General features: G+C 40.6%; 7 protein-coding genes across 35 annotated transcripts; 4 read left to right on the top strand and 3 right to left on the bottom strand.

Moving 5' to 3' along the window:
• Positions 1–47,430: 47,430 nt before the first annotated feature.
• SESTD1 (SEC14 and spectrin domain containing 1) lies at positions 47,431–172,362 on the top strand. Of its 7 annotated transcripts, none has more exons than XM_073306035.1 (20): positions 47,431–47,533; positions 51,227–51,305; positions 52,090–52,197; positions 74,884–74,963; positions 90,055–90,163; positions 97,457–97,547; positions 101,372–101,485; positions 119,621–119,734; positions 124,178–124,275; positions 125,682–125,737; positions 143,759–143,970; positions 153,829–153,951; positions 158,928–159,122; positions 159,904–160,018; positions 161,538–161,697; positions 164,017–164,098; positions 164,775–164,897; positions 165,642–165,833; positions 167,839–167,960; positions 171,648–172,362. In XM_073306035.1, the coding sequence occupies exons 4-20, from the start codon at positions 74,909–74,911 to the stop codon at positions 171,775–171,777; spliced, it is 2,091 nt and encodes a 696-aa protein (XP_073162136.1). In that variant the 5' UTR covers positions 47,431–47,533; positions 51,227–51,305; positions 52,090–52,197; positions 74,884–74,908; the 3' UTR covers positions 171,778–172,362. The 7 variants fall into 7 exon arrangements, with proteins under 7 accessions (XP_073162136.1, XP_073162137.1, XP_073162141.1 ...); XM_073306036.1 differs by lacking the exon at positions 47,431–47,533 and adding an exon at positions 47,618–47,641; XM_073306040.1 differs by lacking the exon at positions 47,431–47,533 and adding an exon at positions 47,805–48,035 and having other exon boundaries at positions 143,759–143,961.
• A 19,434-nt stretch (positions 172,363–191,796) lies between these two features.
• TTN (titin) lies at positions 191,797–660,495 on the top strand. The gene is made up of 346 exons (XM_073306908.1): positions 191,797–191,898; positions 194,045–194,167; positions 221,352–221,543; positions 224,662–224,770; positions 230,008–230,261; positions 245,249–245,368; positions 262,537–262,731; positions 274,544–274,716; positions 279,284–279,425; positions 281,340–281,459; positions 283,676–283,867; positions 285,084–285,260; positions 288,400–288,579; positions 290,591–290,716; positions 291,689–291,877; positions 292,183–292,362; positions 294,955–295,104; positions 306,333–306,473; positions 307,163–307,357; positions 310,413–310,596; positions 312,927–313,039; positions 318,779–318,904; positions 319,629–319,715; positions 324,310–325,196; positions 327,568–327,740; positions 337,745–337,899; positions 337,999–338,128; positions 338,212–338,377; positions 353,496–353,599; positions 357,395–357,598; positions 358,534–358,821; positions 360,358–360,446; positions 360,525–360,769; positions 363,032–363,337; positions 363,563–363,710; positions 364,204–364,320; positions 365,933–366,070; positions 367,359–367,496; positions 367,958–368,095; positions 369,799–370,065; positions 370,195–370,320; positions 371,365–371,643; positions 371,960–372,025; positions 372,501–372,759; positions 373,743–373,803; positions 373,921–374,130; positions 374,937–375,079; positions 376,165–376,370; positions 376,517–376,747; positions 377,345–377,589; positions 378,253–378,476; positions 378,579–378,743; positions 378,844–379,012; positions 379,606–381,296; positions 381,399–381,680; positions 381,985–382,251; positions 382,356–382,628; positions 382,747–383,010; positions 383,107–383,367; positions 383,779–384,039; positions 384,545–384,808; positions 384,906–385,166; positions 385,311–385,571; positions 386,449–386,709; positions 386,805–386,946; positions 387,036–387,201; positions 387,700–387,931; positions 388,734–389,018; positions 389,121–389,246; positions 392,269–392,457; positions 397,846–397,902; positions 412,886–416,118; positions 416,194–416,791; positions 417,578–417,856; positions 419,005–419,568; positions 420,113–420,394; positions 420,492–420,770; positions 421,250–421,528; positions 421,624–421,902; positions 422,039–422,326; positions 422,444–422,722; positions 422,885–423,166; positions 423,275–423,553; positions 423,657–423,935; positions 424,050–424,328; positions 424,452–424,739; positions 424,859–425,137; positions 425,251–425,532; positions 425,653–425,931; positions 426,053–426,331; positions 426,440–426,718; positions 426,849–427,136; positions 427,387–427,665; positions 427,933–428,214; positions 428,856–429,134; positions 429,246–429,527; positions 430,302–430,580; positions 430,681–430,968; positions 431,185–431,463; positions 431,559–431,837; positions 431,936–432,214; positions 432,335–432,622; positions 432,768–433,055; positions 434,064–434,345; positions 435,373–435,651; positions 435,762–436,043; positions 436,205–436,483; positions 436,602–436,889; positions 437,071–437,349; positions 437,464–437,742; positions 437,847–438,125; positions 438,242–438,529; positions 438,670–438,957; positions 441,053–441,334; positions 441,612–441,890; positions 442,002–442,283; positions 442,397–442,675; positions 444,137–444,424; positions 444,585–444,863; positions 444,953–445,231; positions 445,322–445,600; positions 446,158–446,445; positions 446,611–446,898; positions 447,441–447,731; positions 463,943–464,230; positions 466,430–466,522; positions 466,644–466,926; positions 467,297–467,480; positions 467,912–468,001; positions 481,067–481,334; positions 481,432–481,692; positions 483,304–483,513; positions 483,615–483,692; positions 483,801–483,827; positions 484,724–484,771; positions 486,460–486,516; positions 486,638–486,715; positions 488,481–488,747; positions 490,904–490,981; positions 491,930–492,010; positions 492,649–492,732; positions 492,961–493,035; positions 493,264–493,341; positions 493,690–493,773; positions 494,326–494,409; positions 495,083–495,160; positions 495,323–495,406; positions 498,127–498,204; positions 499,083–499,166; positions 499,489–499,560; positions 501,846–501,929; positions 504,467–504,547; positions 504,804–504,878; positions 505,228–505,305; positions 505,531–505,614; positions 507,394–507,474; positions 507,658–507,738; positions 508,020–508,103; positions 508,352–508,426; positions 508,783–508,860; positions 509,087–509,170; positions 510,078–510,161; positions 510,484–510,555; positions 512,999–513,082; positions 513,311–513,625; positions 516,073–516,150; positions 516,804–516,881; positions 517,078–517,161; positions 517,453–517,563; positions 517,827–517,910; positions 518,868–518,951; positions 519,397–519,474; positions 519,695–519,778; positions 520,000–520,083; positions 520,281–520,715; positions 521,377–521,457; positions 522,634–522,735; positions 522,953–523,036; positions 523,221–523,301; positions 524,028–524,111; positions 524,855–524,935; positions 525,128–525,226; positions 526,742–526,825; positions 526,984–527,103; positions 527,987–528,070; positions 528,282–528,392; positions 528,654–528,737; positions 530,603–530,680; positions 530,939–531,019; positions 531,750–531,836; positions 532,175–532,258; positions 532,542–532,625; positions 532,979–533,062; positions 534,109–534,192; positions 535,851–535,934; positions 536,576–536,680; positions 536,964–537,068; positions 537,356–537,439; positions 537,617–537,724; positions 538,695–538,838; positions 539,260–539,355; positions 540,338–540,415; positions 542,676–542,756; positions 544,432–544,536; positions 545,128–545,208; positions 545,627–545,680; positions 545,955–546,035; positions 550,435–550,485; positions 550,622–550,632; positions 551,310–551,700; positions 551,911–552,186; positions 553,001–553,276; positions 553,430–553,569; positions 554,077–554,203; positions 554,293–554,556; positions 554,666–554,932; positions 555,084–555,347; positions 555,443–555,582; positions 555,704–555,830; positions 555,940–556,206; positions 556,309–556,575; positions 557,218–557,484; positions 557,588–557,727; positions 558,576–558,702; positions 559,507–559,649; positions 562,358–562,481; positions 563,078–563,344; positions 563,487–563,584; positions 563,752–563,920; positions 564,016–564,282; positions 564,403–564,669; positions 564,762–565,040; positions 565,140–565,548; positions 565,665–565,789; positions 565,881–566,147; positions 567,285–567,554; positions 567,811–568,113; positions 568,228–568,530; positions 569,675–569,862; positions 571,141–571,255; positions 571,829–572,113; positions 572,433–572,584; positions 572,723–572,870; positions 572,988–573,165; positions 573,268–573,389; positions 573,488–573,775; positions 573,869–574,165; positions 574,280–574,466; positions 576,979–577,094; positions 577,190–577,489; positions 577,743–578,042; positions 578,136–578,241; positions 578,420–578,616; positions 578,720–579,025; positions 579,127–579,405; positions 582,162–582,461; positions 582,562–582,864; positions 582,975–583,349; positions 583,441–583,743; positions 584,598–584,897; positions 584,989–585,285; positions 585,389–585,673; positions 585,769–586,062; positions 586,594–586,893; positions 587,007–587,315; positions 587,409–587,599; positions 589,366–589,795; positions 590,408–590,716; positions 591,452–591,600; positions 591,716–591,748; positions 591,839–591,968; positions 592,064–592,363; positions 592,452–592,769; positions 592,882–593,178; positions 593,290–593,589; positions 594,166–594,480; positions 594,577–594,725; positions 595,806–595,956; positions 596,045–596,326; positions 596,430–596,732; positions 596,824–597,126; positions 597,232–597,513; positions 598,030–598,329; positions 598,421–598,723; positions 598,813–599,121; positions 599,208–599,489; positions 599,760–600,059; positions 600,210–600,503; positions 600,601–603,567; positions 603,674–603,994; positions 604,106–604,390; positions 604,608–604,907; positions 605,283–605,585; positions 606,367–606,642; positions 606,741–607,040; positions 607,132–607,434; positions 607,752–608,051; positions 608,182–608,469; positions 608,561–608,857; positions 608,946–609,248; positions 609,357–609,662; positions 610,504–610,791; positions 610,911–611,201; positions 611,297–611,584; positions 611,761–612,351; positions 612,441–612,545; positions 613,071–613,268; positions 613,356–613,652; positions 613,761–614,348; positions 614,443–614,745; positions 614,860–631,965; positions 632,300–632,596; positions 632,704–633,291; positions 633,380–633,682; positions 633,817–634,113; positions 634,872–635,159; positions 635,272–635,571; positions 635,675–635,977; positions 636,109–636,414; positions 636,526–638,292; positions 638,402–638,698; positions 639,785–640,072; positions 640,168–640,467; positions 640,550–642,616; positions 642,720–643,022; positions 643,109–643,414; positions 643,504–643,794; positions 643,920–644,219; positions 644,313–644,618; positions 644,892–645,197; positions 645,298–645,579; positions 645,909–646,502; positions 646,606–646,893; positions 647,017–647,316; positions 647,787–648,089; positions 648,407–648,709; positions 648,830–649,411; positions 649,539–649,844; positions 649,945–650,244; positions 650,488–651,063; positions 651,155–651,460; positions 651,551–652,144; positions 652,271–658,218; positions 658,310–658,463; positions 659,597–659,884; positions 660,016–660,495. Exons 1-346 carry the CDS (start codon positions 191,797–191,799, stop codon positions 660,312–660,314), a joined length of 108,990 nt encoding a protein of 36,329 aa, XP_073163009.1. The 3' UTR covers positions 660,315–660,495.
• Positions 660,496–666,428: 5,933 nt separating this feature from the next.
• On the bottom strand, positions 666,429–692,083 carry PLEKHA3 (pleckstrin homology domain containing A3). Of its 3 annotated transcripts, none has more exons than XM_073306032.1 (8): positions 692,009–692,083; positions 679,483–679,599; positions 678,039–678,194; positions 675,485–675,621; positions 674,353–674,517; positions 672,146–672,189; positions 671,106–671,218; positions 666,429–668,404 (listed from the first exon to the last, which is right to left on the bottom strand). In XM_073306032.1, exons 2-8 carry the CDS (start codon positions 679,502–679,504, stop codon positions 668,277–668,279), a joined length of 765 nt encoding a protein of 254 aa, XP_073162133.1. In that variant the 5' UTR covers positions 679,505–679,599; positions 692,009–692,083; the 3' UTR covers positions 666,429–668,276. The 3 variants fall into 3 exon arrangements, with proteins under 3 accessions (XP_073162133.1, XP_073162131.1, XP_073162130.1); XM_073306030.1 differs by lacking the exon at positions 692,009–692,083 and adding an exon at positions 683,067–683,480 and having other exon boundaries at positions 666,430–668,404; XM_073306029.1 differs by lacking the exon at positions 692,009–692,083 and adding an exon at positions 691,012–691,413 and having other exon boundaries at positions 666,436–668,404.
• Positions 691,413–700,069, top strand: FKBP7 (FKBP prolyl isomerase 7). The gene is made up of 4 exons (XM_073306033.1): positions 691,413–692,465; positions 693,863–694,014; positions 698,035–698,168; positions 698,857–700,069. The coding sequence occupies exons 1-4, from the start codon at positions 692,248–692,250 to the stop codon at positions 699,016–699,018; spliced, it is 666 nt and encodes a 221-aa protein (XP_073162134.1). The 5' UTR covers positions 691,413–692,247; the 3' UTR covers positions 699,019–700,069.
• A 3,296-nt stretch (positions 700,070–703,365) lies between these two features.
• On the bottom strand, positions 703,366–720,915 carry PJVK (pejvakin). 3 transcript variants are annotated; one of them, XM_073306028.1, is made up of 7 exons: positions 717,427–717,496; positions 717,168–717,208; positions 716,469–716,575; positions 714,709–714,850; positions 711,217–711,334; positions 709,157–709,252; positions 703,366–703,760 (listed from the first exon to the last, which is right to left on the bottom strand). In XM_073306028.1, exons 4-7 carry the CDS (start codon positions 714,778–714,780, stop codon positions 703,459–703,461), a joined length of 588 nt encoding a protein of 195 aa, XP_073162129.1. In that variant the 5' UTR covers positions 714,781–714,850; positions 716,469–716,575; positions 717,168–717,208; positions 717,427–717,496; the 3' UTR covers positions 703,366–703,458. The 3 variants fall into 3 exon arrangements, with proteins under 3 accessions (XP_073162129.1, XP_073162127.1, XP_073162128.1); XM_073306026.1 differs by lacking the exons at positions 716,469–716,575; positions 717,168–717,208 and adding an exon at positions 720,705–720,915 and having other exon boundaries at positions 717,427–717,622; XM_073306027.1 differs by lacking the exon at positions 717,168–717,208 and having other exon boundaries at positions 717,427–717,494.
• A 3,469-nt stretch (positions 720,916–724,384) lies between these two features.
• PRKRA (protein activator of interferon induced protein kinase EIF2AK2) lies at positions 724,385–748,045 on the top strand. Of its 7 annotated transcripts, none has more exons than XM_073306005.1 (8): positions 724,385–724,654; positions 729,966–730,135; positions 737,945–738,026; positions 738,876–738,954; positions 741,798–741,915; positions 743,975–744,072; positions 745,289–745,436; positions 747,185–748,045. In XM_073306005.1, the coding sequence occupies exons 1-8, from the start codon at positions 724,590–724,592 to the stop codon at positions 747,340–747,342; spliced, it is 918 nt and encodes a 305-aa protein (XP_073162106.1). In that variant the 5' UTR covers positions 724,385–724,589; the 3' UTR covers positions 747,343–748,045. The 7 variants fall into 7 exon arrangements, with proteins under 7 accessions (XP_073162106.1, XP_073162105.1, XP_073162110.1 ...); XM_073306004.1 differs by having other exon boundaries at positions 724,390–724,654; positions 745,289–745,463; XM_073306009.1 differs by lacking the exon at positions 724,385–724,654 and adding an exon at positions 724,657–724,679 and having other exon boundaries at positions 745,289–745,463.
• Positions 748,046–751,204: 3,159 nt separating this feature from the next.
• OSBPL6 (oxysterol binding protein like 6) lies at positions 751,205–981,543 on the bottom strand. Of its 13 annotated transcripts, XM_073306013.1 has the most exons (28): positions 981,252–981,543; positions 969,085–969,175; positions 932,182–932,316; positions 891,494–891,759; positions 861,636–861,731; positions 856,944–857,066; positions 852,269–852,322; positions 850,590–850,703; positions 850,289–850,459; positions 849,583–849,715; positions 848,220–848,323; positions 847,052–847,144; positions 841,166–841,240; positions 837,181–837,346; positions 822,543–822,673; positions 807,840–807,947; positions 803,467–803,604; positions 795,126–795,213; positions 794,645–794,898; positions 790,125–790,262; positions 789,696–789,759; positions 789,127–789,205; positions 787,686–787,830; positions 784,928–785,072; positions 782,649–782,775; positions 781,788–781,910; positions 780,756–780,860; positions 768,285–779,240 (listed from the first exon to the last, which is right to left on the bottom strand). In XM_073306013.1, exons 4-28 carry the CDS (start codon positions 891,593–891,595, stop codon positions 778,898–778,900), a joined length of 3,219 nt encoding a protein of 1,072 aa, XP_073162114.1. In that variant the 5' UTR covers positions 891,596–891,759; positions 932,182–932,316; positions 969,085–969,175; positions 981,252–981,543; the 3' UTR covers positions 768,285–778,897. The 13 variants fall into 13 exon arrangements, with proteins under 13 accessions (XP_073162123.1, XP_073162114.1, XP_073162113.1 ...); XM_073306022.1 differs by lacking the exons at positions 768,285–779,240; positions 932,182–932,316 and adding an exon at positions 751,205–751,846; XM_073306012.1 differs by lacking the exon at positions 932,182–932,316.
• Positions 981,544–993,325: the final 11,782 nt, after the last annotated feature.

Below are 993,325 nucleotides of genomic sequence, written 5' to 3'. Positions count from 1 at the left end.
CTCTTGCACCCTATTCCTACCTTGTGCATGTGTCTGCATAAGTGTTAATGTTGAAGATCCAATTTGCAACCATTCCCTACATGTCAGTGTTAGGGAAGAATGCTCCTCCCCTGCCATTCATAGGCTATGTCTACACTACAAAATTAGGTCGAATTTATAGAAGTTGGTTTTTTAGAAATCGGTTTTATATATTCGAGTGTGTGTGTCCCCACAGAAAATGCTCTAAGTGCATTAACTCGGCGGAGTGCTTCCACAGTACCGAGGCGAGAGTCGACTTCCGGAGCGTTGCACTGTGGGTAGCTATCCCACAGTTCCCGCACTCTCTGCTGCCCATTGGAATTCTGGGTTGAGATCCCAATGCCTGATGGGGCTAAAACATTGTCGCGGGTGGTTCTGGGTACATATCGTCAGGCCCCCCTTCCCTCCCTCCCTCCATGAAAGCAAGGGCAGACAATCGTTTCGCGCCTTTTTTCCTGAGTTACCTGTGCAGATGCCATACCACGGCAAGCATGGAGCCCGCTCAGCTCACTGTCACTGTATGTCTCCTGGGTGCTGGCAGATGCGGTACTGCATTGCTACACAGCAGCAGCAACCCATTGCCTTGTGGCAGCAGACGGTACAGTACGACTGGTAGCCGTCATCGTCATGTCCGAGGTGCTCCTGGTCGCCTATGTGATCAGGAGCGCCTGGGCAGACGTGGGCACAGGGACTAAATTTGGAGTGACTTGATCAAGTCACTCTTTAGTCCTGCAGTCAGTCCTATTGAACCATCTTATGGTGAGCAGGCAGGTGATACGGATTGCTAGCAGTCCTATTGCATCATCTTCTGCCGGGCAGGCAAGAGATGAGGATGGCTAGCAGTCCTATTGTACCATCTTCTGCCAAGCAGCCATGAGATGTGGATGGCATGCAGTCCTTCTGCACCGTCTGCTGCCAGCCAAAGATGTAAAAGATAGATGGAGTATATCAAAACAAGAAATAGACCAGATTTGTTCTGTACTCATTTGCAAACCCCTCCTGCCCCCGTCTAGGGGACTTATTCCTCTAGGTCACACTGCAGTCACTCAGAGAAGGTGCAGCGAGGTAAAGCTAGCCATGTATCAGAGGCCAGACTAACCTCCTTGTTCCAATAAGAACAATAACTTAGGTGCACCATTTCTTATTGGAACCCTCCGTGAAGTCCTGCCTGAAATACTCCTTGATGTAAAGCCACCCCCTTTGTTGATTTTAACTCCCTGTAAGCCGTGTCGTCAGTCGCCCCTCCCTGTGTCAGAGCAACGCAAACAATCGTGCATCTGAGTTGAGAGTGCTGTCTAGAGCAGTCACAATGGAGCACTCTGGGATAGCTCCCGGAGGCCAATACTGTCGAATTGTGTCCACAGTACTCCAAATTTGACCTGGCAAGGCCGATTTAAGTGCTAATCCACTTGTCAGGGGTGGAGTAAGGAAATCGATTAAGAGCCCTTTAAGTCAAAATAAAGAGCTTCATCGTGTGGACGGGCGCAGGTTTACATCGATTTAATGCTGCTAAATTCGACCTAAAGTCCTAGTGTAGACCAGGGCATAGTGTCATCTATTGAAAATGGCTATTTACTAAACATAATAGTGTCCACCTTTATAGCGACTTTCACCAGAGGATTAACTAAGATTCACAACCCCTCAGTGAAGTACACTGGGCATTTCTGTACCCATTTTACAGATGAGAAAATCAAGATGCAACAGGTAAGTGACTTGCCTAAGATCACATAGCAATGGTCCTCTCAGAGCTGTGGAATCCAGTCCCCTGATTAAACCACTAGGCCACAAGGAGCATATAATATTCCTATTGTAACTGTATACATTTGCCATTGGATTGTCTTTGAGTTCTGGCTGTGTGTTTGATCATTTGACCCCCTTTTCTTTCTTTGACAAAATTAAATCTGTCCTGCACCAATCAATAGCAAAGTTTCAATAGTTACAATTTAACTCTATTTAATTTTATACAGATGTATTCAGAAACCTTCCAAGCCTTTATATCAATTGGCTGTTTTTATTTTATTATTATTTAGTGAGTGCCAACAGTGTGTCAAGCAGGAAAGCACAGAGAAGATATAGCTCTGGACCCAAGCAGATCATAGTCTACAAAGGATAACTAAACAAGAGTTAAAAACCACGTTAAAATACACTGTAGCTACAGTCACAAAAAAGACAGGGCCAGGAATAGCATTCCTGCTGCAGCTCTTCCTTGAGAGGTTCCAGAAGAGCAGAGGTAAAAGCTACGTGAAGCCTTGCTGATGGATCGCCACATTTCCAAGTAAGATTCATTTACTTTTTCAAGAAAATCTAAGTTGTTGAAGCCTTCAAAGTGCCTAAGCACTATTGACCGCTGTGAAGAGTTTTCCCCCAGACACACTGTCTGGGATTCTGCCAGGGCAGCTAGCTTCCCTGCAAGCTTTCTGTAACTTACTCTGCCACCTACTGATGGTGTGTCACTGACATAAGCCCAGTCATTGTGGCTATCTACAGTAGCTCTTGGTTTAGGAGGACAGCTTGTCAGCATGGGAAACAATTGTACATAAACCAGCAGTCACTCTCAAAAGTTACATTAATACCAAAAATCACCTTAATTTTGTCTTCTGAGAAGATGGGAACAGCTGTCTAGTTCATGTTGTGAAATGTGTCAGCCATTGGGGCACAATTTTCAGAAAAGCTGTCCCTCTTCCCTACCTCCTGTAAATTAATAAAGCCCCCCAAGATGCCTCCACTGCTCATCATACAGCTGATAGAAGGTCTTGTCACAAATACATATTTTAGCTACAGTCGCAGGCCTGTGTGACCGACATAGAAACATGAATGAGAGAATAAATATTTATAACTTGTAGTCACTCGTGTTCTTTTTTTTATTGTTCATTCAATGCAGATTTGTACCACAACAAGAAAACTGAAATTCTGGGTAGATTTCAGCATTTATGATTCTTCTGCAGTGGAGATTTAAATTACTAGGGGTAATTTCTACTAAATGGAATGTTTCTTAGCTAAATCATGTGGTGTTTACAAATGTCAATCTTGCAAAAACAGGAATTTATGCATTTTTTGCTTAGTACCAAACTGTGGGGAAGGTTGTCTTGGATGCTGTCAGATTATTAATTACATCTTGAACTCCAACAATGACTCAAAATAGATGAATTTTGGAAGGTAAAATACTGGCTTGGACACTTTTCCAAGAAGAAAATATGATTTACCAGCTGTCCCAGCTCTTCTAGCTATTTACGAAATGTTACCAAAGGTCATTTGTGCCTTGCATAATGTGAAGTGTGTCACAGATGCAGGGAATGAGGGTTGAGTTGCAAAGTTGCTAAGCAAATATAGAGGAAGAATTGGCAATCAATTTAAAAAAAATCCTATTCCAGTCACATCATCTTTCTGTGATTTGAAGTCCCAGAGGCATTTTTCATTCAGTTGTAATTACTGGGGTTGAGCCGTGCTGGTATACACCAAGCCCCTATGGGGCCAGTACTGTGCCAGGTATACCGCGACTTGGAGACAAGCATTCTAGGCGTTTCAACAGCTAGGTGTTACAGATGCTAGCACTGCTGGGTCCCAATGACCACTCACACATAGGGCTAAGTGAAAGAATATTTTACTAGAGCTGGCAGGAAAGGGAAAGGTTGCAGATACCCGAGTACAGAGGCTAGTTACAGTTCCAAGTGAGCAATAGCAGTAAATGTTTGGGCCCTGGACAGGGTGTGAAAGAAACTTAAGTCTTACTGGTAGAGGGGCCTGGCTCCAGGCCCGCAGAAGGGGCTGGGCCTGGGGCCGGAATGGGGGGGTCAGCCTCCTGCAACCAGCCCTTCAGCGCTGCCTGGCCCACGCCACTCGGGGCTCTGGCAGCGATTTAAAATGCCCAGGGCTCCGGCCGCTGCTGCCTCCCCATTCTCAGCGGCCCAGGGGGGCCCGGCCGCAGCAGCGCTTCAATGTCAGCTGTGTATGGGCCTGTACTGGCGGCTGCCACTTACCGGTACACCGTACCGGCCTGTACTGGCCCACTTTCACCTCTGGCCCTGGAGCAGCCTAACTGAGAGTCAAGGCTCTTTAGACTGAATGCCTGCAGTGCCTTCTCCATTCCAGTCTCTATTCAAACAAATAGGAGGTTTCTGCTTCCCAGGCCAGCCTTAGTTCATGTCTCTCATTGGGATCTGTCTGCAGCAACTCCCTCCCCAGTCACTGCTGCTCTCCCCTAAGCCCCACACAGACGTGTATCTAGCTGTAACATCCAGCATCACAGCCTGTTCCACGAATGCCTCTGCACATGGTTCTGGGTATTCTTGTCTGTATCTGGCTTCCCTGCTTGCCATGAAGTCTCCGCTTCCCCACAGAGCCCGGCTACTTCCTGGTTCAGGACTTTCTCTGAGTGGGGTTGATGGGAGTTGTATTCCCCTGCTTAGTAGATCTGTCACACAGTGCAACATTGCCCAAGATAGATTTTTTTCCTCTAACATAGAAACATATTTTACTATGAAACTTGTTAGGTAAAGTTTTAAGTAGATGTTTCAAAGCTCTTACAGGCCCAGTTCAGCCACTTATTCTCTCCATTTCCCAACACTATTATTATTTTGTATTACGGGTAATGCCGATCATGACCTCATTTGGTAGGTGATGTACACACAGCCAGTGAAAAGATGGCCCTTGCCCCCAAAGAACTTATAATTTAGTTATGTAATGAGACAAGTGGATACAAAAAACTGACTGGGTGGGGGTGAAACACCACAAGGTAACAGAAAGAAGTTTAATACAATCAGCATTTTTCTAGTAGCCTGATCCATCCCTGGTATCCACTGTAATATGACTACATCCTCCCTCACTGGGGGCTCCTCAGTCTACTTTGCCTTGTTACCTGGGGTTCTTTCAACCCAAAGCTCTTGGTAACTTTTATTCTGTGCGAGGTGGTGTCAGGAAATAAATCAGGGGAGACATGGCCGTCCGACCGATAGATGGCTGGCACAAACAGGACAACACAAGAGTGCTTTCACTTAAAGCTAAACTTTACTTAGTCTCAAGCACTTATACACATCTGCAACAGGTTGGTAAAACACCCCTAACCCTTGATAATTACCAAAGCTGAGTGTGGCTCTTGAGTGGCACAGCGGCAGCCCGTCTGCTAGTGGGGAACACAAGATGCATCCAGAGGGAGAGTCCAGTCCTGAAGAGGCCCACCACCTCAAACTTTCCCCCTTATTTATACATTGGTAATAGAATGACATGGCCCTTAAAGAAAACTTGTTAAGCAAGCAGTTCCAATGGGCAAGCAAGAGGCTCCTTCTGATTATTGATTAACCAGGTGTGGGTTTTTCCAGAATTTGCAGCCTTGAGGCCCCAATAGACATTCCTGGGGCACATCCTGCTCTTCTAAGATGCATGTATCAGCATCAAACACATGTATAAATCTGCATGTATCAAACACAATTCTTATCAGGAAGGATGGGGGGGAGGGATAGCTCAGTGGTTTGAGCGTTGGCCTGCTAAACCCAGGGTTGTGAGTTCAATCCTTGAGGGGGCCATTTAGGGATCTGGGGCAAAAATTGGGGATTGGTCCTGCTTTGAGCAGGGGGTTGGACTAGATGACCTCCTGAGGTCCCTTCCAACCCTGATATTCTATGATTCTATGATGCAGGGTCAAGCTGCCTGTTCTGTGGCACCCAAACCCCACCCTCCCATCCTGCCTTGGTTAAGCTAAGCCTGCTGACTTGGCTAATTTATAGCCTGCTGACTTGACTGCTTTTAGCAATAAGCCATAGTGGTTTCAGTTACTTTACTGGTTTGCCAAAGTCTCCCCGTACAGCCTGACCCAGTTTGTGGGGGATGAGTGCTCTTCCTTCCCTCATCACTTGATTTGATATCACTTTGTTGAAAGTGTTGTCTCTTCATGATTGTTGCTCAGTTTTGGTGTTTTCTGTTGTTTGCTCAGTTTACCTTACTATAAAACATGAACACCCCCTGGTCTGGGTATGTTAGCTATCTGATCCAATATCTCACCTAGTGCCAGGTGATTTACAGACCCTCCTGTATGAAACTTTGCAGCATCATACTTTGAAAATACAAAACCAGAATCTCCCTTTCTCTCCATCCAATATTTTAATTTATGAATGGTAACTCAGAACTCAAAGGGATGTGCCTTCCTCCGTTTGAAATGTACATGTTGCCCTCCCAAAAGTTTCCTTCATTTTCACTACTACAGTGGCTCTTTCTCCTTCTAAAACTAGGATTAAGCTCTAGGATAATGTTAATGGCTCACAATCATTGATTCTTTGGACTGTGGGGATTCTCTAGAATGCCCTTGCTATTCCTTGATATGCCTCCATATTGAGATGCTTTTCCTTCTAGTGACTAGAGCTGGACAGAGTTCCCTCGGTGGCACGTCTACCTTTAGTTCGGTGCCTGAGAAGAGGTCACTCAAAATATGGGCTATCTGCTCCTCTCCAGAGGCTGAGTGCACTGCTTCCACAGCATTGCCAACCTGAGTGATGAGGCATCATGTTCAGGATTTGGACAGTAAAAGATCTAATTTAGGACCAGGATCTAAGCCACATAGAAATCCTATAATTATTGCTTTTGATGCAATGCATATTTGATCAGAAGCTAAGTGAGAAGTTCTGTTGCATTGAACTGACTTAAAAACCTGCCGCATTTGACCGTGCGCAATGCGTACAGCAGAATAATGGTCTGCAAACTGTGACCTCTTTTAATGGCAAGTCACAGCAGCAAGAATGGTTATTCCTCATGCTTAAAAGAAAAATCAGAATCATGGGTATTGCCTGCTGAGCACCTCTCTAACCTGGATGGTATACAGGGCAAAAATCTTATTCCCCTGCTCTTGTCCCTCCCCCTGCAAAAATTGACAGTGAAATTATATCATTTTGCTCTCTCAGTTATCCTATTTGGAAATATGTATTTATTGTGACATACAGGCTGTGGGTTACAACTTCAATTCCTTTTGGTTGCTCTTGTGAAAACCTGGGTGTTACCCTGCTAGGATATTGATTGTTTGTTCACTGTGCTGCTGTAGGGCAGTAATCACCAGGTCTTGAGAGACTGAAGTATCCTCTCAGCCTTAGAAGTGGTGTTGCCCACAGGTTAACCTTGAGATACATTAATCATCTGGTTTTCCCATTCTTTGGTTAAGGAGACAACTTCAGTCTCCAAGACCAGGGCTTTCAGTCTGATACCTCGTGTGAGTAAGAAATTCAAAGCATACAGTCTAAGGCCCTGAGAGTCACATAGGCAGGCCCCTTCATTGACTACAGTGAGACTTTGTGCTGGCTGAGGGGTTTGCTTTCAAGAGTCAGGGCCCTAATTAGAAGGAAAACAAAGCATTTGATAGCCGCAGTTTAATAACTGGATATTCAATGTGTTCTGCTGTTTGACTGGTGGAGAGCAGTGCCATTTCAGTTAGTGTCCCAGTCCACAAATTTGCATCCGGATCCAAATCCACCCTTCCCCAAAGAGCAAGGTGTTTGGATGCAGAAGCTTGTTTTGCACCCATCTCTAGTTTCATTTAGGTCTCTCCATCAGGTTAATTCACAGGATATTTAATTATAATAATTTGTTTCAAAGGCTTCTAAGATGACATTGTTTTGTTGATGTTAAGTATGTCAATTTCCAGTGGAGCAAAGTCTTTGATTTCCATACATTTAGGTGGTAAATAGCACTTGTTAGCAGGAGCTGATGTTGGTTTTTTTGGTTTCGGAACCAAATAGAATACAAATTGACATGAGAGAGGAACAATGTTTGTTTTAGTGCCAAGCTAGATATTAGCTTTTGATGGCACTTGTATGGCAGATGTTTGTCCAGGTGATAGGCATGATATATAGTCCCCACCTTCTGTGGTCAACAAAGAAGGTTTTTTTTGCTGGGGGAGGGGCAAATAAGTACTTTCCAAACTCAAAGGGTGCATTGTTCCAGCCTGACTGGTTAATTGACCAATTTGCCTTTCCTCCCACATCATAAGTTTCCCTCTTTACCATTGCCGTCACGTTTATAAATAAAGGGGAAGGTTGATCCCTATTCTAGCAGTAGGGGGTATACAGGGGTGGAGGGGAAGTGGCTTGCATTTCTCCTATCTCAGGTCTACAGGAGTGAGCTACAGCAGCCCTGACTTGCACTCCCCAATGCCATGGCCCTTATGGGATTTGTGACAGTAGGAAAGTGCTGGGGCACAGGCCCCACTTTGGCTCAGTCCAGCTTCCAGAATGCCCTCGTGCACTGTGATGGGATATACCGGACCTTTGAGGCCCCCTGCTGGAGGACTTGTGGCCCTGCCACACCCCACCCCAAAAATGGTCAGTGGAAAGGGTCCTCTAAACTGCCTGTGTGGGACACAGCCAATCAATGCCCAGCAGCCTAGTATAAGAAGAGCTGCAGGGTCTGAGGGAGTTCAGTTCCTTGCTGGAGCTGTAGGAGAATGGATGGTGTATGGTTGGTTGATGGAGCTGCAGAACCCCAGACAGACATGGCAGTGCTGCCAGAAGCTGGGGAGAGCGAGAAGGAGCCCTGAGCTGGTTGCTGGGATCCATTAGGACAAGGCCCTGAGGTAAGAGTGAAGATGGCACTGGGCTATGGGGAAGTGGCCCAGGGAATCAGAAAAGTTGTGTGACATAGTTAAAGGGACACAGCAGTCAGCTGCTATCTACAGGGTGCCTGGGCAGAAAGTCACTTGGTGGCAGAGGTCAATCTGCCTAGTTAACACAGTACTAAAGCAGCAGTTTGTGTCCTTTGCTGCATGAGAATGTCTTCCTAAGGCGATGAACCCCTGGAGTGGAAGAGGCTGGTTGAGGAGAGCAAATCAGAAGTAGGATGGATAAACAAAGGAGTTTCAAGACTATCCATATTCTTTTCCTGGGTGAATGGTCTGGAGTAAAGGGGTGTAGAGGAAAGGAGGAGGTCAAGAAATTCTTGCATGTAAAAAATCCTGGCTAGCAACATCCCTCCTTGGAAAAGTAATACACCATGCTGTGTGCTTTATAAGTCTCTGGAGAAAACCTGCTCCCCATTGGTATTCTGGCACCCAGTTTGCTTGCTTATACTTTGTATACTGCTGTGTAATGCACAGCTATGACATCTAAGCTAACTTGTGTTAGCCTTTGTCTCTAAGATGCTTGGAGACTATCTAATCTACAGCTTTATCCTGAAGTTTAAATGATGCCAGTATTACAATGTTTTATTTTCTTATAGTACATAATTAAGCAAAAGCATATGCAATACCAGCTCCTATTCTCATTCTGTAGGGTACCAAAGAACAGACTGTAAAATGTTTAGGAATATTTTTTCCCTGAAGAGCATTTTTTTATTGAATTCTAGACTATGTAGGATTTATACAGCATATTAATCCAGTTAAACAAGGGACAACCCCATAAAAAAATAAATTCATATGATTATGTAGGGAAGAATTGCAAAATTTCTTTACTACCAGCATACATGATCATTAGATCTTTATTCATTTGAGACATGCATCTTTTTAGGGACTAGGTTCACCATTGGTCTTCAGTCTGTGTAATTCTTCTGTTTTGAAAAGGTTGATCTGTTTTGTGCAGATTGACAGGTGTACTTTTGTATTTACCAATTGTACCGAATGAACAAATAGCTTTTCAGCTCTATACTGTAACACAGGCAACTCTTAGAGGTGTTCAAAAGGTTCCGATGTCGTAATATAGAATGACCCTAAATTCAAATCCTTGATCTAGATCTTTCTAAACCTTGGAAATGTTTATATCTGCATCTGAACTTCTGCTCTTTTGGGCTATACCTATGATTACTGTAAAACAAAACTCCCCATTTAACTGTAATGTTTACAACATGAGAATTTCCTACCTTTCAAAACTATCTGTGTAGAGAAAGGGGGTTATATTTAAATAATTAAAGTTCAGAGGCAGTGATTGCTTTGCTTGCCAAGGAGCAGTGTGCAAGACTGGGACAATAGCAGTAACATCTTTATGCTGGTGACTCTTTATCCCAAATGCAAATGTGACAATCATGCAAATCAGACTGGTTGCAAAAAGAGAGCTTAACCAAGAGTTCTTATAGACCTTTTTGCCAGACTTTGTAAAATATTTGTTTTAGTCTGGGGTTTTTTTTACAAATAGATTTGGTAAAATCCTGGCACTACAGAAATCAATAACCATAGTTTATAATGCTTTGTATATTATGGTGCTCATAAATCTCAGGAATGTAAGTGTTGTCAGGAGTGACAAGCTGCTATTCCGCAGAAGCGATAGGTTATATTTTTGTTAATGAATTGTTGGGGAGCTAAAATTGTATGTTAGTTATGTAAATCTGTTCAGGCTTCTTCTACAATAAAACTGGTCATGACTTGACTTGCATGTTTAACAATTTGGGACCACTGATCTCGACCATACATCAGTGTGATAAAATTACGGGCTTTTGTGAGAATAAAATTTTAAGTTAGACTAGATGTTCAGAGCAGTCCCTTCTGGCCTTGGAGTCTGAATCTATGAACACCTTAAACCACAGTGTAACAGTTTTCTAAAAATGGAAATCTGATTGCTATAGAAAATACTATGGGCATTTATAGTAGCTATTGTATATTGCAAAGTAAATGTTTTTGAATTAAATATTTTATGTTATGAAAAAAGTCCTTTATACAGCCATATCTTTCTTAGGATGAAATCAAACTTCCTTGTAGCCTGTATTTAATCAGGTTGAAATCACTCACTCTCACGCAGCAAGTATTTAAGTCAGGAAACCTTTCGAGATCAAATGCTTCTCAAGTAAACCTAGTATCCTTTCAAACCTTTTGCTCAGATTCTACAATAAAGAAGGCCATACAAGTACCTAGATAGATAACATTCCCAAAGGTTTACATTTCAGGCCCCAGCCTTTTCTTTTATTGATTTAATAAAGCTTTAAATAAAAATGATTTTTCTGGACCCCTGTCCCTTTCCAAATCACCATCTCGCATGAAAAAACCACAGTCACCTTCTGCAGTCTAACTTTAGTAAGATCTTGATTTCAGTGGGCCTCTGCAGGAGTAAGTGTGCACATGTGCAGATGCCTTTCCATCTTAGAGAGTCCAAACGAGGGACACGACCCTCAGTTATATGATTAATGCCAGTGAAGGGATCTGCCCAAATCTAGCTAGTTCTAGGATATTCCTTCCTAACAGTATTGCAGGTTTGAGTGACCTAGTCTTGCTCCATAAGCAATGACAAGCAGAACTACAGCTCTCCTGCACATTCCCTCCCCAGCTCTGCCTTAACAAATCTAGCAAATAAACACTTTCCCCAAAACTATACAAATCATTGACCCTGATTCAATTTGAATCTTAGTTATAGTTCCCTTCAGGAACTTTAGAGCCATTCATTCATCATTTGGAATAAGGAAGTGGGTCCAATTATTTCATTCCCTTTCAACAACACCTTCACACCCATTACAGGGCCTAGGATTTTTGTAGGTTTCCTGAGACCTGAATTACTACCTCTTTGGGGCTTCTACCCTAATCAGTTTGGGAAGTGATTTATATTTCCAGTATTTGAGATAATAAGTATTAAATTATTATTACAGTGCTTTACAAAGGAATTAGGTCCCTTCAGAAAGATCAAAAGTTGTAAAAAGAAAAAAATCAAAAATAAAATACCCTAGGCTGTATAAATAAGGGAATATGAGCGGACAATAGACAAAGGGAAAGCAGGTCTCAGTAAACACACATGGCATTTGATGCAACAATACAGAACTATGATCTTTCTCCAGGGACTTTTTTCCCCTTGTAAAATGGTTTAATAATAAACTGATGCTTACTTGGAATCACATTCTTATAATGCCAGTTGTCAATCCCTTTCTGAGAAAAGGTAGTTTTGTATTTTAAAAAAACATTTGCTGCAAAGATGACAATTTTTAAAGAAAGCAAAATGTTGGGGTTGCAGAATTGTGCCATATGAAACATTTTCAGCAGAGCTAGTTTAAAATTTTCATGCACTTTTTAAAATGAAAAATAGCCTTTTATAAACTAAAAGGCTTGTGGATTATTAACTGGGTGTGAGGTCTGAAACGTTCTGGTTTTCCAACAACAAAAAAACTAAAAAAAATAAAGTTTTCAGATTGTTGAAAAACAGAAAATTTTGGTCAAAATTTAGGGAGAAAAACCAGTATTTCATTTTTCAAAAATTCATAGAAAATACTTAACACTTTCCAACTAGACAGAGGTTTAACACAAACGATATAAAAATTAAACATGGAGACAGATATTGCTCTGTGATATTTTACATTTTAAACTAGTGCTACCTTGGAAGGTAACAGATCATCACGACACTCTGAAGCCAATTCTAATACTGAAACCCTGCTGTCTAAGATACAAAGCTTGGGAGCTACATTTTCAACTTTATCATTAATAGATGTAATTACCTCCTGCTGAGAATCTAAATGTTTATTCATGACATCATTACTCTTAGTAGTTAAGTTTATAACTTCCTGTAGAATAGGATTCCTTCCTTCCTAAGTGTTAAAAACAAGGCCTAAATATTACAGTTCAGTGGGTATAAATCATTATCTGCACTGCATGTGTGAATGTATGTTAAGCCTTAATCTTAAGTGAATCAAAGTCATTTTTAAGTTCCATCTTGGCTACTAGGGGTAGGGGATGAGAGGCAAGAGAGGAGATCTAACCCAAGAGAGCAGAAACACTGCTAGTGGATGGCAACAGAGACTATTGGCATCCACTGACCAACCCCTCTTCTCCCATGCAGGGAGGATAGAGAGGCACAGTACCTACAAAGTGTCTCCATAGCCAAAGAAGCTGAAATTCTGTTCTTGCTGAGGTACCATACAGACAGGCTATTATTCATGCTGTGTGCAGGGAGCAGAATTTGGACTCTGATGAACAATTCAGATTTCTACTGCTTTGCCTTTTCAGTTTAGAAAACAGTACAGCTACAACAATCTAACCCAAGAGAGTCTGTTTTTCTTCTTGCTGCATCTACTCTTTGTTACGTGAACAGAGAGAATAGGGTATCAACCTATGATGGTTGAGGGGAGGAAGAGTTTTATTGTAGGTTAATTTTGACTGAGTTGGTTATATTTTTAATTGCTTTTGCTTTTAAGGGGAGGCTGTGCTCATGCTGTGAGATAATAGTGCATCCTGGAAAACATGCTAATTACTTTTTATCATGCCAATATCCTTATATAAATTGAGTATTAATACAGTACTTTGCTTTCTTTTATTTGGTACAGTCTGCTTACAGTATCTCACCTAAAGAATCCTTTTTTGATTCTATTAAAACAACAACCCAACCCTACTGGTTGCTAAGTAACTGTAGAAGTATTGCTATGGATATGGAATAGGCATATGTGCTTATCATGTTTTTATTTAATTTTTTAAAATTAAAATACATTTTGAAAATTATGGCCTGAAACAAGATACTTTGTTACCCCCAGTGTCTCTACCCATCCACCCTTCAGCAAATATTATGCAAACTCTAGATCTTTTTACAACTATTATAGAACAAGATAGGGGAACATCAACCATCATTTAACATAGGACAACCTCCCTCCAGAAAACGGCAGACCTGCAAAGTATGATGCATGTGGCAGCCCTGTCATACCTGTCCCCTTCTCAGATGGAGAGAGACTTCTCCCACAGAATACCATTTATACTAGGGAACATATACAGGGCTGGGAGAATGGGTTGCAGTTTGTCCTCTTCTACTGATTGCTGTTAATATTTCTGTGTAGCTCACAACACTATTGTTGACCAAAATCTCATATCCCTACCCCAGGAGGCAGGCAAGTATCACAGTACTCCCCCTGTTTGTACAAATAAGGTAACTGACAGGTTTCCCCAATGTCTCTTTTGGGAGAGCTGGAACTATAACCCAGGTCTTTAATAGGACAATCCAGAGTCTCATTGACTCAGTCATACTGCCTTTCAGAATGAATGAGTCAAGTTTATGCACATGCTTGGCTATCCTGTCTGTAACCAGTGCTGTAAACACTAGCCCACACCCCCCTCATCAGAACCAGGGTATCATATCACTTAACATTAAACTGTTGTCACGCAAATAGGTGTGTAGTTTATTGGCAAAGTGGATGTGGCGTGTCCTTTTAGGAGCTGGTTCACATGGTCCACTTTTCAACCCTATTAATGACTGATCATGTAACTAAAGAAGGACTTTACAGAATGCGTACTGGGTGTAGAATTAAGGTTGAACTGATAACCATAATTCTAGTATTTTGTAACTTAAGTGCATGAACTTTGCATCCCCTCTTCAGTTAGTGCAAGAGCAATGGAATAATAGTAATTGTTGACATTGTACATTATTCTTGTACATTGTATGTAGAAGTGAATTTGGGTATTGTGTTAATATTTATGTTGTGGTGATGGTGGGGATTTTGTTTGTTTTATTTAATGGGAGATGTCCCTTTAAGTACAGGATGTGGCATTTGATTGTAGAGAATGTTTGCTGGAGATTGAGAGCAGTGCGCGGAAGGTTTAGCTTATTGAGGGAATGTTGACTCTAAATTCCAAAAAGGTGAAAACTTGACTTACTAAATGGATTTTTCAGAAACATAAGCCTCATTGTTGAAAGTGTAAAATTAATACTGATTGAGGGACTAGGCTCCACAAAGCATTGATAATTAGCTACAGAGCATTTTGCACACGTCACTGCTTTAAATTCACCCCAGCTCTGTACAGGTTTAAAATTGTTCCTATTGTGATAAATCTGCTCAACAGGAAACTATCATTCCCACAAAACCCCTTCTTGCTGAGCTACAACCCTCTAGGTTTGATGCGCAAGCATCTCTCAGGATTTAAAGGTTTAAAAAATCATGACTCAAACACTGTCCCCCAAATCATTAGATTTGGGGGTGGTTTTTTTTAAGTTTATACTGTATTTTTTGGCGTTGTCAGGAGCCTGCAGGCAACCTACTGAGTGCAGCTGGCCTCCAGTAGTACTAAAGTGGAGCCGACCTGAGCGGCAAGGCTCTTTCTGCTCCTTTCTCCTGGCTTCCTTCCTGTCAGAATGGTGTCTTTTCCTGATGGGAGAGCTCTGTCTGCTTCTGGCAGCAGCTCTGATTGGCTGGTTTATCCCAAGGTGGCAAGTGGGGCAGGCAGCTAAGCAGAGGGGGTGTTCCCCAGGCAGGGCTGAAATTGGCTAGAAAACTGGAGTTTCTCCTATCACCACCAGGCAGGATCCAACCCTTGTCAAAATCATCACTCATGAAAAATGGTGATCAGTTGGCAACGGTGGAGTCCTGGCAAATAGGGAAGGTGGGGGAAGCTCTTTGAAAGGTTACCCTGAACCAGCTGATAACCTTTTGCTGGGGAAAATCAGCAGCAGCCTCATGGTGATCTGGGACTAGAGTTGGGAAGCTGACTCCTGGGAAGTCTATTAAGGAGCTGTATGGCTAGCAGGAAGAACAGCAGGAGTGGGAGAGTCACATTTGGAGGAGGCAGTGACAAGCTGACACTGCAAGCAGATTGAGGTCTATGCAGAACCTGTGGGAAAGCAGAAACTGGGCATGGGCCCTGCAGCCAAAAGGCTGAGCACCGAGGAGAACTCTCATGGACACAGAGCCAGAGGCTGGCTCAGGCTTTCAAAGGGACAGGGCCTGAAGACAGCTGCTGCAGATAAAATGCTCTAGACACTGGGGATTGACCTGGGAAGCAGTCAGTGTGTTATGCCTGGGGTTGGACCTAAGAAGAGGTCTACTGTCCTTGTAAAGAACCACCATATACAGCCAGGAACTGTGAGGGGCCATTCGGCCAACTGAAGCAGCCCCCATTTGGGAGCTGTGCAGGATGTTCTGCCACAGCAGCAGGTAGATGGTGCAGAGAGACTCCACTGAGACACACCGTAGGCCGATCCTAGCCAGGAAACTTGCAGGCTAATGACTTGCTTTTTATAGAAATTCTCTCCCTTTATGGAAAGTCCTGGCATCGGACAATAGAATGATTGGACAGATGAGCCCTGCATCCCTATACAATATCCTGGATATCATGGTAAGTTTACAGGGGATTGTGACAGGAACTGTGACCTTATAGATCATTGTTGCATCTGGTCTTATACAGAGGAGGCCAAGTGGGTGTCTATGGAAAGGTTGTAGTTTGCTGGTTATAATTATACTGTCTGTAGGTGTGTATCATTTTTATAGTCAAAGTTATGACTATTGGCTATGTACTTCTTTGATTTTAAGTAGCCTCAGGGAAACATTTGGTCAGCTTCTTGAGAAAAGACTATTCTCAGTAAGTGCCAAATCAAGAAACACTTAAGCTGACAGTGGACTTTGAGAGATGCCAATCCACATCTGAGTTTCCTGGGAATGTTCAAACTAACATGTAAGCAATGACATCAGTCTGTAAAGAAGTGAGTCATGCAAGGACATGTGACTCCAAAACGCCATCTTGTAGCTGTAATGCTGCATAGGAAAACACAAGGGGTTTCCACCCACAAGAGAGACTATATAAGGCCCTGGGAAACCCCTCCATTTTATCTTCAACTGGCACAAAAGATAGCTTCTCCACCCCAAAGAGATGCCTGAAAGAAACTGGAAGGACAGTAACTACAGGAGTGAGAGTGATTGCTAGACCCAGACTAGGAGCAAGTCTAGTCTTTAAAAGAAGCTTATTGGAACATCTCAGAGGGTGATATTTACCTGCATTTAGTTTCTTACTGTATTAGGCTTAGAATAAAGTAAATTACCAAGCAAAATATGCAAGTCTATCTGTTATTACTTGGAACCACTTAAATCCTACTTCTTATATTTAATAAAATCACTTTACTTATTAATTAACCTAGAGCAAGTACTAATTCCTGGGGGACAAACAGCTGTGCATGTCTCTATCCACATTATAAAGGGCAAACAATTTATGAGTTTACCTGCATAAGCTTTATATAGAGTGTAGCAAAGCGAAGACTCACCGGCACGGCACCTCCTGCTGGTCATCTCAGGAATTAGCTCTTTCCAGCCTTTGGAGCACCCTCTGCAGGCTGGTGTCTCATCTGCCACTGGCATCCATGTCCCTGCTAGACCCCAGTGCCGTTTGCCCTGGGATTCTGCCCCAAAAGTACCCCCACACTCTGGGTCTCCCCTCCCAGGGGAACCCCCAACCCTCTAAACCCACCTCATCTCAGTGGCTATTGCCAGTCATCAGCTAGGCCCCACTCACTGGGGAAGACAGCAGTGTAATGGCCACTCATCATTGGCAAGGGGTTAGGACCAGCTGCCTCTGCCTATTCCCAACCTGCCCCTCTGCAGCCTCAGTACCTTTCTGGGCCTTTACCAGGCTGGAGTTCCCTTTACCCTTCCCCAGCACTGCTCCGCTTCAGGTATCTTCTTCTCAGGTAGCTAGACCTTCCCACTCCAGGGCTAGAGTGAATCTCCCCAGCTTCTGGCCCACAGCCCTCTTATAAGGGCCAGCTGTGGCTTGATTGAGGCATGACCCCAGCAGTGGCTGCTTCCCCCAATCAGCGTAGCTGTTCCCAGCCACAGCCCTCTCTAGGGCTGCTTTAACCCCTTCAGGGCCAGAGCAGGGTGACCACCCTGCTACACAGAGTAAAACCGATTTATTTGGGGGTTGGATCCCACTGGGAACTAGGTATCTGGGTGTTGGAGACAGGAGCACTTAAGCTGTTTTCAGTTAAGCCTGCAGCTTTTGGGGGATGTGATTCAGGCCTGAGTCTGTGTTTGTAGCAGGCTAGCGTGTCTGGCACAACCAGGCAAGGTACTGAAGTCCCAAGCTGCCAGGGAAAATGGGCTCAGAGGTAGTCCCAGCACATAAGGTGGCAGTCCCAAGGGGGTTTCTGTGACCCAACCCATCACAGGGATAGTAAGACTTAATAAGCTAACTACATGTGGCTGTAGCCATCTTAACACCTGTGTGGTTTTGGATTTTGCCACTGATAGATATTATTAACTCAATTTTATAAATAGAGAAACATTAATTATTTCAAAAAAGCATTACATAAGCCCTGTGGCTTGAAAGTTTAGAGGGTAAGGAGCTCTCTGCTCCCATCTGTTGGTGAAGAGGGGGAAGAATGGTCATAGAACACCTTCAACTGTATAATCTTTCTGCCCAGTGACACTTTGGGAACCACCATAACAGTACACAAACTCAGAATTGAGTGGATAGTGTGGAACTGAACTGAGAGAGAAAAGAGGAGAAAAGAGTTCCTATTTTGTGGCAAGGACTCTACTCCAGGATATGACTTGTTCCCTTCCACTGAAGATCCTCTCTGTTGGGAGGGCTCTTCAATGGGAGATGATGCAGAGTTGGTTGGTCAATGGTGCAATGCAGAGAGGGCTCTTTGTTGAAGCTACAGAGGACAGCAAAAGAGCTGTGCAAACTTTGGTGAGGCCTGTCCAATCCAACCTCTAAATGAAGCTGAAATCACTGGAGCTGAATTAGAGGTGGAGCCTCAGGACAGCACTTCCCCGGGACTGGAAAAGGTTTACCAAGTGTACTCTTGGACTCTGGGATTAGGCTACCCACTGACAAGCTCTGATGTAGTGGATTCTGAAGTGTGGTTTGGGGCCATTTGCCTATTGAACATTCACATCAGCGGGTGCAGAATAAGTTAAAGGACTACTGCCAAAGTTACCATGGGGAAGTGTTTTATTTAACATTCATACAGATATTTTGGTGCTGTGTTTCCCCAAGCTTGAGGCAGTGTTCCCTTTTACCCTAATAGAGGTTTCATTGTTTCATACACAGACTTAGTTCTTAGGAGTAGAAAAGTATTGCCTATTAAGGGCACCAGGGAAGGTATTTAGTGATCCCAGAAATTCTGGGTGGGAGCATAAGCTGATGGTGTTGTTAGTTTTAAAAGCAATCTTTAGATATATTGAATCTGGCCCTTTTTTTTTTGCTGCAGCTAGCCACCTGGCAGAAGGGTAACTGTTATATAATCTGATGCTTTTATTCCTTTCTAGTGCATGCCTCATGCATGTGTTTGCATTCTGCTGAGAACTGAATGCAAAGAATGAATTATTCTTCAGAAGAATTGTGGCTCTCTCTGACCACAGTCTCTGCTTTTTTTCTTACATGAAAGAAATCATTTATCTTTGTTTAACGAATAGGTATAGTGGAGAAATATTTGATACTGCAGCTATGCAGGGATTTGTTTAGGAAATTCCTAGAGGGAGAAGGCACACAAAGATCTTGAAGCTGCAGTCCAAGATAAATAGGGCTTTATAATTCATTTGGCAAATGCAAATCACAGAAATGTATAGGAGGGAAAAATAAATTCCCTGGCCTGGAAATTATTGAATGTTTAAAAGAAAGGAAGCAGGGTTGGCATTGAGAGTCTCATGCTAATTGAGCATTCTCTTCAGGTGCTCGCTGCTTGGTTGTTTTTCTACAATTAAACTTCTTTGCTGAAATGCCAGTATGCCATCTGACCACAAAGGGTGGTGATACATCTTGGCAGAGAAGCAGCTCAGTTGCAGTCAGTTAACACATAGAGCCCAGTATAGGCAGCTAGGCTCTGAGATGGCCCATCTGTTTGAGCAAGCAGTGAGCGATGGTGGTGGTCTCCCGGAATACCCCTGCACACATCAGGAATCCATCCCTAAGAGCCAGTAAGCAATTGAAGATGGCGGGAGCTCATTTCCAAGGCTGTAGGGGGCAATAGAGAGGCAGCCATCAGAGTAAGCATATAGTTTGAAGGCCCTGAAGAAAGGGAAACAATTGGGAAAAATGGGAAACAGGTGAGTGGAAAATGTGAGTTCTGAGAAGAATAAAGAGATGGGGAAGTTGAATGGAGGGACATAGTGTGTGTGTGTGGGCGGGAGTCAAAAGGAAAGAGTAGATACTTAAAAACAGGGATGAAGAGAGAATGGGGATTGACACAGAGGGGAGGAAAAAAGGCAGGTTGGGAGGGAATAGTCAGAGAGAAGAAAAGATGTGGCAGCAGAGAGGTGGAAATAAATGTGGGGAGAGGAAATGGAGAAAGATTTGGCAGAAGAGGATGAATAATAAAAGGGAGCGAGGAATAAAACTGAGAATCAAAATGTGAAAAGGAGCAAAGACAACACTTAACTTTCAGCTCAGTAAATGTTATATTTCTGTGTACGCTTTTATTTTTTTTCTTATAATGTTACATCATCAGCACAACATCAAAATGTCCTCACATTCCATCACCGCACAGTGATGTGAAAATAATGATGGTGTGTTGCAAAGCTAGGATGCAATTCGAGGGCCCCCAAAATTATCTTTCTAGTTTGCAGGAGAAACTTTCTCTGCTATCTCTGATTTCCACCTTTGCCTAAAAATAAGTCAGTGGGCATCTGAGAAAAGTATGAATTTCCAAACACCCTTTTAAAAATAAATAAATGCTACTCTGCTACCTGTTCCAGTATCTCACTGTTGCTGTTCACAATTTGTTTAGAGCAACAAGGTGGCTGAGGTAATATCTTATATTGGACCAACTTCTGCTGGTGAGAGAGACAAGCTTTCAAGCCACACAGAGCTCTTCTTTGGGTCTGGAAAAAAGGTTCTCTCAGCGTCACAGCAAAATACAAGGTGGAACATATTCTAACGGATCATTCAAGGTAGTATGGTCCATTAACACCTCTGCAGTCATGGGACAAAAAGAGAGTTAGTGGGTTAGAGATTGTTGTAATAAGCCATAAATCCAGTGTGTCTGTTCAATCTATGATTTTCAGTGTCTAACAGTAACAAATGTAAGCTCCCAAACTCGTCTTTTGTAAGTCTCCTTTTGCAGGTCTCTTTTGAGGATAAGGACTGATAGGTCAGATATAGAATGATCGCTTTGTGAAGTGTTCACCCACTGGTGAATGTAGGATCACAATATGTGCTAACTATGTATTCTAAACAATCTGTTCCATCTTGCATTTACCTGTGATGCCGGGAGTACCTTTCCTAGACCTGAAGAAGAGCTCTGTGCACCTTGAAAGCTTGTCTCTCCCTCACCAACAGAAGTTGGTCCAATAAAAGATATTACCTCCCCTTCTCAGTTTAATTTCAACAACTACGGCATTTAGGAAAGTAAGATTTTAATAGAGATTTTGATTAGTTTAAATGATTGCACCTAATGATTCCTCCTTCTATTATCCATCACAAGGATACAGAATATGTCCTTTAAAAGAATAAAATCATGTGAAAAATTATCTAAAGGCAGGATTACATTGAGGCACGCTGTCAATAAAACACTACTTGCCAGCTGTCAAATTCCTTGATATACTGTATAGCCTGTGATACTTCTGTCATGGATTTATTGATTGGACACTGTGGTCAGGGCAGCACTGGTGATCCTGCCGTGACTGCAGTTACAGCTGTCTGCAGACACGCTGAGTATGTACAGGCCAGCTTTCAGCAGAATCAATGTGCCTCTGCTTGTTTTCAAAACGTTAATCATTGTGGAAGAGCAAGGAGAATAATTGACGTCCCATAGGCATTCCAAATACTTGAGATGCTCTGTGATCTGAAGGCTGTCAAGCTTTAGAAGTCAGAAGAGAAGTGGAAAATGTTTGAATGGGTGGAGTGGGGGTGGGGGAATAGATTAAAAGGCTACTTTCAATGCAAAGCACCTTTTTCAAACTGCTGACCAGCAATTTGTGGGTTTGACAACAGTGTTGGGTGAAATTTTATTAAAGCTAATGTTAAAAAAAAATGATATAATATATAGGTTAAGAAAAGAGTGTCTGTACATCTGGGTATAGTGCTTAGATTATCCACAAATACAAAGTTTGTTTTAAAAGTCATAAGATACATATAGTACATAATCAGCAATAACCCAAATTTAGATGAATAAATTTAACAATACAGTTTAGATATTAGCATCCAAGTATTCAGATATATCACTCATAAAAAGTTGTATGGAGAGTTGGTCGTGGAAAGCAAAATATATCAATGAGTAAAGATTGTCCCTCAGTAATTGAGAATTTAGTGTAGGTTGTCCCTTTAGAAAATACAATCCATCAGGGAAGTATTTAAGTTACTTTCCCGACTGCGCTTCTCATCAGCTCTCCAGCTCATCCCTCCTGGTAATGCCAATGTCCGGTGATGTGTTCTATGTAGATGTCCCTTGACCACCTGATGGCATCTGACACCATGAGTTGCTGTATCAGCCAAGTGTAGTGCTGACCAATTCTGCATTCTCTCAACACTCGCTCATTACTGGGGTCCCATGCGGCCAAGGCTCCGACGATCAGCGCGTGTCTGAACTTGGCAACCCTTAGCTCTCAAGGTTTCAGCCAGAGGAGCATATTTCTCCACCTTTCAAGATCAGGGGTCGTGGAAGGCCGGGGTCCTGGCCCTCATGTGTTTTGGATGATCCTGGAGGAAATATGTTACATAAGAACGTGCATATATACACACATTTGTAAGACATGCAACACGTTTCATACTTAGTAAAGGGAAACTGTACCTGTTCACCTTCAACCAGCACGGTGAAAACTCAAAAGATAAGAAACATTAGTCCTCAGCATGAATAAATTCCAAAGTATATATGGACTTAGGCCATGTCAAAATTATGTCAACTTAACTTTCGTCAGCATACAGCCACCATAGTTATTAAATTGCTTGTGTGCCCACTTGGCTCCTTGTGTCGGTGGTGCGGGTCCTCACCAAGAGCACTTATATTGATTGTATTGTCAGTCTGGGGCACTGTGGCACGGCTCCTGAAAGCCAGTAATGGTCCATCTAAGCAACACAGTGTCTATACTGTTGGGGACACTGGGCATGGCCACTAGGTAACTCGAGGGGATGGAAGACCATGAGTGTTGATGAAGCCCCCTCGCACTAGGCCCAAGTGTCCTTGGCCCCCCTGCCCGGAGGCACTCGAAGCAGTCATGCTGGGGATTTTGCAACAATATGTTGCAAAGTCAGACTGCCTGAAACTAACAAGGCCAAACAGGGCAGATATGGCAGAACAATGCTGAACAAAGCAGCTTTATATCCATAGTTTAATAGATAGTACAGAGAACAAGGGAAGTAGCTGGTAACTGGATTGGTTGGCTATATGGATACTTAGGGCAGCTTGCTATTGGATAAGTATGCTGAAGAAAGGATGTATAAAAGCCTGTGTAACTTCCTGCTCTGCGTGCAGGATTTGAGATTCTATTCTCCCTGTACCTTCTTTGAAGCTTCAAATAAACTCTTCCGCTTCAACACCCCGTTGTGATTATTGGGTGCCGCACACCGGGCAACGAACCCCTGCTGCTGCTTGCCTCTGACACTGGGTGCCGGCAACAATACTGACACTGAATCGACCTAATTACATCGACCACGAGGCTACGCCGCTTGGGGAGGTGGTGCTATTAAGTCAGCATAGAGAAGCACTTACATTGGTGGGAGCCAAATTTAAGTGAAGACACTTCCAAAGCTAGTTTTGACGCAAGGCAGCTTACATTGACCTAACTGTGTAGTGTAGAACAGGCCAGAATCTTTTGACTGTTATTAGGGATGAGAGAAAGGGATACCATTTTCTTCAAGCAGCTTACGACTACTGTGTATGAGACTGTAAAGCAGAACCTGAAGATCTGAGAAGTGATTGTAGAATTTCATAGCATCTGAAATGTACGTCTTGGGAGGTGAAAAGGCATGTCACACTTCTTTAAAGCAGGCTAGCAGCGATATGTCATGGTTTGGTCATGACAGAAACAAAGGGTAGAAAACGAAGTGCATGGCATGCATTTCATTCAGAGTCATGCTTGCCACAAAATGCTGCATCCCCATTGAAGACAGGGCGCTCTGGAACCACAGAGGAATTTACATTTATAAACTAGCTAAAGAAGAGCTCCTCTATAGTTTCCACAAATGCAACATTGCGTATTACAAGAGAGAAAGCATAATGATAAACTCTGATTAAAATTCCAACAACACTGATTCCCTGCTGAACATAAATTATAATATACATGTAAAATTTCATTCAAATCAGACTTAATTTACCAGGTATTTTGCTTCTTCAAAGAAAAAAAGCCAAAATATAAGCTACCACTTTCCTACATTTTAGCCATGAATGTCTCTATATCTACTAAAATATATTAGATGTGATGTTTGGGTGATTAAGCCTCTGTAAATACACAAAAAGCATAAGGACTTAAAGCTTGTTATTGCCAAGGCAACATGCAGAATCTTCATCAAGTTCACAGTGTAGTGGCAGGGCTTTTCTTTCTAGTATGGCTTGAGTGAGTCTCCTGGCTGTTTCTATTAAACAAAAATGTCAGGGCTGACTCTTAGTACTTGTTTGCAGCATCCAATAGTGTGCCTCTATGACATATAAAATATAAGGTTCTGCCCTTAAGAGCTTACGTTTTAGTTTCTAACATGATGCAACACACAGACAATAAAAGCTACAAATGGCCTGACAGCCTACTGAGAGACTGCTTCACTCCCCATGATACACTGTCCCAGTGTGACTGGCCGAGGTGTCAGAGCCCCTTCGATATAATAGAGATGGGAGGGTGGCAAGGCATTATCCCCAGGGGGATCCAGGGCCTCTGGAATGCCCTTTGGCTCCTGGTTTGAAATAGCCTGCATTTTAAAATATTTTTAGGCATTCAACAGGGCCCATTTTTTTCACCTTGCCTTGTACAGAGTGGTGGGACTGAAGTGTAGGGTGATGTGTGGGGCTATTACTGTTTGATTTTGAGCTGCTGCTTGGTAGAGGGGTTGAACTGACTACATTACTGTTTTTGTGATGTTAAATAACTGGCACAGTGCTCAGGCTCTGTAGCTGAGCAGGCTTTATTCTAAATAAAAATAAAATAAAAAACATAGGGGCAGAAAGTATGAGTGAACCCAAGTTGTTATCATTATTTGAGCATGCTTTTGATTGGTAGTAGCAGGGGGCCAACTTACATATATGTTGAATTTAAAAATATCCAAAAATTAACTCATCTGTATCTGGCATAGTAATATGTGGAAAAAAATCTTCTTCCTAAATGACAAGGATCTTTGTACTGCTGCTATCAAAGCCTATGTCTGCTCTGCTTCCAGACACTGACAGTGGAGGAAATCCAAACCTCAGGGTGGCATTGTGTTCACCAGGACCTAACTCAAAATTGTATTTCTGCAATGGCTTTTCCCATGTACTAATTTCACAGTAGAGAATGCATGTCAGTCCGCTTGTCACCCTTTTCCAGCCCATTTTCTGACTAAGTGATAGTCTGTTATTTCAGATAATTTAAAAATAGTATGTCATTACCATCAAGCACCAAATGAAATTATTTAATTTTAGCCCATCCCTCCTTATACTTGCTCTGTGATCATTTCTAACCTTTCATCAGCATAATTGGCAAATAATTAACAATGATAAAGTGATTACTACCTGAGACATTTGAAAATTATTATTAAAGTACATAACACATTTGACTGAAGTGGTGACCTATATATCCTGCATTTATGAATGTCTTTCAAAATAAAAATTGTGTATTCAAAAGCATTTGCACCTATTTCCAGTACACCATTTCTTTCAGTTATAGCCACCCGCTTGTATGTGAAGATCAAAGACATTCCTTAATTGTTCGTGCCAGTCTGTGTACCTATGTATGGGCGAGACCAAGTGCACAGCACTTTTCCAAGTACAAGCTTCTTACCGCAGTTTGCTAGGGGACTCCTCTCAGGGATCTGCTTGTGTGTGCTCCTCTCACTCCACTTCACCTCAAAGATCCTTTTATAGTGTCCTGCATTGCCTCCATGTCCACTATCCCAAGTTACCTATGCCATAAGGGTTAGCAGAGGACACTGATTCAAGGTCACACTTCCTTTGCAAGTACTACAGTATGATGTCAATAAGCAGGCAATACCTACAAGCACCGATTTTCTTCAGAGTAGAAGCAGTGGAGCTGAATGCAATGCATAATAAAATGGCTAGCTGTCTCTTAACCATCCACAAGAGTCCAACCTCCTTTAAGGGCCCAATCCTATGATGTGCTGAGTACTGACAACTCATTTTGAAGAATTTGGTCCTAAACTTCCATTATTTTCCCACATTTTTCTGGGTTTTTCGTACGACTGGTTGGTTGACTACTTCAAAATATAAAATAAAAATTCAATTATTCTCCATGTTTTGTTCTGCAAAGTTGTTGGCTATCACTATTGTGACAGTCTGTGTAGCCCTGTGGTTCACCCTTTTATAAGACTAAGTTAAATTTTGTACAAAGCATACTATGTAAGGTATCATTTGAAAAGTCATGATTTGCCAATCATTATCGTCCTGGTAAAATGTGTGGCTACATTGTATGTAAAGATATACGATTCCACTGTATAATATTACTGTAATGGATGGACTAGGCCTGGAGGCCCCCTGCTGGAGGCCTTGTGGCCCTGCCACACCCCATTCCAGAAAAGGGCAGGGGAGAGTGTCCTTCAAGCTCCCTAGAATGGCTGCATGGGATGCAGCCAATCAGGGCCCAGCAGGCTCATATAAAAGGAGCTGCAGGGCCAGAATGAGCTTAGTCTGCTGGCAGGGACCAGGGGAGCAAGAGGTGTTCTTGGCTGGCTGCAGGGGCTGAAAGGCTGGACAGAGCAGTTGATGGCAGGGACCAGGGGAGCAAGGAAGGGGCTCCTGGTTGGCTGCAGGAGCTGCAAGGGCCAAGGCAGGTAGTTGCTAGCAGGGACTGAGGGATCAAGGAACGTGCTCCTGGCTGGCTGCTGGGACTCAACAAAGATAAGGGCCCCAGGGAAGTGGCCCAGGGAAACACAGTAGTTAAAGGGATATGGCATGTGGCTGCTACTTAAAGGGTTCCTGGGTTGGAGCCTGGAGTAGTGGGTGGGCCTGGGTCATCCCCCACAACAGCCAGTAGGAGCGTGGCTGTGCCCTGAGAGAAGGGAGTTTACACAGGCCCAGAGAAGGGACTGTATGTGGAACTATTCCCCCCTTCCCCCAGAAGGGTGCTGAACTGAGACTGACCCATCTGGAATACTAGGGTCAGAGGACTAAAGGGCTGGCAAAGAGCTTCCAGAGAGGAAGCCTTGGGGGGTGCTGCTCCATCCCAGAGCAGGAACTTTCTCATGTAAGCGGGTCAACTACAGTATTGAGATAGTCTTGACCAACGGCCTTAGGATTGAGCTTGGGGAGGGCTGTAGGGACATGACCAACTGATGGACCCTGTTGGACTGTTAAAGGACTGAGCCTGGGAAGGGCTGGCATTGAGATAGGCCCAGTTGGATAGTATATCCTGGAAAGGGTTTGTTTTGTTCTGTTTCATACATGGACAAAGTGTCACTGAGCTGGAGGACTGAGTCACCGAAGACCCACCTGATGAGTACAGTGAGTGTGGAGGAAATTGAGAACACTGCAGGTGCACCCACACTCAACCAGGGGCGCTTGTGAGAGGTGGGTGCCATGCCATTACAATTACCAAGACGTATTCTGGAGGCCAGTCAAAAGAAGTTCCTGAGACAAAAGGCTAACCAATACCTCAGCCAGGTGTCAACAAGATCAAATGGACCATCACCTGATTAAGTGGCCACTGTTCCTCAGCAGAGAGGATGTGGGCAAAAGATTTACATTTTGACAAAGAATCATCTTGAAATTCCTTTCTGTCTCCTGAACATCAGCTGGTAGTTGATTCTTGAACAAGAGAAAGGGCTGTAAGAGGAGAGGGCAGACATCCCAAATCATGTGTCCCTCGCTCTCTACCCATGGCATCAACAACCCCTGAAGAACAAAGGAAGCAGCATTAGACTAAGGGGGAGATCCTGACTGAAGGAGGTTCACCCAGTAAGGCTGCTTGTTAAGCTACGTGTTAGTTGTGTTTTACCTTTTATTTCTTTGTAACCAATTCTGACTCATATGCCTCATTACTTGTAGTCACTGAAAGTCTTTCTGTAGTTAATCAATTTGTTTTGTTTTATCTAAACCAATGTGTTTTTAGTGAAGTATTTGGGAAACTCCATTTGGGATAAGATTTGTGCCTGTCATTTTCTATTAATAAATGATGGACTTTATATGTTGTTCAGGAGGATGCTAGGCATAATACAGGAGATCTTGAGTGACTCCAATTAGTTTTCTTGACTCCATCTTGTATTTGGCAAGTACATCATTAGCTGATGGCTGTCTGGTCACGCAGCACTAAAATTTCTGAGAAGAAATTGGCAGGGGAGAAGCAGTTGTTGATCATGAGACTGGGTACATGAAAAAATATGTTGCAAAATGTCAAGCAATGAGGTAATTGTCTCTTATGTACCCAACCTCATGTTCAACAATGTTGAGATGTGGCATGGGCTCTGCAGAGCTCTGACAGGAAAATACTAGCAAATGTAAGCAAAATAACTGTTAATGAAGCCTAGCATATATAAGAGTGTCAGAAATGCACTTGTCAGTCACTCTCCAAGCACACTCTGAAGAACAGCACGAGAGGGAGCCCTGTTCTGTATTTACCTGGAGCAGAAGGAGAAAAGACCAAAACCTGACACCAGAGGGAGATGGGACCTGATCTAATGAACATTTAAGAACTGTCACTGGCAGCTGTCATCAACCCGTGGAGGACTGGCCATCTGGAGCAGGATGCTGCCACTTTGCCTTACAGTTTGAAGTGATGCTATGTGGTCTGGGGTGCTCGTTAGCTTGTTATGTGGGATTTGTGTTTGCACCAATAAAGGGTGCTTTGTTTTGGAAAGAACACTGCTCGTGTCAATCATTTATCGGAAGGCTGTATCTGTGTCCTCCAGGGAATTCCTTAGCCACCCAGGAGACCCATACCTGAGGAGAGTAGATTGAAGTGAACAGGTGGGCTGTTTTGAGGAAAACCTTGGTAAACTCAGGAGGGGGCAATAGGTAGGCTATTCTGGAGGTACCTAAATTCTGTTTTGAGGGTAACAGGCTGTACAAGATGCACACTCTGGGACTGGAGTTTGCTGGTGTTGCCCTGCAGTGTACTTTGCGAGTGGCGGCTATAGCACTCATACAGTATAACTGGGAGTGATTTACATGCTGGAGGCTGTATGAGCAAGCCAGGAGTGGTTGCTCTCACAGCAAAGCAGGTTAAAAGGCACCCCAGGCTGGAGAACTGAGGGGACACAGCTGTCCATCAGTCCAGATTGTACCCTGGGGAATGTCACAACTATATCTTTACTACTTATGGGGTTCAGGCTTTGCCATCAAATTCCCGCTCCTCTTCTTGCTTCTGAGCCTCTTCAGCCCTCTCCTCTGCATCCCCATTTTCCAGGTTGATGACTTCATCACTGTCTGCCTCTCAAACCAGGGCATGCCGCATCTCATGCAAACAATGTGCTGCATAATGTGTATCAGGGATATTCTGTTAACTCTTCGGGGAGTATGAGCCTCCTGATGTGGACACCTGCGTTTATTTTGAGAAGCCAAAATACCCTTTCAACAATTGTTTTGGTGGGTCTGAGGACGCTGTTGTATTTCTGTTGTGCCATTGGTTGAGGGTGTCCTGAGAAAAGGAAATAGAAAAATGATTCACCAGTGTGTGCCCTCCCGTCCCCCATCAAAACAAGCAAGTGGTCCTGCGAGCATCTGTATAGTGTGCATATGGGGGTTGGGCTGCACTACCAACTTATGTCGGTATAACTACATCACTCAGGGATTTTCCATACCCCTGAGTAACGTAGTTATACTGACCTAATCTGCAGTGTAGCCAGCGCTATGTCGAGGGGAGGGCTTCTCCCGTCAACATAGCTACGACCTCTTCACTAAGTGCTACAGCAGCGCTGCTGCATCACTTCAGCACTGCAAGTGTAGACAAAACCTTTGATTCTGTCCCTACGTGCCCAAGATGAATCCAGAGTTGAAGGCTCCTGTAACAGTAAGTGCTGAGTCAGGAGCTAACTCAGTACTCTGTCCCTCTAATGCCCACACTATATGCTAATTGGGACCTAATTGGAAGACAGATCGTTAACAGAGCATGTCAATTAACTGAATAGAGCTACAGTGAAAGGGCTCTTTGAAGGGGAAGCAACCACCACAGGTGGGATTATATAAACTGACAGAAGGAAGGGCTGGAAGCATTGGGAGCCTGAAGAAAGACAAAAGTAAGTAGGGGCACTGTGGCTGCCACCTCCTAAGCAAATGGGGAAGCTGGCAGCTCACTAAATATATAAGACAATAAAACACACCACAACCTCAAATGGCTGTGGTCTGTGATTAAGGCCTGAAATAAGTCACAGGGGATAACCCCGTGACACTCTAGAGCTGTGCTGACTGGGCTGATTTGCTCAGGACATGAATCGTGACATAGTCTAGGGAATCTTGTTACCATAGCTGCAAATATCTTTAGGTCTCAAACACACCATGTTGCTAGATTCTGTGTTTCTGACGGCAGCGTTGTCCACTGTAAGGGCCCTTGGAGATACTTGTGCCCCATCTATTTTCCCTGTAATTGTGGGAAAGTGGACTATGAAATGTCCTAGTGGCTAGTATGTGCAGTACTATGGTGACCCTAACTGGGCCTAATGAAACCTGGATCTGGTTGGTTCTCTTCACCAGCTCCTCTTCAATTTCATCACACAGGACAGCTGGATAATCTGCACCCTGGTGAGGTCAAGGTAAGGCCTTTTTGGCTCATAGACTTTCTGTTTTGAAGGATCTGGACACTTATTTTATCTCTGAGCCAGGGCTAGCAATGCCCTCATCCTCTTAGTATTTTGCTCCTGTTGCCTCATGATATACTATCATTAGTATGGTTCCATTGTGGTGATGCAATTCCACCCCTTGAATTGCAATTCCCTATATGAACCCTCCTGCACTGCTCCAGCCTTGCTGAAGCCCTTTAGCAACTGCTTTCTCTCTTTGACTGGTCTGATGTGGTCTCTCTCTCACCCATGCTATTTTCTGCCAGGGCTGCTTTTTCCTTTTTAAAATCAGTTTAGAGTAGGGTTCCCGGGTGTTTTCTGTGCTGAGGCACAAATACATGTCTGGCATCTGAGTGGCTGAATTTCCACCACCTTATTTGTGCCTCTGACATGGTTAAATCTCGAGCATCTGTCTGGATGCCTGGGGAGACAATTGGCGGGTGGAGGGGTTTTTTGAGTGCTTTTGCAAATGAAAACAGTGTCTGCTCCTTTAACCACATCCTGTCTTGTCTTCATATAGTGTTCAGTGCCCAGTGTGCTCAGGGGACTTTGGCATGACTAAATACCTGTTCTGAAAATCCTGAGTACCCAAATGTGCTCCAAGCCCCTGTTAGAATGAACAACTGGTTATTTGTGTTAGTGGCTGCTTTTGATGTTGGCCTTAATGTTGCTGTTGCATTTGTGATCCTTGTATGGTAGGTGTTGTAAGTGCAAAATTTTATCATTAATCTTTCCCCATAAATCAATCCCACTAGCTCCCTAATTGTCACTGCCATCATCTGAATTGTCATTATCTTGCCAATAGTGAGGTGCCCAGAACTGAAAGTAATATCCCCTGAACTGTATTGAAAAGAATTATTGGCTCTGTGATGGCTGTGTGTGCAGCCTAAAGCTGCATCTTGTTTTGCTGTTTCCAGTGCAAAAGGTTCCATTGTGTGATGGCTTGCTGCCATTTTTCAGTCTTTATAGTATCCCTGAAAATCTTACATTTATTTTATTTATTACATTTGCTTTAAATGACTATTTCTGTCTTAAAGACCATCCCACATGGTGCTTCTGCACTGTTGTCACTTATAATTATTTTTAAGAGATGCTCAAATCAAGGTGGAGCCAACAGCAATCTAGTTCTTTTATAGAGTTTAGTTACATTGTGACTGTGTAGCTGCTTCTGTTTCCCTTTCCTTCCTTTGCAAACTGCTTTTGTAGCCTTCTGCCCCCGCCCTTTTTTTTTTTTTGAGCAATTGAAAATCATTAGATCTGTATGTAAGAAAATTTTATTGGAACATCTTATTAACAGGATCACAAAGCCTCAATAAACAGTGAAACCCTCTCACATTAAACAAAAAATCATTTTCTCAGTAAAACTAGACATGAAATTCTTTGGCAAGCTAGTACTCATTATGCTTTGCTCTGTTATCTTTGAAAATGTGTAAATAGAACTAAAAATAAAGTATGATTCTTAAATTGCAATTGCTAGTAAAATAATTGTACAAAGACCTGTCTCCATTACTGATGGGAAGGTTTATTTATCCTTATAATAATGTAAAAATAATCATTTGATTTTAATTATGTTTTCTGAATTTCCTGATTTGATGCAATCTTATTATATCTAACTACTGTATATAAAATCTAGTATTTCTGATGTCTATTACTGAGAAAATAGTATAACAAAATTGGGATATAATCATTAACTAAGTACAATGTGCTACACTGAACAACAAACAACATACATTCTATCAACTTTATTATTTTTCTTTTACATGGAAAGATAAAGCTTTGGGTTTTTTTGTTTGTTTTTTTTTGCCTTTTGCTGAAATTACAAATGTGGCTTGATACAGTATTTTTAAAGACTGTGTAATAAATTGACTACCTCATAGGAGATTTCATTTTATTAATAATTTCTGGAAGCATGCTCTGCTAGGGAAGGCTAAAAGCATAATTGAAAAATATATCTTTAAGCAGCATGGGGCCAAAGGTAAAATAAGGATTCAAATCATTTACAGAAGGAAAGGCTGGCTAGAAAACTTGAGACCTAATCTGGGTTGAACGAAAATCCAAGGTTTGATTTAACAGACAAGGGACCAGGGTTTTATTTGGTTGGGTTCAGTTTGGGGGTGTTTTCCATCTTTCCAGATGCGTGGCAATGTACATTGTGTGCAATATACCTTAAAAAAATCTGCTACTGCTCTGCAAGATGTGAAGTGCCATGCATTTGAGACATGATCTGGGAGGTGCTTAGTGCACTATTATTTTATAAAATAAATACTTATTATTATTTTAAATCTGGCCTATAATACCTGCTTTCCAGAGTACTATAGAACAGAGCAATCCTATGGTATTTTTGTCCATTTGGATTCAATAGGCTTCATGAAGCTGAAAGGCCAATTTGTATAGGTCCAAAGGGGAGTAGGAACCTGACTGAAAGTCCTTAGAATCACCTGTATGGCTCATAAATATGATCTAGAACTGGGGTTCTCAACCTTTTTCTCTCTGACCACAGTCTTACTAGTAGATCAGCACAGCAGCCATTGAAATCAATGGATCTCCTTGCCAGTGCAAATATTTGTTGCATGTGTAAGGGGACTGTTGCCCCTTACTAACATTCAGTGGGGGTGTTTTAGTTGCTAGCTCCCAGTACTAAAAGGGGAAGGGTCTATGGGAAATCAGGACCCTGAGACTGATAGTCCCCAGGAACAATGTGGAGAGGCCAGTGCTCCAGGTCAGCCTGAATGACAGGGCGGGCAGGCTAATCAGGGAGTCAGGAGGCCAGGGAGGTCCCATCCTCGTGTGAACTGGATTTGCCTGGGTCAGACAGAGTGGGGCCGAGCTAAGGAGAAAGCAGGGGCCCAAGCTAAGCTGGGGAGCAGAGCTGTGCCAGATCCAGAGGGACCAGAAAAGCAGCCCAGAGAGAGCAGACCCTGTCCTGGGAGCAGAGCTGCAGCCCCAAAGCCAGAGGCACAGCCCAGAGAGAGCAGACTTGCCCTGGGAGCAGAGCTGCAGCAACCAGAGCCAGAGGGGCCAGAAAAGCAGCCCAGGAAGCAGGTCAGTGCTGGGAGCAGAGTCACAGAAGCAGCCTGCAGAGCAGACCTGTCCTGGGAGCAGAGCTGTAGCAACCAGAGGCAGAGGGGCCAAAGAAGCAGCCCAGGGAGCTGGAGGCAGAGCAGCAGCAGCAGTGCTGAGACAGAGTGGTGGAGCTGGGGCTGGAGCAGCCCGGAGCTGGGTGCGGTGAGCAGCTGGGGAGAGCAAGGGGGACCCTGGGCAGCAGGCCCAGCACAGGGAGATGCTTCAGCTGAGGGGCTCTGCAGGCCAGGCTTGGATCATAACCCCGACAGGGGCGATACTGGGAAGAAGGGTCCTATCACTTGGAGCCGGAGAGCTTGTGGCCACCACCAGAGCAACCCACAGCAAGGGCCTGAGAAGAAGTTGTGTGTCCAACCCACAGCATCCTTGCAGCACAGCCAGGGCCTGAGAAGAAGGCCTGGGACTTACAAGGAACAGACTGTGAACTGCCCTGACATTCCAGAGACACTGTTTGTGATGTTCCCTGCCACAGAGCAGGTTGATGTGTTTCCTTTAACCTTTCCCATTTTTCCTTATTTTTTTAAAATTGTTGATTAAATAACTTGCATTTACTTTAACTTGTATGTAATGGTCAGTGGGTCAGAGAAGTGCCCTGTGCAGAGAGAGTACCCCAGAGTGGGGACACCCTAGCCCCTGTCCTAGGTGACCACAGCAGGGTTGGAGGTCAAGCCCCGCAGGAATCCTGGGCCCAGCCTTGTTGGGGTTACGAGGACTCTGCCAGACAGGAGAGTGGAAGGGGAGTCCTCAAGGGCCGGGAGGCCACTGGGTAAAGGAAGTGGGAGCGAGGACTCAGATCCTTTCGCTAGCCCACTTCACAGGGGTAGTGCAGAAGCCAGGAAAGTTCCCCACAATAGTGGGACTATTACCCCGCTTACACATGCAGATCTGATTGCAGGATTGGGGTTCCAATTCACAACTCGTAGTTTTGAATTCATAAGTAAAATTACTCAAGATTTTCAGTTATATTAAGTGGGTTCTTTCTGATTTGCATTTAAAAAATAATGCAAACTAAGGCCCTAAATATACAAACACTTACACAAGTGAGTAATGTCATGCATGTGAATAGTACCCTTGAATTATAAATACAAGGGGACTATTCATATGCATGAGGGTTTGCAGGAGTAGGAGCAAAGTTATAAAGAGTTTTTTTGTTTAATATCCTAGTGTGCATTTCTCATAAACAAACTGTTTATTTTTTTTTGTAAAGCACAAAAATATGAATGAAGAGGAAATGTCAAGATATTTATGACCAAAATATTTCCTAACTTGTCCTGAAAGCTCTTTTCTGTTTTAGATCCTTTGTTCCTTTGTTTTGCTCCAGAGTCTCATTAAATGATTACTTTTAAACACAGGAAAACATATTTTAAACAAACTGTCAACCTTTGGAATCCACCAAAGACAGAGGTGGAGGCACTCCCTGATTGTGGGGCACTTACAAATTTTGCCTAGAGTGTAAGGTGCAATGGTGCCACATCCTCCATCAGGCAGTGGCCTACTTCAAGGAGAAGCACCTTGCCCTCGAAGCTGAAAAAAGAGAGAGAAGGAAGGAAAAAGAAAGAACTTTCTCCCAGCAGGCAACTGACTCGCCATGAAATGTCTGTACCTACTGCGGGCGAAACTGTGGTTCCAGGATCGGACTCCTGAGTCATTTCAGGACTCATATGTAAATCTGTAGTAGAGATAATTCTTGAATTGAGGGATCCCCAATGATAATGATATTTGCTTAATATCAGCCTCCTGACCCTAGAAGACTAGTTCCCCTCTCACTAAAATTGAGGCCATCCAAACTGTACAGCCCCCTCTCCCCACAGAAGATGAACCAATGTTCCACAAAACCCAAACCCTAAACTTTACACCACTTACCTAGCCAGTGGTTCACTTCCAGAATCTTCTGCCTTCCTTTGCTCGTGGGACAGGAAGGGCCTCCAAGAAGATCATTTGGACATTCTTGTCGTTCAGCACCGTTTTGAGTTCCCAGAAGTCATCCGTGAGAGACTCTGAGATACAGTGTCATTAGTGCTGATATACACCATCATCAGTGGATCCTTGCCCATCAACTTCAGAAGCCTATCCAATCTTAGTGATGTCTTGTGTCTTGGCTCTCAAAGAGAGCACACCAGGGTCTGCTTATCCCTTGCATTCTTTCCATTCTTTTTAGTGTAAAATTTCCAGCAAGGAGTTTCAGTCTTCCTTGGATGGTTGAAGAGGTCTTTATGAGCAAGCTTGATTTTCTTATGAGTTTGCCTGAGCATCCATCTACAGGTGAGTCTTGTACACCTCACCTGTACACCATTTGACCAACTGGATTTTCAGTGATATCTTCCTCAGTTTCCATACTGATCAGGCCCAGACTAAAGAGTTTTGGGACTCTATACACTATGGAAATTGTTTTCTTAAACTAGACAGAGCATGTGATATGTATACAAGACAATTGCTGTCCACAGCAAAACTTCAGTCCCTTTCATACCTCCCCCTAGATCAGAGGTTCTCAACCAGGGGGTGCACCTGCTGGACAGGTGGGTGGAATTTCTGGGGGCGGGGTATGACGAGCCTTCTAATGGTTTAGTGGTTATGATAGAAGTGGGGCAGGACCAACTGCCAGGTCTTAGCACCACTCACTCAAGTTTGGCCTAGCCACCCCTCTGTCATGAGAGAGTGAGTGGCTTTGGAACCTGGTGCACAGGGTCACAGAGCCACTCAATTTTTTGTGGGGGTGGGGAGGGGTTCTGGTGGTTGGGGCAAATACACTGAGTGCACATTTGTTAATCCTGGCCTGATACTGAGGACCTGGTATTTACTGGAAATTTCAGGCTGTGTTGAATTCTTCCTGTTCCTATTGTCTGGTGGTCACAGCCTGCCCACCTGCATCTGCCTCCAGCTGTGCAGAATACAGCCTTGTTCTATTGGCTTTGGTGGCTAAGAACTGCCAAGCCTCCTATCTGATTTCCACTTCTCTGATTTCTTGGGGGGCCAATTCCTTTCTTCCTTGAATCTGGTGTAGTGATGCTTCCCAAATCTCCTCAGCTTCTCTGATACTCCATAGCATCAGTACTTGCCCTTCTAAACCAAGACTCTTCTTGCAGCACGGCCAGCAACTTGCACTTCATACATAGGAAGCCCCTTTGGCTTCAGACAAGAAAGGGAATATGACACATCTGTTGCAGGTTACAACCACTGGTTCATCACAATATTGAGTGTAGAACTCTGCCCAGAAGGAAAGTCTCCAGTTTGCCAAGCAATGGGGTTTTTTTAATCCTAAATTGCTCTTCTCAGCTCTACTCCTGAATACCAGAAAAGACAACTTGAAGCAAATAAGAAAAGGGTAACCCTCCCCCATCCCACCCCTACTCGTTTGGCTTAGATTTTGGACCCTGACTGCAGCCACGGTGGTGCTAATCAACTGTAATTCTTTTCACAGGTAAATTAATAAAAGTTATTTCTTGAAGCTTTAAAATTCCATCTTTCCTGCAGAGGATTTCTTGCTCTGCAGGGTCAATTCCACTGAATAATCCTGAGTTTCTATAAAATAAGGATGCTCTCTTTTCTTGCAATACAAGTGTAAATTTAAGGCTTCAGAATGGTAAAGAAACTTAACAAACTGTAGAGTCAAGCAGCTTTCAGAACATCCCTGGCCTAGCAGGCACAGTGGTGAATTTTGACTGGATCAGTCACTTATTCCTAAAGATGGCTTTTCTCCAGGAGTGAGGCACTTCTGCTTATTACCACTAAAAATAGCTCATGTTTCTTATCCTCTTTCAATTTAGTGTAGCTATTGGTGACTGTGATTAGTTTGTGTACACCCCAGGAGCCAGTCCCTGTCAAGTCGAAAATCCAAGCCAGAAGGAAATAAATCTACATTCACCATACATTTAAGATCCATGACTAAATGCTTTGAAAAGTTCAAGATGACAGAAGAAGTCTTGGGATTTAGAGGCCCCTGAGAAAATGTCATTGAGACTCCTCTGTCACTCTTACTCCTCTGCAAACAACTCCCACAACCAGCCCCCTGCCTCCCTCCCCCCCCCCCAAACAGAGAAGACAACTTGAAGCAAATAAGAAAAAGGTAACCCTCCCCCCATCCCACCCCAACTCCTTTGGCTTAGATTCTGGACCCTGATTGCAGCCACTTTATACTACTCAAGCAGTATGAAAGGGTCACAGAAATTCCTGAGTGAATTCCTCTGGCACAGAAGCAATATATAACCAGTGTAGGTAGCCCTACACAGTCCCCATCATAGCTCCCATGAAGGGGGAGCGACTGCAACCCAGAGGCAGCCTGGGGAATGCTGTCACAAGTTAGAATGTCTCCAAGCCAGGGCCACTCTAGCTTCTGGAATAGCCTGGAGTTGGGGAGATACAAAGGTAATATAAGACCCTCTTTGTGACCCCCACCCCCTTTTCTTCATCTGTGCCTCCTAAGAGGTGCAGCACAGAGTTGGGCACCTTCCTCCCAGTCCCTCCTTTGCCACACTCTCTAAATTAGACTCCAGAGAGAGTGTGGCTCTTGAGAGGTAATGTTTGCTTTTACGGTATTTATTAGGTGCAGATCTAGTGTAAGCCAAGAGGAGGTGGTACTCAATTTGCATACATACAGCCACTCAAGCCATCTCTACCCTACAAAATGATGTCAACCTAACTAATGTCAGCAAGCAGCCACTGCAGTTATTAAATTGCTTGTGCGCATGCACACTTCGCTCCTTGTGTCAGAGGTGTGCACCCTCATCTGGAGAGCTTGTATTGATTGTATTGTCAGTGTGGGGCATTGTGGGATGGCTCCTGGTGGCCAGAAACAGTCTATGTAAGCAACGCAGTGTCTACACTGTCACTGCATCGACCAAATGACATGGACCGTGATTCTATGCTGCTCAGGGAGGTGGTGTTACTAAATTTGGCCTAGAGAGGCACTTAAGTCATTGGGAGCCAAATTTAAGTGAGGACACTTACACAGCTAGGTGGACGCAAGGCAGCTTACATCAACCTAGCCATGCAGTGTAGACCAAGCCTCAGTGTAGTCTCCTTCACAGCCTAGTTCTTAGTGCATAACATGGGAAGATAGGTGACCAAGGACTGAGCAGATATATAAGGGCATATTCCAGGGACTCAATAAGTAATCAAGCTTCAAGAGGAAAAACGGTGTTTGGTTCTTTTGTGTTGTGGTGCCGCAGGCGAAAGCAGCACAGGGAGGCAAGTGTTTTATTAGTAATAACCCAGAAATGCCATCAATAGTCAGCACTACTTTTGGGTGTAGTGAGACCTACAATATTAACTCTTTAAATCCCTTCCAGCAAAGGGTCAGGTTGTGCTCCATGCTGTGTCTTATAGAAAGGAGTATGTGGGACACAGTCCTGAAGCACAGGAGCTGCTGCTATAGGGTGAGTGCAGGGCAGGCTCGCTTTTCAGCCCCTTCCCAGGAGCATCCCCTCAGTGGTAATTTGTCTGGAAGGGTGGAGGGCCCATCTCAGAATTTGCCCTGGGTCCCCAAAAGCCCCTGTGCGGCCTTGCCCAGCTCTTGTTAGAGCACCAGGACAGAGAGGCAAGACTTCTGAGCTTAGTTCTTCTTCTTAGTTCTTCTTCATGAACATGCTGTCCCCCCTCTGATACAAGAGCTTAGTTGCCACTGCTCTAACCACCAGACCACACTAACTCCAAGCTGAAAATAGGTTGTGTGGAAGGTGTGTCTGTGTGGATGGCAAAAGGCATCTGCTGCTTCCTTGCCTGTTCCCCTTTGCCTTTTGAGAACAAACCACCTGCAATTCTTGGTGGTTTCGCTGCCCACCTCTTTCATCTCCAAGCAAGGAGGACGGTTTAATGGCACCAGAAAGAATGGAGCATTCTGTCCTTCAAACAGCCTCAATTCTTATGGAACACAGCAGACATTTTTTAAGTCCTCAACCTACCTGCTGTGCAGTCATGATGCTTTTAGTGCCTTTATTTTTGTATTTAAGTTTCCTGGTTTCCTCAACATAAAAGCGGAAGTTTGCGGAAGTTGCATTTTACAGAAAGTAAAAACCGATTAAACCAAACCTTTACCAGGATCATAGCAGAGTCTGATGCATGATATATAATCCAACAGCCACTAGCATGTGGAAGGAACTGATAAAAGTGGAGCACTCTCATTGCTTGCACCTGAATAGTAAGAAACATTAACAAAAAAGTACACACCTTTTAGTCTCCTATAAGGGTCCCTTTTACTTAAAGAGATTGCCATTTACTTCTCTCAGACACAACATGGGTGATGGGGTCACTCATGCAAAACCCTTTGCAGGAGGAGGGCCACATTTTTTTCATCATGAATTATAAAAACACATATAAACATTATCAACATTTGAGATATATATATGTTATTATTTGGAGTACATATTTGATACATACCAATGTAACAAAACTTACTTTCTACCTTGCATGCCAGTTCTTCAGCCAGTGTTAACCAACATAGCTACATTAAAATAAATGGAGTTACATGGTTTTATAGCATTTGACAATCTAGCTAAGTATTTTTACTATCTTTTTTCTCTCTTTCAGTTACCAAGATTTTATGCTGTTAATATTTCTCTCCGCTAGTTCACTTTTTGTACCACCTTTACCAAAAATCACAAGGAAGTTGCAGATATTTTTGGCAAATGGTAGGTGAATGTAGCTTACTTGAGAATTCAATTGTAATAGCAAAATTTCTAAATATTGGTTTTATTTCTGCTGCTTTTATCAGGTATGTACCTGGTGTATTAATTTTTCCATTATTACAATTTTCCATGCCTTTTAATATCATTTATTAACATAGGAGTGGCTTTCTTTTTCCATTGTTTTGCCAGCACTAATTTGGTTGCTACCAGAAGTTTAGACACTAAAACACCAGGCTTATGCGGCTAGTTACCCATAAACATGGTGATATTGCCTTGTCATGACTACAGTTCTTCATGTACAAATACATGCCCCTATTTTCAATTACCACTCCCCATTTTCTGCCTACTCTAATCCTGCCACACTTCAGTGACTCGATAGATTTAAGATATACACAACCAATGAATTACAATAGCATGCAAATTATATCTTCTAGCCTAATAACATGAGTCTTAACTTACAATAATGTAATCATCTACACTAATTTTAGAGTACTGATTAATATGGCCACCCATCTTTTGCATCTTTCATAGATCTGAGCAAACAAATAATAAATAAAATTAATAATCTCAGGAAAGGAATGCATGAGAAGAGTCCAAAAGGCCGTATCTCTATTCACAGTTCCTTTATTCAGCAGTAGGTGGAGCCAGAGAAAATTTCTAAAGTACCCTCCATCTTCAAGAGTTGCTGCTATGTGAATGTTAGTAACAGATATGGATAATCTGAGGAGTGCAGCAAAAGAAGACTTTTATTACAACACAAAGCATCTAAAAAGTAAAGATGAGACCAGACTCATGACTGCATGATGACATAAGTTAAAATAGTTCAAATGTTGCACAGACTAAATTTTTGGAAGAACATCAAGAGAGGAAGGAAGCAATATGTAGGTTATTGCCATAGTATGAGTGTTGCTGTGACTATAACAAAGGCTCTTTTGTGTCTTCACACAGCACAGTTAACAAAGCTCATGAGAGTTTTTCCTTATTTTCTATAATTCACATTTAGTAGCTCTAGCATCACTTTTAGAAAATAAAAACTATTTTAACAGAAATTATCAATAGCATCACTGATAGAAAAATATATTATGACCAGATGGAATTATAAATAGATTCCTACTAGAAATGTCTGTGGTTAAAGCATGAGCCAGCACTCCTGGCGTTGACACAGACTGCCTGTGAGACCTTGAGCAAAATACTTAGGCTCAGATTCTCTCTTCTGCCAAGATCTACCCAGCACAGGACATGTGGAGAAGATCAATTAGGGAGTCAGTGTTGACTCCCTCGTACTCAAGATTTCTCAGTTGTGGCCCCAGTATAAAGTTGGAGTAGTCCCTAGTTTGCTGTAACTTACACCACCTCGGTATGGCTCCAAGGGACCATACACAAGCTGAAAATTGGCACAGCATAAGCACACTTCAACCTCAACATGTCCTGGGCAAAGAGGCAGTTAGTGGAAGTGCTGGCCTTACCATTTTATGCCTATGCTAGGGGAATTCTTTGCTGGCCATTGAAGAACAGTTCCAGCTCCAGCACCATGACTGAGGCAAAGAGGAAGAGAATTTGGCCTATAAGCTTTCTCTGCCTAAATTTCATTATTAACCAATGATGCACACCTACCTACGTGGAAGGGTTTTTGTTAAGCTTAATTCATTAATATTTCTAAATAGCTTAGAGATCCTCAGTTGGAAAGTACCATAAATGAGCAAAGTCTTATTTTAAAGAAAAGAAAAATACATGTGTAGTAATGTGTAGCTTTGTGCTCTTGACACCTATCCTATAAATAATGTGGACACCTATAGGGCTTTTAATGAATTTGAATTAATAAATAAGTCATTACTGAAGTCATTGGTATTTTTTCTCTTTAATTGATAGTTTTGTTGCTTTCCAGGATTATAAGTATCAGTATACGTTATTTCCACTGCCTTTGCACTGATTTCCCATCCCAGTTTCTGATGGCATTGCCTCTTCCACCCAGCCTTCTAAAGTGATCCTTAAATCTACAAAGCAAAGTCCAGTAGGACTTGGAATTTTGAGTAAATATTAGCCAGTCAAATAAACCTCTCTGCTCCTCCCTTCTAACCCTGAAGGTATGATATATAGACTGTACATACACTTTGAAAAGTTAATGAAGGCTGGGTTTGGAGAGTATTAAAAATACAGCGTTATTAAAATACTTGTTTTTTATTAACTATAAAATGGCTATATCTGGTCCTGCATATTCAAGTAATTTCAATTTGAAATTGATAGAAATAGATGGCTCTTCTCCCTTCACCATTTATAGCAGGCTGTTAGGAGACTTTTTTTGTTTAATGTTTTGTTGTTAATATGGTGGTTGTAAACATCCATCCAGTTATGGGGGAAAGCTTTCACAAAGAGGAACATCTTGCAACATGTCCTAAAGGTGGTTAGCCTCTGGATTAGTTTAATCTCCTCTGAAAGTTTGTCCACAGAAGATCCTTTTGAATAAGAATTGTTTTTCTCTAGCTTCAGTGTCTCAGAGGTGTGTTGCTTTTTTAGTAGATTATGGCTACAGATGCAGTCAGTGACATAGCTGGGACCTGATTTGTTAATGATTTTGATTCTAACAGCAGAAATAGAAATAGAGTGGCAGCTGGTTGGTGTAAGGACTGGATCACAGAGACTGTACAGCAGTCCTTCCTGATGAGGAGCCAGGTTGCTACATTCTGCACAATATATGGGTTTCACAGTCAGCGTGAGATATAGTGCATTACATTAATCCAGTCTGGAAGTGATAAATTTGGTACCATTTGCCAGGTACTCATTTGGGTGGAATGGGGACATTTTGTGGCAAGCTGGAGGTGGAAGAAGGCATTTTTTTGCCATGAAAGTTACCTGATTATGTAGCCTCAGAAATGAGCCTTAAAAGCGTCATTACCTTGACAAAGGGCAGCTGTCTTTAAGGAGAGGACAATGTCCTGGCGAGTTTTCCTGAAAGCGTTTCTCCCCAGCTCCCCTTCTGACAAATATTGCCTCAGCCTTGACCCAATGGCATTTAAAGCCACCTGTGCTTTCAGGAACTGAACTCTTGTAGACACTGTAACAACCTTATAGTGGCACTGGAGGAATCTGTGGAAAATGAGATACCTACCTGAGTGTCATCAGTGGTACTGTTGCCAGTGGAGCCTCCAAGTTGTCTTTTGTAGATATATGAAGAAGAGGAGAGACAGAATAGATGCCTACAGGACACTGGCAAGGAGGGCATGCAGGGAACAGTAACAGATATCATCCACCACTCTGAGTCCTGTTGGAAAGGAGCAGGTGGAGTCAGAGGAGTTCTTTGCCATCTATGTAATTAAAAAAAAAAAAGATTACGAAAGGGGAAGGAACACAATACACCCCCCACCCATGTTAATTAAATAAGAACAAGAAAGCTTACATAACATGAATTCTAGTTTTAAACCGGAAACCAGAATAAACTTGGCAACCATTCTTTGATACAAATATTGGAGTGACCCTTTCTATTTTATGAATGGCAGGCTTCTTCTCATCTTCAGACCATATCATCTTTTCTGTCAGATGATGGCTGCTGCTTCACAGGGTTTGCAGAATGTGTGCAACATGTCACCTTTAAGAACCCTTAGCACTGCTGGATACATAAGAACATCAGAATGGCCATACTGGGTCAGACCAAAGGTCCATCCAGCCCAGCATCCTGTCTACCGACAGTGGCCAATGCCAGGTGCCCCAGAGGGAGTGAACCTAACAGGTAATGATCAAGTGATCTCTCTCCTGCCATCCATCTCCACCCTCTGACAAACTGAGGCTAGGGATACCATTCCCTACCCATCCTGGCTAATAGCCATTAATGGACTTAACCTCCATGAATTTATCCCGTTCTCTTTTAAACCCTATTATAGTCCTAGCCTTCGCCGAGTGAAGAAGAACTTCCTTTTATTTGTTTTAAACCTGCTGCCCATTAATTTCATTTGGTGGCCCCTAGTTCTTATATTTTGGAAACAAGTAAATAACTTTTCCTTATTCACTTTCTCCACACCACTCATGATTTTATATACCTCTATCATATCTCCCCTTAGTCTCCTCTTTTCCACGCTGAAAAGTCCTAGCCTCTTTAATCTCTTCTCATATGGGACCCGTTCGAAACCCCTAATCATTTTAGTTGCCTTTTCTGAACCTTTTCTAACACCAGTATATCTTTTTTGAGATGACGGGACCACATCTGTACGCATTATTCAAGATGTGGGCGTACCATGGATTTATGTAAGGGCAATAAGATATTCTCCGTCTTATTCTCTATCCCTTTTTTAATGATTCCTAACATCCCGTTCGCTTTTTTGACTGCCGCTGCACACTGCATGGACGTCTTCAGAGAACTATCCATGATGACTCCAAGATCTTTCTCCTGATTAGTTGTAGCTAATTTAGCCCCGATCATATTGTATGTAAAGTGGGGGTTATTTTTTCCAGTGTGCATTACTTTACATTTATCCACATTAAATTTAATTTGCCATTTTGTTGCCCAATCACTTAGTTGTGTGAGATCTTTTTGAACTTCTTCACAGGGAGGCATACATAAAACCTTTAACTCTTGGGAAGGCCTTGGCTTCAACCTATACTATCCTTACTGTGAAAGAACAGAAGAAACTTGAAATATACAACAAATCTTTTCCCTCCGTATTGCATCTGCTCTTGCATCTGCAGTACTGCTAAGATTTTTGCAGATTCTCTCAGTGAAGTGGATCAAAAGCATAACAGCTCTTGTTGTTTTGTTACCTGGAGGTAAAAAGGAAAGGTGTGAGTGCCGTGGTCATGGTAGTTCTTAATGGGATTCTGTATGCAGTCCTGATTTAACATCTCTGAAAGCCATATTACAAACAAGTTTGTGGAAGGAAAAGGCCTTTAACTCCCTCCTGGAGAACCAGGCTGCAAAAGTTGTTCTTTCAGTTTTGTTGTGCAGGCACTTTCCTTTTTATGTATGTATGTATTTGTTTACTACTTCTGCCTGGTGCTATTACAGGCCCTGAAGATATGGTCTCCATCCTGTGTGTTAGCAAACCTTTCCTCTGGTCACTCCACTTCCTCCACTCATTCATTAGGATTTCCTGCTATCTTGTCCACAGATAAGAAAATGGTAATCTTAAAATGGCAGGCAGAGAAAATGACAGATGTCATTTTATGGTCATTTTATTTAATTGCTGCAAAATAAAAACTTTTAACCACTGAAGCTTTTTGAATGATCCTTCTCTTCTGTTAACTCTTCTTATAGGTGCTACACAGCTTTGGTATGTTTTTGCATCTTTTTCTTAAAGTAGTGACCAGATATCCCCATAGTTGGAGGGCAATATCAATTGTAGGATATCGTTTGACAAGTAATTATTTCCCCTTTTCAAGTAAAATGAAAGTAAGCTTAAGAACAGGTGCATGATGTGTACTTTGGGCTGCGAAGCATTATAATCCAAGTTAGGTGCCTCTAGCTGCCCCCGACTCCATAATTTGACAAGACTGCATTTGAGGCTGCACAAAGAGAATGAGACAAAAAAGCAAAGAAAAGAAAAACCTACCACAAAAAGCTGTGAAGGTGCCACACTCCGCACATACTGCTGAGGTTCTGCTATTGTTGCTGGTGAAAGGGTGGCAAAGAGGAAACAATGGTTCACCACTATAAGGCGGCTGGAGACACTGAGCTACTGCTCACTCCCTCTTTGGGTATTTCTCTGACTTTTCTGCTGGGAGAGTATTGGTTTTTGGTGAGGGTCTACATTTGGAGTTTCTTGAAATCCCCCCTGCTCCCTGGCTCTGCAACTGGTGGTCTCAGAGTGGCTTAGGTGGGGGAAGAAGGTGACCATTCCAGCTGTATTTTCTCCAGATCTCAGGACCCCTTTTTAGCACAGACTCTTTTTTCTTTCTGCTCTGTGGATTGGAATAGGTAGTAACTAAAAAGTACTATGTGCCCATTTGAGCCCTAAAACCTCAATCCTGCAATTGACTCCATTCATGTTGGGCATCAATGGGGCTCCACATGGGTGCAGGGATCTGCCCGTGCAGTTACTGATGCAGATCCATGCCCTAAATTTGTATGTAATATGGAAGAAGTAAATGTAAATAGTGAATTAAAATACAGGTGTCCCCTTGCTTAAAAATCTGACATTTTGGTTGAAAAAACTGATGATCAGACATAGGCCGTGATCCTGCAAACATTTACAAACATGATAAACTTTATGTGAATAGTCGAATTGAATTTAGTGGCCCCAATCCTGCAACTGACTCTGAACAAACTCAGAGGTCCACTCAAGCAGTCAGTTGCAGGATCTGAGCCAATGGGACGACTCATGTGCATAAAGTGAGCATATGTTTAAATTTTTGCAGATTGAGGGGTCCTGAAGCTCATGCCTTACATCTTAAAAAGTGGCTGAGAGAATATTTAAAAATGTTTGTAAATAAGAACAATTGCTTCAACTGTAATATTCTGTATGACAAGTTTCAGCCTTGTTAATTTTTATAATATAAAATATAAAGCTCTCGAAAAACAGGGAAAACAACAGAAGTGCTGACACAGTATGAACAGCACCACTAGCTAACCCATTGTCTGTTCTGCCTCCAGTCCATCCATATGCTGGAAATGTACAATGGCCCCATCTTAATCATTAGGAAACAGTGATATTTATTATTGTGACTTTTTGTACTCTGGGCTTTGTTGGTGAATACTTTAAATCATAACCTGTCCTCACTGAAGGAAGCTTGCAAGGTAACAAACACAATGCTTTTGGGGGTGGAGTCTGGGTTTTATTTCAAGGGTGTCAGTGATACTTTCCCACACCAAAGCAGAATCATAGAAATGTAGGACTGGAAGGGACCTCCAGAGGTAATCAAGTCCAGCCCCTTGTGCTGTGGCAGGACCAGGTAGAAATGTTCTTGGGGCCCAGTATCCTATGTTTTATGTATCTCTTTACTGTTGTCTAGGCAAGGAGTACAGGATAGGGCCTCTTGTTGGCCTAGTATTGTGTTTGGGATTTTCATTTTGTTTTTGTTTTTTCTCTCTGAGGAAGTCTAAAGTGTCCATCTTCATAGATGTCACACTGAATTGTTTGTTATTATACATGTAACTGTGCAGATTGCCAGGGGTGGGCACTTAATACATAAAATACTAGTACTGTTTTATCCTTAACAGCAGGGTCAGGCATTGTTCTTCTTTCTCCGGTGATTAAGAGGTTAAAGACAGGAAGAAGGCAGTAAGAGCACCCAGGGGAGGCCACTCTCTTTTCAGAATTAGATGAATACTGTATCTGATGCTGATCCTACACCGTGAGGGCAGAAGGGAGGGTTCAGTGTGGATGAGTGCCTGATGGTACCAAGTGGGGGAAATCTGGTGAGTGCTTGATCCTACCCGGTGGGGGTAGGCTGGGGGAGGGAAGAGAAGAAAATCTGGGTAAGTGCCTGATGCTACCTAGTAGGGGCGGCTAATGTGGCCATTTGGGTGAGTGCCTGATGCTACCAGCTGGGGGCAATAGGGTGATATGGGGGGCGGGGGGGTGCCTGCTGCTCCTACCCGCTAAGGTTGAGTGGAGGGGGGGGGCTTGGCTAGGGCATTGTTTCCCTTCTGGGTGGGGCTTGTTGTTGCCGGCTCTCTGCTGACCCTGCCCCAAACCAGCTGCAGCACCGGCTAAGGGGAGGGGGAAATAATGTAGCTCCTGCTCCCCTTCCCTGCACGCCGGGTCCTCGGGCTGCCGCAGCAGAGCCGGGCTGGGGCTGGGCTCGCCGGCTGCCCTCCTGCCGCGATCGCTCGGCGCTGCCTGCTCGTGGGGCTCTGCCGCCAGGCCCGGGGGAGCGAGTCGCTGGGAAGGGGGTCAGGGGGGCCGCCGCCCGCCCAGGTGAGTCGCCGGGCTGGGGACTCGTCCCCTGGCTGCGCGGGCTGCGGCCGCGGGCTCGCCGCCGGCGGGCGGGGGTGGAGCGGCGTGGAGAGCAGGCCCTGCGGCCTGACTGGGCTTTGTTCCCCGGGCTGAGGCGGCGGGGCTGGGCTCCCAACTCCCGCCGCGGGGGAGGGATCGTGCTCCACCAGCAGAGCAGCCCGGCTCCCTAGGGGCGGGAGCGGCGAGTCCGGGGTCCCCGCCCCAGGCTCCCCGCCGGGACGGGACGAGCCCCCTCAGCGCCCCCAGCGCAGCCTCAGGGTCCGTTCAACCCCCGCCACAGGTTCGAGGACTGTGGGGGGGTGCGCCGGGCCGTGGGGCTGGGGGAAGCGCCCGGCGCTGCTGCTGCGGCTGCCCTTTGTGTTGTCAAGCGCCGAGGCGGTGGAGGGACCCCGGGGCCCTTCCCGCTGCTTTGCCCGAGCACCCGGCGCCGTTCTCCTCCCCGGCCCGCCTTGCTGTGTGCGCTGCACGGCTCTGTACCCTGCCACTGCCGGGTAGACTTTGCATGGGAGAAAAGATGGTGGTTTTGGCAGAGGGAAGGCTCTTTGGGAAGAGACAAGGCTCCGGAGGGAAGGAGCCAGCATCCCTGGGTGCAGAGATGTTTGGTTTATTATGGGTTTTTTTTTCCCCCACTGTGCCTGTTGTGTACAGCTCTTGGTATAAGTGTAATGAGGAGGTCTGCTGGTCTTGGAACAATCACTGTGGGGCCAGTGCCTTGGCATCCCATCCTGCTGGCTTCTGGAAGCTAAACCAGGAGCTATGGTTGCCGTTTCTTTGATTTTGACAGGTCCATTGTCTTGCAATTCTGCCTTTCCCCCCTTCTGATTGTACTGCATTGTGCTGCCCATTGAGAGGTTTATAGAGAGGTGGTGAGCCAGAAATGTGTGGGAAGGACATATTCTAAAGCACTCTCTTCCGAGTATTGTGTGTGCCCGGAGGAAGCTCTCTGGTGGCAATCTTATGAATGGAGACAATCACTGAAACACAACCCTCTCTTTTTTAAATGAGCAAAAATTTGGTGTTGCTCATGTGGACCCACGAAATGGCACAAGACTGAGTCAGTGGGCAATTTTGTCAGCTCTTTTGTGATCTCTCCTCCCCAACCCTTAAGAAAATACAGCTGGTCATTGCACTCCCAAAAATGCAAGTGTTCTAATGATATCTGAAAAGGTGAAATGTTGACTTGGTTCACATTAAAATGTGTTATGATTTAATGAATATTTATTTCCCTTTCCCCCCTCCTTGTCGCATTACATTTAAGGTATACACTGTTTGCCATACACCATTATTGTGTAGGAGAGGAGCAACTCCACAGGCAAAGCCATATTGCTCTTCTTACACTCTAGTGAGGACTCTCCTTTTAAACTGAATAATTTATTTTCTAGCTCCCAGCTGGCATTGTCAACCCTGAGCAGTCATTATTGTGAGAAGAAAAAGGGAGGGGGGAAGGGTGACCTCAGAGTGAAACGGACAAAAGTTTGGTTGGAGAGGCCTAATTCAGGAATGGAGGTGCCAACCATGAGAGAGAAAAAAAGAACTGTAGACAGCTGGAATATAAAATTTCTCTGCAGTGATGGATGTGCAGAGTCTGCAGAATCCTGCAGAGAATGAGGGGAATCTGCATTGCAATGTACTGCCTCCTGCAGAATCACATAAAAACAGTCCTTGCCAGCTGGCTTGCAAAAACATTATTGATCACAGTCTTGGAAATACAAACATCCTGTCTGTTTGTGTTACATTAGGAGTAGGAAACTTTCCCTGAAGACTGGGGTGGCCTAAGTCGTCATTTCTTGCTGAATCAAAAGTTTCATTTAAGAAAATGAAGCTTTTGATTCCAAATAGTTGTGAAGATAACCTTCATTGCATGAACTAAGGTAGTGCTGCCTTCCTGAGTTTGTAGACAGGGTGTTCCAGCACCTGCCTTTGTTGTGGTGCAAAACTTTCCTAAACAGGGGAAATAGAGTGAAAGGCTAATTTCATTGTAGTTCAGTTCTTGGCAGCTTCTGTGAAATAGACAAGAAGCAGGTCAATTTCAGTTGTCTACTGCTTGGGAAAGCTATGAGGGGGGGGGGGGGGGCACTGGAGATATTCTTTGGAAAGGGGAGCCAAAAAAACAGTGGTAGAGAACCCCAACACAATCCTCACACAACAGTCAGGAGCCTTCAGGGTAGGGAGGAAAACTTTCCCCCTCCAGCTGCAAAAAGTAGGCTGGGGAAACCTATGCTTCATATAGAACAGGTAGAGCCTCTGAGCGGGGACAAAAACCAGCACTGTCCTAGGAATCCCACCATCTACCCTTTTTTGAGCAGCTTAGGTGGGGGGGGGGGGCATTACTGCTGCCCCTGGATCTGTAGAAGTGTGTACTTGCATTCCCTGCATCTGCCTTAGTCATCTGACTAGAATGTGTCAAGTAAATTTTTTTTTCAAGCCTTGCTATGAGAGAAGTTGATGTTGCATTTGGATGTATGAGAAATCTAAGGAGCTTATTTAGATTAATCACTGGCCTTGTGTCTAGGTATGGCAAATAAAAATCCATGCTTCTTCTTTCTTTCTGTGCATGTGGTGGTACTCCACCACCACCATAAGACATTGCCTATAATATTGCAGTATTTGTCAAAGCTTTATTTTTTTATTTGAAAGCAGGATCTTCTGATGCCTTGTGTCCTAACATAAATGTTGAGTGGAATTTGTAATAATCAAGTTTATTTTAAGGCAATGACTGGTCCAGTTTATAGTCACATCTCTTCTCTTTTCTTCCCCACACTGTTCCGTCTTTGCTTTGCTATGTTCTTTCTTTGGGGCGATCAAATTTCATGCTCTCTGAGGATCACCTCTAGCTGAAAATATACTATGAGAACAGTGGTTCTCATTGCTTTTCCACTGCTTCCGGTACTGCCTCAGGAGCATAGCCTGCTAACTGTAAGCAATGCTGATCTCTACCATATGTTTTGGTACAAACCATGTGATTCCTGCAATTCCATAGTCAACTTAAATCCCTGACTTAAACATGTATGAATATATAATAGAAACTTTGCCCCCTCCCATTGTGAAAGTGTGACATTATATAAATCCTCGTAACAAGGTTTCTAAATGATACTGTATATCAAAAGCTACTGAAAAGTATGTTCAAATTAAACTTTCATTTAAATCCACAGAACCCAGGAAGCTCTGAGTAAAAGCTCAAAACTACATCATTAACACATCCCATTGTATCTGGATACTGCAGCACCTATGGTAAGTACTAATGTAATATCCGTTTGTTTGATTCAGAAATTTGATAATTAAAATGTTCATTCAAAAGTTGTGTAGTTCCCACCCATGTTAGAATACAGGGCATCAGAACATATCCAGGCAATGGATGTAGCTGGAGAGTTAAGAAAGGTATCTCAGCTGCAATTCAGAACTTCCTTATGGAGGTTTTATTGAGTCTACATGTTCTTGAGTTTTGTGGAACATATTTTCAAACAGTGGCATTTTTAAAAACCAAACTTCAGATATGTAGCGTATGTTGTATAGTTCAGTTTTAACATCTTAGTTCATTTGATTTGTATAGTGACCTTCATAGAAAAGTTTCCCATAGAAAAGTGCTGTTAGTGATTAGTCTCCACAGTACATGTGAATACAATGATGGTTACAGTATCTAATCCTGGTACTGAAGTATCTTAAAATATTTTAGGACTGAGGGTGAACGAATACAGAGAAAATAGGATGGGAGGTTTGTGAATTTTACTAGAGAGAGGAAGTTGATATGGGGAGAGTAGGGGAGAGGATTTGAAAAGCATCAGGGAGATGCATGGAGAGAAGCAGGAAGACTGTTTCAGAAGGGAAAGGTGTGGGTTAACCTGTGCGTAGACATGGAGATGGGGAGCTACAAATAGAAGAATCTGGTGTTGAAACTGTCCTCTCTGTAGACTAAATTAATGGAAGACTTTGAAGTGAGGAGAAACTTATACTGGATTCTAAAATGGACAAGGAAGCAAGAGCAGATGAATATGGGGTGCTGTTTTCCTGTTTCTAGGTGAGAAGATGAGCTTCTGCATTGTGGACAAGTTGACGTTTGGAACATTGCGACATAAGGAATCCATAAAGAAGGAAATAACAGTAGTTAAGACAAGAGGAGATGAAGGTATGAATTGGAAGATGAGTGGCTGAAATAGTGCTTGATGTAAGAGTGCTGTAGAAGCGATAGATGGATTTATAGACCTATTTATAGGATTTATAGGAGAGGTAGGAGGCAAATGAGAATTCAGAGTCAATTAAACCAGTGGTGGGCAACTTGCGGCCTGTGGGCGGCATACGGCCCATCAGGGTAACCTGCTGGCGGGCCACCGGACAGCTTGTTTACATTTGCATGGCCACCTGCAGTTCCCGGTGGCTGCGGTTCGCTGTTCCTGTCCAATGGGAGCTGTGGGAAGTGGCGGCCAGCACGTCTCTATGGCCCGTGCCGCTTCCCACAGCTCCTATTGGCTGGGAACGGTGAACTGCGGCCATTGGGACCTGAGGGTGGCTGTGCAAATGTAAACAAACTGTCTGGCGGCTCGCTAGCAGATTACTCTGATGGGCCACAGGTTGCCCACCACTGAGTTAAACTCTTCGGTTCATGACAGTAGGGTGAATGTGGAGTTGGAGATCTGTTTTGAATGTATTGAGTTGAAGGCTTGGTGGAGCTCAGGGTTGAACAGAGAAAATAAGGCAAAAAATGAGAAAATGTTTGGGGAATGAAGTGAGTGGTTGGATTTTCTCTCAATAGATTAGGGTATTCTTGGCATAGTAGTGATATGCAGGGTTGAATTTGGGAAAGAAGTGGTCCTCCTTAGTGGAATGAATTGGCATGAACACATCACACATGTTAGATGATATGCACTGCTTTCTCTCTGTTTTCTGGTTTTCTTGAAAATGTTGATTTTTAATCAGCGGAGCCCTATGCTGTGAGGCATGGCTATATTAGAGACAACCTCTTTTCATATGCATCATCTTGATGGCTAGGGTCACCTGACATGATTTTGCTGACAGTTCTCAGATGTACCAGGGCTTGAGGCAGGATGTTATCAGTGGAAAGTAGATGTGTTATCTCTGTAGAACTTGCTCAATATAGCAGTCCTCTTAGCCTGAATTTACTAACTTCCAAAGCATGCAGCAAGGCACATAATTTTTGGTCAAATATTTTTTGATACAGGATCGTTACTGCGGTGACTGTTCAGGTTGTACAGGGTGGGTGTGGTTTGTGTTATCTATTCTGGCCGGTTTGTTGCTGCTTATTGATTGGTTGTGTGATCAGAGGCATAGGAAGGGTACAGAAAATTAAAGAAAACAAGTACATCATGCAGTTTGTAGAAGTGACATATCTTTTAAGTTTTTTTTTTTTAAGTAACTGCTCAAATACTTATTGTGTATGGCAACATAAGATCTAGTGAACTTCATTCTGTTTTCAAAAACATTTCAGTTACAAATATATCTGATGTGTAAGCCATTGGTACATAAACACTGTAAGATTCATGTCATTTGCATGTTTAGTGTGGACAAACTGCACATCAACCAGGTCAATAGATCGATCTAAGGTACTTCTATGGTCCCCATCACCACAGTATCTGAGCTCCTCACAAGCATCAATATATTTATGCTTTCAACACCTCTGTGAGGAAGGGCAGTACTACTTATTACCAGTTTACAGGTGGGGAACTAAGGCACAGAGGCTAACTGACTTGCCCAAGATCACACAGGAAGCCTTTGGCAGAGCAGGGACTTGAATCCTTGTCTTCTAGTTCCTAGGCTAATGGCCTAATCACTAGTCCATCCTTCCTGTGTTTATAATTAACAGAGTTTTGCTCTCTTGTGTGTAGAGGATTATTGTGCATATCTTCCATCTCATGAATCAAAAGCAGACTACTCCCAGAAAAAGATTTTAAAAATACAGAAGGTCCTTGAGGGTATTACAAGGCTCAGATGAAAGCTTACTCTTGAATTATGCATGTTGAAAGATTGTTCATAGGGTATCAGAAATACAGTTGTCTAGATAAGAGATTTTTTTTGTTAGTCAAAGGAAGCAGAATTTCATTCTTTGTCTCATCTCCAGCTTCTGCTCAGCTTCATTATCTTAAATGTTAAGCATTTCTGATGTGGACATCCTGGTTACAATAGGAACCAAAATATATAAGTTTTGGTTTAGAAAATATATATACATATACACACACCCTTCTCTAGTATCACTGCAGAATATATGGGAACAAAATCATATAACTTTCAATAGTGTCACTATGGTATTCTGGGCCATACGGATCATATTGAAATGTTCCAGGGCCTTGGTTGAGACCAACATTCTAATTTTCACTATAAACTAAGTCAGTCTTGTATATTATCATGCGGTCTTAAAGCTAGCTTGTTTTCCTCTGTCACTGTCACAAAACGAACGCCAAGTTCTAATCTCAAACCCTAGAGAGTGTTTATACTTAAGTTTCTCCACACTGCCAGCAGTTGTACTCCATCAGTACAGCTGTTTCTCTTGATGTATTTTTTTCCCCAGCTGCTTATGGTTTGGAGTAATCTACTCCCTCTCTCCTCTCAAACTGCCTATTGTTGTTCAGCAGCTTCACAAAATACTTCCTGACCACCCTCAGCCATAAAAGAAGGGAAATTAAAGGTTTATGTACTATCTCTTCTTCATAGTCTGTTCTCTTTCATCATAGCCTTTGTTTTAGATCTGCTCTTGAAGGATTTAGAGACCCAGTGCCATAACTTAGCACACTTTCGTGATTGGTAGATTGGTGGGGAGAACATAAGAATGGCCCTACTGGCTCAGAGCAAAGGTCCATCTAGCCCAGAATCCTGTCTACTGACAGTGGCCAGTGCCAGGTGCCCCAGAGGGAATGAACATAACAGGTAATCATCAAGTGATCCATCCCCTGTCGCTCATTCCCAGCTCCTGGCAAACAGAGGCTAGGGACACCATTCCTGCCCATCCTGGCTAATAGCCATTGATGGACGTATCCTCCATGAATTTATCTAGTTCTTTTTGAACCCTGTTATGGTGTTGGCCTTCACAACATTCCCTGGCAAGGAGTTTCACAGGTTGACTGTGCGTTGTGTGAAGAAATACTTAGAAGGAGAACATAGCCTCTTATTCTACCGTTGATGGATATTCCTCCCATGACTCTGGAACTCCATGTGGGTCTGGAAAGCTCTGTACATGTGGCCTGTGCTGTGGTCCTCTAGCTGATTCTCCAACAAGGCAAGGGGAATACCAATCATAATAGCAGTATTCATACTGCTTTGGGGCTTGTATATTGGATAGTAGGAGGGATGTTGGAAAAACAGACCAATGGAACAGTAGCCATAGAGTTCCTCCCCTGGTGAAGAGGATAGAGAGGAAAAGAAGCTACTGGACTTCAAATGAGGAGGAATAGTTGTATAGGGGTCCCATCCAGCAGAGGGAGATATATAGATAGGGGAACCCCAACTTCTGCCTTTATCAGGTATAGCAGTGGCTCTCAACCTTTCTGGACTACTGTACCCTTTTCAGGAGTCTGATTTATCTTGTACCCCCAAGTTTCACCTCACTTAAAAAAATTACAAAATCAGACATAAAAATACGAAAAGTCACATCACATAGTAGTGAAAAATTGCTTACTTTTTTACCATATAATTATAAAATAAATAGATTGGAATATAAATATTATACTTACATTTCAGTGTATCATTTATAGAGCAGTAATAAAGCTGTCATTATCTGTATGAAATTTTCGTTTGTACTGTCTTTGCTAGTGCTTTTTATGTAGCCTGTTGTAAAATTAGGTAAATATCTAGATGAGTTGATGTACCCCCTGGAAGTCCTCTGTGTACCCCCAGGGGCACATATACCCCAAGTTGAGAACCACTGAAGTAGAGGAAGGGGAGAGAGGACAATGAGCTTTCATTGTAATGTTGCATCTTTCTAGTTTAATATCAGATATTTATGATATGCTAATTCCTTTGTTAGAGAGATCTCCCTAGATATTAAAGGTCGACATATATTTGAGAGATGGAGGCATGTCTTGATTCAAGAGTATTCATGTAAGAAATTACAATGCAGTTTGTCAATAAAGAATATAGAAAAACTAGACAAACGTCCAATCTGTCTCTTTATCAAAATACCTAAAGATCCTATTTCAAGGCAGACAAGTGTTGAAGAAAGTGAAATTAAGAATACTGAAAACAATATAGATATACTTGTTATCAGTTCTTGTTTTTTAAGGTTTTTTTTCCCCTACAAAATCTTTTTTTGGGAGGGAGATTTGGGGGGAGTGTTTGAACACTGAGGTATTCTTGGCATGTACCACCATCCACCTTTTATTTACTTGTCTGTTCTTTGCATAGTCCCTTTTTTTTCTTCAAGGCTATTTGCTCAGAACAATGGCTTTCCACCCATCCTGCTTTCTGGATATTGATCATCTTAAATAAAGTGAGGGCAAGAGTGAATTGTCCTGTACCACTTGGGTCTCTTATAGTGGCAGTTGGGTCTTGGGTCACTTTATAATTTGATTATTATATTAGTCAAGGGGTGTCCAACCTGCAGTCCGCAAGGATGATGGTGTTGGGAAGAAAATATGCATTTGATTATCAACTGAAAATGTGCTCCCTAGGTCATCCCCAATAAGCTTTAAACAGAAAAATTTTCATTAGCCCAATCGCCACAGGGATGGGGGCACCACCTCTTCAACTGGCCCCCATTGCTGACTATGCTGGCCTACGAGCAGCTCTAATGTGAGTTGAGAGTGCTCTGGGCAGCTGCTGTCTCTTCCCTAATGAGGCTACTCCCCTTCTGGCTGCCTGTTGCATTACAAGGGATGAAAGAGAGGAAGCTCTGGCTGTTCTGTTGTCTGCTGGTTTGTGGGAACCCCCGAGAAAACAGCACAGGAGCTAAATTAGCTCTGCTTGAGCTTGTGGGATCTACTTATCTATGCAGACACCCATGATAGCAGGTTGGGGAGTAGAGGAAAGAAGGAGATGCTGAGAACCAAAAACAAATTAGGATTCTGATTTCACTGCTAGATTCTCAACCCTGACTAGAACAGCCTGAAGGCTGCTGTCATTTACACCAGCTGGCAACGCTGTGGCCAAGGGACCGTATGTCACCTATGACTTGGGTTGTGGGAGAGAAGTGTAGAAATGAGCTATTCCTGCTGGGCTGGGGGAATCTCCGTTAGGGGAATTGCAAATGGTTTCTCCTCCCTTAGCATTGCCTGAACAGGATGGTATCAGAAGGGTAGCCGTGTTAGTCTGGATCTGTAAAATCGGCAGAGAGTCCTGTGGCACCTTATAGACTAACAGACGTATTGGAGCATAAGCTTTTGTGGGTGAATCCCCACTTCGTCGGATGCATGTACATGTATTCACCCACAAAAGCTTAATCTCCAATACGTCTGTTAGTCTATAAGGTGCCACAGGACTCTTTGCCGCTTGAACAGGACAGTAAGTCCATCCTAAATTATTGAACAGCTCTTGGCTGTTCTGGGCTGGTGTGTGCTCTCTTAGTTTTGACCAGAAGTTCCATCCTGGACATGAGAAACCTTTCTGGATGAAAGTTTAATTGCAACTGGTATGTTCCCCCAAATTCATTTAAAATTGCCCAACTGGCTCTAGTGAGGAGTTGTTGTATTAGTGTGTACACAACAGAATGGATATATGTTATGTTGCATTTGGTTTAAACTCAAATAATCTTGCACACTGCTGAAATTTACAAGGTCTATGATTTTTCCTTTTTGAATTCTTTGGTAAGAATTAAAACGGCGGTGAAAGACTAAAAACATTTTCTTTATGGACTGCTTGAAAATCAGGTATGATGTAAAACTTGAGTGTGCTCTCTTTTTTAATTAGTTTTTTTCCTCAAGAATATATAATCAGTTTAGAACTGAACAAAGCAGTTTAAACAAGATAAACCATGATTAAATATGTGGAATTAAAACCTTTGAACAATTGGTTTTAAATGATGAAGACTCTGTTCTCCCCTGCCCCACAAAAATGTCGATAGTAAAAAATATTAATTTTGAGCATCTTCGTTTGCCCGCTAACATTTATGTTCATCTTACTTTGAATTTTTGTTCCTTCTTTAAAAAAAATCTATTAAATCAGTTTTTGTTTGCTCTCAGGTTATAAATGATGAGAAAAGGGGCTGATTTAACTGCTCTTACACTTGCATTTTCTTTATTTTTGTTCCTATACATGTTATAACTCGAGAAGCATGTCCCCAATCATATACATCAGACCTTCTTATGTTAGCCTGCTTATCCCCACTCCAAAGCTGTATATTCTTGAGTACTTTGAATCAAGTTAAGTGACTGAAGCAGTGGGGGTTCTACTGCTGCTCTTAGTCTACACACTGATAAAAATCACTATTGGGGTGTCATCTGCCTCCCTCCCAATTGTTTTGGAGGGTGTGGACTAAGGTACCTCCAGTATGCTGCTGATACTTGGCTCACTGCTTCTGTGTGTGTGTGCACAGTCTCCAGCTGTTTGATTTTATGGCAGATGTTTCCATTTGGATCGGGGATTGCTGATTTAAGCTGATCCAGGGTAAGACTGAAGTAATGCCTTCTGAGTTGAGGATAGCATCTTGAGGAACTTTAATGGTGGTTTATATACTTCTGGCATTCAGAGAAATAGTTTTACTTTGTGTAATGACCCATCCACTCCCAGTCTCTATTCAAGCCTAAGTTAATTGTATCCAGTTTGCAAATTAATTCCAATTAACTGATAATTGATAATAATAAATAATAATATAATTCCAACTGCTGAATTGGAATTAATTTGCAAACTGGATACAATTAACTTAGGCTTGAATAGGGACTGGGAGTGGATGGGTCATTACACAAAGTAAAACTATTTCCCCATGTTTATTCCCCCACCCCCACCCCCCACTGTTCCTGAGACGTTCCTATTAACTGCTGGAAATGGCCCACCTTGATTATCACTACAAAAGATTTTCTCCCCCCCTCCCCCCCCCCGCTCTCCTGCTGGTAATAGCTCATCTTAAGTGATCACTCTCCTTACAGTGTGTATGATAACACCCATTTTTTCATGTTCTGTGTGTATATAAATCTCCTCACAGTATTTTCCACTGAGTGCATCCGATGAAGTGAGCTGTAGCTCACGAAAGCTTATGCTCAAATAAATTGGTTAGTCTCTAAGGTGCCACTAGTACTCCTTTTCTTTTTGCGGATACAGACTAACATGGCTGCTACTCTGAAACCTGTGTTATGTGTAGCTGTATTATGTGTAGGTTTCAGAGTAGCACAGCTGTGTTAGTCTGTATCCGCAAATAGAAAAGGAGGACTTGTGGCACCTTAAAGACTTATGCTCAAATAAATGTGTTAGTCTCTAAGATGCCACAAGTCCTCCTTTTCTTGTTCTGTGCAGGTGGAGGAATAAGTTGGGAGTAGTTTGGAAAAGCTGTGATTGTGATAGGAGGAGATCCCTATCACATGTGTGTTATCAAAGGAACCAGGTATATGTGTACCTTTTTGAGATTTCAGTCTGCATCACTTCAATACAGAATTGTATAGGTTGTATCAGTATCAGGGCACTGGGGTGGTCTTGCCATGCATATTGTCAGTGGTAAACTGGACTACGCAAGCAGTCTGTGGATATAACAATGGGTAGGGAACGGGATAGGGTTAGGTGCTATCCTGTGTGAAAGGGTTGTACAAGGCTATGAAGTGGTTAAATTTTACAACTGTGGTGTTCTGTCAAGGGAGTCGGCTCAGTGTTTTGAGTGCAGGGCAAGTGCATGTAGCGCCTGTCCATGACTGGGGGAACAGAGTGCATGGGCGTGTGTGTTGGCATTGTGGGGCATTGCCCAAAGAGGGCAGAGTTAAAGTTGCATGGGCAGGGAGAGGGGCTCAGAGCCCTGAAAAGGTGTTGCCCAGATCCCACCACACACATGGAAGGGGAGAATTCAGGGCTGACAGCCCCTCTCCCTAAACCCTAACTTGCTTTCCAACCCCTCCTGTATTCTCCCCTCCCCTGAGTCTCCCAGCCCCTCTTCCCTCTCCTATCACCCATTCATCCCCCTCCCCATAATACCCCTATCGCTGGCAGCAGACCCAAATCCCTCCTCCCCTATTACCACCTACTTTTGCACCTGTAATCACCTGTCCCCTTCCAGTGAGCATTTGCATGTGTAACTTATTTTCTTGTTTAAAAAAAAACCAAAAAACAGGTTCAGCATGTTCTGAATATTCTGCTGTACTCAGATTGAATTTCTCCAGCCTCAAAACCTTGAGAGCGGTGGATTGTTCCCAGATGTTTACAGTTCAGCCTCAGATTTCTACCCAGAGTTGATTTCAGACTTCAAAGTTGCAGGCTAAGAGATGTTAAGTGGCCCATTCACCCCAATGTGATATTCTCTGAGTTTGTGTGTGTGGTTTTTGGAGGGGGGTGAGGGAGTGAGAGAACCTGGATTTGTGCAGGAAATGGCCCACCTTGATTATCATACACATTGTGAAGAGAGTGGTCACTTTGGATGGGCTATTACCAGCAGGAGAGTGAGTTTGTGTGTGTGGGGGGGGGGGGGGGGGGGGAAGAGTGAGAAAACCTGGATTTGTGCTGGAAATGGCCCAACTCGATGATCACTTTAGATAAGCTATTACCAGCAGGACAGTGGGGTGGGAGGAGGTATTGTTTCATGGTCTCTGTGTGTATATAATGTCTTCTGCAGTTTCCACGGTATGCATCCGATGAAGTGAGCTGTAGCTCACGAAAGCTCATGCTCAAATAAATTGGTTAGTCTCTAAGGTGCCACAAGTACTCCTTTTCTTTTTGCGAATACCGACTAACAGGGCTGTTACTCTGAAATCTGATGAAAAAGAATACCTGAATGGTGATGAATACAGACTGAAACAATGCCTCTGAGGCATGTGAATGTCTCTCTTCATGTCAAAAAGAAAAGGAGTACTTGTGGCACCTTTGAGACTAACCAATTTATTTGAGCATAAGCTTTCGTGAGCTACAGCTCACTTCATGTCAGTGGGTCTCCTCTCCCTTCCCCCTCCCACCCCCCCACAGTGATGGAAACTCACAACTGATATGTGCCAAGCATACTTGCTCTCAGCTACTCACTCAGTGTCAGCAGTGTGTTCTTAGTGTATACACTGAGCATATGTGTTTTAAGATTCCCACCTGGAGAGTCAGGTATTCCTCAGATCCTGGCTCAGATGGGAGAGGTAAGGAAAGGGGCTCAGACAATCCCCAAACAGCAACCCCCCCCCCCCCCCCCCCCGCAAACATGGCTCATATGAGGGAGACAGAGATGGAGGGGTCAGATCCTCATAGATGGTCAGGGCCTCCCAGATTCTGGCAGACCCTGGGAGGGGTGGTGGGGGGAACAACAGGGAGCAGGGCTCAGACACCCCCTGAAAAGCAAGCTCCTCAGAAACTGGCTTACATGGGAAGGGAGAATCAGATCACCATGGTTGGGCAGGGGCTCCCCAGACCCTGGTGCACACATGAGGGTAGAGAGCTGGACTCTTACATCCTGGGGGCGGGCAAAGCCTCCCAGCTCACGTGGGAGGGGTAAGGAGAGGGACCTCAGACACCTCATATGTTGGCGCATGCGCGCGCACACACAGAGGGGCCGACAGGTGACCCTGCTCCTATTCTTCCCCCTGTCCTGCCACTCACCCCCATGTCCCTTTCCCAGCACCCGTCACCTGAGCCCACCAGCCCCACTCACCTCCCCTACCATCCATCCCCATTCCCTCTACTCCTCCATCACATAAAATGCCCCTATCCTGCCAACAAGCATTCACATATCAGTTTAAAAAAAACCAACAAAAACCCTGTGATTACTTTCCCCCAATAGAGAGAGGTTTTAGCAAAAATGTCCCAGCCATTTCCAGATTTCTGCCCCAGGTGGGACTCAGACTGACACTGGCTGAGTGGGTCAGGTTCATAGGACTCCTGCTTATTCCCTTGGCTCTCCAGCTGGTGTGAAAATTGGAAGGCTATCAGTCCTGTTAACTCTTCTGTTCATGCATGTTCAATATAATAAATTTGGCATGAGAATTAGTGAATGAGTCTTGCAACAAGCCAAACTGGAAAAGAAAAATATTTTTGAAATAATCTTTTAATTTGATTTCCCCCAAAGAACTAGTGAGTGGCATGCACTCTATTGGGGTAACCCTTGAGTATTGGGCACCTTGGTGCAATGTTCTGAGCCCTTGTTTGAGCTCTGTGACCAAAAATAGGTTGCCAGAATCTCTCAACTTTAAGAAAAGCTATTTTTTTTCCAGAGGCTGTATCTCAGGAACATCCTGGTCAAATGGCCCCTAAGTTGGATCATTAAGAGAACTCTGCATACCCATGAGACACACAAGATTTCAAGGCAATCCGAGTAACTGTATAGATTTTAGCAAAAACAACGAGGAGTCCTTGTGGCACCTTAGAGACTAACAAATTTATTTGGGCATAGGCTTTCATGGGCTAAAACCCACTTCATCAGATGCATGGAGTGAAAAATACAGTAAGCAGTATAAATATTACAGCACATGAAAAGATGGGAGTTACCTTGCCAAGTGGGGGGTCAGTGCTAATGAGGCCAATTAAATTAAGGTGGACGTGGCTTATTCTCAACAGTTGACAAGAAGGGGTGAATATCAAGGGAAGGAAAATTACTTTTTGTAGTGACCAATCCACTCCCAGTCTTTATTCAGGCCTAATTTGATGGTGTCCAGTTTTCAAATTAGTTCCAGTTCTAGTTTCTCGTTGAAGTCTGTTTTTGAAGTTTTTGTTGAAGAATTGCCACTCTTCAATATGTTATTGAGTGTCCAGGGAGATTGAAGTGTTCTCCTACTGGTTTTTGAATGTTACAATTCTTGACGTCTGATTTGTGTCCATTTATTCTTTTGCGTAGAGGCTGTCCGGTTTGGCCAATGTACATGGCAGGGGGGCATTGCTGGCACATATCACATTGGTAGATGTGCAGGTGAATGAGCCCCTGGTGGTGTGGCTGATCTGATTAGGTCCTATGATGGTGTCCCTTGAATAGATATGTGGACAGAGTTGGCAACGGGGTTTGTTGCAGGGATTGGTTCCTGGGTTAGTGTTTTTGTTGTGTGGTGTGTAGTTGCTGGTGAATATTTGCTTTAGGTTGCGGGGCTGTCAGGCCAGTCCTCGCTTACAATCTCCCAAGATCTGTGAGAGTGACGGATCGTCCTTCAGGATAGGTTGCAGATGATGCGCTGGAGTGGTTTTATTTGGGGGCTGTAGGCGATGGCTAGTGGCGTTCTGTTACTTTCTTTTTTGGGCCAGTCCTGTAGTAGGTGACTTCTGGGTACCCTTCTGGCTCTGTCAATATGTTTCTTCACTTCAGCAGGTGGGTATTGTAGTTTTAAGAACACTTGATAGAGATCTTGTAGGTGTTTGTCTCTGTCGGAGGGACTGGAGGAAATGCAGTGGTATGTTAGAGCTTGGCTGTAGACAATGGATCGTCAGATGTGGTCTGAATGAAAGCTGGAGGCATGTAGGTAAGTATAGTGGTCAGTAAGATTCCGGTATAGGGTGGTGTTTATGTGACCATTGCTTATTTGCACTCTAGTGTCCAGGAAGTGGACCTCTTGTATAGACTGGTCCAGACTGAGGTTAATGGTGGGATGGAAATTTTTGAAATCCTGGTGGAATTCCTCAAGGGCCTCCTTCCCATGGGTCCAGATGATGAAGATGTCATCAATGTAGTGCAAGTAGAGTAGGGGCGCTAGGGGATGAGAGCTGAGGAAGCATTGTTCTAAGTCAGTCATAAAAACGTTGGCATACTGTGGGCCATGTGGGTACCCATAGCAGTCCCACTGACTTGAAGGTATAAATTATTCCCAGATTTTGATGCACTTGGAAGAGTCAAGCTTTAAACAGAAACCTGGTCTAAACCTTAACTATAGCTGGGCTGTTGCCCTGCTGTAATATTTCCTCTCTTGGAATGGGATGAGGGAATATTTAATTTTCTGAAAGATCAAGACATTACTGTTTAATTTATAATGCACTTAATGATTTAGACCTGAAGCATTTGTGTGATCCTATCTTAATTCTCTTCTAAGCTGAGTTTGCTCAGGTTGTTGTTCCTTCTGTGCAGAAATTTCTATTGGGTGGGTTAGGAACAAGAGTATAATAGTGTTAAAGAGAACCTGACTGCAGCTGTCTTCAGGACATTTCACTTCTGGTCAGCTGATTGATGCCAGTTTTGGAGGGAGGGTGTTTCTTCTGGGTTCTCCCTCTTCTTTTTAGGACTGTTTTTTAAACTAGTTCTCTTTTGTTTTGAAGAGTTGCTGGCTTTTTGGATGCTTGTTTTATTTTATTATTGTAATATTGCACAGTGCTCAAGATAGTTGTAGTGGACATTTTAGATAATGGAATAGGATTTCTTCATAAGCCAAATTCTGCAGCTTCTTATCTTTTCTACAACTTTTAAATGTCTTTTTAGGACTGAATTGCCCTGGACAGTATGTAGCGTTCTAAGTGCAATCTCACCAGAGCCTAGAAATAGTATGGAAATAGACTGTTTCCTCTGGGTCTGTGATTGAAGTCTCTTTCATCTGCAGCCCAAAATCACTTTATCACACTGTCAGCTTGTATCTAATTTGTTCACTGTCTCCTCTAGTCTTCTTTCAGCACTGTTGCGCAAATATCTCCCTCTCATGAATTGTCTCTGTTTAATAGACATTTTCACCAGAGGTATAAGCTTGTGGTTTTTTCCAGGTTGAATTTTATTTAGTAGTTGTTTTCTAAACTTTCTGTCCTGTTTTTTTTTTTTTAAGGTATTTGCAATATTTCCCAGTTAACATTTTTGTGTTTTAAATGAAAACGCGAAATCTGGGCCTAATGCAGACCTGTGTCACATCTCTCTGGGAACCGCCAAACAATTTAGTATGTTGCTTTTTGATAGCACTCTTATTTATGGTCAGTCAGCCCGTTTTTTGGCAATATGACAATGCTCATATGATTCCTATCCAAGTAATTTTGAATTAGTTTTGTGATGCTCTTTAGCTATACCGTATGTCCTTCGTCCCCCAATTTTGCCATCTGATATGTGGGAATGTGGTCTGGTGAGGAGATCAGAGGTTGGGAGTACAGAGATCTAGGTTCTGCTCCTGGTCATGTCATTTGACATGGTGTATGACCTTGGGCAAGTCCCTTTAACTAATCTGTGCCTCAGTTTCACCATCTGTAAAATGGGGTATGATATTTGCCTCTATTCCAGAAGTGTTGTGACAAATTTGTAAAGCACTTTGGGATCCTTGGATGAAAAGTGTTACATTGACAAGAACTGGTTTATGAAATAAATGTAATGTATTGTTCTACTGTCATTTAGGTCTTTAATCCCGTCCCTTCTCTCCAATCCAAATTTCTTTATTTTATTAGGAACTAAAATTTAGTTTTACTGATCAGTCATTGCCAGAATTGTTCTTCCCCCACCCCCAATGTTAGTGATATAGATGAATTTCCTCAGTCCTATGGTTTCTTTATAATTTTCCATAACACTTATGAAATATTTGTCAGCATGTCAGAGCTAATTCCTTTAAGATTCTGGGATAAATGTTATCCAGAACTACTGACGCGCGTGTGCATGTGTAAAGTATTCTGTGCTTAAAGTATTCCCTTTTCTGATTTTAATTTAAAAGCTCTATTGACGCACTTTTAAATTATCCATCTTATTTTTTTGTTTATTGAATGTTTTATTAATTTAGATGGAGTATGAGGCTAATGGTGTTAACATAACCCAGTTATTGTCCAGTATTAAATAGTGTTAAGTAACTGTTTAATACTGGAGTCTGGTGTACAGAGACCTCAGCTTGCTTATTACCATGGCAAACACACCATTACAAATTGTTTTTAACCTTTTATTAAAGATAAAGAAAAGAGGGAAAAACAATTGAAGCATTTGCAATGTAAAGTATTAAATAAGGCTTTCATTTTAACACCATCCTGTGTTCCCTTTCCCTTTAACTGGAGAGATGTTTTAGAAGGAAACCCTTTCTGCCGCCTACCTTGTTTGACAGTCTCTTAGATGGCATCACAGATAGTAATTGTCCATTTAGGGAAAAGAGAAGTTAGCTGAGATGAGCTGGAGCTGCTGTTTAAGTTCGATCCTGTTTCATCTCAGGTGGTATTTGGGATTCAGCAGGAGGTGGTGGTGTCATCTAGGTCCCAGTCTGGTCAGGACATTTCTCAGGATCAGTGTGACAAAAGGCCCAGGATCGAAGGAGATTGTGGGGGTGGTACCTATGATTTTGAAGTTTGCTCCAGTAGCTAATTTCACCCCCCCAAAAAGTCTCTTTCTTTAAGGACCCCCAAAGGGAATGGTGGGGGGTGGAATAGCCCACCCCCTCACTATTTTGTCCACCAGTGCATCCAAACTGGTGCGTCAGAAAGTAGGCCTAACTGATTTACGATTCCACACTTCTCTTGTTTACCATGCAGGATCTGAATATAGTCCTTGGCTTCTATTAGGAGGCTTTTTTGTTTGGACTAATTCAGTATTTCTATCTCCCTTTCATATCTTTTCACAGCAACTTGTGTTATAGGTTGTTATAGGTTATTGTGATATCTTATGAATCTTTACATACTTCTTACAGTTGAACTCACCACTAGAGTAAATTTGTAGGCCCAATTTATTACAACATAGGGAACAAGTTTTTTTAATTTTTTTCAATAGGTCAGCCATTTTAGAAGAATTACTGAACTTAATCTCCCTCCTTAACAAGTGATTGGACTTGTATTTGCTCTAGTATAGATGGAAAAATGACAATCAACCAGAGTGGGAAGAAAACAAATCTGAAATAGGAAAGTTCAGAAAAAAACAAGATTGATATCTTAAACCACTTGGGTATTACAGTAGCTAAATCTTCATGCTAATGTAACTTTTATTTATAGTAATATATTTGCTCCTTTGCATTTAATATAGCTTTTTAAAAAACCTATCACATGGCAAAATATTTTAGCATTTCCCTAGTGTACAACTGCCCTTAAACGGGAGCTGCCAAGGCAATGGTACATGTAGTGCTCCATAGTTGTCGTCATGGCAGCTGCTAGGCCTTCTATAAGTGGAGTGTGTGGTGCCATCTGTCGCTGTAGCTCCCAGTGGGGAGCAGAGTGACTCTCTCCTGCTCTCCCCCAAAATATTTTTCTGGTTGGGGTTAGGGAAGGACTTTTAGCTTCATTCCTCCCCAAGAATCTCCTAATGCTGTGAAGGTTTGGTGGAAGATGCTATAACCATTCCTGCTGGGGTGGGAGCAAGGAAGAAATAGCCTGATAAGCTGTCCTTAAGACTATTCCTATTAGATAGAGAGCACCCTAAAGCCTTTATTAAACAGGTAACTGAACGTTTCAATAGCATTTCAAACAAAGAATGGCTGGTTTGCATTGTCAATAATAATGATGAAAAGGTTTTTCTCATAAACTGAAATACTTCCTTTGGCTTCAGGAAGTATTGAACAAAGGAGCTATTTTAACTTATGGACAGTAATATACCACTATATCTCTGAAAGCCAGTAAGTATTTTAATAATAGAGGTTTTGCAGCCTCAAAAGAATAAATATTGCCTATTTGCAGAGAGAGAGAGTTTGAATCGGTGTTTGTTAGTTATGTATACATATAAACAAACAAACACTGATTCAAACTCTCTCTCTCTCTCTCTCTCTCTGCAAATATTGAAGTGTATGGCAAAATGATAAAAGGTTCTCCTCTTTGTTTACAGAATAAATGGCTGTTTAGTATATATCACAGTAACCTTTCTTGAGAAACTTGCTTGATCAGGAGAGAGGTAAAACGTTTTTGAAACTTTGCACATGTGCTGTAAACAAGATTTTTACTAAGGTCCGCTAGTTAGCATTGGAATGGATGAGATGAATTATAATGGAGAGACAAGAGTGAAGATCTGAGCTCTGTTTAAAAGAAACTTTTGTCTGAAGCATACAGTAGTGTGATGTTGCTGAATTGACTAATCAGCATTTAAGGTGTATACTGTTTTGGTAATCCTAATTTGTCTAATACATTTAAATATAATATGCAGTAATGCAAAATAATGTGCATGTTCACTTTTGCTAAAAAGTGCTGTTGGCATGTAGGTTGGTTTGTTCATCAAAAGAAGGGCATCGATAAACACATTGTCCTTTGGGGAACGGAGAGGAGAAAGTTTGGTTAAAAAAAAAATAGCCACTACAATATTTCTTCACAACAAAGCTCAAATAGACTCTGCAAACTCTGGCAAGGCATGAAATGCAATTTCTTCTCTCAAACGCTTAATTGTTCACTTATTTAAATGTACTGTTTCTTTGAAACCTAAAAATGAGGGGAGTCAAAATCTTTTTGGTCAGAAAAAGCCGTGTGTGTATCTACATAAAGGTGTCTACAGAGATGCCTTCCAAAAAGTCAGTCAAAAAACCGATGCCTTTAGTTCAGTGCTTAATTTGTAATGAAAGAGATGCTGGGGCTCAAGCAGTTTTTGTTTTTGTTTTACTTTTGTAACTGACATGGCAAGCCCAGACGTACCGGGGCTATGAACTGCCAAGCCTAGAAGTGCCGGGGCTCAGCCTTGGCAAGCTATGGTACAAGTTAAGCACTGCTTTAGTTGCTGTAAAATGACTGACTTTGATTAATTTGCACACAGGGGGCACCAGTAAGTAGCTTTCTGGTGTCTGCCATCCATTTGTGCAGTCTAAGTTATCACAGTCATATGTGGGTCCTTGTGTCTGTTCAACGTGCTCATCTTCCTTGTAGAGCTGAGAAAGATCGTACTTGATTTTTCTGTGTGTAGTTGTCATCTCACCAAAAGAGACAGGTGACCAATTGGTCCAGGCCTGATTCACACTAGCAGAGTTGAAATACCTGTTTTGCAAACATCTCTAACCAAACCTCGTTTGGTGCCCAGCCACTAGTGGATAATCCAGCCCATGTTCCTGTTAAATTCTGACACTCAAATTCACCCCAGTATAAACCCCAAGATCGTTCTCTATTAAATAAATAATCAAGACATTAGATGAATGTGATTCTACCATCAGGGAGTGCAGGAAAGGCATTAGCTTGTGCCACAACATGCCCCTCCCCTGAAACCATCCAAAGCTGACTGTTGCAGCCTGAAGCTCACCTGTGATCCACCTGCTGTTCTCCTGCCCTCTTGTGGGCTCAGTGCACTATCATCAAGTGCAGCAAATCCATCTTGTTTCCAGTGTCTCCTGAAAATTGCAAGCAGACAGAGGGTTTGCTTGTATTATCCCTCTGCCTTGCTAGTCCCCACTGAAGAGTGGGCATTGGTTATATAACATTATATTATCCAGAGCCCAGTCACCTGGACCCCTCTGTGAATCAAATGTATTCAAAGCTGCAGATGTTGCCACGTCATTCCTGAAGGAATTCTTACCAAATCTTGCTGTATTGCACCCCAAGCAGGCTAACACCTTTCTTAATACTGTAGCAAATGGATCTCTGGTCAAGTAGCTGGCATCCCAGTATAATGTAATAAAAGGCTGGTTCTTACGTACACCAAGTCAGAAAATGTTCCTCTGGATTTAGTCGGGCATAACTGTTCATCTAGGCATTCTCTTAGCTCTGTTCTGGCCCCCAGCTTCTGCTTATCGACCATTATTTAACCTGCACCTCTTCCAGTTCCAATGTGTGCTTGGAGCGGCCTGTTGATGCTCCAGAAGGGACTTCACTAACCCCAGAAGAGCTGAAAAGCCACAGCAAATTCTGCCTTAAACAGCATTGCCTCTGCCCTGCAAAAACTTGCTCTGGGGCCAAAGCCTCTACTGATCCAACACCCACTGTGGCATCCAGTTGTACCTGTAAATCTCAATCTGGCATCCACTCAGATCACTCCCTTAAACTATTTAAAAAATGCCTCCCACACTCAAGTATTCCCTCTTTTTTTCTTTGTCAAAATAATGAGGCTCCTTAATTGCCAAGGTGGTTGCTACTAAGTGTACACAAAAGCCCTTACCAGGACCACCATGGTTAGAGGTAAAATTTAAAGAGCCCATAATTACATGCAACTGTGTTGGAGTAACTTTGCCAAAACCCTTTAATCACTTGTATTAATACACCTAATTTGTCCAGTTTTTCCTTAGGCGTGATACACCTACCAATTTGATTTCCAGGTATGTCATCCTCTGGGTTGTGTCTCTTTTTTTCAGGGGTGAGCAGGACTCCCCAGGCATTCTGCCATCTATGGAAACCTTCCTAATAGGTGAGTGAGTTCACCCAAATCACATCTTCCTGCCAAAAGAGAGTTCTCCAGATAGTGAACCAATTGGTGTAAGTTAATTTACTTAGTAACTGTCCACTCCTGCACTGTAGGAAACTGGGGCCCTCAGCTTCATACCTTAACCATGGTCGTATTGTTTGCAAATGAGTGTAAAGGCTTGAATATAAAGAGGTGTTGTCAATATGGCTTCTTTCAGGCAGCTGCTGTTTCTGCAGCAGCAACCAGAGCAAAATGGTTGCTGCATGGCCCCAGGGGCTTCATACACAGGAAGGGGAAGGGTGTGAGACAATCAACTCTCCCTTCTTTCCCCCAGCCTCCCAACAGCAGAAGGGAGAGGTGGAGAATTCAGTAGTTTTCCATCCCCCCCACTATGATCTCTACTTGTGAGTTGCATTCTGGATAGTGGGAGAGGGGAAGATCACAGAGCAGTCAAGCCTGCCCCTCCCTTCTCCTCTCGGGACTCCAGGAGTTGGTTTTCCTTGCTGGTGTGATCAAACCACCCCACCCTCTGTTGGGTGTGTGATCATTTGTTCCTGATGACTGAATTAATTTGGCAGTAAGAAGTATTTTTGCTGTAATGAAAGGGAGAGTTTGTAATTTTGCACAAGGAAATTTAGCTCTTCTCCGCTTCCCCTGCTCACTGTATGTCACATATACTGTAGCATCATGTTTTGCATCTACATGTGAATTTAAAAATGGTGTCCAGATCAGAGTGGCCATTTGATAAAGCATAAGATCTATAAGCCAAAGTATTTTGGACTGAGGATTAAAAAGTTTTTGAAAAGATTTCTAAAATATTTTCTGTAAAATGTGGCATGTACCGAACATATGGTAGTGTGGTAGTAAAAATTGATTGTCACTTGTTCAGGATAATCTGCTTTACTTGTGTGGGTTTATCACTCGTAACACACCCGTACCAAATTCATGCTGGCAAAACCTTTATAATCCCCCACCGTACCATCATGTTTTCTCTCTTCCCCTCTTCCTTCCTGTAGGCACACACAAACAATGCACTGACCTAGTGATGTGGGTGTGATCATGGCTCCCCCTGCTGGCAGGCACTGCTTACTATACAACTTTGTATTGTCACAACTAAATAGGTTCTCCTTTAGCGTGGGTGGTGGTAGCTCAGATACTGTTGGTGCTGTTTGAGGCTACGGATTCAATCCCCACTGACGATGGGAAGTGGCTACGATTGGTTTTGTATGCGCGCGCGCACCCACCCCCCCACACAGAGATTTGTATAGAGGTGGGTGGGTGTGACAGATCTATGTATAAAATGTGTTCAAGTGGTGCATGCTATCACTGGTGCTGATTTTCTTATTTCTGTTAAGTCTTTCATGCATTCCTAGCTTTTTCGAACAAGATCTTTTTATGCTGAAATTTCTCTTAGCCCAAAGATAACTTTTAAAAAAAAGTCTGAGTCAGATCATTTCCGTCATTTTTTGAGTTACACATGCATGGAAAAAAATTTCCTCTTATGTTCCAATCAGATATTTCACTCTTGGATAACTTAAAAATGAATGACGCTAGAAAATTCAAACTTGATGGGTTGCTTTCCTTGAAGATTAAAACTCAAATCAGAAGAAAATTAACATATTAATTTTTAAAAGTTGAGATTTTAAGTAACTAGTTTTTAGCACATGCTTGAGCTGTGCTCTTTCTGGTTCCTTGAAAATGCATAAACCAAAAAACCCCACCCTTGGTGGAAATAAGGTCTTGAGTTACAGAGTGGAAGTTGGCATAAGATAATGTTGTCTTAGCAGGAGAATCCCTATGCATATGGAAGTTGATGGTGGTTTGGAGCTTTACCCTTGCCCTGCCTTCTATTTCTCCTTCCTGAGCCATGTCCCCAATATTGTGAAGCCCAATCATGTTGAAATAGTATGTAGGTGTTTCCTTTGAACTTTAGGACATGGGACAATGTTATATTGGCTCAATCCCTCTTCTTCTATTGAAATTTGGGCCATTTCAGAGAGTTCTCTGTAGTTTTTCTCTCTTCTGTGTGAAAAATAATGGAAGCTATGATCTGGTCTCAAATGCCTACTTTCTTTTGCTGTTCTTCATGACTTGGGCTTTGTTTGCACTGCCAATTGAACGAAAAAACTTTTGTCATTCACAGGTGCTTAAAAAAGCCCCCTGCTGAAAAACAAACTTGCCACAGCAAGTGGCAGTGTAAACGGCTAGTTGTTGGCAGGAGGAAAAAAAAAGAAAAGGAGAACTTGTGGCACCTTAGAGACTAACCACGCTCCTGTCAGCAACGTGAACCCCACTCCTAGGGGGTGGAAGTATTTTGTCCACAAAAGTGCTGACAAACACGTTTACACTGCCCGACTTTTAGCGATACGGCTGTGTTGCTAACCACTGTGTAGCGTAGACAAAGACTTAGTGCGTGTTCAGTATTTGAGGGTGTGGAAAGGGCTGTTATTTGCATAATTCCTTTATCCTGATGCCAGAAAAGATTCAAGTTGTTTTGCCCTGGCAGATACTTGTTGTAAAGCTTTTCTGTGGGCTGAAAGCTCTTTGTAGTCTCACACTGATCATTGTCACTGAGTGAGAAGCAAAGTTTGACACCCCTTTGTCACTCAGTTTTTCTTCAAGCTTCCCAGCACACAGAGTTCTGGTCTTGTTGACTAATTTTCCTATGCCTCTTCACCTTTTTAGGAACCTGCAGAAATCTACATTTTTATCACTTTCTCACATGCCATCTTGGTGTTTAACGGTCATCTTTCCCATGAGTGTTGCCTTTTTAGAAGATACTTGCTTAGATTTAGATGCAGACCCAATACTCTCTTGTACAACTTTTAATATAATGGTTATGCTACACATTTTTTACTCTTTAATTGTCAACTTGAGTTCCTTTTGGCAGAGCTTGGACTGTTTATCTTAAATCCAAATTCATTCTTTCTTTTTATTTGATCTGTGTGTGTTTGTGGCGTTTGGTGGGATTAGTATAGTTCCAGAGTGAGTTACTCTTGTTTGTTGCCTTCCAGTGTTTAGGTGACTCAACATTACAGTGATTGAAGTCCATTGTCTTTCTTTTACGCACTTTGAACTTTTATTTGTGTCATTTGTCTTCACTTGCTTATCTTTGTATATATTACTACATTTTACCTGGTTTTTGGAATGTAATTTGTTCTAAATTCTTCTCAGGATGTCACTTTTCTTCTTGTTAGCTGTAGACTGAAAGTTTTGGTGATTTCTTACAGCAACAGAGAAAAGTTGTCATTATGTTAAAACGGACTTTTAGTTATTAGGCAATTTCCCAATACATACTGCCTCAATGAAGAGGTATTTCAGTTAGCTTTGGCTTTTTATTTTCAATTGAGAAGAGAACACTGACTTCACGTATCCATAATCTATCCCAATGGTGGATATTTATTTCTCGTAATGGATTTTAGCTACTAATGAACTTGGTACATTTAAGGCAGTTCCGTTTGGTTTTTATGTCAGTCTGCATGGTAGGGAGGGGAAAATGGTCTGTGTGTATAACAGACTCCTTAGTAAGCAACATGTATTGTCAAAATGTTCTTGCAGATGTGAAAGGTCTCTACAGAAGTATCTATTCATGTTTGCTGTTGCCAGATACATTTCAGTTTGTTTATTATTATTATTATTATTATTATGTCCTAATTTCAGTTTATTATGAAATGTCCATTCAAATTATTAAGAAGAAAATCCGTCAGGTATACTGGATGGTTAAACCATCACATTGCATCATCTCCCATGGCCCAGCAGAAACAGCATGTGTAAATTATTAGGATTGTGAGAGGTTTGCTATGCTGCAGAACTGAGTGAATTCTCCCCTGCAATATGTGTTTTTGTCATTGATATGCTTTGTGAATTTGGGCTGAATTCATGAAAGTAGGGGAGAAAAGCAGAAACATCTCCACCTATACATTAAACAATAGATTAAAAGATGATGAAGCAACAGAAAGGATTAATTAGATTGTTTGCAAAATGTGTCTCTTCAGTCTGAGTTTGGTGATAACTGCATTGAGATCTTAATTTGGTAACGCATTAACATACATGCAATATGAAGATAATTACTCTTTTTATCGTAATCCTGGCTCTTTGAGAGAAACCCTATAAAATGTGAACAGGAGCACTAGGTTTAGTCACACCGATTCTGTTACACAAGAATGACAAATTATAAGAGGGGTTCTACTTACAAACTGCTTCTATTTTAATGTTTTTTCCCCATCTTGAATAAGGGCATTTAAGCTATGTATGTCTTCGGGTTTGTGTTTTGTCTTTAGTGTGTTGAAAATAAAATGAATTTAACTTTGTAGGGCCTATGAAATTTAAGGCTAAAATAATAACAAAACCTAAATCGCTTTCAGATAATAAAGAGAAATAATAGTGACTTAAAAGATTTACAATGGAAAAATGATTGACATTGATCTGGGGTTTTTCTTCAGTTTTGCAACATAATGCAATTCAAATGTTACATCACAATTTTGGTTATAAAGTGTTCTGTGCTGCTCTCTGAAAAGTAAGTACAAAACCGTGCTGGCACAAGCCAACTCTTGTTCTAGTGTAGCACAGTAATTGATTTCCCAAAGTTGACACTCTTAATTTCTTGTGTTTCAGAGCTGTGAAAGTTAACTGAAGTAGAATGGAAGCTACCGTAATATTACCTATTCTGAAGAAAAAATTAGCCTTCCTTTCAGGTACAGTTTCTGATTTTTTTTCTTCAATCAGTTGCCTGGTGTATAATTTGGATCTGACTTGTATGGTTGTTTGATCTTTGCCAGATGTATTTGACAGAAGTGTATCTCAGATTTTCACTAAAGCTTATTTCAAACACAGCTCTAAAATATCTTTTAATCTGGATAGCAAAACTAAATTCAAACATAGTTTGTCACTAGTGGTTCTTGGTAAGCCAATTTTTATTCTGGTCTGTAACTTGATTGAAATGACCTACCCAAGGTTGGTGTCATGTTTCACTTCTTATAAAATAAAATGTGATCGTTTTGCACCCTTATTAAATTAACTACTAACTGGCACGAAAGCAATTGATTCTGAATTTTAGGACAGTTCGTTTTCAGGATTTCTTATAGAAAGTTCTTTCTCCTCCTTTCTTTCCAATCTTTACTCCACAAAGGATAGGGACCATCTTTTTGTTCTGTGTGTACAGCCCCTAGCACAATGGGGTTCTGGTCCAGACTGGGTCTCTTGGGCATTCAAATAATTAATAATAAGATGAAATCTTATCAAGTAGTAAAAATAATGATTTAGTCTGGCAGGGGTGGAGCTGGAATATTAATTTTTATTATTTTGCTCAAAAACATTTGCAGTTTAGGTTGAAATCTATCATTTACAAAAGAATGAAGACTTGCCCTTAAGAGATGTATGTTTTAAGTGACTTGAGATTTTGCTGACTAAGGTGCTGTTTTAGATGTTCACGTAGCTTTTAGTTCTTGCTAGTTTAACTCCAGAATTTAAGAAAGATGAGTTGGAGATAGGTACATTTTTGCAATCATACAAATCAGGACGCATTACTTTAGCTAAAAAAAAAATTACTGTATTTCAGCTAATGGCTAGTTCTTAGCCAAATCAAGCAAGTGTATGTCTTGCTTGAATGTCTAAAAAATTAAACTCCCATGTTTAACTCAGAGCTAATGTATTTAGAGTTGTGGTTCTCAACCTTTCCAGGCTACTGTATCCCTTTTAGGAGTCTGATTTGTATTGTGTACCCCAAGTTTCACCTCACTTAAAAACTACTTGCTTACAAAATCAGACATAAAAATACGAAAGTGTCACAGCACACTAATAGTGAAAAATGGATAACTTTCTAATTTTTACCATACAATTATAAATCAATTGAAATTATTGTATAGTATATAGAGCAATATAAACGGGTCATTGCATGAAATTTTGGTTTGTACTGACTTCACTAATGCTTTTTATGTAGCCAATTGTAAAACTAGGTGAATATCTAGATGAGTTGATGTAACCTCCCCCCTCGCCCCCCATTGAGAACCACTGATTTAGAGTCTCTTCCCTTGCCTTAACACCCCTCCCCAGCAGCTTCTTCTGACAGCCTGCAATAGTCAGCAATTTCCTTAGCTGCTCCTCGGGGAGTAGTTTCAGCACTTATAGTACAATTGTTTGATTAGCATGTACCTCAAGGAGATTCTGATCAGCTAAAGTGCATTTGCAATTTGGCAAGTAAAGCTACCTGATTCACTGTGAAATACAGGTTTCAGAGTGGTAGCCTTCTTAGTCTGTATCAGCAAAAACAACGAGGAGTACTTGCGGTAACTTAGAGACTAACACATTTATTTGGGCATAAGCTTTCGTGGGCTAAAGCCCACTTCATTGATACATTCAGTGGAAAATACAGTAGGAAGATATATACACACATACATATATATACAGAGAACATGGAAAAATGGGTGTTGCCATACCAACTCTAACAAGACTAATCAATTAAGGTGGGCTATTAACAGCAGGAGGAAAAAAAACCTTTTGTAATGATAATCCGGGTGGCCCATTTCAGACTGTTGACAAGAAGGTGTGAGTGACAGTGGGGGAAGAAATTAGCATGGGGGAATAGTTTTTAGTTTGTCTGATGACTCATCCACTCCCAGTCTTTATACAAGCCTAATTTAATGGTGTCCAGTTTGCAAATTAATTTCAGTTCTGTAGTTTCTCTTTGGAGTCTGTCTTTTTTTTTTTTTTTTTTTTTTAAGTTTTTTTGTTGAATAATTGTGACTTTTAGGTCTGTAATTGAGTGACTAGGGAGGTTGAAGTGTTCTTCGACTGGTTTTTGAATGTTATAATTCTTGACGTCTGATTTGTGTCCATTTATTCTTTTGCGTAGAGACTGTCCAGTTTGGCCAATGTACATGGCAGAGGGGCATTGCTGGCACATGATGGCATATATCACATTGGTAGATGTGCAGGTGAACGAGCCCTTGATGGTGTGGCTGATGTGATTAGGTCCTATGATGGTGTCCCTTGAATAGATATGCGGACCAAGTTGGCAATGGGCTTTGTTGCAAGGATAGGTTCCTGGGTTAGTGTTTTTGTTGTGTGGTGAGTAGTTGCTGCTGAATATTTGCTTCAGGTTGGGGGGCTGTCTGTAAGCAAGGACTGGCCTGTCTCCCAAGATCTGTGAGGGTGATGGGTCGTCCTTCAGGATAAGTTGTAGATCCTTGATGATGCGTTGGAGAGGTTTTAGTTGGGGGCTGAAGGTGATGGTTAGTGGTGTTCTGTTACTTTCCTTGTTGGGCCTGTCCTGTAGTATTCTGGGAAATACAGATACTCTTAGTGAAAAGCAATTTAATGACAGGCATTTTAAATGCTGAAAATTTTTTGGAACTTACTATATTGCTGAGTAGGCTTGATTCTTTGGAATTACATAGTATTGACAGACATTTTAATTTAATTAATGGTTTAGACTTATACAACAGATGTTTTAGCTTTCTCAGATGTGAATAAAGAAAACTGGTGGGCAACCAATTTGTCAAATCTGTTTATATCATTTAGTTTCAAGGAATATAAAATATAATCATCATCAGAAGAAAGTTATGCTGTGAAAATATGTGGTAGATTTTTGGATGCTGAGCTCCCCAGACATGAGAATTATAATCTGCTAGAAAACACCTTAAAACTAGTATGTTTTGACCTGCTTTATTAGTCCTTGTCTAACTTTACATCATTTTCCCTCCCTCAACTACACAGTGCTTTTCAGGACTTGTTCGCTTGAGATAGGAGGCTAAGCTTCTTGAGATAGGAGGCTAAGTGGTTCCTTCTAGAAGCTATTGGCAATAATGCTTGATTAATTACCTCAGTTGGTACATCCATTATTTGCTCTCACCACTTCACTTATCAGAGGGAAAACACAGCAGTTTCTACTGGAACAGTGTTTCCACAGACTTGGAAACCTTGGGCCAAATTCAGAGGCTATATAAATGACTTTGCAAATTACGCATTGGTAAATTAGTGCAAATGACTGAGGAGGGAGAAATGTGAGGTTCTGTAGAAGCAGAAAATGCAACCAACAGGACGGTGTAAGAGAGCAGTTCCTTTGGTTTTATTTCTTATACCTGTCCTTGGTTGCTTTTTGTGGTAAAGTTCTGCTCTTCCACTCTTTCAGCATGTAAATTAGATCAGTTTATGCTGATCTGTAACGTACTTCACATGAATTTGTCCTATTTTAAGATTGGTTCTAAACCTTAGAATCCCCACATAATAGCTCAAATTATGGCTTCTTTGTCAGATGACCTTTTTATTTATTTATGGCTTCCAGTTTAGTATATCTAGAGTCACAATCAGATTTGGGATTGCCACTCCTACATATAGTATTGTGAAGGTAGTGGGGAATGTGTCTGAGGTAGAAATAATGATGCAGTGATGAACAATCACACAAGAGAATTTTTTAAAAAGGAAGGAGAAATGAATGACTTCTGCTAAATCTAATTATCGCAATATAACTAAGGATATGTCTATACTAACCCCCAGATTGGCAGGCAGCAATCGATCTAGTGGTGGTCAATTTATTGTGTCTAGTCTAGACGTGATAAATCGACCCCTGAGCACTCTCCCTTTGACTCCTGTACTCCATTGGCACCGAGAGGTGCAGGCAGAGTCGCCGGGGGAGTGGCAGCAGTCAACTGACCACAGTGAAGACACTGCAGTGAGTAGATCTAAGTATGTTGACTTCAGCTACATTATTCACGTAGCTGAAGTTATATAACTTAGATCGATTCCCTCCCCCCCCTCCCTCCCAGTGTAGACCAGGCCTAAGAAGCTGAGACAAAAATGAAAAAAATAATCTGGGTCACCCTATCATTGGTGTAACTTCCATTGTGTAATATGTTTTGGTTTTCTTGTATTGATGATATTGAATGCTTTGGGTATGTTCAGGGAAGGTTGCTGAAATTTCCTAACTGATAATCTGGATATGATTGTTAAGCAATTTATGCCAAACACTTTTATAAATATCTTTAAAATTGATTGGTTGTGAATTAAAATAATTCTAGTTTAGAAAGGTACATTGAATTGCTCAGTACCTTTATTGACATTGTAGAGTAGTGTCATTCATTGGAGGGCGTATGTGGGAAGTAGATAATCCTTGTTTTGCCATCATTTTGAGTGGTTTAACTGAAGAAACTGTTCGAAGACTTTCAATGACAGAATATTTGTCTGACCTGAACAAGTCTTAGTTGTTTGATAAACCTGTACTAAAATTATTATGCAGGTAGAATAAAGGTTTTTTTAATCTTATCTCCTTAGTAAAAATAACTCAGTTTGAGCATGCTGTGAAATGTCATGAAACTCAATAACATATGTAATTTATTGCAATCTCTGGTGAAAATGTCAACAAATAAAGAGCAGTTTAAATCCATACCATGAGTGCTGTTTAAATCCAGGTAATTATTCAATAAAAAGTCATCTTAGAGATCAAACACCTACTGCAGATGTGAGTAGATTTCAAGTGTCAAATCTAAACTTGCATATGAAATGTTGAGTGCATCTTAAATTTTAGATTCTCTTGTGTAATCAATATAAGCGAATTTTTACAACTAATTTATGGTGTGCTTGCTTTGTGATGGAGAAGGGTAAAGGGAAACTCCATGAGAGAGACTTATGGCCATGTCTACACTACAGAGTTAATTCGACTTAAGTTACGTTGATGAGCATAAACCACTGTAATTACATTGCTTGTGCATGTTCACACAATATTTCTTGTGTCAGCGGAGCTTATTCACAGTTGGTGCTCTAGTACGAACAGAGAGAGCAGTATACCATGGGTAGCTATCCCACTGTGCAAATCACCACCTTCTTCTGCTAAGAGTTGTGGGAATGGATCAAAATGTATCATGGGAGTGGGATTACTGCCCCATGATGCAATTTTCTCTGTCCCATGATTCCATGGGCTTCTGACTACGTTTTGTGCTGTTTTTCAACTGTCCCTGTAAACTTGCGTCCACCATCTCTGCCTGAAAGTATAGATCCTGCACTGCTCACCAGTCTTGTGATGAGCGTTAAGAACACAATGTGGCTGACTCGGTACAATTTCATGAGCTGCAAATCTGAACAGGAATCCGTACTGCCTGCCCTGCTGTGTGCCATGGAAAGAAAAAAATTCAAGATTGATGTTGACATTCATGGAGCAGCTGCACATGGTGGACTGTCGCTATTGGGCTCAGGAAACAAGCACTGGGTGGTGGGATCAGATTGTGATGCAGGCTGTGGGATGTCGAGCAGTGCTGCACAACTTCTATATGCACAAAGCCACCTTCCTTGAACAGCGTGCAGAGCTTGTCCCCGCCCTGCAGCGCCAGGACACCAAAATGAGAGCTGCCATAGTAGTGGAAAAGCATGTGGTGATTGCTGGCAACTTCAGTCTGCTATTGGTTAGTCGTGAATCAGTTTGAAGATCGGAAACCCACTGAAAGTGTTGTGATGATGCAAGTGTGCAGGATCATTAATCGTCTCCTGCTACAAAGGACTGTGACTCTGGGCAATTTTTGGGAAATACTGGATGGTGTTGTGGCAATGGGATTCCCTAACTGCGGCAGGGTGATAGATGGCATGCATATCCCAATTTTGGCCCCAGACCATCTTGTGAAAGGGCTACTTCTCTATGGTATTGCAGGTGCTGGTGGATTACCAGGTGTTAGCCGACGGCCAAGGATGTTTGGTGAGGTGCCAGCTATGCCCGTTTATACCATCCGTGACTTTAACCACTAGGACGCACTGTCCCTTCGCGGCAGGCAGCCCGGGCTAGGCTGATGGATGCCCCAAGGTCCTAACCACCCGTGACTTTAACTGCTAGAGCTCAGAGCTCCTTCGCAGCGGGCAGCCAGGATTGACTGACAGGTGCCCCAAGAGTTTGCCCCGTGGAGGCGGCACAACTCAACGCTAGGCTCTTAGTACTCTCACCTAATGGCCAGGCTTTAGAGCCAAAACGGCTGAGGTTCTTTAATTGTGTTGGCTGCTTTACAGTAAACCAGAGAAAACAAGTCAGGCTTATGCATAAATGGTTACCAAAATTTATTAAGCTAGATTCTAATCATGTGGTTACAAAATTGCTAGTGCCTACTTATTTAAATGTAGAGATGTTACACACACAAACAAGTTACAAAACTGAAGCCACAATCCCAAAGAAAGAAAACAAAGTATAGAGCTCTATTTCAAAATATGTGTACACTAAAGATAGGAGATCAGGTGTGGGTGCTTCTTACCCTCCTTGCATCTCTCGATTCCAGCGGTGCCAAGCCAGGATCGGTCACTCAATTCCGCGGAAAGACGAATAAGGGACAAGGCTTAGGGACCCTCTTAGCTGCAGAAGCCTTGGGAGGCTGTCACTTATCTGACCAGCAGATAGATAGTGAAAAGCACTCAAAAATCATGGTGCTGTAGGTCCCCTACTTATACCTCTGTACTCCTTTATTCTCTTTCTCCTTTCTTATGCCAAATTGAGGCTGGTCTGTCGGGGTGACGCCAGCTTTCGCAAGAGTAGTTTACACTTGCAAGGGAGAGAAACAATAAGTTTCGACTACTGGACATTTCTTTTATCAGGGTAAATATTTTCCCACCTAGGATGTTGGTGTGTGTGCATCACGCTATTTAGTAGGGGCTAAGAGCCATGTCTGTCACAGGGCCTCTGCCTGCTGTGAGCTTAATCGTTGTATCTGTTCCCAGAGGCACATTGTAGCAGCACACCTGTGCTTTCACAGCTTCAAAGGCTGTGCTGGAATATATGTTAAGTGCCCTGTTCCTGCTTCCTCCTGTGTTTCCAGCAATGCTGGTCTGAGGGGGGGGGTGGGGGCTGGCTGTCTGGCTACACCAGGGTCATTTCACTGACTACAATGCGGGGTGGTCAGGGAAGATGCGTGATGCATCCATCTTCAATAACGCTGGCCTGTATGGAAAGCTGCATGCAGGGACTTTCTTTCTGGAGCAGAAGATTCCAATAGGGAATGTGGAAATGCCCATAGTGATCCTGGGAGACCTAGCATACCTGTTACTTCTGTGGTTCATGAAGCCTTACATCGGAAACCTTGACGGCAGCAAGGAGCGCTTCAGCAGCAACAGAATGACCATAGAATATGTGTTTGGCGCTTTAAGTGGTCTCTGGCGCTGCCTTTTTGGCAGACTGAACCTCAATGAGGAAAATATTCCCATGGTCATAGCAGCCTGCTGTGCTCTGCATAACATTTGTGAAGCCAAGGAGGAAAAGTTTCCAGAGGAGTGGAGCACTGAGGTGGATTGCCTGGCAGCTGATTTTGAGCAGCCAGATATCAGGGCTATTAGAGGGTCTCAACAGGGGGCTATTCGAATCAGGGAGTCTCTGAAGCAGCATTTTGGCAATGAGCCCCAGTCATGTGTCTTTCTGTAATGCATTCAGACAGGCATTATTTACTTGCCACCTAGAATAACGATTCCTGCTTGAAAATTAATTGTAGTCTGCAAATGTGCTGATTGCCACTGTGTATGAATTTCTGCCCACACCCCCATGTAGGTCCCAAATAAATCTTCACTGTCTTTGTAAGACTAAATTTTTATTAAACAGTAATACACATATTAACATTTCTTACAGGGTTCATGACCGTGAGCAACACTCTCTGAAATAAGGATCTCACAGCTGTGTGTAAGTCCAGCTGTTGTTACCGAAAATGTCCCTAGGCTTGGAGTACAAGGGGTACTGTGATGGGCCAGAAATGTGCAAGGAATGTGTGTGGGAAGTTTGGGGAGGGCATGGAATGCCGTTCTTTATGGGCTGCAGGAGAGTCAAGCATGCATGTGTTCCAACTGCAGTGCTATCAGGGACCTGAGCATCTATGATTGGTCCTCCGTGAGCTTTATCATCCGCTCCTGACCCTCTATTATCCGCTTCTTCCCCGTTTCCTCTCCTGGCTATCCATTTCTAGTTTTTCATTTATTGTCTCTCTCCATGGTCTGTGCTCGCTATTGGCCTGATCAGACGATTGCATCCCTTCTCAAAACATGTCCTTGTAGAAGCAGCATGGTTTCAGTGCCACACCAGAGTGACCGTTGGCCTCCCTTGTCTTCTGGTATGCCTGTCTCAGCTCCTTGATCTTAGCACGGCACTTCTGTGTGTCCCTTTCATGCCCCCTTCTCATCAATACCAGGAGCAATCTGCTTGTATGTGTCAAAGTTCCTATGACTGGATTGGAGCTGTGACTACACAGCCTCCTCTCCCTGCAGATCCAACCAATCCAGCAACTTTGGTGTACTCCAGGTGGGAGCACATTTGGTGCAGAAAGCTGGCATGGTTAGCTGGGAAGATACGATGTGAGCTGTCCACGCTGAGCATACAGGAAGTGGAATTTCCAAAATTCCTGGGGCTTTAAAGGGGGAGGGGCGCATGCCTGTGTACCTGGCTGCAGGGCAAAGGAGTAGAAACAGCTTACCAGAGCGGTCATGATGAGCACTGTGGGACACGTCCTGAAGGCCACTTAAGGCTACATAAGTAAGCGCACTGTCTACACTGAAGCTGCCTCTCTCTAACTTTGTCACATAAAGCTCTATGCCGCTCATCAAGATAGTTTTATTATGTCGACATAGCCACAAGTGTTTTATTGCAGTGTAGATATACCCTGAGAGAGTCAAAAGGAAGCATGGCAACTGCAAACTTTGTACTGCAGCCCTCCTTGTAACATGATTCTCTGGTTGGAAAATAAGTATGTTTCATGGAAAATGTGAAAATTTTCCACTTCAAAACAAAACAAAAAATCAGGACCCTGAAAAACAAATTGTTTTCCAATGTTTGAGTCCCCCTGTCTTTTTTCCATTAAAAAGGAGGAAAGGCAGAATGACTAAACAACCAATAACCCAAAACATTTAGACTTTTTTTGTAGAATAACTGCCAGTTTTGAAAAAATGAAATTTTTCTGCAGTCGGTGTTTGGGAAAATTTGAACAAAATTTTTAACCAATTCTAGTATTTACAAAATAGTTCTTATGACTGTAAAATACACATTCAAAGCAAAATGAGCACTGGATTTGCAATCTTTTTGACAAGATTGCTAATCTACCTGGTGACTGACTGCTTGCTGAAGTGACTGACCCCCATAAGCAGGCTTTAAAAAAAATGAGAATTTCAATTAAAAGATGTATTTTCATTCACAATTTTTCACACATTTGCAACATATTAAGTGATTCCAACTATTTGCTGAATAAACTGAGGTAAGATTTTCTGTAAGGCCTTGTCTACACTACGCAGTTCTGTCAACAAAAGTCAGGTTTGTTATGCAAAATAACAATACTATACTATAATCCCTTAATCTGGCGGAAGGGTGAAATTTATAGCCATTTCCCCTCATTTTCTTTGGTGGTATCCAACTAACCAGTTTTGTTAGTTTTAAAACTCAGCTATATCGGGTGACTTTTTTTATTTGAAAAGTGGGAACCATTTTTTGTTTTACAAGTCAGTTCAGCTTCCATGTGAATGATGGTCAAGTGGTAGTTTTCCGAGCTGAAGCAGTGATGTTATTTCTACAGAAAATGTCGCATCACTCCTAATTTTGTACTATGAGCGTAGCCAATTTATTTTATTGCTATCCTGCCTCCATGTCACGCGAGCTCTGGTGTTGCTCAACGCATAAGCAAGCAGCTGAGCTCATAAAGGTTTCATTATCTGTGACAAAAGGAAAAGAAGGCACTGGAAATAGTCTGTATTCAACTCTTTGATACTAGCTCTGTGTTAGTAGTAGTGGAGGGAATCATTACCTGTATTAAAACAGTCAACTGTTATTGAAGAAGTATTTGCCCTGAGGGAAAGAGAAACAATATTTTTGCTCAAATAGATGTGGTTTATGTGAGAAGCACAATTTCAAGGAAAATCTCACTGGTGTGTGACACAATGCAGCAGAGAACTTGCCTTATTTTAAAGGTTAAATTTGATGGACCAGTTTCTTGCAATTCTGTACCCTTGGACCATTAAAGGATCCTTTATTCCTTGGTTTTTCTTATGGTTTGATTCTTGTTGGCATACTAATGGAGACAGATGTTTGATTCTCTGTGGGGCAGACTCCTGATGTGGTCTGGTGGAAGAAAGCACAATAGGCTTGAATATAGATTTTTTTTCTTCTCTGACTAGAATTTATTTAAATAGAACCTCTACAAGTACAGTAGGGTCGCTTCAGGGACATCTTTATTTTTCATTTGCTGTTTGTGTTGTTTTTTTATGTAGGTCTTTGAGTTTCAGCTCCAAGTCCCTTCATCTTCTGTTTGTTTTGTTTTAATCCTGGTTTCAGAGTAACAGCCGTGTTAGTCTGTATTCGCAAAAAGAAAAGGAGTACTTGTGGCACCTTAGAGACTAACCAATTTATTTGAGTATAAGCTTTCGTGAGCTACAGCTCACTTCATTGGATGCATACTGTGGAAGATACAGAAGATGTTCTTATACATACAAACCATGGAAAAAATGGGTGTTTACCACTATAAAAGGTTTTCTCTCCCCCCACCCCACTCTCCTGCTGGTAATAGCTTATCTAAAGTGTTTTGTTACGATGTCCATCTGTTTGCATTTGGAAAGGAAGATGATGTCAGCTACCTATGTGACAGTGGTACTTTGCTCATTCATTTGGTCTACTACTTCTTCCATCGTGCATCCATTTTTAAGATCTGTAACTACTGCTTGAATTTAGCCTTCATGGAGCTCAGCTCCAAAACAGTTTCTTTGATGTCAACATTTGTGGATGGGCCATGCTTGTCTGTTTTTTTTTCTGCTCTCTGCTTGCTCAGAGCTAAACTCAGTATTGGAGAGGGATATATCCTCCTGCCTCTTAGGAGAAATGTGGTTTGGTTTTTGATGGTGGAAGACCATATTTTGGTTGATGTTTTTAGTAGCACTCCTATCCTTATTTAGTGTTTTGTTCTTGTTTTTGAGAACTTTGTGAAGACAAACTATCAGTGGAGAAGCATGGCTTTTGACTTACACTTGACTTACAATGGTTTCAGATCCTAAGACAAATACTATTTTATTCTTATTTGTTTAATTTAATATATTTGTAAGCAATATAACTGGAGGAGAGAAACTGCTTTTTTTAAAGTGCACTCAGACTCAAGCTAAAAGGTAAAGGCAACCCTTCAACTTCTGAACAATATTGATCCAATTCCCCTCCTTCCTTTTGTTTTTTTCTCATTCAAGATCCCTCCTTTGCTACTGGTTGGGCTTTCAGTAGCCTCTGCTGTTCAGGAAGAGAAGAGGCAAAGGCAGCTGTCTGCAGCTTCTGCTGCTCAAAACAGTGAACTACAGAATGGAGACAACTCTAGCAGGAACTGTCCTACAGCAGCTTACTGGTTTCTGGGGGAGGGGCCAACCCATACTCAAGAGCCCCTCAGTTCCCTTCTCTGTCTGTTCCTGGGAAAGGAGGTGGCAACAAGGGTGATAAAATTAACATTTACACTGCTCAGACTGCTGAACCCCCCTATAGCTGGTTATCAACAATCTATGTTGGCATTCTCTTGGGCCATCATGGTTAGAAAGATAGATAGAAAACTGCTATAAACTTCCTGGATGACTTCCAGGGGGCCAAAAAAAAAAAAATCCTTTCTTGCTTCAAGTAGTCTGAACCTAAGGGGGCTAATTGTATAAATAAGGTGTACAGAATCTGGCCCTTTGTGAGGGATGGAAATATGCCTAGTTGTTTTATATTCCTGGTATCATCACTGGATTTTTAATTCCAGGTTTGGGCTTTTAATGGCTTTGAAAAAGAACAGATTTTTAACTATTATTGTAGTTATAATTCCAACACTGATTGTATAAATGGCCAAGTTATGTCACCCTGCATCTAGGCTTATCTTGGGAAAGAGCTCCTCTGCGTGTATACCAGTTTGTAGCTTCGACACTTGATACTCGTGTTCAGATTTTGTGTGTGTGTGGCTTATCTCATATATAATTCTGCACAGATAGGACTCTCTTTAAGTGGCTTTGTGGACTGAGTGGTCATAATTCAAATTCCATTTAGATCAGCTGCTGTCATGAAGCAAGAACATGATGATTTAATGCCTTTCTTAACTTAATATTCAAGGTATTTAAAATCACTTAGGAAAAACTTGCCTTTTTAGCATCTCTGAAAACAATTCTCCTCCCCCACCTCCATTTCCATCAATAATAAAACTGAAATTATTATCTATCATACAAACTCCAGCTTTCCAGATCTGGTTGAAGTGGTTAGGATACTGTCCCCTTACTGTCTATAAGTAACTCCTTGTTATATTAGACGATCCTGCAGGATTTTACAAAAAGGTTAATACATTTAAGAAATCTTTTATCCCAATAAGCAATGGCAAAGAAAATCGGAGCACCTTCAAAGCTACTGAGATTTACAGTTTACTTTGAAACTGGTTTATTAATGCAGATGTGGAAGATTTGGAAGAAAAAAGGCTGACGGATAGAAAAAGATTATATTATAAGGCCAAAGTGGTGGCTTAAAAAGCTATTGGACTAACTTGTAAATCATGCTGCAGTTTATATCTGTTCATTTCCATGTACTTTATTTCATTCTAAAAAATTAGATAAGCAGCATGTTTTTCTCCTGAAATACAATTTCTCAGGAAGGTGGTTGCTGAAAAGATCCAAGTGCAAAGATATAACATTCTGTTCAATCCTTGCAGCTTTGCTTATGCTACATCGGTGAATCAGTAACTAGCACTGGAAACAGGGCATCCATTAGAATTTCCATGTCAAACTGATACCTTGCAGTGTTATACTGTGGGAATGTGAGTGGTAGAACTGATACGTGATGGCAGGGACATGAGAGGGATATGTCCAGGGACAACAGTCAGGTGAGAGCTATTATCCCACTCAGCAACTGAGAAGGAGGAGGATGCAGCGATTCCTACCTAAATGCTGCACCTGTTTTGGTGGCTCCATATTCCCTATCAGCCTATGGCTAGTAGGTCTAATAATGAGCATACCTTTTGATTTTCCCCAAACTTGCTCTCAGCCTCCTGGCACCTGTGATTGTAGTGTATGGTAGGGACACTTCTGTTTCTTTACCTGTCCTTCATTCTATTTTGCTGTAATGGATGTATGTCTGCTACTCTGCCCTTCTTCTGCCTTTGTGTTTTGCCCTTCTCACTAGCGAATAATTCCAGTATGCCTCTCTTCTGTTGCTCATAACTCTCCCCAAGCAGCCATAGGGCAGAGCTGATGTGATTTTTCTTAGTCTCACAACACAGGTTTCCGAAGAGAATCGGAGAGGCAAAACGGGGACATGGCATAGGCCAGGCCCTAGCCATATATTGTTAGTATCTAGTATTGTGGGCATCTACCACATGGTTTAAACAGCCATTTCAAATGAGATTAAAAGCATTTGTTTGGTCAATGGTTTACATATAATTTGTGGTGTGATATCAAATGTAAAGTATACTTTAATTTCAGTACCTCATCTTTATTGCGAGCAAACTTGGAAGTGCCTTTTTCTTAAGTTGTTGGTGGTGTTATTACAATAGAACCCCTTTGATCTGATCCGTCATTATCTGGTTTTCTGTGTTAACTGAACAACCAGCGCACACCCATCCAGAAGGGGGAGATCTCTCCTGTGACCACCAGATGGCGGTATAGCATTGCACTTTCCCATTTTCCACTTTTTATTTAGTTTTTTGATTATCTGATCTGTCCCCTGTCCCAGTTAGATCAGATAAACAGGGTTCTGCTGTATTCCTTAGAATTATTGTAGTACCTAGGAGTCCTAGTTCTGGACAAGGACCCTATTGTGCTAGGCACTGTACAAACACAGGATTTGAAAGAGAACAAAGAAATGACTTCGGGAATGTTTACAGGGAACTCGTCCCAAGTTGGCGGGGAAAGCATGGGAGAAAGAATGATGGTGTTTTTTTGAGAATCTAAAAAGTGGGCGATGGAGTCAAGAGTCGACCCCTTCAGTACTGAAAGCTCATCACTTCATGAGATCTAGTGAAATGACTATGAATTCCTTTCCCTACATACTAAAAAGTGTTATGAATAAAACATCAAGGACCTGATTTTCAGATCACTCATAGCTCTCAACGCTTCGGTGAGAGTTCTGGGTGATCTATGCCTATGAAAATAGGCCTTAAATCTTGTATGTTTTGATTCTGACATATTCATTGTTTCTTTATATTTGGATGAAAATCTGCTGTGTGCTAACAGAAGCTGTACAATGTACTTACTGTTGTTCCGATCTAGATACACAGGCCATTGTGGGTTCTTGCGTATTTAGTAACTGAAAATATGGCCATTCATATGGCTTTAGGAGCCTAACTTCAGGCACCCTTTAAAAAATAATCTTGATCAAATGCTCTACGTTTCCACCTTTTGGGCCTTGATTCAGCAAGGTATGTAAGCATGTGCCTAACTTAAAGCGCATTAATAGTTCTATTGAGGGCAAGTATATGCTAAAGTACCTTCCTAGATTGGAGACCTTAATGTAAATGTATAGTCTTATTGAAAAGACATTGAGATTTTTTTAAGTGTTCAAAGTTGTTAATATATATTATAAACCGTGTTTTGCATTAAGGTCACCTCATGACCAAACCCTGTGTTTTGGGCATGTCATTAACCGGTAGGTTACAAATTCATTTAGTCTATTATGTAACTTTGTTTTAACGTCCAAGATATGCTTCACAAAATGTTCTTTAATTACAGCACTGTCCACAACTCACAGCACTTTTGTTCACTTGTAATCTTTATAGCAGTTTCACAAGTAACATGTAGTTTGAGACTATGTAGCTGAAAATGTGTATTTTTATCTTAAAACTACATTAAATCTTTGTAATGCCTTTTTTTTAATAGGAGGGAAGGACAGACGAAGTGGCCTCATTCTGACAATTCCATTATGCCTTGAACAGACAAACATGGATGAGCTGAGTGTTACCCTAGACTATCTCCTAAGCATTCCAAGGTGACTAAGTGACTCTAAAGGTGTTTCTTAAAAGCACTACATATTTTTATCTTCCGATACAAAACATATTTTACTTAGTAATCAGGAATAGTCAATTATTTTTTGTCAATGTCCACTTTTCTTGGTCAACATATAGTCAAGGTCCAGACTCCAGTGAAACATTTTTCACACTTCAGTAACATTGATGATGATGATGATAAAAAGATTTCATGGTCCGTTCAAGTGTGTGCTGATCTGGATTTGGCCCATGGTCTGCCTGTTGACTAGCCCTGGATTATACCATAATGTGATCTCATTTGATTTTATTAGAACAACTTAAAACACAAATAACATAGTAAATTAAAAGGTATGTGATAGTTTCTTTTAATTATCCTGCTTGTTTTTTTCTGTCTGGTGTATTTCACCATTGCATTGTTGGAATATGTGCAGTAACTTTTCTTTCTGATAATTCTGGTGTAAACTAACTAGCGACTATAATTTACATTAAAAAGCAACGTTAAAAAAGGCTAATCATTGGAATTGGTGGGACTTTTCAGGCAGAAAATCGTTTGTTCCTTTTGTTTGTTTTTGTTTTTGCAGCCCTTCTATTCATACAGGCCCAGATTCACTGAAGCACTTAAATTGTGCTTAAGTTTAAGCATGTATGAAGTCTCATTGAAGTTAGTGGGATTACTTACATGCTTAAAAAAAAAAAGCTATAATTGTTTTGCTGAATTTGGGCCAGAGTTCAATGGATTCTATCATTAATTATGGGTTTGATTGTAAAATTAACAACTTCTGTGGGAGATTTGCTTATGGAAAAACTGCAGGTTCAGATCTATATTTGGCCATATATTATTAATTTATTTGGTTGGATCTGATGATGGGGGCAGAAATTATCTAACAGAACTGGTAAGTCATCCTCAAATCTTAGTTTTATCATTTTGTGTTTGATTTTTTTTTCCTCTCCCCAAGTGAATGCTCATGTTTCCAACATGGTTAAAAGACCAACTGTAAGAGACCGGGAGAAAGAGATGTTAGCATAATTAAATAAAAAATGCTTTATGCATTTTATTTTGCTAATGGGAGTATCAGATCTTTTCAAATGTGTAGACTAATGATCTGGCCCCAAAGAGAAGAAAAATGAATATTACTAAAAGAAACCTGAGACACTCCGGTCACTTCTGTAAAGCTTGATTGATAATTTACTTGTACTCTTAATTAGTTACATGCTTGTTGTTTATACATTTGTGTTTCGTTTTAAAAAAAAGTTGGAACTTTTACAAAATTATGGGTGAAAATTGTGCTCATCTTATTCATGCAAGTAGTCTAATTGACTTCAGGGTTTGGTCCTGTTTGTTGAATAAATGTAAGTATTCTACCAAAATTTGTTGTTTTACTATCTAGCTGTGATATATATTGCGTTTATTTTGCTTAAAGCTATCTGAAAATTCACACTAAGCATTGCTCATATCACATGTAAAATAAAGGTTGACATTCCCACCGTCGGTGTTGACAGTCATGCAGAATAATAATATGGGAGACCATCCTGCTTTAATGTTGGTTTAATAGTAGAAAGAATTTGCTTTTTAAAAAAGCGTTTTCCTTAAATATTAAAGATTCTCTGTGCTCTTCTGGAAGGCTTTAAAACGCTTGTGAGTTAGCATTTTGTCCCCAAACCAGGCTTTTGCGTTTTCAACAAATATCAAGCCTGATTCTTTAAAGCTTTACACGAGTGGTCTGTCTTGTGAGAGTAGTCCTGTTGACTTGTATGGGAGTTCCATCAGTGGATGGTTTGCAGAACTGGACCTGAAGTTATACATTGTTTAACATACAGTGTCTCAAAATTATGTCTCACTAACTTCAGTACCTAGTGTTGTAACTCCAAATTTTTCTTTTATGAATGTGAAATGTTTTGTGGCAGGCCAGACTTTTATAGTGTTGAGGTGAAATGTCTTTGATTTGTACAATATCCATGAAATACTAGTGTGTTTTCTTTTTTAAAACAAATTCATAACTATTGAGTAGATGTGTCTTTGTTATGATAGGATATGGTTTAAAATATAAAAACTTTTTTCAAGTGGAAGAAAAGATAAATGCAGCAATATTTCATGCCCTTCAATGCCCTGTCAATGGAGTTGGCAGGCTTCACCGTTCTTATGCACAAATCAATTTTACCAGTTTTTTTTAAAGCTTAAATGCATTGTGTTAAACATTTTATTTAACCTTTCAGAATTGGATAATTTGTTGTTTTTTGAGGGTTGTTTTTTGTGGGAATATACAAGTGCTGTTGTTTGTTTCCATTAACCTTAAGAAAACAATATTTCAAAGGAATATGATAGACACACCATTTGTGTTTGCTGTATTCAAGGTTAGATTGTGTCAGTTCCTATATAAATCTTCTAGTTATAATTTGGCTTTCAGAACTTGCTCTGGCTGTGACACTGCAAACAATGAGTCTAATTTTCTGTAGGGTCCCTGGAAAATCTTACGCATGTCTTCAAGAAGTGCCATTGAAAAATAAATAAAGTAAAATCCAGGTACACAATGGCAACCATGTTGGAAATTAGTTTAGTCCTAAACTAAAAACTGACTAATTGTTTTTGTTCTAAAAAGAAAGTGAAATATGCTTATGAATATTTTTCTACCACTCCAATTGATTTTTTCCCCTCCTATTGTTTAGTTGGTTCTTATCCATACTGTAGGCTAAAGTTCTGATCCTGCAAATGCTTACTACCAAGCATAATGCTTGCTGCTATGAGTAACTGTATTGGAAATCAATGGGATTATTGTAGTAATAGGCATTATGCTCTGTCTGTACATTTTCAGGAGCTAAACTTTTTTGTCATTAAAAAATAAATTAAAATAGGCAAGGGTATATTGATTTAAAAAAACAACATAGTATATGCACACCGTTTTTTCTTTAAGTACACTTGACAGCTCGTAAGTGATAGTAAATCCATCTTAGTCCCATAATGGTACAATTATAGTGAATGAAAAATATATACATGTGTAGTAATATTGTATGTATTTGAACAATGACTAGAATGTCTGTCTTACTTAACAATTTATAGTCAGAGCTGGTACTAGTGTGCATGGTTAGTTAATGCTTTCCAATGTTCTCAGTTGCTTATCACTTGCTGAACTTTTAACTGTTGAGACTGAAACTTCCCATGCTGAGTCATTTCACTGAGAAGCTCTAGAGCAGTGGTTCCCAAACTTTAACAACCCGCGAACCCCTTTCACGAAAATACCAAATCTTGTGAACCTCCTCCTAAAAATGAGTATTTCCAGAGATTTTCTGCCTTACCTGAGCATAAATTAGAGAAGCAGGGATCTTGGAAATAATTTAGTTTTTTAATGACATGTTAATGTAATAATAAATAGTGTGTAATAATTATTTATCATTACATTATTTATTTTATTACATTACGAAAATGGCAATATTCTTCCAAGATTCCACTTTTGTAGCTCATATCACTTCAATTAAGTCTGTTATAAGACAAGGCTCCTAATGTTTCATCAAGGAGTACCAGACATGAACCAGCATGAAGGTATTTAAGAAGCCAACTCAAATAAAGAGTTCCTTCCTCCCACAAGCATTTGGATCTTGAGCAGTCCAGGCAAACAATGCATGACTATAGCAAAGCTTAAACTTGTTCTTGGTAATAATTTTTAAAAACAACACTAGCAGCCTATTTAATTTTAGAAACAGCAAAAAATATCCTCCTCCCTTTCCATTTCTCATAAGGAGTCTTGAAGTTTAAATCTCCGTAGTGTGATGAATGCACTTGCTTTGATCTGCATAGCTCTTGGAAGTCCAGAACCACTGGAGAAAGGTCTGGTTTGACATTGAGTCTGCTTCTGTGTTTGGTTTTCAGATGTGCATACGAGGAAAATGCTTTCTCGCATAAGGATGTTGTTGAAAACAGTAACAAAACGATAGTAGCTTTTTCTGCCAGCAGGGGGTACTAGTTTCTTAAACTCAGCCAAAAGTTGATCAGTGACCAACTTCTGAAACTCCTTTTCAGTACGTAATCACAGGAGATCTCAATCTATTTCTCTTTTTCCTCAGTGCTCAATATCTCCGTTGAGGGAGTGGTATCATCAAAGGCGTTGCGAATCCAGTCATTATCGCTTGACTGGAAAGTATTCCCTGAACATTGTGCAAAGTCCTTTTAGGTGTGCAGTTATATTGGTTTTAGTGCACTGATCCAACCAAAGTTTGTTATGCCAGGAAGTCACGAAGAGTACGGAAACACTCAGTTTGATTGTTTTCCAAACACCTTTCCCAGAACTGCGACTTCTTTATCATGGATTCAGCTCGGTCTTGCGCATTGAAAACTGTTATATTGAGGCCTTGAAGAGATAAATTTAGGTCATTAATCCTCGAGAAAATGTCTGCTAAATAAGCTAGGCTCTGGAGTCAGACATGATTTTCCATACAGCTAGCGAGGTGGAAAAAACAAGGAATTCTGTTCTAAGCTCAAACAAACGCACAGGGATTTTGCCACGTGAGAGCCATCTAACTTTGGTATGGGACAACAGACAATTGTGTACACTACCCATTTCTTCACAAAGTATGTGAAATGTTCTGGAATTTGTTGGTCATAATTTTATGAAATTCACCGTTTTCACTGCATTGTCCAGCACTTCCTTCATCCCTCAGGCATGCGTTTTGCTGCAAGGGCTTGTCTATAGATATTGCAAGAAGTCCAAGAGACGTTTGATGCAGCCTTTTTTGTTCGAGCTACAAATCCTGTATGCTTCCCCATCATTGATGTGGCCCCATCAGTGTAAATGTCTAGGCAATCTATTTCCTTTTCTTGAAAATATGCATTAGTCAGATTGAAGATATCTTGTATGGTCTTTCCATGGTCGGCAAAACAAGTAGTCTTCAACCATACCTTCATTCACATAATGTACAAACACTAGCAATATAGATAGATTAGCAACATCAGTTGATTCATCCAAACGTATAGCATGATATGGACTATTTTTCACTCCATGTACAGTTGTGGTCTCTACATTACTTGACGTCATTAATTTTTCTCGACAACATATTATTGGACAAAAGTACTACGTCAATCCTTTTTGCAGCCTTTTCTCTGAGCGTGCAATGAACTATGTCTTTTATACTTGGACCAATCAAGCTCTCTGCTATGGTATTGGCTTCTGATCCTTTTGTTACTCGAAGCGTCATACCGAGTGAGCTACTAAGTGCATTTTCTTTATCAGTACTTGCTTTGGATACAAAACTGGTAATGTCACTTTTCTACTTGGCTAATTTTCTCTTGAAAAAATCAACAGGCTTGTTGACTTGTGTGGGGTGCCTAGTTTTTAAGTGGCACTGAAGTAGAGAAGGTTTGAGGCTGCTGTTTGCTAGCATATCACCACAAATTACGCACTCTGGTTTTGGATATTCTTGATCACCAATGCATGTAAAGCCATATTTTATATAACAGTTGTCATATTTCCTTTTCTTCATAAGCGACTTTCCAGGACCATCACAATCATTTGACTGAGATTTTCCACACTTCGGACTTGACGAAACAGCTGCTGATGTTGAACGTTTGTTTTCTTGTGTCTTTACACTGTCTGTTTTCAGCCATGTGTCCATATTGGGTGTACAACAGTTCAAATAAAAATAACACACTAAGAATGCTAACAAACGAACAAACTAGTAAATGAGAAGATTCACTCAAGTCTCATTAGAGTAAAATGCCATGCTACAGAGAATGACTGAGTACGGACTGACTGGGGATTGTTACCACCACATTGGCTACAATGACCTTGGTTCCGGCTGATTTGGCACGCGAATACTTTTTCTTCCACCATCAGGGGGTTGCGGGGCCAGGGACAAATGAGCTTGGATGGCCCCCCAGGTGCAGCGCAGCTCCCCCTCCCACTCTGTCCCTCATGCTGCCCAAGTTCCTGTCTGCCAGGGACAGGGTCCCTAGCTGCTGCCTGCGTGCCCAGGGTCCCCAGCTGCTGGCCCCATGCTCCGTGGGTCTCCGGCTGCTGGCCCCCCGCACCTGGGTCCTGGCTGCTGCCCCCGCCATGCCTGGAGTCCCCAGGGACGGCTGTGTCTGCCATTACAAAATTGTTTCTGCAAACCCCCAGGGGTTCGCAAACCGTAGTTTGGGAACCATTGCTCTAGAGCCTTCAGATTTAAAGCAGAGACTTAAAATTTGGCAAGTATGTTACCCTGAGTCCACCAAAATTTGACCAAGTTATAAGCCTCTGAAAATTGCTATATTCATGGGCTCAGTGAAGGTTCATTGGACACCAACAGCTAAATTCTCTGAATGTTCCATCTGGACAAACATGCCCTAGCCTAGAACTACAGGCACTGAGCAGGACTCTTCATGTTGCTAGATGCTGTGGTGCCTGGCACTGGAACTGAGAGTATGGAGAGAGATTTTCTGTGTTCTGTATGTTCCCCTTGCTGACACCTAGGCAAGAAGGAGGAGGATGCAGACGCTGGGCACAGACAACCTTAGTGCTGGCATTTTCTAACCTTTGAGCTCTTGACTTTGTAACCTTAATGTTCTTTCAACATTTTTTTGGTATGACTATATACTTCTTTAAAAATTATATATTTTGTACTTAAAGTTGTTAATTTAAAAAGGGAGTAAATAAGTACTGTCAATTTGAACTACATTTTCCCCTTTTATATCTGCTTGCAAAGTCTGTATTCTTCTGGCTTGCTTTTTGTATGTTGTAGTAAGGGCCCTGATTCGAAGAACACTTAAATGCATGTTTGAAATTAAGCATGAGCCTAAATGTTTTCCTGGATTGTGAGCTAGATCAAGTGATTTAGGAACAGGATATGGAAGTTATATTGTTCCCTCTACAACAGACTTCCTGGGTGACCTTAGGAAAATTAACCCCTCTATGCATCTGTTACCTATCTATAAAATACTGTACTACCTCACAGGGATTTTGTGATATTTATTTGTGTAATGTTTATAGGGTACTGTATGATCATTGATAAGAGGAACTGCAATATAAACACAAAAATATAATAAATATTTGATATTCCAGAAAATGTATTAGTGCTGTTTAAAAATTGCTAGTATGGTACAATAACAAACAAGAATGCCTGAGCAATACAAGGGAAACATATTTTGTAAGTGAACATACTTCAATTTTTAAGGGAAGATTTTTAGTAAGTAAAATGGCAAAATTTCCTAGCAGTGTCCTAGTTTTAAAATGGTTGTGATGAAAGTCAAGCCAAGCTAATCACGGTGATATCTGACATTTTGTTCTTGAGTTTTACTGTTTTCTAAAAGTATCTCTTTTTTGTTTTAGTGAAAAGTGTAAAGCTAGAGGATTTACTGTGATAGTGGATGGCAGAAAATCTCAATGGAATGTGGTAAAGACGGTTGTTTTAATGCTCCAGGTAAATCAATTTTTATGTATTCACAGTCAGCAGATTAGTTTTATAGATGGAAGTCAAAATGCTGCGTTACTGTAACAGCTGAAATTTCTTTATTGGGAAACAATCCATTTGTAATTTAATTACAGAATATATGCTATGTTGCACAGAATTTTGTAAGTAGAAGCAATTAATGTGAAAAGGGGTTTATATACTTCTATAGAGAGTTATTCAAATTTTTTCCAACTGAGGGTCACCTAAGCTATTTGCTAAGATCGTAGGATTGTTTTATTTTGTGTAAAATGGAGCAGATTGGAGGCTGCCTTCTTTTTAATATGGTGATGGGCTTCCTTGTCATTTCTAGGAGCAAAACTTGAGTACAGCTGTTCAGTGCTGTGAGCACCTGAGGGGGCCCACTGAATTTTGTGGTAACTGGAGCTTCTGAGTAGACTTCAAGGGAAGTCCTAAATATAGCACATTGCAGTATCTAGCCTAGAAGAGGTGCTTGTGTCTGACTTTCAAGCCCATATTAAAGAGGAATTGTTGTATCTGCTAGCCAGCCTTTCATGATTGATGCTCCTGGGGCACTGAAACTCCCCGAATCAAGGAAAAGAGGTGGATAGAACCTGAGATTGCAAACTGTTTTGGTGGAAGCCAGGCATATGTCCACTTCAGATAGCGCAGGCAGAGATTTCCATCCTCACTCCCTCCTTTCTTCCCACTTAACCCAAATAGCCTATCTAAAAGAGGAGTAATGTCTCTCTGCTGGGTTTGCTTTTATCAATATCCCCACCTCTGATCAGGCTTAGCAAAAGTAAGGTGTAATAGAATCTGGGTTTGATGAAAAGAAAATGTAGAGTAGACTATTATCAGGTTATTGATGGTGAAGCAGATCATATTGTGACTGCATCTCTGCTAGGAGCCTCACTTACATGTTGGGAGTGGTGAAAAAGCGGAATATTGAAAATAACACTTCAATGAATACAAAATCTGTAAATAAAAAAAAGTGAGAAAAAAACTAGCTGATACTACTACTATTAATGTGTGTTCGAGTAGTTCTTAGGAGCTCCTGGATCAGGACCCCATTGAGCTATGGAACTCTAAAATGCATTACACAGTCCTTCTTCTTTTTACTGCCGAGGTGCAACTATGGGAAATGACAGAACCTAGTTTTGATCTGAGCAGCCTTCAGTTCAGATATAGATAAAACTTCTACAAGTGTATTATCATGTTAAATGTGAATAGTTTACAATGTCTGGGGCATATGGATCATTGATGCTCCTAGATTCTTTGGTGTTTCTGTGACCTTTCGTAATCTATGGCTAATCGGGAGGCTGTGGCCTTCCCTCTTCAATATAGGCATGGCAGTGGTTTTCCAGCCTTTGTCATTTCCAATCTAGACTGCTGGTTGGGCACTCTGCTTTTGGTTATTTATGAAGCCATTCCAGGAGCTCCAGCTAGTACAGAATACAGGTATGTTGCTGTGTTGTTAGTACCAGCTACAGAAATCTAATTGTAGCATGTGGGGAAAGACTAAATGCATTTGCCTCTAATTTCGATTTCTAAGAAATAAGAGAGAAGATGTGGAATGCAGGATCATTCTTATGAGCGAGTACTCAGAAAGTAAGGAAGCACAAAACTATTCATTTTTAAATAAGGGGTAGAGGGAAAGAGCTTAGTTGAATAAGCACAATAACTATAATCTTGCAGTTTCAATTTGTAATGAATCTGGTAAAGACAAATAATTTGAATTAATACATTAAATTGAAACTGAAAGAATAGACTTTAGGGCCACATTTTCAAAAGCATCCTCTATATTTGCATGCCCTGCATTGCACATGTAACTTTATAGGTGTTCACATTTGGGCATTTCAAAATTTGTACTTTACTTGTGCACTCAGAAAGGGAAACTAGGAGTTTATTCAATTTTAACATGGACATTTGAATTTTTAGGGTTCCCAGAATGCCTTGTCTTGCACAAATTTAGACGCTGGGCTGACAATCTGGACCTTGGAATGTTGTTTGTTCAATTATTAGGGTAAAACTTTATCAAGCTTTCAAAATATTGAGCTACACCCAGCTTCCATAGTGAGCATTAGTGCTACTTCATACTGTATCAAGGGACCAAGCTTTCCATGTCCACTGAAGTTACAGGTCTCTCTGTGACAGTGATGTTTTTTTATAAATATTTTTACAAATTTGAGAGGTTCAAATTCTATCTGCAAAAATAAAACTTCTCTCGGGTGGATTTAAAAATAATACCTAATAGAAGTGGGAGGTGCTGCTTCATAGATCCATCACTTACACCGATAGGCTGCTAATTCTTCTCTGCTTGGCTGACTGATTACTTATCCTTTGTCAGTTTTTCGTGAGTGTTAGTTTCCTGCATTTTGATTTTTCAGGAAGAGCAACTCTTTCCTTTTCGCCTTAAGAGTAACTTTAAGAGCTACTGACTGGTAACTTAATGAGATTTGACATTTGGACCCCCAACCTTTTCTCTTTTGTCAAGTGCCTGTTGCCTCTTTCCTTAAGTCTGTATGCGTGCTCTTCAACAGGATGTGGGTCACATGTTCTAGAATAATAATGATGTTTAGAAGCACTTGATTCCGGGCTTCTGTCTGTACATGTAATGTGTCTCATTGTTTCTGTTATGAAGAATGATATTTCAAATACATTTTCTTGCTCCTGCAAGTAATCATCTCTCTCAAATTATCATTTAGAAAATCTAAATCACTTATTTATGCTGATCACTTCTCATATTTCTCTGGTTGGACAAAGAAAATCAATTAAGTCACTTTACTTTTTTAGTGACGCAGTATTTGGGTTGGAAACGCTGTAGGGGAATGTGTGTTTAAAAACAACCGTTTCTGTGAGTGTGGAGAGAAACCCATGAAGACAAGTTGTTTTTTTGTTTGTTTTTGTTTTTTCCCCTATTAGATTTAGGTTTTGCAAACCTTGTTTTTTAAATCTAAATTTTGGGTCAATTTTAATTAATTGTCCTATATTAATTGTTTTTCAACAAGATCATTTAAAATCAGTTCTACTCACAGTGCTTTTCAGTCCTCAGTACTGTATTCATATATCTTTGTCCTATATTACAACTGATGACCTCACAGAAGAGTAATGTGTGTAGCTGCCTGTCCTGTGATGTGAGGACAATATATAAATAGGCAAAATATATTTGAACTCAGGTTTTGTAAGGAAAATATTGGTTTGTCAACTTAATGCATCATTAAAAATATTTAATCAATTTAATGATACAGAGCGTTTCTATTCTGGGAACAGTAAACATGATATTTACATTATAATAGCAGATCCATTGATCTTAAATCCTGATTTAATAGTAAAGTATATATTTCTCATCTAACTTGACTTACTTCTTTATTGTGTTGACCTAGCTTTGGAGTTCTGACTTGAAATATAGTATCAGTTAGCTTGTATAAAGCTTGCAATTTAATTTCTTTTCCATAGTACATGGTTTTGTTACCACAGTATTGCAAGTAATATTCATTCAGGTAAATAGGGTTGTTTTTTCTGTTTTCCATTACTGATGGAGGGTGGCTAGTGGTTAGAGTACACTTTTGGGAATCAAGAGACCTGATTCTTTCCCCAGCTCTCTTCTGACTCACTGTGTGATTTAGTGCAAATTACTTAATTGCTGTATAATTTCTCTATGTAGAATTAGTGTACAGCCACCTATGTCACCTGGATGGTGTAAGCCTTGTTTAATTCATATTTGTAGAGAGTATTAAGATCCTGGATAAACAGTGCTGTCTAAATGCAAGTTGATTTTGTCATAAATGAGAATTTAATCTTGAATGTTTTATCTGTTTTCATTTGTTTTGCAGAATGTTGTTCCAGCTGAGGTATCACTTGTTTGTGTAGTAAAACCTGATGAATTTTGGGACAAGAAGGTTACACATTTTTGTTTTTGGAAAGAGAAAGATAGACTTGGCTTTGAGGTATGTATAATTTTTTTTTCCTATCAGGAATGTCGACTCTAAGCCTGTTAGAATGATGCATACCTGATTGAAATGGATATTTCTTAAAGAATGCTTATCAGTGTTCCAGATTGCTTTGTAGATACCTCTGAAAAACTACGGTGACCTATTGCTTTTAAAATATTCTTTAGCTGCAAAAAGACTTAGGCAGACTATTAAATGAAGTTTTGGAAATGGAGCTTTGCTGCTTTTATGGTGGTTTGCTTATGATGATAAAGCTGTTTCAAACCACTTTCCGTGCTTTTGACTACAAAAATTGTTGTATAATGCTGTAGTATATATTCTGTACATGGCACCACCACTGTGGACTATTCGGATGCTCCTCTTCTGCTGTCACTCAGGCAAGAGCAAACATTTTGAAGGTACAGTCCTTGGCCTTGCTAAATTCATCTCCTCCTTATACCTCTTAATTTTTGGTATTAGTTGCCAAGGTTATAGACACCCTATGTTTTTCTAAGATTGATTATGTTCCGACTTACATAAAACGGTGTGTATGTGTATATATAAGGGATTGCAAACAAGGATAGTTGCATCCTTTTATCTTTTACAAGGCTAGTGAAAAATAAAACTGCATTGTGACAAGTAGTGTTCTGAGTGTGGATTGACCCTTCATACTATCATTGTGAATGAGTCTTGTCCAAACTGAAATTTGGTCTCCTGTGCACATCCGTAGATCTAATGTCTGGTCATCCATTGTTCTGCACAGGTAAATCAAAGTGACTTGAGGGGGAACCTCCTTCCCTTTAAAAAGGATCAGAAAGAAAACACTCTCTCTTTCTCTCTGATGATAGACAAATGTTTCTTCCTGTTGCCAGGATTATAATATGTTCTCAGTTTCCAAATATTCCTGTAGAAATGCAATTTAAGGAAGAAAGGGGATGGGAACGTAGCAGCCCAAATATAGACACAATGTTGTCTTCTGTGACTGGGGATAAATAACTGTCTACTTAATATGTAAAGTGTAAGATGTCCCTAAAGATTTCACCAATAAGAAGAAAGAGAGCACTCTAAATAATTCATATGGAATTTAGGGAAGTTCAGGAAGCATTTGAAGTTGTAGTGTAAAGAAAGTTTCTTCCCATGTCATCCTGTAAGCCATTCCTCTTTTTGTTTTTTTCATCCTTATTAGTTGTAAATGTTACAGGCTCAGTGGTTTGAAATTAATCTCATATATACTTCTTTTCGACATCCCTTTCCTTAAGGCTTTTCTTGTGACTTAGCTAGAATATCTTTCTAGACAAATAAGCAGAATACCTAAAGTAAAAATCTGATATGATAATAAGGCAAAGTTAACGTTAAACAGTAGTATGGTGGGGTGGGAGGTTGGAAGGGAAGATTTTATTTGACCTCAAGGGTTTGTTCAACATCAGTCATTAAGTTATAGTTACTTGTAATTAAATACAATAAGGATAACCATTTAATGAAGAATGTTCTACATTTGTGGTGCTGGTGTAGGTCATTTGTACTGCTGAAATTAAACCTCTGTGTTTTAAAATACAATAAATATGTGACAAGTGAGTAGTCCATAGTGAGTTATTTCGAGGGGGAAAGCACAGAAGAAGTCCAAGTGCTGAAATGCTGACGTTCTGTTCTTTTCTGGTCAAGTGGAAAGCTTTTTCAACCAATCTTTCCTAATGACTCGTACTGTGGCTTGGTGGGTATGCACTCCAGGATATACAGTTCAGATATCAGTGAACAGAAACATGATGTACTGTTGTTTTAAAAAATCCAATTTGAATGAAATGTCTAAATTCAACGTACAGTTGTCCGCTATTAAGGCCTGTTTTGTAAAATATTTTCAGATTTGGTTTTTTGTTTTTTTTTAAATTTGAATAAGAATCAAGGAAAAGGGAGCACAGTGGGCACCTTCTCTCCCCCCCCCCCGCCCCTCCCGCCTCCAGTTCAAGGGTGTGGGAGAACTTATGCAGGCTTCACTTTCTTGGCAGGAGATAGCCTTTGGCCTGATGCTCCAGTTTTGTCATTTTGTGGCATTATCTCACTTGATCTGTTATTTTCCCCTGCTTCATTTTCTCTGTTCCACTGTGCAGTAAAATGCAGATTAGGCAATGGGGAGAGTGAAACATGGGAGAATAGGAGCAATTGGTGAGAGTAGCCCCTAGCTGTAAGTGAGCAACTTTTTCCACCATCTCTCCAAATTGGAGAGTTGGTCTGAAATCAAAAAGATGAAATTCAATAAAGATAAGTGCAAAATACTACACTTAGGATGGAAAAATAAAAGCTACAACTACAAAATGGTGAATAAATGGCATAGTGGTTGTAATGCTGAAAAGAATCTGGGGGTTAAGTGGCTCACAAGTGAAATATAAGAGAACAATGTGATACAGTTGTGAGAGAGGCTAGACATGTCATAGGTTCATAGATTACTCCTGGGGGAATTCAGCACCAAAACTTTAAAAATTTTGCACACAATATTTTAAAATTCTGCAAAATTTTATTTGTCAAAACACAATGTAGTTTCAATTTTTTTGATAATTTATTGCAAAATACCTGTCAGCAACTATGTCTGTAACAATACGGACGAAAAAAAAGATTCAGGAAATGTTTTTTGACAAATATATTTCTTACTAGGCATATTAATACAGAACTCTGAGTAACAATTCATTTAAACTACAATACAGAAACACATTTCCCGCATCTCTCAGAAACAGTGCAAAGGCTTGGGAGAGTCGGGGTAACGGAGGAGTTGAGGGAGAGGGATGTAGTTGCTGGGAAAGAGCCTGGGTATGAACTTTGAGGGTTGATGGTGTGGGTGGAGAAGTATGGAACAGGTTTTTTTGGAGTGGGGAGGGATTGTTAGGGAGCCTCCACCATGCATACCATGGCTGACCCCTAGTCCCTTTATTCAGTCAGGCACATCTGCCCCGTCCCCATGTGTCCCTGCACGCCTCCCCATCCCCATGTGTCCTTTCACCCCCACTCCCATTCAGCTGCTGCCCCAGTCTGTTCTCTCCACTAGCCCTTCTGAACCTCAAACTGTGACCCCTCCCAGCAGCCCGCCCCATGTGTCCCATGCTGTCCACCCCCCTCATATTTCTGTGCCTCCTGACCTGGCCGCACTGGCAGGGCGCTGTGAGGAAAGCAATCTTTCTCTTCCCTATCTGCTACTGGGTCTGCTCCCGCATGGTTGTGGCTGCTCTCTGTTCTTTCTCCACAGCAGCCCCTAGTTGGCAAACAGAGTAACTGCAGCACCTTTCCAGCAGAATGTATTTTCTGCGATGAAAACAAAATTCAGCGTGGCACATGAATTTTGAGCATGTGCAGTGGCGCAGAATTCCACTAGGAGTATAGGTTATAAGGCGAGGAGGTTTAAAAAAAATGGTCATATTTAGTCTTGAAAAAAGAAGACTGGTGGGAACCTGATAGTCTTCAGTGTGGTAAGGGCCGTTATAAGTGTGTTAAGGTCTAAGGACAGGGATTAATTGTTCTCCATGTCTACTGAAGTTAGAAGTAGTAGTGGGCTTAACCTGCAGCTGGGGAGATTTAGGTTAGATATTACAAGAAAATTTTTAACTATAAGGATAGCTGGAATAGCTTACCAAAGGAGGTTGTGCAGTCCCTGTCATGGGAAATTTTTAAGAACCGGTTAGACAAACACCTGTAAGGGGTGGTCTAGATGTACTTGGTCCTGCCCCAAAGCAGGGGGTTGGACTAGATGACCTCTCCACAATCCTTCCAGCCCTACATTTCTATGCTTCTGTGTAGGTATTTGTTTTCCTGGTCATTGTAACATACAGAATCTATCCAACATTGTACCTCTCCATTTGAGGTTTGTTAGAACATTACTTTAAAATGGAAGGCATTCCCTTCTGATGCTTGGGCCTGAATTTATACCAAGTGACTAAAAAGCAGTAGATTGTAAGAGGAAGTTGGTAGGTATGAGAGAGTGAACAATACTTCTAGTGTTGTAACAACTTTTACTTAAACCGCAGAGAATTTTTCATAAAATATGGAATTAAATAATATCCATTGCCTAAGGAATATAAGAGAACTTAGTCTGTCTTCCAGTTTTTTTTAAAAAACATAACTTAGCCCATGTGACATTCTCAGAGGCTGCTCCTGTTCTGTACTAGTCGGCTGGGCCCCCTGCAGGACAGCACTAATGCAAAAGCCTCTCCCAAAGAGATGGGGAGAAACAAATAAACCCCTAAAATAGAAGAGGAAGCTTGGGAATTTTGTTGAGAATAGTGCAGTGAAGCTGTATTTGGGAGGGCATAGGAGGAATCCTGATGCTCAGGCAGCCAGGTCAGGCCAGCTGGTTGGCACTGGCATCCATGAATTCTCTCCCATTCTGCCCCCCCCCACCCCCATCCTTCTGCATAGTTAAGCCAGTCACTGTCTTTCTAATGCCCTCCCAGTCCTGCCATTTGGAGTGCCAGGGTGCTCTCTTCCTTCCATGGCTCTACAACAGAAAATCTCTACTCCTAAGTAGGAGGAAAATGGGAATGAATGGGGGGTAGCATCAGGATTGGCACTGAGAGTGAGTGAAGAATCCTTGTTGGCATCTTTTCTAAAGGCTACTGTGAGACCATTAGGGACAGGTGACTTGACTCAACTGTGGTGCTGCAGGACACACTTGCCTTCATGCCATTTGACCTCCTGGCATCAGTACTCTGTGCCCTCCCCAGTACAGCTCCCACTTGGTTCCCAGCAAAGCTTTCCTAGTCCTATGACCGAAGCCTCCCTTGGAGAGGCTCCTTTTCTCACTCCCACCCTCTTCTAAAGCCAAAAGTAGAGAGAACCCATGTAAACAAGCAGCCAGTATTGCCCCAGGAGTTTGCTGCTGGCCATGCCCTCATTGACTCGTAGTTGGCCACTCCAAATCAGGGCGTTCCCAAATGGGCTGTAGATTGTTGTGTTACTCCCCAGGAATCTCATTTGTCTGGAACATGGAGTTGCTTATTCCAGGCATCCTTTAAATCTGTTCAGGTTTTTTGCATTAACAAATGCAAAGACTAGGATCCTTATAGAATTTCCAAATCCCTTTTTTATTATTATTACACTCACGATTATTAGAAATTCATATGTAATAACTAGGATCACTGGAAAACCTGAACATACCTTAAACCCAGAATCATTGAATTTCTTGATGGTTTGCAATTTGCATGCAGCTCAAAACTGCCCTCAGACTATTTTCTCTGCATATGGCATTCATTTAAAAAAAAAAAATCTTCTTTGACATTGATTCAGATACAAGGCTGTCAGATTAGCTTTTTGAAAATCAACAATCAGTGTGAAGAGAGGAGAAATGACCCATTTGCTCTTTTATCCTTGTGGAAGTTTTGGAACAAGTTTTAAAAGACTTTCCAAATTTAGGATTAGGGCGATAGGTAATCAAAAGCTAGGAGGTAAAAGCAGCAAAAATGTAACTATCTGGAAATCGTTGCAAGATCAGTACTTAGCGTAGTCAATAAAAGAATATTCTTTTGTGTCCTAAGACTGAATGGTAAGTACTGTAAGGCTTTCACTGCAGCAGTTAGACCATTGTAAATTCTTAACTGCTCCTTTAAAGATTTCTTGTGACAGAAATAAACAGAACCACACTGCAAAATCTGAAAATACATTTTTAACACATTAAATATTGGTGGCTATTTGTGTTAGTTCCCATAAACTCCAACTCACAATTCTGACTGAAAATATTGTGCTTTCTTATCTACCTGCCTTACATATTTATATAATCGGCATTACTGGAATATCTTCCTCAGAATATGCAAATAGCAATATTCTATCTCTTGCCATTTTTCTTCTGCCCCTTTTTCCTTCTGCCCCTTGAATAGCTTATAGAATTTTGTTTTGTGTTTGAGGGGCCATGTGTGTGTTTAAAAAAAATGTTGAAGGAAAACTAATTTGTTGTGCATTTAGACCCCAATTCTGCCAAGCACTTAACGCAAGTATTTATGTCCCACTGATTTTATTGAGACATAAGCACATGCTGAAGTATTTTGTTGAATTATGGTGTTCATTCTGAAAATGACTAAACATGTGTTAGTTGAAATACCTATGATTGCTATAACTGAAAACTGACAGAAAAATATCTTTGCTCACTTTTTGTGCATTTGAAAATGCTTTGGCCTCAGTCTTGCCAATACTTAGTCATGTGCTTAACTTTTGATAGGCTGTCTTTATATTCTGAAATTAAATTCTGTCATTGAACAGGTATCCATATATCACAGCTATTAATATTTTTTCATAGCACATTTATCCCCAATAGTTTGAAGAATAATGAAATTGCAAAAAGATAATTATCTTACCATAATCTTTTTTGCTAAAAATTACAATTAGGAGATCCTTATGTGAAGTTTGTAGATATTTTTAATGCACATCAGTGCTATCTAGCCACTGAAAATTTCAGTTTGCACAAAAATGTTGTTTAAAAAAAATCTAGTGAATTTTAATTAGAGCATACTCTTTGCCCACCTTTTATCCCTCCTATATTTTATCTGAGGACTGTGAAAAGCCCAATTCCTACCCCCCATGAATATTTTTTAATCACGAGCTTGTACATCAAGTATTTATATGAATATAGTATGTTTGTGGGTTGTTGGGTTTTTGTTTTTTAACTCTGGAAACATTAGGCCCCTTCTTCCAAATGGAAACTATTCTAAAAATTCAGGCTGAATCAGGGAAGCATCCCTGTTCAGTAAGAGTTTCTGAAGAATTCTTATATTTTTTTCTGAGCCTTCAGAGGGAATCAGTATGAACATCAAGGTTCTTATAATGCTTTAGACTTGTTAGGAAACAATGAGGAAGTTATACCACTCTGTGAAAGCCTATAGAGGAAAGTGAATGGATGGGTGAAATCATTGGTGAATTAAAGAGGAGAGTCTAAGTAGTGAGTAAAATCAACTGAGTGAACTTGTGAACTATTGAGGTCATAGTTGGCTAGATTCTAGAAATTTCTTATAGTAGGTAAGATGCCTAATAACTATTCTGTATAATGCTGGACTAATCTAAATTTTCTGTTTTTAATGCTAAATTCACTAGGTAGCAGTTTCTTATTCCAAGTATTGTAAATATGAAAGTATCTGATCAGTGCTTGATGGGTGATTAGTGTTCAGTGATTTAATATTAAAGGAAAATTAAAGGAAATGTTTATAAACAAATGACTGACGTGATGAAAATAGGTGATTGTTTTAAAGAAATGGTCAAAAGCTAGAATTTGTGATCAACTCAAAGTGCAAGAAATCTGGTTCTTCCGAATCTTCACCCCACTTGCCATTGAATCAAACTTTGTCTATTGAATTGGAAAATTGAGTTTTAACCCTGCAAGTGAGCAGGGGTGGCGAATTGTATGAGCCTGTGGTACCTGTGCTCCACCAAATTTCAGGGCCAGGTCTCTTCCCCCCGTCCTTTCTGCTGCCCCCGGACAATTTAAAAGGACATGGCGCCACCACCACCGGCAGTGCAACGGGGCTAGGCAGCTTCCTGCCTGCCTGCTCCACTTCCGGAAGTGGCCGGCACGTCCCAGCAGCCCCTGGGGGGGAGGGTGTCTCTGCGTGCTGCCCCCGCCCCAAGCACCAACTCTGCCAGCTGCAGCCAATGGGAGCTGCAGGGGCAGTGCCTGTGGGCAGCAATGCACGGAGACCCCTCCAGCGTGCCACCTAGGAGCTACTCCCAGAGGAGCGTGCCGGTTGCTTTTGGGAGCCGCCTGAGGTAAGTGCCACATCCCACACCCAAACTCCCTCCCAGAGCCTGTCCCCTGCACCCCCTCCCTCACCCCAACTCCCTGCCGCAGCCCAGAGCCTGCACCCCACACCCAAACTCCCTCCCAGAGCCCGCACCCGCTCCTACATCCCAATCCCCTCCCCCAGCCAAACTCCCTCCCAGAGCCCAAGTCCTCCCACACCCAGACTCCCTTCCAGAGCCGTAGGCAGGTGTGGGGGCAGGGGTGGGACTTGGACCCATTCTGGGCACCACCAAAAATTATACAGTCCTGCCCATGCAAGTGAGATGTTTTTAATGCCAATTATCACTGAAACATAGCCATGAGGATAATTGAAGTCCAGGCACTCTTCAGTATTGGCTTCACTGAAGGAGTAGTTTTAGTCTTCAGCACACAGATGCCAAAGATCAATTGGTGATTATGCTTTTAAAAACAACTGAAAGCGAGACTTGAACTTCAGAGGAAAAATTGCTTCCTCTTTCGTGCTACCGTTGCTTTCAGTGTAGTCTGAAATGAGCAACTGAAATAAATGAAACAAACACTTTGGCCTGGATGTACTTCCTCCACAGATTTAAACTTGAAGGTCTACCAGAAGATGCCTTAAATGAAGAAATTGAGAAAAAATTTTAAAGAACACCCCTTTTCACCACATCAATGGGAGGAGATGTTGACTGGACAATACGAATGTGGCAAAATGCCCAGAAATGGGTGGAGGCTGCAAGAAAGCATGCTTGGCAGAATGGGAGCTGGCCTGTCCTCCTTATTTGGTCCTTCATCTCCTGTTGGCTGGAGGAGTGGGTAGGGGCTGGACTGGACGGGTTTGGATGATTGGCTCTCACATACTTCCTCACCACCCCCGTCCCGGTCCATTTAAACTCTCAGAGGCTTTTTGAAACCTTCATGCTACTGTTGGCAGAATTCTTTCCTGTTTGTTCAGTTAATGAAAATAAAATGGGAAAAGATCAGAATCATCCTAAACTTCGGATGCTAACCTTGCTGAGAAAGTATTAGTAACATCTAGCCCAGTTATAAAGCACCTTGTGGAAGTTCAGACCATCTTTTGGGGGGGGAACCTTGTGGTTGGTTGGCTGAAAAATGACACTTCCCAATTGCACTTTTTGGAATGCTGAGAAAAAATTCTTTGTTTACATACTCTGTGTATTTAAAATTACCGCTGAGTAATGAAACTAATCAAAACTTGGCATGCACTTTATAAAACAAGGAACTCTGGAAGAAAGCAATACATTTTTAAAAAGGAATTGAAAGAGGTCTTTGTAGGATCCGACCAACTGGACATCTGGGCTGCTCTTGCAGTCCCAGAAACCTGGTTCTGTCTCATTAACAACAAAGTACTTCAAGCACCGAAGGACAAATTTAAAAAATCTATTCAGAGAAACTGTTGTATCTTTTCATTATTTAGCAAATATGATTGATCCCAAATACAAAGGTCATACAGAGGTTGATCCCAAAACAATTAGAATAGGCTGAAATACGGCAAATGGAATGTAATCCTGAGTTCATTTCTTCTCTTCTAGTGTTTAAAGTTCCAAATTTCTACTCTTAACCTTTGCAGTTAAGTTCATTAAAATGGTGGGGAAATTGTGGAAGTGCTGTCATGGGAGACAAGATGGTTAGATGCAGAAGTTTGCCCATCTTATTAGCTCACAATCTGTTGAACATGTTTTATCAAATTTGGACTAGGAAAGGGATATTGATTCCCTTTATAATTAAAGGAACAATTTAAATAGTTGGGTAGATCAAGTGCCTTATAGCAAAAGTTTAAATAAATTGCTTCTGAATATTTTAAATACTTATGTATTTACTGTGATTGTCAGATTTCTCTCTCATTTTTTCATGATTTCTTGTCCTATTTTCTTTCTTGGTTGCTCATTAAAAGCCACCTGCTTCAGCTGATATCAGGATAAGTGGTGTTTCTTCTGTTAACGATGAGAGCATTGTGATTACTTACAAAAAATATTTAGCTTTAGATGTCAACCTGGAGCATTGGATGTATACAGGACAAATCAGTTGATATCAAGGGGATAAAATGGTCCAGCTCATATGATAAGTATGGAAAATTAACACTTTCTTGTTAATCTAATTGGTTATTTACTGCTAATGCAATAATATAATTGTACTGATAGTTTTGTTTGACAGACTTCTATAATATTGCCACTCTGTTTTACCCAACTATGTATTAATTTTAAGAATGATAGGCTCATGTATTTAAATTTTAAGCAATACTACATATTTCAGTGTAATAAATACACTGACAAAACAATGAAGTGTACAGCAAAGTTGTGCGCTACTTAAGTTGACCCAATACATTTGATTATATTTTGTTTGACAGATGTTGTCTTGTTCTATAGCCAAGATTAAGTTGAATTAAAGAATGGAACTAGCTGGTTAAACAAAACTATACATTCTAATCCTCCAGTATTACCTTTTTGAGATTTTTAAAGATTGTTACAATAATGTGTGCAACAACATTCTGATGCCCCATAACACTGGGGGAAGCCCCTTATAACCACTGAGAATCAGTAGGGCTTTTAAAATTAACTTTAGTGTACTTCTAGTCCGGATGAATCTCTCAGTAGTTGCTGTGCTGTTTCAGAAGTCTTTATGTATAAAACTACAAACACGCATTTTTTTTGACCTATGGCCTTCATCAGGTTTTGAACACTGGATATTTGTGTGCTTCCTAGTAAAGATGATATCTTAATACAATAGATAAGTGTTTCAGTATTTGTTTAGATATTTAGAAATAGACTAATAACTAGTATCCAGTATGGATGCAGATACTGTTTTACTTTGTATATTTATAAATTCCATTTTATACATTCTGTAAAGTTCCCTGTGCGTTTACAGTACTACATAAATATCCATTAATAATAAAGTAGAATATCAGTCTCCTTTTTTGGAAATGAAGGCCAGCTGTCCTTGGTATGTTTATAAAATAACTCCTTTTTAAATGTACCTTTTCTACTGCTAGAAGAGATGAAAATCCAGTTTCCTAGGATAATCCCTTAATATAGATAACATACAGAACTGGAGGATTTAGGTCTATTAGTAAACCATAGATGATCACACTCCAATTTGCATTAGCTGAATTAAAGATCTTAAATTACTCCAAAGTTAGGATACAGGGCTTGTGGATATGGATTCTTCAGCAATAAAGTTAATACAGTTTTTCTTCCCTAAAGAGACCATTGGTCCCAGTTTTACTGGGGCCATTCCTGTTTTTTTTAATATGATGTGTGACAAAGCTCTGTCCTTGCCTCCGTGGGTCCCGCGTTTCCTTGCGGATTTCGCTAGCCTCAGAGGCTCACTGTGACCCTCCATGTAACCCTTCTCTCTCTAGCCATTTTCTACTGAGCCATTTTCATCATAAGCCAGCGAGGGAGGTGAGGAGAAGTTATCCTTCCTTGCACAGTCTCTGTTGTCTCCCAGTCTCAGTGATTAATCAGGGGAAAAGGTGTGGGGGTGTGTGTGTGTGGGGGGGGGAGCCCGGGCCCACCCTCTACTCCGGGCTCCAGCCCAGGGACCCTAATAGTATCAGCTATGGTAGCTGACATTTTAGAAACATAACATGTACAATTCTCTGGGCTACTCCCCCCACAGCAGCCCTCACTTCCTCAAGCTCCACTTCACCCTTACCTCAGGGCCTCCTTCCTTGTGCCTGATATGGTATGTACTACTCAGCCTCTCCAACAGCACAACTTCCTCCCGCAGCTCCTGACATGCACACCCACCTGACTAACTGGGAGGCTTTTAACTAGTTTCAGCCAGCCCCTGATTGGCTTCAGGTGTCCCAATCAACCTAGCCTTCTCCCTGCCTTCTGGAAAGTTCTTAATTGGCCCCAGGTATCTTAATTGACCTGGAGCAGCTGCCATTTCCCTTATCCTGGTACCAGGGATTTGTTTAGCCTGGAGCTAATATATCTATCTCCCACTACTTTTCCATAGCCATCTGGCCTTGCCCCATCACAGATGTCAGTGACCTGTGAATTTTTTAGGATGCTTAAATATCCTGGCTTTTTTATTTCATCAACAAAATGTTTGTTTGTTCATAACATATTGCTGTATTGTTCGCTCTGGCCATTGTTTTCAGAGCTGTTTTTACTCAGTGAAAGTTAAAATGACACAATATACTCATTCAGAATAATACATTTCTAAAAGAAATCTTGCACTCCTAGGGCACACATATGTATCGTTGCCTCAGAAATAGGCCATAGCATCACAAACACTTTTTTTAAGTGTATTTCTTTTCTCTTTTGAGAGAGTATTTTGCAGTCCTAAAAAAAAATCCCTGATTTTTTTCCTTTTACTATTCCCTTGAAGTCACATTGCTGTCAAGGATAAATGGTTACTGCAAGAGCAGCATTTTGTTAATGCGAGCAATATTACAGTTGTCAAATATTCCATGAGGCTAGTCTTGTGATAAGGAAAAACTGGATATTAACCAGGGCCAGCTCCAAACCCATTACCATTTCTCTGAGTTATATGATTGCCTTCTTGATACCCATTGCTATAGCCAGAAGAGTTGTGCGGAGGAAGGCCAAGATGGAAGGAAAGTGGGGACTCCAGCCATTAACGCAGTCGTTCTCAAACTTTTGTACTGGTGACTCCTTTCACATAGTAAGCCTCTGCATGAGACCCCCCCCCCCATAAATTAAAAACACTTTTTTACATATTTAACACCATTATAAATGCTGGCTGCAAGGCGGGGTTTGGGGTGGAGGCTGACAGCTCGCAACCCCCTATGTAATAACTTCATGACCCCCAGTTTGAGAACCCTTGCATTAACACTTTCTTCTGCCCTTGGAAGGCCCCAGCTACCATCTGTTCTGATCTGTCCTTTTTTCTCTCAGGAAATTTAATCTTTTAACATTAATTTTTATATCAGACAATCCACTATCCAAAAACATTTAATCTGGTTTCAGAGAAGACCTGTTTTTTCCATAAAGTCAACATAGTGAGCATTAAAAAGACTTAGATAAATTGCAAGCAAACAATGGGTTTTTCTTTCCTTTTTATCATAACAAAGGCTTATTTGCACACACATCTCATCCATGTGGACTGAATACTGGTTAATCAATAGAAAACTGTCATACCTAATGGCTTCCCCCAAAAGGGGAGAGAAGATTAATAATATACTCTAAGGTTGGTGTTGAGACTAGTGTAATTTAGTATTAATGGTTTTGGAGGGGAAAGCAGATAGCTAATTAAAGTGTGCCAGTGAACGAATGTTGTTTGTTACTGTAAGCTACAGTGGATTGTGAGAAACTCGTACACCTCTACCCTGATATAAAGCGATCTGATATAACACTGTCATAAATATAAAGGGAAGGGTAACAACCTTCCTGTATACAGTACTATAAAATCCCTCCTGGCCAATGGCACAAAATCTTTTTACCTGTAAAGGGTTAAGAAGCTCAGGTAACCTGGCTGGCACCTGACCAAAAGGACCAGTAAGGGGACAAGATACTTTCAAATCCGGGGGGGCGGGGAAGGTTTTGGTCTGTCTGTTCTGTGTGCTTGCCAGACACAGATCAAGGAAGCAAGCAATCCAACTCCATTAGAATCAGTAAGTACTATCAAGGGAATGCATTAGCTTATTTTTGTTTTGGCTTGTGATTTTCTCTGTGCTGAAAGGAAGGTGCATTCCTGGTTTTCTTTTTGTAACTTTGAAGTTTGGCCCAGAGGGAAATCCTCTGTCTTTTTGAATCTGATTGCCCTGTAAGATTATCTTCCTTTCTCATTTTACAGAGGTGCTTCTTTTACCATTTTTCTTTTTACTAAAGTTCTGTTTCTTTTAGAATCCGATTGGGGTTTTTTGTGTGTGTCCTAAAAACACCCAAGGTTGGTCTGTGGTCATCGTGTTTATTCTCAAGCCTCCCCAGGAAAGGAGGTGCGAGGCTTTGGGGGGATATTAGGAGGGAATAGGAACTCCAAGTGGTCCTTTTCCTGAGTTTGTCTAAATCACTTGGTGGTGGCAGCATTACCTAATCCAAGGTACAAGGGAGAATTTGTGCCTTGGGGAGTTTTTAACCTAAGCTGGTAGAAATAAGCTTTGGGGTCTTTCATGTGGGTCCCCACATCTGTACCCTAGAGTTCAGAGTGGGGAGGGAACCCTGAAAAACACGAATTTGGATATAACACGGTAAAGCATTTCCCCTCCTCCCCCCTCCCTCCCAGGCTTGCGCAAGCCTGGGAGGGAGGGGGGAAGTGGAGCGGCGGCATGCTCAGGGGAGGAGGCGGAGTGGAGGTGAGCTGGGGCGGGGTGTGTGTGGGGGGGGGGGGTCCAGGGAGGGCCGCAGCAAGTAACGGGGGGCACAGAGGAACAGCTACTCGCTCCAGCTCACCTCCACTCCGCTTCTCCCCCCCCCTCCCCCCAGCGCACCACCGCTCCACTTCTCCCCCTTCCTCCAAGGCTTGCTACGCCAAACAGATGATTCGCTGCAAGCCTGGGAGGGAGGGGGAGAAGGGGAGCGGCGGCATGCTTGGGGGAGGAGGCAGAGTGGAGGTGAGCTGGGGCGGGGCGGGGAGCTGCTGGTGGGCGCTCCGCACCCACCAATTTTTCTCCATAGGTGCTCCAGCCCCAGAGCACCCATGGAGTCGGCGCCTAGGATGGCAGTGTGTCTGGCTCCGACATGCTACTCTGAGTGGCGTGTTAAGGGGGCTGGGCTGGGGCCAGGGGGTTGGATAAGGGGCAGAGGGTCTTGCGGGGCGGTCAGGGGAACGGGAGCAGGGGGGGTTGGATGGGTTGGTGGTTCTGAGGGGTCAGCCGGGGGCGGGAAGTAGGTAGGGGTCAGATGGGGGTGGGGCCAGGCTGTTTGGGGAGGCACAGCCTTCCCTACCCGGCCCTCCATAGCAAGTTCAATAAAACGCAGTTTCACATATAACACAGTAAGATTTTTTGGCTCCCAAGGATTGTGTTAGATCGGGGTAGAGGTGTATGTCTTTAAATGCTTTGGGAAGCATGAAGGACAATGAAAAGGGCCAACTAGCATAATGGAAGATGAAATTTAACTTGAATAAATGTCAGGAAATTGAAACATAGGAGTTTTAAAGGAACTCTAAAAAAAAAAAAAAAAAACTTTTTTTTTTATAGAACATATAGTCTGCCTATGACGTTCACTGCCACAGGAGGTGAGACAGTTACTATTACTGGATTTTCAAAAGCTATAGGAAACTTGGACAGCAATAACATTTGTAGGTATGCAAGTTTAAAATAATTACATCTCATACTTCAGGACACAACGTGATCTCAAGCAGAATTCCTCTCTCCACTTGTTCAGTATTGCACACCTGGCCATAGTTGCTTAAGCTATTTGTCCACAGAAATTGAGTCAAATTCTGAGCCATTATTTTAAAGAGAGGCATGCTGGTGGGGGTGGGGATGTCTCCTTCAATGCTGATCCATAATCCTTAGCCTTTTCCCAAGATGAAGGATGACTTCATCCAGATTATCAGCATCATTTTAGAGTACTGCATTACTGGTCTATGTCTTGGATTAAGATCCTGAGCTGCACTTAGCCTCAGTCCATGTGCCTTCAACACACATTCAGCTTCTCTTTAGAGTTCAAGGAATTGTTTATATTTCCTCAGGAACACTCACAGCAGTAATCCTAGAGAACTGTCGATAACTCCAATGTAATTCAAATAAAACAGTTTATTCAACAGAGAAAATAGAGAATTAGTGAAAATAAAGCAATTTTCGAAGCTTCCTATTTGAGGCTCACATTACATCAAAACTTGCTGTTCAGGCAGAAATGTGGCAGTTTGTTTTTGTTCTTATGTTGCTAGTGAAGGTGTGAGTGAAACATTTGTATATTCTGTGATCGGACCTGTCCTTGCTTTGTTTTCTGCCTTAGTTGTCCTATCTAGCTCATGTTCTCTTCCTGAAATAAGTTTTATATGTCATTCACACAGTACACTTTGTACGCAAGAGAGGCTGTGTCTACATTACTCAAATACCAGGACAGCTGCAGTGGGACCATTAGGATAGGCAGGGTCTAGGCAAAGTACTAGTTTAGGCAGTTTGGCCACCAACATTTTAACTGTTTTGATGCATAAACTTGGTCAGAGCAGGTCTGCATGACATCATGGTAAACCATATTTTTTGTCAGTGGCACTCTGACTGTTTCTACTACTCTTGGAGCTCAACTAGTATTAGCAGTGAGAATATTTGGGGAGAAGGGGCTAATTTTAATAAATTAACCTTCCAGGCGGGTTGCACTTCCCCCATAGCATGCTTGGTGAGTAATTCACTCATATTTTAATCCTGACCCCCCACAAAATATTTGAACTGTGAGTGGGGTCCTTGTGATATACACTTTCTTGAAGTTGTCATCTTACGACAGTATCATGATGGCCTGGAAGCAGCCCCATTATGCTGTCTTCTGATTCACTCTGATTATAGCAGTACACAATGCTAATGGCATCTTTATTGAGTAGATTGTATGCCACCTCTGCTTCCAGTACAAGTTATATAGAAATGTAACTCATAGAAATGCTTCTGTATTATGTTGGCTGGTGCTAGAGAAAATTCTTAGATGTATCAAATTTCAGAAGGTGTCACACACCATGAATTTGTTTATCAAATGAGATTCTCTGCTGATGAAAACTGAGAGAATGCCAATCCATCATCATCTCTCTCTCTCTCTCTCTCTCTCTTTCAGATAAATTATCTTTAAAAATAATACATAGAGATTTAGTATGAGTGTCGCAGTTGCTGAGCTAACTGCACCTCTGATTCTTTGGGAGTTCACCCACCCGCTCTCATGCCTTTACCTTTCCTGGGGTGGAATCCTGCAGTTCTCCCACTCTTAGAATGGGTCTTGGGTCACAGTATCCTGTGCGTCAACCATGCCTACCCAACAGGTATAACAGAGTTTGGCACCTGCGAGTCTTCCCTGTGGGGGAAGTCTGTGATCAGTGATGTATAATGACCAGAGAGCCTTCTTAAAACCAAATACCTTAACTGCCAGAACAAAGCATAACATAAGAGTAAAAGGATTTTAAAACAGAAAGTCTATACACGCGTGTATCTTACCTAGAGTCCTCGGCGGACCTCTCTTGCCCCAGATGCCTTACCTCTGGGAGTCTGGCCCTTGATCTCTTCCTCCCAAACAATTCTGCCAGACCAGGCCTTCAAAGTGAAAGGCTCTTACACTGTCTCTTAAATGTTTGCTGAGAAGTGTTAATCAGGATCCACGTCCCTCTTCCTGAGTGCATTTCCTGACAGTCCAGCTATTGTATTACCTCAGTATGTGCATACAGTAAATATCACAATAACCCGGTCAACACATAATCATGCATTATTACGGGCAAATTGTCTCAGTGAGTATGGTGTTTTTTAACTAACATACCAAATTATGCAAAACTTTTCAGCTTAGATGAACTCCTTGTCCGTATTTTTGAGACAGTTCCTCAGCATTTCTGTTCCTTCACATACAAATATAGGCAGGAAAGTGGTTTCCAAAAATTAAGATTATATTATTAAAGTAAAAAGAAAAGGAGTACTTGTGGCACCTTAGAGACTAACCAGTTTATTTGAGCATAAGCTTTCGTGAGCTGCAGCTACATGTGATGAAGTGAGTTAGATAATTGGTTAGTCTCTAAGGTGCCACAAGTACTCCTTTTCTTTTTGCGAATACGGACTAACACGGCTGTTACTCTGAAACCTATTATTAAAGTGGTATCCTAAAGTTTAATGACGAATGGAAGAGAACTGGCAAATTGCAACTAGTAACAAGTAATAACAGCATGACAAAACACATCTTTTATTTTGGATCCTGGACTAGTAAGGCCATTGTGCGACTGGAATTTGTCTTGGGTAGAGGCAGTTTGAGAACCACAGATCTAGGCAAACTTTTGTACTGGTGACCCCTTTCACATAGCAAGCCTCTGAGTGCGACCCCCCCCCCATAAATTAAAAATCCTTTTTTTTATATATTTAACGCCATTATAAATTCTGGAAGCAAAGTGGGGCTTGGGGTAGAGGCTGGCAGCTCGCAACCCCCCATGTAATAACCTTGTGGCCCCCTGTTTGAGAACCCCCTAACCTAGATTCAGGGAATTCTTGGGTAAGACAGTAGTTTGAGAGGAGGTTGGTGTCCAACGTGTGGAATAAAGGAATGGATTACAGGCTTCAAGGCTGGAAAATATAGTTGTTTGTTTGTTTCAAAAACATATTGAGTAAACTGCTGTGCACCAGTTCAAACCAAGTCTTACAGCTACTTATGGAAAGACTTGTCACTTTTTTTGTAAAGTACTTGAAAAATATATTCTGTTTATTCCGTCTGTCCTCCTGTTGTTCAAAGTAACAAGCTTAATAAAATATATTAAATTTTGTAGCATAGGTTTCACAAAACCATGTTACCAGAACTTACTTTCTTAATTTGTTACAGGTTATTTTAGTATCTGCCAACAAGTTGACTCGATACATAGAACCATGCCAACTGACAGAAGATTTTGGAGGGAGCCTTTCCTATGATCACATGGACTGGTTGAATAAGAGGCTGGTTGGTTTTTGTTTGTTTTTTTTCTTTAAAACTTTAAGGTCTGTGGGGCATGGACTGTATTTCTGTGTGTGTGTGTCTCTTACCACGTTTTGGTTGCTACCTCAATGTTTAGAATACATTATAATGTAGTAGAATGAGAAAAATGCACTTTATATATTTAAAGAGTCTTATTATTCTAGTAGAAATTGAATTTATTCTAGAGGGGGCAAAGCAGATGTAATTATGTTGTTTAAGGAGCAGATTTACTCTTTAGATTCTGCTGCATATTCTCAGTGTTGAAAAATCCCCCAGGAGTGCGGGGTACAGGAGCAAGGAATGCTGGGGGGGCCTGGAGTCAGCTGAGTTTGGCCATAGAGAGGGAAGGCCCAGGCCAAGCAAAAAATGCTCTGTTTCTTCATGTTTCCTAGACAGTCTTTTAAGATAGGGCTCCTATGGAGCCATAACCAGAGTTAAAAGCTGTCCTCCGTCATGGTGAATCCCCCTGCAGTGCAGTTGCCCAGGTAGATGCAGGCGTGCAATTTATACCTAGGGGTAGATCTGCCCCTAAATTGTTAATAGATTCAAATTATTTAGGGGATCATTTGGTATATACACATTTCAGTATATTTTAATTCTGTTATTAATTGAAATTGGTTTGAAGATCAGAATTTACTTTAAAAATGCATTTTTAAAACAATACCTAATCTTGAAAGTGGAATAATTTCTTCCCTCTTTTTTTTTTTTGTATAATATAATTTTAAAAGCAGACCGACTGCTTTGGTCTGAATATGTTTTCAATCCTGGAAATCGAAGTCTTTCCAGCTAGCTGCAAAACTGGTATAACATAAAGAGCAGTTTTGCAACTTTCCTTATTATAGTAGCACATTAGTATGTCTTTACTCAGTGGCAGTGGTTTTCAACCTGTTGTCCGCAGACCTCTGGGGGTCATCAGACTGTGTCTGTTACCCAGGGTTTTCAGAACCCAAAGCAGTGGTAACTTAACTGTTTCTCTTCAGGCAGTGTCAGGAATAAATCAATGGGGACTCAGCTCCTCCATCTGATAAACGATTGGTACAAACAAGAGTGCTTTTACCTAAAATTACTCTTTTATTAGGTCTGAAGCGTGCGCTCACACACACATATACACATATGCTATAGCAGTAGTCTCAGAGCACCTCAAGCATTTATAGTTATCCAAAGTCTGAGATGCATTCGAGTAATTAACAGCCAGGTTTCTGGGGGCCCTTCTTTCACCCAGCAGCTCCTAGGGACTGAAGGTGTCAGCTCCTTGCCTGAAGAAAAGCTTCTTCAGACTGCTCCCAAGTGTATTTTTTTGCTTAGTTTTTTAATAACAAAGCACATAACTCATAGTGGGTCACCATAGTAACCCCTACGTCACCAATTCTTTAAATTTTAGCAAACTACTTACTATTTTTTCTTCTTAAAGCTTTCCTAGTATTTGTAATTATAACAACAATAAAACTTATATGTCGGGGGCACTTAAAACCAAGGTCGGCTGTCCAAACATTCCTTCCATTTTCATGGTACACTAACTCTCTGTTCTGTCCTCCCATTCTGATTAGCAAAACTGCCATCATGCTGCTGTTTGGCCTTGCCTTTCGAGCCCTAAGATTATAGCTAGTTGTGGCTGGACACAAAATGGTTGACTGTGGTAATGACATGTTGCCCCAGAACTTGACTACGAGGACTGCGAAAGTTTATCATAAAACAGTGGTTTTCAACTTGTGGTCTGTGGGCCCCGGGGGTCTGCAGACTATGTCTAAGATTTCCAAAGGGGTCCGCACCTCCATTTAAAATTTTTTATGGGACCGCAAATGAAAAAAGGTTGAAAACCACTGCTCTGTGGTAAATGGATGATCTCTAAGAGGTGAGAGAAACCTATCATTTTCTGTTTTCTTCAGCTAAATGTCTCAAGTGCTTTTCTTAGACAAGAGGAGCATCCTTAAACACAGCTTTATGCTCTCTATTTCCATCCTTGACTCAGACTTCCAATTTGCTTCCACTGTCTGTATGATCCTGGACCCTGAACTTACCTTCTCACACATCTGTAAAAGTCTTTTTACCTCTGAAATACCACCTGTTTTGTGTCACTACCTTAATTCTGCTTCTGTTGAAATCCCCATCCATGGCTTCACCTTCTTTTACCTTGAAAATTGCCACTCCTTTCTCTGATATCTCCCCCAAGTCCAGCACATATTAGTGTGAAATCTTGCTGCAGACTTCTTCTACACATTTGCAATAAGCTTACAAACATGTCACCCCCATTCTCAGTGACTGGCCTCCGTCTTCCTATTTAACTCACACCCTCTTGTCAACTGTTGGAAATGGGCCATCCTGATTATCACTACAAAAGTTTTTTTTCTTCTGCTGATAATACCCCACCTTAATTAATTAGTCTCGTTATAGCTGGTATGGCAACACCCATTTTTTCACGTTCTCTGTGTGTTGTAACAAAGTTTCTCCTCTACCTTGGTGGGTCTTGCGCTTATTGGCGGATTTGCTCGTCTCGGAGATTCATGGCAGCCCTCAGTTTGGCCATTTTTGTGAACTTCTCCTGTGTCTGACCAGGAGTTGGGAGGTTTGGGGGGAACCCGGACCTGCCCCCTACGCTGGGTTCCAGCCCAGGGCCCTGTGGAATGCAGCTATCTAGAGTGCCTACTGGAACAGCTGTGCGACAGCTACAACTCCCTGGGCTACTTCCCCATGGCCTCCTCTCAACACCTTCTTTATCCTCACCATAGGACCTTCCCCCTGGTGTCTGATAATGCTTGTACTCCTCAGTCCTCCAGCAGTCCGCGTTCTCACTCTCAACTCCTAGCGCCTCTTGCTCCCAGCACCTCACACGTGCGCCACAAACTCAAGTGAGCTCCTTTTTAAACCCAGGTGCCCTGATTAGCCTGCCTTAATTGATTCTAGCAGCTTCTTGATTGGCTGCAGGAGTTCTAATCAGCCTGTCTGTCTTAATTGTCTTCAGAAGGTTCCTGATTGTTCTGGAACCTTCCCTGTTACCTTACCCAGGGTAAAGGACCTACTTAACCTGGGGCTAATATAATCTGCCTTCTATCACTCTCCTGTAGCCATCTGGCCCGACCCTGTCACAGTGTGTGTGTGTGTATATGTATGTATGTATGTATGTATGTATGTATGTATGTATATATATAATCTTCCTACTGTGTTTTCCACTGCATGCATCCGATGAAGTGGGGTTTTAGCCCACGAAAGCTTATGCCCAAATAAATTTGTTAGTGTCTAAGGTGCCACAAGTACTCCTCATTCTTTCTACTGATGCTGTCTTACAGATGTGTCTGTCTCTTCTTGTTACCTAGCACTAGACTCCTTTCTCTTCCTTCATATACCCTCCATAATGTTGGTGCCAAGGCTTTCTCCTTTGCTGCTTCTGCCATCTGGAACAGCCTTTCTGATTCTGTGTAGTTTCAGATCTCCGCTGAAAAATGTTTTCATTGCCTAATTTCTGTTTCATTACCGTATTTAGCACTGTAAAGTGTTTTATACTACAGTGTATGAAACATGCTGTAAAGTTATATTGTATTGAGAGGGCTGTCCAATTTCATGTCGAGAGGGCTCTTTATTGATGCCTGAATGGACTGGATGGGGTACAGAAACTTCACCTCCAGGCCAAAGATTAGGAGTTGATGCGGTGAGTAGCAGGTGAAAGTTGATATCCATCTCTAGTGAAATGAGTGACTGGTTTCAATCCAGTTCCTAGTGCACAAGAATGCAGACTGCACAACATTATCACTACTAGAACGAATTGATGCTCAGTTTTCATAAAGAACTCAAAACACAAAGAAACTGAACAAGTACACGCAGTCATTGATTTTATAGGTTTTGCCCTCTGAGATCAGAAACCAATAAATTTCAAGGAACCTTGACCAAAGTATTTTTTACTTATAGCCATGTGCTCCTTTGTTTTTAAAAGTTATTGGTTACAGTACAGACCAAAGCTGGAAATTCAGATAACAGTTGATGTACTTAATCCATTTTTTAGTGGACAGATAACAAAAATCCCCACCACAGTCTTTAAGAGGTAGTCGTAAAAAAGCAAAGAATTAAATGGACTGGATGAGTAACTATGGCAATGAAGACTTAAGTTTTGAAAGATTCTTCAGGGTCTTGTAAGCATTTTGAAATTCAGTCCTAACTCGAATGTATTCTAATATAGAGTTGCTTAATTCCCTGGAGAATCTGACACTGCAGGCCTCTGTCATTGTAGGGAAATTATATTTTCTAACCTTTTTCCTATACCGTCTGAGTCTAGGAGGTAATTACTTTGACAAGTGTGAAGCATATTAACAGAGCAATATAGATACATTTGGACTGGTAGTGTCAAACTGCGTCTTTCACAAGCACAAAATGAATTTCTTTTCACTCTTTAAAAAAAAAAAAGTAAATGCTCTTTTAATTAAAAGTATTTTTATTTAGGTATTTGAAAAGTTTACAAAAGAGTCTACATCATTACTAGATGAGCTTGCTTTAATTAACAATGGAAGTGATAAAGGAAACCAACAGGAGAAAGAGAGGTATGTGTACTGCTTTTTAAAATAGACATGTTTCAGCATAAGTCTTAACTACCAGTTCAGCTGCAATATGAAAGTCTAATGTGAAGGGACTGGTGGACAACACAAGTATTTTTCAGTAATTCGTTTTCTGGCAGGCATTAAGGTCCAGATCCTGCAACTGACTGTATGTGGTCACACTCCTGTTCCTGTGCACAGTCAATTGCAGGTTCAGGCCTTCGCAACTAAGTAAGCAAGATGTACTTGATCCCGGTGATGTCCCTTCGCATTCTCAATTTGGGAATGACCAATGAAGTGAAGCCCAAACTGTTAATGTGATAGTCTGTTATATGATTGATGCCACAAGGAGCTTTGATTAACAAGTTTTTCACTGACCCTTCCATCCCTAGCTTGTGTGTTTCTGAGTTTTAAGTGAAAGGAGACAAAATGGGATGAGTCAGCACTGAAGCATAAGCCTCAAGTTTCAGTTTACTGACTCTAGTTGTTTGTAGTTGGATTCTTCCCGTTATTTTAAGCACAGTATACCTGCTAAGGTTTAAAAACCGCTAATGACAGTCACAAACTGCCAGAGAGAAAGGGCTCCAAAGAGGAGGTCACTGCAACTGTATGTATTTAGTCAGATGTTTGGAAATAGGGAGAAGAGAGAGAATTGAGAAGTTGTGTATAAAAGTTCTAAAGGGCACAGGTATTTGAATTTTTGGTATTTATGTGGGGTAGTGAAATCTGTTGTGTAAATAGAAATGCAGGATGTTTCCTAGTGCAATAAAACTTCTTTGAAAATTATTATACAATGTTAATTGATTTATAAATATCCACGTTATTAATATATCTGTCTTTCTTGTCTTTAAATACCAAACTAGACCATGTTAATATTGCTTGCCAGGTTTAATATTGCTTGCAATTGCTTGCCAGGTTTAATTTTGTTTTAAGTTACATGTGTTGCCATATTAATGTACCAAAAGTGTTTTCTTTCATTTTTATCTTTTCTATTATTACTTTGCTATAAAAAATTACTATGTATATGTTTACAAAGAGCCACGGAGACCAAGGATGGATAAGATAGTGGGCTAGAACTCAGCAAGTCTGAGCTCAGGTCTAGGCTCTGCCAGAAACTCCTCATATGACTCTGGGCAAGTTGCTGAGGTCCTGATCCTGCATTGTCATCGATGCTGGCAGGTCACAGTGCAGGAGCAAGGCTTCTGTCTCCCCATTCCCCACCTGTAAATAGGGATAATTACACTTTTTCTCCCACCCTTTATCTGTCTTGTCTTCTATAGATGGCTAGCTTTTTGAGGCAGGGACTGTCTCTGACTTTGTGTTGATAAAAGGTAGCCACAATCTCAGCTGAGGCTTCTTGGTGCTATTGTAATACAACTACTTAATAATATGTTTACTTTTTTTATTACAAGGTCTATGGATTTAAACTTTCTTCCGTCTGTTGATCCAGAGACAGTACTACAGACAGGTACAGTCAGTTGAAAATGATCAGTTTTTGATTACTACTGTAGTTTTATTTATTGTTTTTAAATCTTCCGTGAAAGCAGAAAGGATGCTTATAACTACGTAGTAGAATAAACTTATTAACAAATGTATTAACGTTTGAATTTAAAAAAAACTTTAAAAATTCGTTGGTAAATGGAAAAAACTCTACATGTTTCTTCTCTGAAAAAAAATCACCTTGTCTTCTCAATTTAATATCCTTTACAGCAGCACCAGACCTAATTCTTTTATTATATAAATTAAATACATTATTATACAAATTAAATACATTGCCTCTGAAATACGCAAGTTGTCACCACTGAAGAATGAGTTACTGTCATTAGCCACCAAATGGTTACAACACAGACTGCATTTTCCCCCACATGGTTCTGACAATTTGCCTCAGCCTAGTTCTGAGCACCATTTGTACAAGTGAAATGTTCCCATGTCAGTTCAATGCTTACCTTCTCTCTTGAGTGTCATCAAAGCAATTAAAAATTACATAAGATAATTTTTTTCCTATTACAAAATAAACCAGTTAAGGATAACGGCAGTAGTAGATATTAACTAAAAACTGCTTAAAAATCCTGCTTCATTGGATAAAAGGAAATAAGACCTGATACAGAGATCCTGGTCTTAGTCTCGAGGATAAAAATATTGGGAACATTACCTCAGCACCCCACTAGCTAATCTGTGAGTCATATTAATATTTGCCACGGAGATCTACTGTGTCTCACATCCTCTGCCTGCATGCCTTAGATCTCCCATAATAGAAACAAGGTATGGGAGAGTAAGACATTGATGCAGTATTAAGGTCCTCTGCTGTAATCTGAAAAGCTCTTAACATATACTGAGTATATGTATTCAGATCATACCAGTAGAACTTCAGAGACTAATTTTGCTTTTTGTTTATCTCCAATTGTAGTTAGCTTTCTGGATGCGATATTTGAATGCCTGTGTTAAGCCAGTAGATGGTTCCTGTGGTTGGTAATGGATTACAAAGCCTTCCATTTCTTATTCTGTTGAAATCAAGCCCAGATAATTAGTGAGTGAAAGTTCTTAACATGGGTGGCTCCAGTGTGAAAAGAATTGGTGATCTCTGTTCAGTTTCTACAAGACAGCAGTCCACTTCACAAAACCCAGCATAATTGGCTACCTTATTAACGGTCTTTAATAAGCCATAGTTTTGAATTGTCTACACAAATTAAAATCTTCCTTCCAGGTCAGAAATGAGGCAAATAGATTGGGGCAGAGATGGGGAAGCTTACACTGTTGAGGTCTGTGTTGTACCTCTTCTGGGGTTAAATAAAGGATTTCAGTTGCCCAGAGCTATACATTCAGCATCTTTCACAGACTCCAAATTCACACTTAAATTCTCTATTTTAAGAGTTCCACTATGAACTTAAAAAAAAAATATTTTTCATATGAAAATTTAAAATATTTTATTACTGAAAAGTGAGTTACAAGTCAATTGAAATTCAAGCTTTTGTCCAAACTATAGATTCGGAAAACTCCCAGGTTAATTTGTTTGCCTTGGATCCATCCTTCTTTGCCTTGTCATAAGTTTTATATAAAAAACCACATGGATGATAAACATAATCTAAAAATAATATTTTTATTAGCTAGTGAAATAAAAAAATTGTAGTGTTAGATTTTAAAAAAATCACTTGGATGCTTCCAAAGCCTTATTCATTTCACATAAAATTTTTATATTTATTAGTACTTTAATAACATCCTTAATTGTTCCATTGTCAGAACAATAGAATGCGACTTCATTAGAAAATTCAGATGTATGTAGCTTGTGGTAGACCATGGAGCTTTTTGTTTTTAAGGCAATAATAACCAAAAATGACTGTTCATTGGCTTACATGAAATGTGTGGTGGTCTCAGCCCAGTTCCCCATAGACAAGCCCCCAAATCACAAAACGCTATCACATTTGGCAATAACTGGCCGCCTTGTTGACAGTCACAGCAAAGGATTGCATACATATGGAGACCATGATAGTTGCCTACCCACTGTTGCTAATATCCAAACTTTAACATTTGCTTAGTTGATTTTACTTTAAAGCAGATGTATGTAATATTGCAATGTTTACTTTTCTCTGCAAATAGCTATTTACTTTTTCTTTCTTTTTTTTTTTTTTACTTAACTATTTTTTTTTAAATCAGTTTTTTGTTAAAGCAGGTTTTTTGGATCCCTGTGGCTTGTAGATGTCATGCTGGATCAATTTCCCTATATGGTTGGTGTCCTCTGTGAAACCTGTTGATGATTTTTTCCCCCTTTTCATAGTGGGCAGGAAACCATGCTGCACCACCAACACTTTGCTGGCCGTGTTAAAAGCTAAACCACAAACTGAATGGGCCTTGGGTAGGGAGACCATACATCCCATTTTGGCCAGAACAGTCCCTTTTTTAAAGTCCTGTCCTGGCTGTCCCAACTTTTTTGGCAAAAGAGGGCATTTGTCCTGTTTGCTTTTGCCAACCTGATCAGTTGGCAAGAGCAAGCAGGATCAATGCTCGCTTTTGTCAAAAAAAAAAAAATAGGGTGTGGAAGAACATGCAGGGAAGCAAGTGGCGATGTCAGCCCTGAGGGGGGGCAGGGCAGGGAGGCAGGGCTCAGGCAGGGGAGCAGGCAGGCAGGGCTCAAGTGAGCAGCAATGCCAGCCCCAGCCTTGAGCAGGGAGGGGGACTTGGGCAAGCGGCTTGGGTCAGCCCTGCATGGGAGAGGGAGGGGCTCAGGCCAGCCCAGCATGAGGGGGAAAGGGGCTCGGGGAAGCAGCTTGGTCCAGCTCTCCGTTGGTGGGGGGGGGCAAGTTGCTGCAGCCAGCCCCAGGCTGGGGGGCTCGGGCTAGCGCAACCCGGTGTCCCACTTTCCTTTTAGGAAATGTGGTCACCCGAGCCTTGGGAAACTAAAATACCTACTTAACTCCTGGAGTTGGGTCCTCCCATTGTAGCTGAAGAATATTGTTGGGGCAATGTGGGGGTACTGGCACCATTTTTGTTTAGGCTTCACAGTGTAGTGGGATTTTTTTTCTTTCCCCCCACTTCTGGATTTATAAGAAGGCTCGCTCTGTGGTTTAAAGAATAAAACCCAGATATTCCCAGTAAACAGTTATTGAGAGCCTATTATGTTAAGCTTACCTTTTGTAATATTTAAAGCCTATAATTTTATTGTTTTATATGTTGCCCTCGTAGTTTCTTTTAACTAATTGGAACAGAAGGGTAATGGTAAAATAGTTTTTTTCCTTCCTTCTTGTATCAGATTTTTTAGTTTATTATTTGTAAGTGGCTTTCATTATTATTTTAATTATTAACCCCCCAAAAAGCTAGTTAAATAGTTAGTCAGTGATGGCCAGATCCACTTCGCACCACAAATAATTTCATAAAATTCCCTGGAAGTACTTGTGGATTAAGGTACTACTTGGTCTGAGTAAGGGCTTGTCTACACTACAAAATTAAGTCGACTTTATCTAATTTGACCTCGAGCCTCCGAATTAAGTCGATTGTGCGTGGCCATGCCATGCTCATTGTCTCGATGGAGTGCGTCCTCCCTAGCAGTGCCTGCATTGATGCACAAAGCAGTGCATCATGGGTCGCTATCCCAAAGTGCAACTTGCCGCAGTGTGTTTTGGGAAGCTTGTGCAATGCATTATGGGACCAAAACATTGTCACAGGAGAGAATGGGAACATTGCGTTGGCACCCCCGATGCACTGTGCTCCCTCCCTCATATCAGTGGCAAACAACCAAGTGGTTTTCAGGCCTTAAAATTGCCATGCATATGCCATAACCCCAGAAGCATGGAGCCTGCTCAATTGTACACCCTTGCTGTGAGCATCTCAAACACCTCGCGCCTTCGCCTATAGTATTTCCAGAGCCAAAGTAGGGTCTGCCGCGTGGAACGTAGCAATGTCCTGCAAGCAGCCCTGCTGCAAGCCATTGAAAAAAACAATTCACAGAGTAGTTGCACTCTGCTGAGCACCATTTCTGGTCCCGTGAAGCAAGCACTGACTGGTGGGACCGCATCGTTTTGCAGGTATGGGATGACGAGCAGTGGCCGCAGAACTTTTGAATGCGGAAGGTCACCTTCCAGGAACTTTGTGCAGAGTTTTCCCTTGCCCTGCAGTTCAGCAACACAAAAATGAGAGCTGCTCTGACAGTGGAGAAGTGAGTGGCGATTGCTATTTGGAAGTTTGCAATGGCAGACAGTTACCGGTCAGTGGGGAATCAATTTGGAGTAGGTAAATCAACCGTGGGAGCTTCTGTGCTCCAAGTGTGTAGCTCCATTTATCGACTTCTGCTATGAAGGGTGGTGAGTCTGGGAAATGTGGAGGACATAGTGGATGGTTATGCCACAATAGGGTTCCCTAATTGCCATGGAACGATAGATGACACGCATATCCACATCTTGGCACCAAACCACCTTGCCAAAGAGTACATAAACCAAAAGGGATACTTTTCAATGGTGTTACAAGCGCTGTTGGATCACAGGAGATGTTTCAGTGACATCAACATCGGATGGGTGGGAAAGGTGCATGACACGCGCATGTTTAGGAACTCGGGTCCGTTCAAAAAGCTGCAACCTGGGACTTTCTTTCCAGACCACAAAATGAACACTGAGATGCCTATACTTATCCTGGGGAACCCAGCCTATCCCTTGCTTCCAGGTTCAACTGTAGGCTCAGCAAGTGCAGAATGGTGGTTGAATGTGCCTTTGGTCATTTGAAAGGGCACTGGAGAAGTTTATTAACAAGGTTGGACCTTATTGAAGAGAACATCCCCATGATTATAGCTGCCTGCTATGTGCTCCCTAATATCTGGGGGGGCGGGGGAAGGGTGAAAATTTTCGGCAGGGGTAGGCAGTTGAGACAGATTGCATGGCAGCCATTTTTGAGCAGCCAGACACCAGGGCAATAAGAAGAGCACAGCAAGGGGTGGTGTGTATCCACGAGGCTTTGAAAAGCTGTTTCAATAATGAGTCACAGTAATGTGAGCTGCTTGTCTGCATTGTGCTCTCCCAAACCTTCACCTGGAATGTATCACTGCCCCTGTAAAGCCAACCCCCCTGCCCAAGCCCATGGCTTCTACTCAATAAAGAACATTTAGTCTTCTTCTAGATGTGTGTTCACGTGCATTCCACATTAGATGTGCGCGCGTTGCATGCATGAAGGTAGGAAACTTTTTCTCTTAGCGGCTCCCGTGGGGCCGGCGGGGCCCCCTGAGTGGTGCGACTGCATTGTGCATATATACCCCTGCCGCCCGACCCCCTCCTGTTCCTTCTTACCGTCCATGGCGGCATTGGAACAACCTGTCTCTCTTGGATGAGAGTAGTCCCTCTCTGTTATCAGCTGTTATCAGTTAGTTAGCATATCTTTGTTGGGGACCTCAGGATTTGTGGTCCGCAGCAGATCGGTCGCTCCATATCAATGTGAAGGCGCTCAGGGCAGTTCGTCTAGCCTGCCAGACATTTCACGCCACTCTGAGTGGTCACAGCATGACAGTTCTGACAGACAACGCTACTGCCATGTTCTGTATAAACAAGCAGGATGGGACCCGTTCCTCACCACTCTGTCGCGAGGGTCTCCTCCTCTGGGACTTTTGTATAGCCCACGCCATTCACCTCGAGGTGTCATATCTCCCGGGGGTGCAAAACGAGCTGGCGGCCTACCTCAGCAGGTCGTATCACATGCACGAGTGGACATTCAGAGCGGACGTCGTGCTTTCGCTCTTCCGCAGGTGGGGGTTTCCCTGGGTAGACCTGTTTGCCCCCAGGGCCAATACCCAGTGTCCGCGGTTCTGCTTGTTCCAGGGCCACAGCCCGGACTCAGTCGCAGATGCGTTTGCGATCCTTTGGGGAGGGGGCTTGATGTATGCTTTCCCCCTCTCCACTTGGTACACAAGGTCCTGCTCAAGGTACGCAGGGACAGGGCAGCTGTGTTCCTCATCGCCACGGCGTGGCCCCGCCAGGACTGGTACACAACGCTCCTAGAGCTGTTGGAGGCCCCGGTAGTCCTGCCCCTACACCGGGACCTCATCGCGCAGGACAGCAGGCGGCTTCTCCACCCTGACCTGCAATCACTACACCTGATGACGTAGAAGCTCCATGGCTAAACGCCTTGGAGAGCCAGTGCTCCCTTCCTGTGCAGCAGATTCTGCTTGGCAGTAGGAAGTCCTCTACCAGGGCTACCTATTTGATCAAGTGGAAAAGGTTCTCGTGTTGGTGTGAGCCCCGAGAGGTGCGGCCGTGCCAAGCCCCGATGCAAGCCATCCTCGAGTACCCCCTGCACCTCAAGCAGCAGGGGCTGGCCCCGTCCTCACTCAGAGTGCACCTGGCGGCCATCTCCGCCTTCTATCCAGGGATTTCAGGGCTCGGTGTTTTCCTACCCAGTGGTGGGACGGTTCCTTAAAGGATTGGAAAGGATGTTTCCGTACTCATGCCCCCCACTTCCTCCTCGGAACCTTAACTTGGTCCACTCTAAGCTCATGGGATCCCCATTTGAGCCCCTCGCTACCTACTCCCTCCTCCACATTTCCCGGAAGGTGGCATTTCTGGTGGCCATTACCTCGGCCAGAAGGGTGTCTGAGCTGAGGGCTTTCACCTCTGAGCCACCGTATACAGTGTTTCACAAGGATAAGGTGCAGCTCCAACCACACCCCAAGTTCCTCCCTAAGGTAGTCTCGCAATTGAATTTGGGCCAGGACATTTGTCTGCCGGTGTTTTTTCCAAAACCCCATACGGACACGAATCACCGCAGCCGACACACCCTGGATGTCTGTCAAGCGCTGGCTTTCTATTTGGAGCGCACCAAGCCCTTTCATAAATCCGCGCAGTTGTTCATGGCCATAGCAGAGAGGATGAAAGGCCTCCCGGTGTCGGCGCAATGGATCTCGTCTTGGATTACAAGCTGCATCCGGGCGTGCTATGAGCTCGCAGGTGTTCTGGCCCCGGCGGTCATGGCCCACTCGATCAGGGTGCAAGCGACTTCCACGGCTTTCCTGGCACAGGTCCCGATCCAAGAGATCTGCAGAACAGCCAGCTGGTACTCGGTGCACACCTTCACGACCCACTACGCGGTCACCCAGCAGGCCAGAGAGGACGCGGCAGTTGGCAGAGTGGTCCTCCGAGCAGTTGTTCCGTGATTCCTACCCTCTTCCAGAGGTAAGCTTGTGATTCACCTAATGTGGAATGGACATGAACAAGCACTCGAAGAAAAAAACAGTTACTTACCTTCTTGTAAATGTTCTTCGAGATGTGGTGTTCACGTCTGTGACAGGTGTCGGTCCTCCGAGCCCCTAGGGGCGATGGAGAGCTATGGTCTCTGTGGCAGGCCTCAGCCACACCTTCCGGGCGTTGGGGAATTAGCGGGGAAGGTGTGCCGGACGGAGTCAGTAGCGCGCCCCTCGGGCAGGGGAGCGCCGGCAAGAGTCAGTAGCGCGCCCCTCAGGCAGGGGAGCGCCGGGGTAGGGGAACGCAGGCCCACCCAACTCCACTGCATTCCAGATCAGGGCCCTGGCAGTGGCGGGAGGCAAAAGTCCCGCCGCTGGGTCAGCGGGGCCGTCCGCGGCCGCTGACCAAACACACCCACCCCACAGTGTAGTTCGGCCCTTGGGCTACTTCCTACCCGGTGTCTCAGGCGGGTCGCTCCGGTCCCTCCATCTCGTCCGAGTATTCTGCTGCGGGCCACTCCCGCTCCCCCTTGGTATCGGACTCACGCTGGCCCGGTCTGCCATCAGCCCCTCCAGGTCCTCTGGGTATTCAGCGGCTGGCAGCCCTGGTTGCCACAGGCCTTCCTTCCGGTCAGGCTCCTCCTTGACCAGGGCTTCGCCTGGGTCAGCAGCAGGATCGCGAGGGAGCAGCCAGCAACCTGTGTCTGTCTCCCTCCCTGGTGCTCTCCTCACTGGGCAGAGGGCTCCGCCCTTTGTACTTCCTGTCCCACCCTTCCCCTTCCGGGGATTGGCAGAAACTTGGCCTGGCCCCGCCCACTCAGGCTGCAAGGGTGGCTCTTTCCCCTCTGGTTTGGAGGGGAGCCACCCTGGCTCCCTACATACCCCACCCTCAAATCCAGCTCCCGCTCTTTGGAGCTGGCGTCCTCACCTTCTCCGAGGCGGGATAGGAAATCCGCATTGGCGTTGTCTCGTCCCGCCCGATGGTGAATCGTGAAGGCATAGGGCTGCAGAGCGAGATACCATCGCATCAGCCTGGCATTATTGTCCTTCATCTTATTAAGCCACTTCAGGGGTGCGTGGTCTGTAACCAGTATGAAGGGGGCCCCGAGGAGGTAATAGCAGAGAGCATCGACTGCCCACTTAATGGCTAGGGCCTCTTTCTCCATGACGGAGTAGTTCCGTTCTCTGGGGAACAGCTTTCGACTGAGGTAAACAATCGGGTGTTCCTCCCCGTCTACCTCCTGCGAGAGGACCGCCCCAAGCCCAAGGCCTGAGGCATCTGTCTGGACAATAAAGTCACGATGAAAGTCGGGGCTGAAGAGTATTGGATCGCTACACAGCCGGTCTTTGATAGTTCGAAAGGCCATCTCGCACTCGTTGGACCAATGCACCTGGCGGGGACTGTCCTTGGTCAAGAGCTCCATTAGCGGGGCCGTAATGCTTGCAAAGTGGGGTACAAACTACCGGTAATAACCAGCTAAGCCCAAAAATTGACGTACTTGCCTCTTCGTGGTCAGCACCGGACATTCCTGGAGTGCTTGGACCTTCCCGATGAGGGGGCGGACCTGTCCCTGGCCCATGGTGTACCCCAGGTAAGTGGTTTCCTCCCACCCAATTCAGCATTTTTTCGGGTTGGCCATCAGCCCGGCTGCACCGAGGTCCCGGAGGACTGCTGCTACTTGGTTAAGGTGTTCCTCCCAGTTATTGCCATAGATGACCTCATCGTCCAGATAGGCCGCCGCATATTTCGTGTGTGGTTGCAACACCCGGTCCATCAAACGCTGGAAGGTTGCCAGGGTCCCATGTAGGCCGAAAGGCATCCGGGTGAAATGGTATAACCCTGAAGGGGTGGCAAACGCGGTCTTCTCCTTGGACCTGGGATCCAAGGGGATCTGCCAGTACCCTTTGGTGAGATCTAAAGTGGTGATATAACAGCCCTCCCCAAGCCGGTCGAGGAGCTCATCGACGCAGGGCATCGGATAGGCATCAAATTTTGAGATGGCGTTGACCCTCCGGAAGTCAATGCAAAACCGCGGGCTCCCATCGGGCCTCCGTACGAGGACGACGGGGCTACGCCACTCGCTCTGGGAGGGCTCAATAACACCCAGCTCCAACATCGCCTGGACTTCCTCCTCTATGGCCTCCCGCATTCGCCTAGACAATGGCCGGGTTGTCTCTCGGACCACCACCCCGGGTTCCATCTGGATCACATGGTAGGTGAGCGTAGTCCACCCGGGTTTCGTGGTGAACGTCTTGGGGAATGCCCTCACTAAGCAGAGTGCCTGTTCTCGCTGCTCGACGGTGAGTGTCTCTGCTAGCTGGGGTTCGCCATTATCCAACTCCTCGGATAATGGTTGGGACCCCAGTTCCAGTTTGGGGGGATATGGAGCCACTAGGAGTCCTTCCCGGTCCCGCCAAGGTTTTAAGAGGTTTACAGGATAAATCTGCTTTTTCTTATGGTGACCAGGTTGCCGAATCTCATAAGTTACCGACCCGACCTGGCGGAGGACCTCATACGGACCCTGCCAGCAGGCAAAAAGCTTTGATTCCTCCGAGGGGAGCAGGAGGAGTACTCGGTCCCCTGGCCCGAATGATCGAGCCTGGGCGCCCCAATTGTAGTGTTGCTCCTGGGCTCTTTGGGTGGTGTTTAAGTTCTCCCTCGCGAGCTCGCCCGCCCGTGCCAGCCCCCCTGCAGTTGTAAGACATATCGCAAGAGACCCTGTGTTGCGGACGGGTTGTGTTCCCAAGTCTCTCTCAAGAGGTCCAACACCCCGCGGGGTCGCCACCCATAGAGGAGCTTGAACGGGGAGAACTTCGTGGACGCCTGTGGGACTTCTCGAATCACCAGTAGTAAAGAAGGGAGCAGCTGGTTCCACTGGCGGAGGTTCTGGGTGGGGAAACGCCACAACATCCCCTTCAGGGTCCGGTTGAACCGCTCGACCAACCCGTCAGTCTGGGGATGGTAGACCGAGGTCTGCAATTTCTTAATCCCCAATAGGGCACATACCTGGTGGAACAGCTTAGATGTGAAGTTGGTCCCTTGATCAGTGAGTATCTCCCATGGGAGGCCCACCCTTGTGAAGATCTTCACGAGCTCCGCAGCGATAGTGCGGGCGGTGATGCTTCTCAAGGGGATGGCCTCCGGGAAGTGGGTGGCGTAGTCCATCAGGACGAGGATGTATTGATGGCCCGCCTTGCTTTTTGGGAACGGCCCGACCAGGTCCATTGCTATCCGCTCAAATGGCACACCTACGACTGGTAACGGGACCAGGGGGGCCTTCCGTACCCTGGCCGGGGCTGCATGTTGGCAGTCCAGGCATGACGCACAATACTCCTTCACCTCACGGTGGACACCGGGCCAGAAGAACCTGGCCAGGACCCTGGCCGCAGTTTTTTCCTGCCCTAAATGGCCGGCAGCCGGGATGTCATGTGCAAGCTTCAGGACAGCCCGACGATGGATGCGGGGGACCACGAGCTGGGTCCAGACCTCTTGGGTCTGGGGGTCTCGGTCAAGGCGGTAGAGCCGCTCGTGGTTGAGTTCAAACCTGGGCCAATGGGTGGTGCGCTGCGCCTCCACGACCTCACCATCCACCGGGGCCAGCTGCTCATAGGCAAACCGGAGCGTAGGATCCTCCCTTGGATCTCGGCTAAAGTCCACCAGGTCAGGAGGGTGGGGCCTGCCCGGGGGTGGGGCCTGGTTCAGCTCCAGGGTCGGAGCTCGAGTCAGGTCCTGTCTTCTTCTCAGGCGGGGCTCCCTCGAACGCCTCTTTGGTGGGTAGGGATTGGAGCACCTCGACAAAGTCTGGCCAGTCACGGCCCAGGATAACTGGATAGGCGAGGGATGATGCCACCGCCACATTCATCAACTGAGTCACTCCGTGCACCGTGATGGGGACCTGCACCGTGGGGTACGATTTTACATCTCCGTGGATGCACTGAATCCGTACTTCCCCAGTGGTCCGCTTGGTGTCCGAGAAGAGTGCCCGGCGGACAAGGGTCTGCCCACAGCCCAAATCGACTAGACTTACCACGGGGACCCTGGCGACTTCCATGGGAGCTGTCAGTTTGGCCATGGAGGGCAGACGGGCCCGTCGCTCCCCGGTGCACACCAGGTCAAAGTTGCAGTCCATTGCAGAACAGCCCCGTTGCAGATGCCCATACTCGCCACATTGGAAACAAGGTCCTACCTCTGGGCGCGCCGGCCGCGTGGAGGCACCAGTGGGGCCGCAGAGTGGGCCGTGGTCGGGTTAAGCGTCCAGGGCCGGAGAGTGGTGTTGACTCGGGCTGTCGGGAAAACTCGGTCCTGCTGCCTTCTGGTCGTTGGGTACGGTGGGGTGCGTTGGTTTGGGAGGTGAGCCCCCTCCGTTCAAGTTTCTGTGCATTGGGTCCCGGGTTTCGGGTGCGGGTGGCCGGTCCTATTGGGGCCTCAGCCTTGAGAAAGTCCTCCATAAGCGCGACGGCTGAGCTCAGACTTTGTGGCCGGTGCCGTAACACCCAAGCCCTCCCCTGGGGTGGGAGGATGTGCACGAATTGTTCGAGGATGACCTGTTCCGTCACCTCAGTTGCGGTTTGACGCTCGGGTTGGAGCCATCGGGTACCCGCGTCCTTCAGTTCCTGGGCCACCGCCCGGGGTCTGGCGCCCAGTGGGTAGACCTTTTTCCGAAACCGTCGCCGAAAGGTTTCCGGGGTAATGTGGAAGGCATCCAAGATAGCCGCTTTCACTCGAGCATAAAGGCAGGCCTCATCATCTGGGGGCCCACGGTAAGCCTTCTGGGCTAGCCCCGTCAGATATGGGGCAAGGAGTGTCGCCCATTGGTCAGGCACCCAACCAGCGACTGAGGCAACCCGCTTGAAGGTCACTAGGTAGGCTTCCGGGTCATCCTCCGGCCCCATCTTGGCCAGACGGATCAGTGGGGTGGGAGGGGTCGGGGTGGCTGCCCGCTCCGGTTGAGCACCACCATGGCCCGACCACAGGGTTGCAAGCTGCTGGAAGCATTGGGTTTGTTGTTCCTGGTGCTGGGCCCCCAGGGTTTGAAGCAACTGCTGCTGCACGAGTTGGTGCTGCTGCTGTTGCTGGCTTTCAGCCAGGAACTTGATAAGCCTTTCCATCTCCATCTTTCCAGTAGGGGAGCTTCAGAGGCGCCCTCGCACTAACCCCTTTCAGCAGGGGTTGGGATCTCCTGCCCGCATTCTACACCACTTGTGACAGGTGTCAGTCCTCCGAGCCCCTAGGGGCGATGGAGAGCTATGGTCTCCGTGGCAGGCCTCAGCCACACCTTCTGGGTGTTGGGGAATTAGCGGGGAAGGTGTGCCGGCCGGAGTCAGTAGCGCGCCCCTCGGGCAGGGGAGTGCCGGCAAGAGTCAGTAGTGCGCCGCTCAGGCAGGGGAGCGCTGGGGTAGGGGAACGCAGGCCCACCCAACTCCACTGCATTCCAGCCCAGGGCCCTGGCAGTGGCGGGAGGCGAAAGTCCCGCCGCTGGGTCAGCGGGGCCGTCCGAACACACCCACCCCACAGTGTAGTTCGGCCCATGGCTACTTCCTACCCCGTGTCTCAGGCAGGTCGCTGCGGTCCCTCCATCTCCTCCGGGTATTCTGCTGTGGGCAGCTCCGGTCCCTCCATCTCATCCGGGTATTCCGCTGCGGGCCACTCCCGCTCCCCCTCGGTATTGGACTCATGCTGGCCCGGGCTGCCGTCAGACCCCTCCAGGTCCTCTGGGTATTCAGCGGCTGGCAGCCCTGGTTGCCACAGGCCTTCCTCCTGGTCAGGCTCCTCCTTGACCAGGGCTTCGCCTGCGTCAGCAGCAGGATTGCGAGGGAGCAGCCAGCAGCCTGTGTCTGCCTCCCTCCCTGGTGCTCTCCTCACTGGGCAGAGGGCCCCGCCCTTTGTACTTCCTGTCCCACCCTTCCCCTTCCGGGGATTGGCGGAAGCTTGGCCTGGCCCCACCCACTCAGGCTGCAAGGGTGGCTCTTTCCCCTCTGGTTTGGAGGGGAACCACCCTGGCTCCCTACAACGTCCATTCCACCACCCACTCTCCTACTCTTCTGTCGAGTCACCGGCAAGAAGGAACTGGAGGGGGTCGGGTGGCAGGGGTATATATGCATGGCTCAGTGGCACCACTCAGGGGGCCCGTCCGCCCAACGGGAGCCACTAGGGGAAAAAGGTTCCGACGCTTGCACACGCAACGCACACACACCTAATGTGGAATGGACGTGAAGACACAGCTCAAAGAACAACAGTTACGAGAAGGTAAGTAACGGTTATTTTGTCTAATCCATTTACTTTAACAAACATAAGTAAAGAGGGAAAATGGGGGAAAAAAAAGGTAACCTAGGGGAAAAGGGGTTGTAAAGTTGGAACAGGAGAAACATTTTCAGCTGTGTAATGTAACACTGTATTCCAGACCATCAAAGGTCTGTGAATCTGCGCCTTCTCTGTTCCTTGTACCCTCTCCCTGAGTTAAGTGAATGGGGTAATGGACTTTTCACCCACGCCTCATGGAACGCTTGGGGGAGGGTGATTCTGTGCCAGGCGATGCTGGCTGGCTGTCCATCAAGGTCTGCAGAGGGACTCTACCCTCCTGCTTCTGTTCCTGCAGTTCAATCAGACGCCTCAACGTGTCTGCTTGGTCCCTCATAATCCGAAGCATCTCATCCTGCGCTGCCTCATTGGAAGCTTTCCTGCTCTCAATGTCCATGTCTAACTTCTCAGACAGTGAAATCCCCCATGCTTTCAGCTCTGTGTCAGCTGTCCCAGAGGCATTCATTATCTCGGTGAACATGTCCTCCCTCTTTCTCTTTCTCCTCCTTCTAATCAGTGAAAGTCTGCTTTCAGGTGTTGATGACACACCGAAGGACACATTTCCAGCTGTCAGTCATGGGAAAAAATAAAGAAGCCATTGTACATGAATAAAACGTTTCCAGCAAAAGGCCATTTTCATAAAAAAACCCTCTTATTACACAAGATGTAAGCCATAACATAATCAGAATCCGTAACCGTTCACTATGCTGCTCCAGCCATGGTGAATAGGCCCCGCCAGGTCACGGGTGACCACACTTTTAATGAAGTTTATGGCAGGCTCATGTCGGGAGCAGAGCTAGATAGTGGAACAATGGCCCTTCCCCATTGCACCACGGGGAAACTGTTTACGAATGGGGTAGGAGGGAAAGTTTTCACTCCCAAATTGCGGAATCTCTCATGTGGGGTCCCAGTCCCCTATCAGCCACTTTAAACTACTTGCCGATGCGTGCCAAGCACAGTAAAGGCACATTAGCGGCCATGTGGTTTGGCAATCCGGAATGTGGGGGGTTGGGTGGGTCTACATGCCCTCTCCTCCCCCCCCCCCATAAGAGCACTTTTAATGAGAACTTCCCCCGTTTCCCCTAGGCAACCCTATGTGATATCAGTCTTCTGAGGGTGTCATAAATATAAAGGGAAGGGTAAACCCCTTTGAAATCCCTCCTGGCCAGGGGAAAGCTCCTCTCACCTGTAAAGGGTTAAGAAGCTAAAGGTAACCTCGCTGGCACCTGACCAAAATGACCAATGAGGAGACAAGATACTTTCAAAAGCTGGGAGGAGGGAGAGAAACAAAGGGTCTGTGTGTCTGTCTGTAGTCTTCTTTGTCGGGGATAGACCAGGAATGGAGTCTTAGAACTTTTAGTAAGTAATCTAGCTAGGTATGTGTTAGATTATGATTTCTTTAAATGGCTGAGAAAAGAATTGTGCTGAATAGAATAACTATTTCTGTCTGTGTATCTTTTTTGTAACTTAAGGTTTTGCCTAGAGGGGTTCTCTATGTTTTTGAATCTAATTACCCTGTAAGATATCTACCATCCTGATTTTACAGGGGGGATTTCTTTATTTCTATTTACTTCTATCTTTTATTAAAAGTCTTCTTGTAAGAAAACTGAATGCTTTTTCATTGTTCTCAGATCCAAGGGTTTGGGTCTGTGGTCACCTATGCAAATTGGTGAGGCTTTTTATCCAACATTTCCCAGGAAAGGGGGGGTGCAAGTGTTGGGAGGATTGTTCATTGTTCTTAAGATCCAAGGGTCTGGGTCTGTAGTCACCTAGGCAGATTGGTGAGGCTTTTTACCAAACCTTGTCCAGGAAGTGGGGTGCAGGGTTTTGGGAAGTATTTGGGGGGGAAAGACGCGTCCAAACAGCTCTTCCTCAGTAACCAGTATTAGTTTGGTGGTGGTAGCGGCCAGTCCAAGGACAACGGGGGGAATATTTTGTACCTTGGGGAAGTTTTGACCTAAGCTGGTAAAGATAAGCTTAGGAGGTTTTTTCATGCAGGTCCCCACATCTGTACCCTAGAGTTCAGAGTGGGGGAGGAACCTTGACAGAGGGTAATAGAGGCGGAAAGGAAAGAGATGTTGCATGCGTCTGAGTATAGACCCGGTCCTTATGCTGCTATGCTGTGTACCACAATGATGCCAACAGAATTAATTCAGGACTTGCATGGGAAAGTGTCCTACCATGGTGGAAGAAATAAGACTGCCCTGCCCAGAAACCTTCTGCAAACAGAGTACCTCCATGAAAGTTGCCTAGAGATATCCATGGAGGATTCCCGGGCTATCCAAGTCCACATAAACTGTCTTTTCCAGGGACCACCCTCTGCATAGCTGGAGCGGCCTCTTGTAAGCCGAGAACCACAGCACCTCGCTTTTTTCTTCACAGTAAACATGCCAACCACCGAATGTGTGTGCCTGCTAAAGTTTAACCGGACTTTGATTGTAACTGTATACTCACCAGAGGTGCCTTCCCCGGCATCATGGTCGGCCACCATGATGTCCTGCGACCCACAGGGCTCCAGGGTTAAAAATATTTCCTGACTCTTGGGGAGAATGGATCCACCACTCACCTGTCTCCCATTCTCCTCCTCCTCCTATTCTTCATCCACCATATCGTCTTCATTGTCCCTAGACTCTCACACCTGTGAGGTGCCCACGTTGCTTGTGGGGGTGCTGGTAGGGTCACCCCTGAGAATTGCATGCAGCCCATTGTGGAACCGGCATGCGTGGGGTTCAGCACCAGAACGACTGTTCGCCTCCCTTGCCTTCTGGTACGCTTGGCGAAGTTCTTTTATTTTCACACAGCACTGCTGTGTCCCCCTCGTGTAGCCCTTCTCCCCCATTCCATGAACAATCTTTGCATAGATGTCAGTGTTTCTTCTGCTTGATCGGAACTCTGCCTGCACAAACTTCTCCCCACACAGCGATGAGATCCATCACTTCCTGTGCAGACCACGCTGGAGCGCATTTGGGGTGTGTAGCCTCAATGATCAGCTGTGCTCAAGCTGCCATGCTCCCAGTGTTGATTAAACAAGAAATGGGAAATCAAAAATTCCCAGGGCTTTAGAAGGGGAGGGGCTGTTTCCTGTGTACCTAGCTGCCATGCAGCAGAACTGAAAATGATCTCCAGCATGGTCACAGATGAGCATTGTGGGACACCATCTGGAGTCCCTATAAGTTGAATTACACAACGCTGAGTCTGCACTAACTTGCAGTTGACCCATGAAAATCAAATTAAGTGCTACGCTTCTCACAGAGGTGGATTACAAAAGTCTACATTACAGGACCTGGTAGTGTAGACACATATGTTAACAGGTCGACTTAAGGCTGCTTCCTTCAAGCTAACTTTTTAGTGTAGACCAGGCCTAAGATTCTCATAGACTGGGCCTGGTTAAGCAAAGGAATAGGCTAAGAAGCTGTAAGGAAGACTCCTGGTAAAAATGTTTTGGATTCAGAACTGTGCTTTTGTATGAATATTTTTCATTAAATATTATAAAATCACCAAAGGTGACAGAAAGAGAAGAAATACAGAGAACCTCAGTTATAGCTGAATTCATCGGTGCTTTCAGCTCATCCATTATATCTAAAAATGAGGATGGAGAGGAAGTGGAAGTGTGAATGCTTTTTTGTGTGTGTACACAGTGGCTTGGAGTGAGCCAGCCTGTATTGTAGAAATGAGAGGGTCAAAATTGTGCTTAGCAATTATTTCTTTTTATTATTTAAATCCACGTTGCAATCAGTGTATATATTTTTCTTAATAAAATTTAATGATTTAAAGAAACGGAATAGTTTATTTATGGAGGTAAGCCTTCTCGATGTTAGTTGTACGTTGGGCTATAGGAAGTCAAAGAATTTTCATGCTTGAAAACTACTAGAAAATATAAATTGGTTATCTTTTAGAATATTGGTCAAATTTAAGGAAGACGGTTTGCTTTCAGATGGTGATTTTGGTGAAAAAGTCCCCTTAACTTCCTTTTCCTATATCTACTACTTAAATACTCTCTCTCCACATTTTCAAAGCCACTAACAAGGCATATAAATAGAAGAAAACTTTTTATAATTGAGTTTAGTTTATTAGAACCAGTAGAATTGAAGGTCTGATTTACTCTCAGTTAAGTTATTCAAAGACCTTAAAGTGTTTTAGATCAGTTACTCCCAAAATAGAACTTCTTGGAGTCAATAAAGGGACCCTGAAACACATTTTGAAAATCTGTTGGAAACTACCATGAATTTGAGAAGGAATCTTACTTCAGTTTAGATTTTACATACTATTCGCTTTGTGTGTGCATACTTTTTTGTTGTTCCCCTTCCCCTAAAATATACTGGGCCAGATTCTGTCCTAATTTGCAGCCAGTACAGTCCCATTGACGGACAGTATTTTGCCTGTTGTCTACAAAGAAACATCATTAAATGTACCAGTATACTTCAGTTCATTAGATGTAAGAATATAATGTCTGGTAACCTTAAAAACTAATTTCTGCTTCCTAATGATTTTCACTGCATCTGTGGTTATTAATTATGATTGTATTGCTCTATTTATCTTTAAAGGTCATGAGCTATTATCAGAGTTACAGCAGCGTCGGTTTAATGGTTCAGATGGAGGGGTCTCATGGTCTCCCATGGACGATGAGCTGCTTGCTCAGCCACAGGTCATGAAGCTATTAGATTCACTCCGAGAACAGTATACGCGTTACCAGGAAGTTTGTAGACAACGTAGCAAGCGCACACAGCTAGAGGAGATTCAACAGAAGGTAATGCAGGTAAGCACCAAGATTCTCTTGGTACCATATTTTTTTTATCATGTAACCTTTTGATTTTGCAGGGTTAACAAAAATCCATCTAAAACAAACCTGGCTTTAATCTGTTTAGTATTGTCTGTAATATGTGCTATTAAAAACATCTGTGGGGCGGTGGGTTTGTTTTGCAATGTCTAGGACTGTTAAAAATCGTTACCTGCCCTCAGTGTATTCCTACGGTGTGTGCCTGTGTGTAATTTAGGAAGCATATGCCATATAATTCTTTACTGCTTAATTCTAAATATCTGAGAAGTCAGTCATAAATAGCTTAAAGTGATATATTTTTAAACTAGATTCAAGCTAAATATTACAGTGTTTCACAGCTTTGTAGTAATGTTGAGTTCTCTGTTAGACCTCTGTCTGGATTGAATACAACAGACAATTCTGTTACATTTTTTGTTTATATTGAAATTGAGTCTTACGCTCTGACTTTTAGGTCTGGGTAAGCTGCAGTTCATGTAAGACTAAGGGTATGTCTACACTACGGAATAAGGTCGAATTTATAGAAGTCGGTTTTTTAGAAATCGGTTTTAGATATTCGAGAGTATGTGTCCCCACAGAAAATGCTCTAAGTGCATTAAGTGCATTAACTCGGCGGAGTGCTTCCACAGTACCAAGGCTAGAGTCGACTTCCGGAGCGTTGCACTGTGGGTAGCTATCCCACAGTTCCCACAGTCTCCGCTGCCCATTGGAATTCTGGGTTGAGATCCCAATGCCTGATGGGGCTAAAACATTGTCGCGGGTGGTTCTGGGTACATATCGTCAGGCCCCCGTTCCCTCCCTCCCTCCGTGAAAGCAAGGGCAGACAATCGTTTCGCGCCTTTTTTCCTGAGTTACCTGTGCAGATGCCATACCACGGCAAGCATGGAGCCCGCTCAGGTAACCGTCACCGTATGTCTCCTGGGTGCTGGCAGATGTGGTACTGCATTGCTACACAGTAGCAGCAACCCCTTGCCTTGTGGCACCAGACGGTACAGTACGACTGGTAGCTGTCATCGTCATGTCCGAGGTGCTCCTGGCCACGTCGGCCACGAGCACCTGGGCAGACATGGGCGCAGGGACTAAATTTGGAGTGACTTGACCAGGTCATTCTCTTCAGTCCTGCAGTCAGTCCTATTGAATCGTCTTATGGTGAGCAGGCAGGCAATATGGATTGCTAGCAGTCCTATTGCACCATCTTCTGCCGAGCAGCCATGAGATGTGGATGTCATGCAGTCCTTCTGCACCATCTGCTGCCAGCCAAAGATGTAAAAGATAGGTGGAGTGGATCAAAACAAGAAATAGACCAGATTTGTTTTGTACTCATTTGCCTCCTCCCCCATCTAGGGGACTCATTCCTCTATGTCACACTGCAGTCACTCACAGGGAAGGTGCAGCGAGGTAAATCTAGCCATGTATCAATCAGAGGCCAGACTAACCTCCTTGTTCCAATAAGAACAATAACTTAGGTGCACCATTTCTTATTGGAACCCTCCGTGAAGTCCTGCCTGAAATACTCCTTGATGTAAAGCCACCCCCTTTGTTGATTTTAGCTCCCTGAAGCCAACCCTGTAAGCCGTGTTGTCAGTCGCCCCTCCCTCCGTCAGAGCAACGGCAGACAATCGTTCCGCGCCTTTTTTCTGTGCGGACGCCATACCAAGGCAAGCATGGAGGCTGCTCAATTCACTTTGGCAATTAGGAGCACATTCAACACCATACGCATTATCTAGCAGTATATGCAGCACCAGAACCTGGCAAAGCGATACCGGACGAGGAGGCGATGTCAGCGCGGTCACGTGAGTGATCAGGACATGGACACAGATTTCTCTGAAAGCACGGGCCCTGCCAATACATGCATCATGGTGCTAATGGGGCAGGTTCATGCTGTGGAACGCTGATTCTGGGCTCGGGAAACAAGCACAGACTGGTGGGACCGCATAGTGTTGCAGGTCTGGGACGATTCCCAGTGGCTGCGAAACTTTCGCATGCGTAAGGGCACTTTCATGGAACTTGGTGACTTGCTTTCCCCTGCCCTGAAGCACATGAATACCAAGATGAGAGCAGCCCTCACAGTTGAGAAGCGAGTGGTGATAGCCCTGTGGAAGCTTGCAACGCCAGACAGCTACCGGTCAGTTGGGAATCAATTTGGAGTGGGGAAATCTACTGTTGGGGCTGCTGTGATGCAAGTAGCCCACGCAATCAAAGATCTGCTGATATCAAGGGTAGTGACCCTGGGAAATGTGCAGGTCATAGCAGATGGCTTTGCTGCAATGGGATTCCCTAACTGTGGTGGGCCCATAGACGGAACCCATATCCCTATCTTGGCACCGGAGCACCAAGCCGCCGAATACATAAACCGCAAGGGGTACTTTTCAATAGTGCTGCAAGCTCTGGTGGATCACAAGGGACGTTTCACCAACATCAACATGGGATGGCCGGGAAAGGTACATGACGCTCGCATCTTCAGGAACTCTGGTCTGTTTCAAAAGCTGCAGGAAGGGACTTTATTCCCAGACCAGAAAATAACTGTTGGGGATGTTGAAATGCCTATACGTATCCTTGGGGACCCAGCCTACCCCTTAATGCCATGGCTCATAAAGCCGTACACAGGCAGCCTGGACAGTAGACAGGAGCTGTTCAACTACAGGCTGAGCAAGTGCAGAATGGTGGTAGAATGTGCATTTGGACGTTTAAAGGCGCGCTGGCGCAGTTTACTGACTCGCTTAGACCTCAGCGAAACCAATATTCCCACGTTTCAGAGTAACAGCCGTGTTAGTCTGTATTCGCAAAAAGAAAAGGAGTACTTGTGGCACCTTAGAGACTAACCAATTTATTTGAGCATGTTATTACTGTTATTAAACTGTTATTACTGCTTGCTGTGTGCTCCACAATATCTGTGAGAGGAAGGGGGAGACGTTTATGGCGGGGTGGGAGGTTGAGGCAAATCGCCTGGCTGCTGGTTACGCGCAGCCAGACACCAGGGTGGTTAGAAGAGCACAGGAGGGCGCGGTACGCATCAGAGAAGCTTTGAAAACCAGTTTCATGACTGGCCAGGCTACAGTGTGAAAGTTCTGTTTGTTTCTCCTTGATGAAACCCCCCGCCCCTTGGTTCACTCTACTTCCCTGTAAGCTAACCACCCTCCCCTCCTCCCTTCGATCACCACTTGCAGAGGCAATAAAGTCATTGTTGCTTCACATTCATGCATTCTTTATTCATTCATCACACAAATAGGGGGATGACTACCAAGGTAGCCCAGGAGGGGTGGTGGAGGAGGGAAGGAAAATGTCACGCAGCACTTTAAAAGTTTACAACTTTAAAATTTATTGAATGCCAGCCTTCTTTTTTTGGGCAATCCTCTGTGGCGGAGTGGCTGGTTGGCCGGTGGCCCCCCCCACCGCATTCTTTGGCGTCTGGGTGTGGAGGCTATGGAACTTGGGGAGGAGGACAGTTGGTTACACAGGGGCTGTAGTGACAGTCTGTGTTCCAGCTGCCTTTGCTGCAGCTCAACCATACACTGGAGCATACTGGTTTGGTCCTCCAGCAGCCTCAGCATTGAATCCTGCCTCCTCTCATCATGCTGCCACCACATTTGAGCTTCAGCCCTGTCTTCAGCCCGCCACTTACTCTCTTCAGCCCACCACCTCTCCTCCCGGTCATTTTGTGCTTTCCTGCACTCTGACATTATTTGCCTCCACGTATTCGTCTGTGCTCTGTCAGTGCGGGAGGACAGCATGAGCTCGGAGAACATCTCGAGTGCGTTTTTTTTTCTTTCTAATCTTCACTAGCCTCTGGGAAGGAGAAGATCCTGTGGTCATTGAAACACATGCAGCTGGTGGAGAAAAAAAAAGGGACAGCGGAATTTAAAAAGACACATTTTATAAAACAGTGGCTACACTCTTTCAGGGTAAACCTTGCTGTTAACATTACATACATAGCACATGTGCTTTCGTTACAAGGTCGCATTTTGCCTCCCCCACCGCGTGGCTACCCCCTCAAACCTCCCCCCTCCCCGTGGCTAACAGCGGGGAACATTTCTGTTTAGCCACAGGCAAACAGCCCAGCAGAAACGGGCTCCTCTGAGTGTCCCCTGAAGAAAAGCTCTCTATTTCAACCAGGTGACCATGAATTATATCTCACTCTCCTGAGGATAACACAGAGAGATAAAGAACGGATGTTGTTTGAACGCCAGCAAACATACACTGCAATGCTTTGTTGTACAATGATTCCTGAGTACGCAATACTGGCCTGGAGTGGTAAAGTGTCCTACCATGAAGGACGCAATAAGGCTGCCCTCCCCAGAAACCTTTTGCAAAGGCTTTGGGAGTACATCCAGGAGAGCCACGAATGCCAGGGCAAAGTAATCCTTTCACATGCTTGCTTTTAAACCATGTATAGTATTTTAAAAGGTACACTCACCGGAGGTCCCTTCTCCACCTGCTGGGTCCAGGAAGCAGCCTTGGGTGGGTTCAGGGGGTACTGGCTCCAGGTCCAGGGTGAGAAACAGTTCCTGGCTGTCGGGAAAACCGGTTTCTCCGCTTGCTTGCTGTGAGCTATCTACAATCTCATCATCATCATCTTCTTCTTCTTCGTCCCCAAAACCTGCTTCTGTGTTGCCTCCATCTCCATTGAAGCAGTCAAATAACACGGCTGGGGTAGTGGTGGCTGAACTCCCTAAAATGGCATGCAGCTCATCATAGAAGCGGCATGTTTGGGGCTCTGACCCGGAGCGGCCGTTCGCCTCTCTGGTTTTCTGGTAGGCTTGCCTCAGCTCCTTAAGTTTCACGCGGCACTGCTTCGGGTCCCTGTTATGGCTTCTGTCCTTCATGCTCTGGGAGATCTTGAAAAAGGTTTTGGCATTTCGAAAACTGGAACGGATTCTGATAGCACGGATTCCTCTCCCCAAACAGCGATCAGATCCCGTACCTCCCGTTCGGTCCATGCTGGAGCTCTTTTGCAATTCTGGGACTCCATCATGGTCACTTCTGCTGATGAGCTCTGCATGGTCACCTGCAGCTTGCCATGCTGGCCAAACAGGAAATGAGATTCAAAAGTTCGCGGTTCTTTTCCTGTCTACCTGGCCAGTGCATCTGAGTTGAGAGTGCTGTCCAGAGCGGTCACAATGGAGCACTCTGGGATAGCTCCCGTAGGCCAATACCATCGAATTGTGTCCACAGTACCCCAAATTCGAGCTGGCAAGGCCGATTTAAGTGCTAATCCACTTGTCAGGGATGGAGTAAGGAAATCGATTTTAAGAGCCATTTAAGTCGAAATAAAGGGCTTCATCGTGTGGATGGGTGCAGGTTTACATCGATTTAACGCTGCTAAATTCGACCTAAAGTCCTAGTGTAGACCAGGGCTAAGGGAGTTGGAGAGAAAGTTGCTTTACTCAGGCTTTTGTGCTTCCTTTGATTCAGAGGCTTCTAGGTGCTGATTTTGCCTGATGATCGAATTTGACTTCCTGTAATGGTTTTCAAAGGGTCTTTTTGACAGGTAGAGGTCACTAGAATGCAGTAATTTCCAGACAAGCTTTCTTTTCCAAGCCCCCTATGCTGGGGATTCTCCTACACCTAATGAATCCTCATTCATTTAGTCACTTATGCCAGCTTTAAGCCTTCCTTGCACTGCCACAGGGCTAAGCACCTAGATCATTATCAAATAAGCATTCAAGAAAAAAATATTATGATGGTAGTTTTGCTTTTATCTTAAAGTTCTCGTTTGAGTGCTAGTCCCTTTATGTATTTGACATGTGAATGTGCATGCGAACCATCCACCTGAGACTGTAGATTTCTAGCAAGTAATGTCTGTTCATCCGTGCCTGTGCAGTTGCTTTCCTCATGCTACAAACCAAGGGCATAAGGTGTATTGTAAACCGATGCCTCTCCAGTTTCTTCTTACTGCCGCATGGCTGGAGTTGGAATCCTCTGTGTCCACAGATTTCTCTGTGCTTCTTGCTTCTTAATGAACACACACACACTATTGAGTATAGTTAGAGTTTTTAGTCTTAGTACAGTTAGTATAACCTAGTTTCCCACTGGTGGCCAAAATATCCCTTCAAGCTGAAGTCGATGCAGCTGACACTGCATCCAGAAGGAGAGCCACAGATACAGTCATGAGGCGTGAGTTTTCACTGCATTCCACAGGGTTCCCCAGGGAGGTTCAAAATATATTAGACAAGTTTTGATAAGTTTATTTATCAAGCAGACTGACGAGTCTCTGCGCTCATTGAAAAACTTTGGAATAACTCTCTGCTCCCTTGGCATTGTTACCCTGGCTCCAAAGACACACCACCATAAACAGATGTACAAGCCATGACCACCTCCCTAGCTGTTCTACCACCAGAGCTCATTTCAACCACTGTGCAAACACCAGAGCATACAAACCTAGATATACAGCTATCCCTGTGACAACCACAACTACTCAACCCCATCCACCATCCAGAGGTTATTTTTGATGGGATGTTCAAGAGCTGCCTATATCTGTTGATGCCATCCACCACTGACCACATGTTCTGTGTCTCACCTTTCTATGAAGGTCACCTTTTTAGTTGCCGTCATCTCATCTGGAAGGATGAATGGACTGGGAGCACTCATGGCTGACCCTCAGTACGCTGTTTTTCATAAGGAAAACATTTCCCTTTGCCTTCACTGGAAATTCATCTCTAAAGTCATTTCTCAATTTCACATAAGTCAATCTAAATTTTCTTCCCAAAACTTCATGCTTCTGATGAAGAAAGGAGACATTTTACCACTGAAAATGTAAATCCAACAAGAAACTATTTTCATTTGTGTAGTCACTGAAATCTTCAAAAGAAAAGAAAAACCAAACTCTTCTTATTGATGTTTTCAGTTGAAAACGAAAAACCAACAAGATGTAGTGTATAAGATAACACTACTGCGTAGCTCACAAATGACATAAGCAGGGCATGGGACTTTTTTCCTGTAGTTGGATAATATTCAAATTGGCTGAGCAAGAATTGCTGATTGAAATAAAGTTTATAACCTAGCTTGGCAAACTGCCTTCATTAATGCATTTAAATAGACTTGTTTACTGGGGCATCAACCTCAATTTGCATCATTTTGATTAGAAATAATCATCCATTTGCTCTGTCTACGTTACTGACGCTGCATAATAAGTGAACAGAATCTTAGCACACGATGAAGCTATGTGTTCTGCTATTTTGTTTGACCAGTTTTAAAATGATTGTCGAAGGCATCAAGTACTATACAAAACTGCAATAAGATGTTGCCTAAATTTAAAAGATAACGCCACCTCCCTAGATTCACAGCCAGAAATATACACGCTGTATGTAAGGGCAAGAGCCACAGTGGGTAAGCTGCCCACCAACAGGAGGAGTCTGCGCTCCATTGGTACAAAGAATGGGGGTGAGGAATAAAAATGGGAAGCAGATGATGGGGGCAGCCTAATTAAAGAAAAGAAAAAAGACAAGGGGAGAGTGTGACATTCCTCAGGGTACAATCTGGACTGATGGACAGCTGTGTCCCCTCAATTCTCCAACCTGGAGTGTCTTTTACACTGCTTCACTGTGAGAGCAACCACTCCTGGTCTGCTCACACAGCCTCCAGCATGTAAATCACTCCCAGCTATATTGTATGAGTGTTGTAGCCAGCCACCCATGAATTACACTGCAGAGCAACACCAGCAAATTCCCAGTCCCAGACTATCTCCCAGAAATGTGCATCTTGCACTGCCCAGCAGCCTCCTGGACAGTACAAGCTCATATAAAGTCCGTCATTTCATTAATAGAAAATGATATGCACAAATCTTGTTATTCTAAATGAAGTTTCCCAAACATTTCAATCCAAACACACTGGTTTAGATTAAACAATAAAACAAGTTTATTAACTACAAAAAGATAGGTTTTCAGTGATTACAAGTAATGAGGCATAAAAGAGTTGGTTACAAGAAAATAAAAGATAAAACACAATTAATATCCAACTTAAGCTAAGTGATTTCAAAACAAAAATCTCACCACATGTTTAGCAGTCTTACTGGCTGAAATACAGAAGAGAAGAATGAGGGGAGATTTGATAACTGCTTTCAACTACCTGAAAGGTGGTTCCAAAGAGGATGGATCTAGACTATTCTCAGTGGTAGCGGATCACAGGACAAGGAGTAATGGTCTCAAGCTGCAGTGGGGGAGATTTAGGTTGGATATTAGGAAAAACTTTTTCACTAGGAGGGTGGTGAAACACTGGAATGCGTTACCTAGGAAGGTGGTGGAATCTCCTTCCTTAGAGGTTTTTAAGGTCAGGCTTGACAAAGCCCTGGCTGGGATGATTTAATTGGGGATCGGTCCTGCTTTGAGCAGGGAGTTGGACTAGATGCCCTCCTGAGGTCCCTTCCAACCCTGATATTCTATGATTCTAAATCCTTTCAGCCAGGATCTCTCCCCAGTCCAGTTATGCTTCCTTTGTCCTTCAAGTATTGTCAATACTGTGAATAGAAATGAAGGGAGAGCTATCTTGGGGCATCTGTCCCCCTTCCTTATAGCTCTCTTTTTCTATGAAAATCAGCTCCAGCTGAAGTTCAGGAGGCAGAAGGTCTTGGGGGGTCGGGAACTTCCAGCTGTTTCTTTGCCAAAATATAAATTTCTTGCTCGCATCCTTTTTCCTGCTAATGAATGGTCACTTAATCAGGTGAAGGTTCATTTGATATTGTTGACCTGGATAAGGCATCAAGTTGAATTTTGTCTTTGAGGAATTGATTTGTGCCTGCTTTTCTAAGGTTGCAACATGTCTCAGTAATGTTAGAGTCGAATCTTATAACTTTACATACAGGGTGGCCATGCATATTTTACCAGGAGAATAATGATCAGCAAATTATGAGTTTTCAAATGATCCCTCACAAGGCATACTTTGTACAAAATCCGTTATAGTACTGTAAAAAAGGGGTGAACGTAGGGATGCAGACTGTCGCAGAGAAGAGCCCCCAAAAAACTGAATTAACTGTCCCAAATAAATGGACATTGCAAGCTGCCACAATAAGATACCTGCCTCCTATGCAGTCCTGACTGCACCTAGGGCAAGGCTTCAGTTGGTGATTCCCCTCTTGGATGACCCTAGTATTGCTGATTCATTCCACCTGTTTTCTCGCTTTCTCTCTCCTTCCTTTTTTATTTTTTTGGCAATATTGGTTGCCATTTCTGATTGTGTTTACTCCCAAGTCTCCATTTTCTGCTTTCCTCCCCTTCTCTTCTTCAGGTGGCATGTGACCAGGAATCATCACAGAATTTGGTCCACGGGTCGGCTCATTAGCTTCCCTGGCTTGGGTCACTTTACAGGATGAAGGCCTATTTTTTAAAGCATTTTGTGTATTTCTAATATTTTTGTACTGAAAATGTGCTTTTCACCTGTTTGTCCATTAACATAATTGTTCAACAAAGCAGGGAGAAAACACTTCTCTCTCGTGAGCATACAGATGTGTCCAACATTTCAGCAATGCTGACACTTGCATGGCAATTCATTGATCTAGGCTCATTTAATTTGTCTGAAAACGAAATAATTTTTTCTTATCGAGAAAAATCCACTTTATTGACACAGATGTAAAATGACAAATATGAGTGTGCCAAATCTTTTGTGAGCTATCAGCGTCTAGCATGATCTGAGAGCCTAAGGTTAATGAAAAGTACATTTTACCAAAGACACATGAAATAGTCTCTTCCAAAGTTACTCAAAGTATCCAACTTTTTACTGAATTTGTGGTTATATTAATTTGAAATGAAAAGTACAAAGACTTTTTAATAGCATGAGTAGAATTATTTTACAAGCTGTTGAGAATATTTGATTTATTTGTTGTCATCTAAACTATTATTTTATTAACAGGTAGTGAATTGGCTTGAAGGACCTGGATCAGAACAACTACGAACCCAGTGGGGGATAGGTGATTCAATTAGAGCCTCACAAGCTTTGCAACAGAAACATGAAGAGATTGAGAGTCAACACAGTGTGAGATATTCTCCCCTTCCCCAAATTACAACATGATTATGAGTAAACATAGTTAATTGTGAACAATGTATTCCAGTGACAGATTCTTAGGAATTTTGAGCAGGCCGTGATTTATCGGGTATAAAGAGGAGTATCTGCACTGTTTTAATTACCCCCTATGTCCATTAGATACAGGTTTTTATGGTTTCCAGTGTAGATAATAAAATCTAACTATATGCTTTTTGTCTGTGTGTAATTCATGTTGATGTTTTAAAAGACACCATGATAATTTGTACTTTCAGTAAAAGTGAAATAAAAACAGGGAGAGTAAGCCTGAAAAAAAAAACATTTTTGAAAATGTTTGTTATCTGTGCTGCTCTGGTAAATGAGATGTTTAAATTTGGAGCTTATTTGGCTAGAACCTACCACTGTCAGTTATCACTGAATGTAGATTTCAGTTAACAAGATTTGAAATATAATTTAGCTTAAAATAAAATTTGACAGCTTATTTCTAATTTTGATGACCAAATACTACTTTTTACTGTAAATCTGTTTACGGATACCTTTTGCAGACCTTTAAAGTGCAATAGAAATATCTCTATACTAACTGATTTGTTACTGAGATTTGATTACTCAGCATTCAGCAAGGGGAGGCTGCCTACTGTTTTGTCGTTTCTCTGCTGAACTAAGTCACTCCCTGAACTCCCTAAGTCACCTACTCTGAAGAGTGTAAATGGCATTTTCGTACCCAAAGGCATTCTTGGATCCTTATGTGTATAGAGCAGGGGTCCATCACACAGTCCATCAGGATAGTCCGCTGGCGGGCCATGAAACATCTTGTTTACGTTGACTGTCCGCAGGCATGGCCACCCCACAGCTCCCAGTGGCCGCGGTTCACTGTTCCCGGCCAATGGGAGCTGTGGGAAGTGACACGGCCCGCAGCTCCCATTGGCTGGGAACGGCGAACCGCAGCCACTGGGAGCTGCGGGGGGCGGGGGCTGTGCCTGTGGACAGTCAATTTAAACAAAATGTTTCATGGCCCGCCAGCAGACTATCCTGATGGACTGCGTGCCGAAGGTTCCCAACCCCTGGTATAAGAGTAACATCTGCTTGCTCTAATAACAAAATAATTGTAATGTTTTATTCATGTTAGTATTGTAGAGTGACATAGATAAGAAAGACTGAGCTGAATTCCATTCATGCTTGCGCATCATTAACAAAATGAGCTAAATTCTATTGGAGGACCAACTTTTGTCCTCAGGTTCTTGCAATCCCACCAAAGACCACGGGGTGCAGAGGTGTGACTGAGGTTTGAATTTGGCCTACAGAATACTTATCACTCTTGATAATGCATAATCAGGAAAGAACACATCCTGGTTTTCAGTCCTAGTATGATTTTGCAGCACTGGCAGTTTTAAAAAAAATCTTTAGACTTATCGATTAAGCAAATTTGATCTGGAAATCATTGATGTATTAAACATGGAACCCCATTTACAAAGTCACTTTTCAAAGTAGTTCTGTACTTGAGTGTGTGTGCTTGTTTTTTCCCTCTCATCTGAGAGCATCTCCTATAATTGATCTGGAATTAAGCATTTGCTATCTGTCGTCTTCTCTTCCTCCTTTATCATTTTCCTAATTTTCTACAGTCTCTCTAGATATTTCTTCCCTCATTCCTAAAATCAAACGGCGTGCGTATCTGATCTTATCTCTTCTCAACTGCTCTTCCCCTCCCCAACTCCCCCTGCATTACTTTGGAAACATCTTCTATTTATTATTGACTGTATTGCTCTCATGCTGCTTTAGTTTCTGAAATCCTTCTATTTGTTTTTAATATTCTATGTGAATCCAGTCTTGAAAAAGAACTGCTTTAGATTTCTTGATAATAAGCAATTTGTGACCTATTTCATAGTTTCTCTGCATGTCTAATTTACTTGAGCTCATTGTCTCTAGTCAAATTTCTGCCTTTTCTTCATGGTCATGACCTGTGTGAGTCTGGTCAGTTTGGCTTTAGAGCTGGTCTTTTGACTTAAACAGTCTTGATTAAGGGCTTTGCAGGTCTTGTTATTGAAATATTCAATAGTGTACTTGTAGTTTTAATTCTGTTAGATATTGGCAGCTTTTGCTACAATTGACCATTTTTGCCTTGTTTATTGGGAAATGACAAGATAAAGCATTAATCACTAAATCAGGTATTTCATTAATACAACCAATAGGTGGCACTATTCTCTTATGTTCGAACTAAGTAGGACGTTTGAAGGTCATCTTGTCAGTCGACCAAAATAACAAAGATGTCTAGCAGCCATATTTGGTATTCTAAGTTTACAGCAACATCAGATGAACATTGGATTTCTTATCTTGATATATGAAGTAGGCTTTCATTCTCCGTGAATTCTCCATCATTTAAAATGTTTTTCTTATCTAAAGCTATATATTATGGTTTCAACAATATAAAGGTATATACGGCAACACTTTGGCGACACCTTCTCTCAAAAATGAAGAAACTTTAAAATAACCTGTTTCTATATTTTGCTGCCCCATTTTATTTGCAAGATATTTACTTCACTCTGCCTAAAATATTTTTCTAATGTCATTTCTAAGTTTATTGCTAGCAGTAGTAATATTGCTGAAAGCAATATCATTTGATTCAAAAGCAGTCTTTTAATAATGGTTTAACATCGTGCTAGAGCCTTATCATCGTTTCTGTAGCATACCATGAATACCTTAAATTATAATTAAATAATGGTTTATGTTTAGAGAGTGGAATTTTTGTGCTGTGCAAGCAGCTATTAATGGGAATGTGTTTGCAGTATATGCCAATAGGTAGGATGGGTTTAAAGCTGGAGACAATGGACCTCCCCCCTATCTTCAGGTAGTATCAGTAGGATCAGAAATACATACTTTTTTTTGTAAAACTTGCAGCTATATTTGAACTGATATAGGGCAGAGTGGATTGATTTTAAATCACCAATTTTAATCATAATTTAAATCAACAAGAGGAAACCTTGATTTACATAATTGATTTCAATTGTGTTTTGCCTTTATACTTTGAGTTGTCTTTTCTAAAGAGAGGTTGATTCTCGTTAGTTGCTAACCATTAAAACATGGTGATTCACAGCTAAATGTATCCTTTACACTACATTTTGGTGCTCCTTTTTGCTAACAGGGAGGATATGCTATCTATGCACATTTATTTAAGCAGTTATTTACTTAAATTTATTCAGGCATAACTTTTACATTTTTAATTTTGTTGGAAAATGGCGAAAGAGGCATTTCTTATTTACTAGATGATGGTGAATTGTTTTGCTTGTGATTTTTTGTGTACTTCTGTTTGGGTGAAATTCTGTTTCTGTAGCTCACGAAAGCTTATGCTCAAATAAATTTTAGTCTCTAAGGTGCTACAAGTACTCCTTTTTTTTTGGTGGATACAGACGAACACTGCTGCTACTCTGAAATCTGTTTGGGTGCTAATTCAATTACAGATGCACACAACCAGTATTTTATATTTTTTTTATTAAATAGAACTACCTTAAAAGTGATGGATACATAAGGAGAAAAAAAGTCTATCCAAACATGTTTTGCATTTCAAGCTAATTGATGTATTAAAGGAAGTGTTATTGGTAGTTAATTGACTGAACTGTTTGTTTTTGGTTACTTCAAGATTTTAGAACTAACAGATCTTGCCCTCTCACATGTAGTTTTTATTTCTAGGGTACCTCAACACTAGAAGCTAGGGTTATGATTCACGTAGACATAATCATGCTAGCTCTCATGGAGATACCCTACTTCTTTTAGCATGCTAGTTGTAGTAGCCTGGGCAGTGGCGAGTGATGGCACATGTTAGCTATCCCAAGTACATACCCACGGTATCTAAGTGGGTTTGAAGTTGGAACAACTAGCCTATGCCGTCACTTTCCTTTGTCAGTGCTACTGTGGTGATTACTATTTTTAACATGCTAGTTCGATGAAAGTTCACATATGTATGTCTACTTGAGCTGGGGGTCGCATCTCTAGGTCCAAGTTTGGACGTAGCCATAGATTGGAAGAGGAAAACAAGCTCTTCCTGCTTTTTCAAATCCCAATTGTTTTCTTAACTTGAAATAAACAGAAATTAAGGAAGTATTCTCTCTGTACCTGCAGAAGAGGCTGCTGCTGTCAGAACCTGGTTTGAGACAAGCTTTCAAAATACACAGAGCTGCTCTTGGGTCCTGGGAAAGATTCTGAGAGAGTTACAGCAAAATACAAGGTCAAACAGATCATTGTTGAATATGTAGTTAGCACATATTTTAAGGTACTACTTATGTGAAACTGTCTATTTATTTAGCTGTGACACACTCAATACCTTTTCCAGAGCTCAAGAAAACCTGAAGAAGAGTTCTGTGTAGCTCAAAAGCTTCTCTCTCACCAACAGAGGTTGGCCCAAAAAGATATTACCTCACCTATCTGGTCTCTCTAATATGCTAGGACTGACATGGCTGCAACAATACTGGATAAAAGCTGGTTTATCACGGCAACAAACTCTGGTTCTAGGTGCTTAGCAAGTGACTTCTACCAATTCAGTTTGACTTTCTTGCTAACAACCGAGTACAGCTTAATATTATTTTTTGTATTTACTTATATGATTTTAATAGATTTTAAGTAGTTTAAATCTTAAAATAGGTTGTCAATTTCATATTTAATTTTACATATATTTATTTTTTAAAAGTATACCTGTATCTAAATTTTAAAAAAATCAGATTATTTATTTCTTCATTTTCGAATCATCGATTTTTATCCACCCTGATACAGAATGCAAAATGCTTCTTGGCATGTACATTTTCAAAATGCTGCGTAAACCTACACTTACTGCTCTTGTAGCTGAAAGATTCCACTGAGGTCCCATAAAGAAAAATATAATAAAATACTCGATACATTCAAATGCGCGTCATTTAAAAAGAAATAGATTTATTTTGGTGTTACTTTAAAGCTTTAATCATGTGGTTCTTGCTCTCTTTTTGTAGGAGTGGTTCGCTGTATATGTGGAGCTTAATCAGCAAATTGCAGCACTGCTAAATGCTGGGGATGAGGAGGACCTGGTAGAGCTGAAAGCACTACAGCAACAGTTGAGCGATGTCTGTTATCGGCAGGCCAGTCAGCTGGAATTTAGGCAAAATCTGTTACAAGCAGCGCTTGAATTCCATGGTGTTGCCCAAGATGTAAGCTTGGTTTTAAGTGTTTACAGGCTTACTTGCCAATACACTGTTGACATAGTATTATTGAAGTTCAGTATCTTGTACAAGGTGTATTGAAAAAACAAAGTCACTTCTGTGAAAAATGCAAAAGTCTTCATTTATTGGTAGCCTGATTGAAATACTGTCATTAAGGCTGAGGTCTTCTGTTCTGTAAGAGGAATGTGTACTGTAACACTTGACATTCTGGCATGGCTTTACATTTCTGTGATATATAAATTGTAACATAAATCATAAGAGATTCAGCTAACTTCTCTTTACTTATATTTTTTGACTGGCTGGTTCTATTGCAAGGGGTAGACTGTTCTTCAGAGTTTCTCTGTAAGATATTTTTCAAGCTCTTATTTGTCTGAAGTGGATTTTATCACACAACTTGGTGTTTTTTTTCTTTAAAGCCCAGTTGCTGGAACCATGTATTAGGTGATAATTTCAGCTTTCATTTAAAAAATAAGTTTCTAGCCTTTATGGATGTGGAGAAAAGCTTGAAAACTTGATGTAAGTGACCCTAAAGGCTCAGAAACCAGAAGGCAAAGGAAAAGAATCCAAAATTTATTTGTTTTAATCTCATTATTTTTAAACTAATCTCATGATTTTGGGGAGCCTGACTCATGATTCTCGATCACTTGGGCTTGGCAAGACTGAGAGTGCTCATATGTCTTTTAAATATTAATTGCAACTGTAATGATTTCATTACAAGGAATGGTTACATATCAGATAAAAGGTTTGTCTTTATCCCTCTCTATTTCAGTTGTCTCAGCAGTTAGATGGCTTATTAGGGATGTTGTGTGTAGATGTAGCACCAGCTGATGGAGCATCAATTCAGCAAACTTTAAAACTGCTTGAAGAGAAGCTGAAAAGTGTTGGTAAGCAGAAAATCACTGAAATACAGAATTATAAATTATACTGGATCAAGTACTTGAAAGGGACAAATACGGGGGACAATTTTTTCCATTTTTATTTAATATATTAAACTAATTTTCCCCTTGCTCAATTCTTCCTTTACACGCTTTCACTTCTTTCTTATATATAGTAAGATCACCTCTCCCCTAGCAGTAAAACCTGCATTCTCTACTGCATGTTTATCCCATATTTGGTTGTGCCATATTCTGTGACTAGTTTATATGAAAAATGATAAAAGTAATATGCACACAAATGAAATATATTGTTACAGTGTTTACATTTAGCAACAAACCTAGAGTTTGATCCTTGGACTGCACCTCTCTTTCCCCAAGCCTGGCCGGAGCATAGGAATATACTGCAAAAATTATATCCTGATCTCCCTGGAGGAAGATGAACCTCCTGTTCCCAAACAGTATATCTTTTATGAATTATCTAAACTCTGAAGGGAGTTATGTTCTGCCTACCTAGCCCTAGCTAGGATGCTTGCAATGATAAGACTTGTAATTAATTTTTTTTACAAACTCTAAATGCCATATGTTAGCTTTATTATAAGGGAAAGGGCAGTAGGTAGGAAGAGAGATTGTGGAATGAAAAGATGTAATAAAATTGAAATAGCTGAAGTAATTAAATTTTAAAAGTTATTGCACGTGTGCAGTAATTTATTTTGTGTATACCTCAAACCATAAACTATATTAATATGGCATACAATAAATATGCTGGGCTGTACATTTAACAGCAGACTTTAAGGGCAAGCACTGAAGGATTCTTCATACTACGGTATCCAAAAGTTTGTTAACCATGTAAAATGAATTTTAAAATCATAGCAAGCATGTTCTTTGCATGATAGACATTCACTGTCTCTGATAATGATTTAGAAATAAATGTGTGCTTAAGATTGTATGCACTTATTACTTATATATATGGTGAAGCAATTATAGCTGACTATCAAATCTGACATTTCCTTGAAACACTATTCATTTATTTATTTATTTAATGGTCCAGCAAGTAAAAAAAATAACAAATCCATTTCCCCTAGCGTTCTGTAAATATTATAGAATGCTGCATCTAATTGATGCTCTCAGATCAATATGTTTCAATACAACAAAATGTAAAGTTTGTACATCTAGGATCAAAGAATGCCAGCCATACATACAAATATGCAGGATTCCATCCTGGGAGCAGTGATGCTGAAAAAGTCTTGGGGATCATGGTGGATAATCAGCTGAACATGAGCTCCCATTGTCACACTGTGGCCAAAGGGCTAATGTGATCCTTGGATGTATTAAGAGGGGAATATCGAGTAGGCGTACGAAGGTTATATTACCTCTGTAATTGGCACTGGTGCTACTACTCCTGGAATACTGTGTCCAGTACCGGTGTCCACACTTCAAGAAGGATGTTGAAAAATTGGAGAGGGTTCAAAGAATGAGGAAAACTAAATGGATTTAACAAACAAAATATTTTCATTTATTTTGGTTTTAGACTTAGGCTTGCAAGGTTTGCGTGAAAAAGGCCAAGGTCTTCTTGATCAGATATCTAACCAGGCATCCTGGGCCTATGGAAAAGATGTAACCATAGAAAACAAAGAAAATGTGGACCACATCCAGGGAGTGATGGAAGATATGCAGCTTAGAAAGCAACGGTAATTAATAGCACTTCTAGTGGTTATGATGATTTTTACATATTAAGAACTCACTTTAAAAAAAAAAAAAAAAAAAACCCACACCTGATGCTATTTTGCACCAGACCCTCATTTATATGGGTCTCAGCCATGTGATGATGGTGAAATCCTAATTTATGCAGCTGCAGTCTGGGTGACTTAAATCTCTCTTGTTTAAATAGAATGTGAGATGTTTTATTTTCTTCTTCCCTTAGAACTGTTGTCGTGGCACACTCCAACCCAAAGATGGCTACATTTCAGGGCTGGATGGTGGGTGTAGGTGGGAGGTGAAAGGGTGGTCCATGAAGCCATGTGCTCCCTTCTGTTCTTATACTTAGATGTGAGAAACGTAGATTACTCAAAAATAAAGATATGGGGACAGTGTATGATCTCCTCTTGTAGGCACTACCAGACACTCTGAGGCAATAACATATTCTCCACTTAGAACATATGCAGTTGCGGGGGAGGGGGCTGGGGAGCCCCAATGGGGTTGAAGCTAGGGAGCAGCAGACCTGTGGTGTGCCCTTACAAAAGCACACCATAACTCATGCAATCATTTAATCGTTACCTCTTCCTCCCAGATTTAAATTTCTGAGGGGAGGCCTCAATTCACTAGAGTATCCCTGTTTGGGAGTTCACTTAACGAGTTGTTTAATTTTAGGCATATGCCTAAATCCCACTGATTTAAATTTAAAAGTAAGCAAGTGCTTAAAAGCTGTCCTGCATAAGATGTGCTTAAGTATCTTCCTGAATAGGGGCCTTATTGTGTTAAAGACCATTATTTTCCCAATATTTCTTTTCCACCAATACAGTTGTTGTAGTTGCCACAGGGGTGTTGCATGATCCTCAGTTGGAGAGGAAGGGGTCTGTGTGATCGCAGGTGTGTGAGATGAAGAGGTGTTGGTCCATGAGAGAACCTCTCTGTTAAGGTGTGAGCCCCATTGATAAAATAGTTTGAAGACCACCTGTCCTAAACCTTTCTCCAGGAAGGATCCTTCCACCTGATAAATCCATTCAGCTTTGTAGCTCTGAAAGCCTCATCTGTAATATTACTGACATTTTTTTTCCAGAGAAAGAACAATATAGTTAGGAGCTGAATGTGAATTTTCTCCCCTCTGATAGATATGCACAAAGGAATTTGTATGACTATAAGTCCTTTAGTTAGCCCGAATACAAATCACGTTCAAAGTAAAATCAGACAAGGCATTAATTTTTAATTTATTTTCCCACTTGAATTGCAAGATTTGCTTGCAGTAGTTAATTGTAAATAGTTTTAAGATTCCTGGTAGGTCCAAACCATGCGTGAGTAACACAATAAGAATTGTAAAATATTGGCTACTAAACCTATCCAATGTTTCATACAGTTTTTGAATGTTTGTTTCTAGGGATATTTTGGCTAGATCACTAAAATTCTTGGAATCTAAAAGTCATGTTTTCTCTCACAGTAGCTGCTGCTCAGTGTAAGTGTTACGGCACTGCAAGGCACACTTAACAAAGCTCAAAATTTTAATACATTGCAGGGCTCATCCAAATTACAAAGCCTGTTTGAAAAATCTGCTTGTGCATGTGCATATCCTGTCACTTACAAAGCTAACAGTTGCTATCATGATTATCTGAATTTGTTACTGAGCTGTGTAGCATTCTGATTCTCCCTCTATATTCAAGTAAATATCTTTTAAATTCAGAGAGCAAAAAGTCATTATTTAGATTAATGTATTGAGCTCTGAAGGTTGACAGGAAAGTGCTTCCAATATTTTCATATCATGACTGTAGAAAATGAATTAATTATGTCATGAGTTTAGTTTTAGCTATCCTCTTTCTGCATTCATTTTATATAAATTACATTTTGAATGGATTCCGACGAGTTATAGCAAAGAAAATCATCCAAACTAATCTTAAGTCTTTATGGTTCTTGTTTATGATGATTAATTTATCTTGTAACCTTTTAAATAATAGTTGGCTAAAAATGGTGGAGTGGGGAAATGCAGATGAATTTTAGACATTCTCCAGTTGTCTTGAAGGCAATGGCTGTTGACACATCAGGGTTTTTTAGTGTTCAGCTGCCATTTACTGCACGTTTCTTTGGAATGCATTGCAAAATCCAGTAATGTGTGAGCCAGGCTAGTGGCACAATGATGCGTAATTACCTCTTTCATGAAAACTGACTTCTTGATGCATAGGTTTAAAAATGCATAAATTGAGATACCATAGCTCTTATTCCCAGGGTATATTTAGTGTGCTGAATGGTTACTCTTTCTGTGATGTTATTTCAGTTATCCCTAAATGTTTGGGTTTCCTCAGGTGTGAGGACATGGTAGATGTGCGACGGCTAAAGATGCTTCAAATGGTACAGTTATTTAAATGTGAAGAAGATGCTGCTCAGGTAAGGACTGACTATAGAACTTCACAGTTCTGCTATTTTCAGAGATGTTTGTTGGTTGAACTGTGTGAAATAGTCCTTAAATGTGTATGGAATAAACGTGATTGTGCTTTTGTGATGGCATGATGCTTCCAGATATTGAGGGCTCGTATAATGTGGCTACCATATAGCTCTTCACCCAGGCTGTGTCTTGGTACTAAATGCAAACTTTTCTCTATGATGAATCTAATTTAATTGGCAGTCTTGATTATGACATTTCTGACTGTTGTATGATTTATGTAATCATACGTCAGGTTTTATCTTAATCTAAATTAAAATGCCTGAATTACAACTCTCTTTTTCTAGAGCCATACAGGAACCATCAAACCACTTCTGCAAATATTATGCTGACAAATGCTTTTTTCAATTTTAAAGTATATTTTTCTCTTTTAATTCTTTTAAATTTAAGTCTTTTGTTTTTAATTACTTCAGAGTATTCACAAAGAGTAAAAGGTTATGGCAATGAATAAAAATAACAGTTTGGAAATTGGGGTTATATACAGAATAGTGATTTAGTTGAGACCTTTTCTGATTTTTTAAATGCAGAGCGATTTAAATTTGGCTCGGTGTACTTGATGATTTTCTTTTTAATCCGCTTTAAAGCCAGTTTCTATTCGTTTAATTTACTTCTCTTTTTAAGGCAGTAGAATGGTTAAGTGAACTGTTGGATGCTCTGCTTAAGACCCACATCAGATTGGGAGATGATGCTCAAGAAACCAGAGTTTTGTTGGAAAAGCATCGAAAGTTTTTTGATGTTGCACAGGTGAGTGGTGGATTATCTTCATTCTAGAAACTCACTTTTTGCATAGCTACAGGCAGCTTTTAGCTGTACTTGGTGTAAATTTGGGGGACAATAGTAGAGTTTCCACTGTTAACTGTTTTTGTAGTTTGCATCCATGCTTGCATAGGGAAATACTGATAGCCAAAATCAGTGATTAGATTTAGAAAGATTTTAAAGCTGCAGTACCCATATTGATGCTGACAGTCTTATGACCTTTGTCGGTTCTGATGGGCACAGGAAATGCAGAGCATAAAAGAAGTTTGATGTTGATAAAAATGGGAGATGTCTGAGACAGTTTTCCTAATGAATTCTGAAGTGATTGCAACGAATGTAGCAAAAATATGGGCCAGCCATCTGGCATTTTGGTAAAGCTGTGCATTACGGTGCAAGAGATGTGGGTTTCATGTTTGTTTCCAGGATATAGGTAAATGGAGATTGAGGCACTACATTGTATCTCAAAAGCAACTCTCACATAGATGCAGAGACTCCTGATGGGCATTAAAAAACAACAACCAAAAAACCCAGAAATATAGCTATCTACTTGGTGAACTAATTATTCACACAATTTGTAGATGATGTATTTCACTAGACTAGATCAGTTCAAGCGTGCTTTGTGGAATTACATCTAAGAGAATTCATCTCTTGCAGGTTTGTCTGTATTGTTACATATTGTCTATTCTGAAGCTGAAATTAGAATTTTATATGTACTCTGTTTTTTCTTTGCAGAGTACTTATGATTATGGGAGACAGTTACTACAGGCTACAGTTGTACTGTGCCAGTCTCTGCGATGCACTTCTAGGTCCTCAGGAGACACACTTCCGAGACTAAACAGAGTATGGAAACAGTTTACAATAACTTCTGAAGAGAGAGTACACAGGTTGGAAATGGCTATTGCATTTCATTCAAATGCTGAAAAGGTGAGTTGTTTTAGGAAGAAAAACTAGTTCTCTTTTAGTTGAAGTAAAATGAAAAATAAACATGTAAATTAAATCCTGCTGTGTATTTATTGGACTACAATCGAATTCTGCTTATTTTGCTTTCTCCATTTTTAGAACAAAATTAAATAGCATTTTCTACATTGAAAATATATTTTATAGTTCAGCTGTTTGAAATGTAAAATAAATCCCATAAAACTGTCAAAAATGTAAATCATTGTCTCTTCCATTTGATTATCCTAGTCACTTAGCTTTAAATTACTTACGATTGGAACATATTGACACGAGAGGGCTGTATAATCAACAATAATACCTAAGAGAGAAAAGACAGTCTTTGTGGTTAAGGCACTGGACTAGGAGCCAGAACAACTTGGCTCACTTCCTGGCTCTGATGCTGACTTTTTGGACAGGCGGGGGACAGAAGGGGGTTATTGTTAGGAGTACTCTGTGTTGGTATTGTCTTTATCATAAAAGTAAGTGTCCCACGACTGTCCCCTATGGGGTATTAGTTGTGGTCACAGAGAAGAGCGTGTGTAGCCTACCATAAAGTTGTGAGGAATAACGGCCCTTGCATTAGCTACTGCAGGACTAGCTGGGGGCACTCAAATGCATGAGTTCCAGAAAATGTTAGTTTGTGATTAAGGAAAAGGCAAATTAATTCTTCAGAACATACAGGTTATGATGATTTGGGGAATATGGGTTGTTGGTGCTGTATCATACAGCAAATGCATGAATGTACATTATCGCTTTTATACCACTGTTTTTAGAAAAAAAATTTATGGCGAGGATCTTAAAATCTATTTATCTCCAGTGCACACATCATCATGGTATATGGTAGTCAATATAGGACACAGTGAATGCATAAATTCAAATTGATATTGAAGCACAGTCTTGTTGTAGAGTTAATCCATATATTCCTGACTTCCAATAATTTTTTTCTTAGTTAGAAAACATTTTGGATTTAAGGGTATTGGGAAGCTCAGGAGATTGGTAATGGGCTACCAAGTCTTGTGGCTGTGCTATCAATTCAGATCAAATCTAGGTCAGTAGTGTCTGAAAGCTATTCAAATCTGATGATAAATGGTAAGAGTTGGTAAATGTTGTGACTGTCTCAGTCCAGCTCTTAATGGAGAGTTGTCCATATCACAAAAACTCTTTCATAATTGGAAATAATTCACTGACACATGTGTAGGCAGTCTAAGTAGAAAGAAGTGAATGGATATGCAGAGAATTAGCTTCTCACCCATAAAGGTAGGTAGTCTTCCTACAACTATGTTGTGGTATATTGGTGGGACAGTGTGAAGAACCCTGCACTGCTACTGCCCATATGCTTCACCAATTCAATTGATAAATCAGGACTTCAACATTGCCAGTCTGGTGGCAGACCTTTTACAAGCACCCCTTTTGCTCAAACTTTACCAAAAGAGGAAAAGGATGACTTTGGATTTAGGTGAAAATATAGTTAAGTACTGACATTAGGTCCAGATCCAGTGTAGCAATTTGTGTGGTCCTGTGTTTTAACCCTTTCACACCTGTTGAACTTTGCACTAGTGTGTAGAGTCTGAAAAACTGGTTGGAGTTCTCAGGAATAATTTGAGTGGCTCCTTTATTATTCATGTGCTTGTATTTCAAATTGCTGCTTGGCTTGTTGGCTGATATGAGTTATTTTTGTATGCATTTGAATTAGTTGTTGGAATACCTGGTGGTGAGTTGTGGTTAAATTTTATTTATTTATTCATTTATGTATTTGGAACTTCTTAACAGTAATGTAAAATGTATTGGCACACAGTGCAGCAGCACAGACTATCTTGTCAAGGTGGGTTAGTCATTTGTGTTAGATTTTTCTGAGTGTACTTGGATTGTTACAAATTGGTCTTACATAAATGTGTACATGAAGATGCATTAACTGTGCTGGTGAATGTCTCTGCAGAAGCTTGATACTGTCCACTCTCTCTTTTGTTTTACATTTTCGTGGTGTTTGTTACAGATTTTGCAAGAATTTCCAGAGCAGCCTGAAGCCATTCATGAAATGGAGCAATTGGATGAAATTGAAGCAGTTGGGAAATCACTGTTGGACAGATTAACAGTGCCTGTAGTGTATCCTGATGGGTATGGAACATGTTATTGTAATACTTTCTCAATATGCTTTTGTGACAGTTTGGCAGTGGTATGATTAGAACATTTAGTGTTTAAATTGTTCATATTTATAAATTGTCTGAAAAGCAGAGTGTACAGTGAGGTGGCAAAATTTGCAGAGGATACAAAATTACGCAAAACAGTTGTGTCCAAAGCTGATTACAAAGTGTTACAAAGGGATCTCAATGAACTGGGTGACTGGGCAAAAAAATGGCAGATGAAATTCAGTGCAAAGTAATGTAAGGTAATTGCAACTATAGATAAAAAATTATGGGGTTTCAATTAGCTATTATTACTCAAGAAAGGCATCTTGGAGTCATCACGAATAGATATCTATAAACATCTGTTCAATGTGGAGCAGTAGCTAACGGAATGTAAGGAACCATTATGACATGGATAGATAAGACAGAAAATACCATAATGCCACTGTATAAATCCATAAGACGCCCATGCCTTGAACACTGTGCAGTTCTGATTGCTCCATCTCAAAAAAGATGTATAAGGATTGGAAAAAGTACAGCAAAGAGCAACAAAAATGACTGGGGTGTGAAACAGCTTCCATATGAAGAGAGATTAAAAAGTCTGGGACCGTTCATCTCAGAAAAGGGATTAAGGTGTATATGGTAGAGGTCTATAAAATCATGAATATTATGGAAAAAGTGAATAGGGAAGTGTTGGTAACCCATCTATGGAACACAAAAACTATGGGTCTCCCGATGAAATTAATAGGCAGGAGGTTTAAAGCAAACAAAAGGAAGTACTCCTTCACACAATGCACTGTCAACCTGTGAAATTCATTGCCATGGGATGTTGCTCACCGCCAAAAGTATAACTGGGTTCAAAAAAGAATTAGATATGTTCTTGGAGGATAGGTCCATCAATGGATATTAGCCAAGATGGTCAGGGACACCCTGCCATGTTCTGGGTGTCCCTAAACTTCCAACTGCCAAAAGCTGGGACTGGATGACAGCTGGTGGATCACTCACTGGTTTGTTCATTCCCTTTGAAGTATCTGGCACCAGCCACTGTCAGAAGACAGGATACTGGCTAAATGGACCATTGGTATGACCCAGTATGGCTGTTCTTACATGCTTAAATACCAATGTAATGAACTGCTATCAGGATTTTTTTCTCAGGAGTAGAAAAGGGGGCAGTTCCACTCCATAGCTAGCCGATGGGGGGGAAAAAAAGCAATAGAAATAATCTGCCCATTGCTTTCAACCGTATTATTTATTTTCATGCACTCCATCAACACAAGGCACTCATACTTTGAACTACAGGCTTTGGAGCTTGAGTGAGATGTTCTCCTTCTGAATAGTGCTGCTGAGTAAGCAGGTAGCCACATTCTGCACCAACCAAAGTTTTCAAATTGTCTTCAGGTGCAGCTCCAATTAGACACTGCTGCAATAGAAATACAGAAAAGCATGCATGGTTCTTGCTTACGTAAGGCCTGGCTCTTCCCAGTGAGCTCACTGTTTATCTTTCGTGAACGCTTAAAATTCACCAATTTAATTATTTTTTAAACATGTCTTAATTTCTTTGTCCGTGAAATTTCCATTTCACATACTGAAAACTGGTGAAATGAGTTATCTGAAACAAGACCCAGTTGCTGGTCAGTCAGGGTTTTCCTCCAGGGATGATTGTAACCAGAAATCAAAACAATGGGCCAATGGGAGCTTTGGGGGAGGTACCCGCAGGGGAGGGCAGCACATGGAGCTCTCTGCCTCCCCCTCCCCGAGGGGCCACAGGGACATGGTGCCGGCTGCTTGTGGGAGCAGTGCAGGGCCAGGGCAGGCAGGGAGCCTGTCTTAGCCCCACTGCGCGCCGCTGCCATCCTGGAGCCACTCCAGGTAAGTGGTGCCTGGCCGGAGTCCACACCCTGAATCCCTCCTACACCCCAACCCCCTGTCCTGAGCCCCTTCCTGCACACCGCACGCCCTCCCACACTCCGCACCTCCCGCACCCCAACCCCCTGCCCCAGCCCTACATTCATGGCCCTGCATTCAATTTCCCCACCCAGATGTGGCTCTCAGGTCAAAAAGTTTGGACACCCCTGCATTATAGAGTAGACAAGTATGCTTTTTGAAGAACTGCTCTGATTTCTGTTCCTGAGAAGCAATCTTACCTTTGGTTCGAGCAATTGCTGTTTTAGTTTGTATCTTGTTAATGAGACTTTGTCCATTTCTGGGAATGGAATATCTTTCTTACATGGAAATGGTGTTTTTCTGATAAACTGGGTCCATCTGTAATGCCTCACATGTAGTTGCTATTTTGAGGGGTTATAGTGGTGCTAGTATTTTTTTAATAGTCCCTTCTCTGAAATGTCACCTCTTTTTAAGGACAGTCAGGTTTTTTATTGTGCTTTGCACTTTTCTGGATAAATTACTGTAAGGGACATTTGTCAACTTACAAATCGTACTTCTGTCTGAACAGTTTTTATCTTCTCTTCTTACTTGCAACACAACTGATTGCTGTAGTTAAAAGAGATGAGAGGAAAAAATATTTTTCTCAATTTTTTTCAGTTTACTTTGTGCATTTGACATTTTTGTATAGTCAGCTTCTCTGTTCCTGGTATAGTTGTCAGTAAAGTATTTCTTCTATAGGTCTTTTCCATGGCAAGAATGGAGAAAAATCTTTTTTTTTTTTTTTTTTGAGAGCAAGGGACTATGGTTGAAAAACCACAAGAATTGACAGATGGACTCGGGCAAGTGTACTACCTGAAACCGCTTTTAACTCATTTTTTAAAGGTGATTAGATTTGAAGTTGACAGTGTCTCTATATGATTGAGTGTGCCATCCCTTTCTTTAACCAGTTTCACTCTAACTTCCTCTACCTCCTAGCCTGTAAGTACCGTCTGTTTGTTCCTGCAAGTTCAGCTTTCATGGTTAGGGAAGGTAACAGCAGTCTCAGGACAGCCAGTAGTGGTGCTGCAATGTCATTGATCACTTGTGTCTGTTGCTATATGATGAAATCAAAATCCCATTACTAAGACAATGACTTTGTCAATCCAAGAAGTAGCATTTACATAAGAAAAACTTCATATTCTTTTAGCATAAACTAAATTAATTAAATGGACAGTTTTCTTTTCTTGTAGCTATAAGGAGATATGTAATGTATTTGTGTAAGTTGTTGATATATTATGAATTTGCATAGCACATTTTGGGTGTTACTGCAATACAAATAACCTTTTTACTGTGTTGTAACATTTATTAAACAAACATTTGCCTTGCTGACTATTTGGACATTAAGGTAAAAACGCCAATAACAATTACACATTTTTAAAAAATGGATTTGGTCCTCAGAAGTGCCAGATTGGCCATCCTGCAGCTACAGAACAGAGCAAATGTAGCACAGGGAGTGGGAAAGCAAACTTACATTGACCTGTTAACATGCTTCAGAGCTGTTCTGAAGGGACTGCTTTGGTGAATGAGTGGATGGCTCAGTCTCCCTATTCATTCTGTCCTGGGTTTATTTTCTGATCAGTCATAGCAAAATAATTTAGGATCTGCTCTAAGGCCCACTGAAGTTGGTGTTTAAAATTACAAGCAGAAAAGAACCTCTATTTCTATGCTGTTTGAAGTTTTCAGGATTTTATTTGTATTCACATGAGAATTCTAGTACAGTTTTACCTTTCTGTGTGTGTTTGTGTTTGTTTTTTAGTACTGAGCAGTACTTTGGGAGCCCAAGTGACATGGCTTCCACAGCAGAACACATTAGAGAGAAGATGAAGCTACTTAGCCTGAAAAAGCAGCAGCTGAGACAACCAGAAGCGACTACCCCAGAGAGCTAATAGACTGGACCCTTATCTACCAGCTCAGAATAAGATTTCAGTTTGTAACCCAGCATGTCGTCTGAATATTACAGCATTTAACATAATGCATTTCATAGCCATTATAAAAGCCTCATCTTTTTCAAAGTAAACATTGCTCCTCAACATCATAACACTGTACATCTGCCAAGCCATAATTATTTAACATGCTATGAAACCATAGATTTCAAGTATCTTATCAAAAGGAACTGTAAACCTTGCACTGAAAAATTGCTGTAAAGCTTTACCCTGACCTGTCAGTTGCTTCTTAGTTAAACAGCTGACATAAGCTTTGAATGGTGCTAATCAGAATGTAGAAATTCCACCTATGAAACAGTAGCTCTCTTTACCCCCCCCCCAGTGATGTAGTATTTTTAGGCTGTAGGTAAGCTACCTGTTTGCGTAGACAGTGGTGACCCTATCATTTTAATTTGTAATACTTTAAAAATGACCATTTCTGTTGTGCCAATATGCAACCTGCCCATCAAATCTTTGATATATCAGATTCATTAAACAGATGTTTTCCTATTTGTATTGATATGTATTAAAAGCTGATTGTGCTTAATAAAAACCATCTTTTAAAAATCTGATACAAATTGGTGGTTCTGATTTATCTTCCCAAATGCGAATACTATGTTCATTACATACTCAAAGTTGGTAAAACCACATTTTTACGAAGTCCGTATCATTCTTCTTAAGGGTCACATTATGGTACCCTTCATAGCTGAGTAGTGCCTTTCTTTAGGAGTAGTTCCATTGATGTCAGTGGAACTACGCCTGGCGCAAGCTAGGAGGGTATTACAATCTGGCCCTCAATAACTGGGTTTTTTTATTTGTTTTTAAACCAGGAAAAGTCAGCAGTGCACAATAGCAAACTGTTACTTGCACAAGACAGAGGACAAAACATTAACAAGGATGGCCCTATAAACTCTGTTGTTGTTCATGGTTGGTAGGTGTTTTCTGTGTTTCATTTATGATCTTTTGACACCTATAATGGGAGAGGATGGTCTATGCCCTTTGGATTGAAGATGTTGAGCCGTGTGGACTCTAGACACCTTCACTATTGCTTCTCGGTGGTTGAAGACTTTCATTTCATTAGAAGTGGTCAATATGAAATTCCCAAACAGTTTAAAACCATTAAAAACAAGATTTATTAAGAATAGGAAATCAGATTAAAAGAAAATAAACTCTATGCATAATTTGGCTAGCCTTTCACCCTGCAAAAACTAATCCAGATACATACCATTCATGTCCATACAGGAAAGTGAAGTCTCACATTTCCAGAGTATGCATCCTTTCTCCCATCTGATCCTTTTTGAAACCAGCATGTCAAAAAGTCAGCTTGCTGCTTTAGGTTTCCTGTGTCATGTTTCCCACTTACTTGACTCATAGTACTGCTGTACTTTTTTGGATTTCTTTGATGTGCTTGATTTCAAAGTGTGTGTCTGCAGAAAGAGGAGCATTCGGCTGTCTCTTATGGCTTTTTCTCCAAATAAATTTATCATTGTAATGGTTGGATTGGCTATACCATCAGTTGGCTACACAGTTGGCTACACCTGGGAGGGAGGGGGTTCCATAAATCTTTCATAACTTAAAAAGTTCCTTGAAAGTTAGGTATATTCACACAGTAGTTGTTTAAGTTCATCATTACTTAAACCCTACTCAGTGAGCTCTCTGCCTTCCTTCTAGACTAAGGCCCATGCTTTCTCATGTTAATAATGGTCCTGGCTAGAAGCTTCAAGCTAACTCTATCTTGTCTGCCTTTGAGGAGATGGTTCACTTTTTCCATGTAATTCTCTAAACTTCATTTAGCTCCATATCAAATGTGAGTTAATGATAAAGAGCAGCTTGTCAAGAAGGAAACCAATTTAAATTTCAAATTTTGAGGGGTTTCTAAATAGTAAATATATATTTCTTTAAAAAGCTTTTAAAAACCCCACTTTATATTCTTTAAAAGAAACTGATTCTCAATGTAACTTGTTTACTAATTATTTGTCACTTTCAACTTTGGCAAATAACTTCTTCATGGAGTGAAGGTAATTATCTAAAAATTGGAGCTTTTTTAAATTACTGTATTCAAAGTGAACTGTTTACATCTAGTTCAAATTGTGAATAAATAAATAGTGATTTCTCATTACAGCAAATGGCAAATCATGTCTCAAAGTACTTTGGCAAGAAATAAGAATCTTTTACAAGTGTATGAATATATAATATACTACTGCATCTAACTTATTTTTACAGTATATTTATGTAATGTTATTTTAAAATAAGGTTTACAGAACTTTACAGTATAAATGCTCATTTTAAAGGTTTCTTTAATATTACAATAACCAATTTTAAGTAAGGTTGAATTGTTTGATTCTAAGCAATGAGAATGTGGTTGTTATGTTCTGGTTAATTTTTGGGATGAGAGAACTTTACTTGGGAAGAGCAAACAGAATGAACGGTATTTAACACAAGACACAAACATGAAATTAAATCAAGCCATTAATAAGCACAAAGTCTCCACTTTCACAAAAGTTGTTTATAAAATCTTATTTGTTGAAGACAATAAATAAGGGGCTGCAGCATAAAATCCTGGGAGAATGCTAGTGTTCAAAACAGTAGATTTGCTTGTTATAAACTAAGGCTATTTGCATATTTGTGTTCTACTTGGTGGCTCAATTACATACTCTAATACAGGGCAGTTTGTAACCATGTGGTGCGTCCAGCTGACTGCAATGCTGTTCATATGAGATATATACATAATAACTAAGACGTGTTCCCTGCCCCATAGCCTCTGCACATGTAGCTTTTGGCTTCTGCTATGAAGACTGTCATGGCTACAGGAATGAAGATTAAGTTGTGCCCAGCTGCAACAGGACACAAGCCAAGGATTGCCAAAGCACATTGGCGCTCTGACCACACCCCCTTTCCTTTGGTCCAGTCCCTGACATGGCCTCTGTGCTATGCTAGCTCTGTGTCACAGAGGGAAATCCCTCTTTAGTTCTATAGCATAGAACATCTAGAATGGGGAAAGGTGGGAATCTGCCCCTGTATCTTTTGTAAGAAGAAATGGCTATAGTTTCTCAAAAAGAAAAGGAGTACTTGTGGCACCTTAGAGACTAACCAATTTATTTGAGCATGAGCTTTCGTGAGCTACAGCTAGTTTCTCAGTTCCAATTGCATAAGTGCCAGTTGTCTCTACAAATCCTTCCTTCCTATCAATGCTCTTGAGCTCAACTGTTACATCTAAAGGTTTAATTTAATATAATTTTTTTAAAGCTTTTATTGAATTTAGCTAATTGGAAACATTTTCATGATGGCTTGGTATTAATTATATCTATTTCTGGTGATATTGTGCTACTGGACTCTACAAATGTATAGCCCTTAGCACTACCCAAGAGGATGGGACCTTATACATGGGAATCTTGAAGGATACAACTGTGTTTAAACAATCTGTGTTGTAACTTGTCTGTTACTGGAAGCTTTTCGGCCACAATAAGAAAGGGTTAACAAAGTAGTTAGATCTCCTTACTCTCATTCAAAGAACAAGCCAGAGGGGAGCAGACAAGGTCTCAATCCATGCACACAACAACTGCAACAGCCAACAGATGTGAACTCCAGGGCTACCAAGAGTGAGTGACCTCTTTTTTTAGATGATCAAGTCTCCCAGAGTTAAAATAAATCCCTCCAATCATTTAACTGGTTTATGATGTCTCCGGGAAAACACTTGTTGTCCCTTGTAAAAGAGGCAAATCCTGGAACAGAAAATACACAAATAGAAAGGCGAAGAGTTAAGATGTCACAGCCGTTCCACTTCTTCACAAGTACTGTGAATCCTATCAGATCGATTTTCCTCATTGTTACGTTGCTAGCATAGGTTCTTAAAACATCACTCTCCGGTGGGTAACATTCTGGTGTGACTTCACCCTGGAACCTAAATCTGGTGTTTAAAAATTTAACTGATCCATCATTTGAACCATTATGCTATATGTCTCTCTAACTTCCTATATCTTTGCTATTGATACTTAATTAGCCCCATCTCCATAGTACCAGATGCCTTTCTGTCAATCTGTTCCATCTTGTATTTAGCTGTGACTCTCTAGTTACCTTTTCCAGACCTGAAGAAGAGCTCTGAAACTTGAAAGCTTGTCTCTTCCACCCACGGAATTTGACCCAATAAAAGGTATTGCCTCATTTATCTTGTCTATCTTTTCTCTGTTAATGTTACTTTTCATTTCACAGGGTAAGGAAGGGGGGAGACAGCACTGAAATACTCCAAAGTTCCATTGCATATAGAAAAGCAAAGGGCATTTTAATAAGTCTTAAGTTTGGATGCTGGGAATGAGGTTCTTTGGGTGTGTGTGTGGGGTTGGGGGGAAGTAGGGCACTACATAAGAAAAAAAAAGTACTCAGGTAATTTACTGCAACTCTGAACTGAGGCACTGTAAGGCATTATTCCTCACTGCATGTGTAGTAAAGCATTTCTGGTAATATACGGTACCGTTTTGTTTCCAGTGCAAAGGCATCAACAAAATGTTGGATGTACAAGGTATATGATGGGCCTGATGCTTTGATGACCCAACTGTCACCATGTCCCTTGCTCTTAAAATTTTTCATCTGCTCCTATGGAATCACCTGTGTATCATATTGAAAATATATTAAAGTATATTGTGCAGGTATCTTCAAAATCGTGCAGACTTGTGGAACCATTTTTTTTTAATTGCTAAATAGGTTTCCTATATTTCTATCTTTCTATATAAAGAAAAAAACTTTGATATACTTCAACAGTTTTGTAGGCAATTTATGTCATATAGTCTACTATTAATATTAGATCATACCTGTGGGAACACCTAACACTATTGGTGCGGTACATATACGAGTGACTCTGAATACCACAGCTCCTTCTGACTTCTTATAATCAGACATCTGTGCTTAAGAACTCTGAGCAGACTCAAGGTAAATGTTCTTAGTTTCCAACAGTCAGTGTATGATGATCTTCCTTTTTGAGGTTGAGCTGGGAAGAGATTTCCATGAAGTTTCAGTTACAAAACATAAACAGTAGGGATATTGAGTGCCCTTGACAACTGCTTTACACAGTTCGCAAAAACTTTGTTTTTTCTTATGGCAGTACAGTCTTTCTTTCCTTTTTTTTTAAACGACATCCAAGAACACAGGCATACACTGACTTGAGACTTGTATCTGAGTCTTCCATGCTATAATCAGACGTGACTGCCACATAGGTACACTGAGTAAATGAGAATGTAACTTGAAGAGCTCCGACAATGGCTCTTAGATTAGAACACACATCCTCATAAGCAGCTGTCATGTATTTAGTACAGAGTCGGCTATAATGGCTCATTACAGTAAGATGCTGAGGAGCACATGAGCTTCAACTGCATGTAAGTCAATAGGAGTGTGGCATGTTTTAGGACTAAAATACTTTACTCAGTCATTTTCTTCCATATTGATCTAAACCATTACTCAGGTAACCTGAATCCCAAGGATCTCTTAAACATTTATTAATAATTCCTGAATATAGAATACTTTAGTGAGGTGGAGGCCAGAGAAAGATGTCTCAGCTGTTTTATTCAAAAAGAGATTAATACTGGGGATGAAAATCTGAGAAAATAATCTAGGCCGGAAGTTTTGTAGTGCCCTTTTAGTAGTAGGAACAGCCTCCCATAGGTAGTGGTGGAAGGCCCATTGTTTGAGACACTTCAAATATACACCAGAACAAAGCACTAGAAAATAACATTGCAGGCCCATTTGGAACAGGCCCAGTTGATCTAAAAAGATTGTTTACCTCTATCCATGATTCTGTACTCTACTGCTATACCCTACTTTTATCTGTTTCATTCCTGAAGAAGTAAAAATGTTCCCATTATTTTAAGTGACATATTTCAGATAAAACTGATTTTTAGTGTATTTGCAATCCCTGGATTGTCATATGGAGTTTTTGTCCTTTAATTTTTCATAATCACTTTTCATTTTCTTAGCAAGTGTTGTGAACTGATTAAGTGACAGTATCATTGCTGGCTTTCCAGGCACGCGTGGATGGCTGTGAATCCCGGTGTCTCACTGGATTATATAATTTGCAGAGCTCTAATGTGCTCCAGCCTCAGCAAGAGTCTTTTAATGCTACAACAGGATTTTTCAGACCCTGGGCCAAATATTCAGTGTCCATAAATATCCCATTCTACTCCTGAGGTATTTTGCTGTTCCTGGAAGAGAGCCTTTCTTACCAAGTTTAAGCGGTGTGTTCAGTGTATTTATCCACCATCTTTTCATACACAAACAACAGTGTAAGGATTTGGTACTTCACACTGTGATGCAGTGAGTCCAGCCTTCAGCGACTTGGGAATGAGTCACATGGTAAACTAGTACTGATTGGGTGACATCTGCTCTCTCTCTCTAAACCTTTATGGGTAGCTTGGCAGGCCTCCATTTGGACGACGGATAGCTTGGAGCAGGGCTTGGCAGGGTGAAGAATTATGCAATGTACTCTGACACATTTGACCTCTACTCCACATATCTGTGGTGATCTGAACATGAGGCCTAGCAGCCTGCCTTATATCACTCCCTGCTTCTCAGGACATAGCCTTTTTTTCCAAATCAAATGCATATAGAGAAATATAGCAACCAGGTCAGCTGTACCCATTATTTGTATTAATGCATTGCTAGAAACTGTATTAAAAGGCAATATTAAGCCACATACTTGAAGAATGTAGTAATGTTTTTATTTCCATCCAATATAAATGGTCAATTTGCTAGGTAGTTGCCATGTATAGGCACCATTTCATGGCATGTTACCGCTAATAGCATTCATAAAGAAGACAGGATTTTCACTCTGAGTGATACAAAGTATGTGAATAACCAGGATGACTGGGATCCATTCTCTTGTCTAATCGCTATTTGAGCTCTTGACTTTGCAAATTTTGTTTTCTGGCCTTTCCACTTTGTTTTCCTCATAAGAGGAATTTCCTCTTTCCCATGACTGCTCTCCTCCCCAGCTGACAATTTTGTGGCAAGACGGTACAAATTATCTGATATATATTTTAAAGATATAGCTTGGATCATTCCACAAAAAAGTTTTGCTTTCAGAATGCTCCTGTGATTGCTGCTGCTAGGGACATTAGGGGGAAAGGGAAAGGATGGCAGACAAAAATTCCTGTTTCACAAGGTGGTTGTGAGGGTAAACTCATTACTGTTTGGGAGGCAGTCTGATGCCATGGTGATGGAGACCATGTTGTAAGAAGGGAAAAAACCAATGTCCTTTTGAGCTGCATAAACAGGCATCAACACAGAGTATGGAGATGCTGGATTCTTGCTGTATGACTGATGAGACTGTAATTGGAATATCACACTTAGATCTGGGCAAAGTCAAACTTGAAGGAAAACAAGGAAGAACAACAAAACTAGTTAATGGTCTGGAAGGGTTTAATTTATGATGAAAAACTAAAATATTTATAGCCTGGCTTTAGTGATGACTGTATGGACTGGCGTGAAAGTTTGGAAAGATATAACTGATCATAAATATTTCCAAAGGGTAAATAAATACACAAGGAAATATTTATCATAGTTTAGGATGATATAACTGAGAATAATTAATGAATGAAGCAATATATTTATTAAACAGCAGGTAAAATGTTTAAACAGCTATTAACCTGTGAAATAGTCTTACACAGGAATTCATGGAAGTGCCATTGCTTGGGATACTTAAAATTAGACTGGGCATATTATTAGATGATCTGTCAGAGGGAACAATACTGCATTAGCAGGAGGATAAACTAGGTGGTTTAATGCATATTGGTTGGCTTGGCAGAATATGATTTTCTTTTTATAATTTTGATGGATAATATCAATGTTTCTCTTTATCAGTAAATGTTCACAGTTGCACAAAGTTATGGCTTTTAAGAACTTTGTTCCAATATTTACTGATTTCTAAGTTGTGGAGATGTGTCCAACAACAGGGTTCAATGACAATAGATGTTGAGATTCAAAAAGTTAAAGCTTTATAACCATTAAACACTAATTGGCAATATCCTTAAATCATACGCATAAGTTATAAAGCAGCATTTTTGTTACTTTGCCGAGCTGTAAATTTTGATGATCATCGATGGAAATATTTTTTCGTTGGTTTGTCTGTGTGTATGGTGAAATCAACATTTAACAACATTTACTGATTTAAACAAAATATATTCCTTCCAACCCTCCATATTATCCAACTTTACATTTGATGAAGGGTGCCCCTACCATAAAGGTGAGGTGTCGAAGTGGGACTCCACTAGAGTTTCTATTAGTTTGGACAAACTTTGGCGCTCTTCACTGAAGAGCATATCTGTACCCTTTCATAGTCTCTGTCGCTAGCTTATGATGGACCATGCTCCTATGATACTAGATAGAAGAGTTGCAGCTGAGATGGTGAAATAATAGTTTTGTGTTACAGCTGTAAATCTGATTTGGTTATAGGAACAGAAAAGCCTGCAGAGCCAGTGCAAGTGGGGAAAAATAAATCTGCCTCTAGCTGATTTTCTCTCTCAAATTTCTTTTTTTTTTTTTTTATGTGGATAATTGACTGGCCTTTTTTTTTTTTTAAATTCAGGATAGTAAAGTGCCATAAAGCAACTGGCTGAAATAAAAGACCCAAGACAAAAAAGAGAAAGTGTGAAGCAGTTCCGATTTTCTCATCAGACTTTTCATGGTTATGCTAAGGTAACGTGTTATGAATACTGTAATGAAGCAAAATCTAATGTATGCATAATGTGCTGGAATTTAAGTCTCATTGACTTGGGCTTCTAAGTCTTTTAGGTGTATTTTGTAAACCTCCCCACACTTTCTAAAGGGCTTATTATTATTTTACTTAAATATAACACCTTTCTGCTGGAGGCTCCTGAGGCACTTTATAAATGATATATATACAACACCACTGACCTGCAGCCACCTCTGCAGCGGAGGGTAGCAACCACCTGGCAGGCAGAATACTGCACAGCTTTGGAGGTGGGGAGGGAGGAGGAGAGGAAATTTAGGCCAAAGACATGAGGGCAACCTTATGTGAAATGTCAGGGAGTTTTTAATGTCAACACAGAGCAGACAAAACCGTGACTTTTAAGTTTTTGCAGTATGTGACACTTGCCTCAGTGCTGCAACAGAATATTATTGTTGCTCAATGGGCTTTGCCAGTAGAGATAGTGGCAGAGTACTATTCCCAAACCATTACATTTACAAAGAAGGAAATTAAGTCTAAGAATCTATTCCTCTGTAAACAGTGTGTTACTGCTAACAGTGTTCTCTTTTTTAAAAAACATATTAAACAAAATTCTCAGGAGGTTTACAGCTCCAATCCTAACATTTGTACACCAACATAGAAATGTGCGCATGTGTGAAAGAAATACAAGTGTACATGTCTTCAGCCGACATTTTTATGGTATGAGGGTTCTTCCCTATGTGTTTGGAAGTGTCACAGCAGATCTTTTTATCCTTGGGAGATAGGCTTTGCATTAGATTTCATGAGAACAAGTACAGCACAGCTCATTGATGACTGTAACTTACAGGAACAGACTCAGTGGGCAGAGGAAAAAGAGATATTAATATTTGATGCACTTTCATCTCTTCAAATTATGTCATGCAACTTGATGACTGACCTCAGGGAAGGGGGTGGAGCAGGGATTTGCAGTTGGTTATTGCTTGAGATCCAAGGATATGGGGAGAGGGAAAGAAAGAAAGGAAAACATGCATAAAACAGACACTGAGGTACCTCTCACTGGTATCAGCTTTTCAACAGTCATGCTGAACAAGATGGATTTAGTTTTATATATATATAAATCTTTTTCAGTTTCCCATGGTAAATGATAAAGTAAGTGGGCAGTAAGCTTTTTAAAGAGAATTCTGTAGTCCTTGGGTATTTTAACAGTGTTTTAATTAGGAGCTGCAGTCTTTAGCTCCTCCTGCTGAACTCCACTCATTGGATAAAGTAGCTGTTGCTGTTACATATGTGAAATGATGTGCTGTTAAAGAGTTCAGTGGTGCCATCTGCTTATCTAATAAGTTCTAAATTTAGCCTCTGAAATTCAGGTCCATGAAGACAGCTATCCCTTTCTCTTCAACAGCCTTTTAACTATAAAAACAACATGGCTTCATTGTTTAGTGAGGCTAATGTGGTTATACCTATATGAGCTATTATCCCTGGTTAACTGATTCATACTGTATTTTTGTGTCAGTGCTGACTGATTGCTTTCATCAGGTTAAACATTAATCTTTAATCACGTCCTGTGGCCAGGGTTTAAGCAATAATGTATCTGTGCACGGTCCATATGATTTTTAATCTTTCTTTTTATTGTAGCACAAGTTGAGTATAGAGATCTGGGTGCTGTTCATAAATATTAAAAATAATTACATGGGAACAACCCCTTCATATGGCTATCTACTTTTAAAATATATGTTGAACACTATAATTAATAATACTGGGCAAGATTGTCATTTTATAGTACCTCATTAATGGGCCAGGTAACATCAGGAACAAACCTTTTCCACGTAACATCAGGAACAAAATTTGGAGCTACATAAATAACAGCCTTTTCCTTATGGGATATCAAGAAGAGAAATTGAAGCTCTGCATTTAAAAGGAGGCTAGAAAAGCCTCCTTAAAATCAGAGTTAGACCCTGCGGTGATATAAAATAAGTCTAATTGTGAGTCCCGGATTAGAAGCTGTTTGTTGGTTGGACCTCTTCCATAATTTTGGAAATTTTAGAGACCCAGGCACTTCTGGGCACAAGCCAGATACTAAGATTACATTTGGTCCCTGCAATTCTTCAGGATCAAAGGAAGGGGTGAGTGGAGAAGGTACAGAACAGAAAAAATGATGGCCATTGGACTGGAAAAGCCTCAGTTGCCTTTGCTTTGGGATCCAAGTATGTTTACTATATGTGGCTTTTATGCTGTGGTTGTCCTTGGAAGCAAACAAACAGTAGACTCCATTTGAGTTAGTACACTGAATACCTGAAGATATAGGGGCTACTTGCCAGATCAATTTTCCGATCTTTGGAAGTGATCTGCTGAAAGGTTTTTGCTGAATTTCATACGCATTTCCTATATCATATGCTGGGTGCCATCAGAATAGTGGGTATTAGCAGTTAGCAGATTTATTTTTCTTTGATTTTGCTTCTCTCTTAGATTGTACAGCTGCTTTCCACACAGTGGAGGTCTTCACTGAGGTTCTGGATGTACAGGAAGAATTTAGTTCCACAACTGGTGCTTTAGACTCATAGCTTTGCTCTCTGGTAAAGGATTCAAGCAATGTGAATAGACCTGCCTTTTGATGTAATCTCAGAGGGAAGTTCTAAGTAATAGTATTCTCTGCCCAGTGGGCGTTCTCATTGCTCCTTCTGCTCAATGTGTATATGGAGACTTCAGTGTGTATATGGAGGGTTAGTGAAGGGGCACGTGTTGAAGTGTTTCCAATATGCTGATGACACACAGTTCTATCCTTTTGTCTAATCCATAGAATGCAATTGAGCGTCTGGCACAGTGCCTAGTAGCAACCGGGGAACAGATGGTTTTGACCTCTAAAACCCTGTATGGTGTGGAACCTCCCTAAAAGACAGTTTCTTTCACCATGTGAGGTGGCGGTTCAATACAATATCTGTTTTTATTTGGCTCGGGCGACCCATAACAGCAAAACAGGCTAGCAAATGGTGAATAACTTTAGGAGTGGCTTCCCCACGCTGTGGGGTTGCCCAAAGGAATCCTGAATAGGTATCAGTGTAAAAACGAATAGGGGCGGAATTGTGGCACGTGAGTGACATCCATTTGCCACAGCTAATTTGCTGCGGTGCCTCTGGGGTTAATGGCATAAGAAAAGGTAGGGGCAGCAGCGGCACAGTGGGGGCAGGAACGAACAATAGAACGTGCGTGATCAGCAGGAATGTGAAATGGGCGGGCTAAAACAGAGGCAGACTGAGGAAAAAAGGAATGGCTTTCAATGGGGTCAGAAAAAAGGGAATTTACCTCACCACGTAACGCGCGGTCGGCACGCGCATTGCCCTCAGTAAGTAGCCCAGGCAGAGGGGTATGACTGCGAATATGAGCAACAAAGTAAGGGAAATTATGAGTGGTGATGAGATACTGTAAAGACAAAAACAGGTGAAGGAGGTCTGCATCGACCTGAGGGGTAATGAGGGCAAGGAGTAAATGATCAATTACTTGATAAACATAATGGTGTCCACAATCAAATTAAAGGGACAATCAACAAAAAGTTGAAAGGCCAAAACAACAGCAGCCAAGTCTGAGCGCTGTGCAGAACGCTGAGGCAGCGTAAAACGAGAATGCCAATGAGGGGGGTCACCTAATTGGTAGGTGACAACACCTCGACGTGGAGAGCCATCAGTAAAAAGAGTGACGGCTGAAACAATGGGTTGAGAGCAGCTAAGACGATGGACAACTAGGGGCACCTGTTGGGTAATTACCAATCGGGGATCTTTTGGGGTTATAAGAGATCTCTCCCACATAATCACAAAGAGCAACCTGCCAGGCCAAGGAGGTATGGCACGAGGAATCAAATTCACTACGGGACAAGGGGAACACAATGGCAACTACATCGGTACCCGTGAGTTGCACTGCACGGTGGCGGGCTTTATGAACAAGATCGGACAAGGCACCTAAATAAGGATAAATGTTTCGAGGAGGAGTGGATGACAAATATATCCACTCTATGATAGAGACGGCTGTGTCCGTACGAGGGACAAACAGAGCCGCAGTAGGCGTATGAGGGGTGGCAAGGAGAACCAACTGTAGGGGACGGATCTCAGTGAGTCTATCCACAAACTGCTGACTCAACACTGCATTGATCTGCTGAATGCAGGCAAGGTACTCTTCAGTGACGGCAATAACTGCGCCCGGTGCCCGAGCTCCACGTAGGAGCTCGAACAATGGCCGCAGCATTGATGTGGGGAGACGGAAGTAGGGTCGAATCCAATTTAAATGACCCAAAACCTGTTGTAATTTAACAAGGATTAGGGGTTGAGGTAGAACCAGTTCGGGGCGAACAGGGGCCGCATAGGTTTGTAAAACCTTATGCCCGAGGTAGTGGTAGGGATAAGAGCGTTGGATTTTTTCTGGTGCCACTAATAGGCCATTTTGGCCAAGAATCTGGGACAGAGATTCAAGCTGTTCTGCCGTAACCTGGGGACCACTAAGCAAAAAGGCCTTCCATATAATGGTAGACCTTTAGTGTGGGATATCGGGCACAAAAAGGGGCAAGGGCCCGATCCACAAAAAGCTGACACAAGGTCGGACTATTTTGCATTCCCTGGGGCAAGACTTTCCACTGATACCTATGAGAGGGTCGCTGATTATTATATTGTGGCATCGTAAACGCGAATTTTTCGCGGTCTTGTGGGCAAAGGGGAATGGTGAAAAAACAATCCTTTAAATCTAACATACAAAGCTGATCGGTTTGAGGAATTAAATTCGGGTTTGGTAAGCCAAATTGTAAGGGGCCCATGGGTTGGATGCGTTTATTTATTTCCCTTGGATCATGTAACAGCCGCCATGCACCCGATTTTTTCTTAATAACGAGCACCGGGGTGTTCCAGGGACTAGTGGAGCGTTCCAAGCACTGCGCATGCAAATGCTGCTGCACCAGCGACTGAAGTGCTCTTAGCTTCTCTAGAGGGAGGGGCCACGGGTCAATCCATACAGGCTCTAAGGATTGCCACACCAAGGGTAATGCTGAAGGCATGGCGGGTGCGGGAGGGTTTTGGGCCATTAGATATTAATATCGAGGGTGGTGTCCAGCTTTGTAAGCAAGTCACGGCCCCAAATATTGAGGTGGACAGGGAGCACAAAAGGGCGGATTGTAGCAAGGGCACGGCCTCCTGGTTTAGAGACCGTGACCCAAGACAAACTTTGGCGCCCGGGTTTGCTACCCCCAATCCCCCACAACTCTTTAGAAGGAACTGTTGGCCAACTGACCGGCCACTCCGGATCGCGAATCACCGTAACGTCAGCTCCAGTGTCCACCAGCCCTGTAAAAGGAACATTGTTTAAGAGAAGTGTTAACTGAGGTTTCGAGGGGCGGACCGACATTGTTAGAGCAACAAGTGGAGAGGACGTGTTGTGAGATGGCGACTGAGCCAGTGTCGATCCAAAGCCGCCTACGGCCCGGGCTCGATCCTCCGCAGCTGGCACCTGATAGGGGACTAAAATCAATTGCGCAATTGACCGTCCACGCGGGAGCGACTGTGGAAGATGGGTCCACACCTGAACCTTAATAACGCCAGTGTAGTCGGCGTCAATGACCCCTGGAAAAAAAAAAACCCTGTTTCCCAGCGTGTGAGCGAGGGAGAACCAGGCCCACAAATCCGGCAGGGAGAGGTCCCATCACCTGGGTAGGTATGGCGCAAACCTCCCCCGGCAGCCGAAAGTTAGCATCCTCCTGCATAATCAAATCAAGCCCTGCACTTCCGGCAGTCGCCGCCTTCATGGAGTCTATGGGTTTTGAAGCAGAGGAACCGTTGTCTGAGTGGGAAACACCCCCATTTGGCCCTGGGTTCGGGGGGACCCGTTGTGCGGTTTCCCGACCCGCTACGACACTGATTAGCCCAGTGATAGCCCTTCCTACACTTGGGACACTTCTTTCAGGGGCGAGCGGGCGCCGCCGAGGAGCGGCATTCCCGCTGAAAGTGACCCTCCTTACCACAGCGGTAACAACGCTTCCCCTCCTTCCCGCTTTTCCGCAGGGCGGCAGCCAGAACTCCAGCCTTATGGGCTTGGGTGCCGATGTTTTGGCACGCCCGCAGCATGTCTGACAGCTCTAGAATCCCAGAGGCTTGTGCTGTCTGGAGAGCACGGCGGCAATCCTTGTTCGCATTCTCAACTGCCATTTTTAACAGGATCTCCTGAGCTGCTGCAGGGCTATCCACCTGCCGGAGGATAGCCTCCTGCAATCTGTTGGTAAAATCCATAAAGGACTCTGATGCACCCTGACGGATACTGGCAAAGCTTTTGGTAGGCTTGCCTGAATCCGGGACCTTCCGGAAAGCATGCTGGGCGCAGGTGGAAATAATGGGGAAGACAGCCTGAGGGAGTTGAGACTGCATCTGAACAGTAGCAAACTGGCCCTCCCCTGCCAACTGCTCATAAATGATACCTTGCTCTCTATATACCTGGGCTTGGCGTTCTGCCATCTGCCGAAATTCACTAAGCCAAATAACATACTGACTAGGTGTCAGCATCATGCGCAACAGCGCCTTCCAATCTTCAGGGATCAGGGTGTACCCAGAACCTAGCCCTTCAATGAGACCACGCACATACGTGCTAGTCAGGGCGAACTCGTGGATCGCTTTCTTTACGTCTCTGATCACCAAGTAGGGCAAACTGACCCAGTTTGTAACCTGGTTGCCCTGGCCATCATCCTGCCAGGTCACCGGACAAACTGAGACCAGCTCAGCCAGCTCCTCTGCTGTAAGATCTGAGCGAGTCTTCGCTGCGTGAACCATTTGTTGCACCAGCGAAAGCCCCTGAGCAGACGCGGATGATCCTCCGGGGGGCCCCGAAGCATGGGGCCCCATGGGAGGAGGGTGATCGCACACCAGCTCCGGTGGGGAAGGCCAGGGAGGCAGTGGTAATAGAGGCCCTGAGGGCGAAGCAGGGGGAGGGATGGTTGCAGGAGCGGACAGGGGTGGCGAGATCGGCAGCCCCTCTGTTGGTGCGGGGGGTGGGGGGGCCTGTCCGAAGCGACACGCTGTATCGCATCGCGGCAGAGGTGCCAGGCATGTAAAGCCTGCACGGGCGCCCGAGGCTCCTTGTGCAATGTCTGGCCCAACCACTCCCAGTCCTCTAGCTTAAGGGTTCCAGCTTCAGGGTACCACGGGCACTGGGCACTCACCTCCTGTAGCAGGAGAGTGAGCTCTCGAGTGGGACAGTCATGCCGAGCCTTACGCAGCAAATACTGTAGCTCACAGCGGTGTTGCACTTGCAAAGCAGAGAGGGAGCTTCCCATACTTACCACAATGAAAAATACTCACCGGGATCCACGAAGCGGGTGAGTGACGCGTCTGAAACCCTTGCCGGGTGAGGTGAGTGCTGAGGGCCCCACGTTTGGGCACCAGTTGTGGCGGTTCAATACAAGACAGGACACGGCTTTAGGCAAGCAAGCAGGCTGGTCTGCTGACGGGATTGCCCCTGTCAGCTTTTCCACCTCTCTTTTATTTCTCTCCCCCCTGCACATTCCATACCCCAACCAACCGCAAAAGGCATCAACAAAGGAAATAATATGACTTTGATTAATATTCCTATTTTCTAGCCTCTATCTGCTACAATCTTTGCTCTCAGGCCTTGAGCTTAGGCCGAGGAAGCTTCCCACGGTTGATGTCCTTATTTTGACTTCCCAGATGGTCCATGTTTCCATGGTCCATGTCCTTGGATAGAACAGAGCAATGTGTGCATTGCTCCTACGCAGCAGTCAGAGTGGGCCCTGACTGTTTCCAGGTGCATGAACGCTACATGAACCCTTCAATGTGATATGGTCAAAACTGAACTCATTGGAGGCCTAGAACTTGGAAGTCCCTTGGTACACAAGAGACGGAACATCTAATAGGTTTTTCTCCATGAGGACCTCTGAACACCTAGAACAATGGAACCCTGATCTTTAACAGGAGTTCCTTGGTGCCGCTGTCCTAGACAAAAAAGTGATGATAGTCTGTCTATTTGGGCGGGTGCTGAGGGAAGGTCTAGATTTTAAAGGCTCAGGCTGAAGTGTGGATTTTTCTGAGGGACGATGAAGGTTTTGTTCAGAGATGCCTTTGATTTGTTACTGCAGTTTTTGTCTTGTACTGTACTTTTAATTATCTGTCTGGGCTATGTGGCCATTTTTATGTTTACATGTTGAAAATGAAAGAAATAAAAATAAACTTTGTCTTAAATATAAAGGCACTTAATCACACTTCTCTCTGAAAACTTGTTACCTACTGTAGTTATAATTAATACCTGAGATTACTGAAACTAATATTTTATACTAATTTGCTCTGTTTCATTCAGTTTGCTTACCTTATGGATTTGAGAGTGCTCTTTGTTTAGTTTCACTGTTTCCCTTGTATAGTCAGTGAGTACCTCAGTTTCCCCTGTTTGTGGGGAGTTCTTTCACACAGCAACAAGTGAGGAAAATATTACTACTCTTTTTGATGCAAGCAGTTAGCAAATATTCAGGATCTTGTGGGTTGCTTCTGTTAGGAGGAGATATTGGTGATGGAGTCTGGTATATCTTTGATACAATCCTATTTATTTATAGCAAATGTATATAAATTTCATTTCCCAAAACACAGCAGGACTCAAACAGCAGAAGAAAATGTCTTAGATCACAATTCAGAGTGAGCATTTTCTCCAGACCATGCTACAAGGGCTTTTTTGGCAGTATCTGAGGTTTCCTTGATGTGTTTTCTGTGGTATGTCTCCTACTTCTCTTTCACACACAGCTGCAATCAAATCATTCCCCCACTTCTGCATTTGTTATCAAATCCCAGGAACCCCTTCAACTGAATGGCCCAGCCACTGTCCAGGTTTTAATGTGATCTAGTCCTCGAGTGCTGGTTTTTCATTGTTTCAGCTATCATGAAAAAAAGGGACATTTAATTGTTCCCTTGCTTAGCCTTAATGCAAAGTTTCTGTCACACACAACAGCTTCAACTAGTTAGTGTGATTGTCCATCCCCAGCAGGACAATACTTTTAACCATATTTTTAAAAGTAGAAAAATGTGATGGTGAAACAATTAATATTGGCAAGGAGACTCAGGCAGAGTAGTTGAAACTACTTGAAACACCTTTTGAGGAGACTGACTAGAAGTCAAGTTGATCATGCCCCTTTCAGTAATTCAGAAATCACATTTTCTAAAAGTCAGAGTCCCCAATACAAGCTATATCCTGCACTTGGACCTGCCCAGGTTCAGGAAGCTGCACTAAATCCCTATCTTCTGGGATATTAGTCAAACATACTAATTCTGCCAGATAGACAATATTTCAATCCTCTAGTTGGTCCAACTTTGTTTAGGAACAAAGTTTTATTTGTACAGTTCATTGTTGCATTTCAATCTCTTCATTCCAAACATTTTACTTGGCCACACCTGTTACACAAGTACCCATTTAATCTAAAGTTTTGTTGACTTTTCCTCTTCGATGAGCCTCATGAGTTTCTGTATAAAGTGTTTGTTTTACTGAGGAGAGTCTCTGCAAGGTACGTCAAGGGGTGTTGGGAATGAGTGAAAGGATGTGATATATGCTCTTTTGGGCTCTCTGCAGCACATAGCTGAAGAGTTGCTGCTTCGTGATTTGTTTTTGGCTTTGGGCCTGGGTATTCTTTTAAAAGAATGGTCATCTATGCCCTCCTCAGCCCAGTTAGCTTAAGACTGCTTGCTATCCATGTTACAAGTGGGCTCAATGTTCAAGTGCTTTAGCACAGAGGGCCACCAGTCACCACATCAGCTTTTCCACTGTAGCTCTGCCCTCCTCTTCCTTCAATACGAAATATTTTATCATTTTCTTTCAGATTTTAGCTTCACTGCTGTCTGAATTGTTTGTGATAATAATTAATAATCTCATAAATAAAATTCAGCCAGTCTATAGTGGAGTCAGCATTGTACTCTGCTCCTATCTGTCTGTACTGCTGGAACTTCCAAGACATGTTTCACAATGTCCATTGGCATCAGTTCACACATCAACAGGAAGCTTCCATGTGAGGAGAAACTGGAAGAGACACTTCCTGGTCAGAGAATTGCAGAGCTTTTTTGCAGAGTACTAGAGTAGCCAGAATTTTTGCTGAATACAAAAGTAATTTTTTCTTTTGATTTTTATCTTTGAATACTTGACTACATGGATAACTTAATACTCCTAGTTCTCTAATGCTATCAAGTTTTGAGCCTGGATTTTCTTCTAAATTGATCTAAACTGTTATGCAATTTTAAAGAAATAAAGCAAGCAGATGCTTTTAAGCCTGTTAAGTCTGAGGTTTCTCCAATGTACTTGTGTCATCTGAGCAACCTGTGTACACTCCAGTGTCACTTTCTCAGCTGTTCTGTCACAGGGAATCAAATAGCAGCTGTCTAATACCACAGTCTACTTGCAGCATGCTCTGAGTTTCTAGCAATAGAATTAATGTTCTGACCCTGTGCCACAATTTAAAACTGTCTGTGATTTCCCTGCACTGAATAAAAGCTAATGTACAGTGCAGCATTTTAATGAGTTGGGAGGTGTGCCTCTTACAAGCATATTACTAAAGAAGGATTACTTAAAATTAAACAGAATATAGGAACAATTTGCTATGAAGTGGAATACCGAGTGATAAAATGCCTATCAAAAGCCTACACAGGATATTTGGAGTCCTTTTTTAATTAATAGGGTCGCTATACATTTTAATGTTTTTAGTAAGAAATCCATTGTCTGGTTCCATTCACAGGGCTTTGTTCTGTATGTCATACTGTTCGTTTATATATATATAATGAAATAGTACTTCATAATGTGTACACTGACTCGGAGAAAAAATTATATTAAACAAATTTATGCAGCTCATTAACTAATAAATGGGGAGAATAACAAGAAGTTGTACAAGTTGAATATTTAGATCTGCTATTTGCTTGTTTTAAAGCCTTATAATATTTGGATCTATCCATACAGCATTAGTTTTGAAATTGAGTCCATCTATTTTGATTTGTCTTTTTTCCATTTGCTTATCCAGAGTCAGATGATGTTCACAGAGGCAGCCCTTTACACTTCAGATAATGACAAAAAAGAACAGACAGCTTAATGCTATCAAACTAGGGGTGTGTCAAATCTCTCTCTCAAGAATGATAAACTCAATGGGGTTGTCTATTTTTAACCTCCTGTTCTTTCCTTTTGGCAGAGTAATCAGTGTTAGCTGAGCTCTTTTGCTGAATGAATCCAAGTAACCCTGTTTGTTGCCTTCTGAAATGACCAGTGCACACGAGTGTATTGAGGCTGTGGTACTGTATGAAGTCCAGTTCTGAAACACCATGTCCAACGAAAGCAGCTCCGGTGAGCCCCTTTCTACAACAACAGTCAGTTCAGTTGCTGTTCAGGCTGGAGAGTCCAGGATTGTTATCGCTATACTTAAGGTAAGACAACATTTGCTAACAGTTTTGCTCTTAGCTCTGTGGCTTTGGTCTGCATAGTATTTAGTAACAGTCTATTCCAAATTCTAGTCATATTAGCATCTATTCAGCATATAATGTTGACCAGGCAAGTACATTTATTTTATTGCTTAAGTTAATATGTAGAAAACATCCTAAGAAGTTCATGTTACTTACAGTATATCATTTTTTTTTCTCTTTTTTTACATGAACCAAAACTATTCAGCTGAACTATGTAAGTTCTTAGGGGCCAATAATATGTCTGATTCTAAAACGTGGCAGTGTAAATTTAGGATGCTATAAAAATGTTTATCATCATAATATATGTGAACATCATCTCTCTGGGGAGTTTAGTCTTTTTTTTTTTATAAATGTATTTATCACCTCTGTTCACTGTACAATTTTCATTCGTCACAAATGCACAAAGAACCATTTCAGTTAGCCACGTCTTGTTCAGAGTGTTAACTGAAAAAAATACCAGTTAAAATTGTAGTCATCCTTTAAAAACCAAAAGTTAATTGCCTTTGTCATATATTTTTAGTAGTAGCTCTTATGTATGTCCTCTTGTTTATAAAGACCTGAAGGACCATTACAGTGACTAGTTCCAGCTCACACAACCTGCATGCAGTTTGGGATACTAAATAAGGCTGGGATTTTCAAAGCTGCCTAAGGGAGTTAAACACCAGCCACCAGTTGGAATGCAATGGAAGTAGGGCATCTCACTCCCTTAGATACCTCTAACCTCTCAGGCTAGGACTTTTTTTAGAGTTTGATAACTGTAAAGCAGATTAAAGACAGTGACTATGTGTGAACTGACATCAGTGGGGGTCAGATTTTGCATTTAGAATAGCAGAGGGCTTTTTCCTCCCAGGAGAAAATTTCTCCCCCTCCTTAGCAGATGTAGAAAGACCCATCTGCAGCAGAAATGCTGCAAGGAAGGGCAGGACTTTGGAGAGGCCACGTACTGCTCCCCTGTGCACCATGCAACATCTGTTCATGAGTGGCTCTGCAGTTTAGTGGGGATTTGGAAGTGCTGGTGGGAACAAGCTAGTGGGTTTGCTACCATGCTAATCCACCTGGCATTTCTCCCAGCATAGAGATGGAGGCACAGGTACCTTGGAGTCTATTCCAACCCTGAGGCTGAAGTAGCTGTTATGCAGTGGCAGCCCAGCCTGTTGTGCAAGATTCCTGGCTCCTCCTTGTGGAGGCTCACTCCAACACACAGCCTGGCTCATGATCTATCTGCTGCAGACATGATTGTGGGTTAAGTGCTTAGTAACATTATATATTTATATCAGCTGCATTAAACAAATCTTGAACAAATGAGTGTTGCTAGTATCTTCATATAGGGTTGGAAATCTCTCATTTCAGTAAGAAACGTAATGAGCCATACTTGCAGGAGTAAGGATTTGCAGGATTGGGTCCATCACTTTCTAATGTTTATGTTCCTTTTGTCATTTTCTCCCCCAGCTATGTAAAGGCCTTTTGGTTGTTCCTTTAAAAAACAAAACAAACAAACAAAAAAAAAACCCCAAAAACCACCTGTTAGAGAAAATGCTGTGATGGATTACCTAGTACTAAAAGAACTCTGGGTGCTGAGGACAGCTGGGTTATGTAACAATGACAGCCCTCATGTCTGCCTTAATTTGTTTCTGCTGTGAGAAGGTTAGGAAATAAGTTCACCACGCCCCTTAGCTCTGAGAGATCTATGAAAACTGCAGCTAAAAATATGTTATCAATTCCCAGGACAGAGAAGGGGAAAATGTTATTTTTAGTCCCTGGTATGATTTTCTTTCCTTTTTAAATACCATCTTGACAACTGTTTGGGTAGAAATTGGATGAAGCAAGAATTTGGGGCCTGGGTATGTCGCCTCAAATAATACTTGATTTACCTTTTTTTTTTTTAATGGCATCCCTTTATTGAAGTTTGTATTCACTAGATTTTGTTTACTTTGGGGCCTGATTGTGCAATTGGATACATGTAAGTAGATCCCCGTGCCCATTGGATACAGAGGTCTGCCTGCAAAGATCCATTTGGGCCTTAACTGGTATGTTTTGGGGAAGGGATATAAAGAGCCCTTGTGTTTTCAGGATGACACACACTGGGTGTTTGCCTGTGTTTGCATTTTAGTGTGGGAAATGGGTGCAACTTCAGCTGACTGAGTCAATTCCAAATGTATTAGAAATTGGAAGCAATCAAGATGAGACCAAAAAACTACTACAGGATCATGAACTCCTTCTGGCTAAACTTAAGGTAAGGTGTGTGATATGGACGCACGCAGATGTCCCTGGTCTCCTTATAGCTCTGATATAGACAATCAGCCTCTAGGTTCACAGGGCTTCTGTTGTGATCAGTTTGTCAGCAAAAGGCCAGAATGAAAAAACATGTCCAACCTTTACTGATGTAAAGAATGAAAATAAGACACACCCCTCCCTAGCCCCATAGTTCTGCAATGGAAAACTAAGTTCAGTAGTAATTGTTTCTCTGGCAGAACCAGTAAAAATATCATATTTTCCAACTTTATGCATTATTGTCAAATAAAATAAAAACTAGCCGTACCTGCTAGAGACAGAGGAATTTCAAGATTTTCATTTGTTTTGCTGGGCTGTGAGATGTTAGACTGGTTCATAACTATGGTAACAACTACAAAAACAATCAAGTGTTTTGTAAATGTGAAATTAACATTCCAGTCACTTTTTTGCTGTTGTGATCAATGTATATTAAGGTAGGAATAAGGTGATAACATTAAGCAAGTGATTGGCTTGAGGTAGGAAGATAATAGCTCAATCATAGAACTACAACCAGTGTTAGGAAATAAAGGTCATTCTTAGGAGCAGAATATTATTCAAGGATATTTCAGAGACAAGAAGGTAGTACAGTAATATACTGTCACATTAAATTATTCCTATTTTGCTGACATGAGATGAGCATTCACTTTCCTGATCTGAAGGGATGGATACATCTTGCATATAGGCTTAAGTAAATGAATTTCTCTAGATTCTTGTGGGTGCCCAAGACCATTGTGACATTGTACTTTGTCAGGTTCCATTCAAGTTTCTTGATGTTATTATGTATTTTTATTAAATTCAGATTTTGTTCATATTTTAAGACAGAGCACATATGAACTGGAAAAGATGTTTCCTCCTTTTAATATTTGTTTTCAGGTGCTGCACCGCTCATATTAAGGTCTGTCTCAACCATATGTGAAGTAATAAATTAAGGTATATGCAGAGTTGTAATCTAATATGGTGTATGCAGTGGAATTTGTTCAAAAGTTCACAAATGCTTATACATCTGAAAATTGATATTTGATATGCTTATACATTTGAAAATTGATATTGTAAGTGGGCAATTTGTTGTTTGTCATTCAATATGCATTATAGTCTCCTGTTTAAAAAGTCTGTCATCCAGTCAGGAAGCAGAAACAGTATCATATGACTTAAGTGACCAATCATATACCACTAATAATGAATAGTGAACAGTCAATTGATCCACACACGGTGACTTTTTGTGTAAACTCTTGATGAATATTTTGAGTAACAAATATTGTTGCCGAAATCAACATTGAATAGTGAACAATCCACAGGAAAAGAGTAAACTCAAAATAGATATTATTTCCCATTAATAATTTAGCCAGCTCTATTACATGGCCACAAATGTCATAATTCTGAATGACTCTTCATTCCTTAACAGATGTGAAACTTTCTGCCTGTAGTGAGCTGATAACACTTATCTTAGGAAGATATTTATTTATAAATTACCAGACCCTGTCATCAAAGGTTTGTATAAGACAATGATTCTCAACCTTTGAAGTACTTATTACAATAAACTTTGGCACTTATTTGTTTATGAATTATACCTTTACTCTGTGAAGATAGATAAAGTCAAAGAGCCAGTAATGTTTCACAGACTTTAACATTTAATTCCAAAGTTTATTTCCATTAAGATTAAAAAATGGAAAATTAGAAATGTGGAACTGTAAGGACAGAAGTCCAAAGAAAGTCACACAATTACAGTTGTTAGATTGTACTTATCTTTGTAAAATCTTGTATACACAGTTCTTAGTCAAGTATCAGGGGGTAGCTGTGTTAGTCTGTATCCACAAAAACAACAAGGAGTCTGGTGGCACCTTAAAGACTAACAGATTTATTTGGGCATAAGCTTTCGTGGGTAAAAAAACACTTCTTCAGATGCATGGAGTGATGCATGGCTTATGCCTAAATAAATCTGTTAGTCTTTAAGGTGCCACCAAACTCCTTGTAGTTCTTAGTCAGTTCCCTGTTCTTTTTCCTCTCCATGATCACAGTTTACACCATCAGTTTTGGAAACGAGGGTTATGCAAACACATTAACGCAATAATATACCCCTGCTCAGTTTTTTTTCTTGCAATATGGTGTTTTAGCTGTTCTCTCATGAACTATAAAATTGACAACCCCATTGGTTCTCTACTTCCTACCGACTCCAATTTGTTGATATAAAGAAAGTTCACTATAGCCCATACTCACATATATTTTTGAAGTTTGATAGATCTTGTAGTCTGGAATGCACTATAAATACACTGAACAAGATAATGGCAAAGCTAAGGCCTGATGTGCCCTACAGTTCAAACCATTTGAGCCTGAACCTTGTTTAAATCATGGCAGCATTCTGCCATTGTATTTCAGATTTGTGTTTCGTACATAACAGTAGAAATAAAATGGAAAATAATGTAATAAAAGTACATTTATAGTAAATCAATAATAATCCTAAAATTTATGAAAACACAGGCACTTGAAGGATACTTAGCAAAAGTTCTCATAATTCAAAACACTCTGCATTTTATCATATATTATGTTGAGGTTATGTGAGGTTATATCAGGTTCTACAGATGAACTGTGGTTCAAACTGTCAACTTGTATTAGTTTTTGAAAGTTACAGAGTAGCAAAAGGAAAAATGAAAAAGCAGGGAAAGAAACCAAATAATATTTTACTGCACTCAGTGTCAACAAGAAAAAAGATAAAAAGGGGAAAATGAGTCAAAATTTTGACTTTTTTTTTAAAACATTTTATGAATTTTTTTTAAAAAAATCCTTTCATACTCCATGAAATGAAAATAACTTTGACATTTTGAATTTTTTGTGAAATTTTTTCCTATTTTTGACCAAATCTACTTTCAATTTTATGTAACACTGTGAGATTGTTTTGAATTGTCTTTGCATTACATTCTTAAAGAATTTTTGTTTCACTAGTTTTAAGGTTCTAATAGGACTTTGTTCATGTTAATTATAAATGTGGTTTAATTTGCCATTTTCTCTATTATTACTGCTGTTCTACTAAATTGGATATTTTAAAACTTTACAATAAAAATCACACTTCCACACCCTAAGCTAAAGGCCCTGATCCTACAAACACTTAAGCATGTGCTTCATGAGTAGTCCCATTGAAATGAAAGTTAAGCGCATGTGTAAGTGAGTGCAGGATGGGGTCCAACGCCCCAATCTGGCAAAGATTTAAGCACCTGCTTAATGTTAAGCACCTGAGCCATCCCACCTGCTTAAGTCTTTGCAGGATTGGGATCTAACAATCTGTGCAGTATTTCAGATAGATTTTTGAATATGTATGTGACTATGCTGGTGTGTTTTTTATATCTAACTGTGCTGAAATCTCAGCCTGAGATTTGAACATCAAGCTGTTTGATTTTAGTCTTTCTCCTCCCCCTGGTTTGTGCATTGTTAGTCTTATCAAAGATACTGCAAGCCATATTCTTCCCTCAGTTACATGTGTAGTGGGATTTCATAGGTGTAAATGAGGACAGAATTTGGCATTGCCACTGAAACTCAGTTTACAATACTTCTGATGATGCGTGAACAGTTTTTAAATCCAGTTTGCTGTTCCAGAGAGCTACTGGCTCTGCAGTGCTAACAGGAGTTAAAAAAGTAATGCCAACCTATTTGCTGCGAATATAAACAGATAAGACTCAAGACACTGAGGAAGCAGATGTCTTGAGCATGAAGGTTTGGATTTTTTAGATATATATAGCCACTTTTCTAACTTTAACCAGCAGAGTCATTTTTCTAATTACGAATCATACAGTAAAAATAATCATTTATATATTTTAAAATGTATTAGACAAAAAATATCCAAATATGTTTCCTTTGATAGACCATATTGGGCCATATTCACAGCTGGTATAAATTGGCACAGCTCCACTGAAGCGGAGAATGTGGCCCATTATTATGTTATACTGAAAAACTTGAGTACAGTAATTTTAAAAAGACCCCCGCTTTAAACATTAATGGATTCTGAAGAGGAACATTTTGTTAACCAGGCTGAAAGACTAAACAGAAAATGATAAACGTTAGACTAAACAGAAAATATGAACATGCATATGATATTAAATCTTCTAGTTAAACTTCCTTCTAATATTGCTGTACATTTCATTCATATCTGTAACATAGTTGTTTATAGATGAAATATTTACTGCTTGTATTTTGTATTTATAGCATGGTCATAGAGTCTAATAACAACATGAAAAGATTAATGCAATTTGTGGGGAAACAATGATTTAAGAGATTAGGATATAGTGCAGTTACTTAATTTTGTCTAATGATAGCTAATTGATCATGAAAGCTTGTATATATTTGTCACTTGTGTTATGAATATATATACCAGGGCGTGGATCTGTTTTGCATTCAGTGGGACATATATTCAGTGTCTGGAAATGCGAAGCCATTGCACATTTTCTATTGGTAGATTCATTTTAAAACATTTGGCCCTGATCCTGCAAACACTCATGTACATACCTGACCCCAAGCACATGAATAGTCCCATTAACTTTGACCAAACTTCTCTTATGAGCAGAGTTAAGCCCATGCATCAGTGTTTTCCAGATCGGGGCCTTAACTCTCTCTTTCTGGGATATGACTTGTCAATAATCAAGAATTACAGGCCTGCTGCTGATTCATTAAACTAGCCAGAACCAGCAATGGCCAGAAAGTCTTGCTGAAAACTCCACCCCTCCTTCTGTGATATCATAGGCCTCTCCTCCTCATGGTTTGCTACACCTCAGCTTTAGGCTGACCTGCTTCGGCAAGGGTTTGTTTTTTTTCTGGGCTGAAATTTTTTTCAAGCTTTACTCACACTCTAGTTTCTAAAATGGAGGGGAAAGTTCAGCCAAGGCTTCCAAGGGACAAAATTGCACTTATTGCAACGCAGCTCTGCCATCCTCCCTCCACTACAGGTTCCTAATCCAATCACTTAATCAGAAATCCTGTCAGGAGAAAATATTGCCTTTGATCTTAGATTTCACAACACTAGTGCTTTGGTTTAGAGTGTGTTGCCAATCTTTGGATTATGACAGTGTTACAGCCCCCAGTAGGACAAACACTGGCATTCTTGATTTGTCTCCAAAGCTCTGTTCTTTGTCATGCTAAAGACCACAGTGAGCTGGAGCAGAGAGACTGAAAAATATAAATAAATCCATTCTGCAAATTTAACTTTCATTAAAACAAAAGCACCATTAATAATTTGGTCCACTTACCTGTAGATTGCTCCTAATTACTGTATTTACTCCAATTCACAGAGCATAAAGTGCAAAGTAGTCATTTATATGCAAATATCTAAGAGGAGCAAATTGGAAAAATATATTTCTCAAAGTAATATGTTCATCTTTTGCATTTGAAATTTTTTAAAATGAGCCTTTTATTTGTTTCATACAAAATAAATATTTTCATATAATGCTTATTTTTCAGTAAATTAGATATGGGGCAAATTATCTGTTAATCTCTGTTTTCTGAGTTATTTACATTTAATTACAGAGATGCTCAGCAATGCCATTAAAAGAAAAGATCAGTTGTTTTCCATTATAAAATTGTTTTCTCGGGTTGAAAGTGCAGTTGTAGTCAGAAAAGCGAATGTAAAAGTGACATTGTGAGGTTCTATATTCTCTTTCAGTGGTTTCCTCAGATAACTTTAGGCTCAGTTCACCAGCCAGCCCTCACACTTGCGTACCCCAAATTCCCACTGAAATAATATTTGAGCACCAAAATAATGCATTATTACTATATTTTGGGCTTCCAGGGAACAGCTTTATTAGCACTTGACCATTTCAAAACCGATATGTAAACACTGATTAATCTGAAAAGTACCAGTGAAGAGTGTAGATAACCACTCAAAAATGTTGGGCCACAAGTCTCCACTGTAGGCTTCTAAGACACAGCATCTAAACCTGGTAAAATCTGAGACTATTGAGGTATTACGTGAAATACGAGACTGGTGAATTATTTGCAAGTCCGTCTTTGAAGAATGTATTTGTGGTTCATTTGCCTGCGAAGAATCTGGGGGAACTGAGAAATGAGGAAAGAGAACCATAATGCCTCTGTAATTATTCAGTTGCATTTAAAGAATCTAATTACTTGATACAATTGTCCAGTACATTGCTGAGGACACATGGGGGCAGGGGGTGGGGGGAAGGTGCAAGGGATGTGGTTTAATTAGGCCTCAGTTTTATTATTTAACTCATTTTTCAACTGTCTGGCAATAATTCATACAGTGCAGGTCAAGATTCCTTCCTTAATTGTTTCTACCTGGTGAAGGGCTGCCAGCAGCAGCCCCCTCTCCCCCCACTCTACACAGTTGGTGCTAGCTTGTTGGCGGGACCCTCTGCCCTTTCCTCATATGATGGTTAAGGGGCTGGATAAAGTGGCTGATATCCTCATTTTACCAGACATTTGTATGCCCAAGCCCATTCTCCAGTTTCTTCAGGGGATGCCTTTCCCTAAGTCTACTTCCGATTCTGGTTTATCACATAACTAGACTCCCCTATGGACCAAGCACCTGCACTGGATCACCAGCAATAAGCTTGACTGACTCCCACTGGGGGGAAAACACCTACACTCTTGGTTTGCTCTGCGCCTTGCTGCTTCTCTCGCTGCCTCTATTGTGATCCTGGGGTGATTCCAATCTGTCCTCACTGGGACCTTGCTGGTCACCCTGAGGCTCCTGGGGACTCCTAGCCCCACATGGTGGTGGGCGGGTTGTCCCTGGCCATGTGTAACCATGGCAGGCCCCTTTGTTGCCTCCTTATAGCTGCTCACCAGGCAAGAGAGATGACTCAGGCCAGAGGGACAGGGTTTATATGCCCTGCCCCAGGTGTGCAGGGGCCAAAGGCTTACTTGAGTCCCACTGGCCTGACACCAGCTCAGGTGATGCTTTCTGCCCTCCCATATCCTGAGGGGGGGACCCTTAAAGGAGCCACTGTCTTTTTTTCCTGCCAGTCCAGACAAAGCCCACCTGCCTTGAGGAAATCATTTTGCTGCTCTCCTGATCTGTCGACCTAATGGGTTGACTACAGTTTTTTCCAGTGAATAGAGCTTCCAGTGGAAGGAATTTTGGACTATACTTTCAACTACATGTTAAATTGTAGGCACACTTTTGGGCATATATACAAGTGCAAACTCTGACGGGCATATATGGGTTTCCATGTCTTGGAGTTTGCGTGTAACAAAAGAGTTTGCATATGTGCAAGCAGGGTAAGTGCCCTTTGTCACAAACAATTTAGAACATTTAGGTTTGTAAGTGTGTTGTGGTGTGTGTGTGTGTGTATATATATATATATATATATATATATATATGTGTTTTTATTGATAAAATTGAGGAAATTAAATTAAAAATGTGCTAAAATAACATTAAGGAAATTCAGAGTTTTCAATCTTACCTTAACTGAGAATAAAATTAAAGGACATATATTCTATACAAGGTCACCCACTGTTCTGAGGGCTCAACAATAATGTTCAATAATTTAATTCTGTATCTTTTGCTTCTGACAGGCTTAAATTAGACGTGTATTGTTTCATTTATTTTTCTGTGCAGTATGTTATATAGAATTAAGAGTCAGGAGTGGAGTCAGAGGAGTGAGATAGCACTTCAGGGAGTGAAGGTGGTTTATGATCTCCCTGTTGCATCATTTGGTAATTCAGCAAGCAGAACAGGGGGAAAGGACATCAATAGTAATGTTCTCTAGTTTTTTAGATATACGATGTTACAGACTTAGAGAGGCAAATCCGTGAGGAAGCACAAGGAATGTCGGCTGTGGGGGCTGCAAAATACTTATGGGACCATAGAGCAAACAATCTAATTAACTGATGTCCCCTATTCAGGGCCTGAACTCAGAATACATGTTCTGCACACTACGAGAGCAGAGGCTCAAACTTGGTACTTTTGGGGTCAACACCAGTCTTCCCAGGGTAGCTGAAAGAAGGTTGCCTTTTGGCCAGGATATGGAGAGCTGTGCTAAGCCCATTTCTGCTGGAAGTTTGTCATTATTATTTTATAATTTGTAGTAGTGCCTTGAGAGCTCCAGTCATATCAGGACCCCATTGTGCTAGGTGCTGTGGAAGCACATAGTAAGTGGTGGTCCCTAACCCGAATAGCTCTTACACTGATAAATACAATGAAAACTCCTTTGGACTATTCTGGGTTTCAGGGTAACTAAACTTGCATCCTTCCTCTGTGGTGCACTCCAGGAGAGCCCAGGCAGGTCTCAGGCTTGTCACCTGTCAACCAGTGAAGAGTGTAGATAACCACTCAAAAATGTTGGGCCACAAGTCTCCACTGTAGACTTCTAAGACACAGCATCTAAACCTGGTGAAATCTGAGACTATTGAGGTATTATGTGAAATACGAGACTGGTGAATTATTTGCAAGTCCGTCTTTGAAGAATGTATTTGTGGTTCATTTGCCTGCGAAGAATCTGGGGGAACTGAGAAGTGAGGAAAGAGAACCATAATGCCTCTGTAATTATTATAATATATATATATTATAATGCCTCTCACCAGTTGTCACCTGTCTCTGGGCAGGGCCCTTGTCTCACTCCCTTCTGATTGGGGGTTTTAAGGCTTCACAGCCCTTCTGCCATACATCATATTGTCCCAACAAGCCAGTCTGCCTAAAGGCCAGCCCCTGTGTGTTGCCTTCCCTCTTAAGGCTAAGAACAGCAGTTACAGTTACCACACAGCTCTTTCTTGGCAGAATACATTTATTCTTAGGGTAAAGCATCATGGAGAAAACATATATAAACCAATAATAGTTCCTACATGCTTACTAATAAACATACCAGGAATTGCCCACCTTCCTTACGGGGCCCTAGTAGGCCAACATCTCGTCCAAGCCTTCCTCAAGGATTGTTCTCCCCGCCCAGACAAAAAGTCCTGCCTGCAGAATCAAAATGGAGACCCTGTGTCAGTTCAAGCTCACCCAGAAGACCTTTCTTTGTCCCTTAGGGCTTGTACACATTAGTGCTTACTTTGGTATAACTTAAGTTGTTCAGGGGTGTGGAAAAGCTAGGCGCCCCCCTCCCGCCCCCCCTGAGAGACGTAAGTTACACCGATGTGTGGACAGTGCTATGTTGGAGGGAGAAGCTGTCCCGCCAATATAGCTGTTGCTGCTTGGGGAGGTGGAGTAACTATGCCGATGGGAGAGCTCTATCCCGCCGGCACGGAGAGTCTGCACGAGCAGCACTGCAGCACCGCAGCTGTAGCGGTTCTAGGGTAGACTAGCTCTCTGTCTCTGGAACAGCCAGCCTGAAGCAATCTATGCAAACCATCCCCAGGGTGTTGAACCTCTCTGGGGGTAATCACACAGACACATGTTTTTAGTTCCAGGAAGAGCTGTGGTAATCATCTTTCATGGATCAGAACACAATCCTAGAGAAACCATTCATAACTGTAATACAGTGGTCCCTAAATATACTGCATCGTGTTGTAATATCTGTCACAGGGGGCCCTGTCCCTAGTACGCAGATAAATGGAATACAGGCTCCTGTGGGCTAAATATTCGGGCTAAGTAATGGCCTCTAAAGGGTCTTCATTTGTGTAGCGGACAGGGCAGGTTTGGGTGTTGGGGAAAGCAGAGTGAGCAGTGACTATATACATCAACATAACGGTTTCCTGTGTGTGTTTGCGATGCAGCAGACCTAAAGTCTCTGTAGTTCTGAGATTACGGTAGCCCCTGTCGAATGGTTCTGCTGATGCTCTGGAGCTGGAGACAGAATTCTGCTCCCAGTACTCGAGTACAACACTTTACTCAGGCTGGAGACATGGACCAGGATATGCCCTTTAGCGGGGGCGCAGGTGGTATCACAGACTTCTCAAGACTCAAGAATAAGTGGCAGAATCTGGCCCATAGAACACACACAATCTTTCTTGTTCCTATTCTATCATGTAATCAGTGTAAATACTTGTTATAAGTACACAGTATGCTACATCTGAAGGACCTAATTTTAGTTATGGCTTGAGCACAGCATGTATTAAACTATGTATCCGGATATGGTTGTCACAGCACGTTTTATCTCAACAGTAATTAAACAAGAGTGTAATCTACGTATCAGTTTATATGCATATTACATCCATAGTACATCTTTTACTATGTTAAAAAGAATGTTAAGGTCGCAAAGTCAATTACAAAATTAGGAAATGTCAAAAGTAAGGATACCCATGTGACCTTAATTTGGCCCCCTTAAAGATGATACAGTCTTTAATTACATGATCACACACTATTTTTTCCACAGGACCCTTGCCTCCTTTGGTGCACAGATTGATGGTGCTCACTGAATGAGTAACTATTTAATATATCTTTTTATCTTAATAATTTAATGTGTGGCCATCATTATTTACTGTACATTAACAGCACTATTAATTTGCTCATTGGCTTTTCTATGGTGCTCTAATCATAGGATCTTAGTGCTTTTCAAACACCAATCAATTTATCTTCACAACAGCCCTGTGAGATGAGATAGCATGTATTATCCCCGTATTACATCTGGGGAACTAAGGTACAGAGTTAAAAGCCAAAATTGTCAATAGCATCAGTTAATTTTGTGTTCCCAATTTGCAAAGCCTAACACCCGATGTTTCAGAGCACCTGTATCTTATAGTACTTCATATGCTCAGAACAGAGCTCCTATTGATCTCAGTTGCAGTTCTGAGTGCTCAGCACTTCCGCAAATCCAACTTCAAGTGTCTGAGGTTGGGCACCCAGAACTTGAAACACCCAGTGCCCACCTGTGGAAGTTTCGGTTTATGTAACTTGTCCACCATCACACAGGAGCTCTGTGGCAGAGGCAGAGACTCAGTTCAGTTCTTCAGGGTGGCAACCATCTGCCTTAATTAGGAGACCATCCTTTCTCTTCCTGCAATCCCCTGCCTCATTCACTACACACCTTTCAAATTCTGCAATAAATGAAGTTGGGGTCCTATACCCAACATCCCCATTCACTCCTCACCCCTGATTCTTCTCCAGAGCATGTCCACCCTGTGCACTGAATAAGGCAGGAGTCCTGTGGGAAAAAAAGTATGTAATTGAAGACTGTATCATAATGCAGGCACCCATAAGGGCCAAATTAAAGTTGCAGAGACAACCTTAATCTGCAATTTCCTGTCTTCTGAGTGCTTGACTTAACAACATTAATGTTCTTTTAATGTAGAGATTTTTATATGTAATTTTCCAAAATGGAAAAAATAAATTTTTTTAATATAAAAAATAAATAATATATAAATATAAAAAAATAAATTGTAACCCCCATATGGATCATCAGCAGGGTTGGGAACTTTAGATCTACAGCACCATCATTAGCCACATGAGCTAATGTAGTAACTGGTAGCTGAAGGTGCTTATCTTTTCTGTGGACAGTGCCACTCAAGAGGGATGGAGCCATAGACTTTGCCCATGGGTTTCATAGCTATTCGCTAGATGGCAAAGGAATAAAACAAGATGCCATAAAATATTTTTCTTTTTCCCCTCAAAATAGAATTTCGCACTTTGCCCCACTTCCTCCCCCAAATTACACTGGTCTGGGGCCCAAGATTGCTAGCATCTGGTCTTGGATCAAGGACAAGTTGAAGGTCTGTTATCTCATGAATTGTCAGGATTAGAAATGGCTGCTTTATACAGGATCACTGGAGAACACAATATGTCCCCCCTTTCCAAAGGTATTTGTTTGTAGCCTGGGTGAATCACAAGGTTTCAGACCTTAAAATCAGATGATATGATTTATATGAAGTGATTTTAGATAATTTTAGAAGTTTCCAAAATTTGTTATAACTTTTCTCTTCCTATGAGGCCTGAACAGTTGGACTCATGGCACAAAGGGAGCTTGGATTCACAGTTGGAAAGATATGAAAAATAGTATCAGATATGAACAATAGCAGTCCCCCAGTGAAACTATTCCTAAAATATTTTTTCTGTTGAATAATTTTGGCATATACAGAATACAGTGGTGTGATATGGGATGACTAATTCATAGCTTTGCCAATAATGAGTAATAGGGTAATCTCAAACTCATGTCAATAAAACCATAATACACACAAGACTATCATGTATTTCCACTCTTCCTCTCTGGGTAAAATATCCTGCAAATGGTTCCTTTAAGTACTATATCTAGTTTAGCCTTTGAAAATACTACTGTACTCTGTTCCTCGGGAAATGGACAATGTCAAACATATTTTGGAGATACATCAGGTGTCTGTAATTGTACAGAAGACACAATTCAAAAAAATGAAAATAGAAATGAGCTAATCTTTAGCTGCTTCATAGAAGTGGTACATATTTAAAGGAGAAAGTTGAAAAAGAAACTGTCAAGATAAAGTCTATAATGTTTAGTGCAGACAGCACCTTGACCGGTATCAGTTGTTGTCTAGTATGTTGTTAGATTGTTGATCTGTCTTCGGGGGCTAGCAGGAAGTTCAGTCCTGCCTGTGTGTACCGGAGTTGGTACTTGTAGTGTCCCAGTAAATCTCTGTGATTCTATAAGTTAGTATTACAACTGCTGGCAGCAGCTTCAAGATGGCAAAAGCAATTCGCCTGAGAAGAAATTTGCTGGTCAAGCAGATGAGACTGAAATCGGTGAGTACTTGACAGACTTTGAGCTGTTGCTGTCTGTGAACGAGTGGACTGATGAATAAGCAGCACAGTGTTTTTGGATGGTAATGCCAAAGCATGTTACCAGCAGCTTCCCTGTGCAGATCATCCATCATCTAAACAGTTGTGCTAATAGTTAAATGACCGTTAGGAAGGGGGATTGGCCCTTTTGAAATACTAGAAGGAATGTTAAGCCAGGAATAGGCAGGATGGGGAAGCCCTGCATAATTATTTGTGTACACCAAGGAGACTGTTCAGTAAGTCTTTCCCTGAGCCAGCATGTCAGGAGGTGGCTCAAGTGAAGCAGAATTTGTTGTTCCAAATCTGGAACTAGCAGTACAGGGAGGGGCCTCTGGCCAATGACAAGTTATGAGAGAATCCTATGTGAAAAGTCAGTTTATAAATGGTTTAGCAAGGGAACGTCATAACCTTCTGGTGAAAGAAGATACCATACTGGATAAACCTATGGACCACATTCTACACAGAATTCAAAATGTGGAAGCAGAAATTGGGGTTTCCTTAAAGGTGTCAGCTGTTAATTCCCAGCCTCAGGGTGATTCCTTTATATGCAGCACTTCAAGCAATTATTGCTAGGGAAGTGGCTAAAAAATTTCAAGGCACAGGTGTAAGCTATTCACAGATGTCTTCTGGGTTATACGAGGGAGACTGTTTCTCAAGTGGGTCCCAAGCAATGTGGAGGAAAAGGTTACTGGAGATGGACTTGCACAAGCAGAAGAAAGCCACACCAAGCCAAACTAGAAGCTGCTAATGAAATAAGGCCACCATCTGCAGTTATTAAAACGGCCCCTGTGAAGAGCTGCTCAGTTGCCTGTTGTCGTTTGTCTGGAGACATTGACAGCTGGAAAACCACAATGCTGTTGGACCCAGGATCTGAAATAAGTTTGATCCATGGAGAACAATCCAGTGCTGAAAAAGAAAGAAAATTTGTACTGCAGAGATCAATAGCTGTGAAGCAGCCCAATGAGTAAAAGAGCTAGGGATTGACTTGACAGAAGCAGCCACAGAAGGCAACGAAAAGAAACTATTGGACTACCTGGCAGTGTATTCTCCAGTTATAATGACGAATTTGGGAAATATGATCAGGTGCGTGAAGCTGGAGACCAGGTGCCAGCTCTTTCCAAGGCTGTAGGCATCAGCTGAGAATGGACAAATTCATAGCTGGAAACCAGACCAGCTCACCTCTGTTAGTGTCGTTCAAGATAGGTGTTAAACTTGTAAGGATGTTTTTAGGTTCTATAAAATGATTGTAAGTTGCTGCATGCATTAAACCTACTTGTAATGTTTATATCCCCCACTAAGGTAATACGCAAAAATAATATGATATAAAAAGCAAGAAGTCCCCCCCTTTGTAGTGCATTGAGAACTAAGGCACAGATTCACTTAAAGAAAGGGGAGGCAAACACTGAGGAAGCTCTGCAAGTATTCCAGAGGGATGCAGAAGAGGATTTGGAAGTACCACAACAAGTTACCATGGATTGTAATGGGAGATTGCCTGTGGAGGAGGAATTGCCATGGTATTTCAGGATTTCAACACACTGCCATCTTCAACAGAGAGTACAGCGTTCATGTCCTCTATGATAATCAGCCTCTCTGATAATCTAGATCCAACTATGAGTGAAGTGTCCATGACTGAATATAGGAAACCTGTGTGGATGATAGACTACTTGGATTCCTGGGAGTTATTGTTTAGATTCTTATGTAACTGGGGGAGGCTATAATGTTTAATATAGACAGCAACTCCACCAGTTGATATGCTATATCTTAGTGTTAAGTTGTTGTCTTGTATGTTGTTGTTCTGACCTGGGAGTGGGGAAGAGGGAGGTTTAGCAGAAAGTTCAGTCCTGCCTGTGTGTGCTGGAGTTGGTACTTGCAGTGTCCCAATAAATCTCTGTGATTTTTATAAGTGAGTATTACAATACCATATATTTCAAAACTTTTTTCTCTGTTACTAATACCACCTTGGGTTATTTAAACATCAGAGATAGTTTTTAAAAAAATTCTTTCGTTTACTTTTAACCATTTATACTCTCTTTCAAACATTTTCATATTTTACTCTGACAATGAAACAAATTTGGCATGCAGTCACCTCTTGCTTATTAATTACATATTTTAAACTACTGAGCCAATTAGATTTGTGAAAAGCCTTTTTAGAACAAAGGGGCCTACACTAAATATTCAACTTGTCTGTCTAAAGTCATCAGAAAAGTTGTTAGTATTTGGAGCTTCCCTTTAACATAGATATTTCTTTAGGTCAGAAGGGACCATTATGATCATCTAGTCTGACCTCCTGCACAACGCAGGCCACAGAATTTCACCCACCACTCCTGCAAAAAACATCACACCTATATCTGTGCTATTGAAGTCCTCATGTTGAGGCTGATATAAAATCAAGATGACTACACACAGAATCATAGAAATTTAGGACTGGAATGGACCTCGAGAGGTCATCTAGTCCAGCCCCCTGCATGGAGGCAGGACAAAGTATATCTAGACCATCCCTGACAGGTGTTTGTCTAACCTATTCTTAAAAACCTTTGCTGATGGGGATTCCACCTACTTGGAAGCCTATTCTGATGCTTAATTATCCTCATGGTTAGAAAGTGTTTCCTAATATCTAACCTAAATCTTCCTTGCGGCTGATTACAAATAATTGGCTTAGTCATACCTATTGATTCTAATCCCACTGGGTGACACGATTTATGTGACTGGGAGGGAGAAAACCATAAAGGAAACTTCCGAAAGAGAGGCCTTCCCTTGCCCCTCTACCCTTATTTCAGCTTTTCTTGTTTTATTCCAAAACATAAAATGCAGCAGTCAGCACTTTTAAAACATCAGCATTTGCCAACAGTTTCTGCCGTATGTATCTCAATCTCCACAGTATTTTCCCAATGAAGTATTAAGAATGAGATGTAACTATGGCAATTGTGTAGGGTTTGTTGCAAATTCTGACTTTAATGTCAAAGCAATGTATATGCATGGGTTTATCGCATATATAGAAGTTTTGAAAGTAATATTTTACCTGTAGTTTTAAATCATGCCTGCTCTTTCAACTAGTACTTTTGTACTGCAAGATGTTAAATTAGTACAAAAACCATGAATAGCAAATGTTCATTTAATTTTTTTACACTACATTAGTTAGAGAGCTGATCCAGAATGTTAGCAAAACCTCATGCTGGATAATAAATGCTACCATTCCTAGAAAATTGCTGTGCAGGAGACCATTTTATGTCCGGATAAAAAGGAAATATATAATATTCCCTTCTGTTACTAATTATCTTCCCATAAACTTTTAAAACGAGTAATATTGAAACTACTGTTACGAAAGCAGAATGTATTTGTTATATATACAAGTATTTAATAACAGCTCTCCACACTTTGCCTGCATTCACCTTCTCCTCCTCCAGCCTTTCCCAAACACGCAGCATTGCTAATGCTACTCATAGTGGAGACAAAATGCTCATTACTGCACTACAGCTTGTTTAACAAAAATACTAGGAACTATCTAAATGATTGATGATGCATGATAATGGGCATTGTTGCCTCAAGCTACACTCTTTCTTCACATCCAAGCTGTGTTTACCTAACTAGTTGCTTTGCTCTATTTTATTTAAAGACGTTTAACCTTGTAATACAGAGGCTGGTGAGTAAATATTAGTATACCCGATTGGCTTTGGAATCAGTAGGTAAACCTGGTAAGTGAGAACAGGGTACTCCGGTGATATATGTAGGGGTACACACATAGGCAAAGATATTTTAATGTCATCCATTCCCCACCTCAGGCGCTGGATCCCTCCCCCAAAATGTCTACTTGACGCTGTACCTAGGATTTTGATTAATCGCTATTCAAAGCTACTCCACTAACATGAAGGTGGAAAAGCACCAGGACCAGGTTCGGCCTAGGGTTTTTCCAGTTTCTTCCAGAGTAAGCTCAGACACAGGTCCCCAGAAGCAGGAAGCCTGACAGGGGAAGGCTGTAGTGGTACAAAGTCGCGACTACCTTCTCTCTTTACCCAGGGCAGATGGTGCTGTGCTGACTCATCATATTCCCTGTCAGCAGGCTCCACCAACTGGGATTTTATGAAGCCTAGCCATAATTTTAAACTGCTCCTCCTCCCTGTGGCAGCAGCTTATATTTGGTGGGCAGCCAGCAATCAAAACTTTTGTAGTGGGGTGGAAAGATTGCTGACAGATGTTTTACGGAAGGAAATATGAATAATCCCATGGCTTTAAGTGAAGTCATTTACAACTTCTGGGAGCAGTAAAGCATTGTCCTAGGCATCTCCATTTGTGGCAGATCACCAGCTGGCTAAATGCTTCAGGGTATTACAGTGCTCTACCATACCTGGAAGTCAGAGACATACAGATCAGACAATGGAGGCACAGGAGGAGTAGCTACTCTTCCACTTGAGAAGCTTTTTGACGAGATGTTTGCCTGGGCTTGGGCTGCATGCTGTCTTGTCAAATACTGGGGGAGGGATTTGCATGAGCTGCTAAACATTAATTTTGGCTAAATTCTGCAAAGTAAAAATATAGGGGTTTTTTCAGCCTTATTCACAACACACAAACAGGAAATGTCTGTGCAATCATTAAATTTCACCTGACTAATGGCCACATAGCAAAATGGAGGTTTCTGTGCGTGATCACAAGAATTCAGAAGGGTTCTTCCTTTTCTTTTAATTCTTTAATATTATTGTAGTAAATTTAGTGCTCATGAAAGATGTTGGACTGAAAGTCCTGGAGACTTAACATCCTTTATGCCATACTTGGATTATAAACTTTGCAGTACAGAGACAATCCTCCTTAGTGTTTGGAAAGTGGATACTATTGTAAACAAATAATAATCCTCTATCCACAGAACAGGTATGGCATAGGCAGCAGCAATGTGTACCCTCTCCCACATTGCTCCTCCACTATGTCCTCAACACTATACTCTTGTGACCAGTTTTAGAGGGAACAGGTGGTTTGTTCTCTTGCCCATTCCATCTTTGGTCCCTGTGCTAAGGCTACTACTAATTAGCTCCAGAGTGAAGTTTTGCCACCACAAGGAAAGCAAAACTCACTAGGCTATTTTTGTTATCCAAGATGAGTGAAATGCAATGTATTAACACTTTTTTTTTCTTTACTGTGCCTTTATAGGTTTGGGTGAAATTGCAAAATATTTCTGAATTGTGTAGCTCTAACACACACACACAGGCACACATGAGAATTGAGAACTCCTGGTCTTGTGGGTAGGTTGTTTAGGCAGCTTGAACTGGCTATTCTGACATAGTAAAAGTAATTCAGTTCCTCTTGGATCTAAACAACCTCTTGGTTCTAAAGCAACACAAATGTACATTTAAAAATGCATTTAAAATTAGCTTTTCACTCCAGTGCTGCTTTGATATATTGGAATGATTTCTCAAATATGCTGTAGAAAGGTTAAAGCAAAGCAGCTCCCTTGGCTGTGGAGCCAGGAAGGAACTTGTCTTCACTTCTATTAGTAGTATATATTATCTGACAAATATCTCATCAGCTCTGGAAAGAAGCAGAGTTGTTGTCAGCTACAGTGTGAGGCCCTTTCACCCAGGCAGAAAGCATGCCTCTTTAACAGTAGAAGAATAACAGCCCAATCCTACTCCCATTGAATTAAGCAACAAAAAGTCCTATTGACTTTGACTGGAGCAGGATTGGGCCATAATGAGCACATTAATCATGCCAGTTGTGGATCTTAATTATGTTGTTTTTTTTTTTAAATTATGTAAATCACTTGTGATATTCTTGGCTGTGTGCATGCAAGTGAAGGGACCCAGATGAACACTTTTTTGCAAACTGAAATTGATGCAAAAAATCTCCAATTGAATCCAGGTTTCAGAGTAACAGTTGTGTTAGTCTGTATTCGCAAAAAGAAAAGGAGTACTTGTGGCACCTTAGAGACTAACCAATTTATTTGAGCATAAGCTTTCGTGAGCTACAGCTCACTGTATTGGATGCATTCTGTGGAAAGTGTAGAAGATCTTTTTATACACACAAAGCATGAAAAAATACCTCCCCCCACCTCACTCTCCTGCTGGTAATAGCTTATCTAAAGTGATCACTCTCCTTACAACATGTATGATAATCAAGTTGGGCCATTTCCAGCACAAATCCAGGTCTCTATGTAAAAGAATAAATGGACACAAATCAGATGTCAAGAATTATAACATTCATAAACCAGTCAGAGAACACTTCAATCTCTCTGGTCACGCGATTACAGACATGAAAATTGCGATATTACAACAAAAAAACTTCAAATCCAGACTCCAGCGAGAGACTGCTGAATTGGAATTCATTTGCAAATTGGATACAATTACCTTAGGCTTGAATAGAGACTGGAAGTGGCTAAGTCATTATGCAAGGTAACCTATTTCCCCTTGTTTTTTCCTACCGCCGCCCCCCCTCAGATGTTTTTGTTAAACCCTGGATTTGTGCTGGAAATGGCCCACCTTGATTATCATACACATTGTAAGGAGAGTGGTCACTTTAGATAAGCTATTACCAGCAGGAGAGTGTGTTTGTGTGTGTCGGGGGCGGGGGAGGGGGAGAGAGAACCTGGATTTGTGCTGGAAATGGCCCAACTTGATTATCATACACGTAAGGAGAGTGATCAGTTTAGATAAGCTATTACCAGCAGGAGAGTGGGGTGGGAGGAGGTATTTTTTCATGCTTTGTGTGTATAAAAAGATCTTCTACAATTTCCACAGTATGCATCCGATGAAGTGAGCTGTAGCAAATGAAAGCTTATGCTCAAATAAATTGGTTAGTCTCTAAGGTGCCACAAGTACTCCTTTTCAATTGAATCCACTGTTTGCAAGACCAGGACTTCTGAGACCTGACAGCAGATGGAGTTTATAGGAGATTGGTAAAGGAGGAGATCTGTGACAAAACTTCAAGGAAACAAAGGTTCAGACAGATAATCTTGCAGTGGGGGTCTCCAGAACATCTGTTTAGTGTAGTTCAATGAGGCAAAGAGAAATAGGAAGCAGCAAGCCCTGTTCCCGCCCAAGCTGTAAGATATGGATAGAAAAAACAAAGCTGGAAGAAGCCTGAAACTACAGGACAATCAGCATGAATTGGGTAAAGGAGTAGTTGTTAACTATCCAAGAGGTCATGAGGGAACTTTCAGAGATCTTGTTCTGCACAGGTAGTTTGGTACTTATTGTACACATTTTTTCTTTCATTTTTTAATAGTTTCCTGAACTGTGATACTGTAACCTTGTCTCCTCCAAAATTTTGCCACAAATGTACAGGTCTGTGTATATGCATTCTTTAAATGCAGGAGAAAGGAGAATAAAACATGTCACTAAAGCCACTGTTTGCTACAAAAATATGACTCTATTTTATGTGTAATTTTGCTGAAATCAGGAATCGTTTTATGCCAGAAAAAACCTTATGTAAAAATCTCAACAAGCTTAATGGCATCTTTAATAGAGAGATGTATCCTTGGAGACTACAGGACCCATCACATAATGCCTGCTTAGAAATAGGGGAGAAACTATTTTGCAATATGAAATCTAGTTTATAGAAGTAGCAAGAAATCACACAACCTTTCATACAATCTTTGGCGTAGTAAAAAAAATGTTGGGGGTGAGAACCTGTGGTGCGTCTTTAAGATGCAGCCCAGAACTCACAGCCAAGAGGGAGGAGGGCTATGGTGGATTTAAGCCATTTTTGCACCTTCCTGATCCCTGGCCAAGCTGGGGGCTGGAGAGACACCCTCCCCCTGAGTAACTTGGATAGCCCTGGGTCTCAAGTTACATCAGTGTCCCAGGGCTGCTCTACAAGCTACAGAGCTGCCCAGAATCTTCACCGTGCTTCATGCGATGGCCCTGACCCCTTGTTACCCCCTCTCTCACCCTCAGCATGCTCCATAGGCCAGGGCTTGAAGGGCATCCTCATGAAGCAGCCTTAAGGTTTTTTGTCTTCATTCCTGCACTGGGGGAATGCTCCCTTGGTTGGATATGGGGTTCTCAGGGACCCTTTATGCCACTCCAGCCCTTTTTCTGGTGTAAAGGGAGGAGTGTGAGGATCTCACCCTTGGTATCAAACCCTAAATATTACAGTCCTGTGATTGATTTACCCACTGCTTAAGGTGCTGTCCTGTACATGGCTCTGTTACTGCTTAAAGAAGCAGGAATCTTTGGGGGAGGGGGAAACACACAGTTAACTAGAATCAAATTCTGTAGCACTCTCAGATTATCTGTTTAAACATTTTACAAGGGCAAGGGCAAGTTGATATTAGCAGAGAGACTTTGACTTAATTATCGTTAAACCGGAGGTGCTACACATGGACAATGCAATTACTGTACCTAAGTAATCTATTTGTAGGATGTGGCAGTTATTTTCTGGTGGCTGGGTTTGAAATGATAAGAAGGGAGGGATGGACACCAATCCAATCTTTAAATGAAATGTCTCTTTTGGCCAGTTTTCCCCTCCTGTGTCCTCCTCACATTCCGTCACTTAGCAATAACTGAGCCTATGGAAAGTATGAGTAAAAACCATAAACCATTCCCCAGGTTAATTGTTTTCTTATTCATGTCTTATTTCTTGGCTCGTGACCCTCCCTGGATCCATTTCCCCCCCAAGAATAAAATAGCTTGAGTGTTAAACTGTAGTCTGTTATTGCTTTGAATTTGTTGAGTTAGCTGAAAGAGGAAGACAGTATTTAAACTGTGTGACCATAGGCACATCAGTCTCTGGGCATTTAATGTTACGTTACCCTGTATAGTTAGTTTAGGCCCAAATCCTCACAGGTATTTTGGCCCCATTAAGAAATTAGGAACTTAAATACTTTTGGGGATCTGGGACTAAGTGTCTATTATTTAGGTGAAATTTAGCACTACACAGAACAGCAGCATGACATGTATAAGTACTTGCAACTTTCTCTTTCATTTGTGCTAGTCTGAAATAGGAATGAATTGTCCTGGCATATGTATTCATGGTAACGAAAGGCTCCAAAATTTATATTATACTTTTACTGGGATGGCCTTGTAAAATCACTGTGAGAACAGGCCAGCTGTGGTTTCAAGATAGTTTTTAAGAATCAATATCTAGGTTTGTTTTTGAAGGAACATAAATGCCAGATTCTATCTTTACTCTGTCTGTGAAATGTAATGAATGATAACTGGAACAGCTGGCATTAGAAACTAATTGGCAGACTAAAATATATTATTGAATGCATAAACTGTTCTATCTAAAGAGAGAAGCGTATAATAGTCAAGTGTGCTCATTTACCTATTGGCAAATGGTTTCAATTAAAAAAAATTGTCCATTAGTATTCAGCATGCAAAAGCTAAGAAACAAATGTATTAGAATAATTAGCATCATTAGAAAGAAATAAACACAAAATGCATTTAACCACCGATTTTACCAGCATTATATAACAACACTGGCAAAGTGACTACATTAATAATGCAAGCTTGCCTTCAGTATGCTTAATCTTTTACTAGGAATACCAGGGATGCCTGAAATTAACCTAACCAAGGACCTACATTGGTAACTTGGCTGGTATGTGAGGGGCTGGATAAGAGCAGCACTCCTCTTGTGTGTATATATAGTTATGACAAGTGGAAATTTTCCTGTGATCCACTGCAGTGCTCCGTGTAGAACTGAACATGGTCTGTAAGGGGGACTTGGATCAGTGATCAGTTAAGTGCGTCCCAGTGGGGTTGGATAGAGGACACCAGGGTCCGATAAAGAGACAGGAAGAAGAGAAAGCAGGGAGGGAGTTCCCTGGGAAAGGTTTTCAGAATCCCCTGGAGATGAGGAGGCAGGCTAATCTGGTTGAAGAAAACTGCTGGGGGAGGGGAAGTGGTGTCTCCTTTGGCTAGCCCTGAAAAGGCAGGGCAGGCGGGCAGGCAGCCAAAAGGGAGGAAAAAACCCTCAGGATTAACAGCTTGGGGAGGTCTCCAGAGGAGAAAGCCCTGAAAGGCACCACTCTGTAAGAGTGGGAAAGGGACGCCACAGGGCCCAAGTAGGGGTGAATCCTTTGCAGAGGGTTACTTTAGATTTTGGAGCCCGAGTTTGAAGAGGAGCCCAGGTGGGGCAGAAGATTTTGTGTTCATTATTCTTAATTTGTTGGACACTATTGGATTGGACCTTCAGGATGCTATTGTGCCAGTGAAACAAGCCCAGAAGGGTGGTGTTGTCATAAGAGAAAAGGAGTATTTGTGGTACCTTAGAGACTAACCAATTGGTTTGTCTCTAAGGTGCCACAAGTACTCCTTTTTTTTGCGAATACAGACTAGCACGGTTGCTACTCTGAAAATTGTCATAAGAGAGTTATGGAGTCTCCGTTCAGGAGCTTTAAAGCCAGAGAGGGAGGTGGGACCAGCCAGCAGTACCATGGATGGCTGCATGAGGTGCCTTGTAGGGGCCAACTTAATTACATGTGGAACAGGGTTGTGCAGCCATAGAGCCTGCTACCTACTTATTCCAAGGGACTCCTTCACCACCACTTGGAAGCATGCTGAAGTCATAACTATTTCCAGCCCAGCTGTCAAATGTGGCCTTTTAGAGGGGTTCCGTCTCTAAGCGTGCCCTCTTGCCGCATGCTGTGCCGCTGCCATGCCGTCCTTCGTGTCCCTGCAGCTTGCTGGAAATAATCTACTCACAGCCACATGTCTTGAAAAGAAGATTCCACCTTTCTTGGGATCCAATTTATTCAGCATAGTCCAGCTCCCAAAAGAGCCCCCTTTTTGTTCACCCCTAGGTTTGGGGTTTCCACAGCCCTCCTTTCTGGGATTGCTTGGTTCAAGGCCTGGCCTCCACAGCCTGCAGGCCTGCCCCATTAGTTCAGGGTTTCCACAGCCCTTTGTGTGTGTCCTGGCAGAGTTCTCCTCTCAGTGAGCTCTCCCTCGTTGGTCTTGGAGCCTCCTTTTTGATTCACACACCCAGTCCTCTTCCCAGGTGAGCCGAAAAACAAACACCTGTTGGGGCAGCTGGGAGAGAGAGGAGCCTTGCCCCTCCCACTCTCCAAGGCTCCTGGGTCCAGGCCCTCAAAGGAACAATAGCCTGGCTTTTTCCTAGATCTTCCCCCTCCCAAACACTAACTGTTCCCAGGGACCATCTTCCTCTCACCCAGTGTCCATTTTGATTATTCTGGACACCTTGAGTGGGGTAACTGGCCTCTCAAACTACCTCTTCTGGCTTTACAGGCCTGTTCAATGCATTGCCTGACACATTTCTCTACTTAACAGTGAGAGAATTTTAAAGTGATCATGACTCCCAATGACACTTTGCAGCTGTCACCGGGGAGATGCAGAAGGGCCATGTACTATAGTTGGTCAGAAAATAGTTATTTTTCCTGCAGAAAATTTTGACTCTCTGGAGAAAAGTAGGGTGAATATTGGGGCGGAGGGAGAGGCCAGGGGGAAGGAATAATACTGTTTGTAAACACGGGATTTGTTCAGTAAAAATCAGTTTAAACTGAAAACGAAGGGGCTTATCAATAGAGGAGAGAGAATTCAAGAGGTTCCTAAGCTACAAGTCTCAGGAGGCACCATGGCAGCATTTTCAAATCAAAATATTTTTGATTTTGGGAGTTCAGTTTTTCAACAAAAAGTCAAAACTTTCTGCAGCAAGCTGACATATCTCATAAAAATTTCATTTTGTCAAAAACCCAATTTTCCATCAAAATGTTTTGACAGAAATGTTCAACCCACCCTACATATACTCTGATATAAATCTCTTCTCTGACTCTGCCCTTCCAAGTGCTGGTGTCATGGGGTGGAGGATGAGAGCAGGATGTTTCTCTCCAGACCTCGGTCATGAGAACTCTCAAAGCCTCATCAGTAGGAGCAGATGGGATGGTTCCCTGCATAGCAGCAGACCTGATGGGAGGATGCTCTCCACAGCACCCAAACTCCAGTGGGAGGGCAGAAAGTAATCACTTTGTTCCCAGATAATTAAAGATGTCACAGCACAAGCTTGAGGGTTGAGTAGCCTCAGCAGTGAAGAAAGGATATGGAGTTGCAACTCCCACCATTCACATATGTTATCTTCTCTCCTACTCTGGCCTCTCAGTTCCACAAGTTTCTGGCATGGAGTTACTCTTCTTCCTTTTGACTTGAAGAACCAAGCTAACTTCTCTCCGAGACTTATTGGCCTGGCACTTGTCCAGCATCTGTGGCAATCTGGAGTTAACACTCAGAAGATAGCTTATATTTTAGACTAAATAGAACACTTAGGCATTAGAGTGTCTCCTTGACTTTGTACAGATTGTGCATATGCCTAGGCAAATTGAATACATAGACAACATTATTTATATAGCTATGCCACTATAAAAAGATAATGTAGGAAATAATGATGCAAGCCCATAAAAGGAAAACAAAGAAAGCAGTTTTAAAAAAACACACACTGAAGATTGTCTTGCAAGATGAATTTTCTTTTAAAATTTGCATGAGCTTGGTAATGGCTCGTTAAGCCTAACCATTAACATTAGTTTGATAAAGCTGGTTTCTAAATTTCATTTAATCATATAGCCTTAAAATCTGTGGTGTAAAAGTTATCATGAGCCAGTACTTCTCTTTTTACGACTAATAATAATGGTACTTAACACTTACTGAATATAGAACTTCACAAATGTTAGCTAATTAGTCCCCACAGCACCCCAGTGAGGTAGATAACTAAGCATTAATGAAATGAAGAGAAAGGAAGTATTATTATGATGAAGTTAAATCCTCAAGGCCTTACTCAGTTTTTACTCCAGGCCTGATTCTGATCTCTCATCTGTGTCATTTAAGGAACCACTCCTTTGATTTCAACAGCATTACATGTGTAAAATTGGTGTAATTGACATCAGAATCAGGATCTTTGTTCTTACTCAGGCAAGACTCTATTGAAATCAGTGTGGCTTCTGCTTAAATAAAGAGTAGTGTGAGCTTCAGGGTTTCGTCTTTTATTATCATTAGATGGGGAAACTAAGGAGAAAAAGATGGGGATTTGCGCAGTGGCACAGAAGGAGTCATTTTCAGAGTCAAGATTAGAATGCAGTTCCCAGTACTGTGCTATCATTCAGGAGATAAAATCGGGAATGTAAATAGTTGTTTAAAAAGATTGACTTTTTGTGTGTCCTTTGAGATGGGTTTGTCACTATAAGGCTAGCGCAGAAACTGCTGAGAACATAAAGCTAATTACCACACTTTGTCTATGTATTGCGCAATATTTGTTTCAAATAATGGGTTTGTTGGATCTATTCCCGTGTCTAATAATTTTTTTTGCAGTATCAGATTATACATAGTTCCTATTTTGAATACTGAGTAAAAATTACTGATCTTTTCTTTAGTCTGTCTTGTGCTGAGATAGATTAAAATGCTTGTTTTTGTTTAAAAATTTTTGAGTCAGGAATAATGGTTCCATTGTGTATTGAAGTGTTTCCCAAAGCCCTGTTTCAGTCAGGAGAGACTAACACCTGATTCAGAGTCAGACTATCACATTCACAGAGAATGTGTGGGAAGCATCTAGGGAGGTTTTTGAGATTATGATCCTGCGCTTAGCACAATAATGAATTAGTTTTCTGTTATTTCCAATTCTCAGTTCGATCTCTGTCATGAGAATGTTAAGGTTTCCTATCTTCTGTTCTTATTAGTCTGTGTCATGAGAATGAGTTGTTATAGATTTTAATTTGCCTTATATAGATTCCTCTTCTCATTATACATTCTTGTGATAATACCTGTAATAACAGCAAAAATTGGCACTTTATTAATCTATTCTCATGATAAAGACCCAAGATGAAAAACACGTATAGTACAAACAATCAACTCTCTAGACACTCTGAAGATTTTAACATGAACAAGAAAGGGCATAATAGTTAACCTTTCTTTTGGTAAAGGGCATGAAACACTCTAGACTCGTTCTTGTGATAACCCGAACATTGTAATTTTGTGTTTCATTTTGAACACTGTGGCAGGCAGAGCTGGAAATACTGCATGCAATCTATGGCCTTCCTTAGACAATACATATGTAGTTTAATCTAATTAGCCCCTGGATTCTAGGTGTGTTGTGAAGTAATTACATTTGAGTTGTATGCTATATCTTTAGGGCTTTAATTTGGGTTGGTTTGTTTGTTTGTTTTACTTGCCTCCAACATTGCAGGAGGATGCGTTGATTAGCTGTATAATGTTCTAACAAATGAATATCCAAATTACATGAGCATGTACTAGTTTCAGTAGAGATTTACATTCAAGTAGCTAAGCATATTTGAATGTAAATTTTAAATGTGGAATGATGGATCCCCTTAGAACTGTTTCTCACCAGGATTTTATGAGAGAGTGTCAAAGTACAGAACTGAATTCAAAGGGTAAATTTTTGATACACTATCTAGGAATAGCCACACTTCCATTATTATTAATACTTTATGTTGAAAATATGCCAATAATAGGAGAGTTGTGGATAACTGAAAAGATATCATATTGAAAATGTATCCCAAAGTAATATCATTGTGCTATTTGGAATTCTGCTTAGAAAAAACAAATTTGTCTATATCTCTTTCCCCCACCCCTGCATACAGTCTTTGGAAGATCAAGTATGGGACCTGTTACGTGAAGCAGACAAGAGTGCAGAGGAAAACAAAGAGCAAAGCCGGGTGTATGATGCCATGGCACAGACTCTGGGGGATGCCTGGGATGCCCTCATCATTATGCTAGAAAAGCGAAGAGCACTTCTGAAACTTACTGCAGTATTTTTTGAAAATGCTTTGGAGGTTTGTATTTAAAATGAAATGCCGCTTAATTTGAAACAAATCCCAATTCCTCCAAGAGTTTGTTACATTCTATTTCTACTGATGCAAAGGGCCAATTAATTTTTTTAAAAAGTCCTCAGCTGCATTCCTGTTTTTGGGTATTCCAGGATGAAAATGAGCAGAACATTTAGAAGGAATATCTGTAAAAATGTGATATCTCTTACTAATGTTTTACTTAAAAAAGAAGTTGTAATAATGAAAAATCATTCAAAATTAGGCTGTACCTATATACTGCACTGGGCATGGACATAACCCAATAGATCTAAGATTCAAATTATTTGACTCTTTGGGGGCCAAATTCTTAAACCCAGGACTCAAGGCTGTGTATTAAAATGTGTGTGTAGTTATCATAGTTGTGCTTGCAAATAAGACAGTTGACTGTCTAGCCATCTGAGCACAGACAAATATAAGAACCACATGCACAAGCATGCAAAAAGCATGCACAGCCGCACAAAACCAGCATCCAACTCCTGGAAGATAGGAGATTAGCAACAATTTTCCCAGTCTTATCCCTCTCCCAGCCTGCCCATGCCCCTGTACATCCCACCCCTACTCACTTCTGCACAGGCAGCTCATGCAGGGTGGGACCCCGAACCCAGGGGTATACACACTCCCTGCACAGCCCACTGAATTCAACTATCCCTTGCCTTTGCATTTGCAGAGGAGTGGGCTGGATTTGCTCCAAAAGTTGAGTGCACAATTACATAGGACTTTCAAGCCTTTGTTTCAAAAAGTTTACATGTGGCACAAGACCAAGAGTGGGAGACAAAGGGTTGTTTTAATCCGCCTTCTTGGACCCCAGATCCTGAGGCTGATTCTGTACTGTCCTGATGCCTGGTAGAAATTAGAACAGCAGCAGGGCTGAGGCAAACTCTGCTGATTCCCAGTAGTATCCACAAGCTATTCCAGCAGCCAGGGATCAGCCAGATGCAGAGATGCCCAGGTCAAGTCCTAACATCAAGGAGCCAGGAAGAGATTGGTATAGGAGCCACTATGGTAACTTACTGCCTCTATAGTGTTCCCCAATGCAGGGGAAATCCTTAACGGACTGGTTGAGCTGCCTTTTAGGCTGCTCTGTGCCATGGGAACAATATAAAGCAACTGGAGCAGGGCCAAAGTCTGGCCCATTATGTTTAGTCATGCCTAAGTTAGACACAAATATCAATTGTCTTATAGACTTAAATGACAATACTAGACTTTTATTTTTGAAATCGGAAAAGGAGGACTTGTGGCACCTTAGAGACTAACCAATTTATTTGAGCATGAGCTTTTGTGAGCTACAGCTTATGCTCAAATAAATTGGTTAGTCTCTAAAGTGCCACAAGTACTCCTTTTCTTTTTGCAAATACAGACTAACACGGCTGTTACTCTGAAACCTAGTTTTGAAATGTTTTTCTTGACAACATGCAATTCTGTGAAATCTTTGCTTTATTATGATAAAGCACAAACATTATATCAAGGATATTCTTTAATGAAAATCAAATTCAGATCCCAAATGTTGAAGCATAATGGATTTGTTGTGTAGCATAAAGATCATGAGTAAAAGGGTAGAATGTGAGAATAGGCAAGCAAAGCAGGGAGTTTAATTTTCACCTTCTTTTCTAATTTCATCATATTCTTGATAACACTGAAGTCCAAGTGCGAACTTTAATGATTTGGTCTTCCTTAATTTAGCAATCCAGTTACTAGAGATGGCACAAAGCTGCAAAATTCAAGTCTAGATTTTGAACAACCCAGTGTTTGATGTGCTCAGGTCTGGGGTGCTGGTCACACTTATAAGGATAGAAGTCATCTGCAGAATTCAGATTCTGGTCTGGGTTTGGATGCTGATCCAAAGTTCAGGGGTGTTCCGAGTCAGGGTCTAGTAATGGCTCTAATAATTACAACTAAGCATTTATCCCACCGAAGGAACAGTATGACACCAGAAATAGAGGATACAATTAGCCAAAAGAATAACTTGATGTAAGCTGTAATATTAATTCACTGTCACAGATCTTTGCTAATGCACAGTTAAGGTTGACCAGCAGTGCCTCGTACCCTTCCAGAACATCAAAGGCACCTATACAAAACCCAAAAAATACAGACTTAAAGCAAACATCATCAGTTTCTATGCCTTGTCAGCTTGGCTTGAGCCACATTGTCATTCCAACTTTTACTCTAAATAAATATGGCTTCCTATAGCTGAGATCAGTCCTAAGCAGGTGATTCCAGTTTAGAGAAGTTCAGAGCTATAGTTTGAGTCCCAACTGTGTACAAAAAGTTATAAGAACTGTAAAATGTTGACATCATAATAGGTGGCTCTATCTCCAGAACCCCTAGATCAAATAACCTCAGATTTGGACCATTAACTCTACCCTGCAGCCCCAGGAGACCCAGCAATTTTCAGGACAATCTGAGAAAGTATTTGGATTTTAGAGCACTTAGAAAAACCAGCTGTTAAGCAGTAAGCTAGTCTCAACCTTAACAATCATGGTGCTATGACCTCACTGTAATTTGCTTATTAATGTTTTACAATAACATTAGTGGGTTTAAATTGACTACCAATTTTTATCTTCAAAAAATCAGATTGAAGATTGTTTCTGCCTCCAAAGTTTTCCCCAAAGATGGCTGGAATTTGGATTTTAATATGCCAGAGAGGATCTGGAGGGGAGCCTTGGATAAAAATTGATTGTGACGGGGAAAGCTTCATTCAATATTTGATTAGGAGGATTTTTAAAAAAAATCTTTAAAATTCACGCGGGCCTTTAAGAGCACTTTATCAATGGACTTGGAGGCCAAGAGACCATAGGAGAGAAGCAAAGCCTCATAAAAAGACAAACTGTAATCACAATCCCATCAGAAAATATCCAACAAGACAAGGGATCGATTCAAATCAGAACCTCATGAAAACAGAGGACAAACAGCTGCTCCCAAAAATTTATACTGGGAAGTTGTAATTGAAAGTCATCAGAAATATTTGATACCGTTCTTTGCTAGTCTGAGAAGTTGTCCCCAGAGGCATAGGTTAGATGTACTGTAACATACTGGGCTTTAAGGATTGTTGTATTATGCTTTTTCTCTCTTTGTATTCCTAATGCAGTTTGCTATTAAAATTGACCAAGTGGAGGATTTCCTTCAGAATGCCCAGGAGTTTGAGAACACTGAGTCTTTGGAAAAGCTCCTTCATCAGCATGAGCAGCACACGAAAGGTAAGGCACGGGTTCCTTTCTTTGGCCAATAGCTCACAGTCACATGGTTAGTCGGTTGAATTTCTAGGCTTTGAAGCATATTTTTGGTTTCCCCAAATAAATTCTTCTTTTATGAAATCATGTTTGCTATGGCAGTTTCTTTAATTGCAAAGAGAGCTCAGAGGGAGAGTATTGCTCAGTGCTCGGCAACGTCATACCTGCTAAATACTGATCTGCCAAGCACTGTTAATTAATAATGGTTCCCTAAACAACTGTTCCAGCTCTCTCTCTTCTCCCCTCTGCTGCCTCCCTATTGTTTCCATTACTTCTCCTGGCTCCTCTAACTCTTCCCCCTCCTGGCTTCCCCACACTACTACTTCGTCCAGCTGCCTTTTCCTGTGGGGTGAAAGTGGAGGTGGGAGCATTCTCGGTGGCTACCAGCTGGCCTGCTATAATCCTGTGCCCCAGGGTTGAGCTATTCTCGAAGCTTGGGGCAGGGGTATTGCATTGGTGCCAATCTCTCATAGCAATCCCACAGCCTCTTGGGCGTGCACACGGTGGAAGAGTGTGTGACATATGCAGGCTCCTACATAACAGTTGAGCTTTTTGGAAGTGTATGGGGTAAGAGGAGTGGAGTGGGCGGGGAAATGAGCTACTGCTGGCCTCGAGACAACCTCAGACTCCAGCTGTCTGTACTGGCTTCCCTGATGTCTGCTTCTGGCTTTGTAGAGCTGCCCTCTGTATAACTCCCCTGCTGAATTGTCTTGTCACCATGTGCAGGGAGGTTCCATTAACAGCCTAAAGTGAAGTTGCAGGCAGTCAGATCGCAGCCAGGAAATAAAGTCTTCCACCCACTTCACCTCCCACAATACCTCATGTATCTCTCAGTTGCACATCTATGTTTTCTTCTCGATACTAGACAAATTTTTACAAGAAATGCAGCAGATGGGTCATTAATGTTAAAATCAAGGTCTTTGTATGAAGCATTTTCTGCCATGCCAACACACTAATCTTTTAAAAGTGGGGGGCAGGTGCCTTCCCACCATCTCAGAAGCAATCTCTTTGCACAACTAAGTACAATTGCAATCTATTGTAAAAGACTGTAATCCCTCATAAATCTGTTTTTTTTTTCACAAATCCATACACTCCAGCCGTGTAATTTTAACTAAATGTTAATGGAAACCTGTTATAGGAAACCTAACAACTGGCAGAAAATATAAACTGTAGTTGATTGTTCAGTAGTAGAGTAGCAACTTGAACATTTTTGCATCATATAAGAAATCTAGCTGCTTCAAATGCTGGCACTCTGAATCAGATGCAATTCTACTCAAGAGACTGTAGTGAATGGAGCTCAGGTAACTTTAATATGGGCTTGGTGGTCCCAATTCAATCTTTATTGGGCTGAAGTGCTCATCACACAGCAATTTTAGCTTGGAATACCTGACAGTGATTGATTGTCATTGCTGACAAGAGGGTCCATAATTGAAACAATCAAATGAAATTGTTTGCCAGAGGAAAGATAGGCTTGAGAAGCATGACTCTTACCTAGAGGGATAGAAGAGGTAGCAAATGCTCCCTTTCTTCTTTGTTTATATCTTTCCAAAGTGCTAAGAATTTGGAGGATAAATGATCATATAATTAATGAAAATCATGTTTATATTTGTCTCTATGAGAAAGGCACAGCCTACTTACTCAGCAGTAAAGTTGCTGGAAAGAATGACCTTCTTTACAAAGTGTTGGAACTACCAGGCTATGGTGACAAGTGTCTTTAAGTTTAAAAAGGAAACTTAGCTGTGTGCTGGGAGTGCACCTGATTGGGGGTGGGGAAATGAGTGACTTTGCTTTAGAATTATCCCTGTTAAATTCCAAGTTTTTATTCTAACGTTTATGGAGAAACCTAAGAAACAAAGGGTTGGTCACTTCATCCAAAAGTAGTAGCAGACCTAGGACAGCTTGTGCAGGATGTCATCTTGTAATAAACGTTTTGTGTACTACTGTCCTCTGCTAGATGGATTGTTTCAGACTTGTTCAGATGCTTATTGGGGCTGGTTGGAAATTTTCTGATGGAACATCTTTCTGTTGGAAAATGCTAATTGGCCTAAATCAAAACGCTCCACAGGTATGTGATGATTTCAGTGAAATACAGATAGAAACAAGGCAGGTTTCCTGATGGCTTGGCAGCCCGAATTTACAGGCTCCCAGACCCTTGGAGGCCTCTCAGGTGGCCTGCCAGAATTTCCAGACTCCCAGACACTGGGGCAATCCTTCTAGTGGACTCCTGGGGCTCCAGACAGCTCAGGGAGCCTCAGAAAGATTTTGAAAAGGTCAAAATAAAGTGTCATTTCACCTGTTTTCAAAATAAAATTTTGGAATTTACATTCAATGGAGAATTCTGATTTTTTTTTAGAGTTTTCCATTGGATTGGGAATTTGTTTCCAGACAGTTCTAGTGCTTATACTGAAGGTTCTTTGGGCTCAGCTAGAGAGTGGAGCTTCTTCATAGCTAACTATGATTGGCCTTGGAAATGCCTGAGTATTTCTCTCACCACCTCTACCCTGAGGAACTGGACTCTCACTGAGTCCCCCTCAAATACACCCATATTAGTGACAACAAAATCATTTCCATAATACTTAGCCTGTCACTTTGTTCAGACACATTCCAAACCCCTGTGCTGGCTTCCCCATATGCACTACATCAAATTCAAGCTTCCTGTCCTTGACTACGAGGCCCTGCATAGTCCGACTTCTGTCCATCTCTGCTCTTGTCTCCATTCATGCTCTGAACTCTCACTTTCTGTTTTTCACAAGCTCTATGCATAACTACCCCCTGCAGGTACTTTTGCAATTCTCATCTACACACCTTATTGCATGCTTAAGACTCCTTTCCTCAGTCACCACATCACTATCTCCTTCAAATCCCTCCTGGAAATACCTTTATTCCAAAAAAACCTAAAGCCCTAGTCCTCTCCTCATTGAAACATCTGCTAAGGGATCTCGTGCTACTGGACAATAGCAGAAATGCAGCTTGTGAGTCAGTGAAGTATGTTGATCCAACCTGCCATGTGTGTTGGTGGAGGGCATCGATGAGCAGCAACTCCAGCTACGTATAGTCCATATGGACTAGAATAGCAGTTGGAGCTAGGTAGTAGAGGTGCTCCCAATCACAGGAAGGATTCTGTCCTTCCCAAACATCTGTATCGTTATTGCATACAAAGCCCTTTACTTGGGTTTTGTACAGAAGACCAGAACATCTAGAGGCTTCTGGTCCACAGAGAAAGCAAGGTAGGCAGTTACTGTTCTGCTTTGCAGTGGTCTGCAGAAACCTCTTAGTGCAAATGAAATAAAAGGAACTAAACCTCGAGAAAACTGTGCCACTGTTGAGTTTGCAGGTCAGCTTTCATATCATCAATCAGTACAGAGAATGTCACCTATGGAATTAATAACTTATTGTTCCTCATGATATGTTTGCTAGCACTTTGTCTAATCTACTTATGAGGCCTCCCTCACGTTCCTTGGAAGAGTATTTCTTTGCACATTGCACTTTCTGGAAGTCACCACCTTTTATTGCATTAATATGGGGGGTGTATTCACATATACATACACACACATATATATTCCCTCTCATTCTTATTCTAATACACACACAGAGAGAAAAATACGAATGTACGTTCCGCGCCCCCCCCCAGCCCCTATGAAAGCAATAAAAGGCGGTGACTTCCAGAAGGTGCTGAGAGAGATGGAGATGTAGGGTTAGAATGGACCTCAAGAGGTCATCTAGCTCAGCTCTCTGAGCTGAGGCAGGACCAAGTATACCTAGATGATCCCTGTGCTGAGTAGAGTGGGACAATTACCTCCCTTGTCTTACATATGACATGCCTGTATATACATCTCAGAATATTAGCCTTTTTTGCAATTGCATCACATTGTTAACCCCCAAATCCTTTTCAGCCTAACTAGTTATTCCCCATTTTGTAGTTGTACATTTTTTTCCTTCTTGAGTGTAGTATTTTTCACTTATCTTTATTTAATTTAATCTTGTTGATTTCAGACCAATTCTCCAATTTGCCAAGGTCACTTTGCATTTTAATCCTATCCTCCAAATCGGTAGCAACCCCTCCCAGCCCGGTGTCATCCACAAATTTTATAAGAATATTCTCCACTCCATTATCCAAATCATTACTGAAAATATTTAGTAGTTCCAGACCCAGGACAGATACACACTCCCGTTGGACAGCGAACCATTGATAACTATTCTTAATGTATGGTTTTTCAATCTAATTTAATCTAGATCACATTTCCTTAGTTTGCTTATGAGGATGTCATGCAGGACTATATTGAAAGCTTTACTAAAATCAAGATACATCAAATCTGCTGCTATCCATTAGCTCAGTAACCCGGTCAAAGAGGAAATTAGATTGGTTTGGCATGATTTGTTCTTGACAAATCCATGTTGACGGTTACTTACCACCCTATTATCCTCTAGGTGCTTACAAATTGCTTGTTCCAGTATCTTTCCACAATTAAAGTTACTCTAACTAGTCTAATATTCCCTGGGTCTTCCTTTTCCTCCTTTTTAAATGTTGGCCCTTCTCCAGTCCCCTGGAACTCACCTGTCCTTCATGAGTTATCAAAGATAATCGCTAGTGGTTCCAAGGTTGCTTCAGCTAGTTTCTTAGGTACCCTACAGTGAATTTTATCAGGCCCTGCTGACTTGAATACATCTAACTTATCTAAACATCCTTTCCCTATTGTGGCTTTTATTCTTTCCTCCTTATTATTAATATTAATTGTGTTGGTCATCTGGTCACAGTTTACCTTTTTAGTGAAGACTGAAGCAAAACAGGCATTAAATGCCTCACCCTTATTGATATCATATGTTATTAGCTCTCCTTCCCTGTGAAGTAGAGTACACTTTCCTTCATCTTTCTCCAGTTCCTGAAGTATTTATAGAACCTCCTATTATTGCCTTTTATGTTCCTGGCTAGGTGTAACTCATTTTTGCCTTCACCTTTCTGATTTTGTCTGTATATGCTTATGCTATTCTTTTGTACTTATTGTCAGCAATTTGTCCATGATTCCACTTTTTGTAGGATTCCTTTCTGATTTTCAGTTAAAGAGCGCTTGATGAAGCCATATTGATCACTTACCATTTTTCCAGTATTTAAATATATATATTTAAATATGCTAAAAGATGAGTTATAGATTGAGTATATTAATAAAAATTAGCATGTTTTTTCATGAGTAATCTTATTCTTACAGAGCTCTTGGAAAAGTCACTGGCTCTTTTAAACAAAAGCCACGAGCTGACTGAATTCATAGAAGAATTCAAATCTGATGGGCCTAATGTAAACCCTGAGTTGATTCAAGGAGCACACAGCAGCTGCTTGAAAATTGACAGTCTCCTTGAACTGCTACAAGACAGGAGAAGACAACTGGACAAATATCTGAAGCAGCAATGCCAAGGACTAGAGCAGGTTCTGCAAATTTGTCATTGGCATCACCAAGAAAACCAGGTATGATATCCAACACTTAGGCCAGCCACAGTAAAATCAGGAAACTGTTATATGTGGTGGGGAGAGTTACAGGAGAAGGGGTTACAGTGTATTTGGATGATAGTTTGGTACACTGATTTGTTTACTTTGATTTAAATTTTAAGCATGTCTCCCTACACAACCTTATTTCTGGCCTTTCCCTAACTTTTGGCAGCTTGATTTTGCAACCTTTCTGTTCTTTTAATGTAGTTTTTTTTTTAATGTAATTTTCTAAGTTAAAAAAACCTGAACTCTCCCACAGAAATCCTATCATATGGAATCATATTGACCCCTACACACATGGGTTATCTGCAGGGTTCAGACCATTAGCTTCACTGCACTTACCTTTGTCACATGAGTTAATGGAGCAACTGGTGGCTGCAGTAGACTATCATCTTCTTTGTGGAGCAGTCAATAGAAGGAGAAAGAGATACTTTGCCAGTGGTTTCACAGCTATTTGCTAAAAGCAGAGGAATACAGAGACTCAGGACTCCTCAGTTCAGTGCCAGCTTCTGGAGGGGAATGTGTTCTAGTGGTTCTCTTCTGCCTCTGTGCACGCTGCCTGTCCCTTTCCCTTCTCTTGCAGTCAACCCACCCCCAGCTCCTATTTCCATCCCCCTCTGCTCCTATCCAACTTCCCCGCCACACACACACACCAGTTCTTGCCCTCCTCCCCCTCTGTGTCTATATATACCCAAGCCCCCCCTTTCTGCTCAACCTGCCTCCTCGGCTTCCTCCCCACTTCTGTTTCTATCCTCCCACCCCTTTGCATTCAAATCAGGCAGGGGCAAGTCCTGCTCAACTCCTGCATCACTGGGGTGGAGTGTGCTCAGTGAGGATGGAATCTTTGGGCAATGTGGCTGCCAAACTCTAACAAGTCTCTACTTAATATGTGCAAGTTGAGTTTTTTAAAGGCTCTGAACTTGGTCAAATTTGGGTGAATTTTCATAGGAAAAGCAAACAACACATCCTTGATACCAGAGCAAGCTCCCTGCCAAATTTCAAACCCTTTCTCCAAAGTACAGAGGTGATAGAGCTTCTCAATAAAACAGTTATACGACATTTTTTTAAACATGGGCAAAAAAAGTTTCCTGGGCTTGTCTACACAGTGGGGTTTATCTCACACTAACTGCATTTTTTTCCAGTTAAAATGGGCTCGCATTCACACAGTGTGACTCTTTTTCTGAATCAAGTGGCCAATTAGTGCGAATTGGATAATCCACTTTGAAAATGGATTAGGTTCATTTCAGAATGAGTTTGTACAGAAAAAGGAAGCATCTGTATTTCGGATTAACTTTTCAGTCCTCCCACTTGTATCCCAAACTGCATTGCTTCACACTAGGACTGCCCTGTCTGTTTACCTGTGTGCCCTCTAGTGCTCTGGGGTCATGTTGGCCAGACGTTTCCGCCCTGTTTAAATGCTGGCTCACAACTAGGAGATCCTTATTTGCAATTACACGGTACTGGAGCTGTATATCCTTTTCTGTGTAATCAGCATTGTAGCAGCCATGCCTGGTGGTGCTGCGGCGCAGAGGTCATGGGTTTCCTTGCTATCTAGGGAGAGTAGATGGTCCACTCCTGTCTTAACAGCAGCTGCCAAAATGCACAAGTACATGAGCATATAGCAAAGTGTATGGCTGTATCACTCTCAGGGTACAGCTCAATGCCATTGCCAAGGAAAGGACCTTTGGCAGGCTTACAAAAAAGACCAAGGGCAGAAACAGGACCTCTGGCAGGGCTCCACGACTTTGAGGAGCTGGGTTGGATTTTTGCCAGGAAGGCCACCACCGAGCCCCCGTATGTTGTGGAAAGTGCTGAAAGCCTCAAGGAGGACCCCGACCAGGACTCTGAGGAGGAGATTTCCCGTGAAGGCCAGGGGAAATCTAAGAGCTGAAGCCAGACCCAGAGAAACAAACAGCACCTGAAACCCAGATGGACTCCCAGCATGATAGTGCTGAGAAGGGGACCTCTGCCAGTAAGTATTATGTGCTACATTACTATAAAACTGTATAAGTGATTTTACCAGATGCTTGGTCCAAGTGCCTGATGGACATGGGCATTTTGGGCAAATGTGAGCTAGGAGCCTTTCCGAGCCTGCTCAGCTTTACCCTGGCTCCCAGCATGCTCAAGATGGTGGCCACATGGGGGATTCCAGCTCTGCAGGGGTTGGTTCCCTGATATTTTCATTTCCCACAGCCCTCCAGCATGCCGGCATCTACCCTCCAACCTCCCTCTCCCTTCTTTTCCCCATTGACCACCATGGGTGGGGGATAGGACATTTCACCTCCATTGCCTTGATGAAAGCAGTTGTGCCACAATGGTTTTGTAAAACAACCTTGTAATATAGCCATGTTTACTGAAACACCAGCTACAGAAAAAATAATATAATATAAAAAATACTTCGCTTCACAATGCCCTGAGCTTTCCTCTGTCTTAGCATTTTATGAGGTATATTTCCCAAAGACAGAGACACTAAATCACAGAGATTGTAAGGCACTCAGCTAGTTGTAATCAGAGTCGCAACAACATTAAGCCCTCAGGTTCAGAAAATATACAGCAGAGCGGTACTTATTTAGCTGTGCATTTTGTGTATCGAGTGCAGGTAACAGAAAACAGAATTTAAGGCAAAGATAATGCTTTATTTTGGCACAAACACTGCAAGACATAGCAGCCTTCTCAGGGCTACCTTTATAAGTAGAGTGACCCTTCCCGTCCTGCAGCACTTCTGGAGGGACCATTCTGGTGAATAACATCACTGCATATCTTCCGTCTGTCCGTTGCCCTTTTGAATAAGCCATTTGACTGCCTCTTGGTGACTCAGATCAGAGGAACATCTTCCAATGTAAGGACTGCCTGCAGAGTTGTCCATGCAATTACTAACCTGCCCCCCAGCAAACCCTTACCCACCCACCTACCTCTCAAACCCTCCAGCCCATCCAACCCCCCAAATCCTGCTGCCTACCCCTAACTCAGGTGAAGCCCAAGCCTAAACCTCCAAACCCTGCTGCCAGTCACCAGCCATGCACCATGTCAGCAGCCTTGGATTAGAACAGGGTTCCTAGGCAAAGGGGAAGTAATGTGGAAACGTCTTAACATTTGCAAGTTGCCCCCAGACTGGGAAGAGATTATAGGAATGGAATTTCAAAACTGAGGAAAGAGTAATTTCATCATTGCTGCCCTCGAGACCTGAATTACTTCAATAACTGCCTTTTCTGTTTGTCAGCTACCCCGGCTTCTTTACGTGACAACCTGCAGCCACCAAGAACAGAACCTTTAACTGCAGAGCACTTGACTAATCTCCAGGGCAGGAAAAGGAAGACCAAAGATGAAATGTTTGGGGACCTTGTGACAGCATCCAGAAGAGGGATAAAAAGAGAGAGGAGTGGAGGGAAATTCTCTTTGTGGAGAGACAGAAGAACACAGACATGGACATGCAGAAACTGCCCCTGAAGCCGATGCAAAACCAGACTGTCTTGATGGAGAACATTTTGGGACAATGTTCTGCCACAGCACCACAACCCCAAGTGCCCTGTTCTGTTCATTCTCCCTGAAGTATCTGGCACCGACCACTGTCAGTAGATAGGATAGTGGGCTAGATGGACTGTTGTTTTGACATAGTATGTCCACTCAAGCCATGTCCTGTAGCCCATGGAGAACAATGGATACTGGGAGCAGCAGTACATTCTTAATGCTCCTGCTACGGGTAGTTCTCTGAAGACAGTGAATTCTGGGATCCCTCCTTCATCCCTACAATAATACAATACAATACAAACTATAGTTTCTTCTGGCACTATTCTACATCTCCGTACAGAGGCAACCGTCAGAAATCTTGCATGTACACATGCTTGTGACTAGTACAGCACATATATGTGTACTCCACGCTATATGGCATGGGCCCAAATCTTCATTGTAATCTCGTCTGACATTTGCACTAGTTTATGTAACAGTGAATAAAAATTTGTACAGTTTTGTTCAATCCATGATTTTTATATTGGACTGATTTGATCAATACAGGTTATTTTTGACAAGACTCACCAGAGTTTCATAAAATACATGTCCCAGAGACCAAATAAAATGTCCTCTCCAAAAAATCATTGCACAAAGCATTTTTAAAAAGCAAAATACACTTCTGTTTCACTAAATTCATACACCTAGAGTAAAGAAACTCTGTTACAATGTGTAATCAAATTACATTGACACATTTCAGCCTTTAGCTTCAAAGTAGGAGCATGGGGGATCCTGATCCTATGGCCCTGAAGATTTGCTGCAGTTTTCAGAGGAAGCCTTTCTGGCTGATCACAGCATTCAGAAAGTCTCTTCACTTCTGCCCTCTACCCACTGATGAGGTGCTCACAGAAGTTGTGCAAAATACAACAAGAAGTTATCCCATGAGGTAGATATTTCTCAGCAGCCTCCAGCCTCATCATGAGGTAACTCCTGTCCCTTACAAATGCATACTCCACTGTCATTCTACAGCTTCTCAGGGTATGTAGTTGAACAGGTCCTCCTCTTGTCCAAGTGTCAAGTAAATGGCTTCATAAGCCAGGGAAGCAGACAGTAAGCTGGGTCTCCTAGAATGACCAGAAGAATGACACTACCATTTATATCCATAGTAGCCATGGGAGCAAAATTTCCATATTTTATTAAAGACAACAGATGTGAGTTTCAAAAGATCCTAGAAACTTGGACCTTTTCAAGACCACCCCACATTAACACTGATGAATTTTCTAGGCCAGTGGTTCTTAAACTTTTTATTCATGGACCGCTTGAAAATTGCTGAGGGTCTCGGTGGACCACTTAATGATCTTTCCAAACGTTGTTTGTACTGTTAGCTACCTATTGTAAAGCACTTTGGATAAAAGCGCTAGATTAAAAAAACCTTAATAATTAATGTGTTTTTGTTCTACAAATAAAAGCACACAAGTCATATTTTAATATCTTTAGTCTTACCTTTCGAATGCGATGGATGTGCCCTCTTTCCCCCGCCACAGCAGCCCCGAGCTGGGCTGTCTCTTCCTCTCTCCCCCCACACCGCAGCCCCCAAGCTTGGGCTAGGAAAGAGGGGGATCTCTCCCCAGCCACAGCAGCCACACAGCTGAGGCTGGGAAGGAGGGCCATCTCTCCCCAGCAGCTGCAGCCCTAGCCCTGGAGCTGGGGAAAGTCACTTCTTTCTCTGGCTGCCACAGCCCTGCACATCCCAAATTCCCACCACCCCCTCTTCTCACACTACTGCCTGCCCCCACCTACTCCCTATCCCCCCACCCCCAAGGCCACCACCTCACCGTGCGTCTTCTCCAGAGTCCAGGCACCTAATTAGTGGAGCCACACCTGCTAGGGTGCAGCCCAAGTGCACTCTTTAGAGGGAACTATCCCCGCACCACCTGAATGGAGCTCATGGACCATGGGTGGTTCACGAGCCACAGTTTGAGAACCTCTGTTCTAAGCCTTGGAGCTCCCTGGAGATGCACCCCTTTCTGCTCATGAACTCTGAGGCCTGAGGTGGGGGTAAAGAATAGGCACATGGGTTTCATCAATGCCTCCTATACAATTTGGAAATTCCAGCCATGCAAATCCACCAATAGCCTCCTGTGCTTTGCCAAACATTGACCCATGCTAGCAGCATCTTTGTAGCAGCACACTGCTCCATGACAACAGCCCGGACAGTTGATCTACCAACACCTAATTGCTTGCTTACTGACTGGTAGCAATCTGAGTTGGCAAGTTTCCAAATGGTGATGGCCACATGCTTCTCCACTCTGAAGGAAGCTCGCATGTTGGTACCCTGAGGATAAGTTCAGCGTAGAACTCTAGGAAAGTGCCCTTTGTCACCCAGAAATTCTTCCTCAACTGCAGGTCATCCCAGGACTACATCCCTATCCATTTCCACCAGTCAATGCTGCTTTCATGAGTCCAGAAATGGCACTCAGTCAAGTGAAGCTGCTCCAGGCAAAGTTTTTCTACAATTAGCTGCTTGATTTCTTCCTCCTCCTTTAATGAAATTAGGTTGACAGTGCAGTGGCTGGCTTCCAAAAGGACCCAGGTATGTGATCGCATATACATGTGCAGCTGCCTCTGTGTATTAACGAGTGCCTGGACCATGGCACAAAGCAGAATTCCCTCCAGGCTGGCTGACAGCAGTTTTGTAGTTGGCCCTGCTTGCAAAATACAAATGAATTATAAGATCACAGGAGAGGAATCATGAGAATTTGCTACTGTGACCCCCAAGTCCCAGAATTCTGGGAGCTTACAGTAGGTATCTTACAGTACACCACCACCAAAAAGAAAAATAATAATAATCCTAGAATGCACAGAGCCCAATAGTGGGACAAAACACCATGGGATCCCAGCCAAGAATGCTTAGTGCATATTCCAAAAGAAGTCAGTTCCAGGTATACACTCTGATTCAGTGGGAAGTAGGTAAAAGCAGCCATATGGATGCAATTATCTTGAAATCGTTATTCTGCAACTATTAGTGCACCCAGACCTAATCCACCGAAACAAAACAAAAAAACCATGTAGACAAACTCTCAGAAATAGCTAAGCCCTTTAAACTGAAAATTTCCTAAAAATTCAGCCGAGCCAGGCACTCATCAGAATTGCAGTCTAAATGTTTAAAGTTAATGGAAGGTGTTGGGCAACCTTAATTGTAGGCAGTGCTATGCACTCCAGCTCTGCCTATAATATTGATTCTGCAGGGCTATGTACCTTATACATCAAAACCAGCTCTACCTTTTTTTGCATAGTCTGTATATGATCCCCCAAGTAAAACATTTTACAGCTGACTAGGTACTCTAGGGAGCTGCTAATCTTATTCTGAAGCATCAAGTATTAGTAATTGCCAGAGGCAAAACTGGATTTATTGGTATCATCATGGCTAGATGGATAACTATCCTCTATGAAAAATCCTGTGTTCCTATGGAAGTGTTATCTTCCCAGCCTGTGGCTATAGAGTGATCGCTTGGAACAAATCCCCTTTTTTAACCAAGATACTGTAAAAAGAGAAACTGCTAAATAAGAGGCCACAGCCTTTACTATGAAAATCATGAAATATCGTCTAACACTTGAGAGGCATGATGCTATTCAATTCTGCTTTGGCTGCTGCTTTGTCTATATCACCAGGATCTGTCCAGCAAAAGAACATACCTTAAAAAGTAATGTTATTTCAATTCTCAGTATCTGTGATAAATTCTCAGTGGCTACAACTGAAGTTTCAAAACAAATTTAGCCAAGTCGGTTGGAAATGTATCTTATCACAAAGTTCACTTTCCAAGAAGAAGGGTCCTTCTCTAAATCCTCCTTCAAAGCTTGGAAGTACCAGGAGTTAGTACTCCTAGCTGTGATGCTTTCATCAACTACGTGGTCATCCCAGCTTTATCCAGCTATTTCAATAACTTACAAGTAGGGAGAGGAGTGCAAAACAGAAGAATCTCTGCAAAATACTTTGCTATCTTAGGTTGGGTAAGGAAGGGGGAAATACTTTGAATGAATTTGATTTAAAACCGTACTACAGAATCTCCCCAAGACCTCGGGGGTGGGGGAGAATGAAAATTTGGTAAAACTTAACACAGATTTCTAGTTGCCCTAAACATTAAAGGACAATTATCTTTCACTTACAGGGTGCCAAGTTGAATCCAGCCCAGTTTGGGAACATCTGGAAAATCTTTACTACCTGGTTTAGGGTGACCAGATAACAAGTGTGAAAAAATGGTACAGGAGAGGGGGTAATAGGCTACAAGAGGTGCCTATGTCAGACAAAGCCCCTAATATTGGGATGATCCTGATAATATTGGAATGATCCCAATAATATCAGGACATCGGGTCATTTTAATCTGATTGTTGACCTGCTTTCTCATGCCCAGCTGTGGTCCAAGGTTGATGCAGACTAGCTGGCAGAGTCAAGTCCTTGCAATACGGTTCTAACTATGGACCTGACAGGTGTCAGTCAGGCACTTTACATAACATTCATGCACAATTATAGAACAATAAATACTCTGGAAAATGAACTAGTAGAAACTTTGTGACAAAGTATCTTTTTTTAGACTTATACATATGCATTTTTAAGTACTGGTTCTCATAGCCTAACGGCAAATCTGAAGCCTAATATTTTGCTCTCCCTGTGTGTGCTGAACTCCCATTAGTGTCAAGTGGAGTTCTACACATCTAAGGAGAGCAGCCTATTGAACTCTCATTGACGCTAATGGAAGTTTGGGAGACTTAGGGAGAGCAGCATATTGGAGTCAAGCTCTGCTGTGAAGATGTGAGAGTAGATTTTTACCATTAATACTGCCTGTGTTTTTCAAAGGATAAGTATAAAGCACAGAAGTCTCCCTGATCTGGTTTTTGAAAGAGAAACTAAGCAAATGTAAAGATCACAATATATTGCCCCAAAGAACTAAAAATGCAGCACCTTCGTTCTGCCTCTAATTGGAATGTGATGGTCTGATAAGCATAATCATAACATATTTTTCTTTATCAGTATTTTCAATATGTAAAAATGTACCTTGTTTTACATTTAAAGAGCTGACCTTCCTTTCAGAAACAGCAGCATCTTATTTTGCTGATAATCTCCTTCATTAATGAAAATCAGAGGCAGATTGGGCTATTTTGTGCATAATTAATTTTCTCGGCGAGAAGATTTAGGAATGTAATTTTTCTCAATTGTGCCAATCATGCATATATGAGACAAACAAATAAATTAAACTTAAGCTATTCATGGTCCCTGGGTAAAAGTTTGCGTCAAGGGCAGAGATAAGAGCTACGTCAGATTTGTGGGACAGCATAGCACACCCTCATCTGAAGTCCATGCAGACACACAGAAAATCATGAAATGATCCTTCTTTTTAAAGGAAAAACATTAACCACCGGTAGTTTTTGGTTCTTGTGTCATTAAGAAGGTAGGACTAACAGCCCTGTCACCCCTTGGTTCTGGATTTCATTTACTAGCAATTTAATTGATGTAAAAATAGGGAGAGTAGTGCAGTCATTTAAAGGTTCTGTTGTGGGATCTTTACCTGAATGAATGTTTTCTCCTGCTGATCTTTACATAGTGGGCTGGGCTAATAGCTGTATGTTCTTTTTTACTGAAAGATGTTCAGCATGCAAGACTGGGGGAGCGATTTCACCATTACTGTCCTCACGATACAGTTTGGGGCCATAGCTGTGTTTGGAAGCTGATTTCAAATATAGGCACAGGGGTTTCCATTTTTAGTATCAGGCAGAGTACAAGCTGAGCAAACCCTGAATGTCAGCATGCACAAGTACAACTGGGAATCTCCAACGGTGACTAATGCACCAGAACTGCTTGGATTTATGGAAGAACTGTCTAAACAATCTGTGTGCTCCTGATAGGCTCTTTTCTGATTTTCCGAAAGCTGTCTCCCCTATGCTCTCTGCTGCTGCTGCCCACTAGAGTGAAGGAAAAACACTGAGTTTCAACATTGGCAGGTTGGAGACAAACCTAGACATTTTCACCTCATTCATAAGCAATTAAAAATGTGCATAAAATTCCTGAGTGGACCTTCATATGTCTTCAGATGTGCTCCCTGCGCCTTCTGTAAATGGTTTTCATAAAAATGAAAAATTGATTACTTTTTACCCTGAGTGCAGGAATATATAGACCTGAACATAATTAAATTATTAAAATCTGTTTAGTCAGATTTGTTTAAAATGATCCTTTGTGAGCTACCTGGGGTGAAATCTTGGCCCGATTGAAGTTAATAGGAGTTTTCTGATTGACTTAATTGGGGCCAGGATTTCTCTCTCTCTCTCTCTCTCTCTCTCTCTCTCTCTCTCTCTCTCACACACACACACACACACACACACACACACACACACACACACACACACACACACACACACACACACACACACACACACACTGGTGTATTTATAATTGTCTCATCTCCTGTGATGTCATTTGTTCTTCTACTGGTGGTTTAGTCCCCCTTACTGTGACTGCAACATGGATCTATGCAATACTAACTCCAGATCTCAGTCCTTTGCATAGGAAGGGTTTGAATCCAAACCAAACTCTGAGACCTTTTCAGAGTAACCCCAGAGCTCTGCATACACGCATAGATCTTCTTGAGAATTATCATATTCTTGTAAGAGCAGCACCATGAGACTAGGTAGGCTACTTGAGTCAATATTTATAAAATTTACACAAAAGTTTGGAAATGTTCACTTCAGAATGTCAAAGGCTCTTCTCATTAGCTGATAGTTAACTTCTGAATTTAGAATATCAAACTGTGCACTAAAATGTGCAACATTTTGTTGGTCAGAAAAACACATTGAACTTTTGCCTGCAGAGTCAAATGAAGATTCCACACACTGTTCAGGAAACAACAGGACCTTTACAATATATATAACTTGAATTACTTTTAGCAACTAGTGTGTTGATCAGATTTTAGGTTTTGATTGCTGCAATCTTTTTATGGTCCTTCGCAACAGTTATGTGACAAGCCACTAGCAGCCACAGTGCACTGCAGCATTGAGGTTTAGTGTCTCTGCCATCCAAACAAAAGAAACCCCACAAACGTGGAATGAAATTCCTTAACAATATTACTTTTCTGAAGTGCTGCAGAGTAACAAAGAAGAATGGTGACATCAAATAATTTCGTCTTAAAATTAAGCATCTTTTTAAAAAAAATCCCTTTTGTTGATAAAATCCGAGCAGAACCCCTTTATGCTTCTGCCCTGTCCCGTCTTTGTTTTTTCTTATTTAAATTCTGATTAAATGTCACTACTGCATGTCTGTACCATACATTTGCATTAAACATGTGATTTGGCAACAACAGACTTCCTCCCACCTCCACTGAAGTGAATGGCAAAGCTCCCATGGACTCAAATCAGAGCAGGATCAGAGCAAGTGTCTTCCTTTGGCACCTGTACCAAAAATCAATTTACATTTATATGGAAAAAATAGCTACTGTTGGTTTGCAGCTGCAAAGCCGAACAGCCAGACAATTATTAGATACCCCGTCCAAATTCAGAGGGGAAGGCTGGTCCCAAGGTAAAGGTGATAGCTTAGGAATTAGACCTGGGGTAAATTCCCTGCTTCATCAGACATGTGTGACCTCGGAAAGTCACTTAAACTCTCTGTGCCTCAGTTCCTTGAGTATAATGACAGATTCCCAAGAAGTGCACTAAATTGTAGGAGATCATACTCATGCATACGCAAACGTTTCATGCAAGAACACCCCTTTCATGGATCCATCACTGATGAAAATGAAGCTTGTATTCTAGACCAATTTTTATTTTTTGCATATCATCATCTGACTGGGATCAGTAGTAATAATACACAGGACTTTTCATCTTCAAACATTAACTAATAAACCCTGCCAACACTCCTGTGAGAGACAGCAAGACAGGTTGTCTTCCCGTTAGAGAAGGGGAAATACAGGCAGACTTGGGGATGACAGAAGAGTCAGTATCAGAACCAGGAGTGAAGCTCAGAACTTCTTAGCTAAGAGCTCTAGGTCTTGTGTGTCCCTCTGCTGGATTCCTTATTCTATTTGAAATCAAACAGGTAGGACCCACCTGAAAATAGTTTTTCTTTTCATTTTAACAAGTCAGCTCTTTATGTTATAGGAGAGAGAGGATGTTTTGCAGAAGTGGAATAATGGAACAAAATCAATCACATTTATTTATTTACGGTCAGTATTGGCAAAATTGTCCTGTTGCAAAACTCCAATGAAGTGAAAATCAGTACTGTTCTAGTTCACTGGCTTTCAAATTGTCTGATGCCATGAACCCCTTCTCTAATTGTTGAAAACATCATGGACCCCCAGTGCATTTACACTTGTATCAGGGAAAGTCCAGGCACCGTGTGATCTTCCTAAAAGCCCTTTTTGGACACAGTTTGACAACGCCTGTTCTAGCTGGCACTATTTTAGGGCTTATCTACATGGGGAAATTGTCTGGCAGAACTGTACCGCTATAATTACATCGCTACAGTTATACTGGTATAACTACAGTGGTATTATTCTAACAGTATATTTTTGTTGGTGTCCCAGCGTATAAAGCTCATATTGTTCAACAAAAGCACTCTTTCATGTTTTTCTTCAGACAGTTACAGAAAACTAGCTAATCTCCTCCCTGTTCACATATTTTCTATTTGTCTCCAATCTTTATCTTCACTACAGGGTTAACTCAGGTGATTGGTACCTAAGTCTGAACAGCTGGATTAGCCTAGCCCAGGTGTGAGCAGCCACATGGCAAAGCCTTACCTGATATTATATCCTTACTAGTGCTGTGCTCATCTGTGTCACTAAGACTTCTGGGGGCATGTCCCATGGTTCTTTACCCTGTAGCAAACTGAGCCACTCTGTGATGCTTTCCCAGTGACTCGTGGGAGCATTTGTCTGTCCTGGGCACAAGGAGGGAATTGTGGGGAGGTACTTGGAGGACTGTCTACACTTGAGTGGTTTGGTCTGTGTCCTCATTGCAAAGTGGGCAGATTTCCATCCCAAGTGAAAGCCCCATTTGGATTTTAGCCTATGGCCCCAGCCAAGCCAGCTATCCTGGGTTTAAAGCACCACTAAACTTGGATGAGATGTTTTTGTGGGTGGATGGGTGAAGGTTAGGGATAACGCTCATGGAAGTGCTTAAGATAACTCTGCAATGACCATATTTTAACTTATAACAGTTTCCAGGTACCGACAGGAATGCCTTTAATTCTTACTTTCATGGGTAATTTACAGCAAATATTGTGGTCAATAGCATGCTGTAAGGCAGTCATGCACTCAGGGTTTAAAAAAAATTAGTGGTTTTGTTTATCAGGCAATCAACATGCCCTGTAGCTTGTGCACAAAAAATAAAAGCTTACCAAAAAGAAATTTCTGAAAAAGTAGAATTCTGTGGGCTTCTGTCTTAAAAAACACCAAAGATAGCTCTTGCATAAGAGTTGATCTTACACTGCTAATATCACTCATTGACATCTGCAGTACTTAAACCCCAACTGCTTATACTCTTCATAATTAAAATAGACATTGCCAAGTGGCTAAGGGGTGAGCTTCTTACTGTAACAGAGGTAAAGGTTTTATTACTCCTCTGCTCAAGTCTATAGAAGCATGAGTTTGTTTTGGCAAACAGCCAGTATTTTCCATAGAAAAGAAAATTGCCTCAATTGACAGGGAAATTCTTCTTTCCCCTGTAGCATACACTTTCAATTTCATTTCCATAGATGCGAAGTACATGTTTTGTACGTCTTATTCCAGTATAAATGTTTTCATAATTTTGCATTGGGAAGTGTTTGTTTGGGGGGATAAGGAAAGGAAAGGCTTCATGGTTCAAAATTTTGGTCTGATCCCTACGTTTTAAATTTGATTTGATTCGATCAGATATGTCAACGTTACTCCAAGACTCCATTGGGCTTCCACTCATCTCTTCGTTCTACATAATCAACTTTCCTCCTTATAGGTCTGTCTTCATCAAAGGGTGACTTGTACAACTCTAACCCCATTTTTGGGAGGACAAACTAACCAGTGTCATGCTGTATTCCAGAGATGGGCCTGGTCCAAATGCCTCTAATGCTGATCAAAGTGTCAATCTGAACTTTGTGACTTGGGTCCACCTCTACCACAAACCTTGCACTGAGAATGAGAGCTTGTGAAAGCTCATCCTCCCTTGAAATTGAAAATATCATGTGCGTTCCCAAATGTGAATGGCTTTTGTGACAGTCATTCTCACTTTACACTGCCTTGGTTTTTGTTCAAATAATTAAAAGAGAATTATTTTATGAATTGTATTTTTTTGAAGCAGTGCACATACAAAACTCCCATGTGCTTTTGTTTGTAACTTGTATCACCAGCATAGTGTTCAAAAAAACGAGGACCCCTGTATGTCAATAAATAAATAAATAACTTAGAGGCACTTTAGAAAACGGTTTTGAGACTCTGCCATCAAATTAAAATTTAATTACATTAATAATCTGTTTACTTTCCTAGCTCCATTGAATTCCTTAGGTAATTTGCCCACTGTATTATTTCAGATGTGTTGAAAGCATTTTTTGTTATAAAAGTTCTTTTGGTTTTTAGAAAAATACAGAATAAAATAAAATTTTAAAAAGGCCTCTGCCGAAGCAGATCTCAGGAAATTCTTAGAGACATGCTCTCAAGTCTACATTCTTCCTATTGTACAAAGGAGTTTTAAATGTGATAGATAGAATATGGTGGTGGCTTTGCAAGACTTGGAAAAGATTGGAGCAAGTCTCGTAGGTACTAACTGATTCCCAGTACTATTTTAAAATGCAAAGCTTCACTCAGGGATCTTTCCCATGTGTTGTTTACAAGGAATGTATAAAGTACCTACTGTGAATCCAGAAGAAGTAGATGCAAGTCATTCTGGGCAATTTATGAGATACATTAACTACTGCATTTGTTTGCTGAATATTCTTGTTACAGTCAATCCAGCAAGCTGTAATTATTTTTTGGAATACAAAAGATTACTCTATAATGCAGTACAGTAGCTTCATTGAATTATTGAAGTTATAGTTAGAAAAGATCTATCAGGTCATCTAGTCATTGCTTTTTATGCGTCATTGTAAATATGCTCAAATTTATAGTCACCTGCTATACATGAAAGCATTTTTCCTAGGAAAAATGTATGATTTCTTTACCATTTTAGACTATGTATGTCTTTTTCCACATGTTACTACTACCTGATTTTTCTTTTCCTTCAGTCTCACCCACTGTACGGATTGATAAATCATTTGACATACTTTATGGAAAACAAGTCTTGTTTTGTTACATATATTCCCATATATGTGCACTTTGACCCATGATCTATTTCATATAGGTATATGAACTTCTGAATTAAAACATGAAAACACAGTGCTATGTATCTAAAATTGGGGCTTGTTTGAAAGACTAAATTGGTTCACTTAATACACCTAAAAGGTTGGACAATTATTTCTCAACCTTTAAAACTCTTCTCAACTCTTGGAAATCTCATTTTTGTTTTTTATCTAGGTAACATCTTGGTACAGGAAAGATATCAGTGATTATCTACATAAGCAAAATCTAGGCTCATCTTTAACAGAAAACGAAGAGCTACTTCATGAGCACAAGGAAATGGAATTCAAAGCTAAGGTAAGAAATATGAAAATATTAAACGAAAAAACTAACATTTATATTTTTATATATATATATACACACACACACACACAGAATATATGTGTACAGTCTATATGTTTGTGTATATGAGAAAGAAAAGTTTTATTTTAAATACAGCTAGTATTACACACACAATGTTCTTGGTACCGTTTTTCTCACCATAGCTTTTTCCTATATTCATGATAATATAAAGTAATTGTACATTTTGTTTATCTACCACCCTTCAATATAGTTGCCAAATAAATAGATGAGTCATTTAGAAATAAAAACAACATTGCAAGGGCTTGAGGGAAGTAGTTAAACAATTTGGGAGAGTTTTGATAATGGTAAACATAGGTGGCCAGTCACTATTACTGTAACGCTTTGTCACTGAAATCTGCAGATCACTTGGCAACAAAGTGGGTATAACGTAGGTTTCAACAGGAATTTGTAGCAATATGTCTGAAATAACATGATGGGACAATTTTATTCCTCTGCTGCATAAATGATGAGGGTAGGGTTAAAGATTATGTTGATATGAAAAAGAAATGTGTAGAAATGTAAAGAAAGAGCGCATAAATATTAGAACTCTCTTGCAGTTACTTAATTTTGATATAAATGTAATAGTTCTCTAAAGTGTTGGTACAATATAGTGAAAATTGCTCGGTGTGCCATTTTAGACTGGTTGCATTCAGAGAACTTGTCTCACGGGGCAGGCCTGTTTTGTGCTCAAGACCTTTGTTCATATAAAAATGTAAGTTTTTGAAAGGTGACTGAACTTAGGATCATAGAATATTAGGGTTGAAAGAGACCTCGGGAGGTCATCTAGTCCAATCCCCTGCTCAAAGCAGGACCAATACCAATTAAATCATCCTAGCCAGGGCGTTGTGAAGCTGGGCCTTAAAAACCTCTAAGAATGGAGATTCCACCACCTCCCTAGGTAACCCATTCCAATGCTTCACCACCCTGCTAGTGAAATAGTGTTTCCTAATAGACTATTTAGACTGTTCAGTGGTAACAGATGACAGAACAAGGAGTAATGGTCTCAAGTTGCAGTGGGGGAGGTTTAGGTTGGAAATTAGGAAAAACTTTTTCACTGGGAGGGTGGTGAAACACCGGAATGAGTTACCTAGGGAGGTGGTGGAATCTCCTTCCTTAGAGGTTTTTAAGGTCAGGCTTGACAAAGCCCTGGCTGGGATGATTTAGTTAGGGATTGGTCCTGCTTTGAGCAGGGGGTTGGACTAGATGACCTCCTGAGGTCCCTTCCAACCCTGATATTCTATTATTCTAATATCCAACCTAGACCTCCCACAATTCAACTTGAGACCACTTCTTCTTGTTCTGTCATCTGCCACCACTGAGAACAGCTGATCTCCATCCTCTTTGGAACCCCCCTTCACATAGATGAAGGCTGCTATCAAATCTCCCCTCACTCTTCTCTTCTGCAGACTAAATAACCCCATTTCCCTCAGCCTCTCCTCATAAGTCATGTGCCCCAGCCCCCTAATAATTTTTGTTGTCCTCCGCTAGACTCTCTCCAATTTGTCCTCATCCTTTTTGTAGTGGGGGGACCAAAACTGGACGCAATACTCCAGGTGTGGCCTCACCAGTGCTGAATAGAGGGGAATAATCACTTCCCTCCATCTGCTGGCAATGCTCCTACTAATACAGCCCAATATGCTGTCGGCATTGGCAGCGAGGGCACACTGCTGACTCATATCCAGCTTTCTCATCCACTGTAATCCCCAGGTCCTTTTCTGCAGAACTGCTGCTTAGCCAGTCGGTCCCCAGCCTGTAGTGGTGCATAGGATACTTCCTTCCTAAGTGCAGGACTCCGCACTTGTCTTTGTTGAACCTCATCAGATTTCTTTTGGCCCAATCCTCCAATTTGTCTAGGTCCCTCTGGACCCTATCCCTGCCCTCCAGTGTATCTACCTCTCGCCCCAGCTTAGTGTCATTTGCAAATTTGCTGAGGGTGCAGTCCATTAATAAAGATGTTGAACAAAACCAGTTCCAGGACCAACCCCTGGGGCACTCCCCTTGATACTGGCTGCCAACTAGACATAGTCGTTGATCAGTTCCCACTGAGCCCGACAATCTAGCCAGCTTTCTATCCACCTTATAGTTCATTCATCCAATCCATGCTTCTTTAATTTGCTGGCAAGAATCCTGTGGGAGACCGTATCAAAAGCTTTGCTAAAGTCAAGATATATCACATCCACCACTTTCCCCGTATCCACAGAGCCAGTTATCTCATCATAGAAGGCAATCAGGTTGGTCAGGCATGACTTGCCCTTGGTGAATCCATGTTGACTGTTCCTGATCACCTTCCTCTCCTCCAAGTGCTTCAAAATGGATTCCTTGAGGACATGCTCCATGATTTTGCTGGGGACTGAAGTGAGGCTGACTGGTCTGTAGTTCCCCAGATTCTCTTTCTTCCCTTTTAAAAATATGGGTACTATATTTGCTTTTTTCCAATTGTCCAGGACCTCCCCCAATCGCCATGAGTTTTCAGAGATAATGGCCAATGGCTCTGCAATCACATCAGCCAACTCTCTCAGAACCCTTGGGTGCATTAGATCTGGACCCATGGACGTGTGCACGTCCAGCTTTTCTAAATAGTCCTTAACCTGTTCTTTCACCACTTACGGATGCTCACCTCCTCCCTATACTGTGTGTCCCAGTGCAGCAGTCTGGGAGCTGACCTTGTCTGTGAAGACCGAGGCAAAAAAAGCATTGAGTACTTCAGCTTTTTTCACATCATGTGTCACTAGTTTGTCTCCCCCATTCAGTAAGGGTCCCGACACTTTTCCTGACCACCTCCTTGTTGCTAACATACCTGTAGAAACCCTTCTTGTTACCCTTCACATCCCTTGCTAGCTGCAACTCCAATTGTGACTTGGCCTTCCCCTGCATGCTCTAGCAATATTTTTATACTCCTCCCTAGTCATCTGTTCAAATTTCCACTTCTTGTAAGCTTCCTTTTTGAGTTTAAGCTCACAGAAGATTTCACTGTTAAGCCAAGCTGGTTGCCTGACATATTTGCTATTCTTTCTGCACATCGGGATGGTTTGTTCCTGCACCCTCAGTAAGGCTTCTTTAAAATACAGCCAGCTCTTCTGGACTCCTTTCCCCCTCATATTAGCCTCCCAGGGGATCCTGCCCATCAGTTCCCTAAGGGAATCAAAGTCTGCTTTTCTGAAGTCCAGGGTCCATATTTTGCTACTCTCCTTTTTTCCTTTTGTGAGGATCCTGAACCATTTCATGGTCACTGCTGCCTAGGTTGCCACCCACTTCTACTTCCCCTACCAATTCTTCCCTGTTTGTAAGCAGCAGGTCAATAGGAGCATGGCCCCTAGTTGGTTCCTCCAGCACTTGTACCAGGAAATTGTCCTCAACACTCTCCAAAAACTTTCTGGATTCTCTGTGCACTGCTATATTGCTCTCCCAGCAGATGTCAGGGTGATTGAAGACTGACCAGGTTTCTGAATGGCTGGAGTTATATCTTCTTTAAGCTTGATGGGTAATAGACCATCAATTTGTTTCCATAATTTATAGTTAACTGCTTCAGTGCTACCAGGTAAGCAGGGAAAAATGCACTCCTAATGCCATCCCAAGTGCCTCATATATCCTATTTGAAGTCACAGGTTTTTTGTCTCGAAAACGTTGGTTCTTAATGGCATATCACCACATTCTGCTGCAGGATGCACAGTGCTGTGAATACTAGGAGTGATGGGGTTAAACAATAATGATTGAGTCACAAGGCCTTTCCAAAGGAATATTATAACCTGCTGGGAGAAGTTGATGGTTTGGAGTGCCATCAAGGCTCACTAAACCCAGCTAGTCATTAATGCATTGAAGTTGTTATTGCAATTTACTATATCAGTTGAAGAAATACCATAACCCATGTTTTAAAAAATAATAAAGTATGAATTTTCAGTCTGTACAGCAGTGAACCCTGATCCATGGCTGGGGCCTCAAGGAACTATCACAATAAAATTTTATTTATTGCTAATCTAAATAACGGTTCCCCTATATATTAGCTAATCAGGTTGTTTGAATCATCCCACAGTATCTCATTCTTCATATAATGTTGTTTTAGAGTGCCAATTAGCATTGGAAGCTTTCCGTACAGTCATAACTTGGTGCAGCTTACCTTTATCCTTCTGTTGTTATTGTTAGCAGCATGTTCTCGCTCAGGGAAATCAAGTTCACTGAGTAGATCTTGTGGAATATATGCCATGCTTCTGATGTGAAATGTAGACACAGAAGCTAGCTTAAGCTGCACACAACAAATGTACTGCAGAAAGATGAGCTACAGATCTGTGTATCTCTTACATTTTCATTGTACTAAGCTGATAATATTACAAGCAGTGGGAAAGAGAAATTTGACACTTTGCTACATTTTATTTCCAGCTTGAGTATTCAAATGAGTGTTTCTGTAAAATTTGCTAGAATGGTAGAGGCTCATAGTAAATGTCATCACTAGACATACTGGTGTTTTGCCTTGATGGCAGAAGCACACTGAAACATAAGCTGATACCAAGTTCAGAGGTGCTCCCTGTTCAGACTAAGTAATATCAGCAAAAAGATATTCAGTAGACCAATTTCTTCTACAACACCTCCCTGTTGGTGACTCCACAGTGGAACATGTCCTTGCATATGTAAGTCCCCAGTCCCTAGTCTTCTGTGAAACCTTCCATCTTATATAAGGTTATCATCTCTTGTCTCCAAACTGCAGTGATGTCCCTTTAGTGATGTAGCAGCCTCATTTCTGTATCTCAGGATCCACTAGTCACACCATAACTCAGTTTGATGAAAGCTAGCTCCAATGGACTTCTCAAAAACAATTTTCGTTCGTTCTCTCTCTCTCTGTCAGGAAAGTCTCTGAAATGTGCTCCTGCCCTCCCCTTTCATCTCTCCCACGTATATATGAATCTGTATAGGGTGACCCTGCATCCCGTTTTGGCCGGGACAGTCCCTTTTTTAAGCCCTGTTCCAGCCATCACGACTTTTTTGGCAAAAGAGGGCATTTGTCCCATTTGCTCTTGCCAACCAATCAAGTTGGCAAGAGCAAATGGGACAAATACCCACTTTTGGAGAAGAAAAAAAAAGTGTGGTGTGGTGTGGAGGAATGTGCAGGGGGGAAAGTGGAGATGTCAGCCCCATGTAGTGGGGAGGCTGGGTTGAAGGAGGGGCAGGCAGGGTTCCAGCGACAGCCTCAAGTGGAGGGCTGGCAGGGTTCAAGTGACCAGTGACAGTCGGGGAGGGGGCGGGACGGGGAAATATGGTCACCCTAAATATGAGCCTTTTTACCACCTTTTAAACCCTTATTTAAATGTCCCCAAAGAGCTATTGCCTCAACCTTGAATTGCAGGATTTTGAATCTGCAATATTTTGCAGCTTTTAGGACAGCCTCCAAAATCTGATGCTCTCCCCAGATGAGATCACCACATTTTAAATTTCTGCACTGTATATGCAATCCTGTTCTGATTACGTTTGTTACTGGAGAAAGCTTTCTTCATGCTAAATCACATTTTGGTGGTCATTACATTGTAACAGCTCCAGATGTACGTCTGATCATCATTTCTGGTATAGTTCACAGCAAATGCTGTGCTAGGTTCCATCATCATTACAGTTCGGGCTCTCCTGCCTGGTTTGCCAGCTGTTACACTCGCAGATTCAGGGGATTGCCCCATCAAGTATCCTTTATTAGTACTTTTACAAATTTAAAATATGTATGTTTATAAAACCTCTCTATGAAAGTGTTACAGGAAGCTCAAATCTCTGCAGAAAAACATGCCTTACTTCCCGGAACTTAGCTAGAAGCAAAATTACATATATTCATAGATTTTTAGACCAGAAAGGATCATTCTGATCCTCTAGTCTGCTGACATGCTGCATAGTACATATGTCATAAATATAAAGGGAAGGGTAAACCCCTTTAAAATCCCTCCTGGCCAGAAGAAAAATCCTCTCACCTGTAAAGGGTTAAGAAGCTAAAGGTAACCTCGCTGGCACCTGACCAAAATGACCAATGAGGAGACAAGATACTTTCAAAAGCTGGGAGGAGGGAGAGAAACAAAGGATCTGTGTCTGTCGGTTCGCTGCTTTTGCCGGGGATAGAACAGGAATGGAGTCTTAGAACTTTTAGTAAGTAATCTAGCCAGCTATGCGTTAGATTATGATTTCTTTAAATGGCTGGGAAAAGAACTGTGCTGAATAGAATGACTATTTCTGTCTGTGTGTCTTTTTTGTAACTTAAGGTTTTGCCTAGAGGGATTCTCTATGTTTTGAATCTAATTACCCTGTAAGATATCTACCATCCTGATTTTACAGGGGTGATTCCTTTACTTCTATCTACTTCTATTTCTATTAAAAGTCTTCTTGTAAGAAAACTGAATGCTTTTTCATTGTTCTCAGATCCAAGGGTTTGGGTCTGTGGTCACCTATGCAAATTGGTGAGGATTTTTACCAAACCTTTCCCAGGAAGTGGGGTGCAAGGGTTGGGAGGATTTTGGGGGGAAAGACGTGTCCAAACTACGTTTCCCAGTAAACCCAGTTAGAGTTTGGTGGTGGCAGTGGTTATTCCAAGGACAAAGGATAAAATTAATTTGTACCTTGGGGAAGTTTTAACCTAAGCTGGTAAAAGTAAGCTTAGGAGGTTTTCATGCAAGTCCCCACATCTGTACCCTAGAGTTCAGAGTGGGGGAGGAACCTTGACAACATACTAAAGAATTTCACCAAGTAATTCCTGCATCAGTCCCTTATCTCGTGGTTGAGCTACAGTTTATTTCTCAAAAAGATACCCAATCTTGATTTTAAAACGTCAAGCAATGGAGAGTCCATCATATCTTTGAGTTATTTTAATGGCTAATTACCATCAGCGTTCCCCTTACATTTTTTTGCCCTATTTCTTGTCTGAGTTTGTTCAGCTTCATCTTCCAGCCCATTAGATCTTGGTAATGCCTTTTTCTGCTAGACTGAGGAGCCCTCGACTGTCAGAAATTTCCCAATGTGTGTCTTATACACCATGATCAAGATCCCTTTTACCCTGATGTTTGATAAGCTAGATAGACTTAGGAAACTCATTTGCTTTTTAAGGCAGCTTTTCCTTATTTCAAATAATTCTTGCCTCTCTTTTCTGAACCCTTTCCAATTTTTCAACATCCTTTTCAAAGTGTGAATTCCAGAATTGGACACTTTATTCCATTAATGGTCTCACCAGTGCATAGACGTAAATAATATCCATTATGACCCCTAAGTCCAGAGTCACTGCTTCACTGGATGCAGTCCTCCACCTTCTAAATGTGATCTACATTCTTTGTTCCTAGATGTATGAACTTGCAATTGGCTATACTGAAATACATGTTATTCAAATGAGTTCAGCTTGTGCAGAGATCCATATCAGTCTCTAATTGACCTGTCATCATTTACCAGTCCACTAATTTTTGTATCGTCTGTGAACTTGATCAAGCAATTTTTTTGCATTTCCTTCCAAATCATTGATATAGATATTGAATAGCATTGAGCCAAAAAATAGAGTAGTGGAAAAATAGAACACTAGAATTTCACACTGCTTTCTGTAGAACAAATATTTTTCTCTAAAGGAATTAAGTCTACATTCACAATGAAAGAATATGAATGTATATCAACACTTTCAAGTGCTACAACTATCCAGCCTAATACACTTTTGAGAGGATGACAGTATCCCTGAGGAGAACTATTTTGGAGCACAGCCTGCTACAAGATGCTCAGAGAGATTAGTTTGCTTTTTTGAATGGCAGAATTGAACCTTGTATTGTTGTAAATTCCAGCTGGGAGCACGTGCTTAAAAACTATATTAAAAATGTGCTATCTTTGCTGGGCACCTTGTATTTTGAAGTTACCTGGGTTGTTTTCAAACTGATAAAATTATTGCTACGTGCAATTCTTTTCCTAGTCTCTGACCAGTCTGTTGCTTGAACTGAACATTTATTATGTATCATGACTGCATTACCAGTGATACGTAATGAAATTGTAAAACACCCATAGAAAGTATTGCTTTCGTAAATCAAGCTCACATTGTCTGGGATGATAACATCTAATTTAAACAAAAAGATGATTTCTGAAGCTGAAAATTCTCAAAGCAGAAATTATTTAAGTCTCCAAATAGTAAAACAACTATATTAATTTTTCAAAATTCTTCTACTTTCTTTTAATGAACAGATTGTTTTATGTGTCTGATTCTTTAATGTTCTACACAGTTAAAAGCTGGCACCAGTTTTTGCAGCACATAAACTGGAAGCAGTCTCATTACTAATAGGAAAAAAAATAAAATTGAATTTTTCTGGAATCATTATAACTATAGTTAGAATTACTTCCCCCTCTGGAACTCTCTTTAGTGTCCAACTTGTGTTCTAATTAAAAAATGGTCAATGTTCTGCATTAACTTCAGAATGTAGTTTCTATCACCTCAGAAGTCAGTGTATGAACTGTCATAAATGCCAGTTCCTGTCAGATAATATGGGGAAGGTGCGGGAAGATCCTTTCAGTTCATATTGGAGAAATACTGTAAGGGGGACGTTGCATCAGACCCAGAAGTGTACTTTCTGTAGCTTTGTGGTTAACTGGAGAATGTCTGAATAGTCCTTTAAAAGGCACCAATAACTTAGACTGTCTTAGTTACCGTCCTGGAAAAAATCATAGCATTCCATCAACTCAAGAATAAAATGTGCTCACTGCATCCTTCCATACAGCAGGTCTTTGTCCAGCTAGCTGGAAGAAAAGGGGCATTGCCCCTTTAAAGGGTCCCCTACAGTGGGTGGGGAAGAGAGAGTTATGCATGGGCTATCTAATAAGTATTTGCAGGATTGGGCTCTTTACAAGTATGTGATGTTGTGTGGGCCTACAGAGAAGATAATGGTACTTATTGAAAATACATACATCAGTACTTCTCCTTTGGCTCTAGTGGTAGAGACCTTAGTTCTTGGAAGGGTTTTCAGTCCCTCAGCTCCCCAGCTATGCAAGCATGATTTATACGTAGTAGTACTATGCGTAGGCCCATCCTGGAGCACTGCAAGAGTGGTGTAGAGTTCATTTGCTCTTAAAAAAACTCTCTGACGCACCTTAGCACAGTTGTATTTAGATTATATTTACAGGCCCAAAGAGGTTGACAAGACTCTGTCACTGTCTGTGACAAACCAGGGTACAATCCAGACTAATGAGTAGCTGGGTCACCCTTGCCCTGTATCCTGGGCTGCCCTTTAGAATGCTCTGCTGCTGTAGCCTCCAGCCTGGGCTACTCACAGGCAGCCACCAGCATGTAAGTCACTCCCAGCTATGTCTCTCTGTGTGTTGCAGCCTATCAGCCATGCTCTGGCTCTTACCAGCTTTGGTTATACTGCAGGATGATCACCAATATTACCAACACACCCCAGAAACATATGTCTTGTACTGCCCAGCCCTCTCCTAGACTGTACAAATATACTGAGGCCATTATTCCTTTAAGGGAATAACATGCACACAACTTGTTATACCAAATGGAGTTACTCAGACACTTCAGCGTGAACACACTGGATTAGATAAAGCAATAAATGAAGTTTATTAACGGCAAAGAGAGAGATTTTAAGTGAGTACAAGTAATGAGCCATAAAAGTAAAAAAATGGTTACAAGAAAAATAAAGGTAAAATGGTTACTAGTGCCTAACTTCAACAAACTACATTAAATTCAAAGCAAAAAGCTTTCTCACCACATGCTTTCAACAGACTTACACTGACCAAACTCTTTAGGTCAGGACACCTTCCACAGAGCATCCAACAGCTGCTGCCTTTGTTTCCTCAGGTGCAGTGAATGTAATGGGCAGGGAAAGGGAGAGAGAGGGGTGCCTGGGAGTGTTTGTCTCTCCTTTTTAGTTTCAGTCCTCCCTCTTGAAAAGCATTTCCAGCTAAGATCCAGGGAACCAAGAGTCCATGTGGAAGGATATTCCCTGCTGAATTTTTTAACCTGTTTGAACTTTCTTTGCTTTCCCTTCTTGCTTGATGATTCTGTTCACTGCTTAAATGCAAATTAAGGCAAGCACACCGTCCTTTGTTTAGGACAGACCTATTTGCCAACTTCTGTTTGGGCAGGACCAGAGGTGCAAGTAAAATCCATGTCTTACCAGTAGGTGCGGGAGCCACCAGCTAAGGGAGGGGCACATGACCTTCTCACGTGACTCCTCACCCCCAAGCCCGGGGCTCCCACACTCTCCCTGTCCCCTCCCCAAATCCATCCCATGTTACCTGGAGGGGCGGGGGGGCTCTGTCCTCCTCCTGCTGTGACTAAGACACAGCTGGGGGGGGGGCAGGCCGGGAGCAGTACAGCTGCCAGAGGAGCTGCTGTGGTACACAGATGGAGACGCAGAGAGGTGGTTTTATTATGCTGACAGGAGAACATCTTCGCCAGACACGCTGCATCGGTACAGCTGCAGCTCTGTACGTATAGACATGGCATTAGGGATTTTTATATTTTCCTTCAGTTGAAGCAGTAGGTGTATCTACTTACTTCGGGCAATTACGTGAGATGGTTTTGAAAACCCACAGCATTTTGTGAAGAAAAAGTTTGAGGCTTTTATCTTAAAAATAACAAAATAATTTCACGTTCTTGTCTATCAGCTCTAATCCTCTTAAAAGAACAAAATCAATCAAGGGATCCAGAAGGAGCTCAATTTCCTTTCCAAATGGAAGAGTGAAAGCTACAGTTTAAAAGGCTACTACTGTGAGAAGAAAAATGAGAATAATGGCATGACCTGTGGAGACACACTGTGCACAGGTGTATACAGTGCCATGTGTCTTTAATGGGTCAGAGATATTCACATATCTCTGTCAAACTGAAAAGTCAAGATAATGGCAAGCTTTGTGTTCTTTCTGGTGGTGACAAGTAACAGAAATATTTTATTGCCAAGTGACAGACTTTTATAGCGTTAACACTTAGAAGGCTGAAGAACAGACAGAACTGACCAGGATTTTCTCCACTGAGTTTCCATGCCCTTGATAAACTTTTCCTTATAAAAAAGAAAATGATAAAATTGCATACTAAAAATAGTATATAAATGCTTCAGAAACTCACTGTAGGGACTGTAAAGAAAACGCAGTGAATTTTTAGTTGAGATCTGTACTGCTGCCTGTAGTGACTCAAGACCATGAGTACCAACCTCAGGGCAGACTGTTAGGAACCAGGGCACAAACGCCAAATGAGTTGTGAGTGCTATACTTAGATTTCACCAACCAAATATCAAGTGTAAACTCCTCAGGCACTATAAGAGCCTTAACATGGAGTCACAGACAGTCTCTTGGGTACTCTGATCTATCTCACCACCCAGGTGAGTGTGTCTTTGTGATAGATGATCCCTTACACCAAGAATCACAGCAGTCTTCAGGTTACTTCAAGTCCCAAAGGACCAGGCAGTTACCCCCAGTCAGTTGTACTTTAAACCTCACACCAAGGACAATGCTTGTAGCCAATCCTATCATAAACTATTTAAAGGAAACCAGAGAGTTATTTACAAGGTTAAAGCAGGTAAACATAGATACATACATGAATCACAGTCTTAAGTTTTGAAAGATAATATATGCTTCTATAGCAAGCTATATGTGTCCTTTAGGGCTAACCCAGGCTCAGCTGCTGGGGATCTCTTGCTTATACCTAGAAACACTTTGCCTCCCAGAGTCCAGCCCAAGAGAGATAATTAGTTCTTTATTGTTTTATTTCCCCTCCTATCATGTGCTCTGAGCTGCAAGCTCAGCTGATAGGAGAAGTACACTTGCATGACTCATCTTCATTGGGAAGAATGCAAAATAACAAAAGTCTTTTGTCCTCTTGTTGACAGTACATAGGGAAATTCCAGTTGCAACATTCCACAACAGTCTGTCTGGTATCAGTGGACCTTTTCTTTTGGGACAGGCATAACACCTGGATCACTTGATGATTACCTAGATTCATAGATATTAAGGTCAGAAGGGACCATTATGATCATCTAGTCTGACCTCCTGCACAATGCAGGCCACAGAATCTCTCCCACCCATTCCTGCGATAAACCTCTCACCTATGTCTGAGCTATTGAAGTCCTCAAATCATGGTTTAAAGACTTCAAGGAGCAGAGAATCCTCCATCAAGTGACCCGTGCCCCATGCTACAGAGGAAGGCGAAAAACTTCCAGGGCCTTTTCCAATCTGCCCTGGAGGAAAATTCCTTCCCGACCCCAAATATGGTGATCAGCTGAACCCTGACCATATGGGCAAGATTCACCAGCCAGATACCCAGGAAAGAATTCTTTGTAGTAACTCAGATCCCACCTCATCTAACATTACCTGTTCTGTTCATTCCCTCCGGGGCACCTGGCATTGGCCACTGTCGGAAGACAGGATACTGGGCTAGATGGACCTTTGGTCTGACCCAGTATGGTCATTCTTATGTTCTTCTATTGAAGATCCTCCCTTCACTTTAAATAATGTCTCTCTTGTGTCCGGTGATTTACACACAATCAGAGGCTCACAATACAACTGCTCAAATATTACCTTACAATGTGGGATACATGTGTTGTTATAAGTGAGATTAATGCATACAGCAACTCACAAGCCTTCAGGAAAATCTAAGCACTAAACTCATTTTTATAATTCTAATATATATTTTAACAATACTAACACAGATAAGAGCTAGACTGATTCCAGCCATATATTTGTCAATTTGTCATATATATTGTTCAGTTGAGAGATGGAGACCTTGGCATGAGCTGGAACCTGATCATCACAAAATCATATAGGCTATCAAATGGATCTAGCTACATTTAATGTCTTTAGAAAGTGTCCAGGGATGTAATATGTATGGAATTCTTTTAAAATGTTTAACTATTGCAATAAATTGCCATTTTCAGTTTGACTGAAAGGTTAAAGCATAAACTGTTTTAGGTGTAAAAGAGGCACATGTTTAATGTGGTTCTTCAAATAAATCAACTGTTGCCTAAAAATCATCTAGAAGGTGAATATTGGGCAACCAACAATGAAGGCAAAGGTATGAATGTTATTCTAGCGAAAGCCAGCTACAGTGCAGTCATTTCACTGTAAGTGGAGTCATTTCCTTATAATCACAGCCTCACTAGCTGGAGTTGTAACTTACTCATCACAATGCACTGAAACAATTTAGAACATTCATTGCAGCTCTCTGTAAGTAGAGTTTATCATATCTGAGCTAATCATAAGCAGAGTCCGTGCTATTGCATTAGGAAAATATCATTTGTTCTTGCAAAAGTAATATTTTATTTTTATTTTGAGATCTAACTATTTCTTCCATTACAAAATCAGCAAAAACATCTGCTGCTGAACTTTCTTGGCACTTTACCCTTACTAATGCCACTAGGGCAGGCCCTGTTAACGGATGCTAGCTTCATAGGAATGTATTTCATTGTTGTTTTCTAAATTAATTCACACTATCTATTCCGATATCAGTATGTTGAAATATAAATGAAAGGTCATGTAGGATCTCATCATAAAATGCAGTCAGTACCTGCAGTTGATGGGAGCTGGTGGAATTGAGTATCTCACAGGAGTGGCCCTATGAAGCAAATCCTGCAGCATTTATTCATACAAGTAGACCCATTAGAGTGCAATATATGTAAGGGTCTGTGCCCTCTATCTGCACAGGGACTGTGCCTTCTGTTTTGTAAAACAAAAACAATTCCTTTCAATAAAAAAGGAAATGTACAAAGAACAATAGAATGTAGGCAGTCTTGAAATTCTCATTTTTGCCAAGCTTTTTTTTGCCAAGCATTTTTGCCAAGATTTTTTCCCCTTCCAAATCCCTTGTAACTCTGTAGCCATTTAAATGTGTGGTCTTTTTTTGAATCCCACTAAACTCTTGGTCTCAATAATATCGTGTGGCAGTGAGAACAACAAGCTAATTGTCCAAGTAAAAATATTCCATTTATCATTGAATGTCACCTTGTTCTTGTTTTATAAGAAAGTGTAAATAGGAGAACCCAATTTGCTTCCTCTCTACCATTGATTATTTTATATATACTTGTTGTGCCCCCTCATATTAGTCCCTTCTGTAAACGAAACTATCACAATCTTTTCATTCTCTCTTTATCTGGATTTTCCCTCCATATTTTTCTAATTATTTTTGTTACCCATCTCTGAACCCCCTCTGCTTTTATTGAGATAGGGTGAGCAGAACAAAATATAGTATTCGAAGAGAGAGGATACAGTGACATGATAAAATTTCATTCATATTTTCCATCCTATTCTTTATGCCTCTGAACATTTTGTTTGCATCTTTGGCTGCAGCTGCATATTGAGCATTATTGAGCTGTCCACAATGACGCCCAGGTCTGTTTCCCAAGTTGTTCCAGTGAATTTAGAATCCAGTAAGGTGTATGAGTAGTTCAGATACTCCTTTCAGTGTGAATTACCTTGCATTTATCAACACCGATCTATCTTAAGTAGGCTTGACGTTTTATAAACAAGTAAGAAGAGGTCTGGATATGTCAGGGGATTGGAGGAAGCCTTTCACTTAGTTGCTGGTCCAAATCCAGCCCAAGTCAGTAGTGAGTGAAAGTTACTACCTTCATCACTATTCGATGGCCTATGTAAAATTAGCTGCTGATCTCTTTGAACAAGTTTCTATCACAAAGCCATTGCCACAACAATGGACAGTCTCAGAAAAGAGGTCAAGGAATGAATGGAAGTACGCAGGCTAAACTCCTCATCCCTGTACCTTAAGGACAAGTTTAAGGCAGTGGAATGGGATAGTGTGAAGAAGCTTACGCTAGGGCTGCTTATATTATAACTGTTCTGTAAATTATCAGATTATTTCTGACAGCCTATCAACACAGCATCTTTCACTAACACTTATTTCACTAAAAAATAAAATACAGATTAGAAAGAGAGCCAAATTCCCAGCATTTTTTGAGCACCCTTGGAAAAAACGGAGCCAAATGCCATTATTGTGCCATGTGTATACACCACAGCATTTTCTGAAAAACCCATTTTCCTTTGTCATATCTCACTTTAGAATATTTGTCAGTCTACACAAACGTCTTCTTTCTTTCTTTCTTTCTTTCTTTCTTTCTTTCTTTCTTTCTTTCTTTCTTTCTTTCTTTCTTTCTTTCTTTCTTTCTTTCTTTCTTTCTTTCTTTCTTTCTTTCTTTCTTTCTTTCTCCTTGTAGTGGGAGAAACTGCAACAGAAAAACTCTCTTTTCTTGTTTCAAAATGTATTTAATTCATTCGCAGAAAAAGTAGCAGAAAGATGCTAATTAAGGCAGGAGGGTTTGCAGCATAATAATAGATATTGATTTTGTTTTGAATAACACAATAGGTTTCTAATGTCAAATGTTGACAGGAACAACAGTAGATGAAATAAATGTTTTTATTGATTTTTTTTAATAGATTGTCCATTCAAAAACAAACAAAAACAAACCACAAAACATTAGTACTGAAACAGGAAGTACTATTGAAATCAAGAATGGTGGGACATTTTTTTCCTTTACCCTTTTAAAATAAGATATTGCTTTCAATTTACATTGCATATGAAAACCAAAATGCCCCTTTTAAAATTAAAAATGTCAGTTAGGATTAAGATGGAAATGAGGGAATATACTATAGGTAGAAAAATTCAAGTGAAGAACTTGTCTAAATGAGAAAGTTGAATAAGTTTAAACCCTGTGGGGGCACTTCTATAATGCTTTAAATCTGGTGTATATCGTGCATCAGTAACTTCACAGCACAAGCTAGGCCAATGTAATCATTTTAAAATAGATATAAGATGTTGATATGGGTTTGCACTGGATTAACTAAATTGTTTTTTAAACTGATTTACATTTCAAGGCAATCCAAGTAACTACATAGATTTCAAAGCACTTAGAGTCAAGCTTTAAATAGAAAGCTGGTTTAGCCCTAAACTATAGTCGATCTGGCAGCCCGCTGTTATTAAATCAGTGGAACTTCTGCATGTAGGCAGTGTCCACACAAACTTGCATTGGTCCAACAGTTTTGATACATCTGCATTCACCAATGAAAAATGTTTAGTCAGAACCCAGTTCTAGTGTTCTGATACTATAGTAATGAGTGCTATAGATATGTCTGTAAACAAACAAGCATCTATTCCTGGCTCTGCTATGGACTTTCTGTGCATCTTTGGGAAAGGCACTTAACAACTCTGTGCCTCAGAATAAGATTTCCTGTCTGTGAAATGGGGAGAGTGCTTACTTCACTCTGCAAAGTGCTTTGAGATCTATGGATGAAAAGTGCTTGTAACAGGATGGTCTGCCCCTTTGACGGCCTGGAGCCTGCCAGCCCTGTTTACTTCTCAGGAAGAGCTGGAGAAGAGCTCAATGTGATTATAAAACCCAGAAAGTGGCCCAGTTCATACAGGAGTGGCAGGGGAGAGATGGGCTTTGGCAGCAGGCCCTGCAGCAGGGGGATTGAAAGGAAGGTTGTGCCATGGGATCGGTAACCCACGATGGGTGGAGGAGCTTCTTTGTTTGGATGTTTTGCCTAAGTTTTATGTTTAAAGAATAAAACTGGCATGTGTGTTTGTGGAGTTGGAATGAGGCAATAGTTGACGGAGGCCATTGGAGAGGAACCTGTGATGTGTCCCTTCCAGGCCATGATAAATGGGGTAGCATCCTGACTCAAATGATCATTCATCACAGAGCTCTCAGCAAAAATAGTTAATATACACCCTACCATGTGGCACTGAAGCACGAACACCGAGCATTATGGCAACATTTCAGTTTGTCTTTGGCGGGATGAGGCCCCCAAATAGCCTGCAATGGCAGTGTGGTCTGAACTGGCCCTTAGCAGCGATTAGAAGTGTTCATTATCAAAACAAGTCAGGTTTCTGTGTGGTTGGGACTGCTTTTTATTTTATCCAGACCAATTTGCCCAGTGGGCATGCTGTAGGTAGTCTATACTTCTTTTGCTTGTGGGACCATCCTCTGGCACTTTTGCCACTAGACTCGTATTCATTAAAGCAGTCATTTTGCTCAGAAATCATTGGAGAGAAATTCTGTTTTAGTTGGCTATAACCTTCACTCATATAAAATTAAATCAGTATATTTGCCAATAACTGTAATATGTTACTATGCAACAGTTTCCTTTGGATCATTTTAGATACATGGAGTTAATTAAATCAGTACTTTTCCTTCTAGGAATGGAATTCCACTGTGGAAAAATTAAAAGCAGAAGCACTCAAGATTCTGTTTTCAGATGACTACGCAGAAAAGGAACATCTGAAGCTTTCAAATCAGAAAATAAATCTGTTGCAAGAAGAGTTGTGCCATCGTATGGAAGAAAGGAAAACCTTGTTACAAGAGGCCAATGACTTCTTTAATGCTGCTAACATGGTTAGTTAGAGGCCAAGTCTATAATTATAATCTGATCATATGACTGCTACTTTGTTCTTGAAGTCTGGTATGCAAGGGAGTGTGCAAATTAATGGACACAATAATGGAATAGCTGATATGGGACTCAATTAAGAATTAAAGGAGGAAAATATAATTAGTGCCAATCATCATGGGTTTATAGAAAATAGATCTTGACAAACTGACTTGATTTTTTTTAATGAGATTTGGTTGATGAAGGTAATGTTGTTGTAATATACAGAGATATCTGTAGAGAATTTGACTTGGTACCACATGACATTCTGATTAAGAAACTAGAATGGTGGAAAATCAGGATGGCACAGATTGAATTGATTAAAGACTGGCTAACTGATAAGTCTCAAAATGTAATTGTAAGTGGGGAATCACCACTGAAAAGGTATGTTCCACAGGGATCAAGTTTTGGCCCTGCTGTATTTAATACTTTTATCAATAAACTGGGAGAAAATATTAAATCACTACTGATAAAGTTTGCAGATTACACAAAGATTGGGAGAGAGGTAAATAATGAAAAGGACAGGTCATGGATACAGAGTGATTCGGGTTGCTTGGTAAGCTGGGTGCAAGCAGACAAATATATGTTTTATTATGGCCAAATGTAAAGTCACACATTTAGGAACAAAGAATACCGGCCATATTTACAGGATGGGGGAATCCATCTTGGGAACCAGGACCACCAGGTTCTTGTATAGCGCACTGCATCAGTAGATCTCAAAGCACTTCACAGTCTTGAATGTATATCTGTACAGCATCCTGTGAGACAGGGAAGTAATTTGTCTCCATTTTACAGAGGCGAACTAAGACAAAGAGAGGCTAAGTGACTTGCCAAGGTTAGTCACACAGGAAGTCTGAGGAAGTGAAGGGAATCCATCATCATCAATTCCAAGATTCGTGCCCTAATCACTACACCTTGACTCTGAAAAAGACTTGGGGGACATGGTGGATAATCAGCTGAACATGAGTCCCCAGTGTAATTCTTTGGCCAGAAAGGCTAATGTGATCTTTGGATGAATAAACGGGAATATCAAGTAGAAGTAGGGAGGTTACATTGCTCTGTGTTTGGCAGCAGTGCGACCACTGCTGGATGCTATGTCTACTTCTTGTGTCCATAGTTTAAGAAGGATGTTGATAAATTGGAGAGGGTTCCGAGAAGAGTTATGATAATGATTGATTGATGCCTTCTAGCAAAAGGCTTATGCATGGCTGGCCCTCGCTGTTCTGCCAGCCACGTTAGACGTCCACACATGCGTGCACATTCACCAGCTGAGGATAAAAAGAAGGCTGGAGTGCAGTTTGGCCAAGCACATAAATAAAATAGGTAAATAAGTACATAAATAAGCAGCTGAGCAATGTGTCACCCTCTCAGATGCTGATTTAGCATCCACTGGGACTGCCCTGATCACCTACCCTTTGGCTGGCCCTGGGTTAAAGGAACTCAGTTTGTTTATTTTAACAAAGAGAAGATTAAGGGGTCACTTGATCACAGTCTATTAGTACAGTATCTGCATGGGGAACTGAAATTTGATAATAGAGGGCTCTTCAGTCTCACAGACAAATGTATAATAAGATCCAGTCACTGGAAGCTGAAGCTAGACATGAGGTACAAGCTGGAAATGAGGTGCAATTTTTTTAACAGAGTTCATTAACCACTTAGCAAGTGCTGTGATGGATTCTCCATCATTGGCAATTTTTGGTGCCACTTTTGAAAACATACAGTCTCTCTCTGTGGCCCCATTTCACAGATGGAGAAAAGAGTACCTTCACAGTGGCATTGGGTCTTCATCCATTGATACTTGTTCTTGCTTAACATTCTTGGTTAAAAGGCACTATCTAAATACAAAATGTCATTTAAGAGAGAGTGTGTGTGTGTGTGTGTATACACACACAAATGTGTTTATTTTAAGGTGCCCATAGATGCAACCTTTTGATAACATAGTTTTGTATTTTTTCCACAAATTGTTTACAGAAGCCTTAGAAGATGGCTATTTCCAATAACATTTATATCCACCCTGTTAAAAAAAAAAATCCATATAAATGCACAGTGAACTAAAAAAGGACTTTTGTCCATGGTTATTTATATTTTGAACACCAGGGGGTGCTATTATCACATCTGTATTTTAACCTATAACCCATTCTCTTGGTTTTCATATATATATATAAAATGCATTGAATTAAAATTAGAATTAAAATTATTAAAAACCTCCAAAACTGCTATCTCTTCTTGCACACAATGGGCCTGATCCTGCTGTCACTGAAGTAAAAGGTAAATGTCCCATTGACTTCAGTAGAAGCAGGATTGGGACCCAGTATGTAGAGGACCTGATCCTGCAAACCGTTACTCATGTAAGTAATCCTTGCTCATGCATAGTTTCATTTAAACCAATGAGATTATTCACATGAGTAAAGGCTACTTGCACAAGTAACTGTAGGACCAGACCCTAGTTCAGAAAATATTCACATGCATCACAACCCTTGGCCTTTGTGACCTTGTGTGATCAAATCTAAACCTGGATTGGCTTGAACTATTATTATTATTTTGTATTTTTTGACTGTGCTAGGTACTTCACAAACACAAGCAAAGACACAGTTGCCTATGTGTGTCTTGCTGCCTTTTCTCATACATGTCTACCCTTCCCCAGTTGTTTGTTCTTTGGTCACTTCCAGTTTGAATTTCTGCAATGGTTTTTATGTTGGGCTACCCTCTGAAGACCCCAGGAGAGGACAAGTAAGGCACAATGAGGCTGCTCATGTAGGGGGAAATCCTACAAACATTTACTTACATGAGTATCTTTACAAACCATACTAGTCCCATTGAGTTAAATAAGTAAATGTTTGAAGGATCATACTCTTCTTTAGCTGTACTTCTGGTATGGACCATTTTACACTTGCACTTTATAGATTTTGGGCTACCGGTTTGTTTTCTAGTGCAAATCATATATATCATTATATATAAAGCCATACATAGTATGGTTCTAGCTAGTATGGTTCTGGAGAACATCTCTTTTCCTATGTATCATCCCAACATTTAAAATCATCTAGGTCATTCTAGCTACAAGTCTCCCGATTTGATATCTGGGAGGGGATTGGAGGCAAGGTGCTCTCAGTTGTGGAGGCTGTGTTCTGGAATTCACTCCTCCTTGTGGTCCAGTGAAGCCCAGTTTTGTTATCCTTCAGGATGTGTTGCAAAACTTAGCTATTCCAGTTCAGCTTTTTATCTGAGGATGGCAGCTTGAATGAGAGGAATTTTATTTTTGTATTTTAGTTGACGTTTTTGTCAGGTTTGTGCATGTTGTAAGTTATGATTTAGTATTGATTGTACACACTCCCAGAGACTCTAATGGATGTAATTAAAAATAAACAAATAGATGTACATGTTGCTTTATTTAAAAAAACATAGTTAATGAAATCCCCGCTCCTATTTCAGTATTGTAATTAGTCGTGACTAAACAGATACAGAGAAACAATTGGAACAAGCCCTAGAGCTTTCCTGAGAGCAAAAAGACTGGGAAGAGCCAGATGGCAGTAGACGGAGGCAGAGGATGTGTCCAGGGAATATCTTCCTTTATAGTCAAAAGATCTTGACGCAGGGAGGGCAGCTAGGAAAGACAGAGGCAGGATCAGGGGAGAACTAAGACGGATCAAAGAATTTAAAAAAATAAAATACAGTTTTTAATATGAGTGACTCAAAGTGAATCTGAAGCACCAGATACTTAAATGAACAGTGACCATGAAGTGGAGAGGTTCGGGGGTGTAAAGACATACACAGGTCTTCACATTTGGATTCCCTTCTGTACGACATTTGGATTTTTTCATATTTGTTTTCCAAAAAGCCAAAAATGGCTCTAGAGACAGGAGTGTTATCCATGCTCACAGATATCTTGCCCATGTTGTTGTTTGCAGACATTGATTTTAATTACATTTTGTAAATCTCTTGTCATTTTTGCTAATTTTGTTGTTGTTTTTCCACATTAATCTTTCACACTGAAATGAATGAATATAGTGAATGAACAGAAGGTTGGGGATGGGTGTGTGGCTTGTCATATGTGCAGTGGTTGGGAGAATGGCCTGCCTTTGTGAAAAGTAAATGATGCTGCAAGAGTTAACAGTGATAGAGCTGTATTCATAATGTGCATTGTGTTATGCAATTTTTCCATGCAACTTTTCCATGCAACTATTCTTAACTAAAAAGAAAAGATATGTACCTATCTCATTCTCTGTTTCACTGGTCAACAGGAGTACATGCAACAATTCTGTCATTCCATGGAGTGTAGTTACGGTGAAATGTGTGCTACTGCAGAGATCCTGAGGTCCAGGGCTCCAGGCAGGCTAGAGGTGGCAACAGTATCTGGCTAATGGGGCTCAGGATGTATCCAGACTTCATTGCAGGAGGGCTTAGACAGAATTGAACCCATTCAGGTCACCTACATCAATGGGGACACCTAGACAATACTGCTTGTTTTTAATTCCCTGAGGAGTAGGATTCAGATTGGCTGACTCCCACCTACCTCTGTCTTGGCGTGAGATAGAAAAAAAAATTGTTCCCCCATGGGCTCCACAGAAGTATGAGGTGCATTGAACTTGCCCATCGCCATGAAAAAAATGATTGCTGGAGGTAATGAAGAGGTCAGATCATTTGGTAGTAACATGAGACTTTGGTTACTGGGTCATGAATGGGTTGCTCAGAAGAAATTAAACCGGAGAGTAAATCCTGGGCATTGCTCCAGGGAGAAAAGTGTGTCACAGGATGACAGTTCTTCAGTTTTGACGTATCCTTGATGTCAGGTGCTTGAACTCAGCATGATGGAGCAGTGAAATTACGCTTGAGTCATACTAGCAGATGGATCTCACTGGATCCAAGCAGAGTATACTGAAGTATACTGGTGAGACAGAGGAGATCCTGCCGAGAAAGCCTTAGGAACAGCCAAGCTTTGAGGAGAAAGCTCAGGCTGAGGTTTATACTCTGCTTTTGTTGTTAATAATAAAGCCTAACCTTAGGAAGGGGATAAGTTACAACTATGTATAGTGTGCGTATACCCTCTTCAAAGGCAGGGTGGAAACTCCATCTGCTTATTTAGTCCTAACCTTGTCAATAATTGCTGCTTACCGTATAGGATAAAAACCTCCAAAGGCTTGGACCAAGTTATAGCTGAGCTTTGCTGAGAAATCTTGTGCTGTGCATAAACCTGTCAGAATGAGCAAGTTCCACAAATGAGAACTGTCCACCCCGAAAACCCCACCTGAACGCCTTTTGGCTGCTTATAGAATCTTTCAGAAACCTTCACCACTAGCAACCTGTGGCACTATGTGGTACTCAAGAACTTCTAAAACTAAGCAAAGGTTGTTCATAGATTGGATTATTCCATTCTGGGTATTTTGAGAGGATTATATACAGTTAGCAATTTAGGACTCAATTTTGCATAAGGATCTGTTCATTAGGATTCCTGTAAAGTCCCACACTTCACCTGGGCTCTTCCCAGGCAGACTGGCTTGCACTAGCGGGTCCTGAAGCAAGATTGGGAACTTATTTTGGATTTTTTTACATGCATATCTTTCTACTAGTTACTTCAAGTGCACGGATGGTTGGTTTGTTTGATGATAGACTACTGTATGACAGCTCCCTTTAATTTATTTTTAGTCATCATAGTCAATGCAGTCATTGTGTCTACAGTGGTGTAAGCTGATTATTTTCTCTCCATCTATGTTGCTTGCAGGTAAAATAAGCATTGGAATTACTCCAGTAACAAAGGGCAGTATAAACAGATCTTGAATGGTTTTCCTAAGTGGTTATACATTTTCACGGCTGATATTGTCTCTGATTCTGCCATACAGCAGGCTATTATTAACTCTGTCTCTTTTAGTTAAAATCCAGGAAAGTGAAACATTTGTCCTTTGGATGATTGTCTCTGGTTCTACAAACACTAGTTTGGGAGATCTCAGTTTTTACTGTGTGACAGAGATAATAGACCATATTTAGTTTTTCTCCCTCTTTTCTTTTTCTGTTTGTGTGGGCATGTGTATTATAGGCACGGCTGGTAGCGTCACCTATTATTAAGGTTACTGGACACTTCCCATTATAGGATGCTCTTTTCAGTTGCTTATAACACCTGTTTGGGCTGAAATTTTAGGTGCCAGGTATCTGCTTTTTTTTGTAATTATTATTTCATCCAAACAGTTCCACCATTTCCAAGAATAAAAATGCTAGGGAAGAATAAGTTGTTTTGCCCAGATTAAAAACCTATTGTATTCGAAAAGTTCGAGTGACCCCATGCGCTGGAGCAGGGATTTCAGTTTGGGCAGGGGGGTGGCCTTTGTGGCAAGGATTTCCCTTTCTATTTGTGAAAATCTACACAAGTTTTGCCAATTTATAAGCTGTTGAAAAATCACACTTTACACATGCTCAGTCAAAACATTTTAGATTATAACAGCTACATTTCTTGAAATGCTACAGAAATGATAAGTACTCTGAGAAATCAGGCCCGACATGTTTCTCATTGGGCGCTCCAAATTAGAGGAAACATTTGGCTTTAATCTCTCTGTGTCTCAGTTCCCCAAGTGTAAAATATTTGTGCAAATCTCTGACAACATTCAGAACAAAACTGTCGGGTAGACAGATTTCTGTTATACAACTGATCTGAGCATACTCTAGGGAATCATATTTAGGTCCACATTTCAAATGTCCACATGGACCTGAAGAAGAGCTCTATGTAGCTTGAAAGTTTGTCAGTTTCACCAACAGAAGTTGGTCCAATAAAAAATATTGCCTCACCACCATGTCTCTCTAGTATCCTGGGACCAACATGGCTACAACAACTGCAAATTACCTGAAGGTTGTCATATGCGTTTAGACTCTGGATATTTCATGTTTGTATTTTTCCTCTGCACTTCTCCAGGCCTGTATAGCACAATACATTTGCATCCACCAGCTGAGGTGGGAAGAGGATAAAAAGTAATACAGCAGTTCTCACTAACCAAAACAGCTTCTGTATCTTCTCTTGAGCACAAAGCATCATGGGACCCGGGTTTTTATTCTTAGCTTTGCCACTAACATTTATGGGAGTCACTTAAACAGTCCGTGCCTCATTCTTCCTATCTCAAAAATAGGGATAAAATGTTACACATCTCCTAGGGGCTTGCAAGGGTTAATTAATGTTTGTTAAGCTCTATGAAGTCCTTTGATTAAAGGAGCTAGAGGAATATGTGAATTATTACTAATCTAACTGTTTAACGTTAATGCTAATGTTTGAAAAGAGACTGCAATGGACACAAGAGGTTGCTTTTGCGCAGTTAATTTAAAGGATTTGCAAAGCTCTTGAAACCACAGCAGAATAGGAAGGGTATAGGAACAATAGGAACAATCAGCCCAGATAATGTGAGTGAACCATGGCTTCCCACTTGTGACTGACACTGAACATGGGATAAATATGAATCTCTATATAGCAGCCATAACTTGATCTAGTTAATGAGATAGAGTTGGCAATGCAGACAGCGCAACCCTGTGGGATTCTCTGACAGCCTGGATGAGTCAGACTGAGGGACCCTTACAGCACTCAAATCTGGCTAGTAAGGGAGCTGCAGAGACCACTGATTTTTCAGCTGGTCCTCTTTCAAAAAAGTCACCCACCCCACTGCCATTCTGTTCAAATTCCGACTTGAGAAATATAACATGATAGTGATAATATATATTCTTTACTTTATATTTCCCCCCATTGATCTTTACCAAGAAACAAATATATCAGCTGATTAGTTATACAGGGTCTCAATACTTACATAAAATCTGATGTTGAGGGGCCTTTTCCTTCTGCCTTTTTAACTACCTATGTTTGTTCTGGAGTGCTGTATACCTTTCCTTTTGGTCTCTAAATGTAATCTCTTTAATACGGTCTTCAAGAATAAAATTCCTTATGTAAAGCCTGTTACAAACACTAAGCAAATCCCATTGATTCCTGGGCCCATACCAGGTGCTCAGTTCTGCAGAAGAATCTTGAATATGTCTTTAGAGTGCCCAAACTGTGCTTAATTATTGCTTTGAGCTAGTGGCAAATGAACTTCTTTGTAGTGAAGCACAGGTGAAAAGGGTTTCACATTTTAGGACAAGGGGCCTCCTGAGTACCTACTCTCACTTCCTTCAGATGGGGCAAGAGGTTATTGAATTGTTTATTCATAGCGAGTTTTCTTAATTAAATCATGGTAACTTCAACTGATTAGTGTTGAATGGTTCATTCTGCAAAGAACATTGTCGAAAAGAGGCAGTAAAACAGTATTTGTTCAATTGCAATCCTTTCTGTTGCGCTCCTTTTGATGAAGGTTCCAACCGTCTATAAGAGTGAGTCCCACTTCCTGTAGCTCTGTATTCCTTCACCTCAGTCAGTTTGCATGACATCTCCAGGTATACATGGTCCTGCTAATCAGAGTTAAACAAGATAAACTGTTAATAAATCTCTTAAGGTTTATTATAATATCTCAATACTGCATTAAAATAATTTTCAGTAAGAAAATTAACTCAATTTCATGGCAGTGCCGATACAAAATTTTATCTCACCAACTGAAGCTTAAGGATTGATTATGGCATCTCCTTGCACAGCAGTGCTGAGGATGAAGGACTGTTTCCGACCACCTTGTTGGTGCTTGCTTTGTGCCTAAGCTGCTTCTGTTACTGTGGGTTTCTTCTGATGCTGTGAATTTATCTTCTGTTTTGCATTTAGTGTTTTCCATTCTTCATTATGGAATGAGCTGCTTTTTTTGTTCCCTCTCATTTGTCTTTCCAAGACTGCCTCAGTTTCAAGAACTTTTTGTCCACTATTTTCCTCAACTTCAGTGATGATGGAGAGCTTATCTCTTAGGTGTTTGGGTGAATTCAAGTATCAGGGCTTGTCATTTCTCCATTGACTCAGCACCTTATGAACTGGTCTCAGTTGCTTCTTTAGTTCATGCATAATATGCTGTAGCAGTCTGGCTGAGATAGCTCTTAGAAATCTCTGTGAAGTTTTATTTTTAAAAATTTTATTCAGTACATTGTTTTTATGTCATTCCACTTCCATAAATGTTTTAAGAATCTTTGCAGAGCTCTTTCAAACAAGTAAAACGTTAGCCTGTATCAAAGTCTATTTGCTTTAAGATATTGCACTTTGAAGTCTACATATTTTAAAATAATGTTTTTAAAAGTAGTTTCTTTTATTAAACAATCCTTCAGGAATTGTCTTGCTTCTTTCTAAAACCTTGAATCAGCAGCATTCTTCAGCCAGTTAAAGCCAATGGGACTGTTCCCCTGTATAAAGCTAAGTATGTGTGTGTTTGCAGGATCAGGGCCTTAGTTTGGTGAGCATTGTATAAACATGCAATTTAGTTAGTTAATTTTCCTTTTAACAAATATACACCTCTCCATTCCCATTATATTATTCTTTTTCCTTTTGTGCACATGTTAAATGGGAAATTAATTCTGTTGGAAGTTCTCCACCTGAGAAACACAATAGAAGAGATCATAATAGACCTAATGCACTGTTTTTGAATATTTTGAACATAATGGTATTGCACAGTAAACAAAATTTGCCAGCAAAAATTGAGAACAGTGGGAATACTCACTGTATTAGTCTGGGAACATAATGTAGTAACTGAGAACAGAATTTGACCTGTATAGTCTGTATTATTGATTATAATGGATGAACTGAAAAAACGTTAAGATCCCAGTCTAAATTTACAGGACTTGGAGAAAAAAATCAGATCTCTCTGCTTGATACATTAGATATAAAAGCCTATAAAAAGGAAAACAGCATGGAATGCTGCAACACTATTTATAGTCAGTTTTCAGAATCATTATTTCAGATAAAAGGGGACAGGATTTGGTTAGAGCTGGTCAGGAATTTTCTGGCAAAATGGTATTTGCGGGGAATATACCAGTTTCAACAAAACTTTCATCAGGAAAATTTTCTCAGATTGAGGATGGAATTTCTGATCAAAACCAAAAAGAGAGAGACCCAGCTAAGAATAACCAATAGCCCAGTGGTTAGGGCCCTCACCTGGGGGATAGAGGTTTGAGCCTATAGCCTGAATCAGGCAGTGGGTCTCTCTCAATCTATCCTTTTGAAGCTGTTCTGCTTTGTATAGCTAATTCAATGTTCACTGGAGCATGGACTTGAAGCTGCATCACCCAGATCCCATTAGTGATTGCCCCTCACCACTGGGCTATAGCGTAAGTCTTTTTCTCACTAGCCCAATGCATATTTAATTATGCAAAGGGCACCAACAGAGGAGACTGAGACTGACTAGAATCTGGTGGTTAGGGCACTGAACTGGTATGTGGGAGGATGACAGAGTAGGGATTTGAACCCCGGGCCTCCCACATGCCAGATGAATGTCCTAAACACCAGCTATTGTCTCTCACTGTCTGTTGTTGGAGTTGTTCACTTTATATAAATAATGAAACATTCATCACACCAGAGAAAGAGACTGAGTAAATAGCCCAGTGTTTAGGCACTCATGTAGGAGACTAGGCCTGTTTCAGACCAGGGACTGGAACCTGGGTGTCTGACATCTCAGCTATTGGTTATTCTAGGGATGGGTGCACGCTCTCATTTTTAACATTAAAAAGAAGAAATGTCTTGCTTTTATCCCATTGTGGAACAGGAAAATGTTTGAAATCTCAAATATTTTCACAGGATGGAAAAAGTGTTTCCCATCCAGCTTTAAATTTGGTCTTTACATGTGGAACTTAGTTAACGATTCTGTTGCTAATGAATTTGCTAGAACAGAGTTTAGATCTTAGACTGATACTTGCATTGATTCTGCAGTGCTAACATAAGTAAAAAGTAGTAAAAACTTAGTTTTGCTACTAAAGGCAGCTTATGACTCAATACACAATGCAATAACATCTCTTGGGTAAACATAAGGTCTCTTGGATCACTTTCTGTAGTACTGCACTAAGCGTTTTCTTCATAATGGTCACTACAACCTAATCCTGGGATCATGTCCTCGGTCCTAGTGTTAGAGCAATTACACTTTTTTCTGCTTTGTTAACTGAGTTTCTTCTGAGGTTGCGCAACTATAAAATATCTACTAGCAGAGACTATTTCCCTGGTACACTAAAGCCAATTATGGGCATTTTGGACTTGGCACATTTCTATTTATCTAATAATATTTGGGCATTAACGTAATCTTTTCTTGCCTGTGTCTGCTGTCTTTAAGTCATTGTGCCCCATTTGCTCCTTGTTTGTGGAATAGAAACATCTACTTGTGTAATGGGAAAATAGAGAATATGAATAATAATACCAACTTCCTGATATGGAAAATGTATGTTTCCCTTGTTTCTCAAAATAAGAGTTTAGTTGGACTTAACTCTTGTCTATACCCTGGATGAATTTTAAACACAAAAACCATAGGATTTGTAATAAATTTGGGTCTATGTTTCATACACTTTTTGATGAGTGTGCCAAAGGTCCAGTAATACCTGGGGTTCTAAAATATTTTCATCTGTATTGCTCAAGCCACTTTGGCTGAGGCTTAGAATCACACTGGTCTGATTATTTCTAGAAAACGAATTCTGCTTTTAAACTCAAAATCTGATGCTGCTCTCATGTACTCCCACATAACTCTGTAGACTTCAGCAGGGTTACACCTGTGTATTCCTTTGTATACTCTAAATGAGATCAGAATCAGGCCCTAAATTAAGTTAGTGATGATCATTTTTGAGAAAATATTGTGTCCATCTAATATATTTGCTTTGTACCAAATAAATGGATATTATACATAGAAATACTGAAAAAGGTTGTGTTTCATTTGGCAGGCATTTGACGTTCTTGGAGGTACTGAAGCTTACCTTAAGCTCCTTAACTCGGAGGGTTTAAGTTTGCCTATCTTAGCAGCGAAGCATGAGGAATTACAGGACGAAATTAAAGACTGCGCAGTTGATGCTTTGCAGAAGGGAAAAGCCTTAGTTAGTAAAGGAGATTCCCACAGGTGAGTAAAGAGTGCTCTATTTCTCTGTATTTTCCAGCTGTTTCAGATCTTCCATTAACCTGATCGAGGATAAAAACTCATTGAGGACCAGTCTGTGCCCAGTAACTCTTTGTGTATGGGGCTAGGCCTCAGTGACATGACTGAGTCTGCAAAATTTGTCATTATTATTTTTCACTAATACCATTTGAATAGATTGCTCTGTCTCCTGTCACAAGTTTTTTTTTAGAACTGTGTACATTATAACATAAATTATATACATCAAATGCTATATTAGTGCACGTGGCTGCAGTTATGTTAGGGAAATATTTAGGAAAAGACAGTCTGGTCAAGATAAAATAAAATAAAATGTCAACAGATGGTCATTTTTACAACCCCGAATGCACATTTTAAGACCTTTTAAAGCCTACCTGTATATTAAATTTAATAATTAATAACTTAATATAACAGATTAACATAATACATATTAAGCTAAATGTAAGAATATGCTTCTTAGTGACCTTGATTTATTAATAAAATAGCCTTTCTTTTTCCATATCTATTATTAATAGCAAGAATGGTGTAACTCTATGGACCTGATCCTGATTTACACCAGTGTAACTTGGATCAAAATCAGGCTGATTGTCTCCTATTCTTCACAGCTCGGTAGGAGATTGATGAAATGGTAATTAGTCATTCCAGGGCTGTAGAAAGCTTTGCTTCAGTGGGGGACTTCAAAATCTGTTTAGGAACTCTCTTCTCTTCAGGATCCTGTGCTATCACTTACAAACAAACAAAAAACCCTAGCAACATTGCATGCACTGTTTCAGAGCAGCAGCCGTGTTAGTCTGTATCTGCAAAAAGAAAAGGAGTACTCGTGGCACCTTAGAGACTAACTAATTTATCTGAGCATAAGCTTTTGTGAGCTACAGCTCACTTCATCAGATGCATGCAGTGACTTTCACCCAAAGGGGGCCCTCTAGTCCTACTGCATTCTATGCGTAGCTCCCACTGGAGTTATTTAAAGCTTTGAGCCAGGCCAAGAGGGCCTATAATAAGTTCAGTGACTTTACCCATAACACACTCAGCTGGTTGTATTGTTCTTTAACACCTACTGGTATTTAAACAGATAAGCAGAATAGGAGAGAGAATTTTCCTCGGCTTGCTTTCATTTAATTGGTTTCCTTAAGCCAGCAGCAATCACAGACCACAGTGGCAGCAGATACAATGCAAACTGTATTCCACGTTGCATGGCTGTCTAACACAGCATTGATCGATGGTATGGAGTCTGCAGACCTTGTGAGAATGGATCCATAAAATCACTGCAGCCATTAACTTTCTCTCTCTTTTTTAACCATACTCGCTGTGTTTGAGTACTCTGCTTCAGACTAGAAGCCTATGTCGCAGTGCTGGGATATTGAAACCCCAGGGCAGGTCAAGAAGGAAAGTGACAAATTGACATGAAGTAATTGTGTTAGAGGTTTGTGGTGAAATTAAATAAAAATCCCCCTGTTTAGGCAACACTGACAGCAGCAGTGCTAATATGTTCTGCTGTTTGCTGTAGGCATGTACCCTTGCGGAAAGAAGAAAAACTCTTTTCCAGTGACCTCTAGTTAAAACTTCTCATACCCAAGTTAACTATCCTTTACAGGATTAATACTTTAGTTTTTGAGTATCCAAAGTTGTGCTAGACATTTTGCAAACAAATAAGAAAGGTATGGTTCCTGCCTAGAAGACCTTATGATTTAAATATGATAAAACGCAACAACTGAGAGTAACAAACAATGTGTGTAGTGAAGATTAAAGCAACAGAGTCACAAGGTCATTCCATAATTATACACGTCTTAATAGTTTAACTAAATATGTACATTTTGAATATTGAAATTTCCCATACCCTAGCTTTTAAACAAAAACAGACACCTCCCACTTCTCCAAGAAAGAAAACAAAACACACACGTCTTCTGGTTTTCCTCCTTCCCCTGCTGATTTCCCTTCAATCCTGACAAGTTCACTCACTGCCTAGTTTTAACCTTCCCCTGCAACGAGTCAGCCTTTATTTATGTTCTATCATTGTCCATTATCTGAGACCAAAGTGATCAAATCCAGAGCACTTAGCTGGAAGGTGATAAAGCCAGGTTCTAAGCCCCACTTTGCCTGAGTCAGAGCAGGCATTTGAACTCAGGTCTTCCATGCTGCAGGTGAGTGCCCTAAATGCCAGGTTTTGGGGTACACCTCTAGTTTTGTGAATGGTGTGTAATCCCCTGGTGAATTGAGTTCATAAGATTTTTTTCTTTTCTGAAACTATTTGGTAAATTTGTGTCAAACTCAAATAGTTTCAGCCAACCCAATATTGCATCTTTCAGTGAACAAACTATTCGTCTGAAAAATGTTGCTTTGCTCCAAAGTACTATTCAGCATGAGTAAAGTTATCAGATGTTGGCCCAGAAATGTGATATCCAAAAGGCTGTGACTGGCTACTGATAGTTGAAATGGTCTAAATTTATGTATGTGGTAGACGAAGGCAGGGAAAATTAGGGGAAGAACTAAAATAGTCTCTAAGGTGCCACAAGGACTCCTCTTCTTTTTGCGGACACAGATAAACACGGCTGCTACTCTGAAACCACTGAATAGCGTCATCCTCATAGTTTCATTATCATTATTTATAGAAAAGCCAAAAATGTGCTAGGCACTTAACATACGTATGTGTAGGGTGGTTTCCTGCCTTGAATAGTTTACAAAATAGAGCCCAATTCTGCCACCCTTATGCAGATTAGCAGTTTATTTCAAGAGAAGTGCTATTGATTTCACTGGGTCTATCTGTGTGAGTAAGAACCCGTCACACCGGATTTGTAGGACTGGGACTTTAGTCAGGTAACCGGGTTAGTGCTAACTAGTTCTTAAAGCTGTTGATAGCACATAATATTCCTAATCTGCTAAAAGTTGATCAGAATAAATGAATGAGTGCAAAAAGATTCATATTAGAAGATGTGTAGATTTTGAAGAGACCATGGTGGGCAGTTCTTCATTATATTCTCACTACTACTATACTCAAATAGATTAAAAAATCCAATTCAGATTTTTGTTTCAAATGAGACTATTGGACGAACATAATTACTGATTTCATGTGAGTTTCCATTTTTGAAATTAAAGCCTGTTGAAGATACAGTTGCGCTGTAGAAAATGCATTTTATATTAACTCAGAATTTCTTCAATCAATTGATTTTTGTCTATTAAGAAAATCCTCATTATCATTCTGGCCAGTCTGCTTGCCTATCGGTAGTTTAAGATTTGCACTCATTTCATTGCTGATTAAACTCATTTTCACCATGTCATAAATTAATTATTTGTATTAAAGGTATGCAGAATCAGTAGATTTTATTAAGCTCTAAATAACCATCTACAAAAGGTATAACCTTAATCTTTATCAGTGTTTGAAGGAGGTGCACTGATAAATTAAAAGGAATATCTCTTCTTTAAGAAATGTTGAAACAGAGGGACAACTTTTTATAAATTTAAGGTTGCACTGAAAAATAAGGGTTACAGGTATGATGACAAATTAATTCTCAAAATTCTAAACAACTTATTCCATAAATAACGTCCTTTTTGTGATCTTGGATTTTCTACGGGCCACATTTTCTCACCAGATTCAGTCTAATGCCATATTCTATGGCATTAGATAGGCATGGTTGATCAGGCATTGCTCAAATTCAGTCAGGATGGCTGATCTTGGTCTTCTGAATCACTGGAACTGGCTGTTTATAAATATTTGAATCAAGATAAGTCAGCAGAGATTAAATTGACAAAGTTCAGACTTTAGAAGAATTCATCTTCTAATTTTTGGATTTATTTATGTATTTATTTATCTTTGTCAGAGACAACTTCAATAATTAATTAATATGAGCATTAATTCTTTTTTATGCACCATATTCAAATCCTAATACTATGTGATGACTTGTTTACAATTTGGAGAGAACTACCTCAAGCATTCATATTATTGCGAATTGGCACCCTGGTGCTTAAATGTTTCAGATTATGAAACGATCAGTGCTTTCTCAATTGATTAATTCTGCACTTCTGTTCAAACAGCATCTTTAAACAAATGTTATCTTAGAGCATGGAGGGAATGAGATGACAAGTTTTGTGCATTTACTGTAAGAAAATTTGAAACTTTTGGAGGTAAAGTGAAATATCCTTTAAAAATAGAAATCTAAGCCACTTGGTATGTCAGATATTTTCAATTGTTCATGTTTCATTTCTCTCCCTTCTGCTTAGTTCCTCTAGGGCCAGAATCGAATACCCTTACTTGCATTGAGTAGTACCTTACTCCATTGGTAGTGCAACTAAAGTCATTGGAATTAACAGTGCATTGAATGTGAAATAATTTGTCAGGAAATGTCATTTCTCTGCTCTGCCCTGCTCCTTAAGAATTTTATCTGCATTATTACTGTTATGTTTTTTTAAGACTTGAGTTTTTAAAATCTTGCTAAATCATTTCTGATATGAAACCGAAGAGCTATTTTTATTCACCTACTGTCGTCTTGCTGGTGCACAAGCCAGGAGAAGTATTAACAGCTGTATTGTTCCAATTTAGCTCTTGGATGACTGGAATTCAGGAAATGCTAGAATATGTTCAGAAAAGAGTGGATCAACTAATCAGACAGTGTCCTGATTACAAAGAACTTGCTTTAAAGAAACAAGGGCTCACTGCCTCACTGGAAGATTATCTAAAGAAGGTATATTATAAAAGGCATCCTCATTAATGTATTCATGCACACTGCATTGAATTTCTGTACTATAGCTGTTAGAACATTAGACTTCGCTTCTGGTTGAATAATGCCAAATAATGTACTTAGCTGGTAGAGAGGATAGGTGAATTATACCTATGAAATGCTGAGTGCAGCCGTAGGCACCAGTATATTTAAATGCCTTGCTCTGAAAATGAAGCTGATTCTACAAACACATTATACCTATTAAATAATAAATCATGAATTTGCTTTGATAATGAGCCCTTTGTTTTGGCAAAGATGAGCAAGCAATCCTGGACTGTGACTTGCAAGTAAGTTTCCTGCATTCTTTAGATTTTTTTCCATATTTTGTTTTGTCGACAATGAGAAAGGAGATGAAGCAAACTCGGGGGACAACAGGAATGGGGATTGTGAACCACAGCACAGGTGATGTGATTTCTCTGTGCTGCCAAAGGAAAGTGTATCACATTCACAATAACAGCTCCTTTTACTCATTAAGGAACTGATCCTGAAAAGTACTGAAAGCCTTCTGTGTGTCTTCAGCTCTCTCTGACCTCTGTTATTTTGCATTAGAGCTAAAATAGGCGTTTAGGGCTTCCCTTTGAGCCTATGTGCCTGTTCTACCTCTAATGCAATATAATATTTGTCGCAAGGTTCGTAGCAAAGACATCCCCAAGTGCAGACCAAAACTATTAAATAATATTTAATGATTCAATAATTATTCAATATGCAATTTGACATTTCATAATGTACATGTGATGCTTACAGGTAACTATTCTGAATCAAATGGGAAGAAGTCAATTTGCTATCCATGGATCCCTTTACACACACTTTCTATAAATGAGGTTTCAGGATATTGGAGCGTGATGAACATACTGCATAGTTTAAATAGTCGAGAAGAAAGATTCACTGGTACCTTCTGTTGGTCCTGCACAAAAGGCCTCACTAGGAAAATGTGAATCTAAACCAAATGAATTCTCTAAATGTAACTATTTTCAACTTCATCATTTTTAGCCCCACATTTTCATATGTGGTCTCTGATTCTGGGTGCCTCAGTTTTGGGCACCCCCACCCAGACACCCAGAATTGGAGGACATTTTGAACATTTGAGCCAAAAGGTCTCAGCTTTCTTCACAGAATGCTTCCCAGTGTCTCACCCTCCCAAGTAAAACACTTCCCATTGCAACCTCCCATTAAAGCCAAGCATTCTGAAAGATCTGGTGCTAAATTAGGCTCCCTTTGAATCATACAGTTCCTGGACCAAATTCAGAAGCCCCATTTTAAAATGGATGGGAAACATGAATTCACATTCCTAGCGGTGGCTATGTATACCACATATAGAGTCATCTGAAGCTGCTCTTCATGACCTATCCTATTGCCAGCATACATGCACAACTCTTGTTGTCATTAAGAGAAGTTATGTGCACGTATCTGCAGAAAAAAGACCTTTTAGATTGCTAGAGAAGTTTTAAAGATGCTTTATTTTTTTTTAAATGGCCCAGTCTATAAAACAAACTTTTTTAAAACATGAGGTATCTTGAAAGTATTCAGTTAAAGGTAGTAAATTCTAGATTATAACATTGTGAAGCTCCAAACTTATTAAAATAACAATGCTGGACTAATTAGGGTGAGAAAAAACAATTTAGATAAAATGAGAGAGAGCAGGCATGAACCTTTGTCCCAAGTGCAAACCAGACCTTTTAATTAGATTTGAAATAGAATAATTTGGTTGGTTGGTTGGCTTTTTTGTTTTTGGCATCCTCTGTATTTCCTGAAATCAAAGTGGTACAATGCCAAGAGCTATGTCTGTTCCCTCACTTTGTTCTATGCAAGTTTATGTTTTTATTATGCCTAATGATGTAAATTAATATAATTATGTATATATTATATTTTTAACTAAAGGTATCATTGTCAATAAAAAAAATCAGTCCGATACTTGCAATCAGTATGGATCCTGGTTCTTGTTTGACTGAGTCGGAGAAAGTCTTGAGTGAATACCTAGAACTGTCTAATCAAGCTAAGGTAAAAAAAAACAAAAAAACAAAAAAAAAACCTTTTCATATGCTATTACCCTAAGTAATAGCTGGGGATGGGCATGTTTCCTTAGAAGGAAAATAGGTCTTCATTTTTATTAAATCTTATAGTCCATCAACAATAATATAACTAAAACTGCAAGCAGGTAATTCTTACAGTTAGGGTACTCTCCATTCTCATCTCAGCCCTACCTTTTTTTAGTATCATCCTATCCTCTGTAAGTATCTCAAGACCCAAACACAGTCAGATTTTAATACCCTTGGAAGCCTCATGTTCTTGATGTATATCACTGATCCACCAACTTTTGGGATGTCAAAAATTACATGTTCAAGAATGTGGTCATCAAAATTCCAGTTGTGAGATTCTCTCCCACTCAGGTTCCTTCATGCTGGGTAAAAGGGCTGGAATGGTGTAAAAGCCCAGGTCCATGCACAGGTATTGTAGAGACAGCCGTAAGACTGCCTTCTAAGAACACCACAGCATGAATCATTGCAGGGAGGCTGCTGTACCCAGATAGGCCCCACAACATGCAAAAGGGCCTTAAAGCTACTTTAGCTCTCCCACCCCCCACCTGCCCACTTTCTGCTAATCTGTTGAAATCTCACCCCAGCTTCATATTTCAAGGCTAAGCTGGGAGCTCTTTAAAAATGCAGCTATATGTATTCTCTTCGGAACTAGTCCCAATTTGAGCATATATCTGAAAACTCAGTATCTTTGTTGTTCTTTTTCCGTGTTGTCTTATACCAGTTTATATAATCCAATCATTTGGTTTGTGCAGTAGCACTGAAACTAAATTCACGTACAAGCAATTCTGAAGAACACTCAGCAAGAATATAAAAATAACAGAAGCTTTGTAAGAGTCATTCTTTGTGGCAAATGAGCATGAAATAATTTTTGTCAACATTTCTGCTCAATTTGTGTAACACTATTCTGACGCGGATATTTCCTTTGCCTGTTGTGATCTTTCTCCAGAAACCGTATAATGTGCTTTGACTACAGTATCCTCGCCATGTACCCTTTCCTTCTATGGAATTTCGTAGGGTATATAGCTTGCATTCTGGCTGAGTGTCAGAGATAAATATACCATGTGCTATGAATCCAAAAGATGGACTAAAGTATCCAAAGCTATCTTAGGCCTCTAGATATAGAAATATATGCATCAAATACTTTTCCTAGTTCTGATGCCATCCTCACAGGTGCAGTTTTGGATGAGAACATTATGCATGCAGGACAATAATTCCATAAATTCACTTCTTAAAGTATTTATGTATTTTTTGAGAAAATTTGGGATCCAGAAGTCATTTGAAAAACACATAAGCAAAACCTCTGTCTTGTTTTCTGAAATGATTTACCATCATATTTACCAGACTTTTCACATTTAAATGAAACCCTGGATCCTTTCAATACTAGGGCAGTAAATGGTAGCTAGGCTTTTCACTAGGGTTGGATTTTATTCATGACTGTTCTTATGTGTTTTTGAGAACAAAGTGTTGCTGTCAAAGTCCCTTCTGGCAATTTATTCACTAGGTTCCATGTGAAATCAAAGCAACATCTAATTTCAGGAAGAGGTGTTTCCGATTTTATAGGGCCCACTAGAACAAGTAGGTGTAACGCTTGAGTAAAACATCTGTGCTTGCCCAGAGTTGTGAGCTAACACAGTAGAGTTGAAAAACAGAATCCTGGCTGATTCTACCAGTGTGGTGGTAATGTCCAGGAAATCTGCACAACCAACCCAGAGTAAAATACTACTGGGTTTGGGGAGTGGAGACAGTAAGCAGACAGGATATGCTGTTTGGCCCCTATTCTGATTTTGGGGGATTGCAGATTTGCACTGCATGGGAACTTACTGACCATGCTCTTTGTTGTGGATGGCACATCCCTTTCCTCTATCAGCATTCCCAGGTGGAGAATTTCCCTTGCTTTTTTGTCAAGTGGCTACACTGATTTTAAATATTCAGACACACATTTTTTCCATTTAAAATTAGCAAATTTTATTATGTTCAGGCTCTGTGTTTGGTTTCAAAACTGTCACAGGAGGGGGATGTTTAGCTTTGGCATTTAATGTACATTTTGAGTTGTTCCTTTGCTATGTAGGTGGGTGGGTTAAACAGAGCCAATACTGCCAGAAATTAACATTAGGATGTGAATTTTCACGAGCCCTTTCCAATCACCATATACTGTGTTCTATGTTTATGTCCTCATAGGAAACGTCACATGAACTGGAAGCAGCTGTGAGAATTATTAATGAAGTGGAAGAATTTGAACCTGCAGAGGTGGCAGCTTTCTCTAGCAAAGCTGACCTTCTAAATGAAGAACTGGCAACACTTAACAAAAATATTAGTTCAAAACTAGACGTTCTAAAAGCTTATGTTGCATTTTTAAAGTCAGCGAAGGAGGTACAGATTCCCTACTGAATTACCGGACTTCACTCTGTAATTTTACAAGATGGAGAGAGAACAAGGGTTTTGCCTAGCCTAAAATAGCATCTAGGGCTGCTATCCCAGGGAAGGCTGTGCAGGCCTCCTAGCTACACAGCCTATAGGCTGCAGTCTATTCCAAATGAGGTAATTTTCCTCAGAAAGGGCCTCAGTTAAATCAGTGCAAGAACTGTGTGTAGTCCAGCCCTCATCAGTTAATTTACACAAGCATAAGGATTTGCATGCATGCAGTTCTTGCACTGATTTAACTACATTGGTTTAAGACACCAATCTAGTTAAATCAGTGCAACCCCCCTCACGTGAATATCTTATTAAAAGTGCTAACATTGGTACAGCTTGCCTTAGTAAATTAACCAAAACCAAGCTATACTGATATAATTTCTTTAGATTAGTATAATTTTGTCCACACTAGGGTCTGGTTTTTCTACCAATGTAATTAAATTGGTAGAAAAAAAAAACAGTTTAGTTAAATTGGTGCAAAAATTGAATTAAAATGATGCAAGCGTAAACCACCCCAGCTGAGACCATAATCAGTCCCTTCATTTCTAACATGCTTTTGGTAACCGATAAACCTGGGCTAGTAATAGAACTAGATGTTTTGGATCCTTGTTTTTAAATACTTAAAGACTATTCACTAATATTTTCCTTGTACGCTTTAAACTAAAATGAGAACAGAGGATATTTCATATAAATTTGGCCATAGCAATTAAGCTCTCAATTCTAGTGACGCTAATTAAGAACAATATCACATTTACTTGTTCATATCCTAATGTTTGACTTTCAGTGTTTTTTTATGTTTGTCACATGTTGTATTTGTCTAATGCTAATTTTTGTTACTTCACATTAAATGGAGCTAAACAACTTATAATATTTGTATAATAGATGACGGACATGGAACACATTGCTACCGACTTAAAAACGTATTGCTGTGTGCTTAGAAGCTCTCGTTGCATAATAAACTTTTCACTTCAGTCCCGAGCCTATTTGCCAGCTGTTAAAATAGGTTTCCAGGTTACTTAACACACTTCTGCTAGTTTTATGATTGTCCAGTTTTCTGTAGAGGAGGATGCGGTTTAAAACATGGAAAACGTTCATTAATGTATTACTCAAATCTACCACCATGTCTGATTTGAGAGATTTAGGCCTGTATTTTTATTCTTGCATTTTTCTGCAGGTAAATGACCAGGCTCAAAGTCTGAAGGAATTCTATAAATTTGAACCTGTGCAAACAGAGAGTGAAGCTGAAAACAAGACTGTGATGGAGTCAGCTGATACTCAGTGGCTGATGGTTTTAAAGAAGATTCTTTCTACTCAAGATATGGGGCATGATTTTATTAATTCATTAAATATGGTGAGACTGTAGTTCACTGAGTTATCACTGTAGCAAGGATTAATTGTTAAATTCATAATCATAACTTCAAATATGCACTAAACTACAATAACTACTGACAAATTAAGAGTAGATCTATGGATCCTACTCCCATGCCCCGAGGAGCTTGCCCAGGGCACAGTATTTCTATTGTGTTTCGGGATGGGGAGGGGGCATAATTAGAGCTGAGCAAAATTTGGAATTTCCACCTGTGGGAAATGTTGACTTTTTTTTTTTTCATTTCAAAATGTTTTTCTTTTTCTTTTCTTTTCTTTTTTTTTTGGCAGCAAAGAAATTGTAAAAAAATTTTGATTTGGAAATGGCAAAACATTTCATTTTGACATTTGCAATAGAAAGAAAACATTTTGACATTTCTGAAATGTAAATGTTTCATTTTGTTTTGTTGAATTCATTCCAAAGGCTCCTCAACATTACACAGCATTTCCCTAGCATATTGCCTTAGGAGAGGCATAGTTTGGGTCTCCATTGTCTCCTATGAGCCAGTCTCCTTGGAGGACTATCTGTGTGTCCATGCTGCATTGTGGAGGATGAACTCCTTCAGGGAGACTGGCTCAAAGGAGACAGTAGGGGACCCAAACCACACTTGCCATAAGGCAATGCTAGTAAAATGCCCTTTATTTTTTTTAACCGATTTGAAACTAAATGTTTTGGGTCAACTCAATATAACAAAATATCTTGATTCAGACTGAGCTGACCCAAAACAAAATATTTCATGCTGATTTTCTCATCAGAAAAATCACAGTAATGTGGTTAAATTGGGAGGAAATTCTTAGGTGACATTATTTTTTAACTTGATATTTCAAAGGAAGTTAAGGCAGCTTAAACATTTTATCACCTTCTATTTCTTGTCGATTGAGCTTGCAGAATTTTAAAACCTATGAAAACCTTCCATTACAGTGCAGTAGGGCATGCCTGGATATATAACCCTCTTCAGGCCATGCAGGAATTGCTAGCAAGTGACCAGCTGATCCAGCTGCATATAAGGATAAAATGCATTTGTAGACCATTTAAAGGCGAGATCATCCTTCCCATAGTCTCCATTCATGGATCACTCCCATCCCATGCAGAATGTGAGTGAGGAAAGCTAGCTCTGCACCACTCACTCCGCTTCTGCACCTTGTGGAGGGCAGTCAGCATATCTGGGATCTGCATGAGTAGTCTGGACACTTGGAAGCCAGGAGCAGGAGCAAGTAGGCCAGCCTGATGGAGTTTAAGCAGAAATAATTATATAGCTAGGGATGGTATTATTTCTTTTACTGAGGTGCCTTCTGAGGGTCCCAGGGGCCACCACAGTCAGGATCCCTGTTAGCATGATTTTAATGGAGCTGTGCCATCTGGGGTTATGGAAGCACAGGGTCTCCATGCAGATAACCCTGGCCTTCTGTAGATCCCATTAGACTCACATATTTCTATTTGTGCAATATACAGTTTACTCTGCATCCACTAAGAGGCAGTCTGTACTAGTCTGGAAAATATAAAAGGACTTTTTAGAAAAATGGATGATAGAACTGTCTCCACACAGTTTATCCTTGCTGATGTTCTCTCAGATATTGCCTCTTCCAAGGCTTAGCTATTGCTGCCAACATGTCTTCTGCTAATGTGGTCCTAGTATATTCTTGGGGGGTGTATTATAAATCTTTATCCGTGTCTGGATATAATTTACACACACCGCCTTCCTCAGAGGAAAAATTCTGTGCTAGAGTTGGGAAAAGAGTAAAGAGAATTATCAAGTTTTCTATGATGTCACTGAGGTGAGTCCTCCAAAAAAAACCCCTCAAAGACAAAAAACCCCTCAAAGACAAAAAACCCATACTGAATATGTTTGCCTCATGTTATCCCACAAGTGTTTCAGCCTTGTGCAAAGGGAACCACATCTAAGGATAAGTAAGTAGTTCCTCCTTCAGTCCCATTCAATTATTTGCTGAAAGTTCCAACAACTGTGTGAATTAATGCCAATGTTGTGTGACAGGGTCAGGCCAGATGGCTACAGGAGAGTTATAAAAGGCAGATATATTAGCCCCAGGTTAAGTGGGTCCCTTTTCCCTGGGTAAGGTAGGAGGGAAGGTTCCAGAACACTCAGGAACTTTCTAGAACTAATTAAGGCAGGCAGGCTAATTAGGACACCTGTAGCAAATTGGGAAGCTGCTAGAATTAATTAAGGCTAATCAGGACATCTGGCTTAAAAAGGCTCTCACTCCAGTTAGTGAGGTGTGTACGAGGAGCTGGGAGCAAGAGGTGCAAGAAGCTGAAAGTGAGAAGGTGTACTACTGGAAGACTGAAAAGTACAAGCATTATCAGACATCAGGAGGAAAGTCATGTGGTGAGAATAAAGAAGGTATTGGGAGGAGGCTATGGGGAAGTAGCCCAGGGAGTTGTAGCTGTCACGCAGCTGTTACAAGAGCCACTGTAGACAGCTGCAATCCACAGGGCCCTGGGCTGGAACCCGGAGTAGAGGGTGGGCCCGGGTTCCCCCCATCCCTCCTTGATACTGGAGGAGTCGAACTGGACTGTGAGTTCCACCAGAGGGGAAGGTCTCTGGTCTGTTCCCCGATCCACTAGGTAGGCCAGCAGAGACTGTGGGGATTGTTCTCCTTCCTTTTCCCCATGCTGGCCAATGATGAGGTTATCTGAGTGAACAGCAGATTTGAGCCATGAAAGTGGCCAAATTGAGGGCTACTGTGAATCTCTGAAGCGAGCAAAATCCGCCAATAAGCGCAGGACCCACCAAGGTAGAGGAGGAACTTTGTCACAGCTGGTAGTTTTTCTGTTGTTGAACACTGTCCATTAAGCATTGGCTTGAAGACTCCACCTGATTTTTGCATGGCCATCAAGCAGTCATCAAAAGGTGATAATTCTTGGTCACTGCTGAACCAAAGAACCAGCCTCCAATGTCCACTCCCAGTCCTCTATAACCACTGCATTTATAAACACACAAACAACCAAGAATTTCCAAAATGATTATGCTGGATTATACTGATTGTTTTCTGCTCTCTTTTAAATTTTGTTGAGGGAAAAACTCTAAATTTGTTTTGTATTCTTGTAAAAAAATGTGTTATTCTCTTTGGGGAAAATGAAAATGCATTTATCATTTATTTACCAGGTGAATAAGAATCTTATATTAAAGTTGGAAAACGTTGTGCAAGTAACTGAAGATACTATTGACAAACTAAATAAAAAAAAGGAAGAGCTGACGCACCTGTGGACAACATGGAAACTCCATATCAATCAAGTAAAGTCCATCAAACAAAAATGTTGGAAATTTAAAGAGCAATTTAAAAAAGTAAGTGAAACATATTTGAAGAAGACGGCTTTGGCAAACATTTCTGCATCATTAATAGTCTGAAATTATCACCTGTCAGTGGTTCTCTCACCATGTAATTCTGCAGATTATGAAAGAGAAATCACCCTATGGAATAGGTCCTTTAATATCCCCAACTTTATTTTCTGCTACTGTTGAATGAAACATGCCGAAAACTCTTCCTGTTTTTTCATTGTTTTGCAATATTTAATTGGTCGTAATTTCAAATTTTGAAACAGTTTCAGCCAGTTCTGTTTGCTGCATTAAACTGCTTGATTTTTCTAACATTTTTGTGTCATGCACACCATAAAATGCTGCTGAAGACAACATTTTGAGAACCACTGCTTTATATACTGCATAGCATTAACTTTGGGTGTGGGGAAGGACTCTGACACCGCTACCGAATTTTAAGCTTACAAATATTTTGTTGAAAGAGCCAGTGTTAGGGAAAAAAAGTAGAATGCTTATAAATGTTATGGGTTTCTTCTTAGTTTTTTACAAGCACATTACAATTTTCTAATCATGTATTTGTACTGAAAAGAAGAGCATTTAAATGTACCTTCCCAGACAGCACACATTTATTTCTCTGGCATGATTGTGGCTGAATAGTTACTTCAGCTGTATTAATTACTTCCAGTAAACCAAATCCTAGTTCTGTGAATAAAGCCAGAGTAAATGGGCTATGGAGTGGTTAATGAGAAAAGGATTTTCTCTAGCCCAGGGGCAGATTGCAGATTACTTCAGCAGCTGCAGTGATGGCTGCAGTCCACTATGCAACCAGTATCATATGTTTTAGCCAGGTTTCAGAGTAGCAGCCATGTTAGTCTGTATCCGGAAAAAGAAAAGGAGGACTTGTGGCACCTTAGAGACTAACCAATTTATTTGAGCATAAGCTTTCGTGAGCTATAGCTCCCTTGATCAGATGCATTCAGTTCATCTGACTAATTGTTTATCCACTGATACCCCCAACCTAGTTATTGCTAAACCACTCTACAAGCTCTTGCAGAGAAAGCACTATGGGTTCCATTGTGCGTCGCTTTTCCAGCCTCCCTTCACCACAGTGCATGTGAATCTCTCCAGCTACACTGTGCTTAGAGTCTTCAGTAGCCCTTCAGAATGTCAGAGGATTTGCACCAGATTGAGATTTATCATTTTAAAACAAATTTAGGACAGGCGGCAGCTTCCTTTACAAAAAGAAAAGGAGGACTTGTGGCACCTTAGAGACTAACCAATTTATTAGAGCATAAGCTCTAATAGAGACTTGGAGTGGCTAAGTCATTATGCAAGGTAGCCTGTTTCCTCTTGTTTTTTCCTACCCCCCCCCCCCACAGATGTTCTGGTTTAACTTGGATTTTAACTTGAAGAGTGGTCAGTTTGGATGAGCTATTACCAGCAGGAGAGTGAGCTTGTGTGTGTATGGGGGTGGGGGGGATGTGAGAACCTGGATTTATGCAGGAAATAGCCCAGCTTAATTGTCATGCACATTGTGTAAAGAGTTGTCACTTTGGATGGGCTATCACCAGCAGGAGAGTGAATTTGTGTGGGGGGGTGGAGGGTGAGAAAACCTGGATTTGTGCTGGAAATCACTTTAGATAAGCTATTACCAGCAGGACAGTGGGGTGGGAATAGGTATTGTTTCATATTCTCTGTGTATATATAAAGCCTGCTGCAGTTTCCACGATATGCATCTGAGGAAGTGAGCTGTAGCTCACGAAAGCTTATGCTCTAATAAATTGGTTAGTCTCTAAGGTGCCACAAGTCCTCCTTTTCTTTTTGCGAATACAGACTAACACGGCTGTTACTCTGAAGCTTCCTTTACATTATCTTTAGGATCTACCATTTTACAGGTGTACTATCACTCTATGGAATTCTACTGACAGAATTTAGATGAATTTTTTTTTACTTTATTTACAAAAATGAGCTTTTCAATGGAATGTAAATTGTTTAATGCAGATAAAAAGGTACTCGTGTGTTGTGTCACTGTTTCTTTTAGACTGCTCATAACTTAATGATTCTTGAGGAGGGTCTCAGACCTGCTGCAGCAGTTGACCTTGGGAGTAACTTTCAGATTCTCTTAGAACTACAACAAAAATTTAACCAAATGAAACAGCAGTTTCAGGTGAGAAATTGGTGAGATCCAAAGTGAAAGAAAGTTCTTTGCAAATCCCTGATCCTACAAAGAGTTACATTTACATTGAGTTCAGTGGGGCTGCGCACAGGAAAAAGTCTTTGCAGGATTAGGCTTTACATTTTATACTCTATGTAGGGTTGTGTATGCAAACTGTCTTTTGTGGTGCGTTAACTCCTCAGAATGTCACCTACAATTTTAGCTGCAAATTGGGAATGATGCACAAGGAAAGGCTGGATATACAGAAGAAAAACTAGTCCAGTGCACAAGGGCAAAAAAAGGACATCCCAGCTCCGTGCTTGGGGAGTAGCAGAACTGCTTGGGGGCTGGGGTGTTTCTGTACATGAGCTTCTTACCTCCTCCACATTACAGCTCCTGATTCCAGGAAAGTCTCTCTGTCTCCCATTCCTCTCATTCATGCTCTGCAGGCTTGAGTCCCACCTGTCATGCCTTCCAGCATCCAGAAGACCTCCATGCTTCCTAGCACAGCACCCCTATTTGCCACCTCTAAACTCCAGATCCTAGGTGACATTCATCTGTGAAGTCTCTTGTATCCAACGAGTTAATATCAATCTGACAATGAGAAAGGAGTGTCGATACTACAGGAAGATCCCTTTTCATTGTATATTGTTCGCTACAGTTCTTGACCTTGCTAGAATCCTGAAGTACAGGGGAAATTGAAAATGTGGGGAACAAAAAACTTGATTGTCCACAGCTCAAAATGCAGATCTGGTCCAGACTTTCCTAACTGTAGGGGTTTATGGATCTGAGGCTTTGGTTCAGATCCATTTCTAAAAAGTTCAGGTTCACTTCTAGAAATGAGGAAAGATTCAGAAAAGCATGGAGAAGAGGATGGCATTTTTTTTCTAAGACAGTTTCCCCATCCCTAATTTACATTTGATGAAATAATACATGAAAAGTAATTCCTGCAAATCTGAGTAATTTATTGCATTTATTTGCTAGCAACTAACTGCTGAGGTTGAATACACAGTAAAATTATCAGAATTGCTGAGCCTAAAAGGAGTTCCTGTTAAAGAAAATTCTGAGAAGGTAAATGAGCTTACTCATCTTCAGCAGAGGATAAAAGAAAGGTTGACAGAATATGATGAAATTTTCAACAAGTCAGTCAAATTCCATCATGTCAAAGAACAAGTAAGTATAATAATCTTTATCCTTAAAAATATATACCTTTTTCCTGTTGCAACTAATTTCTTTTTGTTTCTGGTACTACCTGTCATCTTTGTTTTGCCCCAAACTAAAAACATTTACTCACCTGTGGGACTGAACTGAAACTCTGGATCTGAAATCCTCTGAAACCTGGTGAGCTCAAACTCTGGATCTAAATCACAAATTCTGTGCCTCGGACCTATCCCTACACATTTTATTATGTCAACATATGATGATGAGGAAGGGAATCGTGTAACTTCCTTTAACAAATTATTTCAAACATATTCCAGCTGGAATGGCTCGTAAAATCAGGAGAACTGGAGATTCCTGAAACAAGTGAGATCCCTGATGATGCACACCAAGCTAAAGCCCACCTTGCTAATACTCAGGAAAAACATGCGCATATTGGACATCTATATAAACTGGCTCTTACCCTAGGAGTGGACAGCCTTTCTGCAGTGCAGCATTCTGTAAGTAATATCTGAATGATCAGTAAATTTAGCATTGCATATTATAGCCTGAAGCATTAGAGCTATCTGACTGACTTCTTGATGTGCATACAACTCATTAATGCCCTGGGAAAAAACTAATTCATAGCATTAATAACTCTTCTAAAAGAGGGCAGAAAAAATAGAAAGCAAAATGGTGAAGCATTTTCACACTTATGTTTTTAAAATGTATTTTTAATGTAGTGACTCTGATTTGTCTGCAGATTTTTCTTTTGCATCAAACTAAAAGAAGTCTTCAACAGTGGAGCTTACTGTTCAGCAGTCCCACTAACTTTATGAATCATTGTGGTGCAGAGAAAACATGTTTAGTTTTTCAGAAATCTCACTATTTTGTTTTTGGCTTTTGGTTTGTTTTTAAATTATGAGTTCTGTGAATACAGTCAATGTTGGAGGGAGGAGACGGAAAATCTGCTTTCCTGCTCCCTGATATTCTTTGTGCAGATCTGGTCCTAATAGCTGATTTCTTGACAGCTGCTAAAGTATGTAAGTTTTAGACTCCTGCTACTTCTTAGAGGTGGTTTTGCATCCGTATTCTTTTATAAACAAATTATGGTGAAAGAACAAACAGGGAACTATAATAAAAATGTCATCCTATTACTGGATTCTAGCCTTCCTCCAGAGACTCATTTTCCCAGTGAAATTGGGTATTGTTTTAGGAAAGCATTATTCCTTCCTAGCAAGATTGTCACGTGCCCTATATATTTGTGCAAGGGAAGAAAGGGAGCACAAAGCACTCCCATGCTCCCCCTCCACACATTGTCCACGTTACCAGTCTGCACATGGGAGGGAGGGAGCAGGCTCTAAGGCACCACTACTCCCCATAAACAGAGGAGAGGGGACTGGCCAGAACCTGGGGGCACCAGGGCAGGAATTGCAACTCTGAACCACAGTTCCTGTCCTAGACTGTTTATGGGGTGGTGCAACCATATTTCCCCTTTCTATAGGCTAGGAGCAATGTCTTAATCTAGCCCTTAATGGTTAATGTTACCCACACTGGGATATAAAATTATTTCAGAGAAAGAGTATCTTTTTAATTGACCAAGTCTAAGATAAAGCAGAAACATTTTCCGTATTTTAAACCTTAAGCAATGTCATAAGAGTTAGGCGTTTGCTATGTTGTGTAGGCAGCAGATCCAGCTCATAATTTATTTCATTTTCTATTGTCTGGGTACACCGCAAGAAGGACAGGAGACTTTTTATGGGTTTTAATCAGGCCGCAACTTTATTATATATAGATGTCTGGGACTACCTGGCAGATAAAGTGTACGGTGAAGGCAAATCCATGCTTATTCAAATCAATTCTCCGGGGCTTCCACCAGCCCCCCTTTGTTTCCATCCAGGTCCCCCAGCCGACCCATGGCTTGGACCTTACCATCCATCACCCTCATAAGAAGGTTAAGGAGGGCTATGAAAACGGGGGGGGGGGGGGGGTTTGGCTACCTGCCGTACCAATCAGGGGAGTCCCCAACCCCCTCCCCTGCTCTATTCCTTTATCCAGTACCTCCCTTTAAGTCCTTTACCAGGCCATTTATCTGGTCACTGGCTGTCCTCCCTATGGAGTAACTGCACTGAACATCTGCCAAAAGGAGACACCAGCAATTTGCTTGGCTGCCTCACCCCAAGCCCCGCCGGGCTCCCAGACACCTCCAAAGGGCCTCCTGCCTAGAAGCCCTACTGGGGAGAAAGAACCCATTGTCCTATGTATGATCATCAAGGGGCACCAGCAGCTGCTTTGGCCTTGACCCAGTACTGCAACAACCACCCTCCACGGAGGGCTGCATAGGCAACCCCTTCTCTGGATCCTTGAATTGACAAAACTCCTGAAAAGAAAACAAAATAAACAACTTGTAAGCTGGAGCCAAAAATCTCCATTTCGCTGACCACATCACATTCCGAGGTTCCAGAGAGCCAGTGGCATCTGCTCGGGTTCACTGCTAGTGTCTGGTGCAAGCTCACAAAATCTGTCAAACTGGAAACAAGACAAGGCGTCTGCTATGCCGTTATCCATGCCCGGCATGTGCTTTGAAGAAAAACAGAAGTTGAAGGTTAAGCATTGTAGAACAAATGCCCTTACCAACTTCATAACCCTGTGTGATCTGGAAGTTTGGCGATTGATAACCTGTACCACTGCCATGATGTTGCACCAGAAACACACCCTTTAATTAGCCAGCTCCAATCCCCAGATCACCTCTGCAACTAAAATGGGGGAAAATTCGAAGAAGATAATGTCACCCAACCCCATTTTGTGTCCAGGCAGTGGACTATTTTTGTGCACACTGTTTGCCTTGATAAAACACCCCAAAACCTGCGCCCCTTGCCACATCCGAGTGGATTTTTAACCCCCTTTGTAATAACCGTTCCTCCCTCCACGACACCCTATTAAATCAACTCAGAAAACTTTCCCACTTCAATTGACTAAGTCTAAGATAAAGCAGAAACATTTTCCGTATTTTAAACCCTAAGCAATGTCATAAGAGTTAGACATTTGCTATGTTGTGTAGGCAGCACATCCAGCTCATAATTATTTCATTTTCTACTCTCTTTTTTTTTTAGAACTGCTTTAATATTTCTGTAAAGACTCTACAGCAGGAGCTTGCTACTCTGGAGTGTGACAGCATTAACTGGAGAACCAAAGCAGATAAGTATGAGGAGGAACTGTCACACAACTTCCAGTACTGCACAAGTAGAGAAGAGATAAATGAGGTCTGGTGAAAAGAACAGATTAAATTACTAAAAGCTGTTGTGTGCTATAATGTGTGTTACGGCTTAGGTATTCCCACAAATACCATATACATATACAGTAAAGTAGATTTTCATCTTACCAGCAGCCCTTGATCCACATACAAGCAGTAAAATCTATGGCCTATGTTTAAAATCCAAGCCTGTGTTCAAATCTACGTGAAGCTACCATGCTGACATTAATGGCTTTCACACAAAAAAAGAGGGATGCAAATATAGCATCTGCACTTTCTCAGGTACAGATGTGCAGCATAGCTCTTATCTAAATCTGGTTCAGTTCAGTTGCTTGGGTTTATAAATGTCTTTAAAGTAAAGCCTCAAGCAAATGCAGTATTTTATGTATCATGTAGCTTTACTGTTGTTCCTCACGTTAAAAAGAATTATCGGCATTCTAATTAGAGGTTTAAATGTGATCTGCAAAGGATTTTTTAAATGATTTTTTACCAACCCCTCCTTTTTTAATTATGCATAAACAAGACCAGAAGGTATTCATTAAAAAAAGACAAAACAAAACACTTAGTCATTTTTTACTTTAGAAATATCAGAATGTCACATCTGATCTTCCCTGGGTCTTGGAGGAATTTTGGGGGCCTCGGCTATGTGGTTTGACACCTTAAATTGCAGCAGTGTTGAGAATTTAACAGGACATCCTTTCAGCCAAGTGTTCATTAGGCACTGAAGTAAAATCAAAACATAGAAAGGAGGAAAAAAAAACAAACCATTAACCAGTCTGACTAAAAGTCACTTAGCCTATCAATTGATCCATTTTTAATCTTTATCTCTTGTGATAGCAGAATGTCATTATTTTGCCAGTCACCATAGCATCTTCCAGGGTAGAAATATCTTGGATTTTGAACATAAAAAGCAAATTTTCATTATTTCATTTTATTTTTAACAAAACCTTTCAGGCTTTCTTTATACACCACAAAGAAACTAAAGGGACATAAGATCCATGTATTTTCCCCTGGCAGGTCACCTTTAACAGAGTCAACAAAACAAATTTAAGGTTCACATTTCCAATGTGCTGTATTACAGTTAGCTCTTTTAAAATAACATACATGCTGCTTTGAAAACTTTTATGCTGTGTTCAGTTCTGGGCACCCTACTTAGATTGGAAGCTCCTTGTGGCAGGGGCCCAGCTCTTTGTTATGTTTGTACAGCACCTAGCACAATAGGGTACTATTCCATGGTTCGGGCTCCTAGACACTATGGTAATACAAATACCACTAATAAATAATAACAATAAAATATCCTTGCCTATTTAGCAGAAATAGTGGTTCAATTATAAACAACAAAAATGAATAGAGGTTTGATAGATAGATTGAAAGGACTGTTTAGTTTAAACTGAGAATGAATAAGAGGGGACAAGAAAGAGTATGCATACTAATTAATGGTATAGAAAAGATAAACGGGGCACTCATATTTACCCTGTTCTCATCAAACAGGAACATGGTAACATTTAAAACCAATGAATGAAAAACCTCTTTGACACTACACGTTATAGAGGTCAAGAAGGTTAGGATTTTAAAAATGGGTCAGCCACTTAATGTAGATAATGAGAACATCCACAGTTCGTTGGGTAGCAGTCAGAGCAAAAATCAAAATTAGGAAGAAATTGACATAGGTTGAAATAGGTTAATTGAAATAGGTTAATCCATAATTGTCCATGTAAGGGAATCGTGTACATTTCTCAGAAGGGCTGGTTGAAAATTTTCCATTGAACTGTTTTTTCAGCAGAAAATTGGGTTTTTGATTAAACAGGGGTTTTTTATTTAAAATGCCTACTTTTCAGGGAGAATTTCAGTGGTGTTGTTGAAAAACGGAATGCCCCCAAACTGAAATATTTTGATTCTGAAGTAACACTGTGGTGCCTCATAATAGTCGTAGTTTGGATGCCTCATGCTCCCAGTCTCTTCTGTGGGTCAGGTTCTCCCCCTGGACTTCATCCCCCATGATCCACTGCAGTCAACTGCCAGTATGAACCACCTCTCTTCATTGTGGGGCAGGGGAAACTGGGGTACCTCATGGGAGATGTAGTCTGACCAGGGAGCCCATTCTAGAGAGGAGAATGGGAGCACAAAGCATCGCAGCAGCATTTCACAAACAAAATATTCTAGGTTTCAGCCAAAATTTTTCTGATTTCAGTTTTCGACTGAAAACTGAAGATTATCTGCACGGGAAAAAAAAACATTTTCTAAACAGCTCTGCATCTAAGACCAGCCAGAGAGAGGTTGTTGGACTAGATGGATGTCTGGTTTCATTCTTATGTTCCTAGGATTCTGCAGTGATCATAGTAATGGCAGAGGGGATGTGATTCCCTGCTAAGTAAAATGATATTTCTATTTATTTACTCTTTGGATTACCCAAAGAGAGCATGAGCAAGAGAAATTACTTTCATGCTCCTCTGTCCCCAAAACCTAAATGAAATAAATGTTGGTGCACTTGTTACTCACCGGTTTCAGAGTAACAGCCGTGTTAGTCTGTATTCGCAAAAAGAAAAGGAGGACTTGTGGCACCTTAGAGACTAACCAATTTATTTGAGCATAAGCTTTTGTGAGCTACAGCTCACTTCATCAGATGCATACTGTGGAAAATACAGAAGATGTTTGTTTTTATACACACAAATCATGAAAAAAAGGTTTCACTACAAAAGGTTTTCTCTCCCCCCACCCCACTCTCCTGCTGGTAATAGCTTATGTAAAGTGATCACTCTCCTTACAATGTGTATGATAATCAAGGTGGGCCATTTCCAGCACAAATCCAGGGTTTAACAAGAACGTCTGAGGAGGGGGGGGGGGTAGGAAAACAAGGGGAAAAAGGTTACCTTGCATAATGACTTAGCCACTCCCAGTCTCTATTCAAGCCTAAGTTAATTGTATCCAATTTGCAAATGAATTCCAATTCAGCAGTCTCTCGCTGGAGTCTGGATTTGAAGTTTTTCTGTTGTAATATCGCAACTTTCATGTCTGTAATCATGTGACCAGAGAGATTGAAGTGTTCTCCGACTGGTTTATGAATATTATAATTCTTGACATCTGATTTGTGTCCATTTATTCTTTTATGTAGAGACTGTCCAGTTTGACCAATGTACATGGCAGAGGGGCATTGCTGGCATATGATGGTATATATCACATTGGTAAATGTGCAGGTGAACGAGCCTCTGATAGTGTGGCTGATGTTATTAGGCCCTGTGATGGTGTCCCCTGAATAGATATGTGGGCACAGTTGGCAACGGGCTTTGTTGCAAGGATAGGTTCCTGGGTTAGTGGTTCTGTTGTGTGGTATGTGGTTGGTGGTGAGCATTCGCTTCAGGTTGGGGGGCTATCTGTAGGCAAGGACTGGCCTGTCTCCCAAGATTTGTGAGAGTGTTGGGTCATCCTTCAGGATAGGTTGTAGATCCTTGATAATGCGTTGGAGGGGTTTTAGTTGGGGGCTGAAGGTGACGGCGTTCTGTTATTTTCTTTGTTAGGCCTGTCCTGTAGTAGGTGACTTCTGGGAACTCTTCTGGCTCTATCAATCTGTTTCTTCACTTCCGCAGGTGGGTATTGTAGTTGTAAGAATGCTTGATAGAGATCTTGTAGGTGTTTGTCTCTGTCTGAGGGGTTGGAGCAAATGCGGTTGTATAGCAGAGCTTGGCTGTAGACAGTGGATCGTGTGGTGTGGTCAGGTGAAAGCTGGAGGCATGTAGGTAGGAATAGCGGTCAGTAGGTTTCCGGTATAGGGTGGTGTTTATGTGACCATCGTTTATTAGCACTGTTGTGTCCAGGAAGTGGATCTCTTGTGTGGACTGGACCAGGCTGAGATTGATGGTGGGATGGAAATTGTTGAAATCATGGTAGAATTCCTCAAGGGCTTCTTTTCCATGGGTTCGGATGATGAAGATGTCATCAATATAGCGCAAGTAGAGTAGGGGCATTAGGGGACGAGAGCTGAGGAAGTGTTGTTCTAAGTCAGCCATAAAAATGTTGGCATACTGTGGGGCCATGCCGGTACCCATAGCAGTGCCGCTGATTTGAAGGTATACATTGTCCCCAAATGTAAAATAGTTATGGGTAAGGACAAAGTCACAGAGTTCAGCCACCAGGTTAGCCGTGACATTATCGGGGATAGTGTTCTTGACGGCTTGTAGTCCATCTTTGTGTGGAATGTTGGTGTAGAGGGCTTCTACATCCATAGTGGCCAGGATGATGTTATCAGGAAGATCACCGATGGATTGTAGTTTCCTCAGGAAGTCAGTGGTGTCTCGAAGGTAGCTGGGAGTGCTGGTAGCGTAAGGTCTGAGGAGGGAGTCTACATAGCCAGACAATCCTGCTGTCAGGGTGCCAATGCCTGAGATGATGGGGCGCCCAGGATTTCCAGGTTTATGGATCTTGGGTAGTAGATAGAATATCCCAGGTCGGGGTTCCAGGGGTGTGTCTGTGCGGATTTGATCTTGTGCTTTTTCAGGGAGTTTCTTGAGCAAATGCTGTAGTTTCTTTTGGTAACTCTCAGTGGCATCAGAGGGTAATGGCTTGTAGAAAGTGGTGTTGGAGAGCTGCCGAGCAGCCTCTTGTTCATATTCCGACCTATTCATGATGACAACAGCACCGCCTTTGTCAGCTTTTTGATTATGATGTCAGAGTTGTTTCTGAGGCTGTGGATGGCATTCTGCACGGCTGAGGTTACGGGGCAAGTGATGCTGCTTTTCCACAATTTCAGCCCGTGCACGTCGGCGGAAGCACTCTATGTAGAAGTCCAGTCTGCTATCTCGACCTTCAGGAGGAGTCCACCTAGAATCCTTCTTTTTGTAGTGTTGGTAGGGAGGTCTCTGTGGATTAGTATATTGTTCAGAGGTGTGTTGGAAATACTCCTTGAGTTGGAGATGTCGAAAATAGGATTCTAGGTCACCACAGAACTGTATCATGTTCGTGGGGGTGGAGGGGCAGAAGGAGAGGCCCCGAGATAGGACAGCTGCTTCTGATGGGCTAAGAGTATAGTTGGATAGGTTAACAATATTGCTGGGTGGGTTGAGGGAACCATTGCTGTGGCCCCTTGTGGCATGTAGTAGTTTAGAAAGTTTAGTGTACTTTTTCTTTTGTAGAGAAGCAAAGTGTGTGTTGTAAATGGCTTGTCTAGTTTTAGTAAAGTCCAGCCATGAGGAATTTTGTGTGGAAGGTTGTTTTTTTATGAGAGTATCCATTTTTGAGAACTCATTCTTTATCTTTCCCTGTTTGCTGTAGAGGATGTTGATCAGATGGTTCCGCAGTTTCTTTGAGAGCGTGTGGCACAAGCTGTCAGCATAGTCTGTGTGGTATGTAGATTGTAATGGATTTTTTACCTTCAGTCCTTTTGGTACAATGTCCATATGTTTGCATTGGGAAAGGAAGATGATGTCTGTCTGTACAAGTTTTTTCATGCAGTTGATAGATTTCCACTCCATACAGCTAAATGCAGTGCCTTGCATAATGACAGGTTTCAGAGTAACAGCCATGTTAGTCTGTATTCGCAAAAAGAAAAGGAGTACTTGTGGCACCTTAGAGACTAACCAATTTATTTGAGCATAAGCTTTCGTGAGCTACAGCTCACTTCATCGGATGCATACTTGAGGGGAGAGAAAACCTTTTGTAGTGATAAACACCCATTTTTTCATGATTTGTGTGTATAAAAACAAACATCTTCTGTATTTTCCACAGTATGCATCCAATGAAGTGAGCTGTAGCTCACAAAAGCTTATGCTCAAATAAATTGGTTAGTCTCTAAGGTGCCACAAGTACTCCTTTTCGTTTTGTTACTCACCAGTACTCTTGAGCAGCTGCTTTGCAAAATACAGTCAACCTATTAGGTTCTCAAACCTAATGGAAACCCCCTGTAAAAATAATTACACGGTATATTTTCAATTAAGGCATAAAAGTATCTGGGAAAGTAGATAGGCATTAACCCACTCAGTCAATCACCCAATGGCCTAACTGAATGTTGATTTTAATATAACTGAAATAATGCTAAATAGCCCCTTTGATGCCTTTGTCTTTAATCAGTTTCCATTTCCGTTATTACTTAGCTCAGAGGATGTTTCCTGTACAAATGCTTAGATAATTGTACCTGAATACATGTTAATTCATTGCCGATTTTCTTCATTAAACATTTAAAACTAAATCTACATAGATACCAAGTAAATGAATGGCACTGAATTAGTTCAAGAGGGTAAAAGTTGTGAGTTTTTTCTTAAGAGTTTTAAAATAGTGCAATTTATTATTTTAAAATGTATTTATTAAACATCAGTAGTTAGGCTGATATTATTCTTAACAACAAGCACACATGAACAAATACTAGTTCCTTTGCTATCTACCACATGTAAGTCAGTAAACATTTCACTTAATCTGTCAGTAGCAGGAAGCAGTTGTTAGTGCCTGTCAAACAGAACAGTAACAGCAACCACCTAACCTAATTATTTGCAGTTTACCAACCGGCAACATCACATTTCAAATGTAAATTCAAAACAGTTTGTGATCAGCAGTTTTAGACCCTACTGTAAACACTTACGCACATGCTTAATTTTAGTGTGACAAGTTTAACCATGTGTGTAAAGCTAGACTCTGGTCTACTAGTAAAGGACCAATGCTCCTTTAAAACGCAGGGAAACAATTTTATGTTCAGATGTGTAAAATATGCAACAGTCTTGCAGACAAAACAAAGACATTTGTTTCTTTTTTGTTTCTTTTTAAAGAGCGCTTGCAAAGGCAAAAACAAGAGCTCATGCCCTGTATGCTTTTGTAATGTCTGAAGCAGGTGTCAAGGTCTTTTATCCCCCTTACCTGCCTACTTGGGCTACCGTGCACAAGAAGGGGGCACAGCCCCTACAGGGCTACTGCTCTTCTGTCTACATGGGGGGCAGAGAAAGGATACAGGCAGAGCTTTGCCTTGTCTCCCATCCGCACCCCTCCACACTTCCCAAGTGCATCAGCCAGTATAGTTGAGCCAGTCCAGCCAGGGAAGTAAGTTGTGCTAGATATAGGGCTACCCTCAACAAAGGAGAGCCAGGATCGAATTGTGACTCACTGATATGCTTCTAGGATAGTGCAACTATGTGCTGCCCTTACTCAGACCTTGTGATAACTCCAGGATGTAGCCCTGTGTTTAGCTAATGCACATGAAATTAAAAATGACTTAATTCTTTTTGCAAATTGACCTTTGCAACAAAAAGACCTTTCTCAGCAGGGAATAATTTTGCAAACCACCTTGCAGATAATCTGTACTGTAATTTACCTTGAACTGAGCCTCACCCTCCCCAAGCCCCCATTTTGTTATATTCCTCAAATTTATAGGAAGGTATACTTTGGTGCTTGGGGCTCATCCTACAAGGTGCTTAGCACTCCTGAGGGGTACTGAGCACCCTCAATTCCTCCTGAAGTCAGTCGGAGCTGAGGGTTCTCAGCACCTTGCCTACTTGACAAGATTCCAATGATAAATTGAACGGTATCTTTTTCCTCTCCCCACCTTCTAGCCAGCTTTGCTTCTGTTTATTCCTTTGTCTCTATCCCTTTGAAAATCTCTTTTCAACCACCTTCCCCTCTTGCCTATTTTCATACCCAGACTACAGGAGTGAAAAAGGAGAGGAGAATGCCTCATTGAAGTGCCTCCGGAAGAATCTTGGACATGGATGAAAATGTTTTTCTTAAACTTTACAGTTAACAAAAACATTTTTAAAGCAGCTTTATGTCCTGCTTTTAGTGTTTGTTTGTTTTGTGCTTCTTGTGTGATAAGTCTTAGCAAGTGGTAGCAGCCATCCCCCTCCTCCACCATCATTCTCCACCTATGACACAGGAGACTATAGTTAGGAACAGCTGCATGAATAAGGACTATGAGACTATGGTCAGATCACTAAGTGATAAAGTTCCATTAAACCAGCAGGCTGAAATCATGTAGGTATTTGGAGGAAAAGTTCTTTTAGCAATTTCACATTACATTTTGCAGTAAATGGGTGAAGAACTGAGATAAGGTTAGATTTCTCTGCTTCTAAATATTCAGAGCTGTATACTGCCCTCAATGAGAGCATGCAGTTGCTGATGTCAATAGTAGTTGTTTGCATGTATCGATAGGGAGCAGTGTATGGTCCTGAGTTTGAGCTGGTTTTCCACTGAGGCTGAGAGAGAAGAGTGACAGCAGCTGCAGACCTTTGACACATGAACCATCTTATCTGAAACAAGGCGATCGCATTTCACATACCCATAGTGCTATGAGGAGAGCCTCTGTCCTTATAAATGATTAGTAGTGTATGGGTATAAGCTCTGAAAGTAAACCAAAATACACTCTTACTCATCTGTATGTCAGTCCTGCGGATTTTCCTCCAAATTAGATTTAAAATGAAGATTTTATATTTTGAAGACAAAATGTCGTTCCGTACACCTGCCTTTATTGAAATGGTGCTTTACCGTAGATGTATTATTCTTTGTAATTAGGAGGGATGAACAGCTTAACTAATTGGAGCTCACACTCGATGATAGAATTCCCTTCCTTTCTCTCAGACTGAGTCAATGCCATCTGTCTGTGCATTGCTGATATCATGTGCTAGCTGGGAATGTTCTCCTACTAGATAAAATGCAAATGAAAAATATGTCCCTTGGTGGATTAACATTAGTAAGTAATAATAATAATGTATGAGTAGCCACTGTGCTTACAGTAACTACAAAACATGCATTCGTTACTCTTTGGATTTTGAGTATATGTCTGACTGACTCTTAAATACTCAAAAACTCAAACATGTTAAATACCAAATTGGGGGCCTGATCCTGAGCCCACTGTTACTACATAAGTGAATAAAGTGACTGTCCAGTATAAGTGTTTGTACGACGAAGATCAGGAACTAGATCATTAAGACTGGTAAATGAATTTTATACATCTACTTTGTGTCGCTTGGTCTAGATAAAAATCATTTTATAACAGTTTATTTCATATAGCCATAGTGTACAAGATCTTATAAAAGCAGAAGTCTTTAATCTGTGAAGGTACATGAAGTTTGTGGGAGGATCCCCCATTTTAAAAAAGCATTTAAATTCTGTTATGTTCTTCCATTTTAGATTTTTTGTATTACTTATACATTGTTAGAATTTTTTATTTCAAAATTAAATTTTAGTTCTAATAATGTCTTTTATAAGGTATCATAAATATATTTTAAGCAGTCTTATTATAATTATAATAGCACATCATAAACAGAAATGGTTCATTCATGTCTCTTGTGGGCTATCCCTTAAAAATTTTTAAAGTTATATAGTTTAGTAAATAGGCAAAAAACATTTTAGCAGTTGTAAATAAATCAGAGAATTATATAAGATTCAAGGAAAAATAACTCTGAAACAATAAAAAAATAGTAGTGGAATTCAACAAAATATTCGATGTGCTAATCTCACTGAATATATAGGGCAAGTTGTTATATAGGGAACCAAACAGGATTGTACAAAGCTCCAAATATGTTTTATAACAGAGCATTTAAAATGAACCCAAAGCAACACTGAAAAAGTAAAAATAAATATATAAATAAAACCATAACAGGCCTAGACAATTAGATGCCATGGTACTGAGCACTATTTACAAAATAAATTGATATTATAATATAGTATGCATGATTTTTGTGCATATTTAAATTATATTAACATAAATTGTTTCTGGTTGAACCAAAACTGAATATTTTTTGTTTTTCTCACTTAAACAAAAATATTTTGGGTAAAACAAATCATTTTGTTTGAGTTGAAATTAATTTTTTTTCATTTTATTTTGTTTTTCAGGTGTGGTTTATCCTTTAAAAAATTAATCTAGCTAAGTTTCAAAACGAAACATTGCTTTAAAACAAAGTCAAAATGTATCATTTAGAAAATGTTGAAATGAACCATTTCAACTATTTCAATTCCTCCACCCCCCATTTTGGATATGGTTAAAACTATTTGCCGACTTCTCAGATTGTTTTGGTCACCCTGAAACTGCATTTTTTTTTGGCAAATAAACTATGGATCTGAAAAATTTCACCAAAATTCCAGCACTGACACAACATTAAGCCTCAATCCTTCAAAGAGTTATGAACATCTTTACACACTGTTAGTCCCATTGAAGACAATCAGACCACTCACTGTGTATAAAATTAAGCACTTGTGTAGCTCTTCGCAGTATTAGGGCCTTAAATGTTACCTTCCTTATTATACAACTAATACACTGCCTGCAGCTGCAATAATATTCTGATTATGTAACACATAATGTTTGTTTTCTCTAGAATGAACTTTATACAAAAAATTATTCTTATTAGGGAACCTGCTGTCTGGAGAAAATCTCCCCAAGTATCCCCAAACAAATGGATTAAGAGGTTGTTCCACATTTATTAAAGTACCTTTCCTGTTAAGTAACTAATTTTTGTCTCTCCCATGAGTGGTTGCCAAAGACTAGTTCTGAGTATAATGATAATGTCCTACCTTTAAAAAACTAGGGTGATACAAACTAAATCAAATTTTGTAGGGGAAAGTCACAATGGGTGAAATTCATCCAAGCCTTGGTAGACTATTTATCCAGGAACTGTATGAAACTCATGTCCCTCAACATATGGGCAGGTCATGGGATTTACAGCACCTCCATGGCCACTACTTCAGCCTTTGAATTGGAATATCAGACAAAATTCCTCTGCATACTTCATATGGGTGAAATTCTGGCCCCGCTGAAGTCAATGAAAGTTTTGGGGCCAGGATTTAACCCTAAGCAAGTATCCACTGGCTCCTACCTTGACCAAAACATCCCTTTCTGTGCTAGCTGACTCATAGATCCCCTTCAACATGCAGGAAGTGCAAAGCATCCCTTATACAATCGTTCTCCTTATTCCCTCTATGCCCACATGGCTTAAGTGGTATGTAGGGCTTTATGCTGGCCTTAGGCAATTAAGCAAATTTTTCTCATTACAAGAATGCTTATATTACAGGTATATTTTCAAGGATTTATGTGTAATATTGTTTCATGTTCATTCAGCAAGATTTTTCCACTACTGAAAAGAAACATTGACTTATAGTTTTACCTGCTGAGGAACGGAGGGCACAAAGATTCCTTTATGATCTATAGTGTTTTTAATCCCCAGGAGAAGCTCTAAATGTTCCTGTTGTAGTTAGTTTGTCTTAGCAGCCATTTAACAATTTTAAAATGTGATCCAGTGTTTCTTATTGAAAAATATGCTAATTTTCTTACAGCTCAGAGAGTCATTTAAAGATCTGAAAAAGAAATTCAACAACCTAAAATTTAACTATACCAAGAAAACAGAAAAAGCTCGAAATTTGAAAGTTCTTAAGATACAGATTCAGCAGGTTGAAGTGTATGCTGAAAAAATGCAGGTAATAACATTAGAAGTTATGGGCTTGACGTAGATGTTACTGAGGTGAAATCGTATGGCTTCTGTTAAGCAGGAGATCGGACTACATGATTTTGGCCTTCCAATCTATGAATAACAACATACAATGTGTACACCAGTTTCTGACATCATTTATACTGGTGTAAATATAGAGTTACTCCTATTTCTTCAAATCAGTGGAATCACTCCAGATTTGCACTGATATTACTGACATCAGATTCTTGACCTGTATGTTGAAATTAATTCTGTAGAAGTTAACAGAATATGCTTTAAAGAAATTAATTTGTTTTTAGCCAAAATGAGATGCTAAAATTCTTCCTTTGCTCTTTTTCTAGATACCATCTAGATCATTCTATTCAAGGGTATATAATAAGAGCCTATATTTTATAGAAAGATCTATTTCTTTTAAAGTTAAAAAGTTGTAAATGTTTAACTCAATTTACCTTTAGGGAGATGTGTGCTTTTTCCATTGACTGCAATAGGAGTTGTCCATGCCCATCTAAGGGTAGAGCCTTCTGCCTTTGCTTTTGAAAATGTATAGTATTCTTAACTGTAGTTTTTAGACAACAGGCTATGAAGGGAGGTTTGCAAATTTTCCCTACTATTCAATTTCTAAAAACATCCATGACCTTTCTGTCATCATTGTTAACAAGAGTGCACCTTTCAAAATAGATTCTGAGAAAGAAGATGGATAATTTAGAGAAGAAAGTTACTGGCTGTGTAATAAATCATCCTGATGGTAAAGCTGGTGTCCTCTTGGAGTCAGTCAACGAGTTACAGAAACAGCTGAGCAAATTTGGCAGAGTTGTGGAGGATTACAAGCAAAATTTGGATCTGATTGAGCATCTGCAGCAGATGATGGAAGAGGTATTAATAAAACCTGAAATCCACTCTGTAGCTCTGATATGGGGCCTGCAAAGGGAGATAAAAGCATACTCCTCTATAGTTCGACTTTGTGCCATTAATCCTCTTGGACCCATAAGTCCCTACACTGCCTTTGTGAAGACACCTTGGAGTTTTTGGGGGGATACATTTAACTCACCCACCTTTGCCTCTGGGGCCGCAACACAGCCCTTCTGTGGCTGCTGTTCCAACCAACAAGCTGGATTTACAGCTTCAGTTCCATACATCCTACCCTGGGCTCCTTGAACACTGGATCTGCATAAAGTAGGGTGATTTCTTTGTGATACTATTTCCCATCATTTCAAGGTATGTAGCACTGTTCTGATTGGCTCAGAGCGACAGATCTCTCTATATCCTATTCAGAGAGACAATGGAGAGGTTACTCAAGGTAGTGATATTGCTCATATGCAATTGTCCCTTTTGTAATATGTTGATGCCACAGAATCAGGATGGAATTAAAACATAGGCACTGAGGCTGCTCTAGCTATAGGCAAGGTAGGCAGCTGCAAGGACAGCAGATTTCTGGGCAGTTGCGACCCCATGTGCCAAGTCGTAATGCCATGTGCTCAAATTTCACCCACCACCCATCCGTCATGACTGAGGGGCAGTCAGGCCAAATTTGAGTGGTGAGGGGGGATGGCACATTAAAGTGTTGTGTAGGGCGGCAGAGTGTCTTGAGTGGCCTCTGCATGGGCACTGTAAGTCCATTCCTAGAACCAGCTCCTGGAGTCACAAAATCAGAACTCAACCTTCATTTAAAAAAAAAAACCTTGCTTGTAGGCATCATGGATGGAAAGAAAAGCTTGAAATTGTGACTGGTTTGTAACTGATGCCTGTCTAAGTTTGCAGAGAGCCTGAAACATTAGCTCCAAGAGCTCTGAGATGCTTCATTTGTCTTACCTCTGAAACTTGCTGGCAACCCAAGAAGAGGAGGGGCCATGATTCCTGTACAGGACCACGGCATGGGTTTGGGACCATTGGGGAGTCCCTGTGGGTTGTGCTTTGGGCCCTGGATTGATTGAGTTTGGCCATTAATGTATTGGTTGGCTTGTTTTCATGTGTATAGCCTGTAAGCAGCAACTGCAACCTAAGAAAAATATTTTAGTTAGAAAGAGCAAAACAGACTTCACTGCTGATATGTTTAGCATCTAAAAAGAGCTGTACCTCAGCTGAAAATCAGAATTTCCCCAAGATCGATCTCCTAAACGTTCAGATAAACAGAATTAGTAAGGCCATCTCCAGTAGCACCATCCAGTGACTTCCAGCAGTATTACATCTGTCACTTAATAAATTGACTTGTCTTGTTCTGATGGAAAACAGTAAATTGTCAGTGTGTCCTATGTATCTCAGTTTCGTTAATGCTATTTGTCCACTCCCTGCTTCATGTAAGAACAAGGTTTCCATCAATAAGTGTTAATCACAGTGACTCGGACTATTCTGAAACATACATTTGATTATGTTTTCCACAATGTATTCCAGTGCACAACAAAAAGTGATGCATGTTGGATATTAGGAAAAACTTTTTCACTAGGAGGGTGGTGAAACACTGGAATGCGTTGCCTAGGGAGGTGGTGGAATCTCCTTCCTTAGAAGTTTTTAAGGTCAGGCTTGACAAAGCCCTGGCTGGGATGATTTAATTGGGGATCGGTCCTGCTTTTGAGCAGGGGGTTGGACAAGATGACCTCCTGAGGTCCCTTCCAACCCTGATATTCTATGATTCTATGTTCCCCAAATCAACATGACCTTTACCTGCCGGTCACTGTGTACTGTCTGTGGTTTGTACAGCTGCAAAATGAAATCTTGTTTAAAGATTCAAATCTGTTGTGGTTAAAACAGAATACTTTAAATTTCTAAATCAGCTAAATATGATTTCCTCCCCCCATCCACACTCTCTTGTGTAGGTGCTTCTGCTGTGAATCAAGCACATTCCTATCATCATGGTCATTTATTTTTAGCAATAAAGCTGTTTCAGTTCTTCATTCTAATCTAAATACATGACTAATAGATTTCCTTCATGACAGATCAAAATGTTAATCCTTGGACAAAACAATTTCCCCACTGCCAATAAACACTCCCAAAATCCAGTTCATCCCTGAGGAGGTGAATAATTTGGCAGCAATTGTGCAATTACATTTGTTTAATCCCCCCACCCCCTGGAAAAAGATGGGATTTCCCAATGCTAAACTTTGAAGAATGATTTTATTCTGAAAAACTGTTTTGTAACTATTCTGTTTTACTGAACTGTAAAAATAGCACCATCTCACACAACAGATTTTTGACTCATGTATGCAGAGTCATCAGTTCTGATCTTAATGACAAAAAAAATGAGTGAACTTTACTCCTACTAGCCTTGCAGAGCCAACGTAGCTAAGACTGAGTGAGCACCAGATTCTGTTCCACTTTGTGCATCACTCTAAATTGTTCACTGAGGATGTGCTCTAAAGCCCACTGAGCCCAATAGAAAGACCCTCAAAGATTTCCGTGGTCGTTAGATCAAGTTGTAATTTCCAGTGAGTTAAATCTATGCAACCTCATAGAAGACATTGGGTTTCACAGATGTAACTGAAGTCATAGTTTGAAGTCCATTGAGTTATAACAGGTGTAACTGAGGGTTTGATTTGTCCTGCAGAATCTCTATTGATGCATAAGAGCACAGACTTGGTTCCCAGCCCAAACTGAGGTTCGAAAGGTAGTAACTAAAAAATAATATCATTTTGCTTGTAAAGAGAGTGCATTTGTATGGAGTCCAATGCAACTTAACAGAAAATTCATCAACTCTTGATTGTAGGAATAATATTGCAAATGAGTTATCATTCATCAGGTTATGCTATCACCACATATTTTCTGAACATTATTTGTGTCACTTCTCATCTTTACTGCTGTTATTCAAAGACACATAAGAATAGGACAAACCTACTGCACCAAAAGCTCTTATTGTTAATATTTGTTTAGTTTTTATAAAGTTTTGTTGTATCCATTACTTAAATGCCATGGTTTTTCCCTCTCTAATACATGCCAGTGTCAGTTTTGGTATGAAGAAGCAAATGCTACAGTCGTTAGAGTTGGAAAGTATTCTGCAGAGTGTAAAACGAAGGAAGCAGTGGCAATTCTCTATAAGCAGTTCTATAAATTTATCAAGCCTATGGTGCTTCAACAAGAGGAAAGAATTCAGCAGATTACTGACCTTGCTAAACACATATATGGTAAGGACTCCTTTAAGCTGCCTAGCGATTGTGCTGTTAACCAAATGCAAATTGAATAGTTTGGGACAGGAGAAAGCAAGGGACTGTTTAATTCCTACATTTATTTATTTTTAAAAGAAAATCCCACAAGATTAAAATCAAATGCTTTTTTAAGTATTGACTGGGCACTTGTTTCTAGAAGTATCCAATTATCTAGAAGCCACCAATGCTGATGCCCTGGAGGGAACAAAGTATAAATACTCTGAGGTGTGCATGGGCCAGTGGACCACATGAGCCCCTTCCGTTCAGCCCTTTGCTCAAGCAATTGCCCTTCTTGTCCTTCCCCACTTAACCCAAAGGAGATGGGGAGCCTTAAAGTAGCTAAAACTGCTGTTCCTCACACTGGCTAGAGAAAGCCCCCAACCTTTAAGGTAGTGCGGAACACAATGTTCTGAGGCTGAGAAATATGAGATGTTGCAGAACTAAGGGTTAAAAAACATAAATCAGAATTTAAGTTCTGAAAAGTTCATTGGGCATTTGCTTTTCCATCTGCACTCTGAGTTACCCTGAAGTCTAAATTAAATGTCCTTGAAGTTTTTATGAGATTAGAATTAAGACTTTATGGTTAACTGTGTTTTGTAACTGGAAAATCTATGAAGTATTTCATAGCTATAGATCTTTGAGCTGAATGCATATTTTACATTAACACTCTTTATAACTAGGGGTATTTGATTATTGCCTTATAAATGTCATGTACATAACTGTATGCAGTGTTGGTATAGCCATGTCCATCCTAGGATATTAGAGAGAGAAGCTTGACTCTTTCACCAACAGAAATTGGTCCAGTAAAAGATATTTACCACACCCATCTTCTCTCTCTGATGTAGTAGCTGGCAGATTGCTCTGTAGGTGTTATATTGACAGAAGGGAAGATTGTGGTTTAACCACAGACCTGATGTCAGAAGATCTGAATTCTCTTCCTGTCTCTCCCAGTGACTTTCTATTTACTTTATCTAACAGTCTCTAACTGGAGGAAACTGTGAAAGCCCCTCAGAAAATCTGGCTAGTACAGAATACAGCTGCCCTCTGCTTAATGTTGTGGGCTAGATAGAACATATCACACCTGTGCTCAATTATTTACATAATTTATAAAACTTGATTAAGTGCCCATGAAAGCTCAAGAAATTCATAACTAATTTTGGTAGTCACAGAACTGAGGGCCACATTTTTCAGAGTACAAATTGTGTATACATACCAGTTTATGCAAATGAAACCTGTATTTGCACAGCTGCATGTAGAAGTGCAGGTTGTGCGTATGCAAATGGCTGCACACGTACGAACTGAGTGCACAGAATCAGAAGGTCATTTAAAATTAGGTGCTGAGTTCCTTATAAATTCAGTGCTATTAACTTACAACCCAATTTGTCAGAAAATATCTTTAGTGTAGTATCTCCAAGAAGGCTGGGGAACCTAACTGCATAATTGGCCAACATACCCAGAAGAAAAGGACAGCCCAGGGTACAAGCCCTGAACCCAACAAAATAAACACTGGGGCAGGTTTATGTATGGAGAACAACGACAAATGATGTCATTCATTTCTCCAGTCCTTGCTTAGTTAAGCCACCTAATCATCTGCCATGTAGCCTGTGGGTTAGTGTTAAAGCCCTGTCACTAGAGGGAGCTCATGCTGTGTCACCCCTCCTGGGAAAAGAGGCATTCCCAGTCCTGGGCTGCTTAGTGAAAACTGATAAGCCAAATGGTGAGATTACAATTTTAATGTACACTTAGATACTCCCTAACTTACACTCTTTTCAGTGTTGAAAATTATGTGTGGAGGGGCCAGTAGCCGCTGTCTGTCTGCCATGCTCACCATTTTAAGCCTAACTACTGTAGAATACGGTGTGGGGACAGACTCCTCTTGAGCCAGAAATGCTGGTGGGGGTTCCTTCACATTCTGTACACCCTTATATTGGGAAATGCCTCCTCATCCCCTTAACTGTTTTTCCTCCCCTGCCTGGGAGGTCAGCATAATTTTTGGACTGAAAAACCCCTTTTAAATCTCCCCTGGCTGAATAAAAGAGCTGTTAGCCCTAGAGAGACTTGTAGGGTCCACTTTCCCTTTAAAATCATTTGTCAGCTGGTCAGTGACATTGTTTAGTCAGGGAGGAACTGACCCAAAAGACTTGGATAGATTGTGAGGGTCAGTAACCAGAAAGCTTTAAGTTAGGAGGGACTTCACCCTATACTGTAAAACTAATGGAACAAAACAGAACCTACAGAAAAGTGCAATTATTTGTCTGATATAATATTGTATTGATTTCATTGTTGTGCTGTTTGTTTTCTGTCTGCAGGTTTTGAAGAAGGAAGGAAATATATTGAGAGAACAATAACAAGACACAAAGAAGTTCTTGATTCTGTTGATGAATTGTGTATCTCTTTAAGAGAACTTGAAGAACAGATTGCGGTAATTTCATTTTATTTGGGAATATATCATGACAGATTTAAAATAGCTTATATAATGCTAGTATTTTGATAAATATTTTGTGTTAAGAAACTGTAGTGAGACAATTTGAGGAAGACAGTGTACTTCTTAAAGACATAGACTTTTACAGCAAAACAGGCTCTTTCTTACCAGTTATTCTTCCATTACAGCACAGACATAATGCCGTGTCTAATCCTCCTGGCCTTTTAAACACTCCTCGTACTCCCTTCTCACTGCAAGTAGAGCCCTCCAGCAACCTTTTGAGGAGGAAATTCACAGTTCAAGTACTTCTTCTCCTGTTTCCACTTCCTTTGATGTCACAAGACTTTGGTGCCTTACTTCTGGGAATGTCAAACAGCCAGTCTTGGCTTCTCTCCACTCGCCACGAAAAATTGCTGTCAAATTGTGTTAAAAGGAGTAATTTCAGTTTAGAAAACAGAATCATAAAATAAATGCTAAAGCAGAATAATAGTATTTCTAACCTAACACTCTGATAAACATATATATTTATGCATAACCATTTAGTTACAATATATTGATTAAGCAGGAATTATGGAATTGCAGTAGCCGCTCCATAGTTAAGAATGAAGCTAGATTCCTATTAAAAGCCCAATTTTCCCCCAAAGAAACTAAACCCTCAAAAATTGCACATATTAAATCATATCTCATGATGAAAATTTTCTTGGAAGTTTAGAGAAGTTTGAAGTTAAGGCACTTAAAACATTTCCCTGTTATTGACTTTTTGAGCAATTTCTTAACTTTTAAAATTTCATACCTTTGCTTCCAGATTTGTTTTGCTTTGTTGGCCTTGCTGAAGAGTCTTTGTAATTCCCCTTACTGATCCTGGCCCCCTGAATTTAAAAGATACATCATATAAATGTGCTTATGATGGGGTATCACCTCGGGCTGGTCGTCACTACGGGGAGATCAACACTGCTGCAATCGATGCAGCAGGGGTTGATTTAGCTGGTCTAGTGAAGACCTGCTAAATCAATGGCAGAGTGCTCTCCAGTCGACCCTGGTACTCCAGTTCTCCAAGAAAATTAAGGTAAGTCGACGGGAGAGCGTCTCCCGTTGATGCAGTGCAGTGAAGACACCGCAGTAAGTCAACTTAAGTTACGTTGATTCCCGCTGCATTATTCACATATTTGGAGTAGAGTAAATTAGGTTGACTTACCCCAGTAGTGAAGACAAGCGCACTGAGGTAGGCAGAGTTGGGATTAACTAGAAATTTGTTAGCCAATGTATAAAGAAGAGGCATACAAAGTACGGACAGAGGCCCTGAGGGAAAGAAACAGCATTTTCCTTCCCCAGATCCAGACCACAAATTAAGAGCAAATGAGAAACTTATATTTTGTCTTTTTTGAATCAGGCTGAAGAGAGCCCCAGCTCTGATTTCTTATAAATGTAGCTGGGTGGTAAAATGCTCTGTTCTGTTCAAATTTGCATGTATCCTAAATCTTGTTTCATGTTTCCTTGTCTTCTCACCCTATCCCATTACCTGGGCTACAACTTAAGCCTTACTTATGCAGAGCTATTTCCATATGTAAACAGAGGAATGATTAAAGATATGTTACAATTTTCATAATTATTAATTGGTCTGCTATAGACTTCAGTCATGGCTGTGGAAGTGGGGGAACATGGAGGAACAAGAGTCAAGGAGAGCAGGGTCAGGGGGTCAGGGGGACAGGAAGTGTAGGGGATGGTTGAGCTCTGCCAAGGCATGGAGTTGGGATCTGTGGAGGAGGCAGATGGAGAAGGTGGGCAAGAAACTGTCATGGCATAAAGGATGAAGGGGGAAAATTAGGGTAAGGGAAAGAGGTGCAGGGAATTAGAGGAGGCACAGAGGACAGGGGACATAAAAAGGCAGAAGCTTTAATCCATGTAAACGCCAAGCTATTGATCTAGGACTTTAAGTTCTTAAAGATTTAAGGCCCTAGTTCTCATTTACACTAACACCTTTTTGCAGTATAAAGGAATGTAAATGAGATTTAGATCTGTCAATGTAGATAAGTCTTCCCCTCTAAAGCCTTCTGTGATGGCCCGAAAGCTCATGCTCAAATAAATTGGTTAGTCTCTAAGGTGCCACAAGTACTCCTTGTCTTTAGGACTGGAACTCACTTTAATGGGCCTTATAGGATCTGTCAGAGCAGTTCTCCATTCCTGAAGATTGTAAGTGTCAACTCAATTTAAATTGGATCCTTTGAATGAGAAATGGGATTTTAAAATCCTAGCAATTTTTTTTTTATTTCTTGCATCTATTTTTGCAAATTTTAGGGGACAATATTGAGGTTGTGTGGGTGACCAAGAGTGGTGAAAAGATTATGTGGCAGTGGGAAACCAGCTGGATCCTGTAACTATTCCTTTCCAGATGTTCTGACAGTTGTGCTTTTGAAAGGTATAGAATGGTTGTAAAAGAAAGTGTAATATTGTTTCTTAGTGTTAGCTTGACCCAAGTGACATGAAGCTTCTAGCATAGCTCTTTTTAACAAAGAGTTTTTTGGCAAATACATTTTATATCTGAGTAATTCACTCACTTCCCATGCTGACTGCTTGTTTCCCTGGCATATTTATCTTTGGCTTTTCTTTGGGTTTTTTCCCAGAGCTAGGGCAGTGGGCCAGATAGCTGCCTGTCCCCTCTACTCCTCCTATAACTTAATATTCCCTCTGAGGTTGTGTTCAGATGTCTAAACCTTTTAATTATGATGTTTGGACATTGTTGTGATTGTGTATTATTAGTGAGTTAATAATTTTCCAAGTTAAAGCATATTTGCCTCAGCTCATTATTCCTTGTCTCTTGACAAGGAAGACTTTTAGTTTTCCTCCTAATTTGCATATGGGCATTTCAAAGGGAGTTGGGCTATTTCAAATAACTATTTTGATCATGGATAAGGAGAAGTGTAATGTACAAGTAACTTGCCTTCTCTGTATATATTTCAAAAGACAGTTAATTCCTCCTAGGTATCCCTCCTTTGTATCTGGATATCTTTCAAAATGTGCCTTGGCGATGTTTGAGCAAACATCCATTTTAGGATGAAACTCATTAGATGATAATAGTGTCTTCACCACATGAAATTTCTTTGTTTCGACTGCTTTGTGAACTTAGTCTATTGCTTTTAAACACAGTCCTAACTTTTTAATGCATTTATAAATTATTTATATTTTCTCTTTTCTCACACTATTATGGAGGACATGGACTGAGAGTTGGAGTGATTATTTGATGGGCAGTCCTTTTTGTTTTCTTATGTGTTTTCATGTAAAAACTAGGCACCCAGTGCATAGGACGAGAACCTATTACCTGTAGGCACTTTGTTTTCTAAAAATGAATACATTAATAAAATAATAACTGTCAAGGTTCCTTCCCCACTCTGAACTCTAGGGTACAGATGTGGGGACCTGCATGAAAACCTCCTAAGCTCACTTTTACCAGCTTAGGTTTAAACTTCCCCAAGGTACAAATTAATTTTACCCTTTGCCCTTGGAATTTCCACTGCCACCACCAAACTTTAACTGGGTTTACTGGGAAACATAGTTTGGACACGTCTTTCCCCCCAAAATCCTCCGAGCCCTTGCACCCCACTTCCTGGGGAAGGTTTGGTAAAAATCCTCACCAATTTGCATAGGTGACCACAGACCCAAACCCTTGGAACTTAGAACAATGAAAAAGCATTCAGTTTTCCTTCAAGAAGACTTTTAATAGAAGTAAAGGAATCACCTCTGTAAAATCAGGATGGTAGATATCTTACAGGGTAATTAGATTCAAAATATAGAGAATCCCTCTACGCAAAACCTTAAGTTACAAAAAAGACACACAGATAGGGATAGTCATTCTATTCAGCACAGTTCTTTTCTCAGCCATTTAAAAAAAATCATAATCTAACACATACCTAGCTAGATTACTTACTAAAAGTTCTAAGACTCCATTCCTGTTCTGTCCCTGGCAAAAGCAGCATACAGACAGACACAGACCCTTTGTTTCTCTCCCTCCTCCCAGCTTTTGAAAGTATCTTGTTTCCTTATTGGTCATTTTGGTCAGGTGCCAGCGAGGTTACCTTTAGCTTCTTAACCCTTTACAGGTGAGAGGATTTTTCCTCTGGCCAGGAGGGATTTTAAAGGGGTTTACCCTTCCCTTTATATTTATGACCATAACAAATGCACATCAAGTCAGATGCTCAGCTAGGGACCATCAAATGCTCTTAACTGATCATTGTAACCTTTTATTTTGATAACACTCTTAGAATGTTCAGAGAAATAAGTTCTAACCAGTCAAAAGGAATAGTACCAGAGGTGAAATTTCTTTGAAAGAGAGAGAGAGAGAGGATTATTCCTCAACCTGTACTCTTCACCAAATGGAAGATATTCCTTTCCTGAGATGTGTTGTGTTCTCAAAGATTAAACTAATACTTGTATAGTCCATTCACAATATGTCTGACTGGCTTTCACCTGCATCTTTTAATGAATAAGTCATTCAGTAAAGTGTCTGAATATATACACAGTGTTCTCAGCCAAAAGGATTGATTCCTTTTTAATCTTTTTTTTAAAAAGCAATAAAATCACACACACACACACACACACACACACACACACACACACCAAGGTCACCTTACACTGTCAAAGGTAATCTGACATGGCTGTCGAATATTAAAAGAAAAATCACTTTGGGTTTTTTTCAAGGGAAATATAAAAGATTGTTTCTGGAAAAATGAACTGGCTTCTAGGAAGAGCACTGCAATGCACTCTAGAGCAGTTCTCTACATGTGATGATATTCTTAGTTGAATGGAAAAATGATAAGGCAGCATTTTTGCTAGAGAGACTTATTCAGGACTGTAACTTTACTCCACTCAGCTGAAGTGATAAGTATAAAACTGTAACTATAGAGTTTCTGGCTTTCCTTGGTTTGCAGCATGTTGGTGTCCTTTGAAGCTAAAGTCTAGATTTCTGTCTTACCAATTCCTAAAGAATTTATGCTGCCTTAAGAAAATACAGTATGGTAGGTTGAATTTATGCTATGCACATGCCTATTTATAAGAGTTTGTGCAGTCTTCCAAGAGGTATTCAGATGACAAAATATTCTAGAAATGCAAATCAGTCAGCCAAAATAAAATGATACATCATCAATGTAAAATTTCTGTGTAATATGGGCCCAGACAGTAGGGAGAAAGTTAGTTTCCCAAGCCAAACAGATCATCTATGTGGCTGTTGCTTTAGAGAAAGAGAGAACTTTCTCCTCTCCATCCTCTAGACTTTTAGAATCATATTGCACTTCTTGGAGATTCTCTAATGGCACCTTCCTTTCCAGAACAAGCTCCCCAAAGTCTATACCCACGTTTTAGTTATCCACTCTTTCTAAAGGTTCCACTTCTATAATATTTTATGTTCCCTTTGCTGCCCCTGTTTCTGGGAACGGTCTCCTTGAAGTTTCCCAGCTTCCTTGCCAAACAGGTCAGCTCTCCAGACAGTTCCATATACTGTTTTCAGTTTCCCTACCCTAGAAAAGCTTCTATCACCTTTGGTCCATACATATCCTGGATATTGTGTAAGATGGACAAATCAAACTTTGCATAATAGGTCTGCTATAACCAATTTATACTGTACTGGTAACAGATTGTAGTATATATTTCAAATGTTTACTTTACCACCATGTACAGGATGTTAGTGTAACACACAGTCAACTATTACCTTGTAGTGCTCTGTCCCTGAAGTTTCTCTTTATATAACAGGAAGATGCATTAAAAGAAAAAACACCTGATACAGCTGGTTTTGTTGAGGAGTCAGTCACTATACCAAGAAAACAAGAAAGAAACAGGCAGGAGACATATAAGGAAGTTACCAAAGCAAAGCGAGAGGTTAGTAAAGTTTTCTGCACTGGAACTTTGTGTAAACTAAAATTTTTGGTGCATTGCTAAAAGGTCTGTACTTTATCGCTTTGAATGGCTGGAAGCCTCCCTCAACATGGGCATGATCAGTGTAGTTCTTCCCCATCCCTTCACTTTCCATTTTCTCCTCTTCCTCCCCTTACCTGCTGTCCAACTCGCTCTGCTCCCTTCTTCCTTTCCTTTGTTCCTCTTCTCTTCTCAACCACTGTGTAGTAGTGAGACTGTCACATCCTCTTCAGTGGAATTGTAATATCCAATTTTAGTCAGCTGATCCCTCTTCTCCATTTCTATTCCTTGCCACTCCCATCCCCATCTGTTTCTTCTTACTCCTCTCCCTATTTTCCATGGGACTGTATCTGCAGGATTCTACCTTCCCATGAGTAGAGTCTCACTCTGCCCTGTCTGTTTACAATACCGTAAGGCTCATGGCAATAATATTAGGGAGGTTCCTCTTATTATGATACTAAAGGTACTCTTTTAGTTCCCTACTCTTAATATTCCCCGATATCCTCACATTCTTATTTCTCCTAACAGACAATGTAATAAATTATTGCAGATATAAATATTTCACTCATAACTCAGGCTAGATTTGAACCAAATTGAAAGTTGAAAGACTAGTGCTTTTATCTATCAAAATGTTTGGGTACTGGAGACCTAAATGATTTATGTTGCTTTAATTTTTTTTTCCTTGTAGGTGGAGTCAGATACACTCACTGAAAGTCCAGAAATCAGAATTAAAACAGAAAATAACAGTATGTTGCTCACTGCCCATCTTAAAAAGGTATCTGTGGTTCATTCTGACATTTAATTTTTAAAAATCAAAACGTAAGCAAATTCTCCCTGTGACGTTCCCCTCTGGTGTTGTCTGGACCACTGATCTGCTAGGCCACTCCAATCCTTGACTCTGGAGCCAGCCTTACCTTCCTCTGCTGTGAGAACCCCCACTCCTAGGCTGTTCACGCACAGCCTCTGGCATGTAAGCTGCTCCCACCTACTTGCAAGCGAATGATACTAGCCAATATCTCCAGTCTCAGAAACAACCCTAGGAACCTCCGTCTTGCAGTGTCCAGTTATGCCCACTGGCCGCTGCAAGCTTAATTTAACAAAGAAATTTATATGTACCAGCCATGTACTCAGGGGGAGTCTCTGACACACTGCAAACTGAATGCACTGCTTCAGGTAGAATAAACAAACAGGTTTATTAACTATAAATGTAGATTTAAGTGATTATAAGTCAACGCATAGCAAGTCAGATTTGGTCAAATGAAATAAAAGCAAAATGCATTCTAAGCTGATCTTAATATTTCAGTGTCCTTACAAACTTAGATGCTTCTCACCAGAGGCTGGCTCTTCAGCCAGGCTCTCCCCTTTGATCAGTGGTTCAGTCGCTTGGTTGTAGTGATGTCTGTAGATGTAGGCGGAAGAGAGCGAGCATGGCAAAATGTCTCTCCCTTTTATCATGTCCTTTCTTTCCTCTTGGCTCCCTCCTTCCGCCCCTTCAGAGTCAGGTGAGCATTACCTCATTGCAATCCCAAACTGTCCAAGGGAGGGGGTGACTCCCTCCAGGATCTAACAGATTCTTTTGTTGCTGCCTGAGCAAGTGTCCATTGTTCCTGTGAGGCTGGGCTGGGTTTGTCGCATCCATGCCCTGCCGAGGTGTGAACTGCCTCTTTGTTCTTGGAGAGTTTTTGCATGGGCTTGCTTTAAGCCATGAGGTTACATTTTCAGCCTCATAACTATATACATGAAATTATAACCTTACCATAACATTACTGTAACAATTACTATAACATCACTATAACAACCATGCTCAGTGCATTATGAGCCTTCCAAAGACACCCAACATGACAAACTTTGCATTGGATACCACACAATCATTTTATAAAGATGAACATGGGGGTGTAGGGTTTTCCCCCGAGGTACAGCCTGTCACACTGCCCTAGTCTCAAAAGTCCTAGTAGGACTTTTGCCCTACAATTGAGTAATTAACAGAGGATGCTGAAACGCTGACAGACTGATCTTTAGGATCAGTTTCTGCTCTGTTACATTGATGTAAGTCCAGAGTAATTCCAGTAAGTCAGAGGAGTTACTCCAGATTTGTGTCAGTGTAAATGATAGCAGAGCAGGCTTCTAATGAAAATGTGATGAAACACAATTACAGCTGTCAGCAGTTCAGCATGGTGACAAGTCATACATAATCTGTGGTGCAATTGGTACAAGGCTCTATATCAAATATGCAACAACACTAAATCAGCCTGCTCTTCATGCTCACCTGAAAACAGTTCAGTCACCTTTTTATTGTCTGAGTTACATGCCGTAGAGATCAGAAATAAATAACCAAATAATACTGTGCATGCTGATGATAATGCATGATGGAACTAAGTGGGACTGACTCAAAGAATTACAATACATGCTCACGCATCTTAATGGGCTAAATTGTTTTTACTCAGTGGACATACAGAAATTGCATACGAAAACTCCCAAATTGTTAGTGCCTAAATATGGGACTTAGTGGGACAAGCAATACAAAAGAAATATTTAAATTACTGGTATTAATTTCTTTACTATAAAGAACAGATTGGAACCTCAGGATCCTGATTCATCTAAGTACATGTAAATAAAGCACCATAATAATGTGAAATATTCCTCAGGGTGGGAGGTGGTAAATTCAAGTAAAATTTAAAAAAAAAAGAAGAAAACCAGGATAGCTGATAATGGATAATGTTTAAAATTTCTGTTTGGCAATCTGACAATATGGATGAAGAATGCTACAAGCTAACTTGTGTGAAGTCTTGGTGCAACATAGCTAACAATAAGCTCTGTTTGTTTAAAAACAAAAGGCTTCCTTTCTGCTGATGAACTGGAAATAAGCTTAATTAACATACTGTGTGTTACTCCCCTTCCAATACCAAGTGTTGCCTGGGCTCCCTTTTTTAATTACAGGGTGAAATAGGGACTCAATTGAAATCGGTGGGAGGTTTTGCTATAGACATCAATAGAGCTAGGATTTCACCTAAAGTTTTGGGACTCAGTTCCATTCAGTTATTTCAGTATTAGTATTCAGCCTTCCAAATAATGCTCTTGGTCCTTAGCTGTGGCATACACACCTTCGTACTTCCTCAATCCTGGATCTGTTGCACACCAGGCCCAAATCACCGCTATAAATTAGAGCAGCCTCAAGGATGCTCAAATTTACTCCAGTTGCCAGTCAACCCATCTACCAGCCATTACAGCAGCTGGAGATTGCTGGGGTTCAGGAAAGCCCAATATACACCCTCTTTTCTGATGCTACACAGCCTTTTAGGCTAACTGCTGTATGCCACTGAAAGATTCTCTTTGTTGGTGTGGCCTTTCCATGGTAGGCTATATCTACTTAGGGGTCACTTCATATAGATGGAGTGGAACAAAGCAGCCTTACTATGGTGAAGGACCTGGGCCATTGATTTCATTCAGAGCTTGGAGACTAGCTGTTTAGAAATTACTTAGCCCTATCATTTTAAAATATGCCTGCTCAGGCTTTAATATTCTTCCAGGAGGTTCTCACTCTGGTCTAATAAATACAGTTAGTCTAACTTTGTTATTGAAGTACTACATAGAGTACATAGAATCTGATCTTGGTCTCTGGAACCCCAGATACAGCCTCAGGGCTTAATGATGTGCAAGCCTGGGCAGGACTGAAGCTGAAACAGGTATATGTGACAATATCAGAAGGTCAAATGAGTTTGATATGTCCAGTTAGCAATTAATCACCACTCTAATAAACAATTGACAATATCTCCAACCCTAACATCTTGGCTTGATGTAGTAGTCTTGATTAGATCTGAGTGAATAGCAGGGGCAATCCATTCACATACTTTTCAGCAAATTAAGAACTGAAATTTTTATTTGCCATGTTCACACCCATTTTCTATTCTCTTTTAAATGATATTTGTGAGGTGAGAGTTCATCAAATGGTGGATGTTTATAGAAAATGAATTCTAAGCCCACTTCATTTCATGACCAAATTAATCATTTCAGGCAGAATAAAAGCAGTAGAACTCCTGCTTTTTCCAGTCAGTTCACAAAAAGAGACTGATGTGTCTGTGTAGTGAATCACCACAGCCTTCAACTTCATGTGCTCCTTTGTTAGTGACAATATGTGTGGTGGATGGAGATAGGTGACAGAAAATTGGAGACCTATACATTCAATTAATACACTTGGCTGATTGATGAAATATTTTGTACGGAGCTTAACAGCAGCACTGGACAACAAGAAAGGGATTGTGCTCTCAAAATACCTTCCCGAAGCTTTGGTTCAAATGTACTTTATTGGGATGGATGGGTATGTGATTGCACCTTTCACAGTTGCCATTGTACAAAGTCCTGGCCAGATCCAGGCACAGAAGCAATTAAATAAACCAGACTAGGGGCTTACCTACACTTGAAACGCTACAGTGGCACAGTTTCATTGTAAACACCTACCTACACCAACAGGAGCTCTCCTTCCATTGGCATGGGTAATCCACCTCCCCGAGAGGCAGCAGCTAGGTCAACGGAAGAGTTCTTCTGTCAACCTAGTGCTGTCTACACAGGGACTAAGGTCAGCTTAACTATGTCACTCAAGGGTGTGGATTTTCTAATCCGACCTAATTTTCAAGTGTAGACCAGGCCTACATCCATGCTGGTTTGCAGCTGCAATTGTGCAATCATGTGCCATGTGCAACTACTTTATGTGAATATGATTAGAGAAAATTCATCTATATTTGGACCTGAGCTTATAATATTAAAATAATAGTAATGTTTTTGCTCTCAGTAATGATTCAGGCAAGGTCTGAGTCAACTGACCAGAAAACAAAAAGATTTAAAATGTTCTAAAAATTCCTTAAACCTGCTGTTCTAGCTCCTAAACCCACAAACTGCAACCAGCCACTTTCTTCCCAAGAGAATCAAAGGCCCCAGTAACTTTACTATAATAAAGAAGGAATGGTACAGTCAAACTCATGCAGGAAATAGATACTATACTATGTTACTATGGCGACCACTCACAAAGCAGTAGCAGATTAACAAACACCCATGTAAACACAGGGCACAGGGAATCTACTGGCTGACACCTGTTCACACAAAAGCCTGTACATTGATATTAGGTGCTATATCAATAAAAATATAAAGTGTTCAGATTGTATTTCCTTTCAGACTGTATGCATGCTGTTTGGAGCTCCTGTTACCTAACTGCAAATTTTCTGCTAGTGATTCTCTGCCACACGAATTTCTTCCTGCTTCCCAGAGTGGATTAAGTTTAATAAGAAGTAATATTCCAAATATTTTTACTAACTTGTGTATGAAAATATGGATGTGCGCTACAGTAACTTGTTCTCTCTTTTTGTTCTATTTTTAAGGAAGAGACGAGACTGGCTGATATTTCAGTTGTCTGCCCAGCTGGTGAGGATTTTGTTTCACAGGATATGGCGCTGTCTCCTTCTGCCAAAGAGGATAATTTACAGACTGAGCTCCTGGCAGAAGAAATGCCCTCCAGGGAAGAATATAAATGTATATCACCTTATGATATCTCTTTGCCCTTGCTTTCTGAGATGCCTGAATCCTACCTCCTACATTCTGAAGCTGATCTGGAAGAGCAACCCTGCTGTAGTTCTCATAGTCTGCATGTCAGCTCCTATAGCTTGCAAATGCAGATAAACACTGGCAGTAAAAGAATGATTGATAAGTCTGATCTCTTAACACCTGTTGCTTATGCTGACACTTCAAATCATAGAAGGGAAACCACATCAGATGAGTTAGAGAGATTTTTCCCATCTACCATAGATCACTATGCAAAATTTGGAGTGGAATCTCCTTTGACTTGTAGTTCACCAGAAATACCTGAAAACATTACTGCTTCCTGCACAATACATGCAAAGCCTGCATATAGCATGATGAGTGACGTGTGTGAGACACATATACAACACAATGAAGCTCACCGAAGCATGACAGAAACACAAGAACAATTGCATGACATTAATAACTTTACTAAAACCCAAGACAGGCTGCATGCTTTGCCTGTTGCATTCTCGGGTCTCATGTTTCAATCAGACGCCACCAGAAGCTGTCAAAGGCAGATGGTCCCCCAAGAAGAGATTAAAAGTGCATCAGAAAAGAAAAGCATGGTCAGCCTATCTGGACAGGCGCCTAACTTCTCCAAACTGCTGTCCAATGTAACTGTCATGGAAGGTTCTCCGGTGACTTTGGAAGTAGAAGTAGCAGGATTTCCCGAGCCTTCACTGACATGGTGGGTAGCTTATAATGAGAAAAACTAAATATACCTATTGAAATACACATTGCACTATGTATAACTGTGTGTACTAATCTGAAAATTAGAGAGCATTGCTTGTTATCCATATCACTCCACACTTCTGCATGGTTCCATTTGCAAAGAAAATTTTGTTTTCAATTAACCCACTTGAAATAATATCGCTGCTGTCAACTCTATGAATAATCAGAGCAGAAAACATTTATTTTCAAATGCAAACACATCAAACACTTTTTTCTGTTATATTATTTTTCAGTATAACATTCCACTTTTTAAAATGATTATGAAAGAAAATTCCCCCTTCAGAGCCAACTTACTGTAGGTGAATTCCTTATCAGTGTGCCTGCTACTTGCAAGCATCCCCTCTTCCCAAAAAATGGAGAGACTGAATGCAAATAAGCCTATACACTAGGAAGTCCAGTTTTTCACTGAATATTCGCTCTGTCTGCTGCACATTTCCTATGCACAATTTTTAACAATCAAAAGTAGGTTGTTTTTATTACATTTGTAAGAACTTTTATCAGTGAGAAATATAAATATGTCTTCAGAGTAAAAAAATCTTTTGATAAATCCTTTACTAAAGATTGTAAGAGAGTGATGGAGGGTCCAGAAGATTTCACAATAAAGTAATCTTTAGAACTTTATGTGCTGGTTTATTTTAATAAAACCTAACTCTAATTTCCCTTGCTATATCATCCACTTATTTTCTCCATTCCCATAGAGAACCTCTGTTTTAATTTGCTAATGGGGGTCCATGCACCTGGAGCTATTTTAGTCCAAGTTTTTGCAATACCTAGCACTACAATGGAAAGCAGAGACCGATAGAGAAACATTTTTCCATTTGCAAAGAGAGAGAGTGTTTACCACGTACCATAAACTATCACATACCAAGTACAATTTATTTTTGGAAGTCTTAATAATCTGAATTTTTCCCTGAAGAATTGCAAAACACATCAAATACTGAAACACTCAGTACATTCTGCCTATATCAGTAACACAGTCATCAGTTTTTAATCCCTGTCTCCTACACTTTGAAAAGGTATTGCTGATGTCTTTACAATTCAGTTTTTAAACATTGATTCACACACAAAAGAATATGTTGCTGGGGTTTTTACTTGTTTTTCAAAATAAACTTTAAGTTGAACATTTCTTAAGCCACAATTTTATGAAAATAGTGAAAGTGGATTTTTTTTACAATAAAATGTCAGTCCAGAATCATTGTATCCAATTTTGATTGCGCAGATTTATATATTTTAACAGACATATAACAGGAATGGCAGTTTTGCATGTTGGCAATGTTAAATGTAGTATATGTAGAAACTACAGAATCAGACAATTAGGGCCTAACTTACAGAAAGTAAATCAGCAGTACCACCATTGAAATCAGTGGGCCAGATCTTCTGGTGGTGTAAATTGGCATAGGTCCCTGAAGTCAGTGAAGCTACACTAATTTTCACTAGCTCAGAACCTGGCCCAATTGAATTACACCAGCTTTACACTGGTATAAGTGAGAGGAACACCAGCCTCATATGTTCTTTCTGTTTTCTCTGGCTGAAATTTCTATGTATGTGTCTCTGTCTTATCTATCTAAGGTACTTACATCCTCACCATAGTTATCTGGGTGCCTCACTGTCTTTAATATTCTTATCCCAATTTTACAGGAGGGGAACTGAGACACACAGAGACTAAAGCCCAGATCCTCAAAGGTGCCTGACTTCCATTGATTTCTTTGGACTAGGTATTTAAATGCTTCTGAGGAGGTGGGCCTAAGTGACTTGCCCAAGTTCACGCAGGAATCTCAGCAGGGAATTTAACCTGGGTCTCCCAAGTCCTTATCCAGTGGCTTAGCCACCAAACCATCCTTCCTTGGAGGACTTGCGTGACGCTTTGGGCATCATTTAAGACTCACTTCAGCTTTTACAAGGCTTTCATGATGCATAGGATCTTCTACAGGCCCTTTAGACATAGGTGAATTTAACCCTTTTTTAGCAAGGTTTTATTTAAAAATAAAACCAAAAATTCTCAAACAGGAAACCTAGCACCCAATCTTGCAAGCTGGTCTCTGCAGAACCCCATTGCTGCCAATAAGGCAGCATAGTAGTGTCAGCCTGTAAAAGCGCAGGTCACAGGATCAGGGCTCCCATTTGTATCTTTTCTAACATTACACAACATGATAGCTCTTTTGTGTCTCTCATTTAAATATAACTGGTATAAATGGGGGGAATTGGGGAGTGGCCACTAGCAATTACTGTTACTGCTAACATTATTGTAGAGGTTGTTTGAAATCAGCAAATTCTGCTTCAGCAAACACTGATGTAAATCTGACCTGAAAACTGACTCTCTGCTTCAGGTACAAGAAGGGCCAGAAATTGACTGCAGATGAGCACTTAAAGCTTTTACAAAAGGAGACAAAGCATGCTTTGTTCATTCAGAAGGTGTGTGATGCAGATGCTGGCCTCTATGTTGTTCGGGCTAAAAATTCTAGCAGCACTATCTCATCAAGTGCCATCCTCCATGTGAAAGGTAACAAGCCACCTATCACAAGAATAGACTGGACAATGCTGTGTGTTATCTATATTAGTGTATCACTAATGTACTGGCTATTCACATAGTAAATGTGATACTGACAGCACCGGGACTTAATTCTCACAGACTGAGGCAACAATAAATCAGTTATCTTCCACTGCACCTTTCACAAACTGTACCAATCTGCTTCTGTGTCACATTGGATGTTTTGTTAATGCCACTGCTACATCAGATGTTCATCTTCCTTTAGCATATTAATGTTTAGTTTAAAATTTAGTTGGGATGATGGACACAGTTTTGCACTCTAAAACAAGATGTCTTAGACTTAATAAAAAATCTTACAAATTGTGCTGTTTGTAGAGATCATGTGTCAAAGCACATCCAGGAACATGGTGCTCAAATCAATGCATATAGCATGATGCTTATTATATCAAAATGTGTTGTTTCTGGTGACATTTTTCTCATGTACACTTTAAATGTCTCTTGATATGGTGTAGCTACTCAAACCCATACAGTACATCATTGTAATATTCATAGCTGCACTGGCATATACCAGATGGCTACCTTTTGTTTTAAATACAAGGGCTCTGCTTAATAAAATGTGCCTTGTTTGAGTGACTTTAAAGCAAGGGGATGGAGCCTCAGCTACTGTAAATTCTCATAGTTCCACTGAAGTCAGTGAAGCTTTGCTAACCTTCTCCAGCTGAGGCTCTGTCCCCTTGTTGTCAGTGATGGTTAAGTAAGAGAAGTAGCCCCTGTTTTTACAATATTCCCATGACAACCAGATCTTTTCAAAGTAAGACTTTTTCAATATACTTAGCTATCCTATATACCCACTGCCTCCATATATGGCATAATTCTTATGATTCTTTTTTCTCTTATAAAATGTTAAATGAAAGATATAGATGTTTTATACTTCCACCTGTTAACATGAAAAGGGACAGATAATCTTCTATGCATTGGACCTTGAGCTCATTTTTAATTCCTTTTTAATAAATTGTTTTCAAAGAGATCAAGGGATATACTCAAAGGGTTGGCTAGTGTGTGCAGTAGGATAAACAATAAAACGAAAAGGAAGGATTTTTCTGTGAGTTTTCACTTAACTACTGCAATGAGAAATGAGCTGCAACTTTAAAGCTGTAACATTCAAAAGCGGAATTTGCTTGCATATGTTACATTTCACTTCTGATAACGACAAGCAAAATATTGTTTTATTATAAACATAGTTGTGTCAGTGTAATAGCTTTGATTCAAAGAATAATTTATTTAAGGTTTTTGACAAAGGCAAGAAAAATAATTATGCCACTGGAAGACTTTGCCCATAATTTATTAGCCTACTTAATGGGTGAGATATTCAATTTATTAATTCCTGCTATTTCTTATGAAACTCAGGCACATCTATCCACACACTAAAAGCAGTAGGTGAACATTTGAATGTTTTTCTTTTATCCTTAATTTACTGCTTTCACATAATAAATTTGCTTGTGTGGGAAATTTATAAGGGGTGGAGGGAGACTTACAATCTCTTACAAAATTTACATTCTTGACTGTACAACATAATCTGAACAGAATCTATATTTCAAATACCAGGGGGCCAATGAAGCCAGAGATAAACATTTGGATTTTTGGCCCAGTGGCTGCAATTCTATTAAAATCTTGTAACTTTGAAACAGGAGATGTCCTCAAGACAACATACCCTAGCAGCAGGGAAAGTGGGAGCTGGCATACTATGACAACATACTATGTTGGGAAGACAACATACTATGAATAGAATTTATATTACCCCTAAGTCCAGCCATCTCATGTAAATGTTGTTTCATAAAGATTCTTCTAAGTAAACAAGCCATACCCTTTAGTACTTTTCAGGAAATGTAGCTTTCATTTTATAATAAACTAATTTAATAATTACTAACCTCTTGAATGTTTGAATTTTTACAGAAGAAAAAATCAGTTTTGTATTTGTTTCCATGTGATTATATCCATGTTCATTGCTAAAAAACAACCATGTTGAGAATCCAACTTGCATGTGCATTATAATAAGCACTGAGATAAAACAAACCAAAGTGTCCCTCCAACATGATGTAATGCATTTCCCATTTTGCCTGTTGTTGAAATATCAGTGCCTGACTGCTTGATCTCCATTTACAATAAACAGAATTCTGGAGGCCAGCAGAAAGCCAGCAGTTTTGCAATCACTACATGAAAAGGTGCTGTGTCTCATTCAGCGCCAGTTCTTTTAGCACTTTTTATCATACTGGTTTAGATTGAATTATTGCATTGCTGAGTGGATTCTAAAGTCAAAACCCCACCAAGAGGGTAATTTGACTTTCACCATGAATTTTCCCCACAGACTGAAACCCATGGGCTTATTTTTGTACCAGCCCATTTTCTGTGTAGATATGGGCAAACATGTTGAGTCTCCTAGAGCATGTCTACACTGCAGCTGGAACTGTAATTTCCAGCTCGGATGGATGTACACATGTTAGTTTTGATCTAGCTAGCATGCTAAAAATAGCAGCATAGCTGCAGTGGGTGGTGGGGGAGGAGGGAGGCAGGCTAACTGCCCAAGAATGTATGGCACCAGTCCTTGAGATCTCTTGAGACACAGTTTAGGAAGGCAGCAAGCTGGTCCCTGGTATTAAAAAGGTTAAAAAACACTGCTTTAGGAGACCAGCCCTGGCTGGTATGGGATCCCAGCCAAAGTGCAAACCCCTTGCGGAAAGGAAGGTGCATGCAGATGGGAGACCTGGGCTTGCAGTTAAGTTCTTCCGCCACTACTATGGGATAGAAAATAAATTTGAGGTAGATTTATGTTTAGATACTTGGATCTAGATCAGTGGTTCTCAACTCTGGTCCACCGCTTGTTCAGGGAAAGCTCCTGGCGGGCCAGGCCGGTTTGTTTACCTGCCGCGTCCGCAGGTTCAGCCGATCGTGGCTCCCACTGGCCAATGGGGGCTACAGAAAGCGCTGTGGGCCAAGGAACGAGCTGGCCGCCTGTCCAGCAGCCCCTGAAGTCTTGCCAGTGGCTTTAAAGGCAGCAAGATTGGGCCCAGGATGCTTGCTTTCCTTGTCAAAAGATCAGCTTTCCTTTTTAATCAAACACATGCAAATCGGTCAGGGATGCAACACCATGCTGTGGGTGTCCCTGCATATCCACCTGCTGGAAACTGGGACTCGATGACAGGGGATGGATCACTCTCTAATTGCCCTGTTCTGTTCATTCCCTCTAAAGCACCTGGCATTGGCCACTGTCGGAAGACAGGATATTGGGCTAGATGGACCATTGGTCTGACCCAATATGGCCCTTCTTATGTTTCTTTCTACCAAAAAATAAAATAAAATAAAAATTAGGGCTGTTGATTAATCGCAGTTAACTCACATGATTAACTCAAAAAAATTAATCATGATTAAAAAAATTAATCGTGATTAATTGCACTGTTAATAGAATACCAATTTAAATGTATTAAATATTTTGGAATTTTTTTACATTTTAAAATACATTGATTTCTATTACAACACAGAATACAAAGTATACAGTGCTCACTTTATATTATTTTTTATCACAAATATTTGCACTGTAAAAATTATAAAAGAAATAGTATTTCTCAATTCATATCATACAAGTACCGTAGTACAATCTCTTTATCATGAAAGTGTAACTTACAAATGTAATTTGTTACATAACTGCACTCAAAAACAAAACAATGTAAAACTTTAGAGCCTACAAGTCCACTCAGTACAACTTCTTGTTCAGCCAATCACTAAGACAAACAAGTTTCAGAGTAACAGCCGTGTTAGTCTGTATTCGCAAAAAGAAAAGGAGTACTTGTGGCACTTTAGAGACTAACCAATTTATTTGAGCATGAGCTTTCGTGAGCTACAGCTCACTTCATCGGATGCATACCGTGGAAACTGCAGCAGACATTATATATACACAGAGATCATGAAACAATACCTCCTCCCACCCCACTGTCCTGCTGGTAATAGCTTATCTAAAGTGATCATCAGGTTGGGCCATTTCCAGCACAAATCCTGCTGGTAATAGCCCATCCAAAGTGAGACTTCGGATGGGCTATTACCAGCAGGAGAGTGAGTTTGTGTGTGTGTGTGGGGGGGGGGGGGGTGGAGGGTGAGAAAACCTGGATTTGTGCTGGAAATGGCCCAACTTGATGATCACTTTAGATAAGCTATTACCAGCAGGACAGTGGGGTGGGAGGAGGTATTGTTTCATGATCTCTGTGTGTATATAATGTCTGCTGCAGTTTCCACGGTATGCATCCGATGAAGTGAGCTGTAGCTCACGAAAACTCATGCTCAAATAAATTGGTTAGTCTCTAAGGTGCCACAAGTACTCCTTTTCTTTTTAAGACAAACAAGTTTGTTTACATTTATAAGAGATACTGCTGCTTGCTTCTTATTTACAATGTCACTTGAAAGTGAGAACAGGCATTCATATGGCACTTTTGTAGCTGGCCTTGCAAGGTATTTACCTGCCAGATATGCTAAACATTCATATGCCCCTTCATGCTTCAGCCACCATTTCAGAGGACATGCCTCCATGCTGATGATGCTTGTTAAAATAAAATGCGTTAATTAAATTTGTGATTGAATTCCATGGGGGAGAATTCTATGTCTCCCGTTTTGTTTTTTACCCACGTTCTGCCATATATTTCATGTTATAGCAGTCTCAGATGATGACCCAGCACATGTTCATTTTAAGAAAACTTTCAAAAGCAGATTTGACAAAAGGCAAAGAAAGTACCAAGGTGAGATTTCTAAAAATAGCTACAGCACTCAGCTCAAGGTTTAAGAATCTGACGTGCCATCCAAAATCTGAGAGGGACAAGGTGTGGAGCATGCTTTCAGAATTCTTAAAAGAGCAATACTCGGGTGCAGAAACTACAGAACCCGAACCACCGAAAAATAAAATCAACCTTCTGCTAGTGGCATCTGACTCAGATAATGAAAATGAACATGCACTGGTGCGCTCTGCTTTGGATAGTCATTGAGCAGAACCCGTCATCAGCATGGCTACAACAGTGCCATGCGAACACCTGTTCTTACTTTCAGGTGTCGTAAACAAGAAGCAGGCAGCATTATCTGCTGCAAATTGTAACCAAACTTATTTATCTGAGTGATTGGCTGAAGTAGGACTGAGTGGCCTTGTAGGCTCTAAAGTTTTACATTGTTTTATTTATTACATTGTGTTATTTTTTGTACATAATTCTACATTTGTAAGTTCAACTTTCATGATAAAAATATTGCACTACAGTACTTGTATTAGGTGAATTGAAAAATGTTATTTCTTTTGTTTAGAGTGCAAATATTTGTAATCAAAAATAAATATAAAGTGAGTACTGTACACTTTGTATTCTATGTTGTAATTGAAATCAATATATTTGAAAATATAGAAAACATCAGAAATATTTAAATATTTTATTGTTTAACAGTGTAATTAAAAAAAGTGATTAAGGATGTGATTGTGATTAATTTTTTAAATAGTTTGACAGCCCTAATAAAAATAATTCTAGATATGGAACTAACTTGTGGAGTCCTTATTTGGTCATCTCTCACCCAAAATTCACACAGCTTTCCATGAGATTTTTGCCTAAATAAATACTTCAAATTTTGGCCCAGAAAAAGAAAAGTCAGAGAGAAATAAGCCAGCTTTAGTAACTGAAATACATGAAAAGAAAAGGAATACTTGTGGCACCTTAGAGAGCTGTAGCTCACAAAAGCTTACGCTCAAATAAATTTATTAGTCTCTAAGGTGCCACAAGTACTCCTTTTCTTATTGCGGATACAGACTAACATGGCTGCTACTCTGAAACCTGAAATACATGATTATTTTTTAGGAGTACACAATAGATGGGCTGGGCGATATGGTAGTTACAGTATTGCTGCATGGGGGCAGACTGAAGTGCAACTTAGATGAAGAAAAATTTTGAAAATACTTTTATTTTAGTGAAGATATTTAAATCACAATTAATTTGACAGATAGGAGTCTTTTAATCGCTGCCTGGTACTCAGGCTCTCTGTGGCTGTTTGCCAATGAACAGAGACCGCATTTTGCGGGACGCTGAAGGGCCTCTTCCAACTGTTAATACTGGGATTGCCAAGCAAAGGTGTCATACGTGCTGATTGTTGCCAAATGTCCTGATGGCAAACAGACCTTGTGGAGACTCTCTGTTCACTGAGCCTAATGAGCTCTGAAAACTATCTGCTGGAAACCGCAGCTAGCGTCTGTTCAGGACAAACAGCGTGAGGGCTCCAGGCTCTGATTGCTTGTTCCCCCTCCTAGTCGCAGAAGGGTTTACTCTGGCCGCGTCAAACATCCCAGCCAGCATTTCAAACCCACCATTTTGCTTTCCGCCCTTTCCCTCGGGAACTGGGTTTTGGGCAGGCTGCATGGCCCCCCCGCCCCCGCTCTGGGACCACTGACAGGCACGCAGAAGGGTCGGACGCTTGGGGAGCGACTGTTTTAAACCTGACCCCCGTGTAACGCTAGACCTGCCCCCTGAAAAGTGGGTTTGAGCCAGCAATGTTATAATTACGAAACGTAGCGATCACCCAAACCCTCTGCTCATTAAAAGAGCGAGTGAAAGAGACTGCCCGGCTGTGTGGCATCTTGTGGGGTTGAAACAGGTCGGTCAGGCCGTGGCCAGAGGGCGGGAGGGAAGGGTTAATGTCTCCAGAAGGCGCCCCGCGGCTCTCGGCCGTCAGCGGGACCAGGTGTGGGTGCGGGGCGAGGCAGCGCGGGAGTAGCGCTGGGGAAGGCTCAGGGCTCTCCTTGGCGCGGGGGCAGAGACAGGGGGGGCTGGGGCTGGGGCTGGCGGGCCGGGGAGGTGTGTTTTCCTCTCAGGGCGGAAGCTGCTAAAGGTATGGCTCATCCCGCGCTTATCAGCGGGGCTCTGCTTGTAACCGGGCTCTGGCGTTTGGCGGAAGGAAGGCAGGTTGCTTTTAAAGGGGCAGGTTTCAGAGTAGCAGCCCTGTTAGTCCCAAAAAGAAAAGGAGGACTTGTGGCACCTTAGCGGCTAACACATTTATTTGAGCATAAGCTTTCGTGAGCTACAGCTCACTTCACAGGATGCATTCAGTGGGAAATACAGTGGGGAGATTTATATACATAGAGAACATGAAATAATGGGTGTTACTATACACACTGTAAGGAGAGTGATCACTTAAGGTGAGCTATTACCAACAGGAGAGCAGGGGAAAAAAACTTTTGTAGTGAAAATCAAGGAGGGCCATTGCTAGCAGTTGACAAGAATGTCTGAGGGAACGGTGGGGTTGGGGGAAATAAACAAGGGGAAATAGCTCTACTTTGTATAAAGACCCATCCACTCCCAGTCTCTATTCAAGCCTAAGTTAACTGTATCCAGTTTGCAAATTAATTCCAGTTCAGCAGTCTCTCATTGGAGTCTGTTTTTGAAGTTTTTTTGTTGAAGAATTGCAACTTTTAGGTCTGTAGTCGAGTGACCAAAGAGATTGAAGTGTTCTACAACTGGTTTTTGAATGTTATAATTCTTGACATCTGATTTGTGTCCATTTATTCTTTTACATCGAGACTGTCCAGTTTGATCCACGTACATGGCAGAGGGGCTGGCACATGATGGCATAGATCACATTGGTAGATGTGCAGGTGAACGAGCCTCTGATATCGTGGCTGATGTGATTAGGCTCTATGATGGTGTCCCCTGAATAGATATGTGGACACAGTTGGCAACGGGCTTTGTTGCAAGGATAGGTTCCTGGGTTAGTGGTTCTGTTGTGTGGTGTGTGGTTGCTGGTGAGTATTTGCTTCAGGTTGGGGGGGCTGTCTGTAAGCAAGGACTGGCCTGTTTTCCAAGATCTGTGAGAGTGATGGGTCGTCCTTCAGGATAGGTTGTAGATCCTTGATGGTGCGTTGGGGAGGTTTTAGTTGGGGGCTGAAGGTGATGGCTAGTGGTGTGCTGTTATTTTCTTTGTTAGGCCTGTCCTGTAGTAGATGACTTCTGGGTACTCTTCTGGCTCTGTCAGTCTGTTTGTTCACTTCAGCAGGTGGGTATTGTAGTTGTAAGAATGCTTGATAGAGATCTTGTAGGTGTTTGTCTCTGTCTGAGGGGTTGGAGCAAATGCGGTTATATCGTAGAGCTTGGCTATAGACAAGGGGCAGGAGTTCTAGTCATGTGTCATTGAGCACTAAAAAGTTCCACCATTGCATGCAGGGCTGACCCTTGTTATCCTGAGTGCCAGAGCCTGTCTGAGTTTTAAGAGTGCTCCAGAACAGGTGGCCATAGCAGTTTTAGCGTTCCTTTGTATAGTTCCTGGAATAAAGCTTCTGTTACTAGCCAAAAACGCATCCTGGGGTGGGATTTCCCCCATGACTGAATATTGGCTGAGCAGCACCTCAGCAGTGAGTCAGCATTTGTTAAATTGTGTTGCCTGTGTCTGCCTATAGTTTAACTTGCCCTTTGCTGGTGGATGGCAGTTTGGAGTCTAAATAGTTTCCAATAACCCTCTCTCCTTAGCACTCCCATTGAATATATTTAGTAGGTGATTGTAAAGAGCTTTTCATTCCAAAACTATCTCTGCTTCCAGCTACACAGCAACATTGGATAGGATCTAACTTCATAGTCATTAATATAAGAGCACTGTTTGAGGATATAAACTCCCTCTCCCCAGATCTGCTGCTTCTTCTATGCCAGCCACATCAAATACCTCTTATTTGTAGCTTAAAGCCCTGGCCTGCAATAAGGGGTGTATGTGGAGTTGCTTCATTTCAATGGGAGCACCTAAAGATATGCCTCTCTCAGGCCAACAGTTTGTAATGGGGGTGGCCTGAGGAGTTGACATAGTTTTGGCCTCTGGCACTGGTTAATTATAGACTTTGTGGTAGCCAGGGGAGATAGCAAGGGCTCAGGACTGTCCCAGCCATGCTTGCTCTCACTCCCTGCTGGCCCCTGACATGCACCTCTGCCAGAGACTTTTGTATGGGGGACTAACGATCATTTGCTGTTAGTATTGTTGCACACTCTTGAGGGATATACTGATTTTGCTCTCACTTCTGTGTATTGCAGGAATCACTCTGTTGAACAGAATTACCCCGGTATAAGTGAGAGCAGAATCACACCCTAGAGTCTGTGAAATTTAAATCAGTGAAATATTTTGAATAAGGTTACTAAACCCTAATAGCTCTATTATATGAGGGTCTTGTATGTGCCTAAAGGATTTACCCTCACAATAAGATAGCTAGCATGCATACAGTGGGGTTTGCTTTGTATTGTTCTTAATAAATCTGTATGCTATGGTACATTATGAAATAATGAAGGAGAAAAAGAGAATATATATTTCTGATGTGGAGGGGAAGCAAGATGTGATTTAAGTGTCTGGGCTGCTCTAAAAATCCTATACTTTGTAGCAATCTACCTTAGTTTTTCATGTGGGGCTTAAGTGGTAACTTAAGAGTGCATAAATTCTGTTCTGTCCTTCAGCATTAGTGTGAATTTGACCCTTTTATAGAATAGGATTCTTGTGTGCTTCACTAAGCTGCTAACCTGGAAGGATGGAACAGACTAGAAAAGCAAAGAAAAGCATGATATGCAACAGTAAGCCTAGCCCAAAAGTTTGCCAGTCTTGACATTGTTCCTTAAACTTCAGTAGGAAATGTGTTTTACTATTCACTGTAGTAAGGTAATCCACCATATATTTATCTATTACTCACATAAAGAATGTGATTATCTAATGCTACCTTGAAATTAATATCACTCTCCTGATGCATGGAGATCATGATGCTCGCCACCCTATGTGCAAAGGAGAGTTTCACCATTCCCACTCCATATCCATGCTAAATAAAAGGAATATAATTTCAAATGTCTGTCCTCCACTGCTGTGTAAACTAGTACTTTTGAGATTCAACCATAATCATGGATTCTTTTCTCCATACAATAATCAAAAAATTATGAAAGCAGAATAGTTTTTTTGCTTGTGCCATTTCAAGTACAGTGTACACTTTTTTGCAGTACAAGGAAAACAACCAAACTTCATACAGAAATTTGGACATACAACTCTACAAGAAGGAGAAGATTTAGTGCTGCATTGCACTATACATGGAATACCCAGACCAAATGTTGTTTGGACTAAAGATGATACCAGACTGGTAGCTGGAAACATCAGTGTATGATTTAACTTTTTTAAAGTGTTCCTTGGGGAGGGACGTAGTATATCTTGCTGTGTGCTACTAATTGTTGTCTGCACATACTTTATTATTTTACAGATTGAGAAATTAGGTGACTCCTATTACCTTTTAAAAAGAAATGTAGTCCTTGCTGATACTGGGAAATATATTTGTGTTGCCAGCAATGAAGTTGGGGAAGCATACTGTTCAGCTTTCATAAGAGTTACAGGTGAATGCCCCTCATCCAATGCACATTATATAATTAAAGAGAATTTTGTTACCACTCTCACTGACATATATGTTTTGTTTCAGAGAAAAATGAAAAACCAGAAATTCTCTCTGTAACTGAGACAAAATCAAAACAGGAACAAGGATATTTTTCAGAAAAAATGAGTGTCCCTACAACTGAAGTGGGACAAGGTCAGAACACATATTGTATGAAAGGTCAAAGGCCAATGGCTAAACATCTGTCAGTGAGGTAAATTCAGATTTACTCTGAGTACTGTGTCTTGTAATGTACTGTAGTGGCTGTACTGAGTTTCATTTATGAAGCATGCACAGGACTCTGTTGTCTCACTTACTCACTTTTGTGTATTGTAAATCATAACATGACTATCATCTGCATTTAGATTTCCATCAGAAGATATAGATCCATATACAATTTATAAAATCTTACAATACCTAACTATACAGTAGAACATAAGTGTAACTTGTATGTAGTGTCACCCTAGCCTTGTCAGTTCCAGGATATTAGAGACAAGGTGGGTGAGGTGATATCTTTATTGAACTGACTTCCGTTGGTGAGATAAACAAGGTTTCGAGCTACACAGAGCTCTTCTTCAGGTCTGTGTGGCTCGAAAGCTTGTCTCACTTAATCCAGTAAAAGCTATTACCTCATCCACCTTGTCTCTGTAAATGTAACTTATCATTTATGAATATATAAAATATTCATAAATGAGCTGGGGAAAGGGGTAAACAATGAGTTGTCAAAGTTTGCAGATGATACAAAATCACCCAAGATAGTTAAGTCCAAAGCAGACTGAAGTGTTACAAAGGGATCTCGCAAAACTGGGTGACTGGGCAACAAAATGCCAGATGAAATTCCGTGTTGATAAATGCAAAGTAATGCACACTGGAATACATAATCTCAACTATTCATACAACATGATGGGATCTAAATTAGTTGTTAGCACTCAAGAAATATCCTACAGTCATTGTGGATAGTTCTCTGAAAACATTGCTCAATATTCAGCCGCAGTCAAAAAAGTTGTGTTATGAACCATTAGGAAATGGATAGATAATATGACAGAAAATATCATAATCCCACTATCAAATCCATTGGTATGCCTACACCTTGAATTCTGCATGCAGTTCTGGTCATTCTATCTCAAAAAAGAGATATTAGAATTGGAAAAGGTACAGAGAAGGGCAACAAAAATGATTACTGGTATGTAACAGTTTCCATATGAGGAGAGCTTAGAAAGACTGGGAAAGTTCCTCTTAGAAAGGAGATGACTGAGGAAGGATATGATAGAGGTCTATAAAATCATGAATGGTGTGGAGAAAGTGAATAAGGAAGTGTTATTTTCCCCTTCACAGAACACAAGAACTAGGGGTCACCCAATCAAATTAATAGTCAGCAGATTTAAAAAATAAAAAGGAAGTACTTCTTCCTACAATGCACATTTATTCTGTAGAACTCATTTCCAGGGGATGTTGTGAAGGCCAAAAGTATAAATGGGTTCAAAAAAGAATTAGTTAAGTTTATGGAGGATAGGTCTTTCAACAACTATTAGGCAGGATGGGCAAGGACATAAGCGCATGTTTTGGACGTCAGTAAAGCTGGGACTGGATAATAGGGAATGGATCACTAGATAAATTGCTCCCTATGAAGCATCTGGCGCTGGCCACTGTCAGAAGACAGGATACTGGGCTAGAACACCTATTGGTCTCACCCAGTATGGCTATTCTTATGTTGTGTATAACAACCTCTTAGACTGAATTGCGCAAAGGCACTTTGGAATAAAGAGTGTTGTAAAAATTCAACTAAGCTTCTATTACATGCTGGTATAGCTGAAACAAGGTATCAACACTATTGCTGCAAAAGGATGCACTACTAACCGGTGCCAAGCAGGCATAGGATTTTGTAAGTGAAATGGTCACAGGCTTGGCAATTTGTTACATACATTTTATCATTCCTCATTCTAAAAGTCTCTCCCAAGGAAATTATTTCATTCATGAATTGGGCATATTAGGTGAACAGTAGTACATCCTGCACTCTCATTTGAAGAGAGAGAAGGTGCTATCTATACATGATCTCTTTACTCAACAGCTGGAAAATAAAATCAGTGGTGTGTTCTGCAAAAAGTCCCAAGTTAACTTAGCAGGAGCACAAGGGTTTTTTAAGCATAGCAAAGGATGCCACGCATGACACCTCCTTTACCATCCAGGTACCTTATTCAGTTTCTTTAAGTCCTATGTCTACACATTTAGTTACCAAGTTTTCACCAGAATAAAACTGTGACATGAAGGCGGGAGAGAGGAGTGATAGAATTCTTCAGTGTCATCAATGACGTCACTAGATTCTGAGGAGACAGTGGTCATATTCTCACTGGGGCATAAGCACTTACTGTGACACTAAAATGGACAAAAATAATTTCCTACTTATAAGCCAATGTCTTATGCCAGAAAGGTCAGTATTTTATCAAAATATTAGATCCATAAGTGATGACTATCACTCGCATATGTTGAAATCTTTGCTAATCATATCTGGCTGACACACAAGATCAGTTTAGTGCTATCCTGAAAAATAATGTTGGGTTCACAGTGACTGCTGCTAGGAGTATGAACGTGTTCAAGTTACAGGGTTTGGAATGTGGGTTTTAAGAAATGCTTAGCAAATTCATCCCAAAAGTTCTGTAAAAAAATTGAAAGCTCTCACAGAAGACTTCATTCCACATTATAGTGATCCAATGCATTTTCACTGGCTGTATAGCATTCGCTGCTGTGGTTAGGAGTCAGACCATACTTTTGGATATGTGCACCAACCCCAGTGAAGTTAATGCAATTTGTGTGCGTTGTATTTCTGAAGGAAGAATTAAGCTAAAGTTGATAGTGGCTACATCAGTAAATTTGCTCCATTGACCCTCTTTTTACAATCCTCAAAAAAGCAAAAGTGACAGAATTATGACCATTAAAACAGATCAATAACTGAAATGACACTTGGATCTTCGGGATAAGGTACAGAGGTTTCCAAGGTACAGGAAATACTTGACCGCTCACATCAAGGAGAATTTGGCAGGTATTTTACAGTATTTTGAATGCTGCATAAAACAAATGGAATATTCTTATAAAAGAGAGTGGACTTCACTTGAGAGTGAAGAAAAGCACTACTAGAAGGGGAAGTTTGTTGCAATAAGAGAACTTTGATTATACCTTTTCTTAGGAAAGCATCTCTATCTGTCATAGTCGAACTGTAGACAAAAGATGCTACTTTTTAATTGAACTAACCTGCACATTGAGAAAAAGAGGTGTCATCAACTTCTTCAGATTGATTTGGGATAAATTCACAACTGTTCAATGGCCCAGTGCAGGGCCTATGCACAGCTTTTGTCCTACTTAGGATCAGTTTTGAGAACTTAAGTATGTGGGACATATGTGGTGCATAACCCTTGAAATGTCTTCCTACACAAGGCTAAATTTCACCCTCTGATTTACATTCTACTTTCTTGTGCAAAGTGCTATGGGGTAAGTATTTTTCTCCCTAATCATTTTATATTCTAGGTCAGTGGTTCCCGAACTTGTTCCACCACTTGTGCAGGGAAAGCCCCTGCCGGGCCGGTTTGTTTACCTGCCACATCCGCAGGTTCAGCCGATCGCGGCTCCCACTGGCTGCGGTTCGCTGCTCCAGGCCAATGGGAGCTGCTGGAACAAGTTTGGGAACCACTGTTCTAGGTCTATGTTAACTGACTTCTCCCTAGTATCAGTTCACTGTTACTTTGTTTAGAAACATAAACAAGGGGAGGAGACTGAGACTGGATGAAAAACCTGGGGGTGAAGTTGTGATGACAGATCAGACAAGGAGATGGGGGGTTGGAGGAGGACTGGGACTGGTTGGGCAAGGAGACTGGGCCTAGAAGCTGGTGGAGGCAGGGGGAGAATAGGCTGCTGAAGGATGACTACACTAATTAGAAGGCAGAATTCATGCTAATGAATATTATGATTTCAAGATGATGTATCGAACAAGGAGAGCTGAGAGAAACTTGGAATTTCCATCCAATGGGAAACTTTGGTATGTTGATGTTTGTTTTCAGCCCAAATCAGAATGAAAAGTCAAAATATCAAAACTTTAATGGAACATGTTCTAAAAGAAAAGACATTAAAATATTTTTTGAAATGTATCAAAAGGAAACATTTTGTAGGGGTGTGGGGCTCTCTTAATGCAACATTGGGGTTCAGTCTCAGGTGAGACCATGGTGCATTATGGGAGATGTCACTTGGCTGTGGAGCCAAGCCCATAAGGGGAAAAATAAAAATGTGAGGCGCAGGGGAAGCTAAAGTGGACACAGATTAATGATGCAAAACAAAACATTTTGGCGCAGTTCAACAAACCAAAATTATATGATTTGGATCAACTTGACCTGAAATTAAATATTTTGTTTTGATTTTATTTCCTGATGCCAAAAAGTTTTTATTAAATTTTCCGAAATAAAAATTTCCCTGTGGAAAATCTTTATTTTTTCCTCAAACCACATTTTCTGTCAAAACCAAAAACAATGGAAAATTCCTGAACAGTTCTTCTAATGAAGCATGTTACAACTCTGTGAAAGGTAGATTGTTTGGACATCTTTTTGTCTTAAAATGCCCTGAGAACCTAAAGTGAGAGGCTAAGGGATTTACGATTATTTCCATTTAGGATTATTCAATAGAAAAACATCTCCATGAATCTTGCTAGCAAGAAGCGAATGACTGTTCCTGTTCCCTGTGAAAGTGGTTGAGAGTCTGTAGGACAGCCAACATGCCACTAAATAGCCTTCAACACTCTACCTAAGATCTTACCTTTATATTGGTCAGATCATTGTGTATTTGCTGCCAGAACTTTCATTATTATTGTGGTATTCTTGCTCCTTCATTTGGACTGATGATCTCTCTTGAAGGAATAAATATCTGAGTTTTCTCTGTAATCTTCACATCCTCTAAAAGATCTGCTGTGCTATGTTGATGAGAGTGAAGAACCAGCATTCTTGGAATCTCTTCCCATCTCCTGTGAGATATGTGTTGATCTGAATCAAAGCTCATAACACAGGAAAGAGAACTAGAACATATGCCATAGGCAGCACATTGGTTGCAAAAACTACTCTTATATTTCTTCAAAAATCCTTTCTCCCTTGGTGCTCCTATTCAAATCCAGCTGAGAAGGCAAAGGTCCATGCTTTGTGCATCATGTTGAAATGTCATCTGTTCCAAAGAAAAAACAAAAACCTGAAGGCTACCTTAATTTTTGTTAAGGAGAAGCAGCAGGTGAAATTTTGTTTTGTTGTTGTGACTCCTCTGCTTGTACATAACACTGCTACTTCTTACTCTTCACCAGTAATATAAATTTTAGGCCAGTGATGTAATCTGTTAGGGATGTGATTACTCCATATTTCTGTCCATGATCTTGGATATTTTAGGAGCAGTTTTGTCAAACCCCATAGAATGGTGAATGAAGAGTGCTGTAATTTACACCAGATTAAAATGTAGCTGATATTCATTTAAATGTGTTTGCTTGCACAGGTTAAAACATAAACACTGCCTGCAGAGTACCTGTTTTTCAAATGTGGAGTCGCAAGAGGTTAACATCAATTTGAAGCATGATCCCATACTTCTCTTGGATACTCCAGAGGATATTATAGGGGAAATCTAATTAAGAAGATGGGTTGAACTTCAGGATGCCCAATTTATGAGTGGACTAATTGCTTGCTGTGAATCTTCATGGAGATTTGACATTGTGGGGGGGAGGGGGGAAGGGAATCTCTGAGTACTGCTTAATTAATACCCATTAAGAACATGCTAGTAATTAGAATTTGTAATTTGTTTCTCTATATTTCATTAATAAAGTCACATGCATAGCAGAATCTACTTGATGTAAATGTTGTGGTTTCGACTTCAGTTGTTTTATCCTGGCTTGTAAGACAAATTAGAAAACACACCTTCTTTTGAGGTGTGTTTATAAGTGATATTAATAAATTCCCCTCTACTTTTTTAAGTACCTTCTCATAGGCCTCTCAAGACCACAGTGATCCTTGTTGGTAGGTCAGTTTTCTTGTACCCATTCTGTCAGCAAGACTGAGAACAAATATCAAGTGTGGTACACAAGCAACTGAAGGAGAGAAGAGCAAGTTTTCCCCCTTTTCCTCTTAAGTAGCTAATGGAGGACTTCAGTTCTTCAATTTTCATTGATACAGGCAAGAGTTAATGGCTTCTATAATCAGGAAATGATAGAAATAAATTTTTGTCTCTGTGGCTGGCTAATCCTATGTATTTAAAACCTGGAGTGGGGGGCTGATTAGTTCCCAGGGTCTCTGGCAATGCTCCTAGGGAGCCTGTGCATGGACAAGGAAACATTTCTGGCAACTGGAAGGCGGGGCCTACTCAGGATTGCTACAAAGATGGTCTCTGAGCAGATGAAACTTTTTAAGGCAGCTTAATACATATATGCATGTTGTTTGCAAGACTTGGATTATAGTGCCTGGTGATAGGCCACCTGCCACTTTCACTTATGTTGGAAAACTGGGTTTCTTCCTTTGGATTGCAGACGCTCCTACAGTTGTCCTTAAAGAGTTCCAAGACTACCACCAGATCAGCAGCAGACATTCTAGAAGCCACTTCACACCTGCAGTGGAAGTATTGGAGGAAGAGGAACAGTAAAAGCCATATTTTGGTTATCAATTTGAGAAGGAGTTGAACCAGCAGGACTTTCAGACTCTAAAATAGCTGTTCCTCAATGGTCATTCGGATCCAAATTTTCAAAGCCCCATGCAGCAGACAGTTCATGCAACACAGCCTCCTATTCCTATACTACTGTGTGTTATTTGGCCAACATAGCTGATGCCATGTGCATTTTGTAAAGCATGTCTGTGGTGCAAAGGTTTGGAAAATTGATACTTTAAGTGAATGTCCTGTGTGCCCAGGTGAGTACTAGGCTTATGCACCACTTAAATCCCACTGTAGCCCTGTTTTGGAAGTTTAAGACTTTGCTCTGGCCCTCTACGCATGGGGGTGAACTTCACCCTTGCAAATGGGGACCCAAATAACACATTAGCAGCTGACTCTCAGTCTAAAACCATGAACATAAAAATCAACAAAGACAAAACCTATATGCTGTGTGGCCCCTATAATCATCTTCAGTCAATAAATACTTCACTTGTACATCTTATTCACACAGGTATTGACAGTGGGTTAAAGGCCAGTGTTAAATATTTCATTTTTAATAGCCTTTAAACCCAGGGAATTGGAGTATGGGCTATTTAATTACATGTCTCACACATAGACTGTAAAATTAAAATTGATAAACACATTAGTTCTGTAATGACAGGTTTCAGAGTAACAGCCGTGTTAGTCTGTATTCGCAAAAAGAAAAGGAGTACTTGTGGCACCTTAGAGACTAACCAATTTATTAGAGCATAAGCTTTCGTGAGCTACAGCTCACTTCCTCAGATGCATATCGTGGAAACTGCAGCAGGCTTTATATATACACAGAGAATATGAAACAATACCTACTCCCACCCCACTGTCCTGCTGGTAATAGCTTATCTAAAGTGATCATCAGGTGGGCCATTTCCAGCACAAATCCAGGTTTTCTCACCCTCCACCCCCCCACACAAATTCACTCTCCTGCTGGTGATAGCCCATCTGTAATATCTCTTTTCAGCTGGACTGTTTATAGAAGTAGTGTTAGAAATTGCAGGATAACTAAATCTCTGAAAAAGTGATTCTGTGAACATGAAATTGTGGGGTTTTATGTCTATTGTCCCTGATTCCATAGCCAATTTGCTCATTGAAAAAACAGTGGGTTTTTTTGTTGGTTTGTTTTTAATTCCCAGACCTTCAGACACGGCTTGGGATTTGAAAGTCAAGCTCGGTTTTTGCTTTTTGGGTGTTTTTGTTTTGTTTTGTTTTGTTTCCCTCCTACTCCTTATCTGGCTTACCGTCCTGACTGTTGATTAAGTTCCAGCTGTGGATTTTTTATTAACAATGTTAGGTAATATATGAAACAGAATTCAATATACTCTCCCATAGTTTTGTGACACTGCTATGATTTGTCGTTGTCAGCAAGGCAACTAGATATAACTGTGAATGCATACAGGGAACAGATCTGTTAAGGTGTCTTTTGTTTACATACTCATTTTTCTGACAATAAGCACACCTAAATCACTCATAGAATCCTAGAAATTAAAAATGGAAAAGATGTAATACATTATGGAGACCATCTGCCTGCTATTTTATGACACTGGCACACATAGAGCACTACAGCTAAGACTGTTTTCAGGAGAGAGATGGGAAGGTTCATTCCTAGTTGGTATCTTCTTCATTCAAAGCCTCAGTTCTTGTTTATCTTATCCCACCATCTCAGAAAGCACCAGCACCTGACAGCAGCATCAACTTTTCAGCTGTAAATGTAGGCATCCTCCAACAGACCCTATCACTCAATAGCTGACCCCTAGGAGGTGCTATGAGTGGAGAAGATCAGCGTAGTATGTGTATTCTCTCCAGGTTCCTATCATTATCTTTGTCATATTTCCAGGTTCCATTAAGGGCCCTGAGGTTGGTTAGTGTGGAACTTGGCTTTCTCACATGGTTGTGTAATGGAGTGCAAGCATCCCAAGCCATCAGTCTGGCCAAACATACTTACTGTTTCATTAGAGGTATTATGTGGATATGGTTGCACAGATGTCATTGCAAATGTTTTCTGTTGCTTATAACATTTTTGTCTTTCAGGTTGAAACTTGGCATGTTTGTTTTCAGTCCAGGAGAAAATATTTTTGGAAAGTTTGTGGGGGAGGAGAGGAGCAGTTCAGCCATTTTCCAGGCTGAAGCAGGGGAATTATAAAAATGTTTTGTTTTGAAGAGTTTAGAAAACTAGCAACTCAACAGGGATTTATGCTCTAGGTCATGTCGGTGAAAATTGATTTTTGGTTTGTCAGTTTTATAAGGGTTTAGAAAAACACTTTGTACATGTGCTTTGATTTGTTGACTGTGATCCAGTAACTGCTTGCTTGTCAAGTTCTGTTGGCTCTGCAAAAGGTGTGCGCGTTAGAGAAAGTTCATACACAACCTACTCTTTCACACTGAGAGAAGGTGTGTAAAGAAAACAAAGGCACGTAGGAGAGGAGGTGGGGCTCTACCTCTCTCCATACACTTAGGCTTGACCTACACTGAAAAGTTATATTGGAATAGCTACATCTGTCAGAAGTATGAAAAAACATACCCCTGACTGACATAGCTATGTGAACAAAAACCCCAGCGTAGATACAACTTCCATTGATGTAACTAATGTGATTCAAGGAGGTAGTGGTCTTACACCAAAAGAAAAGCTCCTCTGTTGGGTGTAGGCTGAGTCTATACTCCATGGCTCTGCTGGCATAGATATGCCAGTATAGTCTCCATATTGTAGACAAAGCCTTAGTGAATGAATGTGTAGCGGGAAGGGGAGCAGGAAAGAACACAGGGCTCCTGTCCTATCGACTGCATATATTTTGCAGTACAGTGCACTCTACTGCTGTTAAGCAAATAGGTGCATATTATTGATTTTTAATTTTTTTAATAAACTAGGGAAACCCCATTTTAAAAGAGCCTGTTAAAGCTGTATGGTGAAGCATTCAAAAGTCAGGAAACAGTGAAGTTAATGTTCCACGCTCTTATGACTAAAGATTTGATCCTGCAACACTTCCATATGCAGGCGCATTGAAGTAATTGTTTCTCTTATGCACCTTCACTCATTGTAGTCAAAAGGACTACTTGCATGAGTAAAGTTACTCACATATAGAAGTATTTGTAGTATCAGGCCTATAATATTTTATTACACTAAAGAGCATATTCTATATCTGACATAGTGTATATTTTGAGAAATAGTATGTGCATTGTAGTACCCATTTCTCCAAGGGCTAATGTGTCTAAGGGTTTTGTGGGAGGTGAAACTTGTATATATGATATGATATATTATGAGCCAATGTAGCTTAGTGGACAAGGAAAACCTGGTTTCAAGTCCCAGTTTTGCCATTGGCCTGCTGGGTGAACTTGGACAAGTCACTTCCCTCCCTGTGCTTCAGTTTCCTCATCTGGAAAATGGGGATGAAGATACTGACCTTTTGTAAAGCTCTTTGTGATCTAAAGATGCAAAGCACTGGATAAGAGTTATCTTTTAAGGACAATGGAGCTAAGCCAATTTGTACTAGCTGAGGATCTGCCCCAACACCCTTATCCTGCAATGAACTTTGTGCAGGTGGAATCCCGTGCCTGTGTTACAAACCACAATGTATATGCAAAAAGGTTGGAGTTGGTGAATGCAGCTTTAAACATGTAGTGATGTTTAGCACTTACAGAACATTTTCCGTTTTTGCTTCATGTTTGGATACAAAACCTTAGTTTTCTGTGATACTTCATGACTTGGTTTAAAGGAATGTTGCCATTTGTGGGATTTTCATCCCCCTTTTCTAGAAGAAATAGTAACATTTGACCTCCTAACCAAAATACACATATTGGAAAGGTAATAAAATGTCAGCTTTTTTGAGATTTTAAAAATGATTAATTTAATCCTATGATTTTTATGCTACTCTCTTCATTTTACTTATGTCTCCATAACACCATTTCACCAAGTCACCAAAAAGTGACTTTTACTTTTTTTTTTTGAAAGAGAAATTTGAAGTCAATATGCTGTTGCAGACATGATTTTTCACCAGTTTTACCACTTGCACTACTTTGGAGAAAATTTTACTGCCTGCTAATGTTGTTGTTGTAGAGTAAATTCCTTTCACTATGAAAAATGTAAATGTAAATCCTAGCTGCAGTCAAGGCCTGCCTCATGTTATGACAGTAAATTGATGCGGATAGACTAGCTTTTCTCTCAGACTAACCCCGTCCAGACCATAGACTAACGAATGGGGTATGATACCGGTCTTCCAACACTGTCAAGTGGACACTGCACCAATGTGGGAGATTACAATAATTGCTGCTGCTCCTTTCCCCTGACCCTTGTGCAGCAAAAATGCCCTTAAAGATGACCTTTTTAACCAGAAAAGTAAACTAAAGGTTAGATCAATCCCTTCTATGGAAACCACCCCAGGAATGGGTTAGAGGGTGTAAAACTCTAAGATTCTCCTCACAGAGTTTTCTTCAGGTCAGTCTATGAAGGGGAAGTGACGTACTCTCCCCTGCTCCCTTCAAAACAGCACATTGCAGGGTGCTCCATCCATGGAGAGACATTGTGCCTCAGAAGCTTCCTTTCCTTCAGCGCCCTGCACTCCACAGTTATGGGGCTGCCATGGGAGGAGGAGGGCTTCTTGAGCATGAAGTGGGCTGGCATAGAAAAACTTGTTTGTATTTGCTCTCCTAAGTATTCCATGTGAGGTTCATGGTGGAACTTTGTTTACCTTCTCTTCCTGCCCTGCCTTCCACATCAGCCTCTCTTCCTCGCATTTGAGTTTTTGTGCCTGCAGAGATTCTTCTGTAGAGTCTAAGGAGGTGGGGATGGTACCACAGAAGAGGTTCCCGCCTGCCCCCCTTCCCCAGCCCTTTTGCAAGAGCATCTGTGCACAGATGACCTCTTTTTACTGTGTACCTTGGGGCATAAGCCAGCCCTACACCCCCTGTCTAATAAAGCACTGAAGCAGACATGTAACTTTAAGACTGAGAAGTCTCAGGGAGCCAGTTAAGCACGTGCTTAAGTGGTTTGCTAAATAGGAGCTTAGTTAGGTACCATATTGTCAGACAGGAAAATGAAGGTTGCATAAGGAAGCACTAGCACCCTGACAGACAGGTGCACACAGGTATCTTAGAACAGTGGCTGTCCCAGTTGCAGAAGACAGCACAAAGGCCCCTTCTGCCTCTGACTTCTGGTTTTGAGGCAAATGCAGCTGGTGACACAGCTAGCCCCACAGCCTGGTAAAGCTGGGCCTGGCTCAGCCAAAGACCTCTCAGCAAGCAATATGGGAAAGGCATAGCTCATTGGTGCAGGGGCTGCATGAGTCCTACACAGGCCCCTAATAAGGGCAGTCAGGAGGGAGGGCTAAAGACTGGGTTTTAAACCATTGCAAAAGTTGCTGCTATGTACGCGCCTTCTTGACATTCATGTTCCTGCATTTCAGACATTCCTTTTGACAAGTCCTACTGAAAGAAATAATTAGTTAGCTGTAAAAAGATTTTTAACTGTAACAAAAAAAATCATATTTACCTGGTTTCAAACACAAACTTTCAACTTGTAATTTAAAAATATACATATAAATAACCAATATAAGGCTCATGTATTAGGTCCACTTACTTATGTGACCTGATGATTGACAGATGCATTTGGTAGCTACTTAGTCATTGTAGGGGAAGAGACTGTAAGGTTGGATCTGACGGGCAGGACCAGTATTGATTTGACTGTGTTCTATGCTATTTAATAAAAATCCTTCCTCATAATTTCTTCTTAAATTTGTGATGTAACTAATTAGCAACTGCAAATAAAATGATTGGACTTTAAAGCACAATAAACTCTGAATATACTGGTTCATTTTCTCAGTGAATCCCTTTTGTGCTGCCAAAATTAGCACTGTCCATCAGACCAACAGGTGGTGTATGATTGCATCTCCCATGATGCTTTTTTTTAGAAAACCAATCAGAAGTGGCACTGACATGATGATGCAGAGCTGTCAGCAGATCAGGGGTATATAAAGTAAAACAACTATGTGAGCACTTCTGAGCAGTCGTGCATTCCCAGCCTCGCCTCGGGTGTAGGGATTGCAAAGAAAAGCAAAACTACACTGTCAAGACTGTGTAGTTTTGTTTTCAATGATTAGAGGCTCAACGATTCTCATATTGGGATTGTCTAAAATCTTGCTCTGGATAAGGACGTCGTTTACGAAACTTTCGCTGGGCTTTGCCCACTCCTTTTAGGCACTCTTGAGAAATCAGGTTAGTGGCATTTTTTTATAGTAAAACTATATTTCTTTATCAGTCATTAATCGTTTTGATAGAACACATCAATATAAATGTATATTTATGGGTATATGGTGTATGTAATAAAAATATAGTCTATAAACACTGAACCTTAAAGTTCTTTGTCAAGAATGTCGTCTTATGTTTCTGAATGTGAGTTTTGATAAAATTAAATTAATAGTTCTTTAAGTACATTTGATATTAAAGAAATGTTTAAATTAGGCTTTGAAATGTATATGGAAATGTCAGTTAACTTACAAACTTTTTTATGTATGCTGGGAGTGTTCAAGGTTATGTTACTCACAGATAAACCAAGAAGCTCCAAGAATAGCTCTGATAAAATGCATATGGTATCAGCTAAGCACCGATGACTTTTTAAGGGAATCAACTGCGAAGGTATCAATTACACAGCAGCTCTGGAACACTTGTCTGCTGTCAGTCATAGCTGGGGAAGTTATTTTTGGAGCCTGATATTTCAGATGCATACCTTTTAATCATAATTATACAAAAGCCTTATAAGCTCAAAATCTTAATCATTGCAATTTGCCTATCCAATGAGAGATTTAAACTTTCAATGAATTCATCATCAATTATACTTAATTAAATAATACCCAACATATTCTGGAGTTTGGAAATAATCTGTATAGTTTTTATACTGTTTATTTAAAATACTAAATTATTTCTCTTTCAAATGACTGTCAAATCATTAATCCACAATTGAAGTGGATATGAGAAGAATAAGTATACATTAAAGTAATTTGTACTGTCTTGCTTTTGCACATTTTTGGAAATTGGTGTCATCAGGAGATTAAATGTCAGTTATACCTAATTTGTTTAAACTATTTCACAAATTGAAAAATTTCAGAAACAAAAAAATCACCCCATACACCAAGTTACAAAAAGTGTCAGTACAACTCATGAAGACAATACACATAGTGCCTTTCATGTAAAGTTTCACACAACCCAATAGAGCATCAGATGCTGCCCTTTCACCTTGAATAGTACATTACTGCACATTTAGTCACGCTGTGTAGGATTTTCAAAGGAGCCTACAGGAGTTAGGTGCCCTTATGTCATTGAAAGTGAATGGGAGTCAGGCTCCAAACAAATCTGGGCTCCTTTGAAGAGTCAGGCACTGATTTCAATGGGTCTGCTCCTCAGCGTAAGATATTTTTCAACCCAGTTAAGGATGGCAGGAGCTGGCCCATAGTTAGATTTGAATAAAGGTTTATTTTTTTATATATTTATAATTATGTCTGGTACTGTGGCAATATCAGATGCAGAATCAAAAGTAACTGCACAACTCAGAGTATACAGGAATGTATCACTACAAAGTCGAGACACCGAAAAAAAGATTATCAAGATATCTCTTATCTGGTAAATCATGATGATAACATTATATTCACATGGTGTTTTTTTAATCAAGGAAATTATAACTTCAGTTTAAAACAGTGTGACCTTAAGCATTAGAAATATTCAAACTTAATTCATTTAAATTCAACATACAATTAAAATAAGCCCTTTTAAAATAAAGTTCAAAATATCTCTAATATGTATTCTTTTCCATGGCTTTCAGTGTGTTTCTTTTATGCAAAGAATTATTATGCATAGGAAGAGAGGACACACTTTTTTTTCCTTCAGATTTCACACCTTCCTGCAGTTGTTCAAGTCATCCGTGTCAGTGGCTACCTTATACCCTAACTCATGTTTCAAAGGTAGCTGTTTCTCAGTATTCCAGATTGCACTGAGCTACTGTCTGAGAAATAGTTGAATTTTGTCTGCATCTTTAATGCCAATATGCTTCTGCATAAGATTATTCACTTCTTACAGTATACCTTAAAAAAGGGAAGCCTCCCAGCCGTCCTTTAATTATTAAAGGCCAACTAGATTGCAGACAACCACATTCCTTTTAAGCTGCTATTTAAAGCCTAATTCTGTTCCCAGTGAATCTAATGATGTTTTACAGAACACTTTCAATTCATCCCAGAACGCTTTGGACCTGTATGAATAAGGATTATTTTCCCTTTATGACAGATGGGGCGATGGAAGCAAAGAGGCTAAGTGACCTACACAAGGTCAGACAATGAGTCGGGGCAGAATCAACAGTAGGACCCAGTCTCCTGGTGCCATGCTTAATCCACTAGAACACAGCTCACTCCAATGAAGTCAATAGGAGTTGTATTATTGTCTTCAGAGGGAGCAGGAGCAGGCCCTACAAGTGAAATTATTATATTCCAACAATTCCAATATTAAAGCATAGTCAGGCCAATATGGTTTAAGGCTGAGAAGGATAAATCATTCCATACCATGTACAAAAAAAAAAAGTGGCAGTACAGTAAGAAAGGAGAGGAAATATGTACAGTAAGAACTTTAAAGAGCTTGGCATTTGACATCCAATTATGTTTTCCTCTTTCTTTCAGAGTGCCTGTAAAGATGACGACAAAAGCACCAACGTTTACGCAGCCGTTACAAAGTGTTGTGGCACTGGAGGGTAGTGCCGCAACCTTTGAGGCTCACATTAGTGGTAAGACTTATTTCTTTCTGACTACCTTCATTTCTTGGTCCTGAATTATTTATGTTGTGGAAATGTAAGGCAAACATACAATTGCTGGTGCTTTAGATAATCCTGTAATGTGATGGAGTGAAGATTGTCAGTACATGAATATATCCAAATCTGACAGCCCTGAAAAGGTCAAGTAATATAATGCCATTTCTTCAATGGATTAGCCTACTTCAGAAAGTGTTATCGGATTCCAGCAGACATACTGTGCAGAATTATGATGGATCAAAGGACAGGCCCAATTGTGCTACCACCTAAGTCTGTGGTCAAATTCTCATTGACTTCAATAGGAGCAGACTTGGGCCCCAGTTTACAAATCAAAGGAAGAAATAGGGATAAAAGTGCAAACTGAGCTAGTGAGAGATCTAGGGATGTATGCACAGAGTCTGTGATGACATGACAGAGTGAGGGCCAAGCAGCAGAAGGTTCATTGCTGATCCAAAGCAAAAGGGGACCATTTTTTTTGTGCTGGGCACACTGGCTCATTTTCTGTTGACTTACGCCCCATTCAACCCCCTTGACTCTATGATTTTGGTGGAGTCATATGGGTTGTAAGCACCGAATTTGGGTTTCTGTGCCCACTCAGAATGGTAGGAACGTCTGTTTAGAGGTAGTGTAAGATTGTCCAAACATAACTAAGATCATGGGGCAACTTAAAGAAGCACCTTCATTTTTAAATGAAGTGCCATATTATCAAATCTTAACATATGACAAAAATAGTGAATGAGTCAGCATGAACACAGAGAATGTACAAAGCCCAACTCAAACCCTATTAGTCAATCAAAATAAGTGTCAGAGCAACCAATGCCTTGTTCCAGGAGTAGCTTTAACACATGCTCAGTACTAAGGAGAAGTGGCACAGAATGACATGGTTAAGGGAGTGTATTAGGGTGTTGGTGTTAGCACTGTGACTACCACATACTATAAAACAAAGCATACATGAACTGAAGTTGTACAATTACCCCCTGGCAGATATGTTGTCTGTCCAGCACCGTAGCCACCTTTGACATTTGCTGTGGCTGATGATCATTGCCCTGGTCCAAAGTGTGGCTGCCAATCATACTTTTGCACCCAGACCTATACCAACATTTTGGACCCTTTGATTAACATAGGATGATATGAACACCTCCATATGCCCATTTACATCTGTGGATTATTTTGTACCCACTTTTCAGGGTTTGATCCACTACTCCAGTGTTAGCCATCCCAGCCTTCTGTAACAGGGAGGAATTTTTGTTTGATGTAGGTTTCATATGAAGTTATATAGATATGCTGAGGAAAATCATCCTTGTAATAAATCCATTAACCATAAAAGTAAAATAGATAAATGTATCATTAAAACCAGTTATGATGCTGAAGTTCTTGATGAATGGATGATTTCAGCTATTTTCTTTTCATTTATAATAGCCTGTAATATTTGTGAGTGCGACTTAATTTAATACTGATAAGAGACACATCAGTTTTATAACTGCATGTACCATTCTTTTATTTTAGGCCCAAACCTTATGTGAACCAATATTTTCTTAGCTCTTATTCATGTTGTGGGATACTGGAACATCCCTCCCTCCCCAAAGCCACTCATCAGGTCTGACAGTTCTGGCAGTGATTCAGTATTCTGTTTTTCTAACGTACAACAAATTGTGAAGATTTTATTTCCTGGAATCTGACCTTCTCAATCATGGACAGTGTAACTTTATTTTTGTCACCGGATAGTGGTCTCTTTTATCAATCATTGTGCATATTAAATTCAATCCTTGTTTTTACCTTTGAATAAAGCCATTTTATATACAAGTCAAATATTATATATAATTCTAGATTGAATAAGAAGAGCACAATTAATCTGAGAGCACTAAAAGTGTGCTTAATAAACACTACAGGATGCAGCCTATAACATTAGAGTAAATAAACTAAATTATACATGTGAACCATACTGTGAATTGCTTGTGTGTGTGTGTGTCTGTTTCCACAGTATTATCTGGATTTTGCATTCATTAATAAAGATTTAGCTTGCACTCCTGTTAGTTTATTTGGGTTATTCCCTTCCAAATACGGAGCAACAGCAAGCCTGCATTTACAGGCTTCACTCTTGGTATGCTCTATGCTTGTGAAACTCAGACCCAAAGCGTCTCAAACTGGTCCCTTGAAAACTGAGCAACCCCCTAATCCTTGGTATTTGCTTAGCTACACCTATGAAACTATAAGCACCTAAATGTGGTGTTTCTATTTTTGGTTTGAAAAGTCTCTCTCTTTCCCAGACTGGTCACATACTTTTATATATAATGTCTGAATTATTTGATTTTTATATATAAATATAAAACAAAATAACTCCAGCTTATTTTTTTGGCCACGAAAAATAGCAAAATCTGCAACTTTTTGAAACAAGTCTAGAGTGATTGCATTCTCCCTCACAGCCTGTATTCTCATACCATCATATTCTTGGCCTCATATAGAGTTCAAATAAGTAACTGGGTTCTTTAGGGAGAATTTGAAAGTGTTAGGGGGCAGAATTCTGCAGCCTTAGGGTCTTTGGCACACACAAAGGTAGAGACTTTTGAGACTGTAGTAGCAGCTGTAGGGCAACTCTACTAGTGCAGCCTCAGGGCTGCCTCCTGAGGCTATAAAGGGCCTTTTCACAATGGAACTGGTCCACTTCTGCAGTTGGGCATTATTGGAAGAGGTCATACATAACTTCACAACCTTGCCATGCATAGAACCCAACATTATGGGGCTTCTGCATGGCTGTTCATAAAAGGGATTCGGGGAAATGGAGGGGTGGATGGAGAGACATGGGTGAGGATGGAGATCCACCACTTAACAGATAGTTGGGTCCCTCCATCTTAGAAAAGGAGTCTCCTGGGACCACAAAGAATCCTCTCTGCTGGAATAGGCCCCACAGAGCCACTTGTCTCCTGCTCTGTGACATGGGTAGTAGGATTCTTCTCCCTTCACAAGGATTCCTCTTGGCCGTCTGAGTACTGGAAGAGGATTTTCCCTGTCATGTTTAAATTACCATTTGAAGTTGAAGGCCAATTATGACTATACATGGAGTCTATACTGAAAGTGGGAGTTTTTGCCTGAGGGATTGGCTCCTAAGAACATAATATATTTGAACAGTAAAATATCTGATCCAATGTGGCTGCTCTCTGCTAATTTATACGAATCCCTCATTCATTCACTTCTATGAGGCTTTGCCATCATCCTCTCCAGAAAGATATAAAGATAACTCTTGATTTTACTTTTTGCTACAATCACTTTCAGTGGTAGCTTATTTAATAAATTCATTATTAGCGGAAATACTGTAATTCAGGCTGCATTTTCAATTTACTTCTTGTTGCCTAATGCTTGGATTATATAATTTCATTACAAGGAAACTGTACTTTATTTTTTTTATACTAGTGAATGAATCAAAGGCTGACCACCATGAATTTCTCAATCTTTCATATAATTCTTAAATGAGACTAACGTCAACTCCCTTAACAGGGCTTTCAAATGGCACAGGACACTGTTTGAGGAATTTCTTAATCTAGCAGCCTGTGAATTACACTAAAACCCTATGTATTGTCAAGACATCTGCATCAGGGAAATACCTTGAATGTTGTGATTTTATGCTACTGGTGTAATTGCAGACCTGTGCACACGCCGCAATTCCCTCAGATGGTTGAAAACTGCCATACGTATTTTTTAATTAGCAGAAGTATTTTGGGGCTCCTGGTCTATAGTGATGCTGAAATTGCTTTCTTTATCTACCGCTTTCTGTAGGTTCCCCAGTTCCTGAGGTGAGCTGGTTTCGGGATGGCCAGGTTATCTCCGCTGCAACTCTGCCCGGCGTGCAGATCTCATTTAGCGATGGCCGCGCTAAACTCGTGATCCCCGCCGTGACAGCAGACAACAGTGGAAGATACAGCATACAAGCCACCAATAGATCTGGGCAAGCAACTAGTACTGTTGAGCTACTTGTCACAGGTACAGTATTGTTAAGGAGGGACAGCAAACTATTGGCACTTCCCCTTGTCACCAGAGGTGAGGGAGCTAAAATAAAAATTATACATATATATATTCCAAACTTGGATAAAAATAACACAAAAATATGAGATGGAAACACCATACAAGATAGCAACAACAAATTAAATTCCTGACTAGTAAAGCGAGCTAGATTTTTTTCCCCAAAAAAACTCCAATATATACTTAGATTCCTTATAGATGTAGATAGGATTCTTCATCGCTTCATGGTGAATTTTCAAGTATTACTATTACAACAGTCTTCAGCAGTATAAACTATGAACCAGACTGTACAAACACTTACGAGTATAGTCCTTCCAGATGCCTGTCCTAACACTACAAGCCTTTATTCAAGAGTAATCTTTACTCACACAAGTAGCACCACCAACTTCAATGGAATTAGTCATGTAAGTAAAGATTATTCCTGTGAATAAGGGTTTGAAGGATAGGGTCCTTATTAACTTCAGTAGCACTGTACTCACATGAATATAGAATGGATCTGGCCCTTTCTTACCAATATAGGCCCTGACTCTGCGAACTCTTATGCACATGTTCAACTTTGTTCATGTGAGTAGTCCCATTGACAGCAATGGAAATACTCACATGAAGTTAAGTATGTGTGTAAGCATTTGCTGGATCAGGGCTTTACTCATGTGGGTAAAGTTAACAACATGTATATGTGTTTGCAGGAAGGAGGCCTTAATTTATTTTAATGTTAGACAAGGTGGCCCTCTTCTAAATCAATAGCAACTGGGAGATAAATAAGGAGATCGTAGTTTATTTATAAAGAGTATTTGTAAAGACTTTAAAGGCTGTGAATGCTTCTAGAATTGGAAATATTTAGGACTTATGAAGTTGTCTTTACTGAGTTAACTTTAATTTTTCTAATTAAATTGTAGCTGAAACAGCACCACCAAACTTTACACAACGTCTACAGAGCATAACTATAAGGCAAGGAAAGCAAGTTCGACTTGATGTTAGAGTGACTGGAATCCCTACACCTGTGGTGAAGTTCTATCGGGATGGAGCAGAAATTCAAAGCTCCCTCGATTTTCAAATTTCACAAGAAGGAGACCTCTACAGTTTAATAATTGCAGAAGCTTATCCTGAAGACTCCGGAACCTATTCAGTAAATGCCACAAATAGCGTGGGACGAGCTACTTCAACAGCCGAATTGCTGGTTCAAGGTAATGGAGTTGAGGTTGTAAGCCATGAAAATAAGAACATGTACATTCTTGTTGTGGTATAAAGGGCACTGCTGCAATTAATGTTGATCAGCAATTTCATTAATAACCCATTTCTCAAGCGTTTGTAAACTGGTTGTAAAAATGCGTTCCAAGCTGAAACATGTCATAAAAGGCTCCAGGCTGGTAACAAAAAGTACATTTTCAACATAAAACAATTCCCTCAGTTGGACTTCTTTGAATTATCTAAGTACAGTATAGGCATTACAAAAGGGTAATTTTTTTTGTTTGGTTGGTTTTGTTTTGTTTTTTTGTGAGAGGTTGTTTTGTTTTGCTCTTGCAGAATTTTTAAAAATTAAATTTTAAATCCAAGGCCTTTTATCTACTGCTGTTGGGCCACATTCTGCAGTTCTTAAGTGAGCAAAACTCTTATTGACTGTAGTAGGAACAGGACTGTTTTTAATTTGCTAAATGATTATTTGTCATTGCAAAATCAGATTAAGGCACAATTTGATTTTTGCAGTAAGATGGGTATATGCTAATACTGCAAGAACAACATTAACGTGGCCCCATTTCTGTGCCCCATCAGAACTTTCTCTCACTAGAGGAATTTGTGAGACACACACAGCAAACGAATGGCAGAATGTTCATGTTGACATTCACAAATCAGTGCTCACTAACTTCAGGCCTCTGTTCTCACAACGCATCTGCAGAGTGTGAACTCCAAGAATATGGGAGTAGCCCAGAATGAGGCACAGCAGAATTGCCCTTTTTGATCAGCTTATTCCTCACATACACATATGTAGAGGAGTCTGGACTTCATTTACTGTATATTTTTAAATTGAAAACTACCCAGACATTAAAGTTTAAAATTCAAATAATAAATAAAGACAATAAAGGGCTTTTACTATTCCTGCTACAACAACATTATATACTTAGGGCCCTGACCAGACTAAAATATATGAGCCCTTCTAGTCTGTGCAAGCCATACACGGCTGAAGTAAGGTCACAGACTTTAATCATGGGGAAAGGATTAATAGAAGTTTGCTCATCTGTATAAGGCTGTAATTGGCATTATGCAGCCATTTCTTGGAAGCAATACCCCCTCACAAGAGAGGGTAGACTTCTTGTTGAGAGTGCAGATGAGAATGAGCCCAGTAGCTATGAAGGCAGTTTCGGGTTGAATGGAGCCCTTTCAATCATACTCATAATGCCATTATAGCCAAGACAATCTTTCTTGGCTCACCAGATTGGAATGATTCTGAAGCAGGCATTCAAAGTCTTGTATAATTAATATGCTTTTAAATTTTTTGGCCTAATTACATAGTTACACAAAAAGGCTAATCTTATATCAACTGGTTCCACAATTATTTGCCTATAGATACTGCAAGAAAAACAGATGGCTGATTAATTCTTTCTCTGGTGTTTACACATGCTGATATACAATTGGCATTGCATGTTTAGTTCCTTCTAAAAAGCTATTATTGTTTTTTTACCACATATAATTCTCCTGACTATTCATTTTATACCTTCTGATAGGCGAGGAAGAAGTAGTACCCGCTAAAAAGACAAAGACGATTGTTTCGACTGCTCAGATTTCGCAAACAAGACAAGCCAGAATTGAAAAGGTACATTTTTTCAAAGCTAATGGTGTTAAAAACTTTAGATATTGCAGTGTCTCACCATTGTTCTTTCTTTCATTATAGAAAATAGAAGCCCACTTTGATGCCAGATCACTTACAACTATTGAAATGTCCATAGAGAGTGCCCCAGGACAACAGCTCCCACACAAGGCACCTCCAAGAATGCCTCCTAAACCTACATCAAAATCACCAACTCCACCAATAAGTGCAGCAAAAGTACAAATGGCACGACAGCAGTCACCATCTCCCATTAGACAGTCACTGTCACCTGTAAGACATGTTAGAGCACCAACACCATCACCAGTCAGGTAAATCATATTAACTATCAAGGAAATATTGAATTTTGAGTCATTCCCACCAGTAAAATGAGAAAATGAAATGGTGATGATGTGAACTGAAAGCACAACATAGAATGGAAGAACGTGGACTTGTTCTGACTGTTGGTTGTGTATAGTTGTCAAAGTTCAGGAGGAGGTTTTTGGCAGCCGTCTGCAAATGCTCCATCCTCTGAGATAGGTTTAGGAAATTGTTAGAAAATGTGTAGGGTCAGATTCTGCACTGTGTTCCGCCACACAAAGCTGGAGTAACACTTTTTTTGCTCCAGCTATACGTGATTAATTTCAATCAGAATCTGGCCTTTGGTAATTACTGTATGGGAAAAGAAAAGAGCATTTGGTGAGTTGCATGCAGAATGGAAGGATCAATAGAAAAATGACTGCATATATCTGTGGACATGGGTATATTTGGACATGTGGGTAATGATTCCAGAGTTAAGGCTGTGGAGGCAAGAAAAATGAGCATGGTTATGGGGAAATGAGGGTTTAGCTCTGATATGTGTAGGGCCTCAGGAGGGAAAAGGAATGATTTCAAGTGCAGGGTCCACAGCTGTGGTGTGGCAGAGCTAAATTCATTTGCACTGAGGCACTGATGAAGAGTTATTAGGCTCTGCTGGCTCTGCTGCCTCTGCTCCCGACTGCACCAAGCACTGGGCCAGAAAAGCGAAATGTCTCTGAGCTGAATGAGGCCCCATTTAAACCTTTGTGGCAGCTCTGCTTTGTGGTGAATTTCATCACAGTGAAAAAAGCTATTGCTGTATATACAAGAAGGAGCAATGGATTGGTAGTAATGTAATAATTTACAAGGATAATTAATCTATGAGCACTTGCGTAAATGCAAGGATAATACAATAGTGCCATCTAGAGGGCATAATGCGCTAAAAATGTTATCCTCTAGGTAGACCTGCGTGAAATACATTATTGACTCAAAAATAACATTTACATCTAAATTAGATGTGAAAATAAATGTAAAAAATAAAAGTATATTGCTGGTGACCACCACTAATGCTGCAATGGTTCAGAATGTGGCAATGTTAAAACATTTGCATGGTGCTAGAAATTTGATATACCAGAACTCATCTTGGGGGAAAAGATGTATTTAGTCGTGGTGTTGTAGCAACTTGGAAAGTGCTTTAAAACTACATATTAATACTCTCAATTAATTTTTAAAATGTCAGTCTTTCTAAAAGGTCTGTTTATCACTGTAACAGCAGACACCAATTAATGCTACTGTAATTGGTAAAAGGAAATTAGGCCCCAATCCTGAAATGAACGGATCAAAGGCAGACTTCTGTGCCCCCACATGACACTGCACTGAATTCAGTGGGGCTCATTGCAGAATTGGGGCCTAATTTAATACACAATGACCCTGATCCAATAGTCCTTTCTCAAAACTCCCATTATCTGAGTAAAGAATATAGTCTCTGACCCAATGTGAACTTACCATTGCTGGTACTTTTATATTAAATGTACATTCTTGAATGAAATACATTGTGGTGTTCTCTTTAATGTCTTCATTGTAAAGCTAATTAAGTCATTAAAAATCCTTCAATAATTTAAGGATCGGACAAACCTACAAGAGGAGGAAAGCTCCTCAAGTCCTTTTCTTCTTGCAGTGTCAAGCACATTGATGGCGTTCAGTAAATAAATAATAAAACAATGAGATCTCCTTTCCTATTTATTATTTACATTGTGATAGCATCCAAAAGACCCAGTCAGGATCAGGGCCCCACTGTATTGGGAGCTGTACAAACACATAGAAAGACTGTTTGAGGAGCATAATTTCAAATGAGAGAACAAGTGAGTGTAACAAACAATAGGAAGGAAGGAAGAGAATAGAGGAATGGTAAGCAGATCATACAATCTAACCATTTACACAATTTTAAGGTAACAAATCAACTAGAACTTTTGCTTTCCTTTTCTAAATAAATAAATCCAGTGTTCCCAACTGCCATGCTGCCTATCGCTATTAGTAGGTTGGTTTCTTGTAGCCCTGGAGTTTATAAGTAAAGTTTGGTCAAAAAAATTCAAAATTTTCCAACTCGGGGGAGAGGGACAAGAAAGGGGATAGTTGGTTTGTTTTGGTTTTTGTTGGTTTTTCATTTAGCTCAGTGTCCAGGTACTGATCGTACCGTAAACAGGAAATGAATGTCAATCCTGTGTGAAGTTACTTGTGTGGTTATTTTATTAGGTGATGCTAAATTTAATACCAGTAATATTATGTTTATTCATTAGGTCAGTATCTCCTGCTGGAAGACTCTCCACTTCACCTATTAGGCCTGTGAAATCTCCAGTGCTGATCCGTAAAGCACAGGCAACGGTAGCCACTGCTGCTGAGGTTGTTCCTCCTTGGAAACTGGAAGGTTATGTCTCTGCAGCCGAGGCACGGATGCAGGAAACTAGAGTAACTACAAGCGGTACCCAGATAAGGACAGAAGAAAGATGGGAAGGAAGATATGGTGTCCAAGACCAGGTGACCATCAGTGGTGCTGCTGCTGGTGTTGCTGTTGCTGGTATAGCTGCTGGTGCTAAAGAGGTAAAGAGTCTTTAAATTTGGAAAGAACATTGCTTATGCTGAGAGAGCCGCTAAATGTAATTTGAGAGTTTGCATGTAAACACTTGCTTACAACAGCTATTTAGGGAGTTCCCCTGGAAATGTTTAAATTGACCTTTGACAGCAATATTCTGTGCATGTATTTGTCATATGCTTATTCTGTGTATGCACCCTATAAAACAATATCTTCTGATGTGACTAATTTTGGTCCTACAGGATGCTGATAAAACAGCAGCTGTTGCTACTGTAGTGGCTGCAGTTGACCTGGCTAGAGTGAGAGAACCAGTTCCAAGCCCTGTAGAGCAGATTTCTAAAAGGACAGCAATGACTGCGGTACACATTCAACCTGTTCAGGAGCAGGTAGAAGTAAAACACAGCTTTTATATAATTTCCTCCTTACCCCCTGATCCTACATGCAAACAAAGCATGTATTTCATAGTGCAAAATTAACAAGATACTAAGTGCTTCATATAAGCATGCGTTATTGGTGCAGAAGCATCTGGACTGTAAGGGACTGCTCGTGGTCATCTCATCAATCACCTCACATCATGACTGAATTGACTTAATTATTCTTACACCATTCCTGAGGAATGGGTATCATGTCTTGTTTTTATTAACTCCAGTGAAAGTGATCCCATAATGTCCCTTGGCAGCTTATTCCATTACCTATTGTTGTTCTTATACTGACAAAAAAATTCCTAATATTTAACTTGAATGTTCCCAGCTGAGCTTAAAATAACTATTCCCCAGCATTTTCCCCTTAATTTATACTACTTTCTTTTGGTAACTGATCTTTACTATGTGTTGAGATGTATTTTAAGGTTGTTTTTTTTTCCCCTCCTATAAAAATCAGATAAGAAAGGAAGCTATGGTAGTAGTTACTACTGATAAATCCAAAGAACAGGCAATAATATCAAGAACTAGAGAAGGAATTGCTACCAAACAAGAAGTACACATCGCTCATGAGAAGGTGAATACAGTTGTTACGGATGTAATATTCACAGTTGAACTCTACTTTAAAGACAAACTATGTATATATTTTTCTTTCCTTTTCTTTTTGTAACTTATGAACTGAAAAGCCCAGCAATACAAAGTGTCACTATATAACTCACTTGCTCACCAGGGTTTTCAATACTAGCATTTTCATAATTCTCTCTTGATGACTGACCGTTTTGCATAAGATACTTAGATACTACTGTGGCTAGTAGTCTATGAATATTATAGATAGATTAAAGTGAAATTTTTGAAAAAATGACTTCCAGGAAAAATGCCATTGTTTTCCTACCATTTGTTGTATAGCTAGATAATAGCCCAAACGTGTTTGTTTAAAAAAAACAAACAAACAAACAAACAAAAAACCACCCACACGCCTCTTCTTGGATTTTCCATTTTTCTGTGGCTGTTTCTGAGCTTATTCCATACACGTGGCATTTTCCTGTTAACAAATAGGAGGCAAGATACATTAAGAAGAACATTCTGCACTGAAAACAATGTGAAACAAAATAGTGGTGACTGAATTTCAGATAACTTTCAGCATATGTTTTGTTTTTAATTTTCAGATACATTTATTTTAACTTAAGCCCTGATTCTTCAGGCAAATACGCATATGCTTAACCTTACTCATAAGTAGATCTATTACAGTCAGTGGGGTTATTCAAATGAGCAAAGTTAACCAAATGCGCAAGTGTTTGCGGGATCAGGGCCTGTTGGTTTTTCTTCATTCTATTTCTGGATGGTCCCCAGGAGTTTCATACCAAGTTAGAGTAATTTATGCCTCCCTCCCGTAGAAATGGTACATTTCTGCAGTCCACCACCCTTTACAGCTTATCCAGACCAAACTACTCCTCCAGAAAGTAGATCAGTCAAGTGCTGAGGTCAGGTTTCAAATTGAGAGGGTAAAAAGGAATCTAGTTGTGAGGGTAGGTGGGTCTAAATCCAAGTTAAGGTTGAGTCTAATCCTGACGATGGAATCTAGAGTGAAATATCAAGGTTCAAGGTGAGAAATAGTCTGGGCAAGGGGAGGAGTAATTTAACTTTACCATACTGAGGGATGGAAATCAGAAAACTGCCATTACACGGGGAGGAGCATGTTCTGTATTTTCATCTAAACCTCCTGGATAGAGTGAAATTTACCAAAAAATATGCATTCAAAATCATGGCTTTTCCCCCATTGATAGTAATGCAGATAAATTTCTTCCTGTTCTAGTATCTGTTACATACTGCCTTTTAGTAGGAAAATGACAGAGTCTATGGAGTAAGTTATTTTATTTTTCTTCTCACTGTATATTTCATAAAAGAAGTTCAGATGCTGCTGTTGCCAGTCTAATCAATTTTTAAAATCTATATAAAACACTGGAGTTTTCCTAAGAGTAGGCATCATGAAACAATGATATTCACCTGTATACAGTGACTGCAGGGTACAAACAGAATGACTCACAATCACTTCCTTCTACAAAGATCTCCAGTGAAATTTAACCTCCTTTCCCTTCACTAGACCAGCCTCTTCTCCAATGTTATATAAAAGTCATGTAATTTGTATTTGAGATTATATGTAATTGAGACTTTTTTACTGTAAAAATCAGATAAGAAAGGAACCAGAGAAAGCTCCTATACCCAAGGTAATAATTGCTGCTGATAAAGCCAAAGAACAAGAAAAAGTATCAAGAGCTAGAGAAGAAATTTCTACAAAACGAGAGCAAATTCACATCACTCATGAAAAGGTGAATACAGCTGTTATAGATGTAGCTCACCAATACACCCTTTTTCATTAACAATCTCTATCAAATGCTCCTTATGTACTTTGACTTTGGTTTTTTATGAGCTGCAGGCTCCAACAATAGAAACATTTATAAAGTAACTGTTCCATAAAGAGGCCCGGTGTTACAGTTCCAGGCAAAACTCCCACTGACTTTAATAGGAGTTCTGACTAGTCAGGAACTGCAAGACTGAGCTCTTAACATCAGTTATTTAAGTATTGTGGTTGTCATTACTAACATGCTCATAATTCTCATTTGATGATTAGTGACCTTTACTTGATGTATGAAGGTGGATTTTAAGAGAACCTTTTAAAGAGTTTTTATTCAGTTAGCCATCAGAATAATAATGACTTCCATAAAGGGTTTGAGCCAATGAGGTTTGCTGAAGTTTTGCTGGATCACAAACTGTCTGATTGGTCTCACAGCTAATATCAGATGATTTTGGAGCCCTTACTCACACTGAGTAGCCCTTATTTAACTGAGTATCCCCACTGACTAATGAGAGTAAATGTTAGGTCATAGTAATACTCATTTCTACGCAGCTGCTAAAAGGAGTTTATATCCAGAGGATACAATGATGATCATTTAAATGTAACCAATAGGGGACCAAATTCTTCCCTGATTCTTTCTCACACAGTGTAACTCTACTGAATTTAACTGAGTTGCAAAGTGTGTAAAATGGAATGGAAGTTCGCTTACATACAATGGTCATTCCACTCTATAAGTGGCATTTCATCTTCCTTTCTTTCCCCTTGTCACAGGGGTGTAGCCATGGGTGGGCTTGAGTGGGCCTCAGCTTAGCATCCAGACCCTACTTAGCGTCCCCCACTTAGCATCCAGGCCCACTCAAATCTAAGCAGGGGTGTAGTGCTGCCACAGCAGCCCGGAACATCACTCAGACACCTGAAATCCAGAACGGAGTGATGCACCCACTCTTCAGAAAGCTACGCTCTGGCAGCTCTGCCTTCCCATTTTCTGAGCCGCCCCATGCACATGCTCAGCTCGGCAGGTGAAGCCCTATGTCTGGGGGCACCAGGACTAAGAAGAGGGCATGGCGTCGGGGAGAAGCTGAGCTAGCACAATCTGTCATTGCCTGTCCACCCAAAAGTTGGGACCCTCCCAAATTTCCACTCCTAGCTCTGCCACTGTCTTGTCTACATAACATTCCATCAACCTGTCCCACTGTCCTGAAAAGCCATGTAATTTGGTTTGAGAACAAATATAATTGAAACTTTTTTATCATAAAAAACAGATAAGAAAGGAAACTGTGAAACCTTCTGTGCCTAAGGTAGTAATTACCACCGATAAACCTAAAGTACCAGTCAGAGTATCGAGAACTAGAGAAGAAGTTGCTACCAAACAAGAACAAGTACGAGTAACTGATGAAAAGGTGAATAGAACTGTTATAAATGTGATATTCACTCTCCTGTGATACTCCCTTTGCACACTAATACTTCTCCTACAAATACTAACTATATATTTCCAGGGTTTTTTTTTTCTAAAACTTACTCCAACTAGAAACTTGTATCAACTATGAATTAGTATCTAGTTCTTCCCACTTTGTCCTTCACTCCTAATAGTTGGCATTAATAAGATATCCATAACTCTCTTTTGACTGACTTTGATTTCTTTGCAGTAAAGAGCATTTTAACTTTTTTTAAATAATATATTTTATTTAAATGAGTATTGTTACATCCTAATGCCTATCAATAGCTAGCTAATACAGAGTCACTCGGAGACTGCAGTGTACAGGGATCTAAAACCTTAACCCTTTCCCCCATTCCAATGCTTTTTTTTTTTCATAAGACCATATGTAATTGAAACTTTTTTTGTTTCTACCATAATAATCAGATAAGAAAGGAAGCTGAAAAAATTACTGTAGTTCCGACAGTAATTGCCACTGATAAATCCAAGGAACCAGTAACAATACCAAGAACCAGAGAAGGAATTACTACCAAACAAGAACAAATGCATCTAATTCGTGATCAGGTGAATACAGCTGTTGCAGATATGAAATACACTGTTCCACCTTAACTTTCTCTGCGAGCCTCCTTATGCTTCACCATCAGTTAAGAGCTACTTGTGTACACTAGAATCCACTCAACTGCATTCCCCTTAATGTGCTTGCTTGCTTGAGGTGATTTGACAAGGAACAGATTCAGTGTAATGAATCTCAATAATTCTAGAAAATTAACTAATGGCCCATCCATTTATAAAAAATCACTTTAACTGGAGCCACCTATGATTGTCTTTGAAAGCCTGGTCTCAGTAGATAACGCTGAACTGGTGTTTGCTTATATAAATTTCTGTATCTGAAATCATTTAGTATATAGGCTATTTCCCCTTTAATTTTATGGTTAATTGACCAGCTGATCTCACTTTATCAGGATTTGTATTGTTTTTGTTCTTCGTACAATGCATACGTTTAAAACAATTCAGTTCCACCCAGTATATTCTTATAAGCCACTGATAAAGGGGAACATTGTTTGTTTCTGTTTCCACTGGTATCTATGCCAGTTAAGAGGATTCTAATGTAATAGGGCTGAGTCCTATTATCAGTGAGAGAGTAACATAATTGTGAACTACAGGATATGGTCCACTTTTTTCTTAATGTAATTAATTAATTGAAAACATCACTGGTATGTTTACACAATGTTTTGATTAATTTTCAATGGAAAAAGCAAAATCAGATAAAATACACACCAAGGGTTCAGTGTGTACAGAGTTCACAGTTCTTTGGTGTGTGAATTTATGGCCATAAGCACTTCCTTTGAAGTTAGCACTAGCATTGAATAATATAGTCCTTAGAGTGCAAAGCCTTATCAATAGTAAAACAAACTTTTGCAGACAATCTGTCTGACCTAGCTTAGAGATATTACTTCACGTGGTGAACTATTTTTAAAGCTGTATGTAAACTGAGTGAAGAAGGCAATTTATTATTTAAAAGTGTTAATTTTTTCACATGCTCTTTTACTATATACTGTATCCAGGTAAATTATAATACTGAAAAAACAGCAGCAGTCACTACTCAAATATCTGCTCCTGACAAAGCCAGAGCTTGATAATGGACAAACTGTACTGACATCAAATGTGAAACCAATTATGGATCAGGAAATTAAAAACAAATTACATCCTGGCACAAAAGCACCACTTCCTTTTTACCAAAACACTCTTTCAGTTATCCTTCCCTATTAAGAACTTGTAAAATACATTAGCACAACTTTTCCTTGCATTGAAGTTACAGCTGTATATTTACTAAGGCTCATTGTGTGCAAATGGACCATGCAGTGTTTGCACGTCAAACATCATATACATACTTTGACCATTTCTCTTAGTAATGTCTGATATAGAATTATGTGCAGCTGTCAGAAATTACAGCTTTTTAAATATTATACATACCGTATCATAGTCACAAATGTGCCAGCGAAGTATTTAATACACATTGTGTACTGTATGTAGAAATATGCATGTGCACAATGTGTATACATATCTATTCAGTATAAATATATATTTACAGCGAGTGACTATGAAATGCACATGTGGATAAATACAGTCTGCATATTTTCCATACTATATAATGTATGTACATTTTCTGTCTCTCTCTAACTTGTATGTACTCTGTATTTGCCAGATAGACAAATCTTTGTCATCACCATGGGTATTTGTATGAATTCTGTAAATGTTATCTTTAGATTGGAGCTTACAAAAAGGCTGAAGCTGTAGCTACAGTTGTTGCTGCAGTTGATCAGGCACGTGTTAGAGAGCCCTGGGAGCTAGAGCATGATGAAGAAGGCTATGCTGAGCAGACAGCTTTGGAATATGGATATAAAGAGCGTACTATGACAGGTCACATTGTTGAGGTGCCAGCCGAACGTCATGTTGTCACCAAACCAGTACATGTTCCTTCTGAAACAAAAGTTTCTACCACTGAAAAAATGGGAATGCATATATCAACACAGGTTAGACTTGGTTTACATTGCACTCTTTCTCTGGCTGTCTTGTTTTGTTTTTTTTTAAATGAAACTTTTTATTTTGCAGTTTGGTGACTAGCACAACATACTCACCAAACATTTTCTTGGTTAATGTAGATTAAAAGAACAGAAGAAACCAGAACTGAAAAAGCAGCCCTTGTGGAACACACACGTCCCCGGACAGCAAGTCCTCATTTTACAGTTTCAAAAATTACTGTTCCTAAACCAGATCATACTTATGAGGTAAGAGCGGAGGAAGGGTGCTGGGCAAACAGCAAGCTCAGTCAAAATAACTGATACCTCATTTTTTCTATATTGATGCCCCTCTTTCCCCCTCCCCATACAATACTGTGTTACTCCCAAGTGGGGGAAGATGTTGTGCTATCTTTGATTTGTGTTGCCCTATTCCCTAGTAAATAAAATATAATAGTGCAGATAAATGTATGCCCTTTATTTGTGAAATCCTGCCAAAAAGTGATTTTGTTGGGGTTTTTTTAAAACCCCAACCATTTCATATATTTGGAATGCAGCTAAAACATGTGGTATTTACAATAAAATGCTACATGCCTGGCATACACCTTCACCCTGTTTAAAGGGTAGGAAAAAATCCTGATTCGTGCTCAACTTCTCGCATTAAAGAAATACTTCAGTAGCAGTACTTTTTTTTCTTTCTTTGCCGTTGTTTTACTGCATACTAAACCAGTTCAGGAATGAACATGCTCTACATCCCTAATCCAAACTATATTTTATGGCCTCATAAAGAACCATGTGTGTTTGTATTCATTTCATGTTATTTTTTCCTTTCTACTGTTTGAGGAGTTTTTTTCATCTTTTTTTTTTTTTAAATTAGGGACACAATCCAACTTAATTATGCATAAAGGTTGCACTTTGAAATCTCTTCAGGTATTTTAATCACTTCCTGGCATATAATTAGTTCTGTGATGCCTTAGTGAAAATCTAAGTTCAAGCCTAGAAAGCAACAGAGCACATTCCCTTTAAGAGCTATGTTGCTATTTAAAGACCATAATTCTAACACAATATAATAGAACACTTTCAAATGCTATATACAACTTTAAGTCTGCATACAAGTATATATATTTTAAAAACTATGTTATTTTACAGCATAGGAGGGTTGAAAGTGTCTTTATGTAGCTTATCTAATATGCGAATAAGGAAGTAACAGACTATTATGTAATTTGTCATACTGACTTGCTTGGGAAATACATAGTGCATCTTTTGAAAATAAGAGTAACACAACTGTAACTTTCTTTCTCTTGGATTGGTTAGGTTTCAATAGCAGGATCTGCTATGGCTACCCTGGAAAAAGAGTTATCAGCAACTTCTGTTCAAAAGATCACGAGACCCGTGAAATCACCACAAGTAAAGCCACCTGAAACCAGAGTGATGGCAGAGAAGGTTATCTCTCCACAATTTCCCTTTGGAGAGGCAGCAGATGCCTATAAGAGCCGTTATGATGTTGAGACCAAAAGAGACATAAGTGTGAGCATTACAGGTGGTGTGGTACGGGAAGAACACATTGAATTAATGCAAGAAGGTGAAGCAAAGGTTTGTCATTAAGTGAATTCCAAAATCATCTTGATTGACTTACATCTTAGAAACAATAGAGAGTAACCCAATGTGTTTACAGTTCTTCCCCCCCATTACAAGCTTATTCTTTTAAAATATCCCTGCTGAGCTTTGTCTGTCGTAGGTTGTGCAAAACAAGTAGCACAAGCATTTCTAAGATCCTAACATCACTTTGTCACAGCAAGCAGCAGTCACTGTCTGCAAGGAAACATTTTCCTACATCAATTATGGTGTGTCTGCCATTTATTTCCTTCACTTTGTGGGATGTTTAGTAACTCTGCTTTAAATGTCATAGGTAACAGAAATGGCTAGAGTTCCTGAGCCAGCAGAAGTCCCTGCTACCCCACCAACCTTAGTCTCTGTAAGTAGTGAAAATATAGATAAAGGTTACATTGTTTTGCCTTTCATTCCTTTTAAGATACGCTTTGTTTCACCCCCTTTTTGTCATGTATTTAATACATTCAGTTGCTCTCTGGAGCTCTGACACCATCTCTCATGTCTGTTGTCAGTTGCCAGTCTCTGTAGCTGTGTGACCTATCAGAATGATCTTTGCTGAACTGAACAAGTGAATTCTCACAAGTATCTCACAAAGATCAAATTCCCTCTAGATTTTCCCTGTGAAGAGTAACATATTCAGACAGCCCAACTCCAGCTTCAAAAGCTGTAGTTTGAAAATGTCTCTTCTCTCTGATTTATTTGGGGCACTGCACATCAGTGCCTCATTTTGATACAGATGCTGAATTGTAAGTTTCAGGACTGTTTTATTGTACGGTTGAAATGATTTATTTACTAGTGAAGAGTCATATTCATTGTATAAATACTTTTGTGTGATACAGGGTCTAAAAAACATGACTGTTATTGAAGGCGAATCTGTCACTTTGGAGTGCTACATCTCTGGCCATCCAGCCCCGACTGTGTCATGGTACAGAGAAGACTATCAGATTGAGAGTTCCATAGACTTCCAGATTACCTTCAAAGCAGGAGTTGCTCGCCTTGTGATTCGTGAAGCCTTTGCAGAAGACAGTGGAAGATTTACTTGCACTGCTACCAATGCAGCTGGAACTGTTAGCACTTCATGCCACTTACATGTGCAGGGCAAGTAGATTTCTCACAACAAGAATACGAACAGTTTGCTTAGTCAAAATGGCTTCATTACAACTTCTCTATACCCAAGAGCTAGTATTTCTGGCAGCTGCAGGTGTCTTGATTTACCCATGGCAGCCTCCAGGGCTGCTAAACCTGCCAGCAACTGCCACCTAGTCTCTTCACCTAATAAAAGATTTGTGTTGCCTAGGGCAAAAATCAAAGACTATCCATTAGTATTGTACACTACCTGCAACATCCCCCATCCCTGTTTTCACTCAGAGATACGTGGGCTTTCCACCCTTCACATTAGTCCTATCAGTACAGATAATGGCTCAGTTGATGCCTATTTTGAGGAAGATATGGACATGTTCCCCATCTCCCTACTATTCTGGGGTCCCCCTACTCCTATCAGTGACAAATATTTCAGCCTCCAGTGTCAAGACCATCATGCGCTAGTAAGTGTCCTAAAAATGCAATCCTACATGGAAGGAATAAATGGCAAGGGCCCCTATGAACATACTCAAGGATCATCACAAGTATCTGAGAGGGGGAGAGAGACTTTGCTTTGTTACTGAGCTATATTCAAGACTATTCAAAACCCACATACCAAAGGAACATTACGGCACACCCAACATCCTGTGCCCCACTAGGGCAAGTGGCCATATAGGTCCTATCAGATTGGCAAATACCACAGAAACAACAACGGCACAGCCCAATAATATGCAAGAGAGAAAAACATTAAAGGTGAAGGGTACTAAATAGCTCAGGAACATTTGATTATGACTAATACAGCTAGGCTGGTTTGAAGAGGCCAGGAAGGAGACATCCCACGTCACCTGGGTGCCAGTTATGAGCAAGCTAAGATTCCTGATTCACTGTCCCAGTGCAAGTACCTGACCCTTAAATTCAGCCAGCAAAACTACCCTCCCTCTTAGGTGCTTTGTCCACTTTTAAAATATTTTGGCATCAACATTATCATACTTTTCTTACAGTTTCTGAGGAGATTGAAAGCCGAGAAGCCGTTTCTGTGAAGGCTGTCACAGAAGAGAAACGGTAATGTTACTTTTCTAAGCAGACTGCTCGTACTGTGATTATTAGTTACTTCCATTTTATTTATTTGTGATTTCCTTCTGCATCAGCTCATTTGCCTTCTTTGAAATCTTCTTCCAGCTATATGGAGTCAAAAGATGTGGTAATGGTAGATACCACTATTGCAGAAGAAGTGTTTGGAGAAGCTGCAGCTCCTTTTTTTATAACCAAACCTATAATTCAGAAGTTAGTTGAAGGTGGAAGTGTAATTTTTGAGTGCCAAATTGGGGGCAACCCAAAGCCACACATCTACTGGAAAAAAGCTGGGGTACCTCTTACTACTGGCTACAGGTATATAAGTTACTTAAACATTGTTCTTTCTCTGATGTGCAAATGATACTTCTATAGATTTGACACACATTAGAATTCAGTTATCTGCTTTGGACTAAATCTATCCCTAGTGTAACCCCACTGATTTCAGTGGGGTGTCATCAGGAATTAATATGGCCCGAAGTTTCTGAACATATAGGTATTTGAACCCATCCGGCTGTTCTTCTCTGTTATGGGATGCAATGTTTGCTCTGGTGGGTTATAAAATGTATATTTTAAAAGGCTAGAAAAGCAATTATAAATACAAGGTTGAACTAAAAATTGACATACACATTAATTTATATATATATAGAGAGAGAGAGACTTTGGTTTGAATTTTCTCTGCAGTGTTCTGTAGAATTGAGGAAATATTTAGTGAAGGAGCCATCTGAGTACGTTTCTGGCATTCTTGAAATGTATCATGATATAATCACGTATAGAAAATGATGGAAATGATGTTTCCAGGCATAAAGCTCCCTGAATATAAAAATTCTGATATTGGGAAGGTTACATTGTATATGATAATGGAATCCTCAAAACTTCAGTACTGCCTTTTGTCTCTGAGTTCAATTATTATTATAGATATAGGGAATAATTGAGCTCTGGTTGCAGTATTGTTATTTCTCTTATGCTGTTCTACTATTCCACTGAGTTGATATTGGCCTAAAAAATTATCAAAGCATTGGCTTTTTCAAGGAGTAATAGTCATAGATCTTTCAAAAAGTAAATAAGTGAAGAGTTCTGCTGATCAGAATTATGGAGAATTTGTGTTTTCTATGTTCTTAAAGACACAAACTGAGTTACAAAAAAGAGACTGGGGAATGCAGACTTGAAATTTCGATGACCTTTGCTGATGACGCCGGAGAATACACTATTGTTATTCGCAATAAGCATGGAGAAGCTTCTGCATCAGCCTCTTTACTGGAAGAAGGTATATGTAGGTGCATGGATAATGGGGGAGGAGGGATTAACAAAAAAGTCAGTGATAAAAATATGGAAGAATAAGACTGGAGTTTCTTTAACTTGCTTTAAGATTAGCAAATTGGTGCCACTCTGTTTGATATAATAAAAACCGACTGGTCACAATGGTCGATGAGGTATTGCAGTAGCTTCTTTTTCTTTGAGCCATTAACTAGTTTCAAAATGGAAGCATTCTTCTTTTAAGTGAGTCTCTTAAAGGAGGTCGTGAATCTGTGGGCATTTTCATAGCAGTTGTCAAACCACGATGATGTACAGAACCACTTGCAGGTCACAGGGTGAAATCCTGGCTTCCCTTTGATTGCAGTGGGGCCAGGATTTCACCCAAAGTGTTCACTTCTATAGAAGCACATGGTAAGGAATGGTACAAAGGCCTAGCTCCCTTCCACACTCCTCTCCTTACCCCAGAGAAAGAGAAGGTACTGGGAGCTCTGCAGGAGGAAGAGTGCCTACAGCTACTTTTCTGTGGCACTGAGGATTTCTGCAGGAGGGAGAGAATATTTAACCTTAGGCTCATGCAGAGTTTAGAATCTCCTATTCAGCGTAGCTACAGGAGCCTCTCCTCTTGGAGAGCTCTTAATGCTCTGCACAGTATATGACCTTTGAAGTTTGGCATTGGGGTTCTGGGGAAAGGAAACTAACTAAGGAGCTGGGATATGTGCTTTAGAAAAAGAAACTAATTTAGACTAGATATTCATCCATGTAGATATTCATCAAGTACAATAGTTCCCAGAGAGAAGGTGTGAAGGTATGGTTAGGAGGCTGAGAGCTGATGAGCTCTCTCTTTAGAAGTGGTCCGTACTTAAGAAAACCTGTTCTAGAACATATAAATTATGACATTTTAATCAAGACTGGGCGGAGTGTCTATCTGTTGTAATGATTCTCACAGAGCATCAGGATATGCACCTGTTCCACAACCATCTGAAACGCTGTTTAAAATAATACCTACTAACTGATAACTTCTGCAGCTTATTTCTATATTTATGCCAGTAAAAATGGACAGTGACTTATCAGAATTAATGTGTGCTTAACTCCTAGCTGATTATGAGGTCTACATAAAATCGCAACAAGAAATGATGTACCAAACTCAGGTGACTGCATATGTACAAGAACCTAAAGTGGCTGAGATAGCCCCAGCTATTTTATATGCTGACTATGAAAAAGAATATGAAAAAGAACAAGCTCTAATTAGGAAGAAAATGGCAAAAGACACTGTGCAGATCCGGACTTTTGTAGATGAACACGTAAGTATTTCAGTCATTTTAAATTGTGATGGAAGCAGTTCAAGTCTTTTTATTTATTTTCACAAATGTAAGAAGTCAGTTATTCTACAAACTCTGTAAAGTCTGTTCTACAAAATCTATCACAAAGCTGTTTTCTTTTTGTATAGGAATTCCACATTTCTTCCTTTGAAGAAAGACTTATCAAAGAAATTGAATACAGAATTATTAAGACCACCCTAGAAGAACTCTTGGAGGAAGACAGAGAAGAGATGGTGGTTGATATTCCTGAATCTGAAACAGTTGAAGCAGGATTTGATTTAAGATTAAAGAATTATAGAATCTTTGAGGGAATGGCTGTTACTTTCCATTGTAAAATGACTGGATATCCATTACCCAAGGTATACCAACATCTATAAATGTATAATATAAACCATACAGATATTGTTTTTAATTATATCTACCTATGAAACAGGCCTGCTTCTATATGTGGAAACTTACTGGATGTGGTAGCTCACTGCCAGAGAACCCCTTCTTTATCCTACTCAGCTAGAAAACCACAAATTCCAAAAACAATGTACATTTTTCAGTCCTTTGTTCTCCCATCAAGCTGAGTTTCCATTTTGTAGATTTGTACAATAGTCCTGGATAAGGAAATGTGCTAGATTCACCAATACGCTATGGCAAAGTATTGCACTACTCATGCGTCACAGAGAAGCGGTCATATAGTAGTGAATCTGGCTTGTTTCTGTTTCATTCTTTATGTATCATAATGCTGAATTTTATATTGGATACTGATTTTCATATCTGCAAAAAGCTGTTTTTTACTCTTACTTATTTCAAGTAAAATTGTTTGCCAACTACATGTTGGTTATGGCCATGCAATAGTTGAAAAGTAGTGGGAAAGACCTAGCAGAGTTTTAAGTAACATACATGGGTACACAATACTGTATTCAAATCTCCATGAGGGTTCACTCTACTTTTTACTATTTGTGCAGATTGCGTGGTACAAGGATGGTAAACGCATTAAGCATGGAGAGCGCTACCACATGGAAGTTCTGCAAGATGGCAGCGCTAGTCTACATTTACCTGTTGTGTTGCCTGAAGATGAAGGAATTTATACAGTCTTTGCCAGCAATGTTAAAGGAAATGCTATTTGCTCTGCAAAGCTATACATTGAACCTGTTGCACCAGTTGGAGCTCCAGGTTATATGCCAGCACCAGATGTTATGAAAAGATATCGGTAAGTACAGGGTAATATGCAAGTCTTGTGTTCGTTCCAGTCCACTACAAATAAACAGTGTCCAGTGATCCCATCATGTAATCCAAGCTAAACAAGTTTAGACCATCAGTCCTGGCATACCTCCATGCTGTTGGAAGTACTGATGTTGATTCAGTAAGTGGCACTCTGTTCTGTGGCTCACTATGAACCAAATCCCCATTGCTACAGGGCAATGTGATTCTGAAGGTATCACCTTCTAGATGATAGGTGTAAACAAGGTATTGGTTTAGTCCTCTCAATTTAGAGAATGTATTGCTCCTCACTTGGGATTTTACCTATTGTGCGCTGCACTGTTAAACAGCTTTTGCTTTCCACCACAGAGATTGCTACATTTCAGTGGTCAGAGAACTCATCCAGTTATAGATAGATACTCTGTGTGTATGTGAAAAATACATATTTCTGTAAGTATAGAGAACTGTAATATTATTTGACATTGCACAGATTCTTCATATTGATTAGACAACAGGAAACAAAATACAAATAATAATTTTACCTCACCTTTTCCCCTAGGTAAATTGATTTTAACCTGTTTTAAAATACTAGGCACAGGAGATGAATTATGTATTGCTTTAGCCTGGTTCTAGGAGTCATTGCTACAGCACAGCTTTTTTGTCCCTCCCTCAGGTCTCTTTCTCCCCGTTCCCCAAGTCGTTCTCCAGCCCGTAGTTCTCCGTCTCGTTCTCCTGCTCGCAGACTAGATGAAACTGATGAAGGACAACTGGAGAGATTGTATAAGCCAGTTTTTGTGTTGAAACCTAGTTCCTTTAAATGTGCAGAGGGGCAGACAGCGAGATTTGACCTAAAAGTAGTTGGCAGACCCATGCCAGAAACATACTGGTTTCATAATGGTATCTCAATTTATTTTCATAATATAATTATTTAGAAAAAATATAGTATTTTCCATGTTAGGAAACAGTACTGGGTGTAAACAAAATTGTCTATTTCTGCAGGTCAACAAGTTGTTAATGACTATACTCATAAAATAGTAGTTAAAGAAGATGGCACACAGTCAATGATCATTGTCCATGCTAGTCCTGATGATTCTGGTGAATGGACTGTCGTTGCTCAGAACAGGGCAGGCAAAACTACGATCTCTATGACCTTGACAGTGGAAGGTATTTACTCTGCACATTTTGGAAAAAACTCCATCATTATTATGTATAGAAACAGTTATTTCAATTTCTGTGTCGGACCACTTTTTTCTTGCTCTTTCAGCTCAAGAACATCTAGTGAAACCACATTTTGTAGAAAGGCTGAAGAATGTTAGTGTCAAGGAGGGTACTAAACTGAAAATGTCAGTGAAAGCTACTGGTAACCCTAATCCTGATATTGTATGGTTGAAGAACAGTGATATCATTGTACCTCATAAATACCCAAAGATCAAGTAAGTGCTTCCTAAAAAGATAATGGGTAAAAACAGTAAAGATTTCAATAAGCCTGGTCCTGCAAGGTACTAAGTGCCTCCTAGTATTTGCTGAGTGTCTCCAACTCCTCAAAAATGTAGTAGATGAGAATTGAGAGTGGGAACAATGGGAACTAGGGGCCTGATCCCATGGCCTTTGAAGACTATGGGAGTTTTTCCACTGACTTCAATGGGGATTGGATCTGGCCCTAAAAGTGTGCAATAACTTACAGGCTCAGGCCTGCCTTTTGCATGTTTCTGTACATGTTTATTATGTAAGTTTCAATAAAACTTAAAACCAAATTGTAAAAGAACCTCCATTAGCTTTCTGTATCTGCAGTCCTCTAGTAGATGAAATTTGTACTGATTTCAAGACCACTAAAGATTGCTACTTTGTGTTTATACGGTGCCTTGCACAATGAGGCCACATTCTTGGTTGGTCGTTAGGCACTACCATGATTAAGTATTATTTTTGATTCCACCAGAAGTTTGCCTGCTTAAAGGTTATAGGGATGGGACCTAATTGTGAAGGAGATATGTGAGAAAATAATGTAAATTTTTTTTTAATATTTCAGAATTGAGGGAACTAAAGGAGAAGCTGCACTTAAAATTGAGTCCACTGTCAAGCATGATGCTGCATGGTATACCGCTACTGCCATCAATAAAGCGGGGCGCGACACTACACGGTGCAAGGTAAATGTTGAAGTGGAGTTTGCAGAACCTGAACCAGAAAGGAAATTAATCATTCCAAGGGGAACATACAGAGCAAAGGAGATTGCAGCACCTGAGCTTGAGCCTCTCCATTTGCGTTATGGTCAAGAGCAATGGGAGGAGGGAGACCTTTATGACAAAGAAAAACAACAAAAGCCATTCTTTAAGAAGAAACTCACTTCATTAAGGCTCAAGCGCTTTGGACCAGCTCATTTTGACTGCAGACTGACACCAATTGGTGACCCCACTATGGTGGTCGACTGGCTACATGATGGCAAGCCCCTGGAGGCAGCCAATAGACTACGTATGATTAATGAATTTGGATACTGCAGTCTGGATTATGGAGTAGCCTATCCTAGAGACAGTGGAGTGATCACTTGCAGGGCAAGTAACAAATACGGTACTGACCACACATCGGCTACCCTTATAGTAAAAGATGAGAAAAGCCTTGTGGAAGAAACTCAGTTGCCAGAAGGCAGGAAGGGACTACAGCGAATTGAAGAGATGGAAAGAATGGCCCATGAGGGAGCCCTTGCTGGAGTAACAGAGGATCAAAAAGAGAAGCAAACGCCAGAAATTGTTTTGGTCCCTGAGCCTGCAAGAGTTCTGGAGGGTGAAACTGCGCGGTTCCGCTGCCGTGTCACTGGCTATCCACAGCCCAAAGTCAATTGGTATCTCAACGGGCAGCTCATTCGTAAAAGCAAAAGATTTAGACTCCGCTATGATGGTATCTACTACCTGGACATCGTGGACTGCAAATCATACGATACAGGTGAAGTGAAGGTTATGGCAGAAAATCCAGAGGGAGTAACGGAACACAAAGTGAAACTTGAGATCCAGCAGAGGGAAGATTTCAGGTCTGTCCTTCGCCGGGCACCCGAACCCAGGCACGAGCCAGCAGCAACAGAGCCTGGCAAACTTCTCTTTTCAGTACAAAAGGTAGACAAGCCTGCTGAGACAACTACCAAAGAGGTGGTGAAGCTAAAAAGGGCTGAAAGAATTACTCACGAGAAGCTAACGGAAGAGACTGAAGAGCTGCGTAGTAAATTCAAGCGTAGGACAGAGGAGGGCTATTATGAAGCCATTACTGCTGTGGAGCTTAAGTCTCGTAAAAAAGATGAATCATATGAAGAAATGCTTAAAAAGACAAAAGAGGAACTTCTTCACTGGACCAAAGACTTAACTGAGGAAGAGAAGAAAGTGCTTCTTGCTGAAGGCGAACTCACCATTCCAGCTATCAAACCAGAGAGGCTTGAGCTTAGTCCAAGTATGGAGGCTCCTAAGATACTTGAACGAATTCAAAGCCGGACAGTAGCCCAAGGTAGTGATGCACATTTCCGTGTTAGAGTAGTAGGGAAACCAGACCCTGAATGCCAATGGTTCAGAAATGGTATACAGATTGACCGGTCTGATCGGATATATTGGTACTGGCCTGAAGATAATGTTTGTGAATTGGTCATCAGGGATGTAACAGCTGAGGACTCTGCCAGCATCATGGTGAAAGCAATCAATATAGCTGGTGAAACTTCAAGCCATGCTTTCTTGCTAGTACAAGGTAATGTGTAAATCCCTTTAATGTATCCTGTTCATTAACAAAATGTGTTTGTCTTTGTAGTCCACAGGTTATCAACTCTCAATATTTTTTTTTATTTTGCAGCCAAACAATTGATAAATTTCACGCAAAATTTACAAGATGTTGTTGCTAAAGAGAGAGATTCCATGGCAACCTTTGAATGTGAAACCTCAGAACCGTTTATCAAAGTGAAATGGTATAAAAATGGAATCGAAATTTTTTCCGGAGACAAATACAGGATGCACTCTGACAGAAAAGGTCACTTTCTTTCTGTGCTAATGATTGACATGTTAGATGCTGAGGACTACAGCTGTGCATTGGTAGAAGATGAAACTGTAAAAACAACTGCTAAGCTTATTGTTGAAGGTAGGAATGCAAGCTTTATTATCACTCAATGTTTTTATAGTAAAATCTTCCAGGAAGAAATCAGCTATCACCAATGAACATAGCAGCCTGCATTTTGCTGTATAGAACATTGCAGAAATGTTTACACTATGTTTATATTTTTTAATGCAACATGAAAGCCTGAAAATTATTTTATGTTCAGGGTTTGAAAATAATATTTAATTTAGATGCAAGTTTGTTTCTTTAAAACCAAATATTTTTATAAGAAATGTTTCATAAAACTCTTTAAAAAATCATTTGTGAATGTATATATGTTCTAATGCAGGTGCTGTTATTGAGTTTGTTAAAGAACTTGAGGATATTGAAGTCCCAGAGTCGTTCTCAGGCGAGCTTGAATGTGAGATTTCCCCTGAAGATGTGGAGGGGAAATGGTATTGTGGCGACGTGGAGCTCACATCCAATAGTAAATACATGATTACGTCCCGGCGTGGTCGCCAAATTCTCACTGTTAAAGATGTTAGTAAGGAAGACCAAGGAGAGTACAGCTTTGTTGTAGATGGCAAAAAGACCAGTTGCAAACTGAAGATGAAGCGTAAGCCTTTTTAATCACATACCCCTTCTTTCCTACAGCTTTAATAATAATTATTTTGTTTATCTGTTGTGAGGATTAATTTGTTTTTCTTTCTTATTTCATAGCTCGTCCTGTGACCATTCTTCAAGGACTTACTGATCAGAAAGTCTGCGAGGGTGATATTGTGCAACTTGAAGTTAAAGTCTCCCTAGAAAATGTTGAAGGTGTCTGGATGAAGGATGGTATCGAAATTCAGCCAAATGACCGTGTGCACATTGTGCTGGACAAGCAGTCACATATGTTGTTAGTTGAAGATGTAACAAAGGAAGATAGTGGCAATTATTCCTTTAATATTCCCAGTCTTCTTCTTTCAACCACTGGACGAGTCTCTGTTTATAGTAAGTGACTATTGTTAGCCAGTCCAATGTTTTTTCAAAGGCATGGGTGGTCATTTGTTTGCTTTATTTCTTGTTAATTTAAGGGGGTTTTTACATTAATATTTTTGTGACTTGCCAGGTGTGGACATAGTGGTGCCACTAAAAGATGTTCACACTATTGAAGGAACAAAAGCTGTCTTTGAATGCAAAGTTTCAGTCCCTGATGTGTCTTCGTCCAAATGGTACCTAAACGATCAACAGATAAAGCCTGATGACCGTATGCAAGCTGTCTGCAAAGGCACTAAACAAAGGCTAGTGCTTACTAGGACCCATGCATCAGATGAAGGACAATACAAACTGATGGTTGGCAAAGTTGAAACCAGTTGCAATCTTACAGTTGAAAGTAGGTATTCGTTAAGATGCACAGTACTTCTTAAAACACTTCTTGCTAATATAACAAGTGGTCATGACTAATATTTCTAATGAACTTGTTTTACAGAAATTCAGATTATTAGAGGCCTTCATGACATCACATGCACTGAAACTCAGAATGTGTCCTTTGAGGTTGAGCTATCTCATGCAGGTATTGATGTTTTATGGCACTTCAAAGACCAAGAGCTCAAGCCTAGTCCTAAATACAAAATCGAAGCACGTGGCAAAATATATAAATTGACAGTGGTCACCATGATGAAAGATGATGAAGGTGAATACACATTTTACGCCGGAGAAAAGAAAACATCTGGGAAGCTTATAGTAGCAGGTTAGTAGGCTTAAATCCCAAAAAGAGTCTGACTTTGATTTTAAAAAAATGTGCCCAATATAATAAGCAATTTACATATTTCGAAGCAGCACCTGGCAATTTTGCTCTTGCTATACCTTTCTCCACTCTTTTCTTTTCTCTCCTTTTTCCTGAGGTTTGTCTCTCCTTCTCGATCTTATTTTTTCTGTCTTCTTTTTGGCTTTGATTCAGCAGCTCTTAGGTGGGTGTTTAAATGCTTTGTTAAATCGGGACCATAATGTAGAATGATGCAGAAATGAAGGCAGTATGTTGTCCTCAGAATCTGCGTAGCTGGTGGATTTCAGCAAAGCTGCATTTCAGGATAGGGGAAAAATAATCTAATGAGAGAGCTGAAACACTGAACAAATAACTCGTGCTTTTGCTTCCCAACAGGTGGTGCCATTGCAAAGCCTCTCACCGATCTAACAGTGGCTGAATCCCAAGAAGCTGTTTTTGAATGCGAAGTGGCAAATCCTGATTCTGATGGTCAGTGGTTGAAGAATGGTAAACCATTATCTATGACCGATCACCTCCAAAGCGAATCAGATGGTTTAAAGAGGAGACTTAATATTCCAGTCACCAAGCTAGATGATATGGGTGAATATACCTACAAAGTGGCATCCTCAAAAACATCGGCCAAATTGAACGTTGAAGGTCAGTAATTCTGTCCTGATTTGATATGTTTAAGGGCTTGATTCACCTTTTGCTCAGGCCCTAAGACATAAAATAAAACTAAGTATGATATACGTCATCATTATTACAAACTGTCTTTTGTATTTAAAATTGAGGCGATAAATGGATACAATTTTTGGATGTTCCATGTTAGAATTTAACATAACGGTAATATTTTGATAAAAACATATTTGGTGTATGCTGTAAGCCATTAAAAAGTCAACATTTGCCAATTGTGTAGTAGCATTTTAAATATAGAAAAACTATGTTGATCTTAGATACTGATAGCTGCTGGGAAATGCTGTTTTGTTTTGGGGGGTGGGGTTAGTGGAGGCGGAGGCATTGGTGACCATGAGATGTGTGTAAAGTGTATGTCTTTGGATCTTAAAATAAAAGAGGATCATAACATGTTTTGTAAAATGACCATGTTTAACTTTCTTTGAGTTTCAGTTTGCTTTTTCAGCTTTATTGGTCATTGTTTTTCTAGCTGTTAAAATAAAGAAGACACTAAAGAACTTAACTGTAACAGAAACACAAGATGCAGTTTTTTCTGTGGAACTTACCCATTCTGATGTTAAAGGAGTTCAGTGGATCAAAAATGGCGTTGAACTTAAATCAGATGACAAATATGAAATTACAGTGAAGGGAACTGTTTACACACTGAAAGTGAAAAATTGTGTTATCACTGATGAGTCCGTTTACAGTTTTAAGCTTGGAAGGTTAGGTGCCAATGCCAGACTCCACGTTGAAAGTAAGTCAATTTGTGATCATTTCAGCAATTAGTCTAATGACTGATTTAGAATTTAAATCACAAGTATGAATAAACTGTTGTGATTCTCTTCCTTAAGCTGTTAAGATAATCAAAAAGCCAAAGGATGTGACTGCTTTGGAAAATGCCACTGTTTCCTTTGAATTGAGTGTTTCCCATGATACCGTACCGATCAAATGGTTCCACAAAAATGTTGAGATTAAGTCAAGTGACAAGTACAGTATGATCTCTCAAAGGAAAGTTCACAAGCTGATGCTGCAGAATATATCTCCCTCTGATGCTGGAGAATACACAGCTGTAGTAGGACAACTGGAGTGCAAAGCAAAGCTGTTTGTGGAAAGTAAGTATTTCATGCCACACTAGCTCATGTATTATAACTAGTCCTTACACAGGATGATCTGTTACTCTTTGCATTTCCAATTTTATAAACAGAATTTAAAAGACAATACTATCTGATTTTTTTCATTCTCTTGCTTTTTCATAGCCGTACATATTACAAAGACCATGAAAAGTATTGAGGTTCCTGAGACCAAAACTGCCTCCTTTCAGTGTGAAGTATCTCATTTCAATGTACCTGCTGTATGGCTAAAAAATGGGGTGGAAATTGAAATGAGTCAAAAGTTTAAAATAGTGGTTCAGGGGAAACTCCATCAGCTCAATATCATTAACACAAGCAGTGAAGATTCTGCAGAATATACATTTGTCTGTGGGAATGACAGAGTCAGTGCAACTCTGACAGTAAACCGTAAGTGAAAATAAAAATTAACCAAAGTGTTTTCTATTACCAAAATAGTTATGATATTAATATATGATTAAAGCTTCTTTGTGTTCAGTATAAACTGAAACACACCCCATCTACTGGTTAGAGTGGGAATATGGGAATCAGGAGACATGGGGTAAAATTCTCAAAAGAAGTACCTAAGGAGCCTAAATCCCATTTTCAAAAGAGATTGAGGCACTTATGAGCTCAAAGTCCCTTTGATTTTTATTAAGGCTTAGGCTTCTAAGTGGCTAGATCACATTTTGAAAATGGGACTTAGTCTCTTAAATTATTTAGAAACATTTGAAAATGTTATTCCTAGATTCGATTCTCGAATCTTGACTCTGACACAGAATGCCTCATTGACATTGCACAAGTCATTTAGCTGCTCTGTGTCTCAGTTTCACCATCTATAAAATGGGAATATTCCCTTTTCTAAATTATTTTGAGATCCTTGAATGAAAGACTCTATACAACTACAGAATGATATGGTTTGTTTTTGGCGTTTGGTTTTTGAGTTTTAAACTTTTTTTTTTGTTCCAGAAAATAAGATTATTCAGGTCACTTTGTATCTATTTTTCCTTACTGATTTCACAACAATATGTAATAAAAACAAAGACACTTCTTATTAAAAAGTGGTAACTTCCAAATAAAATGCTGAAAAGGCCACTCTCTTTTTGGTAATTTTTGTGCTAAATGCAAGAAGTCCAGTTTTCAATTAATGGCTTATTTTATAATATTTTGCAAAAAGCAATGAAGGAAGGACCTTAGTTTAAATGCAATCTGATTAAAGGATTGTGAAGCAATTCAGGTTCCTGTTAAGACACATTCTTAAATCATATCGCTATTTCTTTTCTTTTAGCTATCTTGATTACATCCATGTTGAAAGACATCAATGCTGAAGAGAAAGATACAATAACATTTGAAGTAACTGTCAACTACGAAGGCATCACATACAAGTGGTTAAAGAATGGGGTGGAGATAAAATCAACTGACAGGTGCCAGATAAGAACTAAAAAGCTTACACATTCTCTTGCCATAAGGAATGTCCACTTTGGTGATGCTGCAGAATACAGTTTTGTTGCTGGGAAAGCTGTTTCTTCAGCCACTTTATATGTGGAAGGTATTTGTTGTCATAGTCTGTATATTTAAGGAATGTTAATGGCCCTCCTGATATATGTTTACAGTGCTCATCGTATATCCATGGTATTTCCCCAGCTCGTCACATTGAATTTAGGAAGCACATTAAAGACATTAAGGTTGTAGAGAAGAAACGAGCCATTTTTGAATGTGAAATCTCAGAACCTGACATTTCAGTGCAGTGGATGAAGGATGGCCAGGAACTCCAGCTTGGTGACAGGTAATCTTTTTCTCCAGAACAAGACGCTAGTATTCCTTATATTTTTTTCAGAAAAGTAGCTCTGTTCATTGTCTTTCTGTTGTCTTTAGAATGAAAGTTCAGAGGGAGAGATTTGTCCATCGCCTCCTCATTCCTTCCACAAAGATGTCTGATGCTGGACAGTACACTGTAGTAGCAGGAGGAAACGTGTCCAGTGCTAACTTAGTTGTGGAAGGTCGTGATATTCGTATTAGAAGCGTCCATAAAGATGTTCAGGTACAGTATATACATAGGGAATAAATTCTTGATAGTTCTGTTGTTTTACCATTCGAAGGAGCAATAGCTTATGAATGGGATATATTGAGCCAGGGGTAAGAGCATACCTAAACTATTTGAGATAATCCCTGCCCCGCCCCCCAAAAACCCCAGCAATAGTCGTGCAGTCAGGGCCTCCCACCATGTTCTGATGGGCCAACCCCATCACCATGGTATAGGCCTTAGGGATTCCAAAGACACATACTTCTCACCAGACAGTTAACTTTCTTCTCATTGCTCCAAATAGGACGTTAATAAGTGGGAGGAGGAGACCACATCTGCAGCTCTCAGGCCTATATAGTTACTTTGAGTCAGTGCACTAAGTGGTAGGCCATCCTGTGTCCTGCTGCAGAGACAGAATTCAGAGCGTCCTGAGTTTTCCCCCTTAAGGTTTAGTAAAGCAGGAGGGCAGCTGTAAAAGCAGGTGCTATTTGTAATATTTATTCTACTTGGCAAAAGGTCATTGAAAGACAACGAGCTGTCGTTGAATTTGAAGTCAATGAAGATGATGTTGATGCTCACTGGTATAAGGATGGCATTGAGATCAATTTCCAGATTGAGGAAAGATATCAATATGTCGTGGAAAGAAGAATCCACCAGATGAGCATCACTGAAACAAGATATAACGATGCTGGCGAATACACCTTTGTAGCAGGAAGAAACAGAAGCTCTATTATTCTCTATGTTAACGGTACGTATGTTTGCAATATTGGTGTAGCCGTGTTTGGTCCCAGGATATTAGAGAGAGAAGGTAGATGAGGCAATATCTTTTATTGGACCAAATTCTGTTGGTGAGACAGAGACAAAAATATTACCTCACCCACTTTGCGCCTCTAATGGTATGCGTGGACACTCATTTTGCTCATTATTGCATTTCCTATCCTGTGTTTTCTGTATCTCTGTGAAAACTTCTTGGCATTATAATACTGTAAATTTGGCATAACTTCAGAGAGAGAACCCTGGAACAGTTGGGGCTGCTTGTTCTACATCACTGCTTCCTGTCCACTCTTTCCATTGAAACGGATAACTGATTAAAATGTTATAGCACTTTTTATATCTACATCTACCTAAGCCAGTCAACCCTCTTACTTCTAAGTAAAGTAAATAAAGCAGTAGTCCCTTAACTTTGATATCTCAAATATTTAGTATCGGAGGGATCAACCTAACAGTTTTCAGAGATGTTTTTTACAATTTCATCTTTCAAAAAATCTTATACACTAAAACAGCTATTTGTTCGAAAACAATTTTTCTTGAGCCGTCTTTATTCCAGCCCCAATTCAGTATTCCTTGACCAAGAAAATCCCCCAGTCAAGTTGTGTGTGAGAAATACTGAACTGGATCTTCAGTCACTGGGAACTTTGCATGAATAAGGACTGTGGATTCTGACCACTTTTGGCAATAGTATTTTTGTTTGGCAGAGTAAGAGATCTTACTAAATTTTTAATAATTTCATTAAGCAACACATACTTAGATCCTTTTTTTTAAATCTGCAGCTCCAGAGCCACCCCATATTATTCAGGAGCTTCAGCCCACCACCGTGGAATCTGGTAAACCCGCCCGCTTTTGTGCTGTAATATCAGGTAGACCCCAGCCCAAAATTTCCTGGTATAAAGATGAGCAGCAGCTTTCTGCAGGCTTTAAATGCAAGTTTCTTCATGATGCACAAGAATACACTCTATTGTTGATTGAGACTTTCCCTGAAGATGCAGCAGTTTATACGTGTGAAGCGAAGAATGACTATGGAGTTGCCACTACTTCAGCTTCGCTTTCAGTGGAAGGTAAGTTTCCCAAGTTCCTTAAAGTGTATTTGAAATGGTATTGTCAGTATTTTGTGATGTGCGCTCTTCCATGTGGTCTAACCTTTTGGTCTCTTTCTTTAGTCCCAGAAGTTGTTTCTCCTGATCTAGAAGTGCCAGTTTATCCACCTACTCTTGTAACACCACTTCAAGATGTTGTTACTTCTGAGGGACAATCTGCTTGTTTTCAGTGCAGAGTTACAGGGACAGGTTAGTTTAATGAAATTATATACAATTTTTGTTATATCAGAATTGTTCAGCTGATACTCAAAGCAAATCTAATAGCACATGAGCTGAAATCAGTCTTTCTGAGGCTTGTGTAACTATCAGATATATGTACGAAGTAGTGTTGGCTGTATAATTGACTGGCAGCTAGCAATTTTAAAAACTATCTCATAGCTGCCAGCAGACATGAAATTTAGGAGTCCCCTAATGCTAAGCAATTTTTTAATAGGTGGTCATGGGCTCAGTAGTTCTTACATTTTTAATCAGATGTGAACCTTTATAATGCTTTTCAGAGTACTGACGACTACGTGAAGTTTAAAACTGTCAGTGCAGTGATATGGCAGAGCTTTGAAGCCCTAACTGCAATGCTGGAGAAAGCATTGTCCTATAAATGAGCATGAACAATGAACAAAGCTTCTGGTGCCACCTACTGACACACCATTTTAAAGATACAGGTCAAAAATCTGCCCTGACTTTCACCTCAAAGCCCTTAATATCCCCAGAATGTACCATTTTCAATGCCATTCATGGAAACGTTAAACTAAAAATATTATATCAAAATTAGCATTTTTGTTTTATCCCAGTATCAGAGATTTTTTTAATTTATACTTATTTGAAATAGACTTTCCTTATATAAATTTACCATGTTTTAATTAAATAAATACCATCTTATAACTAAAATTTTTTGCCCATGACACCATAGTAATTCATTTGATAAATTAAACTACAGTATTATTATTATTACCCCACATAGTCTTGGGAACTATTAATAATAAAAAATATTCACATATTACTGTAGAGATACCTAGTGCCTAGCTTTGCAGGGACCCCTGTGGCATGGGGCCCCATGCAACTGCTCTGCTTGCTACCCCCAAATGCCAGCCCTGGCTTTTATATGCAGAAAACCAGTTATTGTAGCACTGGTGGGTCGTGGAGTTTTTATAGCATGCTGGGGGAGGGGCTCAGAAAGAAAAGGGTTGAGAACCCCTGGATTATAGGCAGACCAAAGTCCAGATTTAAATCATTTTAGGGTTATAGAAATGCAAAAGTGTGCATGAAATGAGTAGCATCTACTCTTTTGCATTCCTGTCACTTAAAAGAGAAATTCTTGAATTGGAAAAAGATTAGAAAACAAATCTGCTTCCATGATAAAAATTGTGGTAAGACTCAGAAAATACACATGGGAGTTTATACTGGAACTATCGACATCTTAATTACAGCTATGCAAAGCATGACACAGTTTTGTGTGTGAGTGTGCATACATTATCTCTATGTTCATGTTGATCACTGTGAGGTACCTTTGCAGCACAGCACATGGGGCATTATCCTTGCAGTTCCTGTTCTTTTCGTATTGTATATGAATGAATTTGGATATTTCTAAAATACAGCATGAAAATATTTTATACTAGCTTAGCTAATATACTAGCATTGAAAATATATTTTCAAATTCTTTACACTACATTACTCTTTCCTGAAAACATTGTATCTTTATTACGACAGCAGCAAAAACAATTAAAATAATTTATATATGCCAGATCAGTGTGGTTAGTGATGTAGTTCACTGCCAGGTTTGATGACTGGCGCTGACCTCTTCTTCCCCAAGCTGGCAAGGTGTATGATATCTGGAAAGAACAGCAGGCTTCATGCATGAGACAAGAAAGTGTCTCACTGGACTCAACAGTGACCTTTCTTGTCAGTTAAGGACGGGCATTAATAAGCGTCACACAGGCCAGTACAACTAAAACAGATCCTTAGCTATGATGATTTCCACCATCTAAGGATCTGGCCTTAAGGTCTAGAGCAGGGGTTCTCAAACTGGGGGGCGGGACCCCTGAGGGGGTTGCGAGGTTATTACTTGGAGGGTCGCGAGCTGTGAGCCTTCACCCCAAACCCTGCTTTCCTTCCAGCATTTATAATGGTGTTAAATATATTTAAAAGTGTTTTTAATTTATAAGCGGGGGGTCGCACTCAGAGGCTTGCTGTGTGAAAGGGGTCACCAGTACAAAAGTTTGAGAACCAATGGTCTAGATATTTAGGGATATAAAAAACTGGAGGCTTCTCAGAACTCGGGTAGAAAAATAAGCCATGCACTCCCCTCCTCAGAAAACAGATTACTATGGTCATTTGTTTGGATCAGCTGAGTCATTTTGTAGCCTACTAGATGATCAGTTTTAAATGGGAATTTGAGATTTAAGATAAATATAAAATAAAATCAGTTCTCCATTAATAATAATAATTAATAACTGCGGCACTTTTTAAAAAAACAAAATACAGTGAAATTATCCAGGATACTGTGGATGCAGCCCTAAAAAGCCACCTATATTCATGTGCCTTAGCGTGCATCGAATTCTGCAAAATGGGGCATGCTTGGAAATGAAAGGGAAATGGACTCCCTACAACTTCCTCTGCTCCTTCCCTATGCCAGTATCTAACTCATCCCCCTCCTCAGTCACCTCCAGCAGCCACCAGACCTCTTCACCCCGCTCCCAGGCACGGACTTGAAGCTACCCTCCTCTTATGTACAGCACCTCTGCTGTCCCTCATGCTCCTACAGCCATCAGCTAAGCTCCTGCACCTGAGCTGATCCTTCCATATTTCTTCACCTATCCTCACAGATGAATTCTCAATGGAGAGTTCTACTTAAAATGTGATGCCAAGATATAGTTGCTAGGATCTTTCATTTTTCATACTCACTGACAACATTGAAAGCCTACTCTGCCTCTGCTATTTCAAAGGTATCCAGAGGGAGAAAGAGAGAGCGAGATTTCCAGTTAATCACTGAATGTCGCAGTCACAAAATAAGTTTTCCCTCATACGTACTACCCAGCCGGAACTATAAAATAACCAATAAACTACAGGTCTTTAAACTAGCCTTATTGTACATTATCAAGGAATATTCAACTTCAAAAAGCTGTGATATAAGTGATTTGTACTTTATGTATTTTTAAAGTATTTACCTACAGACGTATCTTAATCTTACATTTCTTTTTTTATTTTATTTGATCAGATCTGAAAATCTCTTGGTATTGCAAAGATAAGGAGATCAAGCCATCCCGTTTCTTTAGAATGACTCATTTTGAAGACACTTGCCAGTTGGAGATTTCAGAAGCCTATCCAGAAGATGAAGGAATTTATACCTTTGTTGCTAGTAATTCTATAGGCCAAGTGACAAGTACTGCTAACTTGAAGTTGGAAGGTACAATGTGCAATTAAAAAATAAATGATGTTTTAAAACCAGTTGTGTGCCCATACTAATATTCATTAATAAATATATGTGAGTCACTGTCATGTCATGTCTTTAATTCAATTAATCAGTATCATCTTACAATGTCCACAACATCCACTTGCATCTCCAAGACATAGGTTATGCACAGTGAAGTTTCTTTCACAGTTTTTCAACGTTCCATGCACTTCACCTTTCAATTCTTTTCATTAGCAGCATCCAGCATGCCTCAAACAAGGTAGACTCCTTGTCCCTAACCTAAGTCTATTAAACAGATTTTTATTCCGTTAACAAGCCTTTGCCTTGTAAAGATCTCTAAAGAGTTTTGGTATTGATAAAATGTTTTCATTTAAGAAACATTAGAAAATCTTAAACAAGGGCATGCCCCAGATTTGTGCAAATGAGAAAATAAATTTGCACTATTATGCATTCTGAAAATATTGATCACAAATTTCAGAACAGAAAATGGTCTAGAGGGTTTGTTATTTTAATCTTGCGGTTCTTAGTGTTGTTTAACCAGAAATATATTTATTTTTTATTTTTGCAACATAATTTATAAACTATGGAATTAGTGATTCATATTGTAAAATTGCCAGGCCAAAAAGAAAAAAAAATGAGGAGAGAGAACTTTGATTGTAGCATAGGGTAAGAAATTAAAAGTTGGCATGCTTCTTTTCAGGATTTAAAAAGGTTGAAGAAGTTACATCAAAGTCCCAATGGCATGTTTCTTCATCAGTTTCACTTAAGAAGGAGCCTGTTGGCCAAAGGCCCACCTTTATCCAGCCTATTTCAAGCTGCAGGGTATGCAGCGGGGAATCAGTCAGATTTCAAGCCAGGGTCTCTGGCATGCCAAAACCAGAAATCCAATGGTTTCATAACCAACAGCTAATGTTGCCAACAAAAGATATAGTTTTCCATTTTGATGAGTCTACAGGCACAGCTATGCTGATAATAGTAGATGCTTTTTTAGAGCACGCTGGCCAATACTCTTGCAAAGCAGGAAATAGTGCTGGAGAAGCAACTTGCACAGCTACACTTACAGTGACAGCCGAAGGTAAAGCCCCATTTTTGTTCAAAGGGATTCAGTTTGTTGTATACCACTGTTACTAATTACCTCCTTTCCTCTTTTCACACCTTTTAGTTAGCAGCTAGTTCACTAATGTTGGTAGTATTAGTTGTAACCAATAAACCACTGTCATTTCCTTTACTTTAAAATGTCATATAATTTCAAATCTCACAAAACTGTGTCCTATATATAGAAAATATAGACATTTTACTACACTAAGCAAGTACACGCTTTAAACCAGAGAGCTGGTGATAGTCACACCATTGTCTCATATACTCAACACTGGGCTGTAAAAGCTAACAGAAAATACATCCTTAAACAGTATCATAACAGATTATTTGATATTGGAATGGACAGCTTCGGTGAAAAGAAGAGACGAACATCAGCTGTGTATCAACTGCATGAGTACAAGTCATTTTCCATTCATCTACATGAATGAATTTTCTTTTGTGTCAAGAGCATAATGCATCTGGCATGCTCAGTTTTCCCATGAAGATATCTTTCATTCTCATTATCCCTACCATTTTATTTTGTTCTTAAGTTGGCCCATTAAAGTACATTATTTGTTAATATTGTTATTTTTTTGTTACTTGATTACACAGTGCAAGCCATAGATAGGCAAAGTTCTGGGAAAGATGTAAAAGAGTCTATCCAGTCACAGGCAATATCAGAAGTTCATGTTGCTTCCCCTTTCGCAAAGAAGGAGACCCAGGCTTATAAAAAAGAAATTAAAACAGTGCAAGAACCATCGTACCAACTGGGTGTGCAGGTTTTGGAAACTCTATCAGAAAGTTTAACCATGAAAGCTACATCAGTGAAAGAAACAGAAACCTTCCATACAACAGTCCTTTCACAAACATCACAAAGCACAATGAAAGTATCCGCTGCTTCTGTTCAGAAAATGAGAAAGGCTTCCCCAAATATTCTCCTGGAACTCCGTGACCAAACTGTGAAATGTGGAGATACTGCACAGTTCATTTGTGCTTTAGAAAGCGAACACTTTTTAGAGGTTCTGTGGACCCATGAAGGTGAAAGGATAAAAGAGTCAAAACGAGTGAAGCTATCACAAAATGGAACTGTCCTATTACTCACAATTATAAACGTCCAACTATTAGATCAAGGACTATACAGATGCACTGTGCGTAATGATCATGGAAAGACAACAACTGCTGCTGTACTAACAGTAGAAGGTGGTTATTTGATTTTTAACATTATGACTTACCTCATTTCAACCTAATCATCTCTGTGTATAGCTCACTCACATTTCCTAACACTGGTATTTAATTTAGAAAGCTATATTTTAAGTTCTTTTTCACATTTAGGACTCTATTCATAAATGACTTTTGCAGCACCAGGCAGGGAGTTTTATAGCTTGCTTGAGAAGTGTATCATGGCTCTTCCCAGCAAGTTGCAGCCAAATGGAATTTGTACTCATCAATTTATCAATTTAAGCCACTGATATGCAGTGAGACACTGACTTGGTGGGAAGTGTCCACTTGGAACAAAACAAAGAACAGGACAAAATGAACCAATTTAATTTTGCAATTTATGCAGAATTCTGAAGTTGGAATTTGAAAGAGTTATTTTTAAATAAAGGAAAGGGGGTAACATTAGATGAGCAAATTAACCCAGAGTCTAGGCCATCCCAGCTTGCACAGGGCCACATGCTGTCAATAACTCAATCTGACTACATCTTGAGTGACACAAAAGGTGCTACATATTTGCAAGGGTTAATATTTTAAGCAGTTTATTTGCATGTTTTCTTCAAACACCCTAAATACAAGTCTGTTTTTTACTCCTGAACACGTCTATTCGTTCAGTGCTATAAAATCCTAACTTGTCTATTGGATTTAGGAGCCTCTCTTTTCCAAGACTATATTAATGACCTACACAGTCTTCCTCCATACTTGTGGATTGTTTTTTATTTGTAGAATTCCTTTCCCCCTTGCCATTATTCCAGTGCATTAAAATATCAGCAGTTTCTGCACATGTAATAACATCTTTGGCGTATAGACATTGATATCCTTGACTCCTGTAGACCCAGAATGGGCCTCTTGTTCTTTTGGCACTGCTCACCTTAGATGATGTGATAGCTGCTTTTATTAACTCAGATGATGCAGGAGCAATAGCAGCATGAACATAAGATAAAACTGTCTCATGCTCTTCCATGAAGTAATTTGCTATGCACCATTTATCAGGCTCTTACACACGAGTTAAGTCCTTTCTTTGCTGTCCATCTACGTTAAGTGTTGTCTCTACATGATCTTCTGCAGTTACCTTCAACATTAAAGGGAAATAGCTTTGATTTAAATTAGGACTGTCAATCATAAGCAATTAATGCAAAAATAAATTAACTAGATTTTTAAAAGTCACGATTAATCACAGTTTCAATTGCACTGTTAAATAATTGAATACCAATTTAAATTTATTATAAATATTTTGATGTTTTTTCTACATTTTCAAATATTGATTTCAATTACAACACAGAATACAATGTGTACAGTGCTCACTTTATATTATTATTTTATTACAAATATTTGCACTGTGAAAAACGTAAACAAAATTAATAGTATTTTTCAATTCACCTCATGCAAGTAGTGTAGTGCAATCTCTGTATCGTGAAAGTGCAATTTACAAATGTAGAATTTTTTTTTCGTATAACTGCACTCAAACAATGTAAAACATTAGAGTTTACAAGTCCACTCAGTCCTACTTCTTGTTCAGCCAATCGCTAAGACAGTTTGTTTACATTTATGGGAGATGATGCTGCCGGCTTCTTATTTACAATGTCACCTGAAAGTGAGAATAGGTGTTTTCATGGCATTGTTGTAGACTGTGTTGCAAGGTATTTATGTGCCAGATATGCTAAAAATTCATATGTCCCTTCATGCTTAGACTTGAGCACTGTACTCTTTGTATTCTGTGTTGTAATTGAAATCAATATATTTGAAAATGTAGAAAAACATCCAAAATTTTTACAGAAACAATAGAATACCAATTTAAATAGCAAGATTAAAACTGAGATTAATTGCAACTATTTTTTTAATCTTGTTATTGTGATTATTTTTAATCATTTGACAGCCCTAATTAAAATTAAAGATGTGCTTGCTTGTGTTAGTCATTATAGACCAAGTCTTAGTCCCACTTAAGTCAATGGTAAACAGCCTACTGACTTAATTGGGACCTTCTTTTAGCCTAGCATGAATAGAGCCCTAAAATGTGTCATAACCCATATATTTCATAGTATATTTTTAGTTTGAGCACTAACATGCTGAACATTCCTTTTCCATACTAAACCCTTTATTTTTATTTCTCTACGTATAAGGGTGTTTTATTCCTGCCAACCATCTAATCTAATGCTTTTCCTAACTTTATTCTTACCTAGCTAAAGAAGCACACGCCAAAGCAGTAACAAAAATTACGCTTGACTCAGACACTAAAAGCACTAAAACAGTCAAAGAGTCTCAGATTCAAACAACCTCCGAAGTTAAGGAAGAGTCTTCAAAGGAAACATCAAGAATGTTAATCACTTCAGCTCAAAGATCACAAGGAACTGAAAAACAAAGGAACGGAGACTACTACCCTGATGTTGTGCCATGCGAAGAGAGCATAGAAACTGGTGCCAAAGTACCAGTATTTCTTGAAACGCTGCTCCCAGAAACTATTGTAAAAGAAGGAGATGATGTGTCACTCTTTTGTCTAATAAAGGGTGTGCCTACTCCTTGTGTGATTTGGCTGTACAATCAGCTAATAGTTGAGGAGTCTGCATTATGTTCCTTAAAACACAATGGGCCACTGTGCAGTTTAAAATTACTCAAAGTTGTTCAGAATCAGAGGGGTATATACAAGTGCAGAATAGTTAACTCTGCAGGACAAGCCGAGTGCAGCACTCATCTGAGAGTGACAGGTTGGCAACTGCATGTTCTTTCCAAACCTAAATTCCTCCTGCATACCATCATTGCATTCAAGTACATTCAGCCCATGGGAAACAGTAAAGAAAGAAAAATGTCATTTGTCTGTGGATTGTTGAATGTTTGCCTCCCGGTGTTCCAGGCATGTTAAAGGCATGGTAAATTACAGGCAAAAATCATAAAAAGTTGTAGACACGTATACAATACAAATAGGTTTTGAAGCATCTGATCACTGTTTCGACAAATTTATCAGGTGTTTGAGTTGTTGTGGCATGTACTCATGTATGTGTGTGCGTATTTTTTGCAACAGATATTCATAGTTTCAACCTCACAACCCATTAATTGATGCGTTAATTGATCACAATAATCTCTATTTTATTCTAGCTCCAGAAAAAGTTCTTCAAGAGAAGATAAAAAAACAGATTGAAATGGAAGTGAAAGGTACAGTCACAAATGGATGTTACGCTGAAGCACTGATTTATCATAAAAAATTAGTAAATCGTTAGAAACTTTTATTTGCTTACATACAGCCTATGACAGCAAAAGTAAAACACACTTTGGAGCATATTTGAATATGCTGCATGTTTTGTTTTAATATGCTAAGGGTTACCCACATTACAAGGTTTAAGTTTTAAAATCAGTTTAAAACTTTACATTTATAATTATGCAGCTGTACTTTTAACTTCTACTTCATGCTATGCAGCTGTTTACTGCGTGAGCTTTTATTTGTTAAACTCTCTTGTTAGTGCATGCGATGGTTTAAATCAAAACGAAGATATAAAAATCTTAATGAAATGATTTTTAAACTAGTAAGCAACCTAACAATCATTCAAAGAATGGAATATAATAGAAAATGAATGTTATTTAGGACATGTGAAAGCTACACATTCCCATTGTATCCTCGCACTTCATGTACATACATTAATTCGTCACTATACATTTCTTACACTGGCTTGCAGATAGCATATGTGGTCCATGTTGCTTGCTTTTTTTGCATAACGTTGTGAAGTTAGTGGCTGTATTAGTTCGAATAAACGCCTTCTCATTTCATTTTAGCTAATTACTTACAGCTACCTTTTTATATATTTTTCAAAATATTTTTTCTCAATTGTTTGAACATTTTACCATAATCAAAGGGATCAGAAAGGGCGTTTATTCTACTGTCTGCAAGTCAGGTAAGATTTTCTTCTTTGCCAACAAAAGACACAAAGCTTTTCGGGCAGCAAAACCATACACCCCCAGGAACATGTTATTTTGAAATTCATTTTTGCTTGTTCAAGAAGAAATGTCCACAGTTTGAAGAAAGAACAGACAACGAACGATTTTCGTGTCAGAATCTTTAAAACAGAGCAAGGCATTGCGTTTATTCGAACAAATATGGTGAGTGAATTTTTTTTCTGGATTTGTGATGAAATCTGTAGCATGCCCCCAATTTAATTTAATATCTTGCCATTTCATTTCTTTTCATTTTTCAAACGTATGAGAGAAGCAACAGAGTACGCTGTAATGTAATGTTGTTCTCTTACAGAACTGTTCTTCAGTGAAGAGCCTGGGTGTCCTGAAAAGCAAAGCGAGACGCGAGACGCTTTCTCCGATTCTGAAGACTACTTAGACCATGGATTTGTGTCTGCGCAGAGATGTGCAAGTAGAACCTCGTCTTGGTCTGAGACTCTTAAACCTTCTTTCACTCAAAAGCTGAAATTTAAATCTGTTTTAGAGGGGGATCCCGCAGTTTTCCAGTGTAAACTCGTTGCCTGTCCAACCCCCGCAATGACATGGTTTCATAATAATAGGCCTATCCCTAAAGATCTGCGTAGAATAATAAAGACAGAGAGTGGTATGCATATTCACAGCTCCAGCCTAGAGGTAAGAGATGTTCGGGAGAGGGATTCTGGGAGCTATAAAGTGTTTGCCATTAATAGTGAGGGTTCAGCTGAGTCAACCGCTTCGCTGCTAGTTGCACAGCGAGAGGAGCAAAATGCAAAATATTTAGATTTCCTGAGAAAGTCCAACCGAACCCATGAGAGTGTTGAATGTCTGGTTCAGAAGAGGAAAGAAGATAGGCTGAAGGTTTACCTGCGGTGCACTGGCTCTCCTTTCGATAAAAGGCAGGAGACTGAAAAGATGTTAAGAGACTTGCCCCCTGCAAAGGGGATGGTGCGAACCATAAGCTTTCCAAAACTCCTAAGGAGACCGGAGTTCGCGTACGATAAAGACCAGGTAGGTAGCAAACGCACCGCAAGGGACAGGGATCATGGCAGTGATGCTTTGCTTGATGAGGAAATAAAAATTAAGCTGCAACGACTGCGGGAGGCCAAAAGAACCATGCTGGAAAAGAAGAAACTGCGCCCGTCACAGAGAGAGACTGAATCACTCCTTGAATCGGTGCGAACCACAGACTTTAGAGGTGGTAAAGACCTAGGGACCTCTCCAGTCCATTGGGCAATTGAGAGTGAGGCGATACGCTCTGACTTCCAGATAATAAAGCCAATCCATACATGCACCTCTTCACCCAAAATGCCAAGCGGTGAGGAGGGTGCCCCGCATCATCCTAAACCAGAGCCTGTTAAGATGCCGGCGGACTTTCACCTGCGAATGGAACGAATCCTGGGGCTTTCCAAACCCTCCCGGAGTCCTCGGGAGTTTCCTGAAGGAAGCATCGAGGCAGAAACATTCCAAACAAAATCAGTAATAACACTAGAAGAACCAACGAGAGAGCAGTTTCTGCGAGACCCTCCAGTAGCGCAGCCAGAGCCAATTGCCAAAGCTACCTACATCGGCCATAGTTATACACACAAGGAACCACAGGAATCAAGAATAGATACACAGCCAAACGAACAGCTGGAGGAGTTCCAAGCAATGACAGCCAAGAAGAAAAGCCCTGAATCTATAATATATGTGCTTCTCTGCGACGGATTAAGCGAAACTAGGAAATTGGAGAATGTGTTGTCCGAGACAATCACAATAAACATCAATGAGCCTGTTGATACTTATGAAGGCACCCAAACAGAAAAGGGTGAAGAAAATGCAATGTTAGGACTAGAAGACTCGGCAGAAATCAGAGAGTCTGTATTGGTAGAAGTCTGTGAAATAAAGGAAAAGCCTGCCAGGTCTGAGAGCCCTATTCTAAAGCTTCTGGAACCGGGCCCCCCTTTGTTTGTTCATGAAATTGAATCTCAGGAAGCAAAGGAAGGAGAGAGTTGCATATTTGGCTGTCATTTCCGTGGCCATCCGCAACCTATTGTCACTTGGTATAACAATGACAAACCCATATCTCGTAACCAGGAGGACTATGCCATTCACACGACAGGGAGCCGGTCCACCCTAACTTTCCGCTCTGTTCTCCCTCAGCACGAAGGCTCCATCACCTGCGTGATATTTAATGAATACGGAACTGCCACAACATCAGGCATGCTCAAAGCGAAGATTAAAGAGAGGATTGAGGCTGAACCATTCACCACCGATGAAGTTGAACTGTTAAAGAATAACACAGAAGAGGAAGAAGAACTTAGTTTTCTGTTTGACAAAATGAAAGAAAATCAACCAGCTTTCAGTAGTGAAAGTAGAGCCACCCTTCGCCTTCCTCAGAGTAAACTGCCCGTACCCTGTGTTTCTGACTCAGACCGGCTTTCATTTCCTGTAGAAATCAAAGTAACTGCTCCTACTCCGACTCTAGAACAAGATGAAGAACTGAAGGAAACAGTTCAACCTGCTGAATTTGTACCTGAGCCACCACCTCAGGACCAAGTTTCTGAGGCAATAAAACATAAATTTAAATTTTCCTTTGCGGTAAATGAACCACCAAAAATTGTGAAAGAAACACAAAAATATATTAATTGTAGAGAAGGGAATTCTGTCGTGCTGGAGTGCTCAATATCTGGTGAACCTCAACCGATTGTAACTTGGTTTCGAAATGGCAAAATCTTAACTCCTACTGAGAAGTTTCAATTTGAGGAGGAAGAGGATGGTAGCTACAGGTTACATATTGCTGAAGTTTCTGTGTCAGATGCTGGCACATACAAATGTGTTGCTGAGAACACAGTAGGAGTAATAGAAACTGTTTCCAATCTTACAGTAGAGTCTGGTGTGCAGAGCTTTTATAGCCACGTAGAACAAATTAGTGATGTTGAAGAAGAAACTGTTCAAGGTCAGAGTGTACAAATCCAGAAAGAAGTTGCAAAGGAACCGTTGCACAATCTTTATGAATCCTCAGTTGCTGGCAAGCTTAATGATAGAGAATATTCCGTAAGTCAATATTTTCATAACCTCAATACCCTGAGGCAGGTAGCGCTCACGGAAAAGGAACAAAATACGTCCTCCAAAGAAACAGAATCCAAACTCCCAAGATTTATGTGTGACGTTAGAAAGTCCATAGTTACTGAGGATCATCCAATAACTGAAACCCCAGATTTCCAGCAGCAGATTGAAAAAGAAGAGACGGTAAATGTTAGTGAACAAGTGGAGTCAAAGATGGAAGAACCTAAGACATTCACTTTTGTTAGCGATTTAAGCCAGTTTTCACACCCTGAAGAACCACCAATATCTGAAAACCCAGATTTCCAGCTCTCGATTCTAACAGAAGAGAAAATAAATGTGAGCGAACAAGTGAAGCCAAAGATAGAAGCTAATGTACCTGTTTCTGTTGGTGCTTCAAGCCAGGTTCCACAAACTGAGGATGAGCCAATAATTGAAAGCCCAGATTTCCAGCTCCCGAGTGAGGTAGAAAATAAAATAAACGTGAATGAACAAGTAGAGTCAAAGATAGACGAAGCCAAATTATTCACTTTTGTTAGTGATTTAAGACAGGTTTCACACCCTGAAGAACCATCAATATCTGAAAACCCAGATTTCCAGCTCTCGATTCTAAAGGAAGAGAAAATACATGTGAGTGAACAAGTGAAGTCAAAGATAGAAGAAGCTGATGTACCTGCTTCTGTTGGTGATTTAAGTCAGGTTCCACTCCCTGAAGAACCGTTAATACTGGAAAGCCCAGATTTTCGGCACCAGATTGAAAAAGAAGAGATGATAAAAGTGAACGAACAAGTAGAGTCAAAGATAGAAGCCGAAGTATTTGCTTTCGTTCGCAATTTAAACCAGGTTCCACGCCCTGAGAATGAGTCTATAATTGAAAGCCCAGATTTCCAGCTCCCCAGTGAAGTAGAAGAGAAAATAAACGTGGGTGAACAAGTAGAGTCAAAGATAAAAGAAGCTGAAGTACTCGCTTCTCTTAGAGATCTCAACCAGGTTCCACTCTCTGAAGAGCTAAGCGATCAGCCTGACAAAACAGATGAAATAAAAACAGAAATTACAACCACAGAGTTTACATCTAGGAACCAACTTGAAAAGATCATTGAAAGCCATACTGAGAAAGCTACATGTATTAATATAGAAATTCCTGCAGGTCAGGACACAGATGGTGAAGTAGAGAGTGTGAAGGATAAAGATTTTGCTTTTGAGAAGAAGCAGTACTTGAAAAAAACAGGTCGAGAAGAATATAACTTTAGCAATGGTGTTACTGATCTGCCCCATCTTGACAGGGGAAGCACGCCAAGCAAATCGTTTAGTAACGGTAATGAAATGGAAATCAAGGGCGCAGGGCATTTTTCAGGGAAATTAGAGCCCGAGCAAGAGAGTCCTGCTCTTGAGCGAACTCTTGGAACACCACCTCTGGCATGTTCTTTCACTGACAATTTAGATACACCATTTAGAAATGTAAATTATCAGATCCATGTCTTCGGGCAGGAGCTGAGTGCAAAGAGGAAAGAATCTGAGGTTCATAGTTTTTTCAGTCCTATATCCACGATGGTACAAGAAGATAGAGATCTGTCTGACAAGGACATATGTGACACCAACTTAAATAGGACATTTCCAGATTCAACTGCCATAGAAGAGAAAGATGCGCCCTATTCGCATGCGATAAGTGATGAATTCAAAGGTACACCTGAATTAGAACAACTTGGGTTTTATGATCCAAATAAAGCAATTCAGCAAGAACAACACCTAGAGCAACAAGAAAAAAGCATAGAAGGAAATGAACAAAATTACAGAAGCTTTGCGCATGGCATAGAGGAAAATGTCTTTCTTCATGATAAAAAATTATCTGACTTTGGAGAGAGAGAACAGAAGGAAACCTATCAGAATGAACAAACATTAGGAAAAATAGAACCTGAAACGTACAACATTTTATTTGATTTAAAACAAGCTCCTTCTGTAATAGAAAATGTAGATCAGAATTTTCAAGAACAAATTAGGAGGCAACAAGAAGAAACACATTTAAAAGGCCAATATCCGGCCTCTGAACCTGATACAGCCAATATTGTATTTGATTTGAAACAAGTTTACTCTGCTATACAAAATCTTGATCAAGAACAAGAGAGGCTGCTGCAGAATGAAATGTATTTCAAAGATCAACATTCTGCTTCTGAACGAATGGAACCTGATACAGGCCACATGGAAGAAAATGTACAGAAAACTACATCACCTACAGGACAAGGAATTTATTCCTGTCAAGAGTTTTCCAAAGAGAGTGAAGCTATAAAGGACAAAGATGATAATTCTCAAGAATTATCTCTAGAAAAAGTAGAACCCCAAATCCAGGGATTAGCATTTAATCTAAAACAGCATGCAGTGATTTTCTCAGAAGAATTCGTTTCCAAAGAGACTGGCAGCATATCACCGGAAGAAATATGTTCCTTAAACCAAGTGTTATCTCCCGAGATCATGGAAACAGAAACCGAAAGCTCCATAAACCATCTACAAAGAAATGACGCACTTGTAGAAGAAATTTCTTTAAGTGAAGAACTTCGTCATAATTACAAGGTGCAACTGGAGGGAGTTTATGTTCAAGAACGGACTCTGTCAACAGAAACTGGAGTGGCTGAAATGCAAATATTTAAAAGGGACCTAGCTGACATTCCTCTTTCTAGTGAACAGCGATCACCTGCAAAAGGAATTGATGAATTTGAGAAAAATGTTTGTGTGGAAGAATCATTTAAGGAACAAATTAAAGACTTGATATTGGGGCAGACTGAGCGTAGGCCTTCTGCAGAATCCAAAATGTCTGTAAGTCAATATTTGCAAAATGTAGTGCAAGAAACAGATGTTTCTGAGGGTGTGGAATCGCTAGAGAGAATAGACTCCAAAACAGACAACTTCATAACAGACTTGAAAAAAGCTGCAAAGGAGAAAGAACCCACTGCATGTAAACTGGAGCAAGAACAAACACACGTTCTTCAGGTAGAGCAAGCCACAATGAAAGAAATAAGCAGGTCTACTTTTAATGGAAGTAAAACTGAAACTATGTGTTATACCAAAGTAATTCCTGAAGACCATCATGCTATTCAGCGGGAATCAGATACACAGGACAGGGACATTTCTTTTGCACAGTTCCTTCGTTCGTTAAGAAATGAAGAATCCATAGTCCAGGAAAGGCAATCAAGAGAAGAATTAATTGCCTTGAAGAAACAAAAGTGTAATTTAGAAGATCAGCTTGAAAATGAAATTTCATTTCAGACTAAAGACATTGTAAATGCTGCTGAAGGAAATCTGGATGAAAGGGGCCTATCACAAAATGTTTTGCAATTTCAAGAGCTGAACGCTGCTCAAGTTTCAGAACCTGAGCCAGGTGTGTCTCTCTCAAAGTATTTACTCTCAGCCGGACAGCAGGAGGTTCCAGATTTCAAAGATACCATTTTCCAGGCCTTTGACCAGAAGGAATGTATCACTTCTTTGGAAGTTGAAGACGTCACTTTCAGCACCGTTTACGACTATTATAACCAGCAGCAGGAGCTGCTGACCCGTCCACTTTCTCCTGAATCAGAAATGTCAATAGAAATCACAAGCACAAGCGGGGATGAATTGGCAGAATCTGAGCGATTCTATACACCTCCATCGTCAGTTGAGAATTTTGAATCTCCCATGTCTTTTGAATCTTACCACACTCCAGCTGGCACACCTGAACGATACTCAACACCTTCCGAGGAACCATCCTTCAACAGAAAGTCCCCTTCCGATTTGGTAAGGGACGGCACACCAGGAGAGCGCTACACAACCCCCACCAGTGAATATCCTAAACCCGGAACATTACCTTCTCCTTTCCAAGAAAGGAGGTCGCCTTACGAAGAGCAGCGCTCAGAGATGTTTGGCACACCTTGTGAAGCAGTGGAACCAAAGGGAAATGAAATGCCTCCCGCATTTATCAAACCCTTGCCCAAGAGGAAGATCTATGAAAACAGTTCATTGGGTTTAATTGCTGAAGTTATAGGCCTCCCTGTTCCTGATGTGAAATGGTATCGAAATAAGTCGTTGCTTGAACCAGATCAAAGAGTCAGAATAGAAAAAGAGGGTGATAAATGTATTTTGGAAATCCATAATGTTCTGAAATCGGAAGAAGGAGAATATATATGCCACGCAGTAAACATCATAGGGGAAGCTAAAAGTATCACCCAAGTAGAAGTTTTGCCTCAAGATGGAAGGTCTTTGGCCTTACCTCCTCCAGTAACACATCAGCATGTTATAGAGTTTGACTTGGAACAAAATAAAAATTCGAGCTCGCCTTCTCCTCAAGAAATACTTCTGGAAGTAGAGTTGGACGAAAATGAGGTTAAGGAATTCGAGAAGCAGGTCAAAATAGTCACAATTCCGGAATTTACACCTGACAACAAATGTATGATTGTTTTTCTTGATGTCCTCCCTTTCGCTCTGGTGGAGCAAACCACTGGCTTGACGGCAAAAGGAGATGAAGATGTGAAAATTGACTTTGAAGTCACTGAAATGCCCCCGCGCTTTACCACTCCCCTTTTTGATTTGGAAATTCTAGAAAATTCAGAGGCAGTGTTTGAATGTACAGTGACAGGTTCCCCTACTCCCCAAGTACAGTGGTTTAAAGAACATACCTGCATTACCGCAGATGTCGGGAGCTACATTGTGACTGCTGAGAAAGGAAGTCATAGTCTTAAAATTCAGAATGTAGGTCATTCTGATAGTGGCACATATCAGTGCAAAGCAGCGAATAGTGTCGGAGAAGCTATATGCAAAAGTTCTCTAATTGTGCTAGATTCACAGAGAGCCCTTTCTAGCAGGAGTGGGGATGGAATGACTGGTCTAGTTCTAGGCAGCGCTACGGGTAGGCCACAGAAGTTTGATTTGCTTGTAGACAGTACTCTTCCAAATGGCAACCAGACCGAAATAGAGCTGGAGTTTGAATTTGAGCGCGACACTGATGATTCTCAGAAAGCTGTCAAGTTGGTAGCTGTCACAGAACACGAGTGTGAAGAGGAAGGGGAGAAATGTGTCAATATTAATTTTGATGTATTCGCTGAGCCATCCAAAGAAGAGGAGATAGAATTTAAAGCGGAGAGCTCAGATAGTTGTTCCTTTGAATTCCAAGTCACAGAAGCCCCCCCAAAGTTTATCAAACATATTTTTGACTGCACTTCGTCAGTAGGTGCTTCTGCGTGTTTCCAGTGCCTTGTAGTTGGCGCTCCAAACCCGAGTATCAGTTGGTACAAAGATGGGATACTGCTTGAAGGGGATAGGTACTGTATGGAGGAAAGGCAGATGGGCTATCATAATCTAATTATTGGAAATTTAATCCAAAGCGATGAAGGGGAATACAGATGTGTAGCTGCAAACAGAGCAGGAACTGCTGATACAAGCGCTGTGTTAAACATATGTTAAATTTCCAAGTTTGAGTTCCAAATACATGTTTGGATTAAACACACAATAGGTTTGCATTGTCCCTAAATTCTGTTTGTAAACATGTATCATTCACTTTAGGTGCTTCCTATACTTTAATGCTCATTGAGAAGTGAAATTCACAAGGGGCAGACACCCCTCCAGTCCCACATGCCCTATTTTAGGAACGCGAGAGAGTTAAGCGGTGCAGAAGGCTTGTGCAGGCGTTGTGCACGGGGTGGAATTTCATTCCTTGTACATTCTGCACATCCTTTTTATCGCTGTTATTCACGTATGTAGAACTCATTTGTCCGTTTCCTATGCGCGTATATATACTTGTGTTATTTAAAAGTGCAATCATCTTTGTGTTAAAAGGGCCTAGCAACCATCTTGAAATATGAAATCCGCGGTGCTCTTGTAACTTAAGTGTATGGAGTACTACTTTAGACACACGTTTCAGTCTGAACACAGGTATCAGAGTAGCAGCCGTTTTAGTCTGTATCCGCAAAAAGAAAAGGAGTACTTGTGGCATCTTAGAGACTAACCAATTTATTTGAGCATAAGCTTTCGTGAGCTACAAATAAATGCTCAAATAAATGTGTTAGTCTCTAAAGTGCCACAAGTACTCCTTTTCTTTTAGTCTGAACACAGTACACTTTTCAGTCAAATCCTAAAGTGCTTACAAATTTTTAACCTTTCCACCTATTCTAGACCTGAAAAAGAGATCTGTGTAGATGGAAAGCTTGTTTCTTTTACCAACAGAAGTTGGTTCAGTAAAAGATATTACCTCATGCACCTTATCTCTATTTTATACAGTACTTATTCCAGAAAAATGGCCATTGACTGAGCTTGATGGTAAACCAAGAATAACTTCACTGAAGTCGATGGGGTTACTCTGTTGCAAAAGCAATGCAAGTGAGATCAGAATCAGACAGACCCAGTTAAAGTTTTCCCGCAGTAAAGACTGAGTAGGGACTTCAGGATTTGTAATAAGCATGGATATAAATATATTGTGTACTGTACCTTTAAGAGTTAGAGGAAAAGATGAGGCATTCAATAAATCAATAGACAGAATGTAACTATAAAACGATAAGAATAAAAGCTCTCCTTCCCTGTACTTTTGTGCTGTGAATAAAAAAATACACAGCAGTAAGAAAGCAGGAGACTTTCACTGAACATTTTCATTTTAAGATTAGAACTAAGTCTCCAGGGATTCGTTTTTCTTCTGTCAGTCATCGTTCTACCAGCAACATATAATGTTAAATACTGAACTGACAGAAACAAATGGATTCAGACTCGATATGAAGCTTTTTTTTTTCAGTATAAGCACAGCTATTGTCCTTTAGATTAATTGTTTTTTATGCAATCAAATATTTTAGGGTCTGAACTAAGAAAGATAAAAAAATATTTAGATGGAAGAGTCAATTCAGGGTGAAGTGATCAGTTCAGACCTAAGCTTATCTAGCTTACACAAAAATGTACGGCACTGATAAAAACAAAACAATTATTTTTAAATTTTACTACATTTAATAATTCATTTGTAGAAAAAGAGGGAAAACCCTATAATGTATGTGAGTGCTTTCTGGTTACACAAATATATACATGTGAATTTAGATGAAACCCTAAATTCAGCAACCCTGGACTGTTGTTTTGAAGATGAATAATTATTATTTTGCTTCCTCTTTACACAATGCTAAGGCTACTTATTAATTTTTGTCACTCGACTTTCAAAATGTTTTAAGAGGCATGATTATTTTAAACTTAAACGAAATTATGCTTTTGTGTAGTCAATTGTTTTCACGCACGTTCTTATTTCTGTGATTGACATGTATTCTTGTATGGTTTCTGTACGTCTCAAAATGTTGTTGTAGGCACCACAGAAGCTATTCAGTGTCACTGCATTAGTAGGGATTCATTCTGAACTCAGCATTCTCAGAGAATCCTAATGTACCCAAGAAAATTGGGTCCAGTGGTACTCGTCTTAAAAACCTATAGCGCATATGGGAAAACTTAAAAATCCATTTTTATTAAATCTCCATTAAATCAAACAGCAGTATTTGCTCTGCAAATATTATTGAAGACATGAGGATGTTTCAATAGACACATCTCCTAATAGGTGGGCATGCTTCGACTGAAATCCTTCAATATTTTGGTGATGCCCTCAAAGATGGTAAAGAAAATCGGCAGAGTGCCACACATGAGGATTTACTGAAGTGTTTATAAAATATTTCCATTTTTAAAGGTTGCCTGTTTGTGGCAGTGATTCTGTGTGGCTCTTCTCTCACAGAAAGACAAGGACAATCGTCCTTGGAAAGTTCTCCCATCAGCACTGCTATTAATGCAGATTTTAAATGGGAATAGGACAAAGGACTTGGATTTAAAGAAAAAAATCAATTTTTTTGAGGTTTGGAAAATGTTGACTAATTTTTTAAAAAATTCTCCATTGCACTAATAACTGCGCTTCCTTATTCTGTTTAGACCAGAAACAGAAGTGGCAAAATACTTGAAGAGAGAGATTAGTTATTCTCATGGTATTTCCTGTACAACACGAAACAGGAAGTATTGGAAATCTCACAAGTCAAACTATTTTTGTGTTGTTTCCAAACTCATTTTATAGACTCGGTTTGCTTAGATGGTGTCCATAAGGGAATTAGACCTTTTGGTGCTTAGCTGAACCAAATTTACAAACCTTTTGAGAGTCACGCATTACAAATTCGGAATATATTCAATAAAATATTTGATATTATTATCGACAAATTATATCCCTGACTGTGCTGCAGTTTGGAAAGCCTTACTTACCATTACACAGTGCAGGTGCCAAGTAGTGATGAGTTGGCACCTTCAGAAATGAAACCGAGTGGATGAAGTCCATTACGGTGTCACTTTCCTTAGCTAAACCCTGCTAAGTATTATGTAAAATTATTTTTATTATTACCACTGATGACCACAAAATAAATATGAGTACACATTAAAGTACATATGTATTTAAGTAGTAAGTGTCATTGTCATTAAACCAGTTTCTGTTGAAAATGCTGGAGGATAAGAGAAATGAGAGTGTTTGTTCCAACATTGAGCTGGCTAGGAATGGTTTTGTGCTGTGCCCATATTCATTCCCTGTACAGATGCATAGCATTTACTGATTTATTTGACAGCAGAGGTCCCCAGAGAAGTTTGCATGAAATATATTGATTAAATAGGATGTTAAAGGCCTGATCCAAAGCCCATTGAAAGGAATGGGCCCCGTTGACTTTAATAAACTTTATATAGGAACCTAAACAATTATCCTAGGTATTAAATATGCTAATCTGGCATACTTCTTCTGGTAGAAATTGGCTCAAATTGAAACCTTAGATTCAAACCATCCAAACTCTGGGAAAGTTCAAATCCAGATCTGAACTTTATAGCTCAGAGTCTCTCTCTACTTTTACTGCTTATATATACAAGCAGTAAAATAAATATAAAATAAAAAGTGTTATTTAAAATGTCAGTTTCATGCACTGTATGACTTTGGCTAGAGACACTAAAATAAAAATATTATGTGGCAGGGTATGACTTAAGTTACACTAACATAAATCCGGAGCTATTCTTGATTTCAGTAAAGTTATTCCGGAATTACTGGTGTAACTATAATCAGTATTTGACCCTATATCCTTTAAAGGTAGATCTTAAATAGAAATTAAGAAAAATAGTAATTTCATTGTCAAGTGAAATGTCTTTTTTCATTCATAAAGACAAGGTATTTTAAAAAGAGGGTAATTGATGTTTACTTGTAATCAATATTATATTTTAAATATTAATGTAGATGATATTTGTGAAATAAACATGTAAATATTTACATTTGTTGTTTCTAGTAATTTGCTATTTGTGTGTTGGTAAAGTATTTTAAACACGGTTTTTGTGGATTTCCTGTAAAATTTACGATCCTGAAACACACAAAACTGCATGAATTCTATTGTATTCCTTTATGCAAAGCTAGGAGTGCTGGAACTAGGAGTGCTGAGGGTCTGGCAGCACCCCCTGGCTTGAAGTTTCCATCATCTACAGGGTTTACAATTTTGTTCGGTGGTTTTCAACACACACACACACACACACACACACACAGAGTCTCAAAGCCAAGGTGCAAAGCCTTCTCAGATATTTATAATATAACTTTTCCTTTTTTCCCAAAGGAATACACTTTGGAAGTAAGCAGACAAAATATATTTGTAGCTTTCCTGTGATTATCACTGTAGCTGATCCTGTGGATTGAAATTCTACTGTAGTCTTCACAGAGTCTAAGGGCCACCTGTACTCACATTGACTAGTACCTTACTAAGGGAGCAGTCCCTTTGATTTCTATGGGATTTAAGGTAATTTTCAACGATAGTAAAGGTGGCAAAATCGGTCCCCTTCAAGGTACTGGCCATAGCAGTTTATGGTACATCAGAACTATAGCACCCTTCTTACAGAAAAACTCACAAATTGTACAGTATATGCTCCTTTTTAAAAGATGAAAATATTTAAATAACGGCATGAATGTTTTTCTAATGCTTGTAATACTTTTTAGTCTACCCATCTCCTTCTGCGATTTTTAAAATGTTATTTCATTTTTGATTTGGGAGAAGATTAGTATCTTCTAGGGATATGAATGAATCTGAAGGAGCATTTTATTGCTGCTTTTTTGCTTTGTGGTTGGAATGCAGTATTTTCTCAGATTTTTTTTACTTAACTCATATAACTGTGAACATCGAATTAATTATTAGACAACCAGGAGATATTTTTCTACTAACTGCTTTTGATTTTGTTGAAACATCCCAAGTTTTTCTAGGGCCAAATACTGCAGATCTTACTCAGAATTCAGTGGAAGTTTTGCCTGGTAAGGACTGCAGGATTTGGTTTCCAAACTCTCTAGATGTTGCACTGTTTCTGACTAGCTTGAAAATTCTGCTGGGGGGGAAGGGAAATATTTCCGATAAACAACCTCGCTGTAACAAAGGTTCCATTACTGTCTTTTGTGTCCACAAAGAGCAACAGAGGTTTCTCTGAAGATCTTCTTCCTCTGGTTTTTTAAACCACCACTAAAACAAAGTACAACATAACATAGACATTAAATTAACACGAGGGATCTTCTTTAATCCACAAAACCCAGGAAACAGAGTTAGCCTTCTCTCCAGATATTGAAGGAACTGTGACACTTAGCATCATAGAGTTATTGTATCCCCGGAAGTATCTAGGCCTAACAGGAAACAATCAAAGGCAGTGTCCCATATGGCTCCCAGTTAAGCCAATGTATTGAGACCAGAGTATAAGGTTTCTTAGTGGGTGGATTAATTAGACTCTTTTCATAAATGTTATGTAATTGTTTATTAATCTGTAATATGCAAAATATGCATAAACATGCACAACTTTGATTCTACTTGTTAAAATGCATAAATAACTGAAATATTCATATTAATATTTTCTAAATTAAATGAATTGTACAAAAATATTTGGGCCATATGGTTCCATCAGCTTTTTAACAATTCTCCCCATAAAAATTAATAGCATGATATGGCTCTCAATTTAGTGGAATTATATAGTTTGAGTTATGACAGAAAAAGGAGTTCAGGTTCATTGTTTAGCTGTTGTATGGTATTGAGAATGCTAGAAGGTATACAAAAAATAACTACACTAACAGACCTGGTTTATTCATGTTCTCTAGTGATTACTAAATGGAAGTTTTCAGCAAAACGTTTTAGTAAATCTAAATAATTAATTTTTTCCCATACAGACTTTTCTAGTTCTGTTGTTGTGTCTACTGAGGAAGAAAGAACCGAAAGTTACAGCAGCGGCCTTCAATTGTCTGACAGAGATAAAACACTTGAATTTATGCCTGAAAATTCAGTTTACTCCAGCAAATTAGAGATGAAAACGGAGGAGGGCAGCGTCCCAGTTTTCCTCAAACACGTTTCAAATGTTGAAATAAGTCTAGGAGATGTAGCTAGGCTCTCAGTTACTGTTACTGGCAGTCCAAAACCTAAAATCCAGTGGTTTTTTAATGGAGTAAAGTTAACCTCTTCCACGGATCACAAATTTGTATTTGATGGTAGTGATTATAGTCTTATCATTCTCTATACAAAATCTGAAGATGACGGTGAGTACACATGCATCGCCAGTAATAAGTATGGAGAGACTGCATGTAGTGCCTATCTAAAGGTGAAGCCAAACGAGACTGGAGAAGTCTACAAAAAATCGGTTGTAGAACTAGAGGTGGAGAAACCCTTAGAAAAGAAAATAAACCCCTACCCCCCTTGCTTTCTGAAGAAACTGGAACCTGTTCAGGGTGTTAGAGGTCTCCCTGTTGTATTTGAGTATACAGTGCTTGGAGAACCTGTACCCGAGGTGCAATGGTTTAAGGGAAATCACCAGATTTTCTCTAATGTAGACTACACTACGGTTCATAATCCTGACGGGTCGGGTTCATTAACGCTCCATCAATGTCAGAGAGATGATGGTGGGTTATATACCTGTAAAGCCATAAATCCCCTGGGGGAAGCCACTTGCTCTGCAGAACTGCTTGCGCTGGACACAGCTGCTGTGTTTCGGTATCAGGAACAGAAAGTCGTTCAGAAACATCTTACGAAATCGGACAAAGAAACCGTCAGTGAGCAGACTACCGAGTCTCGTTTATATGCTGGTAAATTGCCAGGCGAGGGTGGACAGCGGGACCCGCAAGCGTTGTATACAATCGGGACAGAGGGCAGGCCATCGGTACATAGCGAAGAGGTGGACTCGTTGCTTGAGGTTTCTCACTCAGCCGCTAGCATGCAGACGGAGCCGGTTCTTACTCAGCAAGCGGCCGTACTGGAGTCTCATGCGGCTTCGGAGAGCCTCGATGTTGCTCCTCATGCTGCAGAAGCGGGGGTGTCATCAGCAAAGCTGCTTCCTCTAGCAGCTTTCACTACGAATGAGGTTCGGGAGCACCCGAGCCTGCTGGAGCAATGTGTTGAGCCAATTAAAAGCCCTCCAGTAGCTGAGTTGCCTGGTCCTGAACTCCACGTGGGCCCCACTGTTTGTTTGCCACTAATAGAAGAAAGCAGCCAAGAGGACAAAGAAAAAGAACTGCAGATTCACCCTCCGGAGAGTATAGCTCTGCAGGCGGCCCGAGAAGAGAAATCTACCTTTCTCTCTGCCCTGGCTGAAGAGCAGCTTGCAGTGACCGCTAGCACAGCTGTGCCTCTTCCGCGCGCAGAGACTGAGGCAGGGACCTCAGTCCGCGAACCCCCGCAGGTGTTACACACCCCCAGAGTTGAAGATATCCAGGAGCTGCCTAAAGAAACTTCCTTCGCGCTAGAAACGCCGACGCGCCAGAAGGGTCTCCAGATGCTGGAAGGCGAGAAGAAGGTATTTCAACTGGCCTTAGCTGTAGAACAGCAGCAAATAGGCGAAGCTCATGCCAAGGAGCTAGACGCCCTGGATTTACCTGCGGAAGCGAAACCAGTACTGGAATTGCCAGCGGAATTACACATGCCTATAACTGATTCCCAAAGGATGCTTCCAAAAGAGGGCGCCTTTGATGTCCCCTCAGCAGCTCAGCAAAAGGGTGCATTGGTGCAGGAGAGAGCTGTAAAAGCTGCTCTCGTTACAGAAGAAAAGCAGCAGCTCGCGGGTGAGCACGCGCAGCAAGTCCCCGGACCAGACAGGACAGTAACTGTAGAAACCCAAAAGGAAGGCGCAAAGCTATTGAATTTGCCGGTGGTACATGGGCAAACAACACTCCCTAGAGAAGAACATTTTAGTTTTGTGGCGCTGCCCGAGGATCAAGCAGTCTCTAGGAAAACCCCAATGTTGCTTCACGCTTTAGTCTCAGAAGAACAAACCCCCCTCTCTTATGAAAGCACTAGTCAGTTTCCTGCCCTGGATGGGGCGGTTAGCATTCAGCCTGTCAAAGAGCCCCCTTCCGCCCTCCATCTCCAGACAACCCAGTCAGAGCATGTGTTGCCTAAGGAAGACATGCTGGCTTTTCAAAAACCTGTATCCCACGTGGCTTTCCAGAGAGAAGAAAAAATGTTTAATCGGGCAGCAACAACAGAAGAGAAGAGCAGGTTATTTGCAGAACAACTGGAAGCTTTTCGGAGCAGTACCGAAGGATTACACTCCACAGCTACAGTTGAACCTCAGCTACCGACCTGTCTTACCGCTGTGGCTGAGGATATACCTCTGCCAAAAGAACAAATTATCAGTGCGGCAGAAAAGGAGCAGAAAGCTGCCCTGAGAAAAGAAGACTCTCAAACAGTTATGCAGCTATCGAGCGTGACTGAGAGCAGGGCCTTAGACCTGGGTCACGTTGAAACATTTGAGGAGATTCAGACTGTGAGCAGTGAGGTGAAATCTGAACCCAGATTCCTTTCAGAATCTGTTTGCACCGAGGAAGGAAGTGTTCCACTAGAGAGTGCAAATGTGTTAGAAGCCGCAGAACACGATTTTGCTGCAAGAATTCAAGAAGGACAGTCAGTGAGGCTTCCATTAATACTGGAAGAAAAGCTGCCTCTCAAGGAAGAATATGCAGTCGAACTAACGAGGCCAGAAACTGGAACTGTAAAGGTAGAGAAGCAACCAAAGGAGACACTGAGCGTACATGAAATCCAAGAAAGAGAAGTCCTTTCCAAAGAAAACCAGTTTGTTGTTCAAGTTCCCAAGGGCTGTAGCTTAGACATAAAGACTCAGATCAGAAGTGCCCTGAAAGCTGCAATGACGAGTGAACAACATCTCTTGTCTTCCGAACGGTTGGGTGATATAAAAAATATTGAAGTAAAGACAGTGAAAGTCAACAAGGAACCTAAATATACAATGTGCACCTACCTTATAACCACAGGGAGTTCCAGTCCCATAGAAATAACGGTCTCTCTAGAAAAAATATACCCTCAGACAGCTGGTTTGAAAACTGAACTAAAAGCTGCTTTGTATTCGATTATTTACGAAGAAAAACATATTTTGATCGCAGAACAACCCAGAGCTATGTCAGTAACTGAGCCTCAGAAGTTGTTTATCACTCATGCACCTTTCGCAGAAATCTCATCTGCTACTGTAGCTGATAAGCCAGTGCAGCGGGAATCCGCGAGTCCTATTTCTGATGCGCTGGAGCCTCAGCAGGCTGAAATAACCACAGAATCCGAAGCGCAGCTGGATCGGCTTTTGCCTGCTCCAGCAGTCAGCACCGTTGCTGTCAAAAGTCAGATCAGAGATGTCGGTGCAACCGCAGTCACTGCCGACGTTGCGTTAGCAGCTGTGCCATTGGAGAAACCAGTGCAGACACTGACAATGAAACAGAAAAAGGAAGAAATACCTGAGGAAGATGGTGGAGAGGGTCTCATAACTCAGGCAGGGAAGCCAGAGGACAGGCTAGTTAGAGAAGATTATCCCGTCATTCACAGAAACCTTGTAGACACTGTTGTCGAGGAAGGTGATAGCTTAAGTCTTATATCAATTATAACAAACGTCAAAAAGGTGAATTGGTATTTTGAGGGTAAACTGGTGTCTTCAGGCAAACAGTTCAAGTGTTTACAAGATCATGACACATACACACTAGTAATCAACAAAGTACACAAGGAAGTGCATCAAGGAGAGTATGCCTGTGAGGCACTGAATGAAGGTGGAAAAACAACAACATCAGCGAAACTCACAGTTGTAAAAAGAGGTTGGATTATGGGGATAAAATATTGCCTCCTAATATTCACTAATTTTCTAATTAAATAGAACATATATATCTGTATCTCCATATCGATACGGATATGAAAAGTAATTAGACTTCATGAATGTAATCACAGAACTAACCATAGTTTTCCCCTATTCTTTTTCCACTTCCCATGTCCTTTTTGACATTCTGTCAATTATTCGTTTTTCCTTCCCACTTTTTTCCCTAAAGTGATTCGCACTTTGTCACTTTTCTGTAATACAGTTAGTTGCCTTTTTGATTTCGTCTCATAAATGATAAAAACCCAATCCCGTGTAATAGTGTCGACTACACTTCTGCTTGCATCAGAATTTCTTAACAGCGCATGCATCGACACTTTCATCCCCTTATCCACAAAGCGGCGATCGGTTTTCTTGTTTTTATCCTTCTCATCATTGCAACAGGTCTTTATAATCATTGCACCATTTTTAGCACACACTTTTTCGTTTTCCACTCTTCCAGTACAACGTGGTATATTTCTATATCACATTGTTACGCATGTCTAGTAGTATCACCTCTTAGCACTTTTTCTGATTTCATTACGCACTGCAATGTAGTCCATTCACTAGGTTTAGCACTGCTTATCGTCTGCTTCCATTTTTGACAGTCATTTTGTTTTCTTTACAGTCACTTTCCTTGGATTGCTAGTAAATCACCCACCTAATTTCAGTTGGTCACTTCATTAACAGTTATTTGGGGTACCTATACTGAGGAGCGGCTGTTCGAATTAATTTATGCTTCCAATTCTAGTTGCGCCCATACTGAGGAGGAGACTCGAGTCGCAGGAAGTAGCTGTGAACCACCTGGCCAAGTTTAGCTGTGAGATTGAGACTGCTCCTAATGTAAGATTCCAGTGGTACAGAGCTGGCCGAGAAATATATGACAGCGACAAGTACTCCATACGCACCACTAAATACGTGTCCACGCTGGAAATCCCAAGACCTCAAGTAGTTGACTGTGGAGAATACAGTTGCAAAGCTTCCAACCAGTATGGTAGTGTAAGCTCTACAGCTGTTTTAACGGTGACTGGTAAGTACGGCATCTTAATGCTCATTTTATTTTTGCATTAACATCCTCCGATTGTTTCACTGTTTTATCATTTTAAAATCCTTATTTTAGGATGACGAGTTGTTGTTATATTGCACACGGGCCCAGATAGCTAGTCTTTTCATCTGACAGGCCTGAAGACGGCAAAGAAGTGAATGTTGGCAACACCAGTGTCAGGGATTTTTGTTTTGTTTTTTCCCCCCTTGTTTTCTGCATCAAGCGAAGGAAAAACCATCTACCAGTTGGTAATCGATTCAAAGGATTTCGAGACGTCATGGGGTGGGGAAGGAGAAACAAATCCACTTTAAACCGATAATATTATTTGATGACATAATTTAACCTCCAGAAAATAATTATATGTGGATATACATTTTTTTTAAAAAAAATGCCAATTAATTTGTTTAGTCACTGTGGTCTCTGAGCTGTCGAGCAAGAATTCAGTGTCTTCAGCCCTGGGAGAAGAATTTCAAATTATTTTTAATATATGACAACAGTCCTCTTGAAGATTTGTATCGGATCCAGCTTCTTCGATGTAGTGCTCAGTATATACTTACCTTCATTCATTTTCTAGTTGTACTCTGCTTTATTTAACTTTCAAGCACCGTGCTTGGACAGTAATTACTGAATGGTTGGGTAGAGTGATCGTGTCGTGAATAAAAGCTGTTTACAGGCATATCTCAATACACGCGATTTTATGAACATGTTAAAAACAACATATATATAATCTTCTGTGTTTCCCCCCTATATTTTGCTGTGGTTTAAATGTACCGGGTTTTTGGTTTTCGGTTTCCTTTCCTTATTGGATCAGTCATTACTGGTTAAATTATGAACGCAGCATAAATTAATAACAGAATCACAAGCATTTGGCATTCTGGCCAGTCTTGCTAAATGAAATACTGGTTTTTGGCTCTACAATGATCATTGCTGTATATCGGTTCAGACGGTCAAAATGTTTTCATTCTTTTCCCACTTTCCAGTTTCTTTATTGTTCAACCCTTAGCTTAAACAATTTTGAAACGTGTGTCCGAAGACCAACTATGCTTCTCCTTTTCTCTGCCCTTGGCAGACATAGAGACAAGAGTGGCTTTGGTGCCAGCCCAATATAACCATGAAATCATTTCTTTTTGCAGAAGCGTTTCCTCCAACCTTTCTAACCAGACCCGAATCGATCACTACTTTTGTGGGTAAAAGTGCCAGGTTCCTATGTACAGTGTCAGGCACTCCGGTGATCGACACGGTATGGCAGAGAGATGGCGCTGCCATCTCTTCTTCAGAACACCACAAGATTTCAACCGTTGATAATAAGCATATTTTAGAGATTAAACATGTTACAGTAAACGACCGAGGAGTTTACACTTGCAAAGCCTCAAACAAGTTTGGAGCTGACACCTGCCAGGGGGAAATGGTAATTATTGATAAGCCACATTTCATTAAGGAGTTACAGTCGGTGCAGTCTGCTGTCAACAAGAAGATACGTCTGGAGTGCCAAGTAGATGAAGATAGGAAAGTAATCGTAGCGTGGAATAAAGATGGGAAGAAAATACCCCCAGGAAAAGATTATAAAATTTATTTTGAAGACAAAATAGCATCACTTGAAATCCCACTGGCTAAACTTAAAGATTCAGGAAATTATGTGTGCACTGTTTCGAATGAGGCTGGAAGCAGCTCCTCTTCTGCAACTGTCACAATCAGAGGTAAGAAAGTTGTTCATCTACTGTACTTTGAACGTTATAATTCTTGAAATAGCTATTAAATCTACGCAGGCTAGAAATACAGGAGATAGCATGCATAGGATGACAGGTAGACTGTTCTTCCTCAGTCTTGCTCTCAGGATTCTGTTTAGAGTACACTGTATGTACTCCGCGTTCCTGTCTCTATTGAACCTATTGTGACTGTTATTAATGAATGTTCCTTTTTTAGCTCTCAGTGTATTCCGTGTCGCCTAATATTTCTTTTTACCAAGAAATTCTTAAGTTTATTCCTGGGTTTTTTAATCTTTCTTTGTTTGTTTGTTTAAATAAACATGTATATTCACCAAGAAGTTATTTAGTTTATTCCGGGGTGGGGAACAAGTAATCTCAATTTGTTTACATAAGCATTTATTTATTTATTTTACAGGAATCACTAGTACTGTGGCTTGGTTGAGATTCCTCTTAGCACCTCTAAATGTTAATGTGTTTAATTAATCTTTCAGAGCTTCAGATTTCAGGTTTCTTTCTTTTTGAAATCTTTCTTTAGAGCCACCATCATTTTTGAAGAAGGTGGATCCATCTTATTTACTGACACCGGGAGAGTCAGCACACCTTCAGTGCAAAATCAAAGGGTCTCCTGAAATCCAAGTTACTTGGTTCAAGAATAACAAAGAAATTAGAGAGAGTAACACGTACAGAATGTCATTTGTCAGCTCTGTAGCTGTGCTAGATATTTCCGACGCGAAAGTTGAAGACAGTGGAAGTTACTCTTGTGAAGCAGTTAATGATGCTGGCAGTGATAGCTGCAGCTCTGAAATAGTTGTCAAAGGTTTGTTCTGACACTCTCTGGCAATTTTATTTGAGAAATGACTTTCTGTTTTGGTATCAGTAACTAATTTTTTATTGGTGCTTTAATACTTTTATAGAACCTCCTTCTTTCATCAAAACACTTGAACCGGCAGAGATAGTGAAAGGAACAAACGCTATACTTCAGTGTGAGGTTGCTGGTACTGGACCATTCGAAATTAGCTGGTTTAAAGACAAGAAGCAGATTCGCAGCAGTAAAAAATACAGATTGATCTCTCAGAAATCTCTTGTTTTTCTGGAGATCTCTTCCTTTAATAGTGCAGATGTTGGTGAATATGAGTGCGTTGTAGCTAACGAAGTTGGTAAATGCTTCTGCGGTGCAACGTTCATACTGAAAGGTCAGTGAGCAAAGGAAAACTCTCTCTCCTAACATACTGTAGAGGTAGAAGAAATCTTGTCTCTTAAAAACCTGCTTCTTAATTGTTTTCCCCTCTATTTTCTTATTCTCTTTAATGTACCATTATATCTTGTGTGTATCTGCCATCGTGCTTCTGAATTTGGAAGGGAAAGCAGAAGGCAAATTTTTACTAGAATTGCTACCAGTGCAAACTCTTATACTAGGCTGCAAGAAGTGACAGAAATTCAGTTACCATTCACCCTCACCAACATGGTGGCTGAACACGTTATGGCCAGTGATGTGTTCAAACCTTCGCTTATCCAGCTTGGAAATACATTTCCCCCACCCATCCCAAAATGGCCCTTCTGCTGTAGCTAATTAACCAGTGCATTGATACTGTATACTAGGCAAGTTGATTTTTAAAATAACAATGAATATGGGAAAGATGTAGTAAAGTAAGGTTTTTTTCTTTCGAATTAGAACCACCATCTTTTATTAAGAAAGTCGAAAATGTTACTGCACTTGTTGGAGACACAGTCACCTTACAGTCCGTTGTGAAAGGGTCCGCTCCTATTTCTATAACGTGGATGAAGGGAAAAGACATTATTAAAGAAGATAACAAAGTCAAAGTGACCTTTGAAAATGGTCTTGCAACGCTGCAGATCACGGGTCTCCAGATCAGTTCTGGTGGCAAGTATACATGTGTGGCGGAGAACGATGCCGGAAGTCAGACGTGTTTTGGAGAATTAGCAGTCAAAGGTCCGTGTAGAAACACTTTACCTTCGCAGCGTTCCACACATAAAGGAAAGCGATTCCATTCTGACCCTAATAACCACTGTGTAATTCTGTTATAGAACCTGCCCAAATTACTGAGAAACCTGAGTTGATTGAGGTGACTGCAGGAGACCCAGCCGTTTTGGAATATACTGTTGCAGGCACTCCAGAGTTAAAAACGAAATGGTTCAAAGATGGCAGACCTCTGGCTTCCAGTAAAAAGTACAGATTCAGTTTTAAGAATAACGTTGCCCAGTTAAAGTTTTATAGCGCCGAAATGCAGGACAGTGGAGAGTACACGTTCGAGATTGCGAACGATGTTGGCCGCAGTTCGTGCTCCACCACGTTCACTGTGTTAGGTTGGTATCTTGCTCTTTGCAAAGGACAACACTGTTCAGATTTAAAGCCCAGATAGGGCAGAAATCAGGCTGCACCTTGAAATGCTCATTGCACGTATTGTTTGTTTCTTTTTTTTCTTTTTTGTGTACTGAACAGACCGAGCCATTGCTCCGTTCTTTGTTAAACCATTGAGGAATGTTGACAGCGTAGTTAGCGCCTCCTGCCTCCTGGACTGCAAAATCTCTGGCTCCCTTCCAATGAGTGTTTCCTGGTTTAAGCATGACGGCGAGCTAACCACCAGTGCCAAATACACAGTAGTATTTGCGGAAGGTTCTGCGTCTTTGGCAATAAAACATCTAGACACGAACGATTCTGGCATTTACACTTGCAGGGCCACAAACTCTGCGGGCAGTAAAGAGAGCAGTAGCACTTTGGTTGTAAAAGGTTTGGCGGATCGTTTTGTATTTTCTTCTTGACGTGTCATTTAATGATTCATTCTTCCCCACCACGCAGGTCACACTTTTTACTCTTTGCAATTATTTCTTTTAAACGCCCATTTAGAGCCACCCAGCTTCGTTGTAGAACCAGAGTCCCAAGAAGTGGCACCCGGATCGACGGTGCGTTTGAAGAGTTCCTTAAAAGGAACACCGCCACTCACAATACAGTGGTTTAAGGGTGCCAGTGAGCTGGAAACCGGTGGAGCCTGCTATATTATGACTGAAGCTTTAGCGAGTTACTTGGAACTCTTCGCAGTAAAGCCGTCTGACTCAGGGGACTACATTTGCAAAGTCAGCAACGTGGCTGGTTCAGTTGCGTGCAGTGCAAACTTGTTTGTGAAAGGTTTGCATTCCCTTTCTTTATTGACATCTTTGAGTTATTGGGCTGCTCTCAGTCACACTGGCGCAGCCTTCAAGGTGCCGGTGAACTGAGAAGTTGGCCCATTGTTGCCTTTTAAACTCTTCACCTCTTTCTGTATTCTTAATGCCTCTCTTAAATCCTTAGAACCTGCTACCTTCGTCCAGAAGCCAGAGCCATCACAACTGTTAAAGAAAGGAGATTACGCGCAATTAGATTGCCAAGTAACTGGCACCCCTCAAATAAAAATCACCTGGTTCAAAGGGGACCGGGAAATTCAGGAAAGTGCCAAATACAAGATGTCCTTCGTGGGTTCCAAGGTGACTCTCACACTTATGGGTGTGGCGATTGAAGACAGTGGGGAATATATCTGTGAGGCAAAAAATGATGCCGGCAAAGATATTTGCAGTAGTGTTGTCACAGTCCAAGGTTTGTGTCGAATTTCCCCAGCCCCAATTCCCGCTCCAATTTAGTTGCATCATTAAAAGGTTCCAAAGCTTAATTAATACAAACCACAATCTCTCTCTTGCGCTGTAGAGTCACCTTATTTTAGCAAGGAGTTTGAACCCATGGAAGTACTGAAGGATTCTGATGTTGCGTTGGAGTGCGAGGTGTTGGGTACGCCTCCATTTGAAGTATTTTGGTTGAAGGACAACAAGCCCGTGAGAAGCAGTAGGAGGCACAGAATAAGCATTGAGGATTCATTGATTAGCCTCCACGTTTTCAGGTTTGATGCCTCAGATGTTGGTGAATACCAGTGCAGAGTAACTAACGCGGTAGGAAGCTGCGTCTGCAGCGCTGGGGTGACCCTAAAAGGTTGGTATCAGTGGGGGAAATAGAGCTGAAGTATGTTCTTCTACCTTACACCGTTCTGCCCTCCAGCTGAAACTTACCAAGAGTTTGTTTTTTTTCCCGATAGAACCCCCGCAATTTGTGAAGAAGATCGAAAACATTAGCTCTCTAAGAGGAGGCAGCGCTGTGTTTCAGGCCGCCTTGAAGGGTTCTTGGCCGATCACAGTGTCTTGGTTGAAAGATAACGATGACGTCATTGAAGATAACAATATCAAAATGACATTTGTGAACAACATGGCAACGCTCCTTGTCAGGTCTATTGAAGTGAAGCATGACGGGAAATATTTCTGTCAGGCTAAAAATGATGCGGGACTTCAAAGATGCTCTGCTTTACTAACAGTGAAAGGTTGGTCCAGCACTGAATGTTTTCAGAGAATGCGAACAATCTCATTTTAATGTGTACGGTGAATATTTTAAAATACACTTGACATACACGTATGTATGCCTTTATTTATCACAGAACCCGCAACAATAACTGACAAGGCCGTGTCAATTGACGTCACTGAGGGAGACCCAGCAACCTTGCAGTGTAGATTTTCAGGCACCAAAGACATTGCAGCCAAATGGTTCAAAGATGGAAAGGCGTTGACTTTGGGCCCGAAATATAAAATCAGCATTACGGATCAAGTCTCCGTCTTAAAGATAGTTCATACAGAAAAGAAAGATAGTGGAGAATACACTTTTGAGGTTCAAAATGATGTTGGACGCAGCAGCTGTACCGCTAGCATTAATGTGCTAGGTTTGTATTGTCTCTCTCTTCCGGCGGGGGGGAGGTTAAAATATATTTGTGCTTTACTTTTTGATACCAGAACTAGCAGTATGGCCAAATGAGCTGACACTTTGTTTTTACTGTGTTGGATAGATCTTATCATACCGCCCAAGTTCACAAAAAAGCTAAAGAAAATGGACAGCATTAAGGGCTCTTTCATTCACTTAGAGTGCATAGTGTCTGGTTCACATCCCATAAGTATCCAGTGGCACAAGGATGACCAAGAGATACCGGCTAGTGAAAAATACAAATATTCTTTCCATGATAACACTGCATTCCTGGAAATCAACCAGCTGGAAGGTTCAGACAGTGGATCTTATATTTGTGAGGCAACAAATAAAGCAGGAAGTAACCAGTGCAGTGGATATTTAACAGTCAAAGGTTTGAGCTTCTTATTCCTTCCCAAGAACAAGACCTTCAATTTATTATTTTGGACTTTTTGATCATAAAATGATTCTTCTCCTACCCTTCTCTTTCCTCCTCTCTTTTACTCTTTGTAGAACCCCCGTATTTTGTTGAAAAACCACAGTCACAAGATGTTATACCCAATGCTAGAGTTCTGTTCAAAGCTCTTGTGAATGGTACCACTCCTATGCAGATAAAGTGGTTTAAGGACAGCAAAGAACTTCTCTCAGGAGCCACTCGCTCTGTCTGGAAGGATGATACGTCAAGTGTGCTAGAGCTGTTTTCAGCAAAGACTTCTGATTCAGGGAACTATACCTGTCAAATAAGCAACGATGTTGGGACAGCAACTTGCAAAGCAAACCTGTTTGTGAAAGGTGTGCATTTTTATGCCCTTAATCTCTTGGATTCTGTTTCTTTTTTATTAGAAAAAAATATTTCTCGAATGTAAACTGAGTAAATAAAGTCTTGCCTTTTTGTTCATATTTAGAACCACCCAGGTTTATTCAGAAGCCTAGCCCCGTAGTAGTTTTGAGAAAAGGACAATCCACCAGTTTCGAATGCCAAGTAGTAGGCACGCCCGCAATCCAAGTTACATGGTACATGGATGGGAATGAAGTCACTGACCCCTCTAAATATGGCATTGCGTTCGTAGACGGTTTTGCCACTTTCAAAGTAGCCAGTGCGAAAATAGAGGATAGTGGGATTTATGTTTGTGAAGCTCACAACGACGCAGGTAGTGAGAGCTGCAGCATTGAACTGAAAGTGAAAGGTTAGTTATTAGTCTTCCCACCCACCTCTTTTTTTTTTTCCCCGCACAGTCATGCGCGGTTTTTTTCTTTTTGTGTTTTACTAAGCCGCTATGTTTTTTCCTCCTGATTTTTTTTAATAGAACCTCCCACATTCATAAGGGAGTTGAAACCTGCTGAAGTAGTGAAGGGTTTTGATGCCATGCTGGAATGTGAAGTCTCCGGTACTCCTCCATTTGAAGTGACATGGCTGAAGAATAACAAGGAGATTCGCAGCAGCAAAAAATACGCCATGAGCGACAGGGAATCGGTATTCACCCTTGTCGTAACCAACTGCGATTTTTCAGATGCTGGGGAATACCAGTGCATTATATCCAATGATGGGGGTAGTTGTTCTTGCAGCACAAGAGTCAGTTTGAAAGGTCAGTTCAGTTACCAAGATAGGGGGGAAAACTCCAAACATTCAGTTTCTTAACTACTTTTTAGTAGCTTAACAAGGATAAAACAATATATTTTGTCATGGCTTCTTTTTGTAAAACCCAGAGCCACCTTCCTTCATAAAGAAGATAGAAAACGTCGCTACCGTTTTGAAAAGTCCCGCTGTTTTTCAATGCACGGTAGCGGGTGCTCACCCTTTATCAGTGTCATGGATAAAAGATGAAAAAATTATCGAGAAAGATGAGAACTTCCATATCACTTTCGAGGACAATGTGGCCACACTGAAAATAAAACGTATCGATATCGGTCACAGGGGGAGGTACACCTGCCAGGCAAAGAATGAGTCAGGAGTTGAAAAATGCTTTGCCTTGCTCTTAGTACAAGGTTTGTGAGCTATGCACTTTCAAGCCTATTTCGTAGAAGTAGTTTAAAAGACACGTGCCCACCGGTAGAGAGAACTATAACGAATCTACACTTTAATTCTTACTGCAGAACCCGCTCAGATCATTGAAAAGACTAAATCAGTTAAAGTGACTGAAAAAGACCCAGTGACCTTGGAATGTACTGTGGCTGGAACACCAGAACTCAAAATGAAATGGTTTAAAGATGGCAAACAGCTTCTGCCCAGTAGATATTACACCATGAGCTTTGACAGTAACGTGGCCAGTTTCAGGATTGAATCGGTAATGAAGGAGGACAGTGGTACATATGCTTTTAAGGTTGAAAATGATTTTGGAAGCAGCACCTGTGAAGCTGTTTTGACAGTTTTAGGTTTGTATTTTGTTTCATTGCATTTTGCTTTCTTTGTGTGTGTGGGGGGGGGGAATAGCTTCACAAATTCCGGGAGGCAATTGGAGGTGCACGACGTTAACTGTTATGTTTTTGCCATTTTGTTGGGCAGATCAAACAATCCCTCCATCATTTACCAAAAAGTTAACGAAACTAGATCAAGTTCTGGGATCATCTATTCATATGGAGTGTAAGGTTTCTGGCTCACTCCCCATTACTGCTAAATGGTACAAGGATGGAAAAGAAATATATGATAGTGCAAAATACAGGAGCCTATGCCATGAAAATACCGTATCAATGGAGGTTTCTAATCTAGAGTTGACAGATACTGCAAATTACACATGTAGCGTGACTAACGTTGCTGGGAGTGACTCTTGCAGCGCCGTCTTAACAGTGAAAGGTTTGGAACTCTTTACGTCTTCTCTTAACTGTAGTAGATATTGAAAAATACATCTTTTAAAAAATAATTGCCATCTTACGTCTTTGAATAATATTGCGAAAAGTTACCATGTATTTTTTTGCTCTTTATGTGACCCATCATTTTCTTTGAGTACTTAGAATTCTTAGTGTTCTTGGTTGTTCACTTTGGTTTTCAAACATTCTTTCTTCCAAGGATTTAACTACATATTTCTTTCCCTTGAAAACTGTAGAGCCAGCAAGCTTCCTAGTAAAACCTGAAAACCAGCAAGCCGTCCCGAATTCTATGGTGGAGTTTAAGGCTGTGTTGAAAGGAACGCCTCCTTTTGCAATAAAGTGGTTTAAAGAAGATTTGGAACTTGTATCTGGAGCTAATTGTTTTATTGGGATAGAAGGATCAACAGGTTTCTTAACTCTCTATTCGGTGGATATTTCAAAGAGTGGACACTATACTTGCCAAGTTTCCAATGACGTTGGTAGCGATTCTTGTACTGCAACCTTGCTGGTAACAGGTGTGCACATTTACTTGTTTTGTGCTGCTCTCTTCTCGTCTGTCTTTTGTCGATCCCAAGTATTGTTCTTATAAATAGTTCCAAGTTCATTCTTTTTGTGCTTTCTTGATTTTAGAAACTCTTAACTCATGTTTAGTATCGGATTTCTTTCATTTGTTCTTTTTCTCTCTCTCTCTCTTTATTTTTCAATATTCTGAAATCACTCTTTTTTCTGCCCTATTTATTCCACTTTCTTTTTCTTTTTTCTTTTTTTTTTTTGTTTCATAGAACCTCCAAAGTTTGTTAAGAAGCTAGAAGCATCAAAAGTAGTAAAACGCGGCGACGCAGCACGATTTGAATGCAAAATAAGTGGCTCTCCAGAAATCCGAGTGGTATGGTACAGAAATGACAATGAAATCATTGCCAGTGAAAAATTCAGGATGTCTTTCAGTGATTCTGTGGCGGTGATTGAAATGAACCATCTCAGTACTGAAGACAGTGGGGATTACATATGTGAAGCTTACAATCCTGCTGGCAGGGCGAGCTGCAGTACTAAGGTTATAGTGAAAGGTTAGAAATCACTCTTCCCCGTACTAGTTTGTACTTCATTTTCTGTGATTCTCCACTCAGACATTCACAAGTGAACGTTGCTTGTTTCTTTTTGTGGGGCAGCCTTTTTCTTCCTGTCCGGTTTTCCCCATGTTCTACCGTATTTCATCGGGGCATGGGCAAGACTTTTTAAAGATGTATCCCTTGCTCCATCCTTCACGGATGTGGAGGCTATTCCCAAGTTACTCCTTCAGTTGCAACCTGGCTCTCAGAATCCTAAAATTTGCTGCCTCATGGCGCAGAAATTTTCAGGACGAGAAATAGAAATCTGATTATTTTTAATTTTACACGACAGTATTTGGTGTTTCTGCGTTCAGCCATATGGAAGTAGCTCCTACTCTGTAATTCTGTTGTTTCCTTTGTTTACATTCGCTAAAAGAGTTGCTATAAAAGCAAGTATCTGTCTGCTTATCAGCCTCCAAAATAGACAGAACTCATTACAGTATGTGCCCAGAAAATCCGGAGAATACAAATCCACTACACGGATTTTCCCTATAAACCATAATCTTGCTGCTACTGTGGTAGCTTTGTAAGAATCCTTTTAATGTTTCTTACGTATAGCCAAATAACTTTGTAACTGCCAACTGCTTTTCTTTTTGTAGAACCTCCTGTTTTTAGCAGGAAGCCTTCCCCAGTAGACATGCTCAAAGGTACTGATGTGAGTCTTGAATGTGAAATTTCTGGAACGCCCCCATTCGAAATCACATGGTACAAAGATAAGCGACAAATCCGCAGCAGTAAAAAGTATAAAGTGACATCCAAAAATTACCATGCGAGTATTCACATTCTTAATGTCGACGCCTCAGACATTGGCGAATACCAATGCAAAGCACAGAACGAGGTCGGGAGTGACTCTTGCATTTGCACTGTAAAACTGAAAGGTGAGTTTATTTGCGTAGAATCTGTGACAGGTCCCGCATAGAAGACGCTTATTGATGCTTTCTTATGCGAATGCTGGAGATCTTTACTACAATCACATGTTTCTTGTTCAGAACCACCAAAATTCGTGACGAAAATAAACAGTATCTCCGTTGTGGTTGGTGAACCAGTAGAATTACAAGCAACAGTGGAAGGCTCTCAGCCAATTTCTGTCCAGTGGCTTAAAGACAGGGAAGATGTAGTTAGAGAAAGTGAAAACACGAGGATTACATTTGCGGTCAACGTTGCAACTCTACAGCTGGCAAATGCAGAACCAGGCAGCGCTGGAAAGTATATCTGTCAGATCAGCAATGATGCAGGAACTCGGGAGTGCATGGCTACCTTAACAGTTCTAGGTTGGTAACAAAGGTGATGGTGGGGAACGTGGGGGTTGGGAGGATACCTGCATCCTTTTAAGAACATAAGAAGTGCCATAGGGGGTCAGACCAAAGGTCCATCTAGCTCAGTATCCTGTCTTCTGACAGTGGCCAATGCCAAGTGCTTCAGAGGGAATGAACAGAACAGGTAATCCTCAAATTATGCATCCCCTGCCCCTCTTTATAAAGTTCAAGGTGCTAGGTGACATGTGGGGTCAACACACCTTTCTGAGTGTGATTTTTAAAACTGAAATGAAAGTGACCTCCTCTTTGTCCCCAACTATTATTGGTCAGGAAACCACTTCATAATTTGGCACCATTCTGAACTTTTATCCTCTGCTCATTCCAGCTGAGAGAGAGAGAGACACTGCTGAAAACGAGGGGAGAAAATGTCACCGCTTTGCTTTACACATATGGTTAGATGTGGAGTCCATACTATTCTTTTCCTCTGTATTTATTTATTTTATTTATATTAGGACAGCACCTAAAGTCCTGAACCAAGATCCTCATTGGGTTGGGCGCTGCACAGACGCATAGTAAGAAATAGTCCTTGCCCCCAAACTTACAGTGTAAGACAGACAAACGGTGGGAGAAAAAAAGTTTCATAAACTCCCCTGACTCAATAGGTTGCAGTTCAATTTGTATTAAATGCAGTCAAAACAGTTATTTGTACTAATGCGGTGGTACAATGTATAGAAAGCTAGAGAGTAAAATGAGTTGTTTACAATGACGGTTGCTCACATCTCCTTCCAGAGCCGGCAATCATTGTAGAGAAGGCAGAACCAATGAGAGTGACGGTGGGAGATGTTTGCACTTTAGAGTGCAAAGTGGCGGGCACTCCCGAACTTTCAGTTGGCTGGTTTAAGGATGGGAAAGAACTGACAAGCAGCCACAAATACAAAATTACCGTCCACAACAAAGTATCTACGCTTAAAATTCTCGATTCGGAAAAGGGAGACAGCGGATTATACACTTTTGCCGTGCAGAACGATGTTGGGAAAAGCAGCTGCACAGCCTCAGTTGATGTATTAGGTTGGTTCGGTAGTTTTTCTTCTGCATTTCGCCAAGCTTTTCTTTAGGAAATGTTCCTGCCTTTTAAACCGTTGTGGATTTGTTACGTTTTCTTACACAGATCGAATCATTCCGCCTTCTTTCACAAGAAAATTAAAAGAAACAAATGGTGTGCTGGGTTCTTCGGTGCTTCTGGAGTGCAAAGTGTCTGGATCGCCACCTATTTCAGTCGCTTGGTTTCAAGATGGAAATAAGATAGTTAGTGGAGAAAAACATCAAACCACGTTTTCGGATAACCTCTGTGTTTTGCAACTGAATTCACTGAACTCATCAGATACGGGAAGTTACACCTGTAAAGCTACTAATGTAGCCGGGTCTGATGAATGCAGAGCCGTATTAAACGTACAAGGTCAGTATGTGATGGCCAATTAGCACTTTGCCGTAAATCTTCTATATAACAGTCCTTCTTTCTTGGAAATGCCTCTTCTTTTCTGAGCATATTTTGGGGAAAAATTTTCATTCGACCATAAAATGTTTTGCTCTCCATCTTCAAATTGTACATGTAAATATGAAGTTTATTTGATATTAACTTGATTTTTTTTTAAAAAAAAATATATTTATTTAGAACCACCCTCTTTTGTGAAGAAGCCCGAACCCTTGGATGTTTTACCAGGCACAAGCGTAACTTTCACAAGCGTTATCAGAGGAACCCCTCCATTGAAGGTGAACTGGTTTAGAGGGGTCAATGAACTGGTGCTGGGGGATAAATGTAACATGTATTTGGAGGATTCGGTTGCAGAACTGGAGTTGTTTGATATTGGTCCTCTTCAAAGCGGAGATTATACTTGCCTAGTGACTAACGATGCTGGAAAAGCATCCTGTACAGCACATCTTTCTGTAAAAGGTTTGTACAGATTGAAAATTCTCTTTTTTTCCTCTAAAATATATACATCTTCGTGCAGTTACACTCAATATTTTCGACTTCTTATTGCTCATTAGAACCCGCAGTGTTTGTGAAGAAATTGAGCGATCACTGTGTTGAGCCAGGAAAGTCCATAGTTCTGGAAAGCACATACACTGGTAGCCTCCCAATCTCGGTTGTATGGAAGAAGAATGGCAAAACTATAACTCAGTCTGAAAAATGCAGCATCATCACAACGGAGAAATCTTGCATTCTGGAAATTCTCAATAGTACAAAAGATGACGAAGGAGAATACACTTGCCATGTTGAGAACGAGGCGGGAGGGGATGTTTGTGAAGCACTAGTGTCTACATTAGGTGTGTTACCACGTTATTTAAATTTTCTTCATCATTCTTAACAGAGCGTCGCTTCTAAGGTATAAATGTTCCTTACTCATTCTATTTGGTTTTTTTAGAACCTCCTTATTTTGTTACACACTTGGGACCTCTGGAAGTGTCAGTTGGAGATTATACAACTTTACATTGCCAAGTTGCTGGAACACCCGAAATTACAGTGTCTTGGTACAAAGGAGATACAAAACTAAGATCTACTCCTGAGTATAAAATGTTCTTTAAAGACAATGTTGCTACTCTAGTTTTTAACAAAGTGGATAACAATGACAGTGGAGAATATATCTGCAAAGCAGAAAACAGTGTAGGAACTGCAACTACAAAGTCTGTTTTAACAGTTCAAGGTGATGATTATTATGTTAGCTTGTTCAAAACTACTCTTTTTTAGCTCTTTCTTGCAAAACTTTAAGTATAGAAAAATATCACACAAAGTATATTTATAACATACTTGGGTTTTTTTACAGCGCGCAAACTTCCGCCTTCCTTTGCAAGGAAATTAAAGGACATTGAACAAACGGTTGGCTTACCAGTTAAATTTACCTGTCGTCTAAATGGTTCAGAACCTATTAGCGTGACTTGGTATAAAAATGGTGTACCTTTAAGAGATGACCATAATGTGCAAAGCTCATTCGTAGATAATGTAGCGATTCTCCAGCTGTCTCAGACTGAGATGAGCCACACGGCACAATACTCTTGCACAGCTACCAATGCCATTGGAACTGCTACCTCTAGCGCTAGGCTCACAATCTCAGGTTCGTTTGCTCTTGAATCTTTTAATATTTAAAGCACGGTCTAATTTTTTGTTCTTTGTACGTGAACTGATATCGACAATGTTTGATGACTCTTTACGTTGGAAAACAAAGCAATCCGTATTCTATTGTTACTTTTAATTTCTAGAACCCAAGCAACCTCCCTTCTTTGATATAACACCTGCATCCATGGAAGTTCCTATTGGAGAAAGTGCTGATTTTGAATGTCATGTTACTGGAGCCCAACCAATCAATGTCACCTGGGCAAAAGATGGCAGAGAGATCCGAACAGGAGGAAACTATAATATTACCTTTATAGCAAACACAGCTCACCTGAGAATTCTGAGAGCAGGCAAAGGAGACTCTGGCCAGTATACCTGCCAAGCTAGCAACGAAGTGGGAAAAAACTTTTGCTCGGCCCAACTTAGCGTCAAAGGTACTGGTATCAAGTAGGCCTTATTAGTGTGGTTTTCTTGGGAGAAAAGTGGTTGATTTTTTTATTTTTATACCTTCTGAGTCTTCAGATGTTGGAGGTAAACTGAGAGGATCTTTTCAAACTACAAACGTTAAACTGTGGCTATCATAGATTTTAAGTCTTCATCTTGTTCTTCATGCTGCAATGTGTGAGAGCGTAAATTTTGTATATATGCAAACGCGTTAATTTCTCCCTTAATTCCTCTTGATATTATACATGTTACATGTAGTTTTACCTATTATCTTCCGTGTTCTTTTTCTAAGTTTGATGGAGTTCTTTGATTATTGATTTCATTTTTAATCTAGAATATGGTGACACTTTTATGTAGCGATGTTTGGAATATTTTTGTAGATAAAATAGCAAACTGATAAAACATAGAAATTAAAAAAAGGTAGTGTCATTTTTATTTTATATTTTAGGGCAGTAAATGGTCGCCAGTTAAGTTTTCAACTTAAATGGATATTTCACTTACCTTTTATGGATGGGTGAACTACACTGGAGTATGAACCATCCAGGCTCTTCACCCCAAAACCTGCATGGAATTATTTTTAGGTTTAAAATTGTGTAGATATGTATACAGAGGGAGAGCCTGCACGTTTATATTCACATAAATTTTGGCCCCGCTGAAGCCAATGACAAAATTCCCATTGACTTCATTGGGGCCTGGATTTTCACCTCAGATGTCGTTCATGCTTTGGAGCATCTCCTTTGGGCTCAGTGGAGTGTTTCCGCATTTCCACCTGTGTAGCTGGGAACATAATTTAGCTCTAGATATTGTTTCTATCTTCTTCTCCCTTCCTTTAATCATTGGAAGGCAAGCCTAATTTACTTTTGTCCCTATGGTATTCTAGCAAGTTACAAAATTCTTATCCTCTCCAGGGCGCTTATTCTGCACAATCCTTTTGACAAATGAGAAAAACTGAATGTTGAACGTTGTTGTTTATTTATATTTATTGATTTCGTTTATAGAAGCGCCAAAGTTTGTTAAGAAACTAGAAGCTTCAAGATTCGTGAAACAGGGGGATTCAGTTCAACTTGAATGTAAAATAAGTGGCTCCCCTGAAATCAAAGTTGTGTGGTACAGGAATGACACTCGGATCCACGCTAGTGAGAAATACAGGACGTCATTCAGTGACTCTGTGGCAGTTCTCACCATTACTGATGCGAACGTTGAAGACAGTGGCGATTACATTTGTGAAGCCCACAATTCTGCTGGTACTGCAAGCTGCAGTACTGTCGTCACAGTAAAAGGTTAGAAGCCTTTATTTCACTTTTCTTTTCTTATTTCCTTCCATTCTTACGCAGCTCCTTTACCTAAGCTACTGTGCACCCTGTAATAGTAAAATCAATCTAAAGAACGGCTTCAAAAGATTGCTCAGTCCTGCTTCCATCGCAGTAAATAGCAAAACACTTGGAGCAAGATCCCATCCTAACCCAAATGACTGTGTGTATCACACATTGGTGGTATTAGTAGCTGCAGTATTTAGAGAACCCAGTCGGGGGCACATAGTGCAAGGGGCTGTATAAACACTCAGTAAGAAGACAGTCTCTTCCATAAAGACCTTCGATCCTTGGCTAATGACAAGATGCAACAGGTGAATGGAACGAACAGATAGATGAGATGATAGGACAAGGAGGAGAAAAAAACAGGAGTAGGACCACCACGTTGTTTTGGTGTAAAGTAGTTGGGTATTCCTCGTAGCCAGCTCTCTACCTACTCTCTGTAAGCGGTCAGAGTTGTGAGAGTATCCTGGCAGAAATGGAATGTGAGTAGGCATTCACGGGGTAGCGGATTTATCAATTTTGGGGAGCTGTGTCATGCATCAGGGCAGTATGGGAAAGAACGTAGGCGTGGCTGGGAGAGGCGGACTGGCAGCAAGGTCCAGAAATTCTAGAAGAGAGGAAGCTGCAGTGAACAAAGTTAATAGATCCGATCGTAGGGCGGGCTGATGTGAAGTGTTTTGAAGGTCAGGCTAAGACAAGCCCATCCTTATTAACATCCTCTGTTTGGGAAACTGAATAGGATTTCTGAATTCAAAGTATTTGCATAGGTATCAAATTTCTATACTAGGAATTTACAGATGCAGAAATAGATATGACCTCAATGTGAACTGTTAGCCGCTCAGCACTTTGGAAAGCTAGGCCACTTTTAGAGGTTTAAATATGACTTTACGAGCATAACCTTTTAGGCTCCTATTTCTGAAAATCTTTGCTCCTGTTGTTAACGAGAAACCTATCCAGACACACTATAGGCTCTGATGTTATTCTTTTTTTATAGAACCTCCTGTTTTTAGCAAAAAACCTACCCCAGTAGACACACTTAAAGGTTCGGATGTTGTCATTCAGTGTGAAATTTCTGGAACCCCACCATTTGAAGTAGCCTGGTTCAAAGACAGGAGGCAAGTCAGAAGCAGTAAGAAGTTCAAAGTTACATCTAAAGACTTCACAGCCAGCGTTCACATTCTTAACCTTGAAGCTTCAGACACTGGGGAGTACCAATGCAAAGCCATGAATGAGGTGGGAAGTGACACTTGTGTTTGCGCTGTGAAATTCAAAGGTTTGTATAAAGGAGCAGACGCAGCATTCACGTTTTCTTTTCTTGGCATTGTAGCTATTTCTCTCTCAAGCTGACTGACATATTTACTATGACTCTCTTCCCATCATTAGAACCTCCGAGATTTGTTCAGAAGTTAAGTGATACTGTAGCCTTTGTGGGGGAACCGACCGCCCTGCAGGCTATGGTGGAAGGCTCTCAACCTATTTCGGTTCTGTGGCTTAAGGATAAAGGCGAAATCATCAGAGAAAGCGAAAATGTCCAGATTTCCTTTATGGATAATATTGCTACCCTAGAGCTCGCAACCACGAAGGGAGCCAATGTTGGAAAGTACATCTGCCAGATCAAAAATGACGCAGGGATGAGGGAGTGCTCGGCATTTTTACAAGTATTAGGTTGGTAAAAGCTTCTAGCCCACAATAAAAAATAAAATCGTGTGCTCCGTGTAATCATACTTCCCGGACATAAAAGCAGCTTTCGATAATTTGCTATTTCATTATGAATTTTCGCCTTTACCATGAGATTTTACCGATTAGACGGCTTTTTCTTCTTTCAGAACCAGCAGTAATTTTAGAGAAGCCAGAACCGATGTCAGTTACGGCTGGGAATTCTTTTACATTAGAGTGCACAGTGGGTGGAACACCGGAACTCATTACAAAGTGGTTTAAGGATGGACGAGAACTACAGAGCGGCCGCAAATATCAAATCACCTTTTCCAACAAAGTAGCTACACTGAAAGTTCCTTCTGCGGACGCGGGAGACAGGGGACTGTATACATTTGAAGTGAAAAACGAAGTTGGTGAAAGTAGCTGTACCTCTTCGGTTGATGTTTCAGGTTAGCTGGCTACTACCTTCCTTGTCACTTAGTGCTGTCTTCTCTTTTAATAGACCTTTCCCTTTTTAATTAAAAACCAACCAACCAACCCGTGGTTTTGTCGCCTTTTTCTACGCAGATCGCATTGTCCCTCCTTTTTTCACAAGGAAGTTAAAGGAAACATGCGGGGTGCTGGGTTCCTCAGCGCTGCTGGAGTGCAAAGTTTCTGGCTCACCACCCATTTCAGTTGCCTGGTTCCAAGATGGAAATGAGATTGTTAGTGGAGACAAATATGAAGTCTCCTTTTCAGACGACGTCTGTGGTTTGAAACTGAATGCACTGGACTCATCAGATACCGGACCTTACACCTGTGCCGCGGCAAATGCCGCTGGATCTGATGAATGCAGTGCCTTTTTGATCGTACAAGGTCAGTAAAAGATGGCCAAGGTGCCGTAGGCAAAATGCTTCCTCCATTTGCTGCTATTTCTTCCTTCGCAATTTTCGGGCCGCCTATAAATCTTCAGCCAAACGCTGATTTGGTTTTCATCTTCAAACGTAACGGGCATACTAATTTGTCTCTGTGTCTTAACTTCTTTATGTATATGTAGAACCACCCTCATTTGCGAAGACACCCGATCCCGTGGAAGTTCTACCTGGGACGAGTGTAACATTCACAAGTCTCATAAAAGGAACGGCTCCGTTCAAAGTTAACTGGTTTAGAGGCATCAGGGAACTTGTGTCAGATAGTACCTGCAACATCTCTTTGGAGGATACAGTTGCAGAACTGGAATTGTATGAAGTAGAACCACTCCACAGTGGAGATTACACCTGTCGAGTCACTAATGATGCTGGCAGTGTGTCTTGTACCACTCATCTTTTTGTAAAAGGTTTGTCTCGATTGCTGCTATTGGTCTTATTCTTATGTATTTGTGTGTGCGCGCGCAAAGATTTGTGAATATTTCCCCCCTCTTCTATTTGACTTTTTGCCTTCCATTTTGTAGAGCCAGCAACCTTTGTGAAGAAATTAAGCGATTTCAGTGTAGAGCAAGGGAAATCCATACTTCTGGAAAGCACGTACAAAGGAACTCCTCCTATTTCAGTGACATGGAAGAAGAATGGCTTCCACATAACACAGTCCCCGAGATGTAGTATAACTACTACCGAAAAATCGGGCATACTGGAAATTCCTAACAGCACAAAAGATGATGAAGGGCAATACACATGCGAGGTTGCCAATGATGCTGGAGCAGACATTTGCCAGGGACAAATATCAATCCTAGGTGTGTTGCTATCTCAGATTTCATAACCACTGTTGTATTAATAATGGTCATTATAAGACTTGCTCTCTTTTCTGTGATGCTGATTGCGATCATTTGTGCTTTAGAACCGCCTTATTTTGTTACACACTTGGAACGTGTGGAGGTGACAGTCGGGGAGTCCGCATCTTTTCAGTGCCAAATTGCTGGGACCCCGGAAATCAAAGTCTCCTGGTACAAAGAAGATACTAAATTAAGATCGACCCCTGCTTATAAAATGTACTTCAAAAATAATGTGGCCACGCTAGTTTTCAGCCGGGTGGAGAGCAGTGACCTTGGAGAATACGTCTGCAAAGCAGAAAACAGTGTTGGCTTTGCTTCTTCCACAGCTCTGCTCACTGTTAAAGGTGATGGGTTCATTTCAGATATTTCTGTAATGACTCGTTATAGTAACAAGCTTATGGTAAATGCAAATTGTTTCCAGGTTGGCAGGATGCCTTATCTCCTACTTATTTTCTTGCAGACCGTAAGTTTCCACCGACCTTTGCAAGAAAACTAAAAGACATTCAGGAAACTGTTGGTTCCCCCGTTACCTTTGATTGTCGCATAAATGGCTCGGAACCTATTCAGGTGTCATGGCATAAGGATGGGGTGCTATTACACGATGATGCTAACGTGCAAGCAACATTCTTAAATAACGTAGCGACTCTTCAGATCTTGCAGACCGACATGGCTCACTGCGGCCAATACTCGTGCTCAGCTCACAATGCTCTTGGCACTGCTTCTTCCAGTGCCAAGCTCCTTCTCACAGGTTGGTAGCTGCTAAATCTTGTCCTGGCCATTGGCTTTAAAGAAGCAGAAGACCCTGCGTTGTTGCTAATGCCAAACGATAGGATTCCGTGGCGGTGAAGCAGCAGCTGTGAGAGTTATGTTGTTTCTTTCCATTTTTAGAGCATCTGAGACCTCCTGTCTTTGATGTGAAACCTGAACCTATTGAGGTGGCTCTTGGAGCAAGTGGTTCCTTTAAATGCCACGTCACCGGATCGGCGCCATTAAAAGTCACTTGGGCAAAAGAGAACAGAGATATCCGTCCTGGGGGCAACTACAAGATCACCCTGGTGGAAAATACAGCCAGCTTGACGGTTCTAAAAGTAGGCAAAGGAGACTCTGGACTATACACTTGTTCTGCGAGCAACAATGCTGGAAAGGATTCTTGCGCCGCCCAGCTAAGTGTGAAAGGTATTTAAGAAATGCAATGCTTTGTCGTCTTCCTGCCAAGCGTTTTACCATGTTAAAGAAACAAAACAATGCCAAGCTTCTTCTTCTATCTTTGAAACTGTGCAAAACTGAAGGCATTCAATCGACTTAAAATGAGACCCTTTGTTTTCCTAATTTTCACCTTGATATTTTTTTAGGATTGAATCATATTGCATCTTGATCACTGACGCCGATGGCTGAGCAAAATCCCTTTACTTCCTAAAGGCAAATTCTCCTCTCCCACACCGAGAGTCTCAATATGAAAAATTGAGCAGCTGACAGTAGCCTGGGGTAGAAACATTTTTCCCCACCAGCACTCTGCTCACCTGTATAGTATGTGGTTTCTTCAAGCTACATATCTCTACATTTATTATCAGAATAATCTACCCTGGTGTAAACTACACCGGTACATTAGGGATTTTTACCGCTACGATTTCCTTCATGTGGGCAGGGCCTTTGGGTTTATGTTCTGGATCTGTAATTCCCATTGATCCTTAGACTTGATGAGTTTAGATTCTCTTGTGTCTTCATAAGGACGTTGTATTTTTTTCCTTAAAGATAATTTTAGATAGTATTAACAAGTAATTAGTTCTAATCTTCTGCCTTAAAAATGTGTATCTGGAAGGCACTTTAGTGAATTTACATCTGGTTGCAGAATGAGTAACTGAAACTCCTCTGTGATCAAAACAACCACACAATGACATTATTTTGATTTATAATTTTCAAGGAATGAATAACAATCATACAGGAAAATGCATTGTTATATGGCAAATATAAGCCCCATTTCAACCAGGAGCGAAAGAGAATGTCTAAATTTAAACAGGTGCATTCAGTGAAACTCACATTCTTGACCTTTGCTAGACCTTTGTTGACTCAGGTCCTTAATACTGATAGTGTTCTTCTTTTACACCAAGTGTTAAACACTCTGCAGACAAAGCGCATTATTTATTTCCATTTGCCGAGACGGCTACCATGAACAGAAACATTACCACCCTCTAAATTTTGCAATAAAGATTGGTTAAATACATGTATTGCTGAAATGTATTTATATTAATAGACACGTCTTTGATATACATGCTGAATTCCCTACACAATATAGCGATGGCATCAGAATTAATAAGATATAAATATCTTGGTCAATTGCCATTTAGTGCAAACACCTGTCTTAATAATAGGTGTTAGCTTAGTTGTTTCGAACACGTTGCGTCTCTTGCACATTTATTTTCTTGCCCTCATAGCTCTAATCATTACTTACAAATCAGTTTTGTACAAAAGCGGCAGAAAGAGACCGATAGCAGAAAAGTAAAATCAGATAAACTAAATGTGAAAGCTTAAACAGAGGCTTTATACAGAATTAATGTACTTTTGCCCGAAAGGCAGATCAAGAAACCGAGGTTAGCCATATACATATACGCTAGGACTAAGCTATACAGCATACACATACACGCCAGGTATCGATATACTAAATAATATAGCAGAAACGGATATAGAATTCCCTTCCATACATATAACGTAGACAGAATTCGATATAAATTTCTGCCATGGTCAAGGTCACAAATCAACTGAAATCTAGTATGGAACTTCCGAAGAGCAGACTTAGCTGCAAATTTGGCATTTTAAGACGCTGTCACCCACAGTAAGAGTTGAATATTTCAGTGAATCACGTCAATATACATGTAGTTTTCCTGCAGTAGCTGTTTGAAAGTCTGGTTATGTGATATATAACCTATTGTAAGTTACATATATGGCAATTCAATAAACAATAATTTTTGTGTAAAATAAATATGTAGTAATCTCTCCAAGGAACTCGGGACATCATTCTATGTACACAAACCATTGGCAAAGACGCACAAAGAAACTTCCCTGCTTTTGTTTGTTATGTATGCCATGTGTTGATTTTTGTCCTGGTGATACCAGATATATCACAGGCTAGTGTAAATTCAAATTCTGTAGATATTTCTACTCTTCCCCCACAACCCAAAATAGTGTACGCTGTTGGTTAGATATTTCACTGAGGGAATATTTTAATGGATCAGTGCAGTTTAGTGAAACATCTTGTTGTCCTTTGGTTTCATAGAACCACCACGGTTTATTAAGAAGCTAGACTCCTCTAGAGTTGTGAAACAGCATGATTCCACTAGATATGAGTGCAAAATAGGCGGCTCTCCAGAAATCAAAGTCATCTGGTACAAAGATGAAACTGAAATCCACGACAGCGAAAAATACAGAATGTCCTTCGTTGAGTCCATGGCAGTCATTGAAATGCACAATCTCAGTGTGGAAGACAGTGGAGACTACACTTGTGAAGCTCGCAATGCAGCAGGGGCTGCAAACACCAGTACTTCGTTGAAAGTGAAAGGTCAGAACCCTGCTCCTCCCGTTTTTGTCGGTTCCTTCTTTTAATCTGCCGTGGAAGGTTAATAAATCTTCTCTTCAGTCAGATAGGCGAGTGCTGCCTTCTGAGAACGCAGACTATGGATTTTACCAGAGTTCTATGACATGGCTCTTATTGTGACTTGTGTCTTTACTCTTCCATTATCAGTCCAACATAGTGATAAAGTTTACTGTTTAAATGTTCGTTTCTCTGTTATGTCCCCAACTGAATTAACAGAAACTCAAACTTCTTCTTTTCATAGAACCCCCTGTTTTCAGCAAGAAACCCCATCCAGTTGAGACTTTGAAAGGTTCTGATGTCCATCTTGAGTGTGAGCTTTGCGGCACTCCTCCGTTCCAAATTTCCTGGTATAAGGACAAAAGAGAAATTAAAAGTAGCAAGAAGTACAAAATCATGTCTGAGAACTACCTTGCTAGCATTCACATCCTTAGCCTGGGTGACTCAGATGTCGGCGAATATCACTGTAAGGCCGTGAATGATGTAGGAAGTGACACTTGCATTTCCTCTATAACGCTAAGAGGTTTGTTTAATGATTTACACATCATCTATATTCCCAGCATGGTGTCATCCTCGTCACACTCCTCGTGCACTCTCCTTGCGGTTTTAACATGACGTATCTTCTCTTCACCAGCACCACCCATTTTTGTGAAGAAGCTCAGTGATTTCACTGCTGTAGTTGGAGACCCAGTTGAACTGCAGGCCACAGTAGAAGGTGCCCAGCCCATTTCTGTTCTGTGGCTGAAAGACAAAGGGGAAATCGTTAGAGAAAGTGAAAATATTTGGATTTCCTATTCAGAAAACGTTGCAACTCTACAGATTGGAAATGCGGAACCAGCCAGTGCTGGAAAATACATCTGTCAGATCAAAAATGACGCTGGAGTTCAGGAGTGCTTTGCCACTCTGTCAGTTCTAGGTTGGTAACAAGGAAACAAAACAATATAGAATGATATTTTAACCTCACTTAACAAACTGATTGCATCTCCTGTCCTGTCATCAAACATGGCTGTGATTTGCATCTCATTTCAGAACCTGCAGTCATTGTAGAGAAGCCCGGCGCAATGAAAGTCACCTCTGGAGACTCTTGTACTCTAGAATGCACAGTGGACGGCACACCGGAGCTTACTACTAGGTGGTTTAAGGATGGGAATGAGCTGTCTACTGATCACAAATACAAAATTAGCTTCTTCAACAAAGTGTCTGGGCTTAAGATCCTGAATGCAGTAGTAGAAGACAGTGGGGAGTATACTTTTGAGGTGAAAAACAGTGTTGGTCAAAGCAGGTGCACAGCTTCAGTGCGTGTTTCAGGTTAGTTGATTAATGTGTGAATTGTCTTTGATTCTTACAATTTCTTTAGAAGGCGTCAAGGCTGATCATTCCCCACTCTGGCATTTGGAATGCAGAAGGTGGGTGACCCCCAAGGATTTTAAAAATTAATACTGGCTACTCCAGGCTTGTATTAAACTCCCAAGGTTACAGCTTCTCTCTGACTTTGGATAGGTAGATGCTGCCACCACTCAAGTGCAAAAAAACCCCTTGGGATCCAGAAAGGCCCACTTGGAAATTCCTCCCTGTGGGGTACCCTCAAGTCCTTCCCCTCCCCCACCCCAGGAAGAACTGAGAAAGAAAACAAAGGAAATCAGCTGTTGCCACCAGCTAATTAAAGAACTTAGGCACACCTCTTAGTACATAAAAATTCAATCCATTTCTTTAAAAGGTACATTTTATTAAAAACAAAAAAGAAGAAAATACATTTGGAATTTAGGCTTTTTGCTAGATTTGAATAGAACCACTTATAAAGATTAAGCATCAAAATAACTTTCTTGAGGTCCAACTTAAAGGTTAGAAGCAAAACAAAAGCACCTGGGGTTAGCTCAGGGGAGCCCAGGAGCCTTACAAAATAAAAGAAATAAACCTAATCATGTTTCCTAAACATTTCCTGATCTACTTACATATCTGCGGTTTCAAATAAGTAGTTCTAGGTATGAGCTGATGATTTTTCATACCTAGCTTAAAGCTTGCTATAGCATTGCTGCTCCTCTCTCCAGAGAACAACCACAGATAGACAAAGGGAAAGTTTTTCCAATTGTAAAAAGTTCTAGTCCTCCCATTGGCTCTTTTGGTCAGGTGCCCACTCTCTTCCTTTTACCTGTGGACTTGTTATCCCTTTACAGGTAAAGGGAGAACAGCTACTAACAGGGATTTTATAGCTAATTGGCTAGCTGGGTGTCCATAAAAGGAAGCTGCCCCCCCCCCTTTATTTATCACAATGGCTTACACAACTCGCTGCTTCCTTCGGTGTTACGTCAGGCTGCTGCCACTCTGGGAAGACTCATGGCTAATGTGACCTTAGGCACCCCAGGTGGGCCCGCTAGTGTTGTGGAGATCATGGAGGCAGGGAGTCGGTTGAACCATTTTTCACCCGTCACGAAGATGAGGCTGTGGCTTGGGCTCAGTCTGGTCAACTGAGTCTTCCTGTCCCAGATGGTGCAGTACTGTTCTTCTCCTTATGAGGAAGTATTGAAAAAATAAAAGCAGAGAGGCGACCCTCAGAGCGCGTGAGCGACAGCATAAGAAAGTAGCCTCCAACACGTTCTTATCTTCTCTCAGTACCTCAGGCCCCAGTGGGTTGAATTGTAGGCCTGTTTTGGATTCTCCCAAGCCAACGTAGGTGTGCCAGAGGAAAGTGCGGTGTTTCTGCTAGATGCCTGGAAACCATCTCCCTTTTAAGTTATAGAATTATAAATAGCTGTGTTTTATCCTATACAGATCGCATTATACCGCCTTCTTTCACAAGAAAACTGAAAGAAACCAATGGTCTGTTGGGTTCCTCTGTCGTTCTGGAGTGCAAAGTATATGGGTCACCACCCATTTCTGTTTCCTGGTTCCATGACGGATATGAGCTCACCAGTGGAGACAAGTATCAGACGACCCTTACAGACAATGCTTGCTCTTTGAAAGTGAATGCACTAAAGGAATCTGATATGGGAACTTATTCATGCACAGCTACTAATATAGCCGGATCCGATGAATGCAGTGCATATTTGACTGTTAGAGGTTAGTATCTAGGACAAGGCAGGTCTTCCAGATATAAACTACTTTCTTTGTGGGTTGCTTACATTTTTGGGTCTGTTTATGAGAGTCTAATAGCCTGTGTTTCCTATGGGAATATTTTACTCTCCCTCAAAGTGCACTTCTCTTTTATGTGTGTCTTCAGAACCTCCTTCTTTCGTGAAGAAACCTGATCCCCTGCAAGTTTTATCTGGGGCAAATATAACTTTTACCAGCATCCTAAAGGGCACCCCTCCGCTGGATGTTAAATGGTTCAAAGGTAGCGTTGAGCTAGTACCGGGACATAGATGCAACATCTCCTTAGAAAATTCAGTTGCACAGCTGGAGCTGTTTGACGTACAGCCACTCCAAAGTGGAGACTACACCTGTCTGGTCACTAATGAGGCTGGCAAAGTTTCTTGTACAACACAACTCTTTGTAAAAGGTTTGTCCGGCTTGCAATTACATACATTTCTTAAAAAAAAATCTCTTGGTGTCAACTTTTAACTTTTATCTTCATAATGTTCACTATAGAACCAGCCAAATTTGTGAAAAAAATGAATAATCTCAGTGTAGAGAAAGGAAAGCCAATAATTCTGGAATGCACGTACTCTGGTACCCCTCCGATTGCAGTCTGGTGGAAGAAAAACGGATTCGAAGTAGCTCATTCTGAAAAATGCATCATCACCACCACGGAAACATCCGCCCTACTGGAAGCTCCCAGTAGTAAAATAGAAGATCAGGGGCAGTACACTTGCCACATTGAGAATGATTCTGGACGAGATCTTTGTCAAGCTGAGGTCTCAGTATTAGGTGTGTCCTCATTCCCAAAAGGTCCTTTTTATTCTACTAGTCATTGTGACGTTTAAATTTTGGAATTAATCAAGTGTCTTTGTTCTTTAGAACAACCTTATTTTGTTACACCCTTGGAACCTGCTCAGGTGACAGTTGGGGATTCTGCGTCATTACAATGCCAAGTTGCTGGCACACCGGAAATTATTGTATCATGGTACAAAGGCGATACAAAACTAAGAGCAACTCCTACCTCTAAAATGCACTTTAAGAACAACGTTGCCACTTTGGTTTTCGGCCAGGTGGATAGCGGTGATAGTGGGGAGTATATCTGCAAAGCAGAAAACAGTGTTGGAGAAGCTTCTTCATCAGCTTTGCTTTCTGTTCAAGGTGAATAATTCATGTTAACACATTTAAAAGGTTCTTAGGGACATTCTGTACCTCTACCTGACCAGCTAGAGATCACTTTTGTCTAAAATTCCCTCAGCATTGATTATCTGCCACTTGTGAAAGTCTGGCTGGAAAGTCATTCTCAATACCAATCTTTAGTTAACCAGCTTTAACCAGCGCGCTCTCTAACAGATACAGGCTTCTGATTCTTCCCCTTCAGAACAGGGCATTCTTCCAGACCTTTCCAATGTAGAAAATGTGAGACTATTAATCAAAACTTTAAAACCAGATTGACCGGTCGTCCAGAGCTCTCTCTTGACTCCAACCCCCAAGCGAAATGATCTAACAAATAGTCTCCTTGATTCTTTGTGGGCCTTTTACTGTTTGATATTAGGTAACATGGTTGAAAACAATGACTGAATCTATCATTATCCTCCTGTAAATCTGCCCAATCTATACCACAATACAGTATCTTCTTAGGCAGTGCCAACTGGAGAATTCACCAAAGCTGGATAACTTCCCAAAACTTTCATTGTGCAATACTTCTTTCCTTGCAGAGCGTAAACTTCCTCCTTCATTCACACGAACTTTGAGAGACATTCATGAAACTATTGGTTTACCAGTTACATTTGATTGCGGCATAACTGGCTCAGATCCTATTGAAGTATCCTGGTCTAAAGATGGCGTACCTATCCGAGATGGCTACAATGTGCAGACCTCCTTCTTAAATAACGTAGCAACTCTCCAGTTTTTGCAGACTGACAAGAGCCTTGCTGGGCAATACACTTGTACAGCTTCCAATGCTATTGGAACTGCTTCTTCCACTGCCAGGCTCGTGCTTACAGGTTGGTTGGTTATGAAATAATTTCCCTTTAACGTCACCAGGTCATTTTTTCATTTCCATCTCAACTTAAAACTATAGGTGCAACATTTATTTATTTAACAATATGCTTTAAACTAATGGAGCTCTTAAAAGCTATACGCGTTTTTCTGTTTCTTTCACTCTGTAGAAGGGAAGAATCCTCCATTGTTTGACATCCCAATTGTACCCGTGGATGCTTTTGCTGGGGATAGTGCTGACTTCGAATGCCACATATCTGGAACACAACCAATTAAGATCACTTGGGCGAAAAATAAACAAGAGATACGGACTGGAGGAAAATACCAGATCAGTTATGTAGAAAACATAGCCCATTTGACAATTCTGAGTGCTGACAATGCAGACTCTGGAATGTATACGTGCCATGCTAGCAATGAAGTTGGAAAGGACTCTTGCGCAGCTCAGCTTATTATTAAAGGTATTGCCTGATTCTGGTGTATGATGTGCACATTGAATTCCTTTATATCTGAAAGAAATAAGTCATCTTGTTGCTATATAAATTGGAGACCGTCTTTTCCATCTGTGGATTAGGAATATATGCATTTTAAAAGATTGGTCGAAACGGAAAGTTTTTTGAAGGATAGTGTAGGGAGAATTGATGAGCGGACATAATGTTTTCTTCAATCTTATTTTCTTTGCAACTTTGCAGACTTTGCCATCCTAAATGATTAATACAAAATTCCAGTTTGTTTCTTGTTGCTTATACCTAAAGTCCTGATTTCTTTAAGAAAGGACATTTTTCTTAACTAGTGAAACTCCACATCCATTTACACAGTGTGGTGTTTTGCTGTTCTAAGAGTGGTGTCCTCTGTGTACTTTTTATAAACAATAGAGCCCTTTTTAAAATGTAAGCAGTTTTGTAAACAACATATCGTCATAAATGTATTTCTTGAGAAGTCTTTTAATTTTTTATTTTAAAATTTATTTTTACAATTTAAGGATTACGTTCATTTCTTGCAGAACGAAAAATTCCACCTAGTTTTACAAGGAAACTTTCTGAAACGGTAGAAGAAACGGAAGGGAACACCCTTAAACTTGAGGGCCGTGTTTCTGGTTCTCAGCCTCTGACAGTTGCTTGGTATAAAAACAATCAAGAGATCTATCAGAGTCCTAATTGTGAAATATCTTTCCTGAACAACACCATACTTCTGCAAATTAAGGGCGCAGGGCAGGCTGATGCTGGCTTATATACCTGCAAAGTGTCCAATGAAGCAGGAACTGTATTGTGTACTTCTTCCGTTGTTATTAAAGGTTAGTTAATTTCATGTTTTGCCTATCTGTGGTGTTAGCTTTTTTATCAGCGTGTTAGTTGTCAATATACGCCTTCCATAGCTAATAAAATATTTCTCACAGTCAATCTTATTTTAGGCCATATATAATTGTGTGTGAACAATATTAAATTCAGTACAGCACACACAGTGAGATAACGGCAGCTATTTCTCCTTTAGATACTCAGGGACTTCTGTATCTCAGCAGAGAATTGAGCACAATATGTCTATTCCTTTCTACTAATTAGAACGCCGTACTAATATTTCCTGCAGAATTCTACATTTCGTTTATCGAATGGTTTTATACAAATCTTGCTGCTTTCAATACGTATTCATAGCAAATAATAACCCGAAGCTGTGCATGTTATGAGTGGCTAGATCTCGACAATAAGCCATTAATTTTCCTGCCAATTTAACAATTTCAGGACAGCACCGGTAATATTTGCTTACTAAAGCGTGACAGATTTTTCCAGGACAACGTCAGCATTTTTCAAAACCAGCTGAAAACTCTTTAGCTACTAATGCAAGAGTCACATAATCTATTTTTATTTTATTTTATATTATTTTATTACTTTTTGCATATTGTCCTTTGGGATCTATTCTTGCTTATATTGCATACATTATTCTGTGTAACCATATGTCTGTGAAAGTCGATACCCTTAATAGGCATTCCTAGCATATTATATAATATGCTTAGAACATAGTTTGTTAATTATTTATCATAATCTAGCTGTTATCACGCCTAGTGCAAACACATTGTCTACTTCATTGCATATCTTTCTCTTTCTTTAGCATTTGTTTTTCTCTCCTCTTTCGCCTACTGTAATATGACGTGTGTCATACGTTAAAGTAATAGTCAAGACTACATTTTTAATAAAAATGGATTGAGTCCCTGCACTCCACGTTATTTTATCTTTTATATTATGCCTATGGTGTGCTCTTCTTGACCCCAGACTTGCATTTAAAACACAGCAGGGATTTGAAACATTTAACGCTTGTATTTTTTTACCTACATTAATGTCAATAACTTTGCTCTTTTGCCTTTTCCACCAATCGCATCCTCTCTGTCCCTCATCCTTGCTGTCTGTGGGCAACCAGGATGGGATCAAGACTCGAGCTGAAACACAGAAGCAAGAAATTCATTTCATATGGGTTCAAGTCAGACTAAAAGTTGCTTTAAGATTTGTGATGATAATGTAAACAGTGGCATCTGGTTTGATCTATGAATTAAGGTTGTAAAAACAGAACAGGTTTTATATCTTTAGAGATATAAAAATGTGACTTCCCATAATATCCATCAAATCTCTACTAAGTTTCTTTTCATGGAGTCGCAGTTTTGCTATGCAAGATGTGCAGCTTTTCCTTCACTTTTGGAAGGATCAGAACAAATCTATCTCCATCTAAATTTGCACAGCTGGCGCAATGTGCTGTGGTAGCACTGGGTTTAGCGGTTAATTGCTTTGGTAGTGTATTGCATATTAGATCTTTTAAAAGCTACTTAAACCATTTTTGCAGAATGGCAGTTGTGCTTTAATTTTAATTCTCTTTAAGAAGGAGTGCAAATATAACTAGTGCATTGGGAGAAGATAGCATACGTCTAGATTTCTTCGCGCATGCTTGTGAAAAAGTATTCTTTTAGTACTATTTTTATTTCCCCAAACTGTGTGCAATTGGTATTCCCGGAAACCAGACCTGTATGTATTAACAAAAATTGTTGATCATTGTTTGCTTGTAGATTTAACTTCCTTGTTAGAGTTAAGAATTTATTAATCTATTGCCTTTCTCTTATATTCATGATACACGTTTCTTTCCTGACTATTTACTAAATATTTTCCTGTTCTGTTCTCTCGACTTTACAATTAGATTTAACCGATTAGACGGTTTTTTTTTCTTTCAGAACCAGCAGTAATTTTAGAGAAGCCAGAACCGATGTCAGTTACGGCTGGGGATTCTTTTACATTAGAGTGCACAGTGGGTGGAACACCGGAACTCATTACAAAGTGGTTTAAGGATGGACGAGAACTACAGAGCGGCCGCAAATATCAAATCACCTTTTCCAACAAAGTAGCTACACTGAAAGTTCCTTCTGCGGACGCGGGAGACAGGGGACTGTATACATTTGAAGTGAAAAACGAAGTTGGTGAAAGTAGCTGTACCTCTTCGGTTGATGTTTCAGGTTAGCTGGCTACTACCTTCGTTGTCACTTAGTGCTGTCTTCTCTTTTAATAGACCTTTCCCTTTTTAATTAAAAACCAACCAACCAACCCGTGGTTTTGTCGCCTTTTTCTACGCAGATCGCATTGTCCCTCCTTTTTTCACAAGGAAGTTAAAGGAAACATGCGGGGTGCTGGGTTCCTCAGCGCTGCTGGAGTGCAAAGTTTCTGGCTCACCACCCATTTCAGTTGCCTGGTTCCAAGATGGAAATGAGATTGTTAGTGGAGACAAATATGAAGTCTCCTTTTCAGACGACGTCTGTGGTTTGAAACTGAATGCACTGGACTCATCAGATACCGGACCTTACACCTGTGCCGCGGCAAATGCCGCTGGATCTGATGAATGCAGTGCCTTTTTGATCGTACAAGGTCAGTAAAAGATGGCCAAGGTGCCGTAGGCAAAATGCTTCCTCCATTTGCTGCTATTTCTTCCTTCGCAATTTTCGGGCCGCCTATAAATCTTCAGCCAAACGCTGATTTGGTTTTCATCTTCAAACGTAACGGGCATACTAATTTGTCTCTGTGTCTTAACTTCTTTATGTATATGTAGAACCACCCTCATTTGCGAAGACACCCGATCCCGTGGAAGTTCTACCTGGGACGAGTGTAACATTCACAAGTCTCATAAAAGGAACGGCTCCGTTCAAAGTTAACTGGTTTAGAGGCATCAGGGAACTTGTGTCAGATAGTACCTGCAACATCTCTTTGGAGGATACAGTTGCAGAACTGGAATTGTATGAAGTAGAACCACTCCACAGTGGAGATTACACCTGTCGAGTCACTAATGATGCTGGCAGTGTGTCTTGTACCACTCATCTTTTTGTAAAAGGTTTGTCTCGATTGCTGCTATTGGTCTTATTCTTATGTATTTGTGTGTGCGCGCGCAAAGATTTGTGAATATTTCCCCCCTCTTCTATTTGACTTTTTGCCTTCCATTTTGTAGAGCCAGCGACCTTTGTGAAGAAATTAAGCGATTTCAGTGTAGAGCAAGGGAAATCCATACTTCTGCAAAGCACGTACAAAGGAACTCCTCCTATTTCAGTGACATGGAAGAAGAATGGCTTCCACATAACACAGTCCCCGAGATGTAGTATAACTACTACCGAAAAATCGGGCATACTGGAAATTCCTAACAGCACAAAAGATGATGAAGGGCAATACACATGCGAGGTTGCCAATGATGCTGGAGCAGATATTTGCCAGGGACAAATATCAATCCTAGGTGTGTTGCTATCTCAGATTCCATAACCACTGTTGTATTAATAATGGTCATTATAAGACTTGCTCTCTTTTCTGTGATGCTGATTGCGATCATTTGTGCTTTAGAACCGCCTTATTTTGTTACACACTTGGAACGTGTGGAGGTGACAGTCGGGAAGCCCGCATCTTTTCAGTGCCAAATTGCTGGGACCCCGGAAATCAAAGTCTCCTGGTACAAGGAAGATACAAAACTAAAATCGACTCCTACTTATAAAATGTACTTCAAAAATAATGTGGCCACGCTAGTTTTCAGCCGGGTGGAGAGCAGTGACCTTGGAGAATACGTCTGCAAAGCAGAAAACAGTGTTGGCTTTGCTTCTTCCACAGCTCTGCTCACTGTTAAAGGTGATGGGTTCATTTCAGATATTTCTGTAATGACTCTTTATAGTAACAAGCTTATGGTAAATGCAAATTGTTTCCAGGTTGGCAGGATGCCTTATCTCCTACTTATTTTCTTGCAGACCGTAAGTTTCCACCGACCTTTGCAAGAAAACTAAAAGACATTCAGGAAACTGTTGGTTCCCCCGTTACCTTTGATTGTCGCATAAATGGCTCGGAACCTATTCAGGTGTCATGGCATAAGGATGGGGTGCTATTACACGATGATGCTAACGTGCAAGCAACTTTCTTAAATAACGTAGCGACTCTTCAGATCTTGCAGACCGACATGGCTCACTGCGGCCAATACTCGTGCTCAGCTCACAATGCTCTTGGCACTGCTTCTTCCAGTGCCAAGCTCCTTCTCACAGGTTGGTAGCTGCTAAATCTTGTCCTGGCCATTGGCTTTAAAGAAGCAGAAGACCCTGCGTTGTTGCGTAATGCCAAACGATAGGATTCCGTGGCGGTGAAGCAGCAGCTGTGAGAGTTATGTTGTTTCTTTCCATTTTAGAGCGCCTGAGACCTCCTGTCTTTGATGTGAAACCTGAACCTATTGAGGTGGCTCTTGGAGCAAGTGGTTCCTTTAAATGCCACGTCACCGGATCGGCGCCACTAAAAGTCACTTGGGCAAAAGAGAACAGAGATATCCGTCCTGGGGGCAACTACAAGATCACCTTGGTGGAAAATACAGCCAGCTTGACGGTTCTAAAAGTAGGCAAAGGAGACTCTGGACTATACACTTGTTCTGCGAGCAACAATGCTGGAAAGGATTCTTGCGCCGCCCAGCTAAGTGTGAAAGGTATTTAAGAAATGCAATGCTTTGTCGTCTTCCTGCAGAGCGTTTTACCATGTTAAAGAAACAAAACATGCCAAGCTTTTTCTTCTATCTAAACTGAAGGCATTCAATCGACTTAAAATGAGACCCTTTTGTTTTCCCAATGTGATTTGGTAGAGCAAACTCGTTGTCCAGGATTTTGACAGCAGTAATTTTCACCTTGATGGTTATTTTATGACTTAATCATATTGCATCTTGATCGCTGACGCGATGGCTGACCAAAATTCGTTTACCTCCTAAAGGCAAATTCTCCTCTCCCACACCGAGAGTCTATTAGAATATGAAATTTGAGCAGCTGACGGTAGCCTGGGGCACACACATTTTTTCCCCACCAGCACTCTGCTCATAGTATAGTATGTGGATTCTTCAACCTATGTATCTCCACATTTTATGATCAGAATAATCTACCCTGGTGTAAACTACACTGGTACATTAGGGATTTTCACCACTGCGATTTCCTTTATGTGGGCAGGGCCTTTGTGTTTATAACAGTTGTTATGGCTCTGTAATTCCCATTGATCCTTAAACAGGATGAGTGTAGGATAAGCCTCTTAAAAGTGTGTGCCTTTTTCCCGTAAATATAATTGTAGATCGTATTAACATGTGCTTATTTCTTAGGGCTCTTAATTAATTGCAGTTAATTCAAGTGATTAACACATAAGAAATTAACTTGTTTTTTTTAAAAATAGACCTGATTAATTGCAGTTTTAACCGCACTGTTAAACAATAATAGAATACCAATTTAAATTTATTATAAATATTTTGGATGTTTTTCTCTGTTTTCAAATATATTGATTTCAATTACAACACAGAATACAGAGTGTGCAGTGCTCACTGTATATTATTTTTATTACAAATATTTACACTGTAAAAAAAGATAAAATAAATAGTATCACCTCTTAGGAATAATGTAGTGCTATCTCTTTATTGTGAAAGTCCACCTTACAAATGTAGAATTATTTTTTTCACATAACTGCACTCAAAAACAAAACAATGTAAAACTTCAGAGCCTACAAGTCCACTCAGTCCTGCGTCTTGTTTGGCCAATCACTAAGACAAACAAGTTTGTTTACAGTTAAGGGAGCTAATGCTGCCTGCTTCTTATTCACAATGTCACAGGAAAGTGAGAACACGTGTTCACATGGCACGGTTGTAGCCGGCATTGCAAGGTATTTACATGCCACATGTGCTAAACACTGGTAAATGTAAAAAGCTTAAACATAGATTTTTAAACATAAATACTTTATACATACACTTTTGCCCAAAAGGTCAATCAGGGAACAGACTTTAGCTATATATATATATGCTAGGACTAAGCTACACAGCATACACATACACACCAGGGATCTATGCACTAAATATAGCAAATATATAAATTCTCTTCCATACATATAACATGGACAGAATTCAATATAAATTTCTATCATAGTCAAGGTCACAGATCAGCTGAAATCTAGTATGGAACTTCCAAAGAGCAAATTTCCGATGTAAATTTGGCATTTTAAGATGCTGTCTTGCACAGTAAGAGTTGAATATTTCAGTGAATCCAGTCAATATATATCTAGTTTTGTCTGCAGTAGCTGTTTGAAAGTCTCGGTACATGATATATAAATTACTGAATTGTAGCTGAGGGTAATTCTTATATCTAAATGCTCTTGTAAGTTATATATATGGCAATTTAGTAAGCAATAATATTCCTGCAAAATAAATATGTCCGAATCTTTGCAAGGAACTCAGGAAATCATTCTACATATAACACAGACCACTGGCAAAGGCGTTCAAAGAAACTCCCCTGCTTTTGTTTGTTATGTATGCTATGTGTTCGTTTTTGTCATGCTGTTACCAGACATATCACCGGCTAGTGCAAATTCACTTTCTGTAGATGTTTGTACTCTTCCCCCACCACGCAAAAAAGTATACGCTGTCGGTTAGATATTTCACTGATTTCATCACTTTAATGAATCTGCAGTTTAGTGAATAATCTTGTTTACTCTTGTCCTTTGGTTTCATAGAACCACCACGGGTTATTAAGAAGCTAGACTCCTCTAGAGTTGTGAAACAGCATGATTCCACTAGATATGAATGCAAAATAGGCGGCTCTCCAGAAATCAAAGTCACCTGGTACAAAGATGAAGCTGAAATCCATGACAGCGAAAAATACAGAATGTCCTTCATTGAGTCCATGGCAGTCATTGAAATGCACAATCTCAGTGTGGAAGACAGTGGAGACTACACTTGTGAAGCTCGCAATGCAGCAGGGGCTGCAAACACCAGTACTTCGTTGAAAGTGAAAGGTCAGAACCCTGCTCCTCCCGTTTTTGTCGGTTCCTTCTTTTAATCTGCCGTGGAAGGTTAATAAATCTTCTCTTCAGTCAGATAGGCGAGTGCTGCCTTCTGAGAACGCAGACTATGGATTTTACCAGAGTTCTATGACATGGCTCTTATTGTGACTTGTGTCTTTACTCTTCCATTATCAGTCCAACATAGTGATAAAGTTTACTGTTTAAATGTTCGTTTCTCTGTTATGTTCCCAACTGAATTAACAGAAACTCAAACTTCTTCTTTTCATAGAACCCCCTGTTTTCAGCAAGAAACCCCATCCAGTTGAGACTTTGAAAGGTTCTGATGTCCATCTTGAGTGTGAGCTTTGCGGCACTCCTCCGTTCCAAATTTCCTGGTATAAGGACAAAAGAGAAATTAAAAGTAGCAAGAAGTACAAAATCATGTCTGAGAACTACCTTGCTAGCATTCACATCCTTAGCCTGGGTGACTCAGATGTCGGCGAATATCACTGTAAGGCCGTGAATGATGTAGGAAGTGACACTTGCATTTCCTCTATAACGCTAAGAGGTTTGTTTAATGATTTACACATCATCTATATTCCCAGCATGGTGTCATTCTCGTCACACTCCTCGTGCACTCTCCTTGCGGTTTTAACATGACGTATCTTCTCTTCATCAGCACCACCCATTTTTGTGAAGAAGCTCAGTGATTTCACTGCTGTGGTTGGAGACCCAGTTGAACTGCAGGCCACAGTAGGAGGATCCCAGCCCATTTCTGTTCTGTGGCTGAAAGACAAAGGAGAAATCGTTAGAGAAAGTGAAAATCTTTGGATTTCCTATTCAGAAAACGTTGCAACTCTACGGATTGGAAAAGCAGAACCAGCCAGTGCTGGAAAATACATCTGTCAGATCAAAAATGACGCTGGAGTTCAGGAGTGCTTTGCCACTCTGTCAGTTCTAGGTTGGTAACAAGGAAACAAAACAATATAGAATGATATTTTAACCTCACTTAACAAACTGATTGCATCTCCTGTCCTGTCATCAAACATGGCTGTGATTTGCATCTCATTTCAGAACCTGCAGTCATTGTAGAGAAGCCTGGCGCAATGAAAGTCACCTCTGGAGACTCTTGTACTCTAGAATGCACAGTGGACGGCACACCGGAGCTTACTACTAGGTGGTTTAAGAATGGGAAAGAGCTGTCTACTAATCAGAAATACAAAATTAGCTTCTTCAACAAAGTGTCTGGGCTTAAGATCCTCAATGCAAGAGTAGAAGACAGTGGGGAGTATACTTTTGAGGTGAAAAACAGTGTTGGTCAAAGCAGGTGCACAGCTTCAGTGCGTGTTTCAGGTTAGTTGATTAAATTTGTGAATTATCTTCGATTCTTACAATTTCTTTAAAACGTGTTACAGGACACGCCGCTTCCTTTGGTGTCACATCATGCTGCTGCCACTCTGGGAAGACTCACTACTAATGTGACCTTAGGCACCCTATGTGGGCCCACTTGTGTTGCGGAGATCATGGACGGGGTGCATAGGTTGAAGCCTGCATCACATTTTACAGCCATCAGAAAGATGAGGCTGTTTCTTGGGGTCAGTCTCATCAACTTAGTCTGCATGTCCCAGCTGGTGCAGTACTGATGTTCTCCTTATGAGGAATTATTGAAAAAATAAAAGGAGAAAGGTGATCCTCAGAAGGGGTGAGCTGACAGATTTTGAGAGTATCCTACAATCCTTTTTATATTCTCTCAGTACCTCAGGCTTCAATGTTTTGAACTGCAGGCTTGCTTTGGATTCTCCCATGCAAACACAGGTGTGCCAGAGGAAAGTGCCATGTTTCTGCTAAATGCCTGGGAACCATCTCTCTTTTAAGTTATAGAGTTGTAAATAGCTGTGTTTTATCCTATACAGATCGCATTTTACCTCCTTCTTTCACGAGAAAACTGAAAGAAGCCAGTGGTCTCTTGGGTTCGCATGTTGTCCTGGATTGCAAAGTGTCTGGGTCACCACCTATTTCTGTTTCCTGGTTCCATGACGGACTTGAGGTCACTAGTGGAGACAAGTATCAGACGACTCTCACAGACAATACTTGCACTTTGAAAGTGAACACATTAGAGGAATCCGATATGGGAAATTATTCATGCACAGCTACTAATATAGCTGGATCTGATGAATGCAGTGCATATTTGACTGTTAGAGGTTAGTATCTAGAACAAGGCAGGGCTTCCAGATATAAACTACTTTCTTTGTGGGTTGCTTACATTTTTGGGTCTGTTTATGAGAGTCTAATCGCCTTTGTTTCGTATGGGAATATTTTACGCTTCATCAAAGTGCACTTCTCTTTTATGTTTGTCTTTAGAACCTCCTTCTTTCGTGAAGAAACCTGATCCCCTGCAAGTTTTATCTGGGGCAAATATAACTTTTACCAGTATCCTAAAAGGCACCCCTCCACTAGATGTTAAATGGTTCAGAGGTAGCATTGAACTAGTACCAGGACATAGATGCAACATCTCCTTGGAAAATTCGGTTGCAGAACTGGAGTTGTTTGATGTACAGCCACTCCAAAGTGGAGACTACACCTGTCTGGTCACTAATGAGGCTGGCAAAATTTCTTGCACAACACAGCTCTTTGTAAAAGGTTTGTCAGGCTGGAAATTTCACACGTTCCTCTAAAAAAATCTCTTGGTGTCATCTTTTAACATTTATCTTCATATCATTCACTATAGAACCAGCCAAATTTGTGAAAAAAATGAATAATCTCAATGTGGAGAAAGGAAAACCATTAATTCTGGAATGCACATACTCTGGTACCCCGCCAATTGCAGTCTTGTGGAAGAAAAATGGAGTTGAAGTAGCTCATTCTGCCAAATGCAGCATCACCACCACAGAAACCTCTGCCATACTGGAATTTCCCAGTAGTAAAATAGAAGATCAGGGGCAGTACACTTGCCACATTGAGAATGATTCTGGGCAAGATAATTGTCATGCTGCAGTCTCAGTATTAGGTGTGTCCTCATTCCACAAAGAATCTTTTTTATACTAATGGTCATTTGGTATGGTATTTAAATTTTGTTGCTAATGATGTGTCTTTGTTCTTTAGAACAACCTTATTTTGTTACACGCTTGGAACCTGTTCAGGTGACAGTTGGGGATTCTGCATCATTACAATGCCAAGTTGCTGGCACACCAGAAATTATTGTATCATGGTACAAAGGCGATACAAAACTAAGAGCAACTCCTACCTCTAAAATGTACTTTAAGAACAACGTTGCCACTTTGGTTTTCAGCCAGGTGGATAGTGGTGATAGTGGGGAGTATATCTGCAAAGCAGAAAACAGTGTTGGAAAGGCTTCTTCATCAGCTTTGCTTTCTGCTCAAGGTGAATAATTCATGTTAACACATTTAAAAGGTTTCATAACTAAAGGGTTGTTTTTTTCAGTAAAGAAAAGTATTTTCTTAGGAACATTCTGTTCTTCTAACTGACCAGTTAGAGATCACCCCTGTCTAGAATCCCTTAATCATTAATTACCTTCCACCAGTAAAAGTCTGGCTGGAAATTCATTCCTAATGCCAATCTTTAGTTAACCAGCACGCTCTCTAAGGGAGACAGGCTTCTGATTCTTTCCCTTCAGAATAGGGCAGTCATGAATATGGTTATTCTTCCAGCTCTTCCCAGTGCAGAAAAAGTGAGATTATAAATCAAATGTTAGGGCAAATTTCAGCCCTCTTGTATAACTTTGTAGCCACATTGACTGGTAGTCCACCTCTTGCCAGAGCTCTCCCTTCACACAGCCCCCAAGCTAAATGATCTAACAAATAATCTCCTTGATTCTTTGTGGGCCTCTTACTGTTTTTTATTGTGCAAGTTGGTTGAAAATAATGACTGGATCTTCCAGTGTATCTTCTTGTAAATCTGCCCGATCTATACCACAATACAGTGTCCTCTTAGTCAGTGCTTATTGGAGAATTCACCAAAGCTAGATAACTTCCCAAAACTTTCGTTGTTCAATACTTTTCTTGCAGAGCGTAAACTTCCACCTTCATTCACACGAACTTTGAGAGACATTCATGAAACTATTGGTTTACCAGTTACATTTGATTGCGGCATAACTGGCTCAGAACCTATTGAAGTATCCTGGTCTAAAGATGGCGTACCTATCCGAGATGGCTACAATGTGCAGACCTCCTTCTTAAATAATGTAGCAACTCTCCAGTTTTTGCAGACTGACAAGAGCCTTGCTGGGCAATACACTTGTACAGCTTCCAATGCTATTGGAACTGCTTCTTCCACTGCCAGGCTCGTGCTTACAGGTTGGTTGGTTATGAAATAATTTCCCTTTAACGTCACCAGGTCATTTTTTCATTTCCATCTCAACTTAAAACTATAGGTGCAACATTTATTTATTTAACAATATGCTTTAAACTAATGGAGCTCTTAAAAGCTATACGCGTTTTTCTGTTTCTTTCACTCTGTAGAAGGGAAGAATCCTCCATTGTTTGACATCCCAATTGTACCCGTGGATGCTTTTGCTGGGGATAGTGCTGACTTCGAATGCCACATATCTGGAACACAACCAATTAAGATCACTTGGGCGAAAAATAAACAAGAGATACGGACTGGAGGAAAATACCAGATCAGTTATGTAGAAAACATAGCCCATTTGACAATTCTGAGTGCTGACAATGCAGACTCTGGAATGTATACGTGCCATGCTAGCAATGAAGTTGGAAAGGACTCTTGTGCAGCTCAGCTTATTATTAAAGGTATTGCCTGATTCTGGTGTATGATGTGCACACTGAATTCCTTTATATCTGAAAGAAATAAGTCATCTTGTTGCTATATAAATTGGAGACCGTCTTTTTAATATATGGATTAGAAAATGTGTATTGAAATCTCTGTCAGGAAATATCTAAAGCTATTAGAAGGAATGTGAGGGGAGAATTAAGGAGTGAAGATAATGTTTTCTTCAATCTTCTTTTCTTTAAAACTTTACAGACTTTGTCATCTTAAATGGTTTACAGAAAATTCTAGTTTGTTTCTTGTTTATACATAAATTGTTCATTTGTTAAAGGCATTTTTCTTACAAGCAGTATAAGATAAGTGATATTTTAATTACTTTGTAACTAGTAAAACTCTACATCCATTTAAAGTGTCATGTTTTGCTGTTCTAAGAGTGCTACCCTCTGTGTACTTTTTGTAAAAAATAGAATCTTGTTTCAAGGTACGCAAACAGTTTTTTAACAACATATAGTCATATAAGGTATTTCTTGAAAAGTCTTCTACTGAATATTTGATCTTAAAATTTAATTTTACAATTTAAAGAGTATGTTCATTTCTTGCAGAACGAAAAACTCCACCTGGTTTTACAAAGAAACTATCTGAAATAGTAGAAGAAACAGAAGGGAACATCCTTAAACTTGAGGGCCGTGTTTCTGGTTCTCAGCCTCTGACCGTTGCTTGGTATAAAAACAATCAAGAGATCTATCAGAGTCCTAATTGCGAAATATCATTCCTAAACAACACCATACTTCTGCAAATTAAGAGAGCAGGGCAGGCAGATGCTGGCTTATATACCTGCAAAGTGTCCAATGAAGCAGGAAGTGTATTGTGTACGTCTTCCGTTGTTATTAAAGGTTAGCTAATTTAATGTTTTGCCTCACTGTGGTGTTAGTTTTCTTTATCAGCATGTTAGCTGGCAATATATGTCTTCCACAGCTAATCAAATAATTCATTCTAGGAGTCTTATGTTTAGGCCATGGGTAATTGTGTTGAAACAATATTAAATTCTGTACAGCCTACACGAGATAATGGCAGCTACTTCTCCTTTAGATACTCAGGCAGAACTCTCATGAGTTTCAGTGTGAGCTACTATTCCTCACACGTTCTTGTCAACTGCTGGTAATGGCCCACCTTGATTATCACTACAAAAGATTCCCCCGCCCCCCACCCGGCTCTCCTGCTGGTAGTAGCTCACCTTATCTGATCACTCTTGTTACAGTGTGTATGGTAACACCCATTGTTTCATGTTCTCTATGTATATAAAATCTCCCCACTGTATTTTCCACTACATGCATCCGATGAAGTGAGGTGTAGCTCAAGAAAGTTTATGCTCAATAAATTTCTTAGTCTCTAAGGTGCCACAAGTACTCCTTTTCTTTTTGCGGGTACAGAATAACACGGCTGCTACTCTGAAATGTGAGTTTTGTATCTCAGGACAGAATTGAGCCCAATAAGTCTATTGCTTTCAACTTAAAACTAATAATATAATACAAAATAGTGATGATTTCCTGCAGACATCTACATTTCCTTTAGAACAGTAGTACACAAAATTTGTTGCTATCAATACATATTAGTAGCAAATAATAACCCGAGGCTGTACATGCTATGGCAATTATATAAATTTGAGACCATACTCAGAATATTTGTTTACTAAAGTGTGACAGATTTTTCCAGGACAATGTCAGCATTTTTCAAAAATAGCTGAAAACATTTAGCTACTAATGCAAGAGTTTCTCTTTACTGTCCTTTGGGATCTTTTCTTGCTTATCTTGTATGCCTAATTCTGATTAATTAGATGTCTGTGGAAGTCCATATCCTTAATATGCATTCCTAGCATTTTACTGCTTAAAATGTATTTTTTTGAATAATTTATTTAGCTTTTAGCAAACCTAGTGCAAATACATTCCCTACTCCATTGCATGTGTTTCTCTGTGTTTGTGTTTCTTTTCTCTTTTCCACACTGTAATTTGATGTGTGTCCTATGTTAAAGTAATAGTAATGACTAGATTACTCATAAAAATGAGAATTAAAGTTTTTAACAATGAAAAAGTGTTCTGGCCAAATCTTTAGTGGTATAAATATATGATGTTCCATTATATTCATCAAATATTTACTCGTCTTTTCAAGTTGTGGCAGTTTTGCTATGCAAAGAGTGCAGCTTTTTCTTTTATTGTTAGAAGGATCAGAACAAATCTATCTATATCTAAATTTGTACAGTGAGAGAAGTTTGCTGTGGTAGTTTGGGATTGGGCAGTAATTGTTGTTGTAGTACAGAATCATAGCAATTTAGGGCTGGAAGGAACCTTGAGACGTCATCAATTCCAGCACCCTGTGCTGTGGCAGGAACAGGTAAATCTTGACCATCCGTGACCGGTACTTGTTCAGTCTGTTCTTAAAACTCTCCAGTGATGGAGATTCCACAACCTCCCTTGGAAGCCTAGTCCACAGCTTACCTACTTTTATAGCTACAAAGTTTCTCCTAATAGTTTCTCTACCCTAAATATTCATTGCTGCAACTTAAGCCCATTACTTCTTGTTCTACCCTCAGTGGACATGGAGAACAATTGATCACTGTCCTCTTTATAACAGCTCTGAGCATATTTGAAGACTACTATCAGGGTCTTCCTCAGTATTCTTTTTCAAGACTAAACTTGCCCATTTTTAAAAAAAATTTCCTCATAGGTCAGGTTTTCTAAACCTTTTATTATTTTTGTTGCTCTCATCCCACTCTCTCCAATTTGCCCACATCTTTCCTAAAGTCTGATGCCCAGAACTGGACACGCTACTCTAGCTGAGGCCTCACCAGTGTCCCATAGAATGGGACAATTAGGTCCCAGGTTTTACATAGGACACTCCTGTTAATAAACCCCAGAATATTAGTCTTTTTTGCAGCTGCACCAGATTGTTGACTCATATTTAATGTGTGATCCCCTATAATCCTCAGATCCCTTTTAGCAGTAGCATCATCTACTCAGTTAATTCCCATTTTGTAGTTGCATATTAGATTTTTCATTCTTAATTGAAGTGCTTTGCACTTGTCTTTATTGAATGTTATCTTGCTGAATTCAGACCATTCCTCCAAATTGTCAAGGTTGTTTTGAATTCTTATCCTGTCCTTCAAAGTGTTTGCAACTCCTCCCCAGGTGTCATCTGAAAATTTTATAAGCATATTCTCCACTCCTTTATCCAAGTCATAAATGAAAATATTTAATAGTACTGGGCCCAGGATTGACCCCTGCAGGCCCCACTAGATACGCCTTCCCCATTTGACAGTGAACCACTGCTTGAGTTTGGTCTTGAGTAAGGTGTGCTCCCACCTTATTGTAAGTGCATCTAGACCACATTTCCCTGGTTTGATTAGGAGAATATCATGTGTGACTGTATCAAAAGACTTATTAAAATCAAGATGTATCACATCTACTGCTTCTCCCCATCCACTAGCCCAGTAACTCTGTCAAAGAAGGAAATTAGGCTGGTATTGGCATGATTTGTTCTTAAAAAATCCATTCCTTATAACCCTATTATTTTCCAAGGGCTTACAAATTGATTGTTTAATAATTGTTCTATTATCTTTCCAGGTATCAAAGTTAGGCTGACAGGTCTATAATACCCCAGGTTCTCATTATTCCCTTTTTAAAGATAAGGAGTATGTTTGCCTTTCTCTAGTCTTCTAGGACCTCACAAATCCTCCAGGAGTTCTCAAAGACTCACACTTTCCTTTTTCTTTCTCTTGATCCTAAATTATTAATTATTCTCCTCTTATAGAACTGATATCTCTTCCTAGGTGTAACTCATTTTTTGACGTAGCCTTTCTGATTTTGTTCCTATATGTTTCTGCTATTCTTTTAGCAATTTGTCCAGGTTTCTACTTTTTGTATGATTCCTTTTTGATTTTCAGATCATTAAAGAGCTCTGAATGGAGCCATACTGGCCTCTTACTATTCTTCCTATATTTCCTTCGCATCAGGATAGTTTGAAGTTGTGCCTTCAATATTGTCTCCCTGAGAAACTGCCATTTCTCCTCAACTCTTTTTTCCCCTGGATATTCTTCCCATAAGACCATACCGACCAGTACTCTAAGTTTTTTGTTGAAGTCTGCTTTTATTGAAGTCTTAGCTCCTGTGCTTTAGTTATTTTAATATTCTTCAAGAACGAGTGCCAAATAATTACTGCATTGATAGAAGATGGAATACATAAAGCTCTTTTCTTGCATGCTTGTGAAAAAGTACTTTCTTCATACTATTTTATTTTCTAATACTATGCAGCATTAGTATTCTCTGAAACCAGACTTGTATGTATCAACACACATAGATTATCATTCTCTTATTTGTACATATGACTGACTTGTTAGAGTCAAGATTTCATTTATTTCTTGTGTTTCTCTCTCATGTTCATAACACACATTTCTTTCTTGAATATTTACTAAAATATTTTCCAATTCCAGAACCAAAAAAGCCACCAGTATTTGACCAACCTCTTAGACCTGTGACAATAGCGGAAGGAGATATTTTGCAGCTCAGCTGCCACGTCCAGGGATCACAGCCAATCAGGATTCAGTGGCTGAAGGCTGGGAGAGAAATAAAAGCTTCAGATAAATGCACCTTTAGCTTTGCTAATGGAACAGCTCTTTTGGAACTCACAGCAGTTACTAAAACTGATGCAGGCGAATATGTGTGCAAAGCTACAAATGTAGCTGGAAGTGACTCTTGCAAGTCAAAAGTGACAGTGAAAGGTATAGTAAAAGAGAAAAATCAGCTTGTGATGGCAATTTAAACCAAAACTACAATGATCACACCTTTGGTTTCTGTGAATTAAGTGGTTCATAATCAAATAGAAAATAACCAGTGTCTATGTTACTTCATAAAATATTACATAATCTGAAATACTGGCCTAATTGTATCATTATATTTAATGATAATTAATATAACACCATAAATATACAATGTATACATTAGGGGGCCTGTGTTAGAGGGCTTATTCCTTCATCCTCTCATTTCCCTGGTCCTTCTCGCATGAACAGAGAGCAACAATACCCGAAGTCCAAAGGTGCAAACAATTCTATGTTTATTGGGGTGAACTTCCAGCAAGCATGATTCCAGTTTCCTTCCTTAGTGTCCCCCTTCCCAGCTCTGACACCACAGAGCCTTACCTGTGTCCCTGTTCCCATTCTCCCCCCCCCCCCCCGCTTAGCAAAACATGATTCCAATTTCCCCACTCCCACTGCCCTTTCCCATTCCCACCCTCCTTACTTCCTGATTGACTGCAGACTATATAGTAAAACTTGAGTTCTGTTTAGCTATACCTTAACCAATCACTTTCCTGAAATTTAACTAACCAATCCTAACATATTGTAACATGATTATTTAACCAATTATATCCCACCACCTTAATTAGTTTACACCCAGCAAAATTAATTATACAGCAGACAGAAACAATCACAGAACCAGACAGAGACCATGCAAATAAACAATAGCAAAGGGGGAACTATAATGACAAAACAATACAGAAGTGAGGATTTCACAACTACATCTATAAAGACATATGGGTTTCCCTGCTGTGTCTATTGATAAGTGAGTTCTTAGCGAACAGAAAACTATCAAACTAAACATCCTCTAGGCTCTTCCCTTTCTCTGGAGGTGATAGATCAGATCACCTTTCTAACAGCCCCAGATGGCCTTATTTCAATGTGACTACTTTGGAATGTGAGGATGTGACCATACGGTTCCCAGCTTATGGCTGCCTCTGCTGCTTAGCCAGAGATCTTAGCCTAAGAACAGGGCCTCAGACTGTCACAGTAAGAAAAGGCCTTATACAGTCAGACAGTGATTTTGATTCTTTCTTTTATACCTCTATAACTAAGTGATAAGAATACACCTAAATTCTTAGAGTATAGGCCTTTACAGACAGGCCCGAATATCTATATCCTAACAGCCTGTGTCAAATGAACCCCACCCTGAGGGTTTAGAATTTAACCTTGCAGACAAAACAAAGCCTTTGAGGCAAGACCAAGCTGACAGAGTAGGCTCCAGTCTCCAGAGCATGCATGCTCCATGGGGAAAATGGGGGTCTAGGCATGTCTTGTAGGACATTACTAAGGGAATTTGGTATATTGTCAGGGAGAGTGCTCCAGGTCTATGTGTCACCATAAGATACAGCAAAGTCTGGAGTGAGCCAGCCAGAAAGATGGTACAGTAAGGAAGAAGGCTGGGGAGCGCATTAAGAACAAATTATTTGCCCAGCTCAGAGGCAGCAGTGCAATTAGTTGGGCTGGGCTATCTCAGCTTCAACCCACACTGCCCTCTCACTCAATTGAAATTAATACAGTTTGGGGATGAGACACTCTCTCTCAAATATTTATACCCCATCACTATTGCATCTGAGCTCTTCACAGTAATTAACATATTAAGATAGCACCACCCCTGGAACAGAGGCAGCAGTGGGCCTAGAAGTCGCTCAGACACTTTAATCTTCTAGCTGTAGGCTGATGATAAAACTAAGACACCTTGTAGACCAGGCCTTGAAGAAATGAACACCAAAGAGAAGCCCCTTGTTACTGTCCTGTGTGGAAGCTGCTGGATAATAGCTGATGAGAACTTTTGAGAATCAGGCCACTTATTTATGTGTCCAGCTGTGGATTTAAGAGCCTAAATTAAAGTCATCCATTTTTGAAAATCTTAAAATCTGATTCTGATTATGTTTACTTCCATATAAATTTTACACAGTGTGACAGAGATAAGAATAAGCCTTACAGTGTCTGCTTCCATCTTAGGAAATCAGATGATAACTTATTGAAAGTCAACAGAAAGTACTTGGCATTTTTTCTTTCATACATGCACTGCATATGCTGCTTTAGTAAATGGATTCAGCTACAATAAAAAATATTCCCATTCAGGGGACTGAAAAATCTTAATTCCTTAAACCTATTTTCCAGAAAAACCAGCAGCTGCACCAGCAGCTAAGAAAGCACCAGTGGATGGAAAGCTGTACTTTATCTCAGAGCCTCAGAATCTCAAAGTTATGGAAAGTAAGCTTGTTCTTCTAAAAATATGTCATCTTCTCTATTTGTTGTATTAGTTGTATGACGATATCTCCTGCTGTCTTACACATGTGAAAGATGAGCTGCTTGATTTTGTATTTTTCTATAGAGAGTGTTGCAACGTTTCTTGCTAAAGTTGGAGGTGATCCAATCCCAAATGTTAAATGGACTAAGGGAAAGTGGAGACAACTCAACCAGGGAGGTCGTATTTTCATCCAGCAGAGAGGAGACGAAGCCAAACTAGAAATAAAGGATGCAACAAAAACTGATTCTGGAATGTACAGATGTGTAGCTTTTAATGAACATGGTGAAATTGAAAGCAGTGCCAACCTACAAGTTGAAGAACGAAGGCAAGAAGTAATTGAAGGAGATCTGAGAGCAAAACTGAAGAGGTAGGCATAAGAATCTTTTCTAGATCACTCTGTAGTCTCTGCAGTGGGGGATACTTTAATTATATCTCTGATCCAGATGTAATTATTAGTATTCATAATATATTCAACAGGTTGACACCAATTATGTATAGGCCTTAATCCCACCAAGACTTACTCTTATCAGTAGTCTTCCAGTTAGCTAAAAATCCCCTTGAGTCATGAGTAGCGAGCACTTATGTGCCTAATAGTTTGTCAGACAAAGCCCCTCCAGCGCTAACCTGAAGGCTCGCTCTATACCAAACAATTTTAAGCAGACTTGGTTACCCAAAGGATTCTCCTAGAAAGAAGAAATATTGTGCATGTTTTCTAATTATTCTCCTTACTTAAATAGTACTCCAACCAAAAAGAAAGAAGAGGAGGAAGAGAAGCCTATTGATATCATGGAACTTCTCAAAAATGTTGATCCCAAAGAATATGAGAAGTATGCTCGCATGTATGGAATTACAGATTTCCGTGGCCTCCTGCAAGCCTTTGAGCTGCTAAAGCAAAGCCAAGAGGAAGAAAGTCATAGATTGGTAAGACCTAGTCAGACTGTGGCATTGGGAATGTTAAGAGTAACATGGTTTCTGGCAACAGGCTTGATATCCTAGCTGTGACATTGCTGTATGCATAAGAGATTCAGATTCCAATTCTATCTTGTCTCACTCTCCGAACTCCCAGCATGCTCAAGCACTGGGTGAGGCAGCGTTGCTACCAACATTGACCCTTCTGTCCAAGTAAGTCCTGTCCCCATCTCTTTGCCCAGAGGCTCTTGGTGACATGGAACCTGTAAGATGGGCTGGTGAGGAGGTTAAAGTGAGCTATGGGTTTGCAGAAGGTTCAGTTAGAGAGTCACACGACTCTCCAGATTTGTTATCAGGGAGGGAGGGACAGATATAAACACATGGATCCTAACTATTTCCCAATAGTGTTACTTCATGTTAAATCATGTCATGTCTTTCCACAGGAAATTGAGGTCACAGAGAGAGCTCGCAAAGAAGAACAGGAATTTGATGAACTTGTATCATTTATTCAACAAAGACTCACACAGACAGAGGTGACATGATGGCTTTGACTTGATAGTCAAGTATTTAATCACATAATAGGAAGTGTGATCTTGGAATGACGACTTAACCTTTTAAATTCATATTTTTCAGCCTATCACACTCATCAGGGATATTGAAAACCAGACCATTTTAGCAGATGAGGACGCTGTCTTTGAATGTGAAATTAAGATTAATTATCCAGAAATCAAACTCTCCTGGTACAAAGGAACTCAAAAATTGGATTCTAGTAACAAGTATGAAATAAAAATTAAAGGTGATCGGCACATACTCAGAATCAGGAACTGCCAACCTGCAGATCAGGGGAATTTCAGAGTTGTCTGTGGTCCACATATTGCAAGTGCCAAGCTAACTGTGATTGGTATGTGTACATTTAAAGTTTCTATTTGAAAGTAATTTACACTCTTAGTTTAATCTGATGCCTACTAAAATATATATTTTAACCTGCTAATAGACCCTGCAGTTGAACGGAATCTTCATGATTCTGCTTTCAAGGAAGGACGCACATGCACCCTGATTTGTCAGTTCTCTATCCCAAATGCCAAATCTCAGTGGTATAGAAATGGAAAAGCCATTAAGATAGGAGGGAGATACTCAATACAAGTCTCAGATTTCTTATCTTCTTTGTTTGCATTCACAACACAATTTTCTTTCTTGATTGTTTTCTAAAATACTCTCTTTTTCAAGCTATGTTTTCATTTTTGTCATGCTGCTACCACATACATCACTGGCTACTGTAAATTCACATTTTGTAGATATTTCTACCACTCGCCACACCCCAAAGTCTGTGCTTTTGATTAGATAGTTCATTCATTTAAGCATTTTAATGGATCAGTGCAATTTTATGTATCATGTTTATCCTTTTCTTTGGTTTTATAGAACCACCAAGCATTATAACAAAGCTAGACTCCTCTAGAGTTGTGAAACAGCATGATTCCTCTAGATATGAATGCAAAATAGGCGGCTCTCCAGAAATCAAAGTCACCTGGTACAAAGATGAAACTGAAATCCATGATGGTGAAAAATACAGAATGTCCTTCATTGATTCCGTGGCAGTCATTGAAATGCACAATCTCCATGTAGAAGACAGTGGTGACTACATTTGTGAAGCTCGCAATGCAGCGGGTAGTGCAAGCACCAGTACCTCATTAAAAGTGAAAGGTCAGAACCTCTTTCTGTCTATGATTTCTCCACTTTACTTGCGGTTACAGAGTAAAAGTATTATCTTTAGTCAGATAGGTGAATACAAACATCTCGGAATGCAGGAAACATATCTTAGCAGTGTGCTATGACATGAAAGCCATCTCTTATTGTGACTCATATCTTTACTCTTCCATTATCAGTCCAACATAGTGATACAATTTACTGTTTAAATGTTCTTTTCTCTATTATGTCCTGAACTGAATTAACAGAAACCCAAATTTCTGTTTTCATAGCACCCCCTGCTTTCAGCAAGAAACCCCATCCAGTTGAGACTTTGAAAGGTTCAGATGTCCATCTTGAGTGTGAACTTCGGGGCACTCCTCCGTTCCAGATTTCCTGGTATAAGGACAAAAGAGAAATTAAAAGTAGCAAGAAGTACAAAATCATGTCTGAGAACTACCTTGCTAGTATTCACATCCTTAGCGTGGATGCCACAGATGTAGGCGAATATCAGTGTAAGGCTGAAAATGATGTGGGAAGTGACACTTGCATTGGCTTTATAACTCTAAAAGGTTGGTATAATGATTTACACATCAGTTATATTCCTAGCATCCTCTCATTCTCCGCACTCTCCTTGTGGTTTTAACATGACGTATCTTCTCTTCACCAGCACCACCCATTTTTGTGAAGAAGCTCAGTGATTTCACTGCTGTAGTTGGAGACCCAGTTGAGCTGCAGGCCACATTAGAAGGATCCCAGCCCATTTCTGTTCTGTGGCTGAAAGACAAAGGGGAAATCATTAGAGAAAGCGAAAATCTTTGGATTTCCTATTCAGAAAACATTGCAACTCTACAGATTGGAAATGTGGAACCAGCCAGTGCTGGAATATACATCTGTCAGATCAAAAATGACGCTGGAGTTCAGGAGTGCTTTGCCACTCTATCAGTTCTAGGTTGGTAACAAGGAAACAAAACAATACAGAATGATATTTTAACCTCACTTAACAAACTGATTGCATCTCCTGTCCTGTCATCAAACATGGCTGTGATTTGCATCTCATTTCAGAACCTGCAATCATTGTAGAGAAGCCCGGTGCAATGAAAGTCACCTCTGGAGACTCTTGTACTCTAGAATGCACAGTGGACGGCACACCGGAGCTTACTACTAGGTGGTTTAAGAATGGGAAAGAGCTGTCTACTAATCAGAAATACAAAATTAGCTTCTTCAACAAAGTGTCTGGGCTTAAGATCCTCAATGCAAGAGTAGAAGACAGTGGGGAGTATACTTTTGAGGTGAAAAACAGTGTTGGTCAAAGCAGGTGCACAGCTTCAGTGCGTGTTTCAGGTTAGTTGATTAAATTTGTGAATTATCTTCGATTCTTACAATTTCTTTAAAACGTATTACACAGCACGCTGCCTCCTTCAGTGTCATGTCATGCTGCTGCCACTCTGGGAAGACTCACTGCTAATATGACCTTAGGCACCCTATGTGGGCCCGCTAATGTTGTGGAGATCATGGAGGCAGGGAGTCGGTTGAACCATTTTTCACCCGTCACGAAGAGGAGGCTGTGGCTTGGGCTCAGTCTCATCAACTGAGTCTGCCTGTCCCAGATGGTGCGGTACTGTTCTTCTCCTTATGAGGAAGTATTGAAAAAATTAAAAGGAGAGAGGTGACCCTCAAAAGGGGTAAGCAACAGCTTTAGAGAGTATCCTCCAACCCGTTCTTATCTTCTCTCAATACCTCAGGTCTTGGGGGGAGGGGGGAGCGGGGTGTGGACTATACGCTTCTTAGTATTCGCTGACACCAATTCAGATGTGTGAAAGGAAACTGTGGTGTTTCTGCTAGATGCCTGGAAACCATCTTCTTTTTAAGTTATAATGCTGTAATATTTATAGCTGTGTTTTATCCTATACAGATCGCATTATACCGCCTTCTTTCACAAGAAAACTGAAAGAAGTTAATGGTCTCTCTGGTTCTTCTGTTGTGCTGGATTGCAAAGTGTCTGGGTCACCACCCATTTCTGTTTCCTGGTTCCATGACGGACATGAGATTGCTAGTGGAGACAAGTATCAGACGACCCTTACAGACAATGCTTGCTCTTTGAAAGTGAACACATTAGAGGAATCCGATATGGGAACTTATTCATGCACAGCTACTAATATAGCTGGATCTGATGAATGCAGTGCATATTTGACTGTTAGAGGTTAGTATCCAGGACAAGATGGAGGTTTAAGATATAAAATACTTTCTTTGCTGGCAATTTACGTTTTTGGCTCTGTCACATGATTCTAACCACCGATATTTTGTACAGGAATATTTTACGCTTCATCAAAGTGCACTTCTCTTTTATGTTTCTCTTTAGAACCTCCTTCTTTCGTGAAGAAACCTGATCCCCTGCAAGTTTTATCTGGAGCAAATATAACTTTTACCAGTATCCTAAAAGGCACCCCTCCACTAGAGGTTAAATGGTTCAAAGGTAGCATTGAGCTAGTACCAGGACATAGATGCAACATCTCCTTGGAAAATTTGGTTGCAGAACTGGAGCTGTTTGATGTACAGCCACTCCAAAGTGGAGACTACACCTGTCTGGTTACTAACGAGGCTGGCAAAATTTCTTGCACAACACAGCTCTTTGTAAAAGGTTTGTCAGGCTGGAAATTTCACACATTCCTCTAAAAAAATCTCTTGGTGTCATCTTTTAACATTTATCTTCATATCATTCACTATAGAACCAGCCAAATTTGTGAAAAAAATGAATAATCTCAATGTGGAGAAAGGAAAACCATTAATTCTGGAATGCACATACTCTGGTACCCCTCCGATTGCAGTCTTATGGAAGAAAAATGGATACAAAGTAGTTCATTCTGCAAAATGCAGCATCACCACCACAGAAACATCTGCCATTCTGGAAGTTCCCAATAGTAAAATAGAAGATCAGGGGCAGTACACTTGCCACATTGAGAATGATTCTGGGCAAGATAATTGTCATGCTGCAGTCTCAGTATTAGGTGTGTCCTCATTCCACAAAGAATCTTTTTTATACTAATGGTCATTGTGGTATTTAAATTTTGTTACTAATGATGTGTCTTTGTTCTTTAGAACAACCTTATTTTGTTACACGCTTGGAACCTGTTCAGGTGACAGTTGGGGATTCTGCATCATTACAATGCCAAGTTGCTGGCACACCAGAAATTATTGTATCATGGTACAAAGGCGATACAAAACTAAGAGCAACTCCTACCTCTAAAATGTACTTTAAGAACAACGTTGCCACTTTGGTTTTCAGCCAGGTGGATAGTGGTGATAGCGGGAAGTATACCTGCAAAGCAGAAAATAGTGTTGGAGAGGCTTCTTCATCAGCTTTGCTTTCTGTTCAAGGTGAATATTTCATGTTATCAAGTATAAAAGTTTACTTTCTTTGGGTGTGGTATTTCAGGAAAGAAAAGTCTTTTTTCAGAAACACCCAGTGCCTTTACACGGCCAGTTAGAAACTACCCATGTCAAGAGGCCCTGCAGCATTTATTAGCTTTCAGTAGCAAAGGACTGGCTGGGAAGAAATTCCCATGAAATTATCCTGAGCTCTCTCTAAGACATAGAGGCGTCTGTGTCTTCCCTTTCAGTTTAGGGCATGTCCCGAGTTATTCTTCTAGCTCTTTACAATGTAGAAAATGTGAGACCATTGTTCAAACATTAAGCCTAAGTTCTGCCTTCATTTACAACTTCGGAACATGGACTTCAATGAGACAGGAAGGGTGCAAGTGGTTGTACTCTTACTAGCATCCCTGGGCAGAATCCTCTCTTCACACCAATCCCCAAACTAAATGGTCTAGCATATAATCTCTTTGATCTTTTGTGGGCCTCTTACTGTTTTATATTAGGCAAGTTGGTTAAAAACAATAACTGGATGGTCCAGTGTCGTCTTGCAAATCTACCCAAACTAAATCACAATAGAGTATCTTCTTAGGCAGTGCTTACTGGAGTGTTCACCAAAGCTAGATAACTTCCCAAAGCTTTCATTGTGTAATACTTCTTTCCTTGCAGAGCGTAAATTTCCTCCTTCGTTTACTCGAACATTGAGAGACATTCATGAAACTATTGGCTTACCGGTTACATTTGATTGCGGCATAACTGGCTCAGAACCTATTGAAGTATCCTGGTCTAAAGATGGTGTACATATCCGAGATGGCTACAATGTGCAAACCTCCTTCTTAAATAATGTAGCAACTCTCCAGTTTTTGCAGACTGACAAGAGCCTTGCCGGGCAATACACTTGTACAGCTTCCAATGCTATTGGAACTGTTTCTTCCAGTGCCAGGCTCGTGCTTACAGGTTGGTTGGTTATGAAATAATTTCCCTTTAATGTCACCAGGTCATTTAAAATTTCCATCTTAACTTGAAACAATAAGTGCAACATTTGTTTAACAATATGGTTTAAACTAATTGAGCTTTTAAAAGCTATACATGTTTTTGTGTTTCTTTCATCCTTAGAGGGGAAGAATCCTCCATTGTTTGACATCCCAATTGCACCAGTGGATGCTTTTGCTGGGGAAAGTGTTGACTTTGAGTGCCACGTATCAGGAACACAACCAATTAAGGTCACTTGGGCAAAAAATAACCAAGAGATACGGACCGGACGAAAGTACCAGATTAGTTATGTAGACAACATAGCTTATTTGACAGTTCTGAACATTGACAGTGCAGATTCTGGAACCTATACATGCCATGCTAGCAATGAAGTTGGAAAGGACTCTTGCGCAACTCAACTTAGTATTAAAGGTATTGCCTGATCCATGTGTATGAATTCCTTTATATCTAAAATAAATAAGTCATCTTGTTGCTAGATAAGTTTGAGACCATCTTTTCAATATATGGATTAGAAAATGTATATTGAAGTATCTATTTGGAGGAATTGAAAGGTCTTTGAAAGAAAGTGTGGGGAGAATTGTGGAGAGGAGATAATGTTTTCTTTAGTCTACTTTTCTTTGAAAGTTTACAGACCTTTTCATTTTAAATGGTTTGTACAAAATCTGCTTTGCTCCTTGTAACTTATATATAGGGTCCTGATTTTGTTTAAAAAAGGCATTTTTCTTAAAAGCAGTACAAGTATATTTTTTATAACTTTTTAAATAGTAAAACTCTACATCCATTTACACAGTGTGGTATTTTCCTGTTCCAAGAATGGTGTTCTCTGCATATTTTTTGTTTAAAAAAAAAAGCACTGTTTGTGTATGCAAACTGGTTTTTTTTTTAACAACATATAGCAATTAAAGGTATTTCTTGAAAAGTCTTCTACTGAATATTTGATCTTAAAATTTATTTTTTTTAATTTAAGGAGTATGTTCATTTCTTGCAGAACGAAAAATTCCACCTAGTTTTACAAAGAAGCTATCTGAAATAGTAGAAGAAACAGAAGGGAACATCCTTAAACTTGAGGGCCGTGTTTCTGGTTCTCAGCCTCTGACCGTTGCTTGGTATAAAAACAATCAAGAGATCTATCAGAGTCCTAATTGTGAAATATCATTCCTAAACAACACCATACTTCTGCAAATTAAGAGCACACGGCAGGCAGATGCTGGCTTATATACCTGCAAAGTGTCCAATGAAGCAGGAAGTGTATTGTGTACATCTTCCGTTGTTATTAAAGGTTAGTTAATTTCATATTTTGCCTCACTGTGGTGTTAATTTTCTTTATCAACATGTTAGCTGTCAAAATATGCCTTCTGTAGCTAATCAGATAATTCTCTCTAGGAGTCTTATCTTTAGGCCATATATAATTGTGTTTGAACAATATTAATTCAGTACAGTTTACACAATGATATAATGGCCCCAATTCCTGCTTTAGATACACAAGCACAACTCTGAGCTCTGTATTTCAGGATAGAATTTGGGCACAGTGTTTCTATTCCTTTCACCTTAGAATACAGCACAAATAGTATACAACAAAATAGTGACTGCTTTCCTGTAGCTTTCTATATTTTATTTAGAGAATGGTATTACACAAACCTTGCTGCTATCAATACATATTTGTTGCAAATAATAACCCAACACTGTGCATGCTATGAATGGTTAGAGGTTTGCAATATGCCATTTTTTACCTTTTTTTAACATAATTTTTTTTACGTTTTTACATAATTCCTGGTAATTAAACAAATTCCAGACCACACCTGGAATATTTGTTCACTAAAGTGTGACAGATTTTTTTTGGGGACAATGTCAACACTTCTCAAAAATAGCTGAAAATATTTAGTTATTAATGCAAGAGCCAGAACCTTTTGGGGGTTTTTTGTTGTTTTTTACTTTTTGCATACTGTCCTTTGGGACCTATTTTGCATACATAATCCTGATTTATCATATATCTTTGGAAGTCCATACCCTTAATATGCATTCTGAGCATAGTACATAATGTGTTTAGAAAGCATGTTGTGAATTATTTATCTAGCTCTTAACAAGTGTCGTGCAAACACACTGTCTACTCCATTGTATGTCTTTTTCTTGTACTTTTGTTTTTTTCCTCTTTTCCCTCATGCAATATGATGTGTGTCATACTTTAAATAGTAATATCTAGATTACTCATAAAAATGAGCCTATGCTGACACTTCATTTGAATCTCCATTGGGGTTTTGCAGGGAGCTGCATGGAATGAGCAAAGTAAAATGTGCATGAGATGGTTTTGTTTTGGCCCATATTTACACCTGTGCAACTCTCACTAAAACTAACTATTTTGTTCATGCCTACCTGAGGGCAGAGTTGTGACACACATGCTCTGCAAATGCATGACTGCCTACCCCTAAGCAAAGAAATATTTTAGTGGGTCCAACACCCTGACTTGGTTTTCAAAGGTGCTGAGAACCTGCATTGCCTGGTGATTTCATATGGAATCGTGTGTGCTCAGCTCCTCCACACATCAGGAGCCATAGGGATAAACCTTCTGTCCCTGACAAATAGGACAACCAAACTGAGGAGTAGCCAAGTTACATGTGGCTGATCTCTAGTTGGGGCCAAAAATACCTCAGGCCATTTTATCTTCCTGTATTTGCAATCCTGATTTTCCAAACTCATCTGTTAATGTATAAGATCAGGATGGATTGATCTTCTACTCTTCCCATTATTTTGCCTTTTATATTATGTCAAACAATATTGTGAGATATTATGTGATGTCACCCAAGACATACATTTAACAGACAGTAGAAATTTAAAACCTGTAATACTGGTTTCTTTTTGCCTACATTAATGTCAATAAATTTGCTCTCGTATCTTTTCCACCAAATGCATCGTCACTGGTCCACACTCTTGCTGTTGAGGGCATCCAGGATGGGATTGAGTTAAACCACAAAAGCAAGTAATTAATTTGACTTTCTAGGTTAAAGTCAGATTAATGTTGCTTTAAGATTTATGACGATGATGAGGTAACTAGTTATATCTGGTGTGAACTATGAATTCAGATTGTAAAAACAGATCAGCCTGAACATTTAGTGATATAAAAATGTGAGGTCCCGTAATATCCGTCAAATCTCTACTCATTTTCTTTTCATGTTATGGCAGTTTTGCTATGCAAGATGTGCAGCTTTTCCTTCATTGTTGGAAGGTTCAGAACAAATGAATCTATATCTAAATTTGTACAGCCAGGGCAGTTTGCTGTGGTAAAATGAGTTGAGCAATCATTACTTTTGTAGTATATTGCATTGTTTGGTCTTATAAAAAGTGCTTAAGCAATATTTGAAGAATAGCAGTGGTGCTTTAGTTGCTTTAGTATCCTTTAAAGAAGGAGTACAAATTTAAACTACTGCTTTGAAAGAAGATGGAATACAGAAAAACCCTCTTCTTGCATGCTTGTGAAAAAGTACATTTTCCATACTATTTTTTCTAATACTATGTAGTATTAGTATTCTCAGAAACCAGACTTGTATGTATCAACACACATAGATTATCATTCTCTTACTTGTACATATAACTGACTTGTTAAAGTCAAAATTTCATTTATTTCTTGTGTTTCTCTCTCATGTTCATAACACACATTTCTTTCTTGAATATTTACTAAAATATTTTCCAATTCCAGAACCAAAAAAGCCACCAGTGTTTGACCAACCTCTTAGACCTGTGACAATAGCGGAAGGAGATATTTTGCAGCTCAGCTGCCACGTCCAGGGATCACAGCCAATCAGGATTCAGTGGCTGAAGGCTGGGAGAGAAATAAAAGCTTCAGATAAATGCACCTTTAGCTTTGCTAATGGAACAGCTCTTTTGGAACTCACAGCAGTTACTAAAACTGATGCAGGCGAATATGTGTGCAAAGCTACAAATGTAGCTGGAAGTGACTCTTGCAAGTCAAAAGTGACAGTGAAAGGTATAGTAAAAGAGAAAAATCAGCTTGTGATGGCAATTTAAACCAAAACTACAATGATCACACCTTTGTTTTCTGTGAATTAAGTGGTTCATAATCAAATAGAAAATAACCAGTGTCTTTGTTACTTCATAAAATATTACATAATCTGAAATACTGGCCTAATTGTAGCATTATATTTAATGATAATTAATATAACACCACAAATATACAATGTATACATTAGGGGGCCTGTGTCAAATGAACAGTAGATCCCCACCCTGAGGATTTAGAATTTAACCTTTGTGACAAAGTTCCTCTTCTACCTTGGGGGGGTCTTGCGCTTATTGGCGGATTTGCTCACCTCAGAGATTCACAGCAGCCCTCAGTTTGGCCGTTTTTGTGAACCCACAGTCCAGGTCAAATCCTCCTGTGTCTGATCAGTAGTTGGGAGGTTTGGGGGGAACCTGGGCCCGCCCTCTACTCTGGGTTCCAGCCCAGGGCCCTGTGGAATGCAGCTGTCTAGAGTGCCTCCTGGAACAGCTCTGCGACAGCTACAACTCCCTGGGCTACTTCCCCACGGCCTCCTCCCAACACCTTCTTTATCCTCACCATAGGACCTTCCTTCTGGTGTCTGATAATGCTTGTACTCCTCAGTTCTCCAGCAGTACGCCTTCTCACTCTCAGCTCCTAGTGCCTCTTGCTCCCAGAGCATGCGCACCACAAACTGAAGTGAGCTCCTTTTTAAACTCAGGTGCCCTGATTAGCCAGCCTTAATTGATTCTAGCAGCTTCTTGATTGGCTGCAGGTGTTCTAATCAGCCTGTCTGTCTTAATTGTTTCCAAAAAGTTCCTACTAGTTCTGGAACCTTCCCTGTTACCGTACCCAGGGATAAGGGACCTACTCAACCTGCGGCTGATATATCGGCCTTCTATCACTCTCTTATAGCCATCTGGCCCGACCCTGTCACACCTTGCAGACAAAACACAGCCTTTGAGGCAAGACCAAGCTGAAAGAGTGGGCCACAGTCCCTAGACCATGCATGCTCCATGAGGAAGATGGGGGTTTAGGTATGTCTTGTAGGACATTACTAAGGGAATTTGGTATATTGTCAGGGAGAGTGCTCCAGGTCTATGTGTCACCATAAGATACAGCAAAGTCTGGAGTGAGCCAGCCAGAAAGATGGTACAGTAAGGAAGAAGGCTGGGGAGCGCATTAAGAACAAATTATTTGCCCAGCTCAGAGGCAGCAGTGCAATTAGTTGGGCTGGGCTATCTCAGCTTCAACCCACACTGCCCCCTCACTCAATTGAAATTAATACAGTTTGGGGATGAGACTCTCTCTCTCAAATATTTATACCCCCATCACTATTGCATCTGAGCTCTTCACACTAATTAACATATTAAGGTAGCACCACTCCTGGAACAGAGGCAGCAGTGGGCCTAGAAGTCGCTCAGACACTTTAATCTTCTAGCTGTAGGCTGATGATAAAACTAAGACACCTTGTAGACCAGGCCTTGAAGAAATGAACACCAAAGAGAAGCCCCTTGTTACTGTCCTGTGTGGAAGCTGCTGGATAATAGCTGATGAGAACTTTTGAAAATCAGGCCACTTATTTATGTGTCCAGCTGTGGATTTAAGAGCCTAAATTAAAGTCATCCATTTTTGAAAATCTTAAAATCTGATTCTGATTATGTTTACTTCCATATAAATTTTACACGGTGTGACAGAGATAAGAATAAGCCTTACAGTGTCTGCTTCCATCTTAGGAAATCAGATGATAACTTATTGAAAGTCAACAGAAAGTACTTGGCATTTTTTCTTTCATACATGCACTGCATATGCTGCTTTAGTAAATGGATTCAGCTACAATAAAAAATATTCCCATTCAGGGGACTGAAAAATCTTAATTCCTTAAACCTATTTTCCAGAAAAACCAGCAGCTGCACCAGCAGCTAAGAAAGCACCAGTGGATGGAAAGCTGTACTTTATCTCAGAGCCTCAGAATCTCAAAGTTATGGAAAGTAAGCTTGTTCTTCTAAAAATATGTCATCTTCTCTATTTGTTGTATTAGTTGTATGACGATATCTCCTGCTGTCTTACACATGTGAAAGATGAGCTGCTTGATTTTGTATTTTTCTATAGAGAGTGTTGCAACATTTCTTGCTAAAGTTGGAGGTGATCCAGTCCCAAATGTTAAATGGACTAAGGGAAAGTGGAGACAACTCAACCAGGGAGGTCGTATTTTCATCCAGCAGAGAGGAGACGAAGCCAAACTAGAAATAAAGGATGCAACAAAAACTGATTCTGGAATGTACAGATGTGTAGCTTTTAATGAACATGGTGAAATTGAGACCAGCGTTGAACTTCAAGTTGAAGAACGAAGAAAGGAAGAAGTAATTGAAGGAGATCTGAGAGCAAAACTGAAGAGGTAGGCATAAGAACCTTTTCTCAATCACTCTGTAGTCTCTACAGTAGGGGATGCAATTGTATCTCTGATCTAGAGGCAATTAATTAATATTTACAACATATTGAACAGATTGACACCATTTATATATAGGTCTTGATCCTACCAAGACTTATTCATATCAGTAGTCTTTCAGTCACTAAGAATCCCTTTGAAGTCATGAGTAGCGAGCACTTATGTGCCTAATAGTTTGTCGGATAAAGCCCCTCCAGTGCTAACCTGAAGGCTCAAACGATTTTAAGCAGACTTGGTTACCCAAGGGATTCTCCAAGAAAGAAGAAATATTGTGCATGTTTTCTAATTATTCTCCTTACTTAAATAGTACTCCAACCAAAAAGAAAGAAGAGGAGGAAGAGAAGCCCATTAATATCATGGAACTTCTCAAAAATGTTGATCCCAAAGAATATGAGAAGTATGCTCGCATGTATGGAATTACAGATTTCCGTGGCCTCCTGCAAGCCTTTGAGCTGCTAAAGCAAAGCCAAGAGGAAGAAAGTCATAGATTGGTAAGACCTAGTCAGACTGTGGCATTGGGAATGTTAAGAGTAACATGGTTTCTGGCAACAGGCTTGATATCCTAGCTGTGACATTGCTGTATGCATAAGAGATTCAGATTCCAATTCTATCTTGTCTCACTCTCCGAACTCCCAGCATGCTCAAGCACTGGGTGAGGCAGTGTTGCTACCAACAGTGACATCTTCTGTCCAAGTAAGTCCTGTCCCCATCTCTTTGCCCAGAGGATCTTGGTGACATGGAACCTGTAAGATGGGCTGGTGAGGAGGTTAAAGTGAGCTATGGGTTTGCAGAAGGTTCAGTTAGAGAGTCACACGACTCTCCAGATTTGTTATCAGGGAGGGAGGGACAGATATAAACACATGGATCCTAACTATTTCCCAATAGTGTTACTTCATGTTAAATCATGTCATGTCTTTCCACAGGAAACTGAAATCACAGAGAGAGTTCGAAAAGGAGACCAGGAATTTGACGAACTTGTATCGTTTATTCATCAAAGAGTCACACAGACAGAGGTGACATGATGGCTTTGACTTGATAGTCAAGTATTTAATCACATAATAGGAAGTGTGATCTTGGAATGACGACTTAACCTTTTAAATTCATATTTTTCAGCCTATCACACTCATCAGGGATATTGAAAACCAGACCATTTTAGCAGATGAGGACGCTGTCTTTGAATGTGAAATTAAGATTAATTATCCAGAAATCAAACTCTCCTGGTACAAAGGAACTCAAAAATTGGATTCTAGTAACAAGTATGAAATAAAAATTAAAGGTGATCGGCACACACTCAGAATCAGGAACTGCCAACCTGCAGATCAGGGGAATTTCAGAGTTGTCTGTGGTCCACATATTGCTAATGCAAAGCTAACTGTGATTGGTAAGTGTACATTTAAAGTTTCTATTTGAAAGTATTTTATCCTCTTTAATTTAACACTCAGATATCTGCTAAAATATGTATTTTAACATGCTAACAGCACCTGCAGTTGAACGGAATCTTCATGATACTGCTTTCAAGGAAGGACGCACATGCACCCTGATTTGTCAGTTCTCTATCCCAAATGCCAAATCTCAGTGGTATAGAAATGGAAAAGCCATTAAGATAGGAGGAAGATACTCAACACAAGTCTCAGAGAAAATCCACAAACTAATCATCAAGGATGTTAGAACAGAAGACCAAGGACAGTATACCTGCAAGCTTCACAATATAGAAACAACTGCAGATCTAACCATTGAAGGTTTGTAAACAGATGGAAATCTCTATTTTATGGTTTCTTGAAAGAGTTTCTGGATGCTCAGTTAACAGAAGATGGACCTGATGGGAAATTCTGCTGATCCATTCCTTTGAAGGAGATACCACTGCCAGGATAACCTAATAATATTTTATCTGTGTAATTAATATGACCCATTACTCTGAAACACTTAGATCTGAGTTATGTTTATCCTCTTTAGTCTCCTCTTTCTGAGATGTTCATATTTTCCTGAGATTTCAAACTTCCAATATGCCTATACACCAAGCATTCTTTATCTTTTCTTAATTGCTTTAATGACTTCTCTTGAATACTTCTCACAATAATCGTGTTGTGGCAATACTCTTGTGTCTTCTTAACTTCACTCCTAAATGGAGCACTTCACAGGAGATAGAATGATGAATACACATTTCTTTGTATTTCTTTTTTCTTCATTTCCTTTTTCAGTATCCTAGTAGGTGTCTGTTGTTAGTTTTACAGAATATTATATACATTAACTCCTCACTTATAGTCACCCCATTAATGTTATTTCGTTGTTACATTGCTGATCAATTAGGGAACATGCTCATTTAAAGTTATGCAATGCTCCCTTATAATGTTGTTTGGCAGCCACCTGCTTTGTCCACTGCTTGCAGAAAGAGCAGCCTGTTGGAGCTAGCTGGTGGGGGCTTGGAACCAGGGTGGACCGGCAGCCCCCCATCAGCTCCCGACTCCCCTAAATTCCCTGTGCAGCAGCGGCCCAGCAGACTATCAATTGCAGGCAGTTCAGCTGTCCCTCCCACCACTGCCCTGTGCTGCTCCTGCACTCTGCCTTGGAGCTGCTCCCGGGAGCCTCCTACTTGCTATGCAGGGGGGGGATGAGGGTGTCCCCCTCCCCCCTGCTCCTGCCTCCCACTTACCCCATCTCCATACAGCAGTGGGAAACACGACAGGGCTCAGGAGGGAGGGAGCTTGCTAGCAGCAGCTGCTGTCTCAGCTTGTTGATCTACTTAAAAAGGCAATGTACTTAGAGTGCGGTCAGAGTACTTAAAGGGGCAATGCACATCTCTCTCTCACACACAAGGGTGTGCGTCTGTGTCTCTGTCTCTGTCTGACATGCTGTCTTCCCTCCCTCCAATTGTGCTGCCTTGTAGAGTGTGAGGCTACATTAACAACAATGTGTTAACCCTTGAGGGTTCAGCCAACTCCTTGTTCATCATTTAGCAGTAAGGCATTCCCTGGGAAATATCCCACCCTCTTCCACCCTCTGACTTCACCATCTCAACCAAGCTTCACAATCATCATTGCTGTGTACAGTATTTAAATTGTTTGTTTAAAACTTATACTGTGTGTGTGTGTGTGTGTGTGCACGCGCGCGTGTATGTGTATATATATAGAGAGAGAGAGAGAGTCTTTTGTCTGGTGGAAAAAAATTCCCTGGAACCTAACCCCCACATTTATATTAATTCTTATGGGGAAACTGGGTTCTCTTAACATCGTTTTGCTTAAAGTCGCATTTTTCAGGAACATAACTACAAAATTAAGCGAGGAGTTACTGTACAAACAAAGGTCTATTGCAACAAGGCTAACTAATATATTTTTGTTTTGTTTCCAAACCAGCTGAGCCCATTCAGTTCACAAAGAGCATACAGAATATAGTGGTGAGTGAACACCAGTCTGCAACCTTTGAGTGTGAGGTTTCATTTGATGACGCAGTTGTGACATGGTACAAAGGATCCATTGAACTGAGGGAGAGTCGTAAATACAGCTTTAGAAGTGAAGGTCGCTGTCATTATATGACTATCCACAATGTCACTGCACAAGATGAAGGTAACCTTAATGGGATGTTTCCATTGTCACTGTTTTTTCTCATTGTTTGTGTTTTTTAATGATCAACATGAGGTATATATCAAAATGCTTTCATATTCCAGGTGTGTATTCTGTAATTGCTCGTCTTGAACCAAGAGGTGAAGCAAGAAGCACTGCAGAGCTCTATCTGACAACCAAAGGTTAGTGCATGTAGTAAACAGGTTTGAGAGTGTAGCTATGTACAAGAGCTGAAATTGTGTGCTGGAGAGTGAAAACATTCTAAATACAAATCTATTGTTTTTTTGCAGAAATGAAACTGGAAGTGAAGCCACCAGGTAAAGAAAAAATTGAGAACATATTTATGAATCATCTGGCACTGATTTAATTTTGTGTCCTCCTTTATTTTTTGCTTTTGAAACCCTTATTTCTGGATTTGGTTTTAGTACACCAAGGCTAATATGCTGAGAAGGAATTTCCAGATCTATAAAGGAAGATTATTCCCATAGGCAGCAATTGTGAATGTTGTGACGATTCCACAATTAGTGAGGAATTTCTGGGCCTGGGGTCCTCTTGCACATTAAGGGAAGCCAACTTCCCCTCTTTCCTTGGGGCTGAGAGTGGACAGTTAATTGGGCATGGACTTCCAATGCAATATAGTGAAGATTAGGGAAGAGGTAAAAAAACAACCAATCAAATAGACAAACAACATATCATAGACAAGGAAAGTGATCATTCTAATTATACTTAATAATCTTCCTTTCTGTGTGTGTGGGGGGGATATATCAGAGAGAGAGAACCGTCTAAATACTAGAATCTAATTAAAAAGAAACACACCAGAATATAAGGATTTAGGGTTTGATGCAATTAAAATGGTAATAGAATTAGGTGTGTGTAACTTGGCTAAACTATGACTCAGGAGGAGGACATGATAATGATCCATATGTATTTCTATGATGTTAAATCAAAAGAGAAGGAAAAATTGCACAAGGTGGTCCAAGAGGATTTAAACAGGTGTAATGGGTGAAACTGAAGAGAGGAGATATAGTCTGAATGTTTCCCAATGCTGAGGAGTAGCAGCCTGTAGAACAGTTTCCTATGGGAAGAGGTGAAGGTCCCATCTCTTGAGTAGTTTAAAATTATTCCTTAGAAAATACTGTCACCCAGTCCTAGGGATTGGACAAGTTCATCAGAATTTCTACTTTATACATTTCTATATATTTTGACTTTCCAGATGTTCCTGATGCCAGAGTTGCAGTTCCAATTGAAGCACCAACTGAAGGTAAGATGAATAACCAGATTTTTATAATGGGATTTCTCTTTAGATTCTAGGCAAAGGTGCAGCGGGAATTTTGGAGATTTGGGAACCTCAGAAAAAATCTAGGACTGAGCAGTGTTCAAATTCACCCCTCTCTGTGCAAAGCTTGAATGATCAGGGTTTTCTGGGGGAGGCAGTGGCACTGTTGGTTCTGGTGCTGGGTGTCCAATAGCACCCACTGATTGTCAGGGTAGACTGGTCAAATAAGTATGAGCGAGGGAATGGTCCCACCATCATGGGGAACTTTTCTGGCTTTTGCACTACCCTGGGGGAATCAGGCAGAGAAAAGATGTGTCCTTGCTCTAATTCCCTTTGCCCAGATGCCTGCCTGACCTCAAGGACTCCTCTTCCACTCTCCTGTGCAGCAGTCCTCATAACCCCAATAAGGCAGGGTCACTTAGGACAGGAATCTGGGTGTCCCCACTCCAGGGTACTCTCTCTACACTGGCCACTTCCCTGACCCACTGATCGCTACTTTAAGCTTAAACCAAATACAACTTATTAAACAGCAACGTTAAAAAAAATGGGTGTGTGTGTGGAAAAGGTTAAAGGAACAAGGGCCCCCCCCTTTGGGGATAGGGAATACCACAAACAGCAGTTTCAGCTACTTAAGAAAAGTTCACAGTCTATTCTTCACATGCCCCAGTCCTCCTGCCCAGGATCTGGCTGTGCTATGGTGATACAGTGGGTAAAACACCTACTCAGATGGAAGCTACATGCTCTCTAACTATAGGTGGCAGGATCCTTCTCCGCAGCATTGGCCCTCCTGTGGTTCAGGGCCCCGTTTCCCTCACCCCTTGAGTCCAGCCTCCAAGGCCCTCTTGCCTGGTGACGTCTCCCTCCACTGGGCCTTCGCTGCCTAGGGTCCCCACCTCCCTCTCCCCAGCTGCTCACCACTCTTGGCTGCAGTATTACTTGTAGCACAGAAGGCATCCACACCCCGGCTCTGGCCCTGCAGCTCCCTGAAGTAGCTCAGGCCTGGCTCACTGTCGGCGTGGCTGGTCTCCACTGCTCCAGCTCCCCAGCTCTGGGCTGCTCCAGTTCCCCAACTCTGGCTACTCTGTCTCAGTGCTGCTGCTCTGCCTCCCAGACCAGCTCTGGCTGCTGCTCCTCTTCCAGCCTAGCTCTGCCTTCTCTGTCTCTGGACTCCTGCTCTTTCCCCAGCTCCACTCTGGCTGCTGCTTTCTCCTTAGCTCTGCCCCTGCCCTACTTTAACTCAGGCAGCTCCAGCTCACATGGAAGATGAGCCCCATGCTCTAGACTCCCTCATTGACCTGCCTACCCTGTCAATTCGCAGACTTAGAGCATTGGCCTTGGGAACTGTCAGTCTCAGGATCCTGATTTCTCTTTGGCCCTTCCCCCTTTTCCTGATATTGGGAGAGGGCCAACAAAAAAAAAACCCGCACTAATTTTCAGAAGGAGGCCAACAGCCCCCTTACATTAGGATGGATTTGCAGTTCCCACCCATGAAAAGTACTATGACTGCTCTTGACTGCTCCAACCCCAACCACAAGTTACTTTTGATTTTTTAATTGTAATACAGTCATTTTATATGCCTGTATGCAAAGCATATTAGGAATTTTTTTTTTACATATTATTAAGAATGTAGCATTGAAATATTTGTAATAAAATATATTCATTATTTTTCTAAGATATTCCTATTCCTGTTTTGCTGCCTTTTGCTGTTCCACCACCAGAAGAGAAGAAAGGTAAAAGCTTATAGATTTAAAACTGAAAATGTTGTCAAACAGAATGCACTATGTTAAATCCAACTTTTTTCCTGTAGCTGTTAAATGCAAATATATATATATATTTTTTTTTTTTTTTCAGAGACCAAGAAAGTTCTTGTAAAGAAAGTCTCCAAAAAGGTGGTTTCAAAAGCTCCTGAAGAAATTGCTCCACCTAAAGGTAAAATGGATTTTTACATTATTTTTTTAAGAGGTATTTTTAAGAAAGTAATTTTATTTAATGTGGAATGATGAGAGGTTTTTGTGTTTGACTTTTTTATTTTAAAGTTATAAATATGCATATTTAAAGCCCAAATTCTCATTCATTAGGATATTTCAAAAATATGTTCTGGAACACTGATTATCGAGGCAGAAGTAATTTCTCACGTGATCCTAGTTAAAGGTTGTAACCTAGTGATACAAGATAAAGATTGAAAAAATGAGCATTAACTAGCATACAAGAATCTAAGTTCTGAAGATAAAAATAATAAAAACATAGTGAAAAGACAAGCAAAACAAAGACAAAAGCTACTCTGTAAACATGTGACTGTTCTCTTATAGTGTCATTTTATGAAATTGTGGGATGCAGCTTTAAAAAGATGTAGAGAACACTGTAGCTTCTTGCTTAGTCAATCCAAAGGCCTTGATCTTGTAGATTATATCAGTTAGAATCAGTAGTCTTTTCAGTGTTTTTCTCATCATGCTAGCATATATCTAAAAAACATTGCTATCAGCAGCTTTGATGAGGCATATGTAAAAACCTCTCTTTAAATTAATTTTATGTGAATATTATTATTACTTTATTTTACTTTATTTTATTTCATTTTATTTTATTTTGTTAAACTGTGTCAGGAATAAAAACATCTTGGGTAAAATAACATATTTTCAAGATGCTAGTTATTTATTTCTATCTAGAAAAAATGAGTATGTAGACAGTATGCAACCTGGAAAAAAACTCCCAATGGGATTCCATCCTTTGACATCAGTGGGCTTACGACAATGCACTAAGGACTTCAGTGGGGGTTGGACTGGGCCTTAAATGCAGAATTTAGGAAAGGTGCTAATTTCTTCATGCTCCATTTCTCCTTTTTCTGAGGGTAATATTAGAACTGATTCTGTGATGTTTTAAATTAATGAGAGTTTTGCACTTGACTTCAATGGGTGAGAAAATCTGGGACAGTGTGCCTACCATCTAGAGGTTGGTCAAGGATATATACTGCTTCAATATGGATCTATATCTGCCTTTATAGTGTGACTATGTGTGCATATCAAGGAGAGATTAGAATGCTAAACATAACGTTTCTAAAGTTTCAGAGGTTGTAAAGAAACCAGCATCCTGGCCCCAGCCCCCAAAATAACAGGATATTATTTCAACAAAAGAAGTTGTATAAAACATGTATACTGAGAAAATAATCCATTGTGGAGGAATAGGCCACTCAGTTTTCCTACCCTGTGGTAATCTGCATCAGAAGAATACAGATTCATTCTTAATTTTTCTTTCATTCATCTTAACTTCATTAGACAGATTTCACCCTGGTACCAGCATGTGCTGATGATACTAATTTGAATTTTTTTTTCTTTTCCAACTTTCTCTTGCTGTTGATATATAATGAACTCAATGTGGTGGTCTTCCAGTGAACACATATGATAAAATTGCCATTGAAATATGGGTCCTATAACCGAAAATAATAATATCATAGTTATATATTGAGGTGATAGCTCTGACCTAACTAATCTATTGGTAAATTGAATAACTGTGTCTGCATGAGACAAACCAAGTTTGGACAATATCAAGAGTATCAAAAAACAATAAAACAGCAATCTAATACTACTGTGTAAAATGTTTAATATGCTACTTGAATTCCATAAATAGGTATATTTCTTAAATTATATACATCCATTATGCCTTGCAAACTCTATATTTTAATATGAGCAATCTTTTAAAGTTCCCAAAGTGCCAAGGAAGCCACAAGAGATCGAAGTGACTTCTGTAGCTAGAAGGGAAGAAGTTCATGAAAAGGAGGAAATATATGAAGAAAGAGAAGAGGTTTATGAACAAAAAGAAGAAATTTATGAAGAACAAAAAGAACCTTATGAAGAATGGGAAGAAGATTATGGAGGAGAACAGGAATATTATGAAAGGGAAGAAGGTTATGAAGAAGGGGAAGAGGAATGGGAAACTTATGAAGAAAAACATGTTTATCATGAAGAAGGTATATTAGAATTTCTTGATTTTATTAATCTTTTTTCCCTCTTTTTTCCCCCTTCACTTTCTCCATCTCTCTACTCTCTTGGCCATGCTCAGTATAATCCATTTGGTTTGGGATGTATAAAAATGTTACTGCCGAATACAATGGAATATAAATATTGAAATTACAATTAGTATTTTGTGCCATTTTCTTGACCTGTTATCTTCTAATTACCTATTAAAGAGGCCGTGATGTACAAGAGCTAACATTTCCACAGCCACCAGGATTTTCTAAGGACAAACAAAACTTTTTTTTCATTTTGGGACCCTTTCATAACAAGGATACATGGGGTTTCCAGTGTGTATACATGTGTATACAGTGTGTATATAGCTTCACATGCTGCAGTGGGGTGGGGCAGGTCTTCTTCATCCCCACTTCTACTCTCTATGGAACTGAACCTGCACTGCTGATTTAATGGAAGTTTTGCTATTGACTTCAATGAAAGCAAGATCAGGCACCAAGCAGCTTGTGGCTGCCTGTATAAAAGGAGAAATGAGCATATAGGGAAGGAAGACTCAAGCCCACTCACTGTACATCCACATTTATCTTTGTCAGGGATCTAAAGTCAGCTGTAATGTAATAAATTTCCATTTATCCAGGTGCATTACAGCTGCAGTCTTTGAGACCTATCCCAACTAGTCTTGTAGTATAAGGTTTAGAGTAGCTTTTCAGGATTTTGAGTTTGACAGTAGCAGTTATTCCTTATTTAATCTATATTGTTTCTTTATGTATTTTTCCTCTGTGTTCAGAAGTAAGCCCTGGTCTCTCTTTATTTTCTCCCCAATTGGTACATGTTGAGATTTTCTATTACAGTACTTTGGGGAATATTGTGCTATCAATCTGTACGTAGAACTTCCCAAATAAAGTACAGGGGAGTTATGATTGCAAATCAGTGGCAAATCATGGCCCATCATCGAGCAGGGCTAGGATATTATGGACACAGCTCAAAGTGACACATTATAGTGTGATTATTAATTTGTGGAGTTTGAAGTTTGGGAGCTTTTCAAATGCACCATGAACTAGCCATAGTTTAGACAGTTGCATGTTTTTAATTATTTGAGAGGATTTCCCCTGCATTTCCCCCAGACAAGGCTGATTTGGGTGGAATGTTCCACAAATCTTTCTGGAGCGTTAAGAGTCATATATGTCAAGAGCATGCCTCCCATTTATTTCAGTGGGAGAAGTGCGTATGTAGCCAAGACAGAATTTTGTCCTAAAGTCAATGGGTTAGCAACAAAACCGGAAATGAACAGAATCCCCCATGACAACTGTTGAATGTTCATAATTGTGTGTTTTATTTGTGAAATATTATATCATCACCTAATGTTGGCCTGTCCCACCCTGAGGTAAGGTGTACTTCTTCAGGGTGTGTATTTCCTCTTCATTAAATGAGATGCTGTTTTTATCAAAGTGATTGGAGTTCCTCAGAAGCCCATGCCTGAGCATATAACACCAAGAATTACAGCTGAAAAGAAAGAAGTGACCATACATAAAAGTACAGGACTGAGACATATCTGTATAACTAGAGTCATGGTTACACTGAGCAAGTTTCAGATCTCTCTCATGCTGATGTAAATCTAGACAGTGGGATCCTCCCCCAGATCACTGCATGCCTATCTTCCCACTCCGGCAGAATGCATAAGGTCAGGGTGCTCAGGAAGACTGGGGTCTTCCCTATGCAATAAAATAGAGACTGGGAGGGTTGAGGGATACTGCAGAGATTCTTGGGCAAACATCATTCAGGCAAAGGTTTTGTTATCTTCCTTCCCCCACCATGCAGCAGTCCTCAAACAGCTGTGACCAGGTGAAGTCCTTGGTAGAGCAATGGAGCTGCACTACTAGGAAGTGGTAGTCACCAGGTCCTTCATAAGGATCTCCCTGGCTCTCAGTGGGCCCCTGGAGATCCACCAGGTTTGGGTGCAAGCTGTATGGCTCATTCCACAGGGGTCACCATCACCAGTGAACCATATGAGTGGATGTGCAAGAGGGAATCCTGGCAAAGATTAAAACATATCAAAGTTGCATTAAATGCTACAGCTCCCAGCTCTGACCAATTTTTATCTGAGTGATCATTTGCCAGGTTGTCTAAATGTTGTGAAATATCTTTTAATCACCTGCAGTTGTTAGGAAACCTGTAGCTGAAGAAGTTGAGGTGACCACTCAAAGGCTTGAGGAGGAAGAAGTCAGACTGCCTAAAGGTACTGCTACCTACTGCATGATTTTAACGCCACTATGACATGAAAGTAGTTGGAATATTGCCACTTTATGTGTTTTCAGAAACAAATGTACTACATTTAACATAGATCTGACCAATTTTCAATCTTTGAGACAATGATGGTAACAAACATTGCCCAGCTGTAGTGAAAGGAAGATAAAAGCAGCAGTTTCTGAGAAATACATGAGCCTGTAGAGCTAACACCTAATACTTGAGGGTAGGGAGTGCTGATAAACTACATTTGGAGAGGAGTATCTCCTTCACCCTTACCCACTCATGTCTGACCTCCAATTCTCCATACTGGTTTATCAACCAGGGTATCTTCACCATTGTTTAGGCTTGTGGATACATATGCATCCCAGCTCCTTTTATTTATGCTTAAAATTTATGCTGATTGGGGCCCTCCAGTTCAGCATTTTCTATTCTATAATGGCAGTGACTCGCCTGGATTCTGAGTGGTAGCCATGTTAGTCTATATCAGAAAAAACAACTAGGCATCCTTCTGGCACCTTAGAGACTAACAAATTTATTTGGGCATAAACTTTTGTGGATGATGAAGTGGGTTCTAGCCCACAAAAGCTTATGCCCAAATAAATTTTAGTCTCTAAGGTGTCACAAGGACTCCTTGTTGTTTTCACCTGGATTCTAAAACTCAACAGAATGAGGAGGTCATGAACATCCATGCAGCAGTGGTCACAAATTTCATAACCCCCTAATAAGATATGGACTGTGGTAGGGGATCTAAAGAAACATCCACTGTCCTTATATCATTTTGTGCTATCCCATGCAAGCTTAGCACAGCTGCAGGACTGGATCATAGTACATTTGTCTTGTCTGTTACATTTTCAAAGTGTGCTGCAAACATTAACTAACTGTAATATTAATTTGGTATTCTCACTACATACAGGACTCACAATTCATATTTCTAAAGTGCCAGCAGTTCCCAAGAAGGTTCCGCCACCAAAACCTACCCGGGTGCCAGTCGAGGAGGAGAAAGTTATGAGAAAGAAAGGTACAGATCTTGACCTCTCAATTACTTATTCCACTCTTTCCAGCGCATGTATCATTGTGCTGCGTGTGGATATATATGTGTCTAGTATTTGTGTCAATTTCACATTGCCCAGCAGTGACCGCTCTCATTGTTTAATTAGTAGTATGTAACATGCATACTTTCACGTTTAATTTGTTCTGTTACAGAGTAGCATAGAATTTGGTTTTGTGTTGAATGGTTTCTGTGGGTAGCTTTCAAATGTTTAAATTCTGTTCATGGTATTGCAGTGTGATGTGGCTCTTCCTTCATGTATTCTGCTTGCTGGCTTATATCTAAAGATGAATGGTCTTAGCATCCTGCAATTTCTTTGGGAAGGCAAATTCTATGTGCTCCTTCTGTGTAATATTTTTAAAAGGCTACATGCTCTTTTGTTTTAAAGAGCTTTTTGCACTGTCTATCTCGTTGACCTCTAATAGATACTAAATTCATGTTTATTACTTTCATGTTTACTATTTTAGCACATACATACTAAGTCTCTAATTCTGTGCTTTAAGACTTAAATGTACAATAGACTTACTGATTTGATAAAGACTGATACATTGTCTACCACAAATATGGGTTCAGAAAAACACTGCTAAAATGAAATCCTATTTTTAAAGTACCGACAGTAGAAATGTGGACTATTTCAGAAGAAAAGATGTCTGTTTCTGTTCAAGCAGAAGAAGAATATTCTTATGTTACAGGTATGTACAAAATGAAAAAGTTGTAAACCCAAATGAAAACATTTCAATCTTACTAGTTTCTTTTTATAGACTTTTTTTTGACAAATTATGTATTTTAAACACATTGTACATTTATGTTTCATATTACATTGCTTCTTTGTTGTTGTTGTGTTCCATTGCTTTGATATTCTTTGAGAGACAAACTTTGAATACGACATGACAACATTATTAAAATGATTTTATTTAAAGAGCCAAAAGTACATGAGAAAACTGTCATAGAAGAAAGAGTACATGTTGAAATTCCTGAGGCTCCCCCAGCTAAAGGTAGATTTTTAAAATCTTACATATTTATTAACCTTTAATTCTTAATTATTAAAAATATAATCCTATTCATTATGAGTACTCTTCACCTCTTCAGATTATGCTCCAAATTTCTGAATGTGCTTATATATGTATTTTAGACAGTTTGCATACACATACGTATTCTTAAAATAACTTCAGAACTACTATGAACATTACCATTTAATATCCCTACATTTAATATCTTTAAAGTTCCTGAGACACGTAAGAGAAAAGAAGAAAAAATACCTGTTGCTGTTCCCCAAAAGGTGGAGGCTCCTCCAGTTAAAGGTAAATAAAATCTGTGCCCCGGTGTTCAGGTGTCTATCCTCTCACCACAGGTTAGAATGCCAGACTTGCTCAGATTTCTTCAACTAATGGCTACATCCTCAGAAGTTATGTGCTCTCAAACACAAACATGAGTTTCTCTCTCAAGCTAAGCCATATTCTTAACTATTTAAATGATAAGTAGTTCGTATGTTCTTTGATATGCACAAAATATATAATGTATGTTTAATAACATAGATAAACTTTTTTGATTCCTTAGTATTTGTATATGTACATGTTGAAACTTGTCTTCAGTGTTTTACTAAATAATTTAGTGACCTCCTAAATGTTCACAACTCTGTATCTTTAAAGTGCCTGAGGTGCCAAAGAAAACTGTCCCAGAAAAGAAGGAACCAGTTCCTGTCCCTAAAAAAGTAGAAGCTCCACCAGCTAAAGGTACTCCAGCTATCATGAAAAAAGCAAGATCTTTTTGTTTTTTGTTATCTTATTTTTGTTGTTGTCTTAAATACATTTGTGGATTAACTATACAGCTTTGTTTTTGTGTTATCTTTATCTGCTACATACTACGTTGATTTATTCAAGGATCATTTTTGCTGGAACACAGCCCATAATCACTTTATTTGTTTTAAACTTTGTCCTTCCTTTTCTTAGCCTTTCCTTTTTCTATCTGTATTTAAATTGTATGTTCTTTGCCGAAAAGGGGTTGGCCTTTTTTTTTTTTTTTTTACTTCTGTGAATTACCATGGAAATGTATAGTGCTATATTAATAATATAACAATGCACTGTGCTTACCTGTCAGTAATTTATAAATAGTTATCTACATATCTTAATATTATATAGCTACACGTTGTGACGTGCTGCAGTGCTCACATCCTTAGCTGTACTGGATAACTGTATGGGTTCTATAAAGGACTCTTCGAGCACTGTACTCTGAATAAGTGTTCCAAAAACTAAAACACCACCGTTTTGACAATGATGTCTTTAAAGTGCCTGAAATGCCTAAGAAACCTGTGCCAGAGAAGAAAGTACCTGTTGCTGTTCCCAAGAAAGAAGTAACTCCTCCAGCTAAAGGTACATCACCTTTCGAGTGTGAACATTAACAATATGTTTGTCTTAATAATTTTTGATTACTTCTAAATCTAACAATATGTTATATATACTTTTATATGCAGTCTATTGTTTGTCTGTTCTTTGTCTATGTAGTTCTCAAAATCTTTTTAGAAAGATTATTTAAATCTGTTTTTAATATCCTCAAAGTTCTTGAAGTGCCTACAAAACCTGTTCAAGTTCCCATTCCCAATAAAGTCGTACCTCCATCTGCTAGAAGTATATCAAATAGTAGATTGCATTCTATATGCACCTCTTTAATGCTGCTGTTTTAAATGTCTTTCATGCAGTGTATATGTAAATAGATTTGTGTTTCAATGACAATGATTATTTGTGCATCATAACTGTATGTTTTATATAACACCACTTAATGCTAACTAGCAACAATTCTAGTTTCTTGACTTAAAGAATGCAGTCTTAAAATACTTGTGTGCATATTCCAAATGTCAGAGTTCGGGTCTGATTTCTTCAAAGACGCCTTTTCTTTCGGTAACCCATCTCTGTACGTTAAGGTGTACAGTTTGTGTGTTAAATGGCTTATCTTCCTCAGATGAATGGATGAATGCACTTCTATAGTAACGTACCCAGTAATCCTTTTCAAAACTAGCATTCAGTATTCTATTTGATATTTTTGAAGTGCCTGAGGTGCCTAAAAGACCTGTCCCAAAAGAAGAAGTTGCTGCTCCTAAAAGAGAAGAAGCTCCACCAGCAAAAGGTACATTACCTTGTAGTTTACTGTGTAAAAGACTGTTCTTTAGTGTTTTGATTGTGTTGTGGAAAAGTGTGTCTGGATGTAATCTCCTCTTTAAAGTCTCCATTTGTGTATGTGTTGCTTTTTCCATTTTGTAAGTCCTAAAATGAAATAATATCTTCAAAGTGCCTGCAGTGCCTAAGAGAGTTGTCCCTGAAGAAAAATCACCTGTTGCTGTTCCTAAAAGAGTGGAGGCTCCCCCAGCTAAAGGTACACTTCCCGATGGAGTGACAGATCATGCTGATTCTTAAATAGCATCTGTTCTTATCTTCTGTTTTGTTATTGGCCTCTTACTGTATTTGTAAGATTTGTGTTGCTGTTGGGAGTTATCTGTTAGTGTACTGTGTTATTGACAGAGGATCATGAGTTTATTTTGTGTGTATTGTGTAGTACTCTGTCATCTACTATTTGTGCTCTTGTTATATAGCATCAGTGTTCTTAAATCTTCAAAAACTTAGTCATAGCAATATGGGATATTATCTACACATTGCAATTAGAAATTCATAAATTTTATATTAGTACCTTTCAAAGTGCCTGAGGTATATCAGAAAGCAGTTTTAGGAGAAAAAGTCTATATTACAGAAGAAAGAGTATCTGCTATAATCTCTAAAGGAGTGATGTCCCACCACCTGAAAATATATTGCAAGTAGTGATACATGTGAGAAACATCAATTCTGTAGATTGTTCTTGTTGTTTTAGAGTGCAAATCTGTTGTTTAAAGGCATAATTCCTAATACAGAAATGTGCCTTGGTTGTAATATGTGAGGTTTTGCATTACAACTTTTTACATGTAGAGCCCATAACTTCCCAGTTGCTCAGAGCTTTCTGTGGGGTGGGTGCCCAGCCCTTGTACTTTTAATCCCTGATACAAAACCCATTGAAGTGGATGGAAAGATTCTCATTGATTGCAGTGGGCTTTCGATCAGACTCCTAATGAAGACACAATGAAAGTTAAGGATAATTGGATAGTAAGCACCTTGAGGGATCTGGCCCATGAGGTATGGGTACACACATGAGGGTTGTATCCATCACTTCCTTCCCCACATACAAAAGAACTATTCATTGTGCTACAGATGAGAAACACTGACTTGCTTTTGCACTATAACTTATTACCATTCTGGGGCAGATTCTCAGCTTGAATGGAGACTGACTTCAATGGAGTTATAACAATTTATGCCAGTTAAGGATCTCCCCCATAGTGTTCCAAGCCAAGATTCCCCACTTGTGTAATCCATTAATGAATAGTCAGTCAGACTGGGATAGTTAACACATATTTGTTAAGATAACAACAAAAGGGCCAAAATTCCTAAAGTCAACAGCTAAGTTACCCCTATGAAATATGAATATGTGGAAAGGTATTTGTTCATGTAAACATGTTCCTTTCTGCTTGTACCTAGGCAAATTGGCCTCTTGCCCCATCACAAGCTGAGTTTTCCCTGACACAGTTCTAAAGAATATGCTGGTTTCTCAGTTTATTTGTCCAGCACATAACCTGCCCTCTTATTTTGTACTAGTCTTTCTTTACCACCCACCAAAAGAGTAAAAAGAATTATTTAACAACTTTATTGCTGGCCCTCCATTGTAGCTGCTGTGATGGGATGTTTGGGAAGCTGTGGCACTCCACTGAAAATACAGTTGAACTCTGAGAGTTACCATAGATGTAATTTGACCCCTGTCCCTAGCACATGGGCAAGGAACAGAATTTAATGCACGGCAAACATACACGTACAAAGCATTTTATGTTTCCTGTCTATGGCTGTAGTTGTCGCATTGATTTGATCAGAATTGTTATACCTCTGCCATAACCATTGTTCCACAAAAAACATTAAAACTGAACCTGTCTTTAAAGAACCAACACTGGAAGAATGGATAGAAGAAGAGGAAGAGGAAGCAATCATTTCTGTTCACAGAGAAGAGGAGATTTCATCAGTTACAGGTACAACCACAATTCAAGGAGTGTAGACTAAAATAAAAACTATCTCGGAATCTTCCTATTTTTGAAATAATTTTTTGGTTTTTATAAAAAAAAATCAAGTTTTTCCTCAGTGTGTAGATGAACATTTTTCATTACACCATTTGTTTAAATGCTGGTAAAGTTTCATATATTATGACATTTTGCCACTACTAAACAGCTCTGCCACTTCTTACGATCAGTCTTCAGCCCAACCCACTACAAAACAGCATAGTTGGTTGCTTACAGAAAACATGTGAAAAGCATCAATCTAATCTTAAATATCAAGAGGATCCTCTGTCCCTCAGTGTTTATGCAGATTTTGTTTCTGAGAGTATTATTCCTCCTTTCCTGTTGTTTGACTGACCAACTCAGAGATCAATAATGACATTCTGTGGACTTCCTTAGACAATTCCATTACGTATGAGAACAAGCAAACCCACAGAAACACCTATCTATTGTCAGTGAATTCATAGTGAGATTGTGTGTTGCTTTTTCTTTTGGTTTCTCTGGTTTTGAAATTTCCTAAAATCACACAATATTTTTAAAGTGCTTAAGAAAGAACCATTAGAAGAATGGATACCCCCGGTTGCTATTGAAATAGAAGAACCTCAATTCACCAAAGGTAAATTAATGAAAATGATATTCTCTAGATGTCTTTATCTGTTCCTTTATTTCACACATTTTGTTTGTTTGTGTTTGTTTCGAATACTTTTCATGTAGATATTTTGTGTTTTAGTGACAGTAACCTCTGTCTGATACTTCACCGTGTATTAACTATTACTTGTGTTTTTTGTATTGTTTTTGTTAATTGTTCCTTCTTCTTTTACTGTCTAACTTTTGGATTCAATGAAATTTCATGTATATTTTCTTTCAACAAAAATCAGTCAAGATTAAAAATATTTATTTCTAGCTGCTTATTATTAAAGTTCATTCCAAATATTAAAATTAACTATTCCTACACTTAATACCTTTAAAGTGACTGAAGTGCACAGGAAAATTATCACCGAAGAAAAAGTAGCCATCTCTGAAAAGGGGGAGGCTCCACCAAAAAGAGGTACATTGCCTTTTGAAGCTACGCAACAGATATTTATATCTTGTCTTGTATCTCTGTCTAATTATGTTGCATAAAATATAGATTCTGGTGTGTGCTTTCATTTCCTTATTTGACTTACACAAATGTCAGGCCTCTGTGTTTGTATTTTTGTTGACTATTATTTTTGCCATTTGTGAGTAATTCAAAACTCCTAAAAATGAACAATATCTTTAAAGTACCAGAAGGGCCCCAAAAAGCTGTGCCGGAAGAGAAAGTGCCTGTTCCAGTCCACCAAAAAGTGGTGGCTCCACTGGCTAAAATTACTTCCGCTCTTTCTGGGGATACAGGAGGTTTCTGCATATCAGAAATCAGTGGAACGCAGCAGGCCTTGAACCTGTGAATTATTTGATTTTTAAAAACAGTTTATATTCACTTTTTGTTATGAATTAAAAGGAATTTTGATTCTGCCCTCTAAAAAAATACAGAGAATCAGGTAAAACAGTCACACTCCTGCATTTCTTGTGTATTCAAAACTGCTATGAATTGCATAGTTGTTTTGGGTGCACACTAATTTTCATAAACTGAGTATCACTGATATGCAGAAGCTCACTGTCTCTTCTTAACAATAAAAAGTATCAGTCTTTTCAGATCATTAGCATTCTTTTCAAAGATGCTTTTGTGTCCTTAACATCTGTCATTTTTTTGTGTGTTTAAAATGTTATCTTTTATGTTTTTATTGTTTATGAAATTTTGTAGTTAAATTACATGTAATGGAAAGTGCCAGCAATGCTGAAGAATCTTACATTCAAATTCTATTACTGTGTCATGTACATATGCTTTAGTCATTCTTTTTAATGTACATATGTCTCTTTCTATTCTTGCAATTGCTATTTTTAAAGTACCAGAAGTTCCAAAGACAGTTATCACAGAAGAAAGAGTGTCCATTGCTGTTCCAAAAAGAAAAGCAGCTCCACCAGCAAAAGGTACCCACATCCATAGAATAAATTATAAAAGAAATAATTGCCTGGCTCTTGGTCCTCCAGTCTGACTACTATATTGCCACAGTAACTTCTCTTGAATTCTGACATTCCACCAAAATCCTAGGAACCTTAAGGGATACAGTGGCTGCCGTAGGGGTGCATTTCCCTCCATTTTATCTGGTGTCAGAGGTGGCAGGAAAGCAATTAAAATGTCATATTTCTGTAACAACCACATTGAGTGGATAGGGAATGTATAACCTCTACCCCAAATATTGTTTCAGAGGAACAATACTAAAACTAGACTCTATCTCTAATGTACCAACAGTGGAAGAGCATTGGGCTTTGTCAGAGGAAATGTCCATCTCTCTTCACACAGAGGAGGAGGTTTCATACACAGGTATGAACTAAACTAAAAGAGTTTCAGGCCTGAATGAAATCTTTTAGTTTTGCCACCATTTTTTAAATCTATTTTGTTTTGCAAGCAAAACTCAGGATTTCAAGATGAGTGTAGATTAAAAGTTTGTATTACACCTGGGGCAGGCCAATGTTTTTCCTGAAAGTGAAGCCCTTTGAATTTCTCTGCTCTCAAGAGGCTTAAATCTTCCATCCTGAGATTCCTGACTTCTTTTGTTTTCCTGGGGGAAGCTTTGGCCATGTCTACACTACCAGGATAATTTGACCTAAGTTATGCTACTCCAGCTATGTCAATAACGTACCTGGAGTCAACATCACTTAGGTCAGCTTACCCGGGTGTCTACACCACACTGCATCAACAGGAGATGCTCTCCCGTCGACTTACCTTACTCTTCTTGGGGAGCTGGAGTACTGGAGTCAACCAGAGAGTGCTCTGTTGTCAATTTAGTGGGTCTTCACTAGATTCACTAAATTAATCCCCATTACATCGATTGCAGCAGTGTCGATCCCCAGTAAGCATAGACGTGGCCTCGGTTATTTAATTAGCTTCTCTCTTGGATGCAACCAGTGTGCTGCCTGTCTTTCTCTGCCCTCTGAGGGGAAACTTCCTGGCCAACTCCCTACTAAAAACGCAAGTGCTTTCCTCTTCTGTGCTGTCTGTCCTCCTTTCTGCCTCTCTATGGGAAGCCAGCACATTCGGAAGTAGTGATACAGGAAAGGCTCCTCTGGCCCTTCCTCTCCTGCCCTGTGAGTACTTGAACTCACTCTGGGGCTGAGAGAACCCAGAGTGCTCCAAGCTATTGAGAAACCCCATTGTTGAGCACTCTGGGTGTTTCAGCAGTTCGGAGAAGAGCCTGTGAAGGAAGAGTGAGCTAGCTGTCCCCAAAGGGAGAGGAGGTCATGGTCTACAGGCCTCCCTGAGAAGGCAAGTAGAAGTGCAGCAAGTGGGACAGAGCTTTCTTGGGCAGCAGAGTCTCCTGGCTGGGGCAATTTGGGCCAAATGTGGCTGGTTTTGTAATCAAACCAATGAAAGTTGCCAGGCTCAATCAATTTCATCTTGAGTTTATTGGTTCAGACTTACCTGACACTTAAGATTAAAGGTGTGGCGCTGAAAATTTATGCACCAGCCCTGCCAGAAAGTTACAAAGAAACTGGGCTTATTTCACACAGCCTAAAAAGAACACTTGTTACCAGAAGAGGGAGATTTGCAGGCTGTGGCTTCAGGCATCTAAAAAAAGCATCCACCTGATTGAACTAGACCTTCACAGCAAATTGCTGCGACAAGCAAAGATTAGGTTGTTCCTTGCAGAATGTAGGTAGAAATACTTAGACCTATTATTGCCAAGTAGATTCCATCTACCAAGAAGAAAATTCCCAACTTCTTTGCTATTTCAGAGATCCTAAAAGGTCATCCAAATGCCAGGGCACACTGTAGTTTTTCCTGGATGACTTCACACACTAATAACCAGCAATTTCAGAGTCAGAAGGAAAAAAATACCCAGTACTGTTTCAAAAAGAGAAGAAACTCCACCAACAAAGTGTGCACTCTCTCCTGGATGAATCTGCAAAACTGAACATAATCTACATAATAAGCTTTTTGGAGTCTTTACAGTTAAAATCTTGTCATTTTCTACATGTAGACATGGGTTACTTCTAATTTACTGCAAGCACAAGATCACTGTCTACTTCCATCTGTGCAAGTGGCTTGTTTGTACCCACTCTCCCATCTTACGCTAGAACGATGGGATTGGAATGTTTATCTGTTCTGTACAAATTCTTTGTCTCAAGTGGCTGTCAGAGGGCTCTTGCTGTATTTACTGGAGAAGCCACAGAGGCACATTTGTATGAAGGACCCTGCTCTCCTCATACGGAAAGGGGCAGTCACTGAAGTCACAGAGGGCCTGAATTTTTTCAGGATTTGATTGGATTTTGTACCAGAACTCTGACCTGGAATGTGTATAAATGCAGTGTTGGGAGAAGTGGGTACAGCAAAGAGCATCTGCTTATATGAATATATTGAGACATGATATGTCTTTTTGTTGTTGTATTAAATTATGGTCTAATGCTTCCATAATACCTCGCCAATCTGCAGTTGCCTTGGTGATCTGTGAGCCACATATAATTATGTTACCCTTTTTTATATATTTTTCTTCTGTATTATTGAATTACACCATTGTGTATTTGTGTTCTACATCTTGCCTCTAGCATTTATGCTTCTGTACATTGTTTTTTAAAGTTTTTAAATGTAAATATTCTGTATCTTTAAAGTGCCTGATGTTCCCGAGAGAGTAGTCATAGAAGAAATATTACCAATTTCTATTACTAAAAAAGTGAAGAAACCACCAGCTAAAGGTACATTGGATATAGCATTTGATCCAACATATAATGTTCTTTGTATGTCTGTGCTGTAAATGTGCCATGAATTCTGCCTTGTGTTTTTACTGAATGTTCTTGATTTCATGTTGCTGTTACTAAACCTACACAATAATTTAAAATGTCTGAAGTGCCTAGCAAGTTTACCCAAAAGAAAAGGAAACATGCTACTACTCTCCAAAAGTATAAATTCTGCAAAACAAATATATGTCCAGCTATTGGTGCATTAAAATTTAAGTTGCTCTGCTGTCTCTGTTAACTTAAATTCATGTTTGCTTGTTGTTTTGTGAGAATGAGCAAACTTATGGAGACACCTGTAACCTTTAAAAATATACTGGTGGATCTGTACCACAGGTAACACAGGTAACAAAGAGCAGCAAGTACAAAACCATTGCCTGAATTCCCTCTGCATGTGACATGTTGAGTCTGCCTGTATCCAGCTGAATTCTCAAGATGACAAATTCCAGTGAGATCTATGTGTTCCTAGGGTCTCACTGAGGTCAATGGGAAACCTTCAATTGATTTGAGGGGGCATTATATCTAGCCCTGCAAAGTGCTGAGCAACTCCTGGAGGTACTGAGTGTTCTGGACTGACCCAATTACCAAATAAGTCATTGAGATTGACACTGGGGAAGTTAAATCAGTTTCTGAGGGCCCTTCAGACCTACAGTAGCTCAGCGTGTTGCAGGATCATGTCCAGAGGCAGGAGGCACCTTAAAAAAAGTATCTTACATTATTGTGATGTGATTTCCTTCCTAGTCTTTTTGTTAAGACTTTGCAGAAAATGGTAGCACTAATCTTAAGTTATATGACAAATGAAAATTATATTTTGAAATCTGAGCTAAAACCGTCCAGTAAATTAGCCACCTTTCCTTTGTCCAGCCAGTATTTCTCTAAAACAAATTCAGCAGAGGCTGTAATAAAAGAAAGGACTTGGCTCAGCACAACTATTTCCACTTGAATTAAATGCATATATCCCCAACCTAACTCTACCAGGTGGTCTGCCCATTTCCCTGTTGCAGCTAGAAACTATCTTGTTGTACATCAACACTGCAAAAAAAAAAAAAAAAAAAAAGTGAGTTTCAAAGTCTGGGTCAACTAACTCTAGTTTGTGAGGGTCAGGCTACAGCACTAAAAATGCAAGTGTAAACATTCTGCTCAGGTTGGAGCCCAGGCTTTGAGACCCCTCCCATCACTGGTTTCTGAGCTCCAGCCCAAGCAGGAACATCTAAACTAAGAAAACATCTGAACTGCTATTTTAAATCCCTGTAGTGAGAATCCACGTATGTTGACCCTGACTCTGAAGGCATGGCTACACTTGCAGATGTAGAGTGCTTTGAGTTAAACCAGCCTTCGGAGAGCGCAGTAAGGAAAGCACTGCAGTCTGTCTACCCTGACAGCTACAATCACACTGGTGTGGCCACATTAGCAGCTTTTGCAATGGCCACAGAGAGCAGTGCATTGTGGTAGCTATCCCAGCAGGCAAGTGGCTGCAACGTTCTTTTCAAATGGGCGGGGGAGGGGTTGAGTGTGACAGGGAGTGTGTTGTGTGTATGTGGGGGGAGAGAGAGTGGGTTTTGGGGGGAGCTGAGAGCATGTCAGCATGCTGTCTTGTAAGTTCAGACAGCAGCAGACCCCCCCCCCCCGCCTCTCTCTCTCACACACAACATTCCACACTAATGGTTGCTTTGTCTCGGAGCAGATAAGCAGCCGGCTGTCAGAAATGGAGCTTTCAGACGGCATATCCGCATTTCTACAGTGAGTTCAAAACATTGGGAAGAGTGGTCACTTGACTTAAGGGGATTATGGTACGTTTCCAGAGGCTGATCAGAGCACAGTAATGCAACACCTCTTTCACACTGACGCCCGGGCATTTCAGCCAAGGCGCAATAGTGTTAATCTTCTCACCGAGGTGGAGCCGTGTGTCTAGCTCTAGCTGTGGAGTCAGAGCGCTCTACGTGCTTTGCCAGTGTGGAAGGGTAGTGAGCTTGGGCGCCTGGGGCTGCTTTAATGCACTGTAACTCACAAGTGTAACCAAGCCTTGAGACTCCTTCCTACGGGTTTTGTTTGTTTGGGTTTTGCACTGTAAATATACCTTAAGACTCCATTTCACATTTAAGCAGCCACACCCTTAGAGTTTATTGTATGTCCTGGTTCTCAGATATCAGTAAATTGCTACACAGTTTGGATCTTGCTACTATTTGGGGGATAGGCAGTACTCCTAGTGCAAGTGAAGACTGGGTGAATTAAATTTTCTAAATCAAGCATTCCATAGATACACTAACCACGGACTCTATTTGTCTTTTTCACACCATAGTTTTTCTGAAAGTTTACAAGTGTTATCAAGGAAACAATCTGGAAAACGAAGCAGCAAATATATGTGTTATGGGTGTCAGTACTCTTTGTTGGTTATTCTTTTTTAATCATTTCATTACTTGTGAAGGTAATATATGCAATAATAGACCAAATATACCGAATAGGTCACTTCTGTATTCTTAACATTAATATCTTTAAAGTGTGTGAAGAAGAGCCTTACTACATAGAGGAGGAAGTACTTGTACCTGCTCCTAAAAAAGTGGAAGCCCCACCAGCTAAAGGTATATTCTTTCTTTGCGTCCTATAACATAGAAAAATGTCTTTCTTTCAATTTCAATCTTTAATCTTTTCAATCTTATCTTGATCAGTAAAATATAGCTTAGATACTTTTAATTTTTTTAGCATTAAACAAGTACATGTGCCTGTTTGTGTCAATTGCCAGTGTATTTATACTGAGATTTGTGTGTTCCTTTTTCTTTTGGTTTCTTTGGTATTGAAATCATTCCAATTTTCTAAAATTACACAATATTTTTAAAGTACTTAAGAAAAAACCACCGGAAGAATGGATACCCCCGGTTGCTATTGAAATAGAAGAACCTCAATTCACCAAAGGTAAACTAATGAAAATTGATATTCTCTAGATGTCTTAATCTTTTTCTTTATCTTACACATTTTGTTGTTTATTTGTTTCAAATGTTTTTCATGTAGATATTTTGTGTTTTAGTGACAGTAACTTCTGTTTGGATCTTCATTGTATATAGACTATCACTTGTGTCCTTTGTACTGTTTTTCTAAATTGTTCCTTCTTCTTCTGTCTCATTTTTGTATTCAGTGAAATTTCATGTATATTTTCTTTCAACAAAAATCAGTCAAGATTAGAAAGACTTATGTCTAGCTGCCTATTATTAAAGTGCATTCCACATATTACAATTAACTATTCCTACGTTTGATATTTTTAAAGTGACTGAAATGCACAGGAAAATTATCACCCAAGAAAAAGTAGCTGTCACTGAAAAGGAGGAAGCTCCACCAAAGAGAGGTACATTGCCTTTTGAAGCCATGCAGCAGATGTTTCTCTCTTAATATTGTCTTGTGTCCTGAACTGCCTAATTATGTTGCATAAAATATAGATTCTGGTTTATGCTTTAATTTCCTTATTTGACTTACACAAGTGTCAGGCCTCTGTGTTTGTATTTTTGTTGCCTATTATTTTTGCCATTTGTGAGTAATTCAAAACACCTAAAAATGAACAATATCTTTAAAGTGCCAGAAGTTCCCAAGAAAGCTGTGCCAGAAGAGAAAGTGCCTGTTCCGGTCCACAAAAAAGTGGTGGCTCCACCAACTAAAGGTACATAAGCTGTTTCTGGTGAAATAAGAGGCTTCTACATATCAGAAATCAGTGGGAACCGGCAGGCCTTGAACCTGGGAATTGTTTGATTTTTTTTTTAAAAAAAAAGCTTATACTTTCTTGATCATAAATTAAATAGAATTTTGATTGTTTCTGCCCTGCAAAAAAATGCAGAAAATTATATAAAACGGTCAGTCTCCTGCATTTCTTGTGCATTCAAAACTGCTATGAATGCGTAGTTGTTTTGGGTACACGCTAATTTTCATAAACTGAGCATCAATCATATGAAGAAGCTCATTGTCTCTTCTGAAAAGAAAGTATCAACGTCTTTTCAGATCATCAGCATTTTTTTGAAAGATGGTCTTGTGTCCTTAACATCTGTCATTTTCTTGTGGGTTTAATATGCTGTCTCTTATGTTTTTTCTGTGTGTAAAATTTTTTAATTAAATTACATGTAATGGAAAATACCAGGAATGCTGAAAAATCTTACATTCAAATTCTAGAGTCCTTACTGTGTCATGTATATATGCTTTAGACATTCTTTTTTTGTGTGTGCATATGTCTCTTTCTGTTTTTCTTTTCATGCTTTTATAAATATCTTTGCTATTACTAAAACTGCACAATAATATAAAGTGAAGTGCCTAGGGAGCTTACCCAAAAGAAAAGGAAACATGCTACTACTCTCCAAAAAGTATAAATTCTGCAAGCCAAATATACATCCCGCTGTTGGTGCATTAAAATTTAAGTTGCTCTGTTGGCTCTGTTAACTTAAATTCTTGTTTGTTTGTTGTTTTGTGAGAATGAGCAAACTTATGGAGACACCTGTACCCTTTAAAAATATACTGGTGGATCTGTAACACAGGTAACTTCACACTGCATAGAGCAAAGAACACAAAGCCATTGCCTGAATTCCCTCTGCACGTGACATGTTGAATCTGTCTGTATCCAGCTGAATTCTCAAGATGACAAATTCCAGTGAGATTTATGTATTCCTAGTGTCTCACTCAGGTCAATGGGAGACTTTCAACTTGCTTCAGTGGGCATTAGATCTAGCCCTGCAAAGCACTGAGCATCTCCTAGCAGTATTGAGTGTTCAGGCCTGGTCCATCTCCCACTTAAGTCATTGACAGTGACTCCATTGACTTCTGGGGGAGTTGGATCAGTCTTTGAGGGCACTTCATACCTACAGTAGCTCAGCCCTTTGCAGGATTGTGTCCAAAAGGAGAAGGCATCATGAAAAAGAAGCTAACGTTAGCCTGATGTGATTTTCTTCCCAATCTTTTTGTTCAGAGTTCCTAGAAAATGACAGCACTGACTTTAAAATATATGGCAAATGAAAACCATGTTTTGAAATCTGAGCCAAACCTTTCAGTAAATTAGCTACCTTTCCTTCATCCACCTAATGTTTCTCTAAAACAAATTCAACAGAGACTATAATATAAGAAAGGATTTGGCTCACCACAAAAGACTACTGCTTGACATAAATGTCTACATCCCAAACCCAAATCTACGAACTGGTCTCTCCATCTAAGACTCCATTTTACACTCACAGAGCCACACCCGCTGTGATTATTGTATGTCCTGGTTCCCAGATATCAGTAAATTGCTACACAGTTTGGATCTTGCTACTATTTTGGGGATAGGCAGTACTCCTAGTGCAGGTGAGACTGGGTGAATTAGATTTCCTAAATCGAGCATCCCATAGATACACTAACCAAGGACTAGATCAAACATGCCAAATACATCAATTCTGTATCTTTAACATTAATATCTTTAAAGTGACTGAAGAAGAGCCTTTCTATGTAGAGGAGGAAGTACCTGTCCCTGTTCCCAAAAAAGTGGAAGTCCCACCTGCTAAAGGTACATCAACTCTTAAATATCAAATGTCAATTGTTCTACATCTCACTGTTTCTGATTTTGTTGTTTTTGATGTATGTCCCTATTACATGTGTGTTACAAACTTCTCTTTTGACTAACCAAGTGTTTCCTTACTGTTTTGATACTTTTCCTATTTCTTAAACTATACACTGTAATATTTTTAAGTGCCTGAGAAGCCTAAGAAAGTTGTCCCACCACCAAAAGTTCCTGCTGCTCCTAAAATTGAGGAAGCTCCACCAGTGAAAGGTATAAGTTACTAATTAAAATGATTCTTCCTTACCTTGAAAGACATGACACAGGTCTTCTCTTCTCATGTTCTTGGTTTTAGTGTCTGTTAATAAAAATGTGAGTTTCTTATAAATCACAGTCTGACTGTTTGCATTACAGCGGTGTGTTCTGTATACTATTATTTGTTTTTCCTTACATAAACACTTTGGTTATTATTAAACGAAGGAAACACTAATGTTACATACAAAATATATTCAGAATACTAGAGATCAATATTCTTAAAACTCTTCTTTCTAAAGTGCCTGAAGTTCGTAAGAAAGCTGTTCCTGAGGAGAAAGTGCCTGTCCCTGTTCCTAAAAAGGCAGAGGCCCCGCCAGCTAGAGGTACATCAGTTTTTTGCTTCCTATAACTTGGAAAAATGTCTTTCTTTCAATTTCAGTCTTTAACTTCTTACCTTGTTGAGTAAAATGTAGTTTAGATGCTTTTAATTTTTTAGCATTACACAAGTACATGTGCCTGTCTGTGTCCATTGCCAGTTGTATTCATAGTGAGATTTCTATGTTGCTTTTTTTCTTTTTAGTTTAGTATTGAAATCATTCCAATTTTCTAAAATTACACAATATTTTTAAAGTACTTAAGAAAAAACCACCAGAAGAATGGATACCTCCTGTTGCTGTTGAAATAGAAGAACCTCAATTCACCAAAGGTAAACTAATGAAAATAATATTCTCTAGATGTCTTTATCTGTGGCTTTATCTTACACCTTATGTTTGTTTGTTTGTTCGTTTCAAATGTTTTTCATGTAGATATTTTGTGTTTTAGTGACAGTAACCTCTGTCTAGATCTTCACTATGTATAAACTATCACCTGTGTCCTTTATACTGTTTTTGTAAATTGTTCCTTCTTCTTTTACTGTCTCATTTTTGTATTCAGTGAAATTTCATGTATATTTTCTTTCATCAAAAATCAATTAAGATTAAAAAGATTTATTTCTAGCTGCTTATTATTAAAGCACCTTCCAAATATTGCAATTAAATATTCCCACGTTTGATATTTTTAAAGTGACTGAAGTGCACAGGAAAATTATCACCGAAGAAAAAGTAGCCATCTCTGAAAAGGAGGAGGCTCCACGAAAAAGAGGTACATTGCCTTTTCAAACTATGCAATAGATGCTTGTCTGTTATTAATGTCTTGTATCTAGAATAGTTTAGTTCCATTACATAAAATGTAGATTCTGGTGTATGCTTTTGTTTCCTTATTTAACTTACAAAAATGTCAGGTCTCTGTGCTTGTATTTTTGTTGCCTGATTGTTTTTACTGTTTGTGTGTAATTCAAATCTCCTAAAAGTAAAAAATCTCTTTAAAGTGCCAGAAGTTCCCAAGAAAGCTGTGCCAGAAGAGAAAGTACCCGTTCCGGTCCACAAAAAAGTGGTGGCTCCACCAGCTAAAGGTAAATCAGCTCTTTTCTGGTGATACAGGAGGCTGCTACATATCAGAAATCAGTGGGAACCAGAAGGCCTTGAACCTGGGAATGGTTTAATTAAAATAAAACAAACGGTTTATACTAATTTGGTTATAAATTAAAAGGAATTTCGGTTTCTGCCCTGCAAAAAATTTAGAAAATTATGTAAAACAGCTGATCCCCTGCATTTCTTGTGTATTCAAAACTGTTATTAATTGCAATCATTGTTTTGGGTGCACACTAATTTTGATAAATTGAGCATCATTCATATGCAGAAGCTCACTGTGTCTTCTCTTTAAAAAAGTGTCAATGACTTTTCACATCATCAGCATTTTTATTTCAAAGATGCCTTTGTGTCCTTAACTTCTTTCATTTTCTTTTGGGCTTAAAAAACTCTTATCTTTTTTCGGTGTGTGAAATTTTGTAGTTAAATTACATGTACTGGAAGGTGCCAGCAACACTGAACAATTAAATTCTAGAGCCCTTAATGTGTCATGTAAATATCTTTTAGTCATTCTTTTTTATGTGCATATGTCTCTTTCTGTTTTTCTTTTCATGCTTTTATTAATATTATTGCTGTTACTAAAACAGCACAATAATTTAAAATGTCTGAAATTCATAAGGAGCTTACCATGAAGAAAAAAATCTGGTATTATTCTTCAGAAAATATATATTCCACAAGCCAAATGCATATCCTGTTGTCTTTGTGAACTTAAATTCTTGTTTGCTTGTTGTTTGGTTTCAAGTCCATGTCTATTTTTAAACACACAAGCTTACGTTGTAAATGTGCATTTATTTTGTACTTGTTCATCCATAATTCTTTAACATGAGCATAAATTAACAGAGAGCATCTGAATTTTGCAATTTAGTATTCTTACAATTATTATTTTTAAAGTACCAGAAGTTCCAAAGACAGTTATCACAGAAGAAAGAGTGTCCATTGCTGTTCCAAAAAGAAAAGCAGCTCCACCAGCAAAAGGTACCCACATCCATAGAATAAATTATAAAAGAAATAATTGCCTGGCTCTTGGTCCTCCAGTCTGACTACTATATTGCCACAGTAACTTCTCTTGAATTCTGACATTCCACCAAAATCCTAGGAACCTTAAGGGATACAGTGGCAGCCGTAGGGGTGCATTTCCCTCCATTTTATCTGGTGTCAGAGGTGGCAGGAAAGCAATTAAAATGTCATATTTCTGTAACAACCACATTGAGTGGATAGGGAATGTATAACCTCTACCCCAAATATTGTTTCAGAGGAACAATACTAAAACTAGACTCTATCTTTAATGTACCAACAGTGGAAGAGCATTGGGCTTTGTCAGAGGAAATGTCCATCTCTCTTCACACAGAGGAGGAGGTTTCATACACAGGTATGAACTAAACTAAAAGAGTTTCAGGCCTGAATGAAATCTTTTAGTTTTGCCACCATTTTTTAAATCTATTTTGTTTTGCAAGCAAAACTCAGGATTTCAAGATGAGTGTAGATTAAAAGTTTGTATTACACCTGGGGCAGGCCAATGTTTTTCCTGAAAGTGAAGCCCTTTGAATTTCTCTGCTATCAAGAGGCTTAAATCTTCCATCCTGAGATTCCTGACTTCTTTTGTTTTCCTGGGGGAAGCTTTGGCCATGTCTACACTACTAGGATAATTTGACCTAAATTATGCTACTCCAGCTATGTCAATAACGTACCTGGAGTCAACATCACTTAGGTCAGCTTACCCGGGTGTCTACACCACACTGCATCAACAGGAGATGCTCTCCCGTCGACTTACCTTACTCTTCTTGGGGAGCTGGAGTACTGGAGTCAACCAGAGAGTGCTCTGTTGTCAATTTAGTGGGTCTTCACTAGATTCACTAAATTAATCCCCACTACATCGATTGCAGCAGTGTTGATCCCCAGTAAGCATAGACGTGGCCTCGGCTATTTAATTAGCTCCTCTCTTGGATGCAACCAGTGTGCTGCCTGTCTTTCTCTGCCCTCTGAGGGGAAACTTCCTGGCCAACTCCCTACTAAAAACACAAGTGCTCTCCTCTTCTGTGCTGTCTGTCCTCCTTTCTGCCTCTCTATGGGAAGCCAGCACATTCGGAAGTAGTGATACAGGAAAGGCTCCTCTGGCCCTTCCTCTCCTGCCCTGTGAGTACTTGAACTCACTCTGGGGCTGAGAGAACCCAGAGTGCTCCAAGCTATTGAGAAACCCCATTGTTGAGCACTCTGGGTGTTTCAGCCCTGGGTGAATTAAGAGGCTTGTAGAGCCACAGCAGTGAGACTTGGCCTCAGTGCAGCAGTATAACTGGTAGGATGGACAGGACACCTGCACTTGGAGCTGTGAGAAGGGGAGAATTGCAGGAGAGGCTCCTTGCTGGCCTCCCAAATAACAGGATGGGGGAGAAGACCAGCCTGCCGTTCGGAGAAAAGCCTGTGAAGGAAGAGTGAGCCAGCTGTCCCCAAAGGAAGAGGAGGTCAAGGTCTACAGGCCTCCCCGAGAAGGCAAGTAGAAGTGCAGTAAGTGGGACAGAGCTTTCTTGGGCAGCAGAGTCTCCTGGCTGGGGCAATTTGGGCCAAATGTGGCTGGTTTTGTAATCAAACCAATGAAAGTTGCCAGGCTCAATCAATTTCATCTTGAGTTTATGGGTTCAGAATTTACCTGAACTTACCTGACACTTAAGATTAAAGTTTGAGGCACTGAAAATTTATGCACCAGCCCTGCCAGAAAGTTACAAAGATAGTAGGCATATTTCACACAGCCCTAAAAAGAACACTTGTTACCAGAAGTGGGAGTTTCTCAGGCTGTGGCTTCAGGCATCTAAAAAAAGCATCCACTTGCTTGAACTAGACCCTCACAGCAAATTGCTGCGACAAGCAAAGATTAGGTTGTTCCTTGCAGAATGCAGGTAGAAATACTTAGACCTATTACTGCCAAGTAGATTCCATCTACCAAGAAGAAAATTCCCAACTTCTTTGCTATTTCAGAGATCCTAAAAGGTCATCCAAATGCCAGGGCACACTGTAGTTTTTCCTGGATGACTTCACACACTAATAACCAGCAATTTCAGAGTCAGAAGGAAAAAAATACCCAGTACTGTTTCAAAAAGAGAAGAAACTCCACCAACAAAGTGTGCACTCTCTCCTGGATGAATCTGCAAAACTGAACATAATTTACATAATAAGCTTCTTGGAGTCTTTTCAGTTAAAATCTTGTCATTTTCTACATGTGGACATGAGTTACTTCTAATTTACTGCAAGCACAAGATCACTGTCTACTTCCATCTGTGCAAGTGGCTTGTTTGTACCCTCTCTCCCATCTTACACGAGGACGATGAGGTTGGAATGTTTATCTGTTCTGTACAAATTCTTTGTTTCAAGCGGCTGTCAGAGGGCTCTTGCTGGATTTTACTGGAGAAGTTCAAAGAGAGCCACATTTGTGTGAAGGACCCTGCTCTCCTCATATGGAAGGAGACAGTCACTGAGGTCACATAGGGGCTGAATTTTCTCAGGATTTGATTGGATTTTGTACCAGAGCTCTGACCTAGAATGTGTATAAATGCACTGTTGGCAGAAGTGGGTACAGCAAAGAGCATCTGCTTATATGTATTTGTTGAGACATGATTTGTCTTTTTTGTTGTTGTTGTATAAAACTATGGTTTAATGTTTCCATTGTCAGGCTGCACAGTTGCCTTGGCGATATGTGAGCCATGTTTATGTTAGATACCCTTTTTATATATCTTTTTTCTTGCCTCTAGTGTTTGTGCTTCTTGCCTCTAGTGTTTGTGTTTTTTGAAGTTTTTAAATGTAAATATTCTGTATCGTTAAAGTGGCTGATGTTCCTGAGAAAGTAGTCATAGAAGAAAAATTACCGATTTCTATTACTAAAAAAGTGAAGAGGCCACCAGCTAAAGGTACATTGGATATAGCATTAGATACTGTAGTATAGTTCTGTAGTATTAAAACATATGTTCTTTGCATGTCAGTGTTGTAAATGTGCCGTGAATTCTGCCTTGTATTTTTACTGAACATTCTTGATTTGATTTAGTTCTTACATTACAATGCTTCATAGCTTTATAGTTCTGTTCATGAGTATTTTTGTGATGGCTTTTAAAATTCTTTAAATTGATATCTTTTCAAAGTGCCTGAAGAACGTAAGACAGTTGTCCAAAAAGAAAAAATATATGTTGAAGTTCCCCAGTATGAAGAGGAAGAAGAAGAGGTCACCCACTATGAAGAAGAGGTCACCCACTATGAGGAGGAAGAGGAAGTTACCCACTATGAAGAGGAAGTCACCCACTATGAGGAGGAAGAGGAAGTTACCCACTATGAAGAGGAAGTCACCCACTATGAGGAGGAGGATGTTACCCAATATGAAGAGGAAGTTCCTCAATACGAGGAAGAGGAGGAGGAGGAAGTTCCCCAGTATGAAGAAGAGGCTCCCCCACCAGTGAAAGGTATAATGAAATTTTGGGATAAAATCAGAATAGAACTCTTCTGCTTTGCAAATATGATTTTCTTTTAATTACTCCAGTACATTATTTTTCCTTTGTTATGATAATTAATTATTGGTGTGTGTTTCAAAGTGTGTTGCATGTTTGAATGCTTACTGTTCATTAAAATTTTTTGTAACTATAATCAGTGTTCCATGTTGTAAATAAGCAATTGGCAGCATAAGGAGTCTGTGTAATCAGATAAGGCAATGAACGTTCCAGTCAGTTTTATCTCATGCTGGTTTGGGGCCTTATCTTGTTATCAGTCCATATTTTAAATTCCCGTTGACTTAGTGCAAGTTCCACAATCACAAGAAAAGGCATTTGTATCCTGATGATGGGTAGCCTAAGTGGCGAAAAGCACCTAAGTGATTTAGGAACACAAATCCTATTGACTTTCACTTTGGCATTTTGGAAAATCGTAAATCATCTGTGGGATTTTTTTAACATCACAGAAGCCAGAAATGGAAAGGGCTGATTAGATTATCCAGTCCATCTCTCAGAGTGTTTAAATATTTTCATAGGGAGAACAGTTGGTGAGGATGCTTGGAAGTCTCCATCACCCTCACATATTAATCTCCACTGACAGGGTAATCAGGTCATAACTTCTCAACAAAACATTGTATTGTAAGAATATACCTATTTGTTGATTCTGAAACCGTTCACAGGAAATGTTAGGCTTCCACTAATCTCCCAATCCTAATATTAAAAAAAAAAGTATCAAACTGTCCTGTTTTGACACTTTCAAAACAAAAAATTTTCAATGTTTGGTTTGAAACAACTTTTTAAAAGATGTTAGTTAATTTATACTAAAAATTTTATTTTAAAAGGTTGAAATTGACATTAAACATTGTAATCAACTTAATCCATCTGTTTAAAATGGTTGGTTCATCAACATTTTTGAGATTTCAACATTTTGCCCTAATTTGAGGACGGGAAATTTTTCAAACTCTCAACATTTCTCATAGGACAGAAAAACCTTTCCCCATCCAACTCTATGTCCAGCACCTCACATCATAACACAAAGACAAAGGGTAAAATCCAGAACTGCCTGTGTGATTTAGGAGAAATCCGAATTTCAAAAGGAAGTTAAGGACTTATCAAAATTCTTGTTTTATATTTTACCAATAGTGGCTCCACCCTAAAGGTGAATTTAGGGTTTACTTTGATCAGCTAATACATATCAAAACTACACTTTGAATTGTCTACACAAGGATTTCAACACATTAGTAAACACATTTTACAAATATGCCTTTTTCCTTGTGAAAACTAGGTCAGCCTATGCTCTCTGAAAATAAATATATGGTTTGTATAGATTAGGAAAAGAGACTGAGGTTACTTAATATCTACCTGGACCATCTAAACGAAGCTAAAAGTTGCTGCTTGCCTTTACTCATGAAAAAATTGTTATGTTGGAGTTAACTTCCATGTTATTTTGACCTCTTTTCCTAATCTAGACCAAGCCAATGGGATTATTCTCTTGCTTAAAGTTAAGCATGTGTGAAAATCAATGTATGACAAGGCCAGTTACCCTACCCAGGGAGGTGGTCAGTGATTTCTTCCAGTCTACCAAGTATCCCATCATCCAATTTGTTGAATACAATTTTTTTAAAGAAACTCTTTGGGTGAAATCTTTGCTTCAAAGAGAAAACTGTCACTGACCTTCAATAGCGCCAGAATTTTATCCTTTGTCGTTGAAGAAAATGGTCTTGGTACATTCTGCTGTTCACCATTAAATTTGTAGATGCTTCTAATTAGCTAAGAGTTCCAGTTTGTGAGCAAGGTAGTTGATAAAATCCTATGTTTTCTTGTCATGTAGAGAGTACTAGCAATATACTCAAAATTTCTGAAAAAAGAATGGAACCTTTAATATATATTCTAAATCTGGCCATTCAGCATCTTAAATTTAATGTATTAAGTGCCTAATAAGTGTAAGAAAGTAGTCTCAGGAAAAAAATACTAGTACCAGGAAAAGAAGAATCACAACTGAAAGATACTTGATATAGTAATTGGTGCTAAATTTTTCATCAATTTTTTAAATTTTGACCAAAAATTGATTTTTTCCCCAAATTTCCTCATTACCACCGCCATTTCTGACCAGCTGTAATAACCTAGTTTTAAGGGCCAGACCATGTAGTCTTTACTCAGACTTGGATAAGGCAAAACCACATTGACATTAAGATAAATTTGCCTTGCCAGATCAATGGCTGAGTAAGAACTGCAGGATTTTGCTCATTACAAATAAACACATCCCTTTATTGTGCTGTTTCCTGTCTTTTTAATATTAAATTGATGTTGAGTGTTACCTGTTTGTGCTGGAATAACTTTCTTGCATTACAATTGAGTTCTTGTACTTTATGTTCCTGTTGTTTTGTAAGTAAATTCCTAAAACAAAAATGGTATTTTTAAAGTGCCTGAGGTGCCTAAGAGACCTATCCCAGAGGAAAAAGTACCTGTTCCCAAGAGAAAAGAAGCTCCTCCAGTGAAAGGTACATCACCTCTTCTCTGAAGTTATCAAACTTTGTTTAATATTTAATTAACTTTACTACTTCTTGTATATTTGCTGCGTAGTTGTAGCCATGTTGGTCCTAGGATATTAGAGATATGGGGTGGGTGAGGTAATATCCTTTATTTGACCAACTTCTGTTGGTGAAAGAGACAAGCTTTTTTGCTTACACAGAACTCTTCTTCAAGTCTGGAAAAGGTACTCAGTGTGTCACAGCTAAATATAAGGTAGAACATAAGGAGTTGAGCATAAGGAGTTAACACATGTTGGAGGAGACCATTCAAGGTGATATGAGCAATTAGCATCTCTGGAGTTGTAGGACAAAGGAGGGTTAGCGGGTTACAAATTGTTGTAATGAGCCATAAATCCAGTGTCTTTATTGAGTCCATGATTTTTAGTATCTAGTAAAGTTATGAATTTAATCTCCCAAGCTCATGAAGATATGAAGTGATTTGAAAAGTGTTTGCCCAGGAGTGATAGGGTGTTTTTGTTGTATGTTTGATATAAACATTTATTATCTTGTTCTTCGGGAGGCATATCTTCATTTGAAATCTTTGTGAGCATGTCTTTTTGCTTTTCTGTTTGGAATGGCATGTGGGAGGTAATCTCAACCAAAATCATGTTTTAAAGTGCCAGAGGTGCCACAGAAACCTGTGCCAGAAGAAAAAGTGCCTGTTCCCATGCCCGAAAGAAAGGAAGCTCCACCAGCCAAAGGTACAACCGTGTGTGATTCAATGTGTGCATCCTGATCTTTCACCCTTCACTCGCCTTTTCATCATTCAGGGCATCATGAGGAGAAACATATTTCTGTTCTTGCGAATTGTTATTCTGTGGTCTTATGCTTCATGTCACTGTTCTGTATCTTATGGTTCAAAAGTGAAATTCTCAATGTACAATAATATCTTTAAAGTGCCTGAGGTGCCCAAGAAAGCTGTCCCAGAAGAGGAAGTGCCCATTCCAGTGCCTAAAAAAGTGGAGGCTCCGCCAGCTAAAGGTACATCAGTTTGCGACGCATCCACGCAATTCTGTCATTGCTTGCTCACAAATGGAACATTACAAGTAAGGGGGTCTGATCCTGTTCCAAAAGAACTCAATAGCAAAACCGCTCATTGATTTCACTGGGTTCAGGATCAAGCCCCACACTGTGAATGTTTCTTATAATGCAGCGTTTAGAAAACTGGTTTTTGCTTTACACATTTGTACCTTATGTTTTAAGTTGTCTTTCTATTTTGGAGCCGTGGAAAGGATAACAATGATTCATAAATCAAAATAATATTTCTTAAAGTGCCTGCTGTCCCGAAAAAAGCTGTTCCCGAAGAGAAAGTTCCTGTTGCTGGGCCTAAAAAAACAGAACCCATCCCTGCACCTAAAAAACCAGAACCTCCACCACCTAAAGGTATATCACCTTCAAATTGAGAGTAATTATACATATTCAAAGTGTGTGCGTGTGTGTGTATACACTTACTGTTTACATGTGTATATATGTGTGTGTGCATGGGTTTGTATAATATACAGCTTTTTGTTCCATTGAATCTTTCACACCCAGATAAATTTGTGTAATTCCCTTCTTATGTGTTGTTTTAAGTGTTTGCTATCTTCTGTTTTCTGTTTCTGATGTTGTACAAAAATTAAATTTGTTCAAACAAAATATCTTCAAAGTGCCTGAGGTGCCCAAGAAAGCTGTCCCAGAAGAGAAAGTACCTGTTGCTGTTCCTAAAGTAAAGAAAGCTCCGCCAGCTAAAGGTACATCATTTTGGGGTATATGGAAGTGAGTGTTCTGTCATTTGGACGTTGACATTTCAGTGGAATTTGGTTGTGGCGATCACAATTTAGATCCTCATTTCCATACCCCAGTGTTCATTATTAAGGAATAGTAGGGCTCAGACAGGGCTTGATCCTGCAGCATTGAAATCAATGGGAGCTTTGGCACTGACTTCAATGGGCTCAGAATCAGACCTTTAATGATTAACTGGTTTCCAATTATAATGATCTGCCAAGAACAAAACTAAGAGGCTTTTTGTATGCTAATCAAAGCAGCAGTGTCCTGCACATAGTGTTTGTGTGGCATAAAGTGTCTTTTAAACAAAATGTCTGGTAGAATTCTCTTTGATTTTCCCTTGGGCAAGGATGTGGTATGATCTGTGCCCTGAAGAATCTCCGATACTTAGCCTGAGAGATCTGCAGTACATTCTAATATCTCACAGCATGCACTGCTAAATCTACTACAGAAAAAGGTACAAACACATCTGACTGGGTGACAAGAACTCAAATCCTAACTGTGTAGAAACAGAAATGAAGGCAACTGAGTACAGACAGCACCCGATGATGCTGAACTTTATGCCCATTCAGCAGAGTGGTTTACAACTGAACTAGAAAGCAAACACACTGGTAGCTCTTAGTATGCAAAATAAGATGCCAAAGGGGTTTCTATGTACTCCCTTTTTGTAATATGTGAATATGTGTTGCAAATAGTGTTTGACTGGTAATGATGTGTCGTAGATAACCATCAGCAGGAAAGTTGCCCAAGCTGATCCTTACATCCCAATTCCACTGTAACGTTACCATGAAATACACATACAGAATATTCTTTATATCAGTGGTTATTGTTGTGCAAGTTTGTGTCCTTGTGTTTTATGTTGTGTTTTTCTTTCTGATGTTGCTTGAAAATGAAATTCTTAAAATGAAATAATATCTTTAAAGTGCCCGAGGTGCCAAAGAAACCTGTCCCAGAAGAAAAAATATCTGTAGACATTCCTAAAAAAATGGAGCCTCCGCCAGCGAAAGGTACATGAATTAACTGCAAGGCGAATAAACAGTGTTATTATTCCCTTACATTTTCAATAACCGCACTAACATCCAATCTGAGGCTGAGCCTGAATCCACTGAAGTTTTGAAATTGACTTCACTGGGAGTAGGCCTTACAAGATACAGTTATAATTTTGTCCTATGCATTTGTATTCTTTTGTCTGTGTTGCCCTTCTGTTTCTGATGTATACAATTTCTCAAATTGCTAACATAAGATAACATCTGCAAAGTGTTTGAGTTGCCTGAAAAATCTGTGCCTGTAGAGAAAGTGTCTGTTGTTTGTAACCTGATTCCAGCTTAAAAACACTTACAGTATGTTCTTTAGTTCAGTTCTTGCTTTCACTGTGTCCTGGCATTTTATGTCCTCTTTCTTTTTCTGATGTTGCTTGAAAATGAAATTTTAAAAATCAAATGTCTTTTAAAGTGCAAGAAGTGCCTAAGAAATCTGTCCCTGAAGAGAAAGTACCTGTTCCTAAAAAGGTTGAGGCTCCAACAGTTAAAGGTACAATAGTTTAATAATGAAAATATGAACACTGACACTAATTAATGTGAATTGTTCAACTTCTTAGTACAAAGTATTTTAATATATGTGCCTTGTGTTACTTCTGTGTTTTGATATTTGTTTGTGGGTTTATATTTCTGTTGTCTGTAAATTTATGTACTTGGACGTTGGTTTTGATATTGTGTAACAAAAATACTAAAACCAGATAATGTCTTTAAAGTGCCTAAGGCGTCTAAGAAAGCTATTCCTGAAGAGAAGATACCTGTTGCTCCTCCTAAAAAAGTGGAGCCTCCAGCTGTGAAAGGTACATGCATTCTTGACAGCTATCATATATGTTAAAATAGTTGATCTTATTCTTTCTAATACCAGCGTTTTCTGACTGTTCTGTCAAATTTCTGTGTATTCTTGTCTCAAAGATTAATTGTTGCACTATAAAATCGTGAGACTGTGTTTTGTATTGCTTTCTTATTTGTATTGCTTTGTTAAACCATTTAAAATCCCTAAAAGAAAGCCATATCTTTAAAGTCCCTGAGGTACGTAAGAGATCTGTTCCTGAAGAAAAAGTGCCAGCTGCTGTTCCTAAACCAAAGGAAGTTCCTCCAGCCAAAGGTAGAGACATGCCTTACTGAATTTCTTCAAAATATCTATTCCTCTTACTTGTTCCTAAAATATTTTGGAATGTGATCACTTTTCATAGAATCTCTCTTCCTTTTTATAAAAACTTCTTGCTGTTGTATTTATAAGATGTAGTTTTCTGTTGACTCTTTTTGTCTTACTCTGTACAAGTCATTTCCAATACTTTAAAGGTAGTAACAGTAATAATACTATCTTCCAAGTTCCTGAGGTACCTAAGAAACCCACCCGGGAAGAGAGAGTGCCTGTTCCTGCTGCTCCCCCTGTTCCTGCAGTGAAGGAGTATGAATATGAGTATGAGGAGTATGAGAAGTATGAGACCTATGAGGCTATAGAAGAGTTTGAGGTTCCAGAGCATGAAGAGATTGAGTATGAGGAGGTTCCAGAGCCTGAAGAAATCTATGAGGAGGTTCCGGAGCCTGAAGAGATCTATGAGGAGGTTCTGGAGCCTGAAGAGATTGAGGAGTATGAGGAGGTTCCGGAGCCTGAAGAGGTCTATGAGAAATATGAGGAGGTGCAGGTGATTGAAGAGGTCTATGAGAAGCATGAGGAGGTTAAGAAGGCTGAAGAGATCTATGAGGAGGCTTATGAGGTCACACCAGCTATAGGTACACCAGCTCATGATTTTTTCATTCTTAACTATGTGTGTCAAGTTTCCCCCTCATGCTCAGTCCTCCTTTCAGTGCTCAAGTCTGTGTTTTTCCTGTCTTCAGTCCTCCTTTCTGCGTCTGTAATTGATGGTGATAATCAACTTGAGAACCATTTCCCCTCCCTCAGAAAACCTATTTGGGGGTAGGATGAGAAGACTCCCACTGAGCCTTCAAAAGCAAAGACAACTTTGTTTCACTGTAACTAGAGCAATTTTCACATTGCATAAATGGCAGCCTTCTGATGCAATTCAACTATGGTCTACATCCAGTATAATTATGGGTGGCAGCATTATTTCCTTTTAAGAAACATTTTGCCCCGCGATAATTTTCAACAACAGAGCAGTTAAAACTTAGTTAGGACCTTTCTTCCCATCATTATCATTTGAAATTCTCCATACCAGGCAGATGGTGCTTTGACAATGATCATTCCCCACCCTGCTGAAAAAGGATCTTCCTCAGCTTTCAGTTGCTTACATAACTTTGAGCACAGTAATTGTTCTCGTCTATCTTTGTGTGTGTGATAAGTTCTACAAATATGTGATCTTTGCTCTTCATGTCTTATATTGATCCTATTTCTTTGCAAGCAACTTAAAAAATCCCTAATAAAATGTCTTTAAAGTGCCTGAAGTGCCTAAGAGAGCTGTGCCAGAAGAAAAAGTACCTGTTGCTGTTCCTAAAAAAGAAGCTCCGCCAGCTAAAGGTACATCAGCTACTGGATACATTTAAAACTGAAGCCCTCTATCTCCCCAGAATCCCAGCTTCCAGTAATGAAGGTCCTTCCTATTATTTGACCATTAAGACTGGAGTTTTTATTTGCCAATTGAGTAACAATTAGGATTAAGATACCAAATCAACAATATTTCTTTTAAAACACAAAGCCCTGCATCTCCTTTCTCAAAAGGCAATTTTCCTCTGGATCCTTGTATGACATATAAGGAATGGAATTACTTTTATTTATTTATTGAGATTTATAAACATAACCTATTGAAAATGGTAGGGAATTTATTGAAACAAGGGTCCACTCAGCTATTTCTTGCCGATGAATAACCTCCAATCTGTTAAGCCTCTTTTTTCCCCTCCCGTCTTCATGTCAAATGAATGAACAGTTTCTACCCATATCTTCAAAAACAGTGATGATCTTTCTCAACTATAGCTATAATTCTAGGGGGGAAACCTGGCCCCATTGAAGTCAATGGGAACAGGATTTCACTTCTATTCTGTTCCCTATATCATGCTTTACTAATACAGTAGAAGGTCATGGATAGTACTGCCATTGTCAGGGTAGCATACTTTCTGCTGTAGACCAGAGCTCTATATTGTTCTCACTATAGGGCCGTATTTGTACAAAACACCCTCTGTGCCAAATCTGCTAGTCTTTATTCATACAAATTATCCTATTGAAGTCAGTGAGAGGCATTTTTGGATAAGGATTTAGGGCTTGAATCCAGCTTTCATTGAAGTCACTCAGAGTCTCTCAATTAACTTTAATGGGGCCAAATTGAGGCCAAAACTAAGAGTGTAGGATTTGCCTCCTAAAGTTGAATGGGAGTTTTGCTTGCATATAAATAGGAGGGTACAACTTCTTAGTTCATGCAATATTTCATAATCTATCTAAAAGGACTATTTAAAAGTCCATCCCAATTTGAAATTAATTCAATAAGGAGTTGGTCATGTGTATTGAAAGGAGATTGAACACCAAGAATCAGGAAGCAGAAGCATGGCCAGCCAGGTCACAAGTTAATAAATGTGATGTAGGATGCTCTGTGCTCATGTTCTTTTAATTTCTATGATTTTTCTGTTGAATTAAAGTTTTATGTTTGGTTTCTTGTGTCACCTTTATTCTTAAATAATATAAATATTTCAAAATTCCTAAAAGAAAGCAATGTCTTTAAAGTTCCTGCACTGCGTAAGAAACCAGTCCCAGAAGAAAAAGTACCTGTCGTTGTTCCTAAAAAAGAAGTGGCTCCCCCAGTTAAAGGTATATCTACTCTTTGTTGTCATTAGGGAACAATGAACTCTTACTTAAGTCTTTGATCTTCCATTGTTTGTTGCGTAAGACAGAAATATACTTTGTCTCAGTGATTCTTTGTTTGTCCTAATTAAGTATGATCCTGTGTCTCACGTTGCTTTTCTGTTCGTAATGATTTATGAAGTTGTATATATAAGATTCCTAAAAAAATGCTATATCTTTAAAGTGCCTGAAGTACATAAGAGAGCTGTACAGGAAGAGAAAGTAACTGTGGCTGTTCCTAAAAGGAAGGAGCCTCCACCAGCTAAAGGTACATGAAAACTATAGTTAACAGACCTATGGTTCTCTCATATCTTCATTAGCATGAATGTCCTGCAAGAAGCATTTAATTCTCGCTTGTTTTACAAGCGTGTCTTTCTGGGTTTTGTTCTTCTTTTTTCTGACTTCCTCTAAGTAACTTTAAAAGTTCTAAAAGTTAAAAAATGTCTTTAAAGTGCCTGCTGTACCCAAGAGAGCTGTCCCTGAAGAAAAACTACCCACTCCTACTCCTGAAATACAAGTTCCACCAATGAAAGGTAGAGGAACCTTTGACTGGAATTTTATGGAAAGACTTCATCTTTATCTCACTCCTAACTAACATCCTTTAAAGTGCAATTCATGTTCTTTGTGATATAGCCAAGGTCCCTAGTATCCTGCAGCACCTTAGATTCTGTAATGAGGAGTAAGAAATTCTGAGTCAAAACACTTCACTTACATGACGCAAGTGAACTGGAAAGTAACTGAACTTTACTGTCTTAAAATTAAGGGGGAAGGGGTCCCCAACTTTTTAGTGCTAGAAGTATATTAGGCCCCCAACTTTTTAGTTCTAGAAATATATAAGTGAATTTTGTTTAAATTGAAAATGTTAGAGAATAACTTATACACAATATTTGTAAAGAAGGCATTTCAATATTTATTTAAAACTGGTTGTGCCACAGATATCAAGGTGAAATAATTCAAGGTAGTCCCTTGTATCTTGGGAAGAAAGGAGGGCAAATGGAAAAGAGTGAATGGAATCTATTCCATATGGGACCGCACAAAATGAAAGCAAATATTTTAAAAATCTTCAAGTCATTTAAATCTGTGGTATTAATTCTGTAATTGAATAATATCAGTTCCTACAGAACTGCAGCGTACTGGAGACTTTGGCAGTACTTTTTTTATTAGTTATTCTTTGTTGTCTTTGTTTATGTTGGGTTTTTATTTCAAAATTATTTGCAAATAATTTTGAGAGTTTTAAAAGAAAGCTAATATCTTTAAAGTGCCTGAGGTTCCTGAAAGAGTTGTCCCTGAAGAAAAAGTACCTACTGTTATTCCTAGAAAAGAGGAAGCTCCTCCATATGAAGGTACATCAACTCTTCACTAAAGTTATAAAGCAATGAAATACAGAGAATTAGTCAATCAGCTTCATAGTGCAGTCTATTTTCAATATAATTAGAAGGACATTGTCAAATTTAAATTTAAAGAAAAATGATTTACAATTATTTTCAATACATCCCCATCACCACTCTTGAGTCTCTATGCCGTTTTGTTTCCAATCATATTTTTCTATTTTTAAAATCTTCTTCTCTGCCATGTTACTTTCTGGGAAAGACCCACAAAGAAATAGGCTCAGGTTCTGATTCAGGAAAGCATTTATGCAATTTTTAACTTTGATGGGACTTGAGTAGGTGCAGCTTAAATGCTGTCTTGAGTAGTGCTCTGTGCTTTATTGGGCATAACTGAATACACAGGAGAAACTGTGAAATTGACTATACAAGAGTGCTGTCCAATATAAAAACTAAAATAACTGGAAAAGCAGAGGAATATATATACACCCTATAACCTTATATACACACACACACACACACACAAACACACACTCACACACACTTTTTTTAGTAATCTTAATAGGTATTGCAGCAACAGTAGGTAAAAAAAATTCAGATAGAAGTGTGCCATTTAAATTGACGATGTCTCCTTAATTTATGCATGTGTTCAGAGAATTATGTTGCTTTACAAGTCTGTAAGTTTGCATTATAAATTGTCTTTCTAATCTTTGTTTTGCAAATATTTTTGAAATGTCTAAAATGAACTAATATCTTTAAAGAGCCTGAAGTTTATGAAGACATTCTCCCTGAAGAAAAAGTTCCTGTTGCTCCTACAAAACAGGAAGTTCCACCAACTAAAGGTATATCACATCTTCAAGCAATTCATAAAGCAAAGAGCTCCAGTACCTTTGTTACTCATCCTCATGATCCGTATCAGGTTTCATGCAAATAATTCATGTGTTCGTTCTAACTTCTCCTTGATTGTCTTGTCCATCTGTGTCTTCCATTGCCCTTCTGTTCTTTACATTTTGTATTTTATAAATTCTTAAAAGAAACTAATATCTTTAAAGTGCCTGCAGTGCCAAAGAAAGCTGTTCAGCAAAAGAAAATACCTGCTGCCATACCTAAAGAAGAAGCTCCACCAATTACAGGTACATGAGCTCAGACTGAAATTTTAATGAAAGAAAAGATATCTTCACCATATTCTGTTTTAGCCTCTTTTAAAGTTGATTTAATGTTCAGTGTGAGATATCCCAGGCCCCAGTTTACTGCACTGGCTTAGAGGTAGACTCTATAGTGATACAATTCTGAGGTACAAGCTACTGCAACAAGTTCATTCTCTGGTATAATTGATTTTTGCCGCAAACCCTTATGCTTTGTATGAATGAGTAATACAGGGTCAGACCTAAAAAAACAAATTCTGTAATCGTAACATATTTGAAAGTGGGTGCATAACTGGTTGGAAAACTGTTCCTAGAGAGTAGTTATCAGTATTCACAGTCAAGCTGGAAGGGCATATTGAGTGGTATCCTAGGATCTGTGCTGGGTCCGACTCTATTCAATACCTTCATCAATGACTTGAATAATGGCAGAGAGAGTAGGTACACTTATAAAGTTTGAGGACAATACCAAGCTGTGAGGGGTTCCAAGTGCTTTGGAGGATAGGACTATAATTCAAAATGATGTGGACAAACTGGAGAGATGGTCTGGAAAAAAAAAAGGATGAAATTCAATAAGGACAAATGCAAAGTACTCCACTTAGGAAAGAACAATCAGTTGCACACATACAAAATGGGAAATGAATGCCTAGGAAGGAGGACTGCGGAAAGGGATCTGGGGGTTATAGAGCATGACAAGCTAAATATGAGTCAACAATGTAACACGGCTGTAAAAAAAAAGTGAACATCATTCTGGTATGTATTAGCAGGAGTGTTGTAAGCAAAACACAAGAAGTAATTCTTCTGCTCTACTCCACACTGATTAGGCCTCAGTTGGAGTATTGTGTCCAATTCTGGGCACCACATTTCAGGAAGGATGTGGATAAATTGGAGAAAGTCCAGAGAAGAGCAACAAAAATGATTAAAGGTCTAGAAAACATGACCTATGAGGAAAGATTGAAAAAACTGGGTTTGTTTAGTCTGGAGAAGAGAAGACTGAGAGGAGACATGATAACAGTTTTCAAGTACATAAAAGATTGTGACAAGGAGGAGGGAGAAAAATTGTTCCCCTTAATGTCAGAGGACAGGACAAGAAGCAATTGGCTTAAATTGCAGCAAGGGCAGTTTAGGTTGGACATTAGGAAAAACTTCCTAACTGTCAGGGTGATTAAGCACTGGAATAAATCGCCTAGGGAGGTTGTGGAATCTATCACTGGAGTTTTTTAAGAGCAGGTTAGACAAACACCTCTCAGGGATGGTCTAGATAATATTTAGTCCTGCCATGAGTGCAGAGAACTGGACTAGATGACCTCTCGAGGTCCCCTCCTGTCCTATGGTTCTATGATTCTGCAACAATAAAATTCCAGTATTACAGAATACTAGGAACCTTGGATAATATTGTGTTTTGTTAGTATTGTTTTTGTTCATAGTTTGTAGTTTGTGTTTGGCTTTTGTCTAAGGATTTTGTAAGAATTTTGAATTGTCTAAAGGAAAACTAATATCTTTAAGTGCCTGAGGTTCCTGAAAGAACTGTCCCCCAAGAAAAAGTACCTAGAGTTGTCCCAAGGAAAGGAGAAGCTCTGCCAGCTAAGGGTACATCAACTCTTCATTGGAATTTATAAAGCAGTGAATTCCAGAAAATTTGAGTCACTATTCTTCATAGTTTAATATCATTCATTTAGGTTTTTGTTCTATTAGCTTTTTGTTATTTTATAAAAGCTGTGTATTTTGTTTCTTAATTCTCTATATAGATATTTTTAAAATTCCTAAACAAACTAATATCTTTAAAGTGCCTGAGATGCCAAAGAAAGCTGTCCCCAAAAAGAAAGTACATATTGCTGCACCCAGAGAAGAAGCTCCACCTTTTAAAGGTACATGAACCTTTGACTGGAATTTCCAGGACAGAAAAATCTCTTCATTTATTGTTTTCTAACCTCTTTTAATGTGTAATTAATGTTCTGTCTGATATAAACCCTGCTGTGGCCATTGCACTAGTAGCTCCTTTTTGGGGGGAGGGGGAAGGATTTTTTCCCTCACCACCATGTTGGCTGTGGTGGAGGGAGGTTTTTTTGCCTTTTCCACAGCGGGTGTCAATGAGGACCTTTTCTGGTGAGGAGAAAAAGTGATAGGCTATATGTCACCACTTATTTTGTAAGTGTGGGGCAGATGTCCAGTGCAGGTACTCCATAGGGAAGGCATCCAGTAACCAAATAAATGGCCTGGTAAAGGACTTAAAAGGAGGTGCTGGATAAAGGATCAGAAAGGGGGAGGGGAGTTGGGGACTCCTATGATTGGTATGGCAGGGAGCCAAGCCCTCTTTCTTATAGGCCACCTTAACCCTCCTACAAGGGAGGGTGGATGGTAAGGTGCAAGGCATGGGTTGGCTGGGGGACCTGGATGGAAAATAAGCCCCAGGTAGTTATTTGGAATAAACATGGATTTACCTGCACTGTTCCCTTTATCTGCCAGGTAGTCCCAGAAATCTATATAGTAATGTATAGTACAGTATAGTAAAGCCTGATTTAATCCATATCAGGTGTCTCCTGTCCTTCTTTTGGTATAGCCAGACAGTAGACTTTGTTTCATGGGGTAACCTACTGGCAATTGGCCTACTTCTGCAAAGCAGTAGAGAGCAGCTTTGTGAATCCCACTGCAAGATAGGGCCTTACATTTGTTGTTTGTCATGTTGTCTTTTTGTTCTAAGATGTTGTAAGTAATTATGAAACTTCTAAAAGAAAACTAATATCTTTAAAGTACCTGAGGTTTATGAGGAAATTCCCCCAGAAGAAAAAGTTTCTGCTGCTATTCCTAGAAAAGAGGAATCTCCACCAGCCAAAGGTACATCACCTCTTCAAGGAATTTACAAAGGAATGAATTCCAGAAAAATACAATTATTAATGCACATGGTTTAATTCATGTTCAATATGTTCAGTCATTGTGTTGGTTCTAATTGCTCCTTGCTTGTTTTACCAGTTTGTCTCTTTGTTTTATGTTGCATCTCTGTTCCTTATATGTTATAAATTCTTAAAACCACCTAATATCTTTAAAGTGCCTGAGGTGTCTAAGAAAGATGTCCCAGAAGAAAAAGTGCAAATTGCTGTGCCTAAAAAACCAGAACCCCTTGCTGTGCCTAAAAAACCAGAACCTCCACCAGCGAAAGGTATATGTTAACTGATAAAATTGCAGTTTTTATAAAGAGTCTTGTTTTGCTGAGAAAAAAAATCTTCTTTGTCTAGGACTTTATTCATAAATTGTAATCATTTGGTAATTTGTAAATTCTGTGTGTCAAACTGTCGTCAGGATTTGGCATCATTCATGTTATGTATGTCCCTTTCTTATATTTCTTTACTATTCTTAATTGTTTGCATATGTCTTTGGAATTTCTAAATTCCTAAATTAAAATAAATGAATATCTTTAAAGTGCCTGAGGTGCCCAAGAAAGCTGTCCCAGAAGAGAAAGTACCTGTTGCTGTACCAAAAAAGCCAGAAGCTCCACCAGCTAAAGGTATAAAGCATCATAAATGAAATCATGAAGAAAAATAACCTTTTCTTTTTCTCCTGTAATCATTATTTTTTCCTGAAGTTTGTCCTGTCCTGTTCTTTCTTTTTTTTCTCATCATATAGTCATTAAAGTCTTTTCATTTGCCAGTTTCTTCTCCCCTAGATATGCAAGCATAACTCCCATTCCCAAGACATAAAAAAGGATGTCAGACAACTGGCTGAAAAAGAAAGGGATGAAATTGTATTAAATACCATAAACAATAAAAAATAAGCTAAGCCCACACCTAGGCAATCCTTACAGTGCAAATACTCCCACCAAATGAATATCACAGCTACTGGGGCTTAAATAGGGAAACTGAGTCACAAGTCAGTTTAGGCTTAATCAATTTTTTTCCTTTATTTGTACAATTTTAGATAGAATTATTGTCACTTATAGTGTCTGAACATATGTTTATGCCAGACAATAACAGACAAGACAGAATTAGTAGTGGCCCAAGTTACCACATTCCGGAGCACTAGGAAGTTCTTCCCCTTCCATCATGGTTGTCACCTCCGCTGATCTCCTGGTCTCGTCATTCATTCCTGTTTTTCAGTTTCTGGTCCAGTGTTTCTCCAATTTCAAGCTTGTTCCCTTGAGTTTTTTTTATACATTTCCACATTCCAGATTATTTAACCTTTATCCAATTGGCTTTTACCACATAAACCCTTTATTTTTTTATGTAAATCATATGTTACTCATGCCCAAGCTTCAATTACCCAACTTCTGCATTTTTTCTGCTGGTTTTGTAATTTCTAGGTCATGTGGTTCTGTGTCACCCTGTTCCTAGCCTTACCAGAAGAAGGATGTTTTTATTTATCATTGCATGTTTGTGTACCTCTGATTTATATCTTCCAACAAAACATTTTATTTATTGTGCCAGCAATAATATCATTTTAAACAAATCAGAAATTCTATGTAAAACAGTAATTGGCAAAACCCCATTTATGACAAGCAAGGTGTTGTGCTAAGTGTTTGTCATCTTATCTATACTCATTCACTATCCTTAATTACAAATCATTCTAATATAGCAAATAAATCTTTTAATCTTACCATTTAACAATTCTTCATTTTTATATTTCAGTATCATGTCAGAACATGTATGTTATCGTCCCCTGAACTTAATCTATTAAGTCGGGGGAGTTATGGAAAACACAATGATTCTTTAATGTCAGCATTTCTTATCTTTTTTTAAACATGTATTTTCAAAGGCCTTTTTCATCTAGAGTCCAGTTTTGTTTGTGACTCATAACTCAAAAACTTCATTACAAATTTTCCTGTGTTGTATTTCAAGGGGTGCCTCAATTTTACGGATTTGCTATTTAGTTGTTTTTAATGGTACCCCAACAACAGTCATTGTAAATACCTTCACAAGGTCCATCAAATCCATCCACAACCAGCAGATCATAATATTGCAAAGTTCCCATTTGATAATGCTCATATTGATATTAGTGGATATTTGGTTATTGATTTGCATGGGAGCAACAGAAGACCCTTGGGCCAGTTGCTATGATTCCTCCAGTCAATTGAGAGTCTCTGGAGTTGCCAATTTGGATGGTGTGCCACGAACTGGCTAACTAAGAACAACTGAAGTTCCTGTGAATAGCTCTGGCAACCAGGCCTTGGCGAGAAGAATGATGGGCCAATGAAAATTTTGTGATGAAAACATCTCTTTGTAATTTGTACAGAATGTTTGTGTTAACAACTGGTATTTATATTTAGCATCTTTAATGTTCTTTCATGTCCACTTGTTTTTTGTTACTTTTCTGTTCACAATATTTTATATGTATCTTTGGAATTCGTAAAAGTAAAAGACACTAATATCTTTAAAGTGCCTGAGGTGCCCAAGAAAGCTGTCCCAGAAGAGAAAATACCAGTTGCTAAAAAGCCAGAACCTCCACCAGCTAAAGGTACATATTAACAGTGGGGATGTTATAAAGAAAAAATATCTTCTTCTCTTGGAAATTAATGGTTGCTGGGTTTTTTTTTTCTTTCTCATTTAAAGATTTCTTAAATAGAAGTAACACGCTGCATATGTGTATAACAAATCACTCTTTGACACTGCTAATGTTCCTGATATGCTTTTATGATTGCTCTTTTTGTTCGTAATAATTTGCATACCCTGGAAATTTTGAAATGTAACAGAAAGTAATGCTGTTTCTTTAAAGTGCCTGAGATGCCCAAGGAAGTCCCAAAAGAGAAAGTACCCATTGCTGTGCCTAAAAAACCAGAAGCTCCGCCAGCCAAAGGTACATCTCATCACAGCTAAAACAACAGGGGGTGGGGAAGAAAATGACCTTTGCCATGTTCTTGCAAATGTTATATGTTAAGTAAGCATCACCATGCCTTATTTATTTTTTATTGTGAGAAACCTATTCATTTGAGGGCTCTAATCTCTTTGTTGTTTAAAAAAACCTCTCATCAGTGTTAATGGTTGTTAAGGATATTTGCTGAACAAAATAGGCAAGAGGGTGGAACTTGAGGCATTAGAAACATTAGAAGTTTCCAGGAAGACTCTGACGACTGTTTCTGAAATTCTGATGTTAAGTAGAGGGTCAGATCAAAAGAGGATTTAAAGAATCTCAAGGCACATGCTGAATGACCGAGGCCCAAGTGGCTTCAGTCGGGGTAGGATGAGGCCCACAATGTGTGGATGGAAAGAAGTTGTGGAGATAAGAAATGTTAGGGGGAAAGGGCAGATATGTGGAATGGACAATGTCAGCCATAGCCAAATGGCAATCTAAAATGACAGAATAATTTAACCAAGAAAGAGAAGAAAATCCAGCAAGTACTGAAGAGTACAGGGTATAACAGAGAAAAATGCTTATATTAGTGGAAGGGAGGATAATGCCAATAAATGTGTGTCAAACTGATGGCTTCGTTGATGATCTCCATAATTTGTGTTTTCTTAATTTTAACATTTTATATGTATCTGTAAAATTCCTTATAATAACCAAAACAAATATTCTTTCTTTAAAGTGCCTGAGGTGCCCAAGAAAGCTGTCCCCGAAGAGAAAAAAGTGCCAGTTGCTGTGCCTAAAAAACCAGAAGCTCCACCAGCTAAAGGTACACGTTGTCAATGATAAAATCATGGAAAGAATTTATCTTGTTCCTTCTGTTGTAACTTTTTAAATATTAATTTTGAGCCATCTTTTTCCCCACTGTAATCTGCAATTTTCTACCTTTTGTTTTGGGGGAATTCTCATCTCCTCTTTATACTTAAATCATTCTCATTCAACAGTGGAGTAAAGTAGTGTAACATGTACTATGTGTACTGTAAGATCAGACTTTTAAGCCAGGCATCATTGATGCTGTTTCGTGTTCTTATTGCAGCTTTTCTGTTCTTAACTCTTTGTATGTATACTTGACATTCTTAACAGAAAAATAAATTAATATTTTTAAAGTGCCTGAGGTACCAAAGAAAGTGGTTCCAGAGGAGAAAATACCAGTTGCAGTGCCTAAAAAACCAGAACCTCCACCAGCTAAAGGTACTGTCATTATGGGGAAAAAAAACAATAGCAGGAAATCATAGTCTTTTTCTTCTGAACATTATTTAAAGACAACAGCAAAGACCTTTCTCTGGTCTCTTGCTGTTGGCTGAGATTTGTAAAACCTACTTATTATATGTAAGTGAGACAAACTGATTGTGGAATATGGTAGGTTCTTTAACATTGTTGAGCTCTCTGTGTTTTATGTTTTTCTGTTCTTAATACTTTGAACGTATTTGTGAAATTTCTCATAGTGAAAGGTATTAATATTAATATTTTAAAGTGCCTGAGGTGCCAAAGGAAGTTGTTATTGAAGACAAAGTACCAGTTGAAGAGCCTGAGAAACCGGAACCTCCACCAGCTAAAGGTACATGTCATCACTGATGAAATCATAAATAATCTTTCTTATTTTCTGGAGTACTGTTTGAACATACAGTTCTCTTTCTGCTATGAGATATGTAAATTGTTCTTGTTGTGTAAGCTGTGGTATGTGTTGGGGGTGGGAATAGAAAGAGGATGAAATTCAGCCACGCACAGAGCTCCAGAAGAAGACCAATGCACAGGGGAAATTTCATGGAGGAAATGAAAGAGAAATTGATGCTTAGATCTGACATCATCGATGTTTTTGATGTCCCTGAGTTTTATGTTTCCTTAATGTTCTTAAAATTTCAAACATATCTTTGAAATTCATACAAATAATAGACACTAATATCTTTAAAGTGCCTGAGGTGCCCAGGAAAGGGGTCCCAGAAGAGAAAGTACCAGTTGCTGTACCTAAAAAAACAGAACCTCCACCAGCCAAAGGTACAAGTGCTCAGCGATATCGTCATAAGGAAGAGCATTAGTCTTGTCCTCGTAAACCTAATTTTTAGCTGACTGTCCAGTCCATTTTCTAATATCTGAGATTTGTTGATTCTACTCAGTGTGTGAGATGTAATCCAGGGGTGTCAAACATCCAGTCCACTGAATATATCTAGCCATTTGATATTTTTTGTCACGATTGTTTACATATTCAAAACACTCAAGGCCTGATATTTTTAAAAAACCTTATGATTGTGCAGAAAACTTTCTAAATCTGAACCCAATGTAAACTAATGCAGTGCTGTCTTTCTGAGTCTGCTGGCAGTCTAAAGTAATAGATCAGAGAGATGTAAACAACTCTGTCCTCCCTATCCTCCATTGACTTGAGCATTAAGACCAAAACCCAATGGTAGCTATTTAATAAAATAATTAATTATTTAATCAGGGGTCATTGTAGCAGATGAAATGAGGAATGGGGTGAGAGGGAAGCCCAATGAATAGGGAAGGCAATGCAGGAAAGGAATTACAGGTGGAAGAAAAGAGGAGTCTCACCAAAACAATGGTAGAGGGACATGAACAGAATAGAAACAAAGGGTAGAAATAGTGATAATCCTAAAGGGGAGTTTATTTTCCCCCATGTGATTCTGAATGTAAATACAGAGTACTGAAAAAACTCTGAATAATTATAATTAAGAATTTAGTTACGACATAAAGGTCAGATTCCATGACTGATCTGTGTTCATCCTCCATTTGGGAGTTACCCATTGTGTAGAGAGAGGCCTAAATTCTTACATTTGTACCTTGACATAGGGATCAGAAATAAAAATGGAATTTAGCTTCCTCACACAATGTGTTTGATACCCTTGCTATGCTCTGTGTGCGTGTGTGTGTATGCGAGAGAGAGAGAAAGAGAGAGAGAGACTAAATGTGGTTTGAATATGAACTTGTTAATGTCTTGAATACATCCTTGTTTTGTTTCATTATTCATCTTATTGTTTTATAAACAACTTTGACGTTCATAAAAGTAAAAGTTACTAATATCTTTAAAGTGCCTGAGGTGCCCAAGAAAGCTGTCCCAGAAGAGAAAGTACCTGTTGCTGTACCAAAAATACCAGAACCTCCACCAGCTAGAGGTACATGTTATCATGGATATCATCTTAAAGAAGAATCTTTGTCTTATTTTCTTTAGCTTTATCTTAACATTTTTGTCTAGTCCACTTTTTCCTATCTGAGATCTGTAAAGTGTACTCACTGAACAAACAGTGCTTAGTATAAGAGTGTGAATGAGTAATCAAAGCCTGAATATTGCATCATCAATGTTTTTAATATCTCTGTCTTCTGTGTTTCATTCTTCTTAATGTTTTGCACACATTTTGATAACTGTAAAATGAAACAAACTAATATCTTTAAAGTACCTGAGATGCCTGAGACAACTGTCCCAGAAGAGGAAGTCCCTCTAAAAACAGAACTTCCGCCAGCGAAAGGTACAGGTCATCAAAAATCTTTGTCTCATTTTCTTGACCATCATTACTTTTCACATACTTTTTCCTGTCCATTTTCTGCCACCGGAGATTTGAAAATTCTACTTGTTTGAATTGTACGGCTGGGGTGTCAAATACATGCTCCATTTACTGTATCTGGTCACAGGAAATATTTTTCTGGTCTGCTTCACGTATTCAGATTGCCCAGAATCTAAGATTTTGTGTTTTTAAAAAGTGAAAATATTGTTATGAGAAAAACTTGCCAAATTTGAACTCAGTTTAAGGGTGTGTCTACACTGCCCCACAGTTCAGACTAGGGGATAAGAGTAGAAGTATGTACCAAAGTTCTGAGCTGTAACTCCCCGGTATTGAAGCTGCAGGCGCAAACTTAAAGGTCCTGAGTTTGCACTATGTGAACTCAAGACTTTTAAGTCCACGTCTGCAGTGTCCACACAGGGGAGTTACAGTGCAGCACTTTGGTCTGCACTGCGACCCACTCCCCCTAGTCCAAACTGCAGGGAAATGTAGACATGCCCTTAACTTCTGCTGTGCTCTCTTTGTGAGTCTGCTGATAGCCTGAAGCAATGTATCTGAGAGGTATTAACTCCTTCTCCTCTCCTGCTCCCTCTGCACACACACATACACAGTTGAAGTCTCTCGGCATTAATTCTAAAGCATAATGATGACACATTAATGTAGCAATTTTCATTTTAATGGATGTAATGAGGAAAGGGTGATAGTGAAGTCTAACAGATAGCAATGAAACTGGAAGTTTATACAGGGAAGGAAATGCAGTGGGAAGAAAAGAGGAGACATCCAAAGACAAGAAAAGAATGAGACAGAGATAGATATAGAAGGAATAGAAAGAAAGGGCAGAAATAAGGGAGTGTAGAATGTCCTCTATTCCCCCACTCCCATGTGGAATGTGTAGACAGATTAGTGCGCAGTGAATGCTGATAACTAAAGTTTATTTACAGCATAAAGGTCAGATTTCACGATTGATATTTGAGCAGTCCCTTCCAATCTGAGTACTGCTGTGCATAGACTGGGTAGATGTACCTTAATTCATACCCAGACAGAGGTATCATAATTAAAAATGCAGTTCAGCTTTTTCACAAAATGCCTTTGATACCCTTGTTGTACCGTGTGTGTGAGACAGAGAGAGAGAGAAAGAAAGAGAGACTCCTTGTTTGAACATGACCTCATTAATGTATTGGATATGTCCATATTTTATGTTTCATTGTTTGTCTTCTCTGCAAAATACACAACTTTAACATTCATAAAAGTAAAAGATCCTCATATCTTTAAAGTGCCTGAGGTGTCCAAGAAAACTGTCCCAGAAGAGAAAATGCCTATTGCTGTGCCTAAAAAACCAGAACCTTCCCCAGCTAAAGGTACATGTCATCCTCAATGTCATCATGAAGAAAATCTTAGTCTTATTTTCTTGAGCATTATGTTAACATATTAATTTTAACACTGACATTTTCTCCAATCTGAGATTTGGAAATTGTACTCATTGAGTAGATCATACTGAGTGTCAGAGTGTGAGTGACTAATCAAAGTTTGAATATTGAATCTCTAATGTTTTTGATATCTCATCTTCTATGTTTCATTGTTCTTAATGTTTTGTACATATGTTGAATACTCTAATACAAAGCAAACTATTATCTTTAAAATACCTGAGATACTGGAAAGAGCTGCCCCAGAAGAGAGAGAACCGATTACTGCGCCTAATAAAACAGAACCTCCACCAGCTAAAAGTACAGATAGATCAGTATTACTACTTTTTTCTTCTTGAACAGTATTTTAACACCTTTTTTCCTTTCTGTGATCAGCTATCTGAGATATGTAAAGTGTATTCATCATGTGAACTGTACTGTGTGTAAGTGTGTGTTATGTTAAGTGACTAATCAGTATTTGAATGTTGCTTCTTAAATACATTTTGATATTCATGACTTTTGTTTATTTGTTCTTCTTACTGTTTTGTACACATCTTTAACAATTATAAAAGTAAACAGAAATATTGTCTTTAAAGTGCCTGAGACGCCCAGGGAAACTGTCCCAGAAGAAAAAGTGCCTGTGCCTAAAAAAACAGAACCTATCGGTGTGCGGAAGAAACCAGCACCTCTGCCAGCTAAAGGTACATGTCATCGTCGACGTCATCATGAGGAAGAATCTTTGTCCTCTTTTCTTGAACATTCTTTAATATATTGTGTCCTGTCCTTTTTTCAGTTATGGACTTTGTACTCATTGTGTAATTGATACAGAATGTGTGTGTGTGTGAGAGAGAGAGAGAGGCTCTATAGTATCTGAACATTGAGGCCATCATTAATGTCTCAGTGTCCTCTGTTTCATCATTCTCTTTCATGTTTTGTACATATTCTTGATAGTCATGTAAGTAAACAGACCCAATATCTTTAAAGTGCCTGAGGTGCCCAAGAAAGCTGTCCCAGAAGAGAAAGTACCTGTGCCTAAAAAACCAAAACCTACTGCTGTGCCGAAGAAACCAGCACCTCCGCCAGCAAAAGGTACAGATCAGTAATAGAACCTTTTCTTCTTCTTCTTCATCTTCTTCTCAAACAGCATTTTAACATACTTTTTCCTGTCTGTTATCAGCTGTCTGAGGTATGTAAAGTGTCATCTTCATGTGAACTGTAGTGTGTATGAAAGTTTGTTGTGTAAGTAGCTAATCAGTGTTTGAATGTTACATCGTAAATGCATTTTGATATCCATGACTTTTGTGTAATATTTCTCCTTAATGTTTCATACACATCTTTAACAATCATAAAAGTAAACAGAACTAATATCTTTAAAGTGCCTGAGGTGCCCAAGAAAGCTGTCCCAGAAGAGAAAGTACCTGTTGCTGTGCCTAAAAAAACAGAACCTGCACCTGCTAAAGGTACTGTCATCACTGACATCTTCATAAAGAAGAATCTTTGTCATGTAAATTATACGTGTGTGTGTGTTAGTTACAGAGAGAGAGAGAGACTATAATATCTGAATGTTTGATATCCCAGTGTCCTATGTTTCATTGTTCTTTTTAATGTTTTGTTCATATCCTTAATATTCATGCAAGTAAAAGATACTAATACCTTTAAAGTGCCTGATGTGCCAAAGGAATCTGCCCCAGAAGAGAAAATATCTGTTGCTGTACTTAAAATGCCAGAGCCTGCACCATCTACAGGTACATGGTAATAATCGACATCATCATGAAGAGGAATCTGTCTTGTTCTCTTGAGCAGTGCATTTAACAGAAAAAGGATAGAACAAAATATGTTATGAGATTTGTAAATTGTACTCTGTGCAATTTGAAGTAAACATGTTCTGTGCATTTTCTGTATCAGCTGTGATAGTTGCATTTGTCACAGTGAAATATCAGTCATAATAAAAATTACTAAATATTTTTCAAGTGGCAAATGTACCTAAGGAAGTTGTTGTTGAAGAAATAGCATTCTTAATGATGGCTAAGAAAGAAGGTCCCCCCCAATAAAGATGCAATCTATCCATTCATAAAAACTATCATTAACAACATTGTATGCTGGCAGCATTCCAATTCTCATTTTTGTTATTTCTTTGTCTTGCAAACATGAAGTTATTTCTTGCTCTTGTGTCCTATCTAGTTCAGAATTCTTCATTTTTTTCCAGTGACGACAACAACAAATCACCTGCCAATGTAATGTTACATAAAACTGTCACTATACAGAAGCAGAAATAAGAAAAGGAGTACTTGTGGCACCTTAGAGACTAACAAATTTAAAATTTGTTAGTCTCTAAGGTGCCACAAGTACTCCTTTTCTTTTTGTGGATACAGACTAACACGGCTGCTACTCAGAAGCAGAAATGTGCACCAAAATTCTTCTGAGAGCCATAACTAATCCCAGATTATTTAGAGATCAAAATCTTCCCTCCCACACAGATCATTCACTAAGACATGAATGCACCAGTAATTTAAAAAGAAATGTATAAACAGCCAAATTAACCATGGAACAAATATTGTACATGTACTTAGTTTGAAGTGCGTGTGTCTGTATCTCTGTGAATGCGTATGTTGAAGTAGTTTTCCTGCCGTATGTATCTTTGTGATATTTGTATAATTCTTCATATGACCAAGTCTTAAACGGTAGTCTTATACTAGTTGTCAATATTCTCTAAAGTCCCTGAAGTCACCATGAAGATTGAACCTGAAGAACCAGAACCTGCTTCTATTTCAGAAATAGAAGAGCTCTCTCCAGCAGAAGAAGAGCTCTCTCCAGCAGAAGAAGAGCTCTCTGTAGTAGAAGAGGTTTTACCAGCCAAAGGTATATACAGTAGCCATAGTCAAATGCACACCTTCGTTTCAAAATTGTGCACATCTTGCTTCATAGTTCTCCACAACCATGTTGTATTTGTATTAAGTCCCAGTTTTTCTCCTTGTGTTGTTGTATGTGTGAATATGTTCTAAATTCTCAATTCATTGTAATTTAATTATAATAGTCTTCCCGTTATTCAGTTTTCCTCATGTATTTTTGTTCCCGTGTTAGTAGTGTGCTTTTATAATTCATACTGGACATTCACGTTATGTGCAAGCAACAAACATTTATTTAGGGCTTTTTATGCTTCCATTTAAATCAATGAGAGTTTTGCCATGGAAGCAGAATGGAGGTTTTGGTACATTATATGTTCTTCATATGACTTTATGATAGTAGACGTATTCTAAATCTGCCACAATATTATTTCAAGAGCCAGAACCTGAAAAGAAGATTCCTGAAAAACCAAAGCCACGGGTACCTATTCCACCAAAAGAGGAATTTAAGATGGAAAAAGTTCAACTGAAAGGTATAAGAAGCTACTGAAATCAGTATTAACAGTTTTACTGAATGCTTCAATATAACGCATTTTAATTATAATTTGCTCCTCTTGAAAAGTGGGCTTTTTAATATATTACTTTTAGCCTAACTCAGGGCTTGTTTCTGTTGTTTTCAGTCTAATGATGTTCCTTACTAATTGTTTATCTGTTATTAGCTTTCAGAAATATCTGTCCAGTCAGTTTGTGTGGTTTTCAGTTAAAATGAAGAAATTTATGAAAAAGTTGCTTTATTTTAAATTGTTCTAATCTTTGAAAAAGATCTTAGCACAATATGATAACATATTTGTACATTATTTCACACTGAAAAAAAGGGGTCACCAAAGGAAATTAGTAGGCAGCAGGTTTAAAACAAACAAAAGGAAGTATTTTTTCACAGAACACACAGTCAACCTCTGGAACTCTGCCATAGGATGTTGTGAAGGCCAAGACACTAACAGGATTCAAAAAAGAATTAGATAAATTCATGGAGAATAGGTCCATCCATGGCTATTTGCCAGGATGGGCAGGGATGGTGTCCCTAGCCTCTGTTTGCCAGAAGCTGGGAATGGGCGACACTTGGTGATTACCTGTCCTGTTCATTCCCTCTGGGGCACCTGGCATTGGCTGCTGTGAGAAGACAGGATACTGGGCTAGACGGACCTTTGGTCTGACCCAGTATAGCTGTTCTTATGTTCTTATCCCCACCATGGTTCTCGAGGGTAGTATGTTGCTGGAGCTGTTATACAAATGTGGTCATTAAAGATCCCATTACACCTTTGGAACAGCTGCTTAGAAAGAACTCTGTAGTTTGTGTCCATTGTTTTCTTTTGTTATGTTGCTAGTGTTAATCAGTTATTTGGTGGTGGGGTGTTTGGTGGGTTTTAGCACAAGGATTTTTTCTTTTTCTCATTTTAAATTAGTTTCATTCTAAGGATGTAGGTAGTAAAAATCAAACTGTCGTCTTCTTTAAAGCTCCCACACCAAGGAAGAAAGTTGTGCCTGAAAAACCTGTTGAGGCTCCAGAGAAAGTGGAGCTCACCCCTGCTAAAGGTATCTAGTATACGGGTCGGAGAGGGAGGGGAATCATATTTTCTCATTCCTGTCTCTGGTGGGCACTAGATTGTAGTTCTTGAAATTCATCTTCTGTAGTACGCTCCTAAGAACTTCTCTTTTAAATGTTTGGAAGATGTTGTCCAGATGTCATCTGTCTTTGTTGTTCTGTGTTCAATGTCTTTCGTTTTGCTAGATTTAATTGCAACTTCCTTTCCCACTCTGAAATTCAGGAGCTGGTGGATGTGCTAGATAGCTGTGTTAGGGAAGGATATTAAAGTGGGATTAATTATGGGGATCCACACTACTCTATTTGAGGTATAAAGCTCTACTGCAGTTGAAATAAATAAGAAACATAGATAGCTGTGTTTGCGATGACCAGGAGAACCGTACAATGACTTGCCTGCCTGGTGTGAAGGTTGCAGATCTCTTGAGACTTCTAGATAGACTTATGTGTAGTGCTGGGGAGGAGCCGGTGGTCATGGTACAACGACATAGGGAAGGGTAAGAGAGAGGTTCTGGAGGCCAAATTTAGGCTACTATGTAAGAGATTGAAGTCTAGGATCTCCATGGTAGCATTCTCTGAAATGCTTCCAGTTCCACACGCAGGGCCAGTTAGACAGGCAGAACTGCAGGTTCTCAATGCGTGGATGAGACAATGGTAGGGAGGAAGGGTTTAGATTTATTAGGAACTGGGGAAACTTTTGGGAAAGGGGGAGCCTATACAGGAAGGATGGGTTCCACCTAAGCCAAAATGGAACCAGATTGCTGGCACTTAAAATTAAAAAGGTCGTAGAACAGTTTTTAAACTAAGGGCTGGGGGAAAGCCAACAGGTGCAGAGGAGCATGTGTTTCAGACACAGACATCCCTTAGGGGAGGATCTTTTAATGAAGATGTCCTAGTAAGGAGGAGAGGGTGGAAGATGATAAAATGCGGGTAGGATCTGATGAGAAACAGTCAAATGAAAAAGAGTCCCATTAAATTACGTCATGTAATGGCAGACAGCTAAAAAGTGACACGTTTTTAAAGTGCTTATGTATAAATGCTAGAAGTCTAAGTAATAAGATGGATGAACTAGAGTGCCTCATATTAAATGAGAATATTGAGATAATAGGCATCACACAAACTTGGTGAAATGAAGATAATCAATGGAACACAGTAATACCAGGGTACAAATATATCAGAAGGACTGAACATGTCGTGCTGGTGGGGGAGTGGCACTATATGGGAAATAAAGTTAGAATCAAATGAAGTAAAATCTTAAATGAACCGAACTGTACCATAGAATCTCTATGGATAGTGATTCCATGCTCTGGTAATAAAAATAGTGATATATTACTGACCAGGATGATGATGATGACTGTGAAATGCTTAAGGAGATTAAAGAGGATATAAAAATAAAAAAATCAATAATAATGGGGGATTTCAACATCCCTATATTGGCTGGGTACATGTCACCTCAGTGCAGGATGCAGAGATAAAGTTTCTTGACACCTTAAATGACTGCTGCTTGGAGCAGCTAGTCCTGTAATCCACAAGAGAAGAGGCAATTCTTGACTTAGTCCTAAGTGGAGCACAGGATCTGGTCCAAGATCTGAATATAGCTGGACCACTTGGTAATAGTGACCATAATATAATTAAATTTGACATCCTTGTGGCAGGGAAAACCATACAGCTGCCCAACACCATAGCATTTAATTTCAGAAAGGGGGACTACACAAAAATGAAGAAGTTAGTGAAACAGAAATTAAAAGGTACAGTGCCAAAAGTGAAATCTCTGCAAGAGAGCGTGAGAGAAAAAAAAATTGGGCTCTTTTTCTTCCTCCTAAATTTATTCAGAGCTTAGAAATTAAGGTGGCAGGCATCTTATAAAAATACCATAGACAGACAGTCCAGGTAGATAGGTAAGTAGGACCTGCAACTGTAGGGAGTGTAGAATATCAGGGATGAGATCCACGGTGTTGACAGAGAGAAGAATTTTACCTTTAACCCTTAACTTTGAATTTCTTAGCTTTTGTGGGTTTCTCAGACTCGTACATTTATTTTGTTATTTTTGTGAAAATCTCTTACTAGTCTTGGATCCATAAAACAAGCATATACAGATATTCCAGGAAAAAAGATTAAGTAAAACAATCTGCATCCATTTCAGTTGTTTTATCTTCTGTTTTGAATGTTCTATTGTAAAGCAGCATTTGGTTTGTGTATTTGGATGGCTGCTATTACTGCTATGAACTTATTTTGAAATGATGTTCTTTTAAGTGCCCGGAGTTGAAAAGAAAGGCCGCAGAATACTTCCTGAAGTTACCCCTCCACCAAAGGAAGAAGTTGTTCTTAAAAAAGGTACAGTAATTGGTCATGATATAAGCACACAAATCCATTCCCTAAGTATTCCAAAGGAACACTGCGCTAGGACTGCATTATGCCCTCCCAGAGAAACTTATATGAGAAATTACATGAGCTAAATGCTGCCTGAGGCTCATTTCCTGGTGAAGGAGTTTGTGGGTGCATGCAGGAGGAAGAGGTTGAAAATCCAGTAGATCCAAAGGATCTATAGGGAAAGCAGAGCAAAACACTGAGAATATCAGGACATCCCCTGGGAGACTCTTCCTCTTCATGCTGTTCTCTGGACCCCATTCCCTCCATCTTGACAGTAGCACTAATTCAGGAGCCATGTTGTGGGTGGCTACCTAGCAACCAATGACTGATTGGCCTTCCCCAATGGGACTTCTGCTTGGATATCCACTGTGTTGGAGGGAAGCTGGCCTGATCAATTATTTCCTATTCCAGTCTGGCACTCTTTTCCAGTCCTGTGAATATCTGACCATGCAGAGTTCATATTGGGGTCATTCCATGGTCTCAGAAGGGCAGGCAGCACTGGCCACTCCTTTCATGCAAAGACTGGAGCTTTCCCAATGCACTCATTTGCTTTTTAGCATGCTATACAGAGGGGAACCAATAGCTCCACTGAATTATCTTTCCTGCTGTTTTATATTAACTGAAATCAAAGTGGAATTTCAGATGTATAATTCTTTTTTAAAAGTCTCTAGCTCTTTAGGTAATGATTATAAGAGATATTTTTACTTATGGTAGACTAAAAACGAGTAGACTAAAAATGATCTATAAGATATACAATTTACCTTGCAAAAGGTAACAACAAAATAGCTCAAACCTGCTCTTTTTGAAGTAAATTGGAGTTTGGTCCAGAATCTACCATTTTGGCCCTGAAATTCGTTTGTAATTTCAGGTGTTAGTGCATAATTATCCACTCTAATTCATCATTTAAAAATAACTCATAATACATCATTTTTGTGCTCACAAGAAATGTTGGCATTAATACCGTAATTCAAATTATCAAGTACAGTAAGCATTTACAGGGTAGTTTAGGTACTTCACCAAAAAATGTTGAAAATTAACTGGTAGTGTGGCTTTCAGTTGGTGAATCTATTATATATTCAGAATACCAGAAATGTCATGAAGGATTCCTAAAAGCTTCTCTCTTATGTCTCCAAAAATAAATTATCTGTTACTGATAAAACATTTGTGATCCAATATGTCATTGTTATGGGAAAGACTAAAATTATCTTGATATGTAATTTCATTATTAACAGATGTTTTACTTGATGTATAGATTTATTCAAACTGAAGATCTTACAAGTCGTCATTATTATATTGAGTTCTAAAATATTCTTGGATTATAGTTCTGTGTAAATTCAGTGGCTTTTTAATTCAAATGATCTAAATAACTAATTTTATTCTAAGTCTGAATGTTAAAATATACATTTTCCAGCAGATGGACCACTTTAAATTAAAGCATTTTTTTTTGCTCCAAGTGACAATGTAAAATTGCCTTTATGATAATAACCATAATAATGACATAAAAGCTATATTCCTGTACAATATGCTGGGTGTTTCATATATATATTCTCTGTTCAGATAATTATTAAATCTTTATCTTAATTACCATCATCTTCATCCAGATAGGGCTTTAAAAACTGAAATTATTTCTCTTTCAAAGTTCCTAGAAAAACACCTGAAGAGGAAAAACCGAAACCAGAGAAAGAACCAAAAGTAGAAACTAAACCAGAACCTAAACCAGTAGAAAAGAAAAAGAAACCTGAAGGTACAAGTCAAGATCACATTCATTTGCTTCTGATTATGGAGAGACCCAAACCGAAATCCTACTTCTGATTAGCAATTTATTCGGCTTAGTATCTAAACCTGGATTCAAGATCAGAATTGTGTAAATGTCCTCCACGCCTGTAATATGCTGAGTTTAAGTTTCTACTAAAAATATACCCAAATTTTGGGAAAATCTAGGTCCAGATTGGAATTGTGAACCTTGGTGGCTATTTCTCTTTCTGAGTCTTCATTTTATGTAAAAGAGAACTTTTAAAATGTTTTATAATGTAAACTAAAAAGTAACAAAGCATAAACCATGGTTGATCCACTTATCCTTTCAGTTATGGTCTTGTAACTGCATGTCCTACTGTCTGTTTTCTGTTTCTAGTTTTATCTAAGTGTGATTGCTAACAATATATATGTACCTTAAACCTAAGGTCAACTGAAAATCTTAATCACATATACAGAACTTGACTAAATTTCTAATGTCATATTAAACCACTCTAGTTATATTAAAATTACTTCAGTTAATGTATCTGGGTAGTCAAGGAATTTAAACATATATTCCAAAATAAAAATAATATTTTTAAAGAGCCAGAAGTTCCCAAGAAGAAAATTGAGATACCACCTGTCACAAAAAAAGAGGAGAAACCTGAGCCTGAACCAGAGAAAGGTACCAAATGTGTGGTTCTCTTTTCCTTATTCCTGCAACTAAACTGCATCCATCAGTAAACACCGTTTTATGTAGGCTAAACTAATTCATTAATATCATTCAGCCATAAAAAGTGTCCTTTTTTAGCCTCTTTGCATTCTTCTGGGTCTTATTTCCTCTTTAGTTCTTCAGTGCTTAAAGAATTCAACTCTCTTCCATTGAGATCTCTGCATCTTGCTGTATATGTGTTTGCCCCTGCTGTCTTTCATCAGTGTATTTTGCAAGTTAAAAAAATAAAATTAAAAAGCCGGTCTTCTATTAATTGTCTGTGTTTTAAAGTTTCACTAACATTTTGCACTTCTCCTTTATGATTTTTCTCTATTTTTAAATAAGGTTATAAAATATTTATACTAACCTATTGGTTATTGTGTGTTTAAAGTGCCAGAACCTAAGCCAGCAGCTATCCCACTTCCTGAACCAAAACCCGCAGTAGGTAAGAGACCTCTCAACATGAATAACTGTACACACATTTCCCTGTACATCTTGCCTTTTACCATTGAGTGGGTTCCGGTTAAAAGCGTGTTAAGCAAATATCTCAGCTAACTTTTCATGCTACCAGGAGTGAAGGATATTTTCTGAATATTTGTTGTGAGTGAGGATCTAGTAAATGTATGCTTTATAGGGCACTTGAGAAAGTGCTGCATAATAAGTTTTAATAAACATGTACAAAAAATCAATTAATTAATACATTTTAATTCTTTCTACAGCTCTAAAATCTCCCAAACCACCAGCAGAACCAGCCCCTGTTGCTGCTCCAGTGACAACTCCAGTGGTTGGAAAGAAAGCAGGTATTAACATTGATTCTGTAGAGTGTTTGCTAATTTGCAGTACCATCCTGCAGCCATTTCTCACGTGACTATACACACTGAAGACAACATGACACCTAAGGGCTGTGGGATCTTATCATTTATTATTTCCCAGATACTTAAAGCCTCCCCCCCCTCATGGGGGGGATCAGGCTCCCATTGTACTAGGCACTGACGCACACACATAATAAGATAATTCCTGCCCCAAAGCTATACAATTGGGGTTTAGTCTATGCTCTTCAGTGTGGGAGATGAGACGTACTTAACATGTCTAATTAAATGTATGTATTCTGTTAATTTCTTGATATTTGTTCTGTATGTTCAGACATTCATCTGTATATGTTGTATGCCTGTTATATGTATTGCAAAAAATATATTTATGTTGTACATATTGGGAAGGGATGACGGTGTTGTTTTGTTCGCTGTTTTGGAGTTTGTTTTCTATCTGCTGAGTGCTGGCAAAGGTGCCAAGAGCACTGAAGCTCTCTGGCACTACTGTTGTTGTTTAGTATTCATATAGGGTGGCATCCAGCGGCTTCAGCCAGAGTCAGGGACCCATTGTGTACAGCCACATCGGAATAGTCTGTCCCTTTCTGACATCCTTACAGGTTAGGAGCTTCATCCATGGAACGGCTATAGCACAAGCAGCAGCAGCAGCACAATCTTCCCCATCACTTTGTGTCCCAACCATGACCCAGAGGGGACCCATTCTAAAATGAGAGTGCAGTTAATTCTCTTTATTCAATCCTCGAACACTTGTGAAGCATGCAATCAGTGTCCATTGTGATATTGGTTTGGTGATGTGGACAGCTATTCAAAAACTCCACGTAGGTTGCCAGGCATCATCACAGAATAACAATTTTCAGCTACTGCTAGTGTGGGTTGGATTTGAACTGGCAACCTAAAGGCAAAAGACTCCATTGCCCATCACCATCTTGAGATAACTAGGACCCTGTGTTGTAAAGGTCAAATGCCACCTGTGGAAAAAGGCAAGATTAAATCCCCTGTGTTTAAAGTGTCTGCTACCGATGAGAAACACATGCATGTAAAAGATAGTATAAGCCACAAGGCAGCTGCAGGGACATTTGAGCAGAAGAAGCATTTGAGCTAAACATCTCAGATGAAACAGTTGATAGAATATTAAAACCAGAGGAAGATAAACAAGAGACAGAGGTTCTTAAACAATTTGGGATGGTTGCCCAAGAAGCTGAACCAAAAGTAATAACTGTAGTTTCAAGGAAGAATCCTACGGTTAAAGATGAGGAGAGAGAGCCTGCAATAGGTCAGGTTGCCTTTGAAAAGGCTAAAAATAAGAACACCCCATGAGGAACCAAAGCCCATTTATATAGCATCTGAACACATTGAAAGAAGTACCAGAGAAGAAAAGAAGAATACAATTAAATTAGAGGTTAATAGGATGGATGAAAATGAGAGATTCCCTGAAGAGTCTAGCATTCCATCCAAAGAAGGGGAAAGATTCCTACATATGAAAAAGAAAAAGGGAAGTGCATTAATTTTTCTCCTTGAAGATGCCCCAAGAAAGTCTGATATCTTGATTCAGAAGAAGAGAGATGTTCCAAAAAGATAAAATAAGTTTGCAAACTGAAGAAATTGCCATAAAAGATTATGTGATGGATACTACAGAAGCCACTGAAGAAGTAGTACCTGAAATACCTCTGATAACAAGTGAGGGAGAGAAGAAAGATGTTACTCTGAAGAGGTCTGAAAAAGTCCCTTTGGGTAAATTCATGACATAAACAAGAAAACTCAGAAAGTGGGGAAATTCAGTTTCAAGAAAGCTGAATTTATCCTACTGCTGAAGAAATCATGGTTCCCACCAAACAAGTAAAGAAAATAGATATCTTTCAAAAAGAAGAGATTAACAAAAATCTTGACTGTAAAATGGCAGAATAAGGTTCCCAGGAATCCTCTGAGGATACTGGGGTAGTAGTGAGAAATGATGGGGGCATTGGAAAATTCATTGAAGATGAGGTGATTCCCACAAAAAGGCTAATAGAATCTTTACAGATTCAGTTCTCAAGCCACAGGATGCAGAAATGAAAATAGAAGGAAAAAATTTTGCAGGCTAAAGAGAGTCCACTGAAACCCATATGAGGAGAGAGATTCAGAAGTATCAGTGATGGAACAGATAACTTTAAATGGCAAGCAGGAAAAAGGATTATGCCAGTTAAGAAAGTTAAAACGCCTTCTAGGACCTTCTTAGATAAAGACAAAGATACAGACTAAAACCCCTGAAAAGCTGTCTGTAGGAAAAGAATTCGAAATGGTGATTCCGGGAAATGGCAGAGACACTGAGATTTCCTTAGGAGACCTTGACAAAATAGCCCAATTTGAAAAAAGTGATGGAACTGAATCAGTAAAGGAAAGTCCTGTTAGATGTCAAAGAATGAGGGCAAAAAACGATATTAAAAAGTTATCTCCCAAAAGAGAAACCCTAGCTCTTAAAAACAGTGAGCAAATCTTAAACTGAAAGACATAAATCTCCTTTAAATATAGAGGAACTCAAGCTTTCTGGAAGAGAATTCTCTGTTGTAGAAGACGTCAGATAAAATAGCAGCATAATGTGGCAGTAAAAAATTTACTCCTGTCACCAAGAAAACAGAGAAGAAAACAAAGCCTTTGAACCAAAAGCTGTCTTGCAATAGAATGCCCAGCAAAGAAGATGTCCCAGTCTCCAAAAGCCTAGGTAAAGTTATCACTCCATTACAGAAGAGAAAGAAGTCTGGGGACTGGATCTCGACGAGCATGGTAGAGTTTCAGAAGATGACTGGCAATTGGATTAATTTGAGGAGCTGAAAGAAGCTGTGGAATGTCTGGTGGAAAGGTGAGAAGGCTGCTGCCAAACTCCTCCTCAGAGAGCTCATCATATAAGCTTTGGAAGAAAACACCATTTCTCATCATTATCTGCTTGTGTTTATTTGTCAGTCTGCTTGTATCCTTCAGTACTATTTGTATCTCCATCTAATGCATCAATTCTCTGAATAGGCATTCAAACATCTGTCACTAGTTTGTCTTCCTGTGTGTGTATCATCTGAACATACTTTTGTGTTCATTGTATTATTTTTACATTATTTTTAAATGGTAGTTTAAATCATCTATATGTTGTTACTGTAAAATTGCAGAGCGGTTCACACAGATTTTTCATATGTACACCTCTTTTTTATCATTTCTTGCATTCTGTGTCCTGCATTTCATATCGCTCAACTATATAAAACAGTCTTTGTACACACATATACAGAATGCAGGATAATAGGAAGTGTGATGTGGGAAATATTTTGAAAAGTGAGGGGCGACCTCTCATAATTTATGAATGAGACAAGGTGGGGGAGACCAACTTCTGTCTAATAAAAGATATTACCTCACCCGCCTTGTCTCTCTCATATCCTGGGACCAGCATGGCTACAACAACACTGCAAACAATAGTTCATGAATGGCAGAGTGAAGCAGAAACACATATGAATTATGATAAATAATCCCTAACTCTTGAGCATAGCCCTCTGCCTTTGAACATGTATTTCATGAATAGATTAATATATTTCTTGGTTTGGTTTTTACAGTATGTGTGTTACCTTTTAAAAGCTGTCAAAACAGGTAGAAAAAGAGAGCTTTGCTACCCCAATTTACTGGTGGGTAGGTCATACATGGCTTTTTATTATTGGTACTCAATAGTCAAGGTATCAGTGTTCTTTGGAGGCAGTGACATTTGTGTGGGCTGTGATTTTTTTGACATGGCCTTCGTTTCAATTGGTGGTTGGGTAGTCATGCAGTAGTTTATGTATGTCTCTTGTTAAGTGGTATTTAGACTTACACTTCTGTGTAGTGCCTCACTAGAACAGGAAAGACAGGTTCTAGCATGCTAAGTGGCAGTTTCTTCCACTACTGTCCTTTGAGAAATCATCATTTTACAAAGTTTCATTGTTTTGCCCAAAACTGATGATTATCATTTTTATTATCATTTACAGCTTTTTTTATTATATTTAATTAAAAAACCCGTAACTGGGAGCTTAGGGTTAGTGAATGGCTACTTCACAGCGAGTCTTAAAAAATAACAGAGTTTTGGCAGAACAAAATATTGATAAAGGGAGGGTTCCTAAGCTCCACTTTTTAATATCTACCACAGGATATGCAGTTTTAGATGCTATATTTCAAAATATTCAATGTCAATCTAACTATTGACAGTATATGTTGTATAAAAATGTATATGCTTACACCCTTCTCCTTGCTGTATGAGTATATGTATGTATGGAGACAGAAGAAAGAGAAAATGTCACTATTAGAAAGATTTTTATCTTAATGTTAATACATACATCTACTTACCGAGACTTAATACATTGCTAATACTATTGCTGTTTTACTGCAGAGCCAAAAGCATCAAAAGAGGAACCTGGCAAGGTTAAAACTCCTATTAAAGGTAAGAGAAATGATCATAAAATACAAACAGTGCAAAGTTTGCATGTGTAAAATCCTAATTATAATGAATGCTTTCAGCTTTCTGTGGTGTAAATTATTGGACAGCAGACTTCCCAAATATGACTTAGAATGACAAGGATTAGCTAAAGTTTAATCTAAACTGCCTTTTTTTTTTTTTGCCAAGACAATATTTGTTAAAAGGAATGGCTGTTCCTATTTCTGAAGTTACATTTTTAATGAAATCATCTTTAAAAATCCATCTGATTCAGCCACTAACACAAGATATGAAACTTAACCTTGCTTATATTATCATATTTGACTCAAACAATGGACAAATTTAGAATAGAGATTAATATTAAACTTTAAATAAAATATCTCTAAAATGTTGCCATTCAGATTAAATAAATAGACTTACGATTCTGATTATGTTCTGACTCATTCTGGACAAAGCAAATTAAGATTTACTATGAATACATTGTAATCAAAGAGGAAAACTGTAAAGGAGGGCATATCAAATCTCAGTATGGGTGTTTTAGACATAACAAAAGTGAATGGATGCTTTAACCCAGTTGAGACTTTGAGCATGAAAAACTGCACGGCACCCCAGCTTTTAACATGGTCCAGGTAGAATTGTGGACTAATTCTTTAATCTAGGCTTGATTGTGCAGTTTTTGTGCTCTAATTGCATCACTGTAAATTTTGTCAAATTGGCAACTAAGCGTCTGGCTCATGAACCTCATTCAGCCCAGTTGCTACAGCATGCAAACAAGCAAAACTCTAAATTGGGATGAGTTTATTCATCTCTACATCTGACTTATAGCCAAGAAGACACCATCCCCTGCAGAACTGGAGAGGAGGAAACTAAGGCCAGGCAGTGGTGGTGAAAAACCTCCTGAAGAGCCACCATTCACCTACCAACTTAAAGCTGTGCCACTCAAGTTTGTTAAAGAAATGAAGGACATAGTGCTGAAAGAAGCTGAATCTATTGGCTCTTCTGCAATCTTTGAGGTTCTTATCTCTCCCTCTACTGCAAGTACCAGCTGGATGAAAGACGGAAATAACATCCGAGAGAGCCCAAAGCACAGGTTTATTGCAGATGGCAAAGACAGGAAGCTGCATATTATTGATGTCCAGCTTTCAGACTCCGGCGAGTACACTTGTGTGCTACGTCTGGGAAACAAAGAAAAGACCTCGACAGCTAAACTCATTGTTGAAGGTATTTCCTTGCACCCTGAATATGCTTTAGATTCTTCAGCAACTTAAAGAATAGCTATAATTTACAGCGTTAAATATGTTTGTATATTGCGAGTTTTCAGTAATTGTCGTAAATTCCATTGATCATTTCATATTTTCATTCTGTATGCAGTGCGTCTCTATGCTGTATAAAAAATAAAATGCATCAAAATATGGTTCCCTCTTCCCCCAGAAATACCAGTGCGTTTTGTGAAAACTCTTGAGGAACAAGTCACAGTGGTCAAAGGGCAGCCATTTTATCTGAGCTGTGAGCTGAACAAAGAGAGAGATGTGGTGTGGAGGAAGGATGGAAAGATCATAAAAGACAAGCCTGGAAAGTACGCTCTGAATATTATTGGTTTGCAACGAGCCCTCACCATCATGAATGCAGATGACACTGATGCTGGCACTTATGCTGTGACAGTGGAAGATACTGACCTCAAATGTGACTCTGTTGTTCAAGTAATAGGTAAGCAATCAGAATAAAACTCTAATTTCTCTCCTTTGAATTTGTGTGCATGTTTAGGGTGCTTTAAAATAAGGAAAGTTTGACTTGATTGGTACCTGAAAAGGAGCACAAAAGGGTGGTCACCGTGTTTTTATTCCTTAGGTAATGGGTTCATTATTCTTCACCTTTGTTTAACACATTTTGAAATGTACACTCTTGGTATTTTAGGGCCTAACTCCCACTGAAGTTATAGGAAAAGCTGCTACTCAAAGGGGGATGAATCAGAATTACCATTTATAGGATTAGGGTCATATTGATCCTCATGTGGAACTCCCAGTCAGGATCAGTGGGGAGTAGTGCTCAAAATACTATGCCAGAATTAACCAGATTTCATCAATATTGTTAGAAGTAGACTCCCATTTGGGGGATTTTATCTGCTGAATATTAGTAGATAATTTTGGCAAATGTATGGATTGCTCTCAGCTCCCTGCTAAGTTGCTATGATTTATTGGAGGGCCTTTGTTTTTTTGGCAATCCTGATATAGAAACTCCTAGCCATCTGCCCTCCATAAATTGCAAACAAGTCTTTGGGAAATGTTCTACTCTGGTTGCATATGACAACTTCTATTATTGCAGTGATTCCTGTGAATCATGTGTGCTCATTTCAAGTTATAAACCAATATAAACTGGCAAGTCGTTTTTTTTATAGGCTTTGTCTTTTCAAAGAGTGGAATAAACTAAATTTCAGAAGCCCTTATTTCTCTCATTTATGAACCCACTTATATGTATTAATAACCTACGAACCCTAATTTTTATTTAACTTTTTCTCATGCAGAAGTGATAAGAGACTGGTTGGTGAAACCTATAAGAGACCAGCATGTGAAACCAAAGGGTACAGCTACTTTCGTTTGCAATCTTGCCAAGGAGACGCCAAATTTTAAATGGTACAAGGGAGATGAAGAAATTCCAGCTAAACCAACTGAAAAGACAGAAATCTTGAAAGAAGGAAATCTCATTTACCTCAAAATTAAGAATGCTGCACCTGAAGATATTGGTGAATATGCAGTGGAAGTTGAAGGTCGCAGATATGCAGCTAAACTGACCCTTGGAGGTAAGGAAGGTTTTCTGAACATTATATGTAATTATTGTATATGCCAGTATTTTCAACCCTTTCAAAACAAGAATATTCAAAACTTGAACTGCTGTAAAGTTGTATCAAAACTTTCATTGACTATGTTACACATGTTTGTTTGTGCATCTCCAGAGCGTGAGGTTGAGCTGCTTAAACCGCTGGAGGATGTTACAGTTTATGAGAAACAAACAGCAAACTTCGACACAGAAATTTCTGAGGAAGATGTTCCTGGAGAATGGAAACTGAAAGGAGAAATCCTGAGGCCCTCACCTGTAAGCATCCTCCCATTTAAAAATGCAGTTCATTTAAAATGAGAATACTGTGAGCAAGTTCTACAAACTTATGTTAGTCACACTGTAAAATTTTTGCTGGTCTGTTTATCTCTGCAGTCATCCAGTGCTCTGGCACAGAAATTAGAGAGGTTAAGTTTTATGATGATTGAAAATGTGGTCCTCCTCAAGGAACTACGTTTCACAGCAAATAACATAAAATAATTTGCAAGGCTTCATATCACAACAAAAATATCCAGGCCCATGTAAATTGCTAGAGTGGCGCCTAAGTTAAAAATAGGAGTTGAGCGTTAAGGAAATGTATTTTATTTTACTTTAAGATTTCCTTTAGAGTAAAATCATTTTGATTTGGTAGCAATACTGTTCTCTAACAGGCAACTATTCCCTGTGTGTGTAAAACAAGATTTGGAGTGTTTCTTTTTTATGAACAGAGTCCAATATTGTGTATTTAGAATACCAGTTTCCTTACTAAAAACGTAATTTTTCCAGACTTGTGAAATCAAAGCTGAAGGAGGAAAACGCTTCCTAACTTTACACAAAGTCAAGTTGGAACAGGCTGGTGAAATCCTCTACCAAGCACTCAATGCGCTTACTACAGCCATCCTGACAGTGAAAGGTACACTATACTAGCAAATAGAGAATAGTATCACTTAGTCCAAGTTCACATTGAGTGCTTGAAAAAAATTAATTCTGTTTTGTTTCTAGAAATTGAACTTGACTTTGCTGTGCCTCTGAAAGATGTCACTGTTCCTGAGAAGCGTCAGGCTCGATTTGAATGTGTTCTCACCCGGGAAGCCAATGTTATATGGTCTAAGGGCACTGACATCATCAAAGTTGGAGACAAATTCGATATAATTGCAGATGGAAAGAAACATATCCTTGTAATCAATGATTCAGAGTTTGATGATGAAGGAGAATACACTGCTGAAGTGGAAGGGAAGAAGAGTACAGCAAGATTGTTTGTGGAAGGTAAGTATCTCATTATGAGCAGAGACTATGTGAAGATTATTAAAGAGCACATCTTCTAGAACTTCACTAGCGTAATGTTAAGGTACTGATGAGCAATGTTTCATTATAGGTGTCAGGTTGAAGTTCATCACACCTCTAAAAGACCAAACAGTGAAAGAAGGGGAAACGGCTCACTTTGAGTTCGAGCTTTCTCATGAAGATATGCTAGTGACCTGGTTCAAAAATGACAAAAAACTCCACACAAGCAGAACGGTTCTGATTCATGCAGAAGGCAAGACTCACAAATTAGAAATGAGAGAAGTAACACTTGATGATATCTCTGAGATAAAGGCTGAAGTCAAGGGCTTGCACACTCGTGCTAAGCTCCAAGTCTTAGGTAAAGTATTACCACCACTTAATATAAACAATTTCTTAAAGGAACAGTGACAAAACATTTGTTTTAATAACTTTTTACATTTCAATATGCCTTTAATTATATATTGATTTCAAGTTTACTAACTGTTTCACAACCAACATGCCGTTTGTAGAGGCCGATCCATACTTCACCGTGAAATTACAAGACTACTCTGCTATAGAGAAAGATGATGTCATTCTGGAGTGCGAACTTAGCAAAGATGTACCAGTGAAATGGTACAAAGATGGCCAAGAGCTTACAGCTTCCAAGAGAATCTCTATAAAGGCTGAGGGCACGCGCCGTATCCTAAAAATCAAGAAGATTGAAGATGGTGATAAGGGCAACTATGAGTGTGACTGTGGAACTGACAAGACAAAAGCTAATGTTCACATTGAGCGTAAGTGGCCACGCCTTCCCAACTGGACCCCAGCTGAAAACCTTGTAACATATAGCTTAATACAGCAAAGTTGACCTGTGTTTCTGTGCTTCCAGCTCGTATAATAAAAGTGGAGCGCCCCCTGTATGGAGTGGAGGTATTTGTTGGTGAAACAGCTCGTTTTGAGGTTGAAATCTCTGAGCCCGATGTCCACCCCCTATGGAAGTTAAAGGGAGAAACTTTAACACCTTCACCTGTAAGGCTCTTTCATTATTTTTAAAATCACAATGTATAATTTTAAAAATAAAAATTCCCCAGCGTAACCTGTGATGGATGATGGCTTAGAAAAATTATATTTATTTCCCCCTTCAAACCAGAACTGTGAAATAATTGAAGATGGGAAGAAGCATGTTCTTATCCTTTATAATTGCAAACTGGATATGACTGGAGAAGTGTCCTTCCAGGCTGCAAATGCTAAAAGTGCAGCTAATCTGAAAGTGAAAGGTATAGTGGCAACATTCTCCGTGCATACAAAACTTTCTTATTAAATCTACCAATAAAAAAGCCAGCATAAATGCATCTCTGAACTTGTAATGATCTGCTCTGATTTCAGAATTACCTCTCATCTTTATCACTCCACTCAGTGATGTCAAGGTCTTTGAGAAGGATGAGGCAAAGTTTGAATGTGAGGTGTCTAGGGAACCCAAGACTTTCCGTTGGTTGAAAGGAACACAAGAGATCATGGGTGATGAGAAGTTTGAAATTATCTCAGAGGGCACAAGACATGCCCTGGTAATTAAGACAGTTGCATTTGAGGATGAAGCTAAATATATGTTTGAAGCTGAAGATAAAAGAACAAGTGCCAAGCTGATCATTGAAGGTTTGTTTGACTTGATGCTTCTATGGATAATGCACTTGATAATTGTCTTTCAATTGTTTTTTACATAAATGTAATCATTAATGAGACACATTGTTTGTTTAGGCATTCGTCTGAAATTCATTACTCCTCTCAAAGATGTAACAGCAAAGGAGCGTGAGACTGCAGAGTTTACTGTAGAACTGTCTCATGACAATATCCCTGTTGCTTGGTTCAAGAATGACCAACGACTGCATACCAGTAAGGTGGTTTCAATGAAAGACGATGGCAAATTCCATACACTCACCTTTAAAGATCTCTCTATTGATGACACTTCTCAGATCAGAGCAGAAGCTATGAGCAAATCTTCTGAAGCTAAACTCACAGTTATTGGTAAGTGTATCTTACTTTTATTCAGTATGAATTCACATGTTGGATATTTTATATATTCCTAAAAAAAGAACACACTATTGGGAATCAGAAAGTCTTGTTTACAAATCCCTGCTCTGCCACAAACTCACTGTGTGCTCTTGACAAATCACCTGAATCTCTTTGTGTCTCCATTTCTATGTTTACAAAGATAATACTAATTATTTAAAAACTTCTCAGAACTGTTGTGAGGATTCGTTGATTAATATGTGTACAGTGCTTTGTAGCTGTTAAGCATTTTATATTCTTTGGAGAGCCAACACAATATTTTCCAGTGAAGTTAGCAATTATTACTCTGAATGTACTTCTTCCTGTGCTATTTTTGAATAGCTATGCTAATAGGTTTTTGCTGGTTTTTGTAATCAAACCACCACATCCAATATTAATATATAGCAAAATGTTGGGACACTCAGAAAAATAACAGTTATACTTTTTATTGTTGTTATTCCTCTGTTCAGACACTTCACAGGAATGAAAAGCTTTAAGAATATGCCTTATGTATTGTGCATGGCCTAAGATGGTACAAACTTTATAAAAAGACCTGTGCTTTTTGTGCTTTTAAAACAATTAAAACTGTCATATGCTTATCTCAAATTGTATTTGCAGAGGGTGATCCTTACTTTACTTCAAAGCTTCAAGATTATACTGCTGTAGAGAGAGATGAAGTGATTTTACAATGTGAAATTAGCAAAGCAGATGCTCCTGTGAAATGGATGAAAGATGGCAAAGAAATAACTCCATCAAAAAATGTTGTTATCAAGGCTGATGGCAAAAAGAGAATCCTAATCCTCAAGAAAGCTTTGAAGAAAGACATTGGAACATACACCTGTGATTGTGGCACTGACCAAACCTCTGCCAAACTCAACATTGAAGGTACTGTAGTTTTGTCAGTGCCTCTCTGTTGTAAAGCTCTTCTTGTGAGTTTCTGTTGAAGGCTGATGGCATCAAATGTTCCTTTGTTTTTCTCACCTCTCAGAGCGGGATATTAAGATCGTGCGCCACCTGTACAGTGTGGAGGTAATTGAGACAGAGACTGCCCGCTTTGATACTGAAATCTCTGAGGAAGATGTCCACGCCAGCTGGAAACTAAAAGGAGAAACCCTGAACCAATCACCTGTAAGCATAATGCTGATCAAGCCCAGACTTCTGTGTGGATAGAGATTCATAACAACTATGAGATAAAAAAATACATTTTATACTCTTAACTTATCTTCTAACTTTTGAGATTTTAGGTGCACTTGATTCTGATTTTTTAGTTTTTCTCCACAACCAGGAAGGCTAGAAACTTACTTTTTAAAAACAAAACTGAGGCTGAAAGTCTTACATATTTGCATGGCTCTTGGTGATTTAAAAAAACCCACCAAATATTGAGAGACTAACTATAAAAACCTAAGAGTAGGCAACTCTGAATTCAGCAGTCCTGATGGAAATAAATAAACAATAGGAAAAGTGAGATAGTTGTAAGTCTGTGTGTCTGCAAGAGAGAGAGAGAAAGAAATGTGGATCTAAAATGAGGACCATCTTTTGTAATGAGAGACCGCTGATATGTTCATTAGCATTGCCAGACACCTGCTATTGCTAGTGCTTACAAGCCAGTGTCTTCAATATATCTAAGTTCTTCCCAACATCCCACTTTGTCAGTGCATTGTTCATGAATAAATTTATATCTTCAGCAGAGCTAATGGAAATAGTCCTTAAGTGGATTTATGAGCAAGCACATCATTTAAATTGTTGGCTGTACTAGGCAATTTAGTAGCAGTTCAGATTTCAAAAGTATCTATTGCCTAGACATTATGGATATTTTAGAAATAATATAGAGAGAAAGGTGTTAACAAGGCTACATATATCTCTAAAAAATATTCTGCACGAGTGGTGTTTTACACACAGTATATCCTTTGTGTGTCTGCAGAAATTCTATAAATGCAGCTCACTACTTCTATACTTTGTTGTTTTCCTTCTTGAAGGAGTGTGAAATTAAGGAGGAAGGCAAAAAGCACTTCCTCGTATTGTACAATGTACGTTTGGACCAAGCTGGTGGAGTCGACTTCCAAGCAGCAAATGCCAAATCCAGTGCTCACCTTCGAGTGAAACGTAAGTGTCTTATTAGTATACGAATGAATAGATAGTTAATGCCGTGTCTTTAAAACTAGAAGAAATGAATTAAAATGAAATTAACTGAATCATTACATCACACAGCAGATTGTTTGGAATGAGTGGCTAAATCACTAAACTGCACCAAGCCCATGGTCACTCCTTGAAGGGACAGTGATTCTGAAGTATCGGTGACACCGATGACCTTGATCCCTGTTAGTTTAAGAATTTTTTTTAAATATAATTTTTATAGTTTCTTTTTATTAGAGCACGAGAAAAAGGACATTGACTTTCAGGCTTCTGGGTGGTCTTGCATCATCAGTTGTTATGCAACTGAAGTATTACAAGCAAAAGCTTTGTTGTGCTGACATTTCTGCTTTCAGTTGCTGGGATGCCACCACACTAACATTTGGGGAAAGAACTAAGCTCTTGATGGACAGGGACAGAGCACATGGTTGGAGACCACTTGTCTCTCCCTCCAATCCTAGCACTCGCTATTTTGGAAGGCACATGCCTTATCTAGCAAGAGGCACGCAGGGCTTGGCAGGGAGACAGATGCACTGCAACTTTCCTGCTGACCTTGTTCATTTTAAAGAAACAGGCTCTGCAAACAGGGACTCTCCAGTGCCCAACCCTTCCCCTAAGAAACCCAAGTGGCCCCCTTCTAGTTAGGGAATTTAAATAGCTTTGCATTACCATGTCTCTCTCTCTTGGGAGAAGCCACCGTAAAGATTAGTGGGTAGGGCAGAAGCCCTCTCTTGAGTGAAGTGACTAATGTGAAGATGATTTCTCCCCCTCACCAAGCACGAGTAATTGGCCTGCTCAGACCGCTCAAGGATGTAACAGTGACAGCTGGTGAATCAGCCACCTTTGACTGTGAGCTCTCCTATGAGGGAATCGTGGTGGAGTGGTTCTTGCATGGACAGAAACTGGAACCGAGTGACAAGGTAAAGAGACTTCTTGCCACCTGCTTTCTTCCACTCCTCATTTCCCCCTTTCTTCCTTTCCTCCCCACTTTCTCCCCCCTCTCCTTTATGTCTTACCTCCCTCCTTCCAGCAGCAGAAGCACTAAGACACAAGAATGCGCTGCTTCTATTTTAAGTTATAAAGTGTTCTCACTTAAACATAAATTTGTATTTTTCTGTAAATAAAGTGGATCTGAAATAGCATGTGTATTTATCACACAAAGAAAAGTTAAAAGGTCTCAAAACACTGGCCACAAGAGTAAAGCTTTTTGTGCCTGAATTGTTGGCAATCGCAGCCACAAGGGATATGAAATGGTTCCTGCTAAGGTGTGTTGCAGTTTGAGTGAGTTTTATGAATAAATGAAGTTCCTGATTCTTTCCACTGAATGCAGAGCTGCCGTCCAGTTCTGCATATATGGGGATTAAGAAGATTGAAATTCCATTTCAGGCATTTGATCAGGCTTTCCAGATAACTTTCTAGGCAGGTTTGCTTGCCAAGCATTTCTCACTAGCTATTTTTAACCCTTCTTCAAGTGCTGGCTCTTAGCGCTGAGATTTGAGCTGCCTGGAATGTGGTTAATTGAATATTTGAAGTTTGCCAACAGTAGGGAATATATTATAAATAATATAAAATGTATGTTACAATTTTTAAGATGCAGTTATTCGGATGCATTCTTTATTAGGTACTCATTTTGAGTGTAATGCCTTCAGATCTCTAGCGAAATAGAGCTGCCTTGTAGGGAAACGCAAGTAAATGTCTAAGGAATTACACAAGTTAATGAAATTTCAAAATTTGTAATAATGCTGGTAGATGTTTCTTTAATTCAAATTGAAGTTTAGTTTAATTTTTACTATAGCTTTTTCATATATTAATAAGAGGATTCTTGTTTTCAGTGAGACCTTTCTGAGTTTTACTCAGTTTAACCAAACTCAGAATTGTCATCCATATTGCTTTTCATAAAGATCTGTAAATAGAATTGAAATTCTGCCAATTAGAGGTTTAATAAACCAAGGTAAAATTCACTTTCATATTTTGAAATAAAAATGTGCAAGGATTTGAGTCAATGAAGTGGATTATCATGATTACTGACTTGCAAAATATAGTAAGAGATATTGAAACTTCAGTATTAAACATTAAGGGATATCATCTTATTCTTGTCCATTTGGGCCACTTTGACTCATTTCAACTTCTTAATGAGGTTTTATACCTTAATTTTGATTTCCCCTACACACTCACAGCTCCTATTGGCTTCAGCAAAATATTTGGTTGCACAGGAATACATGTTCAGGTGCTCCAAGTTTAATTGATTCATCACTTCCTCTAAAATAACCTCTTTAAACGCTGTTATCATTGTTTCTAAGAGTCACACTGACTCTACAAGAAAATGGGATTTGAGGTTTGACTATTCTTTACCTTAAACTATCTTGGCAAACCAAATTTATTACTTCATCTGAACTTCTTTCAACGAAATGTTTCAAGGACATAAATATTTATTTTGGGCATAATGAGTATGCTCAGAAACAACTTCATCTCCTCTATTTTTCTTCTCACTTTAGACTTCCCATTTGCCTTCACCTTACCAGAACTACTTCTATTGCTTGACTTTGTACTTTCCTACAAATAATTAAAAATAATTCTTTAGGAGACACTTTGTGTCCATTTATTATTTTGAGTAGAGACTGTCCGGTTTGGCCACTGTACATGGCAGAGGGGCATTGCTGGCACATGGTGGCATATATATGCCATGTACATTGCCAAACCAGACAGTCTCTACACAAAAGAATAAATGGACACAAATCAGATATCAAGAATTACAACATTCAAAAACCAGTAGGAGAACACTTCAATCTCCCTGGACACTCAATAACAGACTTAAAAGTGGCAATTCGACAAAAAGCTTCAAAAACAGACTCCAATGAGAAACTGCAGAACTGGAATTAATTTGCAAATGGACACCATCAAATTAGGCCTGAATAAAGACTGGGAGTGGATGGGTCACTACAAAAACTAATTTCCTTCTGTTGATACACACACCTTCTTATCAACTGTTTGAAATGGGCCACCTTGATCACATTGGCCTCATTAGCACTACAAAAGTGATTTTTTCCCTCCCTTGGTATTCACCCTTCTTGTCAAGTGTTGAGAACAGGCCACTTCCACCTTAATTGAATTGGCTCGTTAGCACTGACCCACCACTTGGTAAGGCAACTCCCATCTTTTCATATGCTGTGTATTTATACCTGCCTACTGTATTTTCCACTCCATGCATCTGATGAAGTGGGTTTTAGCCCATGAAAGCTTATGCCAAAATAAATGTGTTAGTCTCTAAGGTGCCACAAGGACTCCTCATTGTTTTTGCTGAAACAGACTAACATGGCTACCACTCTGAAACATATATTTTTAAGTTATTATTATATATATGATGTAATTTCTTTAGATTTTGACATATACTTCCTCCCATTGGAACATGTGGGAGTACTTAAATACCAGCGCCTATGTAGATAAGAGGGGGAAATATATATATATCTCAAAAATCTTGAAAGTGTCCTTGATCCACTATGCATATGTAGGAGGAAATTATCCAAAATATGTACCCAATAAAAATAATAAAGAATAGATGACATTGAATTGAAGAGTCTTCATATAGTTCACGTGTAGATACTTACAAAATGCTTTTTTGTTTAATTAGGTTGTCACACGTGCTGAAGGAAGAGTACATTCGCTTACTCTCAGAGATGTCAAGTTAACAGATGCTGGAGAAGTCTCACTGACTGCAAAGGATTTCAGAACACAAGCAAATCTTTTTGTAAAAGGTAAACTGATTAGCATAATTACATCTGTCTGGTGATTATTATTCCATCATGGATTAGGAAGTCTATGGACACTCTTTATATTAAACTGGTTAGATCATACCTAAAATACTGCATACACTTCTAGTTATCTCAGTACTGGAAAGGAGTTGATAAACTGGAGTAAATTCAGAGAAAAGACACAAAAACAATTGCAATGATTGCAGGGAATTACTTATAAGAAAAGATGAAAACTACAATACATATATACAGCTTGGCTAAACTAATTAAGGTACAGGGGCTTGTGATAATGATTTACAAGTATCTAAAACTGTAAGCACCAAGGAGACAAGGAAATTGTTTATCCTCATTTATGTTCTTACAACTGTAATAGGCTAAAACTGAAAAAATGAACAAATAAACTGAATATAGTGAAGAATTTTCCAACAGCATAATCTTTTATCCTTGTGGATTATTGTCGCAGTCACATCACTTGAGAGTAATTTAAAACTAGATTAGACATAGCACTCAGGAATGTATTGTAGGGAATAATCCTGTATTGATTGCTGGATGGCTAAAATTATGGTGTTCTGCATCTGTAATTTCTATGATTCTTTTAGAACCCCCAGTTGAATTTACTAAACCACTTGAGGACCAGACAGTAGAGGAGGAAGCCACTGCAGTACTGGAATGTGAAGTATCCAGAGAGAATGCAGAGGTGAAATGGTTCAAGAATGGACATGAAATTCACAAAACAAAAAAGCACAATATCATAGCTGAGGGCAGGGTCAGAAAACTGATCATACGTGGCTGCACATTAGATGATGCTAGAACATATACCTGTGATGCTAAGGATTTCAAGACCTCTTGCTTCTTGAATGTGGAACGTAAGTCGTGTAATTTAACCTCTTTGTTGATATTAATATGATTATTAATAATGCTATCATCTGTAATGATTTATTCTTGCATAACTATGGTTATTCTAAAAACTTTGAGATATTTACATGTATGTATATTTTTTTCTTATAGCTCTTCGTGTTGACTTTACAAAGCCCCTTACTGATCTTGAAGTGAAAGAAAAAGAGATTGCTCGGTTTGAATGTGAAATTTCGCGCCCAAATGTCACGGTCTGTAATATCATGTTCTTATTATCTAAATAACACTTTAATGTGAGGTTGTTGTTTTTTTTAAATCTCAATCTTATGTTATTGTTAAGTAACACAATGCTAAGATTAATGATGCAATGCATTAACATAACTAACAGTACTACAATGTCAATTTGCTTTAAAAACAGGTACGGTGGTTTAAGGATGGCATTGAAATAAGAAAGGGCAAAAAGTATGACATAATTTCCAAAGGTGCCCAGCGTATTCTTGTGGTCAACAAATGTCTATTTGAAGATGAAGCAGAATATGCATGTGAAGCAAAAACAGCTAGAACCTCGGGCATCCTAACAGTTATAGGTAAAACTAAATCTACTCTTAAATATACTTCATGTGAAAAAAGAATTGCTTGATCATTTTGTTTTAATCGAATGCTTCTAAATTTCTTATTATAGAGGAGGAAGCTGTTTTCACCAAAAATCTTCCCAATATCGAAGTAAATGAAACTGACACTGTGAAATTCATTTGTGAAGTCTCTAAGCCTGGGGCTGAAGTAACTTGGTTTAAAGGAGATAAGGAATTACCTGAAGGTGGTAGATATGAACAAATTGGTGATGGCCGTAAGAGAATTCTTGTCATTCATAATGCTCGCCTTGACGACGCTAGCGAATACAGCTGTAGGCTTCCAAGTACTCGTACAACTGGCAACCTCAAAGTACATGGTAAGAGAATTACTCTGGTATATTTTTTCATAGAAAAATCAGGTAGACAAAGGTATGCAATTTTCTTTTGCTCTGTTTATACAGAAAAAAATAATATATGTTTAACATTTATTTTTACAGAAATTGCAGCAGAATTTATTACCCGACCACAAAATGTTGAAGTACTAGAAGGACAAAAAGCTGAATTTGTCTGCTCAATATCCAAAGATGGCTTTGAAGTACAGTGGCTGAGGGGTAATAAGGTACTTGAGGCTGGTGATAAGTATGACATCATTTCAGATGGCAAAAAGAGATTACTTGTCATTAAGGACTCTATTTTGGGAGATGAAGGAAAGTATTCCATCATGGTTGGTGGAATCAAAGCAACAGCACACTTAAAAGTGATTGGTAAGCTTCTGTTTATTTTAGTAAGGTGTGTGTGCACATTTTATTTTATTCTTTTATAGTATGAAAGATGCAATATTTTTTCGCAATTTCAGAAAAACTCAGGATTATAACTCCACTTAAGGATCAAGTAGTTAAAGAGGGAGAAGAACTTGTCTTTAACTGTGAGGTCAATACAGAAGGTGCCAAAGCTAAATGGTACAAAAATGAGGAGCCAATATTCGATAGTGCAAAATCCATCATGGTCCACAAGGATTTAGTTTACACTCTCAGAATCAGAGATGCACACTTTGCAGATCAAGCCACCTACACTGTCTCACTATCAAATGCCAGAGGGGAACACGTCAAGAGCTCTGCTGCCTTAACAGTACTGGGTAAGTAACTTGCATTTTAAAAGTTAGACGTTTAATCATGTCAACTGCTGATTTAAATAAGGATGTAAATGAACCATATTTTATTTTTCATTTTAACAGAGGAGGATCTCAGAATTGTTGTCCCTCTTGAAGATATTGAGACAATGGAGAAGAAATCTGTCACATTCTGGTGCAAAGTCAATCGTCTCAATGTAACCCTTCAGTGGACAAAGAATGGCGAGGAAGTTACATTTGACAGACGCATTTTGTACAAAGTTGACAAATACAAACACTCACTTATCATTAAAGACTGCGGGTTTATAGATGAAGGTGAATACACAGTCACTGCTGGACAAGACAAATCTGTTGCAGAACTCCTTATCACAGAAGCACCTGCAGATTTCATTGAGCATCTACAGGACCAGACTGTCACTGAATTTGATGATGCTGTTTTTACCTGCCAGCTTTCCAAAGAGAAAGCAAGTGTAAAATGGTACAAAAATGGACGAGAAATCAGAGAAGGCAAAAAGTATGCACATTTTATCACACTTCTCTTGTTAAGCTTCAAAATGTGTTTGTCATGTTTTGGTGTTTGTTCTGTGTTTTAATTCACTTATTTCTCTCACCATCCTTTATCCCCATAAGGTATCTGTTTGAGAAGGATGGAAATTTGCACAGGTTAATTATAAAAGACTGTAGACTAGAGGACGAATGTGAATATTCCTGTGGAGTAGATGACAGGAAATCAAGGGCAAGACTTTTTGTTGAAGGTAAATGTAAAATTAAAAAGGAGTTTCTGCCAGTTCTTCGTTATCAGAAGAAAGATTAAACACTCTTCAAATTAATGGGTATTTATTTCAGAAATCCCTATTGAGATCATCCGACCGCCACAAGATATTTATGAAGCTCCAGGCTCTGATGTCATCTTCATGGCTGAGTTGAATAAAGATGGAGTGGAAGTCAAGTGGTTAAGAAATAACATGATTGTAGTCCAGGGTGACAAACATCAGATGATGAGTGAAGGAAAAGTCCATAGGCTGCAGGTATGCGAGATAAGGCCTCGTGACCAAGGCGAATACAGATTTATTGCCAAAGATAAAGAAGCTAGAGCTAAACTTGAATTGGCTGGTAAGTCATCTACTTTATTGTATATATTTTATAAAATCTGAGATTAGGGTTAATAAAGATATTGTCACTAGTTATGTAACATTTCATATACCTTTTCAGAAGGTTGGATTAGAATGTGTAGTAAAGTGGAGGCAATCTGGAATCTCATTAAACGATTTTTCCATGACCACTGGGATTATAATTCAATCAAAAAATAAAATTGCCAAACTGAAGTTTCTATTTGTTTATGAAAAACGTACATAGTTTTTTCCAAAGAAAAGAAAGAATTATGCCGTAAAGACCACCTGGAACATACATAGTGTGCTGCTGCAGTTCTCTTAAAAAAAAAAAAAAGTCGTCATTTCAGTGGGGTTACTTACTTGAGTAAAGTTGCTCATTTGCCAGTTTGCAGCATCAGACCATGAAAGTGCATTGAGTTAATGCCCAACAGCAGCCCCCTTCTCCCTACTTTTATATACATACACACACACACAAACACACACATCAGTATGGCCAAATGGATAGAGAACTGTTGGGACTATTGGGACTCAGGAGCCCTGGTTCTATTTTAGGCTCTGTCACTGGTCTGCTGGGTGACTTTGAGCAAGTCATTTCACAGCTGTACTTCAGTTTCCCCAGATGTAAAATGGGGATAATAATATTGACCTCCTTTGTAAAGTGTTTTGAGATCTACTAAATAAACATCCATATGAGAACTAGCTGTTGTTATTACTTTGTGCATTTCAGGGTACCATGCAAAAATACATGAATTTTGCCTTGGGGCCTTTAGTCCCCTCTTGTAATATACTTCTGTGGTTGTTACTGGGGAGGCCTCTGCAGTGACCTCTTTGTGTTTTGGGTGAGCCAGATATATGCAGGACAGTTTCTCCCTTATACTCAGCCAGGTCTTGGTCCTGTGCCCATTGAAATCAGTGGTAAATCTCATATTGACTTGAGTGCAGGATCAGGTGCTCAATGTACACTGGCCAGCGTGAATTTGTCCCTTTGGGACAACCCCATGAATACATTAATAGTTTGTTTCAGATTCATATGCCACTCCCATTACTTTTTCCAAGTTAGAATATGTATTGAATATGCAAGTATATCAAATAGTTTTGAAAACATTAAATGCTTATTTGCCTCACTGGTCGTCTTTAGCTGCCCCAAGAATCAAGACTGCTGACCAGAACCTTGTGGTTGATGTTGGGAAGCCTTTGACCATGGTTGTTCCATATGATGCCTACCCAAAAGCAGAAGCCGATTGGTTAAAAGAGGATGAAAGCCTGCCAACACACACAATTGATACAACAGCTGACAGCACCACCTTCAAAATTTTGGAAGCAAAGAAATCCGATAAAGGAAGATACAAGATTATACTCCAAAACAAACATGGCAAAGCTGAAGCACACATCAATGTAGATGTTATTGGTAAGCTCTTCATTTATTAAGGCCTTGTCTACATTTTGCTCTGTTTACAGCTATTGCTATAATATAGCAGTTTAGCTATATGGAACATGAGGAAAGAAAATGCCATCATTTGCAATGGTGGAGTTTTACCCTCATATCAAGCAGGAATAAGCTACCTCAGTGCAATTCGTAACCTATTGCAGCTTACTCTTTGTTTGTAGGTCAAAGTAAAAACAAAGATGAGGTATACTAAAAATACTTTTCACATAAATTTCAGATGTTCCAGGTCCAGTTAGAAACTTAGAAGTCACTGAAACATATGATGGTGAAGTTAGCCTTGCCTGGGAGGAACCAGAAAGTGATGGTGGAAGTAAAATCATTGGCTATGTCGTTGAACGACGTGATATCAAACGTAAAACCTGGATTTTGGCCACTGACCATGCTGACAGTTGTGAATATACCGTTACTGGACTTCAGAGGGGAGGAGTTGAGTACCTCTTCCGAGTGAGTGCTAAAAACAGAGTGGGCACTGGGGAACCAGTGGAAACGGACACCCCTGTTGAAGCAAAAAGCAAATTTGGTAAGCCACAATTTTGAAAAATATTTCAAAATAATGTTTTTAGTTAGTTTTTGCATTTTTTTCTCCCAACATACATTATTGTTCTCTCCCCGCCCCACAAAAAATAAAATGCAGATGTTCCTGGTCCTCCTCTGAATGTAGAAGTTATTGATGTGAACAGATTTGGTGCCTCACTTACCTGGGAGCCACCAGAGTACGATGGAGGTTCTCCAATTACTGGCTACATTGTTGAATTGCGTGACAAAGGTTCAATCAGGTGGGAGCCAGCCATGACCACCGGAGCACATGAATTAGCTGCTACCATGACTGATGTTGTGGAAAACAAAGAATACTACTTCAGAGTCAGAGCACAAAACCAGATTGGAGTTGGCAAACCAAGTGCTGCTACTCGAGCTGTTAAAATTATGGACCCAATTGGTGAGTATGAAAGTTTTAGCAGTGTTGATTGTTTTATAATATAAGGAAATCGTGATCATTCGTACAGCATATGTACAGAAAAGACCAGGAGTGGAGTAGAGAGGGGTGAGATGTGTGGGGAGAAAGTAGTGTAAGCCAAGTTAGCTTTTCCTACTTTTCTTCTTTGAATTCATCAGCAATATTTTGCGATCATTCGGTAAATTAGTCACTCTTAAGAACAATGACAGAGCTTCTTCCAAATAATTCTGCTCTGAAATTGGGAATTGTAATGAGGCGCAGACTCACCCAGCTGCGCCTCCTGCTGGCTGTCTGGGAATTAGCTCTTTTTACCAGCTCCGGAGTGCCTTCTGCTGGTATCTCACCGTCCCTGGACCCAGTGTCCCTCCTGGACCCTGGTGCCCTTTTACTTGGGGTGCTGCCCCTCCAGGCAATACACCACAGATCTGGGTCTGCCCTCCCCGGGGGACCCCCCCCATCCCCACCTTGCTTCAGCCTATGGGCTACTGACAGTCACGATTTAGCCCCCTTTCACTGGGGCCGACTGCAGTCTGTATAAGCCAGTCATCATAAGCAAGGGGGGTTTGGATCTGCTGCCTCCGCCTACCCTTGGGCTGCCCTGTTGCAACCCCAGTACCCTGTCTTAGGCCGTTTGCCAGGCCTGCAGCCTGGGGCATTTCCAGTCTGGAGCCTCCCAGGTCCTCTGGCCTTCCCCAGCCCTGCTTCACCTCAGGTGCCCTGGTACAGTCCCCAGCAACCAGGCCCATCTCCCTCCACAGCTAAAGGAGACTCTCTGTGCTCTGGCCCACTGCCCTCTTATAAGGGCCAGCTGGGCCCTGATTAAGCCAGCTGCGGCCCGATTGGGGCATGGCCCCCAGCTGAGGCTGCTTCTCCCAGTCAGCGCCTCTTTTCCTTCCCTGCCACAGCCCTCTCCCTGGGCTATTTTAAGCCTTTTGAGGCAGGAGCAGGTGACCACCCTGCTACAGGAACCAATCTCTTTTTTAAAAAAAATTGTTTAGTCGGACTACCGGAAAATAAATTAAATAATATTTAAGGTATCAATGGATGATATAGTTCAACTTACATATAGTAAAACCAAATCTCCTTTTCCAGTTGATAATGTCTAAGTTCTTCAAATTCTTTTCAGAAAAACCAAGTCCTCCCATTAACCTCAGTCATTCAGACCAAACTAAGTTATCCGTGCAGCTTACATGGGAGCCTCCTCTGAAAGATGGAGGAAGTCCAATAATGGGTTATATTATTGAAAGACGTGAAGAGGGAACAGATAACTGGATCCATTGTAATCCAAGACTTGTCCCTAATCTTACTTATAAGGTAAGGTGGTTCATTCTTAAATGAAATATTCAGTATGTGTTTGTGAAAGGTTCGGTCACAGAGACCCCCCCGGGACTGTCACCCAATGTGCTGAAACTACCTCTGAGCCCATTTTCTTTGCCAGCTTGGGACTCCAGAACCCTGCCTTGTTGAGCCAGACATGCTAGCCTGCTGCAACACAGACCCAGGGTCTGAACCATGCCCCCAAAGCTGCAGACTTAACTGAAAACTGCTCAGGAAGTACTCCTGTCTCTAGCACCCAGACACCCAGCTCCCCATGGGATCCAAACCCCAAATAAATCCGTTTTATTCTGTATAAAGCTTATATAGGGTAAACGCATAAATTGTCTGCCCTCTATAACACTGATAGAGAGATATGCACAGCTGTTTGCTCCCACAGGTATTAATCACTTACTCTGGGTTAATTAATAAACAAAAGTGATTTTAAGAAGTATAAAAAGTAGGATTGAAGTGGTTTCCAAGTAATAACAGACAAAACAAAGTAAGTTACCTAGCAAAATAAAACAAAACACACAAGTCTAAGCCTAATACATTAAGAAACCGTTTACAGGTAAATCTCACCCTAAGAAATGTTCCAATAAGCTTCTTTCACAGACTAGACTCCTTCCCAGTCTGGGCCCAATCCTTTCCCCTGGTACAGTCCTTGTTAGTTCCAGGTCAGGTGGTAACTAGGGGATTTCTCATGACTGGCAGCCCCCGTTGTTCTGTTCCACCCCCTTTTATAGCTTTGGCACAAGGCGGGAATCTTTTGTCTCTCTGGGTCCCCACCCCTCCTTCTAAATAGAAAAGCACCAGGTTTAAGATGGATTCCAATACCAGGTGACATGGTCACATGTCCTGTGAGACCCCAAGCCTCCATTCATCTGGGCCTGACTCACAGAAATGCAGGAAGGTTTGCAAGTAAACAGAGCTATTTACAACCAATTGTCCTAGTCAATGGGAGTCATCAAGATTCTAAACCACCATTAATGGCCCACACTTCTCATAATTACAATTGGACTTCAGAGTAATACATCATATTTCTAGTTTTAGATACAAGAATAATACATACATACAAATAGGATGTAGATTATAATCAGTAGATTATAAGTTTTGTAGTGATACCTGACAAGAGATCTTTTGCATGAAGCATATTCCAGTTACATTATATTCACGCTCATTAGCATATTTCCATAAAACATATGGAGTGCAATGTCACTGTGTTTACAATTTTTAACATGATTTTTAATTTGCAAATGGTTATTTGTTCCTTTTTAGGTAACTGGATTGAAACCAGGAGCCAGTTACTACTACAGAGTCTCTGCAGAAAATGCAGCTGGTGTATCAGATCCAGCTGAGGCTATTGGGCCACTGACTGCAGATGACACTCACGGTAAGCAGTTTTCTTTTTAGTTTAGTTAATCAGGTAAGACATAAAGCTGCATCTGTTCAGGCTTTCATGACAGTACTAGCTGTCAGTGCTACTGTGCATGGCTCCATCAGACCTATGATATCAGCACTGAGTGCCAACAGCCAGGGCCTCTAACCCAGATAAATTCTTTACTACAACCATCTCTGCAGGTGGGCTAGCTCTACTGTTGGGAGACCCATTGAACAACAGCATAAGCAGTTTTGTTGAAGAGGGAGGATGGTCTTTTAACTAGCCACCTACAGAATGGGGCCCAAAACTTTTAAAAATACATTTAAACATTTACTATCGATGGAAGTTAAACGTCCCACCTGTTATTGTTTAGCTAACTAGATATCTTAAGGGTTTCTAAAGAGCACACTGGTAGAGAGAGGGCAGGAGTGAGCTGCTGCAGCCAGGCCCAGGTGGCTCCCAACTGGCTGCTGCTGGTGGAAGTGGAGTCAAGTAGCAGTCTGCCAATTGCGGTATTATTAACAACAATACAAAAATCAAAAAGTCTGAAAGTATTTAATGGAATCAATTTTTCCCCTTTTTCAGTTGGACCGACAATGGACTTAAGTGCATTTAAAGATGGACTGGAAGTTATTGTCCCAGAGCCACTCAAGATCCGTGTTCCTATCACGGGCTACCCTGTGCCAACTGCAACGTGGTCTGTTGGTGATAAAATCTTAGAAAAGGGTGATCGTGTGAAAATAGTGACTACTGCAGCCTTTGCAGAGCTTGTTATTACTCCAAGTGAACGTCCAGACAAGGGCATTTATACCTTGAAATTAGAAAACCCTGTGTCATCTGTTTCAGGAGAAATTGATGTTAATGTCATTGGTAAGCAGGCACAAACCTTCTTTTGGGTATTTAAATTATAGCAATAACTTCTAACCAATATCTTGCAAAAAATCTTTAGATCATTATACTATGAGAAACCATATAACATTCAGCAAATGAGGTATATTTAACAATAATTCTAACAAAAATAACTTTACTGAAGTCCATCTGCGGTGGTCTTACAGTTTTCAGTATCCTACAGTTCATAATTTAGGGGAGAGGGTCTAAGTAGCCCCAGTCTTTTAATAAATAGATGGAATAGAAAATATGGCAAACTATTGATGGAAAGACAAATTAATGCAATATGTGTCACTTCCAGCTCACCCAAGTGCACCAAGAGAACTAAAAGTGATAGACATGAGCAGGAACACAGTGCAATTGACTTGGGAAGCACCAGAAAATGATGGAGGAAGTCCAGTGACTGGCTATCTTATTGAAAAACGTGATATAAGCCGGAAAACATGGACCAAAGTAAGTTTTTTGTTTTGTTTTTGTGATTACAGTTTGTTGTCACTTTCTATATTGTTTCCGTTTGTACCGCAGAAGTTTGGTCACTTGCTGCTTTGGGAAGGAATTCTAGAAATAAATTAGAACATTTCTTTTTCTCAGGTTCTGGATTATGTTGTTGACCAAGAGTTCACTGTACCTGACCTCATCCAAGGAAAAGAATATTTGTTTAGAGTTTCAGCACGCAACAAATGTGGACCAGGAGAGCCTGCATATATTGATGAACCTGTAAATATGTCAGCACCAACAAGTAAGTACTCATCTTTATGTTTGTATTATTTTACTGCTTTTGCTTTTATATAATTTTTGAAAAAAATCTGTCTCTCCGATTGGTTTCTAAGATCCTCTATATCTCTTGTTTTTACAGCGGTGCCTGATCCACCAGAGAATGTGAAATGGAGAGATCCAACATCTAAAAGCATCTTCCTAACATGGGATCCACCTAAGTCTGATGGTGGTTCACGCATCAAGGGTTATCTGGTAGAAAAATGCCAACGTGGTACTGATAAGTGGGAGCCCTGTGGCGAACCTGTTGCTGAAACAAAGTAAGCATTTTAAGCACGAAAATCAGAAGGACTGTCATTTTAATTAAATAAAATATTCGATTCTTGCCATTTTAAATATCTGAATTGTGTTATAATTAACAGAATGGAAGTACCAAAACTTAAAGAAGGTGAATGGTACTCATACCGGGTTAAGGCTTTGAATAAACATGGAGCAAGCAAACCAAGCAAGCCAACGGACGAGATCCAGGCCGTGGATACAAAGGGTAATTATTTAAATGAATTAATTAAGTCCATTATATTCTTTCTGACATTCTTCATAACACTGTTTTTGTAACAATGTTTTAATTTTTTCATAAATCAGAGGCCCCAGAAATTTTCCTAGATGTGAAACTTCTTGCTGGACTGACTGTAAAAGCTGGAACTAAAATAGAGCTACCAGCTACAATAAAAGGAAGGCCTGAGCCTCGGATTACTTGGACCAAGGCTGATAAAGTCCTGAAACCTGACGACAGAATTACAATTGAAACCAAACCTAAGCATTCCAGAGTCACGATTACAGACAGCAAGAGAAGTGACAGCGGTAGCTATATTATTGAAGCTGTAAATTCCAGTGGGCGTGCTACTGCTGTTGTTGAAGTTAATGTTTTAGGTATATTAGGTTTATTATATTTATTTTAAATCAACATAAATGTAGCCAACCATATAAGTGTCAGAAATTAATATTCATCTATGTCATCAATAGATAAGCCAGGTCCCCCAGCTGCATTTGATATATCGGATATTACAAATGAATCCTGCTTCCTGACATGGAATCCTCCTCGAGATGATGGTGGATCTAAAATCACAAACTATGTTGTTGAGAGAAGAGCTACAGACAGTGAAGTATGGCACAAGATGTCATCGACTATTAAGGGAACAAACTTCAAAGCGACGAACTTAACCCCTCATAAAGAATACATCTTCCGAGTCAGTGCTGAAAACATGTATGGTGTTGGGGAGCCAGTTCAACACAGCCCCATCATTGCTAAATATTCCTTTGGTAAGCTAATTAATTTGATGCTCAGTTTACTGTGTACTTTTACAGAAAATGTATAAATATACAAATGTGAGTGTGTGTATATATATTTAAATTTATAATTATAAATTTGTACAGATCCACCAGGGCCTCCGACAGGTGTCACACCTTCTGAAGTCACGAAAGATTCTGTGACCTTAACATGGTCTGAACCAGATGAAGATGGTGGCAGTCCAATCACTGGTTATTGGGTTGAGAGATATGATCCTGATCACGATAAATGGATAAGATGCAATAAGATACCAGTGACAGATACAGTATTCAAGTATGACTACTATCAATTTAGCTTGTAAATGGGGCTATAAATACAGATAAATGTAGCACTGACCTTTTCAACATATATCATTTTCTTGTTCTCTTTTTTGCTGTTCTAAATGTAGAACAAACTAATGTCTGATGGCATGCTTTCTCTTTCAATACCTAATTTTAATCAAGAATTTCTTTATGGAAGACTAAGAGTCTTATATTCTTTTTCCTTTCCCCCCTGAATAGAATAGTGACTTTCTCTGCTGCATCCCTGGACACTCTCTGTGATTGCCAATGAGTATTCTCAAAGTTGGTGCCATTGCCATTCCATGCATTAGGTCACGACACAGGCATTTTGTCAACACTTGTATGTAGATAACAATCTTCCAATCCAGGTAGCAAAAGCATTCGGCAGATCTCCAACATTAGTCTTCTGTATGATAGTATAACATTCTGCTGTTGCTAAGGAGGAGTACAGAAGAATAGCACAAGCATGTAGGGACAAAATTAGAAAGGCTAATGCACAAAATCAGTTACACCCAGCAAAGAACATAAAAGGCAACAAGAAGCAGGTCTTTAAATATATTAGAAGCAAGAGAAAGACAAAGGAAAGTGTAGATTCTGTACTTAGCAGGGAAGCAGAGATATTAACTCAAGAAGGCTGAAGTATTCAATACCTATTTTGCTTGAGTCTTCATTTAAAAGGTTAATGGTTACCAGATAATCGATACAATTAATAAACACTGAGGGGGAAAGAATGTAAGTCAAAATAGGGAAAGAACAAGTTAAAGAATATTTAGCAAAGTTGGATGTATTCAAGTTGGCAGGACTTGACAAAATTCATCCTAGGGTATTTAAGGAACTAGCTGAAGCAATCTCAGAACCATTACCAATTATCTTTGAAAACTCATGCCGGTTCGAGGGGACTGGAGAAGGGCAAAGGTAGTACTTATGTTGAAAAAGGGAAACAGAGAACCCAAGGAATTATAAATGAATAAGCCTAACTTTGATACCTGGAAAGATACTGGAACAAATTATTAATGATCAATTTGTAAACACACAGAGAATAATAGGGTTATAAGGAATACCCAGCATGGATTTGGCAAGAGCAAATCCTCCCAAGCCAACCTAATTTCCTTCTTTGACAGGGTTACTGGGCTAGTGGATAGGAGGGGTGGAGTGAAGCAGTAGATGTAATATATCTTGATTTTAGTAAGTGTTTTGACACAGTCATACATGACATTCTCGTAAGTAAACTTGGGAAATGGGGACTAGATTAAATTACGATAAGGTAGATGTACAACTGGTTTAAAGACTGTACTCAAAGAGTAGTTATCAATAGTTCACCATCAAATTGAGAGGGTGTATCTAGTGGGGTTCTGCAGGGGTCAGTCCTGGTTCCGGTATTATTCAATATTTTCATTAGTAACTTGGATAATGAAGTGGAAAGTATGCTTATAAAATTTGCAGGTGACACAAAGCTGGGGGGTTTACTTTGAAGGACAGGATTAGAATTCAAAATGACCTTGACAAATTGGAGAAATGGTCTGAATTCAACAAGATGAAGTTTAATAAAGACTGTGTACAGTACCACACTTAGGAAGGAAAAATCAAATGCACAACTACAAAATGGGGAATAACTGGCTAGGTGGTAGCACTGCTGAAAAGGATCTGGGGATTATAGTGGATCACAAATTGAATATGACTCAACGGTATGATGCAGCTGCGAAAGAGGCTAATATCATACTGGGGGTATTAAAAGGAATGTCATATCTAAGACACAGGAGGTTATTGTCCCACTCTACTCTGCCCTAGTGAGGCCTCAGCCAGAGTACTGTGACCAGTTCTGGGTGCCACATTTTAGGAAAGATGTAGACAAATTGGAAAGAGTCCAGAGGAGAGCAGCAAAAATAAAAAAAAAAGTTTTAGAAAACCTGACCTATGAAGAAAGGTTAAAAAAACTGGGTATTTTTAGTCCAGAGAAAAGAAGACTGGGAAGGTGGGGGAAACCTGACCATCTTTAAATATGTTAAGGGCTACTATAAATATGACCAGGATCAATTGTTCTCTGTGTCCATTTAAGGTAGGAAAAGTAGTAATGGGCTTAATCTGCAGCAAGAAAGATTTAGGTTGGATATTAGGAAAAACTTTCTAACTGTAAGGATAGTTAAACTCTGGAATAGGCTTCCAAGGGAGGTTGTGGAATCCCCATCATTGGAGGTTTATAAGAGCAGGCTGGACAAACACCTGTCAGGGATGGTCTAGGTTTACTTGGTCCTCCCTCAGCACAGGGGACTAGACTTGATGCCTCTCAAGGTCCCTTTCAGTCCTACATGTCTATGATGCTATTGCCCGTATACCATTTAGTATCTTAAATCAATCCCATTTAATATAACATATTTATCAGTAGCTAGGAATTTGGGGGGTTTTTTGCATATGTAGCAGTATAATGACTTAAAAAACACAATGCTAAGCATGCATAAATGTGTGGGTTTGGCTTTATTACTAAATATTTTATTCCCAATTAACAGAGTTAAAGGTCTTACCAACAAGAAGAAGTACAAGTTCCGTGTCTTGGCAGAGAATCTTGCAGGACCTGGAAAACCAAGCAAGGAGACAGAGCCAATCCTAGTGAAGGATCCTATTGGTATTATGAATACATTTCTTTCACAATTTAATTTAAAATAAAACCAAGGAAATAATTTGTTCTAAAATCTAAATTGTTATTTAATTTGTGTCTAGATCCTCCATGGCCCCCTGGCAAGCCAACTGTGAAAGATGTTGCCAAAACATCATTATTCCTGCAGTGGACAAAGCCAGAACATGATGGAGGTGCAAAGATTGAGTCTTATGTCATTGAGTTACTAAAAACCGGAACAGATGAGTGGGTAAGAGTGGCTGAGGGCATTCCCTTGACTGAACATTTCCTCAAGGGGCTTATGGAGAAACAAGAATACTCATTCCGCATAAGAGCTGTGAACAAGGCTGGGGAGAGCGAGCCTAGTGAGCCCAGTGACCCTGTGCTATGCAAAGAGAGACTGCGTGAGTAGCATTTAAAATATATTACTAAAATACATATTTTACAATTTTAAAATATAAACTAAAACAGTCTAAACCATTCCTGTATGTTTAGCCAACAAGTAAACTTTTGTAAGGTTATAAAACATAGAAATCTATCCCGCATTCACTGTAAAAATGTAACCTTTTAATAAGCTCCATGTTATTCTCTGTCTTCTATGCATCTGAGAGGATAAACAGATAAAACTGTTTTTTCTTTGTTTTACTATTTTTACAGACCCTCCTTCACCACCTCGATGGCTTGAGGTTATTAACATTACTAAGAACACTGCGGATCTTAAATGGACGGTACCAGAAAAAGATGGGGGCTCCCCAATTACCAACTACATTGTTGAAAAGAGAGATGTGAGACGGAAAGGCTGGCAAACAGTTGATACAACAGTAAAAGACACTAAATACACAGTGACCCCACTCACTGAAGGCTCTCTCTATGTGTTCCGTGTGGCTGCCGAAAATGCAGTTGGACAAAGTGACTATTGTGAAATTGAAGATTCAGTTCTTGCTAAAGATACCTTCAGTAAGTTTTCACATTTGCATGTTTAGAAGTTAGTATACACAAAGACATAGTTTTTGAACTCTTTTTCTCCTAATACGGATATTTTGTTTTTAGCTACTCCTGGACCACCATATGCTCTTGCAGTGGTTGAAGTGACAAAGAGACATGTTGACCTAAAATGGGAACCACCTAAGAATGACGGTGGCAGACCAATTCAAAGGTAAGATGATTACAGATTTGTATAGCACTAGCTGCATGCTAGGTGATGTGTAGATATACAGATATGCTGTTTTTATTTGTTTTTGTTTTAATATCTCTTTACCTATTTTCAGTTAGTATGAAATTGTGAATGTCCTATGATTCCATATTTCTAATGGTATGTTTTCTTGTTTACATAGATATGTTATTGAAAAGAAAGAAAAATTAGGCACACGCTGGGTGAAAGCTGGAAAGACAGCTGGACCTGACTGTCATTTCAGAGTGACTGATGTTATTGAAGGTACAGAGGTACAGTTCCAGGTCCGTGCAGAAAATGAAGCTGGTTGTGGTCATCCAAGTGAACCAACTGACCTCCTTGCTATTGAAGACCCAACAAGTAAGTCATAATATAATAATTAAAGTATGAAATATGCAGTCAAAATACTATATTGATGGACTGATATTGCAAAAAGTACTGTAATACTTTTGCATTTTTGCAGGCCCTCCATCACCTCCTCTTGATTTACATGTGACAGATGCAAGCAGAAAGCACATTTCCATTGCATGGAAACCACCAGAGAAAAATGGTGGTAGCCCTATTATTGGATACAATGTTGAGCTGTGTGAAGCAGGAACAGAAAAATGGATGCGAATCAATTCTCGTGCAGTAAAAGACTTGAAATACAAAGTGGAAGAGGGAATTGTTCCTGACAAGGAGTATGTGCTGAGAGTCAGAGCTGTCAATGCTATTGGAGCTAGTGATCCATCAGAAATATCAGAAAATGTTGTTGTTAAAGATCCAGACTGTAAGAATATATTTCTTTTAAAAACTATTTGTAATTTATAAATGCAAAAGGATTTGGGCATTTTGAAGCTTTTTAATAATAACATACTGATACTTTTACAGGCAATCCTACTATTGACCTAAAGACTCAAGACATTGTTGTTATTGAAGGAAAGAAGTTAAGTATCCCTGTACCCTTTCGAGCTGTTCCATCACCAACCATTACATGGCATAAAGGTGGCAAGGAGGTTAAAGCAGGGGACAGAACAACAATGAAGAGCGATTACACATCTGCATTGCTTGAAGTCACAAACAGTGTTCATGCTGATGCAGGTGTTTACACTATCACCCTGGAGAACAAACTGGGCTCAACAACTGGCTCAGTCAACGTCAAAGTCATAGGTAACAAAACTTTTTTTGATGGTAAACTCTTTGGGTGAGATGCTTACCCCTGTTTTGGGCCATTGATGGCATAAAATCACAATGAAAGTCCCATATCTGGCCAAGGAGGATTCCCCTGGTGCAGGCACTCAGGAGACAGATATAAGGTTACATCTCAAGGACCCATTGTGAGCCATGATATAGGAGGCATCCCAGGGGAAGGATTTGGTGGAGGGAGGTATATGTTAGGGCCCTAGCACACAACACTTCAGAGACTCTAGGTGGCACTGTGGCCCCCAAGGAAACTCACTGAGATTGCTAAAACGTAATCAAGCCCTCAAGGCTGTTGACTTGCACTGGAGGCCTCCCACTCCCCAGAATAGCCCTGGAGCTGGAGGATACAAAGGTGACTTAAAGCCATCATAGCCCCCTTTCCCCTGGGCTACAAGTTGCATGCTGTGTCTGTCAGAGGCATAGCACAGAATCTTACCCTTTATACCCATTCTAAAATAATATAAATATGCACTATAACTGTACAGTATTGGCAAAAAGAAAAGGAGTACTTGTGGCACCTTAGAGACTAACCAATTTATTTGAGCATGAGCTTTCGTGAGCTACAGCTCACTTCATCGGATGCATACCGTGGAAACTGCAGCAGACTTTATATACACACAGAGATCATAAAACAATACCTCCTCCCACCCCACTGTCCTGCTGGTAATAGCTTATCTAAAGTGATCATCAAGTTGGGCCATTTCCAGCACAAATCCAAGTTTTCTCACCCTCCTCCCCCCCACACACAAACTCACTCTCCTGCTGGTAATAGCCCATCCAAAGTGACAACTCTCTACACAATGTGCATGATAATCAAGGTGGGCCATTTCCTGCACAAATCCAGGTTCTCTCACCCCCTCACCCCACTCCAAAAAACACACATACAAACTCACTATCCTGCTGGTAATAGCTCATCCAAAGTGACCACTCTCCCTACAATGTGCATGATAATCAAGGTGGGCCATTTCCAGCAGCACAAATCCAGGTTTTCTCACCCCCCCCCCACCCCCATACACACACAAACTCACTCTCCTGCTGGTAATAGCTCATTCAAAGTGACCACTCTCCCTACAATGTGCATGGTAATCAAAGTGGGCCATGTCCAGCACAAATCCAGGCTTTCTCACCCCACCCCCCCTTTTTCTTTTTTTTCCCGGGAACACACACACACACACAAACTCACTCTCCTGCTGGCAATAGCTCATCTAAACTGACCACTCTCCAAGTTTAAATCCAAGTTTAACCAGAACGTCTGGGGGGTGGGGTAGGAAAAAACAAGGGGAAATAGGCTATCTTGCATAATGACTTAGCCACTCCCAGTCTCTATTTAAGCCTAAATTAATAGTATCCAATTTGCAAATGAATTCCAATTCAGCAGTTTCTCGCTGGAGTCTGGATTTGAAGTTTTTTTGTTTTAAGATAGCGACCTTCATGTCTGTGATTGCATGACCAGAGAGATTGAAGTGTTCTCCGACTGGTTTATGAATGTTATAATTCTTGACATCTGATTTGTGTCCATTTATTCTTTAAGTAGAGACTGTCCAGTTTGACCAATGTAAATGGCAGAGGGACACTGCTGGCACATGATGGCATATATCACATTGGTGGATGTGCAGGTGGACAAGCCTCTGATAGTGTGGCTGATGTTATTAGTCCCTGTGATGGTGTCCCCTGAATAGATATGTGGGCACAGTTGGCAACGGGCTTTGTTGCAAGGATAAGTTCCTGGGTTAGTGGTTCTGTTGTGTGGTATGTGGTTGTTGGTGAGTATTTGCTTCAGGTTGCGGGGCTGTCTGTAGGCAAGGACTGGCCTGTCTCCCAAGATTTGCGAGAGTGTTGGGTCATCCTTTAGGATAGGTTGTAGATCCTTAATAATGCGTTGGAGGGGTTTTAGTTGGGGGCTGAAGGTGACGGCTAGTGGCGTTCTGTTATTTTCTTTGTTAGGCCTGTCCTGTAGTAGGTAACTTCTGGGAACTCTTCTGGCTCTATCAATCTGTTTCTTCACTTCCGCAGGTGGGTATTGTAGTTGTAAGAAAGCTTGACAGAGATCTTGTAGGTGTTTGTCTCTGTCTGAGGGGTTGGAGCAAATGCGGTTGTATCGCAGAGCTTGGCTGTAGATGATGGATCGTGTGGTGTGGTCAGGGTGAAAGCTGGAGGCATGTAGGTAGGAATAGCGGTCAGTAGGTTTCCGGTATATGGTGGTGTTTATGTGACCATTGTATATAAAGTCTGCTGCAGTTTCCACGGTATGCATCCGATGAAGTGAGCTGTAGCTCACGAAAGCTCATGCTCAAATAAATTGGTTAGTCTCTAAGGTGCCACAAGTACTCCTTTTCTTTTTGTGAATACAAACTAACACGGCTGTTACTCTGAAACCTGTACAGTATTGCCAACTATTTATATTTAAAATATTAATTAAGCATAAAATCTCAAAGAAAGATCAATTTTGACACTTTAATAGATCTGTAATCCCTTAATAAGCCAATTAGTATGGAGAATAAAACAAATAAACTAAGTCAACAGGTTATATGAATCTTTCATGTCTACTGCCATAAGGAAATGTAAATTCATGTCTATGTTGTGCAACCAATATTTGTCCTTTTGGTCTGCTTTGTGCAAAACAGAAGTAAAAAATACAATGTAATTTCACATTTGTACTAAAGCAGTTTCCTAGTTTCTTGTTGTTGTTAGGGTAATTATATAAAAATTATTATTTGAAACAGGTCTGCCTGGACAATGCAAAAACATTAAAGCAAGTGAAGTGACTAAAAATTCATGTAAGATATCGTGGGAACCTCCAGAGTATGATGGTGGCACTCCCATCTTACATTATGTCCTGGAACGTAGAGAAGCTGGTCGGAGAACATATATTCCAGTGATGTCTGGTGAGAACAAACTCTCGTGGAATGTCAAGGATCTTATACCAAATGGTGAATATTACTTCCGTGTTAAGGCTGTCAATAAAATTGGAGGAGGTGAATACATTGAACTAAGGAACCCAGTCATTGCTGAAGATCCAAAGCGTAAGTTCTTATATCAATGGATAATCGACTAGATAGATTTTAAAATAATTTCTCTATATCTTCTATTTGTTTAAATTCTATTTTTGTTATTATTCTACAGAGCGTCCAGATCCACCTGTTGATCTTGAGATTTCTAATACAACATCCAAGTCAGTAACACTTACATGGAAGCCACCTTTATATGACGGAGGATGCAAGATTATGGGCTATATCTTAGAAAAGATTGCTAAGGGTCAAGACGAGTGGGAAAGGTGCAATGAATTTTTGATACCTGTTTTGACTTACACAGTAAAAGGTCTTGAGGAGGGCAAGGAATACCAATTCCGTGCTCGTGCAGAGAATGCTGCAGGTGTCAGTGAACCTTCTCGTATCACTCCATTAGTGAAAGCTGTTGATCCCATTGGTATGATTGCTTATTTTTCTTACTACCATCAATTCTTAAACCTACCAGAAAATACTACTTTTAACTTCATTTCTAAATGCAGCTTAAAAATACATTTCTTGTTATTACAGAGGCTCCAAAAGTCTTCCTTAGTGCTAATCTGCAGGCTGGCCTTGAGGTGAGGCGCGGTGATGAAATTGCACTGGAAGCACATATTTCAGGAGCACCGTACCCATCTATTACATGGTTAAGGAATGATGAAACTATTAGGCCACAGGAAATAAAAAAGAGAGTAACAAAGTTTACTAGGAGAAGGAAGGGTGAAGTTGAAGAAGAGGAGCCATTCTACCTTTCACTGCCAGAACGTTTGAATATTGACAACCACACACCTGGAGAGTCCTTGTTAGCCGTTCGTGACTCACTTAGACCTGACCATGGCACATTTACAATCAGAGTTGAAAATGATCATGGTGTTGCAAAAGCCTCATGTGAAGTAAACGTATTAGGTATGTGCTTAAACAGCTTATTGTTTAAAATGTCAGAGCAGATGCTCACCAGAAGACACTAATAATTTTTTACTGGTGTTTTAAAAAATAGATACACCTGGACCTCCTATCAACTTTACATTTGAAGATGTTAGAAAACATTCTGTTGTTTGCAAGTGGGAGCCTCCTCTTGACGATGGTGGAAGTGAAATCCTGAACTATGTCCTGGAAAAGAAAGACAACTCAAAAGCTGAAATAGGCTGGGTTACTGTCACTTCAACACTCAGGCATTGCAAATACCACGTGCTAAAATTGATTGAAGGAAAGGAATACCTTTTCCGTGTATCAGCTGAAAATCGGTTAGGACCTGGACCACCATGTGTTTCCAAACCACTGGTAGCCAAAGATCCATTCAGTAAGTCTTATGTTGATATTTAAACACAATACTTTTGGAGAAATTCTATTCTATATGGGGTTTTTTATACTATCCGCATCACTAGTATCTGAATGCATTCCAGAAGTGCATTAAGCAATGTAACTAGCAGCTATCAAATGTGGTTCATTTTTTTTTATCTTGTCCCCCTGTTAGGGGAGAAATTGTATGTGGAGTATCGTGTTTTGTTTTGGCAGGGTGTTGTTTGGGGTTCGGGTTTTTTTTTTAATGTACATGCGACTGTATGTTTATGTAAGAAAATGCAAGGTTGAAGAATTGCACCTTCTGCTTGGAGCAGAAGGCGGTGAGGTTTGTATTGGTCCTTAGTTCCTGTAGGGGTTCATACTACAGTCTCGGATTAGTCCCTCAGAGAGCTCTGTCTCCAGCACAGACAAGCTTTATCCTTATGTTGGAAAGTCCCATTGTGCCAGAGGAGTTGCTGACCGCAGTCTTTATCCCAGTTTTTAGATATCCTGGGCCCAACCCACTGAGTACCTTGAAGATAGCAACAAAGGCCAAATGTATTACAATGCACTCTTTTATATAGTACTTTTCGCATTAAAATATTAACAAATTAATCATGGCCCATGTGAAGGAGTTCCACATTATTATCTCTGTTTTACAGATTAGTAAACTAAATCACAGTAAGTTTAACCGACTTGTCCAAAATCACACAGTAAGAAAATGATAGAGCTGCAGTTAGAACAGGTTATTTCCCCATGCTTAGTCCACTAGGCCATAATGCCTCACTACATACATAAAATTAAATTTGAGATCTGGATAAGAAATCATAGATGCCAAAATTTCATTTTTCTCTTTCTTTTTAATTTTTTTAGCTCCACCGGATGCACCTGATAAACCTGAAGTGGAGGATGTTACCAGTAATAGTATGTTGGTTAAATGGAAAGAACCAAAAGACAACGGTAGCCCCATCTTGGGTTATTGGATTGAAAAACGTGAAATCAATAGTACTCACTGGGCTCGTGTCAACAGAAGCCTCCTGAACACCCTAGAAATAAGAGCCGATGGACTTTTGGAAGGACTTAACTATATCTTTAGAGTGTGTGCTGAAAATGCAGCTGGCCCTGGCAAATTTAGTCCACCTTCAGATCCAAAAACTGCTCAGGACCCAATATGTAAGTATTTTAATAGAAGATAATGGTTGGAGGCTGACAAGAGTAGGTTAAGTATCCATGAATTTTGATTTACACTTTTTTATTTCTTTAGTGCCACCTGGTCCACCAATTCCAAGAGTTGTTGATACAAGCTCAACTGCTATTGAGCTAGAATGGGAACCTCCAGCATTCAATGGTGGTGGTGATATCATCGGTTATTTCATTTACAAACAATTGGTGGGCATAAATGAATGGTCACGCTGCACAGAGAAATCCATTAAGATTAGAAAATACACTGTTAAAGAAATTAGAGAAGGTGCTGACTATAAACTCCGTGTTACCGCTGTTAATGCAGCCGGGGAAGGACCACCTGGTGAAACTGAACCTATAACAGTTTCAGAACCTCAAGGTACTGTTGTTGTGCAAATGTCATTTAACATATAGTAGCCAGTATGGCATGTTAGACTCTTTTATCTCCCTTAAACTAACGCACAATTTCTATTTTTCTGCAGAGCCTCCTCATGTTGAATTGGATGTTTCTGTCAAAGCAGGCATTCAGATAATGGCTGGGAAAACTCTTAAAATTCCTGCTACTGTAACTGGGCGCCCTACACCTACAATTGTGTGGACTGTGGAGGAAGGTGAATTAGACAAAGAGCGGGTTGTTATTGAAAATGTTGGCACCAGATCAGAACTAACTATTCAGAATGCATTGAGAAAAGACCACGGAAGATATGTGATTACTGCAACCAATCAGAGTGGTTCCAAATTTGCAGCAACCAGAGTAGAAGTTTTTGGTAAGAAATATTACATGCTGTGAAACCAATTGTCAAGTATACCTAGATACAAGAAATCTTTGTTTTTTTGTTATACAACATGTTCTCTTTTTCAGATGTTCCTGGGCCAGTGCTTGACCTAAAACCTGTGGTTGTGAACAGAAAGATGTGTCTGCTTAACTGGTCTGATCCTGAAGATGATGGAGGAAGTGATATCACTGGCTTCCTTGTTGAACGCAAAGATGCCAAAATGCATACTTGGAGACAGTGTATAGATACTGAGAGATCTAAGTGTGATATTACAGGTCTCGTTGAAGGACAGGAATATATGTTTCGTGTTATTGCCAAGAATAAGTTTGGCTGTGGTCCACCTGTTGACATCGGACCAATTCTTGCAGTTGACCCATTAGGTAAAATAACTATTTGTTTGCTTATGTCAATTATTAAATATAGGGAGATCTAGATCACTGCACAGTTATTTAATTAATGCTGAGATGGCACACTGTATATTCAATGTACATAGACATATTAATGGGGTTTTTTAGTTTTCATACTTACCTGCTACAGAGTTAAGGCTTCAGACCTTCAGCAGAGTAACTGTTGAAGTTAGATCTCTCACTTATGTAAAATTACCATGACCATTTCTGAAAAGGAGTAGGAGATAACCACTTTGTCTCTCCTTCTTTCAATCAGGCAGCTTCCATTGACAAAGTCTGTGTTTAAACTATTGTTGAGACACTAATTGTTGCCCTGTTGCCAACATAGTCACTTCACTATCAGAGAAACTTCACACTACATTATAATAATTTGGATACCTTGCATATGAAAGATGCTGCTTTAAAAATGCCAAATCTATTTTATTTAATAGGATAAGAAATGAAACAAAACTTTAAGTATATGTATGACTTATATTTTTCATTGTGAATTACTTGTGATAATAGGTCCTCCAACAGCACCTGAGAGGTTCATGTACACAGAGAGGACAAAGTCAACCATTACACTTGACTGGAAGCCTCCCCGTAATGATGGTGGCAGTCCTGTCATAGGATACATCGTTGATAAGAGAAGACATGACTCAAATGTGTTTGAAAGAGTTAACCAGCAACTCTGTCCAACTACATCTCTTCTTGTAGACAATCTTGCTGAGCTTCATATGTATGAATTCCGTGTCAAAGCAGTCAATGCTATTGGTGAAAGTGAACCATCACTACCACTTAACGTAGTTATACAAGATGATGAAGGTACACCTGTTTATTAGAAACACGTACAACGGCTTTCAAAACTCTGTTAGCTTGTTTCTTTGCTTTTTGTTACCGCCTTCATTCTTTTATTTTTGTTTTGTTTTGTTTTACAGTACCTCCAACTGTCACATTACGTCTGGCTGTCAGAGGAGATACTATCAAAGTGAGGGCAGGAGAGCCAGTTAATATTCCAGCTGATGTCACAGGTCTACCAATACCAAAGATTGAATGGGCCAAAAATGAAGTTTTAATTGACAAACCATCAGATGCACTTAAGATAACCAAACAAGAAATATCTAGATCTGAAGCAAAAACTGAACTTAGTATGCCTGCTGCACTTAGGGACGATAAAGGCACTTACACAGTCACAGCTACCAATCGTCTCGGCACAGCGTATCGCAATGCTTATGTTGAAGTGTATGGTAAGGATCTGATTTATTTTAATGAAATGACAAAAGCAAATATGTTTTTGCCTTTTCCATAACATAATATTATATTGTATTGTTTTTATTTAGATCGTCCTTCTCCACCAAGAAATCTTGCCGTTTCTGACATTAAAGCAGAATCATGCTATTTGACCTGGGATGTCCCCCTTGATAATGGTGGCAGTGAAATTACTCATTACATTATTGAAAAACGTGATGCCAGTAGGAAGAAATCTGAATGGGAGGAGGTCTCCAGCACAGTAGTTGACAGACGATTTGGGGTAAAGTTATCTGAAAACTTTTCTGTACTTTACAAAGTGTCTTTATGATGTAATTCAACATGCTTAAATAGCAAAAATAACACACGTACAATACTGAAATAAAATGAATTATCAATACAATGAAAAATTACAGAACACATAGTTATCTGAGTAGGTGGTACACTGACCATGACCAGAATTTCTAGATAATCGCTATTGCCATTGTGTATTTTCCTTAAATCCCAAAAAGAAAATAATATATTCAGTTATGTCATTTATTTTATAAAGAAGTTAATATCTGAATTAAGGAGATGTATCCCTTTTGTGTCGTCTAGGTTAATTTATATCAGAAATATAATTTTGTATTTAGAGAGTAAGGGTGATCACAATTTCATATGACCCAGTAAAGGTACAGTAGCTGACAAGTTCTCTCATTTTGAAAAAATCACTATACAGACATTTTAAATCCAGTGGTTTTTTTATTAATTGTTTTTCCAGTTTTGCTTTTGAATTGTTATAAGCATCTCAGTGAGGATTCATTCTCACCCTCCTTTAAAACTTAATCATACTGATACATGTCAGAGTAATTCTCACTAACTTAAGACACTGACAAAAGTATGTGACCACTTGGCAATTTGGTCAATTTTGTTAGGTTTTTTGCTTACCCTGCTGTTCTGACCTGCTGCTGTATCTCTTAGTAGCACTAGCCTCCAGCTTCCCTCCAGTATATTGCCCTCTTGCTGAAAGGGCAAACAGCCCAAATGGTAGGAACAAATAAGTGGATTGATGTCTGCACCTACCTCAAAGACCAAGAGCATTATGACATTCTCATTCACTCTTGGCTCTGTAAAAAGAAAAGGAGTACTTGTGGCACCTTAGAGACTAACCAATTTATTTGAGCATGAGCTTTCATGAGCTACAGCTCACTTCATCGGATGCATACCGTGGAAACTGCAGCAGACTTTATATACACACAGAGAATATGAAACAATACCTCCTCCCACCCCACTGTCCTGCTGGTAATAGCTTATCTAAAGTGATCATCAAGTTGGGCCATTTCCAGCACAAATCCAGGTTTTCTCACCCTCCACCCCCCCCACACAAATTCACTCTCCTGCTGGTGATAGCCCATCCAAAGTGACAACTCTCTACACAATGTACATGATAATCAAGTTGGGCCATTTCCTGCACAAATCCAGGAGGTTCTCTGGGGGTGAGAGAACCTGGATTTGTGCAGGAAATGGCCCAACTTGATTATCATACACATTGTGAAGAGAGTGGTCACTTTGGATGGGCTATTACCAGCAGGAGAGTGAGTTTGTGTTGGGGTAGGGGGGCGGAGGGTGAGAAAACCTGGATTTGTGCTGGAAATGGCCCAACTTGATGATCACTTTAGATAAGCTATTACCAGCAGGACAGTGGGGTGGGAGGAGGTATTGTTTCATATTCTCTGTGTGTATATAAAGTCTGCTGCAGTTTCCACGGTATGCATCCGATGAAGTGAGCTGTAGCTCACGAAAGCTCATGCTCAAATAAATTGGTTAGTCTCTAAGGTGCCACAAGTACTCCTTTTCTTTTTGCGAATACAGACTAACACGGCTGTTACTCTGAATCTTGGCTCTGTGTGCATGATATACAAGTTTATATGGTGCAGCATATAGAGGTACTTGTAGCCATTCACTGGGATAACTAAGGAAGAGTTTAATTAAACAGCATCAAAAGAGGGAAAATTTAACATATACTTATTTTGGAAACAGTTATTTATTCATTTAAATCTTGTTTTTCAGGTGTGGAAACTTGCAACAAATGGTGAATACCAGTTTAGAGTCAGGGCAGTAAACAAATATGGGACAAGTGATGAGTGCCTCTCAGAGAAAGTGGTCATTAAGGATCCATATGGCCTTCCTGGACCTCCTGGAAAACCAAAAGTTTTAGATCACACTAGGTCATCAATGCTGGTGACTTGGGAGCCTCCTTTGGACAATGGTGGAGCCCCAATCACTGGGTATTGGTTGGAGAAGAGAGAAGTCGGAGGTGTCTATTGGTCACGTGTTAACAGAGCTCCAGTAACAAAACCAGTAATGAAAGGGCTGGAATTTAATGTCTTGCGGTTGATTGAAGGCGTTGAATACCAGTTTAGAGCAATGGCTGTAAATATTGCTGGAATTGGCCCTCCCAGTGAACCATCAGATCCTGCCTTAGCAGCAGATCCTATATGTAAGTATACAGTTTTTATGAGTTGCTTTAAAGGTTATAATACATAAAAACTATATTCTGTAACCCTTATTGATGTTGAATTCAGTGGGACTAGACTGATGAAATGTTTGCAGGACTGGGGCCTACATAATGCCATTCTGTTTTCAGTGTAATGATTTTCTGATTAACTATTAATTATTTTTATTTTAGTTCAGATAATTAATTCTGATCTCACGTGCCATACTTTTACATCAGTTTAACTCCAATGATTTCAATGGACTACTCCTGTTTAAGCTGGTGTAAGCGAGTTCAGAATCAGTGATTTATTCTTCTTTGTTGTTAAATATTATTACAGTAGAATAATGTTTATATTTTTTGCTTTAAGTGTATGTATAATTGTTATATGTGTTGTAAATATAAAAAACGTATAACAATTTCACATATCATATATGTCATATACATAACATGTTTGTAAATATACATATTTGCAGTATTCTCAATTTTTACTACCATTCTTTTTGACAAATGTATAGAAAAATACTTCTTTTGCTGACATTACAGCATTTTAAAATGTAAAATTGAAAATACATAGACACTAACTCCCAGCCAAAACTTTTTGCATTTTCTTACAAGTTGTACCTGGTGCACCATCATGCCCAGAGGTTACAGATAGAACCAAATCCACTATATCTCTTAAATGGAAACCCCCACAAAAAGATGGTGGCAGTCCTATAAAAGGATACATTGTTGAAATGCAAGAAGAAGGTAGTACTGACTGGAAGAAGGTGAATGAACTAGACAAACTATTCCCTACTTGCGAATGTGTTGTACCCAGCTTGAAAGAACTTAGAAAGTACAGATTTAGAGTGAAAGCTGTAAATGCTGCTGGGGAATCTGAACCAAGTCTTCCAACATCAGAAATACCTGTCAAGGAAATTCTAGGTAAGAGTCTTGGAATTAATTTAGATATTTAGAGATAAATCCTACCGTTTGCTGTGCATGTGCATTAGGAGACAAAGAGGGGTAAAGACCAAGTTCAAACAGCAGGGCCCACCATGGTAGACCTAGCCCAGTACACAGAATTATTCAAGAACATCAACAAAGAAGCTGGAAATCTAAGAAAGTGACCTGGTGACCTTGAATAGGATATCACCAACCAGAAATCTGACAAGCGTTATAACTAGACATAAAGGTTACATTGTGCCCAATGAAAAAGCAACAGCAACAAGTGCCCCACAGAGCATTGGGGTCCTCCTGATGCAGTGGTTCTTAATCTTTACTGCAGCCTGTGCCCCTTTGGTTCTCAAAATATATTCTTGCAGCCGTTATCAAAAATCATTGAAGTAGGTCAGTTCTTCAAACCTAGATATATTTTTGTTTGTATATTACAGTAATAGCTAAAAAATGTCTAATGTTAATAAATACATAGATTTGATTAAACAAAGTAGTTGTACCTACATGCCTGTGCTTAATTTGTGTTTTCGATGATTTACCTTCTAAAAAAATCCGGCATGTCTCGCACCCCCAGAAAGGGCATCTCGCACCCCAGGTTAAGAGCCACTGTCCTGATGTATACTGTGCATGCTTTGGAATGTATCATGAGGTTTTCATGCATAGCTGGCTGAATTTTAATTTCAATAACTCATCTAACAATTATATTTCTAAATCTTTTTGCAGAGGAACCAGAAGTTTTTATTGATATTGGAGCACAAGATTTTCTCTCTGTTCGTTCTGGTACAACAATTAAAATCCCAGCCATTATAAAGGGGCGTCCAGTTCCAAAAACATCTTGGGAATTTGAAGGAGAAGCCAAGAAGGCAATAAAGGTTATTAAAAGAACTGATTACTTTCTGTTCTTTTCTGTTCTTTCTGTTCTTTTAATCTGTTGCTAACTATTTAAAGAAATCTCTGTTACGTTTACTTTTTCTTCTTTATTTATAGGATGGAGTCAATAATATACCTGAAGATGCTCAGGTAATGTAAAAAAATTAAATTGTTTCTATATTGCTAAATTTTTCATTTTGTAATTATTTATAATCAATATATATTTCTTTTTATTTGCAGCTGGAAGTAACCAATACTACTTCAATAATTACTATCCCAGAATGTAACAGAGGCCATTCTGGAAGATACAGTATTACAGCAAAGAATAAAGCAGGACAGAAAACTGTAAACGTTAGAGTTAACGTCCTTGGTACGCCATATACATGTTGGAGTATTCATATAGAATTTTTCATGTTTTCTAGGTATTTATCTAAAACTGCTTCTGTTGTGCTTTTATGCTAACAGATGTGCCAGGGCCACCAAAAGACCTGAAAGTGAGTGATATAGCAAGATGTAGTTGCAAACTTTCATGGAAGATGCCAGACAATGACGGTGGAGACAGAATCAAAGGCTATGTTATAGAGAAGAGGACTGTTGAAGGGAAGGCCTGGACAAAAGTCAATCCAGACTGTGGAAGCACTTCCTTCATTGTACCTGATCTCATAGCCGGGCAACAATATTTCTTCCGTGTACGTGCAGAAAACCGCTTTGGTATTGGGCCGCCTGCAGACACAATCCAACGGACCACAGCCAGGGATCCAATCCGTAAGTTAAATCAAAATGGAACATCTCCTTTGATAACCAAATGCTACTATAATGTCGGTTGATTCCAATTTTTATTTGATTTTTAAAGATCCTCCTGATCCACCTATCAAACTCAAGATTGGTCTTGTAACTAAAAACACTGTTAGCTTGACATGGAAACCTCCAAAGAATGATGGTGGTGCCCCTGTTACACATTATAATATTGAGTGTCTTCACTGGGATCGTACTGGGGAAGGGAAAGAGTCTTGGAAACAGTGCAATAGACGTGATGTAGAGGAAACAAAGTTTACTGTTGAGGACCTGAAAGAAGGTGAAGAATATGAATTCAGGGTCAAAGCTGTAAATGAAGCGGGTCCCAGCAGACCATCTGCTACAGTTGGCCCAATTGTTGTCAAAGACCAAACATGTAAGTACTGAACAATGCTGGAAAACAGAACATTTCATTATACAACTTTAAAAGTATATTTGCTTTTGTATCCCTTTTAATGGCAATTTATGTTTTTTGTGTTTCATACTAGGTCCACCATCAATTGAACTCAAAGAATTTATGGAGGTTGAGGAGGGAACAGATATTAACATTATAGCCAAGATAAAGGGTGTGCCATTCCCCACATTAACGTGGTTTAAAGCTACTCCAAAGAAACCTGATGACAAAACACCAGTACTGTATGATCAACATGTCAATAAGGTTGTGAGCGAAGATACTTGCACCTTACTAATCCAACAGTCTCGCAGAAGAGATACAGGCTTGTACACTTTAACTGCTGTAAATAATCTGGGAACTGCTTCAAAGGAGATGAGGCTGAATGTTCTTGGTAAATATCAAGGGGTTTTGTACAATTGCATGTGTTGATTCTGTGAATATGATACTTTATTTTAAATGTATTTTAATTATGCATTCATAATTCTTAAAATTTAACTTTCAGGACGTCCTGGACCACCAGAGGGACCCATTAAATTTGAATCCATTTCAACTGATCAGATGACCTTGTCTTGGCTTCCTCCTAAAGATGATGGTGGTTCTAAGATTACAAACTATGTTATTGAAAAAAGGGAAGCTAATAGAAGAACATGGGTACCTGTTACCAACGAGCCAAAGGAATGCATCTTCACTGTGCCCAAATTGCTGGAAGGCCATGAATATATGTTCCGCATCATGGCACAAAATAAATTTGGCATTGGGGAGCCTCTTGATAGTGAACCACAAACAGCAAGAAACCTTTTCAGTAAGTATGATATTGTGTTCAAATGTTAGTTGTTCTCATGCTTTGTAGTGACTTTGACAATGCAGAGTCTAAAGAATCAGCTCATCTATTATGGCAAAGCTGTAAATTACCAATTGCTTTTATGTCTACCACATATCTGAAATTTCTAGAATAGTTTGAAAGATTTTTACCATAGATATCCTGTTAGGTAGTTAACGTTTAAAATGTTAATGTTTTGTCTCTTTTCTTTGCTATATCTTAAAATACAACTATATTTGGTTTTATTGAAACTGGACTGGATCATACAGTTATATTTGGGATAATACTGACCTTACCATTATGGAAGAGTTATTTCCTTAACTTGAGTTATGGAAAAAGACAATAAAGAATAAGGGAGTTAGCTTCTTAGTTGCTGGTCTAACAGAAAGGGAATGCTAGGTCTGAGAAAAGAAGACTATATTACAAACTTTTCCTACACACACTGGCCACAGAAAGGTACACAGAGGGCAAGTGAATGTTAACCTTGACAGTTAAATGAGACACAGACATTTTATATTTTAACATTTTGTTACAAAATTTGTGTAACTTTTTTTCCAGGTGTTCCTGGACCATGCGACAAGCCAACGGTTAGCAGCATAACATATGACTCCATGATTGTCAACTGGGAGGAACCAGAATATGATGGAGGCTCTCCTGTAACAGGTTACTGGCTAGAGCGTAAAGAGACCACTGGAAAGAGATGGACAAGGGTTAACCGTGATCCTATCAAACCTATGACCCTAGGAATTTCTTACAAAGTTACTGGTCTTATTGAAGGTTCAGAATATCAGTTCCGTGTATTGGCTATTAATGCAGCTGGTGTTGGTCCACCAAGCATGCCATCTGACCCAGCAATTGCTAGAGACCCTATTGGTAAATATGTTAAATTTATATTTTTCACATTGAAAATGTTCCATTGAGAAGAAAAAATGTATTGTTATAATGTAATGATATCATATTATTTTCCAGCCCCTCCTGGTCCACCAATTCCAAAAGTTACTGACTGGACAAAGTCATCTGTTGATCTGGAATGGGCTCCACCATTAAAGGATGGTGGTTCTAAGATCACTGGTTACATAGTTGAATATAAAGAGGAAGGAAAGGAAGAATGGGAAAAGGTAGGTGAAATACTATTATAGGATTTGCGTTTCCTCTATCTTTAAACAATATTTTTCGCTAATGTATATTTGTACATATTCTCATTACACCAACTATATGGGACAAATTATCATGTCTTCTTTGTACAATAATTATCTTCGTAGTTTTAAAATATATGGCCAAATTCAAAAGTTAATATTTGCCACACTGTGGTGTCTAAGATACCTCAGTATTTTCCTAAACTCAGGTTCTCTAAACATCACAGTTCTGTGCAGCAAAGTATGTTTATAGTTATCAATAAAGGAGCAGAAGGTTCATGTGAAAGTGGATATTAGGTACATAAGTAAAGGAGCCAATGGAATGTCAAATTATTCCTAGTTACTTTGCAAACAATGCCTCCACGTTTTCCTACTGCTCTTCAATAATACATTACTGAAAATCTCACTGGTGCATATAGAACAGAAGTTAATGTTTCCCAACCAGCAATTTGGTCATAAATACATGCCACTTGTCCAGTATGCCTACTTTTGCACCTCTTCACATATTTGCTATAAGCCAAATGCTGCCCCAACCTGTGCATAAAATCCATGTAAACAGGCTATGCACAAGAGATCCAGAAAGGCTCATGAGAAAGGGATTTTTTCCCACTTTTCCTCCTTTCACCTCCAAACTGGCATTTTGGTGTACAGGAACCCTATGCAGCCATTCATCTGCCTCAGATCATGGACTCTGTTGTAACTGCTATGGCTCCTTTATGACTCCCTAGTTAGAGGAATTGTTCAAACTGATGAATCTGCATGATAGTACATCTCCAAGTCACTCTCCTGCATTTCCATTACCCTATATTCCCCTCACAATGTTCCCTTCAATCCGCATATCATTCATATGCACCAGGATGTCCTGAATGCCTTCTCTGTGGAATGCCCATTCCTTGTATTTGAACAGTGCTGGTGTCACTGCATTTAGAGCCTGCTGTACTTGTGGATGTTGGACAGTTATACCATAACAGTTGTTTCGGATGCATGAGTGCCACCAATAGCCAATTCCTTTGTGGTGTTTGTGATTTTCTGATATTGACTGATGTTATAATCTTTTTCCAGGTAAAAGATAGAGAAATAAGAGGAACCAAGTTTGTTGTGACAGGATTAAAAGAAGGAAGTTTCTACAGATTTAGAGTTAGAGCAATAAATGCTGCTGGTATCGGAGAGCCTGGCGAAGTTACAGAAGTTATTGAACTGAAGGATAGAATTGGTATTTTACAATTTTTATTTTTAACATTTTTACCAATCAAAGTGAACAAACAGAAAATATATTGAATCATTTTGTTTATTTCTTACAGTCCCCCCTGATCTTCACTTGGATGCTAGTGTCAGAGACAGAATTGTTGTTCATGCTGGGGGAGTGATCCGGATCATAGCTTACGTCTCAGGAAAGCCACCTCCAACAGTCACATGGAGCAGGGATGAAAGAGCTTTACCAGAAGAAGCTAAAATTGAAGAAACAGCCATCAGCTCTTCTCTGGTTATTAAGAACTGCAAGAGAAGTTACCAAGGCCTCTACACTCTTTTTGCCAAAAATGCAGGTGGAGAACGGAAGAAGACTATTATTGTTGATGTGTTAGGTAAATCAGAAGTTCAGAATTTGCATACAATTTTGTTCTAAAAATATGGTTTCATAAAATCCAGTACATAAAACTAAATGTATACTTTTTCTTTCCATCTTAGATGTACCAGGGCCAGTTGGTGTTCCATTCCTTACTGAGAACCTAACCAATGACTCTTGCAAACTGACATGGTTTTCTCCAGAGGATGATGGTGGTTCTCCTATCACCAACTATATTATTGAAAAGCGTGAAGCTGACCGTAAAGCTTGGACCCCAGTAACCTATACAGTCACAAGACAGAATGCTACTGTTCAAGGGCTGATTGAAGGCAAGGCATACTTTTTCCGAATTGCACCTGAGAATATTATTGGCATGGGCCCATTCGTTGAGACAACAAAAGAGCTGGTCATCAGAGAACCAATATGTAAGTACATTTTTGTTTTATAGATTATTGTAATAGAAGGGAGATTGGCAAAAAAAAATGTATTCACCACATTGTTTATGTTTATTTACAGCTGTACCTGAGCGTCCAGAAGATCTGGAGGTAAAAGCCATTACCAAGGATTCTGTTACATTGACTTGGAACCCACCTAAATATAATGGAGGTTCCGACATAACTATGTATGTCCTAGAAAGCCGTCTCATTGGAAAAGAGAAATTCCACAGGGTTACAAAGGAGAAAATGCTTGATCGGAAATACACTGTTGAAGGACTGAAAGAAGGTGACACTTACGAATATCGTGTGAGTGCTTGCAATATTGTGGGACAAGGAAAACCATCTTTCTGCACAAAACCAATCACATGCAAGGATGAAATTGGTATGGGTCTATTTTTCATAATTCAGTTTGAAAACAATTTTTGGGTATATAATTTTTTTATTAATATTGCTACTTACCTTTTTTTTCCCCAATGATATCTTTTAGCTCCTCCAACACTTGAACTTGATTGTAGAGACAAGCTAATTGTTCGGGTTGGTGAAGCTTTCAGCCTCACCGGACGTTACTCAGGGAAGCCTGCACCAAAGGTGACTTGGTTAAAGGATGAAATTACAGTTAAAGAAGATAAGCGCACAAAGATTCAGACCACTCCAACAACCCTTTGCTTGGGGATATTAAAATCTATCCGAGAAGATTCAGGCAAATATTGTGTGATCATAGAGAACAGCGCCGGATCAAGAAAAGGTCTTTGTCAAGTCACTGTTGTTGGTAAGTGTAACGGAGCCATAAGAATGCTTGCTTTTAATAATAATTAGAACTGATCAAATAGAAGAAAGAGTGAATATTAAAATGAGTTATTTATAGAAATACTGTGAATTCACTCCTTTATTATTTGTGATATGTTATTCATTGATTTTGAGTATTCAATTAATTGCTGGTTTAAGTTTATTTACAATGAATAATTTGACACGCTCTAATAATAATATTTTGCACTATTTTAGCAAATTTCAATGCAATATGATAAAGCACTTTGTAAGCATTAATTAATTAAGCCCAATAAGATAGGTATTAGTCTCATTTTACAGATGGGTAAACTAAAGGAAAGTGATTTGCTCAATATCACATAGTGAGAGAACAGCAGAGCCAAGAATAGAACGTTGGTGTCCTGATTCCCAGTTCTTTGTTCTAACAATTAGGTTATTCCAAGTTATATTTACAGTAGAATAGTGACACTGTTCAATCTGTGTATTGTCGGGTTTTTCTGTTCATTGTTTCTTTTAACAGATCGCCCTCAGCCTCCAGTAGGTCCAGTTATTTTTGATGAAGTTCATAAAGATCATATGATCGTCTCCTGGAAACCTCCATTAGATGATGGTGGTAGTGAAATTACAAATTATATTATTGAGAAGAAAGATGCACACAGGGATCTCTGGATGCCAGTAACATCTGCCAATGTCAAGACAACATGCAAAATTCCTAAACTGCTTGAGGGAAAAGAGTATGTTGTACGAATTTATGCTGAAAATCTTTATGGCATAAGTGATCCCCTAGTATCTGATGAAATGAAGGCCAAGGATCGTTTCAGTATGTTATTTATCTGCTACTTTATTTTAATAATTTAACCATCAGAATGCTTGTTATACTATAAATTCATTTAAAAATATTATTTCTTCAGGTGTTCCTTCTGCACCGGAGCAACCCATCATTAAAGATGTTACCAAAAATTCTGCCTTAGTAATTTGGAACAGACCACATGATGGAGGCAAGCCAATAACTACTTATATTTTGGAAAAGAAGGAAACAATGTCTAATCGATGGGCCAGAGTCACCAAAGATCCGATTTTCCCAGAAACTCAGTTCAGGGTACCTGATCTCCTTGAAGGCTGTGAATATGAATTCCGTGTATCAGCAGCAAATGAAATTGGTGTTGGTGATCCTAGCCCACCTTCAAAGCCAGTCTTCGCTAAAGATCCAATTGGTAAAGTATAAAACAAAATCCATTCATATTCTGTGTGTTCCTGAAAATCTTTTTCAGATAGGTTTAATGGTTTCTGATTTTTTTAATAGTCAAACCAAGTCCACCTATTAACCCTGAAGCAGTGGATAAAACAAAAAACTCAGTTGATTTGTCTTGGCAACCACCACGGCATGATGGCAAAGGCAAGATCATTGGCTATCTCGTTGAGTATCAGAAAGTTGGAGATGAAGATTGGAAGAAGGCCAATCTTACAGCAGACTCCTGCCCTGAAACAAAATACAAAGTCACTGGTCTTACTGAGGGTATGACCTATAAGTTCAGAGTCATGGCAGTCAATGCAGCAGGTGAATCAGAACCAGCTTATGTTCCTGATCCAATAGAAGTAAAGGACAGGCTTGGTAAGTGAAATAAACTCAGATAAGTTTATGAATAAAACATATTGTCAAAATGTGCTTGTTTACTAAAACTGGAATCTTTCTCCCAGAACCTCCAGAGCTGATACTTGATGCTAATATGGCACGGGAGCAACACATAAAAGCTGGAAATACACTAAGACTTAGTGCTGTAATTAAAGGAATTCCATTCCCAAAAGTGTCATGGAAGAAAGAAGGACAAGAGGTTTCACCCAAAGCAGATATTGAGGTTACGGGAGTTGGCAGTAAGCTGGAAATTCGTAACACTGTCCATGAAGATGGTGGAATTTACTCTTTGACTGTTGAGAATCCCGTTGGTTCAAAGACTGTTTCAGTAAAAGTCATTGTACTAGGTAATTATTTTTTGACTTTGTTTATACTGTATGCTTTTTATAATTTTATTGGCGATCAAAGAAATTGGATCTGCAGAGAACAAATGAATAATTTCAATGCAGAAATTATCAATAATAAAGAAACATAATATAAGAGCTGTATGAGAAAAGGACTGTAAATGACAAGCAGTACTTTTAGTAAAAATTTCCTTTCTATTGAAATGTGCTAAATTTTGTAAAATTAGTTTTGTTTATTAAATAAATATTCTTTACTTTTAAAAAAAATATTAGATAAACCCGGCCCACCTAGAAATCTGCAAGTAAGTGAAGTTAGAAAAGATTCTTGCTATCTCACTTGGAAGGAACCAGAGGACAATGGTGGTTCTGTCATTACCAACTATGTGGTGGAAAAGAAAGATGTAGCTGCTGCCCAGTGGGTACCCATCTCATCATCTTCCAAGAAACACAGTCATCTGGCTAAACATCTTATGGAAGGCACTCAGTATCTCTTCCGTGTTGCTGCTGAGAACCAGTATGGGCGAGGTCCATATGTTGACTGTCTCAAGCCAATCAAGGCTATGGACCCACTATGTAAGTATTTTTCATTGATGAGTTTTATTTTGAGTCTTTTTTGAACTTTGATTAACTGATCTTGTTAGTACAAATACAATATAGTGTATGTGTGTTGATTGGGCGTAGGTTGTTCACCCTATTACACTTTTTGTTTTTTGCTCTTAAAAGATCCTCCAGGGCCACCAAAGAATCTGCACCATGTAGATGTTGACAAAACAGAAATTTCCCTTGTTTGGAATAGGCCAGATCGTGATGGTGGTGCTGAAATCAATGGATATTTGGTGGAGTATCAAGAAGAAGGTGCAGAGGAATGGATTAAGTTCAAGACTGTACCCATGCTAGAGTGTGTTGTAACTGGTCTACAGCAAGGAAAGACTTACAAATTCCGTGTGAAAGCACAGAATATCGCGGGTCTTAGTCTTCCAGATACAACTATACCAATAGAGTGTCAAGAAAAACTAGGTACCTTTTTAATTTGTATGATTTCTTTCATTTCTTACTTTTAGTGTTCACCATGAAAAAATCATATTGTAATTTCTATATTTTTTTCTAATTCCAGTACCTCCATATGTGGAACTAGATGTGAAGTTAATGGAAGGTCTTGTTGTTAAAGCTGGTAGCACAGTCAGACTTCCTGCAATCATGAGAGGTGTACCTGTGCCCACTGCAAAATGGGTAACTGATGGCAATGAAATTAAAACAGAAGGCAACTACAAAATTGATACTGACAATTATTCAACAGTACTTACCATTAAAGACTGTGTAAGAAAAGATACTGGAGAATATCTTCTCACAGCGTCTAATGCAGCTGGCAGCAAAACTGTTGGTCTTCATCTTACTGTTTTGGATGTTCCTGGTCCACCCACTGGCCCCATTAATATTCTTGAAGTCACACCGGAACACATGATTATTTCCTGGCGTCCTCCTAAAGATGATGGTGGAAGCCCTGTGCTGAACTACATTGTTGAGAAGCGAGAATCCAAGAAAGAATCTTGGGGAGTGGTCTGTTCAGGAATCAATCAAACAAAACTTAAGGTTCCACGTCTACAGAAAGGTTGTGAATATATTTTCCGTGTCCGTGCAGAGAATAAGATAGGCATTGGTGCACCCCTCGATTCAACACCAACAGTTGCTAAACATATGTTTGATCCACCATCCCCACCTGGTAAACCAGTGGTTTCAGATATTACAGAAAATGCTGCAACAGTGTCTTGGACCCTACCAAAATCCGATGGCGGAAGTCCAATAACTGGATACATTCTTGAGCGTCGGGAAATATCTGGCAAATGGGTACGTGTCAACAAGACACCAGTGCTTCAACTGAAGTTCAGAGCCACCGGTCTTTTTGAGGGCAACACATACGAATTCCGAGTTTTTGCAGAAAACATGGTTGGCATAAGCCAACCATCCCCAGTTTCTGACCCAGTAAAAGTTTCACGCCCTATTAGACCACCTGGACCTCCCATTAATCCAAAACTAAAAGACAAGACCAGAGAAACAGCTGACCTGGTGTGGACAAAGCCTCTCAAAGATGGTGGCAGCCCTATTTTGGGATATGTTGTGGAATGTCAGAAAACTGGAACTACACAGTGGAATAGGATTAATAAAGATGAACTCATTCCACAGTGTGCCTTCAGGGTACCTGGGCTAATTGAAGGAAATGAATATAGATTCCGTATAAAAGCTGCTAACATCGTTGGAGAAGGAGAGCCCAGAGAACTGCCAGAAACTGTTCTTGTAAAGGATATTCATTCTCCTCCAGAAATAGATCTAGATCTGACCTGTCGTGACTTAATCACCATCAGAGTAGGCCAAACAATCCATATTACTGGTAGAGTAAAAGGCAGACCAGACCCTGACATAACATGGTCTAAGGATGGCAAAGTATTAGTCCAAGATAAGCGTGTTGAGATGGTTCATGAATTCCCTCGCATTGAACTGCAGGTGAAAGAAGCCACAAGAGACGATCATGGAAAATACATCATTTCAGCAAAGAACAGCAGTGGACATGCTCAAGCATTTGCCCTTGTTAATGTACTTGACAGACCTGGACCATGCCAGAACTTGAAGATAAGCTACGTTACAAAAGATTCTTGTATGCTCACTTGGGAAAACCCAGTAGATAACGGTGGCTCAGAAATTACAAATTACATAGTAGAGTATCGTGAGCCAAACCAGAAAGGATGGTCAATTCTCTCTTCTAATGTTACCAAACGATTAGTAAAGGCAAGTCTCATAGAAAACCATGAATACTTCTTCAGAGTTTGTGCAGAAAACAAAGTAGGGCCAGGCCCTGTCATTGAGACCAAGACTCCTATCCTTGCCATTAATCCTGTCGATAGGCCTGGTCCACCAGAAAACCTTCACATTGCAGAAACAGGAAAGACATTTGTGTATCTGAAATGGAGAAGACCAGATTATGATGGTGGAAGCCCCAATTTATCTTACCATGTTGAAAGAAAACTGAAGGATTCAGATGAATGGGAAAGGGTGCACAAGGGCAGTATTAAGGAAACACACTACATGGTTGATAAATGCATTGAAAATAAAATATATCAATTCAGAGTTCAGACCAAGAATGAGGGAGGTGAAAGTGACTGGGTGAAGACAAGTGAAGTTGTTGTGAAGGAAGAACTGCAGAAACCAGTCCTTGATCTGAAGTTAAGTGGTGTGCTAACTGTAAAAGCAGGTGACTCTATTAGACTTGAGGCCGGACTTAAAGGCAAGCCACAACCAGAAGTGGTATGGACAAAGGACAGAGATGCCACAGATTTAACCAAATCTCCAAGAGTCACAATTGAAACAACTTCTAATTCATCTAAATTTGTTCTCACAAAATCTAAGCGTAGTGATGGTGGTAAATATGTGATTACTGCAACTAATGCAGCTGGTAGTTTTGTAGCTTATGCTACTGTTAATGTTTTGGATAAACCTGGTCCTGTAAGAAATTTGAAGATCTCTGACATTTCAAGTGATAGGTGTACTGTCAACTGGGACCCACCTGAAGATGATGGCGGTTGTGAAATACAAAACTACATCTTAGAAAAATGTGAGAGCAAGCGTATGGTTTGGTCTACATACTCTGCTGCTGTTCTAACAAGTCATGCAAATGTGACACGCCTCATAGAAGGCAATGAGTATATCTTCAGGGTTCGAGCAGAGAATAAGATGGGCACTGGCCCTCCAACAGAAACAAAACCAATTATTGCAAAAACAAAGTATGACAGACCTGGCCGTCCTGATCCCCCCGAAGTCACTAAAGTCAGTAAAAATGAGATGACTGTAGTTTGGAACCCACCAGAATATGATGGTGGCAAATCAATTACAGGATATATATTAGAGAAGAAAGAGAAACGAGCATTAAGATGGGTTCCTGTTACTAAGAGTGCAATCCCAGAGAGACGCAAGAAGGTTACAGATCTCATTCCAGGACATGAATATCAATTCCGTGTTAAGGCTGAAAATGAAATTGGTCTTGGAGAACCAAGCTTGCCATCGAGACCGGTAGTGGCAAAAGACCCAATAGGTACTGTAGTGATATATTTTACTGTTATTAAAATAAAACATTTAATTAACAGGTTGCTTAGTTGCTTAGATGTATTCTTCTTCCTGCCCTTTATCGTGTCTTTCAGAACCTCCTGGTCCTCCAATTAATCTGAAGGTGGTTGACAGCACAAAGAGTTCCATCACTCTCGGATGGGGAAAACCAGTCTATGATGGTGGTGCACCAATTATTGGATATGTTGTGGAAATGAGACCAAAAGTTGAAAGTGCAGCTCCTGATGTAGGATGGAAACGATGTAATGTTACTGCACAAGTTATTCATACAGAATTTACAGTTACCAGCCTGGATGAGAAACAACTATATGAGTTCCGGGTTTGTGCCCAAAACCAGGTTGGCATTGGCCGACCAGCTGAACTGAAGGAAGCAGTGTCTCCTAAAGAAATACTTGGTGATTTTTTTCTATCTTATCTATGAATTCATGCATCATTTATTTGCTATATTTAGATTTTATTTCACATTCTGAACTTTTGTTGTTGTTTTTCTTTAACGTTTGTTTCAGAACCTCCTGAGATTGATTTGGATGCAAGCCTAAGAAAATTAGTCACAGTCAGAGCAGGATGTCCCATTAGACTATTTGGCATTGTTAGAGGGCGACCAGCACCTAAAGTCACCTGGAGGAGAGTGGGTATTGATAATGTGGTCAGAAAAGGACAGGTTGATCTGGTTGACACTATGGCCTTCCTTGTCATCCCCAATTCTACACGTGATGATTCAGGAAAATATTCTTTGACAGTTGTTAACCCAGCTGGAGAAAAGGCCGTATTTGTGAATGTCAGAGTCCTTGGTGAGTCGCCACAAACAATTTTGTAAACACATCAGTTTTATTATTTAATTATTTATTACAGGGATTTTTAAGGCTCCTTTCACAATATCATTTGAGTATCACTGTACATGGCTAATATTAATTCCACATGTATAGGAAGTCATTAACCAAACTTTCATTGTAATTTAATAAGGATTTTTAAGAGAGGACTGATATATGAATTAATGTTTCATTATAGATACTCCTGGACCTGTGGCCAAGTTCAGTGTTTCAGATGTCACAAAAATGTCATGTCAGCTTTCATGGGTACCACCTGAGAATGATGGTGGTAGTCCAGTAACTCACTACATCCTGGAGAAACGTGAGGCTGACAGAAAGACCTGGTCAACAATCATTGCAGATGTAAAGAAAACTAGTTTCAAAGTAGCTAACCTTGTACCTGGAAATGAATACTACTTTAGAGTAACTGCTGTCAATGAATATGGTCCAGGTGTTCCAACAGAAGCACCAAAACCAATCTTGGCATCAGATCCACTAAGTAAGTATTTTTTAATGTAGATCTTTTATTCTTGCATCTTTATTTGCTTTAATCTCCAGTAAGCTTCTGATTTTTCATGAATGTGGATGTGTCTAAATTCTGTATTGCTGCTAACCTCTCAATGACAGTGGAATAAATATTCCTGTGCAGATATGTTTGCTGAATAAAAATTAAAACCCTGAATACTTATTGTAACTCTATATTAATTTAATCACTCTGGTAGTTTCTAATGTGACATGTTTTCCAAATCAAAAAAATGTCTCTTTTAAATAAAGTCCTTTTTGAATTAAGCAATCAGAATTCTTAGTAATTCTACCAAAGCATGCCCAGTTAAAGTGATGATGTTGTAATATATCTGCTTTGTTTTTTCTTAAGGTGAGCCTGATCCACCAAGAAAACTTGAAGTTACCGAAATTACAAAGAACAGTGCAACTTTAGGCTGGTTGCCACCACTGCGTGATGGAGGCTCTAAAATTGATGGATACATTATTAGCTACAAAGAAGAAGAACAACCTGAGGATCGCTGGACACAATATTCCGTTGTCAAAGATCTGAACATTGTTGTAGCTGGCCTGAAAGAAGGAAAGAAATACCAATTTAGAGTGGCAGCTAGAAATGCTGTGGGAGTAAGTTTGCCAAGAGAAACTGAAGGAATGTTTGAAATTAAAGAACAACTCAGTAAGTAACTAATTATTACTATATATACCATTTAAAATCTATTTTAATAATGAAATGAACAAGGTTTTTGGTTGATGGAGTCCTAGGAAATCAATTTTTAAATGATCTCTTCTGCACTTCTGTAGAAGATCACACTTTAAGTCACCAGTCTCCTGAATCCCAGGAAGTCTAAGCTGTTTTTAAGAACAAGTTACACAAACATCTGTTGGGGTGGACTAGGTATACTTAGTCTTGCCTCAGCATGGAGGGATAGACTAGGTGTTCTCTTGAGGTCCTTTCCAGCTCTCAAATTTCTATGATTTGAAGATGGCATCAGGAAAGCAGCACACTCAACCCCCTGTCAGAGAGTGTGTGTCATGTCACTTCACAGTGACCCTTCCTGATGATTAAGTGGCATAGCTATGCTCCAAAGATTGCCATCCAGTTACCCTTGGCTAAAAGGATGATAATGGTTTTTAAGTGCTGCTAGTGTCTTAGGCACTGTTCAAATATATGAGAAGACAATCTGAACACAAAAACATTCACTTACATTCTAAATCAGAATATAAAGATAGAAAGTCAGCGTTTACACTGACAGCTATGGAGCATCTGGTTTCAGGGGTGTTTACATCATTCAGATCTGTAGTGCAGACTATTAAAATATCCCTACTGAACTGAGACTAAGGATACTATCTATAAAATCCTCAGGGCTCCAGCAGACATGCAGAGGACACTTGCATGACAAAATAAAATAATTTTTCACAGGGAGTTACAAATATTTGTGTTTGTTTGTCTTTTTTAGTGCCACCTAAGATCCTGATGCCAGATCATGTTAATATTAAAGCTGGGCAGAAACTCAGAATTGAAGCATATGTCTATGGGAAACCTCAGCCAATCTGTAAATGGATGAAAGGAGAACAAGATGTATTTACATCCAGTCGTCTGGCTGTGCATAAAGCAGAAAACTCTTCTGTTCTCATCATTAAGGATGTGACTAGGAAAGACAGTGATTACTATACCCTTACTGCAGAAAACAGCTCGGGTATTGCCACTCAAAGAATCAGAGTGGTAGTCATGGGTAACTTTCATTTTTAACCTAACTTTCTACACAGCTAGATACACGATATTTCATGCTCTACTATTTTCTTAAATTTTTCACCTTACATCTTTATGCAGATGCCCCGGGTCCACCACAGCCTCCATTTGACATTTCTGATATAGATGCGGATGCTTGCACACTTGCATGGCATATGCCTCTCGAAGATGGTGGCAGTAACATTACAAACTATGTGGTTGAAAAGTGTGATGTAAGTCGGGGAGACTGGATAACAGCTGTAGCTTCTGTCACAAAGACAAGCTGCAGAGTTGGAAAACTGATCCCTGGACAAGAGTATATGTTCCGTGTTCGTGCTGAAAATCGTTTTGGCATTTCTGAGCCACTCACATCTGACAAGATGGTTGCAAGGTTCCCATTTGGTATGTCAGTTTTAAATGATGGCATTTCTCTGATTTTAATTCTTCTAACAGTAAAAGAACCGGTAATGTTATCTGATTTGTTTTTCCACAGATGTTCCAAGTCAACCAAAGAATGCGCGTGTTACCAAGGTCAACAAGGACTGTATTTTTGTGGCTTGGGACAAACCAGACAGTGATGGAGGCAGTCCAATTACTGGTTACCTCATAGAGCGTAAAGAAAGAAATAGTTTGCTGTGGGTGAAGGCTAATGATACACTTGTGCGTTCTACAGAGTATCCTTGTGCAGGTCTAATTGAAGGTCTCGAGTATACTTTCAGAATTTATGCCCTGAACAAAGCTGGAGCAAGCAAACCTAGCAAGCCAACTGATTTTGTTACGGCAAGATCCCCAGTTGGTAAGCAAAACATTTAAATGATTTGTTATATGTCATTAATATTTATGGTCAATTTACGTTATTTAATTTTACTTACAACTAGTAGTAATACATTTACTTTAATAATAATTGCAACTTTATAATCATCACTTTTCCCATTTCTTTAATGTTTTATATGCAATATGAATACACTGTATCTACATATTGTGTAATCTAGCATTTTTGTGGTTTTTTAGAGGGATGTGCTATGAATACCATCCACCACTGTAAAATATTTTTTCTGAAATGTACAAATGTTTTTATGAGGGTAAACTTATGATGGTCTTCTTTGTTTTTAGATCCTCCTGGTAAACCTGAAGTTATTGATGTCACTAAGAGTACTGTGTCACTTGTATGGACAAGACCAAAGCATGATGGTGGAAGCAAAATTATTGGCTACTTTGTTGAAGCCTGCAAACTGCCTGGTGATAAGTGGGTACGATGCAATTCTACTCCGCATCAAATTCCTCAAGAAGAATACACTGCTACTGATTTGGAAGAAAATGCTCAATATCAATTTAGAGCAATTGCCAAGACAGCAATTAACATTAGCTGGCCTTCTGAGCCTTCTGACCCAGTGACCATTCAGGCAGAAAATGGTAAGGAATGTATACTTGTGAAGTATTTGCAAACTGTGATAATGTTCAATCATGCTTTTTTACCTGGTATTCATATGATATGTTTAAATCTTTTAGGTTGGTAAGCTGTCTTCTTTTTGTTTCTTTTCAGTTCCTCCCAGAATAGAACTAGATGTATCTATGAAATCATTGCTTACAGTAAAAGCTGGAACTAATGTTTGTCTTGAAGCTAATGTGTATGGCAAACCTATGCCAATAATTACTTGGAAGAAAGAAGGAGAAGTTTTAAAACCAGCTGAAGGCATTAAGATCACCACTAAAAGAAATCTGTCCACTGTGGAGTTGTTCAGTGTTAACAGGAAGCAGACAGGAGACTATACTATTACCGCTGAAAATGCAAGTGGTTCCAGATCAGCAACCATTAAGCTTAAAGTACTTGGTAGGTTAAAGATTATTTATTAGTCCATATTTATAACTTGGATAATATAGCAAAAGCTAGAGATATAACTATTGATCATTAATTTTTCCAGATAAGCCTGGTCCTCCTGCCTCAGTTAAAATCACCAATATGTGGGCAGATCGTGCAATGCTTTCTTGGGAGCCTCCTCTTGAAGATGGAGGTTCAGAAATTACTAACTATATTGTTGACAAGCGTGAAACAAGCAGACCAAATTGGGCCCAAGTCACTGCCAATGTACCAATTACGAGCTGCAGTGTAGAAAAACTGATAGAAGGACATGAATATCAGTTCCGCATTTGTGCTGAAAACAAATACGGTGTGGGAGATCCCATCTTCACTGAGCCAACAGTTGCTAAAAATCCATATGGTAAGCTTGTTGCTTAGCATGGTTTTGTGATTAATTGTTTTTATGCACATTTAAGAATATGAAAATAATTTTCAATAAATCTTTACAGATGTACCTGGGCCTTGCGATCCACCTGTAATTAGTAATATAACAAAGGATTTTATGACTGTTAGCTGGAAGCCACCAGCTGATGATGGTGGGTCCCCTGTGACTGGATACATACTTGAAAAACGTGAAACTAAGACTGTTAACTGGACAAAGGTAAACAGGAAGCCTGTCATAGAAAGAACTGTAAAGGCCACTGGACTCCAAGAAGGAACGGAGTATGAGTACAGAGTGACAGCACTGAATAAGGCTGGACCAGGCAAACCTAGTGGACCATCTAAGGCAGCATATGCTCGTGATCCTCAGTGTAAGTTAAAAACATTTATTTTGATTTTCTTCTGAAATGTCCAAATGCTTTTCCTCAGTATTATTGTTTAATATATTCTATGTAACTTCCTATTGTTTTCATTCTCAGATCCTCCTGGCCCTCCGGCCTTCCCAAAAGTGGTTGACACAACCCGCAATTCTATAAGCCTGTCTTGGAGTAAACCAGCATATGATGGCGGAAGCCCCATTATTGGTTATCTAGTTGAAGTAAAAAGAGCTGACACAGATAACTGGGTCAGATGCAATCTGCCGAAAAACCTACAGGATACCCATTACATGGTAACTGGACTGTCAGAAAATACAGAATATCAGTTCCGTATTTATGCTGTCAATAAGATTGGATACAGTGACCCAAGTGATGTACCTGACAAACACCTTGCCAAAGACATTTTAAGTAAGTATTCTGGAAAATAAATGAACTTGCTGCTTTCAGTGAAGATTTATGAAGTAGATTTAGAAGCTTAAAGGAGGGGCTTGTCACAGCTTGTAGCAAGAGAACACAGGACGGTCTGGTAGCTGGGAGCCTGAGAGAGCTTGTTTTACAGAGTGTGGGAAGATTGGCAACAGAAGAGGAATGAGATTGGAGTCATTTTTTAGGGCAGGTAGTGCCTGCTCTTCCTGTCTCCTCACCAGTAATTCTGCCACCTTCTTGGGTCTTCAAGATTTTTCCCTTTTCCACCCAGCCCTCATTCAGACTATCCAGATCTCTCTCTCCTCTTCCTCAGGCCTTCAGTATCTCCTACCTTTCAAGGAATTTGGAGCCCAGCTGCCTATACTAAGACCTTGTGGTTTTCTGGGGCATCTTGCCTGATTTAATTGTATGGGGCTGTTGTCCCCCGTTGACATTCAGGCTACTTCATCATACACAACTAAATGAAGCAAAAACGTAGCACCACCCAGTAATAGTTACGCTTGTGCAGGGTAAAAAAGTACAGGACAGGCAGCTGAGTTACAAGTTCTTTCAAGATAAGGAGGAAGAGGGACTGATTCACATGATGGGTGGGGGGAAAAAGAGATGTAGTTGATGAGAGGAGGAGAAAGCACTGCAGAAGGAGTTCAGTCTATCAATTATCTTGAATCTAGGTCAAAACCACCGTTTAAATAACACCAGCTGAGACACAGGAACAGGCCTTCCAATCAAGTACAATGCCAGTAAACTGGGACTTCTGCTCACAGCAATTTTAGTGCTACATTTAAATACTGAATTTATAATGCATCTTTAATTACCAATGCAGTTCCTCCTGAGGGAGATCTTGATGCAGAACTGAGGAAAGTACTTATATTACGTGCTGGAGTCACAATGAGGATTTATGTGCCAGTAAGAGGACGTCCACCTCCAAAGATTAGTTGGTCTAAAGTGAATGCCAACATAAGAGACAGGAAAGGGCTAGATATCAAGTCAACTGATTTTGACACTTTCCTACGCTGTGAAAATGTAAACAAATATGATGCTGGAAAATATGTCTTGAGTCTAGAGAACAGCAGTGGCAAAAAATCATACACCATGGTTGTGAAAGTACTTGGTAAGTGCCAGAATTATTACTAATCTTAAGTATTAGTTATTTTTAAAATTAATGTAATACCAGTTAATATTTTCTGTATTTTGATTATTAAATCAAATATTTATTTTGCATTCATATAGATACTCCCGGACCTCCAATTAATCTGATTGTAAAAGAAGCATCTAAGGACTCTGCCTTTATTTCCTGGGAGCCTCCTTTAATTGATGGTGGCAGTCCAGTCACAAACTATATTGTTGAAAAACGAGATGCGGAGAGAAAATCATGGTCCACAGTTTCAACGGAATGCCCAAAGACAAGTTTCAGGATAACTAATTTAGAAGAAGGGAAATCATACTTTTTCAGGGTGCTCGCTGAAAATGAATACGGCATTGGTGACCCCTGTGAAACTCGGGATGCTATTAAAGCTTCTGGTGAGAAAACTGAATATTGTTTTCCTACTTTACTTTTAAAATGAGCTTGTTTTTAATGTGTAATTGAGACTTACCAATGTTTTTATTCCTTCTAGAAACACCCGGCCCAGTTGTTGACCTAAAAGCTTTGGCTGTAACAAAGTCATCCTGCAGTCTAGCCTGGAAAAAGCCTATCAGTGATGGTGGAAGCCGTATCATTGCATACAGTGTTGAGATTATGACTTCTGATGATTCATGGCAAGAAGTTATGAGGTCAAAGAACCTCCAGTTTTCAACGAAAGACTTGACGGAAGGGAAGGAGTATACTTTCAGAGTAAGAGCACAGAATGATGCTGGATATGGAACTCCAAGTGAGATTACAGTTGTGGCAAGAGATGATGTTGGTAAGTATTTCTCCAAATTCATGACTACTCTCTTTCATTTATCCAAATTATATGATGCTTTATACATAGTGCCCATCATGCATGTATACATATCAGTTTAGTTTAGAACTGAATTAACATTTTAAAATAAAGGTTTTTATGCTCAAAAGAATAACTGATACCTTTTTATTTTGCAGTGGCACCCGATCTTGATTTAAGAGCTCTACCTGATTTGTGCTATTTAGCTAAAGAAGGTAGTAGTTTCCATCTTAAAATCCCAATTAAAGGAAAACCTGCCCCAACTGTAACATGGAAGAAAGGTGAAGACCAGGTACTCACTGAGACTGGAAGAGTTGCCTTTGAGTCTACAGCAGTTAACACCAGTCTTTTGGTACGTGACTGCCAGAAAGGTGATGCTGGAAAATACACAATCACTCTGAAGAACAGTGCTGGCAGTAAGGAAGGCACTATTTCCATAAAAGTTGTTGGCAAACCTGGCATCCCAACAGGACCTGTGAAATTTGAAGAAGTCACAGCTGATGCTATAACCTTAAAATGGGGACCTCCCAAAGATGATGGTGGCTCAGAAATCACTAATTATATCATAGAGAAGAGAGATAATATAAACAATAAATGGGTGACATGTGCTTCTGCTGTCCAGAAAACTACATTTAGAGTTTCAAGACTTCATGAGGGAAATGAATATACTTTCAGGATCAGTGCTGAAAATAAATATGGAGTAGGTGAAGGCCTTAAATCTGACCCTGTGGTTGCAAGACATCCATTTGGTAATCATAAATTATAATCTTTTTCATTAAAAATGATATAATCTTGATATTTCCTTTTTATGCTAATTTATTTTTAACATATTTTCTAGATGTGCCAGATGCTCCTCCACCACCCAAAATTGTTGATGTTAGGCATGATTCTGCATCTCTAACTTGGACTGACCCAAAGAAAACTGGCGGCTCACCAATCACAGGTATTTGCCTTAAAACCTTCTCACCATTTTTCCCTCTAGCTCTTCTTTCTTCTTACTGAAAAGTAAAATAAAACTATTACTTTATTTGTTTTAATGTACCCCTTACTTATATATTTTTAGAATTATACTTCTTTTTCATTCTTTTAGTATATATGCTTGTTTTTAAAATAATAATAAAAAAATTAAGATTCAGTGAAAGTTAGAAAAAAAAAAAAGAGGACTTGTGACATTATAGCTGTTTCATGCGCATATGGCCAAATCTTGTAAGGAAGGGACAATAGGTGCACCTATATAAATTCATATTTGCATGCATAAATTAGCATTTGCATTCACAAATCATGTAACTGCATATATATATAATTTACATTCATATCTATTCCTTAATCTACCTTTAAATGTTCTTGCAACAGTAGCTGATCCAATCTTTCATACAGATACAGCATAGTATGGTGGGCAGTTGACTGTGAAAATGAAAATTTTTGTAATATTACCTGCTATTTTACATTTTACTATTCATCTTTGTAGGTTATCACCTTGAATTTAAAGAAAGAAATAGCCTTCTGTGGAAGAGAGCTAACAAGACTCCATTAAGGATGAAAGACTTCAGAGTAACAGGGTTAACTGAAGGTCTGGAATACGAATTCAGAGTGATGGCAATCAACCTGGCAGGAGTAGGTAAACCAAGCCTGCCATCTGAACCAATCGTGGCACTTGATCCCATTGGTAAGTCATCAGAAGAAAAAAGAAAATTCTGCGGGTTGAAAAAATTGGCGTTTGTTTTACTATAGTTTTATTTTGATTTTTTTTAAGATCCTCCTGGGAAACCTGAAGTTATCACTATAACTAGGAACTCAGTAACTCTCATTTGGACAGAACCGAAGTATGATGGTGGACATAAGTTAATTGGCTACATAGTTGAAAAACGTGACTTGCCTTCAAAGTCTTGGACAAAAGCTAATCATGTGAATGTTCCAGACTGTGCATTTACTGTAACTGACCTTTTTGAAGGTGGGAAGTATGAGTTCAGAATTAGAGCAAAGAACACTGCTGGTGCTATCAGTCCTCCATCAGAACCTACAGGAACCATAATATGCAAGGATGAGTATGGTGCGTAGACCCTATCAAAAATATAGGGGAGTCGATTGGTTTGTTAAATTATTGTTTAAAACCTACTCTCTTGCTCTCTTTTCTGACAAACGTGCTTTTCTTTTACAGAGGCACCAACTATTGTTATTGATCCTACTTTGAAAGAAGGCTTGATTGTCAAAGCAGGAGATACCATTACAATGTCTGCTATTAGCATCCGTGGCAAACCACTTCCAACTTCAGCATGGTCCAAAGCAGGAAAAGACTATAAGCCTTCAGATATTGTACACATTGAAACAACTCCAACTTCCTCCACACTTAATGTCAAATATGCAGCCAGGAAAGATTCTGGTGAATACACAATCACTGCAAGCAATCCTTTTGGAACTAAACAGGAGCATGTGCATGTGAAAGTTTTAGATGTACCTGGACCCCCTGGGCCTATTGAGGTCAGCAACGTCTCAGCTGAAAAAGCTACTCTTACGTGGTCAGCTCCTGCAGAAGATGGTGGATCACCCATCAAGTCTTATGTACTTGAAAAGAGAGAAACTAGCCGACTCCTGTGGACTTTAATTGCTGAAAATATTGAAACTTGCAGGCATGTTGTTAGCAAGCTCATTCAAGGAAATGAATACATCTTCCGTGTCTCAGCTGTGAACCAGTACGGCAAGGGTGAACCAGTACAGTCAGAACCAGTTAAAATGGTGGATAGATTTGGTAAGTAGAAAAGGTTAACATTTTAACCAAGTGCTCATTATAGTATTTCAAGGCTCATGTATGTTTCAAAAACTCTGTATTTTTTCCCTATTAGGTCCCCCAGGTCCTCCTGGAAAACCAGAAGTAACAAATGTAACTAAAAATAGTGCAGCTGTTACCTGGAAAAGGCCAATTGATGACGGTGGTAGTGAGATCACAGGCTACTACGTGGAAAGGAAAGAAAAGAAAGGTTTGAGATGGGTCAGAGTAACGAAGAAACCAGTTTCAGACCTTAGATGCAAAGTGACTGGACTCCAAGAAGGAAATGAATATGAATTCCGCGTCAGTGCAGAAAATAGAGCAGGGGTTGGACCACCAAGTGATGCTTCAAACCCAGTACTAATTAAAGATGCTGCATGTTAGTATCATGTCTTTACTGCAGAGTTCACCATAGAGTATTAATATTTTGGTTACCTATAAAAACTCATGTCTAATATAATGTGGGGATTTTGTCTTTTTTTCATTACTACAGATCCACCAGGTCCACCTTCAAACCCACGAGTGATTGATACTACAAAGACCAGTGCTTCTTTAACATGGGGCAAGCCTCATTATGATGGTGGACTTGACATCATTGGCTACACAGTAGAGCATCAAAAGGAAGGAGAAGAAGAATGGGTAAAAGACACAACAGGAACTGCTTTAAGAATCACTGAATTTGTTGTTGCTAATCTCCAGCCAGGAGCCAAATACAATTTTAGAATCATTGCCATCAATGCTGTGGGTGCTGGTGAACCAGCACAGATTCCAAGCGTTGAAATCAAAGATCGGGAAATGGTTCCTGATTTTGAATTAGATGCTGAGCTGAGAAGAACACTTGTTGTTAGAGCTGGATTGAGTATTCGGATATTTGTGCCAATTAAAGGTCGCCCAACTCCTGAAGTTACATGGACGAAAGATGATATCCCACTTAAAGCACGTGCCAACATTGAAAATACAGACTCTTTTACTCTACTTATTATGACAGAATGTAATAGATATGATGCTGGAAAATATGTAATGACCCTTGAAAATGCTGCTGGTAAGAAAACTGGCTTTGTAAATGTAAAAGTCTTGGATACACCAGGACCACCAATAAATCTTAAGCCTAGGGAAATAACTAAAGACAGCATCATCCTGCACTGGGATATGCCTCTATTAGATGGTGGCTCACGTATAACAAATTATATTGTTGAAAAACGGGAAGCAACACGAAAGTCATATTCAACCGTCACCACCAACTGCCAGAAATGTTCCCTTAGGATTCCTAATTTGGTTGAAGGATGTGAATATTACTTCAGAGTGCTGGCTGAAAATGAGTTCGGGATTGGTGAACCAGCTGAAACTGCAGAACCTGTAAGAGCCTCTGAAGCACCATCACCACCTGAGAGCCTCAATATTATGGATATAACAAAGAGCACAGTTAGCCTGGCTTGGCCAAAGCCAGAACATGATGGTGGTAGCAAGATCACTGGTTATATAATTGAAGCACAGAAAAAAGGTTCCACTCAGTGGACACACATCACAACTGTGAAAACATTAGACTATGTCGTGAAGAATCTAACTGAAAATGAGGAATATACTTTCCAGGTTATGGCAGTTAATAGTGCTGGAAGAAGTGATCCAAGAGAAAGCAGACCAGTTGTTGTTAAAGAGCAGATGATGCTTCCTGAATTTGACCTCCGTGGAATTTACCAGAAATCAGTAATTGCCAGAGCTGGTGACAACATCAAAATTGAGATCCCTGTGCTTGGTCGTCCAAGACCAATTGTGACATGGAAAAAAGAAGACCAGCTGCTTAAGCAGACACAAAGGGTAAACTTTGAAAACACTGCAACTGCGACCATACTAACCATCAATGAATGCACAAGAAATGACAGTGGCCGCTATCCCCTATCAGCTAAAAATATTGTTGGAGAAGTTAGTGATGTGATCACTGTCCAGGTTCATGATATTCCTGGCCCTCCTATGGGACCAATCAAATTTGATGAAGTTTCATCTGACTTTGTAATTTTCTCATGGGAACCTCCTCAGAATGATGGAGGGGTACCAATAAGTAATTATGTTGTAGAAATGCGTCAGACTGACAGTACCACATGGACTGAGTTAGCAACCACTGTTATACGTACCATGTTTAAAGCTACTCATCTTACTACTGGAGTTGAGTATCAGTTCCGTGTTAAAGCTCAAAACAGATATGGAACGGGACCAGCCATTTCTTCAGAGCCTGTAATTGCCAACTATCCATTTAAGGTTCCTGGGCCTCCAGGTACTCCTCAGGTGATTGCAGTCACAAAAGAGTCAATGACCATTAGCTGGAATGAGCCTATTACTGATGGTGGAAGTCCAATTTTGGGATATCATGTTGAAAGAAAAGAACGAAATAGCATTCTTTGGCAGACTGTAAGTAAAGCATTGGTGGTAGGCAATATCTTTAAATCAAGTGGACTTACTGATGGCATTGCATATGAATTCCGTGTTATAGCAGAAAATATGGCTGGCAAAAGTAAACCAAGCAAACCATCTGATCCAGTGTTTGCTCTGGACCCTATAGATCCACCTGGTAAACCAATACCTCTCAACATTACAAGACATGCAGTAACACTTAAGTGGACTAAACCAGAATATGATGGAGGTTTTAAGATAACTGGTTACACTGTTGAAAAGAGAGACCTTCCTAATGGTCGCTGGCTAAAGGCTAACTTTAGCAATATACTAGAGACAGATTTCACTGTCAGTGGTCTGACAGAAGATGCTGCTTATGAATTCCGTGTGATTGCCAGAAATGCTGCTGGTGCAGTTAGCCAGCCATCTGAGCCATCAGATGCAATAACATGCAGAGATGACATTGAAGCACCAAGGATAATGGTGGATGCCAAATACAAGGACACTTTAGTACTGAAAGCAGGTGAAGTTTTCAGACTTGAGGCTGATGTTGCAGGTCGACCTCCACCAACCCTGACATGGACAAAAGATGAAAAAGAGCTAGAAGACACAGCAAAATTAGAAATAAAAAAGGCAGATTTCTCTACTGTTGTGATCAACAAAGATTCTGCCAGAAGAGATGGCGGTGCATATACACTTACTGCTTCTAATCCTGGTGGCTTTGCAAAGCATATCTTCAATGTTAAAGTTCTTGATAGACCTGGTCCACCCGAAGGGCCTTTGGCTGTGTCTGAGGTTACAAGTGAAAAATGCCTACTCTCATGGTTACCACCACTGGATGATGGAGGAGCAAAGATTGACCACTATGTGGTTGAAAAACGAGAAACCAGCAGACTAGCATGGACAAACGTGGCCTCAGAAGTTCCAGTAACTAAACAGAAGGTCACTAACCTATTAAAAGGCAACGAATATGTGTTCCGTGTCATGGCTGTTAACAAATATGGGGTTGGCGAGGTCCTGGAATCAGAGCCTATTCTTGCAGTAAATCCATATGTGCCACCTGATCCACCCAAAACACCTGAAGTTACAGCAATTACAAAAGATTCTATGATTGTCTGTTGGGGACGTCCTGATTCTGATGGTGGAAGCCCAATAACCAATTACATTGTAGAACGCCGTGACAGAGCTGGACTACGCTGGGTGAAATGTAACAAACGGGTTGTTACGGACTTACGCTATAAAGTATCTGGACTGACAGAGGGTCATGAGTATGAATATAGAATAATGGCTGAAAATGCTGCTGGAATTAGTGAACCAAGTCCAACCAGTCAATTCTATAAAGCTTGTGATACTGTGTTCAAGCCCGGTCCACCAGGTAATCCTCGTGTTTTAGACACTAGCAAGTCCTCAATTACAATAGCTTGGAATAAACCAATTTATGATGGTGGCTCAGAAATCACGGGTTATATGGTTGAGATAGCACTACCTGAAGAAGATGAATGGAAAATTGTAACTCCATCAGCAGGACTGAAGGCTACTTCCTTTACCATCACGGATCTCAAAGAAAACCAGGAGTATAAAATCCGAATATATGCCATGAACTCTGAAGGCATTGGAGAACCTGCCCTTGTTCCTGGATCACCAAAGGCTGAAGAAAGAATGCTACCTCCAGAGATTGAACTGGATGCAGAACTACGTAAAGTTGTCAATATCAGAGCCTGCTGTACTTTAAGACTTTTTGTCCCAATCAAAGGAAGACCAGCACCTGAAGTGAAATGGACAAGAGAACATGGAGAGTCTTTAGATAAAGCTACCATTGAATCAACAAGCTCTTATACTCTACTTACTGTTGGAAATGTAAACAGATTTGATAGTGGCAAGTATATATTGACAATAGAAAATAGTTCAGGCAGTAAATCAGCATTTGTAAATGTCAGGGTTCTTGATACACCTGGAGCACCACAAGATTTAAAAATAAAAGAAGTAACGAAATCATCTGTTACACTCACATGGGAGCCTCCTCTCATAGATGGAGGTTCAAAAATAAAAAATTATATCGTTGAAAAGCGTGAATCAACAAGAAAAGCTTATTCAACTGTTATTGCCAATTGCCACAAGACCAGCTGGAAAGTAGACAACCTGCAGGAAGGTTGCAACTATTATTTCAGAGTCCTAGCTGAAAATGAGTATGGAATAGGCCTTCCAGTTGAAACTCCAGAATCGGTGAAAGTGTCAGAAAGACCACTGCCACCAGGAAAGATAACTTTGCTAGATGTGACAAGAAATAGTGTATCCTTGTCATGGGAAAAACCTGAACATGATGGAGGTAGCAGAATTCTGGGTTATATTGTAGAAATGCAAAGCAAAGGCAGTGAAAAGTGGGCAATTTGTGCTACGGTAAAAGTTACTGAAGCCACTATAACTGGACTGATACAAGGGGAGGAATATTCCTTCCGTGTTTCAGCTCAGAATGAAAAAGGTATCAGCGATCCTCGACAACTGGGCATACCTGTGGTTGCAAAAGATCTTGTGATTCCACCAGCTTTCAAATTGTTGTTCACCACTTTCAGTGTCCTAGCAGGAGAGGACTTAAAGGTTGACGTCCCATTTGTTGGTCGACCCAAACCAGCTGTATTATGGCATAAAGACAATGTGCCACTGAAACAGACTACTAGAGTAAATGCAGAAAGTTCAGAAAACAGCGCATTGCTAACAATAAAAGAAGCCTGCAAAGATGACGTTGGACTATATTTAGTCAAACTTACAAATTCTGCAGGTGAAGTTACTGAAACTCTTAATATTGTTGTCCTTGATAAACCAGGGCCTCCAACTGGACCAGTAAAGGTAGATGAAGTAACAGCAGATAGTATCACCATTTCCTGGGAACCACCAATATATGATGGTGGCAGCTCTATCAACAATTATATTGTAGAAAAACGGGACACTTCTACTACTGTCTGGCACATTGTGTCAGCTACTGTTGCCAGAACAACAATAAAAGCCTGTAGATTAAAGACTGGGAGTGAATATCAGTTCAGAATTGCAGCTGAGAACAGATATGGAAAGAGTACATATCTCACATCAGAGTCTGTTGTAGCCCAATATCCATTCAAAGTTCCTGGTCCACCTGGAACACCTTTTGTATCGGTTCACTCAAAAGATAGCATGGTGGTACAGTGGCATGAACCAGTCAATGATGGAGGTAGCAAGATCATTGGGTACCATTTGGAACGCAAAGAACGAAATAGCATCCTCTGGGTTAAACTAAACAAAACATCTATTCCTGACACTAAATTTAAGACAACTGGCCTTGAAGAGGGACTTGAATATGAGTTCAGAGTTTATGCAGAAAATATAGTGGGTATTGGAAAGGCAAGTAAAGTGTCTGAATGTTATACAGCACATGACCCATGTGATCCTCCAGGTCGTCCAGAACCAGTAATTGTCACAAGGAACTCAGTAACCCTTCAGTGGAAGAAACCTGAATATGATGGTGGAAGCAAAATCACAGGCTACATTGTTGAAAAGAAGGAGTTACCAGATGGTCGCTGGATGAAAGCAAGCTTTACAAATGTCATTGAGACTCAGTTTGCAGTAACTGGCCTAGCAGAAAATCAGAGGTATGAGTTCCGTGTCATAGCAAGAAATGCTGCAGGTGTTTTCAGTGAACCATCTGAAAGCTCAGGGGCAATCACAGTCAAAGACGAAGTAGAGCCACCTCGTATAAGTATGGATCCAAAATATAAAGAAACAATTATAGTAAATGCTGGTGAGTCATTCAAGATTGATGCTGATGTTTATGGCAAACCATTACCTTCCATTCACTGGCTAAAAGGTGATCACGAATTAGCAAACACGGTTCATTTGGAAATAAAAAGCACAGATTTTGCAACAAGCCTCAGTGTAAAAGAAGCCATTCGTGTTGATAGTGGTCATTATGTATTGCTGGCAAAGAATGTTGCAGGTGAAAAAACAGCTTCTGTTCATGTCAAAGTTCTTGATAGACCTGGGCCACCTGAAGGGCCTGTTGATATAACAGGAGTTACTGCTGAAAAATGTGTGTTAGCTTGGAAACCCCCACTACAGGATGGTGGTAGTAACATTTCACACTACATTGTTGAAAGAAGAGAAACCAGCCGCTTAGTTTGGACTGTAGTGGACTCCAGTGTGCAAGCCCTTAGTTGCAAAATTACAAAACTTTTGGAAGGAAATGAATATGTCTTCCGTATCATGGCTGTAAACAAATATGGTGTTGGTGAACCTCTTGAATCTGAACCAGTAATTGCAAAGAACCCATTTGTTGTCCCACTTCCACCAAATGCCCCAGAAGTCTCAGCCGTTACCAAAGATTCAATGATTGTTGTATGGGAAAGGCCAGCCTCAGATGGTGGTAGTGAAATTCTGGGCTATGTTCTTGAAAAACGAGATAAAGAAGGCATTCGCTGGACAAGATGCAACAAGCGTTTGGTTAGTGAACTGAGATACAGGGTGACTGGACTTATAGAGAACCATGACTATGAGTACAGAGTATCAGCTGAAAATGCTGCTGGTCTTAGTGAACCAAGCCTACCTTCCACTTACTATAAGGCTTGTGATCCTATTTACAAGCCAGGTCCGCCTAATAATCCCAAAGCTATAGATGTGACAAGATCTTCAGTTTTCCTTTCATGGGGCAAACCAATCTATGATGGTGGCAGTGAAATCCAGGGATACATTGTTGAAAAATGTGATGTAAGTGTTGGTGACTGGACAATTTGTACCCCACCAACTGGAATCAAGAAAACAAATATGGAAGTAGAAAATTTATTAGAAAAACATGAATATAAATTCCGTATCTGTGCTGTTAATAAAGCTGGAGTTGGAGAGCATGCTGATGTTCCTGGTTCTGTTATTGTTGAAGAAAAATTGGAAGCTCCAGACCTTGATCTTGACCTAGACTTAAGGAAAATTGTAAATGTAAGGGCAGGTGGTTCCTTAAGATTATTTGTTCCTATTAGAGGGCGTCCAACCCCTGAAGTAAAATGGGGTAAAATGGATGGTGAGATCAGAGAGGCAGCTATTATTGACATTACTAGCAGCTTCACTTCCCTTGTTCTTGACAATGTTAACAGATTTGATACTGGAAAATACATTCTTACTTTAGAAAACAGTAGTGGAATGAAGTCTGCCTTTGTCAGTGTAAGGGTACTGGATACCCCAAGTCCACCTGTTAACCTAAAAATTAAGGAGATCACCAAAGACTCTGTTTCACTTTCATGGGAACCTCCTTTACTGGATGGTGGCGCAAAAATAAAAAATTATATTGTTGAAAAGCGTGAAGCAACAAGAAAGGCCTATGCAGCTGTTGCAACAAATTGCCACAAGACCTCATGGAAAGTAGACCAACTTCAGGAGGGCAGCAATTACTACTTCAGAGTCACTGCTGAGAATGAATTTGGAATTGGCCTTCCTGCAGAAACCATTGACCCAATTAAGGTTGCTGAAGTTCCTCAACCTCCAGGGAAAATAACAGTTGATGATGTCACAAGAAATAGTGTATCGCTAAACTGGTCAAAGCCGGAACATGATGGCGGTAGCAAAATCTTACAATATATTGTTGAGATGCAAGTTAAGGGCAGTGACAAATGGTCAGAATGTGCATGTGTAAAAGCACTTGAAGCACTGATTACTAACCTAACTCAAGGAGAAGAATATCTATTTAGAGTAATAGCTGTAAATGAAAAAGGCAAGAGTGATCCACGATCTCTTGCGGTTCCAGTGGTCGCCAAAGACCTTGTTATTGAACCAGATGTAAGACCTGCATTCCACAGTTACAGTATCCAGGTGGGACAAGATCTAAAAGTAGAAATACCAATTTCTGGTCGACCTACACCAACTGTTACTTGGACAAAAGATGGCCAACTGTTAAAGCAGACAACAAGAGTTAATATTAATGATTTGCCTAATCTCACTGTACTGAATATTAAAGAAACACACAAAGAGGACAGTGGCATGTACGGAATCACAGTTGCTAATGTTATTGGACAAAAGTCTGCATCTGTTGAGATTATAACACTAGACAAGCCTGATCCTCCAAGAGGGCCTGTAAAGTTTGATGATATTAGTGCTGAAAGCATTACAGTATCATGGAATCCTCCGCTGTATACAGGTGGCTGCCAAATCACCAACTACATTGTTCATAAGAGAGATACAACAACCACTGTATGGGAAACGGTTTCAGCTGCTGTTGCAAGAACTACCCTAAAAGTGACTAAACTGAAAACTGGCTCAGAATATCAGTTTAGAATATTTGCTGAAAACAGGTATGGACAGAGCTTTGCCTTGGAATCTGAACCAGTTGTAGCTCAGTACCCCTATAAAGAACCCGGTCCTCCTGGCACACCATTTGTGACAACAGTAACAAAAGACTCTATGGTTGTACAGTGGCATGAACCAATTAATGATGGTGGAAGTAAAGTTTTGGGTTACCATCTTGAGAGAAAGGAAAGAAACAGCATTTTATGGACAAAAATAAATAAGACCATTATCCAAGACACGCATTATAAAACAACTAACCTTGAAGAAAGCATTGAATATGAATTTAGGGTTTCTGCAGAAAATATTGTTGGTGTAGGAAAAGCAAGCAAAGTTTCAGAGTGCTATGTAGCCCGAGACCCCTGTGATCCTCCAGGATGCCCAGAAGCCATAATTGTTAAAAGAAGCTCAATTACTCTACAATGGATCAAACCAGAATATGATGGAGGTAGCAAGATTACTGGTTATATTGTAGAAAAACGTGACTTGCCTGATGGTCGCTGGATGAAAGCTAGCTTCACAAATGTCATTGAAACTCAGTTCACCGTAACAGGGCTTACTGAAGATCAAAGATATGAATTTAGAGTCATTGCAAAGAATGCTGCAGGTGCAATAAGCAAACCCTCTGATAGTACAGGACCAATAACAGCAAAGGATGAAGTTGAGCTTCCAAGAATCTCAATGGATCCACAATACAAAGATACAGTTGTTGTAAATGCTGGAGAAATGTTCAAACTTGAGGCTGATGTCCATGGAAAGCCACTACCTACCATTAAGTGGTTCAAAGGCGATAAGGAACTTGAAGAAACTGCTAGATGTGAGATAAAGAACACTGATTTCAAGGCATTAGTTATTGTAAAAGATGCCATTAGAGTTGATGGTGGACAGTACATTTTACAAGCCTCTAACATTGCAGGAACAAAGTCAGTACCCATAAATGTAAAAGTATTGGACAGACCAGGTCCGCCAGAAGGCCCAGTTCAGGTTACTGGAATTACTTCTGAAAAATGTTCATTGTCATGGAATCCACCACTCCATGACGGTGGTAGTGACATTTCTCATTACATTGTTGAGAAGAGAGAAACTAGCCGCCTTGCCTGGACTGTTGTTGCTTCAGATGCTGTAGCCACAATGCTGAAAGTAACAAAACTTTTGGAAGGTAATGAGTATATTTTCCGTATAATGGCAGTTAACAAATATGGTGTTGGTGAGCCTCTGGAGTCTATTCCAGTACTTATGAAAAATCCATTTGTGGTTCCTGGTCCACCAAAGGCACTGGAAATTACTAACATCACAAAGGATTCCATGACTGTCTGCTGGAGCAGGCCAGATAGTGATGGAGGCAGTGAAATTATTGGTTACATTGTAGAAAAGAGAGACAGAGCTGGCATCAGATGGACAAAATGTAATAAACGCAGAATTACAGATTTGCGATTAAGAGTCACTGGACTAACAGAAGATCATGAGTATGAATTCAGAGTATCTGCTGAAAATGCTGCTGGAACTGGTGAACCGAGCCAAGCTTCTCCTTATTTTAAAGCTTGTGACCCTGTGTTCAAACCTGGTCCACCCACTAATGCTCATGTTGTAGATACCACCAAAAATTCAATTACACTTGGTTGGGGTAAACCTATTTATGATGGTGGTAGTGAAATCCAAGGATACATTGTGGAGCTCTGTAAAGCAGAGGAAGAAGAATGGACAGTAGCTACTCCACAGACTGGGCTGCGTGTCACTCGATTTGAGATTAGAAAACTTATTGAACATCAGGAATATAAAGTACGAGTGTGTGCCCTCAATAAAGTTGGTGTAGGAGAGGCTGCATCAGTTCCTGGAACTATTAAACCAGAAGACAAGCTTGAAGCTCCTGAACTTGATATTGATTCAGAACTAAGGAAAGGAATATTGGTTAGAGCTGGTGGATCTGCTAGGATTCACATACCATTCAGAGGACGACCAACACCTGAAATCACATGGTCTCGGGAAGAAGGTGAATTTACAGATAAGGTTCAAATTGAAAAAAGCATAAACTACACACAACTATCCATCGATAACTGTGATAGAAATGATACTGGAAAGTACATTCTTAAGTTAGAGAACAGCAGTGGATCGAAGTCTGCATTTGTTACAGTAAAAGTCCTTGACACACCAGGACCACCACAAAATTTAGTAGTAAAAGATGTTAAGAAAAATCATGCAGTACTATCCTGGGAACTACCCGCTAATGATGGTGGTGCAAAAATAAAGAATTACGTGATTGACAAACGTGAGTCAACCAGAAAGGCATATGCAAATGTGAGTGCTAAATGTGGCAAAACAAGCTTTAAAGTTGAAAACCTTACAGAAGGAGCAACTTATTATTTCAGAGTTATGGCTGAAAATGAATTTGGAATTGGTATTCCAGCTGAAACTATAGATGCTATGAAAGCCTCAGAGCCACCTTTGCCTCCTGGGAAAGTCAGTCTCACTGATGTGACTCACACAAGTGCATCACTTATGTGGGAGAAACCTGAACATGATGGAGGTAGCAGAATTTTGGGGTACATAGTTGAAATGCAGCCTAAAGGAATAGAAAAATGGAGTGCTGTCACTGAGACCAAAGTGTGCAGTGTAGTTGTACCCGGTTTGAGTTCAGATCAAGAATATCAGTTCCGTGTGATAGCCTACAATGAAAAAGGCAAAAGTGATCCCAGAGCACTTGCAATTCCTGTGATAGCTAAAGATTTGACAATTGAGCCAAGTTTCAAGCTGATGTTTAATACTTACAGTGTCCAGGCTGGAGAAGATCTTAAGATAGAAGTACCATTTATAGGCCGACCCACCCCTAAGATTACTTGGACAAAAGATGAGCAGTCACTTAAACAGACAACCAGGTTAAATGTCCATGACACACCAACATCCACTATCTTACATATTAAAGAAAGCAATAAGGATGACTTTGGCAAATATACAGTAACAGCATCAAACACAGCAGGCACGGCTACAGAGCACCTGAGCATAATTGTACTTGACAAGCCAGGCTCTCCACGAGGACCTGTTCGCTTTGATGAAGTTAGCGCAAACTTTGTTGTCTTATCATGGGACGCACCAGATTATAATGGAGGCTGCCAGATAACCAACTACATAGTAGAGAAACGTGACACAACCACCACCACCTGGCAGATGGTATCAGCAACAGTTGCAAGAACAACAATCAAAGTGGCAAATCTTAAAACAAGTTCTGAATACCAGTTTAGAATTTGTGCTGAAAACAGATATGGAAAGAGCCCTCCACTGGATTCTAAGGCAGTTGTTGTGCAATACCCATATAAAGAACCTGGGGCACCTGGAACGCCATTTGTTACATCAGCTTCCAAAGACCATATGATTGTACAGTGGAACGAACCAGTTAATGATGGAGGAAGCAAGGTTCTTGGCTACCATCTTGAGCGTAAAGATAAAAACAGCATTCTTTGGACAAAGTTGAACAAGGCCCTCATTCCAGACACCAAATATAAAACAGATGGCCTTGAAGAAGGTCTTGAATATGAGTTCAGAGTTTCTGCTGAAAACATTGTTGGCATTGGTAAAGTTAGCAAAGTATCTGAACTGTATGCTGCCCATGATCCATGTGATCCACCTGGCCGCCCAGATCCCGTTGTTATTACAAGAAATTATGTCACAATGAACTGGAAAAAACCTGAGTATGATGGTGGTAGCAAAATAACTGGATATATTGTAGAAAAGAAAGAACTACCTGAAGGTCGTTGGATGAAAGCCAGCTTTACAAATGTACTGGAAACAGAATTTACAGTAACTGGTCTTGTTGAAAACCAAATATATGAATTTAGAGTAATTGCAAGAAATGCAGCTGGTAGCTTGAGTGAACCATCTGAAAGCACAGGGCCAATTACTGCTAGAGACGAAATTGAAGCACCAAGAGCGTCATTGGATCCAAAATACAAAGATGTCATTGTTGTTCATGCCGGAGAAACCTTTGTTCTTGAGGCTGACATCCATGGTAAACCTATTCCTGACATTACATGGTCAAAAGATGGAAAAGAGCTTGAAGAAACAACTGCAAGAATGGAAATTAAATCTACACTTCAGAGAACAACTCTCACGGTCAAAGACTGTGTAAGAATTGATGGAGGTCACTACTCACTTAAACTCAGCAATGTTGGGGGTACAAAATCTATACCAATCACAGTAAAAGTGCTTGACAGGCCAGGACCTCCAGAGGGTCCTTTGAAGATTACAGGTGTCACTGCAGAAAAATGTTACTTGGCATGGGCCCCACCTTTACATGATGGCGGTTCTAGCATCTCACATTACATCATTGAGAAGAGAGAGACAAGCAGACTTTCCTGGACACTAGTGGCATCTGATGTGCAAGCTCTTAGCCACAAAGTAACCAAACTCCTTCCAGGCAATGAATATATTTTCCGTGTAATGGCTGTGAACAAATTTGGAATTGGAGAACCACTGGAATCTGAGCCTGTTGTGGCTTGTAATCCATACAAACCTCCGGGTCCTCCTTCAGTGCCAGAAGTTTCAGCAATCACAAAAGATTCTATGATTGTAACATGGGGTCGTCCAACAGACAATGGCGGAGCTGAAATTGAAGGTTACATACTTGAAAAGCGAGACAAAGATGGTATTCGATGGACCAAGTGCCATAAGAAAAGGCTAACAGACTTGCGGTTCAGAGTAACTGGACTTACAGATGGGCATTTCTATGAATTCAGGGTTTCTGCTGAAAATGCAGCTGGTGTAGGTGAGTCTAGTGAGCCATCCATTTTCTATCGTGCATGTGATGCACTGTATCCACCAGGCCCACCAAGTAATCCAAAGGTGACAGACACTTCCAGATCATCAGTGTCACTTGCATGGAACAAGCCTATTTATGATGGTGGTGCTCCCATTAAGGGATATGTTGTGGAAGTAAAAGAAGATACTGCTGATGAATGGATTACTTGCACACCACCAACAGGACTACAAGGAAAACAGTTCACTGTAACAAAACTTAAAGAAAACCATCAATACAATTTCCGCATCTGTGCCATTAACTCTGAAGGAGTCGGGGAACCTGCAACTATACCTGGTACAGTCATTGCAGCTGACAAAATAGAACCTCCTGAAATCGAACTAGATGCGGATCTCAGAAAAGTAGTCACTGTACGTGCGAGTGGTACATTACGTCTGTTTGTTACCATCAAAGGAAGACCAGAACCTGAAGTCAAATGGGAAAAAGCAGAAGGCACCATTAGTGACCGAGCTCAGATTGAGGTTACCAGTTCATATACAATGCTGGTCATTGATAATGTAAACAGATTTGACAGTGGTAGATACAACCTGACTTTAGAAAATAATAGTGGCAAAAAATCAGCTTTTGTTAATGTCAGAGTCCTTGATTCCCCCAGTGCACCTGTTAACTTGACAATCAGAGAAGTTAAGAGAGATTCAGTAGCATTAGCCTGGGAACCACCACTTATTGATGGTGGAGCTAAAATTACAAACTACATCATTGAAAAGCGAGAATCTACTAGAAAGGCATATGCCACTGTTACAAATAACTGCACTAAAAATACTTTCAAAATTGATCAACTACAGGAAGGATGCATTTACTACTTCCGTGTCTTGGCAGCAAATGAATATGGGGTTGGTTTGCCAGCAGAAACAGCTGAACCAGTTAAGGTTTCTGAACCACCGTATCCACCTGGAAAAGTAACTCTTGTAGATGTGACTCGCAACACTGCTACGATTACATGGGAGAAACCAGAGAGTGATGGTGGCAGTAAAATTACTGGTTATATAGTGGAAATGCAAACTAAAGGAAGTGAAAAATGGAGCACTTGTACCCAAGTTAAGACACTAGAAGCAACAATAACAGGCTTAAGTAAGGGAGAGGAATACACTTTCAGAGTGATTGCTGTTAATGAAAAAGGGAAGAGTGATCCAAGACAACTTGGAGTTCCAGTAGTTGCAAAAGATATTGAAATCCAGCCTTCTGCTGAACTTCTTTTCAATACTTTCAGTGTTAAAGCTGGAGATGATCTTAAGATTGATGTGCCGATCAGAGGTAGGCCTCCACCAACAGCTAGCTGGAGGAAAGATGGACAGACCTTAAAAGAGACAACTAGAGTAAATGTTCAAACATCAAAGACTTCAACTTTGCTGACCTTCAAGGAAGCTTCAAAGGACGATGTTGGAAATTATGAATTATGTATTTCCAACAGTGCTGGATCTACAACATTTTCTATCACTGTAATTGTTCTTGACAGACCAGGACCTCCATCTGATGTACATATTGACAGTGTTAGCGCAGATAATGTAACTTTATCTTGGAAACCTCCAGTGTATGATGGTGGCTGCCATATTAGCAATTACATTGTGGAGAAGCGAGAAACTACCACAACAATATGGGATGTAGTGTCTGCAGCAGTTGCAAGAACATCGATTAAAGTAGTCCGTCTAACCACAGGATCTGAATATCAGTTCCGTGTGTGTGCAGAAAACCGCTATGGTAGGAGCACCTATGTTGAGTCTCCCTTTGTTGTTGCAGAGTATCCATTTAAGCCACCTGGTCCACCTGGAACTCCTCAAGTAGTACATGCAACTAAAACTTTCATGACTGTAAGTTGGCAGGAACCAGTCAATGACGGAGGTAGCAAAGTAATTGGATATCATCTTGAAAGGAAAGAAAGAAGCAGCATTCTTTGGACAAAAGTAAACAAAAGCCTCATAAGTGATACACAAATGAAGGTCACTGGCCTTGAAGAAGGACTAATGTATGAATATCGTGTGTATGCTGAAAATATTGCAGGAATAGGCAAATGCAGTAAATCATGTGAACCAGCTGCTGCAAGAGATCCATGTGATCCTCCTGGTCAGCCAGAAGTTACTAATATTACAAGAACATGTGTCTCATTGTCATGGTCCAAACCAGAATATGATGGTGGAGCTAAGATTACAGGATATATTATTGAGCGCAGAGAGCTACCAGATGGCCGTTGGCTAAAATGCAATTTCACAAACATACAAGAAACTTTCTTTGATGTGACTGGACTTACAGAAGATCAGCGATATGAATTCCATGTTATTGCAAAGAACGCTGCTGGACTCTTTAGTGAGCCATCTGAATCAACTGGACCTGTGACTGTAAAAGATGATGTTGATGCTCCAAGAATCATGATGGATGTCAAATTTAGGGACGTTGTTGTTGTTAAAGCTGGAGAGGTCCTTAAAATCAATGCTGATATTGCAGGACGACCTTCACCTGTGATTTCATGGACAAAGGATGGCAAAGAGATTGAGGAAAAAGCAAGAGTTGAAATAGTCTCAACAGATCACACTACTGCGATAACTGTGAAGGATTGCATTCGACGGGATTCGGGTCAGTATGTATTAACACTACAAAATGTTGCAGGAACAAGATCTTTGGCTGTTAACTGCAAAGTACTTGATAGACCCGGCCCACCTGCAGGCCCATTAGAAATAACTGGCCTTACTGCTGAAAAGTGTCACCTGTCATGGGGACCACCCCAAGAAAATGGAGGTGCAGATATTGATTATTATATTGTAGAAAAACGTGAGACCAGTAGAATTGCATGGACACTTTGTGAAGGAGAGCTTAGAACAACATCCTGTAAAGTAACAAAACTACTTAAAGGAAACGAATACATCTTCAGAGTGATGGGAGTTAACAAATATGGTGTTGGTGAAGCTTTGGAGAGCTATGCAGTCAAGGCCCTAGATCCATTTACAGTTCCAAATCCACCTAAATCTTTAGAGATAACCAGTGTGACAAAGGATTCCATGACCCTGTGCTGGGCAAGGCCCGACAGTGATGGAGGAAATGAGATCTCTGGATACATAATTGAAAGACGTGAGAAAAATAGCCTACGATGGATCCGTGTAAACAAAAAACCAGTTTATGATCTAAGAGTTAAGTCATTAGGTCTTCGAGACGGATGTGAATATGAATATCGGGTTTATGCAGAAAATGCTGCTGGTCTCAGTCTTCCAAGTGACACTTCACCATTGATTCGGGCAGAAGATCCAGTTTTCATACCATCTCCTCCATCTAAACCTAAGATTCTGGACTCAACAAGAGCAAATATAACAATTGGATGGACAAAGCCATTATTTGATGGAGGTGCCCCAGTTACTGGGTACACAGTGGAATACAAGAAAACTGATGAAACTGACTGGTCAATAGCTATTCAAAATTTAAGAGGCACAGAGTACACTGTAATTGGGCTAACATCAGGGTCTGAATATGTCTTCAGAGTAAGATCTATCAACAAAGTTGGTGCTAGTGATCCAAGTGATGTCTCAGAACCTCAGGTAGCAAAGGAAAGAGAGGAAGAACCTGCCTTTGATATTGATAGTGAAATGCGAAAGACTTTAATTGTAAAGGCTGGTGAATCTTTTACAATGACCGTACCTTTCAGGGGAAAACCAGTCCCAAATGTAATGTGGAATAAACCAGAGACAGATCTCCGTACACGAGCGTCTATTGATTCTTCAGATTATTGTACCTCACTGACCATTGAGAAAGCAACAAGAAATGATTCTGGAAAATATGCATTAACATTACAAAATATCCTGAGCACAGCTACCTTGACCTTAGTTGTCAAAGTTCTTGATTCCCCTGGACCTCCATCTAATATTGCTGTAAAAGATGTAACAAAAGAATCTGCAGTGTTATCCTGGGATGTTCCTGAGAATGATGGCGGTGCTCTTGTGAAGAACTATTACATTGAAAAACGAGAAGCTAGCAAGAAGGCTTGGGTCACTATAACCAACAATTGCCATCGCCTTTCCTACAAAGTTACCAGTCTTCAAGAAGGTGCTGTTTACTACTTCAGAGTCTCTGGAGAAAATGAATTTGGTGTTGGAGTACCCACTGAGACCAAAGAAGGAGTTAAAATAACAGGTTTGTTTCAACAATAAAAATACTTATAGCATAAATTACATATATATGCTTAAAATATTTAACATAAAATAATTATTAGTTGTAATAATTACTTTGAAGTTGTTAATGTTTATACAGCACCAAAGATGTTCTTAAGGGTTTTACAAATATAAGAGAAAACCATTAATAATTTATACTTTAAATATTGCAATTATCTAAGTATTAAAAAATCTATTCATATAGATTCCAAGTAAAATATATACTTTTCTCAATTCAAATGATATTCTTGCCAAAGTAAAAAAGAAAATGTGTGTTGTATTAATTATCCTGTTATGTTGAATCTTTTTTATCTTAGAAAAACCAAGCCCACCAGAAAAGCTTGGAGTAACTGGTGTCACTAAAGACAGCATTTCTCTGTCATGGCTGAAACCAGAACATGATGGTGGAAGCAGAATTGTGAGCTACCTCATTGAAGCTCTTGAGAAAGGACAGCAAAAATGGGTTAAATGTGCAGTTGTAAAGACAACTCATCATGTTGTCCACGGTCTCAAAGAGAATGTTGACTATTTCTTCAGAGTGTCTGCAGAAAATCAAGCTGGTCTAAGTGATCCTAAAGAACTCCTGCTCCCTATTACAGTGAGAGAACAACTGGGTAAGTCTGCTGACATTAAAACACATGATGAAATGTTTGCACACATTAAAAAAAATCAATTTTAAAACCTCACATTTGTAATGTTTTGGAAACGTTTTGTTTTTCAGAATCTCCTGAGATTGATATGAAGGGCTTCCCACATAACACTGTGTACATTAGAGCGGGATCGAACCTAAAGGTTGAAATTCCAATTTCTGGAAAACCATTGCCAAAGATGACATTAGCCAGAGATGGTGTTCCATTGAAAGCAACCATGAGGTTTAATACAGAAACCACAGCAGAAAGTATCATCATTAACCTTAAAGAAAGTATGGCTGGTGATGCTGGTAGATATGACATCACTGCTGCCAACTCCAGTGGAACCACTAAATCATTCATTAACATTGTAGTGCTAGACAGACCAGGTCCTCCTGTTGGTCCTGTTGTTGTTAGTGATATCACTGAAGAAAGCGTAACTCTCAAATGGCAGCCACCGCATAATGATGGTGGAAGTCAAGTTACCAACTATATTGTTCTGAAAAGAGAAACAAGTACTGCTGCTTGGTCTGAGGTGTCTGCAACAGTTGCTAGAAGCATTATTAAAGTCATGAAGCTAACAACAGGAGAAGAATACCAATTCCGTATCAAAGCTGAAAACCGCTTTGGAATCAGTGACCACATTGATTCACAATGTGTAACTGTTAAGCTCCCATACAGTAAGTCATCAGTTTCTCACATAACATTTTGTTGTTGCTTTTAATTTTTTTGAAATGATATATTAACTGCTTCTTTTAATGTCTCTAGCAACACCTGGACAACCTTCCACACCATGGGTCACCAATGTCACCCGAGAGAGCATCACTGTTGGATGGCATGAACCAGTCACTAATGGAGGCAGTGCAGTCATTGGATACCATTTGGAAATGAAAGATAGGAACAGTATTTTATGGCAGAAGGCGAACAAGACCCTTATTCGCACAACTCACTTTAAAGTCACCACCATCAGCGCTGGACTTATCTATGAATTCAGGGTTTATGCAGAAAATGCAGCTGGCATTGGAAAAGCAAGCCATCCTTCTGATCCAGTTCTTGCAATTGATGCTTGTGGTGTGTACTTTGTAGGGGGGGAAATCAACATTTTCAGTAATGTTTTCACTTAATGTTCTTTCCTATACAGTAAGCCAACAGACAATGCTAGTACTGCTTTTAATTATTAATACTGTTGTTTTTTCTTACTGTAGAACCCCCAAGAAATGTTCGTGTCACAGATATTTCCAAGACTTCTGTCAGTCTTTCTTGGACAAAACCATCCTATGATGGCGGTAGTAAGATCACTGGTTATATTGTCGAGAAACGTGATCTTCCAAATGGCAGATGGACAAAGGGCAGTTTCACCAATGTCATTGAGACTCAGTTTACTGTATCTGGACTAACGCAAAATTCTCAGTATGAATTCCGTGTCTGTTCTAAGAATGCTGTTGGTTCCATTAGCAATCCATCAGATGTTTTAGGTCCTATCACGTGTGTTGATACATATGGTAAGAGTTTTGCAATTACATAATAATATTTTGTGATACTTCAGGGCTTAAAGTCAGAATTGTTTCATATAACTAGTGCTTGAATCCTAGTCTTTAGAAAACAATTGTAAGAAGCTGAGTTTAAAAACTGGAGGGCTAGCATAATGCTCTAAGCACTGGGTTTGCATTATCTAGCCTCTCTGGACAAAGATTCAATCTGAACAGAGCTGATTGAGCCCTTCATCTTCCCAATGTAGATAACTTGAGTTCCATACAATTGACTGTGTTTGGGCCACTTGGACAAGACCTGAGAAATTGAGATTGTTTTTGCTGTGTGTGGACATTAAAGATCGTGACACTTTTCATAGGAGCAGAGGTTTGCCCCAGTGTCCTTGGCTAAAATGTCCTTTCCCCCAAATGTTGTGCAGTGTTTGCTGCACCATTTGTCCTCCTACCTGCAGTCCTCCCCCAGAGATGTGGATGATTTTTAGTAGTGATGTAATTAATGTATTATTTAACTTGCAAAGAGTTTGAGAATTTTTTGGACTGAAATGTGACATATAGCTATGACCTGTCTTTTTTTTTCCTATCTGCATATCTAAAACACCTATGACCATAGTATCTAGGCACTGCCAAGTTTTGCATAGTGTATATTACACAATGCCTTATATTAATTACCACTATTATTATTGCTTAATAAAAATATTGGTATGGTTTTGAGTCCTCTGAGTGGTTTGAAATCTTTATACCATTTTGATTTTTTTTGTTCCTCTTTTAAGGTGCACCTGAAATTGATGTACAACCAGAATACACAGATGTGGTGAAATACAAAGCAGGTACTGCAGTTAAGCTGAAACTTGGCATCTCAGGAAAGCCTATACCTACAATTGAATGGTTCAAAAATGGCAAAGAGATACAAACCAGTGCACAAGTGTCTATTGAAAACACAACAGACTTTGCATCTATACTCATCAAAGATGCAATTCGTTTTAACAGCGGAAACTATGAATTAAAATTAAAGAATGCCATGGGTTCAGCATCAGCTCACATTAGAGTGCAAATACTTGGTATGTACTGAATTAGAATAATAGTATTATTGTATTAAACTAAAATGTAATTTATATGTATGTATGTATGTATGTATCTATGTATATGACTCATTTCTCCTGTCCTCAACAGACAAGCCAGGACCTCCAGGTGGGCCTATACAGTTCAAGACAGTCACTGCTGAAAAAATTACCATAATGTGGGAACCTCCAGTAGATGATGGTGGTGCAACTGTAACACACTACATTGTTGAAAAACGTGAGACAAGTCGGGTAGTATGGTCTTTAATTTCTGAAAAACTAGAGGAATGTGTCATCACTACCACAAAACTCATCAAAGGAAATGAGTATGTGTTCCGTGTGCGAGGTGTGAACAAGTTTGGAGTTGGTGATCCACTGGAATCTGAACCAGTTATAGCTAAAAATACATTTGGTGAGAAACATGTATATTAACTAATACAACTGAATAGTACTGAATGTTTTAGTTTTAATGGTATTGAACTACTGTCATTTTTTCTCTCTTTTTTTTTTTTCAGTTACACCTGGACCACCTAGTGTACCAGAGGTCACTATGATAACCAAGCATTCAATGACAGTTGTCTGGAACAGGCCAACTGTAGATGGAGGTAGTGAAATAAGTGGATATTACCTTGAGAAACGTGACAAGAAGAGTCTAAGTTGGTTCAAGGTTATTAAAGAAACTATCCGTGACACCAGACAGAAAGTAACAGGACTAACTGAAAACAGTGAATATCATTTCCGAGTTTGTGCTGTCAATGCAGCTGGACAAGGTCCATTCTCTGAAGCTTCTGACTTCTACAAAGCTGCAGATCCTATTGGTAAGAAATAACTTAGACACACACATCTCATTGTTTAAGGGCCAAGTAAGTTATAATGGGCAGACTTTCATGGGATTGTCTGGGAATAACTGAGGATAAATGTTATGATTGAATTTTAATATCTTTTACAGACAAACCAGGGCCACCAGTTAAGCTAAAGGTTGTGGATACTACTAAGACATCTGTCACCCTGGGCTGGACTAAGCCTGCCTATGATGGAGGAAGTGCAATTACCAGCTATGCAGTGGAAAAGAGAGAAGGAGAGCAGGAAGAATGGTCTGTAGTCAGTGCTAGAGGAGAAGTGAGAACAACTGAGTATGTTGTATCCCAGCTTCAACCTGCAGTCAATTATTATTTCCGTGTGTCTGCTATAAATTGTGCTGGGCAAGGAGAGCCTATTGAAATGACAGAATATGTACAAGCTAAAGATATACTTGGTATGTACCTTTAATTGATTTAATTATCATTTTTTAGGGTTTTGGTATTTCAAATAATTTTATATTTTGTTTTCCAGATTATTCATATTTTATTATTATTTATTTCTGCAGAGGAGCCAGAGATTGACCTGGATGTTGCTCTCAGAACCTCCATTGTAGCTAAAGCAGGTGAAGATGTACAGATAATGATTCCATTCAAAGGAAGACCTCCTCCAACTGTCATATGGAGAAAGGGTGAAAAGAATCTTGGAACTGATGAAAGATACAACATTCAGAACACAGAATCATCCACATTACTTACTATTCCTCAAGTTACTCGGAATGACACAGGAAAATACATTCTCACAATCGAGAATGGAGTTGGTGAACCAAAATCTTCATTTGTGAATGTTAAAGTACTTGATACACCATCAGCCTGCCAGAAACTGCAGCTTAAACATGTTTCTCGTGGCACTGTTACACTTATATGGGAGCCACCGCTCATTAATGGTGGTTCTGAAATAACAAATTATGTCATTGAAAAAAGAGATGCCACCAAAAGAGCCTGGTCTACTATTACAACAAAGTGTTCTCATACAACATTTAAGGTAACTAACCTATCAGAGAAGACTGCATTCTTCTTTCGAGTTCTTGCAGAAAATGAAAATGGATTGGGAGAACCTTGTGAGACTTCAGAACCAGTTAAACCTGCGGAAGTACCTGGACCTGTAAAGGATCTGGCCATGAAAGATTCTACAAAGACTTCTGTTACCTTACAGTGGAGCAAACCTGACTTCGATGGTGGTAGCATTATATCAGACTATGTTATTGAAAAGAAAATGATTGAAGAAAAAGAATGGTCACATGCAGGCATAAGTAAGACATGTGAATTTGAAGTTGAAAAACTTAAGGAGCTTTCTGTCATGGAATTCAGAGTATCTGCTAAAAACGAAAAAGGATTGAGCGATGCTGTTACTGTTGGACCCATTACAGTAAAAGACTTTGTAATAACACCTGAAGCTGACCTTTCTGATATCTTTGGAGGACAAATTGCTGTAAGAATTGGCCATAATATGCACATTGAATTGCCATATAAAGGTAAACCCAGACCAACTATGAGCTGGCTCAAGGACAGCATCCCTCTTAAAGAAAGTGAACAAGTTCGCTTCAAGAAAACTGAAAACAAAATAAGTTTAAGTATCAAGAATGTGAAAAAAGACAATGGTGGCAAATACACCTTAATTCTTGATAATTCAGTTTGCAGAAAGTCATTTACCATCACAGTCATAACTCTTGGTCCTCCATCAAAACCCAAAGGACCCATAAGACTAGATGAAATCAAAGCAGACAGTGTTGTTATGTCATGGGAGGCTCCTGAAGACAATGGAGGAGGAGAAATCACTTCATACAGCATTGAGAAGAGAGAAACTTCACAAACCAATTGGAAAATGGTGTGTTCTAGTGTTGCTAGGACAACTTTCAAAGTTCCTAACCTAGTTAAAGACACTGAATATCAGTTTAGAGTTCGTGCTGAAAACAGATATGGAGTAAGCCCACCACTTGTCTCAACAGACGTTGTAGCAAAACACCAGTTCAGACCACCAGGCCCACCAGGCAAACCTATTGTGTACAATGTAACGGCTGATGGAATGACAATATCTTGGGATGCTCCAGTTTATGATGGAGGTTCAGAAATTACTGGATACCATGTTGAAAAGAAAGAAAGAAATAGCATCTTATGGCAGAAAGTTAATGTTTCACCAATATCTGGTAAAGAATACAGAATTACTGGATTGATTGAGGGCCTGGATTACCAATTCCGTGCATATGCTGAAAATTCTGCTGGCGTAAGCCCAGTTAGCGAGCCAAGCAAATTTACCTTGGCTGTGTCTCCAGTAGGTGAGTAAACAAGCACTTCACTAAGACAATGTATATATTGTCATATATTGTTAGCCATCATGAAGGTTTATAATAAAAATAATCCTGTATGCAATTATTTTCCTTTCAGACCCACCTGGCACTCCTGATTATATTGATATCACCAGAGAAACTGTCACCCTTAAATGGACTGCACCACTGCATGATGGAGGCAGTAAGATTGTGGCCTACAGCATCGAGAAACGGCAAGGAAGTGATGACCGCTGGCTCAGATGCAATTTTATTGATATCAGTGAATGTCAATATACAGTTACAGGACTTAGCCCAGGTGACCGATATGAGTTCAGAGTGATTGCAAGAAATGCTGTCGGAACAGTCAGCCCACCATCACAATCTTCAGGCTATATCATGACCAGAGATGAATGTGGTAAGCATTATTTATTAATAGTTTAGTATGTTACACTTGCATTTTTATATGGTAGGTTCTAAATCCAGCTAAGCACCTGGCTGGCACCTTTTAGCTTATATTGGTATATGAGCTGCTGACTGGAGAGGGAGTGTATTCCACTCCTCCCAGGAGCAACAGGCTTTCCCCACCTCTCCCTCCCACTCCACGCAGAGGTAGAGCAGAGTTAGACGCAAGACCAGCATCCAGCAGGGATCCATAGGATTTAACCAGTTGCTACATTTGGGGCCACACAGGAGTTTTTCCTTAAGCATTTTATGAGGAGTTGTTTGCCTTCCTCTGCTATTGAATGCATCTTGGAATTCACAGTGGGGTCCTGCTCTGTCTATGCTACTGTATTAACATTTAGTTATGGTTTCGCTATTTTTCTTTGTTGCAACTTTGGCAGTAGTCTATTGCAGAAATATTGTGTTGTTTTAGCCATTGCTCCAAAACATTTTGACACATTTGAGAATGGGTGTAGGACGGGATTAGATCACTCACGGGGTGAGTTTGAGTAACCTCAGAGGTTTGACTGAGCCACTGTGGATAGGGGTTTGCAATTCCTCTTCCCTTTTGAGTCAGGCAGGAGCTTCTAACAGCTGTGGTGCCTTACAGGTGTTCACAGTAATTAAGCCTGATTACAGGGACTAAAGATAACTTTAAAATAGAGCCAAAGGCCTTAATTTGAGGTTCTGTGGTTTACAAGTGGCAGCTGCAAAGATATGTCTGTCTTAGGTTAGGTAATGGTTTTGTTGCTATGCAGAATTTAGAAATGCAAATTGCTAAAATAGCTCAGCATGTTGCACCAACACATTTCAATTAATATTTTAACCTATGGTTTAATATGATGGCGAGTGGATTAACATAGAAAAAATAATTCTTAGGATATAAAATTTCAGATAGGACAGCTTACAATATAATATTGATCCCTACATTTTAAAAATTCTGAATTTTCTAATCAGAAGAGAGAGTCTATATATGCCTTTATTATTGTTTGTTTAGTAGGAATGAATACCTTGATAAATATGACTGAATGTATATACTTTATTTTATCTTTCTTCTTAGTTCCTCCAACAATTGAATTCGGTGCTGAGCACTTTGAAGGCCTTACTGTTAAAGCTAGAGAGAGCATTAGACTTAAGGTTCTTATCAAAGGCCGTCCAGTACCTCAAGTGACTTGGTTTAAGGATGGAAAGGAGATTGAAAAGAAGATGAATATTGAAATAACAAACGTTATTGGATATAGCACTATCTTTGTTAGAGATGCCACTCGGGACCATCGTGGTATATACACCGTAGAAGCCAAGAATGCATCAGGCACCAAAAAAGCAGACATTACAATCAGAGTACAAGGTACTTTGTAGATATTTTTAGTAAGCTATTCTTAAATATTTACATTGTAAGTGGCAGCACAAGTAAATTATAACTCTGATGCTTTATTATCACAGATACCCCAGGAAAAGTTGGTGGACCAATACGATTCACAAATGTTACTGGAGAGAAGATGACATTATGGTGGGAGCCTCCAGCTAATGATGGCTGTGCTGCCATTACCCACTATGTGATTGAAAAACGTGAAACCAGTAGGATTGCCTGGGCATTAGTTGAAGATAACTGTGAAGCCTCCAGTTACACAGCACTTAAATTAATAAAGGGCAATGAATACCAGTTCCGTGTCTCTGCAGTTAACAAGTTTGGTGTTGGCAGGCCACTAGAATCTGATCCAATTATAGCACAAATACCATACAGTAAGTTTCCTTTATGTCTTTAACAAATTACGCAAATACCAACTTTTGTTGCATGTTTTCTAAGCTGTTTTTCATTTTGCAGCTGTTCCTGATGCACCAGGTATGCCAGAGCCTACCCATGTAACAGGAGACAGTATCACACTCACATGGGCTAGGCCAAAATCCGATGGTGGAAATGAGATCAACCAGTATATCCTGGAAAGAAGAGAAAAAAAGAGTGTCCGCTGGGTCAAAGTATCCAGTAAGAGAGCCATTGCTGAGACAAGATACAGAGTAACTGGCCTGACTGAAGGCAATGAATATGAATTCCAAGTTATGGCTGAAAACGCTGCTGGAGTAGGACCTCCAAGTGCTGTCTCAAGGCTGATTAAATGTAGAGAGCCAGTAAACCCACCAAGTGCGCCTACTGTTGTAAAAGTGACAGATACATCAAAGACAAGTGTAAGCTTGGAATGGACCAAGCCAGTTTTTGACGGCGGCATGGAAATAATTGGCTACATCATTGAAATGTGTAAAGCTGACTTAGGAGAGTGGCATAAAGTCAATGCAGAGACTTGTATTGCTACCAAATATACTGTCACCGACTTAGAGGCAGGTGAACATTATAAATTTCGAGTGAGTGCTGTCAATGGTGCAGGCAAGGGAGAAAGCTGTGAAGTCCCTGCTACAATCCAAACAACTGACAGACTGTCTTCACCTGAAATTGATATTGATGCAAACTTCAAGCAGACTCACATTGTCAGAGCAGGTGCAACTATTCGGCTGTTTATTGCCTTTTTAGGCAAACCTGTTCCTACTGCTACATGGTCTAAAGCAGACTCAGACCTTAGCCTGCGTGCTGACATTCACATAACTGACTCATTCAGCACGTTGACTGTGGAGAACTGCAATAGAAATGATGCTGGCAAATACGTCTTTACTGTAGAAAACATCAGTGGTAGCAAATCTATTACATTTACTGTCAAGGTACTGGACACTCCTGGCCCACCAGGTCCTATTACCTTTAAGGATGTGACCAGGGGTTCTATTACTTTAATGTGGGATGCTCCTGTTTTGGATGGAGGTGCCCGCATCCATCACTACATTGTGGAAAAGCGGGAAGCAAGCCGTCGTAGTTGGCAGGTAGTGAGTTCAAAATGTACCCGTCAAATCTTTAAGGTCACTGATCTTTCAGAAGGTGTGCCATTCTACTACCGTGTTTCAGCAGAAAATGAATATGGTGTAGGCGAACCATGTGAATTAACAGATCCAGTTGTAGCCACCGAGGAGCCTGCTCCACCAAAGAGACTAGATATTATTGATACTACCAAATCTTCTGCAGTATTAGCTTGGCTGAAACCTGACCATGATGGTGGAAGCCGTGTCACTGGATATCTTCTTGAGATGAAACAAAAGGGATCTGACTATTGGGTTGAAGCTGGTCAAACTAAACAACTTACTTTCACAGTTGAAGGTCTTCTAGAGAACAATGAATATGAGTTCCGGGTCAGGGCAAGGAATGATGCAGGCTACAGTGAGCCAAGAGAAGCTTTCTCTTCTGTTATTATTAAAGAGCCACAGATTGAACCAACAGCAGATCTTAGTGGAATAACTGGACAACTTATAACTTGCAAAGCTGGAAGCACCTTTGCTATTGATATACCAATTAGTGGGCGACCAACTCCAAAAGTAACATGGAAACTTGAAGAAATGAGACTCAAGGAAACTGATAGAGTGACCATCAAGATAACAAAGGATAGAACTACATTGATTGTGAAGGACAGCATGAGAGGTGACTCTGGCAAATATTATTTGACACTTGAGAACACAGCCGGTGTGAAAACATTTGCTGTCACAGTGGTTGTCATCGGAAGGCCAGGTGCAGTTACTGGCCCTATTGAAATATCATCCATTTCTGCTGAATCCTGTGTATTGTCATGGAAAGAACCTGAAGATGATGGTGGCACTGATATTACAAACTACATAGTTGAGAAACGGGAATCTGGTACAACAGCATGGCAGCTGATAAATTCCAGTGTCAAACGTACACAGATCAAAGTCACTCATCTCACTAAATACATGGAATATGCTTTCCGGGTCAGTTCAGAAAACAGATTTGGTGTCAGCAAGCCCGTGGAATCCACACCAATAGTTGCTGAGCATCCATTCGGTAAAAACAAACATACACACATACATATTTTAAGAAATTATTTTTTCTGGTTTATGTAATTAGTGGCAATATCTAACTTTTTTCTCTTGGTTTTTGCAATCAGTCCCACCAAGTCCACCTACCAGGCCAGAGGTCTATTCTGTGTCTGCCAATGCCATGGCCATTCGCTGGGAGGAACCATATCATGATGGTGGCAGCAAAATCACTGGATACTGGATTGAAAAGAAAGAGCGCAATACCATTCTTTGGGTGAAGGAAAACAACGTGCCATCCTTTGAATGCAACTACAAAGTCACAGCACTAGTGGAAGGTCTGGAATATCAATTCAGAGTTTATGCCCTAAATGCTGCTGGTGTGAGCAAAGCTAGTGAAGCTTCCAGACCAGTAGTGGCTCAAAACCCAGTTGGTAAGTGTATCTTTTAGAGTATATTTGTTCTTTACTATTTAAGCAACAACGGAATTAGATTTTTCATTTTACATTGTCTCTTTCAGATCCACCAGGCAGACCAGAAGTAACAGATGTCACAAGGTCTACAGTGTCATTGAGCTGGTCTCCGCCACTTTATGATGGCGGCAGCAAAATTATTGGGTATATTATAGAACGCAAACCATATAACGAAGCTGGAGATGGACGCTGGCTGAAATGCAACTATACCATTGTCTCAGAAAACTGCTTTACTGTGACAGCTCTTAGTGAAGGAGAAGAATATGAATTCCGTATATTAGCCAAGAATGCAGCTGGTGTAATCAGCAGAGGATCTGAATCTACTGGTGCTGTCACTTGCAAAGATGAATATTGTAAGAAACATTCTCCTGGGTCATTTAAAATATTGTATAGCTTGCAGTTTTAATACTATAATATTAATGTTTTTATCTCTTTATGATAGCACCACCAAAGGCTGAGCTGGATGCCAGATTGCAAGGAGAAATTGTGACCATAAGGGCTGGGTCTGATCTTGTTCTTGATGCAGCCATTGGTGGGAAACCAGAACCAAAGGTCTTCTGGTCCAAAGGTGACAAAGAATTGGACCTGTGTGAAAAGATCTCTCTGCAGTACACCAGCAAACGGGCCATTGCAGTTATCAAGTATTGTGACAGAAGTGATAGCGGAAAATACACACTAACAGTTAAAAATGCCAGTGGAACAAAGAAAGTTTCAGTCCTTGTCAAAGTGCTTGGTATGTATTTCATAGATAATGGTTTGCTGTGAACATTCATTAGATTTCATAATTATAGTTACAAAAAAAGAGAGAGAAGCTTTTCACTGACTACTATAATTACACCTTTGTTCATCCCTGCTCAGATTCACCTGGTCCATGTGCAGGCAAAATCACTATTAGCAGAGTAACCGAAGAGAAGTGCACTCTGGCATGGAATGTTCCACATGAAGATGGAGGTGCAGAAATCACCCACTACATTGTAGAAAGACGTGAAACCAGCAGGCTCAACTGGGTTATTATTGAGGCTGAATGCCAAACATTATCATGCGTGGTGACAAGACTTATTAAAAATAATGAATACATCTTCCGTGTGAGAGCTGTCAATAAGTATGGGTCAGGTGTTCCACTTGAAACAGAAGCCATTGTTGCTAGAAACTCTTTCAGTAAGTGCTTTCATCTTTTAGCTCCAGCATTTATGGAGTTTTCTCATATTTGAAAAAAAATCTGATTTTTTTCATATTTTTGAACACCAACAGCTATTCCATCACAACCCGGTGCACCTGAAGCAGTGGGTATTGGCAAGGAACACATCATTATTCAGTGGCTGCAACCAGAATCAGATGGTGGCAGTGAGATTAGCAACTATCTTGTAGACAAACGTGAAAAGAGAAGTCTACGCTGGACACGAGTCAACAGAGATTACACTGTTTATGATACCAGACTGAAAGTTACAGGTCTAATGGAACATAATGAATATCAGTTCCGTGTCACTGCAGTGAATGCTGCTGGGAACAGTGAGCCGAGTGACGCTTCTCAATCTATCCTGTGCAAGGAGCCATCATGTAAGTAGTTAAATTCAAAATATATTTTTAATACTTATTAAACATAGTGCCTCATAATTAACCACAATGACATTCCAAATAAGGGATCCAAAAGAATATTTGAATTCATTATGATCACCAGCATTGCAATGAATTTAAAATAAAAGTGATTATAGTTAATTTCAGATAAATTTCTAATCACTAATTATTTAGAATATTGTTACTAAATAAGGTCTTTTAAACTGTAAAATGTTCCCTGCAATAACATGAAATGTGTGTTCCTCTATTCCAAAGACACTCCTGCACCTCCTTCAGCTCCAAGAGTTGTGGATACTACTAGGCACAGCATAAGCTTGGCATGGACAAAGCCCATGTATGATGGTGGTGCTGACCTCTTAGGCTATGTTCTTGAAATGAAAGAAGAAGGCACTGAACAGTGGTACAGACCACACACTACCACCACCTTAAGGAATGCTGAATTCACAGTGACTGCTCTTAAAACAAGCCAGAAATACAGTTTCAGAGTTGCTGCCACAAATGTGAATGGTATGAGTGAATTCAGTGAATCATCAGCTGAAATCGAACCTGTAGAAAGAATAGGTAATTTGAAAACCCACATTTTTTTTATGGAGAGGTTATATTTTTCTTTAAAACTATTCAAAGATGAATTCATTCTGTATTTCTCTCCTCTCCCCATCAGAAATACCAAACCTTGAACTTGCTGATGATCTAAAGAAGACTGTCACTGTCAGAGCTGGTGGTTCTTTGCGCCTAATGGTGTCTGTATCTGGCAGACCACCTCCAGAAATTACATGGAGCAAAGAGGGTGTTGACCTTGTAAATCGGTCTATTATAGACACTACAGAGAGCTACACTCTGCTTATTGTGGATAAAGTTAATCGGTATGATGCTGGCAAATATGTGGTTGAGGCTGAAAATCAATCAGGCAAGAAATCCGCAACAGTCGTTGTTAAAGTATATGGTGAGTATTGTTACTATTACATATTGATATTGCACTGTACTTAAACATGGTGTTTTACAGACAGAAGGAAAACGGTGTTTGCTGAAAGGAGTTTACAATTTAAGTAGAACCCAGAAAATAATGATAAAAGACCATGGCGGGTGAGGTGGGAGAGGAGGGGAGGAGGAGGAAGGAAGAGATACAGTAGAAATCAAAGAGAAATATGTTTCTAAAGGATGAGTTCATCTATGAAGTTCAAATCCTGATGTCTTTACTTAGCCAAAATTCAGTAATTACTCAAATCAGGAACAGAGCAAATAGGAAATAATCCATTTTGATTTTGCGTTTAGATACACCTGGCCCATCTGCCACAGTGAGGGTTAAAGAGGTGTCGAAAGATTCCGTGACAATTTCTTGGGAAATTCCTACTATTGATGGTGGAGCACCAGTTAACAATTATATAATTGAGAAACGTGAGGCTACCATGAGAGCATACAAGACAGTAACTACCAAATGCAGCAAAACATTTTATAGACTTACAGGACTTATAGAAGGAGCTATGTACTATTTCAGAGTGCTGCCAGAAAATATTTATGGTATTGGTGAACCTTGTGAAACATCTGATGCAGTACTGGTGTCGGATGTTCCTATGGTACCTCAGAAACTGGAGGTAGTTGACATCACTAAATCAACTGTAACTCTTGCATGGGAGAAACCACAACATGATGGGGGCAGCAGACTGACTGGCTATGTTATTGAGGCCAGCAAAGCTGGAACAGAGAAGTGGATGAAGGTTGTGACACTGAAGCCTACAGTCTATGAGCACATAATCATCTCACTAAATGAAGGTGAACAGTATTTGTTCAGAGTCAGAGCACAAAATCAGAAGGGTGTGTCGGAACCAAGAGAGATTGTCACAGCAGTAACTGTACAAGACCAAAAAGGTAGGTATAATAGTTAAAAGGACAGGTTGAGGACTACTCAAAATATGTGACATTTTATTTATAAAATGGATATTAAAAAGGTTTTGTTTTGTTTTTTTAATAGTGTTACCCACAATTGATCTTGCTGGAATAACTCAAAAGACAGTTCATGTGCCAGCTGGCAGACCCATAGAGTTAGCTATTCCAATTGGTGGCCGACCACCTCCAGCTGTATCTTGGTTCTTCGCTGGTTCTAAGCTAAGAGAATCAGAACGCACCAAGATTGAAACTGAAGCCAAAGTAGCTAAATTAAGTGTGCGTGAGACCACAATACATGACACTGGGGAGTACACACTTGAACTGAAGAACACAACTGGAACTGCTGTTGAGACTATAAAAGTTATCATTCTTGGTAAGGATTTATTATTAAGACATGATTGTCCACGATCCTTCCTCCTTCATCATGAAATTTATCACAATGGCAACCCAGCTTCTTTTTTAAAACAGTAACTTATGTCCTTTTTAATTTTTCTAGACAAACCTGGACCACCTACTGGACCTATCAGAATTGATGATATTGATTCAACTTCTGTTACTATCTCCTGGGAACAACCTGAGCTGGATGGTGGAGCTGCACTAAGTGGTTATGTGGTGGAGCAGCGTGATGCACACCGTCCTGGATGGCTACCAGTTTCTGAATCTGTAACAAGGACAACCTTTAAGTTCACTAGACTCATTGAAAGTTCTGAATATGTGTTCCGTGTGGCTGCTACAAACCGCTTTGGAATTGGATCATACCTTCAGTCTGACATTATAGAATGCAAGAGTAGAATCAGTAAGTCTACATTTTCTCCAGTTCTCTACATTTAAAAATGGAGAACAGTTTACATGGGCCTATGTATTGATACAACAGGGCTAGATCCCCTAGAATATATCCTATTATTTTCTTTGCCCAAATAATACGCTATACTCTCATGTATACTAATCATGTTATACTTGTGGAGAAAAATGCCACATCTAAAACTAATATGTTGCCCTGTATATGCATAATATACATGCTCTGGATAGAGTATTGGACTATGACTCTGGAGACCTAGGTTCTACTCCCAGGTGTACGCACTGGCCTGCTGGGTGAGCTTAGGGAAATCGCTTCACCTCTCTCAGCCTCAGCTTTCTCCTTTGTGATCTGGTGATGAAAAGCACTACAGGTGGTAGGTAGCATGTATTATGGATTAGTCCCCAGAAGCTACATTTGTAAATGCATTCTCATATTTTCTTTCTTAATTCTGTGTCTTTTTGTTTCAGGTCTTCCTGGTCCTCCTGACACTCTACAAGTGTCAGATGTCTCTCGCGAAGGCATGACACTTATCTGGCATCCGCCAGAAGATGATGGTGGCTCACAGATCTCTGGTTATATTGTGGAACGCAAAGAAGTCAGAGCAGATAGATGGGTCCGTGTAAATAAAATTCCAGTGACTATGACACGTTATCGCTCCACTGGACTGATTGAAGGACTAGAATATGAACACCGTGTCACAGCTATCAATGCCAGAGGCACAGGCAAACCAAGCCGTCCTTCCAAATCTGCTGTTGCTATGGATCCAATTGGTAAATAATTTCCTACATGGAGAAAAGAACATTTGAGGCAGAGGGGAATGTCACTGTTGAGACCTGCTGTTATGTTTAACAAACTAAAATTTTTCATCTGGATAGCTTAATGTACTGCAGCAGATATTTTAATTAAATTAATATACAAATAATATTTTAAAAATCTTTTTTCTTCATTAATTTCCTGTGTAAACATCACTATTACTAAATACTTATCAAATGGTGCATGTTAACATTTTGCTTTACTTTTACATATTCAAACTAAACATAGAACTATCTTAAAATATATTTACCTGCTATCTGATCTTCTATTCCAGCTCCCCCAGGTAAACCTCAGAACCCAAGAGTTACTGATACTACAAGAACATCAGTGTCCCTGGCCTGGAGTCCACCGGAAGAAGAAGGAGGTTCTAAAGTCACTGGCTACCTGCTTGAAATGCAAAAGGTTGATCAGTTTGAATGGACCAAATGTAACACCACTCCAACCAAGATACATGAATACACCTTGACACATCTACCACAAGGCGCAGAGTATAGATTCCGTGTGATGGCCTGTAATGCTGGTGGGCCTGGAGAACCTGCTGATGTGCCGGGAACAATCAAAGTAACAGAAATGCTTGGTAAGACGTTTTAGGTCTTAGTTCTTGCTGAAATAGACATAAGCAATTGTTTTGCATAAAACAGATATGACAGAATATCTGTAAAATAGATGTAACATAACATGTTGGGTTTATTTTCAGAATATCCTGATTGTGAACTTGAAAAATACCAGGAAGGTCTGTTTGTGAGACAAGGTGGAGTTATCAGGCTTACAGTACCAATTAAGGGTAAACCCATACCGATATGCAAATGGACTAAAGAAGGCCATGACATCAGCAAGAGAGCAATGATAGCAACTTCTGAGACACACACTGAACTTGTGATCAAAGATGCAGAAAGAGAAGATTCTGGTACCTATGATTTGGCACTTGAAAACAAATGTGCAAAGAAGGCTGTTTATATACAGGTCAGAGTGATTGGAATTCCAAATCCACCTGAAGGGCCACTTGAGTATGATGACATACAGACTCGCTCAGTCAGAGTAAGCTGGAGACCTCCTACTGACGATGGTGGGGCGGATATTATTGGTTACATCATTGAGAGGCGAGAAGTACCTAAGACTGCCTGGTACACTGTTGACTCCAGAGTGAGGGGAACATCATTAGTCGTGAAAGGACTCAAAGAAAATGTGGAGTATCACTTCCGTGTTTCTGCTGAAAACCAGTTTGGTATTAGCAAGTCCCTGAAATCTGAAGAACCAGTTGTACCAAAGACACCTTTGAGTGAGTAGATTTTTGTACAATCAACTTCCTGTTTTAATTATCATCTCTTATGTTTGTAAAAGTACAATCACACACACACACACACACGAGCTTTAAAAATACATGGTTATTATGTTATTTTTAACAGATCCTCCAGAGCCTCCAAACAATCCACCAGAAGTGCTTGATGTCACAAAGAGCTCTGTTAGCTTATTCTGGTCCAGACCTAAAGATGATGGTGGTTCTCGTGTCACTGGCTACTATGTTGACCGTAAAGAGACATCTACAGAGAAATGGGTCAGGCATAACAAGACTCAAATCACAACTACAATGTTCACAGTCACAGGACTTGTTCCAGATGCTGAATATCAGTTCCGCATCATTGCCCAAAATGACATTGGTGAGAGTGAACCAAGCCCTGCTTCTGAACCAGTGGTGTGCAAAGATCCATTTGGTAAGAAAACTCTTTGAATTAGTTGACATTTTGGAAAGCAATTTAGTGAAGTTCTTAGAGAAGTGAAATTTAACTTTTGTAAATACTCTGTAATTTATAGACAAACCAAGTCAACCTGGAGAAATTGAGATCACTTCTACATCTAAGGATAGCATTACTTTAGAATGGGAACGGCCTGAATGTGATGGTGGAAAAGATATCCTGGGATACTGGATTGAATATCGTCAGTCTGGAGACAGTGCATGGAAAAAGTGCAATAAAGAACGTATCAAAGACAGACAATTCACAGTGGGAGGTTTACTGGAGGCAACAGAATATGAATTCAGGGTTTTTGCAGAAAATGAGACTGGAGTCAGCAGACCTCGAAGAACAGCTATGACAGTAAAGACTAAATTAACATGTAAGTTTAAATGTACTATCCTAGTCACTATAATTTATGTGACAGATTAAATGGTATTTTATGTCCTGGTAAACTATGATGTTGTGCTCATGAACATTATATATTGGCTATATAGTCTTAAAGAATAAGCCTGCAAGTTTAAATGTAAATTGGTGACAGGTATACGTGAAGGATGTGTATAGATAAAGTAATAGTGGAGGAACATTTAATAATTTTCTTATCTTTAACCTTTCAATGTTATAGCTGGAGAAGCACCAGGCATAAGACAAGCAATGAAGGATGTTACAACTAAACTGGGGGAAGCAGCTCAGTTGACATGCCAGATTGTTGGGAGACCTCTTCCTGACATTAAATGGTATCGTTTTGGCAAAGAACTGGTACAAAGCCGAAAATACAGAATGTCATCAGATGGACGCACCCATACACTGACTGTAATAACAGAAGAACAAGAAGATGAAGGTGTTTACACTTGCATGGCTACCAATGATGTTGGAGAGATTGAAACTAGTGGCAAGCTACTCCTGCAGGCTCCTCCTCAGTTCCACTCTGGCTTCCCACTGAAAGAGAAATATTATGCAGGTGTGGGTGGCACCCTTCGCCTCCATATTGTATACATTGGTCGCCCAGTACCTGCTATCACTTGGTTCCATGATAAGAAACCTTTGAGAGACTCAGAAAATGTTACTATTGAGAACACAGAGCATTATACTCATCTTGTCATTAAGAATGTCCAGCATAAGACCCATGCTGGGAAGTATAAAGTGCAACTAAGCAACATATTTGGAACAGTTGACACTGTACTTAATGTGGAAATACAAGGTATTTAATCTATTTCCAATAATTCTGCTGAATAATATTCTCTAAAATATTTACTGGCAGATAACTAAAATACTATGTTTTCCTTTTATAGATAAACCAGATCAACCAACAGGGCCAATTGTTGTGGAAGCCCTACTGAAGAATTCTGTGGTAATCAGCTGGAAGCCACCTGAGGATGATGGAGGTGCTTTGATAACAAACTATGTGGTAGAGAAACGTGAAGCTAAGGAAGGCACAGAGTGGCAACTGGTATCTTCAAGCATTTCAAGCACGACGTGCAGAATTGTTAACCTAACTGAAAATGCAGGATATTATTTCCGTGTGTCTGCTCAGAATACGTATGGCATTAGCAAAGCACTAGAGGTTTCATCAGTTGTTGTTATCAAAAGTCCATTTGGTAAGTGTGCACCAAAATACGAGTTTACATATATCTGCGAATTACTAAGCTAACTTCATTTAACGTTTTGAATCTTTTTATTCTTTACAGAAAAACCAGGGCAACCTAGTCAACCTGTAGTAACTGCTGTTACAAAGGACTCTTGTGTTGTGTCCTGGAAACCACCAGCTAGTGATGGAGGTGCAAAGATCAGAAATTACTACCTCGAGAAACGTGAAAAGAAACAAAACAAATGGATTGCAGTAACAACAGAAGAAATTCGTGAAACAGTCTACTCTGTGAAAAGTCTTGTTGAAGGCCTTGAATATGAATTCCGTGTAAAATGTGAAAATCTAGGAGGTGAAAGTGAATGGAGTGAAGTATCACAACCAGTCATTCCAAAATCTGATGTACCAATTCAAGCACCACATTTCAAGGAAGAACTAAGAAACTTGAATGTGAAATTCAGAGCCACTGCCACATTTGTTTGCAAAGTCACCGGTCAACCTAAGCCTATTGTTAAATGGTTTAGACAGGGTAAAGAGATCTTGCCAGATGGTGAAAAGGTTAAGATACAAGAATTTAAAGGTGGATATCACCAGCTGGTCATTACAAATGCAACAGACGATGATGCCACTGTCTACCAAGTTAGAGCTACCAATCAGGGAGGATCTGTCTCTGGCACTGCCTCTTTGGATGTTGAAGGTGAATAAAGTGTTTTGATGCTTTAGTCAAATTCTTATTTAACTTTCCAAAGTTTAGAATTCTCCTGCTGTGTTTTAGTTAAAATATTGTTTGTACTGATGGGATCTTTCTTTCTTTCTGCTACAGTTCCTGCTAAGATTCACTTGCCCAAAAATCTTGAAGGTATGGGAGCTGTTCACGCTCTCCGAGGTGAAGTGGTCAGCATCAAGATTCCATTCAGTGGCAAGCCGGATCCAGTGATCACATGGCAGAAAGGACAAGATCTCATTGATAACAATGGACACTACCAAGTTATTGTTACAAGATCATTCACCTCTCTAGTTTTTCCAAATGGTGTGGACAGAAAAGATGCAGGTTTCTACATTGTTTGTGCTAAAAATAGATTTGGCATTGATCAAAAAACAGTTGAATTAGATGTGGCTGATGTACCTGATCCACCAAGGGGTCTGAAAGTAAGTGACATTTCAAGGGATTCAGTTAACTTGATCTGGACTGCTCCAGCAGCTGATGGTGGAAGCAGAGTCACAAACTACATCATTGAGAAACGTGCTACTACAGCAGAGAGATGGATTCGTGTTGCACAAGCTCGTGATACCCGATACACTGTGGTAAACCTATTTGGCAAGACAAGCTACCAGTTCCGTGTAATTGCAGAAAATAAATTTGGGCAAAGTCAGCCTTCTGAACCTACAGAGCCAATTATAACACAGGAAGATAAGACAAGAATGCTGAACTATGATGAAGAAGTTGATGAGACCAGAGAAGTCACCACAGTTAAAGCATCTCACTCTTCCACAAAGGAACTCTATGACAAATATATGATTGCTGAAGAGCTTGGGCGTGGGCATTTTGGAATTGTTCACCGCTGTGTTGAAACAGTTTCCAAGAAGACCTTCCTGGCCAAATTTGTTAAAGTAAAGGGAGCTGACCAAGTTTCAGTAAAGAAAGAGATTTCCATCCTAAACATTGCTAGGCATAGAAATATCTTGTATCTTCACGAATCATTTGAAAGCCTAGAAGAATTAGTCATGATCTTTGAGTTCATATCTGGAGTTGACATCTTTGAAAGAATTAGTACAACCTCATTTGAACTGAGTGAAAGAGAAATAGTAAACTATGTACATCAGGTCTGTGAAGCACTTGAATTCTTACACAGTCAAAACATTGGACATTTTGATATCAGGCCAGAGAATATCATTTACTTCACAAGAAGAAGCTCCACAATTAAAATTATTGAGTTTGGTCAGGCTAGACAGCTGAAGCCTGGTGACAACTTCAGACTTCAGTTTACTTCTCCTGAATATTATGGACCTGAAGTACATCAACATGATGTGGTCAGCACAGCTACTGATATGTGGTCACTTGGTGCCCTGGTATATATACTTCTAAGTGGTATTAATCCTTTCATTGCTGAAACAAACCAACAGACTATTGAAAATATCATCAGTGCTGAATACAACTTTGATGATGAAGCATTCAAAGATATAAGCATTGAGGCCATGGACTTTGTTGATCGCCTACTAGTAAAGGAAAGGAAAGGTCGTATGACTGCAGCAGAAGCACTTAGTCATCCGTGGCTGAAACAGAGGACGGAAAAGATAAGCACTAAAGTCATCAAAACATTAAGACATAGGCGGTACTACCAGACCCTGGTGAAGAAAGAATGGAATATGGTTGTGTCAGTAGCTCGCATTTCCTGTGGTGGTGCAATTAGATCTCAGAAAGGGGTTACAGTTGCCAAAGTAAAAGTTGCATCAATTGACATTGGCCCCATTTCTGGGCAGATAATGCATGCTGTTGTAGAAGAAGGAGGGCATGCCAAATACACATGTAAGATTGAAAATTACGATCAGTCCACACAAGTGACTTGGTACTTTGGTATCAGGCAACTGGAGAACAATGGGAAGTATGAAATCAGCTACCAGGAAGGAGTGGCAACCATGTATGTCAAAGACATTACTAAATCAGATGATGGTACCTATAGATGCAAGGTAGTAAATGACTATGGTGAAGATAGTTCCTATGCAGAACTATTTGTGAAAGGTGTGAGAGAAGTTTCTGAGTATTATAGATACAGAACAGTTAAGAAAGTGAAACGCCGAGTGGATACTATGAGACTTCTAGAGAGGCCACCAGAATTTACTCTGCCTCTGTATAACCACACTGCCTATGTTGATGAAAATGTCAGGTTTGGAGTAACTATAACTGTCCACCCAGAACCTCGAGTAACATGGTTCAAATCAGGTCAGAAAATCAAACCAGGTGATGACGATAGGAAGTATACTTTTGAATCAGACAAAGGTCTTTATCAACTTACCATCCATAAACTTACTGAGGACGATGATGCTGAGTATAGTGTTTTGGCACGCAACAAATATGGTGAAGACAGTTGCAAAGCTAAGCTGACTGTAATTCCACACCCACCTCCAGCAGACACCACATTAAGACCGATGTTCAAAAGACTATTAGCAAATGCAGAGTGCCAAGAAGGCCAAAGTGTGTGCTTTGAGATAAGAATATCTGGTGTACCAAAACCAACATTGAAATGGGAGAAAGATGGTCAACCTCTGTCATGTGGTCCCAACATTGAAGTTGTTTATGAAGGCTTGGACTATTATGCTTTGCACATCAGAGATACTTTACCAGAAGACAGTGGTTATTATAGAGTTACTGCTACAAACAGTGCTGGATCTGCAAGTTGTCAGGCTTACCTGAAAGTAGAACGCTTGACATATGTCAAGCACGAGTACAAGACAGAAGAAGAACGGGAAAAGCATGTACAAAAACAAATTGACAAGACACTAAGAATGGCAGAAATCCTTTCTGGGACTGAAACTGTTCCACTAACACAAGCTGCACAGGAAGCTCTAAGAGAAGCTGCCACGCTGTATAAGCCAGCGGTGAGTACTAAGACTGTTAAAGGTGTATATGAAATTCAGAAGGAAGAAATAAAGGAAGAAAGGAGACTTCGCATGCCGTACGAGATACCAGAGCCTCGCAGGCATGTACGCACTGCTCTTGAAGAAGATCAGACCATTAAACAGTTTGTGCCTATGTCAGATATGAAGTGGTACAAGAAGCTGCGAGACCAGTATGAAATGCCAGGAAAACTGGACAGAATTGTTCAGAAACGGCCAAAGCGCATTCGCCTGTCTAGATGGGAACAGTTCTATGTGATGCCACTCCCACGCATTTCTGATCAGTATAAACCTAAATGGCGCATACCAAAGCTGTCACAAGATGACCTTGAAACTGTGAGACCAGCACGCCGTCGAACACCATCTCCTGATTATGAGCTTTATTACAGACCAAGAAGGCGATCACTCAGTGACCTATCAGATGAGGAATTACTCCTACCTATTGATGACTATTTAGCCATGAAGAGAATTGAAGAGGAAAGACTGCGTCTTGAAGAAGAACTTGAGTTAGGCTTTTCTGCTTCACCACCAAGCAGAAGCCCTCCACGTTTTGAGCTGTCTGCCCTTCGTTATTCTTCAGCAGGGGAGCAGATCAGTACAGAGGAAGCCAGAAAAAGAGAGCTGAGGTACTCAACCTATCACATCCCATCTAAAGCTGAAACTGGAGCAAGTTATGCAGAACTTCGTCAACGCCATGACAGGGCTGTCTATAGGCCACCAAAGCAAAGACAGAGAATAATGGATGAAAGAGAGGATGAAGAATTGCTTCGTCCAGTTATCACAACTCAGCGACTCTCCGAATACAAGAGCGAGCTTGAGCGTATGGCACAGGAGGAAGAGAGCAGAGTGAGGAGGAGACAGAGAGAAATAACGGAGATTACATCAGAAGAAGAAGAAGAAATAAAAATGGTGGAACGTGTTCACAGGGAATTTTCACCACCCTCAAGGCTATTAAGGAGGAGAAGATCTCTTTCTCCAACTTATATTGAATTAATGCGCCCAGTATCTGAATTAATTCGGCCCCATTCACGGCCTGCAGAAGAAACTGAAAGGAGATCCCCTACCCCAGAGAGAACTCGGCCACGCTCACCAAGCCCGGTGACTAGTGAAAGATCACTCTCTCGATTCGAAAGGATGGCCAGATTTGATATCTTCTCCAGGTATGACTCCATGAAAGCTGCTTTGAAAACTCAGAAAACAATGGAAAGGAAATACGAAGTTCTGACTCAGCAGCCTTTCACTTTGGACCACACCCCTCGCATCACTCTGAGAATGCGCTCTCATCGTGTGCCATGCAATCATAATACCAGGTTCATTCTGAACGTCCAGTCGAAACCAACAGCTGAAGTGAAATGGTACCATAATGGTATTGAAATCCAAGAGAGCAGTAAGATACATTTCACTAATACCAGTGGTGTGTTAACCTTGGAGATTCTTGACTGCCATATTGATGACAGTGGAACATATCGTGTTGTATGCACAAACTACAAAGGAGAATGTTCTGACTATGCGACATTAGATGTTACGGGAGGAGATTATACTACCTACTCTTCCCAGCGCAGAGATGAGGAAGTACCAAGACCAGTTTTTCCTGACTTGACAAAGACAGAGGCTTATGCTGTTTCCTCTTTTAAGAAAACATCTGCAATAGAGGCTAGTTCTTCAGTAAGAGAGGTCAAATCAGAAATGACAGAGACTAGAGAATCACTCTCGTCATACGAACGCTATGCTTCTGCTGAAAAGAAAATCACTGCAGCTGAAGAAAAATCATTGGAGGAAAGGGCTTCACTCAAGAAGTTTAAGACCACTCTTCCAGCAACAATATTAACAAAACCACGATCCATCACTGTCTCTGAAGGGGAAACTGCAAGATTTTCTTGTGATATTGATGGTGAACCAACACCAACAGTAACGTGGTTACGTGCAGGTCAAGCCATTGTTTCTTCCAGGCGCTTCCAAGTTACACGAACACAATACAAATCTACTTTTGAGATTTCTTCTGTCCAGACATCAGATGAAGGAAGTTACATTTTGGTGGTAGAAAACTCTGAAGGAAGACAGGAAGCACACTTTACTTTGACTGTACAAAGTGCAAGGGTTCCTGAAAAAGCAATTACATCGCCCCCAAAAGTCAAATCTCCTGAGCTTCGTGTGAAGTCTCCAGAGCCAGTTAAATCACCTAAACGTGTAAAATCCCCTGAACCACCTACTGCTCATGCAAAAGCTAAATCAGCAGCAGAAGGCAGGACAACTCCAGTGGAGAAAGTGCAGTTACCAACTGTTGCTCCTCCCAGGATAACTCAGCAGCTGAAAGTGGAAGCTTGTGGAGATAAGGTAAGGTTTTCCTGTGCAGCTGAAAGCAGTATCTTAAGTGTCAGAGAAGTATCCTGGTATAAAGATGGCAACAAACTGAAAGAAGACAGCCATTTCATGTTTCATTATTCAGCAGATGGCACCTATGAACTCAAAATCCATAACCTTACAGAGTCTGATCAAGGTGCATATACCTGTGAAATCACTGGGGAAGGTGGTGTATCTAAAACTAACTTCCAATTTGTTGGCCAAGTTTTTAAAAGTATCCATTCCCAAGTGTCAAGCATGACTGAAAAGTCTAAATCAGTTGAGAAAGAGGCTGAGGCACTTAAAATTTCTACCCAGAAGAAATCAGCAGTGACAACTCAAGAAAAAGCAGTGGTCCAAGAAGAAATTGTTAAAAAGTCAGCAGTTTCTGAAGAAGCCAAAAGATCACATGCAGAAATTAAAGCTTCCTCCACTAAAATGACTGTGTCTGATGGTCAGAAAGTTACTGTGAAAGCTAACATTGATGGTGCAACTGAAGTGAAATGGGTGCTGAATGGAATAGAGCTACCTAACTCAGAAGATTACAGATATGGTGTATCTGGAAGTGATCACACTCTAACCATCAAAAAAGCTAGTCATAAAGATGAAGGAATACTTACGTGTGAAGGTAAAACTGACGAAGGCCTTGTCAGATGCCAGTTTGATATGACCTTTTCTCCTGAGCGCTCAAATGCACCAGCCTTCATCACACAGCCCAAATCTCAAAACATTGATGAAGGACAAGATGTATTGTTGACTTGTGAAATCTCTGGGGATCCTTCTCCTGAAATTGAGTGGTTTAAGAATAACCAACCTGTAAGTAATCGCTTACATATTAGCTTTAAAAATTGCATTAAAAATTCTTGTTAAAGTTGATCATAATCAAAAATCTTTTTTTCCCCCTCAGATTGCTATGTCATCCAAAATCAATGTAAGTCGCTCCAATACCATATATTCTCTTAATATTCGAAATGCTGCAGTGAGTGACAGTGGAAAATACACAGTCAAAGCTAAAAATTACCATGGACAATGCTCTGCTACAGCATCCCTGACTGTACTCAGTAAGTTTGTTGTTTAATTCTTATTGTTTTGAATGACTAGAACTCTCGCCTGGTAGAATTAGATGCAACAAAATCTGTAGAGTGGTGCTGACTTACACATTGTAACACATTTCTATTTTTGTTATACAAAGTACAATATAATTTATATTTTACAAATATGAGGGATCTTTTATGCTATTTGAATACCTATTTAAGTGTGTTCAGTTTCCTACCAGATGAGTGTCAATAGCAAGCAGTGAACATTCTTAACTGTGATCTTGCCATTACCCTCTGGGTGCCTGTGATCACTGTTTCATCGAACATCAAAGTAGTTCATTTTAAAAAAGTGTATTACTCTACCATTAAAAATGTATTGAACTGCCAGCAAAAGAATTTAGTTCAAGTATTAGCAATTCAAGAATATCTTGATTCCTGGAATCAAGGGGTTATTGTATTTTTGCTGCTGATGTATGTTTGTGCTTATGTTAAAGAGAAAGCAGCTGTGATATTTACTACTTGTTAGATGACTACAGAACAATTCACTTAACCAGAATATGTAGGTCAAACAAAGAGAAATTATAAAACAGTATTTAAAAGTACCTGAAAATGTTTCAGAATTTCTACTGATATGAACTAGGCAAATGCATAATCTCTTGCTCTATGATTCTAGTGATAAATCTGACAAGAAACGCTTTCGGATGATATGTCTTAAAATTGGCAAGTAAGAGCTGCAGCTAGAGACTGAAGGAATAGCAAGGAGTTCCCATAGCTCTTCTTAGGTACATTTTGGGTGGCGTTTTCTGGTTAGTCTGAAAAGGAATCAAAAACCAAATCAAAATACCCACTGCCAGAAAAAAATACTAAACTTCTTTAAAAAGCAGCAGAATTATATCTCTGGCCGCAGCTGTAATTTTCCTTTCTTCATACATGTCATAGGCTAATAAAATGTCTGCTTCCTGTTTCATTATATAAATTATTATTAGTGATTTAGCCATGATTTGATCAAGTAGTTGGCAACATTTTTATGGTCCATTGAAGTTTTCCTTTCTCCCTTACTCTTTTCTCCCTTCTGTGAAGTCAACATAGGATCACATTACTTGACCAGTTAAGGAGATGACATAGCTTTTTCCTTTTATGTTTGCTCTGCTCCACAGCTCTAATTGAAGAACCTCCAAAAGAGGTAGTATTGAGGACAAGTGGTGATGCAAGCATGCAGGAAAGTTTCTCTTCTCAGTCATTTCAAATGTCTGCTTCTAAACAAGAGGCTTCGTTCAGCAGTAGTAGCATGACCGAAATGAAATTCGCAAGCATGTCTGCCCAAAGCATGGCCTCTTCCATGAAAGAATCCTTTGTAGAGATGAGCTCCAGCCGTATTATGGGAAAATCTAGTCTGACACAACTGGAGAGTTCAGCTAGTAGAATGATTCAATCCGGTTTGAGAGGTGAGCAATAGAATTACTGGTAGAATTAGAATATCAAATACCCGGGAGTACTACTTAGAATACCTCTGCTGCAGGGAGATAGTTCTTAATGAAAATAACTAACTTGAAACTTACTTTCCCATTTTGCAAAGGAGTACCACCCAAAATTGAAGCTCTTCCATCTGATATCAGCATTGATGAAGGAAAGGTTCTCACAGTATCCTGTGCCTTTTCGGGTGAACCGGCTCCTGAAGTAACATGGTACTGCAAAGGGGAAAAAATTACTAGTCAGGAACAGCAAGGCAGATTTCATATTGAAACTAGTGAAGATCTAACCACTCTTATCATCATGGATGTCCAGAAGAATGATGGCGGACTTTATACACTGAATTTAGGAAATGAATTCGGTACTGATTCTGCCACTGTGAATATTAATATTCGATCAGTTTAGAGGGCTTATCTGTTTTATTTACACTTGACTTTTTACAAGTGTCATATAGACTAAAATATCTGATCTGTAAATAGGAAAAACATATTTTTGTACCTACCTGAATGAGACAAAGTTCAAAGATATACATTGACTTATAGTTATTATTTGACCTATGAATTTTAAACATTTTTCAATGACATGTACATACTGTATATAGCCGAAGTTAACGGTTATGGAGTTTTGTACCATTTATTTTACGACTTTTAAAATGTAATTTTTGGAACTAACGGTTGGTAGGAGAAAGTTTCTAAGGAAACGAATACCCTGCTCAACATTTAACTAATTTTTGTGCCTCAACACAGTGTTGATGTCTAAGAATGCCTCAACAGGTAGAGAGGCTCCCTGTTGAAGACTGCATACACCTAAGAAATGATACTGTGCATTGTACTTATACGTGCACGAATATATATGTTGAATCAGAAGTGTAAGGCATTGGTGATGTTTGCATCTACCCTCCTGTAATCAGCACTTTAATGTTTTACATTGACTCTGATTGTCACGCTAATTTTTATTTCCGGACTGACTTACAATATTTTGAGCAAAGTGCAAGCGGCCAGCACTTTGTTCACTCACTGTTTGAGTGCTGTTTCTGGCATATTGACTACCTGAATAGCTTTTAAGAAGTAACATCACCTGGCCATTCCCTCCTTCAACGAAGTTGTTTAGGTACTCAAGTGCAGCAGCAGTACAGCCTCTCGGAGGTTCCGAGGTGCAATGATTGTGAGCTTGTGTGGTAGTATTAGAAATCTATTACGTATTGTAATTGCCAAGCAACTAAGCACTGAACCACAGTTTTAAAAAAAAATCCAAAGAACTGTTGCTAAGACCACAATAGTGCCCTCACCTTCAATTTGATTTAGTTCTCTTAACATAGTAGTCAATTTTATTGTTAGCTGTATTTGTTGAACCTCCTTGAGATAGTATTGTTCATTTGAAATAAAGCATGCTACCTGCACTTTACAATGTGTGATTTCTTGTCATTTGGTCTTTACAGTTAAACCCCAGAAACAGATTTAAAGGAGAGGAAACAAACAATTCAGATTCTTCTCTCTTTCTGATCATAGCCCACTTTCCTTCATTATTATACCCATCCCCTCCCAGCACACACACATCTTTTAACAGAGATGGAGGAGGGGAGATTGGTGAGATCAAGGCTGCAGATTCCAAGGCCAGAAGGGACCATTGTGATCAACAAGTCTGACCTCCTTTATAACACAGGCTACAGAACTTCCCCAAAATAATTCCTAGAGCGTATCTTCATAAAAAAAATATCCACCATGACCTTTGGTAAATTATTCCAGTGGTTAATTACTCTCACTGCTAGAAATTTACACCTTATTTCCAGACTGAATTTGTCTACCTTCAGGTTCTAGCCACTGGATCATGTTATTCCTTTCTCTGCTAAATTGAAGAGCCCCTTATTAAATACATTTTCCTCAAGTCACCCTTCTCTTTATTAAGATAAATAAATTATATTTGCTACTGGTGCAACTGCTCGACTAATGTGGCCTGTGCTGGTGTCCACAATTCGAGGGGGATGTTGATAAAGGAAGTTCAGAGGAGAACTAGGGAATAATTAAAGGATTAAAAAAACATGCCTTATAGGCACTTAAGGCACACAGAGGTAAAATAACTGCTCTGCTTTTAGTCCAGATTCCCGTTTATGCCTCTCTAGCATCACATTAGTGCTTTTGGCCACAGTGGGCGCTCATGTTCAGCTGATTATCCACCATGCCCCTCCTAAATCTTTTTCAATCATTGCTTCCCAGGACAGAGTCCCCCAGTGTGGCCGGCCTGCTTTGTTCCTCTCTAAACACACCTTGTTTATCTGCTAGGGTAGGATGAGGTAAACCACTACAGGCGGGAAGGGCTTTCTTCAGTGCATTTGGTTTCCAAATTTATTTAGCCAATTATATGATTATGACAGAGACCAGGAGAAGCCACATCTTACACTGTCACAGTAGCAGCTTTCAGGGCCTTGCAACCGTCTTATTTTGGGGAGGAAAAAGATTACGGCTGCAGGAATGGGGGAGGAGGGGTTCCTTAATATAACTTGAACAGTGGTATTCACACAGGCATTCCTGTCTTTCAGGACTCTCAGCCACAACACCAATGCCTGGTTCCCAGGGAACACCTAAGCCTCCAGCATTGACGCTAGTTAGCCGCATGAAGGTAGAGAGCAAATGCACCGTCTGTTTGCAACAGCCTCCCCGTGTGTCAAAGAAGATATGTTGCTCATAAACTAAGTAAAAACTGGGCAACAATGCCACCTGGTGGCTCGCAGCATCGCATGTTCATTTAGCCCAGGGGTGGTCACTCTGAGCCAGACTTTACCAATGGTCAAATACTCCTCCACCCCTCTGCTCCCAGTGTCTCCCACCCACCAGCAGTTTCATGGCGTGCAGGAGGCTCAGGGTAGGAGGCAGAGTTGGGGACAGGGCCTGTGGCAAAGGTGTGAGCACCCCCCCATTGGAAAGTTGTCGCCTGTAGCTCCAGCCCCGGAGCCTATACCGCATAGTCACTTCGCATAGTCACTTCGGAAGAGCCGCAGGTTGGCCACCCCGTCATCCCTACAGCAACTAAAATATAGAACGGGCCATACTAAGGCAACCCAAGTAGGTCACACAGGGTGTGAAAAATCCAACCAAACCCCGACCCCTGCAGTGCTACGTTGCCAGAGCTCTGTCTTGACATGTAAAGCGCTTCGCCCCAGCTACCAGACAAAGTGCTACCTGCTGGTAGAAGCACTCACAAACACCCCCGCAAAATGGAGAGTTACAGCTAGGGCTCCATAGGACCCTCCTCTAGTGCTTGCTTTCCATGAGGTGCCCTGAGAGCTGTGCTAGCTGGCTCTGGGGCCACTAATTTAACAAGCAGTGGGCGAGGCTAAAGACCTGGCATCAATTGAAAATTAGGCCTCTTAGCGAGCTGTCCATCACATTGGGGGGGGCGTGGGCTGACATACTATGCCCACCTCCCATTTTGCAAGGTGGCCCTATTTTCAGTAAGCAAACTGTGAAGGACCGGGCCCGGGGGGGGGGGGAGAAGGGGGGGTCACACGGAAGTGTTTTGCTGCGTGAAGAGAGAAACTTTCAGACTGAAGAACAATACAGTAAACAGAAGGGTGGGAGAAACTTTATATAAAACGCCTTTTTTTCATGCGCCTCGTCCCATCATTAAAGTCGCGTTTTGCCCTATTGGTTTCATTCATCCAATCGCAATCCAGCAAAAACCCTCATTTGAGTCCAGCCTCCCTGTACTCAACGCAGATCACAGCTTCCCCCACCATCTCTGTGTCCTCCATCTAAAGCCTTATATACCCCACTAAAGCTGTTTATTCTGTCTCCCTAACCACAGCTCAGGCCTACCCTCTGCAGGGCTGGTTCGTCTCCCCTCCCCCCCCCACCCCAATTTAAACGCACACACCAGCCCAACTCAGAAAACCTAGCCCTAGGCTCCGAATTTGTCCTGCATATTTTCTACTCATTGTCAGCAGACCTAGCCCTCACCCTTTAGGCCGCGAGCAGCTGATGACTCAGGAGAAGCAGCATAGGCATAGTTTGATGTCTACATTTGAGGGCGGAGCAAGCAGAAGTGTCTTTTTAGGGGCCATGGGCACAAAGAACATTTCCCCCCCCATGCCTCCCCTTCTCCCAAAGCCCCCACCCCACCCCCGAGCCGGCCAGAAGTCAGGCAGTGTAAGAGCTTCCCAGGGAGCTGGGGCTGTTGTAGGGAACCTTGGACCCCCCGGGTAGTGCACCCTTTCCCCCAACACCCAGGGAAGATGGGGGGGCCCTGGGCAGCTCTAATCAACCGCTGGAGAGGGCAGTGGTCCCCAAACTGTAGCATATACCCCCTAGGGGCAGCACGGGAGACTGCAGTGGGGCCAGGGCTGGTCAGGGCAGGGGCCTGACCTCCTGATTTCTGTGCATTTGTTCGTGTCAACTGATCGCCAGGTGGCAAGAGCAAACGGGACATATGCTCAGTTTTGCCAAATAGAGGAGGAGGGGGCTTGGGGCAGCTTTGCACCGTTGGAGGGGAGACAGCATTTGGGACAGCTCGGTGCTGGGGTGGGGGTGGCGCGCTTTGGCCAGTTCCATGTGGAGGGACAGGCAAGGAAAAGGGAGAGGGGCTCAGGCCAGCTGCCAACAGCGTGGGAGGGAAGGGAGAGGAGCTCAGGCACCTGCTCACCTAGCTTTGCCCCGGGGAGGGCAGGGGAATATACTCTCTCTGCCACAGCTCCATCTTCCCCTGGCTGGGAGCTGCAGACCCTTCTGCCCGTGGTTGCTGGAATGCTCCCCCCAACGCCTGCAGAGGCTTGACTGCTGTGGAAGGATCCTCCACTGCCAGTGGGGGCTGGGCTGCTATAGTGCCCCAGTGTCACTAAGGTTTCTGGACATCACACATTCTGTGCTTCCTCAAGCCGCCAATTTAAAGGGCCTGGGGCTCCCGGCAGCAGCTGGAGCCCCGCTTCTGGAGCCCCGCTTCTGGAGCCCCCAGGTAGCAGAGGCAGTCGGGAGCCCAGGGCTTGGGCAGCGATTTAAAGGGTCTGGGATTCCGGTGCGGTAGTGGTGGCTGGGAGCCCGGGGCTCTTTAAAATCACCGCTGGAGTCCCCAGCTGCCACCACTAGCCTGGGGGTTCCAGCAGCAGGGCTCAGACAGCGATGTAAAGGGCCTGGGGCAGTAGCAGTGGCCAGAGCCCCGGGCCCTTTACATCGCTGTCCCAGGCCACCGCTGCTTCTCTCGGGGCTCCAGGAGGAGGGCTCGGGTGGCGATTTAAAGGGCGCAGGGATCTGGCTGCTGCTGGGAGCCCTGGGACCTTTAAATCACCGCTGGAGCCCTGCTGCCAGAGCCCTGGGGTAGTGGTGGTGGCTGGGGGGGTCCTGTGGAAATTTAAAGGGCTCAAGACACTGCTGCAGCAACTAGAGCCCTGGGCCCTTTAAATTGCCCCCATGCTCCGGGGCGCCCAGCCGCCTTCGCAGCTGGTAGCTCCAACAGAGATTTAAAGGGCCCCGGGCTCCCAGCCACCACTACCGCAGCTGGAGCCCCAGGTCCTTTAAATCTTGATTTACAGGACCTGGGGATTTAAAGCCCTCCCCGTTCCCATTGAGGCCCCGCCTCCTGCTCAGGACTCCAGCCTACAGGTAAGTCCTTTAAGTTACTTTCACCCCTGCTTTAAGTACGTGGGCATTTTCAGTGATGTCAACAGAGCTACTCCCATGATTAATGATAAAAGACTCAATTTTAATGGGAGTTGGATTGGGTCTATACTGAACTGTCCCTCCAGCTTTCATGACACGAGAAGTCCCATGGGATGGTGAGTACCAGTGTGATTAAATAAGGTACCTGTCCAGTCATTTAGGAGCTATGCAGTTCTACAATTAAAGTGCCCTCTCATCTGTGGCAGAAGTCCCAGGGGAGTCAATTGACTTTACAGGTCTTGTAGGTCAGCCTATGTTTGCTGCACCGCTTGTACAATGATGGAGTCCAAATAATTGTTTTTATGCACTACATGATGGTCAGAAACTAACAGGTTATGTGCTTAATATGTGCACATGTACGGGTAAAATGAAAGCTAGGCTAATAATTCAATGAGGTTTCAGAATAGGCGTTTTTAAAAAAAAAAATCCCAGAAACATGATTACCCTGATTTGACATTCACTCCTGGAAACAAAACACACTAACCAACACCAGAGTCTTAATGGGAGAAGATAACAACCAAAATATTGAAACACCTATGGATATTTTCTTAAATAAGGACTCATACAACTGCCACAAACTTCATTTGAAAGTGCCTGGTCTCAGATTCAGGGCAACATAAATTACAACAAATTCTACTTTAATTTTTGGCATTCATTCAAAATTAAAGAAATGAGAGCTATAGAAGTAGTGTACTATTAGAGGGTTTTTTCTCTATTGCAATCTTAACTCAAAGACCCTTTGGGCTTCAGATTTCATTTTTATACCTATAACGTGGACAATTTTGAGTACAATTAAAAAACCCAATGAAATAGAAGAAAAATGCTCAAATATTAAGGATTTAAAAAAAACAGTGGATTTGCATGTATGTTTAGAAAAACTCTGCATTTCAGGTTAAATATACTAGCTCCCATCAACATGATAGATTGTGGCAACAATACGCGAATTACTGAGTAACTTCAGTCATATTTTTTAATACTTATTTTTACAATTGACAAGAGTGTGGCGGTATAACAACATACATTAAAGCCCAAATTTTCAGAAAAATGCACTATCATTTATGTGCCTAATTTGTGTGTGGAAATGACTAGTTACATTCAATTGGTAATTTGAGCACAAATTAAGGCTCTAATCCTGCAAACCCTTATACCCACACATAACTTTAAACTACCCACATGTGTAATTCAGTGGGTTGTGCCTAAGCATTTGCAGGATTGAGGACCTAGGTATGTAATTATTCGTCATATTTGTGAAAATTTAAACAAACAAAAATCAAGGAAATTTAAAAGGAGAGCTTCCATTTGATTGTTAATTCACCTTCTTGTGCCTACACAAGTTCAAGATGTTATTAACATGTACCAGACTAGTTAGGCAATAAATGTCAAATTAAAAGGAGGTTCGATTATAAGACAAAATTTGATGCATGATTGAATGCAAAAACCAGTATATTTATTAACGAACTGTGTAAATTAAAAACAGCGACTTTTTTTTTAAAAAAGTACTCTATGGCTAAGACTTATAGACCAAGTTTGTCTCAAAGTGAACACAAAAACCAAGACACAAAAAGCAAACACTAACAACCTTATATGAGAGAGGATATGGCAGGCACTGCTATACTATATTATTAATTCAGTCATTAGAGGGGCAGATTCTGATCTAATTTACAGCTAATGCACGTTTACACAAGTGTAATTGAGATCAGATTCTAGCTCTACATTTATGCCACAGTGAAGTGATATATAGGAGTCATAATAAACAGAAGTCCCCTTTTGTATAAATACGTCATAAATAAAGTATGTAGAGATACAAATATTCATACCTTACAACAATAGCTTAACAGTCTATTTTAGAAGCAAACACTAAAATAATACTTTGTTAAAAATATGTCTCAGTTGAAATGAGCAGAGTAAATTTACAGTGCTGCATTAGCTATTCAGTGATGCTACACACCTCAGCAACAATTTGTGTACATGTTGAAGCCTTTAGACCTTTAGTAATGAAAGTAAGTAGCAATTTTTTTTGTGCAAAAAAAATAAATAAACATTGTTAAATACCCAATGTTTGGTACAAATGCTTCATATGCAGATAAGTTAATTTTTATACATTTGTTTAGAAAAATACACTAGATATTTCTACTTTCCATTGGCTAAAAATAAGGACCAGATTATGTATATCCTTGTACTTTTAAAGGAAGGCAATATTAAAATTACCATCAAGCTGCTATATTAACCCATTAGGGATTCAATCCCTTACTTCTTACACAAGCAAAATTCCCATTCAAGGAGAACAGTGACTGCACAAGGACTGCAAGACCGGGTCCTAACTTTGTACAAATGACCAATTGGTCCATGGCACAAGTGACATTCCCCCCCACTCGCCACCCTAAATCTGAAACCTTCAAGATTTAAAATCTGCAGGTTTATTAAACTATCAAACCAGCACACTTTTTAGAAAAGAGCTACACTTTTACAAATGCAAATGCCTATCTGTTAAGCTATCATTTGTTCAAAAAAAATGCACATTCAAACTGTAAAGTTATTAGGAAAATACTCTTGCAAATAAACTATATAAAGATAAAATACAATTCAAAGTTAGTTTTTACATTATTCTATAAAGTGCAGAAAAATCCTTCTAAAAGGGAAATAACTACTCCCTATAACAATAATATAATTATAGCAGCTTTTGCATAGCACTACTTATAGGAAGTTGAATACTGCAGTTTCTTCAGGAAGAAGAGGATGGAAGAGTCTCTTCCAGTTCAGATCTTTTCTTTGAAACCAATCTGTTTTCTTCAGCAATGGTAGATGGTGCCAAGTGTCCATTGAGAGCACTTCTGGAACAGTGGGCATGTCCTATTAAGATATTGATTCGTATTTAAACTGTGCTCCAATTCAATTTATTAATCATTCTGCTTGCTAATATTTCACATAGACAACATTTTTTTAAATTATGGGACGTAATATTTGCATGCTCCCTATGGACTGCATTGAATTATTCTAGTCTACATCAACGCCTGGGGTAATGGATGAGTAATGTTAAAAGCTACTGAGAACTACAGATAATCATACTATGCAATACACAAATATTATAAGAGAAGAATCTCTGGGGTGCACAGGGAAATTCAGTCAAAGGAGCCAACAAAGAGCGTGTGTTAAGAATTAGTGCAGCAATAATCCTTTCACTGAAAAACTCCACTGGGACACGTCAGACATTAATAAAGGTGTTTGCTCTGTTAAAAGAACCCAGTCTACTGCACATTATACCAGAAAGGATGTTTGTCTGGCTGATCAGTAGATGGCTCATTAATGATAGATTTAAACACTTGGCAAATCAGTCAGAGACTAGTTTCTGCATTTGAAAAATGACACTTTTTCCATCAGATATTCAAGCAGCCGATGAGCACAAAGAGTGCTGTTCTCCATGTCAGTCAGAATACAGGGTAATAATAGTACACTATTCAAATGTCACTCTACTTAACAAGGTTATGCCAGATAACTAACGCATATTTAGGTTACTGGAAGACATCACAGAGCCTCTGGAAAGTTCTCCACTTCAAATGAAACATCTGTTCCACTTTGGCATTTATGTAGCACCTGGAGAGGTGTCAGAGGTGGTCTATCACGGAAAAGTGGGCTGCTAACAGGTCTTTTTATTTCTATATATAGATGCACTGTTTGGAAAAACGTCAGGAGCATTCTTTGCTTGGTCTTCCCCAGCCCCATCCTTCGTGGTAGCTTAAATCTTACCCAGTAGTTGGCAGTAAGAAAGTACATTTTATCTTTTAAACTGCGCAAATCAGATACAGAATCAGCCGGAATAAACATGGAACTCCACAGTGCCCTTTTCCAGTCATTTTTCAAACAAGAACTGGTCTTGAAAGTGTGTAAACAGTTCATTAATAAAATGGATGGGATACAGAATCCCCTACTGAAAGTTTGTTATTTTCGGTGCCACCTACTGGGATAAAAGAAGGAACTGAATCAACTCTGGGAAGTTGGAGCCCTTAAAGTGGAAGACAGAAAAGGGACTCTTCTGTCTAACATGGCAAAAGACAAAAACTACATTAGTGAAAAAGCTAGAAATTGGAGCAGTTCTACAAGGAACAAGAAGAGACTGGGATTACCCAAAATAACATGACTGATCCGACCACAGCTGTCATGAGAGAAGACAGACTGGGTCATGCATGGGAAGAGGAACCAGACCATGGTCATAAAGGGTGGAATTCCCCTTTGTTCAAAAAGACAACACAAGGTGTAACACCAATTAGGAGTTAAGTGGGACATGAGCAGTGCATAGGCCTTGTGTTGACCTTCTGCACAAGGGGTAAGTTACAGTCCAAGAGAGGAGAGGCTGGCCCAGAACTGGGTCACTCTTGAAAGGATCCAAGCCAAACCAGAGTTAATCAAGAAGAAAGCAGGTCACAGCCTTCCAAATAAAGTCAGAAATGAGTAAAAACAATTGGGAGTTTCATGGGAATACCATAAAGAGACCTTACCTCAGCATATTTACGCAACGGGATCTACTTATCATGGGATCATTGAAATAGAGTATAATAGTCCTAGATTGTTGTTTTGATGTATTGACCATCCTCAGACGTTCTTGTCAACTGCTGGAAATGGCCCACCTTGATTATCACTACAAAAGGGTTTTTTTTCCCTCGCTCTCCTGCTGGTAATAGCTCACCTTAAGTGATCACTCTCGTTACAGTGTGTATGGTAACACCCATTGTTTCATGTTCTCTATGTATATAAATCTCCCCATTGTATTTTCCACTGAATGCATCCGATGAAGTGAGCTGTAGCTCACAAAAGCTTATGCTCAAATAAATGTGTTAGTCTCTAAGGTGCCACAAGTCCTCCTTTTCTTTTTGCAAATACAGACTAACACGGCTGCTACTCTGAAACCTGACCATGCTGGGTTGTTTCAGAAGAGTGTTGCTCTGTATATGGGGGGGGGGGGGGGGGGTAGGCCACTGGTATAAACTGTTCTTTATTAATACACTGGGTTATCACATTCTCCTCTCAGTTCTACCAGTGTAACTCCATGCAGTGGAAATTAGCTCCACTCGATGGGACTGCCCTGGTGTAACTGAAACAAGAATCTGACTCACTATAATGGTCAGATCGGAAAGAACTGTTCAACATTTGCACAGGTTTCCGAATGTTAGTTTATATATGAAAATGTGTAGTTCAAATGTTTGTTGTTCATGTAATCCCTATGTAGAGCCCAGTTCTGTCAGATTTACTCACCTGGGGTAGTACCTTACTTTACAAATGGTACCCTGGATTTCAGTGGGACTACACCAGATCTAAGATACCAGTCGAGGTGAGTAAAGGGTGGCAAAGTCAGGGCCATAGTGAATACATCAGCACTTTTAATTCATTACATAGGAATCCTACAAGCAACTTTATTGTTTCATGCAATGGCTTTGATTACATACAAAGATTGTAATTTTAAGTATTCTCTTTGCATTGGTGTTAGCAGTACAACAATTATGCTAAGTATGGTAACGAATTCAACAGACGCACACACTCTGTCTCTCTCCCAACTTACTCTCTGTATCTTCAAGAGGATTATCATTATAGGATTCTGTATCGGAGTATGTTCTTCTGCGTCGTTGGGATAACCGGTGGAGTGAAGAAATTGGTTCTTTTGTGGCGTGACTACTGAAATTAAATAGGATTTATTAGTTTTAAAAACTTATAACAAAACATCTAGCCAGTCTATTAGCTTTTATTTTAAGATATATCTTTTGGTATTTATAGTGCTCTTAAAGATAGTAAAGAGCAATACTGAGGAGTAAACTGAAAGGAACTCCATGTGAACAGAACACGGTTAGCCTGCACAGATTTTGAAATCTGAAAAATGTGGTAAGAATATAATTCTTGCAAAAAGAAATATAATTCAAATTGTACAAGAATGAATCATCAAAAATCTTAGTGTTTCAGGCTCCAATCCTGCAAACTCTAATGTGTATGAATAATTTTATGCAAGTACAGTTGTCCCACTGAAACTACTTATTCGCATAAAGGTACTCACATGCATAAGCATTTGCAGGATGAAGGCCTTAGATAATACTTCCATTATTTGCCATAAGACTTGATTAAACAACTTGGATAAGTTATAATGGTCATTTTAAATTATACAATCCTACCAAAAACCATAGAAAGATTATGTACATATTTCTATTATAATGATTTAAAAAAATCTATAACAAACAACAGTGGGCTTTACTTATTTATTTTGCCAATGTTGAAGTCTCTCCTTGATGATATTTTTATATTTCTTTTTAAAACTAAACTAAAAATATATGAAATTTGGAATATTACTCAGAATAAAAATGGAAACTTAAACTTAACTAGTATATCTTTGACTTGTATGTAAGTTGCAACATCTGTGTCTTAATTTTGGATTTGCAAAACTATTGATATTAGATTGTCACTTCCTAAATTTTAAAGCATTTGCCAACCATGCAAATCCTCTGCAATAGTGACGTCAGCTGATATTTCCCTACTGAGGGGCTTGCTAAATTGGTCCAGTGAGGTGCTTTCAGAAAGTGAATTAGCCTACTTAACAGCAATCTGTATTCTTACCTCTCTGAACTATATGTACCAGGATGGCTAATGGAGCGTTTCATCTAGAAAATGAAAGAAACAAGTTGTAATCTCTTTATCAGGATTTAAAAAATTCTTATACACGGCCATATACTCTATTTACACTTCTCAGAGAGAGAAGGTGATTTTTTAAAATTATTATTTAAAACAAAAGTCAACCACAATTAAGGAATCTTATTTAGCTATTTGAAAGAGGATAGATTGCCAGTAATGCAGGAATTTTTAAAGCACTAATAAAAGAGAACTAGTTTACTACCCAAAAATATTACCTGGGATCTATACATCTCATTCTCTCTAGCCTCAAAAATTACTCAAAATTTCTACTGGATCATTGGTAGAATCCACAGAAACCTCAAAACGTTTTTAACTAATGTCAGGTTCAGGACTACATTATACAAAAGGATTAATCCAAGAGCTAAATTTTGCCATTTGGTATGCACACAGGGTGCCCTCTGATTTTAATGGGAACTCTCTAAATGTGCCCAAGAGAATCATTTGACCCAAAGATTGATCAATAAGAGTCGTTTGAGTGGATGGGAGGAAAGGGAGGAGATTATCAGATACAAATAAATGAAAGGGAAAGAAGTGGGGGGGGGGGGTAGACCTAGAACAGTGTAGATCTGAGAATCCACATACATGAAGTAAAGTTTGACAGAGCCTCACTTATCCCAACCCTCAACAGGCAAATAAATAAAAAATTAAGAATTCCATAAAGTATTTTAATCTTATACATTATTTAACAAAAACAAACTTGTCAGCTAAAGGCATATTTGATCAACCAGGACATTGTTTAAAAAGAGACATATTAACACTGGGAATCTGAAATGCACTTGCTGAGAGTTAAGCCACAAAGAAGTTCTCTGTTTTGATGAGCAGCCAGGTTACAGTATTAAAAGAGAACAATGAATACAGTAACTCCTCACTTAACGTTGTAGTTATGTTCCTGAAAAATGGGACTTTAAGCGAAACAATGTTAAGCGAACCCAATTTCCCCATAAGAATTAATGTACATAGGTTCCAGGAAATTTTTTTTCACCAGACAAAAGACTATATTATACACAGCAATGATGACTGTGATGCTTGGTTGAGGTGGTGAAGTCAGAGGGTGGAAGAGGGTGGGATATTTCCCAGGGAATGCCTTACTGCTAAATGATGAACTAGAATAGCTGAGCCCTCAAGGGTTAACACGTTGTTGCTAATGTAGCCTCACAAGGCAACACAAATGGAGGGAGGGGAGACAGCATGGCAGACAGAGACAAAGACTCTCACCTGTGTGAGTGAGAGAGAGAGATGCACATTGCCCCTTTAAGTACGTTGACCCCCACTCTAAGTACATTGCCTTTTTAAGTAGATCAGCAAGTTGAGACAGCCCCTGCTGCCAGCAAGCTCCCTCCATCCTGAGCCCTGTCCTGTCTCCCCCCTGCTCTATGGAGATGGGATAAGAGGGGGGCAGGAGCAGGGGGGAGGAGGACACCCTGACATTAGCCCCCTTCTTTCCCCGCCCCCCTTATACAGCAAGCAGGAGGCTCCTGGGAGCAGCTCCAAGGCAGAGGGCAGGAGCAGCACATGGCAGTGAGGGGAGGGACAGCTGAACTCCCTGCTGGGAGGCTGCTGCACAGGGAACTTAGGGGTGTGGGGAGCTGATAGAGGGGCTGCCGGTCTACCCTGGTTCCAAGCCCCCATCAGCTAGCTCCAACGGGCTGCTCTTTGTGCAAGCAGTGGACAAAGCAGGTGGCTGCCAAACAACATTATAAGGGAGCATTGCACAACTTTAAATGAGCATGTTTTCTAATTGATCAGCAACGTACTAATGAAACAATGCTAACCGGATGACTTTAAGTGAGGAGTTACTGTATTTAACGTTTTAAAAAAATAACCCTGCAGTATAGGTAACAGGATAATTTAATTTTCGTATGAATGCTGAAAAGTACTGAGCGTTAATCCAGTACTTGGGTACGATTAGCACTGTCATCATCCACAGGAGAATTACTCCTACGATGAACAATTTATGTGAAGGCTGGCAAGCAAACAGACTAGGGAACATGCCAGTAGTGATTTACATTTAAGGCTAAAACTGTTGACTTCAGTTGAGTCAGGATTACACGTGACTACATAGCATATATTCTTCTACCCTTCCAATCAACATAATAACACTTTAAAATGTTACACTTATAAAACATCCAGACCATTTGAATAGGTGAAGGTGACACAGGAGAAACTAAGGGATCAGGATGAGGCAGTTGAAACATCTCTGGCTTAAACTTGGCATTAGCTATCTTCACACATTCTTCAAGTGTTGTAATAAATGTGTTACATGTGGCACTCAGCAAGGAGGAGGCTTCGTTCATGTTCTGAAAACGAATGACAGCACAAACATCAGCAAGAATGTAAAAAGACAGAAAATGTTACTTTAGAATCAACTGATTTCCCAGTTAACTGGCCAAAAACTCTCAAAAAATACAAGTTTGGTGACTATTCTTTTTAATGGTAGCTAGAATCAACCTTATTGAAAAATGAACACACACATATAATAGCAGAAGACTATTTTGGGAGGTTGGGGTAATACAGCAAAACACTGAAATGTTTTTCCTGCTTCCTAAATACACGGGGCTGAACTTTCAGAAGGACTGAGCAACCATCACTTCTACTGGAGTCATCAGTTTATTTTCTATTTAGTGAAATAAGTTAATTAGAGTGGGGCCCATCCATTAGATCTATTATCTTTCCTAATGAAAGGAGTCTCTGGGTCAAATTCAACCCTGCTGTAACTGGGCACAATCCTACACTCATCAGTGAAGTGGCCCACCTATTCCAGGGCTGAATTTGGTCATGAAGTAGGATTAGAAGAGCAAACAGATTTCCTATGAATGCCCAAATGCAGTGGGCACTTGCAGCAGTTTTCAAGACCTGGGATTCTAGTTTGCAAAGATAAGGGAGGTTCTAGCAAAGCATAAAGAAACAGGATGTTTCAATTATTGTCTATTGTAGAGTTCTTAGACAAAGAGAATTCACGTGCAACCAACCCAGCCAGCTTTGCTTCTATCTTTTAACTGAATGACTCACCAACATATTTCCTTGTTAAAATGACTCTGATGTCATCCTGCATTGTATCTACATAATATTTTTTATTGTGGACTGTATTACCCTACTCCTGAACCCAGTATATCTGAATATAGACAAGTTTTAAACATCTATTAAACTGACCTGATGTAAATATTTTCCAACATTAAGTTGCTGATAAGGTGCATAAGGTGACAACAATAACTTAAGATGATTTAAATAATCAGGTTCTCCAGTATAATTTTAGAAATCTGATACCTCAATGCTGGGAGATGAGCTTGCCTGATCATGGTGAACAAATTCTTGTATTGTGTGAACTTGCTGCATTAAGAGATCACAGTAGAGGCGAAGTTCGGACATTTTGGTTTTGAGAGATTCATTGGTTTCACTAATTTCTACAAGAAAAAAAAATAATAAAAAACCCCACCAATCACGGCATAAGATTTATCGACACAATTTTTACAAACAAATTTTATTTTTTTCCATATAAGGGCTCTACACAGATTGAAATTCCTTTCAAGACTAGGAAGGGATTCTTAAATGAGTTGGGAATAGCTTCACAAAGTACACATAAATTTGGAAGGGGCCATGGAGAAAGGTATATAACCAGCAAACAAGAGGTTAAATATTTTCTTATTTACCGTGCCAGCCCAGGGAAAAACACAATGGACAAAGTCTGTGGCCTCAACAGGTGAAGAAGGTCTGCTTCTCTATATCCACAAGCACCTGAGGAGAGTGGTTGCTCACTCAGGGAACCTTGCAAATTATAAATCTGTCAGACTGGCTACAGAGGATTACCAGTCTTTACCAAGAAAAACTAGGGAGGCAGAAATGGGGATTATGGAGAGAAATCAGAACAACAGCAACTAAATGACTCCAGAACAGCTACAACCAGCATTTTGAGGGTGGCAGCTCTAGATTTTTTAAGTTTTAGCCTTTTATTTAACTAAGAGCTCTCCAGCAGCAAGAACAAAATACTTTTTTCCCCATCGTGCTTGCTGCAGGTTTTGTGTTAATTTCATATTTCCTATGCTGTATAACCTAGCATTGTAAACAGTGTTAATAAATGCTGTAACAGTTCTCCCTGACTGCCTATTTAAAGATGTGCCTGTTCTGTCTTTACAGGCCTTTTCTGCACTACAGAATTACAGGATAACATTCTCACTGGAGCTGAATTTTTGGTATTGCTGATGGGAGGTTTAGTGTATACAAGCCTCCAGTGGCTTCTGGTTTTATGTTTTTCACCATGACAGTTAAATCTGCTGCTCAGAAGTTGTAACTAACAGTGGTAAAAATGCTGGAAACCACCAGAGCCTTGTCTAAACTAGGGCTCCCACTTGTGCTGGTCCAGCTGAATGAAATATATTCAAAAAATTCTGTAGCACAGACACAATCTAAATGACGCAAAATTAAAGGCGTATAGCCATTAAGAACAGAGCTGTTCTGATCACATTCGGTGGGCAGACCAGACTGGGCTGAATCACACCCTTTGCTTTTAGAAGTGGAAGGCAGGACAATGAAAGCTAAAACTTGTGTAATTTCCCTGTGCTCTTGCAGCGAGTCTGATTTGGTCCAGTATTTTTTAAGCTTAGACACAGGACATAAGGAAACCTTTGTGTCATTCCTAGAGGAGGCTGGGTGACTGCCCCACAACTTTGGTTGTCCATTCAGGCTGTCACATGGGCAAGTGCTGAATACTCACAGAACTGCAGCACAGGGCAGAGAAGCATCTGACTGATTTCTATATTTTTCATGAGATAAGAATATGATTCATACACAGATGGTTCACCATTGTCTTGGGCAGGTTTGAGATTTGGAATACCATTACTACAATGTATGTAAGCACGTGCTATTGCCCAAGTTTATGGCCTGGCTTTTCAAAGGGGCCTAAAGGAGGTAGCCCAGAGACTTCAGTTCAAAATCCCAGCCAACGCGTCTGCAAGTCAGATAATTGTCGATAAGGGGGCAGATCCTCATCTGGTGCAAACTGACATAGTTTCTTGAAGTCAATGGAGTTAATGCTGACTTACACCAGCTGTGTATGTGACCCTTAGTTTTTAAATACCAACATTTCTATGATGCTGGTAGGGCCAATATCTGGAACAAGACAAAGCTGAAAATAACATGGAAACCCAAAACAGGAAGAAACTCTGACAACCAGTAGTGTAATAAAACTCAGGAGTAGTAAAGTGAAGTCACAAGCCAGTTGCATATGAACAATAAAAAAAGTGATTTGACCTACCTGATGCCATACATTTGCAATATTTTAAATATTTTTTCCTTGCTCAGATATATCTTTGCATAGCCAGTCAAACATCTTCCAGTTAGAAGCTGCCAGCGTATTGCAGAGACACTCACTGGGCTAATTAGACTGGCAAAATTCATAATTCTGAGGAGCAATGCCAGCTAGGAGATTTTTAAGCTCATCCATTTCACCATGCTTAGTGATACCTTTCAATCGAAGTACTATATTTAATTAAAATAAGCTCATATTTATACACACACACACGTAAAGGGAATTGAACTACTCGGAGAAATACAGTAACAATAATTCTTCCTTTCTGCTAACTTTAGCGAAGGCTGATCAGTTCTTTTCCTGTTCCCCTTGGAAATTCCAATTTAAATATAAACCGGAAGTTATTATATGCACACAGCAGGGATTACAACCATAATTAAGATTGATCAATATGTAAATTAGATTTACATCTTACATAAATAATACTAAATTCAACCACTAGAATGGGACAAATTAAGAACGATCTTAATCAAAAACAATGTTATTAGATTTCATACACTTTAATGGTATAAATACCTTTTTCTTTTTTTGTTCTGGTGTCTGTCAAACAGGCTTTAGAACTACCCAGTGCTACCAGCCATCTCTGCCTCTCAGCTGCATTAACTGCTTTCATATAGAAATGCTGTTCCCCTGGGATTATTAACTCCATTCTTGTGTTGTCTGTTGGATGAACTAATGATAAAGAGGGAAAAAAGACTAATTTTGCAAAAGATAACTAAACCAGTAAGGATACTACTTATCAAATTCAGACCATATTGTTTCAAGTTATTTACATATTACAGATTGTATTTGGTAAGAAACGGAAGCTATTCAAAACAATTTTAAACACTGTATGAATTTGACATTCATGAACATAATTGACTAAGTAATGGCTAGAGCCAGACACTGTTAGTCTAGTCCTGATTCAATCATGCCAACCTGAAGATTTTTGTGATGTGGGCAAATATCTGTGAGGGACTAGGCTAAAATCAATCTCACTTTCCTTTCTGATGCAACCTTCTGGGTTCTGTGTCAAAGTCACCATCCTCTCAAGCATGAGAACGGAGCAGTATTCCACTTAGAGCCATCTTATTCAATACTACATCTTTAATTAGCCCCGGGTGTCACAGAGTACCAGGCATATTTCTCAACCACAGTACTCCCAGGCCTAGCACTGGACAGCCCTGGGTACATGAGAGATGGAATTAATCCCAAATTACTTGCATCCATATTATAGAAAATGAACAAGACGACAAGAAAGGGGACTGAATGTTTCAAGAGATTAGTAATGAGACATAAGCCTTTCACTTCTAGGTCACTGGTTTCAATCTAGGCACTGGGAGTAGTAACCAAAAGTTGTTGCCATCCGATAACTGCTTGCTAGCCTATGTAAGAGAAGTAGATGGACTCGGTCCATTTTCTAGTGATCAGGTACCCACACCACAAATACCTCCACAAAGGTGCATCAGAAAAAAAAGCCAAAGGCAGAAAGTAATGGAAGATAAACTACCCTTTTGAGCCTAAATGTGGCACCCACCAGATCACTGCTGTGGCTCTCCCAGCAAACAATTCCTAACATTCAGCATTCCTTCCCTCTCAGTTTGGGAGGGAGAAGAGCTGTAGCTATGGTAACAGCTTCAGATACATTTCAAATATCATACGTGAAGGCAAGACATAAACAGAAATACCCAAGGGTTTTAATACCCAAGGGTTCATATGGCTGTTTTTAAACCTCATAAAGGAGCAGTAAATGTCATAACCTTTTTCATTATTATTTTGCTTCAGAGTTCATGTTCAGTAACTACAGTAATTGTGGTTGATGTAGCAAGCATGTCTGACTAAACACATCTAGATGTGTGATTTTTCCCCTTACCTTTTTTTAAGCATCATAGAAATTAGTGATGCAAAAGTGGTATTAGGTCATCTTGTTCATTCCCTTGCCAATTAAATTTCCTCTTATAAACACTTATTTAAATCTTACCTTTAATTTCACATACTGCCATCTTTATACTTCCTTTACTGCCTTTGCAAACATCATCCTGTGAATCATAGTAGGACAATATTCCATTGTCTAAAACAAACCAGCGAGGCTGCCAACCTAGGAAGACCATAAATATGAGAGAAAAGCGTTATACTACTGTTTAACTGCAAATGCAAGTTCAGTCAAAAGTAAAGTTGTTTGTCTGTTAAACCATTAAGAGAAACAGGATTTAAACAGATGCAAATAATACTGTGATGTTCACAGGAAATAAAGAAGCATCTTTGTTTTGAAGATCAGATGTGCTGTATACACAAACTGTTATAACAGCATTTTACACTAACTCTTTTGGCAATATTTCATTAGCAATAATATTCCCATTTACATTATCTCCCAGTCTACAGAATAATGATTTTTTAAAATTTAGCTGCCAAAAGTATCCTATTTTGAAGTCTTGTAAATCGCAGACCTCTTGCGGACCATCATCTTTCAAGTGGTCCTCAATAAGATTAAGATCAACTAAATACCGAACCATTAGGCTACAGTCTCTGCTCCCTACAGTACTACACACTCTATTTCACACTTCCTAATCTACAGATCCGGCACACTCTCTCTCTCTCTTACACACACACTCTCATGCACAAAACACAAAGAAAGGTGGTTTCTACCTCATTGCTCAAAAATGATTTAATATCAGAACACTGTAATGGAGAACACACTAAGACCTTATCTACACTAGACAGGGTTTGCCAGCATAGCTATACTAGCAAGCCTTCCTAGTGGAGACGCAGCTTATATTAGCCCCCCCGCCCCCCAAAAAAGAGTTATTTTGTTGGCATAGCTTAGACCAGTTCCATGAATGAAAAAGACACACTGGCAGAGGGACTTTTTTGCTGGCATAACTGCATTTACACTAAGGCTTTTGCCAGCACAATGACCTTGATTAGGGGGTTACTTTTTTCAGGCTACTAACCAACATAGGTATGCTTGCAAAACTTTTACATGTAGACTAGGTCTCTAACTTCACTACTTCTGCAAAATACATTACAGTACTTATACGCACTAGTACATTATGAGGTGTTATCCTAATATTTCGGGCTAAATTAGAGTTATCAAATAAATAAATTATATGCAGATACAGCATACTTGATTTTATTAAAGCTCTTTTTATAGGCTAACTTGCCAACTCATAAAACTCTGTACTTCACAATAGATACCCCAGTCATTAGTGCTAATTAGCATAACTCACCCTACTACATTGGCCCATTTCAAACTATGTCAAAAACAGCAGATATTTTGTAAATAACCGAAAACAAAATAATAAGTCAGTGTAGCACAACAAGAACACCAGTTCAACAGAGGACTGGGACTGGGGAACCAGGTAGTAGGAAAAGGTGATGCACTCGGTCTCACAATGCTAGCACCATCTTACCAGTCTACTAAATAGCCACTTTCTGGTAATCTATGAATTAGAATGGCACTGCCTGTGGTGCATGAACCTACTGACCTAAAGGACAGCGCAGTGCATAGCATGGATGGCTGCATTATTCCACAGAGCAAACTGAAGCAATCCAATAGCAGTGGCTTTGAAGGGAGGAAGCTGAATCATATACTGGATTGTGACAAGCTTCAGCTAGGGGGTCTGATCCTTAGAGCCCTGCACAGATACAAAAATATGTATCCGCATCTGATCCGCAAAAATTGTCTGCAGATTTGCAGGGCTCTATTTACCGTGGCAGGGCTGAGGCTCCGAGGCACCCCCATGAGGACCCTCCACCTGTCCTCAGCCGGGTGGGGAGCCTGGGGAGCAGGGCCAGGACCAGCGACTGCTCTCAAACACACATCCCTCGCACCATGGGCAGGTGGAGGGTCTGTGCTGCAGTTCCTCATAGCTGCCCACCCGGCTCTTACAGTCAGAACCCAGCGTGGATACAAAATTTGTATCTGCACCCACGCTGCTATCCGCAGAAATGGTCCGTGGATATAAAGCGGATACCCATGGATTTGCAGGGCTCTACCGATCCTGCTCTCATTAAAGTCATTATGAGTTTTATCATTGATTCAATGGGAGCAGAAGCAGGCCCCAGTGCTGGGTGCCACATCTTCTGGACAGGGAAAGAATGGTTTGGGGGCTCAAAGGAATTGACCTGAACAAAGACTGAAAGAGCTAAATATGGATAGCTTGGCTAAGTGCTGGATTTAAGAGACTTCTATTAAAATTTAACTTTTAAAATTACCTACATTATTTGCATCTTTAAAAACATCATCTTATTCTCTCCCTGACTTGCTGCACAGGTACAGGACATTTTGGTGTACAGATTATCCCAGGACTCCGGGGTCAAGGCTTGCAATTAACAGTAGCAGAAGGGATTCAGGACAACAGCCCAAATAATCAGGTGGAAGAACAACAATTAGACTCATTATAGCCTGGCCAATCTGTGGTATGTCTATTTGATGCACTGTAGCATAGTGGGAGTGTGCTTGACAAACGTGAGACCACCCCAACTCGCAGATGAAATGCACGTATCCTCATAGATAACAGCAAGAGATAGCATGAAGAAACGATGGTCCCAGATCTGTGTTACTCCATTTTGGTGCTTAGCACAGGAATGATAGTGGGGAGGCGCAAAGATAAAGTTACCCCATCTTGATGTCTGCTTCATAGTGGGACGGTTCAGGGACCATTTGGGGCCTGGTTCGGTCCCCTCTAGTGAGGCCAGAAATGAGCGGTTCAAGATGTGGGAGGGGGCTGGGGGTTCGGGTGCAGTCCCTGGCTGGGGGTGCGGGCTCAGAAGTGGGGCCAGGATTGAGGAGTTTGGGGTGCAGAAGGAGTCTCTGGGTTTGCGGGGGTGCTCAGGGCTGGGGCAAGGGGTTGGGGCCCCGGGCTTACCTCCGGCAGCTCCCAGTCAGCAGCACAGTGCAGGGTCTAATGCAGGCTTCCTGCCTGTCCTGACTCTCCGCTGCGCCCCGGAAGCAGCCAGCAGCAGGTCCGGCTTCTAGGCGGAGGTGTGGCAGGCAGCTCTATGTGCTGTTCTTGCCCACAGGCACTGCCCCCGTAGCTCCCATTGGCCACGGTCCCCGGCCAATGGGAGTGCGGAGCCGGTGCTCTACGCGGAGACAGCGCACGGAGCCCCGTGCCCCCCCACCTAGCAGCTGGACCTGCTGGCCAATTCCAGGGTGCAGTGTGGTATCAGGACAGGTAGGGACTAGCCTGCCTAGCTCCACAGCACTGCCGACAGGACTTTTAACAGCCCAGTCAGTGGTGGTGACCGGAGCCACCAGGGTCCCTTTTCAACCGGGTGTTCAGGTCAAAAACCAGACACCTGGTCACCCTAGCCCCTATAAGGGGTCAAATATCTAACAGCCTGCTACTTTAAATGGAATTACCAAACAGCTCAATTTAAACATAACACTGGATTAGTTTGGATTAGAAAAAAAAAAAGTTAATTTAACTATAAAGAGATAGATTTTAAGTGAGTACATGGATAAGGTATTAAAGTCAGAAATGGTTACTAGAGAAAAAGAGATAAAACACTTTCTAGTAACTGAACTTAACAAGCTCGACTTGGTTCAAGTTAAATCCTTACCGCAGGTTCCCAGAAACATTGCTGCCAAAATTCTCAGGTCAGGAACTCCCCCAAAGTCAAAGGGTCAGTTTCTTTGTCTTTTTAGGTGAAAGAAAGAGGGACAGAGAGATGGAGATAACCTCGGATCGTTTTGCCCCTCATTTTTATAGTCCATTCACCCTTCAAAAAGCATTTTCCTGAGGGTTACCTCTAGATAAAGTTCCTTCCAGCTGTGAGAACGGAGGCAGGGGATCTCATGGTGAAAGAGATTCCATGTTGTTGCTTGCTAAAATGAAAAACAATCTGTTCCTGCTCCCCTTCGCTGCCAAAGAGGGGCCATTTGACCAGTGATTGCCAATCAACTTTGATGACCAGGGCCATCCCTAGGGGGGTGTGGGGCCCAGGACATTAGAAACTCAGCCCCTCCAGGCCCCACCCCACCCTGCTTCTTCTCGCCCCCGCCCAGGTCCATCCCCTTCCCCAAGCATGCTGCACCCTCCTTGCCCCCCAGCGCCTCCTAACACCACGAAACATCTGATCCGAGGTAGGCGCTGGGAGGGAGAGGGAGGTGCTGATCGGCAGGGCCCGCCAGCAGGGAGGGGGAGGTTCTGGTAGGAGGGCTCCTCCTCACCCTCTCCCGCCCACCTGCTGCTCGCCTCCCCGTTTGCCTCCTCACCCCACTCGCCCACCCGCCTCACCTCCCTGCCTGCGGGACCCCCCAAAGCACGGGGCTCAGGGTGGTGGCACCGATTCGCTGTACTCAAGGGACGGCTCTGTTAATGATACTTCATTAGAGGTGTCAGCTTGTCCTTTGTCTTTGAGAAATGAGTTTACCCCCTCTTCCTGTCCCAAGGACCCTGTTTACTACATATATGTAAATTGAGGTAAAAATAAAATGTCTTTGTTTAGGATAGACATGTTTAACAGCTTCTGCCTAGACAGGGCTATATGGGTTTGAACACATGCCATCACCACCATACAAGGGGAACTCATAACTTTACATAAAATGTTACTACATACATTTCACCATGACATTATTATTCAATGATTATTAGTTTTCAGATGATACTTCACAAAGCATATTTGGTACAAAGATTATTACAATAATGCGTATGTGCGAATGCAGGGGTGTATTCAGTCACACTACTCCTTCTATGTAAAGTAAGATAAAGAGGGTGAATTGGAAGAGAGACTAGAGATCATGATTTTATGACTCACAAATGAAACCCATCACCCTGAACTTCAAACATTTAAAGCAGGAGAAAAGGCAGCAGATAGGACATACTCCTATGGTCTCTTCATATTATATAACAGCATTTGACTGTAGTGAATGTTTGATCGGTCCTTTTAATCTGTAAGAATATCCAAAAAGAACTAAGTAATTACCTCTGTCAAACAAAAAAAAATAATACATGCACACACATACATACATAAATAATGACACTTGTGGTTATCTAGATCAGTTGCAATTCAACAGTTTGCAGTTTAATATACATTGAAATATGCAGTTAAAAAAAAATCTTTCTAGTTTACCCCCATAACACATTTTCTGCAACTGCTTTTGAGACTAACATTGTATTTATCTCTTAACTATGTGAAATGCAGACAAAGCCATGATCTGCTGCATGGACTTGTGTTGATAAGAAGGGACCTTGTAACAGATGATTATTATTCTGGCCATATCTGATCCTTGATGTCACTGGCAATGCAAATAAGTAAACCAGGGCTGAATATGACTATAAATTTATGATAGTAACAAGCAAAACAAGAAAATGTTTTCTCTTATAGTAAACTGGGTGATATAGAGTGTACCCTGTGTGTGAAAAAATATGAGACAGATTGCGCCTTATATATTGCTGGATGCACATACAATATTTAAACTAGAAAAACAAGCTGTATTTGTTTTTGGTTTCATTTAAAAAGGAGGGTTGGATAATAATACCCAGTAGACTGAAAAATAGTTTGCAATGGTTTGGCAACATTACAGACTAGACAGAAATCTCTGAATCAATCCTCCATAGGGGATCTAGATGCATTTTTTTGTTTAAAGTTGATAACAACTTTTTCTAACATAATTTGAACCTGCTGATTTCAAAAATGGTTGTTACCAAGTTGAATTCCGATGTTTAGACCCTCAAACTTGCAAATAAATATGGCAGCAAAAATTTCACCAGAAATGTGTGCATGAACTTGTCAACAAAATTTAAGTGAGGCATAATTCCTTTTCAGTCTATTAAGAACAGAAATGAGAAGACACAATCATTATTTTAACTCCTACTGCACTTGAATAATCAACCTTTTATAGCATTTAGTCATCCACAGATCTTAAATTAGAAATATGTTAATCATAATACAGAATGTATTTTTCTTGTAATATGTGAAATCATTTTCTTGCATGCTTTGTATTTGTTTAATAGTGCATAATGCTTTATAGTTAGACTAGAATTAACATAGACATGATGGTATTTTTTACAAATAGAAAGAGTAACAGTAGTTAGCTGAGATGGTGGTTTGATTACAGTTGTGGGCAAACCATGGAACTGGTAGTAAGTCTTCAAAAAATTCTATAGTCTACAGTCTTCTACAGTCTCTATATTATTTGCCAACAGTTAAGTAAAGAAATGTGTGAGGCAGGTGAACAAGGATTGCATAGAATAAGGGAGCCAACAGCCATTAGAAAGAAACTGCAAGATGTCATAGACAGAGAGGCTACTGACAGAACTGATTTCACCTTTCAGTCAGGATAGACAGCATCAGTTGTGTCGCAAACCCAAATCCAGAAATCACAGAAAACAAGAGCATCTGCAACTGATGTATCATGAGTGGCAAGCTGTAGTGATCCCAATAAAGATACCAGCATCCATAATATAAGACAGTCCAGTTCTGTGAAACCTAAGGACTGGAGATAACTGCGTGTTCAAGGAGTTTCTGTGAGGGAACATAGCTGTCAAGTGATCATGTCAGAAACTCAACCACACGGACCTGATCAGAGCCAAGAGTGGTTCAATGGCATAGGAAAGAAAGGTGGAGGAACTGTAGGCTTCACCAAGACTTGCTCAGACCTTGGCAGATGGGCCTTGTCTTACAGTTTGAAAGCCCATACACAATGAACACTAGAGCCATGTTCCATGTTGGCGTGGAGACCAATTTATTCACTATGAGTCAAGAAAGGCCGGGAAGCAATGTGACAGTGAAGAGGAGGATGTACTCTTACAAACAATTCAAAGGTTAAAGATTTTCTCCTGGGGGGGGAACACCCACTTCATTGCAAAAATATTGCAACAAAAGATCTGGCTACTGAAGGCATACAAGATGCACTGTTGAATGCAAAGATCCTAGGACAAGTGCAACTGGACAGTTTTGTGGAGAAGTGGCTTATGACACAAGAGGGGGAGACTCGATGTGTACACATTTAGGATCCACTGCCAAAAAATAATGCTCCCTACTTTTTCCATGCTATATGAAATGACGAAAGAAATAAAAGAAAAGGCCTCAACCATGAAGGCAGACAGAAATATTCTTCAGCGACTAGTCACAGCTTATGAAGTTAGCAGGACTGTGAATTTGCAATAGATTTTTAAACATGAGTTAACGCCCGTCCCTTTGGCACTAGCACAGACAAATGGCAGTCTAAGAACAGGGACAAAAACAACACTGCGTGACAGACTGACAGCTCATGTCCACTGCCCAACAGTTACTCTTGTTGGGAGAAGCAGTCTCGTGCCAGATGCACAAGCTCTGGTACAAACCATAGGAAAACCATGTGAAGCCAAAACATTTGGAGGCCTTGCAGATACATTTGTAAAATCAGTACTTAGGTCTTCCACAGAATAGACATTGTGTGGATAAGTACTATAAAGCAGTGGTCTCAACCAGTGGTACGCAGACCCAAGGGGGTACACAGAGGTCTTTCGGGGGTACATCAACTCATCTAGACATTTGCCTAGTTTTACAACAGGCTACATAAAAAGCACTAGCAAAGTCAGTACAAACTACAATTTCATATAGACAATGACTTGTTTATACTGATCTATATACTATACACTGAAATGTAAGTACAATATTAATATTTCATTTGATTTTATAATTATATTGTAAAAATAAGAAAATAAGCAATTTTTCAGTAATAGTGTGCTGTGACACTTTTGGGTTTTTAGGTCTCATTTTGTAAACAAATAGTTTTTAATTGTGGAGAAACTTGGGGCATTCAAGACAAATCAGATTGCTGAAAGGGTTATGGTAGTTTGGAAAGGTTGAGAACCACTGCTATAAGGAATCTGTTAAGGTGGTACAAGGCAAAAAATGTTCAAGAGATACAAGACCCATCTGAAGAATGGCAGAAGGCAGACGTGCCTCTTCCAAGTAACTGGATTAATCTCACTGCGCTTTCAGAAAATAAGAAGATTCTTGCAATATTTTTATCTGAGCAACTGACACAAACACCACATGATAAAATTATTATTCTGGCTGTTAGGTTTCATAATAAGGCTGAAGTATGGTGCTCAACAACAACACTTGACACCTATGAGCTCATCAAAAAGAAGCTGACACAAGAATAATTTTACTGTGTGTCCACAGTGATGCCATCAGTGTGGTTGATGCAACCAGGAACTCTGGTGTGCTTATTCTTTCACTGGCTCACTATAGCTAAATGACATGTAGACAGCTTTGGATGAAAGCTCACACATCAAAGGAACCAAAGTATGTTCCTAAGGGAAGAAAGGAGAGCAGCAGAATACGGACCCTGAACTTCAGAAAAGCAGATTTTGACTCCCTCAGGGAACTGATGGGCAGGATCCCCTGGGAGAACAACATGAGGGGGAAAGGAGTCCAGGAGAGTTGGCTGTATTTTAAAGAATCCTTACTGAGGTTACAGAGACAAACCATCCCAATGTGTAGAAAGAATAGTAAATATGGCAGACGACCAGCTTGGCTTAACAGTGAAATCCTTGCTGATCTTAAACACAAAAAAGAAGCTTACAAGAAGTGGAAAATTGGACAAATGACCAGGGAAGAGTATAAAAATATTGCTCGGGCATGCAGGAGTGAAATCAGGAAGGCCAAACCACACCTGGAGTTGTAGCTAGCTAGAGATGTTAAGAGTAACAAGAAGGGTTTCTTCAGGTATGTTAGCAACAAGAAGAAAGTCAAGGAAAGTGTGAGCCCCTTACTGAATGAGGGATGCAACCTAGTGACAGAGGATGTGGAAAAAGCTAATGTACTCAATGCTTTTTTTGCCTCCGTCTTCACAAACAAGGTCAGCTCCCAGACTGCTGCACTGGGCAGCACAGCATGGGGAGGAGGTGACCAGCCCTCTGTGGAGAAAGAAGTGGTTCGGGACTATTTAGAAAAGCTGGACAAGCACAAGTCCATGGGGCCGGATGCACTGCATCCGAGGGTGCTAAAGGAGTTGACGGATGTGATTGCAGAGCCATTGGCCATTATCTTTGAAAACTCATGGCGATCGGGGGAAGTCCCGGACGACTGGAAAAAGGCTAATGTAGTGCCCATCTTTAAAAAAGGGAAGAAGGAGGATCCTGGGAACTACAGGCCAGTCAGCCTCACCTCAGTCCCTGGAAAAATCATGGAGTAGGTCCTCAAGGAATCAATTCTGAAGCTCTTAGAGGAGAGGGCTAGTCATGCCCGACTAATCTAATTGCCTTCTATGACGAGATAACTGGCTCTGTGGATGAGGGGAAAGCAGTGGACTTGTTGTTCCTTGACTTTAGCAAAGCTTTTGACATGGTCTCCCACAGGAGTCTTACCAGCAAGTTAAAGAAGTATGGGCTGGATGAATGGACTATAAGGTGGATAGAAAGTTGGCTAGATTGTCGGACTCAACAGGTAGTGATTAATGGCTCCATGTCTAGTTGGCAGCCAGTATCAAGTGGAGTGCCCCAAGGGTCGGTCCTCGGGCCGGTTTTGTTCAATATCTTCATAAATGATCTGGAGGATGGTGTGGATTGCACCCTCAGCAAGTTTGCAGATCACACTAAAGTGGGAGGAGAGGCAGATATGCTGGAGGGTAGGGATAGGATACAGAGGGCCCTAGACAAATTGGAGGATTGGACCAAAAGAAATCTGATGAGGTTCAACAAGGACAAGTGCAGAGTCCTGCACTTAGGACGGAAGACTAGGGACCAAATGGCTAGGCAGCAGTTCTGCAGAAAAGGACCTAGGGGTTACAGTGGACGAGAAGCTGGATATGAGTCAACAGCGTGCCCTTGTTGCCAAGAAGGCCAATGGCATTTTGGGATGTATAAGTAGGGGCATTGCCAGCAGATCGAAGTACGTGATCGTTCCCCTCTATTCGACATTGGTGAGGCCTCATCTGGAGTACTGTGTCCAGTTTTGGGCCCCACACTACAAGAAGGATGTGGAAAAATTGGGAAGAGTCCAGTGGAGGGCAACAAAAATGATTAGGGGACAAGAAAACATATGACTTATGAGGAGAGGCTGAGGGAACTGGGAATGTTTAGTCTGCGGAAGAGAAGAATGAGGGGGGATTTGATAGCTGCTTTCAACTACCTGAAAGGGAGTTCCAAAGAGGATGGATATAGACTGTTCTCAGTGGTAGTAGATGACAGAACAAGGAGTAATGGTCTCAAGTTGCAGTGGGGGAGATTTAGGTTGGATATTAGGAAAAACTTTTTCACTAGGAGAGTGGTGAAACAGTGGAATGCATTACCTAGGGAGGTGGTGGAATCTCCTTCCTTAGAAGTTTTTAAGGTCAGGGTTGACAAAGCCCTGGCGGGGATGATTTAGTTGGGGATTGGTCCTGCTTTGAGCAGGAGGTTGGACTAGATGACCTCCTGAGGTCCCTTCCAACCCTGATATTCTATGATTCTATGATTCATGCCATTTGTGAGAAACTACACTATGGATCCAATGTTCTGAAAACTCTGCTCTCATTTCATGCCCTGATTGGTTGTGCGTTATTTCTGGATCACAGCAAGAAGACCAAAAGAAAGTTTTCCAGCAACACCTTTAGCTTCCAACACACCCAGAACAGGGTTACCTGGACTTGGAGAAGGTGAAAAGTGCAAAAAAGTTTAATTGGCTAAGATGTGTGGATTGCCAGAAGTTCACAGCACTGACAAAGCACGTGCCATTTTGTTCACATACTTGTGGTCCTCAAAAGTTTAACCCAACAAGCAATACTCTTTTATTTCACATAACACAGAGAGAGCTCACTACCAGGCACTAGTGTGGACACAGGCCCATTGCCCAAATTCAATACAAATCCTCCACTGACTGAACCTGGGGCCCCCAGAGCTTTAAACTTGAGCCTCTACAGTTTAAGAGCCAGGCTTTCAAGCTAAGAGCTGTAACAAAACCATATCCTCTGTAGTTTAGACACAGAGTGACAACTAGCACACACTGACCAGGGGGCTATATTCGGCAGGGGGGACCATATAAGTACATTCCAAAATACTGAGTAAGAATGCAACATATCTTCAATTAAAATAGCATGCGATTTAGTAACTACTGTATTTTAAAAAGACCCCAACACCTCCCAAATCTCGAGTAATCTCCAAGAAAGAGTTGAAAACGTGGGCGCGGGTGAATACAGTTCTTGTGAAAGGTGCAGATCAGCAGCTCTGGAGGGTAACTTTGTCTTCCACTCACTCACAGAATCGGACATCGCCCATTGCGGCACCACAGCGGGATTCCCCGAGCCCAGGAGCAACAGGCTCCTCCTGAACGGAGACCAGCAATCCGCCCTCCGGTAGGCCTCCCCAACAGCCATCAGAGGCTAAAACTGTCCGTTTCTGCCCAAGCAGGCTAGATTCAAACAGCGGCGAACAGCTCCACAGGCCAGCTGGTTTCGTAACCCTCACCTAGATCCCCCTGCACCGGCATCTCCATCCTCCCCGCCGTGCCAGAGGCGCGCTGCCCGCTGACTCCCGGGCACAGCCCGCAAGAGCGATGCTGCGCGCCAGGAGCAGCCCCGCCCTGCCCGTACCTGTCAGGTAATTGGTCCACTTGTACAGGACTCCTTCCATAGCTCAGGGCCAGGCTCCGTGCATCCTCCTCCTGGGAACGGGCGGCAGCGCGGGCAGAGACTCCCCCTTCCCTCCCGCTCAGCAGCCGCCTATGGACATTGACGGCTGAGCCGCGCCGCTCGGGGGCCGAGAGCAACCGCAGCCCCAGTATCCGGCTGGCCCTGCAGATGCTGCCCGCAGCGGGCTATGCACAGGGGCAGCAGGCGCGGCAGAGCGCCTCATGTCCTACGCACATGGCAGTCCGGGGAGGGGGGACGGCCGGTGTCCAGCTCCCGGCAGGCTCTGCCCGCCCCGCTCCTCGGCCGCCTCTGACTCCCCGCTCCCCCCGCCGTCGCGTTTGCTGCCATTGACCCGGACGTTTCATTTACTTCCTGCCGGAAAGGGGCTGGCTAAGGCAGCCAGCGTACCCGCGCCGTGTCTGCGGGCGAGCCTGCCCTGCCTCGGCCAGACACACGCGCCCCGCGGCGGGGCAGCCAAGTTCTCAGCCGAAGCCTCCCCCTCCGCTGTGAGACTGGTGGCAGCGCTTAAAGCTTCTGCCCGCTGCGGCTGAGCGGAGTGCAAACGAAACGGAGCCGATGCACATGAAGGAAAATGCTGCGGCAGCAGACGCGGAAACGCGCCCCCCTCCCCAACCCCTGCCCGCCCTCCGGGAGAGACGGTGCAGACACCACCAACTCCTGGGGGGCGCACACGACAAACACCCCGCCCCAAGGGCCTGCGAGACCTTTTGTGATACAGCCCGCGAAATCCCCCCAGCACCAGCGGAGAAACGGTAACACGCCCGCCCTGCAAAGCCCCCACCGCCCCCCGGAGGTGGCGATGCATCCCGCTCCCCCAGGGGACACTTGAAATTCTGCCTGGGAGGGAAGCGGCTCCGGCAAAGGAGTCGGTCCTGGACAGAATTCCCGGGAAGCCCGCGAGACCGACAGCCCCGCACCGCGCGCAGACTTTGCAGACCTCAAGCAATCGAAAGCTGTCAATGGGGGAGGAGCAAGTGGGCGGGCCGCAGCGCCCTGGCTGAGCCCACAAAGCGCAGCAGTGCCGCGTCTTGGAGGTTACGATGGACACGCCCCAGTTAGTGTCAGCCTGACGTCGAACAATGCCACGCAGCCAGGGTGGGGGGCGGGCGTCTCTTACTCCGGGGCTGCACTAAGAACCTGAGTCAGAACAAGGCTGCGAGGGAGCGTTTAGCAAGCATGGCTTTCGGAGTCAAATTAGTTTTTTTCTTACACGCTTTTTGTCTTCTTACGATCCACACGCACGGACAAAAGAAAGAGGATGCCACTGCAGAGGAAGTTAAAATCGAAGTCTTACATGTGCCCAAAGAATGCAAGCCAAAGAGCAAGAAGGGGGATCTGCTTAATGCACATTATGATGGCTACCTGGCCAGTGATGGATCCAAGTTTTATTGCAGGTAAATAGCTGCTATTTATACCATTCTTCACCAGATTTGCCTCTCCTCTGCAAATAAAAAATGGGCAAACATTTAGCCTTTTGTTTCTTTTTAAATCTGTGTTAAAGCAGATCTGATAATATTGAATCTGTTCAGGAGAGCAACTTGTATGCAGTGCCCAAAATTACAGTGCGGTTTAGAATGATATAAATGTATATCTAGAGCTATACTTTCAAACCACAAATGCTGTAGATATCATTACATAATATTTAGGCCAAATTAAGCCCCAATTCTGCAAAGACTCAGGCCTTGCAGAAAATTGTATTGATTTAACTAAATTTTGTTAGAAATTGATTTAGCTAAATCAGTGGCACCCTCTTACGTGGGTTTCAATTTAAGAGTGCCATAAATAGTGTAGTTTTCTTGTGTAGAGGAGGCACAATGCACGTGAGCAACTTTGCTCATAGCGTGTCAAGGTACACACATGCATAAGTCTTTGCCGGATCAATGCGTTAGTTTTTATTCTTCAATAAATGTGTGAAAGTGTGGAAGCAGCATGCTCAGTTAAGTGTGTCTTCAGTTAAATGTGTCTTCAGTGTGGAAGCAGCATGCTCAGTTAAGGACAAAATATGACGCCCGTGGAAGCCCGCTACTGGTTGAAATAGGGTAGTGTTGACAGGTTTTGGTGGAGATCTAAGTAATTCTTGAAACTGCAAGTTATTGGCAGTGCTTGTTTGAGTGCTTGTTTTTGCAGTTTTAACGATGTTCTTTTCACATTGGTTTTTTGATTTAATAGGTGAGAGGAGAGGCATTGCATGCTAGGGGAACACTTGGCAGTGTGGCTCCAATGGAGACATACTGTCTAGGAGCTGAAGGATTGGTCAGCTCTAGTGTTGAGGAACAAAACCACCAGATGGATGGCCTGTCATCCTGCATATCCTCTCTAATCCACTGTTTTGCAGCTCATTCTGTGTATTTGTTTTCAGGGGGAGGAGAAGAAGGGAGAGAAGACATTCTCCTCCCAGTTGTGTGATTTGGAAAACTTCTGCAAAGGGAAAGTAATAGAGTTTTCCTCACCCAGTGCCCCTCTTTTACGTTCTGCAGAAAGGTGCAATTTTAGCACTCAATTTTTACTTGTTCTTTAACAAGTCAATGGGAGCTTTCCTGTGTATGCAATTTAGGATTTTTAACCAGTTATACCAGAAAAAACTGTTAATACTTCAATATAAATAAAAAAGGGCAGTTATTTACTTTTTAATATACACTTCACTGTGACTTTTAAAAAAATGTAATCTAAATAATGTCACACTTTCCAGAGATGGTATTGTATTTTTTTAAAATCACTTTAACATTTAAATACATTTGAACACTGACTTTTTTGCTGTCTACTCGCTAAAAGCTTATTATTGTTTTTGTAGTCGGACACAAAATGAAGGTCACCCAAAGTGGTTTGTTCTGGGTGTTGGACAAGTCATAAAAGGATTAGATATTGCTATGACGGATATGTGTCCTGGAGAAAAACGGAAAGTGACAATTCCACCATCATTAGCATATGGAAAGCAAGGCTATGGTAAAAAAATTAAAATTCATATCTGTTTTTTCTTCTCTCTTTATGTTTTCAGATAAATGACAGAAAACAGTGTTGTCAAAAATTTACTTGAGGATTGATCATCCAAGCTTTTTTGATTGAGGGTTTATTTGATGGCTGCAATTACAGGGCCTGATCCTGCAAACTCTTAGTCATACGAGTTCTTACCCATGAACATAGTCCCAAGGAATGTAATGGGGTTGCTCATGTGAATAAGGCCAACTCACAGGAGTAAGTATTGGCAGAATTGAACCTGTAATCGCAGCTAATAAGCTCTCCCTTTTGCTAGCAAGGAATTTCTCTGATAGGAGCACCACAACTACGAACAGCGCCTACCATGGGACATAGAGAGATCATCCTTTCGTTGCTATTATTTGTATTATTTGTAGCATCCAGAGTACCCTCTTAGGATTGAGGCTCCATTGTGCTGCCAGTCCCTGATCCAGTTTGCTTACAATCTAATCTAATACATGACTTATTTTTTGAAAAGAGAAACCACAATTGAAAACCTATCAAAAGGAATCAGATCTTCAACCCACCACTCCAGACACAACATGCTTACAGCTCTTTAATTTCCAGCACCACAATACAGTTAGTCTCACCCTCCACCAAGTGCAGTGACATCACTTACATTAATTCCACAAGCAACTGCAGTGCTGCTTTCATGGATGGCTTATTTCACATGAATGAGGAGTTCTATGCTAACAGCAAGGAGAGGTCATAACTTCAGTGCTTATGATTATACTCCTGTTTGATTTCCAGAGCCTCTAATAGCTCTTTTTGCAGTCAGAAGAGCCAAATATAAGAATTTTTGCAAAAGTTCATTTAGGATTGGAACAGACAGACAGGAAGGGTAAATTGATAGTTATTTTTAAGTGGTCTTTAGATACAACTTTATGAGGAGAACTTTCTTTTGTGGGAGAAAATAAATATGGTTCACTGACAGCCAGAGGAAAAAAATAAGATTTTCAGAAAGCTATCGTTGTATAGGAATTTCAGGGATTTAGATATCTGTTTTTGTGGTTACGAGAAAGGCCTTTTGAGTTCAGTACAAATTATTAAATATTATACTAATTATTATTTCCTCCTATTTATGTAAATCCTTATTACATTCATGGGGGGAGGGATAGCTCAGTGGTTTGAGCATTGGCCTGCTAAACCCAGGGTTGTGAGTTCAATCCTTGAGGGGGCCATTTAGGGATCTGGGGCAAAAATTGGGGATTGGTCCTGCTTTGAGCAGGGGGTTGGACTAGATGACCTCCTGAGGTCCCTTCCAACCCTGATATTCTATGATTCTATGTTTAATTTCTAAGATTTGGGTACTGCCAGATTAGCCTTTTAATATAATCGTTTTTATTTTCACCCAATCAAAACAATGTGAGATTCACAACACACCACTGAATTAATTTGATGAAACATTGTTTGTTTGAACAACTGTCTTGGGACTAACTGAATGAGAAGTTTAATAGCTCAGCATAATAATTGTTGCAGTCACCACTACCCCACTGAATGGAGCACAGGAAACCTAATCTGAATGCATGATATTTAGGTATGCAATATATGAGACTAATGGGCTGACTCGAGTCTTAAAATCTTATCATGAAACATTTCAGCTGAATGGACAATATCATATTTTAGTTCTTTGTAATCCAGGTTTGTCTGGGAACATGGGACATTGACTAAACTTGCTGCTGCTGTTCTGTGATCATAGTTTGATCATTTATTCATGTCAAAATTCCATGAGCCAACTTCATCCTTGATGTAATTCTATTGAAGGCGGTAGAGTTACACCAGGAATGAATTTTACAACAAGAAATGAACAAATCTTGCCTTGTAGCAACAAGAAAAATCATTGATATAAAATAAAAAGTGCATTATTAAAATCTAACCTTAAATGTAACTGTTTGTTCTAGGCAGTGCTTGAAGAAAGACTTTTTCCTACAACATGGTTGTCCTCTGTCTTAGCATATTCCTGCATGCTGGGGAAGATGACTGTCTAACCTTGACTTAGTCAGGCTGCATGTGGCTCTTTAGGTCTTTACGTGTCTTTTTCTCTGGTATGTATCATTCTTAAAATTACTTGCACCAAAGTCTGCCTAGTTAGCTTATATTAATAAATGTTAGATAAACTTGTTGCAAATATATGGAATATATTTCAGACATTTACAGAATTGAAACAGTTTAACAAAACATGTTTTGTAGTCAAAACTGAAGCCTCTCAATACCGTTTTATTCATTATAGAGATCTCAAATAACAAATACCAGTAATACCAGTTTGTTTGCCCACCCGTTAAAGAAAGCCGATTTACATTTTTAATCTTCAGATATAATAGGATATGTAGAAACTCAAAAATAAATTCTGATGATAGACTAGCCTACATACTAGCTTTAGGTGAGCCAGCATATAATTAGGATCCAGTTGTGTGTTTAAACATTAACTGCATGTTGCATGGTTTGTCAAATGCATGTTTTTGGCTGACTTTTTAGACCTCATTGATCCACTCTTGTTATTTGTCTACCATTTCAGTATCTTGCTTTTAGAAAGCATGAAACAGTAACCCATCTTTGCATTTAATATTTCCTCTACAACTTTGATATTAGAAGATGCTTTGACACAGGAATATTAGAACCTACCTTCAGTCTGTCTTCAGAGACTGAGCAGATTATTCCTATAGCCCATTTTTCCTGTGTTGATCAGATGGCGTGAATTCTGAATTCTTGAGCCTGTGTCTATAGCCTCTCTCCTAATTAGGTGAATATTTCAAATTATATTTTATTATTTGTAAATTCCTTAACAGTTGATGCAGTTATATCAAAATGTTTTAGCAGAACTTGGCTGCTTTTATTGCCGGTTTGTCTCCATTTCAAACAAAGAAGGACTGTGTGTAAACATTGCATCATTTCTACAATCCTTTCAAACCCGACTGTTGCTTTTAAATTACAAAGTAAAAACACATTACTTTAGCCTGGCATGTGGAATTGTCAGGACTTCAAAAGAAGTCTTGTAAGGAGCATTTGTACATGCTATTGTGTTCCAAAACTTCTCTTAATGCAAGGCTTCCTAAGGAGGATTTTTAATAGTTTGAGGTATATTTTCAAATTTTTACTTAAATGTCTGGACACTTGGGATGAACAATGTGAATAATATCTGTCCACATATTAATTTTGTTTCAGAGAAATAGAATGTTATAAATAGTGCCTGAAAACATTTGTCTCTGAATATCAGGATTGCCAGTGCAACCCCCTCTCATTTCCCTTTTGCTAGCAACCTCCTTCTCTGAAAAAGACCCCTGAATACATTACCTTTGATGTTTTCTGTGAGCTTCCTGGTGGCTAAGATCCCCCTATTTCTCCTGCATTCTGCTGTGGGCTAGCTGGCCTTCTCTCTCATCATGCATTTCAGTGTTTATGGGGGTCTGCCTGCTGCCTTCCCCCAAATCCATTAACGTCTTCTAAGAGAGCTGGAGGCTGCCTCCTCCAATTGTGTGGAAAGAGGAAAAACATGAAACACTCCTATCCCACACCCATACCTTCCAATAGTGAGATGAGCTTAGAGACCTTGGGAGCTAAAAAAATCCTAAGGTGACTCTCCCTCAGCTTTATACTGCTTGCACAGCAGTGTCCAAGAGCATTTGCTCTGGCTGCAGTATTGGGTTTGGGCACACCTGATGAATAAGGACCCATGTCGCTGCAAAACCCAAAGAATGGGCCACTAGGCAATATCTCCCTGAAGACAAAGGTAAGGAAAGTTGTCCTGGGTTCAGTGAGGGAAAGGATTGCTCTGGGTCAAGAATGAGGTAGGAAGGAGTCCCACAGAAGGGCTTAATAGTGTAATATTTAAAGCCAGGGGTCAGAATATTATTTGGGTATCACACAAGTTGGAAAATTACACTGTTAACCTATTCCTAATAGATAATAGAAATACTTCTGTATGAATGTATGTACCAGTAGCATGAGCTTTGACCAATGTGACTGCTACAATGTTTTTTTTAATATTCTTAGCACAAGGCAAGATTCCACCTAATGCAACATTGATATTTGAGATTGAACTGTATGCAGTGAATAAAGGACCACGCAGTGTTGAAGCATTTACTCAAATAGACATGGACAGTGACAAGAAACTCTCTCGAGATGAGGTAACTTGAGTCAACTGACTTGGAATAGATCACATATATATACCACTACCAATAAACCAAAGCATGCGTTATCCCTATATGAGCTGCCTCTGATTCCATCTTTTACTTCTCACTTTGCTATGTACAGGGCTACATCCCAGATTTACAAGGATGCAACATTTGTTTCACTCTCGGGCAGTGTCTAAAGTCTCCACTTTTGAGGAATGAGTGTACTGAAATGTGTATGGTCGATTAGTACATTTAAGAGGTTAATTCAGACTCTACACCCACTAAATTCTTGTCCTGTCTGCTGCAACAGCCAACAAGAGTATCAACTATGGTTTCATGATAGAGATATTTGCCAACTACGAACTAGTCAGACATCAACTCATTTCACTCAAGCTCAGTTTTCTATTGAAAATATCTTCGAAGGTGTCTATTCATTGAAGAGTTTTACTATGCACTGTTACTTTATATTGAGAAGATAGTCAGGGAGATAACCATTTCAGTACATAATTTTTGTTATGGTTCCTAATGTTTTTCTCCTTTTAGTGTACTTTTGCTCTGGAGTTTCAAGTATCAGAGCTTTTAGCTGATTTCATTTTATATTTGTGATATGAATGCCTATATGCAAGTATTTACCATGATGAGCTCACAAAAATGAACTCTGAGCTATGTTTAGTATAATGTTTTCATTTTTTTCTTTTAGATAAGCCATTATTTGAAGGAGGAATTTGAAAGAGATGGTAAAAAACGTGATGCATCAGTTCATGATTCTATTTTAGCCGATATATTTAAGAATAATGACCATGATGGAGATGGCTTCATATCTGCAAGGGAGTACAATGTCTATCAGCATGATGAACTATAGCAAATTATTTCTAAAATCTCCTGGCTGCTTTCTTTACCCTAGATTTAAAGAATCTCTAAAACGAACTTTCATTTTGTCACATGATGCTTTACATTTTTTTATGGTAAATTTTTATACCTTTTAAGATGAGTGTTAAAAATCTTACCAGTAACATTTCAGTAATAGACTATGATATATTTTACAAAAGAAATAAAATTATAAAAAGGCATAGTCTGTTTTACACAATCCTTATTTCAGATATAAAATTTTGTGATTTTGTTGGACCTGATTTAGCTGAAATTAGCATCTCTGCTTGACTAAAGCAGAGCACTAATTAGGTGACTCTTCTTGTGTCAGATACAATTAGAATCCATATATTAGCGCGCACAGAATAAAGGTGTGGTTTCAATGTCACCGCTGAAACAAAAGAGCAAAAGAAGGAAGTGGAAAACAGGATTTCTTAGAACACAGAACCCCCATTAAGGTTGAGAAAGATCATGAAAACATACAATAAAGAAAATTAGACAAAATTATGAGCTCCGTTCCCATGAGAGTTGAATAGTGTTTGTTGGGGAAGTTAGGCTCTGACCACACTAAGATGAGACCAACCGTGGTATTTAAACATGGTTATTCTCTGCAGACTTCTAGCTCAATTTCCTCTAGTAGCATGGAAAGGTATTTTAGAGACCTTTGCAACAAAAGTATTAGACTAGTCCATAGTCTTATAAATTATTTTAATATGGTTCTTAGCCCCTTCACCCACCCCTCCCCCCAAAAGCCTGTTAGATTCAACAGCTTGGTGATAGAATTAACCAATTGTGAGCTGAAATGTACTTGCTATAACTATATAAATGCTATGAAAAAAAAATCTGTAATGCCAGATACACAGATAGTCTTAACAGGTGTGAACCATGTGGTTCAGTCATACCAAACTAATCTATGCCTTCGTTACACCCACTGTCCTACTTGAAATACTTATGCTGAGATTTTTGTAATGATGTCACATTTTTTGGTCAAAATGTTGTTTAAATGAAAATTGTCCAGTCATGTTTAATCATGCTGCTGGCAAGAGCAGGGCCGGTGCAAGGATATTTTGTGCCCTAGGCGAAACGTCCACCTTGCACTCTTCCCCCCCCCCCCCCCCGACAACCTCCAAAAACTAGTAAACTTAACATTATAAACAGCTTGACAGAACGGATAATGGCTGTTGTAATGTTTCTTTTTGACCTTTAAGGCATTTCAGTTGTTTGCCATTGCCTCTGATGGTGTCCCATTCAAACTCTTACTATTGTGCAAAGCTAAACAATTGAGCCTTGCATTGCATCACCAGCCAGGTTAGGCAGGGTGACAAATCCCTCTTGCCCCAAAGGGCCATTATCCCCTGGTGACTAATTTCTATGCCAAGTCTGTAAAGCAGACTTTTAAGGTAAATACATTATTCCTTCATTACCCATGCACACATCTCACAAAGATTCTCACTCTTGACAAGTTACCAGCCTTCTGTAGATCCCTTCCATGTTCCTCTTTGTGGGCAAGTGCCCTGTAAGACACGTGTGGGGTGCAGTGAGTTTGTCAGGCCTGTGGTGACATCTGTTTGTGAAGATCAGGGGGCCCTTTGCCAAGGGGTGCTGGTGTCATAGTGAGCTTGGGGTGGCTGACAGTATGGGGCAGGTAACACTCACTGGGGTGGGGGGCAGGCGGTGCCGGGATGGGGCTGGTACATGTCAGTCTCCAGCACTTGCCTGGGGGCCACTCCTTGTCTCAGGTGCGGCAGCCGCCCGGGGAGGATGCGGGCGGGGGGGGAGGGCGCCGCCATGGAGGAGAAGCAAGGAACGAGAGCAGCAGGAACCGGGCGCCGCTCGGGAGGAGCTAGGCAGATGGAGCCCAGGGCGCCTACGCTCCCCACCTGCCCCTGCTGCTGCTGCCGCCCTGGGCTTGGGCCGCCCGGCTCCCCACGAGCAGCGCCTGTTTCCTGCTGCTCTCAGCCAGCAGGTGCGGGGCCCCAAGCGAGCCTGGCCCCTTGCATCTCCTCCACGGCGGCGCCCCCTGCCCATGTCCTCCCGGGCGGCGGCAGCGGCTGGGGAGCCTGAGAGGAGGAGTGGCCCCCAGGCAAGGGGGGGCGACTCCAAGGTGAAGAGGCTGCTGGCCCTGGCGCAGCCTAAGCGCTGGAGTCTGACAGGTGCCTGCCCCTAAGCAATAGTGTAAAAAAAATGGGGGGGCACCGCTTTTTGGCACCCCCAAATCTTCGCCCTAGGCGGCCACCAAATCTTGGCACCCTAGTGGTTACACTGGCCCTGGGCAAGAGGAGTCTGTGTCAGGATTGCTCAAGCACTTCTGGACAAGCCAGCATAGAGATGCAAGTTAATGCGTTGTAGCATTAATTTATTAGTCGCACCATTCATAGCTTCTGTAGGATAAGCTTCTTGTGCACCCCAGGGGCTCACTGCATTCCTCCATTCTATCCCATGCATGCCACCATCCCATCCTCTAGTTGAGGGACTCCCTGCAGCTTTCCCCAATTTCTCCTCTGCCAGGGGTTGTGTGTGCATCCTCTATGGCAGGTGCCACATATCAGAGGCTCTGGGAGCATTCCTTCCTGCCTCCCCCACCCCCTCATTGCCAACAGCACTGGTTGCTCCTAGTCACCACATGCTAGGGGATGTGTATGCCCCCTTTCCTCCTACCAGCATCCCCAATTTTGCCCCCACACCAGGGATTCTGAGCACTCCCTGCCCTTATGCCAGCTGCGGTGTGCACACACCCCATTCCCCCTATCATTATTATTTGTCTAGGAGATAAGTCACTCAGTGTGTCAACATGTTAAACTCTTTAGGCAGAGGGGAGATGGGGCAGTACTGTTATGCTGGAATGCATTAATAGATGCCATCAACCAGTTGCTTGATCTGTAGACAACTGCAGAGTTTCTTATAACTATCCTAAATCGACAGCACTGGATCCTTGGGTCCCTACTTTCCCCCCTTTTGGTTTCTGATTTTCCCCAAAGCTGTAGGATTCCAATCACTGCTGCCTAGACCAATTCCTGGAATTTTGGAATTGAGTAGCTGTGTCATTCAAAAGTTACCACCTTATAGACAGTCAGCCATACACAGAAATGCAAAAATGTCAATTTGACAGCATTTAAGTTCTAAAGAGACAAGCACCACTGTGTTTTATTTGAATGTGTAATAATTAGACTACACATTAATTGTAAGCTTCCACTAAAGCATGTGCATGCTGAAACTAGCAGCACCAGAATGAAGCAGAAAGGCTGCCACATATACACAGCTTCTACTTATGATAGAGGGAGTTAGAATTTTAATCTTCCTCACTTATAAACTACAGCATCAAGAGAGCACCAAGCAGGTCAGGCAGACATTCTAGCAGGGCCTAGCACTGCCAAATTTCAATATTCTACACTGCAGTGCCCTCTGCTGCATGCATTCCCCACTATGAAAACTTTTTATTTATTTGGACCAACTTCTGTAGATGAGAGAGAGACACAAGCTTTTGAGCCACATGGAGCTCTTCTTCAAATCTTGGAAGGGAACTCCCAGGATCACAGATGTTCGTCCAATGAAAGATATTTCCTTACCCACCTTGTCTATCCAATATCCTGGGATTGCAACAGCTACAACTTGACTGCATACAACTTTTTAATTTGTGATATTGGGCTATACAGCTACTAGACCTGCGATGTAATAGCGGGATTCAGTACACTAGTTTTGCAATGCAATAGAATTTTGTTTCTTTTATTTTTTTCAACTATGTCAAAGCCACTAAAGTCAGCAGCAAGTCTGAAGGCTTTAAAAAAAAAAAAGTCAGATTTGAGTTACCCAAGTGCAAACCGTAGACTTGTTTGTGGTCCCTACAAATATAATCAGAATAGACATATGGTGAATTCACAGCCTAAAATGGAATCCATAATCACCAGTTGCAATCCTTTTAACTTTTCCCTCTTGTAAATGAAACCTTAAACTGATCTAGTTTTTAAATGTGCTTTTAATCTGATATTTCAATTAAACATTCATGATAGCACTAAATTATTACACGTTCTCATTTTATCATCATACTCTGGTGTAGTTAAGGCAATATATAACATCTTGACAGACCAAATGTGAACAAGCCGCTTTTATAGTAAATTCCAAACTATATTCTGATTGCTACTCTGGAATTCAATTTCAACATGTATATATTATTTATCATGAATGATAAAATGAGAAAGTGCCACAAAGAAAAAAAGTAGCAAATTTTTTGAAGGGGCTGTATATGGGGCATTTCTGCACTCAGGAATAGAATTATCTTTATTGTAAAATAAAAGAATCACATTACAATAAAAAAGAAAATAGCATAACCAAATATTTTGCACTTTTAATGTCTGTTGCACTTAATATTCAACAATTTTGGAAATTTTGTGGCACAGTTACACTGAAGTCTATAACAATAGTCACGCTCATAGATCATTTATCTCACTCTCTTGTGCCAGACATCAAAGCAGGGCACAGCATGTAGTCGTACATACTTTTGTCCATTAAAAGAACACTCTAGGCATCCATAGACTGTCTCTCTTTTAGACTTTCCCATTCCACAAAGGGCACAAGGACCTTTTGGGATGTTGTTATTAAGTAAATTAACCCGGATATGAGACCCTTCTCTGAGATAGCTTGTAGAGATATCAGTCATGCTTGCAGCTTTTTCATAATAGTCTGTGAAAAGGTCCTCCAAGTAAGCATCTGAATTAGCAATGATATCCATTACCCTTTTATCTGAAAAAGAATGCACACAAAATAGCAATGATTTGTCATCACATTATGAACACACCATGACACATCATACAGTTAATCCACTGACGGAAATAAGTACTGAGTTATGAAGCCATATTGGAGACACCATTTTATGGTTGTAACTAGATTTTCCATTGAAACCTTAATATTGACACTTTTACTTCAAAGGGTGGCAGAAATTTCTTACAGATATCTTCGCCAGAGGACAATGTTGTTACTGGTGAAATAACAACCCTACATCTCATGAACATTTTGAGCATTTGAAAAGTTGGTGATAATTCACATTTGAAATGTTTCTCTAACTTTTTGTTGGGGGCGGGTGGAGGAAGAAAGGAGGGTAGGAAAAAGAAATGGACATCAAACACTCCAAATATAGTTTAATTCTGGTGTCATCCAGGAAGGCCAGCACCTAATTAGTTTTGGAAAATTTGGTAGGTATATTTCTGAGCTGTTTATGGAATTCAGGACACTATTTACAATGGTATGTAGACTCACTGATAAACTCTGCAAGAGCAGAGACCTCCCATCAGATCCCAGTAGCCTTTGGATTTTATAAATATTCCAGCACGCAAAAGAAGTGTTTGTGTACATCTGCAGGATTTAGAATCTCCATAGGAATGGGACTGCAATCACTCTATCCTCCCAATAGTGATCAGACAGCACACTCCAACAGAGCAGGGATCATTTTCTTCCACTTTCAACATGAGCATACATGCCTCAGATCTTGAATAATCTAAACACCTTCACAAGACAGGTTTGAGATAACTCTTGTACCTGATACAGGCCAGAAAGGTGAATGCAGATTATATTATAGTACAACAAAAAAGATTATTACCACATTCTCAAATCTAAATTGGTCATCAGTATCTAAAAAGAAGTGAAGTAATTTCCATTATGAATGGGAGCTGCAGGAACTCAGCACCTTTGCAAATCAAGCCATTTTTATTTAGATGTATAAATAAGATTTTAGTAACCTAATTTTAGGCACCTAAGATTGAAAGTATTGGCCTATACGCTTTTAATAAATATATCCAACACGGGACTCTCCATTTTACAACTAATGGAGTTGTTACATCAATAAGCAGTGTATAAGCAATGAAGAAACAGAAAGTTAGAGTACTGAAATCTGAACTTAGTATTTCCAGACTGATGTTTATACTTTTTGAAATATGAGTTTAAAGTGCTAATTTCCTAACTTTCATACCATGAGCCTGATCTTCAGCCTCTCTTAAATCCCCTTTGCACCAATGTGGGGCAAACTGGACTGAAAACTGTCTTAAGAGAGCAGGAAAGGACTCCCCTAGAGCAGAGAAATTCTGTGTTGTCATAAGGAGGGCACGGCCATCCCCTACACCAACTATTCCTGTCTCCCTATGCAGAGGTGATGTTCCAGGCCAAGAGTATGAAGCACTCCAAACAACTTGACCAGCAGAGTGATTCTTTGGAGACTTTTATCCATTGGTGCAGGTTAGGGCAGCACTGAGGCTACTTGAACTTGCACTACTGGTTGGTTTGGCCTCCAGCAGCCCCCTAGGATCAGGGAGGGGCAGTGGTGCAAGTAGAAATCATTTATTACCGGTACGCTGCACTCATGGGAGGGACACAAAGTGGGGGAGGGGGCACGTGACCTCCCCACATGACCCCCCCCAAATGACTACTCCCCTCCCCACCCCACCTCCAGCCCGGGGCACCCGCACTCTCCCCATCCCCTCCCCATGATCCACATCCATCCCACACTACCGGGGGTGGGGGGGAGCTCTGCCCTCCTCCCGCTGTGCCAGAGGCTTCTGCTGTACAGCCCCCAAGCAGGAGGACTCAAGAGATGCAGCTGTGTGGAAGGGCTGGGAGCCAGGCTGGGGGCGGTACAGCCACACCGGAGGAGCTGCTGACATGGAGCCACCCAGCAGCCCCATGTTCTGCTCCTTTTGCCACTGCAGTTCCCGGGAGATAAGGGCTCTCCAGAACCACAGCGGCGAAAGCAGCAGAATAACGTGGGGCCGCCGGGCAGCACCACTCCAGCAGCTCCTCCGGCGCGGCTGCTGTACCGCCCGCAGCCCGACCCCCAGCCCTTCTATGCAGCTACCTCTCCTGAGTCCTGCTGCCTGGGGTCTGTACAGCAGCCCCACTGGAAGACAGGGTGGGGGGTGGGGGGGGCGGTGCAGCAGCCGTGCCAGAGGAGCTGCCGGCGTAGGGCTGCCCAGAGGCCCCACGTTCTACTCCTTTCCCCGCTGCGGTTCCCAGGAACTGGGCAGCCCCACACCAGCAGCTCCTCCGGCGCGGCTGCTGTACGGCCCCCAGTCCTGTCCGCCGACGGGGCTGCTGTACAGACCCCAGGCAGGGGGACTCAGGAGATGCAGCTGCGTGGAAGGGCTGGGGACGGGCTCCTCCTCTGTCTTTCCAGGCTGCCGTTCCAGCTATAAATATCTTACTGGTATGGCATACCAGACCGTACCACCGTACTTGCACCACTGGGGAGAGGTAAAAGTGGAGTAAAGTCTCCTACACAAAGGGCACCATTAGAAGCAGATGTTTACTGCACCACCACATTTATCTTTATTTTTGTCTTTGTGTTTTTCCCCATTCTTAGAATAAGAAATACTGAAAATGGGAACAAGAGGCTGCTAGGCAGCTCTCCAACACCACACTCTACAAGCCATTACCCTCTGATCCCACTGAGGGTTACCACAAGAAACTACACCATCTGCTCAAGAAACTCCCTGAAAAAGCACAAGAGCAAATCCACACAGACATACCCCTAGAACCCCGAGCAGGGGTATTCTATCTGCTACGCAAGATCCATAAACCTGGGAATCCTGGACGCCCCATCATCTCAGGCATTGGCACCTTGACAGCAGGATTGTCTGGCTATGTAGACTCCCTCCTGAGGCCCTACGCTACCAGCACTCCTAGCTATCTTCGACACACCACTGACTTCCTGAGGAAACTACAATCCATCGGTGATCTTCCTGAAAACACCATCCTAGCCACTATGGATGTAGAAGCCCTCTACACCAACATTCCACACAAAGATGGACTACAAGTCGTCAGGAACAGTATCCACGATAATGTCACGACAAACCTGGTGGCTGGACTTTGTCCTCACCCACAACTATTTCACATTTGGGGACAATGTATACCTTCAAATCAGCGGCACTGCTATGGATACCGGCATGGCCCCACAATATGCCAACATTTTTATGGCTGACTTTGAACAACGCTTCCTCAGCTCTTGTCCCCTAATGCCCCTACTCTACTTGCGCTACACTGATGACATCTTCATCATCTGGACCCATGGAAAAGCAGCCCTTGAGGAATTCCACCATGATTTCAACAATTTCCATCCCACCATCAACCTCAGCCTGGACCAGTCCACACAAGAGATCCACTTCCTGGACACTACGGTGCTAATAAGCGATGGTCACATAAACACCACCCTATACCGGAAACCTACTGACTACTATACTTACCTACATGCCTCCAGCTTTCATCCAGACCACACCACTCGATTCATTGTCTACAGCCAAGCTCTTTGATACAACCGCATTTGCTCCAACCCCTCAGACTGAGACAAACACCTACAAAATTTCTATCAAGCATTCTTACAACTACAATACCCACCTGCTGAAGTGAAGAAACAGACTGACAAATCCAGAAGAGTACCCAGAAGTCACCTACTACAGGACAGGCCCAACAAAGGAAATAACAGAATGCCACTAGCTATCACCTTCAGCCCCCAACTAAAACCTCTCCAGCACATCATCAAGGATCTACAACCTATCCTGAAGGACAACCCATCACTCTCACAGATCTTGGGAGACAGGCCAGTCCTTGCTTACACACAGCCCCCCAACCTGAAGCAAATACTCACCAGCAACCACACACCACACAACAAAAACACTAACCCAGGAACCTATCCTTGCAACAAAGCCTGCTGCCAACTGTGTCCACATATCTATTCAGGGGACACCATCACAGGGCCTAATCACATCAGCCACACTATCAGAGGCTCATTCACCTGCACATCTACCAATGTGATATATGCCATCAAGTGCCAGCAATGCCCCTCTACAATGTACATTGGCCAAACCAGACAGTCTCTACGTAAAAGAATAAATGGACACAAATTAGACGTCAAGAATTATAACATTCAAAAACCAGTCGGAGAACACTTCAGTCTCTCTGGTCACTCGATTACAGACCTAAAAGTGGCAATACTACAACAAAAAAACTTCAAAAACAGACTCCAACAAGAGACTGCTGAATTGGAATTAATTTGCAAACTGGATTACAATTAACTTAGGCTTGAATAAAGACTGGGAGTGGATGGGTCATTACACAAAGTAAAACTATTTCCCCATGTTTATTTCCTCCCCCCCCCAAACTGTTCCTCAGATGTTCTTGTCAACTGCTGGAAATGGCCCACCTTGATTATCACTACAAAAGGGTTTTTTTCCTCTCCTGCTGGTAATAGCTCACCTTACCTGATCACTCTCGTTACAGTGTGTATGGTAACACCCACTGTTTCATGTTCTCTGTGTACATAAAATCCCCCTACTGTATTTTCCCCTGCATGCATTCGATGAAGTGAGCTGTAGCTCATGAAAGCTTACGCTCAAATAAATTTGTTAGTCTCTAAGGTGCCAGAAGTACTCCTTTTCTTTTTGCGGATACGGACTAACACGGCTGCTACTCTGAAAACTCCACTTGACTTCAGTGGTTCAGGATCAGGCTCATACTATAGTAAATTTAACTACCAGGGACAGTAAATATCCAGTTTTTAATTGTACTCAACATATAACATTGTTAGAATGTTTTCATGTTATTTGAAGATAAGAAAGAAAACCTGTAACTAGATAAAGGCCAATTCCCTGTCAATTGAAGATTATGCCCTACTGAGCATTTTCTGGTATTTTAAATTAATACATTAATAACATTTACAACCTCAACTTTATCTTATCTTTATGTATTATCCTTTGAGATTGACTATGCAATACTTTCTAAATTGTAAAAATATAGAACAGATTTACATGCTAAAATATTGTAGTTGTACAATTAGTATTTATGATCACCAATATAATTTATTTTAAGAAAACAATTAGAAGTTTTCATGATAAACAAAATAATATATTCACATAAATTAAAAATATAATTATTTAAAGCCAGACTCTTCCATTAATATCTTAAAATCTTTACAATTATTTTGAATAGATCTGATCACGGCCAAAATAGCTATTATCTTGGTGCAAATTTTAAAGTGAAATTCTATTTTGATTAGATGCTTTTGAACTTCTGACCTTGCCTACTAAGTCAAAGAAAAAAATACCATGTACTTAATCCATTTGATTAGTGTATTTGGACATAAATATCAAACATCATACTTTGGTGGAACAGATTCCTCCTTAATTTGTTCAATGAAAATGATCCAGATTGCTCTTTTTCAAATCCTCCTTTTGAAACTGGAGTGACACAGAACTCTGTATTAAAGAAAAAAGTAGAACCTTTGGAATGATGAAATTCAAAAGCTACACAATTTCAAAACACAGCTTAGTACAAAATGTTTTGTTATATAACACGTATTATAAAACTAAGAGAATGCTTAAAATTAAATTCAGCTTTTCTATTAGTCATTCTACTGGGTCTTTAATTCCTAGGAAAGATGGTGTAAAACCACATGCACACAGTGTTAGCACAAAAAATGAGATGAAGCAGAGAAAGAAGATGAGATGAAGTAGTAACTACTTAATTTATTAATTTAGATGGTTTATAGTGACTTTCACAAGAGGCATTTCCTTACGGTTTCCTGGCCAGGTTAAATGTCTAAGGCAGTCAGCATTCCATTAACAGACTGCCTCACGTTTGGAGTAAAAGCAGAGTCACAAACCCATTTGAAACCAAAAATGGAAAATCTGAAATTGTGACTGATTTTCCGTGATTCCCAACCATGTTATTCACCACATAATTAGCTGTAAAACTTTTAAATTAAACAAATAAAATTCTTAATTTTTTAGCCTCTAATATTGTAAAGAAAAGGCTTTGAAGTAAGTATATCATCTTAATAAATTTACAAAGAACGTTAAAGAGATATCCTAACACCTCTCATTCATCTGTATTGGGGATTACCTCTGCACCTTAATGATAAAAATTTAAATATCAATATTGCTATTTCATTGGTCATCTTAGTAAAAACATCTAACTAGTGCACCTATCCCCAACTGTGCAGTGACAAAGTAAAATGGAAAATAATTCCAAAATTAGGATTTATATGTTCAATTTAATATTAAAATGAATATCAGAGGGATTCTGTACTGCTTGTATTATCGTTTTTCAAAGTTAATTCAATAACTACTGTTTTTTTTAAATGCACATAAGGTTGTCACAGAAATGTAAATGTGTCACTATGCTTCAAAATTCAGAGTGCCCCTGTCATAAAATGTATCTCCAATGTGTTGCAAAGCATGTGGGGCCCCAATCAGAGTCTCTAACAAGTGAGTAGTGTTATTTGCATATATGGAGGTAAGAATTACCTCATGGAATATTATCTATCTTTTTGGTTATATTTTTTAAATACAATCTAAATTATATGTCACTAAAGTCCTGATCCTGCACTTCTGAGGTCAATGGGAGTTTTGCCATTAACTTTAATGAGTGCAGGATCAAGCCCTAAAACTATATTATGGGTTATTATTACCCCCATACTTTGACTGACTGAAGGTTCCTATCTAATTGAAGTCCTGGGCTGGGATAAAGCACACTGGGAAATTAGGAGAATTTATAAACCACATCCTTTCCACAGACAGGGAGAGTATAGGCAGGTCAATCACTTTGTTCTGTGTAACTGTTCGTTTTTTTTAAACTTTGTAAAGATTTGGAGGTGACCGTGTCTGACTAGTCTCTGACTGTGTTTCATTGGTTTGTGGCAAACTGAAATAGAAGTTCCAGGCAGGGAAAATGTTTTTATCAATTTCACAGACGTGCCTTTTGGGGGGGGGGGCGGGGCGGGGCTGCCATGCCACATTCCTCTTTTATGGAGAAATGGATCAGATGGCCCTAAGATATTCAGTTTCTTACAAACCAGCAAAGGCATACACTGATATGCAGATGCATTTTTTAATGTTTCATTGTTAACAGTGTGATTTTCATTTTTCAAAAACTTACATTTAAATAGTTAATTCTGTGAAAGCATTTCCAGGATAAATCAGACCCTTTAATGCCTTTTATATTTATCCTAGCAAGAATTAATTGTGAATTAAAGCTAAGAATTAAAAGTGGATTAAGGCTCTGATGAGGTCAGACAACTGACATGTATAAAATTAAGTATGAGCATAAATATTTATAGGATTGGGGCTGACACATGTCAAGTCTCAGTTCAAGAACAATGTTTTAAAGAATCAAATTACTATATTAGCAATTATAATAATAGCACAAATAAATCACTTACCAAAATTACCATCCAAGTGAATATAAAGTTCAAATACACTAAATGCAATAGTTGTGTGAGCTGGAAAAACAATAGCTTTCTCTCGTCCTTTGTGATTTTGGTCCTCAATAATATGAAACTATGATTTTAAAAAGGAAAAACGTATTGCATTAAGAAAAAAATATTTACAAGAAAATGTGTTGAACAGAAATGAAAATTAAGAGTAATAGCTTTAAAATACAGTATGAAAATTTCAGCAATGGAAAGACTCTTTTGAAGTTGAAGATAAAACTCCACCTCCAAAGAAATTTTCTCAGTTCTAATCAGTATACTAATGTCATCCTTTCTTTTCTGCACTTCAGTAATGTTTGATACAGAGAAACTATCAACTTGCCATGGAAAATTAGGCATTTATATCTGATACATAAAATTAGTGATAAGCATAACTCAAAGGACTTGTAGGATTATGCAAACCTAATTATCCAAACCTAATGATATGCAAACCTTATTATCCAAACTTTCTGAGATTCCTTCTCTATGCATATCACTGACAATATCATAGCTTTATCCTTCTAGTCACCCAGACTCCCAACAAGCCTTAGCTTTCTGACTTCCTGCAACCAGGTCCAATCATCATATCTCCTACTTTGACAAGTCAGTCACAGTTTCTACTTGAGGTGAAGCTAAGAGTCCAATCCAAAGACCACTGAAGTTAATGGAAAGAGTCCCATAGACTTCACTGGATTTTGGATAAGGATCTGCAGGGCTGGCTCCAGGCACCAGCATTCCAAGCAGATGCCTGGGGCGGCAATTTAAAGGGGCGGCAGTCCGTGCGTCGTTAGGGCGACATGGGTTTTTTTTGCTGCCGTGGCAATTCAGCGTCAGTTTGTATCTTCACAGTCCCGCCGCAGCAATTTGGCAGCAGCTCCCTTCTTCAGGTGGCAATTCGGCGCGCTGCTTGGGGCTGCAAAAAGTGTAGAGCTGGCCCTGAGGATCTAAGAGGCCTGCTTCTGTCCTCTCAATAGCAGCTCCTCTTTGGAGGAGTCAGAGTGGGCCTCTCTCCTGTTTGGATGAAACAGCAATGACAGGGCCAATATCTTGTGTTGCCATTCTTCAGTGCATTCTCCAATGGAATTCAAATATTATATGGTCTGGAACTATATGCCACAAAGCATATAAAATCTTAATTCAACAGTATCAGGGCCCAGCAAACAAGATGCAAGAGGTGTTGAACCTTGCAATAATGCCACTGAAGTGAGAGTTGCAGAAGATAGGCATAAAAGAAGAAATATAGGGTGGATAATTATTGGAAGTTCATAGTGATAATAAAAGGGAGTGGTTCCTAAAGTTTTTTAGCAAGAGCTATGTCTTGGCCAATGCCTGGCCACCCCTCCTCTACACATACACACCACATCCCATTCCACCTTTGATTTATCTCATCTGTTTTCTGTATGTTCACCCTGACCTATGTCTTTTGTTCATTTTGTTTTTCACTTCTCATCTCTTTTCTTCTCTGTGTATTTTTTCTTGTTTTGCTTTCTATTTTTCCACCTTGTTTTTCTTTTCACCCCTCTTCTTTTCCCTGTTCTCCCTTTCAGGAGTCAGGAGGAAATTTTGATCATATTTTTCACATAGGCTATGATTTTCTTTGTATGGGAGTGAAGAAGAGTGCAGCTGGTGCCGACTGAAAGTGAGTAGGTAAGACTAACATCAAAATGTCTTCAAATCAAATTTACAGAAATAACTGTAAATATTACACTATTCAAACACTATCAAAATCAGCTCTCAAACTTAGTAGTGCTGGCCCTGAGCACTAATCTTCCACCTTTCTGTCTGCTAGATGTTTTCTTATGGAGTTTGCCTTGTAATTTCATTCCAGATTGCACCTTCTCATCTATAGCACTGTAGCTGGTCCATTTTTAAATGAGGAATTAGCAGCTTTTAGAAGCAGTACATTCAGACTCAATTAACCCAACAGCAGGAACTGGGCAGGTAGAGGATATCTGTATTATTATTACTGTTATTATGATGGATGTTTCAGGGACGCAGCTGGCTCCCAGCCTGGTCGCAAGGCAACCCAGCAAGTTCAGATAGGCCCAATGAGCCCCTTCCAAACAGTTGTACTTCCTGATTGAGCAGAGGAGCCAACAGTCTGCTACTTGAACCTTGCAGCCACCACACGGTGGCTGCTCAATGCATACCACACCCACAGCCCTCCTTACCCTGCTCTCACTTATGCTTCCAGCTCCAGTCCTTGCTCCAAGCCCTGCCCTGCTTCCCACTCTGTTCTCGCTCCAGCTCCAGCCTATACCTGCTTCATCCCCAATCTCCCTGTTCCATTCTGGTTTCTAACTCCTATTTCCGACTCTTTGCTATGTCCCGGACTACAATTCCAGCTTACCCTTTGTTTTAGGATTCTGACTCCAGTTCTCAGCTTCAGCTTGGCCCCTCAATTCGGACTCTAGCTTTACCCTTGGACTGGTGCTTGATCCCTGGATCTTCACTTATCACCTGAACTGCCACCACAACCACCTGGCAAGGTCTTGTTCCATCCACAAGGCACAGTTCCCATGCCCTGGTAGCTTACAGAATGGCTACAAAGCCAGTTCTAAGGAATCTGGGACAAGTATCAGATTTCACTAGAACTGACTGGGATTTCAACTAGAACATGACTGTACCTCAGAACCAAGACAAATCACTGCAAACAAGGCCATCTAACCACCCTAATCCTATATAATTATAAATAACACTGTATTAACTTCCATTAGCTATTATTAAAGGGTAAATTGCATGACTGGGGGAATTAAATTAGAACTAGCTAATTCCTTCTTTCTCCATTCTTTTTAAGTGATCTGTCCCCTTCTGCCTTGTGCAGAATCTGGTTTGCAACCAAATTTTCTAATTGTAGAATCTGTGCATTTATGTAAAACAACCAATGTAAAATGCTCCCTTATATAAAATATCACAAAAGCTTCATATACATGAATAGTTTTTCATGTGTTAAAAAAAAAATAAGGCCCTGTGTGAGCAAAACAACAGTACTTGTTACCCATAAGACTGGTGATTTTAGAATTTGAAAAAGTGTACCAGTGTGACAAGCAAGTTCTCCTAATGTTTTTAATGTAATGTTTTTAATTATAGCTTATTAAAATAAATCATTTCAATATGGAGAGCATCACACACATAGCATAATTATGGTATATGGCCTATTCCAATATTAAATTAATAGAGTGGGGTGAAATCCTGGCCCCAATGAAGTCAGTAGGAGTTTTGCTATTGACATCAGTGGAGTCAAGATTTTACTGGCATAGTTTTCTCTAGATCTGAAAAGTAGAGAGAGGGTCAGAGTCTAATTTAATTTACATCAGTACAATTCCATTGACTTATATTGGTATTGCTCTGGATTTACACCAGTATAAATGCAATTAAAATCTGGTCACAAGTCCCTACAATAAGAATACGAGTCCCTACTATGCATTTTATTATTTAAAGAAGTCTATCAAATATATTTACCCTCATTGTTTCCCCACGCATACCAGCATGCACAGATAACGAGCATTGCCGTGTTGTTCTAATACTTTCCATGACCACACACAGAACCTCTTTCCTACTTTCTCTTGATTGTCGGACTAGGCAGTGATCAAAGTTAATTTTTCTAAAGTTAAAGGAGAAAAAAATCCACAGATAATTAGCAAATTAAACAGCAGCTAATAAAGTTAGACATTTTTAAAATCAGCAGGTTTGCCTAACTTGCATCCAAGAGTTTAAAAGAGTTGACTGAAGAGCTATTGGAACCATTAAAATTTATTTTCAATTAGTCCTGGAACGTAGGGAAGTTCCAAAGGACTGGAAAAAAGCTAATGTGCCAACATTTTAGAAAGGTAAACAAGAAGACCTGGGTTATTATAGATGGACTGACCTGGGATTCTGGGCACTAAAAAGAACAGCTGATATGGCACTTGATTAATAAAGGATTAATGGAGAGTAATATAACTAGTGCCAATTAACAAGGATTTATGGAAAACACATCTTGTCAAATTAACTGGATATCTTTTTTGAGAGTACAAGTTTGGTTGATAAAGGTAATAGCATTGATGTAATATACTTGGACTTCTGTAAAGCAATTCACTTGGTACCAGAGACGACTTGTGCCTGCTGAGAGTGGGGGGGGCATCCACGATTTAAAGGTTCACCCCCCAAACAGCTTGAGTCACGCCCCCGCAGGCTTGCCCCTCCTCTTACCCGCAGCAGCCCCTCCCTGCAGCTCCAAGCTGTTTACCGCTGCCTCTCCTCCCACGGCAGCAGCTTCCAGCTTACTGGTTCTAGCAGCTGCTGCACAGGGAGGGGGCCTAACTACACCATGTGACCAAGCAGAGCCACCAAACCCTGGCAAAAATCTGGGGGGGGCACATGACTCAAGCTGCCCACCCCCCACATCACCTCTGCTTGGTACCATGGACATTTTGTTTAGAAAACTAGAAAAAAACAAATTCATAATAACATACATTAAATGGATTAAAACTGGTTAAGTGATAAATCTCAACATGTAATTGTAAACAGGGGATCAAGCAGGTGTGTTTCTAGTGGGGTTCCTGGTCCTATGCTATTTAACATTTTTATCAATGACTTGGAAAAAAAACATAAAATCATTACTGATAAATGTTTGCAGAGGACAGAAGAGATTGGGGGAATGGGATGACTTGCTCACAGACTATAAGTACCTACATGGGGGAAACAGAAATTTGCAAGAGGGCTCTTCAGTCTAACAGACAAAGACATAGCAAGATCCAATGTCTGCAAGCTGAAGAGACACAAATTCAGGCTCAAAATAAAGCACTTTAAAAAAAAACACTGGGGGTAATTAACCATTAGAACAATTTATCAAGGGATATAGTGAATTCTGTATCACTGGAAACTTTGAAATTAAGACTAGATGTTTTTCTAAAAAGATATGCTCTAGTTCAAACAGGATATAATTCATGCAAGTCTCATGGCCTGCATTATGCAGGAAGTCAATGTACATGATCACCAATGGTTCCTTCTGGTCTTACACATCTATTTAATATATTCATAAGTCATCTGGAAAAGGTGGTGAACAGTGAGGTAGTAAAATTTGCAGATGATAACAAAATTACACAAGACAGTTAAGTGCAAAGCTGACTGCAAAAAATTACAAAGGGATCTCACTGAACTGGGTGACTGAACAACAAAATGGCAGATGAAATTCAGTGTTGATAAGTGCAAAGCAGTGCACATCGGAAAACATAAATTACCTGTTACCATTCAAGAAAGTGATTTTGAGTCATTGTGGGTAGTTCTCTAAACACATCCTTTCAATGTGAAGCAGCAGTCAAAAAAGCTAACAGAATGATAGGAACCACTGGGAAAGGAATAGATAAGAGAGAAAATATCATGATGCTACTATATAAATTCAATGTACATCCATGCCTTCAGTACTACATGCAGTTCTGGTCACCATCAAATAGAATTTGAGAAGGTAGAGAGAAGAGCAACAAAAATGATTAGGGGTATGGAAGAGTTTTCATAATAGGAGAGATTAAAAAGACTGGGACTGTTCAGCTTGGAAAATAGACGACTAAGTGGGGGGATATGATAAAGGTCTATAAAATCATGAACTGTATGGAAAAAGTGAAGAGGGAAATGTTATTTACCCCTTCACATAACACAAGAACAAGGGGTTATCCAATGAAATTAATAGGCAGCAGGTTTAAAACAAACAAAAGGAAGTACTTCTTCACACAACACACAGTCAACCTGTGAAACTCTACGTTGTGAAGGCCAAAAATATAACTGGATTAAAAAAAGAATTAGGTAAATTCATGGAGGACAGGCTCATCTATGGCTATTAACCAAGGTATTCAGGGACACAACCCCATGTTCTGGGAATCCCCAAACCTCTGGCTGCCAGTAGGTGGGACTGGACAATAGGGGATGGATCAGTCGATAATTACCCTGTTCTGTTCATTCCGTCTGAAGCATCTGGCACTGGCCACTGTTGGAAGACAGAATACTGGGCTGGATGGATCGTTGATCTGACCAGTATGGCCATTCTTATGTTCTTATTAAATGATCATACAGCAAATCTTATTCATTGATTTACAGTTCTCAAAGCCTAAACAAAAAGACTAATCACCCAGGATTTCAATGTAATTTCACATACTCTAACCATGGAATCACTTGGGTCAAGTATATAAAAATTATAGTACTAACCTAGTAGTAAGTTCCTTAAGTAATGTTGGTACTTCAACCTCATGTTTGGTCACTATACCAAATGAAGCTTTTACTGCAATAGAATCAGATCCAGCAATATTGACCCCAACATCACTCATCATCTGATTTCCTCGTCTACCATAGAGTGAAACATCTGATTTGTCTTCATAATTCAACAGCTGATAGGATGAAACACCTGAGGAAAAGAGTATACTTGCTGTGTTTTGGGGGGAAAGTCTCATGCCCATATACAGAAAATAAAATCAAAGTCCATTAGGTTATAAACAGAATAATACTGAAATACACCAACATTAAATGGCTGAGAATTGTAGTAGTGATTCAAACCAAGTCTGGCATTGCGCAAAACTGTTACTAATTTTACAGGACCAAACTTAAACTAAAGAACAGGGGTATCACTCTGAAAATATCAAACACAAACTTTATTCTTTTGGGGTGAAATTCTCAGAGCAGCAGAAGGGTCTCAGACAACAATCATACTTATTGCAATTCTTATAAAGTACCCTTTCATCCACAGATTTCAAAGCTCCTTACACAGGTGAGTAAGCGTTATCTACAATTTATTAGTGGAGAAACTGAAGCACAAATAAAGTGACTTGTCCCAGATCACATAGTACGTCAATGGCAAATTCAGGAACAGAATTTAAACTCTTAACGCCCAGTGTGATGCCCTATACTAGACCACATTGCCATTCTCATGACATTAAGAGAGGCTGTGGTGGTACATAGGGCCTTTGGTCGGTACAAGGGTAGTTTATGCCCGCTGTGATTTTTTGTTGTTGTTTTAAACACAATCCTCATGGACGAAGAGTCCCATAGAAAAATCATTTTAATAAGTGCCGAGTTTCTAGTTATATTTATAGTGGCAATTTAGCTGAATTAGTTTTTTGTTTCTGTAATACATGTGTGACACACATGACTACTAGTAGCATACCTGGCTTAATTTTCTGGCCCCCATTACCTAAAAGAAGTCAGTTAGAAAAGGTTAATACACGTGTCATGTGATAAGAATCAGCACGCACTGATTTCATTGTCTACTTTTATAATTTCTTCTGGAGAAGTAGCAAAATACATAGTAAGTAGTCTGACTTTCTTGAAATTTTGCATGTACGTAGATCTTGATATGAACTAAAGAATCCATTTTTGTTTGAACTCTATTCTAACTTAATAGGCATTTTTAGTTAATACTTCCCTTGTGATTCACAATATATTTCTGTTCTACTTGTGGAAAAAATTAGAAGATACTGGTTGATAATATAGCACGACTGAAGTCTTTTATTAACAAACAAAGGAAGATACAGACTTTTCAAAAAGTGAATTTTAAAGCTATTGAGTGCCACTTCTGTTGTAATTATATTTCTAATAAAGCGTGTTGTACATTTCACTCACAGTGCTAAGTAGCTTGTCACATTTTCCAGTACCTTTGTCATCCAAAAAGTAGAAATTCAATTACAAATTAAAGCACATTGTCTTCACGAGATGTAACCCCTATTGAAAGGGCACTGTCAAGGTGTTTTGTTTGTTTGACCTTTTAAAAACTAGATTTTACAAGAAATCTTTTGCAACTTTTACTTACACAAGTAATCTTACTTTCTCATAGGTGCAAGGCTAGAAGGATTTGACGTTATGTGTGTGTCAAGTCTCCGTGTAGTCTTGAAATAGAAATCTTTTTCCATAGTGGATTTTTCTGCTTTCATGTGCACTCACTGCATTAAAGAGTCATTGGGCCTGAGCGAGAAAGAATGACTCCATAGCCCGGTGGTTAGGGCACCCATCTGGACCCAGGAGACCCAGGGTCCAGTCACCATGCTCCAGTGACTCTTTAATTATTTATACACAGTGGAACAGCTTCAATTGAAGAGAGTGAGAGAGCCCCATGGTTCAGCGGTTAGAGTGCTCTCCTGACACAAGGGAGAGTCTCTGTTCAAAGTAACAACCGTGTTAGTCTGTATTCGCAAAAAGGATTACTTGTGGCACCTTAGAGACTAACCAATTTATTTGAGCATAAGCGTGAGCTGTAGCTCACGAAAGCTTACGCTCAAATAAATTGGTTAGTCTCTAAGGTGCCACAAGTACTCCTTCTCTGTTCAAATCCTCTTTCCCCATCAGGCAGCGGGAGGAACTGAATCTGGATCTCCCTTATCCCAAATGAGTGCTTTAACCAGGGGGTTAAAGTTATCAGGTGGACACCACCTCTTTCTGTGTGGAGTGAAGTAATTACATAACTCCCCCTTACAAGAAAGGGCTTAGGCGTCTAAGCCACCTGATGCCAGGAGAGAGGGTTCCCCATTGTGGAATGCACATAGAGATAGACACTTTTCTGCAGCCCGGAATTAGAAATCTTCATAACAGCTTAAGTCACACAGCTCTTGTCAGTCTTTCCTACTGGCTAGCTTAGGCAGCTCCCCATCTAGTTGATTGCATTCTCAAAGTGCCTATCTTGCAACATTCATTGTAAAGGAAGCCTAGGCACTTAATTCAGGCTATGTGGATCCCAGGTAGTTTGAATGATTTTCTAGCCACCTATAAGCTAGGGACTGTGACATTCAGCATCACAACACTTTTGTGCAACTGGACCTATAATTTAAATTTTGAACCTCCTACTTATGACAGAGTCTCCTTAAGATTTATTGGAATTATACATATCTAGAGGTAGTTACACTACTGAAATATGTGACTAAATTATAAAAACAAATTACTATGGCCCAATTCTTCAATCAGATCTGCATGGGCCCCTGTGCCTGAACAGATCCCCATTTAGCTGGTACAAGGGGTCAGTCACATGAATCAGGATTGGAGCCTGATTTCTATTCAACAGTGACGCTTCATGGAGATGCGTCTTGAAAACATATATATAGTACAATGGAACTTAAAATAACTGGAAAACAACATAGGCTAACATTTACCAGGAATCTTTTGTGAGAATACTTTTTCAAACACACATGGCTGAACTGTACTTGCTATTTATTAGTACACAAAAATCATCAAGATTTGTCAATAAAATGGATTCCTGAAAATTATTCCAGAATTTTAGCCATTTAGTAAACATATTTGTGCAGTTTTTTAAAATAGAAGTTTGACTATGTTTATCATTTATTTTTTCATTTCTCATTAATTGCATGACTAATGAAGATAATTATCTCTTAACTGTACTAATGCACAATTATATTACATATACTAATTAAATATATAACACCAGGTCTATGTTTACTACAAAAACTTAATTTTTCAGGCCTTAAAGAAGAACAAAAAAAACTTACCAGCTGAAATTTCTTTCTCTCCCTGAAGAATGTCTTTTAGGGCAAAAGGTGTCGAAGCAAATTTAGATTTTTTTGAAAGAAAACATTTTCTCTTCTTAATAACAAGACTCAGAGGTTGGTATTTGTCAGCCTCACTGAGGCTAGGAACAGGGACTAATCTCCCACCATCACCAACCTGCTTAACAAAGTTTTTGGTAGCAGCAGCAAACATAGTATGGCATTAATAATAATAATTAAAAAACCTGTATCAACTGCAGCTTCCAAACCTCATACTCATGTTAAAATATTTTAGTAATTGAATTCTCACATGGCAAAACTTAGAGTCTAGCTGCTTTGTTTAAAGCCTAGTTACATTTTACTTGGAAAAGAGAATCAGTAGGGTCATCACCACCCAGCTTCTACAGTGTATTGTTTTCCAACTTCCTTCTGTTATGCCATCTAATCCAGTACAATGAATAATAAATTAACTGTGTAAACTGATACAGAGATGATTGCTCAATCTTCAGTAGTATAATGCCATTATTTGAAAATAAGATGATTGCTTTAGAATCAAAAGACTACTAAATTCTGCAGTCATCTTTTTTTGTTGTGATTGCAAAGACAATGATATATTTGCCGTTTAATGTGCCTATTATCCAGCTGGATCCCAAAGTGCTTTACCAACGGGAATTCACCTGAGCAGGCCTGCTGAGCTACATAATTGGGGGCTGGAGGAGATTCCTTTCAGTGGTGGTTACATAATAACTCTATTAAAGAGCTCAGCCCTGAAGAAATAAACTTCAGATTGTGTGAACCTTTCTAAACGTTTTCCTTAGTTGATGTGTAGATATGACTTTACCCAAAGTTAGGGGACTTTACTGATGTTAGTCTCTCCCCAGGGTGAGGAAAGCAGAGATTTTTCTCAGCATGGTATGGTCTCACCTCTAAAAGAGTCTACTTTGCTGATGTTTACTGTCTTTTCTGGCTGGTTGGTGCATTTGAGTCAGGAGGGCTTGGTACATGTGTAATATTTTCTGTATCAGAAAGGATATTCTTGTGTTTTATTGCCTCTCCCCACATGATTATGTGTGGATTTTGTTCTGTGAGCTTGGGATGGGGGAAGAGGAATTTAACAGTTTGTTCCTTTATGGATGGTTGTGTGTGTCTGTGGGGCGGGGACGGAAGATTACTGGGGTGTGTCAGCATTTGGTAGGAGGATGTGACATACCAGGATACGATCCAGGCTAATGAGTAGCTATGTCACCCCTTCCTTGTAACCTGGGGTGCCTTTTACAATGCCTTGTTGCTGTAGCCTTAACCTGGACCGCTCACAAACAGCATGTAAATCTCTCCCAGTTATGTCTGTATGTGTGCTGCTGCAGCCAGCCAACCACACTTTGGCTCTTATCAGCCTTAGTTATGTTGCAGGGTGACTCCCACATGCCCCCCATCACAGATTTTCCTCCAGAAACATATGTCCTATATTGCACAGCCCCCCCCCCCCCCCCGCAGACAGTACACACACAACTTGTTACCATAAATGGAGTTACCCAGATATTTCAGCTTGAGCACACTGGATTAGATACAAAAAGTTTATTAACATAGAAATACTTGTACTCACTTAAAAGCTAATGAGCCATAAAAGTAAAAAATGGTTACAAAGAAAAATAAAGGTAAAATGCTCACTAGTGCCTAACTTAACAAAGCAAAAAGTTCTCACCACATGCTTTCACAAGTCTTACACTGACTAAACTCTTTAGGTCAGGACACCTGCCCTAGAGTATCCAATAACTGCTGCCTTTGTTTCCTCAGGTGCAGTGAATGCAAATGGCAGGGAAAGAGACAGAGAGGGGTTTCTTCAGGTGTTTGACCCTCCTTTTTATAATTTCAGTTCCCCTCTTGAAACATATTTCCAGCTGAGACCCAGGAGATAAAGAGTCTACCTAGAAAGATATTCCCTGATAGTTTTTTCACCTGTTTGAATTTCATCTTCCCTTCCTGCCTGATGACTCTGTTCACTGCTTAAATGCAAATTAAAGCAAGCACACAGTCCATTGTTTAGGACAGACCTATTTGCCAGTATCCAGTGGCGAGCTGGAGACGGTTTGCACCAGTTCAATGGAGCTGGTTTTTAAATTTAGAAGCCCTTTTAGAACTGGTTGTCCCTCAAAAGGGCTTCTAAATTTAGCAACTGGCCAAAAACGGCACATTAGGCGCTTACTCAGTGGGTGCTCCGGGGTTGGAGCACCCACGGGGAAAATTTGGTGGGTGCACAGCACCCACCGGCAGCTCCTAACCCCGCCCCATGTCCGGCCCCAATTCACCTCCACTCTGCCTCCTCCCCTGAACACACCGCCCCGCTCTGCTTCTCCCCGCCTCCCCACCCCCGGCTTCCCGTGAATCAGCTGTTCGCGTGGGAAGCCTGGGAGGGCTGAGAAGAAAGCGGCAGCTTCACACTCAGGCCCAGGGAGGCGGAGGCGAGCTGAGGCAGGGGGCACGAGGAGGCCTGCCCATGCCGCAGCAGGTAACCCAAGGGGGGGGGACAGGGGAACCTCTCCCCACCCCAGCTCGCCTCCACCTTCCTGGGCCTGAGCACAAAGCCGCCGCCTGCTTCTCAGCCCTTTCCGGCTTCCCGCGTGAACAGCTGATTCTCGAGAAACCGGAGGGGGTGGGGGGAGAGAAGCAGAGCGGGGCAGTGCGTTCAGTGGAGGAAGGGGAGATGAGGTGAGCTGGGGCCGAGCGGGGAGCTGCCGTTGGGTGCTGTTCACCCACCAGATTTTCCCCACGGGTGCTCCAGCCCTGGAGCACCCACAGAGTCGATTGCTCCCCCTCTAGCTTCGCTACCCCACCCCTAGGAGCCAAAGGGACCTGCCGGATGCTTCCCAGGAGCCGCACCAGGTAAGCCCCGCCGGGACTCCCCACCTCACCCTCTGGCTCTTAGGGACGGGGCAGGGTGGGCACCCACTACGGTGGCCCATGAGACCCTCCTGCCCGGTTCTAGGGGCAGTCAGGGGACAGGAGAGGGGGGGTGGATGGGGGAGGGGGTTGGATAGGGCAGGAGTCTCGCGGGGGGGCACGACCCCCTTGTGGGTTGAAGAGGGAACCGGTTGTTAAGATTTTGGCAGCTCACCACTGCCAATATCTGTATGGGCAGGACGGTGGGGTTTGGAACCTGGGTTAATAACAACTACATGGGGGAATCTTAGAACTTCCCATACAATGTTGCCACACATATCTCACCAAGACGTTACTAAAAAGAAAGTTATGAATTTCCAAGTGATATCTTACAAGGTATACTTTGTATAAAGATTACTACAATAGCGTGTAGGGGTAAATTTGAGTTGCCCACTCTCCAGGATTACCCTGGAGTCTCCAAGAATTAAAGATGTCATGTGATGAAATCTCCAAGAATACATCCAACCAAAATTAGCAGCCCTAGCGTAACATCACAGAGGGGCACAGGGGATTTTGCTATGCTTTGAGTGTTCATATATATATATATGAGTGGGAAGGGGCCTACGTTAGGGTTGAGGGAGGGGGAATATAGGGCTTCCCACTCTGCCCCATGGGTGTGTAGGGGACTGCGGGGGAGGGGGGGCGCATTACTCTCCCCTCCGGGATTTCTGCGGGTTTGTGCATCACTCGCCAGGCCACACAGGGTGCGCTCCGCCAGGGCCGGGCCCATCCCCTCCGGCCCCATAGGGTGCACTCCGCGGAGGGGGCGGGCAGGAAGGACTGTCGTCCTCCGGAGAGGTGCCGGGCACCGCAGCGGGAGACAGCGGGGGCTCTGCCGAGCAGGAACTGCAGGTAGCGCCGCCCCGCTCTGCCAGCGCGTCCCCGCCCTCACAACACGCCGACTAGGAGGACGCGCTTCGCTGGGAGGCGGAGGCGGCCGGCGGCCCGGCCATGTCTCAGGAGAGCTTCCCGGCCGCGACCCAGCAGAGCCCGCAGGCGGAGGACGAGCCCCGCAGGTCAGGGCCCAGTGGGGCATTGTGGGTAACTAGGGACACCTCTCCCACTCCCCACAGGCGCGCGAGCGGCCGCGGCCAACTGCTGCCTGCGGGGGTGGGACCGGCCGGGCTCGTGCCCCCGCCCCATTTGCGCTGGGGCCCGGCAGACCCAGCCCGTCGCCTCACCGCGGAGCGAGCGGGGAAAACGGCGGTCCCTGCCGGAGGCCGCAGCCTTAGGCGGGCCGCGGATTGCCCCGCGTGAGCCCTGTCGCCCCCAGGGAGCGGCCAGCTGCGTCCCGCCCTTCGGCCTGGTTCCGGCGCGGGGCCTTTACCCCCGCCGGCTCTCAGCGCAGCCTGGGCCTGAGTTTAGCCCCACCCCCCAGGGGGCCTGCAAGTGTAGATGCTGCCCCAGCCCGCTCTCGACCGGCCGGCCGGCCCGCCTGCCTGCCTTCCTGAGGCGCCCGCCAGCCCCTGAGGCTCAGTCCCTTACCCTGGGAGGTAGAGTGATGCCGTTAGAGGCAGGCTCAATAGCCCTTAAACTCAGCTCCCTGTTGACGATCCCTCTCAGTCATGTCAGTGTAAAGTTAGCAAAAAGAAAAGGAGGACTTGTGGCACCTTAGAGACTAACCAATTTATTTGAGCATAAGCGTTTGGTTAGTCTCTAAGGTGCCACAAGTACTCCTTTTCTTTTTGCGAATACAGACTAACACAGCTGTTACTCTGAAACCTGTAAAGTTAGTGTGGTTAGCGGATGTAAGCAGGACTCCACATCCTTGAAAAGGAGCCACCTTCATGGAAAAAGAAAAGGAGTACTTGTGGCACCTTAGAGACTAATCAATTTATTTGAGCATGAGCTTTCGTGAGCTACAGCTCACTTCATCGGAAACCTTCATGGAAGAATGTGACAGCTGCTAAACAAGGCCCAGCACCTTCATGGACCTTTCCAGTTCAAACCAGAAGTGGTGGACTTATAGGTGGAGAGACAGTAATCACCCCCACCCCCAGCAAGAAAGATCCTGATCCTTAGAAGTATTTAGGTGTCCAACAGCCCATCTTTCAAACAGTGCCATGGTACATTGTTTCATGATACTTCCAACAGCATAACGTTCTGTTATTCTAGTGGTGTAGCAAAATAAATAATATAGGGAGGGGGGAGAAAAAAGTCTAGGCCATGTTCCAAGCCTGACAAGGACAATGTTTGTGTACCATGATCCTACAAATGCACATGTTTGATTTTAGGCATGTGATTAGTCCTGGCCTAAAACACCAGTTCCTGAAATAGCTAGGCTTTTGTTGGAGAAAAGCTTCCCGGGATGGCCAACCTAAGCCAGAGAAGGAGCCAGAATTTACCAATGTACATTACCAAAGAACTACAGTAATATGTAACGATTATATATGTATATATGTGTGTGTGTGTATATATACACACACACATCATTATATAAGTTCATAATGTATATTTATGGATACATTTATAATGTATAGTTAATGATAACTTAATCTTTTATTTAGTGGGACTTCTGGCAATCCTTGCTTTCAACAGTTCCCTTGAAGTTTGGTTTGTATGCAGTTGTGCTCACACGCAGCAGTTCTCTTAAGTGGCTGTCTGTCAAAATGGATCGGTGCTTGGATTTCACATGTTTGAGCGTCAAGAAAACAGACTCACAAAGATAGGTTGAGATCAGCATCGAGATTAATTTTAGAGCTGCACCTCTGATGTTGGGGTATTTATCCTTTGGTACACCTGAACACCCACCATTTTTTCCCCAGAGTTGGCTCCTAGCAGGAGCCGCATATTAACTTCTGAAGAGCCGCATGCGGCTCTGGAGCCACACATTGGCCACCCCTGAGCTATCCAGATATTGTTAACTTTTGAACCTGGTGAGTTTGAGATAGATTGAGCTTGCACCCACTATGGAACTGTCACCTTCAGATCCTCCTCAACAATGATTGGTTTTTTGCTGTGGAGAATTAGTAAGTGCTTTCGTATCCAACCACTTGTCCATATTGTAACTGAAGCCATTCCCAGTTGTCTTGGTGATCAGAAGAAAGTGTTAATTACTTGTAATATAATGTTACTTTGCAAATATTTTGTTTCCCCTGTTCCTATCAGCCAATAGAACAGTTGCCTACAAAAATCGTTTTCTATCACATTATATATGCTTCTTTATTGCTGTGTTTAAGAATGATCCTATATTTGAAGTGTTTGTTATCTAATCTGTATTCTGGTTTCATAGCATGCAGCTTCCATCAGAGCTGAAAACCACTTCCAATTGTCAGTGCAGGCTTTCAGCATAAAATAACTTTTCTTTCATCACCTAGTGAGATCAAATTGATGTTTTGTAACTTGAATGGACAATGACAAACTGTCTTGAAACAGAGGTAATAAGAGCCTTTCACGAGGTGGTCAGTGATTTGAATCCACTGCAATTCAGTAGCAACCAAAATTCATTCACAGACCTCTGTAAACTAATTGGAGTCCATCTGGTTTCTTGTTGATAGGGGTCTGTATTACAGAATGACATTCTTGTTGGCAATTTCAGCATATTGAATCGTCACGGAGTCTGTGTGCACTTCTTATTTTAGGCAGCCTCTTTAGAAGAGAGCTGAGGTACATAGGATGGCACTTTGTAGAGAATTTTGCACTGTCACTACTCATACTATAATAGTGCTGTTACTAGTCTCCTGATTTGTCCATCTGGTACTCTTTGAGCACTAAATTTGCTTTACAATGTAGAGCTGATAGTTCTGAATAGTCTACAAATGCATGTAGGTTCTCCTGATGCAAAAACTTCATACATGTGCTTGGTTTTAAATACTTGTAGTCTATTGGGTACTAAGATAGGAAGTCTTGTAAATCTGAGTGTTAGCCGACGGCCAAGGATGTTTGGTGAGGTGCCAGCTATGCCCGTTTATACCATCCGTGACTTTAACCGCTAGGACGCACTGTCCCTTCGCGGCGGGCAGCCCGGGCTAGGCTGACGGGTGCCCCAAGGTCCTAACCACCCGTGACTTTAACTGCTAGAGCTCAGAGCTCCTTCGCAGCGGGCAGTCAATACTGACTGACAGGTGCCCCAATGGCAGCACTAAGAGCCTCTCCACACCCGTGACTTTAACTGCTAGAGCTCAGAGCTCCTTCGCAGCGGGCAGCCAGGATTGACTGACAGGTGCCCCAAGAGTTTGCCCCGTGGAGGCGGCACAACTCAACGCTAGGCTCTTAGTACTCTCACCTAATGGCCAGGCTTTAGAGCCAAAACGGCTGAGGTTCTTTAATTGTGTTGGCTGCTTTACAGTAAACCAGAGAAAACAAGTCAGGCTTATGCATAAATGGTTACCAAAATTTATTAAGCTAGATTCTAATCATGTGGTTACAAAATTGCTAGTGCCTACTTATTTAAATGTAGAGATGTTACACACACAAACAAGTTACAAAACTGAAGCCACAATCCCAAAGAAAGAAAACAAAGTATGGAGCTCTATTTCAAAATATGTGTACACTAAAGGTAGGCGATCAGGTGTGGGTGCTTCTTACCCTCCTTGCATCTCTCGATTCCAGCGGTGCCAAGCCAGGATCGGTCACTCAATTCCGCGGAAAGACGAATAAGGGACAAGGCGTAGGGACCCTCTTAGCTGCAGAAGCCTTGGGAGGCTGTCACTTATCTGACCAGCAGATAGATAGTGAAAAGCACTCAAAAATCATGGTGCTGTAGGTCCCCTACTTATACCTCTGTACTCCTTTATTCTCTTTCTCCTTTCTTATGCCAAATTGAGGCTGGTCTGTCTGGGCGACGCCAGCTTTCGCAAGAGTAGTTTACACTTGCAAAGGAGAGAAACAATAAGTTTCGACTACTGGACATTTCTTTTATCAGGGTAAATATTTTCCCACCTAGGATGTTGGTGTGTGTGCATCACGCTATTTAGTAGGGGCTAAGAGCCATGTCTGTCCCAGGGCCTCTGCCTGCTGTGAGCTTAATCGTCGTATCTGCTCCCAGAGGCACAGTGTAGCAGCACACCTGTGCTTTCACAGCTTCAAAGGCTGTGCTGGAATATATGTTAAGTGCCCTGTTCCTGCTTCCTCCTGTGTTTCCAGCAATGCTGGTCTGAGGGGGGAGGGGGGGGGGCTGTCTGTCTGGCTACACTGAGAAACTGCAGGGTTTTTTGTTTTCAACATATCCCTCTAACTCTGTCCCCTCTACGTTCGAGGCAAAGCTTTTGCCAAATCCTGTTGCTTTTTCCTCCACAACAGCTTGTAAATTAACTTTTCTGTCTTTCCCAAATGCTAAATACAGACATACCTTAGTTTAGCTTAATCACGTTGTGACTGTCTGAGCTACTTGTTTTTCCTCTAATCACAAGAGTTCTCAGACTGGGGGTCATGACCCCTCAGGGGTTGCAAGTACATGCCTCCCAGCTAGCTAGCAAGTCTGCTGTGAAAACTGATATTTATATGTTTATTAATATCAATTTTCACAGCCTCCCAGCTAGCTAGCAAGTTCACTGTGAAGTCTGCGCTAGTAAATCTGCTGTGAAAAGTGATATTAACAAACATACAAATATCACTTTAAAATAGCGTTAAGTATAAGGGGTCGCACTCAGAGAGCTTTCTGTGTGAAAAGGGTTGCCAATCCAAAATGTTTGAGAATCACTGCAGTCTTTTCCCTTTCTCTGCTGCAGCTAAAATACTCTTCCTTTCTTGCTGTTCTAGTTCTCAGGTACCCATCCCTAAAGCCTCTTATTGCGCATTCTGAAACAAGTTTAAGCGCAGACCTCTGGGTAGCTTTTCCCCCTACCTACATCTCAGTTCTTGTTTCCTCCTATACTGCAAAACAAACTTCCTATATATGAATGGATACAAGGCCCACCAAACTGAGAATTCGTTAAACTATTTTTGCCACAACCAGATTTGAGTTTTAGTGGGTGGTAGGGTTTTTTTAATATATAATTTTATCCTTTTACAGGAGCTAGAACTGATTTTAAAAAAATGGAAATTTGGGAGATAATATTGGCCTAGTAAATAGGGTGCTGCATTGGGACTCAGTAGACTGGGTTCTATCCTGGTCTACCATGGGACCTTGGACAAGTACTTTGCTTCCCTATAACTCTGTCTCCCCATCCCAATGTAACAATACTTGTCCTTTTTTGTAAAGTGCTTTGAGATCTGTGGATGAAAAGTGCCACAAGAGCCAAGTATTACAATTATTTCCTCAAAGTTTCAGTGAAAAAAATAAGTAAGATTCAGATTTTTTTTGACCAGCTCTAAATACAGTTTTCCCTTCTAAATTATTTTATTTTGTAAATTATTCATCGGGAAATTTTCTTCTTTTCTTTGTAGCTTGGAGGAAATGATTGTTGCCAAACCAGGGAAAACACCAATTCAGTTGTTACATGAATATGGCACGAAAGCTGGTATCACTCCTGAGTACAACTTTGAGAAGGCTGAAGGACAAGTACATCTTCCAAGTTTCACCTTTAAAGTCACAGTAGGTGAAATAACGGGCACAGGTCTGTAATGTTACTACACTTTGGTATGGTGGTTGGCAGTGGTTTAAAAAAAAAATTTAAGTACTTACAATGTGTTTTTCATTAGAAAATACAAAAAAAAAAAATTCTATGATTTGACCATTTCATTTATTTAATTGGTTAATATGCTTTGCTTTTGCTCCTTCCAGTACTTGCCAAACTTTAACAGCTTTGCCTAAAAGGCAAGCTTTCAGGGTGGATTTTATTTAAATCACTACTCAGAAAGACTCGATTTAATCATGGATTTCTACATAAAAGTGCATTCTTGTTGGTTGTTATAACCTTAATACATATTCTTCACAACTCAGGGATAGATGTTTCATTTTTAGAAGGTACACACTATACATTTTTAAAGTGATTAATTTTGAAAACTTTTCAGATTAGTTTTACAGCTATATCAGAAAATGAATGATTGTTTGGTTATTTCATTTACCAAAAGTAAGACACTGGGAGGTGAACTATCATTAATATTTGGAGGATTTTCTTGCCATGCTGTATTAGGAGGAGATCATCACCAGACAGACATTTAAGTTGTTTTATTTAACTAAAACAACAACGTTATGTATTCTGGATTTTTTTCTTCAAACAGCAAACATAATATTTTAACAAAACAAGCATATGAATTTTTTAATTTAGTTAAACATTCAAGTTTTTTAAAATCAGGTTTGTTTTTGTTAAAATTATTTAACTTATAGTTAAATGAAATATTTTAAAAAAATTAAATAGACTGTGTCAGCCAGGTCAACATGAGAAACTTAAAATATTGGTTCTGTATCTAACTCGGTTGTCTTTACCTTCACTTTCCTGTTTGTTCATAATCTGGAAAAGAAAAGAAAAAAGCTTTCCTGCTTTATCAGGTCCCAAACCGTTTTTCAGTTTCGAATGAATTAGTCCAAAAGAAGAAAATAGTCTTTTTACACCAGCAGAAGAAGCTACCTTTGTTAAAAGTGAGATTATCACTTCAACAGTCTCTGAATCCAAGTGCTTAAGTGACTTCCACCAGTTCACTGGTGTGACTTTCTTTAGAACATCATCAGCAAACATATTTCTTGAATGGTTCACCCTTAGCTCCGAAGTTTATTATAGTTGGCATTATGGAGGGATGATTGCTGGATGTCCATGTCATTGCCAACTCCTCTTCTTCAGCCGTCAAAAGTTTGACCCTGGTACCAAGTATTGAGCATATTTGCAAGAAAATGAGCTGGAGATAGTGCTTGTCCCATTCGTTTTTTTAATGCTTGTAATTTAACTCTGTCATTGCATATTTCTCTTTTTAAGATCTCACTCAGTTCCTTCTCTCTCATGTGTTCAACATTTCTCTTAAGCCCAGTGTTGAGAACTTTGGCTGTGACAGTGTCATTGATTTTTTCACAGTTTTGTTCACAAACTGTCATCAGATTAGGCCAGTTCTGGATATAGTGCTCAAAACAGTCCACTACTGAGTTCCATCACGTCTTGTGGGAGAGTTAGCTTGGTTCCTCCCACTTCTTTCAGAGCAGCTGCTGCAAAGTAGTTGTTATGGAAGTATTTTGCAATTTCAACAACATTCGCCTTTATTTCTGGAACACTGAAATAAATGAGGTGCATCAAATGAGCACTGCAACCGTATGTTATTAGCTTGGGACTCTCTTCACTCTCTTCTAAATAATTTCTTCTCATTTTGGATATATTTGCAGCATTGTCTGTGACCAAGCTGCATACTAGACATTTGGATTTTTTTCCCCACAGTTTGTTATAGCTTTTACTGATACTTCTTGTAAGTATTCTGCTGTGTGTGTGCATTTCCTGATGTATCAATTATTTCTGTGAGGAAGATATTCCCTTCTTCTGTTGTCACACAAGCACATACAACAGGATAATTGTGGACATTGCTCCACCCATCAAGACTCAAGTTAACAATTTCACCCTCTAGACCTTTTTTCACACTGCTCAGTTTCTCTTTCATACCCTTTATGCAGCAATTTGCTGGTGACATCTGCTCTGTCGGGTGGACTTTATCCTGGTCTTAATGACTGAACTACATTAATGAAGTGTGGGTTCTCAATCATACGGAAAGGAGAGTTTGTTGCATAAACAAACCAGGCAATTTTCTTCATCAGTTAGCTCTTTTTGTAATCTGCTAGGTCTTATCACAAACTTATCTATGGTTGTTTCTGGGTGATGGAGGGTTGTTTTTTTTTCCTTTTTGCTACAGGTGATATGCTGTGGCTATGTGACATACATGAGGTGACTGAAACACGATCATTGGCAGATAACTCTGAAACTATAGAAAATTATGGTGATCTTGAAGGTGGATAGTCTTCAGATTCCTGTATATTGAGGATGGATTTGCCTAAACAAAATAAGTCAGTGCAGTTATTTAATTACCATACTGCTCATTTAGTATTACTCATTGCATTCACTGGTTTCAGAGTAGCAGCCGTGTTAGTCTATATTCGCAAAAAGAAAAGGAGTTAGCTTCCGATGAAGTGAGCTGTAGCTCACGAAAGCTTATGCTCAAATAAATTGGTTAGTCTCTAAGGTGCCACAAGTACTCCTTTTCTTATTGCATTCACTGACACTCAATACTACTTTAAAGGTGAAATTGTAAAAGGAAGATCTGCCTATTTCAGCTATTTATTTTTTATCACAACTGCATCTAAAATGATAGTACCATGGAGTAACAACTATATTTTTGGAAGTCCTTAGGAAAAAAGTATGAAATAAAAAAAAGTTTACCAACCTGAAGATCCTGCATGTTCAGACATGTTCCTTTCGTCATCTTCAACGCAGCTTCCTCTGAGGTTGTTTCATTCTGGCAACTAAGCCAGGCATTTATTTGTTGCGCTGTTTGCATTTTGCACACATGCCTGTCTTACCCACAGGTAGAGGAACTCATTAAAATATCCCCCAAACTGGGTCTCTTGTATGGCTTGCTGCCATTATAGGTTTTCCCTTCTAGTGAGAGAATAGTATGCTAGATCTCAAATCAATAAAGGCTTCACGGAGAAAGACCTCAAAACTTCTGGAATATGCTGCTCAAACAGTTTCACTTTCGTTTCTACGGCCTGTCATAGAATTTCAGGGTTGGAATGGACCTCAGGAGGTCATCTAGTCCAACCCCCTGCTCAAAGCAGGACCAATCCCCAACTAAATCATCCCAGCCAGGGCTTTGTCAAGCCAGACCTTAAAAACTTCTAAGGAAGGAGATTCCACCACCTCCCTAGATAACGCATTCCAGTGTTTCACCACCCTCCTAGTGAAAAAGTTTTTCCTAATATCCAACCTAAATCTCCCCCACTGCAACTTGAGACCATCACTCCTTGTTCTATCATCTGCTACCACTGAGAGCAGTCTAGATCCATCCTCTTTGGAACCCCCTTTCAGGTAGTTGAAAGCAGCTACCAAATCCCCCCTCATTCTTCTTTTCCGCAGAATAAACAATCCCAGTTCCCTCAGCCTCTTCTCATAAGTCATGTATTCCAGTCCCCTAATCATTTTCGTTGCCCTCCGCTGGACGTTTTCCAATTTTTCCACATCCTTCTTGTAGTGTGGGGCCCAAAACTGGACACAGTACTCCAGATGAGGCCTCACCAATGTCGAATAGAGGGGAACGATCACGTCCCTCGATCTGCTGGCAATGCCCCTACTAATACATCCCAAAATGCCATTGGCCTTCTTGGCAACCAACGGCACACTCTGGACTCATATCCAGCTTCTCGTCCACTGTAACTCCTAGGTCCTTTTCTGCAGAACTGCTGCCGAGCCATTCGGTCCCTAGTCTGTAGCGGTGCATGGGATTCTTCCGTCTTAAGTGCAGGACTCTGCATTTGTCCTTGTTGAACCTCATCAGATTTCTTTTGGCCCAATCCTCTAATTTGTCTAAGGCCCTCTGTATCCTATCCCTACCCTCCAGCGTTATCTACCTCTCCTCCCAGTTTAGTGTCATCTGCAAACTTACTGAGGGTGAAATCCACGCCATCCTCCCGATCATTAATGAAGATATTGAACAAAACCGGCCCGAGGACCGACCCTGTGGGCACTCCACTTGATACCAGCTGCCAACTAGACATGGAGTCGTTGATCACTACCCGTTGAGCCTGACAATCTAGACAACTTTCTATCCACCTTATAGTCCATTCATCCAGCCCATACTTCTTTAACTTGCTGGCAAGAATCCTGTGGGAGACCATGTCAAAAGCTTTGCTAAAGTCAAGGAACAACACGTCCACTGCTTTCCCCTCATCCGCAGAGCCAGTTATCTCGTCATAGAAGGCAATTAGATTAGTCGGGCATGACTAGCCCTTGGTGAATCCATGCTGTCTGTTCCTGATCACTTTCCTCTCCTCTAAGAGCTTCAGAATTGATTCCTTGAGGACCTGCTCCATGATTTTTCCAGGGACTGAGATAAGGCTGACTGGCCTGTAGTTCCCAGGATCCTCCTCCTTCCCTTTTTTAAAGATGGGCACTACATTAGCCTTTTTCCAGTTGTCCGGGACTTCCCCCGATCGCCATGAGTTTTCAAAGATAATGGCCAGTGGCTCTGTCCCTCCCTTCTTGCATTTATCTCCAGACTTCTTCTCTTTGTTGGTGGCAGAATAGATCTGGACAATCTTCTATTCATTGAACTTTCTGAAACTTCGCACTTTTAGAGGGAGGTAAGGGATTGACTCTGTGTACACAAATTTGCAGAGGGACAATAGGGTTGAGGGCTGTTATTTCTCACCTCTATATTTTATTTATTTAAAAACATTTTTGCTGTTAACAAGCATTTTATCTCTTGAGACACAAATCCACAATTTGACAACTTCAAAACTAAGCATCTCTGATGGTATCTTTTAGACTGAGCACTGAGTCCCATTGGGTAGATAGATAGATTAACCAAAATAATCTATACAGAAGCCCCTGGAACCCCATAAGATTGGGTCCCTAATCCATGAACTACTGGAACTCATTTACAAAACTTTTCTGAAACATTACATGAATATATTGTATCATACTATAGCATTAGAATTTATAATCCATATTCCATGATGAGATATCTTTGAGCTATTAATGTATCTATCTTTAGATATTTTTTTGATAAAATGGTATTTTCCTCAAAAACCTATGATTTAAATCAAAAATCCAATTTTTTTAATTTTTTTTTTTAAAAAGCAGTGGTTTTTATCTACCCTGCAAGCTTTTAAACTTTGAGTTTCACATGTTAAAATATTAAAACAGTGCGGTTTTAGGCTGTTAATTCTGATTTGATATTTTCAGAAAGTTCAGTAAAAAGGCAAAGATAAATATTACCTTGTTCACAGGCTGAAAGGAAAAGCTCCAATAGCTGCATGCTAGTTTGAGGATTCTGAAAAACCTAACCACAAGAAACTATAAATGTTAAATTAATCTGTTTGGATTAAACTACATCTATTGTCTTCATGATAGTACACTACGTATAGATTTATTACATGCAAAATAGTTACATTAAAGGAATATTATGGTTGTAATGTCAAGCACTCAAAAGCCAAGGAAATTCCAGAATTAAAGTTGCCTGTGCATCTTTGATTTGGCCCCCTTGTACACAGCCATTATGAAAATTACATGCTCTGTTATATCTTTCCATATGATCTCTACTTCAGTGGAAGCATAGTTATTCATTATTTATCTGTATCCTCGTCAATACGTGACCCCACGTCTTAAATACATACCATTTAAACCATGCACCAAATAAGAAGTTGTTAGTTTCTTCTTGGGTGTTTACATCATGCTTTCATTATGGTAACTGAATGCTTCTTAGACAATGAATTGATCTTCAGAACACTCATATGAAATTAGGTGGTCATATTATCCTCTTTTCACAGATGGCAGAACTGAGGCACAAAATGTCAAGATTTCAAGAGTGTCCACTAATTTTGGATGCTCAACTTGAGATGCCTAAGGCCTGATATTTCAGAGTACTAAGCATTTTTGACACTTTGTATATTCAAAGCACAGTCCCTATTGACTTCACTTGTGAGTGCTCGGCACTTCTGCAGATCTGGCCCCAGGAGTCTCAGGTTGGGCTCTCAAAAATGAGGAGCATACAATTAGTGGCTCCCTTTGGAAAATTTTAGTTTGAGTGACTTGCCCAGCAGCCTGAAGGAATAGTGTGGCAGAGGCAGGAATAGAATCTAGTTCTCTGGGATGACATTCAACATGAATAACCAGAAGATCATCATCTCTCTTCTTGCAGTCCCCTGCCTCATTCACTGCACAATTTCCAGGAGGTTGGTGGCACCAGAATGAGAGACTTCCTGGACTATCATCAGAGGGACTGAGTGGACCCCATTGTGCTCAGACAGCCAGGGGTTGCCTACCCTGTGTGTCCTCCATCATATGCTCCAGAAGGTGAGGGCAGCCTTACCTCCCACTTCTCTCTTTCCTGGAGTGGATCCTGTAGGTAGGTGCTCCCTACCCACTGCTTACCTCTGGCCCTCCAGAATTAGACATCAGACCCCTGTCCCATGAGCCTCCCACCCAACCTGAGCTGGCTGAATGACATTCAGCTGTATCACCTCCAAACCATACCAAGGAAATATGTGTATGCACTTGTGCTTCATACTATCCATTTCATTGCCCTCATGTCTACCCCTACCCTACCTCCCTGACAGTAAGTGGTGGGACTTGCTGCCACCTGACGAGAGGAGGTAACCTAGTGGTCCAGCCTATATTCCATTCTGGTCCATGGCCTACCAGGGATAGCAGTTGGTGGCTCCTCCATGAAGCCATAAGCATGGGCGTGTAGATGGTGCAGTTCATGAATTTTTCAGTAATAGTGTGCTGTGACACTTGTGTATTTTTATGTCTGATTTTTTTAAGCAAGTAGTGTTTAAGTGAGGTGAAACTTGGGATATGCAAGACAAATCAGATTCCTGAAAGGGGTACAGTAGTCTGGAAAGGTTGAGAGCCACTGCTCTGGGCAGTGTCCACTGACTCCTTAGATGCCTTTGAGGAGCAGTGGGCACTGTCTGGGGTTCTCTGTTCAGTGTCCCCTTCCAGTTCCTGGATTTTCATCCTTTGATCTTCACTCCCATCCCTGTTTTTTCATTTGTTGTCCCCAGTATACACTTGGGGCCCAGATTCACTGGTTTCTCCCAGATAAGAGGCAGGGCCTTTAACTGAGGGCAGGGTTAGGGCCGCCATTTCCCAGCAATCACAATAGGTACACACTTTCCAGCTTCTGCTACAAACAGCCTCCATTATTACACAACCCTGATTCATCCCCCGAGCAGATCCATGCAGTGCACCAAATGAGGCAGGGTTTCTGTGCTGCAGATCCATGCATATGCACATGATCGCTGAATTAAGGATGCACAAACTACCTTAATCCTGGTGTTTCCAGACTTCTGAATACTTGACTTTGCAACCGTAAAGTTTAAGTGTAGTTTCTTGGAAGATCATAGACTAGATGGTTCTTTTTAAAAGTCTTAAGACATTCTGTAACATAGAACCATATAGTCTTCACATAGTTCATCAGGAGGGTTCAGACTACAGTACTTGAGATAATGCAGCAACTGATGTAATAATATGCTGTTATCCTCTGGACTACCACTAGGGGGAGATGAGAAACACTGTGCCAGTGGGTTTCAGAGCTATTTGCTGACAACCCAAGGATACAGACTCAGGACTTCTGGGTTCAATTCCAGAGGAGTGTTCTATTTTGGTTATATAGAATTCTGCTCTTATTCTCCCCCCACCCCCATGTCTCCCTCTGATACTGTATAACCCACCCTACATTCCCTCAGCCTCTCATGCTTTAGGGATATCAGATTGTCTATTTTAATACAGGTGAAGGCCATAGCAAGAAGATTGCAAAACACAGAGCTGCAGAAGCTGCCTTGAATGTTTTGAAAGGAAATCCAAGTATTGGGTGAGTTAGGTGTTGCTGTATTGTACTGCACAAAATTTCATTGCTGCTCTAAAAATGGCATTCAAAGAAGCTCTGAAGACCAAAAAAAATAAAATAAAAAAATACTGTCAGTTCAGCAGTTGGAAGACTTCATTTTCTTTTTGAGGAAAGTCTTTTCTAATTTAAGTCTAAAAACTGACTCTCTCTCAAACTTTCTAATGTTACCTTTTCTGTAATCTGGATTCTTGTATTTCATTCTTTTCCTAGTGAAACTGTCTAAGATGAAGTGGGGCTAATGTATTTTTTCAGGTGCTATTTCTGTTGCATGATAGTGTACTGTATAATTTGAAGCACTTATATAGGTGGCTTTTACATCAAAAACATTCTTTAACAAAAAAATTACATGATTATAGTATAATAATAAATAATAATAATAATAAAAGGCACCGCATATATATTCAGTTTTTACTATTTTCTCTGAATAACTGGTCAATCCGCTATTTGTGTGGTTCTCCTCCCCTCCCCGACACACACAGCCATGGAAGAGAGAAAATGACATGTTTAAAATAAATATCCACAAGTTGCCAGGGGACACATTAATATCAGGTGTATCTGGCTCTAAAGTTTTAAATCTCAAATAATTACGATATAGTATTTTCCACACGTGAGAAGATGGAGATTTAGCCTTGGACACTAATCATGCAAAGATTTCAATGGGACTACTCACGTGTAAAATTAAGTGTATGCATTAGTGTTTAGAGGATTGGGTGCATAGGTTATTAATGGATTAGTGCCTAATTTATGTCCCTCTTAAGCAGTTTTAACTTAAAATTTTCAGTTTAAAAAAAAAAAAAAGTTAAACTATTTTAGTCTTTCAGTGCCAGACTCCATAGTTCCAGATTCTCCAAAGCAACCACAAAATCAGACCAATCCTATAGGTACATTACAGGTAAGATGTAACCTTTTTTGCATTTTAAGACCATCATGCTATATAGTTCAGGTATGTGTATAAAAATGTTCCTTACAAGAAATGAATATTGGATAAGCCTGAATTTAAAATATATTCTGGTTCTTAGAAACTAAACTAGCAGCTAGCTACTTTTTGAACTTTTTTTTTTTTTTTTTTTTTTTTTTTTTTGTAGTTACAGAAAGCAGCATAGACAGCCCAGAGCAAGTAGTACAGGTCAGAAAAGAGCAACAACTAATTTTGTTCACTGCAGGAAAGCATGTAGAGAGCCAGCAGTAGTAAGAATATGAAATGTGTATGTAACTAACTTTACTGTTATAAGTATGCTTAAATCCAGTTAATACTGTCAAAATAAAAACATGGTGTGAACAGATTTAGACATGAAAATTTGGCTTCCTATAAGATTTTCTTTAAAATGTTCACAAAGCTGGTTGAAATTGGAGACCCATAGACAACATATTTAGAGGATTATTTTTAATGTGTTCTGATGAATTTAAGGTGTTCTGTATTTCTGAAATTTAGAGTGTTTATGGAAGAAGGGGAACAGAATGTTATGTACAAAATCTTCCCATTTAAATAATGTTTCATGTCTGCTTTGTTTGGCATTTTCATATGAAACATTTAATGCATGTGTGTATTAACTGTGATACTAAGTGCTAAAGTTATAACACTGTAGGGTGAACCCTGGAGGTCTAAATACAGAGTGCTGTGTGCTCTGCCTCCAATCCAACAAAGTACTCAGCCACATATGCCTTGCTGGATTGGGGCTAGAGTGCTCAATGCCTTGAGGGATTGAGCCCAGACACCAACCCTGAAGACAGTTTTGCATGTGCTTTAAGCATAAGTAGTCTCATTGAGTTTGACGGGGTTTCATATTAAGTGAAACTGTTTGCAGTATTTTGACCTAAGTTTACTTGCATGGCTCTGAAGAATCTCATGGTTCACCAATGACTAGTTGTAAGTAAGAATCAAAACCTGAAAGTCGCCTACTGGACATGAGATTTGGGTGCTTTTGTTTAATTTTTTCCCCATAGACATATTTAAGGTGGAAAGGTACAGAAAACTTAGCTTAAGACATGCACTTCCCTTAACAACAACAGTTTTCATTAATGAATAAATCCTTGATGACTCATTTCTTGACCATTGTTTTTAAAGACAAATAAATGTAGTCAAATTGTTTTTCTCTCACACACACTCACAGCCCTTTCATCTGCTTTAAAATATTCAGTTTATGTACCATTCTGCTCTTCAAGAGATAACACATAGAAACTTTAGTTGAAAGGCATGTCTTACTACCAGGTCAAAAAGAAAAACTCACTGACCGCATGATTACTCTGGAGCTATGTTTTTATTTTAATGCTGTTGGTACAGTATTGCATGATGTGATATGTTCAGTCACTAGTTTTGTTAATTGATTCTCTATTTTAAGCAGGCTGGCCTTGCCAAATCAGTACTATAATTTGGATAATCATATTAAAATATGAAATAAAAAGAATTGAAATTAATAGCTCAGAATGATTAAAGAAGGAATTGGCACTTAGTCAAGGCTTAAAGTTTCAAGTTTGACTAAACAGGTGAGATTCAAGCTGGTTTTTAACTTTTCTGAACAGGACCAGGTCCATCTCTCTTACATGGCACTCTAAATCCTGCCAGCCTGAAGTGTGAGTGCTGAGGATCAGACACCCTACAAAACCACCCTATGTCTTTTCATTTTTAGACAGGGTTTTAGGCTAACACAGCTCTTTAAAATGTAACTTACTAGTGTTTTGGGGTTTTTTTACATGTGCTGCTAGTATTGGCAAATACCAGAACAGAACACGTTTCAGAGTAGCAGCCATGTTAGTCTGTATTCGTAAAAAGAAACGGAGTACTTGTGGCACCTTAGAGACTAACAGATTTATTCGAGCATGAGCTTTCGTGAGCTACAGCTCACTTCATCGGATGCATTCAGTGGAAAACACAGTGGGGAGATTTATATACATAGAGAACATGAAACAATGGGTGTTACCATACACACTGTAAGGAGAGAGTGATCACTTAAGGTGAGCTATTACCAGCAGGAGAGTGGGGGGGGGGGGGGCACCTTTTGTAGTGATAATCAAGGTGGGCCATTTCCAGCAGTTGACAAGAACGTATGAGGAACAGTGGGGGGTGGAAATAAGCAAGGGGAAATAGTTTTACTTTGTGTAATGACCCATCCACTCCTAGTCTCTATTTAAGCCTAATTTAATTGTATCCAGTTTGCAAATTAATTCCAATTCAGCAGTCTCTCCTTGGAGTCTGTTTTTAAAGGTTTTTTTTGAAGAATTGCAACTTTTCAATCTCTTTGGTCAGTTGATTACAGACCTAAGTGTTCTCCGACTGGTTTTTGAATGTTATAATTCTTGACATCTGATTTGTGTCCATTTATTCTTTTACGTAGAGACTGTTCAGTCTGACCAATGTACATGGCAGAGGGGCATTGCTGGCACATGATGGCATATATCACATTGGTAGATGTGCAGGTGAACGAGCCTCTGATAGTGTGGCTGATTGTGATCAGGCCCTATGATGGTGTCCCCTGAATAGATGTGTGGACACAGTACTTTGACTTCTGGTAAAAGTGTCCTTTTAGGTAACTTATATCCTTGTGTTTTCCCACATCAATATATTGTGCTCTTCAAGCTATTACTGAAATATTTTCAGTGTTATGGCAGTAAATGTGTTTGAAATATGGACCGATGAGTTTTGCTAAGCAGTGGTGGTAGCTGTTTGAATGGGATGTTTAGAGACAGAACAAAGCAGAATCTTTTTTTATTAGTCAGGTCTAACTTCTGTTTCTCTAGGAACTGGCTGTTCAGAAGGGATGGAGACTTCCTGAATATTCACTTGCACATGAATCGGGGCCTCCTCACAAGCGAGAGTTTACAATGACTTGCAGAATAGAAACGTTTGTAGAAACTGGTATATATATATATATATTTTTAAAATCAACACAAAACGTAGCAAATTTAGAATGTGGTCAGTTTCCATAGCAGTTCCTAATGAATTGTGAGTGTTGGCCTCCCTCCCCCCCATTTAAAAATCTTAATATTGTACCTATCGGTTCTTTTTTAAAGCAAATTCATGACATACAAAATGCATCATTGGCACTCTTAAAATATTTGCTATTAACCTTTGGACAGTGAGGATACATTTTCAGTTCCCTAACATTAAGGAAGAGACCATTTTAAAAAAAATGTTCCATTATTTAACTTGAAAATGCTGGAAGCTATGGTGTTAACTTTGAAAATACAGACTTGCAGTGCTTTTAAATATTAGGATAAGTGATATTCTGCATGACAGTTCTGTCCTATTACCTCGAAATTGTCAAGAGAATGCGCGAATACATTGCACTGTTATCCTAAATAGTGTTTGTACATAAGACTTTAAATCAAGCTATTTAAATGTTGCATCTAAAGCATTTCTCAATGCAACAGAAATTGTTGAATGATACCTCCCAGTGTATTGAAGTAAAATATTCCATTTGAAGTTAGCAACATACTGTGCAAATACATAGTAGTTCTATTTCAACAAGTATTTGCTGAATGACATTCATGCATTATGTATGTTGAAGAACCTGCAAACATTTTGCATTGGTACTTAACTCCCTTGTAAACTCTTGAGCAAATTCTATACTTGTAACTGTAAAGTTATTCTTGACCAGCCTTTCCAACCTAGTGACCAGCATTTGGTTAGCTGCAAATAACCCATCCTCAAATGAGATTGTTTTGTAATTTTTTGGTGGAGGGGAGGACTCCCTGGTTGTGCTTAGTGACATTCTGATATAGAATTTAGGCTTTGAGAAGTTATGGGAAGGGGTTGGTGAGGAGAGGAAGCAGTTTGAAATACTTAGTGCAAGACACTGAATCTTCCTCCTCAGAACAGGTATTAACCTCCAGCTTTGAAGCTCAGTAGTAATGATAGAGGCAAATAAATGTATCTGGCCCTAAGTTTTTAAATGCTTAATGTGTTATCTTACAGCTGAGAAATTGGAGGTTTACTTTCTTTTAATGGAGTCTATGGGAGAATCCTGCTCTTTAAATTACTATAAAATACATTCTAAACCCTGTTTCCTTAGTGTACTTCATAAGACTAGATCAGAGAAATTCTCTAGGAACCTGAATACCTGTAACCATCAGTGGTTAACAATATTGCATTTACAGGGAGACTTGCAGATTGAATTCAAGTCAGGTGGATTGCTCAATGATTTGGGTCACCCATTTAACCCCTAAATAGGTAGCTAATGATCAAAATGTTGCTATCTGATGTCTCTTTGGTGGTCTACATGAAGTGAGTTGATTTTAGTCTAGTTCTTAGTGAACAGGTATCCTCCATCAGAAAACCATTACCATTGCAATTATTAACTAGCACCAATATTGGCAGAGTGTCCCAGATTAACTGGACTTATAGACTGAAGTGTTCTTTCACTACAGGAGGTGATCCCTTCAGTTTATAACTGACTTATTCTGGAAGAACAGTGTGAAAACTTGCACAATTTCACATCTTCTACCTGTTCTGAGTACTAATAGAAGGCTTCTGTTCTCTTAACTAAGTACCTTTCAGTTGTATTACAATTCTTTCAAAAGAAGGAAAATGTGAGTAAGAGTAAGCTGCAAGAGTGTTTGTGTCAAGATATTATTTAAAATGTTTTATAATAGTGAATCTATTTGTGGAACCCAAACACATCTAAAGACCAACTTCTGCTTATCTACAGATTGGATAATCAACAAGCTGTAGTAATTCAGGAACTCAGTGTTGCAGCAATGTGCCCCCAATGCTAGTCCACTAGCAACAGGATTGAAGTCAGTTTATTTCACATAAGCCTTCAAACAGCAGTCAGATAGTAACAATTTATTTTTTACTGTTTATGGTAAATTTGAACCAGCAACCTACAGATGAATTATCCGTCCTCTGAGCCACTAAGTCCACCTCCATGCATTTTTCTCTTGTTAATACTGTTTGGTTTTGTTTCTTTATGCAGGGACTGGGACATCTAAGAAACTAGCAAAGCGAAATGCTGCTGAAAAATTACTTGCCAAATTCCACAGGTTCCCTCCAGATAGCATCAATATTTCCTTAGTAAGTAATGGGCAGAGCAGCGTAAGTGCCATAAATCCTGTCAGACAATTCAAACAATGACAAAACTAACAAAATATCGTCAGACACTTTCATTATCACAAAGTTTTATGCCATGTTCCTATTTCTAGATGGACCCAAAAGCTCTGGGCTATCATCCAAATTTTGCATCAGATTATTAATAGGACATTGGTGGAAGAGACTATATAAGGACAGCCACCGTTAAAAGTAGGATTTTTCTCTGTGCTACTCTTATTAATTGGCTTCAAATAACCCATCCTGCTATTTTGGGAGGGAGAAAAAGAGCTATGTTATAGGTAGATATCCTTTTTCATAATGTCAAATGAGGGTATCAAACAGGGATAATTTTTATTTGACCAATAACATAAGGGAGTTCTGGGAGCAGGGATCTGAAAAAGTGGGAGAGCGGAAATAAAGTCCAAAAAGTAAAATAAGTGAGTAGTGTTTTTGAATCTGTTTGTTTACTACAATAATAAATTATAATACCTTGACACAGACAACGCATGCTGGTGAAATATAAGTATTTGCCCACTTAAGTGATTGGGAAACATAATAAAAATACAAGACATGGTGGCCTATTAAAGTGTACCTTCTGGGATATACTAGGTTTGTTCACACTAAATTTGCATGGCATATCTAGGGTATCAAGGAGGCCATCAGGCAGCTGCTGCTGGCAGCTGCATATGCTTTGCTTTCCCCAAGCAGCAATACACATCACTTCGTTCAATGGTATTGTCTGCACACTTTCTTGTAACAGGCACTGTGGAGGAAGCAGCCATGCAAGAGGCATAGAACACAGGGTCAGACCAGTTTACAGGGAGTGGAGAGTTGAGGTTGGCTGAAAAGAGGGAGAAGGCACCAAGTGTGCTTGTTGAGAGAAGAGGAGCAAATATAGGGGAAAAAATTAAAAATAAAGAATGGGAGACAGGGAGAACACAGGCAAAAAGAAAGACAGTTGTAATCAGGCCAAAACATAGCATAAGGAATAGGATAGCGGGCAGTCAGGCACCAGTCCATCACTGGGGCAGTTGAACAAAAAAGCTGGGAATCACTGACACACTATCTAAAGGTGCTGTGTGGAAGTTTGCATTTTCTGTGTTTTTGTAGATTAAAGTGAATATTGCATGCTTTTTTTTTTTTGTTGCTGAACAGCATTAATATATAAACACAAATCTAAACCCTCTTCAAATGTTTTCAGGGAAATGAAATGGGAAATAATTTAGCATACACATGGGATGCCTTAAGGAACTCATCTGAAGAAAAAATTACCTTGCTGAAGAAAAGTCCACTCAGTATTCCTAATACAGACTATGTCCAACTACTTGGAGAAGTTGCAGAAGAACAAGGTTTTGTTATAACATATTTGAATATAGGTATGTTAGTATTGTAATACATGAAGGATACATTCCTCCTCTCTAAGCCACACTTAAGCAAAACATGCAGTGATGTTAAATGGCAGCTCTGCTCATACAGCATAAAGGAAAACTTTGCCCTAAGACTCCAAGCCTGCAATTCATATATGTGAGCATATAATTCACATGCAGCTCTACCGAAATCATGGTTTGCCCACGAGTCTGATTGGAACCTAAATTACTATAACTACAGAGGCATCCAAGCCTAGATTTTTCCATTATTTATGGCTAAGGCTATGATTTAGTCACAGGTATTTTTAGTAAAATTCATGGACAGGTCACGGGCCTGTGAATTTGTGTATTGCCTGTGACCTGTCCATGAATTTTACTAAAAATACCCATGACTAAATCTTAAGTGGGTCACTGCTGGGGGGTGCCAGGACTGCTGCTGGGGCGTGGGGGAGGGCAGGCATGGCACCAGCTGCTGGGACTGCCGGCAGTGACTGCACCAGCTGCCCGGGCACTGCCTCTGGTAGTGGCTGCACCGGCAGCCCGAGCTCCGCGCTGGGGGCTGCCCAGGGAAGTGGCTATTCCAGCTGCCTGGGGACTGCCAGCAGTGGCTGCACCAGCCACCCAGGGACCACTGCTCAGGCAGTTCCTGGAGCCAACTGCACCAGCCACTTCTCAAGCAGTCCCCAGGGTTAGCTTCCCGGGGATGCCCGAGCAGTGGCCAGTGCTGCAGCGTCTGGCTGCGGGGTGACTTTAGCAGTGACCGGGGTAGCTGTCCCCATGGCCACCTGACCAGCTGACTCTGGAGCCACATGTTTGGGTGGCCCCGGGGTCAGCCACACTGGCCCCCGCAAAAATCATGGAGATAGCGGAATCTGTGACTTCCGCAACCTCCATGACAAACACTGAGCCCTATATATGGCTATGAACTTAAGAGCCAAAGACTTTCACATCCCCACTTACTATGATTTCAGAAGTTTGGAATCTAGCTGGAATTGTAAATTTTCCCTTCCTTTCTGTTATTCTGGTTGTCATTTCTCTTTTTAAATCTCATGTTCTCCCTCCTCCCTTGTGTTACCACCACTTGAGTTGTGACAACCTTGTAACTAGGAAAAGTAGATACAATCTTGTGTGGTATCTAATACCACTCTTTTTTTATTGCATTATTAAGATGAAAAACATATATGCAGTCTGGACTAGACAGACACTTGGCAATGTACATACTATTCTTAACCTCCAAATAGAGATGTCCTGATTAATAAGAAATTATGATGGTACCAAAAAGTGTTAGCTTTGATAATGCAGGGTAAGATTGATTAAAATCTTAGCTCACATTTTGTGATATCTAGTAACTAATTTACAAGTATCTAGCACAGCTGCTATTCTAAAAGTTAGAATTTTGCAAAATATTTGACACCTACACAGTTAATATTTCCAATAATTCTTTCAAATGTTACTAGCAAAATAACTATACATGCTGCACAGCAGGAACAGAAAGGTGGATGGATCATTCAAGAGTATAGTCGACATTCTGTCCTATCCTTCATAAACTTTCCATCCATAAGTGTTTTGGAAATTAATTCTGTGTAATGAGTGACTAAAAGTCAGTGTGGTTGTATAAGTGATTTTAATACATGTCACTTGGAAAAATTTGGGGGAAATAGGGGAAGTTGTGCAATAACTTATACAAGGCGTAATGTTGAGCTAATCATTGTTTGCTTATTTGATTTCAGAGGAGCTGAGTGTGAATGGACAGTACCAATGTCTTGCTGAACTCTCAACCAATCCAGTCACAGTTTGCCATGGTACTGGGATTTCTTGGGGCAATGCTCACAACGACGCTGCTCACAATGCATTACAGTATTTAAAGATCATGGCTGGAAGAAAATAAACTTGAAATAGAAAAATATCTTCTGCTAAAGATTTAACTTAAAAGATATTTCCAAAGTTGGATGTTCTCATATATGTAGTTCAAATTTATTTTGGGCTATTTTTAAGTCACTCCACAAATACCATTTTAATTATTCATTACTTTGAAATGAGTCAGTTATCATAAGGTTTTCATTTTGGATTGGTTTACAGTATTTAGCTCTCAGTATTGTAAAGCAGTGAGGACATTAAATTACTGCTTGCATACTTACTGAAGCATAAACACTCCCTTATGGAAAACCTGTAGGGAGAATTATAAATTTGATACCAGAGTTGGAGAACACAACACAGACATCAAAGATGGTAGCTATAGGAAGACCAGTCCTATAGTGTGCTGAGTACTCCCAAACACCATAGTTTTCAAAGGGCATTGGGGATTGTCTGTTCCTTGCAAGGGCAGGCCTTTGAAGAGCATATTCTGTTGCTATTTATAACCCAATGGAAATGTATCTGATTATATGCTTTAAAAGTTGGGCATGGTGTTTTATGAAAGTTCCCATTTTATTTTTACTTCATTGAGTGAATGGTGGCCTTTTAAACCCATTATCTGAGATTGGCACTTGAAAGCAATGTAATGGCTACAGAAACATTACTGCCCTCTTTTAATAAAGATATCTATAAATGTCATTAGCTGTTCTTTAATAAATTAAGGTTAACTCCTGTAACTGGTATTTCTCATCTTATTTTACTAGTTCAGTCACACATTCCAAGAAGTTGGATACATAGGGTGACCAGGTGACACTGGGCTGTGCCCCAGAAGCATCCAGCAGATCCAGCTCCTAGGCGGGGGGAGGGGGGGGAAGGGGCCCATGGGGCTCCATGCGCTGACCCTGCCCTGAGCACTGGCTCTGCATGGGAGCTGGGGGGTAGTGCCTCCAGGCGAGAGAAGCATGTGCTACGGAGACTCCTGCCCCCCACCACCTAGGAGCTGGACCTGCTGGCCACTTCCAGGGCACCGTACAGTGCCCCAGGACAGACAGGAAGCCTGCTTTAGCCCCCCACCCCACTGTGCCATTGACCACGAGCCACTGGAGGTAAGCCCACATCTCAACCCCAAGCCCCAGCCCTGAGCCCCCCCAAACTCGGGCTCCCTCCTGCACCCTAAACCCCTCAGCCCCAGCCCAGAGCCCACACCCCAACCTGCAGCCCCCTCCCCTATTCCGAATCCTTTGGCTCCAGCCTGGAGCCCCCCCTGCACACCAAACCCCTCATCCCCAGCCAGAGCCCGCACCCCCTCCCCCAGCCCGGAGCCCCCTTCCTGCACCCCTCATTTCTGGCCCCACCCCAGAGCCCACACCCCCAGTTAGAGCCCTTACCCTCTCCCATACCCCAACTCCCTGCCCCAGCCCAGTGAAAGTGAGGGTGGGGGAGAGAGCCACTGAGGGAGGGGAAATGTAGTGTGCGGGGGAGGGGCTAGGGTGTTCAGTTTTGTGCCAATAGAAAGTTGGCAATGCTAGGGATACATGTTAACAGTCCTGTATTTGGGGAATACATTTGGTACACCAATAAATGCAGACGTAACCAGTTGTAACAGTAGAGTGACAGGCAATCAGAATGCAGCTATTCAGTACAAGGAGAGAATATATGCCTTGTATTTTAGCCTCATTTTTAAAACATTTTCCTGTTTATGAATAAACTGGTTTTTAGCAAATAGTCAGCAATCTAATTTGGTTGAAAGATTCCACTGGAAAAATATATACACTTACGTCAGGTACTCTGGCTGGAAATTAATGCTTGTTGATACAATACGCTTCTTTTTAGGCTTATAAAGCAAGGAAACAAGACTTTGTTAGAACTTTTCTAACATCTTTGCTGTTATGTATTGTTATGCATGGGTCTCAGAACAGATTGTGATCCTGCATTTGCTTAACATCTCATGTAATAATAATAAGGCTGAAGAGGGTAAGTCTTGTACCAAGATGTCCTGTGTTACAACATGACTGTTACACAGCAATCCATATATTAAAAGCTATAGCTTTATTATAACTATTTCAGGGGAGGGACGTTGCATAGTATGGAGGAGTCTATGCAAATTCATTGCTTGGTTTGCTCTTTGGCTTCTGGGTGTAGGTTATCTGGCAGAGCCCAATCACCTCCCACCCCTCCTTCCATGTCTCTCACCTGTGGAACAAGGGTATCTATTGGATTTGTGGGAAGGGAAAACAAGCTGCACCATTAGCTCCCCTCTACTTCTTCCATACTTGCTTCCTCCAGCCAGATCATTAACATTAAAAAGAAAAAAAAACAGACCAATGAGAGAGGTATTCTGGTGGCAATTTTATATACACTCCCACAAAGACCAGCCTTTCTATTCAGAGGGCATCCACACAGAACTGCAAATACTACTAGCTTGAGGTGCTTCCTAGTATAAGTTTTTATAATGATAAAAGATTACATTAATAGATCTGGCACTGACAAAATTGTGTGAAATGGCCCTAGTCATTTTTCTCAACACTTGCCTTAATTTTGCGTGCAGTATCTTGAATGGCCAGATGAGGGCACTGGCTACACAGTATTTATCAGTAAGACAGGCTGTAGCAGCCACCGAAAGAGAGAGGGTTGAAACAAATTGCATGCTTTTATTTAAATTCCTGATGCCTCCTGTATATGCTTAAAAAAATTATAGAGCAAAATTGTTCCATCAGATTAATGTCAGGACAGTAAAGGCCCATCTACACGAAAGAACTAAATCATTTACAGATTGTTACAACTAAGCATTTAGCTACCTATCACCAGATTATTGGCTGCTGGCCTAGGGTGACTTGACTATCACAGAAATGTGGAGGAGGGGGAAGGAAGCCAGAGAATGTAGTAGTACCTAAAACACAGGTGTATTGGTACTTATTTTTACCAGAGTTTAACACTCGTTTTACTTTTGGTCCCAGATTCCAAAAGTGCTGCATGTTCCATGTTTCTCAAGTGCAATTAAGACCTTCTCCCACAGCATTCAAGTCTTTAAAGGGAGGCAGGCCCATACTGTACTACCCAAACTTTCCTTGGTACAGTACCTTCCTTTCCAAGGGTCTGTCATTCTTCAGTATTCTCTTCCATTCTGCTCCAAGGCTCTGCTGTAACCTTCCTGGGCTATTTATCAGGCTCCACACATCCAGCTTTAATGAAGCCATCCTTCAGGAAGCAAACAATATACACGTGCTCCCAAGCTGGGTCTACCTTGTATAAGCCACAGACCCCTCCCATTCCCAGCAGCCTCTGAGAGGATTATGGTTGATTGGATCCAGCTGGAACACCTACAGCTACCAGGTTTTGTTCCGTCCATGTGACAGTTCACTCTGTCAAACGAAACTAAAATATTTTTTAGCAGCTAGAAACCTCAAAAAGTCAAATGTGACTTATATACACATCTCAATTAAGACTGTGTTGTCATATTTGAAAATAAAGGTCTGAAAAGTTACAGTTTTGAAAATTAGATACAACTGTTTGCAGTATGGGATTTACAGTAAATATAAATCTATATATAAGGGTGCAGAATTCTAGATATATCCATAGCTGTGTAAGGAATAAGCCATTTATGTGTTCAAATTAGGGATGTCAAGAAATAGAAAAATTAATTGTGAGTAATCGTGCAATAAAAAATTAATGATTAATTGCACAATTAATCACACTGTAATAATAATAACAATAACAATAGAACAATAATAACAATAGAATACCATTTATTTAAATATGTTTGGATGTTTTCTACATCTTCAAATATTGAATTCAATTACAACACAGAATACAAAATATACAGTGCTCACTTTATATTTATTTTTATTACAAATATTTGCACTGTAAAAAACAAGAAATAGTATTTTTCAGTTCACCTAATAAAGCACTGTAGTGCAATCTCTATATCATGAAAGTTGAACTTACAAACATAGAATTATGTACAAAAAAATAACTGCATGCAAAAACAAAACAATGTAAAACTTTAGAGCCTACAAGTCCACTCAGTCCTACTTCTTGTTCATCCAATCGCTTAGACAAACAAGTTTGTTTACATTTGCATGAGATAATGCTGCCCTCTTCTTGTTTACAATGTCACCTGAAGGTAAGAACAGGTGTTCACATGGCACTATTGCAACCAATATCGCAAGATATTTATGTGCCAGACGCGCTAAAGATTCATATGTACCTTCATGCTTCAACCACCGTTCCAGAGGACATGCGTCCATGCTGATGACGGGTTCTGCTTGATAACAATCCAAAGCTGTGCAGACTGATGCACGTTCATTTTCATCATGTGAGTCAGATGCCACCAGCAGAAGGTTGATTTTTTTTTGTTGTTGGTTCGGGTTCTGTAGTTTCTGCATCCAAGTGTTGCTCTTTTACGACTATTGAAACCATGCTTCACACCTCGTCCTTCTCAGATTTTGGAAGGCAATTCAGATTCTTAAAACTTGGTTTGAGTGCTGTAGCTATCTTTAGAAATCTCACATTGATACCTTCTTTGTATTTTGTCAGATCTGCAGTGAAAGTATTCTTAAAATTAACATGTGCTGGGTCATAATCCAAGACTGCTATAACATGAAATATATGGCAGAATATGGGTAAAACAGAGCAGGAGACATACAATTCTCCCCCAAGTAGTTCAGTCACTAATTTAATTAACACATTTTTTTTAACAAGCATCATCATCATGGAAGAATGTCCTCTGGAATGGTGGCCAAAGCATGCAGGGGCATACAAGTGTTTAGCATATCTGGCACATAAATACCTTGTAATGCTGGCTAAAAAATTGCCATGTGAATGTCTGTTCTCACTTCCAGGTGACGTTGTAAATAAGAAGCAGGCAGCATTATCTCCCATAAATGTAAACAAACTTATTTCTCTAAGCGTGGCTGAACAAGGAGTAGGACTGAGTGGACTTGTAGGTGCTAAAGTTTTACATTGCTTTGTTTTTGAGTTCAGTTGTGTAACAAAAAAATCTACATTTGTAAATTGCACTTTCACGATAAAGAGATTGCACTACAGTACTTGGATGAGGTGAACTGAAAAATACTATTAATTTTGTTTATCATTTTTACAGTGCAAATATTTGTAATAAAAATAATAATATAAAGGGAGCACTATACACTGTGTATTCTGTTGTAATTGAAATCAAAATATTTTAAAATGTAGAAAAAGATCCAAAAACATTTAATACATTTCAATTGGTATTCTACTGTTTAACAGTGCAATTAAAACTGCAATTAATCACAATTAATTGACAGCCCTAATGCAAATATCTTGTGACCCAGATCTCAAAGGTATTAAGCTCTTAACTTCCAGTAATTGCAGTGGGAGTTAGGCACCAAAATGCCTTTGAGGACCTGGCCCAGTGAGCATCTTTGTTCTGAATTCCCAGTTGCTCCCACAGACTAAAACTTTTGAGATCAGGTGTCCACCTTCCTGTGGTAGGAAATCCAAAGAGCTAATTCAGAACCTAATATAACTACATTAGAGCTCAAACCTTTGTTTTCCCATTACATAGTTTCATGGCTTCTCTCGCTTAGGCGCAGGGAATGTAAGGGCACTAATGCACGTTCCAACCACAGAATATAATATTGGTGATTCTATCTGGATCATTTTGTTGTCTGTGGTTTGCAGGTTATTTCAAGACCTGGTTCCACTTAAATGCCAGAGATGAAGAGTGAAGTGTGTCCTTGTTCTACATGACTTCTGTCATTGATGCCAGCCTCTCCTCTATTGACTATTTCAGGAAAGACTTACAGGGATACTCATGAACCTATGATACGATCAATTAAAAAAAATAAATATTTTCAGGCATTTGAATCCTCCTGCCAATACTTGTGGCTTTACTATAATAATCCTATTTTTAAAAAGATTTTTCTGTCTTGTATTGGTGTTAAAATCCCACACAAGAAACCTGGTGAAGCAGTGGAATTTAGTCATTTTATCGGTTCTTTTGAAGGAAGCTAGAGGTGCAATTTATTAATACTTATCTTTCAATAGGGCCTCTGTATTTGTAGCAACCGGGGATACTATAGTACTACTCAGGAGTGGGAGGTCAGGGGTATTCCTCATATCTCATGGTGCACACTCACTCTGATCACCCATTGGAATTAGCTCCAGATGTGATTTTTTTTTCTCTTGCTGAATGAGGTTAGTAGTCTAAGTTTGTATGTTTTAATTGTATAGTGTAGTTTTAAGTTATTTTGTTCCTTCTGATCAAAGGTATCTCCATTTGTAACTTGGTTTCCAACCTGTTTTGGGTCTTGTCCCCACCTTTGAGATTATGGATTTTTCTAGTTTGGAATAGGCAATAGCTTTGTAGACAAATCCATAATCTTCATACTGAAGAGTTATGGCTTCTAGTGTGTCTTGGTAATCACAGTTTTATTTGTACACTTGGAACAAGGGATTTGATGCTATGACCATTATTAAGATCTCAGAAGAAGACGAGATACAGCTGTGAATTAGTGACTCTACCAACTAACTGTGTAACATTCAGGCCTGAAGAAGCAGAAAAAGTGCCTGCAGCATTGTCTACATCATCGTACCTTGGACTGCAAGTTCTTCAGATATCGGTAACATAATATGGTTTGACTTGGTCTGCAACTGGAAGGGAAACCGCTTTGGAAAGCTGTGGTGCTATACCCATAGTAACACTCCTGCCTATCAGAAAGTACTGAACCAGTGCATGGGATGCACTGAGTGTGCAGATTTTTGGATGAGATGTAACCAGATGTCCTAATATCTAGTGGTCATGGAAGGTTCAGCACAATTTTTGTAAGAATAAAGATGCTAGTGTCAGTGTCCTCACCAAGTTCTAACTTGGATAACTGCATTTGACTTATTTAAAATTCCTCTGTCATTTCAGTCAGATAGGATAGGCATCATTTTCTGTTCTAAATAGTTTTGCTGTTCTGCTAAAAAGCTGCTGCCTTCCACCCCAGCAGTGCACACCTCTGAATAGCTGAGGAATGATTACATACCTATATGCAACACGGTCGCTTTATATTAAGGAATAATTTATAATTAGTTTATAACAGGTTAATAAATTAATAGATGTTTTCTAGTCCAAACAATTGCTAATAACAAAGGCTAATTAACAGCTATGGTAGTTTTAAGATCATCTGCAGATGTTATCTATAACACATTATTCATCTCTGTAACATGCTTATAACATCCATTAATCCATTATAAATACTGTCTAAATCTACCCTTTAAATAAATGCACAACACTCAGGATATGGGATTTGTCTTCTTGTCTGTTAATTGCTACTACACTTAGTGCACTCTATAAATACTATGTAATCAACACTTTAAAGCATTCAGAGATAGAAAGCACAGTATAAATTAAAGATTATTTTTGAAGATCAAAAATGTAGAGGTTTTTAGTAGACTTTGAGTAAAACACACTGTCCACATTCAGTTCAAAATATAAACCGTGTGATACTTCCCCTGCTAGACTGTAGTTTTTCCAAAGAGTTTTTGGGTGATGTTTATGCTCAGTTTCCATTAACCTCAGAATACCCAACCATCTTGGCCAGAAGTTTTTTACAGTTTGGAGACACAGGCAATTATACTGACAAATGTCTCAATTTATAAACTGACTCATATTGTAGGAATAGGTCAAAAAGATACTTGTTACTAATGGCACCTGAGAGACTAACAAATTTATTTGAGCATAAGCTTTTGTGAGCTACAGCTCACTTCATCGGATGAAGTGAGCTGTAGCTCACAAAAGCTTATGCTCAGATGAATTTGTTAGTCTCTAAGGTGCCACAAGTACTCCTTTTCTTTTTGCGAATACAGACTAACACGGCTGCTACTCTGAAACTTGTTACTAATGGTGATGCAACTCCAGTTTATTATCCAGTAACTAAGATCAAGGAAGGGCTTGAGAAGAAGATACTACTTAATTTTGTATGTGTTATCACAACAAGTCTTGTTCAAGTCTGTTCTTGTAAGTTATACTAAACAACTCATGCAGCTGGCATTTCAGTTACCCAAAAGCAATTCTTTATGCTTTGTGTAGTGTCTTTGCAATACTGATATATATGGGTACTTCTTCACTAACCAAGATTTAAAAGATTAATTTAGAATAGGTGTGCACAGAATCTGCATGTTAGGAATTAAAAAAGGCACAATCTGTGGCAGAAATAAAGCAACCACATACCTGATGCAAACTCCAAAAGTACACTCTTTCAAGCAAATTACCTTGAAATCAAAGATTAGAGCTTGGATCCAGTTGCTTAGTCTGTCTTCTGCCAGTTGCACAATGGCAGCCACTGTGGATAAATACCTGTGAAGAGTTACGAGGCTGAAGTTGGTTCCTTATTACCAGTTTCTTATTTGTGGCACCAGCTCCTTATTCATGGTTCCCAGTTCCTTATTGAAAGGCCAAAAAATAGTTTAAAAATACATCAGTGTAAGATAATTTTTTTTAAAATTTCATCCACTTAATTTGATTGAATGTGATAAAAATTTTAATGATTATTTACTAATTAAATAAATAAGGAGCTAAGATTTAACTGACTGTATGTGACCAAATAAGTTTTGGGTCACCCCATTTGATACGTCCTAGTGATCAAACTATTCTGCGAAGAGCTGGAACGTGCCACTCGCCCAACCCGTAGCTTTGTTTTAGTGCAATATTGCACCCCCACTCTACTTCCATTTTGTAAAGCTAGGTTTTGACTGACGGCACAAGACAAAATGTGACAGACTGTTCGGAAGGAGCTGGGACATATAAGTGGCTGACCCAAAGCTTTATTGTTGTACAATATGCTGCCATATTCACACCCCCACTCCACTTCCATATTGTACATAGAGTTTGAATAAGGCGGTAGACTTTCACTGGCTGTACATGACAAAATAAGTTTTGGGTCACCCCAACTGACCTGTCCCAACAACTGATGGATAGTTCTGAAGGAGCTGACACAAGCCGTTCACCAACCTGAAGCTTTGTTCCTGAGCAGCATGTTACCACCCGTTATGCCACCACCATTTTCTACATTATACATAGAGTTTGAATGAAAGACTGGGTTTTGACTGACTGCATATGACAAAATGTGTCTCGGATTGTGACCGTCAAACTGTTCTGAGGCAGCTGGGCCATGCCACTCACTGACTGGAAGCTTAGTTCCAGCACAATATACTGTGAGATATGACACCCTACCCCACTTCCATATTGTATGTAGCACTTGAATTAGGAACTGGGATTTGACTGGCTGTACAAGGCAAAGTAAGTTTTAGATCGCCCAAAATGGCCGTCTCTGTGACTATTCTGCGAGGAGCTGGAACGTGCCACTCGACTGTTCTGAAGGAGCCAGGACATGGTATTCACCAACCCAAAGCTTCCTTCCTGCACACTATGCTGCCAAATGTCACGTCCCCATCTCATTTCCTTTTTTGTAAATGGTGACTGCATACGGAACTGCGTTTTGACTGACTGGACATGAGAAAATGTGTCTCTGGTCATTCCTGTGTCCATCAGACTGTTCTGAAAGTGCTGTAATAAGTCACTCCCAGATCGAAAGCTTTGTTCCCATGCAATATGCTGCCAAATATCATAACTCCCACCAGACCCCATCCTGGGCATTGTTAGCACATTGATCCATACACATTCAAGTTCCTGTGGGCACGAGTTATCATTAACTCTAAAACAGATAATGGTGTCTTTAATGTAGAGAGCCACCACTCTCACACCTTTTACACACATTGTTCTTCCTAAACAGTTTGTAACCAGTCATGTGAATTGTCCCATGTTGTTTCAGCAATGGCAATTATATAAAAACAGTTCTTAGCAATGAGAATTTCTATTTCCTCTTACTTGTTACTCAGACTCCTAGCATTGGTATAGAAGTAACTGAAAAATGTCTTCTTTTTGCATTTTTTGCCACATCTGTTCAATTAGTTTGTGACATTTTGAGTTTGGTAGTAAATTTGCCTCCTTAACACCCTTCCCAGTGCTGGTAGTTTAATGCCCTCCTAACTGCTACAGCTAGTCTCCAACTGAGAAGGTTGTTCCCTTACCTGTGAGATACAGACCATCCCATTTGTACAGCTCCCTCTCCCACTGGAATGCGGCCCAGTGTTCCACAAAAACAGAATCTTCAAGAGCTGTAGAGCCAACAGTTCACCTCCAAAATTTTTGGTCTTCTGCTGCTCATTGGGCCAGAAAGGTCCAGGGAAGATTGCTTGGATTTTCCTTTTCTTCCATTGTGTTCAAAGATGCCTGAGGTCTTCTATATGTAGTTTCACATGATGCTGTATCATTGGTTCCAATGTGTGTCATTATCAGTGGAGAGTTGCCAGTCCTGCCGTTACATCTCATATCTTCACTTCAGGAAGACAGCACACTATCCTATTGTCCTTGTGTCCCTTCTCTGTTCATTCATCTTAATATGGAGTCCCTAATTATGACGGTTTGCTTCCTTAGAATGGTTAAAGAACCCTCCCTGGCTGCTGCTTATTTGAAACCACAAGGACACCCATCAGTTATGGTCCCTGTAACTTTCTGTTTCATTCCTCTAGAGATGGGTTCACCTCTGGGAGTGGAATATCCTCAGCTCTTCATGACAAAATGACAAGGGACATATCACATGGGGGGACCTAATATATATTTTGTCAGCCAGTCAAACCCCAGCTCCTTAATCAAACTCCATGTACAATACGGAAGTGTGGTGGGAATGTGATATTTGGCTGCATATTTCACAGGAACTAAGCTTTGGGTCAGGGAATGACTTCTTCAAGCTCCTTCAGAACAGCCTGACAGTCACAGGGATGTATCACATGAGGTGACCAGAGACATTTTGTCACTTACATTTTGTCAAATCCTAGCTCCTAATTCAAGCAATATGTACAATATAGAAGTGGGATAGGGGTGTCATATTTCAGAGTATATTGAGCAGGAACAAAACTTTGGGTCAATGACTGGCATGTCCTGGCTCCTCAGAAAAATCTGAGGTCATGGGGATGTTCACTTAGGGTGACCAAAGACACATTTTTGTCACATACAGTCTGAACCGTTCCTTATTCAAGCCCAATGTACAATATGGAAATAGGATAGGTGTATGACATGTGGCAGCATATTGCTCTAGAGCAAAACTTAGGGTCAGTGAGTGGCATGTCCCAGCTCCTTCTGAACAGTCTAGCGGTCACGGGGATGTGTCACTTGAGGTGACCCAAGGCTAATTTTGTCATGTACAGTCTGTCAAATCCCAGCTCCTTATTCAAATTCCATGTACAGCATGGAAAAGTGGTGGGAGCATAACCGGTGGCAGTAGGCTGTTCAGGAACGAGGCTTTCAGTCAGCGAATGGCATGTGTCAGCTCCCGCAGAACAGTTCATCGGTCGCAGGGATGTATCAGTTGGGGTGACCCAAAACGTACTGGGTCCACCTCCTTCTTCAAACTCCAAGTACAATATGGAATTGTGATGCGGTGTGGTATCTGGCAGCACACTGCACATGAACGAAGCTTCGGGTCAGTGAGTGGTATGTCCCAGCTCCCTCAGAACAGTCTGATGGTTGTGGGGCCATGTCACTTAGGGTGACCCAAAATTTATTTTGTCACAAACAGTCAATCAAATCCCAGCTCCTTATTTGATTATTTAATTAAAAATTAATAATTTACATGTTTATCACATTCAATCTATTAATTTGATGAAATTTTTTAAAAAATCTTACATTGATGTATTTTTAAATTATTTTGGCCTTTGAATAAGGAACTGGGAACCGCAAATAAAGAGCTGGTAACACAAATAAGAAACTGGGGAATAAGGAACTAACTTAAGATTTGTTGAAGAGTTAGCATCACAGCATGGCATTCCAGTGACCTACCATTGCTAAGAGATTTAAAGGTTCTAGGATGTTTGACAATGTTTAGCTAATGGAGTGTGAAAAATACTGTGTACTCGCTTGAAGGAAAAGAAAGCGATAGATGAATATTTTTGCAGGAGCACATAGTACTGAGAGTGGTTAAACATATACTATATGACTATGATGGCTACTTTTAAATTTTATAAAACTAAATAAACATTACAACAGTAACAGGGATCTAAGGTACAAACCTTGTCTGGGTGTGTTGGGTTACTCTCCCAAACAATCCAAAAATTCCTGTGTACCAGACCACATCGCAAGTATGCAATCCGTGTTATAACATTGAACAGCTTCCTGTGGGCAGCTACTGCAGATGGCTTGGGATGAAAACCTGCCATTCTTTCCCTGCCCTGTCTTGCTTCATTGCAGCAGAGTGCCTATGTTTGTGATTAAAGGAGGCGCCATCCTTACATTTAAAAAATAAAATTAACTTACATGGTTAGGTAAGAAGTGGTCCTGATGCTGAATTAGGTATCATGTTACAAGAGCACAGAAGCAGTTTAATGGCAGTGCTTCAAGGTCCTTCCTTGCCCTAATCTCATCCCCAAGTCCAGTCAATTAAATCTACATGACAGGTGACTTTTTACACTTAGCTAATGCACATTTTTGCTGAATAGTGGTCACATTTTGCTATAAGATGTTCAGGCCCAGATTCTGGGATCTCAGCTAAACCACTGTACATCTTGAGTAACTCCAGTGAAATAATTGATTTAACAGAGAACAGACTCTCGTACACAAACAAGCATGAGGCATATATTTGGATGATCTTAGTTCTGTGCTCTGCAGCATAGCAACAGCATTGCCAAGCTTGGGAAAAGCAGCTGTCATTCTCTGGTGTTTCCATCTGGGCAGCACGCCAGGAACCTGTTTGAACTCCTGTACATTGCACAATGCCAAGAAATGCTCAAATATCTTAAATCCTCCTCTGGAACAAATTCTTTGTTTTCTACAAACTATGACTCAGTTTTAATTACATTATTAAAAATTAGATCAATTTTTAAGGATTGTGCAATTCCAAAATTAAGTGTAATGGGTGAATTCCATTCTGTACATTTGATTACTCTGCAGATCTAAACCAAAAGCTAATATGTTTTTATGCCAACTTTCCTACATCCTCCCATAAAACTTGAGACCCATGTTCTGAGAATCCCCTTATTCATAAAAAAGACAATGGGGGGGGGGGGAGGGAAATGGACACAAACAGGTACTTATCAACTGTAACAAAAAGATATAGTCAGCAATTGCCAATTGTGAAATCAGTTACTTTAGGCTGCAGTTGTTTGACTCTGCCAGATTTAAAGTGCAAGCCTCAGAAAGGCATGCTGGGGATAGTTTTCCTATATGAAGGTTATTATGCAGTGGGAAAAGTTAGCACAGACTCGGAAGTCATCAAGGAGAGTGCTCCTGGCGAAAGGGCTGTTAAGCCTGTCACAACTCCGTAACTCTAAATATGAATTATCTTTTAAACTGGTGTATAACCATCTGTACACTGTATCCTCCAAACTGCACGCTAGCATTCAGCAATAAATTCACACAACTGTGTAAAGATATATGTAGGATTTTTGGTTTTATGAATTATACCCAAACGATCTTGAACTAACAAATCAAACCACAGAGGTTACAGCAGCTTAAACAGCGTACATTGAGATTTATTAGAACAAGCATGAATAGCAGCAGTGCACAGAGTGATGAAGAGGCAATGAACTGAGTGCACTGAACAACAATAATTATACAATTGCACTTCTTCAGAGATCTATTAGAAAATGCTTTTCAGCAAACAGTTTCCCAAATCTAGCATTGTTTGGATTTGCCTCTGAGGAAAAATAAAAACAAAAAATACACTTTTTTTTTGTGTGGTAAGGCATTAGCAACATTCATCGGCAGGCTAAACAAGTCATCTATACATGCATTATCCAATTACATTGCAACAGGTAAAAGAGCATCATGTTTCCTCAAAAAATTAGAACTTACATCTTTGTTTTCTAACAAAATATGCAGGTAAATCAGGCTCAGCCTGAAGGAAGTAGATGGTACCTTTTGTTACATTTTAGTGCACAATGTAAACTACAGAATAGCCAAGTTCACTTTCATTTCCTAACAAAAGGTGTAAGACCTCTCTTCAGATGGGTCTGATGATAAGGATACAGGGCATACTATATACCTCACCACTTTGAAATTCTTCATTTCAGACTTAAATGCCCTCAGTTTTAGAATCCCCCTCCTGACCTCCAGAGGGAATTGAACAACAGAGGTTTCTTTTGCCAGTCAAGATAACTTATTGAACCTCTAGGACTTTGTAAGCTTCTGTTATTTATTGCAGCAGATGTGGAGAGCCTATCAGGGTCTGCATAAGGCATTTTTCCACCAGCGTGCCTACACCAGTGCAAACCCCCAACATAGATATACTCCACCAGTGTAAGGCAGAGAACTTACACCACCCCCTTACTTTAGGGTCTGTTGTCTCTTACAGCTCTTTCCCTGGCTTCAGTCTTTGAAGTCAGCCAGAAAGAGCCGTATATACCGCAAAAACAACTATATATGCTAGAGTCTAAAAGAAGAGAGGGCAGGCACTTTCTCTAGTTTATAAGGTGTTCCTTGACTGAGGTGAGGAACATGCCTCTCAATGAGATTTGAAATAAGCCACCCCCATGTTAGCAACTCAAAAATATTATTGGAGAATGCTAAGCGGAGTCTCCTTGTTTCACCGGCATACAGCACTAGTAACCACTCTGTAGTAGTGGGGTCCTCAGGAAAAGTTGATGAGGGTAGAAATAGGGATTGTACATGGTTTTACAGTCAGGCTTGGAAAGATGAGATCTGAACTGATAAAGTCAATAATTTATCTAATTTTCCAAAAACTCCCTCCAAAAGAAAATTCTTTCTTAACTGAAATTTACAGTGAGGGAAAGTTAAATGTTTCCTAAAGCATCGCGAGTTTCAGAGTGATTTTCATAAATGCAACACAGCATCAGAGGTGAGAGGACAGCACAAGGGTCTAATACGGCAAAGAGTAACCCTTGCTGCACTTCATACATCTGAGTAGATCCTTTGACTTCATTGAGACTACTCATGTGTATAAAATAAAGCGCACATAGCTGTTTGCACAACTGGAGAGTAAATATCCACTTTAGGCCCCAAACCTGAAAGCTGATTCAGGCAGGTAAACACATCCACTGCCATGGAATCTCACTGAAGTCAATAGGGCTCCCAACAGGGCCAGAGATCCAGCTGCACAAAACAAACCGCAGGCTCAAGGTTTTAGCTATATCAAAGGTGGCACAAGAGAAGACACATGCAAGGGGTTACTTTTTTCAGTGCATGAGGATTAAAAATGAAGTATTGTGAAGCTTATGGTTACCTTATTTTGAACTGTTATCAATGTCAATGTTGTGTCCCTACATTTTGAAGAACAATATTTACTGAAAAAATATAAGGCCCAATCCTGAACAGACTTGCATACATGCTTTACTAAACACTGTGAGTAGTCCCATTGATTTCAATGTATAAAGTTGAGCACGTGTGTAATCTGATTCAGGTGGCCCCAGAGACGACCACACCAACCGCTGCTGGAGCAGCCCCCCGGACAGCCACACCAGCCACTGCTTGGGCAGCCCCTGGAGCATCTGCGGTCCATTCCCCAGTCAGCCAACCCTGGCAGCTGGCTGGAGCAGCCGCGGTCTGCTGGCCCTGGCAGCAGTCCCTGGGCGGCCGACTGGAGCAGCCATGGTCCCCAGCAGCTGGTACTGCTAGCCCCGGGCACGTCCCCTCCAAGATTTAGTCACAGGTATTTTTAGTATAAGTCATGGACAGGTCAAGGGCCATGAATTTTTGTTTATTGCCCATGACCTGTCCATGACTTTTACTAAAAATACCCATGACTAAATTGTAGCCTTAATGATCAGACAGAATACCACAGAGTTCAGACTGCACATTAGGACTTCCTCTGTTTCCTTACCTGGGAAAATGAAACCACTCTTTGCACACATTGCAAATACACAATTGGCTAAATCCTGTTTCATGTCTTTTTTTATTATTATTGTAAAAAGAATAAAGAGTTCCCCCTATAATAAAAGTACATCATCCAGAGATGATTTTACCCACTCCTCTAGTTTTTCATGCTGGAAATGATCAATGGAAAATAAAGGAACACTGTTAACTTAATCACATTCTGGATGAAACTTGTTCATCTACTGCTGTAAGTAATATCTCAATTAATTATAATAAAAGATTAAAGAAAAATATCCTCTTTTTTCCCCACTTAATATGAGATAGATAGCACTGTGTAAAGTCAGGTTCACTGTCTCCTCTTTTTAGTCAGTTTCTCCTGGTTTTTGAGCGGGTCTGTCACAGATTAAATGGAAGCCCAAACATTTTTAAAAACAGGAGAATGTGATTATAAAACCTCAAAAACTGGCAGAGGCACAGAGGCAGATGAAGCACTTACAACTACTTTTAACTCCCTTTTTTGAAACTCTCTACACTTCATATCAAAATTGTCCTTCTGAGGATGGTCACAGACAGTAGTTCTGCAGCGTGGTGAAACGCACAGGAAGATATACGTTATATTAGGGCTAACGTCTATTGAAACCTGCTTTTCGTTCTCTGTTTTAAAGAGTAAGAGATGTGTTCATTTTGTAAGTCGATCCCTTACAATACAGTATATAATTAAAAAAAAAATCAAACTGCATTAAATAGGTCATTTGTTTGAATTTACTGAAATGCCCTTATTCTTACAAATGTAACATGCCTGTGTACAACATTCATTAAAGAGGCACAATTCCTGTTTTGAAGTGGCACAAAAGACATTCTCAGGTATAATTAAAACCTTCATTAGGACAAGTTAGCTACATGCTTTTCTGTAAAAAAGCTTCCCAGAATTCACTATCCATAGCGCATATTTAAGATATGGCACATACTGACATTTGTATACTAAAATGCCCACGTATACAAACAGAACTGAACACAGTTGTTCTTAAGGCATTAGACACCTTTCTGGAATTACTTCACAGTGAATCTACCAGGTGCTGAAACCTCTGACAATTTATATTACTTCTCAGTTAAGTAGCCAGTCTGTTCTGAAGAATTTAGTGAAACTACTCACCTAGGAATAATATTAACTACAGAAGATTCACAATCTTCCATGCCAGAAATTACAGTGTATTAGCAGGTCACAGATAGAGTTTCTGCACCTGTCTGGATCAATAGGAAACAAGGCAAGCCCTGGAAACACAGTGGTGGGTGAAGGAAAAGTTTTTGTAAAGAGCCAATTGAAAGTGAAGAAAATTTTGTGTCATCAGTTAATGAATCTCTCTTCACTCCTGCTCCTCTGTGCTGCCCTGCACATACTCCAGAACTATCCTTCCACAGATACCGTGATTATTTTTGAAACATGAACATTTTTAAAGACTGAATGAACTTTTGCAGAGCCCCTGCATTTTCAGATGAATGCACATTCGTGTCTTAAAAGCACGTCCCTCGACTTTATCTCCTGCCTCCAGGGGACTTGGCATCATTGCAGCCAGGCTATATTAAACTTTGCTTTGAATTATTTTTCCCTCTGAGGCACTCTAAGACTGATTGGAATCAAAGTTGTTTTCAAACAGACTCAGAAAGCATTCTCCCTTTGGGTGGACACCCAAGAGTGTTCATTGTGGTTGCCAAACAAAGGCAGTGAGTGGTTTTAAAGTGTCTCTACAAGGGAAGAGGAGGAGGCCTGGAAACCCAAAGACAAAGAGATTACTAACTTCATACCTGTTGTAAAGAGACAAAAGCCCTTCCTCACTCTCACATGCACCCATATATGGAGGCTAGTGCCAAGCCATGAAAGACTGATGAGCCTTCACAGCTGACACCAGCAGAAATCCCACATGTTCGGTTTCCCGCATCAGGTGGTGGTGGTAAAGCTAATCCCATCCAAAAACACATCTACGTCTCCTGCCTGATCCAGAGTAGGGGAAAAGCAGCACAATAACCAGGCTCAGCAAAGCAGTAGGTGAAATTATTTTATGCTGCATAAACATACAAAATTGGAGCAGGTGAACGAATAAATCAGCAGCAACTATTTCCCTGATCACCACTATTTCACCAGCGTTATAATATGCACAAGGGAATTAATCCAAGTATTGCACAGCTGTGACACTATTTCATGACAGACAACAGGAAAACACCTAATATTATTTTTTCAGCACTACTAGTTCAACAGCAAGATGAGAAATTAAGACAAACTGAATTTAATCTATTTTCTTTAGTGGCCATTCATAGATAAAGAAAATGAATTTGTACTGTAGCTTTATGAGACACAACAAATTTCTAAGATATCTAGTACATATTTTTTGCAAATAGTGGGACAACCTTTCCCTAATTATTTCTGATCTTTGTCTATGTATCCTAGGGAGGTTTTATGTAAAGTTTCCACCCCCTTTGCTACCACCAGTGCAGGTCCACCATTGGTAGCAATGGTAGGAACCCTAACGTAGACAAAGCTACTACTGCAGCTGCTGCTCTTTTAAACAAAATAACGTTTACAAATGCTCTGAGCAGGGTTACAAAATGTAGTTCTTAAAAACCAGGGCCCATGGAAACCTTGCCTACATGTCTACTTCCACCATTGCTATCAACTGGAGCTGCGCTGGCAACACCACTGGTGGGAATCTCCCCCCTACACCCCCCCCCAAAAAAAACACCAAACCAAACCAAACCAACAAAAACCAAACCCATTATGGACACATCTGTCTGTCTCCCAAATGCAGGGAACTTCTGAGGGTAAAATTATGCTTAAACCTTACTTGCTTTCTCTCTCCATGCTTTGCTATCCTCTGAAGGGAGCTTCCAGAGGCAGCAGCCTTTACGAGAACCCCTAGCAACCTGACCTGCTCTGCCCATTACAGATTCCACAAGACCCTGGCTGGACTGAGGAAGAGAAACTCCTATAGTACTTTCATGGGAATATCTGGGAAAGGAAGAGCCTTCCCATCACAGAATGTTTAGGATACAAATGGAATGCAGACTCATGTCCTGAGAGGGACACTACGGCTCAATGACTTCAAATGATTTTAAAATCATTTTTGTGAGGAAATAAATTATACAAACTTTATCTTCTTGAGATTCTCCCCAAAATACAGACTCACAGAAGAAGGAAGAGGCTCAAGGGAGAGAAGAATTGAACTGTCCAATCTGGAAATGTAACATAGGAGAATTTACATCATAGACACTTCTGCAGAAATACATAATTGGGATCTACTGATTTTGGCAGATTGCTGTAGCAGATAATGTGCAACTAAGCTCTGCATAATTTGAATCCATGACATACCTCATTCAGTAGGAAGTTCATTGCAGTGTCTGCTAAACCTTGATTAATCATTCATAAATACTGCCTATTTTACATATGCTTAATTTGTCACACGCAAATAAAAACCCTCAAAATGACCTAAAAGTACATCCCTGTCCATTCAGAGCCTAATATTGTAAGGGTTCAAAAGTGAAATAAATAGATAACATTATTTTTGAGATCAAAGGGATAGGAAACTGGAAAGAGGCTGCTTTTAGATTAAAGCCAAATATAGATTAACTGTTTTTTTCATACGTTTTACATATGCCTAAAGCCAGAATGGGGTGGGCAGGGTTGTTAGCTTTTAGTGCAATGATATTGTAAGAAATCTTCAAATCAATTCATGTTCAAATTGCATCTCACAGCAAGATAACTATTTCTACCATGCAGAAAAAGCTGCCATCTTGGGACAACAGAAAGAAATGCTGCAAAAACTATGTATTTAAGAGAAATTACTGTTGGGACATAAACTGAAAGCCTATATACTCAACATTAGAGCACAGAACAAATTAAGGTACATTTGCAAAATGTTAATGTAAGTATAATGTCCCACTGTGAAAATTAAAGCACAAGGATTGTGCATTTTACTAAGATGCAATGTAAAACAATATCATGTGACCAGGATGGATACCTCTTTGTAGTGCAGGCCACAATAATTTAAAACATCCTCATGTTTTTAAAAATCAACTATTTCTATTGAGTTGATAAAATGCCTTCATATTTTTAAAATCACTTTCCAATTATTTCAAAAATAAAACCTACAAACCAAGGAAGCATTTATAATTGTCTAATTAAATCGCCAGGGTATGTCTAAACGGCAGCTGAGAACATACCCGGATAAGTGGGAACGTAGACAGATACACGCTAGTTGTGCTTGAACTAGCGTGCTGACAATAGTGGGGTGAATGCTGCGATAACGGGCAGTGGCACAGGCTAACTGACCGAGGACAAGTGTGCCTATCCCCTTGGCTCCAAGCTCAGATGGCCAGCCTGGGCCATAACGTCCATACTATACTATTTTTAGTGCATTAGCTCTAGCGGAGCAAGCATGTGTCTGTCTAACTGGGCGGGGAGGCATGCTCCCAGCTGCAGTGTGGAGACATGCTTCATAACAAAGTCAAGCAGGTAGGATTTGTCTGCTATCTTTAATTCATTAATATTGGGTTATGATGGAAATGGTTTTGAACATATCCTGTTTTGTAAAGAAACTTGTTTCTCATTCTGCTATTTCTACTAGCTACCTAATACCCATAATTCCTGGATAGAAGGATGCATTTTAGAGTCAGACAGATCTGGCACAAATAGAGACTTGAGGGTGAAATCCTGGCCCCAGTGAAGTCAACGATAACTTTGCTGTTGACTTCAATGAAACCTGGATTTCACCTTATGGACTTTTTCTTTTCATACCAGCCTAAAGGACTAAGGGTCTGAGCCTACAAACACACATGCACATGGACAATATTGTATTCACGTAGTAATAGTCTTCAGAGTCAATAGTACTGCTCACATAGGTAAGGGGATCTCTACACTGCACTGCAGTATGGACTACCAGGCCATGAACTCCCACGCGCACCAGAATGTTGTGCTCTAGCTGCCCAATGTGGATGCTGCTGGGACAAACTAAATGGCACCTAGTTCACACTAACATAGTCCTGTTGAAGAGAACTACATAAATACAAACTAGCTTCCTTTTAGTTCACACCAGCAGCATCCACATCAGGCAGTTGGAGTGCAACATTTTGGTGCATGCTGCAGTTCATATCCCTGTAGACTGCACTACGGCACAGTATATACAAGCCCTGAAGTTACTCATGTATATTCCTTGGACTGGGGTCCTGACCACGTAATGAGGCAAGCCTGTTTTGTGGACTGACCTTACAGTCCTTTTTCAGACAACATGAACTAAATCAAAGGAGAGTTGTGCCAGAGAACAGATTGCAGGAAGGAAGTTCTTTACATTTGTGGTGTACATTCCTAAAAAAAGGGCTGCTATAAATTATTTTAAAATGTTTTAGTAGCACCTCACAAATCTGCCCTCTGCTAGTCTATACACTTTAGTAGTCACACAAAATACAGTGTGCTATTCTCACTCTTCAGCAAAGATTTAACAGCAGATTCTGTAGAGACGTCTTGTATTATTAAGAATTCCTTATTTTAACAAACTATTCTATAGTACATTAAGAATTCTGATCAATGACAACTGTCAAACTAAAAAAAGAATATTCTGTGATGCATTATTCTTTGGGGCTCTTTTTATTGCGTGTTCATCTCCTTGCTCATTCCTAACATTCGGTAATTTGCAATGAGTGTCCCTATCATTAATGTGAATACGAGAGATTTTAGTATGCCATACACGGGCTTCATGCTATTTTTTTTAAATGATTTTTCCCTTTGATAAATGATATAGTGCTTATAATTAAACAAAATTAGGTCAGTGATAGCACCTGTAGGGTTCATAAAATGTAACTTTGCCCCATGAAGAATGGCATTAATGAAAAATTGAGACATTTTTCCAAACTTGGTGTCTGAAGTTATGCACTTAAATTAAAATCTGATTGTCACAAGGTACTGAACACACAAAGCTTCTGTTCCTGTTAATCATGGTATCAGTTATACACGCTCAACTCAGACTGATGTCAGTGGGAACTGCATACACAGACTGGGGGCATTATATGCCCATGTGATTAATAAGACATGCCACTTAAGTAAAGTGGCAAAGAATGGTTCATTACTATTTTGGATATTATGGGCCAAATTCATCCATGGTGTAATGCTACTGAGGTGAATGGGATTATGTTAGCACAATGAGATTAAATAGAGGTTATATAAAGAGATCAGAGAATCATAGAATATCAGGGTTGGAAGGGACCTCAGGAGGTCATCTAGTCCAAACCCCTGCTCAAAGCAGGACCAATCCCCAACTAAATCATCCCAGCCAGGGCTTTGTCAAGCCAGACCTTAAAAACTTCTAAGGAAGGAGATTCCACCACCTCCCTAGGTAACGCATTCCAGTGTTTCACCACCCTCCTAGTGAAAAAGTTTTTCCTAAGATCCAACCTAAACCTCCCCCACTGCAACTTGAGACCATTACTCCTTGTTCTGTCATCTGCTACCACTGAGAACAGTCTAGATCCATCCTCTTTGGAACCCCCTTTCAGGTAGTTGAAAGCAGCTATCAAATCCCCCCTCATTCTTCTCTTCTGCAGACTAAACAATCCCAGTTCCCTCAGCCACTCCTCGTAAGTCATGTGTTCCAGTTCCCTAATCATTTTTGTTGCCCTCCGCTGGACGTTTTCCAATTTTTCCACATCCTTCTTGTAGTGTGGGGCCCAAAACTGGACACAGTACTCCAGATGAGGCCTCACCAATGTCGAATAGAGGGGAACGATCACGTCCCTCGATCTGCTAGCAATGCCCCTACTTATACATCCCAAAATGCCATTGGCCTTCTTGGCAATAAGGGCACACTGTTGACTCATATCCAGCTTCTTGTCCACTGTAACCCCTAGGTCCTTTTCTGCAGACCTGCTGCCTACCCATTCGGTCAGATGGAATATGCAATCTTGCAACAATGAACAGTTCTCCATTAGTCCATGCTTCTTTCTTTTAAAGTAAAAATAATGTGAATGACTACAAGATAAAAAAAAATATTCTTCGTCAAAACCTCCTAGACAAATAGCTTATATCTCAAGCACTCACAGGAAAACAAAATGCTAAAAGAGGAACTATTACATTGATGTATAAATGAAAGAGCCCCATCCTGAGTGGTGTTGAGTGCCTTCAACTCCCACTGAAGCCAATGGGCATTGCAGGTGCTCAGCACCTCCGAGGATCAGAATCCAAGTTTCCCCAGTTGTTTTTACTTTCTACATGGTAAAGTTATATTTTCTCTCTTTAAGGCTCTTTTGAAATTCTCATTGACATTCTAATTAGTGATGAGCAAACCCTGAGACAGAGACAGCCTGAGTATTTTTTGATTACACCTGCAAATTTTTATTTTGCTAAGCCTCTCCAACCACAACACTATGAATTCCTATCTATCACTGTCACCCCACTGTGCACAATGCTAGTTTCTGGATTATGGATAGGGTGAGCTGGGTGGTTCTTTGAGATATGCCTCAGATATAATGGATGCATTTTACATGACTTAAAAAGTGTGTATTTGTGCTTTGTTTGGTCCCCTTAGTCTTCTGCTGCAGAAGTGGAACCTAGTTGTTTGATCCTTTCAACCTTAGTGATCAGCTTACCTTGTTTTATAGTTTCATTTGAAACAGACTTTTTAAAATGAAAGCTGAGACTCTCCTTTACATTTCTAATGTTTACAATAAGGAGAAATCACAGCCTTCTCAGGGACCCAAAGACCTCAACAGATTCTCAGATTCGGAAAGGTTTGGATGAGCACTATAATATCTGGATGTTTATCTGAACTTTTTGAGAAAAGCTGAATGTACTGAGATTTCTGCTCATCTCCAGCTGCCGTAAAAAGTCTCAGGCCAGACCCAACATCCTACTTATACCTTTAATGTATTCTTTACAAACTGGACCACATTAAACCCTATTACATTCCTATAGGGCTTATTCTCATTGTCTCTATGACCCGTTCATTCTCAATTTCCCCTTAACCAGCTTCTCTTTCCTCTACCATTTTAGAATTCCCCATTATCTTTGCCCTTGATGTAAATCTTGCTGTCAGCTGCTAATGTGATCCTATAACTCTACACTGCTTTTCTTTGGCATGGATTGTATTCTGAAGCAGTTCAGGCAAATACTATGGGCCCCAAGATCACAGTATCACAGAACTCTGAAGGCACGACTAGTAGCATGACAACTAGGTGAGCATTTTAAGAATGGAGAGGAGGTAGTGGGGCTAGCAGAATAGGTGTGTGAGAAGGGGAACAATTTACTCAGGCAGACATATGGCCTGAAGTACAGAATAGGATAATAGTGAGATAAGGAGAAAGATGGGTAGGTGAGAAAAAAAATCATGCATAGTTAAGACAGAAGAGAGAGGAAGGCAGTATTTCTGGATGGTTCAATATTTTCTTTGGAACTAGTCCTTCAATCCCTAATGTAAACTCTTTTATCAAGGCTTCATCAGCAGCGTTTCTTACTGGAAATTCTTCATAATTTAAACTTCATATTCTTTATGCATCAATATTTTACTGCTGCTAGCATGGGGGTAAGTGGAGTTCTAGCTAGTTACTATGGCATACGTTTCTTCAGTCAAGCAGAAGCATGAATTGAGGAAAAAACAAGGTAATATACCTTCTTCTTCAAGTGCTGGTCCCTATATGGATTCCAAACGTGTGTGCACATGTGAGCCATGCATTGGAGCCGAAAGATTCTGTAGCAGCGTCCATTGACCGGCACATGCATTGTACGTCCACCTCATATCTGCAGCTGAGGCTACAACAGGCCATGCAGGGTCGACACCATTCCACTTCCCTCTTATTGCCGCATGGCTAGAGTCAGAACCCCTGTCCATTCGCACCCTCAGCTTTGTGAGAGTGTGATTTCTTGTCTGTTTGCTATGTGTAGATATTTGTATACAGTTGTTCATAGTGTTATCTAGTTGTACTCAGTGGTGGATTAACACACAGGCGCACGGGGCTCAAGCCCAGGGGCCCCAGCCAATTTGGGGGCCCCTACAAAAATCTTGTGTTTATTTTTAGCTGTTTTTGAATTTTAAGTACATAAGCTAAAATATTTTTCCAGGGTTTTTGCTTTTAAATATGTAGTATGTATGATTCTTTTTCAGTCACTTCTCAACAAACTTTGAGACACTCCTGTTGCAATATGCAAATGACCTGCCACATGATTGGTCAGATGCCAACAGTTTCCGTTAGAATTGACAGACAGTAAAAAAGAATCTTACCGCCCCTGTATTTGTTTAGGAAACCCAGAGTACAGCTTGGTGTCACTTAAGAAGGAGTGTTAAGAGAAAGCTGAAACAAGCAAAGGAGGTTAAAGAAGTTGCTTTGCTACAAAAGATACTGACAATAAATCAATACTTCAAGGAGAGAGAGAGAAAGGAGAAACAGTGGATAAAGATGACAAGGTCGGTTTGACAGCCACTATTGCTGGCAGTGGTGGCCTTGGCCTTCAAGAGGAGGAAACTATAGATCAGGACCTGCCAGAGGCAGGCAAGCCAGGACTGAGTTATGCAGGTGAGACAAATGCAATGCAATCAGATGAATTTAGCAGCGATCGTGCCTTGTGGAATAACATTGATGAAAATTTCAGGAGTTTTTTGGATTGCTGTGGGTTCATCTGCTTCTTGTCAAAACAAAAACGTTAAAAATTTCTCTGCTTCTGCTCGGGTGACTGGACAGAAGAAGTGTTGGCTGTCTGAAGACCTATTCTCTTGTCAGCTGCACAACAGTGAATCTGTTATGTGAGACTGCTTATTTACTCACTGGAAATGTTTACTGCTTTGCCTGCAAACTTCTTTCAACCAAAACATATGCCTTTATTGAACAATTGAGTGATTGGGAACACCCTGCATGTTTTTCTGAACACGAGAAAAGCTTGGCCCACTGAAATTGTATGCTGGCATGGATACGGCACGCAAAGGCAACAGGTACAGTTGGTGTGGGCCTAGCTCAGCAGTTTCAGGCAGAATGTCAGTACTGGAGAGATGTCCTTAAGCATGTTGTAGCAGTTATTAAGTTCTTAAGTGAGCATGGACTCACGTTCCATTGCCACAATGGAATAACTTTGGGACACTGTTCTTAAAAGGGTTTAAACTGACCAGCTTGCAGTTACAGAAAAGTGACATCAACCTGAATGCAGTAGTTCAGTTACTGCAATCACTAGAATCATTTGTGGCTTCTCTATGAGAAGAATTTGAGAATTTTGAAAATGCTGCTAAAAACACATGCAAGACTCTTTCACAGAAATATCAAAGTGATCCAACTCTCAAAAACCAAAACAGCAGATGACTCGGGACAACCTGAGGTTTTATTTGAGGGAATATAAAAGTTTCACACTGAGACTTTTTCGGTTGTAATCGACCAGTTATTAAGCTTGTCTTCATTGCCAGCTGGATGCATATAGGTTGTTGAACGACCGCTTTGGAGTACTATTTGAAAACAACTTGCTGGACATTTCTGACATTCACAAGTGCACCACTGAACTTGCTGCAGTTTACCCCAGTGACTTGGAACAAAAATTTTCCCAATGAACTCATACAGTTCAAATTCTTTGTACAAATGAAAGTTTTCAGGCAAAGCGACCTTCAATCGATATTCCCTAATGTGAATGTTGCTCTCAGAATTTTCCTGACCCTACCAGTTACAAATTGTGAAGGAGAATGTACGTTTTCGAAGATGGCAAGGATAAAAAATGAACTGAGATCAACAATGCAGTAAAAGCATCGGAATGCATTATCTCTAATGGCAATTGAGTCAGAACTGGTTTGACAAATAGACTTTGGTGACATTATACATGATTTTTCCTCCCCCAAAACTCAGGAGAAAACGATCATTTGAAAGGTAAGACATATTTTTTATTATGTTTAATGTTTTTGTATTTTTGGTTACATAATGTGATAGTATTATTAAAAGGTAAATTTAATGGGTATATAAAAGAGAGACATTTACAGGATATTAAGTGTAGCACATTTTTCCCATTGCTATGTACAGATGCTCCTGGGAATGACACGCAAAGCCGGCCTGTCATCAGTTTGCTAAGCTTCTCCCAGTTCAATAGATGGTGGCAAAAGGGATCTTTGATGGGATAAACATCACAGAATCAAAATAATAACAACACGTAATCTCTTTAAAAGGAATGTGAAACTTTAAGGATGTGCTTACTAAATCAGAGAATAATCAATCCGAACGTGAAATAATAAAATGGATTATAGAGGGTTTGTTTAAATAATCACTCAAATAAATATAGTATTTTGTTGTTTAATGTTTCAGGCCTGATAAACAATTGACATGGATAGTGTGTTGCTTAATTTAATTAAGATAAGGTATTGGTGAACTTGTATTAGAGACTATTGGCTTGGCCTGTATGTTTTTCTTGTAGTTTACCACAGTGAGCGATGTTAAAAAAAATGTTTTAATGTTTCATTGCTACTCAGATAACAGGGAGGATATTCACAGGTGTTAACAGTTCTTAAATAAGAGTCTACAAGAGCACTAAAGTTTTAACATTATTTCATTTCGAGTTATTTTACATATATTGCATGCATCTAAGCCAAACCATATTTCCAAAACCATATTCATTTTCTATGTAGAAAAATTGAGCAGTTAATTTAGGCATACTGAACTGGGATATGATTTGCTTTATTATTAATGCAGTGTGTAAACACTGAATGGAGTCTTTGTATTAATGCATTTTGATACATTTGTGTTTTTAATGGGATGTGGAAGACCCAAATGTTCTTTGTGCCCAGGGCCCCAGTAAATCTTAATCCACCTCCGATTGTAGCTTCCAGTTCACAGGTAGTTGGTGTAGTTTTCTTTCTTCGCCCTCAGAGGTGGGGGGAACCCCAAACGGGACAATGCCCTGGAATCCAGGCTTCCAGAATTGTGCCTCCTGCCTGCACCCATTTTCACCAGGGCTGTAATGCTCAGGATGGCCCACATCGCCATCCAATGTGCAATCTGTAAATCCTTCCTGCCCCGGACGCAGGATTCCTGAGAACTTTGACTTCGGGAGTTCCTCATGGAAGAGGCCATGTGCCCATGGGTGCATTCCCATCTGAGACCGGCAAAACTGCTGATGCACCAGCTGTCACAGACGGTCAGCGCTGCTGAGCATCTCTCAGGCACAGATCCCAATGGCACCGCGAAAGCCGGACAAGCCTGCCATGAGCAGAAGAAACAGGGCCACGGACATAAGGGCAGATCCCTGTCCAGGACTGTCCAAAAATGCAGCATTGCCTCTCCAAGCAGTGAAAAGTCAGGCGAGAAGTCACATGTCGACCTGGCTGCTCCAGCTCCAAGCTCCCCCGGCTCAAGGGTAAGGACAAGCGCCTGTGGAAGCCAACAGTACAAGTGCTGGCTCCGATCACTGCACTGGCACCTGCAAGCCTACTGCCTGTACTGCCGATGCCGCCTGGACCCTCGGGGTCATCCCATGCAACTCCTCGTACTTCTAGCCGCCTTAACCCGCTGATGTCTACTGAAGAACTGCTGCTCCTGTACCCTGGTTCTCCTCTGCTTCCTGGACCACTGAACATCTCTGTCCTTCCTGGCAGATGAACCATTATTGCTGCTGCTGGAGTGGTGCATCAGTTTTCCCCACCTCGACCCTCTGGTACCAATGGCACCGCCATTGCTGGAACTGTCCTCCAAGTTTGAGGGCTTCATTCTCGCCGGCCCCACAACAGAATTCAGAGTCATGGCACAGACCTCCTCACTTGCCCCCTTATGATCCTGGTGCAGACCACCCATGCTCGGAGACCCTTACTACTGGGCACCTTAAGATCCTTACCAAGCATGCCCTGTCCTGTCTGTAGCTTCGTACCAGCTGTCCCCAGTGTGCCCTCCGGTGCCCTCTGTGTATGGGAAGGGGGAAGGAGAGATGGAACCGGGACTGCCAGTTCTCACAGTGGCCTGTTCCTTCCCAGATGAGGCACTCATTCCGACCTCTCTGTCCCCACCAGACGACTGCCACCAATATCAGGAACTATTACACAGCACCAATGGCTGGACATCCTCCAACCCCAAGTATCCTCATGGATGGTTCTCCCCATTAATGAGGCTATCCTGCAACCAGCTCAGATGATATGACAGACCTCTGCCTCCTGAGCCCCTGACCCGAAGAGAGCAGAGAGATGGTACTTTGTCCCCGCCAAAGGCGTGGAGTTTCTCTTTACTCACCCACCCCTAACTCCTTGGTGGTCTGGCTCTCAACATGAAGGACACCTATTTCCACATCGATATTCACCCAGCCCCATTGCAAGTTCTTCCTCTTCACACTGGGGCACAGCCACTGTCAATTCCAAGTCCTGCCCTTTGGCACAGCGATGGCTCCACACATATTCACCGAAGTCTTCGCTGTTGTAGCAACACAGATGTGCAGTCTCAGCTACTCTGGTTTCCCTTACTTGGAAGAATGGCTTCTTGTTGTACTTTCCCACCCCCGCCTACTCTCCGCCATCCTCTACCCTCCATGCATCTCTCAGGGTCTGCTTCAACAAGGAGAAGTCAGTCCTCATCCCTACCTAGACGATAGACTTTACTGGGGCCTGGCTTGACTTCATCGCAGCATGGGCCTTCCTTCTGGCTGACCACTTCGCCACCATCATGAATCAAATTGCAGGACTGCGCTGCAACCCCCGCATCACTATCTGCTGCTGCTTCCCCCTTCTTGGACATCTGACAGTGTGCACCTCAGTTATGCCACATGCCCGTCTTCACATGCGTTGCCTGCAGCTTGGCTCCTCTCTGTCAACAGACCACAATGTGACCACCTGGACAGCAAGATCCTGATTCCCCAGCCGGCACTGCTGTCCTTCATCTGGTGGACCAATCCACTCACGTGCTGGTCAGTACTCCCTTCAAGCCACCCTCACCACAAACCAGGCTCACAACAGATACCTCCCTCACAGGTGGGGGCGCTTTCTAGGCAGCCACACCACGCACAGCATCTGGATGCCTTGAGAAGCCAGGATGCACTTAAACCTCATAGAACTGCGTTCAGTCTCTCTCACCTGCCAGACATTTCTTCCCCACATACAGGCCAAACACATCCAATTGCTCTCTGACAACACTGCAGTGGTGGTCTACATCAACAAACAGAGCGGGGCAAGAACTCCCTCCCTCTGTCCATCCATCTCTTGAACTAGAGCATCAAACATCAGGTCACAGTCCAGGCTATGTATCTCCCTGGCACCCACCAATGTGCTCAGTAGGATGCTCTACCTGAATCACGAGTGGGAACTGCACGACAACACCCTCTGGTACCTTTTCCACAAGTGGGGCACACTGTGATGGGATCTCTACGCCACTCGTGAGAACCACAAACTTCCGCTTTACTGTTCCAGGGGAGCTGTGCAGGAGGACTCGCAGGGCGATGCCCTTTTCCTCCCTGGATGGACTCTCTCCACTCCGCCTTTCCCATATCCCCCTCCCGCAAATCCTACGCAAGATTCGCCGGGATCGAGCCATGTTTTGGCCCCGCCAGTTTTGGTTCATGGACCTCCTGAACCTCTCCACCCGAATGTCACCTCACCTCCACACACTACCTGATCTCCTCACACAGGACTGGGGCCAACTCTGACATCCCAAACCTGGCCATCTTCACCCCACAGCTTGGTTTTTGGATGGAGCTTGGAGATAGACAGAGCATGCTCCACCCCTGTGTGACATATCCTCACCCAGAGAAAGCGGGTATCCACCATAACCTGCTTGTGATGTTATTGACATGAACTGTGACCGTATAGATCATTGTTGCAACCATTGTTGGTCCCCTATAGATGCACCAAACCTTGTACAAAGGAGGTAAAGTAAGGTGTCTATGGAAAGGTTGTAATTTGCTGGTTATGCTTATGCTGATATTACCTCTTACACCTCTTCCAGCTGCTTCTCCCAAGCTCCATCACCTCTTTCTTCTCTGGGTTTGACCCTCATCCATACCCCAAAGTCATCTGAGGTGAGCTGAACAGGCTGGATTTGAATCTTGTTACATATAGCTTGACATTTCTCAAGCGAAAAAACTGTTGCCCATACTGTTTGGGAAGGGGCTGGGGGAACAGAAGAGGAGTCAAAGGACTCATATCGACTGGTTTTTTGTCCTTTCTCTTCCCTTTTTTTGCCTTTTTAACATTTTTAGAGTGCTGTGGGAGTGCTGAAGCTCTGCTTCAGCTTTGGTGTGGCCTTTTGTGGCTTACCTTCCTCAGGGTCTGGAGCCCTCTGAAGAGGTCTTCCTCATAATCCTCCCTCACTGGGTCCCATTTCCCAGGGGAAGGCGGGAATTCTTGTCCAACCCTTCCTGATTAGCTTGGGAGGAAAGGCCCTGCTTCTTTCCTCAGGGTGCTCAGGATCCACTTTAAGACTTGGATGGAGGGACTGGTGGCCCCACAAGCCTCTCCTCTTTGTTCTGCAAGGGTTTCTGTTACTTATCCCTGACTCAAGTGATCAGGGTCCTCCTTGCTTTTAGAGCTTCTCCCTGCTCTGCACTGGGAGTTCTGGTACATTTTTCCCCGGTTGAAGCCACAGCTGCCTTGGTGGGAAGAATACCCCACCTACCTTTTCGATTAGCAGCCCTCGGCCCTAATGGAATTAGGGTTGGTTGGCTGGGTGCAGGCTGAACACAACTCACTGTCTGCCAAGCCTGGGAAGGCTGCCTCACAAACAGAGCACTGCTTGGCTTTAACCCTGTGTTTTCTTGGCTGCTCTGCCATACTTACATAGCGGCAGAAGAGCCAACAGGGAAACACTGCAGTGGATGCTCAGCGAGGGTTAAACTACTGAAGGTGTACCTGACCCAGGAAGGAGGAGGAAAGGGGAAGAGGAGAACACTGCTCCCCACTGCCCCAAAACTGGGCAGAAACAACTCAAATTGAAAGGTAAGGGTGAGCGCAAGAGAAACCAACACCATCTGCTGCCATGGAGGCAGAGAACCTGGTGGTAAGAAGGAGCGGAGGGATCCTGTCCAGAGCATGAGGCACCAAAAAACTGATCTGCCTCCACGGAGCTGCAGAGAGAGAAGAGAAGCCCAGATGTCCAGAACTGTGGGAAATGCTGAGCTGCAGAAAAAGTAAATATACCATGTATATGCGAAAAGATGTGAGACATGTGTACACATAGAAGTGTCATCAGGACATTCAGAAGATGTATACAGGTAAATGTAATTTACTTAAACACCAGATGCATTAATAGAAGACTAGATCCCATAGTATGGAATAAAATTTTTTATCTAATAAAACTTTCTTTAATAATATTTGCCCTCTGTGGTTATGCATTTCAGTCATTTTTTTCAGATAGGAAGTGCCCAGCCTCCTTCCATAGACATTGAACTGTGGCATAAAAACATTTAAGAGTCCAGTTTCTCAATCAAAAACTATAGAATCACCTTATGAAAAACTGTAAAAATTAATTTTGCATAAAAGCTATTTTGACAACACAAAAAGCCATTAACCCAGCATGCATGAGTGCCTCTACCCATCCCCCAAACAAATTCAGCTAAGAAATTCAAGTTGGGAGCGGACACAGACAAACAGACCAGTAAAGTATAGTGTGCATGATAGAAAGTGCCCGCTATGTTTATAGTGCTATCCAGCACCTGGAGAGAAACCAGAAAACCTCCTATTAAATCCTTCTGTGTTTCTAACACTGTTGCAAAGCTATAGTGAATTCTAATTGTATAAACAGTTATGGGGAAATGTGAGAAAGTGTGAGGCCATGTCAAATCAGTGGCACATACGATAAATATATCACAGCATTACGCATGTTGGATATGAATTTTCTGACTAGCAACCCAGATGCATTTACCAAAACTGTCACAAAGTTAGCTAGTTTTCCTGTTTCAGTCTGATTACATAACCAGCTTCGCAAAGCTAAAGCATGTACAGCAGGTCACTTTCCCTTCTCATCAGTTTAGGTGGATTTTATTTTTAATAATACATGATCGCCAATATTTAGAATATGAATAAAATCTGCTGCTCACACAAGCCTAAGAATACATATTTTAAAATGACTGATTGGATACCTTCATGTTTTGTTTAAGGCATGAACAATGGCATATGAATGGGAAGAGCTTCCAGAAAAGCATTATGTCTTTTTGACAAGGCCAGTCCAAGCACATCCCACTAAAGGACTAGCCTCAAGCTGGAAATGATAGACTGTTGTAACACAAGAGTTTTTAACAAAATAAGTTAAAACAAAATTTTTTTTTCTTGCATTTTGTTTGTTTGTTGTTACTCTCAATGTCTGTTTTAAGCACCAGTTGCAATTTTGTGTATTACAACCTCTTCTGAACAACTTTGGATAATGTATCTGCTTCCTTTGTTTTGCATTTTAAATACATGAAACTTTAAAGGTTATTTTTAAATGGCTGCTGCAAAATAAAAAGGATCCAAAAGTGGTCAGGGACCTGGTCTAATGCACTTTCGAAAGTCCATTATAAAGATGAATATAAAAGCAAATGGTAGGTTTTCTGTAGACCCACAAACCACATTTAGCTATAAGAAACATATTGTGCATAGTTATTAATTTTTTCTTCAGAGAGTGATATGTTTACTAGATCTACATTCTCAGTTTACCAGAGTATGGGGGTTTCTACTTTACTAAAGCCAGGATCCTTTCGCAGTTCCCAATAAGTGTCATTAGAAACCCAGCTCTCTCTTTGATTGGCATCGATAACTTTTCTGCAAAAGCAAAAAAAGACAAAACAAACCCAGATGAAAATTGTCTTAATAAAGGTTTGATTTAATATTTTAAAAGGATAAAGCATAAACATCAGAGATTTAAAAATAAAACAATTTCATAACCTGTGTTAAAAGTGAAGGCATTTTAGAATATCTAAGGATCCAATTCTACCATCTGATTCATAGAACCCTGCACCCATGTGACGCCCTATTGACTTCAATGGACTCTGTGTGTCTGTATGTGTCCAACCATGTAGACGAAATTGCAAGTTGGGAGCCTGATTTACTTCCACCATTTGTGCTGTTTGTTTCCTTTCTGCATTTCACTCATTTTCTACAATAAAATTATGCCAATCATTTTCACCAGTTAAGGGAATGTTTTAATTAAAACAAACAAAAAAGCAACCACACTACCTCTCCCCGCAAAAACAAAACAAAAACCAGAGTAATTACAATTTGAAAAACGACCTTAAAAATTCTGTTCAAGTTGTTTTAAACCTTCTTTCCACCACCACTTTCTTTTTTTAAATTACACAGCTAAATTTAGGACAAAAATGAGTTGATACATTTCCTTTGGTATTTCCTTCTCCACTATTAAGTTTGAGGCACATTGGCAGGGTGATCTGAAGAAATATTTAAGACTATTGCCCACGTCTTACTTCTCTTGTGGACTAACTGGGAACGTCAGCTTCCTAGTTTGGTTAACCAGTATTAAATTAATTTAAAAATATGTTAAAATTGCTTCAGATATGGGTCAGAGATCCGAAAATATTTCTTGGAATTGGATTGTTTCCATCTTTTCACTTCTTTATTACACTACCCTGGGCCTGCCTATTTAAGAGGCAGATGCCCTCTGCATTGACCTCTTATGTTGGTGGCTGCACAGAAAACAAATTATAGACTTATTACTGAAATCACTTTACTCACTTAAAAAATTTTGGTTTGTATTCAATGTTGTTCTCCTCCATGTTCCGCCTTCGACTTCTCTGGAGTTCCTCTATTCTTTGCTTTTCTGTGGCTGCTGCTTCTACATTTCCTTCTTCCAAAAGTCTATACAGATAACAATGGATCTTTTAGTAAATATACAATCTCATCTTCTGTAAAAGCACATTGTGTAACAACATTGCCAGAAAAACATTCATCCCAGAAAACAAGGCCAGAAGCCTAGAAAAGCTATTTGTCCTTGAAAAGAGCTACTGAGTTCTATGCACCAGCTTTAAGGCCATTCAAAAGTAAAATTATTTAATTTATACTTCGGAATCTGAAATATAATTTCTTAGTCTTGTTTACATTTTCAGCTCCTCAGAGCAAGCCTCCTACTCTCTGCACAAACAACAGGATAGGATCCTTCCCTAGCATGCAAGAGAATAATAAGAAACAAGAATCGCTGATATGCTGGCTCACCAGCTACACATGCATGACCTATAGTGAGGCATGTGCATCTCTCCAGCTATCATATGATACTGCCAACAGCAAGTACTACCAATGGGCAAACATTGCTTCTATTCATGGGAGTAGGAAAGGACACGCCAGAGCATGTATTTGCTGGAACTTTCTGGAATTCTTCCTCTGCCAGAAGAATCCCCATAGCACCAGGATCTCTGTATGCTTCCCTTTCCTGAACTGGATAAGCCAAGACTTTTACTGTAACATTTAACATTTTCTTTTCTAGCAAAATCTAAGGCATAGCACATATTATAGTGCAGATCTGGGAAAAATTCAATGCTGGGGTTCAAACTCTGCCATAAAACAATCATAAATATTAAACATATAAATGAGCTTTCTTGCCTCTGATCTGGCCTGAATCGTGCATCTGTTGTTGGAAGAATATCTTTCAATACAGGATCTAACTCATTGAGTTCAATAGCGAACCTTGTAAAGCCATAATAACGTTCATAGTGGGTTGGCATGGAGCCTGTATAAACATATTTAAGAAAGAAAAATGCTTATTTTACTATTTTTATAAACACATACACAGAGCCCAATGAATTTATAAAGCTATAATAGACAATAAAATATTTATACATTCTAATTCCTTTATTTGATATAATTTTAAAATGTATCAAATATTATTTTCTAGGTAGAACGTCTTTCATTTAATATGAATGGTAACTTATTACACAGTAGAGTTATTTACATAACAGATCAAGACTTTTAAAATCTTTCTTTGCTTTTGGGAAATATCTGAAATATTTCTTCTTTCAAGTTAAAAAATAAATCAGTCTCCACAAAAGCAAATTTACTGGGTCTCCCTCCAAATGTTGGTACCTAAACAGGTTCATAGTGTGTGATTCACCATTGCCCTACGGCTCCTCTCCACCAGTGCAAAATGGGTGTAAAATGCCATCAAATTAGAATAGGGACTGTTTACACTCTGTGATGTTATCTGATAAAATATGACCATGTAGATCATTGCTGCCATCACTGTTATATAATTACTACAAATCTTGTACAAAATGTGGCATGTAAGATGTCTATGAAAGGATATGATTCACTGAATATGATTATGCTATCTTTATTCATGTATCATTTTTGTATTTCAAGTTATGAGTATTGGCTCTATAACTGGATTTCAAATGTTTGCTCCTGGGATAACTGCCACAAGGTATTTAGCCTGCACATCTTGAAGGGACTATTCAAATTAAGTTGCTCATCAAGGAACACTTAACTCACAATGGACCATGGGAGACACCTATCTACACTTAATGGACTTTCCTGCTATGACTAAGCGAAATTATGCAGGGACATGTGACTTGCCCAGGTGACTCCAAACTCCATCTTTTACCTGTAATTTTCCACTAGCTGTGCTAAGAGCTTTGTTTGAAACAATGGATTTCCCTCCACATGTCAGAAGCTATAAAAGGCCCTGGAAACATCTCCATTTGGCCTCTTTCCTGCTCCAGCCACTTTCCTGCTCAAATCTCTGGACTTATATTAACGGGAGCATTCTAAACAAGGATTTGGAAGCAACCAGAGACTTGACTTAAGCCAGCAGTTTATTTCATCACTGCGACAAGCCCAAACCAAGAACTTTGCAATTATTGTATAGCATTTGATTCCTTTAACCAATTTTAACTCTCACCTTTCTTTATTTTTTTTATAAACAAACCTTTAGATTTTAGATATTAAAGGATAGGCAATAGCATGATTATTGGGTAGGATATGAGTTATATATTGACCAGGGTGCGTGGCTGGTCCTTCGGGATCAGAAGAACCTTTCATTTGATGAAACTGGTTGTAAGGAACCACTCATCATTAAGTCTAGTGTTTTTGGTGATGATACAAGGGCTGGAATGCCTAAGGAAACAGCTGTAATCTGACTTCTTGTTAGCCAGTGTGGTGAAACAAAAGTTTACTTTTGTTGCTGGTCTGGTATATCTTAAGGGAAAATAACCACCAGTTTTGGGGTGTATCTGCCCTATTTCTCAGCAGTTTGTCCTGAATTTGCTATTCTCAGTTGTGACCCACAAAGGCACAGCTACACACCCACTTTGCTCTAGAGTAAGGAGGTGCATGGTAATGGTGGTTTGAACCCTCATTGTCTCTTTAAGCAAGTAAGCAATTTTTAAGAAACTTAAGTCAATGGGAACCGCAAGTGCGCACTACCTTTTAAAACCAGACCATTAGGGCAATAAGGGATTGACACGAACCTGTTTCTCCTTTCACTTATACTGGTTTTACACCAATGTAATTCCGTTTAATCCAATGAAGATACCCTGATCTGCACAGCTGTGAGAGGAGGATAAGGCTAACATTTACATTTTCCTTTCTCCAAAATCAAATTATTTCCTCAGATTATGTTTCCAACATGATAAATACCCGTGACCAAATTTTAGCCTCAGATTTGGAGTAAAATCTAAAAAATGACTCATGAGATGGAGCACACAAACTTTTTAGATACTTTTACATTTATAATAAAAGATACCGATAGCTGCTCTGCCAATTCCTCATTATTTATCTAGCTGTATATTCTGTTTCTCCGTTTGTATTTAAAAAGGGAGGCTAAAAGCAGCTTTTCACGAGACTAAAGCCACCTGAAGGATTTCAGTTGACCAGAATTTTCTTACCTGGTCTCCATATACATTTTGCTGAAGGTGCAACCCCACAGTACAGCCCTTCATGCCACTTTCCAAAGAGGCGATGCACCACCTTTCCTTCTTGGTCCATGACAATCCCTTGGACTTCATTTACATTTGAATTCCAATAATTCACCTGAAAATGTACCAAAGTGAAAAAAGTGAACAAAGTTGATTTCCTTGTCACACTGTATATCACACTATCCCACTGCATACTTCTTCTAAAAATTGTGACACGTAAAAGTCAACTGCGGCCAGATCCTCAACAGAGGAAAATTAGAGGCTATTAATTTCTTGAAATTGAAGACATGCATAAGGATATGACATCTTTGCAATTCTGCTACAAAAATTATCTCAGCAAATCTATACAGAATTAGCTTGCCTAGCAGACGTCTACCCGGTTTAGATTATAAAGTCTTAATGGGCTGTGACTCCATCATTAGGTATCTTTTTTCCAGTACCCGGCACATTGTTGGCACCTCAGGAATTAGAATTTAGTCCAATTAAATATCATTTACATTAAAACACAAAACAGAAAATGGCAGCCTGGAACATTCTGGAACAACATAATATGCTGAGCTTTTGTGTTGATCTCTAAAACTAACTAGGGAAAAGTTTCCTTGTATATCTCAACATACTTTTAAACAAGTGGATTACAATGAAAAATGTTTGGTTCACAATATTTTATAGATAGTGTGACAGGGTAAGGCCAGAAGGCTATAGGAAAGTAGTGAGAAACAGGTGTGTTAGCCCCAGGCTAAACAAATCCCTGTTACCATGGTAACCAAATGGCAGTTGCTCCAGGTTAATCAAGACACCTGGGGCCAATTAAGATCCTTCCAGAAAGCAGTGGAGACAGCTTGGTTGATTAGGACACCTGGCTGAAACTAGTTAAAAGCCTCCCAGTTAGTCAGGTGTGTGTGTGGAGGGGGGGGTGTCAGGAGCTGTAGGAGGAAGTCACGCTGCTGGAGAAACGGAGCAGTACAAACCCTATCAGGCACAAGAAAGGAGGCCGTGAGGTAAGGGTGATGTAGATATTGAGGAAGTGGGGGCTGCTGTGGGGAAATGACCCAGGGAACTGTACTCGTCCTGTTTCCAAAATGTCAGCTACCAAGTGATGCTACTATCAGGGTCCCTGTGCTGGAGCCCAGAGTAGAGGGTGGGCCTGGGCTCTCCCCCGCAACTAATCACTGAGACTGGGAGACAACAGAGACTGTGCGAGGGAAGATAGCTTCTCCTCACCTCCCTTGCTGGCTTATGATGAAAATGGCTCAGTAGGCTGTGACCCTTGCCTCTAGAGAGAGAAGGGCTACATGGAGGGTCACAGTGAGCCTCTGAGGCTAGCGTAATCCGCCAGGAAGCACGGGACCCACTGAGACAAGGTCAGAGCTTTGTCACAATAGGAAAACAACAGAATCATAGAAGTGTAGAACTAGAAGGGACCTCAATAGGTCATCTAGTCCAGTTCCTGGCACTCAAGGCAGGACTAACTAATAACATAACAGAATGTTTCTGCATAAGAATCTATATATATTACAAATGCTTCTTATCTGCCACTGATGGGTGGTTCCAGATTCTGCATCAAAGTTATCTTTTGTCCCACCTCAATCTACTGCCAATCCCCATAATGACTGCAATTTAAAACAAAGAAAATCGGAATACTAGGTGCATCAACATATATATGTTTACTGAACATAGCAGTATTTTCTGGTGAAAATAGCAGTCTGGTTGTTTGTAACAGGGTTCAAGCTCATTTAATTATCTGTGCACACTGGTAATATATAGTCTTTTCACCAGTCAGATTCCTACACCATTCTGTAGTAGGAACAGACCCGCTCCTTAAAGTTAAAAAATCAGACGTATATTTTTTCTCTTCCCAGACGCCTAAGCTGCTGCCACTGCCACTCTAAAGACTGGCAAATTCTTTGCCCAGATCCTGTTACCTAAATGGGGGGGGGGGACTACTTTCATCCCACAGCACCCTGTATTTGCTTTCTCTCATTCTCTCCAATGTCCTCCTTTTCTCAGGCATTTCTATTCCCTTCCCTTTTACCTTTAAACAGTCTGGTTCCGAAGCACTGACCAAGTCCTGACCTGAGACAAGCTACAATGCATCACTGCAGCAACTGAGGTGGGCCTTTTGACATTGAAGTGTATGTAGCAACACCAGTGATAATAAACTCATTATTTTAATTATTTTTACAAAAAAATTAAGCTCTAGCAGATCCATCTTACTGTTTTTATACAGAACTATCACCAGGATATATAAATACAATGAAGCAGAACACCATTATTCTAAATAGATACGAAACTTAGGATCAAATTCAAATTAGAACAGTCTAAATCCAGAGTAACTGCTCTGAAGGACAGAGTTCCTCCTGGTTTTTACTGGCCTAATAGAACAGAATTTGGCCATTTGCATTTTAAAATTAAAAAAATAGTAATGTATTGTCAATGATGCTGACATCAAATGGGCACAGACACACACTGACATCAAATGGGCTGGTCCAGCAACAACAGAGACATGTTAATACTGGCAGACATCTCAGATCACAATTTAGGTGAAGTTTTGTTATTGGGCTTCTTACCCGATAAGATAGCAGTGACGATACAGAACAGGGAAGAAGGAATTTAGGGGAACAGCAGACGACTGAGAAGACAGAGGAAACTGTAGCCAGGTCTCGGCTAAGAAAATAGTTCTGCTTACTTTTTGTCATATATTACCGTTGCATGACAAATCATAAATTACCTTGACAAATGTGAGTTTACAAATACAAACACTGCTTTTTGTGTTTCTGATAGTTATTTCTCCATAATGCTCTATCCATCTCCTTCCACTAAGGATGTTGTGTATGCAGGTGGTGACTTTGTTCCACACGTAGTAATCTCCATACCTGGGAATAATGTTAGTATATAATTGGTAATGTAAATTACATTTCAATATTACTGACAAAAAGTGAAATCCAGCCAGATAATCACATACACAAAATAAGATATCCCTCAAAAACATCTGAATCAGTAGTCTGGCTCATTAAAAGTGTGGATTCCACACTATTATTCCCCATTATTAATCCTAAATTATTCTATATGGGTGAAATTCACGAGAGGCTCTGTGGACCACTAAAGTCCTGCATTAAAGGCTCAATCCCTGTAGTACTGAACACTTTGGTCCTGATCAGCGACTTCATTAGCATTAGATTTAAAGTTCAGCATGATCTACAATGCTGTGGTGGACTAGAGTCCTGGTTACCATGTATTTCTCTCAGATGCAATGGGAACTAATAAAAGTAAAATAGGTCTGAAATAGAAAGAATAGAGACGAAGTGGGGAGCAGTAACTCAATGGCATATTGTCCCCTTTCCTGAGAATTCCTCTGGCAACTCCACGCAGTCAGAGCTTCCCCAGTCCTGGGGGTTGGGAGGATGGAGCCAGAGAGCAGATGCTATACATGGCATGCTCCCCTCTGAACCTGTCAGATAGCCAGGCCAATAGATATATGCAGGAGGCGACGTTGATCTTTTGGTATTAGCTTCCACTTTGTGACAAGATGGAGGAAAATGTAAGAAAGATTCCCTACAGAAGCTGTGCTGCCAAAGGGCGGAGTGCACCCAAGATCTAAGATCTGCAGATGGGGTTTGGGAGGCCACACACTGCTTGACCTCTGTGACCAAATCCCCTCTTCCCTCCCTGAGGGCTACATTTGAAAGAAGCCATTTGGCCCTGTCTACACTACAGAAGATTGTGAAACATTTCCCTGTTGTGTTAATCCTGGTTCAGATGAGCCCAGCATTAGCACCCTTGAGAGCCCTACTGCAGACATAGCGCCAGCTGCCGACAGAGTTGAACGGATTTGCTCCGGGCAGCTCAGCACTCCAACGACTGGGTATGGAGTTATGCCTCCTCACATGCACCTATTTTCCTCTACCAGTGAGATGCTTTTAGAGAGTTCCCTGGTTTTCCCTCCAAGTGCCTGACTGACTAAGCCTTCAGCCTCCAACAATGCTTCATCACCTCATCCTGCAATGGGAGATCAGAGCAGGGAGCTCACATCCTGCCAGCTGCTAATCATGTAGGATCTCTACTCCCCCCTTCACAATCCATCCAGCCCTCAGAAGGAAGAGTAACTGCCTAGATTTAAAACAAAACAACAACAACAAAAAACAGCCGAAGGAAACAAGACAGTAACTTACTTTGGAAAAGTCACATTCAGTGTTCCAATTGGCAGGATTTCCATTGATTTCCCCCAGAACTTATTTTTCCATCTGATATCTAAATAATAGTGAAATATTAGAAAATTACAAAAGACCAAAATATTATACTTTCTGAGATCTATGCCACTAAATGGCATACCAGATGATCTATGCCAGACTGCCTGTTTTGAACAGAACATTAACCTGCTTTGAAGACAGAAAAAGGGTTATTCCGGAGGGACCACCTTATGTCAGAGAGGCTAATGTACCCCTTGTCTTCTAACAGATAACAGTGTGTTCTGTATAAAGCTTTAAATAAAGACAGCCGAACAAATAAACATAATTCAAGTCACTCTGGCAGTGATGATAAAATACTGCATCAGCTCGTTCCTTACAGTTTAAAATTGAAACACTTTAGAGCAACAGCCAGCATAACTTAATATAATAACTCTACTAATCTCTTAAATAAATTCAAGAGAACTACATCCCTAATTATAATAATTTTGAGATCATAACATTTTTATATGATTAAAAACTTGATCTTTAGGCTTTTGAATTAAAATATATACCTTGCCAAAACACAAAATTCTTTGATTCACAGTGACAGGCAGAAACGGGTGGATGATGGCTAACCTGGAAAAAGAAATTACAGTGAGGACTTGTTTAACACAAAAGAAGTCTTTCATTTTTAAAAATCAGTGCACCCAACAGTTACCTCAAGTTAAAAACTGTACAGTCATGTATATTACAAGAAAACAAACACACAAAAAGCCTCAGCATGTTTAACGTGAAGTAGACTTTATTTTTACAGCCTCCTACATTAAAGAATATATTTTACATAAATCATTTTAGTTTCTTTTACATTTTTTTCTGGATTTAACAACTTTCACGTCAAACTCTATTTACTCTAGTGGGAATAGAAGCTCTTAACTATAAAGAGAAATTAAAGTCACTCCGCTGTCCAAAGAAATGAAGATTTACATAGAAACAGGTTTTACCTGCTCTGAGAAAAATCGGAATCCTTTGTCTTCCCTAATACATTCATAAGTCTCACCGAGCACTGGATTGAATGGCTTGCTTCCTGCTCTGTAGTAAGTGGAGGCATACCCTGAAGCTGCAAAGGCAGCTATAAGAACCTGTTAAAACACAGAAAAACAGCTAAAGATTCCTCGGTATGCTCTCTCATCATTGTCAATTGTGCGGGCAGCAATGTGAATAAATGTATCATTTAAAAACACTTAATTGCCCCTTTATTCGTTCACTATTTGAAGGGCTACATAGTAACAGAAAACTATCTATGTCCTGCAAAGTAATGAATGGAAAGGAAAGCCTGCAGCATCTGGTTATTTATGTGTCTGAATAATACACAAACTTTTGGGCGGCACATCACCATAGCCTCTGGGCACACAGAAAACATAAAACAATACAATAGGATCTTGCTAATCTATACAGCCCATAATTCACAAACAAAAACTGATGAGCTCTCACCATTCCTCAGCAGAGGTTTAATGGCAGAGTTTGTATTAGCTGAAGTCTCACAATATTAAGAATTTATTACGTTTACGAAATATACTACAGAACATTCACTATTTGCTTTGAAGTGCCATTATAGAGGCATTGGAAATGATGACTTCACAGTTGAAGTTGTACTGATATTTTCATTTAGAGAAGGATTAAGATCCCTTTGTTTCTTCCTTTAAATTCAGATTAAATTTTGTCTCCAAATTTGGCACAATAATTCTTTAGAGGACAACTGAATTCTCTATGTAATATTTTTGATAAAATATTTAATAACTTTACAGTTGTGGCCAGATTTTCAAAATTTTGAAATTTTGTTCTGTTCTTCCTCACATTTGTTTGGGCTCTTCTAGCTAAACAACCAAAGTTCCCACAAACTTCAGAATTCTCTCTCTCTCTCTCTCACACACACACACACACACACAGACCCAACTGTCACATTGCACATAGGCCACTTTTGAACTTTACACTTATGGCATGTCTACACTGCCCTATAGATTGGACTACAGGGCTGCGAACAGCAGTGCGCACAAAAGTGCCGTGCAGTAACTCCCCTGTGTGGACACTGCAGACATGAACTAAAAGGTTCCCGGTTCACATTAAGGTCTATGTTAATACAAAGTAGGAACGTTTTAGTTCGCACCTGCAGCATCCATGTGAGGGAGATACAGGGAAGCACTCTGGGGTGCACTGCTATTCACACATCCACAATCTGAATTGTGGGACAATGTAGACATGTCTGCTGTTTTGGGCCACCCAGGCAGTACAAAATGGCTGTATTTTAGCCATAACTGACTAGAAGATAATTCCTCTCACTCTCCGCTGGCATAAAGCTGGCAGAGGTGGGGAGCTGCCTCCTTCACCAGATGTCCCCCCACCCCAGTGCAGGGAGAGGAGGAGGGGCATCTCAGGGATGCAGCAAAGTATACCTAGTTCTCTACTGGCGTGAAGTCTCTTAGGGTATGTCTACACTGCAATAAAACACCTGCCGTTGGCCTGGGTCAACTGACTTGGGTTCACAGGGCTCAGGCTGCAAGGCTATAAAACTGCAGTGTAGACGTTAGGGCTCGGGTTGGAGCCTGGGCTCTGGGACACCACGGTGCAGGAGAGTCCCTCAGTCTGAACATGTACACTGCAATTTTATAGCCCCGCAGCCCAAGCCCTGTGAGCCAGAGTCAGCTGACGTGGGCCAGCTGTGAGTGTTTTATTGCAAGTATAGACATACCCTGAGGGACCTTAGCAGTAACTTAGGCTAGGGCCAGATGGTGCAGGATTGGGGAGTTGCAATTGGTCCAGGACTGCCCTTCCCTTTTGTGCCTGAGCTCTGCTCAGGGTCTGTGGACAATCTGGCCCATAAAAAGATATTCTCCTCATTCAGGATAAACTAACTGAGTTTTCAATCTTAATGTTCTTTCATCATAGGTTTTTTGGTATAATTTCCTAGGTTTTTAAAAAAGCAAACTGCAAAAACAGAAATTCCATCATGCAGCATCGTAGTGACACCCACATGATTCATCAGCAGGATTGGAACCTTTAGATCCATTGTAGAACACTCTGTTACTTGAGCTAATTGAGTAAAAAGATAGCAGCAGCTGGTTGTCATCCTCTGAATGGACTAGCACTAGAGGGCGATGAGACACTTTCCCAGTTGGTTTCACGGATATTTGCTGACAACAGAGGACTCAGAAATCTTGGGTTCCATTCTAGGCTAAGGAGGGGAATGTGCTCTAATCTGCTCATTCCCCCCAAGCATGATCCTTTCTGGCCCTATCCCTCCAGCCTATCCCTGCCCTATTCGTGTCTCTTCCCCCCGCCCCATGGCTCACTGTCCCAGTCCCATTCTCTTCTCCTAACCAATCCCACCCTCCATTCTTCAGGCTTCTCATTCCAGTCTCAGTCTCCCGTATCTGTACTCCCTATCCTAACCTCTTCCAGTCTCATCCTGCCCCACCAGGCTGCTTGCCCAGCCAATCCCACTCAGCTCCTCATCCAATCTGACTCTTCCCTTCCCCGGCCTCCCATCACTCCCACACCTATGTTACCCCTGCCTACTGGCTCCCAGTCGCAGTCTCTTTTCCTCCAGTTCTGCCACCAAGCCCCAAGCAGGATGCAGCACTCACTGGCACAGATCCATCGTCTTTAGCGCCTTGAGGAAAGAGAAGTTGCTGAGGGCAAGAATGCGAACCGACGAAGGAAGTGTGGATGGGGTATTGAATGATATCACTGCTTATTTCCTTGCTTTTTACAGTTTGCCTTGGTGGCCTATGCAGTCTAACAACCTTCACTCACAGTTAACATTTATGTGTGGGTATCCTTAATAAGAAACTACACTAACTAAATAAATGTACAAGTATGCAGATATAATATCCCCAAGCTTTTTATTGTGTTTGGGTGTTTACTCACTAATTTGCAAAATTCACCATGTGCTTCCCAGTCATTAGTGAGATTTAGTGAGGTATAAACTCAATAATACTTATAGACACTCTCTATAGAATATAAATGTAAGCGATGTCCACAATGGGCAAGCAAACCAAGACAAAGATATAATCACCATTGCCTATTGTACCAACAGCAAACTACTTAGTTGTTACTCTCAAACTCAGGAAAATATCTTATACAAATGGTGTACACACTGGACACTGATAAACCAAGGAAGAAAACTGTATAGCCAAGGACTTTTAAATGAAATCCTATGGCCACCAATCCCCATTTATTCAATCCTAGGAACCAATCCCCATATGAACTGTAATTATAGGAAATGGGGTTGGAGTAGGGAGAAATGCCTAATCCAGCCAGGTACTAGATCATTCAGGGTTATCAGATCATAACTAATAGCTGGAATTGCATCCTGAAATGATGTGGAACTTTGAGCGGAGCACAGAGCCCTGCGATAGAGCACCCATGGAAAAAAATTAGTGTGTACTTAGCACCCACCGACAGCCAGCTCCCCCGCTTCCTCCCAGCACCTCCCATCCGCAGCGATGAGCTGTTCTGCAGCATGCAGGAGGCGCAGGGGAAGAGGGGGTAGGAGCGGGGACGGGGCGCACTCAGGGGTGGAACTGGGCGGGAAGAGGCGGGGCAGTGGTGGAGCAGGGGGAAGAAGAGGTGGGGTGCGGGCTTGGGAGAAGTGGGGATGGGGGCTGGGGCAGAGCAGGGGTGGAGGCTTGGGGGAAGAGAGTCGGTGGGGGTGACGCCTGGGGCGGAGTGGCGGCGGGGGGTGGAGCATCCCTGGGGCCCGGAGGAAGACACCACCTGTGCAGACATATGCTTTCAAACAGAGGAAGCAGGCAATCCCCATCAACTAGTTCAGGTGTTTTCTCTCACTACCTCATTGGACTGAGCCTCAACTAGTGCATTGTCATTTCAACCTCTTTTAATCCAGAAATTAGAAAGCCATGAGACTGTAGACGAATAGGCACCACCCCTATGGGTGTTCCAGGGCTGGAGCACCCACAGAAAAAAATAGTGAGTGCTCAGCACCCACCAGCAGCCCCCCCCAAAGTCAGCTCTGCCCTTTCCCCCCAGTGCCTCCTGCTCGCCGGTGGGCCCTGTCGATCAGCTCCTTCCCCTCCCGCCTACTGCCAACCAGCTGTTCAGCAGCGTGCAGGAGGTACTGTGGTGTGAGGGTAGTGATGGTGGGCTGTGCTCGGAGGAAGGGGGCGGAACAGGGTGGGGCGGGGTCACAGCTGAGAAGAGGCGGGAGTGGGGTGGGGGCTTGGGGAAGGGGCGGGGTGGGGGCAAGGCCTGGGGCGGAATGGGGATCGAGCACCCTATGGCAACTCAGAAAGATGGCGCCTCTGATGAGATCAGCATCATCTGGATGCTGATGGAATTACGGTTCCAAAAGTCTCGCAATTTCTCTGGGCAATCTCACATATACAATGAACCAGGGGAATGACAAAATGGAACCCTGTGCAGGATACACACAAGAGCCCCTGGGGAAGATGAGAAAAATCTAAGCTTTTGCATATACAAAGTTGTGCTGTACTAAATTTATTACCATGCGTTCGTATGGATCATCAGTTTCAGCAGCTTTGTCCAGGAGTTCACTGTATTCCAGTTCTTCACAAAGGTGTTGTAAAGTATTAAGAGGTTCATTTAGTTCAACTGGCATGGAGACTTTGGAGAGATCTTTGCCAATATTATTTCTCAAAATATTCCACAGATTGATATTACTGGTATCAGGACAGGGAGCTGGGAGACAAGTCCGACGTCCATTCCTGAATGCACCTCCTGCTAGCTCACCATTAAGAACTGCATGGGGGGAGAAGAAGAGGAAGAAAATATAATTGTATTGAAATCTCCCCTTTAAAAACATAACAAAATTCATTCATGGGACCAAATTCACCACTGGAATTGCACTACAGGTGCAATTCCATTGATTTCAGCTGAATTGTGCCTGATTATACCAGCAGTAAATTTGGCTCATGATCTGAAAACAAATGTAATTTTCTGAAGTTTTTTAAAAATATGGTGTATACTTTGTCGGAAAACGTTGTCTGCAACACTGGTGTTGTCCTCAGATATGTTATCACTCACATCACTGATATAGGATTCATCATCAGAAGCCTACAGAAGAAAAAATTTAAAAATTAGTGAATGAAATCCAGGACATCACTTATACAGTAAAAACACAAATAAATTAAGCAAAACAAACATTCAAAGGAACCACGTTTAGCCTGGCAGAGCTAAAATTAGGTCTACCAGGTTTGATTCAGTTTGCATGTGCAAAGAACAAATCCCCTAATAGCACCAAGAGAAATTTTATGCTCATTGAATTTTACTGAATTAAGTGTTATGGAGCCAAACAAAGACCTTCAAATTTATTTCACTTATGACTCTATCTTAGACTTTGTTCACCCGTAGGCCTGGTCTACACTGGGGGGGAGGTCAATCTAAGATACGCAACTTCACCTACGAGAATAGCGTAGCGGAATTCGACGTATCTTAGATCAACTTAGAATCACTTACTTTGCATCCTCGCGGCGCGGGATCGACGGCCGCTGCTCCCCTGTCGACTCCACTTCTGCCTCTCGCCCTGGTGGAGTTCCGGAGTCGACGGCAGAGCAATCGGGGATAGATTTATCGTGTCTACGCTAGATGCGATAAATCAATCCCGAATAGATCGATCACTACCCGCCGATCCGGCGGGTAGTGAAGACATGGCCTTAGTGTGTCCACGCCCACTCCTGTTGAAGTCTCCCCCTAGGGCAGAGGTGGGCAAACTATGGCCTGCGGGACTGTCCTGCCCAGCCCTTGAGCTCCCGACCAGGGAGGCTAGCCCCCGGCCCCTCCCTTGCTGTCCTCCCTCCTCCGCAGCCACACCACCACGTGGGCAGCATGGCTGGCTCTCGCCAGGCTGTGTGGCTGCGAGCTCCTGCTGCTCTGAGCGGCATGGTAAAGGGGCGGGGAGGTTGGATAAGGGGTAGGAGGTTCCAGGAGACAGTCAGGGGACAGGGAGCAGGGGCGGTTGGATGGGTCAGGGGTTCTTTGGGGGGCAGTCAGGGGGCGGGAAGTGGGAGGGGGTGGATGGGGGCAGGGGCCAGGCTGTTTGGGGAGGCACAGCCTTCCCTACCCGGCCCTCCATACAGTTTCGCAACCCTGATGTGGCCCGCGGGCCACAAAGTTTGCCCACCCCTGCCCTAGGGAGAGGATAAGAGAACAAACAACACTTAATTAGATGTTAGTCACATTGCTTAATGCAGTAGTGTAAGGAGCTCAGATACTGCAGTGATGAGTGTGGTATAAGCACCTACATAGAAGAGGAGTTGGATCAGGCCCTAAAAGAGCGAAAATGCTAATACAGTCCATCTTCATCTACTTACGTGTCTTTCTCCCCATGTTCTATCACAATACCTGAGGTCAGCTGGGACTCTTTTGCTAACAGGCCCTTATTTTTAAATATCAGGTTTGGAAACATGGCTTTCACAGTACACAGCCCTCGAGCTCTGGAATTTGCTTTCCCTGTGCATCCATCAGAGTACAAATCTGTTGACTTTCAGGTTATGGAGCAACCAGTTCACTTAGGTTTTTGCGTGTGTGTGTGTGTGTATATATGAATAAATGTAATACATTTGCTGAGTTTTTTTGCACAGGTAGGTATCATACAATGAAAAATAAAAATGAACACAAGTATTACTTCTCTCATTTTAAACTGACTTATTGCTAACATCACTCCAACAGATGAAGGAATTTCAAATCAGGAGTTCAAGCCAGTTTTTACCATAATTTGACCTATTTTATTTCCTTCCATTTTAAGTCACCAAAGTTGCTGCTGTGAGACTGTTGTATTGCCTGCTCACACTTAAATGTCATAGCACAACCAAAAAAACGGTTTTACTACCACTGTACTGAAGCAGGAAGTCTGCCTATGGTAGTGACAAAGGGAGGTTGCCAGGTTAATATATTCTCAATGCTTTTCTTCTGTTATAAGTAGAGCTATGTGAATGACTGATTATTTTGGTTTCCTGGCAGTTCCAAAAAACAAAAACAAAAAAACCCACCCAAAATTACTTCTGGGCAGACTCAAAACAAATTTTTTTGAAGCTTTTGGTGAATTGAAAAGTCCAAACAATGAGTTCTGGTTGAACTAAATGTTTTGTTTGGCTTGAAATATAACATTTCATTTAGATTTTGAGCATTTTTTAAAAATAAAATTGAAGAATTTTTTTCTGCTGTGCAGTGCAGTACACCGTACAATACATAGCTGTACATGGCAACAGAGCACAGTGTAGTTTGACACGTTCAAATGTATGGCTATTCAGTCATACAGGGCAAGACTGGGTGCACAAGTGTGGTAACTGCATATGCAAATAGCTAATTAGATCTCTGTGCATACATACAAGGCACACACATATACGTATATATGAATGCATGGTACAGACATATGACCTGGAGTTTGCAATCACAGTAATTGGGCATGCAAAAAAACCTGCATAGTAATTTTATACATGCAATTCTAAAAAACGTGTCTCACAATTTCATTAGTTTATCATACAGGCATCACAAAATGCTCTCTGGTCCTTAAAGATTACAATCAATCTTCCTAACTTATATTGCAAGCAGGTATTTCAGAGCACGTCATAACAATAATCAAAGTATGGCTCAGGGTAGAAATATGTCTGTGCCCTGCATGCACTTGTAAATATGAGGCTAGTGCCTCCTCCTAAACTTTCCTTTCCACTTGCTTCCTCATGAAATGCCGTCCTGGCTTGGCAGGAAAGTGTTTGTTATCGGCAGATAACGGAATTGCATGATGGATCACTTAGCCGTGATGCAGCACAACTTTTCCCATACTGCTTCAGAATGGCTGAGTTTCCACTTTATATGTAACCAAGCCCCAGGGTTAATTTCCTGCTTTCAGTTTTCCTGTCTAGTACACTGTCCTGTAGAAGCCAGTGCCATTGTAATCTGGGGACTGAAACATTTAGCTGAACAATGGGGAGCTCAGGACATGTGCCATTAGGGAGACATTAGAAAGCCAGTCAGCTTTCAAAGGTGAAGTGGAAAAGGAGCATCGAGGTTTGCTCCCTGGACCAGGCCACTTGAGATCTATCATATTGTGTGCAACAGACTGATCCAGTGTCACAGCAAGTAGAATTACATTCCATCCACATACCACATAATGTATAGTTCCACACATACGCTCTGAAGAAGAGCTCTGTGTGGCTCAAAAGCTTGTCTCTCTCACAAACAGAAGTTGGTCCAATAAAAGATCCATCCATCTTGTCTCACACAAATTCGCACTCATTCTTTATTAATGACGTTAGGTTTTTTTAAGAAGAGTTATTTTTACTTTTTTTAGGCTTAACCTGCCTGATAAGCTCTCTTTAATTAGCATATTTTTATCCTATAGAACAAAAAATAAATCACAGCTCAAGGGACAGCAAAGTTATATAAACAGAAATTCCTGATTTTGAAGCTGCTTTTGCCATTCAGCTGATATCAGTGTTAGGTTATTTTGCAAATTATTATTTTTAAAAAACATCTGTGTTGGTCTTTCCAAACAAAATTTTCTTTTCCTAAAAAGTTGAAAATTCCAAAATACTACACAATGCATGAAAACTGCAAAGTAATGATTGTCAGACATATATTATTAGTGTGACTTAAGATAATCAAAGCTTAAATGTTATAAAATATGCTGAAATTTGTTCATGTCTATGTAACTGATCCAGAGGGAGATGGTAACAATACATTGTACACCTGGTAGATCTACAAATTGAATTAAGAAATTCTATTCTCCAGATGGAGAACCCTGGCCACACTGTTCTTGTAGCATCCTGTGCCAGAGAATTGAGAGTTTTCCTGGTCAAAGGTACAGTACATTGGCACACTCTACCATGAGTAAGCTAATAATGCCGAAAAGATGGAGGGAAAATATGGCAATTGTACAACATCATTTCATTACTGTGTTTTAAATAGACTAAAAAAATGTAAAGAATTAGTCAAGGTATTTTTAATACTGCCCCCGTCGCCCTCCAAATGTCAGATAAGGGAGAAATGTTTCAAAAAATCCTACCAAACTGAACAAGCAATATTTTTAAAGCTTTAATACACACAGAGAAAAAGTAATTACTTTCTTCTGTGGCATACAGCAAGCTAACCAAAACAAAATTATGCTCTTGGATATGAAGCATTCTTTTTGGACCCATATTTGTTAAGGGTCATTTAAGAAGACATTCATTTTTCATCACCCAAAATATTTTATGATGCTTCACTTAACTTTTTAATATCGTCAAAAATCTTAACAGTAATTCAGATTTGTTAAGAATAAAACAGGAGAACTAACTCAGCATCTGTTCGGTGTTCCTTTGTAATCCCCCACATTACAAGCTCCACAGAGAAAGTGGGAAGGAAGGAAGGAATTAGCTTCTCAAATTTAACTGAGCACATATGGCACACTGTACCTTACTCACCAAGCTCCGCATGAAGACTAAAATTTTACCTCCTCTGTTTTAAAAGACTATTGTGCTAGAGAGAAACTGACACTAGATAATTATGAAATCCTGCCTCATTGACTCATGGGCTGGGGGAACAGAAAGTGCCAGCATGTCGCTGTAAAAGAGCCATCCTGCCAGTGCAAGGCACAGCATATGTGCTATTCAGCAGGCGGCCTAACCATGCTGGATATCCTAGATAGCAGCCCGTATACTCTGGGGTGCTAAACATGCTAGTCAGCAGAACATATCCCCATGGGTGCACGGCCAGGACAGAGGCCAAGTCCTACCCGTGATGTGCTCCTGAGGGCATGGCTACACTGGAAACGTCAAAGCGCTGTCGCGGGAACGCTCCCACAGCAGTGCTTTGAAGTGCGAGTGTGGTCGTGCGCAAGCGCGGGGAGAGAGCTCTCCCAGCGCTCCTGGTAATCCACCTCCATGAGGGGATTAGCTCGGAGCTGGTCTACACTAGCGCTTTAAAGTGCTCAGACTTGCTGCGCTCAGAGGGGTGATTTTTCATACCCCTGAGCCAGCAAGTTAGAGCGCTATAAAATGTAAGTGTAGACAAGCCCTCAGTGGCTGTAATAGAGATTCTGTCCACTTGCTTCAGGGGGAAATTGGAAGTAATAGGCTCCATACCCCCTCTTCCCAATAAATACACATGGCTCAGCCCAGGGCAGAACTTGACTTTTGTAAGTAATAGCAGCATCCCCCACCTGCCTTTTGGGCAGATAGCAGCAGAGCACTATAGTGGTGGCAGCTGCAGAATGCCACATCACAAGAGAGGAGTTTAACCCTTAACATGAATGTCATGTTCTAAGACAAAAGATGGGAATGTACGAAACTCATCTTCTTTCTTTCTCCCATGCCCTGTCCCCAGTCACCTTCCTAAGGCCTCCCTGGTTACCTGCTAGCAAAGGCCATTCCCCTCTTAGCACAGGTGCTGGAAGTGCCGACTGCACAGGCTCCATTCTACACAGAACTGACCTTTCCCACCAGCCTGATCATTGGGATGGAGCTGCTATGGGCTCTGTGCCAGGAACTCCCCCACTCTACATCTGCTCAAACTACTCAGAGCTATCCACCCCCTGCTTCTTACATCCAGGAGTTAGGGGATAGGGCTTGCCACCAGGAAAGAGAGAGGTCAGGCAGAAGAACTGGGGGGAAAAGGTTCTTTGCAAGGGAGGTAGGGGGATGGTTTGGGACTGGCTCTTCCCACCATTCCTGGGTAGGTCTCACTTCCAATTAGCCACTGACCCAACGTCTTCCCTGGCATGATGCCCCTTATTGGGTACTGCCAAACCCAAATAAACTGGCCAGTCCTGAACTTGTAAAATACCTCACACTGCCCTATGACAAGAGCATATGCAGAATGGTATTTATTGTAGAACAGGAGCAAAAACTTTTTAAGTATCCTCCCAGTCACTTTCTGTTCCTCAAAATTAATTAATGTGCACACACATGAATGAGAGAAGGGAAAAAATTGGTTATTTTGTTATTTCATTAATATTTTCCCCTTGAATAAATGAATTGATTTTGTCAGGCATTCCCTGGTTTCTCTCCTCTCTCTGTATCGATTGGTCAGCAGATAGTAACTAAAAGAGCTGCTCACTGGGGTGAACGACGTAAGAAGCGGTTTTCCTGCCGACCATCACAATGGATGCAGTGCAACAACAAGCTGGTTCGGTATTAGGTGACACCAGCACAGGCTAGGTGCTCAGTGAAGCAGGAAGCTGAACTCCCAAGCCTTGCACAGTCATTTGTACTCCCTGGAGAGGTTTATTCCAATTATAAAATTAAAAGATTTTCAGTTTAAAACAGTAACCGTAAAAATAATAAAACCTAGCTCTTTTGTAGCGCTCTTCATCCATAGATCTCAAAGTGCTGAAAACAATTACATTAGTTGGGGAATGGTTCCTGGAGGAACCCTCCTGTGAGCAGCTCAGGTTATAGATTCCAGCCCTTAAGGACTGAAAATACCGCAATCCGGGGCCTTGAGATTAGGGGGAGTAAGGAAGAAAATTATGGTTTTTCCTATCTCCAAAAGGGGCTAAAATAAACTATTTATTTTGATGGCAAGTCGAATAATACAGTTAAAGAAAAGAGTCTGTTTTTCCAAAGAGCTAAGCATCCAGCAGCTCGCTTGAGATAAATAACAAAAACACTGGAGGCCTTTGCATGCTTTCAATCCTTGAAGATTTGTTCCCTTTGCTAAATTTGATAGTAGCCTAGACCAGTGCTACTCAAAGTGGTGGTCCGCGGACCGGCTGCCGGTCCCCGAGCCATCGGCTGCCGGTCTGCACGCACATTGGAAAAAAAAATGCCGGTCCTCCACATCAGATAGCTTGAGAAGCACTGGCCTAGACTGTGTTTCACCTGGTGGAGTTGTGGGATCTCCACTGTGAAGCCTATGAAGTTATTTTCGCTGGCTCTCAAGTTGCCTTAAATAGAGAAACTAGCTATTTTCTTCTTTTATTAAAAGATGCTTTTACTCTCAGCTACTTCCAAGCCTTACATGTGGCAGTGGGTAGTAGAATACAAAAGAGTTTTAAGTGTCCTGTGTCTCTCTTCAGGGGTGCTTTAGTCTGCGTCATGTTAACATTAAAGGCTCCTCACAGCAGATGCTCTGACTGAGGTTGAAGTAGAACCTGGAGCTGCTGGTTTCAGTAAACAATTTGAAGGTCTTATTTGTCTATGCATCCTAAAGAGCAACATTGTTCTTATATGTTTTAAATGGATTAAAATTATTTTTTATTTATTTTAATTTCAAGGTACCAGCTATGGAAGCATCCAGTTGGGGAATTCACTCTCTGAGCTAGTCTGTAGTCTTGAGAAATCTGCTGAATCAGCACCCTGCAAAGACGCTACTGCTCTCCTAAGGAGGTTGGGTGTTCAGGGCAAGAAATCTGCCACTTGCTCCCAACCCTTTCACATCAGGCAGTTGCTATGTAACAACAGGATGTTGCTCCCTCCCCCTGAAGTGTGAAATCACTTTTCTTTGTGTGGTATAGTGTAGGGTTAGGAAAATGAAGCCTGAAAAGGTGTACAAGTGCAATGTAATTTAACAGCAGGCAAGGTAACAACAAGGGGCTAGACAGAAGAGGATTATTGCAGCTCTTAAAGAATGTGCGTGCAAACTTTATCACTAAGGGCTCAGGATTCAACAGTGATGCTATTTGGAAAGATGAAGTGATTCCATTTAGAAATTCTACAATAGCACTTTTAAAAAGTCGTAGTTAAAAGCACATGATTATCCACAAAAACCACAGTAGGGGATTTAGAGACACTGTCTAGCAGAAACAGAAGAAAAAATTAAGGGAAGTTCCACATGCCACTCATCCAAGCATGGGAGAATTCTGCAGTGTAAATCCTCAGCACACCATTCCAAATGCCACGTAAACATCTGGAACAACCCAGGAGAGTCAGGGATCGCAGCATTATTCTGTGGCCTGAACTATTCCTGACTGCTGTAGTTTGCACAACAGTTGAACAATCCCCTTGCCCAGTTTTCCAGATACTACCTATACTTTCAGTCACAGACAGTGACTTTGTGTAATTTTTTTTTTTTTAATTCAGATGGTTTCATCCAGATTAGTGGCCACCCACAGACACACATTATGGATCCCTTCCATCTTACCCTTATATGGAGATTTGCATTGTCTAGCAAGGATAGATACCAAATACACTGCATTTCTACACAATAATTCTAATTGCTGTGACTCTCCATGGAACACTTAAGAGTCTCAGGATTACTTGTCAATGCTACTTACAGAACATTTCCGAATTAGGGTCAAAGGTTCATTTGGTAATTGTTGTCTTATGCTATCTGATCCCATTGTTATTAAGATTATTGACAAACAGCACATGACACAGTGCTATGGCCTACCTCATTTTCTGATGAGCTTGCGGACAAAAGCACTTCCTGTGCATCAAAGAATTCGGAGACAGATTCAGACATAGAGAGCCTGCTCTCATGAGAAACTTGCTGAGACAAGGGGAGATTGACATGGATTTGTTCACCAGTCTGTAAACAAAACAAACATAAGGACTTAAAATACTATTTCTAATAGACAAAACTAGTGCATACGGGGTAAGAGATGGAGCGTAGGAAAAATTATCCATGTGAAACACTTATTTGAAGTACATATTTGGGCCAACATTTCCATACAATTAACAAACGAGATTTGAAATATTACCAAAAAAAAAATCTAGTCCTCTGAATAATTACACATCCATCAAAATGAGATACAGTCCTACTCAGAAGCAGAAGTAAGTAAGCTTCAGTATTCAGAGTAGCAGCTGTATTAGTCTGTATCTGCAAAAAGAAAAGGAGGACTTGTGGCACTTGTTGCATCCAATGAAGTGAGCTGTAGCTCACAAAAGCTTATGCTCAAATAAATTTGTTAGTCTCTAAGGTGCCACAAGTCCTCTTGTTCTTTAAGCTTCAGTAGTGTGTATAATCACGGATCTGGATTCTGTACCCAGAGGAACAGCTTTGTGGACTTTTGTTGTATAGTGCTAAAGCATTTCAATTATGAGCTCCAAAGACGTTTGGGATTGAGACATCTTTCATAATATTTTTCATTAACCACATGGCAACTATCCTTCATCAAAACAAAAAAATGGCTTAAAAGGCTGAGGGGTTATTTTTAATTATTATTTTCAAATTAATGCCCCTCTTAATTTCAGTAGTGACAAAATAATCTCTTGAAACATGGCGATGTTCAGAAAAGTGATTACTGCAACTTCTTACTCCATACAGCAGTTCCCTGTGTGTACTCTGAGTCATATTCGGATTACTTTGGATAACAATAAATGGTTATTGATATTAGCACCAAAGAGCCAATACAGCTAAGGAGAATGAGCTGGTATGGCTTGAATCAATATAATTGTACACTATGGGATACATTACTCTTTCCATGGGACAACCCAGAGAGAGGGAGAAAAAAATTCAGAGAGGTTTTCCCTATATCATTCCATTGGGGTGGAGAGAGGAGTCAGGATTGCTCCACTGTGGAATGAACAAGAGGGTTCTCTCCCACACGCCCCAGATACTTGCTGAGACACATGAGGACAGTGAAGACTCTGCAGAAGACCATAGCCGGCATACAGAGGCCCTGTGACTCCGCACAAGCCCTTCCCGCTCCTCCTGTCACTTGCCCAACTCTCTAGCATTGTGGCTCCACTGATGCCATCTAGCCCAGGCTTCCTCCACAACAAGCTGCCCCCAAAATACTCCCTTAAAGGAGGTTTCCACGGTGTGGAGAGACTGCACAAAATTATCATCTTGTCCTCGTGTGATGGTTCCCAGACCTACAGAGCAGCCTCTATGGCATCTGGGAAAAGGAGGAACATGAACAGATCTGGGGCCCACAATTTGGCTCCAAGTTATAATTAATGATGATGATACTTGAACAAGAAAAGGGCCAACTTGACACTCAACTCCCAGGGGGAGCTTACAGGGCTGGCAGTTAGAAAAATATATCTTTACTTCTGAATTGTGTACATTTGATGCAGTACAAAAGTTGCTGAGATACAATACACCTGGGACCCAGTGAAACAATTCCTGTTCGGAGTACAAGTGCACTCCTTACTAACCTCAGCACAGAAACCCTGAAAACTTTTTTGTTGACATGTTAGTCTACACAAGCTACTAATACTGTAACACTATTTTACAAAGTTGTCTCAATTTGTACAATAGTTAATTATAAATACAAAAAATATAAGTTAAACACCTTTTTTTCACCACTGATGTTTGGGAAAATGAGTGTTTAAGTGATGGGGCTTTTGTGAGCTTGTTGATGCTTTATGGTGTTTGACTGATCATAATCATCAGAGGGGTCTAGTTTATTGTTGTTATTTATACAAGAAGGCCATCAAAGTTTTAAAATTTTGCACGGACTGTACTTTTTTTTTTTTTTTTTGCTAATTAGTGTAATGCACCAGAGCCAAGTATAAGTGCTGAAGAAATCAAATTAAACAAAGTATTAAATGTTTGTAAATATGCCAAAATGTGAATACTTTTTTCTAAACTTGATTTAAAAAAATACTGTGGAGTGCATTTTCAGAAACACAGCCTGCCTTCAGCAGGAACAAATGTCACTTGCGCAATGAATTGCTGTAATAATTTGAATAGCTTGGAGGGGCAGCTGCTCAAATTTTTGCATATAATTCATTTTGGGGTACAAAAATGCAGGTGCAAACAGGGAGGCCACATATTAGCCTGATTAAAAATATACCCACACTGTACATATGACTACATTGCAGAGAGATGAAGAGAAGGAGTCAAATTCAGACCTGATGAAACAGGTCCAACTCTATGAGCTCCAACAGTCAATACACATTTATGCCAAAATATATGTGTATATATTGAAAAGTAATAACTAAGTAACATTAATGTTAACCACCAAAAACAAAATAAAAAGAATTAAAAAAAAGTCTGTGTTAAAGCTTTAACTCCAGACCGTTGTGCCTTTCCTTTGTTGGACATGTTATCCTCCATCTACAGATTCCACAATGCTGGGTTCCAATCAAATTGTATTTTGGACTTTCCAAAATCAAACACACAAATATCTTAACATAGATTTAGACTATTCTTTCTCGTTGGGAAAATAATTAGGAGACAAATGGTGCCTCAACGGAAAAGGCTTGACACATCTGAAAAACACACTTCTGAATGGAAATGCCGGATGGAAAACATATTGGTGAAATACCAACACAGACAACAGTGATAGACACACAACATTAATTTGTAATTTCTGATATATACCCAAATTCAGATCTATTCTTCTTGTGAAGTAAACTGAACTGCCATTCACACAAATACTCAATAGAGGGTATTTTTTGTTGACTGAGGATAGAGAGGCATTAAGGACCAGATCTGGCAAACACTTACTGCCAGCATAGTGCTTACTTTGTTCAGTGATCCCCTTGACTTCACTGTGATAAATGCAAAGTAATGCACATTGGAAAACACAATCCCAGCTATACATACAAAATGATGGGGGTCTAAATTAGCTGTTGCCACTCAAGAAAGAGATCTTGGAGTCATGGATAGTTCTCTGCAAATAACCGCTCAACATGCAGCAGCAGTCAAAAAAGCTAATAATGTTAGGAACCACTAGAAAAGGGATGGATGATAAGCCTGAAAATATCATAATACCACCATATGAATCCATGATATACCCACACACTGAATACTGTGTGCAGTTCTGGTCATCACACCTCAAAAAAGATATATTAGAATTGGAAAAGGTACAAAGAAGGGCAACAAAAATGACTGAGGATATGGAACAGCTTCTGTATGAGGAGAGATTAAAAAGAATGGAACTTTTCAGTTTGGAAAAGAGATGACTAAGACGGAATAAAATAGAGATCTATAAAATCATGAATGGTGTGGAGAAAGTAAATAAGGAAGTGTTGTTTACTCCGTCACATAATACAAGAACTAGGGGTAACCCAATGAAATTAATAGGCAGCAGGTTTAACACAAACAAAAGGAAGTACTACTTCACACAGTCAACCTGTGGAATTCAGTGCCTGAGGAGGTTGCGAAGGCCGTAACTATACGGGGGTTCAAAAAAGAACTAGTAAGTTCATGGAGGATGGGTCCATCAACAGCTATTAGCCAAGATGGTCAGGAATGCAACCTCATGCTCTGAGTATCAGTAGCTTGTGATTTCCAGAAGCTGGGAGTGGATGACAGGGAGTGGGTCGCCCAATGATTGCCCTGTTCTGTTCATTCCCTCTGAAGCACTTGACATTGGCCACGGTTGGAAGACAGGATACTGGGCTAGATGGACCACTGGTCTGACCCAGTATGACCGTTCTTATGACCATCTACAGTAATAAGCACCAGGCCCCATAAGCATTTGCAGGACTGGGCCCTGATACACTGCAAGCAACCAAGATACAGTCATTCTCAGGTACTCATCTGATTACATAAAAATACAACAGAATCTCACTAATTCCCACTTCACTAATCCATATGCAATAATTTATACTCAAAATCAGTGAAGTCTCTCCCTTTCTCAGCAGAGGTTTAATAGCAGAGTTCTCCAGTGAGATCTCACATGGCTAAAACTTCACTGTTTTCATGAAAGGTACTCCAGAATATATCCTCCTTGCTTTTAATATATAAATGTGCTTGTACAACTTACAATTTGCAAAATTCAATAATTTGCACAAGGTCTCTCAGTTATTAGTGAGAATTAGCTAGGTTCGATTGTACACTAATTCCATTAAAGGCCAAAGTCTTACCTCATCGGGACTAGGGATAATATTTACACTGACAACCTGATCACAAATAACAGACTCAGAATGTATTCTGTTCAAGCGACTCCTTAGTTCAGCATTCTGGTTGAGAGCCTTAAAATAAAAATTGCACATTTAATTTCAAATGAAAAAGCAAGCATAAAACAGAGCCAAAAAAACCAGCAGCTGAACTACATACTTCCCAGAAGTGTCCTAATAAATTACAGAATCTCCTTAGCTGCATTTTTATACCCTTTCTGGCCATCAGGTATGTGATTCATATCGGGGTTTTTTTTTCCTTTGATTTCAGTAATTTTCACATGTTAAGGAGAGTGATGTTCTTCCATTACACAGCAATGATATTCTGCCCGTCTTCGTTCTTTGTGTAGCTCAAAGTGTTTGGGAGATATACCACTGGTTTATGCACATTCTGAAAATGGGGTGTGAAAAGAGCAAGGACGAATGAAGCTGCATCAGATTACTAAGGAGATACCCCCCCCCCACGGGCCAAAAGAGGCACCACTTGTGTTACAGCTTTGAGGCAGGTACTAAGCTTGGGCTGCCAGCATGAAGAGCGAATCAAAGGAAACAGCTAACCCCAATGCAAAAACAGAACAGTTGGCTCATGACGTGATTTTCAAAATACTCACATTAAGGGAAACATACAATGCATATACAGAAACATTAGTGTCAACTTATTCACAGCCCAAGGTGAACAAGACCTTTACAGATAAATACACAGACAAGATTCTTGCTCCAAATGGTTCACACTCTATATACACATAGGATGGGGGGATGGGATGCAACAGGAAGTAGCAATAAACTTAGTTCATATATTGTAATTACACAATTTTTATTTCAAGTTTTCTTTCTACTTTCATTTCCTGTTGTCTGTTTTATTAACACATTCTGAGGCGAGGATTAGGTTGTACAGGTCTTTTGGTAGTTGTGTGCTCTAAGGAGGGACTGGGGGCGGGAGGTCAGTAAAATGTTCCAGGAGAAGACAATGACACAGAAAAGGCATGGAGACAAGATCAAGAAATCACAAAGGGTATGTCTACACTGCAATTAGACACCTGTTGCTGGCCCAAGCCAGCGGACAGGGCTCCAGGTAAGGGGCTATTTAGTTGCTATCAAGCTCTGGGACCCTCCCACCTCACAGTCCTGGAGCCTGGACACCAGCCCAAGCCTGAATGTCTACACCACAGTTAAACAGCCCCTTAGGTTTAAAGTGCAGTTAGATACCCACAGCGGGCCCATGCCAGCTGACTCGGGTTCAGGGGGCTGTTTGATTTCAGTGTAGACATCTGGGCTCGGGGAATCTCCCACCTCACAGTGACCTATAATCTGGGCTTCAACCTGAGCCCAAGCTCAAATGTCTAGCAATTCTCAATCTGTGGTCTGCGGACCCCCACTATGCCTAAGGGGTCCACAAAAACTTAGACTGAAAACTAATTCAACTGTATATACACAGGCAATAGATTTCCAAAGAGGTCCAGCACTTCCATTCAAAATTTTTTAGGGGTCTGCAAATGAAAAGTGATTGAAAATCACTGGTCTACACCGCTATTAAAGGTTTCAGAGTAACAGCCGTGTTAGTCTGTATTCGCAAAAAGAAAAGGAGTACTTGTGGCACCTTAGAGACTAACCAATTTATTTGAGCATGAGCTTTCGTGAGCTACAGCTCACTTCATCGGATTAAACATCCCCTTCCTTAGCCTAAGCCTGAGTCAGCTGGCATGGGCCAGCAGCAGGTTTTTAACTGCAGCATAGATTTACCCGTACCCTTACCCTGAGCCCTGCAAGCCCAAGTCAGCTGGCAAGGGCCAGCCATGAGTATTTAATTGCCGTGTAAACATACCCAAAGCGGGCGATTAGTTGTGACACTTTAGTGGAGCAAAAGGGGCAATATTATTATTTTTGTTGTCTGATCTCAGCTCATCTGATGTAGGAATCTGCTCTGCTCTCTAGTGTCCAAATCCTTCTCCTATAGAAGTCAACAGAGTTTTGCAATAATAAGCACAGTGACAGATGGGTCAATAGAATTTCAGTAATGCAGTAATAGAATTCTTTTATTCCTGATTTTTAAAGTAATTAATTGTATCTGACGTGTGGCTGTTCTTGTTTTGTTTTCTGTTTGAGGCATTCTGTTAAGCCGCTACTACTCAAGACAAAGGAAAATATTACAAATATGCATAGGTGGATTAGGTGTTTGTGGGGCCCTAGGCCAGAGCGAGTGGGGCCCCTCCCCACCCCTTCCACCTGCAGTCTCCCCCGCCCGCCTGGCACTCCTGCCGGAAAGTGCAGTTGGGGCATAGGGGCTTCCCCCGCCCACCCGGCGCTCCTGCCCAGGAAGTGGGGTTGGGGAGCGGGGGCTTCCCCCGCCTGCTCACAGCTCCTGCCAGGGAGCAGGGTTGGGGCGTTGGGGCTTCCCCTGCCCCGGCAGGAGTGCCGGGTGGGCGGGGGAGTGGGGCAATCCCCTGCACCCTGACCCCTCTCCTCAGCAGAAGCACTGGGCGGGTGGAGCGGGTCAGGACACAGAGGCACCCATTTTTCTGGGAGGCCTACAATTAGCCAGGGCCCCAGGGCACAGACCCCATTGGCCCAGTGGCTAATCAGTCACTGCAAATATGTATATTTAAAAGGAGGAAATGAACAGGAGACCAAAAAGTTTCTACAAATTCCTGTAACTATACTTTTCACTGACTGTGAGAACTCCTGGTATGAAGTGCTAATGGACCGTTAACTCCTGATGATAAATGCATGTCACCACTCTATGTGATATACACAACTATCTTTAACAAACTGTTCCATTAAACCAGCAGTTCTTAAACTTCATTGTACTGCAGCCTCCTTCTGATGACAAAAATTACTACATGAGCCCAGGAGGGAGGACCGAAGCCTGAGCCCACGCTTCGGCCCCAGGCACTGTGGCTCAGACTTCGGCCCCTGGAGCTGGGCTCAGGCTTTGGCCTAGTGATCCCATTAAAATGGCGTTGCAACCCACTTTGGGGTCCCAACCCAGTTTGAGAACCGCAGCATCATGGGAGGTGTGTGCACCCCAGTTTGGGGAGGCTAGCCCCCTACCCCGCCCCGTCTATCCGAGGCTCCCCCTGTTCCCCCGCTCTCGGAGGCCAGCCCACAGGAGCAACCCAAGCCCAGGCCAGCCTGCCGGTGCCAAGAGCAGCCTCGAGTCCTGGCCAGCCCTCTGGCACCCAGAGCAGCCTCAAGCCTGGGCTGGCCCGCTGGTGCCCAGAGAGCCCCGAACCCTGGCCAGCCTGCTGGCACCCGGAGCAATCTGGAGGAGCCCACAGCCACAGCCAGCCAGGGCAGAGTCCTGAGCCCGAGCTTCCCAGAGGAGCACTGAGGCCCGACATGGCCTGGTCCCAGGGCTGCAGTGGGGAGCATTAGTGGAGGTTTTGGGGAGGCTTAGCCTCCCCCAGCCTCCATTACTCGCCACCCATGCACTCCATTAAACAACACTTTAGAAAAAACAGATCTCCACGTTCAAATCACAATGTTTTACAGTGAGAGCTGAGTGAAATTTTTCAGGCAGATATTTTATTCACCAAAATATACAGTTAGGGGGCAACCAAAACTTTTTGTGTCAAACTGAGCAAAGAGTTTCAGTCAAGAGAAAAAGTCAAAAAAACTGCATTTCTATAATTTCAAAATGAACATTTTGAAACAACAAATCAAAATGTTGCCTAAATTTAATTTTTGTAAATTGCTTAAAAACCAAAAATGAAATTAAACATTTTGTGTCAAACTAAACATTTCAGTTGACCCAAACTGAGGTTTTTTGATTTGTTTTATTCAGTTTTTCTTTTCATCAAGAAAATCAAAAATTTGTTGTTTTGGGTCTACCTGAAACTATTCTATTTTTTGAGCTTTTGGTTTGGCCAGAAAACTGAAAAAATCAATTATTTGTATAGTTCTATTTATAATATATGCTGGATGGCCAAAATACAGCCCTTGCACTGAATAAAGTGTCCACATGCATTTCCCCCTTCATACGGTAGCAGTTGTTCCACAGTATCACAGTGACAGTAGATTCATTTACTTCTGGCTGTTCCCTCTGCCTGCCTTTATCTCCTCTCACCTTTACTCTAAACTCCCTTGTCCGTGGCCTTCCCAACCCCCAGCTCCCTACACAGCATTGCTACCACTCATATTCAGTCATACACCAAAAGCACAACCATGCCCCTGAATATCTCCACTGGCTACTCATTTATTTCAGGATCCAGTTCAAAACTGCACATTCCAAACGTCCTCAAATTCCTCGACTCTCACTGCTCTTCTCCCACTTCCCTCCCTTCTCTAGTTCTAACCTCATCATCTTTAACCCTTTTGACACACTCCAGTGTTGTTGCACAAGGCTCATCCTCCTCAGCTCCTGCATGTCTAATCTCAGATGAAAAATCATGGTGTATCTTTTCTCTACTGCCAGCACTGCTTGCTTTCTCTCTCCCCAGGCCATAACGTTTATTTAAAAGAAAACTCCAGTTCTTTCTCTGTCCCTTCCCCTGCCCAAACTGAACACTACTCAGATCTGCAGCAAAGTCAAATAAAATTCATTATTTTGAACTAGCATTATCGTTTACAAAAGAGAGAACATTTTCAGCCTCTGCTATGGCTGTGGCTCCCACTGATCTTGTTCCAGGATGGCTGCAATTTTCTTACTAACAGTCAGGGAGCGAGAGAAATTAGGACAGGATGGAATTCATTCTGCATTGCAGTCAATGGGACAAACTCGGGACTGAGCACCATTTTTAAGTACATGTCACTTTATTAAAAGAAATGCCATGTATTTTAACTTAACTTGTTTGTTTATTCCAATGCCAGCTAGCTTTCAGGAATTTCAGGTGTCTACACCACTGTCCCAGAGAAATGGTGCATCTCTTTCCTCTTTCCCTTTTCCCTAATTCTTTTGGTTCATATGGTTCTCAAATCTTTCCTGGGACACCCCCTCACCCATAACTCTCTCTCATCTAGCAGGATCTAGCCAAGACCCCCATTCTCATTTAGCAATATGGGAAAAGTAGGGTAGACATGATCCCCATGTTGAGAACCCATGTTTATTCCACCACTCCATCAGATCTCATCTCTAGATGCCAACTACCCTCTGAGAAGTCATCTGATGAGTGTCCTGGCAATTCTCAGTTTGGGAGGTGCCAGTTATTTACCTATAACTAACTTCTGCACAAAACTGACAAAACTATACTGACCTGCATGACTAGGTTATTATTCTATCAAAATGTACCCAAAAAACAGCATTCAAGGTTCAATACTTTCCCCATTAATTTCAAAGCAGTCCAAGCGCCTTCCTATCTTTCCTCTTAAGTCTTGCTTTCTACTAAACAATTGGAAGCCTTCAGGCAAAAATAATTCAGAGCCATTCACAGCCATAGGAAAGTTGAAACTTCAATGTTTACTTCTTATATAATATTTGCCATTTTTACTTTTACCACAGTATTTAAAACTGCCCATACAATTTTTGAAAAAGTAAAACCCTTGGTTTTCTCTAACTCTTCAACTGTATTATTTAATCTGTTTCAAACGATAATTCTTGCAGTTTTGGAAATGTGATCAGTGGGCTGCATGACAATTTGAGTTAACAGTAGCTCACAACACTATTGCAATCAATACTAGGGAATATATGTGCATTGTTTGGAGTTGAGAGGACAATGCATACTGAAATTAACACTGAGGGGGATACTCTCGAATTTTTAACTGCTGATTTTGATTATTTCTAGTGACAATTTCGGATCATGAGAAACTATCTACAGATACAGTTATCTGGAAAATGACTCTTTTAGAAATCTATATAAATTTCCTCCATGTTGAAATATGGCAAATAAAAATGCACTGAAGAAACGTGCATTATCCAAGCTCCACAGCAGTGAAGAACAGTTATCTAGGCTGGGCTGCTTCTGTCTATCTTAGTTTTGTACAGCTGCTCATCACCATAGTATCTGAGCACATTAAATAAATCCACAACTGCGAAGTCACTAGTGGACTTCATGGAGTCTCTGACTTCTTCTGTCTTTTCAGGTTATAGAACTCTCAGTTTGAGTTTGTGAATTTGTGTATGGGGTTTTTTTGGAGCAGGCAGATGGGGCCATAAAAAGACAGGGAACAGGGGTAGTTGTTGTGAATGTCATTCTGGTTATGGTGGAGGAGCTTTCATATGTAGGGAAGGAAGCGACTGAAGAGATAGACCAAAAAGAGTTTCTCTGAGTATTTTATTTACAATATGTACATTACAGTAATATATTACTATCTTAAACAAAAATGAAATAAAAAACAAAAACAGCAACAAAGTTTTCAAATATATAGTCTCATGTAGGGTTTCATACAAAGCCCAGCTCTGCATTCAAAACCTCCTGCCACACTGCTTCTGAAACACTGCTCTCAAACAAAGAAACTGCCATGTTTGTCTCAGAGTTAATCCTTTACTCACACACAATGAAGTCCTATTTTAAAAACTCGAGTGATGGGTCATTTAAAGTCAGTCCTCTTGGCAAACTGTCTAAAGAGAACCCTGGAGTGAATTTATCATCTAGGATTCTTTGGCTGAATAATATTCTAGGATCCTCCCACTATATATGAAAAAAGAACAGGAGTATTTGTGGCATCTTAGAGACTAACAAATTTATTAGAGCATAAGCTTTTCTGAGCTACAGCCCACTTCATTGGATGCATAGAATGGAACGTATAGTAAGAAGATATATATATACATATATATATATAAACTTAGGGAAATAGATTCAATTTGTGTAATGGGTATACATGAAAAGTATATATGAAAAGAATCTCTGCCCTCATGACAATAGTTTTGCCAATGTGGCAATGAATCTGTAAATAAGTATCACAATCAAGTACCTGTTAATGATATGATAGAGTGTTCTGACAGTAGCTATTTGCATCTTCTGACCCAGTGTCAGAACTGTTGATTTAAACAACAAGTATTTTATAAAAAGAAAAGGAGTACTTGTGGCACCTTAGAGACTAACCAATTTATTTGAGCATGAGCTTTCGTGAGCTACAGCTCACTTCATCGCTTCACATCTTTCACCATTTTTATCCCTAAACAGTCTCACATAAAATAAATCAAATGTATCCTTGTCCTTAAATTATGTAAACTAGGTCTTTTGGCATTTTTCTGAAAAATTTTAAAAGAATTAATATCTGAAAATTAGACATTCTAGATTTACAGTGTCTACTTTTCAGACTGTCATTTGTTTACACTGAGATAGCCCAAGCTAGAGTCTACATATGAGTATATGCTGAATGCAGACTGATAAAACTGATCCATTTGGAACAATTAATCTGTATCACAGAATCATAGGATGGGAAGGGACCTCAAGAGGTCTTCTAGACAGTCCTGCCTCGAGTGCAGGGGATGGAAGTATTATCTAGACCATCCCTCACAGGTATTAGCCTAACCTGCTCTTTAAAATCTCCAATTACAAAGATTCCACAACTTCTCTAGGCAATTTATTCCAGTGCTTGGCCACCCTGACAGTTAGGAAGTTTTTCCTAATGTCCAACCTAAACTGCCCTTGCTGCAATTTAAGCCCATTGCTTCTTGTCCTATGCTCAGAGGTTATAGAGAACAATTTTTCTCCTTCCTCCTTGTAACAATCTTTCATGTACTTGAAAACTGTTATCATATCCTCCCTCAGTCTTCTCTTCTCCAGACTAAAACACAAGCCCAATTTTTTCAATCTTCCCTCACAGATCATGCTTTCTAAACCTTCACTCATTTTTGTTGCTCTTCTCTAGACTTTCTCCAATTTGTCCACATCTTTCCTGAAATGTGATGCCCAGAACTTGACACAAAACTCCAGCTGAGACCTAATCAGCATGGAAGAGAGTGGAAGAATTACTTCTTATGTCTTGCTTACAACACTCCTGCAAATACATCCCAGAAGGATGTTTGCTTTTTTTGCAACAGTGTTACACTGTTGACTCCTATTTAGCTGCTGATCCACTATGACCCCCATATCCTTTTCCACAGTACTACTTCCTTGGTAGTCATCTCTCATTTTGTATATATGCAACTGATTGTTCCTTCCTAAGTGGAGTAATTTGCATAGGGCTGTCCCTAGCTATTCTGGGGCCCTACACAGCGCCCCGCCCCGGAGGGAGGCAGGCCTCTGTGGGGGTGAGTGCAGGCCCAGCCCGGCCCTGCTGCAGAGCTCAGGAGAGTGGGGGCAGGGCTGGGGCAGGGAAGAGGTGGGGCAGAGGCAGAGCCGGGGTGGGGGCCATGGGGAAGTGGCGGAGCAGGGGCTGGAGCAGCACGCAGCTGAACAGGGCACCAGGAAATGTGGTGCCCCACATTTTCTGGTGCCCTATGCAGCTGCGTACTTTGCGTATGGGAAAGGACGGCCCTGACTTTGCATTTGTCCTTATTGAATTTCATCCTATTTACTTCAGACCATTCCTCCAGTGTGTCCAGATCATTTTGAATTTTAATCCTATCCTCCAAAGCACTTGCAGCTCCTCCCAACTTGGGATCGTTCGCAAACTTTATAAGTGTACTCTCTATGTCATTATTTATTTCATCGATGAAGACATTGAACAGAACTGGACCCAGAACTGACCCCTGCAGGACCCCACTTGATATGCCCTTCCCATGTGAACCACCACTACTCTCTGGGAATGGTTTTCCAACCAGTTATTCACCCACCTTATAGTAGTTCCATTTAAGTTGCATTTCCCTAGTTTGTTTATGAGAAGGGTCATCCGAGACAGTATCAAAAACCTTAGGCTTTGTCTACACTAGCACGTTTGTTGGCAAAACACACCCTGACCAACATAAGTTTCACTAACAAAAGCACTGGTGTGGACAGCGCTATGTCAGCGGGAGACGCTCTCCTGCCAACATTGCTACCGTCACTCATTTGGGGTGGTTAAATTATGCCAATGGGAAAGCTCTCTCCTGCCGGCATAGAGCGTCTACATAGGAGACCTTACAGTGGCTCAGCTGTGCCGCTGCAAGGTTGGTAGTGTAGACATAGCTTTCCTAAAGTCAAGATATACCACATCTACCGCTTCCCTGCTATCCACAAGGCTTGTTACCCTGTCAAAGAAAGTACTAGGATGTTTTGACATGATTTGTTCTTGACAAATCCATGCCATTACTTATCACCTTATTATCTTCTAGGTGTTTGCAAATTGATTGCTTAATTATTTGTTCCATTATCTTGCCAGGTACTGAAGTTAAGCTGACTGGTCTGTAATTCCCCAGGTTGTCCTTTTTCCCCTTTTTATAGATTGGCACTATATTTGCCCTTTTCCAGTCCTCTGGACTCTCATCTGTCTTCCATTACTTTTCAAAGATACCACCTCAGTCAGCTCCTTGAGTATTCTAGGAAGTATTTCATCAGGCCCTGGTGACTTTAAGACATCTAACTTGTCTAACTAATGTTTAACTTGTTCTTTCCCTATTTTAACCTCTGATCCTACCTCATTTTCCCTGCATTTTCGTTAGATGCCCAATTGCTACTAACCTTTTTGGTGAAAACTGAAATAAAAAGTCATTTAGCACTTCTGCCGTTTCCACATTTTCTGTTATTGTTTTGCCCTCTTCATTAAGTAACAGGTCTACCCTGTCCTTGGTCTTCTTCTTGCTTCTAATGTATTTGTAGAATGTTTTCTTCTTACCCTTCATGTCTCTAGCTAGTTTAATCTCATTTTGTGCCTCGGCCTTTCTAATTTTGTCCTTACATACTTGTGTTATTTGTTTACATTCATCCATTGTAATTTGAACTAGTTTCCACTTTTTGTAGGACTAATTTTTGAGTTTCGGATCATTGAAGATCTCCTGGTTAAGTCAGTGTGGTTTCTTGCCATACTTCCTATCTTTCCTACGCAGTGGGATAGTTTGCTCTTGTGCCCTTAATAATTTCTCTTTGAAAGACTGCCAACTCTCTTGACCTGTTTTTCCCCGTAGACTAGCTTCCCAAGGGATCTTACCTACCAATTCATTCAGTTTGCTTAAGTCTGCCTTCTTGAAATCCATTATCTTTATTGTGCTGTTTTCCCTCCTACCATTCCTTAAAATCATGAACACTACCATTTCATGATCACTTTCACCCAAGCTGCCTTCAACTTTTAAAATCTCAACCAGTTCCTCCCTATTTGTAAAAATCAAATCTAGAACAGCCTCTCCTCTAGTAGCTTTCCTCACCTTCTGAAAAAAAAAAAAAGGTCTCCAATACACTCCAATAACTTGTTGGATAATCTGCGCCCTGCAGTGTTATTTTCCCAACAAATGTCTAGGTAGTTGAAGTCCCCCATCACCATCAAGTCCTGCTGATTTTGTTAGTTGTTTATAAAAAGCCTCATCCACCTCCTCTTCCTGGTTAGGTAATCCATAGTAGACCCTGACCATGGCATCACCCTTGTATTTTATCCCTTTTATCCTTACCCAAAGACTTTCAACAAGTCTGTCTCCTATTTCCATCTCAACCTCAGTCCACACATACAGATTTTTGATATACTGGGCAACACCTCCTCCCTTTTTTCCCTGCCTGTCCTTCCTGAGCAAGCTGTACCCTTCTATACCAATATTCCAATCAAGTCAGTAATATGGGGGGTTATAATTTATTTGGAAAATGTGCATTTAACTGCATAAAGATAGTACAGTTCCTCTTTGGAGCCATTCAATTCTATTGGGTCTAGCAGAATATGAATTTTAATACTTTCTTTAAAAAACTCTTTTTCCTTTTCTGCATACTGTATCTGATGGAAGGTTGGAGACTTCAGTAGGGGAAGGCTAAATTTGATTTCAGCTGCATAAACATACAGCTAGACAAATCAAGAAGGCTTGTTGTAAATCGTATATATGTGGGAAGGGTTTTTTGTTTTTTTAAGCTAGACACATCAGTAGCCATCCCCACCCAGATAGATGAAGTCTCTCAGAAAATTAAAACAGTGGGATCCCTGAGTGAGGGGGATAGCTCTTTCTGCTCACTTCCTGGCAGTATTATACCTCCTTCCCTATACCACCTCTCCCCATGCCATCCTCCATAGGATAGGATCCCTGGGCAGGGGTATCTTGCTCACCCACTCCCTACCCATAGATATTGGGATGCTCTTTAGTGGTCACTTCAAGAGTCTGTGTGAAGAATAGTGACAGGAATCTGCAGGGGGCTAGATGCCTCAGTAAGAAGGCTGTAGAGCAGGGGTAGGCAACCTATGGCATGTGTGCCAAAGGCAGCATACGAGCTGATTTTCAGTGGCACTCACACTGCCCGGGTCTTGGCCACCTCTCCGGGGGGCTCTGCATTTTAATTTAATTTTAAATGAAGCTTCTTAAACATTTCAAAAACCTTATTTACTTTACATACAACAATAGTTTAGTTATATATTATAGACTTATAGAAAGAGACCTTCTAAAAACGTTAAAATGTATTACTGGCATGCGAAACCTTAAATTAGAGTGAATAAATGAAGACTCGGCACACCACTTCTGAAAGGTTGCCAACCCCTGCTCTAGAGAATAGCAGTAATTTGTGTTATCGGTATCTTTACAATCTTAACTGTTTCCTGACCATAGGATACACATAGGGAGTTCTTCACCCCTTTTCCCTATAACTATGCCTCCTTTTTCTTTCTCACCCTGGTATCTGCACAGCATATGCCCAAACTCCACCATACAGTCTATACCCCCCTCCTTTTCATACTCTCACGCTGAAGGGAAAGACAGGAGAAACATAAGCAGTCGCAGAATGTGAGAGGCTATGCCTCCAAGTCAGCAGTACTGAAATGAACGTGTGCATTAAAACACATCTATTCAGATCAAACTGATATACTTGAATGCATGTGTTCATTTCAAGACACTGTGCATTCAAAGCCTCATGAATAAACTAATAACAAAGGAATTCAATTGACTCAAACCCATGGTATTCATTAACTTTTCTTTTTTGGGTTTGTTTGTAAGATTCAACCAGCTATAGGTTAGCCAAAGTGCATACCGTATATAACTATAGAAATATACATGCACAACAGTGGTAAACTCAAGAAGTTTAAAGCACATTCTGTACTGCTTCCTCTCATCTTCCCCCACCCCCACCCCAACATGAATCACCAGTGGCCTCAGAGCTGATCTGTACATATCCAGGGACTCATTACTAAGACTAGAACTGGGCATGGAAAAAATCTGCTCTCTTGAGCTTTATTTATAAATATACATGGGATGTGGATAATAAAAAAGTGTAAGTGTGGGAGAGAAACTATGAGCGTCAAATTCTTTTTCTTCTGCTTCTTTTAAAAATGTATCTGGATTTAGTGCAGTGGTTCTCAAACTTTTGTACTGGTGACCCCTTTCACAAAGCAAGCCTCTGTGTGTGACCACATTTAATACCATTATAAATGCTGGAGACAAAGTGGGGTTTGGGGTGGAGGTTGACAGCTCACAACCTGCCATGTAATAACCTTGTGACCCCCTGAGGGGTCCCGGCCCCCAGTTTGAGAACCCCTGATTTAGTGTTTGAGACAGCTGCTAGAGTGAGAGCTCTAAAGACTGAAGTCCTTCGTTTATCAGTAAAACAGACATTACACAGTTTGAGTTTCCCCCTCACATAAACCTGAACTGGAAATATCACCAATAGGAAAGGGAAATTTCCTCTCCATTTCCTCTCCCCTGAGATCATCCATCAGAATCTCCCATTGTCACAATGACTTTTGTTAAGAGGAACTAGAATGAGAGGCCATCAACCCATTTCACAACATACAGCTATAAGTCACTAATGATCTGGGTTGGATTTGTATCAGAGACCCAGAAGAGAAACATTCCTTATTAGAGCTGAGTAAATAATTGATTTTTTAGGTCAAAGGCCAAACCAAAAAAAAAATTCTGAAAAAAAAATTTGGTTCTTTTAGAACTGAAGCTGAACTTTTTCCCCTCACTGAAACAAAAATAGATAAAATTTCAAAACAAAATGTTGAGTCAAAACAACATTTCGAAACAAAATGGTTCATTTAGAAAATGTCAGCACGAACCATTTTCACTTTAAAAAAAATTCCCCTCATTTCTTTATTTGGCGAAAATTGTTCACCAAATTCTACCTGAAATTACAAATAGTTTTGATAACCCTGAAATGGCTTTTTTTGGCAGATTTACTATGTGGTCAAAAAATTGTACCCTTCTCCTGTCCCATTATCTTTATATCTATGTAACACTACAAATCTTACAGTAGAAAGATAACAGTTTAGGAAACTACATGTAAACCTGGGTAAATTACAGTTTGCATTTAAACTTGCATGTTCTTTTCTATTTCTTACATGCTTAGTGTTCCCTGCTAGTCCATGTTTCTTCAGAGTGAAGGCAACAGAATAATACCATAGGCCCTGATTACCCTTGAAAAACTAGGTACCTCTTCTTGACCCATGAATTCCAGAAGTGGGATTATTTTGCAAGCTGAGGAAGTAAGTCAGACTGAATTGATTTAATGTATACTTTCTTATTCCTGTATTACATAAACTGAACCTGGTTTTCAGATTACATTTTTAGAATTAAGATACTTAGTAAAGAGCCTATTAACCTGATTGGTTTTTAGTGAAAGATTTTCAAAAGCACTCAGCAATGGCCAAACTCTGCTCCCACTGAAGTCACTGGTAAAACTCCCTTTGACATCAGTGGGAGCACAGTTTGGCCAATACCAAGTGTTTTTGGAAATCCCACCTTAAAGTTACACAATCAATATACTGCAATTAAACTTCATTAACATTGGTTTGCGGGAAGCTAGGAATAGCAAGAAATCTAATCCCTGGATGCTCATACATGTAAAATGCTCACTTTGTTGCCTATGATCATTTTTGCAATTGGAGTAATGGATTTATGGAATGTATCTGTGAATGTTGATTCATCATTTTTAAATTAATGAAGGAAAACTGTATAAAAATACCCTTGAATGTGCTGTCAGTGGTTTTAAGAAATATATCTAAGATTTTCATATAAAATATTTCAGACCTCAGATCTAGCTCAGACACTAAACACAATGCACACACACAAGGAAATAAGAGACACTTAATCTTTCACATCTACATTTCTTAGTTTTCTTGGGACTCATTCATATTGCTCCTGCTCTCTAACATATTTGCAACAAAAAGCCAAGGGTAGAGAAGCAGGTTTGAATTGACCACTAACACATTTTGTTATTTAATTTTTAATGAGGAAATATTTGGCTGCAAGATTTGACATTTTCCATGCCATCTCTGGAAGTGTATACAAATACAGAGGGGTAGCTGCGTTAGTCTGGATCTGTAAAAGCAGCAAAGGGTCCTGTGGCACCTTATGGAATAACAGACAAACTGGAGCATAAGCTTTCATGGGTGAATACCCACTTCGTCGGATGCATGTAGTGGAAATTTCCAGAGGCAGGTATAAATATACAAGCAAAAATCAGGCTAGGGATAACGAAGTTAGTTCAATCAGGGAGGATGAGGCCCTCTTCTAGCAGTTGAGGTGTGAACACCATAGGAGGAGAAACTGCTTTTGTAGTTGACTAGCCATACACAGTCTTTGTTTAATCCTGAGCTGATGGGATCATCTCGTGCACATCAGTTTGGAGACCACTGTGTTAGTCTATAAGGTGCCACAGGACTCTTTGCCGCTTATACAAATACAGTATAGAAAACAGGCATTTGGCAAGTCATAGAATTCCACATGTGCTTGAAATCAAAGCAAGGGCATACCTGAGAAAGTGATTGTCTGAGACGTGTTATTTGTGAATTGTGGCCTGCAACGTCCTGTTCTGAAACCATCTGCTTAAGCTTCTCCTTCTCAATAGCTATGCTGTTAAAGGCAGACTTCAAAAGAGAATGAACTGGGGGAAAGAAAAAACAAATATTTCCTGAGACAAAGTACTACACCTTGCTTGTAATCAATAATAAAGGTCGTGACCCCCCCCCCAAATTTACAGAAATAAGAAACTAAGGCCCAAATTTTCAAGAGTTCGTGCCCAAGTAGATTGCACACATGCATCAGTTGAGTTTGGCACGCACACACAATGTGAACGTGCACATACACTTGTCTTACGTGCACATATTGGTGGTTGTGCACATGCAAGTTGGGTATGTGTAAAAGTGTGCGTGTTCTTTTGAATATTTGGGCCTAAAGCTATTTTTCCCCCCTCTCTGTAAAGCAAATTAGTCTGTTCCTTAATTTTTCTCTGCAAATAGTGTAGTATGTATGTCATTTCTGCATTTATGGTCTGCAGTGATTTAATACTGCATTAATAAAGAGGATTACTTTGATCTTGAAACTTTGATGATCTAACACTGTGGAGGGAAGCAGTGGGTAGTATGTTTTTCCCATTTTATGTATTAGCCAACATTACAGTACACAGAGCCCATACAACGTAAGTTGTGTAAGACTGTTTGCAGCTCATGGTCACTGCTGCATAAACATCACTGCATGGTGTTACAGTGTGATTATTTCAAATCCAGTTATCTAAAGCCTTTGTTCAAAACAAACAAGCAAACAAACATATAAAAGGAAATCCATCAATAGGAAAAATAACACTTCTGGTCATTGCTAAATGTGGTTTGGCTATGCATTCCTTGCTATTAGAAACGCCCTTGTATTTTTCAAAAAACCCTTTAAAATAAAACAATTTCTTTTTCATTAAGTATATTCAACACTTGAAATAATCAGCCCATGTGCTCAGAAATGGAACATTAAAATATGAGAAACATTTCTGAATGACAGTTTTGACAATTTCAACAAAGAAACACAAAGGATGAAGGAAAATAAACTTTGACCTTTCCCATACATAGTATGCCGCTACGTTTTTCTTTAAAATGCTGTTCCTTTTTTGGAATTACGAAACATTAAGGAATAAAAACCTTTTTTCAAGCAAATTCTGCCTCTCATCCCTTACCTCTCCCCAATTTTTATAGGGTTTTTTAATTTTAGCCCTCTAGATTTGAAGTATAGAATCAAGAAATACAAAGTGACTACTGAAACCTTACTAATTAGACAAGAATCACTGAAATGTTCACTGCTTCCTCATTCAAATTCTTGAAGACGGAATAAAATGCAATGCTAACTGCTCCTATGTGAGCTTAAAGAGCTCCCTTTCCTTCTCTTCATGGAAGTGTTTTCCTTCATTAAACACTTGTACTTCTCCCTATTTCTGTAAATATTGACATTATTATCTCTCTTTAAAATAAATCTTACAGATTTCTAAATGTTTATTCCCATTCAGATAGAAAGCTCGTGATCTTAAATCTTAGCTTTATTCATCCCAAATTTTTATGACCGTTCTGAAAAATGTGACCCAAAATGTGGGTGTTACATATGGAAGGCCAAATTCTCCACCTCATAAATGGAGACAATTCCATTGAATTCATTATTCTCACTTACGTCAGCAATAAATTTAATCTGGTATTTGTAAATACATTTATCATTTCATGATCAAATTAAACACAAATCATTGCATATTAAAACAGAATTGCCTAAAAATGCATGTAATTTCAGTTCAAAATGTACATTTTATATCAGGTGCATCAAGTTCATTTTGTGGACCTGGCTACAGACACCATCAATTATGGTCCCTGCAAATTCAAAGTTCAGTACTTGGGACATATTTTTTGTGTGAAATGAGTTCAACATATTTCAAGTCTCCCCCCCTTTCCCCGCCCTCCCCCATGAGTTTCAAACATACTCTTCTTTTAGGGGAATAATTCACACACCCCTTTGCTTATTGCAGGTCCCATGAGCTTGCTAACATGATAAACCAGCCAGCCCCAGACTTACTGATTTATCTAGTAAAATGTTTTCAGTTATGTTGGGGCCCAATCCAGTGCCTACTGAAGTCAATGGGAGTCTTTGCATTGATTTCAATGGATACTGGATCAGCCCTTACTTTAATTGCTTGTGTGACCTTAAGAACTCCCCCAATGCCAACTGGCAAGGGGGTTATAAGAATATCCTGATCCTGGTAGGTACATTCTGGTTCCCCAAAGACCATCATAGAATCATAGAAATTTAGGACTGGAAGGGACCTTGACAGGCCACCTGGTCCAGTCCCCGGCACTGAGGCAGGACTAGGTATTATATAAACCATTCCTGACAGGTGTTCCTCATTGGAGATTTCTAAAAACAGGTTAGATGGCGATTCCACAACCTCCCTATGTAATTTGTTCTAGTGCTTAGCAACCCTTAAAATTAGGAAGTTTTTCCTAACATCTAACATAAATCTTCCTTGCTGCAATTTAAGCCCATTACTTCTTTTCCTGCCCTCAGTAGTTAAGGAGAACAATTTATTACTGTGGCAAGGTGGACTAGGGCCAGAGGCCCCCTGCTGGAGGCCTTTCTGTGCTGCATCATCCTGTCCCAGAATAGAGCAGCTAGAAGTCCTCCAAGCAGTCTACAGTAGCTGCAGAAGCCAATCAGAGGGGCTGCTGCAGCGACCAATAAGGATTCAGAAGACCCAGATAAAAGGCAAGCAGCAGAACAGAGCCTTCAGTTGCTGTGCAGAGCTTGAAGAGAGAAGACTGACTGACTGGCAAAGCGGCAGGACCAGCAGGTCACTGAGTGCAGGGTGAAGCCCAGTGGGACTGAGCACAGAAGCTGTGCAGGCCAGCGAGGGTACCAAGATGGGCCCTGCTGGACTGGTTGAAGACTAAGCCCAGGGAAGCCTGCTGAAACACCACCGGCTGTGGGTACTGAGATGGGCCCTGGCTTGGTGGTTGAAGAAGGCAGTGCCTTTGGGAGAAGCCTTAGCACTACGGCCCCACACCAGCGCCAAGATAAGAACTTGGACTGTATACCCCAGAAGGGGGGACAGTATATGTGGCTCAGCTGCAGGCTGAGTCACTGAAGACCCGCCAAGAGAACCATCAGCTGGAGGAAGGAGGTTCTCAGGAAAGGCAAGTGCCACCCCGATGTAAGAACTAAAACCAAAAACAGGCTCACACCCCACCAACGGGGAGGCCGCCTGCGAGAGGTGGGTGCCACCCCATGAAAAAGACTGTGATGGCAGGCATATCGGCCAAAGAAAGGAGGTGCTCACAAGGGACAGGTGCCAACCTGGTTACAATTACCCTCATTTTTATAACAACCTTTTACATACTTGATGACTGCTATCATGTCCCCCCTCAGTCTTCTCTTCTCCAGACAAAACAAACCCAATTTTTTCAGTCTTCCCTCATAAGTCATGTTTTCTAAACCGTTAATATTTTTTTTTGTTCTCCTCTGGACTTTTGCCAGTCTGTCCACATCTTTCCCAAAGTGTAGTGCCCAGAACTAGCCACAGAACTCCAGCTGAGGCCTGATCAATGATGAAGAATTACTTCTCATGTCTTGCTTACAACACTCCTGCTAATATATCCCAGAATGATATTTGCTTTACCGGTATTACATTGTTGACTTATATTTAGTTTGTGATCCTCTATAACCCCCAGTACTCCTTCCTCAGCAGTCATTTCCCATTTTGTATTTGTGCAATTGATTATTCCTTCTTAAGTGTAGTACTTTGCATTTGTCCGTATTGAATTTTATCCTCTTTATTTCAGACCATTTCTCCAGTTTGCCAAGGCCATTTTGAAATCATGTGAGATCTCAAGTGAAAACCAGGGTCATGCTGGTCATTAATATCATTGTACGTACTCATACTATGTAAGGAGTTATGTACGTTTACCTGAAACATGCTCCTAAGGTCTGTATCAAGGCAAGTTTTCTCTCAGACAAAAGATGGTTATTCACCTGTCTCTCTGGCATGTAAATTAAGCATTGTAAGTTAACACAATGGAGAGTCATTTACAAAGGAAATCAATGGGTGAGGGGAGGGTGAGTGTGAAATTAACTGGGAGGCAGCACACATGAGAATAAGCTACTGGGGTCATCCTGACTCTGAGGTACAGACAATGAACTTCTGGAGATATAAGGAGAAGGCAAGGATGACATCCCTTGAGCCTGCACCAAGGAAATAATCAGGCAATGTGATTACATTCATGAAAATGGGATCACCACATACCCTGATTGGAAACACTGCAAAGGATATTTGGGTGAGATAAACTTCTATAGACAGCAGGTTAGCCTGTTAAGTTTAGTGTCTAGAAATTGTTATGATTTTGATTTATATGTAATTTTTTTTTCCATAATCCTTACTCATTATGTCTTGAATCTCAAATCTTTGATAATAATCTAATCTTCACTATAAATATCTGAGTTCTTCAGCATTACACAAGGAGCTGATCCTGAGTTTAATCATACAAGCTGGTGTGTGCACTGTTCCTTTGTGGACAGCAGATCTGATATTACTGTGAGTGTACAGTAGATGAGGGGCTGGCCACTACAGAGGGATGCTCCCAGGGGACTGAGGGACCAAGGTATACCTATTGTTAACCTGAAAATCAAACATAGGAGTGGCAGAGTCCAGAGGAGATTGTTTGGGTGGCTAACAGGCTGGTGATGTCAGGGAGCTGACACCAAATTAAGCTCAAGCAAGTCTTCCTCTTGCTGGAGGCAGTGGGTAACAAGGTGACTCTCAATTCTCGGTACCCTGAAAACCACCACAGAAAAGAGTCCAGGAGAGCTGGCTGTATTTTAAAGAAGCCTTATTGAGGGTGCAGGAACAAACCATCCTGATGTGCAGAAAGAATAGCAAATATGGCAGGCAACCAGCTTGGCTTAACAGAGAAATCTTCAGTGAGCTTAAACACAAAAAGGAAGTTTACAAGAAGTGGAAACTTTGAGAGATGACTAGGGAGGAGTATTAAAAAAAAAAAGTGCTTGAGCATACAAGGGTGTAATCAGGAAGGCCAAAGAACAATTGGAGTTGCAGCTAGCAAGGGATATGAAGGGTAACAGGAAGGGCTTCTACAGGTATGTTAGCAACAAGAAGGCGGTCAGGGAAAGTGTGGGCCCCTTACTGAATGGGGGAGGCAACCTAGTGACAGATGTGGGAAATGCTGAAGAACTTAATGTTTCTTTGCCTCACTCTTCACATACAAGGTCAACTCCCAGACGGCTGCACTGGACAGAACAGTATGGGGAGGAGGTGAGCAGCCCTCAGTGGTGAAAGAACAGGTTAAAGACTATTTAGAAAAGCTGGACATGCACAAGTCCATGGGTCCGGATCTAATGCATCTGAGGGTGCTGAGGGAGTTGGTTGAATGTGATTGCAGAGCCATTAGACGTTATCTTTGAAAACTCAGGGTGATTAGGGGAGCCCCGGACGACTGGAAAAAGGCTAATGTAGTGCCCATCTTTTAAAAAAGGAAGAAGGAGAATCCGGGGAACTACAGACCAGTCAGCCTCACCTCAGTCCCTGGAAAAATCATGGAGCAGGTCCTCAAGGAATCAATTCTGAAGCACTTAGAGGAGAGGAAAGTGATCAGGAACAGTCAGCATGGATTCACCAAGGGCTAGTCATGCCTAACTAATCTAATTGCCTTCTATGACGAGATAACTGGCTCTGTGGATGAGGGGAAAGCAGTGGACGTGTTGTTCCTTGACTTTAGCAAAGCTTTTGACACTGTCTCTCACAGGATTCTTGCCAGCAAGTTAAAGAAGTATGGGCTGGATGAATGGACTATAAGGTGGATAGAGAGCTGGCTAGCTTGTCGGGCTCAATGGGTAGTGATCAATGGCTCCATGTCTAGTTGGCAGCCGATATCAAGCAGAGTACCCCAGGGGTCGGTTCTGGGGCCAGTTTTGTTCAACATCTTCATTAATGATTTGGATGATGGGATGGATTGCACCCTCAGCAAGTTCGTGGATGACACTAAGCTGGGTGGAGAGGTAGATACGCTGGAGGGTAGGGATAGGGTTCAGAGTGACCTGGACTAATTGGAGGATTGGGCCAAAAGAAATCTGAGGTGCAACAAAGACAAGTGCAGAGTCCTGTACTTAGGATGGAAGAATCCCATGCACTGCTACAGGCTGGGGACCAACTGGCTAAGCGACAGTTCTGCAGAAATGGACCTGGGGATTACAGTGGACAAGAAGCTGGATATGAGTCAACAGTGTGCCCTTGTTGCCAAGAAGGCTAACTGCATATTTGGCTGCATTAGTAGGAGCATTGCCAGAAGATCGAGGGATGTGATTATTCCCCTGTATTCGGCACTGGTGAGGCCACATCTGGAGGACTGCATCCAGTTTTGGGGCCCTCATTACAGAAAGCATGTGAATAAATTGGAGAGAGTCCAGTGGAGGGCAATGAAAATGATTAGGGGGCTGGGGCACATGACTTATGAGGAGAGGCTGAGGGAACTGGGCTTTAGTCTGCAGAAGAGAAGAGTGAGGGGGGATTTGATAGCAGCCTTCAACTAGCTGAAGGGGGGTTCCCAGGAGGATGGAGCTAGGCTGTTCTCAGTGATGGCAGATGACAGAACAAAGAGCAATGGTCTCAAGTTGCACTGGGGGAGATCTAGGCTGGATATTAGAAAACACTATTTCACTAGGAGGGTAGTGAAGCCCTGGAATGGGTTACCTAGGGAGGTGGTGGAATCTCCATCCTTAGAGGTTTTTAAGGTGTGAAAGTAGAATGAATTATATTGAAATTATAATTCATTAAAGAAATGCTACTTGAAGGGTTTGTTGAAATATAGTTGTCAGGAAGAGAAACATTAAGGAGTGTGAGACAATGGGTCCTCAAACTAATTAACTTAGAGCTCCTTCTGAGCTAGGAGATTGGTAAACGTTAGTATGCAAATAAGATATATATGTATATTTGTCAGTTTCTGCTTTCTTTTGTCTCTTATGTTAAATTGGCTTTGGCTTAGCTGTAAAAATAAGTTATCTTGAGCCTCAGAGGGGGGCTCACATCTGGGTGCATTGGCAAAGCACTTTGATAATAAATAGAGTGGTCTGACAAATTATGAGTCCTGAATCTGACTTTGACAATTTGGAGGTTCCACTGAGATGGCAACCGTCTTCACTGGGGCCATGTGACTCCTGACTGTTCTTAGGATGGCCGTGGCAAGCTGGCACCTGGGCATTTGGCCCGAGCGGTCCTCCGCCAGAACGGAAGGGTACATGACCACAGTGACGTCTACACTATCGAACCTGTTGGTTCCCACTTTGTTCTGGTAGGGATCCCGGGATCTGACATGAGGAATCTGGTCAGGTAATTATTTCTGTGTTTTGTCCGGACTGAGGACTGTCTTGTCTCTGTGTCTATCCGTCCCCCCTGTGGTGTGTTTGAGTCTGGGCGCCGTCTCCGTCCGGGGATTGGCTGACCAAAAGGTTCCTCTCCCCACGGTCTGAGTGAGTGAAATCTGCACAATCGCAGCCGCACCGTGCCTTGGGTAAAACCCTTAGTGTGAAAGCAAGGGTGATTGAGGCAGTAGCCTGTGGGCTCCTTTTGTGTGTTGCACTGGGCGTCGCTCTGACGAACCCGACTTTCCTTCTTGTGTGATTGGTGTGTAAAGTCATCCTGTATGGGTAACCAGATGTCTAAGTTGGGACAGTTCCCTAAAGGAACGCCGGCTCAGTTTATGTATTTTAGGAAGAGTCCGGACTCCTGTAAATTTCTGGAAAAATGGTCTAGGCTAAGGGGGTCAGGTAGAGTGGCTACTACCACCACTACGCTTCTGTCCCCAGAAGCCTTTACAGCTATTCTGAGGGAAAATGGGCCCTTTTCCCACAGAAATGGTCTATAAAGGACTGCTGCAGGCAGAGAGAGAATCTGATCAAAATTATTTGACTATTGGGTAATATAATCAAAATCACTAAAGGATGTAAGGGGTTTCTATTGGAACTTAACTTGGCTGCTCCTGGTTGTGTCTAGTTGTACAAGATGGAAGTGTAATCGGGGTACAGTTGTGTAAAAGAGTAATCACAGTGCAAGGGATGTTAGACAAAAGAGAATTTTGTGTGTGTGTGTATAGCGCTAAAATCTGAAGCTGTGTCTCTGCTATTATCTGAGAATAAATTTATAGCTTGGTACAGCAGAGAAACTATTGCAAACATGGTCTGTTGCACAAGAGGGGAAACTGAGGTACACCACCTCATGAATTTCATAAATGACCAGTGAGTGGGGTAAGTCACTAGCCTGACTATAGAACAAAATAAGGAGAGCCTGGAGGTAATTCTTCTGTTTTTCCTGCAATTAGCAAGGAAATTTGTAAAAGAAAGTGGTATTATTATTAAGCAATAATCTGTCCCCACCGGGGGGAGGGGTGGGGGTGGAAATTGTTTCTCTTGTTTTTAGAGTCTACAAGCAAGCTGGCACCAGCGGAAGAATAACTCAGAATACCATGGATCTATGTTTTGTGTTTGTTTGTGGTGTTTGTCTTGTTGCTAGCATTGCTGTGTTTTAATGAACAGAGAACCTCATGACATGGGTGGGAGATGTGTATGGGAATGCAAAAGGCTAACTCAGGAGAATCCTAAAATTCAGTGGCCACTGTTAGGATCTTGGGACAAAGACCAAGTAGACGTCTTAAAAGACAAACTCGACCAACCTACAACTAAATTGGCAAAAGGAGAGTGATTGCTTCATGCAGTGGTGGGAAGAGGCAAATCGTAAGTGGACAGAATCAAAACTTGCCTCTCTCAAAGATTCTGGCTTCTATCCCACCAGATGCAACTCATTTTACTGTTGTTGATTTGTGCTCTGCTTTCTTTTCTCTCCCGGTTCACCCTGACTCCCAGTTCCTGTTTGCCTTTTCTTACAAGGGGCAACAGTACACATAGACCACACTGCCCCAGGGGTATACTGAAAGTCAGTCATATTTTTCCCAAGCATTAGCGCGAGACCTTGTTGACCTTGTTTTTCTGTCCAGGTCCACACTAGTCCAATATGTAGATGATCTACTCCTCTGTTCCCCTTCATTGTCTGTCTCTGAAACTGACTCTTTAGTGCTCCTTACTGCCCTAGCAAATAAGGCTCACAAAGCTTCTCGCTCTAAACTACAACTTTTTTAAGCTTCTGTCACATACCTTGGCTTTCTCCTCTCCCAGGGTTCCTGTGCACTTTCTCCCACCCACGTCCAAGCTATCCTTAGCTTTCCCTGACCCCGCTCCCCACGCCAGGTCCGGAAGTTTTTAGGCATGGCTGGATTTTGCAGACAATGGATTCCCCAATATGCCTCCCTTGTAAAACCTCTCCAGGAACTCACTTGATTCTCTGTGCCTGACCCCATGCCGTGGCCCCCTGAGGCCAATTCTGCCTTTGTTTCCCTCAAACAGGGTTTGGCTTCTGCCCCTGCTGTAGGGCTGCCTGACTATTCTAAGCCTTTTACCCTTTTCTGCCACGAACAATCTGGGTGTGTGCTTGGAGTTCTCACTTAGATGCACAGAGAAAAGAACTGCCCAGTGGCTAATTTCTCTGCCACTTTAGACCCTGTTGCCCTTGGCTTACCCCCCTGCCTGCGTGCTGTGGCTGCTGCAGCGCACCTAGTCGAAACGTCTGATTCCCTTGTTCTCCGCTCTCCTCTTACCCTCCTGGTCCCTCACTGACCTCACCCTGCTTCAAGACTCTGCCCCAGAAACCAAGAAAGAATCCTGGGTTGCCCAAGGTTGCTCTCTACATCCCGATTCCTTTTGGCGCTCGCCTACTGGCGCCTTTGTAGCCCCCTTTTCACTCTACCTGTCTCTGGCCACCCTGCTACACGGTGTTTCGCATGTCGGAAAGGAGGGGATGGTCTCTGCTGTAACTAAGACAGGATGGTGGGCCCCCCATTTTAGCTCTTTTGCAGCCCGCCACTGTGCAGCCTGTACCACAAAGCCATAATATTGGTTTTGTAAAAGTGGCCCAGGGGTTCCAGGGCCTGCCTCAAGCACTATTCTTGCACAAATGCCTAAGTGTCGACAATATGAATTTATATTGGCTATGGTACGTTTATTCTCTGGTTGGATTGAAGCCTTTCCTTGTTGCAAGGCTGACTTACTGTCTGTTGCCAAATGTTTGTTTAAATCATATTATGCCTGCCAAGGGAATTCCTGCTACTCTGTCCATTGATCAGGGTACACATTTTACTGGACAACTTGTTCAACACCTGGACCATATGTTGCATATCAAACACCTGTTGCACTGTCCCTACCACCCACAGAGTGCAGGTGCAGTTGAAAGACAAAATGGTGTACTTAAGCCTATGCGAGCTATGACTCCCGTTCCAGATTTGAACTTGACTCACAGTGTGCTCCTTCAGTATTGCAAGGGACTAATGCAAGCTGTAAGTCGCTTCCATTCACAGGTTTGAGTCGCCTGGCCCACGGAACCCACCTCCAACGCTTGCCACAACCTCGAGCCAGGTGATTGGGTCTATGTATGGCGCCATCATCGAAAGCACGCCTTGGAGCTCCAGTGGAAGGGTCCTCATCAGGTCCTGCTCACTACACAGATGGCTGTTAGACTATCTGGCATCGCTGGGTGGATACATGCTTCAGTGTAAAAAGGCACCATCCCCAGAGAACCAATCATCACCTCAGGACAACGCAGAGTCAATTTTGACTCCAGAAGATGATGTAGAAGAACAGTCTGCAATACCTTACAATCTATGCTCTCGTAAGGGTTGCCAGAAGCAGACTCTGTTCCTCGGCTGCTGGTATCTTATGGTCTGGGGAGACCACCATGACAATTCTTTTATCCAGCAGCAGGTGTGGATAGCTCAGACCCTTAATATTTCTAATTGCTGGGTCTGCAGCCACATCCCAGCCCACTCTCAAACTGGCGTTCCTGTCTGGCTATCCCACTCAAGTCCCCAGACCTCACTGGAGGGCCTCGTCCGTTTAACAAAATATGGATCAGCAATGACACTTGGGAAGCAGTGGGAATAAATGCAACTAAATGGATAAGTGTGGTGGAGGGAAAAGGTCATTGGTGTTGGGTGTGTAATGGGACAGGGCTGGATCTGGGGAAAAGCCGTTGCCTTCAGCATATTGTGGCCAATGGTGTATGGGATTATTCAAACAAAACTAAAAAGTGGGGGCCGGGTATAGAGAGATGAATTTTTTTCTCAACCCGGGATCAAACAGAGAAATCAATCTCATGTTCCTCCTACAGTAACCTACAGAAAACAATACAATCTTTCAATGTCATGCAAATAACACCACTCCTCATAAGGAGAATTACCCTGTACGCTTTGGGGGATACTACTCCTCCTTTGCAAACACCTATATGACAAATGGGTGCAACCGACCCTTCCTGGCTTTAATAGGCCATCACTGGGTGTGTGGGACCAGAGCTTATACCGAACTAACAGCTAATTGGTCAGGAATCTGTTATCCCCCCCCGACTCTTCCCACAATTCTGAGTGCTAGGAACCTTCCCTCAAGAACGCCTCCGCAATTTCAGGTGAAAAAGAAGGGACTTAACAGATGCCCAACGGCACGTAAATAACATAAGCCCCTTAACCTGGGAAGAGGCCATTGGCAGTTCCTTAATACCATTAGGGGGAGTAATACACCATACAAAAAGGCTCCTAAGGTTACAAGCAGTAGTTGAAATAATGGCAAATGAAACCGGACAAAGTTTAAGAGCCCTGGCCAAAGAAACAGGGGCAATCCGACAGATGGCCCTCCAAAACCATCAGGCATTGGACATAGTGCTGGCGGCAAAAGGATTTGTTCTAAGTGGCTTGCACGATCTATTACCTCATTGGTGTTGTCTGGTATATACACACACAGCAGTCTTTTCCAATGAGAGCACAAGTCCCTCCTTTTGTGATTATGACACTTGTTGCCAAGAGTACAGCTGTTAACCCATGTATTCTGATCAAATTTCAAACTAGGTAATTACATTTTGTTTACCTAAATCCCTGCTCTAGTTTCAACTGGGCACAGTATTTTTTCATTTTGTGTCCTAACCTGTTGTTTAAGATAACTGTAGTCCATCTCATAGACAAATACATTTCAAAAGGTACTAAATTTAGTTTCCTACTGGTGTTACTTTGTGTCACAGATCAGGAAAATCAATACAGAGACTGTTGGTTTCACAATGTTGTGTGAGAAATACTTTAAAGCATTAATATTTCAAGTTTGACATGACTTAAAATGATAAAGTAATCAGGAATATAAGAACAATTTATACTTGAATATTAACATGCATTTAGTTAAAGTCATATAGTTGTTAATATTTTGTATGTATTCATGTGAGCCCTTACTTTTTAAGGGGAAATGCTTGTTCAAAGACATTAAATTGTAAGCAACAGGACTGTAACATTTTATTCTTTACTCCTAGTTAATTCTAGCATAAATATGATTTCTTATTTAACTATTACCTAAGAGGAAACTTGAGGAACCAAAGACAATAACCTCATAATGAGCCCACTGAAGAAGCACTAGTTTGGAGTATTTATGGAAGCCATTTTCACTCTTTCAGGCTAAAAAACTAATAAAAAATGATGATGCATGACTGTTTAAAGTTAATCTTAAAATACAATACATTAAATCTTGGAACCAGCAGGGAGGCTAGTCAAATGGAAATAACTAATATTGGAAAAAAGATTATTCAAACCTACTTGTGTTCTTATATTACACACACACACACACACACACACACACGTATGATTATAGACATTTTTATGACTGCACTAATGGAAAAAAATATAATTTCAATAGATACAGAAAGTCAACCAAGACACAAGGTGATTGAGATCTTTAGTCATGTTACAAATTACATTAAGCTTTTAAAGAAAGATTATTATTTAGCTAATTCCCCACTGAATCTATTGTTTATGGGACATCAGCAAAGTGATATGTCTAGAAGATATACTACAGACTGTGTACCACTAGAGTGATGCAACCCTGAGGGTACAGAGGTCAATGAATACTTGCAAAGTAATCTTTAGTGTGTAGACAACGGAAAAAGAACATTTCAAAACAAAAATATAAAATGTACTTATAATCAGAAAAGTGTGTATAAAGCAGACTTTAGGCAGTTCAGTATTTCTTCCTTCTCAACAGCCTCCAGTTGTTTTCTCTGCTTATAACTAAAGAGAGATTATTTTTTCCTAACTCTAGCTCTGCAAATTCTATGTGGGAAATTTTCAAACAAGCACCTTTGTGCTTTTCTCCCACACTGCCCCTCGAGCTTGGGAGAAGCTCCTTGTAAACATCCACAAAACTAACTCCTTATCCTCCTCTGCCAGGAAGCCTACAAAACTTGACCAATCAATAGACTGCTAACGTGCTGAAACCACAGTCTAACATGCTAACCGATATTGTCTCATTATTTCCCCCCAATCTGGGTGTATCCATCTTTTGTCTTATACTTAGATTGTAAGCTGTTTGGGGCAGGGACTTTTTTGTTCTATGTTGGTTCAGCACATAGCACAATAGGGTCCTGGTCCATGACTGGGGCTCCTAAGTGCTACAATAATATAAATAATAAAATCAGATTATTCTTTCTACCTTTTACCTTATCACCGGTAATAAAGATTCTACAATGAGAACTAAGCAGAGACATTGGAAAAGGTGAGCAAGGCACAATGCAATCCAGCTCATTTTTCCATAGAGATAAATAGATCTGGTTTTCAAACAAGCTTAATTCATCCTATTCCTGATTTTCATTAAATGTCTCCAAAAGTGGAATGCTCCAAAACAGTGATATTTGTTGCTGTCTGAATCTCTAACAAACTGTTCTTTGATGCACTTTGAATATCATTCAATCTTAACCCATTCAGCATTGCATGTGAATTCTGTAGACAGAGGTAAAAAATAAATAACACTAAAAGATATTGTAAAGTATATAGTATTACACACAAGACAGAGAAATGGCCACAGTGCGTGTATGACAATAGCCACAACAGCATGTGCATTAATAAGCTATTAGTAAATGGCTTAGGTGTGAAATATGAGGCAAGATCTTTCAACCACCTGAGAAGGGCATCAATTCCTGCACATGCTGGTGTGGCTTATGTATGACTCCTTCATTTTATATTTCACTATTTTAAAAGCCTTTTTAAAAACTTAAATTTTCAGCCTACAAGCCAGTCATTCATTGGTGATACAATGTAACATTTCTGAAATCCATTCTTGTACGAGCAGGACCTTTTATAACTTCCATTGGTGTGTCATTCATAAAGTTGTACAAGATCATTAGAGACAGTGGAATTTCATTTATCTTAGGGGAAAGAACACAGGTTTCTATAAAAAGGAAAAAATGTGTGCAAATTCAGCCAAGTTTTGCAAGCCCCTGTAATGGTTCAGGAGGTTCACAAAATCTCCAATGACATAGGATTCACCCATCCCTATATCTGTACCTGATGCATAGAAAATATTTTAAAAATTAAACCTATATGATCTTCATCTGAACCAGATTTGGATAAAAGATTTTGATATAATTTATATTTGATCCAGACAAAAGTTCTGACCATGAATAGTGTAAATGTAAATATAGCAGTTTTTGTAAGATGCAGATTCTACATTTTTAGTTACCTTTCTGTGCCATGAGGCAAAACTCTTCTTGAAGTTTGATGTACTCCATGGAGCATTCCAAGGGGTCAGCTACCTGGCTTGGGGGAGTCTGAAATTCGATGTCTGCACAAAGATTGGGGTTGGATGAGTGCAGGCGAACTGGTGACATTGTAGCACTGAAAGGGACCTATGGGGAGATTCAACAACAAAAATAGCTACTGTATAGGACTGTATCCACCTTCCACAGAATACACGGAATAAAAACATTACACACTTTATTCACAGAACAAAACACAATAGTTTCACTGTGAGAGATTTAAAAAATTATGAGAATATAAATCTTTTAGTGTCTCAAGTTTTAGTAGCTGTACAAAATTCACCAGGTCTCTTAAAATCCTTCATTGAAACATAGACAAGTGATAGAGAGAGGGAGGGGTGATAGCTAACGTGAGAGACAAAGATGCACTTTAGCTCTAACTATAGCATTTACACTAACATAGCATTTCATAAGATTTGCAGAGCGCTGGAAAATTAAACCACTAATGTTGCTTTACATTCTGACCTTTGGTATCCTATAAAGAATGATTTGGTGGTCATAATGCCAACATTTTAAATGTATTAGTTTCTCGATCAACCTGGAAATGTGGCTAAATATTCCCACAGAGAATATTATTTGCAGACTTTGAAGAGTGTTGGTAAACCCTGAGATTATTATTCAGTTCACTGAAATTCACTGTATAAATCATCTGCAGATCACACAATATAGAAAATCATGTAGGTTCTTTTTGTGTATGAATACTCTTTTTAACGAACAAAAAACCCCTCATTTTCATTTGAAGCACATCTACTATAAAATTCAGTAAAAGAGATATTTTACCAAGTCATATTAAGTCTCTTGTATCAAACAGAACAAATATGCTTCTTTTATTATATATTTCCACTTTTCTTTCTCCCTCTGTATTTTTGCACATATAGTAAATGTGTGCATATATAATATGTTTGTGTATTTTATCTACAATGTAGAGATATGTAACATTTGTATATTATATAGTTGCATATATAATGCATGTGAAAAATCTCTATATACATATAGAGAGAGAATACTTTATTTATGTTGTATTACATTATATACACATATATAAACATCTGATTCCTGGAGCCCAATTTTCAAACTTGAGTGTCAAAGTTAAGGCATTTAGAATCATATTTTGGCACTCAGATAAGAGTTAAACACTTAAATATCTATTTTAGGTGTTCATGCACTGATTAGATTCCTCAAATGCAGAAGATGAAAACCCACATTCCAGAGTGTAATTTATGTATCCAAATATGAAAAATGGGCCCAAAATATAGGTTGTTTTCTGAAACTTCCTACAGAGGAGCAGGCAATATAAAAAGTCATATTACTATAGACTTTATCAACAGATTAGTTAAACTACCATAACACTAGCAATGGATCCTTAGTTCGTGAACTTGATTAGCTGACTGGGTTGGACAACAGCTTTTTTGATCTTTTCAGGGAACTGTGCCCAATCACTATACATTATATGTTTCTCACTCCCTGGTGGAATCTTAAATAACTATCACATTTCATTCCACCCCTTGGTACACTATATCAGCGTATCTTCCTTTATTCACTCTTCCCAGATTTCCAAGTATCTACTGTGTGCAAAATAGTGGTCTTGTAACACCTGTCTACTGCAAATTTAATTTCTCCTCTAAGCTCCTTTCACGTGTTCTTATTTTTAACTACGCAAGCAAAGACAATTTTTCATCTGATTTTATTTTTAGGCTCACATAATGAACGATTTCTTTATTAACAGGGAACACAAAACAATCCCCTTTCTCCAGCAAACTGCAGAACTATCACAATCCATTCAGCAACCTTCCGTTTTGTACTATGCTAACACCACTTCTCTCAACAGTCAACCAGAACTTCCCTATTTTACAAAGAGAGTCGGACAGTCGCGCTTCTTTTACAAAGCCTTCCATTTCTTAGGTCAGAGAACACAGTTGCAGAATCTCCTTGCTAAGAATTCTGTCAACCTATAATCACTCAAGCCCACCAGATGCTAGTATCCTCACAACAGAGAAAATAATGTAAATTAATCTCAAAGGCTTTACCACCTAGAGCTTAGAAAAATGTACAAGGCACACATTGGCTATTAAATTCCATCATAGACTGAGCAATTACACCCTAGAACAGGTGTAATTTTTTCTCAATTTTTTCCATTCTGTGGCCCCGTTACAGGAGATAAAAGGTTCAGGGCGCCCATCCGATCTACTAGAAAGAAAGGAAAAGTAGCAATCTCACTGGATCTCTTCATGACCCCAAGTTCAGAACCCCAACTCTAGAGCCTTGTACTTCAACTGGTCAGGCTGAAAAACTAGATATAAAAACAGGACCCTGTTGAAAACCAGATAATACATCTGAAATGAGGCTTCCTGGGTAAATAACATTTTAAAATGTCTCCTAGAATCAGCATTTGCATTTTTACAAGCATTTATAATCACACACTTTGCAGGAAATACCCATTTACATGAAAAAAATAAGTAGACACTTTGCTGACTGCTTGAGAGAACACTATACAGCAGTCAGAAATAAGGAAATAGCTGATTGACATGAACTCTGTTTCCTTCAGCAGAATTTCCAAGTTACTCTCAACAACAGATGAAAAAAAACACATTAAACCACATCTTTCATCCACCTTGGCTCCCAACAGACGAAGAAATACTGATTAAACTTTTCCTTATGTTTCTCATCACTAGCTTCCTACACCTTACTCTCCAATTCCCCTCATAACTGGGCACATATTTGTTCATGGTCATTTCTGTTGTTATTTATCATGTATTCTACTTTTTCTCTTTGCCTTCTCCCACCTATCCCTCTACAGTTTTCCTCACTCTGCTAAACATAACTTCAAATCTATCCACATTTCCTTTAGTTACTTTAACCCAAGGCTTGAAATAACCACTCAGCCACCATGAACAGTCATCCTTCCTGGGTAAGTACTGTCAGCTTTCGCAGAATCTAAGCTTTTATTGTCAAAGGTAAGATGTTCCTAGCCCAAAGAGTTGGGAAAAGAACCCTCCACATGTGACCTGAATGTAACTGACACAGTGCTGTATTCCTCAGTCTGCACAAACAGCAGCTTCCGTGTCATGACTACTGTTGGGGTGAGCAGCTGCCACACTTAAGGTATGTCTGCTCGGCAATTAAAAACCCATGGCTTTCCCGTGCCTGCTGACTTTGACTCTTGGCGCTTGGGCTACAGGGTTGTTTAATTGCAGTGTAAGTGTCTGGGCTCAGGCTGGAGCCCGAGCTCTAGGATCCTGTGGGGTGGGAGGGTCCCAGAACTTTGTCCAGTTAGCAGCTCTCATTTCCATTTCCCAAACCCATATTTTGTGTGAAGCAGTCATATGACTAACAAAATGGAACAGAGATACTAGTGGTAGTAATATGACTTTTTGGGATTATGGAATGTAAACAAAAAGTGTTTCAAATGAAAAAAGCTTGCCTTATATTATTAAAATATGCAATGGCATAACACAAGGAAATTTCATGCTGGGCTTAATAACAAGCCACCTCACTTCTGCTTTCTTGGTGTGTGCTGTTTTCAGAATTCTTTGATGGGATTACATCCTAGAAATTTATGGTTGCTTTTTTATTATTTATATTGTATATGTATACAGAATATGCCATAAATACTGAGGGAACAGGGCCCGATTCTAATATCACTTACACTGGTATAAAGAAGAAGTAATTCCTTTCAAGACAATGGGGTTACACTGATATACACCTGATGTAAGTGATATGAGACCCAAGCTCATGAAATTTATTTTCACGCATCAGGGTTGACTTCATCTTTCACAAATGGCCTACCCAAAAGTGGGTAATGAGGACACCTGTAGAAAGTGCAGGTGATGTTCTCAGTATTGTTATTACATATTCAAGTTGTACAGCTTCCCATCTTTAAAACTATCCCCTGATTTTAAATCCACTCACTGTTGTAGCCACAGCTGCTGCTAGTCTCTGCCGGCGTCGTGTTGTGCTGAACTGGCCCTTCAGCGCTGGCCCTTCCTGACAGTGAAGGGGAGAAGAGATGGGAATAGAAAAAGAGAGGGGTAGGGAAGATGGGACATAGGAAGATGAAAAATGATCAGAGAAGGGAGAGGGGAAGTCTTTAACTGGATTTTAATTTCACTAACTTCACATGTTCTCATGCATGTATGCCTGGGGCTTAAATAGCTAGTTATTTTGCTAAAATTATCTCCAGAGTAGTTAGACTAATACGTACTCACTAATGCTGAAAAATAAATTCCATTAACATTTTTTCATCGTCATAATGCAGTTATGGGATAGCAAAACAAAATGATACTATGGAATGGCAGAAAACACAAAATAAGAACTTAATATTTTGGGTCATCTGACCATCTATTATATGAATTTTATAGAGAGCATTTAATTCTGTTTGTGTACGTGCACTATGGTTTGTAAACTAGAAGATTATGCAGCAGAATCATGGAATGTACAAGTGTATACTTGAGAGGTTGTTTGTCAATCTAAACATTTCTCTGTGGACAGTTCTAGCTCTCTCTGATTTCTTTCTCCACGTTTATTTGTTCAGTTTCCCTCTATCCAGCCACTAAGCTCCTCAACCTCTAATTCCTCCTTCTTCATGTTAATGAATGATGCCGTACAAAATTTCCGTTCATTTCAGTTCTATTGTGGTTCTTCAGAACAAATTAAATTACCTCAGGGTGAAGCAAGAGCAATGAAAATGATTTTTTTGACTAACAAATACACTGTTACAGGTTCATTTGAGCCACTGGGGCATCTCACAAGGCAAGCTCCCTGAAGTCAACTGATGTCAAATTCAAGATGGCCACCTAGGCTTTAAATTACGCAAAAGTAAAACACCACAGTCTTCCGCTGAGTCAACCATAAAAGGATTGGTCATAGGTAGGCCTCTGACTATACTAAGCTTTTTTCAGTTAAGGGAGGGGAGACTCTTTCTCCCCTGTCCCAGCCTACCCAAACTGCTTCCCAGAGGAGGATGCAGTCAGCCCTTTTATCTTGCCTGCTGGGCCCTGATTGGCTTCCACACCATTCCGGCCTTTTTAGCTCCTGGAGGACCAATTCTCAGTGGTTCCACAAGCAACTGATCCTGGGTGGTGTCTCTCAACAGCTCCTGGAGGTCTAAATGTGCTTCTCTTTTTCCCCAAAAGGACACCGGCTTTGGGCAGGCAAGGCAAGGGACATCAAATGCCTGGTATATACCCTGTCACATATTTTTATTTGCACTTCTGAATCCCTGATACTGAAAAGATTTATGCCCAGGTTCACCTTTTAACTGACTCTAAATGACTTTTTTAAATTCATACTGTTGACATAAAGTCAAGGAAGTAATTTTTCAATGCAGTATAGCTGCATACCTGTCACAAAACATTCTCCTTTCATATTTACCTGCAAGTAATGCCATTTTGAGAAATCTCAACATTTTATAAGACTAGAAAATCTGATTTCTTGCCTAAAGATGTATTTTCTCCTCATGCACAATTCCCATTGTACATGTGAAAGAAAAGAATACATACACATACGTTCCTCCATACGTCTCCTCCCATTTCAGGCATTGGGGTATTTTTAGAACTATACACTTTTATGTATTCAAAATATAGCCTGGGCACCAAATAATTGTTTGAAATAATAAAACAAAAAGAACAACAACAGTCCAGATTGGTGGCCTGTGGACACTGCTATACATATGTATAGGACAACCTGTTTGAGAATTCATTCAAATCTTCCACTCCTTGAGCTCAGTAAAGTTCAGCTGGTATGTTATAAAGTGATGTGCATGGGAAGACAGCTGCTTCTTATACAGACTGGTTGATTCTAGTTGCAGCATTGATGGCACTGGGAAGGGGAAAAACCCTATTAATCAAATTTTTACTCCTACAGAGTAGTAATTGCCACAACCACCATTTTATATAACACCAGCACTAGGGAAAAAATCTCCTTCAGTGTAAGAAAGATTGTACTGATTGTAACACAGACTTTGTTCTATAGCAGAACCCCATCCTGTAAAAAAGAACCTCTGTTCTAAGTCCCGCCAAAAATAGCCTCTTATAATTTAGCTACGTGAGATACACGTACTGTGGTTCATAAAGAAAATGTGCGTTTTTTGCACGCAGGCTAAAATGTGAATGACGGACTTCATATGGCCTCAAGAATACATTACAAAGTGAGATAACACATGAAATCCCAGTAGCGAACCAGAACATGTAATATTAATCAGAAGGGGAGTCAAAGTAGTCTTTGGGGATGGAAGGGTCACTTTGCTTTGGTTCTACTGTTATGCTAAGAGCTTCATAACAGCAAGCTAACTCTCCAAGATGGCCTAGCACAGAGAATGTAGATAAATATTTTTGACTATCTTTAAAACAATTTTTATTAGTAAAACAAGCCTGCAATTTTATTATTTTGAGCTAAAAAAAAAAGTCAACTTAAGAACACTAAAAATGGAACTCCAGTTACAAAACACAATCTTTTTTTCTTCTGAAAACCCTTAGCCTATCACGAGAATTACAAATTTACATTTTACTCATAACACAGAAAAAAGAATACAAAAACCAAGCTTCCCTGTACAAAAGTTCCATTAACAGAACGGCAAAAGGTAGATCAACCAGACTTTTGTGTTACATAATTTCATTTAGACAAATCTTGGAACATTTTGTACTTTATGGCCTGTTTCTGAACATCATTTCTCAGGCATGTAGCCCTTTATCCAAGAAGCATACCCACTGATTAAGTGCTAATCTCTGAAGTAAATGTATGCAGGTTTGGGCTGTTAATTTAACAAAAAAGGTTTTCAATCCTGCAAACATGCATATACATAACTTTACTCATAAGATTAGGCCCATTGTAGTCAGTGGGACTACTTGCGTGAGTGAAGTTAAGCATGTGTAGAAGTCTTTGAGAGACTGGGACATAAATTGATGAAAATGTATTAGCAGAAACTAAAGCAAGCAGCAAGACTTGCGTCCCAGGAAAAAAAACATGTGTTTTAATGTATACCTAGAGTGAATATTCCAGAAATATATGTTAGTAGGGAATACAACAAAAGCAATGTTATTTACAAAAACAGATGTAGAACACAGTACATAGAAATCTAGAAGAGATTTTGATAGTGTCCATATTGTCTATAGGGATGAGCACAGGAATAGAAATCTGGGACCCCAATTCTAATTCCAACTCTGCCACTGACACTATATAGAAGCAGTATCAATTTAAATGCAGATACCCTAGATCCCCATTTTCAAGCAACTATTATAAGACACAAAGCCAAAGGTACGAAGCCACTCAAATTCATGGATCTGGTATATGACTACTTTGAAAAGCATTACTGTTTCTTTAAAAAAAAAAGTTGTTTGATTTTTACGACAAAGAAAATAAGACCTTTTCTATTGTTAGGCAATAGAAACAAGCTGACAAAGGAGACTGTGGAATTCCACTTAATGGAAATATTCAAGGCTAGATCAAACACCCATCTATTAGGGAAGGCTTATGAATAATAAAGTCTATCCTGTATACAGCAGTGGGATAGACCCAATGTCCCATTAGCAGACCCACACAAGTGTTCTATTCCCCTCCCTAAGGCAAAACATAACAGGGACAAATTATCCTAAAAACCCTGGGTTTCTGAGGCAATCACCTCTTAAGATGAAGAGCCTGTCGATACTTATAGTGTTGCACCGATGTAGCTGCGCCACTGTAGCACTTAGTGAAGACGCTATCCATCTGACGAAAGAGCTTCTCCCATCGGTGTAGGTACTCTCTCTCTCTGAGATGCAGTAGCTATGTCGACAGGAGAAGCCCACCCGTTGACATAGTACTGTCTACACAGGGGGGTTAGATCGGTAGAATTACGTCGCTCACCCCTGAGCCATGTAGTTATACTGACATCAGTTTGTAGTGTAGACCAGGGTGAAACAATGTGGCTATGCTAAGAACAAAGAGTGTGGCCTTCAGGACAGGATGGGTCAGATTCTGAGCTGTGCTGCCAAGAGATGCAGCACAGAAAGCACATCTCAGGGAGACAGAGGCAACAGTGCTTTAAATCACTTGTGTGCCCTCTTGATTCTGGGATGGAAACAGCCCTCAGCATAACTAAAGCAGACTGGGAGGCGGCTGCAAGTTATGACAGCCTCTCTGGTACTGCAACACAAGCCAGAATGACCACAGCGTTGTGCACTATGGACCCTTCCAACCATGGCTGTTCCCCAGCATGCCCCTGTGCTTGTGAGGGGGCCAGCGCAGGGTGGACTATGGTAGCCTGCACTGGGGGAATTCTCCCCTGCCCTCTTGTGGGCTTCTTTATCCAGTGATGCCAGACTGGGGGACAAAATCCCTCACAGCATCTTATATTTGATCTAAGTGTGGATCTATACCTACAGGTCTCAGGCCTTCCATACAGAAGGTCATCCATCTTCACTGCTCCCTCATGTCCCACTCGCTGGAAGCATGGCCCACTGAAATGTCTTGCTGATGGCTATATGTTACCCCCTCTGAAAAACGAGTTCGCTAGCTTTGGAAGAGAAAATGCCACATTCAGTAGCTGCTTTATAGCTCCTCTACATGCTCCAGAACTCACAGAGCCCATGTGACTTTTGTGCACAGAGGCTTCTCCAAGAGTAAGGTAATAAATGAGAAGTTGGCTCCACTTCCACCTTTAGGGACCTTTAAGTCCTTTCTCCTGCACTTTTGCTGCCTCTGTGCTGTGCAGCAGCAGGGGAACATACGGCCTCAAATGACAATTATCTTCTGAGAACAAGGCAATTAGAAATGTAAATCAACCAGAATCCTACTTTCATGCAGACTTTTAATACTAATATAATTAGCTCTGTCACCCATTTTGAAAATGTAGTGTAGTGAAGACCTGGTGAACAGACATCACTAATGCCGGGAAACAGTAACCGTTTACACTTTATTATTTAACTTTATGCTTCAGGCTGTCCATTTCAAATGAATCACAGTGAGCTCCTTAACTGACTCTAGGGGACACAGCAAAGATTTGCAAAGCTCTTACTACTTTCAGGGTATTTAAATGGAGCAAAAGCTGTTATAAGGAATTAATATCTAACAGTCATTTACGTAGCCACACACAAGAAGTTACTTTGATGGATATATAATGCTGAACACACTGTTTGTTACCTGTTGCTGGAGAATTACAACAAATAGGCTTTGGATCAGGCCCCAAAATTCACAGTTGTTTCACACAAAACATAGGAAGGCATAGTGGAGCTGACTAAAACACCAGTGTAAAGTGTTTATTTCAGTACACAATCCATCTCTTATAAGTGCCTTATGCTTCAACTACAAGAAAAGGGACACTGCTCTCCCCTCATATAATGAATTCTTTGTAAATTTGTGTCATGGAAACTAAGAATTCACAGAATGGCCTTTTCTACAACCAGGGAACTTTCGGGGTGGAAGTCCCACTGGTAAAGCTCCCTGCAGACATGGCTTAAGAGGGCTACATTTGTTGTATATTCCATTCTTGTTTTCTATCTTTATCTCAGTGCCTCCAGTCCAATTGCCCTCCACAGCAGCTACCTACTTAATATGCTGAGCATTATACACAAATTGCCTTCTTTGTATCCTAATTGACACTGGCACTCAGTCCCTCCACCTTTCTGTAGCTGGCAATGTCTTCATACCAATGAGAGTAAAATCAATATATTTCTCACTATCTTATTTTGGGTTTAAATAACCAACTCAGGCTTGAAATCAAACCATCAGGTATAAAACAATCAGCACATTGAATCAATTGCTTTCATATACGTAAATTAATCTGAAAGTACAATGGAAAGGCAAACAATACGAATTCAGTACCTGAAGTTGTATTTTTGCATCTTTGCTGACACTTTTTGTTCTCCATCGTCTTGTGACCCGCTTGTCTTTCTTTGCAATATCTACACAGTTAGCCTACATTACACAAATAGTTAAAAGCAACAAAGCACTATAAGTTGACACAGATAGGACAGCAGTTAGTATAGAATCATAATGTTAGACATCAATATATAGGAGAGTAAGGACAGAATAGAAACTCTGGTGGTCACTCTGTTGATCTACCTACAAAGTTAGCCACAGGATATTTAAAACAAGACCACTAAGCACTAGAGACAAACATTATACCATAACTAACTGTATATTTAACAAAATTACCAAGTATATTTTATTTGTCAGAACAAATTATTTAGGGCAAAATCCTGCGTTCTTATTGATTTTTACTGTCATTACTCAGAGAAAACTCCCAGGATGAAATCCAGGCCCCAGAAAATTCAGTTGCAAAACACCTTTAGGAAACACCCACACTGAGTTTAGATGGGCCTGGATTTCACCCCCACTGAAGTCAACAGGAGTTTTACATGAGCAAGGACTGAATAAAAAAATTAATGAAATCTTCATGATTTAGGGCCTGCTGCTGCTCCGACTGAAATCAGTGGCAGACTCACACTGATTGGTGGGAACAGAATCAGTCCTCTCAGCTGTCTGTGACTGTCCACATTACTGAGTCAATCATGTAATGTGCTGAGCACCCTGAACTCCCACTTGCCTGGAGTGCTCAGGCACTGATAACGTTCAACATTACTCGGGAGGTGCTTGATACCTTCCAGTTTTGGGTCTCCCATCCCCTTAAATTTCACTGCTACTTAAACATACTGTATACAGCAGTATAACAGCACTCCGCATATTTTTTTATTGAGTTATATTTTTGGCAGAGGACATAGGAGTAATCCCATCTACCTCAAATTAGTAAAAGACCTTATATCAATAAGATGTTTTTCGTGGCGGGTTAGGGGGAGGGAGGAAGAGGGGTAGACACATGTGGTGCAATCATTATTAAATTATCCTGTTAACCAGAGGAGTACTAAAATTCCAGAACATAAAGTAGTCTGATTTAAAATGCAACATCCTTTGCCATACGTAGGAAATGTTTCAAACCCAGAGGCATTTAATGACTAGAGCATCTACAAACCAGTTTGCAAATACATTTTACCTGCATATCTGTGAAGCTCGGTGCCGATTGAGTCCTCTGTAGTATTTCTAAATTTTGAAGAAGCTTACTAAGTTCCACGAGGTTTGATTGGCAGTGTGCAAGATCTAATACATATAAAAAGGAAAATACATTAAGTACTTTGACTGACAGACAGTTTTTACTCTGGTATCATAAACCAGCAGAGAGCACACTTGTCTACACTATAACACTACAAAGAAATCAAAGACTGGAATTTGCTCCTTCATGCAGTCCAGACTCTATAATAAGGATTATGTACCAATTGGTAACCTCATCTTTCTGCAAAAGGGAGGGGGACAGGCACCAGAGGAGGCAATTAGCCCTCAGACCCACTTGCTGGATCTCTACCCTCTTCTTCTGCCATCAGCATAAAGCCACCATCTTCTATGCCCCAGCAGTTAATAGGATCACTAGGCATTTCTGCAACTATTACCGCAACCCTGCAAACACTAGTGCATGTGCATAAAAGGAAGTATATGTGTAAGCGTTTGCAGGGTTTGAGGCTTATGTTTTCTCACAACGCTCCAAATTCTGCTTTCTTCCAGTATCTTCATTTGGTATCTGACATACATTACTCAAAGTCTAATAACCTGTTTCACCATTTGGAAAATAGTCCCTAGTGGCTATTATTTTGCCAATCAACTTTATTTGCCACTGAGTTCACTCACTGCATACTTAACTCTGCCAGCCATTTGATTTTCCACTCAGCTAACTTTGCTAGCCATTTGATTCTGTTTAAATAAATAATTTTGGTGGCAAAAAAATAAGACACAGAATAAACCATAATGAAACAAGAGGAATTCCCGTCTTCTTACCAAATTTTATTATATTTCATATTTTTGGAGATGGAGGTGAATGAAACAAGTAAAAAGTGGCAGTATGCCGTGTACATGTATTTAAAGATGAAGAATCTTAATAGATTTACTCCAGTAGTTATGATCATTGTAATTTTCAGACAAACAATGAGACCAGATTTCCAAGCCTGAGTACTATGTTAGGTACCTAAATTCCCATTTAGGCACCTAAATAAGTGGCCCAATTTTGAGTAGTACTGAGCACCTGCTGCTCCAACTGAGGACAATGGAAGCAGGACTGGGCCCTAAAAGGGGAATGGCATTATTTTTTTTAACAATCAAAAATAAAATTTAAAATGTGACATCCAGAAATGTGAAAACAAAGAATATACTCCACCACAATGAACAGTTTTAAATGTTACCAGCTTATTATTTTAATTGCGCCATTTTATATTAACATACAGAAGTATCTTAGCCTTTTTTGTTTACTATTTTTTATAATATATCAATAGTCTCACTTATAAAGAAAGACATGAAAGAGAATGACTGACCTTCTGCACATCTGTCCATCTCCTCGGAATCCTGCAACCAAGCTACTACTTTACTTTGGCCAGTAGTATATGTTGCAGGAAGGCTATTACTACATGGTATGGGGGGTTGCCATGGAAAGCTATTTTGTGTAACCTAAAACAACACAAGAAAATTTAAAATATGTTGGTACGATCCATACTTTGCTGACAGGTCTAATCTTCACACTAACTTTTAAATCAGAAATTAAATTCTATATCTGAATTTAAATGATATATCTGAAACAAACTTTTCAGTCCTTGAGAAGTATCTTTTCAGAACAGCACACTAGAATACCAAACAGGTCCCCTGGAAAAAACAAAACTTCCTGAGCATCAGCTTGAAAAACTGTTTGCTAAGAAGAACATTATCAAACAATAAGGAGCTAAATTAACCCCTGCTGGCTCAGGGTAGTGTAAATTGTTTTAGGGAAGCTTAGCGCTCTAATGGGGTCTCTATAGGAAACCCACTGATGAAAGCTGCCGTAGGGATGTGCTGAATCAATGAACCTTTCAGCTACATACCCACAGATGCTTGCTGGCCAGTGTTACCTAATTTGGTGATTTTTCCATGGCTGATTACACCAGCTTTATAGCCAGAATCCACCACCTCTGTCCACTAGGGAACCCAGTCCGCTGTAAGTATTACACTAACTTCAAGATGAGTTTCCACATAAGAGATGCTGTATACCTTTCCATCTAACACAGCAACATTAGCAGCTGGTGAAGACTCTGTAGTAGAGGCTGAAGGGAATATGTGAAAGCTGGCATCCCTTGGTGATCTTACAATCTCATTCTGACGGTACAATCTGTGGTGGCGCAGTTTTGATACCCATGCATCAAATGAATCCTGGGACTTCACCTAAAAGAAGAGCCATGGTCAATTATCTGTTCATAAAGATATCCTGTTTCCCTCATCCTTTATAGCTACTATTGAAAGCATTTCCCTTGTGAATGAAAAGAGAAGAAAAACTTGTTGCAACACTACTCACTTTCAGGTGGTAGATATGCTCTTCTGTATCAAGGTCTATTCTACGAGCTTTCTTTTTAATTGACATAACTGATAAGCCAACATCAATGCTTCCATGTACCTTGCCCTTCTGAATCTGAAATCAGAAGACATGTTAAGAGACTGGTAACATCAAATGCTTTATTGTCTCTCACTGAAATAATACTGATGTAGTTGTTTCCTGTTTTAGGGAAGATTTTAATGTAAAACAAGAGAAAACAGTACCCATCAGATGGCACACTAGGTTTCTTTTGAGAAAAAGAGTACCCTACTCCCCAAGAAGAGTTCACTCCAGAATCAGTTCCATTAAACAGCCTTGATGACTCACCACAGTGTAACTAAGTTTAAATGATCCATTTTGATTCTGTACAGAATAGACACCAAATTAAAAAGTTAAAAATTACATCCAGCTGATCAGTCAAGGCCCTTCATTAAATACATAACTCTTTAATTAATCTATTCTGTACTTTCATAAAAGTCAGGACAGGCAGAGTTCTGCTCTGGGATAGAACTCGACTAATAACCTATTCTCTGTCCATGTGTGCATTTCCCAATGGGAAAACCAACAGTCAGTCAAAAATGCACAGTGAATCTGAGGGCAGAATTTTGTCTGAAAAATTTGGTTAAATTACAAGAAATGGGAGAGTCCACAGTGTATTACATTTAAAAAAAGCTATAGAACACAGTCTTGACTAAATGCAGAAAGATTATCAATACAATAAACTTGCATAATCTTAATAAAACATGGCTACAAGAGTAAGGGGATAGTTTCATTATAATGGTCACAGATGTAGTCCTAATTTTTTCACCCATCATACTGTAACTGTACATCAGCTACAACAGTAAACCCAAAAATATGGTAAACATATTAGATACCTCTGCTATGGCAAATATCTGATAGAGGGCCAAATCCTGATAGCCTTAATTACACATTTTTTTCATGCCCATGACTGATTTAAATGGGGACACTTGTATGAATTAGGCGAGCTGGATTTGATCATTAGTAGCTTAATAAATCCAGAGGTACCCGATACCGTAGATATAAATGAGCAATACAGATAACTACGGAAAACATCTTCCTTTCCCATGTAGGGTACTGGAAACTTCTAGTTTGCACTTGCAGAGTTTCCCTGCCACTCTCCCTTTGGGAGAGAGGTTTTAGGCCTGGAAACTCATATATCGTGATGAATTCATTGGAGGTTAGGTTCATCTGAGCAAAAGCCTCTGCAGTGCCTCCTGCAGCCACCACCCTCGCTCCTCCATGAGCCATTCTTCAAAGGTGTTCCTGGCGACCAGCTCAACCTGCTCTTTTGGGGTAGGTCACTGAGCAAAGTGGAAAGCTATGCAAATTAATGCTGACCCAGTCAACATCAGTTCACCAGGATAGCCCCAGTGAGTTAGTGAAGAGACTATGTTGTGGAACAGCAGTGGTCCCCAGCATTACCCACTCCCACCCTCGGCCCTGCATCTTCTCCATCCATCCTAAATCCATGCAGAGCACACACAGAAGTCTTCAATGGAAGCAGCACTACCCATTTTGAGCCCATCAGCCATGATCTGCTAGTTTGTGCTGCTTTAAGAATCCATAGTGCAATGAGGTTTAATCACATAGCAGGCGAAGCTTTCAATCAAAATTTAAGAATGGCCTTCAGTTTTACTTACATCAATTGGTGACTTTGAATACTTCAACATTCCATTATCCAGGACAAAAAAGCGCTGCAGGAAAAAAAATACAGTTCCTTCTTAGTGATCAAATACAATTTTAACTACGTAAAATCGCATCTATTGAAAGCAAGTTTGTTATCCCTTTGCACCTTGCAGTCAAGAGTCTGGAGCCAGAAAAAAGCCTGTAAATGCAGTACTGAACTGACTATTTGCTTTCATTTGTTCTGGCAGCAACTATATTCTAGGCATAACAGAGAGGTCTCTCAGGAATTGCCCTGGGAATGGTTGGTAGCCCAAGATAGCTTCCTGCTCTCTGACTAGTTCAGAGAGTCTATGGGGCTGACGCTCCGGCTTACCATTTTAAAAAGAAAAGGAGTACTTGTGGCACCTTAGAGACTAACAAATTTATCTGAGCATAAGCTTTCGTGAGCTACAGCTCACTTCATCAGATGCATCCGATGAAGTGAGCTGTAGCTCACAAAAGCTTATGCTCAGATAAATTTGTTAGTCTCTAAGGTGCCACAAGTACGCCTTTTCTTTTTGTGGATACAGACTAACACGGCTGCTACTCTGAAACCTGTCATTTTTAAAAAGAAGGTCATTGATTTCTTCAAGCTCTCCATCGCTTTCTTCCCACCCACATTAGTCACATTCCACATTAATGGATTTTCTAGCTTCCTCATCCAGGAAAAAGGAAACCCAAAGCTATTCCTAGACCAAAAGGTAGAACCACCTAACTCTGTGGTCCTTTGATCTCCAGCTGGGAAGGGATCCATGCTGAGACTCACTACTCCACCACCATATGTCTCTCCCGCATGACAGAGGATGGGCAGAGAACAATATTCTCTACTCTGAGGGTTTGTCTTTACTAGGATAAAAGATGTGTTGTTAGAATGGATTAGCTAACACATTCTGAAACTGTAGCATTGACGAGGCAGTGGGCTTTATTTTAACCATCTTAGCACGTGTTGAAGGCAGTGTGCTTTCTATTCACTAGACTTTTAAAAGATGTTAACTAACGTGTGCTAACATCACCCCTTTAGATCATAATCTAGAGAAGCCCTAACACATTTTTAAAAACCCTAGTGTAGAGAGGGCAAGTTCTACTTTTAACATGTTAAAACAAATTTTAAAAATACACCTTTTACCTTAGTCTAGACAAGCCCTCTGAGGACACTGAGTAGAGAGGAATGACAAACTTCTTGTGTTGTGATCCTGTTAAATCTAACAACCTGGGCAGGGCCAGTACTTGAACCAGAGACCTCTGTAAGTACCTCATGACAGTGCTGCATGAAGTGATGCTAGTGACTCAGGAGGTAACACCAATGCCTCAACCTGGTATGTGGGGAACTGTGTTGCTGGAGACATTAATTGGAGGAGATGTACAACCAAATTATGGCCAATAAAGACTGCTTGGAATTTTTTGTAAGGATAGAGATGTTAGTAGCAGGTAATTCTGCCTTTCTACATTTCTCCCACACTTTCCACTGGATAAAAGTCTTTTCCCCCCATTTCCTATTCTAAACTGTAGTGCAGTTTTGAATATTGTAGGGAAAAAGCCACATCATTTCACTCCAAAGCATGCTGCATTTGGATACTGGATAAACTAATATACAAATTATACAAAGGAATCTCTTATGTTACCAAAGCATTTTGAGACCCTTCAGGATGAAATATGCTGCATACAGCAAATGTAAGCTGCTAGTGTATTATTAGTGCTGTACCGTGTGCTGCAATTACTGTCTTTAGGGAATTTTTCACCATCTCCCAGCACACTGTATTTTTTTTAGAGACTACACATCATATAGACACTCTGAAAAACAGTTTAATGAAACCAGTTCTTGAATGCAAGTTGAGAATATCATATTTGTATATGATTTGTAAAAATGGGATAAAGATCCAGGGCCAGACTGTGACCCATTTATTCACATTCATAAACAGATATTCACATGAGTAGACCCACTTAAGTCAATATAACTGTTCACCAATATGCGCAAGGGGCTGATAATTTGGCCATTGGAAGTGATACAAGGTTAGACTCCCTTAGATTCACTCTCTTGGAGTCCCAGTGAGAAGGCTGCCCCATCAGGGATGTCCTCCAGTGGCAGGCCGCAGCAGGACTGGTGTTTCTACCTCAGTTTCCCCTTTCTTCTGGAGTCCCCAGTAACTCTATGCAAGCTTTCCAAGTATAAATAGCCCTTTGTAAGGTTAATTGATTACAGGAGTACCACAGTCATAATCCAGAATTCCCCAGCATAGCCCAAGCAGTACATTCAAATTTGTAGGTCTCTCTGTCTCTCTCTCACTCATACACACACACACACACCCCTGCTCTCCCACCCCCGGCTACCTTTCCACCTTCTGCTTTCACCAGCTTGATGTGGCTCCACAGCTCAACTAGGCACTCTGACCTTTTCATCTTCCTTCAGGGGTACCTGCCCTGAAGCTCTCAACCCAGTTCTGCTCTTCGTCTGAGCTCCCTCTCTGGGTTCCAAACTCCCAACACTCCCTCTCTGAACTCTGGGATCTGGACTTTCTCACCTTTGTGCTATCTCCCATTTATAACACCAAGGGGCAGCCTGGCCTGCCTCATTACATCAAACTAGGTCACAACTAGATTGGAACAGGAGAGCTGAGCCTGATTCCATTTAAGGAGCCAGTTATCCAGTTACAATCCCTTACTAATATATAACGTGTTGCGAAGGAGCCTAAGTTAGTGCATATTGAAGTAGGAGATGCCTTGCTTTATGCTATACATTCTTACATGTTGTTTTTCTTGATAAACTCTTCTCTTCTGGTCCTTTAGTGTCTGAGTTACACCAACATAAACTCCCTTACTTTCAGGTGGTCAAATTCAGGATCATGCGTCAGCACTTAAATATTATGTTTATAGGCACTATTGGGGGGGAACCTAAAGAGAACAGGTGTTCAGGATTCAAAGGGACAAATGTGTGGAAGTTACATTTTGGTAACCACAAATGAGACTAAGTCAGTGTAATATATAGTGTGTGGGGAGGAGGAGAAAAATATTACTTACACCCACCATTTTAGACTCACCTATGAATACAGCCCACACTGCTTAGCAAAACCATGGTTAATGCTCTTCCAGAAAAAACTGCGCATAAAAGCAGGTCTTTCTGTTTCTTTCAGCAACATGTATTTTGTACTGGAAAATTACTCTGAGTCACAGAGAGGCGGGTCAGTCCTTGCAGCACACAGCTTGTTGCTCAAACAAAAAGATGATAATTGTTTTGACATAAATATAGTGACCTAAATCCAACAACAGCAATTTTGGAGCTAATAAAATTAAATACGGGCAGCAATATCTCCAAACTAATTGAAGGAAAGAATGGATTTTGGGCAGGTGGCCTTGCTTTTGTGCATTCATAGTTCCATCTCATAGCTGAACCCAGTCACCAGCCCAGCAAGCAAAAACACCAGAGGGTAGAGTGGGCAGGCAATCAGTGCAACAAAATGAAGGAGCAAGCAGGAGAGGTTTTTTATTTGTTTTTTACATCTCAGTAATAAGAGAACAGCCAAATGAAGCAGTGCAAACAGTGTGAAGTTACAGTGCAAACAAACTACTCATGGTGAACTCAGAGTAAAAATTCATCTTAAGTGAAGTAGGATGAAAAACTCGAATTGTTACAATGCACGGTAATGTGCCAACTGCAATGTTAGCCACAGTGAGCCCTCTGCTCAAACCCTATCCCCTGTGTTTCAACTGAGTAATTAGTCTGGCTCCTGTGGTGGGAGGCCATGGAGTGGAAGCAGCCATGCCTCAGAGCTACTTATTCCAGCCTAACGGCTTGTCTTCACTACAGAGGCAAGTCGACCTAAGTTACGCTACTCCAGCTACTTCACTGCGCTGCGTCGATGTGAGACGCTCTCCTGTTGACTTCCCTTATTCTTCTTGGAGAGCTGGAGTACCGGGGTTGACCGGAGAGCACTCTGCTGTCAATTTAGTGGGTCGTCACTAGACCTGCTAAATCGATCCCTGCTGAGTCAATTGCAGCAGTGTCAATCTCCCTGTAGAGAAGACTAGCCCTAAGAGACAGAGTCGGCTCCACAGTCCTAGCACTCCTATGCCCCTTTGGGTCTTAGTTCCTCCCTGCCTAGTGTGTGCACACTCCTCGTGTAGCCTCCCCAATCCGTACCCCACCTGGACAGCAATTCTGTTTCATGTGGGGCCAACTACATCCACAGAGGAGGGAGTAGAATTTGCCTCATAATAAAGTTCAATGAAAAGTGAGTTCACCGCTATTAAAAGATTTCACTGCAATACAGAAATGCAAATGTCCTTACTCTGACTGTAAAGGTCAGACTAGCCATACCAGGCAGACATCTATATCAAACTAGTGCCCAAATGCTGCATGGTCTGTAGAATAAGTCTGTCTCTCTTTCCCAAGATTGTGCTGCAAATTCAGGGTTAACCTGTGTTACGCCTTCTTTGGTGCAAGTCAGACGTTCGCATGATCCTTTCTCAGCCAAGAGGTACCCTTGCAAAAGTGTTTTTTATCATCAAAGTCTCGTGACTTGTAACTGAATGGTGGAGTGTCACATGCCCTGTCTCAACCAATGCAATTATTTAACAATGCATGGGCTTAACAACCAAAGATTAAAACACACACAATTAATTGATATTAACTAGCTTCTCCCAACAGACATTTACCTTGTGCCAGCCTTTTAAAGGCCATTTTCTTTTCTTCAGCATGAAACCTTCGTGTTTGTCTGGTTTCTGGACATTAGTCTGGCCTATTTTCAGCCCCTCTATGATTTCCCAGCTGTCAGGTTCCTGGTGGAAAAGTATAAAAATAGTATTTTAAATTTATAATATATATATGATGTAAAACTGTTCATATTATGTGGCCCAGATTTTCAAGTGCTCAGAACACACCATCGGGGACAGACTTTCAAAACTGCTCAGCACCCATTTAGACACCAAAATAAATGGGCAGATTTTCAGAAGTAGGAACTACTGAGTTTTGAGCACTTTTGGAAATCTGGACCTTATTTAGCGAACTACACTGAAGCCGCACTCTTTTAAAAATCTGGCACTATAAGCAGCCAAGAACTTTGTGTTGCAGATTCATACCTGTGTATGGCAGGACTGTGTGTTAAGAGACGAAATGGCATTTCATATTTATTAATTGTATATTAGTCCGGTAAATTCTGAAAGGGGTAAGCGTACAGTGGGCACACACCAACCAATTTGCAAGCAGAAGGGGAAATGCAAGATGACAGCTGGCTGTCCTAACTCTGACCATCTATTAAAACTGTAGACATTGTTCAACACGCCCTCCCCAATAGGAAATGTAGAAAGGCTTAGCAGATATGGTGGAGTCGTCAGGGGCACAGTCTTCCTGTTAGAATGTTTATACTTCCTGACTCACCAGTGGTCTCTACTTACAACCTGGTATTATTCCTTCTCTTAGAAACAATGGATTGTGTGAAGAACCGTACAAGGCACTCTCGTAGCTAAGTTATGTGTACATATTAACACTATGTTTGCATAGAATAGATCAAAACAGTGATCCATCCAGTCCAATATCCTCCCTCTGACAATGGCCAAGGCCAAAAGTCTCCAGAAGAAGGTACAAGAAACTCCAAAAGTGGGCAAATTATAGAATAACTTGATCATAGAAGACATTCTTCCTAACCTCTGTCAGTTAGTGCCCTGAAGCATGAGAGTTTACATCCCTTCTAAATTTTAAGGTTTTTTAAAATCCTCTCTGCTGTAACTGTGGATGGTCTCTGTTTTTTATAGAAATGTTTAATCATTTTTTGAATCATGCTAAGAGCTTGACCTCAGTGGTACCTTGTGGTCCAGAGTTCCACAGGCTCATTGTCCTTTAGGAAAATGTATTTCCTTTTACAGCGTCTCCCATTCAGCTTCATTGCATTATAAGACATTTAAATAGTAGTGTCCAATTTACTTTCTCTATATGATTGACTATTCTATATAACTCCATTATGTCCCCTATAATTTGTATGCCCATGTGAGGGCTCTTTAGTCCACTTTCTCCACACTTAGCAGCCATCAGGAATTACGACTTATATGACTCAAGCCAAAATTATGGCTTAATATGTTGAAGGGGAAGAGAGCAACTGAAGTATAAGGTGCCTATGCAAAACAGTTTTGCCCTTATTTATACCCCTTTGCTGCCACTCGGGTCCACAAAAGTCTGCTCTAGTTTAAAATGCTACTTGTGCCTGCATAATAATGTGCTCACTAATACTATTTCTCATGGCTTCACATCAGCGTTTCTCAATTGGTATGTCGCAACCTCTGGGGGAGACACAAAAGGCAACTGGGGGGTTGTGAGGCACTGAAAAATGTATTACAACTTAAAGCAAAGAAAACCCCACTCTCATCCTCCCCCTCCCACGCCATCCCTGCATACCCTCAACCTTCAAGATCAAGTATACGGTCTACCTCTTGAAACACACAAAAAAAATTATATTAGATAAGCTTATTTTTACCACAGATGCTTACTTTCATAGTAACCATAAGGGGATCACAAATTTTTTTTATTTGGGAAAGGGGTTGCTAGAAACACCTGTCTAAACAATAAAGTAATAACTATATCAAATGCCCATGCAAATGCATAGACAATTTAGTGTTGTCTCCAGAAGCCATAACTCACACTTTCCCAGTGTTCTCTCTTCTTGCATGTATGTATCATGGTTTTGAAGACCACCAGGTTTATTTTGACTTCACCTTATTTTAAGATGATTATTTCTTTCTCCCTGGTGTAGAAGAGCTTATTACATGTGTAAAAAGTCTTCCCTAATAAAAAATACTAACACCTGAGGGGGGGAAATTTAAACTAATTAGCCCCATGAGGTAAGTACAGAATCTCTCTCTATAGCTTTATGTCTACTGATCCCCACCTCATTGATTTCTCCTTCACAAGCTTAGCTGCAGGGAAAGGTCTTTGATCTGCAAGGTAGCACTGGCATTAAATACTTTTCAACAAGAACTCATACATATATTAATTTAAACAAATGGTCAGAGACTGGCAAATAAAAAGGGCCAGATTATCCAGTGCAATGCTCTGCTTTGTGCTTCACCAATGCCATAATCTGATCCTAAAGCCATCTTGACTCACTGAGAGTCACGCCAGTGTACGTGTGATTCTCCAATGATATATACGCAACACAGGGATTCTTCCATCACTCCCCCTTTCTGCTGCTAGAAGAGCAAGACAAAGGGGCATGGGCTGATTGAAAGGCGATATGGGGAAAATGGGAAATGATTGCCTAGGAAGGAGTACTGTGGAAAGGGATCTGGGGGTCATATTGGACCACACACTAAATATGAGTCAACAGTGTAACACTGTGGCAAAGAAAAGAAAAAAAAAGCAAACATCATTCTAGGATGTATTATTAGGAGGAGTGTTGTAAGCAAGACACAAGAAGTAATTCTTTCTCTCTACTCTGCGCTGATTAGGACTCAACTGGAGTACTGTGTCCAGTTCTGGGTACCACATTTCAGGAAAGATGTGGACAAATTGGAGAAAGTCCAGAGAAGAGTACAACAAAAATGATTAAAGGTCCAGAAAACATGACCTATGAAGGAAGATTGAAAAAATTGGGTTTGTTTAGTCTGGAAAAGAGAAGACTGCGAGGGGACAGGATAAGTTTTCAAGTACATAAAAGGTTGTTACAAGGAGGAGGGAGAAAAATTGTTCTTGTTAACCTCTGAGGATAGGACAAGAAGGAATGGGCTTAAATTGCAGCAAGGGCGAGTTAGGTTGGACATTAGGAAAAACTTCCTCACTCTCAGGGTGGTTAAGCACTGAAATAAATTGCCTAGGGAGGTTGTGGAATCTCCATTATCAGAGACTTTTAAGAGCAGGTTAGACAAACACCTGTCAGGGATGGTCTAGATAATACTTAGTCCTGCCATGAGTGCAGGGGGCTGGACAAGCTGACCTCTCGAGGTGCCTTCCAGTCCCATGGTTCTATGATATGGCTGGGACACCTTCATCTAACATTGATTCCCAGCTGCATTTTTCATCCTCTGAGAGTGTCACCATAAGTTACATAATGGACCGGCCCTGCACAGAGCAGCAGCAGGATCTAGGGAATGCACAGGTGAGTGTTATGTAAACAGTTGCATATGATAAAAATTTATTTTTAAAAAACCTAGGAAATTTCATTTTAAAATTAAAAGAACATTTAAGATTGGAAAGTGAAACATTCCAAAGTCAGCAAATGGCAAAGACAAGATTGCCTGTGCAACCTTCACTCTTTTCCTGTGTGTGCGCATATGATCTTTAAGAACATGGTCATATCACTACTCTCCACTGCACCCTGCCTTTACAATACACTTCAAAAAAAATACCAGAGGGGTAGCCATGTTAGTCTGTATCCACAAAGACAACAAGGAGTCTGGGGGGCACCTTAAGGACTAACAGATTTATTTGGGCATAAGCATAAGCTTTCGTGGGTAAAAACCCCACTTCTTCAAATAGCAGTTTTTTATGGAATTAATATGTATTGTTTGTTAAGAGGAGAATTTCTGCCAGATACTTTACATAATAACATAACAGAAGATATGGTCCCAACCATAAGGATCTTATAATCACTGAACTTTGTGCAGGCAGAGCTCTGCATCTGCATCGACCCTGTTGACTTCCAGGGAGCTCAAGATTCAGACCTAAATGGATGAAACACAAGATGCACTGAGACACCCCACCTCTCAGTTTTTCCCTTTTATCCATATACACACTCTTAGTACCCCTGTGCTTTGCCAACTACCCATCCAGAAAAGGAGTTCTGGATATGACTCTTTCCAGAACCCAGCAATGCTGCTCCAAAGTCAACCAGAGAGGTCTGCGGCAAATCAACCCAAACAAGGTTCTCCCTTCCCTGGGACTGTGTGCTGTTTCCACAGCTATCTTAGTCCCCACTGCCCTGGAAAACGTGAATTCAGAGTGAGTCTCTTATCCCCTGCATGTTATGGCATTAAACTACCACCAGATTACATGCTTCCTTATACTTAAAGCAACTCTTCCCCAAATTGCCCATGTCTCTCTCTTTCACCCCATTGAAAAAGAGAGCTAGGCATCCTGCATTTTCATTAACAACACATGCTTGTTTCTAGGTGCTTCAGGACATTATACTAATTCAAATCTTTCATTTTGTTAGTGTGAACCCTATTAGAAATTTTCTTCTCTGACAGCTAAGGGTATGCTTTACCCTAGTCTCATTTGGGGAACCAGAAGCTGTAGGACTGGAACTGCATCATACTCGACAGCCCACCCACAAAAGGTGCCACAACAAAGTTACTAGTTAAAGCATTTCTTTAAAAAACATGCAAAGTAGGCACACAGAGATCCTCCCTTCCCACACTGACCTTAGACAGAGAGACGGACTCAGTTTCGAGCAATTGCTTGCTTACAGATGAGTCTGCACTTCCAAAAGAAATATTTCGCTCTAATACATGAGCACTCTAAAATAAGAATAAAGAAAACTCAGTGCTCAGTCACAGAACATGTCTGCTGAAAAAACACATTAAATTATGAGCAATGGAGGGTTACACAGTTTACAGGAAACATAAATATGTGGCACAGTGCCCTGACTGGCTAAAATGAGTACCAAACGCTTGCATGCATAACAGCACAACATGATCTTTTTGAGTGATCCATTGCTGTATTACAATTCCTGGGCATGCTTTTTTCTTTCAGTGTAACCATGCAGGTTTCTCTGAAATGCTCTCAAGAAGGAATTAAATCTTACTGATTTCTAAACAAGATGCACTTTTACCCAGCAATGCCTAGAAAATGGTTAAGTGCCAGGAAAGGACAGATGCTGCCTCAGCTGGCTCTCATTTAGAGAGACTTCAAAGTGGAATACATGTTCTTGACTACATGTATTGCATTTTCCGACTAATGCATGAGAAAATTGAGCTGGAAACTTTAACTAATATATTTAGCACTTCAGTAACACTCCACACCTCTAAGGCTCTGTATACATGTGAACTATCTGGTCCTCACAACAACCTTGTGGGGTAGGTATTATCATCCCCTACAAAACAAAACAAATGTCACCAATATCACATTTTGCCCAAAGTTTTTGAAAAGCAAAACATTTAGAAATTCTGTCAAACTTTTTTCTATTTTCCAGCAAAGATTAAAGCCTATATTTGCAGGTAAAAAGCATTTAACTTGGAGGCTGGAGGGGGAGGGGAATAGCCAATTTTTGCCTGTATCAAATGTGTTTAGATTTGTGATTTGTTCCAGGGTGGATTTTACTGTTTCTGTCAATATAAATTGGTAGGGGTAATACCAGAACATGACAGTACTGGCTTTTTTGCACAAAATGTTCTATTCTTGTTTCTACCATGTATAAGTAGTCACCTCTCATTTATACATGAAAAAACTACTACAACAAGAGAATCCTGCAAGAGGGGAAAGTATCCAGGAAAGATATGCTCCAAACTCAAACAAGAGTTACATTTTGTTCTGTTAAATTTGTTTACATGCATTGAAGGTTCAGATTCCACGGACATAAATGAGGGCAGAAGCTGTTAGGGAATAGAAAAATACATACAACAAGATCAAACCTAAACATAACTAGAAGCTTTAGTACAATGAAATTTTTATTCGCATAACCTTGTGTTCACAATGATCACAACCAAAAAAAAGTACACACAGATGTTCATAGAAACCCACCCAAAACCCTTCCTCCAAAACATATATGAATATGTAAAGTATTAAATAAATGACTTTTTAAAAATATAATATCCAAAAATAGAAGAAAGAGTATGTATTGGGGTAGGACCATCTTTGGGCATAAGAGTACAGCAAGGGGGTAGGAGTCTCTGTAGTTTCTTTGGAAGCCTCAAAGAAAAGAGATCATATTGAGGTATATCCTTTTTATCTTAGTCTTCAGTCCTATTGTGAACACCATAAGAAAAGTCTCCCAGTTCCTCTTCCAGCTGAACAATACCAGTACCTTTAGCGATTCCATTTGCACTCACATTTATTGCCATATTTTTATTGACAGGCTGGCCTGACATCTTTTAGATCCCTGGCCCTCTTCCCTCACCAACGGATGTGGGAGCAGCCCACATATCAAATTCTTGCATACTGTGTTACTAGAAGCGCAACACTGTTCTTTATTTATAATTTAAAAATGTTTCTTGCATGCCAAATTCCTATCTAGAAATTTATCCATCCCCCATCATCACAGTGTCCCTGCGCCTAACAAAAATTACTGAATGTCTTCTTCTAATACCCCTTTGACTTTAAGGACTACCCTTCCCAATTTCCAAATTGGAAACTGAGTCCCCAAAATATTAAATGACTTTCCCATGGTCACACAGGGAGTCTGTGGCAGTTAAACAGAAGTCAGATTTCCTAAGTCCCAGTCTAAGCCTTAAGCACAAGATCACCTTTTCCCCTCTTTACTACCTGGGTTCTCAAATTTTTTCACAGTGTGGGTCACATCTTGATAGAAAGATTGTCTCATGGGCCTCCACTCTTGTCTTTTACAATTGTATAGACCATCCTCCCATCCACTCAGAATAGCACAGACTACCTCCATTCCCACTTGCAATCACAAAACATCCCCAAGGCAATTAATCACATGAAAAAAATAATAGTTAATGTATTTTCATCTGCTCTTAATGTCATTTAGCAGCTAGAAATGAGAAAGAGATGCAGCATCATGTGACCAGCCACCTCTCCAGGAACCACCAGCAAAAGCTCTGCAGACTGCAAGTGGGAAACTTCTGCTTTACAACATATAGTCCAATGCCAGTGCTCAAACTGAGCTACCAATCTGGGACAAACATTTGTGCATTGTACTTGTAATGCTGGTTCAATGAAAAATCCCACATCACATGCTGAGTAATCTCATGTGCTCACAGGAGTTTAGCACCTTCAAGTTACAAACTCCAGTAAAGAACCCTAATGAAAAATCTGAGGTTGTTGAGATTCCGTACACTTTTACATGACATCAGATTTAAAACAATAAACCATAAAACATGGGTCCAGTCATTTAAGGAGGTAGCAACTGTCTTTCTTGACTATAATAATCAAGATGATTTTCCTACTTTCTTAACTGCCAGTTTTGTTTGGCAGGCAAGAATCCTTCCGTTTTGAGATGGAACTTTGCCCACCACAGATGTTCAGAAGGGCTCATTTGGAACAGCCAATGCAGTAGGATGTTGCATAACTGCAATTTCATTTTTGTACAATATTTAGAATGGAGAAACCCAGCAGAACTTTGGCTGCCAGATTTCCAGCAACCCTTTCCATGATCTGTTTTTAACTCAAATGACTCTTTTGCAGCCCTCATCTTTCTAGATCCACTTGGGTTGAGTGGCACATGTATTAGCCAGTAGCACTCTAATGAAGACTAATTTACTCGATTATTTGTTTGGAAACAAGAAAATTAACTCTTTTCAAACAAAATTACCTTATTTAAATTATTTCAGAAACTGTCCTCTACTTTTCTGTACAGCTCTTCTTTACAGTTATTTTCTGTCATGACTATTATACCTTGACACAAAACAACTACCTCTACTTTGCAATGTGTTGCTGGGATCAAGTCCATGGGGCCATTATTTAGTATGGAATGCTTTTCATTAAGGGAAAACATTTGTGTGTTATGCTTCCTCAAATTTACAGCTAGAAATTATGCAGATTGTCTGACGTCCTGAAAGATAGACATATTTGACAAGGGAATACCTTTATTTATTTATTTGCTATCACTCTGGCCCTAAATGTTGTTACTGAATTTTGGTTTAAAATATTAAAAATACAGACAGTTAAAGGAATAGACAGCAACAGTAAACTAAAAAGTAAGGTGAAGAATAAGGAAGGAAGAGGCCAAACAAGACAAGGAAACAACCAAGTTATCGGAATTTGAACCAACAGCATTCATACAACCAAAAAAAAAATGTAATCTGTGTTTCTAGGAGCACCAGTTTGCTTGGGACTCTCATCCCCACCTTATCTTGCGGGTGTGAGGAGAATTAATCTAGCCATCATTTAGTCTTGGGCTTCCTCTCACACCACAAAACTTCTCTCAGTTAACTTGAAGTCCTGGGGTGACATCCTGGCCCTGTAGAAGTCAGTGGCAAGATGGGGGCCAGGATTTTACCCCTGGAGTTTAATTGAGCTCTTTCTGCAATGCCCATTCCAAACCCTTCACCCTAACTGCAATCCCTCCCTCTACTTTATCCCAGGAATAATTTTCTAATGAAGCTGGGAAAGAGTGAGACTATCACAACTCACCTCATCTGTGATCACAAAGGGGGCTTAAAATACTCCATTCCATTGCACACAGAACCTCTAGCTGAATGAGACCCAACCTACGCCTTCCCCATCACTGCACCTCCCCTCCCTCAAAATTCCAAAGTGCAGCAACAGGAAGGTGAGCTTGTGACAAGCACAGTCCCTAAGGAGGATGAGGGCTAGTGAAGAGTTGATCCTTATGTTTAGGGCTCTATCAAATTCACGGCCATGAAAAACGCATCACCGACCAGGAAATCTGCTCTCCCCCCATGAAATCTGGTCTTTTGTGTGCTTTTACGCTATACGATACAGATTTCATGGGAGAGAGCAGCATTTCTCAACTTGGGGGTCCTGACCCAAAAGGGTGTTGCAGGGGAGGTCACAAGGTTGTTGTAGGCAGAGTCGCAGTATTATCACCCTTACTTCTGCGCTGACTTCAGAGCTGGGCAGCTGGAGAGCGGCAGGTGTTGGCCAGACACCCAGCTCTCAAGGCAGTGCCACCACCAGCAGCCGTGCAGAAGTAAGGGTGGCAATACCATACCATGTCAACCTTACTTCTGAGCTCCTCCTTCAGACCTGGGCGGCCGGAGGGGGCAGCTGCTGATTGGGGGCTCAGCTCTGCAGGCGTCAGAACTCCTACAATTACACCACCATGAAATTTCAGATTTAAATAGCTGAAATTATGAAATTTGCTATTTTAAAAATCCTATGACCATGAAATTGACCAAAATGGACCGTGAATTTGGTAGGGCCCTACTTATGTTGCGTCTTCACTACCTTTATACAGCGAAAAGCTGCTTATCTGCTCTGGAGAATAAGGCTGGAAAAATGTATTTTATATGGTCCCTTTAATCTTATAAAACTTTGTTTCTGTGTTGGTGTTCAATGATCTGAGAATATCCTCACCATCAAAGTGAATGCCTGCATGTTCCTATGCTAACCTGCCTCAAATCAGAGGGATGAGGGAAATCTCCTAGATAATGAAAGTAACTGTAGATGACTTAATGAATCTTATTCACAGAAGGCACAGATTTGATTTTCAAAGTGATGTTTCATGGGGAGGGAGGCAGGAAATGCAAAGTAGAATAAATCTGGCATTGTGTTTTCTTCCCAGTTTTGCTGCTTAATTATTTTACACAATTAATTATTTTAATTAAATTTACGTAATTGGGGGTGGGGGAGGGAGAAAGAGCTCTGCAAAGCAACTACCACTCACACTGCCCTACAGGCTCAGGAATTCTCCATTTAGCACAGAAACATACATAAGAATCAGCTGCTGGCTAATTAATGGAGCAGAGGCAACAGTCACTTTCTGTCTCTTCACAGCACTGCCATCTTCAGTGGCAATGATCTGAATAAAACAGAACCTGTAATCCTTGGGAGCTGCACACATAGGAAGTGGGAAAGATATTGTCTGAATCGAGAGGTATGAAATAGGAAGGTATTTACTCCCTTATCTCCAGAAGACTAATTTGTGCCTGTTTTACTAGCTTTGATGCATTGTCCGGCTATGTTGAAAGACGGTCAGGAGACCTGGATGTGGTTTAATTAGGTTGCAAACTTTCTTCTTAATTGTCTGGGAGAACCCGGCCATTAAAGGTGTACAGTGCAGGTACTTCCCATAATCATTTCAATAATATCCAGGGGATTCTGTCAGCCCTCCCCCTTATCCATCCTAGTCTCCAGCCAACCCCCTGCTGGGACCTCACCATCCCCCCCTTTAATGAGGGTTGAGAGGAAGCTGGAGCGGGGGGGGGGGCACACTGGCTCCCTGCCATACCAGTCAAAGGAGTCCTGAAATCCCTGTTTCCGCTCCTTTTAAATAATATCTCCTTTAAATCCTTTACCAATCCACTTTATCTGACCACTGTATCCCTTCCTTATGGAGTACCTGCACTGGACATCCTCTCCACATTTACATTAATAAGTTGTGACACCATTGTGCTAACTCCCATTTCATGTTCATCCCAACTAAGCCCTCCCCCACAAACCCATTGTGGGGAAGGTGGAAAAAAACCCACTTCACCTTGGCCAATCTGGCGGTGAGGGGAAAATTCCTTCCCAGGTTCCTCTGCCCCCACGCAACACCCACAGCATATCTTGACAAAACCTGTATTTCACCACTTCCATGGGTGGGAGAGTGGATGCTGCTCCGCCTGGTCCAAGTAAAAGAGTGCTTTTCCTCCACTGCCATGGACCTATATAGTCCCTCCTCTCTTCTGGTTAACTGGAAGGGATGGCTCAGCATCCCTACATTGACCTGGTCTGCAGCTGCAGCAGAAAATCACTCTGAAGCTCTCTGGCCCCTAAAGGGGCACACAACTTTTCCAACAAGCCAGAAAACAGCTCACACGGCTTCATGTGTGGTGAGATCATTGGTACTGTTGGTGTAATCCAGTGACCCATGGATGTTATCCATGGAGATTTTTCCTAGCACCAGGGGTTTCATCCTCTGGGAGAGTTTAAACAGTTTCAAGATATCTAAAAAAACACATATTATTGCAGTCATATGAGGGACAGCAGTAAGAATATGAGAAGAAATAAATACAATTGCAGGTATAGTGACTCTAACCTTTCTTTTAATTAGAGATATTATATAAACTGAGTTTATCTGCATTGTTTCATCTGCAATAATAATATCTGTAAACAGAACAACCTTGAGATATGCTTCCCAGTTCTTATGCTGATTCCCATTTTCCTCTGCTTTCTTTTTGCTGATGTTGAAATAGAGAGAGAGAATCCTGAAAGTTATTTCAGGGGAAGGTTGAGTAGGAAGAAATGTAAGTGCATCTCCATCAATTTATTCCTCCTCCTACTCCTTTGTATTCTCTGGCAATCTCCCTTTTTTGTTATGATTAAATTACTGTCCCATTCATATCGCCATTCCCCTCTACTGACCCTGTATTCTCTGTCTCCATACCCACTGCGTACAGTCTGGGTCATCAACCACCACACAAAGGAATAACAATCCCAAATATCTTTATGGCTAACACATGCAAAGTTCTTTAGACCGTTTCTTCTTCTGTTAGCACATGCTGGTCTTGTAAAGTAACGTGCTGAGCAGCAAAACTGCCACCCGTAAACATTTTCTCCTTGTCACCTTTTCACTACAAGATAAATCTGTCTCCAGCCACATTTCTGTAGCACAACAGTAATATCCAGGTATGTGTTTCTATGTCTGTTCCTCAGGAGATGTTCTATAATACTACTTGTATTCCAGAAATGTCAAGCATATGTTCGTTCAAGTATCTGCCCTTTATGGAAGTCTGGTTCTGTATTATATGTGCCACTTTACTAGTGATGCGACTGCGTGCAAGGGAGAAAGAGTACTTGGCTTTAAAAGTACTTTTCTCAGATGAACTTTTAATAGGAGTAAGAGCTTTCACCTCTGGATAAAGGTTTAGAGAGAAATATCAGCAGAACTAGATAAAGCAAAAGCTACAACAAAGAACTAGCCTCAGCAAAAGGAACATTCCCTTATTAGTGTTAATAGTTTGTTTGGGATGATTTCCAGGTAAGAGAGAATCTGATCCTCTGATGACAATTTTCTTTTTCTGTGGTCCAGATGTGATATGTTTAACTCAAAACAAAGCAAACAAATAAGCTGGCAAACGCTGAATGAGAATTCAAATGATGGTATATGACAGGAAGTTTGATGATGATGATTACAGGCTCATTACAATAAAAGGATGGATAGTGCTTTTCTTAATAGTCTTGAGCTGGAAATTCACTCCATTAATGTTGATGAATTGAAGGGGGTAGGGGAAGAGAAATAAAATCCCATACATGAAAGAAAAATATTGCTTGATGTGCTAATTCAGTCGTTAATGAATGAATTTTAAAAATGTGGGAGGGCCAAAATCTCATATTTTGTTTTGAGATTCAGTTTTGCTAGCAGTTCAGCCACTTCATTCTTTGGTTCCCTCAAAATCCCTGAATGAACACACTATTTTTTCAGTGACATATTGCTATTTAAGTTATTTGTTTTAAGACCTGAGTCTCTGACAGTGCTTCAGCTTTATTATCAGTATAGAGAAGACAAAATGGAAGAGAACTATATGTCACAGTAATAATAATACGTAGCACTTAGAAGCACTGTCCATCTGAGACTCTCAAAGCTATCAGCAATTAGTGAACATGCTCGTTTCTTCTCATCTTTTTTAAAAAGGGATACATTTTATTAAAGGATGTCAGTCAATAATAACCTTAGACCGCCTCTTCACGTAGAAAATATTACTTTGTACTGCTTTATAATCTCCTGTGATAAACACTGCTCTTAAGGCACACTTTATAAATAGGTAAATAGCATGTAGACCAAACAGTTTATATTGCCACTGCTTACGAGGCAGAAATCTATAATGAAGTCACAAAAAATGTCTTCTGTACCTGCATCTCTTTTTATGACTGAATAGTAAGTTAAGAATTTTTGCAAATCCCAATATAATACAAAATATCACACTGTACTGTGTATATGTCCAAACTTTTATTCCAAGTCTCCTGGAAGGGAACTAAAATGCAGTACATTTTAAATGTTTTAAAAACAAAACAAGGAACATACTATTTCAAATTAGAAGCCAAAGACTCGCTTAACAGGTAGCAGAAATCACAAAAGAAACTCAACCATCAAATTAATGGGAAAGATGATCTGTGGTAGTGTTCCCTAAGAAAATGTGGAAAGTAGAGAGAGTGAATCGAATAACTATATCTTAGAATAGCCACACAGAAAAAGTTTATTGAACATCAAGGCAACTAGAAAAATCAGTAACAAATAAGCTAACATTCCGCACCTGTTATACATCTATCAACTCTCCTGCCCACTCCAATGGTCACAAATGCCAACTCCTCTTTCCTTCTCCCTCACTGCCAGCAGTAATCACTCTCTTAGCAGTTTTTACTTTTTTCTCTGCAAGCTATCCCCCACTTATTTCCTTGTTGTACTATCATCCCACAAAACATTTGGGCCACTCAGTTCTCTCTTATCTAATCACCTCTAATCTAATCTAACATTCATTTGTTGCCCTATGTCCCCAACCCATATGTCAATACCTACCACTTTCTACCTAGCTCTACCAGTTTGCTCCACTTCTAATCGCATCGTTTCTCCTTCTGCACCTCCCATCACCCTGGTACATGGATAAGCCATGTAAACTCATTTATACAGTATTTGGTGGCACCCCGCAAGACATCTGTGAAAAACTGGAACTCATTATCCACTGGGACATATGGAAAGCACAGTTTACTATACGACCCTCTGGATGGCTTGTGAAAAAACACTTTCACATGTTGATCCACATTTGCAGGGTACTGATGACTCACAAGGTCTATTCTGAATGTGTAATTTCTTATTCCAGCCCCAGCCCAAGTGCTATGGGGAGTGTGACAAATTAAAACAACAGGTGAATCCAGTCCTGCCTTCAGACCTGACACCTCATTCTCCACTAATCCTCCTATAATTGGGCACTCTCTCCTCTCCCACTCATGCCTCTATGAGCTCTCTCATCTTCACTACGCAGAGATGTGCTGCCCTGTTCTAACATCAATTGCAATCTGCTTTCCTATTCTTCCCCCATGTGAGCAAAGCACTTAAGCATGTGCTTAAAGTAAAGCATGTCAGTAATCCTTTTGATGTTCAGTGGGATTACTCACAAGCTTAAGGCTAAGCATATGTTTAAGTCCTTTGCTGGATCGAGGACTAAATCATCACTCTCTGAGTCAGTCGCATCTGCAATACACCTCTCCCTATCACACAAACTAGATATTACTCTCTTCTGGAAAAAAAAGAACTTCACTTGGTCCTTCCTCACTTGCTAAATGACCATCCTGTCTCCAACCTCTTTATTCAACAAGATTCCAGAGAAATTTGTTTCCTTTCACTTCAAAACCAACTCTCCCAGTAAAATCTCCTTGAAAGTTTTCTGTCTGCCTGTGCTCCTTCAAGAGTAATAAGATTGTCTTTCTACAGGTAGTTAGTAACTACTGTAATTCCTTACCAACCACAGATCTTCTCTCATCTCAGTATGGCTTTCAATTATACCAGTCATTATATCATTCTCCACCAGGAAGCCACTGTCCTTGTGACTCTTCTATTGGTCTGAATACTCTAATCATCACTTTCATTTCTGGTGAAGACTTGTATACTTCCCCCCTCATCTGTTCCACTATGACGTGTCTTCTCTTTCCATGTTCTCACTCCATGACATTTGATTGCTAACGTCAAATCTGAACAACACTTCTGCTTGGACAATATCCAGTTTGTCTTCCTCATCTCACTTACTGACCCTCTATTGCTCATCTCTCAGCTTTAGGCTACACTGTAATACCCTACTACAGAATACATCAGGGAGTTATAGATAAGTCAACTTAACTTCAATACCCAGAAAGATAATGGAGCAAATAATTAAGCAATCAATTTGCAAACACCTAGACAATAATAAGGTGATAAGTAGCAGTCAGCATGGTTTTGTCAAGAACAAAACAGGTCAAATCAACCTAATAGCTTTCTTTGGCAGGGTAACAAGCCTTATGGATGGGAGGAAGCAGTAAATGTGGTATATCTTGATTTTAGTAAGACTTTTGATATTGTCTTGCATGACCGTCTCATAAACAAACTAGGGAAATACAACCTAGATGGAACTACTATAAGGTGGGTGCATAACTGGTTGGAAATCCAGTGGTTCACGGTCAAGCAGGAAGGGCATATCGAGTGGAGTCCTGGAGCGTTTAGTTCTGGGTCTGGTTCTGTTCAATATCTTCATCAATGATTTCAATAATGGCATACAGAGTACACTTACAAAGTTTGTGGATGACAACAAGCTCGGAGAGGTTGCAAGTGCTTTGGAGGATAGAATTAAATTCAAATTAAAAACAAATTAAATTAATTCAAAATGATCTGGACACACTAGAGGAATGGTCTGAAGTAAAAAGGATGAAATTAATTAAGGACAAATGCAAAGTACTCCACACAGGAAGGAAAATCAGTTGCACACATACAAAATGGGAAGGAGCATTGTGGAAAGGGATCTGGGGGTCATAGTGGATCACTAGCTAAACATGCATCAACAGTGTAACGCTATTGCAAAAAAACAAAAATCATTCTGGGATGTATTAGCAGGAGTGTTGTAAGTGTAAGCAGGGTCTCCCCTGAAAGCTAGCTGTCAGGGGGGGAGACTTCAGGAGCAAACTATATTTACATGTGTCATAAATATAAAGGGAAGGGTAAACCCCTTTGAAATCCCTCCTGGCCAGGGGAAAGCTCCTCTCACCTGTAAAGGGTTAAGAAGCTAAAGGTAACCTCGCTGGCACCTGACCAAAATGACCAATGAGGAGACAAGATACTTTCAAAAGCTGGGAGGAGGGAGAGAAACAAAGGGTCTGTCTGTAGTCGTCTTGGCCAGGGACAGAACAGGAATGGAGTCTTAGAACTTTTAGTAAGTAATCTAGCTAGGTATGTGTTAGATTATGATTTCTTTAAATGGCTGAGAAAAGAATTGTGCTGAATAGAATAACTATTTCTGTCTGTGTATCTTTTTTGTAACTTAAGGTTTTGCCTAGAGGGGTTCTCTATGTTTTTGAATCTAATTACCCTGTAAGATATATACCATCCTGATTTTACTGGGGGGATTTCTTTATTTCTATTTACTTCTATTTTTTATTAAAAGTCTTCTTGTAAAACACTGAATGCTTTTTCATTGTTCTCAGATCCAAGGGTTTGGGTTTGTGGTCACCTATGCAAATTGGTGAGGCTTTTTATCCAACATTTCCCAGGAAAGGGGGGGTGCAAGTGTTGGGAGGATTGTTCATTGTTCTTAAGATCCAAGGGTCTGGGTCTGTAGTCACCTAGGCAAATTGGTGAGGCTTTTTACCAAACCTTGTCCAGGAAGTGGGGTGCAAGGTTTTGGGAAGTATTTTGGGGGGAAGGACGCGTCCAAACAGCTCTTCCCCAGTAACCAGTATTAGTTTGGTGGTGGTAGCGGCCATTCCAAGGATAACGGGGGTAATATTTTGTACCTTGGGGAAGTTTTGACCTAAGCTGGTAAAGATAAGCTTAGGAGGTTTTTCATGCAGGTCCCCACATCTGTACCCTAGAGTTCAGAGTGGGGGAGGAACCTTGACATGGTGGCACAGTGGTGGGATTAACCTGAAATCATTTTGAGATCCAGTTGAGATTTTTTGAACTAGAAATACAGATTTTAAAAAGGAATTTTTAGGAAGTCCAGAAGGCAGCTTTGAAACTGAAAGCAGCTTGGTTTCTCTCTGCTTTGTGGCCAAGCAGAGACAAAAGGGGATTATCTTGTGAATTGCAGATTTTCTTTGCCTGGAGGCAGGGTACTTAACTCCTGCAGGGAAATTCACAGTCTTCCAACCCAGAGGTTTTTTTTTTTTCTTTTCTTCCTAAAAGTAAATAGGGGGTGTGTGCTCTACCCATTTGCCTGGAGACAAAAGTGGCAGGGTTTTTTTTTAGGATTTTGATTTTTTTTTTTGTTTGTTTTACAAGGAGCACAGGTTTGAAAAGAAATTTTTTTTCTTCTTTGGGCTGGGTAAGCAGGTTTCCAAGTAGTTGGAGGGTTTTTGCTTTAATTTGGGCCCAGAGCAGAGACAAGGGAATTGTCTTTTTCTGTAGGCTGACAATCACTATCAGAGAATAGGTATTCTATTCCAGCACAGCAAAATTTTACAGCCAAGTTTTGTTTGTTTATTTCTAAACCTCGGGTGTAAAGTTAGTTAAAAACAGAGAGGTTAGAATGGCCAAATCCTCATATCGACTACAGCTGGAATTAGCCAAATTTCAGGCTGAGGAAAAACAAAGGGAACATGAAAGACAGATAGAACTCATGCAGCTGAAGAAGGAACAAGAAAGGGAGGCAGAACAACACCAAAAGGCTGCCCACAAGAGGGAAATGGAGGCAAGGAAGCATGTGGAGGAGGAGAAGGAAAAAGAGAGGAAGCATGTGGAGGAGATGGAGAGGATAAAGGCCCAGCAGAATATCCCAACAAACCCTAGCAATCCTTCTCCAGGTACCACTTCCCATCCCAGAAAGTTCCCCACCTACAAGGCAGGTGATGATACTGAGGCCTTCTTAGAAAACTTCGAAAGGGCCTGCCTTGGGTACAACATCTCTACTGACCAATACATGGTAGAGCTGAGGCCGCAGCTCAGTGGACCCTTAGCTGAGGTGGCAGCTGAAATGCCTAAAGAACACATGAACAAGTATGAACTGTTTAAATCCAAGGCGAGAGTCAGAATGGGGATAACACCCGAGCAGTCTCGTCGGAGGTTCAGAGCCCTAAGGTGGAAACCAGACATGTCATTTACCCGACATGCCTACCACATTGTAAAACATTGGGATGCCTGGATATCAGGAGCAAGTGTTGAATCTCCAGTAAATTTGCCCTTCCTAATGCAAATGGAACAATTCTTAGAGGGTGTTCCTGAGGAAATAGAAAGATACATCCTAGATGGGAAACCCAAAACTGTAATTGAGGCAGGAGAGATTGGAGCCAGATGGGTGGAGGTGGCAGAGAAGAAGAAAACTGGTCGCAGTTGGAGCGGAGACCAGAAGGGACCACCCCAGACCACACCCTATTACCGGGGGCCGCCCAAAGCCCCACCTACCTCCCAAAGAACCCTCCAGACCCCTTATCGTCCCACCACCCCGTTCTCCAGCAACCCTCCTCGCCCCAGTGACCCGTCAGCTGGACGATGTTTTAAGTGTAACGAGCTGGGGCATGTAAAGGCCAACTGCCCCAAGAACCCCAACAGATTACAGTTCATTGCACCGGAATCACACCAGAGGTCCACAGGCCCAGATACCTCCCAGATACCCTTGGAGCGGAGGGAAACTGTGAGCGTGGGTGGGAAGAAGGTCACCGCGTGGAGGGACACCGGAGCACAAGTGTCAGCTATCCATGCTTCCTTAGTGGACCCCAGTTTAATCAACCCAGAGATCCAAGTGACGATTCAACCCTTCAAGTCCAACTCTTTCAATTTGCCTACAGCCAAGTTGCCTGTCCAGTACAAGGGCTGGTCAGGAATGTGGACTTTTGCAGTCTATGATGATTATCCCATCCCCATGCTGTTGGGGGAAGACTTGGCCAATCATGTGAAGCAGGCCAAGAGGGTGGGAATGGTCACCCGCAACCAGGCTAAACAAGCCGTGAGGCCTAGCTCTGTTCCGGAAACTTCTATCAGGACCCAGTCAGAGGTGATGGACCTGGACCCCAGGCCAATGTCTGCAACAGCAGTAGTGGATCCAGTCCCAGAAACCCAGACGGAACCAGTCCCAGAACCGGAACCAGCCGAACAACCAACACCAGACCCCGTGTCAGCACTGAATCCAGTACTTGCAACCTCAACACCAGAGGGCCCCACCGAACCTGAACTGGCAGCAGCCGATAACCCTACACAAGAGGCTCAGCCGGAGCCTGAATCCCAACATAGTACACCAGCGGAGAGCGGTTCACAGTCAACAGAAACAGCTCCATCCCCTATATCGCTTCCAGAGGGACCAAGCCTAGGTCCACAATCCCATGAGGAACTGATGTCTCCAGCATCAAGGGAACAGTTCCAGACCGAACAGGAAGCAGATGAAAGCCTCCAGAGAGCTTGGACGGCGGCACGGAGCAACCCACCGCCTCTCAGCTCTTCTAATCGATCCAGGTTTGTTGTAGAAAGAGGACTTTTATACAAGGAAACTCTTTCTGGGGGACACCAGGAAGACTGGCATCCTCAGAGACAGTTGGTAGTTCCAACTAAATACCGGGCCAAGCTCTTGAGCTTAGCCCATGATCACCCTAGTGGCCATGCTGGGGTGAACAGGACCAAAGACCGTTTGGGGGGGTCATTCCACTGGGAGGGAATGGGCAAGGATGTTTCTACCTATGTCCAGTCTTGTGAGGTGTGCCAAAGAGTGGGAAAACCCCAAGACCAGGTCAAAGCTCCTCTCCAGCCACTCCCCATCATTGAAGTTCCATTTCAGCGAGTAGCTGTGGATATTCTGGGTCCTTTTCCGAAAAAGACACCCAGAGGAAAGCAGTACATACTGACTTTCATGGATTTTGCCACCCGATGGCCGGAAGCAGTAGCTCTAAGCAACACCAGGGCTAAAAGTGTGTGCCAGGCACTAGCAGACATTTTTGCCAGGGTAGGTTGGCCCTCCGACATCCTCACAGATGCAGGGACTAGTTTCCTGGCAGGAACTATGAAAAACCTTTGGGAAGCTCATGGGGTAAATCACTTGGTTGCCACTCCTTACCATCATCAAACAAATGGCATGGTGGAGAAGTTTAATGGAACTTTGGGGGCCATGATACGTAAATTCGTAAATGAGCACTCCAATGATTGGGACCTAGTATTGCAGCAGTTGCTCTTTGCCTACAGAGCTGTACCACATCCCAGTTTAGGGTTTTCCCCATTTGAACTTGTATATGGCCGTGAGGTTAAGGGGCCATTGCAGTTGGTGAAGCAGCAATGGGAGGGATTTACACCTTCTCCAGGAACTAACATTCTGGACTTTGTAACCAACCTACAAAACACCCTCCGAACCTCTTTAGCCCTTGCTAGAGAAAACTTACAGGATGCTCAAAAAGAGCAAAAAGCCTGGTATGATAAACATGCCAGAGAGCGTTCCTTCAAAGTAGGAGACCAGGTCATGGTCTTAAAGGCACTCCAGGCCCATAAAATGGAAGCATCATGGGAAGGGCCATTCACGGTCCAGGAGCGCCTGGGAGCTGTTAATTATCTCATAGCATTCCCCACCTCCAACCGAAAGCCTAAGGTGTACCATATTAATTCTCTAAAGCCCTTTTATTCCAGAGAATTAAAGGTTTGTCAGTTTACAGCCCAGGGAGGAGACGACGCTGAGTGGCCTGAAGGTGTTTACTACGAAGGGAAATGTGCTGGTGGTGTGGAAGAGGTGAACCTCTCCATGACCCTTGGGCGTATGCAGCGACAGCAGATCCAGGAGCTGTGCACTAGCTACGCGCCAACGTTCTCAGCCACCCCAGGACTGACTGAACGGGCATACCACTCCATTGACACAGGTAATGCTCACCCAATTAGGGTCCAACCTTACCGGGTGTCTCCTCAAGCTAAAACTGCTATAGAACGGGAGATCCAGGATATGTTACAGATGGGTGTAATCCGCCCCTCTGAAAGTGCATGGGCATCTCCAGTGGTTCTAGTTCCCAAACCAGATGGGGAAATACGTTTTTGCGTGGACTACCGTAAGCTAAATGCTGTAACTCGCCCAGACAACTATCCCATGCCACGCACAGATGAACTATTAGAGAAACTGGGAAGGGCCCAGTTCATCTCTACCTTGGACTTAACCAAGGGGTACTGGCAGGTACCGCTAGATGAATCTGCCAAGGAAAGGTCAGCCTTCATCACACATCTCGGGCTGTATGAATTTAATGTACTCCCTTTCGGGCTGCGAAATGCACCCGCCACTTTCCAAAGACTTGTAGATGGTCTCCTAGCGGGATTAGGAGAATATGCAGTCGCCTACCTTGACGATGTGGCCATATTTTCGGATTCCTGGGCAGACCACCTGGAACATCTACAAAAAGTCCTTGAGCGCATAAGGGAGGCAGGACTAACTGTTAAGGCTAAGAAGTGTCAAATAGGCCTAAACAGAGTGACTTACCTTGGACACCAGGTGGGTCAAGGAACTATCAGCCCCCTACAGGCCAAAGTGGATGCTATCCAAAAGTGGCCTGTCCCAAAGTCAAAGAAACAGGTTCAATCCTTCTTAGGCTTGGCCGGTTATTACAGACGATTTGTACCGCACTACAGCCAAATCGCTGCCCCACTGACAGACCTAACCAAAAAGAAACAGCCAAATGCTGTTCAGTGGACCGGAAAGTGTCAGAAGGCCTTTAACAAGCTTAAAGCGACACTCATGTCTGACCCTGTACTAAGGGCCCCAGACTTTGACAAACCGTTCCTAGTAACCACAGATGCATCCGAGCGTGGTGTGGGAGCAGTTTTAATGCAGAAAGGACCTGATCAAGAATTCCACCCTGTAGTGTTTCTCAGCAAAAAACTGTCTGAGAGGGAAAGCAACTGGTCAGTCACTGAAAAAGAATGTTATGCCATTGTCTACGCTCTGGAAAAGCTACGCCCATATGTTTGGGGACGGCGTTTCCACCTGCAAACCGACCATGCTGCACTAAAGTGGCTTCACACCGTCAAAGAAACTAACAGAAAACTTCTTCGGTGGAGTTTAGCTCTCCAAGATTTTGATTTCGACATCCAACACATCTCAGGAGCTTCTAACAAAGTGGCTGATGCACTCTCCCGTGAAAGTTTCCCAGAATCAACTGGTTAAAATCGTCCTTGAGATGTGGAAAATATTGTTAGTCTTTATGTACTTGGTAGTATATTTAGAGATGCATGTGTCTTATTAACTCTGTTTTCCTAGAGCTCCAGGAAGAAATCCCAGCCAGTGTTTCACCCTAGCTGAGATTTGGGGGGCGTGTCATAAATATAAAGGGAAGGGTAAACCCCTTTGAAATCCCTCCTGGCCAGGGGAAAGCTCCTCTCACCTGTAAAGGGTTAAGAAGCTAAAGGTAACCTCGCTGGCACCTGACCAAAATGACCAATGAGGAGACAAGATACTTTCAAAAGCTGGGAGGAGGGAGAGTAACAAAGGGTCTGTCTGTAGTCGTCTTGGCCAGGGACAGAACAGGAATGGAGTCTTAGAACTTTTAGTAAGTAATCTAGCTAGGTATGTGTTAGATTATGATTTCTTTAAATGGCTGAGAAAAGAATTGTGCTGAATAGAATAACTATTTCTGTCTGTGTATCTTTTTTGTAACTTAAGGTTTTGCCTAGAGGGGTTCTCTATGTTTTTGAATCTAATTACCCTGTAAGATATATACCATCCTGATTTTACTGGGGGGATTTCTTTATTTCTATTTACTTCTATTTTTTATTAAAAGTCTTCTTGTAAAACACTGAATGCTTTTTCATTGTTCTCAGATCCAAGGGTTTGGGTTTGTGGTCACCTATGCAAATTGGTGAGGCTTTTTATCCAACATTTCCCAGGAAAGGGGGGGTGCAAGTGTTGGGAGGATTGTTCATTGTTCTTAAGATCCAAGGGTCTGGGTCTGTAGTCACCTAGGCAAATTGGTGAGGCTTTTTACCAAACCTTGTCCAGGAAGTGGGGTGCAAGGTTTTGGGAAGTATTTTGGGGGGAAGGACGCGTCCAAACAGCTCTTCCCCAGTAACCAGTATTAGTTTGGTGGTGGTAGCGGCCATTCCAAGGATAACGGGGGTAATATTTTGTACCTTGGGGAAGTTTTGACCTAAGCTGGTAAAGATAAGCTTAGGAGGTTTTTCATGCAGGTCCCCACATCTGTACCCTAGAGTTCAGAGTGGGGGAGGAACCTTGACAACATGAACACACCTACTCTGCCAAGATATCCAGCAGATTGAGCTGTGTTGCTCAAAGTGATCAACTTTGGCTGGTGTTGGGTTACAAATCACTTTAGTACTGAACGCAGGGGTAGTGAAATGTTATCAATGTTGTTGTCTTTATTGTATGAACTGTGCTTAACCTGTCCCAAATGAGGGGTCACTCTCAGCAGATTTCAGAGTAACAGCCGTGTTAGTCTGTATTCGCAAAAAGAAAAGGAGTACTAGTGGCACCTTAGAGACTAACCAATTTATTTGAGCATAAGCTTTCGTGAGCTACAGCTCACTTCATTGGATGCATACTGTGGAAAATACAGAAGATGTTTTTATACACACAGACCATGAAAAAATGGGTGTTTATCACTACAAAAGGTTTTCTCTCCCCTCACCCCACTCTCCCGCTGGTAATAGCTTATCTAAAGTGATCACATCCCGGATGACTGGAAAAAGGCTAATGTAGTGCCAATCTTTAAAAAAGGGAAGAAGGAAGATCCTGGGAACTACAGGCCAGTCAGCCTCACCTCAGTCCCTGGAAAAATCATGGAGCAGGTCCTCAAAGAATCAATCCTGAAGCACTTGCATGAGAGGAAAGTGATCAGGAACAGCCAGCATGGATTCACCAAGGGAAGGTCATGCCTGACTAATCTAATCGCCTTTTATGATGAGATTACTGGTTCTGTGGATGAAGGGAAAGCAGTGGATGTATTGTTTCTTGACTTTAGCAAAGCTTTTGACACGGTCTCCCATAGTATTCTTGTCAGCAAGTTAAGGAAGTATGGGCTGGATGAATGCACTATAAGGTGGGTAGAAAGCTGGCTAAATTGTCGGGCTCAACGGGTAGTGATCAATGGCTCCATGTCTAGTTGGCAGCCGGTATCAAGTGGAGTGCCCCAAGGGTCGGTCCTGGGGCCGGTTTTATTCAATATCTTCATAAATGATCTGGAGGATGGTGTGGATTGCACTCTCAGCAAATTTGCGGATGATACTAAACTGGGAGGAGTGGTAGATACGCTGGAGGGGAGGGATAGGATACAGAAGGACCTAGACCAATTGGAAGATTGGGCCAAAAGGAATCTGATGAGGTTCAATAAGGATAAGTGCAGGGTCCTGCACTTAGGACGGAAGAACCCAATGCACAGCTACAGACTAGGGACCGAATGGCTAGGCAGCAGTTCTGCAGAAAAGGACCTAGGGGTGACAGTGGACGAGAAGCTGGATATGAGTCAGCAGTGTGCCCTTGTTGCCAAGAAGGCCAATGGCATTTTGGGATGTATAAGTAGGGGCATAGCGAGCAGATCGAGGGACGTGATCGTTCCCCTCTATTCGACATTGGTGAGGCCTCATCTGGAGTACTGTGTCCAGTTTTGGGCCCCACACTTCAAGAAGGATGTGGATAAATTGGAGAGAGTCCAGCGAAGGGCAACAAAAATGATTAGGGGACTGGAACACATGAGTTATGAGGAGAGGCTGAGGGAGCTGGGATTGTTTAGCCTGCAGAAGAGAAGAATGAGGGGGGATTTGATAGCTGCTTTCAACTACCTGAAAGGGGGTTCCAAAGAGGATGGCTCTAGACTGTTCTCAATGGTAGCAGATGACAGAACGAGGAGTAATGGTCTCAAGTTGCAGTGGGGGAGGTTTAGATTGGATATTAGGAAAAACTTTTTCACTAAGAGGGTGGTGAAACACTGGAATGCGTTACCTAGGGAGGTGGTAGAATCTCCTTCCTTAGAGGTTTTTAAGGTCAGGCTTGACAAAGCCCTGGCGGGGATGATTTAACTGGGAATTGGTCCTGCTTTGAGCAGGGGGTTGGACTAGATGACCTTCTGGGGTCCCTTCCAACCCTGATATTCTATGATTCTATGATCACTCTCCTTACAATGTGTATGATAATCAAGGTGGGCCATTTCCAGCATGAATTCAGGTTTTCTCAGCAGAGAGGATCTTGTTAAGCCAGGGGCTCGAATGCCAGACCCCTGTGAAAGTCAGAAGGCTGGGGACAGGTGTCCCAGTCAGGAGGTGTGAACTCTCCCTAAGTGTTCCCGGCCTGGTTTAATCTGTTCCTCCCCACAGTTCAAAGATAGAGAAAATAGGCTCCATTAGGAGCCTTTGTTCTTTTAAGTGCTTAAATGAGAGCTGAAATCACTTGTGGTGGGACAGCGTTTCTGCCCAGCCTGCTAAAAGCTGAAAATAAGACAGTTACCTTTTCTGTAACTGATAGTCTTCAAGATGTGCTTCTCGTGTCCATTCCATATTAGCTGTGTGTGCTCGCCACATGCACAAGTGCCAGAAATTTTTCCCTCAGCAGTATCTGTAGGGGACTGGCTCTGGCGCCCTGTGGAGGGGTGCCTGCATGGCACAGTATAAGGGGTGCCACCAGCTCCCCCCCGACCCTTAGTTCCTTCTTGCTGGAAACTCCAACAGTGGGGAAGGAGGGCGGGTTGTGGAATGGACATGAGCAACACATTTTGAAAAACACCAGCTGTGGATAAGATAACTCTCTTTTCTTCTTCAAGTGCTTGCTCATGTCCTTTCCATATTAGGTGACTCCAAAGCAGTATCCCTGGAGGTGGGTAGGAATTCACCGACGTGTAGATTGCAATACAGCTCTGCCGAACACAGCGTCGTCTCTGGCCTGCTGAGTGATGGCATAATGAGCAGTAAATGTGTGAACAGAGGACCACATTGCAGCTCTACAGATGTCCTGGATAGGAATGTGCGCCAGGAAGGCTGCTGAAGACGCCTGCGCTCTCATTGAGTGGGCTCTGACAATCAGCAGCGGCGGAACCCCAGCCAGGTCATAACGGGTCCTTATGCATGAGGTAATCCTATTGAAAATCCTCTGCGAGGACACTGGGTGACCCTTCATCCTATCTGCTGTAGCGACGAAAAATTGAGTCAATTTTTGGAAAGGCTTGGTACATTCTAAGTAGAAAGCCAAGTCCCTCCGGATGTCCAGGGCGTGAAGACGCCTCTCCTCACCAGTCTTGTGCGGTTTGGGACAGAACACCATGAGGAAGATGTCCTGGTTCATATGGAAGTTGGAGACCACCTTTGGCAGGAAGGCTGGGAGTGGTGGGGGAGCCTGCAACTGAACCTTATCTTTGTAAAAGGCCGTGTACAGAGGTTCTGAGATCAAGGCTTTAATTTCAGAGACCCATCTTGCTAACGTCACCGCCACCAGAAACATGACCTTTCATGACAGATGGGAAAGGGAACACCTCAAAGGGCAGGCCGGCGAGCCTAGAGAGGACCAAGTTAAGATCCCACTGCGGGACAGGAGTCCGTACCTGCAGGAAGAGTCTATCGGGCCCTCTCAAGAAACTGACCATCATGTCATGGGAAACACCATCTGTTCTTGGATCGGCGGGTGAAAAGCAGAGATGGCCACTAGATGCACTCTAATGGAAGAGTGTGCCAAGCCCTGGTTCCTCAAATGGAGCAGGTAGTCCAGGACAGCCTATATGGAAGAATACAAGGGAGAGATGCCACGCTCAGACACTCAGCAGGAAAACCTCGTCCACTTGGCCAAGTAAGTAAGCCTGGTTGAGGGTTTCCTACTCCCCAGGGGGTCCTGTTGGACTCCTTCCGAACAGGTCCATTCCTCCAGGTTCAGCCACACAGCATCCACGCCAGGAGGTGGAGAGACTCGAGGTTGGGGTGTAGGAGCTGGCAGTGGTCCTGTGACAGCAGGTCTGGGTGGTTGGGTAGGAGCAGGGGGGAGGGCCGCTGAAAAGCTCATGAGCGTGCCGAACCAATGTTGGTGAGGCCACGCCAGGGTGATCACGACAACCTGTGCCTTGTCTATCTTGACCTTTGCCAGGAGCCTGCCAATGAGTGGAATCGGAGGCAACGCATACATCAGGCTCCCTGACCACTACAGGAGAAAGCATTGGAGAGGGAGCCCTTGCTCAGACCTTGCCGAGAGCAAAACCGGTGGCATTTGCTGTTCTGTCTGGTAGCGAACGGGTCCACTTGGGAGAGTTCCCCACCTTTGGAAGATCATGCAGGTGATCACTCGTGGTGAGAGAAGAAGCCGCTACTGAGCTGGTCTACCAGCATATTCTTGACACCAGGAAGGTAACAAGCTTCCAGATAGATTTCGTGGCTGATGCAGAAGTCCCACAGATTGAATGCCTCTTGACAGACAGCCGACAAGCCCGCTCCCCCTTGCCTGTTGACGTAGAACATCGAGGTTGCGTTGTCCGTGAGGACTCGTACCACCTTGCCCGACAGGTGAGGCAGGAAGACTCTGCATGCCAGCCAGACTGCTCGGAGTTCTTTTGATATTTATGTGCAACTTCACCTCCTCCGGGGATCACATCCCCTGTGTCTGGAGGTTGCCGAGATACGCACCCCTGCCAAGGCGTCCAACACTACCTCAATGGAGTGAGGGGGGTTTCGAACGGAACTCCCTCCAGGACTGTCCTGTAGCTGGTCCACCATCGCAGCAAGGTAAATATCGCCTGGGGAATGGGAATGATCTTTTCCAGGGGGGTCTCTGGGACTGGGAATAGACCATTCCCAGCCATTGTTGCAGACTCCTGCATGGTGGACTATGTAAGTGCACGCTGCCATGTGACCCAGCAGACGCAGACAGATGTAGTTGGAGGAACACAGAGACTTCCGCGATGAGGTTCGTCAATGTGTGGAACCTTTCCAGCGGCAGGAACGCTCTGGCACAGGTCAAGTTGAGGACCACTCTGATGAACTTTATCCTCTGCACCAGCACTAACGTTGACTTTTTGTCATTTATCAGTAGGCCCAGAGAGTGGCACGTGGCCTGAAGCACAGCAACATCCCTTTGGACTTGAGACCTGGAGCTGCCCTTGACGAGCCAGTCATTGAGGTACAGGTAGATCTGAATACCCCAGCGCCTGAACTAAGCCGCTACCACCAATGTGCACTTGGTAAACACCCTTGGTGTTGTTGCCTTCGGTGCTGACCACAAACGGGTAGTGGTGGGGCCCCACTGTAAACCAGAGGAAGCGTCTGTGCCCTTGAAAGATCGCTATGTGGAAGTATACGTCTTTCAAGTTGAGGGCGGCATACCAGTCTCCCAGATCCAGGGAGGGGATAATAGAAGCCAGGGAAACCATGCAGAACTTTAAATTCTCTAGATACTTGCTGAGGTCTCGCAGGTCCAGGATGCACCATAGACCGCCCTTGGCCCTTGGGATTAAAAAGTACTGGGAACAGACCCCAGCACCCAGCTGTAGTTAACCCTTTACCTTCTGCATGAGGAGACTCTCATGAGAGGAGTCCCTGAAGAGGAACGGGGAAGGCAGGTGGGGATTGGGGGTAGAAGGAACTGGAGTATTGTGTCCAGTTCTGGGTGCCACATTTCAGGAAAGATGTGGACAAACTGGAGAAAGTCCAGAGAAGAACAACAAAAATGATTAAAGGTCTAGAAAACACGACCTATGAGGGACGATCGAAAAAAATGGATTTGTTCAGTCTGGAGAAGAGAAGACTGAGGGATGACATGATAACAGTTTTCAGGTATGGGGGAATCAGCCTCAAAAAGAGAAATGGAGAAATTAAAATAGAAAAGCTACTCATTTGAAAAACAGGTACTCCTCCACCCATTCTTTAGGAGCTGGTCAATACAGCTACACTCTAACCATCATCACAATATCCATCCTCCAACACCTCCTATGATAGCAGATCTTCACAGTTGGGGTCATACCTCAACTAGTACCACCCCATTTGTCAGATATACCTGTCCTCCCTCCAGGTCACCGAGTTACTTCTTCTGTAGATCTCACCTTAAAACCTCCATTTCTCTTTATTTTTCAAACATTCTTTGTTTTGTAGATGTTTGTTAACTAGATCAGTGGTTCCCAAACTTGTTCCGCCATTTGTGCAAGGAAAGCCCCTGGCGGGCCAGGCCGGTTTGTTTACCTGCCGCGTCCGCAGGTTTGGCCGATCGCGGCTCCTACTGACCGCGGTTCGCTGCTCCAGACCAATGAGAGCTGCTGGAAGCGGCGCAGGCCAAGGGACATACTGGCCACCGCTTCCAGCAGCTCCCAATGGCCTGGAGCAGCGAACCGCGGTCAGTGGGAGCCGCGATCGGCCAAACCTGCGGACGCAGCTGGTAAACAAACTGGCCCGGCCCGCCAGGGACTTTCCCTGCACAAGTGGCGGAACAGGTACGGGAATCACTGAACTAGATAAAGTGTTAGTTTTCTGGAAGCACAGGGAAAAGGGGAAAGAAAAACTCAAGAAAAGCAAAGAAAAACATACAGAATACAATCAAAGACTCATGAGTGAGAATCAATAAACAAGAGCCACCAGCACGTGGACAGTCGGGGCTCATTCAGAGCACATCCCAAACCTACACTTTTCCCACCACCAAAACCTAAGCCTGAACACATTGGACACTGAATTCTGTATTGCTGGCCTGTGGTGGATAAGCATTGACACCACAAATTCAGCATTTCAATTACCATGCCCAGTGGCATTTCCAGCCACATAATCACATTCCAGACAGTTTCAGCAGCGCGTTCAGCAGTTACACAGCCTGGAATACCCTTTGACACCTAGAACAGGGTTGAGGCACATAAGCAGGACAGTGTGGAGAAGCCTGCCAGTGCTTGTGCTGTACTTGCTCTGTGGGCAGAAGTCACCTATCTTAGCCATGAGACCATCTGTAGTAAAGTGGTCCTCAAAGGGTTAACTGAGTTACTCAGTATAATATGGGTTGGAGTCATGCTCCACCCCACCTTACTTCCTCTTTAATTAGTGTCTGTTTTCCATCTCTGTTATGGAGTTGAACAAAGCAGACTGTTCCCAGTCTGCAATACTAGAGGTGAAATGTGTTTCTTGTGCACTAAGTCATCTTTTCTCTTAGATTCATAGATACTAAGGTCAGAAGGGACCATTATGATCATCTAGTCTAACCTCCTCCTGCAATCCCCTGCTTCATTCACTAGTCTCTTTTACTACACAACCTTTATTCCTCCCCAGAACAGGTGCACCTGTGCACTGAATGAAGCAGAGGTTCGTGGGGGGGAAAATAGTATGGATTCATGTAATTAAAGACTACCATAATTAGAGCAAGTCAAAACTGAATTTCTGCTTTCAAAAAATGAAAATTTCCTGAAAATTTGTTTTCATTTCTAAATCAGAATATGAACAAACATTTTCAAAATTTCCTGTGAAATGAAAGTTTCAAAAAAATAAATCATTTTGGAAATTTTTGGTTTGGAATCATTTTAACTTTTTGTTTCAAAACAAAATATTATTTCAAAATGTGTTTATATTAATATTTTCATGTTAGCTTGGACTACTTTTTCTAGGGTATTAAAACTGCTGCTCATTTATTACAACAGTGAGTGCTTATTTTCTGTTCTTGTTCAAAGTGTCAAAATATTAAATCATAATATAAATAGGAGACACTCATCTAGATAATAAGATGTTTCAATCAGTACTAAATAGCAGCTGCCCTTAATGACTGTAAAAATAAAATATAAAAATAAAACAAATTAATAGAATATTTTGACTACTATGTAAAAGAAAAGTATGATGAATAAAAGTAATATATAAATAAAACATTTTGAAACAATATTTCTGCAGTGAAAAATCTTTTGTTTCCAAAATAATTTTCTTGGGAAATTTCAATGAAATCTGTATGATTACATGAAAAAATGGCATATTCTGATGGAAAACTGTTTCAATATACATTGTCTGACCAGTTCTATTCATAAGGCATACGCAGGAGAGGGACAAACTAAGGATGCACAGGAAACCTTAATTCTGTCATCTCCTAACTTTTCAGTGCTTGACTTTGCAACATTAGTAATGTTCTTTTAACATAGTTTTTGTGTATGTGATGTAATATATATATAATATATATACACGCCATGATTCTCAAAAAGTGATCAGTGATTTTTCATGCCTTAGTTTTTGGATACCCACCTGAGATACTTCAAGGGGGCCTGTTTATCAAAAAATGTTGAGACCCACCTTCTGAAAACAGGTCCTTCAAGGTATCTCAAGTTAGGCACCCAAAATCACAAGTTACTTCTGAAAATCTTGGCTTATATTATCTCTAAATAATACAATAGATCCCTGCGAACATCCATATATCTGGCTTGATCATGCAAACTATTACATAGAAGACTAACTTTATTCATGTGAGTAGTCTTATTGACTTAAATGGAACTACTCACATGTGAAAGGTTATTTGCATATGTAAGTGTTTGCAAGATCAGATCCTTTATAACTTGTTAAAAAAAAAATCTAACCTCTTCCTGCCTTCTCAGTCAGGATTTAATACCGATGTGTTAGAGTGAGAGCATATAATACAAAGACATCTTTATTTTTGAAGCATGTGATCGTACATTTAACACCACATTATGATTACCATACATTTAAAACTAACCCAAAACTGTTACAAATGGACAGCACATGCTTCGTGATATTTGCTCTTAACTCTGATTTCTTACTTGCTGAGCATTAGATTATGACTAGCCTTTTCGGAGTTAATTGTGGGGTGGTGACAAGAGTCTCTCCCTACTTGTGGGGCCCAGAGAAGGGCCTGTCACAATTGCAGTCCTTATATTCAATACACTGCAGAGACTGCTCTCCTGGTGCACGCTGGGAAGCCCTGGTGCCTCAAAGGAAGCAGAGTTGACAAGGGCTCATGGCTCTGGCCCACCCACAGCCCAGCACTAGCTCTCAGAATAGAGAGCTGCACCAAGGGAAGCACACTGAACCATCCTGAAGAGCTCCCCACAGGCTGCTAGGTAGGACTTCACAACAACCCTACCCTGGTGAGTGGCTAAATGTTACATTTTGACCCTAATTTGTAATGGGTTCCCTGGTCATCACTGTGAATTAGCGATGTTCAGCTACAACTGAATGATGGTAAGTCTCCATGTTGATTAAAATTTGAACCCAGCTTCTCTTTTACTGCTGGCTGCAGTAGACTCTCTTTATCAATTATTTAGTTCTGGAGTCTGCAAAGTGGCGATGTCAGAGCTTTTTTCTGATGACTACTTCACTGAGATGATGTATGTTGCACAAATAAACCACCTACATTAAAATGCCTGCATACTTACACAGCAGGAAATTTTCCAGCTCTCTGCAATGATTTGTCATAGCTGTCTTCACACTCATTCAGTTTCCTGCACCATAATTTACTGGAAAACTGTTCCATAATTGCTAGTTTGACTTTGATAGGGATTGTATGACAAGAGGATTTCAATCATTCACAGACCAGAAATATCAAATGTTATCCTCACAGTGACAATGAAATCCATACTGACACTGCATCCAGTCCTGTCGCACTGCATTTCCACACAGATTACCCCATTGAGGAAACCGCTATTTACCCAACTGCCACCTCCCAAAATGACTTATGAAAAGTCTAAGAAGGCAGCAGCACAACATTTTCAAGGCCTCTCATGGCAAGCGTAGCGGTGCGACGACTCACCGGCACAGCCTCCTGCTGGTCGTCTCAGGAATTAGCTCTTCCAGCCTGGAGCGACCTCTGCAGGCCGGTGTCTCGCCTGCCACTGGCCCCCGTGTCCCTCCCAGACCCGGGTGCTCCTTTACCTTGGGGTGCTGCCCCCTGGCAGTACACCCACCCTCTGGGTCTCCCCACCCAGGGGAACCCCAACCCTCTATCCCCACCTTGCCTCAGCGGCTACTGCAAGTCTTCATCTGACCCCCACTCACTGGGGCAGACTGCAGTCTGTAAACCACTCATCATCGGCAAGGGCAGTTTGGACCTGCTGCCTTTGCCTAACCCTGGGCTGCACCTCTGCAACCCCAGTACCTTTCCTGGCCTTTAGCAAGGCCTGCAGCCTGGGGGTTCTCCAGGCTGGAGCTCTCTAGCTCCTCTAACCTTTCCCCAGCCCTGCTCCACTCAGGCACCCTCCTCAGCTCTCAGGCAGCCACGTCCTTCTCTCTCTACCACTACAGAAAGATTTTCTGAGCTCCTGGCTCACAGCCCTTTTATAGGGCCAGCTGTGGCCTGACTGGGGCGTGGCCCCAGGTACGGCTGCTTCCCCAGTCAGCCTAGCCTATTGGCTCCCTGGGATAGCCCTTTCCCAGGGCTGTTTTAACCCCTTCCAGGCCGGAGCGGGTGACCACCCCGCTAAACAAGAAATACACTTTTTCTAGTTTTTTTTCTTTCTTAATTCTCAAGAAAGATAATAAAAACACAAGCAATGCAATAAGCAGGAAATATAAATTAAAACTGCAATCGTAATGGGGACAGTAGGACAAAAATATGGTGATTTATTCTCTCTTCTACATTTTTGTATAATAAGAACAACATTCATGGTGTTTATTGTCTTGTGTACACTAACACCTTCAGTGGCTATCATATGGTCTAGCTCAACATCACTTCAAAATTAATCATTCACAAGCCATTCATGCTCCTATGGATTCCTCTCCTATAACATTATAATGTGTTTGAAATATTATGGCCAATATTTTCAAAAATGAGTGTTTAAAATCAGGATGCTAAGTCCATATTCAGGCACCTAAATATGTGACCTGCTTTTGAAGTGTTCAGTACAGTGAAGCCTCTGCGTGCTCAGCATTTTTAAACTTCATGCTATATATTTATGTGCTGAAATCTGGAATTCGCAACCTAGCCTTAAGCACCCACTTAAAAAAATGTTGGCTTATGTACTTTACCAGTTACCATGATGAAAACAGCGCCACCACCAGCAGTACTGCCGAAGTAAGGGTAGCAGTACCGCAACTCGCCCTACAATAATCTTGCAACTCCCTTCAACTCCTTTTTGGGTCAGGACCCCTGCAATTACAATTAAATAGATGAAATCATGAAATTTATTATTTTTTAAATCCTATGATGTGAAATTGACCAAAATAGACCATGAATTTGGTAGGGCCCTAAAGATGTATGGAGTTGACCCAGGGTGAGGTTTTCCAACTGCACAGATCCTGGGGAGCATATTAGCAATGGAAGCCGAGCATAACTGGGATTGTACAATATAATGTGGAGCATTCTACCTGAATCCCTACTAAATCAGATCAATTTCAGAAATTTTGTGGTTTCTACAAAATGTTTATGATACAATGCACCTTTTCAAAGAGAAGCTTGTTCCCAGCCTGGCAAGTCAAGCCATACGGAACAGATGACACATGTCTGTAGTTAGATCTCAAGTTAAATATTCACACACAGTAAGCAAAACATTTAAGCATTCATAAGTTAACACCTCTAAGGAAAATGCCTCCCAGAACTAAAGGAGAAAGACTTATGAAGAATTCTTCCTTACCCATGCCCACATAATTCTATCCCTCTTACCTAACACCCTGCATCTATGTCATAGGTCTGGAGTTTATTTCCCCCAAATAGCTTCCACATCCATGTCTTTTCCAAGACACAGCAGAAAAGGAATAAGGAACTTACTGAAACATTGACATATCTTACCTGCATTGGAAATGCACAATTCTATTATCAAAAGACTTTAACTGCTGAGCATCAGGCTTTGTTACCATGAGGAAGAATGAATTAATAAAACCACCAAACGTTACAAGTTAGAGAGTTACAGTTGTCTAGGATCTTTTCCTTACCTGCTTACTGTCCCTCTGAGATGACAATGAAGAGGAGGCACTTTTATGTGATGGAGTGGATGTTTTGTGAGCAGGAGATACACCTTTCTCCTCTGAACTCATAGTTGCAGCTAATTTCTAGAGATGATCTTGTGCTCTTAAGACCATACCAATCTTGTCTCAAACTCACATACAAAAAGAGAGGGGAAGGATTTTCCACATTATTTAGTTTCACAGTTTATCTTCTGGAAAGGAGGAGATGAACTCAAAGGGCATCCAAACTTCACCTTAATTAAAACAAAAATGGGAGAGAAAAAGAGAGAGAATGAATCACTTTCACTCTGAAAAAAGTTTCATTACATATCTGTAAGCAAACAAAAAGATTCACTTGTAGTCATTGTTCTATAATATGGTTTCATCAATACATTTAACGGATTTCACAAATATTTACCTATGGTTGCTTGACATTACCCAATATCTGTACAAATGTTGCTTTTCACTCTGACAAGAAGATTTTAAATATTCCTTTCTTCCAGAAGGAAAGCCCACAGATGCATTACAATGCATTTTACCATGGCTTGAAGCACCTTGGATGCAGAACTAGATCTGTCAATCTCGACCTGTGAAGACCCAGCCAGTTCAAAGTATTTCCAAAGTTGCTTCACAGAACTAATTGCTTCAAACTTTATTTCATAGGTTATTAGCAAGAACAGGATAGTCACACAAACACTCGCTACTGAAGAAAAACTTCAAATTTAACTCCAACTACAAGCAAACATATATACATTGTGCCCATAAAGAAAATTGAGGAGAAACCAACAATTTAAGCCTCATTCAGAACTATAAGCCTTGTGCCAGGTGGGTTGAATCTGCAGACTTTCCTACTAGAAGAAAGGAAATGTTCAGGGACAATCAGATAAATGTTCTTATTCTTCTTCGCCAGGAAAGTCAGCAGATCCATTACAATGGGATATATAATGTGTGTCACCCCGGGGGAAAAGAAAAGATGAATGAGGAAACAGATGCATCCTCTCCCCCTACCCCAATATAATTTATTGGGGGAGCATTGTACAGATCCCTCTTTCCAATGGCAGGGACTGATGAGACCTGCACATCTCATTTGTCAAACTTAGAGGAGGTACAGAAACATGTCCAGGAGACCATCCCCACATGTCTCTTTATATGTTTCAAATAATCCTTCAAGCCAGGAAGCTGCCATGACTCTGAAAAAATGACCATAAACGTTTGAGGGGGAAAGGTGGTGTCTATTTTTCAAAGCTTCTGAAAAGCACCAATTTAGCCATCTAATAACTGAAGCCTTGGCAGCTTTTTTGTTTGTTTTATTTTTTATGATAAGTGTTAGATCAGCAAAGCTAGAATTTTTTTGAATTGTGTGCCACGTTCAGTGTTGATTATTAGAGCCCTGCTGACATCAAGAGTATGGCAGAGGTGTGTGTGTTCAGGGGGTTGGTAGGTTGCTTGATTGGTTTTGTTTTGTTTTTTTAAATTATTTATTTATTTAAAGGATGTTTTGCATGTGGGCAAAAAAAGGATAGAAGAAAAACAGAACACATTTCTTGTAACTGGGTTTATTTTGGAAATAAAGCCTGTGTTAACTCTTAACATAACTTTGCCCTCATCAGAGATACAGTTCTGCTGTTTTCCAATAAGACCTCAACTCCAAAAAGATTCCTTTGCCAAAGAGATTGCAACCAGAATGACCACCTGTAAAAGACAGAAAATCCAAGGGTGTTTCTCACCACAGCATCAAAAAGGATGCTTAGTAAGGGAGATTAGTACAAGATTTAGATCCGAAGATGGAGGAATAGTGCAGAAAAGTTGAGGCATCTTCTAGAAATCTTACGTCTAGACGAGAGTAAAATCCTGCGCCTGCTCTCTCTCCAGTGAGCTGGAAACATCTACCACTTGGATTTTAGAGTCTGAGGTTTTAGCCCCATGTTATTAAGACATTACTGTATGAACTCAATTACAAATGCTTTGCCCTTGCCTCAACAAGCTCTTTCCATGCTAGTGATTTCACACTATAGAGCAGGGCCCTTCAAGGTACCCTGTTTGTGAAATACTTTCTCAAGCTGATATAATTCTAACCCATGGCTTGCCACTAAAAGTCCTATTCATGTTTGTTTAAAGCTAAAGCACACATATGGTGGGTGCCATTAAAAACAGTATTTAATGCTCCAGATACCTGTAGTGACCATAGTACCTTCTTATTTTAAGTATATTGGTAACATAAATACTTGGGAGAGGTAAATACTGAGTTTTAAAACATCAAATATACGGCCAAATTCACATTGGTATAAGTAGACACAATTCTTCAGAACGCAACAGATATGCACTTGTCCCTCTTACAATACAGATGAACAGGGGAAAGTAGATACTCTGTACTGACAAACAAATGGAATACCTCTTTTATTAAAAAAAACAAACATATACTGCGTTTGTGTATCAGCCTGTAATACGGTTTCTACAAGAAACAAATAGATCTCTATGATAGTCCTAGGCTTCTTCAGCCCAGACGCTGAAAAACTAACAAACTTGTGCAACAAAAGGGTTCTCCCCCCTTTCACATTAGTGTGGCAAGGACTGCTGGTCCATTTTTACAATGTTTTCATACTGTATAAATATGATATATAAGTATGTGCTGCAGAGATTTATATCACTATTGGTATTTCAAGATCTATACAATTTAATACAAATCAAAAATCAATGTTAATGTTTAAAACTGCTGCACTTTAGAAAGATCTAACATAGCAGAAAGCAAAGATGATAATCCCAGTTCACAGAACTGTACAATCAGTTCAGTCATGTAATAGCTAAAAACAAGTTTTTAGCCATTTATGCTGAACGATAAAGGTCTTTTAAATATATTTTTTAGCATTGTAGCTTTTGGGTAAATGAAAATCAAATGGGTTTTAACATGTCTGATCTCCACTGAGTTCACTTATGCAGAAATAATTATATTTAGCATTGGCAGAGGAAGACAGTAATCTGACACTTAAGAGTGTCAATCCTTTTTAAAGGTGTTCAGGAAGAGTATGCACTGTTGTTAGAGCCAACGCTGCTATTAAGTAGCATGCAAGAACAACAGCTTTACCTATGGTCTCTTGTCCTGAGCTATTGTGAAGTGCCTTCTAGTCAAGTCTAAAGCTTTACATAAATAAATCAATCTTGACACTTGAGCTAGACTCAGTGGTGCTTTTTTGATGTGCACAAATTCCCTCAAGAGACAGAGCTGAGACAACCAAACTCAAACTTGTTAAATAACTGACTGCAAACTCAATCCAGACAGTTTTATTGCTTACATATTGCTTACCTAGTTGTATATATTTTCACAAAATTGCACCCCTGAACATGAATGTAAAGATTGGTTCACACACAATATAGCTTATAAAGAGAACTTTACAATATAACAACGTTTATAACATACATGCGCATCAGCATCTGTTCAATGGTGACACTTCAGTAAATATTACAAGTGTTAACAAAATTAAATATTTCTAGCACCAATATTACTAACATTTTAACAAAGAATTAATGAATCAATTAGAGAAACATGACTGAAAAATAGGCAGATATAAGCACAATAGGAGAAATTACGAACACAAGCTATGATCCATAGGCGCTGACTTTTATTTTTCCCCGGGGTACTCCACTCCCACTCTTCCCGAGGCCCCGCCCCCAATCTACCCCTTCCCCAAGGTCTGCCCTCACTCAACCTCTTTTCGCCCCCATGCTGCCCCCCAAAGACCCTGCCTGTCCACCACTCGCTGCTCTCCATCCTCTCCTAAGCGCCTTCCCCAGCCGCCAAACAAACAGCACCACTGAATAGCTGATCAGCGGTGCCACTGAACACCTGTGGCTGGTGGGTGCTAAACACCCACTAATTTTTTCCTTAGGTGCTTGAGCCCTGAGTACCCCCGGAGTCAGTGCCTACACTGTGATCAACAGCTGTATTTTAGAAAGTAATGAAAAATCTCAGAAATGGTGTACCAGCTTTGAGCTTTCCTGTGTTGCAATAAATTCAGATCCATTCCTCTTCAATAATTAGGGCTTATTTCCCAAATTCTGCCTGATCATTTAAGCATCATCGTATCCTCCTTACAGCACATTAGAAGAGTTAAAATAAAAAACAATTCTCCAAATGTAATGAGATCTTAGTCTCTCCAGAGCTAAAATTGAAGCTGGAGTTCTATTAATAAATTAACCTAATTTTTGATCTTCCCATTAAATTCACCAAAATTAAACCAATCCTCTTGCAATGTCACAGATGGGCCTGCTCCCTTTCCATCAGTCACTCTGCGTTTTGCCATTGACTTTGGTGGGAGCAGAATCAAGCCATATGCCTGGGTAGAATATTTTTAGCCAACACGAGGCAAAAGAAAAATCAGACAACACATTCAGGAAACATGAAAGTTCAAAAAGTGAAGTTCACTTTATGAACATTTTTTCCAGCTTTATTTGACTAGTAATAACTGCAAGTTGGTTTTAATCTTTTTTCTTGGCAACAACTAGCGTGCATGACTAGCTATGGGGAGGTTTCTTGGCAGAATTATTTAGGTCCAATTCTGCCCTATACATAGGACTAGCAATCAGCTCCTCTGATTCCTAGTCCTGTGCCTAATCCAAAAAACCATACAGCCCTCAACCCAAGCACATCACTTAGGTCAAATTTTTCAAATGTGGGTACATAAACTTAGACATCCAAGTCCATACAAAGACACCTTAATAAATGGTCTGGTTGTTGGTTGCCAGGGATACTCAGCACCAACAGCTCCTTTTGGTGCATATAAATTTCCTCTTCTGTTGTATGTAAATATATTGTAGTGTACTACACATTTTTCAGTGGAGAGAAGCATTTCCTCATATACCCTCTCCTTATTTTGTTTTATTGTTTAATCTTGCCCATTGAGTTCACGCAAGTAAATTTTACTTATAGGTACAGACATGCAAATACAATACTTACTGTATACACATTATAATGGGAAGTAAGTTATAATTTTTTTATGGATTGGGCTAGTGTCCATTCTTAAATATTTATTGAGGACTTCCTAATCTCTTCTGCAGATATAAACAAAAAAATATTTCATGATCAAGACAAGACCATTAGACCTTAAAGTTCATTCTTCTTCCATTCACTTTCCTTATAGCTGTCATCTACATTTTGACTGTGCCCAATTTGCCTGTCTCACTGATTTTATGCAGTAAATCTCACCCATTTACAATTCTTTCTGGGGTAAAAACCTCTTCATGTTTAGTTTCAATTTGGTATTCCTTGCCATTGCTATTTAATTTAAATTATATTTTATATAAAGAGATACGCTATGAGATACGCTATGTTCAACTGAATTCAGTAACTTCAAGTTGGCCTTTTTCTCTAATATTTGGAATTTTCCCATGTGTATTTATATCCCCTTCCTAATTTAGCTTTAATATTGAGAATATATCAGATTTAGCCACTAGTTACAGCAGAGGGAGAAACTCCCAGTCCAGGCGAGTGGGAGCTGTGTGGAAGTGCTGTTTACCCTAGATTTAGCTACAATCTGCTCACTCAGCTATAGTTTTCCACTTTTTAGTGTATACTTTTCTCGGTGCTTAAGATCAAATATTAACTGGGATTTAGACACTGATGAAAACTAAATCACTTTCTACTTCCATCATTCCATTTCTCAAAGGATTTCAGTTGTGTTTTGGGAAATGAAGGAAATATAATCACAAACACTCCTTCCTCGATTTCTCATGTGAGAATTCTAAAGTCTCTGCCCTATGGTTCTGCAGTACAAATTCCTCTTTGTTAACCTATTAGTCCTCCCTTCTGCTGTCTACTAACTGAAAGAACATGAATTAAAGCAGATGAGTCATAGTGACTGGTCAATCTCAGGCTGAGCTATGAGGCAGTTGGCTTATCTTCTGTGTCAATATTGCATTAAACAGTCTGAAAGATCTGTAAGCACTGAGAGCTACTTACTGATTTATCTCCAACTGTGATCTGGATTGGAAGAATGCACACAAATCAACATTCTTGAAATAATTTCTTAGGAAACTTGTACACAGAACAATTATGAAGAAGTATAAAAAAAAGATATTGATTTGCCATAAATAAATTCTCTATCCCTTGAACTGACCGGCCAGGGATTATTTCAATTTATTTTGATCAATTTTTATTTTAAAAAATACATGAAATTCATATGCAACTATAGATACACTCTAAAACTTGATGTGAGGTATTTGTATGTTAAAAGCTACAAGGTTCAAGGAAACAAGTGAAAGGAAACAAACGATTGCTCTGAAGAGATTTAACAAAACAGAGATTCAGGAGAGGTCAACTATTTTTATAGGAAAAAAAGGGCTTGAAGGGTGTATTGGGATAATGTTTAGATTAACAGGAGGATGTTTATACTAATGGCAGCAGACAAATGAGGGAGCCAATATTAGACAATACACAAAGGAGCACAATTTGGAAAAGGTTGGACATATAAACTGGAAAAAACAAATGAAGGACAAGATAGATATGAGGGACAAGAGGAGGAGCAGTGTGGGGAAGCAAGGAAAGATTTTAGGAAGAAGCCACATGCTCATCCCAGATAGAAATGAAAGAAAGGAGAAGCCTGTATCACCTCAAGGGAAAGTAGAGAACCCCTATGCTGACTTTCCCACTGATTAGAAAGAGGGAAAGATGCCACCTGAAGATACCTCCAGGTCAGGGGAACAGACCAGCTCTCCTCTCTCTCAGCCTACTGGACGGGTCTCCCACCTTAAAGCTACCATCATAAGTAGAAACAGCCATGGGAAATGAGGATTCCAAGAGAAGAATCTAACGATCAAACACCTCAAGGGATGGGATGGACTCCACAGAGTCAGAGAAACAGTCAAAATGCAACCATTTGATGCTCTGAACTAGGATATTCTTTTAAAAGAACGTGTTATTCTCTAGGATCCAAACAAGAACATTTGGCAGTCCCCAGGCCTCTGCTTATTTGGCGCATTGCCCCTGAATTAATTTTTGTTAACTCTTGGAAGCTATGCACCTCTCAGCAATTTCTCTGCTATAAATAGAAATGGGGTGGGAGGTCCTGAAGACAGAGTCTTACACTCTAGACTGGGCAGCTATGAGCAACCTCACTGACATTGCTAAGGAAAAGCCATCTCCACCCTCAGAAATGGAGAGTATTCCAAGGGCATGGAGCCTGGCCATGCTGCTGAAGCCCTGGCTAACATGTGCTCCCCCAGAAGCAGCAGAATCAAGATTTCTCATGTGCCAAAACAATTATTAGTAATAGTGATGAGAAGGTACCAATACATGTCTGACCTGCCCAGAGCCCAGTGTTATACGAGGTACAGGGTTACCATCTGCAACAGAAAAAGGGCTGGGTTTGAAAGTTCTATTTGGATAGCTCCAAATAAAATCCAATCTCAAATGATATGTTCCTCTGATAAAATTTGTGCTCCTCCGCACTGGCTATTTATGTGGAGGAGCACAAAGAATCTATATGCAGTTCAGGAATAATTTGGGTATACAATTTACAGTGTGGGATTAGGTCTCTAGACAAAAATGAACTAAAAAAATGGGGATTCTGTCTCTAAAACTGGAATTATTTCAACCTCAGCATTTCTACAGATTGGTCTACCAATAGGGGCAGTTTTGTGTTTGGAGAGGGACAATGGATAGGAACGTTTGTATGTTTTGTGGATGTACAAAACAAAAGCCAAATCTGTACACCACAATTCAGGGGGGCCAATCCTTTTTCTGTAAACCATACTGCGTATTTTATTGAAAGTTTCTCCCCACACTGGTGATCTTTTTCAATGCAGTAAAATCATAATCCTGCTTTTGTTGCAGCTCATAACAATGGATTATAGATGTTGCAAATACAAAAATAAAATAAGAAACATCTTTATAATGTGGCAAAATACCAGTGATTTAATAACCTGCTTACAGGAAATGAGCAGTTTGTCTTTGTTATAAAACAGGGAATCAATCACTTCATACCCACTAACTCAGGATCAGCATCATCAGCATTTAAGGTTCACCTCTGGAAAATGATCTCTGGAATATACCCTGTTTCTACAACAACATCAGAACCCAAGGTGTTGCCTTAGCTGTCTAAGACCTAGTCTACACTGGCGGGGTGGGGGGATCAATCTAAGATACGCAACTTCAGCTACGAGAATAGCGTAGCTGAAGTCGATGTATCTTAGATCGACTTAGAATCATTTACTTCGCGTCCTCGCGGCACGGGATCGATGGTCGCTGCTCCCCCGTGACTCCGCTTCTGCCTCTCACCCTGGTGGAGTTCCAGAGTCGACAGCAGAGTGATCAGGGATCGATTTATCGTGTCTACACTAGAGGTGATAAATCTATCCCCGATCCAGCAGGTAGTGTAGACGTGGCCTACGAACCCCTACAGAACTTAAAGAAGCTTTTAAATTATGCAAACCAGAAAAGAAGAAAAAGCAATATGTTAACATATTTTAAAGATGTAAATTAACACTGGTATTGGTCATTCATCTGAATCTGAAAAAAGAAACAGGTAGAATAACAACTATTGATGGAGTTCTGCATTACTATTGATCTTTTGATTGTAAATGTTTTTTTTAAAAGATCTCTGAAGTGCAAATGAGTTCCTCCTAAAATAACAGAGGTCAATACTGGCTGATCTCTGAAGAAGAGAAGCCCGTGGATTAGCTTTCAGCACTAATGGACAAATAGGTGATCAGTGTGCAACATAACAACAAATCCCATATCCTGACCCCATTCTTGTTTGAATTTAAAATTAGGTAAATTTCTTCTCCAGCTGTCATTAAACACTAAACATGGGATACATATTGCTAGTAGTACTTACTTTACAGAACTATTTGAAAAGAAATAAAGGGTATGCTCTCCCTTAAGTACATTCTATGCTTTCTTGCTCAATATGTATTTAAGGGGCCCATGTTTTTACATTCAGAAACTGCATTTAATTATTTTCATAAATAACAGAAACAGAGAAAACAACTCCTCTGTTTTTTTTTCAGGTCTAGCTACCGAGTATCTTGTACCTGAAACAAACACAACATATACTTTAAATAAGTGAGCAGAGATATACTCAGGTGGTCTGACATTCCCACGCACCTAATTAAAATAGCTGAAATCTGCAACTAGCAGTTTCATTTTATATTTGAGGACACTGGAACATATTAAATGGACACTCCTATTAGCTTAATTGTCTCTCAGTCATTGCACTGTCTTTATTGGTTTGTTTAAGGTACTAGAAGCTGATTTTTTTCCCTGGATGGATTTCCTTAATATATCATTGTCCAATTTTGGACTATTTAACCTCATACCCCTGAGGCTAGATGCTAAAGCACAGCCACTCCTCCTCACCTACCCTTTTTTGAGCCATTCTGAACCCAGCATCTGCTTGATCCTGCAGCCCCATCCAGACAGGTCTTAGTTATACATGCAAAGTCATGGCTCTGACACCTATTCAAATTATGGGCCATGGTAACCTTATTAATGACTGGTCTTTCATTAACTTGCAGAAAGTGAAGATCTGAGTCACCAAATAGTTGGTATACCCAAGAGTATTTGCTTGCCAAAGCCAACAAAACAGAGTACTTGGCTTACACCTCTGACTGATCTTTCATCCTTCTACCATCTCCTTCCTTGTTTCATCATCACATTGATTGAAGATGTGGTCAAAGAAGGCCAATGTGGGAGACTAAATACCTTGATACTCTTCTTTTAGGAATTTGGTTTACTCTAAAATGTACTATTTAAATTCTGTGGAGCAAATCATGCAGTCCTTATTCAGGTGAAATGCACAGGGAACTAAGTCATGTGTAAGGAATATAGGATTTGGCTTTGTAGGGCTTAAAAGTTCCACTCATCTGCCCACCACAGCAAATTGTATACTTCCCATTGTGTGTGTGTATGGATGGTGAGGGAGGGATGCAAAGGGGACAATTACCATTAACTTCCGATGATTCTAAGTCTTCATTTGAAAAAAAAAAAAGTCTCACATATGGTTGCAAAAATGTCAAATGTTGAACTAAATGTAAACCAGTGCAGTACTGTCTTCCTGAGTCTGCAGATAGACAACTCCAGAGTCTCTGCTATTCACAATTTAGCAAAGCTGCAGTACAGTGAAAACAAACAAAACTCAGTTTTCACTACTTTCATTTTATTCAGAATCTTTTGAGCTAAGAGAACAAGAATTACACGATTTCCACTTTACGGTTGCTCTTTGAGAAAGCTATGACTATTAACAGAGGCAGACACCTCAGCTAAACATACTTCACGTTATGCAGAACCCAACCCCAAACATACAAAGCTGCCCACAACAGAGCGTTTTTCCCTAGAATGGGCCAACCCCCAATGCCAGGAGATTATTGTTACCGAAGTGTCACATCTAGAAGAGTTCCTGCCTCTGATGAAATGAGAAGTAGACATCCCACATTACCTATACATCCACTGAGCCGTATATTTAATGTACTCTTACATCTTGTTACAAGCAATGCATTAACATTATAAAACTACAGTTGGAACTGTGAAAAAAAATCCCCAGGACCTTCCACATAACTTTTATTACTACAGGAGATAGCCAACATTTTTACTCAAGGTTTAAATGATTTTCAGTCCTTCCATTACAAAAATGTAATTTAATAGCAGGCTCTGTATCATCAACAATGAAGGTCCTGGAGAAGTACTAATTATTTGTAGCATATTTACAATATGGAAGAACCTCAATTATCCTCTCTTTAATAATCCATAAATTCAATAATTTGCATCAAAAAACCCTCATTTTCCCATACCACATAGTAAAGATTTTACAGTACAGTGCTATTATATTGTTATATATGCTGTATTATATGGCAAAGATTTATTGTAGGGATCAAAATTTACCCTGGTCTGAGGTCCAGGTCTTGCTATTTTAAGTCCTGGACTGGTGACAAAATGGTTCAAGGGACCAGCAACCCATTTAACATCATATCCCTTATGAACTCTGCAGACAAGAAATGATTGGTCATTGGAAAGCTTGGAAATCATTTTTAGCACTGAGGGCTTGTGAGATGCAAGATATTAACAATCTCATCTGATTACCATCATCTCTTTCAGCTACTTTAAAAACTGGATTTCCAAGATTTGAACAGTATAAAACATTCATCTCTAACTACAGGTGTTTATAATTATGCTGGAATTGAGGAGTGTATGCTGTGGGGAAGGAAGAGAATAGCTGTAATACACTGACTTTTAAGTGAGTGAACACACTTTCACAAGACTTAATTTTAAGTTACTGTGTGCACTACGTAGCTATTTTCATAAAACATTGCCAATCCCACATTCAGGAAGTGCTACAACCATCCAGTCAGGTGGAGAAAAATTGGTCAGAGAAAAATGGATGAAATTGCTTATTTTGTCCACTTACTTGGGCCACTGTAGTTCTTGTTGAACATGGAAAAAGGAACTGCTTATAATGTCAGCAATAGATGAGAGGTCACTTAAACAGCCTCTCAGTTTTTGCTGGGAAAGGGAACTTTCAGCAAAGTTACAAATATTAACATTAGGTTTTGTGAAACTACTGAAGTTTTGCATGGTTGATATTTAATAACACAGCAAAATAACTTTAAAAACTGCTAAATTAGGTAGCAGTCATGCTTTCAGGTCCTGTATTTCACAACCTGACAGAGCTAGGAAATGCTTTCAGAATCAGCAAACTTGTCTTATTATTGGTCTTAAATCAGTAAGAAAAATATTTTTGATCCTTGCCTGATGTACCAAGTACATTTTCTGGTAATTCTATTAAAGATTATCAAAATAATTACAGTTAGTTTATGTTTCTCTAAATAAATTGACAAAGTATTGTTTGTTAATGCAGTTGATTTTTTTAAGTATGCTTGTTTCCTCACTCTCGAACACACAAAATTCAATTCTCCTCAAAGGATATCAGTGGGAAGTAATGAGGCGTACTCTGCTTAGACTATCAGCTTCAACCAGGTTTCATTAAGTTGGTACTCACTCACAGTTCCTATATACTCCCAAAACACTTTACACTCAGTATGATTTCTATAACAGTGAGTACCACTCCGTTTTTCAGTCCTGGTTCAGATGTATTCCAAAACCGTATAAAGGAAATTAATTCTGCTTTAAAATACATAGCGAAGACTGACGTCATCAATCATGATTTCAAATGGATGGAGCAGGTCAAACAACAGATAATCAGATTCTGACGAGAGGTCAGTACAACAACATCGGTCTTTCCTATTTTCTGCTTGCCTACACGATTAAGGATAATTTTCTCCCCTTCCAGAATCCCTGAAGCATATATGGTAATTAGTGGAGTTCCAGTGTATTCAAACCTCCAGCTTAACTGATCATTTGGAAATGAGCCTTCAGCTCATTTTCATTCTCTGAGGATGGACTCGATAGCTGAAGGGACCCTAGGATTTATTTGTTGTTTCTCCTCGCTCAGGCTGCTGCAATTACAAGATATTACTGAGTCACAGGTTTCAGCTGTGTGGATATATGTGCCATATTGTAGAAGCATCTCACGTACACACTCTGAATAGAGGTAGCGTAGCATGCGATGAGCACAGAGAGGTAACCACACGGTGAGAGCATGTTTTTAAAGCTTTTAACTACAGCCCATCAGTTCTCCATTAAATTATAATAGGAAAAATTTCCACTGCTTCCAGTTAAGTGTACAATCTAGACATGGTTGAAAAATGTATTGACATTTTTTGTGACAAAAACCGGCTTTTTGACAAAATGGAAATTTTCTCATTAAAATGTCTGGTTCCATTATAATTTCTCAAGTTTTAATCAAAAAATGAAGTGTTTTGGTTTACAATAACCAAAAACAAACAAACCAGTATCAGTCACACAAGCTAACAGGTTGCACAGCGTCACTTCCAGCAGAGGTGGGAACAGAACACATATCTCTAACATGAGAAACTTCAGTCTTATTGTCAAGGTTCCTTCCCCACTCTGAACTCTAGGGTACAGATGTGGGGACCTGCATGAAAGACCCCCTAAGCTTATTCTTACCAGCTTAGGTTAAAAACTTCCCAAGGTACAAACTTTGCCTTGTCCTTGAACCGTATGCTGCCACCACCAAGTGTTTTAAACAAAGAACAGGGAAAGAGCCCACTTGGAGACGTCTTCCCCCAAAATATCCCCCCAAGCCCTACACCCCCTTTCCTGGGGAAGGCTTGATAAGAATCCTCACCAATTTGTACAGGTGAACACAGACCCAAATCCTTGGATCTTAAGAACAATGAAATATTAATCAGGTTCTTAAAAGAAGAATTTTAATTAAAGAAAAGGTAAAAGAATCAACTCTGTAAAATCAGGATGGTAAATACCTTACAGGATAATCAGATTCAAAACATAGAGAATCCCTCTAGGCAAAACCTTAAGTTACAAAAAGACACACAAACAGGAATATACATTCCATCCAGCACAACTTATTTTACCAGCCATTAAACAAAAGGAAATCTAACGTATGTTCTAGCTAGATTACTTACTAACTTAACAGGAGTTGTAAGGCTGCATTCCTGATCTGTTCCCAGGAAAAACATCACACAGACAGACGAACCCTTTGTTCCCCCCCTCCAGATTTGAAAGTATCTTGTCCCCTCATTGGTCATTTTGGGTCAGGTGCCAGAGAGGTTATCCTAGCTTCTTAACCCTTTACAGGTGAAAGGGTTTTGCCTCTGGCCAGGAGGGATTTTATAGCACTGTATACAGAAAGGTGGTTACCCTTCCCTTTATTTTTATGACACTTATCCACTCAGGCTCCTAGCAAGAATCTGCCACAGTTATGCTCTTCCCTATACTGGCTGTAACCAATGCTCTAGCCACTAGGACACACTTCCCTTTCCAATGCCAAGGATAGAACCCAGGAGTCCCATTTTCCATATTTCTACTCCTGCCTAGCAAATATTTCTGTAACTCACTGGAAAAGTTATGTTACATTCCCTGCCGGTGGCTGGCCCACATGAATGATAATGTTATAGTGTTAGAGTTCTAGGTTAAGAATACGAAGGTCCAGGATTTTAAATCCTGCTGCCAAACCCTATTGGGGAAGTGTGGGGGTTCCTTATTGTGGTATACCATAACTCTGCATTTTCCAGGGTTATTTTTAATGGTTTAATTCACAGTTATTGTCAACCACAAAATATCATGAGATTGGCTTAAACTAATGAGATTTTTAAAATAATAATACATTTTGGGTTCTTCTTTTCATGTGTCTTCTGGTTACTTAAGCCTCTAGGGCGAACTCCAGTCACATGTCCCATCTTTTCTCTGCCACCAAAATGGCTCTTTTAAAAACAGATTCTCACATAATCGCATTATTTCAGGAGCTGAAGCTTTAATAAACGCCACAAATATGAGAACTGGCAAGAGTGAATTCAAAGTGAGAAAACATCCTTTAAAACAGGTTTTATAGTAATTATGACATAATATGTAACAAAACAAAGGAGTACCAAGCTCTGGTCATGTGTTATACATTTTGATTGCAACAAATTACTAATATTTTGCCTTCTAATAGTATTTGCCCAGCTATAGGCACAACTTAATAATTTAAAATTGGTGTAGTTGGTTACAAGAGCACAAAGGACTTAACTTAATCATTAGGGGTTATATCTTAAATTTGTACCTTTCAGGGACAGTAATGGAGACCAGATATCTCAATAACAGCTGAAAATTACTGCTTATGGAAAGAAAGCATTCAAAACATGCTATGCACTTTACCAAAGCCTTAGAACACACAGCACTGCCCCAAATAGTTTACAATATGAAATAAAATCAAAATGATTTCTAAAGGATTCTCAAATATGTCTATTAGGAATTAAGACGGATACAGAACTGGGTAAAATCCTTAAATTAAGAATGGTTTCCTGATGGAACAAATCAAGAACAAAAACTGGACTTGTTTTCTGGACAAATGGCTACCTCTACTGACATTCTTCAAAAAGGAAAATGTGAACTATTTCTTACCACGTTGTTTGTCAGAGTACATAACACTAAATCTATCATAAATTGTGAAATCGGCATTGGTTTTCCCTGTATCTTCATATATTAATTTATGAATGTTTATTTGCATCGACAATAGAACAACGTAAAAAAATAAAACCCAAAACCAAATTTCCCATTGGACCCAGCTGGTTATCTACTAGACCTATTCATAAATTCAGCAAAAGTTACACTACATTAGGAGCTGTGTTCCCATTTGCTAATGAGTGCTAATCATGTTATCATACTAAAATGAAAATGCCCGCAGGTACCCTCGCTATGGGAATGGTCTTATCGTCTCTAGGATATTCTTGTTGTGGAAAACTTACATTGTTCAAAGGACTATTTCACAGATTATTATGCTGTGTGGCATCTCTTCTCTGAGTGTACAAAGGAGAGAAACACACTTAAATATGTTTTAAGTATAGTCTAATGTCCAGTATCCATTATATACATAGGAAGTTATTTCATAAAAATGTATTTACACTGTTGTAGTTGTTTATTTTATATGTTCATATATAGTCAAACAGGCTGTGGAACAAGGGACTATAATGGGATCGGCTCCCGCCTTTCTCTAGAGCCCCCTTTCTCTGGTTGGGTGCAAACACAGTTTTTTTTCATGGGGTGGCATCCACCTCTCATGGGTGCCCCCCATTTCTCGGTTGGGTGTGAGCCTGTTTTTGTTTTTTGGTCTTATAACGGGTGACACACACCTTTCGGGAGCACCTGCCAGCTGATGGTTTTCTCAGCAGATCTTCAGCAATAGCCCTCTGGCTGAGCCGCATACACTGTCCTCCCCTTCCAAGGTATACAGTCCCAAGTTCTTTTTCGGCCCTGGTATGGAGCCATAGCTCCTAGGCTTCTTCCCAGAGGCACTGCCTTCTTCAACACCCAGCCAGGGCCCATCTCGGTACCCTCTGCTAGTGTCCTTTCAGCAGCTCTGCATGGGCTGTCTGCAACAAGACCAGCAAGGCACATCTCAGTACCCTTGTCTGGTATGGCCAGGTTCTGTGCTCAGTCCCCCGGTTTCAGCCTGCTCACGCTGATCTTTTCATGGTCCTGCTGCTATTCTATCCAGCCAGCCAGGCACCTGGCCTTTGGCAGCCTTCCCTGGGCTTGGTTCTGTCTGGTGAGCTCTCTGCAGTGAGCTGTCCGTGGTGGTGGTGCTGCTGTTCACCTAGCCAGCCAGGCACCTGGCCCTCCCTGGTCGGGCTCCACACAGCAACTGAAGGCTCTGCTGCTTGGCTTATATAGAGCTCTTCTGGCCCCGGATTGGCTGCTCCATCAGCCCCTCTGATTGATTGTTCCTCTGCAGCCACTCTAGGCTGCCTGGAGGACTACTCTCTGCTTTATTCTGGGGCAGAGTGACGCAGGGCTGCAAGGCCTCCAGCAGGGGGCCTCCAGACTTAATCCATCCTGCCACAGGGCCCTATATACAGTCCTGGCTCTGAAAACAACTCGTATGGCTTAGATTTGGAGGAGAAAGAAGCTAGAGAGGTCTAGGCTTCAATCAACCTACAGTCAGCATACAAGTCCTATTGAGCTTCTCCCAGCTCCAGAGCGAATCCATAGAGAGTGTTCTAAAGACCAGAGCTGTATTATAGTACACTAGGCTCCACCACCAATATTTCTTACCATCTCAACCCCACCAAGAGAGGGTCTCATTTTATAAATGCCTGCTCCTACACTTTGAATTCTGCTTGCAAATGGAAGCAGAGAGAAGTATGGTTGCATGGAAAGAAGGGAGTGGTGGGAAGACAAGGAAGGCAAGAACAAATTTGAAGAGAAAAATCACAAACATTAGAAAAGGTGTGTGTGCCTTCTGTCTAGCCTTTCCTACCTCAAATTAAAAAGGAACAAAATGAGAAACAAAGCTTTTACTTTGAGTTGTCTAGGACAGTTGGCATTTCAGGCTTCCCCATCACACTAGTCTGTCAAAAGTTTGAGTAGAATAGCAGAAAAATTCACAGCTCCTTTACACCACCTAGGTGTTACTGACTTCACTTTCTCTTTACCACTGAGTATTAATCATCTACAGTTCTATTCAACGGCTATTAAGTTTTCACAGGTGCTAGGCAAAATGAGTTTCCATTGTTCCTACACCCACATGCACCTAATCCTAGCTCAAGGGGAGGGGAGGAACTTGTTTCTCCACTCACATGACTATGTCAAGATTTTCATTCTGTTCTCCATTAGGTGAAGTCTTTTTACCCACCTTTTCCAATGGCCACATATGGAAATTTTCCCCCTGTTATACAGTCTTATATAATATGCTGTCTTTGAGAGCATGCCCATGTTCACCCTGTGAGCTGAGTCCCAGAGGGTAAGTAGCAGTAGAGATTTCCAAAGCAGTAAAGAATGAATGACCCATGACCACATAAAGAGGCATTTTAAAAACTTCTTATAATTTTTGCCAACTTGGAATAGGCTCCAGAGTTGTGTTGGGAAAGTTCAAAGCTAAACTTCTTTGTTAAATCAAAAATCTTTCTATGGCTCAATGAGCCAATTTTTGGCATTGATTAATCAATATGAGAGTCTGCAGCAGTTTGAGAGAATAGTTTAAATGGTCTCCACTCTCAATCGGCTATTTACAAGAAACCCTCACAAAATGGTTTGGTTTCCTGCAGAATAGTTCATACTGGAATGCTCAAGTTGTGACCTCTGTGGTACAATTTCTGCTGAACAGAGTCCTATAGAACAACTAGTCATTTTGCAGCATGATTTGCTTTAATGGTGCCATAGATAGGTACATAGATGAGCTATTATTCTTATGATAGCTGCATCTCACACAGGTTTAGTAGTCACACACTATAGAAACAGAAAGGTTAAAAAAAAATCAAATTTATGCAAAATTGTTATTCTACTACATAGATTATTAGGAGCAAATAGAGATGGTCTCCCAGAATGCAGTGCAAGGATTTTGTAAATCTTTTAAAAAGTGACAATCTAAGTATAGGAGGAGGAGGACCTACAGTGAGTGATCAAGCTGCATGAATTTGCAGAATAATTTAAAAAATGTCTGTCAAAATTAAAGGTTGCATTGCTGTAACTTAGCGCTGCAGTAACCTTGTCATCTTTGTGGGATGAATCACTCAAATATTTCCTAGTGTGTTAGGAAACATGCTCCTCTCAGACCCCCTCAGACAGCACTTTTTACCTTTGTAGTTAATACAAAGAAAGTCCCATCCCTGATCCTTCATACCTAGAGCCAGAGCATTTATGTTTAGTTGCCCTTTGATGTTTCATAGAAAGCCCCAGGGCAGTAATGCACAGCTGAGAATCCTGCTTAAAACCCATCTCTGTTTAGGAAGATTTGCCTTTAAACACTCCAGTACCTTAGAGTAATGATCATTATTGAAAGATCTTCTGCATTAGTACAACTTGTGGGCATTAAATTAGTTTTCCTCCTTTAGGCATGTGACAGCCCAGAGTGTGCTCCTTGTCCCATTGCCAGAGTGTGGACAATGTCACTAGCAATGGAAGATATAAGGATATGAAAGCAAGATGACATTGGGGTTTCAAAGATGGCAACTTCAGCACAAACACATTGTGTTCAATCAAACCAAGCACACACTGAGAAATTACTGCTGTGTCAGTGAATGGAGGGTACTTTATTCAGTTTGTCAGTTGAAAAACTTGTTTATTTTATATGGTTAAAGAGGAGAGTAATTCTGTGGCCCTATTTGACATTCAGATTTAGGATCTGCCAAAAAAACCTATATGCCAGTGCAGGGTCTGACACTCTCTGTAATGTCCCTATCCCCAAATACCACAAACAACCCATGGATTCCCCAGCAGAGAAGAGCCATAGGCCTAACAGATAAGCATGGGGAACAGGCCCAGAGAAGTCAGAACACAGCCCTAACATCTTGCCCCAAGGTTTCTATTTATAACCCCGTTCCCTGCACTGCATTCCAAGCCTCGTGGTCCCATCCCCATCAATGCCCCTTCTCTATGTCCCTTATTCGGTGCATTCCATCCTGCCTCTCCCCTGACACCAGGGCGTACAGCTCCATGCCATCTCTCCATATGCTCCCAGGCCCTTAATGCCCACTACACATTCCTCGCAGTCCCCTCTCCTCCTCTGCATGCCTGCTCCTTTCATGTCTCCTCATGGACTCTTGCCCCCTGAATTTCCCCCCAGTCTCTTACCCCTCACTCCATACATGCCCTGCAACTCTTGCTCAGCCCAGCCACGACAGCAGTACAGTCTGGAGTCAGCAGCAGCTGCACTTACATCAGTAAACATTTTAAAGCAATTTAAAATGTTATTTTCTATACCCATGAAAACAGCTCTGTATGAGTGTGGCCTTGATCACAGGTTAGAGAAGAAAGGGAAAAAGCGAGACAAAGAAACATACTACTGAGCCCTGCCACTTTAAAGCACATGCACCTCTCCACACAGGGTTTCTCTGCCTTGGCCCAAGGTCTGGGGAGTCAGGAGTAGGGCTTTCTTCAGGTTGGTCCAACAAAACATGGCTTCCTTCAGTTGGAGAAAAATAAAAAATAAATACTTAACTTGCAATCTATTGTTTCCAGTGTGTCAGCAAGACGCTCAGTGTCCCAGTTCTTCCTTGTTTCCTTGTCTGGCTCTGACAATTTACTGACCCTGTTTACTTACTCATCACAAACTATTTTGTGAATCTTTGAAATATAATTTTAATGAGGGACTTAAAATAATAATGAATGTCAACAGCAGCATTAGCACTTACATTACACTTTTCATCTATACATCACAAAGCACTTCAGAAAAAGAGAGGAAGTTTTATGATAGCACAGGCTCAAATCAGTTACAGCACATACAGACAATCTGCAAGTTCCTATCACTATTGCCAAAACAGCTCCATCTCTCCATCTTAACTTGAAGCAAATGTTCCATTCAAGTACTGGTCTTTTCCCAGAGAGAAGCTACCAACTCTATGAAATTGTGTTCAGCTTTGTAGTTTTGGAGAAAACGTATTGAGAACTCAGGCAAAACTAAACTCATTTTTACATGTGCCCAAATGCAAGATTCACAGACCGATCTCAAGAAGTGAAATGAAAATGTCACCAAATTCCAAATTGACTATCTTAAACAGAATGTTTTAAATAGCCCTCAATATCTCACTAACCTCGCCAGCCAGAAACAAACCCCTTTCTTTATCTTCATGATCTAAGTCAAGGTTTAGAGCTTCTTTTGAATAAGGCATCTTATTGGGTTAGGAAGGTATCATCAAATATTAAAAACTTGGTATAGGTTGTTAGAAATTCAGTACTTGTTATTCATTAAAAAGGTTATCGGATAAATACAGCACCTCATATCATGCTCTGGATTTTTGAAAGCTTGATTCACCAGCTGAACTGCATACATGAAATTCAATCTTTTTTTGAAAAGAAAATTGATTTCATGAATACATTAGACACTAACCTACCCTCAAACATTACTCTAATTTAATTTTGTGAGCCTTCCAAGTCAGATTTACATAGTGCCTTTATTTTGTATTCTGTGTATTTGAAAAATAGGAGTATAAATTGTTAAGAGAACAACTTGAAAGTAATCTGTCTGAATAATTAGGGTGAATTTAAGTCTTACTCTCAACTTGATAGGATTCCAAACAGCAAATCATGCACTGCTCTTTGCAAATTTTATTAAAAAGATATTCAGTAGAAAATTGCCCAAAATAATAATAAGGCATGTTGACCATGTAGGACCACCTGTGACAAGATGTGTGTACCTCATCCCAGCGAAGTGAGGAAAGGATACAAACTTCCTTGCAGGGGTGGAAAAATACCTGTTCTGCCCAAAGAGAGCATAAGAGCTGCCTGTCCTGAAGAGAGGGCCTGAAAGATAGGCTTCATTAGAGAAGCCAGACTTTAAAAGTAAGTGCTTAGACTACAGACTGGGATCTACAGGGATGAACCCAATGCCCGGACTCCATTCTGATGGGACTCTGTGTACAGAACCACGGTTTAAATGGCACTGAAGGCAAGAGACACTGTCCTTAGTTTTCAGTTCTTGAGTCTGTTCATGTAATGTCTCCCAGAGAACCAGGGGCATTTGTTGTGAGCTGTTCCAGGCTCACTATAAGGCCTTGTTTAATACCCACAGCTGAGCTGCACTTTGCTGTTAGAACCCCAAACTCATCTGGGCTCTAGCCATACACCACTCTAAACAAAATGTTAAGATGTTTGACCTATTGTTCCCTAAATCTGGCAGTGGCTGTGTGCTCTGTTCCTGGAGAAGAAGATTAATCACTAATCAGAGTGTTTAATCTATCAATTCCCAATTGGTGAACACAAGCCTTTAAAATAAAAAATGAAAAAAGAGGGATCACAGAAATAGCATAAGAATCAGTCTGAAATGATATGAGGCTTCTTTAATGTAAAGTCCATATGGTCCACACCTTGAGAGGCCCCATCCAATCTTTATCCAGGACTCGGTAGCTTTGATACAAGGCCTACTGGCAGGACATGGTAAAAGGAGGAGAGAAAGAAAGAATCTGAAGACCTGCATCTGGACATAGGAGAAAAAAGGATTACAGATTGTATCACAATGCATACACACAAAGGGGCCAAACTGAAGTCACCTAGACAACCTTAATTCTGGCATTTTCTTCCATCTGAGTGCTTTACTTTACAACCTTGATGTTCTTTTAATTCAGTTTTTGTGTGTGGGTGTAATATAGATAAAACACATTTATATATGGCTATATAGATATGTAGAAGAGTACACATGTAAGGGAATGAACTATTCTCCAAGTACAGTGAATTCCCCAAATTCACTGCAGAAAATACATGGCATGCACACTAGAACCACAACAGACTAAATATAATCAAAGCTAAATGCATGTTAAAGCAAGTATTTTATCTTACTAACCAGAGAATGTTAGAAAAAATAAGTAGGCTTATACTTTCTCAATATATTTTTATCATAACTGGCTCAAAATTACATCTGAGGCAAGTGAAGAGATTTGCATAGATAGCAGCTGTTCTACAACTTACATTTAATTACAATCTGGAAGTAAAAATTACTATGTATTATTTATTCTCTTCCTAGGAACTCAGGTGAGAGAACTCACTTGTGAACTAGATTGCCGCATGTTGAATAAGTTTGGTACTAGTGGGAGCGATCATACTAAGGGCACACTAAAACTATGTTAAACAGAACGTCTGGGCCTGGGCCTGAGTTTCCAGGTTATGTGCTGTCTATTTTGCATATATCAATTGACTTTTTTTGCATCTGATTTTTAGATGAAATCCTATCTCCACTGAAGACAACAGCAAAAAACTCTCTTGACTTCACCCTTTGTCTGTAAATCGTCTTTGGGCTAGATTCTGTCAACATTACTTATCTGAAGATTCATCTTAATCCACAAGTAGCTGTACTAATTTCAATATGATTAGTCATGGAGAAAGCTACTATTCAGCATGCATACATGGTTGAAACTACCCCTTTATTTGGAAAGAGAATTTTGTGGTATTGATAACTTTCCAAGTCTCCTGTCACTGAAGATAGTTCAGTAGCAATTGTTTACATTTTAAACAGGTTTTATGAGCTAGCACCACTGCCTAAAGGTAGCACATACACTGCCATACAGAAAATCTAAATTTGAACCTAGTTTCTAGATGTCTTTCCCCTTGGGTCAGCAGAAGGTCAGATTGGAGTGTAGTGTTCATCACTGCCATGATGGCCCCTATTGGCCCTCTGAGGTGGGGAAGCAGTACTCCAAGAGTATGCATATTTTATGAAAACATTAAATTATATTAATCTTTTTAAGGGATATAAATTGGCTTCAGCAATTGAAAAAAAATCACTGGTGCTGTTTTGCTAGCCATCCCCCTATACAGAACTCCAGATTGACTCAGCTGATGTGAATGAGCAGAGATACATTTGAATATAAAGACTTTTTAATGAAGTGTTTAATAAGACTGATTAAAAATAATAAATCCTTGAGATTACTTCTAGCTTTGATTTTCATGTGATGACATATCAAATTTAAAACATCCATTGCATGTGGATTAAAATAATTAGTATTATTCAGTGCTGGATTAAAATTCCACAATATTTTTTAACCTAACATAGCAAAAAAAATCTCTTAACACACACACACACACACACACACACACACACACAGACAGAAGAATTGGAATGACAAAAGATGAGAACAGTGAAACAAATCACCACCCCAATAGATTATTTTTTGGGGTATTAGGAATGATAGATAAAAGACTTTTTAGATATGCAGATCTGAACTTGATTTTGTTCACAGTTTTTATTTTAAAACTGACACTTTGCAAACAGGGGGGTTTGCACTGATTTTGATAACTAGCTTCTGAAACTAGCAAGTTTACAAAGCCCTTCCAAAGATTGGAAGGATTCAAGGAGATGACAGAAGGAGAAATTGCTGGTTAGGAGAAAAGGGGGAAAGTGTGCACTATAGTCACACAAAAGAAACCAAGAGTCTTCCTTCCGAGACTCACCACACAATATTATAGGTAAGCACCAAACTAATAGAACAAAAAAGGAAAAAAGGATTCAACCAGGAAGGCTTTTCTTTGCCAAAACCACCTTAACAACCAAAGTCCACAGGACATAGCAACAAAACCTAATGGCTACCCACAATAATATTGCTCAAGTAAGAGCCTCCAAGAGAAACCACCCTGGAGAGAGGAGGAGATGATGTTCTCACCTCCCATCCCTTGCAGCTTCTCTCTTGGGCTGGAATTATTCACACAAAATCAGTACTAAGTATAGGTTCTGAAAAACACCTTCAGAACTGGACTGCCTCTGTGATGGAGCTGCTAAGCAGGGAACTAAAACTCCCATCAGTCCCAGCCCCACTGAACATCCTTTTCATCCTGGCTAGGTAAGGGGAAAGATCCTGAACCAGGGAGTGGCCAGGCATGGCAAGGTGGCCACCTAAGCTGCAGAGAAGCTGGAAGCAGGAAAAAATCCCCAGAAATGGTATACAGAATCACATGAGGAACTGACTGTGACTACCTGATATTACAGCTGGGTGCAAGTCTGAGTGGGACTTAACAGGGAGCAGCAGTGGCTGGGCAGGGAGCCAGTGCAGAGGGGCCCCAATGAGAGACACAGAGCCTGGACTGGAAGCCTGCAGGTATCTATTTGCTTGAACAGCGACTGGAATGGAGCAAGCATGCCGGGAACTACGTCTGAAGAGCCCTGACTCTCGACTGGACCGCCCTCAGGGGTCCAAATACTTACTGCTATTGCTCACTTTGAACTGTAACTGTGTAAGCCTCTGTATTGAAGGTAGCTGCATGCTTTCTCTGTCCTGCCAGCCCTAGTAAAATACCCTTTCATTTAGTTACATGTCTGAATGGTTACTGAGACCCACCATGGTTAATGCCGACCCAGCCTAGCTGTTGAAGCACCTACAGTGCTTGCCTCTAAGTAGAGAGGCACCTGGCACACTGAGGGTTTGGTGTACTCTAGCACTGAGCAGTCCCAATACTTACACCTCCATCACCCAGTAATCACCACTTAATTTTTCAAATATAAAATGGTAATTCACAAGTCAGTAACGTGCAGCCTTTTTGTTATCTACACGGATTGCTAAAAGGTGGCTTTTCATACTTACAGTTAACACATTGAAAGAGAAATATCGGCTCTGTCCATCAGTGCTGTAGATCCTAAGTGCTCAGCTCACTTAACTATCACTCACACTTTATAATCTTGTAGTAGCTGTATGCAGTAGGTATCCCACAAAAAAAATGCTGCCTTGGATTCAGTTCAAACAGTGCTCTTACTCTTGTGCACACTGTTACACCTGTGTGACTCCATTGACTTCACTGTAGTTATTCATGAGGTGTGAGAACAGAATCAGATCCTGAAAGAGTACACAGTCCAGCAACCACGTTAGAGGTTGGTGGTCTGAGCAGAGGAGTGGAAACCTCATAGGCTCTGATGCCAGCTGTAACAGAGACTCCTTCAATCCTTCACTTACCCTCTCTGCCTTAGTTTCCCCATCGGTAAAAAAGGGTTGATAACAAATTAATCCTCACAAACATCTGAGTGAAGTGGGTAATTTTAATTATTATTTGTGAAGCTCTTTGAAGGTTAAAAGCATTCCTAAGTATTTTCAATATCTGATTGCTGAAACTTGTAGAGAACTTAAATTCATGTATAAATCCAAATAAACCCAAAAATAAAACAAATAAAGTTAAATAACAGAATATTCAGTTACTGAATAGAAAGTAATATAGTTGCCAGTGTTATCTCACTAAGAATTTTAAGTAGGCCAGCAAAACAGGTCTCTCTTTGTACTTTAGAATTGTTAATACAGGATAAAGTCAACAAAAGAATGGTGCCATTCAGCTATCATGACTGTATCATACAGTGTTTCTTAGACTGATTTACATTTAATTCTCTTCATTTTTAATAACTTTTGAGAAAACCAGGATTAGTGGATAAAGGAAATACAGTGTATGTTTACATTTAGCTAAACAAAATCTAGAGAATAGTTACTGTACATAGACAATTTTGACCACATTAAGAAAAAACAAAAAATTATTATTGCATGTAGACATACATACTGAATATGTCTAAGGACAACAAAAACATCCCTCAGCCCATGCCACTTCCCGCACCCCCATTGGCCTGCAGTGGCGAACCGCAGCCAGTGGAAGCCGCGATTGGCCGAACCTACGGATTCGGCAGGTAAACAAACTGACCTGGCCCGCCAGGGGCTTTCCCTTAACAAGCGGCGTCCCAAGTTTGGGAAACACTGGTTTACATAATCTAAGGGCACTGAATGTACAAAGGTATCAGGTGCAGGATATAGATCACAGGCTTGGGGTCTGTAATCCTTTTTGCCACCCCCAGCCTATAAACAGTTGAAAATGAGACATCTGCCCTTCAGTATCTTTATCTGGGCTGTTCAATTACCTAAGCCCTCCTCCAGTCACATATATTTGAATCAACTACTCAGAACACATGAAGCAAGGGTGATTTGTTCTTAGGAGTTCTTATTTTAGTTCACTCCCATGAAAATATGGCATGGCAATGACAAATCTTTCAGTGCAAGATTCTTTCTGAATGGCACTCTGTCCTGTGTGGAATGAAAGACTCTCATACTGCCACTCACAGCTTTAATTATAAGTCTTTTTTTTCCCTCATATCTTACTGTGTAAACTCCTACGCACCTCTTCACTACATACAAGTAGGTTAAGGCATATTTGCTACTAATCTCTTCACTGCTTGTTCCTTTCATAAAACTTAAAATAGAATAACATTTATGAACATAACCTTCTCTAACAGGAAAAAAAATTGCACCACACAACAGAGAAATTCTCCTTTTTATGTTTAATTAAATGCCATCTTTTTGCCAAATATAGAGTACTTCTTATACTTATATGTAAGTGCGAAGAGACATAACTAAACAGAATGCCTCTGTTGCTCCCTGCTCTGGGGTTCCCCTACCCGCACAGAATTCACACACCACAAGTCCTCCCCTACCACAGCCATAGAGAAATGGTCGGTGGTAGGGCCTGGAGTTAGGAAGCATGGTCATCAAATTTTAGCACAGCCACTCCCTGACCTAGTCACTTCATATTTTGCACCGATTTACTCCAGCCTCTGACAGGATTACCTCACATGGTGTTCTGTGCAAGGCTGCAGACAAGTTAGAACAAGCGGTTACATCAACCATACACCTGTCTGACAAGAGTCTGGATTTGGCCCTTCAACTACAATACTTCTAAAGGGTTCTTCATCATTTCCATCCTGGTTAAGTAATTACATTGAATCATCCAACAAATCTTCTGTAAGACAGCTAGACAAATAAGTGACTTTCCTGGTACTTATTATCTGTTCTTGACCTTAAAATGTAAATGATAAGGCAGCTCTATTTATAAAATGCAATTTGGAAAATGTGATTTTAAAAAATAACATAACCCAACAATCAATTTACAAAAATGTGTTATTAATACTCCGTTGATTGCAACATACCTTCTCATCTTGATTTCTCTGTTGAAAAAGTACACAAGCAAAACTCTCAGATTGAGCAAGCAACAAATATCATAAAATTACCCCTCTGCATTAAACATGGTGAGCAAATACAAGCTAAGCTGGTTGCAGATACAATGAAGTCAGTATGACTTTGCAGTATTTTAACTTTCCTCACTAATCCCCTGGATTCAGGGTAGTCTACCAGAGAGGAAAATGCCTGTTTCTTCTTAAGGGAGGGGGGGCTATTGCAAAGAAATGTTTAGACACGTTTCACAGATGTGCAATTTTAAACTACTAGAAAAACCAAAGTCATCTCATTGCTAAATACATGGCATCCTAAAAATATGTCAACAGAATGTTTGCAGCAGATATATACACACCCTATGCAGTTTATATTCCATGAACACTTAGGGTATGTCTACACAGCACCTAGACACTCAAGGCTGGCCTGTGCTAGCCAACTTGGGCTCTCAGGGCTTGGGCTGCAGGGCTGTTTCACTGCTGTGTAGACTTCTGGGCTCAGGATGGAGCCCAACCTCTGGGACCTTCTCATCCCACAGGGTCCTAGAGTCCAGGCTCCAGCCCGAGACCAGAAGTCTACACAGCAATGAAACAGCCCAAGCCCCAGTCGGCTGCTTCTGATCAGCAGTGTTTTTTTCTTTGCTGTGTAGACTTTCCCTCCGGGCCTGATTGCACAAGTTCAGAGTTCCCTCAACTCCCAACACGAATTGAGGATGCTGAGCAGCTACCAGGTTGGAGACTAAACAATTAAGCTTTTTACAATAAATGTAATAGAATGTAACAAAAATAATTGGTTTATAATTTGCAAAAACCCTATTCTGGGATTTTTAAATCTGACTATATTAGAATCATAGAATATCAGGGTAGGAAGGGACCTCAGGAGGTCATCTAGTCCAACCCCCTGCTCAAAGCGGGACCAATCCCCAACTAAATCATCCCAGCCAGTGGATATTAAATGGATACAACAAATCAGTTTTACCTTAAAGTGCAGAATCATCCATATGAAGAATTTGCAATCTGGGTTAGCTAGCAAAAGAACTATGACCCTCCCCATACTTCTGAAATGTTGAGATCAAAAAATCTGTCCATGCCTTTATCCAGGGCTAATAAATGTAGGATTTCAAAATCAAAGACCAAGTCCTGTACCAATGAAGTCAATATCAGTTGTGCCGTTCTAGTGGCACAACTATTTGTGTTCTCAAGTGTAAAATGAAGTATCATATCACACCCTTCCATATGCAGGCTCTCTAATCATTTCAAATTTCCTCTAGTTGTTTCCATAAAATCCACGATAACTCTCCAATCTACTTTACCTCAAAGACTGTCTCAATTCCCCTTCCCCGTCCCTCTGCTCCTCTAGCGCGGTCTTTGTTTTGGTCCTGCCACAAAACTGTAACAACTGTTAGTGTAGGAGCCTTCCTTGCACTCTGCATCGCCTGTGTTCCGGAGCAGTGTCCCTCTGACTAGTTGCTTCATATACTCTCCATCTCATACTCAATCTCAACTGAAAATACATATTATGATGATTTTTTTATTGTATCACAGCAGTGCCTACAGGCCTGAACCAGTATCAGTTTCCCCTTTTTGCTAGAGTTGGTATAAGGATAACTGTCCCTTTACACCATCCTCCTTACTGCAGGATAGGACTCTGTATCCTCCCACTGCTGCTACCCGTGGCCCTTTGCACTGTGTCTGCCCATCTCTCAGCATTCCACGCTCCCCCTACTCAAGCTGCCCACTGTCCAGATTTCCCTTCACACCCAGCCCCCAGGCTGCAACCGCCAGACTGCTGCACCTGCTCTCCTGCAACCTCCAACTCCCTCATGATCCTGGTCTCATCTACATCTTTGTCCTGAACCCTGGTGACAATGGAGCCCTCTACTGGCTGTATTTTGAACTGCATAACACAAGGGCCTTGAGAGCTGGCTAAGTTCTTTCCCTGCAGCTCAGCAGGGGTAGAGGGAAGGTGCCCAGTACAAGCCATCAGGTTTATTACAGTGTGAAGGAGAGCAGTAAACTGAAGTTGTACTGAAACAAGGGCTATTGAAGCCTGGTTGATTTGTTATTAAAAATTCTTATATCAGACAGGTTCCAAAAAATAAGGTTGCATGACTACTCTAGACATTTCAGAGATATTTCTTTATGAATGGCAAAATCATCTGTGATGGAGTGTACAAAGGCAACAAGGGGTTAAGGGATTATTTGGGTCTTGGCCAGCAAATGCTCCATCTGCTGGAGGAATTAAAAAACAGGGAATTAGCTCATTTGGGTGGCAGAGCTGGAGGTGAGCAGACCTGCAGCCCACAGCTCCAGCACCACAGAACAGAAGGAAGCCTAAAGGCTCATATACAGCGGCCCAAAGGGGCCCTCCCTAAAGAAAGGGAGGACCCACCACAGAGACACCAGAGAGGGGAGTATACTGTGGACCTTGGACACTGGTAACCTCCCCTTACTTATTCCTACCAGAGGAAAGCCTTGGACTAAGCTGACACCGGGGGAAGATGAGGTGAGAGGAAGGGGCCGAGGGATGACAGCCTTAAGCAGCCTTGGTTGCCAGACCACTGTTAGCCCAAAGGGCCCTGGCTGGAGCCCAGTGGAGTGGGAGAGCCTGGGCTCCCCTCCCCACAACCCCCTTGGCAGTCAGGGGTTGTGACCGTGACCACTAGGCCATGCTCCCCAACCAGACCCCAAGTGAGGACCATTACATCATCCTAGGATCCTTCCCCTACCACACTGTTTTTCATAGCTCCAGTTACAGTTTTTTGAGAGGGGCTTTATTTTATTGTGTTTTTTAATCGTGAAACTTCCTACACACTTCTCATCTAAGTGACTGTATCATATGTAAATGACTAAAAAACTTTTTCAATTTATTATCTGTCATCATAACTTAAGATACAGACGATGGTTCATAGATTAATTCAACTTGCATCTGCCTGCAACAGCTCTCCACTGCCGCCACCCAGGCCTATCAGAGCACACTGGATACCAGCCATGCCCTCTCCTCATCACTGTCCGAGTCTGCCCCGACTCCCCGGGATGGGTATGGGGCAGAGCTCCAGACTGCCAAGAGAATCCCAGATGGCCATTTAGCCTTATCACTGGCGAAGAATGTGGCCCTATAACTATTTCTGATTGACCTTAAGGTGCTGTATCTTACATCACTAGTCCACTAAAAGCAATTAAACAAAAAGGTTAAAAACAAAGTGTCATGGTTTCAGCCCAGGAATTTAATGGATGCTGTCAACGTAATCTGTATAAAATGCATTTCCTCACATTACACCACTAACAGAATACTAGAAGAATGCTGCACTGTATGAAGTGCTGTTAACCCAAGGTCCCTTGCAGTTAGATCCCATGACACTTTTTGAAAAAGAGGACATCCTGGTATCTTAGCCAATATTTTGTCTCACACATTAAAAAAATAGATTGTAATGTTGCAAGCAGACCATAAAATGGATGCTGCATTTGCCTGCCTTACTGCTGATCTGCCAGTTCCTAACTCATTGCTCAAGTCTAAGAAGGAAGCTATAGAAAAGCAAATATATTTTATCTATAAAATTAAAGTTACCATATATGTTTGTGGTATCTTTTGCTTAAACAGCATTTTCCAATTGATAGTGGTCATCACTGGCAACTTGATCTTTACTATGCTATTTGTGGTGCCACTACTAAAATATTTACAGTAATCTATTATTCCACAGTCTAAATTCATTCAAAACACAGGAATGCCAGAGATACCACAATAATTATCAGCAAATGGTAATTTTCACATTTTCAGTGGTGTCAGCTACACTTGGAGATGAGCATCATCATAAAGAAACCTGCACAGTAAAAAATTCAATAAGTTTGACAGCTCTTAAAGTGAGTGGGCTGGGGGAAGGGCCCATCTTTGTTACTTTATGCACAGTACAAGGTCTCAAGGAAACCTCCAGTGGTTTTCAACATCTGGGTCAGTGTATATAAGAGACCCTTCTACTGCACAGACAGGAATTTGAATCCAGCACTGTCCTGGGTTTTCACTGCTTCAAGCAAAGCAGTCTGTGATTAGAAACAGCCTTCAGATCCAAAATGGCTTTAAGGCCTTTACAGAATCCATGTAATTTTATTGGAAGATGGATTAAATTGCCAACATGACAGATTATGGTTACTGAGATGCTGTTACTGACACAGCTGGCTTCTTTTTCAGTAATACAGTATGAAGACAAAAGCACTGGAAAAAAATAGATATGGCACACACAAGCAGTGAGCAACGTTTTGCTCCAGAGAAAGTAAACATGTATTTCTTAAAAAAGAACAGGAGTACTTGTGGCACCTTAGAGACTAACAAATGTATTAGAGCATAAGCTTTCGTGGGCTACAGCCCACTTCATCGGATGCATAGGATGGAACATATAGTAAGAAGTTATATATACACATACAGAGAAGGTGGAAGTTACCATACAAACTGTAAGAGGCTAATTAATTAAGATGAGCTATTATCAGGAGGAGGAAAAAAAAACTTTTATGGTGATAATCAAGATGGCCCATTTAGTCAATTGACAAGAAGATGTGAGGATACTTACACCAGCTAAGAAACATGAAGCAAAATGTTATTATTTAATATTTACTCTATTCAAAATTAGCAGAAAAATATTTGCTTTTTTCAGCTTTAAAATGTGAAACCAAGGCTACTGACCAGCAAAGGCTACAAGAGAGGACTAACATTATTAAATAGGTGGAGTTTATTGAAAATGTTTGCCTATCTCCTGTGAACTACATGGGACTATGCATAATGTTTGTTTGTTCTCTCTCCCTCTGGAATGTTTTGTCCAATTACAATTGTTTGGAATATCACCCAAAATCAAAAAGCAAGGATACTTTCATGGATGTGAAAGTGTGTTTGTGATGGCTAAAAGTACCAAACATACTACATGTATAGGATGTATATACATATATGTGACCACACTAATCACATAATGAGGTTCCAAGGATCTAGAGAACTAAAACATGGCTCAGCAGAGCTCCGGGCAACCATTGCTTCCACACCACTGCCTGGCAGTGCTGCCATCAATGACTGTAAACCATGGGCGATTAAGTACCACAGGAAGCACCGCTGACAGAAGACCCAATTGGCAGCACTCCCCGCGACCTCTGATTGGTCCAGGCATATTACTTAAGCATGGACGAAGTTCAAGGAACCTGTTTGTGCGATCCAGCAATACCCAACCTGCTGCTACAACAGACCCTGCTCTCATTCCCTGCATCAGACCACAACACCGTTCTTTGGCTCTGACCATTGGCTTGACTGCTAGTCCCTCACTCCAGCTATGATCTCCAACTAGACTCCTCATTCCTGACTCTGGTTCCAACCTTCAGCTTGTTTCTTGGTTTCTGACTTTGGCTCTGACCCCTTTCCGCCAACACCCACTTCAATCAGTAGGCACTACTCCTGCTGCAATCAGTTGGCCTGATTCCTGGTCCTACCCACTAGCCAGACCACTCACATCTCGGTCATGACAGAGCGCAACAGTAGCACTTATGCAATATGCAATGCTGGGGCTTGTGTAAAGGCCTATTGTCCCAGGGTGGCATGAATGGGAATGTACAGCTTGTTCCTTCTCTGGCACATACACAATTCCTTGTGGTGACTTCTGCCCCAGGGCTCTCCGAGATGGAACATTCCTTGCACAAAGGACACATTTACCCAGCAAATAAAGATGTGATTGTACAGCAGGTTGACATCCCCATGCTAACTTTAATCTAGCTACTGCAGTTAAGAATAGAAGCGAAGATGTAGCAGCATGGTCTTCAGGGCAGGCTAGCAACCTGCGTATGTACTCTGGGTCCCCGTCAGGCTTCTACTTGGGCAGCTAGCCTGCACTGATGCCCATGTCACCACATCTTCATTGCTGTTATCCATGCTACTAGATTAAAGCTAGACGTATGCCTACCCGCGCTACCTTGCAGTGTACACACACCCTCAGAGGAGCGCAAGGCCTGAGTTTGTGTTTGGCTGCAGATAAAGGAGGGGGTGCTTGTTACATCTCCACTGCCTTTGTGTGCCTACACAGTAGCCAAGAACCATCAGGGACTACTAATGTGCAAAATATATAGAATATGTTAATTGCTCAACATGAAATCATAGGGAGGGAGAAAGATATCTACAGTACACTACATTTCATCAAGCCAAGTACAATTTGGCTTGTAATATAACAAGAATTCTTTCAAAACCATTTAACTAAATGGTGTCTGTTACCATATATTTTTCACTATCTAGATTTAGGGTTTTTAGCTGCTATAAGTGCCATTAGTTGAAGTTGGGGGGTAAGGGGAGGAGGTTGTTGGTGATTTTTTTTTTTTGGAAGGACTTTATCCAAACAAACCAAAAAACCCACAGTCTTTGAAAGAGGGTCAGTGCCAAAAAGCCAAGTTGATATCTTTCTTCTAGGCCCTGGTTATCTTTATCATTTTCATAGCTGAACTTGTTTTGCAGATTGATTTTCATTTTATATTTTTTGCCAGAGACAGAAGTGTCTTGTCACCTCAATTTGGATGAAATGTTCAGAAGACTAAGGCTTTAACCGTCAATGAAATGGAATAAAGCAAAAAATCCTTATGTGCCTTATTTAAGGCCATCTTCCAGCTACAAACCTTATGTCTGTTCAAAATGGGTATAAATTGTAGGTTTCTTTAGGAATTTTTATTCCTTGGTTTGCAATTTCTGGTCCTGGCATGGTTAGTTTAAAAAAAAAAAAATCAGAGAAACACAACTTCTTCTATTTTATAAAAGGTACATTAAGCAAGCCAGCATCTACACATTCTGCTCCTTTCACCACTGCGCTTCCCGGGAGAGCCCTGCAGTTCCGCGGATACCGATTTATATCCACAGATATCCGCATCCACAGCTATAAATTCGTATCTATGCAGGGCTCTAGGGATTTGAAGGAATATAATAAGGTAGCTTTGAGGAGCTTCTCCCAAGCATGAGCAACAATATGGAGAAAACACGAAACTGCTTGTTTGAAAATTTAACAAATGGGTGACGGAGGCTGGCATCATGGGCTGATGAGAGGCAGGGGCTGACCTCTTGACAGTGACTGAGATGGTCGGTGAGAAGGATAGGTCACAAAGGATCTTGAAAATAAAGACAAGTAGCTTATGTTTGATGCAATAGAGAAAGGGGAGAAAATGGAGGCATGCAGAGCGAGGGGTAATATGGTGACACAGATGGGTTAAGAAAACGAACTTTGCAGCAGTATTCTGAACGGATACAAGTGGGGCAAGACTGCTTTTTTCAAGGCCAAACAAAAAGAATGTTGTAGTAATTGAGCTTGGCCTGGATGAGAACATCCAACCCCTTCCTAGCATCAGACCCCTTCCCACCTGATTCAACATAGCTGAATTATTCATTCAGTAGTTCTCTTAAAATTCACCTCAGGAGTGTTAACTATTACTCCATACAAAACAATAACATGAAATTAAATTTATCTCTATTGCAGTAATAGCGAACATATGAGAGATTATTAAAATTTAAACCCACTAAATTCACAACAAGATTTTCAAAGCAGAAAAGGTGCAGCTGAAAACAAAAGTGTTACTTAAGTGGTACAGCATTTTCCCTACAAAACTGTATTTATTTTATTACATTTTAATGACAGGAGAATATTGAACCATTAAACCGTCTTCCAACTGTGTTTTGGCCACAACAAAGGCAGCTGTTTGTATATCTATAAACAATGTAAATATCCAAAATATGTTTAACTGTCAACCACTTGGAGAAAATGGAGGAACTTAAAAGGAAGAAGAGACTGCATCTCTCTCTACCAACAACAGCACTTTTCAACCTACGGATTTTGTCTAAAAGAATACAGTAAAAAGTTTAGGTTTCATATATTTGGACAGGAAAGGGGGGACAGGATGACAGAAATTATCAGAAGGGTTCTTAAATTTAAAGCTTTTTTTCAAGCACTCCCATATAAAAAAATCCCCACTACTACCATGCTATTTATTAAATTAGTTTTAATAATTTTCTACTACAATTGAGTTGGCACATCTCTTACTATTTCAGCTTTGGTTCAGAGGACTGATATTGATAACTCCAGGGGAATCAGGGACATTCACCTCTAGGTTGCAGGTTCAAACACACCAGGTCATTACTGACCAAAAGCTATTAATATCAGACATTACTTGGTGCTCTGCAATATGCAAAATGAGTTTGGAGGTCTCAGTGCAGTTCCCAATACACAAGCATGCATACCACAAAAGCCACCACAACAGTCTGTAATCTGCCTTGGACGACAGTCCCAGCAGAGAAGGCAAGGCTGGAGCATGCATGGAGCTTAGGTTATCCTCACTCCCAACATTAGGACAAAAGCATGTTTATAGGACACATTACACTGATGCTGCCCATGCTCTACAGCACTTGTTCTGTACCTACACAGAGTTTAGTCTCCAGTGCTATTAATTGGCACCCGCCTAAGCCCTAAATTCACACACAAATTTGAGAATACTTTAACTGTAGTAAGAGACATTGAATATCTCATTTTGAAATGTATCATCTTTGTCCTGGAACTTCCAACCATTACCAGTTTTCCCAGATAACACCACATGGAGTGGGGAGAAAAAGAATTAGTTTTTACCCATAGCAATACTATGGAAATATTTTTGCTCAATTTACTATGGAAAGCAGCTAAGCTCTGTAACTTTAAAATATTTAAGGCTTCAATCCTTAGTTGGGAGACATGACTCAATAAATGAGGGCTATGGCTTTCTCAACCATGGGATGCTGTTCCAGGAAGGTGACCTGCTGGGAAGAGATGAGGTCCATCTGACCAAAAAGGGAAAGAGCAACCTTGCACACCAACTCACCAGCCTAGTGAGGAGGGCACTAAACTAGGTTCAAAGGGAAAGGTGACAAAAGCCCACAGGTAATTATAAAAAGGCAACCTTAACCAAGAACTAGGTTTTGTGGGGGATATGGAAAATTACAGTAGGGTCATAGGAGCAACAAGAGGGAACTCAATAGGGGAATCTGCTCAACATCTTCGATGTCTATACACAAACGCAAGGAGTTTGGGAACAAATAGTTTAGGTGTCTTTCTAATGTCCTTCGTTCTTTGTAGGTAAAAGCCCAAACCCTTCAGACATCCAGAGAATGCACCCTTCTCTCTTCCTCTGAGGTATGAGGTTTAGGAAAAACAGATGGGCCACAGAACATGTGGCTAGAGGCTCTCAGGATCACTCCTATCTTAGGAGTATCTACTTACTGCAAGTGCGTTTAGCGGCGATCAGCACTTTCCATCCTCTAGTGGATAATTGAACAATATTCACTCATCCTGTCACAACTAGATTTCTGAAGAGGATTAAATTCTCAGATCCTTTCCACCAGTGTTGAATGTGCACCTCGGTGGGACCACAGTTTCATTCTATCATCTCTCACTAAACCACCCTGTGAGCCTCTAGCCACATGTTCTGTGGCCCATCTATCTATCTATAAAGGTGGCCTTTCTAATAGCTGTAACATCAGCCAGAAGAGTCAGGGAGTTAGGGTCACTCATCATAGACCCGCCATGTATTACCTTCTGTAAAGAATAGATCTTATTATGCCCCTATCCCAGATTCATCCCTAAAGTAGTTTTCGAGTTTCATGAGAGTCAGGTCATCCACTTATCAGTACTTTTTCCCAAACCTCATGTCTCAAAGGGTCAAGCTATTTTGGTGCCAAGACTTGTTCTGAGGTCCACAAGGAGGTAAGAAGCCAAGCAGTTTAAACTCTCTGGATAAAGAAAAAAAACGGGGGAAAGTAGGGATCATATCACAGTAAAGATCTACTACAAAGCACCAATTCAGGAAGAAGAGATGGATTAGGCATTTCTAGAATGAACAACAAAAATATCTAAAAAAACAAGACCTAGTAGCAATAGCAGACTTCAACTACCCAGACATCTGTTGGAAAAGTAATGCAGCAAAACTCAAAATTTCCAATAAGTTCTTGGAATATTTCGGGGACAGCTTTTTGTTTCAGAAAGTGGAGAAAGTAATCAGGGGAACAGCCATTTTAGATTTGATTCTGACCAAACGAGAGGAATTAGTAGCCAATCTGAAGGAGGAAGGCAATTTGGGTGAAAGTGATCATGAAATGATAGGTGTTATGATTCGAAGGAAACGAAGGAGTGAGAGCAGCAGAATAAGGACAATGAACCTCAAAAAAGCAGACTTTAACAAACTCACAGAACGGATAGATAACAGAACGGAGTTCAGCAGAGCGGGCGGCTTCTCAAGGAAACAATATTAAAAGCACAACTGCAAAGTATCCCAACATGAAGGAAAGACAGGAAGAATAGTAAAAGGCCAATATGGCTCCTTCAGGAGCTCTTTAATGACCTGAAAATCAAAAAGAAAACCCACAGAAAGTTACAACATAGATGAATTGATAAGGAGGAGTACAAAAGAATAGCAACAAGCATGTAGGAACAAAATCAGAAAGGCTAAGGCACAAAATGAGATACACCTAGCAAGGGACATAAAAGAGAAAAATAAGAGGTTCTTTAAATACATTAGGAGTGAGAAAAGACAAACGAAAGTCTAGGTTCTCTACTTAGTGGGGAATGAGAAACTAATAACTTCAAGATGGTGAAGGTATTTAATACCTACTTTGGATAAGTCTTCACTAAAAAGGGTAACAGCAACCAGATACTCAACACAATTAATATTAACAATAAAGAGGAAGCAACACAAGCCAAAATAGGGAAAGAACAGGTTAAAGAATATTTAGCGAAGTTAAGTCAAGTCGGGAGGGCCTCATGAAATTCATCCTAGGGTACTTAAGAAACTAGCTGAAGCAATCTCAGAACCATTAGCAATTATCTTCAAGAACTGATGGAGGATGAGTGAGGACCCAGAGCAATGGAGAAGGGCAAACCTAGTACTATCTTTAAAAAGAAACTACAGACCACTCAGTGTAACTTCAATACATGGAAAGATACTGGAACAAATTATTAAACAATTAAATTGTAAGCAGCTAGAGGATAATAGTATGGAAAAGGATAATAGTATGGAACAAATCATCCCATATGAAACTACATTTCCTACAATCTTATAACCAACTACAGATATGTGGTCTAGATTAATTTCCTATAAGGTAGGTCCATAACTGGTTGAACAACTGTACTCAAAGAGTAGTTATCAATGGTTTGTTGTCAGATTGGGAGGTCAGATTTAATGGGGTCAGTCCTGGGTCCAGGTACTATTCAATATTTTCATTAATGACTTGATACTTGTAAGCTTTGCAGGTGACACAAAGCTCGGAGGGGTTTGGAGGACAGGATTAGAATTCAAAAGAACCCAGACAAATTGGAGAATTGGTCTCAATTCAACAAAATGAAATTCAATAAAGATAAGTACAACGTACTTAACTTTGGAAGGAAAATCATCAAATGCACAACTACAAAATGGGGACTAGCTGGATAGGTGGTAATACTGCTGAAAATGATGTAGGGGTTATACTGGATCACAATCCTGGGTGCCATACTTTAGGAAAGATGTGGACCAATTGGAAAGAATCCAGAGGAGAGCAACAAAAATGATAAAACCTGACCTACGAGGAAAAGTTTAAAAACTGGGCATGTTTAATCTTGAGAAAAGAGGACTGAGGTGGGACCTGATAACAACCCTGAACATATTTGAAGACTGTTATAAAAATGAGGGTGATCAACTGTTCCCACATCTACTGAAGGTAGGACAAGAAGTAATAGGCTAAATCTGTAGCAAAGGAGATTCAGCTTAGATACTAGAAAAATCTTTCTAACTATACAGGTAATTAAGCTATGGAATAGGCTTCCTAAGGGAGGTTGTGGAATCATCATCATTGGTGGTTTTTAAGAACAGGCTGGACACCACTTGTCAGGGATGGTCCAGGTTTATTTGGTCCTGCTTCAGCACAGAAGACTAGACTTGATGAATTCTTGACGTAACTTCCAGCCCCACATTTCCATGATTCTATGATAAAGTCTCAAGGGGACACAGGAAATCATCATTACATGGCCGCTGCTACATACAATGCAATTGTTCAGTATGACAATTGTAAAAATACTGGTTTAATCACAACTAATCATGTATGATAGCTCAAATTCACATATAAAAAGAAAAAAGGCAAGAGAACCACAAGTCTGCAAACACCTAACATTCTTCACAGAAGTCTACAAAAACAATAATCCATTTAGAAAATCTTTTGGGAAATAAGGTCTTCTTGCAATACTGCAAAACTGTTATAAACAATAAACTAAGCTGTCCATGACTTTGTATAATTGGCCTAATGATGTTATTTGCATAAATATTTGTACTTTATCAAAATATGAGACTGTGTGGATTTCAGTATGTATTATAATGAGACTACTTCACTTCCCATTCTAAAAGATAAATGAAAGACACACAAATTCTTTTCTCAGAGCACTAATATTAATACACTGTGAAAGGAGAAAACTGATTCATTCCTAAAAGTATTACCATACATTAAAGAAGAAAACCATTCCCCAAAAAAATCAAATTTAATGGTTCCTCATTGGAAGAAGCTTTGACTATACATTATATACAGGGATAGTGAGACACTTGAGAAGTTTTGTGGTTGTACAAAGCTCATGCCAATGGCATACATGACCAGTGCTGCATACAGAGGTCTCCCATGAGGCAGTTTAGATTAATAGGACAATAGGCCTGAATATGGTGCAAAGTGGCAACTACATCAGCTTAAAGACACTGGACAACCACTAAGCACCAGAAGGAAGCGTCAGTGCTTTAAGAACCTGCATAGTAGCTTCTATGTCACTACCCCCACTGACCCCTTGAGGACACTGGCATAGCTTAAAATAGCCTTCAGTGTTCAGTTTGCTTTATGTTATACCAAGGAACAGACCAACACACACCAGCCCAGGCTCATGGGAGCACAAAGGCCACCTTTACATGCCTCCTCCCAAGCTGCATTATGCACTGCTCAGCTGTAGATGACAGTCTGGCCATAGTGTCTTATGATTTGTGAATGAAAGCATATGTGCTACTTTTCTGTGATAAACACAAACATTCTGGCACTAATGTCCATTTGCACACAAGGGAGATACCTTTATATGCACAAAACTCAACACCTGCACTTGCCGAAATGTGAATCTACCAACAGGGTCCTCAAGGTTGGTATTCAAAAAGTATGTGCAAAATGGTGCAGCCCCAAACAGAGGCCAGACTGAGGGGGGCATTTTTTGAAATGTTGCTGTTTCCTGGAAAAGTGAAAGGATTTCCTTATCATCCAACTGCTGAGTATGAAAATAGAAGTTGCCTATTAGGTTTATTTCTCCTTCCCCCCACCCCCCTCACAGTTAGGGCTTGTCTACACAGGCACGTTATACCAATATAAACTAAGCTTGAATTTAAACTGCTGTAGTTACACTGGTATAATTCTGATGTGGACACTGTATTCTGGTAGAAGACAGCCTTTTTTTGGTTTAGTTTATGTTATGTGGGAAGAGATTTAAGTAAAACTGAAAAAGCATCACTCTTATAATTGGAATAAGAGTGTCCCAATGGAGGTTAATACTGGTATAACCATATCTGTTTAAATATGCTGGTAAAACTTTCCTGCCTAGACAACCCCTTAACAATACAATTTTCCTGGTTTGGGGGTTAGCTGCACCACTGTCCCAGTTTCATCTTTCTCAGTGCACCCTCCTCAAGTCTTGGGTCTCTAGCCCTTACCTGATCTGGGGGGAATTCCGCAATTCTATCACTCTTAGGACAGGCCCAGTGTACACTCCCCTGCGTGTACCAATCACTCTTCAGTATGCAGGCCCATCTCAGTTTGGGTAGTTACTTGATCCTCCCTTTGGGAACCTGTGGCCAGTAAGAAGAACCAACAACCAGTGAGAAGAACCAACGTTAAAAGAATCCTTTCATTTAGCAGTTGCAGCAAAACAGAGAGAAATTATTTCAAAACAACCACCGATCTGTACATGGCTCTTTTATCTAAGGTACGTCCATCTCATAATAGCAATCCATAGGCAACTGGCTATAGCAATGTATTTGAACAATCATTAAGTGAAAGCTGGTACTTGACTGTTAGAAAGGGCCTCTTTGTTCTTGCCCTAGGTTCTACCACCCAGATAGATCCCTACATCATCCCAATACATAACTCAGAAGTCCTATGCTAGTGATAGATCCAGATGCAGTCTCAATGAAGAGCACCCCTATATTTGTCAAATATGTTGATGCTTCATATCAGCTGCAAAGATGCAATTAGAAATTTAGGGGCTGTTCTATATGGTTATTTCTGCAGGGTTACATTTCACTTCTAAGGAGACTAAGTCCCTACTGTATTCATCAGCTAGAACATTACCTAAAATATAAATCAGAATATTTTCTGACTCACCATCCAAGTATGATTTTACTTTTGAATCAAAATGTATTATATTCACTGTCATAATTTTTAAAAGTATGATCATATTTTGTGATATATTTTGCCAATCAAACATTCTCATCTGGAGTTTACAAAGAAATTAAGAATCTGAAAATCTCCTGTCAACAATCATATAATCTAATCTTTCAACAGAAAAATTAGGGTGAATACACATAGATTTAAATTGAAAGGTCCTAATATTGCGTAAACATTTAGAGAATTTTAAAATCACATTAAGAGCACTAATATCCCTCCCTCCCCCCCAAAAAACCCCCTCAGAACAAAACAACAGATTACAGCAGGTTGCATCATTGCAAGATTAAATTAAATTGACTACATTTTGCAATGCATATGATTGCACATGCTGCCCTTGCTTCTCCTTCTATTAAAATTAAACCTAATTTTTGTTATTAATTAATTACTATTAGCCTTGAAGATAATAATTAGAGGAGATTATGACAATACTACTGGCAAACCAGATAGATCATAGGCAAGTGGTGCATTTGGAAAAACATTTGCAGACTAAGCAAAAATATTTTACAAATTTAAGAGATTTCCCATAGGATATACACCTGATCTGGCTTCAGTTTCAGCACTCTGGCTACCATAGCTTAATAATCACATCAATACAAATTCTACAGGTATCCCAGCTACCCTGAGATCCGTCTCCCACACTCTCCACATGAATTTCACAAAATCAATCATCTTAATATGTTTTGCAACCCTGCTTTTCCCTCGGTTCTAACAACGTTTTTCTGCACATTAGCGTATGCTTATCAGATGCTGGAAAAGATCCTAACCAAAATGTAATCAAGGAAGGACACTATTTGCTGCATTTGATAACAGCATCAACATACTGTAAAATATTTAAGACCTTTTATAGCTTTGGAATTAAAATAGTTAGTAGCTTACAATTATTGTGGCAGTGCCATTATAGACAAAGGTATCTAATCATTTCCTTATCAATGAGTAACAATACGCATGAAGCTAAAGTTTAACACGCAGCACAGGTCCCCAGTAGCCAATATGATTACTCACTTTCATTTACATAGATTTGGATTTGACTTTGTTCTAAATTTAGAAGGGGGGGATGATAAACTCCTGATATTTTAACACATTTTTCAGGTCTAGAGTGAAAGGAGGGAAGCTGTTAATTGATTTAATCATTCTGATTTGTAGGATTATTGACATCTAGTGAGTCCTCTACTCTGACCACCGAGTCTCCCCGTTGGGTCAGATTCACCAAGAGTCAAATTTAGGTAAGAAATCAACCATTTTGAGCCTATTATGCACCAAAACAAAACAATGGACTCCAAATATTATCCTTGAACTGTACTATGAACAGTCCACAAATAAGCCTCAATCTCTATCAGCCCTATACCTTGCAAGGGGCTTTGTCCAGGAATATCTTTTGCAGCCATGTGAGAAATCAGAGACTGATATCCAGCCAACAGGGTTAAGAATGCTAAAGAATCCTTGTCTTCACTACAGAAAAGGCAATTTTTCAAAAGCAAACATCTTCTTTAATTTTTATGGAATGTAGATACAAATTATTTACAACTCCAAGAATTAAAAAAATCACGTGTCATGCACCAAAAAATTCTGATACGACAGATTTCAATTATGATTTTCATTCTGACAAATTTACTTTTTTTCCTGCCAAAATCAATATTTTTTCACATAAAATATTTTGTTATTTCTTTCACTTGGTCTCAAAAACCCATTTCTATTGATGTATGACAGTATTTGAGTTTAACCATGAGGTAAACTCATCAGGGTCAGCCCTATACTTCTGCCTGGGGTTGACCTCACCCAGTTTACCTGGCAGCAAAACTAAAGCACCTTATCTTTACTGTGTTTTTACCTCAGGATAGCTCATATACATCATGACAGGTTTCAGAGTAACAGCCGCGTTAGTCTGTATTCGCAAAAAGAAAAGGAGTACTTGTGGCACCTTAGAGACTGACCAATTTATTTGAGCATAAGCTCTAGCTCACGAAAGCTTATGCTCAAATAAATTGGTCAGTCTCTAAGGTGCCACAAGTACTCCTTTTCTTTTTTCATATACATCAGTTACCCTGAGGTGAAAAATGCTTTTTTTTTTTTTAAATTTATTTTATAGCAGTGAAGGCATATTCACCCTTTGGGAGGAAATACCCATGGCTAATGCTCAGTACCATGTTTATTGCCAGGCTCTAGATGAAACCATAACCTACCATCTCCAGAGAGTAACACGGTCATTGTGACTCAGAACTACTGAATTTGGGTCAAGAATTAAATAAGGATTCCAGAGACCCTTACCTCCCCAAAAATAAAAACTGTCTGCTAACTGCTGAGCACAGGCCTCAACAAACTGGTTTAATAAAACAAACACAAACAATTGGAAGGAATAGGGGATAATAAATAAGGGAAGTAAAAATAAGAACATGTGTTTATACAGGCCTAATAAGGTAAACATCAGAAGTCCCTTGTGGACATCTACTGGCAATTTCCTGCAGGTATCATGGTAGAAGCAGATCTTGAGGAAGGATTTGAAGCACAGGGTAGTGATTTTACACTGCCACTGTGGAAAGGCATTCCAGGTGAAATTTTCAAAAGCATTAAAGGAAGCTTGGCACCCAGCTCCTAATGACTTTCAATGGGAGCTGAGTGCCTAACTCCCTAGGTACATTTCAAAATCTCACCCTCCAAATATAAAGGTCAGCATGCAAGAAAGCGCAGAGATCTGGGTGGAAGAAACTGATAAACAGGTGATGGCAGCTGGCATAGCTGCGGGAACAGAAGGGACAGGGAACAATATGATATGACAAAGAGTGGATAAGTAGGGAGGGACTAAAATGTGAAGGGCCTTATAGATAAGTAAGAAAGTAAGGACCAGGAGCTTCTATATGAGGAGGTGGGCAAGGAGGAGCCAGCAGAGAAAATATGCTGATAATAAAAGTCTATGGAACCTTTCTATTGTTTGAGTAATTATGGTGCTGCCTGGAGTTCCTCCCACTGTGCTCCACTATTCAAGAACGGACTAGCAGCGATCAATAATTAATTTATTCAGGAAGACAAGAGCCCCTCTAGCATACACTCTGTTAGGATATAGATATTCAGGCCTGTCTGTAAAGGCCTATACTCTAAGAATTTAGGTGTATTCTTATCACTTGGCTAGTTATAGAGGTATAAAAGAAAGAATCAAAATCACTGTCTGCCGGTGTAAGGGCCTTCTCTTACTGTGACAGTCTGAGACCCTGTGCTTAGGCTAAGATCTTTGGCTAAGCAGCAGAGGCAGCCATAAGCTGGTAAGCGAATGGTCACATCCTCACATTCCAAACTAGTCACACTGAAATAAGGTGCTATTGGGCTGTTAGGAATACAATCCTGTCCTGATAATGCCTATCGCCTCCAGAGAAAGGGAAGTGCCTAGAAAATGTAAAAGAAAATTTAGTTTTATAGCATCCTGTCTGGCAAGAACTCACTTATCAATAGCTGCGATGTGAAATCCTCACTTCTGTGTTGTCTTGTCATTATAGTTCCCACTTTTCTATTGTTTATTTGCATGGTCTCTGGTTCTGTGATTGTTTCTGTCTGCTGTATAATTAATTTTGCTGGATATAAACTAATTAAGGTGGTGGGATATAACTGGTTACATAATCATGTTACAATATGTTAGGATTGGTTAGTTCAATTTCAGGAAAATGATTGGTTAAGGTATAGCTAAGCAGAACTCAAGTTTTACTATATAATCTGCAGTCAATCAGGAAGTGTGTGGGTGGGGGAAATGGGAACAGGGAATGGGGGTGGGGAAACTGGAATCATGTTTTGCTAAGGAGGGAAATGGGAACAGGGAATGGGGGTAGGGAAATTGGAATCATGTTTTGCTAAGGGCAGAAATGGGAACAGGGACACAGGTAAGGCTCTGTGGTGTCAGAGCTGGGAAGGGGGACACTAAGGAAGGAAACTGGAATCATGCTGGCTGGAAGTTCTCCCCAATAAACATTGAATGGTTTGCACCTTTGGACTTCGGGTACTGTTGCTCTCTTTTCATGTGAGAAGGACCAGGGAAGTAAGTGGGGAAGGAATAAGCCCCCTAACACACCCTGTCTGAAGTCAGGGGAACCTCATACTAAATTCCTGGGGCCCCTTCTTGTGACAACAACATTTTTTTAATTCTCAAATTAAATATGATCACATTTGCCACAGCTCCTAAATTCAATATATTTGACTGTCACTTGCAACTAACTCACCTTTAATCCTGACATATGCCTGAATGACATGTACCTGTACATTCTTATAATAATCATCAAGAAGGATGTTGAAAAATTGGAAGAGATTCAGATTCAGAGCTGGTCTGGAAAACATACCTTATAGACTTATGAAACTAAGTCTATTTAGTTCATCCAAGAGAAGGTTAAAAGGTGACTTGTTCAGTCTATACGTAGCTACATGGGGAAGAGATTTCTGATAATAGACAGCTCTTTAATCCAGCAGAAACAAGCATAGCAAGATCCAGTGGCTGGAAGCTGAAGCTAGACAAATTCAAACTAGAAATAAAGCATAAATTACATGAGGGTAACTATCTATTGGAACTACTCACCTACACATGTGGTGGACACTCCATCTCTTGTCTTCAAAGTCAAGACTGGATTTATTTCTAAAAGATACGGTTAAGCTAAACCATGAATTATAGGATTGATGCAGGAATTACTCAGTGAGGTTCCATAGCCTGTATTATGCAGTAGATCAGTCCAGATAATCAAAATGTCCCTTGGTCTTAAATTCTCTGAATTCCTTACTGTATCTCAAAGCAGAGCCCTATTCTGAAGAATGTCTGAAAAAATGGCATTGTGGGTCCCATGTTAATTTTCCTCTTACTAATTTTCCATATTAAATTTACTCCGTTTGCAAGTAAAAGATGTGTCTTTTGAAAGTACCGGTGCTGCAAACATGCCCAGATAGTACCACGCATCATCCACAACCACAATAAAGATTCTACAGCTGGAATTTAATTAGCACTTTTTTTTGTTGATGTGCATGCCCAAAAACAATCCAGCTCACCCTCCCCCTGCAGGGCTAACCTGCAGTAAAATTTATTTTGGTCAGTAAAGTAAGCACAGATGTGACTCAATATATACAAAAAAACAGTTGAGTAAGACACTCTATTTTACACAGTCACTTTTCTGAATAGAACAGCATTTTAGGTAACAGACTGATTCAACCACCCACTTGGCTTGCATAATTACTCATGACCACACACTGCAACATATGGGTACAGATCAAAAAACAATGGCTCACAGAGCCCTGCTCCCATTACATTAATAGAGGATGTGTGGAAAGTATGCTTCAGGAATTCTACTGTAGCCTGATATTAATAATATCATACATAACAATCTCTTAGGAAACAATAGATCTGATAAAGGATCAGAAAAATGGAACTAAGAAGATTAAATAGGTTGGAACTAGATGGGATGAGTGGAAGAGGGAAGGGGGAAAATATCTTCCATTAGAGAATGGTCATTTTCTCTTTTTAAACAAATATTATAATGATTGTAACTCCTTCAGTACTATCATACAAGGACTGGCTAAAATACAAGTCTTTCAAAGTACTAGGCAGAATTCATTACGCCATTGGTAAAACACAAATCATTGTAAAATAAAAAAATCACCCAGACACTGTTTGAAAATGAAGAACTGGGGAGAGAACATATAAATTGATAAACTATGAATCCTCTTAAGTATCATCACGGGAAACTTTAATGATAAAGTGGACAGAAACAAGTTGAATAAAAAGGCTAGAATTAGAGTTAAAAAAAGAGTGACTGGTAGAATTTGACCATAAATCAGAGCAAGGTGTAGTTTAGTGCCTAATCCACCCTCAGCAAACTCCCCATCATCCCTTTAAATTTTGCAATAAAGTACATAAAATATGAAGAAATGGAACTATAAGATGTGCACCATGTTCCCCTGTCCTTCCCACCACTTCCAAAACACCAAGCAATAAGCTCTGTACTCGAGTTTTAACTCAAGTTCTGATGCCCACTCTCCTATGGTCTTGGGCAAGTCTCTACATCTCTCTGTTTGCTACCCCTCCTGTAAAGCAGAGAGAACATTTTCTTCCTACCTACCTCACTAGGGTCTTGTAAACATTAAAGGAAAGATTTTCAGAAATGGGTGCCTAAAGTTATCGTCCTGAATCCATGTTCAGGCATGTATATTAGTGGCTTGATTGACAAGAGTCCTGGGCACCCAGCAGTTCACATTGAGGTCAATGTCTGCAGTACTTCTGGGGCACTCACTATACTGCTGCTGATTTCCTATGAAATGAACATGGTGAGTAAAAAAAATTGTAAAAGCAGAAAGCCTGCCTGGTGAGTTGGCCCTTCAAAGATCTAAGAGTGGAACCTACTCAAATTTAAATGTTGAGAAGATGTTTTACTGATTAAATACCAACTTCAGGGGCTCGGTTTAAACTTTACTGAGTTCTGTCCAGTGAAGATACGTGTGGCATAGGAAGGGCATACTTGTAACTTTCAGAGAGTCTTTCAGAGGATCCTTGATCCTCTCACACCAGGTTTACTTCTTTAAATAAATGGAGAAACTCTGAATTTATAACCACGTTAGTGAGGGGAAAATCAAGTCCAGAATCTCCTAAAGAAATAGACAGATAATCTGAGGAGGGGAGGAGGGGAGAAAGTCTGCATAACTGTAGATCAACTCTTAAAGACAAGAAGGAGAAGTCTTGGTGTACATCCTTTAAATATATTTAGGCAATAGTCTCATGATACTCAGATACCATGGTAATGAATGCCAACATAAGAACCTGGATAGATAAACAGAACTTCTTGACATCACACCACCATGTGACAACACAAGCTTGGGATCCTCCAAAGCCTAATGTAAATTAAAGCATGTATGAATGGTAAGAGGTGGACCGCACTCAGCTCTCAACCATACGTATAAGTGATACTGCCATCTAGTGAATGACCCATAGAGAATAACAGATTACTATTGCCAATGGCAGAAGAGATAGAAGCCTGTGATTTTTCAAGATAAAGGACGAGGGTTCTAGAACCAATTGCATGTGTGTGTGATTTCTCTTATAATAGTGACTACAGCAGATAGATACATTATAAGCAGCTGACAGATCACTGTTCTTTGTCTGGCACACTGGGGATCAATAATTTTAGATTTTAATGGATTAGGAGAGGAGATGTCAATGTAACAGATTTTTCTGATGATGCTGAACTACAGTAAAACCACGCAGTTACAAACATCTCGGGAATGGCGGTTGTTCATAACTCTGAACAAAACGTTATGGTGGTTCTCTCAAAAGTTTACAACTGAACATAGACTTAATACTACTTTGAAACTTTACTATGCAGAAGAAAAATGCAACTTTTAATCATCTTGATTTAAATGAAACAAGCACTCAAACAGTTTCCTTACCATGTCAAATCTTTTTTTTAAAACCTTATTTTTTTAGTAGTTTACGTTTAACACAGTACTGTACTGTATTTGTGCTTTTTTTTTTGGTCTCTGCTGCTGCCTGATTGCATACGCCCAATTCCAAATGAGGTGTGTGGTTGACCAGTCAGTTCATAACTCTGATATTTGTAACTCTGAGGTTCTACTGTATCTGACTGGAGGAAACAGCCTTACAGAAGATATCAGAAATGACACAAATGTGACTGAATGTACTCTAGAGGGACAAGCAGACAAGGAAAACTAGAAAGAGCTGTGGGTAACAACAGATGTTCTCTGTCAAGAATTTACATGAAGAGACTGAGACAGCAACATGTAAGTGCAGGAATAAACAGACTGCTCAACAAGTACATAGCTAGACACACAAAAACACATTCTCTATCAAAAAGACAATTGCAAGAGTTCTTTTATTTCCCACTCGTTCTCTTCTTGTTGCTGCTTTGCTTTCTTTTTTAAAACCACAAACATGCCCTCCTTTCTTAAGGTCCTTTAACATCAAGGCTTAAAGGCCTGAAACTTAACCTCCTTTTAAAAATAACCTATTTGTTTGAATCCAGATAATTATGTTTTTACTTTAATTCATAAAAAAAATCTTAACTAATCTTAAAAATTAAAAACAATTTAACTCAGCCCAGGACCTATGCCTGTGAGCAATCTTGCAGTTAGAAGGCACTGTGTACATGCAACAAATAAAAAACCCCTCATAACAAGGACACAAAATGTCAAGTGTCAGGGCTCCAAGAGGTTTATTTATTTTTAATCTTAAAAAGTAACGGGGAAAATATTTAGTCCTGAAGCATGCTGACAGTCTAACAAAATCCAAAGTAAACAAAGATCAAGATTGTGCTGAGTGTAGCACTGCACATAGTTACAGCGTAGCCGGTAAATACTTCTGCCTTCAGACACATATGTTAAAATGAATTTTATGACACAAAGCAATGCGTGCTTTTATTCTAAGAACTAAATTTTCCACAGCTGGTTAAACTAGGATGACAAAGAAGAAACAAGTGCTCACTTTCTTTAAAACTCTTCTTCCATTTTTTTCCCACTCTTTTTCCTCTTTTGGTTTCTTCTCTTGCCTTCCTTTGCCTTATTAAATTGTGTTCTCATTTGTTTTCCATGCTTCCTAAACTGCTTCCCTCTGTTCTTGGTTTCTTTTAATGTTTATTCCCATCTCCATATTGCTTAGTCTTTCTCTAGTGCTTTTATTTCCCACTCTGTTCTTTTCTTGTTATTTTGATTTCCCTTTTTACATTCCCTTCCTTATCTATTTTTCTGCATCTTTTTCCCCTTGCTTATTCTCATTTTCTTGCCAGTTCTATAGCTCTTCATCAGATTCCAGCAGACAACAGAGCTCCAGCACGGTGAAAATGGATTGCAAATGACAAAATATTTGAATCCTCTGCTGCTTTGAGCATGGAGCTTGTCATTTCAGAAGTAATGCTCCAATTGGTTTCCTGGTCGTCCCTCAGGTATTTGATAGGGATGTTATGTTGCTAGGGCAACACTCTAATTGTCCTGGGACGCTGGGCAAACAAGATATTTTCCTGGTCTGTCTGAAGGTCACCCTGACACTCTGACAATTAAGTACGGGTGAACAAAGCAGCAAGCAAGGTGATCAAAAAAGCATCAGGCAGACCAAAGCTCAATAACATTTCCATCACCATTAAGAACCCATCTGCACTACAAATACAACAAAGACAAGGGATCTGGTTACAGCACTCTGAGCGGATAACACTGAGGAGGGAACCATAACACTGCTTCCAAAACCGGCTGAATCCACTCCCAAAGCTTTAGAATGATCTGGGAACTCGGTTAACATCCTGTTTACATTGCCATGAACCAGGGAAAGAAACCACAAGGAGTGCAGGGAAGCATCCGAAAAGAAAGATGTGACCTAGGCCGCTGGAGTCTCTCCCCAGCCCAAGGCGGATTAATGCCACAACCAGACACTTTTCAGGCCTTTCCTTCATGGCAGTTTTATTCTTTAAATGTAAACCTTAGGCAAAATATCAGATCAAAGCAGCTCCTCCATCCACCATGGGCTACAGCTCCCAAAGGCTTTTCCTCTTGCCTTTCTCAGTGCTTAAAGGAAGACACATCCTTCTCTTCAATCTCCCTCTTCCAGGGCCTACTGCACGAGCCCCATCTTCCTCCCGCAGACCTTTATAGGGATTACCTGACCCCTTCCCAGGTGTATCTGATAAGCAAACAGGGCTAGCTTATATCAACCAGACAAACCTCCCTTAGATTTCAAAACCGGAAGTATGGAGAGTCTTTTAAACTCATTAGGTTGCTCCCACTCGTTTTATAATTTTCACTTAAAAAAACAAACTTCTTGTGTGTGCACTGCATGTCCCCTTCCAGGCCTGATCCACACAGGATGTGGATGTGCCCCAGCTCTCACTTCAAGAGTCTGGCTCTTTAGTTCAAGCTATACAGCCTCATGAGTTTAGTTCTGGAGTTCCTTGATTCAGACCCAAGATGTCAGGCATCACACACAAAACTTAGAGGTTCAACCCACCGCTCCGACTGTAGTTCTATTTTTACTCTGAAAGACACAAGTAACAAGCATGTGCACATCTATGCAAAAACTGGGTGTACATTCACGAGCATGTATTTTCTGTTCATTGACCAGGACCACTGCACGCAGAGTTCCCTAATCATGAATGGCCACCGGATCCATGTACCCACAGATCCACCAGCCCTACCAAAAAAAAAAAAAAAAAAGTTCAAAAGCACACCTTCATATGACAGTTTCATTATTCTTATCTCAAAGCATTTAAAGACACTGGGTGGGTGGGTGCTTCTAGAGAATTAGTAAACACGTAGCTCTAACTGTGATCTGTGGTTTCGATACTTTGAAGCGATTAACATCCCATCATCCTGACACGTGGCAACTACTAGAAAAGGAGGAAAGGTCTTTTCCTCTCCTCACACGCTTCACAGTTTTGAAGAGTGTAGACTCTTCCTTTTATTTTTCCTTTATTGATATTAACATGTAAGGACAGAAAGAAAATTGTCATATTATCTGTGCACTCTATTACAAATCTTATAAGCAATTTTTCCTTTAAAATTAATAAATGTGTGGGGGCGCGTGTCACTTTACACATTTTAAGTCATAAGAAAACCATCAACCTGATAAATAAAGCAACACTCACTCACATAAAAAAGCCCACAATATTGTGTATTACTTCTTTATCTTAGCTTCTCCCAAAACTTACACATGCCATAGCAGCCTTCTGTACAGCACTCTCTATTTGCTAATATTATTTTACTGGGAGAGGGAAGAGAGGGACTTATTTTACCTCTCTAGATCTTAAGAATGACCAAAATACTTTTTCAAAGCCATCCAACCTGTCCCAATGTGATTCTCTCATATGATGCTTTCTTTACTAGGTTTTAAATTCCTTCACAGAGGGATTGTTCTTGTTTTACCAAAATCTGAGAACAATTCTTACAAACGGTAGTGATTTTAAAGAGGTCTAGGTCAGTGGTTCCCTGGGGATTCAGTTTAATTTAGACACATGCCATGAGGTCCAGTTTAAGTTTTTGTTTGAGTAGATTTTCAAGCAGACCAAAATAACCTCTAGTACTTCCAGAACAAGTGATTCTTTCCTAGTTTTCAGAGTAACAACCGTGTTAGTCTGTATTCGCAAAAAGAAAAGGAGTACTTGTGGCACCTTAGAGATTAACCAATTTATTTGAGCATAAGCTTTTGTGAGCTACAGCTCACTTCATCGGATGCATTCAGTGGAAAATACAGTGGGGAGATTTATATACATAGAGAACATGAAACAATGGGTGTTTATCACTACAAAAGGTTTTCTCTCCCCCCACCCCACTCCCCTGCTGGTAATAGCTTAACTAAAGTGATCACTCTCCTTACAATGTGTATGATAATCAAGGTGGGCCATTTCCAGCACAAATCCAGGGTTTAACAAGAACGTCTGAGGAACGGGTGGGGGGGGGGAATAAACAAGGGGAAATAGGTTACTTTTTATAATGAATCAACCATTCCCAGTCTCTAGTCAAGCCTAAGTTAATTGTATCCAATTTGCAAATTAATTCCAATTCAGCAGTCTCTCGTTGGAGTCTGTTTTCGAAGTTTTTTTGTTGAAGGATAGTCACTTTGAGATCAGAAATCGAGTGACCAGAGAGATTGAAGTGTTCTCCGACTGGTTTATGAATGTTATAATTCTTGACATCTGATTTGTGTCCATTTATTCTTTTACGTAGAGACTGTCCAGTTTGCCCAATGTACATGGCTGTTTTTCTTGTGCTCTAATTTTGGGTCTTCGCCATCAATCTGGATTTTGCAGTTTGAGTGTATCAAGACATTCAGAGATTATGGGCTGGTCTCTACACTAACGCTATAAATTGATCTAAATTACACTAGTTCAGTTATGTAAGTTATGTAACTGAAGTCGATGTAACTTAGGTTGGCTTACAGCAGTGTCTACACCGCACTATGTCAACGGGAGGTGCTCCCCATCGACCTAGCATGTCTTCACCAGACCCAATAAATCAACACTGCTGCATCAATCGCAGCAGTGCCGATTTAGCTGTTATTATAGACATGGCCTAGGTATTTGACACCCAAGCTGAGCTTCTGCAACAAAGTGAAGATTTTTCAGCCCAAGTAGAATTGTACTGGCTATGTAAATATGGATCAGATATAATCAGTGCAACATATCCCCACTGAGAGGTACAGTTAGTGGTCTAAGTATAGAGTTGGAAGCCACTAGAATCTATAAATCCCTGAATGGCTGAAGTCTAACCTTAATTTCACCAACACCCTCAGTTGCCATGGACACAATATTTAACACATCTCAGTTTCCCTATCTGTAAAATGAAAAAAAATTATCTTTACTTTGCAGGAGTATTGTAATGATTAATGAATGTTCATAAGACATTTTGAAGATGGAAATGCTACATTAAAGTGCCAGGTAGCATTAATGAGAAGGTATCTGATCAGGTAAAAGCTTAGTTTCCAAAGGTATTTGGGAAATAATGTTTTCAAGCCTTCTGCACCTTTATTTAAAAAGAGTTTCTCATTACTAGAGGCCAAGACCAAAAATGGTCAAACATGGCTACCTAAGGTTAGGCACCTAAATCACAGTGGCCTGATTTTCTGCTCTGAGCACCCAAAACTTATACGGACTGTAGGCATTCAGCATTTTTGAAAAATCAGGTCACGTTGATTTAGGGCCCTAACTTTAGATAGCTATGTCTGCAAACAGTGAACCACTCAGTGGTTCTGAGAAATTTATTACATCCAAAAGAATACTAAAATGTACATAATAAAATGCCATCACATTAAAAACAACAATAAATGGGTAAAAAATGAAAACATGGCTACAATTCATTTCTCTCTTCTCTTTGCTACCCATTCACAGGTTATGAGCTCAACTTATGCAGAGTGCAGTTTGACATCTGCAACTTCCCTCGAGTAAACTACAAGGCTGTATTCACTTTGAGCCATGTATTGTCTAATCTGTGAATCTATAATATGCTGTATAGGTTATCCTCAAACAGTGACCAGAGTGACGCTGGCAGATCAGATGCCATCTCATGCCAAGGCCACTGGGCCTCACTGAACACTGACAAATGCAGAGCTGGAAACCAGTCTGGCTCACCTGTGTGTTAGCATTGTTAACATAGATATTAGAGTTATACAAATGCGTTGAGTGTTTAGACTTTATAGAATGCTTGTAGAATGCTGCATGTATTGCTTTTACTTATAGTATGTATCGCATATTATAAGTTAATGTTTAAGTGTTTGCTCTGTAACTATAAAAATGTTTGCTAAGACTGTCAAACCCCCGCAGACAGGGGAGAAGCATTATACAGGGCTGGTCTGCCCTACCATCTTAAGTCAATTTAACTTACAGCGCTCAGGGTGTGAAAAAGACACACCCTCCCCCCGAGTAATGCAGCTTACATCGACTTAAGCACTGTACGCACCAGCGCTATGTCGGCAGGAAATGCTCTCTCACCGACACAGCTTCCACCTTTCACAGAGGTGGAGTAATTATGCTGACGGGAGAGTGCTCTCCTGTCGGCACAGTGCATCTTCACCAGACGAACTACAGAGGTGCAGCTGTGCCAGTGTAGTGCCGTAGTGTAGACTTGCCCCAATGTTAAATACTAGTTTACCACAAGAGGCATTATCTCTTTCCCAACAAAAGAAGGCCCATGGACACCAGACAAGCCACTGTAGAACATCAATGGACAAAACACTTTATCGATTTCAGGGGTTGGGGGGAAGCAGAGGGCATGTGCACAAGCACTCATCCCATACCAGCTTGAATGCTGGGGAAGGGAATAAAAATCCCTGATAAGGTGCAATTTTTATCCCTGTGCTGCTGGAACTCTGCTTGAGGGACTAAGATTTCAAGGGTCCCCAGCTGTTTAGCTTCGGTGAGTTCTACACAACATATAAAGCTTGCATATTATAGCAGCTACTATTACCTTTGGAACCTAAAACTGTATCTCATTCTCCACCTGAGGCACGTTGCGCATACACTAGGAAGAGTTAGTTTATTATAGAATTGGCTACAAGCATTGTCTTTGGAGAGAGATCTAAGGTGCTCTTGACCTGGGGTAAGTGAGTGGGAGTTGCACCAAGAATCACATCAGTACTCGGGTAAGGGACCATCTACCACAAAGGTCAAGCTTACCTGGTTGGCAAGATAGACTAGAGTGCCCAAAGGGGCTGTCTGTAACTCCATGTTAAGGCTGTTATAGTGCTTCAGAAGTTGACACTTGATACTTGGTTGGTGAAATCTAAGTACAGAATACACAACCAGTTTGGGGTTCATGCACTGTTTCTTGACAGTCTGCCCTGGGGTTCGCACTAACCATCATGAGTCACTCCAGACAGCTTGACAGCAAGCATTTAGACTTTGACATAAAATCAGCATATTGTACCATGTATGCCCATTCATAACAGTGTCACTTTGATATTAAGATTACGTAAAGTTACAAATGTGTATTCTTAAAAATAAAGAATTGCAGAACACTATACTTTGAAATCCCTTCATAAGAAGATATGCACTAATCAATAGCTTTCTATTTACATTTTCCATCACATATTTTTTTATTGAACAAACATTTAAAGTATTATATTTACCCACCATTTCTGAAGACACACTTCATGGACTTGCCAATCTCCCCTCTGGGAGAAACCAACATCCCCCTGACATCAAATACTTTGTTAGTACTGTCACCACTCTGCCATGTAGTGGCAGATTTCCCACTAGGGGAGAAATCAGTAATGCTAGTCTGCATATTTTCCTGGCGTCTTTTGATTTATTTACTCTATATACAAGAGTCTTTGGACAGAGGTGGTCAAACAACATTCAAGCAAACTCCTCTTTCAGAAATCTCAGCCAAAAGACCAATAACCAGTTTCAAGGCAGCAGCTCTGCCCCAAGAACTGACTCTACTTAGAGATATCAAGACTGAGAGGAAACTCTCTTGCTATTTGCAACACCTTCCCCAAAAGTATCATAAAACAACAGTACATCATTTCTTCAAAGCCTGTACACTGCTTACATGATAAGAATTTGTACAACCTTGTAATAGCACCATCTGGTGACTCCTGGCATAACTATATTTTTAAACTGCTTCCCAAATAATAGCTATTTAGAAGAAAAAATAAAGGAATAGCATGATTTCACTTGTCAGAACACCAGTTCTACAACATATGGTTTGTGTGTACTGGTTCCCAAAAAATGTGTAACACTCCACATTTTATATATTCAATATAAGTCTGAAGGATTTTGTGGGAGGAAATATCTGACAAGTCCCTACTATAACAACAGTCTGAGAAAGAGGAAACCTGCACCTGCTTTACCAGTTCACAAATTCACACACATCCACTAAGATGGGAGTCTCAAACTGGGGATCGTGACCCCTCAGGTCGCAAGGTTATGATGTGGGGGATGGTGAGCCATCAGCCTCCAACCCAAGCATCGCTTCGCCTCCAACAGTTTTAATAGCGTTAAATATTTTTAAAGTGTTTTTAATGTATGGACGGGTCACACTCAGAGGTTTGCTGTGTGAAAGGGGTCATCTATGCAAAAGTTTGAGAACCACTGCATCTTCATCAAGAAAAAAGATGATTCAGAGACTGACAGATAAGGCTGCGAGTCTGTCATGGAGGTCATGGAAGTCATGGATTCCGTGTCTTTCCGGGACCTCCATGACTTCTGCAGCAGCCAGTGTGGCTGGCCCAGGGGCCACCTGAGCAGGTGGCCCCCGGGCCAGACACACTGACCGCTGCTGGGGCAGTCTCAGGCCACTGTGGCCCTGTCCCCCAGCAGCAGCAGGAGTTTGGGTGTGGGAGAGGGCTCAGGGCTGCGGCAGGGGGTTAGGGTGCGGTAAGGGTTCTGGGCAGCGCTGACCTCGGGGGGATTCCCTGGAAGAAGCAGCAACATGACCCTCCCTCAGCTCCTAGGTGGAGGCGCAGCCAGGTGGCTCTGCGCGCTGCTTCCGCCCACAAGCGCCACCCCCGCAGCTCCCATTGGCCCTGGTTCCTGGCCAATGGGAGCTGCTGAGTGGGTGCTTGGGGCGGGGGCAGCGTGCGGACCCCGCCCCTGGCCTTACCTCCGACTCCATCTAGGTAGGGGCCGCAGGAATATGCTAGCCACTTTCTGGAGCCGCATGGAACTGGATAGGGAGCCTGCGGGCCCCCCCCACCAGCCCTCTTCTACCCCCCAGCAGTAGTGAGAGTCCTCAGCCATGCACCACCGCCTGCCGCACCGCACCCCCAGCGCCCCTGGGCTGCCCCCTGACCCACAGCACCCAAGTTTTAGTCAGGGGTATATAGTACAAGTCATGGACAGGTCACAGGCCATGAATTTTTGTTTACTGCCCATGACTTTTACTAAAAATACCCATGACTAAAATGTAGCCTTACTGATAGATACTAAGGCCAGAAGGGAGCATTATGATCATCTATTCTGCTTTCCTGTATAATACAGGCTATATAACTTCCCCAAAATCATTCCTATAGCAGATCTTTTAGAAAAACATCCAATCTTGATTTTAAAATTATCAGTGATGGAGACTCCACCATAACCCCTTGGTAAATTGTTCCAGTGGTTAATTACTCTCACTATTAAAAATGTGTGCCTTACTTCCAGTCTGACTTTGTCTAGCTTAATTTCCAGCCATTGGATTGTGTTATACCTTTCTCTACTAGATTAAGGAACTCGTTATTAAATGTTTGTTTCCCATGTAGATATTTATAGACTGTAATCAAGTCACCTCTTAATCTTCTCTCTGTTATGCTGAACAGATTGAGCTCCTTACGTTTATCAATATTAGGTATGTTTTCTAGTGATGTAATCATTCTCATGGCTCTTTGAACTCTCTCCAATTTATCATCATCCTTCTTGAACTGTGGACACCACAACTAGACACACATACTTCTGCAGCAGTCACACACCAGTGCCAAAGACAAAGGTAACACAACCTCTCTACTCCAGTCAAGATTCCCCTGTTTATGCATCTTTTTAAAAATCATTGCTTCCCAGAATAGTCTCTCCTATCCTGGAAGTATGGCCTACATTTTTGTTCCTACATGTATATATTTACATTTAGCTGTATTAAAACATATATTGTGAGCCCAGTTTACCAAGCAATCCAGATCGCTCTGAATCAGTGACCTCTCCTCTTCATTATTAATCACTCCCCTAATTTTTGTGTCATCTGCAAACTTTATCAGCGATGATTTTATGTTTCCTTCCTGGTTATTGATAAAAACAATTAAATAATGTTAAGAGTAGGGCCAAGAATCAATCCTGATGACAATTTGCCATTTACAGTTACATTGAGACCTATCAGCTAACCAGTTTTTAAAATATGTAATGTGTGCCATGATAATTTTATATCATTCTAGTTTTTTAAATCAAAATGTCATGCAATACAAGTCAAATGCTTTACAGAAGTTTAAGTATATTACATCAACACTATTATCTTTATCAACTAAGCTTGTAATCTCATCAAAAAAGATATCAAGTTAGCTTGACAAGATTTATTTTCCATAAACCTATGTTGATTTGCATTAATTACATTACCCTTCTTTAATTCTTTATTAATCAAGTTCCATATCAGCCACTCCATTATTTTGCCCAGGATCAACGTCAGGCTGATAAGCCAATGATTCCTCAGGTTATCCTGTTCTCCCATTTTATAAACTGGCATAACATTAGCTCCCTTCCAGTCTTCTGGAACTTCCCCAGTACTGCAAGCCTTGTGAAAAACAACATTAATGGTCCAGCACATTCTTCAGCCAGCTCTTTTAAAACTCTTGGATGCAAGTTATCTGGACCTGCTGATTTTAAAATGTCTAACTTTAGCCTCTGTTTAACATTGTCCAAAGATACTAGCGGAACAAAAGAGTGCTATCGTTACCATGTGATGAGACCATATCTGTTTTTTCCCTAAATACAGAACAGAAATATTTATTGAACACTTCTGCCTTTTTTCTATTATTGATAATTCTACCATTTCCATCTAGTAATGGACGAATACCACTGTCAGGATTCTTTTTGTTCCTGTGTAGACTGTCGGTCCTTCATCAGTTGAGAGTGAGCTGATCACAACACGTCTTCCAATCTTCTCTTGCTCTGGCCATCCTTCGTCATACTTGTCCATACCTCCTTGTCAGGAAGTCATCCCACCTCTTTGGAGGCCGACCACGTGGCCGTTTCTGTTCTCGCAGATACTACTCGGATATAGCTGCGGTCCATCTGTTGTCGCTGAGTCGGGCCACATGTCCCGCCCACCGCATTTTGCTGAGCCTGCTTTCAACAACAACATCTCGCACTCCAGACTGCTGCCTAATTATTTCATTGGGGATGTGATCACAGAGCGAAATGCCCAAAAATGTCCGTTCCATCGCCCTCTGTGTGACAGACAGTTGATGTTCTTCAATCTTTGTCAGTGACCATGTTTCACTGCCATATAACATCACTGGAAGCACGGTCAAGTTAAAAAGATTGGCACGAGTTATTTTGCTGATCTTTCCTTGGACTTTTGTTCCTAATATATTTTAAAACCTCCTTCTCTGTTTTACATAACTCTGCTAGCCATATATTTCTCCTTGTATCCTTTTGCTTCCCTTATTTTTTTTTACTATTCCTAACTTCTGATTTATATTCATTAATATCATTACAATCAACTTCAACTTTCTTCCATTTGTTATGTATTTTTATTTTCATTTTTTACAGCTGCCTTCAATTCCCCTCTAAACCAGGTCTTTTTATATTATTATTTTTTATTTTAAACAGACCAGCACACTTTTCTTCTTTGATTGTGGCTTTTTGGGCATCTTGTAAGGTGTTCTTAAATTAGTCCCAATTATCATTCATATTTTTCTGATTAAGGTCTTCCTCCTAGTTCATTTGGCTCATAATTGTTTTCAGCTTTATGAAATTGTGCAAATTAAAGTACCAAGTGTATATATACATGACTGGTCTGGACTTTATTCTCCTTGCATATTATCAATATGATCAACTCATGATCACTTGTACCTAAGCTACCATTAATTTTTAGTTCTGTAATCAGTTCCTCTTTATCTGCAAGGACACAGTCTAATACAGAAATTCCTCGTGTTGTCTGAAACACTTTTTGAGTTAGGAAATTGTCACCTATTATGTTTAGAAATGCCAATTCCAATATGAATGTTACTTTGCTTTTTTATTATGAAGAAGTTTTTTTGGTTATACACAGAACTGGTGTTTAAATTCTATATGACTCCAATCAGAGCCTGAAAGCTTAGCAAGACAATGAGGTGTAACACTAACTGTGACAAATGACTATTGCCAGAGCTTGAAGTCTGTGGTTCATTCCTTTTTGTTCTTGTATAAGAAGCTTTCAGATATCTATGCTTCATCTTTTAGAATTGTTTATTTACCTTTGTAAACAGTCTTTTATTTTATTCTTTTATCTACTACCACTAGAAAAGGGTCCCCTGAATTCTAGCTTTCTTTCAGCCTCTTCCTCTCCATCGAAAGTTGTGTGTTTTTCTTTAACACCTTCTTAGCTCTTTTACTTTTATGCCCATTTTAATTAGCTGCTTAACAATAAAAAGGTAATAAGATTTGTTTTGTGGATGGAACTGCAACATGAGGCTAAACATGCTGAAATGGGTGAAAAGGAAATAATTACTATGAAAAATACTATAATAACTTGCACACCTCAAGTCCCCAGTCAAACCATTTTGTAAGATATTACAATGGCAATAGCTATCAAATCCCATTCTGTTTCAGACGCTGCACAGCTCTGTGCTCTAGCATGTATGTATGCTGCAGCTTAAGATACTAAGAGTGTGCAATGTACCTGTCAAACTACTCCAAGCCCCTTGCAATCTAGTAAACACAAGAGCTGAAGATGTACACTGTGTGGTGTAAGTTGCTGGCCCTTTATTCTGAACTCTAGAGGTGCAGAGGCTGCTCAATGCACATTTATGGTAATTCAATTTTCTCCTGGCTCTTCCCATCTTCCAAGTGCCACATTCCCCGTTCTTCTTTATGCAGACTTTTTGCAGTGTGTGTGCATGGCATTATTTAGAGTTTACCATGTTTCACAGAATTTAAGGCCAAAATAGATCATCTAGTCTGACTGGGTGTATATCACAGGCCATAGTATTTCACCTAGGTACCCCAATATTAAGCTCAAACACTTTATTGACACTAAAAGATTCTAGTCCTCAGGAAACTAAACTGTCTGCCACAGGCAGAGAACAGGAGACACTAAGGTGCTATCAATGCCTTGGACCCCTGCAATGGTAAGGAACTGATTAGAGGAGACATCCACAAATGATCCCAATAAGCAAACCACACTCTGTGCTACAGAGAGAGGTGAAAAAACTGCCATGGTTCCTTACAATCTGACCTGGGGGAAATTCCTTCCTGACCCCAAATCTGGCAATGGGCAAGGCACATGAGCCAAGCATCCAGAAAGGATTCTCTGTAACACCACAGAGCACTGGTCCACCCTGTCTGGTGTCCCATCTTCAGTTAGGGTTGCCAACTTTCTAGTTGCACAAAACCGAACACCCTAGCACCGTCCCCTCCCCAAGGCCCCGCCCCCCGCTCACTACATTCTCCCTCCCACGGTGGTTCACTCTCCCCCACCCTCACTCACTTTCACTGGGCTGGGGCAGGGGGTTGGGGTGCAGGAGGGGGCTCCAGGTTGGGGGGTTGAGACCGAGGGATTTAGAGTGTGGGAGGGGGCTGTGGTTTAAAGCAATGGGTTGGGGTGCAGGAGTGGCTGAGGGCTCTGGGCTGGGGGTGCTGGCTCTTGGATGGAGCCAGGGATGAGGGGTTTGAGGTGCAGGAGGGGGCTCCAGGCTCGGGGGTGGGGCTGAGGGATTCTGAGTGCAGGAGGGGGCTGCAAGGTGAGGCAGGGGCTTTGGCTTTGGGAGGGGGTGAGGGCTCTGGGCTGGGGCCAGGGATGAGGGTTTGGGGTACAGGAGGGGGTTACAAGCTGGGGGGTGGGGACGAGGGATTCAGAGGGTGGGATGGGGCTGTGGGTTGAGGGAGGGGGTTGGTGTGCAGGAGGGGGTGAGGGCTCTGGGGTCAGGCCAGGGCCGAGGGGTTCAGGGTGTGGGAGTGGGCTCTGGGCTGGGGCAGGGGCTGGGGTGCAGGGGGGTGAGGGCTCTGGGCTGGAGGTGCAGGCTTTGCCGTGGGGCCAGGGATGAGGGGTTTGGGCTCACGGTTGAGGCATGGGCTTACCTCGGGCAGATCCTGGTCAGTGGCGCAGCAGGGAGGCCAAGGTACGCTAGCGGCCTGTCCAGGCACTGCGCTGCGCATGCCCCAGAAACAGCCAGCAGGTCCGAGTCCTAGGCAGGGGTGGGGCCAGGAGGCTCCATGCGCCGTTCTCGCCCGCAGGCACTGCCCCCCCAGCTCTCATTGGCCAGTTTCCAGCCAATGGGAGTGTGAAGCTGGCGCTTGGGTTGAAGGCAGCATGCGGAGCCCCGTGGCCCTCCTGCCTAGGAGCTGACCTGCTGGCCACTTCCACTGCACAGTGTGCTGCCAGCCATGGCAAGTAGGGACTAGCCTGCCTTAGCGCCGCCCACTGGACTTTTAACAGCCTGGTTGGCAGTGCTGACTGGAACCCACGGGGTCCCTTTTCGACCGGGCGATCTGGTCAAAAACTGGACACCTGGTCACCCTATCTTCAGCTGAGGTTAATCTCGGATGCTTCAAAGAAAGGAAGAAGGAAAAAAATACAAATTATATTGCACTAGAAAAAAAATATACCTCTAGCCAATAAACTGTGCCTTGGGGGAAAATCCCTTCCTGACCCCTGCAGGTGACCAGCTGAAGCTCCGAAGCATGAGATTTTATAATAGTCATGCTCTTAATGCACAAAAGTGTGATGCAGCCACATACCATAGGCCCTTTCCCCTCCAGCATTTAGGCTCTTCAGGTACTTTTTGCAATAATGTGCAAATATGAACATCCTGTGCTGTCTGCTAAAGCTTATCCCAATTTGAATGCCACTGTTTGCAAGATTTACCTCTTCATAGGATAGAATACCTTCGCCCTAAGATGCTTTATCTCTTTAATTTTAATCTGGTGAAGCAAATCCTGTTGCCTTCTGCATCCTGCTCAGATGCCAGCAATCCCCTACCTAGCACAAACAAAATTAATAAGAGAGAAAAGCCACTTGACTTTTGCTGTATGTCTGACATTTGAATCTGCATTTTACCAACTGATTATCTGGTCCTCTATCACTCTTGTTAAGTATGTGAAATGGGAATCTAAGGTGTACAATGCTTGAGAGACTACGGAAAAATTAAAAGCCACTCCTAATATAGAACTAACTCAGAGGATATTTCAGAAGGAAGTGTGGGGGAAATTTGGGAAATGATTTAAACAGCACTGAACAAAATGAAAATACATTTGGTTTGCTGTCTATGTATTAAGAAGAGAACCTCCTTGTTGGTGATAAATAAATAGTAATATTTTAATCTGGAAAAAATAGATTGAAGAACTATGCCACAGTAGAACTAGTATTTATTGAGAGCACACACAGACTATACTACGAAGACTATAAACATAGCATCAGACACTGCATTAGAAAAGCTAGCATGTGATAAGACATTCATTTTCAGGTGTCATATTTTCCTCAAATAAAATACTGTCTCCCCTCCAAACATAACATGCAAGAGAAGGTTTGCAAGATCCATCTCAATTCTATCATCCTTTTAGCGTTCATCTTTTAAATCCAAAATAAATTTGAAAACAAAAAAGTTGATAAATATCTAAGCACAGAGTTTGCAAAACGCAAAGACAAAATGCAGACTGGCTGCACTGAGAATGGTTATTTCTAGCTGGTAAATATAGGGACCACTCACACCGCCATGTTCTTTTTTTTTTTTTTTTTTTAAATGAAAATATTCAATGGCATCAACTGAACAAGAACTGATTTCCTACGTTGCAATTTGTGGGAACGTAACAATGCATGTAATTTTTTGCAGCTTTTTTAAAAAAACAGAAATACATCATAGCTGTTAGTCTGAACACTTTTCAGAACTCACAATATGATCATATTTTTAGGTGATAGTGAAATGTGCTTAAAATTTCAAATACCTCTAACAGGCTGTACTGGCCCTTTAAAGCTAGCACAGAAAGCCACTGGGGCCAGCACTATCCTGTTCAAGGATTTTTTGTAAGGAACATACCTGTGGGACAGTGAATATGGCTCAGTGTGAGGAAGTGGCCTCAGAAAGGCAGCTGGGAGTTGAGGAAGAAACCCTGTCACTGTTTTGGGCTCAAGGACACAATCCCAAAGCGCAAGGAGGGCTAGAACACCTCTCAGCCTGAGCAAGCGTCTGGGAACCGTTGCTCAGCACCTGACAAGGCACCCCAAAAGGGGGAGGAGTATTTAAGGATTTTCCATTACTCAGAGTCATGTGACTAAGTGAGAATCTCAGCTTTCATTTTTTTTTAAAGAGTTCTAGACCTCATGGGTTGCAGAGAAAGGCCTGGAAATATGGCCCGAGTATATTTCAAAGGTTTAAAATCAAGAAGGCAAATAAAAAGAACCCCAATTTTATTGTTTTTATAAAATTCCATTATTTTTAAGCCAATCTCATAATTTACTGAGGACTGAGTCATGGTTTTTGAACACTTTGGGATTGGCAATACCGAGCAGGCCCTTCTGGGCTGTCAGCTGAAGAACTGGGACAGAGAAGAGCCCAGATAGGGCAGTCTTGCTTTCTTGTTTTGAAGAGATTTCCCCATTGTATATTTGGCCTGCCAACCTGACCACAACAAGAAGAACTATCTGTTGGTTTCAAACAGACTCTAAAGTCATGGCTATTTTTATTCTTTTGCCTGTTACATCATCCATCTCAGATTGTATACTGTGCCCAATTTGTATCTGAAGCCCAGATCCACAAAGATACTTAGGTGCCTAAATCCCAGTCGTAGGTTCCACTGCGACCCACAAAACTTCCACTTGGCTACTGCCTAACCCTGTAGCCACCTAATCTCACTTGGTGCCCACATTTTTTCAATAAAGGTTTCTAGCTGACTGTGTTTCTACCTCCAAGCATATGCACTGCTGCCCCACTCTAGGTACTCAGGTACCTAAGTCCCAGAGCAATCCCAGAAGTGCGGGACGATACGTGTTTGTCTGCCTATCTTGCCCACTGGGCCCAATCCCGTAGGTGTGCTCAAGGGGCCACCTACCAGATCAGGTCCCATTCAAAATCTAGCCAAAAGGAGGAGATGGTGCTGGTGCCCACCTTCTAACTTTTGTCCCAGTCGAGCACTCACCTTGTGATGTGGGAGACCAGTGTTCAATTCCCACTTCCACCTCAGGAGGAAAAATGATTTGAACAGGGCTCTCTCACCTCTCAAAAGAGTGCACTAACCACTGAGCTATAGATACTCTGATGTGAGGCTCGTTTGGTCTCTCCTGTTGAAGCCATTCCACTGTGTATAACTACTGAAAGAGTCATTGGGTCAGAGGGAGAATAAGCGTGACAGTGACTCCGTAGTCTGGTGGGTAGGGCACTCACCTGGGAGGTAGAAGACCTGGGCTCCATTCCACCTGTTCTAATGACTATTTCATTATTTAGCCAAAGTGGAACAGCTTCAACAGGAGAAACTGAAGGAGACGCACACCAGAATATTCCATAACTTAGTAGTCAGTGCACTCTCCTGAGAAATATGGGAAACCCCCATTCAAATCCTTTCTCCCCATTAGGCAGTGGGGGGAATTTAACCTGGGTCTCCCACATTGCAGGTGAATGCTCTAACCACTGAGCTACAAATTATGAAGTGGGCACCACCTTGTCCTCCAGCCATTTTGTGTGGATTGAAGCAGACTCCTCACAAGACACTTTTCAGGCACCTACGCCACCTGACTCCAGGGGATTGGTCACTGACCAATGCAGAGGCAGTATACCTAAAATCCCTTTTTGGCTTGGTTATACAACCTCCAAGTGTTACCAAACGCTGTAGTGTCATCCATAGGTGCTTCTGCAAAATTCTTGGTTTCTGTTCCCAGGTTACCTGAAAACATTTTGGTGTGTAGCACTGTGAACATAATGCAGATATCAATATATTTTAAAGTGTATGTGTCTTGGCATTTAGCCAACAATGCCATGAGGCAGTGTGCCTCAGTTTCCCCTTCCACATAGCAGTCTAGATTGGTTATGTTTTCTCTGCTGTGCCAAGCTCCAAGCTTCTTTTCAGGTACTAGTTGAGAAGCAATATTCTTATAAGTCTTTCTTCTTGCCACTCAGTCTTGTACCAAAGATTTTTCCAAAAATCATGCATGTCACGTATCTTTGAAGTATTTACCACCAGTATCAAATTCTTTGTCTTAACCCACAGAGAGTGTAGAAAGAGACATAAAATTATCAGCAAATTCATGACAGAGAGGCACTTCCAAGTATTATTACCATACCATGCCCTCTGTCTACACAGATCAGTTTGTTCAGCATTTATTATATTTCTCATCCCTTCAGTAAAGGTTCTTAGTTTAGGTATGTCTTTGGGGTTTGGCAAGGAAAGCAGGGTGGATAAAAATCAATGATTTAAAAAGAAATCAGATTTTTTTTAATTTAAATCGGATTTTGTTGATAAAATGCTTTTTGAGCAAAAACCTACCTAAAGATAGTTTTAATTCAGATACATTATAGCTCAAAGATATCTCATCATGGAATAGGGATTATACATTCTAATTCTAGAGTGTAAGACAATATATTCATGTCATGTTTAAGAAAAGCTTTGTAAATGAGTTCTAGTAGTTCATGGATTAGGGACCAAATCTTATGGGGTTCCAGGGGCTTCTGTATAGATTATTTTGGTTAATCATTCTAATCATCTATCAGCAAGTTAAAGAAGTATGGGCTGGATGAATGCACTGTAAGGTGAGTAGAAAGTTGGCTAGATTGTCGGGCTCAACAGGTAGTGATCCATGTCTAGTTGGCAACGGTGTCAAGTGGAGTGCCCCAGGGGTCGGTCCTGGGACCGGTTTTGTTCAATATCTTCATAAATGATCTGGAGGATGGTGTGGATTGCACTCTCAGCAAATTTGCGGATGATACTAAACTGGGAGGAGTGGTAGATACGCTGGAGGGCAGGGATAGGACACAGAGGGACCTAGACAAATTGGAGGATTGGGCCAAAAGAAATCTGATGAGGTTCAATAAGGATAAGTGCAGGGTCCTGCACTTAGGACGGAAGAACCCAATGCACCGCTACAGACTAGGGGCCGAATGGCTAGGCAGCAGTTCTGCGGAAAAGGACCTAGGGGTGACAGTGGACGAGAAGCTGGATATGAGTCAGCAGTGTGCCCTTGTTGCCAAGAAGGCCAATGGCATTTTGGGATGTATAAGTAGGGGCATAGCGAGCAGATCGAGGGACGTGATCGTCCCCCTCTATTCGACATTGGTGAGGCCTCATCTGGAGTACTGTGTCCAGTTTTGGGCCCCACACTACAAGAAGGATGTGGATAAATTGGAGAGAGTCCAGCGAAGGGCAACAAAAATGATTAGGGGTCTGGAATACATGACTTATGAGGAGAGGCTGAGGGAACTAGGATTGTTTAGTCTGCGGAAGAGAAGAATGAGGGGGGATTTGATAGCTGCTTTCAACTACCTGAGAGGTAGTTCCAGAGAGGATGGTTCTAGACTATTCTCACTGGTAGAAGAGGACAGGACAAGGAGTAATGGTCTCAAGTTGCAGTGGGGGAGGTTTAGGTTGGATATTAGGAAAAACTTTTTCACTAGGAGGGTGGTGAAACACTGGAATGCGTTACCTAGGGAGGTGATAGAATCTCCTTCCTTAGAAGTTTTTAAAGGTCAGGCTTGACAAAGCCCTGGCTGGGATGATTTAATTGGGGATTGGTCCTGCTTTGAGCAGGGGGTTGGACTAGATGACCTCCTGAGGTCCCTTCCAATCCTGATATTCTATGATTCTATGATACCCAATGGGAGTCAGTGCTCAATCTAGAAGATACCACCAGAGATGATTAGTTTTACAGTTCTCAAACTGTGGATTTGTGTCTCCAGAGATAACATGCTTCTTAGCAAAAATGTTTTTAAATAAATAAATATATAGAGGTGAGAAACAACAGCCCTCAACCCTATTGTCCCTCTGCAAATTTGTGTACACAGAGTCAATCCCTTACCTCTCTCTAAAAGTGCAAAGTTTCAAAAAGTTCAATGAACAGAAGATTGTTGGGGGCAGAATAGATCTGGACAAGGAGAAGAAGTCTGGAAATAAATGTGAGAAGGGAGGGACAGGCAGTAGAAACAAAAGTGAAACTTTGATCAGCATATTCCAGAAGTCTTGAGGTCTTTCTGAGTGTAGAATTCATTGATTTGAGATCTACTATACCATTCTCTCACTAGACGGGAAAACCTATAATGACAGCAGGCCGTAAAAGAGACCCGGTTTGGGAATATTTTAAGGAAGTTTCTCTACCTGTGGGTAAGACAGGCATGCGTGCACAATGCAAACAGTGCAACAAAGAAATGCAAGGCCTGGTTTCCTAAATGAAACAACATCATGAGAAGCATTCCTTCTCAGGAGGAAGCTGCACTGAAGATGATGAAAGGAACATGTCTGAACATGCAGGATCTTCAGGTTGGTAAACTTTTTTGTTTCATACTTCTTTCTTAAGGACTGCCTGTCTTCCTTCTGGACTATTCTTGAATTCTCATGTTTGAGCAAAAAATATAGTTGTTACTCTATGGTACTATCATTTTAGATGCAGCTGTGATAAAAAATAAATAGCTGAAATAGGCAGATCTTCCATTTACAATTTCACCTTTAAAGTAGTACTGAGTATCAGTGAATGCAATGAGCAGGGCCGTCCTTACCCATACGCAAAGTACGCAGCTGCATAGGGCACCAGGAAATTTGGTGCCAAATTTCCTGGTGCCCTGTGCAGCCGCATGCTGCTCCAGCCCCTGCCCCGCCTCTTCCCCATGGTCCCTGCCCCAGCCCCACTTCTTCCTGACCCTACCCCAGCCCTGCCCCCACTCCTCTCAGCAGTGCGGGCAGGACTGGACCTGCACTCACCCATGGCGGGAAGTGCAGCAACCTAGCCCCAGCCACGCTGCCGGTGAGTGCTGGAGGGTGGTTCCCCCCCCTTCCCCCAAGCCAGCCCTGCTCCCTCAGCAGAGGCCTGGGGCCCCAACACACTCCCCACAGGGGGTCTGCATAGGGCCCCAGAATAGCTAGGGACAGCCCTGGCAATGAGTAATACTAAATGAGCAATATGGTAACAATAATTAAATAACTGTATTGATTTATTTTGTTTAGGAGAATCCATCCTCAACATACAGGATTCTGAAGACAATCCACCTGCAAGGTCACCATCATTTTCTATAGTTTCAGTTATCTGCCAATGATAGTGTTTCAGTCACATCATGTATGTCACATAGCCACAGCATATCACCTGTAGCAAAAAGAAAAAAAAATCTGCATCATCGAGAAAAAAACATAGATAAATTTGTGATAAGAACCAGCAGATTACAAAAAGAGGTAATTGATGAAAAAATTGCCTGGTTTGTTTATGTAACAAACTCTCCTTTCCAGATGTTTGAGAACCCACACTTCATTAACATGGTTCAGTCATTAAGACCAAGATACAGTCCACCCAACAGAGCAGATGTTGCAGGAAAATTGCTGGATCAAGTGTATGAAAGAGAAATTGAGCAGTGTGCTAAAGGTCTAGAGGGTGAAATTGTTAACCTGAGTCTTGATGGGTGGAGCAATGTCCACAATGATCCTGTTGTATGTGCTTGTGTGACAACAGAAGAAGGGAATGTCTTCCTTACAGAAACAACTGATACATCAGGAAATGCACACACACAGCAGAATACTAACAAGAAGTAACAGTAAAAGCTATAACATACTGTGGGGAAAAAAATCCAAATGTCTAGTTCGCAGCTTGGTCACAGACAATGCTGCAAACGTGTCCAAGATGAGAAGAAATTATTTAGAAGAGAGTGAAAAGAGTCCCAAGCTAATAACATACGGTTGCAGTGCTCATTTGTGTTCCAGAAATAAAGGCAAATGTTGTTGAAATTGCAAAATGCTTCCATAACAATCACTTTGCAGCAGCTGCTCTGAAAAAAGTGGGAGGAACCAAGCGAACTCTCCCACAAGACATGCGATGGAACTCAGTAGTGGACTGTTTAGAACACGATATCAAGAACTGGCCTAATCTGATGACAGTTTGTGAACAAAATCGTGAAAAAACAGATGGCACTGTCACAGCCAAAGTTCTCACCATTGGGCTGAAGACAAATGTTGAACACATGCTGAGAACCCTGAAGTTTCTGTAGCCTTGAACAAAATGCAGGGAAATAGCAGTTTTGTTGCTGATGCTGTTGAAATTTGGAAGGAACTGAGATAGATGTTGAAAAGAGAAATATTCAATGACAGAGTTAAATTACAAGCATTAAAAAAACAAATGGGACAAGCACTATCTCCAGCTCATTTTCTCGCAAAAATTCTCAATACTCAGTACCAGGGTCAAACCTTAACTGCTGAAGAAGAGGAGTTGGCTATGACATGGACATCCAGCAATCATCCCTCCATAATGCCAACTATAATAAACTTCAGAGCTAAGGGTGAACCATTCAAGAAATATATGTTTGCTGATAATGTTTTAAAGAATGTCACACCAGTGAATTGGTGGAAGTCACTTAAGCACTTGGATTCAGAGACAGTTGAAGTGATAATCTCACTTTTAACAGCAGTAGCTTCTTCTGCCAGTGTAGAAAGAATACTTTCTTCTTTTGGACTAATTCATCCCAAATTAAGAAATCGTTTGGGACCTGAAAAAGCAGGAAAGCTTATTTTTCTTTTCCAGATTATGAACAAACAGGAAAATGAAGGTGAAGACGATCGAGTTAGCTGCAGAAGCCAATATTTTAAGTTTCTCATGTTGACCTCGCTGACACAGTCTATTTAATTTTGGGGTTTTTTAAAATAGATTTCATTTAACTATTTTAGTTAAAAACAATTTTAACAAAAACAAACCTGATTTTAAAAAACTTGGATGTTTAACTAAATTAAAAAATTCATATGCTTGTTTTGTTAAAATATTATGTGTTTTCTGTTGAAGAAAAAAATCCAGAATACATAACATTGTTGTTTTAGTTAAATAAAACAATTTAAATGTCTGTCAGGTGATGTTCTCCTCCTAATACAGGATAGCAAGAAAATCCCCCAAATATTAACGATTAATCTGCTGAATTGGAGATAGTTCACCTCCCAACGATTTCATAAATATCTGCTTCAATTACCTTTGCTAAATGAAATAACCAAACAATCATTCATTTTCTGATATAGATGTAAAACTAATCTGAACAGTTTTCAAAATAAATCACTTTAAAAATGTATAGTGTGTACCTTCTAAAAATGAAACCTACATCTATCTCTGAGTTGTGAAGAATACCGGTGTGTATTAAGGTTATAAACAGCCACAAAAATGCACTTTTATGTAGAAATCCATGATTAAATCGAGTCTTCCTGACTAGTGATTTTAATCAATTTGATTTAAATCAAATCCACCCTGAAGGAAAGGGTGTATGGGGACCTTATACATTACTGGCCTACACCCTGTGGATTTGCATTTCTTCTCCAGGGTTAAGCCCATGCGAAGAATCCACCCTCCAGCCCCCACCTTAAAAGGACAAAGTCGGTTTTCTCAAGTACAAACATTTTTCAATAGTGGAACCTGGACTAGGGCACCCTTGGTCACCCCTCTCTCTGCTCCCCAGAGGTCAGCTGTATGGCTGCTCCCCCCAGGGAGGTCAGTTACACAGTTCTCTGTTAAAACCTGAGCCACCAGTGAGGCACCTAGGAGTGCAGATGCAGATCCAGCAAATTTCTCCTGGGTAAACCCTCTCCTGTAATAAGTGGGGAGACACTCCTATACTCCCCCACATTCCTTCTTACATCTTTCTCCAGGCCACCCTCTAAGGCACACACTTGTGTTCTCTAGAGCAGAATCTGCCCCCTGTTCAGCCATGGGCTCACAGCTAACAGCAGAAACAGACCCTTCACTGGTAAGCTTTGTACCCTCTTCCCCCTTCGAATTGGGTTTGCCTCCAGTCACAGAGTCCACGGAATCCTTAACCACCGCAGCGGTCCCCAGGATTCCACCCCCTTTCTCTGGGCTTTCTGCTATGACACATTTTCCCATGCATTATAGAGTGAGTTCTGTTCCTTGCTTAACTGCCACATCCTGGCAGCCAGCAACCTGGACAGACTCCCTGCTAAAAGAAAAGGAGTATTTGTGGCACCTTAGAGACTGACAAATTTATTTGAGCATAAGCTTTTGTGAGCTACAGCTCACTTCACTGTATGCATCCGATGAAGTGAGCTGTAACTCACGAAAGCTTATGCTCAAATAAATTTGTTAGTCTCTAAGGTGCCACAAATACTCCTTTTCTTTTTGCGGATACAGACTAACACGGCTGCTATTCTGAGACTCCCTACTGTCAGGCAAAACACTCCCATCCCCTGAGGGGAAAGCCGCCTGACGGGAGCTAGTTTTACAGAACTCCACATTTGGTAGCAAATTGCTTTGCAGGGCTGTAGAGGAATTAAAGAGACACTCTCCCTTTTCCTCAGCAGTTTCTGTAGCTTTGCTCCTTCACACTGGGGTTCAGCACAAGATTCCTCCTGGCTTCTGATAGACCCCTGGACAGCCCTAGCCACATTAAAAAAGTCATTCCCCAAAAGATTTTGTGTAGGATTCTGAGGGACTGCAGCAATAGTTAATTCAGCTTGCAAATCCCCAGTTTCCAAGTGCACTTTAGCCAAAGGCACAAGGATTTTGTGATCTCCTACTAACAAAAGCTCTGCCATCTGGTCTTGGCAGTATGTCCTTCTCCTGAACCAGGTCTATCCTGACCACAGAGATTTCTGCACCAGTATCTTTCCATGCAGGGAGTTTTTTGCCATTTATTCTGACAGCCTTCAAGTGCTTACTGCCTGGCTGTGCAGTGGCAACCTTTACAAATTCTATGTGGTACGTGGCAACTGCTTGAGGTACCTCTGTACTCTGGGTAACAGCATTTCCATGAGTTGGCTGCTGTCTGTTCCCACTCAGCACAAGGCATTTATTCCTCAGGTGCTCAGTGGAATTGCGATAGCAGCTTCTAGGCTCTTCTGCTTTTACAGGAGATTTGGGACGAGGAATGAACTTGGGGAAGGTGAGCGTCCAGCCTCCCATCCACCTTCCTTCATCCCAGGTGTAAAATGGGGACCTTTAACCCCTCTGCCTGTGATTTATTCCTACTAGGTACTTGGGATTGCTCAAATTTATCAGCATAAGCTGCACGTTCATTGGCTGTTTCCACCTTTTTATCCGATAAACACTGCTTTACATCATCATTAGACATATTCAGGAACTGTTCCTGAGCAACCAAATCACACATTCCTTCAAAGTTTATAATACCTTTTCCCCTCACCCACTTATCCAGTAGATCTCTCATTTGCTTCACATAAGCCACATTATTTAATCCAGCCCCTCTCTTAAGGCTTCTAAATTTTACTCTAAAAGTGTCAGGTGTAATCTGAAACTATTTCAAAACCAATTCCTTAAATTTACCATAATTGGAAGCATCACCCTTTGGCATCTTATTGAATATGTCCAAAGCTCTCCCAGTCAATTTTGCACCCAAAGTGGTCATCTTTTGATCATCAGGAATTGCATGGAGCAGGCACAGCCTCTCAAAGGTGATGAAGTATTTAGCAATATCACCAGATTCACTATATGGTGGATGTAACCGCTCCCACTAGTGGACTTTTATTTCTAAAGGGTCAGGGAGTATATTTATAACCGCTGTGCCAAGCCTCCACAAGACAAGGACCATGCTATACTTTAACACCAACACTCGGCCACAAGTTATGGCAAACATCCAACAGGACCATTCTTTGTTGCTGGATCTACCAGAAAGCTTGTAGTTGTTTAAAATTAGTTAACTATATAAAAAAAATGATTTTCTAAGTGCATCTTCCCAACACTCTAACACGTCTTATAGGAGATCAGAAATAAGGTGCCTCGCTTCCTGGTTTGCCAGTGGCTAGAAAAGCTACACCACCTTTTCACTACCCTTTCACCATTGAAAGAAGAACAGGAGTACTTTTGGCACCTTGGAGACTAACAAATGTATTTGAGCATAAGCTTTCGTGGGCTACAGCCCACTTCATTGGATGCATGCAGTGGAAAATACAGTAGAATGATTTTATATACACAGAGAACATGAAACAATGGGTGTTACCATACACACTATAACGAGAGTGATCAATTAAGGTGAGCTATTACCAGCAGGAGAGGAAAAAAAATTTTGTAGTGATAATCAAGATGGGCCATTTCCAGCAGTTGACAAGAATATGTGAGGAACGGGGGGTAAGGGGGAATAAACGTGGGGAAATAGTTTTACTTTGTATAATGACACATCCACTCCCAGTCTTTATTCAAGCCTAACTTAATGGTGTCCAGTTTGGAAATTAATTCCAATTCAGCAGTCTCTCACTGGAGTCTGGATTTGAAGTTTTTTTATTGCAACATTGCAATTTTTAGGTCTGTAATCGAGTGACCAAAGAGATTGAAGTGTTCTCCGACTGGTTTTTGAATGTTATAATTCTTGACGTCTGATTGTGTCCATTTATTCTTTTACGTAGAGACTGTCCAGTTTGGCCAATGTACAGAGGGGCATTGCCGGCACATGATGGCATATATCACATTGGTAGATGTGCAGGTGAATGAGCCTCTGACAGTGTGGTTGATCAGGCCCTATGATGGTGTCCCCTGAATAGATGTGTGCACAACTGTGTTCTGCCATAGTTTATCAAAGAATTACCTGTGTAATTCCCATTACTATTAATCAAAATTACATGTAAAAATCCCAATACAATTACTGCATAAAGCAATTATTTTGGAATACAATACTGGAAATATTCTCTCCAAATTTTATAAAAGACTAAAAAATGTCCAAAGTCATTATTAAAAATGCATTCCATACCATGCCACCCAGCGTTGCTGTATGAATAAGTAGTAACTGGTTTTCAAATTTTAGTAAAAATATTTTAATGAAATTTTTCACCGTTATGCTACCCACTCCAATTTTATGCTACTTGTTCAGTTTTATGCTACTTGTGAGCTGAAGACTTTTCTCTCCCCATCTTTTAGCATTACATATGTAGAGCCCTGCAAATCCCGGATATCCGCTTCACATCCACAGATGCGGATATCCGCGAACCATTTTTGCAGTTAGTGGATCAGATACAGATACAACCTCGCAGGGCTCTACTCACTGGAGGCGCCTGGCCCGCAGCGTCCAGCTCAGGCAGTCCGGGGGGCTCAGCGCGCTCGGAGCTGGCAGCCAGTGGCTGGGCGGCAGGCCAGAGTCGGGACTGTCCAGCACCCACTCACCGCACCACTTCCTGTCCAACAGCTCGGCCCCTTGGGCAGCGCCAGCATCCCTACCACGGCCTGGCCAGGCAGCACTGGCCGTGCTCCCAGTCCTGGGCTTGCCAGTTCCTGGGCAGCAGGGCCCGCCCCCCGCCACAGGTATTGGAGTAGGCGGGGCCCTGGCGCCCCCACTCCTTCACTTCACTGTGATGCAAAACGCACTGCTGCTGCCGCCGTGTGACATCGCTCGCGAGCCCTCAGGAGCAGCACGCAATGTGACGCCCCTTCCCCCAAGCCTTCCCCAGTGCTGTCCCTTCTCCTCAAGACCCCATCCTCACGCTGCCTCTTCTCTGCGAGACCCCACCTCCCCACTCACTCCCTTCCCCCAATTCCCCCTGCTAGCCCTTGTGAGATGACTTGCTGCTGCGGGTGCAGATGCGGATGCAGGTAAAACACAGCTAGCCGATCGCAGGTTGATCCTGGTGGATGTTCATCGGATGCAGATCCACATTTTTGTATCTGCGCAGGGCTCTATACATATGGGACTCACCAGTGTTCTTTTGAGATCTGTAAGTCCTGCCCGAGAGGAGGAGCATAAGATGAGTTCAGCACATTACACTGGTGTTGAAGATGGTCAGAGAGAGAACCTGAGAAACACACAACTCTTGTGTGTGTAATCATGTTTTATTGTACAGAATTCAGTAATAAACAGGATCTGAAAGCCAAGACTGTAACTATGTGTGTGTGGAAGAACTGCTACTCCAGTATGTGAAAAACAAAATTATGCAAAAACAAAAAGACATTGAGACCTCTCTCCTCTGTAGAAGTGACACATTCATTGACTCTAGATGATTAGGTCACCTAAAGACCTGTACGTGACACTAATGGTAAACCCTCCTGAGGGTTTTCACAACAATTTTTGAAGACGGGTGTCTCCTCAGCATGTACACAAGAGAAAGAGAGGGAGGTGCAATGTACTTTTACAGCCCAAACACAAAGGCTCCTTAAGTAGTAAATGATCACTTTAATCTAAACTGATCAAATACTTAACTCTGCTGTTTGGTAAGGCGATATACTTATGAGGATTAAGTGAATAATTTTGGAAACATACAATTTAACCTTGTTTGCTAATGAACTTTTGATATTCCGGGATGCAACTTTTGAATGTTTCAGTGATCCAATAAATTACCATATGGAGTTTCTAATTTATACAAATAATTGATTCATTAATCAATCACCTCATAATCTATAAAATGTAAAGAAATTCTTTATACTACAATCTAAACAATCCCACTCAGTGGGAAAGTGCATACAAAAGTACCTCTGAAGTATTATCATATAGCTTATTCGGCTCTAGTACTGAATTTGTGGTTGCTTGGAGAGGGTTGTTTTAATCATTCTCCCTTCAGTCAGTTTACAAAAACATAAGGAATGTGTGACCAACTCTTCAAAACTGCCATTAAAATCAAAGAATGTTTTGCTTAAGCAAGGATTGCAGAATTGACCCCAACACTTCATCCAGTTTGTGATTATTTTTGTACACAACACCCAAAAGCTTACTACCCAACAAATAAAAGACCATGATATGAGGATTTCAATAGCTCAGACATAGGTGAGAGGTTTATTGCAGGAGTGGGTGGGTGAGATTTGGTGGCCTACATTGTGCAGGAGGTCAGATTAGATGATCATAATGGTCCCTTCTGACCTTAATATCCTTGAATCTATTAAAAAGACTTGCCCTTGCCCCAATGATTTCATAATCTCAGGCCCCAGTCCTGCAAACATTTACATATTTGCTTAACTTTACTCACATGAGTAGTTCAACTGAAGTGTCTGCGGGATCAGATCCTAAGGTCCCTCCTACCATGTATGTAATCCATCAGTGTACTGCAAGATCTGGGCCTAAATTTAAAGACGACAGTAGGAATGAGCATAATAATAGGAGAAGGGTGGAGAGGACAAGGAAAACTATAACAAAGATAAACACAGTTACTCATATTGGTTATGTGTACATCTCAGTGATTCCATTAAAGTTTTGTTTATAATGGATTTCTATATAATAAAATATCTTTCAGAGACTGCATATATTTCAAGCTGAATTTTATCAATTGTTTTGAATACTAGCCATTATTTCTTATCTAATTTGTCAACAAGTGCAGATATTTGGAAATTTCTTAAGCAAATGAGAAATAAGATTATCTGAATGACTTTAAGTACAAACAGCTAAAAGATCTTTTTTGCAGACAGCAAGTAACCCCAGTCCATAAACAGATTCATTTAAGGTTTTGTTTTTGAAATACCTCATCACACCCTTTTGACACATTTTTAGATTCTAATTAACCAAGATCATTTTTAGAAGTACACAATAAGAGGTGCAAATTCAAGATACCTGCAGCATACATGGCAATTTGTTTCAGCCAACTTTTCAACGTGGTAAAGCTGCCAGAAACATTGGAATATATGAAATGGAATAAAACTGTCATACCACCCACAAACACATTATCACTTCCCAGCATAAAACTCACATCTCTTACAACTTATAAAAAGTCCACAACTCAAATGAAATGAGAGGAGAACAAATAAAAGAAAGAAAAAACTGTACAGCAACCACTGAAAACATGTTCTGATGCCAAGAAACAGCACTTGCTTTACTGTGAGATACTATGGACTTTTACAATAGTGTTAAGAGTCTGAGTTACACCAACTAATGCTAAAAAATCCAAAGTTAAATAGACACTCCGAGCCAGCTCCAAAGCGGCTGTAAAAAAAGCATAATTCTATTAGCCTTTCTGGAGCTACACACCAATTTAGGACAACTGAAGATTTGGCCTACCATCTTTAATTCACCTCACTATATATTAATCCTGGGGGCATTCTGTGCCAAAAAATAAAAATTCTGTGCCAAAAAAATAAAAATTATCCACACTATTTTAAAATTCTGCCAGTTTTATTCGTCAATAAATAAATGCAGAGGCTCCAGCATCGCAGTGGGGAGCACAGGCCACTGGCTGCACAAAGGTGGGAGATCACCCTGCAGCCTCCCCACCCCAGAAACACGGACTCAGTGGTGAAGCTGTATCCAACCCTGACACAGCACAAGGCCTGGGCCTGCCCCAGAAACACCCTGGGTGCAGGCAGCTCAGTGTGGGGTCTAGGTGTGGGGGGATCTGGATGCACAGAGGCTTATTGGGTGGGGTCCAGGTGCAAGGGCAATGAGACTCTGCCAGGGCTTCCAGGTGAAAGTGATTGGGGATCAGCAGAGGAATCTGAGTGCTGGGGGAGTGGGGCTTGGTGGGGTGGGGTTCTGGGTGCAGCTAACTGGGGGTCAGTGGTGTGGGGGTCCGGATTTGGGGGCTCAGGGTGGTGCAGCAGGGTGGGGCAGGGCTTGTTGGGGGGCAGGGGTTGAGTGCAGGGTATTCAGTGGGAGGTGGTCTGGGTACAGGGGTGGGGGCCTGGAGTGCAGGGTGCTCCAGAGGAGGTGTTAAGGTTCAATGGGGTGGGGTTCGGGTATGGAAGGCTGGAGGTTCCGGATTTACCAGATGAGTCTTGGGGGGCAGTGTCTGGGTATGGGAGGTCCAGATGCATGCGGGTTGGGTGGATAGGGGAGCAGCTCCCCATACCATGACCCCTCACCCCGCAGATGAGGAGCGATGGGGGCAGGAAGCAGCTGCAGCTGGTGGAGGTTTCTGGGGGTGGGTCTGACACAGCCCCAGCCACTCCTTGCAGGGAAAGAGGAAATCCCACCCTCCTGCCTCCAGCCCAGCTGGGACTCGCAGCTAATCCTGGCTCAGGGTAGGAGGCACTGGCTGGGTATCCCCAGCCCAGCAATGATTTACCTCTCAGTGGCTGCTCCAGGTGCCTGAAAAAATGTACCTGTGCAGCTAGGGAGTGGTGCGTGACTCTGCTCTTGCAGCTTCCCTTTGCTTCCCTGTCAGAAAGTCATTTTTCTGCAGGGAAGCAAAGAAATCTGTGGGGGGACATGAATTCTGTGCATGCACAGTGGCGTAGAATTCCACCAGGAGTAATATATTATATAAAAGGCATATAAGTTGAGAAGTGTTTTTATTTTATTTTTCTGAGTTTGGGTACATTATGACCTATATCAGATCCTTATTATTATTTGCAAACAGTTTTTATATCCTATTTCCTTATTATTTCTGCCATGTAATTATGCACCCAGGATGTGTGGTATCAGTACGTATAGTAAATAAATAATGCTTATTAAACCAGGTCCTAATTGATTGCCAAAAATATTTATTTTTAGTAGATGCTGTTTATACAAAGACCTTTTCTTATATTTAGTGTCTTAAAATGACTAAATCTGTTTTTAATTTGGTGAAATTCAGTGAAGTCAATGGCAAAGCTCCCATTCACATCAATGGTCCCAGGATTTCACCACTTATGTCCAAAGTGGATCTTAGAATAAGTTTTTACAACCATGCTTATAAAAGGCTTAAAACATTGACCAATTCTTCATGCTACCACATAAATAAGTTAGCCTGCACATTCTCATCGGGAATTTTATTCACAAATAGAAAAAAATAAATCCAACATTGAGAAGATAATGGACCGTGTACTAAAAAGTAGTATGGTTTATAGAGAATGGATCGTGCTAGACAACTTGATTTCTTTTTTGACGTAACTACACAATTAGAGCCACTCTCTTAATTCAAATCCCTCCTTAAAGGGTCTCTGTAAACTTAATTTTTCCACAAATTGACCCATTTCAATTATTTTAGTTTCTAATAAAGTACCTTTAAACAGGATGTCATTATATTTTTAGTAATTCCTTATAAATCCTGTTCAGAGTTTTTCTGCTCCCCTGTTGATGTTTATAAGGATCTTTTTAGCAAATGAGAAAATGATTATACAGAGTAACAGTGAAACCGAATTATAAACAAAATGCTACCAAATGTACAAAGTAAATAAACTAAAAAGAGTGGAAAAATATTATTTCCCCACTAACATTTTTCATAATCTTAAGTATTACATGTAAATGCAGTAGGTACAAAATAAATTATAATAATGCTAGTGGATTATTAGAATGCAATAGTTAATATATTTAAGTAAAGAATAGTATACCTCAGCGGTTCTCAAACTTTTGTACCGGTGACCCCTTTCACACAGCAAGCCTCTGAGTGCAACACCCCCGCTTATAAATTAAAAAAAGTTTTTTTATATTTAAACACTATTATAAATTCTGGAGGCAAAGTGGGGTGGAGGCTAACAACCCGTGACCCCCCATGTAATAACCTCACGACCCCCTGAGGGGTCCAGTTTGAGAACCCCTGGTATATCTTATCCATTTTTTTTAAATTAATGCAAGCTGGTTGTAGTAGGAACATTGGCTGAAGGCCAATAAAGAGTAATGTAAAGTGGTAATATATCTAACTGGGGGAAGTGCAGTAGAGATTGGTATTTGATCTTATTTAGCATCTCTATTTATGATGATCTGAAAGAAGGAGTTAACAACTTCAGAGGATATTAAATTAAGAAGAGTGGCAAACCCCAAACCATACCTCCCAAAGGAAGACAAAACAGTTTTAAATAAGGGGGAGAAACCTGGAAAACAATTATGCCAGAAGAGATGTGCAGTGACAGTAGACAGCAAATTATAAGTGAATATGCAATATGAGATGGCAGCTATAAAGGCCAGGACAATTTTGAACTGCACAGTCACAGGCATTACATCACATAGCAGGAATATAACAGTCCCTCTGTAAACTGAATTCATACACTGAATAACACTCTTGAAGAATGTAAACAACAAGTAGGGAGAGTAATTATTTAGAATCGTAAAGGAAGCTCCAACTAGGAACAACAAGAGGAAATCAGAAAGGGTTGAATATCAGGAAGGTTCCTTGCAGTGAGTTCTCTTACAAGCCGTGGAAAAGCCTTGAGAGAAGCAAGAGGTGGCATTCATATTTGGGTCTTTTAAAACTGGAGTGAACAAAATTAGAAAAGGTACTGTAGGCTTTTGAAAAGGATCAAGCAATTAACAAAATCCCATCCACCACCTCCTTCACCTAAATTACATCTATATTACTGTTCCATGAATCTGATAAACTCAGGAAAATAGTCCAAAATAAATAAAATCATGACGTGGAATTTGTGAACTTGAAACCCATAGATTCTGCCTCCTCCTATTGCAAGTACACTATTAGTAATAGAAATAAACATTTAAAACTGGTAGTGCATATTTTTTCTTTCCACAGGTGGATGGACAGCAGCCATTATGCATATACAAGTTGTCTCCTTTCATTCATTCTGGCAACTGACAAGAGCGAACAACCATTTTACAAATTTCAAAAGCAGGTTTTGAATCACTGGAGGGAGGAAATAGGAATCAGTTGGTAATAACTAACCTTGTATCATAGCTGCAGCTTAAAATTATTTCTATATCCCTAAACTCAATTATAATACATACGTAGGCAGATTTATCAAAGTCTTGTGAATGTCTCAGGGTTAGCCAGTTCGACTGATTCTAACCCTAATCTTTTGATTACATTTCAGTCTATCCTAGTAGTCCTGAAGTTACATTTAATGAGAAAATGTAACAAGACCAGTATTAATTAGAGGAATACAACAGAAGTCCCTCAGTCTCTTTTTTCTTTAGAAGAATCTTACACAACTGTTTGTAGTGGTCACGAGTTTGGGCTTCAACCCCACTGTATAATGTGCAATTGCTACTGAATTATGTCTCCAAAAACTCATGGTAAAAAAAGAGATACATTTTTTGCATTATGTACCACTTTTGCAAATGACATGCTGCATATAGTCAATGTGGTAACAGAGCAGTGATTTTACATGCGGATTACATCAGCAACAGTAGCAGAGACAGAGAGAAGCCGGCTACATTAAACTGTCATTTGTGTCTGTACATACAGGGTAAGTGTCTGTGCGATTTGCATAGTCAGATAGATGCAGTGTAGAGCCTTAGACTGTTACAGAAATGCTATAATTTTCAATCAGAGAACAGTCTGGTTTTGATCATGACCTTCGCACCAAAGAAAACTAAAAGAGGTTGGCGGCTAATACCAAGCTACAATCAGCAGGAGTTATGTCTGAAAGAAGCAGAGGTCTCAGATATAAATGAATTTGGAAAGTTAGACTTCATTTAGCTGAAAGGAACAGAGAAATGAAAAGAAGTGGGATCTCAAGCTGGAAAAACCATTACATTAAGCATATGGAATTTCTGAAAGTATGGAACCAGTCTTCCAACAGTGATGGTATTGTGGATCAGAATCATTGTGTGATTTCACCTGTTTCTGTATTTCATATTGAGCCCTTATTTCTGTTTTTATTGACTGTGATATTTTAATTTCTTTTGGAATATTTGTAAAAAAGCAAAAACAAGGACATAGGCATCTTTTGAAAAAAATGTTTACATAATAAAACATAGATTAACAAACAAAAAACACAGACCCGATGTAAGCAAAACACAGTTACTCTCCTTGAGGATAGATATGTGATGCTAGTATATCACACCTTGACCCTAACTATTGGGTCCTCACCAATGTCAGCTAGAGTTGTGTTCTCAATGACAGTCAGATTCCAACTAACTGCTTTACATCTAAACTCCCACCTTTTATCTATTGCCTTTACCACACCACTGGTCACCTTCTCTGGCAGCTGGCCCATCAGCTGCTATTGTATGGAGACCATTTTGGATCTGCAGGTTGTACCTTCTTTTCTTGTATCTAGTATATTTTTGTTAATTTCTATACCCCCTATCTCCATGGTTTTAGCTTTCTTGTTTCCCGTGCTGCTAGCCACCCTAACTGGCAGTAATCTGATAGCTAGTACTCATGGAAAAGCAGCTTCCACCTGCTATTTTGCTAGGGTGCCCCTCCTCAGGGCTCAAAACTGGAGAAGCTTTTATTGTGCAGGTGAAAACCCAGACCTCAGCACAGCCTGATTAGTGCCATTCTCCTGAGAAAGAAGAGCAAGCCATTCTCTATCTGAATCCTTTTCTCTCACACCTGAGGCAGTACATCATCCTCAAAGTAGCACCATTACCTTCATGTGAGATGAAATTTTACTCACTACAGTATTTTGGGGAAGGAGCAGGAGGGGAAGCAGGGACTGTGAATTGTTTGTGTGAATGAGATCACAGGGATTCATAAACTAACTATTCAGTAATCCCTAAATAACTCAGGGAAAAGAGTTCTCATGCACCTGCTAGGTCATCTTTTCCTCCTCACATTCCCCATGCCCCACTCTCTAAAGGCCAAATTCATCAGACACCAACTACCAGAGGCTATGAGAGATGGAGTCCCTAAGCAATGCCCAGGGATAGCACTCTGGCAGGAATACCAACACTCTCCAGCTGAGGATGACAAGAGGGCTGAGTTTCTCACCAGGGCAATATCTACCTCTGGTTATTAAATTTATTCCTCTAGCTAGCAGGGCCTAATTCAAGCCCCAATAATAATATTCTGTATAACCTCAGTTACTTTAAGAAGGCTTAAGTCTTCCAGCTCCGGCTAGAGGTCTTACTTAATTCACATTTTATTTTTATCTTACTATAAGTTAAAATATATATTATTTCTTCAGGAAACAAAATTAATTTTGTGTTGAAAAAATAGTAATTTCTTAAAATGTAAAATAAACCTAGCTCTAGAGAATTCAAAACAAGAGGCAAATAATTGAATTTGGTTTCTAAAACTACAGCTATTCTATTTGCTACATTGGGGCACTTCTAAAAGGTTGTTATACAAATCCTCCTAATCTTTAATAAAATATAATTGTAATTTCCTGACAGGACTTGAGCTTCACGTTAAAGATAAGAGGTTAACTTTCTGGTGGTTTTTAAAGCTGAAACTTCCAATTCCCTCCCTGCTCTCATTTTCTCTGTTAGTAGCAGTAAGGCTTTAAACATCAAATCTCAAGCAAGAAAGTTTTTAGAAACTGAAAGAGAGGGGCCCTGAAAACTCACCAGCTACATCTGGACAGCCACTTTGCCCAAGCTTTCCTCCAAAGCCCTGTCCTTAACAGTATTTGACCTGTTGCAGTCTTTTTCCTGAAAGCTTCCTCTGCCTTTAATTTTATCTAATAGTGCACAAAAAAAGTAAGGTATATGGGACTTGTTTTTAATTGGCTATTGGGGAACTCACATTGAGATCATCTGATAACCTTCCCTTAATCCTTCCCTCAAAGAGAAACTTCAAAACCCATTCCCTTCAGACCCTTGCTGCTGCCATCACTGTAACAAACGTCCCTAGTGGAGGAACATAACAGAATTTCCATTAACCAGAATTGATGAACTAGTATATAGTAATGAGTCACAACTGCCTCAAAGTCTATATGGAAGGTAGCTGAACATTGCAAGTTCATATTTACAAACTGGAAAATTATCCCAATCTGAAGATAGTACAATTAAATGCAAATCTTAAGGAAACTGTTAATAAAAAATCAGATTTCTGTAACTTCTAATAGTGTTTTTCATTTTTGTCTAACCATAGTCACCATCAAACCCACATTCTGAAATGTCAATAATTCAACACCATTACAGCCCCTGTGCACATGTATTTAAGGTTTGCACACTGATGTAGGACCTTTGCTACGAGCTTAGTGGACTAGAACCTTGCTGTAGCAAAATATGCTCAACCAAAGAAAGAGGTTGAGTACACTCATTCTGTTATTGCAAAGGATAGTAAACTTTTTAAGTAAGCGAGGCAAATCAAATTCAGATAAAGAACCACAACCCCTTAGGAACTTTAGGGGAAAATACCCAAGAGAACCTTTAGGGAACAAGAGGTGAATCCCCCATATCAGAATATCATCCCCCTCAACTTCATCTCCAGGAACAACCATCTCTCCCCGCTCCAGGAGGGCAGCAGACTTCAAATTTAGCAGATAACAAGTACACAGGACATGTTTGAAAAATGGGCTCTGCAGGAATTCCAGGATACCACCCCTAATCTTTCATAATGATCTTTTGGAAAAAGGTGTCTAGAAAACATTAAAATTCAGGAGAGATAGGAATGCTAAAACAATTTATCCACTTCTCCGTATATAAGGCAAGTCCCCTGATCAGGGCAGGCTTAGTCCACACAACAGTAGAAACATTTTAGCAAGTTGAGCTGCATCCAGTTTCCCTACCCACTGCAAATCTGATACAGATGGTAGAAGAGCACAGGAATATTGAACCAAACAGCTAGCCTTCCACAGAGAAACAATCCCTAGTGAGATAAAGATGTTCCGTGGAGCTAAAAGCACAGACACGTAGAAACCTTAAGCCATATATAACAGAATTATTTGAGAAAACCTTCTACTCACCCAAGAATTGAAGCTGAAGGCACCCTGAGAAACCAAAGATGAAGCCTCCCCCAAACCTAGAAACCAATCTGAAGTGAATCAGAAGCCCTCACTCCCCAAAAAATCTGAAGGTACTGAAGCAAATCACCAGTCTCCCAAGAGTGGTTATAGAACTTTCTCTATACAAATACACCAAGATTAAGAAACTAAAGGAAAGTGAATTAGGTACAATTAGCATTATGAATATATTCTCCCTTCACCTGACATCAAGCACTGGCACTGGAGTAAGGAAGTAGCCATGGAGATTAGCAATGCTGTCTTTAGGGGAAAACTCGTGAAAAGAAGGGGCAAGGCTTCCTATGTTGCCTGACTATAACATTAGAATGCTCTTCCCTTTAATAAGGACGCCACACTGAACTGTGGTATTATCAGGGAGACACTAAAGAATTGTATTTCCTTTTTAGTTGAGGTTAGTTGGTGGGGAATATTCATTATAATTAGGTGTGACGGGTTATTAAGTTTACTTTTACATAAGTTCTTGTATTTGTCTGTGGACAAAGTTGTATTTTTAAAAGATTCTGAAACGTTTTATTATATACTCTGTTAAGCAGACCCCTTCAGGTATCAGCATCTAAAATTAAAATGTATTTCTACAGGAACAGATGACCAATGGTCTGCCATGGTACAACCATTCCTAAGCTTAAAGAAGATAAAAGGAATGGAGCCAAGATAAAAATCAGAAGTCTAAAAAAGTTGTATCAGAACCTTTGAGCATCAGAGGACTGAGGAAAAAAGTCAGTTTCATGAGGCAACTGAGCACAAAGGGCCAAATGGTAAATGAGGCAGCCAACACCATAAAGAGCCAGGAGTGTGCTAAGGAAACTGGTGAAAGCTTGGAGAGATACTGAGAGGAGAGAAAGAGTTTTTCCGACTACAGTAGAATCTTCAAAGTTACGAATACCAGTGTTAACCAGTCAACCACACAGCTCATCTGGAACTGGACCTATGAAATCAGGCAGCAGCAGAGACTAAAAATATATAGATAGAGAGAGAGTACAGTACTCTGTTAAATGTAAACTATTAAAAAAAGGGTAATTTTAAAAAAGATTTGACAAGGTAGGAAACTGTATCTGCTTGTTTCATTTAAATTAAGATGGTTAAAAGTAGCATTTTCCTTCTGCATAGTAAAGTTTCAAAACTGTATTAAATCAACATTCAGTTGTAAACTTTTGAAAGAATTACCATAACGTTTTGCTCAGAGTTACAAAACACCTCCATTCCTGAGGTGTTCGTAACTGAGGTTCTACTGTATAGTACTTTTCAATCACAAGTACTATATTATGTCCCAATTATGTATTCACCTGGGGAAAACTCTTTTTTCAGATATATCTTTACCATTTATCTATATTGGAAAGATGTTGATTAAAAATATATTCTAAAGAAATATGCAAATACTAAATCTCATACTTGACGCTTAAATCAATACAAATGTAAGTAATTTATTTTAAATGGATATGAGAGAAGTAGTAAGTCTTCTGCCTCTGTCAACTTTAATAAATGAAAAGAAAAAACTCTGGTCATTAATTCTTCAAGTAACACTAAATTGAACTTCACCATTTCATCTTATTGAATTTCTGAAATATTACAGTTGTTTCAGATTATATTAGCCACCTTTGGGTAACCTCTAAAAGTCAAGGTCATGTTATTTACATAAAGATTAAAAGTTTAATTGTGGTAGGTATGGATATAAGAACAAAGGCTAGTTATTATATATGATAAATATTACAATCCAACCAGGACTACATTATAAAGAAAATACAATATATTTGATGAGACTTTAATCTTTGAGCCAGTGTCATCTTGCAAGTTACTCATCTAGTGAATAGAAAATCTGTTAGTCATGCAGTGAAATAAACTAGTTCCATTAAAACTCAGCTATGGATATTTGGGGAATAAATTTAATCAGTTTCTTGCACTTTAACTAAGTAATAAATAATTTAGAGTATACACTAGTAGCAGAAGAAGAATATTCTCTATTTTTTTAAAAGCCTGCCTAAGCAGGACTTTTCTCTTTAGTCCTCCAGTGAGGTTCATGAATATTTCTGAACCAATATGTTAACATACACAAGTTACACTGCAGTTTGTTGTTCGACCTTGGAAACCTAATTCACTTTGAGAAGCACAGCAAGGTCTTCTGTTTCACTGGTTATTAGTCCATAATATCTGCATTGCTGCTTTATTTGATAGGAATATCAACAGTGCAGACTTCCAGAATGCTGAAGTGGTTATAAAATATACCTGAAGGGGGGACAGTGACAAAACCCAGGTCAGATGATCATGTTAAGCATTAGAACTTTGGGGGTTGGGGGAATGATTTCCAAAACACACAGTTTTAAATAATCTGCACAAACTCAAGAAGCTTGTTATGCTCTTGTAGCACTCCTCACAAATTAAAAATACAGGGCATTCTTTTACTTTTGGGAACCAGTTGGGAAAAAATGAAAAGCTACTGTCTGTAATAGTGTAGCAACTTCCTGAGTAAAATTTTCATTTACAATTCATGTTAACAAAAGCCACACACAATTTATGAAGAAACATTTTAAATGGCTCTGCCCCATTTCCACTGAGTCAGTTATATAATACCATGCCCTACAGCCAGTTCCAGATGTTTAAGCTTCATCTAGAGGTTTATCCCAGCCATTGTTACAGTACCATATCACAACTTTTAAAGCATCCATATCCAGCTTCTTTTATTAGATACAAGCATAGCATCTTTCTTCATTCCTAGCTTTGCTGGTGGTATAGTGCATGCAGTGAGAAAACTTGCTCTATGCAGGAAACATATCTTGACTGCAATGCAAACACTATTCCTATCAATCATCATCATCATCCTTTCCAGCATCAGCTGGGAAATGAAGACATATCATCCTGCGTGAGTGTGTGTAGGCACCCCACCAACAGAAACTGGGAAAGTCAGACGTTAGCCATTGTAATGTATCTATCTCCCACCAGTTTGAAACAGACTTGTCCCTATGTACATGAGTGATTGTGTGTTTGCCCCCACCAATGCCTGATGGAAAACACAGACATGCCCTTGGATGTGTGTGTGGCATTCTCAGTCTTCAGTGTGAGCTGAGAAATTCAACCATTTGTGTGTGTGCGAGCATACACACACATCCCAGCCTGTACATGCAGCCATGGCCTGTATGTGTGCACGCGCATGTCTGCCCGTCTGTCCCAGTCTGAGCCGGCAAATGCAGCCTGGGCCCCATCTCTGTGTCTCTCTGTCCCAGTATGTGCTGATAAAAAAAAAAGCATCCATGGTCCCCTCTGTTGTGCGCATCATGCCAGAAGGCGACAATGCAGAACTTCAGAGGCTCGGTCACCTGGATCCCGCGTAGATTTTTTGTTGAAGTCCAGGCAGTGAAGCTCACCGGCTCCTTTCCGCTTTTCCGGTAACATGCATCAGTTATTCTCCATCCAGCTGCAATTCCCGGCCAGTCTGACATCGACTGGGGTGGGGGAGGAGGACTGCTGCTGCTGCAGCATCCCCTTACCTCAGGCGCACCCTCCTGCTCCCCCTAGGCTATGCAGTCACCTGAAATGTGCGCCCGCCCGCCCGCCCGCCATGCCCCCCGGCGCGCACACACCCAGCCCCTGGCCGAGGAGCCCCAGCCTGTGCAGGCTGCAGCCCCCGCTGCCCACTGCAGGCACCCACCTGGTAGCGCGGCGCGCTGGAGTCGCTGCAGCCGGGGGATGCCGGCGGCGGGCTGGCTGAGGCCGGGTCCCCTCACGCACGGAGAGGCTGGGGTCGGGGGGGTCCCCGCCCTTGAGCTGTGTGCAGGGCGGGTGCTGCTGCAGCGGGCTCCTCCGCCGGGCCGTGCTCGCCGACTGCCGGGCGTCTCTGCCTCGTTGCACAGGGCAGCGGAGAGGCGGGCTGGGCTCTGCCAAGACGCGGACGCCTGGAGTGCGGCGGCCACGGAGCGGGATTCAGAGCCAAGCCCTTCTCCCTGCCCAGCGGGCGGGAGGCGCGGCCAATTCGCTGACCCTGCCCCCGCCCAGCCTGCAGCCCAGCCGCGGGGGAGGCGCAGGCCGCGCATGGAGGAGGCAGCAGCGCCCTGCCCCGGCCGGCAGACAGGCCTGGGTGCGTGCAAGCGGGGTGGCAGGCTGAGACAGGGCAAGGCTCGGCTCCTGCCCTGGCAGCTGTTCCTGCCGGGGTGGGGGGTAATGGCTGGTAACCACAATAGTCAGAGCGCTTCACTCCCCTGTGGGCGCACTTACAGCCCCCCCCCCCCAGGTGTTTTACAGCCCTGCAGCATATTCCCCCTTCAGCCACAGCTAGACCAGTCCAAAGCGCCTTTACACTTCACTGCCTCCACACTAGGGGCGGTTGTGCCCCTTCAACGGCCCCGGCCTAGTGATAGCGGTACAGTGCAGACTAGGCCTGATCCTAGTTAGCTCCAGCACAGACCAGACCACTGCAGCCACAAACGCCCTTCAAATGAATGATGCTCAACACAGATACTGGGATTAATCACAGGGATTCATAGAATATCAGGGTTGGAAGGGACCTCAGGAGCTCATCTAGTCCAACCCCCTACTCAAGCAGGACCAACCCCAACTAAATCATCCCAGCCAGGGCTTTGTCAAGCCTGACCTTAAAAACCTCTAAGGAAGGAGATTCCACCACTTCCCTAGGGGACCCATTCCACCCTCCTAGTGAAAAAGTTTTTTCCTAATATCCAGCCTTAACCCCCCCCCCCCCCCCCGGCTGCAACTTGAGACCATTGCTCCTTGTTCTGTCACCTGCTACCATTGAGAACAGCCTAGATCCATCCTCTTTGGAACCCCCTTTCAGGTAGTTGAAAGCAGCTATCAAATCCCCCCTCATTCTTCTCTTCTGCACATGAAATAATCCCAGTTCCTTCAGCCTCTCCTCATAAATCATGTGCTCCATCCCCCAATCATGTTTGTTGCCCTCCGCTGGATGTCTTCCAATTTTTCCACATCCTTCTTGTAGTGTGGGGCCCAAAACTGGACATAGTACTCCAGATGAGGCCTCACCAATGCCAAATAGAGGGGAATGATCACATCCCTCAGTCTGCTGGCAATGTTCCTACTTATACAGCCCAAAATGCTGTTAGCCTTCTTGGCAACAAGGGCATACTGTTGACTCATATCCAGCTTCTCATCCACTGTAACCCCTAGGTCCTTTTCTGCAGAACTACTGCCTAGCCACTCGGTCTCTAGTCTGTAGCAGTGCATGGGGTTCTTCCATCCTAAGTGCAGGATTCTACACTTGAACCTCATCAGACTTCTTTTGGCCCAATGCTCTAATTTATCTAGGTCCCTCTGTATCCTATCCCTACCCTCCAACATATCTACTACTCCTCCCACTTTAGTGTCATCTGCAAACTTGCTGAGGGTGCAATCCACACCATCCTCCGGATCATTAATGAAGATATTGAACAAAACCGGCCCAAGGACCGACCCTTGGGGCACTCTGCTTGATACTGGCTGCCAACTAGACATGGAGCCATTGATCACTACACGTTGAGCCCGATGATCAAGCTAGCTTTCTATCCACCTTATAGTCCATTCATCCAGCCCATACTTCTTTAACTTGCTGGCAAGGATACTGTGGGAGACCATATCAAAAGCTTTGCTAAAGTCAAGGAATAACACATCCACTGCTTTCCCCTCATCCACAGAGCCACTTACTTCATCAAAGAAGGCAATTAGGTTAGTCAGACATGACTTGCCCTTGATGAATCCATGCTGACTGTTCCTGATCACTTTCCTCTCCTCTAAGTGCTTCAAAATTGATTCCTTGAGGACCTGCTCCATGATTTTTCCAGGGACTGAGGTGAGGCTGACTGGCCTGTAGTTTCCAGGATCCTCCTCCTTCTCTTTTTAAAAGATGAGCACTACATTAGCCTTTTTCCAGTCATCCAGGACTGTCATAAACATACAGCTAAGGGTAGCATAAAATCCCTCCTTTACCTGTAAAGGGTTAAGAAGCTCCGATAACCTGGTTGGCACCTGACCAAAAGGACCAATAATGGGAGAAAATACTTTCAAATCTGTGGGGGAAGATTTTTGTTTTGTGTTTCTTTGTGTTCTCTTTGGGAAAATATGTCTCTTAAAGCCATACCTGAACTAAGCATCTAAGATTACAAACTGTAAGTAATAGGAAGGAAATACATTATATTAATCTTTTGTTTTAGCTTGTGAATTTTCCCTGTTCCAAGAGGGAGGTTTATCCTTGTTTTTTGTAACTTTGAAGTTTTGCCTAGAGGGGAATCCTCTATGTTTTAAATCTTATTACCCTGTAAAATTACCTTCCATCCTGATTTTACAGAGGTGTTTCTTTTACTTTTTTTTCCCTTTATAAAAAAGTTCTGTTTTTTAATAATCTGATTAGTTTTTAGTGTCCTAAAAACCCAAGGGTCTGGTCTGTGCTCACCTTGTTTATCTATCTGGTTGGTAGATTATTCTCAAGCCTCCCCAGGAAAGGGGGTGAAGGGGCTTGGGGGAATATTCTGGGGAAACAGGAACTCCAAGTGGTCCTCTTCCTGAATCTTTGTCTAACTCACTTGGTGGTGGCAGCAGTACTCATCCAAGGACAGAGAAGGATTTTTGCCTTGGGGAAGTTTTTAACCTAAGCTGGTAGAAATAAGCTTAGGGGGTCTTCCATGCAGGTCCCCACATCTATACCCCAGAGTTCAGAGTGGGGAGGGAACCCTGACAGGGACCTCCCTCGATAGCCATGAGTTTTCAAAAATAATGGCCAATGGCTCTGCAATCACATCCCCCGTCAACTCCTTTAGCACCCTCCGATGCAGTGCATCCGGCCCCATGGACTTGTGCTCGTCCAGCTTTTCTAAATAGTCCTGAACTACTTCTTTCTCACAGAGGGCTGGTCACCTCCTCCCCATACTGTGCTGCCCACTGCAGTTGTCTGGGAGCTAACCTTGTTCATGAAGACAGAGGCAAAAAAAAGCATTGAGTACATTAGCTTTTTCCACATCCTCTGTCACTAGGTTGCCTCCCACATTCAGTAAGGGGCCCACACTTTCCTTGACTTTCTTTTTGTTGCTAACATACCTGTAGAAACCCTTCTTGTTACTCTTAACATCCCTTGCTAGTTGCAACTCCAATTGTGGTTTGGCCTTCCTGATTTCACTCCTGCATGTCAGAGCAATATCTTTATACTCCTCCCTGGTCATTTGTCTAAGCTTCCACTTCTTGTAAGCTTCCTTTTTGTGTTTAAGATCATCAAGGATTTCACTGTTAAGCCAAGCTGGTCGCCTGACATATTTACTATTCTTTCTATACATCAGGATGGTTTGTCCCTGTAACCTCAATAAGGATTCTTTAAAATACAGCCAGCTCTCCTGGACTCCTTTCCCCCTCATGTTATTCTCCCAGGGGATCCTGCCCATCAGTTCCCTGAGGGAGTCAAAGTTTGGTTTTCTGAAGTCCAGGGTCCATATTCTGCTGCTCTCCTTTCTTCCTTTTGTCAGGATCCTGAACTCGACCATCTCATGGTCACTGCCTCCCAGGTTCCCATCCACTTTTGCTTCCCCTACAAATTCTTCCCCGTTTGTGAGCAGCAGGTCAAAAAGAGCTCTGCCCCTAGTTGGTTCCTCCAACACTTGCACCAGGAAATTGTCCCCTACACTTTCCAAAAACTTCCTGGATTGTCTGTGCACCGCTGTATTGCTCTCCCAGCAGAAATCACAGTGAGTTAAGTCCCCCATGAGAACCAGGGCCTGTGATCTAGTAACTTCTGTTAGTTGCCTGAAGAAAGTTGCCCACCTCATCCCCCTGGTCTGGTGGTCTATAGCTGACTCCCACCATGACATCACTTTGTTGCTCACACTTCTAAACTTAATCCAGAGAGACTCAGGTTTTTCTGCAGTTTCATACTGGAGCTCTGAGCAATCATACTGCTCTCTTATATACAATCTAACTCCCCCACCTTTTCTGCCCTGCCTGAACAGTTTATATCCATCCATGACAGTACTCCAGTCATGTGAGTTTCTCCACAAAGTCTCTGTTATTCCAATCACATCATAATTCCTTGACTGTGCCAGGACTTCCAGTTCTCCCTGCTTGTTTCTCAGGCTTCTTGCATTTGTGTATAGGCACTTAAGATAACTCTCTGATTATCCTGCTTTCTCAGTATGAGGCAGGAGTCCTCCCCTCTTGCACTCTCCTGCTTGTGCTTCCTTCTGGTATCCCACTTCCCCACTTACTTCAGGGCTTTGGTCTCCTTCCCCTGGTGAACCTAGTTTAAAGCCCTCCTCACTAGGTTAGCCAGCCTGCTTGCCAAGATGTTCTTCCCTCTCTTTGTTGGGTGGAGCCAGTCTCTGCCTAGCTATCTTTCTTCTTGGAACACCATCGAATGGTCAAAGACATCAGGAATGGTAACATACAAAAGCCAGTAGGAGAACATTTCAGTCTCCCTGGACATTCTATAACAGATTTAAAAGTAGCCATACTTCAACAAAAAAACTTCAAAAACAGACTTCAAAGAGAAACTGTAGAGCTACAAGTCATTTGCAAATTTAACACCATTAATTTGGGCTTGAATGGGAACTGAAGTGGCTGGCTCACTGCAAAAAGCAAGTTTCCCTCTCTTGGTATTGACACCTCCTCCTCAATTATTGGGAGTGACACCCACCCTTACTGAACTGGCCCTGTCAACAATGGTTTTCCACTTGTAAGGTAACTCCCTCCTCTTCATGTACCAGTATATCTATGCCTGTATCTGTAATTTTCACTCCATGCATCTGAAGAAGTGGTTTTTTTACCCATGAAACTTATGCCCAAATAGTTCTGTGAGGCTTTAAAGTGCCACCAGACTCCTCATTGTTTCAGCTGGGAAAGACACCTACTAGACTCAGAAGTAACCCTAACACTCTTAGCCCCCACTGCGGTCCTTATGGTGATTTGTGTTGTCATGTGGAGGATAATGGATTGTAACCTCAAATACTTGATAGTTTACTTACCTCAGGTTCCCCAACCCTTCTCTTGTAGCCTGCTTCAGTGGATCATCATGCTAACTCCCTGGCTACTGTGCTGGTCTCCAAGTAGCTCAAGGTCAACAACCTACACATCTGGGTTTGCCCACTCTTTATCCATAAACTAGATTCTGGGTGTCCCATGCCCTGCTGTCTGGCTCAATGGAACAGTGCAGGCAGTAGGTACTTTAACTTGACTGTGAGGAAACCTTGAGGGCAAGATGCAGCTATAGACAAGTTCCAGCAGGGCAGGGAGCCAGAAAACAAAATGCTAGGCTATAGTAAAATGGCAAATTCTTTGTCAAAAATGTTGAATTATCCATCTTAGAAAATTGCCACATTCCATAACTGTGAACCGTGGAGGCCACAGAGCTCTGTTTGAGATGAATGGGGAAATTCACACATCTTAAAACTGTTGTTTCAGGTTGTCTGCAGACTCAGGTGGGCTGTACTGCATTGATTTATAGTCTGTTCACATTTGTTGTTATCTCCACAACCATAAGAGCCAGAGAAATATTTTTTTGTTTTGTTTTTTAATTAAAACTCATATTCTGGAGCATAATGGTGCTGCCAGGAGTGAATTTCACTGCAAATTCCATGGCTGTGAATGCACAGGGCCTTGCCTATTTTCCTATTTCAGCAGGCCCTAGAGCAGCCCCCTTCACCCAGTCCCTCCCGTGCTCCTTCTGGAATCGGCATCTCTGAACCCATTCTTTAGTCCCTCAGCTGAACCTGCAAGTCTTATTGTGAATTCAAGTGAAGAAAGTCAGTGAAATTAACACAAATATTTTTGTTCTATTTTCTCCTTTCAACATTTGAGGTTGGAAGAATGTTAAGCAGGATTGTTGCGGGGGGAGGTTGTGGGAGGAGAAGTTAATAAAAGAAAGAAGATAGAAGAATACTCAGCACTTGTGATTAGTCATAATTAGGAAAGTAACTTTGTCATGGAAAATCTAAGAAAAACCACAGATAGGCCAAGGGAAAGTAATGGAATTATTCATAGCTTTTTTCCCCCCAGCAGGAATGAGTGTGGAGGCAGGGAGATATGGAACCAGCAGCACCATTTCTAACTCTCAACCACCTCCCCACTACCATTTCTAGTCCCAACAAGGGAACTAGTGGTACAAAGAAACTAAAGCAAACTATATTGTAAATTGGCTGAATTTACAACCTTCCCTCTGAATGCTGACTTCTCTAATGATCTTGAAATCAGTCTCATGGGAGCTGCTCTGCACACAGTTTTTGTACTGATTTAACAATGCCAAAAAACAAACAACTCATTTTTATAAAAATGATAGTTATAAACATCTTGTGATTCAGCAAGTATATAAAATAAGGCATGCACACACACACACACACACCCTTCTCAGACTTAGGGTACATCTACACTGCAATGTAAGCCCAAGATTCAAACTCAGGTTCAAGCGTAACTCCCTTTCCATCTACACACAAGTCGCACTAACCCAGGGCTCAGATCCAGGGTCCCAAAACTCCAAGGGATGAAGGGTCAGAGCCTGAGTCAAGCCAGGACCCAGGGTTCAGGCCCTAATTGTTTTGCAATGTAAATGTAGCCCAACCGAACTCATGCTCTGGAAGTCCATTACAATTATCCCACCATCCCATAGGCTGACTTTCTTTGTCCTCTGGACAATCAATTTTGGTGGACAGTCGAGTTTTCATGCATTGCATCACAAAGGACTAGAGTGGCCACATTTTAGAAGGGTGCTAGGGATATGGGTGTTTGGACTTGGACACACATAATGCAGAGTAGACGCTGGAGCCCCATATTGGGACCCAGGGTTCAACAATTCCTAACCTCAGGTTACAAACAAGTGCAGGCACTCAAGCTGTACGTTAATAAACACAGGGTCTTCTAACTCAAGTTCTACTAAACCTGGGCTTACATTGCAGTGTAGACATACTCTTAGAGGACTTGTCTACACAGAATTTTTGTTCTGATGCAACCATTAGTGTGGATGCAGTTATACAAACATTATCAGTTTATATATAGCTTATTTCAGAGTGATATAAATATCTATCAGTATAACTGCATCCTCAGTAGAAGATTACACCAATTTAACTGTGTTGGTTTAGAAATCAAAGTAGTTTAGAAACTAATGTAATTAAATCAGCACAAAAACTAGGTATAACCAGCCTTAAACAACCCTATAAACTACTTGAAAATCTGGCCGGTGGTTACCTGATTTCATAAGGATGTATTTTTAATGAGGTTTTCTGCTTATAATTCAAAACACCAACTGCAAAGGTTTAAATAAATTATCTGTATTCTTATCTCAAGATTCTAACATCTGAAACAAGGAAAACTATACTCTATGTATTGTCCATACAGGAATATGACTTGAGACTCTAAACATCCTGAAAAAACAGTTACCTACCTTTTGAAACTGTTGTTCTTCGAGATTTGTTGCTCATGTCCATTCCATTGTAGGTGTGCGAACGCCCACATGCGCAGTTGTCAGAGACTTTTGCCTTAGTGGTATCCATAGGGATGGGCCTGGCGCCCCCTGGAGTGCTGCGCTCTTGGCGCAGTATATCAGGCGCCGCCATTCCTGGGCCCTCTCGGAGTTGTCAGCAAGAAGGAACTGAGAGGGTGCAGGGATGGCGGCACCTGATATGCTGCACCATGAGCGTGCACACACCTACAATGGAATGGACATGAGCAACAAATCTCGAAGAACAACAGTTACAAAAGGTAGGTAACCGTTTTTTCTTCTCCAAGTGCTTGCTCATGTCAATTCCATTATAGGTGACTCACAAGCAGAATCCTTGGTGTCGGGCTTGGAGTTCACAGCTTTGCAGTTTGGAGCGCTGCTCTGCTGAAGCCAGCGTCATCTCGAGCTTCACATAATATGAAGCAAACGTATGGACAGACGACCAGGTTGCAGCCCAACAAATTTCCTGAATTGTCACCTGCACAAGAGAAGCTGCAGAGGAAGCTTGCACCCTAGTTGAGTGAGCCATCATGACTGCTGGTAGGGGCATTTTCGCCAGCTCATAGCAGTAGCAGATGCAGGCTGTGATCCAGGACAAGAGTCTCTGGGCTGACACTGCGCAACCTTTCATCCTGTCAGCTACAGCCACGAACAACTGTACTGACTTAAGGAACAACTTTGTTCTATTAATGTAGAAGGCCAGCACCCGCCTGACGTCCAGGGTATTCAGCCTGTGCCCCTCATCCGTCTCATGAGGTTTCAGATATAGGACCGGTAAGTAGATATCTTGGCTCGTGTGGAACTGGGAAATAACCTTGTGTAGAAAGGCCAGGTGCGGACGCAGTTGGACCTTATCCATATAGAGGACCATGTAAGGGGGCTCAGACATGAGCGCCCTGATCTCCGACACCCGACAGGCCGAAGTTATAGCAACCAAGGAGGAGACCTTCCAGGAGAGAAGCAAAAGGGAACAGGATGCCAAGGGCTCGAAGGGGGAGCCCCATGAGCTTTGAGGTCCCAAAGGGAGACCGGGTCCCTGATATGTGGGTAAAGGCACTCCAGCCCCTTCAGGAACCATGCCATCATGGGATGAGCAAAGACCGACCTGCCCTGAAATAGAGGGTGGAACATAGAAATGGCTGCCAGGTGAACCTTGACCAAAGACAATAACAAGCCCTGGACCGAGGCCTCCTCTGCACGAATGAGCCGATCTGAGGCTCAGCGTGTGAAGCATTTTCACTTCGACACGTAGGTAGCCCTGGTGGAGGGTTTCCTGCTTCCCAACAGAACCCACTGGAAAGCGGAGCACTGCTGTTCCTCCCCACTCAGCCACGTAGCAGCCAGGCTGTCAAGTGCAGCGCTGTGAGGTTAGGGGGCAGTAGGCTGCTGTGGTTCTGGGACAGCAGATCCAGTCGAAGAGGCAGCTGCAGCGGGGTGGCTGCTGACAGGCTCAGCAGCATGCCAAACCAGTGTTGCTGAGGCCACATTGGGGCAATGAGGATGATCATCGCGCTGTCTTGCTTCACCTTGAGCAGGACCCTATGGATCAACAGCTTCCGGCTGAAAGGCATACATCAACGCTCCCGACCACGGAATCAGGAAGGCATCTGACAAGGAGCCCTTGTCCCTGCCCTGTAGAGAGCAGAACACATGGCACTTCCTGTTCTGCCAAGACGCGAACAGGTCTACCTGGGGAGCCCCCACCTGTGGAAGATTAGGTTAGCCACTTCCAGATGGAGCGACCACTTGCAGCGAGATCAGAAGCACCTGCTGAGGCGATCTGCCAGAATGTTCCTGGTTCTGGGCAGATGGGCCACTACAAGGAAGATGTTGTGCTATACACAGAAGTCCCAGAGGCGCAGAGCTTCCCGACAAAGGCTTGAGAACCTAGCACTACCCTGCCTGTTGATGTAATATATCGTGGCCGTATGGTCCATCAGGACCTGTACCACCTTCTCCTTCAGATGGGATAAGAAAGCCTGGCAAGCCAGGTGAACCACTCTGAGTTCCGATGTTGATATTCAGGGCTAGGTTGTGTTGCAGCCAACTCCCCTGAGACCAGGGTGACCGAAGGAGATGGGGCCACGAAGGGAACCCCTCGCAGCATCAACTCGGGGTTCCGCCACCAGTCCAAAGACTGTAGGACATGGCTCGGCACCGTGACCACTCGGTCCAGGGGGTGCCTGCTGGGAATGTAAACTGAGGTCAGCCATGTTTGCAGGGGCCTCATGGAGCCAGGCATGACTGACCACATATGTACACACAGCCACGTGGCCCAATAGTTGCAGGTATGTACGGGCCGTGGTGAGCGTGGGAGATTAAGTCCATCATGGCCTGAAACCATGCCTCTGGAAGGAAGGCCTTGGCTCACGTGGAGTTGAGAACTGCCCCTATAAACTCTATGTGTTGCACTGGTGTTAACATGGACTTCTCCACATTTATCAACAGGCCCAGGCTGAGACAGGTGGAGAAAACCAGATGGAGGCTTCTTTTCACCCACTCCAGAGATCTGTCCTTGATGAGCCAGTAGTCGAGATATGGGAACACGTGGACCCCACGCCACCTGAGGTAAGCCACAACTGGCATCATGTACTTGGTGAACACCCTTGGATCCGACGATAGGCCAAAAGGGAGCACTGTGAACTGCAAATGGCATCCTCCCACTATAAAACAGAGGAAATGCCTGTGTCCTGGGAATATGGAAACATGGAAATAAGTGTCCTTCAAGTTGAGAGTGGCATACCAGTCTCCTGGATCCAGGAAGGAATGATGGAGGCCAGGGAAACCATATGGAATCTCAACTTTTAGACTTATTGAGGCGATGCAGGTCCAGAATGGGTCCGAGGCAACCCTTTGGCCTTCTGGGTTAGGAAATAACAGGAATAGAAACTTCTTCCGTGCATGTCCCGAGGAACCTCCTCCACTGCCACCAGGCACAGGAGCTTTTCGACCTTCTGAACAAGGAGTTACAAATACAGCACTTCTCCTTGACGTGCGATTCACCCAAGCACTTGAGACAGCTGCCGTGGGGATCACTAACAGGCATAGTCCTGCTACAGTCCATGCAAGGTTTGAACCTGGAGGACCAGGGCATGCCATGTCTGGGGCAAAGTCCCCTACGGACTCTGTCAATTAACTACAACTATCTAACTACAAAGAAACAAATAAAACTGTTTACAAAGCCCTAAGGCTGAAGAGCTCTTAACAAGGCAAGAACAACCACTAACCACTTGCAAAGAGAGGTGCTCTGACCAACCACCACAGGTGGTAAGAAGGAACTGAGAGGGTGCAGGGATGGTGGCACCTGACATACTATGCACCATGAGCGCGGCACTGCAGGGGGCACCATGGCTATCCCTATGGATACCACTAAGGCAAAAAAGTCTGACGACTACACACATGGGCATGTGCACACCTACAATGGAATCAACATGCGCAAGCACTCGGAGAAGAACAACGGTTCTAAGGGAAATGTCAATTTCTCCCATTCCTCTCAAGCTTATAATTAAAAAAAACCTTAAAATTTAACATTATTAACTCTTCACTTGCTGATCACTTTAGTAAAAATGTTGCGTTACACTGGGATTGTGGGCACGTTTTCCAAAGCATAGCTGTAAAATATAATGTAATTGTCCATGCAAAGACAATAACATCCTATGGTCTACCCATGCAGATAACTGTTTCCATCAACAGATGTCTGCAGACCAAAATTAAAAGTGAGCCCTGTCTCTATCAGGCCTGGGATGCCTCCTGTTGCTCATCCTTTGTCTCCCCTCATGGCAGCCACCCTGTCTTAGCTGCAGCTCCTTTAAAGCACATCAGCACCACTCCACACTTCAGCGAGAAGGAAAGTTTGTGTCATTCTTGAGTAAAGTGCTTGCTTCCCATTCACATGCTAGGGACCTGTAATGGTCTTCATTCAGGGTCTGGTTGGGAAGTGTGGCCTAGTGGTCACGGCCACAACCCCAGACTGCCAAGGGGGTTGTGGAAAGGGGAGCCCAGGTCCTCCCATTCCACCAGGCTCTGACCCCAGGGCCCTTTGGGCTATCAGTAGCCTGGCAACCAAGATTACTTAAGGCTATCCTCCCTGGGCCTTTTTCTCTTGTCTCCCCTCTTGGGGTCACCTCAATCCCAGACCTTTGCCTGGTGGGAAAATCCAAATCACAAGGAAACAAAAGGGAGTGGCCACTGTCCAGGGCCACAGGATACTTTCCTCTCTGCGTGCCTCTGCAGAGGGTCCTCCCTTTCCTCATGGAGTGCCCCTTTGGGCAGCTGTGTCAGAGCCTTTAGGTTTCCCCTCTGCTCTGCTG

Source organism: Lepidochelys kempii, chromosome 11 (genome assembly GCF_965140265.1).
Source record: "Lepidochelys kempii isolate rLepKem1 chromosome 11, rLepKem1.hap2, whole genome shotgun sequence".
NCBI classification, from domain to species: Eukaryota; Metazoa; Chordata; order Testudines; family Cheloniidae; genus Lepidochelys; species Lepidochelys kempii.
Note: the sequence above shows the minus strand (reverse complement) of the source record. Positions and strands in the feature narration are given on the sequence as shown.

Coding starts and splice junctions, on each gene's coding strand:
- SESTD1 (XM_073306035.1), top strand. CDS start 74,909: ATGGAAGCTACCGTAATATTACCTATTCTGAAGAAAAAATTAGCCTTC. Junction 90,164..97,456: donor TATCTCCTAAGCATTCCAAG/GTGACTAAGTGA, acceptor TTTTTGTTTTAG/TGAAAAGTGTAAAGCTAGAG. Junction 160,019..161,537: donor AGAGAAGCTGAAAAGTGTTG/GTAAGCAGAAAA, acceptor TTTTGGTTTTAG/ACTTAGGCTTGCAAGGTTTG.
- TTN (XM_073306908.1), top strand. CDS start 191,797: ATGTCCAACGAAAGCAGCTCCGGTGAGCCCCTTTCTACAACAACAGTC. Junction 338,378..353,495: donor GCTAAACATCTGTCAGTGAG/GTAAATTCAGAT, acceptor TCTTTCTTTCAG/AGTGCCTGTAAAGATGACGA. Junction 613,653..613,760: donor AATATGCAAGGATGAGTATG/GTGCGTAGACCC, acceptor TTTCTTTTACAG/AGGCACCAACTATTGTTATT.
- PLEKHA3 (XM_073306029.1), bottom strand. CDS start 691,051: ATGGAAGGAGTCCTGTACAAGTGGACCAATTACCTGACAG. Junction 672,190..674,352: donor CACCTTCACCTATTCAAATG/GTCTGGATGTTT, acceptor TTCATTTTCTAG/ATGAAACGCTCCATTAGCCA. Junction 671,219..672,145: donor GGTACATATAGTTCAGAGAG/GTAAGAATACAG, acceptor ATTTAATTTCAG/TAGTCACGCCACAAAAGAAC.
- FKBP7 (XM_073306033.1), top strand. CDS start 692,248: ATGGCTTTCGGAGTCAAATTAGTTTTTTTCTTACACGCTTTTTGTCTT. Junction 692,466..693,862: donor GGATCCAAGTTTTATTGCAG/GTAAATAGCTGC, acceptor TTGTTTTTGTAG/TCGGACACAAAATGAAGGTC. Junction 694,015..698,034: donor ATATGGAAAGCAAGGCTATG/GTAAAAAAATTA, acceptor TAATATTCTTAG/CACAAGGCAAGATTCCACCT.
- PJVK (XM_073306026.1), bottom strand. CDS start 720,915: ATGTTTGCTGCTGCTACCAAAAACTTTGTTAAGCAGGTTGGTGATGGT. Junction 717,623..720,704: donor AGAGAAAGAAATTTCAGCTG/GTAAGTTTTTTT, acceptor TCTTTTCCTCAG/GTGTTTCATCCTATCAGCTG. Junction 709,253..711,216: donor TCACTTGGATGGTAATTTTG/GTAAGTGATTTA, acceptor TCTTTAATACAG/AGTTCTGTGTCACTCCAGTT.
- PRKRA (XM_073306004.1), top strand. CDS start 724,590: ATGTCTCAGGAGAGCTTCCCGGCCGCGACCCAGCAGAGCCCGCAGGCG. Junction 741,916..743,974: donor AGAAACGTTTGTAGAAACTG/GTATATATATAT, acceptor TTCTTTATGCAG/GGACTGGGACATCTAAGAAA. Junction 744,073..745,288: donor ATAGCATCAATATTTCCTTA/GTAAGTAATGGG, acceptor AAATGTTTTCAG/GGAAATGAAATGGGAAATAA.
- OSBPL6 (XM_073306013.1), bottom strand. CDS start 891,595: ATGAGTTCAGAGGAGAAAGGTGTATCTCCTGCTCACAAAACATCCACT. Junction 822,674..837,180: donor TTGCCTCATGGCACAGAAAG/GTAACTAAAAAT, acceptor TCTTTCCCCCAG/TTCATTCTCTTTTGAAGTCT. Junction 781,911..782,648: donor CGATTCAGGCCAGATCAGAG/GCAAGAAAGCTC, acceptor TTATCTGTATAG/ACTTTTGGAAGAAGGAAATG.